The following is a 1,153,433-nucleotide window of genomic DNA, read 5'->3' as shown; positions in this document are numbered from 1 at the left end:
GGCCCCCCGTGGGAAACGAACACACAACCCTGGCGTTGCAAGCGCCATGCTCTACCAACTGAGCTCCCGGGCTCTCACTCCCTCCTCCCTTCACACACCCTAATTCCTGATAGGAGGCGGAGCTCCCGCGGTGTCTCATCGAACCCCTGCTTTAAAGCTCAGCTCCAGTAGGGAGGAAGCTAACATCCTGCTGGGCACTGTATCCCTCATCATCATTGCTATCTTTATTTATGCACTCGTTTGGCACTGATACATTGATCCCAGCTGTTGCCCGTGCATGCCATTTATTCCAATAAAAATCTCCCGCTTAATAAAGGAAGAGAAAAAAGCCATTGATCTATCCCCAGCAGCTGGCATAACCGGCGGGTCCCGTCAGCTCCGCAAAGTGCTTGCTTTATCTTCTCCATGTGGAAACACATTCCCTACGCGTGTTTGACATGCGAGGTCACAGCGCATCCCTGGGGTTGTTTGTATGTAATGGGTGTTCACCAATAAATTTATTCAAAGGAAGATATTTTTTTAAGCAGTCATGCACTCGTAGCCAGAGCCAGACAAGGCATGGTTAGATGGATGGATGGTTTGATGGATGAATGGGTAAAATGCTGGATGGATGTAGGGTTGCAAGGAGCTGTGAATAAACTGAATGTGGATAATGCCAGCCCAGGGTCAGAATTAAGAAAACACTTTATGTTTGCAGATAGATTGTAACTTCCATCAATGTAATTGTCTGCATCACTTCCAATCCCCCATGTTATATATATATATATATATATATATATATATATATATATATATATATATATATATATATATATATATATATATATGTATGTATGTATGTATGTATGTATGTATGTATGTGAAAAGAGTGTGAAAACCTTGTGAAGACTTACAGAAAACGTTTGACCTGTGTCATTGCCAACAAAGGGTATATAACAAAGTATTGAGAAACTTTTGTTATTGACCAAATACTTATTTTCCACCATAATTTGCAAATAAATTCATAAAAAATCCTACAATATGATTTTCTGGAATTTTTTTTCTCATTTTGTCTGTCATAGTTGACGTGTTCCTATGATGAAAATTACAGGCCTCTCTTATCTTTTTAAGTGAGAGAACTTGCACAATTGGTGGCTGACTAAATACTTTTTTCCCCCACTGTATATGTATGTATGTATGTATGTATGTATGTATGTATGTATGTATTTATGTATGTATGTATGTATGTATATATATATATATACATATATATATACACATATACACACACATACACACATACATACATACACATACATATCCTTAAAAAATATATATGTATATTCCCCTTTATTACTTTCCAACCCCGCCACCCTTTCCCTACTTGGAGTAAACTAGTGAACAACAATGCTTAGGCCTCTACTTCCAGCTTATACTTACTATCTACATTTTATGGACACAGTCAATTTTACAATAATTATATTTTGTTTGTTTTTTCTCCTGAACTTCTTCTACTCTCAACCTCTCCGATCATTTTCATGATGTCCATCCGGTTTGTTTCTATATGCCATATCTTTCTAACTGTGCTCTTTCACAAAAGCTCCCAACCTACAACCTATATACTTATTATGGACACAGTATGCTTACATTATTAGTTATCTTGTTATTATTTGTTGTTACTTGTTATTAGTCCCATCCTTCAATTCCATTCAACACCTCCCATCTATCTCTTAACACCATTCATATAGGATTTCTATTTGCCATATATATTTCAACTGTACTGTGATGTCTTACAAAAGTTCTGAACCTTTCTATTCTCATTGTTTCTACAGATTGTGAATAGAAAATAAACATTTTTGCTAAAAGTATTATTATGTTATTGATCGATTGACTATGACTTTTCAGATCACCCAGTAATGCTATCTGCAAGGTTAGCTCCAGGTAAATATTGCAATCCTTTAGCCATTCCTGGACCTGTGTCCAAAAACAAGCTACAAATGGACAGTACCAAACCAAATGATCTAATGATTCTGTCTCTTCGCAGCAAAATCTGCAGAGCTGGGAAGATTGTATCCCCCACAGTGGCGGCTCCTGAAAAAATTCTCAGGGGGGGCAATTTTTCTGATGATTTAGGTGACCTACACACATTTAAAAAAAGATATGTCCAGCAACAACATGAAGACAGGGGCAGCATATAAGTCAATACCAGAAGCATTTATTGACTGATCTCAAAAGTGTTGGCTTACCAGGGTTGGTGGAGCCCTCAGTTTCATCTTTGCCTCGCAAAAGCTAACTCAAACACTCCGCAAAACTTCACACACTGGATTAGCCGGCTGAGGATGTGGCGGTTCTTGCTAATGTCGTAGTAAATATATTTGTTATAGTGAATATGGAATATGATATGTTGAGTAAAATGTTGTGCTAAGATCTATTTAGGTCAGGAGCTGGTTATAAGTTATGTTCCTATCCAATAACAATGGACAAAAGGGTCCTATCTTGTCAGCCTTGTCAGCAGGTGGCCAAGGACAACACCCACGCCATAGGCCTCTCAGTTCTTCCAACTCACGAGTTCTTGCTCTGAGGACACACACACACACAAACACACACACACACACACATCATCACTGTTAAACACACACACACACACACATCATCACTGTTAAACACACACACACACACACACACACACAAAAATCCCCTCTCTTAGGCTGAACATTTGAAGACAGAGAACCCGACTCAGAGCCAATGCAACAGTGACAGTAGCCTGGAGGGGACCTCGCCCAACTCATCAGGACCAATCAGAAGATCAGAACTACTAGATTGAACCTACTTCATTTATTGCATAAAATGTCTGCACACAATGTTTGGGCTCTCTTCAGTAATAATAATAATAATAATAATAATAATATGCCATTTAGCAGACGCTTTTATCCAAAGCGACTTACAGTCATGCGTGCATACATTTTTGTGTATGGGTGGTCCCGGGGATCGAACCCACTACCTTAGCGTTACAAGCACCATGCTCTACCAGCTGAGCTACAGAAAGTGGATACTCATGGATGCGCATTGCAATTGTAAAATGTCAACACAATTGGAGACACCACGTCATTTTTGGAGACATGTTATTGACAGTAAACTATTGTAGATGCGACTGCTAACTAAATAAAACATTTTAGCTGGCTAGCTAATCATCTTAGCTAAATGTGGGGCAAACAATTCAGTTATTTACCGTTAATTTGAGGGATTGGGGTGAAAGAAATCGAGTTACATAGTGATACTTTACGATATACTGTATTGACAATATCGCAATATTTTAGCGCTAGTTGGCTGTACCTGCACCAAAACACCATTATTGTTCCTTCATAGCTTGTTCTCAATCTTTTCACATTGGGAGCCAATTTGTTTTCAGCACTTTTATTTCCATGACTGATCAAAACTCGTTCTCATGGCTTTCTGATCCCTCTGCAACAGACATATGGTGCGCAATAAAATCACAGTATCGAATCGCAATACGTATAGAATCATGAGACTCGCAATGCTGATGCATATATCTTATCGTGAGGTTCCTGGCAATTCCCAGCCCAAGTTCATTTGCCACAACAAATCTCTTCGCTAGCAAACGCAATGCGTCTCCAGCAATGTTTACTTTTTTGACGTTCTATGGCATCTCCACTTTCCAAGCATATATGACCACATGTAATATTTTGGTAAGTGATGCAAATAGTGAACTATGTAGGGCCAGGATGTAAAATATATGTAGCTGCAGCAATTTCTCTTATCTGATATGGTAAGTAATGGGGCTTGATTTATAGCTCCCTAAGAGTTTGACGAACGGGTCCGTGAACGCGATTGCAGATATCTTTACCTCTGAATAAACTGCCTTATATTATACAATTATCCACCTTGTCCAAAAGTCTCTACTTTTTCTCCGTTCTCCAGTAAACTTGTTTTATCAACAATAGTAAGGTTCAATGACACAGAAAGCAGTTCAATGTCGGGGTACAGTCGCTCTCTTACCAGGATCGCGGTCCGCTCTGACCAGGGTGAAGGTGGCCGGCTCCACCTCTCTGCCAGCAGCGTTTTCATTATTTAGTCCGTTCGTAGCGGGTATGTACACGATCAACAAGATCAGTCCAAAACCGAAGATCAGTCCAAAGCAGAATGTTTGCAGAATGTTTGTAAACTAAGTCTACAAATTAAAAACATAAAATAACGCCACACTGCAGGTCGCAACATAGACGCTGATAGCCGCCATTGTCTTAGTTACGTTCAACGTTACGTCACGTATGACGAAAGCGTAAGTGCATGCACACAGACACCCATAGAGAATGTATTGAAAGCTTTGAAATGTGAAAAAAATAAATTTTACATGACAGGCTATGAGAGACTTCTGGGCGATTTTCAACCTGACTGAAATCGCCCAAAAACGGGCGGGCCATTTGAAGCACGACTTTAGCCTGATTTGACATTTAGTGGCTGGCAGATCAGACGTGAACACTGATAACTGCTGTTGCCGTGATATAATTTTTTATAAATTTATAAAAAAAAATTATATATATTATTTTATTTTTTATTTTTATAATTGATTAGAAAAAAAATCCCTTCCTTTTCCCGTTTGGCAGTGCGTCGCCCATATCGCCCTATTGAACAAGCCGTCCCTGATTGGTAGCAATAATTTTATGTAACAATTTAAATTGAAAGATTCTAAGTTTTGAATCCGGTGTCGTTTTCGTATCAGTTCATAAACACTATGCCATGGGATCGGTACGTCAAAAATTTCTTCCCAACTATTTTGCAATCTATATGGGACGCCTGTCAATCCTTTGGTTCTTAAATGAAACTGATATACTTTTTTATTTATCACAGTTTTCCTTAACAAATTATGTTCTTTAATGCAAGGCCGACAGACAAGTTCCTTACTTTCTCCCCCTTCCACTTTCCTCTTCAATTTTTGCGGTAAGGCTGCAATGATATGGTTGTAATTTTGGGTAGAGCAGACATTACACTTTATGTTTCTAATGCTACGGATAAGCCACAACTCTTTGGGGGCATGTCGGCCCACGAATACGTTTTAAGACAGCAGTTGCACATACAAGTATTTTTGGTGCAATTTAATATCTTTCACCTCTTGGGGGTGAAAATATGACCATAGATCTTCCAACAAAGTATGACTAAAATGACATGATCAATGGTTTATAACTGGACAACAATACACAAAGAATGTAGATATAGCCAAGCTGAAGCCAAGTTCAGTAATTGAAATATATACTGCTCATGTAACACCTCCAAAGTTAGATACACTACATAACCAAAGGTACAGTGGGGGAAAAAAGTATTTAGTCAGCCAACAATTGTGCAAGTTCTCCCACTTAAAAAGATGAGAGAGGCCTGTAATTTTCATCAAAGGTACACGTCAACTATGACAGACAAAATGAGAAAAAAAAATCCTACAATGTGATTTTCTGGATTTTGTTTTCTAAATTTGTCTGTCATAGTTGACGTGTACCTATGATGAAAATTACAGGCCTCTCTCATATTTTTAAGTGGGAGAACTTGCACAATTGGTGGCTGACTAAATACTTTTTTCCCCCACTGTATGTCTACACCTGCTCGACGAACATCTCATTCCAAAATCATGGGCATTAATATGGACATTAATATGGCTGCTATAACAGCCTCCACTCTTCCGGGAAAGCTTTCCACCAGATGTTGGAACATTGCTGAGGGGGACTTGCTTCCATTCAGCCACAAGAGCATTAGTGGGGTCGGGCACTGAGGTTGGGCAATTAGGCCTGGCTCGCAGTTGGCGTTCCAATTCATCCCAAATGTGTTCAATGGGGTTGAGTTGAGGGCTCTGTGCAGGCCAGTCAAGTTCTTCCACACCGATCTCAACAAACCATTTCTGTATGGACCTCGCTTTGTGCACAGGGGCACTGTCATGCTGAAAAAGGAAAGGGCCTTCCTCAAAATGTTGCCACAAAGTTGGATGCACAGAACTGTCTAGAATGTCATTGTATGCTGTAGTGTTAAGATTTCCCTTCACTGGAACTAAGGGCCCTAGCCCGGACCATTAAAAACAGCCCCAGACTATTATTCCTCCACCACCCAACATAGTTGGCACTATGCATTGGGGCAGGTAGCGTTCTCTGGGCATCCGCCAAACCCAGATTAGTCCGTTGGACTGCCAGATGGTGATGCGTGATTCATCACTCCAGAGAACGCATTTCCAAAACTCCAGAGTCCAATGGAGGCAAGCTTTACACCACTCCAGCTGACGCTTAGCATTGCACATGGTGATCTTAGGCTTGTGTGCAACTGCTCGGTCATGGAAACCCATTTCATGAAGCTCCAGACGAACTGTTATTGTGCTGAAGTTGCTTCCAGAGGCAGTTTGGAACTCAGTAGTGAGTGTTGCAACCGAGGTTCTGTGAGCTTGTGTGGCCTATCACTTCGCGGTTGAGCCGTTGTTGCTCCTAAATGTTTCCACTTCACAATAACAGCACTTACAGTTGACCAGGGCAGCTCTAGTAGGGCAGAAATTAGACGAACTGACTTGTTGGAAAGGAGGCATCCTATGAAGGTGCCATGTTGAAGGTCACTGAGCTCTTCAGTATGGCCATTCTACTGACATTGTTTGTCTATGGAGATTGCATGGCATTGTGCTCAATTTTATACAACTGTCAGCAAAGGGTTTGGCTGAAATAGCCGAATCCACTCATTTGAAGTGGTGTCCACACACTTTTGTATATATAGTGTATCATCTCTGCTTTGCCTACCTGGGAGAAAATGTTTACCTTTGATTGTTGATCTGTATTGAAATTCCATTGGGTAGCTGTCCTGTCACTCAAGTGAGGAACGTTGTAAACTAATATGGCTGCGTTTAGACAGGCAGCCCAATGCTGATAATTTATTTCACTAATTGGTCTTTTGACCAATCAGATCAGCTCTGAAAAAGATCTGATGTTATTGGTCAAAATACCAATTAGTGGTAAAAAAGATCTGAATTGGGCTGCCTGTCTAAAATATGGAAGCAATGAGCCGTCTACATGAATGGGACAGATCCTATCCAGCCAAAATCACTAGGGGCCGTATTTCACACACACAGCCCCCATGTTTGAGAGGCACTTTGTTTATTAGATAAGTTGGATACTTTTGGAAATCACGATCAAAGCAATTTAGCAATACTGAGCCATAATGAGATTTGATTTGGCCCACAGTCTGATCCATTTGAACCAGCGGCAGAATGCACTAAGCATCAAATGCATACTGATTTGAATATTAGGCGATCTGACAGCGCTAACCTAATAAATACAGACACAGGTAAAGACAAAATACTGCAGAGTAAACACAACACAACTTTGTAGGGTAAGATGCTCCGAATGTAAAAAATGAGAGGTGGCTGAGCAACTTCCTGTTGTCTTGCTGGAAAGGTATGGACTGGGGTTTGTTAGCCTACAGGGTCGCATTCCTACTTCTGACACCAACTGTACGAAGTGACAACTTTAACGTCACAGAAGGCCATGGCAAATACACAGTGAGAACACTGTGAAGAAATGTTTGGTCCACGGCTGCCAGGATTAGAGGCTTGAGGTAAACACATACGCGATCCAGCTGGGAAAAGCGCCTTGGTAAGCTTTGAGAAACCCCTCATAAGCCTGGTTGCCGGTGGGATAAACAGGTACAAGCGATTCACAGTCACGCTCAGAGAACTGCAGCAGACTGCATCCAAAATAGACCAGCCTAGCAGAACAGGGGGACTACTGCCATAGAGCCATGACCTTCGCTTTGGGAGCCAGGGATGGAGAGAGGCTTGAATAACATGGAAACTTCCCTAATCTCCCATTTGGAATTCCGAGCCGGGCCTGGGGGACATGGGCATAGTTCTTATTCTTAGCTGTGGAGGACAAGTGGGGGGAGAGGGGAAGTGACCTCTGCCATTTCCACTGTCATCACCCTGCCATTGTTTAGAGTAGACAGAGGGAAACCCACTACCTCCAGAGATTGTTTATTTATAGGGTGGCGGACCACCAAACTAAATATCTGCAGATGTAGGATCTTAATTTGATCACCATGTTCCAAGAGAACTTTCCTGGAAAAACAGGAAATTGAAAACTTGTAGTGTATTTCAGGTTTAGAAATGCTTCTGAATTTCCTCTTCGAAATTTCAGACTTGATTTTCCTTTACGAAAAATGTATCAATCCCTACAAAAATGTGCATTATTTATAAATCATATAATAATTCACATTCCCTGTTGCTGCAGGATTATTTTCCTGCTGTAGCAAACTGGCATAAATTAAGATCCTACATCTGTACCACACTACAACTGCAATAATACCTATAGGCCTAAGCAATTTTATAGAGGAGAAAACGTGTTTGCTGTCTTTAAAATATGTGTTCATCAAGGTCACTTTTGGCTACCTTGTCTCTTGTTATTTTCTTTTGTTTCAGGAAACTTCCTCTCTCTCGTCCAATGATGAACCCCTCAGTAGATAGGTGTCCAACTCGTATTCCGGCTGACAGTTTTATGTGTTCCAATTTACCCAATATAACTAGGACACCTCTAATTGGACTTCCTCTCTTTGATGTGGAAAGTGGGTTAGTGTACCTGTCAGAATTCTCAAAAAGAGAAGAAACAACACGTAGGCCTGATATTATGGATGTCCTATTAGATTCTCAGAAAAGTGACACATCTTGTGTACTGATCCACATTAGGGTTCAGTCCGGTATGTAACACTGTTGACAATGACAGTTGCAGCTTGGGTGAGATAATGTTCAGCCGCTTTTTCAAAGACAAGGGTTCAGAGGGTTGAATCGATTTCTATATATACACATTGGGTGGAAACCAACATTTGCTCTCATGGGGGTTTTCGAGAGGAAAGACGGCAACAGTCACCATTGTTTGGAAGGCCAAACAGAGCTGACGAACAGTACAGTTATACACCCAAAGGAATCACGGCAAAACATACTCAAACTTTTTACATGTAAAGCATTTTTAAATGTAGAAGCAATATGCGGTATAATGCAAATGGGTTTTGTGGCCTTCCATTCCAAATAAAGTAATCTCACAAGATGGCGCTGACAGACACGGTCGACCTGTTTATAGCTCCTAGCCAAGTTTACAGTATATATTTTTTGTGTGTGCTATTTCTTATATTTTTTGCTCAGAACGTTTCTTGCATTACTACCTACAGCCGGCAATAACTTTTGGATATTAGATTGGCGGTCACTCACCAGAAATTCAACTTCCCTGACCTGGATCCTTTGTTTGAACTTCCTGAGACAGCTCTATTCATCCAGGGGCTGCACAAAAATCCAGATACTGGAGAAGAGGTAGAAGGAGTGGGGCCCTAGTCGGTCTCAGTCGGCATGCATACCATCCACCGCTTCCTAGTATATTACTCACTAACTTTCAGTCCCTGGACAATAAAGTAGACGAGCTCAGGGCGAAGATCTCTTTCCAGAGAGTCATCAGGGACTGTAAAGTACTCAATTTTTTGGAATCATGGATATATTGTCCCCATCCATTCAGCCACCGGAATTCTCAGTTCATCGCACAGACAGGAAGAAAGAACTCTCAGAGAAAAAGAAAGGTGGAGGAGTTTGTTTCATGATTAACCCCCTAATTTCGATGCCCCGCGTAAATCTAACTAGCATTATACAAAGATCCCCAGAAAAATCAGTCAGTTTAAGCTAGAGATATCTGGTCTGTCAGACCATGAGACATCCCGAAAATCGGTCTTCTCACAAAATCATCTGCGGCATCCAAACGGTTTGGCCTACAAACTATTATGACCATTCTATGAAAATATGAGATTCTCATGAACATGATGGTGTTCTCCAACATTGGACTCGTCTGAAGTCGGTACAAGCCAATCTGCCAACTTCTGTCTGTAGCGTCTGGACAGTTTGAGCTACGCGTTAATATGACCCATTTGCGGAAAGGTGAGACTCATGAACATGTACAGTGGGGAGAACAAGTATTTGATACACTGCCGATTTTGCAGGTTTTCCTACTTACAAAGCATGTAGAGGTCTGTAATTTTTATCATAGGTACACTTCAACTGTGAGTGACGGAATCTAAAACAAAAATCCAGAAAATCACATTGTATGATTTTTAAGTAATTATTTTGCATTTTATTGCATGACATAAGTATTTGATCACCTACCAACCAGTAAGAATTCCGGCTCTCACAGACCTGTTAGTTTTTCTTTAAGAAGCCCTCCTGTTCTCCACTCATTACCTGTATTAACTGCACCTGTTTGAACTCATTACCTGTATAAAAGACACCTGTCCACACACTCAATCAAACAGACTCCAACCTCTCCACAATGGCCAAGACCAGAGAGCTGTGTAAGGACATCAGAGATAAAATTGTAGACCTGCACAAGGCTGGGATGGGCTACAGGACAATAGGCAAGCAGCTTGGTGAGAAGGCAACAACTGTTGTGGCAATTATTAGAAAATGGAAGAAGTTCAAGATGACGGTCAATCACCCTCGGTCTGGGGCTCCATGCAAGATCTCACTTCGTGGGGCATCAATGATCATGAGGAAGGTGAGGGATCAGCCCAGAACTACACGGCAGGACCTGGTCAATGACCTGAAGAGAGCTGGGACCACAGTCTCAAAGAAAACCATTAGTAACACACTACGCCGTCATGGATTAAAATCCTGCAGCGCATGCAAGGTCCCCCTGCTCAAGCCAGCGCATGTCCAGGCCCGTCTGAAGTTTGCCAATGACCATCTGGATGATCCAGAGGAGGAATGGGAGAAGGTCATGTGGTCTGATGAGACAAAAATAGAGCTTTTTGGTCTAAACTCCACTCGCCGTGTTTGGAGGAAGAAGAAGGATGAGTACAACCCCAAGAACACCATCCCAACCGTGAAGCATGGAGGTGGAAACTATTGGTGGTTTGCTGTGACCAAGTGTTTGTGCTAAACTGTGTGTTACTGGATGCTAGCATGCTAGTTAGCTAGTTAACACACTATTGGTGGTTTGTTGTGACCAAGTATTGGTGCTTAACTGTGTGTTAAACTATGTGTTATTGGATGCTAGCATGCTAGTCAGCTATGGTGTCATAGTTAGCTAGCTGAATAAAGTGCGTTGAGTCTATTCCTTTAAACATTGAACAACTGTGGTTCACAACAATTTCTGATTTCTAAAGGTGGAAGTTGGGAGAGTTTTTTGTTCGGGTGGTTCAGTGAAACAATTTTAGTTTCTGAGGTAGAAGTTTTTGGTGAGGGAGGCCCCCTCTCTCCTCTCCCAGATGCTTAGCTCATTTCATTCCGATCTCCTCTGCATTTTTGTAGCCATTTGCTACAGCCTGTCAACTATGCCTCTGCCTATCCCTGTTCTCTCCTCTCTGCACAGGCTACACAAACAACGCACCACACCGCGCGGCTGCTGCCTCTCTAACCTGGTGGTCCCTGCACGCACCCCTCACCTGGAGTTCCAGGTCGCAGGCAGCCTCTGGAACTGCCGTTCTGCTGCCAACAAAGCTGACTTCATCCCAGCCTATGTCAACCTCCAGTCCCTCGACTTCCTGGCGCTGACGGAAACATGGATCACCACTGAAAACACGGCTACTCCTACTGCTCTCTCCTCGTCTGACCATGTGTTCTCGCATACCCCGAGAGCATCTGGTCAGAGGGGTGGTGGTACAGGAATCCTCATCTCTCCCAAGTGGAAATTCTCAATTTTTCCCCTAACCCATCTGTCTATCTCCTCATTTGAATTCCATGCTGTCACAGTCACTAGCCCATTTAAGCTTAATATCCTTGTCATCTATCGCCCTCCAGGTTCCCTTGGAGAGTTCATCAACGAGCTTGACGCCTTGATAAGTTCCTTTCCTGAGGATGGCTCACCCCTCACAGTTTTGGGGGATTTCAACCTCCCTATGTCCACGTTTGACTCATTTCTCTCTGCCTCCTTCTTTCCACTCCTCTCCTCTTTTGACCTCACCCTCTCACCGTCCCCCCTACTCACAAGGCAGGCAATACGCTTGACCTCATCTTCACTAGATGCTGCTCCTCTACTAATCTCACTGCAACTCCCCTCCAAGTCTCCGACCACTACTTTGTTTCCTTTTCTCTCTCGCTCTCCTCCCACACTACTCACTCTGCCCCTACACAGATGGTAATGCGCCGCCGCAACCTTCGCTCTCTCTCTCCCACTACTCTCTCCTCTTCCATCCTATCATCTCTTCCCTCTGCTCAATCCTTCTCCCTCCAATCTCCTGATTCTGCCTCCTCAACCCTCCTCTCCTCCCTTTCTGCATCCTTTGACTCTCTGTGTCCCCTATCCTCCCGGCCGGCTCGGTCCTCCCCTCCAGCTCCGTGGCTTGATGACTCACTGCGAGCTCACAGAACAGAGCTCCGGGCAGCGGAGCGGAAATGGAAGAAAACTAAACTCCCTACCGACCTGGCATCTTTTCACTCCCTCCTCTCTACATTTTCTTCATCTGTTTCTGCTGCTAAGGCCACCTTCTACCACTCTAAATTCCAAGCATCTGCCTCTAACCCTAGGAAGCTCTTTGCCACATTTTCCTCCCTCCTGAATCCCCCCCCTCTCTCTCTGTGGATGACTTCGTCAACCACTTTGAAAAGAAGGTTGACGACATCCGATCCTCGTTTGTTAAGTCTAATGACACTGCTGGTCCTGCTCACACTGCCCTACCCTATGCTTTGACTTCTTTCTCCCCTCTCTCTCCAGATAAAATCCTGCGACTTGTGACTGCAGGCCGCCCAACAACCTGCCCGCTTGACCCCATCCCCTCCTCCCTTCTCCAGACCATCTCCGGTGACCTTCTCCCCTACCTCACCTCGCTGATCAACTCATCCATGTCCCTTCCGTCTTCAAGAGAGCGAGAGTTGCTCCCCTTCTCAAAAAACCAACACTCGACCCCACTGATGTCAACAACTACAGACCAGTATCCCTTCTCTCTTTTCTTTCCAAAACTATTGAGCGTGCCGTCTTTAGCCAACTCTCTTGCTATCTCTCTCAGAATGACCTTCTTGATCCAAACCAATCAGGTTTCAGGACTGGTCATTCAACTGAGACTGCTCTCCTCTGTGTCACGGAGACTCTCCGCACTGCTAAAGCTAACTCTCTCTCCTCTGCTCTTGTCCTTCTAGACCTGTCTGCTGCCTTTGATACTGTGAACCATCAGATCCTCCTCTCCACCCTCTCCGAGCTGGGCATCTCCGGCGCGGCTCACTCCTGGATTGCGTCCCTACCTGACCGGTCGCTCCTACCAAGTGGCGTGGCGAGAAGCTGTCTCCGCACCACGTGCTCTCACCACTGGTGTCCCCCAAGGCTCAGTTCCTAGGCCCTCTCCTTTTCTCCCCTATACACCAAGTCACTTGGCTCTGTCATATCCTCACATGGTCTCTCCTATCATTGCTACGCTGACGATACACAACTAATCTTCTCCTTTCCCCCTTCTGATAACCAGGTGGCGAATCGCATCTCTGCATGTCTGGCAGACATATCAGTATGGATGACGGATCACCACCTCAAGCTGAACCCTGGCAAGACGGAGCTGCTCTTCCTCCCGGGGAAGGACTGCCCGTTCCATGATCTCGCCATCACGGTTGACAACTCCGCTGTGTCCTCCTCCCAGAGTGCGAAGAGCCTAGGCGTGACCCTGGACAACACCCTGTCGTTCTCCGCCAACATCAAGGCGGTGACCCGCCTCCTGCAGGTTCATGCTCTACAACATTCGGAGAGTACGACCCTGCCTTACACAGGAAGCGGCACAGGTCCTAATCCAGGCACTTGTCATCTCCCGTCTGGACTACTGCAACTCGCTGTTGGCTGGCCTCCCTGCCTGTGCCATTAAACCCCTACAACTCATCCAGAATGCCGCAGCCCGTCTGGTGTTCAACCTTCCCAAGTTCTCTCACGTCACCCCCTCCTCCGCACACTCCACTGGCTTCCAGTTGAAGCTCGCATCCGCTACAAGACCATGGTGCTTGCCTATGGAGCAGTGAGGGGAACGGCACCTCTGTACCTTCAGGCTCTGATCAGTCCCTACACCCAAACGAGGGCATTGCGCTCATCCACCTCTGGCCTGCTGGCTCCCCTTCCTCTGCGGAAGCATAGTTCCCGCTCAGCCCAGTCAAAACTGTTCGCTGCTCTGGCACCCCAATGGTGGAACAAGCTCCCTCACGACGCCAGGACAGCGGAGTCACTCACCACCTTCCGGAGACATTTGAAACCCCACCTCTTTAAGGAATACCTGGGATAGGATAAAGGAATCCTTCCCCCCCCCCCCCCAATTGTAAAGTGGTTATCCCACTGGCTATAGGGTGAACACACCAATTTGTGAGTCGCTCTGGCTAAGAGCGTCTGCTAAATGACGTTAATGTGCCCTTGAGCAAGGCACTTAACCCTAATTGCTCCTGTAAGTCGCTCTGGATAAGAGCGTCTGCTAAATGACTAAAATGTAAATGTAAATGTAAATGAAACATCATTCTTTGGGGATGCTTTTCTGCAAAGGGGACAGGACGACTGCACCGTATTGAGGGGAGGATGGATGGGGCCATGTATCGCGAGATCTTGGCCAACAACCTCCTTCCCTCAGTAAGAGCCTTGAAGATGGGTCTTGGCTGGGTCTTCCATTATGACAACGACCCGAAACACACAGCCAGGGCAACTAAGGAGTGGCTCCGTAAGAAGCATCTCAAGGTCCTGGAGTGGCCTAGCCAGTCTCCAGACCTGAACCCAATAGAAAATCTTTGGAGGGAGCTGAAAGTCCGTATTGCCCAGCGACAGCCCCGAAACCTGAAGGATCTGGAGAAGGTCTGTATGGAGGAGTGGGCCAAAATCCCTGCTGCAGTGTGTGCAAACCTGGTCAAGAACTACAGGAAACGTATGATATCTGTAATTGCAAACAAAGGTTTCTGTACCAAATATTAAGTTCTGATGTATCAAATACTTATGTCATGCAATAAAATGCAAATTAATTACTTAAAAATCATACAATGTGATTTTCTGGATTTTTGTTTTAGATTCCGTCTCTCACAGTTGAAGTGTACCTATGATAAAAATTACAGACCTCTACATGCTTTGAAGTAGGAAAACCTGCAAAATCGGCAGTGTATCAAATACTTGTTCTCCCCACTGTACATGTCGGTTGTTTTGCTCTGGGACACCCACAGGCCTCACAAGACTAGTCTGAAGGTCCCCCGGTGCCAGTTGAAAACATTTATGGAAGTACTGTATCTCTCAGATATAGGACAGACACTTCAGAACAAACTTCTTTTTAATTTTTTTCCCGGGACTATCTGTTGTTCCATGTAGTGAATCTGTTATTCAATGCGTTTGTCACGACTTCCTCCGAAGCTGCCTCCCCTCCTTGTTCGGGCAGGCTTCGGCGTTCGGGCAGGCTTCGGCGTTCGTCGTCACCGGCCTTCTAGCCACTGCCGCTCCATATCTCATCATTCCATTTGTCTTGTCTTGTCAATTACACACACCTGGTTCATATTCCACTCATTAGTACGTGTTTAAGTGTTCCCTCTGCCCCCTTTGTCCTTGTGGGTGATTGTTCATTGTGAGGATTAGTAGCTCAGTTGAGCTCAGTATTTTGTATTGCCGGGGTATTTTCCCTCTGTGCATGTTTGTTCCAGTGTGCCTGTTTTGCGCACTGGACTCGTTACACTGGATAACGGAATAAACTCTGTATACTGTGATTTACCCTCCTGCGCCTGACTCCTTCAAATCAGGCATCACAGAATCACCCACCCGAAATGGAGTCAGCAGGAGAGGAGCGCATGCCTGGAGTCGTGGCACGGGTCCAGGAGCATTCAACAATGCTAGCCAGCTTGGGAGAAGCGATGGACCGGGTTATCCAGGTCGTCCAACGCCTGGAGAGGAGAGGACACGATCTGTCGAAACCAGCTGGGCAACCGGATCCAGCCACCCACACCCCAGCACACAGAGGGATCCATATATCCCGACCATGGGAGTTCGACGGGACAGCTGCTCTCTGCCAGGGATTCCTCCTCCAACTGGAGCTCTACTTCTCCAGCATCAGGCCGGCCCCATCGGAGCAGGAGAAGGTGTCCGCCCTCGTCTCCTGCCTCTCGGGGAAAGCTCTGGAGTGGGCCAACGCGGTCTGGAATGAAGGAGGAGCTGCGTTGGATAACTATGGGGAGTTCGCTCGCCTCTTTCGGGCTGTCTTCATACACCAGCCCGAAGGTCAACAGATGGGCGAGCGGCTGGTCCACCTGAGGCAGGGGATGAGGACTGCGCAGGACTTCGCCTTGGAGTTTCGGACTCTAGCAGCTGGGTCCGGGTGGAACGAGCGGGCCCTTATCGACCACTTCCGGTGCCATCTGCGGGAGGACGTCCGAAGGGAGCTAGCCTGCCAGGACACCATGTCCTTCACGCAACTGGTGGACATGGCCATCCGTTTGGACCACCTGCTGGCGGCCAGAGGACATCCTGGAGGGGGTCTACCCGTTCCAACCCCGGCCAACTCGGATCATGAGCTGATGGAGCTGGGTGGAGCCAATATCCGAGAGAGCGGAGGACGACAGCGCCAGTGTCACTCTGGTGGCAGAAAGGGACATTACACCGCACTATGTCGTCAGCGTTCTTTTGGGTCTGGAGGCGGCAGGCAGGGCACTCTCGCATCACCCCAGGTATCGAACACCCAAACTTGTTCAGAGCCCTCTGCTGCGCACTGTACCCTACCCATCCACTTTCCTGATCACATTGTAGTTCCCCAGTGTAAGGCGCTAGTCGATTCAGGCGCAGCTGGGAACTTTATGGACATTGCATTCTCACACAGTCTAGGCATTTCATTGGTTCCTCTATCCATTCCACTCCCCATCAGAGCACTGGACAGTCGACCATTAGGGTCTGGGTTTGTTAGGGAAGTTACCGCACCAATCAACATGGTTACCCACGAGACTCATTGCGAGAAAGTCAAGTTTTTTATCATTGAGTCTCCTGCTTTTCCTGTGGTACTAGGTATCCCTTGGTTAGCACTCCACAGCCCCACATTCTCATGGCCGCAAAGGGTTCTCACGGGGTGGTCGCGAGAGTGTCAATGTAGGTGTCTCAGTGTTTCCGTTGGTGCAACCACGGTGGAAAGTCCAGACAGTACCTCCACCGTGCGCATACCCCCCGAATACCTCGATTTGGTGAACGCGTTTTCCAAAACGTAGGCGACCAAGTTACCACCTCATCGGGCAGAGGATTGCGCGATAAACCTCTGGGTTGACGCTGTGCCTCCCAGGACTCATGTGTATCCCCTGTCACAGGATGAAACGGAGGCTATGGAAACATACATCACTGAATCCCTGTGCCAGGGGTTTAAACATCCCTCCACGTCACCCAACTCCTCTAGTTTATTTTTTGTGAAGAAGAAAGATGGCGGTCTGCGCCCTTGCATTGATTATTGATCACTGAACAAGGAGACAATACGATTTAGTTATCCTCTCCCCCTCATTCCTTCAGTGATCGAGTCAATGCATGGGGCGCGCTTCTTCACCAAATTAGATCTCTGGAGTGTGTACAACCATGTGCGTGTCCGAGAGGGGGATGAGTGGAAGACAGCATTCAGCACAACCACGGGGCATTATGAATACCTGGTGATGCCCTTCTGTTTGATGAATGCGCCATCCGTCTTCCAGTCCTTTGTGAACGAGGTGTTTCGGGACATGCTTGGTCGCGGTGTAGTGGTCTACATCGATGACATTCTGGTGTATTCAACTACGCTCACCGAGCATGTGTCCCTGTTTCGAAAAGTGCTGGCCCGACTGTTGGAAAATGACCTTCATGCCAAGGCAGAAAAGTGTCTGTTTTTCCAGCAGTCCGTCTCCTTCCTCGGATACCGCATTACCACCTCAGGTGTGGAGATGGAGGGAGATCGCATTTCAGCCGTGCGTAATTGGAAGACTCCAACCCCAGTTAAGGAGGTGCAGCATTTTATTGGCTTTGCCAACTACTATCGGAGGTTTATCCGGGGCTTTGGCAAGGTCGCAGCTCCCATTACATCTCTGTTGAAGGGTGGGCTGTCCCGGCTCCGCTGGTCTGCTGAGGCGGACAGGGCCTTCAGTAACCTGAAGGGTCTGTTCACCTCATCCCCGGTACTGGCCCACCCCGATCCATCACTACCGTCCGTAGTGGAGGTGGATGCGTCCGAGGTAGGGATAGGCGCTGTCCTATCTCAATGCTCGGGCACGCCACCCAAGCTCCCCCCTGTGCCTTCTTCTCTAAGAAGCTCAGCCCGGCGGAGCAGAACTACGACGTTGGTGATTGTGAGCTGTTGGCTGTTGTCCGAGCCCTGACCGTGTAGAGGCATTGGCTCGAAGGGGCGAAACACCCTGTCCTCGTCTGGACGGACCACTGGAGTACATGTGGCAACGTTCGCACAAAACTGAAAGCGTGATCCACCACATTTAACCATAGCAAGGTGACTGGGAACATTGAAGTGTACAAACAGACCTGCTACGACCAGGTAAGGCATTCAAAGAGGCAAAATAACAGTTCAGGAACAAAGTGGAGTCTCAATTAAATGTCTCAGACACAAGACGTATGTGGCTGGGATTAAAAAGGGAAAGCCAGACACATCACGGACACCGACGCCTCGCTCCCAGATACCTTCTTCGCTAAATACCTTCTTCGCCCGCTTCAAAGAAAACAACATTGTGCTGCAAATGTGGGCTCCCGAAGTCACGAGGACTGTGTGCTCTCTTTCTCAGTGAGTAAGTAATTTAAGTGTGTTAACACTCGCATGGCTGCTGGCCAAGAAGTTACCTCAAGTCACAAATGTGTAGACCAGCTGAATGGAGTGTTTACAGACATATTCAATCTCTCCATATCCCAATCTGTTGTCCCCACTTGCTTCAAGATGTCCACCATTGTTCCTGTACCCAAGAAAGCGAAGGTAACTGAACTAAATGACTATCACCCTGTAGTACTAATTTCTGTCATCATGAAGTGCTTTGAGAGGCTAGTTAAGGACCATATCACCTCCACTGTATCCGACACCCTAGACCCGCTACAATTCGCATATCGCCCCAACAGATCCATGGACGATGTAATCGCCATTGCACTGCACACTGCCCTATCCCACCTGGACAAGATAAATACCTACACTACCGTTCAAAAGTTTGGGTCACTTAGAAATGTCAAATCAAAATAACATCAAATTGATCAGAAATACAGTGTAGACATTGTTAATGTTGTAAATGGCTATTGTAGCTGGAAACGGCTGATTTTTTATGGAATATTTACAGTATCTCACAAAAGTGAGTACACCCCTCACATTTTTGTAAATATTTGAGTATATCTTTTCATGTGACAACACTGAAGAAATGACACTTTGCTACAATGTAAAGTAGTGAGTGTACAGCTTGTATAATAGTGTAAATTTGCTGTCCCCTCAAAATAACTCAACACACAGCCATTAATGTCTAAACCGCTGGCAACAAAAGTGAGTACACCCCTAAGTGAAAATGTCCAAATTGGGCCCAATTAGCCATTTTCCCTCCCCGGTGTCATGTGACTCGTTAGTGTTACAAGGTCTCAGGTATGAATGGGGAGCAGGTGTGTTACATTTGGTGTCATCGCTCTCACACTCCCTCATACTGGTCACTGGAAGTTCAACATGGCACCTCATGGCAAAGAACTCTCTGAGGATCTGAAAAAAAGAATTGTTGTGCTACATAAAGATGGCCTGGGCTATAAGAAGATTACCAAGACCCTGAAACTGAGCTGCAGCACGGTGGCCAAGACCATACAGCAGTTTAACAGGACAGGTTCCACTCAGAACAGGCCTCGCCATGGTCGACCAAAGAAGTTGAGTGCACGTGCTCAGCGTCATATCCAGAGGTTGTCTTTGGGAAATAGACGTATGAGTGCTGCCAGCATTGCTGCAGAGGTTGAAGGGGTGGGGGGTCAGCCTGTCAGTGCTCAGACCATACACCGCACACTGCATCAAATTGGTCTGCATGGCTGTCATCCCAGAAGGAAACCTCTTCTAAAGATGATGCACAAGAAAGCCCGCAAACAGTTTGCTGAAGACAAGCAGACTAAGGACATGGATTACTGGAACCATGTCCTGTGGTCTGATGAGACCAAGATAGACTTATTTGGTTCAGATGGTGTCAAGCGTGTGTGGCGGCAACCAGGTGAGGAGTACAAAGACAAGTGTGTCTTGCCTACAGTCAAGCATGGTGGTGGGAGTGTCATGGTCTGGGGCTGCATGAGTGCTGCCGGCACTGGGGAGCTACAGTTCATTGAGGGAACCATGAATGCCAACATGTACTGTGACATACTGAAGCAGAGCATGATCCCTCCCTTTGGAGACTGGGCCGCAGGGCAGTATTCCATCATGATAAGCGACCCCAAACACACCTCCAAGACGACCACTGCCTTGCTAAAGAAGCTGAGGGTAAAGGTGATGGACTGGCCAAGCATGTCTCCAGACCTAAACCCTATTGAGCATCTGTGGGGCATCCTCAAACGGAAGGTGGAGGAGTGCAAGGTCTCTAACATCCACCAGCTCCGTGATGTCGTCATGGAGGAGTGGAAGAGGTCTCCAGTGGCAACCTGTGAAGCTCTGGTGAACTCCATGCCCAAGAGGGTTAAGGCAGTGCTGGAAAATTATGGTGGCCACAAAATATTGACACTTTGGGCCCAATTTGGACATTTGTACTCACTTTTGTTGCCAGCGGTTTAGACATTAATGGCTGTGTGTTGTGTTATTTTGAGGGGACAGCAAATTTACACTGTTATACAAGCTGTACACTCACTACTTTACATTGTAGCAAAGTGTCATTTCTTCAGTGTTGTCACATGAAAAGATATACTCAAATATTTACAAAAATGTGAGGGGTGTACTTACTTTTGTGAGATACTGTACATAGGCGTACAGAGGCCCATTATCAGCAACCATCAGTCCTGTGTTCCAATGGCACGTTGTGTTTGCTAATCCAAGTTTATCATTTTAAAAGGCTAATTGATCATTAGAAAACCCTTTTGCAATTATGTTAGCACAGCTGAAAACTGTTGTGCTGATTAAAGAAGCAATAAAACTGGCCTTCTTGAGACTAGTTCAGTATCTGGAGCATCAGCAATTGTGGGTTCGATTACAGGCTCAAAATGGCCAGAAACAAATAACTTTCTTCTGAAACTCGTCAGTCTATTCTTGTTCTGAGAAATGAATGCTATTCCATGTGAGAAATTGCCAAGAAACTGAAGATCTCGTACAACGCTGTGGACTACTCCCTTCACAGAACAGCCCAAACTGGCTCTAACCAGAATAGAAAGATGAGTGGGAGGCCCCGGTGCACAACTGGGCAAGAAGACAAATACATTAGTGTCTCGTTTGAGAAACAGACGCCTCACAGGTCCTCAACTGGCAGCTTCATTAAATAGTACCCGCAAAACACCAGTCTCAATGTCAACAGTGAAGAGGCGACTCCGGGATGCTGACCTTCTAGGCAGAGTTGCAAAGAAAAAGCCATATCTCAGACTGGCCAATAAAAAGAAAAGATGGGCAGTCTGAGATATGGCTTTTTCTTTGCAACTCTGCCTACAAGGTCAGCATCCCGGAGTCGCCTTTTCACTGTTGACGTTGAGACTGGTGTTTTGGGGGTGAATGACAGTCATCAGTGGCGGTCAGTGCCGTTTATGATGAGGGAGGATGAACACTTTTTTTATGAGCATGGCCTTATTTCTATTACAGCATATTGGATGACTGTCATTCATATTCCATTCACCCAGTTCAATGTAACATTGATAGGTTTAGGCTACTGCATGATAATCACATTTTCCCTATACCCATCATGAGGTTGCTATAACCTAGCCTATGAATGAAAGTTTACAACGTAGGTGCACACTGTTCGAGGGAAAAGGTGACAGACAGTGACACATGGACAGACAGTGACACATTCAATACTGCCTTGCACACTCTTGCCTGCATCTAGCTTATCTAGGGTGCAATCATTAGTCCAACAGTTGTATACGAGAGTTTCTATTGGACAAATTCAGGTATTTTTATCCCCGTTTCGTTTGCTTCTGTTTAAGAAACGTTTTGTAAACACAGTTCACTTTCATAGCAGCCACGTTGTATTCCTTCTCGCATCTATGCACCATCTCACCTTTTCTCTTCGTTTTTGGACTTCAATGCACAACACATCAGCTGTATGTGACCAGGCGAAAAAACCTTTCCATGCCAAACCATATCAAAACCGCTGCACACGTTGTCCCCATATTAGCTAAAGTAATGTCCTAGAACAACATATCTAATAGAACTAATGCATTAGTAAACCCGCTACAATCATGCAGTAACATTACAGTGTATAGTCAGTAAGCAATTTAGAAGTTACACCAGCGGGCCCCGGTGGAAATAAATAAATAAAACCAAATGCTTACCTTGACTTGGAAGAGTTCCAGTGTTGTGTTGGATAGTCATAGCCAGCTAGCTAACATAGCATCCCTCTGTTTGAGCAGGGTGTTTGAGTAGGCTAAACTAGCCAGCTGCAATTGCTAGCTAAGTAAGTGAAACTGAAAGTGTAAAATAAATGATGAAATTAATTTGTTGAAAACTGTTCAACTATTGTCTTTCTCTGTCTTTGAGTCAATTACTCACAGCATTTTATGCACTTCAGTGCTAGCTAGCTGTAGCTGAGTTCTTTCAGTACTAGATTCATTCTCTGATCCTTTGATTGGGTGGACAAATTGTCAGTTCATACTCCAAGAGCTCTGATAGGTTGGAGGATGTCCTCTGGAAGTTGTCATAATTACCTTGTAAGTCTATGGAAGGGAGTGAGGACCAAGAACCTCCTAGGTTTTGTATTGAAGTCAATGTACCCAGAGAAGGATGGAAGCTAGCTGTCCTCTGGCTACACCATGGTGCTACCCTACAGAGTGCTGTTGAGGCTACTGTAGACCTTTTTTGCAAAACAATGTGTTTAAATCAATTATCTGGTGACGTGAATATATTTAGTATAGTTATATCTGAAAAGTACAGCTTAAAAAAAAATATGTATTTTTATTAAATTCACTGAGGAGGATGGTCCTCCCCTTCCTCCTCTGAGGAGCCTCCACTGAATATATATATATATATATATATATATATATATATATATATATATATATATATATATATATATATATATATATATATATATATATGTATATATATATATATATGTATATGCAGTACCAGTCAAACATTTGGACACACCTACTAATTCCAGGGTTTTTCTTTATTTTTACTATTTTCTACATTGTAGAATAATAGTGAAGACATCAAAACTATGAATTAACACATATGGAATCATGTAGTAACCAAAAAAGTGTTAAACAAATCAAAATATATATTCTTCAAATAGCCAACCTTTGCCTTGACAGCTTTGCACACTCTTGGCATCCTCTCAACCAGCTTCACCTGGAATGCTTTTCCAACAGTCTTGAAGGAGTTCCCACATATGCTCAGCACCTGTTGGCTACTTTTCCTTCACTCTGCGGTCCGACTCATCCCAAACCATCTCAATTGGATTGAGGTTGGGGGATTGTGGAGGCCAGGTCATCTGATTCAGCACTTTCCTTCTTGGTAAAATAGCCCTTACACAGCCTTGAGATGTGTTGGGTCATTGTCCTGTTGAAAAACAAATGATAGTCCCACTAAGCCCAAACCAGATTGGATTGCGTATCGCTGCAGAATGCTGTGGTAGCCATGATGGTTGAGTGTGCCTTGAATTCGAAATAAATCACTAATAGTGTCACCAGCAAAGCACCCCCACACCATAATACCTCCTCCTCCATGGTTTACGGTGGGAATTAACATGCAGAGATCATCCGTTCACCCACACCGCATCTCACAAAGCCACAGCAGTGGGAACCAAAAATCTCCAATTTGGACTCCAGACCAAAGAACACATTTCCACCGGTCTAATGTCCATTGCTCATGTTTCTTGGCCCAAGCAGATCTCTTCTTATTATTGGTGTCCTTTTGTAGTGGTTTCTTTACAGCAATTCAACCATGAAGGCCTGATTCATACAGTCTCCTCTGAACAGTTGATGTTGAGATGTGTCTGTTACTTGAACTCTGCGAAGCATTTATTTGGGCTGCACTTTATGAGGCTGGTAACTCTAATGAACTTATCTCTGCAGCAGATGTAACTCTGGGTCTTCCATTCCTGTGGCGGTCCTCATGAGAGCCAGTTTCATCATAGCGCTTGATGGTTTTTGCGACTGCACGTGAATAAACTTTCAAAGTTCTTGAAATGTTCCGTATTGACTGACCTTCATGTCTTAAAGTAATGATGGACTGTTGTTTCTCTTTGCTTATTTGAGCTGTTCTTGCCATAAGATGGACTTGGTATTTTACCAAAAAGGGCTATCTACCTTGTCACAACACAACTGATAGGCTCAAATTCATTAAGAAGGAAAGAAATTCCACAAATTAACTTTTAAGAAGGCACACCTGTTAGTTGAAATGCATTCCAGGTGACTACCTCAGGAAGCTGGTTGAGAGAATGCCAAGAGTGTGCAAATCTGTCATCAAGGCAAAGGGTGGCTATTTGAAAAATCTCAAATATAAAATATATTTTGATTTGTTTAACACTCTTTTGGTTACTACATGATTCCATATATGTTATTTCATAGTTTTGATGTCATCCCTATTATTCTACAATGTAAAGATCAAGAAAACCCCTTGAATGAGTAGGTCTGTCTAAACTTTTGACTAGTAGTGTATTCCAGTCTGATATTTCTTAATTTCTTAATTTTAATTATTAATTTTTCTGGATTATGTGTGTATTATATTATATTACTGTACTGTTGGAGCTAGAAACACAAGGATTTCACTGCACCTGTGATAACATATGCAAATATGTGTACGCAACCAAAAAACTTGATTTGATTTTAATCGAAACCGAAGGTCGCATATCACAAAATTACTCCCCTCATTTCATTTCAAACTCTGTTGTGTCCTCCTCCCAGAGTGCAAAGAGCCTTGGCGTGACCCTGGACAACACCCTGTCGTTCTCCGCTAACATCAAGGCGGTGACCCGATCCTGTAGGTTCATGCTCTACAACATTCGCAGAGTACGACCCTGCCTTACACAGGAAGCGGCACAGGTCCTAATCCAGGCACTTGTCTCCTCCCGTCTGGATTACTGCAACTCGCTGTTGGCTGGGCTCCCTGCTGTGCCATTAAACCCCTACAACTCATCCAGAACGCCGCAGCCCGTCTGGTGTTCAACCTTCCCAAGTTCTCTCCCGTCACCCCGGTCCTCCGCATACTCCACTGGCTTCCAGTTGAAGCTCGCATCTGCTACAAGACCATGGTGCTTGCCTACGGAGCTGTGAGGGGAACGGCACCTCCATACCTTCAGGCTCTGATCAGTCCCTACACCCAATCGAGGGCATTGCGTTCATCCACCTCTGGCCTGCTGGCCCCCCTACCTCTGCGGAAACACAGTTCCCGCTCAGCCCAGTCAAAACTGTTTGCTGCTCTGGCACCCCAATGGTGGAACAATCTCCCTCACGACGCCAGGACAGCGTAGTCACTCACCACCTTCCGGAGACAGTTGAAACCCCACCTCTTTAAGGAATACCTGGGATAGGATAAAGTAATCCTTCTACCCCCCCTTACCCCACCCCAAGAAAAACTAACAAAAAAATAAAATTATATATATATATATACAGTGGGGAAAAAAGTATTTAGTCAGCCACCAATTGTGCATGTTCTCCCACTTAAAAAGATGAGAGAGGCCTGTAATCATAGGTACACGTCAACTATGACAGACAAAATGAGAAAAAAATATCCAGAAAATCACATTGTAGGATTTTTAATTACATTTACATTTTAGTCATTTAGCAGATGCTCTTATCCAGAGCGACTTACAGTTAGTGCAAACATTATTGTTTTCATACTGGCCCCCCGTGGGAAACGAACCCACAACCCTGGCGTTGCAAACGCCATGCTCTACCAACTGAGCTCGCTCCCTGCCGGCCATTCCCTCCCCTACCCTGGGCCAATTGTGCGCCGCCCCATGGGTCTCCCGGTCGCGGCCCGGCAACGACAGAGCCTGGATACGAACCAGGATCTCTAGTGGCACAGATAGCACTGCGATGCAGTGCCTTAGACCACTGCGCCACTTGGGAGGTCCAAGGTCGCAGCGGTCTTAATGAATTTATTTGCAAATTATGGTGGAAAATAAGTATTTGGTCAATAACAAAAGTTTCTCAATACTTTGTTATATACCCTTTGTTGGCAATGACACAGGTCAAACATTTTCTGTAAGTCTTCACAAGGTTTTCACACACTGTTGCTGGTATTTTGGCCCATTCCTCCATGCAGATCTCCTCTAGAGCAGTGATGTTTTGGGGCTGTCGCTGGGCAACACAGACTTTCAACTCCCTCCAAAGATTTTCTATGGGGTTGAGATCTGCAGACTGGCTAGGCCAATCCAGGACCTTGAAATGCTTCTTACGAAGCCACTCCTTTGTTGCCCGGGCGGTGTGTTTGGGATCATTGTCATGCTGAAAAACCCAGCCACATTTAATCTTCAATGGCCTTGCTGATGGAAGGAGGTTTTCACTCAAAATCTCACGATACATGGCCCCATTCATTCTTTCCTTTACACGGATCAGTCGTCCTGGTCCCTTTGCAGAAAAACAGCCCCAAAGCATGATGTTTCCACCCCCATGCTTCACAGTAGGTATGGTGTTCTTTGGATGCAACTCAGCATTCTTTGTCCTCCAAACACGACGAGTTGAGTTTTTACCAAAAAGTTATATTTTGTTTTCATCTGACCATATGACATTCTCCCAATCCTCTTCTGGATCATCCAAATGCACTCTAGCAAACTTCAGACGGGCCTGGACATGTACTGGCTTAAGCAGGGGGGACACGTCTGACACTGCAGGATTTGAGTCCCTGGCGGCGTAGTGTGTTACTGATGGTAGGCTTTGTTACTTTGGTCCCAGCTCTCTGCAGGTCATTCACTAGGTCCCCCCATGTGGTTCTGGGATTTTTGCTCACCGTTCTTGTGATCATTTTGACCCCACGGGGTGAGATCTTGCGTGGAGCCCCAGATCGAGGGAGATTATCAGTGGTCTTGTATGTCTTCCATTTCCTAATAATTGCTCCCACAGTTGATTTCTTCAAACCAAGCAGCTTACCTATTGCAGATTCAATCTTCCCAGCCTGGTGCAGGTCTACAATTGTGTTTCTGGTGTCCTTTGACAGCTCTTTGGTCTTGGCTATAGTGGAGTTTGGAGTGTGACTGTTTGAGGTTGTGGACAGGTGTCTTTTATACTGATAACAAGTTCAAACAGGTGCCATTAATACAGGTAACGAGTGGAGGACAGAGGAGCCTCTTAAAGAAGAAGTTACAGGTCTGTGAGAGCCAGAAATCTTGCTTGTTTGTAGGTGACCAAATACTTATTTTCCACCATAATTTGCAAAGAAATTCATAAAAAATCCTACAATGTGATTTTCTGGATTTTTTTCCTCAATTTGTCTGTCATAGTTGACGTGTACCTATGATGAAAATTACAGGCCTCTCTCATCTTTTTAAGTGGGAGAACTTGCACAATTGGTGGCTGACTAAATACTTTTTTCCCCCACTGTATATATATATAGATATATATATATATATATATTGTAAAGTGGTTGTCCCACTGGCTATCATAAGGTGAATTTGTAAGTCGCTCTGGATAAGAGCGTCTGCTAAATGACGAAAATGTATATGTAAATATATGGCACCTTTATCATGTTGTATACTGTATTATGTTTTGATTAATTTCAAATTGTTTTCTTTGCTTCAGTAGACTGTGAAATGCACTTTTTGTTGTTTTTCTATTTCTATTACTGTAAGCAGTAGGAAATTGAGCAAGAGGGTGAATATGAACAAACTGACATCCACTGTGAATTAAGAGAGTGAAGTATTAATACAGGCAGTACCTTCACCAGCTATAATTCATCACACACATTCTTAATTACATTGTTTACACAGATGTCTGTAAAATGGTTAGGGCAACAGTCACTCCTTCATTATAATGATATATGACAGCAAAACATCAACATTGGATATCTAAATAATGAAAACAAAGTATAATGTTGTTGTTACCTTCAGGCTCTGTTACCTTCAGGCTCTGATCAGTCCCTACACCCAAACGAGGGCATTGCGTTCATCCACCTCTGGCTTGCTGGCTCCCCTACCTCTGCGGAAGCACAGTTCCCACTCAGCCCAGTCAAAACTGTTCGCTGCTCTGGCACCCCAATGGTGGAACAAGCTCCCTCACGACGCCAGGACAGCGGAGTCACTCACCACCTTCCGGAGACATTTGAAACCCCACCTCTTTAAGGAATACCTGGGATAGGATAAAGTAATCCTTCTACCCCCCCCTTACCCCAACCCACCTCCCCCAAAATTTAAAAAAAAAAAGTAATATATAAAAAATATATATATACAAAATAAATATTGTAAAGTGGTTATCCCACTGGCTATAAGGTGAATGCACCTATTTGTAAGTCGCTCTGGATAAGAGCGTCTGCTAAATGACGTAAATGTAAATGTAAATGTTGTTTGTCTTTACTGCATTCCTGGATGACAGAACATCGTATGGAGAGTGTTGACGCATCGTGAGTTTTTTCTTTTGGAATGATGAATCCGTGTCAGTACAGGATTTGTCCATAAAAATAATTTCAGCATGACATGGGAAAATGTGCTGTATATAATGTTGATTTCTCTCCCAAATCACTGAGATCATTAGCTCATAACAATACAGGTTCATAGAGGTTGTACCCCATTGTTATTTTGCTTCTTGCTTCGCTTTTTGGATGGTGGCCCAAGATGCTTGGAGGGCCAATGGGGACTATTTTTTATGTCAAACACCTCCTCGTCAACACATCATCAACACTTGATGTACAAGTACTGGCTGAGTGCAATGTTTACAATCTGTTGATGCTTTGAATGCAGGATACACTTTTGTTGAGTCTTGGGTCATGGTAAGGCCTACAGAACATATTGTAAAAAAATGTATATATTTTTTTGTCACATACACCAGATCAAATCAAAATAAATCACATTTTATTTGCCACATGCGCCAAACACAACAGGTGTAGACCTTACAGTGAAATGCCTACTTACAAGCCCTTAACCAACAATGCAGTTTTAAGAAAAATAAATGTAAAAAAAGTGTTAAGTAAAAAATAGATAAGTAAAAAATAAAAATAGCAAATCATTAAAGAGCAGCAGTAAAATCAAATAATAGTAGGGAGGCTATATTCAGGGGGTACCGGTACAGAGTTAATGTGCGGGGGTACCGGTTAGTCGAGGTAATTGAGGTAATATGTACAGTGGGGAGAACAAGTATTTGATACACTGCCGATTTTGCAGGTTTTCCTACTTACAAAGCATGTAGAGGTCTGTAATTGTTATCATAGGTACACTACAACTGTGAGAAACGGAATCTAAAACAAAAATCCAGAAAATCACATTGTATGATTTTTAAGTAATTAATTTGCATTTTATTGCATGACATAAGTATTTGATACATCAGAAAAGCAGAACTTAATATTTGGTACAGAAACCTTTGTTTGCAATTACAGAGATCGTACGTTTCCTGTAGGTCTTGACCAGGTTTGCACACACTGCAGCAGGGATTTTGGCCCACTCCTCCATACAGACCTTCTCCAGATCCTTCAGGTTTCGGGGCTGTCGCTGGGCAATACGGACTTTCAGCTCCCTCCAAAGATTTTCTATTGGGTTCAGGTCTGGAGACTGGCTAGGCCACTCCAGGACCTTGAGATGCTTCTTACGGCGCCACTCCTTAGTTGCCCTGGCTGTGTGTTTCGGGTCGTTGTCATGCTGGAAGACCCAGCCACGACCCATCTTCAATGCTCTTACAGAGGGATGGAGGTTGTTGGCCAAGATCTCGCGATACATGGCCCCATCCATCCTCCCCTCAATACGGTGCAGTCGTCCTGTCCCCTTTGAAGAAAAGTATCCCCAAAGAATGATGTTTCCACCTCCATGCTTCACGGTTGGGATGGTGTTCTTGGGGTTGTACTCATCCTTCTTCTTCCTCCAAACACGGCGAGTGGAGTTTAGACCAAAAAGCTCAATATATGTCTCATCAGACCACATGACCTTCTCCCATTTCTCCTCTGGATCATCCAGATGGTCATTGGCAAACTTCAGACGGGCCTGGACATGCGCCAGCTTGAGCAGGGGGACCTTGCGTGCACTGCAGGATTTTAATCCATGACGGCGTAGTGTGTTACTAATGGTTTTCTTTGAGACTGTGGTCCCAGCTCTCTTCAGGTCATTGACCAGGTCCTGCCGTGTAGTTCTGGGCTGATCCCTCACCTTCCTCATGATCATTGATGCCCCACAAGGTGAGATCTTGCATGGAGCCCCAGACCGAGGGTGATTGACCGTCATCTTGAACTTCTTCCATTTTCTAATATTTGCGCCAACAGTTGTTGTCTTCTCACCAAGCTGCTTGTCTATTGTCCTGTAGCCCATCCCAGCCTTGTGCAGGTCTACAATTTTATCCCTGATGTCCTTACACAGCTCTCTGGTCTTGGCCATTGTGGAGAGGTTGGAGTCTGTTTGATTGAGTGTGTGGACAGGTGTCTTTTATACAGGTAACAAGTTCAAACAGGTGCAGTTAATACAGGTAATGAGTGGAAAACAGGAGGGCTTCTTAAAGAAAAACTAACAGGTCTGTGAGAGCCGGAATTCTTACTGGTTGGTAGGTGATCAAATAATTATGTCATGCAATAAAATGCAAATTAATTACTTAAAAATCATACAATGTGATTTTCTGGATTTTTGTTTTAGATTCCGTCTCTCACAGTTGAAGTGTACCTATGATAAAAATTACAGACCTCTACATGCTTTGTAAGTAGGAAAACCTGCAAAATCGGCAGTGTATCAAATATTTGTTCTCCTCACTGTACATGTGGGTAGAGTTAGTTATTATATATAGATAATAAACAGAGTAGCAGCAGCGTAAAAGAGGGGGTGGGGTGGGGTGGGGTTGTGGGGACAATGCGAATAGTCCAGGTAGCAATGCTTAGCTGTTCAGGAGTCTTATGGCTTGGGGGTAGAAGCTGTTAAGAAGCCTTTTGGACCTATACTTGGCGCTCCGGTATCGCTTACCGTGCAGTAGCTGCGAGAACAGCCTATGACTAGGGTGGCTGGAGTCTTTGACAATTTTTAGGGCCTTCCTCTGACACCGCCTGGTATAGAGGTCCTGGATGGCAGGAAGCTTGGCCCCAGTGATGGACTGGGCCGTACGCACTACCCTCTGTAGTGCCTTGCGGTCAGAGGCCAAGCAGTTGCCATACCAGGCGGTGATGCAACCAGTCAGGATGATCTCGATGGTGCAGCTGTAAAACTTTATGAGGATCTGAGGACCCATGCCAAATCTTTTCAGTCTCCTGAGGGGGAATAGGCTTTGTCGTGCCCTCTTCACAACTGTCTTGGTGTGAGCAGTGAAATGTGTTGTTGTACAGGGTCAGCCATAGTGGTACAGCGTCCCTGGAGAAAGTTAGGGTTAAGTGTCTTGCTCAAGGCCACATCAACAAATGTTTCACCTTGTCAGCTCGTGTATTCAAACCAGCAACCCTTTGGTTACTGGCCTAACTCTCTAACCACTAGGCTATCTGCCACCCCTATACAATTCAATACCAGTTGTTGAAAGAATACATTACATGAACAACAGAAATTACTGACTGACAAATAAACCTTGACTTGAAAAAGTCCTACTGTCCAGTGGCACCTATGTGAGGCCTTCAGATCTTAGCAGAAAACACACCCTTGTAAGTAGAGCTTGACTGGGTCTGCCTTTGATGCCAAGCGTGAACAATGCTCAAGATCTCCTGAGCATCTGAGTCACTCCAAGGGTTGTGATCAGGAATGTGGCCACAGCCCTGCTCTCCGCTCACTTTTATTAGATCAGGGTTCTTTTGTCCCTCCTGTGAAATGTCAGTCACGTCACCAGCTATGTTAACCTCCAACCTCACTGACCCCCTCTGCGAGCCCTCAGCTGCTCCCTGCCACTAGTGGCCACTGGGCAGACGATCAGACAACCAGCCAGCCAAGACAGCCACCCAGCCTGCCCCCATTCCTGGCTTTATCTCTGGGCTTAAGAGCTCTCTGTCCCTCCCCGCCCTTCCTGCTCACATTAGCCTGTTCAAACACATAATGGACAGATAGGGACAAAACCACCACCACTTGGCATTGAGAGGTGAATGACTGTGGGGAGACAGGGCTTTTGGGATATATGTGGGACTTCTGTGGGACTGCTGATTGTAGGAACTAGGAAGAGCTAAAATAACCATTGCCTAAGTGCTTACAATATTACCGCATGACTACTCAGCAACAGTTAATTCTGTCAGCAACAGATATTTATGTCAGTTTGCAAGAGTGGTATCTCCCTCACACAGAACTGAGCTACATTTGTATCTTCTCTCAGAAAAATTATGTCCAGTGTTAATGTTGATCACATCAGCCTTCATACAATATTTAAGACAATATGAATATGGTTACCATCTCAAAGAGAACAACCGCCACAGATTTGTGAATACGGATGACACATTGCACTTCTGCACATACTGTATAACTCCACACAGGCAAGTAGACAGGGGGATAGATTTAGCATTCTTATATTTTATCCGGTGTTGTACAGCCAAAGCTAGAACCAAAGTACACTGTGTTTACCTTAACATTCATCTCCTCAAGACCAAACTTGCACTGACTGAAATGTTTAATCAAGCAAAAAGTGGACATACATTGTAGGTAGAATCTTCTCAAAGTAATGCTTGAATACCCCAATAGGAGAACACAATAGGCCAAAGGGTGAACTATCAAATTGCAAATTACCAAACCTACTGTATAGTGTTGCTATCAGCTGCCAGGTACCCAAAACAGAACACAGTTTCTACAAGTAAAACTGAAAATCTTTGTCCTTAAATGAATGACCATCCAAAGCATTGGTGCCCAGGACGTCGATCACTGTCGACCGGTCGATCGCGAACTGTATGCACTAAAAATACACTGCTCAAAAAAATAAAGGGAACACTAAAATAACACATCCTAGATCTGAATGAATGAAATAATCTTATTAAATACTTTTTTCTTTACATAGTTGAATGTGCTGACAACAAAATCACACAAAAATGATCAATGGAAATCAAATGTATCAACCCATGGAGGTCTGGATTTGGAGTCACCCTCAAAATTAAAGTGGAAAACCACACTACAGGCTGATCCAACTTTGATGTAATGTCCTTAAAACAAGTCAAAATGAGGCTCAGTAGTGTGTATGGCCTCCACGTGCCTGTATGACCTCCCTACAACGCCTGGGCATGCTCCTGATGAGGTGGCGGATGGTCTCCTGAGGGATCTCCTCCCAGACCTGGACTAAAGCATCCGCCAACTCCTGGACAGTATGTGGTGCAACGTGGCGTTGGTGGATGGAGCGAGACATGATGTCCCAGATGTGCTCAATTGGATTCAGGTCTGGGGAACGGGCGGGCCAGTCCATAGCATCAATGCCTTCCTCTTGCAGGAACTGCTGACACACTCCAGCCACATGAGGTCTAGCATTGTCTTGCATTAGGAGGAACCCAGGGCCAACCGCACCAGCATATGGTCTCACAAGGGGTCTGAGGATCTCATCTCGGTACCTAATGGCAGTCAGGCTTCCTTTGGCGAGCACATGAAGGGCTGTGCGGCCCCCCAAATAAATGCCACCCCACACCATGACTGACCCACCGCCAAACCGGTCATGCTGGAGGATGTTGCAGGCAGCAGAACGTTCTCCACGGCGTCTCCAGACTCTGTCACGTCTGTCACATGTGCTCAGTGTGAACCTGCTTTCATCTGTGAAGAGCACAGTGGCGAATTTGCCAATCTTGGTGTTCTCTGGCAAATGCCAAACGTCCTGCACAGTGTTGGGCTGTAAGCACAACCCCCACCTGTGGATGTCGGGCCCTCATACCACCCTCATGGAGTCTTTTTCTGACCGTTTGAGCAGACACATGCACATTTGTGGCCTGCTGGAGGTCATTTTCTAGGGCTCTGGCAGTGCTCCTCCTGCTCCTCCTTGCACAAAGGCGGTGGTAGCAGTCCTGCTGCTGGGTTGTTGCCCTCCTACGGCCTCCTCCACGTCTCCTGATGTACTGGCCTGTCTCCTGGTACAGAAGTGTGATTGACTTGGAGTTACATTGTGTTGTTTAAGTGTTCCCTTTCTTTTTTTGAGCAGTGTATATATTTTGGCAATTCACAGCGTTACCATTGAGTCTGCTTAAAAATAATGAGGTCCACCGTTCTGAAGCACCGTATGCTTTGCTTACAGGTTAGCTTCTTTGTCGATTATTACTGCAAAGCCAAAATATTTAAAAAACTGCTTGATTTACATAAAACTTGATCAACCCGTGGCACTATAGTTGCTACATTTGTTTGCCAAACTGTCGCTACCACGTTAGGAACAGGGTGGAAAAAGTAGTATGTACAGTTGAAGTCGGATGTTTACATACACTTAGGTTGGAGTCATTAAAACTCATTTTTAAACGACTCTACAAATTTCTTGTTAACAAACAATAGTTTTAGCAAGTCGGTTAAGACATCTACTTTGTGCATGACACAAGTAATTTTTCCAAGAATTGTTTACAGACAGATTATTTCACTTATAATTCACTATATCACAATTCCAGTGTGTCAGAAGTTTACATACACTAAATTGACTGTCCCTTTAAACAGCTTGGAACATTCCAGAAAATGATGTCATGGCTTTAGAAGCTTCTGATAGGTTAATTGACATCATTTGAGTCAATTGGAGGTGTACCTGTGGATGTATTTTAAGGACTACCTTCAAACTCAGTGCCTCTTTGCTTGACATCATGGGAAAATCAAAAGAAGTCAGCCAAGACCTCAGAAAAAATGGCAGACCTCCACAAGTCTGGTTCATCCTTGGGAGCAATTTCCAAACGCCTGAAGGTGCCACGTTCATCTGTACAAACAATAGTACGCAAGTATAAACACCATGGGACCACGCAGCCGTCATACCGCTCAGGAAGGAGATGCGTTCTGTCTCCTAGAGATGAACGTACTTTGGTGCGAAAAGTGCAAATCAATCCCAGAACAACAGCAAAGGACCTTGTGAAGATGCTGGAGGAAACAGGTACAAAAGTATCTATATCCACAGTAAAACAAGTCCTATATCGACATAACCTGAAAGGCCGCTCAGCAAGGAAGAAGCCACTGCTCCAAAACCGCCATAAAAAAGCCAGACCACGGTTTGCAACTGCACAGAGAAATGTCCTCTGGTATGATGAAACAAAAATAGAACTGTTTGGCCATAATGACCATCGTCATGTTTGGAAGAAAAAGGGAGTAGCTTGCAAGCCGAAGAACACCATCCCAACGGGGAAGCACGGGGGTGACAGCATCATGCTGTGGAGGTGCTTTGCTGCAGGAGGGACTGGTAAACTTCACAAAATAGATGGCATCATAAGGAAGGAAAATTATGTGGATATATTGAAGCAACATCTCAAGACATCAGTCAGGAAGTTAAAGCTTGGTCGCAAATGGGTCTTCCAAATGGACAATGACCCCAAGCATACTTCCAAAGTTGTGGCAAAATGGCTTAAGGACAACAAAGTCAAGGTATTGGAGTGGCCATCACAAAGCCCTGACCTCAATCCTATAGAAAATTTGTGGGCAGAACTGAAAAAGCGTGTGCAAGCAAGGATGCCTACAAACATGACTCAGTTACACCAGCTCTGTCAGGAAGAATGGGTCAAAATTCACCCAACTTATTGTGGGAAGGTTGTGGAAGGCTACCCGAAACGTTTGACCCAAGTTAAACAATTTAAAGGCAATGCTACCAAATACTAACTGAGTGTATGTAAACTTCTGACCCAATGGGAATGTGATGAAAGAAATAAAAGCTTAAATAAATCATTCTCTCTACTATTATTCTGACATTTCACATTCTTAAAATAAAGTGGTGATCCTAACTGACCTAAAACAGGGAATTTCTACTAGGATTAAATGTCAGGAATTGTGAAAAACTGAGTTTAAATGTATTTGGCTAAGGTGTATGTAAACTTCCGACTTCAACTGTACCTAAAGTGTGGGCAACCCTGATCTAAAGCAACATTTAAGAGTGCTCTCGATACTTGGTTTCAGTCAGAAGGTGGGAATTATAATGTCTCTTTCTGACTAACAAATGGAGACAGTTTCTATGAAGATAAAGACAAGAGGGTCGATAGAAGTCACTGTTCATGAGGCCTCCGATATTAACAACTGTGGAAATTGTAAAGGGGGCATAATTGACTGATGCAATCCCTGCAATAGCCCCGTCTATTGATTAACCTTGGGGTTACATTGACTTTGAGGAGCATAAATTACTCTTGGCAGAGGACACTTTTCGAAAGGCCGCCATGATTGTCATATTTGGATTAATCTTAATTCTGAATTATTGGTGGAGGAAATGGAAGTGATTATCACCGGCAAATCTATCCCAATCCTAGTGAAGAGGTTAGCAAATGAGGTTTGACACACTGAACTACAATTTTCTACATTTATCCCCGATTCAAATCACTTCATAAATGATGTATGTTCAGATGTAGGATCTTAATTTTAGCCAGTTTGCTACAGCAGGAAAATAATCCTGTAACAACAGAAAATGTGAATCATTATGTGGATTATAATTAATAGAATTTTCATTAGGGTTGGAGGGAAAATCAAGTCTGAAATTTCAGAGTGGAAATCACAAACTTCAGAAGGCGTTCTAAACCTGAAATACACAACTTTTGTTTTATGTTACATTCTACTGCAACAGGGTGGTAAAATTAAGATCCTACATACACTGAGTGCACAAAACATTAGGAACACCTGCTCTTTCCATGACTGACCAGGTGAATCCAGGTGAAGGCTATGATCCCTTATTGATGTCACTTGTTAAATCCACTTCAATCAGAGTAGATGAAGGGGAGGAGACAGGTTAAAGAAGGATTTTTAAGCCTTGAGACAATTGAGACATGGATTGTGTATGTATGCCATTCAGAGGGTGAATAGGCAAGACAAAATATTTAAGTGCATTTGAACAGGGTATGGTAGTAGGTGCCAGGCCCACCGGTTTGAGTGTGTCAAGAACTGCAACGGTGCTGGGTTTTTCACGCTCAACGGTTTCCCATGTGTATCAAGAATGGTCCACCACCGAAAGGATATCCAGTCAACTTGACATAACTGTGGGAAGCAATGGAGTCAACATGGGCCAGCATCCCTGTGGAACCCTTTTGACACCTTGTATAGTCCATGCCCCGATGAATTGAGGCTGTTCTGAGGGCAAAAGGGGGTGCAAGTCAATATTAGGAATGTGGTCCTAATGTTTTGTATACTTAGTGTATGTAGCTGGATAGTTATGTGAATAATTTACATAATTTACATTCTGCATTACCTAAATGCATCTCTCTCTCTCTCTCTCTCTCTCTCTCTCTCTCTCTCTCTCTCTCTCTCTCTCTCTCTCGCATTGTGTAAAATTGAAGTAGCCGTGATAGATTAAAATTGTGGTGCAGTATGGTCCATCCTAAACGTGCCATCATTCCCGTAAATTAAATGGATTTTGGTTGATTAATTTATCATCTTTGAATTCAGGGAAATTGTTGAGGAGCCACTCGTGCTGTGCTGAGGGTCACATTATATATTTATGGGGTTAACATACTACAACTGCACTGGTTACATGACCTTGTAACCCTGACTACCACAGAATATGATCCAGAGAACACATATATGCACACAGTACTATAAGTGTCTTTGTGTATGACCGCGTATAGACTTCTGTGCTGTTGTGTTTCCTTTTTCAGAACTGTGTCTTTAAACGTATTACTCTTATCTCAAGCCATTGGCTCCTTGGATAGTGGGACTGAGGTTTATACAAAAAAAAAATATGCTACAGTAGACGTGCTTGACTGAGCATTGATTAACCTCTTCATTGGAAGGGAGATTAAGAAGGAGGCTGAAGACTTTTAATGCATTTTCATCAAGCCTTATCATCTCATTCTCTCGGCACATCGAGTCATTTGAATGAGAACAAAGATGCAGGCTTTTCACCATTTGGAAATAAATATGTATGAAGGCAGCAAATAGAAGACCACTCCAAAGTCTGTTCAATTACATAACACTTGATTTGACTGCATCCACAGTTTGCTTTCCCTGGGCATTGGGAAAGTATTTTACATACTATTTTGAGGAGAAGAAACACAGTTTCTTCCTTTTTGAATTATTAAATATTTGAAGTAGATATCTGGAGGTCAGTTGTTTATACATGTTTTCTACACATGCAATGTAGTCGCGTGCCTATAAACATGTAATAAACATGTAATAAACATGCAATCATTTATAGATACTTTATATATCCATTTAATATCTCTACCAGTATGTATAACAACCTTTACATTCAAACTTTTAAAGAGGGACATTTTATTTTGTTTTTGCATTAAATTGTTGAAATAAGTCAATTACTTGATACATTGTAAATGGCCATCAAAGCAGAAAGCCAAACATGTGGACTAGAGACACTGGAATTGATTTCATAAACGTTTACAGCAGAACATTGGCATAGCCAATGGTAAAGTAATGTGGCTGATTGTGATTATTATTTTAGACTGCTTTATCTAGCTATGCAGTCAAGCTGTCAATTCTCAAAGCCAAACATTTAGCACACCATTTACCCATGAATTCCTGATAAATTGTATTCCTTTCAGCAGCATCTTAAATAATATGAACTTCACAAACTTGAGGATCTAGTGATTGTGATGCATGGCAAATGTTTGTGGGAATTAGTGTATTCTCTGTGGGCCAAAGCTATAACAAAAGTTTACTTGTCTACTTCAGGAAAGTTTATAAAAAATTGACCATTGCTGTGTCATAGAAACATCATTAGATATTTGTTAGTTTTAATGAACAGCCAAAAAAGTGAATGGCCAAAAACAGCTACTTTGGTCAATGTTCTCATGCAGTAATACATTGTCTGTGTGCCCTGATCCCTGCCTGCACCCATCAGTGAGACAGAACATTTTGGGCTAATGTAGCTGGACCCTGGCCAATGACAGTGGAGAGCCCTGTCGGCTTGATGATAGCAGCTGAGAACAATACCTCATTGTGACGCCACGGACAGGCGAATCTATTTCAGGTTTCTTCCTTTTATAGTGTGCCATAGGACCTTGTTAATCGGCCCCATCTCCCCTCCCAGGCTAAGTAGATATAAAAGCTTCAGGAGAGGCTCTGACCATCTGTGCTTAGGAATTGCCTCCTCCCTACCTCCAAACTCTCACTCTTTAACGCTGAGCACGTAGACGCACCCACCCCAGCTCAACGCATTCAGCACCATGGCCCCCAAAAAGGTGGAAGCTAAGAAGCCAGAGCCCAAAAAAGCAGAGCCTGCCAAAAAGGAGGCAGCACCCGCTGCCAAGCCCAAGCCCACGCCAACCCCCGAACCCGTGGTTGAGGCCCCCAAGGAGCCCGACTTTGACCCCAAGAGCATCACCCTCGAGTACAGCGCCGACCAGATCGAGGAGTTCAAGGAGGCATTCACCCTGTTCGACCGCACACCCAAAGGGGAGATGAAGATCACGTTCGCCCAGTGCGGCGATGTGATGCGGGCGCTGGGCCAGAACCCCACCAACTCCGATGTCCTGAAGGTATTGGGCAAGCCTCGGCCCGAGGACATGAGCAGCAAGCTGGTGGACTTTGAGACCTTCCTGCCGATGCTGCAGCACATTTCCCGCTCCAAGGACAAGGGGAACTTTGAGGACTTTGTTGAGGGCCTGCGGGTCTTTGACAAGGAGGGCAACGGTACCATCATGGGCGCTGAGCTGCGTCACGTGCTGGCCACCCTGGGGGAGAGGATGACGGAGGATGAGGTGGACAGGCTGATGGCGGGCCAAGAGGACGCCAATGGATGCATCAACTACGCCTCCTTTGTCAAGCACATCCTGTCTGGGTGAGCTGGTTTTTTACCAGAAGGACTTCAATGATCTCTATTTTTCTTTTCCTCTGGACCCCGTACCTGTCTCATCAATACCACTGCCAATTTAGTGGTGAGCATGTCCCTAAATGTACTGTTATGTTTGTTGTCAAAAGCAGCTGGTAACAATCATGCCACAAAATGATGATTATGAGACCTAATTTTTCATTTTCCTTGAATAAAATATGTACAGTGACAAAAAAAGTTATTTATAGAGAAATGTTAATGAGATACTGAAGGCATGAACATTATAAATGTAATAAATCATGAATATTATAAATGTAATAAATAAAGCACATATATAAAGTCTCTAATAATTGTCTTACTCAACATCTGATATCTATCCACAAAAGCTGAATTTTAATGGTCAATTTCCACTACAGTCTAGACATTCAGTACAATTTGTTGCTTCGATTGCAGAGCTCAATATTTTAGAGCTAAAAAAAAAAGACAAGTATTGTCATATTTCCAAGTCTATCAGAGCTCAGTAAAAGCCAGGTATTGTCAAATTACTCCTCAAATTACCTCCAATTTGAGTCTAATACCTTAACTTTATTATGTGAGATGGAGGAACAGAACTGCTCAGCCATGGAAGAATCAAGGGGATTTAGCTCCATTTGACAATGGAACAGATTCTATTTTTACCTGCAGAGTAAGACTGGATACACATCTCTACAATCTCTACAATCTCTGTGAGAGGGGCGTCTCAGTGTATTCTATGTCTGGGTGAGCTCAAGAGACCCCCCCCACCCTGCAGTGACAGAGGTGTCTGGTTGAGTGCTGGTCTCAGTTGGGTGGCAGCTACAGTGAAACTAGAAAAACACCCAGATATGAACAGGTATGCACACACACATACACACACACACACATAGATTACATACTGTACGCATGTACAAACTCACCCAAACACATACATACACACTCCCCCAGCCACCACCATATACCCCCTGTCATCCATCAGACAGGTGCCCCGAGGCCTGCCTCTCTGATCCCAAGTGCTGAGCAGACAGTGGGCTTAATGCTGGCTTACCAGGCTGTAAACACACATTTCACACTCACTAATACAACCACTACATTGGGAGCATGATCCAGCCCTGGGTGGCTTAGCAGGTGGCCAAGGTAAATCTGATTTCAGGGAAAATCATAGCAAAAAAGTAAAATGTCTTGACAGTCTTGGCAGGTTTCTCTAAAATATCTTAGCTTGAGAGAAGCTGAACTGTATTATAGCTGTTTCGTCTGTAATAGCAGTCTATTCAGATTTAGAAGCTCATTTGAACAAAAGGGTAAAATGTCAGTAGTTTGAAAAGAGGGAACGTTGACATTTTTATGGTGAGTTATAGTGGTTAAAGATTGGAAAGGTATGTGTTTTAAAGTCCATTATATTTGTGAATCAATTAAGCCACAAATTATTTAAATTACAATTGTGAAATACTTTAAATGCAATATATTGTGAAATGTTCATTTAATCACTTTAGAATGTGAATCATAATATAATATATGCCATTTAGCAGACACTTTTATCAAAAGCGACTTACAGTCATGCGTGCATACATTTTATGTATGGGTGGCACTACCGACTGAGCCACACAGGACCACATAATCCGCATGTCAAGACCAAGCATGTAGGTTTCAGAAAAATTCTTATTTTCTTTAGTTTTGCTTCTTCTACGCATATTAGGTATTCAAGAGCGAACATCTTACCTAACCAAAGTGCGAGAAAAGTCCACTCAACCATGCACATAACATATTGGTTCAGAAGGAGCTTTAGTGATTTTGTGATGGATAAAGCAGCACCATTATTCACCTGCTCCCTTGCCTTGAGAAATTGTAGATGTGTTTGTTTCCATGGAAACTATGAAAAGGTAAGTACTATGTGACTTCTTCAGTATCTGAGAGAAAGCCGTCTGGCAGTCAGAGAGAATATCTCAAAACCTATGCAAATCATAGTCTTTGTACAGCAGCTTTATTTCCCTCCACATATCAAAGGATCCAAATTAAATTACCACAACCCTGAACCAACTATGTATTTTTATGGCAACAAAAGGTGTATAGTTTATTGCATAATGTCATTATGTCGTATAACGAAAGCTAATTCTGCCATGATTTCCGCTCAACTATTCTCTGACAATAGATTGTAGATGTACTCCTTCATAACATGTTATTCAAAGCAATAGGCTTTGTTCGATGGATATATGTGAAATGGGGTGGAAGAATCAGCATAACTGGCTCATAACTTCCATATCAAAAATAGATGGCCAAGTGGGAGAAGCGAAAATGACCCATAGAACACGAACATCCACAGTTATTACAATCCAAAATACACTATCGCCATTAGATAACCACAGAGGAGAGAGGCGCCTTTGGCCAAATGCACAAATGTACTAGTTACCCCTCTAATACACTGTAGATCCCACAGATCCCTGCATAACAGAGATACCCCCTTCAATGTAGGTCTAACTCCTTCCCTTGGGCTGTGTGGATGTGCAGATATGGTCTGGTAGCAGCACTCTGTCACTGTTCCATCCCAACGCTCTGGTCATCATAGCCCCGAGGTGAAAAGCTGCATGAGGAGATATGCATGGTGTTTGGTGATGTGAATGTGGGCTCCTTTTCCTGGGAATTGGTTGACAACATGTGTTGTGCTGCGTGTAGTGTACCTTACCCTTACCCTGACATCATTAAAATCTGAACCTCTTGCAGCATGCACACAGTCTGACTGTGATTTAACAAGCTTGGGGTAGCTATGGGCAATTGGTGGTCTGCTGATCTGCTGGTGATGTGCATGTGAGTGATGCAAGTGTTATCTTGTAATGGGGTCGTTCCACGAATTGAATGTATTTTGCTTCCCTTTGATATTTTAAGTAGAAATTGAAAGTCTGTTATATTAATTGACGTGCCCTTCGATGTAGACCACATGGAGAATTCAATATATATGATTTTAAATATGTCTAAAGACTTGCTAAAGTGCCAAAATAATACATTTTGCCATGTCCTTCTGTGCATCCTCTGTGACTTCTAGGAAGATTTTAACCCACTTAATCCCCAAATTTCTCCAAATTTTCACCATCATTGTAACGCCCTAGTTATTTTGTTGCTTTGTTATTTTATGTTATCTGAAGATTAGTCTTTATTTCATGTTGTTAGTGATTAATTTACATCTGTCCCTCATTTTAAGGTCAACGCTGTTACTTAAACTGAACTCTCGTTTTAATATGGTGAAACAATTCCTTTAAAAATATATTTTTCACACACAAAAAACATTGAACATCTAATAGTCAAACCATAGTGTAAAAGCAGGGTGAGCTGGTTCTACTCTTTTTGGCCATGTTCTGGTGTTTTGTGGTGGAAAAGTGAACGGGTCAAATATACTGTAGCATGTCAAATCCTGATTTAAGACATACTCTACGTAACCGTTAGTGGTTATTTATCTGACACACTGCTGTCAGTGCCCAGACAGTATTTTCCTGACGACTCGAACTGAATCTTTCCGCAGCTCTATCATTCGCTACATACTTCAGTCTGAGACTGCCATCGCTGAAGTCATTTGTGGTGACGGCAAATTGAGGGGTGTTGTACAAAACAAAGCCATTGGATCATCACTAACCAGTCAGAGTATCAAAGCTGCTTTAAGGACGTTTGTTCTTGCCCAACCCATCAGTTTCTGCGACCAATCAGAGCAGTTAGAATGTGTTTGCATTCTAGAAATCATTGGGTAGGTACTCAGATCCAGACTCATTGCAGAGAAGTAACTAACGTCCGTGGGCGTGGTGTAGGGTTTGGCCAGAGCAAGGAGTTTGGGTAGCTAGGCAAAGTCAGTATTACTCCGATGCCACAATGTACAGAGCAGCAGAGTCGTCACATTGACAGTCTTGTGCAGAAGAGAGTGACTTATTGCTCATTGATCCAAATGCATCTCTTGGACACAAAGGGTGAGGTCTAAAACAAAATCTCACGTCAGAATTAGACATTCATCCATGTTTCTCAAATGTCAAATTTTGAAGTTGTTCCAAACATCAAATTTCGAAGTGTTTGGTTACTTCTCTGTATCATTCCAAGGTTAAGTTTAGGTATTAACTCTGAATTCTTAAGGTTATGCATTAACTCCGATTGCTTAAGGTAAGGGTTAAGGTTTGGGATAGGCTTAAAATAAATATTTAAAAATGACTTTCTATCGCTGGAATCAAATTTGCAACCTTTGAAACCAGAGGCAGATGCTTACTTGAAGGTAACAGAGCTCACTATTGCCCCTGGTGGCCAGTTTCCATCCTCAAACATGGATGGATGTGGAATACTGACTTGTATCACGGGTGACGTGCCTGAAGGTCTACAGTTGACAAATTGTCTCTCAAGGGAATGGTGATTTGATAAGGACCATTAATTGCGTTTGATCTTACAATTTAAGCTATAATATGAGCTATAAGAGATGATAATGGCTGAAGCCAAAACGATTAGGTTACTTCCCCTCAAATTTATTCTCCACAAAACATCCTTCTGCGTTCATACAGACACATCATTGAACTGGATGGCTTCACATTAACATTTCAAATTTCCAAATACTACATGAGTAAAAGTCAAAATATAATTATAAAAAGGTAATGTAATTGCTCAAATATTCTTAAGTATCAAAAGTAAAAGTAAAAGTATAAATCATTTCAAATTCCTTATATTAAGCAAACCAGATATTAAGCAAACAGATAGCCAGGGGCACACTCCAACACTCAGATATCATATACAAGCCAAGCATTTGTGTTTAGTGAGTCCGCCAGATCAGAGGCAGTAGGGATGACTAAGGATGTTCTCTTGATAAGTGTGTGAATTGTCCTGCTAAGCATTCCAAATGTAACAACTACTTTTGGGTGTCGGGGAAAATGTATGGGGTAAAAAGTACATTATTTTATTTTGGAATGTAGTGAAGTAAAATTAGTAAAGTACAGATACCCCAAAAAACTACTTAAGTAGTACTTTAAAGTATTTTTACTTAAGTACTTTACACAACTGGCTCTCAGACCCCCACAGATAATGGTAACATGTAATTTATTGAGATGCTTGATTAGCCCGAGGCATGCAGAGGTTGACAGACTCCTGAGCCACAGCATGCCATTTGCTGAGAATAATGTCTGTGGTCAATATGTGCAATTTGGATTGCATTGGCGGCTCTCTTTGTATGCTTGTTATTGGAGTTTATATTACTTGAAGTAAAGGAAGAGTGATATTTTGTCTCTGATACTGTTTTTGGTGTGTTTTGGTAATGTATTTTTTAAGATTATTTATAAAACCTGCTCACAGGAAGACAGTCATGTATTAAGGGGTAGATATATTTTTTTAAGTGATAGTTTCCTAGTTCACTGTTTAATAAACAGAAAATAAAATGTCACGTTTTAGCAGGGTGAGAACCAGGTAAATAGTGCCATAAATACAACGGTGGAGTTGTTCATCTGTAAGGTTTATGAAAAGATGTCAGAAATTCACAAGATCACACAGTTTTCTGTAGCAGAGGCTAGAGCCTGTGGTTTCTGAGGCAATTTAATAACAACATGATATCATTACACACTTGCTCTAAATGGCTTATAATATCATATTGCAAATATGGCTATAGTATTAGAGTTTTGTACTATCATACCCTGCATAGCCATTTAAAGATAACAATGTGCATTGAAAAGGGAGAAGACAGCACAATGAAATACTCCATAACAATTGATTTCATTTATCCAAGGGTATAGTGAATTGTGCTCTGCAGAAATGCAATTATCAACATTCAATTGTTTTCTGGGTAAAAGTGGTAGTCCACAAACTAATAATCCCTCCCCATGTTGTAAAGCATGAATATCTCCGAGAGCATTGCAAAATAAATGTACACATACATGTTATTCAATCATTGCACCCACACTGCTCGCGAACGTCTGCGTGGCCAGGCGCTAAAATAGAACTTGGTTCTATTTGTGACGCTCAACGCACTGCAGTTCCTGTCTCTCCCATCTCCTCATTGGTTTTTAGGAGCATATATCCACGTGGGTGATTGAAAGATGAACTGAGGTCCACACTCCAGTCCAGTTGGTTGTGGTAATGCATCTTAAAGTTGGTTACAAACCGACATATAAAGTCCAAAGAAGAAGAAGAAGCCTGAAGGAAGCTTGAACTTGGTTTACTGTTTTATCTGTGGATTAATTGTTGGAGTAGAGGACCTTGTGCATTTCAGGTAAAATAACGACCCAATGTTTATATCCCAGGACAAATTAGCTAGCAACAGCAAGCAAGCTAGCTAAATGTCCATAAATGTTTAATGCTTTTCGACCTGTCCCCAAGTTAATATAGTTGGTTCATTTTGATATTTCAACCTGCGTGTCCTGATCGTGTCTGGTGTGGGAGGAAAAAATCTACATCCGAGCGATGGCGCACACAGACGCACGTGCGCGTGCGGTCTGGTCAGCATGTTAGGTTATATAAGGGATGAATATGTGAATTAATGATATAGTATCTCTATTTAATAAAACTGCTTCAGCTCTTCAGAGATTCATTGTCAGAGTGAGCACTGATATGATTCAAACTTTCAATTACACTTTTATTTCTCAATGCAATTGCCACTCAGTTACATAATAAAGTTATATAAGTGGATTTAATTAGTTAAATTACATGTAATGTTCCGCTAATAGATATAACCAGAGGGAGAGATAGGAGTCCCATGCCACCCAAAAATAAGACTCTTGTTTCCCTCAGGACTTCACCAGCTGTGACACAGGAAGGCGAGGAAACCCCAGGGTACCATGGAAACCTCAAGGGAGAGTAAACGAAAGAGAGTCCCTATAAAGTAGGCCAGCACTGGGTCAAACTTTCAGCCTATAACAATAATGATGATGATTGTGGTGATTACAGTCATTTATAGAAGAAGTTAATAATATGTCACAGGTAATCTAAGAATCTAAGAGATGCTGAATAGATAAACATAATTAATTAATCATGACTGAGCGATAACAGTTTGACTTGGACTAATCTCTTTCTAATGGAATTTTTCAAAGATATATTGCCCATTCCCCAATAGTTGAAAATTCCTGTTAATTATGAACTTTCTCCTCACTTGGATAGCCATCCTCAATAATTACTTGAGTCAATGACCATAACAAAAGTGAAAAGATAGATAAATGTGGTTTTAATTCAGGCTAATGCTCCTTTCCGGCGCACAGATTGATGACGTTGCGGAAAGCTCTTTTAATTGACTGCCACATGTACAGTCAGTCAACTGCTACAATCTTGCACAACAATCTCGCTGTTTTATTTCCCCCTTCTAACACACTTATGTGATTAGCTAGCTGCTTCCTAAGGGGAAAATGGCATATGTTATAACTATTTATAATTTCTGTTTAAATAAATGACCTTGTATTCCATGAATAATCACTAAATGTTGCAAAAATATTCCCTAGAATACTTAGAAGAGTTATTGAACATATAGCCTATGTTAAGGCTCAGTGTAGGCTCAGTGTAGTCTTAGTAGAAGTGCTGGTGTGAAACCAATAAACTGGATTTGTCTTACTAAAATAATATTGTGGCTCTTCCTCATTTCCTGACAAATATGCATGGTCAGACCCAAGTTGGCAAGACACAGTATGATTTAATTTCCCAACTGGTACAAACAAATCCTCATGTACCTCAACTATGACATGATAATACTTCCTCCTGACCCAGAAGGCTGAGCTGAAGTTGAAACTTAAATTAATTGGCATCCTCACAGGAACCACGGTGAATAGCATTTTATTCATCTATTGGTCATGCTTTGCAAGTATGACTTATCCAGAGGCTAACACCGTGTGAAGTGAAGAGACCGATTAAAATGGGTAATAAGCTAAGTGAATATGCAGATTTCAGGACAAACTACTTCCTGCGGCGTAATTCCTCGGCATCGCCGTTAAATCCACATCAGACTAAAGAGACAGCCTTGTTGCCCTTAGCAACAAAGGCCACAGCTTGATTCTTGTCTCATGTGTTGTGTAGGAGGTTGTTGGTGATGCAGAGGCACATGGCTGGTGAGTTAATTCTTCAGAAATCATCCGGCAGTTAAGGTAAGGCATCCCTCACTCCCCAGCACAGGTGCTATTGTGCTTCCTATTTCCCCAAAGTCGGTAACCATCGACGGCAAAAATGGTTTAGCTGAGACTTGCTAAATAGCAAATAGACATCACTATTTTACAGTTCCACCAACACACATTGAATTAACCTGCTGGGATTTGTAAAAATGTCAGATTACGAGACTGATAATCACGTTACGGAATAAAGCATCCTGACAGGCTTTACCCACAATCCTTCACACCTATTAATGCCTAAAGGGATGCCAAGCCAATGAAGAAACATCTGCCTTTATAATACTAACGTGTGCGGCGACACAATTCATTGGATATACTCCACTGTATTATGCCCTGTCTCATCTCTCTGATCGTCCCGAACATTGGCAACCTTAGTGGTTAATGAGTGAGAGATGCCCACACATCTGCCAGGTCTCCAGATGCCTACTCCTCCAACCATTTGATCAGGACATATTTATAACCCACTGTGTCAGACCACAGAGGCACATTACGCCCAGTCCACTGACAGGCATAGGAAAACAGATGCTGCATCATCAAATGATTGGCAAACCACCACAGCACTCCCTAAGAATCCCCTATCTATCCATCTATCCATACCCCTTCCCCCAAATCCCTAGGGAAGACATTCAACATCTTGTAGACATGAGATGTCAATTCTGCTTTGATGTCACATGCTGTAATATCTCAAATATTTTAAACCTGGGGAACAATTGTGTTAGATTATCATCAGCTAAATAAATGAGCATCTGACTAGATGGTTTGTTATGTTTAGTTATGAGGTGACATATTATAGAACATTTGATCAAAAGATTGTGTAAAATGACAGCCTGTTACTAAACGACTAGGTATGATGCCATCTATGATGTATGATACCTAGGTATGTGTCACGCCCTGGCTCTGGGGACTCTTATATGTTGAGCCAGGGTGTTAGTTTCTATGTTTAGTGTTCTATGTTCATGTTCTAGTTCATGTGTTTCTATGTTGGCCGGGGTGGTTCCCAATCAGAGGCAGCTGTGGCTTGTTGTCTCTGATTGGGAACCATACTTAGGCAGCCTGTTTTGCACTTGTCATTTGTGGGATCTTGTTCCGGAGAGGTTTGTGTTTTGTTAACCTTAGGACTTCACGTATCGTTTTGTTGTTTTGTTATGGTTATGTAAAGTACTCATTAAAAGATGTACGCATATCACGCTGCGCCTTGGTCCGTTACTTACGACGATCGTGACAGTATGACACTATGATAATGCATAAGTCCAGTTATTATGGCCCTGTGTAGCTCAGTTGGTAGAGCATGGCGTTTGCAACGCCAGGGTTGTGGGTTTGATTCCCACGGGGGGCCAGTATGAAAAAAATGTATGCACTCACTAACTGTAAGTCGCTCTGGATAAGAGCGTCTGCTAAATGAATAAAATGTAATGTAAATGTAAATCTTATACAGTTGTCAACACAAGCAATATCAGAGCTGCATATGTTGAACAGGTAGCTAGCGATACTTGGTGTGATGTTGCTACAAATCCCTGAAGTCTCTCTGGTTAGCTCATTGACAAACGTTTCCCTTTAATAAAGGCAGTATGCCACATTTACATTTACAGTAGGCAGTCACACTGCACTAGTTTGCTTGAATTTATAATTAAGGAAATATGACATGCCTCACAAAATATTAATAACAATGTCCCCTGTTGCTGCAATTCCTGTTGCTACTGTCTAATTAAATAAGTCCCTATGTCCATCTTAGAGTGGACTAGGTTTATTTCCTTAATTTTCAATTTTTTCCTGCCATATGAAAAACAGCTAAAGGCCATTGCTCTCCTTCCTTGTGGCAAATTATAAATTGGGCACAAGCCACCGGTGGAGAGTCACTCTGTTGGATGTTAAAGGTCCAATGCAGCCATTTTTATCTCAATATCAAATCATGTCTGGGTAACAATTAAGTACCTTACTGTGAATGTTTTTAATTAAAATGATCAAAAAGATACAAAAATAGCTTCTTAGCAAAGAGCAATTTCTCAAGCAATAATTTTGCTAGGACTGTCTGGGAGTGGTCTGAGTGGGAAGGGGAAAACTGAAAACTAGCTGTTATTGGCAGAGAGGTTTGGAACTCTCTTTCTTATTGGTCACCAGACAGGCCAAAACTCCATCCCACCAAAGCAGGTTGAAATTTCAGGCGGTCTGTTCAAACAGCTCTTACACTAAAAGGGCATTATCATAATTGTCACAATTTCACAAGATTATTCCAACCTCATAGTGTGGAAACATATATAAAACACAGGAAAATCACATTTTAGACTGCACTGGGCCTTTAAAGACACTGCTGTAAGGAGATCATGACGCTTTCTATTCCCGCTCGTGGCCTGGACCAGGACCCTGACAGCCAGGGTCAGCCTTGGACATGTAATTAAGAGACGGGAGATCCCAAAGGTTGGTCCCTAATGGGCAGAGAGTGACTGCAGACTGCAAATAGGCCACTGGGATTAAACCCAGGGTAATGGATCACCTGTCAGTCTGCATTTATATAGGGATATTGTTTTGTATGTAAAAGAATGGGTCGTGTCAGTCTAAACTTTGAAATGACATTGGTATTCCTCATACCTATCTGGTAAAACTGGGTCATACAAGAGTTATGGCACATTGTGCTGACTGGGGTAAATGATGTCCTTTATACAGTTACAGTAATCAAAGTGAGAGGATTCTAGTATCTGCGATGTACAGTATATGCCTTCCCTTCTCAGAACTGATTCCACAAATATGCATGTATTTTATTTATTTTGGAGATCACAAGGGTTTTACAAAAAACTATCTTCATAGGTAAATATATAAACACTAATATAGGAGAATGTCTCACTTCTAACACCACTATAGTGACATGGGCTCTAGGACCATAAACTAGGATAAACCTCCATTATTTATGACTGTTGCTGGGTGTTAAATAAACATAAGTGGTGTGAATGGAAAATTGATATTTTATCAAATAACCAGCAGTTCATCACCTATCTCTCCACCAGCACTGTTGTTTAGTGGGGAGTGGAGGAGCGGAGCGGAGTGGGGACAGGCGGGAACAAGACTCAATGTTCTTCAGGGAGAGGGGAGGGTCAGCAGGGTCTCCGTTCCACTCATGTCGGCATGTGACGCTGAATAAATTTTAGAGGCAAAACAAGGGATGGCTTCCTCCCCTGTGATTCCAATGCGACCACCATCTCCTGTTCTCCTGTTTGGCAGCTGCTTTTTGTTTTGTCCCCCCACCTCTTCTGACCCCATGTTTTCTTATTTTCTTTCTTTTTCTTTTTCCAACTGCAGTTATCTGTAACCGAAATCGCAGCAATCAAATGTGGGTACAGGGAGCTTTTGTTGTTTCTTGGAGTGCTCCGGAACCAATTTCTAGTTCCTCATAGTGGACTTTTATCAATTCAACACCTGTACCATAAAATCTGAAAGATGGCACAGGGAAAGTATGCAAAGCTCACTCTTGATGTTCTCACTGTTAGAACAGGTGGCACAACAGCATTGGAAGCTGACGAATATCAAATGCAACATTTGCATAAACAGGGACTAAAATCTATTTGTAATTGATTATTCAGAACATTTTGTTCCACTGTTTAGCAACTGATTCATGCATGATTTATAATAAATGTAATCTGGTATTCACAATTCTAAATGGTTTTGCTGTGCTTTGTGGCAGATTTACAAGGATGTCAAAGCCTGTATTGACTCAAATAACACACATGCGTTGAATATGCCAAGAGTTGAACAATAAAAGCACATTTAATTAATTCATGATGAAAACAACCATATTGCAACACAGTTTTGACCTGTTCATATTTTTTATAACCCCCCCCCAAAAACAAACAAACATGCAGTCCACCAAAATGGTGATGTTGCATGTTGCAATTATGAGGCATAGCACTGTATGTAATGAGTCCAATAAGTTCAGTTTACACTCTGCTAGACACATCAATTACTAATTATTATGTTAAATGAGAAAAAGGCAAAGTGTTTATTTATTCATAAGCAATTAAATACGTATCAACCCCTGAGTCATATCCCCCCATTCTCTGACAGTGGTCTATACATCATCACTCTGCTTTGCTACCCTTGGAAATATGGATTTTGTTGAAGTATTGATATAGTCTGAATCAAATAAGCTACAGTACAAATGTTGAAAAGGACTTTTAGGAACAGCCGCTCCAAATGTTCATAATTGCTCTTTGGCTACCCAAATCCAATCAATCCTTAAATAGACGAACTCCTGCAAAACAAGCAGTCAAGGCTACAGGGGAAGTATTGAATAAACAGCAGGCCTACATAAAGAACTCTCCATCACCGGTCTGCCTCACAATGAGGTCATTTTTCTAAACTTGCCTTCAGAAGTCGCAATTACTGAAGCTGCCAAGATATTGACAATGTCCGGAAAGAAAAATAAAATATACTCAGCTTTGTGTATATATTGATGAAATTGAGCGACAAAGACATTGTAACATGAATATTTCTAATCGAATAAGTCTATCGGTATATTACACTGCATTCTTTTACACAACACTGTATAACTTATGTTGTATTTGTGTGTAGTAACACTAATTACTGTACTAAAAACATTGTACACACATGGTGTTGCATATTTCTGAAAGCACTGATGCTCTTTCTCAATTAGAACATGGAAATATCATAATAGTTTTTATGTTATTACATTTATAATTTTGTGTGAAAAAGAGCAATGAACAATGCACAGTCTGAGGAATGATTTATCCTTGCATCCTCAGTAGAGGCCAACGGAATAGGGCTTCAAAACCCCAAACCACCTTTATTATGCCATACATATTTAATTTTATGGACATAAATATTAAGAAAAGCCTTTTTCATGCAAATATAGCCCATTACTCATGGAGACACCCTAGGCTATTTGCTGTTGTTGTCCATGGAGCACTTTGCAGTCTACTCTCACCAGGTTTGCTGCCCCTTCATATTCCCAGCTTCAAATATTAACCAAACAAAAACAACATTTTAAATTAGGGTAGTGCAAACCTTTTTGCAATATTCCCTTTAAATATTCATTATAATCAACATTTGATTTAATATTACTTTTAGTATTATATTTATTGGAAATGGTAAAGCCAATCATTTGAACCACATTGGCTAATCTGCAACCCCATTCCCCTATAGAATGCCAGCAATGCATGAGCGTTTGTGCAGTAAAATATCCCATACATATTTCAGTGACAATAATTTTTTATTAGTTGTGTTGGTGAATGTATCTACTATCACAAGCAACTCCATTTACGTTAAGTCCTGGTGACGCTTGTTGTTGATAAAGTGTGTGTGCGCACATACACACTTTATCCAACGAGAGAGATTTATTAAAAAACACATTTACATTTATTTATTCACACATAACTTCTTAGTCGTACTGCATTCATTATTTTCTCTCAAGCTCTACAGTTCCATTTAGAGTATTCCGTAAATTACGTCATTGCTACTGTATTTAGTTTACAAATCGGACAAATCCAGTTTATTCTGTATACACCAGCAGTTCTACTGAGGCTCATATACTGACCATTTGAATTGTGTTGAAATGGAAGAGGCCAAAATACCCTCACACCTTGTTTTCTTGGAATGGCTTAATGATTGATTGAATCAATCCGAGCAATCAGCTGCATATTGTTAATTTTCTCTGTCCACAATTTTTTCCTTGATTCATCTCTAAAGGTCTCAGCAGTATGCTTTCAATAGCATAGCTCTGGGTATGAGTCGCTGCAATCAAGTTCAAAGCGCTGCTAGGCTTTTGGCATAAACATGATAAAAAAAGATTACTTTTGGAAATTCCTGGACAACTCGAAAATACAGTAAAAACAACTGACTGAAACCACTACCACAATTTACATGAGCATCACTGTAACCTCACCTAAAGGCCCTCACAGACTGTACAATATTAGCTGTCTTATGCCGTCCCAGATAAATTTCCACGTTGTGGGCAAATTCTAAGGTCATGAAAGATTGTCGGACATCTTGGCTTGTTCAGTGTGACAGGGTCTAGGTCTACCAATTCAGTACCACTACGTGCGATCGTAGGCTCCGACAAAGTTTTGCCAGTGTCCGAATTTCTTTGCCTTTATCGTGTAATGTGGCTGGTGTTACGAGCCGATCAAGGTGCCTGACCAATAGGAACACTGCCGGCAATGACGGCATGCATAAAAAAATATGAAAATGTTACTATAGTATTCACACATCGTATAATGAAAAGTTTGTGCAAGTAATGGGCTGTGTCTAGTTACAACACACCTTGAATGTCAAAATTGGAATGCTTGTATTGAATAATGCCAATGATTATGTGGAGGCGCATATCACGTTCGAGCTATGGGGCTTATATTCGGCGTTAGTGTTTCCATGTTGTGATGTACCTCTTCAAATCGAGAGTTGAGCTTTTCATTACGAAGAGTGCACAGTCACAGCTTGTTGTTCTTCTTTTGACTCCATGCTTGATACGCATGTCACTGTTGACGTAACCAGAACGTGACGACAGAACTGAAGTGAATTGTACAATCTGGCAATTTTTTTATTTGGTTACATCGCACGGTGTGACATGTAATAATCATAAAAGACTGAATCCGACGTACAATGTGGGAAGGCCTTAACCAGAGTGAACCATGGTCATAATTCCAGACTGCAATCAAAAGTATCCACATATCCTTCAAGATGAGAGAAATGAAAGAAATGGTCAAAAAAACCTAAATGGTCAAAGAATACTAAATAAAATGACTGGTTTTGTAATCATAGGTTATTCAGTAAAGATAATGCCAATTAATGGTAAAGAAAACAAGATAACATATGCTGTTTAATTGGACGAGCATCACCATATTTGGGGTCTCATTCGGGATCTATTGCTATGAAGCCCTCTCTTTGTTCTGACTCCCTGTTGCACCATGTGACCCACATAGGCTGACCCATTAGTGAAACCAGAGCTGAACCTCAATCATTGGTCTGGAGGGGTGGGAGTGGGCATATTTATTGAAGAGACCAGCCTCTTATAGGTCAAGACTCTTTAGGTCTCTCTTGACTGAATTTCTAAATGTCAAGTGCCACCATTGCTGTGTGCTAGCACATGGCAATCGTCATGGGATTAGGTTGAAGTTTAGAGTGTGTGTCAGCCATGGCTGTCACGGAAAAAGCCACCATATACATGAGGCACAGCATGGGACAGACAAGAGGCACTGGACAGCATAGCCGCGTTTTTTTTGCACTGGGCCTTTACTAGTATTAGCGGACTGACATAGACGTCTGTAGCATGGGTAAAACATTTTTTTTTTCAGCATCTCTGCTTTGGCAAAAAGGTAGTTGTATAATTAGGAACAGTATCTTGCAGGATTGAATTGTTGGAATTGTAAGAGTTGTTGCCCTGTCCTCAAACATTTACATCAAAAGGTGCAAAGTTATGGGCAAAGACACAAAACAGCCACATCAAAAAAATAAAAAAACGTTTTGTGCAGTATTAATTTACCTTCTTACAAACCTCTTAATGTCAATGTACATTACTGTATTGCACATAAACCTTTCATCTAGGTTTGTACCTGTAGACTTTCCATCACCATGAAGAAAAACAATGCACAATAGAGTAATTGAGTCAGTGGAGGCTCCTCCTCAGTACATTTCATAAAAAAAAAAAAATATTTTACATTAAAAAAGTTATCCTTTTTAGATAAAACGATATTAAATATATTCACGTCACCACATACAGTGGGGAAAAAAAGTATTTAGTCAGCCACCAATTGTGCAAGTTCTCCCACTTAAAAAGATGAGAGAGGCCTGTAATTTTCATCATAGGTACACGTCAACTATGACAGACAAATTGAGGAAAAAAAATCCAGAAAATCACATTGTAGGATTTTTAATGAATTTAATTGCAAATGATGGTGGAAAATAAGTATTTGGTCACCTACAAACAAGCAAGATTTCTGGCTCTCACAGACCTGTAACTTCTTCTTTAAGAGGCTCCTCTGTCCTCCACTCGTTACCTGTATTAATGGCACCTGTTTGAACTTGTTATCAGTATAAAAGACACCTGTCCACAACCTCAAACAGTCACACTACAAACTCCACTATGGCCAAGACCAAAGAGCTGTCAAAGGACACCAGAAACAAAATTGTAGACCTGCACCAGGCTGGGAAGACTGAATCTGCTATAGGTAAGCAGCTTGGTTTGAATAAATCAACTGTGGGAGCAATTATTAGGAAATTGAAGACATACAAGACCACTGATAATCTCCCTCGATCTGGGGCGCCACGCAAGATCTCACCCCGTGGGGTCAAAATGATCACAAGAACGGTGAGCAAAAATCCCAGAACCACACGGGGGGACCTAGTGAATGACTTGCAGAGAGCTGGGACCAAAGTAACAAAGCCTACCATCAGTAACACACTACGCCGCCAGGGACTCAAATCCTGCAGTGCAGACGTGTCCCCCTGCTTAAGCCAGTACATGTCCAGGCCCATCTGAAGTTTGCTAGAGTGCATTTGTATGATCCAGAAGAGGATTGGGAGAATGTCATATGGTCAGATGAAACCAAAATATAACTTTTTGGTAAAAACTCAACTTGTCGTGTTTGGAGGATAAAGAATGCTGAGTTGCATCCATACCTACTGTGATGCATGGGGGTGGAAACATCATGCTTTGGGGCTGTTTTTCTGCAAAGGGACCAGGACGACTGATCCGTGTAAATGAAAGAATGAATGGGGCCAGGTATCGTGAGATTTTGAGTGAAAACCTCCTTCCATCAGCAAGGGCATTGAAGATGAAACGTGGCTGGGTCTTTCAGCATGACAATGATCCCAAACACACCGCCCGGGCAACGAATGAGTGGCTTCGTAAGAAGCATTTCAAGGTCCTGGAGTGGCCTAGCCAGTCTCCAGATCTCAACCCCATAGAAAATCTTTGGAGGGAGTTGAAAGTCTGTGTTGCCCAGCGACAGCCCCAAAACATCACTGCTCTAGAGGTGATCTGCATGGAGGAATGGGCCAAAATACCAGCAACAGTGTGTGAAAACCTTGTGAAGACTTACAGAAAACGTTTGACCTGTGTCATTGCCAACAAAGGGTATATAACAAAGTATTGAGAAACTTTTGTTATTGACCAAATACTTATTTTCCACCATAATTTGCAAATAAATTCATAAGAAATCCTACAATGTGATTTTCTGGATTTTTTTTTCTCATTTTGTCTGTCATAGTTGACGTGTACCTATGAGGAAAATTACAGGCCTCTCTCATCTTTTTAAGTGGGAGAACTTGCACAATTGGTGGCTGACTAAATACTTTTTTTCCCCACTGTAATTTATTAAAACACGCTGTTTTGCAATAAAGGTCTACAGTAGCTTCAACAGCACTCTGTAGGGTAGCACCATGGTGTAGCCGGAGGACAGCTAGCTTCCATCCTCCTCTGGGTACATTGACTTCAATACAAAACCTAGGAGACTCATGGTTCTCACCCCCTTCCATAGACTTACACAGTAATTATGACAACTTCCGGAGGGCATCCTCCAACCTATCAGTGCTCTTGCAGCATGAACTGACATGTTGTCCACGCAATCAAAGGATTAGAGAATGAATCTAGTACTGAAAGCATAAGCTAGCTATCACTGCAGTGCATAAAATGTGGTGAGTAGTTGACTCAAAGAGAGAGAAAGACAACAGTTTAACAGTTTTGAACAAATTAATTTTGACCAAAATTAAGGAGAAGCTAAAGAGAGAGAGAGATTTCATTGTTCTAGCAAATGCAGCTAGCTAGTTTAGCCTACTAAAACACCCTGCTCAAACAAAGGGATGCTATGTTAGCTAGCTGGCTATGACTATCCAACACAACACTGGAACTCTTCCAAGTCAAGGTAAGCTTTGGTTTTTCAAATGTATTGCCACCAGGGTAAGTGCTAAACTGCATACTGTAACTTTACTGCATGATTGTAGCGGGTTTACTAACGCATTAGTTCTATTAGCAATGTTGACTATGACGTTACTTTAGCTAATATGGTGACAACGATGTAGGCTGTGTGTTATGGTTATGATATGGTTTGGCTTGGAAAGGTTTTTTCGCCTGGTCACATACAGCTGATGTGTTGTACATTGAAGTCCACAAGCAAAGGGGAAAGTTGAGAGGCTGCTATGAAATTGAACCGTGTTTACGCATGATCAGTGGTGTACTCATTCCGCCGATTCTGTTGAAAAATGTTTCTTAAAGGGAAGCAAACGGAACAAAACAGGGATAAACATACCTGAATTTGACCAATGGAAACTCTCGTTTGCAACTCTTGGACTAATGATTACACCCTAGACCAGCTAGATGCAGGCAAGAGTGTGCAAGGCGGTATTGAATGTGTCACTGTCTGTCGCCTCAACATATTATCTGTACATGTGTGCACCTACGTTGTAAACTTTCATTCATAGGCTAGGTTGTAGCAACCTCATGATGGGTAAAGGGGAAATTCGAGAATCATGTAGTAGCCTACACCTATCGCTGTTACATTGAACTGGGTGAATGGAATATAGATGACAGTCATCCAATATGCGGTAAAATAAAAGTCAAAATCGTCCTCCCTCATCTTATACGGCACCGACCGCCACTGAATTAATTACATTGAGACATCAAGTGGTTTGTGATGATGTGATGTGATGATGTGGCTCAGTTGGTAGAGAATGGCGCATCCATTACTTGGGTTGTGGGTTCGATTCCTCCCCCCCGTCGGCAAAGCACCTCCACCCCAAAACGACTTCCTGCGGCTATGCTGGACAGTATGTCCAAAGAGAGCAGGACATGCCAGGCTTCTTAATGTGAAGCTGATTGATCAAAACACCATCAGACCATATATCTCAAAAACTCCAGACATTAAGCATTGGTCATCATGACTAAGGCCCAGAACATTTCCTGTCAATGGGACTTGACCAGGAAAAACACCTGGCTCTACTACTTACTTCCTTTAGCGAGAGTAACAATAGCACTGTATGATGCGGCACTCTCAGGGATATGCTTCTCATTGTGAAAAAGCTATCCAAACTTATTTCATTTAGCAGACACTCTTATCCAGAGCGACTTACAGTAGCAATTAGGGTTAAGTGCCTTGCTCAAGGACATAGACAGATTTTTCACCTAGTCAGCTTGGGGATTCGAACCAGTGCTGGCCCAATGCTCTTAACCTCTAGGCTACCTGCTGCCTGAAGGATTCCTAATGTGGGTCTCAGCCTCATTGCGAAACGACCAGAGCATTATGTTCCAAACAGAATCAAAGATGGTGTTTTGTATATTTATGCTTTTTATGGTTTTTAATTGGTTCCTTGGGATTATTTTCCTCATCTTCCTTTCAAACAATTTATCAGCAGAACAAACTGTCTTCAGGAAGTGGCAAATGTTCTCCCTTAAATACAAGCGCTCACCGCCTGCTCCACTCACGTCAAGCATCAATCAACACTAACTCACCTCCCGAGGGAAGACAGGCCGAGACTATTCACACTTTCTCCTCCTTTTCTATTAGAAAGAGATGTCAGTCTTTTCCGAGTCACATGCCTTTCACCTCGACAATGACGAGTTCATCCCAATCTCTGTATGACAAAAACGCATGACATTTGATGGGATGTCTGCTGATATGCATTTTCAATATACAGTGGGGAAAAAAAGTATTTAGTCAGCCACCAATTGTGCAAGTTCTCCCACTTAAAAAGATGAGAGAGGCCTGTAATTTTCATCATAGGTACACATCAACTATGACAGACAAATTGAGAAAAAAAAATCCAGAAAATCACTTTGTAGGATTTTTTATGAATTTATTTGCAAATTATGGTGGAAAATAAGTATTTGGTCACCTACAAACAAGCAAGATTTCTGGCTCTCACAGACCTGTAACTTCTTCTTTAAGAGGCTCCTCTGTCCTCCACTCGTTACCTGTATTAATGGCACTTGTTTGAACTTGTTATCAGTATAAAAGACACCTGTCCACAACCTCAAACAGTCACACTCCAAACTCCACTATGGCCAAGACCAAAGAGCTGTCAAAGGACACCAGAAACAAAATTGTAGACCTGCACCAGGCTGGGAAGACTGAATCTGCAATAGGTAAGCAGCTTGGTTTGAAGAAATCAACTGTGGGAGCAATTATTAGGAAATGGAAGACATACAAGACCACTGATAATCTCCCTCGATCTGGGGCTCCACGCAAGATCTCACCCCGTGGGGTCAAATTGATCACAAGAACGGTGAGCAAAAATCCCAGAACCACACGGGGGGACCTAGTGAATGACCTGCAGAGAGCTGGGAACAAAGTAACAAAGCCTACCATCAGTAACACACTACGCCGCCAGGGACTCAAATCCTGCAGTGCAAGACGTGTCCCCCTGCTTAAGCCAGTACATATCCAGGCCCGTCTGAAGTTTGCTAGAGTGCATTTGGATGATCCAGAAGAGGATTGGGAGAATGTCATATGGTCAGATGAAACCAAAATATAACTTTTTGGTAAAAACTCAACTCGTCGTGTTTGGAGGACAAAGAATGCTGAGAGAACACCATACCTACTGTGAAGCATGGGGGTGGAAACATCATGCTTTGGGGCTGTTTTTCTGCAAAGGGACCAGGACGACTGATCCGTGTAAAGGAAAGAATCAATGGGGCCATGTATCGTGAGATTTTGAGTGAAAACCTCCTTCCATCAGCAAGGGCATTGAAGATGAAACGTGGCTGGGTCTTTCAGCATGACAATGATCCCAAACACACCGCCCGGGCAACGAAGGAGTGGCTTCGTAAGAAGCATTTCAAGGTCCTGGAGTGGCCTAGCCAGTCTCCAGATCTCAACCCCATAGAAAATCTTTGGAAGGAGTTGAAAGTCCGTGTTGCCCAGCGACAGCCCCAAAACATCACTGCTCTAGAGGAGATCTGCATGGAGGAATGGGCCAAAATACCAGCAACAGTGTGTGAAAACCTTGTGAAGACTTACAGAAAACGTTTGACCTGTGTCATTGCCAACAAAGGGTATATAACAAAGTATTGACAAAACTTTTGTTATTGACCAAATACTTATTTTCCACCATAATTTGCAAATAAATTCATTAAAAATCCTATAATGTGATTTTCTGGATTTTTTTTTCTCATTTTGTCTTTCATAGTTGACGTGTACCTATGATGAAAATTACAGGCCTCTCTCATCTTTTTAAGTGGGAGAACTTGCACAATTGGTGGCTGACTAAATACTTTTTTGCCCCACTGTAAGTGCTTCTCAATATATTATTTGTGGTCATTTCCTTGTGGTTATGTCCAAGGTTGTTTGCTGTGAAGGTTAGGGCTGCAATTGAAACATTTGGGGGTTCACATCAGTGTGAAATGTGAATTTGAGAAACCCAACATAATAACCAAAAATGTAAGTGAAAGATATACATGCATTTCTGTGCAGAGAGCACCTAATTCATACTGTCCACTAACATATACTGTATAGGAGGAAAATGGTATACATGTCATATACTGGGGTGGAGAAAAGGCCTGGCAGTGAGATTGAAAAAGGGCACAAATCCACCTTCCATTTCCCATTTCAATCATGTGCAGTCATTACCTCACACCATTTACTCCCTCATTATGTTGACAGAATGGCACCATTATGGACATGACGTTACAGAAAAGCAAGAGGACTTTTTTTCCAAATTAATTCCAGGTTTCAACCAGAGCCAGAGTTATGAGTGAAAATGTTGCACTGTAGGGCTCATTTACTCTGAGCATTACATGGGGCATTAAAATGACTTGGTGCTAGATATATGTATTACATTTTGGACCCAAACATAGTGATGTACTATACTGGCTGAGCTCTAGAAAGAGTTGAAGGAGAGGGTTATAAAGATGCTGAAATACTTAAGTTTCAATACCGAAAAGGACGGGATTGTAACAACTTTTATTATATTTACGTAGAAAGAAAGTAATTCCTATTGACGAGGTATGAGGAGTATTACGACAGTATGGTATCATAAAATGTGGGTGTCAATAGCAGGTGCCAAAAATATATCTACAAGTTACATATAATGTTTGTTATATCAATAGAAATAGATTACATTAAAAGAAAGGCCGCAGGATAGGTCAGGGGATATAGCAATGTATCACACAGACAATGTCTAGTTAGGCAAGTGTAGCATTGAGGCGCTGTCTTGTGTTCCTTGGATGTCACCTTCTTTTTGAAGCTGCCAAGACCACTTCCACTACTGTAGATGTTGCTGTAACCTTGGCAGAAGTCACAGTGGAGATACCCTTAGGAGTTTGCTCTGTCAACCTGGGTTGATGTACAGAATACACATACTAGACTTTTTGCAAACCGTCTCTGTTGTAGGTTCTACGATGCATGTTGTCATCCTTAACACTGTATGTATAATGAATTATTTACAGCTATGTTGTGTTAAGTGATTTAATTGGCACACATATGTTGGTTGGAGCGTGAAACACTGTTCAAGTCCCATGTGGGCCAATTTCACTTTCATTGTCTGTGATTTCATCTTTGAAAAAGGGGTTGGGTGAAAGACCAAAAACACCCACACTGCTGTCAATTTCCAATGTAAAATTAACCTAAAATAAAGTAAGAACACTAAAAGGTAAAATTGGTCATGCAAAACAACACATACACTACCGCTCAAAAGTTTTAGAACACCTACTCATTCAAGGGTTTTTCTTTATTTTTACTATTTTCTACATTGTATAATAATAGTGAAGAAATCAAAACTATGAAATAACAAATATGGAATCATGTAGTAACCAAAAAAGTGTTAAACAAATCAAAATATATTTTATATTTAAGATTCTTCAAATAGCCACCCTTTGCCTTGATGACAGCTTTGCACACTCTTGGCATTCTCTCAACCAGCTTCTTTTCCAACAGTCTTGAAGGAGTTCCCACATATTCTGAGCACTTGTTGGCTGATTTTCCTTCACTATGCAGTCTGACTCATCCCAAACCATCTGAATTTGGTTGAGTTCGGGGGATTGTGGATGCCAGGTAATCTGATCTAGCACTCCATCACACTTCTTCTTGGTAAAATAGCCCTTACACAGCCTGGTGTGTAAGGGCCATTGTCCTGTGTTGGGTCATTGTCCTGCTGAAAAACAAATGGTAGTCCCACTAAGCCCAACAGTGTCACCAGCAAAGCACCCCCACACCATAACACCTCCTCCTCCATGCTTTACGGTGGGAAATACACATGCGGACATCATTCGTTCACGCACACCGCGTCTCACAAAACACGGCGGTTGGAACCAAATATCTCCAATTTGGACTCCAGACCAAAGGACAAATTTCCACCGGTCTAATATCCATTGCTCATGTTTCTTGGCCAAAGCAAGTATTTTCTTCTTATTGGTGTCCTTTAGTAGTGGTTTCTTTGCAGCAATTCGACCATGAATGCCTGATTCACACAGTCTCCTCTGAACAGTTGATGTTGAGATGTGTCTGTTACTTGAACTCTGTGAAGCATTTATTTGGGCTGCAATTTCTGAGGCTGGTAACTCTAATGAACTTATCTTCTGCAGCAGAGATAACTCTGGGTCTTCCATTCCTGTGGCGGTCCTCATGAGAGCCAGTTTCATCATAGCGCTTGATGGTTTTTGTGACTGCTCTTGAAGAAACTCTCAAAGTTCTTGAAATTTTCCGGATTGACTAACCTTCATGTCTTAAAGTAATGATGGACTGTCGTTTCTCTTTGCTTATTTGAGCTGTTCTTGCCATAATATGGATTTGGTATTTTACCAAATAGGGCTATCTTCTGTATACCCCCCCTACCTTGTCACAACACAACTGATTGGCTCAAACACATTAAGAAGGAAAGAAATTCCACAAATTAACTTTTAAGAAGGCACACCTGTTAATTGAAATGCATTCCAGGTGACTACCTCATGAAGCTGGTTGAGAGAATGCCAAGAGTGTGCAAATCTGTCATCAAGGCAAAGGGTGGCAATTTGAAAAATCTCAAATATAAACACTTTCTTGGTTACTACATGATTCCATATGTGTTATTTCATGGTTTTGATGTCTTCACTATTATTCTACAATGTAGAAAAGAGTAAAAATAAAGAAAGACCCTTGAATGAGTAGGTGTTTTAAAACTTTTGACCGGTAGTGTACATTTAAATACAATACATTTTAGTTGGATTAAAGAAATTATCTTTTTTTGCAGTTTGGGGGGGGGAAGTGACTCAAGTGAAGAGTTTCATTCCAAAACGCAATATATACATTTTCTGAAATGTTGGTAAATTCACATTAATTAAATAAACATATTGTAAAAGACATATAGCTATTATTTTTGTCATCCTACCATGACATGGGCTAGTGAAAAGACAGACATGATTTTGTTAGAAATAAATTGCAAGATAATTTTATTTAGAGAGCCAAAAAATCATGTTTTGTGGGTAAACGTTATATATCCACCTCAAAGAATTGAACTCCAATAGAAAAAGTATCCCGGGTTGGGTTTTAAACAGTTAAGCCCACATATAATAAAGTATCAATACATAAATAAATATTAAAATAATAAATTTGTTGCAAATATCACATACACAATTTATTGTATCCAGAGGGTCAATAACGTATAAAATGTGTGTTTTCTTTTTGGACATTAAAGCAACATTTGGAACAAATGTATGGGGTTTTTACAGTTCATTTTGTTATGATATATCAAGACCAGCTTTCTAGTTTGATTATATAATAAGGACATTATTATTTTGAAAAAACAATCCATTATATTTTGCTCCCGCGACTGTCAAAATGGGTCAACACAGTTTGCTTTTCCCCCACTTCTGGTGTTCCACCTCCTTTATCAAAACAAAAGTTGAACACTGTGTGTTAATACAACCAATTTATTAAATACAATCAAAACAGACTTTCAATTTTGCAATGGTGATTGCAGAAAGAAGAAAAAAACATGCATCTCATCCTGAGGTATAAATGTTATGGTAACTGTAGGATCTGTAGGATCTTTAATCAAAATAAAAGGATGAAACAGGTAGATTAATTAATAAATAAACTATATGACCTTAAATCTGTCATAGATTCATGAGATTATGAAGGAATCCAAAGGTCACATTTTTAAGTAAACAAACCAGAGAGAGAAAGAGCTGTTTCTGATCTAGACCTTGCAGTCGAAACCACCAACAGATAATTACATGAATAGAAACATACAGCTAATCTCCAGGGGAAAACATCTTCAATCAGTATTTTCTGCATTTGTAAACTCAGATTGGTCGGATGTAATGCTAAAACTTGATGGGATATTTCTCTATGAAAAAACAATGTAGGCGCCTTCAGTTAGTCCCACTTTTCCTTGATCCTCCTTTTCGGTAAACTTTGAGTCTAGCCACATTGGACTACAGGAAAATGAAGAAGCATAAAGCTGCTAACAACATGTTTGTCTGGGTGTCCTGCTGGTGTGATGATCAGAGAGAGAGCGCTGTGAGGGGAGGCTGCCTGTGTGGCTAGGACCTTCTGCTGTAGGCCTAGCATAAAAGATGACAGGGAAAGACTAGCCGAGGCATTCAAAACAAATAAACAGAAGCAAATAAATAGAACACACAGGCTGTAAAAGCTCCATGCATGTAGTGTATAGATGGACACAAACAAAATCATACCGAGAGAGAGGGAGAGAGCAAGAAGACACCATGGGAATACAGTGCTTCTCTTCAATGTTTTTAACGCTAGAACCGTCTGGCCTTTCAGCCTATCAGTACCCGCTAGAGAAAGTGGCCGGGCGTCTCCTTTAGCATATGCATCAGATGCATATGAACCTGCAAGGTGCGCAAACATGCTTGATAAGTAAATGCTTGATAAATAGTGCATAAACTATTGTAAATTATTAATTGCATGAAGAAATATTCATGGAAATATATCAATAAAAAATAAATAAAATAAAAATAGTTATTTGTTTAGATAGTGTCAATGATATGTTATTTTTTTTTATATAATTCTACAAAGTCCTAGCAAAAACGTAGGCCTATAGCCTATTTTTGTTTCCCTTACAATAAAAACATTACAGTGCAATCCATTTGATCAACTTTATTTGTAGAGTTGATTAGGTATACAGTCATAGTAATTAATAAAGTCCAGTTATAGCTTCTTTTGACAAAGTAGAAAGAAAAAGATAATAATAATAATAATAATAATAATAATAATAATAATAATAATACAACCAGCCAGGTGCACAGGTGAAATTATTTGCTATATTCCTAAACAAAAAGTACCAGTGCATGAACAATTGTAAAGGATTAATTGCATGAAGAAATATTTGTGGAAATATATTCATGACAAGATATAAAAACAGGAATTTGTTGATTGTATCAGACACTGTATTGTACCCTTATACCCGTGCCTTTACTCATGAATCAATTGCGTCTTCTCTTTATGCTTCGGGTCCACAGTCAGCACACAGCTTCGGGGCTTTGTGTGAGCAAGCCCCACAAACAAATCAGTTGCACTGCATACAGTTTTCATGGGCCTTGTTTCATGAGTACCTGCCGACTTGACATTGTGTCTTATTTTTCCCAAGTGAGAGCTGTGGTGCTTGGGGAAGAGGGAGAGCAGGACCTGCAGCCTGCTAGGTGGCTGTAGCATCTTTCTTGGCGTTCATGTGGTTCTCACAAAGCTCACATTCCAGATCCAGTGGGATGCATGGTGCTGAGGATGCAAACACTCTTATTTATTTTACATCTGCACACCGTGAGTGTTGCTTTACCACTCTCAATCACTGATGTGGAGTACAGCTCAGCTGGTATGTTGTTTTGTGCAGAGGGGGGCAGCTCCCGCTTTGTTGGTAATTTAAACAGAATGGTATAAACCTGCAAGGCGTGTGGTCAAATTATTTGCTGCAGATAAATAGGCAAAACACAAACTTGTCATTACACTATTGTATTTCTAAATTAAATCAACCTCTTCACCCTCCTTATCATTCAGTTAGGCCTAATTTAAATTCAATTGTGAAGTAAGGTGCACAATTATCGCCCATTCATCCCTTTGTAATTCATTCAGTGAGGAGAGAGAGACGCATTAGCGCCTGGCTGGGTACCAATATCCTACAGCACATTGTCTTGGCGAATTAAGTTAGGAATAGGTGTGGGGAACAAAACAGGTAAAAAGGCTCTAAATACTTGTTTGTGATTGAATAATTCTGACAAATGAGCAGTGTAAAATACAAACATGTAGGAAAAGTAAGGGAAGGAGCAAGACATAGAGTAGCTTTATTTTGGCTGCTTTTTTTTGTTACAAAATCAAACGTCAGTGGCCGTTGTTCTATGGCGGTTCTAGTGTTAAAGGAAAAATCCTCTCAAAAACTATATGTTGGTATTTCTTTAATTAGTCCACTGTTAATACACTCCCAAAATGTTTTGCATGTCAGCAGTCATTTTTTCAAGATATACGATTTTCAAGAAGCAAAGTGTCAATTTGCTTCATCATTTATTTATTTTACCTTTATTTTATCAGGGAATCATACTGAGACCAAGGTCTCTTTTACAGATGAGCCCTGAATTACATCAATTACAGAAAATACACACATCTAAATGTAAATACAAAATGCAAGCAAAGAAATTATAAGAAATTAGTCCTAAAAAACAAACACACTCATCAGTAATAAGGTCCTCAATCAGCATTCTGAATTCCCCTAGAGGCACCAGAATATAGAATTTAATAAGATTTTGAAGATTGTTCCACAAATAAGGTGCAACAAAACTAAAAGCTGATTTCCCTAACTCAATATAGACCAAAGGAATTTCCAGAGTTAGCCATCCTTGAGACTGGGTGTGATAACTCGTATGTCTAAAGTTTAGTAATGATGCTAGGTACAATGGGACTTTTTGGAAAAGGGCTTTATAAATGAAAACATAGCAATCTATCAACCGACGTGACGTCAAAGAGGGCCAACCAACTTTCTAGTAGAAAATGCAGTGATGAGAACTCAAATTGTTGCCTGTAATAAAGTGCACTGCACTATGATAAACTGCATCTAACAGTTTTAATGACGTGGCAGCTGCATTCATATAGATTATGTCGCCATAGTCTAGGACCGATAGGAACGTCGACTGAATAATCTGCTTTCTACTATTTAACGAGAGGCAGGACCTATTTCTATTGAAGAAGACAATTTTTATTCTCAGCATCTTAACTAACTCATCAATATGCTTTCCAGATACCCAGATATTTGTAAGCACGGACACGATCAATATGGACACCATCCAAAGTACATATGCTTAAATCCTCAGACTTATTTTTATGCACTCTAGAGAACAACATATACAGTGGGGAAAAAAAGTATTTAGTCAGCCACCAATTGTGCAAGTTCTCCCACTTAAAAAGATGAGAGAGGCCTGTAATTTTCATCATAGGTACACGTCAACTATGACAGACAAAATGAGAAAAACAATTCCAGAAAATCACATTGTAGGATTTTTCATGAATTTATTTCCAAATTATGGTGGAAAATAAGTATTTGGTCAATAACAAAAGTTTCTCAATACTTTGTTATATACCCTTTGTTGGCAATGACACAGGTCAAACGTTTTCTGTAAGTCTTCACAAGGTTTTCACACACTGTTGCTGGTATTTTGGCCCATTCCTCCATGCAGATCTCCTCTAGAGCAGTGATGTTTTGGGGCTGTCGCTGGGCAACACGGACTTTCAACTCCCTCCAAAGATTTTCTATGGGGTTGAGATCTGGAGACTGGCTAGGCCACTCCAGGACCTTGAAATGCTTCTTACGAATCCACTCCTTCGTTGCCCGGGCGGTGTGTTTGGGATCATTGTCATGCTGAAAGACCCAGTCACGTTTCATCTTCAATGCCCTTGCTGATGGAAGGAGGTTTTCACTCAAAATCTCACGATACATGGCCCCATTCATTCTTTCCTTTACACGGATCAGTCGTCCTGGTCCCTTTGCAGAAAAGAGCCCCAAAGCATGATGTTTCCACCCCCATGCTTCACAGTAGGTATGGTGTTCTTTGGATGCAACTCAGCATTCTTTGTCCTCCAAACACGACGAGTTGAGTTTTTACCAAAAAGTTATATTTTGGTTTCATCTGACCATATAACATTCTCCCAATCCTCTTCTGGATCATCCAAATGCACTCTAGCAAACTTCAGACGGGCCTGGACATGTACTGGCTTAAGCAGGGGGACACGTCTGGCACTGCAGGATTTCAGTCCCTGGCGGTGTAGTGTGATACTGATGGTAGGCTTTGTTACTTTGGTCCCAGCGCTCTGCAGGTCATTCACTAGGTCCCCCCGTGTGGTTCTGGGATTTTTGCTCACCGTTCTTGTGATCATTTTGACCCCACGGGGTGAGATCTTGCGTGGAGCCCCACATCGAGGGAGATTATCAGTGGTCTTGTATGTCTTCCATTTCCTAATAATTGCTCCCACAGTTGTTTTCTTCAAACCAAGCTGCTTACCTATTGCAGATTCAGTCTTCCCAGCCTGGTGCAGGTCTACAATTTTGTTTATGGTGTCCTTTGACAGCTCTTTGGTCTTGGCCATAGTGGAGTTTGGAGTGTGACTGTTTGAGGTTGTGGACAGGTGTCTTTTATACTGATAACAAGTTCAAACAGGTGCCATTAATACAGGTAACGAGTGGAGGACAGAGGAGCCTCTTAAAGAAGAAGTTACAGGTCTGTGAGAGCCAGAAATCTTGCTTGTTTGTAGGTGACCAAATACTTATTTTCCACCATAATTTGCAAATAAATTCATAAAAAATCCTACAATGTGATTTTCTGGAATTTCTTTTCTCAATTTGTCTGTCATAGTTGACGTGTACCTATGATGAAAATTACAGGCCTCTCTCATCTTTTTAAGTGGGAGAACTTGCACAATTGGTGGCTGACTAAATACTTTTTTTCCCCACTGTACTTAGTTTTACCTGCATTCAGTACTAATTCCAGGTCAATAAAGTTTTTATGTAATACAATAAAGGCAGACTGTAGTTCAGATAGAGCCTGGTCAACTGTGGGAGCAATAGCATACACAACAGTATCATCGGCATACAAGTGCAGGTTACAATTTTTTTTACAGACAAGTCGATTTTGTTAATGTAAACATTCAAAAGTACAGGACCCAGAATTGACCTCTGCGGGGTTCGTAATATCCAGAAAACCTGATTTAACACCATCAGTAGATATACATTGAGTTCTATTTGTCAAGTAATTTTTAAAACAGTTAACTGCAGCCTGGTCTAGGCCAATTGAGGAAAGCCTCTGAATTAGCAGTGAGTGATCAACAGTATCGAAAGCATTTGACATGTCAATGAAGAGGGCAGCACAATGTTGCCTTTTATACATACAGTTAACCACATAATTTATAACTAGGGATGCAGCAGAGGTAGTGCTATGACCTGGTCTAAAACCCTACTGATATACAGTGGGGAGAACAAGTATTTGATACACTGACGATTTTGCAGGTTTTCCTACTTACAAAGCATGTAGAGGTCTGTAATTTTTATCATAGGTACACTTCAACTGTGAGAGACGGAATCTAAAACAAAAATCCAGAAAATCACATTGTATGATTTTTAAGTAATTAATTTGCATTTTATTGCATGACATAAGTATTTGATCACCTACCAACCAGTAAGAATTCCGGCTCTCACAGACCTGTTAGTTTTCCTTTAAGAAGCCCTCCTGTTCTCCACTCATTACCTGTATTAACTGCACCTGTTTGAACTCATTACCTGTATAAAAGACACCTGTCCACACACTCAATCAAACAGACTCCAACCTCTCCACAATGGCCAAGACCAGAGAGCTGTGTAATCAGGGATAACATTTTAGACCTGCACAAGGCTGGGATGGGCTACAGGACAATAGGCAAGCAGCTTGGTGAGAAGGCAACAACTGTTGGCGCAATTATTAGAAAATGGAAGAAGTTCAAGATGACGGTCAATCACCCTCGGTCTGGGGCTCCATGCAAGATCTCACCTCGTGGGGCATCAATTATCATGAGGAAGGTGAGGGATCAGCCCAGAACTACACGGCAGGACCTGGTCAATGACCTGAAGCGGGCTGGGACCACAGTCTCAAAGAAAACCATTAGTAACACACTACGCCGTCATGGATTTAAATCCTGCAGCGCACGCAAGGTCCCCCTGCTCAAGCCAGCGCATGTCCAGGCCCGTCTGAAGTTTGCCAATAACCATCTGGATGATCCAGAGGAGGAATGGGAGAAGGTCATGTGGTCTGATGAGACAAAAATAGAGCTTTTTGGTCTAAACTCCACTCGCCGTGTTTGGAGGAAGAAGAAGGATGAGTACAACCCCAAGAACACCATCCCAACCGAGAAGCATGGAGGTGGAAACATCATTCTTTGGGGATGCTTTTCTGCAAAGGGGACAGGATGACTGCACCGTATTGAGGGGAGGATGGATGGGGCCATGTATCGCGAGATCTTGGCCAACAACCTCCTTCCCTCAATAAGAGCATTGAAGATGGGTCGTGGCTGGGTCTTCCAGCATGACAACGACCCGAAACACACAGCCAGGGCAACTAAGGAGTGGCGCCGTAAGAAGCATCTCAAGGTCCTGGAGTGGCCTAGCTAGTCTCCAGACCTGAACCCAATAGAAAATCTTTGGAGGGAGCTGAAAGTCCGTATTGCCCAGCGACAGCCCCGAAACCTGAAAGATCTGGAGAAGGTCTGTATGGAGGAGTGGGCCAAAATCCCTGCTGCAGTGTGTGCAAACCTGGTCAAGACCTACAGGAAACGTATGATCTCTGTAATTGCAAACAAAGGTTTCTGTACCAAATATTAAGTTCTGCTTTTCTGATGTATCAAATACTTATGTCATGCAATAAAATGCAAATTGTTTATGTAAAAATCATACAATGTGTTTTTCTGGATTTTCGTTTTAGATTCTGTCTCTCACAGTTGAAGTGTACCTATTATAAAAATTACAGACCTCTACATGCTTTGTAAGTAGGAAAACCTGCAAAATCGGCAGTGTATCAAATACTTGTTCTCCCCACTGTACATTTAGAATACATTTCAAAGATAAGAAAGATCTTAGCGGGGAATTAATCAAGGACTAATATTTTAGCTAGGCAAGAAAGTTTAGAAATAGGTCGATAATTATTTAGGTCACAAGGTTCACCACCTTTGTGAAGGGGGAGTATATGGGCTGCCTTCCAAACCTTGGGGATAGTACCAGATATAATCGTCAGGTAAAAAAAATATGGGTTAATGATTCAGCAATCAGGGGGGTAGAGAGCTTCAGCAAAAATGAATCAAGCAAATCAGCTCCAGTGGATTTTTTTACATCAATCTTAGGCAAGGCATCTAGCACATTACAGATAGTAAATTGTTGAAATCAATACAAAGATTCATTAGAAGTTGACGGTTAACCGTCGAGTCAGCTAGAGTCTGGCAGAGGGAAGAGCAGTCGATTGACTGACCAGGGTCAACTACACCACCGTTTCTCTCAAATAAAAAGCCTGCCGAGATAAAATGACGATTAAAGTGTCACTTATCCCATTCTTCTCAGTTATGATGCCACAGTCAGACAGAACTTGATCAGGCAGGAAAGTAGAGGAATTTGTACGCTTCAGTGCATTACTGTTTTCCAAAATGTAGAAGGATCACCAGCAGAGTCAAAGATAGAGCTTAAAAAGTAGCTTGATTTAGCTTCTTAATCTAGTACATCAGTTTCTCAATTGTCTGAAAGATTGCCAGTCCACTACAGAATTCGTTTTCATTTTTTTTTTTTTTTTCATTTTTTTTTTCCACCTTTATTTAACCAGGTAAACCAGTTGAGAACAAGTTCTCATTTACAACTGCGACCTGGCTTAGGCCCAGGCCTGATTTTTCTCCTCTGGATGAGCTCACATAATTCCGAAGAAAACCAAGGGTTCGATCTACTGTATCTTTGACTCTGAATAGTTTAAAAGGGGCGTGTTTATCAGCCAGAGGAATAAATATGGAGGAGACATTTTCTAAGAGCCAACTCAAGGTCAGGAATACAGGAGAAAGTGGTTAAATCCGAGTAGAACATGTCATGTAAAAACCTTTGTGCAGAAAATGTTTTAAAATGTATCTTAATTAAATGAGGATTAGTATTTTGCTGTTTCATATCTCTAATACAGTACATACTATGGGACAATGATCACTGAGGTCATATGCAAATACTCCATTAGACAAATATTTATGGGGATTATTAGTAAGAATTAAATCAAGGAAGAGTTAACAGGGTTTTTCACATTTAGCCGTGTGGGTTTTGAGATCAATTGAGTCAGATTAAAATCAATGCATACATTCTTAAATTGATCTGAGGCAGGAGAAAGCCAATCCAGATTCAAATCCCCTAAAATGACCAACTCCTATGTTACTTCAATGTTTTTATCAGATACAGAACCATTTAACCATGTTTCCAAGTGAACCAGAATGTCAGGACATGAGTCCTGTACCCTAATGTCAATTGTGTCCATTTTTGAAATCATACTTCGCACATTTAGGTGCATTAGCCCAAGCCCCCTATGAGATTTAAAGTCAGAGGGGGTATTAAGCTAATTCCCATAAGAGTTAACAGGCATAGGGTCATCTGCAGCTATTTGTTGAGTGAGCTGAGACTTTGCCAAGGTCCCTGGCCTTGACGATCATGATGATGTGGCAAGTGACACTTTGCTTCTTGAAAGTTAAATATCTTGAAAACTTGACTGCTGACATGCAAAATATGTTGGGACTGTGTTAACAGTATACTAATGAAGAAATACTAAAATATAGTTTGAGTGGATTTTTCCTTTAACTCCAAAGTGAGGTCATAGTCAACCAACACTCAGCAGACAATTTTTTGAAATACTGTTGCAAAAGAAGATTGTTGTATGATGCATTGTAGGATTTAGTTGTTATGCGATTATCACGTTTCAGGAGAAGACCCAGATGCAGACAATGTCGAAGTAACAAAAGTTTATTACAAAACAGGGGGCAGGCAAACGATATGTCAAGGGCAGGTGTCAAGATCGTTAACGGAAGATACGGACCAAGGCGCAGCGTGATAAGCGTACATTTTATTAAGTACTTAACACGACACAGAACAACAAACAAACGATACGTGAAGTCCTAGGTTACACAAAACAAACCTTTACGGAACAAGATCCCACACCGACTAGTGCCAAACAGGCTGCCTAAGTATGGTCCCCAATCAGAGACAACGAGATACAGCTGCCTCTGATTGGGAACCACCCTGGCCAACATAGATCTAAACGATCTAGAACATCAACAGAAAATATAACACAGAAACTACACACCCTGGCTCAACATTTCAGAGTCCCCAGAGCCAGGGCGTGACAGCAGGTAGAGGTCAGTAATTCAGATCAGAGTCCAAAAGGTACAGAATGGCAGGCAGGCTCAGGGTCAGGGCAGGCAGAATGGTCAAAACCGGGAAAACTAGAAAACAGGAACTTGAGAAAGACAGGAGCAACGGGAAAACCGCTGGTAGGCTTGACGAAACAAAAGAGCTGGCAACAGACAAACAGAGAACACAGGTATAAATACACTTGGAGGGGGGTGGAGACAATCACAAAGACAGGTGAAACAGATCAGGGTGTGACAACGATCAAGATTTTAGAAGTATCTCTCTGTTATTGTGATATCTGAATGAGGCTACTGTTTTCTTCTGGACCCATTTTGTGTTAATGCATTTCCCTAGAAATCTATATTGTTCATTTGATAGCTAAGCAAACATAGCAAGTAATATATGAGCCATGGTGAAATATGACTTTCCTCTGATGAAGGCACAACTGCCGAAACGCATTAGCCTGCCTGGCCAAAAATAAAAAGGTTAAATGAGGTGAAGTCCTTTTGTCTTTTTTTTTTACATTTTGGATTGTCGCCGTTTCCCAATGTTCTTGGGTATTTTCTATTTCACCTTTGTGAAAAACGTTTCCATCATTCAATGTTTGAAAATAGCAATTTATCTTTCTGATAAAAGCTCCTACAGAGATGAAAATGTCCTGACTCTAGCTTACAAAAGTGTGGAGCATTCCTCTTTCATGCCTCCATGTAGCACTTCGCAGCTATTTTATCTGGGAGCTGCCACTCAAGTATTTCAGGTATCCGTCAGTTTTTTTTCAGAGGCTATGCTTTTCCAAATCATGTCACCGGTTCATCGTCTGTCAATCACAAACATGTGTTAGACCGTAGGTTTAAAGTTGAACTTTCACAATCACCATTGTTTGTGAGACCTTCATAGTTAGCAGTACTTTCAACATGCAGTAGAACCTGGGTCACCAATTAATTACAATCAGTGTCCTTGCAGGACATGGACACTGTATTGATGTCAGTGTCAGTTGACCATTGATTGACAATTGTTCAATACACACTTAAAACCTGCAAGAACCCAAATGTTCCTCACAACTTACACGGCTGACATTCACAGAATTTTGGAAGATGATCGGAATATTAATTTGGCAATTGAACAATATCACTGGAGCATGAATCAGTCAAATGAATGATCTGGGCCAATTCAAATTACAAGGACATTTTATTAGAGTGTGGAAATTCAACGCAATAATGCCTTTCTCCTGCTACAAATGTCAATTTTAGCATTAATGTGAGCAGACATATGTTAGGGATATACTGTCATTATGTGTGACATATTAGTCACTGATTGTACATATAGCAATTATTGAATAAGGCTTGTGACACACTGTGCAGACAAATACATTAACATGATAGAGAGATGATAAGATTATTATAAGATCATGCACACAAAGGTAAAGCTTGTCTCTCACTGCAACATTTCTGTGAGGTCACTGATATTGGTTACACTATAGTAGTTATCTACTTATTGTTTCCCAAAATAGTTTGATTCTGATTACATAGTGTGTTTGAACACTATGGCATGAGAGCATTTATAGGATATTTAACTTCACTGGAACAGTGTAAAAACAGCGTAAAAAATGTTTTATAATTCGAACAGTACATAGTTTGTTTCTTGATGGCTAGAGACATCCTGTACGTTTCCACTGCTAATTTGATGGAGAAAAGTACTCACCTCAGCCCCTCCCCATGTCTACCTTTCCCTGGAGCCAATTTAAAATCCCTTGTTCGATCTCTCCCTGTAGCTGTCACTTCCCTTCTCTCTCTCGCTCTCTCTCTCCCTCCCCCTCCCTCTCTGTCCCCCTCCCTTTATCTCCACCTCAGCACTGACTGCCCTCTCTCTGTCTTTTGTCCTTAGTTTGTCATTAAAGACTTGAGGAGTGGAGGGTTGCACCTGTGCAAGGCGTCTCACCCCAGAAACACAGCACAGAACGCTGCTTACACAGAAGCCCTCTTTGTATGATCAGTAGATCCCTGGCCTCCTTTCTCCTTCCTATCTTGTCCTAGTGTGTCCTCTCCTTTTTAATCTCATTCTCTCTCTGCCCAAGCGAATTTTGGATGCATCCGACCATGCACCGGCCCTTCAATGAAGGCATCAGTGGTTTGAGGTTCTGATGGAGGGCCTGGGAAGCCACGGTCCGGAGAAAACCAAGACGCAGCCGCGTCATCAAAACAACAATTAAGTGTGCATGGATCCACACGGCCGATACCCGAGCAGAAATGGCTTTGATAGCAAAATACTTCTGAGCTTGCAAGCTCGCGATCAATTGGGCTCATGTGCGAGATCGAGGGATAAAGGGGGATAAAGAGAGAGAGAGAAAGGAGAGGTTGAAATGAGGTGAATGGAAAAAAAGCCTCACTGGCAGAAGGCAGGTGTGAGCTGTCCTGGCTTGGCTCTCGGTGCCAGCATTATCTTTCAGCTGGTGCCTGCTTAAGTGCGACACTCCATGTGGGACTCACTAAGTAGCCCTGCTTGATGACAGCTCTATTTTCAGCAAGGCTCTGTCACTATCTGATACAGTTCCCCATCCTCAGGCACATTCCTCTGATTTATAAGATCATGTGATCTCTCATGTAAAATATATTGCTTCTCTTTATCATTCCACTCTCAGAACTGTTTTAGTAATAGATAGTGGTACCTTATGTTTCAGTTATTCATTGTCTGACACTGAAGTGGACATCCCATTCACTCAGTTACACATGGAAAAAACATGGAGGCAGTAAACACTGTCCCTAGGCTCTAATGTAACAAAAGTATTGCAATACTATTTGTATCCAAGTGATTTAATGTCACCCAGCCATGACACATTGACTATTCAGACTGACAGCTGTTTCTTTATTTTCATCTCTATTTGAGAGCATTAAAATGTAACACGCTATCTAACTGAACATGCCAAACCTGGTTATAAAGACTCAGAGTTTGATTGAATGGGATATGCAAAGTTAAATTAATAAAAGTGCTCTTCGTAGCCTTCTTTTCTTCTACCCCATGCTGTTCCAATCACACGCACAATTGTCTCTGGAGGACGAAACCTGTACCTTCAGAAATACCTTCCATTTTAAAAAAAAGTTGTAATGTGTTAATTAGCAGGGATATGCACCTGTGGTGCCGGGTGGATTTCTGGGGATATGTCACTTTAATTTGCTGGGTTTCTGTCAGGGGCGGACTGGCCATCTGGCATTTGCAAAAAATGCCAGATGGGCTGGTCCATTTTTAGCCTAGTGGATCTGTCTAACTTATTTTTTTTGTGCAAAATTATCATTACCTGACTAATAATGGGGACCTGGTGGAAACAAATGGGCCAGTGTGGGAAGCTCAAGGAAAAAAATTAGCCAGTGTGGGGGCCTGAAGGAAGATGGGCCAGTATGTTACAAATGCCAGGGCTGATTTCTGTTCCCAGTCCGCCAGTGGTTTCTGTGAACATGAAGGGGCCTCTAAAGCCATGCAGCATTGCTGTGATTAATACCTTAAATATCACACCTTAGGCTGAGAGCTGACATTTTGTCTCAAGACGAGCATATTACTCTTTCACTCCTTCACAGATCTCAATGAGATTTTTAGTCTGATGCTCTTCTGTTCCAGACAGAGATAATTAAGGAGAAAAGTGGATTTAGTCTTGGGCTAACTTTATTTTAACAGTATCTCATTTTGAATTAACTGTGATGAGGTGGTGTTGAAGAAGTCAGGCGCAGGAGGGTAAATCACAGAATAACAGGCTTTAATCCGCAAAAATACAGGTTTACGCAGAAATGCGTCAAACACACTCCAGGGCACAAAACAGGTGCACTGGAAAATACAAGGCACACGGGAAAATACTCCCGTCGATACACAATACACGAGCTCCACCGAGCTTCACAAACCTCCACAATAAACAATCACCCACACAGACAAGGAAACAGAGGGAACACTTATACCATGACTAATGAGGGAATAAGGACCAGGTGTGTGTGATTGAAGACAAGACAAATGGAGTGATGATAAATGGATCGGCAGTAGCTAGTAAGCCGGTGAAACTGAACGCCGAAACCTGCCCGAACAAGGAGGGGAGGCAGCCTCGGCGGAAGTCGTGACAGTACCCACCCCTCCCCGCCCCCCAGCAGCGCGCCGACCCCAGCCTCGGGGAAGGCCAGGAGGACGCGGAGCAGGGCGAGCCGGATGGCGATGGTGGAAATCCCGTAACATGGAGGGATCTAGGATATCCCTCACCGGAACCCAGCACCGTTCCTCCGGACCGTACACCTCCCACTCCACGAGGTACTGAAGGCCCCCCACCCGACGCCTCGAATCCAGGATGGAATGGACAGAGTACGCCGGGGCCCCCTCGATGTCCAGAGGAGGTGGAGGGACCTCCCGCACCTCAGCCTCCTGGAGCGGACCAGCTACCACCGGCCTGAGGAGAGACACATGAAACGAGGGGTTAATACGGTATTCAGGGGGAAGTAATAACCTATAAGTGACCTCGTTGACTCTCCTCAGGACTTTGAACGGCCCCACAAACCGCGGCTCAGCTTCCGGCAGGCAGAGGGGCAGATTCCGGGTTGAGAGCCAGACCCGATGCCCCGGTACAAAGACGGGGGCCTCACTGCGGTGGCTGTCAGCGTTGGCCTTCTGACGACGTATGGCGCGTTGGAGGTGAACGTGGGCAGCGTCCCACATCTCCTCTGCGTGCCGAAACCAGTCATCCACCGCAGGAGCCTCGGTCTGGCTCTGGAGCCACGGTGCCAGAACCGGTTGGTAACCTAGAATACACTGGAAAGGCGTTAGGTTAGTGGAGGAGTGGCGGAGAGAGTTCTGCGAACCAGGGACACATGCTCGGCGCGCGTAGCGGAATACACCAGGATGTCATCGATGTAGACCACTACACCGCGACCAAGCATGTCCCGAAACACCTCGTTCACAAAGGACTGGAAAACTGAGGGAACACTTATACCATGACTAATGAGGGAATAAGGACCAGGAAACGCCGAAACCTGCCCGAACAAGGAGGGGAGGCAGCCTCGGTGGCAGTCGTGACATTAACTTTGTTTAAAGTCACTCTGCAATCATTGATTGAGGCTTTTGCTATTAGTCATCCTTGAATAGTCTCTGTCACAGCAAACATGTCTCACATTGTACACACACATTAACAGACCTAAAGATTTTTTTCCAAAGTTCTGTCAATAACTTGCATGTGGGAACAGCAGAATAGCAATAGCGAACAAAAAAGGAAAGGCCCACTTCCCCACGTGTGTCATGCCATGTCATACCTGAACCACCTATTGAGATGTGCCTTTGGTTAAGTAAATCAGGTGATAAATGAGGTGAAAAGGAGACTGGAGTAGGACTTACAATTGTAACTATTTGCAAGGTTGTTAATTGGAAATACATTTAGTATTTTGACAAAGGATTACAGAATAAGAACACTAAGGAACAAACATTGCAAGGTAAGCTAGCACATTAAACAATTCCTATTATTGCCCCCGCACATTGACTCTGTACCGGTACCCCCTGTATATAGCCTCGCTACTGTTATTTTACTGCTGCTCTTGAATTATTATTATTATTATTATTATTATTTATTTTTTTACTTATATTTTTTTTACTTAACAGTTATTTTTCTTAAAACTGCATTGTTGGTTAATGGCTTGTAAGTAAACATTTCATTGTTGTATTCGGCGCATGTGACAAATAAAATTAGATTTGTTTTGATTTATTAATTACCCTGTAAGTCCGAAATCAGTGAGTGAGAATCTAATTTACCACATTTTTTGGAATTAAAGAAACACATTGTTGCAAACAATGGCTATATCTAGCAACTCCACAAAGTTAAGAGTACATATTATATACTTAGAATTGCTAGCTTAAGTCCAGGGGCAACAGTTGATCTTCTATGTTTCAAGAAAGGTTACTCATCACAGCAGAATACGTTTTGTTGAACCACCTTCATAACACATTTATAATTATATCAGTACTGTTGTCATGAAAATCTTTCTTCAAACAAGACACACACACTCATGTAAGTTAGCCATTATACAGTACATTACAAAACTGTTTTAGATAGCCAATGTTTCACTTGTAGCACATACAATATCTGTGCAAAGCAGATGTCCACCTCAAACCAAAAATATTGTTTTAAAATGACTAAGACAAGAATGGCAGTGGCTTTAGTTGGTGCAAAGGTTTATCTATCTGTCAGGAGTAAAGTAACTATATGAAAAAGAAACGGAATGGAGCTAAGCACAGACACAATGCTAGAGGAAAATCTGGTTCAGTCTGCTTTCCACCAGACACTGGGAGATGAATTCACCTTTCAACAGGACAATAATCTACACTAGTGTTGCTTACCAAGAAGACAGTGAATGTTCCTGAGTAGCCGAGTTACAGTTTTGACTGAAATCTACTTGAAAATATATGGCAAGACCTAAAAATGGTTGTCTAGTAATGATCAACAACCAATTTGACAAAATTTGAAGAATTTTGAAAATAATAATTGGCAAATGTTGCACAATCCAGTTGTGGAAAGCTCTTAGAGACTTACCCAGAAAGACCCACAGCTGCATCGCAGTGCTAGTTGTGCCACTAGAGATCCTGGTTCGAATCCAGGCTCTGTCGTAGCTGGCCGTGACCGGGAGACCCATGGGGCGGCGCACAATTGGCCCAGCGTCGTCCAGGGTAGGGGAGGGAATGGCCGGCAGGGATGTAGCTCAGTTGGTAGAGCATGGTGTTTGCAACGCCAGGGTTGTGGGTTCGATTCCCACGGGTGGCCAGTATGAACAAAAAAATAAAAATAATAATAATATAACTCACTAACTGTAAGTCGCTCTGGATAAGAGCGTCTGCTAAATGTCTAAAATGTAAAATGCAAAATGTAATCGCTGCCAAAGGTGCTTCTACAAAGTATTGACTCAGGGGTGTGAATACCTATGTAATTAGATATTTCTGTATTTCATTTTCAATACATTTTCAAACATTTCTAAAATATATGTTTTTCACTTTGTCATTATGGGGTATTGTGCACAGATGGGTGAGAGAAAAAAAAGTTCATCCATTTTGAATTCAGGCTGTAACACAACAAAATGTGGAATAAGTTAAGGGGTATGAATACTTCCTGAAGGCACTGTATATACATATGTGGCTATGTGAGTATAAGGTCTCATGTATTTAAGACCTAAAAGTTTATGAAAGAATTCTTATCCAATAAGGTTAATTGAGTGTCAGCGCTCACTTGGGTGTGTGGACCGGATCCTCTTCAGAGGGACACTAGTGTTTGACAGGGAAATCGTGGCGGTACAGACAGATGGTCTGGTTCAGGGAAGATAACGCTTGGAGAATGAAAGCCATATATTACATTTGAACTTGAATTGGCTGAGGGACTGAGATAGATGGTCAATGAGCAACGTTGGTTTGTGAGCAAGAGATATTTCTCAGTGACGGCTTGCAGTTTGCTGCAGCAGAGTGCTTGTTGCTCAAAGTTGGACTGTCATTAAATACATCCTGCACCTGTAGGATCTAACATATACATACTTTCATTTCATAGGATATTAGTAATGGTAGCCATATAAGTTTAAAAATGAACTTGAGATATGCATCAATGAGAACTATGAATCAATGAGCACTTCTGAAAGTGTGACATAAACACAGTGCAAGCAAACTAAACAGCAAATCATTTGTACGACACGTACGGCACAAAAGGGATCTTTTGCGTTTGTCTCAGCTTGAGAATTGACATTAATCCAATCCACAATCTGGTTTACTCCACAGTACATTATCACACATCGTCATGAAGAAGGTGCATATTTGTTGATTGCTTAAGTTAACTTATGACAATCGACAGCAGGAAAACAAAATAATAATTAGTGTTGTGCTTTTCCACAATGACACCAGATCCAAATCAAATCAAATTGTATTGATCGCTTACACATATTTTGCAGATGTTGTCGCAGGTGCAGCAAAATGCTTATGTTTCTAGCTTCAATAGTGCAGTAATACCTACAATACAAAACAATACACACAAATCAAAACAATTTAAAGAAAGGAATTAAGAAATATCAGAACGAGCAATGTCAAAGTCCGGAATATTAATATATACAGTATGGTGTGTATAGACAGTATGGATAGTATATGAATAGAAAAGGTGTGTAGAGCCGTAGTTACGCTGAGTGTACAAAACATTAAGAACACCTTCCTAATGCCCTCAGAACAGCCTCAATTCGACGAGCATGGACTTTACAAGGTGTCGAAAGTGTTCCACAGGGATGCTGGCCCATGTTGACTCCAATTCTTCCCACAGTTGTGTTAAGTTAACTGGATGTCCTTTGGGTGATGGACCATTCTTGATACCCAGCAGTGTTGCCGTTCTTGACACAAACCTGGGAACTACTACCATACCCCGTTCAAAGGCACTTAAATATTTTGTCTTACACATACACAATCCATGTCTCAAACCTTCTTTAACCTGTCTCCTCCCCTTCATCTACACTAATTGAAGTGGATTTAACAAGTGACATCAATACAGGATCATAGCATTCACCTGGTCAATTTATGTCATGGAAAGAGCAGGTATTCATAATGTTTTGTACTCTCAGTATAGGATGAGTCATGACTAGAATATAGTATATACACTACCAGTCAAAAGTTTGGACACACCTACTATTTTTACTTTGTAGAATAATAGTGAAACTTCAAAACTATGAAAGAACACATATGGAATCATGTAGTAACCAGAAAATGGTGAAACAAATCAAAATATATTTTATATTCTTCAAATAGCCACCCCTTGCCTTGATGACAGCTTTTCACACTCTTGGCATTCTCTCAACCAGCTTCATGAGGTAGTCACCTGGAATGCATTTCAATTAACAGGTGTGCATTCTTAAAAGTTAATTTGTGGAAATTCTTTCCTTCTTAATGCGTTTGAGCCAATCAGTTGTGTTGTACCAAGGTAGGGATAGCCCTATTTGGTAAAAGACCAAGTCAATATAATGGCAAGAACAGCTCAAATAAGCCAAGAGAAATGACAGTCCATGATTACTTTAAGACATTAAGGTCAGTCAATACGGAACATTTCAAGAACTTTGAAAGTTTCTTCAAGTGCAGTCGCAAAAATCATCAAGCGCTATGATGAAACTGGGTCTCATGAGGACCGCCACAGGAATGGAAGACCCAGAGTTACCTCTGCTGCAGAGGATAAGTTCATTCGAGTTACCAGCCTCAGAAATTGCAGCCCAAATAAATGCTTCACAGAGTTCAAGTCACAGAAACATCTCAACATCAACTGTTCAGAGGGGACTGTGTGAATCAGGCCTTCGTGGTCGAATTGCTGCAAAGAAACCACTACTAAAGGACACCAATAAGAAGAAGAGACCTACTTGGGCCAAGAAACACGAGCAATGGACATTAGACCGGTGGAAATGTGTCCTTTGGTCTGGAGTCCAAATTGGAGATTTTTGGTTCCAACCGCTGTGTCTTGGTGAGATGAGCTGTGGTTGAATGGATGATCTCTGCATGGAGGAGTAAAGCATGGAGGAGGAAGTGTTATTGTGTGGGGGTGCTTTGCTGTTGACACTGTTGGTGATTTATTTAGAATTCAAGGCACACTTAACCAGCATGGCTACCACAGCATTCTGCAGCGATACGCCATCCCATCTGGTTTGGGCTTAGTAGGATTATCATTTGTTTTTCAACAGGACAATGACCCAACACACCTCCAGGCTGTGTAAGGGCTATTTTACCAAGAAGGAGAGTGATGGAGTGCTGCATCACATGAGCTGGCCTCCATAATCCTCCGACCTCAATCCAATCGAGATGGTTTGGGATGAGTCGGACCGAAGAGTGAAGGAAAAGCAGCCAACAAGTGCTAAGCATATGTGGGAACTCCTTCAAGACTGTTGAAAAAGCATTCCAGGTGAAGCTGGTTGAGAGAATGCCAAGAGTGTGCAAAGCTGTCATCAAGGCAAAGCGTGGCTATTTGAAGAATCTCAAATACAAAATATATTTTAATTTGTTTAACACTTTTTTGGTTACTACATGATTCCTTATGTATTATTTCATAGTTTTGATGTTTTCACTATTATTCTACAATGTAGAAAATATTAGAAATAAAGAAAAACCCTTGAATGAGTCGGTGTGTCCAAACTTTTGACTGGTACTGTACATTTGAAGTGGGTAAAACAGTAAACATGTTTAAATGTAAACATTTTTAAAGTGACCAGTGTTCAATGACTATGTAGATAGGGCAGCAGTCTTTAGGGTGCAGGGTAGAGTACTGAGTGGTAGCCGGCTAGTAACAATTACTAAGTTCAGGGCATGGTACTGGGTGGAGACTGGCTAGTTGTGACTATTTAACAGTCTGATGGCCTGGAGATAGAAGCTGTCTTTCAGTTTCTCGGTCCCAGCTTTGATGCACCTGTACTGTCGCCGCCTTCTAAATGCTAGCGGGGTGAACAGGCCGTGACTTGGGTGGCTGAGTTCCTTGATTATCTTCTTGGCCTTCCCGTGACACCGGGTGCTGTAGATGTCCTGGAGGGCAGGCAGTGTGCCCTCAGTGATGCGTTGGACAGACCGCACCACCCTCTGGAAAGCCCTGCTGTTGCAGATGGTGCAGATGCCGTACCAGGTGGTGATACAGCATGACAGTGTGCTCTCAATGTTGCATCTGTAGAAGTTTGTGAGGTTTTTAGGGGCCAAGCCAAATTTCTTCAGCCTCCTGAGGTTGAAGAGGCGCTGTTGCGCCTTCTTCCCCACACTGTCTATGTGGATGGACCATTTGAAGTTGTCCGTAATGTGCAAGCCGAGGAACTTGAAGCTTTTCACCCTCTCCACTGCGGCCCCGTCGATGTGGATAAAGGCGTGCTCTCTCTGCTGTCTCCTGAAGTCCACGATCAGCTCCTTCGTTTTGTTGACGTTAAGGGAGAGGTTATTTTCTGGCACCACTCCTCTAGGGCTCTCACCTCCTCCCTGTAGGCTGTCTCATCATTGTTGGTAATCAGGCCTACCACTGTTGGGTCATCTGCAAACTTGATGATTGAGTTGTAAACATGCGTGGCCACGCAGTCATGGCTGAACAGGGAGTACTGGAGTGGGCTTAGCATGCACCCTTGTGGGGCCCCGGGTTGAGGATCAGTGTAGCGGAGGTGTTGTTGCCTACCACCACCTGGGGTCAGCCCATCAGGAAGTCCAGGACCCAGTTGCACAGGGCAGGGTTCAGACCCAAGGCCCTGAGCTTAGTGATGAGCTTGGAGGGAACTATGTTGTTGAAGGCTGAGCTGTATTCGATGAACAGCATTCTTGTCCACATGGGACAGTGTGCGATGGCGATTGCGTCATCCGTGGATCTGTTGGGCAAATTTGGGTATGCAAATTGTAGTGGGTCTAGGGTGTCAGGTAAGGTGGAGGTGATATGATCCTTAACTAGCCTCTCAAAGCACTTCATGATGACATGACCAATAAAATATACAAACTTCAAAAGCCCTTCCTCGACACAGACATTGCTAAATGGCTCTTATTTAGACTTTTCAAAATGTCTCCAATATGAAATGTTATCTATTCTGGAAATAATAAGAAGGGAGTATTTTATTATATTGATCATTAGGCATTAGACATACACAACATGGCCAGTAGTAGCTTCTACATCATAATCCATCATTCAAAACTCAGTGGAGATCAGGTCATCAGGGGAAAATGCAGCTCTATTTCCACTTCATTGCTAAAAATAATTCCTACTGGTCTTCCCTGAACTTCACTGACAGACAGAGAGAATGTCATTCCTGGTAATCTGCAAATAACACACTGTCACACCACCAAAGCATTAAAGAGAAAGCAGTAAGACCATTATGGCAGGCCTGCGCATTGAAAATCCCTGTTTGCTGAATGTGGGGGCATGAAATAACCATTTCGCTCTGTGTTCGCTTAGCCCTGCAAGAAGATGTGATCATAATAACCATGTCAGCCTCCTCCAGTTATTTTCTTATTAAAATAAACCGAACCTTTGCTTCTTGAGGGAGCTCTGAGTCTGAGCGGCTCCCTAATCTTTTCTACACCTCTCCCTCTCCCTCAGCTCTGCTAGTTGTCACTAGCTAGCACAGCCCCAAAGTCATAAAATCTGATTTTAAACCTAACCCTAACCTTAACCCTAACTTTAACCACACTGCTAACCCTAATGCCTATCCCTAACCTTAAATGAATTTTTACAATACAGCCAATTTTGACTTTGCAGCTGGCCCATTTAGCGGAAATCGCACAGTTCTGCCTCCAGGGCAAGATTCATGACAATAAACGTCAACCTGCCTCTCTCTCACTCTTTGTCCTTCACAGAGCAGCTCAGAATAGAAGAGATGAAACCAAGAAAATTGTAAATAAAGACAGCCACAACTAATCAAATCGGACCAGAGCTACACAATAACAGTGGATATACTAAATACAGTATAACCACATTAATTTGCCTCATCACTATACATGTGTATCAAGTCACATTGTAAGCATGTGGTTGATTACTAAAGATCTGCATGTACATAGGTATTGCACAGCCCTGCATATCTTGATACACAGCAATCAGTAAGCATTGTAATGGTAAATATCAACAAGAATTCCAAATTGCCGAAATTACCTTTTCCTTTACATGCAAACCCAACACTACCCAATGTAGACTCTCTCATCAGAGAATGTTGACTGTTATGAGTCATTTGGAGAAAAAAAAATACATTTGATAGCTCAAGAGTTGAAGATACTGTACTGTAAAACTTTTGGAAGAGCACAGTATGGGCAGCAAAGTTTATCCATTTCTCTAGCACATAAATCCCCCTTCCTCCACAAATCTTGCAGTGGAAAGCTTCTCAAGCACTGTTTCATTGGCTTTATCTTTTTTTCCTGAGTGTGGGGAAACTTGTTCAAGTAGATTGAATGATTGAGGTCAGGATTTTCAGTCCTTTTCTAATTTGTGTCTTCTCTATGCTTCGCTTGCTTTCTGTCTACTGCATTGATACCACCAAAATATACTGCTAATGGAATCTCTATTCTACTAGTGGTTCTTCAACATTGGCAGCTTGCCCATTTGAAAGAGCTTACCAAGAGTGAATTATTTCATAAAATCTCATCCATAAACAAATGCACGTTTGGATGCTGTGTGATTTTTTTCAGCGTAGCCTCGCCTGGCTGCCTCAATTACTTTTGTTTAACCTGTTAAGGGTGAAATAAAAGCGCTAAAGGATACATCAGATTTTTACCCCGCTTCAGATGAAATATTCGGCCATATGTTGAACCTTGTATCCCACATCCACCCCTTAAAGAGCTGCCAGAGAGAGCATGTACTGTAATTTCCTTTATTTAAGAGATTATCTTATCCTGAGTGACTTACAGTAGTGAGTGCATATATGTTTGTACTGTTTCAAAGTGGTCCTCCATTGGGAATCAAACCCACAACTCTGGCGTTGCAAGCGCCATGCTCTACCAACTGAGCCACATGGAACCATTCCTCTTTGTTTTTCATCATGGAGATAGTGAGTATATCGGTGAGGGATGGCTTGCACTTCTGTAAAAGCTCATTAACACTTTTTGACCTTTGGAGGAGTGTTAAATGAAAGCAGTGACACAGACAATCTACCGGCCTCCTTACAGAGACCAGTTAAGGAGAGAAGGAATGGAATCCTGACCTCATGGCCCCCAAGTCCACATCGGAGATAGTTTTTGTTAAAAATTAAATTAAATAAATAAACGCAGATTGACACTATTTTAACTGTTTTCAAAGCACAAACACTGAAAAACCGGTAACATAGTAACAGTACCGATGGTAGTATTTTAGAATGAACTAGAGTTATTTTTAAAGACATAGTTGAAATTATGTGCATTAAACTATAATTAAAAACATTGTTCAATATGGAGTCGATGAGGCCAATTATGCCAACAAGGGCATCTTGAAAGCTGAAAACAAATGATTCCTACATTTAGTCACATGCTGCAATTAAAACAAAATTAGTGAACAGCATGGATTTAAGCTTGTTTTAATGGCTGTTAAAACTAGCAAATGACTGTGCCTTAGCAGGATAGAGTAATTACCCTTCATGATGCAAGAGCTTTTAACCCCACAGAGTCAATGTCCACGCCCCTGCAGAAATCTAATTAGCATAATACAAAAATCCCCCAAATATCTGTCAGTTTAAGCTAGAGATATTATTTTTTTGCATTGGATAGGTCTCAATTTACCACATCCGCCGATGTCGTACTTCCGCATCTGCTGTGAAAGGTGATTTTTAGAAACACTTAGTTTTGATAACTGTGTAAATCTCTCTAGGACAAGGTGACTTTTATCAAGGGGGGTGAGGGGGAGTCAATGTAAATAGTCCGGGTGACCATTTGATTAATTGTTCAGCAGTCTTATTTACATTTACATTTTAGTCATTTAGCAGACGCTCTTATCCAGAGCGACTTACAGTTAGTGAGTGCATAAATCATATGGCTTGGGGTAGAAGCTGTTATGGAGCCTTTTGGACCTAGACTTGGCGCTCCGGTACCACTTGCCGTGCAGTAGCAGAGAGAACAGTCAATGACTGGAGTCTTTGACAATATTTTGGGCCTTCCTCTGAAACCGCCTAGTATATAGGTCCTGGATGGCAGGAAGCTTGGTCCCAGTGATGTACTGGGCCGTACGCACTACCTTCTGTAGCGCCTTACGGTCGGATGCCGAGCAGTTGCCATACCAGGCGGTGATGCAACTGGTCAGGATGCTCTCGATGGTGCAGCTGTATAACTTTTTGAGGATCTGGGGACCTATGCCAAATCTTTTCAGTCTCCTGAGGGGGAAAAGGTGTTGTCGTGTCCTCTTCACGACTGTCATGGTGTGTTTGGACCATGATAGTATGTTGGTGATGTGGACACCAAGGAACATGAAACTCTCGACCCGCTCCACTACAGCCCCATCGATGTGAATGGGGGCCGGTTCGGCCCTCCTTTTCCTGTAGTCAACGATCAGCTCCTTTGTCTTGCTCACATTGAGGGAGAGGTTGTTGTCCTGGCACCACACTGCCAGGTCTCTGACCTCCTCCCTATAGGCTGTCTCATCGTTGTCGGTGATCAGGCCTACCACTGTTGTGTAGTCAGCAAACTTAATAATGGATATTTTATTGGTATTATGACACCTCCACTGTGGGGCTGTACAGTATATCTCTCAGATATAGGACAGACACTTCAGAACAAACTTCCTTTTAATTTTTTTGGGGGGACTCTCTGTTGTTCCATGTAGTGAATCTGTTATTCAATGTATTTGTATGGGCTAATAGCAGTAAAGCCCAAAAAAATATCAATATTTTTTAAGAATACTTCAAGTGGTCTTAAAATTCAAAACCGAATAGCTATATAATCCTTGGTATGACCTTCTTATAACAATCCCCCCGGCTTAAACAGGGCTTAGACTCTTATGGGTTAAGGACACAACACTTCCTCTTGAACCTTTGCTAACTTAATGCTGTTATAGTCTTTATATTATGTGCATACAGTAAGGTCATGATGTCTGATGCAATGTGAATTTATAACAGATAATTTATAAAATATACACTTATGTGTTAGCTAGTTAGCTTGATAATAATTTTCATATCAATATAGAGAAAATGCTTGCTTAACGATCAATGGCAAACTCAATGTACCACAGGCACAGTACTGCTGCAGTTTAACACCTTGTATTGTGAGCACAGTTGTCTCTCTTCCAAGATAAACTAAAGAAAACGGAATGCAACCTTATGAAGGTATGCCAACCAATATTCCCAAGGATCAGAGATACATACAGCTTGGGGATGTATCTCCCTGGTGGCTACCTCTATGTCATCTGTCCTACCTGTCACTGTACTAGACTAATTTAATTCCCTCTCCATTACCTAGTCTGCTCCCCAACACCAGTTATGTACAGTGGGGAAAAAAAGTATTTAAACAGCCACCAATTGTGCAAGTTCTCCCACTTAAAAAGATGAGAGAGGCCTGTAATTTTCATCATAGGTACACGTCAACTATGACAGACAAATTGAGAGAAAAAAATCCAGAAAATCACATTGTAGGATTTGATATGAATTTATTTGCAAATTATGGTGGAAAATAAGTATTTGGTCACCTACAAACAAGCAAGATTTCTGGCTCTCACAGACCTGTAACTTCTTCTTTAAGAGGCTCCTCTGTCCTCCACTCGTTACCTGTATTAATGGCACCTGTTTGAACTTGTTATCAGTATAAAAGACACCTGTCCACAAACTCAAACAGTCACACTCCAAACTCCACTATGGCCAAGACCAAAGAGCTGTCAAAGGACACCAGAAACAAAATTGTAGACCTGCACCAGGCTGGGAAGACTGAATCTGCAATAGGTAAGCAGCTTGGTTTGAAGAAATCAACTGTGGGAGCAATTATTAGGAAATGGAAGACATACAAGACCACTGATAATCTCCCTCGATCTGGGGCGCCACGCAAGATCTTACCCCGTGGGGTCAAAATGATCACAAGAACGGTGAGCAAAAATCCCAGAACCAAACGGGGGGACGTAGTGAATGACCTGCAGAGAGCTGGGACCAAAGTAACAAAGCCTACCATCAGTAACACACTACGCCGCCAGGGACTCAAATCCTGCAGTGCCAGACATGTCCCCCTGCTTAAGCCAGTACATGTCCAGGCCTGTCTGAAGTTTGCTAGAGTGCATTTGGATGATCCAGAAGAGGATTGGGAGAATGTCATATGGTCAGATGAAACCAAAATAGAACTTTTTGGTAAAAACTCAACTCGTCGTGTTTGGAGGACAAAGAATGCTGAGTTGCATTCAAAGAACACCCTACCTACTGTGAAGCATGGGGGTGGAAACATCATGCTTTGGGGCTGTTTTTCTGCAAAGGGACCAGGACGACTGATCCGTGTAAAGGAAAGAATGGGGCCATGTATCGTGAGATTTTGAGTGAAAACCTCCTTCCATCAGCAAGGGCATTGAAGATGAAACGTGGCTGGGTCTTTCAGCATGACAATTATCCCAAACACACCGCCCGGGCAACGAAGGAGTGGCTTCGTAAGAAGCATTTCAAGGTCCTGGAGTGGCCTAGCCAGTCTCCAGATCTCAACCCCATAGAAAATCTTTGGAGGGAGTTGAAAGTCTGTGTTGCCCAGCGACAGCCCCAAAACATCACTGCTCTAGAGGAGATCTGCATGGAGGAATGGGCCAAAATACCAGCAACAGTGTGTGAAAACCTTGTGAAGACATACATAAAACGTTTGACCTGTGTCATTGCCAACAAAGGGTATATAACAAAGTATTGAGAAACTTTTGTTATTGACCAAATACTTATTTTCCACCATAATTTGCAAATAAATTCATTAAAAATCCTACAATGTGATTTTCTGGAGAAAAAAAATCTCATTTTGTCTGTCATAGTTGAAGTGTACCTATGATGAAAATTACAGGCCTCTCTCATCTTTTTAAGTGGGAGAACTTGCACAATTGGTGGCTGATTAAATACTTTTTTCCCCCACTGTATGGAGGCTATTTCTCAACCAATGGGAACCATCTCAGGCGCTACAGTTGGGAAGAAGAAAATAAATAACTGAAGAAAAGCCTTAAGAAATCTGGGAGCATGCTGTGTATACATTTACAGAACTTAGGATCCCTGGTGGCTATGACAGATGCTTAGATGGTGCGAGAAACCTCAGTGCACAAAATAAATGGATCCCTAATGGATAATGTAGAAAATCCACATACAGTTTCGCTGTAATGATGCAGCAGTTAATCTCCTGATTATAGTCAGTTTAGCTCTATCTTTAAGCATCTGTGTGCTTCTCCGTAAAGATTACACTGCTTTAACTAGCCTTAAAAATATCTCCCTAAATGGTCTGGGTTGGGTATTGGGGGTGGTTGTTTGCACATTTTAAGACCATTTTCAGATTCATACTCACCTCCGTCCTCCAAGATCAATATTTCAGTGGGTGAGTAAATCAATTAACATTGCCATCCAATTCAAAGCAGGCTTAAACCAAGTGGATTTGAAAGTAATGGAGAAAGAGACTTATAAGCAACACTATTCTCCTATAGCTACTCAGATGTTTTTTGCCAAGGGCTACGTCTACATGTAATCCTCAAAATGGCTTCCAGGTTTGGGCAAGAAAAGAGGAAAAGCACAGTCTATAACACTCCATTAGGATTAGACCCAAGGACATGCAAAGATTAGGATAGTGTGTTTTAGTAGAACTGGAAGAGAGCAAAGCAAAATAAACGTAATTACTTCATTCCCTGTGATTGACATTGAAGAGTGTAGCACCTGATAACTTTTGTTGTCTTCTGTGAGATTTCTTCATATTTTGTGGGTATTTGCAATGGCAGGTGACATTTTGGAAGCCACTGTGTTGCTTTAAATCAGTAGAAACCTTGTGGATGCAGCATCAGGAACACTTTTTTTTTTTTTTCACTCTTTATTTTACCTCATTCATTATGGGTTGTGGGAATAAGTCCCCTGCAGTTCTGCTTGCCAACGTCCCTGAGTAGGACCACAGATCACGGAGGAATGATAGGCCTATAGAGCTGGGGATGGACAGAGATAACTAGGGAGACACCTCTGGAGGTTTAGGCTTGGGACTCACCTTCCCTGTAGGTAGGCTTGATACTAGCAGCAAACATTGTCCTCCCTTACAGCCACTTTTTATTTATAGGCCACCATTATAATGAATGTCAAACAAAGGACATTGTGTTAAGTTAGACAGAACTTCCCTCTATTATAGCAGTATAAATGTTGTGAGGGCCGAACGCTGTGGGGGAATATTGAATAACCCCCAAGAGACCATCTGGCATGCATTCTTTTCTAAACCAGATTGTAAATGGCATACTGTAGAAGTCAACGGAAGACTATGAAGTGAAATGTGTGCCAGAGATAAAACTTCAGTGTACAAACATCTATCCCATTTTATTTAATCCTACCCTCTAAAGGATCAATTTAAAACCCTTTACAGCGAATGTCATGTTCTTAATCATGTTCTCCACTGCTTCAGTTCTAAGCCACAAAGAGCCTAGAATAAAAATAAATGGGTTGGTGGTGGGCCACTGCCTACAAGATGGGGAGCGGCATCATTAAGCACTCTGATAGATTTCCAGGGGGAGGACTCACAGATGACCGCACAAATGAGCATCCAGGACATTACAGAGAGAGAACCAGTTAGGGCTTAAGTTATGTCTGCCTTAGAACTTTCTGTGGTTCTCTCCCCCTCAAACTCCAAAAGTTAAAGGCACAACAATAAAAAAAGACCAGAAGCCTTTTAGCCTGTGTGCACCGCCGTCCGCCACCCTCAGCATCCATAATGCATCGAGGCAACAGGGCCCTCTCGGTATACATAAACAAAATGTTATTAGTGCCAAATCATCCATCCTTGCTTTCTCCCAACAGGTCTGTCAGTAGATCATGAAGTGTTCCGGTGCAGAGAGCAGAGAGTAGAAACACCTCATTATTGGCCTCTGTGCAGCTGCTAATCAGGTTCATTTGCAACACAAGGCTATGGGTATTGATCACCAAACACTGAGTGTGCTGGAGAACGCTAACAAAACTGGGCATTGGAGACAGGTCTTGTTATTTATGTCAATGAAAGTACACTCCCATGTGTGATTTGTTGTAAAGGAACAGCTTTTCCCCTTTTACCAATTGTAGGATTTCTTGGTTGGGTTCATTACCATTTTGCAGAGAGGGAAATATTACGGTTCTGTGATGCAAACTGTATTTGAATAGCGTGTATTGTTCAAGTTTGTTTGGTTTTAATGTAATGGAAGTGTGTTTGTTTCCTGTGAATTTAATTTGCAGCACATTTGTTCAATTGTAACCTACAGGAATTTCTATACTTGCTGCTTTGTAGTTCATGGAAGCACATTTTGGAGCATACAATGTTTAGCCCCATTGGATTACATTACTGAAAGCTAATGGCACCCAGAGACTGCTGAAAGTTGTAACATCTAAAGACTTCTGTTTACTATGCAAACAACATCCAGACTGCTACAGGCTCTATTCACCTGCGACATGCTGACTGACCTCTATCTGTTTGGAATTAATTCAAGTTGTAAACTTCCGTTGGCGAACTTGAAATATGAATATGTATGGCATGTTATTGCCCCCGTAGAGTACCAGGCATTTTAGTAATCCACCTAATTGTTAGGGCTCAAGAGCTCAAAAAGCTACACAAGAGGATGCTACTATTAATATTTATGGCATTTATAAAGCACATCCGAAGGAATCGTGGGGTTACACATCCTAATTGTAATTCCCTTTAAGGACAAACAGCATCTGTGTGATTACTTAACAGTCATCAGTCAACAGGACACAACCAGACTAATTTCATTAGTGCTAACAAGCTTGGTGTTATGAATTCTAATGACAATATTAGCAACTCGTGAATACAGTGAGGGAAAAAAAGTATTTGATCCCCTGCTGATTTTGTACATTAGCCCACTGACAAAGAAATGATCAGTCTATAATTTTAGTGGTAGGTTTATTTGAACAGTGAGAGACAGAATAACAAAAAAAAAATCCAGAAAAACGCATGTAAAAATGTCATAAATTGATTTGCATTTTAATGAGGGAAATAAGTATTTGACCCCCTCTCAATCAGAAAGATTTCTGGCTCCCAGGTGTCTTTTATACAGGTAACAAACTGAGATTAGGAGCACACTCTTAAAGGGAGTGCTCCTAATCTCAGCTTGTTACCTATATAAAAGACACCTGTCCACAGAAGCAATCAATCAATCAGATTCCAAACTCTCCACCATGGCCAAGACCAAAGAGCTCTCCAAGGATGTCAGGGACAAGATTGTAGACCTACACAAGGCTGGAATGGGCCATCGCCAAGCAGCTTGGTGAGGAGGTGACAACAGTTGGTGTGATTATTCGCAAATGGAAGAAACACAAAAGAACTGTCAATCTCCCTCGGCCTGAGGCTCCATACAAGATCTCACCTCGTGGAGTTGCAATGACCATGAGAACGGTGAGGAATCAGCCCAGAACTACACGGGAGGATCTTGTCAATGATCTCAAGGCAGCTGGGACCATAGTCACCAAGAAAACAATTGGTAACACATTACACCGTGAAGGACTGAAATCCTGCAGCGCCCGCAAGGTCCCCCTGCTCAAGAAAGCACATATACAGGGCCGTCTGAAGTTTGCCAATGAACATCTGAATGATTCAGAGGAGAACTGGGTGAAAGTGTTGTGGTCAGATGAGACCAAAATCGAGCTCTTTGGCATCAACTCAACTCGCCGTGTTTGGAGGAGGAGAAATTCTGCCTATGACCCCAAGAACACCATCCCCACCGTCAAACATGGAGGTGGAAACATTATGCTTTGGGGGTGTTTTTCTGCTAAGGGGATAGGACAACTTCACCGCATCAAAGGGACGATGGACGGGGCCATGTACCATCAAATCTTGGGTGAGAACCTCCTTCCCTCAGCCAGGGCATTGAAAATGGGTCGTGGATGGGTATTCCAGCATGACAATGATCCAAAACACACGGCCAAGGCAACAAAGGAGTGGCTAAAGAAGAAGCACATTAAGCTCCTGGAGTGGCCTAGCCAGTCTCCAGACCTTAATCCCATAGAAAATCTGTGGAGGGAGCTGAAGGTTCGAGTTGCCAAACGTCAGCCTCGAAACCTTAACGACTTGGAGAAGATCTGCAAAGAGGAGTGGTGTCACGCCCTGACTCAGGGGACTCGTATATGTTGAGTCAGGGTGTGTATATTCTTTGTTTGTGTATTTTCTATGTGGTTTATCTAGGATGGGTATTTCTATGTTGGCCGGTGTGGTTCCCAATCAGAGACAGCTGTCGCTCGTTGTCTCTGATTGGGGATCATACTTAGGCAGCCTATTGGCACTATTGAGTTGTGCGATCTTGTTCCGTGTAAGGTATGTTGTGTGTGCTACCTTGGACTTCACGTTTCATTTAGTTTGTTGTTTTGTCGTGGTGTTTATTTGGTTTAATAAACATGTACGTATATCACGCTGCGCCTTGGTCTGTCCCGTCCTTCAACGAACGTGACAGAAGATCCCACCAAACGAGGACCAAACAGCGTGCCCAGGCGGAGCGAATGGCCATGTCACAGGTGGGCAATTTGTGGTCATGGGAAGAGATATTTGCGGGGAAAGGACCATTGGCTAAGGTAGATCCCCAGGCACGAGAGGAGCAACGGCAACACGGAGGAGGCCGGTCGAGGAGGAAGCCCGAGAAGCAGCCCCAATACATTTTTTTGGGGGGGCACACGGGGTGGTTGGCGGAGCCTAGTGTCAGAGCAGAGCCAACTCCCCGTACTCACGCGAGGAAGCGTATGACTGGGCAGGCTCCGTGTTATGCGGAGCTACGTACTGTGTCGCCAGTGCGCCGGCACAGTCCTGTACGTCTTGTGCTTGCACCACGCACGTGCCGTTCGAAGATGGGCATCCAGCCAGGACGGGGTGTGCCGGCTCAACGCTCCTGGTCTCCAGGACGTCTCCTCGGTCCCGCATATCCTGCGGCTGTTCTACGAACTGTATCGCCAGTGCGCGTGCACAGCCCAGTGCGTCCTGTGCTGATGCCTCACACATACTGTGCGGAAGTAGGCATTCAGCCAGGATGGGTTGTGCCAGCTCTCCGTTCCAGACCTCCAGTCTGCCTTCACAGTCCGGTTCAGCCCGTTCCTGCTCCTCGCACCGAGCCAGTGGTGCGCGTCGCCAGCCAAGCCTGTTCCTGCTCATCGCACCAAGCCAGTGGTGCACGTCGCCAGCCCGGCCCGACCTGTTCCTGCTCCTCGCACCAAGCCAGTGGTGCGCGTCGCCAGCCCGGCCCGGCCTGTTCCTGCTCCTCGCACCAAGGCAGTGGTGCGCGTCGCCGGCCCGGCCTGTTCCTGCTCCTCGCACCAAGGAAGTGGTGCGCGTCGCCAGCCCGGCCCGGCCTGTTTCTGCTCCTCGCACCAAGCCAGTGGTGCGCGTCGCCAGCCCGGCCCGGCCTGTTCCTGCTCCTCGCACCAAGCCAGTGGTGCGTGCCGCCAGCCCGGCCCGGCCTGTTCCTGCCCTCGCACCAAGCCAGTGGTGCGCGTCGCCAGCCCGGCCCGGCCTGTTCCTGCTCCTCGCACCAAGCCAGTGGTGCGCGCCGCCAGCCCGGCCCGGCCTGTTCCTGCTCCTCGCACCAAGCCAGTGGTGCGCGTCGCCAGCCCGGCCCGGCCTGTTCCTGCTCCTCGCACCAAGCCAGTGGTGCGCGTCGCCAGCCCGGCCCGGCCTGTTCCTGCTCCTCGCACCAAGCCAGTGGTGCGCGTCGCCAGCCCGGCCCGGCCTGTTCCTGCTCCTCGCACCAAGCCAGTGGTGCGCGTCGCCAGCCCGGCCCGGCCTGTTCCTGCTCCTCGAACCAAGCCAGTGGTGCGGCGTCGCCAGCCCGGCCCGGCCTGTTCCTGCTCCTCGCACCAAGCCAGTGGTGCGCGTCGCCAGCCCGGCCCGGCCTGTTCCTGCTCCTCGCACCAAGCCAGTGGTGCGCGTCGCCAGCCCGGCCCGGCCCGTTCCTGCTCCTCGCACCAAGCCAGTGGTGCGCGTCGCAAGCCCGGCCCGGCCCGTTCCTGCTCCTCACACCAAGCCAGTGGTGCGCGTCGCCAGCCCGACCCGGCCCGTTCTTGATCCTCGCACCAAGCCAGTGGTGCGCGTCGCCAGCCCGGCCCGGCCCGTTCCTGCTCCTCGCACCAAGCCAGTGGTGCGTATTCCTAGTCAGGTCCGGCCTGTGCCTGCTCCTCGCACCAGACCAGTGGTGCGTTTGTCCAGTCCGGCACGGCCCGTGCCCGTTCCACCAGTGCCTGGTCTGGCACCGGTCAGCTGCTCCACTCCGGAGCCAGAGCAGTCCGCTCCACCGGTGCCTGATCCAGTTCCGGTCAGCTGTTCCACTCCGGAGCCAGAGCAGTCCGCTCCACCGGTGCCTGATCCAGCTCCGGTCAGCTGCTCCACTCCGGAGCCAGAGCAGTCCGCTCCACCGGTGCCTGATCCAGCTCCGGTCAGCTGCGCCACTCCGGAGCCAGAGCAGTCCGCTCCACCGGGGTCCAGTCCAGCTCCGGTCAGCGGCTCCACTCCGGAGCCAGAGCAGTCTGCTCCAACGGTGCCTGATCCAGCTCCGGCCAGCTACTGTCATGCCCTGACTCAGGGGACTCGTATATGTTGAGTCAGGTTGTGTATATTCTTTGTTTGTGTATATTCTATGTGGTTTATCTAGGATGGGTATTTCTATGTTGGCCGGTGTGGTTCCCAATCAGAGGCAGCTGTCGCTCGTTGTCTCTGATTGGGGATCATACTTAGGCAGCCTATTGGAACTATTGAGTTGTGGGATCTTGTTCCGTGTAAGGTATGTTGTGTGTGCTACCTTGGACTTCACGTTTCGTTTAGTTTGTTGTTTTGTCGTGGTGTTTATTTGGTTTAATAAACATGTACGTATATCGCGCTGCGCCTTGGTCTGTCCTGTCCTTCAACGAACGTGACAAGTGGGACAAAATCCCTCCTGAGATGTGTGCAAACCTGGTGGCCAACTACAAGAAACGTCTGACCTCTGATTGCCAACAAGGGTTTTGCCTCCAAGTACTAAGTCATGTTTTGCAGAGGGGTCAAATACTTATTTCCCTCATTAAAATGCAAATAAATTTATAACATTTTTGACATGCGTTTTTCTGGATTTTGTTGTTGTTATTCTGTCTCTCACTGTTCAAATAAACCTACCATTAAAATTATAGACTGATCATGTCTTTGTCAGTGTGCAAACGTACAAAATCATCAGGGGATCAAATACTTTTTTCCCTCACTGTATGTTGATAGTGCTCTGCTTTAAATTTAGTTTCTCCTCTGCTTGGAATTGAGAGGCACAATGACCCAGTGTTCTCTATAAAGCCATCGGGGAGGAAACAAATAAATATGCAATTGTGGTCAAACTCTCCCATGATGCTCTCTGCCTGTGGAGGTGACTGCTCAGGTAAATAGATTTGATCAATACATTCTCACTGACTAATCTCCCTTGCATGACAAGCCTGTCCCCCAGGTTGCCTTTCATTACAAACTCAATTTGCAATGAAAACCCCACCTACCATCTAGCTCTGCTGTTCCAACTTGAAGAAATGTAAACATTGTCCGATTCGCAACAGCCTGAGAAACGTAAACATTCTCCGAATTATAATAATGTTAGTGGTTAATATTAGGGTAAGGTTAGGTTTAGAAATGTTAGGGAGTGTGACAAAATCACATACCAATTTTCTTCAATGAGGTCAAATTTATGGAGGGAAGGAGCACTAGAATCAGATCAACACATGTTATTACTATAGGGAGAAGTTAATGAAGTTAACTTTCTTCCAGTCTTCAGAAAAATGTATATTCTAAATCCAGCACCGTTGTGTGACAGAGGGCTTCAGAAGACTTGCCTTTTCACTGTTGGAGATATAATGCAAGATGCAGGTGCAGAGGAGTTTTGGATGGGTGTTGCCTCACACTAACCCATACCATTACGACATGTATGATAATGTATGCATTGTAACCTGTTATAGCACCACTTAGGATTATATGTGAACAATATATCACATATCTGATAAGAACTCTAAAATTAAGAATCACATGTACATAATAAAGTACATAACGAAGCAATAGGTCATGGAAAAATGTATATTGGCTTGCATACATTATTTAATGCATACATTAATTCCCAGTTAATACTGTAAAAAAAAACATTGATCAATAAAATGTGTTATGGAGAGGAGTCAATATTTAAGCGATAATGCCCAAGAAGCCGGTGTTGGAGGATATATTGGCATGGGTGTTGTCAAACCGTTCCAATATATCCTCCAAACACCGGCTTCGAGGGCATTATCAATTTTATACAACGGGTTACCAACATATTCAAATAGTGATAGACATATTTTTATTAGAAACATTATTTTTTATTAATCTATTCATACAATTTCCTCCTTCCACAAGATATAGTCCCGACACAAATCTAGGGTTGCTACTAGGGCTGTTGCTGTGACCGTATTACCGCCACACCGGTGGTCATGAGTTATGAAGGCAGTGAAATTCCACATGTAATTAGGCTTCTCCAAGCCTACCAAACGTGCTAACTGCCTGATACTCAGCACATTGTCCCTCTAATCACACTGACGTCAATGCAAATGTTTTCGGAAATCTAATTAAACACTTAATAAGAGCACATGAACTCATGTTGCGCAACATTTCTATAGGCTATGCAATTGCGGGAGAAAACAGAGTGATGGCCGCTAATAAAAAGAGGAGGATCCCATCAGCTTTCTATAGGCTAGGCCTACTATATTTATTACTCAACTTTCCTAATATTAAACACATTGCTTATATTTACAACAGGAGTATAGCCTACCTGACTGGCATGAAAATAAACCATGGGAAAAAGCGTCCTCCATTCGCTATTTAAGTGCATAGATGACATGTATTTTTTCCCGCTGCCCCTTTTTCGATACAGGTGCATGATAATGGTTCATTTCGAATCCCACCGTACCTTCTGCGCTATGCAATCCGGTTTCCGAGCTGGTCATGGGTGCATTTCAGCCACGCTCAAGGTCCTAAACGATATTATAACCGCGATCGATAATAGACAGTACTGTGCAGCCGTCTTCATCGACCTGGCCAAGGCATTCGACTCTGTCAACCACCGCATTCTTATTGGCAGACTAAATAGCCTTGGTTTCTCAAATGACTGCCTCGCCTGGTTCACCAACTACTTCTCAGATAGAGTTCAATGTGTCAAATCGGAGGGCCTGTTGTCTGGACCTATGGCAGTCTCTATGGGGGTGCCACAGGGTTCAATTATTGGGCCGACTCTTTTCTCTGTGTATATCAATGATGTCGCTCTTGCTGCTGGTGACTCTCAGATCCACCTCTACGCAGACGACACCCTTCATTGGACACTGTGTTAACAAACCTCCAAACAAGCTTCAAGGCCATACAACACTCCTTCAGTAGCCTCCAACTGCTCTTAAACACTAGTAAAACTAAATGCATGCTCTTCAATCGAACGCTGCTGGCACCCGCCCACCCGACTAGAATCACTACACTCGACGGGTCTGACCTAGAGTATGTGGACAACTACAAATACATAGGTGTCTGGTTAGACTGTAAACTCTCCTTCCAGACTCACATTAAGAATCTCCAATCCAAAGTTAAATCTGGAATTGGCTTCCTATTTCGCAACAAAGCCTCCTTCACTCATGCTGCCAAACATGCCCTCGTAAAACTGACTATCCTACCGATCCTTGACTTCGGCGATGTCATTTACAAAATCGCCTCCAACACTCTACTCAGCAAATTGGATGTAATCTATCACAGTGCCATCCGTTTTGTCTCCAAAGCCCCATACACTACCCACCACTGTGACCTGTACGCTCTTGTTGGCTGGTCCTCACTACATGTTCGTCGTCAAACCCACTGGCTCCAGGCCATCTATAAATCACTGCTAGGCAAATCCCCACCTTATCTTAGCTCAATGGTCACCATAGCAGCACCCACCCGTAGTCTGCACTCCAGCAGGTATATCTCACTGGTCATCCCCAAAGCCAACACCTCCTTTGGCCGCCATTCCTTCCAGTTCTCTGCTGCCAATGACTGGAACGAATTGCAAAAATCTCTGAAGCTGGAGACTCTTATCTCCCTCACTAACTTTAAGCATCAGTTGTCAGAGCACCTTACCGATCACTGCACCTGTACACAGCCCATCTGAAATTAGCCCACCCAACTACCTCATCCCTATATTGTTATTTATTTTGCTCTTTTGCACCCCAGTATCTCTATTTGCACATACTCTCTTGCACATCTAGCATTCCAGTGTTAATACTAATTGTAATTATTTTGCACTATAGCCCATGTATTGCCTTACCTCCATAACTTGCTACATTTGCACACACTGTATATATATTTTCTGGTGTATTTTTTGACTTTGTTTTTTTGACCCCATATGTAACTCTGTGTTGTTGTTGTTTTTATCGCACTGCTTTGCTTTATCTTGGCCAGGTCGCAGTTGTAAATTAGAACTTGTTCTCAACTGGCTTACCTGGTTAAATAAAGGTTAAATAAAAAAATATTAGCCTATCACTTGTGAATTCTATATTATCACTTGTGAATGATGCCCAGTATAAGAAACTTTTTTTTGCGACTTGTTCGAATCATAGTCACACACCTCATGTAGCCTATTCCATAGGCCTATATGTTTTAATTAGGTTTGTATCACAACTAAAGTGGCCAAATAACTTCTTAAAATTAAGCACAATAATCCGCTTTACAAGCGGTGTAGAGCCTACCTGGCATATGTAAGCAGCGCATGAGTTTCAAGTTTGGGGAAGACAATTTTCACCATAAAAATGCACCTTTACAATAAAAGCATTACATGCATAATTGCATTTGTGGTCACTTTTGATAATGGTGTTTTCTGCTAATGGAACATTGATGAGGATTTTTCAGTAAACTATTAGATAAACAAAGTTAATCACAACATGACGAACATGTGTACATCTTTGTTGCTAGTCAAGAACTGAATTGGTTCCTCTCACTGGTGTAGTCATTGTGTGTGACATAGGACTGTTTTCTTATTTTTTCATTAGACTTTTCTTCGGGTCAAAATCCTCACTCCTCCCTAATCCATGGCTGTCCTACCTTATCAGTGACTGAAACCAGACTGTGACCCTGTGGCTCTGCATAGGCATATCCCTGGAACGAGCCAGGGTTGAACAGAGTTAAGGCTAAACCCTCTGTCTCTCCTTGGGCGTCTTCATGATTAATTACAGCATGATGGGGTGGGAGAGAGGAGTTAGTCTTGGGTATGTTTGAGAGATTGATTGTGGACCTGCCATGTCCACAGCCAATCTCCAGGTCAAGCCAGGGTGAGCCGGGGTTGAACAGAGTTAAAACTGAACATGATTATTTTTGCATGACAGGGCTTGATTGATTGCACCACCATTGTTTCCAAACTGAATACATAGAGGAGAAGTCAGATTTCGCCACTATCATAAACTAAGGAAGTGGGCGGAGTGGTCAAGAGGTGAAAACTGGAAACAGTGGTGGTGGAACCCAAGAGGGAGGGGTTAAGCTAAAATGTATGTAAAATTACTATATAAACTGAGAGCTGAGAGGTGGAAAAGGAGATGCTCTGCAGACCACTCGGCTTTGTCCATTGTAATAAAGTCTATCTTAATTCGACAAAAACTCTGGAAATACTTTGGTTCTTTGATCAATATATGGACACATTTGCCACAACAACATTCGGGCTTATAGCCTACTACCATGTGCGTATTGCTGTGCTTTTAATGTGAAGAAATAGCCTAATAGTTTATCAACATTTTAAGCTAAACGTTCTGATCTGTTGTGTCAGCCACAATGCATAAAAAAGGTTTTTTGATGCTAGTGGTTGTATTAATTTGGGATCTATCACATTCCACAACTGTCCCAGACTATGGTTGGAATAGTGATTTCTCGCACAGAATAGAATAGGTCGACTTTTGTTCTATGGGGGATAGGAGATTGACGTAGGCTAGTGCTTTTGCTGTTCGTTAGGCCTACTCATCTTGTTGGCTGATGAAAAGTAAATGTGGACAGTTCTTCCAATATCTTCAATATGCACCTCGGAATTGGATAAGGACGCACGCAGTTGCATCCCGATGTGTCTGTCTTAACTTGTAGCCTGTGAGAAAGATCTGATCACGTGACAGAGAGCCGAGCCATGTGAGTGAGAGACACTTCGGATTGCGCAGCACACTCAGAGAGAAGGGCACAACGCAGCACTCCGGGCCACAAAAGGCTTGGATTTTTTTAGGGTGCATTACGGCCACAAAGGGGATGCTGCTGTGAAATTCGAGGCATTATCAAGTGCTTGTCAAATTGTGAATGAGAGACTATTGGAGTGTGTACAGCCTGCGCAAAAAAGCAAAGCAGAGCTCATGCCTTTCAAGCAACTTTTTTCAAATCAGTCTTATCATGCAGCCTTACAATGTATTAAAAATCAAAACATATAGCCCAACGTTTGTAGAACGACTAAAGTTACATGAATAACTCTAAATGAAGCATATAGGCTACCTATTTCTTTGTTAACCGCTCAACACAGAATAGCCGCATGTGCGCACTCCTTGAAATCATCAATCTTTGTTCAATTGTATTCTTCACACTATGCCATGGAATTATAAGCAAATCTTGTCTGCTAAATGAACTAGTGTAGCCCACAGCCATTTGGCATAGCCACATCAGGACCTAACTTAAGGACAACTCAGAGTATGCTATTCTTTTCTTCTGAAATATACTATATTTTCTTCATATCATGCTTCTTTAGACCTGTCTAAAATAAATAATGGATTTATTGTGAAGGTGTAGGCTATATTACATGGATTTATTATACTTTTTTAAATGGCTTGTAGGCTATGTGTGGAAGCCAGGAGATGCTAAATGTGTTTATGTTAATTAACGGTCAATTACCATGAGACCGACAGTTATTTTCTTGAGAATCACCGGCTGACAAAATTTTGTGACCGCCACAACCCTAGTTGCTACCCAAGCCGGCTGGTCGTTCGTTCTATCGGTTTGGTTGCCAGAAATGTGTCCCAGTCGTTCAGTCTTTTTGTTCTGTATCTATGGACTCGACCCAGTCGTTCATTCTAAATGTTAAATTGCCATACAGGAAGGCAACATTCTTATACCTTGCTTGCTAGCTAGCCAACTATGGCTAACTTACGGTCACGTCAAACAATGCAGCCAGAATAACAGTAAAGTAGCTGCATTTGTGTTTGTTTAAGCTGTTTTCTAGTGACATTTATTTTGATACATTGATAACAATGAGCTAATGATGTGCGATTTCGCCTGGCGTAGAACAGGTGCTCTCTTGTCAGGACACTGTTGTTCAGAGGAGCTAGCCAACAATACAGCTAACACAATCACTTCAAAGTGAAGCTGGAAAGACGGTAAACTAGCTGCACTTCGTTTTGTTTGACGTGTTTTCTATTGATAGTTATTTGCATATATCCATAAAAATGATGCTTATTCATGATTTCGACTGGCTGAGAAAAGCTGCCTGCCTGTCTCTCATCCCGACTCCCGACATGATCAACATTACTATCGGACAGCTGGAGACATCCAATCTCCATTACTATTCTGGCAATAACCGCAACACATCAAAACAAAACTGCAATACATTAACACATACTGTAGATGGCACAATTAAAATCTGACTTCAAGTGATCTTTGTGCCACACTACAGGTGCATGGGAGGTGTTCAGTCTCAAATGCTCATGAAATAAATGGGCTGCTGCTTCAAAGTTAACAGATTGTGGTTTCCTGCCTAAGACTTACATTTTTGATTGATCTGACCACAGAGTCTTACCAATCTAAGAGTTTGATGGTGTTTGTTACCAGTGGGGCTATGATCACTCTTTTTCAATAATTTCTCCTGACAAGATAAATTCATTTGTTGTTCCTATTACACTCAAGCCTCATCCAGCATGAATCAGACCTGCACTTTTAATTCAGTCCATTCAGACTCCTTAATAAATTAAATGAGTTAATCCATTCTAAATAGAGAGCTCTGAATTCGCCATTGCACACTATAGAGAATTGATAAGCCAGCATCAAATAATGCAGGCCTCTCTTGACCTTGGAAGACACGCTGGCTTTGTTTCTCTGTGTTTCTGTATTACTGATTAATAACCCAATCTCATGATGCGTTTCAGTCAATACCCTCACTCTGGAATACAACTGTTATGTACTGGTCTAAGTGCATTGCTGTGTGTACAATGCTAAACAACCAAGTGCTCATCTAGAAGAGAGGTCATTCTAAAAATGGATGTGCTCAACACGAAGGTTGTCTCGTTTGTATTATCCTGTCTACTTGAAAAAATAAATCGCCTCTGTTTGGAATTTAGAGGCACAATGACCCAATGTTCTTTATAGAGCCATCGGAGAGGAAACAAATAAATTAATATGCAATTGTGGTCAAACTCTCCGATGATGCTCTCTGCCTGTGGAGGTGACTGCTCGAGGTAAACAGCATTGATCAATACATTCTCACTGACTAATCTTCCTTGCACGACAAGCCTGTCCCCCAGGTTGCCTATCATTACAAACTCAATTTGCAATGAAAACCCCACCTACCATCTAGCTCTGCTGTTCCAACTTGAAGAAATGTAAACATTGTCCGATTCGCAACAGCCTGAGAAACGTAAACATTCTCAGAATTATAATAATGTTAGTGGTTAATATTAGGGTAAGGTTCAGTTTAGGCATGTTAGGGAGTGTGACAAAATCACAGCTCAGCTGGTAGAGCACGGCGCTTGTAACGCCAAGGTAGTGGGTTCGATCCCCGGGACCACCCATACACAAAAATGTATGCACGCATGACTGTAAGTCACTTTGGATAAAAGCGTCTGCTAAATGGCATATTATTATATATTATTCAATGAGGGCAAAGTTATGGAGTGAAGGAGCACTAGAATCAGATCAACACATGTTATTACTATAGGGAGAATAAGTTAACTTTCTTCCAGTCTTCAGACGCATCTCTAATCTAAGTCCAGCACCGCTGTGTGACAGAGAGCTTCAGAAGACTTGCCTTTTCACAGTTGGAGAGATAATGCAAGATGCAGGTGCAGATGAGTTTTGGATGAGTGTTGTCTCACACTAATCAATACAATTACGAAATGTAGTGTTGCCTCACACACTAATCCATACAATTTCAAAATGTATGATAACGTATGATGCATTGTATACCATTGAGAATAATCTCATTGCCATATTCTTGTGGTTAAAGACCAGATCCTCTTAACTTATTTTGGAATGGCATGTTGAAATATGATCATATTTTCATACATTAAATGAAAATTCCACCCCAAAAATATATTTTGGTATTTGTTTCATTAGTACATTGTTGACATAGTCAACTTTGGATAAAAGCGTCTGCTAAATGGCATATTATTATTATTATTATTATTATTATTTCAAGATATTTTACTTTCAAAATACAGAAATCATCCCCGTATGATGCATTTGGCATCATATAATGCAAAACGTAGCTTCATATGATGCAAAATGGGGATGATTACTGTATTTTGAAAGTTGTGTATCTTGAAAACTTGATTGCAAAAGATTTTGGGACTATGTCAACAATGGACTAATGAAACAAATACCAAAAGATAGTTTTTGGGTGGAGTTTTCCATTAATTTATGAAGCACATCACACATTATATAAGTGAATGCTAAACAGTTGGCCAGAGGCTGCATGAAGTCAGAGTGGGGAAGTACGCTCAATTGAAAGCTGTATGATAGAGATGTTGCATGTAGAGATGTTGCATGTCACGCTCAAGTACACTTGCACACTCATAAGAACTCAGTCACATACAAACACTCAGAAACAGAAAAACACAGTAACAAGCAGACAGACAGACAGACAGACAGACAGACAGACAGACAGACAGACAGACAGACAGACAGACAGACAGACAGACAGACAGACAGACAGACAGAGAGACACACACAGCAGACCTCAAGCTTTGAAAGCTTTGGATGTTCTCTTGAACATTCTCATCTCATCTCTCTCTCTTGCCAGAACCCAAAAGGACGGAAAGCACAAGAAAGGGAAAGGGTGCTGTGATCACTGCGCCTGCTTCAAATAGTACCCTACTGCTGGGCCAGGCACTGCAGGGGTGGAGGGTTATCTGCCTTCTACCCCCCTACATCAAAGGGGCCAGAGCCATTGGCTGCCTTCACACGCCAGCACCACAGACCATTAGATATTCACAAGACCTAGTGCTGTGGCCGGCGCTAATGTTTAACTGAGCTGATTGGCAGATTAGCTTGTCAATCAAATGCCATATTAGGGCTTAACCTCTAAAAGTCTAATTATTTTAGCTATTTGATTTAGAATTTTAGGACCCCTGTATGTATCAACAAAAAATAAAATAATTTGATGAAATATTGAATTTGGCCTTTACTGCTAAAGCCCATAGAAATGCATTGAATAACACATTCATACAGTAAATGGCAAAACAGACAGTCAAAAAAATAATAATAAGGAATGAGGTTTTGAAGTGTCCTATATTAAGGATATATATTTGACACATATTTAACCCCTTTTTTGGGGGGTACAAAACTACTTCCATACTTCCATTCATTTTTTAAACCAGTACGAGTTACCTTCAGATGAGCAAGAGTCTCATATTTCCATAGAGTGGTCATATTATTTTGTAGGCCAAACAGTTCGGATGAGAAGACAGATTTTTGGGATGTCTTCTGTTCTGACAAACAGCGCTGTAGTGCTCCATTCACATTAACCATAAGCACTCCATTCCATTGCGCCAGATGTCATTAATTTGAATGGGTACCATCCACAACAGAGTGGAATCGCAACTCCCCCTTGCAGTTGGAAGGCTCCGTTGCGAGACGGACACAGCATACTTTGAATTTTTACAAACTGAAGAATAATGATACTTTATGACTGTTGCCTCCCGTTTTAGTTTATTGTATTGGTAATTAAGTTTATTTTTTATTTTAATTATTAGGTGGAGTTTGGTTGCTAGCTACAGTATAGACTAGCCTGCTCTGAAAGCTAGCTTGACTTGCTAGAAAGTAAGTTGAGGAAAAAGTAACTAAACTAAACATGTTTTATTATCAACTGAAACACTATGTTTCTCCTGTCTTGAATGAAAAGGTCATATTTTACAATCTCCCAAAATAAATGTGATTCCTGATGAGAGACGAGGCTCTCCTCTATCTTGTCTTGCGTTGTGAAACCCTCCCTAGGCTCTCCGTCCAGTAGAGGAACGAGATTGCATTAAGATGACGTACGGCGTAATGAAACACGTCACGATGTAAACTGGGCATAGCTCTGCCACTTTCCACCGCAAATGCGGAAGGCCGACATAGGCGGATGCATTGGATTGAGATGCAGGCCATGCAAAAAAAACATATCTCTAGCTTAAACAGACAGATTTTACTGAGGATTTTTTCATTATGTTAATTCGAATGGTTTAAGATCCCTCCCAAAGTGTTCTCCAACTCATAACACATTTTAGAAAAAGGCTCCATGCAGTTAACATCGCAAGGTGAGGTATTGAAAGGTATTGAAAACAGGGGTGTCAATAATTTTGACCCCTACCTTTTTGAGAAAATAACATTACTTGTTAAACAAAATATCTTTCTCTGAGCAATTGTATAAGTATAATATAATATAATTTCCCCATTTTTTTGCAAACAATATAGCTCAGTATTGGATGTTTTTGTTTTATACAGTCATATTTGCTCTTCTTTATCAAGGGTGTCAATAATTTCACACCCCTCTGTGTATAATGGGAGAAAATATGACAAACTATGGTAGAAAAAAACATTTATTATTATTTTCAGACAGTATGAAGATATCTGCACAAAAGAGCAGTGACAGAACATTATGGAAGCCTATTAAGTCCTGGTTTCCAGTCTTCTTGCAGGGCTGGAACTTATGTATTCCTCCAGCAGCAGGGGATGTGGTTTGGCTCTTTGTTGTTCCATGGGCCAGAGTAATAGGGGGCTGTGTTCTGGGTATTTGCCCTTGGTCCTGGTATTTATAACAGGGGGTCTTACTTTAACCTTTTTTTAGTTTGGAGAGAACTGTATTCCATGACTCATTCACTGCAACCACTATGGAAAATAGAGCAAATGCACTGAAAAAAGACTAAGTTCTACTTCATACCTTTCAGACTGTCAGTACAGTTGGAAGTATGGATTATATCCCTCGCTCCGCATGGTTCGCGTAATTGTAATAACAAATTCATGTTAGTGATGGGACAGCGTGGGAGTACATGCCCCCACTGTTAATTTAAAACCAGATTTCATACCACACATATATGAACTATGATCATTTCACAGACATTAACTCTAGAACGGAATACTGTAAAGTTGGACCAACATTGAAATCTTATTCCAGGCAGTAGATCTAAAAGCATCCCCAACCTGAATAAAACCTAGAATAGTCTGTGCAGCAGGCATAGACAGACACTATCATTATCCACCTACACGGATGCTCACTTGAAGCCTTCATTGGGCCCCTCTCTTTGAGGTCTCGACAGTACACTACGGTACACTCCAATCATCCTTCCAGTAGCTATCCCTGATGACTGTGTCCTCCAGCCTCCTTTCTCTCCTCCCCTGCTGTACGCCGCCACAGAGCCCAGAGAGGATAAAGAGCTGTGATGCTCGCCGGCCAGACGCCTGCTTATCTACCTTTTATCAATTACCTCTAATTAAAGAAGCCACAACCGAGGCCCAACACGTGCCCCGAATCATAATGGCTGCTTTGATGTTTATTTATCTATTTAGTTTGACACAGCATCTTCCCTCCTGAGGGTGACACCACTATGAGGCTATGAGTCATAGTCTATGAGTCTGTAACGTTATCGTATCTATTCTAAGGAATGCCCCCCAGACAGACAGCCAGGTGTCCCTTCCTAGCAACTTCAGTGAGAAGAGTTTTGTATCATTCATTTGAGAAGGATGTTAACAGTGAGATAAATACATGTCTCTCTTCCTGACTGTGTGTCATTTGTTAGAGTTATGTTACCTTCTCTGAGCATATCTGTCTATAAAATAAAGTTAATATGTGAATAAGGCCATATTATGTAATTGTCCCCAAAAAGAGAATAAATAAATGGAAACGTACAGTGTAACACATACAGTTGAAGTCGGAAGTTTACATACACCTTAGCCAAATACATTTAAACTCAGTTTTTTACAATTCCTGACATTTAATCCTAGTAAAAAGTCCCTGTCTTAGGTCAGTTAGGATCACCACTTTATTTTAAGAATGTGAAATATCAGAATAACAGTAGAGAGAATGATTTATTTCATGATACATTCCCATTGGGTCAGAAGTGTACATACACTCAATTAGTAATTGGTAGCATTGCCTTTAAATTGTTTAACTTGGGTCAAACTTTTCGGGTAGCCTTCCACAAGCTTCCCACAATAAATTGGGTGAATTTTGGCCCATTCTTCCTGACAGAGCTGGTGTAACTGAGTCAAGTTTGTAGGCCTCCTTGCTCGCACACGCTTTTTCAGTTCTGCCCACACATTTTATATAGGATTGAGGTCAGGGCTTGTGATGGCCACTCCAATACCTTGACTTTGTTGTCCTTAAGCCATTTTTGCACAACTTTGGAAGTATGCTTGGGGTCATTGTCCATTTGGAAGACCATTTGCAACCAAGCTTTAACTTCCTGACTGATGTCTTAAGATGTTGCTTCAATATATCCACATAATTTTCCTTCCTCATGGTGCTGTCTATTTTGTGAAGTGCACCAGTCCCTCCTGCAGCAAAGCACCCCCACAGCATGATGCTGCCACCCCCGTGCTTCACGATTGGGATGGTGTTCTTCGGCTTGCAAGCAACCCCCTTTTTCCTCCAAACATAACCATGGTCATTATGGCCAAACAGTTCTATTTTTGTTTAATCAGACCAGAGGACATTTCTCCAAAAAGTGCAATCTTTGTCCCCATGTGCAGTTGCAAAACGTAGTCTGGCTTTTTTATGGCGGTTTTGGAGCAGTGGCTTCTTCCTTGCTGAGTGGCCTTTCAGGTTATGTCGATATAGGAATTGTTTTACTGTGGATATAGATATTTTTGTACCTGTTTCCTCCAGTATCTTCACAAGGTCCTTTGCTGTTGTTCTGGGATTGATTTGCACTTTTCGCACCAAAGTACGTTCATCTCCAGGAGACAGAACGTGTCTCCTTCCTGAGCGGTATGATGGATGTGTGGTCCCATGGTGTTTATACTTCCGTACTATTGTTTGTACAGATGAACGTGGTCCCTTCAGGCGTTTGGAAATTGCTCCCAAGGATGAACCAGACTTGTGGAGGTCTACAATTGTTTTTCTTAGGGCTTGGCTGATTTCTTTTGATTTTCCCATGATTTCAAACAAAGAGGTGCTGAGTTTGAAGGTAGGCCTTGAAATGCATCCAGAGGTACACCTCCAATTGACTCAAATGATGTAAATTAGCCTATCAGAAGCTTCTAAAGCATAATATCATTTTTTGGAATTTTCCAAGCTGTTTAAAGGCACCGTCAACTTAGTGTATGTAAACTTCTGACCCACTGGAATTGTGATGCAGTGAATTATAAGTGAAATAATCTGTCTGTAAACAATTGTTGGAAAAATGACTTGTGTCATGCACAAAGTAGATGTCCTAACCGACTTGCCAAAACTATAGTTTGTTAACAAGAAATTTGTGGAGTGGTTGAAAAACAAGTTTTAATGACTCCAACCTAAGTGTATGTAAACTTCCGACTTCAACTGTATAAATGCTCACTTCTCACTGGAGTTTCTTTAGTTTAAATAGAGAGTCATATTGTCCATTAATCTGCAACAAAGAGTTATATAAGCATGCCATTTTTGAATTGTTGTATTCTGCTCCGCTGACCTTGAGCGAATGGAAGCTCATTTTAAAAGATGAGATAGTAAACAGAAGCAGGTTTACAATTGACCTGTATTGACTTGGCTGTTAATGAAATATGCATTGCATCAGTGAAGCAGAATTAATTAAAATGTTCCTTTAACTTGAGTAATATGTTATCCAATAGACATGAGTGACAAATAGGAACAGTCAACAGAACAGTCCAAATAACTTCACTGAATGCACTACAGAGGAAGGAGATGGTGATGATGACAACAAATATGATAATGTATTGATAAGGATATTAAACATAGTGACACCGATAGATATACAAGTTTTAGTTAGTGTGTAACTATGTTTAGGCAACTTACACTATACATAGACCATGCCTACCAATGTAACTTATTTTTGTTAAAGTTGGACCAGTGTAATTTGTGTGTGTACTTATTATTTGTGTTGTTGTTAGGCTGTTTTCAGACAGCCTAGAAAGGACAGTAGCAGTTAGCAGCCATGTTGCGTCTTCTCCTCACGGCATCCATTTGCAATCTCATTCAAGTGAGCCAGGAGCAAGAGGGAGGCCTCATCCATTTCACGTTCTAATTCCTCTCATAATGGCATGAAAATATGCTCCTGCCTTTGCTCTTGTGCTTTTGTTCAGAGCCCTGTGGGGACTTCTCTAAAATAAAGGCATAAGCAATTCCACCCAACATAATGATATGAAAAGAGAGAATCTCAGGGTCATTATTAAGGCTGCACTATGTCTTGCACTATGGCTTGTTGCAGGCTGTACATCTCTCAAGCTGCCTTTTGAGATGCATTTAACAAATGAGTCAACGTTTAACAAATGACATTTCGACCTCATCCCAGCAATAACCCATGTAAGTAATCATTTTAGATGTATGTGGGGCAGTAATGGTTGCCAGCGCTGCTCTCTGCTGTTTTAATGAGACTGTCCACTTTTCCCTTTCATCTGAAACAATTCTCGCCTTTCCCTGAGGAACACTTGGAGAATAATTGCTTTGTATGAGTATAACACCCCTGGATTCCTCAAATATTGTGGGTCATTTATCTAAAGAGCTTACAACATTTTACATATTGTTATTTTATCAAATATAATTGTTTTGAATGTTTTCAGGGGCTGTTTTCTGAGTAGGTGTACAGTCGGAAATTTGACTCTTGGCCTCTTCAATGATACTACTGGATTGATTGGTAGGCACACTTAATATCGAGTCTACTATGTCAGTGCATACACTACCAGTCAAAAGTTTGGACACACCTACTCATTCAAGAGTTTTTCTTTATTTGTAAAAAATTTACAACCAAAAGAACAGGATAGAAACGGAATAGCTCTGAGTCCAATAGGAAAGTCAATAGAAACCAATTGAACAGGAGCGAAATGGCATAGCGCTGGGTCCAATAGGAAAGTCAATAGAACAGGAGAGAAATGGCATAGTGCTGGGTCCAATAGGAAAGTCAATAGAAAAACATTTGCCAAAATTATCATTACTCCTGTCAGATATACACTACCGGTCTAAACTTTTAGAACACCTACTTATTCCAGGGTTTTTCTTTATGTGTACTATTTTCTACATTGTAGAATAATAGTGAAAACATCAAAACTATGAAATAACACATATGGAACCATGTAGTAACCAAAAAAGTGTTAAACAAATCAAAATACATTTTATATTTGAGATTCTTCAAATAGCCTCCCTTTGACTTGATGACAGCTTTGCACACTTGGCATTCTCTCAACCAGCTTCATGAGGTAGTCACCTGGAATGCATTTCAATTAACAGGTGTGCCTTTTTAGAAGTTAATTTGTGGAATTTATTTCCTTCTTAATGTGTTTGAGCCAATCAGCTGTGTTGTGACAAGGTAGGGGGGTATACAGAAGATAGCCCTATTTGGTAAAAGACCAAGTCCATATTATGGCAAGAACAGCTCAAATAAGCAAATAGAAATGAAGATCAGTCAATACGGTAAATGTCAAGAACTTTGAAAGTTTCTTCAAATGCAGTTGCAAAAACCATCATGCACTATGATGAAACTGGCTCGCATGAGGACTGCCACAGGAATGGAAGACCCAGAGTTACCTCTGCTGCAGAGGATAAGTTCATTCGAGTTACCAGCCTCAGAAATTGCAGCCCAAATAAATGCTTCACAGAGTTCAAGTCACAGATACATCTCAACATCAACTGTTCAGAGGGGACTGTGTGAATCAGGCCTTCATGGTCGAATTGCTGCAAAGAAACCACTACTAAAGGACACCAATAAGAAGAAGAGACCTGCTTGGGCCAAGAAACATGAGTAATGGTGGAAATGTGTCCTTTGGTCTGGAGTCCAAATTGGAGATTTTTGGTTCCAACCGCCGTGTCTTTGTGAGACGCGTGTGGGGGAACGGATGAACTCCGCATGTGTAGTTCCCACCATAAAGCATGGAGGAGGAGGTGTATGTTGTGGGGGTGCTTTGCTGGTGACACTGTCTGTGATATATTTAGAATTCAAGGCACACTTAACCAGCATGGCTACCACAGCACTTTGCAGCGATACACCATCCCATCTGGTTTGGCCTTAATGGGACTATCATTTGTTTTTCAAACAGGACAATGACCCAACACACCTCCAGGCTGTGTAAGGGCTATTTTACCAAGAAGGAGAGTGATGGAGTGCTGCATCAGATGACCTGGCCTCCACAATCCCCCAACCTCAACCCAATTGAGATGGTTTGGGATGAGTCGGACGGCAGAGTGAAGGAAAAGCAGCCAAAAAGTCCTCAGAATATGTGGGAACTCCTTCAAGACTGTTGGAAAAGTATTCCAGGTGAAGCTGGTTGAGAGAATGTCAAGAGTGTGCAAAGCTGTCCTCAAGGCAAAGGGTGGCTATTTGAAGAATCTCAAATATAAAATATATTTTGATTTGTTTAACACTTTTTTGGTTACTACATGATTCCATATGTGTTATTTCATAGTTTTGATGTCTTCACTATTATTCTACAATGTAAAAAATAGTAAAAATAAAGAAAAACCCTTGAATGAGTAGGTGTGTCCAAACTTTTGACTGGTACTGTACATACAGTACACTGTATGAGTACATGTACAGTATAGGTCTGTGAAAGTAGAGTATGGTAAGGCTTTAAGTATATACTACAATATGTTAGTATACCTGTTACATTACATGTTTGTATTACAGGCTCTACGTTCATGGATTGAATTAGTACACTTACAGTACTACCACACATTCTGTTATTGTAAGAAAGTGTCTATGTTTTGTTGACACCAGAAGTATTTTCAGTACAATGTTCTGCATAGTGTCCGTTACCTTCATAAAATCTATCTATCAGAGAGTGAGCTTGGAGGTATTGACTATTTGCGCTTCAGTGGTTGTTTGACCTCATATTTCATAGTGGTCATATAGCCAATGAACACATATACAATGTGCAAGTGAAGTGTCATTTTTACTTCCGTATTCCTTGTTTTTTTTTAGGCAAAGAATGAAAACACGGCCATTTAAGATAAAGTATATATTGTAAACTAGTATGACCAGTATTCAAACGGGGGGCCAGTATGAAAAAATTAAAATAAAAATGGTCGCTCTGGATAAGAGCGTCTACTAAATGACTAAAATCAAATGTAAAATGTAAACGTGTTTCTGAGTGATTTAACTTACCATATGCCGTTTCTTTACGTATTTGACAGCCAAGAAGAAGCACAAAGCCAAAAAGTTAATCAGTTTCCTTAGAACTACACAAATGAACTACAAATCTATTGACAGCTCGCCGGTCAACAAACAAGCTATTTATTTCTTATTTTTTTAAGTACTGGCTGGCAACATTCAGTAAATCGAAAATAAACAAATGTAATCTAATATCAAACACATCAAATGGCTTGTAACTAATGGTTCTTACCATCCTGTAAATCCTCAGCACGAGCAGGCACGCTCTGGCATGCTGTCAAAGCAGCAGGAGATGTAGTCCATATGAGACTTTTCTAATTTTTGGTGATGTCTTACTTCTTGAGCGTCAAATATTTTAACTCAATACATGAACATGAATAATTATATATATATATATATATATATATATATATATATATATATATATATATATATATATATATACAGTGGGGGAAAAAAAAGTATTTAGTCAGCCACCAATTGTGCAAGTTCTCCCACTTAAAAAGATGAGAGAGGCCTGTAATTTTCATAATAGGTACACATCAACTATGACAGACAAAATGAGATAAGAAAACCCAGAAAATCACATTGTAGGATTTTTTATGAATTTATTTGCAAATTATGGTGGAAAATAAGTATTTGGTCACCTACAAACAAGCAAGATTTCTGGCTCTCACAGACCTGTAACTTCTTCTTTAAGAGGCTCCTCTGTCCTCCCCTCGTTACCTGTATTAATGGCACCTGTTTGAACTTGTTATCAGTATAAAATACACCTGTCCACAACCTCAAACAGTCACACTCCAAACTCCACTATGGCCAAGACCAAAGAGCTGTCAAAGGACACCAGAAACAAAATTGTAGACCTGCACCAGGCTGGGAAGACTGAATCTGCAATAGGTAAGCAGCTTGGTTTGAAGAAATCAACTGTGGGAGCAATTATTAGGAAATGGAAGACATACAACACCACTGATAATCTCCCTCGATCTGGGGCTCCACGCAAGATCTCACCCCGTGGGGTCAAAATGATCACAAGAACGGTGAGCAAAAATCCCAGAACCACACGGGGGGACCTAGTGAATGACCTGCAGAGAGCTGGGACCAAAGTAACAAAGCCTACCATCAGTAACACACTACGCCGCCAGGGACTCAAATCCTGCTGTGTCCCCCTGCTTAAGCCAGTACATGTCCAGGCCCGTCTGAAGTTTGCTAGAGTGCATTTGGATGATCCAGAAGAGGATTGGGAGAATGTCATATGGTCAGATGAAACCAAAATAGAACTTTTTGGTTAAAAACTCAACTCGTCGTGTTTGGAGTACAACGAATGCTGAGTTGCATCCAAAGAACACCATACCTACTGTGAAGCATGGGTGTGGAAACATCATGCTTTGGGGCTGTTTTTCTGCAAAGGGACCAGGACGACTGATCCGTGTAAAGGAAAGAATGAATGGGGCCATGTATCGTGAGATTTTGAGTGAAAACCTCCTTCCATCAGCAAGGGCATTGAAGATGAAACGTGGCTGGGTCTTTCAGCATGACAATGATCCCAAACACACCGCCCGGGCAACGAAGGAGTGGCTTCGTAAGAAGCATTTCAAGGTCCTGGAGTGGCCTAGCCAGTCTCCAGATCTCAACCCCATAGAAAATCTTTGGAGGGAGTTGAAAATCCGTGTTGCCCAGCGACAGCCCCAAAACATCACTGCTCTAGAGGAGATCTGCATGGAGGAATGGGCCAAAATACCAGCAACAGTGTGTGAAAACCTTGTGAAGACTTACAGAAAACGTTTGACCTGTGTCATTGCCAACAAAGGGTATATAACAAAGTATTGAGAAACTTTTGTTATTGACCAAATACTTATTTTCCACCATAATTTGCAAATAAATTCATAAAAAATCCTACAATGTGATTTTCTGGAATTTCTTTTCTCATTTTGTCTGTCATAGTTGACGTGTACCTATGATGAAAATTACAGGCCTCTCTCATCTTTTTAAGTGGGAGAACTTGCACAATTGGTGGCTGACTAAATACTTTTTTTCCCCACTGTATATATATATATATAAAATGACCACGTTTATTTTTTATGATGTAATCTTGAAGCAAATTCAAAAGAGCCATGACATGAACCCGGAAGTACAGTATGACATCACTTGCAAAGGGTATTGTGAACTCTAAAGCCACACAACTGATCTGCAAATGGAATATAAGTTCCATGTCAGCTGTTTTCTCTTCAGTGTTTGTTTCTATGTATTTTTGATGTCCCTTACTTATACCAGAGATAATTGAAAAAGGGAGGCATTTGTCATGAGCTATGTGTCACCTTGAGTGGAATAAAAATGCTAATTTAGTCCAACCTGTTGCCAGAACTGTCTTTTTGGGAACATTGTCAGTCATCTATTTGGGAACACTAAAATCACATTTTAAGAATCTGAGCACTTTTAACCACAGTCTTCTTTGATTGATTTATTGAATCATGTATGCTTTCAGAAAGTATTCACACCCCTTGACTTTTTCCACATTTTGTTGAGTTACAGCCTGAATGGATTACATTTAGATTTTTTGTCACTGGCCTACACGCAATACCCCATAATGTAAAAGTGGAACTTTCATTTTCAAAAATTGTACAAATTAATTAAAAATGTAAAGTTGAACTGTATTGAGTCAATAAGTATTCAACCCCTTATTATGGCAAGCCTAAATCATTTCAGCAGTAAAAATTTGCTTAAAAAGGATCGGACCCCTTTTTTCAATTTTCGCCTAAAATTACATACCCAAATCTAACTGCCTGTAGCTCAGGACCTGAAGCAGGGATATGCATATTCTCGATATAATTTGAAAGGAAACACTTTGAAGTTTGTGGAAATGTCAAATTAATGTAGGAGAATATAACACATTAGATTTGGTAAAAGATAATACAAACAAAAAAACATCTGTTTTCTATTATTTTTCATCATCTTTGAAATGCAAGAGAAAGGCCAGACAGTGATTTAGGATTCTAGATGTAATTTAGATGGCAGCAGTGTGTGTGCAAAGTTTCAGACTGATCCAGTGAAGAATTACATCACTACACAACATTTTGTATCAAGTCTGTCAGGAGTTTTCCAAAACGTGCCGAATTGGTTTTCAAGTACATACTGTAACTATAGAGAACATACAAAAATGCTATGGTAATACAACATTTAAGTTTGCACACTCCCAGGAATGTCATAAATGATGGATCATTAGCTTCCCTACAGAAAATACACTAACATTCACAGATCTACAGTGGCTTGCAAAAGTATTCACCCCCCTTGGCATTTTTCGTTGCCTTACAACCTGGAATTAAAATGGATTTGGGGGGGGGTTTGTATCATTTGATTTACACAACATGCCTACCACTGAAGATGCAAAATATTTTTTCTTGTGAAACAAATAAGAAATAAGACAAAAAACAGAAAACTTGAGCGTGCATAACTATTCACCCCCCCAAAGTCAATACTTTGTAGAGCCACCTTTTGCAGCAATTACAGCTGCAAGTCTCTTGGGTATGTCTCTATAAGCTTGGCACATCTAGCCACTGGGATTTTTGCCCATTCTTCAAGGCAAAACTGCTCCAGCTCCTTCAAGTTGGATGGGTTACGCTGGTGTACAGAAATCTTTAAGTCATACCACAGATTCTCAATTGGATTGAGGTCTGGGCTTTGACTAGGCCATTCCAAGACATTTAAATGTTTCCTCTTAAACCACTTGAGTGTTGCTTTAGCAGTATGCTTAGGGTCATTGTCCTGCTGGAAGGTGAACCTCCGTCCCAGTCTCAAATCTCTGGAAGACTGAAACAGGTTTCCCTCAAGAAATTCCCTGTATTTAGCGCCATCTATCATTCCTTCAATTCTGACCAGTTTCCCAGTCCCTGCCAATGAAAAACATCCCCACAGCATGATGCTGCCACCACCATGCTTCACTGTGGGGATGGTGTTCTCGGGGTGATGAGAGGTGTTGGGTTTGCGCCAGACATAGCGTTTTCCTTGATGGCCAAAAAGCTCAATTTTAGTCTCATCTGACCAGAGTACCTTCTTCCATATGTTTGGGGAGTCTCCCACATGCCTTTTGGTGAACACCAAACGTGTTTGCTTATTTTATTTTTTTAAGCAATGGCTTTTTTCTGGCCACTCTTCCGTAAAGCCCAGCTCTGTGGAGAGTACAGCTTAAAATGGTCCTATTGACAGATACTCCAAACTCCGCTGTGGAGCTTTGCAGCTCCTTCAGGGTTCTCTTTGGTCTTTTTGTTGCTTCTCTGATTAATGCCCTTGCCTGGTCCGTGAGTTTTGGTGGGTGGCCCTCTCTTGGCAGGTTTGTTGTGGTGCCATATTCTTTCCATTTTTTAATAATGGATTTAATGGTGCTCTGTGGGATGTTCAAAGTTTCTGATATTTTGTTATAACCCAACGCTGATCTGTACTTCTCCACAACTTTGTCCCTGACCTGTTTGGATAGCTCCTTGGTGCTTGCTTGGTGGTGCCCCTTGCTAAGTGGTGTTGCAGACTCTGGGGCCTTTCAGAACAGGTGTATATATACTGAGATCATGTGACAGATCATGTGACACTTAGATTGCACACAGGTGGACTTTATTTAACTAATTATGTGACTTCTGAAGGTAATTGGTTGCACCAGGTCTTATTCAGGGACTTCATAGCAAAGAGGGTGAATACATATGCACACACCAATTTTCTGTTATTTATTTTTATATAATTTTTTGAAACAAGTTATTTTTTTCATTTCACTTCACCAATGTAGACTATTTTGTGTATGTCCATTACATGAAATCCAACTAAAAATCTATTTAAATTACAGGTTGTAATTCAACAAAATAGCAAAAACGCCAAGGGGGATGAATACTTTTACAAGGCTTTGTAGATGGCCGTGGGTGTGGAGTCAGAGGTCAAACTGTAGAACCCAGTTCCTACATTTGACTATAAAAATAGATTTTTCAAACAAAACTACACTACATTTTATCACTGGGACCCTCAGGATGACAAATCTGAGCAAGACTACTGAATGTAAATACATTATATACCTTCAGAGGTGAATGTATCAAACCAGTTGCCGTGATAAAAGTGTTTTGTTGTGGTGCACTATCCTCAAACAATAGCATCGTATGTTTTAGCTGTAATAGCTACTGTAAATTGGACACTGCAGTTAGATTAACAAGAATTTAAGCTTTCTGCTCACATAAGACATGTATATGTCCTGGAAAGTTGTCTGTTGTTTACAACACCATTCTAGTCACATATTGCATACTGAGCAACAACCGTCCCGTATAAGGGACACCGATCCCGTAGAGGTTAACAAGTTACATAACAAGTTGCATGGACTGTGTGCAATTATAGTGTTTAACATGATTTTTTAATTTAATGACTACCTCATCTCTGTACCCCACACAAACAATTATCTGTAAGGTCCGTCAGTCGAGCAGTGATTTTCAAACACAGATTAAACCACAAAGACCAGGGAGGTTTTCCAATGCCTCGCAAAGAAGGGCACCTATTGGTAGATGGGTATTAATTACACTTTGGATGGTTTATCAATACACCCAGTCACTACAAAGATACAGGCGTCCTTCATAACTCAGTTGAGGATGGATCAACGACGTTGTAGTTACTCCACAATACTAACCTAATTGACAGATTGAAAAGCCTGTACAGAATAAAAAGATTCCAAAACATGCATCCTGTTTTTTTATTATTTAATCTTTATTTAACTAGGCAAGTCAGTTAAGAACAAATTCTTATTTACGATGATGGTTTGCAACAAGGCAATAAAATAATACTGTAAAAAATCTGCCAAAGCAATTCACTTTTTGTCCTGAATAAAGTGTTATGTTTTGTGCAAATCCAATACAACACATGACTAAGTACCACTCTCCATATTTTCAAGCATAGTGGTGGCTGCATCATGTTATGGGTGTTCTTATAATCGTTAAGGACTGGGGAGCTTTTCAGGATAGAAAAAAAAAAAATGGATTTAAGCACAGGCAAAATCCTGGAGGAAAACCTGGTTCACTCTGCTTTCAACCAGACACTGGGAGATTAATTCACCTTTCAGCAGGTCAATAACCTAAAACACAAGGCCAAGTGTACACTGGAGTTGCTTACCAAGAAGACAGTGAATGTTCCTGAGTGGCCGAGTTACAGTTTTGACTTAAATCTACTTGGAAATCTATGGCAAGACCTGAAAATGGTTGTCTAGCATTGAAGCTGTCCTGGCGGCTTGTGGTATTGAGACACTTTATGTTGGTGTTTCCAGGTAACTGCCAAAAATTATGGAAACACTTGAGTAAATGAGGGATACAAAGTATATTGAAAGCAGGTGCTTCCACAAAGGTGTCGTTCCTGAGTTAATTAAGTAATTAACATCCCAACATGCTTAGGGTCATGCGTAGAATTACTGGGCAGGCCATTATTTTGGCTACCATGGTTATGCCCCTATAGGATGACAATGCCCTCATCCATAGGGCATGAGTGGTCACTGGATGGTTTGATGAGCATGAAAATGATGTAAACCATATGCCATGACCGTCTCAGTCACCAGATCTCAACCCAATAGAACACTTATGGGAGATTTTGGAGCGGCGCCTGAGACAGCTTTTTCTACTACCATCAACAAAAGAATTGTGTCACATCTCTCCAATAGAGTTCCAGACACTTGCAGAGTCTATGCCAAGGTGCATAGAAGCTGTTCTGGCTCATGGTCGCCCAATGCCCTATTAAGACACTTTATGTTGGTGTTTCCTTTATTTTTGGCAATTACCTTTATGTATGCACACTGAGTGTACTAAACATTATGAACACTTGCTCTTTCCATGACATAGACTGACCAGGTTTGTGTCAAGAACTGCAGCGCTGCTGGGTTTTTACGCTTCCCATGTGTATCAAGAATGGTCCACCACACAAAGGACATCCAGCCAACTTGATGTAACTGTGGGAAGGATTGGGGTCAACATGGGCCAGCATCCCTATGGAAAGCTTTCAACATCTTGTACAGTCCATGCCCTGACAAATTCAGGCTGTTCTGAGGGCAAAAGGGAGGGTGCAACTCAATATTAAGAAGGTGTTCTTTATGTTTTGTACACTCAGTGTATGTATGTATGTATGTATGTATGTACTGTATATTCATAAGTCTACAGGTACGGTAGCATATGCTAGCGTACCTGTAGACTTCAAGACATTGCGCTAGCACTAGTTAGCATTGGCTCGCGAAACTACCTCTAACTTCCTTCATACTGCTCCCAGAAACATAAAAATGGTATCCACGAATTCATTACATTAATTGCCATAATCTCACAATATCCTTTAATAAATTAAATTCAGCTAGAAAAATAGTTTTTGGAGTGCTCCTTGGCCCTTTGTATAGTGCTGTAGCAGGCTGAAAAGTGGCATGAGGTTCTGAAAAGACGAGGCACAAACCCATATGGGCAATTCACCGTACAGGAACCAGACAGCGGCAGCATAGACTAGACTGCCAGCTCATAGCAGAGCATGTCCCACTCTGAAGGCAGGTTTTATGAGTACTAGCCTTTTTGAGATTAAGCATTCTTAAAGCTCAGAGGATTATGGAATTGAAGGGACAGTACAATAGGTCATTATAGATGCATTCTGGGTTTGAATCGCTAACATGGGAATTACTGTATGTATGAGGCTATTGAATATCAGTAACCAACACTCTCACATTCCAAACCACTAGAGAAAATTGACATATCTCAGATTCCCATTTCATGTCGCTGTGGTCAGTGCTCTACTTAACTCTTCCCTTCAACTCCAGCCAGCATGACCACTGGGAACCTCCCTCTCTCAGAGCTGTAGATCAAATGTCCAGGGATGGTGAACTCCTGCTGATCGGGGGGAAGTGTTGAAATGCAGGACCGAATATGAAATATGAAAACTAGTCTCCAGTCAAAACAGCAATGACTAATTGGGGACTTATTAGCATAGGGAACATTTCCGACGTAGGAGAACTTCAGCTGTGCATTGGGAAATAAGCAGCAGAGTGATCCAAGCGTGTCGGAGAGGCAACAAATTAGACACACACACAAACCAACACACATACAAAGATTCATAGAGCTAATTAAAAATTGTAATTGGGTTTGGATGAAGCAGACTTTATGCCTCACCGTGTGCAATAGAAACATCTACTTTGTGTCTGAATATATTTAAGGTATGTCTACTGTGCTGCTCTGATGTTCTAAAACAACTGTTTCAGTTAGGTGATTATGATGGACAAGAGTGCTAACAAAACAACAGAACAAAATAAATATATCTTCATTGCATGAATCACAGCCTAAAACCTTTAAAAGGTGTTCAACAAAGAAAATAAACTCAAGAAAATGGAATGACTGTAAATCCATGAGAAGTGCAAAGAAATAATTTGACAGTACACCAGTCACAGATCAAGGTTTCAGCCCTAAATCCTTACCTAACATCAATGCCAACCCTCAGTGCCATTGTCTCACGATTATTGTTTCATTCTCTGTGTTTCATCTCTTTCTGTATGAATGTTACAGTAGCAGTACTCAGTCTTTATCTCTTCCTGTGAGATGTCTTTGTCTCAGAGCAACAAAAAAAAAAGTGTACAGAAGAACAGTGGGGGTATCCACACTGAATTTTTATTGTGTTATGTGTGATTGCCTAGAAATGGGCTTACAACTGAGCTTCTTCCCCTTCTACAGTAAATAAGAAGGGGAGGAATTTCATAGCCATTTTCTCCACCAGAGAGATACGTTAGGGCCGGCAACTTCTAACAAGATTTCTAACTCATACCCAATTTTTTTTATTGGAATTCCTCTTGCGACTTTCCCCCTGTGATGGGGAAAAGACAACCGTCAGTCTGAGAAAATGTGCTTGATAAATACTGTTGTGATGTTTTGTGTGGGTACGAGTCCACGACAAGTATATTCGTTCAGGCAGTTTACTGATGATCAGCTTCCAAGGTAAGTAATACAGAGCACTAGCACTGTCTTATACAGGGTGTAGGCCAGTAGGGCTAGCTATCTCGGGCACAGAAAGGGGAGATCCAGCATCCATGTAGTGAGATATCAGCCAACTAACAATGGGCAACTGTGGGAACATAACAATATAGTGAACAGCCCTGCGCTCTAACCAATAAGAAGCGTGTATAGCTGCCTTGCGCAAATGACAACACTTGAGCATACATAACTGGGTGGACAGCACTACAATACACTTATCTTATCATTTTCTAATTAAATGGTGTCGCTTGGTCATTTTAATTTCCTTCACAGCACTGCATTATTTTCTGAAGCAGACAGACAATTTCATTACTCCACACGGTTGCCACCAGCAGTAAATTATAGCTAGTATTGCGAAGAGCAGCCAGCCAGCCACTCAAAGAAAGCCTGGGGCAGCAGCAATCCTCCCATATGTTATCTATAATCCATGTTGTCTCACTTCAACATGTCTCCTGTCTTGTGGAGGAGAAGAGAACGAGGGTGGAAAAGAGAGAAGGGGAAAGGCAGGCTTCTCCGTACTTGGAAATGATCGCACTGGAAGATGGCACCCTGATAACATTGGGTCCTAATTCAGATCGGAGCTCACTTACTATGACAGTTATTCAACTGTAGGGTGGGACGCCAATGTAACATGCTCGGGGCCTGAGCCACTATGTAGCCAAATACAATAAGTACTGGTGGGTGACAGAAGTGTATCTTACTAATTGGCTTAGGGTTTGAATATTTGTTTGCTCACTATATATCCAGATATGTTGCCAGAATGTGTTGTCTCCTAATGCCTAGTCCCTAATGTGATAGGTAGTCACATTTATTAATTTCATTTACATTTATTCTGGTACAGTAGGTGAAAATCCATCACTCCTTGTCCTCTAACTGTGCTCCCATTTATCTGTGCTCTCTTGCTACCTTCCCCTTGCCAAATCAGCCTGACTCGATGCTGCATAACCACTGATTATGCTGAAGCGAATGCTTTTCTCCTTGCTCTTATTTGTTAAATAGGCCACAGAGGCTGGGCCTGACTCTGCGGACTGCTCAGTGACAAAGTGCCTATTAACTTTATTTTGCTTGACTCACACTTTGTTATGGCACGTCCTCCGAGCCTCTGAAAATATATCAGATAACAAGCAACTCATTAACCCGCCCTCCTTCAACAGATTACAGTAATCTCTTCTGCTGTTGCTGCCCATGTGTTGTTTCTGTCTACATAATGTGCTTTTCTGTTTAGACGTGTTGTTTTTCTGTATGCATTTAAGTGTCTGTGCATGTGTGTGAGTGTGTGTATGTGTGTGTGAGTGTTTGTGTGAGAGAGACTGAGTGTTTGTGTGTGTTCTTGTATTCAAATCACCACTCTGTGGCACCCAGCTCTGAAGCTTTTCATGGCTATTAGGGAGCAGACAAGAGGAGGAGGGACCTGCCTATGGTGGAGCTGCCACATTATTTTGGGCTGTTGCAAGAAAAACAACATAAATCACTGCCTGAGCAGCCGCAATAAATATGAATTTTCAGTCAAGGGCAGGTTAACGCCTTAGGATTGTAGAAGCACTCCTATTGAAACGAATACCCAGTCACCGATGGTTAAGTACAATTTATGAGCCACCTCTCAGACCTCTCAATGCTTTCTTCGCCTCTCTTGAAAGAAACTGCTAGCTTGAGGATGTTTCAGGAAGTAAATTGCCCGAGAATTGACTGTGATACAAAGAACAAGACTTTCCTCTCGGCCCAGGCGAATGCCAATGCCAAGGCTAGTTTATTATCCTGCCTCTGTGGCCCATCCCTGTGGATTAACTGTCATGCACTGTAGGAGGAGCCTGGAGAGAGAGATGACAGGTGAGACATTACAGGCTGACCAGGCTTTGAACCCACAGACAAAGAAGAGGCACATCTTACAAGCGAGAGGGTATTTATCTATTCACTCTTTGTATCTGTGAATCCGGGCCCAGCGGGAGAATAGGACGACTGACAGACTTGAAACACAGTTATTCCCCTGACAGTAATCTCATGAATCAAGGGGTTTCAAACTCCAATTCGCTGGTCTTTGACAAATTGGAGGCTGTCGTCGAGCAGATTCTATGCATTCCAAGTAAACGTTGCTTACAGCAAATCCACGATATGTTCTGTAAATAGCACATGATCTACAATACAGCTTCACTCACATATTGGGGAAGTAGATAGATGTAAAGTAAATACATAAGCAAGGTAAATCCAAGACTCTAAATCTCCTTGATATCTGTATGTACTGTACCTACACAGTGTCCATATTAGGACAGTGTTCATATTAGGACAGTCACATGTCCATACTTTCCTTTATGTCCCTTAAATGTTCCATATGTACCAGGATATGTAACTATGGTTTAAGTTATTCAAGGTGTGCCGTCAGTAAGATGAAGCATCAACCCTGTGTCTCACAGCAGAGATCTGGTTGGTATTTCTGTTTGGTTGTCATTGTGACTTACAGAAGTTTCCAATTCAAATCCTGCCCTCACCTCCTGTTCTCTGGCTGAGCACCTGCATTTGTCTGACCCTAGCTGGTGCCAATTGCAGCTATACTTTATTCCCTTATACTTTTGTGATTTATATCCAAAAGACTACCCGCCTAAAAGTGAGGATAAGAATCCAATATCGTCTGGTGTGTTTCATTTTTAGGGCATCTTCAAACCTCCAAAAGTTCTGCTAAGTTAAAAGTTAAGTATGATAGTACTAAGTTATGTATGGATGTTTGTCCATATTCCATGTGATATCTACTGTAATAAGCACTGTTGAGTAGTATGGAGTCAGTGTACATGTCCATTAAAAATTCCTTATGATTTGGTGTATATGAGTTTTGTTTTACTTTTATCCAAGATATTCTGAGGGCATCCATACCAAGATATGTATGATGCCCTTTTACTACAAAGCTGCATCATGCATCAAACAAAAGTACAGAAGAATCCTATGTATTTCCAGTTTCCTTTCATCTGTTTCTATCCCCAAATAAGCTAAAGATGGACCAGAGTTTCAGCAAATTATCAATGAAATGAATGAAGAAATCGCAGGACAATGAAAGGCTAATTATTAGATAAAACATTCTACTGAACTTTGATATCATCATTTTCCATCCATCATCTACATGAGTCATCATTGATCCTATCAGTGAGAGTGCCAGCAGGTGTGTTATCAGCTTTCAATGTTGTACATTTGTTTTTCCCCCCATTGAATAATACAAATTACATTTTAATACATGTTTTTTTATTTTCCGTGATTCTCCATTAAACAACAATTAACCCAGAATGCACCTTCCTCATGGTGGGCAAATTGGAAGATAATGAATTGTAAATTGGTCCTGTGAAATTAAGTAAATCCAATTAAAACGAGCAGTGAGAAAACTCGTTTTTATTACCTCAAGAAACGTTTCGCCCTGGGAAAATGATAAGTAAATAAACATTCACACAACCTAAGAGGGACATGACATTTTAAGCTCTGCGTTTTTGGCGGAGAAAAATTTAACAGAAAAGTCCAACAGAAAAGTTTCCAATCAATTTCACACAAAAACCCAGGATGGTTGCTCACCCAATTATAAAATACTTTAAACTTTTAGATAAAACTTTTCTGTTACTGTGGTGTAATGTTATTCTAGTAAAATACAGCCATGCCATGAATCAGACTATTGAAAGGACAGTTTGTTTCTGGGAGTTGTTGACAATAGAGTCTAAATATGGAAATAATGCTACTCACGAAAGATCATATCTAGTCCAAAGATTTGATCAGAGGTTATTTATAAAAGTTTGTTTGCACTGTCGTAAGACACCTGAATTAAGGATTGATGACTTCGAAGGGTAACACAATACAATATCTGGATTGTGAGATCAAATGATAAATCTTGTTCACAACATTTCAATTATCCTGACACTATCCATTCGAAAGAATTTCTACGTTAAGCCAGACAGTTCTTGATATCTTTGGAACAGTATGCTATTAACAGATGATGGGCATTTTTTTAATCATCTACATCAGACTTATATTAAACAATTGGGAGATGAAATGGATGAACTGCCTGTGTCTTTCCATTCTTGCAATGGAATTCAAATAGGCAATTAATAATAAACTATGCTCATTACTGGATTAAGCCAAAAGGGGAATTATATAATGTATCTATAACTTTTAAAGCAAGACGTCTGATTTAAAGGCACCATAGCAAGTGATTAGATGGCGTTTTAGACAGTTGTGAATATGATATGGTTACTGCACTACAAACAGTATGTACATTTTTACATTTACATTTTAGTCATTTAGCAGACGCTCTTATCCAGAGCGACTTACAGTTAGTGAATACAGTTAGTGTATTGTCCTTCACTTGGAAAGCAGGCAGATGTGCAAGTCCTCTACTACAGAGTAAAGTCTTACTGAAAAATAGGTATTTCTATTGTCTGAAAGACTTTCGATATCCATATATTATTGAATATAAATACTAAGATTATCAGTTTGCATAGACATCTTTGAGTGAAAACAACAACAGACGATGGAATAAATAATTGGATCTAGCATTAATCTGATATAGTGTGAGCATAATTCAATCTCACACTCATTTATCATTCAAGGCATCTCTCATCCATGGGATAGTATGCTAATTTCATTCATTTAATTCATTTTCAGCAACACACAATCAGGCATAGTCATAAACTCACTCCCCAGGTCTCTGCAATGGCAGCGACAAGAAAATAGTCCTGTATCTATAACCTTATTCTGCCTCTGTTTTTGGCTGTCTACCCAGATGTCACTCACGCTGTCTCTATGTTAGTACTCTGTTGTGAATAGTGCCATCTTCTGGATCTCAGGATTCATGGGTGAGGCGCTGCAGATACACATGGGGATATGGTATGCTACTCTAGACATCATACTTATCTTAAATGGCGTATAATCCTTGTTCTGGATTCAGAAATATTAGAGCCAGATTATACACATATTGAGTTCCTTTAATAGAACAGCTGTTACTGGCATTTTGGACTTTCAGTATCAATCCAATAAGAGCACAGTTCTCCATCATTAAAAATATATATTGACATATATCATGTTGCCTCAGTTTATTTAATTAGTTTTGGAAATCTTTAGAGGTGATACAATCCATTAAGAGAAGCAGGGAAGTTATGCTCTCTATTCTCAGCCAATTATAGCTATCCTGCAGATACAGCTCGGAGCTCTCTAACCCCTACTGTTGTTTATCTGAGACTGCAGTTTTATCACGAGGCACCTTTAAAACCATTAGCTGGAATAAACATGCCCATTTTAAATGAAGGTGTCAGGAGGAGGTTTAAAATTGCAACTGAGTCGGGTGTTTAAGCAATTCCGCCTCCTTTTAAACCAGCCACAGGTCTTAAGGCCAAGGAAAAAACATTGATAATTTTATCAAGCTGCAGATGCAAATAGGCTACATTTACAAGGAGACATTCTATTCCTGTAACTTGTTTGTTTGTTTGTTTGTTTGTTTAATAACCCACCACAACCTCTTGTTCGAAGAAAAACATTTAAATTATTACTAATTTCATTAAGTTAAAACTTAATCTAAAAAAGTATGTTTAGTGTCTAGTCTAGTTATCTGGAGAACTTTCACGAGTGCCACAGGACTCGTGGGCTGAGTTCCAAACTATCCAGTGGGCATGGAGCGCCAAACAAGCTGTTCTCCAGAGTGGGTTTGTAATAGATTGCAGTGATTCCCCTTGGATTTGCTGTTGAACAGGTGGTGCCTTAGCTAGTGCGACACACCGCAATGAATTTACCTCTTCCAAACCCTCCATATGACCATAAATCTCCCAGTCTGAGAAACGGCACATTTTAATGACCATATGAGCGAATCAATTCAGATGAGAATATGCTGGGAGATGACATATTTTGTGGATTTTCTTTTACAGAAAGTTGCTGCTCCAAAGTGGTTAATAATAAATTCAAGAGATTACACGGTGACATTATGACAGCAAGAATTTATATCTTGTTTGTGGTTGATGCTGCAAAAAGGTTATTCCCTAGCCATATTCACAGAAATCTGAATGCCTGCTTATTCAGATTATGAGCACTGTGCAGGTAAACATGCCAAGGGTGGGTGGTTGGATTTGAGAAGAGGTTAACATCATTCTATTGTGATTCATACTAGACATATACAACCTCTGCTGCAATTAAAATGATTGAACAAAGATAGAAAGATCAGACAGACAATTAGTATATTACTGAAACTATAGTGGCTGGCAAGATTACCCTGATGTGTGTCCCTAGACTTTCTCTAAGAGACACCTGCATATCACACACCAGGTGTGAGGCCTTTGTTCGTAATTTCCATGAAAAAGCATAAAAAAAATGAACTTTTCCTCATTTCCACCTTTCTAAATGTAGAAAGTAGCTAAGCAACGATTGTGTTAAATAATCTGTGAAATTATAGTAAAGCTGTTGGGTTTATATGTAGGTTATATCCAACTTGCAAAAAATGAAAACGTACCCATTATCTACTCCATGATGACAGAGGTTTTCAAACAGACAATGGGTGTTATTTAAAAAAAAAAGGCTTATATTTAATTATGTTATGTTCGGAGGTAGTCATGTAATTCAGAGTTGCAACCCACACAGTGATGGCAGGTCTTGAGAGTTGATTCCTTTTTCAAGTGTATGAATTGTATACAAAGCATTGTGTGGGTGCGTGTGTGCTTGTCTGTCTGTGTGCTTGTGCATGTACAAGTTACAAACAATCATGGATAAAAAGCATTAAAAGGACACATCATAGGGGTCGGAATGATGATTCCCTCGCCCTCACTCTCGCCCCTTCTGCCCCCATGGTGCACACCACCTGTCCATATGCCTCTCTGTTCCTGTTCCTGTTTAGTCACTTCCTTACAGGTGGCCAATCCCTGCGGGGCTCAGGCAGTCACCCATAATGGCCATCCCCTCTCCTTCAGGCTCTGACAGACAGTGAGCTATGAAAGCCATTAGCTGGAGGAGGAGGAGGTGAGGCTAGCTAAGGTAAAGCACCCTGGGTACCTGCACTGCTGCATAAGGAAGGACCTTCTTTAATCCTTTAGTAATTCGCAGGTGGTTATCGAAACCTCTCCACTCGAAAGGGGAAATCATTGGAAATAGCTTTACTGTGGGCAGGAAGCTTTTGGGCTGCATTACTGTTGGTCTTCAGATATATATTACATTTGTAGCCTAGCCAACCCTCTTTCTCTGATTGGAGGATGGGTAAGGAAATTGGTTAGAGCAGTGCAAGAATGTTTAACTTGTTTTACTATTGGTGCAAATCATTATTGGTTTCTTGTTTTAGTGGTATACTGTATATGCTTCCAAGAGTCACATTTATAACATTTACATTAAAACATTTACAAGATTTTCTGAATACATCACATTTTTCATGTGAGGAAATCATGTTCCAAAATGTTCCCAACATTTCTCTGTAGATTTTCACAGTACTGTACTTCTGCTCTCTATTTCTAGCTGGATATATTCCCATGCAATTAAAGCTGCCTAGCCAAAGTATCCCATCTTAATGAGGACAATCAATGCCAACACAAACAGAGTGACTTTCTTTGAAATACTTTTGCATTGTGTTGTACAGTCACTATATGTTAGATTCTATTATTGACTCGCCACAATGTTTGCCTTTTGTCTTTCTGGATGTCCTGGATATGCAAATTAAATCATTAAACAAGTGGGTTCACAGGCTTTCCTTTGTAACCCCCCTCTATCACACACACGCTCACACAAATTGGCCCAAAAAAAGCACACACCAAGAGAACAAACACATACTCCCAAACACACAGACACACACACATACACACACACACACAAATACACACACACACACACACAAACAAACTGGCAATCAAACACACACACACACATACACACACACACACAAATACACACACACAAGGCAGGTATAGCTACAGTATACTGGAATCACTGATAACTTGTCAATGTGGGAGTTGATATGCCCAGACTGTCTCTCCACTGCAAGCTGCTGTTGAGGGTTCAGAGGCATAATTGTGTTTATTGTAGCACATCTTCACTGAATTATTCCACCTACACATTCTTTGAAAAGCTCATCTATTTTCGATGGCCATATGCAAGTCCTCCACAATGAACCTAGTGAACTGAATAGTCCTGAGCTCTGACACACAATACAGAACCTGAAACTTTGTGTTACTCTTCTTTTCTAAATTGAGTTGTAGTTGAGTATATTCATATATATGTTAAACTGGTCTCTGAATCCTTAGGCAGTTCGTAGAGAGAGCATTTGTTTGGGAGCAAATAAAGAAAGTTTGTCTTGACAGACCAACAGCTGCATAAGAACAAACCAACCACTGTTAGCTACTTTAATATCTCAAGCTTCTACGTATATGTTCATGTGGATACATGTCAAACACTTTCCCAAATCAAAATGCTATCGTACATGTGTGATAAGAGATTACAAAAAAATTCTGAGTACAATACATTTCATATTTTTTGTACGTGCATGTATGCTCAAAAAGAAGGCCAGGTTGCTCTAACAAATGCATTTTAGTGAAAACAAGAGATCAATGTTATTTGGTTAATGGTCATGTTCCCAGTGTACCCTTAGTCACCTTCAACAAGTTAGATGTATACTCCGCTTGTACACATTTTGAAGCATGAATCGATGCAAGCTTCAACGGAAAGTATGCACAAAAATATGATGCAACCAAAAAAAACCCGATAAAAAACATATTTAAATCTATGGCGGACATTATTTGGGCTGAAGCGAGAGAAATAAACTCAGACTTCGAATGAAATGTTGCCCATTCACATCTCATATGTTGCCTGACTACAATATGTTATCTTGATGCATGAATAAATTCATACTGTGTTAGTTTTGTCTGCCTAAAACACCCACTCTAGTGTGTGTAGATCGCAACACCATGGTAAGATTTACATTTACATTTACATTGTAGTCATTTAGCAGACGCTCTTATCCAGAGCGACTTACAGGAGCAATTAGGGTTAAGTGCCTTGCTCAAGGGCACATTTACGTCATTTAGCAGACGCTCTTATCCAGAGCGACTCACCAATTGGTGCGTTCACCCTATAGCCAGTGGGATGACCACTTTACAATTTTTGGGGGGGGTAGAAGGATTACTTTATCCCTATCCCAGGTATTCCTTAAAGAGGTGGGGTTTCAAATGTCTCCGGAAGGTGGTGAGCGACTCCGCTGTGTGTGTGTGTGTGTGGGGGGGGGTGTAGAAGGATTACTTTATCCTATCCCAGGTATTCCTTAAAGAGGTGGGGTTTCAAATGTCTCCGGAAGGTGGTGAGCGACTCCGCTGTGTGGGAGGGGGGTAGAAGGATTACTTTGGTAAGTCAACAGGGCTAACCAGCTAGCTAGTAACGAAGAATTAGTAGCTAGCTAGCCATGAAGAATTGACAGCTAGTCATCTCCCTTGCATAACATTAGTTGTAGGTGGTTTTTACCTGTTAAACTAGCTGGTAAGATATATCATTACAATTCACATATACAGTGAGGGAAAAAAGTATTTGATCCCCTGCTGATTTTGTACGTTTGCCCACTGACAAAGAAATGATCAGTCTATAATTTTAATGGTAGGTTTATTTGAACCGTGAGAGATAGAATAACAACACAAAAATCCAGAAAAACGCATGTCAAAAATGTTATAAATTGATTTGCATTTTAATGAGGGAAATAAGCATTTGACCCCCTCTCAATCAGAAAGATTTCTGGCTCCCATGTGTCTTTTATACAGGTAACGAGCTGAGATTAGGAGCACACTCTTAAAGGGAGTGCTCCTAATCTCAGCTTGTTACCCGTATAAGAGAAACATGTCCACAGAAGCAATCAATCAATCAGATTCCAAACTCTCCACCATGGCCAAGACCAAAGAGCTCTCCAAGGATGTCAGGGACAAGATTGTAGACCTACACAAGGCTGGAATGTGCTATAAGACCATCGCCAAGCAGCTTGGTGAGAAGGTGACAAAAGTTGGTGCGATTATTCGCAAATGGAAGAAACACAAAATAACTGTCAATCTCCCTCGGCCTGGGGCTCCATGCAAGATCTCACCTTGTGGAGTTGCAATGATCATGAGAACAGTGAGGAATCAGCCCAGAACTACACGGGAGGATCTTGTCAATGATCTCAAGGCAGCTGGGACCATAGTCACCAAGAAAACAATTGGTAACATACTATGCCGTGAAGGACTGAAATCCTGCAGCGACCGCAAGGTCCCCCTGCTCAAGAAAGCACATATACTTGTCCGTCTGAAGTTTGCCAATGAACATCTGAATGATTCAGAGGAGAACTGGGTGAAAGTGTTGTGGTCAGATGAGACCAAAATCGAGCTCTTTGGCATCAACTCAACTCGCCGTGTTTGGAGGAGGAAGAATGTTGCCTATGACCCCAAGAACACCATCCCCACCGTCAAACATGGAGGTGGAAACATTATGCTTTGGGGGTGTTTTTCTGCTAAGGGGACAGGACAACTTCACCGCATCAAAAGGACGATGGACGGGGCCATGTACCGTCAAATCTTGGGTGAGAACCTCCTTCCCTCAGCCAGGGCATTGAAAATGGGTCGTGGATGGGTATTCCAGCATGACAATGACCCAAAACACACGGCCAAGGCAACAAAGGAGTGGCTCAAGAAGAAGCACATTAAGGTCCTGGAGTGTTGTGTGTCTGTGTAAATAGCCATTTTTTTTGTATTTTTTTGTATTTTTCGTACATATTTCCCTATCACACTTTTCATCCTTCTACAAAATAGACTTTCCTGCAACCCGCCACACTCAATGTGGAACGGATTCTATTATTGACTTACCTTTTATCTAGAATCTCCAGTTGATACCAGCTAGCCAGCTAACTAGCTACTTGCTATTAGCCACCGTTAGCGGTTTTCATCCAGAACATCAGATTTTCTGCCGGAATAACTGAATCACTGGACATTAACACCGGATCGCAACTAGCTAGCCAAATTGGATGTTGCTGTTTGGCTAATCACCACTGCCCCTGAAGCAAGCACCAGTTAGCCTTGAGCCAGGCCCATATCCCGGCTATCTACCTCTCTGTCTACCGGACGGGAGTAGCCAGCTAACTAGCTATTTGCCATTAGCCACCGCTAGCGGTTTCTCACCATTGTCCGTGGCCTGCACTACCTACCAGCCAGCTCTAGCCTGGACTATTATCGCTGTACTGTCTGCACAGCACGTTATCGACCCAGAACATATCGGTTTTTCTGCCGGAATCACTGATTCACTGGACCTTTAACACCGGATCATCGTAGCTAGATAGCTGCAATCAAATGGACGTTGTTGTTGGCTAATCAGCCTCAAGCTAGCCGCGAGCCAGGCCCTTCTCCCGGCTATCTACCTCTCTGTCAACCGGACGGGACCTCCTAGTGTTGACACGGAGCCCCGCCGATCCAACACGACTGGTCTGCCGACGAAACCGTCTGATGCGATTACAACAGGTTTCCCGTTACGACATCGACCACGACGATCCATCTGCTAGCCCCGGCCCGCTAGCACACGCTAGCCGTGGCCTCTTGCTCGCCAGTGCTATAACAGCCCCCGAATGTCACGAATTCTGATGCAGATGTGGTGCGAATCAATAGCAGGACACAGGAGCTAAGTCAATCCAGACTTTACTAGTAATTCCAAAAATAACAACACGGGTCAAACAACCCGGAGGCGAAACATACGCCACAGTGCGTAAAACACTCCCAAACCAAACTGCGCACGAACAATAGTGCGACGGTATACAAAGAGAGTCTAGCAAACAGCACTGCACCAAACGACAGGAAAACAATTACACACAACACATGACAAACAAATGGAACAATATATAGGGTACCTAATCACACTAACAGGGAACAGGTGCACAACAACTAGACAAAACCAAACGAACATCGAAAACATACAACGGTGGCAGCTAGTACTCCGGAGACGACGACCGCCGAAGCCTGCCCGAGCAAGGAGGAGGAGCAGCCTCGGCCGAAACCGTGACACCGAACTACCTCCGAACTCTCCTATTGCTGTTCACCGGACCTTATGATAACTCAGCTATACAGCTGATGCCTGCTGGACTGTTACTTTATACGGTACCGCATCCTGTTTATGTTTAGCCTCAGCCCAAACTTTGTCGCCATTACCAGCTGTTGTCTTAGCTCTCTCGAATAACACCTGTGAATGCTTTATGCCTCTTTCCCATGTCAATATGCCTTGCTTTTTGCTGTTTCGGTTATTTCTTATTGTACTATTTCACTGTAGATCCCCCAGCCCAGCTCAACCTGCCATAGATAGCTCCTTTGTCCCACCCCCCATACACGCGGAGAGCGACTCAATCGGTGCCTCCAGTGATGCTATCTCTTTCATAATTACCCAACGCTTAGGTTTACCTCCACTGTACTCATATCCTTCCATCTCCTTTTCTGTACATAATGCCCTGAATGTATTCTACAACGCCCGGAAACCTGCCCCTTTTTTTCTCTGTACCCAACGCACTAGAAGACCAGCACTTAAAGCCTTTAGCCGTATCCTTATTCTACTCCTCCTCTGTTCCTCTGGTGATGTAGAGGTTAACCCAGACCCTGTAGCCCCCAGTATCACTCCTACTCCCCAGGCGTTATCATTTGTTGACTTCTGTAACCGTAAAAGCATTGGTTTCTTGCACGTTAACATCCGAAGCCTCCTCCCTAAGTTTGAGTTATTCATTGCGTTAGCACACTCCGCCAACCCCTGGACACCATATGTGAACTGATTGCCCCCCATCTATCCTCAGAGTTCGTACTGCTTGGTGACCTAAACTGGGATATGCTTAACACCCCGGCCAACCTACAATCTAAACTAGATGCCCTCAATCTCACACAAATTATCAACGAACCTACCAGGTACAACCCTAAATCTGTAAACATGGGCACCCTCATAGATAACATCCTGACAAATGTACCCTGTAAATACACCTCCGCTGTCTTCGACTAGGATCTCAGCGATCACTGCCTTATTGCCTGCGTCTGTAATGGGTCCGCGGTCAAACGACCACCCCTCATCACTGTCAAACGCTCCCTAAAACACTAGCAAGAAGCCTTTCTAATTGACCTGGCCCGGGTATCCTGGATGGATAATGACCTCATTCCATCAGTAGAGGATGCATGGTTGTTCTTTAAAAGTGCTTTCCTCTCAATCTAAAATAAGCATGCCCCATTCAAAAAATACAGAACTAAGAACAGATATAGCCCCTGGTTCTCCTCAGACTTGACTACCCTTGACCAGCACAAAAAACATCCTGTGGCGTACTGCATTAGCATCGAACAGCCCCCGCGATATGCAACTTTTCAGGGAAGTCAGGAACCAATTAACACAATCAGTTCAAACAGAAATTTGCATTCTGTAGCACTAACTCCAAAAAGTTTTGGGACACTGTAAGGTCGATGGAAAATAAGAGCACCTCCTCCCAACTGCCCACTGCACTGAGGCTAGGAAACACTGTCACTACCGATAAATCTACAATAATCGAGAATTTCAACAAGCATTTTGCTACGGCTGGCCATGCTTTCCACTTGGCTACCACTACCCCGGCCACCAGCTCTGCACCCTCCGCTGCAACTTGCCCATGCCTCCCCCCCGCTTCTCCTTCACACAATTTCAGACAGCTGATGTTCTGAAAGAGCTGAAAAATCTGGACCCCTACAAATCAGCTGGGCTAGACAATCTGGACCCTTTCTTTCTAAAATTAGCCACCGAAATTGTCGCAACCCCTATTTGTAGCCTGTTCAACCTCTCTTTCGTTACGTCTGAGATCTCCAGAGATTGGAAAGCTGCCGCGGTCATCCCCCTCTTCAAAGGGGGTGACACTCTAGATCCAAACTGTTACAGACCTATATCCATCCTGCCCTGCCTTTCGAAAGTATTTGAAAGCCAAGTTAACAAACAGATCACCGACCATTTCGAATCCCACCGTAACTTCTCCGCTATGCAATCCGATTTCCGAGCTGGTCATGGGTGCACCTCAGCCACGCTCAAGGTCCTAAACGATATTATAACCGTGATCGATAAAAGACAGTACTGCGCAGCCGTCTTCATCGACCTGGCCAAGGCTTCTACTCTGTCAACCAACGCATTCTTATTGGCAGACTAAATAGCCTTGGATTCTCTAATGACTGCCTCGCCTGGTTCACCAACTACTTCTCAGATAGAGTTCAATGTGTCAAATCGGAGGGCCTGTTGTCTGGACCTCTGGCCGTCTCTATGGGCGTGCCACATGGTTCAATTCTCGGGCCAACTCTATTCTCTGAGTATATCAGTGATGATGCTCTTGCTGCTGGTGAAGCTCGAATCCACCTCTATGCGGACGACACCATTTTGTATACATCTGGCCCTTCATTGGACACTGTGTTAACAAACCTCCAAACGAGATTCAACGCCATACAACACTCCTTCCGTAGCCTCCAACTCCTCTTAAACACTAGTAAAACTAAATGTATGCTCTTCATCCGAACGCTGCTTGCACCCGCCCACCCGACTAGAATCACTACTCTCGACGGGTCTGACCTAGAGTATGTGGACTACAAATACCTAAGTGTCTGGTTAGACTGTAAACTCTCCTTACAGACTCACATTAAGCATCTCCAATCAAAAGTTAGATCTAGAATTGGCTTCCTATTTCGCAACAAAGCCTCCTTCACTCATGCTGCCAAACATTCCCTCGTAAAACTGACTATCCTACCGATCCTTGACTTCGGCGATGTCATTTACAAAATAGCCTCCAACACTCTACTCAGCAAATTGGATGTAGTCTATCACAGTGCCATCCGTTTTGTCACCAAAGCCCCATATACTACCCACCATTGTGACCTGTACGCTCTTGTTGGCTGGCCCTCACTACATATTCGTCGCCAAACCCACTGGCTCCAGGTCATCTATAAATCACTGCTAGGCAAATCCCCGTCTTACCTTAGCTCACTGGTCACCATAGCAACACCCACCCATAGTCTGCGCTCCAGCAGGTATATCTCACTGGTCATCCCCAAAGCCAACACCTCCTTTGGCCGTCATTCCTTCCAGTTCTCTGCTGCCAATGACTGGAACGAACTGCAAAAATCTCTGAAGCTGTAGACTCTTATCTCCCTCACTAAATTTAAGCGTCAGTTGTCAGAGCAGCTTACCGATCACTGCACCTGTACACAGCCATTCTGAAATTAGCCCAACCAACTACCTCATCCCCATATTGTTATTTATTTTGCTAATTTGCACCCTAGTATCTCTATTTGCACATCATCTTTTGCACATCTATCATTCCAGTGTTAATACTCAATTGTAACTATTTTGCACTATGGCCTATTTATTGCCTTACCTCCATAACTTACTACATTCGCACACACTCTATATATTTTTTCTGTTTGTATTTTTGACTTTATGTTTTGTTTACCCCATATGTAACTCTGTGTTGTTGTTTTTATCACACTGCTTTGCTTTATCTTGGCCAGGTCGCAGTTGTAAATGAGAACTTGTTCTCAACTGGCTTACCTGGTTAAATAAAGGTGAAATTAAAAATTAAAAAATCCCATAGAAAATCTGTGGAGGGAGCTGAAGGTTCGAGTTGCCAAACGTCAGCCTCGAAACCTTAATGACTTGGAGAAGATCTGCAAAGAGGAGTGGGACAAAATCCCTCCTGAGATGTGTGCAAACCTGGTGGCCAACTACAAGAAACGTCTGACCTCTGTGATTGCCAACAAGGGTTTTGCCACCAAGTACTAAGTCATGTTTTGCAGAGGGGTCAAATACTTATTTCCCTCATTAAAATCCAAATCAATTTATAACATTTTTGACATGCGTTTTTCTGGATTTTTTTGTATTTATTCTGTCTCTCACTGCTCAAATAAACCTACCATTAAAATTATACACGGATCATGTCTTTGTCAGTGGGCAAACGTACAAAATCAGCAGGGGATCAAATACTTTTTTCCCTCACTGTAGCTAGCTGATAATTAGGAAGTTAAAAGTGTGTTTATGTAGTTATCTTGTGTCATCCGTATTGCCATTAGTCTGGCTGGCAGGCAGCAAATAGAATGATAGTCAGCAACATTGCAGGGCATAGTTGAGCTGTGGTGACTGTGATATGGATCAGGCACAAGCCAGGGATATGTTGTTGGAGGATGTTTATTTGTAGCGTAGCTAGTACCAGGTTATATTGGCCTGTTTTCCCAGGGTTGACAGAGTACTTGCAGGCTGTGTAGTAGCCCATGTATGTTTAGGGACGTCAAACGTTCAGGAGGCTCTAGTCTAGAGCGCTCGGTTAAGTTGTGTTTAAGAGCCTTTTTGTACTCTCTAAATGGTTAAATTAGGGAGAAAGATGTAATTGTTGCAATAGTTTGTGAGTGGGCAACATTATACTATCATCTTAAATAGACATGTTGAATTATTTCGCCATATTATGTTATTTTTTAATTTTTTTAATGTATTATTATTAACCCGTCCACCCCCCCTCTTCGGAGGACACATATCTTGTTTGTTTTTTTACAGCTTTTATGCTACATTTTACATATACATTTTAAATACATGGTACTTTTAAATAAAGCAATCACATAACAATAATACATTACCAAACACAAGCTCTTTAATCCCACCCATCAGACACTCTCAGCCAATCCCACCTATCACCATATACCACCCTCATTTGGTTTCCATGTGCCATATATTTTTTAATTGTGTTATGATGTTTTACATAGATAGTATCCACAGATTGTGAGCTAAAGATGAAAACCTTTCCTACGAGTATTATTATATTATTTATTGACTGACCATGGCTTTCCAAATCGCCCAACACTGCTATCTGTAGGGTTAATTTTAAGTGAATGTTGTGATTTTTTAACCATTCCTTAACCTGTGACCAGAAACAAGCTACATAGGGGCAATACAGAATAAATTATCTAGTGATTCTGTCTCTTCGCAGCTAAATATACAGAGCTGAGATTGCTGTATGTCACATGTATATAGCATTCTGTTGGTGGCAAGAATTTTGTATAATTATTTATTAACAGTTTATGTTGCTACCTTACACAACTTGCATTTTCACCCAATAAAATTGAGTGTAATTATCCATCCTTTTTACCTCAGATTGGTGATGTTAGTATAAAAGTTGATAGTCATCACGATGACGTAAGATTGATTGCTAATCAAATGGGTACCCGGACTATTTGCATAATTTTTCCAACAACTGTTTACAGACAGTTTATGTAACTTATAATTCACTGTATCACAATTCCAGTGGGTCAGAAGTTTACATACACTAAGTTTACATACACTAAGTTGAAAATTCCAAAAAATTATATCATGGCTTTAGAAGCTTCTGATAGGCTAATTGACATCATTTGAGTCAATTGGAGGTGTACATGTGGATGTATTTCAAGGCCTACCTTCAAACTCAGTGCCTCTTTGCTTGACATCATGGGAAAATCAAAAGAAATCAGCCAAGACCTCAGAAAAATAATTCTAGACCTCCGCAAGTCTGGTTCATCCTTGGGAGCAATTTCCAAACGCCTGAAGGTACCACGTTCATCTGTACAAACAATAGTATGCAAGTATAAACACCATGGGACCACGCAGCCGTCATACCTCTCAGAAAGGAGACACGTTCTGTCTCCTAGAGATGAACGTACTTTGGTGCGAAAAGTGCAAATCAATCCCAGAACAACAGCAAAGGACCTTGTGAAGATGCTGGAGGAAACAGGTACAAAAGTATCTATATCCACAGTAAAACGAGTCCTATATCGACATAACCTGAAAGGCCGGTCAGCAAGGAAGAAGTCACTACTCCAAAACCGCCAACATGGGGACAAAGATCGTACTTTTTGGAGAAATGTCCTCTGGTATGATGAAACAAAAATAGAACTGTTTGGCCATAAAGACCATCGTTATGTTTGGAGGAAAAAGGGGAAGTCTTGCAAGCCGAAGAACACCATCCCAACCGTGAAGCACGGTGGTGGCAGCATCATGCTGTGGGGGTGCTTTGCTGCAGGAGGGATTGGTGCACTTCACAAAATAGATGGCATCATGAGGAAGGAAAATTATGTGGATATATTGAAGCAACATCTCAAGACATCAGTCAGGAAGTTAAAGCTTGGTCACAAATGGGTCTTCCAAATGGACAATGACCCCAAGCATACTTCCAAAGTTGTGGCAAAATGGCTTAAGGACAACAAAGTCAAGGTATTGGAGTGGCCATCACAAAGCCCTGACCTCAATCCAATAATACAGTTGGTGGCAGAACTGAAAAAGCGTGTGCGAGCATGGAGGTCTACAAACCTGACTCAGTTACACCAGCTCTGTCAGGAGGAATTGGCCAAAATGCACCCAACTTATTGTGGGAAGCTTGTGGAAGGCTACCCGAAACGTTTGACCCAAGTTAAACAATGTAAAGGCAATGCTACCAAATACTAATTGAGTGTATGTAAACTTCTGACCCACTGGGAATGTGATGAAAGAAATAAAAGCTGAAATAAATCATTCTCTCTACTATTATTCTGACATTTCACATTCTTAAAATAAAGTGGTGATCCTAACTGACCTAAAACAGGGAATTTTTCCTAGGATTAAATGTCAGGAATTATGAAAAACAGAGTTTAAATGTACTTGGCTAAGGTGTATGTAAACTTCAGACTTCAACTGTATTACATATCACCTCAATTACCTCGACTAACCTGTGCCCCTGCACATTGACTCTGTACCGGTACCCCCTGTATATAGCCTCGCTACTGTTATTTTACGGCTGCTCTTTAATTATTTTTTATTTAAAATGTTTACTTAAGACTTCTTTTTCTTAAAACTGCATTGTTGGTTAAGGGCTTGTAAGTTAGCATTTCACTGTAAGGACTACACCTGTTGTATTCGGCGCATGTGACAAATACAATTTGATTTGATTTGATTTTAAAACAGATCAATATCTTTGGTTTTGTACCGTTGATATTGTCACATGCCCTGGGATGCGTATGACTTAGAACGCGGAATTAATGACATGGCATGGAACATTTGGGGCAGTCTCTCTATAAAAATGTTGCTGGCCACACACCAATACATGGATTTGACAGTCAAACAATAACTTAAATGTCACTGTTGATATCCTATGCCGCTTCGTGATTCGTTTAAATTAAAAGAAAAGTGTTTTGTTTCCTTTTCCGTGATGGCAGCCTCCCTAAATCAACATCCGACATTCCATATAATAGATATAAGCCTTATACAAGTTTTCATCTAACCAACGATGTATTCCAAGTTTCCGTGTAGCCATTGAATGGTGTTAGTTTAAACAGCGCTACACCCCAAACGTTTGCCCCCTGTTCTATTGATTTCAGCTTGATATCGATGGAAGTGATTAACCAAAAAAGTGTTGCATTACACTTACCGTGTTATTGACCCAGTCGAATCAAACAGCAACATTTCAAAATGTAGTTCTGTCTCCTACAAATTGTCCCCTAACCAGTGATTATTCCCAGATTATGTGTGGTTTTTGAGCTGTGATAGTTTTAACAGAACGTGCAACATCATGTCCCCCCTCTCGCGCAATTGATTTCAACGTGATATCGATATGAGTGATTGACAAATACGTTTTTTGCGTTTCCCGCAAATCAAAATGCATTGCTCCAAAATATTGCTGAATGTCTTCTGCAGGTTGTTCACTAACCAGTGATGTAAAAACTAACTTTTTTTTGTTTGTTGTGTTGGTTTCAACAGTTTATACAACCTGATTTTCGCCCTATTCCATATTAGTGATTTATTGCCACTAGTAAAAACAACAGGGTTTTTAGTGCATGTGCAGTTTATAAGGTACTCGTTAAATAAAATACAAGTAATATGATTACTATTGTTGCACATGTATGTGTAGATAGTACATTTTATGTTTCCAATACAGTGCCTTCGGAAAGTATTCAGACCCATTGACTTTTTCCAAATTTTGTTATGTTACCACCTTATTCTAAAATTGATTAAATAAAACAAATCCTCAGCAATCTACACACAGTACCCCATAATGACAAAGCAAAAACAGGTTTTTAGAAATAAAAAACAGAAATACCTTATTTACATAAGTATTCAGACCCTTTGCGATGAGACACGAAATTGATGTCAGGTGCATCCTGTTTTCATATTGATCATCCTTGAGATGTTTCTCCAACTTGATTGGAGTCCACCTGTGGTAACCTCAATTGATTGGACATGATCTGGAAAGGCACACACCCATCTACACTACCAGTCAAAAGTTTTAGAACACCTACTCATTCAAGGGTTTTTCTTTATTTTTACTATTTTCTACATTGTAGAATAATAGTGAAGACATCACAACTATGAAATAACACAGTAGAAAGAAAGTAATTCTTATTGACGAGGTATGAGGAGTATTACGACAGTATGGTATCATCCAATGTGGGTGTCAATAGCAGGTCCCAGTAATATATCTACAAGTTACATAGAATGTGTGTTATATCAATAGAAACAGATTACATTAAATGAAAGGCCGCAAGATAGGTCAGGGGATATAGCAATGTGTCACACAGACAATGTCTAGTTAGGCAAGTGTAGCATTGAGGCGCTGTCTTGTGTTCCTTGGATGTCACCTTCTTTTTGAAGCTGCCAAGACCACTTCCACTACTGTAGATGTTGCTGTAACCTTGGCAGAAGTCACAGTGGAGATACCCTTAGGAGTTTGCTCTGTCAACCTGGGTTGATGTACAGAATACACATACTAGACCTTCTGCAAACCGTCTCTGTTGTAGGTTCCACGATGCATGTTGTCATCCTTAACACTGGTATGTATAATGAAATATTTACAGTTATGTTGTGTTAAGTGATTTAATTGGCACACATATGTTGGTTGGAGCGTGAAACACTGTTCAATTCCCATGTGGGCCAATTTGACTTTCATTGTCTGTGATTTCATCTTTGAAAAAGGGGTTGGGTGAAAGACCAAAAACACCCACACTGCTGTCAATTTCCAATGTAAAATTAACCTAAAATAAAGTAAGAACACTAAAAGGTCAAATTGGTCATGCAAAACAACACATATACTACCGGTCAAAAGTTTTAGAACACCTACTCATTCAAGGGTTTTTCTTTATTTTTACTATTTTCTACATTGTAGAATAATAGTGAATACATCAAAAGTATGAAATAACAAATATGGAATCATGCCACCCCTACCTCTGCGGAAGCACAGTTCCCGCTCAGCCCAGCCAAAACTGTTCGCTGCTCTGGCACCCCAATGGTGGAACAAGCTCCCTCACGACGCCAGGATAGCGGAGTCACTCACCACCTTCCGGAGACACTTGAAACCCCACCTCTTTAAGGAATACCTGGGATAGGATAAAAGTTATCATTCTACCCTCCCTCTACCCCCCCCAAAAAAAAAGAAAAACTGGCTATCATAAGGTGAATGCACCAATTTGTAAGTCGCTCAATGTCTGCTAAATGACGAACATGTAAAATGTAAATGTAGTAACCAAAAAAGTGTTAAACAAATCAAAATATATTTTATATTTGAGATTCGTCAAATAGCCACCCTTTGCCTTGTTGACAGCTTTGCACACTCTTGGCATTCTCTCAACCAGCTTCACCTGGAATGCTTTACAACAGACTTGAAGGAGTTCCCACATGCTGAGCACTTGTTGGCTGCTTTTCCTTCACTCTGCGGTCCGAGTATGTTTGGTAAATTAATAAAGAAGGTGAAATATTTTGGTTAGATGTTCCTAAAACAGATTATAACTATATATGGACATGTTATAAAGTATGAAAAGGCTTTTTTTTTAATCATTTTTTTTATCATATCAACATATTTGTATATATTTGTATATGAAAGACTGGTCATGGCTCACATGACTGGTCATGGCTCACATCAACAGCATAATCCCAGAAACCCTAGACCCACTCCAATTTGCATACCGCCCCAACAGATCCACAGATGATGCAATCTCTATCGCACTCCACACTGCCCTTTCCCACCTGGACAAGAGGAACACCTACGTGAGAATGCTATTCATTGACTACAGCTCAGCATTCAACACCATAGTGCCCTCTAAGCTCATCACTAAGCTAAGGATCCTGGGACTAAACACCTCCCTCTGCAACTGGATCCTGGACTTCCTGACGGGCCGCCCCCAGGTGGTAAGGGTAGGTAACAACACATCTGCCACACTGATCCTCAACACGGGGGCCCCTCAGGGGTGCGTGCTCAGTCCCCTCCTGTACTCTCTGTTCACCCATGACTGCATGGCCAGGCACGACTCCAACACCATCATTAAGTTTGCCGACGACACAACAGTGGTAGGCCTGATCACCGACAACGATGAGACAGCCTATAGGGAGGAGGTCAGAGATCTGGCCGTGTGGTGCCAGGACAACAACCTCTCCCTCAACGTGACCAAGACAAAGGAGATGATTGTGGACTACAGGAAAAAAAGAGGACTGAGCACGCCCCATTCTCATCGACGGGCTGTAGTGGAACAGGTTGAGAGCTTCAAGTTCCTTGGTGTCCACATCACCAACGAACTATCATGGTCCAAACACACCAAGACAGTCGTGAAGAGGGCACGACAAAGCCTATTCCCCCTCAGGAGACTAAAAAGATTTGGCATGGGTCCTCAGATCCTCAAAAAATTCTACAGCTGCACCATCGAGAGCATCCTGACTGGTTGCATCACCGCCTGGTATGGCAACTGCTTGGCCTCTGACCGCAAGGCACTACAGAGGGTAGTACGTACGGTTCAGTACATCACTGGGGCAAAGCTCCCTGCCATCCAGGACCTCTATACCAGGCGGTGTCAGAGGAAGGCCCTCAAAATTGTCAAAGACTCCAGCCACCCTAGTCATAGACTGTTCTCTCTGCTACCGCACGGCAAGCGGTACCGGAGTGCCAAGTCTAGGTCCAAAAGACTTCTCAACAGCTTCTACCCCCAAGCCATAAGACTCCTGAACAGCTAATCATGGCTACCCGGAATATTTGCACTGCCCCCCACCCCATCCTTTTTACGCTGCTGCTACTCTGTTAAGTATTTATGCATAGTCACTTTAACTCTACCCACATGTACATATTACCTCAACTACCTCAACTAGCTCGGTGCCCCCCGCACATTGACTATGCAACGGTACCCCCCTGTATATATAGCCTCCCTACTGTCACTTTATTTTACTGTATATATAGCCTCCCTACTGTCACTTTATTTTACTTCTGCTCTTTTTTTCTCAACACTTTTTTGTTGTTGTTTTATTCTTACTTTTTTTGTTTAAAATAAATGCACTGTTGGTTAAGGGCTGTAAGTAAGCATTTCACTGTAATGTCTGCACCTGTTGTATTCGGCGCATGTGACCAATAAAATTTGATTTGATTTGATTTGATTTGAAATATTGCCCTCCAGCTAGATCGATGACTAAAGCCATAGCGAAACCGTGCAAAACGGCTGTCAGCTCAACTTTAAGTGGTGTAAACACTCACTTGCCCCCTGTTAAAAGTAAAAATACTTTAAAGTACTACTTAAGTAGTTTTTTGGTGCATCTGTACTTTATTTTACAATTTATATTTTGACAACATTTACTACAATACATTTCTAAAGAAAATGATGTACTTTTTACTCCATACATTTTCCCTGACACCCAAAAGTACTCGTTACATTTTGAATGCTTAGCAGGACAGGAAAATTGTCAAATTCACGCACTTATCAAGAAAACATCCCTGGTCATCCTGACTGCCTCTGTTCTGGCGGACTCACTAAACACAAATGCTGCATTTGTTAAGATGTCTGAGTGTTGGAGTGTGCCCCTGGCTATCTGTAAATAAAAAATAAAAAAATGGTGCCGTGTGGTTTGCTTAGTATAATGAATTTGAAATGATTTATACTTTTACTTTTGATACTTATGTATATTTAAAACAAAATAATTGTAGACTTTTACTCAAGTAGTATTTTACTGGATTACTTTCACTTTTACTTGAGTCATTTTCTCTTAAGGTATCTTTACTTTTACTAAAGTATAACAATTGGGTACTTTTTCCACCACTGCTGACTTTATAGTAAGTACAGCGTCATATTATACAAGGCATTTATGTATGTGTTATAAATTACCAAAGGGGTCTGACTTTAAAGTAAATAAAGGCGTCATGCAATATAGAGTCTTTATGGATGTGTTATGAATGACCAAAGGTGTCTCACTTCAATCAAAGTATTACAGGACACTGCATAAAGTGTCAATAAATAGGTTATTAAGGTTCTGCTGATTTATAAAGGACAGCCACAGAGTCATAAGTATGGCAAACACTGCCCATTTCCACAATGTATCTTCTTAAAATGTGATTTTAAACCTAACCCTAACTAATGAAGGCAAAGTTTGATGCGTTGGTTCACCAGATCTTCCGTGCATTTGGGCGGCAGTGTCTGAAAACGAGATTAGGTGTAATGTGACTAACATGACTTCACTTTAGAGCATGTGCCATCCTTCAGCACAACAAGTCACCCTTTATAAAGCACATGTATATACACTATAATATGTGGACACGCCTTCGAATTAGTGGATTCGGCTAATTCAGTCACACCCGTTGGTGACAGGTGTATATAATCGAGCACACAGCCATGCAATCTCCATAGACAAACATTGGCAGTAGAATGGTCCATACTGAAGAGCTCAGTGACTTTCAACGTGGCACCGTCATAGGATGCCACCTTTCCAAAAAGTCTGTTCGTCAAATTTCTGCCCTGCTAGAGCTGCCCCGGTCAACTGTAAGTGCTGTTATTGTGAAGTGGAAATGTCTAGGAGCAACAACGGCTCAGCCACAAAGTGATAGGTCACACAAGCTCACAGAATGGGACCGCTGATTGCTGAAGCACGTAAAAATCGTCTGTACTCGGTTGCAACACTCACTACCGATTTCCAACCTGCCTCTGGAAGCAACATGCCCATGATTTTGGAATGAGATGTTCGACGAGCAGGTGTCCACATACTTTTGGTCATGTAGTGTTAGTGGGTTATGTCACATTTGACATTGGTGATTATGTCACATAGTTATGCCACATTTATGAACCCTATATAAAGCATGACATACTGTTATAGATTACTTGTAACACATTTATGTAGTGCTTATGCTGGCATTATGAAGGCTTTATGAAGCCTTTATAAGCTGAACATAATTTAAAGCAGAACCCAAATTTCTATGTAGCTAAATAATACAAAACACAAACGGATTAACAGTCTCAATTGTTTTACTGACAATAATGCAATATTAAACTAAATCAGATGTTCAGATCTACAAATATTTGACGTCTAACATTAGTTACAGAGGGTAGTCGTGATCCAGAAAAGTCCAGCATAGATAGATGAGCAGCCGACATGCTGATGGGTTATGTTGATGGGTGTTATTCGGGATTCTTGGGACGCCCTTACCCAAAGCCTTAACCCTTACCTGTTTCAAATTTCAGCTTCAATGAGGTGACTTTAGAGTTGAGACGTCCAAAGGATCCCATTTAGACTTTTCCCATGTGGATGACGGAATTTACTTTAAAAAGTCAAAGGTAATGCAATGGCACAGGAGTGCGCAGTGCTTCTCAAATGTAAAATGTATGTGTTCTCCACACTCTCGTCCTAATAAGAACATACTCGTAGAGAACGCCCTCGAAGAACTGACTCGGAGCATGGGTGTGTTGATCACAGTAAATGCATATTGAGAAACACCCCTTGTGTCCAGCCAAGTTTGTTTCGTAACCTCTATCTTCCCTATCTCATCTGGTGTTTAATAAAAGTGAATGAACCATGTACTTAAACTAGTTCCTTGGCAAAGTAAATTATTTTCTGTAAAAGGTATGAAAAAAGGTCCAACTGACTTACAGTCATGCATACATAGATGTAATGTATGGGAGGTCCCAGGATCCAACCCACAATCCTGGCTTTTCAAGCACCATGCTCTACCAACTGAGCCGTACATGACCACTGGAAATTGATTTTAATTTAAAACAAACATGGAGAGTGTTTTTCATCCATTTGTCAATACACTACTCTACCATCTGAAGCTGTTCCTGTGTTTAATGGCTGTATGTGCATTTGGAAAGGCAATTTTAGGAACTTATGAATGAAATTAAATCCATTATTCTCAATGCTATTAGTGGTGCTTCTTGCTTGCTGTCCATCCTGTTTACTTCTATGATAGAGCTCAAAATACTCTGTAAATGCTTCTTGGGGCCGTGGAGCATTTCGGAGTTGATCATTCAGAACCTTTGGCAAAGCAACATACATTCCGTGGGAGAGACTGTCTCTACAATGACAGCCGTGACCTTTCGCTAATTGTTTGATACCACAACAGCTTAGTGCTAATGAGCTGGAGTATAGGCCAGCCCAGAGTGGGCTATGGTTCAATGCTGCAACTAGCCAGAAGAAGAAGGCAAAATCAACTGCAAGCGATAGACAAAAGTTGAATTCCCCATGGAATGACCACTACATGCACTTTGAAGCCAGAGTGTACGTTTGAACTGACTAAAGCAGCAAGGTTAAAATAACACAGTGCTAATGATGTAGCTAGGTTCCTATAAGTCATGTTGATATGTTTACATGTCAATATGTCAGAATTAAGTTGCATGTTTAACTAAAGATTACAGGGTTTAGGATATGTATGAATACAAATCATATCATGACCAATTATGGAAACACTATAGGTCTGATGTTTGGTCACTATCATTTCATTAACACCACAGCTCAATCAACTACAACCTACACTTGAGCACAGGGCCATCCAGGAGCACAGTGCCACATTCATTACAATTCATTGCAGTTGCACATTGTTTGTGCACAAAATAACATAAATGAACACGGCAACAGTAAACATGTTGTCCCCCGCGAATTATGCATCGCATTAAAGTTTTTTCAGGGAAGTCAGGAACCAATATACACAATCAGAAAGCAAAGGCTAGCTTTTTCAAAAAGAAATTTGCATCCTGTAGCACTAACTCCAAAACGTTTTGGGACACTGTAAAGTCCATGGAGAATAAGAGCACCACCTCCCAGCTGCCCACTGCACTGAGGCTAGGAAACACTGTCACCACCGATAAATCTACGATAATCAAGAATTTCAACAAGCATTTTGCTACGGCTGGCCATGCTTTCCACCTGGCTACCCCTACCCCGGCCACCAGCTCTGCACCCTCCGCTGCAACTTGCCCATGCCTCACCCACCCCCCCCCCCTTCTTATTGACAGACTAAATAGCCTTGGTTTCTCAAATGACTGCCTTGCCTGGTTCACCAACTACTTCTCAGATAGAGTTCAATGTGTCAAATCGGAGGGCCTGTTTTCTGGACCTCTGGCAGTCTCTATGGCGGTGCCACAGGGTTCAATTCTCGGGCCGACTCTATTCTCTGTGTATTTCAATGATGTCGCTCTTGCTGCTGGTGACTCTCAGATCCACCTCTACGCAGACGACACCATTTTGTATACATCTGGCCCTTCATTGGACACTGTGTTAACAAACCTCCAAACGAGCTTCAATGCCATACAACACTCCTTTCGTAGCCTCCAACTGCTCTTGAATGATAGTAAAACTAAATGCATGCTCTTCAATCGAACGCTGCTTGCACCCGCCCGCCCGACTAGAATCACTACTCTCGGCGGGTCTGACTTAGAATAAGTGGACAACTACAAATACCTAGGTGTCTGGTGTAGTGTCGAGTTAACGTTGCCAATTATGCTGTGATGACCAAGGAGGACCCGCTGACGCTGTATTTTCATCATAAGGTTTATTCATAACAAAGGGTTACAGCGTCGATTTACACATACCTGCAGATACCCGGAGAATAATCGCCAAATCTCTAATATGATTATTCTGTCTTCCTTTCTCCCAACTGTGGTATATATGCTATGTAATCTGATATGGGTGTTCCCTACAGACCAATCCCAGGAGGACACCTAACAGACTTCCTCTGTTCTATGGTGTGTCACCCTAAAACTACTCCCTCTAAAACAGAATAAACATCCTCTCAGGTTCCACTTGAAAACATTAGCAAAGTCATAATTCTTCATACACTACATATTCCCCCCTCCGAGACTAACTAAAAGTCTCGAAACAAAAAGAATAGGATTATGACAAGTAACAATTTATCTTATTGAGTATCTTTAACAATAAACCAAAAACATTTTTCCATGGAGTGTAAATACCTTTCTATGAAATATGAACAAATCTTTATGGAGTGTGAATACATTTCTATGAAATATGAACAAATCTGTATGGAGTGTGAGAGCGAAAAACCTGTCTGGCAGCCTTCTTTCCAAATATCCATCCATCAATCAAGACAGTAAAATTCTCTCATGGCCCCTCTGCCCCAGGCAACCACTTAAGTACTCCAGATCAATTCATAAATATTTATCAATGCATTTGAAACTATGATGCAACTAAATACACATGAAAGCCTCAGCAAACAAAATACTATCCAAAATGTCCACACTCAGGCTGGTCGACCCATCGGACCCTACTGTGAATTCTCTCTATCCCTGCCTAGACTCCATATCCCTAAGCATTCACGAAATAAACAAAAACATCTGAGATCCCCACATGTATCCAATAACATCAAATATCATTCTACAAAAATTAATACCAAAGAATATGACACAAATTATGTATTCCACATGCAAATATGTCTATATATCATTGCAGACACTGGAATGTAGTCCACTACACTTCATCTCCTCAGCAGTGTCGACTTCCAATGCATCTTCGATGATGGAATCTGAACATTTCCACACCTTCCTTGTTCCATTTCCTCCAGTCCCTTCATATTCTCCTTTCATATTGTCCTTGTTTGAGTATTTCAATCTCTACATATTCCCCCATATGCTTCTGGAAGAAAAGAAAAGACCAAACAGTATCTTTTGCTAAACAACACATTCAAATTAAAACATCAATATCAACTAAGAATTATAAAAATGATATATAAAATGAATCTAAATGAATCACATTCTATTTCCCCCTTTGATTCATGACAAAATACTAAAATCACACTAATATTGAAACCTATCCATCAATACTCTTTTGAGTCTTGACAGAAGGTTAAACCCTCTTATCGTTTCATTTGCAAAACCCTTCAAATTATAGTTAATATTATCTATGTTATCTTCCCAAATTTTACACCATACCATGGAAAAATCCCCACTTCTCTCTTAGACTTATCCTCCAATGATAGGCTTCCCAGACTATGAAACTTCTCTCTTTCAGAATCAGATTTATCTCTTTCCCTTTGCTTCCCCTCTTTTAATTTTAAAACCTCATATGGAAGCTTCAACTTCAACATGTAACATCATCCTATCCATCCATAGGTACGAATATATACTCTCTCACCACAAACCCCTAAATAACTCCTATCCATCTATGTTTTATTAGAACAAAAACAACTTTTAGCCCTCACTGGTTTCCTCTCCAATGCTTCATGAAGCGCTGTTAACTGATTTCCCTTCCTATCTAACAAATTCACCTAGGTTAATTCATTTAACCAATAACACTTAAACCTAGGCCTAAACAAATGTTTCACAACTACAAGGAAAATGAGCTGTATCACCCATCCTAACCCTAATAACAGTCTTTTCCTCTAAAATTGGTGCTAGAGCTATTGGCTCCCTTGTAATCAAATGTGATATACAGTGGGGAAAAAAAGTATTTAGTCAGCCACCAATTGTGCAAGTTCTCCCACTTAAAAAGATGAGAGAGGCCTGTAATTTTCATCATAGGTACACGTCAACTATGACAGACAAAATGAGAAAAAAAATCCAGAAAATCACATTGTAGGATTTTTAATGAATTTATTTGCAAATTATGGTGGAAAATAGGTATTTGGTCAATAACAAAAGTTTCTCAATACTTTGTTATATACCCTTTGTTGGCAATGACACGGGTCAAATGTTTTCTGTAAGTCTTCACAAGGTTTTCACACACTGTTGCTGGTATTTTGGCCCATTCCTCCATGCAGATCTCCTCTAGAGCAGTGATGTTTTGGGGCTGTCGCTGGGCAACACGGACTTTCAACTCCCTCTAAAGATTTTCTATGGGGTTGAGATCTGGAGACTGGCTAGGCCACTCTAGGACCTTGAAATGCTTCTTACGAAGCCACTCCTTTGTTGCCCGGGCAGTGTGTTTGGGATCATTGTCATGCTGAAAGACCCAGCCACGTTTCATTTTAAATGCCCTTGCTGATGGAAGGAGATTTTCACTAAAAATCTCACGATACATGGCCCCATTCATTCTTTCCTTTACACAGATCAGTCGTCCTGGTCCCTTTGCAGAAAACCAGCCCCAAAGCATGATGTTTCTACCCCCATGCTTCACAGTAGGTATGGTGTTCTTTGGATGCAACTCAGCATTCTTTGTCATCCAAACACGACGAGTTGGTTTTTACCAAAAAGTTCTATTTTGGTTTCATCTGACCATATGACATTCTCCCAATCGTCTTCTGGATCATCCAAATGCACTCTAGCAAACTTCAGACGGGCCTGAACATGTACTGGCTTAAGCAGGGGGACACGTCTGGCACTGCAGGATTTGAGTCCCTGGGCGTAGTGTGTTACTGATGGTAGGCTTTGTTACTTTTGGTCCCAGCTCTCTGCAGGTCATTCACTAGGTCCCCCCATGTGGTTCTGGGATTTTTGCTCACCGTTCTTGTGATCATTTTGACCCACGGGGTGAGATTTTGCGTGGAGCCCCAGATCGAGGGAGATTATCAGTGGTCTTGTATGTCTTCCATTTCCTAATAATTGCTCCCACAGTTGATTTCTTCAAACCAAGCTGCTTACCTATTGCAGATTCAGTCTTCCCAGCCTGGTGCAGGTCTACAATTTTGTTTCTGGTGTCCTTTGACAGCTCTTTGGTCTTGGCCATAGTGGAGTTTGGAGTGTGACTGTTTGAGGTTGTGGACAGGTGTCTTTTATACTGATAACAAGTTCAAACAGGTGCCATTAATACAGGTAACGAGTGGAGGACAGAGGAGCCTCTTAAAGAAGAAGTTACAGGTCTGTGAGAGCCAGAAATCTTGCTTGTTTGTAGGTGACCAAATACTTATTTTCCACCATAATTTGCAAATAAATTCATTAAAAATCCTACAATGTGATTTTCTGGAAAAAAAATTCTCAATTTGTCTGTCATAGTTGACGTGTACCTATGATGAAAATTACAGGCCTCTCTCATCTTTTTAAGTGGGAGAACTTGCACAATTGGTGGCAGACTAAATACTTTTTTTCCCCACTGTATTTATAGCTTTAATAACTGTCAATGTTGAAAGAGTTAAATTGCTTCTCACTGTTGTTATAATATACTAAAGTGTTGATGTCATTGTTGTTGTTTCATCTATTTTCCCCTAAGCTTTACACTCTTTACTTGTATTTCCATCTATCACCACTAGTGTCACTACATTAACTCCCAGTCCTAACTCTAATCCCTCACTTTTAAACTTTTGATTATAAAAAATACACTTATAATCACCTTGATCTTCCTGCTGGGAATTGTAAATATAGATACTCAATCACCCTCAATCTTCTCTTATCATTCAGCAACGCATACTTTCTCAATGCAACTGCTCCTAACAGATCTAAACTCCTATCATATCTATCTTCTCACTAAAGTCTAAATTTCCTTCACCACTGTTCTCTCTCTCTTACTACTAACTAACATTGAAGCTTAGCTAACTGTCCTAGAGTTACTTCAACCCTAGTTTTCTTAACTTTTTAATCTGACTTTTCTCCTAACTTTTAAAAATACCATTTCACTGATTTATCCACAAAATCCCTTATCACTAATTTTTCAATATTTGATCGGGAAGTCCCCACCTGCTCATGATTTCTTTACACACAGACTTGGCAAACGATTGAGCATCTTTTAGCCTAATTTGAAATCTCTTGGTGTAGGAATGTAACCAAGAATAACAGTCACCCTTTTAACATTATTTTTCAAACAGATTGTGCTCCTTCCTATGATATAATCTTTTCAAGCAAATATGATTCCCAAAAACCCTACTCTTTTATAATCTTCTACCAGACAGCCGTCTGGTGTACATCTTATTGTACAGTTCAACTTACACAATGCTTCTCTTCCCAACAATGCAATAGGTATATGTTCTGATACCAGTATGGGTATTTTAATTTTCTTGATTTTTATAGCAGAGCTCAATTGGTTCCTTTAAGAGTAATCAACTGTTTTACTCTCTCGAATCCCTATCCTAATTAGTTAATTTTCCATAGTGAGATGTGTAACCTCTTCAGGCTGAACACAGATAAAAGCTTTTCCACTATCCATCATCACTTCTCATAGTCCTTTGTTTATTTTCACTTCAATTGTTGGATCTTTTTCCCTAATTGGTGCTACCAGCTGACACCCCCCTTCGGATCTTCTAGGCACTCCTAGAATCCTTGCTCCTTTAAGGGTTCACCTGTCCTCCAGATGATCTTCACTTGCTCCTGTATCTTCCTCTGAAATTCCCTCTTTCCAGAAACTATCTATGGATATGAAACAACTTGTACCACTAGTTTTGGCTGGTACAATTGCATTTGACCTTGTTCAGTTGAAGCTATGGCAGTAATTGTTGATTTGGTTCACACTGATTCTTCATAACCAAAGCTTTTCTTCTCCTTCTTCTTCTCCTTCTCCTTCTTCTTCCCCAGTTGTATTTCATCAAGTTTTCTGAGAGTTTCTTGGTCCTGTTCTTTCTTGTTGTTTACATATCGGTATTCTTCAAAAGCTTACAGTGGGGAGAACAAGTATTTGATACACTGCCGATTTTGCAGGTTTTCCTACTTACAAAGCATGTAGAGGTCTGTAATTTTTTATCATAGGTACACTTCAACTGTGAGAGACGGAATCTAAAACAAAAATCCAGAAAATCACATTGTATGATTTTTAAGTAATTAATTTGCATTTTATTGCATGACATAAGTATTTGATACATCAGAAAAGCTGAACTTAATATTTGGTACAGAAACCTTTGTTTGCAATTACAGAGATCATACGTTTCCTGTAGGTCTTGACCAGGTTTGCACACACTGCAGCAGGGATTTTGGCCCACTCCTCCATATAGACCTTCTCCAGATCCTTCAGGTTTCGGGGCTGTCGCTGGGCAAAACGGACTTTCAGCTCCCCTCCAAAGATTTTCTATTGGGTTCAGGTCTGGAGACTGGCTAGGCCACTCCAGGACCTTGAGATGCTTCTTACGGAGCCACTCCTTAGTTGCCCTGGCTGTGTGTTTCGGGTCGTTGTCATGCTGGAAGACCCAGCCACGACCCATCTTCAATGCTCTTACTGAGGGAAGGAGGTTGTTGGCCAAGATCTCGCGATACATGGCCCCATCCATCCTCCCCTCAATACGGTGCAGTCGTCCTGTCCCCTTTGCAGAAAAGCATCCCCAAAGAATGATGTTTCCACCTCCATGATTCATGGTTGGGATGGTGTTCTTGGGGTTGTACTCATCCTTCTTCTTCCTCCAAACACGGCGAGTGGAGTTTAGACCAAAAAGCTCTATTTTTGTCTCATCAGACCACATGACCTTCTCCCATTCCTCCTCTGGATCATCCAGATGGTCATTGGCAAACTTCAGACGGGCCTGGACATGCGCTGGCTTGAGCAGGGGGACCTTGCGTGCGCTGCAGTATTTTAATCCATGACGGCGTAGTGTGTTACTAATGGTTTTCTTTGAGACTGTGGTCCCAGCTCTCTTCAGGTCATTGACCAGGTCCTGCCGTGTAGTTCTGGGCTGATCCCTCACCTTCCTCATGATCATTGATGCCCCATGAAGTGAGATCTTGCATGGAGCCCCAGACCGAGGGTGATTGACCGTCATCTTGAACTTCTTCCATTTTCTAATAATTGCGCCAACAGTTGTTGCCTTCTCACCAAGCTGCTTGCCTATTGTCCTGTAGCCCATCCCAGCCTTGTGCAGGTCTACAATTTTATCCCTGATGTCCTTACACAGCTCTCTGGTCTTGGCCATTGTGGAGAGGTTGGAGTCTGTTTGATTGAGTGTGTGGACAGGTGTCTTTTATACAGGTAACAAGTTCAAACAGGTGCAGTTAATACAGGTAATGAGTGGAGAACAGGAGGGCTTCTTAAAGAAAAACTAACAGGTCTGTGAGAGCCGGAATTCTTACTGGTTGGTAGGTGATCAAATACTTATGTCATGCAATAAAATGCAAATTAATTACTTAAAAATCATACAATTTGATTTTCTGGATTTTTGTTTTAGATTCCGTCTTTCACAGTTGAGGTGTACCTATGATAAAAATTACAGACCTCTACATGCTTTGTAAGTAGGAAAACCTGCAAAATCGGCAGTGTATCAAATACTTGTCCTCCCCACTGTATATTCTAAGTTTTGTCCTCGAATGATCACCTTCCATCAATGTATACTTTTTCTCCTCCAATTCTTGGGATCCTTTTCTCAGCAGTTTTTTCTTCTCTTCTGTATCTTCAGCTTCTTGAGTTGTTGTTCCAGTTCTCGTTGTCTCTTCTAAATGATTCCCCTTATCCAGGCATAATACACTTCAGTCTATATCTCTTTCTATTTCTTCTTTGCTAATCATTGTTGGATAAAATCCTCTTGAATATGAAGCACCTTTAATCTCCAAGTCTTCATCTTTGTCTTCATCTTTCCGAACCTCATTCTTCTCTTAGTTTCCAGACATCTCGTTTTTTTCTTACTTCTGGAGTTTTGGATTCATCTTTCTGGTCGTCTCTGCTTCTCTCTCTCTATTATTCAATCACTTTCATCATGTTGATGACGTCAGGGTTAAGATTCCCTCCACTGGCTATGGTTGTTCAATGTCAGGCCAACTTTTATTCCCTTTTCCAGATAACCTTTAGTTAATGGTATTGCAATGTTTACTATTTTCAACTATATCAACAGGTGTAATTACTTTCATAGTTCTTATGTCCTTTTTCCCCCCATGTAACAACTATTTTATATTCCTTTATTGTAAATAATTTTTATTTTAGACTATGTAGCCTATAGTTTCCTCCCTATTTATTCTCTCTTTCTATTTTTTTTCTTCTTCCCCAAATTAATTAATTAATCAATTTATTTATTCATCAATTTATTTATCTATTCATTTTATTTTATTTTACCAAATTATTGATTAGTGGCAATCTTACCACATCCAATCAGGAAAGTAAATGAAAGTAGTCAACTTCAGAGCAATCCAAAAAATAAAGACTTCTAATCCTACAACACTACAGTACTCATAAACTCATTGCTTAATAAGCATCCAATTACCTTAATTTTACAGAATAATGTCAGTACTCGATTCCCCCACTCAACTCTAATCAAACCCACTCATGCACAAAAACTCCAAAATGCAATTTTTCTTTTCATCAATTGATCAGTCTTTTGCCAAGTCCTTGTCAAATTGTCATAACATCAATTAAGCTAGGCACACAACATATCCTTTATGGGAAGGCAAGGTTTTTGTAAATAAAACAGTACTAGCCTTGATTTTTTTACTTGATCCTGTCGCAGCAGACTCTGTCGCGTCACACCCTGTCACATGATGTACACGTCAGCACTTCCGCTCTCTCTCTCTCTCCTCGTTCCTCTTATGTCTCTCATATCACAAAAGAACAAAGAAACAGACAAGAATTTAGTAGTTTATGCAGTCACTGAGTTATTTCAACCATTCAATATTCCTCTAGTCACATTCGCGCTACGAATTAACTCAGGAATAATATAAATAGCTCAATAAATTTATTTTATTTTATTTATTTATTTAATTATTTTTATTTTTAATCCGTCAACATCTCTCTCTCATTTATCAATTCAATAGGTCTCAAGAAAACAGTTTCATCGTCAAACAGCCGATGTAACAACCAGAATACACCATTAGCCTCTAAATGTTCCCTTCTCTTTGTTCCTTCGTTCGTCTGCGTCTCCCCGCAGCACAGTGTAGCAGAGGAGTGGCATATTTACCCCTACGTCACTCTAGAGTCATAAAATCACACGCATGCGCAGTTCAAACATCACTACGATTTCACAGTGGAAGGAGCTCTCTCCCAGCTCTCTCCAAGCTAGGCAACAGAAAGTTAACAGTCCCACTGTATTTCCTCTCTTTTACCCCTCATAGACAAACAATAACACTTAACAGAGCTCACACTATTCTAAAAACAATTTTGGAGGCTCGATCCATTCCAATGGACCTCCAAGGTAAAAAATTAGCATGTAGCATGTATCATTTTAGCAATTAGCATGTAGCATGTATCATTTCAACCTCCGCCGTGTCGTAAAATTCCTTTGTTTCTAAATTTCTGCTACCACGAGGTCCCGCCGGAAATCTAATGAGCGGTCACATCAAACAAATGATTCGTCAACCACAAGCTGAGCGGTAACATACAATCAAAATATACCACAGCCTCAAGCCCCCTGGACTTACCTACTCCACCTAACGTGTTATAGGATTTTTTGGCCCATCATAATGATCACCTCCTTAAGAGGGTTTCCGTAGATTCACAGCGGTTCTAAGTTACACACATATTCCTAGGCCTTATTCCTCTCAATCTATTCTTCTTGAACGTCATTCAAGCAAAATATCCCTATAGACACTCCCCCCTTTTTGCGTTGTTTACCAGCGCAAACAAATTTAGAACGGACTCCTATCTCACAGCACATCAGCAACGCACACATGCAAGTTCTTTAACGGTGCATTCTCTCAAGGCACACACACAGACACACGAACCGACCAGAGCCCAAAGTTGAGAGCAAACTCACCATTATCTGCCTCTGGAGCCAGAGTCAGCTCGGCGCCCATGAATGAAACGCTGAGGAAAAACGCAATACCTTCCAAATCCTCGCCGCCATCTCTAATATGATTATTCTGTCTTCCTTTCTCCCAACTGTGGTATATATGCTATGTAATCTGATATGGGTGTTCCCTACAGACCAATCCCAGGAGGACACCTAACAGACTTCCTCTGTTCTATGGTGTGTCACCCTAAAACTACTCCCTCTAAAACAGAATAAACTTCCTCTCAGGTTCCACTTGAAAACATTAGCAAAGTCATAATTCTTCATACACTACACTGGTTAGACCGTAAACTCTCCTTCCAGACTCACATTAAGCATCTCCAATCCAAACGATTATCCTACAGATCCTTGACTTCGGCGATGTCATTTACAAAATAGTCTACTCAACACTCTACTCAGCAAATTGGATGTAGTCTATCACAGTGCCATCCGTTTTGTCACCAAAGCCCCATATATCACCCACCATTGTGACCTGTACGCTCTCGTTGGCTAGCCCTCACTACATATTCGTCGCCAAACCCACTGGCTCCAGGTCATCTATAAATCACTGCTAGGCAAATCCCCGCCTTATCTTAGCTAATTGGTCACCATAGCAACACCCACCCATAGTATGTGCTCCAGCAGGTATATCTCACTGGTCATCCCCAAAGCCAACACCTCCTTTGGCCGCCATTCCTTCCCATTCTCTGCTGCCAATGACTGGAATGAACTGCAAAAATTTCTGAAGCTCGATATCTTATCTCCCTCACTAACTTTAAGCATCAGTTGTCAGAGCAGCTTACTGATCACTGCACCAGTACACAGCCCATCTGTAATTAGCCCACCCAACTACCTCATCCCCATATTGTTATTTATTTTGCTAATTTGCACACCAGTATCTCTATTTGCACATCATCTTCTGCACATCTATCATTCCAGTGTTAATACTCAATTGTAATTATTTTGCACTATGGCCTATTTACAGTATTGCCTTACCTCCATAACTTACTACTCTGCTTTATCTTGGCCAAGTCTCAGTTGTAAATGAGAACTTGTTCTCAACTGGCTTAACTGGTTAAATAAAGGTGAAAAAAAAAAAGAAAACGTTTGGTGGAGGACAAAAAATAATGTTGCTCATAAGTAGATGCATAATACAGTCGCTAGTGAAAGTCTAAACACCTGTTGCACAGTCTTCACATTACATCTAAAAAGCGAATACAAATTAATGAGCTTGAGCAATTTTGACAAAAACAATGGATGTATTTTGCCCTAAAAGTTGTACAAAGTTGGTAGAATCCTATTCAAAATTATTCAGAGCTGTATTGGCTGCCAAAAGTGCTTTCTCTAAGTATTAACTCTGGGGTGTGAAGATAGAACTACTGTGAGTATGTTACTGATTGGGAACTGTGGGGCACGGTGTGTAAAGATATAAAATTAACAACTGACACATTCGGGAAATTCCCTCCTCCATTTAGCACGGAGCGGCGGGCACGTCGCAGTGAGAGGGCGAGCGGGATCTCAGCTCGACACCCCCAGGGATGGAGATCAAAGGTGTCTATCATGCAGATCAGCTGGACCCAAAATCATGTATTATTAATCAAAGTCGAGGCCATTTATACTGTAACACCCCTCATCCAGACCACTCGGTCTCGACCGGCCCCGCCAGCGCCTGTCGCGTTCAGGGAAGCTAATTTGTCTTTGTAGGACCTCATTTGCATCGACATTACCTGAGAAGAACTTATAAATGGATCCCACCCCCTCTGACCATGTAGATGGAGCTGGCATCTCTGTTTTGTGAGAGGGAACAAGTCAATTGATAGGCAGTGGGGAATGGTTCTGAAGTTTTCCTCTAGTGAATTGTAATTATCTGGCACACTGTAGTAGAGACTGATATGGTAGCTGTTCTATTTCCATTATTACAGGGACACAGTAGCTGTGGTGTGCATCAATGGACATTTAGACAGTATTTGCACACTATTACAACATTAAACATTTCCCAAGTCTTTGAATACTAGTGATGTTATGTGCACTCCAAGGTTATTAAATTAAACAAAAACTACACTAAAACAAAAACTACAACTGGAAAAATATAAATGTAAAAAAAAAAAAAAAACGTTACTGAAACTGTTATCTTTGAGTGCAAAACGAACTACTCACTGGGATAAAAGGATAAATATCAGGGGATAGATACGCTATATATACAAAAGTATGTGGACACCCCTTCAAATTAGTTGATTTGGCTATTTCAGCCACACCCGTTGCTGACAGGTGTAGAAAATCGAGCACACAGCCATACAATCTCCATAGACAAACATTGGCAGTAGAATGGCCTCACTGAAGAGCTTAATGACTTTCAACGTGGCACCATCATAGGATGCCACGTTTCCAACAAGTCAGTTCATAAAATTTCTGCCCTGCTAGAGCTACCCCGGTCAACTGTAAGTGCTGTTATTGTGGAAAGGTCTAGGAACTACAATGGCTCAGCCGTGAAGTGGTAGGCAACACAAGCTCACAGAACGGGACCGGCAAGTGCCGAAGCACGCAGCGCATAAAAATCGTCTGTCACTCACTACCGAGTTCCAAACTGCCTCTGGAAGCAACATCAGCACAAGTACTGTTAGTCGGGAGCTTCATGAAATGGGTTTCTATGGCTGAGCAGCCGCACACAAGCCTAAGATCACCATGCGTAATGCCAAGCGTTGGCTGGAGTGGTGTAAAGCTTGTCGTCATTGGACTCTGGAGCAATGAATCACGCTTCACCATCTGGCAGTCTGACAGACAAATCTGGGTTTGGTGGATGCCAGGAGAACGCTGCCCAATGCGTAGTGCCAACTGTAAAGTTTGGTGGAGGAGGAATAATGGTCTAGGGCTGTTTTTCATGTTTTGGGCTAGGCCCCTTAGTTCCAGTGAAGGGAAATCTTAATGCTACAGCATACAATGACATTCTAGACCATTTTGTGCTTCCAAATTCGTGGCAACAGTTTGGGGAAGGCCCTTTCCTGTTTCAGCATGACGATGCACCCGTGCACAAAGCAAGGTCCATACAGAAATGGTTTGTCGAGATCAGTGTGGAAGAACTTGACTGGCCCGCACAAAGCCTTGACCTCAACCTCATCAAACACCTTTGGGATGAATTGGAACGCCGACTGCGAGTCAGGTCTAATCGCCCAACATCAGTGCCCGACCTCACTAATGCTCACTAACAAAGCAATGTTCCAACATCTAGTGGAAAACCTTCCCAGAAGAGTGTAGGCTGTTATAGCAGCAAAGGGGGACCAACTCCATATTAATGCCCACCATTTTGGAATGAGATGTTTGATGAGCAGGTGTCCACATACCTTTGGTCATGTAGTGTAACTTTATATGTCATTTTATTGGATATAAGGAGTAGACATTTAATTTCATTTACGGAGCTAGGATATTCTCCGTAATGAGAAAGTTTCTACATGCATCCAATCCGGACCTCAGAAATCTCCCTGCTACCCTATGAGTCCAGGGAAATATCAAGACACGCACATGATGCGTGTGCACCTGCTTACATATTTGTAGAATATTCTAAGGTTATGTTTTAACATGCTGACATATCTAATAAGCCTTTATACATAGGCATGAACAAATCCACATACAGTGCATTCGAAAGTATTCAGACCCTAAATTAAGGCAGTTAAACATTTTAAAAACATTACAATACATTCATAACATATTTCACAACATATGAAGTGTGTGCCCTCAGGCTTCTACTACCACATACAGTTATTTACAGACAGATTATTTCACTTATAATTCACTGTATCACAATTCCAGTGGAATTTCAGAAGTTTACATACACTAAGTTGACGGTGGCTTTAAACAGCTTGGAAAATTCCAGAAAATTATGTTATGGTTTAGAAGCTTCTGATAGGCTAATTGACATCATTTGAGTCAATTGGAGGTGTACCTGTGGATGCATTTCAAGGCCTACCTTCAAACTCATTGCCTATTTGCTTGACATCATGGGAAAATCAAAATAAATCAGCCAAGACCTCAGAAAGGAAATTGTAGACCTCCACAGGTCTGGTTCATCCTTGGGAGCAATTTCCAAACGTTCATCTGTACAAATAATAGTACGCAAGTATAAACACAATGGGACCACGCAGCCATAATACCGCTCAGGAAAGAGAAACGTTCTGTCTCCTAGAGATTAACGTACTTTGGTGCGAAAAGTGCAAATCAATCCCAGAACAACAGCAAAGGACCTTGTGAAGATGCTGGAGGAAACAGGTACAAAAGTATCTATATCCATAGTAAAACGAGTCCTATATCAACATAACCTGAAAGGCCACTCAGCAAGGAAGAAGCCACTGCTCCAAAACCGCCATAAAAAAGCCAGACTATGGGTTTGCAACTGCACATGGGGACAAAGATCATACTTTTTGGAGAAATGTCCTCTGGTCTGATGAAAAAAAATTGAACTGTTTGGCCATGATGACCATCATTATGTTTGGAGGAAAAAGGGGGTGCTTGCAAGCCGAAGAACACCATCCCAACCGTGAAGCACGGGGGTGGCAGCATCATGCTGTGGGGGTGCTTTGCTGCAGGAGGGCCTGGTGCACTTCACAAAATAGATGGCATCATGAGGAAGGAAAATTATGTGGATATATTGAAGCAACATCTCAAGACATCAGTCAGGAAGTTAAAGCTTTGTCGCAAATGGGTCTTCCAAATGGACAATGACCCCAAGCATACTTCCTAAGTTGTGGCAAAATGGCTGAAGGATAACAAAGTCAAGGTATTGGAGTGGCCATCACAAAGCCTTGACCTCAATCTAATAGAACATATGTGGGCAGAACTGAAAAAAGCGTGTGTGAACAAGGAGGCCTACAAACCTGATCCAGTTACACCAGCTCTGTCAGGAGGAATGGGCCAAAATTCACCCAACTTATTGTGGGAAGCTTGTGGAAGGCTACCTGAAACGTTTGACCCAAGTTAAACAATTTAAAGGCAATGCTACCAAATACTAATTGAGTGTATGTAAACTTCTGACCCACTGGGAATGTGAAGAAAGAAATAAAAGCTGAAATAAATCATTCTCTCTACTATTATTCTGACATTTCACATTCTTAAAATAAAGTGGTGATCCTAACTGACCTAAAACAGGGAATTTTTACTCTGATTAAATGTCAGGAATTGTGAAAAACTGAGTTTAATTGTATTTGGCTAATGTGTATGTAAACTTCCTACTTCAACTGTATCTATAACACAAAATCCATGTTTACATGTGTGTATAGTGCGTATGTTATCCTTTGTTTGTATGCATGTGTCTATGTTTGTGTTGCTTCACAGTCCCCACTGTTCCATAAGGTGTATTTTTGTCATGAGCACTCTCTCTCCCTGGTAGCAACATTAATTGCATTCAATTATCTTCCACTCTGCTCACCTCCCTCTCTCTACTCAGCCTAACTAGCTCCACCTGCCCTGCTCTGCTCTTGTTACCTGGCCAGCTGCACTGCATTTCCCACTCACCATCCTCACCTTGCCTCACTCTGTTCTAATTACTCTGCCAGCTGAACTGCATTTCCCCACTACCTCTCCCAGTATATCAAGCCCTGGTTTTCAGCCAAGCCCTGTCAGATCGTCTTCAAACCCGGACCAGTAACCTGCCTGTCTGCGCTCTGACTCCTGTTTGTGATACCGATCCTTTCTTGACTGCCTCCTTGTTCTACTGCCCCGTCTATCCCAACCTGCCTTCTGGACCTCGACTACTCTCCGATCTTCAGCCCCCTCCGGTAACTCGTTTCTGCCTTCTGTCTCTCACCACGATATTTGCCCAGCCCTGATCTGTACTTCTGCCTGCCATTCATATTGCTGTTGTGTGTGTGTGTTCCCCCAGGTCTCCGACCACCAGATGAGCGTGCCCAGACGTTTCACCACCCTCAGCCCGATACGCCGCTCCATCACTGGGGAACACACACACTAAGCACTTGGACTGGACACCCCCGGACATTTGGTGACCCCCGGAGCACAGGTACCCACAGGAGGACCCTGAAAGACCCCTGACACCCCTGGGACTCCTCTTCCCGCCTGTAACCTTGAATAAAGAACTCTGAATTTGAACTTGCGCTCTTGGGTCCTCTTCTGTGCGTGACAGAACGATCTGACCATCATGGACCCAGCGCACTCCCTGACCACGATGGAGGAAGAGCCAGAGAGGACTGCCCTACAGCGACTGGAACGCTCTGAGGGAGACATAAATCGGATGGCTGGCGACATCGCTTCCCTTCTCCAGCTATTCAACCAGCAGCAACAACAGTTCCAACTGCAGCAACAACAGCTAGCCCAAGCCCTGCAACTACTCTCAAGCCCGGCTACTCCACCTGCACCCCCCCTGGTCCTTTTGTTCCTGTACCACCGATACTCCTTCATCCCTCCGCTGGAGGTCCCAATGCTGCAGGCCCGGCAGTGCTGCCACCAGATCCCCACGCTCCTGAACCAAGGATTGGGAACCCGGAACGCTTTTGATGGCAACCAGAAGCAAGTAAGACCATTCTTGAGCAGCTGCCGAATCCAGTTTGCACTACAGCCCAGGACTTTCTCAACAGAGGGAGCCAAGGTGGGGTATGTCATCACACATCTCACCGGTCGAGCTCGGTTGTGGGGAACGGCGGAATTCGACCGGCAAACCCCAGCCTGTGCCTCCTTCAGTGCCTTTGAGGAGGAGATGTTAAAGGTCTTTGACCTAGGCTCGCCAACAGCCGAGCGTCACAAGCTCTGCTCACCATCCGTCAGGGCAATCGGACAGTGGCAGACTTCTCCATTGACTTTCGTACCCTGGCCAGTCACAGCTCGTTTAACCCAGAGGCACTGGTGCAAGCCTTCCTCCATAGCCTGGCGGACTATATCAAGGACGAGCTTGTTTCCCATGACCCGCCCTCAACGCTTGATGCCGCCATTGACCTTGCCGTTCGCATTGACCGCCGTATACAGACCCCGGAGGAGGGAGAAGGGCCGTCTCAGTCAACCTGCCATCCGTACTCGGGTCGATACCGCTTCTGTCCAGCCCCTGCCTGTCAAGTCCCATAGCCAACTCAATCAGCCTGAGCCCAGGGAGATTGGCCGTGCCTCTCTGACTCCCGAGGAGCGTCGGGCGCCGTCTAAGCTCCAACCTTTGCCTCTACTGTGGTGGCGAGAATCACCGTGTCGCTACTTGTCCGGCAAAAGCCGCAGCTCACCAGGTGTAGGGGAGATCCGGGTGAGCTCAACAAGCCTTCAGTCTCCCCTCCATCCGAAAGACCCTGCTTCATCTCCGCCTTCAGCTTTCTGACAAGACTCATACATTGGCCGCCCTTGTGGATTCCGGAGCCGAAGCAAACATCATGGACCCTGAGCTTGCACAGCAACTGGGCGTGAACCATCATCAACTGACACAACCCATTCCTGCACGAGCCCTGGATGGGCATCATCTTGGCACTGTCACTCATATCTCCGCCCTGTGACAATCCTGCTGTCAGGAAACCACCAGGAGTCCATCCAGTTTCACCTCCTACACTCACCTGGCCAACCACTCATTCTTGGATACCCGTGGCTCCGTCAGCACAACCCCCCACATCGACTGGGAGACAGGAACAGTCCGTGAGTGGGGAAGGAGTTGTCACCAGACCTGTTTAAGGGGGGCCACCCTGCCCGTTCACCGGGAAGGATCTAGCGCTACCTCCGACATATCCAATGTTCCGGCCTGTTACCACAGCCTGAAAGAGGTGTTCAACAAATCCAAGGCGACATCTCTACCCCCACACAGACCCTATGACTGCGCGATTGATCTCCTGCCTGGCACAGCACCTCCCAAGGGTCGTCTGTATTCACTGTCAGCCCCGGAAAGAAAGGCCATGGAGGACTACATTAATGACTCTCTTGCCTCCGGGATAATTAGACCGTCGTCTTCCCCGCAGGAGCGGGATTCTTCTTTGTCGGCAAGAAGGACGGTTCTCTTCGTCCATGCATAGATTACCGGGGTCTGAACGACATCACGGTTAAGAATCGCTACCCACTGCCCTTACTTTCGTCTGCCTTCGAACTGCTGCAGGGAGCCACTGTATTCACTAAGCTGGACCTTCGCAATGCCTACCATCTGGTGCGGATGAGGGAGGGAGACGAATGGAAGACAGCGTTCAACACACCAACCGGCCACTATGAATATCTCGTCATGCCCTTCGGCCTCACCAATGCCCCAGCAGTTTTTCAAGCCCTAGTGAATGATATCCTCAGGGACATGCTAAATACGTTCGTATTTGTGTACCTTGACGATATTTTAATATTCTCAAAGACTCTGTCAGAACACACGCACCACGTCCGGTTGGTCCTGCGCCGCCTGCTGGAGAACTCTCTTTTCGTGAAGGCAGAGAAGTGCGAGTTCCATGCCAAGACCGTTTCATTCCTGGGGTATGTGGTGACCGAGGGCAGCATTCAGATGGATCTCACGAAGGTGTCGGCTGTCACTTCCTGGCCAGTTCCTGAGTCTCGGAAGAAGTTGCAACAGTTCCTGGGCTTTGCCAACTTTTATAGGAGATTCATCAGAAACTATAGCACAGTGGCTGCACCCCTCACGGCGCTAACCAGCACTAAACAACCGTACCAATGGACATCAGCTGCTGATAAGGCCTTCAATATCCTCAAGACATGTTTCACTTCTGCTCCCATCCTCCAGATGCCAGATGCAGCAAGGCAGTTTGTGGTGGAGGTAGATGCTTCGGACGTGGGAGTGGGTGCAGTGCTTTCTCAAAGAGCAGCTGAGGATGGCAAGATGCACCCCTGTGCCTTCTACTCCCGTCGGCTAACCCCTGCCGAATGCAACTACGACATTGGGAACCGCGAGCTGTTGGCTGTCAAGCTCGCCCTTGAAGAATGGCGGCACTGGTTAGAGGGGTCAAAGGAACCATTCGTAGTGTGGACAGACCACAAGAACCTGGAGTATATCCAAACAGCCAGGAGGCTGAACTCCCGTCAACAGCGGTGGTCTCTGTTCTTTACGCGCTTCAATTTCACGCTCTCCTACCGCCCGGGATCTCGCAACATCAAACCTGATGCTCTTTCCCGGATGTTTCAGAAGGACGAGACCACCGCCATGACAGCTCCCATTCTTCCCAGCCACTTGGTCGTAGCGGCCCTCACCTGGGAGATCGAGAAGCAGGTCATGGAGGCTCTTCGGGACCAGCCAGGTCCAAGCACCAGCGCCCCCAACCGTCTGTTTGTTCCAGCAAATCTCAGGTCACCTGTGATTCAGTGGGGGCACGAATCCCGTCTGGCCTGTCATCCCGGCATCACTCGCACCCTTCATCTGGTCCGCCAGCGGTTCTGGTGGCGGGGGATGAGACGGGATGTCCGAGAATTCATCCGAGCTTGTCCCACTTGTAACCGAAACAAGACTCCCAACCAGCCTCCTGCTGGGTTGCTGCAACCCCTACTCATACCCAAGAGGCCCTGGTCCCACGTTTCACTGGACTTTGTTACGGGCCTTCCGCCCTCTGACGGACACACAGTCATCCTTACCATTGTTGACCGCTTTAGTAAGATGACCCACTTCGTGCCCCTTCCCAAACTACCCTCTGCTAAAGAGACCTCCCAGGTGGTCCTGGAACATGTGTTTCGTATCCATGGCCTACCCCAGGATATAGTGTCAGACCGGGGCCCGCAATTCTCAGCAACCTTTTGGAAGGAGTTCTGTCATCTCCTTGGGGCCACCGCCAGCCTATCGTCTGGATTCCACCCGCAGTCAAACGGCCAGACTGAACGCATGAACCAGGAGCTGGAGAAGGCACTGAGGTGTGTGGCTTCCCAAAATCCCCGGGCCTGGGCTCAACACCTGCTCTGGGTGGAATATGCCCATAATTCACTCACCAGTTCCTCCACCGGGCTCTCCCCCTTTCAGTGTGTCTACGGGTATCAACCTCCACTGTTTGCCAGCCAGGAGGCGGATGCCACCTGTCCGTCTGCTCTTGCGTATGCCCGCCGCTGCCGCCGCACTTCTGGGCCCAGGCTCGCACTGTGCTCCTGAAGTCTGGAACCAGCTACGCCGTCGGTGCCAACCGACGGAGGACCCCAGCACCTACTTACCGGGTTGGTCAGAAGGTCTGGCTGTCTGCCCGGGATCTGCCGCTGCGGGTTGTATCACGAAAGCTGGCCCCTCGCTTCATTGGTCCTTTTCCTGTGCAGAAAGTCATCAGTCCAACGGCGGTCCGACTTCAGTTGCCCGCTTCCATGCGGGTCCACCCCACCTTCCACGTCTCCAAGGTCAAGCCGGTCCATGAAAGTCCCCTGGTCCCTGCAGCTCCGGCGCCACCTCCTCCGCGCCTCGTAGATGGCGGTCCTGTCTTCACCGTCCGGCGGCTGCTCCGCTCTAGGCGAAGGGGTAGGGGTCTCCAGTACCTCGTTGATTGGGAGGGATATGGTCCAGAGGAGAGGACCTGGATCCCGGCCAGGAGGATAGTGGACCGGACCCTTATCACTGACTTCCACCGACTACATCCTGATCAGCCTGCAATCCGTAGGGGCCGTCCAAGAGGGGTTCCTAGCCGTCCGGCCCGCCCTGCTCCTGTCTCAGTGCCTGTCCTGTCTCCCGACCGTGACCCTCCAGCTCCTTCTGAGGATGAGGAGATTCACTCGGACCGCTCGGAGGAGTTCTGACCCGCCGCCTGCTCCCCTCCACCCTCCCGGCATGATGTTGTTCTTGGGACTTCTGGGGCCGTCCCTTGGAGGGGGGGTCCTGTCATGAGCACTCTCTCTCCCTGGTAGCAACATTAATTGCATTCAATTATCTTCCACTCTGCTCACCTCCCTCTCTCTACTCAGCCTAACTAGCTCCACCTGCCCTGCTCTGCTCTTGTTACCTGGCCAGCTGCACTGCATTTCCCACTCACCATCCTCACCTTGCCTCACTCTGTTCTAATTACTCTGCCAGCTGAACTGCATTTCCCCACTACCTCTCCCAGTATATCAAGCCCTGGTTTTCAGCCAAGCCCTGTCAGATCGTCTTCAAACCCGGACCAGTAACCTGCCTGTCTGCGCTCTGACTCCTGTTTGTGATACCGATCCTTTCTTGACTGCCTCCTTGTTCTACTGCCCCGTCTATCCCAACCTGCCTTCTGGACCTCGACTACTCTCCGATCTTCAGCCCCTCCGGTAACTCGTTTCTGCCTTCTGTCTCTCACCACGATATTTGCCCAGCCCTGATCTGTACTTCTGCCTGCCATTCATATTGCTGTTGTGTGTGTGTTCCCCCAGGTCTCCGACCACCAGATGAGCGTGCCCAGACGTTTCACCACCCTCAGCCCGATACGCCGCTCCATCACTGGGGAACACACACACTAAGCACTTGGACTGGACACCCCCGGACATTTGGTGACCCCCGGAGCACAGGTACCCACAGGAGGACCCTGAAAGACCCCTGACACCCCTGGGACTCCTCTTCCCGCCTGTAACCTTGAATAAAGAACTCTGAATTTGAACTTGCGCTCTTGGGTCCTCTTCTGTTCGTGACAATTTTTCTGTTTTTTAAATCTAATTTTACTGCTGGCATGAGTTACTTGATGTGGTATAGAGTTCCATGTAGTCATGGCTCTATGTAGTACTGTACGCTTCCCATAGTCTGTTCTTGACTTGGGGACTGTGAAGAGACCTCTGGTGGCATGTCTTATGGGGTATGCATGGGTGTCCGAGCTGTGTGCCAGTAGTTCAAACAGACAGATCGGTTAATTCAACATGTCAATACCTCTCACAAATACAAGTAGTGATTAATTCAATATCTCCTCCACTCTGAGCCAGGAGAGATTGACATGCATATCATTAATGTAGGCTCTCTGTGTATATCCAAAGGCCAGCTGTGCTGCCCTGTTCTGAGCGAATTACAATTTTCCAAGTCCCTCTTTGTGGCACCTGACCACACTACTGAACAGTAGTCCAGGTGCAACAAAACTAGAGCCTGTAGGACCTGCCTTGTTGATAGTGCTGTTAAGAATGCAGAGCAGCACTTTATTATAGACAGACTTCTCCCCATCCTAGCTACTGTTGTATCAATATGTTTTGACCATGACAGTTTACAATCCAGGGTTACTCCAAGCAATTTAGTCTCTTCAACTTGCTCAAATCCACATTATTAATTACAATATTTAGTTGAGGTTTAGGGTTTAGTAAATTATTTCTCCCAAATACAATGCTTTTAGTTTTTGAAATATTTAGGACTAACTTATTCCTTGCCACCCATTCTGAAACTAACTGCAGCTCTTTATTAAGTGTTGCTGTCATTTCAGTCGCTGTGGTAGCTGATGTGTATAGTCTTGAGTCATCCGCATACATAGACACACTGGCTTTACTCAAAGCCAGTGGCATGTCATTAGTAAAGATTGAAAAAAGTAAGGGGCCTAGACAGCTGCCCTGGGGAATTCCTAATTATACCTGGATTTTGTGGGAGAGGCTTCCTTTAAAGAACACCCTCGGTGTTCTGTTAGACAGGTAACTCTCTATCCACAAAATAGCAGGGGGTGTAAAGCCATAACACATACGTTTTTCCAGCAACAGACTATGATCGATAATGTCAAAAGTCGCACTGAAGTATAATAAAACAGCCCTCACAATCTTTTTATCATCAGTTTATCTCAGCCAATCATCAGTAATTTGTGTCAATGCTGCGCTTGTTGAATGTCCTTCCCTATAAGCGTGCTGAAAGTCTGTTGTCAATTTGTTTACTGTGAAATAGCATTTTATCTGGTCATACACCATTCTTTCCAAAAGTTTACTAAGGGTTGGTAACAGGCTGATTGGTCGGCTATTTGAGCCAGTTAAGGGGGCTTTACTATTCTTAGGTAGGGGAATAACTTTTGCTTCCCTCCAGGCCTGAAGGCACACACTTTCTAGTAGGCTTAAATTGAATATATGGCAAATAGGAGTGGCAATATCGTCCGCCATTATCCTCAGTAATATTCCATCCCCAGTGGCTTGTCATTGTTGATCGACAATAATACTTTTTTCACCTCTTCCACACTTACTTTACTGAATTCAATATTACAATGCTTGTCTTTCATAATTTTGTCAGATATACTTGGATGTGTAGTGTCAGCGTTTGTTGCTGGTATGTCATGCCTAAGTTTGCTAATCTTGCCAATGAAAAAATTATTAAAGTAGTTGGCAATATCAGTGGGTTTTGTGATGAATGAGCCATCTGATTCAATGAATGATGGAGCGGAGTTTGCCTTTTCGGCCAAAATGTAATTTAAGGTGCTCCAAACTTTTTACGATCATTCTTTATGTCATTTATCTTTGTTTCATAGTGTAGTTTCTTCTTTTTATTCAGTTTAGTCACATAATTTCTCAATTTGCAGTACATTTGCCAATCGGTTGTACAGCCAGACCTATTTGCCATCTCTTTTGCCTCATCCCTCTCAACCATACCATTTTTCAATTCCTCATCAATCCACAGGGATTTAACAGTTTTACAGTCATTTCCTTAATGGGTGCATGCTTATTAGTAACTGGGATAAGCAATTTCATAAATGTATCAAGTGCAGCATCTGGTTGCTCATCATTACACACCACAGACCAACAAATATTCTTCACATCAACAACATAGGAATCACTACAGAACTTATTGTATGACCTCTTAAACACAATATTAGGCCCAGCCTTTGGAACTTTGGTTTTCCTAGGTATGACTACTATATTGTGATCACTACATCCGATGGATTTGGATACTGCTTTCAAACAAATTTCTGCAGCATTAGGAAAGATGTGATCAATACAAGTTGATGATTTCATTCCTGTACTGTTTGTAACTACCCTGGTAGGTTGATTGATAACCTGAAGCAGGTTGCAGGCACTAGTTACAGTTTGAAGCTTTCTCTTGAGTGGGCAGCCTGATGAAAGCCAGTCAATATTTAAATCACCCAGAAAGTATACCTCTCTATTGATATTGCATATATTATCAAGAATTTCACACGTTATCCAGATACTGACTGTTAGCACTTGGTGGTCTATAGCAGCTTCCCACCAGAATGGGCTTTAGGTGAGGCAGGTGACCATGTAGCCATATTACTTCAACAGTATTTAACATGAGATCTTCTCTAAGCTTTACAGGAATGTGGTTCTGAATACAGACCGCAACACCGCCCCCATTTGCATTTCTGTCTTTTCTGTAAATGTTATAACCTTGTATTGCTACCACTGTATCATCAAAGGTATTATCTAAGTGAATTTCAGAGATTGTCAGAATATGAATGTCATCTGTTACTAGCAAATTATTGATTTCATGAACCTTGTTTCTTAAGCTACGTATGTTAGCGCAAGCTATTTGTAACACTTTTCTGCGATGCTTGATTATTTTTCTTGCTTTACTGGGAAGCTTAGCAGAGGTACACATACTCAGGTTATTTTTATTAGTGCAGGGTGAGCTGCACACAGTGTACTTCCTACTAGTGCACACTACCTCAGTGCTAACAGTATTACTCTGGTTCATAGGCATATGATTACTGCATACAATAGCTGTAGGATCAGCAGAGGCATTCCGGGCAGTAAATTACATTGTGTCTTCCAACGCCCCTAGGATAATGTACATTTGCTGAATCATTATGACAACTCAGCGACACAATTGTAGGGATTAAATGAGCTGGACTTGGGTCATTGATAAGTCATTGTCTCAACGCTGCCTTATAATGCTGTGAAAGGATCCAGGAAACCAAATGATTTGGGTGGAACCCATCCTCCTTATAATATGAGCTTTGTTTCCAGAAGGTATCAAAATTGTCAATAAATGTTACACCCACAGAGCTGCAATAGTCTTGTAGCCAGTTATGGATGGCTAAAAGTCTGCTGAACCGTTCAATGCCACGATTTAGGGAGGGCAGAGGGACAGATATTATGGGGCGTTTGTTGGTGTCAAGTAGAGACCCAATCAGTTCTTTAAAATCCATCTTCAGCTGTTCTGAGCTACCCTTCATAATGTCATTTGACCCCACATGAACCATGACAGTATCAGGCCCCGGTGACTGACTCACAGCCTCGAGAAGCAACCTGGTAATATCCTGAACTTTTGCCCCAGGAAAACACAAAGTCTTTGCCCCAGGTACAGATATATATCTCACCACCGAATGATCTGGCCTCTGCCGTGTCTCGAAGCAGATTGCAAGGCCAGAGCCACAGATCTCACCTGAGAAGAGGGCTGTTGAGATGCATGTAGGCCACAACCGCCAAAGGGACAGAGCTCTGATCCAGAGAGTATGGCCAAGCTGAGGGGGGCCACGGAGGTCCAGGCTGTACCCAGGCAGTTGATTGACTAGGACAGGGAGAGGTAGCTGGAGGGTCATCCACAGCCATGGAGGGAATACCCAAACCACCGACGGAGGACAAGTGCACAGGTGCTCAAAGCCATTTGAAAGTCTTATGTTTGGATGCGGGGGAAGAAGCAGACGTGCCGAGAACGATTCCTCTCCTTCTTTCTGGTTCCAACACGCATTCATTTACACTCACCTGGAGTCGAACAGTGAGCAGCCATTTTCTGGTTCAAGCTAGTAGAGGGGTGCAGTGGCGGTAATTGATCATAGTCCGGGAAGGTCCCATTATGATCCTCTTGGATGTTTTGATAGGAAGTAATTAAAGATGCAGATATTCTCATATAATCCTTTTTCAGTTCAAGGCGCTTGGTCAAATGTTTTATTTCTTCATGAAGAGTAATAATCCTTTCTTTAGCTGCATCAATTTCAATAAATTTTTCACAAATTAAGGTATCCATCGGACCTTTCCCTGTGACAACAACGAACATGTGCATATTATACATTTAATAGCTTGCGAGTCCCCAGCAGATTCAAATGAGTTTTCACTGCTGCACGTCAACAGTCCAAGGGAACAAACATGGCCGTGGACGCCCCTACCAGCCACACACACAACTGTGTTGTTGTCTGTCTCTCGTTGAATGTGAGAGCGAGAGAGAAGCACAGGGGATCATGTGATGTTTGGGTCGGTTATCAGTAGCAGGTCGCCGGCTGTTTCTTTCTACGCACCGGCCCGGCTGAGTGTTTGTGTTCAGTGTAGCCTCTCAGTGCTCTGTCAGGCGTGTCCCCGGTGTCTGTAGTCGTGGGGGATACAAAACATACAATTACAGCATTTACTGGCCAACAATTGGAGTCACACTCATACGCTGGAAATTAGCAGTTTCCTTTAGTAGTTTTATAGAGAGCGTTGTATGAGTTGAGCTCTTCGTAGCCTGGCGCAGTTGTTGGTATCAGGTACTAAAGCGTCCGGGGTGAAAAAATTGAATGAAAAAAGTAGAGCGAAGAAAAAACTAAAACGTTGGTAAATGTGATAAATGCAGAGTTTTGATTAAACGGTTATTAAAAGTAAAAAACGAAAGGTTTGGCAGGTAGCCAAGTCGCAACAAAGAGCAAATCAGCACGACAACCCGGAAGTGCATTTGCAGAGTAGGCGGGGTTCTGTGCTGTGATGTTTCACAAAGGTTCTGAACCTTTCTATTCTCATAGTTTCTACAGATTGTAAATTAAAGATAACTTTTTTTGCTAAAAGTATTATTATGATATTGATCGATTGACTATGACTTTTCAAATCACCAAGTAGTGCAGAGTTAGCTCCAGGTAAATGTTGCACTTTTTCAACCATTCCTGGACCTGCGACCAAAAACAAGCTACATATGGACAGTACAAAAAACTAAGATCTAATGATTTGGTCTCTTCGCAGCAAAATCTGAAGAGCTGAGATGGTTGTATCCACCATTAAAATTATATAATATTATATTGGTTGCAAGAATTTTGTGTAATAATTTAAATTGAAAAATTAAAAGTTTTGAATCCGGCGTTGTTTTGCGTATCAGTTCATAAACCATGTAACATGGAATCGGTACATCGAAAATCTCTTCCCAACTATTATGCAATCTATATGGCACAGCTGTCAATTTTTTGGTTCTTAAATGAAACTGGTATACTTTTTTATTTATCGCAATTTTCTTTAACCAATTTTGGTCTTTAATGCAGGGCCAAAAGACAAATTCCTTACTTTTTCCTCCTTCCACTTGCCTCTTCTATTTTTGCAGTAATGCTGTAATTAGTTGGTTGTAATTTTAGGTAGAGCAGACATTTCTATATATTTTTGTTAGCTGCATGTGTGACATAAATCCACCAGTCCTATTTATGATATCATTTACAAAGATTATATCTTTTTTTTTTTTTTTTTTTTTTTATAATGGTATATTTGAGTTTAACCACAATATTTGTTGTATTATTTGTTCTGACTTTTCTGGTGGAGTAAACTGAAATTGCAACCAACTTTCTATGGCTTGTTTTAAAAATAGCGATATTTTGGAGATGATTTCATTTTCAAATAACCGAAAGTGAGAGGTTGTAATCTGAATAAAGGGAAAAAGGCCATTCTTGAACATGGGGTGAGACATTCTTACTAATCTGCTAGAAAACCAGTTCGGATTTAAGTATAACTTCTGTATGACTGAAGCCTTTAGTAGAGGTCTAATGCTTTAATATTTAATAATGTCTGCCCTCCGAATTCATATTCATTATGTAAATAGGCCTGTTTAATTTTGTCTGGCTTGCCGTTCCAGATCAAATGGAATATAGTTTTTGCTCATATGATTTAAAAAACAGTTTGCTATGTGTAGGCAAGAACATAAACAAATAGGTAAACTGGGATATGACTCAAGTTAATCAGGGTGATTTTTCCACAAGTAGAAAGGTATCCAGGACCTCTATACCAGGCGGTGTCAGAGGAAGGCCCTAAAAATGGTCAAAGACTCCAGCCACCCTAGTCATTGACTGTTCTCTCTGCTACCGCACAGCAAGCAGTACCGGAGCGCCAAGTCTAGGTCCAAAAGGCTTCTTAACAGCTTTTACCCCAAGCCATAAGACTCCTGAACAGCTAATCAAATGGCTACCCGGACTACTTGCATTGTCGTTGTTATTATTTATATTTATTTTTTACTTAACACTTATTTTTCATAAAACTGCATTGTTGGTTAAGGGCTTGTAAGTAAGCATTTCACTGTAAGGTCTACACCTGTTGTATTCGGCGCATGTGACAAATACAATTTGATTTGATTTTCCTTTCCATGGTAAAGAAATCTAATCTATTTTTGCTAACTTTCTATTAAAATGTATTGTAGTGAGATCATTTCTTTCTTTCGGGACATGTATACTGAGTATGTCCACATCACCGTCAGACCATTTTATTGGTAAACTACAAGGTAATGTAAAACTTGTATATTTTTGTGATCCAATACGTAATATAGTACACTTATCATCATGTGGTTGTAATCAAGAGAGGTTAGAAAAAGTATCTAGATCCTCTGAGGCTGTGGAGGGATCCAAATTGTGGATTTAAAAGAAAGCATGAATCATCAGCGTACAATGACACCTTTGTTGTTAAGCCCTTGATTTCTAACCCCTTGATATTATTGTTGGATCTGATTTTAATAGCTAACATTTTGATGGCCATAATATATTAATATGCCGATAGTGGACAACCTTGTTTTACTCCTCTTGACAGTTTAATACTTTCTGAGAAGTAGACATTATTTTACACCAAGGGTTACTATACATAACCTTAACGCATTTTAAAAGAGATTCTCCAAAATTGAAATATTCCAGGCATTTATATATAAATTCCAGTCGTACTTTATCAAAAAGCCTTTTCAAAGTCAGCTATGAATATCAGGCCTGGTTTCCCAGATCTTTCATAGTGTTCTATTTTTTCCAGTACTTGTCTTATATCTCCAATGTACAGTCCATGTAAAAAACCTGTCTGATTAGGATGAATAATATCCGACACTACCTTTTTAATTCCATGCATTTTGATAGAAATTTTGCATCCCAGCACTGAAGTGTAAGGGACCTAACATTTTTAAAATGGACCGGATCTTTATATTTACCACTTGGATCCTTTTTCAGTAATAATGAAATCAGACCTTCTTGTTGAGCATCTGATAATCTACCATTTTTGTAGGAGTGGTTAAAACATGCTAATAAGGGTCCTCTGAGTATATCAAAAAAGGTTTGGTATACCTCGACAGATATGCCATCCAACCCATAGTTTTCCCAGACGTTAATTGCATCAAGAAGTACCTCCTCTGTAATTTAGCCTTCATATTACTCTTTCTGTACAGCTGTTAATGTAACATTAATAGCCAAAAAATCCATACAATTGTCTTCGGTTAGTGGACATGGAGGAGACTGAAACGAAAACGTATGCTTAAAGTACTTTGCTTCATCTTTTAAAATATTGTTTGGTGAATCATGGGTGACTCCATCACTTGTAGTAAGTTTTAGTAAATTATTTTTGGTAGCATTTCTATGTTGAAGATTTTAAAAGAATTTGGAGCATTTTCCCCCATATTCCATCCAGTTTGCTTTCTTTTTATAAAATATTACACTTGATCTTTCTTGAATAAGTTCCTCCATTTCTTTTTCTTTTTCCTCTAACTTCTTCTGTACCTCTATGGTACAGTTTTTATTGCTATCTACAGTGCCTTTGGAAAGTATTCTGACTCCTTGACTTTTTCCACATTTTGTTATGTTACAGCCTTATTCTAAAATGGATTAAATAAATACAAATCCTCAGCAATCTACACACAATAACCCATAATGACAAAGCAAAAACAGGTTTTTAGAAATATTTTCAAATGTATTAAATATCAAAACAGAAATACCTTATTTACAGTGAGGGAAAAAAGTATTTGATCCCCTGCTGATTTTGTACGTTTGCCCACTGACAAATAAATGATCAGTCTATAATTTTAATGGTAGGTTTATTTGAATAGTGAGAGACAGAATAACAAGAAAAAAATCCAGAAAAACGCATGTCAAAAATGTTATAAATTGATTTGCATTTTAATGAGGGAAATAAGTATTTGACCCCCTCTCAATCAGAAAGATTTCTGGCTCCCAGGTGTCTTTTATACAGGTAATGAGCTGAGATTAGGAGCACACTCTTAAAGGGAGTGCTCCTAATCTCAGTTTGTTACCTGTATAAAAGACACCTGTCCACAGAAGCAATCAATCAATCAGATTCCAAACTCTCCACCATGGCCAAGACCAAAGAGCTCTCCAAGGATGTCAGGGACAAGATTGTAGACCTACACAAGGCTGGAATGGGCTACAAGACCATCGCCAAGCAGCTTGGTGAGAAAGTGACAACAGTTGGTGTGATTATTCGCAAATGGAAGAAACAAAAAAATAACTGTCAATCTCCCTCGGCCTGGGGCTCCATGCAAGATCTCACCTCGTGGAGTTGCAATGATCATGAGAACGGTGAGGAATCAGCCCAGAACTACATGGGAGGATCTTGTCAATGATCTCAAGGCAGCTGTGACCATAGTCACCAAGAAAACAATTGGTAACACACTACGCCGTGAAGGACTGAAATCCTGCAGCGCCTGCAAGGTCCCCCTGCTCAAGAAAGCACATATACAGGCCCGTCTGAAGTTTGCCAATGAACATCTGAAAGATTCAGAGGAGAACTGGGTGAAAGTGTTGTGGTCAGATGAGACCAAAATGGAGCTCTTTGGCATCAACTCAACTCGCCGTGTTTGGAGGAGGAGGAATGCTGCCTATGACCAAAGAACACCATCCCCACCATCAAACATGGAATTGGAAACAATTTGCTTTGGGGGTGTTTTTCTGCTAAGGGGACAGGACAACTTCACCGCATCAATGGGACGATGGACGGGGCCATGTACCGTCAAATCTTGGCTAAGAACCTCCTTCCCTCAGCCAGGGCATTGAAAATGGGTCGTGGATGGGTATTCCAGCATGACAATGACCCAAAACACACGGCCAAGGCAACAAAGGAGTGGCTCAAGAAGAAGCACATTAAGGTCCTGGAGTGGCCTAGCCAGTCTCCAGAACTTAATCCCATAGAAAATCTGTGGAGGGAGCTGAAGGTTCGAGTTGCCAAACATCAGCCTCAAAACCTTAATGAATTGGAGAAGATCTGCAAAGAGGAGTGGGACAAAATCCCTCCTGAGATGTGTGCAAACCTGGTGGCCAACTACAAGAAACGTCTGACCTCTGTGATTGCCAACAAGGGTTTTGCCACCAAGTACTAAGTCATGTTTTGAAGAGGGGTCAAATACTTATTTCCCTCATTAAAATGCAAATCAATTTATAACATTTTTGACATGCGTTTTTCTGGATTTTTTTGTTGTTATTCTGTCTCTCACTGTTCAAATAAACCTACCATTAAAATTATAGACTGATCATTTCTTTGTCAGTGGGTAAACGTACAAAATCAGCAGGGGATCAAATACTTTTTTCCCTCACTGTACATACGTTTACAGACCCTTTGCAATGAGACTCGAAAATGAGCTCAGCTGCATCCTGTTTCCATTGATCATCCTTGAGATGTTTCTACAACTTGATTGGAGTTCACATGTGGTAGATTCAATTGATTGGACATGATTTGGAAAAGCACACACCTCTCTATATAATGTCCCACAGTTGACAGCGCACGTCAGAGAAGAAAACAAGCCATGAGGTCGAATGGAATTGTCCGTAGAGCTCCGAGAAAGGATTGTGTCGAGACACAGATCTGGGGAAGGATACCAAAACATTTCAGCAGCATTGAAGGTCCCCAAGAACACAGTGGCCCCCATCGTTCTTAAATGGAAGAAGTTTGGAACCACCAAGACCATTCCTAGAGCTGGCCGCCTGGCCAAACTGAGCAGTCGGGGGAGAAGGTCCTTGGTCAGGGAGGTGACCAATAACCCAACGGTCACTCAGACAGAGCTCTAGAGTTCCTCTGTGGAGATGGGAGAACATTGCAGAAGGACAACCATCTCTGCAGCACTACACCAATCTGGCCTTTATTGTAGAGTGGCCAGACGGAAGCCACTCCTATGTAAAAGGCACATGACAGCGCGCTTGGAGATTGCAAAAAAGGCACCTAAAGACTCTCAGACCATGAGAAACAAGATTCTCTGGTCTGATGAAACCAAGATTGAACTATTTGGCCTGAATGCAAGCGTCACGTCTGGAGGAAACCTGGCGCCATCCCTACGGTGAAGCATGATGGTGGCAGCATCATGCTGTGGGGATGTTTTTCAGCTGAAGGGACTGGGAGACCAGTCAGGATCGAGGCAAAGATGAACAGAGCAAAGTACAGAGAGGTCCTTGATGAAAACCTGCTCCAGAGCGCTCAGGACCTCAGACTGGAGCGAAAGTTCTCCTTCCAACATGACAATGACCCTAAACACACTCCCAAGACAAGGCAGGAGTGGCTTAGGGACAAGCCTCTGAATGTCCTTGAGTGGCCCAGCCAGAGCCCGGACTTGAACCTGATCGAACATCTCTGGACAGACCTGAAAATAGTTGTGCAGCAACGCTCCCCATCAAACTTGACAGAGTTTGACAGGATCTGCAGAGAGGAATGGGAGAAACTCCCCAAATACAGGTGTGCCAAGCTTGTAGCGCCACACCCAAGAAGACTCGAGGCTGTAATCGCTGCCAAAGATGCTTCAACAAAGTGCTGGAGCCAGAGATAGCAGGGGGGCGAACTGTAGAACTCCGTTCCTACATTTGAAAATAACGAATGAAATATGCTACATTATATCTCTGGGATCCTCAGGATGACAAATCAGAGCAAGATTACTGAATGTACAGTTGAAGTCGGAAGTTTACATACACTTAGGTTGGAGTCATTAAAACTAGTTTTTCAACCACTCCACAAATTTCTTGTTAACAAACTATAGTTTTGGCAAGTCAGTTAGGACATCTACTTTGTGCATGACACAAGCAATTTTTCCAACAATTGTTTACAGACAGATTATTTCACTTATAATTCACTGCATCACAATTCCAGTGGGTCAGAAGTTTACATACAATAAGCTTGGAAATGTCCAGAAAATTATGTCATGGCTTTAGAAGCTTCTGATAGGCTAATTGACATCATATGAGTCAATTGGAGGTGTACCTGTGGATGTATTTCAAGGCCTACCTTCAAACTCAGTGCCTCTTTGCTTGATATCATGGGAAAATCAAAAGAAATCAGCCAAGACCTCAGAAATAAAATTGTAGAAGTTACCGCGTTAATCTGTACAAACAATAGTACGCAAGTATAAACACCATGGGACCACGCAGCCGTCATACCGCTCAGGAAGGAGATGTGATCTGTCTCCTAGAGATGAATGTACTTTGGTGCAAATCAATCCCAGAACAACAGCAAAAGACCTTGTGAAGATGCTGGAGGAAACAGGTACATAAGTATCTATATCCACAGTAAAATGAGTCCTATATCGACAAAACCTGAAAGGCCACTCAGCAAGGAAGAAGCCACTGCTCCAAAACCGCCATAAAAAAGCCAGACTATGTTTTTGCAACTGCACATGGGGACAAAGATCGTACTTTTTGGAGAAATGTCCTCTGGTCTGATGAAACAAAAATAGAACTGTTTGGCCATAATGACCATCATTATGTTTAGAGGAAAATGGGGGTGCTTGCAAGCCGAAGAACACCATCCCAACCGTGAAGCACGGGGGTGGCAGCATCATGCTGTGGGGGTGCTTTGCTGCAGGAGGGACTGGTGCAGTTCACAAAATAGATGGCATCATGAGGAATTATGTGGATATATTGAAGCAACATCTCAAGACATCAGTCAAGAAGTTAAAGCTTGGTCACAAATTGGTCTTCCAAATGGACAGTGACCCCAAGCATACTTCCAAAGTTGTGGCAAAATGGCTTAAGGACAACAAAGTCAAGGTGTTGGAGTGGCCATTACAAAGCCCTGACCTCAATCCTATAGAACATTTGTGGGCAGAACTGAAAAAGCGTGTGCGAGCAAGGTGGCCTACAAACCTGATTCAGTTACACCAGCTCTGTCAGGAGGAATGGGCCAAAATTCACCCAATTTATTGTGTGAAGCTTGTCGAAAGCTACCCAAAATGTTTGACCCAAGTTAAACCATTTAAAGTCAATGCTACCAAATACTAATTGAGTGTATGTAAACTTCTGACCCACTGGGAATGTGATGGAAGAAGTAAAAGCTTAAATAAATCATTCTCTCTACTATTATTCTGACATTTTACATTCTTAAAATAAATTGGTGATCCTAACTGACCTAAGACAGGGAATTTTTACAAGGATTAAATGTCAGGAATTGTGAAAAACTGTGTTTATATGTATTTGGCTAAGGTGTATGTAAACTTCCGACTTAAACTATAAGTACATTATTTACCTTCAGAGGTGAATGTATCAAAAAAGTTCCAGTGACAAAAGTGTTTTGTTGTTGTGCGCTATCCTCAAACAATAGCATGGTCTTTTTTTTGCTGTAATAGCTACTGTAAATTGGACACTGCAGTTAGATTAACATGAATTTAAGCTTTCTGCCCATGTCTATAGTGGGGGAAAAAAGTATTTAGTCAGCCAATAATTGTGCAAGTTCTCCCACTTAAAAAGATGAGAGAGGCCTGTAATTTTCATCATAGGTACACGTCAACTATGACAGACAAAATGAGAAAAAAATGTCCAGAAAATCACATTGTAGGATGGAAGGAGGTTTTCACTCAAAATCTCACGATACATGGCCCCATTCATTCTTTCCTTTACACGGATCAGTCGTCCTGGTCCCTTTGCAGAAAAACAGCCCCAAAGCATGATGTTTCCACCCCCATGCTTCACAGTAGGTATGGTGTTCTTTGGACGCAACTCAGCATTCTTTGTCCTCCAAACACGACGAGTTGAGTTTTTACCAAAATGTCCTATTTTGGTTTCATCTGACCATATGACATTCTCCCAATCCTCTTCTGGATCATCCAAATGCACTCTAGCAAACTTCAGACGGGCCTGGACATGTACTGGCTAAAGCAGGGGGACACGTCTGGCACTGCAGGATTTGAGTCCCTGGCGGCGTAGTGTGTTACTGATGGTAGGCTTTGTTACTTTGGTCCCAGCTCTCTGCAGGTCATTCACTAGGTCCCCCCGTGTGGTTCTGGGATTTTTGCTCACCGTTCTTGTGATCATTTTGACCCCACGGGATGAGATCTTTTGTGGAGCCCCAGATCGAGGGAGATTATCAGTGGTCTTGTATGTCTTCCATTTCCTAAAAATTGCTCCCACAGTTGATTTCTTCAAACCAAGCTGCTTACCTATTGCAGATTCAGTCTTCCCAGCCTGGTGCAGGTCTACAATTTTGTTTCTGGTGTCCTTTGACAGCTCTTTGGTCTTGGCCATAGTGGAGTTTGGAGTGTGACTGTTTGAGGTTGTGGACAGGTGTCTTTTATACTGATAACAAGTTCAAACAGGTGCCATTAATACAGGTAACGAGTGGAGGACAGAGGAGCCTCTTAAAGAAGAAGTTACAGGTCTGTGAGAGCCAGAAATCTTGCTTGTTTGTAGGTGACCAAATACTTATTTTCCACCATAATTTGCAAATAAATTCATAAAAAATCCTACAATGGGATTTTCTGGAGAAAAAAAATCTCATTTTGTCTGTCATAGTTGACGTGTACCTATGATGAAAATTACAGGCCTCTCTCATCTTTTTAAGTGGGAGAACTTGCACAATTGGTGGCTGACTAAATACTTTTTTCCCCCACTGTATCATTGTTACATTTGGAAACCACCGCTCATTTGGATAAGAAATGCAATGCATATTTACGCGTAGCTCTCCTTGATCGTCGTCTCTCTGTTGAACCACTTTCTCAAAAAAGGATTGAGTGTCCTATCTCACTTTGATGACACTCGGCTTGTCTTCGAGTGGAGTGTTCGTTAGAATAGATACTTCAGATGTATCAACGACTGTCTGAGATGGGATTGTCCTTCCCAACTTGTGTCTTTAGTGGAAGTTCTAGACTACTTTACATGCCAGCTGCAGTCTGGTAATGCTACGGTCTAGTGAGTTTCTTCTTCTTGTGTAGAGATTGAGATTTTCAGAGTTTCTCACCATTTTAAACGTGTGGACTAACGTCTCACGTTTCCTGGTCTTAGAGTGTCAACCATTTGTAACGTTCAGCTCCCGCTGCACGTCGGCTGGTCTTTCTGGTCTAACCATTTAAAGCCGTGTAGCCACAGCTCCACGCTTCCTGGTCTCTGATTCAAAGTTCTAACCATTCTAAACGTGCAGTCACCACTCTCATGTTTTCTGTAGAATATGTACACTTTCCGAGTTACAGTTATTTCTTGATACCATCCTTAATGACATCACAAAACAATAAACAATATGACATGATTATTCTTTAGATCCCCACTAGCCATTCCAAACATTTGGATGTCAGGAATAATGTTCCAATGTCCAATCTTTTGACGTTAGAGTTTTTAGGTGCCAAGAGTCTCTCTGTGTAACAAAGAGATTCATTTGGTGGGTACTGAAAAGCAGAGAGGGAAAGTTCCTCCTGCTTAAAATTACGAGCAAGTGTTAAGGTGTCAAGACCGGCACTGCCCCCCTTCCCCTCTTCTGTGGGAGAGAAGGGGTCTGGCTATTTTCAAACATTTGCCTAGCTGATGGGTCCTTTGATCCACTGTCAGGAGAGTCATGACAGGGTTAAGGTTTGGGATAGGCTTAAAACTAAAATCTTTTTTTTTTAAACGTTATATTGCTGGATTTGAATTTGCAACATTTGGAATCAGAGGCAGATGCTTATGCCCATCCACCATCCCCGTCCACAACAAAACTGAAACCTACTTGAAGGTAACAGCACTCACTGTTCTAAACATGCAGCTTCATCTCCTGACATCCTCAGACAAGAATGGATGTCGAATGGTGACTTGTATCATGAGTGACCTGGATGGAAATGGACCCTTTTTCGCCCAGTGGGTTTTCAAGCTTTCTTCTTCTAATGGGGTGTTCGAGCTTCTGAATCTGGCGGTTAAATGCTGCCAGTAGATGCTGATGTTTCAGATAGTGATAGTGATGCACAAGCTAGGCCTATCTATCACTAGCTAACAGGGAAGAAATCAGATTGCGAGCATGCATGGTGACTGGGCCAAGCTAGAAGAGCTTGTGAAGTTTCTGGAGCCGTTCACAATCCACACCTACAAACTTGTTGACCGGTTACTGGGCCAAGCTAGAGCAGCTTGTGAAGTTGCTGGAGGCGTTCGCAATCCACACCGACCAACTTCAAACTGACAGCCAGACGCTGTCTGATGTGGTGCCTTCTCAACCATGAGGCACACGTGCAATCAACTACTGTTACAAAACAGTTGATTCAGGTCCTCCTGAAGTCACTGCATGAGTGCTTCGCATGCATACTGAATCCTCTGGCAGCCAACTTCAATCCAACCCCTGCAGCAGCTTGCCTGTTTCTGGTACTTCGCTAAACATAGATGGAGCCACTGATTTGGGAAATATTTTGTACTTCAGAAAATCTGAGAGTACAGCCGTGGAGCAGCAGGAAGCCAGGAAGATGCCAGCACAATGAATCCAGCAAGAATCTCGACCACAGTGCTTCAGAAATATAGCTTCCTCGCATCGAAGACTGTGTCTGAGGACATTATTCAGCCAGAGGGTCAACCTGGCACGGCATTAACTTCCACATGTGAGCTGAGAAAATACCTGAAAGAGGTTAAGGGGCGCATGTTTACAGAGTCAACTCTCCAGTTCTGGCAGGCAAGGATGGCTGTTTATCCAAAGCTGTGCCCTGTGGCACTGGATATGGTTTCTGCCTCTGCATCCCAAGTGTTCATGGAGAGAACATTCTCTGTCTGTGGACAACTGTCATCGGGCTTGAGAAACCAAATGATCACCTCTCTGTAACGCAGTCTTCTTGAAGATGTACCAGAAAATCTTGTTTGGTTGAACAGAAACACACACACACACACACAGAAGCTGGCTGGTTGTGAACTGATAGATCTGTGAAGAGCTGTTGTATTCCTTATGTTTTTGCTGTTTTTGCAGCTGTTTTGCAACCCTATTTGAATTAACATAACATGTCAAATGTGCCAAGACTTCATTTGTTGTTTTTTCCTCTCTGTTTCTGTCAGATAAAGGCAAAGATACTTGATTCTTCTTACATCTACTACTAAAATTAAAAAAGCATTGGATTGGTGTAAACATTGGCAGAGTTTCTTTCCACTATATTTCTTGCACTAGTCTAGGTACCTATCCTTTAAATCCATTAGGACTTATTTAGGTCATACCAATGATAATTTAGCTCTTTGATTTTGAATTTTAAGACCACTTGAAGTATAAAATTAAATATTTTTTGATTAATATTTGTTTTGGGCCTTACTGTAATTAGCCCATATAAACTAGCTAGCTAGTGGGTAGCTACTGGTAACTATTAGCAACTGTGGATAATTGTTTCCAATGTTATTTCACACTTAAGAGTACCTGTAATTATGCCAGCTAGCTACCTACCATTCAGCTGTTTTTCTAACCTCATTATCTGAAGCGTTAAGTAGTTAGTAGCTACATTTACATTTTAGTCATTTAGCAGACGCTCTTATCCAGAGCGACTTACAGTTAGTGAGTGCATACATTATTTTATTTTTTTCATACTGGCCCCCTGTGGGAATCGAACCCACAACCCTGCCGCTGCAAACGCCATGCTCTACCAACTGAGCTACATCCCTGCTGGCCATTCCCTCCCCTACCCTGGATGACGCTGGGCCAATTGTGCGCCGCCCCATGGGTCTCCAGGTCGCGGCCGGCTACGACAGAGCCTGGATTCAAACCAGGATCTCTAGTGGCACAGCTAGTACTGCGATGCAGTGCCTTAGACCACTGCGCCACTCGGGAGAGCTACTGTAATCGAAATGTAGCTAGTTTGTTGCTACCTGGATAGCTAACTAAACAATAGCTGGAACGACCTAGCTGTAATATTTGGAGATGCTTTCTCTCCGTTGGGACAGACGCGAACTGGCTGAATCGATTCAGTGGCTAGCTTTGCACTTAACTGGCTAACAGTAGCTACTATGTGTAAGTTATAACCTACATTTATTTTTGTTTTGTTTTTACATACTGGTCACCAGAGTCGTCAAGGGAATTCGGGACATGGGTGACTAGTTAACGTTAGCTTGGCTCTCTCTGTGTTTCGTGCCATGGGAGGAGGGGTTGGTTCGTTGGCAGAGAGCAATGGCTAGCTAGTATGCTAACTATTCTAGCTAACTAACTAGCTGAATAAGTTGACGAAGTACTCACTCAAACTGTCAAAACTAACCCAAAACTTTACACAACGTTAGACACGGACACAAATGATCTGTTTGCCGTGTTAACACACTGGTGGTTTGTTGTAACCAAGTATTGGTGCTAAACCGTGTTATTGGAGGCTGGAATACTAGTTGGCTATGGCATCATAGGATTCGGTGCCCTGGACGGTTTTCACGGAAGAATACAGTACCAAGTTAGCTGAATAAACTAAGTTAGAGTCTATTCCTAGAAACCATTGAACCGCTGTAGTTTACAACAATTATAATTTCTAAAGTGGAAGTTGGGAGAGTTATATTTGAGTGTTTCAGTGAAACGTAAGTGAGGGAGGCCCCGCTCTCTCGCTTTCCCAGATGTTTAGTTCATTTCATTCCGATCTCCTTTGCATTATTGTAGCCTTTTTCTGTAGCCTGTCAACTATGTGTCTGTCTATCCCTGTTCTCTCCTTTCTGCACAGGCCATACAAACGCTTCACACCACGTGGCTGCTGCCACTCTAATCTGGTGGTCCCTGCGCACACGACCCACGTGGAGTTCCAGGTCTCCGGCAGCTTCTGGAACTGCCGTTCTGCGGCCAAAAAGGCAGAGCTACCCTCCAGTCCCTCGACTTCTTGGCGCTGACGGAAACATGGATTACCACAGAAAACACTGCTACTCCTACTGCTCATTCCTCGTCTGACCATGTGTTCTCGCATACCCCGAGAGCATCTGGTCAGCGCGGCGGTGGCACAGGAATCCTCATCTCTCCCAAGTGGACATTCTCTCTTTTTCCCCTGACCCATCTGTCTATCTCCTCATTTGAATTCCATGCTGTCACAGTCACTAGCCCATTCAAGCTTAACATCCTTGTCATTTATCGCCCTCCAGGTTCCCTTGGAGAGTTCATCAATGAGCTTGACGCCTTCATAAGTTCCTTTCCTGAGGATGGCTCACCCCTCACAGTTCTGGGTGACTTTAACCTCCCTACGTCTGCCTTTGACACATTTCTCTCTGCCTCCTTCTTTCCACTCCTTTCCCCTTTTGACCTCACCCTCTCACCGTCCCCCCTACTCACAAGGCAGGCAATATGCTTGACCTCATCTTTACTAGATGCTGTTCTTCTACTAATCTCACGGCAACTCCCCTCCAAGTCTCCGACCACTACTTTGTATCCTTTTCTCTCTCACTCTCCTCCAACACTACTCACTCTGCCCCTACTCAGATGGTAATGTGCCGTCGCAACCTTCGCTCTCTCTCTCCCACTACTCTCTCCTCTTCCATCCTATCATCTCTTCCCTCTGCTAAATCCTTCTCCCTCCGATCTCCTGATTCTGCCTCCTTAACCCTCCTCTCCTCCCTTTCTGCATCTTTTGACTCTCTATGTCCCCTATCCTCCCGGCCGGCTCGGTCCTCCCCTCCTGCTCCGTGGCTTGATGACTCATTGCGAACTCACAGAAGAGGGCTCCGGGCAGCCGAGCGGAAATGGAGGAAAACTAGACTCCCTGCGGACCTGTCATATTTTCACACCCTCCTCTCTACATTCTCTTTCTCTGTTTCCGCTGCTAAAGCCACTTTCTACCACTCTAAATTTCAAGCCTCTGCCTCTAACCATAGGAAGCTCTTGGCCACCTTCTCCTCCCTGCTTATCCTTCTTGACCTATCCGCTGCCTTTGATACTGTGAACCATCAGATCCTCCTCTCCACCCTCTCTGAGTTGGGCATCTCCGGCGCTGCTCACTCTTGGATTGCGTCCTACCTGACAGGTCGCTCCTACCAGGTGGTGTGGCGAGAATCTGTCTCCGCACCACGTGCTCTCACCACTGGTGTCCCCCAGGGCTCAGTTCTAGGCCCTCTCCTATTCTCTCTATACACCAAGTCACTCCTATCATTGCTATGCAGACGACACACAATACATTTTCTCCTTTCTCCAAGACGGAGCTGCTCTTCCTCCCTTGGCGTGACCCTGGACAACACCCTGTCGTTCTCCGCTAACATCAAAGTGGTGACCCGATCCTGCAGGTTCATGCTCTACAACATTCGCAGAGTACGACCCTACCTTACACAGAAAGCGGCACAGGTCCTAATCCAGGCACTTGTCATCTCCCGTCTGGATTACTGCAACTCGCTGTTGGCTGGGCTCCCTGCCTGTGCAATTAAACCCCTACAACTTATCCAGAACGCTGCAGTCCGTCTGGTGTTCAACCTTCCCAAGTTCTCTCATGTCACCCCGCTCCTCCGCACACTCCACTGGCTTCCAGTTGAGGCTCGCATCTACTACAAGACCATGGTGCTTGCCTACGGAGCTGTGAGGGGAACGGCACCTCCTTACCTTCAGGCTCTGATCAGACCCTACACCCAAACGAGGGCACTACGTTCATCCACCTCTGGCTTGCTAGCTCACCTACCTCTACGGAAGCACAGTTCCCGCTCAGCCCAGTCAAAGCTATTCGCTGCTCTGGCACCCCAATGGTGGAACAAGCTCCCCCACGACGCCAGGACAGCAGAGTCACTGACCACCTTCCGGAGACACTTGAAACCCTACCTCTTTAAGGAATACCTGGAATAGTATAAAGTAATCCTTCTTCCCCCACCCCCCATAAAAAAAAGAAAAAAAAGGTGGTTGTTCCACTGGCTATCATAAGTTGAATGCACCAATTTGTAAGTCGCTCTGGATAAGAGCGTCTGCTAAATGATGTAAATGTAAATGTAAACACATTGAATAACAGATTCACTACATGGAACAACAGATGGTCCCCAAAAAAAATCTAAAGGAAGTTCTGACTAAATAGTCTCCATACATACTTCCATTAATTTTTTCAACTGTTACCCAGAGGCCTCACGAGTCTTGTGAGGCCTGTGGGAGTCCTAGATCAAAATGTACATGTTCGTTAGAGTCTCATCTTTCCATAGAGGGGTGATATTAGTTTTTAGGCCAAACTGTTCGGACGCGCAAGACAATTTTCGGAGAATACCTATTTTCGGGATGTCTCATGGTCTGACTAACACCGCTCTAGCTCTGTCACCTTTGACCTCAGATGCGGAAGTGCGACATCGGTGGTTGCGGTGGATTGAGACGCATCTAATGCAAAAAAAACTGACATCTCTAGATTAAACTGATGGATTTTTATGGGGATTTATTTATTATGCTAATTAGATGTCAGCGGGGGCGCGGACATTGATTCTAGGGGGTGTTAATGACAGTAGCTTTCCCACCATACTGAGTTGTAGTGTTATCACCGATACACACTCCCCTCGCCATCTTAGAGAACCACTTCAATTAATTAGTTCAGCAGAAGTGGGGACATCCAAAGATAGCAATCTCAACAAAGAGGATGAGTGTAGGCTATGTGGTGTGTGTGTGTGCGTGTGTAACATGTTGTCCTCCCTGTTTTTCCAATCATTGGAGACCAGCCTTTTTGTGTGCATTAATTACTTACTTTGAGTTTGCATTGATCTTTTATTTAACATATTGTGCATGCCTACTTCTAATTTGCATGAATTTCAATGATTTTGCAGTGCCTCTCCCTCCTTTTGTGCTTTTTAATAGATTTATTAAAAAGACCCCTTGGCTAGTCTCCTTGGAGACGAGAGTTGGCCGTGTGCCACAGACGCATGAAGACAACAGGAATGACTGCCAAATGACTACCGACGATCGAACAAACCAATGGCAGATGAGCGACCGACGGGTGGTGGAGGCGGCCATTTTGAGGACCTCCAGCAACATGGACTATATCTCTGGGACTGAGCGTTTAGACAGGTGTGAGTGTATGTGAATGGTGTGAACACAGAGCTTATGTTACATTAAAACCCTTTGAAACCTGTATAACCTTGTCTGTGTGGTGGCCTGGGATATTAGGAACCTGCAACTGGACACATGGCACTAATGAACTTCACTAATGAGCTTTGGAGTGGTTGTTACCAAGTCTAATTTGTTTGGCCATTGGCCTAAATGAAATGTTAACAACACAGAACAAAAATATAAACACAACATGCAACAATTTCAACGATTTTACTGAGTTACAGTTCATAAAAGGAAATCATTAGGCACGAATCTATGGATTTCACATGACTGGGAATACAGATATGCATCTGTTGGTTACAGATACCTTACAAAAAAATGTAGGGCGTGGATCAGAAAACCTTTCAGTATCTGGTGTGACCACCATTTGCCTCATGCAGCGCGACACATTTCCTTCGCATAGAGTTGATCAGGCTGTTGATTGTGGCCTGTGGAATGTTGTCCCACTTCTCTTCAATGGCTATGCGAAGGTGCTGGATAATGGCAGTAACCGGAACACGCAGTCGTACAAGTCGATCCAGACCATTCCAAACATGCTCATCTGGTGAGTATGCAGGCCATGTAAGAACTGGGACATTTTCAGCTACCAGGAATTGTGTTTGATCCTTGCGACATGGGCCGTGCATTATCATGCTGAAACATGAGGTGATGGCGGCGGATGGCACGACAATGGGCCTCAGGATTTCGTCACGGTATCTCTGTGCATTCAAATTGCCAATAAAATTGTAATCGTTGTCCGTAGCTTATGCCTGCCCATACCATAAACCCACCGCCACCATGGGGCACTCTGTTCACAATGTTGACATCAGCAAACCGTTCAGTGGGCCATACACGCTGTCTGCCATCTGCCTGGTACAGTTGAAACCGGGATTCATCGATGAAGAGTACACTTCTCCAGCGTACCAGCTGCCATCGAAGGTGAGCATTTGCTCATTGAAGTCGGTTACGATGCCAAACTGCAGTCAGGTCAAGACCCTGGTGAGGACGATGACCACGCAGATTAGCTTTCCCGAGACGGTTTCTTACAGTTTGTGCAGAAATTCTTCGGTTGTGAAAACCCACAGTTTGATCGACTGTCTCAGACGATCCAGCAGGTGATGAAGCCGGATGTGAAGGTCCTGGGCTGGCGTGGTTACACGTTGTCTGCGGTTGTGAGGCCGGTTGGACGTACTGCCCAATTCTCTAAAATAACGTTGGAGGTGGCTTATGGTAGAGAAATGAACATGAAATTATCTGGCAACAGCTCTGGTGGACATTCCTGCAGTCAGAATGCCAATTGTACGCTCCCTCAAAACTTGAGACATCTGTGGAATTGTGTTGTGTGACATCCCCAGCACAACGTGCACCTGTGTAATGATCATGCTGTTTAATCAGCTTCTTGATATGCCACACCTGTCAGGTGGATGGATTATCTTGGCAAATAAGAAATGCTCAATAACAGGGATGTAAACAAATGTGTGCACAAAATTTGAGCGAAATAATAAGCTTTTTTGGGGGGGATCTTTAGTTCAGCTCATGAAATTACCATGTACCTACCCAGGAGCAAGCAACTTAATGTAACGTGAAACCCAGTAGTGTATAACCTTTATACTTACTGTGTAGTTACAATATAACAACTTTTGCAGACAATATGCTTACCAGGAGGAATTAGGACAGGGGAACATTAGGTATAACCCTTGTACTTACAATGTAACAATGTTTATCAACCAACTCTGTAACAAAAATATTGTTACAAGGAATATACATGTATTTACAATTTACTTACACAGGAACAAGCAACTTAATTTAAAGTCAAGTGACATTTGTAATTACTTTGTAGTTACAATGCAACAATCTTTGCAGACAATAGGCTAACCAGGAGAAGTTAGGAGACAGGAGAACATTTTTCAGTTTAATATTCAAACCATTCAAATTAAATTCCCCATTTTAGACACAAAGCAATAACTAGTTAGTAAAATGTACAGGGTGGTAAAGCTAGCTAGCTAGCATGCTAAGTACTGGAATAATGTCAACACGTTTTCCAACTCGGTCAATAAGCGTTACAAAATCGTCATGAAACATTTAGTTAACAACGTTATTTCACCATTTTGACACTTACATAGCATTTTTGCACATTACAAGACTTTATAAACACGACAAATTAAAAGACAGAAATAGCAGGTGGCTTCCATTTTGGCTGCAGATGAGAGTGTGAGAGGTAAGAGGTCAGTGTGACATCACTTGCTGGTGAACTCTCAGTTTTTCTTCAAATCAAATCAAATTTTATTTGCCACATGCGCCGAATACAACAGGTGTAGACCTTACAGTGAAATGCTTCCTTAAAAGCTCTAACCAACAATGCAGTTTTCAGAAAAATAAGTGTTAAGTAAAAAATAGACAAGTAAAAAATATAATATACAATTATTAAAGAGCAGCTGTAAAATAAAATAACAGTAGGGAGACTATATACAGGGGGTACCGGTACAGAGTCAATGTGCGGGGGCACAGGTTAGTCGAGGTAATTGAGGTAATATGTACATGTGGGTAGAGTTAAAGTGACTATGTATAGATAATAAACAGAGAGTAGCAGCAAATAGTCCGGGAAGCCATGATTAGCTGTTCAGGAGTCTTATGGCTTCGGGGTAGAAGCTGTTAAGAAGCCTTTTGGATCTAGACTTGGCGCTCCGGTACTGCTTGCAGTGCATAGTAACTTCACTACTTAGTGACTGAAATTGTACGGTTATACATTCAAAAGAAGAAAAAGACACCAGGAAGTGACATCATACTGACCACTCACCTCTTACACTCTCCTCTGATTTGGTATAGCCTTTGAGCAAGATCATCACATAGAAATAAACTTACTGAAAATAACCCAGAGTTAATGACAGGGCGTGCCTTGTTAAAATTGTTGTTACCAGGTCCTAGCCTATTTATCAACCCTGGTATTACATGTGGATTCAATGGTAGTGGCACCTTGTAGTTCCATGTAACAAGGTCAGATTTTGGTTTGAGTTATTAACATGGTAATTCACAGGTGAAGTTCAAACATGTAATTACAAAACATTAGGTACATAGTAGAAAATAAAAATGTGTAATAACATCAGTAATTACACATGTGGAATAACCTTCAGCAAGTTGACGTGTAATTACACAGTCCTTGTTCTAATTGTGTAATAACTGATAGCGCTACAACCTTATTACCGTGTAATTACATAGTACCACCTATGTAACTACTATGTTATTACTACAATTATTACTGTGTAGTTACATAGTAATAGGGGCAACTTAATGTAAAGTGTTATCGAATTTTAAAAGTCTGTTATATTAGATGAAGTGCCCTTTATTATAGATCTAATATGAATAAAGACTTGGACATTTTGACATGTCCCTCTGTGCACACTCTTACATCTGTCCCTCATTTTAAGGTCAACCCTGTAACGTTAACTAAACTTTTTTTTGCATACTTGCATAGCTAGCATCACTAACTCCTGATTCAGCTCACACTGAGGCACGAACCTAGGACCTCTGCTTTGCTAACACACGTGACTGCCCTCCCGAAGTGTCTTACCTGTCGCACCACGCGATAAGCTAGCAATTCAGTGGCGCAAGTGGGGACACTTTAGGCTGTATTCAGGTTGTTCAGGCAATTGATACTACAGTGCAGCACTGTCTAGCTCTTTTATTACTGAGTGCCATTATTGAGTTTTGCCTCAATCCACTTTCCAGACTTGCTATTCACAATCACCAAATTCTTTCCTTTTGCAAAGCAAGCAGCGTAATGTCCGTTATACAAGCCCAAGCATACCAGGAGAAAAATAAACAATTAGCTGAAGATGGCCCCATACTGTATGGCTATTTTGTGATTATTTTGGTGTTTATCTTTACTTTTTTTTGCACTAAATGTATCCGCTATCATTTCTCATGATCGACAAGAACTTTGAACATCAGATCGGCAGTTACTAACCTCAATTCTGGCTTAATTTTTGACTTGCCTGGGCTGCCCTGGGATCTTTTTGTAATTCCGACCCAATTTGCGGGCTACTCAAGAGGAAATGCAGGCGAAAAAGAGGCAGTTGAGGGGGAATCCTGGCGAGATGAAGGCGAAGGGAAAACAGGCCACCTTTTCCATTCCGTTCACTTGATAATAAGATGGATGACATCCAATCGTGGATTTGCTATCAACGTGTCTCTCGTAAATGCAACATTCTCTGCTTTTCTGAAACATGGCTTTTGAACAATAATATTTTTCAGTGGCTAAATCAACTAGGCTTATTATTTAACAATTTAACATATTTACAGATGGCATACAAGTTTGTTATTAAAGCACATGAAAGTTCACATGTTCCAGAAGGGATTTCTGCCAAAAAACATAATAAAATAAATAAACGTTAAAATGCCTCTCCTGTGAAGTAGTGACGTGTGACAAACACTTAGTTTCTTGAAACGGGTCACAAATACCCCACATGGCTATCCAACTCGATGGATTCTCCATTTATTTATGTTATTTATTTGTAAAAACAAAACAAGTGATAGACAACAATACAGATAAAAACATTTTTTTTTAAATATGTGTGTGTGGTAGAAATATTTAACTCAAAAATATCTCTAAAAAAACCGGAGCTTGTGAATTCAGAATATACTTTATTAAAGCGTAACAAAGCCGAGCTGGTCCATGGAGCAACTGCTTGCCCTGACCCGGAGGTCTCCTTCTATACAGACACAAATGCATAGTAATGCTTATACAACCTACGCAGTTACTCCATTATATGTACATGATAAACATCCTTCGGTGTCACATGTTGTTTACTCACGAGGGCTACGTGCGCTTCTCTAAATGGGGCCTCTGTCACGTATCTCATTATATTGGTGGCGTGACTCCAAAAATTATACATATGTTAAAGAACAATCACACTCTGTATTGACTATATTCACTATCCAAGCATGCATCTGGAGTACAAAGTATTAATCATGTTCATTCTGTTTTACCCTTATCATTTCATAACACATTACAAAACATATCAATTAATACTTAAACATGGTTTACACATGTCATGTCCATAACATACATTTAAGCCTTTCCCAACAGCCATCCTCCAAGGACCCTGAGCCACTATGGTTTTTCCTTGTGAATATGTGCATGTGGCTATGTGTGTCAAGTCATGAGCACAAACAAGTGATAACACTAGTTCCATTGTTACTCCAATCTCCACACAGCCACAACGAGAAGTTTTATCTCTGTCACATGTCATTGACATACCCAGACCAGCTGCGGGGAGTTAGAGGGAACCATTCTTTATCAGAAGCACAGCATTTGCACTAAAGAAATGCCTCTGCTCTGTTTTAACCCTTTAATTGGTTCTTAATCCATAAACATTTAAGGCATATAGGCGTTTCATTCTACAACATATGTACTAGAAAATCATCCATATGTGCTGGTGTGGTTGGAAAACCAAGGGCTTATATGAAAACCACACCACAAAAAAAACAATATACAATAGATAAGTACAACATGATAAAAGGTTTGTTGAAACAGATAACAAAACCTACTAATTATAAATGTATAAATGAATTAATCAGTAATCACAAAAAAAAACTTAGTTTTGTTTCAATGTGTGCGAGCATGTGAGTGTGTGAGAGTTAGGCTACATGGAGGAGATTACTGAGTAGTTTGTTTCATCAGGCTGACCCCCCCAGTCTTCTCTTGAAGTTATTGAGGGATGATCATGTTTTGGCAACGTAAAGATAAGAATTCCAGAGTATGGAACCTCTGTATCTGATAGAGAATTGACAATGTGAGGTGTGGCAGTGGGGAGGGTGAAGGTTATCGCAGTGTCTTGTGTGATATAGATGGATTTCAGAATTAACCCAAGAGACTTTCCAGCTGTTATCATGACTGCTGTATATATTTGACCGCAGGACAATAATATGAATAGCATCTCCTTCGCCACTAAAGGTGATTCAGTTCTAGAACACTGTTACTCTACCCACAAGCAAGCATACAAGGCCCTCCCTCTTCCCCCCTTCGTCAAATCAGATCTACAAGCAGAAGCTAAAACAGGAAGTACCTGTTACACACTCTGTAGAGAAATTATCCTTCGAATCGGAGGCTATGCTACATGACTGCTTTGCTAAGGATGCTGTTCATTGACTACAGCTTAGCGTTCAACACCTTAGTCCCCTTCAAGCTTGGGACCCTGGGACTGAACACCTCCCTCTGCAACTGGATCCTGTACTTCCTGACGAGCGCACCTCAGGTGGTGAGGGTAGGCAACATCACCTCTGCCACCCTGACCCACAACACGGGGGCCCCACCGAGGTTTATGCTTAGTCCCCTCCTGTACTCCTTGTTCACCCACGATCGCGTGGCCATGCACAACTCCAACACCATCATCAAGTTTGCTGACGACACGACGTGGTAGGCCTGAACACCGGCAACGATGAGACAGCCTAGAGGGAGGAGGACAGTGACCTGGCAGTGTGGTGCCAGGACAACAACCTCTCACTTAATAGCAGTAAGACCAAGGAGCTGATCATGGACTACAGGAAACGATGGGGCTGTAGTGGAGCGGGTGGAGAGCTTGAAGTTCCTCTGTGTCCAAATCACTAAGGACATATAATGGTCCACACACACACAGTTGTGAAGAAGGCGTGACAGCGCCTCTTCCCCCTCAGGAGGTTGAAAAGATTTGGCATGGGCCCTCAAATCCTCAAAGAGTTCTACAGCTGCACCATTGAGAGCATATTGACCAGCAGAATAAATGCTTGGTATGGCAACTGCAATGCCCTCGATCGCATGGTGCTACGCAGGGTGGTGCGGACAGGCCAGTACATTACAGAGGCTGAGATCGCTGCCATCCCTGCCAGCTCCCTGCCATCATGCGGTGTGAAAGGATGGCCCTGAAAATTGTTAAAGACTCCACCCAAGCCGTAGACTGTTCTCTCTGCTTCCGCATGGCAAGCAATACCGGAGCAACAAGCCTGACACCAACAGGCTCCTGAACAGCTTAAATCCCGAAGCCATAAGACTGCCAACTAGCTAACAAAATGGCATTGACCCTTTTATTTTTATTTTTACACTGACCCATTGCACACTCATAAGACTCTACACGCACACTCGCACTAACACTCCAACACACACACACACACTCACACACACATACTGTAACACGCACACACATTCTACACACACACACTCACATATAATCATCATATATGCTGCTGCTACTCTGTGTATCACATATCCTGATGCCTAGTCACCTTACCGTTATACATATCAAACCCTACCACTCCAGTATACCTGCACATTGTAAATATGGTATTGGCACTGACCCTGGAACTGACCCTGTATATAGCTGACTTACTTTCTCGTGTTCTTCTTATTTCTATTTCTCGTGTGGTTTTTTTCTACTTCACTTTATTTTATAGTACTACTGATTTTGATTACTGTATTGTTGGGAAAGAGCAAGCAAGAAAGGCATGTCACTGTACTTGTGCAGGTGACAATAAAATGTTAAACTTGAGTTACATTTCTACAGAGAAGGTGTCTTGAGATGGTCATACTGTAACGTACATGCCAGGAGTTAGGAAACAGGTGCAGAAGGTGGTTTTAATAAAGAACCGAAGCAAATAAACAAACATGAGGAGCTTACATAACGTGAGAGAAAACAATAACACCTAGTGACTGAAGACAACTGAGGGCTAAATAAAGTGGGGGGAGTAATCAAAGAAATTATGAGTAGGTGTGCGCAATGATGGTTGCCAGGTGTGTGCAATGTGGGTTGCCAGGACCGGTGGTTAATAGACCGGCGATGTCAAGCGCCGGGGGGAGGGAGCTCTCATGAAGTGCTTTGAGAGGCTAGTTAAGGATCATATCACCTTAACTTACCTGACACCCTAGACCCACTTCAATTTGCTTACCGCCCCAATAGATCCGCACTGCACACTACCCTATCCCATCTGGACAAGAGGAATACCTATGTAAGAATGCTGTTCATTGACAATAGCTCAGCCTTCAACACCATAGTACCCTCCAAGCTCATCATTAAGCTCGGGCCCTGAACCCCGCCCTGTGCAACTGGGTCCTGGACTTTTGGACCATTCCTCTATGCAGATCCTTTCAAGATCCTTCACATTCTTGGGTTTGCGCCCTCAAACTGCCCTCTTCAACTCAGCCCACAGATTTTTGATTGGATTGAGGTCCGGCGACTGAGATGGCCATGGCAGAACATTGATTTTGTTGTCACAGAACCATTTCTGTGTGGATCATGAGGTATATTTTGGGTCATTGTCTTGTTGGAAAGTCCACCTATGGCCAAGTCCCAGCCTTCTGGCAGAGGCATCCAGAGTTTTATTTTTTTGTCATTTAGCAGACGCTCTTATCCAGAGCGACTTACAGGAGCAATTAGGGTTAAGTGCCTTGCTCAAGGGCACATCGACAGGTTTTTCCACCTAGTCGGCTCGGGGATTAGAACCAGCGACCTTTCGGTTACTGGCACAACGCTCTTACCCACTAAGCTACCTGCCGCCCAGATTGTCAGCCAAAATTGCCTAATACTTGGTGGAATTCATTATGCCATCAATCTTAACCAGTGCCCCTGGACCTCTGTAATTAAAACAGCCCCAAAACATCACTGACCCGGCACCATATTTCACCGTGGGTATGAGGTGCCTCTCCTTGTATGCATCTCTGTCTCGACGCCAAACATGCCGATGCTGTATCTGACTAAAACGTTACATTTTGGTCTCATCTGACCAGAGCACCTTCTTCCAGTCATAATTTAAATGACGTTTGGCAAACTCCAAGCGCTTGCATTTGTGTCTTGGGATCAGAAAGGGTTTTCTTCTGGCAAACCTTCCAAAGAGCCTGTGGTTGTGGAGGTGGCGTCTGATGGTGCTTTTTGAAACCTGATGACCCCAAGACACCACCAAGGCCTGCAATTCTTTCACAGTGATTCTTGGGGATTTTGTTGCTTCTCTCACAATCCTCCTCCCTATCCTGGGGGGCAAAATGCATTTGCATCCTCTACCCGTGAGGTTTTCAACTGTTCCATATCTTTTTAATTTTTTAATAATTGCCCTGACAGTGCTCAGTGGTATATTCAATCGTTTGTGGATCTTCTTGTAGCCATTACCAGATTTATGAAGGTCTACAACCATCTGTCTCTTTTGAACTGCCAGTTCTTTTGTTTTCTTCATGGTGTTGGATGACAAAGGGATATTGCATGCGTGTTACCTCATTTATATACCCTAGTGAAACAGGAAGTGATGTAATGGCTCAATATAGTTCCTTAAGACTTAGATAAACTGAAATAAGTGGAATTTAATTCCTGGTTTAATTTTGGTAGATGTTATTTACAATAATCTTTAAGGGTGCCATTAATTGTGAAACCTTGATTTGGAGGACATAGATTTTTAATTAAATCAAAAAAATATTTTTGTGGGTTCCATTGGAACATTAATATAGTACAGTATTTCTCACATGTTGGTATTTTGAGTTTATCTCTATAATGATATTGTTTATATTTTTTAAAGTATTGTTTGTACATTCTCAGTCAGGGATGCCAGTAATTTTGGAGCCCACTGTATATACTGTATTCTATTCTACTGTATTTTAGTCAATGCCAATCCAACATTGCTCGATCTAATATTTATATATTTCTTAATTCCAGTCTTTTATTTTTAGATTTGTGTGTATTGTTGTGAATTGTTAGATAATACTGCAGTGTTGGAGCTAGGGACACAAGCATTTCGCTACACCCGCAATAACAACATCTTCTAAATATGTGTATGTGACCAATACAATTTGATTTGATTTGATTTGAGTAGCATGACACATACCATGGATCATTTAGCTATTTGATTTGGAATTTTAGGACAACTTTAGGTAAAAAGAAAATATGGAAAAAACGATTTGATAAAATATAGAATTTGGCCTTCACTACTATTGCCCATAGAAACACATTGAATAACACATTCATAAATGGCAAAAAAAGACAGTCAAAAAATATATCATAAGGAATAAGGTTTTGAAGTTTCTGTCGTATATCTAGAAAGCTCAGGAGTTTTTTGGACACATATTTAACCCCTTAATTTTGTTGGGACAAAACTACCTCCATACTTCCATAAATTTTTATGGGTTTCCTTCAGACGAGTCCCGTGACACTTGTGGGGGTCGTAGAATACATTTTCATGAGCAGACCAATTTTCTTGATGTCTCATGGTCTGACAAACACTGCTGTAGCTCGGCCACCTTCCACCGCAGATGCGGAAGACCGACATAGCCGGATGCGGTGGATTGAAACGCAGATATCTCTAGCTTAAATGTAAGAATTTATATGGGGATTTTATTTTTATTTTACTTAGATTGACACACAGGATTTTAATGAATCCACAGATGGTCAGGACATACACTTATTGGTGCTGATAGAAAATTCTGGCGGCACCAATGCCAAGTAATCAATTTCACAATTTCACAAATTACCACAAATCAGAGTTGTTTTGATTATCCAACTGGTTGAAAATTGTATTTTGTTCTGTATTACAGAGCAGGTCTTCAATAAGTGTCTCATTTTACCCCTTTAGAAATCCTACTCATTGGACTGTTACAGTATTAGCAGCAAAAAAGGTAATTACAGTTCACATATATAATTTATACCACTTAACCAAACATAAATAGGGCCTCAACTTCTTTTCCCCTCAGTGTCCTCGCTGCTTTACACTTACAAAATGTACGGGTGTACTCTTTTCGAGCATTGTTTATCAACTCTTATGACGTTTAATTATTTACAGCAATGAGAAAGTCAATATTTTCCTGGCTCCGCCATCTCTTTGCCCGGTGTGACTGGGCCTCTTGGGCCATCCAGTGTTCCTGTCCTAACAACTCCAGGCATTGGGCATCCATTATTTGGCAGGGATCCTGTGCCAGATGCCTTTGCCAACCACTGGAATGTCCCTTCCTTCTCTTCTGGCTGCCTGGCTAGTCAGTCTTCCCTCTTCTACCCCCGGTTGGGGAGTAGAGCAGGAGTAAAAATGCACTTTTAATTGGCAAATGTGGGTCTGTTTGGCTCATGTCCTTGTATTGTGTGCTTCTTATGTCTCTTGGCAAAGTGCTGGCAAGGCACAATCCACAATCGGGCCTGGTCCTCTTACTCTTGACATTTCTCTTTAATAAGAGATGAACAGCACTGGTCATGTTCGATAAAGGTAGTTAAAGACGCAAGTAATGGGCAGATGCAGTGTTTGTTGACTTCTGATTGGTTAGCTTTGCATTAGTGTACACTGTTTAGAGAGTGTCCAGTTTTGTTGCATTCCTGAAAAGGGTGGAACACATTATTCACTCATTCCTTGGAGATTCCAGAGTCATCTTAATGTATACAGATATGAGTCACTGTCCTATCAATGTGTGATAGGACGGGCCTATAAAGAAACAGAGACGTCATATGGGATAGAAATACCTCCCATCCACTAGAACCATACAGAATTAGGAGGAGACAAATTATGTACAAGTTAAATGACTTGAGTCCTAACGGCTAGGCGACATGTATTTTTCCATAAATCTGAGCATTCCCAATTCAGCCCCCGACAAAGCCTATTATATAAAAGCATTTTACGGTCACCACTGAATAATGAAAAAGGCCCAAACACCTGGAAGGATGTCAGGCTCGGTGGCCGACATTTTCAACTCACCCCCGTTCCAGGGGATTGATCTCATACTCTGCGGAGTGTCACCGTCGCTACTCTCCAACATCACCACCAGTGCTATCCTGCCGTACATCCTCCTCAGACGCACAGTAGTCCCTTCTCAAGCTGTGCATAAAAGCCTCAGCGCTAATTTGGCAAACATCCGACAACACCTGCACTCATCGCACAGCGTGCCCAGGTTCTGAGGCGAGGAATGATTCGCTGTGTTCTTCTGTTTGTAATGGAAGCAGTGGGTTTGGAGTGTTGCGAGATGGTCATTCCTTTCTGCATTAAGGTTCATCTCATTTCTGAAGACTGCTGGGTTGCCTTCCAGTTCCCTTGAGCATTCACTTCATGGTGCATTAGGTGGGAAATGTAAAAACATCACATACTGATGTAATGATTGGATGTAATAATTGCAATCAGTGTATAACTGGCATTCGCCTGACCTGCCGCAAACTGCTAGAACGTTATTGGCAGCTCCTGCTAAGCATTGGTGCATGGTGAAAATAAGCAAGCAGCTGCAGAGCAATATTCATGTGTGAAAGTCAACATGAGAGGGGAGGAGAGGGAAAGGTGAAAGGAGGAAAGGCTAGCTTATCAAGACAACAAGAGAGAAGCAAAGCTGACGGAAAGGGATGCAAATCATCAAACTCGCTGAACCATCATAGTGCGAAGGACACAGTCATATTGCACTTATGCAAAGATGCAGCTAATAATAAATGTCACGCGTGCTTAAGGATGCACCGCGATCCCCTGAGGATCCAACACACAGCTGCCTCCACCTGCTGAGCAGCATCTCCCTCAGCTCTGCTTTGTCTCCTTCACTGCGTAACCATACCTGTGAACACTAGAACATCCTGCAAGCTATAATTAGCTCCGTCACCCTGCACTCAAAAGCAGGAAAAATGTTGTGATTGTGTTTTTTTGTGATTTTTCAGAATTTGCTGCCTCTCTCTCTCTCTTTTTCTCTCTCCCTTCGTTTCTGTCTGCCACTGAGGATAAATGACGTCAAATAAACCCTGTAAACACTAATGACAGCAATCATGAAAACACAGACCTGTTCCATATTGAGAGGGTCGCTTCGACTTACACCCTGACAGATGGGCTGCAGTGAGAAAAGCTTTGCGTTGTTAATGCAAAGGCAAGGCGGGGGTAGCCAGAGAGATAGAAGCCACATTTGAAATAGAAAAAATAACAATAACAACAGTCCATGTGGCAGAACCAAATCCCAAAAGGAGACATCGAAACATATGCCTGATTTCAGTTTAAAGAAACAACAATTTCCAAAACACTACAGTATTTTTCTTTGCTAGCTACTTCAGGCTGGTAACTGATACATTATGACAGCCTCTGCCATGTACGTACAGGAAAACTGTTGAACACATCTTAAAGGAGATCTCTGTAGTCTGTCATACTAGCAGAGGAACCGTCGTCATTTGCATCGATGTAGCTCATGGATGTAGCCTAGCTCACACAAAATATATTAAACATGGGTTCAGATTAGAAAGGTGGCAGAAATAAGTGTTTGATGTCAGCTGCATTTCTGATTGCCGCAGTTCGCATCTCTAATTTCTAATGACCATAGCAGCTAAACACAAGGGGCCACAGGGGCGTCCTCTTGCCAATCAAGTACAATAGAATAAGAAATCAGCCTCTGAAATATGGATGTGCCTGTGTGGCCTTGAAGATACTGGCACCCGCTCACAGTGCAGAGAAAAACAGGTTCTCTCTATTTATAACAAAGGATGGGGAGGTGTTTTCGTACAGTAGGCCTACAGTATCGAAGGCCATCCATAGATGAGTGAGTGACTTACTGACAGGCAAGATGCAGTCAGTAAGTATGATAGATTGTGACTCGTCAATTTCTTACATTCACCAGCAAAATCAATGTTGTTCATTTCAATATAACTTTTCCAAAGGCTTGCGTTTCTCTTTTTTTGTTTCTTCGCTCTTTTCAAACTCGTTTCGGAGTCTAAAAAACACAATGGTTTCTGTCAGAGAGAAACACTGCTTCCTTTCTTGTGTTCCCCAACCCCCAACCTCATAATCCTTGGTTCAATGTGAGCAATAACTGGCAAAGTATCATCGAGCAGATGTTGGGAGTCCTAATTCTGTTTGCTACACAGGAGTGCAGAGGGAATTGGGAAGGCAGTCACGCTGCTGCTACAGATGAAACAGCTGGCCCTGGTCTCTGGCTCTGGCAAATATTAACCAGTAATATATTGCACGTTTCTCAATAGGAGTCAGCCATCACCTCAATTTCTCTTCATAGATGTATTCATTTTTACCTTCGACTCAACTCTGACTCATATTCAGTGGAAGCCAATCTACTGTACAGGTAAAGCTCTAATAAACATTATCCCCCATGGGGGAATCAGATAAATAAATAATTGAAAAAGAACAGGTTAATCTAAAGATTATTATGTTTCATGTTCATTGCAATAGTTTGATGCAGGTCAATATAAAGCCAGTGTTGAAAATATTAAACTGCTGGTCAATGGAAGGAGAGCTGCAATTCACCAATTACACTGAACCCAGTAGTGTTTTTTAAGTCTGGTCTTATCAGCCAAATCATTGTCGACTGTATATGTGTGATCGTTATGTGTTGCCAGACTTATTGAACTACCATTGGGCAGAATCAGTCCCCCACCTGGCACTGAACAGCTGTAAACCCAATTGCCCACTTGAGGTTTTGTGACAAGAAACTGGCTACTCAATAATAATAATAATAATAATAATAATAATTATTATTATTATTATTATTATTATTATTATTATTATTATTATTATTATTTTACTTTTATTTTAACAGGGAGTCATGCTGAAACTAAGGTCTCTTTCACAGATGAGCCCTGTATAGCATTGAACATGCAGAAGAGGAGGCATGTAACAGCAATCAGTTGTTTCATTTTCTGCGTTTTAATTGAATGGAAAACATTCTGCTGCATCCCGAGTCTCCATGGTGACATGGAGGAAATGAAATAGTGCTGTATTCAGTGGTGCTGTGAGACTTGAGCTATTGTAAGTACTCCTGAAATATCAAATAGAACATGAGGTTGCAAGACTTGTCCACTTAACCATCCCAAACGGCAATCTGAATTTGAATAGGAAATTACATGGAGAAATTCACATACAAATATGCTAATTTCATTTATCTGTGATATTCCATTTTGACTATTTGACATTGTCCATTTTGACTGGTACATATTGGGACAGCATAAAGTCAAACGCACATCACTTTTCATGTGGGGCTGAAATGTACAACTATATTATAGCATTCAAAAAATATAAGTATGGTCTCCTGTTATACAGCATGTTGTAGGCCTATTCTCAAATAGCTGTTTTGTGTCGGACTGTTCGACGACCTTGTATAACAAAAGGATACCTTTTCTGGGAGAGAGCATAGCTCAAATGGCCTTGAGCATTTAAAGGAAGAGGTCTTGGCTATTGACTAGGCATAACCTTTCTCTTATTTTATATAAGGCAGAAAATCTATTTGGTTGTATTTCGCACGGTCTATTTACCAATTTTCCATTTCTATTATGACATTGGTTTTGCTAACCTTAACAAGACACTGAACTCAGAATCTTGTAGTTGTAAACACAAATTGAAAAGAAGCATTGTGCAGTGTGTACTTCAAACACCTGAATAAAAACAAATTTCAAGCAAAATAAATGTATTTCTCACCTCCATCTCAGTGACTCTATTAAAGGTAGAATCGTTAGTTGCTACATGCATTTTTTAAATTAGCAATTCATGATTCTGGAAGAATATAACTTATAAATGCCTCATGAGCTGTGTACTCGTTCTGCGTTGCCAGACTTATTGAACTACCACTGTGCAGAATCAGTCCCCCACTAGCAAACGAACAGCTGCAAGGATTCTCACTTGTAAACCCAATTGGCAGCTTGAGGTTTTGTGACAAGAAAGTCAATTGGCTCCTCAATTAGCATCGAACATGCAAAAGAGGAGGCATGTTACAGTGATCAGGTGTTTCTCTTTCTGCGTTTAAATTTAAAGAAAAACATTCTGCAGATAATTGTTAAAGACTCCAGCCACCCAAGTCATAGACTGTTTTCTCTGCTTCTGCATGGCAAGTGGTACCGGAGCAACAAGTCTGACACCAACAGGCTCCTGAACAGCTTCTATCCCCGAGCCATAAGACTGCTAAATAGATAACAAAATGGCTACACGGACTATCTGCATTGACCCTTTATTTAATTTACATCCTGATGCCTAGTCACCCTACCACTCCAGTATACTTTACAGTATAAATTACATATTTACATTGTAAATATGGTATTGGCACTGACCCTGAAACTGACCCTGTATATAGCTGACATACTTTCTCGTGTTCTTCTTATTTCTATTTCTCGTGTGTTTTTGTTCTACTTCACTTTATTTTATAGTACTACTGATATTGATTACTGTATTGTTGGGAAAGAGCAAGCAAGAAAGGCATTTCACTGTACTTGTGCACATGACTTGAAACTTGCAACCCGAGTCTCCATGGTAACATGGAGGAAAGGAAATAGTGCTTGAATCAGTGATGGTCTGAGACTTAAGCTTTTGTAAGTACTCCCTAAATGTCAAATAGAACATGTGGTTGCAAGACTCGTCCACTTAACCATCTCAAATGGCAATCTGAATTTCTTTGTGATCTTCCATTTTGACTATTTGACATTGTCCATTTTGACTGGCACATATTGGTACAGCATAAAGTCAAAACGCACATCACTTTTCATGGATAGGCATACCCTTTATCTTATTTTACATAAGGCAGAAAATCTATTTGGTTGTTTTCCGCATGCTCCATTGAACAATATTCAATTTCAATTATGACAATGGTTTTGCTAACCTTAACAAAATGCTGTACTCAGAATACCATATTGGCAAAAAAGGCTGAAAGTAAAAAGCATTGTGCACTTCTTCAAATACCTGAATAAAAACAAATTTCAAGCAAAATATGTGTATTTCTTCATTACCTCCATCTCAGTGACTCTATTGATACTGATCATTGTCTTTTGATAAATCTAGCATATCCAGATGATATTATAACAACACCTATATTCTCTGTTTATAATCAAGTCACCGTCTGCTATTTTCAATAACTGTGAATATGAGACATAGAAATGTACAGCTAGTAGAAAACATAGTATTCCTGTACATGTAAACATACACTACATCAAACATGATCTGTGACCGGATCTATCAGTGACTACATTCATTTGCTATTCTGTTCTTGTACCAAAGTTATGGCTGATAATACATTGAAGTAGAAAGATTGGGGGAGAAGGTGGGGCTATTTTCTGAGATGATTTGAGAAGATTTTTATAGCCACACTAATCATAGCATCCTGTAGATTTAATTTGTGTCCCACTTTAGTCCATTTTCACTTTATCTCATGATTGGCATATATTGCAACTTCTCTTGTAATCACAATTTACCAACAAAGCTATTTCTAATTCTACGGACATTTAGTAATCTCATTTCTTCTCCTTATTCTTTCAATGGCTATCTTCCCTTCCAGACAATGCAGGGAAGCCACTAACTGATGTGACGGAGCCTGCCATGGATTATATTAACAGCCGACTGTAGATGCCACCGAGCTGTCACTTCACATCTCGTCCTACCAGCTAGCGGAAACAGTGCACAGGGTAAAGGGATGGTGACAGAGCCACTGTCCCCGGAGCCTGTTGCCAATATTCCCCTGTCTGCTATTAATCAAGAGCCCCTGTTACCCCTCTCCTCTCCACTTACTCATGTGGAGCGATGGGGGCAGCTTGTGATGTCCATTATAAGACAAGGTCCAGAGAGCACTTCTTAACACCCTTAAAGACAAGCAGGACAACACATCTTAACGTTTCTGTGGAGATGCCTTACAGTAATGACATTGTGTGGGTAAGGGTAAGTTTAGCCCCACATCACAGCTCTAGCAGCTTGCAAGCCATTTAAGGGGTTGTGGTCTGAGGATGACTATTCTTGTACCCAATTGGCTGGCCCTGCCTTAACTTCCTGTATGCCAGAACAAAACCGCGCCAGAACAAAACAGCGCCGGAGAAGATGGCTGCCGTTTTACAGCCCTCTAACCAATTGTACTATTATGTGTGTTTTTCCGCGTTATTTGTAATTTATTTTGTACATAATGTTTCTGCCATCGTCTCTTATAACCAAAAAGAGCTTCTGGATATCAGGACAGCGATTACTCACCTCGTATTGGACGAAGATTTTTTCTTCAACGAGGCGGCCACGAAGGATATCATACAGACACCCGACTTGGCCCAAATCCCCGTCATTCGCATGAGGAAGAGACGGAGATATCATGGACGTAGGTCGGGGTGCCTTGTAAGGATCCGACGGCGAGCGAGTAAACTGCCGCTCCCATCAATCCTATTAGCCAATCTTCAATCATTGGAGAACAAATTGGATGACTTAAGATTACGGTTATCCTACCAACGGGACATTAAAAACTGTAATATATTATGTTTCACCGAGTCGTGGCTGAACGACGACATGGATAACATACAGCTTGCGGGCTATACGCTACATCGGCAGGATAGAACGGCTGACTCCGGTAAGACAAGGGGTGGCGGTCTGTGTATATTTGTAAACAACAGCTGGTGCACAAAATCAAATACTAAGGAAGTCTCAAGGTTTTGCTCGCCTGAGGTAGAGTATCTTATGATAAGCTGTAGACCACACTATTTACCAAGAGAGTTTTCATCTATATTTTTCATAGCTGTCTATTTACCACCACAAACCAATGCTGGCATTAAGATTGCACTGAATGAGTTGTATAAGGCCATAAATCAACAGGAAAACGCTCATCCAGATGCAGCGCTCCTAGTGGCCGGGGACTTTAATGCTGGGAAACTTAAATCCATTCTACCTCATTTCTACCAGCATGTTAAATGTGCAACCAGAGGAAAAAAAACTCTGGACCACCTTTACTCCACACACAGAGACGCATACAAAGCTCTCCCTCGCCCTCCATTTGGCAAATCTGACCATAACTCTATCCTCCTGATTCCTGCTTTTAAGCAAAACCTAAAGCAGGAAGCACCAGTGACTCGGTTAATAAAAAAGTGGTCAGATGACGCAGATGCTAAGCTACAGGACTGTTTTGCTAGCACAGACTGGAACATGTTCCGGGATTCTTCAGACAGCATTGAGGAGTACACCATATCAGTCACTGGCTTCATCAATAAGTGCATCGATGATGTCGTCCCCACAGTGACCGTACGTACATACCCCAACCAGAAGCCATGGTTTACAGGAAACATCCGCACTGAGCTAAAGGGTAGAGCTGCCGCTTTCACGGAGCGGGACTCTAACCCGGACGCTTATAAGAAATCCCGCTATGCCCTCCGACGAACCATCAAACAGGCAAAGAGTCAATACAGGACTAAGATTGAATCGTACTACACTGGCTCTGACGCTCGTCGGATGTGGCAGGGCTTGAAAACTATTACAGACTACAAAGGGAAGCACAGGCGCGAGCTGCCCAGTGACACAAGCCTACCAGACGAGCTAAACCACTTCTATGCTCGCTTCGAGGCAAGCAACACTGAAGCATGCATGAGAGCACCAGCTGTTCCGGATGACTATGTGATCACGCTCTCCGTAGCCGATGTGAGTAAGACTTTTAAGCAGGTCAACATTCACAAGGCCGCAGGGCCAGACGGATTACCAGGACGTGTACTCCGAGCATGTGCTGACCAACTGGCAAGTGTCTTCACTGACATTTTCAACATGTCCCTGACTGAGTCTGTAATACCAACATGTTTCAAGCAGACCACCATAGTCCCCGTGCCCAAGGACTCTAAAATAACCTGCCTAAATGACTACCGACCCGTAGCACTGACGTCTGTAGCCATGAAGTGCTTTGAAAGGCTGGTCATGGCTCACATCAACAGCATTATCCCAGAAACCCTAGACCCACTCCAATTTGCATACCACCCCAACAGATCCACAGATGATGCAATCTCTATTGCACTCCACACTGCCCTTTCCCACCTGGACAAGAGGAACACCTACGTGAGAATGCTATTCATTGACTACAGCTCAGCATTCAACACCATAGTGCCCTCTAAGCTCATCACTAAGCTAAGGATCCTGGGACTAAACACCTCCCTCTGCAACTGGATCCTGGACTTCCTGACGGGCCGCCCCCAGGTGGTAAGGGTAGGTAACAACACATCTGCCACACTGATCCTCAACACGGGGGCCCCTCAGGGGTGCGTGCTCAGTCCCCTCCTGTACTCCCTGTTCACCCATGACTGCATGGCCAGGCACGACTCCAACACCATCATTAAGTTTGCCGACGACACAATAGTGGTAGGCCTGATCACCGACAACGATGAGACAGCCTATAGGGGAGGAGGTCAGAGACCTGGCCGTGTGGTGCCAGGACAACAACCTCTCCCTCAACGTGACCAAGACAAAGGAGATGATTGTGGACTACAGGGAAAAAAAAGAGGACTGAGCACGCCCCCATTCTCATCGACGGGGCTGTAGTGGAACAGGTTGAGAGCTTCAAGTTCCTTGGTGTCCACATCACCAACAAACTATCATGGTCCAAACACACCAAGACAGTCGTGAAGAGGGCACGACAAAGCCTATTCCCCCTCAGGAGACTGAAAAGATTTGGCATGGGTCCTCAGATCCTCAAAAAATTATACAGCTGCACCATCGAGAGCATCCTGACTGGTTGCATCACCGCCTGGTATGGCAACTGCTTGGCCTCCGACCGCAAGGCACTACAGAGGGTAGTGCGTACGGCCCAGTACATCACTGGGGCCAAGCTTCCTGCCATCCAGGACCTCTATACCAGGCGGTGTCAGAGGAAGGCCCTCAAAATTGTCAAAGACTCCAGCCACCCTAGTCATAGACTGTTCTCTCTGCTACCGCACGGCAAGCGGTACCGGAGTGCCAAGTCTAGGTCCAAAAGACTTCTCAACAGCTTCTACCCCCAAGCCATAAGACTCCTGAACAGCTAATCATGGCTACCCGGACTATTTGCACTGCCCCCCCACCCCATCCTTTTACGCTGCTGCTACTCTGTTAATTATTTATGCATAGTCACTTTAACTCTACCCACATGTACATATTACTTCAACTACCTCAACTAGCCGGTGCCCCCGCACATTGACTCTGCAACGGTACCCCCCTGTATATATAGCCTCCCTACTGTTATTTTATTTTACTTCTGCTCTTTTTTTCTCAACACTTTTTTTGTTGTTGTTTTATTTGTACTTTTTTTGTTAAAAAGAAATGCACTGTTGGTTAAGGGCTGTAAGTAAGCATTTCACTGTAATGTCTGCACCTGTTGTATTCGGCGCATGTGGCCAATAAAATTTGATTTGATTTGATTTGATTTGAAAGGCATTGATGGAGGAGAGGATTAAAGATCAAACCTTTAGTCATAGCTTCAAGGATAGGGGAACAGGCCTTTTCAACTGCGTGATTTACAACATGTCTCCTCTTCTGATTATAACTAATAGCCCACTGGCGCAATCACGGGGCACACTGAAGCGCATTCTCTCTCATCCCTACTCTCAGGACAGAGCTGGTTATTGTTTTGGACACAGGGCTACAGTAGATGGCAGTTGTAAGGAGCACTTCCAGGGGAGTATTTAGTCATTTATTTAAGAGGTCTTGTCCCACCAGGACAAACCAATGGGTCTTTCCAAGCCTGTGTTTTTTGTGTGTGAGGTCCTATACCTCTTACCCTAGAATACAATTACCTGCCTAAAAGATAAGCTTTAAGAAAGAAAGAAAAACCTGTGTGAAGTTAATGTATAAATATCCCGCAGGTTGAGTCCGAAGAATGAGGGTTGCCATCCTACACAACTTATTTCTTTCTTGTTTTATCAAGATTCCCCCTTCTCTTTTGATGTGTTTCATGCTGCCTGTAATTGATTCCACTTGCTTCAGTCATGCTTTTGCCCACAATTTGGGGTTGCATTATGACGGGCTGAACTTTTTTGAACCTGCAGCATAATGGAAGAGCTGTAGGGCATGTGAAGTCTGCATTATCACCTTGGTCTTGCACATAATTCCGTTGGCACAGGAACAGGAGAGCGTTCCGCTCAGCAGTAAGAACAGAGGTGGGATGGGTATTAGAGAGAGAGAGGTTACCCGTGCTTCCGTTCTGTAAGTCAGACCAGATATGAGTTGCAACTCATTAGTTTTCTCTTTTCACTGAACTGGTACCTAGCTTGGATTCTTTTTTTTATTTCCTGACCCAGCCTCCTCCATCCATACTGTAAAGAAATCCATTCTCTATATCCTAGCCATTGATTGCTCTGCTACAGGAACAGAGGCGCTCTCTCCTGCAACCCTGGTTCATTCCCAACCTCTCAGCAGAAAGAGCAGGCAGAAATAAGAATGCAGCTGCCGCCTAGTCATGCATAATGGCTCTGGTATAGGTGCTGATATGATACTTAATAATAACAAAAATTGCACTGAACTTGGGGAATGTCAAAAGGCAAAATGTCTGAGGCATGTTCATAATTGTTAGTCTACATTACCCCATTAATGTTACAGCTGCAAATGAGAGGAGATAAAAGCGGTACACTGTTGTTTGTTTCTGCGTTAAAAAAGACTAGTGTTGTTCGCCAACCCTAAAAGCATCCATGGTCAGTTTGTGCTAATGTTGCCTGCCGTTAATACTGAACTTTTATGACAGCATAAAATGTCTACTGCCACGGTAAAGTATTTGAAATACATACAGTGAGGGAGAAAAGTATTTGATCCCCTGCTGATTTTGTACGTTTGCCCACTGACAAAGACATGATCAGTCTATTTATATAATGAATATGAATTCGGAGGACAGAAATTATTAAATATTAAAGCATTAGACCTATCACTAAAAGCTTCAGTCATACAAAAGTTATACTTAAATCCAAACTGGTTCTCTAGCAAATTAGTAAGATTGTCTCACCCAATGTTCAAGAATGGCCTTTTTCCCTTTATTCAGATTACAACCACTCACTTTCAGTTATCTGAAAAGGAAATCATCTCCCAGATATCACTATTTCTAAAACAAGCCATAGAGAGTTGGTTGCAATTTCAATTTAATCCTCCAGAAACGACAGAACAAATAATGCAACAAATATTGTGGTTAAACTCAAATATACTAATTTTTGACAGAATGTTTATAAAAGGTATAATCTTTGTAAATGATATCATCGGTAGGACTGGTGGAGTTATGTCGCACATGCAGCTAACAAAAACATATGGAAATGTCTGCCCAAAATTACAACCAAATAATTGCAGCCTTACTGCAAAAATGGAAGAGGAAAGTGGAAGGAGGAGAAAGTAAGGAACTTGTCTGTTGGCCTTGCATTAAAGAACATAATTGGTTAAGGAAAACTGTGATAAATAAAAAAGTATATCAGTTTCATTTAAGGACCAAAGGATTGACAGCCGTCCCATATAGATTGTTTATGAACTGATATGCAAAACGACACCGGATTCAAAACTTAGAATCTTTCAATTTAAATTATTATATAAAATTCTTGTTACCAATAGAATGTTATTTATATGGGGGATACAATCTTCCCAGCTCTGCAGATTTTGCTGCGAAGAGACAGAATCATTAGATCATTTGTTTTGGTACTGTCCATTTGTGCCTTGTTTTTGGACACAGGTCCAGGAATGGCTAAAGTATTGCAATATTTACCTGGAGCTAACCCTGCAGATAGCACTACTGGGTGATCTGAAAGTCATAGTCAATCGATCAATAACATAATAATACTATTAGCAAAAATGTTTATTTTCAATTCACAATCTGTAGAAACAATGAGAATAGAAATGTTCAGAACTTTTGTAAGACATCACAGTACAGTTGAAATATATATGGCAAATATAAATCCTATATGGATGGTGTTAAAAGATAGATGGGAGGTGTTGAATGGAATTGAAGGATGGGACTAATAACAACTAACAACAAACAATAACAAGATAACTAATAATGTAGGCACGCTGTGTCCATAATAAGTGTATGGGTTGTAGGTTGGGAGCTTTTGTGAAGGAGCACAGTTAGAAAGATATGGCATATAGAAGCAAATCGGATGGACATCATGAAAATGATTGGAGAGGTTGAGAGTAGAAGAAGTTCAGGAGAAAGAACAAACAAAATGTAATTATTGTAAAATTGACTGTGTCCATAAAATGTAGATAGTGGGTATGGGCTGGAAGTAGAGGCCTAAGCATTGTTGTTCACTTGTTTACTCCAAGTGGGGAAAGGGTAGTGGGGTTGGAAAGTAATAAAGGGGAATATATATATTTTAAAGGATATGTATGTATGTATGTATGTATGTATGTATGTATGTATGTAGGTGTGTGTGTATGTGTGTATGTATGTGTGTATATATGTATATATATATGTGTATACAGTGGGGAGAACAAGTATTTGATACTGTCACGATCGTCGACTGAAGACACGGACCAAGGCGCAGCGTGATAAGCGTACATTCTTTAATTGTACTTACACGAACAAAAACAACAAACAAACGATACATGAAGTCCTAGGTTATACACAACAAACCAAACGGAACAAGATCCCACAACCTAACTGGTGCCAACAGGCTGCCTAAGTATTGTCCCCAATCAGAGACAACGAGCTACAGCTGTCTCTGATTGGGAACCACCCTGGCCAACATAGATCTAAACGATCTAGAACAAAACATAGAAAACTATAACATAGAAAATCCACACCCTGGCTCAACCTTTAAGAGTCCCCAGAGCCAGGGCGTGACAGTACCCCCCCCAAAGCCGCGGACTGTGACCGCGCCACACAAACACAAGAGGGTAGGGGCCGGGTGGGCATTCCGCCTCGGAGGCGGATCCGGCTCCGGGCGTGACCACCACTCTCTCCACCCCCCCGTTGCGCCCCTGATCTGGTCTGGCCCCGCTGGCCGGAGCTGGACTAGACACCGGTGGAGCGGATTGCTCTGGCTCCGGAGTGGAATAGGCACGGTGGAATAGGCACGGGCCGTGCCGGACAGGACACACGCACCACTGGCTTGGTGCGGGGAGCAGGAATGGGCCGGACCGGGCTGACGACGCGCACCACTGGCTTGGTGCGGGGAGCAGGAACGGGCCGGACCGGGCTGACGACGCGCACCACTGGCTTGGTGCGGGGAGCAGGAACGGGCTGACGACGCGCACCACTGGCTTGGTGCGGGGAGCAGGAATGGGCCGGACCGGGCTGGCGACGCGCACCACTGGTTTGGTGCGAGGGGCAGGAACAGGCCGGACCGGGCTGGCGACGCGCACCACTGGTTTGGTGCGAGGGGCAAGAACAGGCCGGACCGGGCTGGCGACGCGCACCACAGGCTTGGTGCGAGGGACAGGAATAGGCCGGACCGGGCTGGCGACGCGCACCACTGGCTTGGTGCGGGGAGTAGGAATAGCCCGGGCTGGACTGGGAACACGCACCATTGGCTTGGTGCGGGGAGCTGGAACGGGCCGGGCCGGACTGTGGAGGCGGACTGGAGGTCTGGAGCGGAGAGCTGACACAACCCGTCCTGGCTGAATGCCTATTTCCGCACAATATGTGTGAGGCATCAGCACAGGACGTACAGGGCTGTGCACTCGTACTGGCGCTACAGCACGTGGCAATGGCGCAGGATATCCGGGACTGAGGAGGGGTACTGGAGGCCACGAGCGTTGAGCCGGCACACCCCGTCCTGGCTGCATGCCCACCTTAGCACGACACGTGCGTGGTGCTAGCACAGGACATACAGGACTGTGCCAGAACACTCGCGGCACAGTAAGTGGCTCCGCATAACACAGAGCCTGCCCAGTCTCACGCTTCCTAGCCTGAGTACGGGGAGTTGGCTCTGCTCTACCTCTAGGCTCCGCCAACCACCCTTTTAGCCCCCCCCAAAAAAATTATTGGGGCTGTCTCTCGGGCTTCCTCCTCGGCCGGTACCCTCTGCGTTGCCGCTGCTCCTCTCTGTAGCGCGCCTCCACAGTCTCCTCTCCTGCCTGGGCATTCACCTTTGCCCATGGCCCTTTGCCCACGAATATCTCCTCCCAAGACCACCATTTGCCCACCTGGGACATCGCCATCTTCTCCTCCTGGGCACGCTGCTTGGTCCTCTTATGGTGGGATCTTCTGTCACGATCGCCGACTGAAGACACGGACCAAGGCGCAGCGTGATAAGCGTACATTCTTTAATTGTACTTACACAAACAAAAACAACAAACAAACGATACGTGAAGTCCTAGGTTATACACAACAAACCAAACGGAACAAGATCCCACAACCTAACTGGTGCCAACAGGCTGCCTAAGTATGGTCCCCAATCAGAGACAACGAGCTACAGCTGTCTCTGATTGGGAACCACCCTGGCCAACATAGATCTAAACGATCTAGAACAAAACATAGAAAACTATAACATAGAAAATCCACACCCTGGCTCAACCTTTAAGAGTCCCCAGAGCCAGGGCGTGACAGATACACTGCCGATTTTGCATGTTTTCCTACTTACAAAGCATGTAGAGGTCTGTAATTTTTATCATAGGTACACTTCAATTCAGAAAATCACATTGTATGATTTTTAAGTAATTAATTTGCATTTTATTGCATGAATGCAAAAACAGGTATCATATTGTCAACACTTTCTCTATTTCAATTTCCACTGTTTCCCCCTACAGCCCCGGTCAATTCAAAATAATTACGTCCAATAACGTGCTGAGATATCAAACAGAAAAATTACAATTTCTTAACCAATAAAAAGTGACAATTGTACAGCAATATGATAATAGGTCCTGATATAGTGACCTAGGGTGTGTTAAGCATGTGTAGTTTCATCATACGCACACACTGTGCAATGAGTTTTCTCTCAGTTTGTTTTGTTACAATATCTTCACACTACACTTTGCGGCAAAACCAACACTAATGGTAATCCAGAATCAAACACAGCCCAGAGGGGAGTGGAAAGATGAAACAAAGTGACTATGTTCTTGGTGCTAATAGTATACACACTGTTATCCGTAGTGTTCCTCAAAGTCAACTCTGGGGTAAAGAGTCATTTGTTTAATTATTTCTGCCCAGCAGGAAGTGGACTATTTTTAAAGGGACACTGTTGGGAGGACACACCTTTCACTACACCCTGCATTGTTTAGCATATCCTCAAACAGCCACCCAAAAAAGTAGAGCCACTAAATTTGAATATCATATCTACCAATTCAATGAGGACATTTCAGAGGAGCTACTTTCTGAACAGCTTCATTTCATGTGGATTAGGAGGGATGTGAAAGAGAGAGAGAGAGAGAGAGAGCGAGAGAGAGAGACCCTTCATTGTACACACAGCTGAGTCTGTGTTTGGCTGCATCAAAGTCCCTCTCCCCCCACAGCTCGTTACACCAGTGTGCTGTATGTGGTCTTGGAACGTTTCTCATTGACCTCCTCAATGTGGTGCAGCACGGCTGCCATTGGCAGGCTGGGAGTTATCCTGCTCCATCTGCATAGACCTCTGCTACCCTCTAGAGGTCACTGTGTTCCCTCATCAGTCTGGTGTCTTATCGAAAGAGGGTTAGTGTTGTGTCCTCTCACAAATCCTCTTCATCTGGTTACTGTTGCAAAAGAGAACATGGAGAGAATAAACTTAGGAGGATATTAATTAATTAATTAATTAATTAACATTTTCAGCTGTGAAAAGTTGCTTTAATACACAGAGGCTGATAAGAAGGATATTGTTTTTTGCAGAATGATACCTGCTTGTCACAGGTAGTGTATTTCAAAAATTATAATATTAAAACATTGTTCCTAACTACAGAGTCAATAAGATATACAAATTGTTTTCAGAAGTCTGGCACCTTTGTTCTAGCTGAACTTTCGCTATTTTCTGCCAGAATATCCTTGAGCATTTTTTTCCTGCAATATGCCCTGTCCAGATGGTGAGTCTACATTACAGGGATACAGACCTTTGCTCAGTATGGAGGTATTTCATGCAGAATCAACTCCTTTCTAATGGAAGTTGTGGACTGAAGCCATGTCAGATAAATGTGGCCCAAACACTTATGGAGACGCCACCGCCTTTTAGCACTACAACCAGGAAATTCAGAGTGACCATTGGGACCAGAGGTCTTCAGTTCACCGAGTTGCTAGCACACAGAAACACACACGCAAGCAAGCACGTGCACACACACATACACACGAGTGTGCACATACACAAGAATGTATACACTCATCCGCACATATAAGCAAGTACACGCACACACTCACTCACACACACAAACAAACAAACAAACAGACACACACACACAGGCATCTTATTCACACAAATCCTCCATAATCACAACTTATTGTGTGATGGGCAACAGCTGCTGGGGCTCAGCCACATAAAGTATACTGCATAGATTTTTTCTCCTCTCAACTATTACAGGTAAGTATAGGGAACCATACTAACAGTGGGAAGTTTTATCAGCAGGCTGGAAGGCCAGTGTTCTCGAATAAAGCCAAGGCATGGTTCTCTGGAACAGCTGCGTGGGGAGATAAAACTTCTGAAGTCAGGTAGCTAAGGTAGTTGGGTAATAGGATTGCCTAAAGCTGGACATATCGACACGAGTAGCAGGGATGATAATCTCACTCAAGAGTCCCCTGTATCGCTCCTGGCCCCCCTCTTCAAACTGGAAGACATGATTGGTAAGTATACCCCTGGGCATCATAACAGACATTGGAGAACTCAATGAGAACTCAATACAAAAGTCACTTGGTGGCTAAATGGTTGATAAAAGCGGAAAAGCATTGTCTTTGAATGGGTGGCGATGAGGCTCCTTTAGCAAACTGATGTGGCTCCCTTGGGGACAAGAGTTATAATAGGAGGAACACCTGGGTTAACAGTCAGCACACACCTCGCATTAAAATGTAAATTGGTTTTGAGAGTGTAACCAAAATATTTGAATGTATAGATAGCCTTGTCAGATGTTGCAAAATAGTTGGATTTTGAGAGAGATATGAAATTAGTTACAGTGCATAACTAAAAATTTTAAAGAAGAAATAGGCAATCGATTTCAACAGTGGAAGTCGACTATTTTAGTCGACAACCTCATTCCATGTGCTCCAAAAACAAAATGGGATAGGGGTCAGTCAATGGAAATGTTAGATGAGGGGCATCACATTTTTTACATTTTAGCAGACGCTCTTATCCAGAGCGACTTACAGTTAGTGAGTGCATACGTTTTTCATACTGGCCCCCAGTGGGAATCGAACCCACAACCCTGGCGTTGCAAGTGCCATGCTCTACAAACTGAGCTACAGGAGAACAACAATCTCCTCACAAATTACTCTCTCTGAATCTCAGCCCTTTCTCATCGACAGCATCTTGCCTGAAACTGAAGAGTGTAGAGTAGTTTACATTTCATATAATCTCCTCTGAAAGAAATAGAAAGCAGGCCCAGATCAGAAAACAGAGCTGTGCGCAAAATGGAAACCATGCAGAAACAGATCAAAAGAGAACGAAAGTAAACATAATCACAATTACTTCTTCCTGAGAGGCTCTGACCTCACCATAACCAGAGAATGTCTTACCGCTACACTGACTCTGTCTACCAGGGCGAGAGGTGAGGGGTGCAACAGTCCCCACAGTGCAAGTGAAAGATAATAAGAAACATGGTCTTTCCTTATTTTATTCTACCGTCATTCTGACCCTCCAGACAAGTTGGCACAGTACATCAATTACAGTAGTATTGTTTTGTTTTGTTGTAATGTATTTATTGGTTACTTATTAACAGTTTGCCTATTAATTAACACTTTTCCTGAATAGCAAAATTTCAATAAGGTGTTTCTTAAAAATAGAATTGCATCACACTTTCCACTAACATGTTATTGAGTATTGTCTATTTATTTTTTTATTCCACATTTTGTTGTGTTACACCCTGAATTTAATAAAATAAAAATTATGACAAAGTAAAAAACATGTTTTTATCAATGTTTGTACAATTACATAAACATTTAAATACATATTCACACCCCTGTGCCATTACTTTGTAGAATAACCTTTGGCAGCGATTACAGCTGTGAGTCTTTCTGTGTAAGTCTCTAAGAGCTTTCTACACCTGGATTGTGCAGCATTTGCCCATTATTCTATTCAAAATTATTCAAGCTCTGTCAAATTAGTTGTTGATCATTGCTAGACAAACATTTTCAGGTCTTGTCATAGATTTTTAAGTAGATTTAAGTAAAAACTGTAACTCTGCCACTCAGGAACATTCTATGTCTTCTTGGTAACTCCAGTGTAGATTTGGCCTTGTGTTTTAGGTTATTGTCCTGCTGAAAAGTGATATCATCTCCCAGTAAAAAAATTATCCTGAAAAATCCTGAACAATGCAGCCACCACTAAGCTTGAAAAATTGGAGACTGGTACTCAGTAATGTGTTGCATTGGATTTGACCCAAACTTAACACTTTGTATTCAGGACAAAAAGTGAATTGCTTTGCCACATTTTTTGCAGTATTACTTTAGTTCCTTGTTTACAATATAGGAATACAGGCTGCATGTTTGGAATATGTTTATTCTGTAAAGGCTTCCTTCTTTTCACGCAACTGAGTTAGGAAGGCCGCCTGTATCTTTGTAGTGACTGGGTATATTGATAAACCATCCAAAGTGTAATTACAAACTTCACCATGCTCAAAGGGATATTCAATGTCTTTCTACTAACAGGTGCCCTTCTTTGCGAGGCATTGTAAAACCTCCCTGGTCTTTGTGGTTGAATCTGTGTTTGAAATTCACTGCTCGACTGACACACCTTATACAGTGAGGGAAAAAAGTATTTGATCCCCTGCTGATTTTATACGTTTGCCCACTGACAAAGAAATTATCAGTCTATCATTTTAATGGTAGGTTTATTTGAACAGTGAGAGACAGAATAACAAGTACTAAGTCATGTTTTGCAGAGGGGTCAAATACTGATTTCCCTCATTCAAATGCAAATCAATGTATTTCATTTTTGACATGCGTTTTTCTTGATTTTTTGGTTGTTATTCTGTCTCTCACTGTTAAAATAAACCTACCATTAAAATTATAGACTGACCATGTCTTTGTCAGTGGGCAAATGTACAAAATCAGCAGGGGATCAAATACTTTTTTCCCTCACTGTAGATAATTGCATGTGTGGGATACAGAGATTAGGTAGTCATTCAAAAATCATGTTAAACACAGAGTGAGTCCATGCAACTTATTATGCGACTTGTTAATCAAATGTTTACTCTTGAACTTATTTAGGCTTGCCATAACAAAGGGGTTGAATATTTATTTACTCAAGACATTTCAGCTTTTCATTTTTTATTAATTTGTAAAAAATTAACTACTTTCACATTATGGGGTATTGTGTGTAGGCCAGTGACAAACATGGCAATTCAATCCATTTTAAATTCAGGCTGTAACATAACCATATGTGTAAAAAGTTAAGGCATGTGAATACTGTCTGAAGGCACTGTACATGGCATGATATCTTTTGCCAGCATTTGTTTTGATTTCACTTGTGCTTGGGTACTTCATTGCACCATTTGAGTCACTCCAATGATTTTAATAACACATTTTTCGACCTAGACCTCTCGAGATAAATTACTTCACAGTCTACACTATACCTCCTCACTCCATGACCAGGATGAGGTTAAATCCATGCTTCATTCAACTGTCAATAATAACACACCGTCAAACAGTCAAATCTACAGTTGAAGTCGGAAGTTTACATACACCTTAGCCAAATACATTTAAACTCAGTTTTTCACAATTCCTGACATTTAATCCTAGTACAAATTCCCTGTCTTAGGTCAGTTAGGATCACCACTTTATTTTAAGAATGTGAAATGTCAGAATAATAGTAGAGAGAATGATTTATTTCAGCTTTTATTTCAGAAGTTTACATACACTCAATTAGTATTTGGTAGCATTGCCTTTAAATTGTTTAACTTGGGTCCAACGTTTCGGGTAGCCTTCCACAAGCTTCCCACAATAAGTTGGGTGAATTTTGGCCCATTCCTCCTGACAGAGCTGGTGTAACCGAGTCAGGTTTGTAGGCCTCCTTGCTCACACACGCTTATTCAGTTCTCCCCACACATTTTCTATAGGATTGAGGTCAGGGCTTTATGATGGCCACTCCAATACCTTGACTTTGTTGTCCTTAAGCCATTTTGCCACAACTTTGGAAGTATGCTTGGGGTCATTGTCCATTTGGAGGACCCATTTGCGACCAAGCTTTAACTTCCTGACTGATGTCTTGAGATGTTGCTTCAATATATCCACATAATTTTCCTTCCTCATGATGCCATCTATTTTGTGAAGTGCACCAGTCCCTCCTGCAGCAAAGCACCCCTAAAGCATGATGGTGCCACCCCAGTGCTTCACGGTTGGGATGGTGTTCTTCGGCTTGCAAGCGACCCCCGTCATTATGGCCAAACAGTTATATTTTTTTGTTTCATCAGACTAGAGAACATTTCTCCCAAAAGTACGATCTTTGTCCCCATGTGCAGTTGCAAACTGTAGTCTGGCTTTTTATGGCGGTTTTGGAGCAGTGGCCTCTTCCTTGCTGAGCGGCCTTTCAGGTTATGTCGATATAGGGCTCGTTTTACTGTGGATATAGATACTTTTGTACCTGTTTCCTCCAGCATCATCACAATGTCCTTTGCTGTTGTTCTGGGATTGATTTGCACTTTTCGCACCAAAGTACATTCATCTCTAGGAGACAGAACGCGTCTCCTTCCTGAGTGGTATGACGGCTGTGTGGTCCCATGGTGTTTATACTTGCGTACTATTGTTTGTACAGATGAACGTGGTACCTTCAGGCGTTTGGAAATTGCTCCCAAGGATGAACCAGACTTGTAGACGTCTACAATCTTTTTTCTGAGGTCTTGGCTGATTTATTTTCATTTTCCCATGATGTCAAGCAAAGAGGCACTGAGTTTGAAGGTAGGTCTTGAAATACATCCACAGGTACACCTCCAATTAGCCTATCACAAGCTTCTAAAGCCATGACATCATTTTTTGGAATTTACCAAGCTGTTTAAAGGCACAGTCAACTTAGTGTATGTAAACTTCTGACCCACTGGAATTGTGATACAGTGAATTATAAGTGAAATAATCTGTCTGTAAACAATTGTTGGAAAAATTACTTGTGTCATGCACAAAGTAGATGTCCTAACCGACTTGCCAAAACTATAGTTTGTTAACAAGAAATTTGTGGAGTGGTTGAAAAACGAGTTTTATTGACTCCAACCTAAGTGTATGTAAACTTCCGACTTCAACTGTATATGGCACTTAAACAGATGGAAGCCTCCCAGGGCACTGTCAAGACGCTCTGAAAAAATTGAATTGGGCCCAGTCTTTTCCAAGATCAAATAGTGACCCACCAGTTCATCAAATACTCGAAACCCAGCATTCATAAAACATGCTTCCCCGGGCTAGCGCTTGGCATGCATTCAGATGTAATAATTCACATACTGTATATTTTATGACTTGACTGGTTAGGGGTTGTATTACAGAGATGTCAGCACTCTGAAATATTGGAGAATAGTTGTCAATGGATCACTGAGGATATATGAGGAGTGTAGTAATGGTTGTATAAGGCATTACTGACCAACAGCATGGTACACAACATGTCTCATCCTAGCAGATCATAGACATGGTAGATGGGTTTGGGAGGATTAGAGGCACTGACAGCTGTGCTGGAAATGACTTCCTAGAAGTTGCCACAATTTTAATTAAAATTTTGAACTTTGACAAACAATACATTGATTGGAACAATCTCTCTCTCTCTCTCTCTCTCTCTCTCTCTCTCTCTCTCTCTCTCTCTCTCTCTCTCTCTCTCTCTCTCTCTCTCTCTCTCTCTCTCTCTCTCTCTCTCTCTCTCTCTCTCTCTCTCTCTCACACACACACACACACCCACACACCCACACCCACACACACCCACACACCCACACACACCCACACACACCCACACACAAAGACATGCAAGCGCGTACACGCACACACACACATCAACAGTGCTGTGAATTAGATTGTAAAATGTTGCAGTTATCTGAACTGGCCCAATAAGGTAGTTGCAATGTATTTCCAATTACTTTATGTAGGTGAGAGGGAGGAGGACGGGCAGGCACTGGAGAGGGAGCAAGGAGGGGTGGGGTTGAGTGAGAGCAGAGGTACTTTGTATGGAACACAGGGCCAGGTTATAAGGAAGACAAATAGCGTGACAAGTTAATGGATCTCTACAGTTATCCGCTCTGAATAAAGTAAGATTGCTTCATAAAAGTAGCAGGGCCTGCTCCAGGCATAAGCGACATAAGCGGTCGTTTAGGGCCCCCGGCAGCTAGAGGGCCCCCAACCCCTATTTCTACATAATTCCTGTCCTACAACAGAAATTCTCACTTAGGTTCCACCTCCGAAAAAAAACGCAGATTGCTAATACATATTCACGAATTGCGGTTGGGAACATTGTGGTGATTTCCACATAGAGTGGAGAAATAACAACAAATAGGGCACTAACAGCTGTCAGTGTAGCTAGCTATCATGCTAACCATATCTAGCTAGCTAATGTTATCAGTTATTCCTACACCATATTCAAAAGATTAGCCAGCTTGCTAGGCTATGGCTGGTTCTGGAGCTGGATTTGTCATAAGCATTTAGGGAAAACTTTGCCACAGATGGACAGGGGAAACCAGTATCTTTGACTTTACATTTTACATTTTAGTCATTTAGCAGACGCTCTTATCCAGAGCGACTCACAGTTAGTGAGTGCATAAAAAAAATTTTTTCATACTTTGCCATCTATTGTTGGATTTTCCATAAATTGCGGCCGTGAATCTGCCATAGAAATAGAAAGAATAAGATGAAGCTCGGTAATATGGATAGCCTAACTATTCAACGGTTTGGACTAGAGATGTGTTTTTCTACATTGTAATGGATGCAACCTTTGGAAGGTTGCTGGCAGGCTATTCAGCTGCACTACAGCAATGTCAAGCCCTGGCTCATGCAATGGTTCTCACAGGTAGGGGAAGTGAAATGATAGGCTGCAATGACTTTGTTCATGAGTCACGCCGCAAATTATATGTTACAACAAGCTGACCACATCGGACACGAAACGAAACACCAATAGAAATGTAACAGCACAAAATAAACAGCACAGAAAATATATTATTTATTTTGTGCTGTTGCTACATTTGTATTGGTCAGGGTGTTGTAACATATCATTTCGTCGCCAAACCCACTGGCTCCAGGTCATCTATAAATCACTGCTAGGCAAATCCCCTCCTTATCTTAGCTCATTGGTCACCATAGCGACACCCACCCGTAGTATGCGCTCCAGCAGGTATATCTCACTGGTCATCCCCAAAGCCAACACCTCCTTTGGCCGCCATTCCTTCCAGTTCTCTGCTGCTAATGACTAGAACGAACTGCAAAAATCTCTGAAGCTGGAGACTCTTATCTCCCTCACTAACTTTAAGCATCAGTTGTCAGAGCAACTTACCGATCACTGCACCTGTACACAGCCCATCTGTAAATAGCCCACCAAACTACCTCATCCCCATATTGTTATTTATTTTGCTCATTTGCACCCCAGTATCTCTATTTGCACATCATCTTCTGCACATCTATCATTCCAGTGTTAATACTAAATTGTAATTATTTTCCACTATGGCATATTTATTGCCTTACCGCCATAACTTACTACATTTGCACACACTGTATATAGTTTTTCTATTGTGTTATTGACTGTATGTTTTGTTTTATCCCATGTGTAACTCTGTGTTGTTGTTGCTTTATCTTGGCCAGGTCGCAGTTGTAAATGAGAACTTGTTCTCAACTGGCTTACCTGGTTAAATAAAGGTGAAAGAAAAAATAAATAACAAATATAAAAATAAAACTGCAAAAATGTCTCTCCACCCCAAAATGAGTAGAATTGGAGGGTATTAGCTATACAACTGCCCTTGTTTCTCTCTGCCCCATGGAAAATGATTAGAATTGCATGAATTATCTCTCCGTCCCATGGCAAAATGTGTAGAATAGCAGAAAATGAACTTTTAAAATGTAAATGTTTCTCTCTGCCATCAAGAGAAAGGCCATTAAAATGTTTTGCCGCGAGGTGGGGGGCTCTCCAACCAAATCTCGCTTAGGGCCCCCAAAAGGCTAGAGCTGGCCCTGAAAAGTATCTTCAATTTATGATAGCTCTGAAGCATTTGCATAGCTCCTGGAGACACTCCAGTATTTACTACATTTAATCTTATACTAAATGGCATTGTAAAACTTGACCACACATTCAATAAAGACACTTTCTAACATGCTGACCAGACCGCATGCGCACGTGTGTCCGCGTTTATTTGCAAATTATGATGGAAAATAAGTATTTGGTCAATAACAAAAGTTTCTCAATACTTTGTTATATACCCTTTGTTGGCAATGACACAGGTCAAATGTTTTCTGTAAGTCTTCACAAGGTTTTCACACACTGTTGCTGGTATTTTGGCCCATTCCTCCATGCAGATCTCCTCTAGAGCAGTGATGTTTTGGGGCTGTCGCTGGGCAACACGGACTTTCAACTCCCTCCAAAGATTTTCTATGGGGTTGAGATCTGGAGACTGGCTAGGCCACTCCAGGACCTTACGAAGCCACTCCTTCGTTGCCCGGGTGGTGTGTTTGGGATCATTGTCATGCTGAAAGACCCAGCCACATTTCATCTTCAATGCCCTTGCTGATGGAAGGAGGTTTTCACTCAAATTCTCACGATACATGGCCCAATCATTCTTTCCTTTACACGGATCAGTCGTCCTGGTCCCTTTGCAGAAAAACAGCCCCAAAGCATGATGTTTCCACCCCCATGCTTCACAGTAGGTATGGTGTTCTTTGGATGCAACTCAGCATTCTTTGTCCTCCAAACACGACGAGTTGAGTTTTTACCAAAAAGTTATATTTTGGTTTCATCTGACCATATGACATTCTCCCAATCCTCTTCTGGATCATCCAAATGCACTAGCAAACTTCAGACGGGCCTGGACATGTACTGGCTTAAGCAGGGGGGACACGTCTGGCACTGCAGGATTTGAGTCCCTGGCGGCGTAGTGTGTTACTGATGGTAGGCTTTGTTACTTTGGTCCCAGCTCTCTGCAGGTCATTCACTAGGTCCCCCCGTGTGGTTCTGGGATTTTTGCTCACCGTTCTTGTGATCATTTTGACCCCACGGGGTGAGATCTTGCGTGGAGCCCCAGATCGAGGGAGATTATCAGTGGTCTTGTATGTCTTCCATTTCCTAATAATTGCTCCCACAGTTGATTTCTTCAAACCAAGCTGCTTACCTATTGCAGATTCAGTCTTCCCAGCCTGGTGCAGGTCTACAATTTTGTTTCTGGTGTCCTTTGACAGCTCTTTGGTCTTGGCCATAGTGGAGTTTGGAGTGTGACTGTTTGAGTTTGTGGACAGGTGTCTTTTATACTGATAACAAGTTCAAACAGGTAACATTAATACAGGTAACGAGTGGAGGACAGAGGAGCCTCTTAAAGAAGAAATTACAGGTCTGTGATGCCAGAAATCTTGCTTGTTTGTAGGTGACCAAATATTTATTTTCCACCATAATTTGCAAATAAATTCATTAAAAATCCTACAATGTGATTTTCTGGAGAAAAAAAATCTCAATTTGTCTGTCATAGTTGACGTGTACCTATGATGAAAATTACAGGCCTCTCTCATCTTTTTAAGTGGGAGAACTTGCACAATTGGTGGCTGACTAAATAGTTTTTTTTCCCCCAATGTAATCCACAGATGAAAGGGTAAATCAAGTGAGTTTCTAGTTCTCTCTTCCTTCAGGCTTCTTCTTCTTCTTTGGACTTGATATGTCAGTTGGCAATCAACTTTAAGGTGCATTACCACCACCAACTGGACTGGATTGTGGACCTCCGTTCATCTTTTGATCACCCACGTGGGTATATGCTCCAAAAAACCAGTGAGGAGATGGGAGAAGCGGGACTTGCAGCACGTTGAGCGTCACAAATAGAACCAAGTTCTATTTTAGCACCTGGCTACACAGACGCTCGTTGACGTGCGCGAGCAGTGTGGGTGCAATTATTGAAAAACATGTATGTGTACATTTATTTTGCAACGCTCGCGTACGCAACGCGGGCGGTCTGTTCAGCCTGTAAAGGGAATTAGAAAAAGGCCTCTGGTGGAGAAGTCTATTACGGTATTCATATAGCTTACTTTCTAGCTGGATGGAAGGGGATTGTAATTTAATCGATTTCTGCCCACAGTAATTTGTGATGTCTCCATAAATATACACACTTGTCTATGGGAGGGACAATGGTTGTGTGAGATAGTATGACAACATCTAACTGAGATGCTGTAGAGATTGTAACGGCTAATCCAGCCAACAGCTGGGTGTTGTTGCAGAGAGTGGTTGGGTACAACACAACCTCCCCTTCCTTCCCAATACAATTGGCTATCATGCAAGGTCGAAAGTCTTCTGTCTTTTCAATCTCCATTTAGCTACTACGCTCAGATGATCTCCTTTCTCCCATCATGGGGTTGACAGCAGAGTTAGTTACCAGTGATAGTATGAACACTGGCCTTTATCCTAACCACCCTATCTATCCTATCCATAGCTGTACCTAATAAAGTGATACTGGGCCCAGGACCCTGTCACTGGCACCTATTGTTGCGATGATCAATGGGTGGAGACCTGGGACAGATCAATGGTCTCCGGAGGCCCTGATGAACCCTCGATCGATAGCCGCAGGTTGACTAGGAACTCGCTCTATGATCCCAGCCTGCCTTGCCTCGCTACACGGTTACTGGTTCACATCCAGGCAGTAGTCCCAACTCAGCATGGTTAAGTCATCAAGTGTTTTGACAGAGATTGAAGGGGTTATTATAGAATGCTGTTGTGGTGGACAGTGGCTGGCAGAGAAAAGTGTTCTTGGATCGATATACATACAGCGATAAGTGGTGGGCTGTTGGGGTCAACACAGCCAGGAGAGAGCACATCATGCGTTCTAATGTTTTTGTGTCAGTATATGGCAGGAGGGAAGAAGAGTGGTTATTGTAAGTAACATGGGGATACTGAGATGTATTTAAACGCTAACTTGGATCTGAATAGTAAATGAGTCAGGTTTTATTCATACTCATAGTTTTTTCTTCTTCTTCTGAATAGCACTCTATAGCAAAATTACACTTTTGTGTATTTAATGACTGGTTACAGAGGCGTCATGCCCAAAGGGGGCATAGGGGCACATGCCCCCTCAGATTTGTCCTATTAAAAAATGTATCAAAACAATAATAATTCTCTGTAATACTACTAGCTACCTAGCAATTTAATGAAGTTGGCTTTAGCTAATCCAGATAGGTTCCCAATCTCTCAACCTCATAACTTGCTACCAAGAAACCATTTCAGGCTATCAATAAAGTTAGAGTAGCCAGCTTGTCTAACTACAAGCAACTGTCAAAATAAAGGTAACACTAACATAAAGTGTCTTAATATGGCGTTGGGCCACCACGAGCCACAACAGCTTCATTGCACCTTGGCATAGATTCTACGAGTGTCTGGAACTCTATTGGACACCATTCTTCCACAATAAGTTCTAGAATTTGGCATTTTGTTGATGGTGGTGCAAAACGTGTCTCAGGTACCGCTCCAGAATCTCCCACTAGTGTTCAATTGGGTTGAGATCTGGTGACTGAGATGGCCATGGCATATGACTTACATCGTTTTCATGCTCATCAAACCATTCAGTGACAACTTGTGCCCTGTGGATGGGGGCATTGTCATCCTATGGGGGCATAGCCATGGTAGCTAAAATAATAGCCTGCCAAGCATTTTTATACATGACCCTGAAATAGAAATTAAAATATATACAGGTTAAAAGTAATGACTAAATGTTCCACCCTTAAATATAGTAGTGAAATGTTCTTGTTTTAAGTATGATTAGTACTTTCTTAGTAGTGACTAATTATTATACCCCGAAACTGTGTGATATGTGTTAGAATCTACTACCTGGTAATGTGTGAGTGTAGGACCAGTAAAGATTATGACATTGTGTTACTATTTAGCAATGTGAGTAGGAGTTAGACCTGATGGTGAAGAAGAAGGAGAACTCTTAAACATGGTGCAGAATATTGTGAGAACGGCGATAACTGAGGAATTTAGGGAGGAGAGAGACTATGATTTGTGCTGTGGTGGATTTGTGCTGTGGTGGAGACCTCTGTGGGCTATACTCGGCCTTGTCTCAGGATTGTAAGTTGGTGGTTGAGGATATCCCTCTGGTGGTGCGGGGGCTGTGCTTTGGCAGAGTGGGTGGGGTTATATCCTTCCTGTTTGGCCCTGTCCGGGGGTTTCTTCGGATGGGGCCACAGTGTCTCCGGACCGCTCCTGTCTCAGCCTCCAGTATTTATGCTGCAGTAGTTTATGTGTCGGGGGGCTGGGGTTAGTTGGTTATACCTGGAGTACTTCTCCTGTCTTATCCAGTGTCCTGTGTGAATTTAAGTATGCTCTCTCTAATTCTCTCGTTCTCTCTTTCTCTCTGAGAACCTGAGCCCTAGGACCATACGTCAGGACTACCGGGCATGCTGACACCTTGCTGTCCCCAGTCCGCCTGGCCTTGCTGCTATTCCAGTTTCAACTGTTCTGCCTGCGGTTACGAAACCCCTACCTGTCCCAGACCTGCTGTTTTCAACTCTTAATGATCGGCTATGAAAAGCCAACTGAGAGACCTGAGCCCTAGGACCATACGTCGGGACTACCGGCCGTGGTGACTCCTTGCTGTCCCCAGTCCGCCTGGCCTTGCTGCTATTCCAGTTTCAACTGTTCTGCCTGCGGTTATGGAACCCCTACCTGTCCCAGACCTGCTGTTTTCAACTCTTAATGATCGGCTATGAAAAGCCAACTGAGATTTATTCCTGATTATTATTTGACCATGCTTGTCACTTATGAACATTTTTGAACATCTTGGCATGGTTCTGTTATAATCTCCACCCGGCACAGCCAGAAGAGGACTGGCCACCCCTCATAGCCTGGTTCCTCTCTAGGTTTCTTCCTAGGTTTTGGCCTTTCTAGGGAGTTTTTCCTAGCCACCGTGCTTCTACACCTGCATTACTAGCTGTTTGGGGTTTTAGGCTGGGTTTCTGTACAGCACTTCGAGATATTAGCTGATGTAAGAAGGGCTATATAAAATAAAATTGATTGATTGATTGACTATGATAAGAAAATGTATGTGTGTAAATGTGTATATGTGTGTGTGTGTGTGTGTGTGTGTGTGTGTGTGTGTGTGTGTGTGTGTGTGTGTGTGTGTTTGTGTGTGTGTATGCATGTGTGTATGTATGTATGTGTGTATGTGTGTGTGTGAGTGTGAACTGATGGTCAGGAGAGCAATTATAAAGTGGAAAACTACAGCCTGCCTACAGAGGGGAGGGATTTTCATATGACGTGTGCGTATAAAAATATTGTATGACCATTTTGTGGCAGAATTCTCAATGAATAAACATCTCTGACTATGCAGATCGGGACTCTGTCCGTTTGTTGATTTTGGGAGACGCACAGAGACACTGAAATAGTTTGTTAAATAATTCACATAACAGACCCTAAGCATGATGGGATGTTAATTGCTTAATTAACTGAGGAACCACACCTGTGTGGAAGCACCTGCTTTCAATATACTTTGTATCCCTTTTTTACTCAAGTGTTTCCATTACCTGTATTTTAGCTGGCATGCCTGCTGGCAAACGTTGGTAGACTTTAAAAAAGGAAGCTATAACTAAATGTACTGAAGACTCACATTCCTTTCAATCTTTTACCCAGATTTGAGCAGAGATGCAAAGAGGCATATTACATTTATTTCAAAAAAGAACCACCAGTCAGGAGGATACAGACAGCTCAAGAGGTACACTTAAATATGCAGAAGAATTGACATATTTTTTTTACATAGAGTTAAGCATACTGATTATGGCTCTAGATTGCAGGAAAGAGCTGTTTCAGGTGTTTGACAAATGCAAAATTCTCCAACTTATGGACGGGGGAATTAGCCCCCCTGGGGACCACCCCCCAGCCATCCTCACGTACTTTGTGCCCCTCAGATTTCTGTTGTGCATGACACCCCTGACTGGTTATAATATGTAATTTACAAGGTCCATAGTTGGACAAACATGACCATTCCTCTCCACTTTTCAAACCATTCCAATAAAAGATAAAGTTGCATAGGCTGATAGAGTTGCCATAGAGAAGGGAATAGGGCATAATTGCATTTGAATTGCAGATCTAGTCGCTAATCCAGAGCTCCTAGTCTTTGGAACAAACATCAGCATTTTCAGCCCAGAAAAAAAGCATGGACAGCAAGATGGCTGCATGACAATCGACACTAAACAGCTGACACGATATGTTGCCATCCACAGAACACTCCCTTACACTTTAAATTGATCAATAAAGATTGAGGGTGACATTGTACTCTTCTAAATATGCACATCCAGTGCCCATAAATGTGGTAATACCCACAAAAATGTCCAGTGTGATGTCTCAAACATATTTATGCAGAAAATGCATAAATATGCAGTGAACATGCAGTGTTACACATGGTGCAAAGACGAACTGCAATATTCCAAACTCAATTTCTGCGTAATGTTATGCTTACTTTGAGCATTTAGAAGAGTAAAATGTCTCCCAAAGCATGTGTCCTTATACTAAATATGAACCTAACAACACCATATCCCAGAACCTTGTTATTTCTGAGTTCACAAAGGACAGAAGAGTGAACCTAAGAGTGGTGTGGGTAGGTTTTTGCAATCATCTCATGTAAGAGATTTCAATCACTACACTCCACAAATACCCTCTACAACAATCTTCTCCGCTGAGTGCCAATGTGAGTGTCTCTGTCTGCATGCTTTGTATGTTTGCTGTCCCTCCGTACACTTACAGTAAGCCCAGGATATAGTTGGAACGTGCTCGGGACAAATATTATGGTCTGGCAAATTCACATAGAAAAGGAAAAGGAGCAAAACTCGCTCACCATTAAAAAGTAGTTGTTTTATTTAAGCAAGGTTAAAAGATTAACGTTTCGGCCGTCATCAGAATTCACATTCTCCATGGAAACGGTTGCTTAGCACAGAGGCAGTCATCTTCAGTTTTCAACTTTAGTTTATTGATCCTCCACACCTTTCCACCATTTAGTTGTTTTATACATCATTGTTGGAAGACTGTTCACCTTTCTGTTAACCATTGTTGTTCTGGTTCTATTCAATGCACTTCTCTCTCAGTTGGGATCCTGGCTCCCACCGTGTACTGTGTATTTCACACTGTTTTAGACCTGTGTTCATTCATTTGTGAGCGAAAGCAGGGATTTCTATCACCTGTGGTGTAAACTGTAATCCTATTGAAAGCTCAATCATAGTCTGTTGCATTCAGGATCCTGAGGTGTGTCAAAGTTCACCACGAAATGTACCCCAGTGTGGGTCAGTGGTAACCTGGCCCCCTAAACCCCCCTACCTGTGTGCCTCAACCTGACTCCATGACAGTACCTAATATCGATATCTTAACACCTTTACTTTGTCCCTATCATCTTCAACTGCTTCCTAAGAACAAATATGTTTCCACTGTTACACATTCACCTGTCTTTGCACATTCATCTGTCAAGTTCCTTAAGATCTGTTAACATGGAGGAAAAAGATGAGGAAAGGCAATTTCACTCTTCTGGGACACATCATATGTCTGTTAAAACACAGTCAAATATCAAATCAAATCAAAGTTTATTGGTCTCGTACACAGTTTAGCAGATGTTATAGTGGGTACAGCGAAATGCTTGTGTTACTAGCTCCTAACAGTGCAGCCAAAATGTCAAACAAGTACACAAATAATAATCAAAAACAACAAACAACAAATCACAAATGTCAGAACAAATCCAGTTGACAACCCAAATAACACTGTATCAGAAATCCAAATGCAATATATCTGGATATACACCAAAAATATATACTTAGAATGATATGTACAGCAGTAGATATATTACAGTGAGCTATGTTGAGAATCCAGTGTATAAATAAACAGTGTAACAAAATGCAATGTACAGTAGTAGATATATTAGAATGCGCTATTTGAAGAATACATATTAATACGCAGTGTGAAAAACAGTATAAAAGAAACGGTCCAGTGTTTAATATCTCTATATACATGGGATAGCAGCATTGGCTGATGTGTGTGTGTGTGTGTGTGTGTGTGTGTGTGTGTGTGTGTGTGTGTGTGTGTGTGTGTGTGTGTGTGTTGCAGCCCAACAGAATGTTCTCAATGGTGCATCTGTAGAAGTTTGTGAGTGTCTTAGGGGCCATGCCGAATTTCTTCAGCCGCCTGAGGTTGTAGAGGTGCTGTTGCACCTTCTTCACCATGGTGTCGTTGAGGTGGGACCATTTCAGTCCTCAGTGATGTGCACGCCAAAGATCTTGAAACTTTTGATCCTCTCCACTGCAGCACGTCGATGTGGATAGGGGCGTGCTCCCTCCTCTGTGTCCTGTAGTCTACGATCAGTTCCTTTGTTTCTTTGATGTTGAGGGAGGTTATTATCCTGGCACCACTCCGCCAGGGCTCTAACCTCCTCCCTGTAGGCTGCCTCATCGTTGTTAAACAGGCCTACCAATGTTGTGTCATCAGCAAACTTTATGATTGAGTTGGAGTCAGGTGGAGCCACACAGTCATGGGTAAACAAGGAGTACAAGAGGGGGCTGAGCACACACCCCTGGGGGGCCCACGTGTTGAGGATCAGTGTGGCGGAGGCGTTGTTGCCTACCCTCACCACCTGGGGTCGGCCCGTCAGGAAGTCAAGTACCCAGTTGCACAGGGAGTAGTTCAGACCCAGGACCCTGAGCTTAGTGACAAGCTTGGAGGGCACTATGGTGTTGAAAGCAGAGCTGTAGTACCCACTTTGGGGATAGGGCGGTGTGCAGTGCAACGGCGATTGCATCGTCCGTGGATCTGTTGGGGCAGTATGCAAACTGTAGTGGGTCTAGGGTGTCGGGCAAGGTGGAGGAGACATGGTCCTTGACTAGCCTCTCAAAGCACATCATGATGACAGAGGTGAGTGCTACGGGGCAGTAGTCATTTAGTTCAGTTACCTTAGCTTGCTTGGGTACAGGAACAATGGTGGACATCTTGAAGCAAGTGTGGACCACAGACTGAGATAGGGAGAAGTTGAATATGTCAGTAAAAACTCCAGCCAGCTGGTCTGTGTACGCACTGAGGACGCGTCTTGGTATTCCGTCTGTGCCGGCAGCCTTGAAAGAGTTAACGCGCTTGAAAGTCCTACACACACTAAAAGATCGGAAGCCCGCAGTCCTTGTGAGCAGTGGGGGTCCACGACAGCGGGTCTATGTTGTTTTCCTCGATGAAGAATGTGTTACGTTTGTCTGGTAGTAAGGCCTCGGTGTCCGCGACGTGGCTGATTTTCCCTTCATAATCCGTGCCTGTCCAAAGTCCCTGCCACATGCGTCTCGTGTCTGAGCCATTGAATTGTGACTCCACTTTGTAGATGTAATGTATTTTTGCCTCTTAGATTGACTCACGGAGGTCATTGCTGGTCTGTTTGTGCTAGTCCTTGTTCCCAGTCTCCTTACCATGGTTAAATGCGGTGGTTCGCACTTTCAGTTCTGCGCATATGTTGCCATTAAGCCACAGATTTTGCATTGGATATGTTGTAATCGTCACTGTAGGAACAACATCCTCTATGTATCAGTCACTATCATTGCATCTGTGGAACAAGGCTGTTTGGAACAAAAGTGCATTCAATCATGTGCCTCGACAGGATTTCATAGAGGAAGGAGAGTGTTGTTCCATAGCCACTCAACGTGAGCATTGATGTGCAAATTATGCCTTCCAACTTGCCTTTGCTTGAATGCATTGGGGAGTCTGATTTCTATTAAAGGCCCAGTGCAGTCAAAAACTTGATTTTCCTGTGTTTTATATCTTTCCACACTATGACGTTGGAATAATACTGTGAAATTGTGATAATGCCCTTTTAGTGTAAGAGCTGTTTGAAAAGGCTTCTTCCTTGCTGAGCGGCCTTTCAGGTTATGTCGATATAGGACTAGTTTTACTGTGGATATAGATACTTTTGTATCTGTTTCCTCCAGCATCTTCACAAGGTCCTTTGCTGTTGTTCTGGGATTGATTTGCACTTTTCGCACCAAAGTATGTTCATCTCTAGGAGACAGAACCTTCCCAGGAGTGGCCGGCCGACCAAAATTACCTCAAGAGCGCAGCGACGACTCATCCAAGAGGTCACAAAAGACCCCACAACAACATCCAAAGAGCTGCAGGCCTCACTTGCCTCAGTTAAGTGTTCATGACTCCACCATAAGAAAGAGACAGGGCAAAAATGGCCTGCATGGCAGAGTTCCAAAATGAAAACCACTGCTGAGCAAAAAGAACATTAAGGCTAGTCTCATTTTTGCCAGAAAACATCTTGATGATCCCCAAGACCTTTGGGAAAATACTCTGTGGACTGACGAGACAAAAGTTTAACTTTTTGGAAGGTGTGTGTCCGTAAAAGTAACACCACATTTCAGAAAAAGAACCTCATACCAACAGTAAAATATGGTGGTGGTAGTGTGATGGTCTGGGCCTGTTTTGCTGCTTCAGGACCTGGAAGACTTGCTGTGATAACTGGAACCATGAATTCTGCTGTCTACCAAAAAATCCTGAAGGAGAATGTCCGGCCATCTGTTCGTGACCTCAAGCTGAAGCGAACTTGGGTTCTGCAGCAGGACAATGATCCAAAACACACCATCAAGTCCACCTCTGAATGGCTGAAGAAAAACAAAATGAAGACTTTGGAGTGGCCTAGTCAAAGTCCTGACCTGAATCCTATTGAGATGCTGTGGCATGACCTTAAAAAGGCAGTTTATGCTCGAAAACCCTCCAATGAGGCTGAATTACAACAATTCTGCAAAGATGAGTGGGCCAAAATTCCTCCACAGCGCTGTAAAAGACTCATTGCAAGTTATCGCAAACACTTGATTGCAGTTGTTGCTGCTAAGGGTGGCCCAACCAGTTATTAGGTTGTAGGGGGCAATCACTTTTTCACACAGGGCCATGTGGGTTTGGATTTTGTTTTCCCTTAATAATAACAACCTTTATTTCAAAACTGAATTTTGTGTTTACTTGTGTTATCTTTGACTAATATTTAAATTTGTTTGATGATCTGAAACATTTAAGTGTGACAAACATGCAAACAAATAAGAAATCAGGAAGGGGTGCAAACACTTTTTCACACCACTGTAAGTATTCAGATCCTTTGCTATGAGACTCGAAATTGAGCACAGATGCATCCTGTTTTCATTGATCATCCTTGAGATGTTTCTACAAATTGATTGGAGTCCACCTGAGGTAAATTCAATTGATTGGACATGATTTGGAAATGCACACACCTACAGTTGAAGTCGGAAGTTTACATACACCTTAGCCAAATACATTTAAACTCAGTTTTTCACAATTCCTGACATTTAATCCTAGTAAACATTCCCTGTTTTAGGACAGTTAGGATCACCACTTTATTTTAAGAATGTGAAATGTCAGAATAATAGTAGAGAGAATTATTTATTTCAGCTTTTATTTCTTTCATCACATTCCCAGTGGGTCAGATGTTTACATACACTCAATTAGTATTTGGTAGCATTGCCTTTAAATTGTTTAACTTGGGTAAAATGTTTCGGGTAGCCTTCCACAAGCTTCCCACAAAATGTTGGCCCATTCCTCCTGACAGAGCAGGTGTAACTGAGTCAGGTTTGTAGGCCTCCTTGCTCGCACAATTTTTTTTCAGTTCTGCCCACAAAGTTTCTATAGGATTGAGGTCAGGGCTTTGTGATGGCCACTCCAATACCTTGACATTTTGCCACAACTTTGGAAGTATGCTTGGGGTCATTGTCTATTTGGAAGACCCATTTACAACCAAGCTTTAACTTCCTGACTGATGTCTTGAGATGTTGCATCAATATATCCACATAATTATCCTTCCTCATGATGCCATCTATTTTGTGAAGTGCACCAGTCCCTCCTGCAGCAAAGCACCCCTAAAGCATGATGGTGCCACCCCAGTGCTTCACAGTTGGGATGGTGTTCTTCGGCTTGCAAGAACCCCCTTTTTCCTCCAAACATATCGATGGTCATTATGGCCAAACAGTTCTATTTTTGTTTCATCAGACCAGAGGACATTTCTCCAAAAAGTACGATCTCTGTACCATGTACAGTTGCAAACCGTAGTTTGGCTTTTTTATGGCAGTTTTGGAGCAGTGGCTTCTTCCTTGCTGAGCGGCATTTCAGGTTATGTCAATATAGGACTCATTTTACTGTGGATATAGATACTTTTGTACCTGTTTCCTCCAGCATCTTCACAAGGTCCTTTGCTGTTGTTCTCGGATTGATTTGCACTTTTCGCACCAAAGTACGTTCATCTCTAGGAGGTAGAACGCGTCTCCTTCCTGAGCGGTCTTGGCTGATTTATTTTCATTTTCCCATGATGTCAAGCAAAGAGGCACTGAGTTTGAAGGTAGGCCTTAAAATACATCCACAGGTACACCTCCAATTGACTCAAATGATGTCAATTAGCCTATCAGAAGCTTCTAAAGCCATGACATAATTTTCTGGAATTTACCAAGCTGTGTAAAAGCACAGTCAACTTAGTGTATGTAAACTTCTGACCCACTGGAATTGTGAAAGAGTGAATTATAAGTGAAATAATCTGTCTGTAAAGAATTGTTGGAGAAATTACTTGTGTCATACTTGTGTCAAACTTCAGACTTCAACTGTATCTATATAAGGTCCCACAGTTGACAGTGCATGTCAGAGCAAAAACCATGCCATGAGGTCGAAAGAATTGTCCGCAGAGCTCCGAGACAGAATTTTGTCGAGGCACAGATCTGGGGAAGGGTACCAAAACATTTAGGCAGCATTGAAGGTCCCCAAGAACACAGTGGCCTCCATCATTCTTAAATGGAAGAAGTTTTGGAACCACCAAGACTCTTCCTAGAGCTGGCCGCCCGGCCAAACTGAGCAATCGGGGGAGAAGGGCCTTGGTCAGGGTGGTGACCAAGAACCAGATGGTCACTCTGACAGAGCTCTAGAGTTCCTCTGTGGAGATGGGAGAACCTTCCAGAAGGACAACCATCTCTGCAGCACTCCACCACTCAGGCCTTTATGGTAGAGTGGCCAGACGGAAGCCACTCGTCAGTAAGAGGCACGACAGCCCGCTTGAAGTTTGCCAAAGGCACCTAAAGACTCTCAGACCATGAGAAACAAGATTCTCTGGTCTAATGAATTGAAATGAGATTGAAATCTTTGGCCTGAATGCCAAGCGTCACGTCTGGAGGAAACCTGGCACCATCCCTACGGTGAAGCCTGGTGGTGGCTGCATCATGCTGTGGGGATTTTTTTTCAGCGGCAGGGACTGGAAGACTTGTTAAGATCGAGGCAAAGATGAACGGAGCAAAGTACAGAGAGATCCTTGATGAAAACCTCTAGAGCGCTCAGGACGTCAGACTGGAGTGATGGTTCACCTTCCAACAGGACAACGACCTTAAGCACACAGCCAAGACAATGCAGTTGTGGCTTCGGGACAAGTCTCTGAATGTACTTGAGTGGCCCAGCCAGAGCCCGGACTGGAGAGACCATGAAAATAGTTGTGCACCGACGCTCCCCATCCAACCTGACAGAGCTTGAGAGGATCTGCAGTGAAGAATGGGAGAAACTCCCCAAATACAGGTTTGTCATGCTTTTAGCGTCATACTCAAGAAGACTCGATGCTGTAATCGCTGCCAAAGGTGCTTCAACAAAGTACTGAGTAAAGGGTCTGAATACTTATGTAAATGTGATATTTCTGTTTTTTTATATTTATAAATTAGCAAAAATGTTTTAAAACCAGTTTTTGATTCATCATTATGGGGTATTGTGTGTAGATTGATGAGGGGGGGGACAATTTAATCCAATTTTAGAATAAGGCTGTAAAGTAACAAAATGTGGAAAAGGTCAAGGGGTCTGAATACTTTTCGAAGGCACTGTAGACCAATAAGAAAGAGTGTTCCAAACCTCTCCGCCAATAACACCTCTCTGCCACTCAGACCACTCCCAGACAGTCCTAGCAAAATTCTTGCTTGAGAAATGACTCTTTGCTAAGAAGCTATTTTTGACGTACCGATCCCATGGCATAGTGTTTATGAACTGATACGCAAAACGACACTGGAATTAAAACGTAGAATCTTTCAATTTAAATTATTATATAAAATTCTTGCTACCAATATAATGTTATTTATATGGGGGATACAATCTTCCCAGCTCTGCAGATTTTGCTGCGAAGAGACAGAATCATTAGATCATTTGTTTTGGTACTGTCCATTTGTAGCTTGTTTTTGGACACAGGTCCAGGAATGGCTAAAGGATTGCAATATTTACCTGGAGCTAACCTTGCAGATAGCATTACTGGGTGATCTGAAAAGTCATAGTCAATCGATCAATAATATAATAATACTTTTAGCAAAAATGTTTATTTTCAATTCACAATCTGTAGAAACAATGAGAATAGAAAGGTTCAGAACTTTTGTAAGACATCACAGTACAGTTGAAATATATATGGCAAATAGAAATCCTATATGGATGGTGTTAAGAGATAGATGGGAGGTGTTCAATGGAATTGAAGGATGGGACTAATAACAACTAACAACAAATAATAACAAGATAACTAATAATGTAAGCATACTGTGTCCATAATAAGTATATAGGTTGTAGGTTGAGAGCTTTTGTGAAAGAGCACAGTTAGAAATATATGGCATATAGAAGCATGAAAATGATCGGAGAGGTTGAGAGTAGAAGAAGTTCAGGATAAAAAACAAACTAAATATAATTATTGTAAAATTGACTGTGTCCATAAAATGTAGATAGTAATTATAAGCTGGAAGTAGAGGCCTAAGCATTGTTGTTCACTAGTTTACTCCAAGTAGGGAAAGGGTGGCGGGGTTGGAAAGTAATAAAGGGGAATATATGTTTTTTAAAGGATATGTATGTGTATGTATGTATGTATGTATATGTGTATGTATGTGTGTGTATATATGTGTATATATACAGTGGGGGAAAAAAGTATTTAGTCAGCCACCAATTGTGCAAGTTCTCCCACTTAAAAAGATGAGAGAGGCCTGTAATTTTCATCATAGGTACATGTCAACTATGACAGACAAATTGAGAAAAAAATTCCAGAAAATCACATTGTAGGATTTTTTATGAATTTATTTGCAAATTATGGTGGAAAATAAGTATTTGGTCACCTACAAACAAGCAAGATTTCTGGCTCTCACAGACCTGTAACTTCTTCTTTAAGAGGCTCCTCTGTCCTCCACTCGTTACCTGTATTAATGGCACCTGTTTGAACTTGTTATCAGTATAAAAGACACCTGTCCACAACCTCAAACAGTCACACTCCAAACTCCACTATGGCCAAGACCAAAGAGCTGTCAAAGGACACCAGAAACAAAATTGTAGACCTGCACCAGGCTGGGAAGACTGAATCTGCAATAGGTAAGCAGCTTGGTTTGAAGAAATCAACTGTGGGAGCAATTATTAGGAAATGGAAGACATACAAGACCACTGATAATCTCCCTCGATCTGGGGCTCCACGCAAGATCTCACCCCGTGGGGTCAAAATGATCACAAGAACGGTGAGCAAAAATCCCAGAACCACACGGGGGACCTAGTGAATGACCTGCAGAGAGCTGGGACCAAAGTAACAAAGCCTACCATCAGTAACACACTACGCCGCCAGGGACTCAAATCCTGCAGTGCCAGACGTGTCCCCCTGCTTAAGCCAGTACATATCCAGGCCCGTCTGAAGTTTGCTAGAGTGCATTTGGATGATCCAGAAGACGATTGGGAGAATGTCATATGGTCAGATGAAACCAAAATAGAACTTTTTGGTAAAAACTCAACTCGTCGTGTTTGGAGGACAAAGAATGCTGAGTTGCATCCAAAGAACACCATACCTACTGTGAAGCATGGGGGTGGAAACATCATGCTTTGGGGCTGTTTTTCTGCAAAGGGACCAGGACGACTGATCCGTGTAAAGGAAAGAATGAATGGGGCCATGTATCGTGAGATTTTGAGTGAAAACCTCCTTCCATCAGCAAGGGCATTGAAGATGAAACGTGGCTGGGTCTTTCAGCATGACAATGATCCCAAACACACCACCCGGGCAATGAAGGAGTGGCTTCGTAAGAAGCATTTCAAGGTCCTGGAGTGGCCTAGCCAGTCTCCAGATCTCAACCCCATAGTAAATCTTTGGAGGGAGTTGAAAGTCCGTGTTGCCCAGCGACAGCCCCAAAACATTAATGCTCTAGAGGAGATCTGCATGGAGGAATGGGCCAAAATACCAGCAACAGTGTGTGAAAACCTTGTGAAGACTTATAGAAAACGTTTGACCTGTGTCATTGCCAACAAAGGGTATATAACAAAGTATTGAGAAACTTTTGTTATTGACCAAATACTTATTTTCCACCATAATTTGCAAATAAATTCATAAAAAATCCTACAATGTGATTATCTGGATTTTTTTTTCTCATTTTGTCTGTCATAGTTGACGTGTACCTATGATGAAAATTACAGGCCTCTCTCATCTTTTTAAGTGGGAGAACTTGCACAATTGGTGGCTGACTAAATACTTTTATTTCCCACTGTATATATATATATTATATATATATATATATATATATATTTTTTTTTAAACATGGGGGATTGGAAGTGATGCAGACAATTACATTGATGGAAGTTACAATCTATCTGCAATATTAAGCTGATCTACCCCCCAAAAAGAAATTCAGTAAGGTACTTAATTGTTACCTAAATATATAAACAGATGAGTTTGGAGAGAGCTTCCACCGAGGGTCTAAGATGTTAAGGTCCAATATTTCCCTTATTCCTTTCAAAGTGTTTTACAATGGGCCACGGAGACTTGTCTTCAAAAGAGCAGTCACTCTCCACTGAACTGCTCTCCTGACTCTCTTGGATGTCAGTTACTGTATTCCAGCCAGGTCCTGAGAGGTAGCTACAAAGCCACTAAAGTAAAAACCAAAGCAAAGAATTGCTGTTAACATCGCTCTAGCCACTTACTTTAATAATATACTTTAATAGAAAAGAGGTGTCATTGTTATTGTGCCCGGCAAAGTTGCTGTATGTGTTTTATGAATAAGGTAAAGTAGCTTTCACCTTCAGTGATCACTGAAAGCCATATGCTTTGAACTTAGAATTGTAATGCATTTGTCTTTGTGTGAGAGCCACCAACATACCACTTAAAGGATAAGTATTTTTTATTTTTTTAAACCAAAACTCTATTTTTGATGTAAATGGCATGCTATAGAAGTTTCCAAACATTTAACCTGTCTTTTAAGGTGTACAAGGTTGTATTACAGTCAAAAGGACAGATGCTGTTATGTATAGGAATCAAAAGGTTTTGTAAGTGTCAGCCTTTGACTGGCTTTTTCTTACAAAGGTACATTTTGATGTTTTCAAAAGCAAAGCACAGAACATTGGAACCCAGTAAAGATATTTTCTTAATTGGAACTTCTATATTCACAGGGTCAAGCCAAACACATTAAAGGGCAGATCAGAACGAGAATACCTGGCTCTGTATTTTGTAATGCTACAGTATACCTGCATCTAATGCCCTGTGCTGATATACAGTATGTACTGTACTCAGTACAAATGTCAAACGTTACTGTATTCCCCAATTATTGAACAGTTTCAGCATGAAACCCAATATAAAGTTTCAAATGAAGTTGACAAAAAGCATTTGGTTGTTTCCAGCTGGAGAACAGAGATTTCTCTCTCATGCAGTTCAATTATTTTAGTTTTACTACTTAGTCCTGTTTTTAACCATCTCATTGTATGGGCAGTAACCGAGGGGCCAGGGTTCTGGTCTAAAAGCACCGTTTCGACTGCTCCTTCAGTTTTGCTTCGGTACTGCAGTTTAGCTGACGCCCGGCCCAGAACGACAATTTCCGTACACGGCCACATAGAGAAGTCAGATTAGAAAAATCCTAATAACACACTTTAGTCATCACCTTTGTGCACAAAACATCCATTGAATTATTCAAATAATTGTCGCTGAGGCTGTTTTTTTTTTATCACTCACAGTCGAAGATATTAACATTCTATATTCATACAATGTCTGCCATGTTTTTGGATGACGTGAATACATCGTCGCTGCTCGCTCTGCTCCCTTTGCGCCCTGAGTGCTAGTGTGCATGTGATGTTCGTCTGTATAAACCTGATGCAACCCAGATATAAACGGTCCATGAATCGCCGTATGCGAACGTGAGTAGGTTACATTAAAAACAACAGTCGGACATCTTGGAAGCCGTCTCCAGTTCTTATTATACCTCAGTAACAGTAACACTGCACTACAGAGGAAGCAGCACAGTGCGTGGTGCTGAGAGGTTTAAACATGGGACCACACTGCCCTCTGTTGGTTACAACAGAGACTTCCTCTCAATTCACGCTACTTACAGTATACTATCATGTTATGAGTAAAAGCTGTCCTATTTGAAAGGAAATTGTTATGTTTGACAAACAGCTGATGGCCGGCATACAGCATGCACAGCTATACAACTGATTAAGTTGACTGGCAAAGTGAAACATTGGCTCATTCCACAAGAGGATGGCTGATAGCATTTCAGAAAGATCTTCATTCAGATCACTAATTTCATCATCAATTAGTTAGATTTTTAGGTAACCACAAATCTGTACTCTTTGTAGAGAACATATGTGAGGAAACCTCACAGGCAACCTATTGGCATGACCATGACTTTACTCTAACTGTGCCAGGGGTAATTGATTAATGAGCAATATCAACATTTTAGAAGAAAAAAAAATAATGAAAACAGTAGATTATCCATCCATCCAATCAATATTCTGACTGACTATATGAATTGGGCTAAATCATACACAGTATGACAAAAGTATAACCACCTAATATTAGGCTACTCCTTCACTGTCAATACACTGCCAATACAGTCACCCATTTCGACAGATCTAATTTGATAACTGTTATTTATTCAGACACATAAGAGGCATCAGCCGTCACAAATCTCAGTCGGACAGATTTCAAATCGATACCTTCTCCAGTGGCACAGTAAATAGCCGGTGACCCCCATTGGGAGTTTTCACTTCACTTTGAGTCACGTCCGTTTACTTTTCTTAATCCCTCAAGTGTGGACAACAACAGATTACCCTCACATTTTTTTTCTGGCTGCATTTTACGTCTGCCATCACCAAGACTATTCGGCTCTATTGGTTCATTCCCTCCCTCCTTGCTGACTGTTTTAGTGCTTTTATGAGGAAAAATACGTGTTTAATTTTGGACTATTGAACTGAAAGACCCATGGTAATGGCACTTAAGGAATATATACTGAACATTTTTGTCATTTACCAGACGCTTTTATCTAGAGAGATTTAATGTAGTGAGAACATACATTTTCAGACTTTTTTTCTGTGCTTGTCGCCGTAGGAATCGAACTCATAATAATTATCAGCTTCCATTCAGTCAGCGCATAAAATCGCGTCGCCAGGCCAAATAAATACACTCCTTTTTGAAACATTATCTTAACAGCCTTTATATCTATTATAGACATGTTTGCGCAGTGGCGAACCTATAGTCCTTCAGTGTGTGACAGGTCGTGATTCTGAAAGGACAGCAACTGTAATACCAGCGGACTCATGTGCCAGTGGTGTAGTGGAGGCTATACGCAGGTATAAACCGTATACCCACCTTTGTTTCAGTGGGCATTGCGTATACTCACTTCTTAATCGCTACTGATGCGTATCAAAGTAGTGTAGTGGGGGTATACGACATATCAATGATGTAATTAGTACAACAGAGAAATCATGCACAAAGTAGCCTACACAATGGCAAAGCACGTGAAATATATTCACATGCGCGCCGCACACATAGTCTAAATGGAATATCATCTGCAGGCAGCTAGGCTGTGCAGCTAGCTCTCAAATGGTTATGGCATGGAGCAGCTCACAGAAGAATGACATCCGTAGCCGGTAGGGTAGGAAAGACGTTTCAACCTATGCTATCTACCAGTAAATGCGAACTAAGGCAACAATGAGTATGCAAACCAGGTATTGAAAAAATGTAATCCGAAGTATTGGTTAGTAGCCTAATAGTAGGCTATTTGTGATGCGCAATTGTCATCATGGGCTGTTTGCATCAGGGGCGTAGACATGGATGGGCCTGGGTGGACAGAGGCCCACCCACTGGGTAGCCAGGCCATGACAGGCCCACCCAATCAGATTGATGTGGTTTTAGACCATACATGTGGTTTTAGACCATTGATGTGGTTTAGGACTTAGACCATACATTCTTTGATTTTTTTCTATTAAAAAAGTGTGATTTTGAGAGTGAAAATCTGAAAAATCTATAGGAAAACTCAGAAAAAAACATACGAAAACATAGGATATTTCACACAGGGTGCCTTTCCTTTGCTGGGCAGGCCGTTTGGGATCTTTTTGGCAAAATTAGAGTACACCCACTTCTCCAGGCACCACTACACCACTTTATAGGGCTGATGGAAAGACAGCAGTCACACACAGCATGATGTTAAGCAGTCCAAAAACTCAGACATAATAAGCCAGTAGGTCCCAATCATAAGAATATAAAACACAACAATTAAGCATTTCCCAATCGAAATTGACAACTATTACTTCCTATTGCAAAAAGTGTTTCACATTTAGCACACAAAGTAACCGGTGACCTAAAGTTTAAAGTGGAACTGACAGTGTTTTAACTACTTTGCAGATATGAAACAGACAATCATAATATCAGTAAAACGTATCAAATTCCCAGTATATGCTACAAAACCAACTTCATAAGAGGTTTTAAAAATAGGTTATATTTGACCCAATGTTCCATGACGTACACTAAGGCATTGATGGCAGAATAGATGGATACAGTTCAATCCATGATTCATATAATTCACCAATACATTTCTTGGTAGTCCCAAAAATATTGCTATCAGTTTGTAAATCATTGTTTGTTTGTTTCAGTTTCAATGACACAATTTTCTGGACAAAAACGAACAAATGTAACTAACGCTGGGAATGTCAAAACAATCAAACTAGCAAGGGCAATGATGACAAGTCAGTCATAACGTGGCTAATAGGCTAGCCTATCTATTTATGTAGCAAACTAAAATCACGGAGCCTAACCTTGGCTAGATAGCTAGCTAGCTGCTAGGAGGATGTCATGTCATGCCATTGGAGGAGTGGGTAGGTGTCATGCGTGTGATAAGATGGAGTCAGGCGCAGGAGGGTAAATCACCGAATACAGAGTTTATTCCATCGTACACATTTGCGCTGGATAGCGACAACAAAATACAGATCTTCTCCAAGTCATTAAGGTTTCGAGGCTGACGTTTGGCAACTCAAACCTTCAGCTCCCTCCACAGATTTTCTATGTGATTAAGGTCTGGAGACTGGCTAGGCCACTCCAGGACCTTAATGTGCTTCTTCTTGAGCCACTCCCTTGTTGCCTTGGCCGTGTGTTTTGGGTCATTGTCATGCTGGAATACCCATCCACGACCCATTTTCAATGCCCTGGCTGAGGGAAGGAGGTTCTCACCCATGATTTGATGGTACATGGCCCCGTTCATCGTCCCTTTGATGCGGTGAAGTTGTCCTGTCCCCTTAGCAGAAAAACACCCCCAAAGCATAATGTTTCCACCTCCATGTTTGACGGTGGGGATGGTGTTCTTGGGGTCATTCCTCCTCCAAACACGGCGAGTTGAGTTGATGGCAAAGAGCTCGATTTTGGTCTCATCTGTCCACAACACTTTCACCCAGTTCTCATCTGAATCATTCAGATGTTCATTGGCAAAATTGTTTTCTTGGTGACTATGGTCCCAGCTGCCTTGAGATCATTGACAAGATTATCCCGTGTAGTTCTGGGCTGATTTCTCACCGTTCTCATGATAATTGCAACTCCACGAGGTGAGATCTTGCATGGAGCCCCAGGCCGAGGGAGATTGACAGTTATTTTGTGTTTCTTCCATTTGCGAATAATCGCGCCAACTGTTGTCACCTTCTCACCAAGCTGCTTGGCGATGGTCTTGTAGCCCATTCCAGCCTTGTGTAGGTCTACAATCTTGTCCCTGACATCCTTGGAGAGCTCTTTGGTCTTGGCCATGGTGGAGAGTTTGGAATCTGATTGATTGATTGCTTCTATGGACAGGTGTCTTTTATACAGGTAACAAACTGAGATTAGGAGCACTCCCTTTAAGAGTGTGCTCCTAATCTCAGCTCGTTACCTGCATAAAAGACACCTGGGAGCCAGACATCTTTCTGATTGAGAGGGGGTCAAATACTTATTTCCCTTATTAAAATGCAAATCAATTTCTAACATTTTTGACATGTGTTTTTCTGGATTTTTTTGTTGTTATTCTGTCTCTCACTGTTCAAACCTACCATTAAAATTATAGACTGATCATTTCTTTGTCAGTGGGCAAATTTACAAAATCAGCAGGGGATCAAATAATCCCGCAACAGGGAGGGAACGAGGATATCCCTCACTGGGACCCAGCACCGTTCCTCCGGACCGTACCCCTCCCACTCCACGGGGTACTGAAGGCCCCCCACCCAACGCCTCGAATCCAGGATGGAACGGACAGAGTACGCCGGGGCCCCCTCGATGTCCAGAGGAGGTGGAGGGACCTTCCGCACCTCAGACTCCTGGAGCGGACCAGCCACCACCGGCCTGAGGAGAGACACATGAAACGAGGGGTTAATATGGTAATCAGGGGGAAGTAATAACCTATAGGTGACCTCGTTGATTCTCCTCAGGACTTTGAACGGCCTCACAAACCGCGGGCTCAGCTTCCAGCAGGGCAGGCATAGGGGCAGATTCCGGGTCGAGAGCCAGACCCGATCCCCCGGTACGAAGACCGGGGCCTCACTGCGGTGGCGGTCAACGTTGGCCTTCTGACGACGCACGGCGTGTTGGAGGTGAACGTGGGCAGCGTCCCACATCTCCTCCGCGTGCCGAAACCAGTCATCCACCGCAGGAGCCTCGGTCTGGCTCTGGTGCCACGGTGCCAGAACCGGTTGGTAACCTAAAACACATTGGAATGGCGTTATGTTAGTAGAGGAGTGGCGGAGAGAGTTCTGGGCATATTCTACCCATGGCAAGAACACGACCACTCCCCCGGCCGGTCCTGACAGTAGGACTGCAGGAACCTACCCACATCCTGATGTACCCGTTCCACCTGCCCATTAGACTCGGGGTGGAACCCAGAGGTCAGGCTGACCGAGACCCCCAGACGTTCCATGAACGCCTTCCAGACCTTGGATGTGAACTGGGGACCTCGGTCAGACACTATATCCTCTGGTACCCCGTAGTGCCGGAAGACGTGTGTAAACAGGGCCTTCGCAGTTTGCAGAGCCGTGGGGAGACCGGGCAGAGGAAGGAGGCGGCAGGCCTTGGAAAATCGGTCCACAACAACCAGGATGGGGGTGTTACCTTGGGAGAAGGGAAGATCAGTCAGGAAATCAACACTTAGGTGAGACCATGGTCGTTGTGGAACTGGTAGAGGTTGTAACTTACCCGCTGGGGGGTGCCTAGGTGCCTTACTCTGGGCGCACACCGAGCAGGAGGAGACATACACCCTCACGTCTTTAGCCAAGCTAGGCCACCAGTACTTCTCGGTCAGGCAGCGGACTGTACGACCGATACCTGGGTGACCAGAGGAGGGTGACGTATGTGCCCACTAGATCAGCCGATCATGGATAAGAGCAGGCACGTACCGCAGCCCAGCTGGACACTGAGGTGGAGCTGGATCTGTGCGTAATGCCTGCTCTATATCCGCGTCCATCACCCATAATACCGGCGCCACAATGCAGGAGGCCGGGAGTATGGGGGTGTTGTCTCGGGGCCTCTCCTCTGTGTCATACAGCTGTGACAATGCGTGTGCCTTCACGTTTTTCGTACCCGGGATGTATGACAGTGTAAAATCGAACCGGGTGAAGAATAGGGCCCACCTGGCCTGGCGAGGATTCAGCCTCCTCGCTGCCCGGATGTACTCCAGGTTACGGTGGTCTGTCCAGACGAGGAAAGTGTGTTTCGCCCCTTCGAGCCAATGTCTCCACACCGTCAAAGCTCAGACAACAGCCAACAGCTCTCGATCACCAAAGTCGTAGTTCTGCTTCGCCGGGCTGAGCTTCTTAGAGAATAAGGCACAGGGGCAGAGCTTGGGTGGCGTGCCCGAGTGTTGAGACAGGACAGCGCCTATCCCTACCTCGGACGCATCCACCTCCACTACGAACGGTAGTGATGGATCGGGGTGGGTCAGTACCGGAGGTGAACAGATCCCGCAGTCAGCTGAAGGTCAGGTCAGCCTCAGCAGACCAGCGGAGCCGGGACGACCCACCCTTCAACAGGGATGTAATGGGAGCTGCGACCTTGCCAAAGCCCCAGATAAACCTCCAATAGTAGTTGGCGAAGCCAAGGAAGCGCTGCACCTCCTTAACCGTGGTTGGAGTTGGCCAATTAAGCACGGCTGAAATGCGATCTCCTTCCATCTCCACACCTGAGGTGGTAATATGATATCTGAGGAAGGAGACGGACTGCTGGAAAAACATACACTTCTCTGCCTTGGCATAAAGGTCATTTTCCAACAGTCGGGCCAGCACTTTGCAAACCAGGGACACATGGTCGGCACGCGTAGCGGAATACACCAGAATGTCATCGATGTAGACCACTACACCGCGACCAAGCATGTCCCGAAACACCTCGTTCACAAAGGACTGGAAGATGGATGGAGCATTCATCAAACCGTAGGGCATCACAAGGTATTCATAATGCCCTGTGGTTGTGCTGAATGCTGTCTTCCACTCATCCCCCTCTCGGATATGCACCAGGTTGTACGCACTCCTGAGATCTAATTTGGTGAAGAAGCACGCCCCATGCATTGACTCGATCACTGACGGAATGAGAGGGAGAGGATAACTAAATCTGATCGTCTCCTTGTTCAGTGGTCGATAATCAATAAACGGGCACAGACTGCCGTCTTTCTTCTTCACAAAGAGGCGGGTGAAGTGGAAGGATGTATATACCCCTGGTGCAGGGACTCGGTGACGTATGTTTCCATAGCCGCCGTTTCAGCCTGTGACATGGGGTACACATGACTCCTGGGAGGTACAGCGTCTACCCGGAGGTTTATTGCGCAATCCCCCACCCGATGAGGTGGTAACTTGGTAGCCAAATCGAGGTATTCGGGGGGAATGCGCACGGTGGAGGTACTGTCTGGACTTTCCACCGTGGTTGCACCAATGGAAACACCTAGACACCTACCCTGACACTCGCGACCACCCCGTGAGAACCCTCTGCGGCCATGAGAAGGTGGGGTTGTGGAGTGCTAACCAAGGGAAAGCAGGAGACTCAATAATATAAAAAGTGACCTGCTCACAATGAGTCTCCTGGGTAATCATGGTGACTGGTGCTGTAACCTCCTTAACAAACCCGGACCCTAATGGTAGACTATCAAGTGCTCTGATGGGGAGTGGAATGGATAGGGGAACCAATGAAATGCCTAGACGGCGTGAGAATGCCCTGTCCATAAAGTTCCCAGCTGCGCGTGAATCGACTAGCGCCTTACACTGGGGAACTATCATGTGGGGATCTTTTTTTCTCTTCTGTGTTAACCCTTTCCTTTCCAACGAAAACATAAGAGATTAAATCAGAACATCATTGAAAATAATAATATCATTATCATTATTATTATATAATTATAATCATTATTTTATAAATCCTTAACCCTTGTCTGAAGGCATAGAAGGCCCATTGTTCCCCACTGTGTTTGGGTTAGTAATAATTTGTAGAGTGGCTCTGTTTTCCCTCAGCATGCATTCTTTCAATATTTTGAATGTCTAAAGAATCCGTATGTTATTCTGAAATTTGAACACAGAAATACTGGACATTTTGAACACTTTTTATGGTGGTGATTTGACAAAATTACAATCATGGTCTTGAATTGGACTCGCATTTTTCTGGTCTAGGACTTGATTCGGTCTCGAGCCCCTTGTCCCCCTCCCGGTCTTGGTCTTGACTCGGGCTCGACACTGCGCCATGCTCTACCAACTGAGCCACAAGGGGACAAATATAAACGCAACATTTCAAAGATTTTACTGAGTTACAGTTCATATAAGGAAATCAGTCAATTAAAATAAAAACATTAGGCCCTAATCTATGGATTTCACATGACTGGGCAGGGGTGCAGCCATGGGTGGGCCTTGGAGGGCATAGGCCCACCCACTTGGAGCCAGTCACTGTGGAGCCAGGCCCAGCCAATCAGAATTAGTTTTTCCCCTCCCCCCTCAGATGATCCCATAGGTAAAGAAGCCAGATGTGGAGGTCCTGGACTGGCGTGGTTACACGTGGTCTGCTGTTGTGAGGCTGGTTGGACGTGCTGCCAAGTTCTCTAAAACGACGTTGTTAGAGAAAATAACATTAAGTTCTCTGGCAACAGCTCTGGTGGACATTCCTGCAGTCAGCATGCCAATTGCACACTCTCTCAAAACTTGAGACATCTGTGGCATTGTGTTTTGTGACATAACTGCACATTTTAAAGTGGCCTTTTATTGTCCCCAGCACAAGGTGCACCTGTGTAATGATCATGCTGTTTAATCAGCTTCTTGATATGCCACACCTGTCAGGTGGATGGATTATCTTGGCTAAGGAAAAATGCTCACTAACAGGGATGTAAACACATTTGTGCACAAAATTGGAGAGAAATAAGCTTTTTGTGTGTATGGAAAATTTCTGGGATTTTTTTTTTTCAGCTCATGAAACATGGGACCAACACTTTACATGTTGCATTTATATTTTTGTTCAGTGTAGAACTAGAAAATTATAACATAGCATTATGTAATACATTAGTGCTATATTGTACATAAACATTGGGACTATTTTATCAGAATCATTTAAATACTTTGAGATTTACTGGAGAATAATGTGAAACTACTCAATAGTGTATTTATGTTATTTCAGGAATTTCCTCAACAATTCCTCAACAAAGCCTGAATCGGCTGCAATCCATACATTACGGTGTATTTACCATACAGTGCATTCGGAAAGTATTCAGACCACTTTACTTTTCCACATTTTGTTACTTTAAAGCCTTATACTCAAATTAATTACAAACATAAACAGAAATACCTTATTTACATAAGTATTCACTCCCTTTGCAATGAGACTCGAAACTTAGCTCAGGTGCATCCTGTTTCAATTGATCATCCTTGAGATGTTTCTACAACTTGATTGGAGTCCACCTGTGGTAAATTCAATTGATTGGACATGATTTGGAATGGCACACACCTGTCTATATAAGGTCCCACAGTTAACAGTGCATGTCAGAGCAAAAACCAAGCCATGAGGTCGAAGGAATTGTCCGTAGAGCTCCGAGACAGGATTTTTTCGAGGAACAGATCGGGGGAAGGGTGCCAAAACATTTCTGCAGCATTGAAGGTCCCCAATAACACAGTAGCCTCCATCATTCGGAAATGGAAGACGTTTGGAACCACCTGAATGTCCTTGAGTGGCCCAGCCAGAGCCCGGGCTTGAACCCGATCGAATATCTCTGGAGAGACCTGAAAATAGCTGTGCAGCGACACTCCCCATCCAACCTGACAGAGCTTGAGAGAATCTGCAGAGAAGAATGGGAGAAACGCCCCAAATACAGGTGTGCCAAGCTTGTAGCGTCATACCCAAGAAGACTCAAGATTGTAATCGCTGCCAAAGGTGCTTCAACAAAGTACTGAGTGAAGGGTCTGAATACTTATGTACTACGCTATCTTGGAATCCAAGATGGCAGCATGTCAAGTCATTTGTCTGTGGCAAGTAGTTTTTAACCTACTCATTTATGGTGGAGCAAATCTACACTTTCCTTGTTGTGTAGTGCAGGCTATTTGGTTTTGCTGGTGTAGGGATCGCGGGTCTCCTTCAACTCTGATCTTTTTTTCTGTCGCTATTTGCACTTTTTGCCGCTATTTGCACTACTCAAAGTTTACCGGGTGACCCTCTCTCTGGCTGGCCTGGGTTCTATCCTCTGATTTCCCTCCGCGGAGTGTTTCGTCCAAGCTGCTCCTCTTCGCTTTCCACCTGGCTGTCAGCTGCAGCTCAACAATCCCCAACCTGTTCTCTCAATCGACCCCCACCCCCAATCTACTCACACGCGCGCACATTCACATACAGACTCATACATACACACACACAGTCCCTCTCTCCCCTTACCTTTCCTTGGCCTCTATTTCTTACATCTCTCAGAGAAAATGTCAATTTTCGTGGTATTGCTTTGCGCACTGACTTTACTGAACTCTGAAGAAAACGAACTTTGTCGCTGGGTGAGTACATCTGACAATGTGCTCTCCCCTCCATTAGACATTGTGTCTGCGGGAACTTGCTCTTTTTCACTCGGTCCACTCATCCAAGTGCCGATGCATTTGTGTCATCATGTGAACAGTACGAACTTGTGTCACTATCAAAGTCTAATGGTTTTAAATGACTGTTTTGTATTGTCTGGAAACTCACTTGTAGAATTTGCTTGTAGTAGGTCTCTTAAAAAAGAGAAGCCGTGCAAGGTTATTACATTTACATTTGACATTTGAGTCATTTAGCAGACGCTCTTATCCAGAGCGACTTACATGAGCAATTAGGGTTAAATGCCTTGCTCAAGGGCACATCAACAGATTTTTCACCTAGTCGGCTCGGGGATTAGAACCAGCAACCTTTCGGTTGCTGGCACAACGCTCTTAACCACTAAGCTACCTTAAACAGAGGTGCCTAGTTATTCTTCGTTTGTTGATATCAAGTAACGTGCAACCTGGCCCTGATATGCAATGTCTCCAAACCCCCTCTGGTTTTAAATCTAGATCTGGTCTTGGTATTTTTCATTTAAATGTATGCAGCCTGTTGTCTAAAATTGATGGAGTTAGGATTTGGGCTAAATCAACTGATGCTGATGTAATTGTGTTTTCTGAAACCTGGCTCAGCAAGTCTGTTCTTGATAAGGATATTTGTATAAATGGTTACAATGTGTATCGCACTGATCGAGTTTAGAAAGGTGGGGATGTGGCTATATGTAAAAACGAAATTCCTTGTAAGTGTGGCAAAGTCTGAAACTATTTGTAAACAGTTGGAATTTCTTGCTTTGAATCTTGAGGTTTCAAAACGGTCTCTCTAGAACTGTGATTGGCTGTTATAGACCCCCTTCTGCTCTCGGTGATGCATTGTCTTCGCTGATGCACCTTATGTCAAAACTTCTTTACAGTGAAATTATCTTGATTGGTGATCTCAACTGGTGTTGGTTAAAGCCGGTGTCTGATGATTTAAAAATGTATTGTAATTCTATTAATCTTACACGGTTGATTAACTCACCCTCCCGCCCAAATCTCAAATGTCCAGAGATATCTACCCTGATTGATTTGATATTGACAAATGTTCCACATAAATATTCTGCGGTTGGTGTTTTCTGTAATGATTTAAGTGACCATTGTGCTGTTGTTGCTGTTAGAAATACTAAGGTTCCTAAGACAAACCCACACTTTATTCGTAAGATACATTTTAAGAGTTTTAATGAGCAGGCGTTCTTTCATGAAATGTTTTATTTTGACTGGAGCAAGATTGAGCATATTCCTGATGTGGAAACTGCCTGGAAATTCTTTCATTATGTTTTTTTCCAAATAGTATCCAAACATGCCCCATTCCGCAGGTTCAGAGTTAAAGGGCGGGATAATCTGTTTTGTATTATTCACGAACGTAATCTAGCCTGGGCTAAGGCAAGGAAATCATGTTCTGATGCTGATTGGCTTCTTTTTAGGCAGCTACGAAACAAGTGTTATTCTCTTCTCAGGAAGGCCAAGTCTGAATATTTTATTATTTTACCACTGATAACCTGAATGACCCTAAAGTTTTGGAAGGCTATTAAGTCTATGTCTGGTAACAGTAATGTTAATGAATTACCATCATGTGTATTGAAGGACTCTGTTGCTGTATATGACAAAACTGAAATGCTGAATTGTTTCAATGAGCACTTTGTATCATCTTGAAGGCTGTTTGATTCAGTATCCTCTGTCTCTGTACAACCCTGTGTGGATGAACCGGTGAGAGCTGGTCAAACTTTTAGCTTTTTGCCATTCTCAGTGCAGGAGGTGCATAAAGCCCAGAAATCCTTAGATCAGAGAAAGCCTGCAGGTCCTGATCTTCTTGATCCCTGCTTTTTAAAACTGGCAGATGATTTCATAGCTGAACCACTTAGATATCTGTTCAATCTAACCCTGGAAAGTAATGAAATGCCAAGGATCTGGAAATCAGCATTTGTCCTACCACTTTTAATAGGGGGAGATCCAACTCTTAAATAATTATAGGCCGATCTCAAAGCTTTCACCCCTGGCAAAAATACTTGAAACCCTTGTTAGTGAACAGCTAAAATAGTTTTTATATACTAACTCTATTTTATCAATGTACCAATCGGGCTTCAGGAAGAAGTATAGCACAATTACAGAAGCCATGAAGGTTTTAAATGATGTCACTGAAGCCCTTGACAAAAAACAGCACTGTCTCACTTTTTATTGATCTCTAAGGCCTTTGATACAGTTGATCATGCTATACTGAGGCAGAGATTGTCAAGCATAGGTCTTTCAGAGCATGCAGTTGCATGGTTTGTTAACTGTCTGATAGAACTCAGTGCACTCAATTTGATGGGCTCATGTCTGTTAAATTGTCTGTCTGTAATGGTGTGCCCCAGGGCTCTGTACTTGGTACTCTCTTATTCACTGTTTATATAAATAATTTAGACAAAAATGTGCAAAATGCGCAACTGCTTTTTTTACTGTTCAACATTCCTTGTGTCAATTGAAGCTTATTCTCAATGCTGACAACTAAACTAATGGTGTTTTCTAATGCAAGAAATAGACCTCTGAACCTTTCACCTATTACTACCTGTCAGGGCAATAAGATTGAGACTGTAACCTCATATAAATATCTTGGAATTTTAATTGATGACTGCCTCTCTTTTAAATTGCATATTCAACAACTTACAAAAAAATGTAAGGTGAAGTTGCGATTTTATTTTAGGCCTGTTTTTCTTTTGAAACCAGAAGGAGGCTAGTATCAGCTACATTGATGCCTATACTAGACTATGGTGATATTTTATAGATGAATGCTTCCGCTCAGTGTTTGAGATAAATCGACACCCTTTACCATGGAGCATTGAGATTTATTTAAAACTGCAAAACCCTTACGCACCACTACACTTTATATACCAGGGTTGGCTAGCCTTCTCTAGTCACTCGTAGGCTCAGTCACTGGTATACTTTTATTTACAAAGCCATTTTGGGTTTACTACCATTTTATTTGGGCATTTTTATTCTTCGGAGAAATGTAGTGGGTACTCTCTTCGTTCGCAGGACTTTATCCTGCTAGCTGTTCCAAATGTCCAAACTGAATTTAGTAAAAGGGCTTTTATGTACTCTGCGCCTTCGGCTTGGAACGCCTTACAAAATAGTTTTAAACTGGAAGAACTTGTCCCGATTGGTGTTTTTTAAATCATTTATGAAGGATTTTGAGGCTGATTCCTTGACCTATCAATGTTTTTAATTTGCTGTTTTATGATTTTGTTATACTCCTGTGATTTCTATGGTTTTTACTAGATTGCTTGTAGTTTTTCATGTTGTCTGTCTGTAATTGTGTAACAACTTGGTGCTGCCTATCTTGGCCAGGACTCTCTTTAAAAATAGATTTCAAATCTCAATGAGCCCTTCCTGGTTAAATAAAGAATGTAAATGTAATATTTCAGATGTTTTTTTTTAATGCATTTGCAAAGATGTCATTATGGGGTATGGTGTGTAGATTGATGAGGGGGGAAAAACGATTTAATCCATTTTAGAATAAGGCTGTAACGTAACAAAATGTGGAAAAAGTCAAGGGGTCTGAATACTTTCCAAATACACTGTATACTCCTTTTTTCTCACCCTGCTCTATATATTTTTCTGTTCACAGGTCAATTTCAATGTAGCCGATCAGAGGTATGTCAATCTTCTTTTCAGTCTCTACTTTCAGTCACTATACAATGCTGCTAAGGTGAAAGAATGCAAAGGCCCACATTGCATAGTGAAAGACTCTAAAGGACTGTTACCTATTTTCTGCAGTTCAGACATTTGGTGCGCCAGACATATTTAGGTGATATTATGTAAAAACCTGATTTCTGAATTATTTCCATTATCCAGTAGATGGAGGTAATATGCCCCTCAAATCTAAGTCTTATCTATGGCATGCAGTATGACATGTACAGTACCAGTCAAAAATGTGGACACCTACTCATTCAAGGGTTTTTCTTTATTTTGACAATTTTCTACATTGTAGAATAATAGTGAAGACATCAAAACTATGAAATAGCACATATGGAATCATGTAGTAACCAAAAAAGTGTTAAACAAATCAAAATATATTTTATATTTGAGATTCTTCAAATAGCCACCCTTTGCCTTGATAACAGCTTTGCACACTCTTGGCATTCTCTCAACCAGCTTCACCTGGAATGCTTTTCCAACAGTCTTGAAGGAGTTCCCACATATGCTGAGCACTTGTTGGCTGCTTTTCCTTCACTCTGCGGTCCAACTCATCCCAAACCATCTCAATTGGGTTGAGGTGGGGGGATTGTGGAGGCCAGGCCATCTGATGCAGCACTCCATCACTCTCCTTCTTGGTAAAATAGCCCTTACACAGCCTGGAGGTGTGTTGGGTCATTGTCCTGTTGAAAAACAAATGATAGTCCCACTAAGCCCAAAGAAGATGGGATAGCGTATCACTGGAGAATGATGTGGTAGCCATGCTGGTTAAGTGTGCCTTGAATTCTAAATAAATCACTGACAGTGTCACCAGCAAAGCACCCCCACACCATAACACCTCCTCCATGCTTTACGGTGGGAACTACACATGCAGAGATCATCCGTTCACCCACACTGCGTCTCACAAAGACACGGTGGTTGGAACCAAAAATCTCTAATTTGGACTCCAGACCAAAGGACACATTTCCACCGGTCTAATGTCCATTGCTCGTGTTTCTTGGACCAAGCAGGTCTCTTCTTATTATTTGTGTCCTTTAGTAGTGTTTTTTTTTCAGCAATGCAACCATGAAGGCCTGATTCACACAGTCCCCTCTGAACAGTTGATGTTGAGATGTGTCTGTGACTTGAACTCAGTGAAGCATTTATTTGGGCTGCAATTTCTGAGGCTGGTAACTCTAATGAACTTATCCTTTGCAGGAGAGGTAACTCTGGGTCTTCCATTCCTGTGGCGGTCCTCATGAGAGCCAGTTTCGTCATAGCGTTTGATGGTTTTTGCGACTGCACTTGAAGAAACTTGAAATGTTCCATATTGACTGACCTTCAATTCTTAAAGTAATGATGGACTGTCGTTTCTCTTTGCTTATTTGACAAAGCACTATATCCTTGCCAGCACTACAATTGTATTGAACATGCTTGTTTTACTCTATGGCCTTTCTTATACTATAGCATGCTATCCAACTTAAACGAACAATGTGCATACAAAAGCTGTCACACAGTATCTAGTGCCCTTTTGAGTGGCATAGCAAACAATTTAGCAGTTACAAACAACATGAACAGATGTCCGCAGCCATACTACTGTACTACTGCTAGAAACCTTGCAGTATTACTTAGACAGCATGTGGAGATTTTATTTTTCCCCGCTTGGGTGCCCTTATCAATTGCTGCGTTACCGACACCAGTCAGTTCTGGACATGCCTGACATCAAGGAACATGGACCTCAGATGTAAAGAGCGACAGTACAGAAGAGAGTATTGCAGTTACCGGTATAAATACTTTTTTCCATTGATATTTTTACAAGCAAATTCATACTTTCTCATCTTTTGGTTGCTAGAGACGCGACCCAGTCGTTCGTTTGATTAGTTTGATATTTATGGACGCAACCCAGTCGTTCATCTTTATGTTCCATTGCCATGCTCAGTGGCAACGTTCTTATCCCTTGCCTGCTGCTAGCTAGCCAACTAGCTATGACTACACAGTCGCTATCTCTGCAGCCAGAATAACAGCAAAGTGTATTCTGTTGCGTTTGTTTAAGCTGTTTATCCCGTTTAAACCACAGATGCCAAAGAAAACAATACTAAGCACACATTTACCGGCCAAAAAACTAATCTTTGATATTTTCATTTGTATGAGCAAATTCATACTTTTTCATATTTTGGTTGTTTGAGACGCGACCCAGTCATTTGTTTGATTAGTTCGATTTTTATGGACGCGACCCAGTCGTTCGTTCTTTATGTTCCGTTGCCATGCCCCCTGGCAACGTTCTTATCCCTTGCTTGCTAGTTAGCCACCTAGCTATGGCTAACAGTCAAAACCTTAGCAGCCAGAATGACAACAAAGTAGCTGTTTTCTATTGACATTCATTTGGATACATCCATAACAATGAGCTGATAATGGCCGATTTTGCCTGGCATAGCTAGAAAAGTTGGCCTTCTCATCAGGACACTCGTCAACACTGACTGTTAATTACGAGGAGATCGCATTGCACATCAAACACTAGGCTAGAAGCTAGCTAAATAGTTTGTTGCTAGCAAACCTGCCAATATGACAATATCAGTTGCTGAAAACAGCTGGTCAAACTAGAAACGTGGGAGGATTTGACAGCTTTAGCGGCGGAGGGGATAGAATAAATTAATGTTCATCACTCACCACGTTAGGGCATCAGATGCTCCCAAAAATATGTCTCTGCAAAAATAAATCAATGCTAGCTAAGTTTTTCCTCATTGGACCTGCATTTACAATGTATCCAGTTTCAGTTTGTGTGGTTGTTGGTTTAGCTTTATGTAACTTTGTAGCAAGTACGGTCTGCATGTGTAGGCGCATAGTGAGTCATGATTGCAAGGTGTCGGGATAGCTTTTCCAACTGTCCGGTTATCTGGTTTTAATATCCATTCTAGAATGCCATTCTAGCCAATCAGAATCGATTATTCAACAATGCTGTGGTATAAATAATAATAATCACATTATTTGTATAGCACTTTTCAATACAAGTAAAAGTGTTTCACATCATAAAATAATAAAATAAAAGTACTAACAAAGAAACAAAGACAGGAGGAAGGATAATTAAAAAGTATAGCTAATTAAATCCATACATTGAAATCATACAACAAGGATGTTATGATCAATAGGCTCAAACACAGCACTTAGATCCCAAATAACTAGAATAAAGCATTCACCGGCATCAGTAGCCAACAGAAGATCATTGCTGACTTTCAATAAAGCAGTTTCCGTAATATGTTGTTCATACTCAAGGAAGCCACCAGTTGCTTGAAAACAACATTTATTGGTTAAAATCTTGGTTAAAAAAAGAATTTTAGAGATAGGTCTATAGTTAGTCAGTGAGGAGGGGTCTAGATTGAGCTTTTTAGAGAGACAGGAACATACATTCGGATGATTTGACCATGGTGCGCGAAAAATGCTAATATCGGTACCAGGACTTGGATGGGATTTGTTTTTCAAATGCTAAAACATTAGCATTTGGAAACAGTGCCAGGGAAATAAAACCAAATCATGGATTGCTTTCATACCTTGCCCATAGACTGCTTACAGGGTAAGGAAACCAATGTGTCATCTTGAAATTTGGGTGAACTATCCCTTTAAGCAGATATCTTCTCAGAATTATTATGGTTATCTGCTATGGGCACTCAGATTATTTTCTCCTCACATTGTTTTCACTCCAAATGTGTTTGGTGCTTTGCATTGTGGATGTAAGAAAAATAGCAATGAATGGGCTTGCATACTTCAAGAACGACAGATGTTAAACAAAACTATCTAGAGAAGATGAGCATTGACTATTCCAATACAGCAATAAGGAATGGGGCATTCTACAAAGTGAGTTGTTATTCCTCAGCCATCAGTCATCCATCCAGTAGTATTGCTGTCACACAGAGCATAGGGAGGAGGGGTTATGCTGACACATTTAAAAGCTGCATTTCAACACAGGACTTCTAATTGGCAGGAAATATGACCATAACCTAATTAAGGTCACACGATTTTCTCTTACTTAGCAACTGTATCCCTTTCCACAGCCACAGATACTTCCATACACACGCAGTCTATCCTCCCCAGCCTATGTTAAATGCAGTTGCCTCATATTTTCTATGTTGTAGGTGGTAATCCTTTATAAACCGTACCATTTAAGTAGCTAATTATGAAGAAACACAGCCCCGCTTACAACCTGTCAAAACATGAGGACTCTTCTAGATTCTAGAGAGTATTTTCATCAAGGTCCTTTTTGTATTGCCTCATTTATTTCCAAATTCCAAGGAAGGCAAGTGTAGCTGTCCATCCACACTGGTGGTGCATAGAGAGGGCATTGCCAGGGATGGTTTATGTCTACCTTTTTACAGTGCCTCTCCCTCCTGCCTCCTGCATCCTGCATAATGTGATTGTTACTATGGTGGCATGGTAATCCATTCCTGGGCCCTTAGGTATTTCATGGTAAAAGTTGATCTCAAATGCCAACCCAGCGCTTTCAATCAACTGTAAAGCACAATTTCAGGGTGCAGCAAAAATGCCACTTCTGAGAAAAAGAAAAAAATTAAAGAAAAAATCAATAGTAAAAAACGGATTCATTTTCTGATTGGTGCTCCTTCATCAGCATCTGAGTAATAAGCAAGATAATAATTTAAAGTGACCCTCGGCCTGAATAGTGATTTTGCTAGGCGGTTTGAACTTTGAGGAAAAACCTTAGACCAGGGCTTATCTATCAAAAAGCAGAATTGCTAATTATAATAAATCTGTATCACAGCCTATTGTGATTGCAAATGTCAGTTACAATACATAGTATGTGCTGTATATCCAAATGGCTGTGTACTGTTTGTGCAAGTCTTAATTTCGCCTATTGATCGATTCTGATTGAAAACGAATCCCTCGATCATCTAAAACTTGCAATTTCATAAGAGTAAAACGTGTAGTGATTTACAATATGTGCAGATGAAGGAAATAGCAATGGATGGATGTTGGATATTTCTACATCCTATTATCTACATTATCATTGCTTTGAGGATATCACAACTGTGGGGTGTTATACAATTGAAGTGTTTGCACTATAATACAAGTTTAAAGCAATTATTTTTCTTTACTGTGCATACTTTCCTAACCAATGTTATGATGGAACGAGCTGTGACAGATGTGACAGTTGACGCTTCTATTTTAAAATGGAACGATGTAAACAATCTAAGTCATGAAACAGCCACCAATATTATTTGAAGTCTCTACAGTTAATTAAGAACAACATTTCAACTCTTGGTTACATTTCAGAAAGAAATCACCACATGTAGGTTTAACCATTAATTAGAAAAGATTACAATGCATATTTTACATTACATTTTAGTCATTTAGCAGACGCTCTTATCCAGAGCGACTTACAGTTAGTGAGTGCATACATTTTTTCATACTGGCCCCCCGTGGGAAACGAACCCACAACCCTGGCGTTGCAAGCGCCATGCTCTACCAACTGAGCTACACGGGGCCACAATGCATAGTCTTGGCATTAGGCTCTGCTTCTTCATTGTAGCTCACTGCCAGAGCATAGCGTTATAAGATGATACAATAACTACAGGCAGTGAGCATGATATGCTAAACCAAATCCCATGAAGGAAGAAACACAGAACCCAGACAGGTGGAGGATGGGGTGGTGGTGGGATATGGAGGCTGGGATGGTGGGATATCAGAAAACAGCAAACATAGCGAGGAACAGCTAGTTACAGCAGCAACTGCAATGGCAGCAAGAGACACCAGAACCAGCATGCGCGTGACATTCGGTATCGAGGAAACGTGTAGAACTGGTCAACTTAAATAGACTGAGTGTGAGTCCAATTGGTGTTATATCCACTGATACGATCAGCTGATGCCACCACACTCGGGTTTTCCTTCTGAACTGACTTCGCTTTATGAATACAAAGTTTTAAAAGGAATATTTGAATGTAAAAGTTGTGTAACTGATACTGACGACTCCCATTTGAATGTAGACACACAAGTGAAGCAATGCCCTGTCATAAGAGGAGTGACAGAGACTATTCCATAAAAAATTATGAAACATGGTACTACTAGTCCCTCAACCAAGAAATGTATTTAGTAGGCCACAAGGACGGACACATCCGTGCCGATCGAGCTCACATATGTCATATACATATTCCTATACTGAATTTAGAACGGATTGATGCCGTCATTATATCAAATCAATGTCCCATGGAGGTTATGTCTGTAAATGACCTGTCCACCTGAAAAGTGATCCCATTATAACCCTTCAGACGCAACATGTTAATAGAGCATGCAGGTGAAGTGGCATAGGCAGATAGAGCAGGGATACTGACCCTGTATATAGTATGCATACTTATTTATCGTGTTCTTCTTATTTGTATATCTTGGGTGTTTTTGTTCTACCTTGTTATTTTTAGTATTACATTGTTATTGATTACTGCATTGTTGGGTTAGAGCTTCCAAGAAAGCCATTTCGCTGTACTTGAAACTATTAGAAAAGGTTTCATGCATTGGGCAGTAAACTTCAAACTGGTAGAATTTTTTTTATATATATATATATATATATATATATATATATATATAATTTCAACAAAAACATTCAATGTGATGACGTTGAATCAACGTGGAAAACTGATTGGATTTGCAAAAAGTTATCAATGTAAAGGAATATCGGGATACATTTTTTTCCCACTCGACTTGTTACCTAAATCCAATTATGTGGTTCAAATGTTTGAGGATTTCACGTTGAATTCATATTAGTTGCAACTCAATCAAATGTCAATCAAAACTAGACGTTGAACTGATGTCTGTGTCCAGTGGATTGTGCTGTGCTTCAACAGTCCATGATAGCTTCGTGTCTCTCTCCTTCGTGATTACTGATCAGATTTAACTTGATTGGAGAGAGACAAGAAGAAGAGGCTATTGAAGTGTTTTGAGACACAGCTCTGATTCAATGATATATCCATGTGGGTTATTGAACCACAACCTTGTTGAGCAAACTGAAGAAATCCAACAAACCCAGAAGCTGTATAATGTTGTTTGCTAAATCATGCAGCAAGGCCATCATGCTGTTTCTTGCTGTGAAAGAAGTTGCCCTTGTGACAGCAGTGAATGGCAAAACATCCTAGAAATATACACTATCATATGACCCTGTTGTTTACTATTGCCATTGAATAACTATGGAACAAAATACCTTTAATCCATTTTAACATTGGAAACTTACAAAGGAGAGGGAATGATGAATGCAACCTCTGAGCCAGTGTTGTGTTGGTTGGTGTTGGAGCCAGATGTAGGCCAAATGATATAATCTTTCAAAAAGGCATCCAAATGGTCCACTAATTGGGTGAGATCCTTGACCATGAGCCCAATGCAGTATTGTTTCTGTGTTAGGCAATAGGATCAGGGCTCATGTTTCTTTTCCACTTCATATGAGGTTCTCCCCTTTATTACCTAATTTCAGTTGGGAGTACTATAACAGGCAGAGTGTGAATTACACCATGACATTCGGGTGGGTCTCTGTATTGAGTGCACGCGCTTGCAAACATTTTTATGGGCCTAATAATAAAGATGTCCTTTAAAATGTTAAAATGTATTATCATTTAATGTCTGTCAGAAGGCGACAGTGAAATGCGGTAGGCGAAGTCAAACGCAGGACACAGAGCTTTCTGGAAACGTACTTTACTCGAAAGTAACCAGAGAAGAAAAACAATCTCCAACATAGGAGGAATAAACAACCCGCACACGAACACTGCCGAAGACAAAATACAATAACACACAACACACAATGCACGACAGAGGGTTAAATAGGGAATACAATACAACATAATGGGGAACAGGTGTACACAATCAGGACAAAACAAGTCAAACACCGAAACATAGATCGGTGGCAGCTAGTACTCCGGGGACGACGAATGCCGAAGCCTGCCCGAGCAAGGAGGAGGAGCAGCCTCGGCTGATTCCGTGACAGTACCCCCCCCCTTGACGCGCGGCTCTAGCCGTGCGCCGACCCAGGCCTCGGGGACGGCCAGGAGGACACGGAGCAGGGCGAGTCGGATGACTCCGGTGGAAGTCCCTCAACATGGAGGGATCTAGAATGTCCCTCCTGGGGACCCAGCACCGTTCCTCCGGACCGTACCCCTCCCACTCCACGAGATACTGCAGGCCCCCCGTCCGACGCCTCGAATCCAAGATGGAACGGACTGAGTACGCCGGAGCCCCCTCGATGTCCAACGGGGTCGGAGGAGCCTCTCGTACCTCATTCTCCTGGAGTGGACCAGCCACCACCGGCCTGAGGAGAGACACATGGAACGAGGGGTTAATGCGATAATTAATGGGCAGTTGTAACCTATAACATACCTCGTTCAATCTCCTCAGGACTTTAAAGGGCCCCACAAACCGCCGACCCAGCTTCCGGCAGGGCAGGCGAAGGGGCAGGTTTCGGGTCGAGAGCCAGACCCGGTCTCCTGGTGCATACACCGGAGCCTCACTGCGGTGGCGATCGGCGCTCGCCTTTTGCCGCCTGATGGCACGCTGCAGATGGACATGCGCAGCGTTCCAAGTTTCCTCAGAGCGCCGAAACCCCTCGTCCACCGCAGGGGCTTCGGTCTGGCTCTGATGCCAAGGTGCCAGAACCGGCTGATAACCTAACACACACTGGAAAGGCGTAAGGTTAGTGGACGAATGGCGAAGGGAATTTTGGGCTATCTCTGCCCAGGGAATATATCCCGACCACTCCTCTTGCCGGTCCTGGCAATATGACCTCAGAAACCTACCCACATCCTGGTTAACTCTCTCCACCTGCCCATTACTTTCGGGGTGAAAACCTGAGGTAAGGCTAATCGAGACCCCCAGATGTTCCATAACTGCCCTCCAGACTCTAGAGGTGAACTGGGGACCCCGATCAGACACTATATCCTCAGGCACCCCATAGTGCCGGAAGACGTGTGTAAACAGGGCCTCAGCAGTTTGTAGGGCAGTAGGGAGACCTGGCAGGGGAATGAGACGGCAGGCTTTAGAAAACCGATCCACAACGACCAAGATCGTAGTGTTCCCCTGGGAGGGGGGAAGGTCCGTGACAAAATCCACCGATAGGTGAGACCACGGCCGTTGTGGAACGGGTAGGGGTTGTAACTTCCCCCTGGGCAGGTGTCTAGGTGCCTTACACTGGGCGCACACCGAGCAGGAGGAAACATAAACCCTCACGTCTTTAGCTAAGGTTGGCCACCAGTACTTCTCACTAAGGCAGTGCACTGTCCGACCAATACCCAGATGACCAGAGGAGGGTGACGTGTGAGCCCAGTATATCAGACGTTCACGAACCTCGAGCGGCACGTACCTCCGACCCTCTGGACACTGTGGAGGAGTAGGATCGGAACATAACGCCCGCTCGATTTCCGCATCCACCTCCCACACCACCGGTGCCACTAAACAAGACTCCTGGAGTATGGGAGTGGGCTCAATGGACCTCTCCTCTGTGTCATATAGTCGGGACAGGGCGTCTGCCTTAGTGTTCTGGGACCCTGGTATATAGGTGAGCTTAAATACAAAGCGAGAAAGAAACATTGACCACCTTGCCTGGCGAGGATTCAGCCTCCTCGCTGCCCGGATGTACTCCAGGTTACGATGGTCAGTCAGAATGAGAAAAGGGTGTTTAGCCCCCTCAAGCCAATGTCTCCACACCTTCAGGGCTTGAACCACAGCCAGCAGCTCCCTTTCCCCCACGTCATAATTGCGCTCCGCCGGACTGAGCTTCTTAGAATAGAACGCACAGGGGTGGAGTTTAGGTGGCGTACCCGAGCGCTGAGACAGCACAGCGCCGATCCCAGCCTCGGAAGCGTCCACCTCCACCTGGAATGCCAAAGAGGGATCCGGATGCGCCAGCACCGGAGCCGAGGTAAACAGGTCCTTCAGACGTTTAAACGCCCTATCCGCCTCAGCTGACCACTGCAGGCGCACCGGACCCCCCTTTAGCAGAGAGGTAATGGGAGCTGCTACCTGTCCAAAGCCCCGGATAAACCTCCGGTAGTAATTGGCAAAACCCAAGAAGCGCTGCACCTCCTTTACCGTGGTGGGAGTCTGCCAATTACGCACGGCAGAAACGCGGTCAATCTCCATCTCTACCCCTGACGCGGACAACCGATGTCCCAGGAATGAGATGGACTCCTGGAAGAACAGACATTTCTCTGCCTTCGCATACAGGTCATGCTCCAACAGTCTACCAAGCACTCGACGCACCAGGGACACATGCTCGGCTCATGTAGAGGAATATATTAGAATGTCATCAATATATACCACAACACCCTGTCCATGCAAGTCCCGGAAAATCTCGTCCACAAATGATGGGAAGACTGAAGGAGCATTCATTAACCCGTATGGCATGACGAGGTACTCATAGTGACCCGAGGTGGTACTGAATGCTGTCTTCCACTCATCTCCCTCCCTAATGCGCACCAGGTTTTACGCGCTCCTGAGATCCAATTTTGTGAAGAATCGCGCCCCAATCAGAGGGAGAGGATAGCTATATTTGATGGTGATCTGATTTAGACCACGGTAATCAATACACGGGAGTAAACCCCCATCCTTCTTCTTCACAAAAAAGAAACTTGAGGAAGCAGGGGAAGTAGACGGCCGTATGTAACCCTGTCTCAACGATTCGGTGACGTAGGTCTCCATAGCGGCCGTCTCCTCCTGAGACAGAGGATACACGTGACTACGTGGAAGCGCAGCGCCTACCTGGAGGTCTATCGCACAATCCCCCTGTCAATGAGGTGGTAATTGAGTCGCCTTCTTCTTACTGAAGGCGAGAGCCAAATCGGCATACTCAGGTGGAATGTGCAAGATGGGAACTTGGTTCGGGCTTTCCACCGTCGTTGCCCCTACGGAAACGCCTACACACCACCCAGTACACTGATCAGACCATCCCTGGAGAGCTCTCTGCTGCCATGAAATGTTGGGGTCATGAGCTGTTAACCAGGGAAGCCCCAACACCATGGGAAACTCAGGAGAATCAATCAAATACAAACGTACTATCTCCTCATAACCCTCCTGCGTTTTCATCTGGAGAGGCGCCGTGACCTCCCTAATCAACCCTGACCCCAACGGGCGGCTATCTAGGGCATGAATGGGGAAGGGAACATCAACAGGTACGATAGGAATCCCTAACTTATAGGTGAACTGGCGATCGATAAAATTCCCAGCTGCGCCTGAATCTACTAGCGCCTTATGCTGGGAGTGAGGAGAAACCTCGGGAAACACCACTTTAATACACATATGATCAGCAGAGAGCTCTGGGTGAGTTGGGTGCCTACTCACCTGGAATAACTCATCAGTGCGTCGCCCACTGCCTCGATTCCTAGGAGACCCCCCCCCAGCACCGACCAGCAGTGTGTCCTCTGCGGCCATAGTTGGTGCAGGGGACGGCCTCCCTCCTGGTCTCCCTCCTGGTCTCCCTAGCACCAGCACCCCCAAGCTCCATAGGGGTCGGCTCGGAAGTGCTGGGGGATGGAATGGACGGCCCCGAATCCGGACGTCCGCGGGTAGCCAACAGGGTATCCAGGCGAATCGACATGTCCACCAGCTGATCAAAGCTGAGGTTGGTGTCCCTGCAGGCCAATTCCCGACGCACGTCCTCCCTCAGGCTGCATCTGTAGTGGTCGATGAGGGCCCTCTCATTCCATCCCGTGTTAGCAGCTAGCGTCCGGAAGTCCAGCGTGAACTCCTGCGTGCTCCTCCTCCCCTGTCTAAGGTGGAATAGATGTTCACCCGCCGCTTTACCCTCTGGGGAATGATCTAATATTGCCTGGAAGCGGCGGGTGAACTCTGCATAGCTGACCGTAGCGGCGTCTATCCCACCCCATTCGGCGTTGGCCCACTCCAGCGCCTTGCCGGACAGACAGGAGATGAGGGCGGACACGCTCTCGTATCCCGAGGGCGCCGGGTGAATGGTTGCTAGGTAGAGTTCAACCTAGAGTAGGAAACCCTGACACCCGGCCGCGGTGCCATCATAAGCCCTCGGGAGTGAGAGCCGAATCCCACTGGACTCCGGAGATGGAACGATGGGTATGGCTGATGGTGGTGGTATCGTAGGAGGAGGTGTGGGCAAACCTCCACTCTCCCATCGCCTCAAGGTGTCCATCACCTCTTGCATGGTGGTGCCCAGGTGCTGGATCCTGGCCTCTTGGTGGAATACGGGCTCCTCCAGTGATCCCCTTGGCACCGCCGATCCTGCTGACTCCTTGATGGTGTGTTATTCTGTCAGAAGGCGACAGTGAAATGCGGTAGGTGAAGTCAAACGCAGGACACAGAGCTTTCTGGAAACGTACTTTACTCGAAAGTAACCAGAGAAGAAAAACAATCTCCAACATAGGAGGAATAAACAACCCGCACACAAACACTGCCGAAGACGAAATACAATAACACACAACACACAATGCACGACAGAGGGTTAAATAGGGAATACAATACAACATAATGGGGAACAGGTGTACACAATCAGGACAAAACAAGTCAAACACCGAAACATAGATCGGTGGCAGCTAGTACTCCGGGGACGACGAACGCCGAAGCCTGCCCGAGCAAGGAGGAGGAGCAGCCTCTGCTGATTCCGTGACAATGTCGCATGAACATAACCAGTCATAATATTTTCATCTGATTGTCAAACAAATCACTTCAAAAAGTAGGCTACCTGTGCATGTTCGTCCACTCCAAAATTATTCCAGCATCCAAACTGCTTGTATAGCCTACTCGCCCCCATTTGATGATTGGAAATAGACATCTGTTACAAAACACCAAAAAGTGTGCCTAATAACATTCAGCAATTGGCATTGATTAGGCCTATATTAATTTATGCGTCTTGCTGACAAATTGTCCTTTTTTTGTAGCCTGAAAAGTTAGGACACCTGAAATGGTTCTGAAACTGTCCTGGGAAAAACGGGATGGTCACCATAACACACAAGGTCAACTTACTAGACTAGGCTACAATGTGTATTACCATGAACTTCAAATAGGCCTACCGGGAGCCAGTATGTAGTGGTAAACAATAGGTGGGTAAACTCTGATTGCCGGTCCCGGTGAAAAAGCGAAGCTCCTTATACTTTCAATGCATTTTTCTGAAAAAGGTGGGTAAACTGCATTTACTTGCGTTTACCCTCCACTAGGCCTACACACTTCCAGTAGCCTACCCTCTCAGCCGAGGAAATGTTAAACAAATGAACACACGCAGAATAGGTAGCCTTCATTCAATATAATACAGGAGTTGAATCAAAGCATGTTTTACACCCTAGTTCATGAGTTGTCCATAATTCATGAGTGAATATCTTGGAGTCTTCACATAACATGTGACATAAAACACAACCTTTCTTTCCTTACATAATGACATTTATGACAGTGTTATTTGTCATTATTAAGCATCTAACAATTGAATTAGAACATTGAACTTAAACCCTGTACGAATCATGGATCTTGTAGATCTCGGAAAATGCACTGTAAGTGTAACTATGCCTACGTAACATTTCATTTTGTTTAGCCGTGAAAACAGTTCTCTTGGGCATACAAATCCCAAATAATGTAGGCCTATGCAATTGCAAAATCAAATTGCAAACAAATGGCAGAAATGTAACGGAAGTACAAAGGAAAATCTATGCATAAAGGAGCTCAGCTGAGGCCGACATTCAGCACTACTGAGTGGACAGTGCCTACACATAGAAAAATAAATGGTTTAAACCATGACAGAGGAGTGGGGGTGTTAATTTCATTGGAAGCTTTTATATCATATTTATCATTGTAAAACATATTTACCACTGCATTTTAAACAAGTAGGAGAATGGTTAAATTGGCATTATTTAGAGACCTCCCAAAGTTTTGTTGCATTTAGGGAAGCTAACGTCTCATTCAGGGGAGCTGATGAGCCCCCCTGGCTCCCCCTTAATTCGCACCATGGTAACATGCTTAAAACAAGAAACTTGTTCATTTACATGAGTAAACCACATAATACTCTTTGTAAATGACACAGAAACGTCTCATTGATCAAAGCGCCATACCAGATTCTTACCCCCTCGACACATCTGAACTCCACTGATAGAGAGTAGAATAAAAAGCAAGGAAATAGGTCAATGTCTGTGAAGTTCACACAGCTTCCTTTGTGCGTGCTTGTGAGCAAAAAATAACCTGGGTAGCCTACATGTGATGGATTTGATGTTGAGCAGTGTGATTTTGACAACCCCTATCATTTATCTTGTTTCTAGAATTCCAATCTTCCTATATTTCCTCACTAGATTGGAAATAGTTAATCAAACAACTGAGAGAACACCTCATTGCAACTTTTAATAGAGCTTACCAAATACATATTAATTCCCAAAATTATATTTTGTGTGGACACTGGTATACACAAAGATTACAATCAACCTAGTGCAAATTAGGTCAACTACATTCGGGACACATTTCTTTCATAATTGGCTCTTGGGTGTTTAGACGTTTTATTTTTCTGAGATCCTAATTCAATAACATTAATCACAGTGTGATGCACTAAAAACTCCCAAATAACTCTTCATTATACTTGCAATTAAATAAAACTGGCACCAAGAGGTTCAGGATGTGGAGATTTTATTATGAGATAATAGATAGTTAGATTGACAAAAACTTTTGCCATTTGGATTGGGTCTAAATCTTAACTGATTGTATTATCAGTAATAAACTAAATTAATCCATCCTTCATTCTCCCCATTCCCAGTAACTATCCAGATAGTAGCATCACTGTAATCCCAAGATATGATTTCCCAATTTACTTCACCTGCTGCCCAGTGCTCATAAACTCAGAGTACAAAGTGTGTATCCTCTTTATGAGAGTTGTGCATCAGATAGGGTCCTGGGGGCAGTCAGAGTGCTGCTGTTTCTGGCAGAGCAGTTTCCTTTTCTGGCAGAATGTGCTCCAGAAAAATTATATGGGATAGGCTTTCACCCAGGTGCAGACTGGGACAAGAATTCGGCCCTGGCATTTTATTCACACCAGCCCACATCACCGTGCGCCCCGCCAACTCAGTTGTGCTGTCTATCTGTCGCAGCATCTTCCCTGCTGTCACTCTGTTCTTCTTCTCTGTCTGTCTGTCTGATTAAACCTTATATGTTATAAAATCCAAGCTAACAACTTAGGCTTTATTGCAAATGAGTGTCTGCCATATGTGTTCCCCTGAATCAACACCTACCGGAAGTGTTAATTACTATTACAGGGCTCCAGACTAACATTTTCCCCTTGTGTCACTGTTGCCACTAACTTTTTCCAGTTGGTGGCACCAGCCCATAGTAGTCATCTTATAAAGTAATTCATAGTGCTTTATTACTGATGAACACTTGAACTGGACTGACCACCTGCATTGACTCGCCGCACCTTAGCACACATGCACTCACTCATGCACACACCCACACAGAACATACACTCATCCACACAAACTCACACACACACAAACACACACCACACACTCACACACATATAAATTCATGCTACACACACATCACAACTGCTGCTAGCAGACTCTTATTTATTATTGCTAAATACGGCACAATTTAAACACTTGCCCCTATTCCCCCTTCACCAAAACACGTACAGTGGGGAGAACAAGTATTTGATACACTGCCGATTTTGCAGGTTTTCCTAATTACAAAGCATGTAGAGGTCTGTAATTTTTATCATAGGTACACTTCAACTGTGAGAGACGGAATCTAAAACAAAAATCCAGAAAATCACATTGTATGATTTTTAAGTAATTAATTAGCATTTTATTGCATGACATAAGTATTTGATACATCAGAAAAGCAGAACTTAATATTTGGTACAGAAACCTTTGTTTGCAATTACAGAGATCATACGTTTCCTGTAGGTCTTGACCAGGTTTGCACACACTGCAGTAGGGATTTTGGCCCACTCCTCCATACAGACCTCCAGATCCTTCAGGTTTCGGGGCTGTCGCTGGGCAATACGGACTTTCAGCTCCCTCCAAAGATTTTCTATTGGGTTCAGGTCTGGAGACTGGCTAGGCCACTCCAGGACCTTGAGATGCTTCTTACGGAGCCACTCCTTAGTTGCCCTGGCTGTGTGTTTCGGGTCATTGTCATGCTGGAAGACCCAGCCACGACCCATCTTCAATGCTCTTACTGAGGGAAGGAGGTTGTTGGCCAAGATCTCGCGATACATGGCCCCATCCATCCTCCCCTCAATACGGTGCAGTCATCCTGTCCCCTTTGCAGAAAAGCATCCCCAAAGAATGATGTTTCCACCTCCATGCTTCAAGGTTGGGATGGTGTTCTTGGGGTTGTACTCATCCTTCTTCTTCCTCCAAACACGGCGAGTGGAGTTTAGACCAAAAGCTCTATTTTTGTCTCATCAGACCACATGACCTTCTCCCATTCCTCCTCTGGATCATCCAGATGGTCATTGGCAAACTTCAGACGGGCCTGGACATGCGCTGGCTTGAGCAGGGGGACCTTGCGTGTGCTGCAGGATTTTAATCCATGACGGCGTAGTGTGTTACTAATGGTTTTCTTTGAGACTGTGTTCCCAGCTCTCTTCAGGTCATTGACCAGGTCCTGCCGTGTAGTTCTGGGCTGATCCCTCACCTTCCTCATGATCATTGATGCCCCACGAGGTGAGATCTTGCATGGAGCCCCAGACCGAGGGTGATTGACCGTCATCTTGAACTTCTTCCATTTTCTAATAATTGCGCCAACAGTTGTTGCCTTCTCACCAAGCTGCTTACATATTGTCCTGTAGCCCATCCCAGCCTTGTTCAGGTCTACAATTTTATCCCTGATGTCCTTACACAGCTCTCTGTTCTTGGCCATTGTGGAGAGGTTGGAGTCTGTTTGATTGAGTGTGTGGACAGGTGTCTTTTATACAGGTAACGAGTTCAAACAGGTGCAGTTAATACAGGTAATGAGTGGAGAACAGGAGGGCTTCTTAAAGAAAAACGAACAGGTCTTTGAGAGACGAAATTCTTACTGGTTGGTAGGTGATCAAATACTTACGTCATGCAATAAAATGCAAATTCATTACTTAAAAATCATACAATGTGATTTTCTGGATTTTACAGACCTTCAAAATTACAGACCTCTACATGCTTTGTATGTAGGAAAACCTGCAAAATCGGCAGTGTATCAAATACTTGTTCTCCCCACTGTATATATTGGACTATACATTGTGCCTTCCTGTATTATACTAATGCTAAAATCTTTATTATATTCTACTGAGCCATTTACTTTATGTCCTTATTCTTATATTTTCATATTTTTTATTGTTGTTGCATTTTCGAGAAGGAACCTGCAAGTAAGCCTTTCATTGGATGGTGTATACCATGTGTATTCTATACATACAAAACTTGAAACTTGAACTTATTAAATAGTATAATAAGTAGACTACTGAGGTATTAAAACAAATAAGTTGTTTCATCTAACACATCCATGTAGGAATGCATGATTCAAGATATTTTGATGTGCAACAAAATCCAGTGATTGTCATGAATTTTGGGTTGACAATTGTAACCGACCGGCTCGATTCGGCCTTATGTAGCAAAATTTGAAATTGTGTTTTTTACATTGGATAAAAGTAGACTCAGAGCTAGAAAATTGTATATCATACACTACAGTTGAGGAACAATGGGAAAGTAATTCTGCTTTGAAAGTTTATATAACCTCACTTTTGAGAAAATGGCCCTTGAATGTTTCTGTAAACCTACTGGAGTGCTCTTCTTTGTCTACACCCATTCAGCATTGTTCACACCCTCTGAAGCCTTAGCCCCACCCATCTCGTTAAGGATTCACATGTGAGGCCATAATAATAATAATAATAATAATAATAATAATACTAAACAACCAAAGATTTCAAGACTAAAGGCTGGTTTATACTACATCTATCGACATCAAACTTGTAGTTGTCGTTATGAAAAAGTATAAACACCAAAACTACAGACTGCATGACATTAGCAGCCTGGTGGTCCAAAATAGCATAACTAGTGTATTTTAACACGAATAAATCCACCTGATTTAAAAATGAATTTAGTATATGTCAATCTAGCAAACCAGGCAACTAAAAGCAACTTTCTAAACAATGTTTTGGTTTGTTTCTAGCTCATTAGCTAGCTAGCTAATGTTAAGTTAGTTGGCTATTCAGATCAAATAATGACCATATCATATAGCTGACAACATCTTCACTTTAGCTCATTTGTCTTCATTATTACAGGAAAATAAACTCCCAACAAGATCATTATTTACAAGTTAATGGCGAGCCAATTACAGAAAATTTGGACACTGTCTTGTTCGCCCAACGTTATATCCTAATTTGACTTTGGTGCAGGTCATGTTCTTCACATTACTGTCTCTGGTAAACAAATACTATATCAAATAAAATCAATGTTTATTTGTCACATAAACAGGATACAGAAGGTGTAATGAAATGGTTACTTGCATAGCATATTATTTTGTTTAGACATGTAGCTAGCTAGCTCGCTAAACAATGAACCATAATCCCAACTCATAACGTTACTACCCTGCATGATGTAATCCGCAGACAGGTGTTTTATACAACAGCCTTCTGTGTGTTCTCTTTTCGACTCCCTCTGCATATTTGCAATCAAACGCCAGAATTTTCTCCATCTCCTTAGATATTATACTCTAATTCCACCGGGCATTCCACTGATTTCAAAACTCGGTCCTCCAGAAAGTGGAGACCAACAATTTTGCAGTTCTACTACATGATATCTTTTTTTTTAAAGCCACGTTAAAAAGGATCACCTACACATACAGTGGGGAAAAAAAGTATTTAGTCAGCCACCAATTGTGCAAGTTCTCCCACTTAAAAAGATGAGAGAGGCCTGTAATTTTCATCATAGGTACACGTCAACTATGACAGACAAAATGAGGAAAAAAATTCCAGAAAATCACATTGTAGGATTTTTTATGAATTTATTTGCAAATTATGGTGGAAAATAAGTATTTGGTCAATAACAAAAGTTTCTCAATACTTTGTTATATACCCTTTGTTGGCAATGACACAGGTCAAACGTTTTCTGTAAGTCTTCACAAGGTTTTCACACACTGTTGCTGGTATTTTGGCCCATTCCTCCATGCAGATCTCCTCTAGAGCAGTGATGTTTTGGGGCTGTCGCTGGGCAACACAGACTTTCAACTCCCTCCAAAGATTTTCTATGGGGTTGAGATCTGGAGACTGGCTAGGCCACTCCAGGACCTTGAAATGCTTCTTACGAAGCCACTCCTTCGTTGCCCGGGCGGTGTGTTTGGGATCATTGTCATGCTGAAAGACCCAGCCACGTTTCATCTTCAATGCCCTTGCTGATGGAAGGAGGTTTTCACTCAAAATCTCATGATACGTGGCCCCATTCATTCTTTCCTTTACACGGATCAGTCGTCCTGGTCCCTTTGCAGAAAAACAGCCCCAAAGCATGATGTTTCCACCCCCATGCTTCACAGTAGGTATGGTGTTCTTCGGATGCAACTCAGCATTCTTTGTCCTCCAAACACAACGAGTTGAGTTTTTACCAAAATGTTATATTTTGGTTTCATCTGACCATATGACATTCTCCCAATCCTCTTCTGGATCATCCAAATGCACTCTAGCAAACATCAGACGGGCCTGGACATGTACTGGCTTAAGCATGGGGACACGTCTTGCACTGCAGGATTTGAGTCCCTGGCGGCGTAGTGTGTTACTGATGGTAGGCTTTGTTACTTTGGTCCCAGCTCTCTGCAGGTCATTCACTAGGTCCCCCGTGTGGTTCTGGGATTTTTACTCACCGTTCTTGTGATCATTTTGACCCCACAGGGTGAGATCTTGCGTGGAGCCCCAGATCGAGGGAGATTTTCAGTGGTCTTGTATGTCTTCCATTTCCTAATAATTGCTCCCACAGTTGATTTCTTCAAATCAAGCTGCTTACCTATTGCAGATTCAGTCTTCCCAGCCTGCTGCAGGTCTACAATTTTGTTTCTGGTGTCCTTTGACAGCTCTTTGGTCTTGGCCATAGTGGAGTTTGGAGTGTGACTGTTTGAGGTTGTGGACAGGTGTCTTTTATACTGATAACAAGTTCAAACAGGTGCCATTAATACAGGTAACGAGTGGAGGACAGAGGAGCCTCTTAAAGAAGAAGTTACAGGTCTGTGAGAGCCAGAAATCTTGCTTGTTTGTAGGTGACCAAATACTTATTTTCCACCATCATTTGCAAATAAATTAATAAAAAATCCTACAATGTGATCTTCTGGATTTTTTTTCCTCAATTTGTCTGTCATAGTTGACGTGTACCTATGATGAAAATTACAGGCCTCTCTCATATTTTTAAGTGGGAGAACTTGCATAATTGGTGGCTGACTAAATACTTTTTTTCCCCACTGTACTTACCAGCTCATGTTATAGACAGAAGCGTGCTAAATGGCAGACCAAATCCGAACTCATCTCTCGGCATGTCCAGCCCATCCATTATCTCAGCCAATCATGGCTAGCGGGAAGGTTCCTGTCTATTTCCGTGGCTAAACCAACTAGGCTCGTAATTGAACAATTGTATTTGTATTTACAGATGGCATACAAGTTTGTTATTAAGGCACATAAAAGTTCACATGTTCCACATGGCATTTCTGCCCAAAAACGCATTTTGATTTAAAAATCAAATTTATTTTCAAATGCCTCTCCTGTGAAGTAGTGAAGCGTGACATATGCCTAGTTTCCTGAAACAAGTCACAATTAGACTATAGTTGCTATTTTTTATGGCAAAAATAGGACTCCAGAATTTCCTTTTTTTTTTCAATAGAGATTAATTACATACATCTATATGTGTCACGCCCTGACTCAGGGGACGCTTAAATGTTGAGTCAGGGTGTGTATATTCTTCGTTGTGTGTTTTCTATGTTTCGATCTATTATGTGTAGATCTATGTTGGCCGGTGTGGTTCCCAATCAGAGGCAGCTGTCGCTCATTGTTTCTGATTGGGAATCATACTTAGGCAGCCTATTGGCACTAGTGGGTTGTGGGATCTTGTTCCTGGTAAGATATATTGTGTGTGCTACCTTGGACTTCACGTTTCGGTTCCTTTGTTGTTTTGTCATGGTGTTTATCAGTAAATAAACATGTACGTATATCACGCTGCGCCTTGGTCTGACCCGTCATTAAACGAACGTGACAATATGTGCACTAACTAATATCATAGGCTAATTTGGGGTTCAACACCTGAGGAAGTGGAAACTCAAAACACATGAACTAGATTGCTAACTCTAAATATAATACCCACTGCTTGTAGCCATGGACAGTATTTATCCAACAGTAAATGTAATGTCCTAAAAAAACTTTGCAGTTTTAGGCTACTACCCATAAGACCTATAGGCCTATGCACTCGCTATGGATCTCTCCAGATCTCAAAGCCATATCAAATATCTTGGTTGTAAAATAGTTGCTATTGAGCTGAATATTGACAGTTGCATTTTTTTAATTATACCTACAGAAAGCTGAGACACTCTTCTCTTTGACAGGGACAAGGGGACAAAGCTTCCAAAGTTGTGTTTTTCCCTCTATTGAATTTTGAAATTTTATACAATCGAAGTGCATTTTTCTCAAGCACATGGGGCAAGAGGAGAGTGGCTCGCTCATCACAGCAGAAGCACGATCCATGATCTTCACTGTCTAACTGATGATGGAGTCGGAGCAGGTATCTTTGCTGATGTCGCATTTGACTTTGAATGTTAGTTTGCGTGACCTCATATCAGCCTATCAGAAAACCAGGCTGGTCCATCTTGGTAGGGGGGCCGGCTGTTGCCAACTGATCAGCCAATGGCTCATTATAGATCAGTTTAACAGTCCCTTCGGCCCCTGGCCATGTCACCTTTTTCATTGTTTTATTTTTATATTTAAAAAAAAATGTGTGTGTGTGTGTCAATTTCGACCAGCCCACCCCAACACACAACCCTTGGGAGAACACAATGTGAAATATAGTCTAGAGTGGAGGTTGTTTTAGAAGCAATGCAAATCCGGATATGAAGGGAGGAAGGGTTACTAGGCCGTAATGTAGGCCTCTTTTCATGATAATTGATACCATTGCTCATATACTAAAGATTCAGTATAGTGAGAAGGGACTTAACTTCCATTTACCATGAGAGAGCTAGATTGTGTGAACACAGAACACAACACTATCTGCTGTGAACAGAAATGTTTTCTATTCCTATTATGAATCCCAGCAACAACAACAAAATGACCTTTTCACATCACCATCTAGTATATGATATAAAATTTGACTATAAATGTAGCCAAAGACCTCATTATTTATCCTCTAGAGCTGTGTGAGGTGCTGTTCAATGACAAATCCGCTGCTAAATAAGACACAAAAGAGGGGTTTTGGAGCTGACAGATGCTTATTAACATATCCAGTAGTTCTCCAGTGAAACAGATGCTCCTTGTCAGACTAGCAGAGATAGCAGTACACCACCGTCTCAATACAGACTGTGCTAGGGGTGGATCGGGGGGCCCTCTCACTAAAGAGAAACACAGCTATCTCCAATATATTTAATCTTCATCATGTCTCCAGCCTCGGAACCAGTCATGATGAAAATCGGTTTGTCAGTCTGCCCCCTTTTTCTGTTTTCCCAACATTTTAAGCGTTCAGTCAAGTGGATTTCCCGTGATGATGTATTGTGGCTCCTCAAAGAGGTCCCATGAGTCAATCTGACAGCGCATCATAGAGAGACATGGACGCCTTTTCATTAAATCATCATAGTTAAAGGCTCAGAGACTGCCGGGGCCTGCCTGTTATGCATTCTCCTTTTTTTTCTCCAATGCTAAAATTGGCCCCATCAGTCTGTTTTTGGGCCATTTTTGGGATGTGGACACGAGCCTGGCTATGGGCTCATCATAACGCTCACTGAGGTCTTGTCAGACCTAATAGTTGCCGGGAGAAGAGCCAAGATTCAGGTTCTATCAGAGCTTCGCCATTAAAGAACCTGGCAGTTAGCCCACCTAGCCTTTGCCCTGGACCAAGATCCAGCCCCTGGCCTTAGTGGTAAGAGAACACCTTAAATCACCTAGCAACATGTTACACTGCCACCCAACACCAAGGATGACCAGGGATGACTCAATCTGATTACCGATGCGATTAATTAGCTTGAGCTAAATTTGATCCAATAACAATACCTACTTTGAACTGAAAAGAACAAGGGACAGTGCAGTAAGACATTGGGTGTTTCTCAATGTCGAGAGTGAGAGATACAGAGAGGGAAGAGAGATAAATAGAGAGAGAAATACAGATTGAGATAGAAATAGAGAAAAAAAGAACAACGACGGACAGAGGGAGAGGTATACTGAGACAGCCATGATGATGATGGGCGGGAGGCTATGGATTGCATTACCCATTGCCCAAATGCGAACTTAGACATATTGAGATATCTTGTGTGCTTTCTGCTGATTCTACAGATTAAACTGACTGCAGGAACAAAGACAAACATGGATACACAGATCAGGAAATTAGTAGACAATCCATCCTTCTCTAGGCTTATCTCCCTGAGTAGATGATTGTTATCCCCCAGCCCAGTGTGTCCTGCTACTCCAACCCTCGATAGGTCCACACGGCAAAGTGAAGTTTTCAACTAAATTCACGCAAGAGGGGACGAGCGGGGTATGGAAGCAATCTTTCCCCATTGAAAGCAGTGCAGCCAAGCCTGATTTCAAGCAATAACGACACACAAAGTAAAAAATATACTATAACTGGATTATAGATCCCGTCCAAACGTCGTAAATGATATATATTCATGTTATAGTCACCAGTCAATTCCATTACATTCAAAAGTTACTTCAAATTCAACCAGTGAATGCTAGCGGTGGCTAGCTGTGCTAGCTATTCTACCTGTCTGTCGTAAGGAGTACAAGTATTTTGTATCAGAAATGTCAAACAACACTCCCAGCTAATGAGAAAACAGTCATGATATTTAATTTAAGAGAAGGAACAAGATTTAACAAGGCAACCTTTGGGCTAATTTGAATAAGAGCCAACGGCAGATTTTGAGTGATTTTTACATCTGTACCCCAGTGCGACCCAAGTCAGTGGCACAAATATAATAAAATATTAGGTATTCCAAACTTCTGCTCAAAGAAGGGTGAAAGTGCAGCGCTGCAATGTTTACAGGCAGTAAACGGACATCCTTATCAAAATTGGCACATTGGGGTTTGTTTGATATGTAAATGATTCACAGTCATCTTCCTAAGCTGCTGAGATATTGTGTTAACCTGCTGTTACGTGAATTATTTAACAAACTATTTCAGTGTCTCTGTGCGTCTCCCAAAAGGTTGTAAGTCTTTTGGGATTTAAGTAACGGACAGAGTCCATCTTTTATACTCATACGTCATACAAACATCCCTCCTCTCTATAGGCAGGCTGTAGTTTTCCACTTTAAAACTGCTCTCCTAACCATTAGGTCACACACACACACACACACACACACACACACACACACACACACACACACACACACACACACACACACACACACACACACACACACACACACACACACACAAGCCTAACAGTTTCTCTACTCTGTAAATTCCTCAGTTATCTTGGTTTCTCAGTTGCCTGTAGGCTTTCTCCTTGTCCTTTGTTGTCTGGCCTAACTCTTACTCACATTGCTAAATAGTAATAAAATGTCATAATCTTTACTGGTCCTACACTCACACATTCTAACATATTTCACACAGTTTCAGGGTGTAATAATTAGTCATTAATAATTAATCTATCAATCCACCCTTTGACTAAATATTACACACATACAAAATATGTTGTTATAGAAATGAATCACACACATTGAAGCATATAAGTTGGTTTGCATATAAAAACATAAAAAATGGTCTCATTCAATACAGGTTTGTTAGGGTTACCCCATGATTAAAAGTGTAACGTTACTTTTTAGCAATGGTACCTAACCTGTTTACCCACTATCTGGAAACAACAGTCTAAGCCTATAGTAAAGAACATTTGCTTCATCACGTCCTGCAACATCGGTTAACTAGTACATTATACTTAAAACAAGACTTTAATACACAAAATATCATTACAATAACTTTTAAACTAGAGATCTATAGTTCTAGGAAAACATCCAGTCACAGTTCTTCATCAGATTTTCACTGCAACCTTCACACATTAGAACTAAGAAAAGTTTCATCCAGTCTCAAACTATCTGAATAGTCGTCATCCTCCACCAAGCCTGGTAGGTCATATCCTTAATTCCTTAGGTCGGAGTCCGGGATTGGGCCGTATCTCACCATCTGTTGTGAAACCGCCTCTCCATCGCCTTGCTCACCAATCCTCGGTCACAGGGAATAAGACAACATCCACAAAGAACAAGCATACCCATAGACGCGATTGCCGCGCCTGAAATAGTTACAACAATAGTTTTCCATTTACCAAACATTTGATCAAACCAACCAGTCATTGATGTATTCACCCCCCAGTTCTCAGCCCATTCTTTAATTAATGCAGTGAGACCTGCCAGCGCTCTAGTTACTGTACCATCTGGGGCTGTATTGTTGGGGATAAACATACAACAATGACCTCCCACCATCTTGCAAATCCGCCCTTCTCTGCTAAAAGCATTTAGAGAACCAAACTATTCTGCAGGTCATGAGTGAGGTGGCGGATAGTTGGCCTGAGATTATCTTCACTGCATCCCTTGTCTAGTTAACGAACCTTTGTAGATGTAATTAATCCAGTCAACATTTTTATCAATTGTAAACAACCAGAAAAATGTTGTTGTAAACCCTTCTCCAATTTGATCTGTGATTCGCATTACTTTGGTGTCTATAACATTGATAATCCCCGGGGTTCATGGTGAATTGGGTTGCCTTAGTCCTGCCAACTGTGGATTCTGTAAGGTCTTCCAAACACTTTCTCAAAGGGGGATAACCCATCTTTATCTGGGGTAACTCTAAATTTCTTCCCTTCACTAACTCTATAAAATCAATTTCCAATTGCTGGAAAGGGTACTTAGCCGGATGATACTCACCCTGAGGTGCCCTTTGTCTGCCCTGGTGATTATTTTGAACAAAAGTTTTTTTTTTTTATAATTAGTAATCCCATATGCAACAAAGTGTTTTCTAATCTGCTCTACCATCCATCCCTCTTTTTGACACATGTCATTGCCCATGTGTCAATATTACCACCTACCTAAACAATCACTTAGGTAATATATCATCCAATTGCCATCCCTTATTTATTTTTGAGACTGTCCCTTGCTTCTTTATTGCTCCTATCTTCCTGATCTCATTACTAAATGTCACGATCGTTTACGAACGAGAAGGACCAAGGCGCAGCGTGATAAGCATTCATGTTTATTTATCTACTGAATAAACACCCGACAAAACAACAAACGAAACGTGAAGTCCAAGGTAGCATACAAACACCATACCTTACACGGAACAAGATCCCACAACTAACTAGTGCCAAAAGGCTGCCTAAGTATGGTCCCCAATCAGAGACAACGAGCGACAGCTGCCTCTGATTGGGAACCACACAGGCCAACATAGATCTAGACATACAAGATCTAAACATAGAAAATCCAACATAGAACATCACCACAATGAATATACACAACAAGGAAAATCACACCCTGACTCAACAAATAAGAGTCCTCAGAGTCAGGGCGTGACAGTACCCCCCCCCCCCCCAAAGGTGCGGACTCCGACCGCACCACATAAACATAACAGGGTAGGGGCCGGGTGGGCATTCCGCCTCGGAGGCGGATCCGGCTCCGGGCGTGACCACCACTTACTCTCCACCTCCCTGTTGCGCCCCTGGTCTGGCCTGGACCTCGGCGCGCTGCTTCCCCTCTCCTTCCTCCCACGACGTACCAAGCCCTGTCTGGACCCTGGTGTGGGAGACCCCGAACCTGGAGAGGGGCTGACGTCTGGGTCTGGACTGGAACCGCTGACTGGAGCTAGACCCGACGACGGTGGAGCGAATTGCTCTGGCTCCGGAGTGTAGACGCTGACCGGAGCTGGATCAGGCACCGGTGGAGCGGATTGCTCTGGCTCCGGAGTGGAGCAGCCGACCGGAGCTGAACTGGGCACCGGTGGAAGGACTGCTTTGGCTCAGGTGGAACAGGCACGGGCCGTGCCGTACTGGACACACGCACCACTGGCTTGGTGCGGGGAGCAGGAACGGGCCGGACTGGGCTGACGACGCGCACCACTGGCTTGGTGCGGGGAGCAGGAATGGGCCGTACCACTGGCCTGGTACGGGGAGTAGGAACAGGCCGGGCCGGGCTGGCAACGCGCACCACTGGCTTGGTGCGAGGGGCAGGAACAGGCCGGGCCGGGCTGGCGACACGCACCACTGGCTTGGTGCGAGGGACAGGAACAGGCCGGACCGGGCTGGCGACGCGCACCACTGGCTTGGTGCGAGGGGCAGGAACAGGCCGGGCCAAGCTGGCGACGCGCACCACTGGCTTGGTGCGAGGGGCAGGAACAGGCCGGACCGGGCTGGCGACGCGCACCACTGGCTTGGTGCGAGGGACAGGAACAGGCCGGACCGGGCTGGCGACACGCAACACTGGCTTGGTGCGAGGGACAGGAACAAGCCGGACCGGGCTGGCGACGCGCACCACTGGCTTGATGCGAGGAGCAGGAACGGGCCGGACCAGACTGCGAAAGCGGACTGGAGGTCTGGAGCGGAGAGCTGGCACAACCCGTCCTGGCTGGCTGCCCACTTTCGCACTACACATGCGGGGCGCTGGCACAGGACGCACTGGGCTGTGCACGCGCACTGGCGATACAGCTTGTAGAACAGGTGCAGGATATGCGGGACAGAGGAGGCGTACTGGACACCAGGAGTGTTGAGCCGGCACACCCCGTCCTGGCTGAATGCCCATCTTCGCACGACACGTGCGTGGTGCTAGCACAGGACATACAGTACATAGCTCCGCATAACACGGAGCCTGCCCAGTCACACTCCTCCTCGCGTGAGTACGGGGAGTTGGCTCTGCTCTACCTCTAGGCTCCGCCAACCACCCTTTTAGCCCCCCCCAAAAATGTTCTTGGGGCTGTCTCTCGGGCTTCTTCCTCGGCAGGCGCCTTCCGCGTTGCCGCTGCTCCTCTCTATATCGCGCCTCCACTGTCTCCTCCCAAGGACGGCGATCCATCCCGGCCTGAATCTCCTCCCAAGTCCAGGATCCCTTCCCGTCCAGGATCTCCTCCCAGGTCCAGGCTGTCTGCTCCTGGACACGCTGCTTGGTCCTCGTATGGTGGGATCTTCTGTCACGATCGTTTACGAACGAGAAGGACCAAGGCGCAGCGTGATAAGCATTCATGTTTATTTATCTACTGAATAAACACCCGACAAAACAACAAACGAAACGTGAAGTCCAAGGTAGCATACAAACACCATACCTTACACGGAACAAGATCCCACAACTAACTAGTGCCAAAAGGCTGCCTAAGTATGGTCCCCAATCAGAGACAACGAGCGACAGCTGCCTCTGATTGGGAACCACACAGGCCAACATAGATCTAGACATACAAGATCTAAACATAGAAAATCCAACATAGAACATCACCACAATGAATATACACAACAAGGAAAATCACACCCTGACTCAACAAATAAGAGTCCTCAGAGTCAGGGCGTGACACTAAATAAATTATCTAGGTAATAGCTATTTCACATTAGATTTTGCCTTCCTCTGATAGTGGTCCTCTGTAGCTCAGCTGGTAGAGCATGGCGCTTGTAACGCCAAGGTAGTGGGTTCGATCCCCGGGACCACCCATACACAAAAATGTATGTACGCATGACTGTAAGTCGCTTTGGATAACAGCGTCTGCTAAATGGCATATTATTATTATTATTATTACTGCAGCTCATTGCATTAATTTAGTTTCAAATACCAACTTGTTGTTTATTAAAGCATAATAAAAATGAAATTTAAATGACAACATTTGATAATACCTCGATTTACTTCTATCCTGTAAAAGTAATCCAAGATTAGTACAATTTACTAGCAACAGGGATCCCTCATTCAGGGAAAGCTCTCTCTCTCTTCTGTTGTTTTATGGTTCAAATCATATATATTATTACCAAATTATAATCTTCTTCACACTTTTCACAGTATTATAAATTACCCTCAACTTGGTAAAATAAACTATCTTAAAGTCCTCCTCTCATGCCTTTAGAATTACCAGTGTGGATGATTAATTAACACCAGAAAGTCAAAACAGAGTTCAGAGGCAATTGAAATTATTCAACAAACTGTTCCATCCCATAGTATACTAAACATTACCATCATTCTAAATATTTCATAAATGTTACTTATCCCAAGTGTTCATTAAGTCCTCATGACATTTATTCTCATAAGAAATCATATCAAACTAAACTAAACTAAACTCAGTCAAAACAGAAAAACTCCATAAAATGTACTGTGTGTGCTCCTTTAAGACTTATCACCTTTGACCTTTTGAAAACCCCCTAAAATCAAAATAACAACCCTTTATAAACATCATACTAGGTGTGTTGTTTTTTATTTGAAAAACCCAATTGAAAAACAACAACCAAAAATAGCCAGGTCATGAGGACTCCTGTTTTCTCTCTTCCTCTTCTGCCTACAGTTTCTTAACTGGTGCCCTTTCCTTGCACAGTAACTACATGGTTCCTCTGTGTCTTTCTCCTTTTCTCTGCTTTCAACTCCTGTCTGACTTTCTCTGCCCTCGTCCTGTACTCCTCTACCTCTGGCTCTTTCTCACCTTCGTCTTCCCTTCCTCCTCCAGCCCCTCCTTCCTCATAGGGAGGTGGGGCCAGTGAGGGGGCGACATTATTCCCCTGCACTCTCCTTCTCCTCACTACGTACTCATCTGGATTTTCTCTCCATGCCTGGTCTGCCAAGCTTGGATATAACCTTTCTGCCCTCTGCTCTGGGGGAGGCATGGAGACCTCAACCTTCACTCCTCTTTCTCTCTCCCAATCTGCTCTTGGTAAACTGCAAACCTTTTAACCTCAATATGTGTTGCTGTGCTTTTCTCCACCCTATCAGAGTATTTTTAATGGTCCTGCTTATCTCTGGTCTCATTCCACTGAGGAACACTATATTTTTAATTACTGATGGTAGGGCGTATCATTCCCCTGTCTCTGGTCTGGCTCGGGTATGCCACTATTTGCATTAAACACATTTTTAACTCTCTCTAAGTACTGGCTGACAGTCTCACTATCCTCTTGTTTACACTCATGTACTTTAGAGAAGTCTGCATGACGATGGTAATGTTCTCTGAGGCTATTACACAATTCAGTTATTTTCCCAACTTACTCTCCGTGATCGGCCCATGGCAAAAGTGCCCTCTGGGCATCCCCTGAAACCCACTGCCCTCTAACGGCAGCCCAAACCTTACTATTCCTGTTTTGCGGTGGGTCATTCCTTCTACCGCTCTGGCCACATCCTCTGTGTTCATGGCCTGTCTGCTAAATGGCATATTATTATTATTATTACTGTATACATCTAAGGTTGCTGGGGCCCCTTTCATTCCCCGCCAATAGATTAGGTAAGGCTATCAGTGGGTACTGGCACCCTCCTACTCCCCCCTTAACATAATCCAGAACCATAAATTATTTTTCTTTGTTCTCAATTCAAATCATTGTCACAGCTCTATCGCAATTTCCAGTCGCTCCACAAAATCCGCTCTCTTTGTAAAGCACACCAAACAACCACTTCCATGTCGCACAGCCAGCCACATCATCACTCCCAACTAGCCAGCCCTTTCATCCCAAACACTAAACCCCCTAGTTACCTCTATCATCGGGTTTAAAAACTAACGTAACAACATTAACCATCCTCTATTGCTGTACTAACGTCATGTTTGTTTCGGTTTATTTATTACGATAGTATGTCCATAATACTTGTCTATTCTCAGTAGTTTAACTCTCACCTCATTCAGCAACACAAAAACTCTCTCCCCGCACCTATTCCTGGTGAATAAGTGAGCCTTTCTATTTAACCCAAAACACGCTACAAATCTTCCATTCAACATCATCAAACCAAATAGTAGTATCCGGTTACCACCCATACCAGCCGTTGAATTCCACTCATACATACAGATTTCACCTTATGCCATTGAAATGCCCAATAAACCATAATAGTTCAATGGAACCCTATATTGGCTTTCTACTATATTATACATTACTTCTATAACCACATTAGTTATGGTCCGATTACCCATTAAACCTTATCACATGATCCAACAACGGTACAACTTTAAACTCATATTCTCTACTTTCTCACCCATGACGTACGTCTACGTTTGGGTGAGCAAGTTCATACGTATATATCGTTAGAAATGTATAGGTACCTCCCAAATAATCCCTTTGTGGTGTTTTTAGCCAATTCTTAATCGACACAAATCACTTCTTCAAACTTTTTACCCGTGGAACCAAAAAATAGACTGTCATTTCCCGGACACTGCCCCTTTGTTTCTCTCTGCAGTCGCGATGGTTATGACCTGTTTTGTTACAGTATTTACACGGGGCCACACACTCTCTTGCAAAATGACCTTCCTTGTTACAGTTAAAGCACTTCCTCTTATCTTCTCCCCTATTCTGCCTCCCTGACTTATTATAGCTCTCTAATCTCTTCAACTCTCTGTGTTTAAATTCTCTAGTCTTTCCTGACTCTCTTCCGAGCCTCCAAAAGCCATACTCTCTTTGTGTCTAGCCCCTCTTCTATATAACAAGTTATTCAAAACAGTCACACAACAATTTGAATCACCCCTTCCTGTATAGGTACTAGTCCCCCAGAATTATCTCCTACTCTACGGAGGAATTCATCCCCACAATGTAATCTTGATAATTCCTGACAGTCTCATACAACAGGAATGGGTTCTCCCTCCTCTAGCCACCTCTTCTATATAACAAGTTAGTTAAAACAGTTTTACACCACACCTGGAATCACCCCTTCCTGTATAGGTACTAGTCCCCCAGAATTATCTCCTACTCTATGGAGGAATTTATCCCCACAATGTAATCTTGATAATTCCTGACAGAAATGGGTTCTCCCTCCTCTAGTGATCTTAACCGTCCAAATTTACTCAATTATATTAACCTTCTCTTCCCTGTATTTATTTAACCCCAGGTTCTCTGAATACAGGTTTCTCTTCCCTGTACTTCTTTAACCCCAGGTTCTCTGAATACAGGATTTCTCTTCTTTTGGTAATGGCCTATTACCGTGAATCATTACGGACCCACCCTGAGCAATCCCAGACTGCCCCAATTAATGAATAAAGACTACTGACCTTATCCTTGCAGCCGAGATTCAATGTAGGTTTGGATTCCGTCACCGTCTCTGTCATTAATCAGGTGTCCTCTGGCCTGTCTTAACCCTTAATGTCAAAGGGCAGGACTTTCTATTTACGAATGTATCATTTGCCCGTCGACGGTTTTCAGAGTTACCTGGAATGACAGAGGCAGGTATTGGATTCCGAGCTCGAAGGACCAAGCTGTTACGTGAATTATTTAACAAACTATTTCAGTGTCTCTGTGCGTCTCCCAAAAGGTTGTAAGTCTTTTGGGATTTAAGTAACGGACAGAGTCCCGGTCTGCATAGTCAGAGATTTATTCATTGAGAATTCTGCCATCACAATTTCAGAGTCCATCTTTTATACTCATACGTCATACAAACATCCCTCCTCTCTGTAGGCGGGCTGTAGTTTTCCACTTTAAAACTGGTCTCCTAACCATTAGGTCACACACACACACACACACACACACACACACACACACACACACACACACACACAAGCCTAACAGTTTCTCTACTCCCTAAATTCCTCAGTTATCTTGGTTTCTCAGTTGCCTGTAGCCTTTCTCGTTGTCCTTTGTTGTCTGGCCTAACTCTTACTCACATTGCTAAATAGTAACACAATGTCATAATCTTTACTGGTCCTACACTCACACATTCTAACACATTTCACACAGTTTCAGGGTGTAATAATTAGTCATTGATAATTAATATATCACCTGCTCTCCTTTCTTCGGTAGCTACTGTAATAAATGTCATGAGAAAGTAGACATGGTGTCACGATCGTTAATAGATGAAGCGGACCAAGGCGCAGCGTGATATGCGTACATTCTTTTATTTCAGTACACAACACGAACCAAAACAACAAAACAAACAATACGTGGAGTCCTAGGTTAAACAACAAACATTACGGATCAAGCATGCTGCCTAAGTATGGTCCCCAATCAGAGACAACGAGAAACAGCTGCCTCTGATTGGGAACCACCCTGGCCAACATAGATCTACACGATCTAGATCAACAACATAGAAAATACAACATAGACACTACACACCCTGGCTCAACATTTAAGAGTCCCCAGAGCCAGGACGTGACACATGGGATTAATTTAGCTTTGTTGGACAAATCCAGCAGACAAATAGCACAGGAAATCATAAACCTTTCATAAACCACACACTCTCTATTCAAACACTAGCTCAATAGACAACAACTACTACTATACCTATAACAATGACCACATGATAATAGAAGGCTTTGCGCTGTTTAGTGTAACCATTGATTTGGCTACACCATGCAATATGAGGGTAAATTGAACGTTCTGTGTAGTTGAAGGATCCTTAACTCTTGAACATTATGGCAAAATATAGATTTCTGCCTAAATAGACACACCTAAAAGTAATTATTTTTCATGAGATGGCCATAAACAATAACTAGTAATGCTGCATAGTTCTAGAAAGGTCTGGAACTCACCTTTCTGGTAAAAAGTGTTATACATTGCTGAGGTGTACTCACTTTTGAGGACACAAACTCAAGTAAATAGTACAAATATGTTTTAAATATTTAAATATTAAATATGTAATATAGTAACAATCAAATCATAAATGACTTACGATAAGATTTCACCTTTCTAATAACTAAAATAAATATGTATAAATTATACGAAATTATTTCATATTTTTTCATGTTAAGCACTCTAGATCTGGCACAGCTAGATGAATCCACAATTGCTGAATTCGTTAGCTAGACTGTCCCATTTAATATTTTGTCTCGCAGGCTGGGCTACGTGGCTCAGAGACAGAGGAAATTGATTCTTTGTCTGGATAGCGCAGAAAATGTGACACGTCACTCCCTATGCAAATGTTGGGTGTGAAACCTGACACTTCAAGTCAGCTCCAATGACAGAGTTGTAGCAGTAAGCAGACAGATGGGGCTTTCTGGCACTATAACCCGAGTGGCGCAGTGGTCTAAGGCACTGCAGCACAGTGCTAGCTGTGCCACTAGAGATCCTGGTTCGAATCAAGGCTCGTAGCCGGCCGAGACCGGGAGACCCATGGGGCGGCGCGCAATTGGCTCAGCGTCGTCCAGGGTAGGGGAGGGAATGGCCGGCAGGGATGTAGCTCAGTTGATAGAGCATGGTGTTTGCAACGCCAGCATGGTGGGTTCGATTCCCACAGGGGATATGAAAAAAAAAAATGTATGCACTGTAAGTCACTCTGGATAAGAGCGTCTGCTAAATGACTAAAATGTAAAAATGTAAATGTAACCCTGTGAAGTTCACAGAGCGCTCTGTACACCAAAATATCAGTTGGAACACGGAACCGGTCCAGAATTGCTCAAAGTCCACTAAATAGGGGAGTTAATCTGGTCTTATCTATGCTTTGATTTTAGGCTTTTCTTGACAGGTAGGCAGGTAGCTTAGTGGTTAAGAGCATAGTGCCAGTAACCGAAAGGTCGCTGGTTCTAATCCCCGAGCCGACTAGGTGAAAAATCTGTCGATGTGCCCTTGAGCAAGGCACTTAACCCTAATTGCTCCTGTAAGTCGCTCTGGATAAGAGCGTCTGCTAAATGACTAAAAAATAAAAAAATAAAAAATAAAAACATTCACACAGGTTACCAGCAACCTCATATGTTTTACATCTTAATTATTCTCTTTATCGCTTCTCTCAAGTGTCTAAAAACAGCTAACTTCCTACAATTCTAGACATTTCACCATTGGGCAAAGAGACAAATGTGCAGTTTAATAGCTAATCTCATGCTATTCTACAGGTTTTGCAATGAGGCTGAAATAATTTAGCATTTATTAAGCTAATTTCATGCTATTCTACACATTTTGCCATGAGGCTGAGAGAATATGTTGCAGTTTTACAGCTAATTTCCTGTAATTCTAAATATTTTTGCCATGGCTTATGACGTGTTCGTATGCTATCAAATTTTTTATATATATATATATATATATATATATATATATATATATATATATATATATATATATATATATATATATATATATATATATATATATTATTGATCTGACCATGGTCGTTATGGATGTCATCCAAAAGCTTGCAGTGCAATATTAGAAATTACTAGCTCCTCTAATTGCATTATTGTCAATCTAATTAAGTAAGGCAGTGGTTTTACAGCAGGCTGCAGCATGTGGGAAATTTGTGTCAGGAATTGAATATCAGGGTCGGGTTGATCGCTGAGTAGCTAAGGGCATTCTGGCAAGACAGCATGGACAGAGAACAGCACATCACACTCTAGTTACCCTCCCCTTTATCTCCTTCTCTCCCATCACTACCTCCATGTCCTCCCCCTCTCCTTTCCCCCTTTTCAGTCCCTTATCTGAACCCCTGTACAGTTACCTCACATCTCTGAGTCTCAGGGCCCGATACACTCTTAGAAAAAAGGGTTCTTCAAAGGGTTCTCCTATGGGGACAGCCGAAGAACCCTTTAATGTACAAGATAGCTCCTTTTTTCTAAGAGTGTAGAGGAAGATATACCTATTTCAGACAGGATTCCTGGTATGTTACCCTTAAAAAATATATATAAGGAAATGTTTATATGACCCCCTTTCAAACAGTCCCTTATTTGCCACTTTCTTACAGGTATACCACCTTTTATACATCTTGGTGCATAGCCAGCATCGGTGGAAGTAGCCTAGGGGTGTGCCAATCTGGCCATAGCCTACTACTTTTTTTCCTAATTGTATCTGTAATTGAAAGTTGATAGTCAGATCGGATAATAGCCTACACATAATCTGAAAAAACGTAAAGGCCCAGTGCAGTCAAAAACATGAATTCCCTGGGTTTTATATATATATATTTCCACGCTATGAGGTTGGAATAATACTGTGAAATTGTACCAAATTATGATAATGCCCTTTTAGTGTAGTGTAAGAGCTGTTTGAAAAGACTGCCTGAAATTTCAGACTATTTTGGTGGGATGTAGTTTTGGCCTGCCTGGTGACATCACCAGGAGGTCAATCTGTTAATAGACCAATACGAAAGAGAGTTCCAAACCTCTCTGTAAATAACAGCTAGTTTTCAGTTTTCCCCTCCCTCCCCACTCAGACCACTCCCAGACAGTCCTAGCAAAACTCTTGCTTGAGAAATTGCTCTTTGCTTAGAAGTTATTTTTGTTTCTTTTTGACCATTTTAATTTAAATGACTAGGTCTCAAGGCAGATTTTAATGTACTGCATTTTTAACCCCCTACCACTTTCAGATATAATGAAAAGGCAGTATAGATAGATGTAAAGAGGGTGTTTTTTGTCTAGATATAAAAGGGATAATAGAGTGACCCAAACACTGAATGCAAGAGAGGTGGCTGATGTTTCTTTATAATTGCAGTGGTAACATTGAGATTAACTCTGGTTGAGCAGAAATGTGACTGCCTGGGCAATTCTGCTATCGTCAATCTTACTTGAAAGCTTCCCTACCCTCTGAATTTGCCAGTCAAAAAAGAAGGTTATTCAGTATACACTGCCGGTCAAAAGTTTTAGAACACCTACTCATTCAAGGATTTTTCTTTATTTTTACTATTTTCTACATTGTAGAATAATAATGAAGAATTCAAAACTATGAAATAACACATATGGAATCATGTAGTAACCACAAAAGTTATAAACAAATCAAAATATATTTTATATTTGAGATTCTTCAAATAGCCACCCTTTGCCTGGAGGACAGCTTTGCACACTCTTGGCATTCTCTCAACCATCTTCACCTGGAATGCTTTTCCAACAGTCTTGAAGTAGTTCCCACATATGCTGAGCACTTGTTGGCTGCTTTTCCTTCACTCTTCAGTCCGACTAATCCCAAACCATCTCAATTTGGTTGAGGTCAGGGGATTGTAGAGGCCAGGTCATCTGATGCAGCACTCCATCACTCTCCTTCTTGGTAAAATAGCCCTTACACAGCCTGAAGGTGTGTTGGGTCATTGTCCTGTTGAAAAACAAATGATAGTCCCACTAATCCCAAACCAGATGGAATGGCGTATCGCTGCAGAATGCTGTGGTAGACATGCTGGTTAAGTGTGTCTTGAGTTCTAAATAAATCACAGACAGTGTCACCAGCAAAGCACCCCCACACCATAACACCTCCTCATCCATGCCATACGGTGGGAAATACACATGCGGAGATCATCCGTTCAACCACACCGCGTCTTACAAAGACACGGTGGTTGGAACCAAAAGTCTCCAATTTGGACTCTAGATCAAAGGACACATTTCCACCGGTCTAATGTCTATTACTTGTGTTTCTTGGCCCAAGCAAGCCTCTTCTTCTTATTGGTGTCCTTTAGTAGTGGTTTCTTTGCAGCAATTAGACCATAAAGGTCTGATTCACACAGTCTCCTCTGAACAGTTAACGTTGAGATGTGTCTGTTACTTGAACTCTGTGAAGCATTTATTTGGGCTGCAATTTCTGAGGCTGGTAATTCTAATGAACTTATCCTCTGCAGCTGAAGTAACTCTGGGTCTTCCATTCCTGTGGCGGTCCTCATGAGAGCCAGTTTCATCATAGCGCTTGAGAGTTTTGCGACTGCACTTAAGTTCTTGAAATTGTCCGTATTGACTGACCTTCATGTCTTAAAGTAATGATGGACTGTCGTTTCTCTTTGCATATTTGAGCTGTTCTTGCCATAATATGGACTTGGTATTTTACCAAATAGGGCTATCTTCTGTCACAACACAACTGATTGGCTCAAACGCATTAAGTAGGAAAGAAATTCCACAAATTAACTTTTAAGAAGGCACACTTGTTAATTGAAATGCATTCCACGTGACTACCTCATGAAGCTGGTTGAGAGAATGCCAAGAGTGTGCAAAGCTGTCATCAAGGCAAAGGGTGGCTATTTGAAGAATCTAAAATATAAAATAAATTTTTGTTTAACACTTCTTTGTTTACTACATGATTCCATATGTGTTATTTCATAGTTGATGTCTTCACTATTATTCTACAATGTAGAAAATAGTAAAAATAAAGAAAAACCCTTGAATGAGTAGGTGTTCTAAACCTTTTGACAGGTAGTGTACATAATATACTTTTTGTGAAAAACTGCAGTAGGCAAATGCAATGTGATGAGAAGAAGAGAAGAGATATATTTAAGTAATAAAGCCCGAGAAGGTGTGGTATATGGCCAATATACCACGGCTAAGGGCTGTTCTTATGCACGATGCAACGCGGAGTGCCTTGACACAGCCCTTAGCCGTGGTGTATTGGCCATATATCACAAACTCCCGAGGTGCCTTATTGCTATTATAAACTGGTTACCAACGTAATTAGAGCAGTAAAAATAAATGTTTTGTCATACCCATGATATACGGTCTGATATACCATGGCTGTCAGCCAATCAGCATTCAGGGCTCGAACCACCCAGTTTATAATATATATTAACACCAAAGGAGCATGGCTAAGGGCAAACAGGCAGGCCAGTGAAAGGATGCACATGCTTTATGTATTTTCAGTCCACTTAAGTCTTTATATACTCTCTTTTATACCAGATAAATAGTTTCCTGTTTGTCACCTTCTGTACCTTTTCCCTTTGTTCCAAGAAGAATAAGTGTGAATAAAGAGAAAACATGGCTAGTTTCATGCATAACACATGACTGTTTTCCTTTTCATAGACAGACCAGACACAGTGGCCAAAAAATGGCAAGCCTTTCAAGTGGATGAGAGGTTGTTCTGTATGTGTTTCTTCTAGTTTAATATTGTATCATCAAATATGAACAATATACATACACTGTATAATCAAAGCACAGAACATGTTTGAAGATGAAAGTTGCCCTAACTGTCTTACTTATGAACAAATGATAGGCCTTCTGAAGAGTTGGGAAGCTAATTGGTCACTCTATACAGGCCTTTTATATGCTATCCTATTGTTCATGCAGTAATTACTAACCTTTTTTGCATATCATCTTTCGTTTGGTTAGACTGCTCACCATTGTATGCCGCAAGGGAGTTAAGACATCGTTAATATATCCATTGTTTTCAAAGAAGAGCTCAAAGTATTCAAAGATCATAGATTTTTTTGGCTCCAATTATTTATTCTGCTGATAAGAACTTGGATTTATTTGATTCAGGTGGATATTGTTTGACTAATGATTCAATGAGATGGAGTAAATTATGAGTCAGGCATGATTCCATTGAGCAGAAAATAGTAATGCAAAAAAGCTGCTGTTACTGTAATGTTTCTAGCCTATATGATTTCTACTCTTGTGCTTTAGCCTACTGCCCTCACAAGTTACACTAATAAACAGTATATATTACAAAGCAAAATCAGTAAATACAGTATGATATCTAACAACAATGGTTTGGAAGCCAGCAACACTGTGACTTATTTATAACATAGGTATGGCATTTGCAACAAACTGAGGCCTTCATTGTTGCAGCTTCAGAATAAAGCCATCAGAAGCATGTGTGGCTTACCTTCCCTGTACACCTGTACACCTCTCAGGATTTAAGGTGGATTATCTACATCGCTGCAGTCTCTGAGGCGCTCTCATTCTGAATGGGCTGCGCGGGCAGCCTGAATGCCGTCATGTTTTTAGCCATAATTTCAATGGCAGGGAATTGAAAAGTGACAAAAGCAGAACTCACTCACTGATTAGCCTGCAACAATACAGTAAGGAGGGTATACCTGTTCCACTGTGGCATTCCGGATAAGTGCTTAACACCATTTGAAAGCACTAATTTCCCCTCTCTCCCCTCCTGTTTTGTCCAGCCAAGTGCTGGTGGGGAGGTTATTCATGCAGTTAGTGCTGTTTAGGGGGTAGTGGTGGCACTGCCCATGAATGTGGCTGGTAGTGGATGCCAGGCTGCCATTGTTTATCAAGTGATTGGGAAATGGGCACATGGCTGGCACATGCCAGGCTTTGCATGCTCGAGGACATGTTCAAATACAGCCATCTGTGCTTCAGTTAAAAGCGTTCAGCGAGGGTGGCAAACCCACGAGAACATCCAACCAAGAAAAAATCCACTGCAAGCAAGTTAGAGCACTCTAAACTAGAAGGAACATGAACTTCATTCTCGCTCTGGTGGGATTTTGTGCCAGAGGTGGTATTTTGTAAGTTCCCATTTGCAATAAATTCAAGTTTTTAAATGTTTTACCTTTTTGTTTTGTTGTCACTCTTCAAACTGCCTACAACATGTTTGTGGATGGATATGAAGAAATGTTTCTAACATTTTAGAATATACAACATTCATCAGTGAGACATTATTGGCTTTAACAATCTTGTTCCACAATCTGCTTTGCACCTTCAGTTATTAACCTGGTATTAACCTTGAATTTTCCTGTGGTCTGTGTCCCTGTTTTTCTGACATGGTATGTTATGAATGCTATGCTTCGGTAGCCTTGAAATAGCACTTATTCGTAAATTGAATACATTTTTTTTCACAATATGGAAGCAGTGCATTAGAAATAATAAAACAAATGATTTTTTTCTCTAAGTGTTAAACTCAACAAAACATTATAATTGTTTGTCCTTGCAATAATCTAAGTGGCTATGTAATCTAAAGAAAAGCTTTTTAGCCATGGTTTAACTGAAAACGGTCTGAAATAAGTATCCATGAGAATACATTTGCTGGAGCTTGGAATGGCCAAAAGTTGTTATAATGGAAATGGATTAGGCTTGGGTGATTATCACTGAGTCAAGGTTGAGGTTTTTTATTATTTGTCGAGATGTAATTATATTGCTCAAAATGTCCCTGCTTTTGCATCCCTATTAGGACAGAACCAATGTGCTTTGGAGCAATAAAATATGATTTAATGGAGGAAAATTGTCAGGTTTTTAGAGAGCATTCAAGGTCACTCACATGCACTTTAAATTAAGAAATATTTAAGCGGGAATGTGCAACTAGACATGATTAAGGACATGTCATTTATATGGGTATATTAATTGCATGACGGAAAATAAATAATCGAAGTTGATTGTGAAAGAACCCAGTAGAAAATAGATGTTGAATTTCCTTCCCAGGGAAATGTGAGAAACAGTTCATCCTTATCTTGCTCTGAATTAGACTTAATTGCTGCAGCGCTTTTTTAAAAAGTGGAGCCCTGTTGAAAGAAACACAGAGGAAGTATTAAATAAAAGATAAAGAGCTGTATTACATCAAACTGTCTAAATAAATTGGCTTATGGAGCCCAGCATTGTAAAATTACAAGAGAGAGAACTGTATCTTCTAATGCAATGAATTTAGCATCTTGCTATTTGAGATTATAGTTATTGCTCTCCATGCACATTATGATTCCTAGCATGAAGAGAACAAGTAAATGACTTGATAAAACAACACACTCAAAAACAGGCAGTTATACTCCTTGTTCCATTTGTAACAGATTTTTTGAAGTGCCATGAACACAGTCTTATTATGTTTTTCTTTTCTTTTTTGCTGCTTAGACACTTCAATATGAATTCCCATTGTCAATTGGCACATACATTTTGGTTAAACGGTTAAGTGTCTCAAACTGTTAATGTCATTTCCTAAAACCGTATATACAAATTAAGATATTTACACAGTACCTTCACTACATTCCTTACTGATACTTTATCCACCTAGCTTAAATGTGTTTACACAATGATACTTCTATGTGAGTCTTCTTCTCAAAAGGATGTAAGCCCTTTACTTGGATAAAGACACACAATGGTTCCTTGTCTTTTCTGAATGATAATGACATTGGGGTTAGGGAGAGAGCTAATAAAAGAAGAAGAATATCTTAAGATGGTGAGCAGGATGCTCTAGTGAAAACGCCTTAGTAGAACATAGTCTAACAAGCCCAGATAGGCCTGTTGGCTGTGGAAAATGTATGGGGGGCGATATCATTGAACAAAAACAGGAAAAGAAAAAGGAAAGAATTGTCAGGGCACTAAAATGACCAAAAGTCAAAATTGTTTTATAAATTACAAAAAAGGTTTCACAGGAGTGTATAATGCTCCAAGGTTTTGGGCTCTATACTGAATTAAAAGTTAATTTGTTAGGCTTACAACTCAGCCATCCTAAAAGTGAAGCAGACGTGTGGTCTGAATAGTTGGAGTGCAAGGCAAGGTAGGAGCCTTGGATTTTTTCATCAGGATTAGTTTGGCTTTCAAGGCCTTTGAATTACAAAGTCAGGTATAGGAATCAAGGTTAAGAACTCTTAATATTCCTGGCTTGTAATGTTTGTCCTTTTTGCAAACCTTGGAAGTAATTTTACAGCATGCAACATTGTCTTTTACATGCTTTTTGCTATATACAACTGTAGTTTTGATTTAGAAGTATTAGGCTATGTTATCAAAGAAGTATAGACAACACATTTCTGTAGGCTATGAGTCACTTAAGCTAGTATAGGCTACAAAGCGGCCCTAATACAAAGTAAAACAAGTTATTGATAAAAAACGATTTATTTCATTTCATTTATAAGAACGCGTTTTAAGTAATTGTTTATTGTAGCGATGTCCTCATGTGATGTCCTCATTCACATGTAAAAGAAAGAAAATAAGAGTTTGGTCAGAACGCAGGCAATTGTTTGGCGGCAAAAACTTTGGTTGTGTTTCTCGCAGTAATTCCAGTTAGCAATGAGCACTCGGGAGTGGTCGAGCACTGTGCAACAGCTTTTTTTGCCCATCGGCCTCATTCACGGGGCGACTGCAATAGGCCACTTTGTCAAGCGGCAGCCATGCTCCTGCCGATCAAGTGCTGTATTCCTCACACAGCCCATCCACCCTTCATCCTCCCTTCTCCTGACTGGCAACACTACAGCTGCCAGTCTGAAGAAAGACATTTTTTTCAGCGTCAAGCCAGTGGCATGCTTACTCCCTGTCACCACTTATTTTTTATATATTTATTGATTTGTATTATTGAAGATATATTGGATGTCATTAGAAAAATGTTTGTGGAAAAATACTGTTAATTATTATTATGTGTGTGTAAAATATATCAGATAACGAGGTATCTACATATGAGGACACTGAGGTACGGACCTCGGTAATTTCTTCGGTTTAATTTTTTACAAATAATAATAATGAAAATATATATTTTGTACACAATAAAGAAAATCTATTACGGGTCAACATCTAAATATTGCTCCCAGCGTTGATCAAAGCTCAGAACGCTTATATTCTTGATCTGACTGAGTTCTAATCGCGCCTGCCTCTTTGGGAACAAGTGGAATCAACAGTGGTTTGTTCGTTATGTTTGCCTGCGTCCCCTGGATTTGCCTTTAGCAGCACATTCACAACTCTCTCAAGCGGCTAAACCTCCCCCTCCATTCCCTATCCCCAACCCCCACTATCTCCACCACTTTCCGAGCCACCATCCCCATCCAACCCAACCAAACAACTACCCACCTGATGTGCCAATAAAAAGAAAAAAGAGAACAAAGGAAAACAACAACAAAACAGCAATGTAAAACAAAAGACATCAAGGACAATACAAATTTATAACAGCAAGACCATATCACGGATTCTGCCGAGGCTGCTCCTCCTCCTTGCTCGGGCAGGCTTCGGCGTTCGCTGTCCCCGGAGTACTAGCTGCCACCGTTAGATGTTTCAGTGTTTGATTGCTTTTGTCTGTCTATTGCACCTGTGTCCGTTTGTGTCTGATTATGTGTCCTATAAGTTGCCTGTTTTGTGATGGTTAGTTTGTGTGTTGTTATTCGCCTGTCCGTTAGTGCTGCGTGTTTTCTCTGTTAGTTGTTTTTGTAGTTTACGCAGAGTTTGCGTAATCGCTCGCCTCTGGTTTATGTTGAGGCCGTTCATTTGTATTGTGCCTTGTGTTGCACTAGTAAACTTTGTTGGACTAAGCTTCGGTGTCCTGCGCCTGACTCCCACACCACATTCACCTCAGCCATTGACAGAACAACACACCACATATGGAGTCAGCAGGAGCAGCGGCGGCACCCAAGTCGCTGGAGGATCGGATCAGCGACCAAGACACCATGATCCGGCAACTTGGGGCCGCCATGAACGAGGTGTCCAACACTCTGCGCCGGTTGGTTACGGGAGAGGTGCCCACGCCTTCGCACACCTTACCATCACCATCGGCCAGTCCTCCTCTCCCAGCACCGGAACCCAGTGGCATTCGGCTCTCGCTCCCGAGGGCATATGATGGTTCTGCAGCCGGGTGTCAGGGGTTCCTCCTGCAGGTGAAACTCTACCTGGCCACCATACACCCGGCGCCCTCGGGATACGAGAGCGTCTCCGCCCTCATCTCCTGTCTATCCGGCAAGGCGTTGGAGTGGGCCAACGCCGAATGGAGGGTAATAGACGCCGCCACCATCACCTACGCGGAGTTCTCCCGCCGCTTCAGGGCTGTGTTCGATCATCCACCTGAGGGGAAGGCGGCGGGGGAGCGTCTGTTCCACCTTCGACAGGGGAAGAGGAGTGCACAGGAGTTCGCCCTGGAGTTCCGGACTCTAGCAGCGGATGCGGGGTGGAATGAGAGGGCCCTCATCGACCATTACCGGTGTAGTCTACGAGAGGACGTTCGTCGTGAGCTGGCCTGCAGGGACACCAACCTATCCTTCGACCAGTTGGTGGACATTTCCATCCGTCTCGACACCCTGCTGGCTACCCGCGGACGTCCCCGAGTGGGGGTCGTCCATTCCACCCTCCAGCACCTCCGAGCCGATTCCTATGGAGCTCGGGGGTGCTGGGCGCTAGGGAGAGGAGGAGAGAGAACCCGAGGGGGGGCCGTCCCCTGCACCAACTGTGGCCGTGGAGGACACACTGCGGCCAGGTGCTGGGGAGGGTCTCCCTGGGAGAGGAGACAACAGGTCACGCACTGGGGAGTCATTTCAGGTGAGTAGGCGCCCCACTTACCCAGAGCTCTCTGTTGGTCACCTGTGTATACCTGTGAGATTTCCACAGGTGGCACCTCATTCCCAGCATAAGGCGCTAGTAGATTCAGGCGCAGCTGGGAATTTTGTTGATCGTGAATTTTGTTATAGGTTAGGAATTCCCCTTCGGCCGGTAGAAGCCCCCTTTCCTGTTCATGCCCTAGACAGCCGGCCGCTGGGGTCGGGGTTGATCAGAGAAGTCACAGCACCACTTAAGATGACGACGCAGGGGGGTCATGAGGAGATCATTCAGTTTTATCTGATCGACTCTCCTTTGTATCCCGTGGTGCTGGGGCTTCCCTGGTTAAGCGCCCATGATCCTACCATTGCGTGGCAACAGAGGGCTCTTATGGAGTGGTCTGCCCAGTGTGTAGGGAGATGTCTAGGTGTTTCCTTAGGGGCGACCTCGGTGGAGAGTCCGAACCAAGTGCCCGCAATGCGCATTCCCCCTGAATATGAGGATTTAGCACTTGTGTTCAGCAAGACTAGGGCAACACGGCTACCACCTCATAGACAGGGGGATTGTGCGATAGATCTCCAAACGGGAGCGGCACTTCCGCGGAGTCGTGTGTATCCCCTGTCTCAAGAGGAGACAGCGGCTATGGAGACTTACATAGCCGAGTCCTTGGCACAGGGATACATACGGTCCTCCACTTCCCGGTTTCCTCGAGTTTCTTCTTTTTATTATTATTATTATTTTTATTTATTTTTTTGGGGGGGATGGATCAGCTTAATATTGCAGATAGATTGTATCTTCTATCAATGTAATTGTCTGCATCACTTCCAATCCCCCATGTTTTTTTGTTTTTTTTATATATATATATTCCCCTTTATTACTTTTCAACCCCACCATCCTTTCCCTACTTGGAGTAAATTAGTGAACAACAACGCCCAGGCCTCTACTTCCGGTCTATAATTACTATCTACACCTTATGGACAGAGTTAATTTTACAATAATTCTATATCCAATATATATATATATATATATATATATATATATATATATATATATATATATATATATATATATATATATATATATATACATATTTATATATATACATATTTATTTATTTATTTTTTTGCTCCTGAACTTCTTCTACTCTCAACCTCTCCGATCATTTTCATGATGTCCATCCGGTTTGCTTCTAAATGCCATATCTTTCTAACTGTGCTCTTTCCCAAAAGCTCCCAACATACAACCTATATACTTATTATGGACACAGTATGCTTACATTATTAGCTATCTTTGTTATTATTTGTTGTTATTTGTTATTAGTCCCATCCTTCAACTCTATTCAATACCTCCCATCTATCTCTTAACACCATCCATATAGGATTTCTATTTGCCATATATATTTCAACCGTACTGTGATGTTTTACAAAAGTTCTGAACCTTTCTATTCTCATTGCTTCTACAGATTGTGAATTAAAAATAAACATTTTTGCTAAAAGTATTATTATATTATTGATTGATTGACTATGACTTTTCAGATCACCCAGTAATGCTATCTGCAAGGTTAGTTCCAGGTAAATATTGCAATCCTTTAGCCATTCCTGGACCTGTGTCCAAAAACAAGCTACAAATGGACAGAACCAAAACAAATGATCTAATGATTCTATCTCTTCACAGCAAAATCTGCAGAGCTGGGAAGATTGTATCCCCATATAAATAACATTCTATTGGTAGCAAGAATTTTATATAATAATTTAAATTGAAAGATTCTAATATTTGAATCCGGTGTCGTTTTGCGTGTCAGTTCATAAACACTATGCCATGGGATCGGTACGTCAAAGATCTCTTCCCAACTATTTTGCAATCTATATGGGACGGCTGTCAATCCTTTGGTCCTTAAGTGAAACTGATATACTTTTTTATTTATCACAGTTTTCCTTAACCAATTATGTTCTTTAATGCAAGGCCGACAGACAAGTTCCTTACTTTCTCCCCCTTCAACTTTCCTCTTCCACTTTTGCGGTAAGGCTGCAATTATTTGGTTGTAATTTTGGGTAGAGCAGACATTTCCATATGTTTTTGTTAGCTGCATGTGCGACATAACTCCACCAGTCCTACCGATGATATCATTTACGAAGACTATACCTTTTTTAAACATTCTGTCAAAAAATAAAGGTTTTTTGTCAATTAGTATATTTGAATTTAACCACAATATTTGTTGCATTATTTGTTCTGTCATTTCTGGAGGATTAAATTTAAATTGCAACCAACTTTCTATGGCTTGTTTTAGAAATAGTGACATTTGGGAGATTATTTCCTTTTCAAATAACTGAAAGTGAGAGGTTGTAATCTGAATAAAGGGAAAAAGGCCTTTCTTGAACAGTGGGTGAGACAATCTTACTAATTTGCTTGAGAACCAGTTCGGATTTAAGTATAACTTTTGTATGACTGAAGCTTTTAGTGATAGGTCTAATGCTTTAATATTTAATAATTTCTGTCCTCCGAATTCATATTCATTATATAAATATGCTCTTTTAATTTTGTCTGGCTTGCCATTCCAAATAAAATTGAATATTTTTTTCTCATATAATTTAAAAAACTGTTTACTAGGCGTAGGCAAGACCATAAGCAAATAGGTAAACTGGGATAATACTAAAGAGTTAATCAGGGTGATTTTTCCACAAATTGACAGGTATTTTCCTTTCCATGGTAGTAAGATCTTATCTATTTTTGCTTACTTTCTATTAAAATTTATTGAAGTGAGATCATTTATTTCCTTTGGGATATGTATTCCGAGTATATCCACATCACCATCAGACCATTTTATTGGTAAACTACATGGTAATGTAAAAATTTTATTTTTTAGTGATCCAATACGTAATATAGTACATTTGTCATAATTTGGTTTTAATCCAGAGAGGTTAGAAAATGTATCTAGATCCTCTATGAGGCTGTGGAGGGATTCTAGTTGTGGATCTAAAAGAAAACATGAATCATCTGCGTACAATGACACCTTTGTTTTTAAGCCCTGTATTTCTAATCCCCTGATATTATTATTGGATCTGATTTTAATAGCTAACATCTCGATGGCCACAATAAATAGATATGCCGATAGTGGACAACCTTGTTTCACTCCTCTTGATAGTTTAAAACTTTCTGAGAAATAGCCATTATTTACTATTTTACACCTAGGGTTACTATACATGATTTTGACCCATTTTATAAGAGATTCTCCAAAATTGAAATGCTCCAGGCATTTATATATAAATTCCAGTCGAACTTTATCAAATGCCTTTTTCAAGTCTGCTATGAATAGCAGGCCTGGTTTCCCATATTTTCCATAGTGTTCTATTGTTTCCAATACTTGCCTTATATTATCTCCAATGTATCTTCCATGTAAAAAACCTGTCTGATTAGAATGAATAATATCCGACAATACCTTTTTAATTCTATGCGCTATACATTTTGCTAGGATTTTTGCATCACAACACTGAAGTGTAAGGGGCCTCCAATTTTGTAAATGGACTGGATCTTTATATTTTCCACTTGTATCCTGTTTCAGTAATAATGAGATCAGACCCTCTTCTTGAGTGTCAGATAATCTACCATTTACATAGGAGTGGTTAAAACATGCTAATAACGGTCCTCTTAGTATATCAAAAAAGGTTTGGTATACCTCGATTGGTATGCCATCCAACCCTGGAGTTTTCCCGGACTTAAAGTCTTTAATTGCATCCAGAAGTTCCTCCTCTGTAATTTCACCTTCACATGAGTCTTTCTGTGTGGCTGTTAATTTGACATTATCAATAGAAAAAAAATCTCTACAATTAGCTTCAGTTAGAGGAGATGGAGGCGACTGAAAAGAAAACATATGCTTAAAATACTTTGTTTCTTCCTTCAAAATATCATTAGGTGAATTATGGGTGACTCCGTCAATTGTAACCAGTTTCATTAAGTTATTTTTGGTAGCATTCCTATGTTGAAGATTAAAAAAGAATTTTGTGCATTTTTCCCCATATTCCATCCAGTTTGCTTTATTTTTATAATATATTACACTTGATCTTTCTTGAATAAGTTTTTCCATTTCTTTTTGTTTTTCCTCTAATTTATTCTGAGCCTCTATGTTACAGTTTTTATTGCCATCTATCTGTTCTGTTAGACTTTCTATTTCCTTTCTTAGTATAAACTATTTTAACCTAAATTGCTTTTGTTTTCGAGATGAGTACTGAATTGCATGGCCTCTAAAGGCACATTTAAAGGTGTCCCATACAATAAGAGGATTCGCTGTACCTATGTTATGTTGGAAAAAGTCAGTTATAAATTCCTTTGTTCTAATTATAAATAAATTATCATCTAATAGGCTTTGATTAAATTTCCAATATCCTCGCCCACGTGGAAATTCAGTCAGAGTAATGTATATGCCTATTATATGATGGTCCGACCGCATTCTGTCCCCTATCAACACTTTTTTTACTTTTGGTGCCAACGAGAATGAGATAAGAAAGAAGTCAAGACGACTAGCTTGATTCAGTTCGAGTTTCTTCTTTGTGAAGAAGAAGGACGGGGGTTTGCGCCCGTGTATTGATTACCGTAGTCTCAATCAGATCACGGTTAAGTACAGTTACCCTCTTCCTCTGATTGCGACTATGACGGAGTCATTACGCGGAGCGCGGTTCTTCACAAAGTTGGATCTCAGGAGCGCGTACAATCTGGTGCGCATTAGGGAGGGGGATGAATGGAAAACAGCATTTAGCACTACCTCGGGTCATTACGAGTATCTCGTCATGCCATACGGGTTAATGAATGCTCCTTCAGTCTTCCAATCCTTTGTTGACGAGATTTTCCGGGACATGCATGGGCAGGGTGTGGTAGTATACATCGACGACATCCTAGTGTACTCTTCTACACGAGCCGAGCATGTAGCCCTGGTGCGCCGAGTGTTGAGGAGGCTGTTGGAGCATGACTTGTATGTCAAGGCAGAGAAATGCTTGTTCTTCCAGGAGTCCGTCTCCTTTTTGGGTTATCGGTTGTCCGCGTCTGGTGTGAAGATAGAGGTTGACCGTGTGTCGGCCGTGTGCGTAATTGGCAAACTCCAACCACTGTAAAAGAGGTGCAGCAGTTTTGGGGTTTTGCTAATTACTACCGGAGGTTTATCCGGGGCTTTGGACAGGTGGCAGCTCCCATTACGTCCCTGCTAAAGGGGGGTCCGGTGCGTTTGCAGTGGTCAGCTGAGGCGGACAGGGCGTTTGGTAAACTTAAGAACCTGTTCACTTCGGCTCCGGTGCTGGCGCATCCTGACCCCGCTTTACCATTCCAAGTTGAGGTAGACGCGTCCGAGGCCGGTATTGGGGCAGTCCTGTCGCAACGGTCCGGCACGCCACTCCAAACTCCGCCCCTGTGCGTTCTATTCTAAGAAGCTCAGCCCGGTGGAGCGCAATTATGACGTAGGGGACAGGGAGCTGTTAGCTGTAGTCCAGGCCCTAAAGGTGTGGAGGCATTGGCTTGAGGGGGCTCAACACCCTTTCCTCATTCTGACTGACCACCGTAACCTGGAGTACATCCGGGCAGCTAGGAGATTGAACCCTCGTCAGGCTAGGTGGAACATGTTCCTGACCCGGTTTGTTTTTAAGATCACATACATCCCAGGGTCCCAGAACGGTAAGGCAGACGCCCTGTCCCGGCGGTATGACACAGAGGAGAGGTCCATTGAGCCTACTCCCATACTACCGGAGTCTTGTCTGGTGGCTCCGGTGGTGTGGGGAGGTCGATGTGAGATCGAGCGGGCACTGCGTACCGACCCTACTCCCCCAGAGTGTCCGGTGGGGCGGACGTACGTTCCGCTCGAGGTTCGTGACCGCCTTATTTATTGGGCTCATACATCACCCTCCTCTGGACATCCAGGTATTGGTCGGACAGTGCACTGCCTTAGCGTGAAATACTGGTGGCCAACGTTAGCTAGGGATGTGAGGGTTTATGTCTCCTCCTGCTCGGTGTGCGCCCAGTGTAAGGCGCCTAGACATTTGCCCAGGGGAAAGTTACATCCCCTGCCCGTTCCACCACGACCATGGTCCCACCTCTCGGTGGATTTTGTGACTGACCTTCCCCCCTCCCAGGGGAATACCACTATTTTGGTCGTTGTGGATCGGTTTTCTAAGGCCTGTCGTCTCCTCCCAATGCCGGGTCTCCCTACTGCCCTACAGACCGCTGAGGCCCTATTTACCCACGTTTTCCGGCACTATGGGGTGCCCGAGGATATAGTGTCTGACCGAGGTCCCCAGTTCACCTCCAGAGTCTGGGGGGCGTTCATGGAACGCTTGGGGGTCTCGGTGAGCCTTACCTCGGGTTACCACCCAGAGAGCAATGGGCAGGTAGAACGAGTCAACCAGGATGTGGGTAGGTTTCTGAGGTCCTATTGCCAGGGCCGGCCGGAGGAGTGGTCTAGGTATCTCCCCTGGGCAGAGATGGCACAGAACTCTCTCCGCCACTCCTCCACTAATCTAACCCCTTTCCAGTGTGTGTTGGGGTATCAGCCGGTCCTGGCACCATGGCACGAGAGCCAGATCGAGGCCCCTGCGGTGGACGAATGGATTCGGCGCTCGGAGGAGACGTGGAACGCTGCTCATGTCCATCTGCAGCGGGCCATCCGTCGACAGAAGGCGAGCGCCGATCGCCACCGCAGTGAGGGTCCGGTGTACGCACCGGGAGATCGAGTCTGGCTCTCGACTCGAAACCTGCCCCTCCGCCTGCCCTGCCGGAAGCTGGGTCGGCGGTTTGTGGGGCCCTTTAAAGTCCTGAGGAGATTGAACGAGGTGTGTTACTGGTTACAACTGCCTATTGATTATAAGAATATTAACCCCTCGTTCCATGTGTCTCTTCTCAGGCCGGTGGTAGCTGGTCCACTCCAAGAAGGTGAGATAGGAGAGACCCCTCCGCCCCCTCTGGACATCGAGGGAGCTCCGGCGTACACGGTCAGGACCATCTTGGACTCGAGACGTCGGATGGGTGGTCTCCAGTATCTCGTGGAGTGGGAGGGGTACGGTCCGGAGGAACGGTGCTGGGTGCCTAGGAGGGATATCCTAGATCCATCTCTCCTGACTGAGTTCCACCGTGGTCATCCCACGCGCCCGACTCCGCGTCCTCCTGGTCGTCCCCGAGGCCGGGGTCGGCGCACGGCTGGAGCCGCGCGTCAAGGGGGGGGTACTGTCACGGATTCTGCCGAGGCTGCTCCTCCTCCTTGCTCGGGCAGGCTTCGGCGTTCGCCGTCCCCGGAGTACTAGCTGCCACCGTTAGATGTTTCAGTGTTTGATTGCTTTTGTCTGTCTATTGCACCTGTGTCCGTTTGTGTCTGATTATGTGTCCTATAAGTTGCCTGTTTTGTGTTGGTTAGTTTGTGTGTTGTTATTCGCCTGTCCGTTAGTGCTGCGTGTTTTCTCTGTTTGTTGTTTTTGTAGTTTACGCAGAGTTTGCGTAATCGCTCGCCTCTGGTTTATGTTGAGGCCATTCATTTGTATTGTGCCTTGTGTTGCACTAGTAAACTTTGTTGGACTAAGCTTCGGTGTCCTGCGCCTGACTCCCACACCACATTCACCTCAGCCATTGACAGACCAACTGTGTGTGTGTGTGTGTGTGTGCGCGAGGCATCAGCCTCAGGCAAACAGGCATATCGGTAGTTGTTTGTCTTATCTCGATCGCCCACTGCAGTTTATAGTTTACACATTACCCACCTTTTTATTAGCACTACATCACTGATATTAATACAGAATCAATATGCAACAATTCATGTGAATGTGATAATACAATCATCTGTGTGTTCCATTGATGTCTGTTTGTGCGGAGCTTGATTAGTAATGCCTAGGAATGCCTAGAAACTCTGGTTATGCCCCTGTTCACTGGTGACAACCAATCAAATCCAAATACAGTCAAATCTAATTTTATTGCAGACAAAAGTGACATAGTGTTGATGAAATAAGTAACATCTAACGTTAGCAAGCTAGCTAAGTAACTCGGCTAGCAAACTAGCCAACCTAACAGCATTTACTATCATTTAGCTAGCTAGCAACGGCCAAGTTCATGTTTCTAGCTAGCTAGCTAACGTTAGCAAGATATCTAACATTAGCAAGTTCGCCAAGTACATTAACTAACTGGGCTAGCTGGCTAGTAAAACTACACGCAAATTAAAGAAGCAGTAATGTTACTTCCTTGAGCAAACTTTGAATTCCAAATTTTGGTGCATGAATAGATGATAAAACTGAAAACTATAAAAAAAATTCAAACACGGTGGTTTAAATGTTTTTTTAAAAACTAGCTAGCTAAGCTAACTAGCTAACAAGGTCTACTGTGTCCGGCGAATGATTCCACTCTAGTCTCTCCATGCATGATTCAAAATCCAGGCTAGCGAATGGGTGCTCCATCTATCTATATCGACTGAATTGGTCCCGCTAGTGTATTATTGTTCAGTATTTCAAAACATTTGGTTGTTAAACTGTTCTTTAGTTCCAAAAGCCTGTGGGATTTTATTTTCCAAAAGCTACTGGCTATTATCAAGTATCAAAGACAGATTTGAAAACTCAATGGAGGAAGGTAACAAAGATAACTTCTTGTTGAAGGCTTTTTGTCTTCTTCTGTGGGGTTTAAGAGATGCCGCCACCTACTGTAGGAAGTGATCAACACAAGTGTTGAGGCGGTTTAGGGAGTGGCATTTATTGTTAGAAAGGAACCGTTTGTATTGCCTCGAAAATATAGTATATTAAATCAATGGCAAAAATGTAGGACATTTTTGGGCATAATCAATATATCATTCATCTATTTAAACCATTAATTATTAGGCATATCACTTTTTGTGGTTGTATTGTGTTTTTAAATGGTCAAATACAGTGGGGAAAAAAAGTATTTAGTCAGCCACCAATTGTGCAAGTTCTCCCACTTAAAAAGATGAGAGAGGCCTGTAATTTTCATCATAGGTACACGTCAACTATGACAGACAAATTGAGAAAAAAAAATCCAGAAAATCCCATTGTAGGATTTTTAATGAATTTATTTGCAAATTATGGTGGAAAATAAGTATTTGGTCACCTACAAACAAGCAAGATTTCTGGCTCTCACAGACCTGTAACTTCTTCTTTAAGAGGCTCCTCTGTCCTCCACTGTTACCTGTATTAATGGCACCTGTTTGAACTTGTCATCAGTATAAAAGACACCTGTCCACAACCTCAAACAGTCACACTCCAAACTCCACAATGGCCAAGACCAAAGAGCTGTCAAAGGACACCAGAAACAAAATTGTAGACTTGCACCAGGCTGGGAAGACTGAATCTGCAATAGGTAAGCAGCTTGGTTTGAAGAAATCAACTGTGGGAGCAATTATTAGGAAATGGAAGACATACAAGACCACTGATAATCTCCCTCAATCTGGGGCTCCACGCAAGATCTCACCCCGTGGGGTCAAAATGATCACAAGAACGGTGAGCAAAATCCCAGAACCACACGGGGGGGACCTAGTGAATGACCTGCAGAGAGCTGGGACCAAAGTAACAAAGCCTACCATCAGTAACACACTACGCCGCCAGGGACTCATATCGTGCAGTGCGAGACGTGTCCCCCTGCTTAAGCCAGTACATGTCCAGGCCCGTCTGAAGTGCATTTGGATGATCCAGAAGAGGATTGGGAGAATGTCATCTGGTCAGATGAAACCAAAATATAACTTTTTGGTAAAAACTCAACTCGTCATGTTTGGAGGACAAAGAATGCTGAGTTGCATCCAAAGAACACCATACCTACTGTGAAGCATGGGGGTGGAAACATCATGCTTTTGGGCTGTTTTTTCTGCAAAGGGACCAGGACGACTGATCCGTGTAAAGGAAAGAATGAATGGGGCCATGTATCGTGAGATTTTGAGTGAAAACCTCCTTCCATCAGCAAGGGCATTGAAGATGAAACGTGGCTGGGTCTTTCAGCATGACAATGATCCCAAACACACCGCCCGGGCAACGAAGGAGTGGCTTCGTAAGAAGCATTTCAAGGTCCTGGAGTGGCCTAGCCAGTCTCCAGATCTCAACCCCATAGAAAATCTTTGGAGGGAGTTGAAAGTCTGTGTTGCCCAGCGACAGCCCCAAAACATCACTGCTCTAGAGGAGATCTGCATGGAGGAATGGGCCAAAATACAAGCAACAGTGTGTGAAAACCTTGTGAAGACTTACAGAAAACGTTTGACCTGTGTCATTGCCAACAAAGGGTATATAACAAAGTATTGAGAAACTTTTGTTATTGACCAAATACTTATTTTCCACCATCATTTGCCAATAAATTCATTAAAAATCCTACAAAGTGATTTTTCTTTCTCATTTTGTCTGTCATAGTTGACGTGTACCTATGATGAAAATTACAGGCCTCTCTCATCTTTTTAAGTGGGAGAACTTGCACAATTGGTGGCTGACTAAATACTTTTTCCCCCCACTGTAAATAAAATCAAAATAAAATCACAACAAATGTAAGGTATTTATAGAAACAACAAAAACAACTTGCAGCCTCTGGCTGGCTGTGGTCAGCTGGAAGGGGGCAAGCCGAATTTGTGATGTTATTGTCTTTCAAGTTAATTCATGGCTAGATGGCTTACCTAGGGCTTATAGCTGTCCTCTGAGTGGAGGCTAAACGCCAGAGATGTAGACGCGGCCTGCCAAGGGCTTATAGCAGCTTATGAGTCCTCTGTAGCTCAATTGGTAGAGCATGGCGCTTGTAACGCCAGGGTAGTGGGTTCAATCCCCGGGACCACCCATACGTCTGCTAAATGGCATATTATTATTATTATGAGTGGAGGCTACCCGACAGAGATGCAAATCATGTCTTTAACCTCTACGGGATCGGTGTCCCGTATATGGGACGGTTGAGCTAACGTGCGCTAATGTGATTAGCATGAATGTTGTAAGTAACAGCAAACTTTGGAGGACATAGACATGTCTTAAATTCTTGTTCATCTAACTGCACTGTCTAATGTACAGCAGTTATTACATTGAAAAAATCCATGCTATTGCTTGAGGAGAGTGCACAACAACAACAAAACATATCACAGCAACTGGTTTGATACATTCACCTCTAAAGGTAAATTACATTTACATTTTCGTTATTTAGCAGACGCTCTTATCCAGAGCGACTTACAAATTGGTGCATTCACCTTATGATAGCAAGTGGGACACCACTTTACAATAGGTTTTATTTTATTTTAATTTTATCTTTGGGGTTGGGTAAGGGGGGGGGGGGGGGGTAGAAGGATTACTTTATCCTATCCCAGGTATTCCTTAAAGAGGTGGGGTTTCAAGTGTCTCCGGAAGGTGGTGAGTGACTCCGCTGTCCTGGCGTCGTGAGGGAGCTTGTTCCACCATTGGGGTGCCAGAGCAGCGAACAATTTTGACTGGGCTGAGCGGGAACTGTGCTTCCGCAGAGGTAGGGGGGCCAGCAGGCCAGAGGTGGATGAACGCAATGCCCTCGTTTGGGTGTAGGGACTGATCAGAGCCTGGAGGTACGGAAGTGCCGTTCCCCTCACAGCTCCGTAGGCAAGCACCATGGTCTTGTAGTAGATGCGAGCTTCAACTGGAAGCCAGTGGAGTGTGCGGCGGAGCGGGGTGACGTGAGAGAACTTGGGAAGGTTGAACACCAGACGGGCTGCGGCATTCTGGATGAGTTGTAGGGGTTTAATGGCACAGGCAGGGAGCCCAGCCAACAGCGAGTTGTAGTAATCCAGACGGGAGATGACAAGTGCCTGGATTAGGACCTGTGCCGCTTCCTGTGTAAGGCAGGGTCGTACTCTGCGAATGTTGTAGAGCATGAACCTACAGGATCGGGTCACCGCCTTGATGTTAGCGGAGAACGACATGGTGTTGTCCAGGGTCACGCCAAGGCTCTTTGCACTCTGGGTGGAGGACACAACGGAGTTGTCAACCGTGATGGCGAGATCATGGAACGGGCAGTCCTTCCCCGGGAGGAAGAGCAGCTCCGTCTTGCCGAGGTTCAGCTTGAGGTGGTGATCCGTCATCCACACTGATATGTCTGCCAGACATGCAGAGATGCGATTTGCCACCTGGTTATCAGAAGGGGGAAAGGAGAAGATTAATTGTGTGTCATCTGCGTAGCAATGATAGGAGAGGCCATGAGGATATGACAGAGCCAAGTGACTTGGTGTATAGCGAGAATAGGAGAGGGCCTAGAACTGAGCCCTGGCGAACACCAGTGGTGAGAGCACGTGGTGCGGAGACAGATTTTCGCCACGCCACCTGGTAGGAGCGACCTGTCAGGTAGGACGCAATCCAAGAGTGAGCCGCGCCGGAGATGCCCAACTCGGAGAGGGTGGAGAGGAGGATCTGATGGTTCACAGTATCAAAGACAGCATTGCTAAATACGGCACAATTTAAACACTTGCCCCTATTCCCCCTTCACCAAAACACGTACAGTGGGGAGAACAAGTTTTTGATACACTGCCGATTTTGCAGGTTTCGTACTTACAAAGCATGTAGAGGTCTGTAATTTTTATCATAGGTACACTTCAACTGTGAGAGACGGAATCTAAAACAAAAATCCAGAAAATCACATTGTATGATGTTTAAGTAATTCATTTGCATTATATTGCATGACATAAGTATTTGATACATCAGAAAAGCAGAACTTAATATTTGGTACAGAAACCTTTGTTTGCAATTACAGAGATCATACGTTTCCTGTAGGTCTTGACCAGGTTTGCACACACTGCAGCAGGGATTTTGACCCACTCCTCCATACAGACCTTCTCCAGATCCTTCAGGTTTCGGGGCTGTCGCTGGGCAATACGGACTTTCAGCTCCCTCCAAAGATGTTCTATTGGGTTCAGGTCTGGAGACTGGCTAGGCCACTCCAGGACCTTGAGATGCTTCTTACGGGGCCACTCCTTAGTTGCCCTGGCTGTGTGTTTCGGGTCGTTGTCATGCCGGAAGACCCAGCCACGACCCATCTTCAATGCTCTTACTGAGGGAAGGAGGTTGTTGGCCAAGATCTTGCGATACATGGCCCCATCCATCCTCCCCTCAATACGGTGCAGTCGTCCTGTCCCCTTTGCAGAAAAGCACCCCCAAAGAATGATGTTTCCACCTCCATGCTTCACGGTTGGGATGGTGTTCTTGGGGTTGTACTCATCCTTCTTCTTCCTCCAGACACGGCGAGTGGAGTTTAGACCAAAAAGCTTTATTTTTGTCTCATCAGACCACATGACCTTCTCCCATTCCTCCTCTGGATCATCCAGATGGTCATTGGCAAACTTCAGACGGGCCTGGATATGCGCTGGCTTGAGCAGGGGGACCTTGCGTGCGCTGCAGGATTTTAATCCATGACGGCGTAGTGTGTTACTAATGGTTTTCTTTGAGACTGTGGTCCCAGCTCTCTTCAGGTCATTGACCAGGTCCTGCCGTGTAGTTCTGGGCTGATCCCTCACCTTCCTCATGATCATTGATGCCCCATTAGGTGAGATCTTGCATGGAGCCCCAGACCGAGGGTGATTGACCGTCATCTTGAACTTCTTCCATTTTCTAATAATTGCGCCAACAGTTGGTGCCTTCTCACCAAGCTGCTTGCCTATTGTCCTGTAGCCCATCCCAGCCTTGTGCAGGTCTACAATTTTATCCCTGATGTCCTTACACAGCTCTCTGGTCTTGGCCATTGTGGAGAGGTTGGAGTCTGTTTGATTGAGTGTGTGGACAGGTGTCTTTTATACAGGTAACGAGTTCAAACAGGTGCAGTTAATACAGGTAATGAGTGGTCTGTGAGAGCCGGAATTCTTACTGGTTGGTAGGTGATCAAATACTTATGTCATGCAATAAAATGCAAATTAATTACAAAAAAATCATACAATGTGATTTTCTGGATTTTTGTTTTAGATTCCGTCTCTCACAGTTGAAGTGTACCTATGATAAAAAATTACAGACCTCTACATGCTTTGTAAGTAGGAAAACCTGCAAAATCGGCAGTGTATCAAATACTTGTTCTCCCCACTGTAGGTCTAGAAGGACGAGAGCAGAGGAGAGAGAGTTAGATTTAGCAGTGCGGAGAGCCTCTGTGACACAGAGAAAAGCAGTCTCAGTTGAATGACCAGTCTTGAAACCTGACTGGTTTGGATCAAGAAGGTCATTTTGAGAGAGATAGCAAGAGAGTTGGCTAAAGACGGCACGCTCAAGAGTTTTGGAGAGAAAAGAAAGAAGGGATACTGGTCTGTAGTTGTTGACATCGGAGGGATCGAGTGTAGGTCTTTTGAGAATGGGTGCAACTTTCGCTCTCTTGAAGACGGAAGGGACATAGCCAGCGGTCAAGGATGAGTTGATGAGCGAGGTGAGGTAAGGGAGAAGGTCTCCGGAAATGGTCTGGAGAAGAGAGAAGGGGATAGGGTCAAGCGGGCAGGTTGTTGGGCGGCCGGCCGTCACAAGTCGCAAGATTTCATCTGGAGAGAGAGGGGAGAAAGAAGTCAAAGCATAGGGTAGGGCAGTGTGAGTAGGACCAGCGGTGTCATTTGACTTAACAAACGAGGATCGGATGTCGTCAACCTTCTTTTCAAAATGGTTGACGAAGTCATCCACAGAGAGGGAGGAGGGGGGAGGGGGAGGAGGATTCAGCAGGGAGGAGAAGGTGGCAAAGAGCTTCCTAGGGTTAGAGGCAGATGCTTGGAATTTAGAGTGGTAGAAAGTGGCTTTAGCAGCAGAAACAGAGGAAGAAAATGTAGAGAGGAGGGAGTGAAAAGATGCCAGGTTCGCAGGGAGTCTAATTTTCCTCCATTTCCGCTCGGCTGCCCAGAGCCCTGTTCTGTGAGCTCACAATGAGTCGTCAAGCCACGGAGCAGGAGGGGAGGACCGAGCCGGCCGGGAGGATAGGGGATATAGAGAGTCAAAGGATGCAGAAAGGGAGGAGAGGAGGGTTGAGGAGGCAGAATCAGGAGATTGGAGGGAGAAGGATTGAGCAGAGGGAAGAGATGATAGGATGGAAGAGGAGAGAGTAGCGGGAGAGAGAGAGCGAAGGTTGCGACGGCACATTACCATCTGAGTAGGGGCAGAGTGAGTGGTGTTGGAGGAGAGCGAGAGAGAAAAGGATACAAAGGAGTGGTCGGAGACTTGGAGGGGAGTTGCAGTGAGATTAGTTGAAGAACAGCATCTAGTAAAGATTAGGTAAAGCGTATTGCCTGCCTTGTGAGTAGGGGGGGACGGTGAGAGGGTAAGGTCAAAAGAGGAAAGGAGTGGAAAGAAGGAGGCAGAGAGAAATGAGTCAAAGGTAGACGTAGGGAGGTTAAAGTCACCCAGAACTGTGAGGGGTGAGCCATCCTCAGGAAAGGAACTTATCAAGGCGTCAAGCTCATTGATGAACTCTCCAAGGGAACCTGGAGGGCGATAAATGATCAGGATGTTAAGCTTGAATGGGCTAGTGACTGTGACAGCATGGAATTCAAATGAGGAGATAGATGGGTCAGGGGAGAAAGAGAGAATGTCCACTTGGGAGAGATGAGGAATTCCTGTGCCACCACCCCGCCTACCAGATGCTCTCGGGGTATGCGAGAACACATGGTCAGACGAGGAGAGAGCAGAAGGAGTAGCAGTGTTTTCTGTGGTAATCCATGTTTCCGTCAGCGCCAAGAAGTCGAGGGACTGGAGGGTAGCATAGGCTGAGATGAACTCTGCCTTGTTGGCCGCAGAACGGCAGTTCCAGAGGCTGCCGGAGACCTGGAACTCCATGTGGGTCGTGCATGCAGGGACCACCAGGTTAGAGTGGCAGCAGCCACGCGGTGTGAGGTGTTTGTATAGCCAGTGCAGAGAGGAGAGAACAGGGATAGACAGACGCATAGTTGACAGGCTACAGAAAATGGCTACAATAATGCAAAGGAGATCGGAATGAAATGAACTAAACATCTGGGAAAGCGAGAGAGCGGGGCCTCCCTCACTTACGTTTCACTGAAACACTCAAATATAACTCTCCCAACTTCCACTTTAGAAATTATAATTGTTGTAAACTACAGCGGTTCAATGTTTTCTAGGAATAGACTAACTTAGTTTATTCAGGAAGCTAACTTGGTACAGTATTCTTCCATGAAAACCGTCCAGGGCACCGAATCCTATGACGCCATAGCCAACTAGCATGCCAGGCTCCAATAACACGGTTTAGCACCAATACTCGGTTACAACAAACCACCAGTGTGTTAACACGCCAAGCAGATCATTCGTGTCCGTGTCTAACGTTGTGTAAAGTTTTGGGTTAGTTTTGACAGTTTGAGTGAGTCCGTCGTCAACTTATTCAGCCAGTTAGTTAGCTAGAATAGTTAGCATACTAGCTAGCCATTGCTCTCTGCCAACAACAACAAAAAACTCCTCCCACGGCACGAACACACAGAGAGAGCCAAGCTAACGTTAACTAGTCACCCCATGTCCCAAATTCCCTTGAACGACTCTGGTTACCAGTATGTAAAAACAAAACACAAATGTAGGTTATAACTTACCTTTAGTAGCTACTGTTAGCCAGTTAAGTGCAAAGCTAGCCACTGAATCGATTCAGCCAGTTCGCGTCTGTTCGCTAGGTCGTTCCAGCTATTGTCTAGTTAGCTATCCAGGTAGCAACAAGCTAGCTACATTTCGAGTACAGTAGCTACTAACGTTAATGCTTCAGAGCGTGAAATAAGCGTGAAATAACATGAAATAACATTGGAAACAACTATCCACAGTTGCTAATAGTTACCAGTAGCTACCCGCTAGCTAGTCCAGGTAGTGGGTTAGCTAGCCTCGTGCTTCACTGGGCTCAGCCAAATACAATACTTACCTACAATAATTACCTACAATAACCTACGATAACCTACGATAACTACCTAGATAAACTACCTACAATACCTAACTACAATCTAAATGCACGGTTTAAGCTTTACTCGACACCATATAAGTCAAGCTTACCTCCCGCCAGAGAGAGACACAACCGCACCCGACGACCTTCAGCTGGTCTTCGGGTGCGGTAAATAATGTTCTTACATTCAGTAATCTTGCTCTGATTTGTAATCTTAAGGGTTGACATACAGATAGAGATGTAGTAGTCCCAGAGTTAATGATCCAAGGTCAGTTTTGCATTTCACCTCCTGATGTTAGAATAAAAAAAAACCACAAGGCTTAACCATGCTATCTCTCTCTCTATCTGTCTCTCGTCTGCAGGTATGTTTTGATGTGAGAGAGGATGCCAAACCCCAGTCCGATCATTGCCACCTCACATGCTCTAAGATAACCCTCGGCCAACTGGGGGCCCGAGGCTGGTTATTAGACAACGCTAGAGACACTATTATGTAATTGTGATGACCTGAGAGAATATGACGTTTAGTAGCACTGTAATTAATTAATCATATACTGTCTTCCCTGCTCCTCTGTTCTTATCTCTTTCCCTTTCTGTCTTTGACACTCTTTCTCACACCTCTCTCCCCACCTCCTCTTTCTTCCTTTCTGTCTTTTTAATGCACACCAGATGTGCATTGAAGTAAAGATTGAACTTGTATTTATAAATATATTTTTAATGCATGTATTATGTATTTATAACACTTGGATAATGAACTTCTTTCAATAAAGCTTTTCACATTCTCTACTGGAATTGATTCACATTCTCTACTGGTTGAAATTAGGTCTCTCATTTGATGAAATACTACACCTATCCTGTGTCCTCAGATCAGTGCAGATGAAGGAAATAGTGGTGAGATGAACCTGTTTTAGAGTATTTACATGATGTATAGGAAGTGTAGTGTACTGTTTTTTAAATTCTGGTTCTATATATACAGTGGGGGAAAAAAGTATTTAGTCAGCCACCAATTGTGCAAGTTCTCCCACTTAAAAAGATGAGAGAGGCCTGTAATTTTCATCATAGGTACACGTCAACTATGACAGACAAAATGAGAAAGAAAAATCCAGAAAATCACTTTGTAGGATTTTTAATGAATTTATTGGCAAATGATGGTGGAAAATAAGTATTTGGTCAATAACAAAAGTTTCTCAATACTTTGTTATATACCCTTTGTTGGCAATGACACAGGTCAAACGTTTTCTGTAAGTCTTCACAAGGTTTTCACACACTGTTGCTTGTATTTTGGCCCATTCCTCCATGCAGATCTCCTCTAGAGCAGTGATGTTTTGGGGCTGTCGCTGGGCAACACAGACTTTCAACTCCCTCCAAAGATTTTCTATGGGGTTGAGATCTGGAGACTGGCTAGGCCACTCCAGGACCTTGAAATGCTTCTTACGAAGCCACTCCTTCGTTGCCCGGGCGGTGTGTTTGGGATCATTGTCATGCTGAAAGACCCAGCCACGTTTCATCTTCAATGCCCTTGCTGATGGAAGGAGGTTTTCACTCAAAATCTCACGATACATGGCCCCATTCATTCTTTCCTTTACACGGATCAGTCGTCCTGGTCCCTTTGCAGAAAAACAGCCCAAAAGCATGATGTTTCCACCCCCATGCTTCACAGTAGGTATGGTGTTCTTTGGATGCAACTCAGCATTCTTTGTCCTCCAAACATGACGAGTTGAGTTTTTACCAAAAAGTTATATTTTGGTTTCATCTGACCAGATGACATTCTCCCAATCCTCTTCTGGATCATCCAAATGCACTTCAGACGGGCCTGGACATGTACTGGCTTAAGCAGGGGGACACGTCTCGCACTGCACGATATGAGTCCCTGGCGGCGTAGTGTGTTACTGATGGTAGGCTTTGTTACTTTGGTCCCAGCTCTCTGCAGGTCATTCACTAGGTCCCCCCGTGTGGTTCTGGGATTTTTGCTCACCGTTCTTGTGATCATTTTGACCCCACGGGGTGAGATCTTGCGTGGAGCCCCAGATTGAGGGAGATTATCAGTGGTCTTGTATGTCTTCCATTTCCTAATAATTGCTCCCACAGTTGATTTCTTCAAACCAAGCTGCTTACCTATTGCAGATTCAGTCTTCCCAGCCTGGTGCAAGTCTACAATTTTGTTTCTGGTGTCCTTTGACAGCTCTTTGGTCTTGGCCATTGTGGAGTTTGGAGTGTGACTGTTTGAGGTTGTGGACAGGTGTCTTTTATACTGATGACAAGTTCAAACAGGTGCCATTAATACAGGTAACGAGTGGAGGACAGAGGAGCCTCTTAAAGAAGAAGTTACAGGTCTGTGAGAGCCAGAAATCTTGCTTGTTTGTAGGTGACCAAATACTTATTTTCCACCATAATTTGCAAATAAATTCATTAAAAATCCTACAATGGGATTTTCTGGATTTTTTTTTCTCAATTTGTCTGTCATAGTTGACGTGTACCTATGATGAAAATTACAGGCCTCTCTCATCTTTTTAAGTGGGAGAACTTGCACAATTGGTGGCTGACTAAATACTTTTTTCCCCCACTATATATGAATTACAAATCAGCCTTTAACTAATTAAATAATGTGTTCTAGTCTATTGCAGAGTTACAATGTGTAACCATTGATGTCCCAGGACCAGGATTGGTAAACGCTGTTGAAGTGTATAATTGTAATACATACATGCAGACACGGCATCATTCAAAGACTGGAGTTTGATACTCCTGGTACTGGATATGACTGAAAAAGTATGTCTCACACACATTCATACCTGAACCGCACCTTTATATGGGGCGCCAGGTAGCTTAGTGGTTAAGAGCATTGTGCCAGTAACCGAAAGGTTGCTGGTTCTAATCCCCGAGCCGACAAGGTGAAAAATCTGTCGATGTGCCCTTGAGCTAGGCACTTAACCCTAATTGCTCCTGTAAGTCACTCTAAGCGTCTACTAAATGACTAAAATTTAAATGATCAGTGAATATATTCAGTGTGCAGGCTACAATGTGGGGAACTCATGCTTGATAATAACTACATGTATGACTTGCATCCTTGGCACAATAAAGCTTTATTATAGTCTACTCAATCCATAGGCTTCATTGATGCCATTCAGACTGTCTTGAAGTCGATACAACTGGCTATGATTGTCACACCCTGATCTGTTTCACCTGTCTTGTGCTTGTCTCCATCCCCCTCCAGGTGTTGCCCATTTTCCCCATTATCCCCTGTGCATTTATACCTGTGTTTTCTGTTTGTCTGTTGCCAGTTCGTCTTGTCTCGTCAAGCCGTTGTCTCTGATTGGGGATCATACTTAGGCAGCCATGTTGCCTACCTATGTTGTGGGATCTTGTTTCTGTGTGTTTGGCTTGTTTGATGTATAGCCTTTAGGACTTCACTTTCAGTTGCTTTGTTATTTTGTCAAGTGTTTATTATTAACATTAAACATGTACGCATACCACGCTGCACCTTGGTCCAATCCTTTACACGACGAACGTGACAATACTCTTGTCAAAATGTCCATAAAGCTAGATACCTAGCTGGCTAATGTTAGCTAGTCAGCTAGCTTGCTAAATAGTGATTTTTGAAAATTACCCTTATGACAAAAAAATATGCATAATCGTTTGTCTCTACATTAACTAGCATATTCCTCTCTAAATAGTGATTTTTGAAAATTACCCTTATGACAAAAAAATATGCATAATCGTTTGTCTCTACATTAACTAGCATATTCCTCTCAAATGTACATTTTTGCATGATTCGTTATGATGTTATAATTACTTACATTTGCTTCCATCCTAGTATTTTTGTCAGCAATATCTGCTGAATAAAGTCTCCAGCGTTGGGTCGCAGAGCATCAAATTCATCATTGCCCAGCGTTCGCCGCTGGTGATTTGCGTAAAGTTGAGAAATTCTGAACTTTTTCACTGCCTCCCATGCTATGTTCACACAGTCCAATGGTCCCCCACCCACTCTGCTTCTCACTGCTTTCCTTCCAATGAAAATTCATGGGAAACAGTGTTTCACCGCGCGGTGCCGCCCCTAGTGTACACAGGCTATCACCGCTTTCCTTCCATTGAAAATTAATAGGAAGCGGTGTTTCCCCACACAGTGCCGGCCAGTGGGGCCGCTTGTCCCACTCTCTGGTTGGTAGCCTATTTGATTAAACCGCATCAAGCCGTGTACTTGGTTCCTTCTTTGTCAAAGACAACTCCATCAAATGTAGCTAAAACATCTCTCTTTCCTTTGCTCTAATTTTAATGTTAGTAGCTGCAACAAGACGATACAATTCCACTATTAAAGGCTTCCTCATTTAGCCTGCTGACATATGTTAGCATCTGAGGTAGCCTAGTGACTGGCTACAACTGGTGCGAGGTGCGAGAGTGAGTCGATGGAAGGGAGGGGGGAAATTACCATGACTTGATTTATTTTTATTAAGTAAACTTTATCAGGCCTAGCCTACACTGTTTTTTTAATGAAATGCTCATACATTACATATTTCCGTCCCAAAAATTCAGTTAAAACTATTTCTGGACTGCCAGTTCCTGTGGACTGTTGATCCTGTCCCGTCCTGTCCCGAACTTCACTCCCATTCCTGCCAGAATCCGCGGGACTCGCAAGACCCGCGAGAGTCCTGTTCCTGTGTCAACCTCTAATCTAAAGTCGTACTGTTGCAACTGCCTGTAAACCTACAGTCTAGTTCAAAGTGAATGATGGCAGGCCATTGTGGCAATTGCTTGTTTGCATAAAGGTCTACTGTACCTCTGATTGGCTATGGCGCACCGGTCAATTGATGACTGGTGACTTTGTGTGCTCCACGGTGCATTCTGGGTAAGGTGTTGCATACATAGGCTTATACACTGAGTCTACAAAACATTAGGAACACCTGCTCTTTCCATGACATAGACTAAGTGAATCCAGGAAAAAGCTATGATCCCTTATTGATGTCACTTGTTAAATACATTTCAGTCAGTGTCGATGAAGGGGAGGAGACAGGTTAAAGAAGGATTTTTAAGCCTTGAGAAAATTGAGACATGGATTGTGTATGTGTGCCATTCAGAGGGTGAATGGGCAAGACAAAACAATGTAAGTGCCTTTGAACGGGGTATGGTAGTAGGTGTCAGGCGCACCAGTTTGTGTCAAGAACTGCAACGCTGTCCACCATCCAAAGGACATCCAGCCAACTTGACACAACTGTGGGAAGCATTGGAGTCAACATTGGCCAGCATTCCTGTGGAACGCTTTTGACACCTTGTATAGTCCATGCCCTGAAGAATTGAGGCTGTTCAAGGGCAAAAGGGGGTGCAACTCAATATTAGGAAGGTGGTCCTAATGTTTTGTACTGAGTGTATACTGTACATACAACTACATGAATAAATTAACAACTGATTAAAATACACAATACAAGGTACTGGTGTTTATGTTGACTAATGATTACTTAATGTATTTATGATAAATTAAGCTCTTTGTAGCACTGCTATGATTTTTGAACATTTTCTGTACAGTTCTATTGTAATGAATACTCCGGGAGAAAAAGGTGTAGATTCACGAGCAGAGCGCGGCAGGTGTTTATTTTGCCTTCGCAGAAGACAGGAATCGTGGTCACAGGCAGGCAATGGTCATACACAGGCAGGAGAATCAAAAACTAGGACTGAAGGCTATAACTGGTTATCACAAACGAGCTAGGAAAAGGCTTAGTAGAGTCAAAACGAACAATACCTCACAAGGCACAAACAAAATGAACTAAATAAGGAGCTGATGAGACCAGGTGAGTAACTAACACAGGTGAAATCAATGAACAAAAATAAAAGACAGGGCTACGTTCAAGAACACAAGGTTGACTAAGAAAATAAATACAGAACCTTACATCTATATGATCAGTTTCAAGAGACATTGTAGGTCTACTGTACAAAGTGCTCCCTTATACTATTTATTAGTCAATCTGTCAAAACAAACCAGGGACCTACGTCATTTGATATACTGTAAATGGAAAAGCCTTTGACATAACGAGGGGTAGAGAGTAGGCCTACCTCTTCATCAATTGCTACAGTACAAAATGCATGACATTGACGTGTAATTTATATCGTTTCACCATGACAGCTAAGGTCAATTGATGAATATGCTCTTTGTCACAAGCAATGATGTTTCACATCAAACTGAGGCACACTGTGAATCGCAAGAGCCTGACAGCGCAAGTCAACTGAAACAGAGCTTGATGAAGGTCAGGGCATGTAAATGTGATTTTCTCTGCACTGCTGGAGAAAAAATAAAGATTTTGACCTCCAAGTGTTTCAAAACAAAGACTATCATAAAGACATTGTGAAATGCCAGGTTTTGAAATATGATATCCAATATGTATTTCAGCAGTTCCAGGGTACCAAATAATGCTGTAAATGCATAATCTTACTTTATGCTGGAATTCTCATAGATTGTGTAGATTTAGAGTATACGGGCCCATGTTGTGGCCACTCTAAAAAGCAAAGTGTTGGTATGTCAGTGTCACCCTGACATAAAGACATCTCTATTGTCCCTTTTCCATCAACAATGGAAAAAGCCTTTTGAGGTCTTATTTAGTAATTAATTGCTTTTGCCAGGCTTTTACTGTGGGATTCAATCTCCTTTAAGATCAGCTTTTTTGAAGAAAAGTATAAATATTCTATTAATTGCAAGTCTCCACGCCTATTGCCTTTCAACAGCATGTACAGGCACTCACAAGTGCACATTTTTCATTAAGTGGTGGGTTTTTAAAATCCTCTCCCAAGAAGATATAATGGTAGTCCATAGTAGTTTTATGACAGTAGGGGAGAGTGGGGAAATTGAGCAATTTTTTACATTCAGCATCACTCCTTCAAGGGAAATACACTGAGTATATCAAACATGCTCTTTCCATAACATAGACTTACCAGGTGAATCTAGGTGAAAGTTATGATCCCTTACTGATGTCACTTGATAAGTCCACTTCAATCAGTATAAATTAAGGGGAGGAGAAAAGTTAAAGAATGTATTTTAAGCCTTGAGACAATTTAGACATGGATTGTGTGTGTGTACCATTCAAAGGGTGAATGGGCAAGACACAATATTTAAGTTCCTTGGCATACACATCACTGACAAACTTAAATGGTCCACCCACGCAGACAGTGTGGTGAAGAAGGCGCAACATAGCCTCTCCGACCTCAGGAGGCTAAAGAAATTTGACTTGGCACCTAAAACCTCACAAACTTTTACAGATGCACAATTGAGAGCATCCTGTCGGGCTATATCACCGCCTGGTACGGCAACTGCACCGCCCGCAACCGCAGGGCTCTCCAGAGGGTGGTGCGGTCTGCCAAACGCATTACCAGGGGTAAACTACCCGCCCTCCAGGACACCTACAGCATCCGATGTCACAGGAAGGCCAAAAAGATAATCAAGGACATCAACCACCCAAGCCACTGCCTGTTCACCCCGCTATCATCCAGAAGTCAGTACAGGTGCATCAAAGTTGGGACCCAGAGGCTGAAAAACAGCTTCTATTTCAAGGCCATCAGACAGTTAAATAGGCATCAATAGCACATTAGAGGCTGCTGCTGCCTATAGAAATCACTGGCCACTTTAAGAAATTGAACACTTGTAACTTTAATAATGTTTACATATCTTGCATTACTCATCTCATATGTCTATACTGTATTTTATAATATTCTACTGTATCTTAGTCCATGCTGCTCTATCATTGCTCGTCCATATACAGTGGGGAGAACAAGTATTTGATAAACTGCCGATTTTGCAGGTTTTCCTACTTATAAAGCATTTAGAGGTCTGTAATTTTTATCATATGTACACTTCAACTGTGAGAGACGGAATCTAAAACAAAAATCCAGAAAATCACATTGTATGATTTTTAAGTAATTAATTTGCATTTTATTGCATGACATAAGTATTTGATCACCTACCAACCAGTAAGAATTCCAGCTCTCATAGACCTGTTAGTTTTTCTTTAAGAAGCCCTCTTGTTCTCCACTCATTACCTGCATTAACTGCACCTGTTTGAACTCGTTACCTGTATAAAAGACACCTGTCCACACACTCAATCAAACAGACTCCAACCTCTCCACAATGGCCAAGACCAGAAAGCTGTGTAAGGACATCAGGGATAAAATTGTAGACCTGCACAAGGCTGGGATGGGCTACAGGACAATAGGCAAGCAGCTTGGTGAGAAGGCAACAACTGTTGGCGCAATTATTAGAAAATGGAAGAAGTTCAAGATGACGGTCAATCACCCTCGGTCTGGGGCTCCATGCAAGATCTCACCTCGTGGGACATCAATGATCATGAGGAAGGTGAGGGATCAGCCCAGAACTATACGGCAGGAGCTGGTCAATGACCTGAAGAGAGCTGGGACCACAGTCTCAAAGAAAACCATTAGTAACACACTAAGCCGTCATGGATTAAAATCCTGCAGCGCACGCAAGGTCCCCCTGCTCAAGCCAGCGCATGTCCAGGCCAGTCTGAAGTTTGCCAATGACCATCTGGATGATCCAGAGGAGGAATGGGAGAAGGTCATGTGGTCTGATGAGACAAAAATAGAGCTTTTTGGTCTAAACTCCACTCGCCGTGTTTGGAGGAAGAAGAAGGATAAGTACAAACCCAAGAACACCATCCCAACCATGAAACATTCTTTGGGGATGCTTTTCTGCAAAGGGGACAGGACGACTGCCACGTATTGAGGGGAGGATGGATGGGGCCATGTATCGCGAGATCTTGGCCAACAACCTCCTTCCCTCAGTAAGAGCATTGAAGATGGGTCGTGGCTGGGTCTTCCAGCATGACAACGACCCGAAACACACAGCCAGGGCAACTAAGGAGTGGCTCCGTAAGAAGCATCTCAAGGTCCTGGAGTGGCCTAGCCAGTCTCCAGACCTGAACCTAATAGAACATCTTTGGAGGAGCTGAAAGTCCGTATTGCCCAGCAACAGCCCCGAAACCTGAAGGATCTGGAGAAGGTCTGTATGGAGGAGTGGGCCAAAATCCCTGCTGCAGTGTGTGCAAAGCTGGTCAAGACCTACAGGAAACGTATGATCTCTGTAATTGCAAACAAAGGTTTCTGTACCAAATATTAAGTTCTGCTTTTCTGATGTATCAAATACTTATGTCATGCAATAGAATGCAAATTAATTACTTAAAAATCATACAATGTGATTTTCTGGATTTTTGTGTACCTATGATAAAAATTACAGACCTCTACATGCTTTGTAAGTAGGAAAACCTGCAAAATCGGCAGTTAATCAAATACTTGTTCTCCCCACAGTATGTACAGTTGAAGTCGGAAGTTTACATACACCTTAGCCAAATACATTTAAACTCAGTTTTTCACAATTCCTGACATTTAATCCTAGTAAAATTTCCCTGTTTTAGGTCAGTTAGGATCACCACTTTATTTTAAGAATATGAAATGTCAGAATAATAGTAGAGAGAATTATTTTATTTCAGCTTTTATTTCTTTCATCACATTCCCAGTGGGTCAGATGTTTACATACACTCAATTAGTATTTGGTAGCATTGCCTTTAAATTGTTTAACTTGGGTCAAACGTTTTGGGTAGCCTTCCACAAGCTTCCCACAATAAGTTGGGTGAATTTTGACCTATTCCTCCTGACAGAGCAGGTGTAACTGAGTCAGGTTTGTAGGCCTCCTTGCTCGCACACGCTTTTTCAGTTCTGCCCACAAATTTATATTTTTGTTTCATCAGACCAGAGGACATTTCTCCAAAAAGTAAGATCTTTGTCCCCATGTGCAGTTGCAAACCGTAGTCTGGCTTTTTTAAGGCGGTTTTGGAGCAGTGGTTTCTTCCTTGCTGAGCGGCCTTTCAAGTTATTTTGTTTTATTTATTTACTTTTGTACTGGTTTCCTCCAGTATCTTCACAAGGTCCTTTGCTGTTGTTCTGGGATTGATTTGCACTTTTCGCACCAAAGTACGTTCATCTCTAGGAGACAGAACGCGTCTCCTTCCTGAGCGGTATGACGGCTGCGTGGTCCCATGGTGTTTATACTTGCGTACTATTGTTTGTACAGATGAATGTGGTACCTTCAGGCGTTTGGAAATTGCTCCCAAGGATGAACCAGACTTGTGGAGGTCTACAATTTGTTTTCTGAGGTCTTGACTGATTTCATTTGATTTTCCCATGATGTCAAGCAAAGAGGCACTGAGTTTGAAGGTAGGCCTTGAAATACGTCCACAGGTACACCTCCAATTGATTCAAATGATGTCAACTAGATTTAGATTTTAGTCATTTAACAGATCTTATCCATAGCAACTTAAAGGAGCTATTAGGGTTAAGTGCCTTGCTCAAGGGCACGTCGATAGATTTTTCAACTAGTCGGCTCGGGGATTAGAACCAGCGATTGTTTCAGACAGATTATTTAACTTATAATTCAATGTATCACAATTCCAGTGGGTCAGAAGTTTACATACACTAAGTTGACTGTGCCTTTAAACAGCTTGGAAAATTCCAGATGATGATGTCCTGGCTTTAGAAGTTTCTGATAGGCTAATTGACATCAATTGAGTCAATTGGAGGTGTACCTGTGGATGTATTTCACGGCCTACCTTCAAACTCAGTGCCTCTTTGCTTGACATCATGGGAAAATCAAAAGAAATCAGCCACGACCTCAGAAAAATAATTGTAGACCTCCACAAGTCTGGTTGACTCCCGAGTGGCGCAGTGGTCTAAGGCACTGCATCGCAGTGCTAGCTGTGCCACTAGAGATCCTGGTTCGAGTCCAGGCTCTGTCGCAGCCGGCCGCGACCGGGAGACACATGGGCGGCGCACAATTGGTCCAGCGACGTCCAAGGTAGGGGAGGGTTTGGCCGGCAGGGATGTGGGTTCGTTTCCCACAGGGGGCCAGTATGAAATAAATAAAAATGTCATACTGAAAAAAGAAAAAATATAAAAACAACAAAAAAGAAAAAATATATATACAGTGGGGAGAACAAGTATTTGATACACTGCCGATTTTGCAGGTTTTCCTACTTACAAAGCATGTAGAGGTCTGTAATTTTTTATCATAGGTACACTGCAACTGTGAGAGACGGAATCTAAAACAAAAATCCAGAAAATCACATTGTATGATTTTTAAGTAATTAATTTGAGTTTTATTGCAAGTATTTGATACATCAGAAAAGCAGAACTTAATATTTGGTACAGAAACCTTTGTTTGCAATTACAGAGATCATACGTTTCCTGTAGGTCTTGACCAGGTTTGCACACACTGCAGCAGGGATTTTGGCCCACTCCTCCATACAGACCTTCTCCAGATCCTTCAGATTTCAGGGCTGTCGCTGGTCAATACAGTCTTTCGGCTCCCTCCAAAGATGTTCTATTGGTTTCAGGTCTGGAGACTGGCTAGGCCACTCCAGGACCTTGAGATGCTTCTTACGGAGCCACTCCTTAGTTGCCCTGGCTGTGTGTTTCGGGTCGTTGTCATGCTGGAAGACCCAGCCACGACCCATCTTCAATGCTCTTACTGAGGGAAGGAGGTTGTTGGCCAAGATCTCGCGATACATGGCCCCATCCATCCTCCCCTCAATACGGTGCAGTTGTCCTGTCCCCTTTGTAGAAAAGCATCCCCAAAGAATGATGTTTCCACCTCCATGCTTCACGGTTGGGATGGTGTTCTTGGGGTTGTACTCATCCTTTTTCTTCCTCCAAACACGGCGAGTGGAGTTTAGACCAAAAAGCTCTATTTTTGTTTCATCAGTCCACATGACCTTCTCCCGTTCCTCCTCTGGATCATCCAGATGGTAATTGGCAAACTTCAGACGGGCCTGGACATGCGCTGGCTTGAGCAGGGGGACCTTGCGTGCGCTGCAGGATTTTAATCCATGACGGCGTAGTGTGTTACTAATGGTTTTCTTTGAGACTGTGGTCCCAGCTCTCTTCAGGTCATTGACCAGGTCCTGCCGTGTAGTTCTGGGCTGATCCCTCACCTTCCTCATGATCATTGATTCCCCACGAGGTGAGATCTTGCATGGAGCCCCAGACCGAGGGTGATTGACCGTCATCTTGAACATCTTCCATTTTCTAATAATTGCGCCAACAGTTGTTGCCTTCTCACCAAGCTGCTTGCCTATTGTCCTGTAGCCCATCCCAGCCTTGTGCAGGTCTACAATGTTATCCCTGATGTCCTTACACAGCTCTCTGGTCTTGGCCATTGTGGAGAGGTTGGAGTCTGTTTGATTGAGTGTGTGGACAGGTGTCTTTTATACAGGTAACGAGTTCAAACTGGTGCATTTAATACAGGTAATGAGTGGAGAACAGGAGGGCTTCTTAAAGAAAAACTAACAGGTCTGTGAGAGCCGGAATTCTTACTGGTTGGTAGGTGATCAAATACTTATGTCATGCAATAAAATGCAAATTAATAACTTAAAAATCATACAATGTGATTTCCTGGATTTTTGTTTTAGATTCCGTCTCTCACAGTTGAAGTGTACCTATGATAAACATTACATACCTCTACATGCTTTGTAAGTAGGAAAACCTGCAAAATTGGCAGTGTATCAAATACTTGTTCTCCCCACTGTACATGTATGCATCCACTAACTGTAAGTTGCTCTGGATAAGAGTGTCTGCAAATTGACTAAAATGTACATTTAAATGGTTCATCCTTGGGAGCAATTTCCAAGTTCATCTGTGCAAACAATAGTATGAAAGTATAAACAATATTGGGCCCATGCAGCATCATACCGCTCAGGAAGGAGACGCGTTCTGTCTCCTGGAGATGAACGTACTTTGGTGCAAAAAGTGCAAATCAATCCCAGAACAACTGCAAAGGACCTTGTGAAGATGCTGGAGGAAACAGGTACAAAAGTATCTATATCCACAGTAAAACAAGTCCTATATCGACATAACCTGAAAGACCGCTCAGCAAGGAAGAAGCCACTGCTCCAAAACCGCCATAAAAAAGCCAGACTACGGTTTGCAACTGCACATGGGGACAAAGATCATACTTTTTTGAGAAATGTCCTCTGGTCTGATGAAACAAAAATGGAACTGTTTGGCCATAATGACCATCGTTATAATTGGAGGAAAAAGGGGGTTGCTTGCAAGCCTGAAGAACACCATCCCAACCGTGAAGAACGGGGGTGGCAGCATCATGATGTGGGGGTGTTTTGCTGCAGGAGGGACTGGTGCCACTTCACAAAATAGATGGCATCATGAGGAAGGAAAATTATGTGGATATATTTAAATAACATCTCAAGACATCAGTCAGGAAGTTAAAGCTTGGTCGCAAATGGGTCTTCCAAATGGACAATGACCACAAGCATACTTCCAAAGTTGTGGCAAAATGGCTTATGGACAACAAAGTCAAGGTATTGGAGTGGCCATCACAAAGCCCTGACCTCAATCCTATAGAAAATATGTGGGCAGAACTGAAAAAGCGTGTGCAAGCAAGGAGGCCTACAAACCTGACTCAGTTACACCTGCTCTGTCAGGAGGAATGGGCCAAAATTCACCCAACTTATTGTGGGAAGCTTGTGGAAGGCTACCCAAAAACGTTTGACCCAAGTTAAACAATTTAAAGGCAATGCTACCAAATACTAATTGAGTATATGTAAACTTCTTACCCACTGGGAATGTGATGAAAGAAATAAAAGCTGAAATAGATAATTCTCTCTACTATTATTCTGACATTTCACATTCTTAAAATAAAGTGGTGATCCTAACTGACCTAAGACAGGGAATTTTTACTAGGATTAAATGTCAGGAATTGTGAAAAACTGAGTTTAAATGTATTTGGCTAAGGTGTATGTAAACTTCCAACTTCAACTGTATATTTCAGGATGTAGTGTATTCCTGGAAAAAAATCAGAATTAATGTATACATTACAGTTTTGAAAACAGAGCTTGCCAAAAATAGGTGGTCTCTTGGCACAACTTACCCCGGGTATGGGACAGGGTTAAGCCACCTAAAAATGTCTGTATTGAATGAAATATGTGACTTGTTTCAGGAAACTAGGCTCATGTCGCACATCACTACTTCACACCAAGGTTAAGCCACTTAAAAATGTCTGTACTGAATGAAATATGTGACTCGTTTCAGGAAACTAGGCGCATGTCGCGCATCACTACTTCACAGGAGAGGCATTTGAATGTAAAAATATTGTTTTTATTAAAATGCATTTTTTGCCAAAAATGCCTTCTGAAACGTGAACTTTCATGTGCCTTAAAAACAAACTTGTATGCCATCTGTAAATAGGAATAAAATTGTTAAATTACGAGCCTAGTTGGTTTAGCCACGGAAAAAGATAGGAACCTTCTCGCTAGCCATGATTGGCTGAGATAATGGATTGGCTGGAAATGCCGAGAGATGAGTTCGGCTTGGTCTGCCATGTAGCACTCTTCTGTCTGTAACATGAGCTGCTTAGTATGTATAGGTAGTCCTTTCTAAAGCGTATTTTTTTAAAGATATCATGAAGAACTGCACAAGCGTTGATAAGGCTCTCCACTTTCTGGAGGACCTAGCTTTGAAATCAGTAGAATGCCCGGTGGAAGCAGATTATGATAGCTAAGGAGATGGAGAAAATTCTGATGTGTGATTGCAAATGTGAAGGGAGTCGAAAAGAGAACACATAAGGCTGTTGTATCAAACACCTGTCTGGATTACATCTTCAAACTAAGCACAACCATGGCATCCGTGATGAGAGGGAGAAGCTTTCATTCATGTATACGGGTAAGAGAGTCTAGCTATCTACATTTTCAGATATTATACGTTTCAAATTTTGTAAGAAAGTATTTTTCATTGCAAGTTAAAGCGTACGGTTAGCTAGCTAGCTAACGTTAGCTGGCTGGCTGGCTGGCTAGCTGCTAACGTTACGTGTATGATCTGTGTTATTCGTATCTCAGAGCCATTTGCATTGCTAGTTATAGCCTAATGTTAGCTAGCTAGCTAACATTGAACCTAGCTAGTTGGTTAGCTTTAGCTACCTGTAGATTCATGCAGGGTAGAAACGTTATGAGTTGGGATTATGATTCATTGTTTAGCTAGCTAGCTAGCTACATGTCTAAACAAAAGATTCCACTATGCAAGTAATCATTTCACTGTACCATTTACACCTTCTAACAAGCTAGAAATGAACGCAACATTTTTTTTTTTACATACATACACACATACATATCCTTTAAAAATATATATATTCCCCTTTATTACTTTCCAACCCCACCACCCTTTCCCTACTTGGAGTAAACTAGTGAATAACAATGCTTAGGCCTCTACTTCCAGCTTATACTTACTATCTACATTTTATGGACACAGTCAATTTTACAATAATTATATTTTCTTTGTTTTTTCTCCTGAATTACTTCTACTCTCAACCTCTCCGATCATTTTCATGATGTCCATCCGGTTTGCTTCTATATGCCATATCTTTCTAACTGTGCTCTTTCACAAAAGCTCCCAACCTACAACCTATATACTTATTATGGACACAGTATGCTTACATTATTAGTTATTTTGTTATTATTTTTTGTTAGTTGTTATTTGTCCCATCCTTCAACTCCATTCAACACCACCCATCTATCTCTTAACACCATCCATATAGGATTTCTATTTGCCATATATTTTTCAACTGTACTGTGATGTTTTACAAAAGTTCTGAACCTTTCAATTCTCATTGTTTCTACAGATTGTGAATTGAAAATAAACATTTTTGCTAAAAGTATTATTATATTATTGATCGATTGACTATGACTTTTCAGTTAACCCAGTAATGCTATCTGCAAGGTTAGCTCCAGGTAAATATTGCAATCCTTTAGCCATTCCTGGACCTGTGTCCAAAAACAAGCTACAAATGGACAGTACCAAAACAAATGAACTTATGATTCTGTCTCTTCTCAGCAAAATCTGCAGAGCTGGGAAGATTGTATCCCCCATATAAATAACATTATATTGGTAGCAAGAATTTTAAATAATTATTTAAATTGAAAGATTCTAAGTTTTGAATCCGGTGTCGTTTTGCGTATCAGTTCATAAACACTATGCCATGGGATCGGTACGTTAAAAATCTCTTCCCAACTATTTTGCAATCTATATGGGACGGCTGTCAATCCTTTGGTCCTTAAATGAAACTGGTATATTTTTTATTTATCACAGTTTTCCTTAACCAATTATGTTCTTTAATGTAAGGCCGACAGACAAGTTCATTACTTTCTCCCCCTTCCCTCTTTTTTTTTGCGGTAAGGCTGCAATTATTTGGTTGTAATTTTGGGTAGAGCAGACATTTCCATATGTTTTTGTTAGCTGCATATGCGACATAACTCCACCACTCCTACCGATGATATAATTTACGAATTGCTCAATTGGTAGAGCATGGCGCTTGTAACGCCAGGGTAGTGGGTTCGATCCCTGGGACCACCCATACGTAAAAATGTATGCACACATGACTGTAAGTCGCTTTGGATAAAAGCCTCTGCTAAATGGCATATTATTATTATTATATTATTATTATTATTATTATTATTATACATTTTTTAAACATTTTGTCAAAAAAAAGCTTTTTTTGTCAATTAGTATATTTGAGTTTAACTACAATATTTGTTGCATTATTTGTTCTGTCGTTTCTGGAGGATTAAATTGAAATTGCAACCAACTTTCTATGGCTTGTTTAAGAAATAGTGATATTTGGGAGAGGATTTCCTTTTCAAATAACTGCAAATGAGTTGTTGTAATCTGAATAAAGGGGAAAAGGCCATTCTTGAACATTGGGTGAGACAATCTTATTAATTTGCTAGAGAACCAGTTCGGATTTAAGTATAACTTTTGTATGACTGAAGCTTTTAGTGATAGGTCTAATGCTTTAATATTTAATAATTTCTGTCCTCCGAATTCATATTCATTATATAAATAGGCCCGTTTAATATTGTCTGGCTTGCCGTTCCAAATACAATGGAATATTTTAAAAAACTGTTCGCTAGGCGTAGGCAAGACCATAAGCAAATAGGTCAACTGGGATAATACTAAAGAGTTAATCAGGTTGATTTTTCCACAAATTGACAGGTATTTACCTTTCCATGGTAGCAAGATGTTTTCTATTTTTGCTAACTTTCTATTAAATTGTATTGAATTGAGATCATTTATTTCCTTTGGGATATGTTTTCCAAGTATAACCATCAGACCATTCTATTGGTAAACTATATGGTAATGTAAATTTTTTATTTTTTAGTGTTCCAATACGTAATATAGTACATTTGTCATCATTTGGTTGTAATCCAGAGAGGTTAGAAAATGTATCTAGATCCTCTATGAGGCTGTGGAGGGATTCCAGTTGTGGATTTAAAAGAAAACATGAATCATCAGCGTACAGTGACACCTTTGTTTTTAAGCCCTGGATTTCTAACCCCCTTATATTATTGTTGGATCTGAATTTAATAGCTAACGTCTCGATGGCAACAATAAATAGATATGCCGATAGTGGACAACCTTGTTTCACTCCTCTTGACAGTTTAAAACTTTCTGAGAAATAGCCATTATTTACTATTTTACACCTAGGGTTACTATACATGATTTTGACCCATTTTACAAGAGATTCTCCAAAATTGAAATGCTCCAGGCATTTATACATAAACCCCAGTCGTACTTTATCAAATGCCTTTTCGAAGTCTGTTAAGAATAGCAGGCCTGGTTTCCCAGATTTTCCATAGTGTTCTATTGTTTCCACTACTTGCCTTATATTATCTCCAATGTGTCTTCCATGTAAAAAACCTGTCTGATTAGAAGGAATAATATCCAACATTACCTTTTTAATTCTATGCGCTATACATTTTGCTATAATTTTTGTATCACAACACTGAAGTGTAAGGGGCCTCCAATTTTTTTAATGGACTGGATCTTTATATTTTCCACTTGTATCCTGTTTCAGTAATAATGAGATCTTCTTCTTGAGTGTCTGATAATCTACCATTTACATAGGAGTGGTTAAAACATTCTAATAACGGTCCACTTAGTATATCAAAAAAGGTTTGGTATACCTCGACTGGTATGCCATCCAACCCTGGAGTTTTCCCGGACTTAAAGTATTTAATTGTATCCAGAAGTTCCTCCTCTGTAATTTCACCTTCACATTAGTCTTTCTGTATGGCTGTTAAATTTACATTATCAATAGAAAAAAAATCTCTAAAATTAGCTTCAGTTAGAGGAGATGGAGGCGACTGAAACGAAAACATATGCTTAAAGTACTTTGTTTCCTCCTTCAAAATATCATTTGGTGAATCATGGGTGACTCCATCAATTGTAACCAGTTTCATTAAATTATTTTTGGTAGCATACCTATGTTGAGGATTAAAAAAGAATTTGGTGCATTTTTCCCCATATTCCATCCAGTTTGCTATATTTTTATAATATATTACACTTGATCTTTCTTGAATAAGTGTCTCCATTTCTTTTTGTTTTTCCTCTAATTTATTCTGAGCCTCTATGTTACAGTTTTTATTGCCATTGTCACGCTCTGGCTCCGGGACTTTGTATGTTGAGCCAGGGTGTGTTCGTTTTGTTGTGTTTGGTTTGGTTTTGGTTGTGTTTCCTTGTTTGGTCGTGTGACTCCCAATCAGTGGTAACGAGTGTCAGCTGTCGGCTCGTTATCTCTGATTGGGAGCCATATTTAAACTGTCAGTGTTCACCTTAGTGTTGTGGGTTTTTGTTCCGTATTCAGTCTTTGTCACTGTGGACTTCACGTATCGTCATTGTTTGTTGTTTTGGCATTGAGTACTTTAATTTAATAAAGTCATGTTCACTCAACGCGCTGCGCTTTGGTCTCATTCGTCAGACGATCGTGACAGAAAAACCCACCGTACCAGGACCAAGCAGCGTGTCCAGGAACACACGCAGGGAGGTAACGCTGGTGGATGTCCTCCTCGGCTGGGGGCATATTACGAAGGAGGAGGCCGTCCGGTACCGGAGGGCGATGAAGGGGGAGACCCAGGATGGAGAGGAGCAACGGTGTCAGCAGGGTCATCGTCGGAAGGACGAGAGGCAACCCCAAAAAGTTTTTTGGGGGGGCACATGGCGGCGGCTGGGCAGCAGGAGGCTGCCACAGGGAGACGTGGAGAGAAGGCTACCGGATTACGGGAGCCATTGGCGAGTAGAGGGAGGGAAGTAGTTGAGGCACGGCGTGAGAGACTGAGGTGTGTTACCAGTCCGGTCCGGCCCGTTCCTGATCCCCGGTTAAGGCCAGTGGTGTGTGTTCCCAGTATGGACCGGCCTGTTCCTACTCCACGCACCAAGTCCACGGTGTGCGTCGCCAGCCCAGCCCGGCCTGTTCCTGCTCCACGCACAAAGCCTACGGTGTGCGTCGACAGCCCTGCCCGGCCTGTTCCTGCTCCACGTACCAGACCTACGGTGTGCGTCGCCAGCCCAGCCCGGCCTGTTCCTGCTCCACGCACAAAACCTACGGTGTGCGTCGCCAGCCCAGCCCGGCCTGTTCCTGCTCAACGCACAAAGCCTACTGTGTGCGTCGCCAGCCCAGCCCGGCCTGTTCCTGCTCCACGCACAAAACCTACGGTGTGCGTCGCCAGCCCAGCCCGGCCTGTTCCTGCTCAACGCACAAAGCCTACTGTGTGCGTCGCCAGCCCAGCCCGGCCTGTTCCTGCTCAACGCACAAAGCCTACGGTGTGCGTCGCCAGCCCAGCCCGGCCTGTTCCTGCTCAACGCACAAAGCCTACGGTGTGCGTCGCCAGCCCAGCCCGGCCTGTTCCTGCTCAACGCACAAAGCCTACTGTGTGCGTCGCCAGCCCAGCCCGGCCTGTTCCTGCTCAACGCACAAAGCCTACGGTGTGCGTCGCCAGCCCAGCCCGGCCTGTTCCTGCTCAACGCACAAAGCCTACGGTGTGCGTCGCCAGCCCAGCCCGGCCTGTTCCTGCTCCACGCACAAAACCTACGGTGTGCGTCGCCAGCCCAGCCCGGCCTGTTCCTGCTACTCGCACCAAGCCAAGGGTGCGAGTCGTCAGCCTGGTCCAGCCCGTTCCTGCTACTCGCACCAAGCCAAGGGTGCGAGTCGTCAGCCTGGTCCAGCCCGTTCCTGCTACTCGCACCAAGCCAAGGGTGCGAGTCGTCAGCCTGGTCCTGCCCGTTCCTGCTACTCGCACCAAGCCAGGGGTACGAGTCGTCGGCCTGGTCCAGCCCGTTCCTGCTACTCGCACCAAGCCAAGGGTGCGAGTCGTCAGCCTGGTTCAGCTCGTCCCTGCTACTCGCACCAAGCCAAGGGTGCGAGCCGTCAGCCTGATCCAGCCCATTCCTACTACTCGCACCAAGCCAGGGATGCGAGTCGTCAGCCTGGTGAGGCCCGTTCCGGCTCCACGCATCAAGCCTAGGGTGCGTATCGTCAGCCAGGTCCGGTCCGTTCCTGCCTCACGCGCCAAGCCAGGGGTGCGCGTCGTCAGTCCAGATCCTACCAGCTGGGTCAGATCGGACCGGGGGCGCTACGGGGGGATTGAAGAAGGGTGGTGGTCAAGCCCGGAGCCGGAGCCGCCTCCGAGGAGTAATGCCCACCCAGCCCTCCCCTGTTTGGGGTTTTTGAGGCGTGGTCGCAGTCCGCGCCTTTAGGGGGGGGTACTGTCACGCTCTGGCTCCGGGACTTTGTATGTTGAGCCAGGGTGTGTTCGTTTTGTTGTGTTTGGTTTGGTTTTGGTTGTGTTTCCTTGTTTGGTCGTGTGACTCCCAATCAGTGGTAACGAGTGTCAGCTGTCGGCTCGTTATCTCTGATTGGGAGCCATATTTAAACTGTCAGTGTTCACCTTAGTGTTGTGGGTTTTTGTTCCGTATTCAGTCTTTGTCACTGTGGACTTCACGTATCGTCATTGTTTGTTGTTTTGGCATTGAGTACTTTAATTTAATAAAGTCATGTTCACTCAACGCGCTGCGCTTTGGTCTCATTCGTCAGACGATCGTGACAGCCATCTATCTGTTCTGTTAGTGTCACGATCGTCTGAAGAAGCGGACCAATACGCAGCGCGTGGAGTGAACATGATGACTTTATTAAATAAAGCAACCACAAAAACAACAAATGACGATAGTGAAGTCCTCTGTAACACTGACAGAAACATGGAACACTGGAACAATAACCCACAAAACAAAGGAGAAAACACACAGAATATATATGGCTCCCAATCAGAGATAACGAGCCGACAGCTGACACTCGTTACCTCCGATTGGGAGTCATAGACCAATCACCACTAGACACAAACAAAATGAAACTCACCCATCCCCAACACCACCAAATGAAATACACCCAAACCAAAGACAATGAACAACCCTGGCTCAAATATCAAAGTCCATGGAGCCAGAGTGTCACAGTACCCCCCCCTAAAGGTGCGAACTCCGGGCGCACCAATATCAGGACTAGGGGAGGGTCTGGGTGGGCGTCTGTCCACGGTGGCGGCTCTGGCCCCGGTCGTGATCCCCACCCCACCACAGTCACAACCTGCTTCGGTAGCCTCCTCCCAATGACCACCCTCCAACTAACCCCACCTGGACTAAGGGGCAACACCGGACTAAGGGGCAGCATCGGCCTAAGGGGCAGCACCGGGATAAGGGGCAGCACCGGGATAAGGGGCAGCACCGGGACAAGGGGCAGCACCGGGCTAAGGGGCAGCACCGGACTAAGGGGCAGCACCGGACTACGGGGCAGTACCGGACTAAGGGGCAGTACCGGACTAAGGGGCAGCACCGGACTAAGGGGCAGCACCGGGCTAAGGGGCAGCACCGGGCTAAGGGGCAGCACCGGGCTAAGGGGCAGCACCGGACTAAATGGCGGATCCTGGCTGGCTGGCTCTGGCAGATCCTGGCTGGACGGCTCTGGCGGATCCTTGCTGGACGGCTCTGGCGGATCCTGGCTGGACGGCCCTGGCGGATCCTGGCTGGACGGCTCATGGCTGGCTGACGGATCTGGCTGCTCATGGCTGGCTGACGGATCTGGCTGCTCAGGGCTGGCTGACGGACCTGGCTGCTCAGGGCTGGCTGACGGATCTGGCTGCTCATGGCTGGCTGACGGATCTGGCTGATCCTGTCTGGCGGAAGGCTCTGGCTGATCCTGTCTGGCGGAAGGCTCTGGCTGATCCTGTCTGGCGGAAGGCTCTGGCTGATCCTGTCTGGCGGAAGGCTCTGGCTGATCCTGTCTGGCGGAAGGCTCTAGCGGCTCCTGTCTGGCGGACGGCTCTAGCGGCTCCGGTCTGGCGGACGGCTCTGAAGGCTCATGGCAGACGGGCGGCTTTGCAGGTTCAGTACAGACGGGCGGCTTTAGCGCCGTAGGGCAGACGGCAGACTCTGGCCGTCTGAGGCGCACCTTAGGCCTGGCGCGTAGTGCCGGAACTGGAGGTACCGGGCTGAGGACACGCATCTCAGGGCTAGTGCGGGGAGAAGGAACAGGCCGGACTGGGCTGGCGACGCACCCCGTAGGTTCTGTGCGTGGAGCAGGAACAGGCCGGGCAGGGCTGTCGACGCACACCGTATCCTTGGTGCGTGGAGCAGGAACAGGCCGGGCTGGGCTGTCGACGCACACCGTATCCTTGGTGCGTGGAGCAGGAACAGGCCGGGCAGGGCTGTCGACGCACACCGTATCCTTGGTGCGTGGAGCAGGAACAGGCCGGGCTGGGCTGGCGACGCACACCGTGGGCTTGGTGCGTGGAGCAGGAACAGGCCGGGCAGGGCTGTCGACGCACACCGTATCCTTGGTGCGTGGAGCAGGAACAGGCCGGGCAGGGCTGTCGACGCACACCGTATCCTTGGTGCGTGGAGCAGGAACAGGCCGGGCTGGGCTGGCGACGCACACCGTAGGTTCTGTGCGTGGAGCAGGAACAGGCCGGGCTGGGCTGGCGACGCACACCGTGGGCTTGATGCGTGGAGTAGGAACAGGCCGGTCCGTACTGGGAACACACACCACTGGCTTTAACTGGGGATCAGGAACGGGCCGGACCGGACTGGTAACACACATCAGTCTCTCACGCCGTGCCGCAACAACTTCCCTTCCTCTACTCGCCAATGGCTCCCGTAATCCGATAGCCTTCTCTCCACGTCTCCCTGTGGCAGCCTCCTGCTGCCCAGCCGCCCAAGCCATGTGCCCCCCCCAAAAAATTTCTTGGGGTTGCCTCTCGTCCTTCCGACGTTGGCTCTGCCGACGCCGTTGCTCCTCTCTCCGTCGCCTCTCCTCTGTTTCGCTCCATGGACGGCGATCCATGCCGTCCAGGATTTCTTCCCACGTCCAGGACCCTTTACCGTCCAACAGTTCCTCCCATGTCCAGACCCTTTGCTCCTGGACGCGCTGCTTGGTCCTTTTTTGGTGGGTTATTCTGTCACGATCGTCTGAAGAAGCGGACCAATACGCAGCGCGTGGAGTGAACATGATGACTTTATTAAATAAAGCAACCACAAAAACAACAAATGACGATAGTGAAGTCCTCTGTAACACTGACAGAAACATGGAACACTGGAACAATAACCCACAAAACAAAGGAGAAAACACACAGAATATATATGGCTCCCAATCAGAGATAACGAGCCGACAGCTGACACTCGTTACCTCCGATTGGGAGTCATAGACCAATCACCACTAGACACAAACAAAATGAAACTCACCCATCCCCAACACCACCAAATGAAATACACCCAAACCAAAGACAATGAACAACCCTGGCTCAAATATCAAAGTCCATGGAGCCAGAGTGTCACAGTTAGACTTTCTATTTCCTTTGTTAGTATAAACTCTTTTGACCTAAATTGCTTTTGTTTTCAAGATGAGTACTGAATTGCATGGCCTCTAAAGGCACATTTAAAGGCATCCCATACAATAAGGGGATTTGCTGTACCTATGTTATGTCGGAAAAAGTCAGTTATAAATTCCTTTGTCCTAGTTAAAAATAAATTATCATCCAATAGGCTTTGATTAAATTTCCAATATCCTCGCTCACGTGGAAATTCAATAAGAGTAATGTATATGCCAATTATATGATGGTGCGACCACATTCTGTCCCCTATCAACACTTTTTAAACTTTTGGTGCCAACGAGAATGAGATAAGAAAGAAGTCAAGACGACTAGCTTGATTGAAGTCTCCGCCATGTATATCTCACTAGATCAGGATATTTAAGCCTCCATATATCTACTAGTTCTAATGTATCCATGACATTCACGATTTCCTTAAGAGCATGAGGGTGATTGTTTGTGGTGTGATTTCCTTTACGGTCCATTGAGCTATTTAAAACAGTATTATAATCCCCCACCATAATAATATTGTCTTGAATTGCTTGCAGGGTTGATAATTTATTATATATATTGTCAAAGAAGTGTGGATCATCATTATTTGGTCCGTAAAGGTTAATGAGCCATATCTGTTTATTGTCCAATAACATATTTAAAATAATCCATCTACCTTGCATATCTATTTGGACAATTTGCACATTCTGATCGAAATTACTATTAATTAATATCATCACCCCTTTTGAGTTTCTTTGCCCATGGGAGAATTATATTTCGCCCCCCACCCCCCCATTCCTTTTTCCACGCAACTTCATCTAGAATTGTTGAATGAGTTTCCTGTAAACAATAGATATTATATTCCTTCTCTTTGAGCCATGTAAATATTGTTATTATTTTGTTATTATCAGCTAAGCCATTACAATTATAACTGGCTATACTTATTTCACCATACACCATAATGAGATAGAAGTTTCAAGTCTATTTATCATTATATACTGTATGTTTGTAAATTTACCAATAAAAAATACCGTAATAATTTAGTGTCCATATAGTATGTCACCTCGTTTATTCTCCTCAGGACTTTAAACGGCCCCACAAACCGCAAGCTCAGCTTCCGGCAGGGCAGGCGGAAGGGCAGATTCCGGGTCGAGAGCCAGACCCGATCTTCCGGTACGAACACCGGGGCCTCCCTGCGGTGGCAGTCAGCGTTGGCCTTCTGACGACACACAGTGCGCTTAAGGCGAACGTGGGCAGCGTCCCAAGTCTCCTCCGCGCGCCGAAACCAGTCATCCACTGTAGGAGCCTCGGTCTTGCTCTGGTGCCACGGTGCCAGGACCGGTTGGTAACCCAAAACACATTGGAAGGGTGTTAGGTTAGTGGAGGAGTGGCGGAGAGAGTTCTGAGCATATTCTGCCCATGGCAGGAACACCGACCACTCCCCCGGCCGGTCCTGACAGTAGGTCCGCAGGAACCTACCCACATCTTGATTCACCCTTTCCACCTGCCCATTACTCTCGGGGTGAAATCCAGAGGTCAGGCTGACCGAGACCCCCAGACGTTCCATGAACGCCTTCCAGACTCTAGACGTGAACTGGGGACCTCGGTCGGACACTATATCCTCTGGTACCCCGTAGTGCCGGAAGATGTAAGTAAACAGAGCCTCCGCAGTTTGTAGGGCTGTGGGGAGACCGGGCAGAGGAAGGAGGCGGCAGGACTTTGAAAAGCGGTCCACAACGACCAGGATAGTGATGTTACCTTGGGAGGGGGGAAGATCAGTGAGAAAATCAATACTCAGGTGAGACCATGGTCATTGTGGAACTGGTAAAGGTTGTAGCTTACCCGCTGCGAGGTGCCTAGGTGCCTTACTCTGGTCGCACACTGAGCATGAGGAAACATACACCCTCACATCCTTAGCCAAGGTAGACCACCAGTACTTCTCGGTCAGGCAGCGCATTGTACGACCGATACCTGGATGACCGGAGGAGGGTGACATGTGTGCCCAGTAGATCAGACGATCACGGATAAGCGCAGGCACATACTGCAGCCCAGCTGGATACTGCGGTGGAGATGGATCTGTGCTCAATGCCTGCGCTATATCTGCGTCCATCGCCCATACTACCGGCGCCACAATGCATGAGGCCGGGAGTATGGGGGTGTTGTCTCTGGGCCTCTCCTCTGTGTCATACAGCCGAGACAGTGCGTCTGCCTTCACGTTCTTCGTACTTGGAATGTATGAGAGTGTGAAATCAAACCGGGTGAAGAAGAGGGCCCACCGAGGATTCAGCCTCCTCGCTGCCCGAATGTACTCCAGGTTACGGTGGTCTGTCCAGACGAGATAAGGGTGTTTCGCCCTTTCGAGCCAATGTCGCCACACCGTCAAAGCTCGGACAACAGCCAGCAGCTCCCGATCACCAACGCCGTAGTTCTGCTCTGCCGAGCTGAGCTTCTTAGAAAAGAAGGCACAGGGGCGGAGCTTGGGTGGCGTGCCCGAGCGTTGCGATTAGACAGCTCCTATCCCTACCTCGTATGCATCCACCTCCACTACGAACGGTAGTGATGGATCGGGGTGAGCCAGTACCGGGGCTGAGGTGAACAAACCCCGCAATCTACTGAAGGCCAAATCAGCCTCAGCAGACCAGCGGAGCCAGGATGGCTACCCTTCAACAAGGAGGTTATGGGAGCTGCGACCTTGCCAAAGCCCTGAATAAACCTTCGATAGTAGTTGGCAAAGCCAAGGAAGCGCTGCACCTCCTTTACCGTGGTTGGAGTCTGCCAATTACGTACGGCTGCAATGCGGTCTCCCTCCATCTCCACACCTGTGGTGGTAATGCGATATCCAAGGAAGGAGATTGACTGCTGGAAAAACTCACACTTCTCTGCCTTGGCATAAATATCATTTTCCAGCAGTCGGACCAGTACCTTGCGAACCAGGGACACATGCTCGGCGCGCGTAGCGGAATACATCAGGATGTCATCGATGTAGACCACCACACCACAACCAGGCATGTCCCGAAACACCTCGTTCACAAAGGACTGGAAAATGGATGGAGCATTCATCAAACCGTAGGGCATCACCAGGTATTCATAATGCCCCGAGGTTTTTCTGAATGCTGTTTTCCACTCATTCCCTTCCCGAATACGCACCAGGTTGTAGGCACTCCTGAGTTCTAATTTGGTCAAAAGCGGGCCCCATGCATTGACTCAATCACTGAAGGAATGAGGGGAAGAGGATAACTAAATCGTACCGTCACATTATTCAGTGGTCGGTAATCAATGCACGGTCGTAAACCGCCATCTTTCTTCTTCACAAAGAAGAAACTCGAGGAGGCAGGTGAAGTGGAGGGACAGGGGATACACATGACTCCTGGGAGGTACAGCGTCTACCCGAAGGTTTATCGCGCAATCCCCCTCCCGATGAGGTGGTAATTTAGTCGCTTGCGTCTTGGAAAACACGAGCGCCAGATCATGGTATTTGGGGGGAATGCGCACGGTGGGGGTACCGTCTGGACTTTCCACCGTGGTCGCACCAACGGAAACACCTAGACACCTACCCGGACACTCACACGACCACCCCGTAAGAACCCTCTGCGGCCATGAGAAATTGGGGTTGTGAAGGGCTAACCACGGGATACCCAAGACTACAGGGTAAGCAGGAGACTCAATAATCATAAAGGTGATCTGCTCAACATGCGTCTCCTGCGTAATCATGGTGACTGGTTCCGTAACTTCCTTAACCAACCCGGACCCCAATGGTGGACTATCAAGTGCTCTGATGGGGAATGGAATGGTTAGGTGAACCAATGAAATGCCTTGACGGCGTGCAAATTCCCTGCCCATAAAATTCCCAGCTGCGCCTGAATCGACTAGCGCCTTACACTGGGAACCTACCAAGTGATCGGGAAAGGAGGTAGATAAAGTACAGTGCGCCGCAAAGGGCTCTGAACACGTTTGGGTGTTCATTACCTGGGGTGATGCGTGAGTACCCTGCCTACTGCCTCCAGACCCAAAATAACATTTACTGCGACGTGAGGTGGATTGTCCCTTCGTGCCACCAGAGTGGCACTGTCGCTGTCCTCCTGCTCTCTCTTGACCGGCGGCTCCTCCCAGCTCCATCTGCTCGGGGTCAGAGTCGTCCGAAGTGGGAGCGTTTTGACGGCGCGCCAGCGAGATGCAAGGGATTCCTTCTGCAATGCGACCTGTACCTTGCTCGCTACGCCGAGGCTGTCTCCGGGAGAGACAGGGTTGCCACAGTCATCTCGGCACTGACCGGAAGGGCCCTGGACTGGGGTGCCGCGGTCTGGGAAACGGGTTGACCTGAGGTCGAGTCCTATTAGCACTTCACCTTCCTCTTCCGCTCGGTGTTTGATCATCCTGTGGAGGGCCGAGAGGAGGGTGAGCATCTACTCCGATTACGCCAGGGATATAGGACCGCCTCGGTGTTCGCCCTGGAATTAGCCTGCCATGATGACAACCTGTCACTCAACCAGCTCATCAGCATAGCGATCCGGTTGGACAACCTCCTGCGGTCCTGACAAAGACCTGCACGGAATCCGGAACCCATGGCTACACCTGCTCCGTGGCCAGAGCCGATGGAGGTGGGCTCTGCACGTTTGCCATAGGCAGAGCGTAGAAGGAGGAATCTGGGTTGGTCGCAAGAGTGTCAGGGAGGGTGTCTCGCGGTGTCTGTCAACACCACTACGGTGGAAAGTCCGGACCACGCCACTCAAGTGGATTTACCGGAAGAATACCAGGATCTGGAATGGGTTTTCTCTAAGACCCAGACTACATGCCTGCCTCCTCATCGCCCCTGGGACTCTGCCATTAACCTGCTGTCTGACGCAGTCCTCCCAAGAGGACACGTCGATCCCCTCTCCTATGCGGAGACCGAGGCCATGGAGACCTACGTACAGGAGAGCCTCCAGCAGGGTTTTATCTGCCCCTCTATGTCACCAGCCTCCTCAAGCTTATTTTTTGTTAAGAAGAAAGATGGGGGACTGCGCCCCTGCGTTGATTATCGAACACTGAACAAAGCCACCGTTCAGCTATCCTTTACCCCTCATCCCAACCATCATGGAACAAATGCCCTGACCGACCCTCACCGCATTCCTGTGGTCATCCCCGAGGCCGGTGTCGTCCTGCTTCTGGTGCAGCGCATTATTGTCCCATGTCCGTTGGTCTCGTGAGTACATTGTATTACAGTTAACATGCCAAGTAATTGTGCACTTGTTATTACGGTTCTCGTCCTGTGTATTATTTAGAGGTTTACACCTCGCTCTTTTGTTTGGGTTACAGCCCTGTGTTATATATACGTGTTTGTTTTGGGCTTCGTCCACGTCGTTTTCCATGACGTACCTTATGTTGGGTTGAATTATTTAAAAAATTATTACGTATTCCTGCGCCTGTCTTCTATCAGTATACAACATGACAACACCCCTGAGTCAATACTTTGTAGAAGCACCTTTGGCAGCGATGACAGCTGTGAGTCTTTCTGGGTAAGTCTCTAAGAGCTTTCCACACCTGGAATGTTCAACATTTGCCCATTATTATTTTATAAATTCTTCAAGCTCTGTCAAATAGATGTAGTTCTGTCCTTGAGCTGTTCTTGTCTATTAATGTTCTGTATTATGTCATGTTTCATGTTTTGTGTGGACCCCAGGAAGAGTAGCTGCTGCTTTCGCAACAGGTAATGGGGATCCTAATCAAATATCAACAAAAATACCAAAATTGATTGTTGATCATTGCTAGACAACCATTTTCAGGTCTTGCCATAGATTTTTATATGTAGATTTACTGTAAGTCAAAACTGTAACTCGGCCACTCAGGATCATTCACTGTCTTCTTGGTAAGCAACTGTAGTGTAGATTTGGCCTTAGATTATTGTCCTGTTGAAAGGTGAATTAATCTCCCAGTGTCTGGGGGAAAGTAGACTGAACCAGGTTTTCCTCTAGGATTTTGCCTGTGCTTAGCTCCATTACGTTTATTTTTTATCCTGAAAAACTCCCCAGTCCTTAACAATTACAAGCATACCCATAACATGATGCAGCCACCACTATGCTTGAAAATATGAAAAGTTGTACTTTGTCATATAGGTTAGTATTGTGGAGTAACTACAGTGTTGTTGATCCATCCTCAGTTTTCTCCTATCACAGCCACAGTGAAATCACAGTGAAATCCCTGAGCAGGTTCCTTCCTTTCCGGCAACTGAGTTAGGAAGGACGCCTGTATCTTTGTAGTGACTGGGCGTATTGATACACCATCGAAAGTGTAATTAATAACTTCACCATGCTCAAAGGGATATTCAATGTCTGTTTTTTTTTACCCATCTACCAATAGGAGCCCTTTGCGAGGCATTGGAAAAACCTCCCTGGTCTTTGTGGTTGAATCTGTGTTTGAAATTAACTGCTCGGCTGAGAGACCTTACAGATAATTGTATGTGTGGGGTATAGAGATGAGGTAGTTATAAAAAAATGTTAAACACTATTATTGCACTCAGAGTGAGTCCATGCAACTTATTATGTGGCTTGTTAAGCACATTTGTACTTGTACCTGCACTTATTTAGGCTTGCCATAACAACGGGGTTGAATACTAATTGACTCAAGACATTTCACCTTTTATTTAATTTTACATTTAAAAAAAACATAATTCCTCTTTGACTTTATGGGGTATTGTGTGTAGGCCAATGACAACACATCTAAATGTAATCCATTTTGAATTCAGGCTGTAACACAACAAAATGTGTAAAATGTAAAGGTGTGAATACTTTCTGAAGACATTGAAGGCAACCACAATTAACTAAAGTGTTCATATGCTGACACATTATGATTATTGCAGACATGGTAGAAAGTGGATGAACAACATTGCTGAGGTAAGTACAGTGCATAGGATATAGCATTGAGACTAGTGTCCTTGCTCCCTTCTCATGTGTTTTAGCATGAAGTTTGTGCAAATAACTTCCAATTGGAGAAGGCTTATCAGCAAGCAGGCCACAGTGGAGAAATGGGGAGAGAGGCAATCATAGGAGAGTAGGTAATCAAGAGGATAGCAAAGTAATGAAATACATTCCAAGGAAAATAGGAGACCTAGGATAGCTACTCAATTAAGTAAAATGGAAATTGCATAAAAACTTTCTCAGAAAATACACATTTTCAAAGTTCTACTTGATAAAGTGTTTGTAAATCAAAAACTCAAACCTAATGCGGCTTTAGATTCAACCACCAGGATATACATTAACATTGTGTTATGTCTTGCCTTGACATTGTGTTATGTATTAAGTGGAAAGAGCTAAGTGTTATGTATTTTACTCCCTCTGCTATTGACATTGATTTTCTGTTATAGCCTAGGGGTGAGCTGACCCGCATGCTTTCCACTTATGGTGAAGTGGAAAAACAATAAATAATCAGCCTTTTGTCAAGTTTCTTTTTTATAGATCCAATCAAGCAGGGGGCAGGTAACAGTAGATAGTCTTTTATAGCGTTATGGCAGTATATGGTCTTAGATGGCTGAGGCAGAGAACCATGCATGTGTGTGCCATCTCTTATGCCTTTATGAGAGCAATAGAGCTGGACATTTCAGCCTATGTTCCCAGAGATTTGTTATGCCTTTGAACAGAGGAACAACAGGCATTTGGACGATTTCACTCTAAAACATTGTTTTGTTCGTTATTTCCCTTCCAAAACATTAAGACTGGTGACTCATAGCGTGTGAAATCTTGTATCTTGTGGTTCTGCACTTTACATGACACCTGGTTGTTGAAAGCTTGTCTTTTCTTAAGGTACACTTGGAGGAGATCAGATGCAACACATTGTTGGAACTAGGCATAATATTTGCAGTGAGACACCTGCATCTCTGGGTGTCCTACGCAATAGCAGCATTTTTTATAATAATGTTGTTCCGGTGTAGTCTTTATGCGATAGGCCTACTAACTCTGATGTTGTTTTCAATTGATGGAATAGTCAAACATGCTTTGTATGAAGGTTACATTCTGTAATCAACATGTTATGAATAAGTGATTTCAAGCTCTTTATGTAATGTTATGGCCTCATTTAAACATCCCCAATTATTGGGTGTGGTAACTATTAATACATGCATATTTGGAGTTCACCTTTGTAGTGAACTCTTGTAAACATTGTGGAAATAGATGGTCTATGACACATTGATGGAGGGCTTTCCCTGCAGCAGTGGGGTTTGGGGAGCCAATGTCCTTGGTAGGATGACTGTAGAATGCACTCATGTTTGCATAACACAGCACTAACTACCCACTGGGCAAAAACTGGTGAATCAATGTTGTTTAAATGTCATTTCAGCCAAAGAAATGCAATGTGATGACGTTAAATCAACTTGGAAAACTAATTGGATTTGCAAAAAGTCATCAATGTAAGGGAATGTTGTATTTTTTTTCACCCAACTTTTAACCTGAATCTAATGACGGAGTGACATTTTTTGTTGATTTCACGTTAGTTGTCAACTCAACCAAATGTAAATCAAAACTAGCCATTGAACTGACACCTGTGCCAAGTGCGTAAAGTCATTTATTAGCGGGAGCAACCTGTTTGTGTGTGCCCTCCAGGTGTAACCCAGTTTCTGGTAGAGGAGCTTTCTGATAAGCCCTTTATTTACACCTACAAACTGGGTCAGAGCCTCCTTTCCAGCTAATAACTTTGACTAATCAATTACGTGAGAATACAGCAGCTGCCTCCAGGACAAGTATTCTCTTGCATGATGTCCTGGAGAGTATTACACAACAAAAATAGCTATTAGTAGCATTCTCTGCAGCTTTATTGAGAAAATTTGAAATAGCACTTGATTATAAAGGTTTATCATGACCTTGACACAATCATAGTTCAACACAAACGTGGAAAATAAATCTACCACCACTTATCAATACCACTGAGGTACAATAGTCCAAGAGCGAAGAACATATTCTAAAGAAAAGGAAAAAAGGTAAGAAAATAATTTCAAGGCTGCGTCATTGAAAACCCATTTACTTTGCTTTTAGTGAAGAAACTATAGACTGCCGCCATCATGGAAACTGAAGACATGCTAAAAGGTACTTCAATAATAGGTTTCTTCATTTTGACCTTGATCAAAGTTCCAAGAGCGAAGAAAGCAGACAAAGGAGCCATTATCATCTGTTCTATGGAAGGAAATTGTATGAACTAAAATCAAACTATTTCCTGTTGAGTAGCCTAGACAACCTCCAACCAGAGATTCAATTTTGGGTGTGTTGTGATTCACGCTCTGGAGAAGGTTTCCCTTTTTTCCCCCTGAGCAATCACAGGTTTACGTTTATTGGGATGAATCTTGGCTATATACTGTATCGTACAATTATTTTTTACTTTTTGGTCTTAATTTAAGGTTAAGGTTAGGGTTAGATTTTAAATGCGATTTTATGACTTTGTGGCTGTGCCAGCTAGTGACAACACTGCAGAGCTGCCTCCAGTCCATGAGTCATCCCAATAAATGCTAACATGCTGAGCAGTGTCACTCCTCTCTCTCTGCCCCCTCCTCTCTCCCTGTCTCCATAGATTCATCAGAGAGCCTGGCTTTACATAGTGCATGTAAAATCCTGACCTGTCTACTAGGCCTATGAAAAAATAATATCTTATTCAAATATTAAGTTGTTTAACATATGCTGGAATCCAGGCGTAGCTACATTACTGTGTGTACGTCTTTCACATCTTCCATTGATATAAAGTATGGCAATGGAATAAACTTGGGTGCCAGGCTGCATAAAAAAAGTGCCAGGCTGCATAAAGGGGACAACAATTGGATTTGAAGAAGCAACAACCTGGCTTTCATAACCAAGTGGGATGTGGTATTTACCACATACAGTTGAAGTCGGAAGTTTACATACACTTAGGTTGGAGTCATTAAAACTCGATTTTCAACCACTCCACATATTTCTTGTTAACAAACTATAGGTTTGGCAAGTCGGTTAGGACATCTACTTTCTGCATGACACAAGTTATTTTTCCAACAATTGTTTACAGACAGATTATTTCACTTATAATTCACTGTATCACAATTCCAGTGGGTCAGACGTTTACATACACTAAGTTGACTGTGCCTTTAAACAGCTTGGAAAATTCCAGAAAAATAATGTCATGACTTTAGAAGCTTCTGATAGGCTAATTACATTTACATCATTTAGCAGACGCTCTTATCCAGAGCGACTTACAGTTAGTGAGTGCATACATTATTTTTTAATATATATTTTTTTCATATTGGCCCCCCGTGGGAATCGAACCCACAACCCTGGCGTTGCAAATGCCTTGCTCTACCAACTGAGCTACATCCCTGCCGGCCATTCCCTCCCCTACCCTGGACGACGCTGGGCCAATTGCCATTTGAGTCAATTGGAGGTGTACCTGTGGATGTATTTCAAGGCCTACCTTCAAACTCAGTGCCTCTTTGCTTGACATCATTGGAAAATTAAAAGAAATCAGCCAAGACCGCAAAACATTTTTTTGTAGACCTCCAGAAGTATGGTTCATCCTTGGGAGCAATTTCCAAACGCCTGAAGGTACCACGTTCATCTGTACAAACAATAGTGCGCAAGTATAAACACCATGGGACCACGCAGCCGTCATACCGCTCAGGAAGGAGTTCTGTCTCCTAGAGATGAACGTACTTTGATGCGAAAAGTGCAAATCAATCCCAGAACAACAGCAAAGGACTTTGTGAAGATGCTGGAGGAAACAGGTACAAAAGTAACTATATCCACAGTAAAACAAGTCCTATATCGACATAACCTGAAAGGCCGCTCAGCAAGGAAGAAGCCACTTCTCCAAAACCGCCATAAAAAAGCCAGACTACGGTTTGCAACTGCACATGGGGACAAAGATCGTACTTTTTGGAGAAATGTCCTTTGGTCTGATGAAACAAAAATAGAACAGTTTGGCCATAATGACCATCGTTATGTTTGGAGGAAAAAGGGGGTTGCTTGCAAGCCGAAGAACACCATCCCAACCGTGAAGCACGGGGGTGGCAGCATCATGAGGTGGGGGTGCTTTGCTGCAGGAGGGACTGGTGCACTTCACAAAATAGATGGCATCATGAGGAAGGAAAATGATGTGGATATATTGAAGCAACATCTCAAGACATTTCACATTCTTAAAGTAAAGTGGTGATCCTAACTGACCTAAGACAGGGAATTTTTACTAGGATTAAGTGTCAGGAGTTGTGAAAAACAGAGTTTAAATGTATTTGGCTAAGGTGTATGTAATCTTCCGACTTCAATTGTACGACCTGGAAAAATACACATGAACGCCCCTCCAACTCGTAATTACTAGTGGGAAACTTGTCTATCATCCCTGAACTCCGACTTCTCCCAAGTGCTGACCTCTGTCACCTACTAATTAAGTAACCTCGATAACAAACGTATTTATTAAAAGCAATTTAGTAGTATAGTTTTTTAACACTATAATTTGTTTACAAGCATGATAGCTGTACATTTTAGTTTATGGTTGACACAGCTTGTTGTCCATTAGCCAATCTGCTTTTCTAAACTAGTTCAAAGCACGTGAACGCATCCAACTGGTATTTCCAATGTCACAACTAGTAATTACCACCTTCCCTCTTGGTTATGAAGCTACATGAATCCAGCAGAGCTCTGCATATCAATTGTCCACTGCCTGCTGGAAAATTATATTAGGAAGTCCCCACACATTGAAATCATGCTCTGCCTCTTTCCGACACAGCTGTCTGAAATAATATTTAATTGTTAATGGATTTAATTTACAACTATATTTCCATCATGCATATTTAAATACATGGTACTTATTTCATGAACAATTTGAGTCAAAAAATACAATTTCAGAGTTTGTGCTATATGATGTTGATGACATGGGGCACTCTCTGCCATTTCATGGTGGCTGTTGACTGCACAACTCCCGTAATCCTGAAAAGGGGAGACAAATTGTTCATTTATTTGTAGTAGATCAGCACACAGCCATAGCTATCCTGTTGAAAGAGAAAGGGGAGAGAGGGAAGAGAGGAGGCCCGGACTCATTACGCTTTGGAAACCTGTTTAACTGTCTCCGTCTAGTCCAGCGGCCGTTGCCTTGTTGTCTGTCAAATTCAATTTTGGGGCATCAGAAGCCGCCTTGGCATAGAGGTCGAGGCAATTTTGCTGGAAATAAATCTCATATATCCAACAAGGGACTGTGTTTAACACAGACACACACACACTTAGACATCTCCCCTCAATGGCTTTGACCACTTACCCTCAATAGGCCTACAGTGTTCTGTATAATCCAGCTGCTAAAGAAGTCATGTCTGAAAAATATATGTGCTCTGTTGGCACACTGTATGGCGTCGCTGTAGAGTCGTTTCTGCATTGTGTCAGCACTTTGGCCATGAGAAGAGGGAAACATGTCAGATTGGCCCTTTAGGCTATTCTTTGTAGTCAGCGATGCGATGAAGAGATGCTATGACACTTGAATATGCCAAACCATTTTTTTTTACTAGATATTGGGATGAAAAAAGGAAGCCTTTAAAATAGGACTGTAATAGTGTTACTACATTGAACAATAGTAAATATAGTCCAAAATCTATTAAATATGGATGAAATATAAGGCTAAACCTTTGGACAAAGGTTATCCAAAAGACATGTGGACATGCCATTATAGTTTATCCAAAGGACCAAGGCACTCTTCCCAGAATGTTGATGCAAAGTAAGCCTAAAAAAATGGGATACCCATATGAAGACTTTAAAAACAACCCTAGCAGACCACTGCTGGATTCAAATCAGATGGTTGTAATGAAGTGAAATGGGTAAATATAGGCTGATCTGAGCCAGGTTACATAGGTGTCTGTCTGAAGGGCTGGCTCCTGTGGGAGAAAACATGAAGACTGATATATCTGATTACTCTCTGTTAGGGTTGCAAAGCTACCGGTAATTTACTAAAGTTACCGTAATCTTCAGTAACTTTGTTAATATATAATTTAATAACTTTTAAAAAATGTATACATACAGTTGAAGTCGGAAGTTTACATACACCTTAGCCAAATACATTTAAACTACGTTTTTCAGCTTTCATTTCTTTCATCACATTCACAGTGGGTCAGAAGTTTACATACACTCAATTAGTATTTGGTAGCATTAACTTTCAATTGTTTAACTTGGGTCAAACGTTTCGGGTAGCCTTCCACAAGCTTCCCAAAATAAGTTGGGTGAATTTTGGCCCATTCCTCCTGACAGAGCTGGTGTAACTGAGTCAGGTTTGTAGGCCTCCTTGCTCGCACACGCTTTTTCAGTTCTGCCCACACATTTTCTATAGGTTTGAGGTCAGGGCTTTGTGATGGCCACTCCAATACCTTGACTTTGTTGTCCTTAAGCCATTGTGCCACAACTTTGGAAGTATGCTGGGGGTCATTGTCCATTTGGAAGACCCATTTGCGACCAAGCTTTAACTTCCTGACTGATGTCTTGAGACGTTGCTTCAATATATCTACATAATTTCCATGATGCCATCTATTTTGTGAAGTGCACCAGTCCCTCCTGCAGCAAAGCACCCCCACAGCATGATGCTGCCACCCCCATGCTTCATGGTTGGGATGGTGTTCTTCGGCTTGCAAGCAAACCCCTTTTTCCTCCAAACATAAAGATGGTCATTAAGGCCAAACAGTTATATTTTTGTTTCATCAGACCAGAGGACATTTCTCCAAAAAGTACGATCTTCGTCCCCATGTGCAGTTGCAAACCGTAGTCTGGCTTTTTTATGGCGGTTTTGGAGCAGTGGCTTCTTCCTTGCTGAGCGGCCTTTCAGGTTATGTCGATATAGGACTAGTTTTACTGTGGATATAGATAATTTGGTACCTGTTTCCTCCAGCATTTTCACAAGGTCCTTTGCTGTTGTTCTGGGATTGATTTGCACTTTTCGCACCAAAGTACATTCATCTCTAGGAGACAGAACGCGTCTCCTTCCTGAGCGGTCTTGGCTAATTTCTTTTGATTTTCCCATGATGTCAAGCAAAGAGGCACCTAGTTTGAAGGTAGGCCTTGAAATACATCCACAGGTACACCTCCAATTGACTCAAATTATGTCAATTAGCCTATCAGAAGCTTCTAAAGCCATGACATCATTATCTGGAATTTTCCAAGCTGTTTAAAGGCACAGTCAACTTAATGTATGTAAACTTCTGACCCACTGGAATTGTGACACAGTGAATTATAAGTGAAATAATCTGTCTGTAAACAATTGTTGGAAAAATTACTTGTGTCATGCACAAAGTAGATGTCCTAAACGACTTATAGTTTGTTAACAAGAAATGTGTGGAGTGGTTGAAAAACGAGTTTTAATGACTCCAACCTAAGTGTATGTAAACTTCCGACTTCAACTGTATGTGTCCATATTGGCCATATGGTTCAAGAGAAAATAGCCTAATTAATGAAAAAAGCAACTTATCAACAACAGCATTATTTTCAATAAACTCTGCAACTATGGAATTTTTTCACAACTGCCACCAGTTTGACACCAAAACCTTGACAAGAAATACATATTGACATAGTAAGATAAATACAAATGTGTAAAATATATATATACAAAGGATATTTCATGCTAAAACCCTCATATTACACACCAATGGTATTCACTAAATTGACGGTTTATATTTAGGATAATGTTTTACAGCTTTGTCATTCAATAAAAAATAAAATAAATAATAATGATCTTATTTAAGGCGAGGCAACACACGCTGATAGGGTAACTTTTCCCCCCTTAATCATTTCACAATTAACTTTTACCAGTTGAATATAGACACCAATATAATACTTGTTTGTATTAGAACTTTTCTGAAATATTGTATTAAAATATGCAAATGAGGCGATATCTCAATACATGAGATATCACCTCCCGCGACCGGAAGGCCATAAGGTGGTGTGGACGGCTCAGTGCATCACTGGGGGATGAGCGCCCAGCCATCCAGGTCATACACGCCAGGTAGTGTCTGAGAAATGCCCTAAAAATTGCCAAAGACTCCAGCCACCTGAGACATGGACTGTTCTCCATGCATCAAGGCTCAGACAAACAGACTCCTAAACAGCTTCTATCCCATGGCCATAAGAATGATAAATGGTTAACAACTACTGCTCTCTCTCTCCCACACACTATCTACAGTACACTGACTCTATGCCCATCCATAGGTTTCTTCCCACTCAGACACAACCTATGCTGCTGCTAAAATGTTTACTGATGAGATGTATTACTTACTCCATTACGCTGCTGTCCATTGATTATTGATTGCCATTTAGTATTTATCTATTTATCCTGCTACTGGTCACTATTACTCCAGTTTATATGTAAATAGTACCATTAATATATTACCATCACTATTTATATATTCCCTCTATCAATCACTTTTCAGCCCTGTTTACATGTATATCCTACTACCAGTCACTACTAGGAGTCACTTTTTATGTACAGTGGCTTGCGAAAGTATTCACCACCCTTGGCAGTTTTCCTATTTTGTTGCCTTACAACCTGGAATTAAAATTGATTTTTTAGGGGTTTGTATCATTTGATTTACACAACATGCCTACCACTTTGAAGATGCAAAATATTTTTTTTATTGTGAAACAAACAAGAAATAAGACAAAAAAAACTGAAAACTTGAGCGTGCATAACTATTCACCCCCCCAAAGTCAATACTTTGTAGAGCCACATTTTGCAGCAATTACAGCTGCAAGTCTCTTGGGGTATGTTTCTATAAGCTTGGCACATCTAGCCACTGGGATTTTTGCCCATTCTTCAAGGCAAAACTGCTCCAGTTCCTTCATGTTGGATGGGTTCCGCTGGTGTACAGCATTCTTTAAGTCATACCACAGATTCTCAATTGGATTGAGGTCTGGGCTTTGACTAGGCCATTCCAATACATTTAAATGCTTCCCCTTACACCACTCAAGTGTTGCTTTAGCAGTATACTTAGGGTCATTGTCCTGCTCGAAGGCGAACCTCTGTCCCAGTCTCAAATCTCTGGAAGACTGAAACAGGTTTCCCTCAAGAATTTCCCTGTATTTAGTGCCATCCATCATTCCTTTAATTCTGACCAGTTTCCCAGTCCCTGCCGATGAAAAACATCCCCACAGCATGATGCTGCCACCACCATGCTTCACTGTGGGGATGGTGTTCTCGGGGTGATGAGAAGTGTTGGGTTTGCGCCAGACATAGCGTTTTCCTTGATGGCCAAAAAGCTCAATTTTAGTCTCATCTGACCAGAGTACCTTCTTCCATATGTTTGGGGAGTCTCCCACATTACTTTTGGCGAACACCAAACGTGTTTGCTTATTTTTTTCTTTAAGCAATGGATTTTTTCTGGCCACACTTCCGTAAAGCCCAGCTCTGTGGAGTGTACGGCTTAAAGTGGTCCTATGGACAGATACTCCATTCTCCGCTGTGGAGCTTTGCAGCTCCTTCAGGGTTATCTTTGGTCTCTTTGTTGCCTCTCTGATTAATGCCCTCCTTGCCTGGTCCGTGAGCTTTGGTGGGTGGCCCTCTCTTGGCAGGTTTGTTGTGGTGCCATATTCTTTCCATTTTTTAATAATGGATTTAATTGTGCTCCGTGGGATGTTCAAAGTTTCTGATATTTTTTTATAACCCAACCCTGATCTGTACTTCTCCACAACTTTGTCCCTGACCTGTTTGGAGAGCTCCTTGGTCTTCATGGTGCCGCTTGCTTAGTGGTGTTGCAGACTCTGGGGCCTTTCAGAACAGGTGTATATATACTGAGAACATGTGACAGATCATGTGACACTTGGATTGCACACAGGTGGACTTTATTTAACTAATTATGTGACTTCTAAAGGTAATTGGTTGCACCAGATATTATTTAGGGGCTTCATAGCAAAGGGGGTGAATACATATGCACGCACCACTTTTCCTTTATGTATTTTTTAGAATTTTTTGAAACAAGTTATTTTTTCATTTCACTTCACCAATTTGGACTATTTTGTGTATGTCCATTACATGAAATCCAAATTAAAATCCATTTAAATTACAGGTTGTAATGCAACAAAATAGGAAAAACGCCAAGGGGGAAGTCATACTTTTGCAAGGCACTGTATAAACCCACTTCAATCAACTCTGTGCTAACCCCTGCACATTGAATAAGGTACTGGCACTGACCTGTATATACTTGCATTCTCATGTTTCTTTAACTCTCCTCATAGTTCATGTGTGTTTTTTATTCTATTTTCTTTTATGTATAGGCTATTATTATTATCACTGCATTGTTGGAAAATAGTTCTCAAGGTAAGGATTTCACTGTACTGTTTTACACCTGTTGTATTCTGTGCACATGGCGAATGAACTTTGAAACTTGAAATATGCACGTATTTGCATATACCGCAAATCCATTTTTCTGAACACTAGATGAAGTCTGCCTTCATATTTTTGTTTCATTTTGTTAAGACACTCCAGGACCGAACTTGAGCACATTGTGGTGTCGTGTATTGAGATTATGACTGTTTTGGAGGAACAAGGAATGTTGTTTATATTAGTATCAAAAGGGAATGTTTTAGGGTGACGCCCCAGGGGAGACTGGTGATTGGCCAGAAGAGGGAGCATCATTGGTTATAAATAGGGGGGAAAACGAAGAAGAAAGGCAGACCGAGCAGCCATTCTGAGGCGTCACTCTCCGGGTGTCATGTCACCTGTCACTCATGCTGAAGCTTCTGATCTGAATAAACCTTATGATCAACGTTCAGTATGAGCAGACTCCTTTTGTTCATCAGCAATAATTGCCACCACTCATCCGATACGACAAATGGCGAGCTTGCCAGGAGGGGTCTGCAATCCTCCTCTGCTGCATTTGCAGCCGCCGAGCTGACTCAAGCTAACTTCGGTCTGGAGTCATGACCCGACCAAACACAGCTAAGTTTTTAGTTTTGTTACTGCTTGTGTACACTGGAGGAATGTACCATTATGACCGTGCCTCGGGTGGCGTTATTGTTGTTGACTGGGAGTCTGAAAAATATTCTAAATTTGGTTGATGGGTAAACGGTAAATAATCTAGAACCATGGATTGGTAGTGAATAAAGGCAGATATACGTATACATATTTAGGGCATTGTGAATCTGGAAAGACCCCCAGGGGGGGCGACTCGCAGGAGTGGGCTACAAATCCGGGGCGAAGTATTAGACTTTGTCAGGTTGGTTCTGGGAACCATGAATTGAACGATTGTATTTATGTTATACTCCTCCTATAAGCCGACGGGAGATAGGCTGGGGGTAACCTCTCGATATGATATTCATCATTCAAGGCAGCATAAAGTTAGGCGGAGATATGGATAATGATGGATAATGATTTGGGCACAATGCAGGATATTTATTGCCGTAGTAGGCCGCAGTTAGCTAAATGCTAATGCTAATGCTAAATGCTGGGTTTTGTTCACGTGGTACATAGCGGCTAAGGCTAATTCTGAATGCTGAAGTGTGGGTCATGTTACATTCTACATAGCTGCTAAGGCTAATGCTAAATGCTAAATGTGTGTTGTGTCACATTGTACCTAAAGCTAAGGCTAATGCTAAATGCTAAATGTGTTTTGTGTCACAGTGTACCTAAGGCTAATGCTAAATGCTAAATGCTAATTGTGTTGCGTGCTACATGCTAACGGATATCCTTAGAGACGCCATTGCGATGGATTAAAGTCTCTTAAACTTGTCTCTGTGTCTGTAATTCAGGTTATATGTTTTGTGAGCGCTGTTAAATGTTGTTTGACTAGGAGGGGGAAACGGGAGGTACAGCTGGACTGTTATTCTGTCTGTTGGGGAGGGAGTAGAGAATCTCCCTTCCACGGTGAATAAGTATTTTTGAATGGATGTGCACATGTGCATGATTTTACGGGGCTAAAACTACGACATGAGGTTGTGCTAAGCCTACAAAACAAAATGGTGGGTACAGGTCATAGGTCCCATCTGGGGGCTGCAGGGGGAGACAGAGAAACACACAGACAAAGAGATATTTGGACACGAGTATTCTAGTTGTTACATCGGCGATGGTTAAAGATGAAACTTGTTTTGTGACCTATTGAATTTATAAATTAGATATATGGTGACGGAGTATAATGAATTGAATTAAATGACGGATTAAAATAAAATAAAAATGTTTTTGGGCGATCTATTTAGTTCTGGGTTAGTCTTAGAGTGAATAATGGGTGAACGAAGGAATATTGAATATGGTTGAAATAAGTCAGTGATTGCATTAACTACTAAAATGTGATTCTGTGTCTCTGTTTTTCTGTCATATGAGAGGAACGATACGACAGGAGAGAGGAGGGGCTAACGTGTGACTGACGTGCGTCACGTGACAAGGTGTGACGAGGCAGAGGATCAGATCAGGCTAGTTCACAAAATCATCCTAACAAAATATGTGATGTTATGACAATTTTACATAGGCTTGGCAAATGATTCATTAAAAATTGCATTTTGGAGGCTCTGTGCATCATTGGAGTTGTGTTGGGAATCAAGGACTGACATTATTCTGTAAATTTAAGATAATTAGGTGCCTATAGAGCAAGGGGGTTTATGGGAATTGTAGTAGTGAAGGGTTAGAGGCTTTGTTTTTGGGATTGCTTTGAAGTTGACTAACTTACTTGCATTTGATGGGTTGTGGTAAGATAGCCAACACTAATTGATAAATTGGTGATATAGGAATACAAAATTGGTTTTAATTATTCATGATTTTTAATTGATTTATTTAAAAAATAATTACAGGGGGAAGCCATTGGCTATACAGTCTAAAATAAAATAGTTCACAATAAAGGAATATAAAAGGGTTGATATAGGGGAAAAAATAGTAATCCTTTAACTAAAGTAGTGTTAGGAGAAACTAATGGCAGAAGTTAGTACACCTTTCTCACATACGGATTCAGCAAAAAGACACCCACCTTATGAGAAGGAAGCTTCCAGTGATCATCCAGCAGGGTGATTATTGCATCAGAGATGAAGATGGACGAATAATAGATAGAGGACAAGCAGAAACGACCAGAAAGATGAATCCAAAACTCCAGAAGGAAGAAAAACCGAGATGTCTGGAAACTAAGAGAAGAATGAGGTTCGAGTTCAGATGAAGATAGCAATAAGGAGGAGACTGAAGGGGCTGTGTATTCAAAAGGAGTTTGTCCTACAAGGACTGGCACAGAAGAAAAGTAAGAAGATGATGGAAGATGATATTTTGAGGACAGAACTTAAGCTGTTGAAGAAGACTGATATGTCAACAGCAAGAAAGAACAGGACGAAGAAACTCTGAGAAAACTCAATCATACAACTGGGGGAGAAGAGAAGCTTTGGTGATGAAGAATCAGAGTGAACCAAATCAACAATCACTGTTACAGCTTCAACTGAACAAGATCAAACGCCATTGTACCAGCCAAGGGGGGTACCAGATGTTCCATATCCACAGCCAGTTTCTGGACAGACACAGAATGGGAGAGGAAGAGGACGAGAAGGCTTAGAAGGAGGAGGAAGATTTCAGCTACACTTCCAGCAACTTTCAGAAGACTGTTATAATTATGGACAGGTTGGTCACTTTACCTGTGATGGAAATGCGTCAGGAGGAAACAACAGAGGAAGATAAAGGAGCAAGTGAAGATCACCTGTTAGTGCCTAGAAGATCCGGAAGGGGGGTGTCAGCTGATAGCCTCGATTAGAGAAGAAGAGAAAATAGCTAACAATTGAAGTAAAAACCGACCATTAGAAGTGATGGTGAATAGTGGAAAAACTTATCTGGGTTCAGCCTAAAGAGGTTAAACATCTCACTAATTGATAACTAATTAGGATAGGGATTTGAGGTAGTAAACAGCTAATTACTCTTAGGAAACCAATTGAGCTATGCTATAAGAACTCAAAGAGAAATTTAAAATAGACATACTAATATTAGGACATAAATCTGTTGCAGTATTGGAAAGAGATGCATTGTTTATTCTGGGTTACATTCTTACACTAAGGGATTTCAGGCTAGGCTAAAAGGTGTTTAGTCGTTTTGCCAAGTCTGTGTGTAAAGAAGTCAAAAACAGGTGGGGACTTTTCCAATCACATATTCTCAAATTTGGTGGTAAAGGGATTTTGTGAATAAATCAGTGGAAAATGTTTTTAAAAGGTTAGGAGGAAAAGATTAGATTAAAATAAGTTAGGAGGACTAGGTTGAAGGAACTCTAAGACAGTAAGCTAAGTTTCAAAGTTAGTAGTAAGAGAGAGAACAATGGTGAATGATACTTTAGAGTAGGAAGATCAAGGTAATTATAGGTGTATTTTTTATAATCAAAAGTTTGAAAGTCAGGGATTAGAGAAAGGACTGAGATTTGGGGAAAAAGTGACACTAGTGGTGATAGATGGAAGTACAAGCAAAGACAACTTTTCTTTGGGGAAAATGGATGAAGCAACAATAAGGACATTGACACTTCAGTCTATTAAAACAACAGTGAGAAGCAAGTTAACTCTTTCAACATTGATAGTTATTAAAGCCATAAATATATCGCATTTGATTATAAGAGAACCAATAGCTCCAGCACCCATTTTAGGGGAACGCTGTTTTTAGGGTTAGGATGGGGACGTTTCTCCCACATGGAGAGATAATTATGGAGAATAAGTATTGTTATCAGGACCAGATGTAGAAGCGGTGTCCCCTAGTCAAAGGAGGGATAGTTTGTACAACGATATGAAGTGGAAGAGGTTAGGAGTGACTGTTCACTTATTTGGCGTAATGTTACAGAGAAAGGTCAGGGAGAATAGAAGTATACTTATCTAGTGCAAGCATTAGAAATTTGTTCAGGTTAAGAATTATTGGTTAAAAGGCTATGTAATTCGTAAAGTGACGCTTATGGTGGAAGATTTGAAATCTGTTGAAGTTTCACAGTCACCAAAGGAGTTCAGGAAGAATATGTTACAGTAGTCACTCCAATAGTAGATAATACACATAGGATATCGGTAGCTTTGTCACTAGAAATAATTAAGGTTAATTAAGTCAACTACTTTAATGGTAACTTTGGAAGGGATTAATGATACGATGGCAATAGGCAAATGTAGGAAGTATAACACCGACAACAACTTTTCTGAAATTAAAGGGGGTAGCAAAAAGGACTCAGGGGTTATGTTACGGATGGAGAGTGCTGTCAATGATAGTACGAATAGGGTTAAAATAGGAGAGCAGATAGTAGTAGAGAGAATAGTGAAGGATACTATCATGGAGAACAGGATGAGGTCTTTGATTTTGATGACAGACAAGGAGAGGTATCTGATCAGTACCGCTCGTTAGGGAAGAGAGAAACTAAATGCATGTAGTTTGATTCTTCTGTTGTGAAAATTAGAGATAGAGGGGAAGGTTCCAGCAGCTCATTCTGTAAGATCAGTGAGGAATCTTGAGGGTCCATGTCTGGTGAGAATTCCAGCAACAAACATGTTAGAGACGGTCGTTCGACCTTTATCAAGGGTGTGTCAATCTTATGCGTTGTCATGACTGTGGTATCAGCAACAATCAGTAACAGATAAAATAATGTCGTTGTCAAAACATTTGTTTAAGCCTAGGTTTAGGTGTTATTGGATTAAGTGAATTAACTTGTGTGAATTTGTTGGATGGTAAAGAAAAATCAGGTAACAGCGTAACTGAAGCATTTGAGGTGTAACCATGGAGGGCTAAAAGTTGTTTTTGTTCTAATAAAACATATGAGGTAAGGGGTATGTTTATGGGAATATCAGATTGTGATGATTATATGATGACTTTAGATAAGCACGAACATAAGGTTAGAGAGGACAAATATAATGTAACTTTCTATGTACCAGTTAGTAGGAACAGCAGGACTTTGATGGTTAAAAGATTAGCTTTTGCCTGACAATGTGACTATGGGGATTTTAGAGATATTTGGAGGGTTTGTGGTGATAAAGCATATATATTCTTACATTATGGATGGACAGGATTTTGTTACATGTCAACGTTGAAGTTTCCATATGAGGTTTTTATCATTATAGGAGGGATAGCACCGGACACAGCTAAATCTAGGGTTAAAAGGGTGACATGGCTACATGTCATAGTCTTCAAGCCTATCATTGAAGGATGAATCTAAGGGAGAAGGGGGGATTTTTTTTTCCATGGTATGGTGTAACATTTGGGAAGATCATATTGATAATATTAGTAGATACTTTGAGTCCTGATAGTTCAGATAGTTATATATGCATTGAAGAATATAAGGGATGTGTTTGGGAGATCTGAGAAGACTTGGTTGCAAGATCAGTTAGGTCAGTAGGGGCAGTGATGGGTTACATTTAATGGCAACTTTGATAACACTGTGTGATGTTTGTAATTTGTTACTGATCTTTGAGAAAGCTATGATATTGAGATAGGTTGGAGAGTGATGCCTGGAGACAACACTCAGATGCCGGTGTTGACTGTTCCTGATCTGGATAAAGATGGACAAGTGGAACTGATGGATAAATATCATTTTTGATTATTTGATCATTTTTCAAAAAAAATTCAATATTAGGGTGATGTTGGTATGATTTATGAATCAAAGGGGGGAATGGGTTTATGTGATTCATACATCATTTATATATCATTTCTATATTCTTAGTTGATATTGATGTTCAATTTGAAAGTGTTTGTTTTGCAAAAGATACTGTTTGGTCGTTTCTTTTCTTTTCTTCCAGAAGCATTTGGGGGAACATATGGAGATTGAAATACTCAAACAAAGACAATATGAAGGGACAATGACTGGAGGAGATGAAACAAGGAGGGTGTGGCTGATTCCATCATCAACAGTCCATTGGAAGAGGAGACTACGGGGAGATGAAGTGTAGGGGACTACATTCCAGTGTCTGCAATGAAATATAGACATGTGTAATACATAATTGTGTAATAGCCTTAGGGATTAATTTTTGTAGAATGATATTTGATGTTATTGAATACATGTGAGGATCTTAGATGTTTTTGTTTATTTCGTGAATGTTTAGGGACAGAGAGGCTAGGTAGGGAGAGTTTCACTGTAAGGTCCAATGGGTTGACCAGCCTTACAATGGATGTTTTTGGATAGGATTTTGTTTGCAGGGGCTTACATGTGTATTTAATTGCATCATAGTTTCAAATGCATTTGAATGGTTTATGAGGTTATCTGGAGTACCGAGGTGGTTGCCTGGGGCAGAGGGACCGTGAGAGAATTTTACTGTCTTGATTAATGGATGGAAGGTTGCCGGACAGTTTTTCGCTCTTACACTCCATAGAGATTTGTTCATATTTCATAGTAATGTATTCACACTTCATAAACAGTTATTTCATAGAAAGGTATTTACACTCTAGAGGAGAATGTTTTTGGTTTAATGTTAAATATACTCAATAAGATAAATTGTTACTGGTCATAATCCTATTCTGTTTGTTTTCGAGACGTTTAATTTGTCTCGAAGGGGGGAATATGTCGTGTATTGAGATTATGACTGTTTTGGAGGAACAAGGAATGTTGTTTATGTTAGTATCAAAAGGGAATGTTTTAGGGTGACGCCCCAGGGGAGACTGGTGATTGGCCAGAAGAGGGAGCATCATTGGTTATAAATAGGGGGGAAAACGAAGAAGAAAGGCAGAACGAGCAGCCATTCTGAGGCGTCACTCTCCGGGTGTCATGTCACCTGTCACTCATGCTGAAGCTTCTGATCTGAATAAACCTTATGATCAACGTTCAGTATGAGCAGACTCCTTTTGTTCATCAGCAATAATTGCCACCACTCATCCGATACGACAGTGGATATATACTTTTTCATCTTTCTATCCATAAAATACTAAAGTCATGTAAGTCAACTACATATTTTGCACATATTTCCTAAGAAAATGTTATCTAGAATCAAAATTTCACAACATATCAACAATTCCGGCTATACAAGTCTGAAGAATAAGGATAACCACACAACATTTGAAGCGAGAAAAATGAATTGGCATGTGGGAAGAGTCTTACTTTCGGAGATGGCAGTTAAAGACAAGTACACTGAATTTTGCCTACAATCGCCAAAGCCTATTTAGACCCAATCACTATCTCTTCAAAGTAAGTTCCTAAATATAGACCAGTTTGTAACATTCTCTATGAAATGGGCTTTTAAATGATGTATACCATTTGAATGTGGTTAAAATTCATATGACGGTAGTATGATAAACAAAATAAAATATACATTTACATCAACTTTTTTACATTTTTATGTTTATACTATACAATGACGACCTTTCTACTCATGGGTTCCCTCGAAATTCATGTCCTTGATTGTATGAAACAGCGGTCTTAAGACAAATTGATTCCCTATTTTCTTTACTTGATTCAATATCTACCGTGAGGTCTCACAGAAACGTATATGCGCGTTATATAAAATGATGTGAACACATCAACACAGAAGGAAGCAAGTAGGAGAAAAAAAATATTACAGATCTACACCTGTGCTGCCGCCTCCTGGACAGACATGACTACCGTGCGCGTGCAGTGGCTGTAGTATAAATGAACAAGCAGTTTATGAGCCACACTCAAAGCGAGAGAACTGCGCACAGAGAGCGGGATGGCAAGGAGAGTATCGCACAACGTTGCCCTCCTCCTGGGGCTCTTGCTGACAGGCACCTCTACAGTCCGAGTAAGCAGAGGGGGAGCGATGCTTGAAGAGGAGAGGGAGAAGGAAAACGAACCGGAGAGCCATTGTGAAGTTAAAACCGTTATCGTTTCTACCCTTCCTGTACTCCGGGAGAATGAGTTCAGTTTCTCCGGCGTTGGCTCGGGGAGCGTGGCCGGAGGAGGAGGGGAGTCCCGGCTCCTTTTATTCGTTAGAACAGACCTACCTGGAAGAATTTCCGTTATGGATGATCTCGACAACACCGCTCTCCCATACTTCACACTGGGTAAGAACATTGTAATGTTACTGTGTGATCACTGTCCCCCATTACGCAATAATATCCATTACCAGCGTTGAATTGGCTGACATGTGCCTGGCCGGTGGTAGGTTATATTACCCAATTACATTAATTGTTTCCGTACATTCTCTTTAAATATTTATTCTACACTGTAAAGTGTCATCTAGGGTTGAAAATAATGGCATCTTTACATGCAAACCCAAGCAGAGGCGTGTTGGCTAATCAAGGGGAAGAGCAAGTAAAACAGCGTTGCGAACTTAGCACTGTAACTGAACACCACTCGTGTAATGAAAACGCAACAACCAAGTCAACACTGTACTCGGTTGCTGTACTCTCTCTCTCTCTCTCTCTCTCTCTCTCTCTCTCTCTCTCTCTCTCTCTCTCTCTCTCTCTCTCTCTCTTTCACAGACGCACACACACCAATTAGGTCTCTCTTGTGTCCTATGAGAAATTATGACTGTGTCATATGCATTTTGTCTTTTTATCACATATTGTTCATAGCAAAGACTAGGACACATGCAGTTTTGAAGGAAGTGTGATTAAGAAATGCATAATAATGTAAGATTGCTACAGTGTCATAATTTTTTCTCATTGCAGTTTGCAAGGGTTTAGGCCAGGGCCCACAAATGAGGTCGACTCTGCCTTGCATCGATTGAGGAGTGTGCCATTTGTGTCAATCTCTTTAGCTGCATTTACACAGGCAGCCCAATTCTGATAATTTTTTTCACTAATTGGTCTTTTGATTAATCAGATCAGTTCTGAAAAATATCTGCTGTGAAAAGGTCTGATGTGATTGGTCAAAATACCAATTAGTGGAAAAAAGATCAGCATTCGGCTGCCTGTGTAAAAGTAGCCTTTTTAGGACAGCAGTCTTGGACCATAGTTGTCAATCTTCAGGTTACATACACACAGTGAATCCTATAAGCCAAACATTAACACCTCCCACCCATTGAAATAATATACATTGAGTATGCAAAACATTAGGAACACCTTTCTAATATTGAGTTGCACCCCCTTTTGTCTTCAGAACAGCCTCAATTTGTCAGGGCATGGACTCTACAAGATGTCAAGCGTTCCACAGGGATGCTGGCCCATGTTGACTCCAATCCTTCCCACAGTTGTGTCAAGTTGGCTGGATGTCCTTTGGGTGGTGGACCATTCTTGATACACACGGGAAACTGTTAAGCGTGAAAAACCCAGCAGGGTTGCAGTTCTTGACACACTCAAACCAGTGCTCCTGGCACCTACTACCATACCCTGTTCAAAGGCACTTAAATATTTGATCTTGCCATTTCACCCTCTGAATGGCACACATACACAATCCATGTCTTAATTGTCTCAAGGCTTAAAAATCCTTCGTTAACCTGTCGCCTTCCCTTCATCTACACTGATTGAAGTGGATTTAAAAAGTGACATCAATAAGGGATCATAGCTTTCACCTGGATTCACCTGGTCAGGCTATGTCATGTTCCTAATGTTTTGTACACGCATTGCTGTCACGGATTCCGCCGAGGCTGCTCCTCCTCCTTGCTCGGGCAGGCTTCGGCGTTCGTCGTCCCCGGAGTACTAGCTACTGCCGATCGATGTTTCGGTGTTTGTCTTGTGTTGTCTAGTTTGTACACCTGTTACTTATTTTGTGTTGATTATGTGACATATAAGTTCCCTTGTTTTACGTTTGGCCTTTGTGTGTTATTGTCATTTTGTCCTGTCTGATGTTCGGCATTTCTAGTTCGCCTATTACGCACAGCGCGTGTTACTCCTCCAGTGTTGTGGAGACCTTTTGTTTTGTGCGTGTTTACTGGAATTAAAGTAGTCATCCTGATCCTCTGTGTCCTGCGCCTGACTTCACCGCCGCATACACATCACCCCAGTCTGACAGAATAACACACCACCCATGGAGTCAGTAGGACCAGCGGTGGTAACTGAGTCTCTGGAGGATCGGGTCAGCAGCCAGGACGCCATGATCCGTAGACTCGGCACCGCCATGCAAGATGTGATGGACACTCTGAGCCGATGGGAAAGAGGAGGCTTGCCCACACCTCCTCCTACAATACCACCACCATCGGCCAGACCCATCGTTCCATCTCCGGAGTCCAGTGGGATTCGGCTCTCGCTCCCGAGGGCATATGATGGCACCGCAGCCGGGTGTCAGGGTTTCCTACTTCAAGTGGAACTCTACCTGGCAACCATACACCCGGCGCCCTCGGGATACGAGAGCGTTTCCGCCCTCATCTCCTGTCTATCCGGCAAGGCATTGGAGTGGGCCAATGCCAAATGGAGGGGAATAGACGCCGCCACCATCAGCTATGCAGAGTTCTCCCGCCACTTCAGGGCGGTTTTCGATCATCCCCCAGAGGGTAAAGCGGCGGGGGAGCGTCTGTTCCACCTCCGACAGGGGAAGAGGAGCGCACAAGAGTTCGCCCTGGACTTCCGGACTCTGGCGGCTAATGCGGGGTGGAATGAGAGGGCCCTCATCGACCACTATCGGTGCAGCCTACGAGAGGACGTTCGCCGAGAGTTGGCCTGCAGGGACACCAATCTAAGCTTAGATCAGTTGGTGGACATGTCGATCCGTCTGGATACCCTGCTGGCTACCCGCGGACGTCCGGAGTTGGGGCCGTCCATTCCATCCCCCAGCACCTCCGAGCCGAGCCCTGTGGAGCTCGGGGGTGCTGGTGCTAGAGAGAGGAGGAGAGAGACCCGGAGAGAGGCCGTCCCCTGCACCAACTGTGGCCGTAGAGGACACACTGCGGCTCGGTGCTGGGGAGGGTCTCCTGGGGATCGAGGCAACAGGTCACGCACTGATGAGTCATTTCAGGTGAGTAGGCGTCCAACTCACCCAGAGCTCTCTGTTGTCCACTTGTGTATTCAAGTTGAATTTCCCCAGGTTTCATCTCATTCCCAGCATAAGGCGCTAGTCGATTCAGGCGCAGCTGGGAATTTTATTGATCGTAATTTCTGTGTTAGGTTAGGGATTCCCCTCCTACCAGTAGATGTGCCTTTTCCTATTCATGCCCTAGATAGCCGTCCGTTGGGATCAGGTTTAATTAGGGAGGTCACGGCGCCACTAAAGATGAAGACGCACGGGGGTCATGAGGAAATCATACAGTTGTATCTGATCGACACTCCTGCGTTTCCCGTGGTGCTGGGTCTTCCTTGGTTAATCTCTCATGACCCCACCATTTCATGGCAACAGAGGGCTCTCAGGGAGTGGTCTGATCAGTGTGTCGGGCGGTGTATAGGTGTTTCCGTAGGGGCGACCACGGTGGAAAGTCCGAACCAAATGCCCGCACTGCACATTCCTCCTGAGTATGATGATTTGGCACTCGTGTTCAGTAAGAAGAGGGCGACGCGATTGCCACCTCATAGACAGGGGGATTGTGCGATAGACCTCCAGGCAGGTGCTGCACTTCCGCGTAGTCATGTGTATCCTCTGTCTCAAGAGGAGACGGCGGCTATGGAGACATACATCGGCGAGTCTCTGAGACAGGGATACATACGGCCCTCCACTTCTCCTGCGTCCTCGAGTTTCTTTTTTGTGAAGAAGAAGGATGGAGGTTTGCGCCCGTGTATTGATTACCGTAGTCTCAATCAGATCACTGTTAAATACAGTTATCCTCTCCCTCTGATTGCGAGTATGACGGAATCATTACACGGAGCGCGCTTCTTCACAAAATTGGATCTCAGGAGCGCCTACAACCTGGTGCGCATTAGGGAGGGAGATGAATGGAAAACAGCATTTAGTACCACCTCGGTCACTATGAGTATCTCGTCATGCCATACGGGTTAATAAATGCTCCTTCAGTCTTCCAATCATTTGTGGACGAGATTATCCGGGATTTGCATGGGCAGGGTGTAGTGGTGTATATTGACGACATTCTAGTATACTCTGCTACACGAGCCGAGCATGTGGCCCTGGTGCGTCGAGTGTTGGGTAGGCTGTTGGAGCATGACTTGTATGTGAAGGCAGAGAAATGCCTGTTTTTCCAGGAGTCCATCTCCTTCCTGGGCCATCGGTTGTCTGCGTCAGGGGTGGAGATGGAGATTGACCGCGTTTCAGCTGTGCGTAATTGGCAGACTCCTACCACGGTTAAGGAGGTGCAGCGGATTTTGGGGTTTTGCCAATTACTACCGGAGGTTTATCCGGGGTTTTGGACAGGTAGCAGCTCCCATCACCTCCCTGCTAAAGGGGGGCCCGGTGCGTTTGCAGTGGTCGGCTGAGGCGGACAGGGCGTTTAGACAACTGAAGGACCTGTTCACCTCGGTTCCGGTGCTGGCACATCCGGACCCCTCTTTAGCGTTCCAAGTGGAGTTGGACGCGTCAGAGGCTGGTATTGGGGCTGTACTGTCTCAACGCTCAGGCACGCCTCCTAAACTCCGGCCCTGTGCTTTTTACTCTAAGAAGCTCAGCCCGGCGGAACGTAATTACGACGTGGGGGACAGGGAGTTGCTAGCTGTGGTCCAGGCTCTAAAGGTGTGGAGGCATTGGCTTGAGGGGGCTCAACACCCTTTTCTCATTCTGACTGACCATCGTAACCTGGAGTACATCCGGGCAGCTAGGAGACTGAACCCTCCTCAGGCTAGGTGGGCCATGTTTCTGGCCCGGTTTGTTTTTAAGCTCACCTACATACCAGGTTCACAGAACGTTAAGGCAGATGCCCTGTCCCGGCGATATGACACAGAGGAGAGGTCCATTGAGCCCACTCCCATACTGCCGGAGTCTTGTTTGGTGGCACCGGTGGTGTGGGAGGTCGATGCGGAGATCGAGCGGGCGTTACGTACCGACCCTACTCCTCCAGAGTGTCCGGAGGGGCGGAAGTACGTGCCGCTCGAGATTCGTGATCGACTAATTTATTGGGCTCATACGTCACCCTCCTCTGGACATCCTGTTATTGCCGGACAGTGCACTGCCTTAGTGAAAAGTACTGGTGGCCAACATTGGCAAAGGACGTGAGGGTTTATGTCTCCTCCTGCTCGGTGTGCGCTCAGTGTAAGGCGCCTAGACACCTGCCCAGGGGGAAGTTACATCCCCTACCCGTTCCACAACGGCCGTGGTCTCACCTATCGGTAGACTTTGTCACGGACCTTCCCCCCTCCCAGGGGAATACCACTATTCTGGTCGTTGTGGATCGGTTTTCTAAGGCCTGTCGTCTCATCCCAATGCCGGGTCTCCCTACTGCCCTACAGACTGCTGAGGCCCTGTTTACCCACGTCTTCCGGCACTACGGGGTACCTGAGGATATAGTGTCTGATCGGGGTACCCAGTTCACCTCTAGAGTCTGGAGGGCGTTTATGGAACGCTTGGGGGTCTCGGTTAGCCTTACCTCGGGTTTCCACCCTGAGAGTAATGGGCAGGTGGAGAGAGTGAACCAGGATGTGGGTAGGTTTCTGAGGTCTTATTGCCAGGACCGGCAGAAGGAGTGGTCGGGGTATATCCCCTGGGCAGAGATTTCCCAGAACTCCCTTCGCCACTCCTCTACGAATCTGACCCCTTTTCAGTGTGTGTTGGGGTATCAGCCGGTTCTGGCACCATGGCATCAGAGCCAGATCGAGGCTCCTGCGGTGGATGAATGGTTTCGGCGCTCGGAGGAGACATGGAACGCTGCGCATGTCCATCTGCAGCGGGCTATCCGTAGGCAGAAGGCGAGCGCCGATCGCCACCGCAGTGAGGCTCCAGTGCACCTGGAGATCGAGTCTGGCTCTCGACTCGAAACCTGCCCCTTCGCCTGCCCTGCCGGAAGCTGGGTCGGCGGTTTGTGGGGCCATTTAAAGTCCTGAGGAGATTGAACGAGGTATGTTACAGGTTACAACTGCCAAATGATTATCGCATTAACCCCTCGTTCCATGTGTCTCTCCTCAGGCCGGTGGTAGCTGGTCCACTCCAGGACAATGAGATACGGGAGACTCCTCCGCCCCCACTGGACATCGAGGGGGCTCCGGCGTACTCAGTCCGGTCCATTGTGGATTCGAGACGTCGGATGGGGGGTCTGCAGTATCTCGTGGAGTGGGAGGGGTACGGTCCAGAGGAACGGTGCTGGGTGCCTTGGAGGGACATCTTAGATCCCTCCCTCCTGACGGAGTTCCACCGGAGTCATCCCACTCGCCCTGCTCCGCGTCCTCCTGGCCGTCCCCGAGGCCGGGGTCGGCGCACGGCTGGGGCCGCGCGTCAAGGGGGGGGGGTACTGTCACGGATTCCGCCGAGGCTGCTCCTCCTCCTTGCTCGGGCAGGCTTCGGCGTTCGTCGTCCCCGGAGTACTAGCTACTGCCGATCGATGTTTCAGTGTTTGTCTTGTGTTGTCTAGTTTGTACACCTGTTACTTATTTTGCGTTGATTATGTGACATATAAGTTCCCTTGTTTTACGTTTGGCCTTTGTGTGTTATTGTCATTTTGTCCTGTCTGATGTTCGGCATTTCTAGTTCGCCTATTACGCACAGCGCGTGTTACTCCTCCAGTGTTGTGGAGACCTTTTGTTTTGTGCGTGTTTACTGGAATTAAAGTAGTCATCCTGATCCTCTGTGTCCTGCGCCTGACTTCACCGCAGCATCCACATCACCCCAGTCTGACAATTGCAGGCCCACATGTTTACCCATGTGGTTCTATAATTAAAACCCATAGGCCTTAGAAGACATAAGGGTCTTCAGTGATTGGACAGTGACTGTCAACTGTAGGCTGTGTTATTGCAATGTGATAGCAAACAGCACAACTGTTTTATATTCACATTCAGAGGTAGTAGTCTTCTATTTTATGTTTGTAGGGCAACAAACTGTGACAAACTGGTTGATATGTACAACAATATAGAGTTAAATGTTTTATTAATCACGTTTAAGTCTAGGCTTGGTTTAGCTCCATCCTATATCTCTGATCTTTTATCTCCCTACGAGCCAGGACGCAGCTTGAGATCTTCTGGCAGGGCACTGTTGACCATTCCAAAGACTAGGTTGAAAACAAAAGGAGACCGGGCATTTACCATTAGGGCCCCTAGAATTTGGAATGGTCTGCAAGAGGAGATCAGGTTTGCAGATTCAGTGCCTCTTTTTAAATCCCTGCTGAAGACACACTTTTATAAAGATGATTTCAATGTATGGTTTTAATTAGCTATATTTTTTCATCCTCCTTCCTCCTGTCTTTGTTTCTTTCTTAGTACTTTTATTTTATTATTTTATGATGTGAAGCACTTTTACTTGTATTGAAAAGCGGTATACAAATAAAGTTATTATTATTATTATTCCCTGAGTTTATGAATCATATGGTCTGAATAAATGTGCCCATTTACCTGAAACAGAAATGTTCTGGTTCATACAATCACAAAGATCCATACCGATTTTTTTTTACTTGACTTATAGTAACCCAGATGCGATGTGGATCTCTCTCTCTCTCTCTCTCTCTCTCTCTCTCTCTCTCTCTCTCTCTCTCTCTCTCTCTCTCTCTCTCTCTCTCTCTCTCTCTCTCTCTCTCTCTCTCTCTCTCTCTCTCTCTCTCTCTCTCTCTCTCTCTCTCTCTCTCAGCATTGAGACTGCAGGGTCTGGAGCATATGCTTGTAAATCACTTTCTTTTCCCATTACGGACACGCATCGACTCTTGAGTTAGGACTCTCTGTCCTCCCATTCAGCCCACCAGCATATTTGCTGCGCTCTCGCGGTGACTGCTCTTTGTATAGGGGGAGGAGATGGATTTCGTCAGGTCTTGATTTAAGTTAGAAGCTCAATCACTGGGCTGCCTGGCTGGGACAGCTAAAGGGGGCTCCAAGGTTATTTTTAGGAAATGTATAGTAACTGTATCCAAACTGACAGTTGATATCCACTTACACAATAGTATGTCCTTGTTGTGCTTAAGTTTTCATGTTGAACTAAAGGGCACTATGCCCGCCTCAGTATGACAAGTCAACATGACAGTACAGTGATGTTTTGTGTCAACACTTCCCTTTTTCCCATGTATTGGTATTCCTGACAGTTTGTACTTTCTAAAATAAGAACAATTTGTTGACGCCCCAGGATGATACCTAAGCCTTAGGCCTTACTGCACACAGATTAACACAATATGAAACATGGAGACACACACGACACGCACGCACGCACACACACACACACACACACACACACACACACACACACACACGACAGAATAGTGAGACTCCACTCGGCCCCCTCAGTTTCCTTCTCTGTATTTGAATTTATCAGTGGAATATGGTGGTAGCAGGCAGCCCTAGAGACTGGAGGGGGAGTGTTTAACTGACCGGTCTGTCAGATACTCACCCCCCTGGCCACAGCGCCCAGTCGTGATTTATTACCACAAGTGTCACTGAGCATGGATGAGCATAGAGGGCATAGAGGAAAAAGGACGAAGAGGAATCCTTCCCTTTTTTCTGTCTCCGAACGTGTTGTGTTCGAGCACGATTTGAAAGCAGGTCGGCACAGCAGACATATTTCATATGCAACGACCACTGCTCTGCTCTGTGTTGGCCTCTGCAAGATGGTACATATTGTTATGCCTGAGTGTTTTTGGTTAGATCTGTGTGTGGGTGTGTTTGTGTATGCAGTTTTAAGTTTCCTGCTCAAAATGTATCCCACCATCCGAATGAAAGGTTATGTTTAATGCACCTTATGTACTTCTTACTGGCAAATCCAGATGGCCAATCCAGATGATGATTTCTACTCAATTTTAGAGATACTTGGACTCAAAGGAAATACATGTGTTCGGTACTGTACTTGTCTGATTTCTTAAACACCTCATTACCAGCTAGCCTTATAAAACATTGAGGCACCTAGTGGAAGATCAAAAGCTCAAATCCAATTCTCCTTTATCTTCTCTGTCCATTGCCCATCCCAGACGACTGAGCAGTAGACATCTACACTGTTTCCTTTCCAGCACTCATCATGTTTCTGTATGCCATCTTATGATGCTATTGGCTTGTCCTCGCCAGGCCTTTCCACTTTCCCATCCCCATCTCTTTCTCTCTCTCCAGACAGAGTTACAGCAAACCTGTCTGGCAGAGAGGAGATTGAAAGGGTAAGAGGAGGGAAAAAATTATTAGCAAAAACAAGTTGGCCCCAGAGGAGAGGTGTATATACCCTGTGGCCCAGAGTGCTGTACATCTCAATCACACATCCGGGTTTGAGCTGTGGCAGTGAGGGGAGTTGAGAGGGTAGTTGGGCTAAGGGCACATCATGGAGCTAAGATGGGATCTGCCATGAGTCCCTGGATTTGTTCCAATTTGGGTTTGTGATCAGAATGTTCTCTATCTGTAGCTTTTTGTTACTCATTGTCTTTGAAGATAAGAAAACATGTCAAATACAGTAGGGGCAATGTCTTATGTCAGTCAAAGGATTAGCATTGCTTAACAATGACATCACCTATCAGTACTGAGGGGACAGTTGCCTGAGGTGTTGTATTTGTAGGCCGTCAAGTTCTGTTTGGTTTTCTTAAGTTCTGTGTAACCTCTGGCCGGTATTCTAGCTACGGCTAAGGTACATTCTCATTGTCATTATTGACTATCACTCTTGGTAATAGTCTTACATAGAAAGCCCTTCCCCTTATTATGAGCAAAGGCTCCTTTGTTCCACAAGAATTCTGAGATTGTTCCTTACCTGAACACAGGAAAGGTTGTGCATGTTTTTGACTAATTAGTAGCCAGGACAAACATATTTTCACGATTTCACTAATACAGTGCTTTGCAAAAGTATTCATCCCCCTTGGCTTTTTTCTATTTTGTTGCATTACAACCTGTAATTTAAATTGATTTTTATTTGGATTTCATGTAATGGACATCCACAAAATATTCCAAATTGGTGAAGTGAAATGAAAAAAATAACTTGTTTAAAAAAATTCAAAAAGATAAATAACGGAAAAGTGGTGCGTGCATATGTATTCACCCCCTTTGCTATGAAGCCCCTAAATAAGATCTGGTGCAACCAATTACCTTCAGAAGTCACATAATTAGTTAAATAAAGTCCACTAGTGTGCAATCTAAGTGTCACGTGATCTCAGTATATATACACCTGTTCTGAAAGGCCCCAGAGTCTACAACACCACTAAGCAAGGGGCACCACCAAGCAAGCGGCACCATGAAGACCAAGGAGTTCTCCAAACAGGTCAGTGACAAAGTTGTGGAGAACTACAGATCAGGGTTGGGTTATAAAAAAATATCAGCAACTTTGAACATCCCACGGAGCACCATTAAATCCATTATTAAAAAATGGAAAGAATATGGCACCACAACAAACCTGCCAAGACAGGGCCGCCCACCAAAACTCACGGACCAGGCAAGGAGGGAATTAATCAGAGAGGCAACAAAGAGACCAAAGATAACCCTGAAGGAGCTGCAAAGCTCCCCAAACATATGGAAGAAGGTACTCTGGTCAGATGAGACTAAAATTTAGCTTTTTGACCATCAAGGAAAACGCTATGTCTGGCGCAAACCCAACACCTCTCATCACCCCGAGAACACATCACCCCGAGAACACTATCACCCCGAGAACACTATTTCATCGGCAAGGACTGGGAAACTGGTCAGAATTGAAGGAATGATAGATGGCGCTAAATACAGGGAATTTCTTGCGGGAAACCTGTTTCAGTCTTCCAGAGATTTGAGACTGGGACGGAGGTTCACTTTCCAGCAGGACAATGACCCTAACCATACTGCTAAAGCAACACTCGAGTGGTTTAAGGGGAAACATTTAAATGTCTTGGAATGGCCTAGTCAAAGCCCAGACCTCAATCCAATTGAGAATCTGTGGTATGACTTAAAGATTGCTCTACACCAGTGGAACCCATCCAACTTGAAGGAGCTGGAGCAGTTTTCCTTTAAAGAATGGGCAAAAATCCCAGTGGCTAGATGTGCCAAGCTTATAGAGACATACTCCAAGAGACTTGCAGCTGTAATTGCTGCAAAAGGTGGCTCTACAAAGTATTGACTTTGGGGGGGGGTGAATAGTTATGCACGCTCAAGTTTTTAGTTTTTTTGTCTTATTTCTTATTTGTTTCACAAAAAAATATATTTTGCATCTTCAAAGTGGTAGGCATGTTGTGTAAATCAAATGATACAACCCCCCCAAAAAAATCAATTTAAATTCCAGGTTGTAAATCAACAAAATAGGAAAACTGCCAAGGGGGGTGAATACTTTCGCAAGCCACTGTATCATCATCATAGCACATTTTTTGGCTCATTCAGTAGTTTTGACCAGATAAAGTGTTAAAAGTATGTTAAAAGTACCATTTATATTCCTAAAACATATATTAAAAATGATACTGTTGCTGCTTCCTTTTGTCATGGCTTTTTGATATATGGCCGAGTGTCAAAACACCGGTTTTGGATGTCCAAATTCAAAATCAATATGCTGAAATAAATCATGATATTTAAGTCATGACCAATACATAAAAGTTACTCCCTACACACACGTCACATTTGTGTTCAGATTACTTGTATTTTGCTAAATTAGTACCCAATTAACTGCACATGCATCAACTTTTACCAACTGATCACTCCAGACTGGAATGTATTAGGTTGTTCTACTGTAATCAATAGCACGTGCAAATTAATCACTCACATCGATATTGTATTGAAATAAATGGAACTGGGATATTAACCACGGCGACATGTACCGTTTGCGCTCTTCTAACAGACAAACCTCAATGAACTTGGGTATACTACATACTGTATCTTAGTGATGGGTCATGCGCACAAGCATCGGCTCTGAGAGCCGGCTCTTTGTAGTGAATCAGAAGAGCCGGCTCGCATCGAGTGAGAGCCGGCTCCCAGTTTTTTGCCCATTCGCTGCTTAGGTTTCACTTTCACAGAGGTCTGTTATGATTGGCCAGCATGGCGACCAGCATGCGGCATTCACGTGAGAATTAAGGATGTGTAAACAGAGAGGGGGCGGGGCAGACACACCACTTGACTCCACTGCAAGTGAAGAGAGAGACAGAGCGGACTGAGGAGCGTGTGTGCGTCTTGCATTGTCGTGTCGTTTAACTATGAGTGACACTAGAAAGCGAAGCAGCATCTGGCTGCAGTTTAAAGATATTGGGAACAAGAAAGCAGAGTGCCTTCACTGCAAAACGAAGGTCACTATAAGAGCAGGTTCCACCACAAACCTGCATAGACATACAAGAACTGTCCATCCTACAGTGCAGTTAGAGGAGAGAGGGCAAGCCAGCTCACCATCTACTGATCCTGGTGTGTCTCATACCAGAACAACAGCTGCTGTAACGTCTACTGCCATCCCCATGCGTGCAAGTATAACCTCTCCTACTGCAACTGATGTGATGGAGGGGAGACTATGTATTGTTGCCACATCAGTTCCTTCTGAGAGAATCTTCTCCAAAACAGGGCAGATACTCACGGAGAGGCGAAATCGTATCAGGCCTATCAGCCCATCCAAGCTGAGGCATCTGATCTTCCTGAATGCCAACCTGCCCTGAGGACTAATGCTGTTTGCTGGAGTTTGGTTCTGGTTTTGATTCTGTTCTGTGGATTTGTTTGAAGTTTATTGTTAATTTGTGCAATAAAAAAGTTTAATTGAAATAAACAAATGTAAGAGTGGTTTTGTCACAGAATAAATGCACAGAATTAGGCATTATAAGGTCTCTCATAAAAACACTGAAAGCAAAAGGGTTTTCAACACATAAACCATGATTTTTTTTCAAAGTTAAGGTAAAATATAGGCTACAAAAGATCCTAAATAAAGAGCCGTTCGGGAGTCGAAAGAGCCGGCTCTTCTTTGGGAGCCGAGTCAAAAGAGCCGGCTCTCAGAAAAGAGCCGAACTTCCCATCATTACTGTATCTCTGTCGATAGATGACAACCTGTCGTAGCCATTTATCATCTTATCTCTGTGAGAAAATGATTTTGGTACATCGCCAACACGGAATAGGAAATACTTTTCTGACTGGATAATTTCAACGAATCACCACCTCACATTGGTTTCTAAATAGCGACAGGTGTTGGCTTTCGTTTGAACGCTAGCTTAACCCTCAAATCCATCAATTCATGTGAGGCCAGAGACGTTTATGGGAGGAGCGTCCAATTATTTTCTAGCCACTGTGGTCTGAAAATTACAACTGAGTTCTAAGTACCACTACGGACTGGCGCGTCTGACAAAAACACTGGATCTGTTTTAAGCAATCGATTTTGTGAGATCGTGATGACTATAAACTTTAATAATAACATCACCAATCTGAGGTAAAAAGGATGTGTATTTCCTGTCATTTTTGTGTAATATAGTAACACGTTCTGTCCACCATAGGTAAATTTGCGTAATATAACATCATTAAATATGTCAAAGTAATTCAATATTTTAATATATTATGATAGTAAATGTAGCACACTCACACATTTTTACAACAATTACATCTATTTCTTCCGATTTTAACCATGGAATGAGTTAAACACAATTTAACCAGGCGCTCTAGACCATAGGGTCTGTGCAGCATGCTGAACGTTTGACAGCTTTATTTTTCCTTACAACCGGTCAAACTGATGTCATTTGGACATTTTGCACATAAAGTCTTTCCCGTTTCTTTTTTGCTGTATTATATTTTTTCCCCAGTCCCTAAATGTCTTTGCTCCGCAAAAAATGACAGAGAAAACTTTACCGATGTCAACTAGATTGAAGCATTCATTCTATCGATCTATTACATTATTCTGTTGAGCAAGGGTTTACTTAGTCTTCTAGGGCAACATATAATGCCAAAAGAGAAGCTGCATGTATCTAATTAAGTTGACTAACAAATAGCCAAAATATCGGAAATTATAAGCAGAAACATATCTAAATCAGGCATAAAAATCCAGGCCCACCTGCCAAAAAATCATTCTGCCGTGTTTGACTGTAGCCTATAGCACATTTTCTATATTTGCGGATTAGGGCTAGGTGCGGGTCTCAGATTTTCACTTTATCACATATAGTCGGGTGGTTGCGGATGGGTTATTAGCAATTGCGGGCGGGTGCGGGTGAAGAAACTGCTGACCTGTGCACCACTAGTCCCTATAATTAGTGTCAACACTCAAGCTCATAGTTAATGTGCCAATTTAGCCAGGCTGCGACTTTTGGATGCATGTTGAGGAGAGCTGCAATCATCACAGGTCGCTGACCACAATTCCTTCCTGATGCCTTGGCTGAAGCCATCGCTTAATCTATGATATTAGTGATGGCTTCAGCCAAGGCATCAGGAAATAATTGTGGTCAGCGACCCGTGATGATTGCAGCTCTCCTCAACATGCTTGTGTTGGTAAGGGAGTGTGTTACAGGAAGCACCGCTCGCTGGTGTCACTGGCCAGTTGTTGGCGTTCAAATCTGAAATCAGCTGGTTCTTTAGGCTATGTTGCAGTGTTTGTTATTGGCACCATTGTACCATCTCATCCCATGTTGGTAGCAGTGTTAGTTTTCTACTTTTGTATTGTACCTCAAACTGTTGTTCGTTCCTTTCTCTGTCCATCCATCCATCCATCCATCCATCCATCTGTCCATCTATCAAAAAATTGATCTGGATGGATCTGACAGCTATTTTGAAATCAGGTATTTGTAGGATGTCTATAATAGCTTAATATAAGCATAGCTTAACAGTAGGTAAAGCTTACATTTTCTCTATGTGTACAAAGACGCCAAGCAAACCATATCTGAATGTCATCTTAAACATTGTGCTCGTCTCTGAGTTGTTTTAATTGCACTTGTCCAATAAGTACTGAGTGTGCTACGTCAATGTATAGATTGAGTTAGAACGACTGTTCTTTCCTTTGTCCAGTGTCCCTACTTTCAATTGTTTTACATTTGTTTGGCATTGCTCATGTGTTTGCTGCTGACAAGATGTCTATTTGCTGTTGGGTAATATGACTCGAGAAAAACAAATGAATCAATGTGCAAATGGGATAAAATTACTAGCTATTTCTGCATTTAGATTAGCATAAAATGAGTTTGAAATACTGCTTTGTGTGACGGAGGCCAGAATTCAATCGTAACACATTGAGATATGGCATAGGAGTATAATTTGTAGGAGTAGAGAAGACTTTGTTCCCCTTCATCACCAGCCAGTTGCTGTGTAGCTAAAACTTTGTTCCACATCCAATCATAGGGTTATATGACTGTCAGGGAATATGTAATTGACACTCAATCACATTAGACATATAAACTCACACTAATGATAGGCTATAGACTGAGATGTACTGTATAGGCTAGAACTAATGACAGGTTGCCTGTGTACTAATCAAGTACCATTGTGTCCATCTGTATTCCACAAAGAGAGGCCCTTCTCCGTCCTTGTTCTGAATGCTTCCTGAGGTTCAGTGACAGCCCCAGGAATGGAGCAGTAGAGATCGTCTTCCTGTATTCTCCTGTCTTGTTTTTGTTTGGTGTCAATTGAAACCAGGGGTCCACGTTATTATCATGACATCAACAGAGAAATAAAAGGCGAACCAATCTTTCTTCTCCTCCCTCGCTGGATGCGCCCGAAACTGACAGTCAGCCCTTTGATAGATTTCTGTTGGGCTTTGTTGCCGCGGTTATCATATAATGTAGTGCCGCTATCCCGCTGTAACGGTCTATCTCCACACTTCTGTCTTTATGGCCAACTTTCTCATTCACAGTAAGTAACTTAGCTTTATCGCTTCTTGGTCTGGATTATTTCAGAAACAGGCAGAGTGGTACGTCTACTCTACCGGAGTGTATTCTGTGAACTAATTCCCCAAAGACTTATAAACTTTCTATATACAGTACATTTTATAGAGCTGTGCATATTAACATGACACTGATTTATAAAAGTAATTCAATTTAGTTGCTCAGCTTGCTCTTTGGTCTCTGGTGTCCCCTGCCACCCAATGTGGTGACTTCCTAATGGAAGCCCTCTTAAAACAAAAACATTTTAGTAATAGAAGCCAAGGGATAAGGACATGATGTGGAGTAGAGGGGGGAAGGCGGTGTGTTGGGCTGAATTCTGTCACTTTGCATTCAGAGGCTGTAGAGTGTCCGTCCTCAAACAAAATGTTGAATAATTTACATGTTGAATAATTTAATAGTTTAAATGGTGCTTGTACTGTGTTTTGGGTTTCCTCTAAAGTACTATCACTGCTGGAATGACAATTTGATTTGGGATATGACAAAATAATGGAGAGGGGTTGGGGCTTTTGGGGGCGGGGTTTAGAACTTAAAAGGTAAAAGGATAAAAAGAATGAAAATGCAATAAACAGTAAAACAGAGGATAAACAGGTCCTCATTTCATTTCTTGGTAAGTCTATAAATGAATGCCAATATGTGGCTTCGACGCAAAGTCATTCAAGAATTTGATTGACCATGGCACAGATTGAAGCCTGCATCTGAAATGTACAGTACTATTAAACCCACTGACTTGTCCTCCATCGATGCGATTTGATTAGGCTTATTGTTTTCCAATTCCTATAACGCTCGGCATATTTATTTATCCCAATATCAGTCCTCGGCAAGCAGATTGAATTGCCATCTTGGAATAATGTGATATGCATGACTATGTCAGGTGATTGAGTTTTAACGAAGTCAACTTAATTTGTGTCTGCTATCCTCGCCTCCTTTGCCCTATACCCGATGCTCTGGCATGTTGATAAAGCCAAACTGGAATGCTGGGGGTAAAATGCCCTCTAGTCTCCTAGTAGTCCTTCTATAGCTGAAATACATAAGGCGTGTCTAACATGATGAACTGGCAATAAAAGACCAGGGCCAGAGCTGGAGACAGAGAAAAAGACAGCCCCTGCTATAACACATCCATCCGGTCCTGGCAGGGGAAGCGGGCACCTCTGCCAGTCTGCAGCCGTCCCTCCGACCTCCTGCTGATGCCCGGCCTGAAGTGTTTCCTGTGCCACTCTGCCTGGGAGTCGGATGTCCTCACAGACTGCTGTGTCAGTGGTCCTCTCCACATGCTGTCATCACAACCTGCTTCTTCTAACTAGCAGAGCTTGCCACTCTTTCTTTTATATTGTCAGTTTTTCATATGTTAATGACAACGGTCCTCTGTACTTACAGTGCCTTCAGAAAGTATTCATACCCCATGATTTATTCCACATTTTGTTGTGTTGTAGCCTGAATTCAAAATGGATTAAATATTTTTTTTCTGTCACCCATCTACACACAATACCCCATAATGACAAAGTGAAAACATTTTTTTCTTTACAAATGTATTGAAAATGAAATACAGAAGTATTCACACCGCTGACTCAATACTTTGTAGAAGCACCTTTGGCGGCGATTACAGCTGTGATTCTTTTTGGGTAAGTCTCTAAGAGCTTTGCACACCTGGATTGTACAATATTTGCCCATTATCCTTTTTTAAATTCTGTCAAGTTGATTGTTGATCATTGCTAGACAGCTATTTTCAAGTCTTGCCATAGATTTTCAAGCTGATTTAATTCAAAACTGTAACTAGGCCACTCAGGAACATTTATTGTAATCTTGGTAAGTAACTCCAGTGTATATTTGTCCTTGTGTTTTAGGTTATTGTCCTGCTGAAAGGTGAATGTTTCTCCCAGTGTCTGCTGGAAAGCTAGGAATTTTCCTGTGCTTATAGCTGTATTCCCTTTCTTTTTATCCTGAAAAACTCCCCAGTCCTTGGCAATGACAAGCATACCCATAACATGATGCAGCCACCACCATGCTTGAGTGGTACTCAGTGATGCGTTGTGTTGGATTTGCCCCAAACATAACACTTTGTATTCAGGACAAAAAGTTAATTTCTTTGCAGTATTACTTAAGTGCCTTGTTGCAAACAGGATGCATGTTTTGGAATATTTTTATTCTGTACAGGCTTCCTTCTTTTCACATTTAGGTTAGAATTGTGGAGTAACTACAGTGTTGTTGATCCATCCTCAGTTTTCTAATATCACAACCATTAAACTGTAACTGTTTTAAAATCACCATTGTCCTCATGGTGAAATTCCTGAGCAGTTTCCTTCCTCCCCGCAACTGAATTAGGAAGGACACCTGTATCTTTGAAGTGGCTGGGTGTATTGATACACCATCCAAATTGTAATTCATAACTTCACCATGCTCAAAGGGAAATTAAGCATCTGCTTTTTTTTTATTACACATCTACCAATTGGTGCCCTTCTTTGCAAGGCATTAAAAAACATTCCTGGTCTTTGTGGTTGAGTCTGTGCTTGAAATTCACTACTCGATTGAGGGACCTTACAGATAATTGTATGTGTGGGGTACAGAGATGGGGTAGTCATTCAAAATGAGTCCATGCAACTTATTATGTGATTTGTAAGGCACATTTTTACCCCTGAACTTATTTAGGCTTGCCATAACAAAGGGGTTGAATACTTATTGACTCAAGACATTTCAGCTTTACATTTTCTACAAACAAAATTCCACTTAGTATTTTATATCAGTGACACAATCTCAATTTATTAAATGTTTAATTCAGGCTGTAACACAACAAAATTTGGAAAAAGTAAAGGGGTGTGAATACTTTCTGAAGGCACTGTATATACATACTCTTTTTTTGTGCTATAGTCTTTTTTTGAAGTATGCTACACTCATCCAAGGACATTCGTTTTTAGTCTATGAAAAAACCCTGATATTTTATTCAGTTTGAGTCTTTTTTGCTTGTTAGAGTAGGTTTCATGTCTCTGAAAAGCCAATGGCACCTGAGAAAAAGGCCAATCCAACTTTGCAGGATTAGGAGGAAATGAGAAATTAAAGTGGAATAGAAAATAGTGCTTTGCCAAAAGCAATAATCTTACGTAACACCTTTTCAGATTATTATTATTAAATATAGATTCACAGATTTGTCTTTCTCCCTTTTGCAATTACATATAGCAATTACATATAGCCTGCTATTCAGCTTCAATACTGAACATATTCTGTCATCTTTTTCAATAAAGCCCATTAGATCAGCCTAAGATCCAATATGTTTCCAGCATCCAGTATTTTCATAGTTTATTTTTGTCATAGACGATAATAATCCTAATCCTTTTGAAATTTGATTTTCTCTAAACAACAAAGTAATCATGAATGAACAACATCAATATCGGATAGAGCATACACAGTATTAGTATAGCATCAGCTTCACCACACCATAAGTATGGACAGTTAGCTAGACAATGTCTCATGTTGAATGAAGTATGGGCTTTCCACCAGAATCAAAGGCACAGTGGAATCAGTGGTCTCTCAGTGGCTGACTCACTCAGATAGATCATCACCTCCATCTCTGGCATCAAAGTTACCAAACGGCAAGCAAACTTCCTCCTCCGGGCTGCCAGGCCCAGGTCGCTAGAGCACGGCCAGGATGAGAAACTGTGCATCATTCTGTTTTTGGGCTCCAGTTGCTTTTTCGCTTATCTGATGTGCACTGCGTTTGAAGGTGACCTCTATCTGTAGCCTGGCTCTATTTTAGCTTCACGTCCTCCTCCTTTCATTTTATACTGCCGAGAGAAGGCGTGCTGTATACCAGAGTAAAAGTATGATTCAGGGAGACAAAGCGTGTTTTTGAAAACAAAATGTCCCCTTGACTCTTCATTTTTGTGTGAAATTAAATGGTTACACTATAAAACATTTATTGAACAGATCTTAATGAATTAAACTTGTTAATAATTTACATTGGCTTTTAGACAAGCACTGAATCAAGAATCTCAAATGTGATTCATAATTTAATTTGATCAGCGTCTTGGCTTACATACATTTTTGATTATTTATGAAAAATGATGATTGAAAGATGTGCTCTGAAAAAAGAAAAAAGGAGGCATTGTCTAAATAAGCCCTTGACAAAAATATGTTTAAGAACCATAACATTTGATTCCCTACAGAATTCCCATTACAGCCTAGAGCGCAGCCACCACAACACATACTCCCTATGATCATGGATCCCACCGACATGCCGAAACCTTCTATCAATGCTTGTGTATTTCACAAAGACTTCCATTCTCACACGCATCATTCTCTACCTACCCCCAGATCTTTGTTTAGATATACCCTGGCCTGCCTCATAAGTATGTATTCAAATTCCCCCAAATCAACTAAGATTTTATTGGTATTATTGTCACATACACCAGATACAGTCGTGGTCAAAAGTTTTGAGAATGACACAAGTATTGGTCTTCACAAAGTTCGCTGCTTCAGTGTTATGAGATATTTTTGTCAGATGTTACTATGCTATACTGAAGTGTAATTACAAGCATTCCATAAGTGTCAAAGGATTTTATTGACAATTACATTAAGTTTATGCAAAGAGTCAATATATGCGGTGTTGACCCTTCTTTTTCAAGACCTCTGCAATCCGCCCTGGCATGCTGTCAATTAACTTCTGGGCCACACCCTGACTGATGGCAGCCCATTCTTGCATAATCAATGCTTGGAGTTTGTCAGAATCTGTGGGTTTTAGTTTGTCCACCCGCCTCTTGAGGATCGACCACAAGGTCTGGGGAGTTTCCTGACCAAAAATGTCGATGTTTTGTTCCCAGAGCCACTTAGTTATGACTTTTGCCTTATGGCAAGGTGCTCCATCATGCTGGAAAAGGCATTGGTCGTCACCAAACTGTTCTTGGATGGTTGGGAGAAGTTGCTCTCAGAGGATGTGTTGGTACCATTCTTTATTCATGGCTATGTTCTTAGGCAAAATTGTGAGTGAGCACACTCCCTTGGCTGAGAAGCAACCCCACACATGAATGGTCTCAGGATGCTTTACTGTTGGCATGACACAGGACGGATGGTAGCGCTCACCTTGTCTTCTCCGGACAAGGTGTTTTCCGGATGCCCCAAAACATTCGGAAAGGGGATTCATCAGAGAAAATGACTTTACCCCAGTCCTCAGCAGTCCAATCCCTGTACCCTTTGCAGAATATCAGTCTGTCCCTGATGTTTTTCCTGGAGAGAAGTGGCTTCTTTGTTGCCCTTCTTGACACCAGGCCATCCTCCAAAAGTCTTCGCTTCACTGTGCGTGCACACCTGCCTGCTGCCATTCCTGAGCAAGCTCTGCACTGGTGGTGCCCCGATCCCGCAGCTGAATCAACTTTAAGAGACGGTCCTAGCGCTTGCTGGACTTTCTTGGTTGCCCTGACGCCTTCTTCACAACAATTGAACCTCTCTCCTTGAAGTTCTTGATGATCCGATAAATGGTTAATTTAGGTGCAATCTTACTAGCAGCATTATCCTTGCCTGTGAAGCCCTTTTTGTGCAAAGCAATGATGACGGCACGTGTTTCCTTGCAGGTAACCATGGTTAACAGAGGAAGAACAATGATTTCAAGCATCACCCTCCTTTTAAAGCTTCCAGTCTGTTATTCTAACTCAATCAGCATGACAGAGTGATCTCCAGCCTTGTCTTCGTCAACACTCTCACCCGTGTTAATGAGAGAATCACTGACATTATGGCAGCTGGTCCTTTTGTGGCAGGGCTGAAATGCAGTGGAAATGTTTTTTGGGGATTAAGTTAATTTTCATGGCAAAGAGGGACTTTGCAATTAATTGCAATTCATCTGATCACTCTTCATGACATTCTGGAGTATATGCAAATCGCCATCATCAAAACTGAGGCAGCAGACTTTGTGAAAATTAGTATTTGTGTCATTCTCAAAACGTTTGACCACGACTGTAGGTGCAGTGTGTTTTTTTACAGGGTCAGCCATAGTAGTACGGCACTCCTGGAGCAAATTAGGGTTAAGTGCTTTGCTCAAGGGCACATCGACAGATTTATCACCTTGTCAGCTCTAACCGCTAGGCTACCTGCCGCCCTAAGATTCAAACATTGAACTGCCTAAAACCCCACTAATTTTAAATGAAACAGAGAACAAAGGATAGATAAGAGGCATGAAATTAGATTCACATCAGCATTCATTTCACACCTTGGAGCAAAGACAGCGCCATGCGGTGAGGTACCGAGGTGTTTAAGAAAGTTCACAACCTTCGAAGCGTTTCAACAGCGCTATTTTACAGACACCCATTTCTATTTCCCCACTCACAATATGTTTCTGTCAGATTCCATCTTTTCTGTAATTCAACACAGCCAACACTACTGTAAAGAGTCTCACCAAACATGCACTTCTGATAAGCCTTGAGGGAAATTGGGAGTTCGACCCCAAACACTAGTAATACATTATCTCTGATTCAGTCTCATTAGTATGCTATACTCACTCACTCTCACTCTCTGTCTGTCTCACTCACTCACTCTCTGTCTGTCTCTCTCGCTCTCTTTCTTTCTCCCATTCTGAAGTTCAGTACACAAACACACACACACACACACACACACACACACACACACACACACACACACACACACACACACACACACACACACACACACACACACTCTCCCGGTGTAAGTTTGGCAGGTATTGTGTCTGCCTCTGGATAAGCTGGGATCCTGCACTAATTATCCTGTAGAAGAAGTGTTCTAGTGCAAAGCCATGTAATATCCAAGTCCTGTAGGTCACACGTGTTTAGAGTGGGCTAAGAGCCGTGTCAAGGTGAGCGACGGTATCATGCATAGCATGGATTTACAGCTCTGTGTGTGTGAGTGTGTGTGTGTGTGTGTGTGTGTGTGTGTGTGTGTGTGTGTGTGTGTGTTGCTGAGGTTAAGAATACAGATCGGTGATAGAAACGACTGTGTTTCTTTTGAGGTTCATGCATATTTATCACACTTACCCTTCATCAAGCACTCTGTTGTGTCGAGGCGTGTTATGTTTGTGAGTAATATGTGTACAGGGCATGGTGGAAGCTGTACACAAACACACAAAACAATTGTCAAGCATATGTAGGACATGAGTTTCAGTAAATTCTGATTTTGTGTAATATCTAAAACATACTGTGTTGATGCAAGCGCATGCATACATGCAGACAATCATACGTCGTCATATTCTCTCATATTTCTCATCTCTCACACACTTGGGAGGCAAAATAAACATTGTTTTTCTCCATCTGGCGTGTTGTTTTACCCAATGATTTATATATACACTAGATGACTGACTGGGTGCTGTTTTGAAGCCACCGTGCCTCCATCTTGGCACTCTCCGACCATCGTAATTGTTTTTTGGAAGCTATAGAAATGCATTTAGTAATGTCTACATTTGTATTTGCAACATTTATTCTATAACAGAAACCTTAATGCATACTTTTTAAACATAAAATAAAAATACATTTGATACTTTTTATACAAGTATATTTTTTAGAAAGTACTAATGTTACTGTCCCCACTTCAACATCAAAATACTTCAATACATGCAATTTTGTCCATGAAACATTTGAATGAAATACTGTAGAATTTCATTCATTCCTATTGAGGACTGCTTTTCTGGTAAGTGCCGATATGGCCGACCGGTGGCTTCAAAGCCTCTCCATGGCCAAAACATAGCGTCAGCAATCCAGGGTTTATATACATCATTGGTTTTACCCAATTTAAATCATGGAGAAATAAATATTATCTTCAGTATTCAGCATGCTTTGCAATAACACCCTTCGTTCGGTTGGCAGAACATTGCATTCCAACAGGAACAGGAAGCCAACTGGGCTCAATTAAACAGTTTTTTTTCTTGCTTCTCTCACCCTGAATTGCCAGTTTGTAAAGTGTTTTGGCCCAGTTGCGGTGTTGTTGTGACCACTGGCTATTTTGGCTCTGTCGTCCTAACAGGTGTCTTTGTGTACTAAAATCCCCATGGCGAGAACATCTGTGACTTTGATGGTGAGGAGGACAGTGTTCATCTCCCAGTCCTACTGCTAGAGAGTCTTTAGCTGGAGTACTGCTGCTTTAACCAGCCTTCTCCCCGCACAGTCAACTTTTACTTTTAGCAACAGCATATTTGTTTGTGAAGACAGGCAAAAAAATATTTTCTGTCAAGATGGAGATTAACCATCATGTAAGTGATAATGAGTTGATGTGAGTCTGTCAAACATTAGGTTTACAGAACAACATGGCATCCAAGGCAACTTGGCAGGTTCTCATTTAAAAACAGAAAGTCCCCACCTCCCATGCATATCAAATCCTACCCGTGGCGAGACGAACTGAGGCTGAAGCCGAGCCATGTGGTAATCGCATCATGTGCCACTTAGGCATGCAATCAAACACTGACCTGGAGCTATGAACCAGAGCCGGAGCAGCCATGATCAGGAAGTAGCAGAGTTCACCACCCTCAAATTACTATTCAGGTGAAAAGAAGGAGTGAAGACAGGAGGAATATTAGACTTGCTGCTCTAATTCCTAGCTACCAGGTAACAAAACGCTAGTGGCATCAGCACACAGCAGAGAGCAATTTGGTCTGATTGTTGTTGAACATGAGGGCTAGCTAGTGGACACAATCAAGCACTATATATATATTTTTTGCATCTTGGTTTAATGAGGGAGTGGTGAAAATGTGGAGGCTGTTAACAGGTTGCAATGACTGGCAGACATGTTCATGTGGATTGTCCTCTCTGACCATAATTACTTCTGTATTCTAATTCCCAATTCTATGTCTCTGACAGCCTTGACATTAAACTGACATTATTATACTGACACAAACAATGGCAATATAGTGATAATGGATATGCACTCATATGCAGGAATGAAAATATTTTATGTAAATTCCTCTTAGTTAACAACACTCACTACAGTATGTCTTATAGTATGACTCATTGTGGTCGCTGGTTCTAATCCCCGAGCCGACTAGGTGAAAAATCTGTCGATGTGCCCTTGAGCAAGGCACTTAACCCTAATTGCTCCTGTAAGTCGCTCTGGATAAGAGCGTCTGCTAAATGACTAAAATGTAAATGTAAATGTATTATAATTTTTTTTTTTTTATTCATTGTGGGAAATCATTTTGAAAGATACTTATTGTCAAAAACACTGACATTGAGGAAAATGTGTTATCTCTAGCCCCTTCCCAGTGTAGCATACTGTGAATACACTACACTGTTGCCCATATAAGCCCATATAAGCTTCTATAACATTGAACGTGCAGCAGAGTCACAGTCAGCATATTTCCCCAGGATGAATAACCTATTTGCTAATGATCTCCTTTCATACCTAACATGATTGTAAGCCGATCCTGAGCTTCCTCAATGTCCTATTAACCCACATTATTCATGTGCTTTGAATTAAAATGGATGTAGTAAGCATGATATGTTGAATTAGGTACAGTAAGAATGATCATGTGTAAGCCTGGACTTAAAGGATACAGAAATTCCATGAAAATAACAGCTGAAAGAGGTGTAAAATATATAAATAATTTAGTTTCTAGATAGATATACTTTCAGACTTTGATAAAAGCTTGACTTAAGTGTGTAAAAAAAAACAATTACAAAATCGTTAACTTTTATCTCAATGATCCTTATATCCTTTTATTGAGCCATTAGCCAGCAGTAATATACACACACTTGAGAAGAACCCAAACAAACAGAAACAAGGTATATAGTTATTTTCACAGGTGGTTGGACAACTTGTACAGTGCCTCGTCCACAAAAGCACCCAGCAAACGTGTGAGCACTCTTCCGTTGCATGAGCACAATCAGTGCAAATGCACTGTTAACTGTGTAATGATGATGGCTTAATACACAGAATTAATGAGACTATTCATAATGGCAGTCTCAAGCGATCATCACTTTGTTAGGCTGTTAACCAGATGACAGATTCGGAAACAAAAAGATGGAGAGAAAACAGATAAGCATAAGAGGAAGCCTAACTACTTTATGACTGACTGACGCTGGCACTGTTCGTGCTGGCGTTGCATTGCGGACGGGGTTTTGTGTAAACTGTGAATGCTTGTCTTGCAGCAGTTAAAGAAGAACTATTAAGTCTGTAGAGAATAGCATAGTCTTTGATAGAGCAGAGAAGATTGGCAGTGTTCAGTTGCTGGGCTAATCATGCTGACAAACACAATGTCGAGGCAGAACCGAACACAAGCTGATCCAGCACATTTCACGACCTGCCCTTCTCATTTCTATTTTCCATTTTTTTTTATCTGGGAGCCATGTTCATGCGTACCCTCCCGTCTAACATATAGGAATTAGTAATGAAGGTGGAAGTTACACCTGTTTCCACAGATTTGCTTGTTTTATAAAAGGGAATTTATTCAACCTTTTGTAGCAAGGCTTCTCTATTAAATCTTAGCTTCTTTCCAAAAAATATTCAGACCCCTTGACCTTATTCTAAAATTGTTTAAATAGTTTTTCTTCCCTCATCAATCTACACACAATACCCCATAATGACAAAGCAAAAACAGGTTTGTATAAATGTTTGCAAATTCATTAAAAATTAAAAACGGATATTACATTTACATAAGTATTCAGACCCTTTACTCAGTACTTTGTTGAAGCACCTTTGGCAGAGATTACAGGCTCAAGTCTTCTTGGGTATGACGCTACAAGCTTGGCACACCTGTATTTTGGGAGTTTCTCCCATTCTTCTCTGCAGATCCTCTCAAGCTCTGTCAAGTTGGATGGGGAGCGTCGCTACACAGCTATTTTCATGTCTCTGCAGAGATGTTCGATCGGGTTCAAGTCCGGGCTCTGGCTGGGCCACTCAAGGACATTCAGAGACTTGTCCCGAAGCTACTCCTGTGTTGTCTTGGCTGTGTGCTTAGTGTCGTTGTCCTGTTGGAAGGTGAACCTTCACCCCAGTCTGAGGTCCTGAGCGCTCTGGAGCAGGTTTTCATCAACAATCTCTCCGTACTTTGCTCCGTTCATCTTTCCCTCGATCCTGACTAGTCTCCCAGTCCCTGCCACTGAAAAACATCCCCACAGTATGATGCTGCCACCACCATGCTATGCTTCACCATAGGGATGGTGCCAGGTTTTCTCAAGATGTGACGCTTGGCATTCAGGCCAAAGAGTTCAATCTTGGTTTCATCAGACCAGAGAATCTTGTTTCTCATGGTCTGAGAGTCCTTTAGTTGCCTTTTGGCAAACTGCAAGCGGGCTGTCATGTGCCTTTTACTGAGGAGTGGCTTCCGTCTGGCCACTCTACCATAAATACCTGATTGATAGAGTGCTGCAGAGATGTTTGTCCTTCTGGAAGGTTCTCCCATCTCTACAGAGGAACTCTGGAGCTCTGTCAGAGTGACCATCGGGTTCTTGGTCACGTCCCCGACCAAGACCCTTCTCCCCAGATTGCTCAGTTTGGCTGGGCAGCCAGCTCTAGGAAGAGTCTTGGTGGTTCCAAACTTATTCCATTTAAGAATGATGGAGGCCACTGTATTCTTGGGGACCTTCAATGCTGCAGAAATGTTTTGGTACCCTTCCCCAGATCTGTGCCTCGACACAATCCTGTCTCTGAGCTCTACGGACATTTCCTTCGACCTCATGGCTTGGTTTTTGCTCTGACATGCACTGTCAACTGTGGGACCTTATATAGACAGGTGTGTGCCTTTCCAATTAATGTCCAATCAATTGAATTTACCACAGGTGGACTCCAATCAAGTTGTAGAAACATCTCAAGGTGTCACGACTTCCGCCGGGGCTGCCTCCCCTCCTTGTTCGGGCAGGCTTCGGCGTTCGTCGTCACCGGCTTACTAGCCACTGCCGCTCCATATATCATCATTCAATTTGTCTTGTCTTGTCAATTACACACACCTGGATCATATCCCCTCATTAGTCTGTGTATAAGTGTTCCCTCTGCCCCCTTGTCCTTGTGGGTGATTGTTTTATGTGAGTTGAGTGTAGCTCGGTGGAGCTACTCGTACCTTGTATTGCCGGGGTAGATTATTCCCCTGTGCCTTTATTTTGTTGTCGCTATCCAGCGCAACTGTGTACGTCGGAATAAACTCTGTATTCTGTGATTTACCCTCCTGCGCCTGACTCCTTCTAATCACACTCATCCCACAAGGATGATCAATGGAAAAAGGATGCACCTGAGCTCAATTTCGAGTCTCATAGTAAAGGGTCTGAATATTTCTGTATTTAATTTTTAATACATTAGCAAACATTTCTAAAAACCTGTTTTTGCTTTGTCATTATGGGGTATTGTGTGTCGGTTGAAGAGTAAAAAAAAATCATTTAATCAATTTTAGAATAAGGCTGTAACGTAACAAAATGTGGAAAAAGGGAATGGGTCTGAATACTTTCCGAATGCACTGTATGCTAACTGTATAAGGAAATTATTACCTTCTGCTGACCTATAAACAGTAAACAGCTCTTAAAATGAGAAGAAAAAAGTTATTGCCTACACAGTTTTCTACAATATTTGTCTACTGTATTTGTCTTTGTCTATAGATATGATGCATACCCTTGTGGAGAACACAACCACTCTGATTCCGACCACTTTTGCGTTGGTTCCGATGAGAGAACACCTTTTGGCATATCCAGCACACAGACAATAGCCTGCGTCGTTCTGCTCTCTGTCCTTTCCAGTTTCCTCAAGTGCTGTACTGGAACCGTGGGATCTGTGTCCCCTAATTGTCACTCTCCCTTAAGCTTGCACTCACTTCCAATAAGTTTCACTACATATTTTACACCTGAGCTGTGACATCTTGTGCTCTCAACCAATATACTGTACAGCCCTCAAACTCAACTCTGGACCTCGAAGCCAGTTCCTCTGCGTTTTTTCATTGTTCCCCTCTAATCAGGGACTGATTTAGACCTGGGATATCAGGTGGGTGCAATTACCATAATGATCAGGTAGAACAGAATTCCAGCGGGCTCCGGATTTTGTAGGGTAAGAGTAGAATACCCCTGATTTAGAGTAACAGAGACACAGGGGTACTGCAACATGAGCTGTAATAAAGGAGACTAGCACGCTATGTAGATGCTGTATTATTCATGCAACAGGACAGCCCAATTGCCATCTAGCTCATTTGTCATAGACCTCTGTAGTATTGTTAGAGTGTACAGTACTAATGTCATGTTTCTCATTATTATGTTGTATCAGGGACTGGCACACTATGGTCTTAGGTACTGATATATTAGCACCTGATACAGTGCCTTCAGAAAGTATTCATACCCCTCGGCTTTTTACACATTTTGTTGTGTTACAGCCCGCATTCAAAATTGATTAAATATTGTTTTTTCTCTCTCACCCATCTACACACAATACCCCATAATGACAAAGTGAAATCATGTTTTTAGAAATGTTTGCACATCTATTGAAAATTAAATACAGAAATATCTCATTTATATAAGTATTCACACCCCTAAGGCACCTTTGGTGGTGATTAAAGCTTTGAGTCATCTTGGGTATGTCTGTATCAGCTTTGCACTTCTGGATCTGGGGATTTTCTCCCATTTGTCCTTGCAGATTTTCTCAAGCGCTGTTAAGTTGGATGGAGAGCAGCGGTGAACAGCAATCGTCAAGTCTTTCCACATATTTTCAATGGGATTCAAGTTTGGGCTATGGCTGGGCCACTCAAGGATTTTCACATTCTTGTTCTGTAACCTTTCCAGCATTGCTTTGGCTGTATGCTTGGGGTCATTGTCCTGTTGGAACGTAAATCTTTGCCCCAGTCTAAGGTTGTTTGCACTCTGAAGCAGGTTCTCATCAAGGATTTGCCTGTATTTGGCTACATTCATTGTTCCCTCTATACTTACCAGTCTCCCATTCCCTACCGCTGAGAAGCATCCCCTTTGCATGAGGCTGCCACCACCATGCTTCCCGGTAGGGATGGTGTTAGACGGGTGATGAGCTGTGCTGGTTTTCTCCAGACATAACGCTTTGCGTTCAGCCCAAAGAGTTACATTTTTGTCTCATCAGACCACAGAATCTTTTGCTTTATGCTCTCAGTCTCATGTGCTTTCTTGCAAACTCCAAGTGTGCTGTCATATGTGGTCCCCTGTAGCTCAGTTGGTAGAGCATGGTGCGTGCAACGCCAGGGTTGTGGGTTCGTTTCCCACGGGGGGCCAGTATGAAAATGTATGCACTCACTAACTGTAAGTCGCTCTGGATAAGAGCTTCTGCAAAATGACAAAAAATGTCAAATATGCCTTTTTGTGGCTTCCATCTGGCTAATTTGTTGCAATTCAAGAATCATGCACTACTCATAAAACATATTTAGAGCTTTTATTATTCAGAAACAAAAGATACAGTCAAATACCGCCATACTGTCAAAAAATTAAAAAATATTGTGATATGATATTTTGGCGATATCGCCCAGCCCTAGTGGAATAGCTTTTCTGTTACTGACTTGGGTAGGGTGACTTATGAGGGGAGCCCCCTCCGATGACATCGACACACTCCCCCAGTTGTGGTATTGTCACAAGCACAAGCACAGTGAAATGCTTAACTTGCAAGCTATACCCAACAGTGCAGTAATCAATAACAAAATAGTATAACTAATACATACAAAAATATTATAAAGAAAACAGAAGAAATAAGAGAGGAAGCTATATACAGGGTCAGTGTCAATACCAAATGTACAATGTGCAGGGATACTGGAGTAGTTTGAGGTAGATATGTACATGTAGGCGGGGGATTAGGAGAAAGTAACTGGTAGCAGTATAAATAATAATAGTAAACAGTATGGCAGCAGCATAAGTGGAGAGTGGTTGTGTGAGGGTGTTTGAGTGAGGGTGTGAGTGTGTGTGTGTGTGTGTGTGTGTGCAAGAGTGTTAGTGTAGGCGTGATATGCGGATATACATATACATGTAAACAGGGCTGAAAAGTAAATCAAAATCAAATCAAATTTTATTTGCCACACGTGCCGAATACAACAGGTGTTACAAGCCCTTAACCAAGAATGCAGTTTTAAGAAAATAGAGTTAAGAAAATATTTACTAAATAAACCAAAGTAAAAGAAAAAAATATATAATTACACAATGAAATAACAATAATGAGGCGATATACAGGGGGTACCGGTACCGAGTCAATGTGTAGGGGTACAGGTTAGTCGCGGTAATTTGTACATGTAGGTAGGGGTAAGTAAAGTGACTACGCATAGATAATAAACAGAGAGTAGCAGCAGTGTAAAAACAAAGGGGCTAATATACTAGTGATAATATATAAATGTGAAAAGGAGTAATAATGACCAATAGCAGGATAAGATACATAGATACTAATGGTAATGGCAATCAATAATCAATTATGGCTACTGAAGCTAACCATTTTGGTTCCTAGAATGTTTCTGGTGCAGTAGGTTAGGGATAATGTTTGTATCTCTAAATTTGCTGATTTTGGGATGAACTATCAGTTTCGAAGATGTTCACTCTAAAACGAGGTTCACATCAATTCTACACAGATTCCCAAACATGAGAAGTGAATGGAGCACGGCACATAATGTGAGACCCATTAGCAGTCTATGGGTCGTTCCACTAATTCGGTGCCGTAATGTGTAACTGTAAAAAATTATTATAATGGAATGGAAGTTTGTTGTGTGCAACAGGGAGTGGCAATTGAATGCAAGCTTCACAAAAAAATTTGCATTCTTAAAACATTTCTGGCATGTTTATCTAGGGGTAACAGGGTTGACGTGTTAGGCTTGACCCACTCAGTTTTCTACCACAGAACATCAGAAAATGGCCCAAAAAAGAGTAGAACCAACTCATCTGCTTTTACACTATGATTTGACTATTAGATGTTTAAAAGAAATGTAAAATAAATAGTTTCACCATATTAAAACGAGAGTTCAGTTCACGTAACAGGGATGAGGGAAAGACATAAGCAAATCACTAATCCCATTGAATAAATGATTATCTTTAGAAATGACTTTGTCAAAGCAACGAAATAACTAGGTCTTTACAATGATGGTGAAAATTTGGAGAAATGTTGGGGTTAAGTGGGTTAAAATCTTCCTGAATGCTGCATTTTGGCACATTTAATATAGGCATAACAGGCTTTTAAAATTCTATATTAGTGCACAATTTCTACTTAAAATATCAAAAGAATGCAAAAGGCACTCTTTTTGTGGAACGACCCCTGTACATTCATTTATATATTTTTATATTCTTGCCACTCATACTGTATCATTCCTCTGTCACAAGGGATAATTGTCCAAGATCCCTGATTCAACACTAATAAACTCTGTGACACAAGTATGCTGGATACATTCCTGTGAAATTCCAGTATTATATCTACTGATCTAATGGGACCAGACTGACTCTGATGATGGAGTCAAATGATCATCATGATGTTGCTGCCCATCTGTCATATTAATTGCATTTATACATCATTATCTCTGCTCGGTAATGGAAGTTACTCGCGGCGTGTTTTGGTCTCCGCAGCTGATGTACATTAATTTAGTTAGAACCAACGTTTCTCTCTCCCTAGCAAACTGCAAAAGTGTTATGATTTAACTGGATAAGAACCCAAATGCAGACAAGTACACCAAGCCAGAGAAGTTTTAACAGGTTTATTTACAATGTTCAAAGTCCAGGTTTCCAAATATATGGGAAGAGCAAGTCCAGGTACAGGGAGGGTAACAGATCCAGATCAGGGCAGGTGTGGTACCGTAATGTCCTAGTGTCCGTGGTGAGTCCAAAAGAGAGGTCCGGTAATGGAGAGCAGGATGGTGGTGGCAGGAGTGAAGCGGAGGCAGGAGTCAGGTTCCAAATATCTGTGGCACAGGAGAAAAAGTAAATAGAACAGACCAAAAACACAAAGAGCAAAAATAACCAGGTTGAGTCGGCAGCGAGACTAACATGGTCGTCTTGACTATGATCTGACGATGAGTGGAAAGTTTGACCGGGTCTTAAAGGCTGAGGTGATTATGGTGAATGAGCTGCAGCTGGAACCCTGACTCCCGCACACCAGACTTCACTCCTGCAATCAAGGACAGACAGAGGGGAGGGGGAGAGCAGAGAGAGAGCTACCTAGCAGCAGTAGGCCTAACACAAAAGGAGTGCTATGTTTTCTTATCTCTTGTCAAACATTCACTTCCCATACTACTAAATGTTATCTGGCAGTGTATTTATTAATCATTCGTCTTTCGTTTCCAACCTATCGATTCGGTGACAGCGAAAGGTTACGTGGCTTGAAGAAGTCTAATGGACTGAGGTGACCAAAACATTTTTAAGAACAAACATTTTGAGGTTATTGATTTTTTAACTGAAATGATATGTCTGCAGGACGGGAGAAGAGATATGCTGCTAGTTTTTATTTTTACTTCAGTTCAAAGTCATTTTCAGTAATAGCCAACTGCCAACTTCTGGCGGAAATAGAGATGTAATGAACCCCCAACACTGTTTCAGTCAATTCAGCACTGCACCACAACTATTCACTTGAGGGAATTCAAGACTTGTTTTTAGTTGAGCTGAATGGACTGAAGGTCATCTGTAGAATCCTCTAGTTTTCAGCATGCCGAATACTTCCATAGTGTTCAGAATAGCTATCTTGCTGAACAGCATTCCAGCTATGGCTTCGTTCTGCCTGTTGATTGGCAGAAGACATTTGATTTGTGGTGGGCCATATTCACATCATCATATACAGTCAATCCCAAATAAGGTGTCACATGGTTTTATAGACTGACTCCTCCCCTGGGCAGTGATACACAGCAGTAATGAGGCTGACACTGAAGCTAGGTCCCCCATTAGACACAGTAGATATTCATATTCATTTTAGAGAAGAGAAAAGTCGTAAACAGGTCGTAACCTTCGATGCTAATTTGATTTGCTCATAAACAATTACCCCCTTAAGTGCAAAGCGATTGAACTCATCCACCTAAATGGAAATGCTTGGAAATGACCTTGGATGCATGTACGCAGCACAGGAGGTTTGTGGCACCTTAATTGGGGAGGACGGGCTCATGGTAATGGCTAGAGCGGAATGAGTGGAATGGTGTCAAATACATCAAACACATGGTTTCCATGTGTTTGATGCCATTCCATTTGCTCAGTTCCAGCCATTATTATGAGCCGTCCTCCCCTCAGCGGCCTCCACTGGTACGCAGCCAAGGTCACATAGGTTCATGGATCACATTTAAATATGTCTTTCCTAATTTGTCCTATATAGATTTTATGTCTACTCCTGTTCTGCCAATTAACAATTACTGTCATGTAACTGAAACCATGAAACCATGTCAAGTGTCGGTAGTATTATCTATTGTCTTAGGATGGACCTTGGATGCACATACAGAAACAATGGACCACATGTGTTCATGGATCACATGATTGTTCTAATACAGATTTTACCTCTCTTGTGTTCTGCTGATTGAGAATTGGTGTCATGTCAATGAACTCACTGTCATCATGTGAAGATGGATGGGATAGATGTATCAGTTGTATTTTTATCTATTTTCTTAGCATGTCGAAGCTGCCAGAACAATGCGTATGTAGGCAAGGATCCATCCTTCCTTAACCACAGGTTTATTTATGACCGGCGCTTCAGCTTTGATTTGCTCAGCTAATCCCTCCCCTGTGGTGACTGGGAAGGCTCCTGTCATTTAAAAATAGACAATCAACGTGGCGAGAACGCACCGCAATTGAATTGGCAAGCCCTACACCTTCTCCCTTATCCGCTTAGTTAATTATATATTTTTCAGATTGCTAGCTTCCATTTAATCTGGGAAATGGATGAATATGTGCAGTATATCTCTAAATCCAACATGGTTGAAAAAAAGAGTGCCACCAGCTGATGATGAGACATGAAGTTTAAAGAAGGGAGGATCGCTCCAGGTACCCGGTTAGAGGAACAATGATGGACACAGACTCAAGTTGAACACTTTTTTTATTGCCTCAGACACACAGCCTTATAGTTATTTTGTTTTATTTATTGTTTATTTATTCAGTGAAAACCCGGTGAGACCAGGGTCTCATTCCCAAGGGTGCACTGATCACAGCAATACAACAACCAAATACAATGTAAAACAAAACCATTTTTAAGAATGTAACTGTTTAAGAAAAACTAGGTCCTCAATCAACACCCTAAACTGCCCGAACGGCACCAGAACAACCAATTGTAATGAGTTCTGCATATTCCAGCAGTGAGGCGCATTAAAACTAAAAGCGGATTTACCTAATTCGGTGGAGACCCAAGGAACCTCTAGAGTTAACCAACCCTGTAAATGGGTTTGGTAACTCATGTTTTTATACTTCAATAACAAAGTTAGGTAAGGCAGAAGCGTGTGTAGTAGAGCTAGCAAACAAAAAGAGAATGGTGAAGTGATCTACGGGACTTTAATTAGGACCAGCCAACCTTTTGATAGAGGATGCAGTGATTAGTATTAAAACTGTCACCTGTGATAAAGCGAAGACCGCTATCGTAGACGGCATCCAATGGTTTAAGAGCAGTGGCAGCTGCATTCTGGTAAATTGTGTCACCATAGTCAAGAACTTGCAGGATAATCAAACTAATCAAAGGTCTGACTGCACAGAGATGCTTGGGAAAAATGGTTACAACGGGGGACCAGAGTGTTTGTGTCTCAGGTGAAGAGGGTGGATCTGATCTCCATCACCTAGGACTTGACATAGAATAAATAGATTCATCAAATCTCACATTGTTGTCAATTTTTGCTCAATCTTGCATGCTTTCTCAAACAGCTGTAACTGTATATGCATTCATATATGCATTCGTAAATCAGGTCCTTTCTTGAGTTGGGCTCTGGGATGTAACAACCGTTGAGCATCTGATTTTATGGTTGATTGTGGAGGAAAAGGTTTGAGTGTGTTAGAGTATGTGCGTGTGTGTTTATCCTTTGCAAGGAGGTAAGGATGTTAGGGAGAATATAAGATGAACCACAATAATTGTTTGCTAAAATAATAATTGCTTGTCAAAATTGTAATACAATGGCAATCCGGGTTATAGGTTAAAATCCTACGCATGAACTGCCGACATTATTACGCATATTAATTGATAATGATGGAAAATAAGATATGCAAGATATTTGAATATATATATATATATATATATGAGGTGAGAGCAATGGAAATGCTTTTGGTGGTTGACCTGCTTCTGTTTTGTGGGTGGCACTGTGTGCTGTTTTAGATGTATGGGTCCTGGCCTCTCGGGGCCCTAGGGATCCGTAGGGACGGGGGTGGTATGCCGATCACTGGGATGACGGCCCAACTTGGGATGGGGAGGGGCTTTAGCGGGGGAATTAGTGGAGAACAATTAGAGGGTTACCTAGTAGTAATGCAAATCACTATGGTATTTTTTATTGGTCAATTTACAAACGTATATAATGATAAATAGATTTGAAACTTGTATCTCATTATGGTATATGGTGAAATAAGTATAGCCAGTTATATTTCTAATGGATTAGCAGATAATAACAAAAGAATAACAATATTTACATAGCTCAAAGAGAAGGAATATAATATCTATTGTTTACAGGAAACTCATAACAATTCTAGATGAAGTTGCGTGGAAAAAGGAATGGGGGGGGCAAATATACTTCTCCCATGGGCAAAGAAACTCAAAAGGGGTGATGATATTAATTAATAGTAATTTCGATCAGAATGTGCAAATTGTCCAAATAGGTAGATGGATTATTTTAAATATGTTATTGGACCATAAACAGATATGGCTCATTAACCTTTACGGACCAAATAATGATGATCCACACTTCTTTGACAATATATATAATAAATGATCAACCCTGCAAGCAATTCAAGACAATATTATTATGGTGGGGGATTATAATACTGTTTTAAATAGCTCAATGGACCGTAAAGGAAATCACACCACAAACAATCACCCTCATGCTCTTAAGGAAATCGTGAATGTCATGGATACATTAGAACTAGTAGATATATGGAGGCTTAAATATGCTGATCTGGTGTCACGATCGTTGAGAGACGGGTTAGACCAAGGTGCAGCGTGGTATGCGAACATGTTTATTAAACTCAATAAACATAAACAAAACAAGAACCAACGTAATGTGAAGTCCTCAGGCTATACACATACAAGCCTAAACACGGAACAAGATCCCACAACTAAGGTAGGTGTCAGCGTCTGGGTGCAGTGGGGAAATGGAATCAGGCGCAGGACACAGAACTGAGAATAAATGGCTTTACTCGACTCCAAGTAAATATAGCAAACCCTCCACGCTGGGAAGAGCAAAAACAACAGCTCAACAGACGACGTAACAAGAACAATCACGCACACACTCAGGAGGGAAAACAGAGGTCATATAGGGAAACGAATAAGCCTAATGAGTAACAGCTGTGAACAATACAGACAGAACTAGTGAGACACAGAAACATCGATCGGTGGCAGCTAGTACTCCGGTGACGACGACCGCCGAAGCCTGCCCGAACGCGGAGGAGGGGCAGCCTCGGCCGTATCCGTGACAGTACCCCCCCCTGACGACACCGGCCTCGGGGACGGCCAGGAGGACGCGGAGCAGGGCGAGTCGGATGACGCCGATGGAACTCCCTTAACAAGGAGGGATCGAGGATGTCCCTCCTGGGAACCCAGCTCCGTTCCTCCGGACCGTACCCCTCCCACTCCACGAGATACTGCAGGCCTCCAACCCGACGCCTCGAATCCATGATGGAACGGACCGAGTACGCCGGTGACCCCTCAATGTCCATTGGGGACGGAGGAACCTCCCGCACCTCGGACTCCTGGAGCGGACCAGCTACCACCGGCCTGAGGAGAGACACATGGAACGAGGGGTTAATACGGTAATCAGGGGGGAGCTGTAACCTATAACAAACCTCGTTCAACCTCCTCAGGACTTTAAAGGGCCCCACAAACTGCCGACCCAGCTTCCGGCAGGGCAGGCGAAGGGGCAGGTTTCGGGTCGAGAGCCAGACCCGGTCCCCCGGTGCATAAACCGGAGCCTCACTGCGGTGGCGGTCGGCACTCGCCTTCTGTCTCCTAATCGCCCTTTGCAGGTGTACATGGGCAGCATTCCATGTCTCCTCCGAGCGCCGAAACCATTCATCCACCGCAGGAGCCTCGATCTGGCTCTGATGCCACGGTGCCAGGACCGGGTGGTAACCTAGTACACACTGAAAGGGAGACAGGTCAGTGGAGGAGTGGCGGAGGGAATTTTGAGCCATTTCTGCCCAGGGGATGTAAACTGATCAATCCCCCTGCCGGTCCTGGCAATACGACCTCAGAAACCTACCCACATCCTGGTTTACTCTTTCCACCTGCCCATTACTCTCGGGGTGAAAACCTGAGGTCACGCTGACCGAGAACCCCAGATGGTCCATAAACGCCTTCCAGACCCTCGATGTGAATTGGAGACCCCGATCAGACACTATATCCTCAGGCACCCCATAGTGCCGGAAGACGTGTGTAAACAGGGCCTCTGCGGTCTGTAGGGCAGTAGGGAGACCGGGCAAAGGAATGAGACGACAGGACTTAGAAAACCGATCCACAACGACCAGGATCGTGGTGTTACCCTGTGACGGAGGAAGATCTGTAACAAAGTCCACGATAGGTGTGACCACGGCCGCTGTGGAACGGGGAGAGGTTGTAATTTACCTCTGGGCAGGTGTCTAGGTGCCTTGCACTGAGCGCACACCAAACAGGAAGAAACATAAACCCTCACGTCCTGAGCTAAGGTGGGCCACCAGTACTTCCCACTAAGACAGCGCACTGTCCGACCAATGCCAGGATGGCCAGAAGCAGGTGACGTGTGAGCCCAATAAATCAAACGATCGCAAACCTCGGACGGAACGTACGCACGACCCACTGGACACTGGGGGGGAGTGGGCTCCGTGCGTAACGCCCGCTCTATGTCCGCTTCAACCTCCCATACCACCGGCGCCACCAGACAAGAAGCCGGAAGTATGGGAGTAGGCTCCCTGGTCTGATCCTCTGAGTCATATAGCCGGGACAGAGTGTCTGCCTTAGCATTCTGGGAACCTGGTCTATACGATAGGGTGAACACAAAACGCGTGAAAAACATGGCCCACCTTGCCTGACGAGGATTCAGTCTCCTCGCTGCCCGAATGTACTCCAGATTGCGGTGGTCAGTCAAAATGAGAAAAGGGTGTTTAGCCCCCTCAAGCCAATTTCTCCACACCTTAAGAGCTTTCACAACAGCTAACAGCTCCCGATCCCCCACGTCGTAGTTTTGCTCCGCCAGGCTGAGCTTCTTCGAGAAGAAAGCACAGGGGCGGAGTTTGGGAGGCGTACCCGAGCGCTGAGACAGTACAGCTCCTATCCCCGCCTCGGACGCGTCCACCTCGACTATGAATTGCAAGGACTGATCCGGATGAGCCAGCACAGGAGCCGTGGTGAACAGCGCCTTCAGCTGACCAAAAGCCCTGTTCACCTCCTCTGACCACTGCAGGCGCACCGAACCGCCCTTTAGCAAAGAGGTTATGGGAGCTGCTACCTGGCCAAAGCCCCGTATAAATCTCCGGTAGTAGTTGGCAAAACCCAAAAATCGCTGCACCTCCTTTACCGTGGTAGGAGTCGGCCAATTACGCACGGCTGAAATGCGGTCACACTCCATCTCGACCCCTGACTCTGACAAGCGGTATCCTAAGAAGGAGACTGACTGTCTGAAGAACAGACATTTCTCAGCCTTAACGTACAGGTCATACTCCAACAGTCTACCAAGCACCTTGCGCACCAGGGACACATGCTCATCGCGTGTGGCGGAGTATATGAGAATATCATCTATATACACCACTACACCCTGTCCGTGCAGGTCCCTGAAAATCTCATCGACAAAGGATTGAAATACTGAGGGAGCATTCATCAACCCGTACGGCATGACGAGGTACTCATAGTGACCAGAGGTGGTACTAAATGCCATCTTCCACTCGTCCCCCTCCCGGATACGGATCAGATTGTACGCGCTCCTGAGGTCCAATTTTGTGAAGAAGCGTGCACCGTGCAATGACTCCGTCATACTAGCAATGAGAGGAAGAGGATAGCTGTATTTTACGGTTATCTGATTTAGACCTCGATAGTCAATGCACGGGCGTAAACCTCCATCCTTTTTCTTCACAAAAAAGAAACTCGAGGAGGCAGGGGAAGTGGAGGGCCGAATGTATCCCTGTCCCAGAGATTTGGTGACATACCATAGCCACCGTCTCCTCCTGTGACAGAGGATACACGTGACTCCTGGGAAGTGCAGCACCCTCACGGAGATCTATCGCACAATCCCCTCGTCGATGGGGTGGTAATTGAGTCGCCTTCCTTTTACAGAAGGCGAGAGCCAAATCGGCATATTCTGAGGGAATGTGCATTGGGGAGACATGGTTTGGACTCTCCACCGTGGTTGCCCCTACGGAAACACCTACACACCTTCCCGAGCACTGAGGTGACCATCCCTTAAGAGCCCTCTGTTGCCACGAAATACTGGGGTCATGGGTGGCTAGCCAGGGAAGGCCCAGCACCATGGGAAACGCAGGGGTATAAATAAGGAAGAGACTAATTATCTCTTCATGACCCCCCTGTGTCTCCATCCGAAGTGGAGCTGTGACCTCCCTAACCATACCTGACCCTAATTGGCTACTATCTAGGGCACGTATGGGGAAGGGCACATCTAACGGCAATATAGTAATCCCTAATCTATGCGCAACCAATCTGTACATAAAATTCCCAGCTGCGCCGGAATCTACGAGCGCCCTATGCTGGGAATGTGGGGAAAACTCAGGGAAAATAACATTAATCATCATGTGAGCAACAGGGAGCTCTGAGTGAGTTGGGTGCCTACTCACCTGAGATGATCCCCCAGAACCCTGCCTGCTGCCTCGATTCCATGAGGGTCTTCTCCTGCACCGGCCCGCAGTGTGTCCTCTGCGGCCACAGTTGGTGGAGGAGACCACCCCCTTGCTCGGCCTCTCCGCATCAGCACTTCCAAGCTCCATAGGTGTGGACTCGGAAGCGCTGGGGGATGGTCTGGACGTCCGCGGGTAGCCAACAGGTTATCCAGCCGGATCGATAAATCTACCAGCTGGTCCAGGTTAAGATTAGTGTCCCTGCAGGCCAGCTCCTGACGAACGTCCTCCCGTAGACTGCATCGGTAGTGATCAATCAGGGCCCTCTCGTTCCATCCCGCACTGGCTGCCAGTGTCCTGAAATCCAGGGCGTATTCCTGTGCGCTCCTCCTTCCCTGGCTGAGGTGAAACAGACGCTCCCCCGCCGCTCTCCCCTCAGGCGGCTGATCGAATACTGCCCGGAAACGGCGGGTAAAATCCTCATAGCGAACGGACTCAGCGTCTATTCCACCCCACTCCGCGTTGGCCCATTCCAGGGCTCTGCCCGACAGACAGGAGATGAGGGCGGACACGCTCTCGTATCCCGAGGGAGCCGGGTGGATGGTGGCCAGGTAAGGTTCCACCTGCAGCAGGAAACCCTTACACCCGGCAGCTGTTCCATCGTATTCCCTCGGGAGCGAGAGCCGAAGACCACTGGACCCAGGGGTTGAGGATCCTGATGGAAGAGAAATCGGCGAAAGAGGAGGTGTAGAAAACCCAACTCTCTCCCATCGATCCATGGTGTGGATCACTTGATCCAGAGCTGAGCCTAGTCGCTGCAGCATGGTCACGTGCTGGTGGATGCGTTCCTCCACCGAAGCGCTGGGATCGGGCGTGCCTGCTGACTCCATAACGGGTGCGTGATTCTGTCAGCGTCTGTGTGCAGTGGGGAAACGGAATCAGGCGCAGGACACAGAACTGAGAATAAATGGCTTTACTCGACTCCAAGTAAATATAGCAAACCCTCCACGCTGGGAAGAGCAAAAACAACAGCTCAACCGACGACGTAACAAGAACAATCACGCACACACTCAGGAGGGAAAACAGAGGTCATATAGGGAAACTAATAAGCCTAATGAGTAACAGGTGTGAACAATACAGACAGAACTAGTGAGACACAGAAACATCGATCGGTGGCAGCTAGTACTCCGGTGACGACGACCGCCGAAGCCTGCCCGAACGCGGAGGAGGGGCAGCCTCGGCCGTATCCGTGACAGTAGGCAAACAGGCTACTTAAGTATGATCCCCAATCAGAGACAACGAGCGACAGCTGCCTCTGATTGGGAATCACACCCGGCCAAACCTAGAATTACACATCTAGATCCTAAACATAGAAATTCGAACATAGATCCTCACACCCTGACCAAACCAACTAAAGACAACAGGCCTCTCAAGGCCAGGGCGTGACATCTAGTGAGATATACATGGCGGAGACTCAATCAAGGTAGTCGTCTTGACTTCTTTCTTATGCCAGTCTTGTTGGCACCAAAAGTGATAAAAAGTGTTGATAGGGGACAGAATGCGGTCGGACCATCATATAATTGGCATATACATTACTCTTACTGAATTTCCACGTGGGCGAGGATATTGGAAATTTAATCAAAGCCTATTGGATGATAATTTGATTTTAACTAGGACAGAGGAATTTATAACTGATTTTTTTCCGACATAACATAGGTACAGCAAATCCCCTTATTGTATGGGACACCTTTAAATGTGCCTTTAGAGGCCATGCAATTCAGTACTCATCTCGAAAACAAAAGCAATTTAGGTCAAAGGAGTCCATACTAACAAAGGAAATAGAAGGTCTAACAGAACAGATAGATAGCAATAAAAACTGTAACATAGAGGCTCAGAATAAATTAGAGGAAAAACAAAAAGAAATGGAGACACTTATTCAAGAAAGATCAAGTGTAATATATTATAAAAATAAAGCAAACTGGATGGAATATGTGGAAAAAATGCACCAATTTTTTTTTTAAATCTTCAACATAGGAATGCTACCAAAAATAATTTACTGAAACTGGTTACAAATGACAGTCACCCATGATTCACCAAATTATATTTTGAAGGAGGAAACAAGCATATGTTTTCGTTTCAGTCGCCTCCATCTCCTCTAACTGAAGCTAATTGTAGAGATTTATTTTCTATTGATAATGTAAAATTAACAGCCATACAGAAAGACTCATGTGAAGGTTAAATTACAGAGGAGGAACTTCTGGATGCAATTAAAGACTTTAAGTCCGGGAAAACTCCAGGGTTGGATGGCATACCAGTCGAGGTATACCAAACCTTTTTTGATATACTCAGAGGACCGTTATTAGCATGTTTTAACCACTCCTATGTAATTGGTAGATTATCAGACACTCAAGAAGAAGGTCTGATTTCATTATTACAGAAACAGGATACAAGTGGAAAATATAAAGATCCAGTCCATTTAAAAAAATTGGAGGCCCCTTACACTTCAGTGTTGTGATGCAAAGATTCTAGCAAAATGTATAGCGCATAGAATTAAAAAGGTATTGTCGGACATTATTCATTCTAATCAGACAGGTTTTTTACATGGAAGATACATTGGAGATAAAATAAGGCAAGTACTGGAAACAATAGAACACTATGAAAAATCTTGGAAACCAGGCGTGCTATTCATAGCAGACTTCGAAAAGGCATTTGATAAAATATGACTGGGGTTTATATATAAATGCCTGGAGCATTTCAATTTTGGAGAATCTCTTATAAAGTGGGTTAAAATTATGTATAGTAACCCTAGGTGTAAAATAGTAAATAATGGTTATTTCTCCGAGTTTTAAACTGTCGAGGAGTGAAACAAGGTTGTCCACTGTTGGCATATCTATTTATTATGGCCATCGAGATATTAGCTATTAAAATCAGATCCAACAATAATATCAAGGGATTAGAAATCCAGGGCTTAAAAACAAAGGTGTCATTGTATGCTGATGATTCATGTTTTCTTTTAAATCCACAACTTGAATCCCTCCACAGTCTCATAGAGGATATAGATACATTTTCTAACCGCTCTGGATTACAACCAAATTATGATAAATGTACTATATTACGTATTGGATCACAAAAAAATACAATTTTTACATTACCATGTAGTTTACCAATAAAATGGTCTGATGGTGTATTCAGACACCTTGACTTTTTCCACATTTTGTTACGTTACGGCCTTATTCTTAAATTGTCTAAAATGTTTTTTTCCCTCATCAATCTACACACAATCCCCCATAATGACAATGCAAAAACAGGTCTGTAGCAATATTAGCAAATTTATATAAAAAAAAAACTAAAAAAGAAATATCACATTTAAATAAGTATTAAGACCCTTTACTCACTACTTAGTTGAAGCAGCTTTGGCAGCGATTAGAGCCTTGAGTCTTCTTGGGTATGACGCTACAAGCTTGGCACACCTGTGTTTAGGAAGTTTCTCCCATTCTTCTCTGCAGATCCTCTCAAGCTCTGTCAGGTTGGATGGGGAGTGTCTCTGCACAGCTATTTTCATGTCTCTCCAGATATGTTAGATCGGGTTCAAGTCCGGGCTCTGGCTGGGCCACTCAAGGACATTCAGAGACTTGTCCCGAAGCCACTCCTGCGTTGTCTTGGCTGTGTGCTTAGGGTCGTTGTCCTGTTGGAAGGTGAACCGTCGCCCCAGTCTGAGGTCCTGAGCACTCTGGAGCAGGTTTTCATCAACGATCTCTCTGTACTTTGCTCGGTTCATCTTTCCCTCGATCTAGTCTCCCAGTCCCTGCTGCTGAAAAACATCCCCACTGCATGATGCTGCCACCACCATGCTTCACCGTAGGGATGGTGACAGGTTTCCTCAAGACGTGACGCTTGACATTCAGGCCAAAGAGTTCAATCTCAGGTTCATTAGTCCAGATAATCTTGTTTCTCATGGTATGAGAGTCCTTTAGGTGCCTTTTGGCAAACTCCAAGCGGGCTGTCATGTGCCTTTTACAGAGGAGTGGCTTCCGTTTGACCACTCTACCATAAAGGCCTGATTGGTGGAGTGCTGCAGAGATGGTTATCGTTCTGGAAGGTTCCACAGAGGAAAAATGTGCTTAACAAGTCACATAATAGGTTGCATGGACTCACTCTGTGTGCAGTAATAGGTCCCTCAGTCGAGCAGTGAGTTTCAAACACAGATTCAACCACAAAGACTAGGGAGGTTTTCCAATGCCTCGCAAAGAAGCACACCTATTGGTAGATGGATAAAAAAAAAACAGACATTAAATATCCCTTTGAACATGGTGAAGTTATTAAATACACTACTATGGATGGTGTATCAATACAAAGATACAGGCGTCCTTCCTAACTCAGTTGCCGGAGAGGAAGGTAATTGCTCAGGGATTTCACCATGAGGCCAATGGCGACTTTAAAAAAGTTACAGTGTTTAATGGCTGTGATTGGAGAAGAGTATGGATCAACAACATTGTAGTTACTCCACAATACTAACCTAAATGACAGAGTGAAAAGAAGGAAGCCTGTACAGAATAAAGATATTCCAAAACATGTATCATGTTTGCAATAAGGCACTAAAGTAAAACTGCAAAAAATGTGGCTAAGAAATTAACTTTATGTCCTGAATACAAAGCGTGATGTTTGGCAAATTCAACACAACACATCACTGAGTACCACTCTTCATATTTTCAAGCATGGTGGTGGCTTCATTATGTTATGGGTATGCTTGTCATTGGCAAGGACTAGGGACTTTTTTTATGGTAAAAAGAAACGGAATAGAGCTAAGCACAGGTAAAATCCTAGTGGAAAACCCAGTTAAGTCTGCTTTCCAACAAACACTGGCAGACAAATTCACCTTTCAGCAGGACAATAACCTAAAACACAAGGCCAAATATACAATGGAGTTGCTTACTAAAACGACATTGAATGTTCCTGAGTGACCTAGTTACAGTTTTGACTTAAATCAGCTTGTTAATCTATGGCAAGAATTCAAAATGGCTGTCTAGCAATGATCAACAACCAACTTGACAGAGCTTGAAGAATCTTTTAAAGAATTATGTGCAAATATTGTACAATCCAGGTGTGCAAAACCCTTAGAGACTTACCTAGAAAGACTCACAGCTGTAATTGCTGCCAAAGGTGATTCTAACATGTATTGACTCAGGGGTGTGACTACCTATGTAAATTAGATATTTCTGAGAAACAGGTGAGGGGAGTTCCTTACTAATTAGTGACCTTAATTTATCAATCAATTACAAGGGTGGAGTGAAACTCACAGACACTCTGCCCTCCTTGGAATGAGTTTGACACGTGCTGTAACACAATACAATGTGGAATAAGTCAAGGGGTGTGAATACTTTCTGAAGGCACTATATGTATATATTTTTTGCTATTCGAACGGTTATGACGGTGACCACGCTCATTTGGCTGGCTAATTACCGTCATCCAAAATTCCATGACCTTCACAGCCTTAATCCCAACACCTGTACACAATTTACTTGATGAAGGGAATGCAAACATTTCCGCTCTCTTTTTCTTGTTCTTACTTTAGAATGATCACATCATATCAGTGGTAGTTGCTGGGTGTGTCATTTCATTTCTGTTTCAGATGCTAACTGTCTTAGCAGCAGCCTTAGTATCGGAGAAGAGTGCAAAGTGCTGTTCAGTAAAAGCCTAATAAATAGTCAACCATGTCTTATTTGGCTTCAATGGAGTCATCCTTACTTTTTAACATATTTGCAGCGTCATAGAAAGAGTATGGACATTATACTATGTTAATCTCCACACAAGATTGAGATTTACTCCTTCTTAGTGATCGTGACTTGGGAAAGCTTCATCCGCTCATGTCTTCTTGTGGACTGTTTGAGAGAGACTGGAAAAGAAAGGGGGTTAGGGAAAGCACTTTATTAAATATTGATTATAAAGCTGCCATCACTCTCCGTTGGTTGACAAGCAGGTCTTATCACCCTGAGTGTTGACAGGGTGTTAAGACCCCCTTCTTCCTTTCATGTAGAATCTCAGCGCTAGCCAGTTATATTAGATGAGGAAGGTTGTGGTACAGTACACTGCATACAGTCCTACTTATTCAGCACTGAGGTTGCCAAGTGAGGCAAGCTGAGTTCCTTCTATTGGAGTAGATTGGTTGACATGCTTTCACAGTCTCTGTTACAGAGCTGATGCAAGAGATGTTCATTTCTCTTGGATTTGAACAAATATTTGGTCTGGTGACTTTTACTGACTTTGCAGTGTAACTTTTGTTAATCCATTGTAGGTAGATACATTTATCCTCAAATTATGAAAATAGATACTGCATACTGTACATCCATACTATTGACTTACAATAGGTCACTGCTACTCCAAATGTCTGTATCCTCAGAAAACCAAGGCCTTTTAGGATGTTGATAGAAAGACTTAACATTGTCATGCTCCACTGTGCATCATTATGTATGAGGGTAAAGTTTTCCCTAGACTGACACTCATCCTTTACCGTCTCATGGTCCCACGTCTACAGACGGAGAAGCCCTTTAACTGTTCAACTCTCTCTCTCCCGTATGTGGTGGCATCTCACACTATCAGCTCCAAACACATTGCCTTGCGTACCAGTTGTGGCGCTACAAAGCCCCCAGGTGGCCAAGTGCCATGTGACTTCCTGAAGGTTAGCTATTAGCGCTTAGCGCTTCTTCCACAGATTAATCTGCGATGCACTGTGAAGGTCTGGCTGCAAGTTCCTCTTTTCAACTCCAACCCCAACACTTCCCTGTCTGTCTGTCTGTATGTCTGTATGTCTGTATGTCTGTCTGTCTGGGATGTTATTATTTTCTTACCGTTCTGAATGTCAGTCGCTGCAGCCAAAGATGGGCAGTATTTCTGTTACATGTATTTGAAATACTTATTTTAGTTACTTCAGAGTATTTTGTATGTTGTATTACACTGGACTGAACTACACTCCAATGTATTTTGTAACAAGATACTTTCAAAAGCTGTAATTTGTATTTTGAAAATACAAAATACATTTATATACCATTCTTTATAGCGGTTCACAATTTTGTGGCCCCCATTCACCCTACATTGGTATCAAAAGTCTGATGGCACTATGGTGTGATAAGAGCGTCTGCTAAATTAACTAAATGTAAATGTATATGTAAACATGTACAATTGCAAAGCATGCTGAGTATTACTACTCTAATGAGCTCCGCCCCGAAACAAGGCCAATGACAATACCCATTGTTCTTTGCAGTTGTTAATTTTCACATATACAGTACATTTACATTTTGGTCATTTAGCAGACAGTCTTATCCAGAGTGACAGTGTGTTCAACTAAGGGAGATAAACAACAACATATCACAGTCATAGCGAGTAAGAAGTTTCTGTAACTGTTACTGAGAATGTTGTTGCTGTTCGGCCGGCTACTTGCAAATGTATTTTTGTATTTTAATTGAATACAATACTTTGGTCTTTAGGGTATTTTGTAGTTGTATTTTGTAATTATAATTTGTAATTTATGCTCATCCCTGCCTGCAGCGATACTAATAAGACAATGGGCAGACATTATCTTACATTAGCATTATCTTTACTATGGCAGCATCAGAATACCAAATTGCTTTTGGCCCCATAGCGTTCACTGCCTTGTCAGAACGATGGATTGACCTGTTTTGTCTGGCTGTGCGACTGTGCTCTGAAATGGAGATGAGGTTGTTTGTATTTATTGAAATGTTCAACAAATGTTTTGTTCATAACATAATAATAAATGGTTGTTGCTGTGTGTAGAATCATGCAGTTACTTGGAAACCGAATAAGCTCATATTTCAAATAAAATCAATAGAATAAAATCATAAAATTGTATTTGTCACATGCGCCAAATACAACAGGTGTAGACCTTACCGTGAAAGACTTACTTACAAGCCCTTAACTCTATTTTCTTAAAACTGTATTGTTGGTTAAGAAAATATTTACTAAATAAACAAAAGTTTAAAAAATGGAAATTAGGTAGAACAGATTTAAGTTTCCCTGCATTAAAGTCCCCGGCCACTAGGAGCGCTGCTTCTGGATGAGCGTTTTCCTGTTTGCTTATGGCCTTATACAGCTCATTGAGTGCAATCTTAGTGCCAGCATCGGTTTGTGGTGGTAAATAGACAGCTATGACAAATATAGAAGAAAACTCTCTTGGTAAATAGTGTGGTCTACAGCTTATCATGAGATACTCGAGACTTCCTTAGTATTAGATTTGATGCACCAGCTGTTGTTTACAAATATACACAGACCGCCAACCCTTGTCTTACCGGAGTCAGCCGTTCTATCCTGCCGATGTAGCGTATATCCGGCCAGGGGTGCGTGCTCAGTCCCCTCCTGTACTCCCTGTTCACCCATGACTGCATGGCCAGGCATGACTCCAACACCATCATTAAGTTTGCCGACGACACAACAGTGGTAGGCCTGATCACTGACAACGATGAGACAGCATATAGGGAGGAGGTCAGAGACCTGGCCATGTGGTGCCAGGATAACAACCTCTCCCTCAACGTGATCAAGACAAAGGAGATGACTACAGGGGAAAAAAAAGAGGACTGAGCACGCCCCCATTCTCATCGAAGGGGCTGTAGTGGAACAGGTTGAGAGCCTCAAGTTCCTTGGTGTCCACATCACCAACAAACTATCATGGTCCAAACACACCAAGACAGTCGTGAAGAGGGCACGACAAAGCCTATTCCCCCTCAGGAGACTGAAAAGATTTGGCATGGGTCCTCAGATCCTCAAAATGTTATACAGCTGCACCATCGAGAGCATCCTCACTGGTTGCATCACTGCCTGGTATGGCAACCGCTCAGCCTCCGACCGCAAGGCACTACAGAGGGTAGTGCATACGGCCCAGTACATCACTGGGGCCAAGCTTCCTGCCATCCAGGACCTCAATACCAGGCGGTGTCAGAGGAAGGCCCTCAAAATTGTCAAAGACTCTAGCCACCCTAGTCATAGACTGTTCTCTCTGCTACTGCACGGCAAACGGTACCGGAGCACCAAGTCTAGGTCCAAAAGGCTTCTTAACAGCTTCTACCCCCAAGCCATAAGACTCCTGATCAGCTAATCATGGATACCCGGACTATAGCCTCCCTACTGTCATATCCCCTGTATATAGCCTCCCTACTGTTATTTAATTTTACTGCTTGAATTATTTTTTACTTATCAATTTTTTGCTTAACACTTTTTTTCTTAAAACTGCAATGTTGGTCAAGGGCTTTCACTAAGGTCTACACCTGTTGTCTTCGGCGCATGTGGCAAATAAAAATGGATTTTATTTGAGGGGCCCCCCTGTTGAGGATCAGTGTGGCAGATGTGTTGTTGCCTACCCTTACCACCTGGGGTGGCCCGTCAGGATGTCCAGGATCCAGTTGCAGAGGGAGGTGTTTAGTCCCTGGGTCCTTAGCTTAGTGATGAGCTTAATGGGCACTATGGTGTTGAACGCAGAGCTGTAGTCAACGAACATCATTCTCACATAGGTGTTCCTTTTGTTCATGTGGGAAAGGGCAGTGTGGAGTGTGATTGAGATTGCCTCATCTGTGGATCTGTTGGGGCGGTATGCAAATTGGAGTGGGTCTAGGGTTTTCGGGATGATGGTGTTGATGTGAGCCATGACCAGCCTTTCAAAGCACTTCATGGCTACCGACATGAGTGCTACGGGGCGGTAGTTATTTAGGCAGGTTACCTTTACTTTTTTGGGCACAGGGACTATGGTGGTCTACTTGAAACATGTAGGTATTACAGACTCGGTCAGGGAGAGGTTGAAAATGTCAGTGAAGACACTTGCCAGTTGGTCCGCGCATGCTCTGAGTACACGTCCTGGTAATCCATCTGGCCCCGCGGCCTTGTGAATGTTGACCTGTTTAAAGGTCTTGCTCACATCGGCTACGGAGATCGTGATCACACAGTCGTCCAGAACAGCTGGTGCTCTCATGCATGCTTCAGTGTTGCTTGCCTCGAAGTGAGCATAAAATACATTCAGCCAATCTGATAGGCTCGCGTCACTGGGCAGCTCGCAGCTGGGTTTCCCTTTGTAGTCTGTAATAGTTTACAAGCCCTGCCACATCCAAGCCACATCCGACAAGCGTCAGAGCCATTGTAGTAGGATTCAATCTTAGTCCTGTATTGACGCTTTGCCTGTTTGATGGTTTGTCTGAGGGCATAGTGGGATTTCTTGTAAGCGTCCGGATTAGTGTCCTGCTATTTGAACAAATTAGTTCTGTACTGTAGATCTGGGGTAGATCACTGCAGGACACTTTGCGATAGGTTGTGATCACGGCTTTTCTGGACAAGATTTTCACGAATTAAATATAAAAGGTGTACTTTATTTGCTAAGTTAATAGGTTGTGTGCTTTATGCTTGATGCTAAATTTACATTCCTCTTAGGAGGCCAGGTCAATTTTCAAATCTGGGTCACATTGACTTGTAATGAAGCTGGGTTCTCAAGTTACTGCTTCAATGACATGTTCAACACACCACAGATGGAGTTGTGATCATCAAGGTAGTATTGTGATGCATCTGTTTCTTTCACATTTAAGGATTGGAGATAAATACTGTCATACACTGAAGTATCAATATGGCACTGTACATGTTATTTCAAACCTGCTCTGTAAGAGGCACTACACTTCCCCTGGATGTTTTGTGCAAAAGATTGGGCAAAATATCAGAATTGGACTGCATGTGTAAACACAGCCTCTTATATTCTAAGTGACATTTCAGGTCTTGATTGCTTCTAACCCAAGTGCAGAATCTTGGTGCAGTATAATACTCCCACCACTTAGAAATTGTTATCTATTTTTTTTATCCTACCATAGTTTTGATCACTTCAAAAAATAGAGTTAATCAGATAGTTCCCTCTAATTAAGTTAATTCAGGAGCATCAATTATGTCCGATAAAGACGCACCCATACTATTATGCTTGAGTTAACTTGAATTAAGCAGAGGCATTGGGAGATACAATCCAGTAATTATGTTTATCGTTATCAAATATATAATGTATGAAACAATTTAGGATTTATTGGATCCAGTCTGTTGACACAACAATGATAATTACAGTGCTCACAGTAACAAAATACGTAATCTGCCTATGGATAATCACAGGATTATGATTGAGTGATTCCTTATTATTATTTAATATTAGTGTTTTTTTTGTTTTTTTTTTGGGGGGGGGATGGATCAGCTTAATATTGCAGATATATTGTATCTTCTATCAATGTAATTGTCTGCATCACTTCCAATCCCCCATGTTTATTTTTATTTTTTATATATATATTCCCCTTTATTACTTTTCAACCCCACCATCCTTTCCCTACTTGGAGTAAATTAGTGAACAACAACGCCCAGGCCTCTACTTCCGGTCTATACTTACTATCTACACCTTATGGACAGAGTTAATTTTACAATAATTCTATATATATATATATATATATATATATATATTTATTTATTTTTTTGCTCCTGAACTTCTTCTACTCTCAACCTCTCCGATCATTTTCATGATGTCCATCCGGTTTGCTTCTAAATGCCATATCTTTCTAACTGTGCTCTTTCCCCAAAAGCTCCCCAACATACAACCTATATACTTATTATGGACACAGTATGCTTACATTATTAGCTATCTTTGTTATTATTTGTTGTTATTTGTTATTTGTCCCATCCTTCAACTCTATTCAATACCTCCCATCTATCTCTTAACACCATCCATATAGGATTTCTATTTGCCATATATATTTCAACCGTACTGTGATGTTTTACAAAACTTTAACTTTAATATTAGTGTTGATAAGATAAGATGCTGCTGAGTTTCCCTGTATCACCTCTGAGTTCAGTGTGACATGTTAAGGTTACTAGATGTGTTTGCTCTGATTGCGCCCATGGATGCATGTTTGCCTGGGGACATAGGAGGAATTCATAGCCTCTAGCCCTCTGGTCTGCAGTGAGCACGATGAGCAGTAAGTAATACCGCTGATCCCTAACAATGCAACTCCTCGGGATCGCACTAATACATCCTACATCTGTAGGTTTGGTGTGTGCGTGTGTAACACAGATTTACTTTCACCCCCTACTTGGCTCCAGGGATACTGTATAATGTAGGTGGGTAGAGTGGGTGACCTCCTCCTAGTTAGTAGGTAGCACTGTAAATCCAGCTCTGACTCTGCCCTTACCACTGTAACGTTCCTGTATGCTCTCACTGGTTCCTTATTATGTGGATTCATGGCTTCTTCGGTGTAGTTATATTCTACAACACTACATTTCTACATCCTAAATTGGCTTGTTAGTTGTTCAGTTAGAGATTGGGCTGATTTCTATGCGCTCAGTGTCATATGATGTGCATCTCCCGCCGTCTCTATATTGCCCATCAGTATTAGCGGCGAGTGTCATATTTGCCTTATGTAAGGTATTTGCTCTTTAGACAGCTGTTGCTTGGGAAAGATTGGCTTGAATTAAAAGGGACATTTTGTACATTGAGCGGTGTGAGACAGACTCTGTAACATCTGTGCATGGACGCCAGCTCCCATCACCACATCCTTAATCAACACGCACCCGCACACGCACACACACACACACCTCTCAATTAAATGCTATTTTCTCCCAAGTAACTGCACCTATATGCTATATGCTACACAGCTCACTGCACATGGTTTTCCTCTAGATTCTGTTAAAGAAATGGTCCTAAAGCAATATCCGGCTGCTGATCCTATAGCTTTAAAGGAAACCAATTCCTTTTGATCATTATGTTTGAAGTCGACTGGCATTTTCCCCCATGGAGCTAGACCTCCCCTCTATAATGGTATCTGTAATTTTATAACCTGCTGTATGTGAGGACATGGTTTTCCCCACAGCCTGCAGCCTGTGCACTCTCTGCAAATAGCATGTAGTTGACAGCTGTCTGTTTGAATGGTGCCCAAGTGTTTCAGCGCTGGACAGCTCCCTTCCCGGCCATTACAACTGCTGGTTTGCATTTCAGCACCAGACAGCTCCAGTGTCCACAGGAAAGCTGGAGTGCATCTCAGCACCGGACAGTTCCTGCAGAAGCTGTGCGATGTGAGTGGAAGGGCCCGTTATCAGCACCTCTGGATGGACAGCTCCTGTCTCACCTCTCTCCTGCAGAAATGCAAGAGAAAGATGATGAATGATAGAATGATGAATTAAATATTATCAAATGACATTTATACTGAGTGAATTACATAATAGTTGACAGGAATAGTCCTTTTTGTTCTGGTGCACAATGAGATATGACGCAGCATCACATTATACCCCTGTCCATGTGCAGTGACAGACTAGACAAAGGATTTGTTCCACTTGAATGTATTGTGGTCCCCTTTCCTAGCCAATAGGAAGTTTCAAGTCTGCTTGAAGTTACTTCTAACAGGTGCAAGAAGCAAGTCGAATATATCTCTTCTATTCGCTAAAGTGGCCAGATGATCAATTTATTATGAAGGCGGAAAACAACTGTGCATTGTGGGATGTGTCAGATCTGCAATTGTGTGTGTGTGTATGAGTGTGTGTGTGCGCGTGTGCGTGTACATGTCTGTCTCTGTGAGTGTGTGACTCAACTCTAATGTCTAAAGGAAATAGAGTGGCTGGCCAATGACGGTTGACAGAAGCCATATATTGTGATCATGTGATACAGAGGCTCAGATTGGCTGAGGCCTACTCAATGTGTCGGGTGAAACCACACAAACCTCCACGTCGGAAAGCAGAACACCAACCCTGATACACCCATAGGAGGACTGATTGAATACTTTACACAACATGATTCAGACCACAACAGTATGTTGCATACTAAAAGAGAGTGTTTGAATACACTCATCGTTGTCAAGAGCATTTCAGAGTTATTTTTTATGCTCAGGTCATGTAAACTCCTGGCCTTCGTCATATCATTTGATGTGTCAATAGTAGTGGAGCTGAAAATCAGTTGATATTGTAGTCATTTAATATATGTTCCTTCTTTATCTGTTCATATCACCAAGACTGACTAGATTTAATCAAGAGCACAGTAAATGCACACACATACTCCTTCCCGCAGGATCTTTCTATCTGTAGATATGAATCAATATGCCATTGAAGTGTATCCAGGTGAGACGACAGTCAGAGATATGAATCTATGTATCTAAGTATTAATCTATGTATCTACCTCAATTACCTCGTACCCCTGCACTTCGACTCGGCACTGGTACCCCGTGTATATAGCCAAGTTATCGTTACTCATTGTGTATTTATTATTAATTGTTTTACTTTTCTATTATTTCTCTATTTTCTTTCTCTCTGCATTGTTGGGAAGGGATTGTAAGTAAGCATTTCACTGTTAGTCTACACCTGTTGTTTACGAAGCATGTGACAAATACAATTTGATTTGATGAATCAGCTTATGATCCTCAGATCTCAATCAGTGTAGTGGAAGACTCCTGGCAGAGTTTTCAACTTTATTTCAAACCCAAAGCCCCTGCAGACATAACCTGGTCACGATGGGGGACCACAGAGAGAGAGCCATGGATTACATCCCTGAAGCTGTGCACTCTGCCAGGGGGCTCTGACTGTGGGGCTGGGTGCTGTGTAGAACCCATTGGGTGGTTGGATTAAAGGGTATTGGCTGGGCTTGGGCAGTATCGAGATTGTCATACCTTCATACCGTCCTTGTGCCATTCCGGGATATTCTGTAATACCGGCACTGAACACAAGGGGCACTGTTTTCAAACCCCACTGATACTCTGTAAAACAAAGGTTAGCAATGCTAACAAGTACATGTCAAATCCCATAGAGAATGCTAACCAAATGCTAATGAGTACATTGCAAACATTTTGTACAGTTTCTGACCTAAACTATACAAATATACGAGTAACTTAAAAATGCTACTCACAATTTGCTGCACACACAAAACAAATATTAGCAAGCAAGGCTCTTGATCCTGGACGGGATTCTCTGCTGTTACCAAGCAAATGCTTGATTTTGGAAGAAGCTAACCACTTAGCTATATAGCTAACTAGCTACTAAATTAGCAAACCAAATGCACAACTGCAGAGCACTTTGCACATTTTAGACAGTTAACTTAATAGTTATAAGATACTGTATCTAGCTGGCAAACATTTAGTTGTGACTCACAAGGCTTCGGTCTCTCATCGTTGTGTGCTTGTAAACAAACATCACATGACACGTGACTGGGGACTACCGTGAGCTTCATAATAATGTGACAGGTGAAATGAAGAATGCAATGTATTGCACAAGTTGACTGCAGGCATTTACTTAAAAAGTAGATACAAATATTCAAATGTATTAAAAAACGTAAACCCTCCCGTGGCTTTTTCCAAATATACGGTATACCGCCCAAGCCTAGTATTGGCACTTTAGATTGAAAGCAGATGTGGTCTTTAGGCAGGTATGGTGCTGTGATCTTTGTAAGAGCACAGAGGGATAGGATACATCCAGGTGGTGTTGTTGGTGCAACACATGGATTGCTATTCAGGTATTTGCAGTTGTAATGCTGGGCCCTCTTTGGGAACACCTGGGGGTTCTGACAGGTGTGATGCTGTGTGGTATAAAATACTAGCACAATGATGCTGTTTCCAACAAAGAACCCTAGGATACTTTATGATGAGAGTCTTTCTCAAACATTGAGGCTTGATTCAAGTGATGTGGTCTGTGCCACTGCCTTATAAGACCATATTAGCATGTGTCTGTGTATAAAGGGCATGGGTTCAGGTATGGAACTGTGTGCATGGGGACTAAACCCAGGCTTGGTGCTCTGTACTCTGCAGCAGTCCTTCATGATGTGCTGGGGCTCCATACTGGGTCCCCACTCCCCACGCTGCTCTGCTTTGTTGGGAGGCCTGTTGTAATCTGAGAGAGGATGTAACAGCCAGGGTTCCCCAACAGCCTGCAGGGGCCCGGCTCATTATTAATGGCCTCCCGCCTGCCTGCCTGCCGGAGAAAAGAGGAGAGGAGCGGAGAGGAGAGGGAAGGGGAGGGGTGGAGAGGAAGGGGTGGGAGTGGGGGTGGGGGTCGGCAGTGTGCATGGAGGCCTGTGGCCGACCGGAGCTAGGTGACTGACTCATCTGGAAATCTAACCCCCTGCCACACTACCCTTCGTGAGAGCCAGGAGTTTTTCTTTACGTTGACCAGGAAAATATCTGGCCCACAAAGTTACATTTCTTCCTGGTCATGGACTTGGTCAGGAATTTCTGGCCCTATACTTTTTAGAGTAGTCCATGGTGAGGTACACTAAATGAGCTCTATACATGTTATTGCACTTTACACCTACACATATGGTCTGGGAGATATGGCTTGGGGCACTGTTGCCACTTAGTAATGAAATGGGTACATGGTCCCCTGCTCCAGAAAACATCTATCAGAAGTCAAAATACATCACATTCAGCCATAGCCACTAGTGGAAAATGAAACTCATACTTCGCATGGTATCTAGAATCTGCAACCTAATGCAATGTAAGATGGCCTTGATACAAGGCTATACACGAAAATACCTCACACAGTCTGCTGCACACTACATGGACACACTGTGCAGATGTGTGTGTTTGTAAGGTGGGGTGTTTAATATAAGATGGTAGGGTTAGCCCGCTATCTGTGGTTGCCAGGCAGGCCGACTGCTTCATCACATAAAGAAACATACAACTTCCTGGGAAATAGAGCATGCTGGGTAAGCTTCTGGCCCACGGGCCGGCACAGTGCGACAGTATTAATAATGTGTATTGTGCATATGGGAAGATACTGCACCTGGAGTGCCAGGGAAGGGGATTTGTGGATTTCTGCTAAAAGTAGTCCTTGTGTACTTAAAACAAGACGGATAGAATGCGGTTGTGCAGAGGTTTGAAACGCAGCAGTGTGTTCAGTGAGTTAGCAGATAAGCCCATTTTGCCACCACTACTAGTACTACAGCTATGAAGAGTGCAGTGGGCCTGTGGGCGAGAGAGTGAAGGGGATGCAGGGTTGTACTTTAACGCTCACGTCAATAACCTAACATTTACATTTTGCCCCTGATTTATTTGTGCCTGAATCCAAATCAATTTACCGGTCGCACAGTACCACTCCTCAAGCTAAGCAATCCAATAGGCCTGTCAATCAATACTAGACCGCCGTTAATGATCAGTTACCATGGTAACCATTGTGCTAATGAGCAATTTCATTTACATACCAATCACATAGTACAATGTGGAAAATGTTTTCAATTAATGGGAAAATTATACTAAATTACATAAGGAATTGAAAATGATGTTCCTTATAGAAAGGATAGTTTTTATTAACGGCATTTATACAGAAAATGGTTTTGGCAAGCTTAATGAAAAGGTAAGGTAAATGGTGTATCCGTTAGTTTGCCTGGCTACCCAGACTCCTTGCTCCAGCCAAATGCTACGCCGCCCACAGACATTAGTTTATTCTCTGCAATGAGTCTGGATCTGAGTATCTCCCCGAACCTTCACCGAATGCGAACACATTGGTCCAGAAACCGATGGGTTGGGCCAGAGCCAGAACACAAGTGAGTAAAACGGCGGTTTGAAAATTCATCATTGGCTTTGATGACTTTGTTTTGTACAATGCCCCTCGTGCCCCTCGTCACCACAATCAACTTAAATGATGGCAGTCTCAGACTAAAGTATATAGCGAACGACAGAACAGTGGAATAATTTAGTGGGAGTTGTCAGGCTATCCGTTAATATCATCAGGAATAAATATATTGATCCACTGGTTAATCTTGGATTAATGAATTAATGGTTAAATTCAAAATTATGACAGGGATATTCACAGGAGCACAGGTTGATGTTTGATGAATGAGTATACTTTGTGTCATTCATAGCTCTGGTCCTGCTGGGTATCAACACCTTTACAGGTTGAATCACAGTAACACTGGTTGAGTAGCATACAGACTGAAGCTTACAAGTAGAGGGGAGGGCCTTACATAGCATATTATGCAAATGTTATAGGAGCACTTGTTCAATCACAGGAAGTTGGTTTACTACTTTATATAAGTGTGGTATTGGTACCACCTACCTACAAGTTTACCTGTGACATTGATTGCAACCTTCTGAAGTGCCAGTACTTACAGTCAACATGGTATGGGGAATGGCAAAACTGGTGAAATCCATTGCTGTATTGCTCTATGTAAATTCATGACATTAATAAGTGATTCATATTTTTTTTTAAATGCAAATTCGTTGGAATGGAACATATAGCTCATGAGCCATGCAGTTCATTAGCTGTTTCTAACGATACATTATGATTGGTTGTTTGCTGAGTGTGTCTTTTCTGTCTACTGAGGCTACCACAGTACATGCTGGTTTCCGTAGCTCCATGAGTTCATATCAGTCAAATTGTATATTTTTTAAGTCGCATTGCATTTCATTCCATTCCATTGTTGTTATTGTTACTGATGTTCTGAGCTGGGTGAAAGCTTGTGGCTTTCACCCAGCTGATATTGAAGCTGGGCTTGGATTCTGACGATAAGCTTCTTAGCCTAATAAAGTCAGAGTGAGTAGTAACAAGCCAAGTCGACTCCTCTTATTTATTTAGCTAGACAGGCAATACAAAAACAATTGAAAGGCATTAGGTTTTAATCCAGTTAGTGTTTTTTATTCATTCGTGGATGGAGAGTTAGTGACAGAGAGTGCAGTTCCCTGACAACTGAAAAATCTTCAAAGCTGCATTTTCATCCATTTTGGAAGCTCTTTTTTGAACATCTTAAACGTTCTGTTTCAAGGGAGTGCGTCACTACATGGTCAATTACCTCTGCATTTCACTGTGGTCATGTTAGATAATATCACATCCATGGACCGGGAAATCACAGTCGGTTAATGTTTCACAAGCCAGAGTTCAGAATTCAACATAAGAAACTGCATTAGCTTAAGTTCACGTTAGGTTCAGTGACTAGTAGTGGGTGACTGTCCTAATATGGACATCGTAGTAGAGCGTGTTCCCCAGCCATGTAAGGTTGTGGTTGGCCCCCTTCACATCCTGGGTCATGAATCCAGCCAGAGGGTGCTTGTTGGACAGGGCCAGGGTGTGACGGCGTACAGTGTACTGTTGATTTATCTCCTCGGATAGAGGGGGCTTGGCGGTGCATGGCAATTGCATCGCTGTCATTAATCATGCAAGACCTCGCCAGGTGCCCCAGAAATTAATTAACTCTTAACAATCAACATAGGGCTGATAATTCACACTGTGTAGCTTTGACAAGGAAATAGCCTTGCTGGACTTTGCAAAGGTATTAGGCATGAAGTGAACAAACAGGTGGTCACTCAGAGAGAGGGATGGAGAGATATACACTACATGACCAAAAGGATGTGGACACCTTCTTGTTAAACATCTCATTCCAAAATCATGGGCATTAATATGGAGTTGGTCCACCCTTTGCTGCTATAACAGCCTCCGCTCTTCTGGGAAGGCTTTCCACTAGATGTTGGAACATTGCTGCGGGGACTTGCTTCCATTCAGCCACAAGAGCATTAGTGAGGTGGGCACTGATGTTGGGCGATTAGGCCTGACTCGCAGTCAGCGTTCCAATTCATCCCAAAGGTGTTCGATGGGGTTGAGGTCAGGGCTCTGTGCAGGCCAGTCAAGTTATTCCACACCGATCTCGACAAACCATTTCTGTTTGGACCTCACTTTGTGCACGGGGGCATTCTCATGCTGAAACAGGAAAGGGCCTTCCCCTTTGTTGCCACAAAGTTGGAAGCACAGAATCGTCTAGATTGTCATTGTGTGCTGTAGCATTAAGATTTCCCTTCACTGGAACTAAGGAGCCTAGCCCAAACCATGACAAACAGCCCCAGACCATTATTCCTCCTCCACCAAACTTTACAGTTGGCACTATGCATTGGGGCAGGTAGTGTTCTCCTGGTGTCCGCCAAACCCAGATTCGTCCGTCGGACTGCCAGATGGTGAAGCGTGATTCATCACTCCATCACTGCTCCATAGAGTTATGGTGGCGAGCTTTACACCACTCCAGCCAACGTTTGGCATTGCTCATGGTGATCTTAGGCTTGTGTGCGGCTGCTCGGCCATGGAAACCCATTTCATGAAGCTCCCGACGAACAGTTCTTGTGCTGACGTTGCTTCCAGAGGCAGTTTGGAACTCTGTAGTGAGTGTTGCAACCAAGGACCGACGATTATATGCGCTATGCACTTCAGCACTCGGCAGTTCTATTCTGTGAGCTTGTGTTGCCTACCACTTCGCAGCTGAGCCGTTGTTGCTCCTGGACGTTTCCACTTCACAATAACAGCACTTACAGTTGACCGGGGCAGCTCTAGCAAGGCAGAAATTTGACGAACTGACTTGTTGCATCCTATGATGGTGCCACGTTGAAAGTCAATGAGCTCTTCAGTAAGGCCATTCTACTGGCAATGTTTGTCTATGGAGATTGCATGGCGTTGTGCGAGATTTTATACACCTGTCAGCAACGAGTGTGGCTGAAATAGCCAAATCCAGTCATTTGAAGGGGTGTCCACATACTTTTTGCCATGTAGTGTACTTTCTTCATGGTGACGGCCAATGACAGTGAAGTGAAGAAATTGTCCATGGTGACATTTATCCCCTTGCCAACCTAAGGTCCCACAAGCCTCGTCACCACATTCTCCAACACTCGCTCACCTGCTGCCTGATGTGGATATTTTCCCATATATTGAAAGCCGTTCAGCATGTACAATTACGCACGCTCTCACTGTGTAGCCTACTCCAAGTAGGCCAGAGTAGACTGATAAGACTGTTAGGATTCGGTGGACTGATATAGGGTACATACCATTTTAAGATTATAATTCAAATGGATCAAAACAATATAATGGCCTGCTCTGTTCTTCATTCACAATTGGTGATTACATAATTATCCATTGTTCGATTCCCCTCGCTCATCAACTCACCCATTCTCCCCCTTTCTCCCCATCATACTTTACTTTATTTATTTATTTTGTTGTTATCTGTGTGAAATTAGTTTTGGCATAGTTTAGGTTCAGTTTTGAGGCAGTTGTCAGGGTGATTATCAGTTGGGCACTGCATTTTTAACTGTCGGGAGAAGGAGGGGCAAAGGGGAAAACCATTCAAAAAATGACATGCCCTCCTAAAACTGGTTATAACTTCAGTTCTTTGTGATATTAAGATTCTAACACTGACAGTGTGTTATATAGACTTACTTAGGAAAAGTCAAGAACGGAGGGGGGGCATGACCTTAAAAATGGCAGAGTAATACTTAATGAGCTGTCAAAATGACTGCTTTAGCGGTTCTAGTGTTAAACCTCCCGTTCTGGACTTGTTGTGTCAATGTATGGCTCATACATGCATAATAAACCATCTATAGTCCTCTCCCAGCAGAAAAAGGCACAGAATCCTTACATTCTAACGTCATCATTTTGTGAATGAGATCTACGTGCTTGTTCCTGTCATGTAATGAACGCGCACTCTGAAGCAACTGGGATAAGTGGCTGCATGCATAGCCACACAAATACATTAGAAGATAATTGTCAATCCGATCAGAAACACTATGCTCACAACCTGTATCTCCTAAATGGTTTAGCTGGTGTATTTTGTTAAAATGTTGGAATATATTGTGCAATAGGCTATAAGGTTTTTACCACAGCCGCGCGTCTATCCATTTATCACCAACACAGTCATGAAGACGGCACAACAACACCTCTTCCCCCTCAGGATGCTGAAAAGATTCTGCATGGGCCCTCAGATCCTCAAAAAGTTATGCAGGTGCACCATTGAGAGCATCTTGACTGGCTGCATCACCGCTTGGTATGGCAACTGCTTGGCATCTGACCGCAATGCGCTACAGAGGGTAGTGCGTATGGCCCAGTACATCACTGAGGCCGAGCTCCCTGCCATCCAAGACCTCTATACCAGGCGGTGTCAGAGGAAGGCCCTAACAATTGTCGAAGACTCCAAACACCCAAGTCATAGACTGTTCTCTCTGCTACCGCACGACAAGCGGTACTGATGCACCAAGTCTGGAACCAACATGACCCTGAACAGCTTCTACCCCCAAGCCACAAGACTGCTAAATAGTTAGTTAAATAGTTAACCAATAGCTACCTGGACTATCTGTATTGACCCTTTTTGCACTAACTATTTTGACTCATCACATATGCTGCTGCTACTGTTTACTATCTATCCTGTTGCCTAGTCAGTTTATCCCTACCTATATGTACATATCAGCCTCAATTACCTCGTACCCCTGCACATCGACTCGGTACTGGTACCCCGTACATATATATAGCCAAGTTATTGTTACTCATTGTGTATTTATTCCGCAGGTTATTATTTTTCTATTATTTCTATTTTTTTATCTCTGCATTGTTGGGAAGGGCCTGTAAGTGAGCATTTCACTGTTAGTCTATACCTGTTGTTTACGAAGCATCTGACAAATAAAATTACATTTGATCAAATTTGATTTGACGCACACCAGAAATGTATACTGCAAACTTTTACCCACCTTTTAGATAAGAAAATATCAGCCTACCTTTATGTTGTGTCAACCATCCATCCAAATCAAATAATTCCATGTGTCCACCTTTTGTCTTTACAAACTTTCACACAGATATTCCCTGATATGGTAATCCAATGTGGGCAACACTGCAACTGTTGATTGCCAGTGATCATCATTCATCACGTAGGCATATGATATAATTAATACATAACTTTTAAGGAGTAGGACATTTTATTTATTTTTATTTTTATTTAACCTTTATTTCACTAGGCAAGTCATTTGATGCAAACATATAAGTATACATTCACTTGCTTGTTTGCCATACTAGTCTGAGGAGACCATGCATGCTACAACAGGAACTAGCCTACAACAACCAAACTGATGGACACTGTTGATTGGCAGGTGGAATGATGTCTGATGAGGTTGCAAGGTTAAAGTGGGAGGCGGGATCAGGTCAGCACAGCACAGAGGATCAAGAACAATGATGTGATGGCGTTGTACACAACAGTGCACAATTTTAGGGGACCCGTTTTGGCTTGTGAGTGCTACTTTCAAAACTACTGGCTGAAATGATACAAAACCTTTATAACGCGTCTTTAAGAGCTTACAGCATACTACCCAATATACTTCTCAATTTCCCTCCATTACAAGGTTGAGCACAAATGATACGCTGCATGAAATATGTCGACTGGAGCTCTCTCACTGAAGACTCAATAAACGGCAAATGAAAATTTACTCGCCAGATGAAAGTATTCAATTTAATTGATTAGTTTCATCCTTTATGTCTAGAGACATCCTTTATGAGAACTGAAACTCTTATTGAAGTTTGAGAAAGAAACCTTTGAGAAAGTAATGTTCAAACGTATTGTCAGCATCACCCTATAAGATTTCAGCCCTTTAATTTCAATGGACCATCATTCTAAGGTTTCAACATTCCGTTTTTAATTCTTCCTCTGATCTCATTGTCCTAATAGATTTCATTACCGAGCTAAGAGGATGGACCACCATTTTGGAGCTCGTAATCAGTTACTAATGGAAAAGTATAATATCTGAACTGGCTGACCCTCGAGGACAGGAACTGTCTAATAATCTCACTGCTCATACTGTCTGAAAGAAGTAATTCTGTATTCTCTACCTTATTTCCCAGGTACTTATGTCCAGAGAATGGCCAACGACTAAACGAAAGTGTAGTATATATTTAGATATCATTTTATTGACTGGAGAAAATGACTTTTGACTGATACAAAGTCTTAAAGTGAATTTATTGGTACTTAGTCCCTTTTAAGAGGCCTTTCCCTAGCTGAATTGGAATTTGAATTGGAATCGGACTCGGACAATGTTTTAGTGAGTACAGCTAGAGGACACTTCACATTGACCATTGTAGTGTGGTGTCTGATAAACGGCTTTCACTCATTTCTTTAGTCTGTGAAACTAGATGAGAGTACTTAGTATGTTAATCACTTCTTTCTAAACTCAGGTGCCTCCTGTGGATAAGGTTAACATGAACAGCGGGGGATAATTCCTTTAGCTGCAAGTACTTGACAAGTGACTCATCAAATGTTCTGACTAAGACAGGAAATTGTTTTATTAACATCACACCTAGGGTGCTGGATTGTTAACTACTTTTTTCTCCATATGCACCCCTGCTGTTTTACTTAACTTTGTTCTTATCAAAACATATCATAACATGCAGTGTTTGTTTACTTATTAATACCATAATTGCTGTCAGAAATACAATACTATTTCTAGTTGTAATATGGTTTTAAGTCTACTATATCAATGAAATCCTGACAAATATACAGACCTTTGGTGTTGGTCCAGTTAAACAATTATTTAATAAAAATTCAGACTTTGGAGGAACAAGTTTAAAAGCAACAAGGCGAAAGCAACATCTAAGTATGTAGAATTCCGGTCTTTGTTTTCCTAATCTGCTACTGTAGGTCCATGAGCAAGCAGTCGGAACAGCTTTGAAAATGTTAAAGAGCTTTGATTCCTTTGTTGTCATGTTCTGATATTTATGACTAATTGCTATGGAAGGACAACACTCAAGTTATTGAAGATCCCACACTTTCAGTTTACTATAACCTCAAAATGAAATTGGAAATTGCAATTACAGGAAGTGTGTCCTTTGGAAGTTTCAGCACTAAAAGGGATCAAATTTAGCTTCTGGGAGTTTCCAAAAAGTTACAGACTTCTCCGGAAATGGAATGAAAAATGCTGTTTTCGACTCTGGGCTCAGTGGTGTCAAATAGATTCAGCCAGTTGCAATGTAGCAATTTCATTTGACAATTACCATCTCCCCTCCAAAAATGCTGCAATTGTACCTTTGATTACTACCTGAAACATATAAATTCCATATGACAGGTTTTTCATAGTGACGTGTCAAAACACAATGAAAAGCTCGTTCACCAAACTACTAGTTTACTCCTGCTCAAAACACAGATGTAAGAAAATCTATGCATTTTATAGTAACTTGGTCCCAATTGATTGGTGGTAGCATTATGACGTGCCTTTAGAATTTGCAATATAGTGAGCAGAGGTCAGCTTTTTGTACTGTAGTGCTGCTACCTGATGACATTTAATGTTAGGCCATAAATGTTAGTCGTAGTATATTTTAAAGGAGGCAGTTTTTAAAGACTAGTTTTATATACCGTACAAACTGTAATTAGACCAGAGACAACTATTGTTTCAGGGTTGTTACTGTATTCATAGGGGTGGAACTGACCCCTATTGCCAAGGGGTAATATCCAATCATATTAACCATAATACTTTTAGAACCATACTACGGTATGGTGAGTATCTCCAATAGTGTACTCAAGGTTAAGCTTTACATTCAGTCATCTACAGTACTATATATCCATTATGTTACACATTAGATAAATGAATAATGACCCTACAATAAATGTTTTAAGACATGCTAAAATACACAATGGATGTATCTATGTGGGCTTTACCAATTATGTTACAGGTAAATAATCCATTGGTGTAGAACTGTACGTTTTGAGTGATGTGCTTCATGACAGTTTCTTATTCATCATATCCTGTGTGATGTCACTTTCATTTGTGCTGATATACAGTTAGGGAAAAAAGTATTTGATCCCCTGCTGATTTGGTACGTTTGCTCACTGACAAAGAAATGATCAGTCTATAATTTTAATGGTAGGTTTATTTGAACAGTGAGAGACAGAATAACAGCAAAAAAATCCAGAAAAACGCATGGCATAAATGTTATAAATTGATTTGCATTTTAATCTGGGAAATAAGTATTTGACCCCCTCTCAATCAGAAAGATGTCTGGCTCCCAGTTGTCTATTATACAGGTAACGAGCTGAGATTAGGAGCACACTCTTAAAGGGAGTGCTCCTAATCTCAGCTTGTTACCTGTATAAAAGACACCTGTCCACAGAAGCAATCAATCAATCAGATTCCAAACTCTCCACCATGGCAAAGACCAAAGAGCTCTCCAAGGATGTCAGGGACAAGATTGTAGACCTACACAAGGCTGGAATGGGCTACAAGACCATCGCCAAGCAGCTTGGTGAGAAGGTGACAACAGTTGGTGCGATTATTCGCAAATGGAAGAAACACAAAATAACTGTCAAACTCCCTCGGCCTGGAGCTCCATGCAAGATCTCACCTCGTGGAGTTGTAATGATCATGAGAACAGTGAGGAATCAGCCCAGAACTACACGGGAGGATCTTGTCAATGATCTCAAGGCAGCTGGGACCATAGTCACCAAGAAAACAATTGGTAACACACTATGCCGTGAAGGACTGAAATCCTGCAGCGCCCGCAAGGTCCCCCTGCTCAAGAAAGCACATATACAGGGCCGTCTGAAGTTTGCCAATGAACATCTGAATGATTCAGAGGAGAACTGGGTGAAAGTGTTGTGGTCAGATGAGACCAAAATCGAGCTCTTTGGCATCAACTCAACTCGCCGTGTTTAGAGCAGGAGGAATGCTGCCTATGACCCCAAGAACACCATCCCCACCATCAAACATGGAGGTGGAAACATTATGCTTTGGGGGTGTTTTTCTGCTAAGGGGACAGGACAACTTCACCGCATCAAAGGGACGATGGACGGGGCCATGTACCGTCAAATCTTGGGTGAGAACCTCCTTCCCTCAGCCAGGGCATTGAAAATGGGTCGTGGATGGGTATTCCAGCATGACAATGACCCAAAACACACGGCCAAGGCAACAAAGGAGTGGCTCAATGAGAAGCACATAAAGGTCCTGGAGTGGCCCATAGAAAATCTGTGGAGGGAGCTGAAGGTTCGAGTTGCCAAACGTCAGCCTCGAAACCTTAATGACTTGGAGAAGATCTGCAAAGAGGAGTGGAACAAAATCCCTCCTGAGATGTGTGCAAACCTGGTGGCCAACTACAAGACACGTCTGACCTCTGTGATTGCCAACAAGGATTTTGCCACCAAGTACTAAGTCATGTTTTGCAGAGGGGTCAAATACTTATTTCCCTCATTAAAATGCTAATCAATTGATAACATTTTTGACATGCGTTTTTCTGGATTTTTTTGTTGTTATTCTGTCTCTCACTGTTCAAATAAGCCTACCATTAAAATTATAGACTGATCATGTCTTTGTCAGTGGGCAAACGTACAAAATCAGCAGGGGATCAAATACTTTTTTCCCTCACTGTATATCCTCACGTTCTTTCTTTCAAAACTGATTACATCACTTAATTGAAAAGACAATAGTGAAGTTCTGAATTAGCATACAGTAATGTAATTAGATGGGAAATGAGAAATCCAATAAGTGTATGAATCCATCCAGGAGAGAAGATGACAAATGCATTATGAAAGGCTGAGATGTGTGTGTGTGCGTGTGTGCGTGTGTGCGTGTGTGTGTGTGTGTGTGTGTGTGTGTGTGTGTGTGTGTGTGTGTGTGTGTGTGTGTGTGTGTGTGTGCTATTTGCTTCTCTGTATGTCTAGAGGTTTGTTTGTTTGTTTGTTTAAAGTTTTTTTAACTAGGCACGTCAGTTAAGAACAAATTGTTATTATCAATGATGGCCTACCAAGAGGCAACAGGCCTCCTGCGGGGAAGGGGAGGCCTGTTGTAGGACAAAACACACATCACGACAAGAGCGACACCACAACACTACATAAAGAGAGACCTAAGACAACAACACAGCATGGCAGCAACACATGACAACACAACATGGTAACATCACAACATGACAACAACACGGTAGCAACACAACATGGCAGCAGGTGAAGGGCACATACCATTGTCATATCCTGTTTTCAACAGGAAATGCAGGTTCTTACACCTTTTCTGTTGCCCCTCTCTCAGTGAGGTGGGAAGCATATGTTCCTATGCTGGTGAATCATCTTACACAGTAACTATCAGTAACACCACTTATATGCGTCTGGCTTCTACAATACACAACATATTCTGGCCATCTTGCAGTACAGGCACTAACTGCCGGGTCCTCCTGCTCACTAGGGCTTTGTGAGTACACTACACCATCCCTGCCAATGGATTTCATCCATCCACCTCTACAAGATCAGAACAGGAAGAGACATTTGACCGAAGTCTCATTGGGGAGAACCCAGAACAATGGATAAGTCAATCTTAATGTGTGTATGATTACCCCCAGCTTCACTCTTTGGCAGGAGGGCCAACGGCAGGAAGATGGTGCAATCAGTTGGAGAATGGTCCCTTTAATGGGATTGGAGTATTTAAAATATACTATGTACTTTGCAGATAAGGGGACTGTTTATCCTGTTAATGTGTCACTTTAAATACATTAGGCCCTTTTTGGCTGGCTGCCTCCCTAATCCCGAATAGCATGAGACAAACCATTTATAGATCCGCACATAAATTAGAGTGGCATTGTTTTGGGTAATGAAACTCATTTTCCTTGTAAGAATAGGGTTTTGGTTGAAACGAAATGATATTACGACTCAATTGCGTATTAAATCCCTTAATTTGGGGGCACTTTGGGTTTTACAGCATTGTTAAGGTGCGGGGGCTTATTATTGGATGTAAAACAGTGGTGACCTTGGGCTACTGGTGCTAGAGGCAGAGAGATGACTTAGGAGGAGTTTGTGTGTTCTCTATAGAGGAGAGATATACATAGGGCTCAATGCAGCACGGCAGCAGCGGTAGATAGCAGGCCACTATTAGTTTACTTCTATGTACTCTCTCACAACAAACTCCTAAAGGTCAGTCAGTTCTACTATAAAAATAACACCCCCCTGTTCTATAATTCATGGGCCTCTATGCACTTGTCTACCTCTACATTTTAGTGTTTATTATATAAATGGGAAAGGATCAAGAACCCAGGATCTGTTGTAACATGGTTGTAACCTATCAAAAAACATTTAAGGGTATGTTTTATTTTTATGAATATATTATCATATAATTTGGTTTCTCTCGTCCAGTTTTATACAACAAGGCCATAAACTTAGTTAATGTGTACGTCCTATCTCGGACATCCTCTGTAAAGCTCTGCTACCTAGGTTACGTCATAAAGCACCTATTTTATAGTATAAGTCTGATGGTCCCTTATGGAGTGAACCTTTTTATAAGCAGAGTCTGAAATGTGATTGGTTTCTGCTGGAGGCGGTGGGCACTGCCCTGGCTAGCTGTTGGCTTGCTGCTGGCTCTGTGATTGAGCACAGTTTGAGTTGGCGTGGGTGTTGGGGTACAGATGGACCTTTGGTCCCAATGGTACAACTGATTGTTAATACCTGATTCTCACCGGACCCTTCCCTAGCCCCTGGAGAAGTCCTAGACACTGGTAGAATCCAATTATCCCACAGTACCTCCTCTTTTCTATTTGAAGTGATTGCTGTCCGTTGTACCTCATCAGCAATAGCAGCACAGCCCGAATAACATTCTGTGGCATAGGGCAGACATATTTCAGCATAATTATGTATTGGAGAAATCCCACTGTCGGTGTTGCAGTAGTGATGCAGCAGTACATTACTAAGATGATTAGGGTCAAGCAGTTTTAAAAATTCATCTGTGGAGATGGCAGATGGTGATGTTGTGCAAGTGGTACAGAGGTCACGACCAGGTCATCGACTAGGAAGTGATGAGTCGTCAAAATTGGAGACCGCTGTGCTGACTGTGTTGAGCAGTGCAGCAGGCAGTGCAGAGACAGCTGTCACAGCACAAGAAGCCCTCAAAGACCCCTCTGACTGGGAGAGACACCTGGTGACAGATCTTTTTGTCGGGGAGACAGAGGGTAATTTTGACTGCCTTTGTGCAATGCTCATGTCATATGACCATGTCATGTAAGGGAATATGACTTTGTCATATAATATCATTTTATGGTATATTGTATTCATCCTGATTTCATTTGCCTGTGCTGTAGATTTAGCTTGAACATACCAAATTATTACCTCCATGAATCTTTGTATTTGCTGCTTGTCTCTCTTTTAATTTAGTTTAACTACCACCAAGCTAATGCAAAATGTAGTGAAATTACTAGTTGAACTACATGTAGTTCAGTACTCCCCAACACTGGAAGTGCGGCACGGCAGCCTTTCAATAATGCGTATTTGCCTAAATATCCGATATCTCACGTCAACTCGTTTGGAAATGGTAATTGGTAAATACTTAACAGGTATTAGCATTTTCTGAATGGGAGTCGTGACAACCCCCCATTTGGTGACTGATAAAATATGTATTTGTACGAGCTTATTCATTTTTTTCCCTTATACAGTATGTGGGGACAGTTTTTTGTGTGTTGAAAGTAGACTTTACTCTCAATACTTAGTTTCAAAAGTGAGGCCATTCAGAGTGGACATTAGAAATGTCTAAAACCTAAACACAGTGAGATGTGTTTGGTATGTGTAATGAATCAGGGAATAGGCTCTGACAGTACTGATGAGGCACTGACTGATATATTTAGATAGATCTAAAAGGTTATGGAAGTCTATCATTATTCTCGCTTATGAATTATTAAACGTGCAGCTGCCCAAAATATTGTGACGGGCATGGCAGGCTGAGGTGCTAGGCTAGGCAGCAGCGTTATCGGAAGGCTCGCTGGCTGGCTGGCTGGCTCGCCATTCCACATGGTTAATGACAAGCAGCAAAGTGCCTTTAGGGTGCCAGCTTTCATCAGGGTAAGCATACGACACGGCCTTGTTACTGAGCTGACAAACTGTCACGGCACTGTCAGCCCACACAGTTACTTACACCATTTTTTTTTTATTTCACCTTTATTTAACCAGGTAAACCAGTTGAGAACAGGTTCTCATTTACAACTGCGACCTGGCCAAGATAAAGCAAAGCAGTGCAATAAAAACAACACAGAGTTACATATGGGGTAAAAAAACATAAAGTCAAAAATACAACAGAAAATATATATACAGTGTGTGCAAATGTAGCAAGTTATGGAGGTAAGGCAATACATAGGCTATAGTGCAGAATAATTACAATAGTATTAACACTGGAATGCTAGATGTGCAAGAGATTATGTGCAAATAGAGATACTGGGGTGCAAAAGAGCAAAATAAATAACAATATAGGGATGAGGTAGTTGGGTGGGCTAATTTCAGATGGGCTGTGTACAGGTGCAGTGATCGGTAAGGTGCTCTGACAACTGATGCTTAAAGTTATTGAGGGAGATAAGAGTCTCCAGCTTCAGAGATTTTTGCAATTCATTCCAGTCATTGGCAGCAGAGAACTGGAAGGAATGGCGGCCAAAGGAGGTGTTGGCTTTGGGAATGACCAGTGAGATATACCTGCTGGAGCGCAGACCATGCAGCTATGATCACCTTAAACTGATGCGAACAACCTTTGGGGAGGACGTGTGTGCGTATGTACGTGTGTGTGTGTAGGTCACAAAAATCTCCTTGTTTTGTGTGTCTCACTCCATTTGTATCTGTGTGCATCTGTCTTGTCTGTGTGTGTCTATTACCATGACCTCAGCTTTACAAAGATAATTAAACACATTGTTTTACAGCATCTGGGCTACCGGTATTCATTTTTCTAAAGAGAGAGATGAATAATCATTATAACCTTCACAAGCATTCTTCAAAATCTACCTCAGCTACAACACTGGGTGCTTCCTTAGTTGCTGGCACACTGGTTTGTATTCTGATGTGAAAAAAAATGTCAATTGCCGTTATGAACACTGATCAAGGTAAAGGTCACATTTATGAATGATAACTAACACATTTCAACATTCTAACAAAACAAAGGTCAGCCTGCTGACATTAACTGAATGCTGTGTTCAATGATTTCTAATGGTAGTGTGGACGAGGAGGACTTTAGCCATGTAGGTCAGAGTAGCTTTGGTGTTATTCTGCATCCCAGTATTTCACACCCTAGAGAGAAGTGGGTTATTCACAGCTCACTAGACAACACTCTTTGTATCTATTATCATAAACTGTTGCATTGTTCATTTTTAGAGGGAACAGATTGTTCACTGGCATCTAAAGTAAAAAGCATATTGGTGGAGATTAAATCAGTTCTCATTTTCAGAGGTACTTATTATTTCACAGTGCAATTTTCATTCTTACAATGGAAACAAACTAGTACAACAGGGTGCTTCATTTGAAAAGTAGCTTCAATGAAAGTCAGTTTAAAATAATACATGTGTATTTGTCCATTCTTCCTTCATAATGAAATCTTGCATGTTTAATCTCTTCAAAATGCCCAACATGGTGGACTAACATGAGCGAAAATGAAAATCAATGGCTGAATACAATATAACATATACTGTACGTACAGTCATTGCAGCTCTGATTGGGTACTGTGCATTGAGCCACTTTGGGTACACAGCCCTGGTAAGTGGTATACTGACAGTGAGTGTTCAATAGATTTCACTCAGGGTCATCTGGGCTACCTTCAGATGCATCAGCCTAGAATAACAGGGCTTTATCAAGGATTTGGACTAGCTCCAAACAATCCCGTCCACTCTGTTCTGTAAGCTTAGTGAGATCACAAGTGGGTAAACTGAAAAAAGGCGTTACTCTAAACACAGTTTAAGTCTTTGTTTGAATTATTTTGTTCTTCGCATCAAGTAGCAATAGATTTTACTGTAACCTTGGTAACTATTGGTAACTTGGTCGGGATTGATGTGATAAGGCACTCACCTCACTCTTGAGAAGAGAGTTCTGATGGTTAAACCGTTTCTCTTTCTCATTCCCTTTGTGTAAAGTCAGCCATGCTTCTCCCCTGCTCTCTGGGGCTTGTGTAATGGCTGCAATGACACGCCTCAGGATTGTCCTTGCTCTCTGCTGGGTAGACATGCCATCCCCGACGCCCTTGCTGGGAGTTTTCATGCTTCAACCGCGTCTTCCCACACACATGCATGCAAACGCACCAACATGCATGCATGCACACACACACACACGCACGCACGCACGCACGCACGCACACACGCACACACACACACACACACACACACACACACACACACACACACACACACACACACACACACACACACACACACACACACACACACACACACACACACACACACACACACACACACACACACACACACACACACACACACACACACACACACACACACACACAGCCTCTGTATCCTGCTAACATCTGAATGTTTGCCCAATAACAACACTCATGGCAGGCTTTTGACTTTTTATGGTGTCCACCCAAGGCTCTAAAGTCAGCAAATGATTACCAGCCAAAGTGGCTCTGTTATATCTGTCCCCCTCTATTCATTTAAAATGGCTGCCTCTGATGAGTGCCACCTCTTTGCTAGACCTGCAAACCAGAGGACATCCTCTTTCAAGGTCAATAGCCAAATCTCAAAATATGACAAGCTGCAGATTACACACTGCGATGTGCTTTCAATGGGTGCTTGAAATTTCACAGCCTACTAATTTTAATCCTACTACAGCACAGTCAGCATCCATTTATGAGAGGGAAAGATGCTGAAAGCGAACTTTCTGGAAGCTTTTGCAAAGTTTTCCACCTGATTGTCCCATGAGGAGCCAAAAATGTAGATCACGGTACAATAATACAGTGGTTAGCATATATTACGTAATTCATAATTTATCCTACTGTATATTATTCACTCTGGATTATGTGGTTGTTTTAGTGTTCTTGGTAGATGATCATACTGCCCTTGTTAATTAAGTTCTAATGCAGTGAGGGCACACAGAAATAGAAAATGAACAACTTGTCCACAAATCTGTCAAAGAATCTGGACTCTTTAGTGAGGTGTCAGAGAGCATCCCTTACCATACTGTACCATATCAAGTCACTCTGCCTCTCCCCCTGCCGTTGAAGCCCTAGTGCTCCTGATGTATGTTTATGCCCTGTACTGGAAGGGCAGTGGCAGTGATGAGGGCAGCTCACAGAGCACTCCTCTCCTGCCGTGTCCACTGACCCAGAGTCAGTAAGTTAATGACCAGCGCCACTGAAAGCCATTCCTCATTCTGTACTCACCACTGGTCTGGGAGCAGCTCCCGTCCCCCTGTCCCTGCCCTTGTCACCAACCCATGACAAATATTGTATCAAGCACATAGCTCCCAGAGGCTGTCTCAGTACCCAGCAACCACAGAGCCCCAGTAGTCGATAGCATCACAGTCCTTTGCTTTGATCCCTATCTGGCCAACTTGGCTATTTTCCTCCCAGTATTTTTTTTTTTTTCTCACATCAACGTGCCCGCTAAATCCAATCTCACTCGGCTTTGTTGACATTTTTCAAGGTTGCCTCTTCTTTTTGATTTGTTTCCCTGTGCCTTCTTTCCTTTTTTAATTGATCCACTTCCCCTCTGGTGTCGTAGCTCTTTATGCTAATGCCGATGGCCTGTTCACGCTAATGTATTCATTAGGTTTACAGGACTTTTGATGATTTGTGCAGATAGCAAGAGGACAGAGTGCAGTGAGGCAACATTTTCAAATCAAATCAAATCAAATTGTATTGGCCACATGCGCTGAATACAACAGGTGCAGACATTACAGTGAAATGCTTACTTACAGCCCTTAACCAACAGTGCATTTATTTTTTATAAAAAAGTCAAATAAAACAACAACATAAAAGTGTTGAGAAAAAAAGAGCAGAAGTAAAATAAAATAACAGTAGGGAGGCTATATATACAGGGGTTTACCGGTGCAGAATCAATGTGCGGGGGCACCGGCTAGTTGAGGTAGTTGAAGTAATATGTACATGTGGGTAGAGTTAAAGTGACTATAGATAAATAATTAACAGAGAAGCAGCAGCGTAAAAAGATGGGGTGGGGGGGCAGTGCAAATAGTCCGGGTAGCCATGATTAGCTGTTCAGGAGTCTTATGGCTTGGGGGTAGAAGCTGTTGAGAAGTCTTTTGGACCTAGACTTGGCACTCCGGTAACGCTTGCCATGCGGTAGCAGAGAGAACAGTCTATGACTAGGGTGGCTGGAGTCTTTGACAATTTTGAGGGCCTTCCTCTGACACCGCCTGGTATTGAGGTCCTGGATGGCAGGAAGCTTGGCCCCAGTGATGTACTGGGCCGTACGCACTACCCTCTGTAGTGCCTTGCGGTCAGGGGGCAAGCAGTTGCCATACCAAGCGGTGATGCAACCAGTCAGGATGCTCTCGATGGTGCAGCTGTAGAATTTTTTGAGGATCTGAGGACCCATGCCGAATCTTTTCAGTCTCCTGAGGGGGAATAGGCTTTGTCGTGCCCTCTTCACGACTGTCTTGGTGTGTTTGGACCATGATAGTTTGTTGGTGATGTGGACACCAATGAACTTGAAGCTCTCAACCTGTTCCACTACAGCCCCGTCGATGAGAATGGGGGCATGCTCAATCCTCTTTTTTTTTTCCTGTAGTCCACAATCATCTCCTTTGTCTTGGTCACGTTGAGGGAGAGGTTGTTATCCTGGCACAACACGGCCAGGTCTCTGACCTCCTCCCTATAGGCTGTCTCATCGTTGTCGGTGATCAGGCCTACCACTGCCATGCAGTCATGGGTGAACAGGGAGTACAGGAGGGGACTGAGCACGCACCCCTGAGGGGCCCCCGTGTTGAGGATCAGTGTGGCAGATGTGTTGTTACCTACCCTTACCACCTGGGGGCGGCCCGTCAGGAAGTCCAGGATCCAGTTGCAGAGGGAGGTGTTTAGTCCCAGGATCCTTAGCTTAGTGATGAGCTTTGAGGGCACTATGGTGTTGAATGCTGAGCTGTAGTCAATGAATAGCATTCTCACGTAGGTGTTCCTCATGTCCAGGTGGGAAAGGGCAGTGTGGAGTGCAATAGAGATTGCATCATCTGTGGATCTGTTGGAGCGGTATGCAAATTGGAGTGGGTCTAGGGTTTCTGGGATAATGGTGTTGATGTGAGCCATGACCAGCCTTTCAAAGCACTTCATGGCTACAGACGTCAGTGCTACGGGTCGGTAGTCATTTAGGCAGGTTATCTTAGTGTACTTGGGCACGGGGGCTATGGTGGTCTGCTTGAAACATGTTGGTATTACAGACTCAGTCAGGGACATGTTGAAAATGTCAGTGAAGACACTTGCCAGTTGGTCAGCACATGCTCGGAGTACACGTCCTGGTAATCCGTCTGACCCTGCGGCCTTGTGAATGTTGACCTGCTTAAAAGTCTTACTCACATCGGCTACGGAGAGCATGATCACATAGTCATCCGGAACAGCTGGTGCTCTCATGCATGCTTCAGTGTTGCTTGCCTCGAAGCGAGCATAGAAGTGGTTTAGCTCGTCTGGTAGGCTTGTGTCACTGGGAAGCTCGCGGCTGTGCTTCCCTTTGTAGTCTGTAATAGTTTTCAAGCCCTGCCACATCCGGCGAGCGTCAGAGCCGGTGTAGTACGATTCAATCTTAGTCCTGTATTGACTTTTTGCCTGTTTGATGGTTCGTCGGAGGGCATAGCGGGATTTCTTATAAGCATCCGGGTTAGAGTCCCGCTCCTTGAAAGCGGCAGCTCTACCCTTTAGCTCAGTGCGGATGTTTCCTATAATCCATGGCTTCTGGTTGGGGTATGTACGTACGGTCACTGTGGGGACGACATCATCGATGCACTTATTGATGAAGCCAGTGACTGATGTGGTGTACTCCTCAATGCTATCTGAAGAATCCCGGAACATGTTCCAGTCTGTGCTAGCAAAACAGTCCTGTAGCTTAGCATCTGCATCATCTGACCACTTTTTTATTAACCGAGTCACTGGTGCTTCCTGCTTTAGTTTTTGCTTATAAGCAGGAATCAGGAGGATAGAGTTATGGTCAGATTTGCCAAATGGAGGGCGAGGGTGAACTTTGTATGCGTCTCTGTGTGTGGAGTAAAGGTGGTCTAGAGTTTTTTTTTCCTCTGGTTGCACATTTAACATGCTGGTAGAAATTAGGTAGAACGGATTTAAGTTTCCCTGCATTAAAGTCCCCGGCCTTTGTGGTGGTAAATAGACAGCTATGAAAAATATAGATTAAAACTCTCTTGGTAAATAGTGTGGTCTACAGCTTATCATAAGATACTCTACCTCAGGCGAGCAAAACCTCGAGACTTCCTTAGTATTTGATTTTGTGCACCAGCTGTTGTTTACAAATATACACAGACCGCCACCCCTTGTCTTACCGGAGTCAGCCGTTCTATCCTGCCGATGTAGCGTATTGCCCGCTCGCTGTATGTTATCCATGTCGTCGTTCAGCCACGACTCGGTGAAACATAAGATATTACAGTTTTTAATGTCCCGTTGGTAAGATAACCGTAATCTTAGGTCATCCAATTTATTTTCCAATGATTGAAGATTGGCTAATAGGATTGATGGAAGAGGCAGTTTACTCGCTCGCCGTCGGATCCTTACAAGGCACCCCGACCTACGACAACGATATCTCTGTCTCTTCCTCATGCGAATGACAGGGATTTGGGCCTTGTCGGGTGTCTGTAGGATATCCTTCGCGGCCGCCTCGTTGAAGAAATATTATTTGTCCAATACGAGGTGAGTAATCGCTGTCCTGATATCCAGAAGCTCTTTTTGGTTATAAGAGACGATGGCAGAAACATTATGTACAAAATAAATTACAAATAATGCGGAAAAACACACATAATAGTACAATTGGTTAGAGGGCTGTAAAACGGCAGCCATCTTCTCCGGCGCCATTTCGTCACTGCTATTGACAATAAAATGGAATCCTAGGTGACGGTTAAGGAGCGGAATGACATACCTATTGTCCTATCCCCATTTGTTAGGACGCTACTGATTTTAAGTGTGCTCATACAAACAAGTAGCATGAATGCAAAAGTCTAAGCTATCTACCATATTGATTCATTTTGTTTGTTAGGCCCATGGCATTTTATTTGCCTAGAGGTTTGGAATATCACTTTTGGATTAAAGACAGAGTTTTGACTTATTGCTTTGGAAGCAGTCATCATTATACATACAGTGGGGAGAACAAGTATTTGATACACTGCCGATTTTTCAGGTTTTCCTACTTACAAAGCATGTAGAGGTCTGTAATTTTTATCATAGGTACACTTCAACTGTGAGAGACGGAATCTAAAACAAAAATCCAGAAAATCACATTGTATGATTTTTAAGTAATTAATTTGCATTTTATTGCATGACATAAGTATTTGATACATCAGAAAAGCAGAACTTAATATTTGGTACAGAAACCTTTGTTTGCAATTACAGAGATCATACGTTTCCTGTAGGTCTTGACCAGGTTTGCACACACTGCAGCAGGGATTTTGGCCCACTCCTCCATACAGACCTTCTCCAGATCCTTCAGGTTTTGGGGCTGTCGCTGGGCAATACGGTCTTTCAGCTCCCTCCAAAGATTTTCTATTGGGTTCAGGTCTGGAGACTGGCTAGGCCACTCCAGGACCTTGAGGTGCTTCTTACGGGGCCACTCCTTAGTTGCCCTGGCTGTGTGTTTCGGGTCGTTGTCATGCCGGAAGACCCAGCCACGACCCATCTTCAATGCTCTTACTGAGTGAAGGAGGTTGTTGGCCAAGATCTCACGATACATGGCCCCATCCAACCTCCCCTCAATACGGTGCAGTCGTCCTGTCCCCTTTGCAGAAAAGCATCCCCAAAGAATGATGTTTCCACCTCCACGCTTCACGGTTGGGATGGTGTTCTTGGGATTGTACTCATCCTTCTTCTTCCTCCAAACACGGCGAGTGGAGTTTAGACCAAAAAGCTCTATTTTTGTCTCATCAGACCACATGACCTTTTCCCATTCCTCCTCTGGATCATCCAGATGGTCATTGGTAAACTTCAGACGGGCCTGGACATGAGCTGGCTTGAGCAGGGTGACCTTGCGTGCGCTGCAGGATTTTAATCCATGACGGCGTAGTGTGTTACTAATGGTTTTCTTTGAGACTGTGGTCCCAGCTCTCTTCAGGTCATTGACCAGGTCCTGCCGTGTAGTTCTGGGCTGATCCCTCACCTTCCTCATGATCATTGATGCCCCACGAGGTGAGATCTTGCATGGAGCCCCAGACCGAGGGTGATTGACCGTCATCTTGAACTTCTTCCATTTTCTAATAAATGCGCCAACAGTTGTTGCCTTCTCACCAAGCTGCCTGCCTATTGTCCTGTAGCCCATCCCAGCCTTGTGCAGGTCTTCAATTTTATCCCTGATGTCGTTACACAGCTCTCTGGTCTTGGCCATTGTGGAGAGGTTGGAGTCTGTTTGATTGAGTGTGTGGACAGGTGTCTTTTATACAGGTAACGAGTTCAAACAGGTGCAGTTAATACAGGTAATGAGTGGAGAACAGGAGGGCTTCTTAAAGAAAAACTAACAGGTCTGTGAGAGACGGAATTCTTACTGGTTGGTAGGTGATCAAATACTTATGTCATGCAATAAAATGCAAATTAATTACTTAAAAATCATACAATGTGATTTTCTGGATTTTTGTTTTAGATTCCGTCTCTCACAGTTGAAGTGTACATATGATAAAAATTACAGACCTCTACATGCTTTGTAAGTAGGAAAACCTGCAAAATCGGCAGTGTATCAAATACTTGTTCTCCCCACTGTATATCATATAAACTGCTTGGTAATTCAATTCAGTTCCCAAATACCTCTCATTTTTCCACATAGTGTATGATTGCACAGAAGTCTTAACTCTGTAGCCTTTTTCCTCCTTTAAGACTGTCTGTTGATACAGCTACCTCTAGGGGAGCAGCCGAGTCTTGACCTTAAGAGAGAGCAAACACTTCACTGGAATGTTAATGCAAACTTATCACAGACTTCTGAGTCACCCCTGAACCTTCACTTCACTTTCCCCACAGTTGCATGTTCCTCTCACAGACACAGATAAACACACACACACATAAGTGCACACACTTATTCACGTACACACACACACACACACACACACACACACACACACACACACACACACACACACACACACACACGCACAGGCACAAGCACACACACACACAGTGCCAATTGTTTATTTCACAAAATCTCTCTTTCTCTCTCTCTCTTTCTATCTGTAGCGATGTCAGGTACTGGGGCAGACATATCTCAGGTGCATTGGAAGCAGCAGTGGTTGGAGAACGGGACATTGTATTTCCACGTGTCCATGAGCACCTCTGAGCAGCTGATGCAGACCACCCAGCCCACGGCCCGGGAGCCTGCTCACGTCCCGCACGAACACATGCACCTGCTGCACATCTCTGTTATGGTAAGAAACACATACACACACATGCATGTTCACACACACACACATCCTCTAACAACAGCTTTGTGATAGAAACACCAACAGATGGGCACACATTTCACACACCTCCTTTGTTTTTCTGGAAACATAGACATACCAATAAACCCTCTCAAACACTCAAACATGTACACCTTTACACATCTATTACCCATCTGTTCACCTGCCTCTGCATGCTCCACAACTGCTCTCCGATAGGTCGTTATCAATAAAACGTCACAATACGGTGCACCGCGTTCGATTTGGCTGCTGGGGGGCAATTGACAACTAGATGCAGTTTTCAAAGGATTGTTAAATAAATATAACTATTTGGTTTTAATATCATCACCTCTTGAAAAGCATAGTAAGAACTACACATTTCAGATTATTCCACATTTATCATCAGATTTATTCAGCAAGTAACTGCATGCTTTTCATGATCAGTAAACATAATTGATCATGTATTTTCAGACACGTGAGGGTAGCCTATCAATTTGGCATGTAGCTAGCTAGCTAAGCAAACAACATGTGTCATTTAGCTTGCTTCATCAGAGATTGGGCTTTTGGAAAGAGCTTGACATCGGCTAGTCCTCGTCCTGGAAAAGTTGTCAGTCGGACTACTGTCATCACCACTATAGATAGCAAGCAAATATAGCCATTTAGTTTATCCCCTGAAAGTTAGCTTGCTAACTAGCCATATTGACGTGATCTGTTATTAGCTAGCTAGCTGGCCAATTTGACATGTATCAGCAGCAACCGTGATTAAACACTCTTAAAAACAATGTTGAAAAGGGGATAATGTTCGAGAAAAAAGTACATTAGGTCTACTTACCACTATGTTTAGCCAACTGCACAAAGTCTCTACCGGTAGCTTGCAAAGTAAACATTATCAGCTAACAGTACATTGGCAAATGCACCCTTCTGCTGCTTGACAGGCAGAGCCCACAAAGGATGGGACATTAACCTAAACCACTCATACTTGTCAGGTATAGTTCACTTTTATTTTATATCACTCATATATCCAATTCATGGTGGCCAGTATTGAGAGATATTGTGAGGCTACCCTCACGTATCTGAAATTACATGATCAATTGATGTTTACTGATCATGAAATGCATGCAGTTAATTTCTGTATAACTCTGATGATAGAGATACATTTGCGCAATAGTTTTGCATGGAATAATCAGAAATGTGTAGTTCTGACTATGCTCTTCAAGAGGTGATGATATTACAACCAAATAGTTAACATTTATTTAACAATCCCTTGAAAACGGCACACCGTTGTCAATGGTTTTAGCAGCGCTGGGGATCTCCTTGCCCGCCAGCAGGCAAATCGAACGCTCTACACCTCATTGTGACATTTTATTAATAACAACATATACACCTACACACATCTCTCTTCTTCAGTCCATTACACACCTCCCCACTGGTACTTCCTTACAAGTATTCTCTCCATTCAACTATCTCCTCTCACACCTCTACAGACCCCTCTCTTCACTTCTCTCTTTTTGCTCTCCTCTTTCTCACGTCTCACTCCTCTCCTCTCTTTCTTTCTTACATTATCTCTATTCCTCGCTCCAGACATCTCTTCTCATCTCTCCAACTTAATCACCTCTCAATACACTCCTCTTTTCTTTGCCCCTTTTGCCCCCTCTCTCTACCTCCACCCCATCCTCACATCTCTTCACATCCCCTTCTCTCTGACTCTCTCTTTCTCTCCCGTTCCCCCTTGTCACCCCTCTATCTCTCCTTTTTTCTTTGCCTCTTGACTCGCTGTCAGGTGAATTGCTGTATCATGTCCATCATTCATCCATGCTCTCTGATGCAAATCTCTCACCCACCCTCAATGTGTCCCTCTGCTGACTAGCACTGTTTCAGGGCCTAAACATTCGCAGGCTCTACTGATATCACTCCACTGAGTGACGAGCAAGAGGTTATTCTGGGCCAGCTGGTTGTGCGATCTAAAGCGGGTTCAAGCTCAGAGCAGACCTTATTTCATGCTTTCAGTCACCCCTCTTGGTTTTCTTTTGATACTTCCACTCAGACTTGATGTGAATGGCAGCATGTGTGTTTATCCGTACGGAATCTCATCATCTGTGAAATTGGGGAAGGATATTGAATAGGAAGGAAGGGGGAGGAAGTAGATCCGTCTGGGATCAGGAAACAAGGTGTATGCATCTGGCCTCGGGGCCCATGATGTCTCCTGGCTCTTTGCATCATTAAGTGTAATTCTGTCAGTTCTGTGACAGGTTCAAGTCTGAGTGCTCTATTCTTTTGACATTGAGCTCTCGGTTTCTCTCTCCCCTCATTCCTCCTACGTTCAGACTCTCCATCACACATGTGGGAATGACATCTTATTGACATGGAACTCTGACAACCTTATGAATTGTGCAGTTTATTCTGATTTGTTTAGATCATAATGTGTCCATATTATTGAAATTTCAATTGCTCTATTAATATATATATATGTTAATTTAACAAGTTACAATGTGGGTCTTAGTGTCACGTTCGTTGAGTACAGGATTGGACCAGGGTGCAGTGTGGTATGCGTACATGTTCGTTTATTGAATAAACACCGAACAAAAGCGACGTGACGTGACGTGACGTGACGTTCTAAAGGCTAACATCAAACAAGCCAAACACACAGAAACAAGATCCCACAAAACAGGTAGGCAACATGGCTGCCTAAGTATGATCCCCAATCAAAGACAACGATCGACAGCTGCCTCTGATTGGGAACCACACCCGGCCAACATAGATCTACAATATCTAGATCATACACATAGAAATTCACACCCTGACCAAATCAACTAGAAAACCGGGCTCTCAAGGCCAGGGCGTGACACTTAGAGTTTTTCCCCATTAAATCAATAGTTGTCTTCTGAACTTCAAATATAGCAAATATATAATTGACATAAACCACTAAATCCTCAATGGTAGGGTATTTCATGTGCAGCACTTATTGAGTGCTGTCTATACGCTATGTTAGAGATAGAGTTTGAAAAGGAACATGAAGCACGGTATGATATGTGTATGATATCAATCAGTCAATGTGGAAAATGTGATTGTAAAAAGCTTCTATATTATATTAAAGGTATGCTTTCAAGCTCAAATAATTAGTTAATGTTTATTTTAAGGGTCAGATCTTCCCTTGTCTCCTACAGTATGTCTGTATTCAAGGACAGTGGGTAATGTACAGATGTGATCCTCTGTAGCTCAATTGGTAGAGCATGGGACCACCCATACGTAAAAATGTATGCACACATGACTGTAAGTCACTTTGGATAAAAGCGTCTGCTAAATGGCATATTATATTATATATATTATAGATGTATGATCTTAATTTGATCAACCTGTTGTTGCAGGACATTTTCACCTTAAAACACTTGATTTGCCCTAACAAGAAATGTATCAACCGCTACACAAATGTCAAATAATTATAATACACACAATAATTCACATTTCCTGTTGCTGCAGGGTTATTTTCCTGCTGTGAGAAACTGATCAAATTAAGATCATACATCTGTATAGAGTGCTAGCATTCACATTAAGAAGCATATCACCTTAAATAATGTGCAGTACAGAGCTCACAAAGGCACATTTACTGCCTCAAGGTAAGCATTACGTTTAGCAGACAAGATACATGTATGATCTTATGTGCTAAATAAAATGTTATGTTTTGAAAGTACACTTAGCTTTTCACCAAATACACTTAGCTTTTTCACCAAGTACACTTAGCTTTTCACCAAATATTACCCTACAGTGATCATAACTAAAATGTGTATATTCCTATTACCATATCAATAATAACATAGACATTCACTGTATGATCTTAACATTAAAATCACATTATTATTCAAAACACAGACATATTTCTCCTTTTTTGAACTGCCTTGCCAAAAATAACACGAAATGCTAAACTTAAAGCTTCTTTCAAGAAGCTTCGGGCGTCGCATTAAACTCACTTAAGTAAGGAACAAGGATATGCTTTCGTTCTTCCACTCTAATTGGCTGGCTTGTCAATCATGTCGAACAAGCGAAAGCACGCCAGGATAATTATGATTTTATAGGTTACACTTAGACCTCTGCTGTGTCTCAGATGATAGGCTGCTGCCAGCTGTACGAGCCTCGGGATTCAGATAATGAACTTCCTCTTACTCATAATGAAGAACAAATAAGGGAATGAAATACAGGTTGTAAAAATTGGCGAGGGCCAAAAGGTAAATCTTTTGTTATTCAATGAAGAAAAATGGGGAAATGGCCCCTCAGGCTAAATGGATGTATACCTTTGAATTGGTATGCAGTATAGAAATGTGGTCAGGAGGGCTGTGTTTTCCATTGCTCTGTGTTGACTGCTCACTGGCATATTTAAACCCATTGACTATCAATTCCAGGAAACTTTTCCGGCATTACGAAGAATTTTCCTTGTGCTGTTAGGCTGGTCAACCAGGATCAGTCTCACTAAGAGCCCCTAGCTTGATCAGTCCTGACTCAGACCCCCTGTCATGACCTTCTATGCCCCAGATTCACCCCCTGACTGACCTTGCTACATTACCGTGTCTGGTCCGAGACCGTCTGGTAGTAGGGGTGACATTAGCATGCGCCGGGCACTCGTTGGCTCCCCTTACATAAGCGTTTACAGCAGCTCCGCTCCCTGCATGGCTAATGTTGTCTGTTCCAGCAGCCTTGCCTGGAGGGCTTCATGTGACACCACTGATTCAAGCTCTCATCCTCAACATCGAGTGATCAAACACTTGCGTTAAAGGTACCACACTGAAACTATAATGGTGGTCAGCTAAGCTTTTGTTTTTCGCTCCTTTTTGGGTGGTTACCTTGGGGCATTCGCTGACAGGTGTTAGGATAACTCACACTGGCCTATAGTTATAAAGCCTGAATAAGCCCATTGGAAATCAACCCACTACTGTGTTATTAACATGTAATAATATCTTTGGAAGCACCTTGGTTATCTTAGCATAGGGACTGAGAAGAGGATGGCTTGCTTTACACTCTCTTGTGATTATCATTGATCCATGCCGTTTACCAATAATTGAGCGTTATGCTAACCCAGTTGCTCTGGTGGCCTACAAACTTATTGTGCAAAGGCTGTGAGGAGATCATTGCCAAACCTTGCAGAGCAGCTAGTGCCAAGCTTACAATTTGGGCTCTCAAACAGAGAAGGAAATGGAAAGAGAGGAAACAAAGGCATACTGTAGAATGTTATCCTCCCGCATCCTATCTGCCAGAGCCATTCATGCACACGTCAGAATTAAATGGAATCGATAGTGATGAAGCAGTCTCTGACAGATCCTTTTACATTCCCCCTCAGAGCCAGAGAAGGAAGTGCGGCGCGTGGAATTATTAACACCTAGCGCTAACCACTTTGCCGCCACAAAAGAGTCACAGTGGCTGTTTGATTAGGCTTGCGAGATGTACTGTGCCACGCAATAAACAAAACCACCCGGCAACTGAGAGAGAGGGAGCAAAAGCCATTTCCCTGCCTCACTGGAACCCCCATTCCCCCCAGAACAGAATCCATCCATGTTTTAGGAATCTCAAGCTAAGGCATATTAGGATATGAGGACTAGGCACAGAGTGTGTGCATCTGTTTCTGGCACGGTAAGGATGGGAATGATATACATTACTCTGCAATACTATTGTCAAGTTTCAAAGAGAAAGAAGATACAGATTTATTGTTAGCCATAGTGGTGGTAGGGTGGACATTTCTTACATAAATGACAACATGTTTAGGTTCACTTGGAGGACAAGTAGTATTTTAACTGAATGGGACACAATAACGTCTGGCAGCTACCGAGCCTTTCAAATGCCATGTAATGGAACGTAATCTTCCCATTCTCCCAGATCTTGGCATGAGTGCTTGGTGTACATATCTTGCAAAACAGAAATCGGAAATACAGCCATTCATAAACCATAAAGATAGATATGTGTGAAATGCTACCTTTTAGACAAGCACTAAAGACAATGAATAATCTATCTTTTAGAACCATGAACCTATTCATTTTCACACCACTGCGTCCATTACTTGGCTCATTCATTCCCATTACGTTTGTGGTATAAAGGTATAGGAATAGTATCCTTATCATCGCTCTCCTGCCAGATATTCATAGAGGGACAGTGCACCCTACACGCTAGGAACCACCACTTTAGAATTAACCAGTCAGTGGTTATCGATGGTCAGAGAGTGGAGGGTCACTGAGGCACATAGAGCGCACAGGTCTCTACACACACAGTGTCCGCCCATAATTGCGGCTCTACTGGAATCAAATTAATTTCCTAGGCTGGTAGCTGACATAATGTAGCTACTCTGGGCACAGACACATTCAATTATAACATTTAACTCGGAGTGAGTTACATTTTAATTGTTCCCTGTTTAAATGTTCTGGCCACCTTTCGGTTCCTTTCATTTTACAAATGTGCATGTTATAGAGCCATGAATACATTATCAATTCTAATTTAAACACACACAGTACCCAGCTGCTGAAGGAGACCGGTGTGTGAAGTTGTAGAATGAAAAGTTATTAGGAAAGTGATTTACTCAGAGGAGATAATTGTACTTCAGACCTATGCCTAAAGTTACTCTTCATCATCTCACTGAATGAATATGCATATCTCTTGTTCACAGTCTCTGACTTCCGATGTGTCTATACCTGAGAGAATCATTAAAATTAGGTGGTTCTTTGATCAGACGTTTGTCATTTAATGACTTGTTTGCAACCAAGTTTGTATTGTAGATGGATGGGATTAAGACGGCCATTTTAGGGTTTGTCTTTTAATCAGGAGCATGAAGGCAACAGTATCAGTCATTGAAGTTGGAATGGTATCAATACTGCAGCCAATGACAAGCTGTTGTGTGCCATTGGTCAGAGTGAGAGCCAATGGTGAGAGCCAATGGTGGCAAGCTCAAGCTCTGCAGTCAATAAAGGCATAATTTGCTTTCACACTTTTGTTTACACTCTGGTAGTGTTTGATTACAGGCTTTGCTTGGACCTTGACAGGAACAGATGACAGGACAGTGAGAATTGAATGACTTGTTGTTGTGGAATAGGGAGAGAGGAGAGAACTAGCACATGTAGTCAGCCACTGAAGGAGACATTTAAATGACACTATGCCAAATAAATACATTAGTTGACGTTGGCAGTGCCTTCCGTTCCTACAGCACAATATTGACAGTATCTTTGCTCACCCGCAGCTAAAGCAGCATTTTCTTGGGGTCAAAGTCAGAATTGCAATGTCTATTCCTATTCTATCTAACGTCTCTCTTGGACAGATTCAAATGACACTGCTTGGTAAGAAACTACTCTCTCTCTCTCTCTCTCTCTCTCTCTCTCTCTCTCTCTCTCTCTCTCTCTCTCTCTCTCTCTCTCTCTCTCTCTCTCCTCACTTGAAATAATGTTGTATATTGAGAGCAAAGGGAAAGGAATAAATATCCCCCTGACATCATTACAAGGAAATAAGTAAGCATTTCACTGTAATGTCTGCACCTGTTGTATTCGGCGCATGTGACCAATACATTTTGATTTGATTTGATTTGATACAGCGGTGGTATTTCAGAGGACACCGTGATAGGCTAATGTTAGTGAAGCTATCAAATGTCAAGCCTGTATAAGCCTATAAGGCGATTAGATTCAGTTGGTGATTTACTCAGTGCTGGGAGGGAAGTAAGGGTTGATCACAATTCCAAAGGCAAATGGAAGTTCCTAACAACAAGACACATATCATGTCAGCAGCATTGCCTCTATAGCCGTTTAAACAAGCATTTCGCTACACCCACACTAACATCTGCTAAATATGTGTATGTGACCAATATCATTTGATTTGATTTGAACAATATACATTTGCTCTCCCGGGGACATTTATAAGCATATATCACTCTCATTCTGTGATAAATAGCAAAATATCAACATGAAATGCCATGCTCACAAATACTGTACAGCATAAATGCCAATAGCATTATCAAAAAGGGGCAGTGGAAAATTGCTATTTACAGTATATTTCCCTGTATTATATTTACAACTGCTGTAGAGTGATGTATTCAAATCTCCATAGATCATTGTGTACAATACCATACCAAACAGGCTAGATTTCACAAGCTTTGACATTTTCTATAGGTGGTTTGTTTTCTTGAACAGGGCATTTTAGTGTGTATGATTACAGAGTACAATTCCCTTGCTGAAAAGCTGCCAAACGTTAACTGAAACATGAGTAAGATTTTTGCACGACAGCCAAAATCTGAATGTGACTATATCTCCCTTTTTTTATGTTCAAAGTATAAAATAAAGCAGTAGACATTCTGCTGAAATGGGAAAAGCAGTGTCCCTATTCCACCCAATCCACATAAATGTATCATCATTCCCCATGCTGCCTTTCAGTGGTGATCAATGTTTAAAACTTTGCTAGCATATTTTGTATGGTAGTGCCGCGACACAGCAAAGTGTGTTCCTCTGTCATTCCACTGTGCTGAGCAACTAGGTCTCTGTGTCTCCGATTCCAATGACTGGAGACATTTTGACAGTGTCACTATGCCATGAGAGAGAAAGCGAGAGATACTTTCAGAAAAGCACTTTCATTCCCTGGTTAAAGCATACCGCCCCAGATGAAATAAGGAAATGAGAAATAAGCCGTCTGGTATTTCCTCCCTTGTAAGATAAGCCTTTTTCCATTACTGATGCCCAAAGCTCACATTTGTCATCGGTCTGATGTCTTAGTTCAAATTGAGCGCAAGCAGAATATGATATTTTAAGCAAATATTATGAAAACGTGTAATTTAGGTCATGGGAGGTAGCAGTTACTTTGAACAACCTTGCATGAGACATTAGAAGCGCTCTGTTTTGTGGGTTCTCTTCTTCTGAAGCAGGAAGCATAATCAAAGCTGTGTCAAACAGTATCATCATAGCTGTATCCTTTTCATGTGCATATATGAGGTCGCAGGTACCAGTGGGACAGGTGTAACTGCCTAATTACCTGTAAAGACACGTGAAACCCTACCTCTTTAAGGAATACCTTGGATAGTATAAAAATAATCCTTCTACCCCACCCCCCACCCCACCCCCACAAAATATATATAAAAAATTAAAATTAAATTAAAAACAATAGTAATAATAATAATAATAATAATAATAATAATAATAAATATTTACATAAAATAAAATAAAACATGTTTTTTTATTTTTTTGTAAAGTGGTTTTCCCACTGGCTATCATAAGGTGAATGCACCAATTTGTAAGTCACTCTGGATAAGAGCGTCTGCTAAATGGCGTAAATGTAAATGTAAATGTAATTAGCCTGCAATGAGATCACGAGGAGCTGCCTGCCTCCAGCCAGTGCTCTCTCTCTCTACCCAGCGAGCAGCACCATATGTGGGGAGGACAGGGGGTCCTGCAGGGCCTAGTGCGCTGGGTACCAGGTAATGATGGCAATAGTACCAGAGGCTCTCCGTTAGAAGGAAGGCCTGGCAGGGTTCCCATGCACTGGGCCTCCACTGCCTTCCCTGTCCAAGTTCAAAGCAGGGCCTCCAACACATGTCCATGTGCTGTGAAGCCACTTCAAGGGCTGTTGCTGTGGTGATGTACGTTCAGCTACTGCTCCAGGGCTGTACTCTGTGTTCTCACAAATACAGAGGATACAGAGAGAAGAAGGTGACTTTCAATGGTGTTGAAACCAGTGTAATGCTAGCTACTCACTGTTAGCCGTAAATAGTCACTAAAAGTAATTGTAGCACTGTAGATTCAAAGTTAGGACTACCTGGTAGCATCAACTTGATTAACCTCATCAAAAGTCATGTACGCAGGGGAGGTAAAATGGTGTATTGTGTCTCGCTTTAACGAGGCATTTTAACATGAAGTCACGCACTAGGTAAAATGTTTTTTCCATTTTCCATTTCCAAATTCCATTTTTTGGAGCTGCAAACTTTGAGGAAGCCTGTCACTTTGTATTCTCAGTTCAAATCCAGAGTTTTTCTCATCATGAGTTATTAACTTTGCACAAGGCTTAAAGTGTTTTTAGAAAACAGCCCCCTGTGGCCCACTGTGTTATTTTTAATTGACCTCATTTGAAGCACAACATATTATTTTCCTCCCTCTCTGCCTGCCTCTTTCTGTACTCCCCAGCGAGGGCATGTGTGGATATCTAAAGTAAAGAGCTTATGTATTAGACATATCTATGGGGCAAATTAATATTTTACTGGATCATTGTGGGGGATGAAATATTCATGTTTGACTTAAGCAGGAGGGAATTTGATGCACAACTTTAATATCAACTATTATCAGATACACAAGAAAGACATTAAAATGAGGTTTTTCCTTTTTTATACAACTGTTGCAGACTGTCGAATCCCATGCTGCCTAGAATTGAAACCTTTGGCCTACAGACACTAAGCTATGTTTTCCATGTTTATTTGAAAGGGGGTGTTTCATTACTAGTCATTCCCCCACACAGATATTGTAAGTGTACTTAGCATACACCTATATAACAGCACTTTATAGTTTTAAGAGACACTTATAGAATGACTACATGGGAGATGTACCATGTTTATTATAGGAGTGGATTTACAATGGGAAGGCTGTGGTTATAGAGGATGTAGCTTTACGTGTCCCTTAGGTGGGATAGGAGCAGACTGCTTTAAGTCTCAGTGAACATGTACGCATTGGAACCCCACAGGATTATGGCTGCCACTTGCATAAAGGAATGGCGGGAATCAATAGTTGGAGGGAAAGAGGATGGGGTGAGTAAGAGAGAGAGAGAGAGAAAGAGAGAGAGAGTGGAAAAGGGAGAGAAAGGGTAGGTGGAAGACAGCAGAGTGCTCCAGTGAATGGGCTGTAGGATATATGGACGGAGGCAAGAAATTGAAGAGAGCCCACATAGAAAAAGAGAGAGGAGTCAAAGGAACAGCCCTGTCTGCTCCCTTTCAGCACAAGTAGCATCATCTGCCAGCCCCAGACCAGCCCACTCAGACCTAACTTAATTACCCTTCCTTCCATCAGAGTTCCTGAAAACAAAGATAGAAAACCAAGTTAATTCCAATGCTAACTAATTCATGGTTTACTTCCAACAATCAAGGCTATACTTAAGCAATAAGGCCCGAGGGGGTGTGGTATATGGCCAATACACCACGGCTAAGGGCTGTTCTTACCCACAACATAACTCGGAGTGCCTGGATACAGCCCTTAGCCGTGGTATTTTGGCCATATACACAAACCACTGAGGTACCTTATTGTTATTATAACTGCTTACCAACATAATTAGAACAATTAAAATAAATGTTTTGTCATACCTGTGGTATACGTTCTGATATACCACGGCTTTCAGCCAATCAGCATTCAGGGCTCGAACGACCCGGTTTATAATGTGCATTTGGGTATTGCATCACGTTTAGAACAACTTCAAATGTCTTATATCTGCCTTTCCTGTTATTGGCACCTACTGTGTGCATGACGAACACAGAGGGGTCAGCAAAATGCTCATTGTTTTGTCTGGATAGCTCATTGTTTTGGTGCAATACGCTGAGACAGGTGCACCTGCTTTGGTAATGCCCTTTGATTGATTCTCTCTCTCTCTCTCTCTCTCTCTCTCTCTCTCTCTCTCTCTCTCTCTCTCTCTCTCTCTCTCTCTCTCTCTCTCTCTCTCTCTCTCTCTCTCTCTCTCTCTCTCTCTCTCTCATCCGCCTTTATCTCACACAGTTCTCATTTCCAATTCAGAACCTTATTCATTGCTGAGGCTTGACAGTTTTAGATATGAAGCCTTCCTGCACTGCGGCTCACGTCAACAGTATATGATGGGTGTGTGTGTGTGTGTGTAAATCAATCACAGCACGTTTTTGGACTCATTCAGCAGTTTCTACCTGATTAAGTACAATATTATTGGCAATTAATGTTGAAAGTTCAATTTATATTCCTAAAACTTCAAAATGATGCTGTTGCTGCTTCCTGTTGACAAGACATTTTGATAAATAGCCCAATGTCAAAACGGTTCTAAAGTGTCCAAATCATATATTATATACAGGACAAGTCAAACGTTTGGACACACCTACTCATTCAAGGGTTTTTCTTTATTTTTACTATTTTCTACATTATAAAATAATAGTGAAAACATCAAAACTATGAAATAACACATATGGAATCATGTAGTAACCAAAAAAGTGTTAAACAAATCAAAATATATTTAGATTTTAGATTCTTCAAAGTAGCCACCCTTTGTCTTGATGACAGCTTTGCACACTCTTGGCATTGTTGGTAAAGCATTCATGAGGAATGCTTTACCAACAATCTTGAAGGAGTTCCCAGATATGTTGAGCATAATGTTTCCACCTCCATGTTTGACGGTGAGGATGGTGTTCTTGGGGTCATAGGCAGCATTCCTCCTCCTCCAAACACGGCGAGTTGAGTTGATGCCAAAGAGCTCGATTTTGGTCTCATCTGACCACAACACTTTCATCCAGTTGTCCTCTGAATCATTCAGATGTTCATTGGCAAACTTCAGACGGCCCTGTATATGTGCTTTCTTGAGCAGGGGGACCTTGCGGGCGCTGCAGTATTTCAGTCCTTCACGGCGTAGTGTGTTACCAATTGTTTTCTTGGTGACTATGGTCCCAGCTGCCTTGAGATCATTGACAAGATCCTCCCGTGTAGTTCTGGGCTGATTCCTCACCGTTCTCATGATCATTGCAACTCCACGAGGTGAGATCTTGCATGGAGACCCAGGCCGAGGGAGATTGACAGTTATTTTGTGTTTCTTCCATTTGCGAATAATCGCACCAACTGTTGTCACCTTCTCACCAAGCTGCTTGGCGATGGTCTTGTAGCCCATTCCAGCCTTGTGTAGGTCTACAATCTTGTCCCTGACATCCTTGGAGAGCTCTTTGGTCTTGGCCATGGTGGAGAGTTTGGAATCTGATTGATTGATTGCTTCTGTGGACAGGTGTCTTTTATACAGGTAACAAGCTGAGATTAGGAGCACTCCCTTTAAGAGTGTGCTCCTAATCTCAGCTCATTACCTGTATAAAATACACCTGGGAGCCAGAAATCTTTCTGATTGAGAGGGGGTCAAATACTTACTTTTTTGTTGTTATTCTGTCTCTCACTGTTCAAATAAACCTACCATTAAAATTATAGACTGATCATTTCTTTGTCAGTGGGCAAATGTACAAAATCAGCAGGGGATCAAATACTTTTTTCCCTCACTGTATTTGTACATCACTGGTTAGAGGACAACCTGCAAAACACAGTCAGCTACATTTTGGAATGTTGCAATTTGATACGGGGGTCACCAAAGAGAAAAGATAAATCCAACACTGTTTTGTCACTCTTGATAGCACGTTGAAATCAATTGCGCAAGAGGGAGGAATTGAGGTTGCACGTCATGTTAAAACTAACACAGCTCAAAAACCACACGGAATCTGGGAATAATGTGGACATCACTGGTTAGAGGACAATTTGTAGAAGACAGCTAGCTACATTTTGAAGTGTTGCATTTTGATTCAAGTGGGTCGCCAACGCAGTAAGTGTAACACAACACTTTCTTTGTTAATCACTTCCATCGATTTCACACTGAAATCAATAGAACAGGGGGCAAACATTTGGGGTGTAGCTATGTTTAAACTAACACTATTCAAAGGCCACACAGAAACTTGGAATAATCTGTGCATGCATGTGATAATTTGACTGTCAAGTCTGTGTATTGGTGTGTGGCCAGCGACTTTCATAGAGAAACCGCCCCGAATTATCCGTGCCATTTGAGAAACAAAATGATAGCTGCGTTCTAAATCCTGCGACCCCCAGTGCATATGACAAAATCAACAGTACAAAACCAAAGATGTTTATCTGTTTTAAGAAATGTGTCTTTATTTAACAAGGTAAGTCAGTTAAGAACACTTTCTTATTTACAATGACGGCCTACCAAAAGGCAAAAGGCCTCCTGCGGGGAAGGGGGAATGTGACTGCAGAACGGGTGTTGTATGTGGAGGATGAGGGCTGCAGTAGGTATATCAGATAGGGGGGAGTGAGGCCTAAGATGGTTTTATAAATAAGCATCAACCAGTGGGTCTTGCGACAGGTATACAGAGATGACCAGTTTACAGAGGAGCATAGAGTGCAGTGATGTGTTCTATAAGGAGCATTGGTGGCAAATCTGATGGCCGAATGGTAAAGAACATCTAGCCGCTCTAGAGCACCCTTACCTGCTGATCTATAAATTACGTCTCCGTAATCTAGCATGGGGGTAGGATGGGCATCGGAATCAGGGTTCGTTTGGCAGTTGGGGTGAAAGAGGAGTGATTACGATAGAGGAAACCAAGTCTAGATTTAACCTTAGCCTGCAGCTTGGATATGTGCTGAGAGAATGACAGTTTACCATCTAGCCATACTCCCAAGTACTTGTATGAGGTGACTACATCAAGCTCTAAACCCTCAGAGGTAGTAATCACACCGGTGGGGAGAGGGGCATTCTTCTTACCGAACCACATTACCTTTGTTTTGGAGGTGTTCAGAACAAGGTGAAGGGCAGAGAAAGCTTGTTGGACACTAAGAAAGCTTTGTTGTAGAGCGATTAACACAAAATCGGGGAGGGGCCAGCTGAGTATGAGACTGTATCATCTGCATATAAATGACTGAGCTATGTTGTTGATGTAAATTGATAAGAGCGTGGGGCCTAGGATCGAGGCTTGGGGTACTCCCTTTGTGACAGCTAGTGGCTGAGACAGCAGATGTTCGGACTTTACACATTGCACTCTTTGAGAGAGGTAGTTAGCAAACCTTGCCAAAGACCCCTCAGAGACACCAATACTCCTTAGCCGGCCCACAAGAATGGAATGGTCTACCATATCAAAAGCTTTGGCCAAGTCAATAAAAATAGCAGCACAACATTGCTTAGAATTAGGGGCAATGGTCACTTCATTTAGGACATTTAAGGTTGCAGTGACACATCCATAACCTGAGCGGAAACCAGATTGCCTACCAGAGAGAATACCAGAAAGCCAGTGTGTTGATTATTGACAAGTTTTTCCAACATTTGTGATAAACAGTGCAAAATATAAATTGGCCTATAACAGTTAGGATCAGCTAGATCTCCCCCTTTAAATAAAGGATGCCCTGTGGCTGGCTTCCAAGCAATGGGAACCTCCCCAGAGAGGAGAGACAGGTTAAAAAGGTCAGAGATAGGCTTGGCGATGATAGGGACTGCAACCTTAAAGAAGAAAGGATCTAAACCATCTGACCCAGATGTTTTTTTGTGGTCAAGTTTAAGGAGCTCCTTTAGCACCTCAGACTCATTGTGTTGACGATAAACTTTTATACTAACAATCTGAGGTAAAAAGGATCTATAATTCCCTCCAATTTGATGTGGTCAATACGTCAGCTTGTGTAATGTGCTAACACATACTGTCCACATCATGGAAAATAGCGTAATATACATTAATTAGATATGGCAACATAATTCAATATCTTAATTTAGGATGACAGTAAATGAAGCAAACTCACAGATTTTCTAAGTAATCACATGTATTATTCTCACTAGTTTAACCATTTAGAGATGCTCCTAAACACAATTTAACCAAGGCCCTCTAGACTACAGTGTCCATAGGGTCTGTGCAGCATGCTGAACATTTGATGTTCCTACTTTTACAATGATGAAGGCTACATGCAGTAGGCCGATGTAGTGGCTGAATACTGTAGGGATGCATATATTTCTATATGTTAAGATATATTTTGTGGCTCAGCTTCTTTCTTCTAAACCTAGGCTTGTAAGCACAGTGTTTGTTCCAGGCTCCACTCAGCCCAATCTGGCATTGAATGAGGAGCTCCTTGTCTGATTTTCTGGCTGGAAGGCTCTATGGAAGATCTAAGATGCAGGGATTGCTTTTACATTCACTCCCACAAACGCATGCACACACACACACACTCACACCACTGCTGCTGCTGCTGCTGCTACCACCACCACTGAGAAAGTGCGATTGTGGTGCAGCTGGATTTATGGCCAAAACTAAATTAGTTTCCACAATGCCATATAGCTCACATAAAGTAGTATTCATTGCACTACCATTGTGCCATTGTACGATTGCTTTGTCTTGGGGAAACCTTGTCCTGGTCTGACAGTTTTTCTCTCCCCACCCTTCTCTCTCTCCCTCCCTACACTGCCTCAACGCTCACCTTTACTCTGTCTGTTCCGTTGCCTGGGTAACGGTTACCGATGGAGACGAGGAGTACAGGAATACAAAGACAGGGACTGGTGCTTGAGGGAGCGGAGAGCTTACTATAACGCTGCATGTTCGGCAAACACTGATTTTCGGTAAATCTGACCACGACTCCATTTTGCTTCTCCCTTCCTATAGGCAGAAACTCAAACAGAAAGTACCCGTGTTAAGGACTATTCAACGCTGGTCTGACCAATCGGAATCCACGCTTCAAGATTGTTTTGATCACACTGACTGGGATATGTTCCGGGTAGCTTCCGAAAATAATTTAGACGTATACACTGAAACGGTGACTGAGTATATCAGGAAGTGTATAGGTGATGTTGTGCCCACTGTGACTATTAAAACCTACCATGACCAGAAACCGTGGATAGATGGCAGCATTCGCGCAAATCTGAAAGCGTGAACCACCGCATTCAACCATGGCAAGGTGATATGGCAGAATACAAACAGTGTAGCTACTCACTCCGCAAGGCAATTAAACTAGCAAAACATCAGTATAGAGACAAAGTGGAGTCGCAATTCAACAGCTCAGACATGAGACGTATGTGGCAGGGTCTACAGACAATCACGGACTACAAAAGGAAAACCAGCCACGTCACCGACACCGACGTCTCGCTTCCAGACAAGCTAAACACCTTCTTCGCCCGCTTTGAGGATAACACAGTGCCACTGACGAGGCCCACTACCAAGGACTGTGGCCTCTCCTTCTCCATGGCCGACGTCATTAAGACGTTTAAGCATGTTAACCCCCACAAGGCTGCCGGCCCAGACGGCATCCCTAGCCGCATCCTCAGAGCATGCGCACACCAGCTGGCTGGTGTGTTTATTGACATATTCAATCTCTCCCTTTCCCAGTCTGCTGTTCGCACATGCTTCAAGATGGCCACCATTGTTCCTGTACCCAAGAAAGCAAAGGTAACTGAATTAAATGACTATCACACCGTAGCACTCACCTCTGTCATCATGAAGTGCTTTGAGAGACTAGTCAAGGATCATATCACCTCTACCTTACCTGTCACCCTAGACTTACTTCAATTTGCTTACCGCCCCAATAGATCCACAGACGATGCAATCGCCATCACACTGCACACTGCCCTATCCCATGTGGACACGAGGAATACCTATGTAAGAATGCTGTTCATTGACTATAGCTCAGCATTCAACACCATAGTACCCTCCAAGCTCATCATTAAGCTCGAGGCCCTGGGTCTGAACCCCACCCTGTGCAACTGGTTCCTGGACTTCCTGACGGGCCACCCCAGGTGAAGGTATGAAACAACATCGCCACTTCGCTGATCCTCAACACTGGGGCCCCACAAGGGTGCGTGCTCAGCCCCCTCCTGTACTCCCTGTTCACCCATGACTGCGTGGCCAAGCACACCTCCAACTCAATTATCAAGTTTGCAGACGACACAACAGTAGTAGGCTTGATTACCAACAATGACGAGACCGCCTACAGGGAGGAGGTGAGGGCTCTGGGATTGTGGTGCCAGGAAAATAACCTCTCACTCAACATCAACAAAACAAAAGAGATGATCGTGGATTTCAGGAAACAGCAGAGGGTGCACCCCCCTATCCACATTGACGGGACCGCAGTGGAGAAGGTGGAAAGCTTCAAGTTCCTTGGCATACACATCACTGACAAACTGAAATGGTCCACACACACAGACAGTGTGGTGAAGAAGGCGCAACAGAGCCTCTTCAACCTCAGGAGGCTGAAGAAATTCGGCTTAGCACCTAAAACCCTCACAAACATTTATAGATGCACAATTGAGAGCATCCTGTCGGGCTGTATCACCGCCTGGTACGGCAACTTCACCGCCCACAACCGCAGGGCTCTCCAGAGGGTGGTGCGGTCTGCCGAACGCATTACCGGGGGAAACTACCCGCCCTCCAAGACACATACAGCACCCGATGTCACAGGAAGGCCAAAAAGATCATCAAGGACATCAACCACCCGAGCCACTGCCTGTTCACCCCGCTATCATCCAGAAGGCGAGGTCAGTACAGGTGCATCAAAGCTGGGACCGAGAGAATGAAAAACAGCTTCTATCTCAAGGCCATCAGACTGTTAAATAGCCATCACTAGCACATTAGAGGCTGCTGCTGCCTATTGAAATCACTGGCCACTTTAAGAAATGGAACACTAGTCACTTTAATAATGTTTACATATCTTGCACTACTCATCTCATATGTATATACTGCATTCTATTCTATAATATTCTACTGTATCTTAGTCAATGCCACTCTGTCATTGCTGTCATATGTATATATTCTTAAATCCCATTCCTTACTAGTTTTGTGTGTATTAGGTACAGTGGGGAGAACAAGTATTTGATACACTGCCGATTTTGCAGGTTTTCCTACTTACAAAGCATGTAGAGGTCTGTAATTTTATCATAGGTACACTTCAACTGTGAGAGACGAAATCTAAAACAAAAATCCAGAAAATCACATTGTATGATTTTTAAGTAATTAATTTGCATTTTATTGCATGACATAAGTATTTGATCACCTAGCAACCAGTAAGAATTCCGGCTCTCACATACCTGTTAGTTTTTGTTTAAGAAGCCCTCCTGTTCTCCAATCATTACCTGTATTAACTGCACCTGTTTGAACGCATTACCTGTATAAAAGACACCTGTCCACACACTCTCCACAATGGCCAAGACCAGAGAGCTGTGTAAGGACATCAGGGATAACATTGTAGACCTGCACAAGGCTGGGATGGGCTACAGGACAATAGGCAAGCAGCTTGGTGAGAAGGCAACAACTGTTGGCGCAATTATTAGAAAATGGAAGAAGTTCAAGATGACGGTCAATCACCCTCGGTCTGGGGCTCCATGCAAGATCTCACCTCGTGGGGCATCAATGATCATGAGGAAGGTGAGGGATCAGCCCAGAACTACACAACAGGACCTGGTCAATGACCTGAAGAGAGCTGGTCCCACATTCTCAAAGAAAACCATTAGTAACACACTATGCCGTCATGGATTAAAATCCTGCAGCGCACGCAAGGTCCCCCTGCTCAAGCCAGCGCATGTCCAGGCCCGTCTGAAGTTTGCCGATGACCATCTGGATGATCCAGAGGAGGAATGGGAGAAGGTCATGTGGTCTGATGAGACAAAAATAGAGCTTTTTGGTCTAAACTCCACTCGCCGTGTTTGGAGGAAGAAGAAGGATGAGTACAACCCCAAGAACACCATCCCAACGTGAAGCATGGTGGTGGAAACATCATTTTTTGGGGATGCTTTTCTGCAAAGGGGACAGGGCGACTGCACCGTATTGAGGGGAGGATGGATGGGGCCATGTATCGCCAGATCTTGGCCAACAACCTCCTACCCTCAGTAAGAGCATTGAAGATATGTCGTGGCTGGGTCTTCCAGCATGACAACGACCCGAAACACACAGCCAGGGCAACTAAGGAGTGGCTCCGTAAGAAGCATCTCAAGGTCCTGGAGTGGCCTAGCCAGTCTCCAGACCTGAACCCAATAGAAAATCTTTGGAGGGAGCTGAAAGTCAGTATTGCCCAGCGACAGCCCCGAAACCTGAAGGATCTGGAGAATGTCTGTATGGAGGAGTGGGCCAAAATCCCTGCTGCAGTGTGTGCAAACCTGGTCAAGACCTACACAAAACGTATGATCTCTGTAATTGCAAACAAAGGTTTCTGTACCAAATATTAAGTTCTGCTTTTCTGATGTATCAAATACTTATGTCATGCAATAAAATGCAAATGAATTACTTAAAAATCATACAATGTGATTTTCTGGATTTTTGATTCCGTCTCTCGCAGTTGAAGTGTACCTATGATAAAAATTATAGACCTCTACATGCTTTGTAAGTAGGAAAACCTGCAAAATCGGCAGTGTATCAAATACTTGTTCTCCCCACTGTATATGTTGTGAAATTGTTAGATATTACTTGTTAGATATTACTGCACTGTCAGAGCTAGAAGCACAAGCATTTCGCTACACCTGCTATAACATCTGCTAAACACGTGTATGTGACCAATAAAAATTGATTTGATTTGATTTGGGTATCACACACTGACAGAGTGAAATTAGCTGTGATTTGATTTGTAGAATGGCCCAGATATGCTGGGAACAGTCTGTGTGCACATTCGTGAGTGTGTTTGGAGCACAACACTGTCCCAAAATTAATCTGAGGAAGCTGCAGCTTTCAGTGGGTCTGTCAACATACTTTATTGCATATAACTTCCAACTGATAGGCCTACAGAAATTAATCACAGATTGAAACATACTGCTATACATAACTTGGTGACTGTATTCGGGATATAAACATTTAACACTGCTGATACAATACATTACCAAAAGTATGTGGACACCTGCTCGTCGAACATCTCATAAAAAAATTATGGGCATTAATATAGAGTTGGTCTACCCTTTGCTGCTATAACAGCCTCCACTCTTCTGGGAAGGCTTGCTTCCATTCAGCAACAATAGCATTGGTGAGGTCGGGCACTGATGTTGGGCGATTAGGCCTGGCTCGCAGTCGGCATTCCAATTCATCCCAAAGGTTTTCGATGGGGTTGATGTCAGGGCTCTGTGCTGGCCAGTCAAGTTCTTCCACACCGATCTTGATAAACCATTTATGTATGGACCTCACTTTGTGCACAGGGGCATTGTCATGCTGAAACATGAAAGGGCCTTCCCCAAACTGTTGCCACAAAGTTGGAAGCAAAGAATCGTCTAGAATGTCATTGTATGCTGTAGCTTTAAGATGTCCCTTTTCTGGAACTAAGGGGCCGAGTCCGAACCATGAAAAGCAGCCCCAGACCAATATTCTCCTCCACCAAACTTTACAGTTGGCAATATGCATTGGGGCAGGTAGCGTTCTCCTGGCATCCGCCAAACCCAGATTTGTTCGTCAGACTGCCAGATGGTGAAGCATGGTTCATCACTCCAGAGAACGCGTTTCCGCTTCTCCAGAGTCCAATGGTGGCGAGCTTCACACCACTCCAGCCGACGCTTGGCATTGCGCATAATGATTTTGGCCTGTGTGTGGCTGCTCGGCCATGGAAACCCATTTCATGAAGCTCCCGGTAGTGTTGCAGCCAAGGGCAGGCGATTTTGAAGCGCTACGCGCTTCAGCACTCGGCGGCCCCGATCTGTGAGCTTGTGTCACCTACCGCTTTGCGGCTGAGCCGTTGTTGCTCCTAGATGTTTCCACTTCACAATAACATCACTTACAGTTGACCGGGGCAGCTCTAGCAGGGCAGAAATGTGACGAACTGACTTGTTGGAAAGGTGGCATCCTATGACGGTGCCATGTTGAAAGTCACTGAGCTCTTCAGTAAAGTCATTCTACTGGCAATGTTTGTCTATGGAGATTGCATGGCTGTGTGCTTGATTTAATACACTTGTCAGCAATGGGTGTATCTGAAATAGCCGAATCCACTAATTTGAAGGGTTGTCCACATACTTTTGTATATACAGTGGTTCTTCCTTTAAAAGTTTCCTGCTTATGCCCCGACCATTTTTTGGCAGATTGTGGTAAATTGTGTCATTCTGTCATTGCAACACACTATCACAAGGGGGAGTTAGAATGCTGATCTATCGGTAGTCTAAACTGTGGCACAAATTGATTATATTTTCGTAAATTAATGAAGGTGTGAATGTTTCAGTCCGAGAGTCTCTCTTCTCTGGCACTAGAGTCCTGCATCAGGCAAAAATAAAATGTAGCTGCCGGTGGTCCTGGAGTTGAGAGAGAACATGGGTAAATACAATGGCACAATTACACTTGACATGTGGACTGACGATTTTCGAAAAATAGGCATGGTGGGCTTTTGGTTTCTCTCCCTCTAAAAACAGAAATAAATCATTCTAAATAACAAACTGGCTTTATTTACCACAGTGTGAAAGAGTGATAGCCCCTCTATATAAAGTGAGTTTCTGAAACACGGAGTCCTTCTTTGCTGATGTGATTTGTCAGCATAAAGCTGAGTGACTCACTCATTCGTGGCTTTGGATCAAAATAAATAAGTACCAACATTCTTTCTGATAGTATTTAATAAAGAAATGTTTTGACAAAGTTAATCTGCTCATGTTGTGTGTGTTCAATTATTTATGACATTGTGGTGACAATGAAGAATGTAAACAAAATAAATCTAATAAATCCTATTCATAATGAATAATCAGATGTGTGTTGTAAGCATGTCATTTTTCCTTATTTTTAGTTTTTTTGTAAAATTTTATTTTATATTTTTAGACAATTCAAAACATACACATACAAACGACAAATACATCACAACTGCCCAGACCCACCTGCTCACACCCCCATCTTCAGCGCCCGCATCACTGTCCGCCACATGGCCTCAAAGTGCATTCGGAGAGTATTGAAACCCCTTGAAATGTAACACATTTATTAAAAATAAAAAACAGAAATACCTTATTTACATAAGTATTCAGACCCTTTTCTAAGATACTCAAAATTGAGCTCAGGTGCATCCTGTTTCCATGTATCATGCTTGAGATGTTTCTACAACTTGATTGGAGTCCACCTGTGGTAAATTCAATTGAATGGACATGATTTGAAAAGGCACACACCTGTCTATATAAGGTCCCACAGTTGACAGTGCATGAATAAGGCTGTAACGTAACAAAATGTGGAAAAAGTCAAGGGGTCTGAATACTTTCCGAATGCATCTAGATTGTTCCCTGGGGGTTAATATGTGCTCTCTGGTTTTAATTAACCCTGTTTGGCGAAACATATGGAATAATTGTCACGACTTCCGCCAAGGCTGCCTCCCCACCTTGTTCGGGCAGGCTTCAGTGTTCGTCGTCACCGGCTTACTAGCCACTGCCGCTCCATATCTCATCATTCCATTTGTCTTGTCTTGTTAATTATACACACCTGGTTCATATCCCCTCATTAGTCCGTGTATAAGTGTTCCCTCTGCCCCCTTGTCCTTGAGGGTGATTGTTTTATGTGAGTTGAGTGTAGCTCGGTGGAGCTACCCGTACCTTGTATTGCCGGGGTAGATTATTCCCCTGTGCCTGTATTTTGTTGGAGCTACCCGTACCTTGAATTGCCGGGGTAGATTGTTCTCTTGTGCCTGTATTTTGTTGTCGCTATCCAGTGCAGAATAAACTCTGTATTCTGTGATTTACCCTCCTGCGCCTGACTCCTTCTAATCACACTCATCACAATAATAAAACACTATAGTCTATGTTTTTTTTTGTTTTTTTTTATAACCCAATTTGTAGCCTGCATGGTAACAAAACCAGAAGTCACTGTAACACTCTAATTCTCAATTGTAATATAAACTATGTTGGTTTCAAAGCCATTATCGCTCTGACCACTCAGTTCCTATGGCTCATTGATGAATATTGTAAATTCCTCCTTCGGCTACATTTTAATCTCCTGCACGGTTGCACTCAGCAAGCCCCCCATCTCCTCCCCTCCCCTTCACCAGCAGATAATTTACAGTCCTGCTCTGTCCTTAGACACAGGCAATCCCATCCCTACCATCCCAACCTCTCCACAGATTAAAATGTGACAAACGTGACCAATTGACACATTGATCACAGGGACAGAAGATATGTGGAGGGCAGTATACGCTCCCACAGTCCCCAAGTACACCTGAGGAAGAGTAATGAAGTAGCTATTGAATGTCACTCAAGCATAACCCCCAGCACAGCTCAAAGAACAGCACAGAGAATTCTACTTGGCAGTATGTTTATATGTCTTTCCAGTGAACAAGGGCTTGAAGAAAAGACAGTAAGGGGCAATCCGTGGGTAGGACTAATCCGGTCAGGACATGAAACGGAGTGTTAACAAGAAAGCTCTATGTCCTATATGACACTGCACAATATACACAATATAATATCAAACAGATGCCAGAGTGGCTGCACTGGGTTGAGAATAATACTGGCAGCTCAATTATCTTTAAACAATTGTTGAGTTAAAAGACATGAAAGTGAGCTAATTTTGTGGTTGGTACCTCATTTTACACCTGCCTGAACCAAATGAAATATTATGTTAGTGAAAGACTGTCACTGACACCCAAAGTGCAGTCATCCGATGACCATGGTGAGTGACAGTCATTTGATTGTAAAACCTTTGTTTTATCGAGGCTTCTATTGTTGAAGAATCCGTCTGCAATGGATTCTGGGATTCATCTGGTGTATCACAATGTCTAAAGAGAGATGAGATAAAGGGAAGCGCAATTAGTTTGTGTGTTTGTGTGTGTGTTTGTGTATATTTGAGCTTGTGTGTGTATGCACATGTACATGTATTGTACGTGCTTGTCTCTGGCTCCCCTATGTCTGTGGTGTGCACGTTGTTATCAGTGTAAATATAATTAGCTCTGTACCAAAGTCTTCCATGCATAAATACAGCAGCCTACTTTGCATTTTCAGGCTGGCTTTTCATCATGACTCAAAGGCCAGAGACGTAGCAGCACAAGGCTACTGGATACAACCCTTACAACACCAATCACCCTCAGAGAAACCAAAATGAATTTCCTTAATTAACATTAACCTTGAAAAGTCAGTCTAGCTGCCCCTTACAATGCAACAATTATCATCCTCATTGTACATCCCCCACTTAATGCATAAACGGTTTTAGTTTGAGAAAGCTCTGAGGTGATTTCTAGTCCATTCTGCTAACTCTCAACCAGGTTATTTGGAGTACGTGACTGTTGGATGGATTCTGTGAAGGACACCCAAAACCTGAACAAGGCTATTCGATGCTGTCTAATTTTCCACCTGGCTGTTCATCTTACAGTCGGCAGCATTTTACCCTTGTCACACTATAGTGCCAACCCAAACTGTATTGTATTGTACTTGCTCAGATATTTTCTGTTCTTATCATTCTTTCCAGCTCAGTTCCATTAAGGTGGATGCAGTACCAGGCCAGCATAGTACAGCTCAGCTTGTTTCAGTATTATAAAAAGGGCTTAATTGATAGGTAAAGTGACTGTGCTATTATACACAGACACGGCTTAAAATGCCATAACTGTCTACTTGAAATAATTATTGTTTTGTTTCCTCACCTATTTATGCATGGTTATTTTCTGAAGGAGCAGTGATTTACCAATGTTATTGACCAACAGGCTATACCAAATATTTGCTTAGTAGATTTTCCCTTATTTAGTCTGGCCTTCACTGGCCTCCATTGCAATTATTAATGCAGGACAAAGTGTTCTGCTTTGTGTGCTACAAACAGTCCTGGCACCATGTTTGCGAGACAATCCAATGATATTGAGGTAGATATTAATTGTTGGCAAGTGTGCTGGCGATGGGCCTGATTTATTTGTTACAAATTAGTATGCATTTCTCTGCTCTTTTGGGATGTTTTTAATTCAATGCATCCTTTCTGGATGTTTAGAGCTAGGAAATCAGCCTGAGCCTGGCTCCATATCTCATTAACCTCTCGAAACCCTAAGATAACACTGTAGAGCTAACTCCATCCTGCCGTCTACGCTGACGTCTGGTCTCTCTTTCGGGAAGACTTTTATATCTATTGATTAATTCCGATTCACATGGTTTTTAATGACTTTGTGAAGCCGCATCGATTCAAGTTTTTTCGGAATCTCCCGTTAATGTTTCCCAGACACTTGTTTTTCCCCCTAAACACTTATAATAGCATATGTGGGTACTACCGCACATTAATGACTCCAAGGACTGCCAGGTCTCAACATCTGTACTCTCTGATGTCAATGGAGAGGTTTTTACTAGGTACCATGATTACATTATATGATCCACAAGCCTCTTTGTCACCTTGTTGTGTAACCGCATTGTCATAAATCGGAATATTATTCACAAAGTGTGAGATGTACGGTAATATTTTTACATTTTTTTAATTTTTAGTCATTGAGCAGACGCTCTTATCCAGAGCGGCTTACAGTTAGTGAGTGCATAAATTTTTTCATACTGGCCCCCCGTGGGAAACGCACCCACAACCCTGGCATTGCAAGTGCCATGCTCTACCAACTGAGCTACACGGGGCCACATCAGCATAGTGTTTCATTTGACCTATTCATGCAGCAACTCTAGCTGGCTCTCTTTCTATCTATATTATTCTAACCTTGGGCCAGGAAAAGTGTTAATTGAAACAGTGTACAGTTGAAGTCGTAAGTTTACATACACCTAGGTTGGAGTCATTAAAACTTGTTTTTCAACCACTCCACAAATTTCTTGTTAACAAACTATAGTTTTGGCAAGTCGGTTAGAACATCTACTTTGTGCATGAGACAAGTAATTTTTTCAACAATTGTTTGCAGACAGATTATTTAACTTATAATTCACTGTATCACAATTCCAGTGGGACAGAAGTTTACATACACTAAGTTGACTGTGCCTTTAAACAGCTTGGAAAATTCCAGATAATGATGTCATGGCTTTAGAAGCTTCTGATAGGCTAATTGGCATCATTTTAGTCAATTGGAGGTGTACCTGTGGATGTATTTCAAGGCCTACCTTCAAACCCAGTGCCTCTTTTCTTGACATCATGGGAAAATCAAAAGAAATAAGCCAAGACCTCAGAAAAAATATTGTAGACCTCCAAAAGTCTGGTTCATTGGGAGCAATTTCCAAACGCCTGAAGGTACCACGTTCATCTGTACAAACAATAGTACGCAAGTATAAACACCATGGGAACACGCAGCCGTCATACCGCTCAGGAAGGAGACGTGTTCTGTCTCCTAGAGATGAACGTACTTTGGTGCGAAAAGTGCAAATCAATCCCAGAACAACAGCAAAGGACCTTGTGAAGATGCTGGAGGAAACAGGTACAAAATTATCTATATCCACAGTAAAACGAGTCCTATATCGACATAACCTGAAAAGCCGCTCAGCAAGGAAGAAGCCACTGCTCCAAAACTGCCATAAAAAAGCCAGACTACGGTTTGCAACTGCACATTGGGACAAAGATCTTACTTTTTGGAGAAATGTCCTCTGGTCTGATGAAACAAAAATAGAACTGTTTGGCCATAATGACCATCGTTATGTTTGGAGGAAAAAGGGGGTCTTGCAAGCCGAAGATCACCATCCCAACGGTGGGTGGCAGCATCATGAGGTGGGGGTTCTTTGCTGCAGGAGGGACTGGTGCACTTAACAAAATAGATGGCATCATGAGGAAGGAAAATTATGTGGATATATTGAAGCAACATCTCAAGACATCAGTCAGGAAGTTAAAGCTTGGTCGCAAATGGGTCTTCCAAATGGCCAATGACCCCAAGCATACTTTCAAAGTTGTGGCAAAATGGCTTAAGGACAACAAAGTCAAGGTATTGGAGTGACCATCACAAAGCCCTGACCTCAATCATATAGAAAATGTGTGGGCAGAACTGAAAAAGTGTGTGCGAGCATGGAGGCCTACAAACCTGACTCAGTTACACCAGCTCTGTCAGGAGGAATGGGCCAAAATTCACCCAACTTATTGTGGGAAACTTGTGGAAGGCTACCCGAAACGTTTGACCCAAGTTAAACAATTTAAAGGCAATGCTACCAAATACTAATTCAGTGTATGTAAACTTCTGACCCACTGGGAATGTGATTAAAGAAATAAAAGATGAAAGAAATCATTCTCTCTACCATTATTCTGACATTTCACATTCTTAAAATAAATAGGTGATCCTAACTGACCTCAGACAGGGAATTTTTACTAGGATTAAATGTCAGGAATTGTGAAAAACTGAGTTTAAATGTATTTGGCTAAGGTGTATGTAAACTTCCGACTTCAACTGTATATATACAGTGGGGAGAACAAGTATTTGATACACTGCCGATTTTGCAGGTTTTCCTACTTACAAAGCATGTAGAGGTCTGTAATTTTTATCATAGGTACACTTCAACTGTGAGAGACGGAATCTAAAACAAAAATCCAGAAAATCACATTGTATGATTTTTAAGTAATTAATTTGCATTTTATTGCATGACATAAGTATTTGATCACCTACCAACCAGTAAGAATTCCGGCTCTCACAGACCTGTTAGTTTTTCTTTAAGAAGCCCTCCTATTCTCCACTCATTACCTGTATTAACTGCACCTGTTTGAACTCGTTACCTGTATAAAAGACACCTGTCCACACACTCAATCAAACAGACTCCAACCTCTCCACAATGGCCAAGACCAGAGAGCTGTGTAAGGACATCAGGGATACAATTGTAGACCTGCACAAGGCTGGGATTGGCTACAGGACAATAGGCAAGCAGCTTGGTGAGAAGGCAACAACTGTTGGCGCAATTATTAGAAAATGGAAGAAGTTCAAGATGAAGGTCAATCATCCTCGGTCTGGGGCTCCATGCAAGATCTCACCTCGTGGGGCATCAATGATCATGAGGAAGGTGAGGGATCAGCCCAGAACTACACGGCAGGACCTGGTCAATGACCTGAAGAGAGCTGGGACCACAGTCTCAAAGAAAACCATTAGTAACACACTACGCCGTCATGGATTAAAATCCTGCAGCGGACGCAAGGTCCCCCTGCTCAAGCCAGCGCATGTCCAGGCCCGTCTGAAGTTTGCCAATTACCATCTGGATGATCCAGAGGAAGAATGGGAGAAGGTCATGTGGTCTGATGAAACAAAAATAGAGCTTTTTGGTCTAAACTCCACTCGCCGTGTTTGGAGGAAGAAGAAGGATGAGTACAACCCCAAGAACACCATCCCAACCGTGAAGCATGGAGGTGGAAACATCATTCTTTGGGGATGCTTTTCTGCAAAGGGGACAGGACGACTGCACTGTATTGAGGGGAGGATAGATGGGGCCATGTATCGCGAGATCTTGGCCAACAACCTCCTTCCCTCAGTAAGAGCATTGAAGATGGGTCGTGGCTGGGTCTTCCAGCATGACAACGACCCGAAACACACAGCCAGGGCAACTAAGGAGTGGCTCCGTAAGAAGCATCTCAAGGTCCTGGAGTGGCCTAGCCAGTCTCCAGACCTGAACCCAATAGAAAATCTTTGGAGGGAGCTGAAAGTCCGTGTTGCCCAGCGACAGCCCCAAAACATCACTGCTCTAGAGGAGATCTGCATGGAGGAATGGGCCAAAATACCAGCAACAGTGTGTGAAAACCTTGTGAAGACTTACAGAAAACGTTTGACCTGTGTCATTGCCAACAAAGGGTATATAACAAAGTATTGAGAAACTTTTGTTATTGACCAAATACTTATTTTCCACCATAATTTGCAAATCAATTCATTAAAAATCCTATAATGTGATTTTCTGGAATTTCTTTTCTCATTTTGTCTGTCATAGTTGACGTGTACCTATGATGAAAATTACAGGCCTCTCTCATCTTTTTAAGTGGGAGAACTTGCACAATTGGTGGCTGACTAAATACTTTTTTTCCCCACTGTATATATATATATAACATGAAATAGGTATACGTTTAGCGGTGTGGTGCCGAGCTGCCTGCCAGGGAATTGAGTGGAGATTGCAGTGAGGTGAGGAGCAGGGAGAGCGAGAGAGCGAGATATAGAGAGAGAGGGGAATGAATTTTTGATAGCATCTGGTGTGAATGGACAAAGATCCCCCTTCAGGTGCCAGCATTCCCTGACAAGTCTACTCTGGCAAGCTGTTCCAGCAACACTTGGCCGACAGCTGTAAATACAAATAAAGGCCCTCTTCAACCAAAGCGACAGGGAATATAACAAGGGCTGAGGTCCCAGCTGCCTCTAGTATAAACACACACACAGACATACATGCACATACACACACACACACACACTTGTGGACATGCGCACACACATGCACACACACACACACACACTAACACAGACAAACTCCTAAAAAATGCATAAGGGGTTTAAACCCTTACCATTTTTTGGGTTATATTCTCTCCATTGGCAAGGTCACTGAACTCACATTTTTGTAGCTGAGTTACTTGAGCAAACACCCAGTAGTATCTTCTCAACAGCAATGACACTTTGGAATGTTATGTTCTGTGGTGGCCTTTACAAGGATTTCGACAGCTTTAATTTCACAGCATTCTATGCCATTTGACCTCTGATTATCTGGTCAGAGCATGTTTCAAAATGCTGTCAGCAAATTAAACTGTCAGAGACTGTTGTATCTTTATAGAGTGAAACACAATGGACATCTCCATCCCTAGTCCCAAATATCCATCCCTAGTCCCAAATCTCCTTCTCTAGTCCCAAATCTCCTTCCCTAGACCCACATTTTCTTCCCTAGTCTCAAATCTCCCTAGTCTTTAACAATAAGAGCCACCCCTAGGGCACCGTTGTCCTGTCCATTTTATTGCCTTGTTATGAACAGCTGTTGCAGTCTGTATTGGCCCCTTGTGCCACGGCCGCAAATATTAGCATTAGCTTCCTAATCACATTTTTCCCTCCGAATGTCACCGAGAAGGGCACGTCTGTTTGCGGCTGGCTTGCACTGCTTCAACTCTAAGATATCATTTATCTTTGGAAGAAAAAAAAGAAGAGAAGGGAACGGCATAAGGATGTGGAGAGACGCACAGTCACTCAGTCGTTGTACCAGCACTAATTTGCCACAGTAATGAGCAAGCAGCGATGCATGATCATCGGGCAATTATATTTGGTTACCATGCAAACAGGGAGCATCATGGGAAGTTATTAAAGGGGAAAGAAACACACTAGCTTGGTTACGAGAGAGAGAGAGAGAGAGAGAGAGAGAGAGAGAGAGAGAGAGAGAGAGAGAGAGAGAGAGAGAGAGAGAGAGAGAGAGAGAGAGAGAGAGAGAGAGAGAGAGAGAGAGAGAGAGAGAGAGAGAGAGAGAGAGAGAGAGAGAGAGAGAGAGATTCTCTAAACACAGTCTGTCTTTTGGTTTTTCTATGAATACTAAATGCATAATGGCCCAGGGATCACAAATGTAGAGTCAATTGGTTTTTCAGTCAGATGTGAATTATGATTACCTTCAAATGAAGCTATTGTACAGATAGGACTGGGCCAGCTCTGGATGTTGTAATTGTTTGAAAACATACACAAATGGGTCAATGTCTTTGATTATGTATTGTGATGTCACGAGAGGCTGTGTCCTGGAGGGACGTTACATCCCCCTGAGGTGGCTGCAGACCCAGACAGCTATGGCTCCATCTGCTGGTATGGTCGGGAACTCCACCCCTCTATGGCCAATCTTCCCACGCAGCTGAAACAAATGAGGAGCTGATGAGCTGAAGGTTTGGGGAAGGGAAGAGACACAGTCTCCAACCTGGGCTCTCTGGAGGACAAGAGTGCTGCACGTCCACTTCCATGAGGAATATAAGGATTTGGAGATACTTACCTTTGGGAAATACTCACCTTTGGATATATGCACCTGTGGAAATACGTGAGAGACATTTGGAAGGACTTTTTGCTGGGTTGGCCACTAGCTGCAACGTGGACTACAGTAAGGCTGGGGAAAAGTTATCTGAGCGAGTGAGAATTATGACGTTGGATGTGGAAGAGACATCCCTGAACTGTTAACCCTTAAAGAGCCACAAGAGAACAGAATTTTGTTATATTTTCGTTAATTTCCCAAGACCTATAATAAAATCCTTGTTTTGTTTGAACCTTGTCTCCTTGCACTACTTGAGCAATCCCGCTGAAAGCTGTGTAGCCTCTCGTGACGTCACAGATGGTGGAGAATACGGGCACGCTCAAGCGTTAATAGTGCATGTCAGAGGAGGATACCGAAGGTTTGATCACCCAGTTTTCCAAGTTGGCCGTAGGCTCCCCGCCGACTGAAATGGAGGACATATTGAAAGCCCTTGTTGCTGGCCAGCAAGCCCAGATGCAAGCAAACGTGGCTCTCTTGGAGGAGCAAAAGAAAGCCAACCTTCTGAAGGCAGAGGAATTGCAGTTGCAGAGACAGAGGGTGGTCCAAAATACCCGCCCAATAAAGGCAAGTGACTTTATATCTAAGATGGGAGCTACCGATGACATTGAGGCATACCTGCATGCATTTGAGGCCACGGCCACTAGGGAAGCCTGGCCCAAGCAACAGTGGGTTGGTCTGTTAGCCCCCCTTTCTAACCGGGGAATCGCTGAATGCTGTCCGGGACCTGGGCCCTGACCAGGTTACTGACTATGATGCCCTGAAGTCTGAGATCCTCAGCAGATATGGACTCACAAAGTTTGGTATGGCCCAGCGCTTTCACAGCTGGACCTTCCAACCAGACCAACCTCCTCGGGCGCAGATGCATGAACTTGTCCGAATCGCAAGGAAATGGCTGGATCCGCAGAGGAATACAGCAGCGGCGGTGGTGGAGGCCGTTGTGGTGGATCGTTACCTACGCGCCCTGCCTTATGAGGCAAAACGGTTCATCGGTCAACAGGCCTTGACCACGGCTGATCTGACCGTGGAAGCTGTGGAAAAGTACCAGGCCACAGCGGAGATGCTGAATGCTTCCCGAAAAGACCCCAGGAGTGCGGCCCCACCACAAATGGGAAGAACCCGTCCAAAGGACCCCAAGGTCTCGAACCCAGCCACGTCAGGACTTATCCCGGCTCCAGGGGGAGCCAGAAACCAGGCGGGTCCAAGAAGAGTATACCAGGAGGGGGAAACTCGACAGTGTTACCGGTGTGGGGAGATGGGACATATCTCCTGGCAGTGTGGGAAACCAGCCGAGGAACCTATGCCCACTGCGGAGTCCTCCAGCTCAGCACCCACACACCGTTTTGCCTCGCTCTTGGGAGTCGTAGATGGCGGCCCAGATCGACCCCCCCACCTGCCCGGTAACTGTGAATCACCATGATGTGGAGGCCTTACTGGATTCTGGTAGCCGGGCCACCCTGGTGCGTAAGGATTTGGTGGGCCCAACGTGTCTGACCCCCGGGGAAAGTCCTCCCAGTTTCCTGTGTCCATGGGGACACCAGAGAATACCCCATTACTGAACTTACAATGACCAGCACACGGGGAACCATACACACGACGGCGGGGGTGGTTGATTCCCTCCCCGTCCCTGTCCTAATTGGACGAGACTGCCCAGCCTTTTACCCACTCTGGAGAGAGTCTCAGGAGAGGATAACCCGAGTACCTCGGAAACGGAGAGGCAAGACTCATCCTGGGAAGGCTCCGGTGCAATCCTCCGAATTACTCACTCCCGCCCGGGCTCTGATAGGGAGGGCAGGTGCCCAGACCGACACAGAGACGGAGCGACAGAATCTGGACAAAGAACTGTCTGGTCTGAAGGGGACCGCTGAGAGGTATCGTTTGTTAAAGCAACAGTTAGACATGAAGACAGAAGAGTTAGATATCCTCCAGGCTAAACTCCAACAGAGCTCCTTCCATAAGCAACAGGAGGAGCTGGAGAGGCTGCGCAGGACCATCGAGGAGTGTGAGGAGACCCTGCGCAGTAGTAAGGAGGTCCAGAAGAAGGCAGAGGAGAAGTACAAGGTGTTGGAGAACAAGATGAAGAATGCGGAGGCAGAGAGAGAGAAGGAACTGAAAGCTGCTCAACAGAAGCTAAACTCTGCTAAAACCAAGGCTGATGCGTTCAGTAAGAAACTCAAGGAGAGACAACAGGAGGCTGAGTCCCTGGTCCTAGAGGTGGAGGAGTTGAAGAGAGAGCAGGCTGGCAAGCACCACGGCAATGCGGACGCCCTCTCCCGGCGTGATGCCTTCTTCGCTGCCTTTACCCCGACGAGGACGTCGGTCCCGAGGAGGGGGATGTGTGATGTCACGAGAGGCTGTGTCCTGGAGGGACGTTACATCCCCCTGAGGTGGCTGCAGACCCAGACAGCTATGGCTCCATCTGCTGGTATGGTCGGGAACTCCACCCCTCTATGGCCAATCTTCCCACGCAGCTGAAACAAATGAGGAGCTGATGAGCTGAAGGTTTGGGGAAGGGAAGAGACACAGTCTCCAACCTGGGCTCTCTGGAGGACAAGAGTGCTGCACGTCCACTTCCATGAGGAATATAAGGATTTGGAGATACTTACCTTTGGGAAATACTCACCTTTGGATATATGCACCTGTGGAAATACGTGAGAGACATTTGGAAGGACTTTTTGCTGGGTTGGCCACTAGCTGCAACGTGGACTACAGTAAGGCTGGGGAAAAGTTATCTGAGCGAGTGAGAATTATGACGTTGGATGTGGAAGAGACATCCCTGAACTGTTAACCCTTAAAGAGCCACAAGAGAACAGAATTTTGTTATATTTTCGTTAATTTCCCAAGACCTATAATAAAATCCTTGTTTTGTTTGAACCTTGTCTCCTTGCACTACTTGAGCAATCCCGCTGAAAGCTGTGTAGCCTCTCGTGACGTCACAGTATCATGATAAAAGTTATCTGAGTCAATATACTGTACAGTAGTTGTGTAAACATACTAACTATTATGACTCTTAACTGTCGTGATAGTACTCTGCTTCAAGCCTCATACTGTATCTTGGACATTTTTGCCTAAACAACTATAAGCTGAACCAATACTGTTTAACATACAACCACACACCATGAAGTTCCTACACTCTTAGAAACAAGGAAATCCAAAAGGGTTCTTCGGCTGCCCCCATAGGAGCACCCTTTTGGGTTCCAGGTAGAACTCTTTTTGGTTCCAGGTATATAACCCTTTTGAGTTCCATGTAGAACCCTCTATGGAAAGGGTTCTACATGGAACCAATAAGGGTTCTACCTGGAAACAAAAAGGGCTATTCAGTGGGTTCTCCTATGGGGACAGCTGAAGAACCATTTTAGGTTCTAGATAGCACCTTTTTTTCAAAACGTGTACACACAGTATACTGTACAGTGCATTCGGAAACTATTCAGACCCCTTGACTTTTTCCACATTTTGTTACGTTACAGCCTTATTCTAAAATGGATAAAATTGTTTTTCCCCCTCATCAATCTACACACAATACCCCATAATGACAAAGCAAAAACAGGTTTTTAGAATGTTTTGCAAATGTATTAAAAATAAGAAATGGAAATATCATATTTACATAAGTATTCCAACCCTTTACTCAGTACTTTGTTGAAGCACCTTGGGCAGCGATTACAGCCTCGAGTCTTCTTGGGTATGATGCTACAAGCTTGGCACACCTGTATTTGCGGAGTTTGTCCCATTCTTCTCTGCAGATCCTCTCAAGCTCTGTCATGTTGGATGGGGAGCGTTGCTGCACAGCTATTTTCAGGACTCTCCAGAGATGTTCGATCAGGTTCAAGTCCGGGCTCTGGCTGGGCCACTCAAGGACATTCAGAGACTTGTCCCGAAGCCACTCCTGCATTGTCTTGGCTGTGTGCTTAGGGTCCTTGTCCTGTTGGAAGGTGAACCTTCGCCCCAGTCTGAGGCCCTGAGCACTCTGGAACAGGTTTTCATCAAGGATCTCTCTGTACTTTGCTCTGTTCATCTTTCCCTCGATCCTGACTAGTCTCCCAGTCCCTGACGCTGAAAAACATCCCCACAGCATGATGCTGCCACCACCATGCTTCACCGTAGGGATGGTGCCAGGTTTCCTCCAAACGTGACGCTTGGCATTCAGGCCAAAGAGTTCAATCTTGGTTTCATCAGACCAGATAATCTTGTTTCTCATGGTCTGAGAGTCCTTTAGGGATTCCAAGTGGGCTGTCATGTGCCTTTTACTGAGGAGTGGCTTCCGTCTGGCCACTCTACCATAAAGGTCTGATTGGAGTGCTGCAGAGATGGTTGTCCTTCTGGAAGGTTCTCCCATATCCACAGAGGAACTCTGGAGCTCTGTCAGAGTGACCATCAGGTTTTTGGTCACCTCCCTGACCAAGGCCCTTCTCCTCCGACTGCTCAGTTTGGCGAGGCGGCCAGCTCTAGGAAGTATTTTTATTATTTTTATTTTTTTTATTTTTTTAAGGGGGTAGATCAGCTTTAATATTTCAGATAGATTGTAACTTCCATCAATGTAATTGTCTGCATCACTTCCAATCCCCCATATGTTTTTCCCCCGCAAATATATAAACTCAGCAAAAAAATTAACATTATGAACATAACAACATTCAACAACTGAGACATAAACTGAAAAAGTTCCACAGACATGTGACTAACATAAATTGAATAATGTGTCCCTGAACAAAGGGGGGGTCAAAATCAAAAGTAACAGCCAGTATCTGGTGTGGTCACCAGCTGCATTAAGTACTGCAGTGCATCTCCTCCTCATGGACTGCACCAGATTTGCCAGTTCTTGCTGTGAGATGTTACCCCACTCTTCTACCAAGGCACCTGCAAGTTCCTGGACATTTCTGGGGGGAATGGCCCTAGCCCTCACCCTCCGATCCAATAGGTCCCAGACGTGCTCAATGGGATTGAGATCCGGGCTCTTCGCTGGCCATGGCAGAATACTGATATTCCTCTCTTGCAGGAAATCACGCACAGAACGAGCAGTATGGCTGGTGACATTGTCATGCTGGAGCGTCATGTCAGGATGAACCTGCAGGAAGGGTACCACATGAGGGAGGAGGATGTCTTCCCTGTAACGCACAGCAGCTGAGGATAAAGGTGATGGACTGGCCAAGCATGTCTCCAGACCTTAACCCTATTGAGCATCTGTGGGGCATCCTCAAACGGAAGGTGGAGGAGTGCAAGGTCTCTAACATCCACCAGCTCCGTGATGTCGTCATGGAGGAGTGGAAGAGGACTCCAGTGGCAACCTGTGAAGCTCTGGTGAACTCCATGCCCAAGAGGATTAAGGCAGTGCTGGAAAATGATGGTGGCCACACAAAATATTGACACTTTGGGCCCAATTTGGACATTTTCACTTAGGGGTGTGCTCACTTTTGTTGCCAGCGGTTTAGACATTAATGGCTGTGTGTTGTGTTATTTTGAGGGGACAGCAAATTTACACTGTTATACAAGCTGTACACTCACTACTTTACATTGTAGCAAAGTGTCATTTCTTCAGTGTTGTCACATGAAAAGATATACTCAAATATCTTTCAAAAATGTGAGGGGTGTACTCACTTTTGTGAGATACTGTATATATACAGTGGGGAAAAAAAGTATTTAGTCAGCCACCAATTGTGCAAGTTCTCCCACTTAAAAAGATGAGAGAGGCCTGTAATTTTCATCATAGGTACACGTCAACTATGACAGACAAAATAAGATTTTTTTTTTTACAGAAAATCACATTGTATGATTTTTAATGAATTTATTTGCAAATTATGGTGGAAAATAAGTATTTGGTCAATAACAAAAGTTTCTCAATACTTTGTTATATACCCTTTGTTGGCAATGACACAGGTCAAACGTTTTCTGTAAGTCTTCACAAGGTTTTCACACACTGTTGCTGGTATTTTGGCCCATTCCTCCATGCAGATCTCCTCTAGAGCAGTGATGTTTTGGGGCTGTCGCTGGGCAACACAGACTTTTAACTCCCTCCAAAGATTTTCTATGGGGTTGAGATCTGGAGACTGGCTAGGCCACTCCAGGACCTTGAAATGCTTCTTACGAAGCCACTCCTTCGTTACCCAGACGGTGGGTTTGGGATCATTGTCATGCTGAAAGACCCAGCCACGTTTCATCTTCAAGGCCCATGCACTCAAAATCTCACGATACATGGTCCCATTCATTCTTTCCTTTACACGGATCAGTCGTCCTGGTCCCTTTGCAGAAAAACAGCCCCAAAGCATGATGTTTCCACCCCCATGCTTCACAGTAAGTATGGTGTTCTTTGGATGCAACTCAGCATTCTTTGTCCTCACACGGCGAGTTGAGTTTTTACCAAAAAGTTCTATTTTGGTTTCATCTGACCATATGACATTCTCCCAATCCTCTTCTGGATCATCCAAATGCACTCTAGCAAACTTCAGACGGGCCTGGACATGTACTGGCTTAAGCAGGGGGACACGTCTTGCACTGCAGGATTTGAGTCCCTGGCGGCGTAGTGTGTTACTGATGGTAGGCTTTGTTACTTTGGTCCCAGCTCTCTGCAGGTCATTCACCAGGTCCCCCCGTGTGGTTCTGGAATTTTTGCTCACCGTTCTTGTGATCATTTTGACCCCACGGGGTGAGATCTTGCGTGGAGCCCCAGATCGAGGGAGATTATCAGTGGTCTTGTATGTCTTCCATTTCCTAATAATTGCTCCCACAGTTGATTTCTTCAAACAAAGCTGCTTACCTATAGGTTTATTTGAACAGTGAGAGACAGAATAACAACAAAAAAATCCAGAAAAACGCATGTCAAAAATTTTATAAATTGATTTGCATTTTAATGAGGGAATTAAGTATTTGACCCCCCTCTCAATCAGAAAGATTTCTGGCTCCCAGGTGTATTTTATACAGGTAACGAGCTGAGATTAGAAGCACACTCTTAAAGGGAGTGCTCCTAATCTCAGTTTGTTACCTGTATAAAAGACACCTGTCCACAGAAGCAATCAATCAATCAGATTTCAAACTCTCCACCATGGCCAAGACCAAAGAGCTCTCCAAGGATGTCAGGGACGAGATTGTAGACCTACACAAGGCTGGAATGGGCTACAAGACCATCGCCAAGCAGCTTGTTGAGAAGGTGACAACAGTTGGTGCGATTATTCGCAAATGGAAGAAACACAAAATAACTGTCAATCTCCCTCAGCCTGGGGCTCCATGCAAGATCTCACCTCGTGGAGTTGAAATGATCATAAGAACGGTGAGGAATCAGCCCAGAACTACACGGGAGGATCTTGTCAATGATCTCAAGGCAGCTGGGACCATAGTCACCAAGAAAACAATTGGTAACACACTACGCCGTGAAGGACTGAAATCCTGCAGCGCCCGCAAGGTCCCCCTGCTCAAGAAAGCACATATACAGGCCCATCTGAAGTTTGCCAATGAACATCTGAATGATTCAGAGGAGAACTGGGTGAAAGTGTTGTGGTCAGATGAGACCAAAATGAAGCTCTTTGGCATCAACTCAACTCGCCGTGTTTGGATGAGGAGGAATGCTGCCTATGACCCCAAGAACACCATCCCCACCGTCTAACATGGAGTTGGAAACATTATGCTTTGTGGGTGTTTTTCTGCTAAGGGGACAGGACAACTTCACCGCATCAAAGGGACGATGGATGGGGCCATGTACCGTAAAATCTTGGGTGAGAACCTCCTTCCCTCAGCCAGGGCATTGAAAATGGGTCGTGGATGGGTATTCCAGCATGACAATGACCAAAAACACACGGCCAAGGCAACAAAGTTGTGGCTCAAGAAGAAGCACCTGAAGGTCCTGGAGTGGCCTAGCCAGTCTCCAGACCTTAATCCCATAGAAAATCTGTGGAGGGAGCTGAAGGTTCGAGTTGCCAAACGTTAGCCTCAAAACCTTAATGACTTGGAGAAGATCTGCAAAGAGGAGTGGGACAAAATCCCTCCTGAGATGTGTGCAAACCTGGTGGCCAACTACAAAAAACGTCTGACCTCTGTGATTGCCAACAAGGGTTTTGCCACCAACTACTAAGTCATGTTTTGCAGAGGGGTCAAATACTTATTTCCTAGATTAAAATGCAAATCAATTTATAACATTTTTGACATGCGTTTTTCTGGATTTTTTTGTTGTTATTCTGTTTCTCACTGTTCAAATAAACCTACCATTAAAATTATAGACTGATAATTTCTTTGTCAGTGGGCAAACGTACAAAATCAGCAGGGGATCAAATACTTTTTTCCCTCACTGTATATACCTATTATGGACACAGTATGCTTTACATTAGTTATCTTGTTGTTATTAGTTGTTGTTAATTGTTATTAGTCTAATCATTCAGCTCCATTCAACACCTCCCATCTATCTCTTAACACCCTCCATATTGGATTTCTATTTGCCATATATTTTTCAACTGTACTGTGATGTTTCACAAAACTTCTGAACCCTTCTATTCTCATTGTTTCTACAGATTGTAAATTGAAAATCAACATTTCTGCTAAAATTATTATTATATTATTGATCGATTGACTATGACTTTTCAGATCACCCAGTAGTGCTATCTGTAGGGTTGGCTCCAGGTAAATATTGCAATCCTTCAGCCATTCCTGGACCTGTGACCAAAAACAAGCTACAAATGGACAGTACCAAAACAAATGATCGAATGATTCTGTCTCTTCGTAGCAAAATCTGCAGAGCTGGGAAGATTGTATGCCCCATTTAAATAACATTCTATTTGTAGCAAGAATTTTGTATAATAATTTAAATTGAAAAGTTTTGAATCCGGCTTCGTTTTGCGTATCAGTTCATAAACACTACGCCATGGAATCGGTACGTCAAAAATCTCTTCCCAACTATTTTGAAGTCTATATGGGACAGCTGTCAATCCTTTGGTATACTTTTTTATTTATCACAATTTTCTTTAACCAATTATGATCTTTAATGCAGGGCCGACAGACAAGTTCCTTACTTTTTCCCCCTTCCACTTTCCTCTTTCATTTTTGCGGTAATGCTGCAATTATTTGGTTGTAATTTTGGGTAGAGCAGACATTTCCATATGTTTTTGTTAGCTGCATGTGCGACACAACTCCACCAGTCCTACCTATGATATAATTTATGAATATTATACCTTTTTTTTAAATGTCTTCAAAAAATAATTGTTTTTGATCAATTAGTATATTTGAGTTTAACCACAATATTTGTTGTATTATTTGTTCTATCGTTTCTGGAGGATTAAATTGAAATTGCAACCAACTTTCTATGGCTTGTTTTAGAAATAATGATATTTGGGAGATTATTTCCTTTTCAAATAACTGAAAGTGAGAGGTTGAATTCTGAATAAAGGGAAAAAGGCCATTCATGAACATGGGGTGAGACAATCTTACTAATTTGCTAGAGAACCAGTTCGGATTTAAGTATAACTTTTGTATGACTGAAGCTTTTAGTGATAGGTCTAATGCTTTAATATTTAATAATTTCTGTCCTCCGAATTCATATTCATCATATAAATAGGCCCGTTTAATTGTGACTGGTTTGCCGTTCCAAATAAAATGGAATATTTTTTTCTCATATAATAAAAAAAACTGTTCGCTAGGCGTAGGCAAAACCATAAGCAAATAGGTAAACTGGGATAATACTAAAGAGTTAATCAGGGTGATTTTTACACAAATAGACAGGTATTTACCTTTCCATGGTAGCAAGATCTTATCTATTTTTGTTAACTTTCTATTAAAATTTATTGGAGTGAGATTATTTATTTCATTTGGGATATGTATTCCGAGTATATCCACATCACCATCAGACCATTTTATTGGCAAACTACATGATCATGTAAAAATTGTATTACGTAATATAGTACATTTATCATAATTTATACCTAGGGTTACTATACATGATTTTAACTAGGAATAGTCTTGGTGGTTCAAAACTTCTTCCAAATTAGAATTATGGAGGCCACTGTGTTCTTTGGGACCTTAAATGCCGCAGACATTTTTTGGTACCCTTCCCCAGATCAATCCTATCTCGGAGCTCTACGGACAATTCCTTCGACCTCATGGCTTGGTTTTTGCTCTGACATGCACTGTCAACTGTGGGACCTTATATAGACAGGTGTGTGCCTTTCCAAATCATGTACAATCAATTGAATTTACCACAGGTGCACTCCAATCAAGTTGTAGAAACATCTCAAGGATGATCAATGGAAACAGGATGCACCTGAGCTCAATTTCGAGTCACATAGCAAAGGGTCTGAATACTTATGTAAATACGCTATTTATTTTGTTAAAGTTTTGCTAAATTTGCTAAAGTTTCTAAAAACCTGTTTTCAATTTGTCATTATGGGGTATTTTTTGTAGATTGATGAGGGGAATTTTTTTTTTTTTTTAAATCAATTTTAGAATATGGCTGTAACGTAACAAAATGTGGAAAAAGTCAAGGGTTCTGAATACTTTCCGAATGCACTGTACATCGTTATCATTCAACAAATCAACCAATTTCTGTTTATCACAAGTATTACAATAAAACCATGTCATACTAGTGCTTCTGTATCATAGACATCATTCCTCTCTGTCCGTGACTCAGTCAGTGAGAGCTGTGTCAGATGTCCAGACAGCTGAGCAGTCAGCTGGTGTATTAGACTGCTAAATAGCTAACTAAATAGCTAACTAAATAGCTAACAAAATGGTTACACAGACTATCTGAGTTGACCTTTGTATTTCATTCTTATTTTTGCACTGTCTCTATGCACACTCACAGGGCCCTACACACTACACACACTGATACTCCAACACACATACAAACACTCACTCCATCATTTTCTCACTCACACATATGCACATACATTTATACTGACTCTACACATACCCACTCACATACAATCATCATATACGCTGATGCTACTCTGTTTATCATATATCCTGATGCCTAGTCACTTTACCCCTATACATATCTACCTCTATCGATCCAGTATGCCTGCACATTGTAAATATGGTACTGGAACTGACCCTATATATAGTATGCTTACCTACTTTATCGTGTTTTAATTTTTATATCTCACGTGTTTTTGTTCTACCTTGTTATTTTTAATATTACATTGTTATTGATTACTGCATTGTTGGGGTTAGAGCTTGCAAGAAAGTCATTTCAATGTACTTGTTTATGTGAAATTAAAACTTGAAACTTGTAATGCCCTGACTCACCCTACCCTGTTCAACTAACACCACGGACCACATTTACACATCACTGGCATCAGGGACAAAGTAGGCGATACAACACCCAACACAAAGCTTATCACGACTCAGGATAAGACCCAGATGCAGACACAGGAGGCGGACAGTTCGAATCTCAGATATTTATTATAAAACAGGGGGCTGGCAAACAGCAGGTCAAGGGGCAGGCAGAGGTCACGGTCAATAATCCAAGAACGGCAGGCAGGCTCACGGTCAGGGCAGGCAGAATGGTCAGAACCCGGGAAGACTAGAAACAAAACTTGAGAAACAGGAAAAAACGGGAAACATGCTGGAACGACCTAACAAGACGAACTGGCACAGATAAACAGAAAATGCAGGTATATATACACATGTAATACCTTGCTAAAACCAAGTATAGAGTTTATTTGTCATAATTCATTGGTATTAGATTTAAAATGTGATCAAATAGCTCCTGATTTGTAATGTCATTAATGCATTTCTTTTGAAGCAATGTTTATAAAAAATGTACAAGTGAATAGGTTGGTTTACTTTTAAGTTTAAAATTTCCCACGTATCTCGTTAAAGTGGACTGGTTGCTGGGAAAGAAAAGAGAGGGAAAGGTTGAAAGAAGGGAGAGGAGAGACGTTAGTGGGGTTGGTGAAGGAAAAACGACCAAAGGAAACGATAAAGAGAAAACAAAACCATACCTACAGAGTTTTTTTAAAGGGAAATCCTGATTTTATTTCTATAAGAGAGTGTTTATTATTTCGTTAAGAAAGACCTAGTAGAGACTGAAGCTGCCGTCACATTGTGGAGACATTCGACATCCTAGAGGTTAGCCTAGCATCGTGCAAGACTTGGAGAGAATTGCTTGTGACGATCAACGAGTTCGTGTTTCCAACGGATGTCTGTTGCTGCTACGGAGTACTGGCTGCATTGATAGCTGTGTTCGCTGTGGATCTTGTGAGGACACCTGCACGGAACTACTATATTTTGCTGAGGCATTATCTACAAGTAGTGAGTAACTACAAATGTGGGGTGGACTTCGGGACTTTATGTATGTCGTCATTTTTTCTATGAGCTCCAACGCGCGCGCTTGCAAATAATTTAGTCATGGGTTGTGGGAAAAGCATTGGGGTTTATTATTTTTATTTCTTTTGATGTGATACATTGAACATTTGATTAATATATATCTTGAACCTTATGTCTGTTGTATTGGTGGAGTCATTTACTGTTTCAGTTTAATTTAATTCATGGGAAAGCATATCCTTATAACAATAACCAAGTCTATAATCATTCTATCTGAAGTTAATACCCTATTTGTCATTCACCCTAGCAAGTTTACAATAGGGATTCTTATTGGAGATGTCCTTCTCACCTAATATCCCATGCTGTTCAGATATTCTAAATAAGGTAATATTGTGAGAGTCAAATTCGAGCCTGGTGAGAGGGTTACATTTTTGGGGGCTCGTCCGGGATCTTGGTTATTGTTGATGGGATATTTTTGACTCCCCATTTGACAATTTTGAATTGAAAATGTGGAATTTCTTCTGACATTGCTGTATAGGCATAAATCTACAACATGCATGTTGAAGAGATTGTTACCTGGTGTAGAGAGAAACAGCTAGCTACTAATCGTGCAGTTGTCCTTAGCAGTGTTACAGATGATGTGTCTGATGAGGTTCTGCTGGAAACGCTGACTTATGTTAAGGCTTTTGGTAAAATTAGACTGCATGGTCGTTGTTCTTATTCAGCTGGTAAAAAGCAGTATGTTTTGGTAGAGATATCAAACAACCTTAACGAAATAGCTGTGCCAAGTGTTGTTGGGATACCTTGAGAGTTGGGTCCCTGGCCTGTACATGTAGTTTCACAAGTCACATCTCCAGTTGAGAAAGAGGGTGAAGATTTCCAGGCAAAGCTATTATCCTTTCTGAGATATGAAGGGAAGACTGTGGCTGATGTTAAAGGCCTGGTAAGTCCCTCTGGTGCTGACCTCAACGCTGAACTGGTTACTGCCATAAGTTCACTGGTAGAAAAATGCAACAATGTGCCATCTGAGACTCAGAGTTACCGTAAGCTACGTATGTTCTCAGGTGTGAAGCCCACTCCTAGTGGAGAGGAAGAGTATGACGCATGGGCTGAGCAAACCACCCATTTTCTAGAGGAATGGCAGTGCACCGACAATGTGAAACAACTGAGAATAATAGAAAGTCTTAAAGGGCCTGCTGCTGACATTGTGAGGTTCTTTAGGACCGAAAACCCCCATACTACAGTGATCGAATACATGAAGGCTCTAGAAACCGCATTCGTTACCACCGAAAGTGCACCTGATCTCATGGTAAGGTTCAGAAACACATTCCAGAGTGAAGGAGAGAAGCTTTCAGCTTACCTGTTGAGACTTGACAAATTGCTGCACACTGAATATCGAAAAGGAGGCATTGAGCTGTCAGAGATGAATCGCACACGCATTGGCCAAGTAGTGAGAGGTGCATCCTCACATGACATGGTTGCGCTTCGTATTCGCATGACCTATATGCTGCGTGATCCACCAACCTTTACTGAGCTGCTGCAGGAAGTAAGGGAGGAGGAGGACATGATTCAAGACAGGAACACAACGAAGAGTGTTGTGAAGTCATCAGCTGTTGCTTCTGTTGCTACAGTTTGTGAAGAAGCTAATACTGAGATAGAAGTGCTGAGAAAAGAGCTAAAAGGTTTGAAAATTGAAATGACATGTCTCATGTCTGCTAACGTCACAGCAGCTCACTCTGACACACAAAGGTCAGATGTTGCATTTAAAAGCAAAAAGAAAAGGGTAAATCCATCACAAGAACAGACACAGGCCGACAGAAACCCTGGAGTGTTCTGTTATAGATGTGGAGAAGATGGCCATTTCAAGAGAAACTGTGAAGGTGAAGAGAACTTGAGGAAAGTCAACACACGCCTGATCAAACAAAAACAGTCTATGGGAAACTACAGAGGGACCCAGTAAAGGAGCGGCCTGACGTCCCGGTGAAGATACGTTCCACAAAGTGCCACAAGTATGAAGACATGAAAGACATGCTACCTACAGGTTTAGTTGGCCCAAGTTCTGTCGTTTCTGTACAGATTGAAGGTGTCTATGCTAAAGCTTTACTAGATAGTGGTTCTCAGATTACTCTACTTTACAGATCCTTTTATGACAAGTACCTGACGCATTTGCCATTGATTCCTATAGGAAACTTAGAGATATGGGGCCTTAGCTCTGAGCAGTATCCATATGATGGCTATTTGTCGCTCAAGCTTGAGTTCTCGGGATCGGTTGTGGGCGTAGCAGAGACCATTGAAGCACTTGTGTTGGTATGTCCAGATCCGGCCATGAAAGGTGACGTGTCTATTCTGGTCGGCACAAATACGTCTGTAGTGAAGAGACTTATGACTGCTTGCAGAGAAAAGGAAGGTGAAGGTTTCCTTAGCACACTACAAGTTCATCCTGCTATCAAGGAGGCATATGAGAGGATGAGAGAAAGCTCAACTGATGATGATGAGAAGAGAGGAACGGTCTGGTTCGCACAGACAAAACCTGTCACCCTGCCACCTGGTGGGCAGGCGAGAGTTACTGGAATTCCAAAGTTTCCTGGGATACCTTCTACTCAAACCCTTCTGGTAGAGAGGCCTGAAGAACCTCGGTTCCCTGAAGAACTACTAGTGAGGCCTGAAATCCAGACGGTTGCAGTTGTGTCGTCTAGAAGAATCACCCTTACTGTCAGGAATGTCTCGACAAAGGAGATCACTCTGAAACGAGGTATGCCTATTGCTCATCTGTTTCCTGTAGATATTGCTCCTGGGTTTCCATTGAAAAGAGAGCAGGATTCATCTGAGAAGTTGACGTCTTCTTCATTCAACTTTGGAGATTCTCCAGTGCCTGAGGGATGGAAGAAGAGGTTATGTGAAAAGATGATGGAACGGAAAGAAGTGTTCTCAACACATGAGTTTGATGTGGGTTGTTCAAAGAGTACTCATCACACCATCAGAGTTACTGAAGACAAACCGTTTAGGGAGAGATCTCGCCGCTTGGCTCCAGCTGATGTTGAAGATGTAAGGAAGCATCTAAATAACTTGAAAAGTTCTGGGATCATATCTGAGTCGAGAAGCCCCTATGCATCTCCTATTGTGGTGGTGAAGAAAAAGAATGGCACCATACGCATGTGTGTTGATTACAGGACCCTCAACAAGCGCACTGTTCCCGACCAGCACACAGTCCCACGTGTGGAGGATGCTCTGACATGTTTGAGTGGGAGCAAATGGTTCAGTGTGTTAGATCTCCGAAGCGGATACTATCAAATCCCAATGGGTGACACAGATAAAGAGAAGACTGCATTTATCTGTCCAGTTGGATTTTACCAATTTGAGAGGATGCCACAGGGTGTGTCCGGAGCACCTGCAACATTTCAACGTGTCATGGAACAGACAGTTGGAGACATGAATCTACTCGAAGTTCTTGTTTACCTTGACGACTTAATCGTGTTTGGAAGGACGCTGGAAGACACAAACAGAGGTTGCTCAAGGTGTTGGACCGCTTGAAAAGTGAAGGCCTAAAACTGTCCCTTGACAAGTGTCAGTTTTGCCACACATCTGTCAACTATGTTCGACATATCATATCCCAGAATGGAGTGGCCACAGACCCATCAAAAATTGAAGCTGTCACCAAGTGGCCAAGGCCTGAAACTGTGACTGCTCTGCGTTCTTTCCTAGGATTCGGTGGATATTACAGGAGATTTGTGAAAGACTACTCTAAAGTGAGTTACCCCCTGAATCAGCTCTTATGTGGATATCTTCCCGCAGGCAAGAAAGGGAGAAAGTCCAAGGAAGAGGTGAAAGCCTACCTCAACAACTCAGAACCATTTGGATCAAGGTGGAATGAAAAGTGTGAATTGGCATTCGAGACATTGAAGGAAAGCCTCACAAAAGCACCTGTGTTGGCTTTTGCTGATCCTCAGTTGCCATACGTTCTACATGTAGATGCTAGCCGCGAAGGGTTAGGTGGAGTACTGTACCAAGATCAAGGTGAGGGTCTGCGTCCTGTGGCATTTGTGAGTCGAAGCCTGACCGCTTCTGAACGCAACTACCCAGCTCACAAGTTAGAGTTTCTTGCGTTGAAGTGGGCCGTGGTTGATAAACTACATGATTACCTGTAGGGGTCAAGTTCGAGGTTAGAACAGACAACAACCCATTGACATATGTCCTCACGTCCGCAAAACTGGATGCCACTGGTCATCGTTGGCTGGCTGCGTTGTCTACCTATGACTTTAGTCTCAAGTACAGGCCAGGCAGGCAGAACATAGATGCCGATGCTTTATCTCGCCGCCCTCATCAGCAATATGCAGTGGAACAAGATTGGAGAGACATTCCTGCATCCGGTGTTAGAGCCATGTGCCAGATGTCTAATGTTGTTAGAATAACTCCTGGTCATCTCATAGTAGAGTGATTGATCAGTTGGGAGCCTCTATGCATGCTGTGCCTCAAGCATACTGTAACCTGAGCATGCTGACGTCTACCATGCCCAGATTGAGCACTATGGAACTTTCTGCATCACAACAAGAAGATCCTTGCTTAGGAGAGATGTGGGTTGCTCTTAATAAACATGATATCACCAGGGTGACCAAGACAAAACATCCACTCATCTCTTTGCTCCTGAGAGAGTGGGAGAAGCTAAAGATGGAAGATGGAGTTATGTACAGGATCACACATCCGCCAAACAAGACTCGTCGTGCTCAGTTACTTCTTCCAGAGAAGTTCAGAACTATGGTTCTCACGTCGCTGGATGATGACTCAGGTCATTTAGGATTTGACAAGACATATGGACTTGTCAGAGACCGGTTCTACTGGCCACGCATGAAGATGGAAGTAGAAGAGTACTGTAAGTCCTGTGCTCGCTGTGTACAGAGGAAAACACTTCCAAAGATAGTTGCTCCGCTTGGTCATATGCAAAGTGATGGACCTATGGACCTTGTGTGTATGGATTTCCTGTCCATTGAGCCTGACTCCAGTAACACAGCGAATGTTCTTGTCATTACGGATCATTACACAAGATACGCTCAAGCTTTTCCTACGAAGGATCAGAAAGCATCCACGGTCGCCAAGGTATTGTGGGAGAGGTACTTCATCCATTATGGTCTGCCCAAGAGGATGCATAGTGATCAAGGTTGAGATTTTGAAAGTCGACTCATCCATGAGCTACTGAATATGCTTGGAGTGGAGAAGTCAAGGACAACACCATATCATCCTCAGGGAGATCCGCAACCCGAGAGATTCAACCGAACCTTGTTGAACATGCTTGGAACTCTTGATCCTACACGAAAGAACAAATGGAGTCAGTATGTTGGGCATCTAGTGCACTCGTATAACTGTAGTCGGAATGAAGCGACTGGCTATTCGCCATATTTTTTGATGTCTGGACGTGAAGCTAGATTGCCTGTTGATATTTGTTTTGGAGTCTCGAGTGATAGCTCTTCAGAGAGAACTTACCTCAAGTATGTATCTGATATGAAGAAACAGTTACAAGCTACTTACAAACTTGCTGAGAGCACTGCTGGAAAGCAAAACCAATAAAACAAACAGCGATATGATAAGAAGATCCGCTACACGCAACTTATGCCTGGAGACAGAGTCCTCATACGGAATCTAGGACTGCAAGGAAAACATAAGCTGGCAGATCGCTGGGCCTCTACGCCATATGTGGTGGAAAGTCAGATGTCAAACTTACCTGTGTTTCGTTTGAAGCCTGAAATTGGAGATGGACCCATTAATATTCTTCATCGAAATCACCTGCTACCACTGGGGCAGAAAGTGCGCATAGAACCTGTGGTTAACATAGAACCAACACCTGGTAGAAGGACCCTGCAAAGAAGGAGGAAGAGAAAGGGAAATGAAAAGTTGCCTGGAAACTGTACTCCTCGGAATGATGAGAAAGTTGAAGAGGTTGAGAATCCAGAAGATTAGAAGGATTTTGACTCAGAAGATGAGGACATCGGAGTATGATATGAAGTGCCAAATACAAACTGTATAAGCCGAGAAGTGGAAGAGAGGTCGGAACCATTTAGCTTGGACTTAGACATAGTTTGGAATCAAATGACAGGGGAACCTGAAAGAGCAGACCAAGTTCTGGAAGTAAAAGAGTCCAGTCAAGAAGCTGAGGTCGCAACTGGAGTTGAAGTAGATGATAATGAGGCATCTAACTCAGTTGAAGAGATTACAGAAGAGGAACGAGAAGTTCAGGGAGAAGTGGAAACTTCGGAGGAAATGGAAGGACCAGAGATAAGAAGATCTCAGAGAGTAAAGAAAGCACCTGTATTACTTACCTATGATAAACCTGGAGTTCCAAGTATAGCCCCAGTTGTCAAATATTGTTCCACATTGTACAAGTGGATTGGATAAGGGAAACACAAATGTATCTCATTTTCAATTATCTAACAAGTTTTGTCTCAGCTGTAGGTTGTAGTTAAGAGTTGACACATTTACTTGTCAGTACATTTCACTTATGTTTACAAGTCATGAGGACATGCCTATTTTGGTGGGGGGAGAGTGTAATACCTTGCTAAAACCAAGTATAGAGTTTATTTGTTATAATTCATTGGTATTAGATTTAAAAGGTGATCAAATAGCTCCTGATTTGTAATGTCATTAATGCATTTCTTTTGAAGCAATGTTTATAAAAAATGTACAAGTGAATAGGTTGGTTTACTTTTAAGTTTAAAATTTCCCACGTATCTCGTTAAAGTTTTGACCAATGAGGTAACTTGTTAAGTTGTGGCCAATGGGAGCGTGGACTGGTTGCTGGGAAAGAAAAGAGAGGGAAAGGTTGAAAGAAGGGAGAGGAGAGACGTTAGTGGGGTTGGTGAAGGAAAAACGACCAAAGGAAACGATAAAGAGAAAACAAAACCATACCTACAGAGTTTTTTTAAAGGGAAATCCTGATTTTATTTCTATAAGAGAGTGTTTATTATTTCGTTAAGAAAGACCTAGTAGAGACTGAAGCTGCCGTCGCATTGTGGAGACATTCGACATCCTAGAGGTTAGCCTAGCATCGTGCAAGACTTGGAGAGAATTGCTTGTGACGATCAACGAGTTCGTGTTTCCAACGGATGTCTGTTGCTGCTACGGAGTACTGGCTGCATTGATAGCTGTGTTCGCTGTGGATCTTGTGAGGACACCTGCACGGAACTACTATATTTTGCTGAGGCATTATCTACAAGTAGTGAGTAACTACAAATGTGGGGTGGACTTCGGGACTTTATGTATGTCGTCATTTTTTTATGAGCTCCAACGCGTGCCCAGGGTTTAAGCAAGCTTGCAAATAATTTGGACATGGGTTGTGGGAAAATCATTGGGGTTTATTATTTTTATTTCTTTTGATGTGATACATTGAACATTTGATTAATATAGATCTTGAACCTTATGTCTGTTGTATTGGTGGAGTCATTTACTGTTTCAGTTTCATTTAATGCATGGGAAAGCATATCCTTATAACAATAACCAAGTCTATAATCATTCTATCTGAAGTTAATACCCTATTTGTCATTCACCCTAGCAAGTTTACAATAGGGATTCTTATTGGAGATGTCCTTCTCACCTAATATCCCATGCTGTTCAGATATTCTAAATAAGGTAATATTGTGAGAGTCAAATTCGAGCCTGGTGAGAGGGTTACACACAGGAGATAATGGGGACAAATGGGAGACACCTGGTGAGGGGTGGAGACAAGCACAAGACATGTGAAACAGATCAGGCTGTGACAGGCTCAAACAGAATACAACACCCAACACAAAGCTCAAACAGAATACAACACCCAACACAAGGCTCAAACAGAAAACAGTCTTAATTTACACTTTACCTTAATACTGTATCCCTTCTCACAAGCACTGCTTATTTATACGTTCAATGTTGATTTCACTCTGGGGAACCACAAATGATTCATGCTTTTGCAGTGTTGCAAACACTTAGTAAATCAGTTATATAATAACTGGCTATTTTCCTCTGATGCATGCGGTCTTACAGCCTGTTATGTAGCTATGGTGTCTGTTACAAGTCTGCTAATCTATGACCAGCTGTGTGACAGTTTGGAAGTTGACACCATGTCCTCATTTTTGTTTTGTTCGTTTCCCGTTGCTATCTCAAGCTGCTTTTAATTCCTTTTCATTCCTTCTCCCTACACATAGAGCCCTGAATATAAATAAAACATTATATACAGTGGGGAAAAAAAGTATTTAGTCAGCCACCAATTGTGCAAGTTCTCCCACTTAAAAAGATGAGAGAGGCCTGTAATTTTCATCATAGGTACACGTCAACTATGACAGACAAAATGAGGAAAAAAAATCCAGAAAATCACATTGTAGGATTTTTTATGAATTTATTTGCAAATTATGGTGGAAAATAAGTATTTGGTCAATAACAAAAGTTTCTCAATACTTTGTTATATACCCTTTGTTGGCAATGACACAGGTCAAACGTTTTCTGTAAGTCTTCACAAGGTTTTCACACACTGTTAATGGTATTTTGGCCCATTCCTCCATGCAGATCTCCTCTAGAGCAGTGATGTTTTGGGGCTGTCGCTGGGCAACACGGACATTCAACTCCCTCCAAAGATTTTCTATGGGGTTGAGATCTGGAGACTGGCTAGGCCACTCCAGGACCTTGAAATGCTTCTTACGAAGCCACTCCTTTGTTGCCCGGGCGGTGTGTTTGGGATCATTGTCATGCTGAAAGACCCAGCCACGTTTCATCTTCAATGCCCTTGCTGATGGAAGGAGGTTTTCACTCAAAATCTCATGATACATGGCCCCATTCATTCTTTCCTTTACACGGATCAGTCGTCCTGGTCCCTTTGCAGAAAAACAGCCCCAAAGCATGATGTTTCCACCCCCATGCTTCACAGTAGGTATGGTGTTCTTTGGATGCAACTCAGCTTTCTTTGTCCTCCAAACACGACGAGTTGCGTTTTTACCAAAAAGTTCTATTTTGGTTTCATCTGACCATATGACATTCTCCCAATCCTCTTCTGGATCATCCAAATGCACTCTTGCAAACTTCAGATGGGCCTGGACATGTACTGGCTTAAGCAAGGGGACACGTCTTGCACTGCAGGATTTGAGTCCCTGGCGGCGTAGTGTGTTACTGATGGTAGGCTTTGTTACTTTGGTCCCAGCTCTCTGCAGGTCATTCACTAGGTCCCCCCGTGTGGTTCTGGGATTTTTGCTCACCGTTCTTGTGATCATTTTGACCCCACGGGGTGAGATCTTGCGTGGAGCCCCAGATCGAGGGAGATTATCAGTGGTCTTGTATGTCTTCCATTTCCTAATAATTGCTCCCACAGATGATATCTTCAAACCAAGCTGCTAACCTATTGCAGATTCAGTCTTCCCAGCCTGGTGCAGGTCTACAATGTTGTTTCTGGTGTCCTTTGACAGCTCTTTGGTCTTGGCCATAGTGGAGTTTGGAGTGTGACTGTTTGAGGTTGTGGACAGGTGTCTTTTAATGCTGATAACAAGTTCAAACAGGTGCCATTAATACAGGTAATGAGTGGAGGACAGAGGAGCCTCTTAAAGAAGAAGTTACAGGTCTGTGAGAGCCAGAAATCTTGCTTGTTTGTATGTGACCAAATACTTTTTTTCCACCATAATTTGCAAATAAATTCATTAAAAATCCTACAATGTGATTTTCTGGATTTTTTTTCCTCAATTTGTCTGTCATAGTTGACGTGTACCTATGATGAAAATTACAGGCCTCTCTCATCTTTTTAAGTGGGAGAACTTGCACAATTGATGGCTGGCTAAATACTTTTTTTCCCCACTGTATCTCAATGATCTATGTATGCAGGGCATCCCTCTGCATATGATGACACCCAGAGAACCAGAGAGCCAGGGCTGGCCAGGACTGCTTGGCTGAGGACGAGGAGGAGGAGGAGGAGGAGGAGGAGGAGGAGTGGAGGCAATGTGAGATGCAGGGTGGGCGGGCGGCAAAGCAGTAACTCAGGCCTAATTCCCTGCTGTAATTCAGGAGGACCAGGGCCAGCAACAGGCAAATCTACCCACAAATCTCTCACCCTGCCCAGGGACCAGAGTCAGGGCCAAGGGGGAGGCGATGGGGGAAGTATGGGGAGGCGATGGGGGCTCAGGGGTGGGCGGTGATGGGACTGATAGCTAACCAGACAAAGCCAACCAATATGCCTGCCATTCTGTAGCCATACTGTGAAGAGGAACAGAATGTGGAGGTCGACCTGGTATTTTCAGTTAAGCTTGTGGAGATTTTCCATTCAGTTTTCAACCAGAGTTTAATCAGATTTCATGATTAAGTAGGGCCTGTCACGGTTTACTAAGCCAGAACCCAGAAGCAGACCAGGACAAGGTTCGTTGAGACAAAGGTGAGTGTTTATTTAATAGATTCCCGAGTGAGGCTGAATAATCCAGGGAACAGAGCGGGTGGCGTGGATGGGTTGTTGAGGGTGCAGTGGTAGGTCCAGTAATGGCTCGGCAGCCGCCGACCATCAGGCAGAGGTTGGGTGAAGGTTCCGGGTGAGAGACTGCAGACAGAACAAAACGGAGGTAAGTACACAGCAAGTCAACAAGGTGCAAAACAACAAAACTAACGCTAGATGTTCCAAGGCTGATACACGGACAAACATACTGTTCATGGCTAACGATCCGGCAGGGAATGGGTGTCAGGTCAGAGCTTATGAAGGTGATGATCAGGGCCAGGTGTGCAGATTGCTGATGGAATGCAGGTGTGGAAATCAGGAGAGCTCCCGCCTAGCAACGTTGCCCGGCAACCAGGCAGGGAGCGTTCCAGAACCCTCGGGAAACTGGAGATCCCGAGCAGAAAAACTAGTACACAGACAGGAACCGACTCAGACTGCCGGAATCGTTACAGTACCCCCCCTCCGACGAACGCCACCGGGCGGACTCCCCGGAGCGCCAGGATGGAGGCGGTAGAAGTCACGAATGAGGTCAGCATCTAGGATCTGTCGCCGCGGAATCCAACTCCTCTCTTCAGGACCATACCCTCCCAGTCCACGAGATACTGGAAACCCCGGCCCCGCCGTCTGGAATCCATGATGCGTCGCACCGTGTAAGCAGGACCACCTCCGATCATCCGAGGAGGAGGAGGAGGAGGCGGAGGAGGCAACAGAGGACTGAGGAGAACAGGCTTGAGGCAGGAGACATGAAAGGTGGGATGGACTCTGAGCGTTCTCGGTAGTTTGAGTCGAACTGCAACCGGATTGATCACCTTCTCCACCACAAACGGACCAATGAACTTCGGTGACAACTTCCTAGACTCAGTCCGTAAAGGAAGATCCCGTGTGGCCAACCAGACCCTATCTCCGATGGTATAGGTGGGAGCGGGGATCCGGCGACGATTCGCCTGGAGCTGATACCGGTCCGAAACTCTAAGGAGTGCCTTTCTGGCCCGATGCCAGGTCCGGTGGCAACGACGAATATGGGCCTGAACAGAGGGCACTGAGAGCTCCTTCTCCTGAGACGGGAACAAGGGAGGTTGGTAGCCATACAGGCACTGGAAGGGAGACATCCCAGTGGCAGATGTAGGAAGAGTATTGTGGGCATACTCAACCCAAGGCAACTGAGAGACCCAGGAGGTGGGGTTGGAGGAGACAAGGCAGCGTAGCGTGGATTCCATCTTCTGGTTGGCTCTCTCCGCCTGACCATTAGATTGGGGGTGAAACCCAGATGTGAGACTGACTGTAGCTCCAATGGCCAAACAGAAGGACTTCCAGACAGCAGAGGTAAACTGAGGACCACGGTCGGAAACGATATCACTGGGCAAACCGTGGACCCTGAAAACCTCCCTAACCAGGATCTCGGACGTCTCCGAGGCAGAGGGAAGCTTGGCAATTGGCACAAAGTGGGCGAACTTGCTGAATCTGTCCACGATAGTCAGAACGACCGTGTTCCCCTCAGAAGAGGGCAACCCAGTGACAAAGTCCAGGGCCAGATGCGACCATGGTCGCCGGGGAATAGGAAGGGGGGTGAAGTAGTCCAGAGCTGGGCCGATTGGTACTCTTATTCTGCGCACACACTGGACAGGCAGCAACAAAACCCCGAGTATCCTCGGCCATGGCAGGCCACCAAAACGTCTACGAAGAAACGCCATCGTCCGAGCCACGCCAGGGTGACAAGCCATCTTGCTGGCGTGGGACCATTTGAGGACAGCAGGACGAACCGACTCAGGCACAAACAACCGACCGGGTGGACCGTTACCGGGACCGGGCTGCGTCCGAAGGGCCGCCATCACCTCCTCCTCAATCTTCCACATAACTGCTCCCACGACGCAGTTCCGGGGGAGAATCGTCTCGGTCTTGGACCCACTCTCTTCCGTCTTGGAGAACATCCGGGACAAGGCGTCCGCCTTGCCGTTCTTAGATCCAGGTCGGAACGTCAGGGAAAAATTGAATCGTCCGAAAAACAACGCCCACCTGGCCTGACGGGAGTTGAGACGTCTAGCCGATTGCACGTAAGCAAGATTCTTGTGGTCAGTCCAGACAATAAACGGTTGCTCCGCCCCCTCCAACCAGTGGCGCCACTCCTCCAAGGCAAGTTTCACCGCGAGAAGCTCCCGGTTACCCACATCGTAGTTCCTCTCCGCAGGCGAAAGGCGACGAGAGTAGTAGGCGCAGGGATGGAGCTTACTGTCCGTGGAGCATCGCTGTGACAGGATGGCGCCAACTCCCACATCAGACGCGCGTCCACTTCAACGACGAACTGACGGGCCGTGTCCGGTTGAGAGAGAATCGGTGCGTTGGTGAATCGCCTCTTCAAATCCAGAAACGCTTCGATCCGCCTCCGGATTCCACTTGAAGGTCCTGATACTGGAAGTCAAGGCAGTTAACGGAGCGGCCACACGGCTGTAATCCCGGATGAATCTGCGGTAGAAATTCGCAAACCCCAAAAATCTCTGGAGCTGCAATCTCGTGCCGGGCTGGGCCCATTCCAGAACCGCTCTAACCTTCTCCTGGTCCATCCTAATCTCTCCCCTGGAGATGATGTACCCGAGGAAGGATGTCGTGTGGGCGTGAAACTCGCACTTCTCGGCCTTCACGAACAGGCGATTCTCCAACAATCGCTGCAGAACCTGTCGGACATGCTGGACGTGGTCGGAAGGTTCCTTCGAGAAGATCAGAATGTCATCCAGGTAAACAAACACAAAGAGACCGATCATATCTCTCAGGGACGTCGTTCACCATACTCTGGAATACCGCTGGAGCGTTGGTCAGTCCAAACGGCATCACCTGATACTCGAAGTGACCCATCGGTGTATTGAAACCCGTCAACCACTCGTCCCCCTCTCTGATCCGGACCATGTGATACGCATTGCGTAGGTCTAGTTTGGTGAACACCGTAGCACCCTGTAAGGAGTCGAAGGCAGAGCTCATCAAGGGCAGGGGATACTTGTTCTTGACCGTGATGTCATTCAACCCCCGATAATCAATACACGGTCGAAGAGAGCCATCCTTCTTACCCACAAAGAAGAATCCTGCCCCCCAGGGGGTGAAGACGAGGGACGAACGAGACCAGCAGCTAGGGACTCCTTGATGTAGGTCTCCAAAGCCTCACGTTCAGGTCGGGAGATACTGTATAACCTTCCCTTGGGGTAGACAGCTCCAGGGAACAGGTTGATGGCACAATCATATGGTCGGTGGGGAGGGAGTGACAGAGCCTTCTGCTTACTGAACACTTCTCCCAAATCGTGATATGTCTCGGGAACCAGGGACAAATCTGGGGGTTTAGCCTCAATCACCTGACTGGGAACCGAATGGGGACAGGCAGTCTTGAGACAGTTAGCATGACAATCAAGGCTCCAACTCGTTACCTTGCCCGTCACCCAATCGAACGTGGGATTGTGTTCCTTCAGCCAGGGGTATCCAAGGACCAGCGGAACATGGGAAGACGGCAGAATGAAGAATGAAATCATCTCAGAATGATTCCCCGACAACAGCATCTTAACCGGTTCAGTCCTCATCGTGATACGTGCCAGACGACTGCCGTTCAGAGTGGTCGCTTCAATGGCTTCCGGCAATTGCTCCTTGGAAAGCCCCAGCTGTTCCACCAACTCGGCATCAAGAAAGCTTCCATCGGCACCTGAATCGATAAAAGCGTTAATCGCTAAGCTCTGATTCCTGTTCATAAGGGTAGCCGGGAAACGGGGTCTGACAGAGGTCTCGAGAGGTCGAAACTGGCTCGCTAAAAGTCCTCCCAACTTTAGCGAGCCGTGCAGTTTGACGACCGCCGGGAACAATTGGCGAGATAATGTCCCGAACCACCACAGTAGAGGCAACAGTTAGTCCTACGTCTGTGTTGGCGCTCCTCCTTGGTTAACCCGTGCCGCCCCACTTGCATGGGTTCAGAATCGGGAGACAGGACCTCTCCACTAATCCTGTGTGGTGTACGATGATCGACGTATTCTGGTCCAATCCCCGACCCGACTGGAACCTGAGAAGCTGATCGGTTGGACGGAGCCCATTGCTTCTCCCTCCTTCGCTCTCGGACTCGATTATCCACCCGAATAGACAAGGCTACCAAGCTGTCCAGGTCACTAGGCTCCGGATAGGAGATCAACTCATCCTTGAGCTGCTCCGACAGACCCTGGTAAAAGGCCGCTTGCAGAGACTCCTCATTCCACCCACTCTCCACAGCCAACGTCTTGAACTCGATCACGAAGTTGGCCACGCTGCGAGTTCCTTGGCGAAGCGAAAACAGGCGCCTAGCTGCGTCCCTCCCTCGGACGGAATGGTCGAAGAGCTTCCTCATCTCGGCCGTGAACCCCTGGTATGAAGCCATGCAGGGGTCCTGTCGTTCCCAAACGGCTGAAGCCCACTCCAGCGCTCGACCACGCAGCAACTCAATCACGAAGGCTATCCTAGCCTTGTCTGTGGCATAAGAGTAGGGCTGTAGATCGAACACTAACCCACACTGCATAAGGAAAGAACGGCATCTTCCCAGCTCCCCCTCATATTTATCCGGCGTCGGAACCTTGGGCTCACGGAAGGACACAGCTCCAGCAGTGGCAGGCGAGATGGGTGAAACCGGTAGTGGATCCTCCACCGGAAACTTGCGCTGGTTCTGGACCTCCGTCAGACCGGTAGAAAGGTTCCGAACTGCCAACGCGATCTCCTGTAGCTCCGTGCTATGATGGCCCAACATCTCCTCCTGATGGGAAATGGCATGGCGAACAGAGTCCAGGTCCGCTGGGTTCATACTGGCCGGATCGTTCTGTCACGGTTTACTAAGCCAGAACCCAGAAGCAGACCAGGACAAGGTTCGTTGAGACAAAGGTGAGTGTTTATTTAATAGATTCCCGAGTGAGGCTGAATAATCCAGGGAACAGAGCGGGTGGCGTGGATGGGTTGTTGAGGGTGCAGTGGTAGGTCCAGTAATGGCTCGGCAGCCGCCGACCATCAGGCAGAGGTTGGGTGAAGGTTCCGGGTGAGAGACTGCAGACAGAACAAAACGGAGGTAAGTACACAGCAAGTCAACAAGGTGCAAAACAACAAAACTAACGCTAGATGTTCCAAGGCTGATACACGGACAAACATACTGTTCATGGCTAACGATCCGGCAGGGAATGGGTGTCAGGTCAGAGCTTATGAAGGTGATGATCAGGGCCAGGTGTGCAGATTGCTGATGGAATGCAGGTGTGGAAATCAGGAGAGCTCCCGCCTAGCAACGTTGCCCGGCAACCAGGCAGGGAGCGTTCCAGAACCCTCGGGAAACTGGAGATCCCGAGCAGAAAAACTAGTACACAGACAGGAACCGACTCAGACTGCCGGAATCGTTACAGGGCCACTGAGGGTCAATGTCATTTCCCTGATGATTTCATGGCTCATGTTGTGGGATTTCTATATTTCATTTTTCGATTATCTTGGAACTATTATTATGTTGGCTGTGAATATTTTGTTACATTTAGCAATTCACTTTCTCTGTTTTGATTGTATGTACAATTAACTCACCACATGCAGTGTACTTTATGGTTAATTTAATTAGTAATTTATCTTAATCACAATTACAATTTACAATTCATAACTATATTCTTCTCACACACCTAGCTTTATTGAAAACGTCATGGGGACAGGTCTTCGACAACTCTAGGCCCCCACATGCGGCTATTTTCCCCTCCATCTCCTCATCTGGCCAGACTACCTGTTTGAGACCACTCTGCTGGTGACATGACTTCCTGACCCCGGTGGGTGATGGGAAAGGTTCCCCTGTGGGCGTAGAACAAAGTGGCCACGGTAACCAGTGAGCCGATAAAAAAGTAAAAAAGTAATCCATACCCCCCACACACATATACCGAATCTGTCTTCCATCCCTTGGCTCTGGGAGTTGCAGTTGGATGAGGAGAGTAGATAGCAGCTGCCTGGACACATGGCGCTTTAACTTCATGTGGGGAAGAGGGGGATGAGGGAGAGTGAGAAAGAGAGAATGAGAGAGAAAGAAAGGGTGAGGCAGGCCCTCAGGTCCACTCCACTGAGGTTTCATCTGATATAGGCTACAACAGTTTGCTCACCCAGAAACAGGCCTTTGAGAGCCTCCACTAGTTGTGGTTCAGCAGTGTTAAAACCCTCGCTGTTGGGAGAGGTACACACTGTCGCCATTCTGTATCAAATACATATTGGAATTGGTATTGTATTGCCTCAAGGCATGGAAATTGAGCAGATGTTTGAGTATATGTGTGTGGGGGGTATGGATTACTTTTTTATTTAATGTACAGTACATGAGTGTGTCTGTGTGCGTCTGTGCATGTGATGAATTAATGTGTTAGTATGTACACAGATGTACATACATTTATATGTATGTGTGGATACATTGTTTGTTCAATGAGTTTCCTGAAGATTAATGCACTACAGCTATCTAATTTCTCAGTGTGTGTGCCAGGAAGGGAGCTGCTTTCATTGTGCCCAGATGGGGGCTACAAAACTGAACAGGTGCATGATGGGTTAGCGTAGTGTTTTGTTGTTTTTATTCCACAGTTTATCCCCGGGCCCGGCTTATTATGCTTTTTAATGGAATAATAGATGAGGCAGAATGATGTACAAAACTGCCAATGTATCCACTGGTTGAAGTAGATTGATTAGGGAGTTCTATAGTGGTTCTTCAGATGAAAATCACTGACAAAAGCTTGTCTTTATTTCAGAGCCTCTTTAGCAGAGCATAATGAGATGCAGGTTGACGTTTATTGTCATGAGTCTTGTCCTGGAGGCAGAACTGAGCGATTTCCCCTTAGTTAGGCCAGTTGCAAAGTCGAAATTGGCTATATTGTAAAAATTCATGGAAACAAAAATGTGCTAACTTAATGTAAGGTAAAGGTTAGGCATTAGGGTTAGCAGTGTGTTTAAGGTTAGGGTTAGGTTAAACATCAGATTTTATGACATTGTGGCTGTGCCAGCTAGTGACCACTGCAGAGCTGCCTCCAGAACAAGATTCATGACGAAAAACACTACCCTGCTGATGAGATGGGTAATCTGGTGTGTCAGCTGTACAACACTTTGTTGCTTCATTTTGATCCACTCAACTCTCTTCATTATTGAATACATGGATAATGGCTTTAAGCATGACGATGAAAAATAGGATGCATTCATTGTGGCTCAGTGTTGATGTAGTGACTTGGTTACATATTCAATTCTGCCAGATGGTTTTAGCTCTCTGTCATTTGTTAATCTATTCATTTATTCTTAGTTGGTTCTAAAGGATGTTGACAAAACGTCAGTGCTGTAAGCCGTGAGTTTGTGGCCAGACCATGCACCATATGAGTAGGTGGTATTCTGTGAGGGAGGGAGATGGCAGAGGAAAATAAAGCTAAAAGGGGAGCAAAAGGGAGTGATGAAGGGAGGGAGAGAAAAAGAGTGATGAAAAAAGAGCGAGATGGAGAGGGAGAGAGTTGAATCCTCCAGCTCCCAGCCTTTCTCCTCCCTGTGGAGTGACTTCAGAGCAGCAGGGATTGTTAGGGTCTTAAGATGAATGAGAACCACATCTCCCTCATGGATACATTCACCACTATGAATTAACATGGCTCTTGTTTGAATGGAAGAGAGTGCAAAAAGATAGCTTTTCATACCAGAAGACCACCTAATTTTACATTTTAATAGTCAATAATGATTATTGGCCCATATCTTTTCTTTTACAGCTATGATCACTGACAATTGTTTTTGAAATTCCCAGGGCTTACTAACTATTTGTATTATTTCTTCTGTTTCTAATTTCACATTGCCAGTCTCAATTCCATTTCTACACCATCCTTTTAGCCAAGAGAATTTCTGAAAAGTTCTGAACAGTTTCCCTGGTGTTCTGTACGTTTGGTGAAACAGGAGCTCTCTCTTCTGTTGTTGCCGGGCGACTTTGTTTCAGAGGGGGAGTGTATTTCTCAGACGCTGCTCTCCTATTGGAGATTAATGAACACATTTGTCCAGAGGACATTCCTCTCTTTGGAGTCGCCCATCTTTCCCTGGTGTGATTTATGGCCACCCAGCAGTGCATGAGTTATAATTTGAGAGGGGTTTGTTTTTCCTCATGAAGATGGAATATTAAATGTTGTGATGAATAACCCTTTCTGCTCTTATTATGTATCGTACAGTAAGCACAGGGAATGGTGGGCAGGGTGTAGCGTCAAAATACGGTGACTGCTTTTTTGGTGTCTGGCTGCAGTAATGGCTGGATGGCCTTAGGGTGATCTTGATTTGTCTGATTCTCGCCGCGGTCCATCCATTGACCACTAGTGTGATGAATTGTCGGGTACTCTTGGAATATGCCCGCTCTATCATTCTATACACCCCGTACACGTGACTGTATGTGTATGGATTAAGTGCTATTCACTCTCAGCTTGGCTGCTAGAGAGTCTTTGATGTGTCTGTGATGGCATGAAATGGAACAAACCATGGAGAAATGGATGTGTCCTGGTGAATTTACATGAGCAGGCTTTGAGGGGTAGGCTATGGCTTGGAGACGGAGATAGGGTGAGTTAGGCTAGTAACAACCTTATCGCATTGGCATGTGTGATTCCTAGGGCTGTGGGACTGAGTCACTGTGACTAGAGCACCGGCATGTTAAAACCACATCCTGGCTCTGTGTCAGTGCTGTGTGTGTGTGTGTGTGTGTGTGTGGGGGGGGTCTTTGACAAGGAAAGATAAATTAAAGAAGAGAAGAGGAAGAGGAGAGAACTCTTCTCTCCATTTCAGCGCCAAGGACAGTGCTCTGTTTGTTGAGTCTCACTGAACCAAACACAACACTTCAACTGGCCCTCTGCTCTGGAGAAACTTTACCAATGCAACTTGTTCTCACTCAGCCTAGATTCACTCATAATCTCTAATATTGTCTCTCTTTTTGTGCAAATGCGTGCTTGTATATGTCTGTCTCACTCTCTCCATCTCTCTCCCTCTTTCTTCCAGGGAGGCCTGATCACTCTCCTTCTCCTCATCCTCCTCTTCACCCTGGTGCTGTACACTCGTCACCGCTGGTGCAAACGCCGGCGTGTCCCTCAGAAGAGTGCCAGCACCGAGGCCACCCATGAGATCCACTACATCCCCTCTGTGCTGCTGGGACCCCAGGGCAGGGACAGCTTCCGGGGCTCCCGGCAGCTCCAGCACAGCTCTGTCATCGGCATGCCCATCCGGGAGACCCCCATCCTGGACGACTACGACTGTGATGAGGACGATCAGATGGGACACACACACACCTCCACACCCAACCAGGTCCACAACCAGCTGAGCGATGGGAAGGTCCTGGGCCTGGAGGAGTATGGGCCCAGCCAGGGGACACTCACCCACAGCCAGCACACAGACAGCCTGAGGAAGGGGGAGGACAGCCTCCAACACAGTCTGGATAAAAGAGGTGGGTACCACTGGAGTATGTTACAGTCCACCGTAGTCTACTGACTAGACTATAACACAGTCACTGTATTGTTGAGACAGATTGAGAATATAATATATTTCTGTTCAATATTTTAATTGAAAAGCAACCATTTGAAAAACCAATGAAATCCTTATTTATTCCTCATCCTGTGCTCTAGGTCCAAAGGAATATATGTTAAAATTAAAATATTCTTTACAAATAAATAAAGAGAGTCGCACACTCTATATATATAAACTCCCAGTAATTTATTGGGTAAAACGCCAACATTTTGGCATCACTGTGCCTTCTTCAGGGTGAAATATTCTACACACAACTGATTTTGCTTAGTCACTGTTAATATTTTATGACTCAGATATGATTAGCTCAAAAAGTAGAAATCTACCAAAAGTATGCGTGTGTTTTCCTCTGAAACTATGTCTCTGTCCTCTTGGTTAATGCCGTGTTAGAAAATGGCTCCTGGGTGAATCTGTAATCCATAGTCTGTCCCCGTGGCTGGCCATAGCCATTGACCCTATGCGTCTCTGTCAACCACAAATAATTACTACAAGTGAAGATGGAGAAGGTCATTGACATTGGTCTGGCCTCTTACTAATGGGGGTGATTCGATGAGTTAAACTCATTGACCCTCACTAATCACAGTCTAGTGTGTAGTCCTGGAAGTGTGTCCTATATTATGGACTCAAAGCACAACAAAAACATGTTAATGTTTTTTGAATAAAGTGTAGAAAATAGATGTGAAAAATTGAATGTGTTATCTGAAAAAAGCCTAATAGTAATATTTAATGAGTTGTTCTCCACAGTTAATTCTGCTATGGATTAAATGTGACTGCAGGTCACTCTAACAGCTGTAGATTACATAATATCCACATTGAACCGCACTGCACCCCAGGGAAGTTCAGCTTTAATAATTGAGGGGTGGCGGATTGCAGGGGTGGCTTTTTCGTGTGAGCACTATTCATGTCATGTTAAATTATACATGGCAAAGTTTAACATCTCGTTTCCCGGGGCTACCCTCCTGTCTCTACTAGTATTTATCATTCAGCAAAAAGTAATTTAGCCAAACTCAACTTCCTGAACCCACAACACCGCTCCCGGTGAGGAGAGAGGGATCAGGACACAGCCATCCTTTAATTTCATGTGCTACATTTTCTTTTGGGAAAGGAACTTTGCATTATTCATCTGTAGCTGAAAGGGTAATACTTTGGTGCTCCAAGTTTTTAGTGTCAGTGGAGGGAGGCTTTCTCTGTAAAGCCAACAGCAGTAGGGCCAGATTGCTGTGCATAAGAGGATCAAGTGTAATGCCACTGAAAATGTAATGTGCCTGGACATTTTTTTTCTTCAAAACAGCAGCAGCGTGTTTTCAAATGGCTTCAATGTTTGTCGTGATTCAATCATTTAAGGACTGATATGAAGAATCACAGGGAAATAGTAGTTGTCTGAAGAAATCATTGCATATGCTAACATTCAAATTAAAAATCAGCACATTTTCTTTCATGAAGCAGCATTTTGAAAGTGTTTTATTAGCTCTTGGAATGTCCTTGGTCTAGTATAACATTATGATATAATATCCCCTCCCAGATTTTGCTTAATGATGCTCAGTATATATATCTCAAAGTAATAAAGACAATTGAAAAGGATAAATCATGAAGTGTAACCTCTTGGCACTGTGTAAGCTACCGCTTGAACACATCCACCATACGCCCGGCTAGCCTGCATAAGTAATCGCTTAAATTAATTCAAAGCTGGGGATATCTGCATCCTGATCTTGTGTGTGATTTATATTGTAATCTGTGGAAATCATCAGATTGTTCAAATCATAGGGGGTTACCTTTTTTACTGCATTCTCTTTTTACTGCTTTCTTTGATTTCTCTCTCTTCCTATGAATAAGATACACATGAACAAAGATGGACACTCGTTGCATTGTCTAGTGGCATCTTGTTCCAAAAACAAACAAACTTCAGACACTCGAAACCTGCTCTCTGGGAGATAAGCCACTCCCCCTTTTCCCCTTCATTCTCCATTCTCTCCCCTCCATATGCAGCCAGTAAAATAAAATAAGGTCTTCAAGTTGGCCCGTTTATATCGTATTGTCTACTTGTAAAACCTGTCCTTGTGCTAATCACTGTCTGTAAGGTATTGTCACCGCACAGGGGAAGCAGCTACAGGACCCACAGTCCACTAAGCGGAGGTCTGGGAAACTGGTTTTAATTGACATCAAAGGCTCTCCATAGGAAGAAACATACTTGTCGTCTCCTCCTGGTCATCCTGTGCATTTTAAATTAGAATACGTGCTAATTTAGATTTTACCCCCTTGGCCTGTATTCAACAGACAGTCTTAAGTCTCATATTAATGTTCAGACTTGGGTGTATAATTTATATGTAGGTCCATGAGTTTTTCCTGACTAACATGACCTGAGCAGGAAAACCACCAAGCCCTAGAAATAGCTCATAACTGGGGCCTGGAGTTTTCCATGGTCAGGTAACAAGGTCAGTAAAGAGTCCTGGCCCTAAATACTGAAGCATCCTTCTCCCAACAACATAAACCTCCGGCATTTCAGAAAATGAGCCAATTACAACAATCATGTATCCACCCACTCTCACCTACAAAGTCATATCATTTGAATACAGAGTCGATTAACTAGCTCTACCTTTTATATGTCAGTGTGCCTCCCAAAGGTCTCCAAATACCAAGCGCTCCATTATCTGTCTGTCTCAGCTGACAGATGACCCCATTCTCAGCCTGTGAATGGGCTTATCTGGAGGCATTATGGAGCGTGACTCACAGGTTCCTGGGTGTGTCTGAGTCTTTACACAGGGCTTCCAAAGAAACGAGGCCTGTCATTTGGTTATTCAGTGAGGCCCTGGCACTCTGTTCATGCGATGGGCAGCGGCGTTCCATAAATCAGGTGCCACATAATTCCGGGAACCTTGCGGTGCGTGTGACGGGCGCCAGGACTGCAATTACCATCAGCCCTGCTGGCACCCATGAGGACCAGCCTTCGTTCTCAATGCCCTCGTGATGTCACCTGCAATTAAACCAGTCCGCTTGGCTACACTGAATTAGTTTATTAATTTATTTACAGAATTAACAAAACGGAACATCACAGTTTATTGGGTCTGTGAATTATGGCATTTGTCAAAACACTTCCCGATAACTGTTTATTTTTACTTGTGTATTTACATTCCCACTTGTATTGAAGTTGTTGGCCCTAGGCAATAACCAGTAAAAAGTACTGTGTGCATCCTATAATTCATCATTGAACTGTGTGTACTGAATAGGGTATCTGCAGAGCAGCATTGGCCACTTGGACAGGGACTCCCTGACGGGTCAGTTACCCAGGCTTGGTTGGACTGCATAAACACTGCTAATGGCAGCTTGGCTGGGCCCCTGTCTGATGTGTTCGCTACCTGTCAAGTGAAATAACTTCCCTGGCTTGTATTATCTCTACAGGTAGTCCCTTTTGAAATGATGGCTGGAACTGTGAGGAGCATTACACATAGTTACACAAGCACTCACAAAGGGACACACACAAACTTGCACACAGACATTTACATAAGTAAACAAGTTCACATAAAACTCAGAGAGAGAGAGAGAGAGAGAGAGAGAGAGAGAGAGAGAGAGAGAGAGAGAGAGAGAGAGAGAGAGAGAGAGAGAGAGAGAGAGAGAGAGAGAGAGAGAGAGAGAGAGAGAGAGAGAGAGAGAGAGAGAGAGAGAGAGAGAGAGAGAGAGAGAGAGAGAGAGAGAGAGAGAGAGAGAGAGAGAGAGAGAGAGAGAGAGAGAGAGAGCTGCCTTGACACTTAAATCTCAGATGAGTGTCATGGGGTGGCCTTGGCTTCAGATCCTATGGAAGAGCAAGGAAACAGAGGAAAAACAAAATATTCCCCGTTCTCATCATGATATCTTCCATCTTGCATGATCTTCGTAAAATGTTAATTGATGTCAACATGAGAGTTGCACTCACGTTTGACATCAATGGGGGTTTGTCTTATATCCATGCCTTCTTAAACAGTGTACAGGGTCACATACCTCGGCACTGCCCCCTGCAATCTCCACAGAACACAAACCAGAACATTTCTCTCAAAGATACAGACACTTTTTCTCAACCCTCATTTTTTATCAGAGGAAAATAGCCTGGTTTGCTTTCTCTCACTTCAATCCTTTTGGCACACTGATGAAGGAAACAGAAGGAGGTACTCTCCAAAATAGCCCTGTATAATTTCCTTTTATCATACAAATGAGTTGGTGCTAACTTCTGATTAATATGGGTTGACAGATGATAGGCTAGATTTGATTTCCTGGCTGCCCATAGAAAACAGCGTATGTAGTTCTCTAGCTGGCGAATTGCTTCCTTTCAGGTACATTCTAGCTAGTATTTCCACTTCTATCTCATCTTTTGTGACTTCTTATAGATTTATAAAAGCAGGGTCCCAGAACAGGCTGAAACTGCCTGAGGCGGAACGTTAACTTAAACCGCATTTTAGGTTTCACATTATATTTCAAAACATCAGAAGATATTAATGACCCTAATGTAATATTCATGAGAATCCAAAAGTCAGAACATGTACAGTATGTCTAATCCAAATGTTTTTAACAACATAATTGGAAGCAGTTCAACATTAGATTGTAAGGCATTTGTTGTTTTGTGATCCAATAAATATATGATTGGAAAAAAGCTTGACCTGGGTTAGGCTCTGAACAAATGGCTTCCTGCTATACAGTGGGGAAAAAAAGTATTTAGTCAGCCACCAATTGTGCAAGTTCTCCCACTTAAAAAGATGAGAGGCCTGTAATTTTCATCATAGGTACACGTCAACTATGACAGACAAAATGAGGAAAAAAAATCCAGAAAATCACAGTGTAGGATTTTTAATGAATTTATTTGCAAATTATGGTGGAAAATAAGTATTTGGTCACCTACAAACAAGCAATATTTCTGGCTCTCACAGACCTGTAACTTCTTCTTTAAGAGGCTCCTCTGTCCTCCACTCGTTACCTGTATTAATGGCACCTGTTTGAACTTGTTATCAGTATAAAAGACACCTGTCCACAACCTCAAACAGTCACACTCCAAACTCCACTATGGCCAAGACCAAAGAGCTGTCAAAGGACACCAGAAACAAAATTGTAGACCTGTACCAGGCTGGGAAGACTGAATCTCCCATCCACCATAAGTGACAATAGCTGATTTGTGGCATCCCCTCTGGCAGGGTTTATGCCTTTATCACCTGCCGTTCATTTGTCACCAGTTATCAACCAGCACTGGCGTGGTGTTTACAATGATGAGGGGAATAAAAGGAGAGAAATGAAGAGCGAACGGGGGAACACAGCCATAAATGCCCATCCACTGCTCTCTCGGAGCGGCCTGGAGTGAAATGAGGCCTCATCACCTTTATTTACAGTGAATTAATCGCTCCGTTGTCCTATTTACAGTATAATTTGGCCTCTGTCCCTACAATAACAACGATTGATGTTTAATGATGTCTCTCAACATAAAAACGGAATGCTGTCGAATCAGATGGTGTTGGAACACCTCTGGTAAGATCTAACACAATTACCCCAGATGCCCTGGAGGAGATCTGGCCATGGCCAATTAACATGGAGAATGTGCTCAGTGGTCCTATCCGGCACACTGATTCCCCCTCTGTGTGCGGATATGGCCAGCGAGGTGGTGACATTTGAAAGCATGCCTGCATTAAGGCCGACATAGCCCATTACATGAAAGATGAAAGGCCATCCGATTCACCACTGACTCAACGGTCCTCCCTCCCTAATTCCTAAGATGACAGGGACGGAAAGGGTAAGCTCGCATTATCTCCTGATTGGCTTTCTGCTAATTGAAAGAATTGAACGATTAATCAAGGCTTCAGTTGTCGACAATGCCAGCGGTGGAAATTGTCACGGCTACTTTTTATGCTGCTGGACTTTTTTTTGGTTACCAATGAGTAAAAAAAAACACAAAGCATCAAAGTGTACTTTTGATCACTGCGGTTGTCCTTTTATATCGCCATAGCTTTAAGCAAATAGTGTCATCCGCATCGAGTGGCTAACTAAAACAGATAGAAAGCCATTAATTTAGCTCAGCTGAGATTTTCTGTGTGGAGTTTGATGATAGCAATGCCTTAGTTTCCTTTTGTTTTTCTTGAATGTGCATGTTTAAAAATGTATCTGGATCATTTCCCATTGAGGGCATAAATTGACCCTAGTCCTTGAGCAATCCTCATAAAAAATAAGATATACTGTACGTGAGCTGGCCTCTCCATCCACCTATGTCCCACCTTTCACAGTAAAATGGTATTTTACTATTAACAACACTTTTCTCCAGACTCCCTGTCTCGATGTCAGTACTCAGTACACTCTACCTGACTGTCTTTGCACTGTCTGGAAACTCTTCAAAAAAGCCATCCACCCCTTTAACATTGAATGAAGTGACCCTTCCATTCTTCCACTGTTATGTGTTATTCATCATGTGGTTCATGTTAAATTGCCTGTTTTTGTAATTAAATAATAGGAATTCTGTGTGCCCTTCTCTGGATATGGAGCATTGTCTCACACCTACAGAATACACTCTATTATTGGCTGGACCTTAGTAGAGACCAACACATAGAAACAGAATTAATAGAACAAATATTATTCTCTCGGGCTACAAAAGGAAAACCAGCCACGTCGCCGACACCGACGTCTCGCTTCCAGACAAGCTAATCACCTTCTTCGCCCGCTTTGAGGATAACACAGTGCCACTGACGAGGCCCACTACCAAGGACTGTGGCCTCTCCTTCTCCGTGGCCGACGTGATTAAGACATTTAAGCATATTAACCCCCGCAAGGCTGCCGGCCCAGACGGCATCCCTAGCCGCGTCCTCAGAGCATGCGCAGAGCAGCTGGCTGGTGTGTTTACGGACATATTCAATCTCTCCCTTTCCCAGTATGCTGTTCCCACATGCTTCAAGATGGCCACCATTGTTCCTGTACCCAGGAAAGCAAAGGTAACTGAACTAAATGACTATCGCCCCGTACTCACCTCTGCCATCATGAAGTACTTTGAGAGACTAGTCAAGGATCATATCACCTCTACCTTACCTGTCACCCTAGACCCACTTCAATTTGCTTACCGCCCCAATAGATCCACAGACGATGCAATCGCCATTACACTGCACACTGACCTATCCCATGTGGACAAGAGGAATACCTATGTAAGAATGCTGTTCATTGACTATAGCTCAGCATTCAACACCATAGTACCCTCCAAGCTCATCATTAAGCTCGAGGCCCTGGGTCTGAACCCCGCCCTGTGCAACTGGGTCCTAGACTTCCTGATGCGCCGCCCCCAGGTGGTGAAGATAGGAAAAAACATCTCCACTCCGCTGATTCTCAACACTGGGGCCCCACAAGGGTGCGTGCTCAGCCCCCTCCTGTACTCCCTGTTCACCCATGACTGCGTGGCCAAGCACGTCTCCAACTCAATCATCAAGTTTGCAGACGACACAACAGTAGTAGGCTTGATTACCAACAATGACGAGACCGCCTAAAGGGAGGAGGTGAGGGCTCTGGGAGTGTGGTGCCTGGAAAATAACCTCTCCCTCAACGTCAACAAAACAAAGGAGAGGATCATGGACTTCAGGAAACAGCAGAGGGTGCACCCCACTATCCACATCGACGGGACCGCAGTGGAAAAGGTAGAAAGCTTCAAGTTCCTTGGCGTACACATCACGGACAAACTGAAATGGTCCACCCATGCAGACAGTGTGGTGAAGAAGGCGCAACAGAGCCTCTTCAACCTCAGGAGGCTGAAGAAATTCATCTTGGCACCTAAAACCCTCACAAACTCTTACAGATCCACAATTGAGAGCATCCTGTTGTGCTGTATCACCGCCTGAAATGGCAACTGCACCGCCCGCAACCGCAGGGCTCTCCAGAGAGTGGTGCGGTCTGCCAAAAGCATTACTGGGGGCATACTACTCGCCCTTCAAGAAACATACAGCGCCTGATGTCACAGGAAGGCCAAAAAGATAATCAAGGACATCAACCACCCGAGCCACTGCCTGTTCACCCCGCTATCATCCAGAAGGTGGGGTCAGTACAGGTGCATCAAAGCTTGGACCGAGAGAATAAAAAACAGCTTCTATCTCAAGGCCATCAGACACATTAGAGGCTGCTGCTGCCTATTGAAATCACTGGCCACTTTAAGAAATGGAACACTAGTCACTTTAATAATGTTTACATATCTTGCACTACTCAACTCATATGTATATACTGTATTCTATTCTATAATATTCTACTGTATCTTAGTCCATGCCACTCTGTTATTGCTTGTCCACATATGTATATATTGTTAAATTCCATTCCTTACTAGTTTTGTGTGTATTGGGTATGTATTGGGTATATGTTGTGAAATTGTTAGATATTACTTGTTAAATATTACTGCACTGTCGAAGCTAGAAGCACAAGCATTTCGATACACCCGCTATAACATCTGATAAACACGTGTATGTGACAAATACATTTGATTTGATTTGATTTGGACATAGCACTACCATTATTGTTGATTGATGTAAATGCCTGATGCACAACATGTTGCAAAACTATGGGGCTGGGATTTTGTTAGTGCAGCCATCATGAAACATTCCACATACATTCATGCAATCTATCCATGCTATTGCTTCTGAATTACCTTCCTTTCCTTTCCAATTTGGTTTATATGGATTGGGCCTGGGCTCTGTGGCCTTGACAGGGCTGATGGTGTCAGAATACTCCACTAGGCTCCACACTAACAATACATAGTATGAACCAGTTGTCTGACTCTGTAGTGCACTGTCTTCGGTTCCTCACAGTACCACTCAAGACTTCAGCTCTCGTTCTGGTCTAAATGATCTCATAAGTCGCTGTACTTGGCCCAGTTCATTTTACACTCATTGAGGCTTTATAAAAGTCATATTACACTGGAGATTGCTGCTGTTGTGATCGATCAAAATTGATGCCGTTAAGTAAGTCTCAGTGCTGTGGAACCCTGGCCCGTCATTTTGCAGTTGAAGGAGAGGGAGAAATGTACAGTATGTTCATGGGATATGTGGCTTTCAATTGCAAAGAGGAATGCATTAAAGTGAACTTTTTTGTCATTTATCATCCTGGTTTTCACACTCTCACACACACAAACACACTTACACCTTTTGACAGTATTGGTGTGTTTTTATGTTGCAGTAATTTTGAAGAGTAGTTTGCATACTACTGCTCAGAGCCATGTTTTGTGTGTGTGTGTGTGTGCGAAACATGTACTCCCATAATAAATTAACATAATGAAAGCCCATCACAGTTAATTGTCCTTGAGTGAGTACAGTAGAGTTAGAGAGATGCCCCGGAGAAGCAACAGTAAAGTAGGGAAAGTCTCTATTGTAATGAACCCCCAGCCATTTGTCAAAGTGAAGGTTGACAACCCTGATTAGATATGAATCAAAGCGTTGCCCTGAGCTGCCAGAGAGTTGCCAACTTTGCCAGCCATTTTTCTCTACTGATGTCACATTAGATAGGGGTGGTACTGTTGGCTCACTTGCACTCACAGAAGTTAATGGGAGGACCCTCATGCACAATAATGCCAAACAATTAGGACTTACTGTTATTGAGATGATGATGATGGTTATGGTGTGTGGGAGAACACCTCTTCTGCCGTAAATGAAAGGAAAAGGAAGACATTAGAAGCAGAACAGTGGAGGCTGGTGATAGACCCACGGCATAGGCGCAGACCACACAGATACGACAAAGTGTGTTTCACAAATCGTCTAAGACTAATTATTTTAACCTAAAACATTTAGTATAGACATTTATAGTACAACATTATGGGAAATGAGAGGGCTACTTACGGTGTTGGGAAGGGATCACAGAAGTGATTGAATGAGGGTATGAGGCTTGAGTTGACGTGTTCAGAGGCTTCAGTGCAGGACAGGCTCATCATAGATGGATGGTGTTGGGAAGAGTTCAACTACTCACAGTGCTTGGAGAGGTAAGAAGAAACAGGCCTCTGTCCCTACAATAACAACAATTGATGTTTAATGATGTCTCTCAACATAAAAACGGAATGCTGTCGAATCAGATGGTGTTGGAACACCTCTGGTAAGATCTAACACAATTACCCCAGATGCCCTGGAGGAGATCTGGCCACGGCCAATTAACATGGAGAATGTGCTCAGTGGTCCTATCCGGCACACTGATTCCCCCTCTGTGTGCGGATATGGCCAGCGAGGTGGTGACATTTGAAAGCATGCCTGCATTAAGGCCGACATAGCCCATTACATGAAAGATGAAAGGCCATCCGATTCACCACTGACTCAACGGTCCTCCCTCCCTAATTCCTAAGATGACAGGGACGGAAAGGGTAAGCTCGCATTATCTCCTGATTGGCTTTCTGCTAATTGAAAGAATTGAACGATTAATTAAGGCTTCAGTTGTCGACAATGCCAGCGGTGGAAATTGTCACGGCTACTTTTTATGCTGCTGGACTTTTTTTGGTTACCAATGAGTAAAAAAAAAAAACACAAAGCATCAAAGTGTACTTTTGATCACTGCGGTTGTCCTTTTATATCGCCATAGCTTTAAGCAAATAGTGTCATCCGCATCGAGTGGCTAACTAAAACAGATAGAAAGCCATTAATTTAGCTCAGCTGAGATTTTCTGTGTGGACTTTGATGATAGCAATGCCTTAGTTTCCTTTTGTTTTTCTTGAATGTGCATGTTTAAAAATGTATCTGGATCATTTCCCATTGAGGGCATAAATTGACCCTAGTCCTTGAGCAATCCTCATAAAAAATAAGATATACTGTACGTGAGCTGGCCTCTCCATCCTCCTATGTCCCACCTTTCACAGTAAAATGGTATTTTACTATTAACAACACTTTTCTCCAGACTCCCTGTCTCGATGTCAGTACTCAGTACACTCTACCTGACTGTCTTTGCACTGTCTGGAACCTCTTCAAACAAGCCATCCACCCCTTTAACATTGAATGAAGTGACCCTTCCATTCTTCCACTGTTATGTGTTATTCATCATGTGGTTCATGTTAAATTGCCTGTTTTTGTAATTAAATAATAGGAATTCTGTGTGCCCTTCTCTGGAAATGGAGCATTGTCTCACACCTACAGAATACACTCTATTATTGGCTGGACCTTAGTAGAGACCAACACATAGAAACAGAATTAATAGAACAAATATTATTCTCTCTGTCCAAGAGAAGGACTTGTCTACATGGACATTCCACCGTATGTGGCAGGGTCTACAGACAATCACGGGCTACAAAAGGAAAACCAGCCACGTCGCCGACACCGACGTCTCGCTTCCAGACAAGCTAAACACCTTCTTCGCCCGCTTTGAGGATAACACAGTGCGACCGATGAGGCCCACTACCAAGGACTGTGGCCTCTCCTTCTCCATGGCCGATGTGATTAAGACATTTAAGCATATTAACCCCCGCAAGGCTGCCGGCCCAGACGGCATCCCTAGCCGCGTCCTCAGAGCATGCGCAGAGCAGCTGGCTGGTGTGTTTTTCCGACATATTCAATCTCTCCCTTTCCCAGTCTGCTGTTCCCACAGGCTTCAACATGGCCACCATTGTTCCTGTACCCAATAAAGCAAAGGTAACTGAACTAAATGACTATCGCCCCGTACTCACCTCTGCCATCATGAAGTACTTTGAGAGACTAGTCAAGGATCATATCACCTCTACCTTACCTGTCACCCTAGACCCACTTCAATTTGCTTACCGCCCCAATAGATCCACAGACGATGCAAACACCATCACACTGCACACTGCCCTATCCCATGTGGACAAGAGGAATACCTATGTAAGAATGCTGTTCATTGACTATAGCTCAGCATTCAACACAATAGTACCCTCCAAGCTCATCATTAAGCTCGAGGCCCTGGGTCTGAACCCCGCCCTGTGCAACTGGGTCCTAGACTTCCTGATGCGCCGCCCCCAGGTGGTGAAGATAGGAAAAAACATCTCCACTTCGCTGATTCTCAACACTGGGGCCCCACAAGGGTGCGTGCTCAGCCCCCTCCTGTACTCCCTGTTCAACCATGACTGCGTGGCCAAGCACGTCTCCAACTCAATCATCAAGTTTGCAGACGGCACAACAGTAGTAGGCTTGATTACCAACAATGACGAGACCGCCTAAAGGGAGGAGGTGAGGGCTCTGGGAGTGTGGTGCCTGGAAAATAACCTCTCCCTCAACGTCAACAAAACAAAGGAGAGGATCATGGACTTCAGGAAACAGCAGAGGGTGCACCCCCCTATCCACATCGACGGGACCGCAGTGGAAAAGGTAGAAAGCTTCAAGTTCCTTGGCGTACACATCACGGACAAACTGAAATGGTCCACCCACGCAGACAGTGTGGTGAAGAAGGCGCAACAGAGCCTCTTCAACCTCAGGAGGCTGAATAAATTCATCTTGGCACCTAAAACCCTCACAAACTCTTACAGATTCACAATTGAGAGCATCCTGTTGGGCTGTATCACCGCCTGGAATGGCAACTGCACCGCCCGCAACCGCAGGGCTCTCCAGAGAGTGGTGCAGTCTGCTGAACGCATTACTGGGGGCAAACTACTCGCCCTCCAAGAAACATACAGCACCTGATGTCACAGGAAGGCCAAAAAGGTAATCAAGGACATCAACCACCCGAGCCACTGCCTGTTCACCCCGCTATCATCCAGAAGGTGGGGTCAGTACAGGTGCATCAAAGCTTGGACCGAGAGAATGAAAAACAACTTCTATCTCAAGACCATCAGACACATTAGAGGCTGCTGCTGCCTATTGAAATCACTGGCCACTTTAAGAAATGTAACACTAGTCACTTTAATAATGTTTACATATCTTGCACTACTCAACTCATATGCATATACTGTATTATATTCTATAATATTCTACTGTATCTTAGTCCATGCCACTCTGTTATTGCTTGTCCATATATGTATATATTGTTAAATTCCATTCCTTACTAGTTTTGTGTGTATTGGGTATGTATTGGGTATATGTTGTGAAATTGTTAGATATTACTTGTTAGATATTACTGCACTGTCGGAGCTAGAAGCTCAAGCATTTCGATACACCCGCTATAACATCTGATAAACACGTGTATGTGACAAATAAATGTGATTTGATTTGGACATAGCACTACCATTATTGTTGATTGATGTAAATGCCTGATGCACAACATGTTGCAAAACTATGGGGCTGGGATTTTGTTAGTGCAGCCATCATGAAACATTCCACATACATTCATGCAATCTATCCATGCTATTGATTCCGAATGACCTTCCTTTCCTTTCCAATTTGGTTTATATGGATTGGGCCTGGGCTCTGTGGCCTTGACAGGGCTGATGGTGTCAGAATACTCCACTAGGCTCCACACTAACAATACATAGTATGAACAAGTTGTCTGACTCTGTAGTGCACTGTCTTCGGTTCCTCACAGTACCACTCAAGACTTCAGCTCTCGTTCTGGTCTAAATGATCTCATAAGTCGCTGTACTTGGCCCAGTTCATTTTACACTCATTGAGGCTTTATAAAAGTCATGTTACACTGGAGATTGCTGCTGTTGTGATCGATCAAAATTGATGCCGTTAAGTAAGTCTCAGTGCTGTGGAACCCTGGCCCGTCATTTTGCAGTTGAAGGAGAGAGAGAAATGTACAGTATGTTCATGGGATATGTGGCTTTCAATTGCAAAGAGGAATGCATTAAAGTGAACTTTTTTTGTCATTTATCATCCTGGTTTTCACACTCTCACACACACAAACACACTTACACCTTTTGACAGTATTGGTGTGTTTTTATGTTGCAGTAATTTTGAAGAGTAGTTTGCATACTACTGCTCAGAGCCATGTTTTGTGTGTGTGTGTGTGCGAAACATGTACTCCCATAAGTAAATTAACATAATGAAAGCCCATCACAGTTAATTGTCCTTGAGTGAGTACAGTAGAGTTAGAGAGATGCCCCGGAGAAGCAACAGTAAAGTAGGGAAAGTCTCTATTGTAATGAACCCCCAGCCATTTGTCAAAGTGAAGGTTGACAACCCTGATTAGATATGAATCAAAGCGTTGCCCTGAGCTGCCAGAGAGTTGCCAACTTTGCCAGCCATTTTTCTCTACTGATGTCACATTAGATAGGGGTGGTACTGTTGGCTTACTTGCACTCACAGAAGTTAATGGGAGGACCCTCATGCACAATAATGCCAAACAATTAGGACTTACTGTTATTGAGATGATGATGATGGTTATGGTGTGTGGGAGAACACCTCTTCTGCCGTAAATGAAAGGAAAAGGAAGACATTAGAAGCAGAACAGTGGAGGCTGGTGATAGACCCACGGCATAGGCGCAGACCACACAGATACGACAAAGTGTGTTTCACAAATCGTCTAAGACTAATTATTTTAACCTAAAACATTTAGTATAGACATTTATAGTACAACATTATGGGAAATGAGAGGGCTACTTACGGTATTGGGAAGGGATCACAGAAGTGATTGAATGAGGGTATGAGGCTTGAGTTGAGGTGTTCAGAGGCTTCAGTGCAGGACAGGCTCATCATAGATGGATGGTGTTGGGAAGAGTTCAACTACTCACAGTGCTTGTAGAGGACAATATTAAATGTGCAAATGGCTTCAGTTCATGTTCGGAGAGAGTTGACAATGGTAGTGGAGTGGTTATCACCTCTTAATCAGGGAACAGGAGGGGACTAAGCTGTAAATACAAATATCAGATACATTCCGTTACAGCAGCACCATCATAGGTTTGGGTTTGGGATTAATCAGTTGTAAGGTTTTATATGGGCTATGATGGGACCTGTTTTTCCTAATCAGGTCACATGGTCTTAAAAAACTCCTGGAAAAAAACTCCTGGTCCTGGGGCGAATGAAAACCCTGTCAATCTGCAGCAACCTTATACTTGTTCATATTAATGCTTTTTAGACTAGACTAACAGGGGGTTTCCTCTACCCAGTCACAGAGACAACAACTGATATACTATATATCTCACAGGGCTGAGCTTGCTTTATTTAGATTTTTTTGTTTGCATAATGCAGGCTTATGCAACTGTAGGCCTAATAAAAAATTTACTCACAATCTATGTCGTCACTATTAAGTTGATTGATTAATTCCAGTTAATAATTGTGTATTGAAAAGGTAGGCAGCCTAGCCAGCCCAAGTTTGAATATAAACCAAATTTGATCACATTCACATTTTCTCCTGACAAAAAATTTGACAATAAATACATAATGTTACCAATTTGTTTACCCTGACCAGATGGACAGGGCACATAGGCTGTATGCAGCTGCTATTATTTGTAGCCTACAGCGATCAGACTGAAAATCTTCTCGTTTTCATCCAATACAGCATATTTCTAATGTTTAGGTGTAGCTTAGGCTGCTGCAACATTTATGTAATGAGTTTTTGCTCGTGTCTGTCCGGAGAGATTATGACTTATCACCTTTGCTAAATAAATACAGGAGGAAAGTGGAAAAAATGTGCTGCATCAATCTCTCTTTTAAATCTGACTTTTAATGGATGATGTGTTTGAAGTGATCAAATAATTCTGAATTGATTTCGACATCCCAGAGAAGACAGTAGAAACTTCCATATGCTCAGCAAGTAAAGTATCCTAACGTGCAATTACCTGTGCAAGCTCCTTGTAGTTGCCCTTGTTAGCTGAACTTTCCCTCTCATCGTGCCCCTAAGTAAAAGCCAACTCCTGCTGATAAGCTGCTTGTGACCCTGTTTCTTCTTACCTTCTCGTGTTGCATAGTTTGAATACGCAGACGTTAGTACATTACATGATCAATGCAGCTTTTTCCAAGAAGCTTGAATCTGATGTGGGAAATGAAAGGGGTTCTTTAACAAAAAATCCACTACATTGTTGTTAGCATTAGCTAGCCATTCTGACGGAGAAAACTGCACTCTGGTAGCTAGCTAACGTTAGCACTTGCTACTAAAGTTAGCAAGGCAAAAATAAATTTCACTAACTCCACACAACAATAAAGTTCTAAAACCAATAAAACAACATATAATCTACCTCCTCCGTCTCCTGTAGTTTGAAGAAGCTAATTTGAATAATATCAAAAAAATTCAACTATCACCAACTCACCACGCTTCTCAACACATAGAACCCCCATAATGCTCTGTGACACAACCCCAATACACCACACTAGGTTCGTTTTCTGATCCTAATCCTATGATTGGATGGACACCATGTCAGTTAATATTGCAAAAGCTTTGATTGGTTGGAGGACGTCTTCCGGAAGTGGTCATACTTACCTTGTAGGTACATTTTGTATTGAAGTCAATGTAGCCAGAGGAGGACGGGGAATAGCTGTCCTCCGGCTACACCATGGTGCTAGCCTAGAGTATGTTGTTGAGACTACTGTAGATCTTCATTGCAAATCAGTGTGTTTTAATCAGGTATTTGGTGACATGTGAATATATTTAATATAGTTTTATCTAAAATCTTGTTTTTATGAAATTCACTGAGTAGGATGGTCCTCCCCTTCCTCCACTGAGGAGCCTCCACTGAAGCAGAAGTATAGGTTGTGTCATAGTAGCAGCTACATTTAGATGTAGTGGTATTGGCTCTACTGTATATAATCAACATAATGTAGCTTGGAGCAAAATATCACACTTACCAACCCACACATTTAACATTAACGGGCACCTCACAGATCATGATATATGATATCTGTGTTGTTCTAAAGGCATGTTGATATTTCTCTCTCAGCTGTTGAGTATCTAACTGCAGGTCAAGAGCACAGACAGGTCCTAGTATGACTCATCCCACCTCAGCTTCCCCAGAGGACTCAACTACAGCACAGTACAGTGAGAAACTGCAACACAGGAGGGGCACAAAATGGACGTTTCACTGACTCCACATGCCCTAATCCGGTCTACTCCATTTAGCAATATTATACATGATGGGCTTTTCCCTAAAGGTATTAATCCTATGACAGCAGATCAATAATTTCCTCTCTTGTATCTTAAGGACAGAGAATATTGGTTTTACAGCAATGTAAATTCACAGTGGCTGATGTATCCATGAGGGAGATGTGCTTTTTATTCATCTTAAGACCCTAGAAATCCCTGCTTCTTTAGTCTGGAGTCACTCCACAGGGAGGAGAAAGTCTGGGAGCCTGAGGATTCAACTCTCTTTCATTCTCTCTACCTTCATCTCTCTCTTTCTCTCTGTTTCTCTTTCTATCTGTGACACACAACACTGAATGAGACTTGTTGTAGATAAGCTATTGCATTTCTGTCTAGCATTAGTTCCGTTCTCAACCTCTTATACAGCTGCGTTTCAACAACAAAATCCAGAGGAAGCAATTGAGAATCTTTGTAATCAAATTCTAGAACTTCCTCAATTGTAGCACTTGAAATACCTGCTAAACACATAAACACAACGCTAAAATAAGTCAAGGATGCTAACAAACACATATTTTTTTGCTGGCTTCAGCTAGTGATTTTGTTTCAGGTAGTGATGGTTGTTTTGGTGGAAGATACAGTGACAACATGCCAATAGCCTAGTGATTTTTTGTTGTTGTATAGAGTGGTCGAGGAGAGCGCCTGAAGCTGCTGCTTTTACTCCTCCAGCTCATTCACTCAATATGCAATTGAGGGAAGAACATTATATTTTATGGCACATTCCATTAACTGAATTATCTCAGAGTGTGATGACTTGGCTCACTGTAATAATTACATTTGCATAATGTCTTTCCTGGTTCATTTCCGCCCTTACATGTGTTGGTAATTACTGCGTATCACTGTTGCAGGACCCGGTGATATTTCTCCACAGTTGCCTTCTACAGTAAGTTATTGTTTTTGTAGCTGGGGGAACTCGGTATGCTTGACAGCTCACAGTGACTCAGTGTACATTCGTGATTAATAATGGTAAAATCTGAGTTATGGATCCTGCCATGTGATTCAGTTTGAGGGGTCTTGCTAGTATGGCATCCATATTAGGAACACCCTAAGTTGTGTCTGGCTGTAGGAGTTTCTAATATGGATACCATATCCCAAGCGTCAGTCAGGCACTTCAATATCAAATGAAATCCTGAGCTCCCAGGAAAGCGGTGAGTTACAAGATCTTTTCTGACATGTAGCTGGGGTGGGCACTGAAACACCATTACATCTGTCCCACGAGGAGGCAGTCAGCCTGGTCGATATGTTTTAGCTGTCTGTGACAATATGGTCTGACTGTGACCTGCGTACTCAGGGCAAGACCAGGAAAGAACGTAGCAGGTTAGGATAATTAACGTGGCAGGTTAGGAGAACTAAAATCAAATCAAATTGTATTGGTCACACACATATTTAGCAGATGTTATTGCAGGTTTAGTGAAATGCTTGTGTTCCTAGCTCCAACAGTGCAGTAGTATCTAACAATTCACAACAATACACAAATCTAAAAGAAAAATAATGGAATTAAGAAATATATAAATATTAGGACGAGTAATGTCGGAGTGGCATTGACTAAAATACAGTAGAATAGAATACAGTATATACAGTTGAAGTCGGAAGTTTACATACACTTAGGTTGGAGTCATTAAAACTCATTTTTCAACCACTCCACAAATGTCTTGTTAACAAATGATAGTTTTGGCAAGTCGGTTAGGACATCTACTTTGTGCATGACAGTGGGTCAGAAGTTTACATACACTAAGTTGACAGTGCCTTTAAACAGCTTGGGAAATTCCAGAAAATGATGTCATGGCTTTAGAAGCTTCTGATAGGCTAATTGACATCATTTGAGTCAATTGGAGGTGTACCTGTGTATGTATTTCAAGGCCTACCTTAAAACTCAGTGCCTCTTTGCTTGACATCATGGGAAAAAAATAAATCAGCCAAGACCTCAGAAAAAAAATTGTAGACCTCCACAAGTCTGGTTAATCCTTGGGAGAAATTTCCAAACGCCTGACGGTACCACGTTCATCTGTACAAACAATAGTACGCAAGTATAAACACCATGGGACCACACAGCCATCATACTGCTCAGGAAGGAGATGCGTTCTGTCTCCTAGAGATGAACGTACCTTGGTGTAAAAAGTGCAAATCAATCCCAGAACAACAGCAAAGGACCTTGTGAAGATGCTGGAGGAAACAGGTACAAAAGTATCTATATCCACAGTAAAACGAGTCCTATAGCGACATAACCTGAAAGGCCACTCAGCAAGGAAGAAGCCACTGCTCCGAAACCACCATAAAAAAGCCAGACTACGGTTTGCAACTGCACATGGGGACAAAGATCGTACTTTTTGGAGAAATGTCCTCTGGTCTGATGAAACAAAAATAGAACTGTTTGGCCATAATGACCATCGTTATGTTTGGAGGAAAAAGGGGTACGCTTGCAAGCCGAAGATCACCATCCCAACCGTGAAGCCAGGGGGTGGCAGCATCATGCTGTGGGGGTGCTTTGCTGCAAGAGGGACTGGCGCACTTCACAAAATAGATGGCATCATGAGGAAGGAAAATTATGTGGATATATTGAAGCAACATCTCAAGACATCAGTCAGGAAGTTAAAGCTTGGTCTTCCAAATGGACAATGACCCCAAGCATACTTCCAAAGTTGTGGCAAAATGACTTAAGGACAACAAAGTCAAGGTATTGGAGTGGCCATCACAAAGCCCTGACCTCAATCCTATAGAAAATCTGTGGACATAACTGAAAAAGCGAATGCGAGCAAGGAGGCCTACAAACCTGACTCTGTTACACCAGCTCTGTCAGGTGGAATGGGCCAAAATATACACAACTTATTGTGGGAAGCTTGTGGAAGGCTACCCGAAACGTTTCACCCAAGTTAAACAATTTAAAGGCAATGCTACAAATACTAATTGAGTGTATGTAAACTTCTGACCCACTGGGAATGTGATTAAAGAAATAAAAGCTGAAATAAATAATTCTCTCTACTATTATTCTGACATTTCACTTTCTTAAAATAAAGTGGTGATCCTAACTGACCTAAGACATGGAATTTCTACTAGGATTGAATGTCAGGAATTGTGAAAAACTGAGTTTATATGTATTTGGCTAAGGTGTATGTAAACTTCCGACTTCAACTGTACATATGAGATGAGTAAAGTAGTATGTAAACATTATTAAAGTGACTAGTGTTCCATTATTAAAGTGGCCAGTGATTCCATGTCTATGTATATAGGGCAGCAGCCTCTAAGGTGAAGGGTTTAGTAGCCGGGTGGTAGCCGGCTAGTGATGGCTATTTAACAGTCTGATGGCCTTGAGATAGAAGGTGTTTTTCAGTCTCTCTGTCCCAGCTTTGATGCACCTATACTGACCTCGCCTTCCGGATGATAGTGTGGTGAACAGGCCGTGGCTCGGGTGGTTGATGTCCTTGATGATCTTTTTGGCCTTCCTGTGACATCGGGTGCTGTAGGTGTCCTGGAGGGTAGGCAGTGTGTCCCCGGTGATGCGTTGGGCAGACCGCACCACCCTCTGAATAGCCCTGCGTTTGCGGGCGGTACAGTTGCCGTACCAGGCGGTGATACAGCCTGACAGGATGCTCTCAATTGTGCATCTGTAAAAGTTTCTGAGGGTCATAGGGGCCAAGCCAAATTTCTTCAGCCTCCTGAGGTTCAAGAGGCGCTGTTGCGGTTCAAGAGGCGCTGTTGCGTTTCAAGAGGCGCTTCTTCACCACACTGTCTGTGTGGGTGGACCATTTCAGATTGTCAGTGATGTGTACGCCGAAGAACTTGAAGCCTTCCACCTTCTCCACTGCAGTCCCATCGATGTGGATGGGGCGTGCTCCCTCTGCTGTTTCCTGATGTCCACGATCAGCTCTTTCGTTTTGTTGACGTTGAGGGAGAGGTTATCTTCCAGGCACCACTCCACCAGGGCCCTCATATCCTCCCTGTTGGCGGTCTCGTCATTGTTGGTAATCAGGCCTACTACTGTTGTGTCGTCTGCAAACCTGATGATTGAGTTGGAGGCATGCGTGTCCACTGAGTCATGGGTGAACAGGGAGTACAGGAGGGGGCTGAGCACGCACCCGTGTGGGGCCCCTGTGTTGAGGATCAGCGAAGTGGAGGGGTTGTTTCCTACCTTCACCACCTGGGGCGGCCTGTCAGGAAGTCCAGGACCCAGTTGCACAGGGCGGGGTTCAGACCCAGGGCCCCGAGCTTAATGATGAGCTTGGAGGGTACTATGGTGTTGAAAGCTGAGCTATAGTCACTGAACTGCATTCTGACATAGGTTTTCCTCTTGTCCAGATGGGATAGGGCAGTGTGCAATGCGATGGCGATCGCGTCGTCTGTGGATCTATTGGGGCGGTAAGCAAATGTAAGTGGGTCTAGGGTGTCAGGTAAGGTAGAGGTGATATAATCCTTAACTAGCCTCTCAAAGTACTTCATGATGACAGAAGTGAGTGCTACGGGGCGATAGTCATTTAGTTCAGTTACCTTTGCTTTCTTGGGTACAGGAACAATGGTGGACATCTTGAAGCAAGTGGTGACAGCAGACTGGGATAGGGAGACATTGAATAGGTCCGTAAACACTCCAGCCAGCTGGTCTGCGCATGCTCTGAGGACGCATCTATGGTTTCCGTCTGGACCGGCAGCCTTGCGAGGGTTAACACGCTTAAACGTCTTACTCACGTCGGCCACGGAGAACGAGATCCCACAGTCCTTGGGAGCGGGCTGCGTTGGTGGCACTGTGTTTTCCTCAAAGTGGGCGAAGAAGGAGTTTAGCTTGGCTGGGAGCAAGAATTCGGTGTCCGCGACGTGGCTGGTTTTCCCTTTGTAATCCGTGATTGTCTGTAGACCCTGTAACATACGTCTCGTTTCTGAGCCGATGACGTAGCAGGTTAGGATGATTAACGGGGCAGGTAAGGAGAACTAACTTATCAGGTTAGGAGAAAGAGTTGAAGGTTATGAAAAGGGTTAGGCTTAGCTAAAATGCTATAAGGAAGTAGCCAAGAGCCAATAAAAGAGGGGGCAGCGTTTCCCTGGGTGGTTCTTCCCTGGGCGGTTCTTCCCTGGGCGGTTCTTCCCTGGGCGGTTATTCCCTGGTATTGGCCAGGACACGGGTCTTAGTCAGACCCTTCTCGTCTGTTATGGTTGGTGTGATTTTTCCTAGGCTTCATTACCTTCTAAAACTAGCCAGAAAGAATGGAGCTACTGTAGCTAGACATGTTGTATGGCTCTGAGTTTCATCCACAGAGCCAAATGTGATCAATCTGGTGTATCCAAGGTCACAGATGAAGTGAGATCACTGATGAATGCTGGTAATTGAAGTCTCAGGGGATGTAAATGTCTCACAGGCTGTGAGATACATCAGTTGGACAGTTCATGAGCATTTGAGAGGCACAACGCATGAAAATACATTGAGAAATCATATGTGTTTTTCTTCCTCTTACATTTATTTGATTTTGATAAGAGATGTGCTTCAATGCGTTCCTTTCAGGCGATGAGTTCCTCCAATGGTCTCGGAGTAATTGAATCTCATTTTGCTGCTCCACACTTGAAGTGAAGAGCATTATTTATATGCATGGTGCTTCAACACATATGCACTGATAAGAAGCCTTTATATTTCCATGAACGGTGGAGATTGTATGACTTAAGAGAGAATGAACCACAGGAGGGCGAAAACAATTGGATAATATTCCAGTCATTATGGTGAAATATCATTTTCAATATATATATATATATATATATATATTATTTTTTGTGGGGGGTAAGTTAGCAGACACTCTTATCCAATGCATATGTATATATATATATACATTTTTTTGTTTTTGTACTGGTCCCCCATGGGAATCGAACCCACAAACTTGGCGTTGCAAGCACCATGCTCTACCAACTGAGCCACACAAGCACTTTTTCTAATAGAATGCTGGTTGTTTTTAACTGGAGCTTGTTTTTAACTGAAAATGCATATTGAGGACAGATGCTAGGGAACCAAATGTGCAGGTCTGTTCTTTAGCTGGAAATTGTCTAAAGCCTTCAATATTGGGGCCCGGTTCCTCTTGCCAAGGGTGACACATAAATCCTTGTTGCCAGGTTACCTCTCGCAGCCACATGCACAAAGTAGCCGTAATGTGTCAATAAATATTCCCAGCAATCTCCAGTTGTCCTCCCTTCCTCCAGTAGATCACAGTAGATAAATGAATGTAAATGTATTTCAATATTTTGGCCTACACGGGTGTATATCTACACTCTTGGCCAATTTGTGGCAGTAGAGTCCTGGCGTGGCTTCTCTCGGAGCAGCGTGAGATCAGAATGTGACCCGCAACGCCTCAGCTGGCACACATGCAGGGGAAGAAACACATTTATATTTCATTCAGGCCTGTGGCAAGAGGCTATGCAGAAAAAACTGCAGAGGCTGGAAATAAAAAGGAAGGCAGTGGTAGTCAAAAAGAAATAGATTGACTCGGAAGCCGGCACATTACAAGCTCTCGAGAGGCAGGAAATGACAGAAATTAGACAATAAGTACAAGCCCTGGAGACAAAGTCTTTAGGAGAAGAGAGAGTGTCTGTCTGTGTGTGCGTGTGTATGTGTGTGTGTGTGTGTGTGTGTGTGTGTGTATGTGTGTCTGTGGCTTGGTATTTCTCGAACAGCAGTCCTTTCCCTGGATGTCTGAGCCAGTCTGACTATGTATTTTAAAGCTCCAAGCTGAATCTTTTCCTGCCCCCCCCCTCTCTCTTGCTTTCCTGTCTTCTGCCGATCATTACAGGGGACAAAACCCACCAGAGATAAGTGCATGACACAGGAGGTGGATGGGTAAGTGGGGCAGAGCAGGGCAAACAATCACACCCACCACATCACCTCTCTCTCTCTCACTCTATCTCTGCCTGGGCATCATTTGGAAGGAGTGAAAGGCTCCAGAAAAGTTCCAATTGGACCCATTTGGAGCTCTCTATTCTGTCAATTTTTCTTTTCATCACGTTTTCAAAGGCAACAAGTGAAGGTAGGCACTTATTTTCCCCGCTACACAGTTTGTAGCACGGCCAGTGCTTTTCTACTCAAGCACTTGGGAAAGGGGATACTTCTATACTGTAGACTTATGTGTGAAAAACACATACAGTGGGGAGAACAAGTATTTGATACACTGCCAATTTTGCAGGTTTTCCTACTTCCTACAAAAATCCAGAAAATCACATTGTATGATTTTTAAGTAATTAATTTGCATTTTATTGCATGACATAAGTATTTGATACATCAGAAAAGCAGAACTTAATATTTGGTACAGAAACCTTTGTTTGCAATTACAGAGATCATACGTTTCCTGTAGGTCTTGACCAGGTTTGCACACACTGCAGCAGGGATTTTGGCCCACTCCTCCATACAGACCTTCTCCAGATTCTTCAGGTTTCGGGGCTGTCGCTGGGCAATACGGACTTTCAGCTCCCCTCCAAAGATTTTCTATTGGGTTCAGGTCTGGAGACTGGCTAGGCCACTCCAGGACCTTGAGATGCTTCTTACGGAGCCACTCCTTAGTTGCCCTGGCTGTGTGTTTCGGGTCGTTGTCATGCTGGAAGACCCAGCCACGACCCATCTTCAATGCTCTTACTGAGGGTAGGAGGTTGTTGGCCAAGATCTCGCGATACATGGCCCCATCCATCCTCCCCCTCAATACGGTGCAGTCATCCTGTCCCCTTTGCAGAAAAGCATCCCCAAAGAATGATGTTTCCACCTCCATGCTTCACGGTTGGGATGGTGTTCTTGGGGTTGTACTCATCCTTCTTCTTCCTCCAAACACGGCGAGTGGAGTTTAGACCAAAAAGCTCTATTTTTGTCTCATCAGACCACATGACCTTCTCCCATTCCTCCTCTGGATCATCCAAATGGTCATCGGCAAACTTCAGACGTGCCTGGACATGCACTGGCTTGAGCAGGGGGACCTTGCGTGCGCTGCATGATTTTAATCCATGATGGCATAGTGTGTTACTAATGGTTTTCTTTGAGACTGTGGTCCCAGCTCTCTTCAGGTCATTGACCAGGTCCTGCCATGTAGTTCTGGGCTGATCCCTCACCTTCCTCATGATCATTGATGCCCCACGAGGTGAGATCTTGCATGGAGCCCCAGACCGAGGGTGATTGACCGTCATCTTGAACTTCTTCCATTTTCTAATAATTGCGCCAACAGTTGTTGCCTTCTCACCAAGCTGCATGCCTATTGTCCTGTAGCACATCCCAGCCTTGTGCAGGTCTACAATTTTATCCCTGATGTCCTTACACAGCTCTCTGGTCTTGGCCATTGTGGAGAGGTTGGAGTCTGTTTGATTGAGTGTGTGGACAGGTGTCTTTTATACAGGTAACGAGTTCAAACAGGTGCAGTTAATATAGGTAATGAGTGGAGAACAGGAGGGCTTCTTAAACAAAAACTAACATGTCTGTGAGAGACGGAATTCTTACTGGTTGGTAGGTGATCAAATACTTATGTCATGCAATAAAATGCAAATTAATTACTTAAAAATCATACAATGTGATTTTCTGGATTTTTGGCAGTGTATCAAATACTTGTTCTCCCCACTGTATACAACAAACACTCTAGGGTTTTCTGTTTATCTACAGGGGGTAGAGGGTTAAGTAGGTGGGCAGAGTGTGTATCTACCCATTAACCCAACAGCCTGCAGTACACAAGGCAGGACTAATAGAAACAGCTGGATGCACTGTTAGGTAGCTACTAGCTAGTGTGAATTAATTAGCTTGTTTTCCATAAGCTTAACTAGCGATTAGTGAGTCCTTCTTACCATCCCTTAAGAGGGACCGTCCTACAAAGCAGACATCAGATCAACGTCCAATTCTGATTGGTATTTGATTGAATCATCAACAAATGTAAACCATAATGAAAACCCTGTTGAATTGAGACAAAAACTGTCTACATACAAATTAAATCAAAAAGTTACATTACAGTTTTTCTCGATTGCTAAGACACATTTCTTGAAAGCTGCTCTCCTTTTCTCTTAACTGTGAACACAAAACCCAATTTTCAAGCTACATTCACAAAACCTCAGACTCTTCTTGCAAAACCAAACTTTCACCTCAAAACAGTTCAATCTGTGCTCAAAACTGAACTATGTTGTCAAATCGTGCCCAGAGTCAATCAAAATAAAAAACACTACTGAACAGTCACTAAACACTACGTAGAAAAATAGAAAACACAATGCTCAGGACATGAAGCTGGAGAAATAAATGTTTATTGTTCACTGTAGGCTAAATGCATGTTGCAAAACAAAAAAAAACTGTGCATTTAGCACTTGTACAAAAAGACAAAACAGAAATCTTGTGCATTTACATGTAGCACTTGTAAAAACAAACAGAAATCTTATGCGTTTGCCACTTGTGTACAGTAAGCCCATGTAAAAATAAAGTACAAAAATATACAAATAAGTGCATTACTCAGCCACAGCATCATGTCTCCGTACTGGGTCAGGCCACAGGACTTCATCCACATCACAGGCCACATTTTGTCTGGCCAGGCAACGGGGGAAAAAAACCCTGGCATGCCGTATCCAGGCTTGGCATGCCTCCACACCTATGTCACCACAGGCAAGTCCAGGAGATTTACCCTGGTGTAAGGTTGGCGTTCATATACCTTCCACCGCCATGAGGAGAAGAATTCCTCAATGGGGTTTAGGAAAGGGGAGTACGGTGGAAGGCAAAGATTGATAAAACCTTGGTTCATATTGTACCACTCTCTAACCTGGAGGGCTCTGTGAAAACTCACATTGTCCCAAACAACAACATAGATGGGATGCTCATCCTGCTGCCCTAACAAAGCATCTCGCATATGATTGAGGAAAATGAGGAGCTGGTGAGTGTTGTAGGGCCCCAGGTTGGCATGATGGTGGACAACCCCATGATTGCTGATGGCAGCACATAATGTGACATTGCCACCACGCTGCCCAGGAACACCAACAATGGCCCGATGGCCAATCACATTACGGCCTCTCCTTCTCCTTTTGGTGAGATTAAACCCAGCTTCATCCATGTAGATGTATTGATGGGGTCTTTCCATTGCATCCAGTTGAAAAACCCTCTGTAGAAATAGATATAGTTTTGTAAGTGATACGGAAAAAGTGATTTAGGCCACTACAGTAAATCACTACTTAGAGTAATCAACATTGAATGTGTCTGGATACAGTGGGGAAAAAAAGTATTTAGTCAGCCACCAATTGTGCAAGTTCTTCCACTTAAAAAGATGAGAGAGGCCTGTAATTTTCATCATAGGTACATGTCAACTATGACAGACAAAATGAGAAAAAAAAATCCAGAAAATCACATTGTAGGATTTTTAATGAATTTATTTGCAAATTATGGTGGAAAATAAGTATTTGGTCAATAACAAAAGTTTCTCAATACTTTGTTATATACCCTTTGTTGGCAATGACACAGGTCAAACGTTTTCTGTAAGTCTTCACAAGGTTTTCACACACTGTTGCTGGTATTTTGGCCCATTCCTCCATGCAGATCTCCTCTAGAGCAGTGATGTTTTGGGGCTGTCGCTGGGCAACACAGACTTTCAACTCCCTCCAAAGATTTTCTATGGGGTTGAGATCTGGAGACTGGCTAGGGCCACTCCAGGACCTTGAAATGCTTCTTATGAAGCCACTCCTTCGTTGCCCGGGCGGTGTGTTTGGGATCATTGTCATGCTGAAAGACCCAGCCACGTTTCATCTTCAATGCCCTTGCTGATGGAAGGAGGTTTTCACTCAAAATCCCACGATACATGGCCCCATTCATTCTTTCCTTTTACACGGATCAGTCGTCCTGGTCCCTTTGCAGAAAAACAGCCCCAAAGCATGATGTTTCCACCCCCATGCTTCACAGTAGGTATGGTGTTCTTTGGATGCAACTCAGCATTCTTTGTCCTCCAAACACGACGAGTTGGTTTGGTTTCATCTGACCATATGACATTCTCCCAATCCTCTTTTGGATCATCCAAATGCACTCTAGCAAACTTCAGACGGGCCTGGACATGTACTGGCTTAAGCAGGGGGACACGTCTGGCACTGCAGGATTTGAGTCCCTGGCAGCGTAGTGTGTTACTGATGGTAGGCTTTGTTACTTTGGTCCCAGCTCTCTGCAGGTCATTCACTAGGTCCCCCTGTGTGGTTCTGGGATTTTTGCTCACCTTTCTTGTGATCATTTTGACCCCACGGGGTGAGATCTTGCGTGGAGCCCCAGATCGAGGGAGATTATCAGTGGTCTTGTATGTCTTCCATTTCCTAATAATTGCTCCCACAGTTGATTTCTTCAAACCAAGCTGCTTACCTATTGCAGATTCAGTCTTCCCAGCCTGGTGCAGGTCTACAATTTTGTTTCTGGTGTCCTTTGACAGCTCTTTTGTCTTGGCCATAGTGGAGTTTGGAGTGTGACTGTTTGAGGTTGTGGACAGGTGTCTTTTATACTGATAACAAGTTCAAACAGGTGCCATTAATACAGGTAACGAGTGGAGGACAGAGGAGCCTCTTAAAGAAGAAGTTACAGGTCTGTGAGAGCCAGAAATCTTGCTTGTTTGTAGGTGACCAAATACTTATTTTCCACCATAACTTGCAAATAAATTCATTAAAAATCCTACAATGTGATTTTCTGGAATTTTTTTTCTCAATTTGTCTGTCATAGTTGACGTGTACCTATGATGAAAATTACAGGCCTCTCTCATCTTTTTAAGTGGGAGAACTTGCACAATTGGTGGCTGACTAAATACTTTTTTCCCCCACTGTATATGCCAACCTGTACATACTGGAATCTTTGCTCTTTGACTCTGTCTGAGTTGCGATCAAAGGGCACTCTGTATAGCTGTTTCATGCACAGTCTGTTGCGCTTGAGGACACGATCAACAGTAGAGAGGCTGACACTGTTGATACCCTCAATTTTTAAATGGTCCTCAATGATCTTCTGCTGAATTTCGCTCAGTTTAATGGCATTGTTCTCACGGACCATATCAACAATTAGGGTCTCTTGGTGTGGGGAGAACATACCTGTCCTCCCACCCCCATGTGGCAGTCTTTCAATTCTACAAAAAGAGAACATGGAGTTACAAAAAAAATATATGGAATACTAGGCCTACAAACAGTTAAACCAACCCTCCATTACAATACTACAGTACATTTGTCACGGTTTCGGCCGAGGCTGCTCCTCCTCCTTGTTCGGGCAGGCTTCGGCGGTCGTCGTCTCCGGAGTACTAGCTGCCACCGTTCTATGTTTCATGTTCGTTTGGTTTTGTCTCTTTGTAACACCTGTCCCTTGTTTGTGTTTGATTGTGTTCCCTATTTAGTTTCGTTTGTTTGGGTCAGGTGTTATGTGTGATTGTTATTGTCAGCTTGCCTCCGAGGAGTTTGTCTCTCTCGTTTGTTGTATTTTCGAGAGTTCGCACTGCGTGCGCTTTTTTCTTGTTTTCCGCACTGTGTGTTGTGCGTAATTGTTCGCGCCGCCCGGTTGGGTTGGCGACTCATTCCTGTGTTGGATATTACTAAAGTCTGTTGAAGTCATCCTTGTTCCTGCGCTTGATTCCCTTCACTCATCCACACACAGCACTCTGACAGAATCACACATCGACCATGGAATCAGCAGGAGCGACCGCGCCAACAGCAGGTATGGAGGAATGTCTTCGTGGGCAGGAGGACCGGATTAACCAGGTCTGTCATGCCCTGGAGGGGTGATGAACACTCTCCACCGATGGGAAACCAGCGGGGTACCCACGACCCCACCTACCGAACCATCCCCATCGGTCAGTCCTCCTGTCCCATCTCCGGAACCCAGTGGGATTCGGCTCTCGCTCCCGAGGGCGTACGACGGCTCCGCTGCCGGGTGTCAAGGGTTCCTGCTGCAAGTGGAGCTCTACTCGCCACCGTACACCCGGCGCCCTCGGGACACGAGAGCGTCTCAGCCCTCATCTCCTGTCTCACCGGCAAGGCGTTGGAGTGGGCCAACGCCCGAATGGAGGAGAATGGACGCTCGCTACCACTACCTATGCGGAGTTCTCCCGCCGCTTCCGTGCTGTGTTTGACCATCCACCAGAGGGGAAGGCGGCGGGGGAGCGTCTGTTCTACCTCCGACAGGGGATGAGGAGCGCCCAGGACTTTGCCTTGGAATTCCGGACTCTAGCGGCCGATGCAGGGTGGAATGAGCGGGCCCTTATAGACCACTTCCGTTGCAGCCTCCGGGAGGACGTCCAGCGAGAGTTGGCGTGCAGGGACACCTCGTTGACCTTTGACCAACTTGTCGCACATGGCCATTCGGCTGGATACCCTGCTCGCCACCCGTGGACGTCCCGGGTGGGGTTCGCCCATTCCACTCTCCAGCACCTCCGAGCCGAGCCCTATGGAGCTCGGGGTGCTGGCGCTAGAGAACGGAGGAGTAGGAACCCGAGGGGGGCCGTTCCCTGCACTAACTGTGGCCGTGGAGGGCACACCGCGGCTAGGTGTTGGGGAGGGTCCCCGGTGGAGGAGAAGGCAGGTCACGCATTGGGGGGTCCCCCAGGTGAGTAGGCGCCCTACTTACCCAGAGCTTTCTGTCGTTCACCTAACCTTGCCTGTTTGTTTTCCACAGGTTGCACCTCGTTCCCAGCATAAGGCGCTGGTAGATTCAGGCGCAGCTGGGAATTTTGTAGATCGCCAGTTTTGTATAGAGTTAGGGATTCCCCTCCTTCCAGTTGATAAGCCTTTCCCTGTTCATGCCCTAGATAGCCGTCCGTTAGGGTCTGGGTTGATTAGGGAGGTCACAGCACCCCTTCAAATGATGGCGCAGGAGGGTCATGAGGAGACGATTCAGCTCTATCTGATTGACTCTCCTGCGTATCCGGTAGTGCTGGGCCTTCCCTGGTTGATGACCCATGACCCTACTATTATGTGGCGAGAGAAAGCTCTTAAAGGGTGGTCTGCCCAGTGTGAGGGGCGGTGTCTGGGTGTTTCCATGGGGCGACCTCGGTGGAAAGTCCGAATCTAATGACAGCACTGCATATTCCCCCCGAGTATGAGGATTTGAAACTGGTGTTTAGTAAAACTAGGGCGGCGCAGCTGCCGCCTCATAGACGGGGGGATTGTGCGATAGATCTCCAGTCAGGAGCAGCTCTCCCGCGGAGCCATGTGTATCCCTTGTCTCAAGAGGAGAGGAAGGCAATGGAGACTGTGACGTCACGAGAGGCTACACAGCTTTCAGCGGGATTGCTCAAGTAGTGCAAGGAGACCAGGTTCAACCAAAACAAGGATTTTATTAAAGGTCTGGGGAAACTAACGAAAGTATAACACAATACTGTTCTCTGGTGGCTCTTAAGGGTTAACAGTTCAGGGATGTCTCTTCCACATCCAAAATCATAACTCTCCCTTGCTCAAATAACTTTTCCCCAGTCTTACTGTCTTCCACGTTGCAGCTAGTGGCCAACCCAGCAAAATGTCCTTCCAAATGTCCCACACGTATTTCCACAGGTGCATATATCCAAAGGTGAGTATTTCCCAAAGGTAAGTATCTCCAAATCCTTATATTCCTCATGGAAGTGGACGTGCAGCACTCTTGTCCTCCAGAGAGCCCCAGGTTGGAGACTGTGTCTCTTCCCTTCCCAACCTTCAGCTCATCAGCTCCTCATTTGTTTCAGCTGCGTGGGAAGATTGGCCATAGAGGGGTGGAGTTCCCGACCATACCAGCAGATGGAGCCATAGCTGTCTGGGTTTGCAGCCACCTCAGGGGGATGTAACGTCCCTCCAGGACACAGCCTCTCGTGACATCACAAGACGTACATCGCTGAGTCTCTGAGACAGGGATACATACGGGCCTCCACTTCACCCGCTTCCTCGAGTTTCTTTTTTGTGAAGAAAAAGGATGGAGGTCTGCGCCCGTGTATTGATTACCGCGGTCTCAATCAGATTACGGTGAAGTACAGCTATCCACTTCCTCTGATTGCGACTATGACGGAGTCACTGCACGGTGCGCAGTTCTTTACAAAATTGGATCTCAGGAGCGCATATAACTTGGTGCGCATTAGAGAGGGCGATGAATGGAAGACAGCGTTTAGCACGACTTCCGGACACTACGAGTATCTAGTCATGCCATATGGGTTAATGAATGCTCCCTCAGTCTTCCAATCCTTCGTCGATGAGATTTTCCGGGACATGCAGGGACAGGGAGTAGTCGTGTACATCGACGATATTCTGGTGTACAGTCCTACCCGAGCAGAGCATGTAGCCCTGGTGCGGCGAGTATTGAGGAGGCTGTTGGAGCATGACCTATATGTCAAGGCAGAGAAATTTCTGTTTTTTCAGAAGTCGGTCTCCTTTCTGGGTTATCAGTTGTCTGCGTCAGGGGTGAAGATGGAGGTAGACCGGGTGTCAGCTGTGCGTAATTGGCAGACCCCAACCACTGTGAAGGAGGTGCAACAGTTCTTGGGTTTTGCAAATTATTACCGGAGGTTTATCTGGGGTTTTGGACAGGTGGCAGCTCCCATAACGTCTCTGTTGAAGGGGGGTCGGTGCGCTTGCGGTGGTCAGCTGAGGCGGACAGGGCTTTTGGGAAACTGAAGGACCTGTTTACCTCGGCGCCCGGTGTTGGCGCATCCGGATCCCTCTTTACCTTTCCAGGTAGAGGTGGACGCGTCAGAGGCCGGTATAGGGCCGTTCTTTCCCAACGTTCTGGCACACCACCTAAACTCCGTCCCTGTGCGTTTTATTCTAAAAAAGCTCAGTCCGGCGGAGCGGAATTATGACGTAGGAGACAGGGGAGCTGTTAGCCGTGGTACAGGCCCTAAAGGTGTGGCGGCATTGGCTCGAGGGGGCTAAACACCCTTTCCTCATTCTAACTGACCATCGTAACCTGGAATACATCCGGGCAGCTAGGAGACTGAATCTCGCCAGGCCCGGCTGGACTATGTTTCTAGCCCGGTTTGTGTTTAAAATCACTTACATCCCTGGGTCCCAGAACGGGAAGGCAGATGCTCTGTCTCGGCAGTATGACGCGGAGGAGTGGTCCGTTGAGCCCACGCCCATACTACCAGAGTCTTGTCTGGTTGCACCGGTGGTGTGGGAGGTTGATGCCGAGATCGAGCGGGCGTTACGCACCGACCCAAGTCCTCCACAGTGTCCAGTGGGTCGGACGTACGTTCCGCTCGAGGTACGCGATCGCCTCATTTGTTGGGCTCATACGTCCCCCTCCTCTGGCCATCCGGGTATCGGCCGGACAGTGCACTGCCTTAGCACGAAGTATTGGTGGCCAACGTTAGCTAGGGATGTGAGGATTTATGTCTCCTCCTGTTCGGTGTGTGCCCAGTGTAAGGCACCCAGACATTTGCCCAGGGTAAGCTACAACCCCTGCCTATTCCACAACGACCCTGGTCCCACCTCTCGGTGGATTTTGTTACCGACCTTCCCCCTCACAGGGGAATACTACCATCCTGGTCGTTGTGGATCGGTTCTCGAAGGCCTGTCGTCTCCTTCCCATGCCGGGTCTACCCACTGCCCTACAGACCGCTGAGGCTCTGTTTACCCATGTCTTCCGGCATTACGGGGTACCCGAGGATATAGTGTCTGACCGAGGCCCCCAGTTCACCTCCAGAGTGTGGAGAGCGTTTATGGAACGGTTGGGGGTTTCGGTAAGCCTTACCTCGGGTTACCACCCGGAGAGTAATGGGCAGGTTGAACGTGTTAACCAGGAGGTGGGTAGGTTTCTGAGGTCTTATTGCCAGGGCCGGCCGGAGGAGTGGGCGAGATACGTTCCGTGGGCCGAAATGGCACAGAACTCTCTCCGCCACTCCTCCACCCAACTAACCCCTTTCCAGTGTGTGTTAGGTACCAGCCGGTTCTGGCACCTTGGCACGAGAGCCAGATCGAGGCCCCTGCGGTGGATGAATGGGTACGGCGCTCGGAGGAAACATGGAACGCTGCCCACGTACATCTGCAGCGGGCCATCCGTCGGCAGAAAACGAGCGCCGATCTCCACCGCAGTGAGGGGCCTGTGTACGCACCTGGAGATCGAGTCTGGCTCTCGACCAGAAACCTGCCCCTCCGCCTGCCCTGCCGGAAGCTGGGTCGGCGGTTTGTGGGGCCATTCAAAGTCCTGAGGAGGTTGAACGAGGTGTGTTACAGGTTAGAACTGCCTATTGACTATAGGAATATTAACCCCTCGTTCCATGTGTCTCTCCTCAGGCCGGTGGTAGCTGGTCCACTCCAGGAGTATGAGATAGAGGAGACTCCTCCGCCCCGTTGGACATCGAGGGGCTCCGCGTACACTGTGAGGTCCATCCTTGATTCGGAGACGCCGGATGGGGGGTCTTCAATATCTCGTGGAGTGGGAGGGGTACGGCCCGGAGGAGCGGTGCTGGGTGCCAAGGAGGGACATATTGGACCAGTCCCTGCTGACCGAGTTCCATCGGGGTCATCCTGCGCGCCCTGCTCGCGTCGTCCGGGTCGTCCCGAGCCCCGGTCGGCGCACGGCTGGAGCCGCGCGTCAAGGGGGGGGGGTACTGTCACGGTTTCGGCCGAGGCTGCTCCTCCTCCTTGTTCGGGCAGGCTTCGGCGGTCGTCGTCTCCGGAGTACTAGCTGCCACCGTTCTATGTTTCATGTTCGTTTGGTTTTGTCTCTTTGTAACACCTGTCCCTTGTTTGTGTTTGATTGTGTTCCCTATTTAGTTTTGTTTGTTTGGGTCAGGTGTTATGTGTGATTGTTATTGTCAGCTTGCCTCCGAGGAGTTTGTCTCTCTCGTTTGTTGTATTTTCGAGAGTTCGCACTGCGTGCGCTTTTTCTTGTTTTCCGCACTGTGTGTTGTGCGTAATTGTTCGCGCCGCCCGGTTGGGTTGGCGACTCATTCCTGTGTTGGATATTACTAAAGTCTGTTGAAGTCATCCTTGTTCCTGCGCTTGATTCCCTTCACTCATCCACACACAGCACTCTGACAACATTGGTACAGTGATGTACTGAAACATATATTTACTTACAGTATACTGTGGTACAGTATATAGTATGTCATACAGTAATTGCTGTCAACATTTACATACTGTACTATAATGTCAAAAAAAGGTAATTACCTGTTCTCTTCTCTAAATCTTCGGATTATGGTGGATAAAGAAAGAAGAATTGGTCATTTAGCAGACGCTCTTATCCAGAGCGACTTACAGTGGACACAGTGAATCTACTGATGTTTGGTTGTACCCTTTGTCCAGCCTCCCTCATGCTCATACCATGGACAAGAACATGGTCAATCACAGTAGCTCTGATTTCATCAGATATTACTGTTCTTTGTCTTCGCTGACCACCTCGACCTCCTCACACGCAAACTCTTCCCCTCAGATTTCTATCCATTGTTTGGCCTCACAAACCAGTGCTCTCTGAACTGGCTTACTGTATATGTTCCCTCACATCATTAGCCACAAGTGTGATCAATTTTGAGTTGTTGTGTTCAAGTGGTGACACATGTGCTCTAATTGTGTTTGACTTTTGTCACCTGTGCTCACCATTATGCAGCACGGGTGCATCACAATGAAAATGTGTTGGCAAGTTATGTCTAAACAGGTGAAAAGTGCTTATGGTTTTGCCAAAAGAGTGATTGATTCAATCAGTGGGTTCAGGCAACTGAGCATTTGGTTCAGACAATAGGGTTTAGTGTTTTAGCAATTGAGAAAAACTGTAATAAAATATGGTGAAATAATATTGTTTCAATTAATGTTTGCCCAGTTTGTGTTCACTGTCATATCCAGTGAAACTAGGACACTTTTCTGCAGGAGGTAGGACAGCCACCATGGGTGCCATATTTACCTATTAATAGTCCAATTAGTATGTACAAAATACTCATCATTATGGAGAGATTCGATTTGGTCTTTTACATCAAGTTCCAGCTGGCTTTTAGAAACACTGCTTTCATCATCCATGTTGGTTCTCTCTCTCTCTCTCTCTCTCTCTCTCTCTCTCTCTCTCTCTCTCTCTCTCTCTCTCTCTCTCCCTCTCTCCATGTCCATTAACCATCACCTCTTTCTCTCTCATGTTGCTGTCTTCTATCCCCCCCCCCCTCCTTCTGCCCTCATCTCTGTCCGTCTCCCTCTACCCTGTTCCCTGCCTCCCTCGCCCCACCTCTCCAATTCTCAGCCCACCCCAATTCTCTTTTTATCCTTCTCTCTTCTCACCATTCTTTCTCTTCTCTCCATTCTCTCTTGTCACGCTCCCAGAGGCAGCAATGTCACGGCTGTGCCATCCCAGGGTGCACCTCCAGACTCGCCTTGAAACAACAGCAAATTGAATAAATCACAGAGGGAATCGGAGCTGGGTTGTATTCCCATTTCCCTTCCATTTAACTCTCTCTTTCAATCCCTCAGCCAGACAGGGACCATGAGAGCGAGAGCGAGAGAGAGATAGAGAGAGAGAGAGAGAGAGAGTGAGGAGAGAGAGAGAGAGAGAGAGAGAGAGAGAGAGAGAGAGAGAGAGAGAGAGAGAGAGAGAGAGAGAGAGAGAGAGAGAGAGAGAGAGAGAGAGAGAGAGAGAGAGTGATGAAAAGAGAGAGAGAGAGAAAGAGAGTGATGAAAAAAGGGAGAGAGAAAAAGGGAGTTGTATTTGAGCTCCCAGCCTTTCTCTTCCCGTGGATTTACTACAGACTAAAGCAGCAGGGATTTTTAGGCTCTTAAGATTAATGAGAACCACATCTCCCTCATGGATGCATCCGCCACTATGAATTTGCATGGCTCTTGTTACATTTGTTTTGTTCCTCCGAAGTCCAAACCTGCAGTGCCTTTGTAAGCTGGCCTCATAACTGTTGCCGCTCTAGCCTTGCCTGGTTTCCTAGCAGCAAAACCCACCTGAATTAATGAGAAAAAGTGTCTGGTCTGTTGTACGACATTTCATTGTGAATAGATATATTGTGACTCTGTATCAGCATAACAGTCTGACAGGGGGATAATTGGCATAGCCCTGACACATACATTGCCTGACAGTCGGATGTCTTATTATTATGTCTTGTTAGCAGTGTTACTGTACTTCGCCCTAGCTACAGTGGGGGAAAAAGTATTTAGTCAGCCACCAAGTTCTCCCACTTAAAAAGATGAGAGAGGCCTGTAATTTTCATCATAGGTACACGTCAACTATGACAGACAAATTGAGCATTTTTTTTCAGAAAATCACATTTTAGGATTTTTAATGAATTTATTTGCAAATTATGGTGGAAAATAAGTATTTGGTCACCTACAAACAAGCAAGATTTCTGGCTCTCACAGACCTGTAACTTCTTCTTTAAGAGGCTCCTCTGTCCTCCACTCGTTACCTGTATTAATGGCACCTGTTTGAACTTGTTATCAGTATAAAAGACACCTGTCCACAACCTCAAACAGTCACACTCCAAACTCCACTATGGCCAAGACCAAAGAGCTGTCAAAGGACACCAGAAACAAAATTGTAGATCTGCACCAGGCTGGGAAGACTGAATCTGCAATAGGTAAGCAGCTTGGTTTGAAGAATTCAACTGTGGGATCAATTATTAGGAAATGGAAGACATACAAGACCACTGATAATCTCCCTCGATCTGGGGCTCCACGCAAGATCTCACCCCGTGGGGTCAAAATGATCACAAGAACGGTGAAAAATCCCAGAACCACACGGGGGGACCTGGTGAATGACCTGCAGAGAGCTGGGACCAAAGTAACAAAGCCTACCATCAGTAACACACTACGCCGCCAGGGACTCAAATCCTGCAGTGCCAGACGTGTCCCCCTGCTTAAGCCAGTACATGTCCAGGCCCGTCTGAAGTTTGCTAGAGTGCATTTGGATGACCCAGAAGAGGATTGGGAGAATGTCATATGGTCAGATGAAACCAAAATAGAACTTTTTGGTAAAAACTCAACTCGTCGTGTTTGGATGACAAAGAATGCTGAGTTGCATCCAAAGAACACCATACCTACTGTGAAGCATGGGGGTGGAAACATCATGCTTTGGGGCTGTTTTTTCTGCAAAGGGACCAGGACGACTGATCCGTGTAAAGGAAAGAATGAATGGGGCCATGTATCGTGAGATTTTGAGTGAAAACCTCCTTCCATCAGCAAGGGCATTGAAGATGAAACGTGGCTGGGTCTTTCAGCATGACAATGATCCCAAACACACCACCCGGGCAACGAAGGAGTGGCTTCGTAAGAAGCATTTCATGGTCCTGGAGTGGCCTAGCCGGTCTCCAGATCTCAACCCCATAGAAAATCTTTGGAGGGAGTTGAAAGTCCGTGTTGCCCAGCGACAGCCCCAAAACATCACTGCTCTAGAGGAGATCTGCATGGAGGAATGGGCCAAAATACCAGCAACAGTGTGTGAAAACCTTGTGAAGACTTACAGAAAACGTTTGACCTGTGTCATTGCCAACAAAGGGTATATAACAAAGTATTGAGAAACTTTTGTTATTGACCAAATACTTATTTTCCACCATACTTAGCAAACAATTAATTAAAAATCCTACAATGTGATTTTCTGGATATTTTTTTCTCATTTTGTCTGTCATAGTTGACGTGTACCTATGATGAAAATTACAGGCCTCTCTCATCTTTTTAAGTGGGAGAACTTGCACAATTGGTGGCTGACTAAATACTTTTTTTCCCCACTGTACCCAGTGTTTGCATGTAGTCGTGGCGGACATTGAATAAGGACAGTTACCACCATGTCCCCACTGGAGAGTAGAGAGCACTGATCCCCCTGCTGTCTTCCTCCTCACTCTCTTTCTGTATCAACAGGTTTCTCACTGATGAGATCTTGAGGGAGGGCAGAGGAAGAGTGGAAATAAGGCAGAGAGGGAGAGAGACAAGGAGGAGGGAAGAAAAAGAGAGGGATGAGAGCTGGTTGTATGAGGTGTGGAGCGGCCACTTGAAGTAAATCCCCTTCACCTTTCCTGTCTTCCGCACTCCTAGCAGACATATTGAATGTGAGAGCCCATTGAGGGCCTGTGTTATGCCAACAAACACTAAATAGAATACTAACTCCCATGACTGATTTCTGTTGCCCAACTTTGATCAGGCAGATGCACATATACAGACAAGCTCACACGTGTGCACACAATAGGCTTGGGCGGTATACCGTATACAGTATACCGTATACCGGGGTATTTGGAAAAAGCCACAGTATGCTTTTTTCAATACCGTCAATACCGTTGAAACTATTTCTTTGAAGTTTTTTAATAAATGTGAATATTTGTAGCTACTTTTTAAGTAAATACCTGCAGTCAACTTGTGCAATACTTTAGGAGATAAAAAAGATTGCGTTCTTCATTTCACGTCACATATTTTTTTATTATGAAGCTTACCAGTGTCTCCAGTCACGTAGTGTTTGTTTACAAGCACACAACGGTGAGACCGGAGCCTTGTAAGTCACTCACTGTTGTGCAGAATGCGCCAGGTGATCTAATTGCAGTATGGAATTCACAACTAAATGTTTGCCAGCTAGAAATGTCCTAAATGCTCCGCAGTTGTACATGTGGTTTTCTCATTTAGTAGCTAGTTAGCTATCTAGTTAAGTGGTTAGCTTCTTCCAAAATCAAGCATTCACTTGGTAACAGTGTCTGTCTAATATTTGTTTTGTGCGTGCAGCAAACTGTGAGTAACATTTTTGAGTTACTTGTATAGTTTAGGTCAGAGACTGTATAAAATGTTTACAATGCGCTAGTTAGCATTTAGTTAGCATTCTCTATGGAATTGTACATGTACTCGTTAGCATTGCTAACCTTCGGATTAGTGGGGTATCAGTGGGGTTTGAAAACAGCGGCCCTTGTGTTCTGTGCCGGCATTGCCAAATATCCTAGTATGGCACAAGGTCGGTATGAAGGTATCACAATCTGAAGCCTAGCACACATACACACAAAGTCGGGCACACGGATGCGCACACACACACATGCACGTACGCACACATACACACACACAAACACACACAGCTGCTGTTTGTGCCTGGCCGTAAGGTTGTCTTCTGGCGCTGGGAGGTGTGAGACAAACAAAAAGGTGTAATTGGTTCGCACTCAAAAAGATGTCGCTTACTTCATTATTCGATGTGTGAGCCCATGAGATCTACTCATGGACTGGGACACTGTGCAAGTGGCTGTGTCCAATGCTTCTAAGACACTGTTAACCCACTGTCATGGCAGATAAGGGACTAGGGGAGATAAGGAAGATGCTGAAGGAGAAAATAAGGACACAGAGGCTTTGGCTCATATTGAGCTGCAAGTGAGAAGCTACCTTGGGCTTTCAGTGGAGAGAAAGACCCTCGGTCCCAGAAGTGCCTCCAACATTGTCCTAAGGAAAGGAAAGTATAATATGTAAAGTGTCAAGTAAAGGAAATAAGTAAAGGAAACAAATACAGTATATCATTCTGAGAGCCTAGTGCTGTTAGTAGCTATTACTTCAGGTACTGTAATTGTTTTAATCCTCTGTATTCAGCTAGCCGCAATAAGCTACACTATATACGTTGTGATGTCACGAGAGGCTGTGTCCTGGAGGGACGTTACATCCCCCTGAGGTGGCTGCAAACCCAGACAGCTATGGCTCCATCTGCTGGTATGGTCGGGAACTCCACCCCTCTATGGCCAATCTTCCCACGCAGCTGAAACAAATGAGGAGCTGATGAGCTGAAGGTTTGGGAAGGGAAGAGACACAGTCTCCAACCTGGGCTCTCTGGAGGACAAGAGTGCTGCACGTCCACTTCCAGGAGGAATATAAGGATTTGGAGATACTTACCTTTGGGAAATACTCACCTTTGGATATATGCACCTGTGGAAATACGTGAGAGACATTTGGAAGGACTTTTTGCTGGGTTGGCCACTAGCTGCAACGTGGACTACAGTAAGGCTGGGGAAAAGTTATCTGAGCGAGTGAGAATTATGATTTTGGATGTGGAAGAGACATCCCTGAACTGTTAACCCTTAAAGAGCCACAAGAGAACAGAATTTTGTTATATTTTCGTTAATTTCCCAAGACCTATAATAAAATCCTTGTTTTGTTTGAACCTTGTCTCCTTGCACTACTTGAGCAATCCCGCTGAAAGCTGTGTAGCCTCTCGTGACGTCACAGATGGTGGAGAATACGGGCACGCTCAAGCGTTAATAGTGCATGTCAGAGGAGGATACCGAAGGTTTGATCACCCAGTTTTCCAAGTTGGCCGTAGGCTCCCCGCCGACTGAAATGGAGGACATATTGAAAGCCCTTGTTGCTGGCCAGCAAGCCCAGATGCAAGCAAACGTGGCTCTCTTGGAGGAGCAAAAGAAAGCCAACCTTCTGAAGGCAGAGGAATTGCAGTTGCAGAGACAGAGGGTGGTCCAAAATACCCGCCCAATAAAGGCAAGTGACTTTATATCTAAGATGGGAGCTACCGATGACATTGAGGCATACCTGCATGCATTTGAGGCCACGGCCACTAGGGAAGCCTGGCCCAAGCAACAGTGGGTTGGTCTGTTAGCCCCCTTCCTAACCGGGAAGCGCTGAATGCTGTCCGGGACCTGGGCCCTGACCAGGTTACTGACTATGATGCCCTGAAGTCTGAGATCCTCAGCAGATATGGACTCACAAAGTTTGGTATGGCCCAGCGCTTTCACAGTTGGACCTTCCAACCAGACCAACCTCCTCGGGCGCAGATGCATGAACTTGTCCGAATCGCAAGGAAATGGCTGGATCCGCAGAGGAATACAGCAGCGGCGGTGGTGGAGGCCGTTGTGGTGGATCGTTACCTCACGCGCCCCCTGCCTTATGAGGCAAAACGGTTCATCAGTCAACAGGCCTTGACCACGGCTGATCTGACCGTGGAAGCTGTGGAAAAGTACCAGGCCACAGCGGAGATGCTGAATGCGTCCCGAAAAGACCCCAGGAGGGCGGCCCCACCACAAATGGGAAGAACCCGTCCAAAGGACCCCAAGGTCTCGAACCCAGCCACGTCAGGACTTATCCCGGCTCCAGGGGGGAGCCAGAAACCAGGCGGGTCCAAGAAGAGTACACCAGGAGGGGGAAACTCGACAGTGTTACCGGTGTGGGGAGATGGGACATATCTCCTGGCAGTGTGGGAAACCAGCCGATGAACCTATGCCCACTGCGGAGTCCTCCAGCTCAGCACCCACACACCGTTTTGCCTCGCTCTTGGGAGTCGAGATGGCGGCCCAGATCGACCCCCCACCTGCCCGGTAACTGTGAATCACCATGATGTGGAGGCCTTACTGGATTCTGGTAGCCGGGCCACCCTGGTGCGTAAGGATTTGGTGGGCCCAACGTGTCTGACCCCGGGGAAAGTCCTCCCAGTTTCCTGTGTCCATGGGGACACCAGAGAATACCCCATTACTGAACTTACAATGACCAGCACACGGGGAACCATACACACGACGGCGGGGTGGTTGATTCCCTCCCGTCCCTGTCCTAATTGGGACGAGACTGCCCAGCCTTTTACCCACTCTGGAGAGAGTCTCAGGAGAGGATAACCCGAGTACCTCGGAAACGGAGAGGCAAGACTCATCCTGGGAAGGCTCCGGTGCAATCCTCCGAGTTACTCACTCCCGCCCGGGCTCGGATAGGGATGGCAGGTGCCCAGACCGACACAGAGACGGAGCTACAGAATCTGGACAAAGAACTGTCTGGTCTGAAGGGGACCGCTGAGAGGTATCGTTTGTTAAAGCAACAGTTAGACATGAAGACAGAAGAGTTAGATATCCTCCAGGCTAAACTCCAACAGAGCTCCTTCCCTAAGCAACAGGAGGAGCTGGAGAGGCTGCGCAGGACCATCGAGGAGTGTGAGGAGACCCTGCGCAGTAGTAAGGAGGTCCAGAAGAAGGCAGAGGAGAAGTACAAGGTGTTGGAGAACAAGATGAAGAATGCGGAGGCAGAGAGAGAGAGAAGGAACTGAAAGCTGCTCAACAGAAGCTAAACTCTGCTAAAACCAAGGCTGATGCGTTCAGTAAGAAACTCAAGGAGAGACAACAGGAGGCTGAGTCCCTGGTCCTAGAGTTGGAGGAGTTGAAGAGAGAGGAGTCTGGCAAGCACCACGGCAATGCGGACGCCCTCTCCCGGCGTGATGCCTTCTTCGCTGCCGTTACCCCGACGAGGGACGTCGGTCCCGAGGGAGGGGGATGTGTGATGTCACGAGAGGCTGTGTCCTGGAGGGACGTTACATCCCCCTGAGGTGGCTGCAAACCCAGACAGCTATGGCTCCATCTGCTGGTATGGTCGGGAACTCCACCCCTCTATGGCCAATCTTCCCACGCAGCTGAAACAAATGAGGAGCTGATGAGCTGAAGGTTTGGGAAGGGAAGAGACACAGTCTCCAACCTGGGCTCTCTGGAGGACAAGAGTGCTGCACGTCCACTTCCAGGAGGAATATAAGGATTTGGAGATACTTACCTTTGGGAAATACTCACCTTTGGATATATGCACCTGTGGAAATACGTGAGAGACATTTGGAAGGACTTTTTGCTGGGTTGGCCACTAGCTGCAACGTGGACTACAGTAAGGCTGGGGAAAAGTTATCTGAGCGAGTGAGAATTATGATTTTGGATGTGGAAGAGACATCCCTGAACTGTTAACCCTTAAAGAGCCACAAGAGAACAGAATTTTGTTATATTTTCGTTAATTTCCCAAGACCTATAATAAAATCCTTGTTTTGTTTGAACCTTGTCTCCTTGCACTACTTGAGCAATCCCGCTGAAAGCTGTGTAGCCTCTCGTGACGTCACAACGTATACAAAAGTATGTGGACACCTCTTCAAATTAGTGGATTCGGCTATTTCAGCCACACCCATTGCTGAAAGGTGTATAAAATCGAGCACACAGCCATGCAATCTCCATAGACAAACATTGGCAGTAAAATGGCCTTACTGAAGAGCTCAGTGACTTTCAATGTGGCAGTGTCATAGGATGCCACCTTTCCAACAAGTCAGTTCGTCAGATTTCTGCCCTGCTAGAGCTGCTCCGGTCAACTGTAAGTGCTGTTATTGTGAAGTGGATACATCTAGGAGGCCACACAAGCTCACAGATCGAGACCGCTGAGTGCTGAAGCATGTAGCGCCAAGAAATCGTCTGTCATTGGTTGCAACACTCACTAGTGAGTTCCAAACAGCCTCTGGAAGCAACGCCAGCACAATAACTGTTTGTTGGGAGCTTCATGAAATGGGTTTCCATGGCCGAGCAGTCGCACACAAGCCTAAGATCATCATGCACAATGCCAAGTGTCGGCTGGAGTGGTGTAAAGCTCGCTGTCATTGGACTCAGGAGCAGTGAAAATGCGTTCTCTGGAGTGATGAATCACGCTTCACCATCTGGCAGTCCGACGGACAAATCTGGGTTTGGTGGATGCCAGGAAACGCTACCTGCCCAATGCATAGTGCCAACTGTAAAGTTTGGTGGAGGAGCAATAATGGTCTGGGGCTATTTTTCATGGTTCGGCCTAGGCCCCTTAGTTCCAGTGAAGGGAAATCTTAACACTACAGCATACAATGACAATTTAGACGATTCTGTGCTTCCAACTTTGTGGCAACAGTTTGGGGAAGGCCCTTTCCTGTTTCAGCATGACAATGCCCCCGTGCACAAAGCGAGGTCCATACAGAATTTTTGTCGAGATCGGTGTGGAAGAACTTGACTGGCCTGCACAGAGCCCTGACCTCAACCCCATCGAACACCTTTGGGATTAATTGGAATGCTGACTGCGAGCCAGGCCTAATCGCCCAACATCAGTGCCCAACCTCACTAATGCACTTGTGGCTGAATGGAAGCAAGTCCCCGCAGCAATGTTCCAACATCTAGTGGAGAGCCTTCCCAGAAGAGTGGAGGCTGTTATAGCAGCAAAGGGGGGACCAACTCCATATTAATGGCCATGATTTTGGAATGAGATGTTTGACGAGCAGGTGTCCACATACTTTTGGTAATGTAGTGCATCTCATACCAGCATCTCCAATCCCCCTTAAGCGACCATTTTCTGGTATGAAGGAAATTGTCTTCCAGTGTGATAGTTCAACTTTTGAAATTATATTTTTGTTTCTTGCTGACAACCATTCCTAGCTTTGTGTTTTGGAATTATTAGAAACCTGTTTTAACTGTTGATTTGAACAATTCAGAGCTGTGCTATATAAAAAAATAAAATAAATGCAACACAATTATAAATGGACAACATGCGTCTTTCCCTCAAGTGATATCAATTGCAGTGTCTTTGGATGATATCTTTCTACAGAGACAAGAGAGACAAACAGTCTCAGCACACAGGCATGATTTAAAGCCAATATCAACGAACATATTGCATTTACAAGACAATATCAATAGCCAGTCACAGGGAGGGTGTGTGTGTGTGTGTGTGTGTGTGTGTGTGTGTGTGTGTGTGTGTGTGTGTGTGTATGTGTGTGTGTGTGCGTGTGTGTGTGAGAGAGAGGCAGTTACAGAGAGAGGGGGAGAGAGAGGGAGCATGATAAAGTATATGGACAGCAGTTGCCGAACACAGTAAAGAGACAAACGATTTGTTTGAAGGAGTGCGCCATGGGGCCTCGCAGGGCTAATTTGGGATAGCATCTCTGACTCCCCGATAGAACAAAGTGAGCGCCAAGGGGCCATGCACTATGTATGGGCCCTGTTAACCTCCTTCCCTCACACATTCAGGCAGGCATCCACTCCTCAGTCACGGCAGGTCAGGGCTTAAGTGGCTGCTGCCCACATGGTCCGCCCAGTCTGTTTGTTTTCTGAACTGAGGCCTGTGGATTAGCCAAGCGCACCATCGAAGGCCCAATGGGGAATTCTCAGTGCATGTACTGCCTTAGCGTAGCACTCTTGCTAGCTGGCTAGTGCTTCATATGCAGCGTCTAACTGTCATTAGATGAGTCGTCTCATTGAGTCTTCCCAGGCTCATGGAACCCTCCGCTGGGGTTTCAACATGCTACACTCATACATTATGTGTTCAAGTGGACATGAAGGAGCCAAGAGTGAGCTGTTGGCTATATGGCTATATCAGTCCTTGTTTAAGAAGTGGGCATTAGTAAAGGACATGGTGCAAAGTGTAGTTTTTGTTTCACCACTGCTAAGTGGATTTTAAAAGGACAGAGGGCATACTCTAGTGTACTGTATTTTTGGCCACTGTTTAAGAAGTGGACATTACACAATGTGAAGCATTGGTTAGTAAAAGGGGTGAAAAGGGGTAAATGCATTCTCTGTTTATGTTTGCCCATTGTTAAATAAGCACCAATACAGAAGCTGATAGACAGTACCATTAGTTTGAGCTTTGTTCTGAATGGAGATGGGCTTGTCATTGCTCTTTAGTGTTCTAATGGTTTTCCGATACAAGTTCTTAATCACAACAGAGCTTGTTTAGGAGCTTTAAAATACATGTCTTTGTAGATTGTTCAAATGTTCTATTCTGGGAGACAAGGATTCTCTTAATTACATTTTTTCGACTGAATGCTTATTATGAGAAAATGTAATCTCTTACAGTCATTATCACATTTTGATAATGTTTTAGCATGAAAACATAGAGCATGTTTTCAATTAAGATTATAACGTACATTTAAAATTATTTTTATGGGATGAAACTGTTAAATTTAAAAGTACTTTTAAAGGACAATGGTATCCTGGTTACACTACTCACCTTCATGTTCATATAACTTCCGAGTTTCATAGTGGCTTGATTCTTAATCTGTGTAACTTCAAAACCAATATATATATTTGTTTTTGATTCTTAATCTGTGTAACTTCAAAACCAATATATATATTTGTTTTTGAGGACCCAAATTAGAAAACAGTCGTGGTCAAAAGTTTTGAGAATGACACAAGTATTGGTCTTCACAAAGTTTGCTGCTTCAGTGTTATGCGATATTTTTGTCAGATGTTACTATGGTATACTGAAGTATAATTACAAGCATTCCATATGTGTCAAAGGCTTTTATTGACAATCACATTAAGTTTATGCAAAGAGTCAATATTTGCAGTGTTGACCCTTCTTTTTCAAGACCTCTGCAATCCGCCCTGGCATGCGGTCAATTAACTTCTGGGCCACATCCTGACTGATGGCAGCCCATTCTTGCATAATCTATGCTTGGAGTTTGTCAGAATTTGTGGGTTATTGTTTGTCCACCCGCCTCTTGAGGATCGATCACAAGTTCTCAATGGGATTAAGGTCTGGGCCGTTTCCTGGCCATGGACCCAAAATGTTGATGTTTTGTCCCCGAGCCACTTAGTTATCACTTTTGCCTTATGGCAAGGTGTTCCATCATGCTGGAAAAAGCATTGGTCGTCACCAAACTGTTCTTGGATGGTTGGGAGAAGTTGCTCTCAGAGGATGTGTTGGGACCATTCTTTATTCATGGCTGTGTTCTTAGGCAAAAATGTGAGTGAGCCCACTCCCTTGGCTGAGAAGCAACCCCACACATGAATGGTCTCAGGATGCTTTACTGTTGGCATGACACAGGACTGATGGTAGCGCTCACCTTGTCTTCTCCGGACAAGGTGTTATCCGGATGCCCCAAACAATCGGAAAGGGGATTCATCAGAGAAAATGATTTTACCCCAGTCCTCAGCAGTCCAATCCCTGTACCTTTTGCAGAATATCAGTCTGTCCCTGATGTTTTTCCTGGAGAGAAGGGGCTTCTTTGCTGCCCTTCTTGACACCAGGCCATCCTCCAAAAGTCTTCGCCTCACTGTGCGTGCAGATGCACTCACACCTGCCTGCTGCCATTCCTGAGCAAGCTCTGCACTGGTGGTGCCCCGATCCCGCAGCTGAATCAACTTTAGGAGACGGCCCTGGCGCTTGCTGGACTTTCTTGGGCGCCCTGACGCCTTCTTAACAACAATTGAACCTCTCTCCTTGAAGTTCTTGATGATCCGATAAATGGTTGATTTAGGTGCAATCTTACTAGCAGCAATATCCTTGCCTGTGAAGCCCTTTTTGTGCAAAGCAATGATGACGGCACATGTTTCCTTGCAGGTAACCATGGTTAACAGAGGAAGAACAATGATTTCAAGCACCACCCTCCTTTTAAAGCTTCCAGTCTGTTATTCTAACTAAATCAGCATGACAGAGTGATCTCCAGCCTTGTCCTCGTCAACACTCTCACCCGTGTTAACGAGAGAATCACTGACATGATGGCAGCTGGTTCTTTTGTGGCAGGGCTGAAATGCAGTGTAAATGTTTTTGGGGGATTAAGGTCATTTTCATTGCAAAGAGGGACTTTGCAATTAATTGCAATTCATCTGATCACTCTTCATGACATTCTGGAGTAGATGCAAATTGACATCATCAAAACTGAGGCAGCAGACTTTGTGAAAATTAGTATTTGTTTCATTCTCAAAACTTTTGACCACGACTGTATAAGCTTATACAAACTGACTGAATCATAAACATGAATGTAACACTGTTTCTATTGTACTACAAATAAGGAAACAATGTCAAAATCCATCATAACTTTCAACTTTAATGCTACCTGACTTTTTTTCTACAACTTTTTATTTCAGCACTCCAGTTTAGTTCTTTCTCTCATTGGCATTCCCTGACTCTTCCCGGCAAATAGATGTTTGATAATAATTCATGAGGTGAGCACACCTGAGAGAGACTGACAGACAGAAAGACGGAGCTGGGGAGGTTGAGAAATGACCCTGTCTGTGGAGTGCGCTATACCGCTGTGAGCCAGGCCACATCTATCTCCGAACCCCCCTCTCTGTCGCTCACTTTGGGCTGCTCTGCTCCTACACACACTGCACTGCGAGTAAATAGCCCATGTCCAGACGTATCATCGCTCCTCCGACAGACTCCCAGGTCTACATATCTCACTTTAATTGAACTTTTGATGCATTGCGGGCCATGGGGGAACAGCACTCCGCTTCGTAATGGAGGCTCTAGATAAATGGTCGCTTCCCTCTGTGTTTTTTAGGGATCGTTGTTTTATTTTTTTTTGCGCAGAGGAAACAATGGGAAGAATATTCTCTCTCATTTCTTGTCTTGGTGGCAGAAATGGGGCAGAACATGTTTAGATGGGTCATATGAGTCCCCCGAGGGTTGGTGATTTTCTGCCGAGTAGAAGGAAATGTGCCTGCAATCCAACTCCTCACTACATCTCATATTGGTTTTCAAAGGGGCTATGCAAACCATGCCCATAACCTATTGTAAACGGAAGTGCTCTATTTTGGAAGATTAACTGGAAAGAAATTTGCCCATTTTTTCTTCTCATCTGTAGTCCTTTGTGCTTTGAGTCTATTATAGCAGCCCGATTCAGCAGTGATACACACTTTGAAATAGTGCAAAGCTTCTGAGGTATTTTCTTGTTCAGATGTGAATTGCGCAACTGCTTCTTCATGCCAAACTTGACAACATTTAAAGGTTATTTCTTCAGAGGTTGAAATGTAGTTTACGAAAGTTTAACTTCATCCAGTAAGCATACCATCATTCACTTTGTTTCCTATTCTAGGGGCATAGGGGCATGAATACAAACGTATTATCATCAGCATAGCTTCCTGTTTCTTCTCCTCTTTCCTATTAGCCATGTGCATAATGTCATTAACCTATTTACCTTATAGCCTATAAGCACGGCACAATAATGCACATTCCTCACGCTTGATGTTTAACCTATGGGCTCACTTTTGCAATTATCACCTTCCTCTCTCTCAACCAATGGGTGTAAATCTTGGGATGTATTTATATGTGAACTTACCCTCGTCCTCTCACTTGCTGTTTTTCAGCAACAGGACGAGGCCATTCCCCAAACTATTTAATAAAATGTAATATTGCATTCTGTCTTTGTTGTTCCTTCAGTTAAGCCTGTACTCGATTGAACTAGGAATGCATTGTTCAACAGAGCGGCAAGGGGCAGCCCATTGAAGGGGGATTCCTGTAGAGATGAAAGGTTGTTGAACTGAGGCAGTCGGAAAGTCGGAACCCATCTTCCTTTCAACAACCTTTGTACTTATAGGAGGTGGAAATGTACTGAAAACATACTGAAGCTGTGCACCAAATCAGGCCCAATTGATCTGCTGTAACTAGGCTTTGTAATTTACAGTACTTGACACACAACACAATGTTGATTTAGACTGAGCTAGCATGAGTCAACTGTTCAGTCTAAAATACTCTAAATGATTCAAACTCTGCAAACTTGGATTGTCAACTATTTTGTTCCAATCATTTGGGGTCTAATAGTAAAATACCCTTCCTGATAACTGCCCGGATGTATAGCCCTCAAAGTCATAGTCAGTAAACAAACTAGAGTCAAGGTATGTCATCATATTTATTATATATGCATTCATAGTATGAAAAATGTATGCACTCACTAACTGTAAGTCGCTCTGGATAAGAGCGTCTGCTAAAATTAAAAAATGTAATTCTAAATGCAGCTCTGATGCAAAGCAGTTGTTTTTTAAGCATGTTTTTTATTATTTTTATACATCTATTAATATATGAATCACACTTCGAGGAGACTGCTGAACAAAGTATTTTCACAAGCCCACTCTCATTCAAATGTGTTTTTTTTTTTTTACTTTAATCTTTCCTGTTTGCATCTACAACATACCAGTGCCTGTTTCGCATGCTTTATAACCACCCTCTCTAAGTGTGAAACCTTTTAACACATCTCGTTGCTTTATCCCTCCCACAGCCCTTGACCCCAAGCAGGAGACGGTGGATGCATTGATGCGGCAGTTCAAGGAGAGTTTCCGTACTAACACCACCCCGGAGATCGCCCACTTTCAACACAATGTCACACACAGCTCCTCCACAGGATGCAACAGAGGCCCAAGCCACACCAGAGGTAAGATAGAGGCTCATTAGTCAATGTTCTGACTTGCCTAGTTAAATAAAGGTTAAATAAAATAAATAAATAGCCTTTTATCAATGTACAGAGAGCACATTTCTGTCAAGGTTGACACCCACTATGTATACAGTGGGACAACAGTTAATGAATCACTCTTCTGTTCAAATGCAAGGGCAACTTAATAGACTACATATACTGTACAAGCACATGCTGAGCATTATTTGGCTTGTTGTTCTAGTATGCTGTATCCCTTTACTTTCTGGAGGCTTGTGTGTGTGTGGTGCAGCAACTGACTACAATGTCTAGATGTATCACATCCATGACCTCAGTCCTCAGGACCATAAATTCAGACCTTGGCCGTTGCCGTGCACTCAAATCATATATGACAGTAAAAGACCCATCAATGTCATTGACATTACCCACTACTGGAAGAGACTGAGTGGCCTCTGTGGAAATTAGACATTAACCTTGGACAGCTTACCCCATGCCCTTGACTACACACTTTATCAGCCCCTCATGCCGCCTCCTCTATATGCTAAGTAGTGTACTTTAATGTAGCATATTACACAGAGCAGGCCCTAACCATTGGCTGGGGGGTTGCTAGATGTCCAACCAACGTAACTAACAGGAAGGCTATGTCTTTTTGTTGAAAAAAGTGTTTTTATATTTTCTGTTACCACTTTAACTCTCAAGTTAGAAGTATTAGTTATTGAAAAACCCTGAGCGAATAGCCCAGGAATTAGCTTAGCTTTGTTAGCGAATGTCGGCTCTGTGAAATCAAATCCCTTCAGTGGGTCCAACTGTCTAACTTTCAAATCCTAAAGACTCTCAGTGCAAGTTGCTGGCGGGAGATTTCCTCTCGGTGAAATTGTGTTTCTCAGCACAAAGAGGGACCCAATGCAAGATAACAAACATGCTAATTGGACTAGGACTTTTACGGAAGGGAAACTCAATTAGCCGAGAGAGGGAAAGGAGAGTTTGACGGCTAGGCTCTGAGATTAGCCCACGCGAGGAAATTAATGTGCAGTCAAATTATACGCGAGATGGAGAAGGCAGGAATTGGGAATGTACGAGGCGAGAGGGTGGGCTATGGAGTATTTTTCTATTTCATTTGGGCTGGCTTGAAACAGCGTTTTATGCCGTAAATTAGTTCCCCTTTCTGCCGTCTTTCTACGTTTCCCCGAGCCCCACTGAACATTTGTTTGACATGGATGCCAGTTTTTAAATAGATTAAGTGTGAGTGCAGCTGTGAGGTTCTCTTTATTTCCCCCGTCGTCGTTGTTGCTGCTGATTACTTTTGCATTGTAATGAGAGGCCATGGCGGAGACAGGCCCTTTGCCACGGTGGCACGAGGCCCCATGCTGTGCGGGGGCGTCTCAGTGACACCAGACAGGCAAGGGGGAGAGGACACCATCTGTGCAGTTTATTAAGAGTCTTGCTGACGAGTTAAACCACTGATAGAGGCATACATTTCTTTGAATTAGATTGTGGGGAGAACTGAGGGGGAACGGTTCTAGTTGTTGTGGGATCCATTTGTTCAAGTAGTTATGTTTCCGTTCTTGTTTGCGAGAACACTTGTGTTTGAGAGGAGAGAGAGAGAGAGAGAGAGAGAGAGAGAGAGAGAGAGAGAGAGAGAGAGAGAGAGAGAGAGAGAGAGAGAGAGAGAGAGAGAGAGAGAGAGAGAGAGAGAGAGAGAGAGAGAGAGAGAGAGAGAGAGAGAGAGAGAGAGAGAGAGAGAGAGAGAGAGAGAGAAAAGACTGCTGTGTCAGGAAAGACTGCTGTACCCCACTTCAGCACCAAGGACAGTGTCTCTGCTATTGTAGAATAGAGTCTGAAAAGAGAGACATTATTAGAGATTATAAGTGAGTAAATGTAGTCTGAGTGAGATCAAGTTGCATTGGTAAAGAGCAGACGGCCAGTTGAAGTGTTGTGTTTGGTTCAGTGAGACTCAACAAATAGAGCGCTGTCCTTGGCGCTGAAATGGAGAGAAGAGCTCTCTCCACTCTCCCACTTCGCTCTCGCTCTTCTTTTCTATTATATTATCTAGCTACATGTCAAACACACACAAATATGCATGTTCACACACACACACACACAACTACATCAGCACACAAAGACACAAATCTCTCCCTTCAAATTCAGATTTTCAGATTATATTTCATTGTCTGTATTCTCTATTTCACTGTGCAGTGTTTGAGGGCTCCACGATTGGGCTAGTTAACATTCTGCCCGGGCCACCATTCAGAGACACACTTTGAAGTCATTTCACAATGACGTTTAGTCTCAAATTGAATTTCTGTATTCTGTCCCTACTGTATGTGCATACAACTTTGTGCACTGTGTTTCCCTCTGTGATGATAATAATGTTTGATGTGCTCCTTAGGAGCTGTGGAACTGTTTTGATGTGTCAGAACTAATCTTTGGCCCACTATGACAGCCTAACCTTGTTTTTCTCATCCCACTTATCTGATATTAATTGATGCTTTGAAGTTACACATGAAAGTGTCCAGTGTTGTGTCTGTCTCTCAGTAGATTCCCCTAATATAGAGACAGTGTGTGGAGACAGAAAATGGTGTTGGCTGAATTCGCAAAGCCTGTTACTTACCCTGACCAGTGTGTGTGTTTGATTCAGGGAGTGTTGATGGCTGGTGAATGGATTCTGTGGTTTGCTACACTTTCAACACCCTTCAATCTTCCGTCTAGACAATACACCGTGATTGCAGCTCTGACCCAAAGTCTTAGGTTTTCTATAACAGGCCCAATGATCTACAGCCAGACAACAATGTGTGTGTGTGTGTGTGTGTGTGTGTGTGTGTGTGTGTGCATGCTCCTGTCCAGGCTATTACATCAATGGACTCATGCTTAACTGAAAGTCGAGCAATGTGTTTCTAACATCAATGTAATTACCACATAGTCTTACACTGACCATTTCTCCAGACCAGACAAACAGAGCTGGTGTAACTGAGTCAGGTTTTTATAGGCCTCCTTGCTCGCACACACTTTTTCAGCTCTGCCCACACATTTTCTATCGGATTGAGGTCAGGGCTTTGTGATGGCCACTCCAATACCTTGACTTTGTTGTCCTTAAGCCATTTTGCCACAACTTTGGAAGTATGCTTGGGGTCATTGTCCATTTGGAAGACTCATTTGCGACCAAGCTTTAACTTCCTGACTGATGTCTTGAGATGTTGCTTCAATATGTCCACATAATTTTCCTTCCTCATGATGCCATCTATTTTGTGAAGTGCACCAGCCCCTCCTGCAGCAAAGCACCCCCACCTCATGATGCTGCCACCCCTGTGCTTCACGGTTGGGATGGTGTTCTTCGGCTTGCAAGCGTCCCCCTTTTTCCCTCCAAACATAACAATGGTCATTATGGCCAAACATTTCTATTTGTGTTTCATCAGACCAGAGGACATTTCTCCAAAAAGTACAATCTTTGTCCCCATGTGCAGTTGCAAACCGTAGTTTGGCTTTTTTATGGCGGTTTTGGAGCAGTGGCTTCTTCCTTGCTGAGCGGCCTTTCAGGTTATGTCGATATAGGACTCGATTTACTGTGGATATAGATACTTTTGTACCTGTTTCCTCCAGCATCTTCACAAGGTCCTTTGCTGTTGTTCTGGGAATTCTTTGCACTTTTCGCACCAATGTACGTTCATCTCTAGGAGACAGAACACGTCTCCTTTCTGAGCGGTATGGCGGCTGCGTGGTCCCATGGTGTTTATACTTGCATACTATTGTTTGTACAGATGAATGTGGTACCTTCAGGCGTTTGGAAATTGCTCTGAAGGATGAACCAGACTTGTGGAGGTCTACAATAATTTTTCTGAGGTCTTGGCTGATTTCTTTTGATTTTCCCATGATGTCAAGCAAAGAGGCACTGAGTTTGAAGGTATCCCTTGAAATACATCCACAGGTACACCTCCAATTGACTCAAATGATGTCAATTAGCCTATCAGAAGCTTCTAAAGCCATGACATTTTCCAAGCTGTTTAAAGGCAAACTTCTGACACACTGGAATTGTGATACAGTGAATTATAAGTGAAATAATCTGTCTGTAAACAATTGTTGGAAAAATTGCTTGTGTCATGCACAAAGTAGATGTCCTAACCGACTTGCCAACACTATAGTTTGTTAAGAATAAATGTGTGGAGTGGTTGAAAAACGAGTTTTAATGACTCCAACCTAAGTGTATGTAAACTTCTGTCTTCAACTCTATGTCATGTATCTCATATGTCAGCCTGACTGCATAGCCCTACAACAGTTATTAATGTACCATGTCTTCTGTCTCACTGGTTGATAAGCTTACAGGAATATGATTCAATTGACACATCCTGGTCTTAGGAGTGAAACATCCATTTTAGATGGCCCTAACAATCCATGGTGTCCCCAGCCTCACTTTCAGTTGCACAGGGTGGGTGGAGATAGCCATAGGGGAGGTGCAACAATTACCCAAGATGGAGGAATGAAACCCTGCGATGCTGGTGTTAATAGCCCAAGGTGCCATGGTGCTAAGGGTTCTGGATTTGAGCCCCCATGGCAGCCAGTCATCAGTCAAACCCTATGAGATCACATTTACCAATGTACTCTCTCCCTGACCCCGCCATTTGCAGATTACACCCGGAGTGCTGTGTGTGCCATTTATATGCTCGTTAGCCTAAACGATCCATTAATCAAAATGGAATATGTGAATAAACGTCCAGGGGAGATGGAGGTAGGCAGTAAGGCCACTTGGATGGGAGTGCTGCAACCAGCCTGACCATTAAAACTCCCACCTGTTCCAATGTTTTACCCTAACCCGTGTCACAGATAAATGAGGACATGAATTCAGCAATATCCTTATGGCTATCACATTTCAGGAGAAGACCCAGATGCAGACAGTGTCGAAGTAACAAAAGTTTATTACAAAAACAGGGGGCTGGCAAACGACAGGTCAAGGGCAGGCAGAGGTCAGTAATCCAGGGTGGTGTGACAAGGTACCGAATGGCAGGCAGGAAAACAGGAACTTGAGAAAGACAGGAGCAAGGGGAAAAACACTGATAGACTTGACGAAACAAAACAAACTGGCAACAGACAAACAGAGAACACAGGTTTAAATACACTGGGGATAATGGGGAAGATGGGCGACACCTGGAGGGGGGTGGAGACAATCACAAAGACAGGTGAAACAGATCAGGGAAACAGGAGACAAAGGGCTGTGAGACATGGGTTTGATCCTAGACACATGAAAAGTGGGATGTATATGGAGGGTACGGGGCAACAGAAGACGACCAGCAGAGGTGCTAATGATCTTGGAGATGGGGAAAGGGCCAATAAACCAGGGGGAAAGTTTGCGGGACTCCACCTGGAGGGGCAAGTATCGGGTGGACAGCCATACCTTCTGCCCGAGAAGATACCAGGGAGCCGGGGTCCAGTGGCGGTCCACTTGTCGTTGATACCTGGAGGTGGTCTTGAGAAGAGCCAACCGGGCTCTCCTCCAGGTACGATGACAGCGGCGGACAAACATCTGGGCCGAGGGTATGCCGACCTCTTGCTCCGGGAAGAGCGGGGGCTAATAACCCAGGGAACACTCAAAGGGCGAAAGACCTGTGGCAGAGCAGGGAATGGTGTTGCGGGCGTATTCGACCCACACTAGTTGCTGGCTCCAGGTGGTGGGGTTGGCGGAGACCAGACAGTGCAGTGTCGTCTCCAGGTCTTGGTTGGCTCGCTCCGACTGGCCATTGAACTGAGGGTGGAAACCGGAGGAAAGGCTGGCAGACGACACAATTAGTGTGCAGAACATCTTCCAGAACCGTGACAAGAACTGAGGACACCGGTCGGAGACCATGTCCACTGGGAGTCCATGGATCCGGAAGACGTGCTGCACCATAAGCTGGGCCGTCTCTTTGGCAGAGGGTAGCTTGAGGAGAGGAATGAAGTGTGCAGCTTTAGAAAACCGGTCCACAACTGTCAGGATGGCAGTGTTGCCATCAGATGGGAAAGACCCGTGACAAAGTCCAGGGATATGTGAGACCAGGGATGGTGAGGAACAGGTAGAGGTTGGAGGAGACCAGCCGGAGCTTGCCGAGGAGTCTTGTTCTGTGCACAGATCGTGCAGGCAGCGACGAACGCGGAGACGTCAGGAAACATGGTAGGCCACCAAAAGCGTTGTCGCACAAAGCACAGGGTCCAACGGGAGCCCGGGTAGCAGGCAAGGAGTGGGCCCACTCCAGGGCTGCGGAGCGGACAGCATCAGGAACAAACATCCGGTTATCTGGGCCCACTGGGTCAAAACCAGGAAAACAGGAACTTGAGAAAGACAGGAGCAAGGGGAAAAACACTGGTAGGCTTGACAAAACAAAACGAACTGGCAACAGACAAGCAGAGAACACAGGTATAAATACACTGGGGATAATGGGGAAGATGGGCGACACCTGGAGGGGGTGGAGACAATCACAAAGACAGGTGAAACAGATCTGGGTGTGACAATGGCACTGCAATTTTAGAAGATTCTGGTTTTGAAAGCCTTCAGGTTCCAAAAACTCAGAGATGATTGAAATCTGTTCCATTGCTGTACTGTAACATGCAACTGTGCTGCCACCTGTTTGCCAGTTTCAAAACCCTATATCAAGCAGTGGGATATTTAATTGGATGCAGTTAGGATAGAGAGAGATGGAGTGTGAGAGAGAGGGGTGCCCACCTGGGGAATCTAGGGCTGGTCAGGGATCAGTGGAGCCACTGAAGAGTTGCTGCTTCCTGATGTGCACTTGGCTGGAGGTGGGCTGCCTGGGGCACTATGGCAAGGCCGTCTGGCGCTCCCGCTACTCACTCACCCTGCTTGGACTTCATTACACCTAATCAGCCACCATAATTTCCTGCCAAGGCCAGACTGCAAACAAAAGCCAGTTAGAATGAAGCATGGTGGAATATAATAAAGTGCTTCTGCCCACACACATTCATTTTGCTATAATACTGTATATGTTACATACATTACTTTTTCATTCCTAGGCCTATATTAACTTTTATCGCATGTCCAAATTAACATCATGACATTTTGAATTCAACAAGCTTTGAGAATTTTTTTATCGCATATAAATAACTTGGTTCACTGTTATCACAATGAAATGTCAAGATCAATCATGACTTCTTAGTAATCAACAATTCAGTCTTATTCACATCAGTCCTACCACACTAGAAAGCATGTTTATCTGCAAACTTCACTCTGGAAGCACCCTTTTAGACTAGTAGAAGTACCCTTGGAGACTATAACAAGCAGCGTGTTGTGTTTTTAACCAGGCCCCTGTTATGGCTTCAGAGAGGACATGTATATCTGTCTCCATAGTATTACCATCACTGTCTTGGATTGCAGGCTATACTATTAGATGACACTATTGACTATGCCTAATATCGAGAGCTAGGGCTCCTCCAGAACCATTAGAAACCTCTTTCTCAGCAGTCGTTTCTACTAGCATCACACTTCAGCAACCTGCTCCATCACCATCTGAGATCAGGGATGTAGTGGAGGAGAAACACATAAAACACAGTTTATGCACCTTTTTACCCACTTATTATTGCGTTCCCAGCGTTGATCAACACTCAGAACGCTAATATTCTTGATCTGAGTCCTAATCGCGCCTGCCTCTCTGTGAACGAGTGGAATCATGTTTCAGATATGCTCATTATGTTCTCCTGCTCCCCCCGGATTTGCCTTGTTATTCACCACTCTGTCCAACAGCAAACTCCACCCACGGCTGAGGCAGAGACGTGAAACTAACTACCTCAGCCCAGAGTCAGACCAATGCTGGTAAGTAGAGACGCCACTGACAGTGGGCTTGCAAGATGCCAGACATAAGGCAATTTTTTTTTAACTCCCCTCGACTCCTGCCGAGTCAACAAACCCCCCCCAAAAAAAAGAGAATCAGTGGAATTAAACAATACAGTTCTAAAAATTTAATATCATATGGTTTATATCAGTGGTTGTTCATCTTATCTTGATCACCCACTGGAGTTTATAGTTTACCCACCTTTTTTCCCCACCGTCATATTTAATGACATGAGGATAGAGACAAGTGTAGCCTGGCGGAAGTAAACTCAGCACGGGACACAAACTAATTTGGGGTTGTTTATTCTGTCAAAGCTTACATTTAAAATAGGATAATGTAGAAGTGAAATCCCCACAAGATGAAGTCACCATAAAGTAAAGTTCAGTCTAAATCACAATCAAGTGAAATAAATATGTTTTTAAAGTGCATAAAACAATCTGAGTACAATAAGGACAAAGTGAAATGGATAACCGGTAGTGGCTCTGCTTTCAATAGAAAAACACTAGAAAATACAGAGACCAAAATGTTCACAGTTAGAATGGACTTTCTAACATTTCAAATATCTGGATACAAGATGTCCATAAATAAAATGACATTGTGCATGAAAACAAAAATACATTTTGTCATAAAACAATATGAATACTTACAAACACACTGTCCACGTGATACCCTAACCCCACATGGAACAGTAGATCCTCATCTCACCCAAACAGCACTGGGGGAAAAGTTATATCAACGGATAAGTTTGTTTCAAAAATGAAACAAAATACAACACACTGAAGCTTTACACCGAATAGAATGTAATTCTGATAATTACTCACACTTCAAATAATGTTATCATCAACTCCACATTTTAGTCATTTAGCAGATGCTCTTATCCAGAGCAACTTACAGTTAGTGAGTGCATACATTTTCATACTGGCCCCCCGTGGGAAACGAACCCACAATCCTGGCATTGCAAGCGCCATGCTCTACCAACTGAACCACAAAGTGGTTCTGAGAGCACTGGTATTCACCTAGCAAGAAGCTAACATCCTCATGTCAATCTGAAAGTATCAACAGGCTAACATGACCATCTGGCATAAATATTACAAAACAAACTCTTATACACTGCAGATAATGCAAAATGATTTATTCCAGTACAAGAGTAAGATAAAAAATTATTATTTACCCACCTAAAGTAACGTTGGACCCACAATGGATTTCAACAGCTCTCCAGTGTAATTGCTTGCTCTCACTCTTACACACTGTGCATGTGCAATCCTATAACCACTTGCACACCTTATTTATGAATCTCTTAAAGGGACAGTGCCTTCTAGTGGATATAAATGAATACAGCGACATGCTTTTACCACCTGGCTACACAAGTACACTAACAGTCTTTAAAGGGGATCTATCCTGTGTCAATCCTTTCTCAAAGTCTTCATGTGTTTTCCATTCAAAATGAATTGAGGTCAGTTTGTATCCATTTGAGAAGTGCTGCTTAGTGCATTGGTGTCGTAGATAGTGACATAGTGAATGCAGATCACTTAAGATTTACTTCAAAACATCTGTACATGTCCTGAGGAATCAAGAAATGCCTTCAAAACCAGCTAATAAGGGCAACAGTGAGCTCTATTACGTTCAAGTAGGCTTGGGTTTTGCCAGGTCATTGTGGATGGGGTTGGCATATGGTCGTAATCCCATGACTCCGTATCTGCAGGTCAAGTGTTCAATCCCAGTGGTAGACCCTAGTTTTAACTTTTTTGGGTTTTAACCCTATCCCAAACCTTATGCTGTGTTGACGTCATGTTGGAAACTCGGGATCTCCTAGTTAAAATGAAAATATGTTATTTGCTTGGGGCTTCATATTGGTTGATTCTGAAACTTCCCAAGTGGGAAACTCAGATATCATCTTTCTACAACGAGTAAGCAAGTTGAACATGTCAGAGTTTCCAAGTTTCCGACATGACGTGAATGTGGCATTAACCCTTAACTTAACCATTCTGAATGAATGCCTAAATGTAAATGGCGACTGCACTTCCTGATTTGGCCTCGTTTTAGATTTGGTTCAGTAAGAAATTAGTATCCTAATTCCAACTAGCACGTGGACGTGACATTAATTCAGAGTTGGTTTGGGGGTGTGGTTTGATGTGGGTGTCTCTTGTGTGTGTTCGTAGGTGGGAAGAGTTAGCCAAATAATTTTGCCAATTAGCTTTAGCCGGATGGTGTGCGAGTGTGGCAAAGTTGGTTTTACTTTGGATAGCCTATCTCTGGGGATATTTAGGAACCGTCAATACATTACACAATGTAAATCGTACAATATTTTCATGTTGCACATCTTTTAGTTGTCTCATTAAATGCTTTCAATATTTGTATATTAATTTCTACAATTCATAGTTGGTTTGAGGGTTTTAAGTCATTGACATTTGGAGCTAGTGACCTTTTAAAATACACTATATATACAAAAGTATGTGGACACCCCTTCAAATTAGTGGATTCGGCTATTTCAGCCAAAACCGTTGCTGACAGGTGTATAAAATTGAGCACACAGCCATGCAAGCTCCATAGACATACATTGGCAGTAGAATGGCCTTACTGAAGAGCTCAGTGACTTTCAACTTGGCACTATCATAGGATGCCACCTTTCTAACAAGTCAGTTCGTAAAATTTCTGCCATGCTGGAGCTGCCCCGGTCAACTGTAAGTACTGTTATTGTGAAGTGGAAACGTCTAGGAGCAACAACGTCTCAGCCACGAAGTGATAGGCCACACAAGCTCACAGAATGGGGCCGCCGAGTGCTGATGCACATAGCACGTAAAAAACATCTGTCCTCGGTTGCAAAACTCACTACCGAGTTCCAAACTGCCTCTGGAAGCAACATCAGCACAATAACTGTTCATCGGGAGCTTCATGAAATGGGTTTCCATGGCCGAGCAGCCGCACACAAGCCTACGATCACCATGCACAGTGCCAAGCGTCGGCTGGAGTGGTGAAAAGCTTGCCGCCATTGGACTCTGGAGCAGTGGAAACGCGTTCTCTGGAGTGATGAGTCATGCTTCACCATCTGGCAGTCTGACAGACAAATCTGGGTTTGGCGGATTTCAGGAGAACACTACCTGCCCCAATGCATAGTGCCAACTGTAAAGTTGGTGGAGGATAAATAATGGTCTGGAGCTGTTTTTCATGGTTCGGCCTAAGCCCCTTAGTTATGACATTCTAGACTAGGGCTGACCCCAACTAGTCAACTGGTCGATTGTTTGGTTGTTAGGCTGTTGGTCGACCGAGATTGTTTTAGTCGAGCAGTAACAAATATATATTTGTGCCCATCTCATTGAACTAATCCATTGCGGAGGCCTAGACTATTTATGCTTGATCTGAAAATGTGGTCGGAGGCTCCATATGAAAGGTGTGACACAATTGCAGAGCCTCCAGAGGCATGCAGAGGCCAAATCGAGCTCTGTTCCGCATCGCCATGCACCTCCCAAATGTTGTAACATTGCGGAGGGCTCTGTATAGCTCCGCATTGACAGCATTGGTTGACGGTAGAAAACATAAACTCACTTCCTTGACAACAGCTCTGCACTGCTCTGTGAAGCTCAAAAAGTATGAATGTCCTGACTTCTGCTGAGGTCGTATCACCGTAAATGCTGCATGACCAATGCAGACATCGGATTGATCATGTGCCCAGATGCACAATGCACTTCTCTCTCCAGAATGCACTCTCTCCCGCCAATTTGTGCTCATTCATTGTTTCATAACTTCATTCTGTGAATTGTTTGTGTTTGATTGTTAGTGTATATCTATTCCCCATTACATATATCACCAGTAGTATTTTTACCCTTAATTCCTATCATTACTAATCTACAATGTTTGTTACTTTAGTTACAGTAATTTCTGTTAATGCATTCAAAATTATTATTCCAGTCTTCCCGTTATCATTGTCGGAGTGGGCACATTGTTTGCAGAGTGCACAACCTATGCTACACTTGTGATAAACAAGTTTTGGTTTATTTCATTCCATTTATGACTTTTGTCAATTTAGTCATTGTCTTTTGTTTGGAGCGCTCCTGTCAATGTTGAGGAAGGATGTGCACACATATGTAGGCATATAAATGTGCCCATTTGGGGATCTGATAGTATTTCTGATTGGCTTAACACACCACCACTAATGACCTGTGGAGCTTCTCAAAGTAATGTTTTCTTCACCTCAATCAGCAAGCAAACTAAGTGTGTAAATTAAACTGTTTCAGAAAATTTGCATATGAAAACCATAACTGCACGCAGATCGGTAGAAATGGTAAGATAAATTGGCATTCCACATGAGAAAGGTTGCCAACTCCTCGTGTAGCCTATTACCGGCAACTTCAGGAGAGTAATGGCAGAATCTGCGAAAGCCAGCAGGAGTGGGAGGAGAATAGTTGGGTCAGGTTACATTTTTTTCTTCTGGTTATCTTGATATCTGGCGCCCACTTGTGGCATTTGTCTTATTTCACAAACCGTAAGCTTTAAGCATCAGACAAGCTCAATGCACATTGTTGATTTTATTAAAACACATAGGGTGTGTCTATATACAGTGGGGAAAAAAAGTATTTAGTCAGCCACCAATTGTGCAAGTTCTCCCACTTAAAAAGATGAGAGAGGCCTGTAATTTTCATCATAGGTAAACGTCAACTATGACAGACAAAAATAGAAAAAAAAATCCAGAAAATCACATTGTAGGATTTTTTATGAATTTATTGGCATATGATGGTGGAAAATAAGTATTTGGTCAATAACAAAAGTTTCTCAATACTTTGTTATATACCCTTTGTTGGCAATGACACAGGTCAAACGTTTTCTGTAAGTCTTCACAAGGTTTTCACACACTGTTGCTGGTATTTTGGCCCATTCCTCCATGCAGATCTCCTCTAGAGCAGTGATGTTTTGGGGCTGTCGCTGGGCAACACAGACTTTCAACTCCCTCCAAATATTTTCTATGGGGTTGAGATCTGGAGACTGGCTAGGCCACTCCAGGACCTTGAAATGCTTCTTACGAAGCCACTCCTTCGTTGCCCGGGCGGTGTGTTTGGGATCATTGTCATGCTGAAAGACCCAGCCACGTTTCATCTTCAATGCCCTTGCTGATGGAAGGAGGGTTTCACTCAAAATCTCACGATACATGGCCCCATTCATTCTTTCCTTTACACGGATCAGTCGTCCTGGTCCCTTTGCAGAAAAACAGCCCCAAAGCATGATGTTTCCAACCCCATGCTTCACAGTAGGTATGGTGTTCTTTGGATGCAACTCAGCATTCTTTGTCCTCCAAACATGACGAGTTGAGTTTTTACCAAAAAGTTATATTTTGGTTTCATCTGACCATATGACATTCTCCCAATCCTCTTCTGGATCATCCAAATGCACTTCAGACGGGCCTGGACATGTACTGGCTTAAGCAGGGGGACACGTCTCTCACTGCAGGATTTGAGTCCCTGGCGGCGTAGTGTGTTACTGATGGTTGGCTTTGTTACTTTGGTCCCAGCTCTCAGCAGGTCATTCACTAGGTCCCCCCGTGTGGTTCTGGGATTTTTGCTCACCGTTCTTGTGATCTTTTTGACCCCACGGGGTGAGATCTTGCATGGAGCCCCAGATCGAGGGAGATTATCAGTGGTCTTGTATGTCTTCCATTTCCTAATAATTGCTCCCACAGTTGATTTCTTCAAACCAAGCTGCTTACCTGTTGCAGATTCAGTCTTCCCAGCCTGGTGCAGGTCTACAATTTTGTTTTTGGTGTCCTTTGACAGCTCTTTGGTCTTGGCCATTGTGAAGTTTGGAGTGTGACTGTTTGAGGTTGTGGACAGGTGTCTTTTATACTGATAACAAGTTCAAACAGGTGCCATTAATACAGGTAACGAGTGGAGGACAGAGGAGCCTCTTAAAGAAGAAGTTACAGGTCTGTGAGAGCCAGAAATCTTGCTTGTTTGTAGGTGACCAAATACTTATTTTCCACCATAATTTGCAAATAAATTCATTAAAAATCCTACAATGGGATTTTCTGGATTTTTTTTTCTCAATTTGTCTGTCATAGTTGACGTGTACCTATGATGAAAATTACAGGCCTCTCTCATCTTTTTAAGTGGGAGAACTTGCACAATTGGTGGCTGACTAAATACTTTTTTGCCCCACTGTATGGAAAAATACACCTTTAGAAATGTTGACCAATGGATTGGTCGAAAGAACAGACGATATTCGGTCGACTAAGAATTGTTTTGTTTGTTGTCGGGGACAGCCCTTTTCTAGACGATTCTGTACTTCCAACTTTGTGGCAACACATTTTATTTGTCACATGCGCCAAATACAACAGGTGTAGACCTTACATTGAAATGCTTACTTACAAGCCCTTAACCAACAATGCAGTTTTAAGAAAAATATGTGTTAAGAAAGTATTTACTAAATAAACTTAAGTAAAAATAAAAAGATATGAGCAACAATAAAATAACAGTAACGAGGCTATATACAGGGGGTACCGGTACAGAGTCAATGTGCGGGGGCACAGGTTAGTTGAGGTAATTGAGGTAATATGTACATGTAGGTAGAGGTAAAGTGACTATGCATAGATAATAAACAGAGAGTAGCAGCAGCTTAAAGCTATGCCCCTGTGCACAAAGCGAGGTCCATACAGAAATGCTTTGTTGAGATCGGTGTGGAAGAACTTGACTGGTCTGCACAGAGCCCTGACCTCAACCCCATTGAACACCTTTGGGATGAATTGGAGCGCCGACTGCGAGCCAGGCCTAATCGCCCAACATCAGTGCCCGACCTCAATAATGCTCTTGTGGCTGAATGGAAGCAAGTCCCCGCAGCAATGTTCCAACATCTAGTGGAAAGCCTTCCCAGAAGAGTGGAGGCTGTTATAGCAGCAAAGGGGGTACCAACTCCATAGTAATGCCCATGATTTTGGAATGAGATGTTCGACGAGCAGGTGTCCACATACTTTTGGTCATGTAGTGTATTGTCCCATCTACGTACATTGTGTGATTTGCTGTTGGTCCCTAACTAGCTCCATAGGGATATTGAATGTCAAACTAAATTGACCATGGGCATTACAATTGGGTCGCGTGCAGCTGCACTCCGAATTGATGAATACTTGGGTGTTGTCAGCTGTGGGCATGTGGACAGGATTCAAATAAACCCAACCCACAGAAAACTTTTACAGTACCCTTCATTCGGTGAAATACCATTTCTTCCTATGATCTTGCAAATCTCAATTTTGGACAAGACTGATTATCCTATTTACACTTTATAGTCAACTTTGACACCAGAATAAGTGTTTCATAGGCCATTTTCTAAACGAGAAGTAACTTTTTAGGGGCAGTCGCTCAGCCACAGCCTGAATGCAGCCTCAATGTGATTACCATTGGCAGAGCAGGATAGGACCTACAATCATGCACTTACACACACACAGACAGACACACACACCTTGATCTTTAGAGTGTGTTAGCTGTACTCGCCCGTTTCTCATGCCATGCTGGTTTTTATGCATGTGCCTGGTGCTTTCCCTCTTGAAGTACAGAGAAGGCGTTTGTTTACCCACATCTCTGTATAATTACAGCCTGTATTATTTTGGGTAAACCACACTTAACCTTTTCAGGTTTAAACAGATGCAGAAGGGGTCGCGGGTAGGGGTAATGGGTAATTTATGCTGTCCTTCACAGACATGCACACACAGTCATGTAGATACAAACAACCACACGTCTTTGCACATACTGACTCATTCATTCACATGTTCACTCTATCTCACCCCTACACACAAAGGCAACAAAAGTGACCTTGGCAAATTGTCACTGACATGTTAGTTGTACATGTTAGTTGTGTTCTCAGTAATTCCCTTCCCTGCTTTCATACAAACATATAAAGAGCACACAGACATACAGGTGCATGCATGAATACACCTCCCTCCCGACACACACCTCTCTCTCTCTCTCTCTCTCTCTCTCTCTCTCTCTCTCTCTCTCTCTCTCTCTCTCTCTCTCTCTCTCTCTCTCTCTCTCTCTCTCTCTCTCTCTCTCTCTCTCTCTCTCTCTCTCTCTCTCTCTCTCTCTCTCTCTCTCTCTCTCTCTCTCTCTCTCTCTCTCTCTCTCTCTCTCTCTCTCTCTCTCTCTCTCTCTCTCTCTCTCTCTCTCTCGCTCTCTGATACACACCATCACTCACACTAGCCCACCTGAGCTGAAGTCCATTAGGTGTGGTAGTGTGTTGATGTGATGGCGTGCGTGCGTGGCAGAAGCAGAGGGTGATCTGTGCTCCCCCACAGAAAAAATTATTAGCTTTTAAAGTGCAGAATGAACTCATCTCTGCTTCGCCTCCCAGTGCCTGCACCCCCTTAATCACTCCCATCACAGGGCAGATTGAAAAGCAGCTCCCCCCTCCCTATCCTCCCTCTCTCTCTCTCTCTCTCTCTCTCTCTCTCTCTCTCTCTCTCTCTCTCTCTCTCTCTCTCTCTCTCTCTCTCTCCTCTCCATCCTTATTCTCTCTCCCACTGTATCATCCCTCTCTCTCTTCCTCACCTCCCTTTCCCCTTTCTTTTTAACCTCTGTCCCTCACTTTCTCCCTCTCCACCCACCCTCACTCTCGGTCTCCCTCTCTCTTCCTCACTCCCTCTCATTCCATCCTCACTTCCTCTCACTATGTCCTCCAACACTCTCTCCTTCTATCACTTCTCTCTCTCTCTGTCTCTCTCTCACTCTCTCTCTCTCTCTCTTTCATCCCTCATATTCCTCCATCCTTCCTTGTCACCTGCTGCAGAGGCGATCCATCTGGGACTTTGTCAATGCAGTATGAACGACTCTTCTGCTCCGAGTAACAATGCATTATTGGAACTATTACATGCACATTGCACTCCGTGTTGGTGCAAGTCAGTGTGACATGCAAAGACAGAAGCTTTCACTAATGTAATTGATTGTAAAGTTAATGCAATATTTATATGTGAAAAGACTAAGTAATCTATGATTCTATTAATTAAAAGAGTCAATATTTTCTAAAACACCCCAGCACATTAAACTAATAGAGAATGGCAAAACATTAGACTTAATAGTCAAAGAAGTAAAGGTGTTGATTGAACCATTTCAACATTCAAGGAGAATTTTAATTGGTACATTATTTATTTTGAAGGGCATATTTTTGTTAGGAAGGGTGTGAATCTGCTGCACACACACACATACACACACATACACACACACACACTGTTTAGGAGAGAGAGGCAGATGGAGAGATGGAGAGTGGTTGAAGGTGTGAGAAAGGGTAGCACAACTCAGATAGGCAGGCAGCCGGACTAATGAAAAATGTTACCGCCTTCACTCTATAGTTTAGCTTTAGCCTCCAGAGTCAATGCTTTTTATGGAGGTGTGTTAGACACCAGTAGTGCCCTTGACATGGAAGAGAGAGCAGGGATAATGACGACAAGAGAGGATAGGGAGGTGATGCATTTTACAGTGAGGGAGTGAGTGTGGGTGTGTGTGTGTGAGAGAGAGAGAGAGAGAGAGAGAGAGAGAGAGAGAGAGGGACATAGGGAGGGAGGGGGAGGGAGAGACAGAGTGGACACATTTCAATTAGAGGTCTGAAAAACCTGTCTGTCTGGTTAAACACCTACAATAGAAACACATGCACTGAGTGTGTGTGTGTGTGTGTGTGTGTGTGTGTGTGTGTGTGTGTGTGTGTGTGTGTGTGTGTGTGTGTGTGTGTGTGTGTGTGTGTGTGTGTGTGTGTGTGTGTGTGTGTGTGTGTGTGTGTGTGTGTGTGTGTGTGTGTGTGCATGCGCGTGTGTCCGTGTGCTTGCATGTGTGTGTGTGACTGAATACCTATCCTCGGTACTACCGTGCCACCAGGACATCAAAGTCCCGATAAATGCTCAGAGATTGAAAAACAAAATGCATACTGAGGGGATTTAAAGCCGCTGCAGGATAAAGCCGCCTAGAAATAGTGTCATTTAAACTAAGTCAACTAAACCACCCTCGAGAGCAAAAACCGCGACGAGATGAGATGAACCCTCCAACACCTGTTTTAAATGCACATTCTAAATGTGTGCTTTACCAGAAGTCTAACGGTGATCTCTGTACAGTTGTAAACCTACCCCAGAGATAATTCACTGTCATTACATCCCACACCTCAGAGAGTTACATCATATAACAGTGGAATACTTATTTTATGTAGTCACACTATTGCTGTTTTCCAGTACTGTAGGCCTACACAGTCTCATTATCTTCCCTTATACCCAAAGGACATGGCTGCGGTGGCAGAGTTAGCATACATCTATACATCTACATTATTATTATTATTTATTTTTTTATTTTTTATTGCGGTGTCAGACACAATTTAGCAGTGGTGATGTGCCGCTTCTAAATGCATAGGACACCACTGGTCTCCATCCTAGTTTCCTCTTGGGCTTATGAATGCTTGGCTTGTTTGATCCTAGGGATCATGGTGCTTAAATCTCTTAATCGTCCTAATTTGTAAAAAATAAAATAAAAATCAATTTCACTTCTCCGCCGATGGAGGGCCTCCCAATGGGCACAGGCTTCAATTAAACATCTATTCCACATGGGTTCAATGTCATTCCATTGAAATGACGTGAAAACAACATTGAGCCAACCATTTTGTGCCCAGTGGGTCCCAGCAGAAGCCAGTCAATGGCCCTTTGAGAGCTTTCTAAATAATTTGGCCTCTGATTGTGTTTTGTCTGCTGTGAACTAAACCTCATAAATACTTTATATTGTCCTGGAGGACTATTGGAGTACCTAGGGCAGGGATGGGCAACTTTGATGGGGGTGGGGGGCACAATTTTATGTCTCATTTCATGCAATTCTACACATTTTGCCATAGGGTGGAGATAAGTTTTTCCAGTTTTAATATGATGTCTGAGTGAGGCTGACTAACAAAATCGAAATTGCACCTTGTGGATTCTACTGTTCTAACTTGCAACAGTAAGTTGAGACCAAGACTGAGTTGTTTTATTTTTTATGAATGGATCCGAGGGCCTTCAAAAGGGGCCTTCAAAAGAGGCACCATCCCTGACCTAGAGTAAACACTCTAGAGACAAGAGAAACATAGGAAATGAGCTAGCATTTCAAAATGCCTTGACAGTACTAGGACATGCAGTAGGCCCCCGAGACATGTGATATATAGGACAATGGAGAATGACTATATGACATTTCCCATTCCATCAGAGGTAACAGCTTATAGGTCTGGCCTCAGCTATCCTTTCCATTCCCTGGATACTCACAATTAAACAATTAAAGCCCTCATCAATCCTCCCCCTAATGGTACGTGACAGAAATCGAAATGCAGGCGGCAGGCGGTGCTTAAGGAAAAATAAGGTATTGGTCTCTAACTGAATTAAGCAGCTCAGGGTGATTAATTTCCACTCACATTATGTAACTAAGGCCAGAAAAAGCATGGTGGTTGAGTTCTTCAAGAACACCCCTCTAAATGTTCTGCCAACATTTGCTGTGTGAATATTATATTGAATGTTATCATCTTTTGCCCACTGCTATAGGCTATTTGTTTTTCTCATCTATTTTGAGAAAGGGAGCTCCACTCTGTATTGGTGTAATAACGGGAAAGATAAAACAACCACTGACATAAGTTACTTATTTTTGTTGTCAGATGTCACAGTTGGACAGACACGTAGGAAGTGGTGTTCCTCCTGATCTGAAATACACCTACTGTTCCTCTAAAGCGTGGCTGGTTTTATTGCCAATGATGGAGAGGTATTTTATCACTCAGTCACACCCAAACCACTTTTTCTTGGCAAACGTCAAGCAAATCTAGATTAAATACCTTATTTTATTGACTGCATGAATATTACAAGCCATTACTTGTGAAGGACTGTCTGCATCATAAAGATTTGACTTGTAGTTAAAAGTTTTTTCGGAAAAGTTTGTGTCATTATTTTGCTCTGTTGCCTACTAACTGGTTTATTTGGAAAAAGACTCAATGTGCTGTAAAATTGGGTATGAATTTATGCATCATGTTATAATACGGTGTGTTAAACATGCACACAATGTGATGGAGAGAAAGAGAAACAAATGTTCCGAGAATGAGAGAACATGCCTATGGTTTAGGCTACCAAGGTAAGATAGAACTAGGCAGACTAAAATTTCTACATAAATGGTTTCATTCCTATCCTGTAGTGGAGTGGGTGTGGTGTTGAGGAGCTCATAAACATTCACCAATAGCCTACTGACAAAGTCAATGTTTTCTTTATTTAATCTATTTTTTTTTCATTTTACCCCCCTTTTTCATCATATGCAATTACAATCTTTTCTCATCGCTGCAACTCCCCAACAGGCTCGGGAGAGGTGAAGGTCAAGTCATGCGTCCTCCGAAACATGTCCCGCCAAACCGCGCTCCTTAACACCTGCCCGCTTAAGAGGAAACACTGTTCAACTGATGACTGAAGTCAGCCTGCAGGCACCCGGCCTGCCACAAGGAGTCGCTAGAGTGCGATGAGCCAAGTAAAGCCCCCCCGGCCAAACCCACCCCTAACCCGGATGATGCTGGGCCAATTGTGCGCCGCCCTATGGGATTCCCGGTCATGGCCGGTTGTGACACAGCCTGGGGTCGAACCTGGGGCTGTAGTGACACCTCAAGCACTGCAATGCAGTGCCTTAGAACGCTGCGCCACTCAGGAGGCCCTATTTAATTTAATCTATTTTTTTGTTTGTTTGTGTTGCTGTGCTTCACTGGTCTGTCCTGTCTCCTGCTAATTAGTGAATATGTTGTTGATACGAGTACCCCACGGTATATACTGTATGTTCGGTATATCTGTTTACCCAGTGTTATGTCTGCCTTAGGCATGGTTATGATTCACGATGGTGTTTTGCCTATCTTTTAACTGAGAATAATTTGATCCCCGCTAGATTGTGGGCCATTTTGGAATGCTCCAAGGTGTTTACGTGGACATGGGGAGGTCAATATAGGTTGCTAGGTGTTTGGTTAAGGTCAATACAATACACTGAGCTCTTTCCATGACATAGACTGACCAGATGAATCCAGGTGAACGCTATGATCCCTTATTGATGTTACTTCCACTTCATTCAGTGTAGATGAAGGGGAAGAGTCATGTTAAATAATGAGCCTTGAGATAATTATGAAATGGATTGTGTATGTGTGCCATTCAGAGGGTGAACATACAAAATATTTAAGTGCCTTTGAACGGGGTATGGTAGTAGGTGGCAGGCGCACCGGTTTGAGTCAAGAACTGCAACGCTGCTGGATTTTTCATGCTCAACAGTTTCCTGTGTGTATCAAGAATGGTCCACCATCCAAAGGACATCCAGCCAACTTGACACAACTGTGGGAGGCATTGGAGTCAACGTGGGCCAGCATCCCTGTGGAATGCTTTCGACACCTGACGAATAAAGTACCCCAGTATTATTTTTCTTCTTCGTTGGAATTTAACTGTGGTTGGCATCCAATATGTTGCATTACCACCCCCAAATGTACTATAGTATAAATCCATTAAACTGTGTGATACAAAATCGGAAAAGGGGAAATGTGAAAAATAAAATAAAACATGTACATTTTTAATTACCCTACCAACTAACCCTATACTCATTAAAACCCACCACCTTATTCCACTACTTTAACCCTATCTGATCCTACCCCAGGCCAACAACCTGAGAGGACGAGACACTACCACTCAACACACCCTGTAACTCTTCTGAAGTCAAATCTCGTACCCCCAAGTACTTCTCTGCAGTTTCCACCACAACATCTATTTTCTGTGACTTACGTTCCATCTCTGCGGTACAGTTGATTACCATTGCTATGAACGCTAAGACGCCAACCTTACTGAAACCTATATCACTCATTGGCCTATCCCTCTGTTCTGGCACATATCTACTATTCACAGGGATCCTCTCAGAATCCCTCACCCTTGATCCACCCTCCTATACCTTCTTCACTGCCTCAGCATACGACATCTTCTGCACTACACTGACCCTGGCCACCTCAACCTGCCTGTCTTGCACCAGACACCTCCGGTCCCCAGCAACATGGGCACCCTACAGTTGACACACACAGCTTTTTGCATCAAAGAGTACCACAGTATGAGTTATAATACCCATAAAACCTAGCGGTCAAAGAGGGAAATGGTTCCAATCATTTTTCCACCATACATTTTTTCCATAGGGGATTTTAGAAACTCTTAAAATAAGGGCTGTGTTTCGTGTAGGCTTACCCTGGCATGACATTTTGATAACCGTGTAAATCTCTCTCGGACAAGGTGACCTTTATAAATACACTGAACCAAAATATAAACACAACATGTAAATTGTTGGTCCCATGTTTCATGAGCTGAGGAGTATTTCTGTCTGTAATAAAGCCCTTTTGTGGGGAAAAACTCATTCTGATTTGCAGGGGTGCAGCCATGAGTGGGCCTGGGAGGGCGTAGTCCCACCCACTTGGCAGCCAGGCCCACTCATGGCTGCACCCCTGCCCAGTCATGTGAAATCCATAGATTAAGGCATAATTTATTTATTTAAATTGACTGATTACCTTATTTGAACTGTAACTCAGTAAAGTCTTTGAAATTGTTTCATGTTGTGTTTATATTTTTGTTCAGGTTTATATGGGTATTATGACACGTCCACTGTGGGGCTCTATTGAGGCTGTTCTGAGGGAAACTCAATATTAGGAAGTTGTTCCTAATGTTTGGTATACTTAGTGTATATTGCTACTCTTTGTTATGGTGAAGGTTTGGTCTCTTATCGTCCTAAGGCTTCCTGCTGCATTCTGATTCTGCAGTTCATCACGCATTTGATGTGTGCTGCAATAGCTTTATTCAGTGGTTAAAGGGGAGCATGCCTTTCAAGTGCTCTGCTCCATAACACTCCTTGAAGTGTGCACCTAGCGAGCCCATGCGATCAGGCAAACAGCTTGTCTATTCCAAAGCATTCAATGGTCCTGCCAGCCTGAACATTTCACAAAGTGAGACATCTAAAAAACCTTGCCATCAAATTCCTAATTGATGGAAAGGCTAATTTTGTTTTCCCTAAACATAATTAATTCCAAGGACCCGTGTGTGAAAGCTGCATGCACTTCAGTCTATTTGGCACGCTTTTACACGAGGCGGCAAATTGGCACATTTGATCCGGTGTTTCAAGTAGACTTACTAATTCACAACCCAAAACGGCTCGCCCCAAAGACAGGTAAGGCATTTTGTGGTAATTGTGTTTTTAGTTTCTCACGGCCTTTCTTCATTACGGAGAGATTGTGTTTGAAGTCCTTGAAAGATTTGAGCAACATGCTTTTAGGATGAGTGGAGCAACTTTGAATAGGCCTCAGTGTAAACACTTAGCAAGTTTTATGCAGTTTACTTTCAATGGCCTGCAGGTAGCCTAGCAGTTAAGTGAGTTGGGCCAGTAAACGAAGGGTTGCTGGTTCAAATCCCTGAGCCTACTAGTTGAAAAATATGTTGTTGTGCCCTTGAGCAAGGCACTTAACCCTACTTGCTCCTGGATAAGAGCATCTGCTAAATAACTTAAATGTTTTGAGTAGGAAATTCAGGGTAATTGGAAACTAAATATATATGTTTGCTTTATTGTAGTCAACCATTTGTTTTGGGTAAGTTGATGTTGAAGGGTCAGGGACTATTGTATAGGCCTAGTTGGTGGGTGAGGGAAGAAGGAAGAGGGAACATTGAAAAAACATTGGTTTAATGTGGTGTGTTATTGATTGAAACTAGCTGTCTCCAAAAATACATTGTGTGGGTCCATCCCAGACAGACACTGTAATGGTCGTGTCAGTCGTGGCACAGCCAATGGTTTTGAACAGGTGTCTGGGTATTAAAGTTTCAGTCTGTTCACCTCAGTCCTCAGTTCACCTCATTCTACCCAGGATGGATAAATAACTTCCCACCTGTCAAAACATGATATTACTTCTCAACCTTTCTCCATTACCACATCACTGCTCTTTTCAATGGTGAAAATAACTGAATTCACTCTATTTCATACGTTCTCAAGTTGTCATTGAGCTAATGTCAATAGCCTCATATTCTTTCTCATGTTTCCAAATGAAGCCTCTTGTCAAAGTGATGGCACTCCCTGAAAATAATATTTTTTCACACAATACATTTATGACCCAATATAGTCCTCCACACCGTTCATCCTCCTCTTTTTCTCCCTCTTCCTCTTTCAGTGGCTGGTAGTGTGTTTGGGCGCCAAGGAGACCCTGGGTCAGAGGGTGACGATGAGACCCAGCTGAAGTTCTACACAGAGCAGCACAGGGGACGCCGGCGCAGCAGAGGTGAGACTGGAGAGGGCCTGGGTGTGTGTGTGTGTGTCTGTATGTGTGTGCGTGTGTTAACGCGTGTGTGTTTGAGGTAGTGGGAACTCTGAAATGTTAACTTCAGATATTTTCCCCTATGATATGACGTGCTAATACTTTTCAGTCTACGTTTCTTTTAAGGTCTGTGTTTTATTTGAATATTACCACCCACCAGCATGTCATTGTTTATAATCAGAAACACATGCAAAGTTCTTCCTATTCTCGAGTCGCGACTGAGCTGAGCAATATAATATATACTCTATGGATAATTTGTAAAGTTTCACTTATCGTTTAGCTAGTTTATATTTAAAAAATACTTTATAAATGGTAAGCTTGCATGTCATATGATTACATTTTGGAACCCCGCCCCCCGTCGGCCCAAAATGAATGGTTTTGACCACGCTAAACTGCCTTTATCACTGCCTTTATTGGCACAACTAGAAATCACAACTGTCTATCCTATAATGAAATGGCACCTACAAAATAAAATTCCACTAACATGTTCATTTCTTTTGCGCTGTTGTTACATTTGTATTGGTGTTTTGTTTCATGTCTGATGTGCTCAGGGTGTTGTTACATATCATTTGCAGCGTGCATCATGAGTAAAGTCATTGTGGCTTATCATTTCACTTCCCCTAGATGTGAGAACCATGGCATGAGCCGGAGCTGACTTGGCATTGCTGTAGCGCAGCTGAATAGCCTGCCAGCAGCCAAGGTTGCACCGTATCCACTACAATGTAGAAAAACGTGTCACTGTCGAAACCGTTAAATAGTTAGGCTATCCATATTACCGAGCTTCATCTTATTATTTTTATTTCTACGGCAGATTCGTGCCCAGAATGTATGGAAGATGCCAAAACATTGCCTTCTGGTGGGGGCCTTTAAGTGCGTTTGCAAAGCAGCTTGCTCTCGAGTTGACACTTGATACAAATGTACTGACTACAAACTTTGCTGAGAAGCTTGAGGATTTCAAAAATCCAGTATCAACTGTCTCCACCTAGCCCTGGGACAGGCTGCTATGCAAATGAGTCTCATTTTCCAAATTCAACCAGATGTCAACCCCATTAGCTAATTTTCTATCACTGACAGAACCAAACGTTAGTTTAGATAGACCAGTGTGTGAATTACATTTTCTCTCTCTGTCTAATGTAAAATATTGAGTCTCCAATAACTTGAGCAAAATTTTCACTGAATCAGCCAAAGCCGTTGAACAAACAAAATCCCACCACCAGAGAATCTTTCACTTTTGGGTGAACTCCTAGTCTACTTTAAAAACAGAACAACTTAGTAACAGCAAAAATAACAGTGCAACTGCAAATACAAGTCTTAAAATACGGCTGACGACTCAATTGATTGTTTCTGACAGCGAAGGATATGTTAAACATGCAATGTGACTGTTGGGGAGCATGGCAGGGACTAAGCCGACTGAAGTAAAAATATATATATTTGGATTTGTTTTCGTAGCTGGAAGCAGAGAATACGTTGGCATCCCCAGAGTGGTGTTAAGAGGGATCTATAGCACCATCATGACACTCAGCAGATACATGAGCTGAGGAAAATGGAGTCTGAATGATAAGCAAGCTGAATCAGATGCCTTAATGGATGCCATGATTTAGTCTGCATAACCAAAACTGCCATTTGATAGTATTGTGTGTGTGTGTGTGTGTGTGTGTGTATGTGTGTTCTCAAATGTCCTTGTGAATGTGCATGCCTTTCTTTTTTGTTTGTTTGTCAGTGTGTTCCTGTGCATTCACACAACATGTTTATTTGTGTTTTTGTGTGTGTTAAAAATTACTGGCACCCCTGACTGGCAATGCACAAACAATATTTAAAAAATATAAACAATATAATTATAGAGATAAACTCAAAATACCAACATGTGAGGAATACTGTACTATATTAATGTTCCAATGGAAGCCACCAAAATCATTTATTGATTTAATAAAAAATCAATGTCCTCCAAATCAAGGTTTCACAATTAATGGCACCCTTAAAGATTATTGTAAATAACATCTACCAAAATTAAACCAGGAATTAAATTTCACTTATTTAAGTTTATCTAAATCTTAAGGAACTATATTGAGCCATTACATCACTTCCTGTTTCACTAGGGTATAAAAATGAGGTACAACACATGCAATATCCCTTTGTCATCCAACAACATGAAGAAAACAAAAGAACTGGCAGTTCAAAAGAGACAGATGGTTGTAGACCTTCATTAATTTGGTAATAGCTACAAGAAGATCCACAAACGATTGAATATACCACCGAGCACTGTCAGGGCAATTATTAAAAAAGTAAAAAGATATGGAACCGTTGAAAACCTCACGGGTAGAGGACACACATGCATTTTGCCCCCCAGGATAGGGAGGAGGATGGTGAGAGAAGCAACAAAATCCCCAAGAGTCACTGTGAAATAATTGCAGGCCTTGGTGGTGTCTTGGGGTCACCAGGTTTCAAAAAGCACCATTAGATGCCAACTCCACAACCACAGGCTCTTTGGAAGGGTTGCCAGAAGAAAGCCCTTTCTGACCCCAAGACACAGACACAAGCGCTTGGAGTTTGCCAAACGTAATTTATATTATGACTGGAAGAAGGTGCTCTGGTCAGATGAGACCAAAATTGAAAGTTTTGGTCAGATACAGCATCGGCATGTTTGGCGTCGAGACAGAGATGCATACAAGGAGAGGCACCTCATACCCACGGTGGAATATGGTGGTCGGTCAGTGATGTTTTGGGGCTGTTCTAATTCCAGAGGTCCAGGGGCACTGGTTAAGATTGATGGCATAATGAATTACACCAAGTATCAGGCAATTTTGGCTGACAATCTGGTTGCCTCTGCCAGAAGGCTGGGACTTGGCCATAGGTGGACTTTCCAACAAGACAATGACCCAAAACATACCTCAAGATCCACACAGAAATGGTTCTGTGACAACAAAATCAATGTTCTGCCATGGCCATCTCAGTCGCCGGACCTCAATCCAATCGAAAATCTGTGGGTTGAGTTGAAGAGGGCAGTTGATAAGCGCAAACCGAAGAATGTGAAGGATCTTGAAAGGTTCTGAATGGTCCAAAATCCCTCCAAATGTGTTCCTTAACCTTATCAAACATTACAGGAAAAAACTACATGCTGATATCCTTTCCAGAGGTGGTTGCACTAAGTAATTATGAAGCCTTAATTTTGGTGACATTTATTTTGTATTAAATAATTGTATGATTTCGGTTGGTTCCATTGAAACATTACTAAAGTTCAGTATTCCTCACATGTTGGTATTTTGAGTTTATCTCTATAATTATATTGTTTATATATAATTTTTTTAAAGTATTGTTTGTGCATTGCTAGTCAGGGGTGCCAGAAATTTTGGAGCCCACTATATACAGTGGGGAAAAAAAGTATTTAGTCAGCCACCAATTGTGCAAGTTCTCCCACTTAAAAAGATGAGAGAGGCCTGTAATTTTCATCATACGTACACGTCAACTATGACAGACAAATTGAGAGAAAAAAATCCAGAAAATCACATTGTAGGATTTTTAATGAATTTATTTGCAATTTATGGTGGAAAATAAGTATTTGGTCACCTACAAACAAGCAAGATTTCTGGCTCTCACAGACCTGTAACTTCTTCTTTAAGAGGCTCCTCTGTCCTCCACTCGTTACCTGTATTAATGGCACCTGTTTGAACTTGTTATCAGTATAAAAGACACCTGTCCACAACCTCAAACAGTCACACTCCAAACTCCACTATGGCCAAGACCAAAGAGCTGTCAAAGGACACCAGAAACAAAATTGTAGACCTGCACCAGGCTGGGAAGACTGAATCTGCAATAGGTAAGCAGCTTGGTTTGAAGAAATCAACTGTGGGAGCAATTATTAGGAAATGGAAGACATACAAGACCACTGATAATCTCCCTCGATCTGGGGCTCCACGCAAGATCTCACCCCATGGGGTCAAAATGATCACAAGAACGGTGAGCAAAAATCCCAGAACCACACGGGGGGACCTAGTGAATGACCTGCAGAGAGCTGGGACCAAAGTAACAAAGCCTACCATCAGTAACACACTATGCACGCCAGGGGCTCAAATCCTGCAGTGCCAGACGTGTCCCCCTGCTTAAGCCAGTACATGTCCAGGCCCGTCTGAAGTTTGCTAGAGTGCATTTGGATAATCCAGAAGAGGATTGGGAGAATGTCATATGGTCAGATGAAACCAAAATATAACTTTTTGGTAAAAACTCAACTTGTCGTGTTTGGAGGACAAAGAATGCTGAGTTGCATCCAAAGAACACCATACCTACTGTGAAGCATGGGGGTGGAAACATCATGCTTTGGGGCTGTTTTTCTGCAAAGGGACCAGGACGACTGATCCGTGTAAAGGAAAGAATGAATGGGGCCATGTAACGTGAGATTTTGAGTGAAAACCTCCTTCCATCAGCAAGGGCATTGAAGATGAAACGTGGCTGGGTCTTTCAGCATGACAATGATCCCAAACACACCGCCTGGGCAACGAAGGAGTGGCTTCGTAAGAAGCATTTCAAGGTCCTGGAGTGGCCTAGCCAGTCTCCAGATCTCAACCCCATAGAAAATCTTTGGAGGGAGTTGAAAGTCTGTGATGCCCAGCGACAGCCCCAAAACATCACTGCTCTAGAGGAGATCTGCATGGAGGAATGGGACAAAATACCAGCAACAGTGTGTGAAAACCTTGTGAAGACTTACAGAAAACGTTTGACCTGTGTCATTGCCAACAAAGGGTATATAACAAAGTATTGAGAAACTTTTGTTATTGACCAAATACTTATTTTCCACCATAATTAGCAAATAAATTCATAAAAAATCCTACAATGTGATTTTCTGGATTTTTTTTCCTCATTTTGTCTGTCATAGTTGACGTTTACCTATGATGAAAATTACAGGCCTCTCTCATCTTTTTAAGTGGGAGAACTTGCACAATTGGTGGCTGACTAAATACTTTTTTTCCCCACTGTATGGATGTACAGATGTAGGATCTTAATTTGTGGCAGTTTGCTACAGCAGGAAAATAATCCTGCAGCAACAGGAAATGGGAATTATTATGTGGATTATAATGAATGGACAATTTTTGTAGGGGTTTATACATTTTTCATTAGGGCAAATCAAGTCTGACATTTATAAGTGGAAATTACAAACTTTAGAAGCCTTTTTTAAACCTCAAATCCACTACAAGTTTGCATTTCCCGCTGTGCAGGAAAATTCTCAGCAACAAAAGAGTAATCAAATTAAGATCCTACATATGTATTATTAGCAACGGTCATTGAAGTTGTTAAAATGTTTTTAAAACAATTATAATAAATGCAACAGTTGGACAATGGAGGAAGATACTCCAAACTTTTTGAATTTATAATCCATCAGATATTGATTTAATTACAGCACATAACACATTTTACCGTCATTGACAAATAATGAATGGAGTTCAGGGAATTCAGGGATTCCATTTATTGTAAAATGTCACCTTTTTTAATGCACTCATATGTAAGAATTTTCTAAGATAAATATACAACGCAGAGAAGTAGAGATCAAGAGAACTAGAGATCAATGGAACTAGTTGTTTTTCAGTAATAGAGAACTAGAGATCAATGGATCTAGTTGTTTTTCAGTTCAACATCTGTTTAGAATCGGTGTAGGGGTTCCAGTCCGGGACTCATAGCTACGTGTGGCAAGTTCTCATTGTTCCAAATTATCTATACATTGAAGCTGAAACGGGATACTTTGTATTTTGTCCATTGGCCCATTTACTGCAATTCATTCTAATTGGTCAACCACAGGCTTGGTTTTGGTATAAACTACATCCTGTCTCTTTGTTCAGTGGAGAAACAACGAGAACAGGGAAGAATGAACATTGACCATCCACTTTCCAGCATAACAACTATGATTTGTTATCTTTGAATACATATATTTTTCTCCCCCTGATTTTCTTTGGGGTCTGTGTTGTCAAAGAATAACATCAACTGCTAACACATACATTACCAATCAAAAGTTTGGACACACCTACTCATTCAAGGGGTTTTCTTTATTTTCTACATTGTAGAATAATAGTGAAGAAATCAAAACTATGAAATAACACATATGGAATCATGTAGTAACCAAGAAAGTGTTAAACAAATAAAAATATATGTTATATTTGAGATTCTTCAAAATAGCCACCCTTTGCCTTGATGACAGTTTTGCCCAGTCTTGGCAAAGTGGATGCAACGATCACAATCAGCTCTGCCTTATGTATCAGTGCAGTATTTATTTTATATGACCTCATTAATTACTGTTGTTGTCACATTATCTTGCATAATTCAACAAGTGTGTCAATAGCAGGATACCCTCGGATTACACCTATCTATACATACTTTACATTGTTTGCGAGATCAGTCATAATATTACTATAATCCGAGTTTTCATGTTCGGAAGTTTGTAAACATTTCAACTGTATTAAATGATTACTTTTGAAATTCCACAAAAATGAATACACATCAAAATAAAGTTATCTTTCTTCTCTTTCTTGTGATGTAAGTGTTGAGATGATGTGTTAAATCCCCGACAAAGCTTTAGCATTCTTATAAATTCAACTGTAAGACAATGTATTTAATTGAGCCCATATCAGCCATTACCGGAGTGTGTTTGACAGGTCATTACAAACATTTCCGTGGTCGTTACATTAACGGGAAAAGAATGTCAGGAACAACCAAGAGTATGAAAGAGTCGCAGGCGTAAAATGAAAGCAATCAATCCAGCGACATTTAAGTGACAAGTGGATTCTGCACCCCTCAAACACAGGAAATAGATGGCTGAAAAAGACAGATCCTCAGGTGGGCGGCGAATGTGCGTTGCTAGTATTATGCCTGTAAGTTTATCTTAGCTGTTGGGTGCACTGCAGACTTCTCTAAATGGACACTGTTAAAATGCATTAGCTAGAGACTGTGGGCACACAAGTGTGAAGGGCGGACAGAGGGAGGGACTCGAGTCAGCGAGAGAGAGAGAGAGAGAGAGAGAGAGAGAGAGAGAGAGAGAGAGAGAGAGAGAGAGAGAGAGAGAGAGAGAGAGAGAGAGAGAGAGAGAGAGAGAGAGAGAGAGAGAGAGAGAGAGAGAGAGAGAGAGAGAGAGAGAGAGAGAGAGAGAGAGAGAGAGAGAGAGAGAGAGAGAGTTGATTGAGTGTTGTAGAAATTGAGATTGGGGTTATTTGTGTGCGTGTGTGTACCTACTGAGCATGTGTGCATTTAGCATTATGTAGTTATGTTTGCAGTTGGCTAGTGTGTATGTGTGTTTGTGTGGTTGCTTCCCTTTATGCCATTTTCTGTGTGTGATTGAATGTGTGTATGAGTCTGTGAGCGTCCATATACAGTACCAGTCAAAAGTTTGGACACCCCTACTCATTCCAGGGTCTTTCTTTATTTTTACTATATTCTACATTGTAGAATAATAGTGAAGACATCAAAGCTATGAAATAACACAAAAGTGTTAAACAAATCTAAATACATTTTATATTTATAATTCTTCAAAGTAGCCACCCTTTGGCTTGATGACAGCTTTGCACACTCTTGGTATTCTCTCAACCAGCTTCATGAGGTAGTCACCTGGAATGCATTTCAATTAACAGATGTGCCTTGTTAAAAATTAATTTGTGGAATTTCTTTCCTTCTTAATGTGTTTGAGCCAATCAGTTGTGTTGTGACAAGGTAGGGGTGGTATACAGAAGATAGCCCTAATTGGTAAAAGACCAAGTCCATATTATGGCAAGAACAGCTCAAATAAGCAAATCGAAACGACAGTCCATCATTACTTTAAGACATGAAGGTCAGTCAATCGGGAAAATGTCAAGAACTTTGAAAGTTTCTTCAAGTGCAGTCATAAAAACACCATCAAGCGCTATGATTAAACTGGCTCTCATGAGGACCGCCACAGGAAAGGAAGACCCAGAGTTACCTCTGCTGCAGAGGATAAGTTCATTAGAGTTAACTGCACCTCAGATTGCAGCCCAAATAAATGTTTCACATCTCAACATAAACTGTTCAGAGGAGACTGTGTGAATCAGGCCTTCATGGTCGAATTGCTGCAAAGAAACCACTACTGAAGGACACCAATAATAAGAAGAGACTTGCTTGGGCCAAGAAACACGAGCAATGGACATTAGACCGGTGGAAATCTGTCCTTTGGTCTGATGAGTCCAAATTTTAGATTTTTGGTTCTAACTTCCATATCTTTGTGAGACGCGGAGTAGGTGAACGGATGATCTCTGCATGTGTGGTTCCCACCGTGAAGCATGGAGGAGGTGTGATGGTGTGGGGGTGCTTTGTTGGTGACACTGTCAGTGATTTATTTAGAATTCAAGGCACACTTAACCAGCATGGCTACCGCAGCATTCTGCAGCGATACGCCATCCCAGCTTGTTTGCACTTAGTGGGACTATCATTTGTTTTTCAACAGGACAATGACCCAAAACACACCTCCAGGTTGTGTAAGGGCTATTTGATCAAGAAGGAGAGTGATGGAGTGCTGCATCAGATGACCTGGCCTCCACAATCACCCTACCTCAACCAAATTGAGATGGTTTGGGATGAGTTGGACCGCAGAGTGAAGGAAAAGCAGCCAACAAGTGCTCAACATATGTGGGAACTCCTTCAAGACTGTTGGAAAAGCATTCCTCATGAAGCTGGTTGAGAGAATGCCAAGAGTGTGCAAAGCTGTCATCAAGGCAAAGGGTGGCTACTTTGAAGAATCTGTTCAATACTTTTGTGGTTACTACATGATTCCATATGTGTTATTTCATAGTTTTGATGTCTTCACTATTATTCTACAATGTAGAAAATAGTAAAAATAAAGAAAAAACCTTAAATGAGTAGGTGTGTCCAAACTTTTGACTGGTACTGTATATGTTCCCAACCTATCAACCCCTGTGTGGATGTTTGGGCGTGTGGCCGTGTGTGTGCATCTGTTAGTGTACTCTGTGGGCTTTTACGGTAATTGAGGGCCTCCTCACAGACCTAATCATTCCTGAGTGTTCACACAGATGAGATTAGTTGCCGGGGAGCTGTTGTCATAGACACCCACTGCTCCAGTCCGGCCAAGATGGCAGGGTCATTAGATCTCCCTCTCTATCTCTTTCTCCCTCTTTTGCTCTTGTCCTGTTTCTATATGTCCTTACTCTCTGGCTCTGGCTCTCTCTCTCTCTCTCTCTCTCTCTCTCTCTCTCTCTCTCTCTCTCTCTCTCTCTGGCTCTCTCTCTCTCTGGCTCTCTCTCTCTCTCTCTCTCTCTCACTCACTCACTCACTCACTCTCTCACACACACACACACACACACACACACACACACACACACGAGTCCAGTGAATGTAGGCAGTGGGGATCATTACTGTCCATCCACCCAGGTGATTGAAGTGGCTTTTTATCAGCCTCAGTCTAAGAGCCTCGCAGCATCAGATCCATAGATCCCCCTTGTCTGACTTCTCCACTCCCCCACTGGACTGAGATTCTCATTAGTGGGTGTTCTGAATCATGTTTCACCTTACTTTCCTATGCAGGAAATGAAGGTGGAAATCTCTAGCACTTCCATAGCAACCACAATTTCTTGAAATAGCAGCTACTGTAATTTAACACAAGCACTGTATGAGCCATATGTGTAAGGTTGGTTTCAGAAATGTGATTTCAGGAGTTAAAATTATGTATAGTTCAAGGTAACAAGCTATTATTTGACTGGAAGGAAAAGTAAAGTGGTATCATTACATGCCATTGAGAAGCAAAGAGCAGGCAGTCCCATTGACTCTCAATAATAGCTCCGCCCTCACCCTGGTAACTGGTAAGCTAGCACTTAATATGACACCTGCCTGCTAGGATACATGTCACTCTATGGGAGATAGGAGCTCATTTCAGCCCCCTTTCTCCCCAATGTTGAGAGAAGCTTACAGAAACCCAAAGCGCATCCAAAACAAGCTATCTCTAACGCTGTCAGAGGTGATGGTGTCATTTATCAGCGACACTAGATGTCGTACTGGTGGAAAGAGGCTGGGCCTTCTTAACTCATCTTTTATCATGGCAATATATTGCCTCTGCTGGACTCCAGCCATTGTACTGTTCAGAAATCAGTTGAAAAATAACCCTGGATTGTTCAGAGCTCATGGCCAAAACTCCAATCAAAACACAACAACTCCACCTAACTGTGTACATGTACAGGAGCCAGAAGCTAACGGGATTATCTGCTGTGTTTTTAGCGTGTTTGTTTTTTTGCAAAGCTAGAATGACCAGCATTTGTTGTGTTATAAAGTACATTTTTGGTGGTAAGAAGAATGTGTGTGAAAGTAAACTGTTTGATGTTTTAGACCACCTACAGCAAATTTGACATGGTGCAGATTAAGAAAAATTATGTTCATATTCCAGTTTTTTGTTGTTGTTGTGTCTTAACAGCTGAAGTCATATTTTGCATGTTTTCTCTGCATTGTCCCTGAGTTTTGATGTGAGTCCTAACTCCTGTCACCGCTGTCCTCAGGTTGTCCACACAGCCCGATGAACAAAGCCACTCTGACGTTGATCACCATCAGTACGTGTGTCCTGGCTGTGGTTTACGGCACACAGCTCTCCTGCTCTCTCAGTGTCAAGGTCACTCTCCACGTGCCCGAACACTTTGTCGCCGACGGTCAGCATCCCCCATCAACTCACTCTCACTCTCTCTCTCTCTCTCTCTCTCTCGTAGTCTACAGTGGATGTAGCATCAATACCTGCATTAAGCATGCTAATTGTGCTGTAGATAATATTTTAATTGAACTGTATCCTCAAAAGACCAGACTTCTAATATTGATATTTTGTAAGGCTCATTATTTTCAAAAGCTTAATTGAACATGTTGGAATATCCAGTTCTATGTTATATCCAGCTACTGTAGTAAGAAGAGAACAGCCAGGTTGTTAGCAGTAGAAAAATATTCACTCTAATAAACCTGGATATGTTATACTGAGCAGTGAATGATGGATGATCCTGCTGAGAGAAATGAGATGAGTAAAAGTGTGTTCTGTTCTCTTTTGGTTCCAGGAAGCAGTTTTGTGGTGAGCATGGGCAGTTTCCTGGATGTGTCTAACTGGCTGAACCCTGCCAAACTGACCCTTTATTACCAGACTAACTCCTCCACCCAGTGGGTCAGAGACTACTGTGGCCAGAGGACCACTGAACCCTGCGAACAGCTGTGTGACCAAGAGACAGGTTAGTGACACACAAACACACACACACACACAGCGAGCCACATATATGTCCCTGCTGCAATCTCCAAACAGTTCCCTTGGAACAGAATGTCGTCTTAAGGTTCGTTGGTATATAACACGGCTGGGCTGAGGGTTAGCCACTGATGGGATCTCTACGGCAAATACATTTATTTGCTCTTGACCTTCAGTGCTAATCTCAGGCTCTGGGTCTCATTCAACCCCTGCCAGCCCCTGTTAAGAATCAAACAGATAAGAGTGGCCAATGTCACGGAGTACTGTGTGGAGAATATTACCCTCCTCTCATCTCCACATCATCTCAATGTGCTTTTAGCACAGCGCCGGGCTTGACATTTACACTTGCTGTTTGATAGCTTTGATACTTTGCTATTGCAGACTGATTTCTTTTCACACCAATACTGAAGTCTGTAGACTTTTAAACAACTTGCCTTCAACCTTACATGTCTTAAAGGAGCCCCCTGAGACCCTAAAAGGTGTTGTCAGACGTGAGTTATTATGAATGATGATGATTTAGCGCTGCGGCTAAGCTACGTAAACAGTAAAGGTTCATAAAAGTGAAGGTGAGGCAGTGAAATGGGGTGTCACTTTCCACGGGATTATGCTGCGTTCGTGGAAACCCTGGAACTCTGCTGAGATCTATAGAATAGGGCTCTTCGATGCTGTATCAGGGATATCAGAGGAATATTTGGGGGATCTAGGAGGGCAAGTGGTCTCTTTGAGAGATGGCAGGGACTCAATAATGATTCCAATAATGGTTTGAGGCAAGACGAGAATGGTGATGTCATTTTTATGGCGGGCTGATGCAAATATTTTTGACTTGAAGTTCCTGTTTGATTATAAATAGGGCCTAGAGTTTTTCCTGGCATCTTGACAGGATCAGGAAAAACAGGGCCCTAGTAATAACTATAACTTGACTATAAACTTGCCTTGCACAGTTGCATGAACTATATTTTTGGCGCCGTATGAACAAGTGCGCTCAGCATCGAGAGCCGTTCAACTTTAGTATCCATTGTGTGTTTAAACTATTTGACACCTCCACCGTCGAAACAATCACTTGCCGTTTTTCAGTGGATAAATGTCGGTGAAGAAAAACACACATATTTAGCATAACCACTCCATCACTCACACACACACAGCCAACCGCATATGGGGCAGACGCCTGGCCAACTGTAGTAGGATTCTAATTTGAACAATTGCTCTCCCTTATTAAATCATTCAACACGGGCTACTGTGGTCCAACCTAATGGCTCATGCTCCTATATTTATGGGCTTTAATCGCCATCAGCCAACAAAGAGGTAGAGGACCCCTTGGTAATGACCATAAGAGTCAATAGGTTGGAGCGCTATCAAAGCCCTATCCCTCACTAGTTAGAGTCATGGTGCAGAATCACTGATTTGCCAGATGTGTTTCGTTGATTCGCTCCTCTATTTTTCTTCATCAATTACCCCCACTTAGTGACTGGTGTGCGCTGAAGGGCCAGTGTCATGTAAATGTGAAGTGTTACTTTAGTTTTTAATCTAGTTCTCACAGAGTGAGCAGAGGGAGGCTTTGCTTTGCCCAAGCCCCTGTAGTAAAGAAACTCAGCCGGGTAGACAAATCATCTCACCGGGGTGGAAAACCATCACTTCAGAGCCATCACTTTGTGTTATAATCATCAATCTGGATGCTGTGTCTCGGAAAGGAAGTTGTCTGATATGAGAGTAAGGAGGACATATTTCACCACAGGCCTGTGGAGTCCTGGGTGGGGGGCCTAACTGACATGTAGGTGGGTTATAATGGGATGTCTGTAACAGTTTCTGTCAACACCTGGTCCACGGGGCCCGGTCTGTAGAACTGGTTACCTGGTTTTTGGGGTAAGGCTTAAAGCGTTCATTCTCTTTATATTATTATTATATCTGAGGAAATTAATTTGAACATCTTGTTCTGTTCCACAGTTTATTTGAACCCACAAGAAACCCACAACACAAAAAATGTTTAGTACTATGTTTTCATTAAGCTATTCCTCAAATGAACTTTTTTATGCTGACCCAGTCAAAACAAATAGAAAAGACCATAAAAGTTCAGATGGTGGAACGTGTCTGGTCCCCTGGGTGGGATACTTCCCCCTGTCATAATGTAGTAGAGCCAGTGTAAGCTTATTAAAATGGATTACATGCTGTAATGTATTTGCAATTTATATCACCCCAGACAAGGGCATGTTGAGGGCTGATGCATAATGGAATATAGTAGGAGGCCACTCAACACACCAGACATGAACTGATGGACTTGGCACTGGCAGCACCCTCTGTCTGTGTCAGTTGGTAAGAAGGCCAACTGTTTTATTCAAATCTGGACCGGCAAATCACTATACAATGTCCTGCACATACAGTGCCATCAGAAAGTATTCATACCCCTTGACGTATTCCACATTTTGTGTTACAGCCTGAATTCAAAATTAATTAAATATTTGTTTTAAATGTCACCCATCTACACACAATACCCCATAATGATAAAGTGAAAAGATGTTTTTAGAAATGTTAGCAAATTTGTTGAAAATGAAATACGGAAATATATCTAATTTACATACGTATTCACTCCCCTGAGTCAATACATGTTAGAATCAACTTTGGCAGCGATTACAGCTGTGAGTCTTTCTGGGTAAGTCTCTGAGAGTTCTGCACACATGGATTGTTAAATGTTTGCACATTATTTTATTTTTTTATTATTCAAAAAATTATTCAAGCTCTGTCAACTTGGTTGTTGATCATTGCTAGACAGCCATTTTCAAGTCTTACCAATGATATTCAAGCTGATTTTAAGTCAAAACTATAAATAAGCCACTCAGGAACATTGAATGTCATCTTGCAAGCAACTCCAGCGTATATTTGGCCTTGTGTTTTAGGTTATTGTCCTGCTGAAAGGTGAACTCATCTACCAGTGTCTGGGGGAAAGCAGACTGAACCAGGCTTTCCTCTAGGATTTTGCCTGGTCTTAGGTCCATTACGTTTCTTTTTTATCCTTAAAAACTCCCAGTCCTTCACGATTACAAGCATACCCATAACATGATGCATGTTTTGGAATATTTTTATTTTGTACAGGCTTCCTTCTTTTCACTCTGTCATTTAGGTTAGTATTGTGGAGTAACTACAATGTTGTTGATCCATCCTCAGTTTTCTCCTATCACAGCCATTGCACTCTGTAACTGTTTTAAAGTCACCATTGACCTCATGGTGAAATCCCTGAGTGGGATATTCAATGTCTGCTTTTTTATTTTCACCATCTACCAATAGGTGCCATTCTTTGCGAGGCATTGGAAAACCTCCCTGGTCTTTGTTGTTTCATTTGTGTTTGAAACTCACTGCTCGACTGAGGGACCTTACAGATGATTGTACACTATGTGTGGAGTACAGAGCTGAGGTAGTCATTCAAAAATCATGTTAAACACTATTATTGCACACAAAGTGAGCCCTTGCAACTCATTATGTTACTTGTTAAGCAAATGTTTACTCCTGAACTTATTTAGGCTTGCCATAACTAAGGGGTTGAATACTTATTGACTCAAGACATTTCAGCTTTTCATTTTTTATTAATTAGTAAAAATGTATAAAACATAATTCCACTTTGACATGTTGTGGTATTGTGTGTAGGCCAGTGACACAAAATATGTCATCCATTTTAAATTCAGGCTGTAACACAACAAAATGTGGAAAAAGCCAAGGGGTGTGAATACTTTCTGAAGACACTGTACAATACCTAGACAGTTATTCTGCTAAACATACTGTAGATATCTTTAAAGGTTAATATTTTAGACAATACAGCTATAAGTCTTTCAGATAATCTGAACTACTGTATGTAATGTTCTTGGCGTGCTGTTTCCTTGGGCTGTTAGTAATAATATGGTTATGACATGTTAGCTTTCTATTTCCCATATAATGTTATATTACCCATAGACATTCAGCCTACCAAAATAGCATGCTTCTCAGCAGATCTATTTATCTCCTGTTTTTCCTCTGCAATTTAAAAGCCACAGTTTTCAATATGGTCAGGTACACTGCAAAGACCATTCTCTCTCTCTCTCTCTCGCTCTCTCTCTCCCTCAAAAGGAAAAGGACTGTTCGAGTCAGTAATTGGCAACAAATGCACTGTCTCTTTGGAGGCTTCTCATCTCTTCCCAGAGGGAATTTAAAGTCGTTCATCATGTTTTCATCTGTGTCATCCAGCAGAGAGGAAATGGAGACACACTTTCTTTATACTGTTTTCCTCTCAAAGTGGATCTTTGTTCCGCTCGTCTGTGCCTAGAACCTGTATGGTGTTCTGTGTGTGTGTCTGTGAGTGTGTCCACAAAAGCGGAATTGTGGTACAGATAAAATGGAGATTGGAGAAAGAGAAGGGATGTATTCACATAATTGAAATAATAGCTTTCAGAGAGCTAGCCCCCTTTTTGATAAACAAGCAGCCGAGCATGTGTGAGATGGAACTCTGAGGAATATATATATATATACAGTGAGGGAAAAAAGTATTTGATCCCCTGCTGATTTTGTACGTTTGCCCACTGACAAAGAAATGATCAGTCTATAATTTTAATGGTAGGTTTATTTGAACAGTGAGAGACAGAATAACAACAAGAAAATCCAGAAAAACGCATGTCAAAAATGTTATAAATTGATTTGCATTTTAATGAGGGAAATAAGTATTTGACCCCATCTCAATCAGAAAGATTTCTGGCTCCCAGGTGTCTTTTATACAGGTATCGAGCTGAGATCGAGCTGAGATTAGGAGCACACTCTTAAAGGGAGTGCTCCTAATCTCAGCTTGTTACCTGTATAAAAGACACCTGTCCAAAGAAACAATCAATCAATCAGATTCCAAACTCTCCACCATGGCCAAGACCAAAGAGCTCACCAAGGATGTCAAAGGACAAGATTGTAGACCTACACAAGGCTGGAATGGGCTACAAGACCATCGCCAAGTAGCTTGGTGAGAAGGTGACAACAGTTGGGTGATTATTCGCAAATGGAAGAAACACAAAAAAACTGTCAATCTCCCTCGGCCTGGGGCTCCATGCAAGATTTCACCTTGTGGAGTTGCAATGATCATGAGAACGGTAAGGAATCAGCCCATAACAACACGGGAGGATCTTGTCAATGATCTCAAGGCAGCTGGGACCATAGTCACCAAGAAAACAATTGGTAACACACTACGCCGTGAAGGACTGATCCTGCAGCGCCCGCAAGGTCCCCCTGCTCAAGAAAGCACATATACATGCTTGTCTGAAGTTTGCCAATGAACATCTGAATGATTCAGAGGAGAACTGGGTGAAAGTGTTGTGGTCAGATGAGACCAAAATAGAGCTCTTTGGCATCAACTCAACTCGGAGGAATGCTGCCTATGACCCTAAGAACAGCATCCCCACCGTCAAACATGGAGATGGAAACATTATGCTTTGGGGGTGTTTTTCTGCTAAGGGGACAGGACAACTTCACCGCATCAAAGTGACGATGGACGGCGCCATGTACCGTCAAATCTTGGGTGAGAACCTCCTTCCCTCAGCCAGGGCATTGAAAATGGGTCGTGGATGGGTATTCCAGCATGACAATGACCCAAAACACACGGCCAAGGCAACATAGGAGTGGCTCAAGAAGAAGCACATTAAGGTCCTGGAGTGGCCTAGCCAGTCTCCAGACCGTAATCCCATAGAAAATATGTGGAGGGAGCTGAAGGTTCGAGTTGCCAAACGTCAGGCTCGAAACCTTAATGACTTGGAGAAGATCTGCAAAGAGGAGTGGGACAAAATCCCTCCTGAGATGTGTGCAAAGCTGGTGGCCAACTACAAGAAACATCTGACCTCTGGGTTTTGCCACCAAGTACTAAGTCATGTTTTGCAGAGGGGTGAAATACTTATTTCCCTCATTAAAATGCAAATCAATTTATAACATTTTTGACATGCATTTTTCTGGATTTTTTTGTTGTTATTCTGTCTCACTGTTCAAATAAAACTAACATTAAAATTATAGACTGATCATGTCTTTGTCAGAGGGCAAACGTACAAAATCAGCAGGGGATCAAATACTTTTTTTCCCTCACTGTATATATATATATATATATATATATATATATATATATATATATATATATATATATATATATATATATATATATATATATATATATATATATATATATATATATATTTATATACAGTGGGGAAAAAAAGTATTTAGTCAGCCACCAATTGTGCAAGTTCTCCCACTTAAAAAGATGAGAGAGGCCTGTAATTTTCATCATAGGTACACATCAACTATGACATACAAATTGAGAATGTTTTTTCCAGAAAATCACATTGTAGGATTTTTAATGAATTTATTTGCAAATTATGGTGGAAAATAAGTATTTGGTCACCTACAAACAATCAAGATTTCTGGCTCTCACAGACCTGTAACTTCTTCTTTAAGAGGCTCCTCTGTCCTCCACTTGTTACCTGTATTAATGGCACCTGTTTGAACTTGTTATCAGTATAAAAGACACCTGTCCACAACCTCAAACAGTCACACTCCAAACTCCACTATGGCCAAGACCAAAGAGCTGTCAAAGGACACCAGAAACAAAATTGTAGACCTGCACCAGGCTGGGAAGACTGAATCTGCAATAGGTAAGCAGCTTGGTTTGAAGAAATCAACTCTGGGAGCAATTATTAGGAAATGGAAGACATACAAGACCACTGATAATCTCCCTCGATCTGGAGCTCCACGCAAGATCTCACCCCGTGGGGTCAAAATGATCACAAGAACGGTGAGCAAAAATCCCAGAACCCCATGGGGGGACCTAGTGAATGACCTGCAGAGAGCTGGGACCAAAGTAACAAAGCCTACCATCAGTAACACACTACGCCGCCAGTGACTCAAATCCTGCAGTGCCAGACGTGTCCCCCTGCTTAAGCCAGTACATGTCCAGGCCCGTCTGAAGTTTGCTAGAGTGCATTTGGATGATCCAGAAGAGGATTGGGAGAATGGCATATGGTCAGATGAAACTTTTTGGTAAAAACTCAACTCGTCGTGTTTGGAGGACAAATAATGCTGAGGTGCATCCAAAGAACACCATACCTACTGTGAAGCATGGGGGTGGAAACATCATGCTTTGGGGCTGTTTTTCTGCAAAGGGACCAGGACGACTGATCCGTGTAAAGGAAATAATGAATGGGGCCATGTATCGTGAGATTTTGAGTGAAAACCTCCTTCCATCAGCAAGGGCATTGAAGATGAAACGTGGCTGGGTCTTTCAGCATGACAATGATCCCAAACACACCGCCCGGGCAATGAAGGAGTTGCTTCGTAAGAAGCATTTCAAGGTCCTGGAGTGGCCTAGCCGGTCTCCAGATCTCAACCCCATAGAAAATCTTTGGAGGGAGTTGAAAGTCCGTGTTGCCCAGCGACAGCCCCAAAACATCACTGCTCTAGAGGAGATCTGCATGGTGGAATGGGCCAAAATACCAGCAACAGTGTGTGAAAACCTTGTGAAGACTTACAGAAAACGTTTGACCTGTGTCATTGCCAACAAAGGGTATATAACAAAGTATTGAGAAACTTTTGTTATTGACCAAATACTTATTTTCCACCATAATTTGCAAATAAATTCATTAAAAATCCTACAATGTGATTTTCTGGATTTATTTTTCTCATTTTGTCTGTCATAGTTGACGTGTACCTACTATGAAAATGACAGGCCTCTCTCATCTTTTTAAGTGGGAGAACTTGCACAATTGGTGGCTGACTAAATACTTTTTTTCCCCCACTGTATATATGCTGGTCGGGGGTCCGGAACATAATTACAAAACTTTGTAGACTGCAAATTGACCTCACGAAGCCCACACATATATAATATTTGACTAAAACATAATCATTTCAAACCTTGCTTACATTTGTATACGATCGTGTGTCTCTCTATTATGTGTGGGAATACTTGTGAACAGATTTCCAAAATTAAAATCACTTGGAGCTGATTTCCTGGTGTTTTTTTTATGTCCCCAAATAACACAACCCGCGGGGCCACCAGTTGGGGAGCTGTGGTGTATACTATTTAATAAACTATCTTCAATGGATAGGACAAACATCCATGCCTCCTGCCGAAGAGCCCTTAGGTCTATGTGTGCACACATTGCCTTTTGCTCATGGAACGAGAGATGTGATTTATGATATCATGCTTCTGACCCGATCCTATTTAGAAATGTAGTTTTTTCAAAAACCGGATTGATTGTTTGTTTTTTTACTTCGATTAAAAAGCAAACTCATTAGAAAGATTACCTGTCCATGGTTTTATGGTGAGAACTAAGCCCTATATGATAAAAAGCCCTGCTTTTTCTGGAATAATGCGCAGGTAGCCTAGCAGTTAAGAGCGTTGAGCCAGTAACCGAAAGGTCACTGGTTCAAATCCCCAAGCTGACTAGTTGAAAAATCTGTTGATATGCCCGTGAGAAACGCACTTAATCCTAATTGCTCTGGATAAGAGTATCTGCTAAATGACTAAATGTAGTGCAAATATGATCTGTAAGGTGGTTCCATTATGTTTTATAAAACATTACATTTATGAACAGTATAACAGTGAGTGGACATTTTCTCTTTAAATTGGATCGTTATCCAGTTCCTGTGAAAAGTTTGGATGTGCGTAAAACATAGTCTAAGTTGCCTTGTCCGCATTATAAGCCCACAGGTAGCAACAATTATGGTGCCTGTAACTGTATTTAGACATAGCCTATTTAAAACCAGTTGTTGTTTCGTTTGTATTAGAATTTGATTACAATTATACAGTGTATTTTCAGGCCTAGTGAATTTAATCTTGCTTATTGACTACATTTGGCATGTCCATGTAATTTATAGCCTATGTTTAACAATGTATTTCCATGTTGAATCAATGCAATTAGAACAATGTGGACTGCAAACATGTTCAAACATATTGAGCAAATATGGGGCAGGCTAATTAATGAACTACAGTGTCTTCAGAAAGTATTCAAACCCCTTGAATTTTTCCACATTTTGTTGTGTTACAGCCTGAATTTAAAACATGTACATATTTTTTTGTCACTGGCCTACACACAATACCCCATATTGTCAAAGTGGAATTATGTTTTTCACATTTTTTACAAATTAATTAAAAATGAACAGCTGAAATGTCTTGAGTCAATAAGTATTCAACCCCTTTGTTATGGCAAGCCTAAATAAGTTCAGGAGTAAACATTTGCTTAACAAGTAACATAATGAGTTGCAAGGGCTCACTTTGTGTGCAATAATAGTGTTTAACATGATTTTTGAATGACTACCTCATCTCTGCACCCCACAAAATATAAAAAGCAGACATTGAATATCCCTTTGAGCATGGTGAAGTTATTAATAACCCTTTGGATGGTGTATCAATACACCCAGCTACTACAAAGATACAGGCGTCGTTCCTAAATCAGTTGCCGGAGGAAGGAAACTGCTCAGGGATTCACCATGAGGCCAATGGTGACATTAAAACAGTTACTGAGTTTAATGGCTGTGATACGAGAAAACTGAGGATGGATCAACAACATTGTAGTTACTCCACTAGACTAACCTAATTGACAGAGTGAAAAGAAGGAAGCCTGTACAGAATAAAAATATTCCAAAAAATGCATCCTGTTTGCAACAAGGCACTAAAGTAATACTGCAAAAAATGTAGCAAAGCAATTAACTTTTTGTCCCAAATACAAAGTGTTATGTTTGGGGCAAATCCAATACAACACCTTACTGAGTTCCACTCTCCATATTTTCAAGCATAATGGTGGCTGCACCATGTTATGGGTATGCTTGCAATCGTTCAGGATTGGGAAGTTTTTCAGGATAAAAAATAAATGATTTGGAGCTAAGCACAGGCAAAATCCTAGAGGAAAACCTGGTTCAGTGTGCTTTCCACCAGACACTGGGAGATGAATTCACCTTTCAGCAGGACAATAACCTAAAACACAAGGCCAAATCTACACTGGAGTTGCTTACCAAGAAGACAGTGAATGTTCCTGAGTGGCCGAGTTACAGTTTTGACTTAAATCGACTTAAAAGACTGTAAATACACAACTTGGAGCAACCACATATTTTGCCATGGAGCACGTTCTGATTGGTCAGTGAGGGGACAAGTCTCGACACGCCACAACTTATTTATTCATCAAAATCCAGCCCTTTCGCAACACCTCCAGCTACTGCGCCCATAATTCTGGTTGTGAATATAGCAAAAATATTTCTGACACAACCCCAAACCTATAATGCTACCACCAGCACTAAGATTTATTATTGCTTCAGGTTTGTTAAAATAGAGCCCCCTTTGTCTTTGTACAAAGTGTCACTTCAATACTCCCTTGCTAAACACCTGCCTTTATCCACCTACCACTCCTCCTTCCATAACCTAAAAATGCACACTACACTAAACAAAAAAATTGTCCCCCCACCCCTAGCCTCAACATCATTTCTGCTCACTCATTCCTCTTGCCAACTTTTCTTTACTGTCTCACGGTAAGGCCTGGGAAACAATCGGTGCGATGTGCAGTGTTGTAAACTAACCACTGCTGGAGAAAGAGGAGCGCCTGATAAGCAAGCTGTCATGGGAAAAAAGAAGGCGAGCGAGCGAATCTAAATTAATTTCCTGCCCCGTGAACTTGCCTCTGCACCGAATGAAAGTCAAATGCCTGAGAGGGAGATAAAGCCCAGAGACTTTGAAGCAAACAAACACCACGTGATAACACATTTATTATGAAAACACTACGCAGTGGCATTATCTGAGGCGATGGTTCCGAACGCATGCCTCAAAGCAAAAGTCAATATTTGTGGTGATGAGGCTTCAATGGAAACCTGATAACAGAGAGGGCCAGTGTTTGGACTTCTCAAATGCAGTTAGACATGACTGTTTTAATGATGCATTAGATTTTAGTTTCCCTCCTTTTAACATGGTGATGTGGAAGTCTAAAGTTGTGAATCAGAATTGAGTGGAATAATTTGTCACGTCAATCAACAAACAACTAGAGTCCTTTCAAAATACTTTATTTACCCAACAAGGGGTGCAAGTGGCAATTACAAGGATACTCCTATGCACGTACAAGAACACACATTTCACTTTACATCCCCTCTCAGTGTTATCACCAGTAAGGCCAGCTGCAGTCGTTTTACTCATCTACCTCAAACACAATCTCTATCTCACTCCACCACCCCCTAATGCCACCCAGCCTACCATCACGGTCATTAACACACCATTGTGTCACCCTTGCTTGTTAAACAATCTCCTGGCCTCCTCCCTCCTCCTCCTCCTCCTTTCTCCACCTCCTTCCTCCTCCTCCTCCTCCTGCTCCTCCTCCTCCTCCTCCTCCTCCTCCTCTTCCTCCGTGCCTTAACTATCACCCTCCTCTCATGTGAGGTATCACAGTGGAAGTCAATGGATGAAGGACCTCTACTAGCCCTGTGTATACGGATCTCGCCTTGAGCCTCAGTGGTGTGTGAATGGATTTGGGCCGGGGCCAGCTCAATCACACACAGGCACAGGCACCTGTACACACACGCAAAGGCATACGCACACCCACCCACCCACGCAGTCAAACATACACACTCCCACCGGCTTATCAGCAAGGCCACACCACCTCCTCTTCCAGCCATCGGCCATGTTAGCACATCTGAGCACGGGGAGGATACATGTGAAATAACACGATCACTCTCGCTCACGACTTCATGAAAAGCCAAGCCCAACCTCCTTTCCCGCCCTTTGTTTTCTCCACCAATAATACATACTCCCAGGTTCCTACCACAACTAATAGGTGCTGAAATGTCTGGGTTGTTCCAGCTTTATCAGCCCTATTTATCCAACCCACCGCCCCACCTGCCCTCCCAGGACATGGTGTCGATGATGAATATCCTCAAGGTCCCGAAACAGAATTGCTTCCCCCCTTGGAATGGTGTAACAGTAGAAATATGCATCAGGACAACAATATCTCTTTCCCGGGCCCATGCTGTGAACCTTGAAATGTGAAAATTGCCCACATGGCCTGTGCAAGATAGGAATAGCATTCTAATGAAACGAGTCATTAATCACTTCAGGTCGGCTGCAGGGAAAGAGGAGGAGGGAGATGATTAGTTACTGGTCTCTAGTGAACAATCCCGCTACTTTTTTTTCATTTTGGCTTTAATTTAGAAAACAAGAAATGTGCTGATGATGAGGGATTATTGTTGCCAATAGCATTTGTAAAATAGTTTGTTGTGAAGATTTTGTTTCGAGGTTTGGAGTGGGAGATGAAATGAGCGAATGAGAAATGCAGGGCCAAATTGTGTGTGCGAGTGTGTGTGTGCATGTGTGTGAGAAAAGAGAGTGAGAAATAGCAAGAGATCCAGTGAGAGAGAGATGCAGGAGTGAAGTATGTTTAACAGCAAGGGGTGGCTGAATTGGTGAGAAAGTGGAATGTGTGAAGATGAAGGCCTATTCTGGCTGAGAGGGCTGATTTGACTATATGCTGTTTGGAAAACAGCAGCTGGGAGCTGTAAGTAGCAAGGAGTTTCTGAGCTGTTAGCTGTAGGAAGGATAACATCATCTCTTTCCTCTCCATGGTGCACCATCTTACAATAAAATCACCTGGTCTTGTTACTAAAAAAGCTGTTTTTCTATTAGTTTGACTTTTTTGACTCAATGCCAACATCGTAAAAAAAAAGGCATTCATCCTAATTACAAACTTTGAAGTGATATTTCATTTAGCTCTTAAGATAAATAATTGCCCTACATTTGTGAAATGCTAGAGATAATTGCTTTCAATTTGCCATTCAGCAGGTAGCACACTCACATTATTAAGGCAGTAGCTGTTCCCTGCTAGCCAAGATGCTATGTCCCCGGCTCATAAACTCACTTCATTAATTATTAAGGACTTGGTGATCAAATGTGAATGGCATTTCATGACTCCAGTTAATATGCTTCTTCCAATGGTATGTCCCTCCGAGGGACCATAGGGACCAGTCAACAGGAGGGTTACTCTGTGCAATGCTAATGTTATGGCCGACTCTAACCCACAATGACAATGCATTTCATAAGCTTTTCACACTAGTGGCACCCATGGGGCAAAGCATTTGAACCCTGCACAAAGCTGCATAAATGCAGTTCGACCAAATAAAATCAATGGTGACCATGAATTCATTGATATGTGAATTTAGTTGTGGAGGGAATTGGTAGTCTATAAAGGGCTTTGAACAGCAAACGTGAATTCTCAGGTCAATATATTGTCTTATGCTGATAGGACTAATAGGCTAGCAATCATGTGATCAAACATCTTTTGATTATTGAGAGAAAGTTTGAGGACACATTCGTGTTATGCTTCTGGAGATACCAGCAGCGCCATAAATACGTCTCAAATTCCCAGTTGATGTGTGACTAAGTATTTTTCAGTTGTCTTGTTGCATACAGTTGAGTAATGTGTGGGCATTAATGGTTAAAGACTCAACCTTCGATAAGTTCCACCTGTTTCAAACAACCAGGTTTACAAGTATTTTAGCCCTCCATTGGCTCACTGGCCCTTATGAAAGTAATGTAGACAAACTGGCTGGAAATGAAACCTCAAGCAATATGAGTTATTGGTATGAATTCCAATGTTTGTCCCAGGTGTGAATGCAGACAGCTGAATAATTACTGCCAAATTCTAGGTGGACAGGGCTATCCAATTGTAAATTAATGCACAATTGACATCTTGAACGAACCCATGCTGTTTACAATTTACTTCTGAAATGTTTTAGTGTTATAACCTGATATCACTTTTGTTTGAATTCGTTGACGTTGTATTTCCAATGTTGTTGCACCAATGTAATATGGCACAAACAAAGTCATTGCAGCATTGTTTCTATTGTGAAAACAACAGTTAATAAGCTACTGAGTAAGAACTGTTTTTTTTGTCTTGTGTTTTTTACTCTGACTACCATTTGAACATTACCATACAAATTAGATGAGGTTAATTAATAAAATAGTAGTGAATAAGGGAAATTGTAGTGAATATCCCATATGCATTTCAACAAGTAAGAGGTGAGGATGAGAATATCAAAAGTAGGAAGGGATTCTCAATGAGAAAGAATTGGACCGCAGTAAGATGACCGTTATGTTCTTGTCAGCATTTTTGTAAGACTCAAGTGCACCTAGCGGAGGTCATTTAACAACAGACATTTGTTACTCAATCCCTCTCTCAAAGTGTTACATAGGCCTATAGCAAAACATGTGCATTGCTCTGTAACAACCGAGCAACGTTGAGGAACAAAACATTTAGGGGTAGACTCCGGCTGGGGTGGATGAGACAGTAGCTTAAATCACAGAGCAGCGATAATGCCTGCATTTGTTCCTCACTCCACTGCTCAAAATGTTCCATAGGTGCATAGAAAACTACTTATTTCTGTAAAAACTGAGGAGATTTCAGAAACACACTGTTCTGCAGTAAACTCACGGCTGGGTCAGGGTGAGAGGTAATCCACAGAGCAGCGATAATGCCTTCATGTCAAGAGACACAGAGGGAGCTTTCCCCTCATTCAATGTTTGCTTTTTCTATTTGTTTTTGTGTTTTATGAATCTGCCGCCTCATATCTTCTGACAGATCATAAATCAGCACTCTAAGGCATGGGCAGAAAACCCCTGGCACTTTCCCACTGCTTTGATTCTGTATGGATTAAAAACATGGAGGATGAGAAATTAAAGTGGTGGGAAGAGGATACAATTAAAATCAAAAGCCACCTTTTTAAGACTGTGTTAATTCATAGTTTATTTTGTTGAGTTTTGTAGATACAGTATTTGCAGATTCTTACTTTATGCTTTACACCTTTGCTTTCTTTGTGTCATAACTGTCATTGCACTTTTTATGCTATGTTATTTTAAACTACAATTTCAAAGCACCACCCCCTTATCCTTGGCATATATGCTGAGTGTACAAAACATTAGGAAACCTTCCTAATATTGAGTTGTACGTCCTTTTGCCCTCAGAACAGCCTCAATTCGTCAGGGCATGGACTCTATAAGGTGTTGAAAGCATTCCACAGGGATGCTGGCCCATGTTGACTCCAATGCTTCCCACAGTTGTGTCAAGTTGGCTGAATGTCCTTTGGGTCGTGAACTATTCCTGATACACACAGGGAATGTTGAGCGTGAAAAACCCAGCAGCGTTGCAGTTCTTGATACACTCAAACCAGTGCATCTGGCACCTACTACCATACCTCGTTCAAAGGCACTTAAATATGTTGTCTTGTCCATTCACCCTCTGAAGGACACACATACACAATCCATGTCTCAATTGTCTCAAGGCTTAAACATCCTTCTTTATCCTGTCTCCTCCCCTTCATCTACACTGATTGAAGTGGATTTAACAAGTGACATCAATAAGGGATCATAGCTTTGTTGACAAAGGCTCTGTTGTCACCATGTCAATGTTTTTGTCATACCATACATTGAATATTTGCTTTCTGCCATTGAAAATGTCGGGTCCAAAGTGAAATTGTAATGGGGGTTTATAGTAGAGGGATACGTCAGGAAATGGTAGTCCGGCCATTTCAAGTGTACATCAAACCAATACATCCCAGATGTACCACAATAAAAGGTTACATAGTTCTTTCTGATCGAACCACACTCCTTAAGTTCCTACAGATCAGTGGCGGTCGGTGCCGTTTAAGATGATGGAGGACCATTTTTTTTATGAGCATGGCCTTATTTCTATTACAGCATATTAGATGTCTGTCATTCATATTCCATTCACCCAGGTCAATGTAGCATCGATAGGTTTAGGCTACTACATATTAAAATGTTCCCTATGCCCATCATGAGGTTGCTACAACCTAGCCTATGAATGAAAGTTTACAACGCAGGTGCACAGATCAAGAGAAATTTGAGTAATCAAGGTGACAGACATTGACACATTCAATACCACTTTGCACAATCTTGCCTGCATCTAGCTGATCTACGGTGTAGACATTAGTCCAACAGTTGCAAACAAGAGTTTCTATTGGACAAATGTGTATGTTTACAAACAGCGTGATCCCTTTGATGGTTGGATAATTCCTTCTCGCATCTATACGCTCTCTCCTCCTCTCACCTTTTCCCTTCACTTGTGGACTTCAGTGAACAACACATCCGCTGTCTGTGACCAGGCAAAACAACATTCCAAGCCAAAATGTCATATCATAAACGCTAACCACTACACACAGCCTACATCGTTGTCACCATATTAGCTAACGTGAAGTCAACATAGCTATTATAACTAACGTGTTAGTAAACCCGCTAAAATAATGCAGTACAGTGTACAGTTAGCAAGCAGTTTAGCAGTTACACCGGCGGGCCCCGGTGGCAATAAATAAAATAAAATAAATAAAAGCTTACTTTGACTTGGAAGAGTTCCAGTGTTGGATAGCCATAGCCAGCTGGGTAACATAGCCTTTCTGTTTGAGCTGGGTGTTTGAGTAGGCTAAACTAGCTAGCTGCATTGAAAGTAAAAAAATTAAAATATATATATATATATAGTGAGGGAAAAAGTATTTGATCCCCTGCTGATTTTGTACGTTTGCCCACTGACAAAGAAATTATCAGTCTATAATTTTAATGGTAGGTTTATTTGAACAGTGAGAGTCAGAATAACAACAACCATTTCCAGAAAAATGCATGTCAAAAATGTTATAAATTGATTTGCATTTTAATGAGGGAAATAAGTATTTGACCCCTCTGCAAAGAGCTCGATTTTGGTCTCATCTGACCACAACACTTTCACCCAGTTCTCCTCTGAATCATTCAGATGTTCATTGGCAAACTTCAGACGGCCCTGTATATGTGCTTTCTTGAGCAGGGGGACCTTGCGGGCGCTGCAGGATTTCAGTCCTTCACGGCGTAGTGTGTTACCAATTGTTTTCTTGGTGACTATGGTCCCAGCTGCCTTGAGATGATTGACAAGATCCTCCCGTGTAGTTCTAGGTTGATTCCTCACCGTTCTCATGATCATTGCAACTCCACGAGGGGAGATCTTGCATGGAGCCCCAGGCCGAGGGAGATTGACAGTCCTTTTGTGTTTCTTCCATTTGCGAATAATCACACCAACTGTTGTCACCTTCTCACCAAGCTGCTTGGCGATGGTCTTGTAGCCCATTCCAGCCTTGTGTAGGTCTACAATCTTGTCCCTGACATCCTTGGAGAACTCTTTGGTCTTGGCCATGGTGGAGAGTTTGGAATCTGATTGATTGATTGCTTCTGTGGACAGGTGTCTTTTATACAGGTAACAAACTGAGATTAGGAGCACTCCCTTTAAGAGTGTGCTCCTAATCTCAGCTCGTTACCTGTATAAAAGACACCTGGGAGCCAGACATCTTTCTGATTGAGAGGGGGTCAAATACTTATTTCCCTCATTAAAATGCTAATCAATTTATAAAATGTTTGACATGCATTTTTCTGGATTGTTTTGTTGTTATTCTGTCTCTCACTGTTCAAATAAACTTACCATTAAAATTATAGACTGATAATTTCTTTGTCAGTGGGCAAACGTACAAAATCAGCAGGGGATCAAATACTTTTTTCCCTCACTGTATATATATAGCTCTCTCTCTCTCTCTCTCTCTCTCTCTCTCTCTCTCTCTCTCTCTCTCTCTCTCTCTCTCTCTCTCTCTCTCTCTCTCTCTCTCTTCTCTCTCTCTCTCTCTCTCTCTCTCTCTCTCTCTCTCTCTCTCTCTCTCTCTCTCTCTCTCTCTCTCTCTCTCTCTCTCTCTCTCTCTCTCTCTCTCTCTCTCTCTCTCTTGCTTCCCCTTCATTTTTTTAAATAAATACATTTGTTCAAAACTGTTCAACTATTTTCTTTCTCTCTCTTTGAGTCAGCTCCTCACCACATTTTATGCACTGCAGTGCTAGCTATCTGTAGCTTATGCTTTCAGTACTAGATTCATTCTCTGATCCTTTGATTGGATGGACAGCATGTCAGTTCATGCTGCAAGAGCTCTGATAGGTTGGCGGATGTCCTCCGGAAGTTGGTATAATTACTGTGTAAGTCTATGGAAGGGGGTGAGAACCTCGAGCCTCCTAGGTTTTGTATTGAAGTCAATGTACCCAGAGGAGGACGGAAACTAGTGCTGTTGAGGCTACATTTACATTTACGTAATTTAGCAGACGCTCTTATCCAGAGCGACTTACAAATTGGTGCATTCACCTTATAGCCAGTGGGATAACCACTTTAAAATATATATAAATTTTAAAGTAAGGGGGGGGTAGAAGGATTACTTTATCCTATCCCAGGTATTCCTTAAAGAGGTGGGGTTGCAAGTGTCTCCGGAAGGTGGTGAGTGACTCCGCTGTCCTGGCGTCGTGAGGGAGCTTGTTCCACCATTGGGGTGCCAGAGCAGCGAACAGTTTTGACTGGGCTGAGCGGGAACTGTGCTTCCGCATAGGTAGGGGGGCCAGCAGGCCAGAGGTGGATGAACGCAATGCCCTCGTTTGGGTGTAGGGACTGATCAGAGCCTGAAGGTAAGGAGGTGCCGTTCCCCTCACAGCTCCGTAGGCAAGCACCATGGTCTTGTAGCAGATGCGAGCTTCAACTGGAAGCCAGTGGAGTGTGCGGAGGAGCGGGGTGACGTGAGAGAACTTGGGAAGGTTGAACACCAGACGGGCTGCGGCATTCTGGATGAGTTGTAGGGGTTTAATGGCACAGGCAGGGAGCCCAGCCAACAGCGAGTTGCAGTAATCCAGACGGGAGATGACAAGTGCCTGGATTAGGACCTGTGCCGCTTCCTGTTTAAGGCAGGGTCGTACTCTCCTAATGTTGTAGAGCATGAACCTACAGGATCGGGTTACCACCTTGATGTTAGCGGAGAACAACAGGGTGTTGCCCAGGGTCACGCCAAGGCTCTTCGCACTCTGGGAGGAGGACACAACGGAGTTGTCAACCGTGATGGCGAAATCATGGAAGGGGCAGTCCTTGCTACTGTAGACCTTCATTGCAAAACAGTGTGTTTTAATCAATAATTTGGTGATGTGAATATATTTAGTATAGTTTTATCTAAAAATGATAACTTTTTTAATGTTTCACTTATAATTTTTCTGAAATTCACTGAGGAGGATGGTCCTCCCCTTCCTCCTCTGAGAAGCCTCCACTGCTATAGATATTGTGTGTGAAGAGTTTCATTCCGAAATATATCCATTTTCAGAAATGTTGTTCAATTAGCTTTTATTGTTTAAAGAAATTATGAAAGAGCTCTGCAACTGCCGTTCAGCGGCCAACAAGGCAGAGTTCATCTCAGCCTATGCTACCCTCTAGTCCCTCGACTTCTTGGCGCTGACGGAAACATGGATTACCACAGAAAACACTGCTACTCCTACTGCTCTTTCCTCGTCTGATCATGTGTTCTCACATACCCCGAGAGCATCTGGTCAGTGCGGCAGTGGCACAGGAATCCTCATCTCTCCCAAGTGGACATGTTCTCTTTTCCCCCTGACCCATCTGTCTATCTCCTCATTTGAATTCCATGCTATCACAGTCACCCTCCAGGTTTCCTTGGAGAGTTCATCAATGAGCTTGACGCCTTGATAAGTTCCTTTCCTGAGAATGGCTCACCCCTCACAGTTCTGGACCATTTCCGGAGACCTTCTCCCTTACCTCACCTTGCTCATCAACTCATCCTTGACCGCTGACCATGTCCCTTCCGTCTTCAAGAGAGCGAGAGTTGCACCTCTCCTCATTAAACCTACACTCGATCCCCCTCTCTCTCCTCTGCTCTTATCCTTCTAGACCTATCTACTGCCTTTGATACTGTGAACCATCAGATCCTCCTCTCCACCCTCTCTGAGTTGGGCATCTCCGGCGCTGCTCACTCTTGGATTGCGTCCTACCTGACAGGTCGCTCCTACCAGGTGGCGTGGTGAGAATCTCTCTCCACACCACGTGCTCTCACCACTGGTGTCCCCCAGGGCTCAGTTCTAGGCCCTCTCCTATTCTCTCTATACACCAAGTCACTTGGCTCTGTCATATCCTCACATGGTCTCTCCTATCATTGCTATGCAGATGACAGACAATGAATGTTCTCCTTTCCCCCTTCTGATAACCAGGTGGCGAATCGCATCTCTGCATGTCTGGCAGACATATCAGTGTGGATGTCGGATCACCACCTCAAGCTGAACCTCGGCAAGACGGACCTGCTCTTCCTCCCGGGGAAGGACTGCTCGCTCCATGATCTCGCCATCACGGTTGACAATTCCATTGTGTCCTCCTCCCAGAGTGCAAAGAACCTTGGCGTGACCCTGGACAACACCCTGTCGTTCTCCGCTAAAATCAAAGTGGTGACCCGATCCTGCAGGTTCATGCTCTACAACATTCGCAGAGTATGACCCTACCTTACACAGAAAGCGGCACAGGTCCTAATCCAGGCACTTGTCATCTCCCAGCTTATCCAGAATGCTGGTGTTCAACCTTCCCAAGTTCTCTCATGTCACCCCGCTCCTCCGCACACTCCACTGGCTTCCAGTTGAGGCTCGCATCTACTACAAGACCATGGTGCTTGCCTACGGAGCTGTGAGGGGAACGGCACCTCCTTACCTTCAGGCTCTGATCAGACCCTACACCCAAATGAGGGCACTACGTTCATCCACCTCTGGCCTGCTAGCTCCCCTACCTCTATGGAAGCACAGTTCCCGCTCAGCCCAGTCAAAGCTATTCGCTGCTCTGGCACCCCAATGGTGGAACAAGCTCCCCCACGACGCCAGGACAGCGTAGTCACTGACCACCTTCCGGTGACACTTGAAACCCTACCTCTTTAAGGAATACCTGGAATAGTATAAAATTAATCTTTCTACCCCCCCACCCCTCCCCACCCCCCCACCCCCACCCCTCCATGTTTGTCCCACTGGCTATCATAAGTTGAATGCACCAATTTGTAAGTCACTCTGGATAAGAGTGTCTGCTAAATGACATAAATGTAAATGTGAATATTTTTTAAAAAATTTAAAAAATATGAAATATGAGATCTGTATGTAAAATATTTACATTTGACATTTTAGTCCTTTAGCAGATGCTCTTATCCAGAGTGACTTACAGGAAGTGCATTCATCTTAAGATAGCTAGTTGAGACAACCACATATCACAGTCAATTATACAGGATACTAACATTCCAGAAAACGTTTGACCTGTGTCATTGCCAACAAAGGGTATATAACAAAGTATTGAGAAACTTTTGTTATTGACCAAATACTTATTTTCCACCATAATTTGCAAATAAATTCATAAAAAATCCTACAATGTGATTTTCTGGATTTATTTTTCTCATTTTGTCTGTCATAGTTGACGTGTACCTATAATGAAAATGACAGGCCTCTCTCATCTTTTTAAGTGGGAGAACTTGCACAATTGGTGGCTGACTAAATACTTTTTTTCCCCACTGTAGCTCCTTTGTCCCTTTGTGCCTCCAGTGATGCTATCTCTTTCATCGTTACCCAACGCTTAGGTTTACCTCCACTGTACTCATATCCTTCCATATCCTTGTCTGTACACAATGCCCTGAATCTATTCTACAACGGCCGGAAATCTGCCCATTTTATTCTCTGTACCCAACGCACTAGAAGACCAGTTTTTAAAGCCTTTAGCTGTATCCTTATTCTACTCCTCCTCTGTTCTTCTGGTGATGTAGAGGTTAACCCAGGTCCTGTAGCCCCAAATATTACTCTTACTCCCCAGGTGTTATCATTTGTTGACTTCTGTAACTGTAAAAACCTTGGTTTCTTGCACGTTAACATCAGAAGCCTCCTCCCTATGTTTGAGTTATTCACTGCGTTAGCACACTCCACCAACCCTGATGTTCTAGCAGTGTCTGAATCCTGGCTTAGGAAGGCCACCAAAAATTCAGAAATGTTCATCCCCAACTACAACATTTTCCGTCTAGATAGAACTGCCAAAGGGGGTGGGGTTGCAATCTACTGTAGATATAGCCTGCAGAGCTCTATCATACTATCCAGGTCTGTGCCCAAACAGTTTGAGCTTCTACTTCTAAAAATCCACCTTTCCAGAAATAAGTATCTCACTGTTGCCGCTTGCTACAGACCCCCCTCAGCCCCGAGCTGTGCCCTGGACACCATATGTGAACTGATTGCCCCCCATCTATCCTCAGAGTTTGTACTGCTTGGTGACCTAAACTGGGATATGGTTAACACCCCGGCCAACCTACAATCTAAACTAGATGCCCTCAATCTCACACAAATTATCAACGAACCTACCAGGTACCCTAAATCTGTAAACATGGGCACCCTCATAGATATCATCCTGACAAATTTACACTCTAAATACACCTCCACTGTCTTCAACCAGTATCTCAGCTATCACTGCCTTATTGCCTGCGTCCGTAATGTGTCCGCGGTCAAACGACCACCCCTCATCACTGTCAAATGCTCCCTAAAACACTTTAGCGAGCAGGCCTTTCTAAATGACCTGGCCCAGGTATCTTGGATGGATATTGACCTCATTCCATCAGTAGAGGATGCCTGGTTGTTCTTTAAAAGTGCTTTCCTCTCAATCTTAAATAAGCATGCCCCATTCAAGAAAATCAGAACTAAGAACAGATATAGCCCCTGGTTCTCCTCATACTTGACTGCCCTTGACCAGCACAAAAACATCCTGTGGCGTACTGCATTAGCATCGAACAGCCCCCGCGATATGCAACTTTTCAGGGAAGTCAGGAACCAATATACACAATCAGTTAGGAAAGCAAAGGCTAGCTTTTTCAAACAGAAATTTGCATCCTGTAGCACTAACTCCAAAAAGTTTTGGGACACTGTAAAGTCCATGGAGAATAAGAGCACCTCCTCCCAACTGCCCACTGCACTGAGGCTAGGAAACACTGTCACCACCGATAAATCTATAATAATCGTGAATTTCAACAAGCATTTTGCTATGGCTGGCCATGCTTTCCACCTGGCTACCACTACCCCGGCCACCAGCTCTGCACCCTCCGCTGCAACTTACCCATGCCCCCCCCCCTGCTTCTCCTTCACACAAATTCAGACAGCTGATGTTCTGAAAGAGCTGAAAAATATGGACCCCTACAAATCAGCTGAGCTAGACAATCTGGACCCTTTCTTTCTAAAATTAGCCGCCAAAATTGTCGCAACCCCTATTACTAGCCTGTTCAACCTATCTTTCGTAACGTCTGAGATCTCCAGAGATTGGAAAGCTGCCGCGATCAACCCCCTCTTCAAAGGGGGTGACACTCTAGATCCAAACTGTTACAGACCTATATCCATCCTGCCCTGCCTTTCGAAAGTATTTGAAAGCCAAGTTAACAAACAGATCACCGACCATTTCGAATCCCATCGTACCTTCTCCGCTATGCAATCCGGTTTCCGAGCTGGTCATGGGTGCACCTCAGCCAGGTTCAAGGTCCTAAACAATATTATAACCGCAATCAATAAAAGACAGTACTGCGCAGCCGTCTTTGTCGACCTGGCCAAGGCTTTCGACTCTGTCAACCACCGCATTCGTATTGGCAGACTAGATATCCTTGGTTTCTCAAATGACTGCCTCGCCTGGTTCACCAACTACTTCTCAGAGAGAGTTTAATGTGTCAAATCAGAGGGCCTGTTGTCTGAACCTCTGACAGTCTCTATGGGGGTGCCACAGGGTTCAATTCTCGGGCCGATTCTATTCTCTCTGTATATCATAGATGTTGCTCTTACTGCTGGTGACGCTCGGATCCATCTCTATGCGGACAACACCATTTTGTATACATCTGGCCCTTCATTGGACACTATGTTAACAAACCTCCAAACGAGCTTCAACACCATACAACACTCCTTCCGTAGCCTCCAACTGCTCTTAAACACTAGTAAAACTAAATGCATGCTTTTCAACCGAACGCTGCTTGCACCCGCCCACCCGACTAGAATCACTACTCTCTGCGGGTCTGACCTAGAGTATGTGGACAACTACAAATACCTAGGTGTCTGGTTAGACTGTAAACTCTCCTTCCAGAGTCACATTAAGCATCTTCAATCAAAAGTTACATCTAGAATTGGCTTCCTATTTCGCAACAAAGCCTCCTTCACTCATGCTGTCAAACATGCCCTCGTAAAACTGACTATCCTACTGATCCTTGACTTTGGCGAATTCATTTACAAAATAGCCTCCAACACTCTACTCAGAAAATTGGATGTAGTCTATCACAGTGCCATCCGTTTTGTCACCAATGCCCCATATTCTACTCACCATTGTGACCTGTACACTCTTGTTGGCTGGCCCTCACTACATGTTCGTTGCCAAACCCACTGGCTCCAGGTCATCTATAAATCACTGCTAGGCAAATCCCCGCCTTATCTTTGCTCACTGGTCACCATAGCAACAACCATTCGTAGTCTGCACTCCAGCAGGTATATCTTACTGGTCATCCCGAAAGCCAACACCTCCTTTGGCCGCCATTCCTTCCAGTTCTCTGCTACCAATGACTGGAACGAACTGCAAAAACCTCTGAAGCTGGAGACTCTTATCTCCCTCACTAACTTTAAGCATCAGTTGTCAGAGCAGCTTACCGATCACTGCACCTGTACACAGCCATTCTGAAATTAGCCCACCCAACTACCTCATCCCCATATTGTTATTTATTTTGCTAATTTGCAACCCAGTATCTCTATTTGCACATCATCTTTTGCACATATATCATTCCAGTGTTAATTCGAAATTGTAACTATTTTGCACTATGGCCTATTTATTGCCTTACCTCCATAATTTACTACATTCGCAACACACTGTATATATATTTTCTGTTGTATTTTTGACTTTATGTTTTGTTTACCCCATATGTAACTCTGTGTTGTTGTTTTTATCGCACCACTTTTGCTTTATCTTGGCCAGGTCGCAGTTGTAAATGAGAACTTGTTCTCAACTGGCTTACCTGGTTAAATAAAGGTGAAATAAAAAATTAAATAAAAACATCGCCCACTGTATGCACTTTCCGTAGCCTGATTGCATCCAGATTGAGGAAAAATCTACACGTCCCTGATCTGAACACAGTCAGACCACAATGACCACCTTTCATTCTTTCTTTCTTTTCAATTCAATATATGTATTCTGATAGCAGAAGTTGCATGTAAGTATCAAGTGTAGACACGGCCTCAGAGTGGAGTGGTTTTTGTTTTAAAACAGTATTGTTATAATTAACAAAAATAGTCTATCAAAAAAAGTCAGACTGTCTCTAAAATGGTAAGACTGTGACATTTTTTTTTTGATGATCAGGACATGCCAGGGGTGGAGAAGGGAGTCTTAAGGTTTTAGGTGGGCGTATTCACTTCAGTTTAGAGTTCCAGCATGTCTGAGGTGGAGGTGGAGATTGAGGTGAGGCTAGCTATGATTAGAGAAGGGGCGGGAGGTTGAGCAGTAGCTGCCAAACTAAGTCCAGTGACAACTGATTATTGGACAGGGCATGCCTGCTGATGGATGAGTAGGGAGGCCCTGGAAGACACATGGATAGATTAATATATTTGTCACATTGTTCCCTCCCTTCCCGCAGGAGAATGCAGCTGTCACGAGGGCTATTCTCCCGACCCGGTGCATAAACACCTCTGTGTTCGCAGTGACTGGGGCCGCAACGAAGGGTAAGTCCTGCCGGCTCTGCCCTGTACACGGACTGTCACCTCACTGACGAGACAAAAGGAGAAGAGGACAGTAGAGAAAGAGTGAGAGGGTGAGGAAGGGAGAGATGGAAGGGAGATGGAGTGGGAGGGAAATATAGGGTAAGAGGGGAAGGGAAGGAGATGGAGAGAGGGAGAGCGTATGATAGGGAGTATAAGGAGAGAAAGAGAGACGGAGAGAGAGGGAGAGAGAGAGCTGATGCCTCCATCACCTCGCCGTGTGCCCAGTCAAGTGTGAGCCCTCTTCTTGACTCGGACTGCATGCTAATTAACTCGACTAGCTCAGCAGCTGGGCAAATAAAATACCAGCCTCCATTAGCTATGCAAATCCCGCATCATCAGTTGGACTCAGTCCCTACCTGCCAATCACAGATCCAATCCGTCTTCACCAATTCAGGAGCAAAGGAGGATAATCTTTGGTATTTAAAGCCAGAGAAAATTGCATAGCATGACCTTGCAACTGGTTTGTACTGTGCATGTATATCAACTCACTGATCTATTAACATGTTTTGCATGGTATATTAACATTTTCCTGCCTCTTACTTTTAGAAATGTTTGCTTATTTTGTTCTTGCATGAATGTATAAGGATTGTGTTTATACATGTGCATTGTTCAGTGTATTGTGTATAAATGTGTCCTCTACCTCCCTGCTCTCTCCCCAGTCCCTGGCCCTACACCAACCTGGAGAAGGGTTATGACCTCGTCACAGGGGAGCAAGCTCCAGAAAAGATCTTCAGGTGAGGAGACATGTGAATCCATGTGAATCCAAGCACCCTCGCCTGAGTGCTTAGCTGGTGGTCTGCCAAAAGAATGTATTTCCAGTCAACTACACTGAAGTCAGGGAACCAGAGATGTATACACTACCAGCCATCAACACACACTATGGGAACTGGGACCGTGTGATTGTCTCCTCCGTACACCTGCCTCTGCTCCTGTTCTAAGCACAATAGTACACACACACACACACACACACACACACATATATACAGATGCACGTGTACGCATGACACACACACACACACACACACACACACACACACACACACACACACACACACACACACACACACACACACACACACACACACACACACACACACACACACACACACACTCCGAGGCAGATGTATGTACAGTATGTGGCCCTGTTAAAAAATAGCCAGAGGGGATGTCATGGGCAGGGCTTTCAAGTGCTCTTCGTGCCTGTCTTTGTGCCAGGGCTTGTCCTGACAGGCACATTCTCTCTGACATGTTCCTGAGTAGTGTTAACACAAAGGCACCATACAGGTAGATGTAGCTGTGCCAGTCACTAGAGCCTTCCAAGTGCTACCGAACCCTGCTTTCTACTTACATATTTCTTCTTTGTCCCTTCTGGGTGTGTTCTAATTGGGAAGGTCATGTTCACTTCAGAAAGAGGTGTCAGAGGAGGTATTTTACAAAAAAAAAGAGACTAGGTGTGGTAAGGGTGAAACAGTAAATACTATGAAATGGGGCTGTGGGTTTTTATGGCACCGCAGAATAATCTTAAATCCTATGATGAATTTGTCGCTCGGAGCCACTACCCTGCAGATGAGATACATCATTATATTTCAAATATTGCCTTTCAGTCAAACTGTTGTCAGAATCCCTACATATCTATACCCAACTTTCCATGAATAAGCTGTTTATCCTGGCATCATCAAATGCCTGTTGTGGAAGTTTAGGGTGCAGAAAACCCTGAGGATATCTCATATTTATTTTACTTACCTGAGATGTCATCATTCTCTGCTACTCTCCTACATGCACACTAGCACCACCAACACAGACACACACACACACACACACACACACACACACACACACACACACACACACACACACACTCAGCACACACACGAACACACACACAATAACACACATCTTTGGTAAAGCCTCCCGGTGTGTGTGATGGATAGGGAGAGGAGCAGGGGCCGATCAATGGGCTCCAGAGTGAGAGGTCGGAGGGAGCCGGGGACTGGCCGTCAGTGTCTTATTTATGAGTGGATATGGCTATTGATCAGGCCTGAATCATTGTGTTCCTGTCGATATCCCAGGTCAAGGCCGGTGGCACGCTGCCCACTCCTCCGAGCACCTCTCTAAAGGACTATTGACAAAGAGCTTATAAAATTAGATATTGGCTGAAGTCCCCATATCATAATTCTGGGATGGCAAGGGTTTAACGTCAGTCACAAGGCAATGACAGCCACCCTAAGCCACATTGAGTAAAATATTAGCAGGAGATGTTATTATGATTCATAGTATATATCTTTCAGTATTTGATAATGACTCACAATATACATTAGATTTTAATACAATTCTCTGAAATTGAGTTATTACCTTTGCAGATATAATCTGTGTATTCAATATTTCCGTTTATACCTTATTTATGGTTGTGGTTCTTATTCACTGATAATGAATGGAAATGCAGTTTTGATTCAGCCCACAATTTAGTAAATTTTCACTTCATATTCCCAGTTCCATTAGCAGAAAGAAACATTTGCAGCTCGAGCTAATGACCCAAGTTTTTCAGAGAACATTTGGTGCTTGATCAGCAATCAAACTGCACACTTAGTGTTTACACACAGAGATGAACTGTCATAAACTGGATGTAAAATATTTAACATGTTTAATGATAATTGTGTAATATGGTATAATGTTAATTGGCGTGGTAGAACTGCTGACTAACACTGTTGAATGACTGATGATACTGATGAAACTCGCACAGCATTGGTCAGGTCATGTGGTCAGAAAAATATTAAAACATTGTGCACAGTAGCATGGATCAACATCCTCTTATCTCAACTTTCCTCATGTAAGCACTAGCTTTTTAGTTTAATGCTAAACACTATTTAATGATATGCATTTTGGTGCCACCTTCACATTGCTATCAATCCAGATGGAATTGACTCTTGGCTCTACGTCAAAATGACAAGCCCTTACCAGCTGTCATAATACTGACTGATTTATATTTTGCTGACTGTTTAATATGGAGTCTGAGCACATTGTCGTCTTTTTTACACTTAAGCATCTTGTTGTCTCTGTGTCAACACAGGTCGTCCTACAGCCTGGGCCAGGGTCTGTGGCTGCCAGTCAGTAAGAGCTTTGTGGTGCCACCGGTGGAACTGTCAATCAACCCCATCGCCAGCTGCAAGACTGACGTACTGGTGACAGAGGACCCTGGGGACATCAGGTCAGTTTACCTTTAAAAATACGTATGTGTGGGTGGATATTTCTTTCCTGAGACCTGATCTAAGGTCAGTTTACTTCTAAAAACACCTCTGTATTTGTTTGTTGAAATGTCAGATCTCTGGTTTAGGGCAAGTTCTGCCATTAGCTAACACCTCAATCACAATTTGTCTATCATTCTTTCCCAATTTCCATAAGGAGTCTTACCATTTACTTTTCATTCTGTAATTACAACATGATTAATAAGATACACACGTTATTTCATATGCAAGACTATCATATCCAGGTGTCACTTGGGTCATGTTAGTATGCATAGCATTGGAGATGTATCCTGTCATCCCACAACAGAGAACTGCTAGCCACAGCACAAATGCTGTCAGTGACATCAGCAAATTATGTCAATAACTAAGTGGTTGTTGATGGATATATATGGTTATTCATTCAATCTAACACGGTCTGACACACTGTATATTTAAGTTATAATGCCCGAGAAGCATGGAGGATATATTGGCACGGGTGTTGTTAGGCCCGAGGCGAAGTCAAGGGCAGGTAAACCATGCCAATATTTCCTCCAAACACTGGCTTTGAGGGCATTATAACTTTTATTCAACGGATTATGATGTACAATGGCGCCTGAGGGGAAGGCTGCCGTTTTATGGACTCTTAACCAACCGTGCTATTTTGGGTGTTTTTTCACATTGTTTGTAACTTATTTTGTACATAATGTTGCTGCTACCGTCTCTTATGAGTGAAAAGTGCTTCTGGACATCAGAACAGTGATTACTAAATTTGATAATAAAGTGGACAAACTACAGGCACGTATATCCTACCAACAGGGCATTAAAAACTGTAATATCTTATGTTTCACCGAGTCGTGGCTGAACGAAGACATGAATAGCATACAGCTGGCAGGTTATACACTGTATCGGCAGGATAGAACAGCAGCCTCTGGTAAGACAAGGGGTGGCGGTCTATGTATATTTGTAAACAACAGCTGGTGCACAATATCTAAGGAAGTCTCAAGGTTTTGCTCGCCTGAGGTAAAGTATCTCATGATAAGCTGTAGACCACACTATCTACCAAAAGAGTTTTCATCTATATTCTTCGTAGCTGTCTATTTACCACCACAAACTGATGCTGGCACTAAGACCACACTCAATTAACGGAATTGCCATAAGCAAACAGGAAAACGCTCATCCAGAGGTGGTGCTCCTAGTGGCCGGGGACTTTAATGCAGGGAAACTTAAATCCATTTTACCTTATTTCTACCAGCATGTTCAATGTGCAACCAGAGGGAAATACATTTTAGACCACCTTTACTCCACACACAGAGACACGTACAAAGCTCTCCCTCGCCCTCCATTTGGAAAATCTGACCATAATTATATCCTCCTGATTCCTGCTTACAAGCAAAAACTGAAGCAGGAAGCACCAGTGACTCGATCAATAAAAAAGTGGTCAGATGAAGCAGATGCTAAGCTACAGGACTGTTTTGCTAGCACATACTGGAATATGTTCCGGGATTCTTCCGATGGCATTGAGGAGTACACCACATCAGTCACTGGCTTCATCAATAAGTGCATCAATGACGTCGTCCCCACAGTGACTGTACGTACATACCCCAACCAGAAGCCATGGATTACAGACAACATCCGCACTGAACTAAAGGATAGCGCTGCCACTTTCAAGGAGCGGGACTCTAACCCGGAAGCTTATAAGAAATCCCGCTATGCCCTCTGATGAACCATCAAACAGGAAAAGTGTCAATACAGGACTAAGATTGAATCATACTACACCGGCTCCGACGCTCGTCGGATGTGACAGGGCTTGCAAACTATTACAGACTACTAAGGGAAGCACAGCCGCGAGCTGCCCAGTGACACGAGCCTAGCAGACAAGCTAAATTACCTCTATGCTCGCTTAGAGGCAAGTAACACTGAAATATGAATGAGAGCATCAGCTGTTCCGGACGACTGTGTGATCATGCTCTCCGTAGCCGATGTGAGTAAGACCTTTAAACAGGTCAACATTCACAAGGCCGCAGGGTCAGACGGATTACCAGGACGTGTACTCCGAGCATGCGCTGACCAACTGGCCAAGTGACTTCACTGACATTTTAAACATCTCCCTGTCTGAGTCTGTAATACCAACATGTTTCAAGCAGACCACCATAGTCCCTGTGCCCAAGATCACTAAGGTAACCTGCCTAAATGACTACCGACCCGTAGCACTCACATCTGTAGCCATGAATTGCTTTGAAAGGCTGGTCATGGCTCACATCAACACCATTATCCCAGAAACCCTAGACCCACTCCAATTTGCATACCGCCCCAAAATATCCACAGATGATGCAATCTCTATTGCACTCCACACTGCCCTTTCACACCTGGACAAAAGGAACACCTATGTGAGAATGCTATTCATTGACTACAGCTCAGCGTTCAACACCATAGTGCCCTCAAAGCTCATCACTAAGCTAAGGACCCTGGGACTAAACATCTCCCTCTGCAACTAGATCCTGTACTTCCTGACGGGCCGCCCCAAGGTGGTAAGGGTAGGCAACAACACATCTGCCATGCTGATCCTCAACACGGGGGCCCCTCAGGGGTGCGTGCTCAGTCCCCTCCTGGACTCCCTGTTCACTCATGACTGCATGGCCAGGCACGACTCCAACACCATCATTAAGTTTGCCGATGACACAACAGTGGTAGGCCTGATCACCGACAACGACGAGACAGCCTATAGGGAGGAGGTCAGAGACCTGGCCGTGTGGTGCCAGGACAACAACCTCTCCCTCAACGTGATCAAGACAACGGAGATGATTGTGGACTACAGGAAATAGAAGAGGACTGAGCAGACCCCCATTCTCATCGATGGGGCTGTAGTGGAGCAGGTTGAGAGCTTCAAGTTCCTTGTTGTCCACATCACCAACACACTAACATGGTCCAAGCACACCAAGACAGTCGTGAAAAGGGCACAACAAAACCTATTCCCCCTAAGGAGACTGCAAATATTTGTCATGGGTCCTCAGATCCTCAAAATGTTCTACATTTTTTTTACATTTTAGTCATTTAGCAGACACTCTTATCCAGAGTGACTTACAGTTAGTGAGTGCATACATTATGTTTTTATACCCCCCCCCCCCGTGGGAATCAAACCCACAACCCTGGCGTTGCAAACACCATGCTCTACCAACTGAGCTACATCCCTGCCAGCCATTCCCTCCCCTACCCTGGACGACGCTGGGCCAATTGTGCGCCGAACCATGGGTCTCCCGGTCGCGGCCGGCTACGACAAAGCCTGGATTCGAACCAGGATCTCTAGTGGCACAGCTAGGACTGCAATGCAGTGCCTTAGACCACTGCACCACTCGGGAGGCCAGCTACAGCTGCACCATTGAGAGCATCCTGACTGGTTGCATCACTGCCTGGTATGGCAACTGCTTGGCCTCCGACCGCAAGGCACTACAGAGGGTAGTGCGTACAGCTCAGTACATCACTGGGGCCAAGCTTCCTGCCATCCAGGACCTCTATACCAGGCGGTGTCAGAGGAAGGCCCTAAAAATTATCAAAGACTCCAGATACCCTAATCATAGACTGTTGTCTCTGCTACAGCACGGCAAGCGGGACCGGAGCGCCAAGTCTAGGTCCAAGAGGCTTCTAAACAGCTTTTACCCCCAAGCCATAAGACTCCTGAACATCTAATCAAATGGCTACCCAGACTATTTGCTTTATTTTCATGAATTTATTCATACTATTTCATCCTTACACAAGGTATAGTCCCGACACAAATCTAGGGTTGCTACCCAAGCCGGCTGGTCGTTTGTTCTATTGGTTCGGTTGCCAGAGACGTGACCCAGTCTTTTTGTTCTGTATCTATGGACGAGACCTAGTTGTTTGTTCTAAATGTTCCATTGCCATACTCGCTGGCAACGTTCTTATCCCTTGCTTGCTAGCTAGCCAACTACGGCTAACTTACAGTCACGTCAAAAAGTGCAGCCAGAATAACAGCAAAGTAGCTGCATTTGCATTTGTTTAAGCTCTTTTCTAGATACATTTATTTGGATATATCCATAACAATGAGCTAATGAGGCGTGATTACGCCTGGCATTGAAAATGTGCTCTCTCGTCAGGACACTGTTGTTCAGAGGAGCTAGCCAACAACACAACTAACACAATCACTTCAAACTGAAAATTGACATTTCTTTGTGTATATCCATAAAAATGTTGCCAGCCTATTCATGATTTTGATTGGTTGAGAAACGCTGCCTGTCTGTCTCTTCCCGACACTTTCATTACTATGGGACAGCTGGAGATCGAATTTGAATATTGAAACCATGTTGCAAATGTCGGAGAGACAGACAGCAAGGTTTATACAAACCTCCGCTGTTGAAAACTAAATGTTAGTCAAAAAAAATTTGAGATAATGTCTAGATGCTTTTTATAGTGGAGATCAAGTTTATAAATTGCCTGGCTGGGCTGATGAGACAGTGGATTGCACAGTCAGATGGAACATAGTAAATAGGCATTTTAACGTCATAGATTTAACCGGTGGTAACTTGTAGAATAGACAACGGCTGGAATGCGTTTTTAACCAATCAGCATCCACCCGTTGTTTAATCCATAATAGTGCATCCGCAGGCAACAATGATAAAACCACTTTCCAGCAATGTCTTGTTTTACAATTGTTTGAAAACTACTTTATAGTGTGTGGTCCATAGGTGATACATGTACTAATTGTCACAACATTAACATATGGACATAACATGGCGACAAGCATCAATTAATTAGTTATTCTGGTGGAGAGGCCTAATTGAGAGTCATTCACACCCTTGGCAATAGTGTACATCTGTGCTTACTACTGCAAAGTTCCTATCCAAGAAATAGGATTACTATCACACTGCCAATTATTTAGGATGTGCGTTTCAATCAGCTTGAACTGAGGAAACTCCGAAGAACAATGTTTAGCTCAATAAGAGTGTCACTGATTGTTCCTTACAGTTAATATTGAATAATGTTCTTTCAGAACCTTTCTCAGGAAAGCTATATTAACCAAACACTTGATCATACCTTATATAACCTTTATTTAACCAGGCAAGTTAATTAAGAACAAATTATATTTACAAAGGCGGCCTAGCAAGAGGCCTTAAGAGGCATTATCAAACCTATGAACAAACAGGTAGAGGCATGATTAGTATTGGTCATTTTAGAAAGCTGGTGTTTGTTCTTAGGTAATATTTTTCTCTATTTTTATCCGGGGAAAAAAAGGTCATCACTCCATAGTGCGGTTTCTATATCTTGACGGCCTATCACTCAGTAGTGTTCCCGTGATGAATAGATTTAATTACAAGTTCAATTCCGTTTCTGAAGTAGAACACCAGTTGACCAGATAAAACGGTGTGGGAACTTGCCTTTGTGGCTGCACAGCAGAGATGTTACAGCCATTTGGGTTACAGCAATTCATCTCGGAGCCAACATGTCTTTATGAAAGGACAGTGCATATTCCCTGCTCGATTCCGGTGGCATCATTTCAGAGGACTGCGACTCTCAGAGGGACTGTGTGCGGACTGTGTGGGCTATGTGTGTGCATGTGCACATGCATGTACAATCACCTCTAAAATGATTGGCACCGTTGATAAAGATAAGGAAAAAAAGACTGTATACAAAAAATAATACAAATAATGAGATAAATTGAATGCAAATAAATCCCTTAATTCCTTATTTATCCACTTTTCTCTCTATGCGTACTCTGACCTTGAACTTAAGTATGAGAATAGCATGCTATTCCTTTGGGGTGGAGATCTAAGAAATGAACGTGTGGCGGAGGTATGTCTACAGATTCACTGTATTCTGACCTTGACTTAATTCCCTCATAATTCCACCACCTTTATGCGCTAGGAAACCATACATAAGGTTGAGCGTGGTGGAACAACATATACTTAATTTTTTCCGATAAAAATAACAGCATTTTCCATGCACTGTTATTTATAAATTGATAAGAGCTATTGATAAATGAGTAATCTGTTTGGAGAAGGGGATTGTAAATATACATAGCAATTGTTTTAGATGATTTTTCCTTATGATCCCTGGAGACCAATGTGAAACCAGTCATATGGAAGCAAACTGAAAATCATATCAACATGACATGCATTGTGGCCCCTTTTCCACAGCGAAGTAGGCTATAAATAGCCGTGCTGTTATTCAAAATTGTTATTGTGTGCCCTCATAATTTGTGTGGATGAAATTTGGAGACCCAAGCTATAGGCTTCTATAGGGCTAAACCTGCCGAGTTGATGTATGCACTTTAGAATGTTTTAATTTAAGTCGGAAGTTTACATACACCTTAGCCAAATACATTTAAACTCAGTTTTTCACAATTCCTGACATTTAATCCTATCAAAAATTCCCTGTCTTAGGTCATTTAGGATCACCACTTTATTTTAAGAATGTGAAATGTCAGAATAATACTAGAGAGAAATTTATTTCAGCTTTTATTTATTTCATCATATTCCCAGTGGGTCAGAAGTTTACATACACTCAATTAGTATTTAGTAGCATTGCCTTTAAATTGTTTAACTTGTGTCAACCTTTTTGGGTAGCCTTCCACAAGCTTCCCACAATAAGTTGGGTGAATTTTGGCCCATTCCTCCTGACAGAGCTGGTGTAACTGAATCAAGTTTGTAGGCCTCCTTGCTCGCACACACCTTTTCAGTTCTGCCCACACATTTTCTATAGGATTGAGGTCATGGCTTTGTGATGGCTACTCCAATACCTTGACTTTGTTGTCCTTAAGCCATTTTTCCACAACTTTGGAAGTATGCTTTGGGTCATTATCCATTTGGAAGACCCATTTGCGACCAAGCTTTAACTTCCTGATTGATGTCTTTAGATGTTGCTTCAATATATCCACATAATTTTCCTTCCTCATGATGCCATCTATTTTATGAAGTGCACCAGTCCCTCCTGCAGCAAAGCACCCCCACAGCATGATGCTGCCACCCCCTTGCTTCACGGTTGGGATGATGTTCTTTGGCTTGCAAGCAACCCCCTTTTTCCTCCAAAACATAACGATGGTCATTATGGCCAAACAGTTTTATTTTTGTATCATCAGACCGGAGGACATTTCTCCAAAAGGCACGATCTTTGTCCCCATGTGCAGTTGCAAACTGTAGTCTGGCTTTTTTTATGGCGGTTTTGGAGCAGTGACTTCTTCCTTGCTGAGCGGCCTTTCAGGTTATGTCGATATAGGACTCGTTTTACTGTGGATATAGATAATTTTGTACCTGTTTCCTCCAGCATCTTCACAAGCTCCTTTGCTGTTGTGCTGGGATTGATTTGCACATTTCACACCAAAGTACATTCATCTCTAGGAGACAGAACACGTGTCCTTCCTGAGCGGTATGACGGCTGCGTGGTCCCATGGTGTTTATACTTGCATACTATTGTTTGTACAGATGAACGTGGTACCTTCAGGCGTTTGGAAATTGCACCCAAGGATGAACCAGACTTGTGGAGGTCTACAATTTGTTTTCTGAGGTCTTGGCTGATTTATTTTGATTTTCCCATGATGTCAAGCAAAGAGGCACTGAGTTTGAAGGTAGGCCTTGAAATACATCCACAGGTACACCTCCAATTGACTCAAATTATGTCAATTAGCCTATCAGAAGCTTCTAAAGCCATAACATCATTTTCTGGAATTTTCCAAGCTGTTTAAAGGCACAGTCAACTTAGTGTATGTAAACTTCTGACACATTGGAATTGTGATGGAGTGAATTATAAGTGAAATAGTCTGTATATAAACAATTGTTGGAAAAATTACTTGTGTCATGCACAAAGTATATGTCCTAACCTACTTGCCAACACTATAGTTTGTTTACAAAACATTTGTGGAGTGGTTGAAAAACAAGTTTTAATGACTCCAAACTGTGTATACCCGGGCTTTTCTCAGTTAAATTTTACAATCTGTATCATGTTAAATATTAGTCACTATCGGCAGCCACCATCAATAATACCCACAAACATTCAAAACTGTCACTTTAGTGTTTGTTTTCTTAGATTTGTAGCTTACATTTTGCATCATTCCATTCCATTTACCTTTCTTTCCTATGACACGTCTGTGTAGTTGTTCCTGAGGGTCGCATTAGTGGATCATATTAGGCTAACGTTGTGCAATAATTTGGGACATGTAGCCTATTTTAATCATTATGGATGTCACGTTCGTTGAGTAAATGGTCGGATCAAGGCTCAGCGTGGTATGCGTACATGTTTAATTGATTAAATAAACACTTGACAAAATAACAAAAGCAACTGAACGTGAAGTTCTAAAGGCTAACAGCAACAACCCTAAAGAGAAACAAGATCCCACAACTAAGGTAGGCAAAATGGCTGCCTAATTGTGATCCCCAATCAGAGACAACGATCGACAGCTGACTCTGATTGGGAACCACACCCGGCCAACATAGAAATATATAACATAGATCAACTAGCATTCACACCCTGACCAAACTAACTAGAGAAATAACAGGGCTCTCAAAGTCAGGGCGTGACAGTAACCCCCCCCCCCCCAAAGTTGCGGACTCCGGCCGCAAAAACCTGACTTATTAGGGGAGGGTCCGAGTGGGCATCTAGCCTCGGTGGCGGCTCCGGCTTCGGATGCCGTAAACTCCCCTCCTTTCCTGCCTCCCCGTAGCACACCTGGTCCGTTCTGGACCCCGGCGCGATGCCTCCCCTCTCAGTCCTCCCATGATGCACCAAGCCCTGTCTGGACCCTGGTGTGGGAGGCCCCGATCCTTGAGAGGGGTTGACGTCTGGTTCCGGCTCGGACCCCGGTGGAGCAGATGGCTCCGGCATGGAGGAAGAGTAGACGACCGGACTCGGATTGGGCACTGGTGAAGTGGACTTCCCCGGCTCTGGTAGGGAGCAGATAACCGGAGCAGGACTAGGCACTGGTGGAGCGGACTGCTCTGGCACTGGAGTGGAGCAGCTGACCGGAGCTGGACCAGGCACCGTTGGTGCGGACTGCTCTGGCACTGGAACGGGCCGTACCGGGCTGGGGACACGCACCACTGGTCTGGTGCGAGGAGCAGGCACGGGCTGTACTGGACTGGAGACATTACCACTGGTTTGGTGCGAGGAGCAGGTACGGGGCACCCCGGGCTGGCGACATGCACCACTGATTTGGTGCGAGGAGCAGGTACGGGGCGTACCGGGCTGGCGACACGCACCACTGGTTTGGTGCGTGGAGCAGGAACGGGCCGTACCGGGCTGGGGACACACACCACTGGTTTGGTGCGAGGAGCAGGTACAGACCGTACAGGACTGGAGACACGCACCACTGGTTTGGTGCGAGGAGCAGGTATGGGGCGTACCGGGCTGGCGACACATACCACTGGTTTAGTGCGAGGAGCAGGTACGGGCCGTACAGGACTGGAGACATTCACCACTGGTTTGGTGCGAGGAGCAGGTACGGGGCGTACCGGGCTGGCGACACACACCACTGTTTTAGTGCGAGGACAGGTACGGGCCATACAGGACTGGAAACACGCACCACTGGTTTGGTGCGTGGAGCAGGCACAGGCCGTACAGGACTGGAAACACGCACCACTGGTTTGGTGCGTGGAGCAGGCACAGGCTGTACAGGACTGGAAACACACAACACTGGTTTGGTGCGTGGAGCAGGCACAGGCCGTACCGGGCTGGGAAGTGGCACTGGCGACACAGTGCGTAGATCCGGCGCAGGATATACTGGGCCATGGAGGCGCACTGGAGGTCTGGAGCGTAGAGCTGACACAACCTGTCCTGGCTGGATGCCCACTTCCACACGGCACGTGTGTGGCGCTAGCACAGGACGCACTGGGCTGTGAAGGCGCACTGGCAAAACAGTGCATATCTCTGCATAACACTGAGCCTGAACGGTCACACGCTCCTTAGTGCGAATGCGAGGAGTTGGCTCTGCTCTGAAACCTGGCTCTGCTCTGAAACCTCTCAGGCTTCCTTCCTAATGGTGTACTTTGGAGTCACCGTTTTTTCTCCCTCGCTGCCTCCGTCTTCTCCCAAGGAAGGCGAATCCATACCAGCCTGGATCTCTTCCCACGTCCATGATCCCTTTCCATTGAATATCTCCTCCCATGTCCATGATGTCTGCTCCTCCTGGCCTCACTGCTTGGTCCGTTGGAGTTCGGATCTTCTGTCACGTTCGTTGAGTAAATGGTCGGACCAAGGTGCAGCGTGGTATGTGTACATGTTTAATTGATTAAATAAACACTTGACAAAATAAGAAAAGCAACTGAACGTGAAGTTCTAAAGGCTAACAGCAACAAGCCTATACAGAAACAAGATCCCACAACTAAGGTAGGCAAAATGGCTGCCTAAGTATGATCCCCAATCAGAGACAATGATCGACAGCTGCCTCTGATTGGGAACCACACCCGGCCAACATAGAAATATATAACATAGATCAACTAGCATTCACACCCTGACCAAACTAACTAGAGAAATAAGAGGGCTCTCAAAGTCAGGGCGTGACAATGGAACTCAGACCACACATAGAAGGTTCAAATCAAATCAAATCAAATCAAATTTTATTGGTCACATGCGCCGAATACAACAGGTGCAGACATTACAGTGAAATGCTTGCTTACAGCCCTTAACCAACAGTGCATTTATTTTTAACAAAAAAAGTAAAAAATAATACAACAACAAAAAAAGTGTTGAGAAAAAAAGACCAGAAGTAAAATATAATAACAGTAGGGAGGCTATATATATACAGGGGGGTACCGGTGCAGAGTCAATGTGCGGGGGCACCGGCTAGTTGAGATAGTTGAAGTAATATGTACATGTGGGTAGAGTTAAAGTGACTATGCATAAATAATTAACAGAGTAGCAGCAGCGTAAAAAGGATGGGGTGGGGGGGGCAGTGCAAATAGTCCGGGTAGCCATGATTAGCTGTTCAGGAGTCTTACGGCTTGGGGGTAGAAGCTGTTGAGAAATCTTTTGGACCTAGACTTGGCACTCCGGTACCGCTTGCCGTGCGGTAGCAGGGAGAACAGTCTATGACTAGGGTGGCTGGAGTCTTTGACAATTTTGAGGGCCTTCCTCTGACACCGCCTGGTATAGAGGTCCTGGATGGCAGGAAGCTTGGCCCCAGTGATGTACTGGGTCGTACGCACTACCCTCTGTAGTGCCTTGCGGTCGGAGGCCAAGCAGTTGCGGTGATGCAACCAGTCAGGATGCTCTCGATGGTGCAGCTGTAGAATTTTTTGAGGATCTGAGGACCCATGCCAAATCTTTTCAGTCTCCTGAGGGGGAATAGGTTTTGTCGTGCCCTCTTCACGACTGTCTTGGTGTGTTTGGACCATGATAGTTTGTTGGTGATGTGGACACCAAGGAACTTGAAGCTCTCAACCTGTTCCACTACAGCCCTGTCGATGAGAATGGGGGCGTGCTCAGTCCTCTTTTTTTTCCTGTAGTCCACAATCATCTCCTTTGTCTTGGTCACGTTGAGGGAGAGGTTGTTGTCCTTGCACCACACGGCCAGGTCTCTGACCTCCTCCCTATAGGCTGTCTCATCGTTGTCGGTGATCAGGCCTACCACTGTTGTGTCGTCGGCAAACTTAATGATGGTGTTGGAGTCGTGCCTGGCCATAAAGTCATGGGTGAACAGAGAGTACAGGAGGGGACTGAGCACGCACCCCTGAGGGGCCCCCGTGTTGAGGATCAGTGTGGCAGATATGTTGTTACCTACCCTTACCACCTGGGGGCGGCCCGTCAGGAAGTCCAGGATCCAGTTGCAGAGGGAGGTGTTTAGTCCCAGGTTAGTGATGAGCTTAGAGGGCACTATGGTGTTGAATGCTGAGCTGTAGTCAATGAATAGCATTCTCACATAGGTGTTCCTCTTGTCCAGGTGGGAAAGGGCAGTGTGGAGTGCAATAGAGATTGCATCATCTGTGGATCTGTTGGGGCGGTATGCAAATTGGAGTGGGTCTAGGGTTTCTGGGATAATGCTGTTGATGTGAGCCATGACCAGCCTTTCAAAGCACTACATGGCTACAGACGTCAGTGCTACGGGTCGGTAGTCATTTAGGCAGGTTATCTTAGAGTCCTTTGGCACAGGGACTATGGTGGTCTGCTTGAAACATGTTGGTATTACAGACTCAGTCAGGGACATGTTGAAAATGTCAGTGAAGACACTTGCCAGTTGGTCAGCACATGCTCGGAGTACACGTCCTGGTAATCCGTCTGGCGTTGCGGCCTTGTGAATGTTGACCTGCTTAAAAGTCTTACTCACATCGGCTACGGAGAGCGTGATCACATAGTCATCCGGAACAGCTGGTGCTCTCATGCATGCTTCAGTGTTGCTTGCCTCGAAGCGAGCATAGAAGTGGTTTAGCTCGTCTGGTAGGCTTGTGTCACTGGGCAGCTCGTGGCTGTACTTCCCTTTGTAGTCTGTAATAGTTTTCAAGCCCTGCCACATCCGACGAGCGTCAGAGCCAGTGTAGTACGATTCAATCTTAGCCATGTATTGACTCTTTGCCTGTTTGATGGTTCGTCGGAGGGCATAGCGGGATTTCTTATAAGCGTCCGGGTTAGAGTCCCGTTCCTTGAAAGCGGCAGCTCTACCCTTTAGCTCAGTGCGGATGTTTCCTGTAATCCATGGCTTCTGGTTGGGGTATGTACGTACGGTCACTGTGGGGACGACATCATCGATGCACTTATTGATGAAGCCAGTGACTGATGTGGTGCACTCCTCAATGCTGTCTGAAGAATCCCGGAACATGTTCCAGTCTGTGCTAGCAAAACAGTCCTGTAGCTTAGCATCTGCGTCATCTGACCACTTTTTTATTAACCGAGTCACTGGTGCTTCCTGCTTTAGTTTTTGCTTATAAGCAGGAATCAGGAGGATAGAGTTATGGTCAGATTTGCCAAATGGAGGGCGAGGGAGAGCTTTGTATGCGTCTCTGTGTGTGGAGTAAAGGTGGTCTAGAGTTTTTTTTTTCCTCTGGTTGTACATTTAACATGCTGGTAGAAATTAGGTAGAACGGATTTAAGTTTCCCTGCATTAAAGTCCCCGGCCACTAGGAGCGCTGGATCTGGATGAGCGGTTTCCTGTTGATTTATGGCCTTGTACAACTCATTCAGTGCAATCTTAATGCCAGCATTGGTTTGTGGTGGTAAATAGACAGCTATGAAAAATATAGATGAAAACTCTCTTGGTAAATAGTGTGGTCTACAGCTTATCATAACATACTCTACCTCAGGCGAGCAAAACCTCGAGACTTCCTAAGTATTTGATTTTGTGCACCAGCTGTTGTTTACAAATATACACAGACCGCCACCCCTTGTCTTACCGGAGTCAGCCGTTCTATCCTGCCGATGTAGCGTATAGCCCGCTAGCTGTATGTTATCATTGTCGTCGTTCAGCCACGACTCGGTGAAACATAGGATATTACAGTTTTTAATGTCCCGTTTGTAGGATAACCGTAATCTTAGGTCATCCAATTTGTTATCCAATGATTGAAGATTGGCTAATAGGATTGATGGAAGAGGCAGTTTACTCGCTCGCCGTCGGATCCTTACAAGGCACCCCGATCTATGTCCACGATATCTCCGTCTCTTCCTCACGCGAATGACGGGGATTTGGGCCTTGTCGGGTGTCTGTATGATATCCTTCGCGGCCGCCTCGTTGAAGAAAAAATCTTTGTCCAATACGAGGTGAGTAATCGCTGTCCTGATATCCAGAAGCTCTTTTTGGTTATAAGAGACGATGGCAGAAACATTATGTACAAAATAAATTACAGATAACGCGGAAAAACACACATAATTGTACAAATGGTTAGAGGGCTGTAAAACGGCAGCCATCTTCTCCGGCGCTGTTCATGAAAATACTGTAATCTGGAGCCTGGCGCACGGTTCACAACGACTGAACCATTGTCATACAGTTCCATGATTAGTGAGGAATAGGGTATATTTATAGGAATATTGTTCAACCCTTATTTTTTTTATTTTTTCCAATATTTCATGGAGAATATGACAACTTTCAGGATGAATCAAACCACTGTATTTTTGATTCATCAATATATTTTGTGTGTAAAAGCTCTCCAAACTATTTTTAATTTTTTAATTTTTTGTGATTCATACATACTTTCCTAACTCCAAAATTGTACTAAATAATTTACAAGATTACAGTATTTTTAAAAATCAACCAGTTGGTGCTGAAACTGAGACACATGCATATATTTAGATGTGATGGCTTTATTTAATTTATCCCTATATTCTCTATGTATTCTAGTCGACAAAATTATAATTAAAGGAATACCGTATTTAAAGGGATGGCTTAATATAAATGTACTGAAACCCCTATTGAATGAAAATTCCACACAAATTCTGTAGGCCAGCAAGTGGGAGGGTTTTTAGCAGTTGAATTACAGGAATTCAGCGTGCGCAAGAGAACCACCCTTGCAAAGACCGTTACGCACCTGCATAAGGTAAGTCTGAATACCAACTACTGAGAAGTGCGTAGGAAAGGTGTGCGTAGGAAAGGCTTACATTTCCTAAGTCAAAATTGGGCCCTTGCTGAGAGAAAGAGATTTTGTTTAACAAAAAGATTAGATACTTTGTGCACCCTCACCTTGATAATGACACTGAGCCTTTTTCTTTAATGTTTTGAGATTGGAGAACACATTAGGGGGTACCACCTTTTCAATGGGATTCAAGTCCAGAGACTGAGAAGGCCATTGCACATTTTTTATTTTGTTGTCAATTTACCATTTCTTTGTGGATTTGATGTGTGCTTGGAGTCATTGTCTTGCTGGAAGATCCACTTCTGGACAAGTTTCAGCCTCCTGGCCAGGGCCTTGGCTGCATGTGAGGACACCGAGGTGCGGACCTCTGTCATTATTATGATAATTGTTTTTTAGGAACTTTGGGGTCTCAACTGACTTAGAATAGTTGAATACACAAGGTGCAATTTCGAAACATGGTTGTTCATCAGCAGTTTTCCTCTTATACAGGTAACTGAACAGGTAACTGAGGGATACAAAGTATATTGAAAGCAGGTGCTTCCAAACAGGTGTGGTTCCTGAATTAATTAAGCAATTAACATCCCATCATGCTTAGTGTCATGTATAAAAATGATGGGCAGGCCATTTTTTTTTTTCTACGATGGCTATGCCCCCATAGGATGACAATGCCTCCATCCATAGGGCAGGAGTGGTCACTGAATGGTTTGATGAGCATGAAAATTATGTAAACCATATGCCATGGCCATCTCAGTCACCAGATCTCAACCCAATTGAACACTTATGGGAGATTCTGGAGCGGCGCCTGAGACAGTGTTTTCCAACACCATCAACAAAGTAACAACTGATGGAATTTCTCGTGGAAGAATGGTGTCACGATAGAGTTCCAGAAGCTGTTCTGGCTCGTGTTGGCCCAACGCCTTATTAAGACACTTTACTTTGGTGTTTCCTTTATTTTGGCAGTTACCTTCGCCCCTGACCTGTGCACAACAGACAAAGAGAAGCCTTGAAGGGACAAGAACCACCTGGTGACCCGATCGTTTGTGTCCCTTCCCCTGGAGCATGGTCTGTGACCAGGGTGAAGTGGGTGCCCAACGGGTAATAGAGTGTCTAGCGCCCACTTCACCGCTAAGCACTCTTTCTCGACAATGGAGTACTTTTTTTCTCTGGGTATCAGCTTTCGGCTTATGTACATGATAGGGTGCTCCTCCCCATCGTGTACCTGGGACAGGACGGCCCCTAGTACCGTGTCGCATGCGTCCATCTGGACCAACATCGGTACCTGGAAATCGGGCGTTACAAGAATCGGATGGGAGCACAGCGCTTCCTTCAGGCGCCTGAACGCCGCTTCGGTCTCGCCTGTCCATTTCACTGTTTTCGGGAGGCAGGCCCTGGTTAGATCGGTAAGGGGGGAGGCTATAGCCGCAAAGTTGGGGATAAACCGGCTGTAGTATTCTGTTAATCCCAGGAAGGACTTGACCTGTGTCTTGGTGCGTGGAACGGGCCAGTCACGTACCGCATGGAACTTCCTCTCCTAGGGCTTGATGTTCACCTGTCCGATCAAATACCCCAGGTACTCCACCTCATCGAACACTAGCTTGCATTTCTTGGGGTTCGCTGTCAACCCGGCTTGCCTGAGCGAGTCCAGCACCACCTGGAGGCGCGTCAGGTGCTCTTCCCAACCTTGGCTGTGGATGATGATATCATCCAAATAGGCCGCTCCCTACTGTTGGTCGGGTCGGAGGACTCGGTCCATCAGGCGCAGGAACGTGGGCGGGGCTCCGTAGAGACTGAATGGGAGCACCCAGTACTAATATAAGCCGTCCAGTGTTGAAAACGCAGTTTTCTCCCGGGAGGAGGCTGCCAACGGTACATGATAATAGCCTTTGGTCAGGTCGAGGGTGCTGATGTACCAGGCCTTTCCCAATCGGTCGATGAGCTCATCCACCCTCGGCATGGGGTAGGTGTAGAACAAGCTGATGTCGGTCACACCCCGGAAGTCATTACAGAAGCGAATGCTACGGTCTGCTTTGGGCAAAAACACGATGGGGCTTCACCATGCGCTGTGGGACTTTTCAATGACCCCCATCCTCAGCATAGCCTCCACTTCCTGCTTCACGGCCTTCCTTCGGGCCTCGGGGATCCTGTATGGCCTCTTTCGTACTGTTTCCCCTGGCCGGGGTGCGGACGTGGTGTTCAATGAGAGTTGTGCAGCCCGGCATCTCGGAGAACACTGCCGTGTTCCAATCGACGAGCTCTCGGAGTGTTTGCTTCTGGGCCGGGTTGAGGTCCTCATTGCTCGGGACCACCACTGGTACCATTGGCGTCCTGGGTCCCGAACATACCACGGCCAAGGCTGTCCTCTCGTTCCACCTCTTCAATAGGTTCACGTGGTAAATCTGTTGGGGTTTCCATCTCCCCGGCTGCCGTACGCGGTAATTGACGGGTCCCAGCTTCTCTATCACCTCGTACGGCCATGTTGCCAGGAACTTACTTTCCGCTGTGGGGATTAAGACCAGCACCTTGTCTCCCAACTGGAATTATCGGTGCTGGGATCCCCAATTGTAGTCCTGGGCTTAGGCGGGTTGGGCCTTCTCCATATGTTCCCTTACCACTGGTGATATGGCTGTCATCTCGGTCAGGCTCTCATTCGGGATGCCCACCCAGCTAAAGAGGTGGAACAGCTCCCGGGTGATTCCCTTGGAGACCGCCGCCCGTAGGGTAAGGACCTTGGAATACCGGGTGGCATAATCTACTATTACCAGGATGTACCGGTGTCCTCGTGCTGTTTTTACCAGGGGTCCCACTATGTCAATGGCGATGCGTTCAAAGGGCACCCCAATGATCGGTAGGGGGACCAGCGGATTTCAGAAGTGTGCTTTTGGGGCAGTGATTTGACACTCCAGGCAGCTGCGACAATATTCTTCCACAGACCTCCTCATCCCGGGCCAGTGGAACCGGGCGGCGATCCGTTCCCGGGTCTTCTCCATTCCCAGGTGTGGCCCCAACAGATGGGTGTAGGCCAGCTGAAGAACGGTTCCCACATGCCGTCGGGGCAGCAACATTACCTCTCAAAGTTCCCCCTGTTGGTGCGATACCTGATACAAAAGGTTATTCTTGATTTGGAAAAGGGGGTATCGCCAGTCACTCACCCCCAGAAGTAGCAGGCCATCCACCGCTATCACTTGGGCTGTGGTGGCTTTTAAGTTCAGTTCCTCCCACCGGGCATTCCCAAACTTTCCCCTAAGTTGGCCCATGGCGGATGTCTCGGCTGGTCCCTCAAAATTGATGAGGGGGAGGATGGGCTCCAGTTGTTCACCAGGGGTGTCAGGTTCCGGTGCCCCCTCAGACTCCGACTTTGGACCCGTAGATGCGGTTTGTCAACCACTTGCTTCCAGGCCGCGCAGGCAACGGGAGGTCCTTGCTCTCGTCTCTCGCCGGCTCGTACCTTTTTCCTCAGCTCGTGCCTCCATAGTGCTGCGAACAGAGGACAATCTCGTCCCACAAGGAGGGGTACCAGCAACTCTGATATGACACCCACCATCATCTGGCAGCTCCCTTGTGACGTCATGATGTTGGCCTGTACGGTCGGATACCGCTTGGTGTCACCACGTTTGGTCCCCTGGGCCAGCAGGCTCGTGGCTACGAGCGTAACCACACTCCTGGAGTCCAATAGAGCTTCAGTGTCTTTCACCGGGACCATGGGTGCCGGTGGTTCGTGATGCACCTAACAGGAGGTGACGTAGTTCACTGCATGGCCCACCTCACCTCCCGGGTTCACTGATGGTGATGGCATCGACTCCTCTCTAGCCGGGCAATTCCATGCAAGGTGCCCCCGGGCACCACACTCAAAACACCTCCTTTGGTCTACATCTACCTGGGGTCGTCAGTGGTGGGTCGGCTCTCCCCCAGCCGTCTCTCCGCGGGTCTGTAGCCCTTTGGCCCCACTGACTGTCGGTTCGGGGTATACGGCGGTGGGGGTGTCCTTCCGTCCCCTCGGACGGGTCCCCGTCTCGGCCCCCCTTCAGCAGGGCCTGGTGTTATGATACGTCTCCACTGCTCCAAGGAGGTCCTCCAAAGTCTGGGGCGCGCGTAGACTCGCTGCGCTCTTCATGTCGTGTGGTAGCGCCCGCAAGAAGCGATCCATGACCACTTTGTCTATGATGGAGAGGCTGGATATGTCGGTTAGGAGCCATGCCCTGGTGATGCACAGTAGGTCGCTCATCTGGGCTCGGGGGGAGACGTCGGACACAAACCTCCAGTCGTGGACCAGTTTGGCCCGATGGGCCAAGTTGTATCGGTATCGGCTGAGTATCTTCTGTTTGAGACTGTCGTAGTTAGCCGCCTGTTCGTCGTTAAGGTCCCAATATGCCTTTTGGACAGGAACAGGGCCAGCGGACTTGCAAACTTCGGCCTTGGCCATCCTTCCCATAGCGCTGTCCGTTCAAATGTGCAGAGGTGTGTTTCGATGTTGTCGTCCTCCATTAGCTTACTTAAAAACTGATTTGGAATGCGATTCAGTAGGCACTCCTCCTTGTACCTTCCTGATTTCCTCAACGAGGAGGACATTTTGTAGCCGCTGTTCCTGAACCGCCTGTTGTACTTGTTGGGCCCTGTCGAACTGAGCTATACTTGTCCATGCTAATGTTGCATAAACGTCAACCCTGATCTGACCACGTTATCAGAATGCCTGCGTTCTCCACCACTTGTGGCAGACCAGGGGGTTTTGTCAAGACGTTTACACAGATCAGACACTGACATAATTGTATTAGCACATTTTCAAGGGTGTTTATTTAAATAATAAACAAAGAGAAAATAATAGGTCTCCTGGCCAGAGAGCCCGTCGAGACCTGGCACGTCCAGCAGAGGGAGTCTCCCCCTGGTGGCTAACCTGCTGTACGCCACAATAGATAATAAACAGCGAGTAGCAGCAGTGTAAATAGTCGGGGGGGGGCATTTGATTAATTGTTCAGCAGTCTTATGGCTTGGGGTTAGAAGCTGTTAAGCAGCCTTTTGGACCTAGACTTGGCACTCCAGTATCGCTTGACGTGCGGTAGCAGACTGGAGTCTTTGACACATTTTTGGCGCTCCTTGAAATATTCAGCTCTATCCTTTGGCTCGGTGCGGATGTTGCCTGTAATCCATGGCTTCTGGTTGGGATATGTACGTACGGTCACTGTCGGCACGACGTCGTCGATGCACTTATTGATGAAGCCGGTGACTGTGGTGGTATACTCCTCAGTGCCATTGGATGAATCCCGGAACATATTCCAGTCTGTGGGAGAGCTTTGTATGCATCTCTGTGTGTGGAGTAAAGGTGGTCTAGATGTTGTTGTTTTTTTCCCTCTGGTTGCACATGTGATATGCTGGTAGAAATTAGGTAAAAACAGATTTAAGTTTGCCTGCATTATAGTCCACGGCCACTAGGAGCACCATTTCTGGATGAGTATTTTCTTGTTTGCTTATGGCCTTATACAGCTCGTTGAGTGTGGTCTTAGTGCCAGCAACGGTTTGTGGTGGTAAATAGACAGCTACGAATAATATTGATGAAAACTCTCTTGGTAGATAGTGTGGTCTACAGCTTATCATGAGGTACTCTACCTCAGGCGAGCAATACCTCGAGACTTCTTTAATATTAGACATTACACACCAGCTGTAATTGCCAAATAGACCACCACCCCCACCCCTCATCTAACCACAGTGGCTTGCGAAAGTATTCACCACCCTTGGCATTTTCCCAATTTTGTTGTCTTACAGCCTGGAATTAAAATATATATTTTTTGGGGGGGGTTGTATCATTTGATTTACACAACATGCCTACCACTTTGAAGATGAAAAATATGTTTTATTGTGAAACAAATAAGAAATAAGACAAACAAACAGGAAAACGCTGTCTCAGGTGCCAGTCCAGAATCTCCCATAAGTGTTCAGTTGGGTTAAGATGACTGAGACGGTCATGGCATATGGTTTACATTGTTTTCATGCTCATCAAACCATTCAGTGACCACTCGTGGCCTGTGGTTGTGGGTATTGTCATCCTTTGGGGGCATATTTTGGAGGTGACTGTATGTGTCTTGTGAAGGTCTTTGTGTGTGTGTGAGGGTGAAAAAGCAAGCTTGTCTAATCTCTCCTCACTAATATAGCTGTCAGCTGCGTGAGCGGACATCTGGGCCCAGCAAATGAACTCATATTGCAGGCACATGAAAATGCCATTCATGCTCTAGTTTTGGCTAAAAAATAATGGTCATAATACTGACTTTGAATAGTTGCCTACTCTTGAAACCTTTGACTTGAGACCACAGTCTGTGCATAGTGAACAATGAACGCTGTATGACTAGGAAGGAATAATGATCCACTATAGATATTTTCTCTGTTTTGAAATGGATACTTATTATAGACATTGCTGCAGTACTGTATCTCCTTTGTATATTATGATAAAACAACTCTGCTGTGGAAGTATGTCCATAAATGTTATTCAGTGAAAAATAACCCTTTACACTCACAGCCCCTGTCATCCCATATACGGGTTCATTTGTTGTTGTCTAAGTGAGGGAAATGCTGTAAATTGAGAGGAGTTGATGTGTTCTGAAAGATGAGACGTTGAGGATTATAATAAATTCCTCTTTGACGTCAACAAGCAAATTACACACCCGTGAGTCCAAATGTGCGCTTCACATTTCCATATTTGAAAACTCATTTAATTTACAGCATCAATGTTTATGATTGCTATGTTTGATCCACAGTTACAAGGATGACATGCGTTATACCCTGGGTTGTCCTGAACAGAGTGAGCCTATGTTTGTCGTATTGTGAAGACAATTTGCATCGGCACACTTGAATGCACTCATGACTCCATTCTATCCACACCAAAATGACAATGTGTTTGTCTGAAGTGCCATTTGAAAGCCTAACACTGTAAGATCATATTTTGTAACTTAGCTAGCCATGTTGGCAATAGAATAAGCTTTCAAATGATGCCCACCTGACCCAGATTGAGATTTATAATGGAATGTTTTTGGATTGTGTAAATATCAACAGTAATTGTGTGATGGTGGGGATGCAGGCTGTGTTCCAAACAAAAAGGTGTGCTTGCTTCAGTTCCTCGATCGCAAAGCTAGGAGAGCTCAAAAAAGCACCTTATAGTTGAAGGTTCTTTCCTTGAGTCATAAAAGTGCATTGAAATTACTTAGGCACTGTGCACAGTTTGGAGAGGTGTGTGGCCACTTGGAGACACCAGTTAGACCTCTCACTCAAACCCCTGTAATCATTTTTCATTATCTTGCACCTACTCTCAAATTGTAATGAATATTCATATTATGTTACTGAATGTATCCAGAGTATTTTCAAATTTCGTTATTGACAAATGATGTGAAAAGTACAGTGCATGTAAAATGCACACAAAATCAACAGTGTAATGTTTGGATTCAGTCTTGTGTCAGGTGAACTGTTGTGTCATCACCTTAGGTCTGATAATTTCCCCATAATCTCCAAAGTGTTCTCTTTCAATTGCTACCATGATGATGCATGTGCTTTTGATAGTTATTCTGTTAAAAACATTTCAATGTGGCCCTATCCATATAGGTCCATTTCCATGCACGAGTGTAAGGGGTTAAACAAACCCAACCAACTGAGCTGTAGCAGTGATTGTTTTCTTCCGCTGGGAGCGCAGGCCTACTGAATGATTAATCAGTCTTAATTGATATTTAACATCACACCAGGAACAACATAATAACTTTGAGAACATTAACGAAGGGAACGTAGCATTTTATGAGTGATTAGACCAAGTTTCTGCAGAATAAATCGAATTAGTTATTGTATCGGGCTAATGATGAGTTCCTGCAACACAGGGAAGTGTCTGTCAGATCTCATGAATAATGGAGTCTGATAATTATGCTAAGTGTTTTGGTTGGGGTGAATTCCTGTAGGGCCGAGCTACCCACTGTTGCTCTCCGAGAGTCAGTGACTGTGTCAGTCAGCCGTGATACTCATGATGGATGTATTGATGTGGAGCATTGAAACATTGCTCCAAGACTCCAAGGCTGAACGGAATTCAGTCAAACTCGACATGTCTACATGGTGTCTTTGTTTAGAATCAACGGCCCACACACTCACTAGCAGAAGGTTTAACAGTCTTGAAATTATTATTTTGTTTTATTTGACCATGGGAAAAAGATACTGTGGCAATATCACAATCCAGGTAGAAATTACTTGAGGCCTAAGTACTAAATTACTACAATGTTGATGCAGTATTAACTTTGGATATGACAACAATGCAAACAATGCAGACAGATGACTAGTCATAACGGCAAGTCCTTTTAAAGAGAACCTGAGCTCCGTAAGCGAGTACACCCAGCTACTTTTCATAAATCCCGTTCTCTCTTGTAGCGATTTTTAAGAGCAGATGTGCCTTGCTCTAATGAATGATTAGCCAATTAGCTAATTGTATTTCTTCCCAATGTTTCGGAGCGGCTATGAGAACGGTTCTGAGTTAAAAAGTGGCTAAATATTAATTTGACGGGTTGTCTCTGAAACTTTGTACATTTCTGGTCTGTTTAATTTAAGTCCCAGAAGTGACTTATATCCGGGGAGGCCCTGGCATTTAAAACCAGATGGTAATAAATTGTGGGGGAGAATCCACCTCTGAATGAAATGATTTCATTGGCTACCAAAACGGCGCAGGCGTAGACGCGGGAGACATGCTGACATCCTGGTGAAATTGTGATGAAGAGAATATCGACCAAGCCATGAGGTCGAAGGAATTGTCCGCAGCTGATGAAGGGTACCAAAAAATTTCTGCAGCATTGAAGGTCCCCAAGAAACAGTGGCCTCCATCATTCTTAAATGGAAGAAGTTTGGAACCACCAAGACTCTTCCTAGAGCTGGCCGCCCGGCCAAACTGAGCAATCGGGGGAGAAGGGCCTTGGTCACTCTGACAGAGCTCTAGAGTTCCTCTGTGGAGATGGGAGAACCTTCCAGAAGGACAACCATGTCTGCAGCACTCCACCAATCAGGCCTTTATGGTAGAGTGGCAAGACGGAAGGCACTCCTCAGTAAAAGGCACATGACAGCCCACTTGGAGTTTGCCAAAAAGCACCGAAAGACTCAGACCATGAGAAACAAGATTCTCTTGTCTGATGAAACAAAGACTGAACTCTTTGGCCTGAATGCCAAGCGTCACGTCTGGAAGAAACCTGGCACCATCCCTACGGTGAAGCATGGTGGTGTCAGCATCATGCTGTGGGGATGTTTTTCAGCGGCAGGGACTGGGAGACTAGTCTGCATCGAGGCAAAGATGAACTGAGCAAAGTACAGAAAGATCATTGATGAAACTTGCTCCAGAGCACTCAGGACCTCAGACTGGGGCGAAGGTTCACCTTCCAACTGGACAATGACCCTAAGCACACAGCCAAGACAATGCAGGAGTGGCTTCGGAACAAGTCTCTGAATGTCCTTGAGTGGCCTAGCGAGAGCCCGGACTTGAACCCAATCGAACATCTCTGAAGAGACCTGAAAATAGCTGTGCAGCAACGCTCCCCATCCAACCTGACAGAGCTTGAGAGGATCTGCAGAGAAGAATGGGAGAAACTCCCCAAATACAGGTGTGCCAAGCTTGTGGTGTCATACCCAATAAGACTCGCGGCTGTAATCACTGCCAAAGGTGCTTCAACAAAGTACTGAGTAAAGGCTCTGAATACTTATGTAAATGTCATATTTCATTTTTGTATTTACTTTGTATTAGCAAACATTTCTAATTGTGTGTAGATTTAAGAAAAACAACAACTATTTAATCAATTTTAGAATAAGGCAGTAACCTAACAATATGTGGAAAAAGTCAATGGGTCTGAATACTTTCCGAAGGCTCTGTAATAATACTCTTAGCAAAACATTTTATCTTTAATTTACAATCTGTAGAAACTATGAGAATAGATAGGTTCAGATCTTTTGTGAAACATCACAGCACAGATGAAAAAAAAATGGCAAATAGAAATCAAAACTGGATGGTGTTCAGGGATATATGGGAGTGGTTGAGGGGAGCTGAAGGGTTGGACTAAAAATAACAAAAAACAAGACAACAAATGTAAAATATACTGTGTCCGTAAAATGTATATAGGTTCAGATCTTTTGTGAAACATCACAGCACAGTTGAAAAATAAATGGCAAATATAAATCAAAACTGGATGGTGTTCAGGGATACAGTGAGGGAAAAAAGTATTTTATCCCCTGCTGATTTTGTACGTTTGCCCACTGACAAAGACATTATCAGTCTATAATTTTAATGGTAGGTTTATTTGAACAGTGAGAGACAGAATAACAACAAAAAAGTCCTGAAAAATGCATGTCAAAAATGTTATAAATTGATTTGCATTTTAATGAGGGAAATAAGTATTTGATCCCTCTGCAAAACATGACTTAGTACTTGGTGGCAAAACCCTTGTTGGCAATCACAGAGGTCAGACATTTCTTGTAGTTGGCCACCAGGTTTGCACACATCTCAGGAGGAATTTTGTCCCACTCCTCTTTGCAGATCTTATCCAAGTCATTAAGGTTTTGAGGCTGACGTTTGGCAACTCGAACCTTCAGCTCCCTCCACAGACTTTCTATGGTATTAAGGTCTGGAGACTGGCTAGGCCATTCCAGGACCTTAATGTGCTTCTTCTTGAGCCACTCCTTTGTTGCCTTGGCCGTGTGTTTTGGGTCATTGTCATGCTGGAATACCCATCCACGACCCATTTTCAATGCCCTGGCTGAGGGAAGGAGGTTCTCACCCAAGATTTGACGGTACATGGCCCCGTCCATCGTCCCTTTGATGCGGTGAAGTTGTCCTGTCCACTTAGCAGAAAAACACCCCCAAAGCATAATGTTTCCACCTCCATGTTTGACGGTGGGGATGGTGTTCTTGGGGTCATAGGTAGCATTCCTCCTCCAAACACGGCGAGTTGAGTTGATGCCAAAGAGCTCGATTTTGGTCTCATCTGACCACAACACTTTCACCCAGTTATCCTCTGAATCATTCAGATGTTCATTGGCAAACTTCAGACGGGCCTGTATATGTGCTTTCTTGAGCAGGAGGACCTTGCGGGCGCTGCAGGATTTCAGTCCTTCACGGCGTAGTGTGTTACCAATTGATTTCTTGGTGACTATGGTCCCAGCTGCCTTGAGATCATTGACAAGATCCTCCTGTGTAGTTCTGGGCTGATTCCTCACCGTTCTCATGATCATTGCAACTCCACTAGGTGAGATCTTGCATGGAGCCCCAGGCCGAGGGAGATTGACAGTTCTTGTGTGTTTCTTCCATTTGTGAATAATCACACCAACTGTTGTCAACTTCTCACCAAGCTGCTTGGCAATGGTCTTGTAGCCCATTCCAGCCTTGTGTAGGTCTACAATCTTGTCCCTGACATCCTTGGAGAGCTATTTGGTCTTGGCCATGGTGGAGAGTTTGGAATCTGATTTTGATTGCTTCTGTGGACAGGTGTCTTTTATACAGGTAACAAGCTGAGATTAGGAGCACTCCCTTTAAGAGTGTGCTCTTAATATCAGCTCGTTACCTGTATAAAAGACACCTGGGAGCCAGAAATCTTTTTGATTGAGAGGGGGTCAAATACTTATTTCCCTCATTAAAATGCAAATCAATTTATAAAATTTTTGACATGCGTTTATCTGGATTTTGTTGTTGTAATTCTGTCTCTCACTGTTCGAATAAACCTACCATTAAAATTATAGACTGTACAAAATCAGCAGGGGATCAAAAAACTTTTTCCCTCACTGTAAGCAATTATCCCAAAACCCTACAAAAACTCCATTCATTTCCCTAAAGGCTTTGGCCAACGAGCCCTGGCGGAGTTAGTGTCTACAAAAAGACAGCTTTACTATTGCTCACTATTGTTGGGTTTGCAATTGAACCAGCCAACAAACCATAGTTCCATAAAAAATTTTTGGGTGAGAGAAATTCTATTGCAGTTTTTTTGTGATCAGATTATATGGGAAAATTCCTTACCCTGATAAGATACCATATTATAGACTTGTCTGGGCTAGACTTTGCTTGGCCTGATTGGGTTGCATTGGGTCAATCTGGGCAGTGTTGGGTGTGGCTCAACAATCTGATTGGATCATCACAAACCTCAATGAATCATCACCCCCACAAAACAGAGATTGGTTTTATTCTAAATGTTTCTTCCAGCTGAGCTGAATAAAACCAGGCTGTTGAAAAACCACTTAATTAATCTTCCAATCAATGGCTCTTCAAGCTTTCGAACTGTGCTCAAAGACCAGTGCTCTGTCAATACCAGCTTTCCAATAACGTGGAGAGGTCTACGACAGCCCGGACTGGTGAGGAATAGCCCAGTCCACATGATCAAGCCAACCTCAAACACGCCATCACCCACAATCCCTTGCAAGCCCATAGGCTACCTCAGGAAATCGGCACCTGGAACCAAAACAAATGAATAAATCAACTACAGTGAGGGAAAAAAGTATTTGATCCCCTGCTGATTTTGTATGTTTGCCCACTGACAAAGACATGATCAGTCTATAATTTTAATGGTAGGCTTATTTGAACAGTGAGAGACAGAATAACAACAACAAAAATCCAGAAAAATGCATGTAAAAAATGTTATAAATTGATTTGCATTTTAATGAGGGAAATAAGTATTTGACCCCTCTGCAAAACATGACTTAGTACTTGGTGGCATAACCCTTGTTGGCAATCACAGAGGTCAGATGTTTCTTGTAGTTGGCCACCAGGTTTGCACACATCTCAGGAGGGATTTTTTTTTCACTCCTCTTTGCAGATCTTCTCCAAGTCATTAAGGTTTCGAGGCTGACGTTTGGCAACTCGAACCTTCAGCTCCCTCCACAGATTTTCTATGGGATTAAGGTCTGGAGACTGGCTAGGCCACTCCAGGACCTTAATGTACTTCTTCTTGAGCCACTCCTTTGTTGCCTTGGCCGTGTGTTTTGGGTCATGCTGGAATACCCATCCACGACCCATTTTCAATGCCCTGGCTGAGGGAAGGAGGTTCTCACCCAAGATTTGATGGTACATGGTCCCGTCCATCGTCCCTTTGATGCGGTGAAGTTGTCCTGTCCCCTTAGCAGAAAAACACCCCCAAAGCATAATGTTTCCACCTCCATGTTTGAAGGTGGGGATGGTGTTCTTGGGGTCATAGGCAGCATTCCTCCTCCTCCAAACACGGCGAGTTGAGTTGATGCCAAAGAGCTCGATTTTTGTCTCATCTGACCACAACACTTTCACCCAGTTCTCCTCTGAATTATTCAGATATTAATTGGCAAACTTCAGACGAGCCTGTATATGTGCTTTCTTGAGCATGGGGACTTTGCGGGCGCTGCAGGATTTCAGTCCTTCACGGCGTAGTGTGTTACCAATTGTTTTCTTGGTGACTATGGTCCCAGCTGCCTTGAGATCATTGACAAGATCCTCCCGTGTAGTTCTGGGCTGATTCCTCACATTCTCATGATCATTGCAACTCCACAAGGTGAGATCTTGCATGGAGCCCCAGGCCGAGGGAGATTGAAAGTTATTTTGTGTTTCTTCCATTTGCGAATAATCGCACCAACTGTTGTCACCTTCTCACCAAGCTGCTTGGCGATGGTCTTGTAGCCCATTCCAGCCTTGTGTAGGTCTACAATCTTGTCCCTGACATCCTTGGAGAGCTCTTTGGTCTTGGCCATGGTGGAGAGTTTGGATTCTGATTGATTGATTGCTTCTGTGGACAGGTGTCTTTTATACAGGTAACAAGCTGAGATTAGGAGCACTCCCTTTAAGAGTGTGCTCCTATTCTCAGCTCGTTACCTATATAAAAGACACCTGGGAGCCAGAAGTCTTTCTGATTGAGAGGGGGTCAAATACTTATTTCCCTCATTAAAATGCAAATCAATTTATAACATTTTTGACATGCATTTTTCTGGATTTTGTTGTTGTTATTCTCTCTCTCACTGTTCAAATAAACCTACCATTAAAATTATAGACTGATCATTTCTTTTTCAGTGGGCAAACGTACAAAATCAGCAGGGGATCAAATACTTTTTTCCCTCACTGTATCTATTTTACACCTCTTTTCGAAAAATATGTTTATGGGCCACCCACACTCAAATTAAAGGAAATGCTCTACCTTTAATCGCAGCGTTAGTCAGGTGATTCATCACCCAGTAGGGGGAAGGCCAGATCACAGATTAATAACAAGTAGATTAGAGTCACTGTTTAGATGCTACTGCATCCAGCATCTGCACTATGTGCCAGGAAGGATATTCCTGACGTACTAATAGCTTGGATACAGAGGTGCAATTAGATGTAGCTTTTCACAGGGTTGAAGCAAAAGCACAGGTACTCTTTAGCCAGTGGATTAATGCATACAGTACCTGTATTTAATTGATCAGTATTCTCTGACATATGGCACAAGCTCAAGGGAAGGACAGCCTCATTGATCATATACGGGCAGTTACATTGGAAGTATTATGTGACGTAGAACATAGAACAGTTACCAATTTCAAATGCAAGCCCATCCAAACATTTTGTAGTTCAACACAGGGCAGTACATGCATTTGGATGACTTATGTTTGTGTTATGTTTTTATTTTAGAAGATTTTGCATTAGCTGTCTTTGCATCAAGTTGATTTATTTCACTGTAGAAGCTCAGCCATGTGTGAGGAGAAGTGTTAGCATTCTCCACACGGCCACACAACCCATTATGTCTGTAAGTAGCAGCTCACCTTCCTCCCTCAGTATTTTCTTCAAAATGTAGGAGTCATTTGTCAATGCTTTCCGCTCAGATGATGCACATAAAGCTATGTGTTACTGTTGCAGGATGCAAGCTAGCCGAGAAAAGAGAGCTGCCAGAAAGAAAGAGAAAGTGAGAATGGTGTGTGTGGGGAGAGAGAGAGAGAGAGAGAGAGAGAGAGAGAGAGAGAGAGAGAGAGAGAGAGAGAGAGAGAGAGAGAGAGAGAGAGAGAGAGAGAGAGAGAGAGAGAGAGAGAGAGAGAGAGAGAGAGAGAGAGAGAGAGAGAGAGAGAGAGAGAGAGAGAGAGAGAGAGAGAGACCCATGCTAAGGGCAAACTTGTTTTTATTATGGATTTGTTGGCTTTCAGAAAGGTGATAGCGTGAAGCATTTCAGTATGATTGTGCCGTAGGTGTGTAAAGCATGACAGGGCTATGTGAGGGGACACATGACTAATGATTCTTTATTAACTTTATACTGGCACTAGCAAGGGCAGATAAGAGTGGCAGAGTCCCAAGGGAGTGCCTTGGGGGCGCAGAGAGGTCCCACATACCGTGTGCATGTGTATGTGTGTGTGTCAGAGCAGTGAAACTTGACTTGGCCAGGTACAGAATGAGGAGGGGCTATATATAGGAGAGGGGGGAAGGGGGGGTTATTTGCTGCCTTTCCCAAGTGCCTTCAAGATATTTATTTTTTAGAATCTTCCTTATCAATTGTATCTTCTTTAATGACATTTTCCATTTCCCTTTTCCACCTGTCATAATGAAATGCCTACTCTATTTACAGTAGTGCAGACATTGTTATACTTTCAGTATTTTATTATTTGCCTTCAAGGGGAAGCTAAAAGACTCATATCTTGTCTGATTCCTTTCACTGAGGGCATTTCTCTGGCATATACAGTTGAAGTCGGAAGTTTACATACACTTAGGTTGTAGTCATTAAAACACGTTTTTCAACCACTCCATAAATGTCTTGTTAACAAACTATAGTTTTGGCAAGTCGGTTAGGACATCTACTTTGTGCATGACACAAGTGATTTTTCCAACAATTGTTTACAGACAGATTATTTCACTTATAATTCACTGTATCACAATTCCAGTGGGTCAGAAGTTTACATACACTAAGTTGACTGTGCCTTTAAACAGCTTTGAAATTTTCAGAAAATGATGTCATGGCTTTAGAAGCTTCTGATAGTCTAATTGACATAATTTGAGTCAATTGGAGGTGTACCTGTGGATGTATTTCAAGGCCTACCTTCAAACTGAGTGCCTCTTTGCTTGACATCATGGGAAAATCAAAAGAAATCAGCCAAGACCTCAGAAAAATAATTGTAAACCTCCACAAGTCAAGGTTCATCCTTGGGAGCAATTTCCAAATGCCTGAAGGTACTACGTTCATCTGTACAAACAATAGTATGCAAGTATAAACACCATGGGACCACGCAGCCGTCATACCTCTCAGGAAGGAGACGTGTTCTGTCTCCTAGAGATGAACATACTTTGGTGCAAAAAGTGCAAGTCAATCCCAGAACAACAACAAAGGACCTTGTGAAGATGCTGGAGGAAACAGGTACAAAAGTATCTATATCCACAGTAAAACAAGTCTTATATCGACATAACCTGAAAGGCCGCTCAGCAAGTTAGAAGCCACTGCTCCAAAACTGCCATAAAAAAAGCCAGACTACAGTTTGCAACTGCACATGGGGACAAAAATCTTACTTTTTGTAGAAAATAATGACCATTGTTATGTTTGGAGGAAAAAGGGGGACGCTTGCAAGCTGAAAAACACCATCCCAACCGTGAGGCACAGGGGTGGTAGCATCATGCTGTGGGGGTGCTTTGCTGCAGGAGGGACTGGTGCACTTCACAAAATAGATGGCATCATGAGGAAGGGAAATTATGTGGATATATTGAAGCAACATCTCAAGAAATCAGTCAGGAAGTTAAAGCTTGGTTGCAAATGGGTCTTCCAAATGGACAATGACCCCAAGCATACTTCCAAAGTTGTGGCAAAATGGCTGAAGGACAACAAAGTCAAGGTATCGGAGTGGCCATCACAAAGCCCTGACCTCAATCCTATAGAAAATGTATGGGCAGAACTGAAAAAGTGTGTGCGAGCAAGGAGGCCTACAAACCTGACTCAGTTACATCAGCTCTGTCAGGAGGAATGGGCCAAAATTCACCCAACTTATTGTGGGAAGCTTGTGGAAGGCTACCCGAAACGTTTGACCCAAGTTAAACAATTTAAAGGCAATGCTACCAAATACTAATTGAGTGTACAGTGAGGGAGAAAAGTATTTGATCCCCTGCTGATTTTGTACCTTTGCCCACTTTCAAAGAAATTATCAGTCTATCATTTTAATGGTAGGTTTATTTGAACAGTGAGAGACAGAATAACAACAAATAAATCCAGAAAAATGCATGTCAAAAATGTATAAATTGATTTGCATTTTAATTAGGAAAATAAGTATTTGACCCCCTCTCAATCAGAAAGATTTCTGGCTCCCAGGTGTATTTTATACAGGTAACGAGCTGAGATTAGGAGCACACTCTTAAAGGGAGTCATTATTTTCTGGAATTTTCCAAGCTGTTTAAAGGCACAGTCAACTTAATGTATGTAAACTTCTGACTTACTGGAATTGTGATGCAGTGAATTATAAGTGAAATAATCTGTCTGTAAACAATTGTTGGAAAAATTGCTTGTGTCATTCACAAAGTAGATGTCCTAACCGACTTGCCAAAACTATAGTTTGTTAACAAGACATTTGTGGAGTGGTTGAAAAACAAGTTTTAATGACTCCAACCTAAGTGTATGTAAACTTCTGATTTCAACTGTACAGATTGTTTCCTCACAATTTTGGAACCTGTTTCCTTGGAAACTAATGGACCTCATTTGTTTATTTATTTAATACAGTTTGAAAGAAGGGACTTCAAATGGAATTAAGTACATTACCTGTTTTGAAACAAGAATGGAATAGCAGAAATATATGTTTTTGAGGCACACTAAATGCAACACTGCTACAAGATCAAAATACTGAACATCTAACAATAGCTCAAGTGTTTTCCATAATTTGTATTTTCTGATCCATTTTTCCCTTCAACTAGCAATAGATTTTTGTCATTAATGGCCTTATTCATAACAACATATGGCACTTCTACAGGTGCATTGAAATGCCATCTGCTCTCTGTCTCAAGTACCCAAACACACAGCACAGTTTAAAAAACAGACACCATATAGAGCAGTTCCACTTTGGGGTAAAATGGTCTGGGGGGCTAAAGCTGTGCTGGTTTTGTAATTGAACAGAAGTTATTTCAAGCATAGTAATACCAGGAGAGCGAAAGAGAAAGAGAAAAAGGAGAGCGAGAGATAGAGATAGAGGAGAGAGCTAACGAGAGAGATAGCAAGAGGGAGAGAGAAAGTACAAGACAACAAGAGAGAGGGAGAGATCGCTGAAGAGAGAGGACCTTGAAGTGATTACCATGGCTACAAACACCAGCCATAATTATTAATGATTAGAACATGTTTATATGCAACAGAAGTGCTGTTGAGTCAAACATTGTTTTACACCAGGGCTTATTAAAAGGCGTAGGGACATGTACACTCAGATACAAGTCCAGGGAGACATCAACGCCAGTGCAGTGCAGGCCGTGCTAGTGGCACCACAGGGAAGTGAGTAGCAGCTCCTGATAGTGGGACAGGGAAATTATTAGAAGAGGCCACTTTAATAGGTCATCCCCACTGCTGCTAGAAACTAATTTTACCAAACATCAAGAAGCAACTGCACGGACGGCCCTGGGAGTCTGCCAGTGGTGTAGAGTACTTAAGCAAAAATACTTTAAAGTACTACTTAAGTAGTTTTTGAGGGATATCTGTACTTTACTTTACTATTTATATTTATGACAACTTTTACTATTTACCTTTCCTAAAGAAAATAATGTACTTTTTACTCCATACATTTTCCCTGACACCCAAAAGTACTCGTTACATTTGGAATTCTTGGCAGGACTGGAAAATGGTCCAATTCACGCACTTCTCAAGAGAACATCCCTGGTCGTCCCTATTGCCTCTGATCTGGGGGACTCATTAAACACAAATGATTTGTTTGTAAATTATGTCTGAGTGTTGGAGTGTGCCCCTGGCAATCCATATTTTAATATACAGTGAGGGAAAAAAAGTATTTGATCCCCTGCTGATTTTGTACGTATGCCCACTGACAAAGACATGATCAGTCTATAATTTTAATGGTAGGTTTATTTGAACAGTGAGAGACAGAATAACAACAACAAAATCCAGAAAAATGCATGTCAAAAAATGTTATAAATTGATTTGCATTTTAATGAGGGAAATAAGTATTTGACCCCTCTGCAAAACATGACTTAGTACTTGGTGGCAAGACCCTTGTTGGCAATCACAGAGGTCAGACGTTTCTTGTAGTTGGCCACCAGGTTTGCACACATCTAAGGAGGGATTTTGTCCCACTCCTCTTTGCAGATCTTCTCCAAGTCATTAAGGTTTCGAGGCTGACGTTTGGCAACTCGAACCTTCAGCTCCCTCCACAGATTTTCTATGGGATTAAGGTCTGGAGACTGGCTAGGCCACTCCAGGACCTTAATGTGCTTCTTCTTGAGCCACTCCTTTGTTGCCTTGGCCGTGTGTTTTGGGTCATTGTCATGCTGGAATACCCATCCACGACCCATTTGCAATGCCCTGGCTGAGGGAAGGAGGTTCTCACCCAAAATTTGATGGTACATGGCCCCGTCCATTGTCCCTTTGATGCGGTGAAGTTGTCCTGTCCCCTTAGCAGAAAAACACCCACAAAGCATAATGTTTCCACCTCCATGTTTGACGGTGGGGATGGTGTTCTTGGGGTCATAGGCAGCATTCCTCCTCCTCCAAAAACGGCGAGTTGAGTTGATGCCAAAGAGCTCCATTTTGGTCTCATCTGACCACAACACTTTCACCCAGTTCTCCTCTGAATCATTCATATGTTCATTGGCAAACTTCAGATGAGCCTGTATATGTGCTTTCTTGAGCAGGGGGACCTTGCGGGTGCTGCAGGATTTCAGTCCTTTATGGCATAGTGTGTTACCAATTGTTTTCTTGGTGACTATGGTCCCAGCTGCCTTGAGATCATTGACAAGATACTCCCGTGTAGTTCTGGGCTGATTCCTCACCATTCTCATGATCATTGCAACTCCACGAGCTGAGATCTTGCATGGAGCCCCAGGCCGAGGGAGATTGACAGTTATTTTGTGTTCCTTCCATTTGCGAATAATCACACCAACTGTTGTCACCTTCTCACCAAGTTGCTTGCCGATGGTCTTGTAGGTCTACAATCTTGTGCCTGACATCCTTGGAGAGCTCTTTGGTCTTGGCCATGGTGGAGAGTTTGGAATCTGATTGATTGATTGCTTCTGTGGACAGGTGTCTTTTATACAGGTAACAAGCTGAGATTAGGAGCACTCCCTTTAAGAGTGTGCTCCTAATCTCATCTCGTTACCTGTATAAAATACACCTGGGAGCCAGAAATCTTTCTGATTGAGAGGGGGTCAAATACTTATTTCCCTCATTAAAATGCAAATCAATTTATAACATTTTTGACATGCGTTTTTCTGGATTTTTTGTTTGTTATGCTGTCTCTCACTGTTCAAATAAATATACCATTAAAATTATAGACTGATCATTTCTTTGTCAGTGGGAAAACGTACAAAATCAGCAGGCGATCAAATACTTTTTTTTTTTTCACTGGTTTGCTTAATGTAAGGAATTTCAAATGATTTTGTCAAGGCTGAGGTGTATGTGGTGTGGGAGTCAGGCGCAGGACACCGAAGCTTAGTCCAACAAAGTTTACTGTGAAACCACTAGGCAAAGATACAGTAAACGGCCTCAAAACAAAACAGAGGCGAGCAATATGCAAACTATGCGTATTACACTAAACAACGAAACAGATACAAAAACACGCAGCACTACGGACAGGCGAAAAACAACACACAACCTAACCAATACAAAACAGGCAACTTATAGGACACGTAATCAGACACAAACGGACACAGGTGTAAACGACAGACAAAAGCAATCAAACATGGAAACATTCAACGGTGGTAGCTAGTACTCCGGGGACGACGAACGCCGAAGCCTGCCCGAACCAGGAGGAGGAGCAGCCTCGGCAGAATCCGTGACAGTACCCCCCCCTTGACGCGCGGCCCCAGCCGTGCGCCGACCCCGGACTCGGGGACGGCCAGGAGGACGTGGACCCGGGCGCGTGGGATGCCCACGGTGGAACTCAGTCAGGAGGGATGGATCTAGGATGTCCCTCCTAGGCACCCAGCACCGTTCCTCCGGACCGTACCCCTCCCACTCCACGAGATACTGGAGACCACTCATCCGGCGCCTCGAGTCCAAGATGGTCCGGACCCTGTACGCCGGGGCCCCCTCGATGTCCAAAGGGGGCGGAGGGGTCTCTCTTATCTCATCTTCTTGGAGTGGGCCAGCTACCACCGGCCTGAGAAGAGACACATGGAACGAGGGGTTAATATTCTTGTACTCAATAGGCAGTTGTAACCTGTAACACACCTCGTTCAATCTTCTCAGGACTTTAAAGGGCCCCACAAACCACCGACCCAGCTTCCGGCAGGGCAGGCGGAGGGGCAGGTTTCGAGTCGAAAGCCAGACCCGATCTGGCTTTCTCTCCAGGACAGCACGTGACTTCCGTCTCGCTTCCGCATTGTCTCCGTGCTGCTCTGCTGTTTGTTGCTACTTGGCTACCTGCCAAACTATTCACGTTTTACTTTTAATAAACGTTTAATTAATCTCTGTGTTCAACAAATTTACCAACTTTTTAGTTTTGTCCTCACTCATCTTTTTCGTTAAACTTTTTCACCCCCGGACGTTTATCCCGAGACAGAAGAGTCACTTTCCTGTGCGTTTTAGCTGCCAACTTTACGTTATTTTCCTTTTTCCATCGCAACTTTTTTTCCCTTATTCAACTTTTTCACCCGGACGCTTCATCTGGACATGGTTCATCAACATCTTCAACAGCCGAAGCTAAGTAGTAACATTAACATGATGTCTTCTAATTGCAGTCGCTGTACTCATAATATACAGGAGAATTCTCGCCTTACGGCGAGAATAGCTGTGCTACAAGCCCAGCTTCAGACGCAATCGTTAGGCAAGAGTAATATCAGTGTAGGAAAGGAAGAAACAGCGTCTGTGCCACCAGCAAGTACAGACAGTAACGTTAGTATAAATCCCCCCGCACAGTCCCCGCAGCCGGACAACTTTCTCATGGCTTCTGGAGGGAAATACTGTTGGAATGCTCAACCGGTGTCGCTCATTCAGCCGACAGAAACCTTCAACCGGTTTTCCCCCATTATGTAGCGAGTCGGAGTCTGAGTCTGAGTCTTCTCTAGTCTCTACTCCTCCCGTTACGGGGTCTGAGACTCCGAAGGCTCCCACCATTAGCTCTGACAAATTGAAAACCCTAGTCATTGGCGACTCCATTACCCGCAGTATTAGACTTAAAACGAATCACCCAGCGATCATACACTGTTTACCAGGGGGCAGGGCTACCGACGTTAAGGCTAATCTAAAGATGGTGCTGGCTAAAGCTAAAACTGGCGAGTGTAGAGAGTATAGAGATATTGTTATCCACGTCGGCACCAACGATGTTAGGATGAAACAGTCAGAGGTCACCAAGTGCAACATAGCTTCAGCGTGTAAATCAGCTAGAAAGATGTGTCGGCATCGAGTAATTGTCTCTGGCCCCCTCCCAGTTAGGGGAAGTGACGAGCTCTACAGCAGAGTCTCAGCACTCAATCGCTGGTTGAAAACTGTTTTCTGCCCCTCCCAAAAGATAACATTTGTGGATAATTGGCCCTCTTTCTGGGACTCACCCACAAACAGGATCAAGCCTGACCTGCTGAGGAGTGACGGACTCCATCCTAGCTGGAGGGGTGCTCTCCTCTTATCTACCAACATAGATAGGGCTCTAACTCCTCTAGCCCCACAGTGAAATAGGGTGCAGGCCAGGCAGCAGGCTGTTAGCCAACCTGCCAGCTTAGTGGAGTCTGCCAATAGCATAGTCAGTGTAGTCAGCTCAGCCATACCCATTGAGACTGTGTCTGTGCCTCGACCTAGGTTGGGCAAAACTAAACATGGTGGTGTTCACCCTAGCAATCTTATTAGGATAAAGACCTCCTCCATTCCTGCCATTATTGAAAGAGATCGTGATACCTCACATCTCAAAATAGGGTTACTTAATGTTAGATCCCTCACTTCAAAGGCAGTCATAGTCAATGAACTAATCACTGATCATAATCTTGATGTGATTGGCCTGACTGAAACATGGCTTAAGCCTGATGAATTTGCTGTGTTAAATGAGGCCTCACCTCCTGGTTACACTAGTGACCATATTCCCCGTGCATCCCGCAAAGGCGGAGGTGTTGCTAACATTTACGATAGCAAATTTCAATTTACAAAAAAAAAATGACGTTTTCATCTTTCGAGCTTCTAGTCATGAAATCTATGCAGCCTACTCAATCACTTTTATAGCTACTGTTTACAGGCCTCCTGGGCCATATACAGCGTTCTCTCTGAGTTTCCTGAATTCCTATCAGACCTTGTAGTCATAGCAGATCATATTCTAATTTTTGGTGATTTTAATATTCACATGGAGAAGTCCACAGACCCACTCCAAAAGTCTTTCGGAGCCATTATCGACTCAGTGGGTTTTGTCCAACATGTCTCTGGACCTACTCACTGCCACAGTCATACTCTGGACCTAGTTTTGTCCCATGGAATAAATGTTGTAGATCTTAATGTTTTTCCACAAAATCCTGGACTATCGGACCACCATTTTATTACGTTTGCAATCGCAACAAATAATCTGCTCAGACCCCAACCAAGGAGCATCAAAAGTCGTGCTATAAATTCTCAGACAACACAAAAATTCATTGATGCCCTTCCAGACTCCTTCTGCCTACCCAAGGACGTCAGAGGACAAAAATCAGTTAACCACTTAACTGAGGAACTCAATTTAACCTTGCGCAATACCCTAGATGCAGTTGCACCCCTAAAAACGAAAAACATTTGTCATAAGAAACTAGCTCCTGGTATACAGAAAATACCCGAGCTTTGAAGCAAGCTTCCAGGAAATTGGAACGGAAATGGCGCCACACCAAACTGGAAGTCTTCCGACTAGCTTGGAAAGACAGTACCGTGCAGTACCGAAGAGCCCTCACTGCTGCTCGATCATCCTACTTTTCCAAATTAATCGAGGAAAATAAGAACAATCCAAAATTTCTTTTTGATACTGTTGCAAAGCTAACTAAAAAGCAGCATTCCCCAAGAGAGGATGGTTTTCACTTCAGCAGTGATAAATTCATGAACTTCTTTGAGGAAAAGATCATGACCATTAGAAAGCAAATTACGGACTCCTCTTTGAATCTGCGTATTCCTCCAGGGCTTAGCTGTCCTGGATCTGCACAGCTCTGCGAGGGCCTGGGATCGGGAGACACTTAAGTGTTTTAGTACTATATCTCTTGACACAATGATGAAAATAATCATGGCCTCTAAACCTTCAAGCTGCATACTGGATCCTATTCCTACTAAACTGCTGAAGGAGCTGCTTCCCTGTGCTTGGCCCTCCTATGTTGAACATAATAAACAGCTCTCTATCCACCGGATGTGTACCAAACTCACTAAAAGTGGCAGTGATAAAGCCTCTCTTGAAAAAGCCAAACCTTGACCCGGAAAATATAAAAACTATCGGCCTATATCGAATCTTCCATTCCTCTCAAAAATTTTAGAAAAAGCTGTTGCGCAGCAACTCACTGCCTTTCTGAAGACAAACAATGTATACGAAATGCTTCAGTCTGGTTTTAGACCCCATCATAGCACTGAGACTGCACTTGTGAAGGTGGTAAATGACCTTTTAATGGCGTCAGACCGAGGCTCTGCATCTGTCCTCGTGCTACTAGACCTTAGTGCTGCCTTTGACACCATCGATCACCACATTCTTTTGGAGAGACTGGAAACCCAAATTGGTCTACACGGACAAGTTCTGGCCTGGTTTAGATCCTACCTGTCGGAAAGATATCAGTTTGTCTCTGTGAATGGTCTGTCCTCCGACAAATCAACTGTACATTTCGGTGTTCCTCAAGGTTCCGTTTTAGGACCACTATTGTTTTCACTATATATTTTACCTCTTGGGGATGTTATTCGAAAACATAATGTTAACTTTCACTGCTATGCGGATGACACACAGCTGTACATTTCAATGAAGCATGGTGAAGCCCCAAAATTGCCCTCGCTAGAAGCCTGTGTTTCAGACATAAGGAAGTGGATGGCTGAAAACTTTTTACTTTTAAACTCGGACAAAACAGAGATGCTTGTTCTAGGTCCCAAGAAACAAAGAGATCTTCTGTTAAATCTGACAATTAATCTTGATGGTTGTAAAGTCGTCTCAAATAAAACTGTGAAGGACCTAGGCGTTACTCTTGACCCTGATCTCTCTTTTGACGAACATATCAAGACTGTTTCAAGGACAGCTTTTTCCATCTACGTAACATTGCAAAAATCAGAAATTTTCTGTCCAAAAATGATGCAGAAAAATTGATCCATGCATTTGTTACTTCTAGATTGGACTACTGCAATGCTCTATTTTCCGGCTACCGGATAAAGCACTAAATAAACTTCAGTTAGTGCTAAATACGGCTGCTAGAATCCTGACTAGAACCAAGAAATTTGATCATATTACTCCAGTGCTAGCTTCCCTACACTGGCTTCCTGTTAAGGCAAGGGCTGATTTCAAGGTTTTACTGTTAACCTATAAAGCGTTACATGGGCTTGCTCCTACCTATCTTTCCGAGTTGGTCCTGCCGTACATACCAATACGTACGCTACGGTCACAAGACGCAGGCCTCCTAATTGTCCCTAGAATTTCTAAGCAAACAGCGGGAGGCAGGGCTTTCTCCTATAGATCTCCATTTTTATGGAACAGTCTGCCTACCCATGTGAGAGACGCAGACTCGGTCTCAACCTTTAAGTCTTTACTGAAGACTTATCTCTTCAGTAGGTCATATGATTGAGTGTAGTCTGGCCCAGGAGTGTGAAGGTGAACGGAAAGGCTGGAGCAACGAACAGCCCTTGCTGTCTCTGCCAGGCCGGTTCCCCTCTCCACTGGGGTTCTCTGCCTCTAACCCTGTTGCAGGGGCTGAGTCACTGGCTTGCTGGTGCTCTTTCATGCCGTCCCTGGGAGGGGTGCGTCACTTGAGTGGGTTGAGTTACTGACGTGATCTTCCTGTCTGGGTTGGCGCCCCCCTTGGTTTGTGCTGTGGTGGAGACCTCTGTGGGCTATACTCGGCCTTGTCTCAGGATTGTAAGTTGGTGGTTGGGGATATCCCTCTAGTGGTGCGGGGGCTGTGCTTTGGCGGAGTGGGTGGGGTTATATCCTTCCTGTTTGGCCCTGTCCGGGGGTTTCTTCGGATGGGGCCACAGTGTCTCCGGACCGCTCCTGTCTCAGCCTCCAGTATTTATGCTGCAGTAGTTTATGTGTCGGGGGGCTGGGGTTAGTTGGTTATACCTGGAGTACTTCTCCTGTCTTATCCAGTGTCCTGTGTGAATTTAAGTATGCTCTCTCTAATTCTCTCGTTCTCTCTTTCTCTCTGAGAACCTGAGCCCTAGGACCATACGTCAGGACTACCGGGCATGATGACACCTTGCTGTCCCCAGTCCGCCTGGCCTTGCTGCTATTCCAGTTTCAACTGTTCTGCCTGCGGCCACGAAACCCCTACCTGTCCCAGACCTGCTGTTTTCAACTCTAAATGATCGGCTATGAAAAGCCAACTGAGAGACCTGAGCCCTAGGACCATACGTCGGGACTACCGGCCGTGGTGACTCCTTGCTGTCCCCAGTCCGCCTGGCCTTGCTGCTATTCCAGTTTAAACTGTTCTGCCTGCGGTTATGGAACCCCTACCTGTCCCAGACCTGCTGTTTTAAACTCTAATGATCGGCTATGAAAAGCCAACTGAGATTTATTCCTGATTATTATTTGACCATGCTTGTCACTTATGAACATTTTTGAACATCTTGGCATGGTTCTGTTATAATCTCCACCCGGCACAGCCAGAAGAGGACTGGCCACCCCTCATAGCCTGGTTCCTCTCTAGGTTTCTTCCTAGGTTTTGCCTTTCTAGGGAGTTTTTCCTAGCCACCGTGCTTCTACACCTGCATTACTAGCTGTTTGGGGTTTTAGGCTGGGTTTCTGTACAGCACTTCGAGATATTAGCTGATGTAAGAAGGGCTATATAAAATAAAATTGATTGATTGATTGATCTCCCGGTGCATATACCGGTCCCTCACTGCGGTGGCGATCGGCGCTCGCCTTTTGTTGACGGATGGCCCGCTGCAGATGGACATGGGCAGCGTCCCACGTCTCCTCCGAGCGCCGAATCCACTCATCCACCGCAGGGGCCTCGATCTGGCTCTCGTGCCATGGTGCCAGGACCGGCTGATACCCTAAAACACACTGGAAAGGTGTTAAATTGGTGGAGGAGTGGCGGAGAGAGTTCTGGGCCATCTCTGCCCAGGGGATATACCTAGACCACTCCTCCGGCCGGCCCTGGCAATAGGACCTCAGAAACCTACCCACATCCTGGTTGACTCGTTCAACCTGCCCATTGCTCTCTGGGTGGTACCCCGAGGTAAGGCTCACCGAGACCCCCAAGCGTTCCATGAACGCCCCCCAGACTCTGGAGGTGAACTGGGGACCTCGGTCAGACACAATATCCTCGGGGACCCCATAGTGCCGGAACACGTGGGTAAATAGGGCCTCAGCGGTCTGTAGGGCAGTAGGGAGACCCGGCATTGGGAGGAGACGACAGGCCTTGGAAAACCGATCCACAACGACCAAAATGGTGGTATTCCCCTGGGAGGGGGGTAGGTCGGTCACAAAATCCACCGAGAGGTGGGACCATGGTCGTTGTGGAACGGGCAGGGGATGTAACTTTCCCCTGGGCAAATGTCTAGGCGCCTTACACTGGGCGCACACCGAGCAGGAGGAGACATAAACCCTCACATCCTTAGCTAACGTTGGCCACCAGTATTTCACGCTAAGGCAGTGCACTGTCCGGCCAATACCTGGATGTCCAGAGGAGGGTGATGTATGAGCCCAATAAATAAGGCGATCACGAACCTCAAGCGGAACGTACGTCCGCCCCACAGGACACTCGGGGGGAGTAGGGTCGGTACGCAGTGCCCGCTCGATCTCCGCATCGACCTCCCTCACCACCGGAGCCACCAGACAAGACTCCGGCAGTATGGGAGTAGGCTCAATGGACCTCTCCTCTGTGTCATACCGCCGGGACAGGGTGTCTGCCTTACCGTTCTGGGACCCTGGGATGTATGTGATCTTAAAAACAAACCGGGTCAGGAACATGTTCCACCTAGCCTGACGAGGGTTCAATCTCCTAGCTGCCCGGATGTACTCCAGGTTACGGTGATCAGTCAGAATGAGGAAAGGGTGTTGAGCCCCCTCAAGCCAATGCCTCCACACCTTTAGGGCCTGGACTACAGCTAACAGCTCCCTGTCCCCTACGTCATAATTACGCTCCGCCGAGCTGAGCTTCTTGGAATAGAACGCACAGGGGCGGAGCTTAGGTGGCGTGCCGGACCGTTGTGACAGGACTGCCCCAATACCGGCCTCGGACGCGTCTACCTCTACTTGGAATGGTAAAGAGGGATCCGGATGCGCCAGCACCGGAGCCGAGGTGAACAGGTTCTTCAGTTTGACAAATGCCCTGTCCGCCTCAGCTGACCACTGCAAACGAACCGGACCCCCCTTTAGCAGGGACGTAATGGGAGCTGCAACCTGTCCAAAGCCCCGGATAAACCTCCGGTAGTAATTAGCAAAACCCAAAAACTGCTGCACCTCTTTTACAGTTGTCACGAACGTCTTGAAAGGAAGCGGGCCAGAGCGTGACAACAGTGGTTGGAGTTTGCCAATTACGCACGGCCGACACACGGTCAACCTCTATCTTCACACCAGACGCGGACAACCGATAACCCAAAAAGGAGACTGACTCTTGGAAGAACAAGCATTTTTCTGCCTTGACATACAAGTCATGCTCCAACAGTCTCCTCAACACTCGGCGCACCAGGGCTACATGCTCGGCTCGTGTAGAAGAGTACACTAGGATGTCGTCGATGTATACTACCACACCCTGCCCATGCATGTCCCGGAAAATCTCGTCAACAAAGGATTGGAAGACTGAAGGAGCATTCATTAACCCGTATGGCATGATGAGATACTCGTAATGACCCGAGGTGGTGCTAAATGCTGTTTTCCATTCATCCCCCTCCCTAATGCGCACCAGATTGTACGCGCTCCTGAGATCCAACTTTGTGAAGAACCGCGCTCCGCGTAATGATTCTGTCATAGTCGCAATCAGAGGGTAACTGTACTTAACCGTGATCTGATTGAGACTACGGTAATCAATACACGGGCGCAAACCCCCGTCCTTCTTCTTCACAAAGAAGAAACTCGAGGAAACCGGGGAAGTGGAGGACCGTATGTATCCCTGTGCCAAGGACTTGGCTATGTAAGTCTCCATAGCCACTGTCTCCTCTTGAGACAGGGGATACACACAGCTCCGCGGAAGTTCCGCTTCTGTTTGGAGATCTATCGCACAATCCTCCTGTCTATGAGGTGGTAGCCGTGTTGCCCTCGTTTTGCTGAACACCAGTGCTAAATCCTCATATTCAGGGGGAATGTGCATTGCGGGCACTTGGTTCGGACTCTCTACCGAGGTCGCCCTTAAGGAAACCCCTAGACATCTCCCTCTACACTGGGCAGACCACTCCATAAGAGCCCTCTGTTGCCACGCAATGGTAGGATCATGGGCGCTTAACCAGGGAAGCCCCAGCACCACGGGATACGCAGGAGAGTCAATCAGATAAAACTGAATGATCTCCTCATGACCCCCCTGCTTCGTCATCTTAAGTGGTGCTGTGACTTCTCTGATCAACCCCGACCCCAACGGCCGGCTGTCTAGGGCATGAACAGGAAAGGGGGCTTCTACTGGCCGAAGGGGAATTCCTAACCTATAACAAAATGCACGATCAACAAAATTCCCAGCTGCGCCTGAATCTACTAGCGCCTTATGCTGGGAATGAGGTGCCACCTGTGGAAATCTCACAGGTATACACATGTGACCAACAGAGAGCTCTGGGTAAGTGGGGCACCTACTCACCTGAAATGACTCCCCAGTGCGTGACCTGTTGTCCCCTCTCCCAGGAGACCCTCCCCAGCACCTGGCCGCGGTGTGTCCTCCACGGCCACAGTTGGTGCAGGGGATGGCCCCCCTCGGGTTCTCTCTCCTCTTCTCTCTAGCGCCAGCACCTCCGAGCTCCATGGGAATCGGCTCGGAGGTGCTGGAGGGTGGAATGGACGACCCCCACTGGGACGTCCCGCGGGTAGCCAGCAGGGTGTCGAGACGGATGGAGATGTCCACCAACTGGTCGAAGGATAGGTTGGTGTCCCTGCAGGCCAGCTCACGACGAACGTCCTCTCGTAGGCTACACCAGTAATGGTCGATGAGGGCCCTCTCATTCCACCCCGCATCCGCCGCTAGAGTCCGGAACTCCAGGGCGAACTCCTGTGCGCTCCTCTTCCCCTGTCGGAGGTGGAACAGACGCTCCCCCGCCGCCTTCCCCTCAGGTGGATGATCGAAGACAGCCCTGAAGCGGCGGGAGAACTCCGCGTAGGTGATGGCAGCGGCGTCTATTCCCCTCCATTCGGCGTTGGCCCACTCCAACGCCTTGCCGGATAGACAAGAGATTAGGGCGGAGACGCTCTCGTATCCCGAGGGCGCTGGGTGTATGGTGGCCAGGTAGAGTTCCACCTGCAGGAGGAACCCCTGACACCCGGCTGCAGAACCATCATATGCCCTCGGGAGCGAGAGCCGAATGCCACTGGGTTCCGGTGCTGAGAGAGGAGGACTGGCCGTTGGTGATGGGATGGTGTGAGAAGGCGTGGGCACCTCCCCCGTAACCAACCGGCGCAGAGTGTTGGACACCTCGTTCATGGCGGCCCCAAGTTGCCGGATCATGATGTCTTGGTCGCTGATCCGATCCTCCAGCGACTTGGGTTCCGCCACTGCTCCTGCTGACTCCATACTGGTGTGTTGTTCTGTCAAGGCTGAGGTGTATGTGGTGTGGGAGTCAGGCGCAGGACACCGAAGCTTAGTCCAACAAAGTTTACTGTGAAACCACTAGGCAAAGATACAGTAAACGGCCTCAAAACAAAACAGAGGTGAGCAATACGCAAACTATGCGTATTACACTAAACAACGAAACAGATACAAAAACACGCAGCACTACGGACAGGCGGAAAACAACACACAACCTAACCAATACAAAACAGGCAACTTATAGGACACGTAATCAGACACAAACGGATACAGGTGTAAACGACAGACAAAAGCAATCAAACATGGAAACATTCAACGGTGGTAGCTAGTACTCCGGGGACGACGAACGCCGAAGCCTACCCGAACCAGGAGGAGGAGCAGCCTCGGCAGAATCCGTGACAGATTTATACTTTTACTTTTAATATGAAGTATATTTTAGCAATTACATTTACTTTTGATACTTAAGTATGTTTAAAACCAAATACTTTTAGACTTTTACTCTAGTATTTTACTGGGTGACTTTCACTTTTACTTTATTCATTTTCTATTAAGGTATATTTACTTTTACTCAAATATGACAATTGGATACTTTTTCCACCACTGGAGTCTGCTTAGGGGTGACTGGGGGGGGTAGAAGGATTACTGTTATACATGATGGTACTTTTGGGTGCAAACACCTCTTGGCTTAGTCATATCAGTAGCATTGGGCCTATAACAGAGTCTCTCTCTCTCTCTCTCTCTCTCTCTCTCTCTCTCTCTCTCTCTCTCTCTCTCTCTCTCTCTCTCTCTCTCTCTCTCTCTCTCTCTCTCTCTCTCTCTCTCTCTCTCTCTCTCTCTCTCTCTCTCGCATAGGGTCAGCGCGTACAAAGCATTAAAATGCTCAAGCCATTTCTATGGTATTACCAAGATCACTCAAAGGCAACCAAAATTAAACTGCACAACCTCAAAGAGTCATACAGCTTTTAGCGTGAAACAAGCTATTTAAAATATGAAGTGCAATATAAAAATAAAATAAAAAAAACATTAATCACGCTACAAACATTCCTTTATTGTATAATTTTCTGAATTCACACAAAATCCATATATTTGGATTCTGTGTGAACTGGCCTCTGAATTTCATACATAATAATTGTATTTCTTACGCCCTTCTGTTTGTTTGTGTTTGAAGCCGTTATGTTTACAGTTTTTCTCAATTGCTAAAACACTAAAACCCATTGGCTGAACAAAGTTCTCAGTTGCCTGGACTCATTTAGGTAATTATGCAGTCTGTTGTCAATACCTTAAACCATTTCACATGTTAAAACACAATTTGCAGATCTCACTTAGACTTTTTAGCAAAACTCTAAACACATTCTCATTCTCAAAACACATTCTGCACATCTCATCCATACTGGTAAACACAAGTGGCAACAATCAAATACAAATAGAGAACACATGTAATTGATTGAACACAACTACTCAAAATTAATTTAACCTGTTTCAAATGATGCGACACAACCATTATAAGCCAGTTCAGAGAGCAAACAGGTTGTTGAAGGTGGGAAGGAGAAAGTCTGAGAATGGATAGAAGAAACAATGTGAGAGGACTAGGACGAGTGCGTATGCGAGGTGGGTGACGAGGAGGAAGAGGAGGAGGAGGGCAAGAAAGAGGAAGAGGAGGATGAAGAGGAAGACAAAGAGTGGAAATATCTGATGAAATTCGAGCAACAGTCATAGACCATGTTCTTGTCCATGGACTGACAATGAGGGAAGCAGGACTTAGAGTGCAACCCAATTTGAGCCGATTTTCTGTGTCCACCATAGTAAGGACATTCAGAGAAGAGAACAGGTACAGTATACTACTGTATTTTTGTCCCTTTTAGTATTGTATACTGTAGTACAGTGCATTGTAGGCTGTATACTGTACAATGGACAAATTGTATGGCCCTGAACATTGTGCTTTCCATTTGTTAACAGTACTGACTGCTCAATAGATTTTGACTGGTTGCAGGTTCATATCAACAAAGAACAAGAATTACAGTATCACAGAGACAAAGGACAAGTTTGTGAGATGCAGGGTACAGTACTGTAAAAATAGGGGTACAAGGAGGAGGAAGAACAAAAAACACAATTGCAAAGAGCAAAGCAGAGTAGTAATTTCTGATCAATTTTGAGCTACTATGATAGAACACGTTTTCCTTCATCAAAAGACAATGACGGAAAAATATGAAATTTGTTTTGAGATTAAAAATGTACTTCTCCCTGAGAACTGTATGTTTTAAACAATGTGTTTTCTATTTTTCGGTGTATTGTTTACTGACTGCTTGAGAGTGTATATCATTTTGATGACTTTGTTTATGATTTGAGAGCAGTGTTTGATTTTGAACACAGGTAAAACTGTTTTGAGGCGAATGTTTCATTTTGTGAGAGGAGTCAGAGGTTTTGTAAATAGTGATTGAAGATTAGGTTTTGTGTTTAATGTTTTCAGGAAATGGAGCAAGGTTTCAGAAATTGTGTTTTAGCAATTGAGAAAAACTGTAATATGTATCTGTCCTTCCCAGAGGGACCCCTTCTGTTCAACAAAGGTCTGCTTTGACTCAACATGGTAGTGTGATCATGGGAAGCCTAGGAGAGGGAAACAGTTGCTGTGTGAATGGAGAATAAATCTGAATGAGGAAGATGGAAACCCCTCTGGATACTATTCACAGAGAAGAAGCTATACAGCCAATTGTTGAAAGATTGTCATTGAGATGGAGATATTGGACTTAATGTTTTAGATCATTCTCCCCTGGCATAGTCCTCAATGCCTTTTACACGGATGTTCACAACATACCTTTTGAAATAAAATGTTGTACAAATATTTCAAATGTTATCAATTTCCTGAACAATGGCAATATTGTATTATAGTGCCAATTGTATTTCACAGCACAATGGGGAAGTTATGAAACACAAAAATAAGAATTTAACACTTTAAAAAAAAATTTGCTTTTATATTAAATATGTAGCATTAATGCTGGCTAGATCTCGTTACAGTACAGCTCACGCTAATTATGCACAGTCAGTTTAGCGTGCTTTAATTTCCTCAACAACATCAAGGCTGTTTCTAATAAAATGGCTATGACTTTGAAGAGTGTGTGCTTGATGCTATCTCAGAACAGGCTGTCAGAATCCCTAGACTGCAATTTGGGGAATCAGGCCTTCTCCCGACTGCTAAGCTGTGTGCACAGCTGCACATGAAAGCCCATACAGCGCCACAGTCTTCCCTCAGTGAAGACTCGGTGAGACGCAATGAGACTGGGAGAGATAGAATAATAGAAGGAGAAAAAGGCCTCTTCATCAAAATACATATAATTTCAGAGGAACTAGATCACATATCCTCTGGCTATCTGACTGAACGGCAGAGTATGTTTTATTCGCACTACGATGTGTTTGAAAGCACTTCCCATGTTGCCATTCTTTCTTCCCCTCTCTCTTCATCCACTTTTAGCTCCTTGTCTTGTTATCTTGCACTCTATTTCTCCTATCTCCCCCTCTTCCTCTCCTTTCCTCCTCTCCACACACCCCCTCTCCTTTTATTTATTTGCTCCCAAAGAACTGGGCTCTCTGTTTTTATGTACTCTGGAAACAGTTCCACTATGTCTATGTGTGTGCTGTTAATAAGGAAGTATTCATCTCCAGACTGGGTTTCAAACCGAGTCACTAAGCCCCTTGATGTATGTCTTGATGTGCAGCTGTTTCACTCTAATGATTCATTATGTCAGAGTGGCTTGCTCCTCCTGGAGTTTTTAACGGACAAATCTTCTGCTAAAACACTAGCTAGTTTGAGGATAGCTGTGGTGGGGCATTTTAAGTATGGATACAGCCTGTGTCAGAAGAAATGCTAACAGTTTATTTGAATCATATGAGCACATAATCCTCCATGACACACCAGCACATTGTATAATAAAAGCTGCTCACAAAACTTTTGGCTCCTTATAAGAGCTCTTATAAAGGCTTACATGCCTACATTCATAATTATTGGTGGAAAGTGTTGTTGAAGAGATATATTGTCAGTGTCATGGAAAAATGACGAGTGGCACAGTGGTCTAAGGCACTGCATCGCAGTGCTAGCTGTGCCACTAGAGATCCTGGTTCGAATCCAGGCTCTGTCGTAGCCGGCCGCGACCGGGAGACCCATGGGGCGGCGCACAATTGGCCCAGCGTCGTCCAGGGTAGGGGAGGGAATGGCCGGCAGGGATGTAGCTCAGTTGGTAGAGCATGGTGTTTGCAATGCCAGGGTTGTGGGTTCGATTCCCACGGGGGGCCAGTATAAAAAAATTAATAATGATGTATGCACTCACTAACTGTAAGTCGCTCTGGATAAGAGTGTCTACTCAAATGTAAATGTAAAAACTTTGCACAGTATCTCCAAAAAGTCAACTTTTCAGAAATTGAACATAAAAGACAAAAATGGACATACAAAGTTATTCTATGACGCTGAATATGTTACAAAAGGGAAGACGCCTTATTGTTCTGTTTTCCAAATGAATTTATTTTAAACTAGTTTCATACCTTGAAATAATTGGATTTGCAATATGCATCCCATTGTTCTCATTCAGTGGCATATGTGTGTACTTTGGAGGCTTCTTAGTATGTTAACTGGCACATGCCCAAGATGTTTTGCACTGGTTTATTTGTTTGTGTCTCTTAATTGCCACTGCGAAAAGAGTGCCACACACAAAGCGCTAGAAAGTGTGGTTTGTTAGCACAGCATCACACCTATCTTCCTGTCACACAGTCTGTTCCCCTTTGTTGAGTCACATTTTTCCTCCCTGTGTGCTCTGTTCCCCACGGCCCTGTTCAAAAGAAAACACTTTTGTTCCTATTCTATGAAAAACACATGTCCCACATGGGTTCCTGATCACTCTCACCCCACAGTGGGCATATGGAGTTCAGTACCCAGGCTTGGCTAAGCATCCAGAGGTGGTCCCAACATCCAAACATGTAGCTACTGCCGGTCAAGCTAACATGTTTTCCCAGTGGAAAATACATCCTGTTTTTCATTATATTTATTTCATAAGGAGAAGCTGAGGTGGTTTGAGTGTTGGCTGACAGGGGACTAGTAATACAGCACCAGAGTTGTCTTTCACCCTCAGATCCGAAGTGAAAGAAAAGAGTCCAAACTTACAACAACGTTCATAGATAGATGGTGAATCGACCCTTTCTTTTATTATCTAACCTACTATTTAAATTGATTTTTCTCACTAAAGCTTGACTGGCAGTTAAGTTGTTAGCGCTACAGCACAAAGATTCAGATGACAAAAACATTGTTGAAAGCATTGGCTTTTGGTTTTAATGATGGTTACATTTTTCCTCAGCCTACCTCGAACACATGAAAGTATACAGGAATTGAAATAGGTAGAGATTGGATGCTGATGATATAAGGTTGCCACAGAAACAACAACAATACCTACGTCTCTATTCAAATCTTGTTAGTTATTGTGACGGAACTACACAAGGTCATGCTCTACTGAATAACTTACTGTGCCGTTAAAAAGCACACTGCATATTCAGGCATGTTTTCCAGTGCTCTGCAGGTGAGAGAGCGACCAGCAACCATCAATCCTCTGCTTCCTTCCTCAGAGGGACATGTTGCCATGTTATCCGTATTATTTCTCTGAACTCCTAACACACATTGTCAGGCATTGCGAGGTGTTGAAGCTAAAGCGACCTCCCGACTTGCAGTGCCGCCGTGAGCTAGCACACTCCTCCAGGCATCCCAGCCTGACACCGTTCTTCTTCCTTAGCGACACTCTGCTATACCACTGAGGAGTCAACTCATTAATACACCTCAATGCACCACTTAATAGGGCACAAAGTGGGGCCCTCAACCCTACTTGTAGTGTGTGTGCATGTATGCACACTGACCGACTGAGCAGGTGAATCCAGGTACAGTGGGGGAAAAAAAGTATTTAGTCAGCCACCAATTGTGCAAGTTCTCCCACTTAAAAAGATGAGAGAGGCCTGTAATTTTCATCATAGGTACACGTCAACTATGACAGACAAAATGAGAAAAAATAAATCCAGAAAATCACATTGTAGGATTTTTAATTTATTTATTTGCAAATTATGGTGGAAAATAAGTATATAAGTAAATAACAAAAGTTTCTCAATACTTTGTTATATACCCTTTGTTGGCAATGACACAGGTCAAACGTTTTCTGTAAGTCTTCACAAGGTTTTCACACACTGTTGCTGGTATTTTGGCCCATTCCTCCATGCAGATTTCCTCTAGAGCAGTGATGTTTTGGGGCTGTCGCTGGGCAACACAGACTTTCAACTCCCTCCAAAGATTTTCTATGGGGTTGAGATCTGGAGACTGGCTAGGCCACTCCAGGACCTTGAAATGCTTCTTACGAAGCCACTCCTTCGTTGCCCGGGCGGTGTGTTTGGGATCATTGTCATGCTGAAAGACCCAGCCACGTTTCATATTCAATACCCTTGCTGATGGAAGGAGGTTTTCACTCAAAATCTCACGATACATGGCCCCATTCATTCTTTCCTTTACACGGATCAGTCGTCCTGGTCCCTTTGCAGAAAAACAGCCCCAAAGCATGATGTTTCCACCCCCATGCTTCACAGTAGGTATGGTGTTCTTTGGATTGCAACTCAGCATTCTTTGTCCTCCAAACACGACGAGTTGAGTTTTTACCAAAAAGTTATATTTTGGTTTCATCTGACCATATGACATTCTCCCAATCCTCTTCTGAATCATCCAAATGCACTCTAGCAAACATCAGACGGGCCTGGACATGTACTGGCTTAAGCAGGGGGACACGTCTGGCACTGCAGGATTTGAGTCCCTGGCGGCGTAGTGTGTTACTGATGGTAGGCTTTGTTACTTTGGTCCCAACTCTCTGCAGGTCATTCACTAGGTCCCCCCGTGTGGTTCTGGGATTTTTGCTTACCGTTCTTGTGATCATTTTGACCCCACGGGGTGAGATCTTGCGTGGAGCCCCAGATCAAGGGAGATTATCAGTGGTCTTGTATGTCTTCCATTTCCTAATAATTGCTCCCACAGTTGATTTCTTCAAACCAAGCTGCTTACCTATTGCAGATTCAGTCTTCCCAGCCTGGTGCAGGTCTACAATTTTGTTTCTGGTGTCCTTTGACAGCTCTTTGGTCTTGGAAATAGTGGAGTTTGGAGTTTGACTGTTTGAGGTTGTGGACAGCTGTCTTTTATACTGATAACAAGTTCAAACAGGTGCCATTAATACAGGTAACGAGTGGAGGACAGAGGAGCCTCTTAAAGAAGAAGTTACAGGTCTGTGAGAGCCAGAAATATTGCTTGTTTGTAGGTGACCAAATACTTATTTTCCACCATAATTTGTAAATAAATTCATAAAAAATCCTACAATGTGATTTTATGGATTTTTTTTCTCTCAATTTGTCTGTCATAGTTGATGTGTACCTGTGATGGAAATTACAGGCCTCTCTCATCTTTTTAAGTGGGAGAACTTGCACAATTGGTGGCTGACTAAATACTTTTTTCCCCCACTGTATAACCTATGATCCCTTATTGATGTCATGTGAAATCCACTTCAATCAATGTAGATGAAGTTTAAGGCAATTGAGACATGGATTGTGTATGTGTACCGTTCAGAGGGTGAATGGGCAACACAAAATATTTAAGTGCCTTTGAATGGGCTATGGTAGTAGGTGCAAGGCACACCAGTTTGAGTGTGTCAAGAACTGCAACGCTGCTGGGTTTTTCACACTCAACAGTTTCCTGTGTGTATCAAGAATGGTCCACCACTCAAAGGACATCCAGCCAACTTGACACAACTGTCGGAAGCATTGGAGTCAACAAGGGCCAGCATCCCTGTCGAACGCTTTCGACACCTTGTAAAGTCCATGCTGAGACGAATTGAGGCTTTTCTGAGGGAAAAGGGGGGTGCAACTCAATATTAAGGAGGTGTTCCTAATGTTTTGTACACTCAGTGTAAGTGTGTGGTTTTTTCCTCTTTTAAAGGGCGGCTGTATGTGACAATGCCATTGGGCGGTGCCTGTTCACTTTACTAGCAACTTAATGGATGGAGCATGCCGGCGCTCCAATTAGCCCTTTACGTGACCTGCCATCAGCCCCTACCCCCGATGCCTCACAAATGACAACTTCATACATAGTAAATTGCCATCGGATCAACTCCATAAACATTTTAATTGTGGTGATTGTGCGCGATCGCACTTCCTCGTGAACTGACCCTGCTAAATTGTGTACCCACTCACTTTCCATAGAATAATGTGAGGCCGGAATGATAGTTTGTCATAACGGTGATTAAGGGAAAAAAACAACATTTGAATACAACCACACAGAGAGAAGCCATATTGGTTTCATCTTTAACATTTAGGACTGCTTTTGTCTCTATTTACATTCCACCTCAGTGGCAAACGGTGACATATTGATGGAGAGGTGAAGTGCATTAGGGGTCGCAGCATAATTTAAGCCTCAGTTTTTACCTTTGACCTTATATCCCCACAAGTACTTCCTGTGGAGGAGCGTGGCAAGGGGGCAGGCCAGGCCAAACACAGAAATAATTCACCCTTCACATTAATTAATTAATCATGAAATCACTATATGAACTATTGCTCCCTCCCACTTGCATGCCACATTCACCACCACCAACTCATCTCTCTCTCTCTCAACATTCTTCTCACAAAATGACTTTCTCGCATGTGGTCCAACTGGAAATGCATTGCTGTGTGTGGGTGGGTTTGTGTGCGTTTGACGCAAGTGTATGTGTTGCCTGTGTGTGTTTGCTATTGCAAGCAGAGGTAGTCCCGTGTAGCTCAGTTGGTAGAGCATGGCGCTTGCAACACCAGGGTTGTGGGTTTGATTTCCACAGGGGACCAGTATGAAAATGTATGCACTCACTAACTGTAAGTTGCTCTGGATAAGAGTGTCTGCTAAATGACTAAAATGTAAATGTAGAGAGATGAAAATAGAATAATAATGTCAACTGCATGTTTTAATAACTGTAGGGTATTTGAGCTTCAGTGAAATCACCAGAAATTCTCATGTTAATTTAACAGGAAAGTGTAGCAGTAAGACATATTGCTATAATGTCACTAATGAATACAAAAGTGGAAACATTCCTCAGGGGGACTATGGCAAGATCATTATATAGAGCTTTGTAGGGCTTCAGTGACCTTTAGAGTATTACGCTCTTTCCTTACACGCATACCATACCATTTCAATACTGATTGGAATAAGAACTCTAGGTGAAACAATGCTGTCCAATTTTGTCAGGTTTTTCTAAACCATCTTTTACTGTTGGTAGAGATTGCTTTTTGTTTTCTGGCAAAGGAATGTAATGAAGAAGGAGCTCAAAACAATATCCCCTTAAGATATATATTATTGTGGTGTGTGTTTTTCTACAGATTGTCGTTGTGGTTGGCTACTCTTTGTTTTGCACTGGCCAAGATGGATTCCCTGTCATCATGGACGCTGTTGACCTTATTGTCTCTTTTGAAAACCTTGTATCACCTTTGTAGAAATGTTAAAGTTCCTTGACAACTTTTGTCATATTTGGTGTTTTTAATACTTATTCTACGATGATACCAATTGAAAAACATGCTGCTGCATTTCCCTATACCTGTTTCCATTAGATACCATCGTGAACTGCTACTCAAAATATGTTATAGTTAGGGCCTTGAGTTATTACATGACCACATGACCTCACCAGCAAAAACTCATAGCCTGTAAAAATGTACAAATAAGTGAACATATACGTGTAACCACGCCAGCCCAGGACCTTCACATCTGGCTTCTTCACCTGCGTGATCGTCTGAGGAGGGGGAGGGGGGATGCTGAGGAGTATTTATGTCTTTAATAAAGCCCTTTTATGGGGAAAACATATTCTTATTGGCTGGGACTGGCTCCCCAGTGGGTGGACCTAGCTCCCAAATTGGTGGGCTTATGCCCTCCCAGGCCCACACATGGCTGCACCCCTGCCCAGTCATGTGAAATCCATAGATTATGGCCTAATGAATTTATTTCAATTGACTGATTTCATTCTATGAACTGTAACTCAGTAAAATCTTAGACATTGTTGCATGTTGCATTTATATTTTTGTTCAGTATAGAATTAAGAAAGGACAGCCAGCTAGCACTACCATGGTGAAGCCTGCATGGCACTGTGTCTTAGCTCAGATTAAACACAGAGCGTGCTCATGGCTTCATTATGTGCCATTACACCTCTAATAACTTGTTAATTTCCCTGTGAGCTGGGCAGAGCGGGCACATACACCTGTGTGAGGCAGAGGGCTATCAGACATCAGCCTATCAGGCAGCCCCCTGTACCTAAGCTGGCAGGGCCTGGCAGGCCCCCATGCTCTGCCAGATCTCTGGCCATGGGACATCATATCCAATCACATTAGGAGACCTTGGAAGTGGCTGGACCAAAAAGCCACTATCCGTAATCCCCCTTGTCACTTTCACGCCTGCAGACTCCCACCTGCTCCCCAACACCACAGGCCAGAGGAAAGTGACTGGCACGACAGCTTTGGTTGCTCTGAACAAACTGGTAGCGGTGACACAGTGACACAGACACACACAATCTCACCCACCTACCCAGGCATGCTTTTGTTGTTTGCCTCTATTATTGCACCAGGGAAACCAGTGTCCTTGGGCATTCTCATTTTAGTCATTTAGCAGACAATTTTATCCAGAGCAACTTACAGTTAGTGCATTCATCTTCAGATAGCTAGGTGGCTAAGTACATTTTTCCTCAATAAAGTAGCTATCAACAAGGCCAGTGCTCACAGGGGTGAAAAAGTCAAGTGTGTGTTAGTTCAAGAAAGGCACGTTTAAATATATTTTTAAATTTTTTATTAATTATCTCTTCTGTCTCTGTGTGTTTGTGTGACTCTATTTCAAGTTCCAAGTTTTAATGTCACATGTACAAGTGCAGTGAAATAACTATCTTGCAAGCTCCAAACCCAACAATGCAGTAATCAATATCAATGTAGCATAAAAAATAACATAAGGGAGAACAAAAACAAACGAGAAATACAAATCAGAAATAAGAAGAACACGTGAAAGTAAGAAGCTATATACAGGGTCAGTTCCAATACCATATTTAGATACACTACATGACCAAAGGTATGTGGACACCTGCTCGTCGAACATGTCATTACAAAATCATGGCCATTAATATGGAGTTGGTCCCCCCTTTGCTGCTATAACAGCCTCCACTCTTCTGGGAAGGCTTTCCACTAGATTCAGCCAGAAGAGTATTAGTGAGGTCGAGCACTGATGTTGGCCGATTAGGCCTGGCTCGCAGTCAGCGTTCCAATTCATCCCAAAGGTGTTCGATGGGTTTGAGGTCAGCACAGGCCAGTCAAGTTCTTCCACACCGATCTCGACAAACCATTTCTGTATGTACCTCGCTTTATGCACGGGGCATTGTCATACTGAAACAGGAAAGGGCCTTCACCAAACTGTTACCACAAAGTTGGAAGTCCAGAATCATCTAGAATGTCATTGTATGCTGTTGCATTAATATTTCCCTTCACTGGAACTAAGCCCGAACCATGAAAAACAGCCCCATACCATTATTTATCCTCCTCCAAACTTTACAGTTGGCACTATGCATTCGGGCAGGTAGCGTTCTCCTGGCTTCCGCCAAACTCAGATTCGTCCGTCGAACTGCCCGATGGTGAAGCGTGATTCATCACTCCAGAGAACGCGTTTCCACTGCTTCAGAGTCCAATGGCAGCGAGCTTTACACCACTCCAGCCGACACTTGGCATTTGCGCATGGAGATCTTAGGCTTGTGTCCGGCTGCTTGGCCATGGAAACCCATTTCATGAAGCTCTCGACAAACAGTTATTGTGCTGACGTTGCTTCCAGAGGCAGTTTAGAACTCGGTAGTGAGTGTTGCAACCGACGACAGACAATATTTACGGGCTACACGCTTCAGCACTCGGCGGTTCCGTTCTGTGAGCTTATGTGACCTACCACTTTGCGGCTTAGTCGTTGTTGCTCCTAGACGTTTCCACTTCACAATAACAGCACTGACAGTTGACCGGGGCAGCTCTAGCAGGGCAGACATTTGACGAACTGACTTGTTGGAAAGGTGGCATCCTATGAAGGTGCCACATTGAAAGTCACTGAGCTCTTCAGTACGGGTCATTCTACTGCCAATGTTTGTCTATAGAGATTGCATGGCTGTGTGCTCGATTTTATACCCCTGTCAGCAACGGGTGTGGCTGAAATAGCCGAATCCACTCATTTTAAGGGGTGTCCACATACTTTTGTATACATAGTGTATGTATAGGGGGTAAGGTGACTAGGCATTAGAATATATTATTGTTATTGTTCAATGTATGATTATTTTTACCCTTGATTATTGTTGTTACTGTTTTCCCATTGACAATATTGATTATTATTATTTTAATTATGTTAATATTGTAAATCTCCAAAGTAAGCTTGGCAATATGTACATTGTTACGTCATGCCAATAAAGCAAATTTGATTTAATTGATAAAGAGAAGGGCAGCAGCGCAAATGATGATTGTATGTTAGTGTGTGTACATTTACAAGCATTTCGCTACACCCGCAAGAACATCTGCTAAATATGTGTATGTGACCAATAAAATTTGATTTGATGTGTGTAGAGTCAGTATAAATGTGTGTGCATGTTATGTCTGTTGGAGTGTCAGTGTGCGTGAGTGTGTGGAGTCCTCTCTCTCTCTCTCTCTCTCTCTCTCTCTCTCTCTCTCTCTCTCTCTCTCTCTCTCTCTCTCTCTCTCTCTCTCTCTCTCTCTCTCTCTCTCTCTCTCTCTCTCTCTCTCTCTCTCTCTCTCTCTCTCTCTCTCTCTCTCTCTCTCTCTCTCTCTCTCTCTCTCTCTCTCTCTCTCTCTCTCTCTCTCTCTCTCTCTCTCTCTCTCTCTCTCTGTCACGAGTTGCTAAGCCAGAACCCAGAAGCAGACCAGGACAAGGTAAGTTGAAACGAAGGTGAGTGTTTATTTACAAGTTCAAGAGTGATGCTGAATAATCCAGGGAACAGAGCGGGCGGCGTTGATTAGTTGTTGGGGGTGCAGTGGTTGATCCCATCCTGGGTCGGCAGCCGCCGACCACCAGGCAGAGGTTGGATGAAGGTTCCGGACGGGTGACTGCAGATGGAACAAAACGGGGGTAAGTAAGCAACAAACCAACAAGGTGCAAAAACAACAAAACTAACGCTAGGCTCTAAGACTGATACTCTGGTAAACCTACTGTTCATGGCTAACGATCCGGCAGGGAATGGATGTTAGGCCAGAGCCTAAGAAGGGTGATGATCAGGACCAGGTGTGCAGATTGCTGATGGGATGCAGGTGCGGAAATCAAGAGAGCTCCCCGGAGCGTTCCCGAACCCTCGGGAAACTGGAGATCACGAACAGAAAAACTAGTCACCAGACAGGACCCGACTCAGACTGCCGGGATCGTTACAGTACCCCCCCTCCGACGAACGCCACCGGGCGGACTCCCCGGAGCGCCAGGATGGAGGCGGTAGAAGTCACTGATGAGGTCAGCATCTAGGACCTGTCGCCGCGGAATCCAACTCCTCTCCTCAGGACCATACCCCTCCCAGTCCACGAGATACTGGAAACCCCGGCCCCGCCGTCTGGAATCCATGATGCGACGCACCGTGTAGGCAGGACCACCTCCGATCATCCGAGGAGGAGGAGGAGGAGGCGGAGGAGGCAACAGAGGACTGAGGAAAACAGGCTTGAGGCAGGAGACATGAAAGGTGGGATGGACTCTGAGCGTCCTCGGGAGTTTGAGTCGAACTGCCACCGGATTGATCACCTTCTCCACCACAAACGGACCAATGAACTTCGGTAACAACTTCCTAGACTCAGTCCGTAACGGAAGATCCCGTGTGGCCAACCAGACCCTATCTCCGATGGAATAGGTGGGAGCGGGGATCCGGCGACGATTCGCCTGGAGCTGATACCGGTCCGAAACTCTAAGGAGTGCCTTTCTGGCCCGATGCCAGGTCCGGTGGCAACGACGAATATGGGCCTGAACAGAAGGCACTGAGAGCTCCTTCTCCTGAGAAGGGAACAGGGGAGGTTGGTAGCCATACAGGCACTGGAAGGGAGACATCCCAGTGGCAGATGTAGGGAGAGTATTGTGGGCATACTCAACCCAAGGCAACTGAGAGACCCAGGAGGTGGGGTTGGAAGAGACCAGGCAGCGTAGCGTGGATTCCATCTTCTGGTTGGCTCTCTCCGCCTGACCATTGGATTGGGGGTGAAAACCAGATGTGAGACTGACTGTAGCTCCAATGGCCAAACAGAAGGACTTCCAGACAGCAGAGGTAAACTGAGGGCCACGGTCGGAAACGATATCACTGGGCAAACCGTGGACCCTGAAAACCTCCCCTAACCAGGATCTCGGACGTCTCCGAGGCAGAGGGAAGCTTGGCAATTGGCACAAAGTGGGCGAACTTGCTGAATCTGTCCACGATAGTCAGAACGACCGTGTTCCCCTCAGAAGCGGGCAGCCCAGTGACGAAGTCCAGGGCCAGATGCGACCATGGTCGCCGGGGAATAGGAAGGGGGTGAAGTAGTCCAGAGCTGGGCCGATTGGTACTCTTATTCTGCGCACACACTGGACAGGCAGCAACAAAACCCCGAGTATCCTCGGCCATGGCAGGCCACCAAAAACGTCTGCGAAGAAACGCCATTGTCCGAGCCACGCCAGGGTGACAAGCCATCTTGCTGGCGTGGGACCATTTGAGGACAGCAGGACGAACCGACTCAGGCACAAACAACCGACCGGGTGGACCGTTACCGGGACCGGGCTGAGTCCGAAGGGCCGCCAGCACCTCCTCCTCAATCTTCCACATAACTGCTCCCACGACGCAGTTCCGGGGGAGAATTGTCTCGGTCTTGGACCCACTCTCCTCCGTCTTGGAGAACATCCGGGACAAGGCGTCCGCCTTGCCGTTCTTAGATCCAGGTCGGAACGTCAGGGAAAACTTGAATCGTCCGAAAAACAACGCCCACCTGGCCTGACGGGAGTTGAGACGTTTAGCCGATTGCACATAAGCAAGATTCTTGTGGTCAGTCCAGACAATAAACGGTTGCTCCGCCCCCTCCAACCAGTGGCGCCACTCCTCCAAGGCAAGTTTCACCGCGAGAAGCTCCCGGTTACCCACATCGTAATTCCTCTCCGCAGGCGAAAGGCGACGAGAGTAGTAGGCGCAGGGATGGAGTTTACTGTCCGTGGAGCATCGCTGCGACAGGATGGCGCCAACTCCCACATCAGACGCGGTCCACTTCAACGACGAACTGACGGGCCGTGTCCGGTTGAGAGAGAATCGGTGCGTTGGTGAATCGCCTCTTCAAATCCAGAAACGCTCGATCCGCCTCCGGATTCCACTTGAAGGTCCTGATACTGGAAGTCAAGGCAGTTAACGGAGCGGCCACACGGCTGTAATCCCGGATGAATCTGCGGTAGAAATTCGCAAACCCCAAAAATCTCTGGAGCTGCAATCTCGTACCGGGCTGGGCCCATTCCAGAACCGCTCTAACCTTCTCCTGGTCCATCCTAATCTCTCCCCTGGAGATGATGTACCCGAGAAAGGATGTCGTGTGGGCGTGAAACTCGCACTTCTCGGCCTTCACGAACAGGCGATTCTCCAACAATCGCTGCAGAACCTGCCGGACATGCTGGACGTGGTCGGAAGGTTCCTTCGAGAAGATCAGAATGTCATCCAGGTAAACAAACACAAAGAGACCGATCATATCTCTCAGGACGTCGTTCACCATACTCTGGAATACCGCTGGAGCATTGGTCAGTCCAAACGGCATCACCTGATACTCGAAGTGACCCATCGGTGTATTGAAACCCGTCAACCACTCGTCCCCCTCTCTGATCCGGACCATGTGATACGCATTGCGTAGGTCTAGCTTGGTGAACACCGTAGCACCCTGTAAGGAGTCGAAGGCAGAACTCATCAAGGGCAGGGGATACTTGTTCTTGACCGTGATGTCATTCAACCCCCGATAATCAATACACGGTCGAAGAGAGCCATCCTTCTTACCCACAAAGAAGAATCCTGCCCCCAGGGGTGATGACGAGGGACGAACGAGACCAGCAGCTAGGGACTCCTTGATGTAGGTCTCCAAAGCCTCACGTTCAGGTCGGGAGATACTGTATAACCTTCCCTTGGGGTAGACAGCTCCAGGGAACAGGTTGATGGCACAATCATATGGTCGGTGGGGAGGGAGTGACAGAGCCTTCTGCTTACTGAAAACTTCCCCCAAATCGTGATATGTCTCGGGAACCAGGGACAAATCTGGGGGGTTTAGCCTCAATCACCTGACTGGGAACCGAATGGGGGCAGGCAGTCTTGAGACAGTTAGCATGACAATCAAGGCTCCAACTCGTTACCTTGCCCGTCACCCAATCGAACGTGGGATTGTGCTCCTTCAGCCAGGGGTATCCAAGGACCAGAGGAACATGGGAAGACGGCAGAATGAAGAATGAAATCATCTCAGAATGATTCCCCGACAACCGCATCTTAACCGGTTCAGTCCTCATCGTGATACGTGCCAGACTACTGCCGTTCAGAGTGGTCGCTTCAATGGCTTCCGGCAATTGCTCCTTGGAAAGCCCCAGCTGTTCCACCAACTCGGCATCAAGAAAGCTTCCATCGGCACCTGAATCGATAAAAGCGTTAATCGCTAAGCTCTGATTCCTGTTCACAAGGGTAGCCGGGAAACGGGGTCTGACAGAGGTACTGAGAGGTTGAAACTGGCTCGCTAAAAGTCCTCCCAACTTTAGCGAGCCGGGCAGTTTGACGACCGCCGGGAACAAGTGGAGATGTAATGTCCCGAGCTACCACAGTAGAGGCAGCAGTTGGTCTTACGTCTATGTTGACGCTCCTCCTTGGTTAACCCGTGCCGCCCCACTTGCATGGGTTCAGAATCGGGAGAGAGGACCTCTCCACTAATCCTTTGTGGTGGAGAATGATCGACGTGTTCTGGTCCACCACCCGACCCGACTGGGAACTGAAAAGCTGATCGATTGGACGGACCCCATTGCTTCTCCCTCCATCGCTCTCGGACTCGATTATCCACCCGAATAGACAAGGCTACCAAGCTGTCCAGGTCACTAGGCTCCGGATAGGAGATCAACTCATCCTTGAGCTGCTCCGACAGACCCTGGTAAAAGGCCGCTTGCAGAGACTCCTCGTTCCACCCACTCTCCACAGCCAACGTCTTGAACTCGATCACGAAGTCGGCCACGCTGCGAGTTCCTTGGTGAAGCGAAAACAGGCGCCTAGCTGCGTCCCTCCCTCGGACGGAATGGTCGAAGAGCTTCCTCATCTCGGCCGTGAACCCCTGGTATGAAGCCATGCAGGGGTCTTGTCGTTCCCAAACGGCTGAAGCCCACTCCAGCGCTCGACCACGCAGCAACGCAATCACAAAGGCTATCCTAGCCTTGTCTGTGGCATAAGAGTAGGGCTGTAGATCGAACACTAATCCACACTGCATAAGGAAGGAACGGCATCTTCCCAGCTCCCCCTCATATTTATCCGGCGTCGGAACCTTGGGCTCACGGAAGGACACAGCTCCAGAAGCGGCAGGCGAGATGGGTGAAACCGGTAGTGGATCCTCCACCGGAAACTTGCGTTGGTTCTGGACCTCCGTCAGACCGGTAGAAAGGTTCCGAACTGACAACGCGATCTCCTGTAGTACCGTGCTATGATGGCCCAACATCTTCTCCTGATGGGTAATGGCATGGCGAACAGAGTCCAGGTCCGCTGGGTTCATTACTGGCCGGATCGTTCTGTCACGAGTTGCTAAGCCAGAACCCAGAAGCAGACCAGGACAAGGTAAGTTGAAACGAAGGTGAGTGTTTATTTACAAGTTCAAGAGTGATGCTGAATAATCCAGGGAACAGAGCGGGCGGCGTTGATTAGTTGTTGGGGGTGCAGTGGTTGATCCCATCCTGGGTCGGCAGCCGCCGACCACCAGGCAGAGGTTGGATGAAGGTTCCGGACGGGTGACTGCAGATGGAACAAAACGGGGGTAAGTAAGCAACAAACCAACAAGGTGCAAAAACAACAAAACTAACGCTAGGCTCTAAGACTGATACTCTGGTAAACCTACTGTTCATGGCTAACGATCCGGCAGGGAATGGATGTTAGGCCAGAGCCTAAGAAGGGTGATGATCAGGACCAGGTGTGCAGATTGCTGATGGGATGCAGGTGCGGAAATCAAGAGAGCTCCCCGGAGCGTTCCCGAACCCTCGGGAAACTGGAGATCACGAACAGAAAAACTAGTCACCAGACAGGACCCGACTCAGACTGCCGGGATCGTTACATCTCTCTCTCTCTCTCTCTCTCTCTCTCTCTCTCTCTCTCTCTCTCTCTCTCTCTCTTTAAGGCCTTGCTATCTGGTAGTAGTTGTCACTTGATAGCATCAGTCAACAGTGTAGCAACAGTCTAAAGTGCTGCTAAACGGGCTGCCTTATTGCATGTTCCCACCCTCAACACAATCTGTGTGTACTGTGGTCTGAGATCTGTATCCGTATTTCCTCTTCCCTGAAGCATTAGATATGTCTTCTCTCTCTCTCTCTCTCTCTCTCTCTCTCTCTCTCTCTCTCTCTCTCTATATCTCTCTCTCTCTCTCTCTCTCTCTCTCTCTCTCTCTCTCTCTCTCTCTCTCTCTCTCTCTCTCTCTCTCTCTCTCTCTCTCTCTCTCTCTCTCTCTCTCTCTCTCTCTCTCTCTCTCTCTCTCTATATATATATATATATATATATATATATATATATATATATATATATATATATACAGTGGGGAGAACAGCTATTTGATACACTGCCGATTTTGCAGGTTTTCCTACTTACAAAGCATGTAGAGGTCTGTAATTTTTATCATAGGTACACTTCAACTGTGAGAGACTGAATCTAAAACAAAAATCCAGAAAATCACATTGTATGATTTATAAGTAAATAATCTGCATTTTATTGCATGACATAAGTATTTGATCACCTACCAACCAGTAAGAATTCCGGCTCTCACAGACCTGTTAGTTTTTCTTTAAGAAGCCCTCCTGTTCTCCACTCATTACCTTTATTAACTGCACGATTGAACTCGTTACCTGTATAAAAGACACCTGTCCACACTCTCAATCAAACAGACTCCAACCTCTCCACAATGGCCAAGACCAGAGAGCTGTGTAAGGACATCAGGGATAAAATTGAAGACCTGCACAAGGCTGGGATGGGCTACAGGACAATAGGCAAGCATCTTGGTGAGAAGGCAACAACTGTTGTCACAATTATTAGAAAATGGAAGAAGTTCAACATGATGGTCAATCACCCTCGGTCTGGGGCTCCATGCAAGATCTCACCTTGTGGGGCATCAATGATTATGAGGAAGGTGAGGGATCAGCCCAGAACTACACGGCAGGACCTGGTCAATGACCTGAAGAGAGCTGGGACCACAGTCTCAAAGAAAACCATTAGTAACACACTACGCCGTCATGGATTAAAATCCTGCAGCGCACGCAAGGACTCCCTGCTCAAGCAGCGCATGTCCAGGCCTGTCTGAAGTTTTTCAATGACCATCTGGATGACCCAGAGGAGGAATGGGAGAAGGTCATGTGGTCTGATGAGACAAAAATAGAGCTTTTTGGTCTAAACTCCACTCGCCGTGTTTGGAGGAAGAAGAAGGATGAGTACAACCCCAAGAACACCATCCCAACCGTGAAGCATGGAGGTGGAAACATCATTCTTTGGGGATGCTTTTTTGCAAAGGGGACAGGACGACTGTACCGTATTGAGGGGAGGATGGATGGGGCCATGTATCGCGAGATCTTGGCCAACAACCTCCTTCCCTCAGTAAGAGCATTGAAGATGGGTCGTGGCTGGGTCTTCCAGCATCACAACGACCCGAAACACACAGCCAGGGCAACTAAGGAGTGGCTCCGTAAGAAGCATCTCAAGGTCCTGGAGTGGCCTAGCCAGTCTCCAGACCTGAACCCAATAGAAAATCTTTGGAGGGAGCTGAAAGTCCGTATTGCCCAGCGACAGCCCCGAAACCTGAAGGATCTGGAGAAGGTCTGTATGGAGGAGTCGGCCAAAATCCCTGCTGCAGTGTGTGCAAACCTGGTCAAGACCTACAGGAAACGTATGATCTCTGTAATTGCAAACAAAGGTTTATGTACCAAATATTAAGTTGTGTTTTTCTGATGTATCAAATACTTATGTCATGCAATAAAATGCAAATTAATTACTTAAAAATCATACAATGTGATTTTCTGGATTTTTTAAAATTACAGACCTCTACATGCTTTGTAAATAGGAAAATGGCAGTGTATCAAATACTTGTTCTCCCCACTGATATATATATATATATATATATATATATATATATATATATATATATATATATATATATATATATATATATATATATATATATATCAATTTGCTGTTCATACAGAGACAATTCACAAGTTACTAATATAAACATAACAAATTGAGCAATGGTCCAAACATTCCAGTATATATTTTGGAGATGGATTCCACAATGGGATTGAGTTAAAATAAGACATGAATGGCTGAATTCATCTGAATTCCATCTGTACCAGTTGCCCACAGACCACAGCACAGCAGCAACATATCCAAACAGAAGTAATGTGACTGCACACCAATGACAGAATGGACAATATCTCCTTTTCAAACTCTCTCTTATTCAAATGAATGATTCTAGTATGATTTATCTTGCATCAATATGATAGCGCTAATATGACCGTTGCAGAATCACAATGGTCACCACAATAAGAAATTCAGCTAATACAGATTTGGTTAGGAAAGAAAAGATTGGGTTATTGTGGTAATAACATTACACAGAGCAGATCTTTGCTTTATGCTAGATATGTGGACCTTGAATCATCCCAAAAAACCTAACTTCAACGCACCTGTATTTGTTCTCCTTTTCTTTATGTACAACTAACCAAACCTCATATCCATCAGAAGTACCGCCAGTGCGTTGTCCATGTTAGGACATCCTCAGACACAAGGAGTAAGCTCATGTTCAGCTGAGTGCTCAGGCTTTATTCTGATCAGTCTATTGATGACACTGTATTCTTCTTCTCTGTCCATCATAGGGAGGAGGCCATCATGTCCACCTACTTTGAGGCAGTAGATGATCTCCTGGCGTCTTTTGGCCCGGTCCGAGACTGCTCCAAGGACAACGGGGGCTGCAGGAAGAACTTCAAGTGTGTGTCAGACCGCAGAGTTGACTCAACAGGCTGTATGGTGAGTTACTGTCGCCTCTGTAAAACCTCTAGAAAGAAATGTAATTTCCACATTTATTCTTAGTAAGACATACACTACCAGTCAAAGGTTTTAGAACACCTACTCATGCAAGGGTTTTTCTTTATTTTTACTATTTTCTACATTGTAGAATAATAGTGAAGACATCAAAACTATGTAATAACACATATGGAATCATGTAGTAACCAACATTTTTTTTAAACAAATCAGAAAATATTTTATATTTGAGATTCTTCAAATAGCCACCCTTTGCCTTGATGACAGCTTTGCACACTGTTGGCATTCTCTCAACCAGCTTCATGAGGTAGTCACCTGGAATGCATTTCAATTAACAGGTGTGCCTTCTTAAGAGTTAATTTGTTTAATGTGTTTGAACCAATCAGTTGTGTTGTGACAAGGTAGGGGGGGTATACAGAATATATCCCTATTTGGTAAAAGACCAAGTCCATATTATGGCAAGAACAGCTCAAATAAGCAAAGAGAAATGAAAGTCCATCATTACTTTAATACATGAAGGTCAGTCAATACGGAAAACTTCAAGAACTTTGAACGTTTTTTCAAGTGCAGTCGCAAAAACCATCAAGTGCTATAATTAAAATGGCTCTCATGAGGACCGCCACAGGAATGGAAGACCCAGATCCTCTGCTGCAGAGGATAAGTTCATTAGAGTTACCAGCCTCAGAAATTGCAGCCCAAATAAATGCTTCACAGAGTTCAAGTAACAGACACATCTCAACATCAACTGTTCAGAGGAGACTGTGTGAATCAGGCCTTCATGGTTGAATTGCTGCAAAGAAACCACTACAAAAAGACACCAATAAGAAGAAGAGACTTGCTTGGGCCAAGAAACACGAGCAATGGACATTAGACCCGTGGAAATGTGTCCTTTGGTATGTAGTCCAAATTTGAGATTTTTGGTTCCAACCGCTGTGTCTTTGTGAGACAATGTGTGGGAGAACGAAGGATCTCCGCATGTGTATTTCCCACCGTAAAGCATGGAGGAGGAGGTGTTATGATGTGGGGGTGCTTTGCTGGTGACACTGTCTGTTAGGCTATGGTTCAACCCAGCACTCAGAGAAACAACACGACAAAGGGAGTGGAAGAAACAAAAATATTTAATCAAAGTTAAAATTGTCTTAGTCCAAAAACAACTGAAGTAAAGGAACAGAGTGGGCTAGTCGGCTCCGGAGGAAGGAGAGGCTGAGGCAGGCAGGCAGGCAGGCAGGCAGGCAGACCGACAGGCAGGAAGGCAGGCAGGTTGGGAGATATGTCCGAAACGCTCTGGTAAGAACAACGATCTGGCGCCGGTGGAGAGCCATGCCCAGGAATAAGTAGTGCAGGTTGATGAGAGAATAGGATGCAGCTGCGTAGGCAGGAATCACTGGAAACAACCCGCAGCTGCACAGGAGAGGCAGATCCTGAGCACGCCCCCTGATCCACTCCAGACACACCCACATAAAGGGGACAAACACACATACAGATACAACAGAAAAAGAGGGGACAAAACAAGGAGGAAGGGAAACAGAAAAGGGAGAGACAAGCTGCCCACATAACACTACCCCCCTCAATGGTCGCCACCTGGCGACCCACCAGGCCTGTCAGGGTTGTCGTGATGGAAGTCCGTGATCAGCTGAGGATCCAACACAAAACGCTTAGGGACCCAAGACCTCTCCTCTGGTCCATAACCTTCCCAATCGACTAGGTATTGGAGACCCCTACCCCGCCTCCGAGAGTCCAGGAGCCTACTGACGGTGTAGGCCGGATGGTCGTCAATGAGGCGAACAGGTGGAGGTGGATCAGCCGGCGGACACAAAAGGCTGGAGGACACAGGTTTCAGTTGGGAGACGTGGAAAGTAGGGTGTATCTTCATGGCTGAAGGCAACTTCAAACGAACCGCAGCGGGGTTAATGATGGACTCCACCACAAACGGACCCAGGTACCGAGGGAGACAGCTTGCGTGATTTGGTACGAAGAGGTACGTTCTTAGATGACAGCCAAACCTCTTGACCAGGATGAAACACAGGTGTGGGAGTCCTGCTCCTATCCGCTGTTGTCTTGTTCCTGTCGGTGGTCCGAAGCAATGCTTCCCGAGCGTCGCTCCACACTCTCTGGCAGCGGCGGAGGTTCTCCTGAACCGAAGGAACAGCCAATTCCTTCTCCTGAGCAGGAAACAGAGGGGGTTGATAACCCATGGTAACCTCGAAGGGTGAAAGACCGGTGGCAGAGGCGGTGAGGGAGTTGTGGGCGTACTCTATCCAGGGCAGATGTTTGGCCCAGGATGATGGATGTTGAGCAGCCACACAACGAAGGGTTGCTTCGAGGTTTTGGTTGGCTCTTTCTGTTTGACCGTTGGTCTGGGGATGAAACCCTGAGGACAGACTAACGGAAGCACCCAAAGCAGAACAGAAAACCTTCCAAACACGGGAAGTAAACTGTGGGCCTCTATCAGATACGATGTCCACAGGTATTCCATGGGGACGGAATACATGTTGGACTAGGAGGTCCGCTGTCTCACTGGCAGACGGTAATTTTGGTAATGCTATATAGTGGACAGATTTAGAGAATCTGTCCACAATGGTAAGTATAGTATCATTACCTTCAGACTTGGGTAGGCCGGTGACAAAATCCATGGCAATGTGGGACCAGGGACGGCTGGGAACTGGGAGGGGTAGCAGCAGCCCCGACGGGGACTGATGGGAGGCTTTGCCCCGAGCACAGGTTGAACAGGCTGCCACAAAAGCCCGAACGTCAGTTTCCATTGAAGGCCACCAAAAATGTCTCCTAAGCAGCGTCAACGTGCGTCTCATCCCAGGGTGACCAGCAAAACGGGAGGTGTGAATCCACTGCAACACCTGAGACCGGACCGTCTCGGGAACAAAGAGTAGGTTGGGAGGTCCATCACCCGGTCCCGGGTCCGTGGCAAGTGCAGTCTTCACAAGAGACTCGATCTCCCACTGAACAGCCGCCACGACGCATGAGGAAGGCAGGACTGCCTCAGGCTCGCTGGTCTCCGAAGGGTCAGCAAACTGGCGGGACAAAGCATCTGGTTTAACATTTCTTGACCCCCGGTCTGTATGTAAGAATAAAGTTAAACCTACTAAAAACAGGGCCCATCTGGCTTGGCGTGAGTTGAGTCTCTTAGTGGCTTGGATGTAAGCCAAGTTTTTGTGGTCAGTCCAGACCACAAACGGCAGTTCAGCTCCATCCAGCCAGTGCCGCCATTCTTCCAGTGCAAGCTTGACCGCCAGCAGTTCCCGGTTTCCAACGTCGTAATTCCGTTCTGTGGGTGACAATTTCTTGGAGAAAAAAGCACAGGGGTGAAGCTTTTGGTCAGTGGGGGAGCGCTGGGAGAGGACTGCTCCCACACCTGAGTCCGACGCGTCCACCTCCACAACAAACTGCAGAGAGGTATTGGGGTGTATCAACACGGGGGAGGTGGAAAACAGTTCCTTCAAAACCCCTACCGCCTGCTCCGCCTCAGGGGACCACCGAAAAGGGACTTTAGGAGATGTGAGTCTTGTAAGGGGTGCCACCACTCTACTAAAACCCTTAATGAATCTACGGTAGAAGTTAGCAAAGCCCAAAAATCGTTGAAGTTGCTTACGGGTGGTGGGTGTGGGCCATTCCGTCACTGCCCGGATCTTCTCGGGGTCCGCCTTCACCTGCCCGCTCTCAATTATGAATCCAAGGAACGATGTAGACTGTTTGTGGAACTCACACTTCTCTGCTTTGACGTACAGCTTGTTCTCCAAGAGCCGTTGAAGGACTTGACGGACGTGTGACTCATGCTCCTCGGGTGACTTGGAAAAAACAAGAATATCATCCAGGTATACAAAGACAAAACGGTTCAAAAAATCCCTAAGAACATCGTTCACCATGGCTTGGAAAACCGCAGGGGCATTTGAAAGCCCAAAGGGCATGACCAAATACTCAAAATGTCCCAGTGGAGTGTTGAAAGCGGTTTTCCACTCATCTCCCTTTCGGATTCGGACAAGGTGATAAGCATTCCTGAGGTCGAGCTTGGAAAACACTGTGGCGCCATGCAGAGGTTCAAAAGCTGAGTTGATGAGTGGAAGGGGATACTTGTTTTTAACAGTTATGTTGTTTAAACCCCTGAAATCGATACAGGGGCGTAACGACTTGTCCTTCTTTTCCACGAAAAAGAAACCTGCACCCAAAGGAGACGACGAGGACGGATTATGCCCGAGACCAGAGAATCACCAATGTACTGCTCCATTGCCTCTCTTTCCGGTCGGGACAGATTGTATAACCGACTAGAGGGCAAGGGAGCACCAGGAAGCAGTTCAATAGGGCAATCATAAGGCCTATGTGGTGGTAGAGACAGAGCCTTGTCCTTACTGAAAACCTCCGCTAAGTCATGGTATTCTTTGGGGACAGATGACAGATCAAGAGGAGCTGAGGGAGGAGTTGGGTTACACTTAGTGGGGGGAACCGCTGACCTCAGGCACTCGGAATGGCAGTTAGTGCTCCAACTGAGAATGGTGTGACGTGTCCAATCAATTTGTGGGTTGTGAAGAGCCAACCAGGGGAAGCCAAGGATTAGGGAGGTGGCTGAGCCAGACATAACTCTTAGCTGAATGCTTTCACAATGATTGCCAGAAATCACTAGGGGAAACGGGGGGTGGTTTGATGAGTTATCTCCAGAGGAGGCGCCCATCAAGGGCTGTGACCCGAATGGGGGTAGGTAGTGGCTCCATGGGGATACGAGCTTGTGTAACGAACTGGTGGCTAATAAAGTTATCTTCTGCACCTGAGTCTATGAGAGCTGAGAGTGGCAGGGAATGACTCTGGAAACGTAAGGTTACAGGTACTTGTAATCGGGGAATGATGGGTTCAGGATCTAACTCTGGGCTCGCAAGTAGACCCACCGTTACGAGCGAGCCTTGTCTTTTGGCCGCTTAGGGCATGTAGCCAGAATGTGTGTGGCGTCTCCACAGTACAGGCACTCACCCGCCTGGAGGCGCCGTTACCGCTCTGCTGGAGGTAGTCGAGCTCGACCCACTTGCATAGGTTCCTCCTCTGTGCTCGGGATGGAATCAGGAACAAGAAGCTGCCGACTCCGGGAGAGGCGAGACTCGAGTGGTTGAAGGCTGGGGAACTCGTCCTCCTAGATGTGGCCGATCGCCTCTCTCCCGACGCCTCTCCCGCAACCGATTGTCTAGCTTGATGGACAGGGAAACGAGAGAATGTAAATCATGTGGCTCATCACGAGCAGCCAGTTCATCCTTAATGGCTTCATTCAAACCGTTTAGAAATGCTCCTTGAAGTGCCACATTGTTCCACTTGGAGTCCGCTGCCAACGTCCAGAACTCAATAGAGTACTCTGCCACACTGTTAGAACCCTGCCTCAAATTAAAAAGTATCTTGGAGGAATTACCCACATGGTCAGGATGGTCAAAAACAGTCTTCAATTTAGCAGAGAAATCAGCAAAAGTCAATCCAGTCAAAGTTTGATCTGAGCACACAGCCTCAGCCCAAACCAGAGCTTTCCCTCTTAACAGCCCCAGAACATAATGTACCTTAGATGAATCAGTAGAAAACGACAGTGGTCTCTGCCGAAAAATCAAGTCACACTGAAGCAAAAATCCCGGCACTTGTCCAATTCTCCATTGAACGGTTCAGGCGACGTGACAGGGGGTTCCCCGACGGAACGAAGCCTGCCTAGTGTCCGAGGGAAACAACTTGGGGGTGCATCAAACTGGGGGTCAGAGAGAGATGGAGAACTGATAACAGACAATTTAGAGACGTGTGTAGTTAACTGAGTCACCTGGTTCAGCAGTTGATGATTATCTTCCACAAGAGTCCGAATCAACTGGTCATGCTGTCCTAGCAACGTTCCTTGAGCCTGGATAGCTTGTTGGAAGCTGTCTTTGTTTGCCCCGTGCTGTTTCTCTGTTGGGTCCATGGCCAGATCGTTCTGTTAGGCTATGGTTCAACCCAGCACTCAGAGAAACAACACGACAAAGGGAGTGGAAGAAACAAAAATATTTAATCAAAGTTAAAATTGTCTTAGTCCAAAAACAACTGAAGTAAAGGAACAGAGTGGGCTAGTCGGCTCCGGAGGAAGGGAGAGGCTGAGGCAGGCAGGCAGGCAGGCAGGCAGGCAGACCGACAGGCAGGAAGGCAGGCAGGTTGGGAGATATGTCCGAAACGCTCTGGTAAGAACAACGATCTGGCGCCGGTGGAGAGCCATGCCCAGGAATAAGTAGTGCAGGTTGATGAGAGAATAGGATGCAGCTGCGTAGGCAGGAATCACTGGAAACAACCCGCAGCTGCACAGGAGAGGCAGATCCTGAGCACGCCCCCTGATCCACTCCAGACACACCCACATAAAGGGGACAAACACACATACAGATACAACAGAAAAAGAGGGGACAAAACAAGGAGGAAGGGAAACAGAAAAGGGAGAGACAAGCTGCCCACATAACACTGTCTGTGATTTATTTAGAATTCAAGGCACACTTAACCAGCATGGCGACCACAGCATTCTGCAGCGATATGCCATCCCATCTGGTTTGGGCTTAGTGGGACTATCATTTGTTTTTCAACAGGACAATGACCCAACACACCTCCAGGCTGTGTAAGGGCTATTTTACCAAGAATGAGAGTGATGGAGTGCTGCATCAGATGACCTGGCCTCCACAATCCCCCGACCTCAACCAAATTGAGATGGTTTGGGATGAGTCGGACCACAGAGTAAAGGAAAAGCATCCAACAAGCACCCAGCATATGTGGGAACTCCTTCAAGACTGTTGGAAAAGCATTCCAGGTGAAGCTGGTTGAGAGAATGCCAAGAGTGTGCAAAGTTGTCATCAAGGCAAAGGGTGGCCATTTGAAGAATCTCAAATGTAAATTATATTTGATTTGTTTAACACTTTTTTGGTTACTACATGATTCCATATGTGTTATTTCATAGTTTTGATGTCTTCACTATTATTCTACAATGTAGAAATAGTACAAATAAGTAGGTGTTCTAAAACTTTTGACCGTAGTGTATAATGATATTTTGCTATATTTAAGTGTGAATACTCACCTTGAATATTTCAGAGCTTCATAAGCTCCCTTAACTTTGAAGGTTCATGTGATTCAGTTTGACTTTATAGTGAGCATGCTTTAAGCAATTGAAGATCTGCTAATTAGCACGTACAAATTGATACAGAGGAAAGGTGATAGACGCCAGTCGTTTACCACCACATTCTGAATGTTGTTATTTGCTCCATGATGATGATTATTTTGATCTTGGGACACATTTTAAAATATGTGCTTGGCAAAAGTGTAGATGTTCAAACCACCTGCTTGCTTATGGAAAGGAAGTCAAACACGTGTAAAACCACTTTATCATCATTCTTGAAACACAGCCTCAAATAAAGTGTTTCCCAAAAAAGAAAATGAAAATGAATGCTCAGTAGTAGATGAATTACCACACCCATTAAAAGTAATAGGCTGACATACTGTAGCCTGCTGGAGGAAGCTTATTTGATATGCAATACAATTCAAATCAAATGGTATTTGCCACATGTGCCGAATACAACAGGTGTATACATTACAGTGAAATGCTTACTTACAAGCCCTTAATCAACAATGCCGTTTTTTTTATTATTATTATTATTATTATTTTTATTTTTTTGGAAAAAGTAAAAATAAATAAACTGTTAAGTAAAAGAAAATAAAGCAAATAACTAAAGAGAAGCAGTAAAATAAAAGAACAGTAGGGAGGCTATATACAGGGGGGTACTGGTACAGAGTCAATGTGCAGGGGCACTGGTTAGTCAAGGTAATTGAGGTAATATGTACATGTGGGTAGCAGCAGCGTAAAAGAGGGGGATGGGGTGGGGTAGTGCAAATATTCCTGGTAGCCATGATTAGCTGTTCAGGAGTCTTATGGCTTGGGGGTAGAAGCTGTTGAGAAGCCTTTTGGACCTAGACTTCGCGCTCCGATACCGCTTGCCGTGCGGTAGCAGAGAGAACAGTCTATGACTAGGGTGGCTGGAGTCTTTGACAATTTCTAGGGCCTTCCTCTGACACCGCCTGGTATAGAGGTCCTGGATGGCAGGAAGCTTGGCCCCAGTGATGTACTGGGCCGTACGCACTACCCTCTGTAGTGCCTTGCGGTCGGAGGCCGAACAGTTGCCATATTAGGCGGTGATGCAACCAGTCAGGATGCTCTCGATGGTGCAGCTGTATAACTTTTTGAGGATCTGAGGAGCCATGCCAAATCTTTTCAGTCTCCTGAGGGGGAATAGGCGTTGTCGTGCCCTCTTCTTGACTGTCTTGGTGTGTTTGGACCATGATAGTTTGTTGGTGATGTGGACACCAAGGAACTTGAAGGTCTCAACCTGTTCCACTACAGCCCCATCGATGAGAATGGGGGCGTGCTCAGTCCTCTTTTTTTTCCTGTAGTCCACAATCATCTACTTTGTCTTGATCACGTTGAGGGAGAGGTTGTTATCCTGGCACCACACGGCCAGGTCTCTGACCTCCTCCCTATAGGCTGTCTCTGTTGTGTCGTCTGCAAACTTAATGATGGTGTTGGAGTCGTGCCTGGCCAAGCAGTCATGGGTGAACAGGGAGTACAGGAGGGGACTGAGCACGCACCCCTGAGGGGCCCCGTGTTGAGGATCAGTGTGGCAGATGTGTTGTTACCTACAGTACGTCTCTGTGTGAGGGAGATTGGTTGTTGGCATATTTACAATGGGAGGAGAGATGGAGAGAAGGGAAAGGTCCAATGCCAGAGGTTTGATGCGAGTTTGGGCGGGCTTGAGTTGTAAACCAATTAAATTAATGAGTCAGTTGGGTAGCTTTGTGATGTATGGCTTGATCATTAGGGGGTAGGGTTGCAATTTGACTGGCCTCTGGGCTGTTTGTCACTAAGAATGAGAGCCAAACACTGATACTGCAATTGGGAAATTACATATTTAATCTACACCCATATACAATGGGGGCAGCAGGAGGGCAGCGGTAGCCCCAGAGGGTTGTTGGCATCAATATCTCAGGTGTCACCTACTGCCGATGTTCCCTTGAGCAAGGAACTTAACCCCCTAAACTGCTCATTGAGCACTCCACTAAAGCTGCCCTCTGCTCCAGCCTCTCCAACCTAATGTGTGTTTGTGTGTATGTGTTTGTGCTGAGCGATTCATCTTTTTTTATTATTAAACAACTAATTGACCGACGTCAGTTCAATAACATGAATTCCATTTAGTTCAGGGGTTTTTTGTGAGCTCAACGCACCTTTTCTCTAGATAGAAATCAAATCATTCACGAGAGAAATTGGCCATGTTTGACAGCATCAAATCCATGATGCATTGTGGGTAAATGGTGATTGACTGACTGATCTACAAATAATAATGAGTAGTTATTTATGATGCAAGGCGATTTGTAGATCAGTCAGTCGTTAGTCGGCTGCAATGTCAAACAAGCCCATTAAGTCAAGAACTATGTGGGAAGCTGGGCTGATTGTAAGTTGCTGTTTTCATTAGGCAAATATTCAACCAAGTTCAGCACAGAAACCTGGTAATTAACTACAATTACCATAATCAATTGCGGAGCATACACGCAGACCAAATGAGACGCATGAGAGAGGAATGACACAACAAAACACAACAACGATAGGAATTCAAATCAAATCAAATCAAATTTTATTGGTCACATGCGCCGAATACAACAGGTGCAGACATTACAGTGAAATGCTTACTTACAGCCCTTAACCAACAGTGCATTTATTTTAAACAAAAAAGTAAGAATAAAACAACAACAAAAAAGTGTTGAGAAAAAAAGAGCAGAAGTAAAAATAAAGTGACAGTAGGGAGGCTATATATACAATAGAATAAAGTGACAGTAGGGAGGCTATATATACAGGGGGGTACCGTTGCATAGTCAATGTGCGGGGGGCACCGGCTAGTTGAGGTAGTTGAGGTAATATGTACATGTGGGTAGAGTTAAAGTGACTATGCATAAATACTTAACAGAGTAGCAGCAGCGTAAAAAGTATGGGGTGGGGGGGCAGTGCAAATAGTCCGGGTAGCCATGATTAGCTGTTCAGGAGTCTTATGGCTTGGGGGTAGAAGCTGTTGAGAAGTCTTTTGGACCTAGACTTGGCACTCCGGTACCGCTTGCCGTGCGGTAGCAGAGAGAACAGTCTATGACTAGGGTGACTGGAGTCTTTGACAATTTTGAGGGCCTTTGACAATTTTGAGGGCCTTTGACAATTTTGAGGGCCTTCCTCTGAATTGAGACATTTTGTGAGGTAGCTCTACCCGATTGATAGTTGTATTATTGGTCATAAGCAGTCTTGAAAGTATGCCTTATCTACTTTGAAGAACAAACTAGTAAAATGATTTTGTCAGCCACCTAGCTACTACTAGCCTAGCTAAATATTATGACTTGTTTAATGGGGAGCACAGAGATAACGTTAGATGGTTGTCTGGCTGGCTGGCTGCTACTACCTGAGCAGAGATGAGATGGTTACTTTAAATCATGAAAAATAATAAAGTCATCAAATAAAAACGAATCATATACAGTTGTGGTCAAAAGTTTTGAGAATGAAACAAATACTAATTTTCACAAAGTCTGCTGCCTCAGTTCTGTTGATGGCAATTAGCATATACTCCAGAATGTCATGAAGAGTGATCAGATGAATTGCAATTAATTGTAAAGTCCCTCTTTGCCATGAAAAAAAAAACATTTCCACTGCATTTCAGCCCTGCCACAAAAGGACCATCTGCCATCATGTCAGTGATTATCTCGTTAACACAGGTGAGAGTGTTGACGAGGACAATGCTGGAGAACACTCTGTCATGCTGATTGAGTTAGAATAACAGACTGGAAGCTTTAAAAGGAGGATGGTGCTTGAAATCATTGTTCTTCCTCTGTTAACCATGGTTACCTGCAAGGAAACACGTGCCGTCATCATTGCTTTGCACAAAAAGGGCTTCACAGGCAAGGATATTGCTGCTAGTAAGATTGCACCTAAATCAACCATTTATCGGATCATCAAGAACTTCAAGGAGAGAGGTTAAATTGTTGTGAAGAAGGCGTTAGGGCGCCCAAGAAAGTCCAGCAAGCGCCAGGACCGTCTCCTAAAGTTGATTCAGCTGCGGGATCGGGGCACCACCAGTGCAGAGCTTGCTCAGGAATGGCAGCAGGCAGGTGTGAGTGCATCTGCACGCACAGTGAGGCAAATATTTTTAGAGAATGGCCTGGTGTCAAGAAGGGCAGCAAAGAAGCCACTTCTCTCCAGGAAAAATATCAGGGACAGACTGATATTCTGCAAAAGGTACAGGGATTTAGCTGCTGAGGACTGGGGTAAAATCATTTTCTCTGATGAATCCCCTTTCTGATTGTTTGGGGCATCCGGAAAACACCTTGTCCGGAGAAGACAAGATGAGTGCTACCATCAGTCCTGTGTCATGCCAACAGTAAAGCATCCTGAGACCATTCATGTGTGGGGTTGCTTCTCAGCCAAGGGAGTGGGCTCACTCACATTTCTGCCTAAGAACACAGCCATGAATAAAGAATGGTACCAACACATCCTCTGAGAGCAACTTCTCCCAACCATCCAATAACAGTTTGGTGACAACCAATGCCTTTTCCAGCATGATGGAGCACCTTGCCATAAGGCAAAAGTGATAACTAAGTGGCTCGGGGAACAAAACATCAACATTTTGGGTCCATGGCCAGGAAACTCCCCAGACCTTAATCCCATTGAGAACTTGGGATCGATCCTCAAGAGGCGGGTGGACAAACAAAAACCCACAAATTCTGACAAACTCCAAGTATTGATTATGCAAGAATGGGCTCCCATCAGACAGGATGTGGCCCAGAAGTTAATTGACAGCATGCCAGGGCGGATTGCAGAGGTCTTGAAAAAGAAGGGTCAACACTGGAAATATTGACTCTTTGCATAAACTTAATGTAATTGTCAATAAAAACCTTTGACACTTATGGAATGCTTGTAATTATACTTCAGTATACCATAGTAACATCTGACAAAAATATCTCATAACACTGAAGCAATTAACTTTGTGAAGACCAATACTTGTGTCATTCTCAAAACTTTTGACCACAACTGAAATATTGTACAGTATTAAAGTAAAGTAAGTCATCTGAAAAAAAGATGGTTAATTTACATTTACATCATTTAGCAGACGCTCTTCTCCAGAGCAACTTACAAATTGGTGCATTCAACTTATGATAGCTGTAATGAATACTCGGACAGAGTGGTAAGATCCAATCGCAGAATAGCGAGGCTTTATTAGAGTACAGACAAGGGAATAGCTTAATCGTGGTCGGGCGGGCTGTGGTCAAAACCGGGCCAGGCATAGACAGGCAGAGGTACCAATGGAGCGGGCTTAGTCGTAGTCGAGGTCACAGACACAGGATCAGAGGACGGTAATCACTGGGGTAGACAAGCAGAGGATTAAGCAATTTGGGGAGTCAAACAACAAGGCACAGGTCGGATACACGGGTAATCAAAAACAACAAACTCTCTCTCGGAACAAAACGCTTAGCAAGTCACAATGGAACAATACCTCGCACCGACTGAACTTCTGAGCACACCTTATATCCTACACTAATTACTGACAGGTGTGCTCAGAACTCAGGTGAACCAGATCGAGTCTGATGACTCCCCCTCTCTGTAGATCGGGGAAGTGTCAGACTCTGCCTAGACCCAGCCAACCCCCGATCCCTTACAGTATCCCCCTCCCCAGGGCCGGCTCCTGACGGCCTTCTACCTCTATCGGGTGGTCTTCCTCTGGGTCGGGGTCCTGGATGATCTGGGTGTTCAGCGTGGAAAGTGGCCTTGAGAGCGGGATCCAGTATGTCCTTAGCAGGGACCCAGGACCGTTCCTCAGGTCCATATCCCTCCCAGTCCACGAGATATTCGATGCCCCCTCGTCTCCGTCTTGACTCCAGTATCTTGTGGACTGTATAGGTGGTGTCCTGTTCATCCTCCAAAGGTGGTGTAGTAGGTTGTTGAGCGATTGGGGGGTACATCGGGCTATAGTGGACAGGTTTCAATAGGGAGACGTGGAACGTAGGGTTTATCCTGTAGTGTCGAGGGAGTAACAGACGGTAGGTGACAGGGTTAATACGTCTCTGTACCTTGAAAGGACCGATGTACCTGGGTTGGAGCTTCTTGCAGCTCCGTCGGAACCGCAGGTCTCGGGTAGACAGCCACACTCGTTGCCCGGGTTGATAAGTGGGAGTAGGTCTCCGGCGTCGGTCGGCGTAGGTCTTTTGCTGTTGTGAGGCTTGACTGAGATGTTGATGGGCCGTCTCCCAGACCTGCGCACTCCGACGGAACCACTCGTCCACAGCCGGTACCATCCCTGATGCGGTATCCCACGGGAACAGGGGTGGTTGATACCCTAGAACACACTGGAAGGGCGTTAGGCGTAGGGAGGTGTGAATGAGTGAGTTCTGAGCATACTCTACCCAAGGAAGGAATCGGCTCCACTCTTGCGGCTGCCGCGAACATTTTTGCCGTAGATATTTCCCAATTTCCTGGTTGAGCCGTTCTGTCTGCCCATTGGCCTGGGGATGATATCCGGAGGTTAGGCTAACCGAGATGCCCAAGCGTTCGCAGAAGGCCTTCCATACCTGGGATACAAACTGGGGTCCCCGGTCGGAAACAATATCCTCCGGGACACCAAACTGCCGGAACACCTGGGTAAACATAGTCTCAGCCATCTGAGTGGCGTTAGGCAAACGGGTCATGGGTACTAACTGGCACATCTTGGAGAAACGATTGATGACCACGAGAATTACAGTATGGCCCTCTGATTCTGGTAGGTCGGTAACAAAGTCCATAGCAATGTGCGACCAGGGTCGTTGAGGAGTTGGCAATGGCATCAGCTTACCCTCCGGTAGTGCACGAGGTACCTTGGACTGAGCACATACTGGACAGGATAAGACATAGTCTTTGACGTCATCTGTGAGGGAATCCCACCAGTATTTTCGGCTGATGAGTCGTGCAGTTCGAGTGATTCCGGGATGACCAGATCCCAGCGACGTGTGGCACCATTCCATCCGTTGAGGTCGAACCGGAGCTGGTACAAACACCTTTGACTCCGGGGTTTCTGGAGGGGCTGGTTCCGATTGTAGGCTCTCCTGAATAGTGTCATCGATAGCCCACCTCACAGGACCAGCACGGCAACTCCTGGGGAGGATAGGTTCTGGTTCCACGGGTCTTTCCGCGCGCTCGAACCGGCGGGAAAGCGCGTCCGCCTTACCATTCTTGGACCCGGGGATATAAGAGACAGTGAATCGGAACCGGTTGAAGAATAAAGACCACCTTGCCTGTCGGGAGTTCAGTCGTTTAGCACTGTGAAGAAACTCCAGGTTGCGGTGGTCTGTGAGCACTTGAAACGGATGCTCTGCTCCCTCCAACCAATGTCTCCACTCCTCCAGTGCTAACTTCACCGCCAGTAGTTCACGATTACCCACGTCGTAGTTCTGCTCGGCTGAATTCAGTTTCCTTGAAAAGAAAGCACAGGGTCGTGATTTAGGCGGCTCACCTTGGCGTTGGGATAACACGGCTCCCACTCCAACCTCCGAGGCGTCCACTTCCACGATAAACGGCAAGGTAGGGTCCGGCTGACATAAAATAGGAGCGGTGGTAAAGCGTTGCTTCAACGTTTCAAACGCACGCACTGCCCCCCTCCGTCCAGTTCAGACCGCGACCCTTGTAGCTGGTCATCGCCGACAGAGGAGCGGCGGTGGTGCTGAAATTACGCACGAACCGTCTATAGTAATTGGCAAACCCCAAGAATCTCTGGAGCTCTTTCACCGTCTGGGGTTGAGGCCAATCTTGTACCGCTTGTACCTTGGATTCATCCAGTTTAACCCCGTCGTGAGTGAGTATGGCCCCAAGGAAGGAAATCGTGGTGACATGGAATTCACTCTTTTCTGCCTTCACGAACAGAGAGTGGTGTAGGAGCCGATCCAGAACCTGTCGTACATGGGACACATGTTCACTCAGAGAGTTAGAATAGATTAGGATGTCATCAATGTACACTATCACAAAGCGATCAATCATGTCCCTGAAAATGTCATTCATGAACGCCTGGAATACTGAGGGCGCGTTGGTAAGTCCATAGGGCATGACACAGTATTCATAGTGTCCTCGATGTGTGATGAAGGCGGTCTTCCATTCATCCCCTTCTCTAATGCGCTCCAGATTGTACGCACTCCTGAGGTCCAGTTTACTGTAGATAGAGGCCTGCCCCACCTGCTCGAGGGCTGCTCGGATCAAGGGAAGAGGGTAACAATTTTTTATGGTAATATCGTTCAAACCTCGATAGTCTATACAAGGACGCAGTCCGCCATCCTTTTTCTTCACGAAGAAAAAACTGGATGCGGCGGGAGACGTAGATGGGTGAATTGCCCCTTGCTGTAGCGCCTCATCAATATACTTGCTCATCGATTCTCGTTCCGGCTGTGACAACGGGTAGATTCTTCCACGAGGAGGTGTAGCCCTGGATAGCAGATCAATCGCACAGTCCCAGGCCCGATGAGGTGGTAATACGGTAGCCCTCTCCTTGGAGAACACCTGCGCGTAATCCTGGTATTCTGTTGGAACAACAGTAGACACCGCACCCTGCGCATCCTCCACAGTAGACATTTTGCAAGGTAACTTGAGGCACTCTGCCCTACATACCTCACTCCAAGCGGTGATATCGCCAGATTTCCAGGAGATGACCGGATCATGGGTGACGAGCCAGGGGTGGCCGAGAACTAGCGGCTCCCGTGGAGCGGAGATGACGAACAAAATGATGTCCTCTTGGTGTATGGAGCCCACTTGTAACTTGATTACCTCAGTACGGTGCGTAATGAACCCAGTGCCCATGGGCTCACCGTCTAGCGCGTTGACTCGCAGGGGAGGTTGAATTGGGATAAGTTGAACTCCCAATTCCTCAGCGAGACCCATATCCAGAAAACTGGCAGCCGCTCCGGAATCAATAAGACCCTCCAACCTGCACACTTTCTCTCCGACCGATAAGGTAACTGGCACATACATTTGTTTAGATGTAATGTTGAACACTTGAGTCTCACTCACCGGTTTGGCAGTTCCGAGGCGATATCCTGGGTTACGGTTTGGGCGTACCGGACATTGACGAACGAAATGACCCGACTGACCACAATACAGGCATAGTCCGTCTTGCCGACGTTGTTGTCTCACCGAATCTTGTAGGGGTGACCGTCCCAGTTGCATAGGTTCCTCCTCTGATTCTCTCCTCCGCTCTGTCGATTGCGTAGGACCAGTGACCGAGGGCTCCCGGACTGTGGATACCTTATGTTGCACTATCAGATGATCAATAGAGATGGCTATTTTGGTAAACTCATGTAGCACAGTGATATCTCCTCGACAAGCCAACTCAGTCTATACGTCTTTGCGCAGCCCGTACGTCTTTGCGCAGCCCTCTTCGGAAAACGGTGAGCAAAGCAGTCTCGCTCCATCCGCTACCGGCTGCTATAGTACGGAACTCCAAAGCGTAGTCGGCTACTGTGCGACGGCCCTGCTGAAGTTCGCATAGTTGGTCTCCCACACTACGCCCAGATACTGGGTGGTCGAACACCTCTTGGAACAGTCTTTTGAACTGAACTTCCGCATTCAACTCGGGGACCTCAGCTGCCCAAAGTGCAGTAGCCCAATCCAGTGCTCTTCCCGTTAGCAGAGAAATCATGAAATCCACCCTGCTACGGTCATCGGAAAACATAGTACGATTGTACGACATATACAGGGACGTCTGGAGTAGAAACCCCTGACATTTGCCAGGTTCCCGTCGTACCTTGTAGGTAGAGAAATCGGAGGTGCATGACGAGGACTGACCGTGCTCGGGGTGGTGCCTTCAGCCGCACCAGCGTTGAGTAGCTGTAGGAGTTCATCCATCCGTTTCTCCTGTATCTCCCATCGCCTCTGTAATTCCGCTGGATCCATGGTATAGGCGAGGTATTCTGTAATGAATACTCGGACAGAGTGGTAAGATCCAATCGCAGAATAGCGAGGCTTTATTAGAGTACAGACAAGGGAATAGCTTAATCGTGGTCGGGTGGGCTGTGGTCAAAACCGGGCCAGGCATAGACAGGCAGAGGTACCAATGGAGCGGGCTTAGTCGTAGTCGAGGTCACAGACACAGGATCAGAGGACGGTAATCACTGGGGTAGACAAGCAGAGGATTAAGCAATTCGGGGAGTCAAACAACAAGGCACAGGTCGGATACACGGGTAATCAAAAACAACAAACTCTCTCTCTCTCTCTCTCGGAACAAAACGCTTAGCAAGTCACAATGGAACAATACCTCGCACCGACTGAACTTCTGAGCACACCTTATATCCTACACTAATTACTGACAGGTGTGCTCAGAACTCAGGTGAACCAGATCGAGTCTGATGACTCCCCCTCTCTGTAGATCGGGGAAGTGTCAGACTCTGCCTAGACCCAGCCAACCCCTGATCCCTTACAATAGCCAGTGGGACAACCACCTTTTTAATTTTTTTATGGGGGGTGGGGAAAGAAGGATTACTTTATACTATTCCAGGTATTCCTTAAAGAGGTAGGGTTTCAAGTGTCTCCGGAAGGTGGTCAGTGACTCCGCTGTCCTGGCGTCGTGGGGGAGCTTGTTCCACCATTGGGGTGCCAGAGCAGCGAATAGCTTTGACTGGGCTGAGCGGGAACTGTGCTTCCGTAGAGGTAGGGGTGCTAGCAGGCCAGTGGTGGATGAACGTAGTGCCCTCGTTTGGGTGTAGGGTCTGATCAGAGCCTGAAGGTAAGGAGGTGCCGTTCCCCTCACAGCTCCGTAGGCAAGCACCATGGTCTTGTAGTAGATGCGAGCCTCAACTGGAAGCCAGTGGAGTGTGCGGAGGAGCGGGGTGACATGAGAGAACTTGGGAAGGTTGAACACCAGACGGGCTGCAGCGTTCTGGATAAGTTGAAGGGGTTTAATGGCACAGGCAGGGAGCCCAGCCAACAGCGAGTTGCAGTAATCCAGACGGGAGATGACAAGTGCCTGGATTAGGACCTGTGCCGCTTTCTGTGTAAGGTAGGGTCGTACTCTGCGAATGTTGTAGAGCATGAACCTGCAGGATCGGGTCACCGCTTTGATGTTAGCGGAGAATGACAGGGTATTGTCCAGGGTCACGCCAAGGTTCTTTGCACTCTGGGAGGAGGACACAATGGAGTTGTCAACCGTGATGGCAAGATCATGGAGCGGGCAGTCCTTCCCCGGGAGGAAGAGCAGCTCCGTCTTGCCGAGGTTCAGCTTGAGGTGGTGATCCGACATCCACACTGATACGTCTGCCAGACATGCAGAGATGTGATTCGCCACCTGGTTATCAGAAGGGGGAAAGCAGTAATGTTAAGCAGTAATGTACATTCACTACCATCATGGGGCTCTTATTAATTGTTTTATTCTGTGTTACAGCATTCAACCCAATGTCAGTGTCAGCAAAAAGGCAGGTGATGGCTGAAGGAAACTCTAAAATCATTTTAATGTCATTATTTCATAATGCATTTAATGTTTTTTTTTTTATGATTTGCATTTTAAAAAACATGATACATTTTTATAATCTAACTGAACCGACCTCAAAAAGCACTAATCGTTCAGCATTAGTATGCGTGTGTGTGTGTGTGTGTGTGTATATTGGAGGGGTTGGGAAAAATGCAGAAGACACATTTCCATCTCTTATGGATTAATAAAAGTATAATATATTATATCATGTAAAGCGTTGAGCCCGGCTGAATTTCAGGTAATAGATAGGTTGGGGTTGTATCCATATATTTGTATTTCCATCATGTTTTAAATGTGTATCTCTTTAGAGGGCTAGGTAGAGTCACTGCATACAACTCAGGGTTAATCCCCAGGCTTTACACCATACATGGTTACCATGACAACATCCATGATTAATAATCTGAGTTGCTCTCTGAACCATATACAGTATCATAAAAATTATGCCATGCTGGAGAAAAAGGCATCTTTAGTGGCTCAGGGACTTTAGACTTATAGATTGTGATATTGTGCTTGCTCTTTGCTTTTTTAATCATGGAAGGTGAGATTTTTCACGAGTGCCTTAGATAAAAACGCATTAATTAAACTCCTGTGGCTGAAACCTCAAGTTAATATATATATATATATATATATATATATATATATATATATATATATATATATATATATATATATATATATATATATATATATAATATAAAATAGCAAATCATTGCACGCGATAGAACAGCAGAGTATGTAGTACTTTTTTACCATGATGATGGATGCTAATTTCCTCTAAACAAAAACAAAAACAATAACACATGTTTCTGGGGCGACCAGTGGTACTGTTTCGCCTATAGCAGATCCCAGCTTTAACATCAATCTTTGGAAAACCATATGGCGGTACTACCATGGTACTGCCATTGTATCTAAATAATACCATGGTATTGCATTATTTATACCATGGTATAGATGTGGATCATGGAAATACCATCATTTTAACCTGCATTATACATTCTACCATTGTAATGCACAATTATGATAAATGGTATCAAAATGTATCATATGGTACCATCTTTATTAATTGTGCATTACCATGGTGCAATGGCATTATAATGCCTTGAATTGGGCCCTGTGTAGCTCAGTTGGTAGAGCATGGTGCTTGCAACGCCAGGGTTGTGGGTTCGATACCCCCAATGGTATTATATTTATGCACATTTCTGAGAGGCATTAGGCTACTATTGTCTGCCTAGTTTGTCTGTAACATCAAATAAAAAGGGAAATAGTTGCTGTCAAAAACGGTTAATACTTTCTGTATTAATAGTACAGTTTTTTGCTCATGTATGGGTTCCCTGTCTTGCCAACCAGAAATGTGGGAGAATATGCGATATACAGTGGGGGAAAAAAGTATTTAGTCAGCCACCAATTGTGCAAGTTCTCCCACTTAAAAAGATGAGAGAGGCCTGTAATTTTCATCATAGGTACACGTCAACTATGACAGACAAATTGAGAAGAAAATCCAGAAAATCACATTGTAGGATTTTTTTATGAATTTATTTGCAAATTATGGTGGAAAATAAGTATTTGGTCACCTACAAACAAGCAAGATTTCTGTCTCTCACAGACCTGTAACTTCTTCTTTAAGAGGCTCCTCTGTCCTCCACTCGTTACCTGTATTAATGGCACCTGTTTGAACTTGTTATCAGTATAAAAGACACCTGTCCACAACCTCAAACAGTCACACTCCAAACTCCACTATGGCCAAGACCAAAGAGCTGTCAAAGGACATCAGAAACAAAATTGTAGACCTGCACCAGGCTGGGAAGACTGAATATGCAATAGGTAAGCAGCTTGGTTTGAAGAAATCAACTGTGGGAGCAATTATTAGGAAATGGAAGACATACAAGACCACTGATAATCGCCCTTGATCTGGGGCTCCACGCAAGATCTCACCCTGTGGGGTCAAAATTATCACAAGAACGGTGAGCAAAAATCCCAGAACCACACGGGGGGACCTAGTGAATGACCTGCAGAGAGCTGGGACCAAAATAACAAAGCCTACCATCAGTAACACACTACGCCGCCAGGGACTCAAATCCTGCAGTGCAAGACGTGTCCCCCTGCTTAAGCCAGTACATGTCCAGGCCCGTCTGAAGTTTGCTAGAGTGTATTTGGATGATCCCGAAGAGGATTGGGAGAATGTCATATGGTCAGATGAAACCAAAATAGAACTTTTTGGTAAAAACTCAACTCGTCGTGTTTGGAGGACAAAGAATGCTGAGTTGCATCCAAAGAACACCATACCTACTGTGAAGCATGGGGGTGGAAACATCATGCTTTGGGGCTGTTTTTCTGCAAAGGGACCAGGACGACTGATCCGTGTAAAGGAAAGAATGAATGGGGCCATGTATCGTGAGATTTTGAGTGAAAACCTCCTTCCATCAGCAAGGGCATTGAAGATGAAACGTGGCTGGGTCTTTCAGCATGACAATGATCCCAAACACACCGCCCGGGCAACGAAGGAGTGGCTTCGTAAGAAGCATTTCAAGGTCCTGGAATGGCCTAGCCAGTCTCCAGATCTCAACCCCATAGAAAATCTTTGGAGGGAGTTGAAAGACTGTGTTGCCCAGCGACAGCCCCAAAACATCACTGCTCTAGAGGAGATGTGCATGGAGGAATGGACCAAAATACCAGCAACAGTGTGTGAAAACCTTGTGAAGACTTACAGAAAACGTTTGACCTGTGTCATTGTCAACAAAGGGTATATAGCAAAGTATTGAGAAACTTTTGTTATTGACCAAATACTTATTTTCCACCATAATTTGCAAATAAATTCATAAAAATTCCTACGATGTGATTTTCTGGCAAAAAAAATTCACATTTTGTCTGTCATAGTTGGTGTACCTATGATGAAAATTACAGGCCTCTCTCATTTTTTTAAGTGGGAGAACTTGCACAATTGGTGGCTGACTAAATATTTTTTTTTCCCCCACTCTTTGGCATTTTGTAATCAAGGGGTATATTGTGCTTGTTTTGGCCCGCAGAGGGAGCCGCTCGCCCTAGTAGTTGTTTGACACTAGCGAGAGAGCCAACTAAAAACTGAAGAGAGAAGCACCAGATAAACAAATTATTTTAAACCTTAGCTTCACGGTGAGCGAGTTATGAAGCATAGGATATTAAACAAAGTTAAGCGGAGTGTAATGATATTATTGTTGTTATTTGTTGATGACATTTTGATAGTTTAATTATTTTATTAATGTCTGTTAGCATAGAAGCTAACTTCGGCTAACATGAGTTCCAGTCAAGCTAGCCTGTTGTAGTCATGGCGACAGAGGACTCCAACCAATGTTCAGAAAGAGTGTAAACAAAGTGAAACATTGTAACTTGCTGTTATTACGGATATGTTGAGAATGACATGATGAAAATGTATTTATGAGATAAGATGATAATTAATACCTGTTTACAAATAGTTTTTTAGTATGTTGGCTATTTAGAAATGTATAAGAGTAGCCTAGTCAGTTGAATGAGAGAGAGCCAACTGAAAACTGTATTGAAGGGAGAAGCACAAGATAAACAAATTATTTTAAATCTTATCTTCAAGGTGTTAGACTCCCTTCATTATTCTCACTATACTCTATCCAGGTCCCAAGGTTTAAGAGGGTACACTACACTGCTAGACCATGTGTGTTTTGTTTTTTCACTATTTTTTATTTATTTTATTTCACCTTTATTTAACCAGGTAAGCCAGTTGAGAACAAGTTCTCATTTACTGTCACGCCCTGACGTATGGAACTTTTGTTTGTGTAGTCAGGGTGTGTGAATCTATGTGATGTTTTCTATGTTTAGGATCCAGAGTTGTGTTTCTATGTTTGGCCGTGTGTGATTCCCAATCAGAGACAGCTGTCGCTCGTTGTCTCTGATTGGGGATCATACTTAGGTAGCCCAGTTGCCTACTGTGGGATCTTGTTCCGTGTATAGGCTTGTATTGTGTATAGCCTTGGACTTCACGTTGCGTTGGTTTGTTGTTTTGTGTTTAGTATTAAATAAACATGTTCGCATACCACGCTGCACCTTGGTATGACCCGTCTCTCAATGATCGTGACAGAAGATCCCACCAAGAACGGACCAAGCAGCGTGCCCAGGAGCAGCAGACACCCTGGACACAGGTGGGGAAGAGTTTTTGGACATGGGAGGAGATTTTGGCAGGGAAAGGACCCTGGGCGAAGGAGGAGGCCCAGGCAGGAGAGGAACACAGAAGGCGTCGGCCGAGGTGGAAGCCCGCGAGACAGCCCCAAGATAATTTTTTGTGGGGGCTAAAAGGGTGTTCGGAGATCGATACAGAAGAGCCCCGACCACTGCACTCGTGGGGGCTCAAGGAGGAGTCCTCACCGGAGGAGGACTGGGCTGCGGAGAGTAAAGGACTGGTACAGTCGTAGACCTCCAGCGCCGGTTCCCAGTCCGGTACGCCTCGTGCCTGCTCCTCGCACCAAGCCAGTGGTGCGTGTTCCCAGTCCGGCACGGCCCGTGCTCGTTCCACCGGAGCCAGAGCAGTCCGCGCTACCGGGGTCCAGTCCAGCTCCGGTCAGCGGTTCCACTCCGGAGCCAGAGCAGTCCGCGCTACCGGGGTCCAGTTCAGCTCCGGTCAGCGGCTCCAGTCCAGACCCAGACGTCAGCCCCTCTCCAGGTTCGGGGTCTCCCACACCAGGGTCCAGACAGGGCTTGGTGCATCGCGGGAGGATTGCCGATCCAGACCCAGACGTCAGCCCCTCTCCAGGTTCGGGGTCTCCCACATTTCTTTTTTTTACTGCAGTAATTTTGCAGTGTAACTGCAGTTAGAGTGCAGTATAACTGCACTCTAAATTGTTCTACAATTACTGTGTCCAAAATACCACAGTGGACTGCATTTACTGCACTTTTACTTCAGTTTCAAAATTGCAATATTGTTTGTAAGAGTAGACCTTCAGCAAGAAGTCAATGTTTTGACTCCTGAGTGGCACAGTGGTCTAAGGCACTGCATCGCAGTGCTAGCTGTGCCACTAGAGATCCTGGTTTGAATCCAGGCTCTGTCGTAGCCGGCCGCAAAAGGGAGACCCTTGGGGTGGCACACAATTGGCCCAGCGTCGTCCAGGGTAGGGGAGGGAATGGCCGTCAGTTGGTAGAACATGGCATTTACAACACCAGGGTTGTGGGTTCGATTCACACGGGGGGGGGGGCAGTATGAAAAAAAATAAAAAATAAAAATAATGTATGCACTCACTAACTGTAAGTCGCTCTGGATAAGAGTGTCTGCTAAATGACTGTAAATGTAAAAATTTTGTATTACGCACACTCATTAGACTATATATACTGTATAAACACCATTTCACACACACTACATTGACACTCCCACGCAAAATCCACACACATTCACATACACTACATATGCACACTCACACATAGCCCGTAAGCAAGCATTTCATGGTAAAGTCTACCCCAGTTGTATTCGGTGCATGTGACAAATACAATTTGATTTGTTTCACTACATGCTGCTAGTACAAACCATGGTATTTTTTTCATTGTACTACCATGGTGTATTTATGTACCATGGTAGTACAATGAAATATACACTCACTGGTTTATTAGGTAAACCCATCTAGTACCAGGTCAGACCTCGCTTTGCCTCCAAAACAGCCTGAATTCTTCGGGGCATGGAAATGTTCCACAGGGATGTTGATCCATGCTGACACGATGGCATCACGCAGTTGCTGCAGATTGGACGGCGGTACACTACCGCCACCAGCCTGTACCGTTGACACCAGGCAGGATGGGTCCATGGACTCTGCCATCAGCATGACACAACAGGAACAGGATTTGTCGGACCAGGCATTGTTTTTCCACTCCTCAATTGTCCATTGTTGGTGATCGTGTGCCCACTGGAGCCACTTCTTCTAGTTTTTAGCTGATAGCAGTAGAACCCGGTGTGGTCGTCTGCTGCAATAGCCCATCCGTGACAAGGAGCGATGAGTTGTGCATTCTGAGATGCCGTTCTACACACCACTGTTGTACTGCACCATTATTTGTCTGTTTGTGGCCTGCCTGTTAGGGTCCACGATTCTTGCCATTCTCCTTCGACCACTCTCATCAACGAGCTGTTTTCGCCAACAGGACAGCAGCTGACTGGATGTTTTTTGTTTGTTGCACCATTCTCGTTAAACCCTAGACACTGTGATACTGGATCCGGCGTGCCTGGCACCGACGATCATACCATGCTCAAAGTTGCTTAGGTCACCCGTTTTACCCATTCTAACGTTCAATCAAACAGTAACTGAATGCCTCGATGCCTGTCTGCCTGCTTTATATAGCAAGCCTCGGACACTTGACTCACTGTCTGAAGGAGCGATCAATTTTCGTGAACTGGGTGGTGTACCTAATAAACTGCCTGGTGAGTGTATATCATGTTTTTTTGGTCCCTACCATGGCAGGAAAATACCATAGCACTGGTACAAATATGATGGTATTTTCCTGCCATGGTATTACAAAGAAAGAAATACATGGTACTATCATGTTTTTTTGGTCACTGCCGTTGCATGAAAATACCATGGTATTTGCACCAGTACCATGGCATTTTCCTACAAAAAAACATGATAGTAACATGGTATTATTTTTCATTGTACTGCCATGGTACATGTTTGTATACTTTTGATACTCCCATGTGTTTTTTTTTTTTCTCCACTCTCTTTTCAATTATATCACTCTTTTCCCCATTTACCACTTTTCATCCAAACATTCAAAGTGGGATGTGTGCTACAAGTCAATTCCAACAAGAAAGACATTGTCCTCAATGTTTGATAATCCCCTCAAAAGTGGGTCTAGCGTTTCATTTAATATGTTCTGTTGACATTGAATTACGGCTTTATATTTTATGGGATTAAACTATGGCATTTTCTCCAAAGGCGCTAGTTCATCATAGAGAACAGAAATAGGTATTATTTTGATATAACTTGTCTTATGCACCAATTTGTAAGTCACTCTGGATAAGAGTGTCTGCAAATTACATAAATGTAAATGTAAATGTCTTATGCCATATGGTTTTCATGAATATGAAGACAGATTTAACATTTACTTAAGAGGTGACATTACAATCAGAGAGGAGAGGACAATTGGAATAAAAGTCAAGGACAATAGTTTTGATTTACAACAAATAAAGCACTTTGTGTGGGCGACTAAGCAAAGTGAGATGCAAAATGTATCTTTGCCTAGAATCAAGCAATGTACTTAGTGTTTAAATACAGTAGGCATTTATTAACTTTTTTATTTTCATTTAACCTTCATTGAGATGAAATAATTTTTTCAAGCGATACCTGGTCTTATTCTACTGTATTATGATATTATAGTTATAGGTACTTTTAACAAACCATGACACAACATTCTAAGAATTCATTGGGAGTCCTTGTCATCTCAAAATTACTTAGGTGATTGCTACAAAGAGATGAGTACTGTGCTAAAACAATCATATTTGGACTCTTTTTGTGAAAACTAATCATTTTAAGTGTGTACTCCACCTCTCTGTCTAAGCTGTTATTACTGAAAGAGTGGATGAGAGTCAGATAGGTAAACCTCTTAAAATGGCCAATTTGAAGGGGTCACGGTGGGCAAAGCTATAGTAGGTGGCTTTGAAAGACACACACACACAAAAGAATAACCAAAACAGGGGAGGTGATGGAAGGGCAGGACAAAAAGAGGTTGAGACTAGATGAGCCCGCTTTTTGTTTTTTTAATGTATTATTTCTTATGTTATTAGCCCAGAAAATTGTTTGTGTTATTACATACAGCCGGGAAGAACTATTGGATAACAGAGCAGCAGTAACTCACCAGAACTACCAGCATTATGACCAGGAATACGACTTTCCCAAAGCAGATCCTTTGTTCACGCCCCCCAGGGCAATTTAACTGATTCCAGAGGCCAAACCAAAACAACGCTGGAGGAGAGGTACTCGGAGCAGCCTTCTAGTCCAACTTAGGAGGTGCCCACCGCTTCCGAGTATATTACTCGCTAATGTTCAGTCTCTGGATAATAAAGTTGACGAGCTCAGGGTGAGGGTTTCTTTCCAGAGAGACATCAGGGATTGTAACTCTGTTTCACGGAAACTTGGCTCTCTCGGGATATACTGTCCGAGTTGGTCCAGCCAGTTGGGTTCTCAGTTCATCGCGCAGACAGGAATAAATATCTCTCCGGGAAGCAGAAGGGTGGAGGTATATGTTTTATGATTAACAACTCATGGTGTAATTGTGATTATATACAGGAACCCACGTCCTTTTGTTGCCCGACCTAGAATACCTCACAATAAAATGCCGACCGTATTATCTCCCAAGAGAATTTTCTTTGGTTATAGTCACGGCCAAGTATATCCCCCCCTCAAGCCGATACCATGACGGCCCTCAAAGAACTTCACTGGACTCTATGCAAACTGGAAACCACATATCCTGAGGCTGCATTTATTGTAGCTGGGGATTTTAACAAAGCAAATTTTAGGAAAAGGTTGTCGAAGTTCTATCAACACATTGACTGTAGTACTCGCACTGCTAAAACACTCGACCACTGCTACTCCAACTTCCGGAATGCATACAAGGCCCTCCCCAGCCCTCCTTTCGGCAAATCTGACCACGACTCCATTTTGCTCCTCCCTTCCTATAGGCAGAAACTCAAACAGGAAGTACCCGTGCTAAGGACTATTCAATTCTGGTCTGACCAATCAAAATCCATGCTTCAAGATTGTTTTGATCACGTGGACTGGGATATGTTCCGGGTAGCTTCAGAGAATAATATTGACGTATATACTGATATGGTGACTGAATTTATCAGGGAGTATATAGGAGATGTTGTACCCACTGTGACTATTAAAACCTACCCTAACCAGAAACCGTGGATAGATAGCAGCATTCGCGTAAAACTGAAAGTGTGAACCACTGCACTTAACCATGGCAAGGTGACTGGGAACATGGCAGAATACAAACAGTGTAGTTTTTCCCTCCGCAAGGCAATCAAACAGGAAAAATGTCAGTATAAGGACAAAGTGGAGTCGCAATTCAACGGCTCAGACACGAGACGTATGTGTCAGGGTCTACAGACAATCATGGACGTGAGTAAGAAATTTAAGCATGTTAATCCTCACAAGGCTGCCGTTCGTCGTCATCGGCCTTCTAGCCACTGCCTCTCCAAATCTCATCATTCCATTTGTTTTGTCTTGTTTTTACACACACCTGGTTCATATCCCCTCATCAATCCCTGTATAAGTATTCCCTTTGCCCCCCATGTCTTTGTGTGTGATTGTTTCCATGAGGAGGTGTCGCTAGCTAGGTTGAGCATTCATGTTACTTGTGTCGCTGGGATATTCACCCGTGTCTTTTGTTTCCCCAGTGTGCATTGAAGACGCACTGTATTTGGTTTTTGCATTGCTGTGAATTGCTTTATTGGACGAATAAACCATATTCTGTGACTCACACACCCAACAGCATGGAGTCAGCAGGAGCGGGGAAAATGCCTGGAGTCGTTGAGCGGGTCCGGGAGCATTCCAACATGTTAGCCAGCTTGGGTGAAGTGATGGATCGTTCTCCAGGTCATCCAGCGCCTGGAGAGGAGTGGACCCGACCCTGCGGAACCAGCTGAGCGACCGGATACAGCCACCCACACCCCAGCACCCAGAGGTATTCACCTGTCTCAACTGAGGGAATAAGACGGGACAGCGGCCCGCTGCCAGGTTTTTCTCCTGCAGCTGGACCTCTATTTCATCACCATCAGCCCTGCTCCATCGGATCGGGAGAAGGTGTCCGCCCTCATCTCCTGCCTCTCGGGGAAAGCCCAGGAGTAGGCCAACACGGTCTGGAGTGAAGGAGGAGACGCGTTGGACAACTACGGAGAGTTCGCTCACCTCTTCCAGGCAGTCTTCGACCATCCCCCCGAAGGAAGAGAGGCAGGCGAGCGTCTGGTCCATCTGAGGCAGGGGACGAGGACCGCGCAAGACTTTGCTCTTGGAGTTTAGAACTATAGCAGCTGGGTCCGGGTGGAACGAGCGGGCCCTCATCGACCACTTCCGATGCAGCCTGCGTGAGGACCTCCGAAGGGAGCTAGCCTGCCGGTTGGACAACCTGCTGGATTCGAGAGGACGTCCTGGAAGAGGCCTGCCCGTTTTACCCCCCTTCAACCTGGATCACATTCCGATGGAGCTGGGTGGTGCAGCGATCCGGGAGAATGGAGGACAACAGATCCAGTGTCACTCTTGTGGCAAGAGAGGACATTCTGCTGCACGATGTCGTCAGAGTTCTTCTGGTTCTGGAGGCGGCAGGCAGGGCACTCTCGCGTCACCCCAGGTAGCACTAACCCACACTCGTTCAGAGCCCTCTGCTGCACATTTCACCATCCACGTCAACTTCCCTGATTACCCGGTAGTTCCCCAGTGTAAGGGGCTGGTAGAGTCAGGCACAGCTGGGAAATTTATGGACAGGTCTTTAGCTCTTAGTCTACGTATTACATTGGTTCCCCTGTCCATTCCATTGCCCATCAAAGCACTTGACATTCGACCATTAGGGTCAGGTTTTGTTAGGGAATTTCCAACTCCAGTCACTATGATTATGCAGGAGACCCATAGGGAGAAAATCACCTTTCATATTATTGAGTCCCCTGATTTCCCTGTTGTGTTGGGCCTTCCCTGGCTAGCACTACACAACCCCACCTTTTCATGGCCGCAGAGGGTTCTCAAGGGGTGGACGCAAGAGTGTCAGGGTAGGTGGCTAGCTGTTTCCGTTGGTGTGACCACGGTGGAAAGTCCAGACACTACCTCCACTGTGTGCATTCCCTCCGAATATCTCGACTTGGCGCACATGTTTTCCAAAACGCAGGTGACCAAATTACCACCCCATCGGTCGGAGGATTGCATGATAAACCTCCAGTTAGACGCTGTGCCTCCCAGGAGTCATGTATATCCCCTGTCGCAAGGCTGAAATGGAGGCTATGGAGACATACGTCTCCGAGTCCCTGCATCAGGGATAATTTTTCGTGAAGAAGAAAGACGGGGGTCTGCGCCCTTGCATTGATTACCGTGCACTTAATCAAACTACCATTCACTACAGTTACCCTCTACCCCTCATCTCCTCTGTTATCGAATCAATGCATGGGGAGCGCTTCTTCACGAAATTAGATCTCATGAGTGCGTACAACCTGGTGCGTGTCCGGGAAGGGGACGAGTATAAGACAGCATTTACCACAACCATGGGGCATTATGAATACCTGGTGATGCCGTACGGGTTGATGAATGCTCCATCAGTCTTCCAGTCCTTTGTGAATTAGGTGTTTCGGGACATGCTTGGTCATGGTGTGGTGGTCTACATCAATGACATCCTGGTGTATTCCGCTACGCATGCCGACCATGTGTACCTGGTTCGCAGAGTGCTGGGCCGACTGTTGGATCATGACCTGTATGCCAAGGCAGAAAAGTGTCTGTTCTTCCAACAATCCGTCTCCTTCCTCGGATAGCACATCACCACCTCAGTTGTGGAGATGGAGGGAGACCACATTTCAGCCGTGCGTAATTGGCCGACTCCAACCATTGTAAAGGAGGTGCAGCGCCTCATTCGCTTTGCCAATTACTATCAGAGGTTTATCCGGGGCTTTGGCAAGATCGCAGCTCCCTTCACCTCACTGTTGAAGGGTGGGCCGTCCCGGCTCCGCTGGTCTGATGAGGCTGACAGGGCTTTCAGTAACCTGAGGGATCTGTTCACCTCAGCCCCGGTACTGGCCCATCCCGATCCATCATTGCCGTTCGTAGTGGAGGTGGATGCGTCCGAGTTAGGGGTAGGTGCTGTCCTATCCCAACGCTCTGGCACGCCACCCAAGCTCCGCTCCTGTGTGTTCTTCTCTAAGAAGCTCAGTCCGGCGGAGCAGAACTATGACGTTGGTGATCGGGAGCTGTTGGCTGTTGTCAGAGCCCTGACAGCGTGGATGCATAGGCTCGATGGGGTGAAACACCCTTTCCACGTCTGGACTGACCACCGTAACCTGGAGTACATCCGGGCAGCAAGGAGGCTGAACCCTCACCAGGCCAGGTGGGCCTTGTTCTTCACCCAGTTTGATTTCACACTGTCCTGTATACCAGGCACAAAGAATGTGAAGGCAGACACACTGTCACGGCTGTACGACACAGAGTAGAGGCCCAAAGACAACACCCCCATACTCCTGGCCTTCTGCATTGTGGCGCCGGTGGTGTGGGCTGTGTACGTGGACATAGAGCAGGCATTATGCACAGAGCCATCCCCACCTCAGTGCCCAGCTGGGCTGCGGTACGTGCCGTCTAGTGTCCGTGATTGTCTTGTCACCCAGGCATCGGCCGTACAGTGCACTGCCTGACCGGGAAGTACTGGTGGCCTACCTTGGCTAAGGACGTGAGGGTGTATGTCTCCTCCTGCTCGGTGTGTGCCCAGAGTAAGGAACCTAGGCACCTTCCAGCGGGTAAATTACATCCCTTACCAGTTCCACAACGGCCATGGTCCCACTTATCAATTGACTTTCTAACTGATCTTCCCCTCTCTCAGGGTAACACCACCATCCTGGTTGTTGTGGACCGCTTCTCTAAAGTCTGCCGCCTCATTCCTCTGCCCGGTCTCCCTACTGCCCTGCAAACTGTGGAAGCCCTGTTTACTCACGTCTTCCGGCATTACGGGGTGCCAGAGGACATAGTGTCTGACCGGGGTCCCCATCTAGGGTCAGGAAGGCATTCATGGAACGTCTGGGGATCTCGGGCAGCCTGACCTCTGGGTTTCACCCCTAATCTAATGGGCAGATGGAACGGGTGAATCAGGATGTGGGTAGGTTCCTGTGGTCCTACTGCCAGGACCGACCGGGGGAGTGGTCGGTGTTCTTGCCATGGGCCGAATATGCCCAGAACTCTCTCCGCCACTCCTCCACCAACCTATCACCATTTCAGTGTGTTTTAGGGTATCAGCCGGTCCTGGCTCCGTGGCACCAGAGCCAGACCGAAGCTCCTGCGATGGACGACTGGTTTCGGCACGCGGAGGAGACGTGGAACGCCGCCCATGTCCACCTCCAGCGCGCTGTGCGTTGCCAGAAAGCCCACGCTGACCGCCACCACAGTGTGGCCCCGGTCTTTGTACTGTGTGATCGGGTCTGACTCTCGACCCGGAACATGCGTCTCCGCCTGCCCTGCCGGAAGCTGAGCCCGCGGTTTGTGGGGCCATTCAAAGTCCTGAGGAGAGTTAACGAGGTTACGTATAGGTTGCTGCTCCTTCCTGATTACCGTATTAACCCCTCGTTTCACGTATCTCTCCTCAGGCCGGTGGTGGCTGGTCCGCTCCAGGAGTCTGAGGTGCGGGAGGTCCCTCTGCCCCCTCTGGACATCGAGGGGTCCCCGGCGTACTCCGTCCGTTCCATCCTGGATTCGAGGCGTCCGGTGGGGGGCCTTCAGTACCTCGTGGAGTGGGAGGGGTACGGTCTGGAGGAGCGGTGCTGGGTCCCAGTGAAGGATGTCCTCGATCCCTCCCTGTTGCGGGATTTCCACCATCGCCATCTAGCTCGCCCTGCTCTGCGTCCTCCTGGCCGTCCCCGAGGCCGGTGTCGGCGCGCTGCTGGAGCTGCACGTCAAGGGGTGGGTACTGTCACGACTTCCTACGAAGCTACCTCCTCTCCTTGTTCGGGCAGGCTTTGTCGTTCGTCGTCACCGGCCTTCAAGCCACTGCCACTCCTCATCTCATTATTCAATTTTTTTGGTCTTGTTTTTACACACACCTGGTTCATATCCTCATCAGTCCCTGTATAAGTATTCCCTCTGCCCCCCATGTCTTTGTGTGTGATTGTTTCCATGTGGAGGTGTCGCTAGATCGGTTGAGCATTCATGTTACTTTTGTCGACGGGATATTCACCCATGTGTTTTGTTTCCCCAGTGCGCATTGAAGTCGCACTGCATTTGGTTTTTGCATTGCTGCGAACTGCTGTATTGGATGAATAAACCATATTCTGTGATTCACACCTCCTGTGCCTGACTCCGTCCTCATCACCCGCTACAGTAAGAATGCTGTTCATTGACTATAGCTCAGCATTCAACACCATATTACCCTCCAAGCTCATCATTAAGCACGAGGCCCTGGGTCTGAACCCCGCCTTGTGCAACTGGGTCCTGGACTTCCTGACGGGCCTCCCCCAGGTGGTGAAGGTAGGAAACAACATCTCCACTTTGCTGATCCTCAACACAGGGGCCCCACAAGGGTGCGTGCTCAGCCCCCTCCTGTACTCCCTGTTGATTCATGACTGTGTGGCCAAGCACGCCTCCAACTCAATCATCAAGTTTGCAGATGACACAACAGTAATAGGTTTGATTACCAACAATGACGAGACAGCCAACAGGGAGGAGATGAGGGCTCTGGGAGTGTGGTGCCAGGACAATAACCTCTCACTCAACGTCAACAGAACAAAGGAGATGATAGTGGACTTCAGGAAACAGCACAGGGAACACCCCCTTATCCACATTGACTGGACCGCAGTGGAGAAGGTGGAAAGCTTTAAGTTCCTCTGCGTACACATCACTGACAAACTGAAATGATCCACCCACACAGACAGTGTGGTGAAGAAGGCGCAACAGCGCCTCTTCAACCTCAGGAGGCTGAATAAATTTGGCTTGGCACTTAAAACCCTCACAAACTTTTACAGATGTACAATTGAGTGCGTCCTGTCGGGCTGTATCACCGCCTGGTACAGCAACTGCACCACCCACAACCGCAGGGCTCTCCAGAGGGTGGTGCGGTCTGCCCAACGCATCACCTGGGGAAAACTACCAGCCCTCCAGGACACCTACAACACCCGATGTCACAGGAAGGCCAAAAAGATAATCACATTGTAGGATTTTTTATGAATTTATTTGCAAATTATGGTGGAAAATAAGTATTTGGTCACCTACAAACAAGCAAGATTTCTGTCTCTCACAGACATGTAACTTCTTCTTTAAGAGGCTCCTCTGTCCTCCACTCGTTATCTGTATTAATGGCACCTGTTTGAACATGTTATCAGTATAAAAGACACCTGTCCACAACCTCAAACAGTCACACTCCAATCTCCACTATGGCCAAGACCAAAGAGCTGTCAAAGGACACCAGAAACAAAATTGTAGACCTGCACCAGGCTGGGAAGACTGAATCTGCAATAGGTAAGCAGCTTGGTTTGAAGAAATCAACTGTGGGAGCAATTATTAGGAAATGGAAGACATACAAGACCACTGATAATCTCCCTCGATTTGGGGCTCCACGCAAGATCTCACCCCGTGGGGTCAAAATGATCACAAGAACGGTGAGCAAAAATCCCAGAACCACACGGGGGGACCTAGTGAATGACCTGCAGAGAGCTGGGACCAAAGTAACAAAGCCTACCATCAGTAACACACTACGCCGCCAGGGACTCAAATCCTGCAGTGCAAGACGTGTCCCCCTGCTTAAGCCAGTACATGTCCAGGCCCGTCTGAAGTTTGCTAGAGTGCATTTGGATGATCCAGAAGAGGATTGGGAGAATGTCATATGGTCAGATGAAACCAAAATATAACTTTTTGGTAAAAACTGAACTTGTCGTGTTTGGAGGACAAAGAATGCTGAGTTGCATCCAAAGAACACCATACCTACTGTGAAGCATGGGGGTGGAAAAATCATGCTTTGGGGCTGTTTTTCTGCAAAGGGACCAGGACGACTGATCCGTGTAAAGGAAAGAATGATTGGGGCCATGTATCGTGAGATTTTGAGTGAAAACCTCCTTCCATCAGCAAAGGCATTGAAGATGAAACGTGGCTGGGTCTTTCAGCATGACAATGATCCCAAACACACCGCCCGGGCAACGAAGGAGTGGCTTCGTAAGAAGCCTTTCAAGGTCCTGGAGTGGCCTAGCCAGTCTCCAGATCTCAACCCCATAGAAAATCTTTGGAGGGAGTTGAAAGTATGTGTTGCCCAGCGACAGCCCCAAAACATCACTGCTCTAGAGGAGATCTGCATGGAGGAATGGGCCAAAATACCAGCAACAGTGTGTGAAAACCTTGTGAAGACTTACAGAAAACGTTTGACCTGTGTCATTGCCAACAAAGGGTATATAACAAAGTATTGAGAAACTTTTGTTATTGACCAAATACTTATTTTCCACCATAATTTGCAAATACATTCATTAAAAATCCTACAATGTGATTTTCTGGATTTTTTTCTCATTTTGTCTGTCATAGTTGACGTGTACCTATGATGAAAATTACAGGCCTCTCTCATATTTTTAAGTGGGAGAACTTGCACAATTGGTGGCTGACTAAATACTTTTTTTCCCCCCACTGTATGTATATACTGTATTCTATAATATTCTACTGGATCTTAGTCTATGCTGCTCTGACATTGCTCGTCCATATATTTATTTATATATTCTTAATTCCATTGTTTTACTTAGATTTGTGTGTTATGGGTATAAGTTGTGAAATTGTTAGATATTACTGCACTGTCGGAGCTAGAAACACAAGCATTTCGTTACACCCGCAATAACATCTGGTAAACGTGTATGTGACCAATAACATTTTATTTTATTTTACTTTATAAATTGTCTTACATTCTGCTACTGTCTGATTCAAATACCCTGCAACGGGCCAAATTAGAATTAAAATAAGTATTATTGATCTTTCCCTGGTCCCTTTAATGCCAAGCGTCGGCTGGCAGTCCGATTGACGAATCTGGGTTTGACGGCTGCCAGGAGAACGCTACCTGCCCCAATGCATAGTGCCAATTGTAAAGTTTGGTGGAGGAGGAATAATGGTCTGGGGCTGTTTGTCATGGTTCGGTATAGGCCCCTTAGTTCCATTGAAGGTAGATCTTAATGCTCCAGCATACAATGACATTCTAGATTATTCTGTTCTTCCAACTTTGTGGCAACAGTTTGGGGAAGGCCCTTTCCTGTTTCAGCATGACAGTGCCCCCGAGCACAAAGTAAGGTCCATACAGAAAAGGTTTGTCGAGATCGGCCTAATCGCCCAACATCATTGCCCGACCTCACTAATGCTCTTCTGGCTGAATGGAAGCAAGTCCCCGCAGCAATGTTCCAACATCTAGTCGAAAGTCTTCCCAGAAGAGGGGTGGCTGTTATAGCAGCAAAGGGAGGACCAACTCCATATTAATGCCCAAGATTTTTGGAATGAGATGTTCGACGAGTAGGTGTCCACATACTTTTGGTCATTTAGTGTATATACAAGGTCAGTTCCAGTACCATGTTTACAATGTGCAGGGATAATGGAGTGATAAAGGTTGATATGTATAGGGTTAAGGTGACAAGGCATCAGGATATATGATAAACAGAGTAGCAGCAGCATATATTAAGATTGTATGTGAGTGTGTATGTAGAGCAAGTATAAATGTGTGTGCATGTTATGTCTGTGTTGGAGTGTCAGTGTGTGTGAGTGTGTAGAGTCCTGTGAATGTTTATAGAGAGTGCAAAAATAAAAATAAGTACAACGGTCAACTCAGATGGTCATTGTAGCCATTTTGTTAGCTTTTTAGAAGTCTTATCGCTTGGGGATAGAAGCTTTTCAGGAGCCTGTTGGTGTCAGACCTGATGCACCTGTACCGCTTGCTGTGTGGAAGCAGAGAACAGTCTATGGCTTGGGTGGCTGGAGTCTTTAACCATTTTCTGGACTTCCTTTCACACCGCCTGATATAGAGGTCCTGGATGACAGAGAGCTCGGCTCCAGTGATATACGCACCACCTTCTGTAGCACCATGTGATCGAGGGTGGTGCTGTTGCCAAACCAAGTAGTAATGCAGCCAATCAAGATGCTCTCAATGGTGCAGCTGTAGAACATTTTGAGGATTTGAGGGCCCATGCCAGACATGTTCAACCTCCTGAGGGGGAAGAGGCGGTGTGTGTGGACCATTTTAAGTCCTTAGTGATTTAGACCACGAGGAACTTTAATTTCTCGCTCCACTGCAGCAACATCGATGTGGATGGGGGCATGCTAGTTTATGTACAGTGAGGGAAAAAAGTATTTGATCCCCTGCTGATTTTGTACATTTGCCCACTGACAAAGAAATGATCAGTCTATCATTTTAATGGTAGGTTTATTTGAACAGTGAGAGACAGAATAACAACAAAAAATCCAGAAAAATGCATGTCAAAAATGTTATGAATTGATTTGCATTTTAATGAGGGAAATAAGTATTTGACCCCTCTCAATCAGAAAGATTTCTGGCTCTCAGGTGTCTTTTATACAGGTAACGAGCTGAGATTAGGAGCGCACTCTTAAAGGGAGTGCTCCTAATCTCAGTGTGTTACCTGTATAAAAGACACCTGTCCACAGAAGCAATCAATCAATCAGATTCCAAACTCTCCACCATGGCCAATACCAAAGAGCTATCCAAGGATGTCAGGGACAAGATTGTAGACCTACACAAGGCTGGAATGAGCTACAAGACCATCGCCAAGCAGCTTGGTGAGAAGGTGACAACAGTTGGTGCGATTATTCGCAAATGGAAGAAACACAAAATAACTGTCAATCTCCCTCGGCCTGGGGCTCCATGCAAGATCTCACCTCGTGGAGTTGCAATGATCATGAGAACGGTGAGGAATGAGCCCAGAACTACACGGGAGGATCTTGTCAATGATCTCAAGGCAGCTGGGACCATAGTCACCAAGAAAACAATTGGTAATACACTACGCCGTGAAGGACTGAAATCCTGCAGCGCCCGCAAGGTCCCCCTACTCAAGAAAGAACATATACATACCAGTCTGAAGTTTGCCAATGAACATCTGAATGATTCAGAGGAGAACTGGGTGAAAGTGTTGTGGTCAGATGAAACCAAAATGGAGCTCTTTGGCATCAACTCAACTCGCCGTGTTTGGAGGAGGAGGAATGCTGCCTATTACCGCAAGAACACCATCCCCACCGTCAAACATGGAGGTGGAAACATTATGCTTTTGGGGTGTTTTTCTGCTAAAGGGACAGGACAACTTCACCGCATCAAAGGGACGATGGACGGGGCCATGTACCGTCAAATCTTGAGTGAGAACCTCCTTCCCTCAGCCAGGGCATTGAAAACGGGTCGTGGATGTGTATTCCAGAATGACAATGACCCAAAACACACGACCAAGGCAACAAAGGAGTGGCTCAAGAAGAAGCACATTAAGGTCCTGGAGTCTAGCCAGTCTCCAGACCTTAACCCCATAGAAAATCTGTGGAGGGAGCTGAAGGTTCGAGTTGCCAAACGTCAGCCTCAAAACCTTAATGACTTGAAGAAGATCTGCATAGAGGAGTGGGACAAAATCCTTCCTGAGATGTGTGCAAACCTGGTGGCCAACTACAAGAAACGTCTGACCTCTGTGATTGCCAAGAAGGGTTTTTTCCACCAAGTACTAAGTCATGTTTTGCAGAGGGGTCAAATAATTTTTTCCCTCATTAAAATGCAAATCAATTTATAACATGTTTGACATGCGTTTTTCTGGATTTTTTTGTTGTTATTCTGTCTCTCACTGTTCAAATAAACCTACCATTAAAATTATAGACTGATCATGTCTTTGTCAGTGGGCAAACGTACAAAATCAGCAGGGGATCAAATACTTTTTTCCCTCACTGTACTTTAAAAATTACCAACCCATGCGTGACTCTCTGTTTCTTGGCGTCCGGCTTTGGTTCCTTCAATAGCCTTTGAGTAATTGGAGTGCTTTGTACATACATTATGTTGTTTTTCAATGGCGCTCGGTAACCTAATAGTGTCTGATGACCGTCTGAAGAAATATGATGATGTTCTTTTCTCCGGGGTCCATGATAATTCAGTGTAACTAAACCCAGACCAGCTATGCACGATTATCACCGTAATGTAGCAAGGCCTCACAGGTCAACCAACCAACATGCTCTTTATTTATTGACATGCTTTAATTTCCCAAAGCACCTCCATTACATTGCAATAGCACTGGTTCAGTTCTGACTCTACTGACTGCCCCATCAAGGCCCACATGGTTTCTCGTAAACCTTGTATAGGACAGTAACACACTGGTGTCAACCTTTCACTGCAGAGAGAGAAAATAGAATGACCAATAACCAGCATGTTTGATTGCATTGCACTTTTAGTGTGGTGACAAAACCCAATGTTTTGTCATGGTTTCAGTTTACTGTCAGAAATGTGACTTCAGACATGAGTGAATCTAAACTCACCATTCCAAATAAAATCAATATGCCTGCATTTCAAGGAATTAACATATATTAGAATAAAAGCTTATATCTGGTGTACAATATTTCCCTCCACTCCAAGGATAATTATCAAGTAGTCATACAGTAATCTGAAATAGATTATTTTGGATGGTCTTGGGAATTTGATTATGCAGTAAAAGAGAAAAGCAACACAATATTGAGGAACAATAAACTGAGTTGTAGCTTTGGCTTGATGAGGATCAATCTGGTTCCTATGTGAAATTCTAATTCATTTACTTACAAAATGCAGATATCATTCAGAAATGTTGCTGAATGGCTGCTGTTCCACCTCACTAATGTGTTGCTAGCTTGTTAATTCAAGTATTCAGTCCATATTCAAGCAAGTTGGCTATGTGATCCCATTGCCTCTCTGCACTTGTAGTGTCTGGCACCTACTACCATACCTTGTTCAAAGGCACTTACATATTTTGTCTTGCCCGTTCACTCTCTGAATGGCACACATACACAGTCCATGTCTCAATTGTCTCAAGGCTTGAAAATCCTTCTTTAACCTGTCTCCTCCCATTCATCTACACTGATTGAAGTGGATTTAACAAGTGACTTGTAGACATGTGCATCATTGTTGCTATACATGAAAAGGTAGTATGTTGCTGTCAAGCTGTTTCAGACTTTTCATCTTTCATGTGTGTAGGAGTGTATTGGATTTTGAGAACTGCAGCTTATTCTTCCAAAGTGAGTCGTAACCTTACCAATTCACACAACCTTGAGCATTGCCTGTATTTTGCCTCATCCTGCTGTAGCGATTTAGATTAAACTGCTCTATAACAGCGACATCTTGGTCTTACTCAACATGTTCCTGTCTTCATTTGCACATCACTGAGTTTGATAGAGATTAATGTTGTGTTTAAAAGGATTTGATGTTCATGTCTTTCTTAGATTAGGAATAATTTATTACCAACAGAATTTAAACATAACAATTTGCCCCAACAAAGCTGATTGTTCCCTTTAAAAGATAACTAACTGTTTGAGCTAAAATTGTAAATCAATTCTAAGCATGCCCTTTAAGGTGCTGTAAAGGTGGCAGTCATATTGATGAGAATAAATAACAACTCTATTTGTTCAAAGGTTACGCTGGCCATTTCAACTGCTGCTCACGCTGGAAGCTAACTATCCTCCCACTTTCTAGGAAGTAGGCTGCTATTTGATTTCTGCTTTGTGTTGGCAGAAAGACAAGGTGCCAGCACTCAAATGCAATCAATAGTGTTTTAAAAAAACAATAAGTGTTTCCAACAATAACTATATGTTTTACTGTAGCAAAGAAAAGCTACCAATTACTCTCAAGGCCTTTTGATTTACTTGTAAGTACATGCACAGTGTGTACTATGTGAGGTGAATAGATTTTGTTTTCAGTTTCTACATTATGGTGCAATCGAAGTGCAACTACTGACCCAGCTCTTTGTGTGTTTGTGTGTATGTGCAAGTTGGCTGGATGTCCTTAGGGTGGTGGACCATTCTTGATATACACGGGGACTGTTGAGTGTGAAAAACCCAGCAGCGTTGCAGTTCTTGACACACTCAAACCGGTGCGCCTGGCACCTACTACCATACCTCGTTCAAATGCACTTAAATATTTTGTGTTGCCCATTCACCCTCTGAATGTCACACACACAATCCATGTCTCAATTGTCTCAAGGCTTAAAAATACTTCTTTAACCTGTCTCCTCCCCTTCATCTACACTGATTGAAGTGGATTTAACAAGTGACATCAATAAGGGATCATACGTCATGTGTAGCTCAGTTGGTAGAGCATGGCACTTGCAACGCCAGGGTTGTGGGTTCGATTCCCATGGGGGGCCAGTATGAAAATGTATGCACTCACTAACTGTAAGTCGCTCTGGATAAGAGCGTCTGCTAAATGACTAAAATGTAAATATGTAATGGAAAGAGCAGGTGGTCCTAATGTTTCGTACACTCAGTGTTCAAACTTAACTCATATATTGTCACAGCAAAAATTATACTGCAGCAACAGGATTTTAACGTTTAGTCCATAATGTTGCTTGATCGGTGGTTAGGCTATTAGCTGGCCAAAGGTAGGCTACATGAAAAGTGCAATACTGTTAATATAACCATGTGTTAGTGTGGATTTTCAGTGAATTGTGCAGGAATATTCTAAGCAACAAAAGAGTGATCAAATTAAGATCCTACATCTGTATATGGCTTGTGTGTGTGTGTGTGTGTGTGTGTGTGTGTGTGTGTGTGTGTGTGTGTGTGTGTGTGTGTGTGTGTGTGTGCATGAATGTTTATATATGCATTTAATAAGAAATCCATATTTATTGAATAAATTCATCATGCTCCATACCCCAGTAGGACACAACCATGTCAGGTAGCTAATTCCTTAAAGGGCACAGTTTCAGTACCTTGTTGTGAAGCTCTGATTGCATACAGAGATTATGTTTAAAATTCAGATAGCCCAAAATAAAATGTTTATTTTCCTGGTATGTCAGTGAAGACCAAGTCCAGCTGTGATTGAAGTATAAATGAAGCAGCACTAATAAGATTGTGTTGTCCCAGACTAGCCCACATGGAGCCCCAGGACATATGTGTGGACCAGCGGCCTATCTTATTAAAAGTTTCCACAGACTCTGCTGCCTCTCTATCTCCCCTCCACTGTCAGCATTCAAACTGACTTCCAACAAACTCCCTAACAAAGTGTTGATTTGCAAAGCGGATAGACACCAGTATTGATGTGAGTAATGCTGCCCATCTGTCACTTGAACCGATGTGGATGTGGTGGAGGAGTCAGGCGCAGGACACAGAGGTTAAGTCCAACAGACTTTAATAGTCTAATGATTATGAGGAAAAAACCCGACCTCGAATAACACCAAGAGGCGAGGGAAAATTACGCACACGCGTAAACACTAAACACGAAACAAAACAGAGTGCAAACACGTAGCTCTGACAAAGTGGCAGCAATCACAACACACAATCAGTCTAGTGCAAAAACAAGGAACTTATAAGACACGTAATCAACACACAAATGGACACAGGTGTAACAGACAGACAAAAGCAATCAAATAACGAAACATAGAGCGGTGGCAGCTAGTACTCCGGGGACGGCGAACGCCGAAGCCTGCCCGAACCAGGAGGAGGAGCAGTCTCGGCAGAATCCGTGACACCATCACAGCTCATTGAAATGCAGACACAACTTTAGCAAAGGCCCAGAGAGCTGTGTTCAACCTGTGAAGTAAAAACTAAAAAGAGAAGGAAGAAAGAAAGAAAAAAAGAAAGAAACAGTATCACGGCCATCTTGTTCAATTTCCTCCCATCCTGAGTCTGGACTTCAGGCCTTGAGTCTCCAGCTAGGAGGGTGTTAGTTACCCCACCACTTGTTTGTACTTCCAGGAAATGGAAATGCTCTATTATTTGGTATTCTGAATGAACACTGGTGGAGAAAGCTCCCTGCCTGTGCCGACGTGATTAATGCATATGTGCGACGGATAAAAACCTCCCCCAGCACAGCATGTCTCAGAGGGTTAGAGTTGTGGTGGTATTATTTTCTCTTTGATTCTTTTAGTTCTGCTTTGCAACACCCCATGTCAGAACGGAGCTAGACACACAATGGTGTTGCCCGCCATGCTGGGCTTAAATTCCTTTAAGTGACTCATTTCTTTACCTTGTCTGGAACTCAGGAGACATATTTAATGCATTATGGAAATAAATCCATGCAGAGGTTTTGAAGTCATTGTTCATGTTTTTCTTTCCCTTTATTGTTCCCTTTAAATGAGGGAAATGTGGGTTCTCATTTATATAGGAAGATTACTGGAAGCATCTGCATGTAAGAGGAATCAACTTGGTCTCTACAGTAGGCTGACACAAAACCACTTTGCAAATATATGTGCTTTGAATAGTCCTGCATCAATGTCCCCCCTCGCTCACTCAATGCACAAATAATCTCTGTAACTGCATACCCATTACTGCATGTTTAGCTGATGTTACACATAAACACACCATAGAACACAATAAAATCACAGAGGCACGTAACTTAAGTGCTGTTCTGTCACAGTTTAAGACTGAGTTAAGGCAGACTTTCCCCTTCTGACAGACAGGCGTGAGTGGTTGCCTGGGGGTGGGAGTCAGTAGAGTGCCAGCCCTGACACAGTCAAAAGGCCAAGTTAACCTTTAAATCTGTGAAGTTCGCTCCACATTGATCTGTGCTGAAGTGCACACACACTTCCACCTACACACTGTTGATGTGCTCAATAGTCTCGCTGGGGAAGTTCATGTGACTCTGTCAACGTGTGTTGGTAGAAGTTCAACTGTTACAGCTGAAGTATTCGCCTGAGATAGTTCTACTCCATTCATTGTAGCTACAGATACAGTATTCATCATCTTAATGGGTTTAGTCAAGGGAAGAGCAGATGGCATCATTTTATCGGCATATCCCTCATCATTTCACTTTTCTTTTTGGGACGTCTTCAGGTTTGGGATGCAGTATGGCTCTGATGCGTCATTGATTTCAGACTCCATCTTAGACTTTTATTTTAGTCATTTAGCAGACACTCTTATCCAGAGTGACTTACAGTTAGTGAGTGCATACATACTTTTTTGATTTATCATACCCCCCGTGGGAATCGAACCCACAACCCTGGCGTTGCAAACGCCATGCTCTACCAACTGAGCTACATCCCTGCCGGCCATTCCCTTCCCTACCCTGGACGACGCTGGGCCAATTGTGCCCATTGGTCTCCCGGTCGCGGCAGGCTACGACAGAGCCTGGATTCGAACCAGGATCTCTAGTGGCACAGATAGCACTGTGATGCAGTGCCTTAGACCACTGTGCCACTCAGGCTGTCAAATTCTAATTATTTTCAGAAATGATACACAAGTCTTGGTTTGCTCCTTATGTATTGCTAAGCACTTTTCCCATTATATAACACCCCATTACAATGTGGAGCACACTTTGGAAGTCAATAATTAAATCATTAGTTCTGAGCAAGTACCAAATCTGTGCTTGTCACAAGCTGATGTGGATGCGGTGTTGGAGTCAGGCGCAGGACACAAAAGCTCAGTCAAAATGACTTTACTAGTCAACAAGACAATACAAAATAACGGGCCTCAAACACTGGAGGCGAGCGATTACGCATACAGTGCGTAAATACACTATCAACACGAGAACAAATACCATACATCAACGGACAGGCGGACAATCACACACAACTGCAAACAAAACTAAAGGAAACTTATAGGTGACCTAATCAATACATAACACGAAACAGGTGCACTAACAAGACAAGACCAAACAAACATCGAGACATCAAGCGGTAGTAGCTAGTACTCCGGGGACGACGAACGCCGAAGCCTGCCCGAGCAAGGAGGAGGAGCAGTCTCGGCGGAATTCGTGACAGTACACCCCCCTTGATGCGCGGCTCCTGCCGTGCGCTGACCCCGGGCTCGGGGATGGCCAGGAGGACGCGGAGCAGGGCGCGTGGGATGACTACGGTGGAACTCAGTCAGGAGGGATGGATCTAAAATGTCCCTCCTAGGCACCCAGCACCGTTCCTCTGGGCCGTACCCCTCCCACTCCACGAGATATTGTAGACCCCCCATCCGACGTCTCGAATCCACGATGGACCGGACCGAGTACGCCGGAGCCCCCTCGATGTCCAGTGGGGGCGGAGGAGTCTCTCTTATCTCATTGTCCTGGAGTGGACCAGCTACCACCGGCCTGAGGAGAGACACATGGAACGAGGGGTTAATGTGATAATCATTAGGCAGTTGTAACTTGTAGCAAACCTCGTTCAATCTCCTCAGGACTTTAAATGGCCCCACAAACCGCCGACCCAGCTTCCGGCAGGGCAGGCGAAGGGGCAAGTTTCGAGTCGAGAGCCAGACTCGATCTCCAGGTGCGTATACTGGACCCTCACTGCGGTGGAGATCGGCGCTCGCCTTCTGCCGACGGATGGCCCGCTGCAGATGGACGTGTGCAGCGTTCCACGTCTCCTCCGAGCGCCAAAACCACTCATCCACCGCAGGAGCCTCGATCTGGCTCTGATGCCATCGTGCCAGAACCGGCTGATACCCTAACACACACTGGAAAGGGGTCAGGTTAGTAGAGGAGTGGCGAAGAGAGTTCTGAGCCATCTCTGCCCAGGGGATATACCCCGACCACTCCTCCTGCCGGCCCTGGCAATATGATCTCAGAAACCTACCCACATCCTGGTTCACTCTCTCCACCTGCCCATTACTCTAAGGGTGGAACCCCGAGGTAAGGCTAACCGAGACCCCCAAGCGTTCCATGAACGCCCTCCAGATTCTAGAGGTGAATTGGGGTCCCCGATCAGACACTATATCCTCGGGAACCCCGTAGTGCCGGAAGACGTGGGTAAACAAAGCCTCAGCAGTCTGTAGGGCAGTAGGGAGACCCGGCATTGGGATGAGACGACAGGCCTTAGAGAACCGATCCACAATGACCAGAATAGTGGTATTCCCCTGAGAGGGGGGAAGGTCCGTAACAAAGTCCACCGAGAGGTGAGACCACGGCCGTTGTGGAACGGGCAGGGGTTGTAACTTCCCCCTGGGCAGGTGTCTAGGCGCCTTACACTGAGCGCACACCGAGCAGGAGGAGACATAAACCCTCACGTCCCTAGCCAATGTTGGCCACCAGTACTTAACACTAAGGCAGTGCACTGTCCGGCCAATACCTGGATGTCCAGAGGAGGGTGACGTATGAGCCCAATAAATGAGACGATCACGGACCTCGAGCGGCACGTACGTCCGACCCACTGGACACTGGGGGAGTAGGGTCGGTGCGTAACGCCCTCTCAATTTCCGTATCGACCTCCCATACCACCGGTGCCACCAGACAAGACTCCGGCAGTATGGGAGTGGGCTCAATGGACCTCTCCTCTGTGTCATACCGCCTGGACAGGGCGTCTGCCTTACCGTTCTGGGACCCTGGGATGTAGGTTATCTTAAACACGAACCGGGTCAGAAACATGTTCCACCTATCCTGACGAGGGTTCAATCTCCAAGCTGCCCGGATGTACTCCAGGTTACGGTGATCATTCAGAATGAGAAAAGTGTGTTGAGCCCCATCAAGCCAATGCCTCCACACCTTTAGAGCTTGAACCACGGCTAACAGCTCCCTGTCCCCTACGTCATAATTACGTTCCGCCGGGCAGAGCTTTTTAGAATAAAAAGCGCAGGGATGGAGCTTAGGAGGCGTGCCTGAGCGTTGCGACAGTACTGCCCCAATCCCGGCCTCTGACGCGTCCACCTCTACCTGGAACGCTAAAATGGGGTCCGGTTGCGCCAGCACCGGAGCCGAACTGAACAGGTCCTTCAGTTTACCAAACGCCCTGTCCGCTTCAGCCGACCACTGCAAACGCACCGGGCCCCCCTTCAGCAGGGAAGTAATGGGAGCTGCTACCTGTCCAAAACCCTGGATAAACCTCCGGTAGTAATTGGCAAACCCCAAAAACTGCTGCACCTCTTTAACAGTGGTTGGGGTTTGCCAGTTACGCACGGCTGACACACGGTCAATATCCATCTTCACCCCTGACGCGGACAACCGATGACCCAAGAAGGAGATGGACTCCTGGAAAAACAGACATTTCTCTGCCTTGACATACAAGTCATGCTCCAACAGCCTACCCAACACTCGGCGCACCAGGGCTACATGCTCGGCTCGTGTAGAAGAGTACACTAGGATGTCGTCAATGTACACTACCACACCCTGCCCATGCAGGTTCCGGAAGATCTCGTCCACAAATGATTGGAAGACTGAAGGAGCATTCATTAACCCGTATGGCATGACGAGATACTCATAATGACCTGAGGTGGTACTAAATGCCGTCTTCCATTCATTTCCCTCCCTAATGCGCACCAAGTTATAGGCACTCCTGAGATCCAGTTTTGTGAAGAAACGCGCTCCGCGTAATGATTCAGTCATACTCGCAATCAGAGGAAGAGGGTAACTGTATTTAACCGTGATCTGATTGAGACTACGATAATCAATACACGGGCGCAACCTTCCATCCTTCTTCTTCACAAAAAAGAAACTCGAGGACGCAGGGGAAGTGTAGGACCGTATGTATCCTTCTCTCAGGGACTCGGCTATGTATGTCTCCATAGCCGCCGTCTCCTCTTGAGACAGAGGATACACATGGCTCCACGGGAGTGCCGCACCTGTCTGGAGGTTTTTCGCACAATCTCCCTGTCTATGAGGTGGCAAATCGCGTCGCCCTAGTCTTGCTGAACACGAGTGCCAAATCCTCATACTCAGGGGGAATGTGCATTGCGGGCACTTGGTTCGGACTCTCCACCGTGGTCGCCCCAACGGAAACACCTAAACATCGCCCAACACACTGGTCAGACCACTCCTTGAGAGCCCTCTGTTGCCACGAAATGGTGGGGTCATGGGTGATTAACCAAGGAAGCCCCAGCACCACGGGATACGCAGGAGAGTCAATCAGGTACAACTGAATGATCTCCTCATGACCCCCCTGCGTCTTCATCTTTAGTGGCGCTGTGACCTCCCTAATCAACCCAGATCCCAACGGGCGGCTATCTAGGGCATGGACAGGGAAGGGTGCATCAACGGGCAGGAGGGGGAATCCCTAACTTAATACAACATTTCCGATCAATAAAATTCCCAGCTGCGCCTGAATCGACTAGTGCCTTATGCTGGGAATGAGATGCAACCTGAGGAAATACCACAGGTATACACAAGTGAACAACAGAGAGCTCTGGGTGAGTGGGGCGCCTACTCACCTGGAATGACTCCCCAGTGCGTGACCTGTTGCCCCGACTCCCTGGAGACCCTCCCCAGCACCTAGCCGCAGTGTGTCCTCCACGGCCACAGTTGGTGCAGGGGACGGCCCCCCTCGGGCTCTCTCTCCTCCTCTCTCTAGCGCCAGCACCCCCGAGCTCCATAGGGCTAGGCTCGGAGATGCTGGGGGATGGAATGGACGGCCCCAACTCGGGACGTCCGCGGGTGGCCAGCAGGGTATCCAGACGGATGGACATGTCCACCAGCTGGTCGAAGGATAGAGTGGTGTCCCTGCAGGCCAGCTCTCGTTGAACGTCCTCACGTAGGCTACACCGATAGTGGTCGATGAGGGCCCTCTCATTCCACCCTGCATCTGCCGCTAGAGTCCGGAATCCAGGGCGAACTCCTGTGCGCTCCTCTTCCCCTGTCGGAGGTGGATAAGATGCTCCCCCGCCGCTTTACCCTCAGGAGGGTGATCGAACACAGCCCTGAAGCGGCGGGAGAACTCCGCGTAGTTGATGGTGGCGGCGTCTATTCCCCTCCATTCGGCGTTGGCCCACTCCAACGCCTTGCCGGAGAGACAGGAGATGAGGGCGGAAACGCTCTCGTATCCCGAGGGCGCCGGGTGTATGGTGGCCAGGTAGAGTTCCACCTGAAGGAGGAACCCCTGACACCCGGCTGTGGTGCCATCATACGCCCTCGGGAGCGGAGCCGAATCCCACTGGACTCCGGAGCTGGTCTGGTGGGGCTGGCCGATGGTGGTGGTAAGGTAGGAGGAGGTGTGGGCATAGGTGACCTAATCAATACATAACACGAAGCAGGTGCACTAACAAGACAAGACCAAACAAACATCGAGACATCAAGCGGTAGTAGCTAGTACTCCGGGGACGACAAACGCCGAAGCCTGCCCGAGCAAGGAGGAGGAGCAGTCTCGGCGGAATTCGTGACAGTGCTCTGTTGCCCTACTTAGTATAATATTGAAGAGATGTCTGGGGGAAAACATTGCACCTCCCCCTCACTATGAGCCCTGCATTTTTCCTCATCCCCCTATCACCGCTTGTCCCTGCGGTCCAGCGTTCTGGAAAGATGCACATCACCACTTTTCCTGCCCCACTGAACAGCTCAACTCACTAGCATGCATTTCAATGGTTATAATTTCCTTCAAATGCCTTTTCATAATTTGCTCCTCATTTCACTCACTTAAATGGGGGGATCGAGCATGTCATTTATCATACCGGGGGGGAACGCTTTTTAGGGGAGACATACCACAGAGACAGTCTGCGTGAAGCGTTTGCATTAGTCCTTTCTGCAATGTCACTGAGGCTGGAATTAAATCAAACCCGCACTGTCTGAAAATAGCATTGCTCCTGCTGAAAGAAAATGCAGTTGTGTTTGAAACTAAACGTAAGTCATATTTTGACCCACAGTTTTTGGTAACCTGGAAACATTGATCGAATTCCAAACAAAGTCATGCTCCATGGCAAACAAACTTTTATTCTGGGTGATGTCCTTAATTTTAACTCAGGTCATGATCTCTCCCATCTGTAAGACACACATATTGGAGCTCGCTGGGCTCAAAGGGAAGGGATAAGCCTTTAGGCCGACTTTTATTAAAGTTTTTCAAGTTGAAGTGTATCGTCTGAAAGTTTATCATTGTGCTGTATAGTGGCCATAACTCCATCGACCATAACAAAAGGCCTATTATTTTTCCTTGGGTTAGTAGTGGAGTCCTTCAAAAACACACATTTTCTAACAATTTCGAATAAAATAAGGTACTGCATTGTCACAATAGCACTTTCTATTATCCTAAATATCTGGCTTTTGAAAAAAGTTCACACACATAATATCCCCTCCCTGTTCCCTGAAATAACAAAGGACGCGTCACAATACCACCCACGTCTATGTAAAAGTATTGATTATTCAGGCGTCGCATACAGTAAGAGGGACAATTGAATCAGTGCTTTTGTTTGATGTCATAATCACAGTATAATCTAGGAGTCAAGGCAAATATACCGTCCCCTGTTGGGCTATGCTTTATGTCTTCACTGATAAGATCGTGTCAGGGTTAAAAAAGAGGAGCAATTCAATTTGGCTCAGTCACAGCCCGACTGCACATTAAACCGATGGAAAAAGTATTAAATCCAGAGACTATTCCTGACTGGCAGAGCGTTGCTGGGTTAGATATTAGGGCTAGGAATTGCCAGGGACTTCACAGAATTATATTATCACATACTGTGGTGCCGATATGATTTGTATCGTGATTCTCACTAATCTATATGTATTGCAATTCGATACTGCGATTGCTCTGTACAGTACACTGACTGTACAAAACATTATGCTTGTTCTTTGTTGGCTCACTATGTAAACAGAAGATGTAGAACAAGTTATAGGATGAAAAATCATTTTGGGACTAGGTGAAGATGGAGGGAGGATAACAACGTGTCTATTATTGAATTGAGCTCTAGCCACACTTTCTCTCTTGTTCTGTGTGCGTGTGAGTGTGTGAGAGGCATTGCTACTTGACCATCTGTCCTTTAAAATTTGAAGAGAAGTCATGGAAAAATCCAATGAATATTTAATTTCAGAAAAAGGCGTAGCAGTTTTTAAGAAACCTGACGCCACCAAGAGAGGAAGAAAACCAAAAGAAGCCAGTACAGCCTAAATCCCTGGAGTGTCCCCATTCCTTAGCTAAATCCCTGGAGTGTCCCCATTCCTTAGCTAAATCCCTGGAGTGTCCCCATTCCTTAGTTAAATCCCTGGAGTGTCCCCATTCCTTAGCTAAAACCCTGGAGTGTCCCCATTCCTTAGCTAAATCCAAGTTCCAGATCTTAGGCTACAGGGCCTTCTCCAGTGTTGCTCCAAGGCTCTGGAACTTCCTCCCTCCATCACCATCTTTCAGTCCCTCCTAAAGCCTCACCTTCAAATGCCTTTTCATAATTTGCTCCTCATTTCACTCACTTAAATGGGGGGATCGAGCATGTCATTTATCATACCGGGGGGGAACGCTTTTTAGGGGAGACATACCACAGAGACAGTCTGCGTGAAGCGTTTGCATTAGTCCTTTCTGCAATGTCACTGAGGCTGGAATTAAATCAAACCCGCACTGTCTGAAAATAGCATTGCTCCTGCTGAAAGAAAATGCAGTTGGCACCTTGGCATACCCCCCCTCTCTTTGTTTCATGTTTTGGTTTCTTCCTGCTGTTATTCTGCCGTTGACTTGTTTTAATCTCTGTTTTTTGTTTAGTTTCTACAATAAAGTGACTTTGGGACATTGAAAATATATTCATGTATTATTCATATTATTAATAAACACAGCTGTGTCATTTCACTTTGAAGATTAAGCATTGGAGGAATTAAAATGGACAACATAACAGCTGGAAGAGACTTCATATTTCTCAGAGGGGATCGTCTGTCCTCAGTGTTTTGGCACTTGTGGAATAAAGCTATTCCGTCACTATAATTTCCGATCCATAGAAGAAATAACAAAGCTATGGGCATACATCTCTGTCCACTCCAAATCGAATCAAGCTGTCAGATAGATACACATTTGGACATTATCACCAGACAATAGGATTTACCCTGTTAGGACTCTAACAATACAGAATTGTGTGTCCTGTATCGTTCTCGAAGTGTATTCTACCTGGTGTCTGTTACTTAAACACCCTACTGCATATTCATTCCTTATCAACGCACTAGTTATCGTGTATTTCCTCTTTCTCCCCCTATCATTGTTAATTCCCTGTTTTTTCCATCCAGCTCATTTCTCACCATATGGCGGTCTCTGGCGTATGATGACACATGGGGATCAACGACAGCAATCGCCTTCTTGACTATTACCTCATCCACTGAATAGATATGCCAGGTGCTAAGATTCATTACAAAAATGTAACATTTGAATGCGTATGTCAGCCTAGGCCCCAGTCATTAAGGAAAAGGATCTCAGTAAATTGCATGGAACCTGATTAAAACTTGGGGCGTTGAAAAACTAATGACTTCCAGTCACATGTGGTGGATTTAGCCTCCGAGGTGTGTGTGTGTGTGTGTTTGTGTTCTCTAAGTTCCCATATTAGGCTATTGATAGATAAGAATATAACACTGTGCCGTCATTTATGGAGCAGCCATTGGGCATTTTTGTGTTGCCCTTTTGGAGTGCTGGGTAATTGTTTCGCTGTGTTTTATTTGTTTTCTTAATCTGCCTCACCGACATCATCTCCAACGCTGATCAATATCGCAGCCTAACAGGCTCATAAAACAGCACTTCTAAGGCTCTCTAGTGTGAGTGAGGGAGCCTATTCCTATTCCCTATTCCCTCTTCACTCCTTCCCTCCCACATTACCGCTCCCCCTCCATCTCTTTCTACACCATCTGAGTGCTTCATTTATTCTCCCCTGGTTATTATAAATTCTGATCAGACCCCATGTGGCAATTGATAACATCAAGAAGCCTGTATGATCTTATGAGAAATCTATTATTGTACAGACGCCGTTATGACAAGTTCTAACGGTAAAGATGACAGACACCCATGGGAGCAGTACAGTATTGATTGGTTTAGCTGCAGTGGATTGTGTGTGTGTGTGTGTGTGTGTGTGTGTGTGTGTGTGATGTCATTCTACAGTATTGTCTCGTTATCACAGGAACACACCACAGCTACAGGGCTACTTTATCTGCATTACAAGTCTACCGCTACACACACTGTCCATTTATCATGGTCGGTATGTATGTGTAATAACCACAATGCTTTCAACCGAAAAGGGGACACAAGAAAGATCAAGTCCACTTCCTGGTAAAAGTAGTGGTTCAAAAATGTCTCACTCAGAAATTGAGTGACATGACATGTCAAGGCTCTATATTGAATGCTATATATACACTACTCTATACTAAAATCAAATGTAAAATGTCCATTTTTACCAGAGCTGGTCAACCTATGTGCCTATGGTACTTCCTCACATGTTTAGTCCTTGGTCCACTTAGCAGCCTTGAGATGTCAGTGGAAGGGCAATATCACATTTTTTACATTTTGGTAATTTAGTAGACGCTCTTATCCAGAGCAACTTACAGTTAGTGAGTGCATACATTTTCATATCCCACAATCCCCTGAGGTGACACTTCACTCTGGCCTCTGGGACATCTGGCCATCCATCAGGATAGAAATGTCTGTCAGCTGGTATTATGTCTGACATGAACATCACTCTCCTGTTATGGCTGCCCGTCATCCAAATAATATAAACTCCAGATACGTCCTAACAACAACAACAACAACAACAACAACAACAACAACAACAACAACAACAACAACAACAACAACAACAACAACAACAGCAGCAGCAGCCACTAAGATCAAAGAGCAGAGATGTCACCAGGTTGTTTAGATTTTCATCAAAAAATAGGGATTTGGGGGGTTTGCATGTAGTAAAATAAACGTTCACGCACATTTAGTGTATTTTGGAAGATTTGAAAAGGGTTTTTATTTGTGATTGTGTACAGTAGGTGTTGGATCAGATTGGTTTTGGATTACATAAAAGGATGGTGGTCCTGCCAAAATCACAAAAGATAGCAGCCAAAACCTATTGTTGTATCGTTTTTTGCCATGCAATGGTCACACCATGATTATAGTGTAGGCCTACACTATAAAGAGTTGCAATTGGCAGTGAAATCACTAGTACATTTAGGATTAATTTACTTCTGAAAGCTTGTGAGCAGTTGGATTGTGCAGTCATCACTAAAACATCAGGGACTGTCTGGTAGTAACACCGTGTGATAGCAACACTGTCAAGTTATCACAACACTAACTCCCTAAACTCTGCTCTAGCAGAGCTTTCAAATCAGTCTACTAATCTAGAGTAAACACACACCATAGGCCTCAAGTCATTATGAATAAGTCACTTTTTATCAGGCCATTTTTTAAAATGATATCTAAGTACTGCCGATTGCTCATTTGAAAAGTATTTTGAAGAGCTGTATGCACTTATACTGCATACTTGCGCTGTAAACAATATGCCTTTTCCGAGTGAGTGGGAGTCTCAATAATTGACATGCACCTTTTGAGAGTGAAGTTTATGCATGTGGTTGAGACTAATTTGGAGAGCTCTGCTCTGACTGCTTTCCCTGATTTGCCAATCAACACTTCATCAGATCCACACTGACTCTTGAGGGGAACCCTGAGAGATGGAGTTCTTTGCCACTTCATCGTTGATGTTAATTGGAGCAGCCCATTTCTCTGTCTGTCTCCTGGGTCCTGATCTGCATACATATGTTGACCCCTACTTATTCTCTCTCTCTCTCTCTCTCTCTCTCTCTCTCTCTCTCTCTCTCTCTCTCTCTCTCTCTCTCTCTCTCTCTCTCTCTCTCTCTCTCTCTCTCTCTGTCTGTCTGTCTGTCTCTCTCCTTCTCCTGTGTCTCTCTCTTGCCCCTCCAGTGTCCTGACGGGCTGCGACCAATGAAGGACGGCACGGGTTGCTATGACTACTCAAAGGGCACGGATTGCACGGATGGCTTCAACGGGGGCTGTGAGCAGCTGTGTCTCCAAAAGCTGGTGCCCCTACCGGACGACCCCACCTCCAGCAACGTCCTCATGTTCTGTGGGTGAGTCAGTCAGTGATCAGATTAAACAGTAAAAGGGTAAAAATAGAGCTAGAGCCTTTTAGCTAAACAGATTGCCAAAACAACTGTTAGAAACAACTGTTACACAACTCTACTGTAAGATTGATCCTCATTTACAGTTCTCAACTGTGGGATTGATCCTCATTTTCACCTCTGCATTGGCAGTTAATGACGTGGTCTTCAGTATAGAACGTGGATATGGTATTCTACTATAGGCTACTTCATGAGACTGCCAGTGTGTCTCTGTGCATTTCATTAGCATTAAGTGGATGTGAACTTTGAGCATCTCAGCCATTTCTGAAGTAGAAAATGCTGAATGTGCGACTCCAACCACAGTTTGCCTTTAATGCAAACAAGTCTGGATTTAAATGTTTGCTGTGCTTACACAAGGGCTTTAATTTGAAATATTAGACAGTGAAACCATACATACTTCTGCAATCTATTATTTCTGTGAGCTGGGTACACTTTTCTCTGCTGCGAGTGTGTGTGCCGGTGTGTGTGTGTGGGCATGTGTGTGCATGTGCATGCATTAGTGTGTTTACAGTGCATGTGCCAATGCCTGAAAATACACTGTGTGTATGCATGTCCATTTACACCTGAATTCTCCTCCCCACTCAGGTGTGTGCAGGAGTACAAGCTGGGGGCAGACGGTCGCTCCTGTGTCCTCCAGAAAGAGAACTGTGATGGGCCTAAGTGCCAGAGACAGGACGTCCGCTTCAATGACACCCTGTTTGGGGAGATGCTGCACGGCTACAACAACAAGAGCCAGCAAGTAAACCTGGGACAGGTCTTCCAGATGACCTTCCGGTAAGTTCTCCCCCAGAGGAATGTATGTCATCCATATCACTGTTGTGTACCACAAGGGATGTAATCCAAGCCATATCACTGCTGTGCTGTACTTTGTGACATGTGACTCTGGCTGTTGGGATGCAGCTAGGTGGCAGGAGCTTTCCCAAGAGGTTTATGCCACCTGTGCTGCCACTTGGTGAATGTGTTGGGACTATTTCTACCTGTATTTCTACCACTTGATTTTTAGTTTGGGTTGCATGACAAAGACGAGGCTAAAACAGAAACAGACTGCTTTGTGTGGTAAAGTAACTCTATGGACCCTTTTTGTTAGTTTTCTATTCTCTTGTATGGTTAAAGTCAGAATACACCTTTCCTAAACCAATGCATCCAAGTTGAATTCTGGCACATGTGTTGTCATCAGTCCCCGCTCACAAAAATAATCCCAATGAGAACTTGGCGGTTAGAATTCACATGACTATTCCAGAGAGAAATCTCAGAGGACGTGTCAACATCATGAAAAAGCAGTGTTTCCTTTTATCAGGGCTGGTGAGTGAGATATCTACAAAGTGGACAATCCTATGTGTATCAGCAGCTCTCACATAGCACAGTGCAGCTGGCTGGGGAGGAGTGTTGAGATTCACAGAGAATCCCCCAGTGCTGTGACAGACAGCACTGTCAGCCCTCTCAAAGCCCCAGTGTCTGGCTGATAATAAAGATAAATGCTAGGCTGCAAGGGGACGCTGCCAAAATCAAAGACAACGAGGCAGGAACTGTCTGTCTGCAGCAGTGTGTAGATGAACAAGCACACACAGAGCACGTACACACACACACACACTCTTACCTCACATTAACTTGTTCACTGCTCTACCCATTCTCTGACATATAACATGGCAAGAAAGTGCATTTCAATCAAAGCACTGTCCAGTTATGAGAACAGTGATGATAATGGTTGCTAGTCTATTTCATTTTTATTTTTTCACCTTTATTTAACCAGGTAAGCCAGTTGAGAACAAGTTCTCATTTACAACTGTGACCTGGCCAAGATAAAGCAAAGCAGTGTGATAAAAACAACAACACACAGTTACATATGGGGTAAACAAAACATAAAGTCAAAAATACAACAGAAAATATATATACAGTGTGTGCGAATGTAGTAAGTTATGGATGTAAGGCAATAAATAGGCCATAGTGCAAAATAGTTACAATTTCGTATTAACACTGGAATGATAGATGTGCAAAAGATGATGTGCAAATAGAGATATTGGGGTGAAATTAGCAAAATAAATAATATGGGGATGAGGTAGTTGGGTGGGCTAATTTCAGAAAGGCTGTGTACAGGTGCAGTGATCGGTAAGCTGCTCTGACAACTGACGCTTAAAGTTAGTGAGGGAGATAAGGGTCTCCAGCTTCAGATATTTTTGCAGTTCGTTCCAGTCATTGGCAGCAGAGAACTGGAAGGAATGGCGGCCAAAGGAGGTGTTGGCTTTGGGGATGACCAATGAGATATACCTGCTGGAGCGCAGACTATGGGTGGGTGTTGCTATGGTGACCAGTGAGCTAAGGTAAGACGGGGATTTGCCTAGCAGTGATTTATAGATGACCTGGAGCCAGTGGGTTTGGCGACGAATATGTAGTGAGGGCCAGCCAACAAGAGCGTACAGGTCAAAATGGTGGGTAGTATATGGGGCTTTGGTGACAAAACGGATGGCACTGTGATAGACTACATCCAATTTGCTGAGTAGAGTGTTGGAGGCTATTTTGTAAATGACATCGCCAAAGTCAAGGATCGGTAGGATAGTCAGTTTTACGAGGGCATGTTTGGCAGCATGAGTGAAGGAGGCTTTGTTGCGAAATAGGAAGCCAATTCTAGATCTAACATTTGATTGGAGATGCTTAATGTGAGTCTGGAAGGAGAGTTTACAGTCTAACCAGACACCTAGGTATTTGTAGTTGTCCACATGCTCTAGGTCAGACTCGCCGAGAGTAGTGATTCTAGTCAGGTGGGCAGGTGCAAGCAGTGTTCGGTTGAAGAGCATGCATTTAGTTTTACTAGTGTTTAAGAGCAGTTGGAGGCTACGGAAGGAGTGTTGTATGGCGTTGAAGCTCGTTTGGAGGTTTGTTTACACACTGTCCAATTGTCACGATCGTTAGACGGAGTAGACCAAGGCGCAGCGTGATGAACGAACATACTTCTTTTATTTAATGAATGCACGAGCAACAAAACAACAAACGATAACGTGACGTCCTATGTTAAACACAACAAACACGGAACACACCAAAAGGAACAAGATCCCACAACTATTGTGGGAAAACAGCCTGTTTAAATGTGGTTCCCAATCAGAGACAACCAGCCACAGCTGACACTCGTTGCCTCTGATTGAGAACAACACTGGCCAACATAGAACTAGAACACATAGAATCTACACACCCTGGCTCAACATATAGAGTCCCCAGAGCCAGGGTGTGACAGTACCCCCCCAAAGGCGCGGACTGCGACCGCGCCTCCACATAAACCAAACAGGGGAGGGCTGGGTGGGCATTCCTCCTCGGAGGCGGTTCCGGCTCCGGGCTTGCCCACCACCTTCCAATAATCCCCCCGTAGCGCCCCTGGTCCGGTCTGGCCCCGCTGGCTGGAGCTGGACTGGACATCGTAGGAGCGGATTGCTTCAGCTCCGGTGTGGAGCAGCTGACCGGTACCTGACCAGGCACCGGTGACCCAGGCACGGGTTGTGCCGGACTGACGACGCACACCCCTGGCTTGGTGCGTGGAGCAGAAACGGGCCGGACCGGGCTGACGATGCGCACCCCTGGCTTGGTGCGTGGAGCAGCAACGGGCCGGACCGGGCTGACGATGCGCACCCCTGGCTTGGTGCGTGGAGCAGGAACGGGCCGGACCGGGCTGACGATGCGCACCCCTGGCTTGGTGCGTGGAGCAGCTACGGGCCGGACCGGGCTGACGATGCGCATCCCTGGCTTCGTGCGTGGAGCCGGAACGGGCCATACCGGGCTGACGATGCGCACCCCTGGCTTGGTGCGTGGAGCAGGAACGGGCCGGACCGGGCTGACGACTCGCACCCCTGGCTTGGTGCGTGGAGCAGGAATGGGCTGGACCGGGCTGACGACGCATACCCCTGGCTTGGTGCGTGGAGCAGGAACGGGCCGGACCGGGCTGACGATGCGCACCCCTGGCTTGTTGCGTGGAGCAGGAACGGGCCGGACCGGGCTGACGACTCGCACCCCTGGCTTGGTGCGTGGAGCAGGAACGGGCCGGACCGGGCTGACGACTCGCACCCCTGGCTTGGTGCGTGGAGCAGGAACAGTCCGGGCCGGGCTGGCGACGCGCACCGTAGTCTTGGTGCGAGTGGCAGGAACAGGCCGGGCCGGGCTGGCGACGCGCACCGTAGGCTTGGTGCGAGTGGCAGGAACAGGCCGGGCCGGGCTGGCGACGCGCACCGTAGGCTTGGTGCGAGTGGCAGGAACAGGCCGGGCCGGGCTGGCGACGCGCACCGTAGGCTTGGTGCGAGTGGCAGGAACAGGCCGGGCCGGGCTGGCGACGCGCACCGTAGGCTTGGTGCGAGTGGCAGGAACAGGCCGGGCCGGGCTGGCGACGCGCACCGTAGGCTTGGTGCGAGTGGCAGGAACAGGCCGGGCCGGGCTGGCGACGCGCACCGTAGGCTTGGTGCGAGTGGCAGGAACAGGCCGGGCCGGGCTGGCGACGCGCACCGTTAGCTTGGTGCGGGGAGCAGGAACAGGCCGGGCCGGGCTGGCGACGCGCACCGTAGGCTTGGTGCGGGGAGCAGGAACAGGCCGGGCTGGGCTGGTGACGCGCACCGTAGGCTTGGTGCGAGGAGCAGGAACAGGCCGAGCCGGGCTGGCGACGCGCACCGTAGGCTTGGTGCGAGGAGCAGGAACAGGCCGAGCCGGGCTGGCGACGCGCACCGTAGGCTTGGTGCGAGGAGCAGGAACAGGCCGGGCCGGGCTGGTGACGCGCACCATTAACTTGGTGCGGGGAGCAGGAACAAACCGGACCGTACTGGGGACACACACCACTGGCCCTACGCAGGGATCTGGAACGGGCCGGACCGGACTGGTAACACACCCCAGTACCTCTCGCCGTGGCTCTACACCTTCCTTCCCCTCTTTGACCAGTGGCCCCCGTAACCTGGCGGCCTCCTCTGCCAACCTCCCAATTCGCCCTGTGGCAGCCTCCTGCTGCCCAGTCGCCCATGCTGTGTGCCCCCCCCTAAAAAAAAATTGGGGTTGCCTCTCGTCCGTTCGACGACGACACTGTTGACGCCGTTGCTCCTCTCTCGCCAGGGCCTTAATCTTAGCCCATGGCCCTTTTCCCCCGAGCATGTCCTCCCAGGACCACACTTTTCCCACCTGGGCCATCGCCAACCTCTCCAGCTCCTTTCCCGGCGCTTCCTCCCATGTCCAGGCTGCCTGCTCCTGGACACGCTGCTTGGTCCTGGTATGGTGGGATCTTCTGTCACGATCGTTAGACGGAGTAGACCAAGGCGCAGCGTGATGAACGAACATACTTCTTTTATTTAATGAATGCACGAGCAACAAAACAACAAACGATAACGTGACGTCCTATGTTAAACACAATAAACACGGAACACACCAAAAGGAACAAGATCCCACAACTATTGTGGGAAAACAGCCTGTTTAAATGTGGTTCCCAATCAGAGACAACCAGCCACGCTGACACTCGTTGCCTCTGATTGAGAACCACACTGGCCAACATAGAACTAGAACACATAGAATCTACACACCCTGGCTCAACATATAGAGTCCCCAGAGCCAGGGTGTGACACCAATGAAGGGCCAGATGTATACTAAGCAGTCCAGAAGACTAAATTCCCCTTTAGATCAACCCTGTCTGCCCCTCCTGACTCTTATCGATCTGACTGATTTGTTCTAGGGATTATATGGCCGCTCTCATCTCTTCTAATTACGGCCACACAGTCTGAACAGCTTTCTCCCACTCTATAAAGACTGTGTGAATGACTGTATTAGTCCAAGCAGAGGAAAGACTCCTTGACTAATTTCTTGATATATATATTTTTTGTTCTGAATGACTGATCAGGGTGACTATGGTCATAACAGACTAACACAAAAGGGTAAACTAGGATGGCTGCTATTGTATGATATACTCAGTTATTATGTCACAAGCTGAGGTATCATATCATGTAAGTCCATAATTATGTCTAGAGGCTGTTTGTTGCATGTAGCAGTATGCGTGTTTTTGAAAAGTTCTGGCACCATATCCCAATTAACCTCTGGATAAATATACGTGTTTTGTCATAATTTCTTTGTTATGTTCAAGTATGTGCTTCATTATGTTTCCTAAGACAAGAATACCTTTATAAAGTGGGTGGCTAGGAACCTGAAAGAGTAGGAAAAGGCCTCACTTCCTCAAGTGTCAACATCATTTTCTGAGTTGGATAAAAGGAGGGTGATTCAGCAATAACTCGTTCCAAGATGGCGAAGTAGTGCAGTTGTGTTTTTATCGTCTGTCTGTAAATAGCCTGTAAATACCCTATTTTCGTACATTTTTCGTACATATTTCCCTATCAGACTTTTCATCCTTCTACAAGATATACTTTCCTGCAACCCGCCTCACTCAATGTGGAACGGATTCTATTATTGACTTACCTTTATCTAGAATCTAGAATCTCCAGTTGAAACTAGCTAGCCAGCTAACTAGCTACTTGCTATTTGCTATTAGCCACAGCTAGCGGTGTTTTCACCCAGAACATTGGATTTTTTTCCGCGGGATTAATTTTAATCATTGGACATTGATCACGGATATTCGCCAGTCTGCACAGCGCGTTATCGACCCAGAACATATCAGTTTTTCCGCGGAATCACTGATTCACTGGACCTTTAACTCCGGATTAATCGCTACCAGCTGGCTACAACAAATCGGACGCTGTGGTCTGGCTAATCAACCTGAGCTAGGCCCATCTCCCGGCTATCTACCTCTCTATCAACCGGACGGGACCACATAGTATTGACACGGAGCCCCGCCGATCCTACACGACTGGTCTGCCGACGAAATGCGTCTGATGTGGTTACGACGTAACCACGAAGATTCCATCCATCTGCTAGCCCTGGCCCGTTAGCACACGCTTACTCACTAAACTGAACTAGCTACTGGACTAGCTACTTGCTATTAGCCACAGCTAGCAGTGTTTCACCCAGAACATTTGATTTTTTTCCGCGGGATTAATTTTAATCACTGGACTTTGATCACCGGATATTCGGCCAGTCAGCACTGCGCGTTATCGACCCAGAACATATCAGTTTTTCCGCCGGAATCACTGGACCTTTAACTCCGGATTCTTTGCTACCAGCTGGCTACAACAAAACGGACGTAGCACACGCTAGCCGTGGCCTCTTACTCACTAGCTCACTCACCTTATGATAACTCAGCTATACAGCTGATATCTGCTGGACTGTTCCTTTTTTACGGTACTACATCCTGTTTATGTTTAGCCTCAGCCCAAACATGGTTAGTTTATTGTTGTTTCGGTTATTTCTAATTGTACTATATCACTGTAGACCCCCCAGCCTAGCTAAACCTGCCTTAGTTAGCTCTTTTGTCCCTCCACCCATACACTCAGAGACCGACTCAATTGATGCCTCTAGAGATACTATCTCTTTCAGTGTTACCCAACGCTTAGGTTTACCTCCACTTTACTCATATCCTTCCATATCCTTGTCTGTACATAATGCCCTGAATCTTTTCTATAACACCCGGAAATCTGCCCCCTTTATTCTATGTACCCAACGCACTAGAAGACCAGTTCTTAAAGCCTTTAGCCGTATCCTTATTCTAGTCCTCCTCTGTTCCTCTGGTGATGTAGAGGCTAACCCAGGCCCTGTAGCCCCCAGTATCACTCCTACTCCCCAGGAGCTATCATTTGTTGACTTCTGTAATCGCAAAAGTCTTGGTTTCTTGCACATAAATATCAGAAGTCTACTTCCTAAGTTTGAGTTATTCACTGCGTTAGCACACTCTGCCAACCCTGATGTTCTAGCAGTGTCTGAATCCTGGCTCAGGAAGGCCACCAAAAATTCTGAAATTTCCATCCCCAACTATAACATTTTCCGTCTAGATAGAACTGCCAAAGGGGGTGGAGTTGCAATCTACTGTAGAGATAGCCTGCAGAGCTCTATCATACTATCCAGGTCTGTGCCCAAACAGTTTGAGCTTCTACTTCTAAAAATCCACCTTTCCAGAAATAAGTCTCTCACTGTTGCCGCTTGCTACAGACCCCCCTCAGCCCCCAGCTGTGCCCTGGACACCATATGTGAATTGATTGCCCCCCATTTATCCTCTGAGTTTGTACTGCTTGGTGACCTAAATTGGGATATGCTTAATACCCCAGCCATCCTACAATCCAAGCTAGATGCCCTCAACCTCACACAAATTATCAACGAACCTACCAGGTACAACCCTAAATCCTTAAACATGGGTACCCTCATAGATATCATCCTGACTAACATACCCTCTAAATACACCTCAGCTGTCTTCAACCAGGATCTCAGTGATCACTGCCTTATTGCCTGCGTCCGTAACGGGTCCACGGTCAAACAACCACCCCTCATCACTGTCAAACGCTCCCTAAAACACTTTAGCGAGGAGGCCTTCCTAATTGACCTGGCCCAGGTATCCTGGATGGATATAGATCTCATTCCGTCAGTAGAGGATGCCTGGTTGTTCCTTAAAAGTAATTTCCTCTCAATCTTAAATAAACATGCCCCATTCAAAAATACAGAACTAAGAACCGATATAGCCCCTGGTTCTCCTCAGACTTGACTGCCCTTGACCAGCACAAAAACATCCTGTGGCGTACAGCATTAGCATCAAAAAGCCCCCGCGATATGCAACTTTTCAGGGAAGTTAGGAACCAATATACACAAGCAGTCAGGAAAGCAAAGGCTAACTTTTTCAAACAGAAATTTGCATCCTGTAGCACTAACTCCAAAAAGTTTTGGGACACTGTAAAGTCCATGGAGAATAAGAGCACTTCCTCCCAGCTTCCCACTGCACTGAGGCTAGGAAACACTATCTCCACCGATAAATCTACAATAATCGAGAATTTCAACAAGCATTTTGCTACAGCTGGCCATGCTTTCCATCTGGCTACCACTAACCCGGCCACCAACTCTGCACCCTCTGCTGCAACTTGCCCATGCCCCCCGCTTCTCCTTCACACAAATTCAGACAGCTGATGTTTTGAAAGCGCTGCAAAATCTGGACCCCTACAAATCAGCTGGGCTAGACAATCTGGACCCTTTCTTCCTAAAACTAGCCGCGAAATTGTCGCAACCCCTATTACTAGTCTGTTCAACCTCTCTTTCATAACGTCTGAGATCCCCAGAGATTGAAAGCTGCCGCGGTCATCCCCCTCTTCAAAGGGGGGTGACACTCTAGATCCAAACTGCTACAGACCTATATCCATCCTGCCCTGCCTTTCGAAAGTATTCGAAAGCCAAGTTAATAAACAGATCATCGACCATTTCGAATACCACCGTACCTTCTCCGCTATGCAATCCGGTTTCCGAGCTGGTCACGGGTGCACTTCAGCCACGCTCAAGGTCCTAAACGATATTATAACCGCGATTGATAATAGACAGTACTGTGCAGCCGTCTTCATCGACCTGGCCAAGGCTTTCGACTCTGTCAACCACCGCATTCTTATTGGCAGACTAAATAGCCTTGGTTTCTCAAATGACTGCCTCGCCTGGTTCACCAACTACTTCTCAGATAGAGTTCAGTGTGTCAAATCGGAGGGCCTGTTGTCTGGACCTATGGCAGTCTCTATGGGGTGCCACAGGGTTCAATTCTTGGGCCGACACTTTTCTCCGTGTATATCAATGATGTCGCTCTTGCTGCTGGTGACTCTCAGATCCACCTCTACGCAGACGACACCATTTTGTATACATCTGGCCCTTCATTGGACACTGTGTTAACAAACCTCCAAACGAGCTTCAATGCCATACAACAATCCTTCAGTAGCCTTCAACTGCTCTTAAACACTAGTAAAACTAAATGCATGCTTTTCAATCGAACGCTGCTAGCACCCGCCCACCCGACTAGAATCACCACTCTCGACGGGTCTGACCTAGAGTATGTGGACAACTACAAATATCTAGGTGTCTGGTTAGACTGTAAACTCAACTTCCAGACTCACATAAAGAATCTCCAATCCAAAGTTAAATCTAGAATCGGCTTCCTATTTCGCAACAAAGCCTCCTTCACTCATGCTGCCAAACATGCCCTCGTAAAACTGACTATCCTACCGATCCTTGACTTCGGCGATGTCATTTATAAAATAGCCTCCAACACTCTACTCAGCAAATTGGATGTAGTCTATCACAGTGCCATCCGTTTTGTCTCCAAAGCCCCATACACTACCCACCACTGTGACCTGTACGCTCTTGTTGGCTGGTCCTCACTACATGTTCGTCGTCAAACCCACTGGCTCCAGGCCATCTATAAATCACTGCTAGGCAAATCCCCGCCTTATCTTAGCTCATTGGTCACCATAGCAGCACCCACCCGTAGTCTGCGCTCCAGCAGGTATATCTCACTGGTCATTCCCAAAGCCAACACCTCCTTTGGCCGCCATTCCTTCCAGTTCTCTGCTGCCAATGACTGGAACGAATTGCAAAAATCTCTGAAGCTGGAGACTCTTATCTCCCTCAATAACTTTAAGCATCAGTTGTCAGAGCACCTTACCGATCACTGCACCTGTACACAGCCCATCTGAAATTAGCCCACCCAACTACCTCATCCCTATATTGTTATTTAATTTGCTCTTTTGCACCCCAGTATCTCTATTTGCACATAATCTCTTGCACATCTAGCATTCCAGTGTTAATACTATTGTAATTATTCTGCACTATAGCCTATTTATTGCCTTACCTCCATAACTTGCTACATTTGCACACACTGTATATATATTTTCTGTTGTATTTCTGACTTTATGTTTTTTTTACCCCATATGTAACTCTGTGTTGTTTTTGTTGCACTACTTTGCTTTGTCTTGGCCAGGTCGCAGTTGTAAATGAGAACCTGTTCTCAACTGGCTTACCTGGTTAAATAAAGGTGAAATAAAATAAATAAAAAATAAATAAAATAAAAAATATCTCTGTTGCATTTTGTGCCATGCTTTTATCTTCCTCAAAGTGATTGATTTTTTCCAGACAATACTTACCCCTACTGTGTATGATTGCAACCACCAAAGATATTACATTGCACAGCTTTTCTCTAAGCATCTACTTTTATTTCTGAGTAATTTAAACTCCGCTACATATTTATCTGGACAGTGAAGCTAAAATGTTTAATTTGGGTCTATACTCCAGCATTTTGGATTTCAGATCACATTTTTTATATGGAGGCGACAGTACAGAATGTCACCTTTTATTTTAGGATATTTTCATACATGTCTGTTTTACCGTTTAGAAATTAATGCACTTTATGTATCTAGTCCCTCCATTTGAAGGTGTCATAAGTATTTGGACATATTCACTTATAGTGTATTACATTTAGTAAAAAGTTTAGTATTTGGTCCCATATCCCTAGCAGTCAATGACTACATCAAGTTTGTGACTATACAAACTTGTTTGATGCATTTGCAGTTTGTTATGGTTGTGTTTTGGGTAATGCTGTGCCCTATAGAAATGAATGGTGAATCATGTATTGTGTCCTTTTGGAGTCACTTCTATTGTAAATAAGGATAAAATATGTTTCTGAACACTTCTACATTAATGCTAACTTGCCCTGTTATTGGTAATGGTAAGAGGTTAGCATGTTTTGGGGCCTGATCTTTGTGCATCTTTAGCGGGGCGCCGTGAAAGTTATTTACTCTTCAAAGAGGTAGGGTTTCAGACATTTTCAGAATGTGGGCAGGGACTCCGCTGTCCTGACCTTAGGGGGAAGCTTGTTCCACAATTGGGGTGCCAGGACAGAGAAGAGCTTTGACTGGGCTGAGCAGGAGCTGGCCTCACGTTGGGGTAGGAGGGCCAAGAGACCAGAGGTGTCGGAATGGAGTGCTCTGGTTGGGATGTAGAGTTTGAGCAGAGCCTGAAGGTAAGGAGGGGCTACTACTACCATTACAACCACCACTACTACTACTGCCACTTTACAGAATGCCACTGCTAGCCTATTGATAATAATGGAGTTATAAAGGTCACGCTGAAACAGGAACAGAAGAACCCAATAGTCCAGGCAGCTTTGTGTGAAGTGCCTGAGGGAAGCCTGGCTGACATTCACATCCGTTCCCCTTCACTGTGCCAGCAGGCCTGCTTTGTCACCAGGAAGCGCTTAAGTGGAGGTAGAACCAGAATTAACTTTGGTAGATTCACTTTTATCCAGTTAGAATGGGTGTGCCAGCAAGCCACTGGGCGATGACAGGGGGCAAGTTATCTCCTTTAAGATGGCTGCCGGTGAGGACTGGTATCGGTCATGCTTTGGGTGATATTAATTTAGAGTGCAGTGTTACTTCACTGTTTGTCTAGACAAAGTAACCATTAAAAAAAGGACCACCAGCTATCCAATTGATCCAATTAAAGGTGCAATGTTTTATTCAAAGGCAATATTATGTCAAGTGTCAATGTCATATTTTTTGACTGTTTGAACTGCAGATGAAGGATTGTTGATTTTCAATTGACATGTTGCCTTTAGTGTATTAAATTGTGTATTTAAGGATGGAAAGAGACACATTTACATTATTTTTTACATTTAAGTCATTTAGCAGACGCTCTTATCCAGAGCGACTTACAAATTGGTGCATTCAACTTAGGATAGCCAGTGGGACTGTAACGCCTTGGCTCTGGGGACTCTAGTATGTTGAGCCAGGGTGTGAGTTTTCTTTTGTTTATGTTCTAGTTGTTGTAATTCTATGTTGGCCAGGGTGGCTCCCAATCAGAGACGGCTGTAGCTCGTTGTCTCTGATTGGGAGTCATACTTAGGTAGCCGTTAGGCATGCATTATTTGTGGTTTCTTGTTCTTATTTGGTTTGTTTATGTAACCAGAGACATCACGTTTTCGTCTGTTGTTTTGATCGTGTGATCATACTCTATTAAATATAAATATGTTCACCTTCGACGCTGCACATTGGTCCTCCTCCTTAGACGAGCGTGACAGAAGAAACCACCAGAACTGGACCAAGCAGCCTAGTGAGGAGCAGAGTGGGTGGACTTGGCAACAGTGGAGGAAGAGCTTCGACTGGGTCAAGCCGAATGAGGAGCTGAATGGCGGAGATTGGAAGCAGAAGAGCGAGAGTTGGGCAAGAATTATCGAGGCCTGGCCCACGGGGAAGAGAGACTCCCAGAAATGTTTTAGGGGGGGGCTCACGACGTCGGACCAGCAGGAGGCTGCGATAGAGCGGCCCAGCGGGTTGCCAGAGGAGGCCGCCAGGTTACGGGGGCCACTGGTCGAAGAGGGGGTGGAAGATGTAGAGGCACGGCGAGAGGTACTGGCGTGTGTTGCCAGTCCGGTCCGGCCTGTTCCTGATCCCCACGTAGGGCCAGTGGTGTGTGTTCCCAGTACGGTCCGGCCTGTTCCTGCCACTGGCACCAAGTCTACGGTGCGCATCGCCAGCTCGGCCCGGCCCATTCCTGCTCCCCGCACCAAGTCAGTGGTGTGTTTCGTCAGCCCTGTCCGGCCCGTTCCTGCTCTCCGCACCAAGTCTGTGGTGCGCGTCGCCAGCCCAGTCCGGCCCATCCAAGCTCCCCGCACCAAGTCAGTGGTGCGTTTCGTCAGCCCGGCTCGGTCCGCTCCTGCTCCCCACACCAAGCCAGTGGTGTGCGTCGTCAGTCCGGCACGGCCCGTGCCTGTTCCACCGGTGGCGGGTCCGGCACCGGTCAGGTGCTGCGTCACGCCGGAGCTAGAGCAATCCGCTCCACCAGTGTTCAGTTCAGCTCTGGTCAGCAGGGCCAGACCGGACCAGGGGTACTTTGGGGGGTTAGAGAAGGAGTGGGGGTCATGTCCGGAGCCGGATCCGCCGCCGAGGCGGAGTGCCCACCCGGTCCCTCCCCTGTTGTATTTGGTTGGCGCGGTCGGAGTCCGCGCTTTTAGGGGGGGGTACTGTAACGCCCTGGCTCTGGGGACTCTAGTATGTTGAGCCAGGGTGTGAGTTTTCTTTTGTTTATGTTCTAGTTGTTGTAATTCTATGTTGGCCAGGGTGGCTCCCAATCAGAGACGGCTGTAGCTCGTTGTCTCTGATTGGGAGTCATACTTAAGTAGCCGTTAGGCATGCATTATTTGTGGTTTCTTGTTCTTATTTGGTTTGTTTATGTAACCAGAGACATCACGTTTTCGTCTGTTGTTTTGATCGTGTGATCATACTCTATTAAATATAAATATGTTCACCTTCGACGCTGCGCATTGGTCCTCCTCCTTAGACGAGCGTGACAGGGACAACCACTCCCTTTTTTTTTTTTTTTTTTTGTATGGGGGGGTGTTAGAAGGATTACTGTTATACTGTTCCAGGTATTCCTTAAAGAGGTAGGGTTTCAAGTGTCTCCGGAAGGTGGTCAGTGACTCCGCTGTCCTGGCGTCGTGGGGGAGCTTGTTCCACCATTGGGGTGCCAGAGCAGCGAATAGCTTTGACTGGGCTGAGCAGGAACTGTGCTTCCGTAGAGGTAGAGGGGCTAGCAGGCCAGAGGTGGATGAACATAGTGCCCTCGTTTGGGTGTAGGGTCTGATCAGAGCCTGAAGGTAAGGAGGAGCCGTTCCTCTCACAGCTCCGTAGGCAAGCACCATGGTTTTGTAGTAGATGCGAGCTTCAACTGGAAGCCAGTGGAGTGTGCAGAGGAGCGGGGTGACATGAGAGAACTTGGGAAGGTTGAACACCAGACGGGCTGCAGTAAATAAATGTTTAAATGTATCATCTAAAATCTGTCATTTCTTCAAAGTTGCTTTAATCTTCAAGGCTGTTCAATCTTTTGTTTCTAAAATCAAATACAAAGCGCCTCAACGTTCTTATTATTTTTCTGCGGCTTGAAGGATTCACTCGTTCGAGACATTTCTCTCAGAAGTTGGTAATGCACTCTCATGTCCTCCAAATTCCCCATATACAATTTTTGCGATGTAGATTCAGACCCCACTGCCACCCCACCCATCCCAATGAGATCTTGGCGGTTCGAATTCACATGACTATTCCAGAGAGAAATCTCAGAGGACGTGTCAACATCATGAAAAAGCAGTGTTTCCTTTTATCAGGGCTGGTGAGTGAGATATCTACAAAGTGGACAATCCTATGTGTATCAGCAGCTCTCACATAGCACAGTGCAGCTGGCTGGGGAGGAGTGTTGAGATTCACAGAGAATGCCCCAGTGCTGTGACAGACAGCACTGTCAGCCCTCTCAAAGCCCCAGTGTCTGGCTGATAATGGGCCCTGTGTAGCTCAGTTGGTAGAGCATGGCGCTTGCAATGCCAGGGTTGTGGGTTCGTTTCCCACGGGGGGCCAGTATGAAAATGTATACACTCACTAACTGTAATTCGCTCTGGATAAGAGCGTCTGCTAAATGACTAAAATGTAAATGTAATAATAAAGATAAATGCTAGGCTGCAAGGGGACGCTGCCAAAATCAAAGACAACGAGGCAGGAACTGTCTGTCTGCAGCAGGGTGTAGATGAACAAGCACACACAGAGCACGTACACACACACACACACACACACACACACACACACACACACACACACACACACACACACACACACACACACACACACACACTTACCTCACATTAACTTGTTCACTGCTCTACCCATTCTCTGACATATAACATGGCAAGAAAGTGCATTTCAATCAAAGCACTGTCCAGTTATGAGAACAGTGATGATAATGGTTGCTAGTCTAAGCAGTCCAGACGACCTAATTCCCCTTCAGATCAACCCTGTCTGCCCCTCCTGACTCTTATCGATCTGACTGATTTGTTCTAGGGATTATATGGCCGCTCTCATCTCTTCCAATTACGGCCACACAGTCTGAACAGCTTTCTCCCACTCTATAAAGACTGTGTGAATGACTGTATTAGTCCAAGCAGAGGAAAATATCATTGACTAATTTCTTGTTAGATTTTCTTTTGTTATTGATCTGAATGACTGATCAGGGTGACTATGGTGAAAACAGACTAACACAAAAGGGTAAACTAGGATGGCTGCTATTGTATGATATACTCAGTTATTATGTCACAAACTGAGGTATCATATCATGTAAGTCCATAATTATGTCTAGAGGCTGTTTGTTGCATGTAGCAGTATGGGTGTTTTTGAAAAGTTCTGGCACCATATCCCAATTAACCTCTGGATAAATATACGTGTTTTGTCATAATGTCTTTGTTATGTTCAAGTATGTGCTTCATTATGTTTCGTAAGACAAGAATACCTTTATAAAGTGGGTGGCTAGGAACCTGAAAGAGTAGGAAAAGGCCTCACTTCCTCAAGTGTCAACATCATTTTCTGAGTTGGATAAAAGTAGGGTGATTCAGCAATAACTTATTCATAATATCTCTGTTGCATTTTGTGCCATGCTTTTATCTTCCTCAAAGTGATGGATTTTTTCCAGACAATACTTACCCCTACTGTGTATGATTGCAACCGTCAAAGGTATTAAATTGCACAGCTTTTCTCTAAGCATCTACTTTTATTTCTGAGGAATTTAAACTCTGCTACATATTTATCTGGACAGTGAAGCTAAAATGTTTCATTTGGGTCTATACTCCAGCATTTTGGATTTCAGATCAAATTGTTTATAGGGAGTCGACAGTACAGAATGTCACCTTTTATTTTAGGATATGTTCATACATGTCTGTTTTACCGTTTAGAAATGAATGCACTTTATGTATCTAGTCCCTCCATTTGAAGGTGTCATAAGTATTTGGACATATTCACTTATAGTGTATTACATTTAGTAAAAAGTTTAGTATTTGGTCCCATATCCCTAGCAGTCAATGACTACATAAAGTTTGTGACTATACAAACTTGTTTGATGCATTTGCAGTTTGTTATGGTTGTGTTTTGGATAATGTTGTGCCCAATAGAAATGAATGGTGAATCATGTATTGTGTCCTTTTGGAGTCACTTCTATTGTAAATAAGAATAGAATATGTTTCTGAACACTTCAATATTAATGCTAACTTCCCCTGTTATTGGTAATGTTAAGAGGTTAGCATGTTTTGGGGCCTGATCTTTGTGCATCTGTAGCGGGGCACCGTGAAAGTTATTTACTCTTCAAAGAGGTAGGGTTTCAGACGTTTTCAGAATGTGGGCAGGGACTCCGCTGTCCTGATCTTAGGGGGAAGCTTGTTCCACCATGGGGGTGCCAGGACAGAGAAGAGCTTTGACTGGGCTGAGCAGGAGCTGCCTTCATGTCGGGGTAGGAGGGCCAAGAGACCGGAGGTGGCGGAATGGAGTGCTCTGGTTGGGATTTAGAGTTTGAGCATAGCCTGAAGGTAAGGAGGGGCTACTACTACCATTAAAACCACCACTACTACTACTGCCACTTTACAGAATGCCACTGCTAGCCTATTGATAATAATGGAGGTATAAAGGTCACGCTGAAACAGGAACACAAGAACCCAGTAGTCCAGGCAGCAGTGTGTGAAGTGCCTGAGGGAAGCCTGGCTGACATTCACATCCATTCCCCCTCACTGTGCCAGCAGGCCTGCTTTGTCACCAGGAAGCGCTTAAGTGGAGGTAGAACCAGAATTAACTTTGGTAGATTCACTTTTATCCAGTTAGAATGGGTGTGCCAGCAAGCCACTGGGCGATGACAGGGGGCAAGTTATCTCCTTTAAAATGGCTGCCGGTGAGGACTGGTATCGGTCATGCTTTGGGTGATATTCATTTAGAGTGCAGTGTTACTTCACTGTTTGTCTAGACAATGTAATCATTAAAAAAAGGACCACCAGGGGGGGCGGGGATGTTAGAAGGATTACTGTTATACCTTTCCAGGTATTCCTTAAAGAGGTAGGGTTTCAAGTGTCTCCGGAAGGTGGTCAGTGACTCCGCTGTCCTGGCGTCGTGGGGGAGCTTGTTCCACCATTGGGGTGCCAGAGCAGCGAATAGCTTTGACTGGGCTGAGCAGGAACTGTGCTTCCGTAGAGGTAGAGGGGCTAGCAGGCCAGAGGTGGATGAACATAGTGCCCTCGTTTGGGTGTAGGGTCTGATTAGAGCCTGAAGGTAAGGAGGTGCTGTTCCCCTCACAGCTCCGTAGGCAAGCACCATGTTTTTGTAGTAGATGCAAGCTTCAACTGGAAGCAAGTGGAGTGTGCGGAGGAGCGGGGTGACATGAGAGAACTTGGGAAGGTTGAACACCAGACGGGCTGCAGTAAATAAAAGTATAAATGTATCATCTAAAATCTGTCATTTCTTCAATGTGGCCTGAATCTTCAAGGCTGTTCAATCTTTTGTTTCTAAAATCAAATACAAAGCGCCTCAAAATTCTCATAATTTTTCTGCGGCTTGAAGGATTCACTCGTTCGAGACATTTCTCTCAGAATGTTGGTAATGCACCCTCATGTCCTCCAAATTCCCACTATAAAATATTTGCGATGTAGATTCAGACCCCACTGCCACCCCACCCATCCCCCTTAGCTTCCTCCTCCTCACTCCCTTGCATAAATAGCCCAGGGTGAAATGTGGGAGGTAGAATTTAATTTAATGATCTAGCCCTGGGCGATCACAGGTAGCGTGTAATATTAAATATTGCCTCTGATATATCAGGGTGTTTGGCATACATTGTGAATTGGTCTCACTTTACCGCACTCCTGAGTGCATGCATTTGTAATTATGTTTGGATTTGTAAATCAGCTTCATGCAATGATGGCGTAATATTTTATTTATTTTTTTAAGCATATGCCACGGCAATCAGTGTATACAGAATGTAACAGAAATGTTACGACTCAAAACAATTTTATTATAAAATCACTAATATAAAACAATTCTCTGACCTGCAAATGAACATTGATCTGAGCATATAAAACAGAGTTAGCTGTCAGATTGAATCACAGTCACTGGACATAGAGATGCACATGAATATGAGTCTGAGCTAGATAGCAGTCGCTGATATGCCCTAATATATGCAGCACGATTTAAACAATGTGCCTGTTGCCCTGGTCTGCAAACAACCTCCTCCTGTGGCTGACCAATGTACTTAAGTAGAAGGAGGCTCCCCTGTTTGTTTACACCTATCCACTTCATTCAGATATGGAAACACTAAAGGGGCTAGGGAAACACTGCTAGGCAGCTAGGGGATGCGACTAGGGGATAGGAGACTAGGGGTTGTTTTCCAGACCAGGTAATTGTCTCCATCAGTGCTAAGTCTCAATAGAAGCCCAATGCTGTAGGGTTCCTCCTAACATATGCTGCTTGGAGAGTATGCGTCGTGAGGCACAGTCCTGTTTTTCTCCTCACTCTTACCAGCAGGTGCAGTATTACTGTTAGGTCAGACATTCACTCACTATGAATGACCACGTCATCCAAATACACCGCACATCCATCCAGACCACAAACACGGTTCATGAGGCGCTGAAATGTTGCTGGTGCATTACGCAAACCAAAAGTCTTAACTGTATAAGAATACAGTCCGGAAATTGTGATGAAAGCACAAATCTCCCTTGTTCTAGGAGACAAGGGAACCTGCCAGTACCATTTTAGAAGATTGACCTTGCTCACAAATTTTGCAGAACCTACTTGATCAACACAATCCTCCATACGAGGAAGAGGAAAGGATCAGGCTTCATAATGTTGTTAACTTTACTATAGTCTGTGCATGGCCTAAAATATGCTTCAGGCTTCTTGACTAACAGACAAGGTGGAGCCCAACTGGAACAACATGTTCAGCAATATCGTTATCCAACTTGACTTCTGCGTCTAAGTGCTTGCGCTTGTCTGGAGAAACACGGTAGAAGCGCTGCCTTATTGGCTGAGCATGTCCAACATCATGCTGAAGGAGATTAGTACGAGAGGGCATATCAGAAAACAGCGCAGGATAACTTTCAATACGTTTAATGAACTCAGTACGTTTACTGTCATCCAAATGCCCCAATAGAGCATGCAAATTCCAACGCTTCTGAATTTTTTTTAACTGCCTTGCGAAACACCATTTTCAGGAGCTGAACTCTCCTCCTGATACAACATATTAGGTGAAGGAGTCTAGGACAACTGAGAATGCAGAAAGGGCAGAACCAACTCTAAGTGAACTATCACCTGACTTAACAGGATGTCACGTTCGTTCATAGACGGGTCAGACCAAGACGCAGCGTGATATGCATACATGTTTATTTGAACCGAATAAACAACGACAAAACAACAAACTAAACGAAACGTGAAGTCCAAGGTACACAAACTACATACCTCACACGGAACAAGATCCCACAACTCAATAGTGCCCATAGGCTGCCTAAGTATGGTCCCCAATCAGAGACAACGAGCGACAGCTGCCTCTGATTGGGAACCACACCGACCAACATAGAAATATACATACTAGAATATAAACATAGATATACACCACATAGAAAATCACGCCCTGACTCAACAAATAAGAGTCCCCAGAGTCAGGGCGTGACACAGGAGTCGATGCCGATGAACGAAAGTAGTAAGGTTTCAACAAATTCACATGAAAAAGATGTGTGGCCTTCCTGTGCTTAACGGTTGCAATCAGATGGCTCTGTTCAGACGCTTTTCACACCACTGTGAAAGGACCAGTGAACTTAGCCAGAAAAGGAGAACCTACAATATATAGAGCTAAAACCTGGTCACCAGGGCTAAACTGTCTACGTTCAGACCGATGGTCATAAATATGTTTCATCTTTACTTGTGCACATTAGTTTCTCTTGCCATTTCACCAGCAGATAACCGTCTATTACTAAAACCATTGACATACTCAAGTAAATTTGATGGTGGCTCTACTGTTGCGCAGCTGTGCAACACAGCCAGAGGGCCACGCACTGCATGTCCAAAAACCAGATCATTTGGACTAAATCCTATACTCTCCAGGACAACTTCTCCAGCTGCCAACAGTAACCATGGCAAACCTTCCCAATCACAATCTAGCTTTGTACAGAATGCACACAGGAGAGACTTCAGGGTTTGATAAAATGCTCTAACGCACCCTGAGACTGTGCATGTTAGGCAGAGGACTGGTTATACTAGACGCAAAGCTTATTTAGCACTTGTGCAAACATGTGAGAGATAAAATTAGAGCCTTGGTCACTCTGAATGACCTTAGGAATGCGAAATACAGATATTAACTGAGATAAAGCCTTCACAACAGCGGATAAGCAGGATACCTGGTTGCTTGGCACATCACTGTAAGCAAATAGCTACTGCCAGACTTTGAGCTGGGCAAAGGACCAACAGTCAATGATCAAATGTTCAAAAGTCTGACCAACGGCAGGAATAGGATACCGAGGAGCAGGTTTAATTCACTGATTTGGCTTACCAGTCACTGGCATGTGTGACCTGTTTTCATGTAAGCAGAGATGTCACGTTTCAACTTTGGCCAGAAAAGTAACGCAAAATGCAGTCATACGTTTTCCTAACTCCAAAATGTCCAGCAACATTATCATGGGAGGTTTAAAGCACTGTCTGGCAAAACTGAAAGGGCACTGCAATCTGCATGATAGGATCACCTACAAAGTTTTCCCCATGAGGCACCCACCTGCAAGCTAGCATACTGTTCTGAAGTGAGTAACCTTGTGCAGAGCTTTCTATCCCATCAGCTGGCAACACTGTCAAACAGCTCCTTTAAAGAGGGGTCATCCTGCTGTTCCTTCACCCAGTCATCACGAGAAAGACAAGAGATTCTCAGGCAAAGGCAAGTCAAACGGTTCTGTAACAGACAGACATGTATTTTTTTCAGTTACTGACACCTCATGGCACGTGTCACTGCACAAGCCGTATAGATAACTGGACTATCTGGAGAGTTCTGATTCCTCAGGAGCAGGGAGAACATGGGTTTGCTGTGTAACCACATGATGGTGGCATCCCCGCCCAGACCTGTACAACAGCTAACTGGTTACCCAGAATGAGATCAATACCCTTAACTGGTAGATGAGGACGCATACCAACACAAACCTTTCGCATTATCTGAGTCAAGTTGCAATGTATGCACAGGAACAGGAAAAACTCACAACCCCATCCCACAAATGAGTATAGAATCACCTGTATCTGACTCAAGCGAAAGGCAATACGGATTCACAAACAAATGATTCCACAGAGCCTGTGTCTCGCAGGATTTTGACTGGCACTTTCTCATCATGTCCTACCAGGGAGATATAACCCTCAGAAATGTATGCAGCATAGTCAGAAGCAGTGGCTTTTCCAAAAGGTTATGCATGCTTCTCAAGCTGAGATACAGTACTTGGACTAAGTGACATAGCTAGGCCAGAAAACTGGACTTTTGAGTTGCCACCAGAATTTTTAGCTTTTGCTTTAAGGACATTAATTTTTCCAGTGTCCCTTACCTTGACAGTAGTTACAAACTGTTTAGATAATTTCTACCTCGTAAGCCACGATAAACCTTAGGAAGACATTGATCTGCTACCAACCTTGAGAACTTTTGGCGAGGGGAGAAGTACTCTTTACAGGCAGGTTCAGTATGACTACCAGGATCCATAAAAAAACTTTTATGGATAAGGACACGCATCGGATAGAACTGCTGCCTCACTAGGATATGTCACCTTGTAATCACTAATATAAGTTGCAACACGCTCCGGTACTGAATTCTTAAACTGTTCAAGTACCACCAGATTAGACAATTCCTCAAAGGTATCTACCTCTGAGGCAGAACACCAATGATTCAACTGAGACACTAAATTACGTTCAAATTCTACATAGGTTTGCATGTCACCTCTTGCAATTGCGAAAACGCTGCCAATAAGCCTCTGGGACCAATTTGTAGGCTTTCAACACTGCCGTTTTCACAGACCTGACTCCTCAGCTAAACTTAATGCTGAATAGGCCTCGAGCTTTACGAGTTAACACACTGTAGCAGTAAAGTACGATCTGCATCAGACCAATCTCTCGATTCTGCTACTCACTCAAACAAAGAGAAATGTTTCTGGGTCCTTTTCATTAAACTTAGGAAGTAAACACACATTTCTTACAATATCCTCAGTTGGATAGTTTGTTACTGGTGAAAGTGATGTCTCTTGTCTAAGCTTACCCTTTCTGATTAGGTCTAGCTTATACTGTTCCATCTGTAATTTTGCCATATTAGTTTAATCTGCAATTTTTCTAGTTGTAGCATAAACTATTTTTGTTGCTCAAAACTTAAACCAGCAACACATTGTGACACAACTTAAAGTAATGATGGACTGTCATTTATCTTTGCTTATTTAAGCTGTTCTTGACATAATATGGACTTGTTTTTTTACAAAATAGGGCTATCTTCTGTATACCCCCCTACCTTGTCACAACACAACTGATTGGCTCAAACACATTAAGAAAGAAAGCAATTCCACAAATTAACTTTTAAGAAGGCACACCTGTTAATTGAAATGCATTCCAGGTGACTACCTCATGAAGCTAGTTGAGAGAACGCCAAGAGTTTGCAAAGCTGTCATCAAGGCAAAGGGTGGCTATTTGAAGAATCTCAAAAATAAAATATATTTTGATTTGTTTAAAACTTTGTTGGTTACTACATGATTCCATATGTGTTATTTCATAGTTTTGATGTCTTTACTATTATTCTACAATGTAGAAAATAGTAAAAAATAAAGAAAAACCCAAGAATGAGTAGGCATGTCCAAACTTTTGACTGGTACTGTATATACACAAATCGTTTTAAAAGAGACCGGGATTACACAATAAAGTCGGGGACTTATTTCCATTGTGTCCCTACATTTGATGCAGCATATGCTACAATAATATAAGGACTGAATGCATGTCTAATTTACACATCTCCATCTGGCTTTTGGGTGTCACCTTATTTTTTCACATAGCTACATCTATGAGCTTTTATTATTATTTTCTGTCATTCTGTCACGTCCTGACTCAGGGGACGTTTATTTGTTGAGTCAGGGTGTGTATATTCCGTGTTATGTTGTGTTTTTCTATGTTTAGTTCTAGATCGTTTAGATCTATGTTGGTCAGGGTGGTTCCCAATCAGAGGCAGCTGTAGCTCGTTGTCTCTGATTGGGGACAATACTTAGGCAGCTTGTTGGCACCTGTTAGTTGTGGGATCTTGTTCCGTATAGGTTTGTTTGGTGTAACCTTAAGACTTCACGTATCGTTTGTTTGTTGTTTTGTCATGTTCAGTACTTAAATAAATATGTACGCTTATCACGCTGCGCCTTGGTTCGACCAGTCATTAAACGATCGTGACAGAAGATCCCACCAAATGAGGACCAAGCAGCGTGTCCAGGAACAGACAGCCTGGACCTGGGAGGAGATCCTGGACGGGAAGGGATCCTGGACTTGGGAGGAGATTCAGGCCGGAATGGATCGCCGTCCTTGGGAGGAGACTGTGGAGGTGCGCTATAGAGAGGAGCAGCGGCAACGCAGAGGGTGCCGGCCGAGGAGGAAGCCCGAGAAACAGCCCCAATAACATTTTTGGGGGGGGGCTAAAAGGGTGGTTGGCGGAGCCTAGTGTTAGAGCAGAGCCAACTCCCCGTACTCATGCTAGGAAGCGTGTGACTGGGCAGGCTCCGTGTTATGCGGAGCCACGTACTGTGCCGCGAGTGTTCCGGCACAGTCCTGTACGTCCTGTTCTAGCACCACGCACGTGTCATGCGAAGATGGGCATTCAGCCAGGACGGGGTGTGCTGGCTCAATGCTCTTGGTCTCCAGTACGCCTCCTCGGTCCCGTATATCCTGCGCCGGTGCTACGTGCTGTATCGCCAGTACGAGTGCACAGCCCCGTACGTCCTGTGCTAATGCCTCACACATATTGTGTGGAAGTAGGCATTCAGCCAGGACGGGTTGTGTCAGCTCTCCGCTCCAGACCTCCAGTCCGCCTCCACAGTCCGGTACGGCCCATTCCTGCTCCCCGCACCAAGCCAGTGGTGCGTGTTCCCAGTCCAGCCCGGCCTGTTCCTGTCCCTCGCACCAAGCCAGGGGTGCGCGTCGCCAGCCCGGTCCGGCCTGTTCCTGTCCCTCGCACCAAGCCAGTGGTGCGCGTCGCCAGCCCGGTCCGGCCTGTTCCTGTCCCTCGCGCCAAGCCAGTGGTGCGCGTGGCCAGCCCGGTCCGGCCTGTTCCTGCCCCTCGCACCAAGCCAGTGGTGCGCGTCGCCAGTCCGGTACGGCCGGTTCCTGCTCCCGCACCAAGCCAGTGGTGCGTCGTCAGCCCGGTCCGGCCCGTTCCTGCTCCCCGCACCAAGCCAGTGGTGCCCGTCGTCAGCCCGGTCCGGCCCGTTCCTGCTCCCCGCACCAAGCCAGTGGTGCGCGTCGTCAGCCCGGTCCGGCCCGTTCCTGCTCCCCGCACCAAGCCAGTGGTGCATGTGTCCAGTCCGGCACGGCCCGTGCCTGTTCCACCGGTGCCTGGTCCGGCACCGGTCAGCTGCTCCACTCCGGAGCCAGAGCAATCCGCTCCACCGGGGTCCGGTCCAACTCCAGTCAGCGGATCCACTTCGGAGCCAGAGCAATCCGCTCCACCGGGATCCAGTCCTGCTCCGGTCAGCCGCTCCACTCCGGAGCCAGAGAAGTCCGCTCCACCGGTGCCTAGTCCAGCTCCGGTCAGCGGCTCCAGTCCGGAGCCTGTACAGTTCGATCCACCGTCGTCGGGTCCAGCTCCAGTCAGCGGTGCCAGACCAGACCAGGGGCGCAACAGGGAGGGGGAGAGAAAGTGGTGGTCACGCCCGGAGCCGGATCCGCCTCCGAGGCGGAATGCCCACCCGGCCCCTACCCTGTTATGTTTATGTGGCGCGGTCGGAGTCCGCACCTTTGGGGGATGGTACTGTCACAGCCTGACTCAGGGGACGTTTATTTGTTGAGTCAGGGTGTGTATATTACGTGTTATGTTGTGTTTTTCTATGTTTAGTTCTAGATCGTTTAGATCTATGTTGGCCAGGGTGGTTCCCAATCAGAGGCAGCTGTAGCTCGTTGTCTCTGATTGGGGACATTACTTAGGCAGCTTGTTGGCACCTGTTAGTTGTGGGATCTTGTTCCGTATAGGTTTGTTTGGTGTAACCTTAAGACTTCACGTATCGTTTGTTTGTTGTTTTGTCGTGTTCAGTACTTAAATAAATATGTACGCTTATCACGCTGCGCCTTGGTTCGACCAGTAATTAAATGATCGTGACACATGCGTAATGTGCGGTAGCCTATATCATAGGCTATGTATTGGATATCGGCACAATAATTGGGCCTTTTTTGGGCTTGGGATCATAAAATGTCTTTAATGTATACAGTGAGGGAAAAACATATTTGATCCCCTGCTGATTTTGTACGTTTGCCCACTGACAAAGACATGATCAGTCTATAATTTTAATGGTAGGTTTATTTGAACAGTGAGAGACAGAATAACAACAAAGAAATCCAGAAAACGCATGTCAAAAATGTTATGAATTGATTTGCATTTTAATGAAGGAAATAAGTATTTGACCCCTCTGCAAAACATGACTTAGTACTTGGTGGCAAAACCCTTGTTGGCAATCACAGAGGTCAGATGTTTCTTGTAGTTGGCCACCAGGTTTGCACACATCGCAGGAGGGATTTTGTTCCACTCCTCTTTGCAGATCTTCTCCAAGTCATTAAGGTTTCGAGGCTGATGTTTGGCAACTCGAACCTTCAGCTCCCTCCACAGATTTTCTATGGGATTAAGGTCTGGAGACTGGCTAGGCCACTCCAGGACCTTAATGTGCTTCTTCTTGAGCAACTCATTTGTTGCCTTGGCCGTGTGTTTTGGGTCATTGTCATGCTGGAATACCCATCCACAACCCATTTTCAATGCCCTGGCTGAGGGAAGGAGGTTCTCACCCAAGATTTGACGGTACATGGCCCCGTCCATCGTCCCTTTGATGCGGTGAAGTTGTCCTGTCCCCTTAGCAGAAAAACACACCCAAAGGATAATGTTTCCACCTCCATGTTTGACGGTGGGGATGGTGTTCTTGGGGTCATAGGCAACATTCCTCCTCCTCCAAACACGGCGAGTTGAGTTGATGCCAAAGAGCTCCATTTTGGTCTCATCTGACCACAACACTTTCACCCAGTTCTCCTCTGAATCATTCAGATGTTCATTGGCAATCTTCAGACGGGCCTGCATATGTGCTTTCTTGAGCAGGGGGACCTTGCAGGCGCTGCAGGATATCAGTCCTTCACGGCCTAGTGTGTTACCAATTGTTTTCTTGGTGACTATGGTCCCAGCTGCCTTGAGATCATTGACAAGATCCTCCCGTGTAGTTCTGGGCTGATTCCTCACCGTTCTCATGATCATTGCAACTCCACGAGGTGAGATCTTGCATGGATCCCCAGGCCGAGGGAGATTGACAGTTATTTTGTGTTTCTTCCATTTGCAAATAATCGCACCAACTGTTGTCACCTTCTCATCAAGCTGCTTGGCAATGGTCTTGTAGCCCATTCCAGCATTGTGTAGGTCTACAATCTTGTCCCTGACATCATTGGAGAGCTCTTTGGTCTTGGCCAATGGTGGAGAGTCTGGAATCTGATTGATTGATTGCTTCTGTGGACAGGTATCTTTTATACAAGTAACAAATTGAGATTAGGAGCACTCCCTTTAAGACTGTGCTCTTAATCTCAGCTCGTTACCTGTATAAAAGACACCTGGGAGCCAGAAATCTTTCTGATTGAGAGGGGGTCAAATACTTAGTTCCCTCATTAAAATGCAAATCAATTTATAATATAACACTTCCGGTTTGGGCGGGAAGTACTGGGTTACCCAGGAGAAAAGTGATTATTCTCGGGATTGGAACATTTTTAAAATACCGGGAACATATTCAACTCTAGTCTGTAGCTTATTCTTTAGATCAGTGGTCACCAACCGGTCGATCGCAAGGCATTTCTAGTGGATCACCAAACATTTCTGTAGAAATGCCAACGATAAAGACTTGCACTCCTTTCTTTTCTTTTTGTGTTGCGCTGTTGGCGGTAGGTGCACTTGATTCAGAAGACCTACGCACCGGGTAGGCAAAGTGTTCCCATTTTGAACCATTTAATTTGTCAGAAAAAACCAACTCCACCTAGATCTGTGGCTAAATCGAGTGTGTCTACTGCGCTGGCCAATCGGATAGCTCAAATCACCTTGCCTACAGCTTCCACGACCCCGGCCACAGCAAAGTTTGATACCATTTAACTTTTTTATTTTTTTATTCAAGAGCACCTAAAGAACATGTACCATACATATACAACACATCTTTGCTGTATTTACAAAGGAGCGTAATTACATTCACATGTTAAGGGTATATTGTGGCTGTATAGACCAAATATTTCAAGAGACTGAATAAGAATATAACTTGGATAAACCACAGAAATAATTACAGAAACTTTTTTTTTTTTTTTTCAGAATAAGACCAGTACGATATGTCAGGAACTCTGACCAGACACCTTCATACCTATGCTGTCTATGTTGCAACTCTAGGCCTACTGATGGTTTTGTGACAAAAAATGTAACTATATTTTGGAGGAACATGCACAGGTAGCCGACAGAAGACTTTTGAAGTAGCCTAATCAGATTAAAACATTGTGACTGGTTGTGTTTATGCCACATCTAAAAGGTAATACATTAAACAAGTAAAATTATAAATATTTAGGCTATATTGAAGCGTTAGGTTCAAGGTGGGCGAGGAATAGCCACTCGGATTCGAGAGGAAGCAGAGCTTTCGTGAATAACTGGTCCTGCTGGGAGCATATGTGGTCACAATACTATAGGACGACTTGGGAGAATGATGATCTGCAACAGACAGCGCATTCAGTATCAGAAGTAAAAATACAGCCAGACTGGCCTGCTACTGTGCCTTTCTAGACCTTATAAACTGTTGAGAGTAGACCCACAACTGATCCAAATGGAATGAAACATTCAAATCACAGGACCTTTGCAACATTATTCAAATGATATTTTCACTGCAGCCTAGAGTAATAATATAATAATAATAATATAATATGCCATTTAGCAGACGCTTTTATCCAAAGCGACTTACAGTCATGCGTGCATACATTTTTGTATGCGTTTTGTTTTGAGTAGAACGTTACACTCACTTGAAGTGTTGTGGGCCAGCCTAGGTAGGATAATTGTACTGTCCCTAAACAAGATCAATAGGGGAGATTTCTGAGCTGTGTGTCTCATGTCTTCACTGTTCTTTCATGCGCAATGATGCACCTGGCCTCTTCGCTGCTTATCAGCTATTCCTATTTGTTCTTGTAGATTCATATAAAAAAATGATGCAGCTTTGAATGTTTTTATGTGCGGTATGATTGCTAGTTAGCCTATTGCAGATCTGGACAAACAATCCACCACCACTACTGTCACTATGAATGGTGGATAGAGGGCAGGATAGACCATTAGACTGGTAGACTATACTGACCGGTATAATAAAAGTTAGCACACGGAAAAGCGTACTGCATAAGGGAAGTATCAAAACACCTTGATATAGGCGAGGCGCATGCAAGCACATGAGGAAATTTTGCTAGAATGGAAAAAATTATATAGTAAACCCTGCAAAAGAGCGAATGTAAACCAGGGGGAAAATGTGCTACCCTCCCCTGTGCCCAATAAAAAAAAACACACAACCCCCAAAGCAAAAAAAAAGTTTGACAACCCTCCCCTATTTTGGATCACCCCTCCCCCCCAGTAAACTGTAATCTGTCCTTTATTTACTGAAGTCTGCATAATTGAATAAGGCAAAAGACCATCTGTGAACATGTATTGCGTCCAAGCTCTGTAGCGCAATCTCCTTGTGTGGTATTCTGTAGCTTCACTTTTCTGCTGCTTTTATAGTTTCCCTGTCTGTGTGTGATTCCGTTACTGTCCTTAACCGTCCCACTCATCCAGTTATCATATCCTGTCCCATCACCACACGTGGCCGGGGTGGGTCTCATAAAGCCAGGAGGTGTTTCAGCCTTGTCACTGCCACCCACCCGCTCCTTTTACTGCCGCCACTCTTGAGGACACGGGAGATAATATCTATAATAGCAGACACTCAATCACCTAGCAGTCACTCAGGGGGCAGGGAGACAAAGACACACATACACACTGATACACACGCATGCATGTATGAGCTCACACACACAAACACATGCACATGAGGAGAGGAGAGGAGAGCTCACAGTAAATGATTGGAGCTATGCTGCCACCCAAGTCAGAAGAGAGAGAGAGAGAGAGAGAGAGAGAGAGAGAGAGAGAGAGAGAGAGAGAGAGAGAGTACCTCGGCCTATACCTCGGCCTAAACATCAGCGCACCAGGTAACTTCCACAAAGCTGTGAACGATCTGAGAGACAAGGCAAGAAGGGCTTTCTATGCCATCAAAAGGAACATACAATTTGACATACCAATTAGGATCTGGCTAAAAATACTTGAATCAGTTATAGAACCCATTGCCCTTTATGGTTCTGAGGTCTGGGAGTCCGCTCACCAACCAAGAATTCACAAAATGGGACAAACACCAAATTGAGACTCTGCATGCAGAATTCTGCAAAAACATCCTCCGTGTACAACGTAAAACACCAAATAATGCATGCAGAGCAGAATTAGGCCAATACCCGCTAATTATCAAAATCCAGAAAAGAGCCGTTAAATTCTATAACCACTTAAAAGGAAGCGATTCCCAAACCTTCCATAACAAAGCCATCACCTACAGAGAGATGAACTTGGAGAAGAGTCCCCTAAGTAAGCTTGTCCTGGGCCTCTGTTCACAAACACAAACAGACCCCACACAACCCCAGGACAACAACAACAACAACAACAACAACAACAACAACACAATTAGACCCAACCAAATCATGAGAAAACAAAAAGAGAATTACTTGACACATTGGAAAGAACAAACAAAAAAACAGAGCAAACTAGAATGCTATTTGGCCCTAAACAGAGAGTACACAGTGGCAGAATACCTGACCACTGTGACTGACCCAAACTTAAGGAAAGCTTTGACTATGTACAGACTCAGTGAGCATAGCCTTGCTATTGAGAAAGGCCGCCGTAGGCAGACCTGGCTCTCAAGAGAAGACAGGCTATGTGCACACTGCCCACAAAATGAGGTGGAAACTGAGCTGCACTTCCTAACCTCCTGCCAAATGTATGACCATATTAGAGACACATATTCCCTCAGATTACAGCGATCCACAAAGAATTCGAAAACAAACCCAAATTTGATAAACTCCCTTATCTACTAGGTGAAAAACCACAGTGTGCCATCACAGCTGCAAGATTTGTGACCTGTTGCCACAAGAAAAGGGCAACCAGGGAAGAACAAACACCATTGTAAATACAACCCATATTTATGTTTATTTATTTTCCCATTTGTACTTTAACTATTTGCACATTGTTACAACACTGTATATATACATAATATGACATTTGAAATGTCTTTATTCTTTTGAAACTTCTGAGTGTAATGTTTACTGTTAATATTTATTGTTTATTTCACTTTTGTTTACTATCTACTTCACTTGCTTTGGCAATGTTAACACACGTTTCCCATGCCAATAAAGCCCTTAAATTGAAATTGAAATTGAAATTGAATTGAGAGAGAGAGAGAGAGAGAGAGAGAGAGAGAGAGATAGAGATAGAGAGAGAGAGAGAGAGAGAGAGAGAGAGAGAGAGAGAGAGAGAGAGAGAGAGAGAGATAGAGATAGATCCCCCCCACCCTACAGGCTGAGACTATCAGACAATGTGCATCAATGTTCTAGAGGCTGGCAACCCACTCCCAGGAACCGACATAATGCCTGCCTTGTTCCCAGCTAATGTCCTGCATTAATCTCCTTAGTGCACAGTCTCATCCTGGGGAGTTTAATCAACACCCATTACCAGCATCTATCGTACACTCTCTCCAACGTAATGAGGCGGCCTGAGACTGGTATGCCGACTTTTCAGGTGAAGGGTTGAACTTGAGCATAGAGGGTATACTGCTCCACATCGCCCCCCTGCACTGGCCCAGACTCTACTTGGATAAATATGCCTTCTGTTTGTGTTCTTTTCTGTGTTTGTATTTCTCTCTTTTCTTATCTCTGTTGTCCCAATGCATATGTCCTGGTTGTCTCAGAGCACACAAAGAAACCCATTGATTCTGGGGTTCTCGCTGTGAAAGTTACAGAATGCAGAAACTGGCAACAACAAAAAGTACAAAAGTAAAGTTTATTCCCTTAAGCCCTCACATTGCAACCTCTCTAACAGGCTGTCTGTTCGTGCCAGCACATCTCGGCAGTATCCTCCTACACTATTAAAGCGTTTCCTTTTCCTGCATTGGCTTCCTTCTCCTCCTCCTAATCTTGATAAAGCGGGGGGTATGTCCTGAATGGGACCTCAGACAGATGTGCTCAGTGCAGTGCTGTGAGGATGCAGGTTTGGAGCTTTGGGAGATAGCAGAAGCAGCAGCAGTAGTAGGCAGCTAAGACAGCCTCACCGGCCGCAAGGCTAAATCACACTCCAAGGCTAACCTAATAGACCTAATGTCAAACGAGCTTAGCTGACTGCCTGATGTCACCCAGAGGGAGAGGGAAGGTGTGAGGGAGAGAGAGAGAGAGAGAGAGAGGGAGATGGTATGATGGGGGGAGGGTAGAGAAAGAAAAGTGGCATGAACAAGCAATATAGAAATGATGGAGAGAGAAAAGGGGAAGGGAAGGAGAAATGAGAGAAAGAAAGAGAGAGGAGAGAGAGAGGTGTGAGTGTGCTCGTCCGGCGGTAGCCAAGAGTGCCTATCTGTTAAAGATTAGTTGTGCCTTAGTGGACTAGGCCTGGCCAAGTGCTTTAACCTCTAGATGGGGGCTTCGCTGCGGTAATCCTGTTTTTCTAAAGGGAAAAGTGGCTGGGCTTTTACTTTCCACCCACTGCAGGACCCAATGGCAATATAAGCTGATTCAGAATTACACTGAGAAAACGGTCTACCCATGGTGTTCTCATAGGGTGCAGTTTACCATAGCCCAGGCCCTGTAATATGTTAATGTTAAACAGGGTACTACTCAAACCCTATAAACCCTACAGTAACCCGTAACCAGATGATTCTGTTATAAAATAAACAATATACTGTACTTCCAGTGCTGTGAGAATGTATGTTGGTTTATTTCATCATCAAAGTACCATTTGTTGCCAGACTATGTAGCATGTTTTCTTCCAAACCAAGTGGCGGGGCTGCAGTTGGACTGAAACACAGACTTTACTGTTGCTTAAAAGCCAGTAGCAGGTACCAGTCAAACCAGTCTTTTAACAATGGGTTTACAGGAGATTGAACACCAATAATGAAACCACCATTTTACTAACTGTGTTATTGATGTTTTTTTTCCGCCGGTCTCTAAAAGTGTGTGTTCCCTAAGAGATGGATTCATGTTTCCCCATAAGGAGGTGTAGACTGTCGAGAATGAAGTGAGATTTATGGGTTTAAAGGCTGTTATCAGCCCTCAGGGACAAGTCCCATTTTTAATGCACCGGAAAACCTGACCATGTCTTTTGAATGGATTTAACAGCTTGTTCATTTCCAACTTACACCTCTTTCAATTATGTCCCCTAAAATTGACAGATTTTACATTCTGTTTTATTTTACCTTCTGACACATGTTCGCTCACCCACTTATGCAAACTCCTTTACACCCGAACTTATGCCAGTCTCTCGCCATGGCAGGTTTTTGTTTTTGTTTGTCACAGAGCTCCTGCTCTGTAATCTCTGTATGGTACCCACTCATATAGAAAGAGAGCATTAGTTTATTTTCAGTAATTAGCCTAGTTGGTCAGAAGCACAGGGCTGTGCACTAGTCTGATAAAACACCAGAGCCTGCAGGAACCGCTAAATCAATATGAGGCTGGAGACAGACAGAGAATGTGGTGTATAAATGAACTGTCGTGCCTGTTAGCATTATGCTAGCCTTCCAAAACAGCCTTAACCCGTTCAGGGTGCTAACTGCTGAGGGTTGTGCCCCGTGTAGCTCCGTTAGTAGTGCATGGTGCTTGCAACGCCAGGGTTGTGGGTTCAATTCCCACGGGGGCCAGTATGAAAAAAATATGAATAAAAAATGTATGCACTCACTAACTGTAAGTCGCTCTGGATAAGAGTGTCTGCTAAATGACTAAAATGTAAATGCAAAATGGTTGTGGGTAACTCTCAGGGCTATGGCTCGCCCCAGAATGGTGCCTTAGTTCCTTGATTAACCAGAGAAGATTAACAATGCCTACGCTCTGTGCTTTTGCTGGCTGACCCTCCACCACAGAAAGGACTGAGCTAGGCTGAAACACCTGCATTTTGGAGCTGCCTTACTCAAAGAAAGAGACCATGTTTGTATGATGCTTTATTAGCAAAATAATAAAAATGTTTTACATTGTTTGCAAAACTCATATGTGATACAAATTAATGCCAGAATTGCATGCAAAACAGGCCAAATTTGTATTATTTTTATTTAATTTTTAAACAAGTGGGGGTCAAAACAGGTGGGGCTCAAAACAGGTGGGGCTAGGCCTGAATCATGGGTCGCCACTGACTGCAGGAGTCGAAGTCTGAGAGGATTTTCAACAAACTTATTTCATGTAGCCTAGAGTCGTAACTAACCTCTCACTCTAAAGACAATAACTCTGAAGTTTATCCAGTTAAATTAGTTAAACCTCTTGCTTCAGAATAGCACAGCAATGAATGTTTGATGCTACTCTGCCATTGGGTATAATGATATACGTAATCCCACTTGAATTAGTACCCTCACACTGAGAGGCAGTATATTATGTGACATAATCACGTTTAACCACACCGTAAGATGTCACTCTGCTCCTTCTGTAATGAAACGAGCACCCCAACCAGCTCTTAGCTGTCTTGGCCCATTACTAGTGATCAAACGCCTGGAAGTTTGTGTGTGACTTGGTAGAGTTGAGCAGTGATTTACAAAGACCGTATGTATTAGGATGCATAACATGAAAATATGAACTCCCTTGATCTTATACTTCTAGGACATCCAACTCAAGTCCTTTCATACAACTCACCAATTAGAAGTACTTTAATGAAACACCTACGGATCCCTACCACATATATCCAATTCCTTACTTGTCTGAAAAGATACACAGCATGTGTGTCTCTGTTCCTCTTGTCTCCATTGAACCTACAGTACATTAAGGACAAGCAGCACTCTAAGATGTGAATTAGCAGTGACCTCTATTGATCAAAATAAGTATTTGTTCTTTCAATTAGCTTTTTTGCCCACTGCAATGCTGCTCTCCTTGCCTGTTAACCGGCCTCTCTGTTTGGAAGCAGCAATTTACTACAGCATATAGGCTACAACGAGAAAACACTAGTGTTAGCTAGGTTACCACTCATTTCATTTCATTCCCTCTCCCCTCTTCCTCTGAGAATGAATGCTCTGAAGCACTCCTCATTGCTTTGAGTGTAATGAAGAGGCAGTGTGTCAGGACGGAGGAAACTAACCACCGGTCATGGATCCCCAGCCCCCTCATGGCTGATTGCACGGCCATCTGTGAGAGAAAGAGAGAGAAGGAGAGCAAGAGAGAGGGAGCGAGAGAGAGTGAGAGGGTAGAAGAGGGAGGTTATAGGCAGGCTAAGCCCATTTAGCCAGTTAGCCCGCCGCCTCACCTGCTCTACTCTGCACCTCATCTCTATGGACATATGTGGGCTGCCAGAGTTCATCCAGCAGCCTCCAACTCAGGTGGAAGGAGATATGATGATATAAAGGCAGAGCCTTGGAGAAGTGAAACACGGAGAGGAGAGCGAATGGGTGGAATAGGAGAATACAGGCCCACGTGGACCGAAGCTAATGATGGTTTGCATCCGTTTCCCAGGGGGTGATGAAGAAAGAGAGGAGAGGTGGGTACGGTAGAACTTGAATTATACATGATGGCAGCTGAGGTTCTTATTATCATTCCTCACCTAGATGGAACTCATAGTGTATTTCGCAAGTGAGTAGTTTGCGTGCACCATGACAGCTAGCGTTAGCGTTACAAGCTTACAACCACTGACTGGCTGTAGCTAAAATTAGCCTAGCTATCTGCATCCGCGTTATCTGTCCGCCTCTGTCATGTTTCAGAGGGAATTCTTTTTCACGAGCACAATTCCCACCCACAGTTTAAACTCCACCTACCAAAACTTGTGATTTGTTGGGAGAGTTGTCCGTCTGAAGAGCACCCTCCCTGATTTTTTTCACTCCCCTTTTCGAAGTGGCCAAAAACATCCAACATGATCCCCAGACCTAGTGTTGTTGCCCTAGACCTCGGATTTCCAAGACTACCTGTTCCTTATAGACTACTGTTGTCATTTCAATGTTATGTCTTCCCACCATAGAAAAAACAACCTCAACATAATACTACTCTCCATCAACAACTCACCTGCAGCACACACTTGATCAATGGCACCAACTCTTGAGCTTAATCAAGATTGACAAGTTTCAGTGATACGTTTAGATGAAATAGCTCTTTACGGGCGTGGAGAGTTAAATTGACTTTAATTAATCTTACACAAGGTAAACAGCCCTGATTGTTTCATTACGGCCTGACTAAGTCAGTATTCCTGCCGCATTCTCCTAATAACTCTTTAATTCTTAATTTTGGGTATGTTTTCCTGTTTTATGAAGGTGATAAAGTGGAGAGTGTGCCAAGGCTCAGTGTGGAATGGTACTCTGGGGTGACATTGCTGCTTTATCATTGTTATGGTACGGCTGCCGACCATGTCTCATTACCCATTCATTCAAACAACAAGATATCAAAGCTATTAAGCATATTAAACAGCATTCGGATCCAGCTCTCCATCGCAAAAAAAGAGGCTGGACTTTGGAGCTAGTTCTTACTGTATGCTCATTGCTTACAATATTAGCGGAGCAGCCATGGGACCCATTATATGATCATTTCTGAGCTTGAGAGAGAAGACATAATATATCTTTCAGAATAAACGTTTATAGTTCTGAGAAGTGATATTACTCTGAACTTGTCATAATCAAAGCCAATTACACTGTCGTGTAGGCAAGGGGTAAAACAATATATATATATATTTAAATGTTTTTATGAATATCACTAGCAATAACAGAATAAACACATTTTAAATGACATACCTACTTAAAAAGAGGGGGAATATATTGTAATGATGTGAACTTAATTTTTCAACTCCTACTATTGAGTTAATTTCACTAATTCGAGCTCATTATAATGACTGGTGTTAAATCGAGGACTGGCTTAACTGAACAACAAAGACGGTATGCAATAATACGTTATTAAACAGTCTGGAGAATGGCCTTGCCTCTGAGGGAAAATCCTCGGAGCCAGATGATGTGATGGCAGGTAGCTCAGAAATATCTAATTTAAGGTTGAAGTCGGAAGTTTACATACACTTAGGTTGGAGTCATTAAAACTTGTTTTTCAACCACTCCACACATTTCTTGTTAACAAACTATAGTTTTGGCAAGTCGGTTAGGACATCTACTTTGTGCATGACACAAGTAATTTTTCCAACAATTGTTTACAGACAGATTATTTAACTTTGAATTCACTGTATCACAATTCCAGTGGGTCAGAAGATTACATACACTAAGTTGACTGTGCCTTTAAACAGCTTGGAAAATTCCAGAAAATTATGTCATGGCTTTAGAAGCTTCTGATAGGCTAATTGACATAATTTGAATCAATTGGAGATGTACCTGTGGATGTATTTCAAGGCCTAACTTCAAACTCAGTGCCTCTTTGCTTGACATCATGGGAAAATCAAAATAAATTAGCCAAGACCTCCGAAAAATAATTGTAGATCTCCACAAGTCTGGTTCATCCTTGGGAGCAATTTCCAAACGCCTGAAGGTACCACGTTCATCTGTACAAACAATAGTACGCAAGTATAAACACCATGGAACCACGCAGCCGTCATACCGCTCAGGAAGGAGATGTGTTCTCTCGCTTAGAGAAGACGTACTTTGGTGCGAAAAGTACAAATCAATCCCAGAACAACAGCAAAGGACCTTGTGAAGATGCTGGAGGAAACAGGTACAAAAGCATCTATATTCACAGTAAAAACGAGTCCTATATCGACATAACCTGGCCTCCCGAGTGGCGCAGTGGTCTAATGCACTGCATTGCAGTGCTAGCTGTGCCACTAGAGATCCTGGTTCGAAGTCAGGCTCTGTCGTAGCCGGCTGCAACCGGGAGACCCATGGGGCGGCGCACAATTGGCCCAGCGTCGTCCAGGGTAGGGGAGGGAATGGCCGGCAGGGATGTACCTCAGTTGGTAGAGCATGGCGTTTGCAACGCCAGGGTTGTGGGTTTGATTCCCACGGGGGGTATGAAAAATAAAAAAATAATGTATGCACTTACTAACTGTAAGTTGCTCTAGATAAGAGCATCTGCTAAATGACTAAAATGTAAATGTAAATAACCTGAAAGGCCGCTCAGCAAGGAAGAAGCCACTGCTCCAAAACCGCCATAAAAAATCCAGACTACGGTTTGCAACTGCAAATGGGGACAAAGATTGTACTTTTTGGAGAAATGTCCTCTGGTCTGATGATACAAAAATAGAACTGTTTGGCCATAATGGCCATCTTTATGTTTGGAGGAAAAAGGGGGTGCTTGCAAGGCGAAGAACACCATCCCAACAGTGACGCACGGGGGTGGCAGCATCATGCTGTGGGGGTGCTTTGCTGCAGGAGGGATTGGTGCACTTCACAAAATAGATGGCATCATGAGGAAGGAAAATGATGTGGATATATTGAACCAATGTCTCAAGACATCAGTCAGGAAGTTAAAGCTTGGTCGCAAATGGGTCTTCCAAATGGACAATGACCCCAAGCATACTTCCAAAGTTGTGGAAAAATGGCTTAAGGACAACAAAGTCAAGGTATTGGAGTGGCCATCACAAAGCCCTGACCTCAATTATATAGAAAATTTGTGGGCAGAACTGAAAAAGTGTGTGCGAGCAAGGAGGCCTACAAACCTGACTGAGTTACACCAGCTCTGTCAGGAGGAATGGGCCAAAATTCACCCAACTTATTGTGGGAAGCTTGTGGAAGGCTACCAAAAACATTTGACCCAAGTTAAACAATTTAAAGGCAATGCTACCAAATACTAATTGAGTGTATGTAAACTTCTGACCCACTGGGAATGTGATGAAAGAAATAAAAGCTGAAATAAATCATTATCTCTGCTATTATTCTGACATTTCACATTCTTAAAATAAAGTGGTGATCCTAACTGACCTAAGACAGGGAATATTTACTAGGATTAAATGTCAGGAATTGTGAAAAACTGAGTTTAAATGTATTTGGCTAAGGTGTATGTAAACTTCTGACTTCAACTGTTCATAATTATTCACACCCCTGAGTCAATACATGTTAGAATCACCTTTGACAGTGACTACAGGTGTGAGTCTTTCTGAGTTAGTCTCTAAGAGCTTTGCACACCTAGATTGTACAATATTTATACACTATTCTTTTTACAATTCTTCATGCTCTGTTGGTTGTTGATCATTGCTAGACAGCCATTTTCACGTCTTGCCATAGATTTCCAAGCCGATTTAAGTCAAAACTGTAACTAGGCCACTCAGGAACATTCAATGTCATTTTGGTAAGCAACTCAAGTGTATATTTGTGCTTGTGTTTTAGTTTATTGTCCTGCTGAAAGGTGAATTTGTCTCCCAGTGTCTGTTGGAAAGCAGACTGAACCAGGTTTTCTTCTAGGATTTTGCCTGTGCTTAGCTCTATTCTCTTCATTTTTATCCTAAAAACTCCCTAGTCCTTACCGATGACAAGCATACCCATAACATGATGCAGCCACCACCATGCTTGAAAATATGAAGAGTTGTACTCAGTGATGTGTTGTATTGGATTTGCCCCAAACATCACACTTTATATTCAGAGCATAAAGTTAATTTCTTTGCCACATTCTTTTGCAGTATTATTTTAGTGCCTTATTGCAAACTGGATGCATGTTTTGGAATATTTTTATTCTGAACATGCTTCATTTTTTCACTCTGTCATTTAGGTTAGTATTGTGGAGTGACTGCAATGTTGTTGATCCTTCCTCAGTTTTCTCCTATCACAGCCATTAAACTCTGATTGGCCTCATGGTGAAATCCCTGAATGGTTTCCTTTATCTCCATCAACTGAGTTAGGAAGGATGCCTGTATGTATGTAGTGACTGGGTGTATTGATACACCATCCAAAGTTTAATTAATAACTTCACCATGCGCAAAGGGATATTCAATGTCTGCTTTTATTTATTTATTTATTTTTCATCTACCAATAGGTGTCCTTCTTTGCAAGGCATTGGAAAACCTCCCTGGTCTTTGTGGTTGAATCTGTGTGTGAAATTCACTGCTCGGCTGAGGGAACTTACAGATAATTGCATGTGTGGGGTACATATATTAAGGTAGTCATTCAAAAATAATGTTAAACACTATTATTGCACACAGAGTGAGTTCATGTTATTTATTACTGTATGTGACTTGTTAAGCACATTTTTACTCCTGAACATATTTAGGCGTTCCATAACAAAGCGGTTGAATATGTATTGACTCAAGTCATTTCAGCTTTTCATTTTTAATTAATTCATAAGAATTTAGATAAACAATTCCCCTTTGACATTATGGGGTATTGTGTGTAGGCCAGTGACACAAAATCTCAATTTAATCCATTTTAAATTCAGGCTGTAACACAACAACTTTCTGAAGGCACTGTAGCTGGTGGTGGTGGGGAGGTGGATGGTTGTCGAAAACTATTGCTGAAAAACAGCGAGTAAGAGAACATGGGTAAGTTGACATATAAATACATCCCGAGATTTAGGCTCTTTGGCCCAAGGTGATAATTGCAAGAATGAGCTTATAGGTTAAACAGCAAGCATGAGGAATGTGCATGATTGTGCTTATAGGCTATAAGGTAAATAGGTGAATGACATTCCGCACAAGACGCTATGCTGATGATGATACATTTGTAAACAAAGTAAATTATGTTATCCTTACTGGTCGAAGTTAAACAAGCATTCAGACCAGCCTTCCTGATTTAACTTTCATAAACAACATTATCTGACATAGGCTTTGAAAAAGCACCCGCGAGTACGGGCCACGGCAAGTGCTGCTGGCTAAAGCGTTCTTGACTTGGAAATAGATTTTTGCCAACACATGGCTTACCTTTGTTTAACCAGCAAAACAGCTGCTTTTAGCGAAAATGTTAAATGTTTTCCAGCTAATAGGCTGTTAGAGTTTATACCTCCTCTTCCAATTGTAATGTGGGGATGTTAAAATAATGAAAACTATCTACCAAATCTATTCACTTCTTCTCCTTGCCATTATCATTCACCTGATAATAAGACAGCGCATCCAGAGGCAGCGCTCCTAGTGGCCGGGGACTTTAATGCAGGGAAACTTAAATCCGTTCTACCTAATTTCTACCAGCATGGTAAATGTGCAACCAGAGGAAAAAAAAACTCTAGACCACCTTTATTCCACACACAGAGATGCATACAAAGCTCTCACACGCCCTCCATTTGGCAAATCTGACCATAACTCTATCCTCCTGATTCCTGCTTATAAGCAAAAACTAAAGCAGGAAGCACCAGTGACTCGGTTAATAAAAAAGTGGTCAGATGACGCAGATGCTAAGCTACAGGACTGTTGTGCTAGCACAGACTGGAACATGTTCTGGGATTCTTCAGATAGCATTGAGGAGTACACCACATCAGTCACTGGCTTCATCAATAAGTGCATCGATGATGTCGTCCCCACAGTGACCGTACGTACATACCCCAACCAGAAGCCATGGATTACAGGAAACATCCGCACTGAGCTAAAGGGTAGAGCTGCGGCTTTCAAGGAGCGGGACTCTAACCCGGACGTTTATAAGAAATCCCGCTATGCCCTCCGACGAACCATCAAACAGGCAAAGAGTCAATACAGGAATAAGATTGAATCGTACTACACCGGCTCTGACACTCGTCGGTTGTGGCAGGGCTTGAAAACTATTACAGACTACAAAGGGAAGCACAGCCGCGAGCTGCCCAGTGACACAAGACTTCCAGACGAGCTAAACCACTTCTATGCTCGCTTCGAGGCAAGCAACACTGAAGCATGCATGAGAGTACCAGCTGTTCCGGATGACTATGTGATCACGCTCTCCGTAGCCGATGTGAGTAAGACTTTTAAGCAGGTCAACATTCACAAGGCCGCAGGGCCAGACGGATTACCAGGACGTGTACTCCGAGCATGTGCTGACCAACTGGCAAGTGTCTTCACTGACATTTTCAACATGTCCCTGACTGAGTCTGTAATACCAACATGTTTCAAGCAGACCACCATAGTCCCCGTGCCCAAGGACACTAAGATAACCTGCCTAAATGACTACCGACCCGTAGCACTGACATCTGTAGCCTTGAAGTGCCTTGAAAGGCTGGTCATGGCTCACATCAACACCATTATCCCAGAAACCCTAGACCCACTCCAATTTGCATACCGCCCCAACAGATCCACAGATGATGCAATCTATATTGCACTCCACACTGCCCTTTCCCACCTGGACAAGAGGAACACCTACGTGAGAATGCTATTCATTGACTACAGATCAGCATTCAACACCATAGTGCCCTCAAAGCTCATCACTAAGCTAGGGATCCTGTGACTAAACACCTCCCTCTGCAACTGGAGCCTGGACATCCTGACGGGCCGCCCCCAGGTGGTAAGGGTAGGTAACAACACATCTGCCACACTGATCCTCAACACGGGGGCCCCTCAGGGGTGCGTGCTCAGTCCCCTCCTGTACTCCCTGTTCACCCATGACTGCATGGCCAGGCATGACTCAAACACCATCATTAAGTTTGCCGACGACACAACAGTGGTAGGCCTGATCACCGACAACGATGAGACAGCCTATAGGGAGGAGGTCAGAGACCTGGCCATCTGGTGCCAGGATAACAACCTCTCCCTCAACGTGACCAAGACAAAGGAGATGATTGTGGACTACAGGAAAAAAAAGAGGACTGAGCACGCCCCCGTTTTTATTGACGGGGCTGTAGTGGAACAGGTTGAGAGCTTCAAGTTCCTTGGTGTCCACATCACCAACGAACTATCATGGTCCAAACACACCAAGACAGTCGTGAAGAGGGCACGACAAAGCCTATTCCCCCTCAGGAGATTGAAAAGATTTGGCATGGGTCCTCAGATCCTCAAAAATTCTACAGCTGCACCATCGAGAGCATCCTGACTGGTTGCATCACCGCGTGGTATGGCAACTGCTTGGCCTCCGACCGCAAGGCACTACAGAGGGTAGTGTGTACAGCCCAGTACATCACTGGGGCCAAGCTTCCTGCCATCCAGGACCTCTATACCAGGCGGTGTCAGAGGAAGGCCCTCAAAATTGTCAAAGACTCCAGCCACCCTAGTCATAGACTGTTCTCTCTGCTACCGCACGGCAAGCGGTACCAGAGTGCCAAGTCTAGGTCCAAAAGACTTCTCAACAGCTTCTACCCCCAAGCCATAAGAACCCTTGAACAGCTAATCATGGCTACCTGGAATATTTACACTGCCCCCCCATCCCCATCCCCCACCCCATCTTTTTACGCTGCTGCTACTCTGTTAATTGTTTATGCATAGTCACTTTAACTCTACCCACATGTACATATTACTTAAACTACCTCAACTAGCCGGTGCCCCCGCACATTGACTCTGCACCGGTACCCCCTTGTATATATAGCCTACCTACTGTTATTTTATTTTACTTCTGCTCTTTTTTTCTCAACACTTTTTTGTTGTTGTTTTATTTTACTTTGTTATTAAAAATAAATGCACTGTTGGTTAAGGGCTGTAAGTAAGCATTTCACTGTAATGTCTGCACCTGTTGTATTCGGCGCATGTGGCCAATAAAATTTGATTTGATTTGACAAGATGTTATATTTTTTATTGGGGTTAACATATGATGGGGGTCCCTGGGTCGCCAGAGTCCCCTGCAGGCAACGAAATGTTTAATACTCCTGGTGTAGGCCTATGTCATTATCGTCAAATCTAAATGGATTGCCAGAGCATATGTTTATCAGATATGACTTTTTTTATATATGTATAATCAACCCATAAGTAAAAAGATGAAATAGAAATTGTTCCGAAAAAACTGATTTAATTAATTTCTTTATTTTCCGTAATGCCTGCTAGCTATTTCATAGCGCTGAAATATTTCTAATCTGGCTGGCAGACAGGAATCTGGACAAGAATCTGGCAACCTTATGTTATCTTCCTCTCAAAAGCCTGTCTGGCTGGGCTGGCTGGCTGGCTTGTGTTGTCTGGATGCCCATTTGAGTGCCCTGCTGTCTGAATGAAAGGTCCAGACAGCACATCTTCTTCCCACTGTTCACTCAGTGTTCAGTCTGTGGCAGCTCTTAACAAGCCCTCTCCGCTCTGCCTTTTGTGCTGATCTTCCTCTATGAAGGATAATAATTATTCAGTTTTGGCCTACATCAAAACACCATTGCAACCCAGGATTTTCAAAAGGCTCTGCACTGCACAATATGTCACATTTCTGTGTGTGGAACTTCGGACTGTCTCTATGGGTTCAGTCGGCTGTGTGGTGTTTGAAATGGGCTTATTTTGTCTGATTAACACAATCTCTACATAGTATAGCTGCTAGTTCTAGTCTCAGCCATAAGCAAATTACTTCTGGCAAATTAAAGCTGGGTTTTACAGAGCTTCTGTATTTCAGTGGAATGTTTTTTGTTTGTCTGTTTTTTTCCCCCCTTAATGCAATGTACTGCACTTTTGTTAGTATCTTCATAATAGGAACTAGTGTAGACCAATTACGGTCTTTCCAATAGGTCCAGACTTTTAAAGGTTGATACCTTGGGAGAAGGAAAGCATCTATTTCCAAGACAAAGGAACAGAGGTGGAGTTATTGTCTCCATGTCTGAGAGGCAAAAACATGGTTCGTACAGAAACATGTTTCATACGGGAAATATCTGGTGAACATATCTCTCTAGTGAGAATTCAGTTTCAGCTTGTCTGTGGTGTTACGGGCTGACAAGTGGTTCTGCCCAAAGCAATTGGCAACCGTCAATCTCACGTCCGGAGCCTTAGATCAATCAAGGAAAGTGTCACAAAGAAGTGTGTTACATCATATCTGGCCATTTAAAATTTGAGTGACAACCGCATTGAGTGAGAAGAGTGCGAGAGATGGATGGAGAGAGAGAGAAATAAAGAGAGAGAGAGAAAATGAGAGCGCTATACTGAACAAAAATATAAACGCAACATGTAAAGTGTTGGTCACATGTTTCATGAGCTGAAATATGTTGACTGATTTCCTTATATGAACTGTAACTCAGTATAATCGTTGAAATTGTTGCATGTTGCGTTTATATTTTTGTTCAGAGTATAACCAAAATGAGACTCACTCCTCAAAATGAAGTTAGTGTATATATAATCACTGTTGATTCTATCTGCTGCCATATTTCACCATCAGATGGAGTTGATCCGGACCGTAAAAGCCCCCTCTCTGTTCACAGTGAAAACACAAAAATTGAAGAGATGTTATTCTGCTGAGTTATTCTGAGGGGTTTGGATCATAGCATCCCCCTACTGTGAGACCCAGAGAGCACCCACATCGTAAGTGCTTTATTTAAGCTAGGATCACTTTAGAACAGCACAACGTGGGTCTGTTCTCTGGTGCTTGCTTATATAACATAGTTTCCCTGTTAGTTCCTTGAACTTCAGTAGGGCATTCGAATGGTCTGTACTTAAGTTAATAATGATCCTTATTGATCTCATGGTCCAATTTGCCAGGTTGAGAAAGGACACTGTATTAGAGCCATCTGTTTGGATCTGGGTGCAGGTAGTATTATCTGATAATTTTTAGTGTTAGAAATAGTATTATAATACTTTGAGCTTGCTTGAGCCTGCATGAAGTGCCAGATGGGTGAGGTTGGCACTTTTGGGAGTATTCCATCGGTTCCATTGCGCCAGGCATGTTCAAATAATATTTTAACCGAGTGACTTGCATTTGGCTGTCATGAGGTATGCATGCTAAGTATGCGTGTTGTTGACTTCACTCAGGCCCTAAAAGCCAAACTTCACCCTCGATCACCTCTCATTCCACTGACTTCTCATTCAGTCAGATTCTTCATGAGGTACAAGAGAGGGAAGTCAGGAGAGGATATCACCAAACAGTACATGATTTATGGGACTTGTACATAATCTGGTTAAACATTGCATTTTGACAGTAGTAGATATGTAAATAGTCAAGCATTGTGCCCCATATTGAGTGTGTTCTCTCATAATTCATAAGCCTGGCTATTTAAATGAGGCAGTCAGTGTTAGGAGTCATTCCGAACATGTCTACACAAATAGTACAAATACAAGCAGCCAGCTACAGAGAAGCAATTCCTGTGAGCTAAAGAAGTGAACAGGAAAGACATAGTTTTCAGACTCCATGTGTGTGTAATATCCATTTTTTATTATGGTAATGTGCCAGTGAATTAGTATGTATGATGGTGTACTGTAGCCTAAGGAGCAAAACATCAAATTGGCTTGCGAAAGTATTCACCCCCTTGGCATTTTTCCTATTTTGTTGCCTTACAACCCGGAATTAAAATAGATTTTTGGGGGGTTTGTATCATTTGATTTACACAACATGCCTACCACTTTGAAGATGTAAAATATGATTTATTGTGAAACAAAGAAGAAATAAGATAAAAAACAGAAAACTTGAGCGTGCATAACTATTCACCCCCGCCAAAGTCAATACTTTGTAGAGCCACCTTTTGCTGCAAGTCTCTTGGGGTATGTCTCTATAAGCTTGGCACATCTAGCCACTGGGATTTTTGCCCATCCTTCAAGGCAAAACTGCTCCAGCTCCTTCAAGTTGAATGGGTTCCGCTGGTGTACAGCAATCTTTAAGTCATACCACAGATTCTCAATTGGATTGAGGTCTGGGCTTTGACTAGGCCATTCCAAGACATTTAAATGTTTCCCCTTAAACCACTTGAGTGTTACTTTAGCAGTATGCTTAGGGTCATTGTCCTGCTGGAAGGTGAACCTCCATCCCAGTCTCAAATCTCTGGAAGACTGAAACACGTTTCCCTCAAGAATGTCCCTGTATTTAGCGCCATCCATCATTCCTTCAATTCTGACCAGTTTCCCGATTAAAAACATCCCCACAGCATGATGCTGCCACCACCATGCTTCTCTGTGGGGATGGTTTTCTCGGGGTGATGAGAGGTGTTGGGTTTGCGCCCAGACCTAGCGTTTTCCTTGATGGCCAAAAAGCTCAATTTTAGTCTCATCTGACCAGAGTACCTTCTTCCATATGTTTGGGGAATCTTCCACATGCCTTTTGGTGAACACCAAACGTGTTTGCTTATTTGTTTCTTTAAGCAATGGCTTTTTTCTGGCCACTCTTCCGTAAAGCCCAGCTCTGTGGAGTGTAAGACTTAAAGTGGTCCTATGGACAGATACTCCAATCTCCGCTGTGGAGCTTTGCAGCACCTTCAGGGTTATCTTTGGTCTCTGATTAATGCCCTCCTTGCCTGGTATGTGAGTTTTCGTGGGCGGCCCTCTCCTGGCAGGTTTGTTGTGGTGCCATATTCTTTCCATTTTTTAATAATGGATTTAATGGTGCTCCATGGGATGTTAAAAGTTTCAAATATTTTTTTATAACCCAACCCTGATCTGTACTTCTCCACAACTTTGTCCCTGACCTGTTTGGAGAGCTCCTTGGTCTTCATAATGTCGCTTGCTTAGTGGTGTTGCAGACTCTGGGGCCTTTCAGAACAGGTGTATATATACTGAGAACATGTGACAGATCATGTGACACTTAGATTGCACACAGGTGGACTTTATTTAACTAATTATGTGACTTCTAAAGGTAATTGGTTGCACCAGATATTATTTAGGGGCTTCATAGCAAAGGGGGTGAATGCATATGCACGCACCACTTTTCCGTTATTTATTTTTTAGAATTTTTTGAAACAAGTAATTTTTTTCATTTCACTTCACCAATTTGGACTATTTTGTGTATGTCCATTAAATGAAATCCAAATAAAAATGATTTTAAATTACAGGTTGTAATGCAACAAAATAGGAAAAACGCAAGGGGGATGAATACTTTTGCAAGGCACTGTAGGTGGGTGTGTGACAGGACTCAGGGCTCTCTCTCTCTTATCCCTCTGCTTGCGCGATTGTTTAAGTTCACCATGAGGTTGAGGCTGGCTGAAAGATATGTATTTCATTCTCCATATAAAAAGCAGTCAACGAATGAATCACAGTTTGTAATTTGGGATACAAAGTAGAATCTATGCCAAGGTGCATTAACGCTGTTCTTGCTCACGGTGGCCCAACACCCTATTAAGACACTCTTTGTTGGTTTCTTTTATTTTGGCAGTTACAGTGGGGAAAAAAAGTATTTAGTCAGCCACTAATTGTGCAAGTTCTCCCACTTAAAAAGATGAGAGAGGCCTGTAATTTTCATCATAGGTACACGTCAACTATGACAGACAAATTGAGAGAAAAAAATCCAGAAAATCACATTGTAGGATTTTTGATGAATTTATTTGCAAATTATGGTGGAAAATAAGTGTTTGGTCACCTACAAACAAGCAAGATTTCTGGCTCTCACAGACCTGTAACTTCTTCTTTAAGAGGCTCCTCTGTCCTCCACTCATTACCTGTATTAATGGCACATGTTTGAACTTGTTATCAGTATAAAAGACACCTGTCCACAAACCTCAAACAGTCACACTCCAAACTCCACTATAGCCAAGACCAAAGAGCTGTCAAAGGACACCACAAACAAAATTGTAGACCTGCACCAGGCTGGGAAGACTGAATATGCAATAGGTAAGCAGCTTGGTTTGAATAAATAAACTGTGGGAGCAATTATTAGGAAATGGAAGACATACAAGACCACTGATAATCTCCCTCGATCTGGGGCTCCACGCAAAATCTCACCCCGTGGGGTCAAAATGATCACAAGAACGGTGAGCAAAAATCCCAGAACCACACGGGGGGACCTAGTGAATGACCTGCAGAGAGCTGGGACCAAAGTAACAAAGCCTACCATCAGTAACACACTACGCCGCCAGGGACTCAAATCCTGCAGTGCCAAACGTGTCCCCCTGCTTAAGCCAGTACATGTTCAGGCCCGTCTGAAGTTTGCTAGAGTGCATTTGGATGATCCAGAAGAGGATTGGGAGAATGTCATATGGTCAGATGAAATCAAAATATAACTTTTTGGTAAAAACTCAACTCGTCGTGTTTGCAGGACAAAGAATGCTGAGTTGCATCCAAAGAACACCATACCTACTGTGAAGCATGGGGGTGGAAACATCATGCTTTGGGGCTGTTTTTCTGCAAAGGGACCAGGACGACTGATCCGTGTAAAGGAAAGAATGAATGGGGCCATGTATCGTGAGATTTTGAGTGAAAACCTCCTTCCATCAGCAAGGACATTGAAGATGAAACGTGGCTGGGTCTTTCAGCATGACAATGATCCCAAACACACTTCCCGGGCAACGAAGGAGTGGCTTCGTAAGAAGCATTTCAAGGTCCTGGAGTGGCCTAGCCAGTCTCCAGATCTCAACCCCATAGAAAATCTTTGGAGGGAGTTGAAAGTCCGTGTTGCCCAGCGACAGCCCCAAAACATCACTGCTCTAGAGGAGATCTGCATGGAGGAATGGGCCAAAATACCAGAAACAGTGTGTGAAAACCTTGTGAAGACTTACAGAAAACATTTGACCTGTGTCATTGCCAACAAAGGGTATATAACAAAGTATTGAGAAACTTTTGTTATTGACCAAATACTTATTTTCCACCATAATTTGCAAATAAATTCATTAAAAATCCTACAATGTGATTTTCTGGAGAAAAAAAATCTCATTTTGTCTGTCATAGTTGACGTGTACCTATGATGAAAATTACAGGCCTCTCTCATATTTTTAAGTGGGAGAACCTGCACAATTGGTGGCTGACTAAATACTATTTTTTCCCCACTGTATCTGTATGATGACCTGTGATATACGCTGAGTATACCAAACATTAGGAACACCTTCCTAATATTGAGTTGCACCCCCCCTCCCCCCTTCTGCCCTCAGAACAGCCTCAATTCATCGGGGCATGGACTCTACAAGGTGTTGAAAGCGTTCCACAGGGATGCTGGCCCATGTTGACCATAATGCTTCCCAAAGTTGTGTCAAGTAGGCTGGATGTACTTTGGGTGGTGGACCATTCTTGATACACACGGGAAACTGTTGAGTGTGAAAAACCATGCAACGTCGCAGTTCTTGACACAAACTGGTGCGCCTAGCACCTACTACGATACCCCGTTCGAAGGCACTTCAATATTTTTTCTTGCCCATTCACCCTCTGAATGGCACACATACACAATCCGTCTCAAGGCTTAAAAATATCCTCCCCTTCATCTACACTGATTTAAATTGATTTAACAAGTGACATCAATAAGGGATTATAGCTTTCACCTGGATTCCCCTGGTCAGTCTATGTCATGGAGCAGGTGTTATTAATGCCATTCACTAGATGACTGACAGGGGGTGCTGTTTTGAAATCACCGTCCGCCATTATGATATTTCTCAGGAGGAACAGCCTCCATAGGAATTAATGTGAATTAATAGTATTTCAATGTAATGTTTCAAGGACAAAAATACATGCATTTAATAATGTATTTTTGCAGTGGAGACTGCAACATTAGAACTCTATAAAAAATTCAAAAAGGTTTTTCTATTTTCCATTTTTATTGAGAAATGATTGGCTTCTGTTCAGTTCATACAATACTATGTGTTGTTTAAAAAAAGCCTGTACAAAAAAAATAACGTATTTATCTTCCAAAACATGTAGTTGTTGAAATGAAAACATTTAGCTCAGCTCTCTACACTACAAAGCAACACAATGTCGACTACTATAATGTAAAGCTAGAGAGGTTAATGCATGATCCCATAATAATATGCTTTCAATATTGCTGACCAATTTAAGATCAATCTGATGTAAAGTTACTCCCCCATGAAGCCAGTAAAAAGAAAATGTAATAGATTCAAGGTCAATAAATGACTCTTAGTACAGTAAACCTAGGAACTGGTTCACTCATAGACTGTAAAAAACACTGGGTTCACTGGCGACCTTTTTGTATACATCATGTCGTGTAGTACTAGGCTGGCTGCTAGCATTAACTACATTCATTGTCAATGCACAATATTTGTTCAACAGTTGTGAAAGGACTATTAGAAAATCCATAAGATCAGCAGTTAAATTGTACACGTATCACCACTTCATCCATGCTTAATAACATCAACAATGGTTTATCGTTTTGTAAGCTAGATAGCATACACGGACATTTGCTTACATGTCCTGCTATGGTTAGGCTACACAGTACCACAAGCTGTCAGGAGCAGTCTGTCTCTCAAAATAGACCAAAAAATATTTTGATAGTTACATATGAAATGTCCTCTTACATGCCTTGAATTGGTGCTGGCTGCGTCGATATGCCTCACATCGTTGCATTGTTGACATGTTGGCTATTTTAATGTGGGGATATCGTTTTTCCCTGATTCACTTCCTTTAAGCCTTGAAAGGAGGAGTATGATAATGGCGGCCCGGTGGCTTCAAAGGCTCTTATTGGCCATGACATAGCATCAGCTATCTAGGGTTTATATATGTCATTGGTGATCTCTCTGATGTGTTCCATTGGGGCCTGAGTGCTGCTCTGATCCCCCTGCCAGAACACATGTGGTTTAATCAGGATTCACAACCAGGCTCCCTTGTTCACACGGCCATTTGCACAACGACTACAGCTGTCGGCAGCCATAGTGATCATTGCCCTCGTTCTGCTTTGAATGGGTGCCAGTGTGTAGTGGGTTTATAAGGAGACAGCACAGCACAGCATTGTAGTCATCTGAGCCTGTAAACATTTAATTTACTGTAAAGAAAGTGGTTATGATACCAAGTGGTATTTAAGAGTCCATTAAAGGGTCAGGAATTTGACTTCAGATGGATTAACTCAGCTCCCATACAGAAAAGTAATATAAACTCAGCAAAAAAAGAAACATCCATTTTTCAGGACCCTGTCTTTCAAAGATAATTCGTAAAAATCCAAATAACTTCACAGATCTTCATTGTAAAGGGTTTAAACACTGTTTCCCATGCTTGTTCAATGAACCATAAACAATTAATGAACATGCACCCGTGGAACGGTCGTTAAGACACTAACAGCTTACAGACAGTAGGCAATTAAGGTCACAGTTATGAAAACTTAGGACACTAAAGAGGCCTTTCTACTGACTCTGAAAAACACCAAAAGAAAGATGCCCAGGGTCCCTGCTCATCTGCGTGAACGTGCCTTAGGCATGCTGCAAGGAGGCAAGAGGACTGCAGATGTGGCCAGGGCAATAAATTGCAATGTCCTTACGGTGAGACGCCTAAGACAGTGCTACAGGGAGACAGGACGGACAGCTGATCATCCTCGCAGTGGCAGACCACGTGTAACAACACCTTCACAGGATCGGTACATCCGAACATCACACCTGCGGGACAGGTACAGGATGGCAACAACAACTGCCTGAGTTACACCAGGAACGCACAATCCCTCCATCAGTGCTCAGACTGTCCGCAATAGGCTGAGAGCGGCTGGACTGAGGGCTTGTAGGCCTGTTGTAAGGCAGGTCCTCACCAGACATCACCGGCAACAATGTCGCCTAAGGGCACAAACCCACTGTCGCTGGACCAGACAGGACTGGCAAAAAGTGCTCTTCACTGACGAGTCGCGGTTTTGTCTCACCTGGGGTGATGGTCGGATTCGCGTTTCTCGTCGAAGGAATGAGCGTTACACCGAGGCCTGTACTCTGGAGCGGGATCGATTTGGAGGTGGAGGGTCCGTCATGGTCTGGGGCGGTGTGTCACAGCATCATCGGACTGAGCTTGTTGTCATTGCAGGCAATCTCAATGCTGTGCGTTACATCCTCCTCCCTCATGTCAGTGATCTGCCATGGCCAGCGAAGAGCCCGGATCTCAATCCCATTGAGTACGTCTGGGACCTGTTGGATCGGAGGGTGAAGGCTTGGGCCATCCCCCCCAGAAATGTCTGGGAACTTGCAGGTGCCTTGGTGGAAGAGTGGGGTAACATCTCACAGCAAGAACTGGCAAATCTGGTGCAGTCCATGAGGAGGAGATGCACTGCAGTACTTAATGCAGCTGGTGGCCACACCAGATACTGACTGTCACTTTTGATTTTGACCCCCCATTTGTTCAGGGACACATTATTCAATTTATGTTAGTCACATGTATGTGTAACTTGTTCAGTTTATGTCTCAGTTGTTGAATCTTGTTATGTTCATACAAATATTTACACATGTTAAGTTTGCTGAAAATAAACGCAGTTGACAGTGAGAGGACGTTTCTTTTTTTGCTGAGTTTATGACCATATATGGGCAAACATATCAAAGAACGTGACATATATTTAAAAAAATATGATCATATATATATAAAAGTGAGATACATTTTAAAATATATGATAATATATTTCAATAACATACACTGAACAAAAATATAAATGCAACATGTAAAGTGTTGGTCCCATGTTTCCATGAGCTGAAATGAAAGATTCCAGATATTTTCCATACGCACAAAAAGCTTATTTCTCTCAAATTTTGTGCACAAATTTGTTTACATCCCTGTTAGTGAGCATTTCTCCTTTGCCAAGACAATCCATCCACCTGACAGGTGTGGCATATCAAGAAGCCAATTAAACAGCATGATCATTACACAGGTACACCTTGTGCTGGGGACAATAAAAGGCCACTCTACAATGTGCAGTTTTGTCACACAACACAATGCCACAGAGTTTTGAGGGAGCGTGCAGTTGGCATGATGACTGCAGGAATGTCCCCCAGAACTATTGAATGAAAAAAAAAATTGAATGTTCATTTCTCTACCATATGCAACCTCCAACGTCGTTTTAGAGAATTTGGCAGTACGTCCCACCGGCCTCACAACCGCAGACCACGTGTAACCTTGCCAGCCCAGGACCTCCACATCCGGCTTCTTCACCTGTGGGATCGTCTGAGACCAGCCATCCAGACAGCTGATGAAACAGTGGGTTTGCACAACCAAAGAATTTCTGCACAAACTGTCAGAAACCGTCTCAGGGAAGCTCATCTGCATGCTCGTCGTCCTCACCAGGGTCTTGACCTGACTGCAGTTCGGCATCGTAATCGACGTCAGTGAGCAGATTCTTACCTTCGATAGCCACTGGCACGCTGGAGAAGTGTGCTCTTCACGGATGAATCCTAGTTTCAACTGGGCAGATGGCAGACAGTGTGTATGGCGTTGTGTGGGCGAGTGGTTTGCTGATGTCAATCTTGTGAACAGAGTGCCCCAAGGTGGCGATGGGGTTACGGTATAGGCAGACTTAAGCTACGGACAACGAACACAATTGCATTTTATCGATACCGTGACGAGATCCTGAGGCCCATTGTCGTGCCATTCATCCGCCATCATCATCTCATGGTTCAGCATGATAATGCATGGCGCCATGTTGCAAGGATCTGTACACAATTCCTGGAAGCTGAAAATGTCCCAGTTCTTCCATGGCCTGCATACTCACCAGACGTCATCCATTGAGCATGTTTGGGATGCTCTAGATCGACGTGTACGACAGCGTGTTCCAGTTCCCTCTCATATCCAGCAACTTCGCACAGCCATTGAAGAGAAGTGGGACAACATTCCACAGGCCACAATCAACAGCCTGATCAACTCTATGCGAAAGGAGATGTGTCGCTCTGCATGAGGCAAATGGTGGTCACACCAGATACTGACTGGTTTTCTGATCCACGCCAGTCATGTGAAATCCATATATTAGAGCCTAATGAATTGATTTCAATTGACTGATTCCCTTATATGAACTGTAACTCAGTAAAATCGTTGAAATTGTTGCATGTTGCGTTTATATTTTTGTTCAGTGTATATAAATCTCACAACCACATACAAAATAATAATAATATGGATATGTACTTTCATCATGCAAAATGTACTCAAAAAACTATAAACATTTCTTTTCCTGTCTCTTTTTTCTTTGTTGTCGTTAACAGGTGTGTGATGTACACAAGCACATTAGCTATTGAAAATGTTACGAGTCTAAATGGTTATCTGAGTGATACTTAAGTTTAAATGTGTAAATTGATCAAGTGAAAATTGACATAGAGATGACTGGGTTTGCCGCTATACAAGGCTAGTCCATAGAATAACATGAAAACTTGAAAAAAACATGAAAAATGGCACCAGAAAATATTCTGGTTTGAACTTGATTTATAGCTCTTCTGAGGTAATATTGTGGTGTCTTTTCTACTCCGTTTACATGATCTAAGCACTGACATCTCCCCACCCAAGTGTTATATGTTACAGAGTTGTATTTTTAGAGAAAAACTGTACACGCTAACGCTAAGCTAACTGCGCTAACGCTAGCCTGTCAAGCCTATAGTGTTGCTATTAGCTTAGCGGCTACCATTAGCTGGCTTACCGTTAGCTGGTTTATGGATCATTTAGTTATTTAAAGGTTAAAACAGGCTTCTTTATATGTGTATTCCTTTTCATTGAAACATAGTACATGATTGTTAACTTTTATATAATTTGAGGTTAAAATAAATAATGAGAAGGTATATTTACGCAATAAGGCCAGAGGGGGTGTGGTATATGGCCAATATACCACAAACCCCCGAGGTGCCTTATTGCTATTATATATTTATATTATATATTCAATATTTTACATTTCCTCTGAATCCAATAGAAATCATTAAAGATTATACATGCATGTGTGATGTGTGTTAGTCAGAGAAAGACAAAAATAGAAAATGAGAGAGAGAGAAAAAACTAAACAAATATCACAATGACCATATTTATTTCTGTCTCAATGTGATCTCAGGTTGCCCAATCGCTGATACTGTATCATTGGCCTAATTGCTGAAACCTATTAGGGCCTTACTATGGACACCATACAGAGAAAGAGTAGCCTCTAGTGGCCAAGACACACATTGCAACACGTTGAATCCACCCTCCCTCCCCTATCCTTGTTTCTTCTCATTAATTATTATTAAAGGAGTGTATAAAGAGGTGGTTTTGGACTCTATGATTATACACCCATGAGAGCACATCATCCTTCGCCTTGGCCAATATAATCTAATAAAGGTGGGTATAAGGATGCGGGAGCAACATCATTTGGCAATGGATCATTTCACCAATGCTTGGGAGGACATCTTAAGAGGGGAATGACTGTGTAGTAATGGAGTTGGAAGATATAACACAGTGGTTTTCAAACTGGGGCGCTAACCCCCCAGGGGGTAGCAAGGAGATTTTGGGGGGTCGCGAGTGTGAAACTGAAGGTGAAAAAAATACATATTTTTCATAGGCCTACATATTTTAATAGGCTACATATACCATTTGGATTTTATATTTACACTTTTGCCTATTCGATCTGGTCACTAACATAGGCCTACAGTATTGTACCACATTTTTGTCTCAAAAACATCTCATTTGTGCTTCAGAACCAAAATATTGGGCGTCTTGACTGTTAACCAAAGACCAGTCATAAGCATTTGCGTGCAAAGGCGGGAGCGCATATCCAGATTAGTGACCAGAAAACACTTGTTTCATTTTCTCTGGTTTTGCCTGACAAAAATAGTATGTTTATATTCTCCATATCAAATACAGTTAAGCAATCTGCTGCGGACACATTTTTGCCAGAACAATAGACTTCCTGGCAATTTTATTGATCATTTTCATATTTCAGATAGGCCTCGTTTCAGAGGCTACTGGCTATATAAGATAGCTGTAACATTGCACTGATTTCAATACTTATGGGATAAAGATGTAATATATTCTGGCGAATTTATTACGATATTTGTAGGCGAAGGCTACAGACAGACCATGCATTCCATGCGATCCGGCAACCACGGCTGCATACAGGTAGGCCTTAAAGGTTGATCCGAAAATGTGGTCGGAGACTTTGTATGGAGGGTGTGATGCAATGGCGGAGCCTCCGAAGGCATGCAGAGGCCAAATCAAGTTCCATACCGCATCGCGTGCGCCTCTCAATGTGGGAGGCTCGGTATAGCTCCACATTGACATGATTGGTTGACGGTAGGTTGGGGCGGTATGTCCTGTATAATCACAAACTCACTTCCTTGACAGCTTTCATCAAAAAAGCTCTGCTCTGATAAGCGCAAGAGTATGAAAGCCCTGATGTCTGCGGAGGCTGCAAAGCAGTAAATGCTGGATGGCCACTTCAGACATCGGATTGACAATGCATAGCCTTTTATGATCTTGCTTAAGCTGGACTCCAGAGAAGTGACATGATATCCCTAGTAGATATTGGCTGATAACATTAATGACTTTCAGCTCAAAACGCAGATGTAAAACGCAGTTTATTTCTGTATCTTGAGTTTTGAAAATGTATCACCGTTTATGGCTGTAATGACAGGCTAAGTTTGCGCAGTGAATGTGCGTGCGTGTTCACACCCGTGCATGTGCGTGCACGTTAGGTGATAAGCTTTGAACCACTCCGTTTTGGGGGTCGTGGGTCAAAACGTTTGTGAACCACTGATATAACACACATACTCTCTCTCCAGGCTCTGCTGTAGCCGGCTGCAACCGGGAGACCAATGGGGCGGCGCAAAATTGGCCCAGCGTCGTTCAGGGTAGGGGAGGGAATGGCCGGCAGGGAGGTAGCTCAGTTGGTAGAGCATGGCGTTTGCAACGCCAGGGTTGTGGGTTCGATTCCCACGGGGGGCCAGTATGAAAAAAAAAAAATGAAAAAAAAAAGAATAACGACTAACTGTAAGTCGCTCTGGATAAGAGCGTCTGCTAAATAATGTAAAAAAAGAAAGAAGACATACCCACACACATATGTACTCTTATTTTATGTACTTAAAAATGCTGCAGATTATACCGAAGTAATTTTTGGTGGTCTTAAACCAGTAGAAGACTTAACTCGTTTTAGGTTCTATGATACAACTTGAAAGCCACACGTTTGTCAGAGTATATTTATCAATGTATACTTTAATTGTGTTAAAGTAGACAGGTAGGTCTGCATCTCTCAATCCTACTATCATTCATCACCTTTGTCACAAACCCCATAATACTTAGTAATAAACCATATATTCTCTATTGGGAGCTCCATGCAGGTACTGAGAGGATGTAAGCTTGCTGAATGTGTGTTTGCTGTATCTATTTGCTCTAACATGACCTATACCCCTGACCGCTGTGTGTGTGTGAGTGGCAGCAAGGAAACACCAAGGAGAAAGCAAGAGAGAAGGAGAGATGCAGACACAGTGTGTTTAATTGGTAAACATACATTGTGTTCTTATTAATTCCCCCTCCCTAGATATAAAATCAATATGGACACACACACACACACAGAGTTGGTATGGTTGCTCAGCACCCCGAGGAGCCTGCCTGCCTATTACCAACAGGCCCAGTAAAGGTGGAATGTGGGAGGAGAGAGAGAGAGAGAGAGAGAGAGAGAGAGAGAGAGAGAGAGAGAGAGAGAGAGAGAGAGAGAGAGAGAGAGAGAGAGAGAGAGAGAGAGAGAGAGAGAGAGAGAGAGAGAGAGAGAGAGAGAGAGAGAGAGAGAGAGAGAGAGAGAGAGAGAGAGAGAGAACAGCTCAGAGCTCAGATGGTGAGGTAGAGGGAGAGTCACAAGGGAGCATGCTGAGACAGCAGAGAACAATCGCTACACACTATCCTTGTCCACTCAAAGAGGTTCTCTTCTGTGTTTAGCAGGAAGAGGCAAGCTTTGGTGGGTGGTGTGAAATGTAATACCATCAATACCTCATCATCCCTCACTCCATCCTATTGTCTGCTTTGTTATGTACATTTGTTATTGTCTGCTACTTACAGACATTCTGGTATTAAAGCTAATATTGTAATGAGTAATTGCTGCTCCTGCATTTCAGCTTGAAACAGCTTTTCACCAACAATATTGCTAAAACGACCAATTGTACAGATAGGAAAAGATAGAGGAGAGAAATTTCATAAATAGCCAGTTGGAAGTCTGTTTTGAAAGCTGGGTTAATTCTGCTCCTTAATCCACCATTGTGTTTCGTCCATGTTGGCATCTCCTCCGTCATGTTTCAAGAGCCGACGACAGCAAGCGAGAGTCTAATCTCACTAAAGTGATCACCACTCCACTGTATCCACTTTTCTTGAGAGAGAACGACGCATCTAGAATCTACGAGTGCCACTTCCAATCTCAGTCTCATTCTTAACCCAATGTGCCACTTCTCCAGCAGTGTATTGACACAAAACAGTACCACTTTTCTCTAATAACGAGCAGCAAGAAACCTCTCGCTCCACTGCAAAGTCCATGCAAAGTAAATAAAGGAATGAATAAGGCGCTCAGGTGGGCGACAAGGACACAGTCTTGTTTGGGTGTGAAAAATCCATAAAGCTTCATATCGGAGGGGCCGTGCCCCTCCAGGTTCTCGCTCCGCACCGAGCTCCCAGCTCTCTCTCTGATTTAATTTGGGAATCGATATGGTTTCTGTGAACACAGCAGGGTAATCTTTTTTACGGCACCTCCTCTCCGCTCTTGAGTTTCCTCTCCAGTCCCGGGGTAAAAGGAGGCTGTGATTGCCTCTAACAGGCTCTGCGGTTAGGGGGAAAGCTATCCTGAAAGACAACGAGAAGGGAAGGTGGAGAGAGGGGTAGAGTGAGGGGCAGAGACTCCTTTTTACTCCACACGGAGTAGACAGAACTCCAGACAGAATACATGAAAGTGAGAGAGAGAGAGAGAGAGAGAGAGAGAGAGAGAGAGAGAGAGAGAGAGAGAGAGAGAGAGAGATGGAGAGAGAGATGGAGAGAGAGAGAGAGAGAAAAGATCAGAGCTCAGACGGAAAGATAGAGGGAGAATCACCAGGGAGCATGCTGAGACAGCAGAGAGCAATTGCTGCACGCTATCCTCGTCCGCTCAAAGAGGTTCTCTTCTGTGTTTAGCAGGAAGATGCAGGTTGTGGTGGGAAATGTAAATGTCTAGCACAAACAGTACAGAGATGTAAAATGAATGTAAAAGAGAAGCTGACCTCTCTTTTCTCTGAGACATAATGTTTCAGTCACCATGAAAGAGAATTATGGGTCTGTCTCTGTGTGTCTGTCCGTTGTCCTCCATGGCACCATAATGTTCAGCACAATAGCACAGCATGGCCATGTGTATAACATGAACTGCATCACAACACTCACTTATGTTTTTCAGTCTGAAACTGGAAGGTCAGATTTAAAGCAGGGTCATAGCCAGAAAAAAGCTTGTTTATGCTCAGTCTGATTGGGTGGGCCTAGCTTCCCAGTGGGTGGGCCTGTGTCCACCCAGCCCCACCAATACCTACACCCCTGATTTAAAGAAAGGGTCAATGCATTTGAGAAGTATGAAAGCTGGGAATGTAGAAATATGAATTTCTAGGTTAGAGGAGTAAACTGGATTGTGGCATTGGACTTGCCTCTTCCTCCTTTCTCCCTCCTTTCTTGACTTCTCTTGCTTTCCATCTAATTTCTCGACCTCTCCCTCCATCCATATCCCTTTCCCTGCCTCCTTCCCTCTCATTCCTTCTCCAGCTGAGAGACACAGAAGTGCAGAGGATTCCAGGGCAGAGCTTATCTCTCCCTGCAGCTCCCTGTCCTGTTACCAGTCTTTTAAAGGGCAGCCAACCGGAACACTCTCTCACACTCTCCACACAGTCAGTAAATTCCCCCATACTACTCCAGCCAGACACTGGTCTCTTTCTCCCCTACTTAGACCTCTACAGTATTACATTTTAGTCATTTAGCAGACGCTCTTATCCAGAGCGACTTATAGTTAGTGAGTGCATACATTTTTTTTTTTATACATACATTGACCCCCCCTTCATTTTTACACTGCTGCTACTCGCTGTGTATTATCTATGCAGTCACTTTACCCCTACCTACATGTACAAATGACATAAATATTTTCTTAACTATTTCTTAAACTGCACTGTTGTTTTCGGCGCATGTGACAAATAAAAATTGATTTGAAAATCTAAAATAAGCCTGGAATTTCAGGCTCTGAAAACCAATTAAAACGTAGAACACAATCAAATAAGAGACATACACTACCATTCAAAAGTTTGGGGTCACTCAGAAATGTCCCTGTTCTCGAAAGAAAAGCAACCCCCGTCCATCAAAATAACATCAAATTGATCATAAATACAGCGTAGACATTGCTAATGCTGTAAATTGCTAATGCTGTATCACACTACAATATATCTTCCTACTATGCTGTTGATATATCTGATCCAACCAGCGAGTTGTAGTACCCTGAGTTTTTCCTGAACTGACCAGGAAAAACACAGTCCGAAGCCATTACAAATCACTCTTCAACTGTATATATTAGTTTCAACTCTGAACCTGACAGAACATCCCATTTCTTTATAGCCTCTGTAATCTTTCCACCTGCCCCTGTGTTGCAAAGGAACATCATGTTGCTGCCTGATAACCCAGTCATTGTCATTGTATTGAGAGAATTTGAAGGTGTTGTTTGACGCAGAGTCAGTAGTAGGATTGCAAAGGGAGGGTATATTACTGGAAACGTTCTACGTTTACCAGTAAACTACCACAATTTTGGTAGCTTGCAAGTTTTTGGGGGAGTTTTATTAGATGACATCTAGTGGCCTTTTTGGGGTACTTCAGATTATCACAGGTCTCTGTAATTATCTCTGGCCCTCTGTGTGGCCTGATTTTGAAGAAAAAAATGAATGACAAAGCTGTAAAACATTATCCTAAATATAAACCATTAATTTAGTGAATGCCATTGGTGTTTAATATGAAGGTTTCAGCATGAAATATAATATAAATTACCGGTAGCTGTCCAACTCTAGTCAGTAGTCTTGCACTGTGTCTAACACTATCAGGTAGCACCACCTGTCCCTCTGTTGGAGCACCTGAAACACAGTGGAGGGAAGCCACACTATATTACCAGGTACTCTGATGGAGGAGATGAAAAGCCAATGTTGTTTCACAGGGCTGACTGTTTTGTGTGTGTTTTTCTTTCTCTCTCTCTCTCTCTCTCTCTCTCTCTCTCTCTCTCTCTCTCTCTCTCTCTCTCTCTCTCTCTCTCTCTCTCTCTCTCTCTCTCTCTCTCTCTCTCTCTCTCTCTCTCTCTCTCTCTCTCTCTCTCTCTCTCTCTCTCTCTCTCTCTCTCTCTCTCTCTCTCTCTCTCTCTCTCTCTCTCTCTCTCTCTCTCTCTCTCTCTCTCTCTCTCTCTCTCTCTCTCTCTCTCTCTCTCTCTCTCTCTCTCTCTCTCTCTCTCTCTCTCTCTCTCTCTCTCTCTCTCTCTCTCTCTCTCTCTCTCTCTCTCTCTCTCTCTCTCTCTCTCTCTCTCTCTCTCTCTCTCTCTCTCTCTCTCTCTCTCTCTCTCTCTCTCTCTCTCTCTCTCTCTCTCAGGGACAACAACTTCATCAAGGACTTCCCCCAGCTAGCAGATGGACTGATGGTCATCCCATTGCCTGTGGAGGAGCAGTGTAGAGGAGTGCTGTCTGAGCCACTGTCCAATCTACAGCTCCTCACAGGTGTGTGTGTGTGGGCCTCATCCTTCTTTGGACACTCATACAAGTGTGTACGGAACATATACTTTTCGAAATTTCTTTGTCAAGGATTTACTTTACAATTACAGCTAAATTTCCTGTAAGCTCAATACCTACAAATACTGCAGCATCCTCTGCTTTATAAACCCATAAGAGTGGGACTCAGTGTGGGGTCAGCTAGAATGACACTGGTCATCCCTGTGCACTGTACTGTGCTATTGCTCCTGACATCCCCACGCCTCTGCAGTAGGCACACACGTGCACATACACACACCTCTCCAGGCCCTCTAAAAGCTGACACGTGCACCTTCTTCACCCCACATGTTCCCCTCCCACGTTCCCTTTGGGGGCCAAGACTACTCTGTCAGTTGCCTTGAAACCGCACCTCAGGACTACTACCTCAGTCCATTAGCTGAATTGGCTGCAGCACTTTGCTCCTCGTTGGCCTGTGGCTAGATTCCAGAAGGGTCTGCTACTCTTCTCCGAACACCACTTGGGATAAAGAAGTTCTTTAGGTTTAAGTAGGAATTCAGTTGTTGTTCTCTTCACTCCTGTGTTCTAATGGCCGTGCTGACCCAGACTCATATGATAGTTTGGTAGTGCAATTACAGAGGTGAGATTGCTCACGCCTTAATGCTGGAAATCCAATTGAAGCTATTGCGGCCATCTGCCATTGATTGCACACGGGGCGGGAACTTTCGTGCCGAGAAAAATGGCCCTCTAACCAATTGTACTATTATGTGTTTTTTCGCGTTATTTGTAATTTATTCTGTACATAATGTTTCTGCCACCATCTCTTATGACCAAAAAGAGCTTCTGGATATCAGGACAGCGATTACTCACCTCGTATTGGACGAAGATTTGTTCTTTAACGAGCCGGATGCTCGTCACTGGCTTCATCAATAAGTGCATCGATGACGTCGTCCCCACAGTGACCATATGTACGTACCCCAACCAGAAGCCATGGATTACAGGCCACATCCGCGCTGAGCTAAAGGGTAGAGCTGCCGCTTTCAAGGAGTGGGACTCTAACCCGGACGCTTATAAGAAATCCCGCTATGCCCTCCAACGAACCATCAAACAGGCAAAGAGTCAAGATTGAATCGTACTATACCGGCTCTGACACTCGTGGCAGGGCTTGAAAACTATTACAGACTACAAAAGGAAGCACAGCCACGAGCTGCCCAGTGACACAAGCCTACCAGACGAGCTAAATCACTTCTATGCTCGCTTCGAGGCAAGCAACACTGAAGCATGCATGAGAGCACCAGCTGTTCCGGACGACTATGTGATCACGCTCTCCGTAGCCAATGTGAGTAAGACTTTTAAGCAGGTCAACATTCACAAGGCCATAGGGCCAGACGGATTACCAGGATGTGTACCCCCGAGCATGTGCTGACCAACTGGCAAGTGTCTTCACTGACATTTTCAACATGTCACTGACTGAGACTGTAATACCAACATGTTTCAAGCAGACCACCATAGTCCCTGTGCCCAAGGGCACTAAGATAACCTGCCTAAATACACAAAAATGTATGCACGCATGACTGTAAGTCGCTTTGGAGAAAAACGTCTGCTAAATGGCATATTAAATGACTACCGACCCGTAGCACGCACGTCTGTAGCCATGAAGTGCTTTGAAAGGCTGGTCATGGCTCACATCAACACCATTATCCCAGAAACCCTAGACCCACTCCAATTTGCATACCGCCCCAACAGATCCACAGATGATGCAATCTCTATTGCACTCCACACTGGCCTTTCCCACCTGGACAAGAGGAACACCTACGTGAGAATGCTGTTCATTGACTACAGCTCAGCGTTCAACACCATAGTGCCCTCAAAGTTCATCACTAAGCTAAGGATCCTGGGACTAAACACCTCCCTCTGCAACTGGATCCTGGACTTCCTGACGGGCCGCCCCCAGGTGGTAAGGGTAGGTAACAACACATCTGCCACGCTGATCCTCAACACGGGGGCCCCTCAGGGGTGTGTGCTCAGTCCCCTCCTGTACTCCCTTTTCACCCATGATTGAATGGCCAGGCACGACTCCAACACCATCATTAAGTTTGCTGACGCCACAACAGTGGTAGGCCTGATCACCGACAACGATGAGACAGCCTATAGGGAGGAGGTCTGAGACCTGGCCGTGTGTTGCCAGGATAACAACCTCTCCCTCAACGTGATCAAGACAAAGGAGATGATTGTGGACTACAGGAAAAAAAAGAGGACTGAGCACGCCCCCATTCTCATCGACGGGGCTGTAGTGGAACAGTTAGAGAGCTTCAAGTTCCTTGGTGTCCACATCACCAACGAACTATCATGGTCCAAACACACCAAGACAGTTGTGAAGAGGGCACGACAAAGCCTATTACCCCTCAGGAGACTGAAAATATTTGGCATGGGTCCTCAGCTCCTCAAAAAGTTATACAGCTGCACCATCGAGAGCATCCTGACTGGTTGCATCACTGCCTGGTATGGCAACTGCTTGGCCTCCGACCGCAAGGTACTACAGAGGGTAGTGCGTACGGCCCAGTACATCACTGAGGCCAAGCTTCCTGCCATCCAGGACCTCTATACCAGGCGGTGTCAGAGGAAGGCCCTCAAAATTGTCAAAGACTCCAGCCACCCTAGTCATAGACTGTTATCTCTGCTACTGCACGGCAAGCGGTACCGGAGCGCCAAGTCTAGGTCCAAAAGGCTTCTCAACAGCTTCTACCCCCAAGCCATAAGACTCCTGAACAGCTAAGCATTGCTACCCGGACTATTTGCACTGCCCCCCCACCCCCACCCCCCTCTTTTACGCTGCTGCTACTCTGTCTATTATTTATGCATAGTCACTTTAACTCTACCCACGTGTACATATTACCTCAATTACCTCGACTAGCCGGTGCCCCCGCACATTGACTCTGCGCCGGTACCCCCCTGTATATAGCCTCCCTACTGTTATTTTATTTTACTACTGCTCTTTAGTTATTTGCTTTTATTTTTAAAACTTATTTTTTTTAAATAGAAATTGCATTGTTGGTTAAGGGCTTGTAAGTAAACATTTCACCTGTTGTATTCGGCTTATGTGGCAAATACATTTTGATTTGATTTGATTTGACTTTGTACACGGACAGTGTTTGTGTGAAAGAGAAACAAAGCTAGCTAATGCACTTCGGACAGTTACAAATGTGCCTGTGTAACTAAAACTCTGACACAAATTACCCATACCTTCAATGCATGATTTATGTGAACATTTTCAGTGAGTTTTTTACTCAAATCTCATGTCAAAATGTTGGCCTACTAAAATTGAAGAAGTAATTCATAACTATATTTATGTGTGTATGTCCATTGCAGGTGATGCCCAGTTTAATGAGGCTATGGGCTACCCCATGGTTCAGCAGTGGAGAGTGAGGAGCAACCTGTACAAGGTCAAGCTCAGCGCCATCACCTTGTCTACAGGTATGGAGTGTCAATTTACTGTCATATGTTTCCTGGTGAAACTATTTTACATGCTTACCACTACTAAACTATATCATACTGTACTGAAAACACATATAGTAAAGTATATAGCAGTTACAAAACCAATGTTTTGCTTCAGCTAGAACTACAACTCAATTGGTTCCACATTATTTCCCCTCCACACGTCCATGGTTCCCAGGCTTCTCCAAGGTTCTGAAGACACTGACTGCAGAGAGCACCAGAGAGGAGTTGCTGTCCTTCATCCAGCAGTACGGCAGCCATTACATGTCTGAGGCCCTGTACGGCTCCGAGCTCAGCTGCACCATCTACTTTCCCAGCAAGAAGTCCCAGCAGCAGCTCTGGCTGCAGTACCAGAAAGGTGAGCAGGGAAAGGGGGAAGCTGCATGTAATGCAGGTGTCCCGTCAGTCATCAGTTTAGACCCAGGGATCCAGGTGAGTGGACTATCAATAGACTTAATTGGTCAATTAAATCCCAGACAAAAGAGCAAAAGTGGGGCTTATTCAATATGGTGCAACATTCAGGACTCCTAGCATGACAGATATGATTCCTAATTTTATAAGTGGCCATTGCCCCTGAGACAAAGCAGAGAGAAAAGCCTCTCGGAATTCCTTCAGTTGCATTTCATAATTCAGTTTTTCCTTCAACAGAAATATTAGGCAAGACCTGAAGGGGCTTTTGTACTGTACTATGCTGCACCACTGAGACCTTCACAATGGAATTTGTCTGTTACTGATGGGGTGAGGGCTGTGGATAGCATGAAAAGTTTGTTTAATGTTTTACCAAATAAATGGGTTCAAAGTATGCATTGTAAACACTGGAATACAAAGAGACATGCTTTGAATAATTTCTTATGAAAATCAATTAATTTGCTGCACTGTAGATATTTCCAAAGTATTTACCATAGGTAGGCTTATAGTACAAAGTGCTATTGACCGGAGAGGTGTAGTGAAATGTGTTGTTTTACAGGGTCAGCCATAATAGTACAGCGCCCCTGGAGAAAGTTAGGGTTAAATGCCTTGCTCAATGGCACAGACATATTTTTCACATTGTCGGCTCGGGTATTTGAACCAGCAATGATTTGGTTACTGGCCCAACGCTCTAACCGCTAAGCTACCTGCCATCCCACATTTTTTACATTTTCCCAACAGCCAGTGTCATCTACAATATAAATTCCTGCCTGGAAAATCTGAAACCACAACATACAGATCTTTATCAATATTGGGTTTATTGCACTAAATAGATAATCAACATTACAAACATGAAATCGAGAATCAACATTACAAACATGAAATCGAGACTCACGTTACGCAGAAACTCATCTAATGTGATAGTAACACATACTGTAAAGTCTCTGCCTCCACCAAATAAGGCCAAACTTCTGAAAGACACATGGGTTGGTTCAACACACATAATGCACAGAAACAGAACATTCAGAAGACCCAGTAGTATATATATATATATATATATATATATATATATATATATATAAACACAAACTCAGAGGAAATAGGCAATTACATGTAAAGAAATCTCTCCAGATAAGTTCAGTGAATAATAAAATCACCATTTAGACAGAGAGCAACATTTTTGTTGTTCATCACATTGAAACAAGGACACTTGATTTTTCTTGCATTTTATGACTTTTTATATTGTAAATAATGTAATAGATTTGGAATATCTGAAGTGATTTGTCAGTTAGGCTTGAAATATAGGTAGTGTGATATGTCAGTTAGGCATGGAATAGTCCTACCTGTAGTGATCATTTTAGAAAGTATTTTGTAGTGAGAGACTATTGCAGTGACAAGGTTAGCATGCTGTCTACCACAATATCTTGAATTTAAATCCTTTGGTGATTCAAAAAATATGGTTTCACAAATGTCTCATGAGAGTACAATAAATTACCAGAATTTCACCTATGTACTCATCTGTATTTTTTCTTTGCCTCAGAATAATAAAGGATGTCCATTGTTATAGCACAATGCAATCCCTGGATATGTGATTGGAATTACAGAATAGGAAGAAGTTCCCCCACTAATGGTTCAAGTTAAGGGAGGGTAAGCTGATCCTAGATCTGTGTCTACAGGAAACGTAACATTTGCAGGTTGAAGATGGAGCCCTCTGGGAGTCCAACACTCCAGTCAGCAACTTGAACTGCATGATATACATTTTATTGATGGCTGGGTTATAGTGATCATGTCCATGATCCCATCCTTTACATTTAGGTTCGAGAAGTTTTCGATTAGACATGCCTTCTAAATCAATAAGGCCTGTAAGCGCAATTATTTTTTGCAATGTATTTTCTTGTCACGTCATTAGGCTTAGTAATTGTCATAAATCTCATATTTTGTACAGTACATCAATTAAAATATAACAATTTCACACGTTGATTGACATACCGGTTTCCCCCAACCCCAAAGTGACAAAACTGATGCATTATTGCTGTCTTTAGTGCTGTGATCCATAAAATCAACCGAAGCAGCTCAAATGGTAGATACACAGGCTTGGTTCCAGTGTGCTCCTAGCCAGTCCCACTGACTGACCAGGGATCAGTGATTAGAATATGGGCTCATAATATGACTTGCTAAGCACTGACCAGAGATCAGATCATGGAGGAGCACGAGTTGTTTGGAATGCAGCCATTTATTTTAAAGTGACAGATCAACAGTTCACCACAGTCTCTACACACATGCCCACACACACCCCCACACACACACACTAGATTTGTAGTTTCTTAGCCCCTAGCAGGTAGAGGAGCGTCTCCTCTGTAGGTACGAGTAGACTTTTACACAGTGGTCCCAGCAGTCCAGCACCATCAGCTGTCCTTTCTGTGTGACGGCCACGCCCACAGGGCACGTCAGTCCCTCCTGGATGAGCACGTTGAAGCCGCCCTCTTTGGGGAACTGCAGGATCTCCTTCCTGCCGCTGTCCGTCACCAGAAGGTCCCCGTTTGCATCCACGCACATGCCCGTGATACAACGGAAGTCCTCAGTCTCAGAGAAGAAGTGGCTTAGCTGCTTGCCCAGCTGGCCGTCCGTGCCTACCGAGCCGATGGAGAAGCCCCCCTCTAGGTGGTGCTCGTTGTGGCGATTCTCAATGTTCAGGCCCAACCCCTGGGTGAAGTAGACAGTGCCCGCTGCATCGCACGTCACGAACTTGGGCCGCACGGCCGAGCACAGGCGGTTGTAGTTGACCACACCCACGTTGCGGTCCACCGCCAAGCACCAAAGCTTGCCACCCTCCACGTCAGACACCACGAATTCACCCGAGGGCATGGCGGCGATGCCCCAGGGCTTGATCAGCTGATTCTTGTGGCAAGCCACGCAGTGGCCGTCGGTGGTGTACACCTTGACCGAGTTGTCGTAGTTGTCGGTGACCCCGATGAGGCCCTGAGGCGTGATGGCGATGGACAGTGGGATGAGGTTGGGCAGGTCGGCGCCCAGGAAGCTCAGGACAAAGTTGTCGATGCTGCTGGGGTTGCGGCGGATCTCCCTCTGGAAGCCCTTGCGGTTAAAGATCTGGATGCGATAGTTGCCCCGGTCAGCCACCAGGACCTCACCCTGTGGGGTGACGCAGATGCTAACTGGCAGGTTGAACATCCCCGGCAGGTTACCCTTGCAACCCATCTTTTTTACAAACTGGCAGTGCTGTGGCCCTGAGCCGGCCCTGGCATCACCGGGCGAGGAGGGCCCCCCTTCGTCCATGGACTTGGACTTAAAGCTGCCCGGTGAGGCACACACAGCCTCATCAACAGGCATTACCATATCAATGTCTCTGTACAGGTCCCCCACCACCCCTGCAGCTTTGCACATGGCACCAACCCCAAACTCCAGCAGCCCCTCATCCTCATCAGTGTTGACAGTGCAGGGTTTGGTGGTGAGCTGGGCCACATCCAGGGCCTCGGGGTGCTCCGTAGTCACCAGCTCAGGGTCCTGGAGCTTGATCAGCGTAGGCAGGTCCAGGCTGCTCCTTAGGTCCAGCTCCTCCTCATCCTTCCCCCCTCCATCCTCCTCCAGCAGGGCGATGTCACTCTGCTTCACCTGCATGGTGAGGTAGTCGCAGCGGGACACCACCTGCACCTCGGCCAGGTTCAGCAGGTATGTCTGCTCCTCCAGGATCTGCCCGTTCAGCTTCTCCACTTCAGCCATGGAGGCAGCGAAGGCCCGCCGCTGGCGCCCCAGCTCCTCCTGCAGACGCAGCTCAGCCCGGGCGTACTCCTGCTGCACTACCCGGTACTTCACCCGCATGTTCTTTGCCAGACTGTCAATGGCTGCCCTCTTCTTCTGGATGTGGTCCATGGCTTCGCGGAGGGATGCCAGCTTACCACCCAGGTCCTTCCGGCGCTGCTCAGCGGCCGCCCGGATGGGCTGGACGGCGTGGCCCTGCTGCTGGTGGCCCTCACCCTTGCAGAGGTCGCAGAGCACCATGCCGCAGTCTAGACAGTACTGTCGGGGTAGGCGGTTGCGGCAGGACTTGCACATGAGGGCGCCGGCGGTGGTGCAGGAGCTGGCACAGTCCAGGATCTTGAGCACAGTGAGGTTGTCGGCCAGCTGGGAGATGCTGCTCATGCGGGAGACCCTGCTGCAGAAGGGGCAGCGCACGCCGTTGATGGTGCTAGCCAGCAGCTTCTCCAGACACTGTCTGCACACGGTGTGGCCACACTGCAGGAGCTTGGGCCGCAGCTGCTCCTGGTTGTAAGTCTCCAGGCAGATGGGGCACTCCAGGACTTCCCGGAGCAGGTCCGGGTCCAGAGCCGGCAAAGCTGCCGCCATCGTGTTCACACCTGAGAGGAGAGGAAATGGTTCACTACTCAAAGTATCAATGACAATGACTGTTGGGAAGAGGTTGTATTGCCAACAACTTATAACAAGCCAAGTAAAGATGCGTTGTCATGATTTGTCATTAAAATGGCTGAATAAATCATTACCATTCCTCTAATGGTGCATTGCATTTTGACCACGTCATCGTGTTTACAAGTGTCCCGGGGGGTTAATGAACTACTAGAGTCACCTCTCAGGAACATTGGAGGAATAAACAACACTGTGCGAAACTTACACGTACACTTACTGTAACTGATACAGTACACTTTAGCTGGCCATAGGTTTGAGGGGAGTGTAGCACAAGCTATTCAACAGCTTGATGAAGCTAGCCTGCTTTCAAGTAGTTATACCACTTTTCATGACCACATTTAGCTAACTAACTACTGACTTACTCGCTTATCTACCCTAACTAACTAGCTCGCTAGCTATCCGAATGCAGCGACCTTTTGTGTTATTGAGCTGTCAATATGTTAGCTAAATGCTAGCTGTTAGCTGGCTAACGTTAGCTTAACGGAGATTTCTCAAATCAAGCTGTCACTACACGGCCAATGCAAATGAAAACAGCATGGCCAGTTATTTGCATGCAGACAACGCATTGCTGTACAGTTGTTGCCATACTACACACAATTAATAATTGATAAGCTCGTGGCATGATGCTGTTTTGCTTGCTGATGCTAGCTGATGCGAGCTATGTTAGGCAGCTTGCACAGTACAGTGGGAGGCCTCCCCAAATCGCGGTGTGACTTCCAGTTTGGGGCAGTCGGGTAAGAATTCATGATCGAGTGGATTTTGAAAGTCAAGCATTTACATGCTATGATCCTAAATGTCTAGTTTTATTCGGTTTACATCTTAAACTAGCATGAAATCTTACCTTGGTTTCAATGTCAGATCTATCGCGGTACAGGGGCGTTTGGTGAGTGTGCTGCTGCTACTGTAGCGAGACATCTGTGTTGACGTAACCTACGTAATACTTACGCCTCGATCAGACCGACAGTTTTTAGACATTTTGGTACATCAGAAGTACATTAATTTCCAATGGAACGCTGCGTTTGCCTAGCAGCATTGCGTTGCAGAGGCAGTTGATTACGTTATGTGTGGTGCATACGTTGGATGTATGAATGTATGCATTAAACTGTATGTGTTAACGGCTTGTCAGAAATGATAGAATGAATGTTGAACTTTTGTTGCACGCATATCCAGATGATGCTGCGTGCCATTTTGCGTTGAAATACTGTTGGTGTGATCGAGGAGTTATTCTAGGAGTTATTCAACCCCCTCTATTTTCATTGGCTCTTGCATCTGCATCTGGGACAGGGTCCCAAAGTGGTTGGCAGTTATTTTTCAGTCTGGAATTATTTTATTATATGAAGTTTCATAATATCCTGTATTGAATAATGTAGCTAGTATAAAATGGAATGTCGGTTTATTAGTACAATACAATACTGTCTCTAGTTTTAGCAAAGAAAATATATGAATATCATGGGCATTGCATTATACATCATTTGATGATTCCTCCTTTCTGAATAACGGTACACCTCTTAAAGTCCTGCACCAGAGAATAAATTAGAATTAAATGTAGAGGCAAGTCAAGTATCCCAACTCAAAATGTATCATGAAATTATGTATGGCCATTTGAGAGCATTGCAGGCTTTTTAGACAGGCTTAATATTTTACATATTTTCTTTTTTTAGTCATTTAGCAGACGCTCTTATCCAGAGCGACTTACAGTTAGTGAGTGCATACATTTTCATACTGGTCCCCCGTGGGAATCGAACCCACAACCCTGGCGTTGCAAACGCCATGCTCTACCAACTGAGCTACACGGGACTACATATGAAATATAATATGATGCTCTTACATCCTCTAGTAACAATATGCACGTGTATGAAAATAAATGAGGACAGTAAGAAGACATATCCTTTGAAACGTGAAAAGTATCCATCTCTAGCAGTAGCCTACAGTTATATACAGTCATGGGAAGATGTGTGAAGGTGCTACAGCCCATGGAAAATAGTATATCAGCTGACCCCTAGATGGCAGCAAAGGTCTTATTACAACATTTATTTGTGGAGAGCTACAGCGTTGTAATAAGAGAGTAATAATGAAATAAGACCTTGTATGATGTATTTTTTTATTTATGATGTAGGTTGTTGTTTTGTTGTGATGTAATTGTTTTAATCCTGTTTGGATCCCAGGAAGAGTAGCTGCTAATGGGGTAATGGGGATCCTAATAAATACAACAAAATACAGCAACAACAAAATCAGAATTGCAGTTTAGAAAATTATATTCATAACGCAATCATAATGTTAAGCTATGCATAACTAAAAGGTAAATGGAAATTAACAATTATAGTCTATATGCTTGCTTTAGCTATGCATTAAAATGTTAAACTTATCAAGGCATTTGAAAAGACAATAGGCTTTTGACTCACAGAACAGAAACCTTTTGTGCCCGATGCTGTAATTGTGCTGCAGCTGTGCCATATTGATGTTGTGGTATTTAGGAAGCATGAGTTATGTTTGCTTACCTAAAAATCACTGTCTACATCTATTCATCTGACACAATGGGCCTTGAAAACAAAACAACTTCAACAGCACTTTCTTTTAGTTTGGAATATTTTCTGGGACTTTTATGTCAATCAGAGGGTTTGGTTCATGGCTTCTACTACATTGCTTCCACCCACCACACGGATCGATTCAGATGGAGAGTAGGCTAGACGAGGGGATGTAGCTACTCACTTCAGACTACTGAGATGCACCCTCTCTCTCGGTGTCTCTCCCTCCTCATCGTGTGTATTTCATTGCAATTTCCCTTGATCTTGCATTTTCACTAAGTAAATGCAGAAATCAACCGACTGAGGAGAATGAATAGGGGATATGATCTTGACAAGTGCCAGAGTTGTTAAAAAGGCCAAATTGCTCGTCAAAACACTCCTGAACAGAGATATTTTATGGGGCAATAATAACAATGCCAACACTAACAATCTGACAACATCTGTGTGAAATTAGCACAGAGATATCTGACACTTTGCTGGTGTTGCCAGGGCCACTATCATAACCAGAAGGTAGCTTCTAAGAATATACTGTATCAACAAAGACTCATTATTTAGAGAGAGGGAGAGAAGAGAGACAGAGAGAGAGTGAGAGAGAGCCCCCGTTGAAGCCATCCGTATAGTCTTTGCCCTTTGAGTAGTCATAGCAACCTGTGCCGTCCTTCAGCGGCCACAGTCCGTCAGGACGCTGGAGGGGCAAGAGAGAGACACAGGAGAAGGAGAGAAACAGAGAGAGAGAGAGAGAGAGAGAGAGATCAATGTTTGGGAAATTAATTCATCCGTTATATATTAACTGTCTGTTTTACAGACTGTCCAATTATAAAACACAACATCTTCACTGCTAGTCTCCCAAAGCAAATTAAGCTACCCATTGATCAATTTGCTGGGGAATCCAGACAAAATTGAATATTTTACAGTTGTAAGCCTCCTACATACCTGTAATTAATGCATAAGGGATTTGTTAACCAGTGTCCAGTTTTCACCTCTCAATCCCATCTAAAACTTTGGGATTAAAACGAACTGTCAGAAAATATTGTTGCAGGCTTACGGATGTAGTGGAAGGGGAAGGAAGTAACGCAGACGTCTATGATGTGAGCAGCCCTGCCGAAGCCTGCAGTAAACCTGGGATAATCACAGGGCTTTATTGCGAGGGCCAAGTGATGACAGCTCCTTTCTGTGTCTGTGTTGACTCAAGAAGTGCGTGTAATTGGGCTCTTAGGGCCACCCCTTGAGCCTGTTTACATAGGATATGGAGGAGAGTATCTCTCCCCCTCCCCTTTCACTACTCCAGTCCTTTCACACTCTCTCTGCTCTGCAGCTGGGTCTGTGTTTGGAGCCCACAGTCTCAGCACAACACCAGCCTATTATCAAACTACACATATACACTGTCTGATGACGTATGTCTCACACACTTGCATGTGTTGAATGAAAGAGGGAATTTATCGACTGTCACGCTTCTCTCACCCTCATATTTTACATTTTTACTACAGTGTATATGTCTCATTTGAGCTGGTGTTATGTGGGTGGTGATTCCTTGTGGCAGTGGAATGTTTGTTTTTGTGTAGAAGATTCATTTGGAACTCTGTCATTGATTGTCCTCTTGTCCTGAAAATGTCAGATAATCTGCACCTGCATTACATTTCAGCTTTTTCCCCACCTGCTCCAGTGGAAGCTATTTTTCACAGATGTTCTGTGAGAGAGTCCAGCTCAGAATGTGTTTGTGTGTATGAGGAATGGAAGCAGAAGGCATAACATGCTTTGTCCTTGGCTCGGCTTTTAAAGAGCCGTCGAGAGAGAATGCAAGACTAGTGAGTTTAAGAACGGACACACATGCTGATTAAGTTCACGCACTGTATATTTTATTTTTGGTCTGTAAAATATTCAGAAGGCTGCTCTATTTCAATATGATTAAATGTATTGCAGAAAATGAATCATTTGGAAATGAATCATGTGAAATATTTTAAATGACTTTTACCAGAAGCTGCTCCCAATTACTCTATCTTGAAGAATGGCTCTACATGGAACCCAAAAGGGTTCTACCTGGAACCAAAAAGGGTTATTCAAATGGTTCTCCTATGGGGACAGCCAAATAACCATTTTAGGTTCTAGATAGCTCCTTTTTTTCTAAGCGTGTAGGGTACTGGGCAGAGGGCAAGGTACTGGGCGGAGGCCATCTAGTGATGGCTGTTTAACAGTCTGATGGCCTGGGGATAGAAGCTGTTTATCAGCCTCTCGGCCCCAGTTTTACAGCACCTGTATTGTCTCTGCCTTCTAGATGGTAGTGGGGTGAACAGGCCGTGGCTAGGGTTGCTGAGGTCCTTGATGATCTTCTTGGCCTTCCTGTGACACCAGGTGCTGTTGATGTCCTGGAGGGCAGGCAGTGTGCCCCTGATGGTGTGTTGGGCTGACCGCACCACCCTCTGGAGAGCCCTGTGGTTGCGGAGGGTGCAATTTCCCTACCAGGTGGTGATACAGCCCGACAGAATGCTCTCAATGGTGCATCTGTAGAAGTTTGTGAGGTAGTTGGGACCAAGCCACATTTCTTCAGCTTCCTGAGATGTCCGTGACGTGGCTGGCTTTCCCTTTATAATCTGTGGTTGTCTGGAATCCCTGCCACATGCATCTTGTGTCTGAGCCATTGAATTGCGAGTCCACTTTGTCTCTGTACTGACGCTTTGCCTCTTTGATTGCCTTACGTAGGCCATAATTGGTCTGTTTGTACACGTCCATGTTCCCAGTCACCTTGCCGTGGCTATCTCCGCCACATGGCAAAATGTGTAGGATTGCAGGAAATTAGCTTTAAAACAGCTACATTTTGTCATGTGGCCAACGGGAGGGCCTCTAAAATCTTCAGTCGGCGACCACACCATTGGCCGCACCCATGGCCACACCCCCATGAAGCCTACCACCTACGCCCCATTTTGATCCAGAAAAAAATTAATGTGATTTATTAATTGATCTTATACTACACAAAGATAAATACAATATATATTTTTAAACTAATCCCATCTGTAAGTGGTTCGACTTATTTCACCCATTATTGAGATACACTACCAGTCAAAAGTTTGGACACACCTACTCATTCAAGGGTTTTTCTTTATTTTTACAAATTTTTACATTGTACAATAATAGTGAAGAAATCAAAACTATGAAATAACACATATGGAATCATGTAGTACCCAAAAAAAGTGTTAAACAAATCAAAATATATTTTATATTTGAGATTCTTCAAATAACCACCCTTTGCCTTGATAACATCTTTGCACACTCTTGGGATTGTGTAATGTTCATTTAAGTCGGAATTTGGTGTTAGGGACCCAAGACTCTTGGGGTGTTAGTTTATCAACACTTTAAAAAGTGTTATTTTAACACTATTTTGGTGGGTTACATATACACACTAAGAAAGTGTTACATTTAACACTTTGGGTGTTCAAATTCTGATCTCAAATTTGCTGTGTGTCTGGTCTCTCCTCCCATCAACACAGACAGACAGTACATCTGCTGCTTTCCCAACACATGGCTGTCTCCTTCCCTCCATGCCTCCATCCTTCCTTCCATCCAGGGAAACACTCAACACTCAATTAACATTTCTCCCTGTTTCACTCCTTTCCAACGTAGCATTGTTAGCCCACTGGCACGGTACGTTATGCGCAAGAATCCCCCTGTCGATGAGAAAATCAAACAATGCTTATTTACACTATGCAGGAATAAGTCATCACCCGCCATCCATTCCCGGTGGAGGAGTTGATGACAATGAGGGAATATTTTGTTTGACCGCAATATAAAGTAGATCCAGATGGTGGCACATGTGATGTAATTGAGGCGGCCGTGTGAAACTCCCCTATCACTGGCTGTGTATTTTGATATGAGCCTTTTTGGGGGAGTGGAGACGGAGTGGACAGGAAGAAGTGAATGCAGCTGTCAGCCCTGTGTTATGGGCGATTCAGGACATGTGGCGGACGTACGTCGATGCAGGTTTGCGTGTGTCAGTGTGTATGGGTTTGGCTCTGGTCCTTTGTCGTTCAGACACCATTCTATACAACAATGATGAGGTCTCTCTTGCGAAGAGATTTCATCTCAAAATGAGTCTAACCTGTGTATATAAAGCTAAATAAAAAGAAAAGTATCTTGTCATTCACACAATGTGTTTTTTTGGAATAGGTAGATGTTTCTCCCAACCACTGACACAGGGTCAGCTATTTCTCCATGTCCCTAATGGTTAAGGTTAGGACTGATAGAATCTGATGTTAGACTATTAGACTCTCTCCTTCTCTCCATCTCCCAGAGACGACAGACCAGGGAAGCAGGCGCGAGCTCAAGTCCATGCCCTTCATCAGCTACCTGTCTGGGCTGCTGAAGACCCAGCTGCTGACAGAGGACCTGGTGAGCGGCGTGGAGATCCGCTGCGAAGAGAAGGGCCGCTGCCCCTCGGCCTGCCACCTGTGCCGTCAGGCAGGCCGCGAGCAGCCCTCGCCCATCCCTGTCCTGCTGGAGGTCAGCCGCATCGTGCCCCTCTACAGCCTGGTGCAGGACAACGTCACTAAGGAGGTGAGGGGGGATGGAGGGAGAGATGGATGAAGGGGCAGTGAGATGGAAGGAGGGTGGAGGAACCTCTACAGTCTGGTATAGAGGACAACACCACCAAATAGGTTAGGGTGGAGGGAGGGAGGGAGGGAGGGAGGGAGGGAGGGAGGGAGGGAGGGAGGGAGGGAGGGAGGGAGGGAGGGAGGGATAAGAGGGAGGGTGGGGCACCCTCCTCAGTGTGATATATTGTAGGACTGTCATTATAGGTGAGGAAAGAGGGATGAACAGAGAGAGAGAAGAAGGGAGGGGGGAACATAGGGAGACAAGGATGGTGGGAGAAGAATAGGGATGATGGGGGGAAGACCCCTCTATAGTCTGGTACAGAACTACATCACCAAAGAGGTGAGGGATGGAGGGGAAAGAGGCAATGGAGAGAAGGAAGGAGGGAAGGAGTGGAGAGGGATGGAGAGAAGGAAGGAGGCAGTGGAGAGAGATGTAGAGAAGAAAGGAGGGAGGTAGTGGAGAGATATGTATAGAAGGAAGGAGGGAGGCAGTGGAGAGAGATGGAGGTTAGGTGGGTGGTAGAGAGGGGGCGATGGGGAGCTCTCCTCTGTTTGATAAATAACTATGTCACCACAGAGGTGAGGGGAAAGGGGGAGGAGGAGAAATGGAGAGAGAAGGATGGTGGGTGGAGGAGAGGTGACAATGGGGGGATGGGGGAGACATCATCAAAGAGGTGAAATGGGGTTAAAGGCAGAGAGGAAATTGAGAGATAGTGTCAGGCCAACAGGACAGTTTACTAAGTGTAAACATGAATTAAAGCAATTTCATAGAATAAAATGATATTTCTGTAGAAAATAAGCAGATAAAAATAGATGTGCCATCTGGTCAAAGGGTTCAACCCAAAGTTCATTAGCTATAACTGTACAGGAAATTCAAGAACAGGAAACATATTTGTATAGTTCCATGTCATTTATTCACACATCCATTCTTAATTTGGCTGCTTTGATAATATAATATTATACAGTATAAGGCCTTTTATATTTTATAATAATAATAATAATAATAATATAATATAATACCACAGTGAAGTTGACACAATCGTGCTTGGCTGTAATGTCAGGGTTTGGCTTTGAATTAAAGGCTGCTTTGATAATATAATATTATACAGTATAAGGACATTTTTATTTTACCACAGTGAAGTTGACACAATCATGCTTGGCTGCAATGTCAGGGTTTGGCTTTGAATTAAAGGCAGTCAATTCAGGAAGTTAACAAAAATTACAATTCAATAATCGAAAAAGGGCATTTATTTTCAAACACTTCTCAATAAATTGAAAAGCAGAAGCTATTTATTTTAAGAGTTGTAATATTTCTGAATTTTAAATTCAAATCACTTCCTGAATTGACTGCCTTCAAGTCAAATTGAGCCCAACCCTGGTAGATGTAGTTACCAAAATCCCCCCTAGGTGGAGTAAGTGGGTTAACTTTCACTATTCAAAATAAACTGTGTTAGAGAGAATAGAAAAAGGTGATGTCATGGTTCTCCTCTTGTGGGGATAAATGCACAGTTGTGTGTGTGCGTGCGGGCGTGCTTGCATGTGTGTGTGATTGTGTATAATTTGATGGTTTACATTTATCTCTGTAGATTCAACTGTATTGTCTTGTCATGACTGTGTTGCTGTTTTGTGTGATGTTTCCCCTTTGAGAGGAACCTTTGATTATTAGATACTGGAAGTTACTAATGTTTGGAATCTCATCCCTAAGGTGATTTAGCTGAGGGTCTGGCTCCGCTTGACATTTAGTTTACACCATCTTCCCTCAGCTGGGCTCAATCTGAGGAGAGGGAGATGCAAATAGGAGGTCCACTGCACTGGGGTGTCTGTGTGTGTGTGTGTGTGTGTGTGTGTGTGTGTGTGTGTGTGTGTGTGTGTGTGTGTGTGTGTGTGTGTGTGTGTGTGCGTGTGTGTCACACAGACTCATGCACACACACACACACACACACACACACACACACACGACACACAACAAACACACACACACACACACACACACACACACACACACACACACACACACACACACACACACACACACACACACACTCACACACACACACACACACAAACACACACACACACACACACACACACACACACACACACACACACACACACACACACACACCACCACCACCACCCGTTCTCCACCACCTCCACCGGGACCAGACCGGTCAAGCATCTAATTACCCTGCCTGACTCAAATTACAGCAGGCAGCACAGCAGCAATACCACTTGCAACACACACACACATGCACAACAACAAAGACTCCAGCCCGTACGTGCCGCCCATAACAAGCGCCTGTCTCAGCCACTAAGAAAAGAGGAACAATCAATACCAGACGGCCCCTAGTGGGCTCAGTCGATACGTAAACGTGAGGAAGAGCAAAGTGTCCTATTTTTCTTCTGGGGACGGGGGGGCAGACTGCGGTGGGTCACTGGCGAGGGTCAGCCCTCCGAGGTAGCAGGATAATTAGCTTGTTATTGATGCGTCAACCCTACGGGGACGAGCTAGTGCTGCTCTTGGCCAGCTCTCTGAAAGACTCCTGCTTCTATTAGCATAGCTGACACAATGGCCTGGCCATACATCTCTACCGCACAATAGAGACAGTCCACTGAGACTGTGCCTTGTGTCTACCCCCCTCCCCCACCTAGAAAGAGACGAGAAATCATGGTTGTATATCGTGAAGCAAAAGAGAAAGGATGTTGCCCTTACTTGTCTGCCTGTGTGTACAAACCCAGTTTGTATCTCCAGTCATGCAAAACTACCTGCGGCTCTCAATGCCAAGCTGCCGTCTAACCTCCTCTTCTGCTGCTGCTGCCCCTGCTGTCTGCCTATGACAAGGCTTGTCATGTTCCTCCCATTTCAATCTGCCCGTTACAAAGGTACACAGGTATTGTGTTACTATCTGGAATTATCCGTCTGTCTGCTTCCTTGAAAAACAGCCCTACCGGAACAATGGGCTAAAGGATTAAAACAACAAATTATCCTGTTTTCATCGTGGCGTTGACATGGCATTCACTGCCCCCCTCCTCACCTCAACAACACGGTTCCAGGAAAAAGTCACTCTCTGACTCTGTCTCCAATGCTACTATTACGACGGAGCTAGTTTAAGGATTTGACGAAGAAAACAGGATACATTCTTTTTTTGAAGCGGTTTTGCATGACATGTTATGTACGATGTTTATCTCCCAGTCGGATAATGACAGAGAGACCTCTCACCACCTCTTTGGGGAAGTGTTGAGTCAGGCCTGTTATGAATGTATATTTCATAACCCCAGATCCTACCCCACACTGAGACTATACCTACCTATCCGTACCCTAACGATAAGCAGTTAGCTATTCCCCTTAGAAGGACCCTCCCCTGGCCCTGTTTCAGTGACAGAGCCCAATACCTCAATGGATAAATAAATAAACTCATGCCAGTGGAGGTTGCCAGCAGGCCTGTGTCCTGCATGGCCCTGATTGAATTATGGCAGACCTTTTTTACAAATTGGCTGTGATGCTAATGACTCAGAATGCTGTGTATCTTGCTGAGTAATCGACCCCCTCGCCCCCACCACACTCCCGCCACCCACCCCCACACGTATTTTCTGCTTTCCTAAATGGCATTTCCTGCACAAGGTGGGGTTCAGACCCAGGTTTGACTCATGCAGTCTCCTTAAACTTGTTAAACTCAGGGCTTGGGGAAAATTAACGAGTTTACTGGGGCGGCCTCTCAACTTTTTTGTGTGCTTTCTGTGGAATCCGAGGAGTTGGGGTGAGTGATGGGATGTGGCTGGTGATGGTGTAATTGAATGGAAACTGCCCCCTGGAAACGGTTTACCCCCAAGTGCATCGAGGCTGCAGATTTATCCAATAAGCTGTAAGCCTCTCCAAGAAAGGTTACGACAACAGACCTGGCCACCCCTAGCAAAAATGTGTCACCGGGAGGAAAAAAGTGTGAAGCCACAGCTTTTGACCAAATGGATTTATTTGAACATGAACGAGCTGGAAACCCACAACACAGAGCCATTCAAGTTGCTATTAAGCCCGGATCAAATTAGCTTAGAGCATCCTGAGACCAGGTTGACTCTCTTGAAACTCAATATGGGTTAGGGTTCCCTAGTGACCCAGCCGCCACCCCAGCCCCCATCAAACCTTCTGTGAACCACCCTGCAATTGGCCCCAATGTCCCCTAGTTCCTGGAACTTCTCCGCTTGATGGAGTTCATAGAAACTGGAGATCTAGATGTTCTATCCTTTGTTAACAGTATTAACCTGCGTGATCAAGAGGGGTCCTTGCCACCCACACCACACTGCACCACCGTCACCGCTATCCTGCTGTTCTGCTCCTCGCTGACTCTCACCACCCCGTATCCTCCAATAAATCAATAGTGCAGGCCAGCGTTTTCACAAATTAGCCAGAGGAGATGGACAGTAATGTGGCCGGCGTAGATTAGCCAAACAGATGAATATGCTAGGAGGTCACCATGATCCCCTGCTCTTCTTGTAAGTGATGGCTTTCTGTGTAGTGAGCCACACCAGGTGCTACACTGTCTACTGGCTAGTGTGACATTTTACATTTACGTCATTTAGCAGACGCTCTTATCCAGAGCGACTTACAGTTAGTGAGTACATAAATGTTTTCATACTGGTCCCCCGTGGGAATCAAACCCACAACCCTGGCGTTGCAAGCACCATGCTCTACCAACTGAGCTACACGGGACTACAGAGGATTTGGTAGCGTGGGCAGGACAGGCAGGACACTGCTTGGGGCCAACCGGCAGAGATATGTCACACTGGTCGGAGTGGAGAGGAGTGTGCAGAATAGAATTTCTAGAAGAAAAAAAAAGTTGAAGAAAAAGTTCTACCCAATGACATCATCAAAAGTTTAAACATTTTTAAAACAGTGATTTTCAAACACTATGAAATTCGCGGTGACAAGAATACCCTCCCATCGGCTAGAAACTCATTGCAGGTTTTTTACTTTTAATCCTGTGATGCCACAGAGAAGCATTGTTTACGACCTTTTCTCTTATGTTTTTAACCACAGATCATAGAAATGCGCTGTTTTCACATTTGTAGACACTGGTTTGGTACTGGAGATGATGAATATGAGGTTGAAAAGTGGCGGAATTGCCCTTTGAGAGAGAAAAAATACTCTCTGAAATCTGTAAGTTAATGCTTTATCATGAAGGCAATAGAATAAAGTGCTCCACCATTCCAGCTACTCAAAACCATTGTCATTTTTTCTTCTCCGGCATGATGTTTGCCTACAATCCGACCCCCTTAAGGGGCTTCCCTGTCCAAAACGTGTATTTTAATTTTTAATTGAGTGCAAAGCAGTGGGCTATCGCTTCTTCCCCACCCCCACCCCCGGTAGCACTGTCCACAATTTATATGGATCCATCAGTTTTCTGGGAAAAGCGTAATCTACTGTTAATCAATACAGGATAGTGTATCATCCTATCACCCACTGCCGTACCATGGCTCAACTAACAGGATTGGACCGATGTCAGGAAGTAGTTTCTCCCTGCGTTTCAGCTGCTTGCAGAATTGTGCCAGATCATGTCATGGAGGGATTTTCCTGTTGTGTGTGTGTGTTTTATGTGTGTGTGTGTCTCTGTGTACATGTCTGTGTGTGTCACGTATTTTGTTTTATACTAAACGTGCTCGACATATTAACACTTACCATGTATCCCTAACAGGCTCATGTCTGTTCTGTTGTTGTTTTTTTGTCCTTTTTTCGTCCTCCCCCCTGAACATTATACCACAAAGCAGGCTCAATTAGTTAGCCAGCTAAATATTCTGAAATAACTTCATTTTTTTTGGAAAGATAAGCTTGAAATAGGCATGGTCTAATTGACCCAACAAATAAAAACACATATCTAAGTTTAGCATTCTTAATCAGCCAGAATTTATTTTAATTGTTTATTTTAATTTTTTATCAAAGTTAGCTGGCTAACTCATTGATTCTGCTTTGTAGTATACCCGTCAGGTCTTTTTATTTTATTTAACCTTTATTTAACTAGGCAAGTCAGTTAAGAACAAATTCTTATTTACAATGATGGTCTACCCCGGCCAAACCCGGACGACGCTGGGACAATTGTGTGCCACCCTATGGGACTCCCAATCACGTTCGGATTGTGATACAGCCTGGAATCAAACCAGGGTCTGTAGTGACGCCAGGGTCTGTAGTGATGCCTGTAGTGGCGCCACGCGGGAGTCTTACCTCTCCTACCCCCTCCGAGCCACAATTAGACCCCCCTGCCGCCCCCCACTCTGTTTACCCAGTTGAGACTGGATTGCATTACTCTTTGAAACGTAAACACAGGGCCGTAATCAGTTTGTCTATTTTTCAAATGTGCAGCCGTGCAGTCAAGCAAGGCCGGCCTGACTGGGGGTTTTTCTATAAATGTGAGGCAGAGCTGTGGTCTCCCCCCAGCCTCCCCAGCATTAGAGAACATTTCCGATGTTTGTCTATTAGTCTGCATGCATGTGCTCCCCAAAGGTTTCCTGTTGTGTTTGCAGATGATCTGGTTCCCATTGACTGAGGTGCGGACTGTGGAGGAGTCTCTCTCGCTCTCTCTCTCTCTCTCTCTCTCTCTCTCTCTCTCTCTCTCTCTCTCTCTCTCTCTCTCTCTCTATTTTTCTTTCTTTCGCTGTGTCTCCCCTCTTTCTATTGTTCAGCCAACATTTAGCCACATGGTTGGTGGGGGATCTCATCATCTCAAGAAATGCAATCACTTTCTTCCCCATTTATTTTCCCTAACCTTGCCTGTCTCTCTCAGGAAAGTCATTATATGCCGGCTGTGGATTGCAGTGTTGGCTAGGCTGAGTGGGCTCCCCCCTAATAGGCGGTCATTCAGCAGGCTCATTTAGAGGGGGTAGTGTTGGAGGGTAAATAAGGGGAAAGACCTGACTGACTGACTGCAGGAGGCCTGTTGATCCTATCGGCTAGCAGAGGGGCCCTCGCTGGAGGGTGGGAGGCTACATTACTAGCCTTTTTATTTATTTATTTATGTACTTTTTACAATTATTATTATAGTAAAGCACTTTGTTACTTGTATTGAAAACTGCTATACAAATAAAGTTATTATTAATACAAATAAAGTTATTATTAGAATACACACTCTCCTTTCTCTGTTTCTCTCTCCATCTCCTCTCCTTTTCTCTCTTCCTCTCTGCTCCTCTCTTTCTGTCTGCCTCTCTCTTGCTGCATGGTCTGTCTTGCTGCTGCACGGTCCAGAGCTGGATACACAGCACTGAGTGAGTGAGGGCTGGGAAAGTCAGTTCCCTTGAAGGACTGTCTGGGCTTTTAGAGCTAAAGATGCAACCACTGTTTCGGGGGATGCCAACATCGGCTTCGGGAGGCATTCCACTCTCAGTGTCTGTCTCTATATGGCCAGAGCTTTTCAGAAGAACTGCTCGGGCTGCCTTAATTTCATCTCAATCGCCATCTCAAATACTGAACCAGGGAGGTTTTCCAATGCCTCGCAAAGAAGGGCACCTATTGGTAGAAAAAATACATACATTGAATATCCCTTTGAGCATGGTGAAGTTATTAATTTCACTTTGGATGGTGTATCAATACACCCAGTCACTACAAAGAAACAGACATCCTTCCTAACTCAGTTGCCGGAGAGGAAGGTGACTTTAAAACAGTTACAGAGTTTATTGGCTGTGATAGGAGAAAACTGAGGATGGATCAACAACATTTCAGTTACTCCACAATACTAACCTAGTTGACAGAGTATAAAGAAGGAAGCCTGTACAGAATATAAATATTTCAAAACATGCATCCTGCTTGCAACAATAAACTAAAGCAATATTGCAAAAAAAATCGCTACGTAATTAACTTTTTGTTTTGTTATGTTTGGGGCTAATCCAAGACAACACATCACTGAATACCACTGTTCATATTTTCAAGCATGGTTGTGGCTTGAATATATATTTTTTGAATAATGGCCAAATATTGTACATTACAGGTGTGCAAAGCTTTTCTGCCATGTTCACATTAGCAGTTTGAAGTGACTGAAATCATATTTATTTGTAGCTCAATTGGTAGAGCATGGCGCTTGTAACGCCAGGGTAGTGGGTTTGATCCCCGGGACCACTCATACTTAAAATGTATGCACACATGACTGTAAGTCGCTTTGGATAAAAGTGTCTGCTAAATGGCATATTATTATTATTATATCCGATTCAAATCAGTTATTTTTCCTGCAGTCTGAAAAGACAAAAAGCACATTGAATCTGAAATGTCAAGCTACATTTCAAATCACCTTCGAGGGTGGTTTTAAGTCTGATACAAAGCTGATTCTTGGCCATGTGACTTGTGTCTGAATGGTCAAATCTGATTTATTTGCCCACAAGTTGTTTTTAGACTGTTATTTGGCATATCTTGTTACTTCCTACTCTGTTGACAGTTTGACAAGAACATGTGGTAGCTAACTAGCTAGTTAAGTGTTTACAAATAAATTAGTGAATGCGCTTTAAAGCTAAAAAGCTACCTAGCTAGCTAGTTGACAGTTGTGGCTATCCAAAAACTATATTTTTGAAAGTTGGATCATCTTATCCTTTGAGGCTTTAAAGGTGTTCTTACACTGTGATTTTGACAATTCAAAGCAACTGGGAAACGTCCATGGCAGGCATTGTTGTCACCTTAGCTTGCTACATAACTTCTGAGTGATAGGAAGCACGATCACCACCAATCAGCCTACACCACTGCACACACACTCGTCATTACTTTGACAACTAGCTTAGCCATGTCAGCAAATGACTACTATCTGAACACACACAAATCCGATTTGGTCACTTGTAACTTGCTGTTTGGCATTTGGTATTTTATTAGGATCCCCATTAGCTGTTGCGAAAGCAGCAGCTACTCTTCCTAGGGTCCACACAAAACATGAAACATGACATAATACAGAACATTAATAGACAATAACAGAACTACAAGGACAGAACTACATCATGTTTGGACAGTCAGTAGTCCAAAACGAATTTGAAAAACTAAACTGATTTGAGCATTAAGGCCTGCAGTGTGAACAAGGCTTTAGAGACTTACCCAGAAAGAATCACAGTAATAACTGCCAAAGGTCATTCTAACATGTATTGACTCAGAGGGTTGAATACTTATCTAATCAAGATACTGTATCTTAGTGTTTTATTTTCCATAAAAACATTTACAATGTTAGAATTTTTCTTCCACTTTTTCTTCCATATTTTGTGTAGATCATTGACAAAAAAATGACAATTAAATCCATTTTAATCCCACTTTGTAACACAACTAAATGTGGAAAAAGTAAGGGGTGTGAATACTTTCTGAAGGCACTGTATGAAGCCGAACAATTTGTAATTTTTTAAGTGTTTTTCATGGTTGCAAATCCGAGGGACACAAATGCCACCGCAATTCAAAAATGACCGCGTGTGCTTGCGTGCGTGTGTGCTGCATGCATCCTTTTTTTGTGTGCATGTGTATGTATGGGGCCATGCTTGCATGTGTGCCTGTACTGTATGGTTTTTGGTTTGTGGTGGTGGGTTGATAGAGGGTGGTGGGGGTTAGGGGCATAAAGAAGACATCGGACAATCCCTTTAAGACACATTCGGTGTCCTCTCCTCTGGATGACTGACTGATTGTTATAGATTATTGGGAGGCTTCCTTTGGCTTAGTTGGCTTTATCATTGGAGGGGCCTGTTGCTCAGCGATAATGTTTCTGGATGTTTTCTGGTTTCTCTGTGCAGGTGTTTGATGACCGCGATTAAGCGGCACTGTCAACCAATTGCTTACATAAATGACTAAGTGCTCCATTGATTGGCCGGTGTGACGGGGCGCCAAAGTGCCTGCGAACTCCCCTGAACTCTCTTTTCGACATGCCCGTGGCTCGGCAAAGCACTGACGTCACCTTATTTGATCAATTTAACGGTAATATTGGCATTTGGTTGGCCTGATGACACAGCACAATTTAGTGATACACACTCATGATCTTGGCGGTGATTCAGTTGAATGAGATTGATGAAATCCATATATTTTTGGCCTTTTGACCTCTTAGAGACATTATATTCTTTATCTGTTTAACTCTCTCTCTCTCTCTCTCTCTCTCTCTATCCCACTCACTCACACACACACACACACACACACACACACACACACACACACACACACACACACACACACACACACACACACACACACACACACACACACACTGACCTTTATGTGTCACCATTCCCAATTAAACAAGACAGGAACATGACATGTTCTCCAAGGCTACTCACTCATGTATCATCAGACCCTCACACCGCGACTCTTCGGGTGGCGGAGGTGACAAAACTTGTGAGCCCCCCGTGTGTGACTGTGTGACGATTCCGGGGCGGACATCGTGGGGGGTGGGGATGGGGACACGTACAGGGGTAACAACAGACATCTTGGAGCCTGGATAACTCAGAGCGTCACAGAAGGTCAATGTACGGAAGATAATTGCATTTTTCTCACCTGTTACCTTTCACAGACCTTCAAGAGCGCCACGATGAGCTCATACTGGTGTGCAGGCAAGGGAGATGTCATCGACAACTGGTGTCGCTGTGACCTGAGTGCCTTCAGCAAAGACGGCCTTCCCAACTGCAGTCCCCTGAGGCAGCCTGTGTAAGTCAGAGCCTACCTCCCATCTATCCAACCCTAGGGAGAACTGTTGGAGTTGTAACAACCATCCCTAGGGCTGGGACCAACCATTAATTGCTGTAGGTCAGTCCAAACACCCCGGTGCTTACTCCCAAGAAATAACACTGTGTCTTGTTCTCTTACCCCAGCTCTGTTTTGAATCATCATACACCCCAGCTATTGTAACCCTCAGAACTTTTGGAGAGAGATACAAGGCATTGAATGAACAATGGCTCTCCGGTGGGTTTCCATGTTAAATTGAATGGACCTACTTGCTTGTTTGATTTGCCGAATGGATGCATTGATGATTCCAACTTGCTCCCTATATCTGGTCTAAACATTTTATTAACAGACTCATAGGGCTGCTTTCCCCGACACAGAGTAAGCCTAGTCCTGGACTAAAAAACACTTTTAACTGAGATTCTCTATTGATCAAACTTTTAGTCCAGGAGTAAGCTTAATGTTCCCGGGAAACTAGTCCTCAGTGCCAGTTGACTTCTCATATTGTTATTGTATTAAAGTGGCCCACCTCCTTCCTCTCTCTGTCTGTGTCAGGCTCAGACTGGCCCCTCACCTGGAACCCTCCAGCACCATGGTGGCCCTGGAGTGGCTGGATGTGGAGCCCCTGATTGGCTACAAGCTGTCTGACTACATCATCCAGCATAAACGGGTGGAGGACCCCTCGGAGGCAGAGATCTACACAGGTTACCTACCTGTATATTTCACTTTGGTCCAACCTACATCAGTTATTGACAATTGTTTATCCTATGACAAAGCCAGAGGGACATTAATGAGCTTATTTACTAGTGACGAGCCACATTATCTAACTGGTTGCTCTGCTGATCTGCGGAGGCCTGCCCTTTGTGAGTATCTCACAGACAAGGTTAGACACTCGGTTGGTGAACCAGAGGGAAGAACGGGGGAAAATGGAGGTGGGTGGTGTGTGGGAGGAGGAAGAGGGGGAAGACAGGAGAGGATGAGAGGATGAGAGGATGAGGTTAGGCTATGTGACAGGGGCCTTAATTAGCACTGAACCCTAAGTGTGTAAGTCTGGCGTAGTGAGTCAGAGCTTTGGGTGATAGGGATTTAATAAAGGAGAAGAGATGAGGTACGTTGGTGGAAATAGCCAGCTTTAGTCATCGGCCACGTGGACAGGCGATCATTCACACCTGGGAGGAGGAGAGGAGGAGAGCTGATGAGCCGGGCCCAGAAGCCGGAGTGGGCACAGATAGGCATCCTGGCAGGGGTGTGGCAGGAACAGGGCAGATGGCGTTTGTGTGACTCACCTCTGCGTCAGAGCAGTCCAGGATACAGATGAGAATGTGAACAATGTCTTTCTCTCTATTTATCTCTACCTTCTATGTCAATTTCTCTCTCGTTCTCTTTTTTCTGAGTTTACAGTGTGTCTCTTTCACTGTTATTGTCTCTCATCTCTCTCTTGTTCTCTCTCTCTCTCTCTAACTCTCTCTTTCTCTCTCTCTCTCTCTCTCTCTCTCTCTCTCTCTCTCTCTCTCTCTCTCTCTCTCTCTCTCTCTCTCTCTCTCTCTCTCTCTCTCTCTCTCTCTAACTCTTTCTCAAACTCTCTACAAATTCCTCCAGAAAGCCAAGAAAAGTTGGAATAATGGGGACTTGTTAAAATTAGGAATTATTCTCTCCAAGACTTGGGAAGAGGAGACTGTCTGCCCGGCCAGTGATACACTGTAACCTGAATAGGGGAAAGACAACAAGTGTCAGCAAGTTCAGATGGCTACGCAAACCCGGACAAGTATTGTTTTTTCACAATGTCCAATTCCATCCATGGAAATTAATATCCTCTATACCCATGGCGAATCGTTTGGTTTCAAGACCTTGCATTGAAGTCCTTTCTAGGGGAAGAAACAGAACCGGGATAGATATAAAGAGCCCCAGTCCCTGGTCACCTGGAGGCTTTAAACAACAGATGAGACTTCCACAGAGAAGCACATGACGATCAAAAGCAGACCGCTCCAATCTGGGCCACACCCCAGCTTTCATACACCTGCCAAGTGAATTGAGTGCTCTTCAAAACTGGAGTCAGTTTAATACCTCATATATCTGAAGTTTTGTAGCAGGTATGCGACCCTCCAATAGTTAAATCCATTGGAAACTAAATGGCTTTTGCATTAAAAAAGATACCTACAGCGGCAAGATATGAAAGTCCATGGGCTTCAGGCGGTATCGGGTTGGTCAGGTGAAGCAACATCCACATCAGGTTGTTTGATACAGATAAAATCAGTAATGTAAAAACTATTCGTTGGGCTTGGAAATACTTTGGAGTTATTGAGGAGGTATTGAGGTAGGATTGGATGGATTGCACTTTGGGTTAAAAACTCTAAAAGGCAATGATCTTCTAGTCTTCACCTGACCATCACCTTGGGAGTTTTGGGGTTTTATACATTATCCTCAGCATAACCTCCTACAACTCCCTACTTTGTATGATCCTATTCCCATGTTCCCTGTTGACATATACTCCCATATCTTCTGCTGTACTACTCGATCCTTTTATACGTCTCATCTTGTTCTTTGGGAGGCTTAGTGAGAGCAAGGTGTAGCACCACCCTGATCTGATCTCACATCTGCACGAACCATCAACAACTATCTCCCTTTTCAATCCTCAATCCTCAAATCTGTCTTCAGATCAGTGGGGAGATCGGTTAGTAAAATCGAACCGGAGCGAAAACCTACTCTCCCCGGCGAGGTCAAGAGCAGCAGCAGCGATGGACTGAGATGGACTGACTCTCTTTGATATGCTTGGACAGTGGCCTAGTCGGCCGAGTCCTCAGTACATAAACACTACCGTTTATACACCCGTGATCCGCCTGATCTACGATCCCCCCCCCTGGCAGACCATCAGTCAGCCTTGGGTCTCCACAGCCTCAGAGCCCCCTATCCTTTGAACGGCAATAAGCACCCAAATCCCCCTTCCTCTCTTATTGTTTACCTCTTCTCTTAGAGATGGTGATCATCCCCTGGTCCTTTATTAGATCAACAACTAATCAAATAAAATGTTATTTGTCACATGCTTCATAAACAACAGGTGACTAACAGTGAAATGCTCACTTACGGGCCCTTGCCAACAATGCGGTGAGAAATAAATAAATAATAGAAAAATAATAACACAAGGAATAAATACACAATGAGTAACAATAACTTGGCTATATACACGGGGTACCAGTAACGAGTCGATGCGCAGAGGTGCGAGGTAATTGAGGTAGATACAGTATGTACATATAGGTAGGGATAAAGTGACTAGGCAACAGGATAGATAATAAAGAGTAGCAGCAGTGTATGTGATGAGTCAAAAGAGTTAGTGCAAAAAGGGTCAATGCAGATAGTCCTGGTAGCTATTTGTTTAACTATTTAACTAACTATTTAGCAGTCTTATGGCTTGGGGGTAGAAGCTGTTCAGGGTCCTGTTGGTTCCAGACTTGGTGAATCGGTACCGCATGCCGTGTGGTAGCAGAGAGAACAGTCTATGACTTGGGTGGCTGGAGTCTTTGACAATTTGTAGGGCCTTCCTCTGACATCGCCTTGTATAGAGGTCCTGAATGGCAGGGAGCTCGGCCCCAGTGATGTACTGGGCCGTATGCACTACCCTCTGTAGCGCCTTACAGTCGAATGCCAAGCAGTTGCCATACCAAGCGGTGATGCAGCCAGTGAAGATGTCATCAATGGTGCAGCTGTATAACCTTTTTAGGATCTGAGGGCCCTCCTGAGGGGGAGGAGGCATTGTCGTGCCTTCCTTAGTGATGTGGACACCGAGGAACTTGGAGCTCTCGACCCGCTCCACTACAGCCCCGTTGATGTGGATGGGGGCGTGCTCGGCCCTCAGTTTCCTGTTGTCTTGCTGATATTGAGGGAGAGGTTGTTGTCCTGGCACCACACTGCCAGGTCACTGACCACCTCCCTATAGGCTGTCTCGTCGTCCTCTTTGATCAGGTCAACCACCGTTGTGTCGTCAGCAAACTTAATGATGGTGTTGGAGTCATGCGCGGACACGCAGTCATGGGTGAACAGGGACTACAGGAGGGGACTAAGCACGTATCCCTGAGGGACGCCCTTGTTGAGGGTGTGTTGTTGCCTACCCTTACCACTTGGGGGTCCAGGATCCAGTTGCAGAGGAAGGTGTTCAGTCCCAGGGTCCTGAGCTTAGTGATGCGTTTGGAGGGCACTATGGTGTTGAATGCTGATATATAGTTAATGAACAGCATTCTCACATAGGTGTTCCTCTTGTCCAGGTGGGAGAAGGCAGTGTGGAGTAGAGGTTGACACGGGAACAGGACTCCCGAGGGTCTTGCGGGTCCCGCGGGATTCCGGCAGGAATGGGAGTCAACTTCTAGAGTCAACTTCGGGACAGGACATGATTGACAGTCCACAGGAGCAGACAGTACAGGAATAGTTATAAACTTAGTTTTTTGTCATGTGTGGAGCATTTCATATTTATTTTTTATGTAGGCCTAATGTAGTTTGATTAATAACAACCAATAAAAAAATGAATGGTTGTTTTGCCCCCTCCCCTTTCACATGCCTCGCTCCAGTTGTAGCCAGTCACTACTTTACCCATTGACTTTACCTCAGATGCACGCTGAGACATACAGTACCAGTCAAAAGTTTGGACACACCTACTCATTCAAGGGTTTTTCTTTATTTTTACTATTTTCTACATTGTAGAATGATAGTGAAGACATTAAAACTATGAAATAACACATACAGTGAGGGAAAAAAGTATTTGATCCCCTGCTGATTTTGTAAGTTTGCCCACTGACAAAGAAATGATCAGTCTATAATTTTAGTGGTAGGTTTATTTGAACAGTGAGAGACAGAATAACAACAACAAAATACAGAAAAACGCATGTCAAAAATGTAATAAATTGATTTGCATTTTAATGAGGGAAATAAGTATTTGACCCCCTCTCAATCAGAAAGATTTCTGGCTCCCAGGTGTCTTTTATACAGGTAATGAGCTGAGATTAGGAGCACACTCTTAAAGGGAGTGTTCCTAATCTCAGTTTGTTACCTGTATAAAAGACACCTGTCCACAGAAGCAATCAATCAATCAGATTCCAAACTCTCCACCATGGCCAAGACCAAAGAGCTCTCCAAGGATGTCAGGGACAAGATTGTAGACGTACACAAGGCTAGAATGGGCTACAAGAACATTGCCAAGCAGCTTGGTGAGAAGGTGACAACAGTTGGTGCGATTATTCGCAAATGGAAGAAATACAAAAGAACTGTCAATCTCCCTCGGCCTGGGGCTCCATGCAAGATCTCACCTCGTGGAGTTGCAATGATCATGAGAACGGTGAGGAATCAGCCCAGAACTACACGGGAGGATCTTGTCAATGATCTCAAGGCAGTTGGGACCATAGTCACCAAGAAAACAATTGGTAACACACTACGCCGTGAAGGACTGAAATCCTGCAGCGCCCGCAAGGTCCCCTTGCTCAAGAAAGCACATATACAGGGCCGTCTGAAGTTTGCCAATGAACATCTGAATGATTCAGAGGAGAACTGGGTGAAAGTATTGTGGTCAGATGAGACCAAAATCGAGGTCTTTGGCATCAACTCAACTTGCTGTGTTTGGAGGAGGAGGAATGCTGCCTATGACCCAAAGAACACGATCCCCACCATCAAACATGGAGGTGGAAACATTATGCTTTGGGGGTGTTTTTCTGCTAAGGGGACAGGACAACTTCACCGCATCAAAGGGACGATGGACGGGGCCATGTACCGTCAAATCTTGGGTGAGAACCTCCTTCCCTCAGCCAGGGCATTGAAAATGGGTCGTGGATGGGTGTTCCAGCATGACAATGACCCAAAACACACGGCCAAGGCAACAAAGGAGTGGCTCAAGAAGAAGCACATGAAGGTCCTGGAGTGGCCTAGCCAGTCTCCAGACGTTAATCCCATAGAAAATCTGTGGAGGGAGCTGAGGGTTCGAGTTGCCAAACGTCAGGCTCGAAACCTTAATGACTTGGAGAAGATCTGCAAAGAGGAGTGGGACAAAATCCCTCCTGAGATGTGTGAAAACCTGGTGGCCAACTACAAGAAACGTCTGACCTCTGTGATTGCCAACAAGGGTTTTGCCATCAAGTACTAAGTCATGTTTTGCAGAGGGGTCAAATACTTATTTCCCTCATTAAAATGCAAATCAATTGATAACATTTTTGACATGTGTTTATTTTATTTTATTCTGTCTCTCACTGTTCAAATACACCTACCATTATAATTATAGACTGCTCATGTCTTTGTCAGTGGGCAAACGTACAAAATCAGCAGGGGATCAAATACTTTTTTCCCTCACCTTATGGAATCATGTAGTAACCAAAAAAGTGTTAAACAAATCCAAATATATTTTCTATTTGAGATTCTTCTCAGTAGCTACCCTTTGCCTTGATGACAGCTTTGCACACTGTTGGCATTCTCTCAACCAGCTTCATGAGGTAGTCACCTGGAATGCATTTCAATTAACAGTTGTGCCTAGTTAAAAGTTAATTTGTGGAATTTCTTTCCTTCTTAATGCATTTGAGCCAATCAGTTGTGTTTTGGCAAGGTAGGGGTTGTATACAGAAGATAGCCCTATTTGGTAAAAGACCAAGTCCGTATTATGGCAAGAACAGCTCAAATAAGCAAAGAGAAACGACAGTCCATCATTAATTTAAGACATGAAGATCAGTCAATCCGGAAAATTTCAAGAACTTTGAAAGTTTCTTCAAGTGCAGTCGCAAAAACCATCAAGCGCTATGATGAAACTGGCTCTCATGAGGACCGCCACAGGAAAGGAAGACCCAGAGTTACCTCTGCTGCAGAGGATGTGTTCTTTAGAGTTAACTGCACCTCAGATTGCCCAAATGAATACTTCACAGAGTTCAAGTAACAGACACATCTCAACATCAACTGTTCAGAGGAGACTGTGTGAATCAGACCTTCATGGTCGAATTGCTGCAAAAAAAAACAATGGACACCAATAAGAAGAAGAGACTTGCAAGGGCCAAGAAACACGAGCAATGGACATTAGACCGGTGGAAATCTGTCCTTTGGTCTGATGTGTCCAAATTTGAGATTTTTGGTTCCTACCGCCGTGTCTTTGTGATACGCAGAGTAGGTGAACGGATGATCTCCGCATGTGAGGTTCCCACGTGAAGCATGGAGGAGGTGGTGTGATGGTGTGGGGGTGCTCTGCTCGTGACACTGTCTGTGATTATTTAGAATTCAAGGCACACTTAACCAGCATGGCTACCACAGCATTCTGCAGCGATACGCCATCCTATCTGGTTTGGGCTTAGTGGGACTGTAATTTGTTTTTCAACAGGACAATGACCCAAAACACACCTCCAGGCTGTGTAAGGGCTATTTGACAAATGAGAGTGATGGAGTGCTGCATCAGATGACCTGGCCTCCACAATCACCCGACTTCAACCCAATTGAGATGGTTTGGGATGAGTTGGACCGCAGAGTGAAGGAAAAGCAGCCAACAAGTGCTCAAGATATGTGGGAACTCCTTCAAGACTGTTGGAAAAGCATTCCTCATGAAGCTGGTTGAGAGAATGCCAAGAGTGTGCAAAGCTGTCATCAAGGCAAAGGGTGGCTACTTTGAAGAATCTCAAATATAAAATATATTTTGATTTGTTTAACACTTGTTTGTTTACTACATGATTCCATATGTGTTATTTTATAGTTTTGATGTCTTCACTATTATTCTACAATGTAGAAAATAGTAAAAATAAAGAAAAACCCTTGAATGAGTATGTGTGTCCAAACTTTTGACTGGAACTGTATATATATTTTATTTTAAAGGATTTTCTTTTGCAATTTAGTACAAAACAAAAGCACACAAAAAAATAACAAAAAAACACAGCTACAAGATATATGAAATGAAGTATTGCTTAAGCAAGACATGGGACAAGAATAGAGCAACAATGACAGTAACAACAACAATAAGCGTTCCTAGTCAGTGTTCACAATCAGTCTCTGTCCAGACGGTCCAGAAACGGAGCCCAAATCTTGAGAAATCTGCTGGAGGAGTTAGTCTTGAAAAAACTAATATTTCCAAGTGAATGGTGGTAATTATTTCTGCTAGCCATCTACGGAAGCAAGGATGGGTGGGTGACTTCCATTCTGTGAGGAGAAAAAAAAAATCTGCCACCATTCCAAGCATCAGAACAGACTCTGAGCAGCCAAAGAGAGCAAGTTCTGTGTCAGGTTCAATGGCCCTCTCATATACCTTTGAATACCAATCAAAGATGTTCCTCCAAAAATCATGTATCTTTTCGTAATGGTAACGGATGTTAGTGCTTTTGAGTTCGGATTCCGTTTTCTTTTAGATACGAGCGATAACTTCGCCATCAGACCCTTGTATTGGCTTTCTCGTTGCGTAACGTCTATATGCCCTTGGAGGACAGAGAATTAGAGAAGAAGGAAAGAGTGTGGTAAGAGAAGATTATGTTTGTCCTCCTTGTGCTCCTTGTAAAAGGACATCACTTGTCAATGGAGGAAATATCTCCTCCTCATCTTGAAAGCCTCCCATTTCCACGTCGTAAAGCTTGGGACTTCCTCCTTACAGGCGCAGCCGACAGGTACACGGTCCTGATAAGCCTTGTTAACTCGGCCTGATCTTAGCCACGCTGGAAACCGCCTCATCACCATAAAACCCAGAATGCGATCTGAACCCTAGCTCGCCACTTAGCAGCATAGGATCTAAGAGAACTGAGGACTTGGAGTCCACATGCTACAGTCCAGGCCTGGACTCAACGAATGAGTTATATAGATGTTAGAATTTAGAGCACTGTCAGTCTGGCATTTTAGCCTGAATCCATCTGCTGTGACCTTTGACCCGAAGCTAACAAGCTCCGGAGGTCAATGCGAGTCAGACAGGAAGCATTTGTTCCATAATCTCAGCCGAGGTATTACTGGAGTTATGTGCCTTCCCAATAAAGGGACAGCTAAGTATTTCAAAGAGGAACTCAGAGCATCAACTCGTAACACTGTGGACTGGCAAAACACCCTCCTTCCCTTTCTTCCCTCCAGACCCCGCCCCCTCTTCCCACATATTGTTGTGATATTGGCACAAATTTCACAACAAATCCTGTGTGCACCTAAGGCTATTGGACTGGCTGCCCACAAATATGTTTTGCATTTACTGATCAAACTGAGGTGAATGTTTTGCTTTGGAGCTGACCAACGCTGGGGAAAAGCACAATGTTCTGCTACCACCATCTATAAACAGTACTTTATTGTGTTGTGTTGTGTTTTTGGTTTGGTTTTAGTTCTGAAAAAAGCCTGGTACCTACATTAGGGGGAAGGCTTACTGGAAGTGGGGGCAGCGAGGACTCAATGTGCTTTTGTCCTGTCCTCCCCTCCATCCCTCTTTCCTTCTCTCCCTCTTTTTATATACACTTTGGGCCCAGGGAGCGCAGCTCCCCTTTGATATAGTGCTGCTTTATGGTCCCAGCCAAAGGCCCTGTGGGTTCATGTGAGTCAATATTTATTGTTTCAGTCCGAGGGACTTATTGAAATTCATGTTGGTATATTTTACTATAGCGTACGTCTAAATATTTGTAAGAATGCACCAATGGCATTTGGCTACACTTTGGTGTCCCCACCTCCCCGAGCATACAGAGGGTGAATAGCACAGTCTGCACCTAGTATGTCTGTTATGCAGGAAGATAGCCCAAAGACAAGAGAGGGAGGGGGACTGTCAATTCAATGCTAGACCAAACAAGAAACAGCTGGAGTAGTAAAGGGAGAAACTGAGATATCTCAAATACATTGAAAACATAATTTACAGTACAATCTATTATTCATCAGTCATATTTCTTTAAGTAGTGTTAGATTCTGTATATGTTGGTGTTATTTTCCGTTAGACATACAGTTTATATGATCAGAGGTTGATGATCATTCAGGCCTGTAGAGACCTCTAGATGGCACACCAATGCAGAGGCAGGATTTCTATTAGATTACATTATCTAACGAGACGGCCGCTCTGCCTGAGGCTGATTCATAGTGGGATAGTAGGATTGACACAGCAGGGCTCAGCATTCCCATAGGGCCTACTGTTGGTGAAACTTAGTCAAACCTTTTGACTTCTGAGGGGTGAGACATTTAAGTAGCATAAAATAAATATTGTAAAGACATTATAAAGAGGTCACTTAAACCACTTAAAGTGGACAGAAAGCTTCTAAAATAATTACAAGTACATAGTACTTGTAATTATTGTAGTAGTACTTGTAATCATTGTGTAGTATGGGGTCCCCGAAAAAACATTAACACCCAAATATGTCCTTTTAGAAACGGCAAAGCTCTCTTTAGATGTTGTACATGTGAAATTGTGTCATTCTGAATTTTATCCGCAACGTTAAATTCCATTTTGTTGCGACTCGAGCGATACCTCTCTGTCCATTCTACAAGTAACTGCCAAAATGAAGGAAACACTTGAGTAAATGAGGGATACAAAGTATAATGAAAGCATGGGGTGCTTCCGCACAGGAAGTTCCAGACACTTGTAGAATCTATACCAAGGCGCATTGAAGCTATTCTGTCAGCTCCTGGTGGCCCAACGCCCTATTAAGACACTTTATGTTAGTGTTTCCTTTATTTTGGCAGTTACCTATAGCAGCAGGCTACACAGAGAATGGAACAGCTGGATAGGGGAAATGGCTTGAGTCGCGCAAAAGGGAATATAACATTGCGTATAAAGTTCAGAATGACACAATTTCAAGTGTACAACATATAAAGACCTGCATCACTATACTGAGAGCTTTGCCGTTTCTAAAATGACATATTTTGATGTTTTTGGTGCCTTTGTTCATGTGTTTTTGGGGCCCCCATACTACACAACGAGGATGAGGAAGTTATTTTCTGTTTTGGGTAAGTTTCTCCAAAATGTGAAATCACAAAAAAGGTGTCTGGATCCTTCTATAACATGCCATTTTTATCAAAAATATAGATTTGGTTGTAAAAAATCTCATTTTATTCCTTTGTTTTGGATGACCCTTAGAAAATAAGTGAATATACGTATAGACAATTCATATATCTATCTTTCACTTCAATGTCATAGTTCAACTAAAACCTAGCTGCCTAGCTACCTATTTCTCCTCTCTCCTCCTCCATGTATCAATACTGTACTGAAGCATTTTGCAGGCATTATTTTAGCAATGGCCCACGTTATTACACAGTACACCTTTCCTTGTCATTCTGGGTATTGAGAATCCCTATGATATTTCTATGATTCCCCTAAGCCAGGGGTCCTCAATTACATTCAGCCGTGGGCCGATGTATCCTTGAGCGGATGGTCGAGGGGCCGGAACATAGTTATAAATAATCTGTACACTGCAAATTGACTGCAAGAATCTCAAACAGATATAGTATTTGAGAAAAACAGAATAATTTCAAACCTTGATTAAATTGGGATACGATCATACTCCTCTCTATTTACAGTATGCGTGGGAATACTTGGGAACAGATTTCCTAAATTAAATTAACTTTGAGCTCATTTACAGGTGATTTGACAGTCTTTAATGAACGAAAATTATATATACACTACATGGCCAAAAGTATGTGGACACCTGCTCGTCGATCATCTCATTCCAAAATTATGGGCATTAATATGGAGTTGGTCCCCCTTTTGCTGCTATAACAGCCTTCCACTCTTCTGGGAAGGCTTTCCACTAGATGTTGGAACATTGCTGCGGCGACTTGCTTCCATTCAGCCATAAGAGCATTGCTGAGGTCAGGCACTGATGTTGGGTGATTAGGCCTGGCTCATCCCAAAGGTGTTCGATGGGGTTGAGGTCAGGGCTCTGTGCAGGCCAGTCAAGTTCTTCCACACCAATCTCGACAAATCATTTCTGTATGGACCTTGCTTTGTGCACAGGGGCATTGTCATGCTGAAACAGGAAATGGCCTTCCCCAAACTGTTGCCACAAAGTTGGAAGCACAGAATCGTCTAGAATGTCATTGTATGCTGTAGCATTAAGATTTCCCTTCACTGGAACTAAGGGGCCTAGCCCGAACCATGAAAAACAGCCCCAGACCATTATTCCTCCTCCACCAAACTTTACAGTTGGCACTATGCATTGGGGCAGGTAGCGTTCTCCTGGCATCCGCCAAACCCAGATTTGTCCGTCGGACTGTGAGATGGTGAAGCGTGATTCATCACTCTAGAGAACGCGTTTCCACTGCTCCAGAGTCCAATGGCGGCGAGCTTTACACCACTCCAGCCAGCGCTTGGCGTTGCACATGGTGATCTTAGGCTTGTGTGCGGCTGCTCGGCCATGAAAACCCATTTCATGAAGCGCTCGACGAATAGTTATTGTTCTGACGTTGCTTCCAGAGGCAGTTTGGAACTCGGTAGTGAGTGTTGCAACCGAAGACAGATGATTTTTACCCTCTTCAGTACTCGACGGTCCCGTTTTGTGAGCTTGTGTGGCCTACCACTTCGCGGCTGAGCCGTTGTTGCTCCTAGACGTTTCCACTTCATAATAACAGCACTTACAGTTGACCCGGGCAGCTCTAGCAGGGTAGAAATTTGATGAATTAACTTGTTGGAAAGGTGGCATCCAATGACGGTGCCACATTGAAAGTCACTGACCTCTTCAGTAAGGTCATTCTACTGCCAATGTTTGTCTATGGAGATTGCATGGCTGTGTGCACGATTTTATACACCTGTCAGCAACGGGTGTGGCTGAAATAGCCGAAACCACTAATTTGAAGGGGTGTCCACATACTTTTGTATATATAGTGTATATATAAAACACAGGAAAATCACGTTTTTGAGTGCACTGGGTCTTTAAGAACTCACTCAACTCAACATAGAGGATGTGTATAATCTCCTAATGAACATTAGATTGACCTAAATCATAAAACTAATGCAAACATGAAGTGAGCATCCCTATCATAATCTTGGGTGTGTGCGTGCACATTATTACATTAGCCTTTCTGTCCTTAAAATAGGGTGTTTCTGAACTGCTGAACACATGTAACTCGGTATGAGTGGGTTCACACGTGTGTGCATGCAACTGATTGACCTCCCTCAGTATGTTGATGTGTGTATATGTGTGCATGTGTGAGCGACAGTGAGAGAGAGAGCAAGAAAGAGACAGATCAAGCAAGCATCAGTGAGACATCTGAGAGAAAGAGTTACCTTGCCTGCAGATAGAGAGAGAGAGAGAGAGAGAGAGAGAGAGAGAGAGAGAGAGAGTGTAACTATGTGTGTGGCACACACAGACAGAGAGAAAAAAAGCCTGTCTTGGCCCCCTGCCTGCTCTCCAATCTGCTGATGGTGAAGCTCGTGATGAGGAGACAACCGGCGTCCATTTTTAGCGATGAGGTCATCTTTAATTAACAAAACAAAGAGAGTCAGCTGTGTCAGTCCAATCTGTTATCTGCACTCATCCTCAAGGACACTGTTTATCTCCTTTTAATTGAATCTCTTTGAATGGGGGCTTATCTCCACGGAGCAGCGCATTCCATTTGAAACAAATAAGGGAGTTGTTGCGTAAACGGGGAGGGGGGACTGGAAGGGATATGGCTGACCCCATGAGAGAAGAGAGGGATGGCAGGATAAGCTGCCGGGAGTGATGGGGGGATGAAACTGGGACTAAAATAAAAAGATCAAATGGCTCGTCTCGCTGTCTGACAGTGTCGTGTGCGATGACATCATCGGTGGCGGGTGACTTCTAGCGCCATCCTCTCTTGTACTGTCCCATCCTCTTTTATACGGTCTCCTCTACCTCCTCCATCCTCCTCTCCTTCTCTTCTCTCCTCTCATCTACCCTGTCCTACTCTCTCCTCTCCCCTCCATCTCCCCCTTCTTTTCCCTCCTCTCTTCTTCCTCGCTTCCCTTCCCCTCCTCCCTCCTCTCCTCTGCCCGCCGCACCGTTAAATCATGTGTCAAACGGCGTGATGGGACATAAATAGACTCCCAGGTTTTTAATTAGGAATATGTGTGTGAGTGTGAGAGAGAGAGAGAGAGAGAGAGAGAGAGAGAGAGAGAGAGAGAGAGAGCGAAAGGAAGGAGAGAGTGCTACGTTGTCTAATGAGCGCATTCACAGGAATGTGTCAGCGTGTCACCTTAACCTGGGTGTGATTTCAGGACAGGCAGCCAGCGAGGAGAGAGAGAGCCATGCTGAGCCTGGAAGTGGAACAATTAAGACTTAGGGAAGGGTTCCACAATAGGCGGCCCGATGGCCAAATTTGGCCCTTGGGTGATTTTATTTGGCCCCCCAAGTTTTTTTAGCAAATAAAATAAATATGTTTTTATATACAAAAAAAAAAAGTATGTGGACACCCCTTCAAATTAGTGGATTTGGCTATTTCAAGCCACACCCGTTGCTGACAGGTGTATAAAATCGAGCAACCAGCTAATGCAATCTCCATAGACAAACACTGGCAGTAGAATGGCCAGTACTGAAGAGCTCAGTGACTTTCAACGTGGCACCGTCATAGGATGCCACCTTTCCAACAAGTCTGTTTGTCACATTTCTGACGTGCTAGAGTTTCCCGGGTCAACTGTATGTGCTGTTATTGTAAAGTGGAAATGTCTAGGAGCAACAACGGCTCAGCTGCAAAATGGTAGGCCACACAAGCTCAAAGAACGGGACCGCCGAGTGTCCTCTGTTGCAACACTAACTAATCTTAATAATACAGCATACAATGACATTCTAGACGATTCTGTGGTTCCAACTTTGTCCCCGTACACAAAGCGAAGTCCTTCAGAAATGGTTTTTAAGATCGGTGTGGAAGAACTTTACTGGCCTGCACAGAACCCTGTGCCTCAACCCCATCGAACACCTTTGGGATGAATTGGAACGCCGACTGCGAGCCAGCCCTAATCGCCCAACATCAGTGTCCGACCTCACTAATGCTCTTGTGGCTGAATGGAAGCAAGTCCCTGCAGTAATGTTCTAACATCTAGTGGAAAGCCTTCCCAGAAGAGTGGAGGCTGTTATAGCAGCAAAGGGGGGACCAACTCCATATTAATGCCCATAATTTTGGAATGAGATATTTGACGAGCAGGTGTCCATATACTTTTAGCCATGTAGTGTATATATTCTATGCAGGTAGTGACTGCGCTACTATAGCAAGGGCTTACATAAGTAATTAATCATTTAAAGGCCCAGTGCTGTCAAAAGTGTGTTTTTCCTGTGTTTTATATACATTTCCACACTATGAGGTTGGAATAATACTGTAAAATTGTGAAAATTATGGTAATGCCCTTTTAGTGAAAGAGCTGTTTGAAAAGACCTGCCTGAAATGTCAGCCTGTTTTGGTGGGATGGAGATTTGGCCTGCCTGGAGACTTCACGGGCTTGTAAATTAGTTAGAAGAAAGAAACAGAGTTCCAACATTTTCTGCAAATAACAGCTAGTTTTCAGTTTCCCCCTCCCCACTCCCAGACAGTCCTAGCAAAAATAATTACTTGAGATATTGCTATTTTCTAAGAAGCAATTTTTTGTTGTTCTGTTTGACCATTTTAATTGAAAACAATCACAGTAAGGTACTTAATTGTTACCCATAAATGATTGGATATTGAAATAAAAAAGTTTGCTTTGGACCTTTAATGATAAATTATTACATCAGGATCTGTCGTTTTGCCATTTATAATGATGATTAGCTGGGCTCTTTCTGCTGGAATGTAGGGAGCTAGTCTACAGCGACCATGACAGAGCTGGCTTTCTCTTGCTTTTCCTTTTAGCTTCTCCAGAGAGCTTTTAATCAATGAGTTAGTGTCGAAGGAAGGCAGCAGCGGCTCAAATCTCTGGGTTGCAGCCATAATGGTGATTGTGTCCTGGGTAATGAATTGAATAGACCCAGTGATGTCATATTAGCAAATGGCCTTTTGAAATTCAGACCTATGGGTTCAGCCTATGTTGGAGCTCTCTCCCTCCTTTTCTCCCTCTTTCTTTCTCTCCATCCCTCCCTGTTTCTCTCCCCCGACTAGCCCACTCTTGTTCAGCTCTTATTCGAAAGGGCATCCTGTAATTGTTTACTTTGTCGGCGGGCATATTTAAAAATGAGAGAGAGAGAGAAAGAGGGCAGGGAATAAATTACATCTATGCAGCTCAAGGTTTAGGAATGATATTCTAGTCACCATGATTTTTCTAATGGCTTTTTTGCTGTTATATTAACAACCATAAATACCCTTTAAAATCACATCATGAACTGTGTAAAAACATCTTCAGTGAGAGTTATTGATTATCTGTGTTGTTCAGGCAACATGTAGCAATTCCTGTCTTTTCCAATATAGTAAAGAGTAACAGATGAACGTGTGCTGTTTAGTTTAGCTTAGAATCTAGTGACAGCACCTTATTTTTGACAAACACACAAGTGTTGTTGCTACCTTTGCCATGTCTGTGTTACTCATGGTTGGATGAGAGAAAAAGGGGAAGTCTCCTAATCTTTTCTTATTTTCATGTGTTTTTTCTTTCTTTCTCTTTTGAGCTCCTTGTTTGTACTTTCTTTGCAGTGGTTTTTGGGGCCCACTGGAGGTTGTTTTTAGGGTTTCTGGTGGTTGTGGCTTGGCCCTGTACATGGGAAGTATCAGGGGAGTTGGAGCTGATGTGTTAGAGAACATTCTTTAAGCCCCCACACCAAGTGTTCCTTTTTTCAACCCCGTATCTGTGAGGTCTCGTTTGTCTCAGACTTGACACGGTCTAATTGTTAAAACAACACTCATGCTAGGCAATTGCAGTGTTTCTGCAGTGTGTGTGCGTGTGTAACCATGTGTGCGCATGTGTGTGTGGGAATCTGTGTGCGAATGTGCGGTGTGTTTGCATTCATACTTGCATTCATGTTTTAGGGGGTATGCAGACGTATTTAGCAGATATTTCCTTTGTGTTTCTAACTAGATTAAGAAACACAAAAATGTCTCCTTTGTTTTCCTTTTAGCCATCCATCTCTCCTTGGTGTTTTGAGCGATTCCCATTACACACTGTTTCAACAATAAATACTGCGTCCTCCTGCCAATGTGTTTCTCTCTCTCAGCAGGACACTCCAAAGATTCGTATTTACCTCCAAAGAGGGCTGCACTCTATCTCTTTCAGACATCTTCTCGGCATTATTAGAAAAATATGGAGAATTATGTGCAACTTGACCTTTTTGGAGCGCCCTACTGAGACCTGTTCCCATTTCCCAGGGTTCCTGCCTCTCCTCTCACCTCCCTCCTTAAATATCATAAGTTGATCCCAAGTTGATCTCACCAATACCAAGTCAGAAGTGTTTTATCCTTACTGTTTCTTCCTACTTTTAATATCCCTTTGGCTACAAACGGTTGACTTTGTTGTTGCCTTTCAATTTACTTTTTTTTCAGGACTGGGCAGAAGGCATCATTTTGTAGTGTTATTACCACCTTCTCCTCCTCTTCTTTTCCCCTGTGGTCAGGTCTGTCTCTCCCTTTTTTTGTCTTGAAAGTGAATGTCTGTGACAGTGAGCGTGGGCAAAGCGATGGTGGAGTGGTGTGTGCGTGTGCGTGTACGTGCATGCTCCTGTCAGGGGTGTGAGTTGGAGAAGACAGAGAGAAGAAGCAGTCCAGACGAGAGAGAGAGAGAGAGAGAGAGAGAGAGAGAGAGAGAGAGAGAGAGAGAGAGAGAGAGAGAGAGAGAGAGAGAGAGAGAGAGAGAGAGAGAGAGAGAGAGAGAGAGAGAGAGAGAGAGAGAGAGAATTAACCCTTGGCATGTCTAAGAACACCTCCCACAGAGGTAGGCAGATATTCCTACTGGTCTAGTGGGGGTTCGGGTATGAACTCAATATGTTTGCCCTCTTGTTTTAACTAAGAGGCTAGCAAGCCCAAATGTATGATGGCTCTCCATGCTGAACAGATGGGTGTCCTCACAGACTATGGTGAAAGTTTGACTGCTCCAGAGGTAGCTGGTTATTTATTGGTCCCATGTTGGAGGTCCATGCAAAGAGCACATTCTTCTGCAGGGCAGGTTAGGTGAGGGAACAATACTAGGACTGTCTCTCTCTTGCAGGGTCTGCTACGGTCTAGCTCTGCTCATCTAGTTTGACAAAGACACATTACATTGGGGTAAATGTATCATAGGTTTCGATAGGCAACCATTTTTTGCTTGTACAGTTTTGCACTATGCCAGATTAAAGCATTAAAATCAATTTTGTAAAGAAGACTCACAGCAAGGGGAGTATAACTTTGTAATATGAATGTTAAGCGAATAAAATGGTATCAAAATCAGTCTTGCATTGGAATGTGTACTCTCTATGTAACATGGTACATAGTATATGGAATCCATTATAACAAAAAGTGCTGAGTCACCCCAGAAACCCATTGATCAGGGTGAACTGGAGGAGAGATGCATGTGAGGGCGTCAGAACACTGCTTCTCTCTCGCTCTCTCACTCTCCATCTCTCTTTCTCTCTCCCTCCCTCGCTCTCCCCTCTTCTGTCCTCAGCCCCTCAGCCCTCACTCTCTCTGGACCTTATCGCTGGATTACTCAAGACAGCCTGTGTCTATGTTTTTGAGGGGGTGGAGGGCAGTCCAGTTCCGAGTTCTGTGGTCAGTCCCTGTGGCCCCTGCATGGGCTGTGAGGGTCCCTGGTGGCCTCCAGTCAGTGGGAGAGGTTAGGAGTGCTTGGCTCTCTGCCCCGGGCTGAGAGTCCTGGAGGGGCTGTGAGCTGCGTGGTGGCTGACCAAGCCTCACTGCACACAAATCAAACAGGCCATGCTAGGCTCTCTCTGCTATACTGTAGTAGGCTGCTCTAGGCTTTATTACCTGGGGCTAACTCAGGAGAGGAGAGGGAGAGGAGGGGAGAGGGAGAGGGAGACTGTTTAAAGTCCCGGCTCTGTCTCAAATTCTTTATCTCTGTTTCTCGCTGTCTTCAATCCCTCTCTCCGTCTACTCTCTCTCTCCGTCCAGTTTCTAACCTTTATCATGTCTCTCTTTTATCCCTCCCTTTCTCTCATATGTAATGGGCCCAGAAGGCAAGTATACTGTACAGACCCAAACCTCCCTCTTTAACTGCTGCCTGGTATCTGTCCGACCGCCACCGCCATGGGACAGACAGGGCTGCAGGAGAGAGCAGGTGTGTTGTGTGATGCAATGCAAAGTGTTGGCAAAGAAAGTAAAATAACCAGAGTTTGAAAATGACAGTCCATATAGCTTAGTTTGGGTCAACTTTCAATTAATATCATTGCAGGACATTCATTCCCACTCTGGTTAACTGCAGAGTACTAGCTACTCGAAATAACATCATTACAATCCATGTAGATCTTCAAAGGATCTCATGCACTATGCTGGTCTTTACTGACAGTCTGCTGTGAAAGGCCACAACTTTCTGAGGGGATGTGCTAAATCCTTTGGTACATGGGGCATATTTCCAGCCCACCATGAGATGATGTGGGTGTGTTTTTCTTGTGGTCTCTAATGAATGCAAAATCATTGGGCGTCCCTGAGCCCCCTCAACTGTAGCCCCCTGAGGCTATGGTTGAGGACAATAACCAGTACAAGGAGTCCCGCTACGACCTCTGCAGAGTCATCAAACGAGCAAAAGGACAATATAGGAATAAGGTGGAAGCATATTACACAGACTCCGAAGCCTGCGGCATGTGAAAGAGGCTACAGTCCATTACGGATTACAAAGGAAGACCCAGCCGTGATCTGCCCAATGATGCCTCTCTTCCAGACGAACTCAATGCATTTTATGCACGCTTTGATAATAACACCACCGTACCGTGCGTGAGGGCCCCCACCGACCCAACAGATCCATAGACGACACAATCTCAATTGCACTCCATCCTGCCCTCACCCACCTAGATAAGAGGAATACCTATGTGAGAATGCTGTTAATTGATTACAGCTCAGTGTTCAACACCATTGTCCCCTCCAATCTCGTCACCAAGCTTAGGACCGTGGGACTGAACACCTCCCTCTACAACTGGATACTGGACTTCCTGACGGGCCGACCCCAAGTGGTGAGGGTAGGCAACATCACCTCTGCCATGCTGACCCTCAACACGGGGGCCCCATAGGGGTGTGTGCTTAGTCCCCTCCTGTGGTCCCTGATGGTGCTAGGCGTGATCACCGGCGACGATGAGACAGCCTACAGGGAGGAGGTTGGTGACCTGGCAGTGTGGTGCCGGGACAACAACCTCTCACTCAACATCAGTAAAACCAAGGAGCTGATCATGGACTACAGGAAATGGAGGGGGGTGCGAGCACGTCCCTATCCATCCACATCGACGGGGCTGCAGTGGAGCTGGTCGAGAGCTTCAAGTTCCTCGCCGTCCTAATCACTAAGGATTTAAAATGGTCCACTAACACGTGCACAGTCGTGAAGAAGGCGTGACATCGCCTCTTCCCCCTCAGGAAGTTGAAAAGGTTTTGGCATGGGCCCTGAAATCCTCAAAAAGTTCTACAGCTGCACCATTGAGAGCATCTTGACTGGCTGCATCACTGCTTGGTATTGCAACAGCACCGCCCTCGATTGCATGACGCTACAGAGGGTGGTGCGGACAGCCCCTCTATATCAGGCGATGTGAAAGGATGGCCCGGAAAATCGTTAGACTCCAGCCACCCAAGCCATAGACTGTTCTCTCTGCTTCTGCAAGGCAAGCGGTACCAGTCATCATGTCTGACACCAACAGGCTCTTGAACAGCTTCTATCCCCAAGAAATAAGACTGCTAAATAGCTAACAGAATGGCTACACAGACTATCTGAGTTGACCCTTGTATTTTATTTGTACTTTTGCACCGTCTCTATGCACACTCACAGGACTCTACACACTCATGCACACTGACACTCCAACACACACATAACATGCACACCCATTTTTACTGACTCTACACACACACACACACACACTCACATACAATCATCTTTTCGCTGCTGCTACTCTGTTTATCATATATTCTGATGCCTAGTCACCTTAGCCCTTTACATATTTACCTCTATCACTCCAGTATCCCTGCACATTTGAAATATGTGTCTTGTTTCAGGAAACTAGGCGTATGTTCCGCGTCACTACTTCACAGGAGAGCCATTTGAACGTACACTTTTTTTTAAATCGAAATGCGTATTTTTTGGTAGAAATGCCTTCTGGAACATGTGAACTTTCATGTGCCTTTATAACAAACTTGTATGCCATCTGTAAATACGAATAAAAAATGTAAATTATGAGCCTAGTTGGTTTAGCCACGGAAAAAGAATGCAACCTTCCCACTAGCCAGGATTGGCTGAGATAATGAGTGGGCTGGACATGCCGAGAGATGAGTTTGGATTGGTCTGCTGTTACAGTAGAGGGTCGCAGTTCCGGAGTGACCCACTAGGTGTCATCCTCTGACAATCTTAGGCACCTACTCACTCACAGTCGGGACTAATCATCATCCTATTGGTGTCACCTGTGTCTATCGGTTCACCTGTGTATTTATGCCCTCACTTCCCTGTGTTCCCTTGCTCAGTTTTCTCTGCTAGTTTCTCTATGTCCAGCAGTACTACTCAGTGTCTGATCGGAGATCTATGTACAGGTGCTTGAGAAGTATTCTCCCTGTTTCGTTATTTGTTTCAGACTTAGGTAGTATTTCGTATTTTGGCTGTCAGACGGTTTTTGGAGACTTATTTGCTCCGCCTTTCTTTTATCTTGATAAGTCCATTATTTTGTATTTTGGCTTCGGGATCACCAGTAAAGATCCTTGTTTCACCATCTCTGCCTACTGCCTACTGTAAATCCTGCACCGCACCTGGGTCACACCTCACCCCAACCCTTACAGTCTGCCATGTAGCACGCTTCTGTCTATAACCCTCAAACTCAACTCTTGACGCGTTCATTCATAGACGGGACGGACCAAGGCGCAGCGTGATATGCATACATGTTTATTTAAACTTAATAAACACTCGACAACACAATAAACGAAACGAAATGTGAAGTCCAAGGTAGACACAAACAACATACCTTATACGGAACAAGATCCCACAACTCAATAGTGCCAATAGGCTGCCTAAGTATTGTCCCCAATCAGAGACAACGAGCGACAGCTGCCTCTGATTGGGAACCACACCGGCCAACATAGAAATACCCATACTAGATAGAAAACATAGAACTACACAACATAGAATATACACACCCTGACTCAACATATAAGCGTCCCCTGAGTCAGGGCGTGACAACTCTGGACCTCGAAGCCAGTTCCACTCTGTTTTTTCATTGTTCCCCTCTAATCAGGGTCTGATTTTAGATCTGGGACACCAGGTGGTGAAATTAATTATCAGGTAGAACAGAAAACCAGCAGGCTCCGGACCTCGTGGGGGAAGAGTTGAGTACCCCTGGTCTGTAACATGAGCTGGTCAGTATGTGTAGGGAATCCTTTCTAACACTGATTTTTTTTAAGATATCACGTAGTAGAACTGCATAAGTGTTGCTCTCCACTTTCTGGACGACCGAGTTTTGAAATCAGTGGAATTTGGGTATGATAGCTAAGGAAATTGAGAAAATTCTGGCGTTTGATTGCAAATATGCAGACAGAGTCAAAAAGAGAACACACAGAAGGCTGTTGTATAAAACACGCCTCCAGATTACATCTTCAAACTAAGGGCAACCATGGCAACCATGGCATCCATGACAGCGAGGGAGAAGCGTTCATCAATGTATACGGGGTAAGAGAGTCTAGCTAGTTACATTTTCAGATATTACACGTTTCTAATTTTGTCAGAAAGTCATTTTCATTTCAAGTTAATGCGTACTGTTAGCTAGCTAGCGTTAGCTGGCTGGCTCGCTAGCTAACGTTGCATGAATGATCTGTGTAGTAATATTATTTGTATCTCAGAGCCATTTGCATTGCTAGTTAGAGCCTAATGTTAGCTAGTTAACATTGAACCTGGTTGGTTAGCTACCTGCACATTAATGCAGGGTAGTAACGTTATGATTTGGGATTATGGTTCATTGTTTAGCTAGCTAGCTACATGACTCCACTATGCAAGTAACCATTTCAAAAGAATGTTCATGATGTCACTGCGACAACTGTCGATAGACGTAGCTGGTACATTCGCTCTGGATATCTACTCCGATTTAAGAGCACTCTCGTCTGAGTGTGCCAGAGCGCAGAATAACTGACAAATTTATGAACGCTCAACACCCGTTGAATATGGCCGGTGTCAGTAAACATTGGCAAAAAAGCGTAATTAAATGGTTGCCAGCAGCACAGTTGCAGTCACCAACGCTCTGGATAACATAAAAACAGCCTAACCAGCTCTGTTTCTGGAAGTAGCTAGCAAGCTAGCCAACGTTAGTCAGTTAGCTTGGGTGCTTGACTGCTGTTGTTAGGTCAGAACGCTCAAATTAACCCTACTCCTCGGCCAGAGCGTCCAGTGTGCGCTCTGAACGCTCCGAGAGCGAAACGCTCTGAATTTACAGACGGACAATCTGTCAACGCTCTGAGTTTACAAACGCCCAGAAAACACTCTTGCACTACACACCCATAGTATAAACCAGCCTTTAGTCTTGAAATCTTTGCTTGTTTAGTATATGGCCTCACATGTGAATCCTTAAAGAGATGGGTGGGGCTAAAGCTTAAGAAGGTGTGAACGATGCTGAATGGGTGTAGACAAAGAAGAGCGCTCCAGTATGTGTACCAAAATATTCAATTTTCTCAAAAGTTATTTTACACCTTCCCATTGTTCCTCAACTGTAGTGTATGATATACAATTTTCTAGCTCTGTCTCTACTTTTATCTAATGTAAAAAACACAATTTCAAATTTTGCTACATAAGACCGAATCTAGCCGGTCGGTCACATATGCTATTGGAACTGACACTGTATATAGCTTCTTACTTTCACGTGTTCTTCTTATTTCTTATTTTTATTTCTCGTGTGTTTTTAGTGCTACATTGATATTGATTACTGCATTGTTGGGTTTGGAGCTTGCAAGGCATTTCACTGTACTTGTGCATGTGACATTAAAACTTGAAACTAGTCAGGGTATTTGTATTTATTAGGGATCCCCATTAGCTGTTGCAAAGGCAGCAGCTACCCTTCCTGGGGTCCAAACACATTAAGGCACTTACATTACATATAAAACAAAAGATAAAACAGTACATCATATAACATTATTACACCACTGCATATCTACAATACAAAATGTATTATACCACTATACAACAATATTATAATGTATATGTGTGTAGAGTGCGTGTGCTAGCGCTTGTGTGCGTATGCATGTGTCTGTACCTTTGTGTGTGTCTCTTCTGGACTTGGGGATTGTGAAGAGACCTCTGGTGGCATGTCTTATGGGGTATGCATGGGTGTCCGAGCTGTGTGCTAGTAGTTTAAACAGACAGCTCGGTACATTCAGCTTGTCAACACTTCTCACAAAAGCAAGTAGTGATGAAGTCAATCTCTCTTCCACTTTGAGCCATGAGAGATTAACATACATATCATTCATGTTAGCTCCCCGTGTACTTTTAAGGGCCAGTCGGGCTGTCTTAGGGTGTCTTAGAGAGCGGGACAGACATGAGGGAGAGACGTCTGGGCCAAGCCCCAGAGATGCCCCAAAGATGCCGTCTGTCTGTTTAGTCAGCCGAGACACATTACGGAACTTTTACACACTCAGGAGGCTACTCAAGCAAATCCTGCATCCAGGTTTCTCCGGTTAGGGTGAAACATTTATCTTAAACATCAAGAACATGTTTTAGCGAACAATAAAGCAATTTTGCAATGTGACACCAGTAGGAAATGTGTGTTAACTCCAACATACTCTCACCTCAAATGAAAAACACAATTTAAGAGAATTCCAGAAATTTTCAAAATTCAAGAGTTACCGAAATGTTGAAGTTCAAGTGAATTTCCACAGCTGTTCAAACCAGACATGACAGTGAACAAGCATCGACTCCCTATTTGTCTCTATAGTCACAGTACTTCTCCAGTTTGGCTCCCCTCTCCTCCTCTTTGGGAAGAAAAAGTAAATGAGTGAACCCAATGACCCCAGGGCGCACACACCACACCGACCGAGGAGGCACACACAGCGAGCTAATGGCTAGAGCAATTATATTCCGCCTGCATTGAACAGTGTAATTGAAATGATATGTCAGGCAGGCCCTGCTCTCTTAAGAGGAGGTCTGGCCTTCCAACACAAAGCAGCAGGCTACCACACACCACACCCTCACCCATATAGGGACAAATAAGATAAAATTGGTGGGGTAGGTTGGGGAGTCAGGAAGTGGGAGGAACTGAAATGTTTCCAGTCTCCCGGTCCGTCCTCCTCCGTCCTCCCTCACGTTCCCTAGCGATGACTTGTTCCTCTCTCTGCTTACTTTAAGGACAGGTCACATGGCATTTGTCATGAGGTTTTAATCACCATGTAAACTGGAGATCACGCAATATAGTTTCTCCCGTAATAGAGTTTTGGGGGGCCTAAACTTTGCTAGCTCTGCCTGGTTTTGCCTTGGTATTGACAGCCAGGTTGACAGGGAGCAGACCAGAGCTCCTATGGAGGCCACACAATCCTAGAGCTAGGCTTGGGCGGTATTCAGTTTGTCATACCTTCATACCGACCTTGTGCCATCCCGGGATATTCTGTAATACTGGCACTGAACACAAGGGTCGCTATTTTAAAACCCCACTGAGCCTCTCTAATCCAATGGTTAGCAATGCTAACAAGTACATGCACAATCCAATAGCAAATGCAAGCTAAATGCTAACGAACACATTTGGGAACTTTTTATACAGTCTCTGACATAAACTATTTACAGGACAGACATCTCAGCTCATAAAATTAAACAAGTAACTCAATAATGCTACTCACGGTTTGCTGCACGCACAAAACAAAAGAAAGCAAGGCTCTTGATCCAGAAGGGGGATTCTCTGCTGTTAACAAGAGAAGTTTGATTTTGCAAAATGCTAACAACTTAGCTAGATAACTAGCTACTAAATTAGCAAACCAAATGCACAACTGCAGCGCATTTAGCACATTTTAGAAAGTTAACTTAATAGTTCTAAGATATTTTGCTGGCAAACATTTAGTTGTGAATTCCATACTGTAACTAGATCAACTGGCGCATGCTGCACAACAGTGAGTGACTTACAAGGTTCTGGTCTCTCGTTGTTGTGTGTTTGTAAACAAACACCATGTGACTGGGGACTACTGGTAAGCTTCATAATGAAAGATAATGTAACAGGTGAAATGGAGAATGCAATATGCTTTATCTCCTAATGTATTGCACAAGTTGGCTGCAGGTATTTCCTTAAAAAGTAGCTACAAATATTCAAATTTATTAAGAAACTTCACAAAAATAGTTTAAACAGTATTGATGGTATTGTAAAACCATCCCGTGGCTATTTCCAAATACACCGGTATACGCTATATACGGTATACCGCCCAAGCCCTCCAAGCTCCTAACACATTGCCCCAACCAGACGCTGATCTAAGGTCAGTTACCCAGTTAGACAGTTTCCCCTCCTCAATCGTTTAGGTTTGTGTTCGGTGACGGGATTCGGATCTGCGATCTATGCTTATTAATGTTGAGTTCTCCAACCCAGCCACCTGTGAATGAAAGAAAGGACTAATATTGTTTAGTTGCCTTCCAAAGGCAGATCCAATGTTACGTGACGTACAGGAGTGTGGAAGGAGTGTTTTGGAAATGGGGGCCAAATGAATTACGTTTCCATGTTAACAGGTTCCATAATCGTCTGTGCCTTATTATTCCTGTCCTGAGCTGTTTTGGACTTGATGAAAGTTGGTGGAGGTCATACCGAGTTGACGTCATCCGCTCCTCCATAGGCGAGGGTTAGTTGGAAATAATGAAAAACAATCTCCACAAGACGCTGTGGTTCTTTGCAATATTTGCAGTTACATTTGTGTGTATTGTTAGGGGCGAATTGAATGTGTCTTGGAGGGCAGGCCACATAATACCCATGTCTGTGACCCAGACATACTGTAATGCCTGTAACTCACACACGCCCTTAAAGACCCACTGCTTCCAAACCCACCTTACTCAGAGAGAGGGAAGCCCTCCCTCCCTAAGTCCCTCCCTCCCTTGTATAGGTTACATACTCTCCTTCTTAGCTGCTGTGTTGTCTCTCACTGTGCAGTATCCCTTCTATTCAGGCACTTTAGAACCATCCCTGGCTGTGTGTGTCTATGTGAGAGTGTAAGTTAGTATCTGTGTGTTTTAGTGTTACCATCTGTGCGTGTGAGATGGAGAAAGTGCAAGTGTGACTTTCGAGTGGTGTATCCATCTGAGTGTGTGCTTGTGTGTGAGCGTGTATCCATCTACGTTTGAGTTTGTATCCATCTGTGTGCATGCCTGCATGTGTGTGTGCGTGCGTGTGGTATGTAGGCTCGCAGGAAAGCGAGGTTCCCCCTCCCTTGTGGTGTGGTGTGGTGCTGCCTGCTTTTTCGCACCCCCGTCGCGGAACCCCACAGGACTGGAATAAAAAGCAGCAGCGGTGCGTAACCTACACTCCTCCTCCCTCCTTCTTTCCCTCCCTTCTCCACCCCTCCTTCTCCCTCCGCCCCTTCCCTCTCTGCGCAGCACTGAATGAATGAAGGCAGGCAGGAGCGCTCGTGCTGCACTGTGTACTTTCTCGTACAGTGGGCTGACAGCGAAGTTTTGGCAGGGCTGAGGTGTTACCTAAAAGGGGTGAGCTAAGGTAAACGAGGCCTCTGCCAGCGCCAGGCTAGCTACTCACAGGCAGGCAGGAGAGAAACCAAGAGGGTAAAGGGGGTACAGGAAAGGGGGCTTGGGATGGGGATGGAGAAAGAGTCTGGGTCGAGTGGCTGGAGCTGGGATTAGAGGCTGGGTTTAGGGCTGGGGCTGTTAGGTTGTTCATTGTTAGGCTGCATACAGGGAGGGGCCTGAGACTGGGCATAAGGCGGGGGCAGTGTCTCAGTCTGAGGATAGAGGTCGATTTTTGAACGGGACAGTTTTAATGTGGGGCTGGGTAAGGGGCTGCATCTGGTGAGATGTTTCACTACCAGTAGCAGGAAGAAAGGGTGTTAAGGTACTTTGAATGGGCCCATACAAACATGTCTGGTCTCTCTTTTTTTCTCTTGTCCTCCTGTTTCCCTGGTTATCTGCTGAAGAGTCTAAAGATAGGCCTCTGGTCTTGACCAGTCATTAGAGAGCAATGTCCTCAGAGAGCGCTGACGATGTTACCATCTGGTATGTGTTGAATACTGTGTTGGTTTACCTAACCATGCATGAATAAACACAGCCCTGACGGTGGGAAACTATCTGCCTGCCACACACGTGTCCCTTCCTTTCTTTAACCTCCTTATCTTTGTCTTACATGCTGACTACACCGGGCACGTGCATGCGTCCGTGTGCGCCATTGCACGTACGTTAATTTTGTCCATCCACACCAGAAGCGATCAGGACACGCAGGTTGAAATATCAAAAAGAACGCTGAACCAGCTAAATGTATATTGTCAAAGACTCCAGCCACCCTAGTCATAGTATGTTCTCTCTGCTACCACACGGCAAGCGGTACCGGAGCGCCAAGTCTAAGTCCAAAAGGCTTCTTAACAGCTTCTACCCCCAAGCCATAAGACTCCTGAACAGCTAATCAAATGGCTACCCGGACTATTTGCATTGCCAAGTTCTATTTTAGCGCCTGGTTAAGCAGACACTCATTGGCGCGTGCGAGCAGTTTGGATGAAATGATTGAATAACATGGATGTGTACATTTATTTTACAACGCTTGCGCACGCAACAGCCTAGTGTGGTCAGCATCTTAGGGCTGTGTGAGTGATCCACTCGGCAAAAACAGGTTGAATCAACGTTGTTTCCAGGTCATTTCAACAAAACTATTCAATGTGATGACGTTAAATCAACGTGGAAATTGGATTAGAAAAAAGTCATCAACTAATGGGAATTTGGTCTTTTATTCACCTAACTTTAAACCTAAATCCAATGACATAGTGACTTTTTTGGTTGATTTCACGTTGAATTCAACTCAACCAAATGTAAATCAAATCTAGTCGTTGAACTAATGTCTGTGCCCAGTGGAGAGTGTGTGTGTTTGTGTGTGTGTGTGTGCGTGTGTTTGCATGTGTGTGTAAGTGTGTGTGCGCGTGCCTATGCCTGTGTTTGTACACGTGTGATTGCCTCTGTGAGAGTGCACGTGTGTTTGTGGCGGTTAGCCTCAGTGCAGTGAGCTCTCTCACTTGCTGGTGGGGTTCAGTATTGTGTGAGTGGACAGGACAGCCATGGGTGGGCAGGCTGCCTGAGAGACGGGAGCGTGAGCCCTGCTGTTTGTCTTTGGCCTTTTTGCAACTCACAATTATGTGATAATTACACATCTATAAATGGATATCCTTGATCTAGACTGCACCAAGTCACGCATCAGCCCCTGATTTATTCTGATTATCAAAACATACAAAGACATTATTCCTTCACAGACCACATCCAGAAACATTAAACTTCCGACTTCCCTCCCTCCCTCCCTCCCTCCCTCCCTCCCTCCCTCCCTCCCTCCCTCCCTCCCTCCTTCTTGCACTCTCCTCCCTCCTCCCCCTTTCGCCCCTCAACCTTCCTTTTCTGCGCTGTCTCTTTCTACTTTTAGCCTACATGAAGCAGCAGATTTATGGCTTGTCCTGGGCATTCCTTTCATAGTCGTGCCATTGAAAGGGAAGTATAGACTGGAAAGGCATTCTGAGGCAAGCTGTATTGGGTCAATAGTCAATCTTAAATACATCATTATGGTTTGTCTGATAGGGGTAATTTACTGTTTCACCAATTATTTGACTGTTAGCATACTTGGCTTTCGGAATATGCTAACTCCGAGGAAAGGTCAACCTGAACGCTTCCGTAATCCTGCCTTTGTTATAATTTTTATGAAAAACGTAACATTCTAGCTAGGCTAAGTACATTCTAAAACACATTCTATCCCATTCAACATCCCCAAATCATTCTTCCAGTTTATGGTAGCCCCCAACAACACTTTGTCATCGCGTCGCTCGCATCGCAATTAACGAAACAAAACAAAGGAGAAAAGCAATTAAAGGAGAACGGTGAATGAAGAGCTGGGCCTGGTTTCCCGATAGCGATGGAATTTAGGTTTACGTGTGTTTTAATGATGCATCTTTCCTACAATGGCAGAGTATGTAACATGCATTTCCCAAAACCCCACGCAGAGAGATCGTTCGCTAAGTGCGTCATTGAGGCATGTGTCGATATGGATATGATCGAAAGAAAGAAAGCACTACTTTTGAATCAGCGTTCTCCCTTTACAATCTTACCTTAACATTCAAATTATTCCACAATACTGATGACAGATCAGCTCCTAGAGAGATATCAAGTGTGGCTACAAATATTGAGGCGGATATTCTAATGCTTACTCTATAATAATGCACTAAATCAAGATTTGGCATGACATTACACATCATTAACTATATTGAGGCAAAAATACAAATAGCTTAAAAAACTAAATTAAATTAACATGAAATTGATTTCAATATCATTCAAATATATACTGTATGTGCCTATACTGCAGGGATCATCAACTAGATTCAGCCGCGGGTCGATTTTGTTATTGAGCGAATGGTCAGGGGACCGCAAGAAGCCCAAGCAGATACTCCATACCATTTTACTAAAACATAATAATTTCAAACCTTGCTTACATTTGTAAATGATCACATATACAGTATCTCTCTATTATGTGTGGGAATACTTTGGAACAGATTTCCTAAATTAAAATCACCTGGAGCTAATTTGCAGGTGTTTTTACATTATTTTATGTCCAACAATAAATAACAACATCTGAAAACTTGGGGGGGCAAATAAAATCACCCTGCTATACTGTATTTATATTTTAATACATTAATCTTGGTTTTCATTTGAAGCATCTTTGAATCCTTCACTGTCACATTTGTTCTGAAGTTATCTGTGGTCACAGAAAGACAGATAAACAACTTGATTTTGTGTTAAGCTGATATATTCTGTGTATAAAGTGACGCGGAAGGGCAAAAAAGCATCTAATGACGTACTTAGCTGTGGTCTAACAAAGAGCGTTTTCAAGAGCAACTTTATTAACGATGGTTTTGAGAAACAGCTCAGAGATCTAACGATGCTCCTTCGAAGGGTCTAGCTATGAACATAGCCTTAAGATGCTTTTGGGAAACCGGTCCCAGATCTGTTCCACAAATCTTGAGCAGCAGTAGCAGCTTGGTGGTATGCGGGCCAAGGCCACACATACGGTGGAATCATAAGGTCCATGTTGACTCCGCCTGAAGAAGCTGCAGCTGCGACCCCAGGTTCGAAGGGACTGCTCGGCTATGCTAAGACAATATAGCTTCCCTTACTTACCCATCCCATCCTCCATTTAAAAAATGGTGAAACACTTTTACATGGTTTCGGGACAGTAAATTACTGTGTGCCGAGCACCATCCGCTTAGAGAGGTATATGTCATTTTAAGTGTTCTTTTTGCCAGGTGTTCTTATTAAACAAGGTATCAGCCTTTATGGACAAAGCCTGTGATGTGTAAGCACAGTGTGTTTGAACTAGTGTCGATGTGCTCTCATATTTCATTTTTGGTTGGGTTAACATGGATTTTTCAAAGAAGGATCTGGAAATGTATTATTTACTGAGTGTGCTGGTGGATGCCACCATAGATTTTGTAGTTGGAGTTAATTTACTATGAATGTGCAAAGACTGCTCGTATTTACGCTTTAATTTACAACATGTGGACTGAATATACGTAAAGTAATTAATCCCAGAGAGAGAATTTACACAAGCATAACATAAACTTTCAAGTAAATCATCAATTATATCGGTGGAGGATCAAGAAAATTCCAAGAAAATTCCAGTTAGGCATATTTTAGCATGTTTCTCAAAAGAGGATTTCAGTCCAGCAGAAAAAAAATAACCTATAGTGTACTTGTTCTGCTGGCTCTCCTCCTGTGAATAAATAAAGGTCCAATTTGCATTGCATGTTTAGAAAGAGAAAACCTTCGAAATAGTAAACCTGGCACAGAGAGACTCGAAGTATAGGAATGTGTTTGGGAAACCTACTATACACAGACCCCTTTCTGGGAACATGTCAAATCTTTCATTTGTTTACTTCTTCTTTCCTCCTCTCTTTTGCAAGCCCTCCTTACCATCCCCTCCTGCTCCACTGTACTGACATATACCCTGTGTTTATAAGTTGGCCTGCATGTCATAAGCTGAAGCTAAGCTCCCTTTACGTCTTGTAGAAATCATTTGAAATCCCCAACATTTTAGAGCTTTTAAACTGTTTCGACAGCTCTCTCTTTTTTCCACAACCCCTCTGAGTGCTGGAAACGGTTTGGTGCATGTCTGAATGAACAAGTGTGTCATTATTTTCCTGTAAGCTGAAATGAAAGATATTTCACAACTTGTGAACTGGTGTTTGTGTGACACAGGGGTTCTCAGTGAGATATCATTGTAACAGTACCATGTGGCCATAAAGTAGAAAAGTCATTTTTTCTTACGGTTCTATAATGTACCGTGTAGGGCCGGCTGCCAGAAGAAGTCTGACTTAGAACACAATTAAGCGCCAAGTGGCAGGATCGATGCTGGAAAGAATCTCCCTCTTAAAACTTCATTCATGATTTTTCTTTGCACTTGTGTCTGTTTTCTGTTGAAACGTGCCATGTGACCCAAGGCTAGCTTGGCATGTGTTTGTTTTGTAAAACGTATCACTGAAGAACAATAGGTGAGAGTGCATGTTAGGACAAAACAGCACACTTGTGGCCTTTCTAGTAGATTTGGCACTTTATTTAAGAGGAACAGGACATGGGTTCCAACCTGGTCAACGTACAGTAAGTGTATTAACCCTGTGATTGTCTCTCCCTCGTTCTCTTTCTCTTCCTCGCCATACATCTATTCACTCACTTTCTCTCATTCTACATCCTCTTTCTCGCTCTCACTTTCTCTCTCTCTCTCTCTCTCTCTCTCTCTCTCTCTCTCTCTCTCTCTCTCTCTCTCTCTCTCTCTCTCTCTCTCTCTCTCTCTCTCTCTCTCTCTCTCTCTCCCCCCCCCTCCCTCCATCTCCTGTAGGTGAGGTGTTAAGTCTGGTGGATGACCTGTTCTCAGGTTTGGGTTCGTCCTGTGTGGTGGCGGGTCGGAGGAACGGAGACCATCCTCACTCTGTGCTCTACTCGCTGGTCTTCAAGTGCCTGGAACCCGACAGCCTCTACAAGTAAGATCCCCCAACCTAAAATACTTTGGACCTGGGCCCGTATTCATAAAGCCTCTCAGAGTAGGAGTGCTGATCTAGGATCATGTCCCCACTGTCCATGTAATCTTATTCATTATGATCTAAAAAGCAGAACTGATCCTAGATCAGCACTCCTACTCTGAGACGCTTTATTAATACAGGCCCAGATTTAATATGGCACCATTCCAAGAGTGAAATGAAAAGTAGGCTAAACAACAAGGTGGAAATTAAAGATAGAACAGGATAAAAGACAGATGTATTTGTTTTTGTTCTGTTGTTCACTTCTCTGTGGTAAGTATTGCCGTTGCCCTATGACCTGTACATCACCCTCAGAGAGTGAAAGTCTGTTGAGTTGTTGCCACGTTATACCCTTCTCACCTCTACTGTTGTCTTCTCACCTATACAGTGTGGGAAAAAAAGTATTTAGTCAGCCACCAATTGTGCAAGTTCTCCCACTTAAAAAGATGAGAGAGGCCTGTAATTTTCATCATAGGTACACGTCAACTATGACAGACAAAATGAGAAAAATATATCTAGAAAATCACATTGTAGGATTTTTAATGAATTTATTTGCAAATTATGGTGGAAAATAAGTATTTGGTCAATAACAAAAGTTGCTCAATACTTTGTTATATACCCTTTGTTGGCAATGACACAGGTCAAACGTTTTCTGTAAGTCTTCACAAGGTTTTCACACACTGTTGCTTGTATTTTGGCCCATTGCTCCATGCAGATCTCCTCTAGAGCAGTGATGTTTTGGGGCTGTCGCTGGGCAACACGGACTTTCAACTCCCTCCAAAGATTTTCTATGGGGTTGAGATCTGGAGACTGGCTAGGCCACTCCAGGACCTTGAAATGCTTCTTACGAAGCCACTCCTTCGTTGCCCGGGCGGTGTGTTTGGGATCATTGTCATGCTGAAAGACCCAGACACGTTTCATCTTCAATGCCCTTGCTGATGGAAGGAGGTTCCATCTCACGATGCATGGCCCCATTAATTATTTCCTTTACACGGATCAGTCGTCCTGGTCCCTTTGCAGAAAAACAGCCCCAAAGCATGATGTTTCCACCCCCATGCTTCACAGTAGGTATGGTGTTCTTTGGATGCAACTCAGCATTCTTTGTCCTCCAAACACGACGAGTTGAGTTTTTACCAAAAAGTTCTATTTTGGTTTCATCTGACCATATGACATTCTCCCAATCCTCTTCTGGATCATCCAAATGCACTCTAGCAAACTTCAGACGGGCCTGGACATGTACTGGCTTAAGCAGGGGGACACGTCTGGCACTGCAGGATTTGAGTCCCTGGCGGCGTAGTGTGTTACTGATGGTAGGCTTTGTTACTTTGGTCCCAGCTCTCTGCAGGTCATTCACTAGGTCCCCCCGTGTGGTTCTGGGATTTTTGCTCACCGTTCTTGTGATCATTTTGACCCCACGGGGTGAGATCTTGCGTGGAGCCCCAGATCGAGGGAGATTATCAGTGGTCTTGTATGTCTTCCATTTCCTAATAATTGCTCCCACAGTTGATTTCTTCAAACCAAGCTGCTTACCTATTGCAGATTCAGTCTTCCCAGCCTGGTGCAGGTCTACAATTTTGTTTCTGGTGTCCTTTGACAGCTCTTTGGTCTTGGCCATTGTGGAGTTTGGAGTGTGACTGTTTGAGGTTGTGGACAGGTGTCTTTTATACTGATAACAAGTTCAAACAGGTGCCATTAATGCAGGTAACGAGTGGAGGACAGAGGAGCCTCTTAAAGAAGAAGTTACAGGTCTGTGAGAGCCAGAAATCTTGCTTGTTTGTAGGTGACCAAATACTTATTTTCCACCATAATTTGCAAATAAATTCATAAAAAATCCTACAATGTGATTTTCAGGATTTTTTTTCTCAATTTGTCTGTCATAGTTGACGTGTACCTATGATGACAATTACAGGCCTCTCTCATCTTTTTAAGTGGGAGAACTTGCACAATTGGTGGCTGACTAAATACTTTTTTTCCCCACTATAATTTTAGTCAATTGGAGGTGTACCTGTGGATGTATTTAAAGGCCTACCTTCAAACTCAGTGCCTCTTTGCTTAACATCATGGGAAAATCAAAATAAATCAGCCAAGACCTCAGAAAAAAAATTGTAGACCTCCACAAGTCTGGTTCATCCTTGGGAGCAATTTCCAAATGCCTGAAGGTACCACGTTCATCTGTACAAACAATAGTATGCAAGTATAAACACCATGGGACCACGCAGCCATCATACCTCTCAGGAAGGAGATGCGTTCTGTCTCCTAGAGATGAACGTACTTTGGTGCGAAAAGTGCAAATCAATCCCAGAACAACAGCAAAGGACCTTGTGAAGATGCTGGAGGAAACAGGTACAAAAGTATCTATATCCACAGTAAAATGAGTCCTATATCGACATAACCTGAAAGAACACTCAGCAAGGAAGAAGCCACTGCTCCAAAACCGCCATAAAAAAGCCAGACTATGGTTTGCAACTGCACATGGGGACAAAGATCGTACTTTTGGGAGAAATGTCCTCTGGTCTGATGAAACAAAAATAGAACTGTTTGGCAATAATGACCATCGTTATGTTTGGAGGAAAAAGGGGAAGGCTTGCAAGCCAAAGAACACCATCCCAACCGTGAAGAACATGGGTGGCAGCATCATGCAGTGGGGGTGCTTTGCTGCAGGTGGGACTGGTGCACTTCACAAAATAGATGGCATCATGAGGAAAGAAAATTATGTGGATATATTGAAGCAACATCTCAAGACATCAGTCAGGAAGTTAAAGCTTGGTCACAAATGGGTCTTCCAAATGGACAATGACCCCAAGCATACTTCCAACAAAGTCAAAGTATTGGAGTGGCCATCACAAAGCCCTGACCTCAATCCTATGTAAAATTTGTCGGCAGAACTGAAAAAGCGTGTGCGCGCAAGGAGGCCTGCAAACCTGACTCAATTACACCAGCTCTGTCAGGAGGAATGGCCCAAAATTCACCCAATTTATTGTGGGAAGCTTGTGTAAGGCTACCCGAAACGTTTGACACAAGTTAAACAATTTTAAGACAATGCTACCAAATACTAATTGAGTGTATGTAAACTTCTGACCCACTGGGAATGTGATGAAAGAAATAAAAGCTGAAATAAATAATTCTCTCTACTATTATTATGACATTTCACATTCTTAAAATAAAGTGGTGATCCTAACTGACCCAAGAAAGGGCATTTTTTACTAGGATTAAATGTCAGGAATTGTGAAAAAATGAGTTTAAATGTATTTGGCTAAGGTGTATGTAAACTGCCGACTTCAACTGTAGTCCCATGGTTTTGTCCCTGTGCTATCATTTTGAAAGCTCAACAAATAATGAGGCGAACAAACGGTGGATGGATATTTGTGTGAATTAGCAATGCCGCCATAAAGTAACGGTTGCCTTCTAATTTGATGAGACAGGAGTGAGAGAGAGAGGGGAGAGAGAGAGTAATAGAGAGAGGGAGAGAGAAAGATGAGAGGAGACAGAAAGAGAAAAAGGGAAGGGGTGAGAGAGGTAGAGAGAGAGAGACGGGGGTAGGGAAGAGAAAGAAAGAGAGCAATTATGGCAGTATTTCTGGCATGCTAGGCAGAGAGGAAGCCAGGCAGCCTAGGGATTCATGGTCGATGACATCAGACGTTGGGCCGAGATCAGTTGAGCCGGTCCACAAATCAATCAAATGCACCAGGTGAATATAATTCCTGAGTGACCCAAGAATTTACAGCCACAAAACAAATTTACGACTTCGATTTAAAATCTCGGGTCAGGTCTGTAAGAAAGGACACACCGCGCTAACAAACGTAATATACTTTTTCTACTCCCTTTTCTATCAATTACAGGTTCACTTTATAAACGGGCTCCTGGCACCTGCACATATCACTGGAAGTTTGAGCAGAAATATGATTATACTACTGTAGCAGTGCCATATGCATGTTCTAACTATATCTTAACTAAAGCTCAGAGTCTACACAGTTTGTGATTGGGTGATTTTAAGTGACTAACATGAAATCACCCAATAAATGACATGCCTGAGAACAAAAAAGGAAATGTTGAAAATGTAATTTGCACCAATAAATGGATTGCTCATTCAGGTTTTCGGTACAAGCAAATGGTTTGGACTTGACATGAGCAGGGTTGGTAGGTTACTTTCTAAATGTAATCTGTTACAGTTACTAGCTACCTGTTCAGAATTGTAATCAGTAATGTAACTTTTGGATTACCCAAACTCAGTTACGTAATCTGATTTATTTTCCCTTAAAAGGCATGAAAATGGTGCTACAGAAGTGGTGCAGTCAGCCCAGTACATCACTGGGGCTGAGCTCCCTGCCATGCAGGACCTTTATATCAGGCGGTGTGCAAAATCGTTAAAGACTCCAGCCACCCAAGCCATAGACTGATTCCGCACGGCAAGCGGTACCGGTGAATCAAGTCTCACACCAACAGGCTCCTGAACAGCTTCTATCCCTAAGCCATAAGACTGCTAAATATCTAACTAAATAGCTAACAAAATGGCTACATGGACTATCTGAGTTGACCCTTGTATTTTATTTTATATTTTTGCACTGTCTCTATGCACATTTACAAGGCCCTACACACTCACGCACATTGACACTCCAACACACACACAAACACTCACTCCATCGTTTATTCACACACACATAACATGCACATACATTTATACTGACTCTACACACACAGACACACACACACAATAATAATATATGCTGCTGCTACTATGTTTATCATATATCCTGATGCCTACTCACCTTACCCCTATACATACAGTGCATTTGGAAAGTACTCAGACCCCTTCACTTTTTCCACATTTTGTTATGTTACAGCCTTATTCTAAGATGGATTAAATTCATTATTTTTCTCATCAAGCTACACACAATACCCGTCTGAAAACGTATGTAAATGTGATATTTACGTTTTTTTATTTTGTATAAATTTGCACAAATGTCTTTTTTGGTTTGTCATTATGGGGTATTGTGTGTAGATTGATGAGGGACAAAAACAATGTAATCCATTTTAGAATAAGGCTGTAACGTAACAAAATGTGGACAAAAGTCAAGAGGTCTGAATACTTTCCGATTGCACTGTATCTACCTCTATCGATCCAGTATCCCTTCACATTGTAAATATGGTACTGGAACTGACAATGTATATAGTATGCTTACTTACTTTATCGTGCTCTTCTTATTTCTTATTTGTATATCTTGTGTGTTTTTGTTGGGGTTAGAGCCTGCAAGAAAGCATTTCACTGTATTTGTTCACGTGACATTAAAAACTTGAAACTTGAAGAAGAAGAAGACAAAAAGGATCCATCAAACCTATTTGGTGTGTCATCATAGTGGTCTCTGACTAGTGGTCAGACTTGTTCAGGTGGAACAAACTTAAACATTTTTTCAATGCTGAATTGAATGTCATTGAGAAACCAGAAAGGTGTCAATGGGGTTTTTTCTCGTAAACATCCTTTCGGAATTTAAAAGTCATCAAAGAAGTAATCATGTCGTTTTTCAAAGGTATCTCTAATCTGATTACATCATCTATATAGGACTATCCAAATTAAGTGTGACCGTAACGGATTACATGTAATCAGTTCCTCCCCAACCCTGGGCATACACTTAATAAACCCCCCTTTGGTCATGTTAATAAAAACAAAGAAAGACTACGTCCTACTTGTTGGGTCAACCAGGTAGTGTTTTCACTCAGACTAATGAGGAGTCACTTGTGTGGTCTTCAGGTCTTCACATCTTAAATCAGATATTATTCAAATGATGAAAGACAGACACTTAGTTGTTTCCTCCTTTGCTTGCAAGGGATCCATTCTTTTTTGTCTTTACAACCTCTTTGTTTTTGCAATTTCAGCAACTCCTGGCTAAACCAATTCAACTAGATCACAACTATTTTGTTGCTTTTTCCAATTGAACAGCAACACATAGATTGTCATGATAGGATTGACTCTGTGTTGGAAATATCACACAGGTTCTTTGTTTAAAGAAAGAAAGCTTTCGCTAGCCTTTCAAAAAGCCTTTGTCAGGTCGTACTCTCCCACAGGCTGGTATGGCGCCTGTGTGGAAGACATAAATGTTGTTCTTCTGAGGGATAGTTGGCAGCGCGTTTCAGAGCTTACAGTATAAAGGCAACACCTCGTAAGTCTCCAGCCGGGTTGGGTCATGTCAGGTTTATCATGTTTTGCTGTCTTTTTCTGTAATTTACACCTGCCTCTGATGACTTCTATTTCAGGGCTCTGAAACTCAGCTCTGGCCCTAGAGTACCATCCAAAGCACTGGGAGACAGGTGCTGAACTTTGCCCTATTTACATGAGTAAATAGAGTAGTAAAGAACAAACCAACAAAAAATAGTTGGGAAGAGATTTTCGATGTACCAATTCCACCGCACATGGTTAATGAACTGATACACAAAACGCCGCTGGATTCAAAACTTAGAATGTTTCTATTGAAATTATTATACAAAATTCTTGCAACCAATAGAATGTTATATATGGGGGATACAACCATCCCAGCTCTGCATATTTTGAAAAATATATGGCAAAAATAAATCAAAACTGGATGGTGTTCAGAGATAGATGGGAGGGGTTGAGTGGAGCTGAAGGGTGGGACTTAATACAGCAAGACAACTCATGTAAAATATACTGTGTCTGTAAAATGTATATAGGTTCAGAACTTTTGTGAAACAGCAAAGTTAAAAATATCTGGCAAATAGAAAACAAAACTGGATGGTCTTCAGAGATAGATGGGAGGGGTTGAGGCTAGATGAAGGATGGGATTAAAAACAAACAAAATGTGTATTGTATGTACAGTGCATTCAGAAAGTATTCAGACTCTTTGACTTATTCCACATTTGGTTACGTTACACCCTTATTCTAAAATGTATCACATTAATTTTTTTCCTCATAAATCTACACACAACATCCCATAATGACAAAACAAAAATAGTTTTTTATAATGTCACCACCACGCCTCACAGTAGGGATGGTGCAAGGTTTCCTCCAGACGTGACGCTTGGCATTCAGGCCAAAGAGTTCAATCTTGGTTTCATCAGACCAAAGAATCTTGTTTCTCATGGTCTGAGAGTCCTTCAGGTGCCTTTTGGCAAACTCCAAGCGGGCTGTCATGTGCCTTTTACTGAAGAGTGGCTTCTGTCTGGCCACTCTACCATAAAGGCCTGATTGGTGGAGTGCTACAGAGATGTTTGTCCTTCTGGAAGGCTCTCTCATCTCCACAGAGGAAATCTGAAGTTCTATCAGAGTGACCATTGGGTTCTTGGTTACCTCCCTAACCAAGGCCTTTCTCCCCCTGATTGCTCAGTTTGGCTGGGCGTTAAGGTCTAGGAAGTGTCTTGGTGGTTCCAAACTTCTTCAATTTAAGAATGATGGAGGCCACTGTGTTCTTGGGGACCTGCAATGCTGCAGACATTTTCTGTGCCTCGACACAATCCTGTCTCAGAGCTCTACAGACAATTCCTTTGACCTCATGGCTTGGTTTATGCTCTGACATGCACTGTAGACTTTGGGACCTTATATAGACAGGTGTGTGCCTTTCTAAATCATGTCCAATCAACAATTTACCACAGGTGGACTCTAATCAAGTTGTAGAAACATCTCAAGGATGATCAATGGAAACAGGATGCACCTGAGCTCAACTTTGAGTCTCATATCAAAGGGACTGAATACTTAATAAATAAGATATTTCTGTTTTTTATTTGTAATGGATTTGCAAAAAAATCTAAAAACCAGTTTTTGCTTCGTCATTATGGGGTATTGTGTGTAGAGTGATGATAATTAATTTAATCAATTTTAGAATAAGGCTGTCACGTAACAAAATGTGGAAAAAGTCAAGGGGTCTGAATACTTTCCGAAAGCACTGTATAAGCTGGAAGTAGAAGCCTAAGTGTTGTTGTCAATTAGTTTACTCCAATTAGGGGTGGTAGAGTTAGGGGAAAATAATAGCCAAATATATTTAAACTCAGTTTTTCACAATTCCTGACATTTAATCCTAGTAAAATGTCCCTGTCTTAGGTCAGTTAGGATCACCACTTTATTTTAAGAATGTGAAATGTCAGAATAATAGTAGAGAGAATGATTTATTTTAGCTTTTATTTCTTTCATCACATTCCCAGTGGGTCAGAAGTTTACATACACTGAATTAGTATTTGGTAGCATTGCCTTTAAATTGTTTAACTTGGGTCAAATGTTTCGGGTAGCCTTCCACAAGCTTCACACAATAAGGGGTGAATTTTGGCCCATTCCTCCTGACAGAGCTAGTGTAACTGAATCAGGTTTGTAACTGAATCAGGCCTCCTTGCTCGCACACGCTTTTTCAGTTCTTCCCACACATTTTCTATAGGATTGAGGTCAGGGCTTTGTGATGGCCACTCCAATACCTTGAATTTGTTGTCCTTAAGCCATTTTGCCACAACTTTGTAAGTATGCTTGGGGTCATTGTCCATTTGGAAGACCCATTTGCGACCAAGCTTTAACTTCCTGACTGATGTCTTGAGATGTTGCTTCAATATATAATAATTCATAATTTTCCTTCCTCATGATGCCATCTATTTGTGCACCAGTCCCTCCTGCAGCAAAGCATTCCCACAGCATGATGCTGCCACCCCCGTGCTTCACAGTTGGAATGGTGTTTTTTGGTTTGCAAGCCTTCCCCTTTTTCCTCCAAACATAACGATGGTCATTATGGCCAAACAGTTCTATTTTTGTTTCATCAGACCAGAGGAAATTTCTTCCAAAAGTACGATCTTTGTCCCCATGTGCAGTTGCAAACCGTAGTCTTATGGCGGTTTTGGAGCAGTGGTTTCTTTCTTGCTGAGCGGCCTTTCAGGTTATGTCGATATAGGACTTGTTTTACTGTGGATATACAGTGAGGGAAAAAGTATTTGATCCCCTGCTGATTTTGTACGTATGCCCACTGACAAAGAAATGATCAGTCTATAACTTTAATGGTAGGTTTATTTGAACAGTGAGAGACAGAATAACAACAAAAAAATACAGAAAAACTTATGTCAAAAATTTTATAAATTGATTTGCATTTTAATGAGGGAAATAAGTATTTGACCCCCTATCAATCAGAAAGATTTCTGGCTCCCAGGTGTCTTTTATACAGGTAACGAGCTGAGATTAGGAGCACACTCTTAAAGGGAGTGCTCCTAATCTCAGCTTGTTACCTGTATAAAAGACACCTGTCCACAGAAGCAATCAATCAATCAGATTCCAAACTTTCCACCATGGCCAAGACCAAAGAGCTCTCCAAGGATGTCAGGGACAAGATTGTAGACCTACACAAGGCTGGAATGGGCTACAAGACCATCGCCAAGCAGCTTGGTGAGAAGGTGATAACAGTTGGTGCGATTATTCGCAAATGGAAGAAACACAAAATAACTGTCAATCTCCCTCGGCCTGGTGCTCCATGCAAGATCTCACCTCTTGTAGTTGCAATGATCATGAGAACGGTGAGAAAGCAGCCCAGAACTACACGGGAGGATCTTGTCAATGATCTCAAGGCAGCTGGGACCATAGTCACCAAGAAAACAATTGGTAACACACTACGCCGTGAAGAACTGAAATCCTGCAGCGCCCGCAAGGTCCCCCTGCTCAAGAAAGCACATATACAGGCCCGTCTGAAGTTTGCCAATGAATATCTGAATGATTCAGAGGAGAACTGGGTGAAAGTGTTGTTGTCAGATGAGACCAAATCGAGCTCTTTGTTATCAACTCAACTCGCCATGTTTGGAGGAGGAGGAATGCTGCCTATGACCCCAAGAACACCATCCCCACCGTCAAACATGGAGGTGGAAACATTATGCTTTGGGTGTGTTTTTCTGCTAAGGGGACAGGACAACTTCACCGCATCAAAGGGACGATGGACGGGGCCATGTACCGTCAAATCTTGGGTGAGAACCTCCTTCCCTCAGCCAGGGCATTGAAAATGGGTCGTGGATGGGTATTCCAGCATGACAATGACCCAAAACACACGGCCAAGGCAACAAAGGAGTGGCTCAAGAAGAAGCACATTAAGGTCCTGGAGTGGCCTAGCCAGTCACCAGACCTTAATCCCATAGAAAATCTGTGGAGGGAGCTGAAGGTTCGAGTTGCCAAACGTCAGGCTCGAAACCTTAATGACTTGGAGAAGATCTGCAAAGAGGAGTGGGACAAAATCCCTCCTGAGATGTGTGCAAACCTGGTGGCCAACTACAAGAAACATCTGACCTCTGTGATTGCCAACAAGGGTTTTGCCACCAAGTACTAAGTCATGTTTTGTAGAGGGGTCAAATACGTATTTCCCTCATTCAAATGTAAATCAATTTATAACATTTTTTACATGCGTTATTCTGGATTTTTTTGTTGTTATTCTGTCTCTCACTGTTCAAATAAACCTACCATTAAAATTATAGACTGATCATGTCTTTGTCAGTGGGCAAACGTACAAAATCAGCAGGGGATCAAATACTTTTTTCCCTCACTGTATGCCTGCAAGAGGATAGTATGCCATGCAAGGTAAATATGATGTGAAATGCTATATTGACTCGTATTGCTGAATCGTCAGACAGCCTTTTACTACATTCACTTAAGGCAATAGCTTTTTGGGATATGGTGAAGGTATAAAGTTATCACCCATGATAGAGGTGCTAGGGATTTACTTCCTGTCATATTGCCTGTCTGTCATGTTATATGACTTGGTTCTGTGTCAGCATGTCTGTGATGAGGGAGACATTTAGAGGGGAGGTAGATATGAACACAAGGAAGGAGATAAGGGGGATGGGTGGGAAGATATGGGGTGTGGGGGAGGGGGTTGGTGGGGGGGGGTATGGGTGGGGAGGAGGGGGAGGACTGGGTGGGAAGAAGTGGGGTGGGGGGGCTTAGTTGTTTTGTCTGAAGTCTGGGTTTTTCCTTTTCATTTACATTTCATACTGTTTTTGATGTATCCATTTGTTTTCTATGTTAAACTCCTGCACCTTGCTGTAAATCTTCTGCTGTAATTCTTTGTATGTTCATCTTGTCATTTAGATTAAAAAATGGAGCTTACTCACAGTTTTACCTCTGCTCTACATTAAAACATATTTGAGTTAATAGATATTGCAACCACTAAACTATATAACTATGTACCGGTATGTAGAGCTTCAAGATACCACATTTATTAAGATAACATAAGTCATCAACCATAATGAATAAACTCATTACTCTACTAACATTGCAATGATTAAAACTCTGTGAACTTACTCCAGTCCATTCAGCTACAGTCTACTCCTACTCTGTTGGCAACATTTCCAAAGGAAAGGATTGACATGTTCCTCCTTCTCTTGTGATATAGCAAAGAAGAAGGAGGTGACTGTGGACTCCCCAACTGAACATCCCTCTCAAACATTACAGTGAAGGGAGAGAGACAGAGAGAGAGAGACAGAGACAGAGACAGAGAGAGAGAGAGAGAGAGAGAGAGAGAGAGAGAGAGAGAGAGAGAGAGAGAGAGAGAGAGAGACAGAGAGAGAGAGAGAGAGCGAGAGAGCGAGCGAGAGAGCGAGCGAGGGAGAGAGAGAGAGAGAGAGAGAGAGAGAGAGAGAGAGAGAGAGAGAGAGAGATTACTACATGGTGAAACTTGGAAGCCTCTGCTTCCGTTGTTCTGTTGTTTATTTCACTTTTGTTTATTATCTATTTCACTTGCTTTGGCAATGTAAACATATGTTTCCCATGCCAATAAAGCCCTTTGAATTGAATTGAATTGAGAGAGTGAGAGAGACAAGCAAAGCTATGTCAGGAAACCTTAAGGCCTGACAACCTTGGAGTACATCAAATGTAAACCAAACTCCCAGCAGGTGGAAGCCTTATCTAGCCCGCCAATTAGCCCAGTTGGCTGCGCCGAGGTGTGCCCGCAGACGTAATGCCGACGTAAATGGAGCCCTTATCTGGGAACAACAAGACTGGAGGGGGTGCCTTGACGCTGACAACACCGCTACAGAGTGGTACTCGTTCTCTCTCTCTCTCCCTATGCTTCCAAGTTTCACCATGTAGTAAGCTCTCTCTCTCCCTCTCTCTCGTTTGGCTTGACCTCCATGTTTCTCAAGGCAGATGGTGGGAAAGAAGGGAAGTTGCAACCGGTTGCACAGGAATCTCCTACTACCTGAAGCTTGAATACATCATCCCTTTCAATATACTCTCGCTATTTGGGCGACCCGACCAAATTCACATAGAAATTGCTTGTTTTGTCACGTAAACTGAAATTAGGCGAACTATTAGAATTTTAGCAACAAGGAAATGGCGGTGCGATTTCTGCATAGTGCACTTTTAACATAAGCACCAATTACCTATCTGTGTCTTGCACAGCTGCAGAGGCCCGCTTACCAAAATAAACAAGGTGGAAAAACGGTGAGACAGGGCCACAAACATAAAACACCAAACAAAAGTTGAGAGAGCTCAGAGGAGAGAAACACGGTGTGATGATCAAAGTGTCCCTTCTTCGCTTGCATCTGGGGCCTGTTTGGATTCAAAGCACGCTGCGCCCATCTAACTTGATTTCAAGATGTGGAGACAAGAGGTAGAGGGATCAGGGAAATGATACCCAAGGACAACAAAGTGCTGCTATCAAATGCACATCACAGCGATGGTCCCTGGGAAGGCGGGCTGCAGCACCCTGGACCCTCTGAAGACTAATTTATTGCCTCTCTGAGATCTCCTCCGAACAGCGCAACATAAAAGTCTCCAACTCTGATGATGGATTCATAAAGGCGTGCTTAGCATGCGTCGGTCGAGGCTACCCGGGGCCACAGACACACATAAGCAGCATAGTGATGTCCAAGATGGCGTAGCAGTGCGGTCGTGTATTCTGTGGTGTGCTCGTGTAAATAGCCAGTTTTTTTGTTTCTTATCGTATATATTTCTCAATCTCACTTTTCATCCTTCAACTAAATATACTTTCCTGCAACCCGCCTCACCCAATGTGGAACGGATTCTATTACTTCTTATACCTTTTTATCCAGAACCTCAGGCTGAAGCTAGCCAGCTAACTAGCTACTTGCTATTAGCCACTGTTAGCGGTTTTCACCATTGTCCGTGGCCTGCACTACCTACCAGCCAGCTCTAGCCTGGACAATTATCGGCCAGTCTGCAGAGTCTGCACAGCGCGCTATCGACCCAGAACATATCGGATTTTCTGCCGGAATCACTGAATCACTGGACCTTAACACCGGATCATCACAACTAGCTAGCTGCAACCGAATGGATGTTGTTGCTGGCTAATCACCACTACCCCGAAGCAAGCACCAGTTAGCCTTGAGCTAGCCTTGAGCCAGGCCCATCTCCCGGCTATCTACCTCTCTGTCAACCGGATGGGACCTCCTAGTGTCGACATGGAGCCCCGCCGATCCATCACGAATGGTCTGCCGACGTAATTCGTCTGATGTGGTTTCAACAGGCTTCCAGTTGCGACGACCACTAAGATCCATCTGCTAGCCCCGGCCCGCTAGCACACACAATCAACAGCCGTGCCTCCTGCTCACCTGTGCCGTAGCAGCCATCAAACTGCTCCCGGACTCACCTATCGCTGTTCACTGGACCTTATGATCACTCAGCTACACAGCTGATGCCTGCTGGACCATTCCTTTACACGGTACCCCATCCTGTTTATCTGTCCTGTTTATCTGTTTAGCCTCAGCCCAAACTTTCGTCGCCATTACCAGTTGTTGTCTTAGCTCTCTCGAATAACACCTGTGATTGCTTTATGCCTCTCTCCCATTTCAATATGCCTTGCCTATTGCTGTTTCTGTTAGTTCTTATTATACAATTTCACTGTAGAGCCCCCAGTCCCGCTCAACCTGCCTCAGATAGCTCCGTTGTCCCACCCCCCATACACGGAGACCGGCTCAATCGGTGCCTCCAGTGATGCTATCTCTTTCATCTTTACCCAACGCTTAGGTTTACCTCCACTGTACTCATATCCTTCCATATCCTTGTCTGTACATAATGCCCTGAATCAATTCTACAACGCCTGGAAATCTGCCCCTTTTATTCTCTGTACCCAACGCACTAGAAGATCAGTTCTTATAGCCTTTAGCCATATCCTTATTCTACTCCTCCTCTGTTCCTCTGGTGATGTGGAGGTTAACCTCCAGTAGCCCCCAGTATCACTCCTACTCCCCAGGTGCTATCATTTGTTGACTTCTGGAACCGTAAAAGCCTTGGTTTCTTGCATGTTAACATCAGAAGCCTCCTCCCTAAGTTTGTGTTATTCACTGCGTTAGCACACTCCGCCAACCCTGATGTTCTAGCAGTGGCTAGGAAACACTGTCACCACCGATAAATCTACGATAATCGAGAATTTCAATAAGCATTTTGCCACGGCTGTCCATGCTTTCCACCTGGCTACTCCTACCCCGGCCACCAGCTCTGCACCCTCCGCTGCAACTTGCCCATGCCCCCCCACCCGCTTCTCCTTCACCCAAATTCAGATAGCTGATGTTCTAAAAGAGCTGCAAAATCTGGACCCCTACAAATCAGCTGGGCTAGACAATCTGGACCCTTTCTTTCTCAAATTAGCCACCGAAATTGTAGCAACCCCTATTACTAGCCTGTTCAACCTCTCTTTCGTATCATCTGAGCTCACTAGAGATTGGAAAGCTGCCGCGGTCATCCCCCTCTTCAAAGGGGGTGACACTCTAGATCCAAACTGTTACAGACCTATATCCATCCTGCCCTGCCTTTCGAAAATATTTGAAAGCCAAGTGAACAAACAGATCACCGACCATTTCGAATCCCACCGTACCTTCTTCACTATGCAATCTGGTTTCTGAGCTGGTCATGGGTGCACCTCAGCCACGCTCAAGGTCCTAAACGATATTATAACCGCGATCGATAAAAGACAGTACTGTGCAGCCGTCTTCATCGACCTGGCCAAGGCTTCACCGCATTCTTATTGGCAGACTAAATAGCCTTGGTTTCTCAAATGTCTGCCTCGCCTGGTTCACCAACTACTTCTCAGATAGAGTTCAATTTGTCAAATCGGAGGGCCTGTTGTCTGGACCTCTGGCAGTCTCTATGGGGGTGCCACAGGGTTCAATTCTCGGGCCGACTCTTTTCTCTGTGTATATCAATGATGTCGCTCTTGCTGCTGGTAACTCTCAGATCCACCTCTACGCAGACGACACCATTTTGTATACATCTGGCCCTTCATTGGACACTGTGTTAACAAACCTCCAAATGAGCTTCAATGCCATACAACACTCCTTCCGTGGCCTCCAACTGCTCTTAAACACTAGTAAAACTAAATGCATGCTCTTCAATCGAGCACTACTTGCACCCGCCTGCCCGACTAGAATTACTACTCTCGGCGGCTCTGACTTAGAATATGTGGACAACTACAAATACCTAGGTGTCTGGTTAGACCATAAACTCTCCTTCCAGACTCACATTAAGCATCTCCAATCCAAAGTTAAATCTAGAATCAGCTTCCTATTTCGCAACAAAGCCTCCTTCACTCATGCTGCTAAACATGCTCTCATAAACGGACTATCCTACCGATCCTTGACTTCGGCGATGTCATTTACAAAATAGCTTCCAACACTCTACTCAGCAAATTTAATGTAGTCTATCACAGCGCCATCCGTTTTGTCACCAAAGCCCCATATACTACCCACCATTGTGACCTGGATGCTCTCGTTGGCTGGCCCTCACTACATATTCGTCGCCAAACCCACTGGCTCCAGGTCCTCTATAAATCACTGCTAGGCAAATCCCCCCTTATCTTAGCTCATTGGTCACCATAGCAACACCCACCTGTAGTCTGCGCTCCAGCAGGTACAGTGAGGGAAAAAAGTATTTGATCCCCTGAACAGTGGGAGACAGAATAACAACAAAAAATTCCAGAAAAACACATGTCAAAAATGTTATAAATTGATTTGCATTTTTAATGAGGGAAATAAGTATTTGACCCCTCTGCAAAACATGACTTAGTACTTGGTGGCAAAACCCTTGTTGGCAATCACAGAGGTCAGACGTTTCTTGTAGTTGGCCACCAGGTTTGCACACATCTCAGGAGGGATTTTGTCCCACTCCTCTTTGCAGATCTTCTCCAAGTCATTAAAGTTTTGAGCCTGACGTTTGGCAACTCAAACCTTCAGCTCCCTCCACAGATTTTCTATGGGATTAAGGTCTGGAGACTGGCTAGGCCACTCCAGGACCTTAATGTGCTTCTTCATTAGCCACTCCTTTGTTGCCTTGGCCATGTGTTTTGGGTCATTGTCATGCTGGAATACCCATCCACGAACCATTTTCAATGCCCTGGCTGAGGGAAGGAGGTTCTCACCCAAAATTTGACGGTACATGGCCCCGTCCATCGTCCCTTTGATGCGGTGAAGTTGTCCTGTCCCCTTAGCAGAAAAACACCCCCAAAGCATAATGTTTCCACCTCCATGTTTGACGGTGGGGATGGTGTTCTTGGGGTCATAGGCAGCATTCCTCCTCCTCCAAACACGGCGAGTTGAGTTGATGCCAAAGAGCTCCATTTTGGTCTCATCTGACCACAACACTTTCACCCAGTTCTCCTCTGAATCATTCAGATGTTAATTGGCAAACTTCAGACAGGCCTGTATATGTGCTTTCTTGAGCAGGGGGACGTTGCGGGCACTGCAGGATTTCAGTCCTTCACGGCGTAGTGTGTTACCAATTGGTTTCTTGGTGACTATGGTCCCAGATGCCTTGAGATCATTGACAAGATGCTCCTGCGTAGTTCTGGGCTGCTTCCTCACCTTTCTCATGATCATTGCAACACCACGAGGTGAGATCTTTCATGGAGCCCCAGGCCGCGGGAGATTGACAGTTGTTTTGTGTTTCTTCCATTTGCAAATAATCGCACCAACTGTTGTTACCTTCTCACCAAGCTGCTTGGCGATGGTCTTGTAGCCCATTCCAGCCTTGTGCAGGTCTACAATCTTGTCCCTGATATCCTTGGAGAGCTCTTTGGTCTTGGCCATGGTGGAGAGTTTGGAATCTGATTGATTGATTGCTTCTGTGGACAGGTGTCTTTTATACAGGTAACAAACTGAGATTAGGAGCACTCCCTTTAAGAGTGTGCTCCTAATCTCAGCTCGTTACCTGTATAAAAGACACCTGGGAGCCAGAAATCTTTCTGATTGAGAGGGGTTCAAATACTTAGTTCCCTCATTAAAATGCAAATCAATTTATAACATTTTTGACATGCATTTTTCTGGATTTTTTTGTTGTTATTCTGTCTCTCACTGTTCAAATTAACCTACCATTAAAATTATAGACGGATCATTTCTTTGTCAGTGGGCAAACTTACAAAATCAGCAGGGGATCAAATACTTTTTTCCCTCACTGTATATCTCACTGGTCATCCCCAAAGCCAACACCTCCTTTGGCCGCCACTCCTTCCAGTTCTCTGCTGCTAATGACTGGCACGAACTGCAAAAATCTCTGAAGCTGGAGACTCTTATCTCCCTCACTAACTTTAAGCATCAGTTGTCAGAGCAGCTTAACGATCACTGCACCTGTACACAGCCCATCTGTAATTAGCCCACCCAACTACCTCATCCCCATATTGTTATTTATTTTGCTAATTTGCACCCCAGTATCTCTATTTGCACATCATCTTCTGCACATCTATCACTCCAGTGTTAATACTAAATTGTAATTATTTTGCATTATGGCCTATTTATTGCCTTACCTCCATAACTTACTACATTTGCACACACTGTATATATATTTTCTATTGTGTTATTGACTGTATATTTTTGTTTATCCCATGTGTAACTCTGAGTTGTTGTTGTTTTTATCGCACTGCTTTGCTTTATCTTGGCCAGGTCGCAGTTGTAAATGAGAACTTGTTCTCAACTGGCCTACCTGGTTAAATAAAGGTGAAAAAAATATTTTAAAAGTCTCTGTTCGCAGCAGGGCCACTTATGGAACATTCATGTGGACTCAGTCTCCATGTGGACTCAGCTGGTTTCATTTCATCTCTTCACATTCCCACTAATAGGCTTTTATTTTTACTCTATCTTGATACTCACCCAAGACAAGAACTCAACTAAGTGAATCCCCTTTGCAAAATGAAACCCCTTCAAAGTTTACTAACAGCTGTCCATGGTAACCCTAAAGTGTTCTCCGCTAACCCTAATGCGATGTACGGTTGTCTATACCCCTCACACATGCTTAAGTGAGGGACTCAAGGCTGTACTTATGTCTGTCCATAAATTAAGGAGTGCTTCAACTGCTGAACATATTAGTATGTGTCAGTGGGTTCAGACGTGTGCATGCAACTGATTGACCTGCCACAGTGTGTGTGTGTTTCCTCCTTGCATGTCCTCAGTGCTGCTTAATGTGTTATGGTTCTGAGTCTTTATGACTAATTGTCACGTCTATAGAAGGATTAGGAGTGGTCTGTCTGTCTGTCTATTTGCTAACCGGCCCAGACTATGAGCACCAGACAGACCCTGGTCAATGGCTCCAGTCTCCTCCAGTTTCTGTGTGACAAAAATACAATGTTGGTCAGTTGGTTGGTTGTGATGCTCGTTATTCACCATGACCACGTTTTCCTCCATTGCAAAAGGCCTCATGACAAACGGAACAATAACGGAAACAATAACACTAGCATCCACCACTTCCACCCTGGTGAGACCAAAATATGTGCCGCCCGCCTAATACGAGCCAGCTGTGTTCTGGCTGGAGGGAATTAAAACATGGCCTATACAAATCCCATTGCCAAAGGGAGTACAGACACTCAGGGAAAGTATGTGGTGCTGGCCGGGTGATATTTGTCAAGTCATACTTGTTTAGGAAAGATGCAAAAATTACAACAATGCCATTGGTTAACAAGGAGGGCTTTTTTGTGGTAATTGAAAATACTGAACTCATGAAAGTGTGGTCAGAAAATGATGAGGTCAACTGGGTTAGAACGAGCTGCGAGTCAGACGGAGAACAATGTACAGTGGGGTAAAAAAGTATTTAGTCAGCCACCAATTGTGCAAGTTCTCCCACTTAAAAAGATGAGAGAGGCCTGTAATTTTCATCATAGGTACACGTCAACTATGACAGACAAATTGAGGAAAAAAAATCCAGAAAATCACATTGTAGGATTTTTTATGAATTTATTTGCAAATTATGGTGGAAAATAAGTATTTGGTCACCTACAAACAAGCAAGATTTCTGTCTCTCACAGACCTGTAACTTCTTCTTTAAGAGGCTCCTCTGTCCTCCACTCGTTACCTGTATTAATGGCACCTGTTTGAACTTGTTATCAGTATAAAAGACACCTGTCCACAACCTCAAACAGTCACACTCCAAACTCCACTATGGCCAAGACCAAAGAGCTGTCAAAGGACACCAGAAACAAAATTGTAGACCTGCACCAGGCTGGGAAGACTGAATCTGCAATAGGTAAGCAGCTTGGTTTGAAGAAATCAACTGTGGGAGCAATTATTAGGAAATGGAAGACATACAAGACCACTGATAATCTCCCTCGATCTGGGGCTCCACGCAAGATCTCACCCCGTGGGGTCAAAATGATCACAAGAATGGTGAGCAAAAATCCCAGAACCACACGGGGGGACCTAGTGAATGACCTGCAGAGAGCTGGGACCAAAGTAACAAAGCCTACCATCAGTAACACACTACGCCGCCAGGGACTCAAATCCTGCAGTGCCAGACGTGTCCCCCTGCTTAAGCCAGTACATGTCCAGGCCCGTCTGAAGTTTGCTAGAGTGCATTTGGATGATCCAGAAGAGGATTGGGAGAATGTCATATGGTCAGATGAAACCAAAATAGAACTTTTTGGTAAAAACTCAACTCGTCGTGTTTGGAGGACAAAGAATGCTGAGTTGCATCCAAAGAACACCATACCTACTGTGAAGCATGGGGGGTGGAAACATCATGCTTTGGGGCTGTTTTTCTGCAAAGGGACCAGGACGACTGATCCGTGTAAAGGAAAGAATGAATGGGGCCATGTATCGTGAGATTTTGAGTGAAAACCTCCTTCCATCAGCAAGGGCATTGAAGATGAAACGTGTCTGGGTCTTTCAGCATGACAATGATCCCAAACACACCGCCCGGGCAACGAAGGAGTGGCTTCGTAAGAAGCATTTCAAGGTCCTGGAGTGGCCTAGCCAGTCTCCAGATCTCAACCCCATAGAAAATCTTTGGAGGGAGTTGAAAGTCCGTGTTGCCCAGCGACAGCTCCAAAACATCACTGCTCTAGAGGAGATCTGCATGGAGCAATGGGCCAAAATACCAGCAACAGTGTGTGAAAACCTTGTGAAGACTTACAGAAAACGTTTGACCTGTGTCATTGCCAACAAAGGGTATATAACAAAGTATTGAGAAACTTTTGTTATTGACCAAATACTTATTTTCCACCATAATTTGCAAATAAATTCATTAAAAATCCTACAATGTGATTTTCTAGATTTTTTTTCCTCATTTTGTCTGTCATAGTTGACGTTTACCTATGATGAAAATTACAGGCCTCTCTCATCTTTTTAAGTGGGAGAACTTGCACAATTGGTGGCTGACTAAATACAATTATCCTATCAGAAGCTTCTAAAGCCATGACATCATTTTCTGGAATTTTCCAAACTGTTTAAAGGCACAGTCAACTTAGTGTATGTAAACTTTTGACCCACTGGAATTGTGATACAATTAATTATAAGTTAAATAATCTGTCTGTAAACAATTGTTGGAAAAGTTACTTGTGTCATGCACAAAATAGATGTCATAACCGATTTGCCAAAACTATAGTGTGTTAACAAGACATTTGTGGAGTGGTTGAAAAACAAGTTTTAATGACTCCAACCTAGTGTATGTAAACTTCCGACTTCAACTGTACAAACAACCAAGTAGCAGCCAGACAGCCTTGGAGCGGAGCGATGGATAGAACGGGAGGAAAAGACAAAGGGAATCAGAGAGGCAAGACAGATAGATACTGTGAGAGATGGATGGACGGAGAGAGCAAGAGAGAGAGAGAGGGATTGTGTGGAGGGTTGGGTGTATGTTGCCAGTATGTTACCCTCTGTTTTTACATTCTCGTGGCAAGCCAGACCACAGCGCTCTCTTTGTTCTCCCAGGCGATCCTTATCAATGCCAGTGGTGAAGCCTGCTACCGCAGACTCCCAGTCTATCCACTCACACTCCACTCAGCTGCACTGTGGGTAACAGGCCCATTCATCCAGATCCAGCTAGCGCATCTGATCGGCCATCTTGGATCTTGGATGGGAGTCTGATCAACAGGCTTTGTATGCCTGACTGTAGTGTTAACATCACTACGGGGAAGAAAGCAGCCAAAATACCTTTTGTGGTCATCTTTGGGGAAAAAACACAAAGGCTAGAGAAAGTTTCTGTTGTAGTCTCCTTTCACTATAATAATGAGAGCTTTTGTCCCACTGTTGGTCTTTGAGAGGCTTAATTTCAGAGTGGGGGTTTTAATATAGAATAGCACTGTGATTAAGCTGCGGAGCAAAGTACCTGTCTTCGATGCCAACCACTTAAACAACCAAAAACAGCAACGCGCTGGCAAGCTGCGTTATTATTCTAGATGAATAACAAGATCGGACAAACTATGCGAACAATGTCTTAACAGGCTGCATTACAAACAAAACAATCAGTTGGTGGTATTAAAACACAGGCTCTTCAAACAAAAGGCAGACTTACAGAAAGCAAGACATTAAAATGGGGCTCTGCCAGTGAAATAGCATTGCGAAACAGTGGAAGGAAAATGCATGATAGACCATATGACCAAAAGTATGTGGACACCTGCTCGTCGAACATCTCATTCCAAAATCATGGCCATTAAAATGGACTTGGTCCCCCCTTTGCTGCTATAACAGTCTCCACTCTTCTGGGAAGGCTTTCCACTAGATATTGGAATATTGCTGTGAGGACTTGCTTCCATTCAGCCACAAGAACATTAGTGAGGTCAAGCACTGATGTTGGGGAATTAGGCCTGGCTCGCAGTCGGCGTTCCAATTCATCTCAAAGGTGTTCGATGGGGTTGAGGTCAGCACTCTGTGCAGGCCAGTCAAGTTGTTCCACACGTTCTCGACAAACCATTTCTGTATGGACATCGCTTTGTGCATGGGGGGCATTGTCATGCTGAAACAGGAAAGGACCTTCCACAAAGTTGAAAAACAGTCCCAGACCATTATTCCTCTATGCATTCGGGCAAGTAGCGTTCTCCTGGCATCCGCCAAACCCAGATTCTTCCGTCGAACTGCCAGATGGTGAAGCGTGATTCATCACTCCAGAGAACGCGTTTCCACTGCTCCAGAGTCCAATGGCGGTGAGCTTTACATCACTCCAGCCAACGCTTGGCATTGCGCATGGTGATCTTAGGCTTGTGTGCGGAAACCCATTTCATGAAGCTCCCGACAAACAGTTATTGTGCTGACATTGCTTCCAGAGGCAGTTAGTGTTGTGAGTGTTAGTTAGTGAGTGTTGCAACCGAGGACAGACCATTTTTACTCACTACACGCTACAGCACTCAGCGGTCCCGTTCTGTGAGCATGTGTGGCCTACCACTTCGCAGCTGAGCCGTTGTTGCTCCTAGACGTTTCCACTTCACAATAACAGCACTTACAGTTGACCTGGGCAGCTCTAACATGGCAGAAATTTGACGAACTGACTTGTTGGAAAGGTGGCATCCTATGAAGGTGCCACATTGAAAGTCACTGAGCTCTTTAGTAAGACCATTCTACTGGCAGTGTTTGTCTATGGAGATTGCATGGCGGTTTGCTCAATTTTATACACCTGTCAGCAACGGGTGTGGCTGAAATAGCCGAATCCACTAATTTGAAGGGGTGTCCACATACTTTGTATATATAGTGTATTTGTTGTTTTGCATTTTCAATCATGAACAATATTCATTTTCACTGATGTATTCTTCTGGACAAACCGTCCTATTCCCATCGGTTTTGCAGTTTAGATAATGGTCAATTTTGATGATTCACAGAAATGAGTTTAAAAAAACAGTCAGTCCAAATATTTTTTTTTTTTAGAACATTACTTTGTTTTCATTCATCTTCCCCAACACACTTTTATCGATGAGCCACCATTTCAACTTAAAGTATAGACCCTAGAAATAGAATGCAAAGATTAACAAGTACTGCTTGACTTTATCCATGCCAATGGACCATCAAGGTATGGTTAATTTGGGATTGTCCAATCAGCTCTGGCTGGACATTCCAGCATCCTTACATGCACATATCCATTTATGCACGTTGGTAGTTCATGTCTCATTGACAGCCATCATCTCTCTAAAAGCTACTCCTATGAGACAGACTGGACGACCTACAGTACAGCACTTCACAGGAGACCATCTCTCCAATGATCTAGCAGCACCCTATGACATCAGGGAGCAACATGGCTGTACTGTACTAGCCACTGCCACTGGGAGGTCCTGGGGTACTCTAGGTACTCTGAGGCCTTAATATATGAGCAGGAACTCCGTCGTCAGAGGAAGTTAGAGTTCCATTTACGGGAGCTATTAGGTGTTTTGGCAGTGCTGCCAACAAGCTGGTCTGTCCTCTGCTGTAGCTTCACCTACCAGGCAGGGCCACTTACTGACCTAATGGAATCCCATGGAATCCTCACCCGCTCCTGAGTCCTGGGTCCTGACCTGGCTCTGAGTTGTGGCTTTTTTCAAACAGAGTTCAGGGGCTGTCAACATTGGCTTATAGAAATGCTGTGCAAAGTGTAGGAAACAGGTACACTGGGTAAACTCTGTACATCTAGCTTTGAAAGGAGGTTGGGATGGGATGGCTGGAGCAACATAGGTTTTTTTTCAGTGTCAAGTGGCCTGTTTCTTTTGAGCTCCTTTGTTTTCACTCATACGGTAAGAGTACATATGAATGTGGTTTTAAAAAGGTTGTTAATTGTTGTAGACATATTAAAGATGTCAGCTCTAATATTATTTATATTCTTTGTTTATTCTCTCTCTTTCTCTTTCTCTCTCAGGTTCACTCTATATGCTGTGGATAGTCGAGGGAGTCGTTCAGAGTCTACCTTCGTCTCAGTGCGGACCTCTTGTCCCATGGTAGACGACAGCAGAGCAGAAGGTACTCCTTCTCACACTCCCCTTTCACACTTCATTTTCTCTTGCTATACTCTGTCCATCCCAAAACCTTTACACATCCATCCCTATCTCTCTCCAATAGACAATATCACTTTTTTATTCTTATTTTATTTATTTATTCTAGCACCAGAGTTATCACCATCACCTAGGTTTTACTTGTGATAGTGATCTTGGGTTGACTTGCCCACCTTAATTTGATATCCTTATCCCAAGATCACCTGTGTCTTTCAAATGAGTGTCTTCCAAATGACTTCTCCCCTCTTCGTCCTCCTCCTGTGTCAGAGATAGCAGACAAGGTGTACAACCTGTACAATGGCTACACCAGCGGCAAGGAGCAGCAGACGGCCTACAACACTCTGATGGAGATTCCCCCTCCGCTGCTTTACAGGGTGCAGCACCACTACAACTCCCACTATGAGAAGTTTGGAGACTTCGTCTGGCGGAGCGAAGACGAGCTGGGACCCAGGTAAGGCTTGGAAAGGCTTGGACACTTCTCAGGTGTCACTGTGATTCTGGTGTCCCCACAACATCTGGTGTCACTTTTTGCTTGGCATCAGTGTCACTTCAAATGTCATCTTCCGCTGTCTGTGTGGGAAGTATCTTAGAAAATGGTGACATGTTGTTTTCTGTGTCCAAAGGTTCCTTGCTGTGGCGCAGATAAAATATTTCATTTGTAACAGATTCTCCCATTGGCCCACAGATTTCAAGTATAAGTCACAGTCTACCTAATTGGTCCAGATACTTAATCTGTTACTAAGTTTACCTATTTGAGCTAGCAGAACTGCAGTGTTTATGATCATGAAGTAAAAAGGCAATAATCACTAACATTCTCAAGAATGTCTTGGGGTTCTAGGCAGCCTTTGCCAAAAAACCCATGATCGTTTTCACCATCATCTTCAGTTTTCTGAAATGTTGAATCTTTCCATTCCAGTGGATTTGAGAACGGTCGCCTTCCAACCCTGTAACATGAAGTTGTTTTTACAGAAGTCTCATATATCAAGTCAATAATTTGAATGTGTTGGTTACTATAACTCCATTGTTTCTTCATCCATCTTCAAAAAGGTGGATCATGCCTGTAGACACACGTAGACATACACACACCTAACATGTGCATGTATTCATACCCTCACAGACGTGCACCACACACATATACGTAAGCACACAGACACACATGCACACACATGCATGTAAAAACACACACGCACACATACACTCTCTCTCTCACACACACATACACACACACGTGCAAACCACACGAACACACAAACACCCTGGTCAGCAGTAATTTTGGACAGCAAAATATTGGTTTAGGCTTTCACTGCAAATCCAGGCCCATAAAACCAATCATGAACAGGTTTGTTCCATTGGAGTACCATCTTATAAGGACATAAATCTCATTAAATAATCCACACGCCATATATTTTCATTTACTCAAGTTCATCAGATGTTTTTATTTCCTCTCATTTACCTTTTTATCAGATTATGGACCCAATTGGTGACTGGACAAGTGCTAAATCTACAAATTACAGCCTTATTATTACAAGGGAGCCTAGGGCGTAGCCAATGGTCTTGGGCACATGGAATGGGAGTGGCCCGGTGTTGGCAGTTCACGAGTGTTGCGGTTAATAGGGACTGCACTGTTTGTGTATAGTGTGGAATACTCATTCATAAAACCAACTTCTCTGGTTACCCGTAAAGGCCTGAAGCCCCCAGTAAACACAGGAATGATTTCATAACCACGTCAGGAAAGCGTTGCTCCGATTCCCCGGGCTAGGACTCTTTACCCACACAGAGCTGGAGGACTAGACTGAACCCAAGGGCTCCTTTCAATCCAACCTGCACTGGCGTATTTGCGGTTTTGTTTTCTACAAGTGTTTTCTAATAGTTTGCAGGGGTCTCCTGGAGCCAATGAGAAGCCGTTTTTTCCTGTGAATGATTACCCAATCAACCAATTGAGAAGCCTATATTTCTCATGATTAGCCAGTCAACTGATTGCTTACTGTTTAATTTGGAGTTAACCCACAAGCTCCCTAAACTCAATAAAAGCTTAAACTTTTGAATCATATGATTGATAAGCATACAAATGCTCAGTTGACCTGAAAAGACCAGGGAAAATATATCGTATGAGGGCTGAATCCAAGGCATTTGGATGACTGACAGTGTACTGTTATTTACTCCCTGAAATTGGCAGGGCAGGGCCTTGTTGGGTTATGTGCACATGACATTCACTTCTGACATTCGCATCAATCAGGGTAAGATTTCACATCAAACGCTTTAAGATTATACAGGGATTGATGTGAGATTTGCATAAGATTTATGAGATGCGTTTACGACTTCATGTGTGTCCTCAGAATGGGCAGTGTAATGTATTTGCTATCTGTTGTTATGGGGGTTCAATGGGGTTCAATACACATTGGGCTGGTAGTGTCTGGCTCGCTCTCCTTTAGATGATAGCACTCAAGACCAGGCATTATCTACTGGGACTGCCTGGGGATCCAGGGTATCACCAAACTAATGGCATTCATGTCATACCAGGCATGTGTGTGCACGCAAACACATACACACACACACACACACACACACACACACACACACATACCCAGACCTCCACTCGCTGCAATTATCCATTATGGTGGTCTTCCAGCCTTACAGGGCTAGAATAGAGATTACGTTTATAGACAGATGTAGACAATGCATGTGTCATACTCATCTTGAGTGGTTGGCACTTAGAACTGAAGGGTACTACAGACACGTACAAATGGTATATCCTTTTCTCTCTACCAATTCAACGTCCTGGTACAGCATTTTTTCAATATAGCATAAAAGGCTAAAATAACTTTTGAATGTCCAAATCTATAAACACTTCTATGTACAGTATGTGGTCTGTTTATGTGTTGGTTTGTTTGATAACTATTGTCATTAACAGTTATTTAACTCTTACATAACGAAGGTATAGATGTCCCCATTGACTTTTGAAGATTAGGGCATTTGGGTTTTCCTGTCTTTGCATGCTTCTGTAAGCAGAAGCCGAGTTGTGCAATCAGCCTTTTTTAAGTGTTTCTTTGGGGAAGCGAATTGGTAAGGTCAGCTTTGACTATGAGGTTACATACTTGTTTCGAATTACAGCCCCTATGCCAAACACCACTCTTACGCCAAGCCAAACACTACATTTGACAGTCAACGAACACTAACTAAACTTTCAAGTCCATTTCCTCCTCGTTCTCATAAAGATTTCCTGCTGACCCCCGCCTCGGTCTGCCCCCCGAAACAGACCACCCCCGACAAAGCAGTTTTATGTGAATAGACACAGGGGACATTAGCATGAAATGGAGATGGAAAAACTACCGGCTGAAAAAAAGAAAATATTTGGACAGACTCCAGGTTAGGACTCCAGCAGTTCAATAGTTTTGCGATGATGGCAACATTGGGTTTAAAGTTTCAGGCCCCGTGTTTTGTTTTGTCCACATCCATTGCCTGGAAGCGCTCTCCGGCAGCCATAAATAATATCATACATTTGGAAAAAGTTTGTCTTAAAGGAAGATTATGTTTTTTCTTTATTCTGTGATTTGGAAAGGGAAGGTGGCTTTTGCGGGGACCGAGGGGGAGATTAGGGAGTATGTCGGACTCCTGAAGAAGGCATTTGGATGACTGACAGTGTAGGATTATTTACTGCCTGAAATTGGCAGCGCAGGGCCTTGTTGGGTTAATATATGAGCCGGCTCTATTAGTGGTGCCTTTTTAAAAGGTAACAGTGTGGCTAAGTGAAATGTGAGCACTCAGCATTTACTCACTATGTCAGGAGATCTGAGAGACTGACGGAGTTACACTGAGACCCAGCCACCGACCGCTAGCATTGTAGCATTGTAGCATTGTCACAGTCAGCTCTTACAGTCGCACAACCGCACATATTTCTTGCTCTCGCCATACTCTACATGTACTGTACAGTGTGTTTATATCGATGCATTAGGTAAATTGTGCTCAATGTTATTGTATGTCTTTATGCAGGTTGTTTTTCTGCTTTGGTTTCCATACAGATATAGGATCTTAATTTGAGCCAGTTTGCTACAGCAGGAAAATAATCCTGCAGCAAGAGGAAATGTGAATTATTATGTGGATTATAATTAATGGGCATTTTTTTAGGTGTTGATACATTTTTCGTAAGGAAAAATCAAGTCTGAAAATGTCAAAGTAGAAATTACAAACCTCAAATACACTGCAAGTTTTACATTTCCTGCATTGCAGGAAAGGTCTTCTGCAACAGGGTGATCAAATTAAGACCCTACATCTGTATGTATTCATATTCAGTCATTTCTGCTGTAGCAACAGTTTCGCACAAATCTTGAGTGTTTTATTCTCTTGGAAAGGTGCTATTGGCTTACGTTACTCTATTGTATTTATTGGATGAAACAAATGGGTTCTATTCACAATTGTATGATCATCTTACACCATCCTGATAAGATAAATGAATACAGCTGGAACCAAACAGAAAGGGCTGCCTCTCTGGTACTGTATCTTTAGGACTTTGTGAGTTATGATCTCCAATATGAACCTCTCTTGATGAATATGTAGGCATTATTAACCCCCAGTCTTCAATTCACCCTCTTGCACGAGGCCCACTTGCTCATATGTTTGGTGTTATGTTGTTCTAGGCAGTGGAATTTGAAGAAAGAAAGAAGGAAAAAAGGTTGCCCTTTTTCTAACAAGCAAGTGAAAAGGTTGTCTGTGCTCCTAGCTTAACCAAAGACTGATGCTGATGCTTAACAGACACCCACTTCTCCAAACAAATGGAAAATGCCTCTATCTATTTTTGATATTTGTATCTGTTCATTTCAACCTAACAACATTCAAGACACATCACACAGAAGAGGTGAGAATGAAGTATGTGAGAATGTCGAGTACTGTAAAGGAATGAGTCCAAGTGTGTTTGTGTGTGCACATGTGTGCGTGCGCACTGTGTGCGCTGCCTGTGTGTGTGTGTGTGCGCGTGCATGCACGCTTACAGCAGTTTATCTGCCTGTCCTGTCTACCTTGAGCTGGCCTCTAACATACCCCCCTCTCGCCAGCGACATGAGCAGGCTGCCAACACACACTGGAGACAGACCTCCTCTCTACTCTAGTCTGGAATTCAATCAAACCTGCTCTGCAACTAACCCACACTGCAGATACACATGAATGAACCTGTTCGTTTTCTAGACTGCTGTTGAATAATTATTCGAGAAAATAATAGTTACAAGTTAATGTGCAGGTAAAGTAGTTTGCCAAGTTCCTGCAGTGGTGGCGGTGATGAGGAGGAGGAGGAGGAGGATGATGATGATGTTGGTGGTGGTGATGATGAGGATGGGGGCACGGGGCGTGGCTAATTATATACACTACGGTACAATACTTGCCTTATTGGTCCATTTGCATGGATATTCTTTAATTATTGCTGCCACATTACCCAACCTGACAAAAACACACACACATCACAGGCTGCCATAGCAGTGCCCCTGGAGCAAATAGGGCCTTGCTTAAGGGCACAATGGCAGTAGATAGTATATAGGATGTTGAAGCCTCCAGTTGCCGGCTCACTCCCTGCTAATTTCTCCCCAGCCAGCTCGGGGATTCGAACAGGCAATCCTCTGGTTACCCTGTTATTACTGAGCTGTAAAGGGTGAAGTGCTACCGGTATTTAAATCACCATGAAGAAGAAAAAAAATGAAAAAAATGACAACACTGCTGATGCTGACATTAATACTAATGATGACTGTTATGCATCTCTCCCCCCCTAGAAAAGCCCACCTGATCCTGCGCAGGGTGGAAAGGATCAGCCGGTACTGCCGTGCCCTGCTCCGCAGCGCCTACATCCAGAGCCGCACCGACACCATGGCCTACATGTTCTGTCGCAGCGAGGAGGTTCAGCCCCCTAGCAGCGTGTGGCACGGCTCCCTGCAAGAGACCCGCACCGCCTGCATGGAGAAACTGATCTCAGTACAGCGCAACACATACGGCAACGCCAAGCTCCGATGAGACAGGCCGCGAGACGACACCACGACAGCCTCCTCCTCCTTGCTTCTGGTCTCTCCACTGACTGGTGTTTTTCCAAACCAGGAGAGCCCTGAAACCTCAACCCGACTGTACATTGTTAGAAGAATTACTGTCAAACGCCCTCAAATCCTTTTTTGAAATTAGAAGAATTTGCTAAGAACAGCTTGAAGAGGAAAGACGTTTTGGATATACATGCCAGTGACTACTGACCACTACTATCAATGAGGAGCGGTGTGAGCATGTAAATTATCATTCAACCCAAAGCAAATTGGTTAGCAAAAAAATACTGAATGTAATATTGCAGTTTCTCATGGTGCTTCGACTCTGGAAGCTTACCAGGGAAACAAACAAACAAACAAAAAACAACTCCCTGTATGTCTCTCCTCTTGGCTGGAGCGACGGGAAGTACACCATTAAGAGTGGTATTGGCATTTAGGTTTTATTTTGTTCATTTGTAATACTTGCGCATATCACCACTTTAACAATGCTTTATATTCTTTTTACAGCAGACAACATAGTGTTTATAATGAAGACTACAAAGAAATCATTCGAGCTGGACTGTGATGTTATCAGCTGTATCGTACGGTGTGTGAGTAACGCTTGGCAGTTAGAAAAGTCCTTAACTAGCCATGTTTCATTTTCTGTTTGTTTGTTTGTGGCTGTTTATCTCCTCACATGTTGACAGACGTGGAGAGCTCCGAAACCGCAGGGAAAACACATCTTTAGTCCATTAATATGGTCATCTGGTAAACAAAGGTGAAGAAAAGAGAAAAGCAAACATTTTTATAGGAAAATCTTTTAAAGAATTTCAAAAGTTTATGCTAAATGTATGGATTGTTTGATTGTATGGATCTTTTAGGATCCCTTCCTTCAAGGAAACTTTTACTTGACTTTCCATCGCTCAATAGCGATGGAAATAAAAAACCAACTCATTGTTTTTTAATTGATTTTCATTTCATGTTATATCAATTGTGATAGTAAATTATTATATTGTAAATATGAAGTTGTAAATAACATATGTATTATTATGTGGCTTTGATTGTCTTTTTTCGAAAGAATGTGAAATATTAAATACTATATCACAAGCATCAGCATTCTTTTCCACAGTAAGGAGAAAGTAGCTCTGTTCAACCAATTGATTCACATCTGCAGCATAGGCTACACTACAGTCCATGGGTTGGAGAGAAATTGAAAGATTATAATGAACCCAAAACACATGCATTCTCTGATGGAATTATTCAAATACAACAGCTGCAAATGTGAACTTGTATGTAATGTCCCTCAGGATTACATGTGAACACTTTCCTACAACAGCTAGCCCTTCACTCTGCTTATGGTAGGTAAGTAACAACATGCACAGGAGGTTTTCTACCGTCATTACTGACCCTTTATACTAGTGGACCTCGTACAAAATATTTACATTCATTTCCAAGGGGTAAAATCTCTCGCTCTCTGTGTGTGTGCTGGGAAACATTCTCTTTTTCCATCTCCACGCCACAAACTATTCCTTTACACTCCAGTCTCTTTCCACTCATGCAACATTAACTGTGCTTTAAGAATCAGTAGCCTGATGTTCATTCTCGCAAATTAGGTCGTTAATGTCACTGGGGTGCCAAGAACAGCGCTCAGGTTTCCATGTCAAGGAATGAAGGCCCTAAATTTGAATTCACACTTCATTCATTACTACTGTTTTGATAGTAGCTTTAACATTTTCATATCCATAAAATCTAATTGAGGATGTCCAGGTGAGTAACACTTCAATGCATTTTAAGGTAAACATCAGGGGGTCATACAATGCAAGGTTTGTAGTATTATCTCTAGGAAATTGGCTATCTACGTCATCTATAATATTAGACAAGGTTATCATGAGCCATGTAAGGGAAAATGTCAGGTTATATGTAGAAACTGATCTTTAAAAAAATAATGTTTTGGAAACTTGTAAAGGAGAAATTGACAACACTGCCTTGGCTTACGTTCACTTAACCAGTGTTTTATTTCTACACAATACATGACAGGGAAATGAACATGATAGTCATCTTGAATGAGGATCCACCCTTATGAAAATATAGTACACATCATCAGACACCTGCTTGCCATGTATCAGAGCACCGGAAATATAATACAGAGAGAGAGAGAGAGAGAGAGAGAGAAGGGTATTGATGGGTACCTTTACAGTTCTAAATCCAAGGAAAAGGTGGAAAGAGTAAGCAAATATCTGTGGTATAGAGGAAGGATAGGTGAGGTGGTGTTTGGTTGGTGCCATTCATTCCATGAGGGTGAGTTCAAGCGCAATGGTGTTCACTGTTATGCAACGGGTGAGTCTAATCCTGGATGCTGATTGGTTAAAACAGCATTCCAGCCGTTGTCTATTCCACAAGTTACTACCGGCTAAAGCTATGGCATTAGAATGCCTATTTACTCTGTTCCATCTCACTGCGCAATCCATTGTCTCATCAGCCCAGCCAGGCAATTTATAAACTTGATCTCCACTGTGAAAAGCATCTAGACATTATCTCCCATTTCTTTTAGACTTGCATTTGGTTTTCAACAGTGGAGATTTGTATAAATCTTGCTATCTGTCTCTCCGACATTTGCAACATTGTTTCAATATTGAAATTCGACCTCCAGCTGTCCCATAGTAATAACGTGTCGGCAGTCAGGATGAGACAGACAGGCTGACAGCTTTTCTCAGCCAGGCGAAATCATGAATCAGCTGGCATAATTTTTATGGATATATACAAAGAAATGTCAATAGAAAGCAGGTCAAACGAAACGAAATGCAGCTAGTTTGCAGTCTTTCCAGCTTCAGTTTGAAGTGATTGTGTTAGCTGTGTTGTTGGCTAGCTCCTCAAACAACAGTGTCCTGACGAGAGAGCACATTTTCGATGCCAGGCGAAATCACGCATCATTAGCTCTTAGATTTGTGTCGGGACTATATCTCGTGGAAGGATGAAATAGTATGAATAAATTCATCAAAATAAAGTTTTTTATGAAAATATGCCAATCATTATTTGAATATGTTGGTAACCCGTTGTATAAAAGTGATAATGCCCTCGAAGCCGGTGTTTGGAGGATATAGTGGCACAAGACCCGTGCCAATATATCCTCCAAACACCGGCTTCTCTGGCATTATCACTTAATTAGAATCCTCCAAGTCTGATAGTAAGAATGTGTTGTAACATGATATTCTCTTCAAATGAATGCTTTCCTCTAGTTTTGTTTGTTTTCTCTCCCAAATTTTAGTATTTTCAACTGACTGATCCGAGACCCAGAAACTGACCACATTACGCTTTATTCATCTTGACAACAAATAAATTACGTTTGACTTCGTATATAACTTTTTTAAGACAATTGACAACAGTGTTTGTATAAAGCCTTTGTTGTGAAGCATTATGGTATTGTATTATTTTGAACTTTCAGGTGGTACGTCGATGGTACACAATGCACAATGTATCTTTCTTATATTGCCTCTGATAAAAACCCAAGAGCTACCCCAAACAGATACATGGTTTTGCCAATACAGTCATCATAGAATATAATTATTTACATCTTAAAATATATATGCTGAACAATCGGGTACGAAACATTGCAATAATACCACTAGATATCCACATAATATGTATATACTAGATTTGATACTTTTCCACTTAGAAAAGGACCATTCATTTTTCATTTCTGTGCGCGGGAATAAGAAATAAACACAAGTGGACCATTCTTTAATCAAGAGCCTGTGAGAGGTACTTGATGAGTGAAGTTTACAAAGAAAACTAAAATAAGAACATGATGGCACATCAGTGTTTTTTCCACAACGGTCTGTCCACAAACTCAAGGGCTACAGCCAGACACCTCTAGGCTACCACTGTCTCCATAGCTTCCCATGGGTTATGGTGGGATGCCACAGCGGCTGAAAGGCTACTGCTTTTAGCAAAGCTAGCTAACGTCACAGAATTTCAACTGTTTACTCATGGCTGGTATGTACAGTGGGGAAAAAAAGTATTTAGTCAGCCACCAATTGTGCAAGTTCTCCCACTTAAAAAGATGAGAGAGGCCTGTAATTTTCATCATAGGTACACGTCAACTATGACAGACAAATTGAGATTTTTTTTATCCAGAAAATCACATTGTAGGATTTTTTATGAATTTATTTGCAAATTATGGTGGAAAATAAGTATTTGGTCAATAACAAAAGTTTCTCAATACTTTGTTATATACCCTTTGTTGGCAATGACACAGGTCAAACGTTTTCTGTAAGTCTTCACAAGGTTTTCACACACTGGTATTTTGGCCCATTCCTCCATGCAGATCTCCTCTAGAGCAGTGATGTTTTGGGGCTGTCGCTGGGCAACACGGACTTTCAACTCCCTCCAAAGATTTTCTATGGGGTTGAGATCTGGAGACTGGCTAGGCCACTCCAGGACCTTGAAATGCTTCTTACGAAGCCACTCCTTCGTTGCCCGGGCGGTGTGTTTGGGATCATTGTCATGCTGAAAGACCCAGCCACGTTTCATCTTCAATGCCCTTGCTGATGGAAGGAGGTTTTCACTCAAAATCTCACGATACATGGCCCCATTCATTCTTTCCTTTACACGGATCAGTCGTCCTGGTCCCTTTGCAGAAAAACAGCCCTAAAGCATGATGTTTCCACCCCCATGCTTCACAGTAGGTATGGTGTTCTTTGGATGCAACTCAGCATTCTTTGTCCTCCAAACATGACGAGTTGAGTTTTTACCAAAAAGTTATATTTTGGTTTCATCTGACCATATGACATTCTCCCAATCCTCTTCTGGATCATCCAAATGCACTCTAGCAAACTTCAGACGGGCCTGGACATGTACTGGCTTAAGCAGGGGGGACACGTCTGGCACTGCAGGATTTGAGTCCCTGGCGGCATAGTGTGTTACTGATTGTAGGCTTTTACTTTGGTCCCAGCTCTCTGCAGGTCATTCACTAGGTCCCCCCGTGTGGTTCTGGGATTCTTGTGATCATTTTGACCACGGGGTGAGATCTTGCGTGGAGCCCCAGATCGAGGGAGATTATCAGTGGTCTTGTATGTCTTCCATTTCCTAATAATTGCTCCCACAGTTGATTTCTTCAAACCAAGCTGCTTACCTATTGCAGATTCAGTCTTCCCAGCCTGGTGCAGGTCTACAATTTTGTTTCTGGTGTCCTTTGACAGCTCTTTGGTCTTGGCCATAGTGGAGTTTGGAGTGTGACTGTTTGAGGTTGTGGACAGGTGACTTTTATACTGATAACAAGTTCAAACAGGTGCCATTAATACAGGTAACGAGTGGAGGACAGAGGAGCCTCTTAAAGAAGAAGTTACAGGTCTGTGAGAGCCAGAAATCTTGCTTGTTTGTAGGTGACCAAATACTTATTTTCCACCATAATTTGCAAATAAATTCATAAAAAATCCTACAATGTGATTTTCTGGAAAAAAGTTTCTCAATTTGTCTGTCATAGTTGACATGTACCTATGGTGAAAATTACAGGCCTCTCTCATCTTTTTAAGTGGGATAACTTGCACAATTGGTGGCTGACTAAATACTTTTTTTCCCCACTGTAGCTAGTTTGGATTTGAGAGAATCACCTCCCGTTCACAATAAGATGGAGTATAAGAAGTGATGTCTACTGTATGTAAAGACATTGAAGCGGACTCTCTGCTATGTATTTCAAATGTTCAATTATTTTACTCCTTTGGTCTGAGAGTGAAGGACAGGGCAGTCCCTCAGCCTGCTGCACTAGGGCTCATATGTTAGGAAGTCTTCCAATTCTCCCTCCTCCCTGCTCTTCCATGCGGCCCACCTCACCTCCATGGCACTCCCTATCCGACCTGACCGCTATGCCAGCCTGCCGCTTCTTCTTCCTGACAGTGACGGATGGCCCGGAGTGTCAGGAGGGGAGTGCCGCAGGGAACAGCCACCACCTCCAGGAGAAAGTCAGACTCATCGGCCCCGGCCCGCTTCCAGTCAGCCCTGGCCCAGGAGCAGCTCTGTGTGTACACAGTTTTTACACCTGGACAAATACCCAGGCCCGCCAGGAAAAGCAGCCCACCTCCACCCATCCCACCCCTTTCCCTGCTCTACCCCCTCTATCATCACCCCACCTGGAGCACCACCGGCTGCCTGACCACTCCTCCCCCTCCTCCGGTAGCCCTCAGAGTTCATTGAGTATGGATCCAACTACTTCAACATGATATAGGTTCTCCCCTTAGAGCAAGTTTGGCTTACGTTTGAAGAGTTATCGAATAAAATAAAATGTGGAAAATGACAGTACATTCTGGATTTGTAATATAGAAATAAAAAAATTGATACTTGTGCACTGCATAAACCTGTGGCGAATCCTCTTGGACGACAGTAGCGTCTATCTACCCCAGTGACCAATGAGACAAAGACCTTGACCAGCGCTTTGTGACAACGAAATTGTGACAGAAATAAAATGACAATTAAGGAAGAGAAAAAAACGTTTTTAACACAACCAATATGTCTGTTTATAAGAGCAATGTAAAAAATAATTTACATGAACATTAAATATAACTTAAAAAAGTATAACACTCTCAATAAATAGTTCTACTATTTACACCATTGCGCAAAAATCACTAAATACCAACATATAGAAGCAGCAAACATTACAGGCATGAGGTACAGCAAAGGTATCCTGTGGTGGCTTACAGTAGCGAGGTGATGTTCTCGTATACAAAACATCACATCTGAAACTTCATTTCATAACATCCTGGCTTTATGGCTTTGGAACAGTACCTTGTCCAATACAGAGAACACATCAGAAGACTAAAGCCAGACCATACAGCATGGGCTGTGTCCAGGTTGACACAGAAGCAGTCACATTCTGTAGAGACTGTCATATCCCTCTCTCGGAGAGTCACTGTTTCTGGTCTCCGGACTTTGTAATGACATTGATGAGGATGATGACACAAGACAGTGTCGAAGACAGGAGCTCTAGATAAGTGAAAGAAAGAGGGGGTGAAAGAGATGACAGGTCATCAGCCTGTAATGTTTGTCCAGTTTGAGGATGAAGGGAGGGTCCAATGGCAAGATAACCCTTAAATAAATCCATGGATGGCTTTTTACAAATCCTGTGGGAGTGTTGGCAGGTGATGATGATCCACAGTACGGTTGTTGGCTTTGTGTAGTGATTGCTGTTCAATCTCTCCCTACTGGTAATATCTCTAATGAAAGCAGCAGTATTTGAAGTATTATTACATACCATTTGATTATATCAACATAATACAGTTAACTTTACCTGGGCTATATATTGTATAAAGTGTTAAATGCACAATTGTCGAAGCTGATGTAGGCTATATAACAATGAATGTAGTCTCCACAGTTTCGTCACTCAGGTTTTTAAAGTCTTTAAAATCTGCAACTTTCTAGTCCCTTTTTTTTTGGTAGTTTCTTCACACTCATCTGTTCTCCTTGACGTTCCATGGTTTCCATGCCACCATTTGCATCAAATACATAAGATGGTGGATTACACAAACCATGGAGCAAAAATAAAAGTTTGTCTCCTAACCAGGAGGAACACAAAATACATAAATGCTTACATATCATGTATAATATTTCAAAACGTGTACATCTGACTTTTTTAGATTGGAACCTACATAATATAGCCTTGATACAATAATATCGTAATCATATGATAATGGATACGAGTGGGAATACAACGATGCTAATCACAGGAAAGCTAATAGTAATAGCATAGGAGTGTCAAATGACAAAAACATCATACACTTTTTCAAATCACCTTTCTGACAATAGCAGCTTCTAAACGTTTTGACATATATTTTTCTTCTTAAAAGGCAACCTAAAAGTGCAGTAACTGAGGTAAATAATACAAATACTGATGAAATATTACGACATTATGTAAAAATGAAACATAAATGAGAAAAATTTCAACAGGAGAACAATTGTAAAGTTTTTTTTTTTTTTCAAAAAGCAGTTTTACACTGAAAATGTCATATTTACATTGTACATTTGACGTTGAAATGTCTCCCTACTTTACTGTGTGACGTGGTATTGTCCTACTATCTCTCTACTCAGTCTGTATCTATGATGACCTGTGATTGGTCAGAACTGAAAGGTGTATGGGAATATTCTGGAATGCCTTATAGCAGCCTATCTTGAGGAGTCAAAGGGACCATCCCATTGGTCCATACCAGATGAGAGAGTTTAAGGGTTCTATTCAAGGGCATATACTGTACTACTACTACTGCTGTTCTAAACGCTACTTGTTGACAACGAATACATCCAAATGTCTATACTAAAATGAGGAAAGCCTCCATGTTGTTTGTATGTGTATGTACTATTGAACTAAGCCTATTGAAGTCAAGGCTATGCTATGCCGCTGAAAACCGTTTGAGGATATAGTTGTGAATGAACATTGACTACATTGACGAGGTTATAACTGTGTTTTCATTGTCAATCAAATTCTTGAAGTCATTATAAATTCAGTAATATGTATTGACTATTTGTATTGAGTCAACATTGCTTTTGGGGAAAATGTTCTGGTATATTCTCTGATAGGTTATTTATCTATGAAGTCTTAGGCCTATTGGACTGCATAAACCAAAGGATATAGAAATGGAAATGTGAGGTGTTTTGTTTTCTGAGGATAGACGTCAACATTATGGGGCTATTGCAACTGTATTTTTTCTCTACTAACCGTTTGCAATGTTGCAGGAGTGTTTATTCTAGGTTTGAGTTGAGTGTACTGTACATGCAGATATAAGTGTCCACTAATGCATGGTGTTAGGAGGTAAGCATTAAGGCAGACGGGGCTGGCTCCGTCCAACCTCACTGGGTAGTAATAGTATGCAGTCGGTCATATGGCAAAGTAGCAGCAAAAGTAGTAGCAGCAGCAGCCATACTAACACGCATATATATATATTTTTTTGCATTGCAATTTGTCTTCATTTCATGTGATATCACTTCCTGTAATATGTTAGAACTATTGAGATAGACTTCTCTGGTTTGAATCTCTTTATCAATATGGCCGCCTATATCACCACCAACTCCTTATCTTTCATATTTCACATCTGTGTAAGAGCAGAGCTTCTAAGCCTGTGATATATGAAGAAAAATAAAACGCATTTCCATCAAGAGAAGGCAGAGGGCACGAACTGTCAGCCTGATCCCTGTGCTGTGCTGTCTCCAGGAATGGCACTCTCACCAGCTCTGGAGCAATACAACATGAGGGTACGTCAAGTGTGTTCATACTATCAGTTATTTTGGCAATAGTCCTTCTGTCTGTCATTCAGTGCCACCATTGATGACTTCAGTATACCCTCCGAGCCCCACAAAGAAAGATTCCATATGTTGTGGATAACGTTTCTCACTTTCTTTTGGGGGTGGGGGGGTCTGAAAGAAAATCACATGAGATTGTATGGCATTAAATGGATATGGAAGCTGGCACAAAACTGAACAAAAGGCATGCTATCCAGGCTTGGTTTGTTTTGGGTAAAAAAAATTATATGTCGTTCATTCCAAAATAAAATTGTATTTGTGTTTTCTTTTTTTCTCTTGCTGTAGATGTTTTGGTGGTTGGTGACTTTGCAGATTCTTTCCTTTCTTTGAGAAATGGGTTTTCCGTTATAGCCTATCTAGTCTGGTTTGTTCATCTTTCCCAATGTGGAGAAGTAGGAAGCAGGTGTCTGTTAGGGGGGTGCAGTATGGGTGGAGAGCTACTCCTGTAAAGCAGCATGTGGAGGAGATTAGGGGGAGGAAGGGGACGGCTGGTCGCCTTCGGTCCCAGTCCAGGTGTGGGTGGTTTTGGGGCGAGGGTCCGGTGGGGGGCAAGGTCGGTCACCCCAGGGAGTGGACGTGCTCGTCTTTCCTGTTCTCTGCAGCTTTGGGGTCTCGGCAGGCACAGTCTTCCCGTATGTCACAGGTCATGGGGAATGGGATTACCTGGAGGGGACACACAGAGACACATACAATGTTAAATCTATAAACAAAGACAAAGACAATTAAATCTCTATAAATAATAATTGGTTGTTATAGGATTCGTACATACGTAGTGTTAACGATGTCTATAGTATTATTATAGTAGTATAATAGTCTGTAATAGTCTGTATTACATTTATCCAGGGTTCCAACACTTTTAGGAAGACTGTGGCAGTGTAAGAGTGCTGATACATTCCTAAAGAGCCATTAACAACAGTGGTAATAGTGTCAGATGCCTCAGCGTCAACTCCACTAGCAGGAAACGTCGCTTGACAAACACGAGCCAACTGCTGCTATCCAATCCCGTCGCGGTATGTGGAGGAGTACTACGAGTGTTGTGAAGTGTCAATCCTCCATGAAGTGACGTGTGCCCAGAAACACATTCGAAATAGACCCTGCCTACCATAGGCCGCAGCCAGTGTGTAGAGTTTGACGTCACAGGCGTGCATCGGCGGTGCGTCAGCGGCACCAGCTGCTGCTGTGTTGCCTCTCCAAGGGCCTGCTTCAGCTGTTTGGGTACACACAATGCATCCCCAGTCGCTCGAAACTAGGAACACATGTGTCTCCAGCCAGCGCCTGGCGGATTCAGACCAGAGTACGTCTTTATTCTGCATTTGGGTGTGCTGCTTGTGTCTCGTTTTCCTATTAGGGTTCTAAGTGGTGGCTTTGACAGAAGGGCCAGAGTAGTGACGGTATAGAAACGTTGGCTACCGCAACAAATAAAGCAGCAATGGGGTAACAAATAAACTGAGTCATTAGGAAAGACTAGGCCTATTAGCTAGCACAATTAGGAAGGCTGTTGGCTGGTATGGGATGACTTCAGACTTCAGCAGTCAGTGTCTCATCCTCCTTTTATCTGAAAATTGAATTGTTTGTTGTTATGGCAACATACTGTACAACAAAACCCTGACTACGGTAATAACATCAAATTCACTAAGTCATGGGCCAACACAAGTAGCTAGTTTATTGGCTGGTATGAAGGACATCCAGCACAGAACAGTAGAGGACAGCAAAGAACAGCAAAAGGGCAAGATTCTTCAGAACATCATTGGTCAGAGGATCCCTTGAGAGTCGAGACATTCCCCTATGGCCGCCAATGTCATGGTAACCCTGGGTGGTATATACAGTGCAGTACAGTACATAACTTACATCCAGGGAAGCCCACCAATAGCCTGGCTGGGACTCGGGCCTTCAGGGCCATTGGGGGCATGTAGAGTAGACATTGGGGCACTGGGGCTGAAAGAGGGAGAGTGCACCAGTGGCTGAGGCACGATGACGCAGGTCCGTCTTTGAAATAGGGTATTAAACCAAGTTGTTTGTGAGAGGGATTTCCTAATGGGCGAGGGTTGGGCGGCCAACGCCAGGCTCGTCTGAGAAAACGGGCCCTCCATGTGATGACTTTACAAGCACAGGCCGGACACACTTCAGAAACAGCTGTCAATCGCATGAACAGGGTTTCCTCTGTGCCTCTTTAGAACCAGGCATGGGGCAAAAAACACCCCACTCCAATTTCCTCCTCCTCCTCCTCCTGTCTGCTTCACACTTTCTCTCTCTCCCTCTCTCTGTCAGTTTAGCCACCATTCTCTCTCTACTCTCCCTCTCTCCCACAATCCTATCACCACACCCTTTCCTCCCTCCCTCTTCCCTCTCCCTCTGTGTGAGTATCTCTCTATCTGGTCGAGAGAGATGGTGGGTGTCAAATTTGATATGGGTTCCTGTGACCTTGACCTCCAGGGTGGCTGGACCAGCTGCCACATCTGGCCCTGATCGGGGCTCTCAGAGGGTGGCCGGGAACGGGGGCTGAGTGGGGGCCAGGGGCCCCGTGGATGTCCCAGGGCCAGGCGATGGGCCAAGGAGGACACCCACAGCAACATGAAAGCCCCTGTGAAAGAGTAGGCACATCAGAGCCCATGACCCCCACCTCCAGAAACAGGCCAGAATCATGCCAGACATTTATTTCGTATTATTTTATATTGTATTTTATTGTATATAAAATCAAATAAAACATGTATTCTTTCTTAAAACTGCATTGTTGGTTAAGGGCTTGTAAGTAAGCATTTCACTGTAAGGTCTACACCTGTTGTATTCGGCGCATGTGAAAAAAAATGTTTTATTTGATTTGATGCTCAGGGGAGGAAAGTGTTTCAGTGGTTGGGAGGCTGTGGAAGGGGAGGACTACTATCACACTTGTGTGCACAAACACACACACATAATACAATTTTACACACACACACACACAATTAACAACAACAAGACACCCGGCCCTGTTCATTGGGTAACACATTCAATTGATAACAAAACATAATATGTATCGTTATATAAGCTACATTCTTCCTAACAGTCCTAAGTGGCTTATTTAGAGATCATGAAAAAAGGGAATCTCACATCTGAAATCAAGCTTTGTTTTGGTATTTAAACACATTGACTGTAATGATCACCTCTCTGTATCATTATTATTCACATAACCTCAACTCCTATGAACACAGGCAAGCTGATAAAACACACCAGCACTAATTGTGTTATTCCAATGAGAACCGCTGGTGATCACTCGTCACTGCACACAGATACATGTTTTTATAACAACAAACACAGGAGAGAGGGAGATAGAGGGGGAGAAAGGGGAAGGGAGAAAGTATACATGGAAGAGGGAGAGAGCGGAGAGAGCACGAAAGACCAAAAGGGAGAGATAAAGAGAGAAAGTGAAAGAGAGTGCATGCAAGAGAGAGAATTAGCAAGAGTGAGAGAAATAAAGTGAGATAAATAAAGAAAGAGAGTGAGAGAAATAAAGAAAGAGAAAGAATGAATCAAAGAGAAAGAATGTTCCAATGAGAGAGAGAAGGGCAGGTTTTGACTTCGCTAGCGCCCGGCACTCGACGTGAGCAAACAGCCAAGGCTCCTAAACCTGCGGGGAGCGTGATTCCCCTGGAGAGTTACTATCTTTGCTCAGCTGTGGAGAACCCCCCTCCCCATCTTCCCACCTCCCAGAAGCTTGTTTTGTTCAACAACCCCCTCCATACCTCCATCCTACTCTCCCCCACACCTGGTCCGCACCATGCCTCCTCTCTTCCCCCTTTAAGACCAGTATTAAAGAAAACTATTTGGAAGGCCTGAACTGCTCGTTTAAGGATGGGGTTTTATTGCTGTAAACATTGCGTGGCAGCACAGGCATACGTTGATAATTAAGTCTTATAAAAAAGGCAGGTACCTAACCAACACTTAATGCTTGCCGACCAGAATTATCCTGTGCTGCTCCACTGCTGGACACTGGCCCTGGGCCCCCACCATTGCTTCTCTTCCCTTAATTGCCTTGGCAGGGTCTTGGCACAGGGAGCCGAAGTCAAACTCAGTTGCCCTCAGACATTTAAAAATAAGAGCTGTTGATGCAGCACACTCTCTACATGCAGTTAGCCAATATACGCTGTGACCGCGGTGAAACTGAATGGGGCATGATAGGGCTGGATGCCCAAGGACTTGAGAGCACAAGATGGTTTAATCAAAGACACTTCAGTGATGCTCAGAGCTTCCATTGAGAAAGAAACTGACAGCAGTCTATTGCTTCTGAGCACTGGTTCACAGTAGAACTGCCCAGGTAGTTGTGTTCTCCGCAATCATGTAATTTCCCAGAATGATTAGTTTCCACGATTCAAGGGATCCAGATTAAGAGGCACCAGTGGAACCGTGTACTTGCAGCCTAGCCCAAAACAAGGTGAGTCACAGAGGAAGGACCAGTATGGAGGGGCTGGCCTTTTTATTGCCTGAATTGCATATTTTGTCTACTATCCGGCTTGGTGAATGTAAATCACAAGAGGCTGCGGAGGGGAGGACGGCTCAAAATAATGGCTGGAATGGCATGAATAGAATGGAAACCATGTGTTTGATGAGTTCGATAACATTATTATTATTATTATTCCATTTATTCCGTTTCAGCCATTACTATGAACCCGTCCTCTCCAATTAAGGTGCCCCACCAGTCGCCTGTGATGTACATGTACAGCTCACTTGACGCAGTAATGAATTATCATGATTTGATTCTCAGATGAGTAATAGCTATGCCAATAAATAACGGATAAATACACTTTTTCCTATCCAGGTGCATCATCGGGTGTGAAAGGAAAATCCCCAAGTCAACAAACAGGAAACATTTTCTGCTACTCTCCCAACCCTCTCAATCAAATGTATTTATAAAGCCCTTTTTACATCAGCTTTTTACTCTCCATAATTCCAAGGTCATTGGTTCAATCACTACTACTTGATATAAACTGAACAACCTTGATAGGATTATAGAAGGGATGGTCCCGTGTAGCTCAGTTGGTAGAGCATGGTGTTTGCAACACCAGGGTTGTGGGTTCGATTCCCACGGGGGGCCAGTATGAAAATGTATGCACTCACTAACTGTAAGTCGCTCTGGATAAGAGTGTCTGCTAAATGACTCAAATGTAATGCAGAATCCCAGAACAATAACACTGCATTGTGGGGTAATTGGTTGAACTCTTGCCTTTAAGATCTGAGAGGGTCATTTCTATGAAAAACAACAAAGTGTATGAAAACCCCAAAAAACTAAGAGAAAATGTATGTAAGTCTTTATTGCTGATTTGACTCAGTCATGACCTTTTTGTAAAGGTGTGATGTGTCAGTCTTAATTGGTGTCTGTTTGTGTAGAAATGTAGCAGCGCGACAAAAAAGGTAGTTCATTTTCGCTGAACAAACCTCAGCTGGCCTGACATTTATTTAGCTGCATTTTTTCTCTTTAATTTGGTGTATCAACATTTTCTTTAAACTTAAAAAGGTATGTCTGTTTGAAGTTTCTCCCTGGTGGAACTTGTAGAAGTTAGAGTAAATGTAAACACAGCAACAGTCACTAGTAGCAATGTCTACAGAAAAACACGGGCTGCAAAGTGCATGTTTGGGAGAGGAGGAAAACACCCTGTCTCAGTGAATAAACCAATGGAAAGGAAGAGTTCTATGAAACTGGAAAGAGACAAACAGAGCAATAATGACACAGGGAAAACAAGGCCATATTATGGAAGAATATGGGTAATGGAGGGAATGGGAAGGTGTAGGCGTGGGGTGGGGGAGCTCACAAAAGTTCACTTAAGTCACCAAAGTGGCCCAGTCCACAACACAAAAACAAACAGCGACATTATGAACGTGGAGAAGAGAGGGTTGCTTTGCCTGGTGGCTCCCATTTCCCAAGAAGGAATTCCTTCTATGGGGTTCTGGGAGAACCGTGAAGGGCCCAGCCAGCCAGGCAGGCAGAGAGGCAGGCAGGCAGGCAGGCAGTCTCAGCCATACTCCGTACCCTCCCTTCCTCCCTCTTCCCTCCCCTTCTCCCCCTTTGCCTGCCAACAGCTTGAAGTCATTAGGGGGGATCCTGTGGTGACCTTTTGTGCAGCCTGCCTCGCACCTTCAAAGTCCCTGATCAGAATAATAGACAGCAAGTCATCCAGAACTCCTTAATACGCAAATCTCCAGGAGAAAGAAAGGAGGGAAAGAAAAAAAGTGGAGATAAGGAACACAAACAAACACGGGGTGGCGGGGAAGTACTTTTGCCCCTCCCCCTTCTCTTCTCTTTCGGTTATTGCACTCACACGAAAGAACAGAAAAGAACGGGGGAAATGAAGCTGGAAGGTTTTGCCAGGAGGAGAGGAGGAGAGGAGAAGTGGGGGGGGTGTTCTGATGCTATCTTCAGTAAGCTGGCAGGGCTTTGTTATCATGTGCTGTGTCACAGCGCTAGGAACAACAACCCTGAGTAGGATTCCAGCTGAGTCACTGCCCCCATAGGCACAACAAGTTGTGGTGGTAAATACTGGTGGCATGATACTGTGTGTCACTCTGTCTGTGTGTGTGTGTGGTTTCCAGAGAGCCTTTCCGGGGACTCTCCCTATTGCCACAGTGTGGGCTGCCAGACTCCACAATACCATAGTGCTCACTTTATCACGCTCTGTGTGTGGTGTTACCTTTAGAGCATTGCAGTCACTGAAATAAACCATGGCGGTAAGGTGGGATGCCCAAAGCAATAACAGAGAAAGTAGAGGTTATGTGGAGAGATGGGTAGTGGGGGTGGTTTCTCTTGACCTCTGACAAACACAGAATAGTCAGACCAGCACAACAATCCCAGCCAGCTCACTACGTACTACAAACACAATTTTGTGAACTTATGGGGGGGTTATCATTCAGTTGATCCAATGGGGTCTCTCCACTAACCTTAGTGCTTGATTGACAGCACCTAGATACATGGGGTTGAGCTCTCTGTTTTTCCAAAGACAGTCTATATTCCCAGCACCTATATCCACACTGGTAGCCTTCATCTAGCGGGCCTGAATGGGTCCTGGGCCACAATTTTACTTATCACTGGCCCAGACAAAACAAAGCTACATCTAACAGAGCTGAAGGGACAGAATATCTGCCTGTGGCTGAAACAACAACACTAATTTCCCACAAGGAGAAAAACAGTGTGTGACTGACTGTGTCTGTGTGTCACCAGTGAGTGGGCAGAATAGATGGAGACTGTCGTAAAAAGAGGTCTGAGAGTTATTTGTCATTGTCTGTGTCATGTTGTTTTGTTTTGGGGACTTACGCAAGCCTTTGGGTCGGTAGCCATGTGTTCCTTTAGGAAAATGAGAATCAGGTGAAAGTGAAGTTATGTGTTCTGTTGCTGTTTTGTCGGGGGTGACCAGACGGAGAAGGGTGAGAGTAAGCTCTGCCTCACAGGAACAATAACCACATCTAGAAGGCTAAAACAACTAAAGCAAGCTACACATCTACAAGCTTTTTTTAAAACAACAACACAGTCCATCTGCATGAAATAAATATCTATAGTACTTTTCAAAGACAACACCATTTAGGTCTGGACTGTTTTCACAAAGTCAGATGAGGCATTAAAATGTGTCTTTAAATAGTCTTTATACTGAATTTAGATGCCACATGTTCTTCAGACATTCTTGATAAGAAATTAGAACATTTCCCATGTTTCATGCCTCTCACACCTCACATTCACGTCAGACCCATTTCTACTCCATATATTTCCTTCTCATTTCTTTAACTCCGGTAACCTCTTTAGCCATTCGCTCATGGCAGCCGATAAATAGAATTATAATCAGTTATTTCAGAGCAATTTTCTCAATCTTTCACAAATCCTAACCATTTCATGGGAAGTCACTTTTGAAATACCAGATGAAGTGTTTGCTTCAAAGGCTGGCAGGCTGAATGCCTGGGAGTAGCGCGTGGCTTTGGGGCTTGAGCCCAGGTGATCCTCTTATCATTGCGGCTCAGTGGAAATGGTCGATGTTCAGAGACACGCTCCCAGAGATGGGCCCACTCCTCTGTCTTTTTGTCTGCCTGTCTGTCTGCCTGTCTCTCTGCCTGTCTGTCTGCCTGTGTCTGGTATTCGGTATCCAAGGACACTAACCACAGAAATGCCCAATATTATGCAGCTTACAATTGTTTGTAGGACTTTTTTTTTTTATCACAGGTATGTGCATTATATCACACAGCTTTCCTATGCTTTTGAAGGCCAGCAGTCTAAAAGTCACCTGAAGTACATGTGGAGTTCACAGAAAACTGTACAAGTTGTACATTACCATCTGAGTCTAAAAGTCCTTTCCCATTAACACCAGCCATTGACACCAGCCATGGGACATTGAATGAACTGGTAGTACTATTACAGTCCACGTTGACTCAGTACGTGACATGAGAGCTCCCATACACCCAGAGCCTGTTCTAGGGAATGCCTCCTCCACTTTTCCCCTACTCTCCTTCGGTTATTCAATTGCTTCGGCGTACCCCCCTGGCTGAACACCCCCCCTGGCTGAATCGATTCAGTGGCTAGCTTTGCACTTAACTGGCTAACAGTAGCTACTAAGGGTAAGTTATAACCTACATTTATTTTTGTTTTGTTTTTACATACTGGTAACCAGAGTCGTTCAAGGGAATTCGGGACATGGGTGACTAGTTAACATTAGCTTGGCTCTCTCTGTGTGATTTGTGCCGTGGGAGGAGGGGTTAGTTCGTTGGCAGAGAGCAATGGCTAGCTAGTATGCTAACTATTCTAGCTAACTAACTGGCTGAATAAGTTGACGACGTACTCACTCAAACTGTCAAAACTAACCCAAAACTTTACACAACGTTAGAAACGGACACGAATGATCTGTTTGGCGTGTTAACACACTGGTGGTTTGTGGTAACCGAGTATTGGTGCTAAACCGTGTTATTGGAGGCTGGCATGCTAGTTGGCTATGGCGTCATAGGATTTGGTGCCCTGGACGGTTTTCACGGAAGAATACTGTACCAAGTTAGCTAGCTGAATAAACTAAGTTAGAGTCTATTCCTAGAAAACTGAACCGCTGTAGTTTACAACAATTATAATTTCTAAAGTGGAAGTTGGGAGAGTTATATTTGAGTGTTTCAGTGAAACGTAAGTGAGGGAGGCCCCGCTCTCTCGCTTTCCCAGATGTTTAGTTCATTTCATTCCGATCTCCTTTGCATTATTGTAGCCTTTCTCTGTAGCCTGTCAACTATGTGTCTGTCTTTCCCTGTTCTCTCCTCTCTGCACAGGCCATACAAACGCTTCACACCACGTGGCTGCTGCCACTCTAATCTGGTGGTCCCTGCGCGCACGACCCACGTGGAGTTCCAGGTCTCCGGCAGCCTCTGGAACTGCCGTTCTGTGGCCAACAAGGCAGAGTTCATCTCAGCCTATGCTACCCTCCAGTCCCTTGACTTCTTGGCACTGACGGAAACATGGATTACCACAGAAAACACTGCTACTCCTACTGCTCTTTCCTCGTCTGACCATGTGTTCTCGCATACCCCGAGAGCATCTGGTCAGTGCGGCGTTGGCACAGGAATCCTCATCTCTCCCAAGTGGACATTCTCTCTTTTTCCCCTGACCCATCTGTCTATCTCCTCATTTGAATTCCATGCTGTCACTGTCACTAGCCCATTCAAGCTTAACATCCTTGTCATTTATCGCCCTCCAGGTTCCCTTGGAGAGTTCATCAATGAGCTTGATGCCTTGATAAGTTCCTTTCCTGAGGATGGCTCACCCCTCACAGTTCTGGGTGACTTTAACCTCCCTACGTCTGCCTTTGACTCATTTCTCTCTGTCTCCTTTTTTCCACTCCTTTCCTCTTTTGACCTCACCCTCTCACCGTCCCCCCCTACTCACAAGGCAGGCAATATGCTTGACCTCATCTTTACTAGATGCTGTTCTTCTACTAATCTCACTGCAACTCCCCTCCAAGTCTCCGACCACTACTTTGTATCCTTTTCTCTCTCGCTCTCCTCCAACACTACTCACTCTGCCCCTACTCAGATGGTAATGTGCCGTCGCAACCATCGCTGTCTCTCTCCCGCTACTCTCTCCTCTTCCATCCTATCATCTCATACCTCTGCTAAATCCTTCTCCCTCTGATCTCCTGATTCTGCCTCCTCAACTCTCCTCTCCTCCCTTTCTGCATCTTTTGACTATCTATGTCCCCTATCCTCCCGGCCGGCTCGGTCCTCCCCTCCTGCTCCGTGGCTTGACGACTCATTGCGAGCTCACAGAAGAGGGCTCCGGGCAGCCGAGCGGAAATGGAGGAAAACTAGACTCCCTGCGGACCTGTCATCTTTTCACTCCCTCCTCTCTACATTCTCTTCCTCTGTTTCCGCTGCTAAAGCCACTTTCTACCATTCTAAATTTCAAGCCTCTGCCTCTAACTCTAGGAAGCTCTTTGCCACCTTCTCCTCCCTGCTGAATCATCCTCCTCCTCCCCCTCCCTCCTCCCTCTCTGTGGATGATTTCGTCAACCATTTTGAAAAGAAGGTTGACGACATCCGATCCTCATTTATTAAGTCAAATGACACCGCTGGTCCAGCTCACACTGCCCTACCCTATGCTTTGACTTCTTTCTCCCCTCTCTCTCCAGATGAAATCTTGCAACTTGTGACAGCCGGCTGCCCAACAACCTGCCCGCTTGACCCTACCCCCTCCTCTCTTCTCCAGACCATTTCCGGAGACCTTCTCCCTTACCTCACCTCGCTCATCAACTCATCCTTGACCGCTGGCCATGTCCCTTCCATCTTCAAGAGTGAGAGTTGCACCCCTCCTCATTAAACCTACACTCAATCCCTCCGATGTCAACAACTACAGACCAGTATCCCTTCTTTCTTTTCTCTCCAAAACTCTTGAGCGTGCCGTCTCTAGCCAACTATCCTGCTATCTCTCTCAGAATTACCTTCTTGATCCAAACCAGTCAGGTTTCAAGACTGGTCATTCAACTGAGACTGCACTTCTCTGTGTCACGGAGGCTCTCCGCACTGCTAAAGCTAACTCTCTCTCCTCTGCTCTTATGCTTCTAGACCTATCCGCTGCCTTTGATACTGTGAACCATCAGATCCTCCTCTCCACCCTCTCCGAGATGGGCATCTCTGGCGCTGCTCACTCTTGGATTGCGTCCTACCAGACAGGTCGCTCCTACCAGGTGGCGTGGCGAGAATCTGTCTCCACACCACATGCTCTCACCACTGGTGTCCCCCAGGGCTCAGTTCTAGGCCCTCTCCTATTCTCTCTATACATCAAGACACTTGGCTCTGTCATATCCTCACATGGTCTCTCCTATCATTGCTACGCAGACTACACACAATTAACTTTCTCCTTTCCCCCTTCTGATAACCAGGTGGCGAATCGCATCTCTGCATGTCTGGCAGACATATCAGTGTGGATGTCGGATCACCACCTCAAGCTGAACCTCGACAAGACGGAGCTGCTCTTCCTCCCGGGGAAGAACTGCCCGCTCCATGATCTAGCCATCACGGTTGACAACTCCATTGCGTCCTCCTCCCAGAGTGCAAAGAACCTTGGCGTGACCCTGGACAACCCCCCGTCATTCTCCGCTAACATCAAAGTGGTGACCCGATCCTGCAGGTTCATGCTTTACAACATTTGCAGAGTATGACCCTACCTTACACAGAAAGCGGCACAGGTCCTAATCCAGGCACTTGTCATCTCCCGTCTGGATTACTGCAACTCGCTGTTGGCTGGGCTCCCTGCGCCATTAAACCCCTACAACTTATCCAGAACACTGCAGCCCGTCTGGTGTTCAACCTTCCCAAGTTCTCTCATGTCACCCCGCTCCTCCGCACACTCCACTGGCTTCCAGTTGAGGCTCGCATCTACTACAAGACCATGGTGCTTGCCTACGGAGCTGTGAGGGGAACGGCACCTCCTTACCTTCAGGCTCTGATCAGACCCTACACCCAAACGAGGGCACTACGTTCATCCAACTATGGCCTGCTAGCTCCCCTACCTCTACGGAAGCACAGTTCCCGCTCAGCCCAGTCAAAGCTATTCGCTGCTCTGGCACCCCAATGGTGGAACAAGCTCCCCCACGACGCCAGGACAGCGGAGTCACTGACCACCTTCCGGAGACACTTGAAACCCTACCTCTTTAAGGAATACCTGGAATAGTATAAAGTAATCCTTCTTCCCCCACCCCCCATAAAAAAAGTGGTTGTCCCACTGGCTATCATAAGTTGAATGCACCAATTTGTAAGTTGCTCTGGATAAGAGCATCTGCTAAATTATGTAAATGTAAATGTAATAAACCTTTTGTTTTTTACAACAAGAACAGAGCGAGTGGAATAGGCCAAAGTGGAGGAATCTGAGAGGAACAGGAAGGGTAGAATGGTGGGGAGTATAGAACTGAGGATAAAAAGTTGATTAATCCTGATACTGGGACACGCTGATGTTAGAATGGTGAGGGAGGAACAGTGAAGGTGGAACAGAAGCAATCACACACATTCTGATTGGACTCTGTGGAGAGCGGTCACATGCGCCGACTCCCAGCAGGAAATGAAGAGACTCCGGATCCAGACAGACAGACAGACACATGCTACAGTACAAAACCAGCCAGACAGAGACAAACAGATACACATACTACAGTAAAAACCCAGCCAGATACACAGAGGATCATAAGGAGCCAGAGAAACAAATTATAGTAAAGACTTCTAACCCAGCGAGAGAGCCAGACATAGCCTGGGAAACAGACTACAATACACACACCAAGCTAGAGAAACACAGTGTATGGAACAGCTGTGTATTGTTCACATAGGGGAAGGGGACCTTATTTGGGTCATAGAGAAAGGTAAAATATCAACCATCTAGCAAAGGACAAGCATGAACACAAACTGATAAGGCACTGTCAATGTGCAATAGAAAAGGAAAGCTTAATTTTGCTTATCTTCAAAATGTTAAGATCAGAAAGATATGGCAGCGAGTATAAGTTCACAAATGACTTCAAATTACTCAGTAGCCACAGTGAGAACATAAGAATACATTTAAGATAATTCCCATTAACTTTGTTTAGGAGTAGCAACTTAACTGTTATGTTAACTTATCTTAAACAATTTCAAAAGGCAGATAAGAAGAAGCCATTTTGTCTTGAGAAGGTTTAGTGAATACAAGTCCAGATGTTCTGGACTACTCACCTTTTTGGTCTTGACGGTGGAGTGGCAGCAGTCCCCTCCGTCGTAGTTACAGAAGGCTCTGTTGTTGACCGAGTCACAGTAATTGTCTCCAATGAACGGCTGTGACAGAGAAAGAGACAAACAAGAGGAGACAATAAGAGGCAGGGCATCATCAACAACCTATACAGTATACTGTACATACACATATGGACAACATAGAGAGGAAAACCCCACTGATTCTCTCTGATTTATTTGTGTTTAATTACCCAACTTAAGTGCTCTATATTATTTAAGTTTAATTTTAATAATATTGTATTGTTTTAACTTTTTTTGTCTTATCCCCATCTCAACCAGGTTTTGTTCTGGATTTGCTGATTAATCTGGTACATAATTTCCACTTCTTCCAATGTGACTTTTTAAGCCGCGAGAAGTCCAACGTGAGGACACCATAAACTATATGACGCTAAGGAACACTCCAATCATGTGGTTTATGAGGCTAGCCCCACCCTCCCCCCTCCTGGGTTATCCAATTGGCTTAAGCTGTGTGGATGATGACATCATCCTTCTACCAACACCGATCAAAGGGTGAATACTTTCTTTACTACGATAAAATGAAAATATATCACAGTAAAATCTACTGTAAAACTTCAATTTAACGCTGAGTCTTAAATAGCCGCCTGTTCCTTTTAATATCCGGGCATCGGCACACATTTCAGCAATACCTGTTTCAAATAAATGCCAGACACAGCTCTGATATTTCCATGGTCATTTGCATAGAAAACAATAATAATACAATTCTGTCACCGTTGCTAGCCATGGCGCCACCAAAAAGAAAACACAACATCAAATTCAAGCTAGCAGTGATCAAATTCGCAGAGCAAAATTCGGGCGAGGCAACAGCCAGGCATTTTGGAATTGATCCACAACAAGTGAGAGAATGCCGATGTCAAAAAGTCGAACTTGAACATTTGTCTGAGGTGGATCAGAAGAGGGTGAGACTGCAAGGTAGGGGGAGGAAAAAGGTAAGCTGTGTGCATTAAGGAAATAGACACCTTGCTCAAATAGAAGCCTGTCTCTAATAAGTGCCTGTTGTGTTCAGTGATTGATGCAAATAAACGGCCGGGCTATTAATTGAAGTTTTTGCGGTAAATATATATTTTGCCTGAGGAAAGAACAAGTTTTGTTAACCATATTATCGGACCTGAAAATATTAGCATACTACAATATCAGCTACATAGGGTGTGTAGACAAAGTGTCAGGCTACTATAGCCCAGTATCTGTTCTTTCCTGTTTCTCTTCTCTTGTGGTGGGATTCTCTGAAACAGATCCAGGTCCCCATGTGGGTAAAGTGTTTCATTTCGGAGACGACATGAATCAAACCTGACTAATTGGCTTCTCCGCTTGTGCCGGTATCCATGGTAACTGACGTCACTGGAGCAGAGCGTCTCCCCAGAGAGAACAATTAGCTACCCATGCTCTGAAACAATGTTATATATCAACCTTCTCCCGAATGAGCTCGCCTGCTGTTAAAAGGCTTGTCTCTCTGATAGGTAGCTAGCTACTTCACTGGCTGGCTGGCTGACAGTGTATTCAGGGCAGTGTGTTCAGAACTGTGTGTGTGTGTGCTTGCATATATGTGTCTGGATCTGTATTTGTGTATCTTTCAATCTTGACGGCTCCCACCAGGCTAGTGTCTGCATAAACTCCATGGGGAGTAGAACAAATTGAAAAAGCTACATATCTGGAAATTTAAGGTGATGTCTGATCTGATAACATTTAGAAAATATCAGGATATGTTGCAAAATACATAAAGAAGCACTTGTTATCAGAACACTTAATCCTGTTCTGTGACAGTGTTTATACTCCTCACACACCTCTCCTCATCACCACTAGCCTCCATGACGCATGGCACGTCCTCTTACCCCACTTCCTCTCACACAGTTGAGTCAGTGATACTGTATTTAATGACAAGATGGTCTCTGCCCTAACAATGGGAGTCGTGAAGGCAGATGGTCTGCTTATCGGTCTGTTTATTGGTCTGCTTATCGCAGTATTCCCATGTGGACAGATTTGGACGGGCCTCTTCCTCTCTGGTTGAAGCCCTTACCTCTCTCCCTCTCATGTGAACCTATTACCCCATTTCCTTTAACTCAGGTGAAGTCCTTACCCAGTGGTGTAAAGTACTTAAGTAAAAATACTTTAAAGTACTACCGAAGTAATTTTTTGGGGTATCTGTACTTTACTTTACTATTTATATTTTGGACAACTTTTACTTCACTACATTCCTAAAGAAAATAATGTACTTTTTACTACATACATTTTCCCTGACACCCAAAGGTACTTGTTACATTTTAAATACTTAGCAGGACAGAAAATGGTCCAATTCAAACGCTTATCAAGAGAACATCCCTGGTCATCCCTACTGCCTCTGATCTGGCGGACTCACTAAACACAAATGCTTTGTTTGTAAATTATGTCTGAATGTTGGAGTGTGCCCCTGGCTATCCATACATTTAAAAAACAAGAAAATTATGCCATCTGGTTTGCTTAATAAGGGATTTTAAATTATTCGTTATTTTACTTTTACTCTTGATACTCAAATATATTTTAGCAATTACATTTACTTTTGATACTTAAGTATATTTTTTAGACTTTTACTCAATAGTATTTTACTGGGTGACTTTCACTTTTACGTGAGTCATTTTCTATTAAGGTATCTTTACTTTTACTCAAGTATGACAATTGTGTACTTTTTCCACAACTGTCCTTACCTCACATCCTTTCACACAGATGAGGACCTTATCCCATATCTTTAATCTCAGGCGAAACCTTTCTCTCATAGATAAACTACTATCCTCAGAAAGCTCATAGAAGTTCTTACATCACATCTTTTGATGCAGTGGAGCACCTCTGGATGTGGAAACCACTTCAGTCCCATTGTACACACTATATTCTGTAAGGAGACAAAAGGAAAACAGTCAATAGGGGTTCAGACACTCAAAATATCTCTACTGTATATGGATGAAATGTCAATCTGTGAGCTATGGAATAAAATATATTGATTAAAATATAAATGACAGGGGGAGATGTAGTTGTAAGGATGGATATTGTAGCCATATTGGTCGTTAGAACAAGTAGTAGTAGTACTAGTAATGATTTTGGGGTAAGTATTTTTCCTGCTTTCAATATCAGACTGTGGAGTGAAAGTATTTCATGTGGAATGGCATGTTGTTGCCGCCTGCTGTTAATGCATCATTGTGTTGTCCCCAGAACCCACACAAACATAAACAAGGAGTCATACGGCAAGACTACCCACTGGGCACAGACGTCTAGTTTTGATTTACATTTGGTTGAGTTGTCAACTAATGTAAATTCAATGTGTGGGGGGGGGGTTGAAATGACGTGGAAACAACATTGATTCAACCAGTTTTTGCCCAGTGGGTAGGCTGCACACACAGTCTTGTTGGTTGGTTCTTTGAAGTCTGCCACCTCAGTGTCTTGTTTCAACAGATCCGGCTCGCAGTGACGTCTGATCCCAACCACAAGCACATTTCATTCCTAGTTGATTCACTTGCACAAAGGTGGGTTGCAGCAAGTGTTTCTACAGGTCAAATACCTTGAAATACATTACAATGAGATGTTTTTACCAAAGCGACTGAAGCCGATTAGACCTATCCTGCTCAACCACATCATGCCTCTACTTCCTTCCAACGTTACCAGCTTATCTAAATCAAACAACTTTTGTCATACATATTTTTTTCCTCTCTCTCTCGTCACGCTACATGTGCCTATTTGGATAACACATAATGTGACACATCCTGGTCTGTTAGGAGGGCAGGGTGCCACCACTCCAGTGAAACGACCATGTTCCTTGTTATGTTGTTTACCTTAACTCCCTCCACATTCAGGACGAGCAAAGTTCATGGCATTTTCCATATGAATAAATGAATGGATGTTTTCAACGGTGGTGAAGCCTGCTTTTGATTGATTACCCCTCCACAGATCGCTGAATAAATCTACTTGACATAATATAACTTGATCCTTATGCTGTATAAAGGTGCTCTTTCATACCAGGGCAATGGCCCCAGGAGATCGAGTACGAAACGTGTTCTCAAATATCTCCTCAGTATGTGTGGAATCTGCTCTCTTGCTTTCATTGTCTGCTCTCATTGGGACGCATGAAATACACACATTTGTTCTAGAGGGCTTCTGAGGTGATTTGAATGTAGTGTGTGTGTGTGTGTGTGTGTGTGCGCGCGCCCATGTGTCTGTGTGTGCGTATCTGTGTGTCTCCATGCATGTGTGTGTATGTTATGCGGGCTGAGAGAGTGTATAAGATAATATCTGTCTTCCACAGGGTCTGTATGTGTGAAATGAGAGGGTTTTCAGGGGAACATTATGTCCCCAGACGAAGGCAATCCAGTACATGCAGTAAAACCTACCCGGTGCGGACCGGGACCAAAAGTGCCATCCACAGCAGAGGACTGGCTGACCTCCGCCGCAGCATTTTTTTCCCAGCCCTGACGTGTCCCAATAACACATGAATTGACATGCTTTTTCACTGCTGCAAACTAAGGTATTTTTCATTTCAGTGCCGTCAGCAAATCAATGACAGAAAAAATGAAGAAGAAGGGAGAGAGGGCAGAGAGAGAGGGATCGGCGGAGAGAGAGAAAGAACAACAGAGCATTTGAGGACAGTTGGATACTGGGTAGCACCACATTCCTTTCCCAGCATGCTTCTGTGAAGTGGGTGAGCTCACTTAGGGGGGGTCAAATAGGCTCCCCCCAGGTAGGATGACCATAGTAAGAGTGGCTAGACTTTGGTACATGTCCTCTACATCTGCAAAGGGGGTTGCAGGTGGGAGGGGGGGCTAGAGAGACTTAGTTGTAAAACTTTTCGCTGCCACTTTCGCTAAGAAGATGATGTCACCGACCAACTCGCTTGGCATGGCCGCAAATCAAAATAATCCACAACTGTGGCCTCACTTCACCCCCCGTGCACAGGATCCTCGCTCAAGCACCTGCCCCACGTGCACTGATATCACACCAAAATAGATCCATATCTCCACGGTGAGGTCATGTCTCTAATAGATATTATTCACATAGAAATGACTGATTCTAAATGTAGCAGTGTAATTTCTGCTGATGCAAGGGAAGAGAGCTACAGAAAGTGAGAGAGAGGAGGAGTACGGTAGCCTAAATGGGTCAAACCCCAAAACTAATGGGTCGGAAGGGTGATACATCACTATAAGTGATGAAGAGGCTAAACCCCCTGTCTCAGCACATATGGAAATGCAAAGTGGATTTCAGCCTGTGTTCTAAAGAAACTGGCTACATTTTTAATAGTGAATCAAGAGTAGCTCCACGATAGAGCTTTTAAGGTAAAATGACATGAGAATACTACCACAGAATCTAATCATGGGTTATTAGTGATTTTAATCATTATTTGAATCATCAATCATATTTGATGGTTCTCTACTTATGCTACTATACTTCCCATAATCAGTCTTCTATTGAGTTTTAGTGATATTGTAGGTGGTACGGATCACATTTGATTAGAGATAAAAGGCATGTTAAGCATCACTCATTTGAGAACACTTATAGGCCAGGATTCAATCAATTGCAGATACCAGGGTGGATTTCCAGATAGCACTTTCAGAAGTGTGTTCAGGTTGAGTTGACACTTTCATTTAGAAACTGGATGTCCCGTGGTGTGAGCCATCAGTTCTGAAGGCAAATCTGACTGAGTAGCCATCTGCTGCACACAACTAGACTGACAAAGTTGAGATATTTTTCTTCTAGAGGGGAGGGGGGTGTCCTGTTGTTGTCAGGTAGCCAAAAAGGTGGAACAGGTTGCATTGGAATTCACATGCAACGATTGACGTGGGCCGGCACAGAGGCACAAGCAGCAGCAGTATAAGCTAATGAGCACACTAGAACAGCCTATTGATTTCACCTCATCCAACCCTCGTGGAACATCTCTATGCCCCATCAATCCTGTTTCCCTTTCCCCTTTTGCCTCCAGACTCACATTACACCAGCGTATAAATCATATCAATTACACAAATCAATTACAAAGGGATCATTTTATTTCCCCCGCACCGCCACAAACGGCTGACTCAGTGCGACTCATAATGAAAACAAAACACCCCTAGAAAAAAACATAATGTTCTCAATCCCAACTCCCAAGGCCCTCATTGGCTAGCCTAGCCCCTAGCCCTATTTAGGGTCTGCCTCCATCCAACTGCAGCTAAAAACCTTGAAAATAGCTTTTAACTGAAATTGAATAATTAAATCCCATTGACTTAAATCAAGTAAAATGAAGCGAGGAAGCGGTGGAATTCACTGACAAATACATGTCGATACAACAACGTCATTATGGTACTTATCGTAGCGTATTTCATTACTCTCTATGTCCGGGGGGAACAACGCTTACACAACGTTTACAGTATGCTTCTGTAAACTGACCCCCGCCATTATTTCGCAATCACAGCTGCCAATTTAGGCAATCAGTGCAGACTCAATACAATAGCCCTGTCAGGTATATCTAAATCAAACCAGGCTATTAAGGCTTGTAATGGGGTCATTAAAGAAATTATAGTGATTACTGACGACACGTCGCTTTTTAACTTTTACAACTTGCCCTGTCGCTGGCTGCGGTTCACATGAGTTCAGAGATGACTAGCTGGGATTTGACTGTGTTTTTCCAAGTCGCGTTGGTTAATTGTGTTGGGACATGCCTGGTAATAGAGGAGTAACTGAATGTAACCTGGGCATACTGTTGCGGGTGGTGGTGGTGTTGGACTAGGCTGAGCGTGGCAGTACAACACTTCATGTCCCAGAGTCCACTGCAACTTGTTTTCTTTGAGTGAACTCTCGCAGAGGGTTCCTCTTATGTTGTTGTCCCATACTGTCTTTGTCTGTCTGTCTGTCTGCCTGTCTGTTCCTATCAATTTGATGTGTTTTCCAGTGTCTAGCCATCCAAGATGATTTGGCCACAGAGAGACAGTAGGTGTGAATGGCTCGGTCCTTCTGTAGTTCACAATATTACCAGGATATAGACATATAGTGTCAAATTCCTAATATGAAGGATCATGATCAGCAGTGCTTTGTGAAGTACGTCTGTGGGACTTGTGACAGACACACACCTTGACTTTGGGTGGGTTTCTCCAGTGCTCCTTGCGTATGCTGTCTGCGGTCATGTTGCTAAGCAGGATCACCACATCGCTGTTATTGTCCCTGCACGCCAGCTCACACTCCTCACCTGTGTGTGTTACAAAACAAACCCAACGACATCATCAGTGTCTGCACAAACTGTACACACATCAAATCAGGTTTTATTCTATTTAGAAGACACAAGAGTAAAATTTTTTATTTAATTTTACCTTTATTTAACTAGGCAAGTCAGTTAAGAACAAATTCTTATTTACAATGACGGCCTACACCGGCCAAACCCGGACGACGCTGGGCCAATTGTGCGCCGCCCTAAGTCATGTACACTTGTGATCTATTTAATAATAATAATAATAATAATAATAATAATAATAATAATAATAATAATAATAACTTGGTGGGTGGTTATATTTGTCCTGTTTCACACACGCACAAGTGTGTATTATACGCATGTGTGAAATGGAAATGTGTTTTTTGCATATCCCAACTCTCCCTGAGACACCCTTGGAGAGTGGGGTCATTGCCAGGGTCTGCCATTATCAAAGGTGACCCTGGAGCAATTAGGACTAAGTGCCTTGCTCAAGGGCACATCGGTGGCAGTTTCACCTGCTCAGGGATTTCAAGCTAGTGACCTTTCGGTTACTGGCCCAACGCTCTAACCGCTAAGCTAACTGTCGTCCCATATTTTATATGTCAAGGTCCCTAAATTTGACTTAACCTCAAGACCAGAAATTACTCTGGTCCCTAGTGATGCTCTATATTCTGACAAACATAGTGTATAATATGGTTTCTACTATGTCACACACATAGTGCATATACAGACCTATTCCATGTCCCTTCTTGCAGCTGACTCGTATGCTGGGGTTAAGGTTTTGAGGTAGAGAGCACTGTCCCTTGCTCTGAGGACAGAGCTTGAAGGAACCAGTCCAGTTGCCGTCCTTCCTACAACGGATCACATTGGTGCTGGGCCCCTGCTTCACACACACACACACACGCACGCACAGACATGCATGCACGCACACACACACACACACACACACACACACACACACACACACACACACACACACACACACACACGCACACGCACACACACACACACCGAGGACATTGAGAACCACCTTCCATATCACCATGAAACATGATAATAATTGGAGTCTGTAGTCAAAGAGGATTAGAGGGCCTATAACATTGCTCTATCTGTCTGTGGCACAACTATTTTGACAATCAATGTCAATCTAATAACTGTCTGTGCTACTTCAGTGGGATTGATGGAGGGAGAAAGAGAGAGAGAAAGAGAGAGAGAAAAAGCACGAGAGAGAGAGAGCGAGAGAGAGAGAAAGAGCAAGAGAGAGAGAGAGAAAGAGCGAGAGAGAAAGAGCAAGAGAGAGAGAGAGCGAGAAAGAGCAAGAGAGAGAGAGAGAGAGTGAGAGAGCAAGAGAGAGAGGGAGAGAGAGAGAGAGAGAGAGAGAGAGAGAGAGAGAGAGAGAGAGAGAGAGAGAGAGAGAGAGAGAGAGAGTGAGAGGAAAGGGGGCTGAGAGAAAGATAATGTGAGAGAGGGATAATCTCCTCTGTCTATGAATCATACTGTACATGCTAACACTGGAGACCCTAACACCCTCTGATCCTCTCATTATAATACAGCCACACACACCAGGACAAACTAATCTACACACACACACATCACTGCATCAAAGGCTATCACACAGAGAGATCCTCAGGTAAAGGGCAATGCAATGCAAAGAAGTCTATGTGTTATGTGAAGTGTCATGTACACTTGTGTAGCTGTGAATATGAAGCATGTATGCGACAGAGGTTGGGAGAAAGTACATGTGTAAAAATGTGCGTCATGCGTACGTATTTACCTGCTTCCACATTTGTGCATTATCTTGATCATTATCTTGATCATTATCTTGATCATTATCTTGATCATTATCTTGATCATTATGTTGAGCATTATCTTGAGCATTATCTTGAGCATTATCTTGAGCATTATCTTGAGCATTATCTTGATCATTACATCTCCCGTTGCCTAACACATTATTCTTTCACACTTCACAAAGACAACAGATATAGACAAACAGCTATAGCACAGACACCGGGGCCAGTACAACGTTATAAGAAGACACCAAAAGACTAGGCAAAGCTGACAGACAGACAGACAAATGGACAGACAGACAGACTGACAGACAGCAAGCTAGCCAGCCAACTAAATAACAGATTGATAGACAGACAGACAGAGACACACAGACATACACACATAAACACACACACAGATAGACTGTGCCGCAGACATACACAGACAGACAGACAAACAGACAGACCCATAGCCAGACAGCTAGACAGCCAGACAGTCAGCCCAATAGACAGAAAGCCAAACACACCGACAGACAGATAGATAGACAGGTGGACGGACGGACAGACAAACAGCCAGCCCCATAGACAGAAAGCCCAGCGGACACAGACAGACAGTTGAGTGGAGGAGTAGAGAGAGACAGACCTGCTTGCATGGAGCGGTGTGCAGCGGTCTCACCGTGTGGTTGGCTCCGGGGCAGTTGATCCAGCAGGTGCTGTCAAAGTGGAAGCCGTCCGTGCACTGGTACATGCCGTGGAAGATGGCGGGCGGAGAGTCACAGGTCACCGGTTCACACGCCCCCTCCAGCCAGCTGCCGTCCTCCGTGCACTGACGCTTAAATGCTCGCCTGACGAACGCAAAACAAAACATGTTGGGTTGAGTTGAGTGGAACTGAATTGAGAGGACAAAGACTAGAGACATGCTCTATGTCGAAAGGGTGGGAAAGGTGAAGATCAAGAGTTGGACAGGATCAATTGGATCAATTCCATTTCAAACCCATTCAATTGAACTGAACTTAAATTGAATTTACCCCAAATGTAAGCCATGTGGGTGGTCGGTTACCTTTTGGGCTTGTTGGTGACGTGGTAGCCCGGCTTGCACTTGTACTTGCAGAGGGATCCCACTTTGAGGCCCGTTTCATTGCAGCGCTTGGTCTGCAGCATGGCGTTGGGCACGTGGGGCGAGGCCGGACAGCGCAGCTCACACAGCGCCTCGGGGAAGGACCATAAACCATCCTCCAGACACGTCAGAGTGTTGTTAGAACCTGGGGGGGATGACAAATAGGGGGGATGACAAATAGTTGAACAAAGAGAGAGAAAAATATACAGTATAAGCGATATAAAAAAGATACGGTCAGTGTGTGTTGAGACAGTGTGTGTGTGTTGAGACAGTGTGTGTGTGTTGAGACAGTGTGTGTGTGTTGAGAGAGTGTATGTGTTGAGACAGTGTGTGTGTTGAGACAGTGTGTGTGTGGTGAGACAGTGTGTGTGTGGTGAGACAGTGTGTGTGAGTTAAGACAGTGTATGTGCGTTAAGACAGTGTGTGTGTGAGAGATAGTGTGTGTGTTGAGACAGTGTGTGTGTGTTGAGACAGTGTGTGTGTCTTGAGACAGTGTGTGTGTGCGAGACAGTGTGTGTGTGTTGAGACAGTGTGTGTGAGACAGTGTGTGTGCGAGACAGTGTGTGTGTTGAGACAGTGTGTGTTTTGAGAAATTGTGTGTGTGTTGAGACATTGTGTGTGTTGAGACAGTGTGTGTATTGAGACTGTGTGTGTGTGTTGAGACAGCATGTGTGCGTTGAGACAGTTTGTGTGTGTTGAGACAGTGTGTGTGTTGAGACAGTGTGTGTGTGTTGAGACAGTTTGTGTGTGTTGAGACAGTGTGTGTTGAGAGAGCGTGTGTGTGCTGAGACAGTGTGTGTGTTGAGACAGTGTGCGTGTTTGAGACAGTGTGTGTGTGTTGAAACAGCGTGTGTGTGAGACAGTGTGTGTGTTGAGTCAGTGTGTGTGTGTGTGGTGAGACAGTGTGTGTGTGTTAAGACAGTGTGTGTGTGTTGACACAGTGTGTGTGTTGAGACAGTGTGTGTGTGTGTGGTGAGACAGTGTGTGTGTGTTAAGACAGTGTGTGTGTGTGAGACAGTGTGTGTGTGTGAGATAGTGTGTGTGATGAGACAGTGTGTGTGTGTGTTGAGACAGTGTGTGTGTCTTGAGACAGTGTGTGTGTGCGAGACTGTGTGTGTGTTGAGACAGTGTGTGTGTTGAGACAGTGTGTGTGAGACAGTGTGTGTGTGAGACAGTGTGTGTGTTGAGACAGTGTGTGTTTTGAGAAATTGTGTGTGTGTTGAGACAGTGTGTGTGTGTTGAGACAGTGTGTGTGTTGAGAGTGGTGTGTGTGTGTGTGTGTGTGTGTGTGTGTGTGTGTGTGTGTGTGTGTGTGTGTGTGTGTGTTGAGACAGTGTGTGTGTGCGAGACTGTGTGTGTGTTGAGACAGTGTGTGTGTTGAGACAGTGTGTGTGTGAGACAGTGTGTGTGTGAGACAGTGTGTGTGTTGAGACAGTGTGTGTTTTGAGAAATTGTGTGTGTGTTGAGACAGTGTGTGTGTGTTGAGACAGTGTGTGTGTTGAGATTGTTTGTGTGTGTTGAGACAGTGTGTGTCTGTGTGTGTGTGTGTGTGTGTGTGTGTGTGTGTGTGTGTGTGTTGAGACAGTGTGTGTGTGTTGAGACAGTGTGTGTGTTGAGACAGTGTGTTTGTGCTGAGACAGTGTGTGTGTGTTGAGACAGTGTGTTTGTGCTGAGACAGTGTGTGTGTGTTGAGACAGTGTGTGTGTGTGTTGAGACAGTGTGTGTGTGTTGAGACATTGTGTGTGTGAGACAGTGTGTATGTGTTGAGACAATGTGTGTGTTGAGACAGTTTGTGTGTGTTGAGACAGTGTGTGTGTGTTGAGACAGTATGTGTTGAGACAGTGTGTGTGTTGAAACAGTGTGTGTGTGAGACAGTGTGTGTGTGTGTTTGAAACAGTGTGTATGTGGTGAAACAGTGTGTATGTGTTGAGACAGTGTGTGTGTGAGACAGTGTGTGTGTTTGTGAGACAGTGTGTGTGTTGAGACAGTGTGTGTGTTGAGACAGTGTGTGTGTCTTGAGACAGTGTGTGTGTGCGAGACAGTGTGTGTGTGTGTTGAGACGGTGTGTGTGTGAGACAGTGTGTGTGTGAGACAGTGTGTGTGTGAGACAGTGTGTGTGTTGAGACAGTGTGTGTTTTGAGAAATTGTGTGTGTGTTGAGACATTGTGTGTGTTGAGACAGTGTGTGTATTGAGACTGTGTGTGTGTGTTGAGACAGCATGTGTGCGTTGAGACAGTTTGTGTGTGTTGAGACAGCGTGTGTGTTGAGACAGTGTGTGTGTGTTGAGACAGTTTGTGTGTGTTGAGACAGTGTGTGTTGAGAGAGCGTGTGTGTGTTGAGACAGTGTGTGTGTTGAGACAGTGTGCGTGTGTGAGACAGTGTGTGTGTGTTGAAACAGCGTGTGTGTGTGAGACAGTGTGTGTGTTGAGACAGTGTGTGTGTTGAGACAGTGTGTGTGTGTTGAGAAAGTGTGTGTGTATTGAGACAGTGTGTGTGTGTGTTGACACAGTGTGTGTGTTGAGACAGTGTGTGTGTTGAGACAGTGTGTGTGTGGAGACAGTGTGTGTGTGTGTGTGTGTGAAACAGTGTGTATGTGTTGAGACAGTGTGTGTGTGAGACAGTGTGTGTGTGTGAGACAGTGTGTGTGTTGAGACAGTGTGTGTGTGTTGAGACAGTGTGTGTGTGTTGAGACAGTCTGTGTTTTGAGACAGCGTGTGTGTGAGAAAGTGTGTGTGTGTGTGAGAGACAGTGTGTGTGTGTGAGAGACAGTGTGTGTGTGTGAGAGACAGTGTGTGTGTTGAGACAGTGTGTGTGTTGAGACAGTGTGTGTGTGTGTTGAGACAGTGTGTGTGTGTGTGTTGAGACAGTGTTTGTGTGTTGAGACAGACTGTGTGTGTTGAGACAATGTGTGTGTGTTGAGACAGTGTGTGTGTGTTGAGACAGTGTGTGTGTTGAGACAGTGTGTGTGTGTTGAAACAGTGTGTGTGTTGAGACAGTGTGTGTGTTGAGACAGTGTGTGTGTTGAGATAGTGTGTGTGTGTTGAGACAGTGTGTGTGTGTGAGTCAGTGTATCTCACCTAGGAGCAGGGCAGGCTCCCTGCATTGGAAGGTACTCCTCTTGCCATAAGTAGTTCCCTCAGGGAAGTTAAAGTGGGCTGGGTGGACGTGGTACTTGTCTGGTAGGCCACAGTCTACTGGCTCACACGACACCTGCTTATTCCACTTTCCATCTGCACAGGTGATGGTCACTGTTGAGTCCGACTGGAGCGAGGGGAGACACGTTAGAAAAATGATGAAAATTGGACAACACACATGGATGCAAGCAGCACACACAAAAACACACACATGCAAACACACACAGACACATACACACCCCCACCCAGTATGGTACATACAGCACAATCACACAGAGAGAGCAATGACACACAAATATGTCCGTCAATTTAGCACTTTTGCATTGTAACATGACAGAGCCAAGCAGTTCTTCAATGTCACGCACTTAACTGACTGGGCTTTTTCAGCGGCTCAGGTAACTGCTGATGAGAAAACATTTCAGGTCATGATATCCAACAACGGTATTATCATCCTAATGCAAAACACATTTAGAAGGAGGGAGGGTGACACTTTTCACCAGAACTAGTACACCAGGGATTATCCCGAACACATTTTCTTCCAAGTCCACATGGGGAAGATGTATTCATGGTTTGTTTTGATCCCATCACAGCATTATGTGGTCAGAATAACAACTGGGAGGAATGTTGCACCTTTCGCTTCAGCGAACACTGATATTCAAAAGAGCTGCTGGACTGAGACAGAATCTGGACATAAACAGGTACACACATGTAGACGCACCAGCACAAGCGCGCACACACACATTCAGATAGGTACCATACTGTTCCTCTCAAAGCCATTCCATCTTTGATGACCAAAATATTATATTGTATATCAAGAGACAAAAGTGAAAAGGGAATCTCAGGGTCGTCTATGTGTCAAGTGTGTTGGTGATGCTGTCTTTTCCAGTAAAAATGTTAAACAGAAAGAAGAAATTGTTTTGCCAACCTGGTATTTGGGTAAATAAAACCATGTTCAGATTACAGACTGGTCCAGATTTGAATTACATATACAGTGCCTTCAGAAAGTATTCAGACCCCCTTACTTTTTCAAAATTTTGTTACGTTACAGCCATACTCTAAAAAGTATTACATTGTTTTTTTCCCCTCATCAATCTACACACAATACCCTATAATGACAAAACAACAACTTTTTATTTTTTTATATAGCAAATTTATAAAAATAAAAAAAATATTTGAAATATCACATTTACATGAGTATTTCAGACCCTTTTTTTGGGGGGGGTAGATCATCTTTAATATTGCAGATAGATTGTACCTTCCATCAATGTAATTGTCTCCATCACTTCCAATCCTCCATATGTTTTTTTACTTCGAAATATATATATATATATATATATATATATATATATATATATATATATATATATATATATATATATATATATATATACATACACACACACACATACATACATACATACATACATACATACATACATACATACATACATACATACATACATACATACATACATACACATACATACAGTGGGGAGAACAAGTATTTGATACACTGCCGATTTTGCAGGTTTTCCTACTTACAAAGGATGTAGAGGTCTGTAATTTTTATCATAGGTACACTTCAACTGTGAGAGACGGAATCTAAAACAAAAATCCAGAAAATCACATTGTATGATTTTTAAGTAATTCATTTGCATTTTATTGCATGACATAAGTATTTGATCACCTACCAACCAGTATGAATTCCGGCTCTCACCGACCTGTTAGTTTTTCTTTAAGAAGCCCTCCTGTTCTCCACTCATTACCTGTATTAACTACACCTGTTTGAACTCGTTACCTGTATAAAAGACACCTGTCCACACACTCAATCAAACAGACTCCAACCTCTCCACAATGGCCAAGACCAGAGAGCTGTGTAAGGACATCAGGGAAAAAATTGAAGAACTGCACAAGGCTAGGATGAGCTACAGGACAATAGGCAAGCAGCTTGGTGAGAAGGCAACAACTGTTGGTGCAATTATTAGAAAGTGGAAGAAGTTCAAGATGACGGTCAATCACCCTCGGTCTGGGGCTCCATGCAAGATCTCACCTCATGGGGCATCAATGATCATGAGGAAGGTGAGGGATCAGCCCAGAACTACACGGCAGGACCTGGTCAATGACCTGAAGAGAGCTGGGACCACAGTCTCAAAGAAAACCATTAGTAACACACTACGCCGTCATGGATTAAAATCCTGCAGCGCACGCAAAGTCCCCCTGCTCAAGCCAGCGCATGTCCAGGCCCGTCTGAAGTTTGCCAATGACCATCTGGATGATCCAGAGGAGGAATGGGAGAAGGTCATGTGGTCTGATGAGACAAAAATAGAGCTTTTTGGTCTAAACTCCACTCGCCGTGTTTGGAGGAAGAAGAAGGATGAGTACAACCCCAAGAACACCATCCCAACCGTGAAGCATGGAGGTGGAAACATCATTCTTTGGGGATGCTTTTCTGCAAAGGGGACAGGACGACTGCACCGTTGTGAGGGGAGGATGGATGGGGCCATGTATCGCGAGATCTTGGCCAACAACCTCCTTCCCTCAGTAAGAGCATTGAAGATGGGTCGTGGCTGGGTCTTCCAGCATGACAACGACTCGAAACACACAGCCAGGGCAATTAAGGATTGGCTCCGTAAGAAGCATCTCAAGGTCCTGGAGTGGCCTAGCCAGTCTCCAGACCTGAACCCAATAGAACATCTTTGGAGGGAGCTGAAAGTCCGTATTGCCCAGCGACAGCCCCGAAACCTGGATCAGGAGAAGGTCTGTATGGAGGAGTGGGCCAAAATCCCTGCTGCAGTGTGTGCAAACCTGGTTAAGACCTACAGGAAACGTATGTTCTCTGTAATTGCAAACAAAGGTTTCTGTGCCAAATATTAAGTTCTGCTTTTCTGATGTATCAAATACTTATGTCATGCAATAAACTGCAAATTAATTACATAAAAATCATACAATGTGATTTTCTGGATTTTTGTTTTAGATTCCGTCTCTCACAGTTGAAGTGTACCTATGATAACAATTACAGACCTCTACATGCTTTGTAAGTAGGAAAACCTGCAAAATCAGCAGTGTATCAAATACTTGTTCTCCCCACTGTATATACATATATATACAAACAGTTGAAGTCGGAAGTTTACATACACTTAGGTTGGAGTCATTATAACTCGTTTTTCAACCACTCCAGAAATGTCTTGTTAACAAACTATAGTTTTGGCAAGTCGGTTAGGACCTGTACTTTGTGCATGACACAAGTAATTTTTCCAACAATTGTTTACAGACAGATTATTTCACTTATAATTCACTGTATCACAATTCCAGTGGGTCAGAAGTTTACATACACTAAGTTGACTGTGCCTTTAAACAGCTTGGAAAATTCCAGAAAATGATGTCATGGCTTTAGAAGCATCTGATAGGCTAATTGACATCATTTGAGTCAATTGGAGGTGTACCTGTGGATGTATTTCAAGGCCTACCTTCAAACTCAGTGCCTCTTTGCTTGACATCATGGGAAAATCAAAAGAAACCAGCCAAGACCTCCTAATTGTAGACCTCCACAAGTCAAGGTTCATCCTTGGGAGCAATTTCCAAACGCCTGAAGGTACTATGTTCATCTGTACAAACAATAGTATGCAAGTATAAACACCATGGGACCACGCAGCCGTCATACCTCTCAGGAAGGAGACGCGTTCTGTCTCCTAGAGATGAACATACTTTGGTGCGAAAAGTGCAAATCAATCCCAGAACAACAGCAAAGGACCTTGTGAAGATGCTGTAGGAAACAGGTACAAAAGTATCTATATCCACAGTAAAACAAGTCCTATATCGACATAACCTGAAAGGCCGCTCAGCAAGTAAGAAGCCACTGCTCCTAAACTGCCATAAAAAAGCCAGACTACGGTGTGCAACTGCACATGGGGACAAAGATCGTACTTTTTGGATAAATGTCATCTGGTTCGATGAAACAAAAATAGAACTGTTTGGCCATAATGACCATCATTATGTTTGGAGGAAAAAGGGGGGTAGCTTGCAAGCCGAAAAACACCATCCCAACCGTGAGGCACGGGGGTGGCAGCATCATGCTGTGGGGGTGCTTTGCTGCAGGAGGGACTGGTGCACTTCACAAAATAGATGGCATCATGAGGAAGGAAAATTATGTGGATATATTGAAGCAACATCTCAAGACATCAGTCAGGAAGTTAAAACTTGGTCGCAAATGGGTCTTCCAAATGGACAATGACCCCAAGCATACTTCCAAAGTTGTGGCAAAATGGCTTAAGGACAACAAAGCCCTGACCTCAATCCTATAGAAAATGTACAGTGGGGAAAAAAAGTATTTAGTCAGCCACCAATTGCGCAAGTTCTCCCACTTAAAAAGATGAGAGAGGCCTCTAATTTTCATCATAGGTACACGTCAACTATGACAGACAAAAAGAGGAAAGAAAATCCAGAAAATCACATTGTAGGATTTTTAATGAATTTATTTGCTAATTTCAGTGAAAAATAAGTATTTGGTCAATAACAAAAGTTTCTCAATCAGCATTCATTGTCCTCCAAACACGACGAGTTGAGTTTTTACCAAAAAGTTCTATTTTGGTTTCATCTGACCATATGACATTCTCCCAATCCTCTTCTGGATCATCCAAATGCACTCTAGCAAACTTCAGACGGGCCTGGACATGTACTGGCTTAAGCAGGGGGGCACGTCTGTCACTGCAGGATTTGAGTCCCTGGCGGCGTAGTGTGTTACTGATGGTAGGCTTTGTTACTTTGGTCCCAGCTCTCTGCAGGTCATTCACTAGGTCCCCCTGTGTGGTTCTGGGATTTTTGCTCACCGTTCTTGTGATCATTTTGACCCCACGGGGTGAGATCTTGCGTGGAGCCCCAGATCGAGGGAGATTATCAGTGGTCTTGTATGTCTTCCATTTCCTAATAATTGCTCCCACAGTTGATTTCTTCAAACCAAGCTGCTTACCTATTGCAGATTCAGTCTTCCCAGCCTGGTGTAGGTCTACAATTTTGTTTCTGGTGTCCTTTGACAGCTCTTTGGTCTTGGCCATAGTGGAGTTTGGAGTGTGACTGTTTGAGGTTGTGGACAGGTGTCTTTTATACTGATAACAAGTTCAAACAGGTGCCAATAATACAGGTAACGAGAGGAGGACAGAGGAGCCTCTTAAAGAAGAAGTTACAGGTCTGTGAGAGCCAGAAATCTTGCTTGTTTGTAGGTGACCAAATAAATAATAATAATTTGCAAATAAATTCATTACAAATCCTACAATGTGATTTTCTGGATTTTTTTTCTCAATTTGTCTGTCATAGTTGACGTGTACCTATGATGAAAATTACAGGCCTCTCTCATCTTTTTAAGTGGGAGAACTTGCACAATTGGTGCCTGACTAAATACTTTATTTCCCCACTGTACCATAATTTGGTTGTAATCCAGAGCGGTTAGAAAATGTATCTAGATGCTCTATGAGGTTGTGGAGGGATTCAAGTTGTGGATAAAAAAAAAAAAAAAACATGATTCATCAGCGTGCAATGACACCTTTGTTTTTAAACCCAGGATTTCTAATCCCTTGATATAATTGTTGGATCTGATTTTAATAGCTAACATTTTGATGGCCATAATAAATAGATATGCCGATAGTGGACAACCTTGTTTCAATCCTCTTGATAGTTTAAAACTTTTGGAGAAATAGCCATTATTTACTATTTTACACCCAGGGTTACTATACATAATTTTAACCCAATTTATAAGAGATTCTCCAAAATTGAAATGCTCCAGGCATTTATATATAAACCCCAGTCGTACTTTATCAAATGCCTTTTCGAAGTCTGCTATGAATAGCAGGCCTGGTTTCCCAGATTTTCCATAGTGTTCTATTGTTTCCAGTACTTTCCTTATATTATCTCCAATGTGTCTTCCATGTAAAAAACCTGTCTGAATAAAATGAATAATGTCCGACAATACCTTTTTAATTCTATGCGCTATACATTTTGCTAGAATTTTTGCATCACAACACTGAAGTGTAAGGGGCCTCCAATTTTTTTAATGGACTGGATCTTTATATTTTCCACTTGTATCCTGTTTCAGTAATAATGAAATCAGACCTTCTTCTTGAGTGTCTGATAATCTACCATTTACATAGGAGTGGTTAAAACATATTAATAATGGTCCTCTGAGTATATCAAAAAAGGTTTGGTATACCTCGACTGGTATGCCATCCAACCCTGGAGTTTTCCCGGACTTAAAGTCTTTAATTGCATCCAGAAGTTCCTCCTCTGTAATTTCATCTTCACATGAGTCTTTCTGTATGGCTGTTAATTTACATTATCAATAGAAAAAAAATATGCTCAAGTAGGTCTCTGACCGTATATATTTTTCTGTTTTGGTTGCATATAGGCAACTCACAACAGGTCCATAAAACAGATGGGGACTTCTCTTTGGTGTATGGGTCGCTCAGGTGGGTGTCTAGGATATAGGGTTGGGGATCGTTCCATCATGATAGGACAATAAAAATATTGATTAGATGTATACTATATTTTTAAATCTATATCCCTCATCTGCACAAAATTGAAAGCTCTCTCTCACAACCCCTGCTCACAGACACACGTTGGTTCTGGGATATGCAACCATTTCCTTTCTCACTCACTAAACGCCACACTTTTTCAAACACAAAAACGCACACCACACCTTCCATCACAATTCATCCACACATACCCACATACTGTGCCTTCTATGTCTTCTGTTTGCTATGTTGTTATCTCCACTATGTTGATTGAGTACTTGTGTTCTAATTTAGTTGTATTTGAAGATGTATTATTTTGTTTGTTATCTTTTCTTGTAATACCATCTTATCCCTTTATAAAATACTCTATCTACTATAAATGTGCTTTATTATTACAATCCCTACCATGGCTAGTATTGGGTGTTCCATTATTTGACTCCTCTATTAGAACTTTCAGAATAGCCATGGGGTAGTCTTTGTGTCGTGGAACATTTGGTTGTCAATATACAGTTTATCGACAACGAGAGCAACACGCTTCCCTTTTAATATATTTTCCTTGAAGATTGGGTGCAGAACTTTGCACTGTTCTGCAATCTCCCTCAGGAACTGATTACTCAATACTTTGTTGAAGCACCTTTGGCAGCGATTACAGCCTCAAGTCTTCTTGGGTATGACGCTATAAGCTTGGCACACCTGTATTTGGGGAGTTTCTCCCATTCTTCTCTGCAGATCCTCTCAAGCTCTGTCAGGTTCGATGGGGTGCATTGCTGCACAGCTATTTTCAGGTCTCTCCAGAGATGTTCGATCGGGTTCAAGTCCGGGCTCTGGCTGGGCCACTCAAGGACATTCAGACACTTGTCCCGAAGCCCCTCCTGCGTTGTCTTGGCTGCGTGATTAGGATCGTTGTCCTGTTGGAAGGTGAACCTTTGCCCCAGTCTGAGGTCCTAAGCGCTCTGGAGCAGGTTTTCATCAAGGATCTCTCTGTATTTTGCCACCGTTCATCTTTGCCTCAAAGTCTCCCAGTCCCTGCCGCTGAAAAACATCCCCACAGCATGATGCTGCAACCACCATGCTTCACCGTAGGGATGATGTCAGGTTTCCTCCAGACGTGACGCTTGGCATTCAGGCCAAAGAGTTCAATCTTGGTTTCATCAGACCAGATAATCTTGTTTCTCATGGTCTGAGAGTCTTTAGGTGGCTTTTGGCAAACTCATAGCAGGCTGTCATGTGCCTTTTACTGAGGAGTGGCTTCCGTCTGGCCACTCTACCATAAAGGCCTGATTGGTGGAGTGCTGCAGAAATGATTGTCCTTCTGGAAGGTTCTCCCATCTCCACAGAGGAACTCTAGAGCTCTGTCAGAGTGACCATCGGGTTCTTGGTCACCTCCCTGACCAAGGCCCTTCTCCCCCGATTGCTCAGTTTGGCCAGGCGGCCAGCTCTAGGAAGAGTCTTAGTGTTTCTAAACTTCTTCCATTTGAGAATTATTTACATTTGACATTTTAGTCATTTAGCAGACGCTCTTATCCAGAGCGACTTACAGTTAGTGAGTGCATACATTCTTTTTCATACTGGCCCCCCGTGGGAATTATGTGTTCTTGGGAACCTTCAATGCTGCAGAAATGTTTTGGTACCCTTCCCCAGATCTGTGCCTCGACACAATCCTGTCTCAGAGCTCTACGGACAATTCCTTCAACCTCATGGCTTGGTTTTTGCTCTGACATGCACTGTCAACTGTGGGACCTTCTATAGACAGGTGTGTGCCTTTCTAAATCATGTCCAATCAATTGAATTTACCTCAGGCGGACTCCAATCAAGTTGTTGAAACATCTCAAGGATGATCAATGGAAACAGGATGCACCTGAGCTCAATTTCGAGTATCATAGCAAAGGGTCTGAATACTTATGTAAATAAGGTATGTATGTTCCAAAAACCTGTTTTTGCTTTGTCATTATGGGGTATTATAATACATTGTTTCATTTAAATCCTTTTAGAATAAGGCTGTAACGTAACAAATGTGGAAAAAGTCAAGGGGTCTGAATATTTTCCGAAAGGCACTGTGTACATGCTTATTTTTAGTGTGACCAAGGTTTAAAGCGCACAAACTGGGCTGTGTTAAAGTTATGTATCTGTTGTTTCATGTTTTTCTCCTCGCATACGTATCCATCATTCATCTTGATTCTATTATATGATACACCAAAACAGTATCATGTTTCGTTGATATAAATAAGTTATTTTCACATTTGTAAAAAATAACATATGCATCACATATGACAGAGTGCAGAACAAGATGGAATTTGAATAATCAATCAATGAATATTGGAACACTCTGACAAAAGCCTGTACACACTAATACTATGACTAATAGCTGGTGTTGGCACGTCCAAGTGTGTTTATGTGTGTGTCTGTGTGTGTGTGCTCTCAAGTGTGTGTGTCTGTGTGTGTTTACGACAGTGTATGCTCAAGTGTGTATACAGTTTGTGTGTGTGGAGTTTCCTTCTTTAAAATCTTTACAGCTGCCTCTCTCTCCTCCAGAGTGGGTTTAACAACCCCTGGCTACTAGGCCTAATTCAAGCCAGACAGACAGACACACAGTCCCATCCCCTTTCCTCTAAACCAACCTCACCTTACCCAGGCTGACCCTACATACAGTATAACACGATCTACCAAGAATTCAGTTAGGCTCATACAGAACTGGCTGTACTGCTGGCATCTCTGACAGGACTATTGTAGCCATTCCAAGCAGATAGTGGAGTTTCCCTCCAAAACATCTATACCCAGTAGTATACCACCTGGAAGAAATGGGCCCTTTCAGGTATAGAGTTGAGAGTGTGGTTGTTTTTCTTGTTCCTCTTGCCTTACTAGTCAAGCCAGGTGTTTTTTCCTTGACCATGTGACCTGACCAGGAAACACTCCTGGCCCTACTTCTAACCACACACACACACACACACACACACACACACACACACACACACACACACACACACACACACACACACACACACACACACACACACACACACATACACACACACACACACTTTTACAGTGTTCATTTCATCAGCTGTTGTACCACATGATATAAAGCACTGGGCCTTTAAGGGACATTCCACTTAAATCCTCATCCCAATAACTTCTCTGCCGATCAGCCTTTTATTTTGATTCTTCATTTTACTAGAGTTTTATTTTTTTCTTCTTTACCCCCTAATTCACCATGGTTTCCTTCTTCTTTGTGTAAATATCCAATAATTAGTTTATCTCTCTTAAACATCTGATTATGTTTTTTTTGTATGTTTTTGTTTTATAAACATTGAAAGGGGGAGGTGCCTACAAGCCTATCTGGATTTACATTTATATTTATTAATTTAGCAGATGCTCTTATCCAGAGCAACTTACAGTAGTGAGTGAATACATTTTCATACTTTTTTTTTGTACTGGTCCCCTATGGGAATTGAATCCACAAACCTGGTGTTATAAGCGCCATGCTCTATCAACTGAGCCACACGGCACCTCTCCTGCACGTTATATTTGTTTACGTTTTAAACATTCATCATATTGTTTTGTATTTTCTTGTGTGCAAATAAATAAATACAAATAAATAAAGATTTATACAAATAAGGGGAACGTAATCAGATTACGTCACTGAGTTTTGGTGCACACACACAACCCACCCACCCCCTCTCCACACACAGGTTATCTGCGGAGACATCTGGGACACAAACGGATTGCATTATAAAAACACAAATAGGCATGGGAGAACATATTGTTTTGGAGATAGCATCATCTGAGAGGCGGAGTTCCCGTAACCACTTTGACACCGGTGAAGCAAGAATGTAATCGGCTAATGAAAGGAGATAGGATTGTGCTTCACGCTGCACTTTTCAACCTCTAGAGCACAGGGACCAGGGAGAGGAGAATGAGGGGGAGGGGGGATGAACAGAGGGAAGAAAAAAGAGCTTGTTGCATTGTCCCCAAGTTACAACAAGAGAAGGGGCATCTGAGGTGAGCTGAAGTTGTCTCTTGCTCCTTCTTTCTTTCTTTTTCCTCTCTTTTTTCCTTCTCTCTCTCTCTCTCTCTCTCTCTCTCTCTCTCTCTCTCTCTCTCTCTCTCTCTCTCTCTCTCTCTCTCTCTCTCTCTCTCTCTCTCTCTCTCCCTGCCTCCCTCCCTCCCTCCCTCCCTCCCTCCCTCCCTCCCTCTACTGCCCTGAATAATTGCCCTGGCTGGAAGAGCCTTCAAACTGAGATTTCTCATGTCGTTTACACACCCTTTCCCACCCTCTCTCTCTTCCCTCTTTCTCTCTCAAGTAGATCCTTCAATCCTTCATCCCTAAGCAAGTTACCATTGACATATTAATCAACATTATGCCCTGTCAATTAAACGTAATGCCGTTAAGTCTGATGGTCAGACGGTAATGAAGCAAATCTCTCACAGCTGGTAGTAACATATTTCATAGTGTAATAGACCTGAACAGCTTGCATCCCAAATGGGCCACACTAATTGTTTGTTTACATACACCAAAATGCTTTTCAACTGAAATGACCCGTACCATTCATGTGTTGGTGCATACGTATATGGGCGTAGGGCTGACATGCTCGTGAATAGAGAACCGACATACACAAAGACAAACACATCACACACAAACAAGTAGCCATATGGACATGATGCTCCTGAGTTGCGTATGTAGAGCATAAGTTTGAATATGCATACATATACACAAAGAACAAGTGTGTGTGTGTGCGTATGTGCATATGTGTGTGTGTGCCTGGGAGTGTGTTTACAGTATGCTCCCCATGCCCCCTGCGCCAGTCAGATCGCCCACATAACCACTTCCACATGTTCATCCTCACCAACATAAAACCAGTTGAGGTGGTGCTCCATTATGTTAATGGCCAGAGCAAACAGGAGGGAGGGTCCCGGTACTGACGCTGGAATCCAGACCCAAAACAAAACATCATTCATTCACTCCTTCTATATGGGTCACTCCACCACTCTAATTTAATTGCTCTCTCTCTCTCTCTCTCTCTCTCTCTCTCTCTCTCTCTCTCTCTCTCTCTCTCTCTCTCTCTCTCTCTCTCTCTCTCTCTCTCTCTCTCTCTCTCTCTCTCTCTCAATTCCATTCAAATTTCAATTTAAGGGCTTTATTGGCATGGGAAACGTGTGTTAACATTGCCAAAGCAAGTGAAGTAGATAGTAAACAAAAGTGAAATAAACAATAAATATGAACAGTAAACATTACACTCAGAAGTTTCAAAAGAATAAAGACATTTCAAATGTCATATTATGTATATATACAGTGTTGTAACAATGTGCAAATAGTTAAAGTACAAATGGGAAAATAAATAAACATAAATATGGGTTGTATTTACAATGGTGTTTGTTCTTCACTGGTTGCCCTTTTCTTGTGGCAACAGGTCACAAATCTTGCAGCTGTGATGGCACACTGTGGTTTTTCACCCAGTAGATAAGGGGAGTTTATCAAAATTGGGTTTGTTTTCGAATTCTTTGTGGATCGCTGTAATCTGAGGGAAATATGTGTCTCTAATATGGTCATACATTTGGCAGGAGGTTAGGAAGTGCAGCTCAGTTTCCACCTCATTTTGTGGGCAGTGTGCACATAGCCTGTCTTCTCTTGAGAGCCAGGTCTGCCTACGGCGGCCTTTCTCAATAGCAAGGCTATGCTCACTGAGTCTGTACATAGTCAAAGCTTTCCTTAAGTTTGGGTCAGTCACAGTGGTCAGGTATTCTGCCACTGTGTACTCTCTGTTTAGGGCCAAATAGCATTCTAGTTTGCTCTGTTTTTTTGTTTGTTCTTTCCAATGTGTCAAGTAATTCTCTTTTTGTTTTCTCATGATTTGGTTGGGTCTAGTTGTGTTGTTGTTGTTGTCCTGGGGCTGTGTGGGGTCTGTTTGTGTTTGTGAACAGAGCCCCAGGACAAGCTTACTTAGGGGACTCTTCTCCAAGTTCATCTCTCTGTAGGTGATGGCTTTGTTATGGAAGGTTTGGGAATCACTTCCCTTTTAAGTGGTTATAGAATTTAACGGCTCTTTTCTGGATTTTGATAATTAGCGGGTATTGGCCTAATTCTGCTCTGCATGCATTATTTGGTGTTTTACGTTGTACACGGAGGATGTTTTTGCAGAATTCTGCTGCAGAGTCTCAATTTGGTGTTTGTCCCATTTTGTGAATTCTTGGTTGGTGAGCGGACCCCAGACCTCAGAACCATAAAGGGCAATGGGTTCTATAACTGATTCAAGTATTTTTAGCCAGATCCTAATTGGTATGTCAAATTTTATGTTCCTTTTGATGGCATAGAAGGCCCTTCTTGCCTTGTCTCTCAGATCGTTCACAGCTTTGTGGAAGTTACCTGTGGCGCTGATGTTTAGGCCGAGGTATGTATAGTTTTTTGTGTGCTCTAGGGCAACGGTGTCTAGATGGAATTTGAATTTGTGGTCCTGGCAACTGGACCTTTTTTGGAACACCATTATTTTTGTCTTACTGAGATTTACTGTCAGGGCCCAGGTCTGACAGAATCTGTACAGAATATCTAGGTGCTGCTGTAGGCCCTCCTTGGTTGGTGACAGAAGCACCAGATCATCAGCAAACAGAAAACATTTGACTTCAGATTCTAGTAGGGTGAGGCCGGGTGCTGCAGACTGTTCTAGTGCCCTCGCCAATTCGTTGATATATATGTTGAAGAGGGTGGGGCTTAAACTGCATCCCTGTTTCACCCCACGGCCCTGTGGAAAGAAATGTGTGTGTTTTTTGCCAATTTTAACCGAACACTTGTTGTTTGTGTACATGGATTTTATAATGTCGTATGTTTTTCCCCCAACCCCACTTTCCATCAATTTGTATAGCAGACCCTCGTGCCAAATTGAGTCAAAAGCTTTTTTGAAATCAACAAAGCATGAGAAGACTTTGCCTTTGTTTTGGTTTGTTTGTTTGTCAATTAGGTGTGCAGGGTGAATACGTGGTCTGTCGTCACGGTAATTTGGTAAAAGCCAATTTGACATTTGCTCAGTACATTGTTTTCACTGAGGAAATGAACTAGTCTGCTGTTAATGATAATGCAGAGGATTTTCCCAAGGTTGCTGTTGACGCATATCCCACGGTAGTTATTGGAGTCAAATTTGTCTCCACTTTTGTGGATTGGGGTAATCAGTCCTTGGTTCCAAATATTGGGGAAGATGCCAGAGCTAAGGGTGATGTTAAAGAGTTTAAGTATAGCTAATTGAAATTTGTGGTCTGTATATTTTATCATTTCATTGAGGATACCATCAACACCACAGGACTTTTTGGGTTGGAGGGTTTGTATTTTGTCCTGTAGTTCATTCAATGTAATTGGAGAATCCAGTGGGTTCTGGTAGTCTTTAATAGTTGATTCTAAGATTTGCATTTGATCATGTATATTTTTTTGCTGTTTGTTCTCTGTTATAGGGCCAAAAAGATTGGAGAAGTGGTTTACATTAAATTTCTCTCTTTCCCTGTCTTGTGTGTGCTCTCTCTCTCTCTCTCTCTCTCTCTCTCTCTCTCTCTCTCTCTCTCTCTCTCTCTCTCTCTCTCTCTCTCTCTCTCTCTCTCTCTCTCTCTCTCTCTCTCTCTCTCTCTCTCTCTCTCTCTCTCTCTCTCTCTCTCTCTCTCTCTCTCTTTGATTAGCTTGCAGGTCTGTTAACAGAGCATGGGAGGGGGATAAAGCTCTGGTGCTGTTGTATTTACGAGCCCTCTGTGGGAGTGAATGGGTTTACTGCGTGGCTGTGAACTAACTTCTTTGTTTGTTTAGGGTGGTTTGTGCGTGCCTGCATGCTTCTGTGTTTGGTGTTTGTGTGCCAATGTCTGTGCTCCCCATCTGCTGAGTGTCTGGTGTGTTGAAGTTGATGCTACATGAAGTGGATGCTGAGACATCTTGGTAACCTGAAGGCTCTTGCTCCAGTAGTGTGAGAAATGCTCACACGTACATGTCTTAGGGTAATTTTTTATCCTCTACACAGTGTTGTAATGCAAAGTAATGATTGTATCACACATTCAGATTTGTTGCAGTGTATTTCACCTCAGCAAACACCACAAACATAGCCATTAACATCCAGACACATACAGGCATTGGAAAGACATGGAGCATCTCCACAACACTCTGTGAGGATTACTTCACTGTGTGAGTGGGGAGGGAGGGATGGGAGGAGGGAGGAAAGAAGGGAGGGGGGCGCAGTGAGCAGAGAGTACCTGGTGATGCTATCGTCCCAGTGGAGCAGAAATACACAGCCATTGTTGCAGGTGATGGTGCAGCGCAGAAAGACTAAACATAGATCATGTGTGTTTGAGTCCGTGTGTGCGTGTTTGGCTACACGTGAACGTGCATGTGTGTTTGTCTATCTGTGTGTGTCAGTATGTATGTGTGTGAGCGTATGTGTATCTGTACACGCGTGTGTGTGTGTGTGTGTATGGGGGGGGGGGCATAAAGAAGGGAGGAGGAAGGAGGGGGCGAGGCGTCTACTCTCCAAAGTGCATTACTAGCTAGCTACCTGGGCTTGTCATGATGTCATCCTCCCAGTGGGTTTACACTGCCAAGCTACTGTTGCAGGTGAAAGATATGGGGGGTGGGGGGGAGGGGGGTGAGAGATTGTTTTCTCTAAGGTGCATTTGCATCTGTGTCTCATTTTGTGTGCGTGTGTCTGACCGTGCGCACATGTGTGTGTATGCCCGTATGTGTGTATACCTGGGTCTTGATGATGTCATCATCTCTGTGGATCTGCAGGACATAGCCAGAGTTGCAGGTGATGGTGCAGCGAGCTCCGTTGAAGAAGCCCAGACTGCTGCACTTGAGCTCTGCATTGCGGATTAGTGGATCCTGGCAGTCGATGGCCTCACACGAGTAATGGACACAACTAGAGGGGGACAGACATACACAACAGTGGATAATTAGTACCAGTATAATAGTGCACATAGTAGCTACATATATACTGCACACAATGTACACACAATATCCCATAATGACAAAACAAGTTTTTAGAATTTTTGCAAGGTGAACCTTCGCCCCAGTCTGAGGTCCTGAGTGCTCTGGAGCAGGTTTTCATCAAGGATCTCTCTGTTCTTTGCGCCGTTGTCACGATCGTTGACACATGGTGAAGCGGACCAAGGCGCAGCGTGATAGGCGTACATACTTTTATTAGTGTACACACAACGAATCAAAACAATAAACGATACGTGAAGTCCTAGGTTAAATACACAAACCTTCCGGAACAAGATCCCACAATAAACTAGTGCCAAAAGGCTGCCTAAGTATGGTTCCCAATCAGAGACAACGAGAATCAGCTGCCTCTGATTGGGAACCACCCTGGCCAACATAGAAAACACGAACTAGAACACAACATAGAAAATAACACATAGAAACTCCACACCCTGGCTCAACATATAAGAGTCCCCAGAGCCAGGGCGTGACAGTACCCCCCCCCAAAGGCGCGGACTGCGACCGCGCCAACCAAACCCAACAGGGGAGGGGCCGGGTGGGCATTCCGCCTCGGAGGCGGATCCGGCTCCGGGCGTGACCACCACTCTCTCGCTACCCCCCCGTAGCGCCCCTGGTCTGATCTGGCCCCGCTGGCCGGAGCTGGACTGGACACCGGTGGAGCGGATTGCTCAGGCTCCGGTGTGGAGCAGCTGACCAGGAGCAGGCACGGGCTGTGCCGGACTGACGATGCGCACCACTGGCTTGGTGCGGGGAGCAGGAACAGGCCGGACCGGGCTGGCGACGCGCACCACTGGCTTGGTGCGGGGAGCAGGAACGGGCCGGACCGGGCTGACGACGCGCACCACTGGCTTGGTGCGGGGAGCAGGAACGGGCCGGACCGGGCTGACGACACGCACCAATGGCTTGGTGCGGGGAGCAGGAACGGGCCGGACCGGGCTGACGACGCGCACCACTGGCTTGGTGCGGGGAGCAGGAACAGGCCGGACCGGGCTGGCGACGCACACCACTGGCTTGGTGCGGGGAGCAGGAACAGGCCGGACCGGGCTGGCGACGCGCACCACAGGCTTGGTGCGAGGGTAGGGAACAGGCCGGACCGTACTGGGAACACACACCACTGGCCTTGTGCGGGGATCAGGAACGGGCCGGACCGGACTGGTAACACACCCCAGTACCTCTCGCCGTGCCTCTACACTCTCCTTCCCTCTAATGACCAATGGCCCCCGTTACCTGGTGGCCTTCTCTCCTAGTCCACAATCTCGCCCTGTAGCTGCCTCCAGCAGCCCCATCGTCCATGCCGTGTGCCCCCCCCAAAAAAAATTATTGGGGTTGCCTCTCGCCTGTCCGACGACGGCCCGGTTGGCACCGCTTCTCCTCTCCTGCCTGGGTCTCCCCCTTCATCGCCCTCCGGTAACGGACGGCCTCCTCCTCCGTTATCCTCCCCCAACCGAGGAGGACATCTACCAACGTTACCTCCGGCGTTTGCTCCTGGAAACGCTGCTTGGTCCTGTTTTGGTGGGATCTTCTGTCACGATCGTTGACACATGATGAAGCGGACCAAGGCGCAGCGTGATAGGCGTACATATTTTTATTAGTGTACACACAACGAACCAAAACACTAAACGATACGTGAAGTCCTAGGTTAAATACACAAACCTTCCGGAACAAGATCCCACAATAAACTAGAGCCAAAAGGCTGCCTAAGTATGGTTCCCAATCAGAGACAACGAGAATCAGCTGCCTCTGATTGGGAATCACCCTGGCCAACATAGAAAACACGAACTAGAACACAACATAGAAAATAACACATAGAAACTCCACACCCTGGCTCAAGATATAAGAGTCCCCAGAGCCAGGGCGTGACAGCCGTTCATCTTTCCCTCGATCCTGACTAGTCTCCCAGTCCATGCAGAGATGCTGCAGAGATGGTTGTCCTTCTGGAAGGTTCTCCCATCTCCTCTAGAGCTCTGTCAAAGTGACCATCAGGTTCTTGGTCACCTCCCTGACCAAGGCCCTTCTCCCCCGATTGCTCAGTTTGGCCGGGCGGCCAGCTCTAGGAAGAGTCTTGGTGGTTCCAAACTTCTTCCATTTAAGAATGATGGAGGCCACTGTGTCCTTGGGGACATTCAATGCTGCAGACATTTTTTGGTACCCTTCCTATCTCGGAGCTCTACGAACAATTCCTTCTTCCTCACGGCTTGGTTTTTGCTCTGACATGCACTGTCAACTGTTTGGACCTTATATAGACAGGTGTGTGCCTTTCCAAATCATGTCCAATCAATTGAATTTACCAAAGGTGGACCAAAGGTGGACTCAAAGGTGCCTGTAGACAGGCAGGAGCTCTTCATCAGGCACCTTTGCCGTGTCCACCTCCTCCATAGGTAAGCTGGATCATCAACTACCGAAAGTGTAGCACCCACCTGGGTGATGCTTCGGTGGCTGTGGGCTAAGCTCAGCGCCTGAAAGACCACCACACATCGATACTAGTGCAGTACAGTCCACATATGAGCATCATCCTCCACATCTGTCTTCATTATAGCACGGAGAACACACAGCTAGATATAGATACGCTGTGTTAAAAAGATGGAAGCTTCCAGAACCAGCAACTGAATGGGCTCCCGAGTGGCGCAGTGGTCTAAGGCACTGCATCTCAGTGCTTGAGGCGTCACTACAGACCTCCTGGTTCTCTTCCAGGCTGTATCACAACCGACTGTGATTGGGAGTCCCATAGGGCGGCGCAGCGTCGTCCGGGTTTGACCGGTGTAGGCCGTCATTGTAAATAAGAATTTGTTCTTAACTGACTTGCCTAGTTAAATAAAGGTAAAATAAAAAAATAAAAAAATAAAATGTCTTGAATCAGCACACTGCACTATAGGGCTGCAGCCTTGGAGGTAAGATTCTCTGGGGCTAGCTGCTCAGTTCAGGCTGGGCTGAGGTTAGGTGGAGTAGCTACAAGTTAGCAACAAGGTAATGCTTAGTGTGAACCCCACTGCTGTATAAAGGCTAGATAGATAGATGCCTTGTAGCTGTGCATCGGCACTCTCACTGGAGCAGTATTTAAAAGCCCACAAGACACAAACACACATTGAAAATAGATGGGATCAAATAAAACAAATCTGAATGAATTAACCAAGAAATTGTTCACGTATGGATAGAGTGAATGTGTGTGCTTGCATGTGCGAGCTTTTGAGTCCAGATTTGTATGTGTGTCTCTATGTCTGCACACACACGTGTGTGGGAGTGTGGTTGATGAATTAAGAGAAACAGGATATTATAAGCAGACTACAATGGCAGAGTCTGGCCAAGCACTACGTTGGTAGCAGTCAGCTGACTTTTTTTCATGCTCAAGGAATGCGGGGACGCCCGAGGCTGTCTTTTACAACAGTCGGCCTACTGTAGGCTTCCCCTATGAAGCTTGAAGAGGGAAGTTGAGTACTAAATGGCACCCTATTCCCTATATAGTGCACTACTTTTGACCAGTAGTGCACTACTTGGGAATAGGGTACCATTTGGGATGTAGGGGAAAGAGGACATTAGGAAAAAAAGCACTGCTGAGGTAGTATTGTTAAACTCTGCTGTGATGCATGACTGAAACATCTCTTTTCCTCTCTCTCTCTTTCGGTCTTCCTTTCTTTCTGTTACATTTTCTTGATCTCTCTATCTTTCTCTCCATCATATATCCTCTTCTTGGTACCTCTATTGCTCTCTATCTCCCTCTCACAAATGTTATCCCTGTAATGCTTTTTTTCTCTTCCCCACTTTCTCTCTCCCTCCCTCCCCCTCTCTCTCTCTCCCTCCCCCTCTCTCTCTCTCCCTCCCTCCCCCCTCTCTCTCTCTCTCTCCCTCCCCCCTCTCTCTCTCTCCCTCCCCGCTCTCTCTCTCTCCCTCCCCCTCTCCCTCCCCCTCTCTATCTCTCCCACCCCCCTCTCTCTCCCTCCCCCTCTCTCTCTCTCCCTCCCCCCTCTCTCTCTCTCCCTCCCCCTCTCTCTCCCTCCCTCCCCCCTCTCTCTCCCTCCCCCCTCTCTCTCTCTCCCTCCCTCCCTCTCATTCCACCTCAACAACAAATTCGGAACCTTTAAGCGTATAGAGAGAAGGCAGAGCAAACGTAAACTGACACTCACTATAAATCCAAACTCCCCGCTTGTGCTACAGTGTTTACATTTCAGGATCCTTAGCTGAGAAGGTGGAAAGAAACAGGCTTTATAGTCAGTTTAACACTGAGTTGCTTTATAGTCAGCTTAACACAAAGTGTGGTTTCAGCTCTGTCTCCTTGAGATTTTTTTGGATAAATTACAATGGCCTTCTCTGCATATAAATTAAAATGGAAAAACAATAGAAAAATGAACAATAGTCTGAAGACTACTACAAGGGGCTCCCACGAAGTCACTATCTCCCTTCCAGCATCTCATCACTCAAAATCTGAACCTTCACTGGAGACAAGGACAAATGTGGAAAAAGAATCCACACTCACACTCCAACAATCTGCCAGTACCCCTCAAATCCTCTCATTTAAAAGAAGGGATGAAGAAGGAAAGGAATAGAGAGAAGGAAAGAGCGTGGAACATAAAACCGGGTCACGTTAATAGCTCCTGTTGTTAACAACTTAGGGAATAAGGGACTTCGTGTTTTGTAGCGGTATAATTATTATGGGAAATCGGCTGTTTGGTTGGAGAGAGGGAGGAGGAAAGGGAGGAGGAGAGCAAAGAGAGGGGGAGAAGTAGAGGTAGTAGGAGTAGAGGGGAGAAGAGAACATGGAGGAGAAGAGGTGAAAGCGGGGAGGAGGAGAGGGAAGAGGAAACAGAGGAGGAGAGGGAGAGGGCAGGGAGTGAAGGGAGAAGTAGGGAGTATGAAGAGAAAGAGGAGGAGTGCTCTAGCTTAAGACTCCCTGCACTAAATCCCTTCTAGAGACTCAGGGGCCTTTGGGGGATCAGTAGAAGCAGGGAGCCGCCAAATAGATCATATTTACACAGTCAAAACCACCTTGGATATGGCTCCCACTGAGCACAACAAACCCCAAATATGTAAATACAAGGAGCCATAATACTAGGCAATTACTAATTACTAATGAATGAGCTGATCCTCTGGGTCGGCATGGAAACTCACACCACCAGCCTCCCACCAGAGTTCTGCTGCTGGAACAGTAAAAACCAGGATGCGTCCCAAATGACACCCTATTTCCTATATAGTGCACCACTTTTGACTTGGACCATAGTGCACTGTGTAGGGAATAGGGTGCAATTTGGGATACAAACCAGTTGTAGCCCAAACGCTCCAACAGAAGGGCATGAAATGTGCACTAGCGCATTATTTTGAATGGTTTGAACCTTCATTCTTCACAGGTTTAGTCTCATTGAGATTAAATGTATTTTGCAAAAGAGATATACTTCATTGCTTTTGCTTCTTGCATGTGATCTATTACAATTGTGTTAATAAACTATCGATTAAATCTTCTATAGGAAACCGAAGAAATGCCACCACACATATCAGTAGTAAGCTAAATGACACCAAGTGAGTTGTTGAATTTGACAACTCAGTAGAATGGGCCACAGAGCCAGAGACAACTCTGAGGAGGGCAACTTGTCTTTGTGGCATCAAACAACTTCCTGTCGAGAACAGATACTTAAGTCCTCCTCATCCAATTAGCTTGTCTCGTTTGCTTCACTGGCAAACAACAAAAGCCACGAATGGCCCTATTTCTAATGACAGCCCCCTAACAAATCTCTTTGAGGCCGTGTGTGTGTGTGTGTGTGTGTGTGTGTGTGTGTGTGTGTGTGTGTGTGTGTGCGCGTGTGTGCACATTTCCTTGGCACATTTACCTACACATTTCCTTCTACATGCATGCAAAACAGTGATCCTTTGCAAAGCTTCCAGTGTCTCCTGTTTCTCTCCCTGTGAGCTCCCTGCCCCCTCCTCACCTCTGACCCATGGGGTTGTAGATCTCGTTGCTCTGGCACCCGCTGATGGTGATTGGGTCAAAGAACTGGAAGGAGCGCAGGCCCACGCCAGAGATGGCCACCAGGTGGGAGCGGAACTCGACCAGGATGGCCTTGGTGTGGTAGAAGGCCAGGCTCAGGTCATGGCTCACTGGGATCACCAGGGGGTTGGTCCTGCAGCTCAGACGCCAATCGCCTGGATGGAGGCAACAGGGAGAGGGAGGGAGGGAGGGAGATAGACAGAGGAAGGAGGGATGAAGAGGGATGCGAGAAGTCAGAGATATAGCTCATATGAGATTCTGAACAACAACTGCAGTGTGTTTAAGAGATCTTTCCATGCTTCTACAGTTCCATAGGTTGTAGATACTGACCTAAGCTGTGGATGACCTCCTTGGTGTCCACCAGTTTAACAGTGATGTTGCACTGCGTCTGGTCGATGTAGCCCGTACCGTCTGCAGCTAGGTGGATTATCACAGCAGCAGCCACCATGGGGTGGGAGAAGTAGGCCTGGACGAGGAGGGAACACTTACTTTTAGTGCTCTAAACTATCAACACTATACACATTCATATAGGGCAGATTACTAACTGGAGAAATGCTTATGTAAATTAAGCTTTTGCGTAAATCTTCAAAACAAAATGTTGATTTAGGTCCACAGGGGTCAATTCCAGCCTTTCGCCCACCCATATCCCATGATCCCTGATCTATAACCTTTGGCCTGTGACCTACCTTGAGCCAGTACTGGGGGTATCTGGAGGACTGCAGGGCCTCTCTGCAGGGGAACCAGGCGTACTGGGACACTCCGTCAGACAGGTCGAACACCTTGGACTGGCATGTCTGATAACACACACAGAGAGACCGAGAGAAAGAGAGAGAGAGCAAGAGAGAGATGAAGAATGTTAGTTACCCCAAACATTTCACAACATTTGCACATAACAATTGCACACATTTCGTGGAAACTAAAACTTTAAGTCTTTTACTGAAACAAGAAAGTTTGCATGTTCATTTTCAGATTATGAATCAAGTCAATGTGAATTGGCATCATTAGACAGTGTCTATTTTTCTCTGACGTTTCTCTTATTTTGCATAGGTTGAAATGTGTTCAAAGCCCTGGCAACAGGGTCATTCCTGGAGTTATGTAATAGTGTGAGGAAGTTGCTATGGAAAACAAGGCTGTGTTGATACGGCACACATGGAGGGGCAGTGTAACACGCTAAACAAGTTAACGCAGCGAAAAAACAGGCAGTTTGTGGAGAGGGGAGCTTTTGATCCTCTCTCTTTCTCTCTCTCTTTCTAAATCTCTCACTCTCCATCACTCCCTTTTATCCTTCTCTCCATCACTCATTCAATTCTCTCTCCCCAATCCCCTCTCTATATCCCTCCATCCAGTCACTTTCTTTCTCGGCCTATCCCAGCTCTTTTCAGAGTCAGAAACAGAGAGCCAGATGTCAACTCATAAGGCCTTAACACTTCCTGGACTTATGAGTTGACATCTCTACTTCATCCTCTCTACCCTCCTCTGTATGAGGGCTGCTCATGTAAGGAAGGGCACAGAGGTGAGACTGTTTGTGTTGTTTGTTGTCTCTCTTCACAGCACAGAGGGGTCATCTGTGACCAGTAGAAGCTGGTGAACCATGTTGGAGATAGCGATGGGGGGAGAGAGTACAGACACAGGCACAAGGACAGCCAGTTTGGCAAGGATGCCAGTGAAATTAGACATCTGTAACCAGAGACGTCAACCCAGAGCTCGACGAACCAGCTACGGTGATGAAAACTACCCAAAAGCCCTTGGGGCAATCTATCTGTACCCTGGATCTGCCGAGGTGACAGTTATGGATGGGCAGAGGAGGGAGCTGAGGTGGCAAAGACCAGTTGGCCTGCTTCCAAAGTCCAGTGGTTCCCAGCCACCTGTGTGTTTCTGTTGTTTTTTGGTGATATTCTTCATGGTGCTTCTCCTTTAAATAAATTGGGGTACTGCCGGTGTCTTGTGTTGAGAGTTGCTAGGGCTCCTCTTCCTGCTGCAGACTGACGAGGCAGAGTGAATATTGCACAGGTGACAGCCAACACGGACCAAACCAATGACTTATTTATGTAAACACAGGTGGCACTGAGTCCCCCCCTGCCCCCCTCCACCGGGTGTTTTTATAACACCCCACAGTTTTCAACAGATAGAGCCAGCGTAGTGTAATCACATGCCAGACTTGCTCTCTACCCAACAGCCATAAAGAGCAATGCCGGTAGGAGGGATTCACGAGCCTCCAAAGTTCTGTTACTCCCCAGCCTCCTGTACGATGGCAAGAGTCAAACTAGTCCAAATAAGATTTGTCATTCATTTGATTTAGTCATTAGGAGGTTGTAAATATACCCTGCAACCTCAACCAAGGACTGACCCTGAGGTAGGAGGTGTGTGTGTGTGTGAGCATGTGTGCGTGCGTATGTGTGTGTAGAGGGGTGACGAAATGTGTGTGCGTGAGTGCATACATATGTGTGTGTATGGAAGGGGTGTGGAGGGAGTCTAAAGTGGAAGCACACAGAGGACCACATAGCAGTGGCCTTGCATCATGGAGCAAACCACAAGAGAGCAGCCAAGCAAGGGCTCTAACGTAAGCACCACACAGAGAAAAATACACAAATAAAACAAATGGCGGACAATAAATCGTCGGAGACCGCAACATGAGAGGGTACGTCGGAAAAGAGAAAGGAGAGGGAAGAACAACACACTGGAGTCTAAACTTAGAGCCCTTTTGTTTGCGCTCGTTTTGTTATGGCAGTAAAATAGTCCTCTGCCCGCGCCGATCGACTAAATTGCTTTTATTTTGTATTTATTTTTATTTAACCTTTATTTAACTAGGCAAGTCAGTTAAGAACAAATTCTTATTTACAATGATGGCCTACCCCAGGCAAAACCCAGACGACGCTGGACTACAGCTAAAACATTACCAGACGAGATGTTGACAAAATACTATTTTAGGTCTCTGTGTTGCAAGAGAGAGGGAGAGAGAAAGAGAGAAAGAAAGATAGAATGAAAGAAATAATGAACGAAAGAAAAGCATTAAAGCATTATAAAAGATGAGAGTAACATTGTCTTCATGATTACAACCCTCTGCAGTTTCGTCACCGTTGTATCAGCCTAAAGACAACAAGGCCATGTGATCGCAGACCCCTTTTACTGTCACGTCTCAAGGGGGGCTTGCTATACGCGTAAACAGAAGGAAGGAGGGACGACGGCAACCGTTTCTCATCCTCAAAAACTGCACCTCCCTCTCGTCCTCTCCACTCCACCCCCTCTTCACCCCCTGCGTCCCTTCAGCCTCTGCGCAGCTCAAACCTGGTGTTTGGAAGTTCATTACAAGCAAATAACCTAAAGCCTATGGTTCCCTGAACAACACAGCAGCAACATTGGGGAAGGTGCTCTAAGCTCTGCGCTGTTGTGTTTCCCTCCTCTAACCATCCACCGGTCCTTAATTCAGACCAGCTGTCTGCTTACGAGAGGCGGCATGGCAGACAACAGCCAGCCCTCGGTCTGCAGACACATGCTGTTGTTTGTAAATCACCACTTAAGATAAAAGGAGGGAAGGAGAGATGAGGGGAGTCAGGCAGCAAGCAGAGCAATCTCATTGTGTGTGAGAGGGAGAAAGAGATCCCAAGATGCAGGTTGGCTGCCCTAACCGCCACGCGTTAACAAGCTACGTGAGAAAGCTCCATTTGAAGGCTTTTGCAGCCAGGGCAATAATTTAGGGTGAGTGAGTGAGTGAGTGAGTGAGTGAGTGAGTGAGTGAGTGAGTGAGTGAGTGAGTGAGTGAGTGAGTAGAGAGAGAGAGAGAGAGAGAGAGAGAGAGAGAGAGAGAGAGAGAGAGAGAGAGAGGGAGAGAGGGAGGGAGAGAGAGAGAAGGGTTCCGCTCAAATGCAGCAAATGGGACAGTCTGCCTATTAGCGTGGTTCTCAAAATGATCCCCCCACCAAACGAAAGACATAGAGAGAAGGAGGAGGGAGAGAAAAAAAACACAGAGCCAGAGAAATAATGATGGTCTTAATTACTTAATCTGCCTCTACCATGACGTTTCCCGCTGCGCTGGAGATCGGCTGCCAGTGGGTGATGTTAGGTAACCTCCGCAGAGGGAAGCCACAGCCAGGCTGGGAGTAGAAAGAGAGGCCCCAAACATAACACCAATCTCACATTTACATCCAGACACACACAGCCAGGCTGGGAATAGAGAGAGGCCCCAGCCATAACATAAAATCCAACCCCAACCTCAGCCTTAGACCGAGACACACAGTCAAGATGGAAGAGAGAGGGCCCCAACCATATCCTACCAACCCCAACCCCAGGTTTATAGCTATAAACACACAGTCAGTCTAGCTGGAAGAGAGAGACGGAGAGGCCCCAAGCATAACCCCAAACCCAACAGTAACCTCAGCCACCCAAGAGCAGCCCACTCTGGCTGCAAAGTGATCTCACACTTCCTCTTTCTCTCTCATGGTCATCCTGCAGAGGAGAGCACCTGCAGTATCTCTCGCACTCCACATGGCTGCTTCAGTTCATCAGTTGAAAATAGCCCATACCTGTAAATCTTTACATTGATAAGTATAAATAGCACCTAAATAAGCCATAAACATCTATGTTGCTTCCCAACAGAACGGTCCATATTCTGTTCCTGTGTATTGTAAATGCAGCTTATGAAAGGCCTATTCAGGGCGAGGGGTGACCCCATTTGGCCTCTCAGGATTGGTCATAAAAAGTGAAGCTTTGGAACACAGCGCCCTAGCTGACTACCTCTGGTTTCCTCTCCGCCCGCCTGCCACTCCCTAAGTACACTGGATTCAACACACATTACAGCACATTTGGGGAGCGGATGTTTCTTATTTGGCCACGGCTCCCAAATGTGTTTATTTATTTCATCGAAACACATTCAGTAAACAGCTGCTTGGCTTCTTTTTCTTTTCATTTTTTCTTTATCCCCGCTTTATTTTGAGAAAATTACCATAAATTAGAGCTCCATCGGGGCGGAAGGAGTGAGCATCTGTGAGACATTTGCGGGTCGAGTCCTGTGCGAGGTTCAAACCACCAACGTTTACTGGAATGCTGGTGAGCGCCTGATGTGTGAGGTAATGTCCTGTCACAGAGGAGAAATGGCTCCCCGGCCCCACCCTTACAGGCAGGCGCACAGTCCCATTGGCCGCTGAGCCAATAACGGGGCTTATACGCCCATGCTCTAGCCTCCGCAGCCCAGCGAGTGCGCTGAGGGCAAAGCAATAGTGTGGTACACCTACTCCCCTGATCTCATCTGTCAAGACCTAAGTAGTGGCTGGTGCTGAGACCACAGAACCAGGGTTGGTGGGTGCACCAGTGCCAGGCCAACCAGCCGATCGCAGATGGATTCAAATGGCGTTGGATTCCTCGGGCATGGCCTTTTCTGTCAAAATGCCACCAGCACATAAATGTCCCTCACTCAACGTGTCCAACACTCGTCCCTGCGGCCAAAACCTACGTGTTAACAGCTTGAAATGTAAATGGGGGCTGCTGATACCTCCAGAACCCGACCTGATGGGGTTTCCAGATGGTCCCCTTAATGATAATTGAAACGGGAGAATGTCGGAACGTCATTCGTTTTTATTTTATGTAACCACATGTTTATGTCATTGGCTGCGAGCCTGATGAGGAGTGTGGTTTGGAATGGGTTTATAGCGCGAGGGAAACATGGTCTTCCTTGTAGCTCCTCAGCAAGAGAACAGCACAGAGCTGTCAGCTACTGTATGGGATTTGGTGTGTGTAGCTGCATGCACACGCTGCACTTCTGGGACTCGGAAAGGGCCATCTGGTGATTGTTTCCTGGTTTTTACTAGCCAGACACTCTTTCCTACTCTTCCTCTTCTCTCATTTTCTTCTCTCCTCCTCTTCTAGTTATGGTGAGTAACCTGAGGGGCCACGCTGTCTTCGATTCCTGCGAGATGGAAGCTCTATCCATAGCTTCCATAGGTCCCTGCCAGTGCACATATATTTGTCTAATGTGCTAAATGCCTGGGTTTCAGCACAATATCCAGGTGATTATTTGTGCCGTGAGAGGACTGCTACTAATGTTATCCTGTAGTCTGCATGGGATCCATTATGAAAGGCTGGGGTTCTCTAGGGCTCTGGACCGGGGTTGCGTCAGCTTGCTGGGCAGCATCCATCCCCTGAGAAATCACCTGGCTCAACATTAAATGGTTCACTGTAATATGTGCTGCTGGTTGCTAGCTCTGAGCCCAATTCACCAATGAAATCACACCCCCCCCCACCCCTCCTGGAATTAACCCAGCTAAAATAAGTATCCCATGGTGTAACTGTGTGTGAACATTATGTTCCTCTGCACAAAGACAGGAGTGGTACATCAAATCCTCTGAGGACCACGACTATAATCCTGCATGAAGCATGGTCGACTGTAGCTGCTGCTGCTGGACGGACTAACTGTGTGGGCGGTATGTGTGTATGTGTGTGTGTGTGTGTGGGGGGGTCCGGTCTGTGTGTGTATGTATATGTCACACGAGGCTGCTCAGGGGAGAATGGCTCAAAATAAAGGCTAGAACGGCGCAAATCGAATCAAACACATGGAAACCATGTGTTTGATGTACAGTATATGATACCATTCCACTTATTCTGCTCAAGTCATTAACACGAGCCTATTCTCCCCAATTAGGAGCCACCAACCTCCTGCGGTGTATATGTATGTGTGTGTGTATATGCATGCCTGTGTTCCATGGGAAAGCAAGAACATACGTTAAGGAGCTTACAAAAGCAGCCCCTCAAACACTGGTCTTCTATATGCATTGACTTATGACATCAACATTGTTCAACAAAAGATTAAGCTAGCAGTACAGATGAATTGGCCAAGAAACACATTTCAAATGTGCAAGGAGGCAGACTTGTATCACAGGAGGCTGGTGGCGCCTTAATTGGGGAGGACAGGCTTGTGGTAATGGCTGGAGTGGAATGGGTGGAATGGTATCAAATACATCAAACACATGGGTTCCGTCTGTTTGATGCCATTCAATTTGCTCTGTTCCAGACATTAATATGAGCCGTCCTCCCCTCAGCAGCCTCCACTGATTTGTATAATCATTAACACTTATCAACCCCCAAATTGCGTTAATGCTTATGTTTATTCTATCTCTTATGTCTTTATGATACTTTAATTAAATAAAACGGCACATTTGTGATGACTTTGGATCTGATTATGAGAATTAAATAAGGCCTGCCCTTGGGGTGTGAAATTGGGGTTTGGCCATTATTTGTTCTGAAATGTTCATTCTAAGCCGTGGTATTTGCCAGAAGATACACTACATTTCCAAAAGTATGTGAACTCCTGCTCGTCAAACATCTCCTTCCAAAATCATGAGCATTAATATGGAGTTGGTCCCCCCTTTGCTGCTATAACAGCCTCCACTCTTCTGGGAAGGCTTTCCACTAGATGTTGGAACATTGCTGCAGGGACTTGCTTACATTCAGGCATAAGAGCATTAGTGAGGTCGGGCACTGATGTTGAATTATAAGCCTGTCTCGCAGTCGGTGTTCCAATTCATCCCAAAGGTGTTCGATGGGGTTGAGGTCAGGGATCTGTGCAGGCCAGTCAAGTTCTTCCACTCCGATCTCGACAAATAATTTCTGTATGGACCTTGCTTTGTGCACGGGGGTATTGTCATGCTGAAACAGGAAAGGGCCTTCCCCAAACTGTTGCCACAAAGTTGGAAGCACAGAATCGTCTAGAATGTCATTGTATGCTGTAGCGTTAAGATTTCCCTTCAATGGAACTAAGGGGCCTAGCCCGAACCATGAAAAACAGCCCCAGACCATTATTCCTCCTCCACCAAACCGTACAGTTGGCACTATGCATTGGGCTGGTAGCATTCTCCTGGCATCCGCCAAACCCAGATTCGTCTATCAGACTGCCAGATGGTGAAGCGTGATTCATCACTCCAGAGAAAGCGTTTCCACTGCTCCAGAGTCCAATGGCGGTGAGCTTTACACCACTCCAGCCGACGCTTGGCATTGCGCATGGTGATCTTAGGCTTGTGTGCGGCTGCTCGGCCAAGGAAACCCATTTCATGAAGCTCACATCCTCTTTCTCTTTGTTATTCCTTATTTTTTCATTCTCACACACTCTCTCTGTCTCTCTCTCTTTCTGTCTCTCTCTGTCTCTCTCTCTTTCTGTCTCTCTCTGTTTGTCTCTCTGTCCCTCCATCTCCATTCTCAGAGTGCACGACATCTCAGTGGAGTGCCACTTTCACATTCATTCTGGATGCAGTAAGTTCCCCTCCTGCACAATCGGCATACTGTGCAACCGACATGATAAAACTGATGGAGAGAAGAAAAAAACTAGGAAAGAAAATCAAACAGAGCGTGGGCCCTGCCCTCCAACAGCCCGCCGGGGCTATAAAAGTCAACAGGCAAGCCCGGTAGCCACGCTCAGTGGCCCTCTGATAGATGCGTGTCACTCTTGGCAATGGAATGGCTGATTTCTTTCCATGGGGAGAAAGACTGCAGGCTACTCAGCGCTTAGCTGTTACGCACAGTGGCGGTGTGTATATTTTTGTTCCTAAGTGCAATGCTTTGCATGCTGCGTTATATCATTTCTCTACCCGTTTTGGCCACAACGGCTAGACTGATAGTGCATGCATCTTCAGGGGGAATGATTTGTTCCTCATGTACTGTACTGTATGGTCTGGTGCTGGTGCTGGGAGGGTGTTGCTCACCCAAAGGGAGGGAGGAAGCTGCCAGAGTTTAGCTCAGTGGGGCAGATGTGTGGATGAGAATGATCCACCATTGACTTTCTTGGCAAAGTTTGCCCTGAACTTCCTCTATGAAGTTCATCTATTCTACTGTATCTGTCCAGGTGCAGACATACAGAATGTACCCGGCCCGACACCACCCGAACACGGTGGAGGAAACAACAAGTGTGGTAAAAAACAACAACAAGCCAGGAGCCTTTCACAGTTACCCACACTACCTGACATCAAACATATTTCTATATCGTGAAGCTCCACCCCATAGGGTGGCTTCACTCCTATTGGTTTACCCCGCTGCCTAGGCAGCCAATAGCCGATAACAAATTATGCATGTGCGAGACTGAAGACTGAAGACTGCCAGAAGCAGGCAGAAGATTCAAGACGTTAGAATCTCTAGACCTTTGATGTTGGCCCTATGAGCAAACTACAACCAAAAACTATTTTAAGAGCTCTATGTTGCTGCTTCGCACTTTTCGGCAACCCAGAGTGGCGTCCAGGACCTCCCCCATATGTGCCAGCTTCGTGTTGCTGGCCTATGAATGTGCGACAGAAGCATCTGACAGCTGCGTCGGCGAGGAGGTCCCTCTCATGGATGTACTCTCGGTGGTCTCAGATGGGGACGCCGGTGACATTTCTATGGAGCAGTTGCCAACGTTGACCCAGGCCCTTCTTCTCTCTTGGGGAAGGGAGGCATGGCAGTGGAACCGCGCTGTTTAAGGATGTGGATGACGCTGGCTCTGACATTTCATCAGCCCAGTTGTCCACTCTCTAGGCCTCTCTGCACTCCGAAATGTTGGGGCTCATTGAGGGGGCCACCAAGCAACTCGGGAACCGCCTCCCTCTGCCCCACCAGCCATGGAAACAGACCCCTTGGCTTCCGCCATGCTCTCGCTCCACCATTATGTGGAGGGCTCCTGGGGCTCGCCGTTGATGGCAAAAGCGTACTCCAAGTCTTACACGCCATTCACTAGGGTGGACGGACGGCAGGAGGCTATCGCCCACAGCATCCCTCAGCTCAAGAGAGCCATGGCCACTTACCTCATCCTGAGTACAAGCTTTTGGGACATCATGGGGTAGGCAACCCTGTTCCTGGAGTGCCACAGGTACTGCAGGATTTTGTTCCAACTAGCTACCACACCAGACCAACTGAGCTAATTGATCAGTTCAGTGATTGACTAAATTCAACACACCTGGTCTTCCAGGTTGGTTAAATCAAAAACATGACAGGGTTACCTACCCCTGAGTTACACGCTCGGCGCACAGGCAGTGGCCGCGGCCAATAACGAGGCTGACAAAACCCTTCTGCTCAAAGCCCCCAAGCTACTGAGTGTTTTGGGAAGTTGGAGGAGGAGAAGAAGCAGCTGTCCAGACACCTGCCTCTGGCCAAAGAGGCGGTGCCCCACCAACAGTCAGCCCTCTCTGCTTCTACCTCAACGAACGCCCGGCCTAGATCTGCGGCACATTGTCAAGCCCGCCATCAAACGACGGCCCCCAGTGCATTTTTGACGGCCTCCATGACTACATTAAGGCCACTGGCTGCCCCGTCTGCCCAGCAGCCCAGAACGCGCCCTGAGGTTTCCAGAAGCGACACCGCATCTAACTGGATGCGGAGGGAGCGTACAGATGATTTGAAGGCCAGTAGTTCTGTCATTCAGCCTATTTCTGTTGCCCACACCCCTCGCTGTGGTTTACTGGCTGCTGTTATCAGCATGATACAGGGTGCGTGAGACTGTCCAAGACTTACGCTGGTAAGTGGGGTGTGTTCATGTACTGGTGCGATAAGGACACCGTCTAACCTATGCATTGCTCTGTGGAGAGTGTTCTCTCTTTCCTGCAATTTCTCTTTGATAAGCAACGTTCGTGTCCACCATTAAGGTGTACACCTCAGCGATTCCTGCCTGTCATGAAGGTTTTGGCGGGGTGCCTGTTTTTAGCCACCCACTCGTGAAACGTCTTCTGTTGAGCCACAGCCCCGCAGTCGGATTTGGCTTTGGTGCTTGAGGCTTTGTGGGCCGCCTTTTGAGCCATTTACCCAGATCCTTTTGAAGATGCTGTCTTTGAAGACACTATTGTTGCTTGCCCTGAAAGCTGCCAAGCGTGTCAGTGATTTGTGCGCTCTGTCGACATGACCCGACTGCCCGATCTGAGCAGGGCGGTGTTGCGTCCTAATCCGGCGTTCACGCCTAAGATTATCAAGAGCTCTTATAGATGGCAGATCCTTGAGCTGTGGGATTCTCCCCTCCCCCACATGCTAAGGAATGAGAGGTGTGGCTCCATCGCCTGTACCCTTTCCGCGCATTATGTGGAGAGCGCGGCGATGTTTAGGATGTTTGTGTGCTATGGTGCTGCTGCGCTTGGTCAACCACTTTCCAAGCAGCGGTTGTTTCACTGGCTTTGCGACTGCATTAAGATAGCCTATGAGACTGTGGAGCGCCCCTTGCCTTCTGGCATCAGGTCCCACTCCACACGTGGAGTCGCAGTCTCCTCTGCCCTTTTTAGGGGTGTGTGGGTCGAGGATATTTGTGCGGCAGCGTCGTGGCCATTGACTTGCCCCTTTGTCAATTTTTTATCTCTTAGATATGTCCTTGGGCTCTCTTGCTCAGTCTGTACTCAGCGTCACCGCTGAGAGGACTTAGGCTGAGGGAGCGTGTTGATGGGCTGCCAGGATTTCCTGGGCAGCTCCCTTACGGGGCATACAGTGCCTTGCAAAAGTATTCATCCCCCTTGGCGTTTTTCCTATTTTTGTTGCATTACAACCTGTAATTTAAATAGATTTTTATTTGGATTTCATGTAATGGATATACACAAAATATTCCAAATTGGTGAAGAGGAATGAAAAAAATAACTTGTTTCAAAAATTCAAAAAATTTTATAACGGAAAAGTGGTGCATGCATATGTATTCACCTCCTTTGCTATGAAGCCCCTAAATAAGATCTGGTGCAACCAATTACCTTCAGAAGTCACATAATTAGTTAAATAAAGTCCACATGTGTGCAATCTAAGTGTCACATGATCTGTCACATGATCTCAGTATATATACACCTGTTCTGAATGGCCCCAGAGTCTGCAACACCTCTAAGCAAGGGGCACCACCAAGCAAGCGGCACCATGAAGACCAAGGAGCTCTCCAAACAGGTCAGGGACAAAGTTGTGGAGAAGTCCAGATCAGGGTTGGGTTCTAAAAAAACGTTGAACATCCCACAGAGCACCATTAAATCCATTTTTTTTAAATGGAAAGAATATGGCACCACAACAAACCTGCCAAGAGAGGGCTGCCCACCAAAACTCACGTGACAGATCATGTGACACTAAATAGACAATAAAGTCCTCCTGTGTGCAATCTAACTAATTATGTGACTTCTGAAGGTAATTGGTTGCACCAGATCTTATTTAGGGGCTTCATAGCAAAGGGGGTGAATACATATGCTCGCACCACTTTTCCGCCATTTATTTTGTATAATTTTTTTTAACTAGTTATTATTTTCATTCCACTTCACCAATTTTGACTATTTTGTGTATGTCCATTACATGAAATCCAAATAAAAATCAATTTAAATTACAGGTTGTAATGCAACAAAATAGGAAAAACGCCAAGGGGGATGAATACTTTTGCAAGGCACTGTAACTCCAGTTCTATGAGGGAAGCGGAGCCCCATTGGGCTTCGGGCCCTGACGGCTCCCGGGGACTCGCTGAAGACTTTTCAAGAGGCTGAGTAAGGGGATGTGCTCAAATATATAGGGGCAACTGTGCTCCCATTGGCTGGAGCGCGTGCAGCATTTTTTTATCAGGCTATTTGCTGCCTAGGCAGTGGAATAAACTGCCTAGGCAGTGGAACTGGAGTTGGATATCCAGTAACTGATGGCCCAGATCAGAAGGGTCCATGGTTCCATGCACTCTTCTTCAAACTCGTTCCCATGACCACACAGCTCTGAGCCGTGACATGTCAAGTTCAGCCTCACAGAGTAGATAGTAATACTCTAAAATGGGAAACTGTAGGTTTCTGGTAAACCTGTTATGTCCAAGTGAAATCTACACTTTGCAGTAAAAATGTATGTAATGAAAGAAAACAACAAAGTCTATGTATAAGCAAGGCAACATCGGTTTAATAGTAGCTGTTACACCTGTGTTACACCTAACTTTTCCCCCCTATATGTGTAGCTGTATAGTTCAGGGCGAACAACATTGCTTTAGTACAGTAGCATCCCACCGCGGGGAGCAGAACTGCACAGTGTGCCCAATCAGCCTTGAAGTGGAGGGAAACGTTAACGAGCAAACTTGAGTCGGAGGAAGTCGCTTCTGGTACCAATAAACCCTAGCTGCTCTGGTTACAGTAGACAGGAAATCAGAACATGTAATCTCCTGTGCCCTCCTTTAGGGGAGAGAGAGAGGGGAAGGTAGGGGGATATTGTCTGTGGGGCTGTGTTCCATACAAAGAGGTAGCTGGGTACTATCATTTTGGGAGACGGCTTTATTGTCATCTTGACTGTGGGAGATATTATCTCTGAGCACACAGGCCGGGATCAAAGAGAGTGTGTGCGTGTCAAGTCTGGATGAAGGATCTCCCTATCGCTAATACACGAGGTGTGGCAGGAGCAGAGCACGGGGAGTTTGAGGGAAGTATGACAGGTTGGGGAGGCCTGTGCTGAAAAGTACTGTTACAATCAATAGTAAAGGCATTGCAGATAAGAGGAGCTGAACCCAGCGTTTTTCATCTGAGGGTTTTAAAAGGTCCTTAACTCAGGATGAACACATGCTGGTAGTTGCTACGATTCCTGGATAGCCTCAAATGTTATTGTATGGTGGTGTGTGTGTGTGTGTGTGTGTGTGTGTGTGTGTGTGTGTGTGTGTGTGTGTGTGTGTGTGTGTGTGTATGCGTAGGCTATACAGTAGGCAGCCTTTCAGTTTGGCAGTGATATCATCTCTCAAGAAATAATGTATGTATGGATCACGTGTCCTGCTCTGTGGCTCTTCTGGGAAAATACCTTATGCAACTACATTGGTGGCAATACACTTTGTATCCTCTCTCACATCCATCGAGCTGTGAACTCGTCGAGGTAGTGTGAACACTGACGTCACAAAAAGAGGTCAATTGGCAATCTCTCAACCAGCTTCATGAGGTAGTCAACTGGAATGCATTTCAATTAACAGGTGTGCCTTGTTAAAAGTTAATTTGTGGAGTTTCTTTCCTTCTTAATGCGTTTGAGCCAATCAGTTGTGTTGTGACAAGGTAGGGGTGGTATACAGAAGATAGCCCTATTTGGTAAAAGACCAAGTCCATATTATGGCAAGAACAGCTCAAATAAGCAAAGACAAATGACAGTCCATCATTACTTTAAGACATGAAGGTCAGTCAATCTAGAACGTTTCAAGAACTTCGAAAGTTTTTTCAAGTGCAGTCGCAAAAACCATCAAGTGCTATGATGAAACTGGCTATCATGAGGACCACAAACAGGAAAGGTAGACCCAGAGTTACCTCAGCTGCAGAAGATAAATTCATGAGAGTTAACTGCACCTCAGATTGCAGCCCAAATAAATGCTTTACAGAGTTCATGTAACAGACACATCTCAACATCAACTGTTCAGAGGAGACTGCGTGAATCAGGGCTTCATGGTTGAATTGCTGCAAAAAAAACACTACTAAAGGACACCAATAAGAAGAAGATACTTGCTTGGGCCAAGAAACACGAGCAATGGACATTAGATCGGTGGAAATATTTCCTTTGGTGTGATGAGTCCAAATTTGAGAGTTTTGGATCCCACCGCCATGTCTTTGTGAGACGCAGAGTAGGTGAACGGATGATCTCCGCATGTGTGGTTCCCACCGTGAAGAATGGAGGAGGAGGTGTGATGGTGTGGGTGTGCTTTGCTGGTGACACTGACAGTGATTTATTTAGAATTCAAGCACACTTACCCAGCATGGCTACCACAGCATTTTGCAGCGATACGCCATCCCATCTGGTTTGCACTTAGTGGGACTATAATTTGTTTTTCAACAGGACATTGACCCAACACACCTCCAGGCTGTGTAAGGGCTATTTGACCAAGAAGGAGAGTGATGGAGTGCTGCATCAGATGACCTGGCCTCCACAATCACCCGACTTCAACCCAATTGAGATGGTTTTGGATGAGTTGGACCGCAGAGTGAAGGAAAAGCAGCCAACAACTGCTCAGCATATGTGGGAACTCCTTCAAGACTGTTGGAAAATCATTCCTCATGAAGCTGGTTGAGAGAATGCCAAGAGTGTGCACTTTTTTGGTTACTACATGATTCCATATGTGTCCAAACTTTTGACTGGTACTCTATTGTGATGTCACGAGAGGCTGTGTCCTGGAGGGACGTTACATCCCCCTGAGGTGGCTGCAAACCCAGACAGCTATGGCTCCATCTGCTGGTATGGTCGGGAACTCCACCCCTCTATGGCCAATCTTCCCACGCAGCTGAAACAAATGAGGAGCTGATGAGCTGAAGGTTTGGGGAAGGGAAGAGACACAGTCTCCAACCTGGGCTCTCTGGAGGACAAGAGTGCTGCACGTCCACTTCCATGAGGAATATAAGGATTTGGAGATACTTACCTTTGGGAAATACTCACCTTTGGATATGCACCTGTGGAAATACGTGAGAGACATTTGGAAGGACTTTTTGCTGGGTTGGCCACTAGCTGCAACGTGGACTACAGTAAGGCTGGGGAAAAGTTATCTGAGCGAGTGAGAATTATGATTTTGGATGTGGAAAAGACATCCCTGAACTGTTAACCCTTAAAGAGCCACAAGAGAACAGAATTTTGTTATATTTTCGTTGATTCCCCAAGACCTATAATAAAATCCTTGTTTTGTTTGAACCTTGTCTCCTTGCACTACTTGAGCAATCCCGCTGAAAGCTGTGTAGCCTCTCGTGACGTCACACTATGTAAATGTCATATTTCTGTTTTTGCTTAGTCCGTATGAGGTATTGTGTGTAGATTAATGAGGAAAACAAACAATTTAATCAATTTTAGAATAAGGCTGTAACGTAACAAAATTTGGAAAAAGTCAAGGGTCTGAATACTTTCCGAATGCACTGTAAATACTTATAATATAATACTAATAATACAAAATGTCAGGTACATATCAGTCCATATGTCCTGTACTATGTCCAATCATATAACACATTAATACTCCCTGCGTCCAATCAAATGACGCATTAATAATCCCTTCCTCCAATCAAATAACACTGTATTAATCATTCAATCCAATGAAATAACACTGTGGTAATGTCCTGTAGAACAGAGAGAGGTTGAATAGGGAAGAACCTGATGCAGTTGTTCTCTGTGTAGTGTGTTTTTGTAACTCAGTGATTCCCTGTGTCCCGCAACAGCAACAGATCAATGGCACCAGAGTCTCTGAGTGGAATCAATGACGTCTTCCCCTGTCCTCCGTAAGCATTACATTAATGAAAGCTATAAACTTCGCCTTAGACAACAGAGAGCTCTCTCTTCACAACACCCCGGGCCAAAAAGGAATCACGTAACCTTTTCAAGAGCTTTCCAGTGTGTGTGTGTGTGTGTGTGTGTGTGTGTGTGTGTGTGTAGCGTATATGGTAGGTGGTCTTGCAGTTTGGCAGTGATAACATCTCTCAAGCTGACCCAGGGCACTGTGTGTTCTTCACAGTATAAATCATTTATGTATGGATCACATGTGTGCTGCTCGGTGGCTCTTCTGGGAAAATACTTGATGCAACTACATTGGTGGGAACACACTTGGTCTCCTCTCTAACACGCATCGAGCTGTGAATTCGTCAAGATAGTGTGAAAATTTACATCACAAAAGGAGCTCAATTGAGAACACTGTGTAGGATAAATGACATTCTCTGTCCAATAAATAGTTCTCTAAGTGGAATCAATAACATATTCCCCTGTCCTCCATAAACATTACAATAATGAAAGCTATAAACGTTGCCTTAAACAACAGAGCTCTCTTTTCACAACACCCCAGGCCAAAAATGAATCAGATAACCTTTAAGAGCTTTTTGAGCTCAGTTACCAACCAAAAAAAGAGAAATGCTGGAGATTAGAAAGCGCAATAAACTTCCCTAACACAATGCTGACATCATGGTTGCCTCTCAAGGTGCAGTGTACACATCCATTGCCTTTGTGACCTTACAAGCCCCTGAACACAGACACAGCGCACAGTAAGAGATACAGACATTGATAAGTAGGTAAAGAATTGTACCAAAAAGATTCAACAAGGTAATGTGAGGTGGCATACACATTAAATTGGCTACCATTATCTGTCTTATTCACTTATGGAAACCCATGTCAGTGTCAAAACAGCTTGGTGCAGGAACACTATAGTCCTGTTCATTAGGAACCAAAATGAAGGGGGAAAAAACAGAGTAAAACAATAAGAAACACTCCTATTTCCAATAAGAAACACTTATTTTCGTTTTGTGTTGCAAAGCGTTTAAAAAATAATGATGTGCGTTCCCTGATGAACGCAACCCATCGTGTTGTGTTGTGTAGTGTAGTGTAGATTATGGAGGTAGATTAGGGATGTACCTTAATGACGGCAGGGTAGCCGGCGGCCACCTCGGCTGGGCAGTAGAGACTCTCCTGGTGGGACACCTGTACGGCTGTGGCCCACTGGTCCAGGAACCCACTGGGGGTGTACAGGCCACAGTCCCTCACGCTGGTCTCCCGCTCAAAGTCCTCACACACTCCGTCACCGTCGTAGAAGTAACACATACTGGGCTCCTCTGAAGGGAGAGAGAGAAGAGAGAAGTGTGAAGAGATTCACGCTTAACGTTAGACTCTTAAACTGTTTGGATTGTGTTGAGGGAAATTAACTTGTGTTTATGTGAATGAACTTGAAAACTGTTCGCGTTGATGAACTTGTTAAAAAGGGCCCAGATTACGCAATATATCTATCGTACGGTAGTTTATCCATTGCCTTTTAGCTATCAACTGCATTTGCTGTAGTTTATTTTGTCTTGGTTCATTGTCTTGTCTTTTTTTTATGTTTAGGCAACACCCACTAATGTCCCACACCTGATGTTAATGATTATTCCTGCTTTATTGGAGTCAGTAAACAGATTGGTAGAGAACACTCAATATGTGGTTAGAGGAAGCTAGGCATGCTATCTGTTTAGGAAAATATATATTTTATTAGTTTAAATAGACCTTTTAGAGTGGTTTGTATTTTATGCTCTTTTAATCCCATCTGTTTTCAAATAACTATATACAGAACATTCAGTCTATTTTGTGGTTTTTAACCTCTGTTGTGCAAGGATAGGCCAGCTGTTTCACAAGGAAGGAGAGGGGGAAGAGAGTTGAGTGAGGAATAGGTGAGAGAGAGGAGAAAGGGATGAGGTCAGAAGAAGAGGAGATATAGAGTACCACAGTATGAGTCATAATACCCATAAAACCTAGCGGCCAAACAGGTAAATGGTTTCAATCGTTTTTCCATCATTCATTTTTCCCATAGGGGATTTTAGAAACACTTAAAATAAGGGCTGTGTTTCATGTAGGCTTACCCTGGCATGACGTTTTGATAACTGTGTAAATCTCTATAGGACAAGGTGACTTTTATCAATATATTCGCCTGTATTTACCCCACAAAAATGAAATGCTAATTAGCTGCTAATGTGGCCATCAAAAAGAACTACAAATGCCATGATGATCTGGACGAGACTGCCGAATCGAGGTAAAGGTAAGAATCTCTGGATTAATTGTCTAATGTTAGCTACATGTATTAATGAATAAATTGGCTACAATTCTGTGAACTGTCTTGTGCAAGTTTTAAATTGACACTATACCGGTTAGCAAAGGTGTCAGCTAGAGATGACGTGCAGCAGCTCTCAGGGATTTGTAGTTTTGCATGATGTCTATTTTGATGCTAATTAGTATTTTCGAATCTGAGAGTAAATAGAACTGAATATATTGATAAATGTCACCTCGTCCGAGAGAGATTTACATGGTTATCAAAATGTCACGCCAGGGTAAGCCTACATGAAACACAGCCCTTATTTTAAGTGTTTCTAAAATCCCCTATGGAAAAAATGAATGGTGGAAAAACTTTTGGAACCATTTCCCTGTTTGACCACTAGGTTTTATGGGTATTATGAAACCTCCACTGTGGGGCTCTATAGAGCAGGAGGTGGAAAATATATGAAAGAAGTGAGGGAGAGAGAGGTAGGACAGAGCAGCTGGGGCAGGAGCTGAAGAACCACACTTTACAAGGTTGAAATACAGTATACATACATGTATCACACTTTTATTGGCTGCTGTGTGTGTTAGAGTGTGTGCTTAAAGGACTGGTAAGTGGTGGAGGTATTTTCCCTCAAGCACACAAGGCATCTTGGGTAACACAGAGACAGATCTCTCAGATACATGACCAACAGTGAGTGGCAGACACTTCCCACAAGATACAACTCCATGACTCCACACAATAACATCAGCTTCTCTATAAGAGTACAATGCATCAACAGGGGGAGTACACTAAATCTACACTATGTATACAATAGTAAACTCAGCAAAAAAAGAAATGTCCCTTTTTCAGGACCCTGTCTTTCAAAGATAATTCGTAAAATTCTAAATAGCTTCACAGATCTTCATTGTAAAGGGTTTAAACACGGTTTCCTATGCTTGTTCAATGAATCTTAAACAATTAATGAACATGCACCTGTGGAACAGTCGTTAAGACACTAACAGCTTACAGACGGTAGGCAATTAAGGTCACAGTAATGAAAACTTAGGACACTAAAGAGGCCTTTCTACTGACTGAAAAACACCAAAAGAAAGATGCCCAGGGTCCCTGCTCATCTGCGTGAACGTGCCTTAGGCATGCTGCAAGGAGGCATGAGGACTGCAGATGTGGCCAGGGCAATAAATTGCAATGTCCGTACTGTGAGACGCCTAAGACAGCGCTACAGGGAGACAGGATGGACAGCTGATCATCATCGCAGTGGCAGACCACGTGTAACAACACCTGCACAGGATCGGTACATCCGAACATCACACCTGCGGGACAGGTACAGGATGGCAACAACAACTGCCCGGGTTACACCAGGAACGCACAATCCCTCCATCAGTGCTCAGACTGTCCGCAATAGGCTGAGAGAGGCTGGACTGAGGGCTTGTTGGCCTGTTGTAAGGCAGGTCCTCACCAGACATCACCAGCAACAACGTTGCCTATGGGCACAAACCCACAGTCGCTGGACCAGACAGGACTGGCAAAAAGTGCTCTTCACTGACAAGTCGCGGTTTTGTCTCACGAGGGGTGATGGTCGGATTCGCGTTTATCGTCGAAGGAATGAGCGTTACACCGAGGCCTGTACTCTGGAGCGGGATCGATTTGGAGGTGGAGGGTCCGTCATGGTCTGGGGCGGTGTGTCACAGCATCATCGGACTGAGCTTGTTGTCATTGCAGGCAATCTCAACGCTGTACGTTACAGGGAAGACATCCTCCTCCCTCATGTGGTACCATTCCTGCAGGCTCATCCTGACATGACCCTCCAGCATTACAATGCCACCAGCCATACTGCTCGTTCTGTGTGTTATTTCCTGCAAGACAGGAATGTCAGTGTTCTGCCATGGCCAGCGAAGAGCCCGGATCTCAATCCCATTGAGCATATCTGGGACCTGTTGGATCGGAGGGTGAGGGCTAGGGCCATTCCCCCCAGACATGTCCGGGAACTTGCAGGTGCTTTGGTGGAAGAGTGAGGTAACATCTCACAGCAAGAACTGGCAAATCTGGTGCAGTCCATGAGGAGATGCACTGCAGTACTTAATGCAGCTGGTGGCCACACCAGATACTGACTATTACTTTTGATTTTGACCCCTCCTTTGTTCAGGGACACATTATTCAATTTCTGTTAGTCACATGTCTGTGGAACTTGTTCAGTTTATGTCTCAGTTGTTGTATCGTGTTATGGTCATACAAATGTTAAGTTTGCTGAAAATAAACGCAGTTCACAGTGAGAGGACATTTCTTTTTTTGTTGAGTTTATGTGGACACCCCTTCAAATCAGTGGATTCGGCTATTTCAGCCACACCGTTGCTGACAGGTGTATAAAATTGAGCACACAGCCATGCAATCTCCATAGACAAACATTGGCAGTAGAATGGCCTTACTGAAGAGCTCAGTGACTTTCAACGTGACACCGCCATAGTATGCCACGTTTCCAACAAATCAGTTCATCAAATTTCTGCCCTGCTAGAGCCCCAATGTTCCAACATCTAGCGGAAAGCCTTCCCAGAAGAGTAAAGGCTGTTATAGCTGCAAAGGGGGACCAACTCCATATTAATGGCCATGAATTTGGAATGAGATGTTCGACTTTAGGTCATGTAGTGTATCTCTCTCTCCCCTCCCCTCCTCCTCTACTCCCCTCGTCCCCTTCCCATCTGACAGAATGTAAACACGTCTGACCATCTCTGAACTCTCAGCAGTTCCAGCCTTCCCTCGCTTTTCTCTCATCGTTGTTTTCATTGCGATTAACTAAAATGAGATGAATGCATAAATAAAGTAACACTTGAGGGATACACTCTCCTGCAGGGGAGAAATGGAAAAGATTGAGGCCTCCAGGAGCGTAACAATATCTGATGAACTTCACAGGTTAGGATTGCTTTATTTATTTATTTATTTATATATATATTGTGATGTCACGAGAGGCTGTGTCCTGGAGGGACGTTACATCCCCCTGAGGTGGCTGCAAACCCAGACAGCTATGGCTCCATCTGCTGGTATGGTCGGGAACTCCAACCCTCTGTGGCCAATCTTCCCACGCAGCTGAAACCAATCAGGGGCTGATAAGCTGGAGTTTGGTGGAAGAGAAGAGACACGGTCTCGAGGTTGGGCTCTGGGAGAGACAGAATGGTGTTATTATTTCGTTAGTTGCCGAAGACCTTTAATAAAATCCTTGTTTTGGTTGAACCTGGTCTCCTTGCACTACTTGGGCAATCCCGCTGGAAGCTGTAGCCTCTCGTGGCATCACAGATGGTGGAGAATACAGGCACGCTCAAGCGTTAATAGTGCATGTCAGAGGAGGATACCGAAGGTTTGATCACCCAGTTTTCCAAGTTGGCCGTAGGCTCCCCGCCGACTGAAATGGAGGACATATTGAAAGCCCTTGTTGCTGGCCAGCAAGCCCAGATGCAAGCAAACGTGGCTCTCTTGGAGGAGCAAAAGAAAGCCAACCTTCTGAAGGCAGAGGAATTGCAGTTGCAGAGACAGAGGGTGGTCCAAAATACCCGCCCAATAAAGGCAAGTGACTTTATATCTAAGATGGGAGCTACCGATGACATTGAGGCATACCTGCATGCATTTGAGGCCACGGCCACTAGGGAAGCCTGGCCCAAGCAACAGTGGGTTGGTCTGTTAGCCCCCTTCCTAACCGGGGAAGCGCTGAATGCTGTCCGGGACCTGGGCCCTGACCAGGTTACTGACTATGATGCCCTGAAGTCTGAGATCCTCAGCAGATATGGACTCACAAAATTTGGTATGGCCCAGCGCTTTCACAGTTGGACCTTCCAACCAGACCAACCTCCTCGGGCGCAGATGCATGAACTTGTCCGAATCGCAAGGAAATGGCTGGATCCGCAGAGGAATACAGCAGCGGCGGTGGTGGAGGCCGTTGTGGTGGATCGTTACCTACGCGCCCTGCCTTATGAGGCAAAACGGTTCATCAGTCAACAGGCCTTGACCACGGCTGATCTGACCGTGGAAGCTGTGGAAAAGTACCAGGCCACAGCGGAGATGCTGAATGCTTCCCGAAAAGACCCCAGGAGTGCGGCCCCACCACAAATGGGAAGGACCCGTCCAAAGGACCCCAAGGTCTCGAACCCAGCCACGTCAGGACTTATCCCGGCTCCAGGGGAGCCAGAAACCAGGCGGGTCCAAGAAGAGTACACCAGGAGGGGGAAACTTCGACAGTGTTACCGGTGTGGGGAGATGGGACATATCTCCTGGCAGTGTGGGAAACCAGCCGATGAACCTATGCCCACTGCGGAGTCCTCCAGCTCAGCACCCACACACCGGGTTGCCTCGCTCTTGGGAGTCGTAGATGGCGGCCCAGATCGACCCCCCACCTGCCCGGTAACTGTGAATCACCATGATGTGGAGGCCTTACTGGATTCTGGTAGCCGGGCCACCCTGGTGCGTAAGGATTTGGTGGGCCCAACGTGTCTGACCCCGGGGAAAGTCCTCCCAGTTTCCTGTGTCCATGGGGACACCAGAGAATACCCCATTACTGAACTTACAATGACCAGCACACGGGGAACCATACACACGACGGCGGGGGTGGTTGATTCCCTCCCCGTCCCTGTCCTAATTGGACGAGACTGCCCAGCCTTTTACCCACTCTGGAGAGAGTCTCAGGAGAGGATAACCCGAGTACCTCGGAAACGGAGAGGCAAGACTCATCCTGGGAAGGCTCCGGTGCAATCCTCCGAGTTACTCACTCCCGCCCGGGCTCTGATAGGGATGGCAGGTGCCCAGACCGACACCGAGACTGGTCCGGATACGGGAGAAGAGAACGCAGCCCAGGAAAGTGCTCCGTTCTCCAGTGAAGAAGACGTCCCAGGCACCCAAGAGCTTCCCCCTCTCACAGGCCAGTATGGTACGGCTCAATTACAAGATCCTACTCTTGCAAATGCCTTAAGAAATGTGCAGGTATTAGAAGGTGTAGTGTTAGGTGATAAGACAACCCCTACTTACCCCCATTTCGCAGTAAACCGGGGGGTTAGTATATCAGATAGTCAAGAAAAATGAGGAAGTGCATGAACAGCTCCTCGTGCCACAGCCCTATCGGGCCACAGTACTCAACCTAGCCCACACACACCCGCTAGGGGCCCACTTGGGGGTAGAGAAGACTAAGGAAAGAATCATGCAACGTTTCTTTTGGCCAGGAGTACACAAAGAGATAGAGAACTACTGCCGTAGTTGCCCTGAGTGTCAGCAGGTTGCGCCAAAGCCCACATATAGAAACCCGCTCATTCCCTTGCCCATTATCGAAACTCCTTTTGAGAGGATTGGATTAGACATAGTCGGGCCCTTACCGAAAAGTGCCAGGGGACATCAATACATTCTGGTCATTCTGGACTATGCGTCCCGGTACCCGGAGGCCATTCCGCTGAGGAAGGCTACATCCAGACAAATCGCCAAGGAGCTGTTCCGTCTCTCAACTAGTCTGGGAATCCCAAAAGAGATATTGACGGACCAAGGGACTCCATTCATGTCCAGGGTGATGAAAGAACTCTGTGCTTTACTGAAAATCAAACAGCTGAGAACCTCGGTCTACCACCCCCAGACAGATGGCCTAGTCGAACGTTTTAACAAAACACTAAAATCCATGCTGCGGAAAGCGGTAGGGGAAGATGGGCGCAACTGGGATCAGCTGTTACCATACATATTGTTTGCGGTGAGAGAGGTACCTCAGTCTTCTACTGGTTTTTCACCCTTTGAGCTCTTGCTTTCCTACAGACCCAGAGGACTGCTCGACATCGCCAAGGAGGCCTGGGAGGAGCAGCCATGCCAACAGCGGACACTGATCGACCATGTAGGGGCTATGAGGGGAGAGAATGAAGGCCATCTATCCCATGATGCGGGAACACATGGAGGCCAGTCAGCGGCAACAGCAAGCCTCCTACAACAGATCTGCTCAGCCCAGGGAGTTTAAGCCGGGGGACAGAGTGCTGGTCCTGGTGCCAACCGTTGAGTGCAAATTCCTGGCAACCTGGCAAGGACCATATGAGGTCATTGAACGCATGGGAGAAGTAAACTACAAGGTGAGGCAACCAGATAAGAGGAAAACTGAGCAGATTTATCATGTTAACCTTTTAAAGAAGTGGCACGCCAGAGAGGCGCTGTTTAGCTCTCTACCCCCCACAGAGACCCAGGAACCGGCGCGAGAAGAGGTTCAGCTGGGTCCAAATCTGTCCCCACATCAACGACAGATGGCCCTGGAACTCGTGGAGCAGAACCAGGATGTCTTCTCCTCCCTTCCCGGTCACACAGAGGTGGTCCAACATGAGATCCGCACCATGCCTGGCCGACCGGTAAACCAGCGCCCGTACCGCGTGCCAGAGGCTCGTAAAGTGGTTATACAGAAGGAGGTAAGGAAGATGCGGGAGTTGGGAGTAATCGAAGAGTCCCACAGTGCCTGGGCAAGTCCCATAGTACTAGTTCCCAAGCCAGACGGTTCAGTACGATTTTGTAATGACTATCGAAAGTTGAATGAAGTGTCTGAATTTGATGCATACCCAATGCCTCGTGTCGATGATTTAATAGACTCCTTGGGGCATGCTCGGTTCATAACCACTCTGGATCTCACAAAAGGCTACTGGCAGGTGCCCTTGACCCCGGCGTCTAAGGAGAAGACAGCCTTTGCCACCCCGGAGGGGCTCTACCAGTATACCCGACTTCCGTTTGGTCTCCACGGGGCACCTGCCACGTTCCAACGCCTGATGGATCGAGTCCTTGCGCCCCACAAGAGGTACGCAGCGGCTTATTTGGATGATGTGGTTATACAAAGTCAGGATTGGGCCAGCCACCTACCCCGGGTACAAGCGGTGCTGGATTCGCTCAGGGAAGCAGGGCTCACGGCAAACCCGAAGAAGTGCAAGGTGGCCTTCAGTGAGACAAACTACCTGGGGTACACCATTGGGCGGGGGTTGGTCAAACCACAGGAAGCCAAACTGCGGGCCATACAGGACTGGCCGCAGCCCATCAACAAGAAGCAAGTAAGGTCATTTTTGGGCCTCGCTGGCTACTATAGACGCTTTATTGCAGATTTTGCTACCATAGCGGCACCATTGACGGAGCTGACGACCAAACGCCACTCACGAATGGTGAAGTGGAACCCTGCGGCGGAGGCGGCTTTCCGCAACCTGAAGCGAGCACTCTGCTCCAGTCCGATCCTGGTGGCACCAGACTTCAAGAAGGAATTCATGGTCCAAGCGGATGCTTCGGAGGTGGGTCTGGGTGCTGTCCTCACCCAGGCACATGACGGGGAAGAACATCCCATTCTCTACCTAAGCAGGAAGTTACTTCCCAAGAGAGAAGAACTATTCAACGGTGGAGAAGGAATGTCTGGCTGTAGTCTGGGCCCTGGAGTCCTCCGGTTCTATCTCCTGGGCCGACGTTTCATGGTGGTATCTGATCACGCCCCTCTGCAGTGGATGGCCAAGAACAAGGAATCAAACAGTAGAGTAACCAGATGGTTTTTGAGCTTGCAACCGTTTAACTTTTCGGTTGTCCACAGGGCTGGCAAGCACCACGGAAATGCGGACGCCCTCTCCCGGCGTGATGCCTTCTTCACTGCCTTTACCCCGACGAGGACGTCGGTCCCGAGGAGGGGGATGTGTGATGTCACGAGAGGCTGTGTCCTGGAGGGACGTTACATCCCCCTGAGGTGGCTGCAAACCCAGACAGCTATGGCTCCATCTGCTGGTATGGTCGGGAACTCCAACCCTCTGTGGCCAATCTTCCCACGCAGCTGAAACCAATCAGGGGCTGATAAGCTGGAGTTTGGTGGAAGAGAAGAGACACGGTCTCGAGGTTGGGCTCTGGGAGAGACAGAATGGTGTTATTATTTCGTTAGTTGCCGAAGACCTTTAATAAAATCCTTGTTTTGGTTGAACCTGGTCTCCTTGCACTACTTGGGCAATCCCGCTGGAAGCTGTAGCCTCTCGTGGCATCACAATATATATATATATATATATATATAGAGAGAGAGAGAGAGAGAGAGAGAGAGAGAGAGAGAGAGAGAGAGAGAGAGAGAGAGAGGAGAGAGAGAGAGAGAGGAGAGAGAGAGAGAGAGAGAGAGAGAGAGAGAGAGAGAGAGAGAGAGAGAGAGAGAGAGAGAGAGAGAGAGAGAGAGAGAGAGGAGAGAGAGAGAGAGAGAGAGAGAGAGAGAGAGAGAGAGAGAGAGAGAGAGAGAGAGAGAGCACCAGTATGGCTTTTTCAGACATCCCACCCGGCTTGGAACTGGGTTAGAGGGGGCTTGATTGTGCGTGTGTTCTCGCAGTGTTGGGGGTTCCAGTTATGGGGAAGGCGGCATTCCGTGCCAAGTTGGCTGGTCCTCCTCGAAATTCCATCACTCCCCAGCTCAGCTCTGCTTAGAGCTGTATACTCTGTTTTGACTATGTTGAAACGAGGGGCTGCAGAGGGGGCATACAGAATCCACTCCAAACGGATGGAGAGCAAGAAGGAGAGGGTGAGAAGGAATGAGACATAGAGAGGGAGAGGGAAAGAGAAAAAGTGTGAGAGAAAGAGAAAAACTGAGAGTGAAAAAAACTGAGAGAAAAACTGAAAAAGAGAGAGAGACTGAGAGAGAGACAGCGAGAGAGGGCGAGAGAGAAGAGGTGATTGAGTTCAGGAGGGAAACGACGATAAATTATGAACCAAAAGTAGCAATGTGCATGCCCCGCCCACCTGAGGATCTCTCCTCTCATTTTCAGCCATCTATTTCCTATGTTTGAGTGGTGCAAAATCCACTCGTCCCATAAATCTTGCTGCATTAATTGCTTTCATTTTACTTTGGCGACTTTTTCTGTTGCATCTACATTATAAGAATGCTGTGTTGGGGATTTAACGCACCGTCTTGACACTTACATCATAGGAAAGAGAAAAAATATAACTTTATTCTGATGGGTGTTAATTTTTTGTGGAATTGAAAAAAATGAATAATTTAATACAGTTGAAATGTTTACAAATTAGATGCGCTGAAATGAAAGCAACTTCCGGATTATAGTGATATTATGACTGACCTCGCAAACAATGTAAAGTATGTATAGATAGGTGTAATCTAGAGCGAAGCTTTTTGATTTGGTATCCTTCTCTTCACACACTTGTTGCATTATGTAAGAGAACGTGACAACAGTAATGAATAATTACTGAGGCAGTAGTCTAGACAGCGCAGGTGAGCAAACGTTTTTGGTGGTTGCAGCCCCTGTTCTACCCGTTCTACCACGATTCTATCCAACAATGGAACCCAGTCAACTTCCCTGCTCAACCTATAAACATTTCCTTTATTCCCATAAGGCAACAGGAGTGTACAGTATCTTCTCCCTAGCCTGAGAGCTCGTCAGGCTGCACCATTCTCTGTGTCAGCCCCTCGTCCAACACAGACAGGCAGTCAGACAGACAGACAGAAGGTCCTGTCATTATAGTGTCCGATTTCCATAGAAATATGTCAGGTAGCGACACACATATCCCTGAACGCTGTGGTCAATGGAAAACAACGCTGCCGGGCCCGCCGGGGATCTGACAGAGGTTTTGAGACACACACACACACACACACACACACACACACACACACACACACACACACACACACACACACACACACACACATACAAACACACATATCACTCAACAAGGCTAGATCAGCTATGACAGAATGGCACGTTTTATTGTGTGCATAAACAAGGGAAGAAGGGAAAAATAGTGAGTGAGTGACAGGCTCACTCGGAGGAGGAGAGGAAATCATCCATCTATTAACCAAACAGCGACTGAGAGGACGCCAGATAATCCAATCCACTATATGAATTTGTTGATGTATTCTCTCTTCAAAAGACAATAGTTTCCAGACTCTCTGCGAAACGTCAACGTGATCATGATACACAATGGCATCTGCTCTTATGAGAAACACATCAAGCCCTTGGACAGAAGTCCCAGACACAGATATGAAACTAGTGAACGCCTCGCCGCTGTCACTCACATCTCCCCACAACTCATAAGCCTCTCAACCACACACACGGGAGAGTCCTCCTACCGATAGAAGACATCTGTCACAAAAGCTAGCCAATTAAAAGAGCCATGCTGAGTTCAAGGGACCGATGAAATCATCAAATTGGAATGGACAGGTTAATAGGAATGCAACGAGGGGTTCTGGAAGTGGATTCTTAATCCTTAAAACCTGTGATGATATCAAATATTAGTGATAGTGATATTACTGTGCAACGTACACCGAGATTGCAAAACAAATCATATGTTGATGTTTTAATGTCAGTTTCTGTTTCAAAGAGCACCAAAACCTACACTAACCATGAGCCTTGTGGTCTGTATCGTCCAATTACAGAGCAAATACGAGTCACGTGATTTGTTAGCAAACACATCATATGCCATCACGTGTCCCCCTACAGATCATGTGACTTGTATCTGCTCTGTGATTGGACGATACAGCAACTATTGAGTGCCTTCATGTATTTGCTAATGCCGCGGAAAGAGGGCACGGCCCATTGCATCTCTATGTGGCTGTGTGGTTCCGCCCTCACAAAGATCTCAATGGGGATGGAAATTGTATCCATCTGTCTCACCAATAAATCACCTTTTATATTGCAGTCCATTCAGTATACTGTATCAGTTGTGGACATTCCATTTTTTATTTGTCATAGAACCAGCCACTGCATTGAATTACTTTAACTTCAGTGACATAACTACAATGGTACAACTGTTGATGGTTCTGAGGAGGACGTACCGACACAGTTGAAGAAGGGCTCCTTCTTACACTGGCTGGAGCAGCCGTCTCCATTCATAGAGTTCATATCGTCACACTCCTCTCCCTGTGACCTAAGAGACAGACAGACAGGCAGACAAACAGGAGACTGTTACTGGGAGAACACACGCACACACAAACACACACACGCACGCAAACACACACACGGAAACACACAGACACACACATACAGCACACACACAAGTTACCTCTGGATGCGTCCGTCTCCGCAGTATGGTGCCCCAAGCTGGTGGGTGAGGGGTGGAGACGGTTCACTCTCACTGCGGGCGGAGATGGTTTGGACCTGGTAGGTGTACACAATGCCTGGTACCACGTCCCTATAGACACACACACACAGATGAAAACTTTAGCTGGTACCACGTCCCTACAAGCACACAGGGGAGTAATCTTTAGCTGGTACCACATCTCTACAAACACAAACAGAGAATAGACCTTTAGCCCGCTGACCTAGAGTAGAGTTAGTGGCCAAGACTCTTAGCCAAAGAAATACCAAGAACATTTGAGGGCGAATCGTAACTTAAGATCTGTGCTCGTACCTCGATTTTCCACACACGTCCCACTGACAAAATGTGTGTTTTACACGACAGTTTGAGTTCAGCCCTAGATAAGAACAAATGGCAGTAACCTACAAAGAGAGGTCCATGAAAGCCCTGTAGGATCACAGGTCAGAGCAATGCGGTGGGCACGACTGTTACAGTAGGTTTCAATTACAGTCCATTTAGGCAAATGGCCCAGTATTCACACTCTTTCTCCCCACCTGAAATGTCTGTCCCTGCAGCCTGTATGAGGTTCCTGCCTTGTTCCTGCCCCTCTCTCATGCTCTGTTGTACTGTAAGTGATATCTATGGAGCCGCTCCAAATAGACAGACAGAGTGAGTTGACGTTCAAACAAAAGGTCAAGGCGTGCTGGTTGCTGTGACTGCAGCATGTGTGTCTGTTTATGTGTTTGTGTCTGTTTGTGTGTGTGTGTGTGTGTGTTTGTGTGTGTGTGTGTGTGTGTGTGTGTGTAGAGGTGAGGTGAGGGGACAGCCACGGGGCCGGCAGTGTGCTCAGCAGTACACCTCTCCTTCCGTCCCACTCCGAGGACACTGAGACACAAACAAACATCTGGCGAGGGGCTCCAGTACTGCTTTCATAGGGCGTAACACAATATGGCCTACGCAGGCCAAAAACAAGGGAGTTAGAAAAATATCCAGCCGCATAGCTCCGTATCAGTGTGCTCTCTGCGTGCCGAGCCAGCAGGATAGCTCAACATTGTACAATTCAATGAATGTGCCAAGGGAATCAGTAGATATACTGTATGCATATGGTTGGCCATGGTTTTGATTTCTGCTGGATTTAATGGTCAGTTATCATCATGAGAGTTGCTGGTTCATGTTTGGAGAGGATTTTCCAGGAGACAGAAGAACAGGGAAGATATTATGGAATTACAGTGAATAGAACCAATAGGCATCACCATCACACACAGACGATCAAATCAAATTAATTTCTGAATATCTTTCATAGTACTCCCACCTCTGAGCTCACATACACACACAGAGACCCTCACACAAACCCAACAAATACAGTACATACTTGCATAGTAAAATAAATAAAAGTGTGTAAAAATATAAAGGATATTTCATACAGAAACCCTCACATTAAACACCAATGGTATTCACTAAGTTGATGGTTTATATTTAGGATTTTTTTTTTACAGCTTTGTCATTCTATTTTACATTTTTAAATAATCTTATTGAATGACTGTATTGCATGTATGTTACACGTGATAAAAACACACAGAGGGCCAGAGATAATTATAGACACCTGTAAAAACCTAAAGTACCCAAAAAGGCCACTAGATGTCTTGTGATAGATTACATAACATTTGGGTAGTTTACTGTAATATACCCTCCCTTTGCATACAGTACCTACTAGCAATCACTCACTAACTCACTCACAACCTACCCTATACCCCTGCCAAATACTTAAAAGAACGCACTCACACCTGCACACACATACACACACACACACACACAGAGAGAGAGAGACAATTTAGCCCTTTGTTACAGAGCCGCTGCAGGGGCAGCCATCGCACTTACACATTGGTTCACACAAGGCCAGGGCCTTCCCCATCCTCTCCCGTTCCCCTTCTCTTCCAGCCGCCATCGGCAGACTGAGGAGGTGCCCGCCCTAATGGCCAGGGAAGCAGTAACATTTAATAAGTGGCAAAACAAATCATTCAAATGAGCCCTTAACATGAATGGCCTGTGCTGCCTTATTATGAATCAATTTAGCTCTGTTCTGACCAGGCACACTGCTGGGAACGGGGCTGCTCACATCCAATAAAACACACACTTGGAGTGAAGCACACACACACGCACAGATTGAGCTTCATTGCAGGCACCGGTGCAGACACAGACACACACGTGTATGCACACACACACATAGACAGAAAGTACAATGAAGACAAAGACACACACTCAGACATACACATGTGCACGCAGGCACCCACACACCCACACACAGTACAGCCCCGAGCACACAGTCCGTGCCTTCGAAATGTGTCAAAAGATTTACTACAGGAAAGCCTTTTTTACCTTGGTGGTTTTGAGTATTGAAATGTCTCCATGCCTTCTCATCCCAAAGACCCCAGTCACTCTCCTGCTTCCCCACAGCAGGCAAGAGAGAACATGGGGTTCAATTTGGCTGTCCTGCCCCAGATACAATGAAACACACACACACACACAAACACACACACACACACAAAGGAAGGTACAACCCAGGCAGTTTCCATGTTCTCCAGTACTGTGGAGGAGTCAGGAGGAGATTGAGGATCTGGGCTGGGTTTTGATTGTATTATTAACAACAATCAAATGGGATGTTTGACCTGACCCACTGCTCTGTTTTACAGTGTTCCCCAGTTTTGGAACGCTCCGAGGCGACTTTCTCAAATATCCCTTAGTCTTAATTGAATTAGTCAAGCCTCTGGAAAATAAAAGCTGTGGGAGACATGAGCCTGGAGGAAACACATGCGAGCAGAGGGAGGGACGCCCAGAGTGATGCCGCTAACAAGGACCTCGACTCGCTCTCTCCCCCTCCTCCTCGTCAGACTCTGTCACGAGAAGAACACCAAGGGCGGTAGGCCGAGCCAGGCCCAGTACGGGACAAGGGGGAGACACACACACACTGCGATTTCTCGCTCAGGTCTGACGGAGGGACGTGACCCGTGCGAGAGGAGGCAAGCGGCTGGAATGGCGGGAAGGATGGCTGGGAAGCAGAGAGAGAGAGAACGACAGAGCAATAGAGAGGGAGAGAGGGAGAGAGGTAGACGACTTCTTCTTGCTGCAAGGAGAGCTACGTCACAAACTTCTGACGATTTTTACTACGCGGCTTATACCAGTGCAAAGGTTCACATGAGGCTTCCTTTACGTCGTCTGCCAAGATCAACAACCACTCTCGGCCTCCCATCTCCAAACACTCCCCAGTCTTGGAGGGAAAAGAAAGAGAAGGAGGAGGGCGAGAAAAAACGTTGGGACGCAGTAGAGAATGGAAAAAAAGGAGGGAAAAGGAAAAGAAAACAGATTTTTCAAATAGTGTCAAGAGAGGCTGTACAGATATGGGGGCCACCGGGGCCATCAGGGACAATAACTGGCATGTGAAATATGCTCCGGCGTGGGCCTACATAAGAAAAGCACCTTTGTCATGACACAGAGGGCAGAGAGGTTCAATGGGAAACTCTGACTTCACTCGAGGCGATCTGTCACTGATATCTATATACTGTACAGTGAGGGAAAAAAGTATTTGATCCCCTGCTGATTTTGTACGTTAGCCCACTGACAAAGACATGATCCATCTATAATTTTAATGGTAGGTTTATTTGAAACAGTGAGAGACAGAATAACAACAAAAAAATCCAGAAAAACATAAATTGATTTGCATTTTAATGAGGGAAATAAGTATTTGACCCCTCTGCAAAACATGACTTAGTACTTGGTGGCAAAACCCTTGTTGGCAATCACAGAGGTCAGACGTTTCTTGTAGTTGGCCACCAGGTTTGCACAAATCTCAGGAGGGATTTTGTCCCACTCCTCTTTGCAGATCTTCTCCAAGTCATTACGTTTTCGAGGCTGACGTTTGGCAACTCGAACCTTCAGCTCCCTCCACATATTTTCTATGGGATTAAGGTCTGGAGACTGGCTAGGCCACTCCAGGACCTCAATGTGCTTCTTCTTGAGCCACTCCTTTGTTGCCTTGGCTGTGTGTTTTGGGTCATTGTCATGCTGGAATACCCATCCACGACCCATTTTCAATGCCCTGGTTGAGGGAAGGAGGTTCTCACCCAAGATTTGACAGTACATGGCCCCGTCCATCGTCCCTTTGATGCGGTGAAGTTGTCCTGTCCCCTTAGCAGAAAAACAACCCCAAAGCATAATGTTTCCACCTCCATGTTTGACGGTGGGGATGGTGTTCTTGGGGTCATAGGCAGCATTCCTCCTCCTCCAAACACGGCGAGTTGAGTTGATGCCAAAGAGCTCGATTTTGGTCTCATCTGACCACAACACTTTCACCCAGTTCTCCTCTGAATCATTCAGATGTTCATTGGCAAACTTCAGACGGGCCTGTATATGTGCTTTCTTGAGCAGGGGGACCTTGCGGGCGCTGCAGGATTTCAGTCCTTCATGGCGTAGTGTGTTACCAATTGTTTTCTTGGTGACTATGGTCCCAGCTGCCTTGAGATCATTGACAAGATCCTCCTGTTTAGTTCTGGGCTGATTCCTCACCGTTCTCATGATCATTGCAACTCCACGAGGTGAGATCTTGCATGGAGCCCCAGGCCGAGGGAGATTGACAGTTATTTTGTGTTTCTTCCATTTGCGAAAAATCGCACCAACTGTTGTCACCTTCTCACCAAGCTGCTTGGCGATGGTCTTGTAGCCCATTCCAGCCTTGTGTACGTCTACAATCTTGTCCCTGACATCCTTGGAGAGCTCTTTGGTCTTGGCCATGGTGGAGAGTTTGGAATCTGATTGATTGATTGCTTCTGTGGACAGGTGTCTTTTATACAGGTAACAAAATGAGATTAGGAGCACTCCCTTTAAGACTGTGCTCCTAATCTCAGCTCGTTAACTGTATAAAAGACACCTGGGAGCCAGAAATCTTTCTGATTGAGAGGGGGTCAAATACTTATTTCCCTCATTAAAATGCAAATCAATTTATAACATTTTTGACATGCATTTTTCTGGATTTTTTTGTTGTTATTCTGTCTCTAAACGTTCAAATAAACCTACCATAAAAATTATAGACTGATCATTTCTTTGTCAGTGGGCAAACGTACAAAATCAGCAGGGGATCAAATATTGTTTTCCCTCACTGTATGTGTGTGTGTATGTGTGTGCATATATGTGTGTGTATGTGTGTGTGTGTGTGTGTGTGTGTGTGTGTGTGTGTGTGTGTGTGTGTGTGTGTGTGTGTGTGTGACCCAGTACACACACACACACATTCAGGTGATAGATGTGTGGTTTATGGCCTGGTGTGATGGACATTGCAGCCCCTGGGAGCCCCTCTACTCTAGGCTGAGGTCACACAGAGTCCTCCTGGACCACTGATCCAACCAGACAGACCTGGGGCTTCAAAAAACTTTTGTGAGCTCTCTAAACCACTTTATGACATTGAGGGACCAAAATGTCAACAGGTTGGGCCCTTTATATTTTGTTCAAAGTTAACCAGAGCAATGTATACATTTCTTTATTAAAAAGTATTGTGATGGCTTTCATAAAATAATTTCAATAGAGCTGAACACAAATTGCTGTTGTGACACAACACAACTGATTAATTTCAGCCTGTTGTCATCCACTGATCTCCAGTGTACGTAAACTTTGCATTCTATGTGCATTCTTGAGACAATATAGGCGTTCCTATTCTCCATGCCACTCCAAAGGCTTGAGCTCTACGGCCATTGTCGGCCAACAAGGTGTCGCGTGATAATATGTAATCGCGGCGGCTTCCATTGAAGTCTGTCCATATATTCTTCTCTAAGGCCCTTGTGAGAATAGAGACCTTATCTCAACAAAGACCTAGAGTCTGGCACAATGCACAGTAATGGTGTGCATTTTTCTTGGCGTGAAGATACCAGATGAGAGGTTTTTGGTTTCGCCTTAGCAGTACACAGCTGATTCAAATAATCAAAGCTTGATGATGAGTTGGTTATTCGAATCAGCTGTGAAGTACTAGGGCAAAAACCAAAACGGGGGTGGGGGGAACAGGACCAAATTTGGGAAACCCTGAGCCTAACTCAATGTCCTGCAATTTACTCTACAATATAAAATTACTATAGGACAGACTCAGAGTCACAAGGAGTTGGTGGCAGTGTTACTTCTATCTCGTCTCTTGAATTAGAAGATCCCCCCAAAAAATCTGCGATATTATAAGGAATAAGACATAACCCCATTCCCTTAATACAGCACAATAACAAGCTGCACAGTAGACACATAGTCAACTAACAGTTTGTCTCACATTGATGACATGTATAAGAAGCTCCATCACTCCCATGGTTCAGATGTTGACATGTCATTTAGTGAGGAGCTCCACTGGCCTAGCCTAGCGTTAATGACTCACTGTTGAGTGGGGCTCGCATACTGCCAAATCAGACAGTGAAGAGTAAACCTAACATAAGGACAGTGCCAAAGTAGGAATATCAGCAAAGACAGTATAAGTCATGCTAATAATAACAATGGAAACCATTGTTGTCAAACAAAAAGTGATAAGTAATTTTACTTAACTCCCCTATACATGTCCGTAGAGGCAGACCTAGGTCAGATACGTTTCAAATCAAATCAAATCAAATCAAATTTTATTGGTCACATGCGCCGAATACAACAGGTGCAGACATTACAGTGAAATGCTTACTTACAGCCCTTAACCAACAGTGCATTTATTTTAAACAAAAAAAGTAAGAATAAAACAACAACAAAAAAAGTGTTGAGAAAAAAAGAGCAGAAGTAAAATAAAGTGACAGTAGGGAGGCTATATATACAGGGGGGTACCGTTGCAGAGTCAATGTGCGGGGGCACCGGCTAGTTGAGGTAGTTGAGGTAATATGTACATGTGGGTAGAGTTAAAGTGACTATGCATAAATACTTAACAGAGTAGCAGCAGCGTAAAAAGGATGGGGTGGGGGGGCAGTGCAAATAGTCCGGGTAGCCATGATTAGCTGTTCAGGAGTCTTATGGCTTGGGGGTAGAAGCTGTTGAGAAGTCTTTTGGACCTAGACTTGGCACTCCGGTACCACTTGCCGTGCGGTAGCAGAGAGAACAGTCTATGACTAGGGTGGCTGGAGTCTTTGACAATTTTGAGGGCCTTCCTCTGACACCGCCTGGTATAGAGGTCCTGGATGGCAGGAAGCTTTGCCCCAGTGATGTACTGGGCCGTACGCACTACCCTCTGTAGTGCCTTGCGGTCAGAGGCCAAGCAGTTGCCATACCAGGCGGTGATGCAACCAGTCAGGATGCTCTCGATGGTGCAGCTGTAGAATTTTTTGAGGATCTGAGGACCCATGCCAAATCTTTTTAGTCTCCTGAGGGGGAATAGGCTTTGTCGTGCCCTCTTCACGACTGTCTTGGTGTGTTTGGACCATGATAGTTCGTTGGTGATGTGGACACCAAGGAACTTGAAGCTCTCAACCTGTTCCACTACAGCCCCGTCGATGAGAATGGGGGCGTGCTCAGTCCTCTTTTTTTTCCTGTAGTCCACAATCATCTCCTTTGTCTTGGTCACGTTGAGGGAGAGGTTGTTGTCCTGGCACCACACGGCCAGATCTCTGACCTCCTCCCTATAGGCTGTCTCATCGTTGTCGGTGATCAGGCCTACCACTGTTGTGTCGTCGGCAAACTTAATGATGGTGTTGGAGTCGTGCCTGGCCATGCAGTCATGGGTGAACAGAGAGTACAGGAGGGGGACTGAGCACGCACCCCTGAGGGGCCCCCGTGTTGAGGATCAGTGTGGCAGATGTGTTGTTACCTACCCTTACCACCTGGGGGCGGCCCGTCAGGAAGTCCAGGATCCAGTTGCAGAGGGAGGTGTTTAGTCCCAGGATCCTTAGCTTAGTGATGAGCTTAGAGGGCACTATGGTGTTGAATGCTGAGCTGTAGTCAATGAATAGCATTCTCACGTAGGTGTTCCTCTTGTCCAGGTGGGAAAGGGCAGTGTGGAGTGCGATAGAGATTGCATCATCTGTGGATCTGTTGGGGCGGTATGCAAATTGGAGTGGGTCTAGGGTTTCTGGGATTATGCTGTTGATGTGAGCCATGACCAGTCTTTCAAAGCACTTCATGGCTACAGACGTCAGTGCTACGGGTCGGTAGTCATTTAGGCAGGTTATCTTAGAGTTCTTGGGCACGGGGACTATGGTGGTCTGCTTGAAACATGTTGGTATTACAGACTCAGTCAGGGACATGTTGAAAATGTCAGTGAAGACACTTGCCAGTTGGTCAGCACATGCTCGGAGTACACGTCCTGGTAATCTGTCTGGCCCTGCGGCCTTGTGAATGTTGACCTGCTTAAAAGTCTTACTCACATCGGCTACGGAGAGCGTGATCACATAGTCATCCGGAACAGCTGGTGCTCTCATGCATGCTTCAGTGTTGCTTGCCTCGAAGCGAGCATAGAAGTGGTTTAGCTCGTCTGGTAGGCTTGTGTCACTGGGCAGCTCGCGGCTGTGCTTCCCTTTGTAGTCTGTAATAGTTTTCAAGCCCTGCCACATCCGACGAGCGTCAGAGCCAGTGTAGTATGATTCAATCTTAGACCTGTATTGACTCTTTGCCTGTTTGATGGTTCGTCGGAGGTCATAGCGGGATTTCTTATAAGCGTCCGGGTTAGAGTCCCGTTCCTTGAAAGCGGCAGCTCTACCCTTTAGCTCAGTGCGGATGTTTCCTGTAATCCATGGCTTCTGGTTGGGGTATGTACGTACGGTCACTGTGGGGACGACATCATCGATGCACTTATTGATGAAGCCAGTGACTGATGTGGTGTACTCCTCAATGCTGTCTGAAGAATCCCGGAACATGTTCCAGTCTGTGCTAGCAAAACAGTCCTGTAGCTTAGCATCTGCGTCATCTGACCACTTTTTTATTAACCGAATCACTGGTGCTTCCTGCTTCAGTTTTTGCTTATAAGCAGGAATCAGGAGGATAGAGTTATGGTCAGATTTGCCAAAAGGAGGGCGAGGGAGAGCTTTGTATGCGTCTCTGTGTGTGGAGTAAAGGTGGTCTAGAGTTTTTTTTCCCTCTGGTTGCACATTTAACATGCTGGTAGAAATTAGGTAGAACGGATTTAAGTTTCCCTGCATTAAAGTCCCCGGCCACTAGGAGCGCTGCATCTGGATGAGCGTTTTCCTGTTGATTAATGGCCTTGTACAACTCATTCAGTGCAATCTTAATGCCAGCATTGGTTTGTGGTGGTAAATAGACAGCTATGAAAAATATAGATGAAAACTCTCTTGGTAAATAGTGTGGTCTACAGCTTATCATAAGATACTCTACCTCAGGCGAGCAAAAAAAAAGAAAGTATTTGACATATGGTATATATTTATCTGTCCAGTGTTCCAGACTTTCTATTAAATATTACCTCAAAAGAATTACAATATGAATTAAATATATGTTTTTTCCCAAAAAAGTATAATTAAGGATGTTAAAAAGCAGCTTTTCTCTGTGCCCCTGCTTGGCCTGTTAGGAAACAACAGACTGGTAAAAAAATAAAAAATGTCATTGTATGGATGGATTGGATTCAAGATTTGGAAATGCACGATGTGACTAAGGCTTTACTATAACAGCAATGAATGCAGGCTGATTATTTGTCCTTTGCTTTGTCACTATATTCCTGATATTTCTGTTGTTACAGTAGCTATCTAACTAGCTAGTCATGAAGCTAGATAGCTAGCTACAACTGCTACATATATCAGTCAACAACAGCTAACTAGGTTTCCTCTTGACAAAAACCTTTTTGTTACAAACCACATGATTTAAAATAGAAGGGAATGGCGAGATGGTTGTTGTGTGGAGGATCTGCTTTGACTTGCTTTCTTGCTGTCTAGCCAGCTAGCTAACGTTTTCTAATGTTAGCATGCTAGCTAATGATAGCTAACGTTAGAAATGCTAGCTAACATTAGCATTCTAACTAACATTAGCATACTAGCGTTAGCGAACTGCTTCTAAACAGCTAGTAGGCCTTACAAACCACATCGTTTGAAATACACCAGTTTATTAGGTACACCACCCTGTTCATGAAAATTGATCGCTCCTACAGACAGTAAGTCACGTGACATTGGCTTGCTATATAAAGCAGACAGATAGGCATCGAGGCATTCAGTTACTGTTCGATTGAACATTAGAATGGGCAAAACTAGTGACCTAAGGAACTTTAAGCGGGGTATGATCGTCGGTGCCAGGCGTGCCGGATTCAGTATCTCAGAAACGGCTTCTCTCCTGGGCTTTTCACGCGTGACAGTGTCTAGGGTTTACCGAGAATGGTGCAACAAACAAAAAACATCCAGTCAGCGGCAGTCCTGCGGGTGAAAACAGTTTGTTGATGAGAGAGGTCAAAGCAGAATGGCAAGAATCATGCAAGCTAACAGGCGGGCCACAAACAGACAAATAACGGTGCAGAACGGCAGTGGTGTGCAGAACGGCATCTCGGAACGCAAGAAGAAGAAACGGCTCCAGTGGGCACGTGATCACAAACACTGGACAATTGAGGAGTGGGAAAACATCACCTGGTCTGACGAATCCTGGTTCCTGTTGCATCATGCTTATGACAGAGTCAGGATTTGGCGTAAACATTATGAGTCCATGGCCCCATCAAGCTGGTGGCGGTGGTGTACTGGTGTGGGGAATGTTTTCCTGGCACACGTTAGGTCCCTTGATACCGATTGCGCAACAAACGTTTCCGACCCCTTGTAGAATCCATTTCCCCGAAGAATTCAGGCTGTTCTGGAGGCAAAGGTGGGTCCGACCCGGTACTAGATGGATGTACCTATTAAACTGGCCGGTAAGTGTAGAAGTGACTTGCGAGATAGTTGTTCCATAGGCTTTGTCCTTTTTTTTAACACCAGCTGTGGATTGCTTGTCTTGCTAGCTAGCTTGCTTGTTTGCAGTGAGCTCGTGTCTCCCCTAGTCTCAAGAAGGATCCTAATCCCACTGGAGAATTTGGCAAAAAGGAAATGGCTGCTGGACGAATTACATACAGGCCTGTCTCGGCCAAAGATAATTATGTTATCATCCAAGCAAATTTCAAGCGTTTTTTTGTTTGAGGTTGGTTTCTTCCCCTCCAAATTATGCTTTCAGCTTTGGTCACAAATATGAGTACAAGATAAGTAAACAACAGTATTTGGGTAATAGTTAACAGAAGATTAACCTTTAAAAGGTGAACTTTTTAATGGACAGTTACTTTGTCTGGTTCGAGACTACAGATACCTATGGAACTCCACTGTGGGAACCCTACAGATAACCTCTTTATCATAACAACTTGTGGATTCCTATGAGGGATCTGAACCACCAGTATTGACCTTTGAACTTCAATTTAGTGCTTTACAGTAAAATTGGTCAGCGCCCATAGAGGCAGAGGGAGCAGAATTATAATAAGCCCAGAATCACCTCCACAGCCTCCCACAGAGAAACACAACCCCCTCCTGAACATTCCACTTTAACAATCCCCCCATATCCACTTTTTGGACCTTGCCCAATTTTACCCTGAGAAATCAGGTCGGAATTCTGAAAAAGGGTTCTGAGAGAGAGAGAGAGAGGAGAGAGGAGAGAGGAGAGAGAGAGAGAGAGAGAGAGAGAGAGAGAGAGAGAGAGAGAGAGAGAGAGAGAGAGAGAGAGAGAGAGAGAGAGAGAGAGAGAGAGAGAGAGAGAGATGAGACGACCAGACATCCAGGGACCCGCTGCTGCCTCCTCCACTGCCTCTGTCTGCCACTCACCAATATGGTTCATATTAGAGAGCTTATGCAAGGCTCAGTGCTAACGCAGCTCCTTATGGAGAGAGAGCATGCAAGGGATGTCAGAGGGAGCGCAGGGCACAGTGGGGCTTTGTTGGAGTGGAGGGGGCAATGGAGATGGAGAGAATGTGTTATGGGGAGGGGAGGAGGAAGAGAGGTGAAGAGGAGGGGGGGGGGGGGAAGGGGGGATGTTGTATGTTTTCTTTGCAGTACACATTAGTATTGCAAAACACAAGACTTTAAAACCATTCATAGTATAATACTCTTGGAAAAAAAAACATTTTGCACGCATCTGTGAACTCAAACTCACAAACAAAACCAAAAACCTCCCCCAAAACAATTCACACACGGAGGCGATCTAAAACAATTAATGTTGGAGTGCAAAGCTATTTCTCACAAATACCTAAGAAGTGTATTATACATCCCTAATCTGTTTTGCTGGCAAAAACAAAACAGAAAACCTCCTAGTCAAGCAGTCAGAGCTGGGAAAACAACAGAGCTCTCTGAATAGATGTGAAGGGGCTTGTCTTCTCAGGGCTCGAGCAACAGTGGACTTGACAGGAGAGGAGCAAGGCCATGGGGCCACAGGGGTAAGAGCATATGAGAACATAGGGGGATATAGGAGGGAAGGAGAAGGGCAGAAGGGGGCAGGGTTCCCAGTGAAAAGGGGCCGTGGGGGCAGCTGTCCTCTCCCTTCCGGGCTGGCGGGTCCCGTCACGTCAGAGCTGAGGTGGGCTTTGAAGCCCTGACAGGCCAGAGGAACCAGGTCAGGGAGAGGATTAGCCCATGGGCCAGGGGGGGTCTCAGAAGACTAGGGTCATCCCCCCGCCTAACCTTCCTCCCTCCTCTCAGACAACCCCTAAGGGACCTTTCGAAATTTACGGAACGGGGTACATGGAGGAATTGGGGGGAGGGTCATGCTTTTTTTATTTCAGTCCGGGGAAGGTTTTGTATTTGTTAATTTACTCCAGGGGAGGGTCATGTAATTTGTATTCGATTAACTTTCAATATTTCTCAGTGTTTTAGAATTAGTTGCTTATTATATCTTGATGCCCGATGCTGTCCATCATCAGTTTGTGATTGAACTCAGTCCAGATCAAACACAAGAAAATAACAAGAGCTGTGCAATATTAGACCTATTAGTTGTTTGACTACCAGCATTTGATGAAACAAACGCAATATGATAACTTGATATCTCTGAAACATTTTGTGAGTAGCAGAGAATGAAAGGGGATTAACGGCATATTCCGAAAATGTGTCTGTTCCTAAACCCCTCTGACTCATTGTTGGACTGTCTGTCAAAGTGCACACTTCTCTCACTCAGGGAGAGCAAAGTAGAGGTAGAGGTAGAGCTAGAGCTACCTCACCAGGTTATGCAGCCTCCCACTCACTGCAGCGCTAGATTGAACTTTGTGGAATAACGCAAATCTACAAAAAACCTAATTGCTCCTGTAGGTCGCTCTGGATAAGAGTGTTTGCAAAGTGAATGGAAATATAGTGTGCAACATGACAGCCACTTCACAGGATGACACATATGGACGACGCATAACTTTCCTACAGTAGTCAGCTGACAATTAACCTATCCTTGTAAAATCATTTTCATCGCAGATATAATAGATAGCCTAAGTACTGATGCATACATCAATCGAAATGCAATGTATGCTCACTGTCCAATTGTTCAATGGGGTAGATAAAATATGCTATTATTACATTTATAATTAGCCTACATTTACATTTTCAAATCGGTAGACTAATGAAAATCATTTACAAAATGATGCAGGGGATTTCATTTGCAAGCCAGGGCCAAATAGCTTTTCTCGAGTGAGCAAGAGAATGTGATAATGTAGGCTAATTTTATAAAATGGAAAAGTATTCTTATATGTTTGCACCAAATACCCTTGCAACAAATACCCTACTCCTTGAAAGTCGTGTATTGATTAAATATAGCATACGTGATGAATGATGATCACTTTTTTTATGTCCCTAACCACTCCATGATTTACCCCTGACCAGTCCAACCTTCCACATCAAATCACATTTTATTTGTCACATACTTTGTAAACAACAGGTGTAGACTAACAGTGAAATGCTTACTTACGGGCCCTCCCAAAAATACAGAGATAAAGAAAATAGATAAATAATAGAAAAGTAATAACACGTAATAATAAAAGTAATAATAAATACACAATGAGTAGCGATAACTTGGCTATATACACGGGGTACCAGTACAGAGTCGATGTGCAGGGGCATGAGTTAATTGAGATAGACATGTACATTTATACAATGGGTGTTCGGATTTCCCATTGTTAGAACCTATCCCGCCTATGATATACTAGACAACATACACATGGCCAGTACATTAATAAAAAGTGCCATTGTTTACCTCGTTACCTAGCAACGCACTACTACTACTACTTTTACAGATCCACTGCCCAGCCATGCAATGTATAAACTTGATCTCTACTGTTGCAATACTGTGTCCCATGGTGATGAACGTGTCTGAACGAGACAGACAGGCAGCTTTTCTCAGCCAGTCGAAATCATGAAGCCGCGTCATTTTTATGGACTTATACAGAGAAATGTAAATAGAAAAACTGGTAAATGAAAAAAAAATGCAGCTAGTTTGCTGTCTTTCTAGCTTCAGTATGAAGTGATTGTGTTAGCAGTGTAGTTGGCTAGCTAGAAACCTGCATAGCAACCTGCAAAGTTCTGGAACTATGAACCAGCGCTTGGGTAGTTTTGCTTATACCCCAGATAAAGCAAAACTTGATCTGGGGGTCCTCCCAGAATTATATATTGTTTCTCAACAGGGAATCCATGTTTATTTGACAGAACACAAACTTTTTTCTTAGGTTTTTGCCACAGTAAATTCAATTGAAAGAGTAGACTAGTCTAGTGTTTCTAAATAGATTACTAATCTACCACCTTCCCTCAAAGTCCCACCCACTGTGATTGATTGACAGGTCTGAAACCCTAACAACTCTGTGTGTCACGACTTCCTCTGAAGCTGCCTCCCCTCCTTGTTCGGGCAGGCTTCGGCGTTCGTCGTCACCGGCCTACTAGCCACTGCCGCTCCATATCTCATCATTCCATTTGTCTTTTCTTGTCAATTACACACACCTGGTTCATATCCCCTAATTAGTACATGTATAAGTGTTCCCTCTGCCCCCCTTGTGCTTGTGGGTGATTGTTGTTTGTGAGTTGAGTGTAGCTCGGTTGAGCTACCCGTACCTTGTATTTCCGGGGCTATTGTTCCCCGTGTGCCTGTACTTTGTTGACACTATCCAGCGTAACTGTTTCCTACGGAATAAACGTTGTATTCGATGATTAACCCTCCTGCGCCTGACTCCTTCAAATCACAATCTCACACTGTGACTCACAAACATACTTACCCCTCCCCTGACAATCCCATCCACAGTGATTGATTGACAGGCCAAACTGTTAAAGGGATAGTTCACCCAAATTACAAAATCACATTGGTTTCCTTACCCTAATTGTCCACAGAAGCAGAGCTCATAAAATACATAATTTGACGAACAAACATCATTGTGGCAATTCATATCTTGCAGTAAAACTGTAAATATGACTTTAATATCAAGGAAAGACAGGTTTAATGTTAAAAAGGTTATCTTACTTAGAAAATATTCCTGATCATTTAGGCCTAGGCATAGAGGATATCCAAAACAACTAACAACTTTTTATATTTGGCTGGCTACTCCATGTACTTATGGAAAACACTGACTATGTAGGCTTGTGCATGCATACCCTCTTTATCTTGCATAACAGGCATACTCACCCTATCGTGTCTTATCACCCATTTCCTTCTCATGTGAACCATGCTGACAGCATGATAGTGAAATGGCACAACACATGGCAACGCCACAGAGAGTGCTACCTTTATCTAGTCAGCACATTCCGAGAAAGCAAAGCACAAAACTCCACTGTGCACAGATTAAGCCATCAACAAGACATTTTTTTCCCCCAGCACAAAACAAATGTGGCTAGCAATGAATGACCTTTGACTTGAGAAATGGGTGTTGGGCAGTGAAGTTGAAACCACCAAACTGGTGGTGGCCCACTAACATGCCTGAGGGTCTTTGAAAAGAACACATTGAAACATCATGACACTTATATTTGTAGGAGACATTTTCATGGAGGTTTCTAATTTGGGATTTTAAAAGAAATTTCTTCCGACCCTAAAACGCAATTAACTATGAAACATTTCTCAATTCGTCAAAATAGTCAAAAACACTTAATTCTACTGGTGCAAAGTATCACTCCACCCAGGGCTGGGCTGGCATGAGAGCCAGAGAAAGGGGAGGTAGGCTTAGGCCCATCCCAGAGGGGAGATATACAGAGCCCACAGCCCAGATCCCTGGTGCCTGGCTGGAGTAGACGGAGCCTGTGCCAGAAAGACCACATCAGCTGCCCCTCTGGACACAGGCAGGCAGGCGGGCAGGCAAGCAGACAGGCAGGCAGGCAGGCAGGCAGGCAGGCAGGCTTGCAGGGCCCAGGCTTAAATCAGCCTGAAGCTGCAGTGCTTGCCTCAGCATATTAACTTTGGCTCCGCTTCACCCCCTGACCAAGAACAACTTGAACAAAAATAAGAGTGTTTTTCCCCGACACAGGGTCAATGAGGAGATTGGGCTCGGGATCAGATTAATTGGCAGTGTGAAGAGATAATGCTTATGCCGCAATTTCTCACCCATTAAGCAGAGAACGCAGCAATCCTGAGGTGTCATTAACCTACGCCAGGCCTATACAGTACAACCCACACAGTCAATGCACTCAAAGTCACGTGTAACTGACAGTAAACAGCTAACCACCCTAGTCCGGTCTCTCACCTGTCAGTGTATCGCCTGGCAGGGTCGTTCAACAGCACGCCATGGGGGGTATGGGAGAATGGCGGCTGGCGCAGCAGTCGGTGGATGAGTGGCTGGCAGTGGCGGCACAGCGGGCAGTCGGGCTTGGACGCCAGTAGGGTGGCATCAATCTCCAGATGCTGCTCCATGGTGAAAAACTGCACGCCGTACACCTCCTCCTCCACGTCCAGCTTCAGCGTCAGCGGTGTATCACAGAACACGTTACTAGGGCCCAATGAGAGGTTGTTTCCACTGACGGTCAGGAGCAGTATGTTGTGGATGGCGGGAAGGGCCATCTCCTCAGGGCTGAAGAAGGTGACCCACACGGTGAGGGAGTCGGGCACCAGTGGGTGAGGGAACTCCAGCTGGAGCATGCAGCCCTGCAGTGGGCACTCAGACAGCCCCACGACCCACTGCTCGATGCCAGCATTGGGGCTCCAGGTGCGCACGCTGGGCTCACACGCCTGCTCCACGTCTGGAGGTCCTGGGGGTCAAAAGGATAGAGACACAGCAGATCAGACATAACATATAATAATAATAATAATAATAATAATACATGTATTTATTTAATATAGCACTTTTCATTACAAGTATAATCTTAAAGTCGCTTTAAAAACTAAATAAACTATTTAACAAAACAAATGTAGGGATCTGGCAGTTATTGGGCAATGGTCTTTCCCAGCTTTAGAAGATAGGCAGTTCAGAAAGGTAGTATCTTGAGAGGAGCGAGCATAGATGGTACAGCCTGGTATCTATAAAGGCAATACACATGCAAAAGACTCAACAAACACATATCAGACAAAAATAAATACAACAGAAAAATAAGGTTAGGTCATTGCATTTGCAAACATGAGCATCATGTGTGATTGTTTGAATTTGTTTGCAGGCAGGGAAGAGCTAGAGTATAGACGTGAGTATAGAGTATGCTGTAGGTCAACCCCTAGAAGGGTGAAGTGCTATACTGTGTATATGGGTGATTTTACAGAAGTGGTGTAAATTGCTGTCCCACCCCCAAATAAATCTCAAAATGTAGGACATTTATTTACATCATGATATGTTCTAATTCAATCCAAGGCAATAACAAACATTCTTGAATTCATATAGTACAAAGTCATTTGTACTATATGAGAAATTCAATCAATCAACATTGAACATTTTACAAAGAACAATAGAGATTATATTTATTTAAATTCAATGTAAAAAAATTGAAAATCAGGTTAAAAATCATGTTTTGACTATTTTGTTAATTTGGTATGCAAATAACATTTATAAAATGTATCTGTAATAGAAGGTTAATCAAAATGATCACTTCTGTGCACAGTGGCAGAGCCCCACCTGTTTAGCTAAAGAAAATATGTGTATTTCTTTGTGTGTGTGTGCCTGTTTTGCATGTTTTTTTGGCAGTAATACGTGTCACATATCAGTTTGCAGACAATGTAAAAAATAAATAAAAAATCTGTTAATGAAGCCGCCTACAAACATGGTCTCTTTTTTGTTTTCTTGAGTAAGGCAGCTCCAACATGCAGGTGTTTCAGCCTAGCTCAGTGCTTTCTGTGGTGGTGGGGCAGCCATTGGAAAATGCAGAGCGTAGGGGTTGGTAATGTTCTCTAATTGAGCCGTGATTGGCTCAGTGTTCTGTCACTCATGGGGACACTATGTCACTGCAAAATCTATGGGGAGATTTCCACAATTCAAGCCCCTTGGGTGCTGCCATATAGTTACATTAGAAGTGCCCATCCAAGAAGGCTCAAGGTCATTGGCCACAGATAAAATGATGTCAAATCACATTATATCTACAGTAGCTTTGATTGCACTGACCATGTCAACATTATACTTTCAGAATCTTAGCTAGCAAGCTAGCAGTCATCATCATGAATCAAGTCGACAATCTACTGGCAAATCCTTTTCAATCCTTGTCATATGAAGATAAATTATTAAGAGAAATTATAGATTAAACGTATCGGTGCTCATCGGCCATTGGACAGAAACATTACACAACAAGTTGGAAATCGCAAATTCAACATTGAGTGGTTTGGAAGGAATCAGTAGCTAACTGCAAGTGCTGCAAAGCAATCACTAGCCTGCTATTCAGTGGAGTGGGTGTGTGGTCCAAGTCTGGGTTTAAGGGTCTCTTTTCCAAGCTTAAAAGGATAAACATTTAACATTGGCCATGCTGTCAATCCAGCCTGACTGGAAACTCGGAACTGGGAAATCTGAGACTTCAGTGAGTTCAAGAAAACTGGGAACTGAGCTCCGACAGGGAAAATACGTTTTGAACGGTCATCCTACTCAAAATTCCAAGTCGGGAACTCGGGCCTCTTTCTACAGCTCCGACCTGAAGATCATTGACGTCATGATTCGACCTTGTTTTTTTTCCCGAGTTCCAAGTTGTCTTGAAAGCACACTAAATCCAGAGAATGACAGATTTGATGACAAAGTTTGATGATAAGATTTGCCCACGAAGGACCGCCGTGCCACCTTCCTGTTCAAGTGAGCACAGCACAACAATGTGAGTCCAAAAATGTATTGTATGCTGCTGCATAAATGATGTAATAGGACAGGGAGATATGTATACTGTAGCTAAGGAAGTAATACTAAGTGTATGTTGTGTAGTAAGCTGTTAGCTGTTGGTGGTGCACATGTAGCCTATAGCCTGTTTTAGAGAAATGTCATCATCGAATATTGTAAGAGCTTTAATTGTCTGCTTATATGCCCCCTTTATTTATGCTAGCTCTGACTTGGTGTACAGGGAGAATACTGTAAGAACGGCCCATGTTCTGAATTTTGTCGCTGTACATTTCAAAAGTGCTGAACAAATTGTTATATTGTCTACATCCGTCCTAGCTCGCTCATTAATGTCTTCATCGAAATTACAGATTGCCTCTTGTCCGCTTGTCATCCCCTTATGCCATAGTTTGTACATCTCAATTGTCAGTAGAAACCACATTTGTTTAAGCAAGTCAGCCATATCAGCTGTTTTTTTAAAAGGCAGTAAATGAGGCTGAATGAACTGTTTCGCTGCCAGACAAGGCTCCGCTGATAGCCAGGTGTAGCAGTGATAATGATTCACTCCATGGTGCTGAAAAGAAAGCTCTGCTGTTGGGACAGCTTAATGTAGACCCTAACAGTTTATGGGCACAGTTTGTCACCGTTATAGTGCAATTCATGTATTGTTTAGTGTTGTGTTGTGTAATGGCTTTGCTGGCATGCATCAAAACAAAATTTGGTGAGTTTGCCCCACCATGATTTACATGCTAAAATCGCCACTGACCGTGCATGGTTCTCCCTTTATCGCAACTTTTTCACTATGTTTCAATAGTGACAAATTTAGTGGGGTGGTAAGGAATTCAGGTAAATATTTCAAATGTGCAATACAAACAAAGTGTGTAAGTAGTATACAGATGTAGGATCTTAATTTGATCACTCTTTTGTTGCAAACTTATAATGTGTTTGAGTAAAACAAATGTTTGTAATTTCCACTTTAACATTTCAGACTTGATTTGCCCTAACGAAAAATTGATCAACCCCTACAAAAATGTCCATTAATTATAATCCACATAATAATTCACATTTCCTCTTGCTGCAGAATAATTTTCCTGCTGTAACAGACTGGCTCAAATTAAGATCCTACATCTGAGGACATTTGTCCTGCGAAGAGGTTGGGTGGTGGATCCTACATCTGTGTAATGTATGTTGGAAGACGTGTGCTGAAAGTTTGGGAGTAATAGGACACTTCTGCAGAACAACCCACATACAGTGCTTTCGGAAAGTATTCAGACCCTTGACTTTTTCCACATTTTGTTACATTACAGCCTTATTCTAAAATTGATTAAATTAATATAAATCCTCATCAATCCACGCACAATACCCCATAACGACAAAGCGAAACGTTTTTTTTGTGTGTGTGCAAATTTATAAAGATAAATACATATAATACCTTATTTACATGAGTATTCAGAAATTGAGCTCAGATGCATCCTGTTTCCATTGATCATCCTTGAGATGTTTCTACAACTTCATTGTAGTCCACCTGTGGTAAATGCAATTGATTGGACATGATTTGGAAAGGCACACACCTGTCTATATAAGGTCCCACAGTTGACAGTGCATGTCAGAGCAAAAACCAAGCCATGAGGTCGAAGGAATTGTCCGTAGAGCTCCGAGACAGGATTGTGTCGCGGCACAGATCTGGGGAAGGGTACCAAAACATTTCTGCAGCACTGAAGGTCCCCAAGAACACAGTGGTCGCCATCATTCTTAAATGGAAGAAGTTTGGAACCACCAAGACTCTTCCTAGAGCTGGCCGGCCGGCCAAACTGAGCAATTGGGGGAGAAGGGCCTTGGTCAGAAGCCGATGGTCACTCTGAAAGAGGTCTAGAGTTCCTCTGTGGAGATGGGTGAACCTTCCAGATGGACAAACATCTCTGCAGCACTCCACCAATCAGTCCTTTATGGTAAAGCGGCCATTCGGAAGCCACTCCTCAGTAAAAGGCACATGAAAGCCAAAATGTGGAAAAAGTCAAGGGGTCTGAATACTTTCCGAATGCACTGTAGAACAGTGGTCTGACTGACTACACATGGATGAGGTCAGTGAAATATCAGGGTTGAATGAGCTGTTGGCTTTTCTCAGAAATGGACTATATGTGACAGACAGAGTTCATTGCCAGTAAAGCAGGGGAGGCAGCAGACTAGCTGCAGACTGAGGTGTGTTCCTACTGAGAGGGGCCCTGCACAGGGTCCTCACTGTAGCGTCGGTCAGCGCTCCTCCAGCCGTATTTGGAGTCCACAGATACCTTGTATTATCCAGAGTGACGTACACCAACATTCATCAAGTGCTTTGAGAAGCCAGCGCCGCAGACACTGTGTTCTCCCCATTTTCCTTTTGTGCACTTCCAAACTGGCAACCAACAAACCCATTTGCTAACCTCATTTCTGAGCACAGAATTTGGTTTCCAGGCCACATTATCTCAACACATGTACTATTATAAGTGTGTGTGTGGCCAGAGTAGAGGTAACTTTGAAAAAAGGACAGAAAAGTAACTGAGGAACTGAGATACACTGAGAGTTCTGTGCCCTCACATTCTGTGGTGAGTTTTTCATTGACTTTTTGAGGAAAGGAGTTTTAGCCACTGACAATATGTTGTAATGTCAGCTGTTATGGTGGGCTGTCCTCCTGCTTTGGAACTCCTACTACGGATGCCAGAGATTAGAGATGTACGATGAGACAGGATCGTCATCCACCATAAAATAATCTATAGAGTAAGTAAAACATGTATAAAGATTATATGAATCCTTGGCAAGACCCACGTCTATTTTTCAACACTGTAGAATGACCAGTACAGTAATTTTAAGTATTACAGATTTTATCTTTCAAATCCAACTAAAACAGCACCTGCAAAGACTTCTCATCTGAATTTTTCATTAGGGTTAAATCTACTCGCTGGTATATAAACAGCTCTGAAGCGTTTGACCTAGCCTTGCCTCCCAGGCTGCTGAAAGGCCCTGAGGGTGATCAGACAATCCAAACCTGGCCTTTGAATAAGAGGCCTTGCTTTCTCACTTGATTAGCTAATCCCACCGGGGTATTAGCCTGTCTAGGAGAGCTCTCGTTCTAGGAAAGGGGGAAAGAGACATTGGGCGGAATTCCAGCTTAATTGCAGTAGGGTTGAATGTGGAGCACTGTGTCTGTGTGCCAGGGCCATTCGGCATTATGTGGGAATCAGACGGTGTAGAGTCGTGGAGCGCTGGGAAAAGGGGATTGGAATTGACTGAGATACGGATGGATAAACATAGAGGGATATGTCCGGGCATGCACTCTGCTTTCTAAGAAAGGGGCCTGCCTCTCCGTCATGAGTCACACTCTCGATAGCACACACAACAGACTGACTGACTTGCACTGAAGTAACCGTTGTCCTCCACTTTAATGGCCACTGCCACCACTTTTCACAACTTGAATTCATGCCATGACCCCTAACTAGAGGGCATGAGAGGAACCACAATGAAAATATGTCTTGCTCACTTGTGTTTTGTCTCTTGACAGCCATACGGTGTCAATTGATCAATTGATCAATCAAGCGATCCCACATAGCAATCAATCTTCAAGAACTTCCTCTAGTCTAGAAGGCCAATAAATGTCAGTCAGTCATTTATTCCACCTCTCTGCATGTAATATCTGCATTGTAAACGGTTGGCGTGGGTGACAGGGGTGAGGGATGGAGAACGGATGGGGAAAGCAGAAGGCATAAAGGAGGGGAGGTGACACTGACAGTCCAGCTCCTCTCCTATCCCTCGCCTGGGGACTTTCCGCATATTTCCTTCAGCACACATCCACTGCTCCTCTCCTTCTGTTCCAGATCAACCTCGTTGGCCTCCACTCAACATCCCAATGTAAAACAATAAACTTGTCCTGGCGTGATGATGCTTTTATATAGTGCAACTCTGGAACGCCTTAAAGGGATACTTTGGATTTTGGCATGCTAGCAGATACCCATAGACTTCCAGTCATTGTGCTGACACTAGTTAGCAGTGGCTCGCGAAACTACTGTACCTATAACTTCCTTCATAATAGACATAGAGACATAAACATGGTATCCACGAGTTCCTCTGACTCTGGGGAAGTAGATAAATGGCCTCATTGCCAAAATCCCAAAGTATCACTTTAAGGCAGTATTGCTTAAGATCAGGTAGCACGCTTCAGGATTGACATTCTCCAGAATAAGTGAGTGTGTGAGTGTACAGTACGTGCATGGCTGCACATATCCAATCGCCCTCCATCCACAAATCATTATCTCATGACCATCATAAAGTGCTAGTGGAGATGAAGCAGGGGAAGCTGCTCTTTCTCTTCAGGTACTTTGTCTGAACTCTGTGGCCCTGAGTCCCTGCAGTGTGCAGCACTGACAGCAATGGAGCAGAGCCCAATGAATGTAACCCCTGTTCTCCCAGACAGACAGCGAGAGCAAACACACCAAACACACACACACAAACACATGGTGTCACGTAATGCAGGGAGGCTTGACACTGCCCCGCCTTCAAAAGAGGGCGCTGCTAATGAAAGCATGGCCCGACATCTGGGCCAGAGTCAGACAGGAACATTTGGCGATGCACGGCTCGGTGCAGCAGCACATACACGCACAAATACACAAACTAATACACACACACATACACACACACACAAACAGACACCTACAGTACCTTCAGAAAGTATTCATACCCATCAACTTATTTCACATTTTGTTGTGTTACAGCCTGAATAAAAAATGGATAACATTTTTTTTCACTCATCTACACACAATACCACATAATGACAAAGTGAAAACATATTTTAAGACATTTTTGCAAATTTATAAAAAAAGAAATGTTAGAATCACCTTTGTCAGCGATTACAGCTGTGAGTCTTTCTGGGTGAGTCTCTAAGAGCTTTGCACACCTGGATTGTACAATATTTATACATTATTATTTTCTTATTCTTCAAGCTCTTTCAAGTTGTTTGTTGATCATGGCTAGACAGCCATTTTCAAGTCTTGCCATAGATTGTCAAGCCGATTTAAGTCAAAACTGTAACTAGGCCACTCAGGAACATTCAATGTCATCTTGGTAAGCAACTCCAGTGTATATTTTGCCTTGTGTTTTAGGTTATTGTCCTGCTGAAAGGTGAATGTCTCGTAGTGTCTGTTGGAGAGCAGACTGAACCAGGTTTTCTTTTATGAAACTCCCTAGTCCTTGCCGATGACAAGCAGACCCATAACATGATGCAGGTATCCTATCGGTTAAGAGCATTGGGCCATTAACCGAAAGGTCACTGGTTCAAATCCTCGAGCCGACTAGGTGAAAAATATGTTGATGTGCCCTTGAGCAAGGCACTTAACCCTAATTGCTCTGGATAAGAGCGTCTGCTAAATTACTAAAATGTAAAATTTAATGCAGCCACCACCATGCTTGAAAATATGAAGAGTGGTAACTCAGTGATGTGTTGTGTTGGATTTGCCCCCAAACATAACGGTTTGTATTAAGGACGTAAAGTTAATTTCTTTCCTACATTTTTTTTGCAGTTTTATTTTAGTGCCTTATTGCAAACAGGATGCATTTTTTAAAATATTTTTAGTCTGCACAGCAGGGGTTCCCAAACTTTTTTGGCCCACGATCTCATTTTGATATCTGAAAATTCTTGCGACTCCAAACATGTAAAAAATAATGATGTATCGATATTTCGTTTTAATGCAGACGAGAGCACTGAATCCAGCTTCACATAGATATGAGCTGGCGAAGGGTACCATGAGTTTTATGGTGCTTTCAAGACAAATGGGAGCTAAAAAAATATGAGGTAAAATCATGAAGTCAGTGATCTTCAGGTCGGAAAGTCGGAGCTCTAGAAAGAGGCCAGAGTTCCCGAGTTGGATGACCATTCAATACAATTTTGCCAGTCTGATCTCTTTTTTTCCAAGTTCCCATTTGTCTTGAACGCAATGAAGTTGGTTGTTGGAGATTTCCGAATTCCCAGTTACGATATTCCCTTTGAGTCAGGAAACAAAACTCCTCCGTAGTGACCTGTGAATGCGTTGTCTGCAGCATTCGGTCACATGACAGCTCGATCAGCTGTTCAATTTCACTTACTGGCATGTCAACTGAGTCAGGATCACAGTCAAACGGATTGGGAGGTAGGTCCCAAAGTGCTCTTCCAAGTGTTGGAGGGGAGCAGTCATCACTCGTGTGGGACACTTACTGATGCTGTTTTCTGTTAGAAACATGCACAGCCGAGGGAAGGGGGCATGATTCGCTTTTGAAAGACTCTCTCTCCAATAAGAATGATTGAATTCACTGATTCGGTCATTCAACTGTAGAATGTTTTTGTATTTCCCCTGCATGCTTGCGTTCAGTTTGTTCAGTTTCCCAAATATGTCTGTTAACATACGCAAGGAGACATTTTCTTTTCATTACACAGAAAGTCAACCATGTCCGTTTTTTTTACATCCATTGTTAATGACAACAGTTCCTCTCTCAATGTGAAAAATCTTTCCAACACTCCCCCTTGATAACCATCAAGCCTTGGTGTGAAATAGAACATTGTCATGATCTGATCCCATATCTCCACATAGTTTTGCGAACAGGCGTGTGCGCAGTGGATGTGGTTTAATGTAGTTTACAATCAAAGTTACTTGTTGCAGTGTATCTCCGAATTCTGTGCTCAGCTCTTTTGCCGCCAGTTGCTCTCAGTGTATCATACAATGCATCCACATTCCTAACTAGAGTGCAGAGTCCTGCCCGCCGTCCCGCTATAGATTGAGCCCCAACTCTGCAAAGCCCAGCATTCGATTCCATGGAATCTGTTTTTCGTCAACATAGCCACGCAGCACACTGAACATCCCGTGTGCCGTTTCATGCCCGGGAATCATGAGACAGAACAATATGTTCTCATGAATAGCATCCCCCGACATATATAGCGAACAAAAGTCAATGCATGTGCATCGCGGCCCTCACAGCTAACGTCCATTTGGAGACCATAAACTGGGGAGATTTTGAGTCGTTCAGTCTTGATTGTTAGCAAAAGCATAAATTATTTGTTTAACAGTGTTATCTGACAAAGGTATTGATGTGAGATTCTGTGCCTCTGACTTCCCACACATTGTTTTCACCATATCAATTGCGGCCGGTAATATCAAAGTCTCTGCAAAAGTGTGTGGTTTCATAGCGTAGTGGGCCTAGCCATTCCTTGGGAATGATTCAAGTGCAACAGTCAAGTGCAGCCTTTTCCCATGATCTAAGGGCGCTCTCTGGAATCGTTTTATAATTTATATTTGAATAATTTTCATTTTGATTTTGAAGGTTAACCACATTACAATGATTTTGAGATACAAAGACAATATTATAATATGTATATATTTTTGTATATGTATATTATTTTCGGGGGGGATTTTGGAAATTCTCTCGCGACCCCGTTTTCATTTCAGGCGACCCCACATGCGGTCGCGACCCCTAGTTTGGGAACCGCTGCTGTACAGGCTTCCTTCTTTTTATTTAGGTTAGTATTGTGGAGTAACTACAATGCTGTTGATCCATCCTCAGTTTTCTCCTATCACAGACATTAATTTCTGTAACTGCTTTAAAGTCACCATTGGCCTCATGGTGAAATCCCTGAGCGGTTTCCTTCGTCTCCAGCAACTGAGTTAGGAAGACGCTTGTATCTTTGTAGTGACTGGGTGTATTGATATAGCTGTCTGTTTAAAATACTAGCACACAGCTCGGACACCCATGCATAACCCACAAGACATGCCACCAGAGGTCTCTTCACAGTCCCAAAGTCCAGAACAGACTATGGGAGGCGCACAGTACTACATAGAGCCATGACTACATGGAACTATATTCCACATCAGGTAACTGATGCAAGCAGTAGAATCAGATTGAAGAAAAAAAACTGGTAAAAATACACCTTATGGAACAACGGGGACTGTGAAGAGACACACACAAAGGTACAGACACATGCATATGCACACATTGTGATATTGTTGTATGGTGGTATTAAACATTATGTACTGTGGATATGTAGTGGTGTAATAATGTTATATGATGTACTGTTTTATCTTTTGTTTTATATGTAATGTAAGTGCTTTAATATGTTTGGACCCCAGGAAGAGTAGCTGCTGCCTTGGCGGCAGCTAATGGGGATCCCTAATAAATACAAATACAAATACACCATCCGAAGTGTAATTGATAACTTCACCATGCTCAAAGGGATTTTCATGTCTGCTTTCCTATTTTTTTTGCCATCTACCAGTAGATGCCCTTCTTTGCGAGGCATTGGAAAGCCTCCCTGGTTTTTGTGTTTGAATCTGTGTTTGAAATGTACTGCTCGACTGGGGGACCTTACAGATAATTGTATGTGTGGGGTACAGAGATGAGGCAGTCATTCAAAAACCATGTTAAACACTATTATTGCACACAGAATGAGTCCATGCAACTTATTATGTGACTTGTTAAGCACATTTTTACTAATGAACTTATTTAGGCTTGCCATAACAAAGGGGTTGAATACTTATTGACACAAGTCATTTCAGCTTTTATAATCTGATTAATTTGTAAATATTTCTAAAATCATAATTCCACTTTGACATTATTGGGTATTGTGTAGGCCAGTGACACAAAATCTAAATTTAATCAATTTTAAATTCAGGCTGTAACACAACAAAATGTGGAAAAAGTAATGTGGTGTGAATACTTTTTGAAGGCACTGTATACATGTGTGCATGCATGACTTTGCACACACACATCACAGATCTTTCACGTCCAGCCACACACTCTCCTGGTTCCAACCAGCTGCAAAATCCTCCTCATGAATGTCACAAACCACATGCAATTCACTTAACTATCTTGAGTGGTTTCTCCCATCCACATGCTTTCTTCCCTCTCTTTATTCATCCTCTGGTTTTTCTCTTCCCCCAGCCATATTTCACACACATGCCTGGACATGCCCACCATCCCTTGCACACACACACACACACACACACACACACACACGCACACACGCACACACGCACACACGCACACACACACACACACACACATACACACACACACACACACACACACACACACACACACACACACACACACACACACACACACTCACACACACACACACACACACACACCAGTGGAGGCTGGTGGAAGGAGCTATAGGAGGATGGGCTCATTGGAATGGCTGGAATGGAATAAATGGAACAGTATCAAACACATCAAACATATGGAACATGTTTGACTCTGTTCCATTTATTCCATTCCAGACATTACAATTAGCCCATCCTCCTATAGCGCCTCTCACCAGCCTCCACTGACACACTCCAATACATATTCAACCACTCAGCCACCCATTCAACCACACACACGCCCACACGTCATACACACACTAATGGCATTGGAATTATGCTTGCTTGCATCGTCGGGATGTCTGTGGGTGGCAGTTACTTGACTGCCATAAGCTGTCACTTCTGCAGAGACAACGTGCACACACACAAACACACACACGAGAAGGCAGCTGTTAGGAGCCTGTGATGGACTAGCATCGGTGTGTAAACAGGGGAGTGGAAATCTGTTGCTTGCTAACAATGAGCGCTTCCAATTGGGAAATCAGAGAGAGGTTTACACACAGCGCAGCGGACAAGCCCAGACATGCCTCTCACACACACTGTAGCCTGTGTGGAGCAAGGACTTTGCAAACAGACACACACACAGACACGCACACCGTTCTAGCGCCCGTCTGATCCCGAGCCCAATGAGTCACTGTGTTCATTATTAGCCATGTGCTGTCGGACACCTGCCAAGCTGATCAGATCTCACTGGATTCTACAGACACTAGCTCTGACCCTGAAAGACTGCAGCATTTTATTTACATTTACATTTTAGTCATTTAGCAGACGCTCTTATCCAGAGCGACTTACAGTTAGTGAATACCTTTTTTTTTTTTTTTTTTATATATATATATAATGAGTTCATACCCACAGAATAACAATGGAATAACTTTGAAGCTTGGGGAAGTGTGCCATCATGGCATCTCTATCAACATACCAACACAGTAGGGATCATATTTTCCTTATCAGTTTATTTCTTATCAGAGGACCTAGGAGAGAGTTTTAAGACCTCTGTATCTCTATATCTAGACTAGATTTAATAGACTGCTCTAGTCCTAATGTACAGGTAGTATCAGCTGTGAAAGTAGCCAGCAGGCTTCCTCTGTATGTGATAATAATGGCAGATTTACTGACACACTGAAACACACACTGATATACACACTGATGCACACACTGATACACACACTGATATACACTGATACACACAGATATACACACAGATACACACACTGATACACACACTGATGCACACACTGATGCACACACTGATACACACACTGATACACACACTGATATACACTGATACACACACTGATACACACACTGATACACACACTGATACACACACTGATGCACACTGATACACACACTGATACACACACTGATACACACACTGATACACACACTGATACACACTCTGAAACCCACACTGAAACACACACTGAAACACACACTGATACACACAGATATACACACTGATACACACTCTGAAACACACACTGATATACACACTGATATACACACTGATACACACACTGATACACACTCTGAAACACACACTGAAACACACACTGAAACACACACACTGATACACACACTGATATACACACTGATACACACACTGATATACACACTGATACACACACTGATACACACTCTGATACACACACTGATACACACTCTGAAACACTCTGAAACACACACTGAAACACACACTGATACACACACTGATACACACTCTGAAACACACTCTGAAACACACTCTGAACAATGCTTAATACTGCAGCTGCCAAAGCCAGCTAGCGGTCAGAGGTACACAGCTGTGCAGACTATTTATAAAGGCCAAATTCCACCTCCCTAATTCTGGTCCCTCTACAGTTGTTCTAAAATCCACTGCAAGAGCTGGGGGAGCGAGGGGGAGAAAATGCATCCTATTTCAGGAATGCTGCTGATTTTAGCATTAACTGTCCTCACTTTCCCTGATAACAAATGGGAAAAATTATATTACAGACATGATCAGAGGAGAGCTCTTCCCAGTTCCCACCATGCCTGTCGCTGTGAGCCCACATTTGGGATTTCTGGGATATGGAATCTCCATTCCCTTGGGAACGCCGGCTAAACTTTGACTCCCTCTGCATCCCTCAGCTCGTGTCAAGGGCTGTGACAGATGAATCATTTGCATCTTTGGGGCTCGACTCAGCGACCATATGATTTGCATGTTTGAGAGTTGACGCAGAAGCCAAATAGAGCATGATACTGGCCTAGAGGGAAGAGTGGGATTTGAGTTTACTGATGTGGGGAAGATACTATCAGCAAGAGTAAAAGGAGGGGAGGGGTGTTTTGACAGAAGGAGGATTCATAGGGGGAAGAAGTTCAGGTGTGTTATTGACAGGGTGGGGTTACATTGAGAATGTGTGTGGGGTGGGTGGGTGGGCATGCCTTACAAGGCAGGGTGGGTGGTATACAGTAGCTACTGTATGTACTGTATGTTCTGGGGTAGGATGGTTAGAATCCAGGCGAGTAAAAGTAAATGAATGGGTAAAATGAGTAAGGAGAAGTACACTGAGATGTGAAGGTTACAGAGGTTTCAGTGATGAATGGAGGACGTGAATTAGGTGGGTAAGTTGTTTCGGCCTGGGTGAGACAGAGATGAGAGCCAGTGGGCTAGGCCCTGAGTTTGTCCAGTCAGTCAGAGAAACAAACAGACACACGGACAGACGTGTGGTAATAAATAACCCAGGATATAGCAGTCTTACCTTCTACTAGCTCTCACAGTCTCACATCTGAATTAGACATTCATCCATGTTTCTCAAACGTCAAATTTCAAAGTTATTCCAAATGTCAAATTTCGAAGTGTTTAGGGTTAAGGTTTGGGATAGGCTTAAAACAAAAATATAAAAAACATATTTTATAACTGGATTCGAACTTGCAACCTTTGGAATCAGAGACATAAGCTTACGCCCATCCATCATCACTGTCCACAACGCCCTATCAAAACCAAAACCTACTTGAAGGTAACAGCGCTCACTGTTGCCCCTATTGGCCGGTTTCCACGTCATCTTCCGAAGTCCTCAGACATGGATGGACGTTGAATACTAACTTGTATCATGGGTGACCTGGCTGCTTACCTTCGGCCTCACGGGGGCTCCAGTGTCCAGAGGGGGCGCAGGGTCGGGGGGATGAGGAGTTGGATGCGTACTGCAGCAGGACCCGGCCCTCTGTGCATTTATCACACACTGATCCCACTTCTCTAGGAAACCAACAGACAGGCACAGCAACCAACTTAGATACAGTTTATATGGAAACACACTCACTTAGATACAGTCTAATTGAACTGGCCCTCATTTAAATAGAGGCCATATAGACATGCAGGTACTACTCACTTAGATAGTCAAACTAGACAGGTGTTAATTTAGATGTGATCCAAACAGACAGTCAACCCATTTATCCAAAATATCTGCGGAGTGGAGGTCAATGCAAAAATACCCCCACTGTGCTGCCTGCCCCATTCGTCCAGCTAATTTCACCTGTCGTAGAAGTGGCCGGAGATAGGCGGGAACCACTCCAGGGTAATTGCGGCATGCTCTTGCTCCACCACTTGGGGTGCCATGGGCACAGGAGGTGGCTTGGACTCGGGCTGCCATGTCTGGTAAATAAGGTCCAGGTAGCAGTGCATCCGGGCAACTTGGTTGGGGGTGAAAGAGTTCGTACAGTCGTCATCTACGTGGAAGAGATAATCAGAAATAGTTTAATATGATGGTTTGTAGATTATGTATTCATGTAAACTAAGTGAGATTTAGAATGTATTTTCTTTTAGAGCAGATTAAAGGTTTACAGGTTGAATTAACCAATAGGGGATGGTTAGGGAAGCCCTAAGAAGTAATATACAGTACCAGTCAAAAGTTTGGACACACCTACTCATTCAAAGCTTTTTCTTTATTTTTACTATTTTCTACATTGTAGAATAATAGTGAAGACATCAAAACAATGAAATAACACATATGGAATCATGTTGTAACCAAAAAAGTGTTAAACAAATCAAAATGTATTTTAGATTTTAGATTCTTCAAAGTAGCCACCCTTTGCCTTGATAACAGCTTTGCACACTCTTGGCATTCTCTCAACCAGCTTCATGAGGAATGCTTTTCCAACAGTCTTGAAGGAGTTCCCACATATGCTGAGCACTTGTTGGCTGCTTTTCCTTCACTCTGCGGTCCAACTCATCCCAAACCATCTCAATTGGGTTGAGGTCGGGTGATTGTGGAGGCCAGGTCATCTGATGCAGCACTGCATCACTATCCTTGGTCAAATATCCCTTACACAACCTGGAGGTGTGTTCTGGGTCATTGTCCTGTTGAAAAACAAATGATAGTGCCACTAAGCGCAAACCAGATGGGATGGCGTATTGCTGCAGAATGCTGTGGTAGCCATGCTGGTTAAGTGTGCCTTGAACTCTAAATAAATCACTGTCAGTGTCACCAGCAAAGTACCCCCACACCATCACACCTCCTCCTCCATGCTTCACAGTGGGAACCACACATGCAGAGATCATCCATTCACCTACTCTGCGTCTCACAAAGACACGGCGGTTGGAACCAGAAATCTCAAATTTGGACACATCAGACCAAAGGACAGATTTCCACCGGTCTAATGTCAATTGCTCGTGTTTCTTGGCCTAAGCAAGTCTCTTCTTATTATTGGTGTCCTTTAGTAGTGGTTTCTTTGCAGCAATTCGACCATGAAGCCCTGAACAGTTGATGTTGAGATGTGTCTGTTACTTGAACTCTGTGAAGCATTTATTTGGGCTGCAATCTGAGGTGCAGTTAACTCTAATAAACTTGTCCTCTGCAGCAGAGGTAACTCTGGGTATTCCTTTCCTGTGGCGGTCCGCATGAGAGCCAGTATCATCATAGAGCTTGATGGTTTTTACGACTGCACTTGAAGAAACTTTCAAAGTTCTTGAAATATCCAGATTAACTGACCTTCATGTCTTAAAGTAATGATGGACTGTCATTTTCCTTTGCTTATTTGAGCTGTTCTTGCCATAATATGGACTTGGTCTTTTACCAAATAGGGCTATCTTCTGTATACCACCCCTACCTTGTCACAACACAACTGATTGGCTCAAACGCATTAAGAAGGAAATAAATTCCACAAATTAACTTTTAACAAGGCACACCTGTTAATTGAAATGCATTCCAGGTGACTAACTCATGAAGCTGTTTGAGAGTATGCCAAGAGTGTGCAAAGCTGTCATCAAGGCAAAGAGTGGCTATTTGAAGAATCTAAAATCTAAAATATATTTTGATTTGTTTAACACTTTTTTTGGTTACTACATGATTCCATATCTGTTATTTCATAGTTTTGAAGTCTTCACTATTATTCTATAATGTAGAAAATAGTAAAAATAAAAAAAAAGCCTTGAATGAGTCGGTGTGTCCAAACCTTTGACTGGTACTGTACATGTACACATACAGTATATAGAAAAACAGGGCCTGGTATCTACAGAATCTGTAGCAATGTTATTAAGAGAAGATGTATTCTTAAAGTCTCTACGGGTCCGTGACCTGAACATACAGTAGAATATACCCAGTGTGTTTTTCCAATGCAATGTCCTTGCTACATTCCACACCTGCCAAGGCACACATATGTGACACTCAGGGTCAGCATACTGTATGGTTGGACATTCCTACAGATGTAGGATTTTAATTTGAGCCAGTTTGCTACAGCAGGAAAATAATCCTGCAGCAACAGGAAATGTGAATTATTATGTGGATTATAATTTATGGACATTTTTGTAGGGATTGATACATTTTTCGTTAAGGAAAATCAAGTCTGAAATTTAAAAGTGGAAATTACAAACTTCAAACCTCAAATACACTACAAGTTGTACATTTCTCCTGCAACGGGGGATCAAATTAAGATCCTACATCTGTTTGTGATGGGTGTCTATTTCTGAGTGAGGGTTATCACTAGTTACCACAGCCACAAAGTGGCTATTTCGTAAAAAATCATAAAAACAAAAAGTAGCTTTTTGGTCTTCATTTAAGGTTAGGGGTTAGGCATAAGGTTAGCAGTGTGGTTAAGGTTAGGGTTAGGTTCAAAATCAGATTTTAAGAACAGAAATTGTAGAAATAGGCAAGGTTTAGCGATAATTATGACTTTGTGGCTCTGGTAACTAGTGACAAACCCTGAGTGAGGGAGGGCAGCGTGTGATGGGTTTTCGGACCATCTGCACGTGTTTGTATGGTGTGTGTGTGTGTGTGCGCGTTTGTGCATGTGTACATCATGTGTGTGCCTGTTTATGCGTGTCAGAAAGTGTGAACGTGTTTGTATGTCTGTTTATGTGTGTGTGTGTGTGCATGCATGCATGTGCATGTGCATGTTTCTGTGCCTGTATGTGAGCAGTCCAATCTCACCTGCGTAGCTCATGTAGTTGTTGTACGGTGTGTTAGTAAAGTGGCGACGCCCGCAGGTGTCGTTGCCAGGCTCAGGGTCTCTGCAGTGCTTGTACTTGGGCGTGGGGTTAGTGTCTTCACACAGATCTCCTGTCTCCAATGAGGGCTCAGTCTCCAGACATGCATCGTTACACGACTCAATCTCTGAGATCCCCCGGAACACGTGGTACAGCCCGAGACTGTGGCCGATCTCATGGATCATGGTGTGGTTGTGACCAAATGTGCCGTAGAAGGAGGGGTTCAGAACAATGCCACCTACAAATGGAGCGCAGACACAGACAAACACCTATTCACACTAGAAAGTACTGGAAGCTGGAGTGGGATTGAGACAATGCATTATTCATCGACCCACACAGCTTCATTATCACCTTCCTCCCTGTCAGAGCGGAGGTAGAGAGACTGCAATTACTCCCAATCAACAATGTGGGGCTGTTGAGAGGAGGAGTGTGTGTGTGTGTCTGTGTGTCTGTGTGTGAGTGTGTGTGTGTGTGGGTACGTGTGCTTGTCTGTCTTTACCCAAATGTGTTAGGGCTTCTTTGTCCCACGGCCAAGTGGCGACTCCAGCCAGGTCTTCATCAGACGAGTTGGCAAAGAAGACATTCAGGTGAGTGGAGCCATCCAGATTCAGGATCTCTTTCAGCTCCTTTACATCCAAATAGGCTCTGGAGACCAGAGAGAGAGACGGAAAGAGAGAGAGAGAGATTTAAACAATGTACTGTAGTTCCTAGGAACGAGAGCCAGTTCATTTTACATCACAATAGTGCCTGGGAGCAAAGACTTCAGATTTACAATGGGCCCTGGAGCAAAGTTATTTCCTATTTCTGAAGAAGAATTAGAACATTTCTGACAACAATAGACCCTTAAGAAAATAGGTAGCGAGATCATTTCAGAATAGAACAAGTCCTGGAGCTGAGACAGACTTCAGGTCAGATTGAGAGAGAATTTAGGTAGGTAGTCTAGAGCCCAGCGGAGCAGGTCTGATTGAGATGTGTTTACTGTGCTTGGCTAATACTATGCTAGAGGTGGACAGGGAATATCATATGAGAACACATAATCCACACCATGAAACTGTCAGTCCCCTTCTTTCTACCCATGTCAAAAGCCCTTATTCAATAGCCAAGCTCTTGGTCTTGGCAAATCCTATTGACAAGATCAGTGAAGTATTGAAGGAGAGAGTAATATGTTGCAAATGTGAGTTTTTTCAGCCCCATAGTTGTCAGCTGTTTTTGCGAAGACAGACAGTCGTGTTACACACACAGGGCAACTGGAGGTGAACTGAAAAACATCACTCTCTAATCTATCATCACAAATTAGACTGACAAACATGCAGTGGAACAAGTTACATTTCACGTTTTGATCCAATTTTACCCTTATTTCACCCATGTTAGAGTTTCTTGTGTGTAAGAATCACAAAATAAACACCTTTTATAATGTCTGGTTCTAAACAATGGCATTATAGACGACCAGCCAAAGGGCCCCAGAAAACCATTTATATCTGCAGGGGGAGACGATGGCAGAAAACTGACCTGCTATATTTTATGTAATTACATGAACGATTTATTCGAGAGAGCCCTAGCTGCTTCACATGGCTAGTAAAGCAAGTCTGGAACCAACAGGACCCTGAATAGCTTCTACCCCCAAGCCATAAGACTGCTAAATAGTTAGTTAAACAGTTAACCAATAGCTACCAGGACTATCTGTATTGACCTTTTTTGCACTAACTCTTTTGACTCATCACATACGCTGCTGCTACTCTTTATTATCTATCCTGTTGCCTAGTCACTTTACCCCTACCTATATGTACATACTGTATCTACCTCAATTACCTCACACCTCTGCGCATCGACTCGGTACTGGTGCCCTGTGTATATAGGCAAGTTATCGTTACTCATTGTGTATTTATTTCTTGTGTAATTATTTTTCTATTATTTCAAACATTTTCTCACCGCATTGTTGGGAAGGACCCGTAAGTAAGCATTTTACTGTTAGTCTACACCTGTTGTTAACGAAGCAGGTGACAAATAACATTTGATTTGATTTGCAAAGCGAAGACGAGGAGGGGAGGTCTCAGACTCAGGGAGAGAATCCATTAGTGGGGAAGGAGGGCAACGGATCACGAGGGTGAAGTGGGCAGCCATAAACGTGACAAATAAACATGACAAATGAGGACATCGTAAAAGGAAGAAGATGAAAAAAAAGTGCCAGAAAAAGTTGCAGTAAAAACCATTGGTGCCAGGCCGGTCAAGGTACAGTACAGTATATCATCCTCCTTAGTGGATAAAAATATAGGCTTGCTACCACCCATAGCGCTGGAGGAGTGGACACTGGAGTGTCATAAAGTATAATTGAAGTGACTGATCGTGGCAGATGACATGTTAGGATATGGTTTGTTAAGCTTTGGGACAGAATAATGAAGGCTTTATAAGAGGTTGGGCACAGCCAAGTGATGCAGATTGGGGAAGAACATGTTGTTATGGCACACCACAGCTGTTAGAGTGTGGTACAGGAGGACAAGCTGTACCCTTCTGCTCCCTCTGACGTCAATGGACATAATTTACAAAAGATCTGTAGATACATCTGATCAAGGATTTCACATATCAATAACTGGACCGTCTCCCAGCAATGTAAAAAAAAAACGAGTTCTTCAGGGGCTGGTCAAGTATGTCAGTATTGTTAATTGAAGTACTGTATGCACTTGAACTGTTTCACAACCCCCTGCTGCTGTTGATCTGGCTCTTCTAGAATAACTTCCCTCCGCTCCTTCAGAAAAAAGTCATCTCTGCACAGATCCAGGACCAGTAGGTGAGGAAGGATAAGGATGCTGTGTTAGTTTAGTTCCTGTCACAGGGTCTGGGCCAGGTATGTTTAGAATAAAGGGGTGGCGTAGTGGAAAAGTCCTGCTTGGCCTATGGGAGAACAGAGGCGGGCACAGGGCCCTATGGAGAGCACATGATATAAGGTCCTTCTCCCTAATAATTTCAGGAATTTCATTATTTCCTCTGAAAATATTTGTCCGGCTTTTTGGCCGCAATGCATGAGGGGGGAAAAGGCTCAGACGGTTTAATGGCGAGATGAGTAAGTCAGCGACAGATAAAATCAGAACTACTGTAGATCAGAAACCATCTAATCTGAGTTCAATTAGGTTTAATGCACAGGCTCCATTACAACAACCCAACGCACATCAGATGTGGACTGGATGGACGGATGCAGGCTGTGGCCTTGGCCGGCGCACAAACAGCATGACTGCATGAAAACAGGCCAGGCTGCATGTGTGTCTGTCGAGTTGCATGGATTTGCACTCTTCTGTGTATATAAATATGTGATCAGCTTTGTAGGAACGTAATTGACTGCTTGATGTAATGGGAGTCTGTTGAGAAAGGGGAGAGAGCAGTGGCTGTCTGATACCACTTTAGCCAGTGTCGCCCCTGGGTGTGAGTATGCCGGTCTTGGGCCTGTCATGTGATTGACTTTGTCTCTCTCCCTCTCTAACACTCTCTCTCACTTTCCCTGTCTCTCCCCCTCTCTCTTTTGCGTTCTCCCTCCCTCCGGTTCTTCCTCTTTCCATCCGCCCTCTCTCCCTTCCCTGGCCCCAAGTCCCTTCTCTAAGGATGTCCTGTCTCTGGTATAACCCAAATTAGGACCTGTGGGTCAGTCTCACCCCCCTCAGCGCTCCTCTCCCCTCATCGCTTATCCTTAACCCTTACCCTTCATCCTCTATCCCTCACCCCTTGCCCCTCGTCTTGCACTTTCATAAGGGATGAGCCACACGGGAGAGACAAAATGTTCCATTCATTTGAACACTCCACTTTTCATGCATGCCCTGGGAAGAGAATCTAGATTTTAGAAAGAGAGAGAGAGAGAGAGAGAGAGAGAGAGAGAGAGAGAGAGAGAGAGAAAAAAGGAGGAAAATATAACTTCATTAAATTCAGACGTCAGCGGGCATCTGTTCTGGGGCAGTCCACGGTGCGATGAGCGCTCAAACTGCCATGTTAATGCTTTTATATCTGATACATATTAAATGGAGGATTATGACTTCATCCATTTACACCCATATATAATTCATATAAGCCCATAAATTTGCCTCGTATACATATGTCTGGGGCTGCTGAGTGTGAAATGCTGTGGTGAGTTGGCAGCCTCACAGCCAAGAACACTTTTAAATCGGTGGGCCCCTCAGCTCTCCTGTCATCGGCTCGGTCAACACCACAGATCCTAAAGCCATCATTTATCCTTTATTACCACACTCATGCTATTTTTCTCCATCAATATTTTGTGTTTTTTCCCCTTCCAAGGAGGACACAACGTACATAAGACCAAGTGTTAACACTCGGATTTCAAAGGTTGGACACCCGAGCTAGACAACTGGGACTTCCACAGTTCCAGAGTTCCACTACAGTACTGAGAATATAGGGCAGCGCGTAGAAACATATAATTTCCAGTGCTTGTAGTTCTTCCATTTATATCAAGTTGACACTCTTAATAGTGTTGGTGGTGTGTCCATATAGTGGTCCTCTGTAGCTCAACTGGTAGAGCACGGCGCTTGTAACGCCAAGGTAGTGGGTTCGATCCCCGGGACCACCCATACACAAAAATGTATGCACGCATGACTGTAAGTCGCTTTGGATAAAAGCGTCTGCTAAATGGCATATTATTATTATTATTTATTATTATATACCAACCAATCATGACCTTGAACTGGGGTTTCAGAGGTGGTGGGACAGCCTTCAAAATGTGTTGGCATTCTCAGGTAAATTTCAACATGACAGTTTTCCATGTAACTGCCACTGTATGACATTTCTGTACCATCTCACCCATGTAAATTATAATCAACTCCTGATTAGGAGTTTTTCCAAATAAAATCAACTCCTGTTGTTGTCTTCTGACTGGTCGCTTATACAATGTCTTAATCTATGGTGGCGATAGTAATAACAGTACTTCAACTGTCTTTCCTAACTCTTCAGTTGAGGTAGATGGAAAAGGCCCCTCTTAAACTTTTACTCAACACCTCTCCGCCCCCCTCCCTGATCCCAATGACCCCATTGATGTCCATCACCCCCTTCTGTGGCCCACCGTCCCTACCTCACCCCACCTCAGCATCCCACCCAGTACCGGCTGATGAAATGTGGGGTGACGAACACACAGAGTGCAGGTGAACTCAGTCTGGGCCGGGGTCAACCAACCAACAGGTGCATTTACAAGGGAGTTACGACTTTCAAGGGAAAGTACTAAGAGCCAGTTTTACGCCCTAGCCACTCCATTAGGGTGAAACCATTAACATGGGCCTGGTTTATGGGCTGCAGGGCTTAGGGTTTAGAAGACAGACTGTAAAGCACCCAACTCAATGGTCCTGGGAGAATACACTCATTGAGAAAGACAGGAGGGTAGTGGGCTGGTGGCTGTGTGTGTGTGTGTATGTGTGTGTGTGTGTGTATGTGTGTGTGTGTGTGTGTGTGTGTGTGTGTGTGTGTGTGTGTGTGTGTGTGTGTGTGTGTGTGTGTGTGTGTGTGTGTGTGTGTGTGTGTGTGTGTGTGTGTGTGTGTGTGTGTGTGTGTGTGTGTGTGTGTGTGTGTGTGTGTGTGTGGCCATTAACCTGCCACTGTGCCGGGGAGAGAGACAGTGACACGCAGAGAGGCCAAGCGGGAACAAATTGTCCTTCACCCCTGACGAAGCTGGGCCAGAGGCGTAACGGTCTCCTTTCTCACCCTGTGTAGATCCTGTGCAACAGGTAGGTCAGTAAATCTAGATAGAACCATTTACGTGGAAGGAAGGAAATGTCTATAGGATGTAGCATATTGGGATTGTGTGTTATATATGTGGAATTCAACTGAGTTGAGATCGAATGTCTCTTTAGTGTTTGTTTCAAACACAAGCATTCGCTTATTTTTCTAAGTGAGCTGTCAGTGTCCAGACCATGTTTTCCTCTTACTCCCTGCAAAGGATACTTACTGTTGTTTTACCTCAGATATTCACATACCGGTAAGCACAGTACCAGACATAAGTAAGAATGTCATCCCATGAAAAATATTGGCATAACCGTAAAACAGCACAACAACAAAGGCCTGTGAAAACAATGAAAAATATTTCCTTCGGCGCGAGGGGAGTGTTAAGTATTATTACTGGTATTTCCAGAGGAACCTCTGTCTGTGGAATGCAGAGATGAGTAGCTAGCGCAAGAGGCCTACCATGGTCCCCTGCTAGCCAGATTCCTAAACACGCTAAGTGGTAACAGGCATGAGGGTTACAAAAATAAACGCAGGACCTCACAGCCATTCTTCCCTTGCGTATGTAGCGCGTTGTTCATCCAGAATTCCACAATTAAGGAGGAATGTTGAATAATGTTTGTAGTGTGGCCCTCCACGAGGCCCTCTACACATACCACAATCAAACCAAAATAAGCACTTGGGGAGCTTCTCTTTATCAACATAAGAATTCTCTCTCTCTCTTTCTTCATCTCTCTCAATCTCTCTTTCCCCACTTTCAACAGCCCATATTTCATATGTCTGCAGGGATATTTCAATGGTAGGGACTGTAAGTGTGTGCCAATAGCTGATTTCTAAGAGAAGCCATCTTGGCTGACTGTTGATGAATGACTTTGTAATGATGACTGAAACGGAGGGGAGGGAAGAGATGGCAAACCCACCTGCTTTTTCTTTCTGATGTCGCCTCACACAAAGTTGTTTAGCAGCCGTTTGAAATACAGAGAGAGTGCCAGCGAGACAGTGCTTCCAGGCCTGAGCAATGAGCATGATAGAAAACAGCCTAGTGCCTTGATTCTGGCTGCATCAGAAAGACACAAATAATCCCCACAATAACCCTATTTGGAGCTTTTTTCACCCCCCTCTCTTTAGTATGACGGCGTCCAAAAACATTTACGAGCATCTGACATTGGTCGATTTTTTTTCCAGGCAGCGAGAGAACTTCAAGACCACAAGGACCCCCTACAACTGCCACAAAATGTCTCCGGCCTCTGTGTTTGAGTGTCACGCCTGCCAAGAAAAACCCAATCCTTTACTACTGGAGCACCTCAAGGTCCATGACAAAAAGCAGTTCCAGAGAGAACCAGAGACTGTTTTTCTCACTGCTGCTCAGTCATCCTCTGTGGCACAGAGTAGGAATCCTGCAGATACTGGCAGGTACTAGAGCAGTGGAGGCCTCCGCATCTCCTCCCAGTAACTCTATCAAACTGTTCCTCGCCACAAGCCTGCAGTACTCAAACTTCAAAATGATTTTCTGAGGTAAAACATTTCTATGATTTTCCTGTAACATTCTTTCCGAGGCTTAAAGAGAAGACGGCACAGAGAAGTAACGGCCAAGGGAGATATACTTCCCCTGCAAAAATGTATCTCGGATGTTTCCTGGATAGGGTAGTCCTACGCTGAAATGCGTCCCTACTGCCGCTAGCAAAGTGATGCTGGTCACTCTCCTCTGACCTCTAATTACACCTTCTGGTCTTTCTAGAGTGTAATTGTTTCCTATCTCACTTGTTTCCAATCAATCTAGCTTAATTAGGGCAGCAGAGGATAGACGGAGAGGAGCGAGGGAGAAAATACGTTGAAAAATGAAGAGAGAAAAGATCCGTCTGGGCTCTTCCCAGGGACACTACAGTGTGTTTCCTTGGTTTGCCCCCCCCAAGTGTGGGACGCTGATTGAGTCTGTCTTAAAGCCAGATTGGACTAGCGGCCACAGAGGACACCCTGCTGGGCCACACACACCGCCGGGAGGAGAGTTACACTCTGCTCACAGAGGGTCAGCCAGGAGACAGTGGAACTGACAGACTGTGTATCAAAACCTCACATCAGTGTCCTGACTGACTGTGTAATGAGCAGATGTGTGCAGTTATGTGTCACTCCAGACAGTGTGTATGTATGACAACATCAAGGACAGTGGATCACAGCATTGAAAAATAACAGTGTTGGTGAGGGTAGCATGCACAGAATGCCATGTCAGGAACATATATATAGTACTTGATACTACTTACAATTGAACAATTTTCAGACACATAACTGTTGACTAGACCCTGACAAATGGGCAAATCCTAACTTGAAGATCAAATGTATATGCAAATCTCCCTTTGACATCATTTCATGGTTTGTGAGAAACCTTGACTCCAACTTTGGAGCCAGGCTATATCTTTGTTTAGGACTCATCAAGCATTGACAAAGAGAAAGACAAAGACAGAGAGCTGACCTGTGTGGAGAGGAGCGGTTGAAGCAGGTCTTGGTCACGTCCGTCACATTGGGGTTACAGCAGTCTCCGTTGTCGTAGAAGAAGTTGTCCCAATTACACTCGGGGTCGCACACCCCGTTGCCCTGCTTGGACTGAGGGCAGTGGCTGCGGTGCCTGATACAGTCGCCCGCGTCTAAACCCGTCAGCGTGTGGTTGCACTCTGGGTCGCACGCCTCATCACCCACCTTGCTGATGTCACAGTTGGCCAGGACCAGACGGTGGCGCAGCGAGGAGTTGGTGACGTTGTGGACGCTCAGCTCCCAGGTGATGTTATAGACGGCGAAGGCATTGTTGAGTTGCTGGTGCTGCAGGTGGATCTGACGAGGCGTGACGGTGGGCCAGCGCCGAGAGTCGTCCCACACGTTGACTACGCGGTAACGCACCGTCTTGGACTTCCGGAAAGTCCAGGTGTGGTTGTAGTTGGTCACCACTTCCACGTTGTCGCAGACAGTTTGACCACAGGGCGGGGGTTCAAGAGTGGTGTCCAGGGACCCTCCAGTTCCACTTTCTCCTACCCCTCCTCCAGCCTGCCCCACCCTGCTGCTGCTACCCTCCTCTGGCTGGGGGAAGCTCCCATCCTTCACCGTCAGCCACTTCCGGGCAGGGTGTTCAAAGTTCTCCCGGATCACCAGCTGAGGCGCATCTTGAAGATTCTCGTGACCCTGCATGTCCCTGATTATTTGCCTCTGTCCCCGGGCCTCCCTCCACAGACTTACTCTCTCCACGGCCCCCCGGTAGTTATGGTTCAGAGCGTTCCCGCCCACCATCAGCACCTTGCACTTCTTGGTCAGATGGCTGAAGACGTTGCCCGACTGTTCACGGCTGACGCCCACCTGTGCGCCGTTGACGTAGAGCTTCATGTAGAGGCCGTCGTAGGTGACTGCCAGGTGGGCCCAGGTGTTGGGCAGGTAGTGGGCGTTGGAGTGGACGGAGGTGACCTTGTGGGCACGGTCCGTCTTTAGGGAGAAGAAGAAGCGTGGGTCACGGTTGCCCTGCTCGCTGGCCGCCCGGATGCCCAGCAGCCAGCCCCGGTCACTGGAGGCGTAGAAACACTTATCGTACAGACCTGGGATAGAGCAGAGAGAGAGGGACAGTCAGTTAACATTAGATTGAGAGACATAGAGAGATATGGTAAGACAAATAGAGAGACAGAGGAGAAAGGGATAGAATGAGAGAGAAAAAGAGAGAAATAAGCTTTGTATTTCAGATGTTCTTTTCTACGTCAGCAAAGAGACACCTTCATTTAATTAAAAGAGAACAACACTCAGTCAAGATAGAAAGAGACAGTGAAAGAGCGAGAGTGTTAGATAATTCACTGATCACCTCTGGTACAGCAGAGAGAGGTTGATCAACACTGAGCAGCACTGAGTTCCAGCAGTCAGGCTAACATGACAAACACATGTATTTTACTCTCTATCCAGTGGTGGAAAAAATACTCAATCATAATACTTGAGTAAAAGTAAAAGATACCTTCATAGAAAATGACTCAAGAAAAAGTGAAAGTCACCCAGTAAAGTAAAGTATCTGTTTTTAAATGTCCTTAAGTACAGTGGTGGAAAAAGTACTCAATTGTCATAGTTGAGTAAAAGTAAAAAGTAAAAGTAAATGCCATACATCAAATTCCTTAAAATAAGCAAACCAGAAGGCACAATTTTCTTGTTTTCACACTCGTACACTCAAACATAATTTACAAACACAGTATTTGTGTTTAGTGAGTCCGCAGGTTAGAGGCAGTAGGGATGACAACTCGTTATATTGATAGTTGTTTGAATTGGACCATATTGCTGTCCTGCCTGAGCATTCGAAATGTAACGAGTACTTTTGGGTATCAGGGAAAATGTACGGGAGTAAAAAGTACATATTTTCTTTAGGAATGTAGTAGAGTAAAAGTAAAAGTTGTAAAAAATTGTAACTACTAAAGTAAAGTACAGATACACAAAAATAACGACTTAAGTAATACTTCAAAGTATTTTTAGTTAGTTACTTTACACCACTATCATTTGTATTCTTAGTTTAGTCTCAGGGGCCTTATGGCTTTGGCCCTGCACCAGAGCTAGTTTTTCAGGCGTCTCCTGAACAACATCAACCTAGGAGGTCTGCTTCAAGTCACTGATAGCCAATTCTTCATGTGAATTTTGAACAGTAAAATGTATACACTGTACTGTAAAGTTTATGTCTTATAATTCATCCAACAAAATGTCAAATGCATCTGTGTGTCATGTAATCACATGCTCTCATTCATCAGATGTTAACAATATGGTACAGACATTAACAATATGGTACAGATTATGTAGTAGATCTAGTAACACGATACATTTGAAGATAGCATTGAAATAATGTCCTGGAAATTGGGTTAAGGTGCATGCAGTATTTAGCTTGGGGAGACCCATAGAAACTCTTACAAGAAAGATTTCATGAACATTGAGGCCATTTCAACATTTCGGGGGAGCCAGAAAAGGTAGTTTTCTGCAAAAGCCTTGTTATGCTAGAGGCACCTAAACAACTTTTTCCTGTTGCACTTGGAAAGCATGTCAGCTTCAGCATGGTAATGTGTTTTCACTTCTTAGGGGATCTCTGAATGCTAAATGTTTGTGTGTTTAGTGTGTGTGTGTGTGCCCTTACAAAAAGAAGAACTTCAAATTTGTATGAAGGTCACTGCCTGTTCAAGGGACAATCCTTAGTTGCTGCATTCATTTTTGAACTAATAAATTAATGATATGTACCTATCCATTCTTTAAGAATATATCGTATAAATGCCTCATGAGCTTCGTTTAACTGTTGTACCCCATCAGAACACAAAATTCAAACTTGTTTTACTCCAATGTTTGTAAACAAATTAAATGTAAGCAACCACTGTATAGCCTAAGAAAATGGTTAAAAATATAATTTTGATATCATGGATGTCTATGGATTTGAGAGCGATTTAATTTCTCCAGACCCGTCCCTCAGCTTTTTACTGAAACTGTGGCGAGGAGAACCATTTGTTAACCTTTAAATTAAGTATTGCCACATTAAACATCTTTAATAGAGTAATAGTGTTTTTATATGGTGCAATCCTCTAGTGAGTGAGTTACTTTTGTGGCATTAACATCAAGCAAAACTTCTGAAGTCGAGAACAAAATTCTTAGTATTGTAAACGAAAATAATGATATTGAAAGCAAAACATAAACCCAAAAGTAAAAAACGGCAAAACTAAATATTGCAAGGAAATAATTTCCAATTGCGAGAACAAATGAATTGTAAATGGATAAAAAAGATATATATATATATATATACAGTGGGGAGAACAAGTATTTGATACACTGCCAATTTTGCAGGTTTTCCTACTTACAAAGCATGTAGAGGTCTGTAATTTTTATCATAGGTACACTTTAACTGTGAGAGACGGAATCTAAAACAAAAATCCAGAAAATCACATTGTATGATTTTTAAGTAATTAATTTGCATTTTATTGCATGACATAAGTATTTGATACATCAGAAAAGCAGAACTTAATATTTGGTACAGAAACCTTTGTTTGCAATTACAGAGATCATACGTTTCCTGTAGGTCTTGACCAGGTTTGCACACACTGCAGCAGGGATTTTGGCCCACTCCTCCATACAGACCTTCTCCAGATCCTTCAGGTTTCGGGGCTGTCGCTGGGCAATACGGACTTTCAGCTCCCTCCAAAGATTTTCTATTGGGTTCAGGTCTGGAGACTGGCTAGGCCACTCCAGGACCTTGAGATGCTTCTTACGGAGCCACTCTTTAGTTGCCCTGGATGTGTGTTTTGGGTCATTGTCATGCTGGAAGACCCAGCCACGACCCATCAATGCTCTTACTGAGGGAAGGAGGTTGTTGGCCAAGATCTCGCAATACATGGCCCCATCCATCCTCCCCTCAATACGGTGCAGTCGTCCTGTCCCCTTTGCAGAAAAGCATCCCCAAAGAATGATGTTTCCACCTCCATGCTTCACGGTTGGGATGGTGTTCTTGGGGTTGTACTCATCCTTCTTCTTCCTCCAAACACGGCGAGTGGTGTTTAGACCAAAAAGCTCTATTTTTGTCTCATCAGACCACATTACCTTCTCCCATTCCTCCCCTGGATCATCCAGATGGTCATTGGCAAACTTCAGACGGGCCTGGACATGCGCTGGCTTGAGCACGGGGACCTTGCGTGCGCTGCAGGATTTCAATCCATGACGGCGTAGTGTGTTACTAATGGTTTTCTTTGAGACTGTGGTCCCAGCTCTCTTCAGGTCATTGACCAGGTCCTGCCGTGTAGTTCTGGGCTGATCCCTCACCTTCCTCATGATCATTGATGCCCCACGAGGTGAGATCTTGCATGGAGCCCCAGACCGAGGGTGATTGACCGTCATCTTGAACTTCTTCCATTTTCTAAAATTACGCCAACAGTTGTTGCCTTCTCACCAAGCTGCTTGCCTATTGTCCTGTAGCCCATCCCAGCCTTGTGCAGGTCTACAATTTTATCCCTGAAGTGCTTACACAGCTCTATGGTATTGGCCATTGTGGAGAGGTTGGAGTCTATTTGATTGAGTGTGTGGACAGGTGTCTTTTAAACAGGTAACGAGTTCAAACAGGTGCAGTTAATAAAGGTAATGAGTGGAGAACAGGAGGGCTTCTTAAAGAAAAACTAACAGGTCTGTGAGAGCCGGAATTCTTACTGGTTGGTAGGTGATCAAATACTTATATCATACAATAAAATGCAAATTAATTACTTAAAAATCATACACTGTGATTTTCTGGATTTTTTTTTTAGATTCCGTCTTTCACAGTTGAAGTGTACCTATGATAAAAATTACAGACCTCTACATGCTTTGTAAGTAGGAAAACCTGCAAAATTGGCAGTGTATCAAATACTTGTTCTCCCCACTGTATATATATGTTTTTATGATAATAAAATTTTCCTTGTCTTTGATTATGTTACCCTGGCCTTTGCTTTTGCTGCCTTTTTTCCAGTTGCAAGTTTTGGCACATTAATTCCAGTGACATAGCACCCTGCATCCCACTTCCCACTGCTGGTTTGTCTCTGAAGCTTAGCAGGGTTGGTTCTGGTCTGTCCCTGGATGGGAGACCAGATGTAACTGGAGGTGGTGAAAAAATTAATTAACATGTGAAATTTCACGTCTGAAAACCACGTCTAACTCATGTACACATTTTCGTGTAATTTGTTCACACGTGTCCGAAAACCACATTTATTTATAAAAAGGTTTTGTCATTTAGCAGACGCTCTTATCCAGAGCGACTTACAGTTAGTGAGTGCATACATTTTTTCACATGGGTGTGTGTATGTGTGCATACGTGTTGGAACAGTTAATGTTCTTCCCCATCCACATAATGCAGTAAAGAGATCTGCGTTGATTTCAGGGCTTTTTCAAACAAGTAGGATTGTCCAAAGCAGACAAATGCAATCCAATGCAACCCAATGCAATCCACTGTCTTTGCACGGCAAATATAGTGGGGGGGGATGGGTGTAGGTTGGGGGTACGAAGCTAACATATGGAATTGTTTTCAGATGGTCATACCATGGATCATTTAGCTATTTGATTTGGAATTTTAGGACCCCTTTAGGTATAAAAATGTATATAAAAACATTATTTGATAAAATATTAAATTTGGCATTTACTACCATAGCCCATAGAAACACATTGAATAACACATTCATAAATGGCAAAAAAGACCAGTAAAAAAATGTATCATAAGGAATAAAGTTTTGAAGTGTCTGTCCTACCCCCTTGGCATTTTTCATATTTTGTTGCCTTACAACCTGGAATTAAAATTGATTTTTTGGGGGTTTGTATAATTTGATTTACACAACATGCCTACCACTTTGAAGATGCAAAATATTTTATATTGTGAAACAAACAAGAAATAAGACAAAAAAAAACAGAACTTGAAGGCAACTTGAAGGCCATTCTTCAAGGCAAAACTGCTCCAGCTCCTTCAAGTTGGATGGGTTCCGCTGGTGTACAGCAATCTTTAAGTCATACCACAGATTCTCAACTGGATTGAGGTCTGGACTTTGACTAGGCCATTCCAAGACATTTAAATGTTTCCCCTTAAACCACTTGAGTGTTGCTTTAGCAGTATGCTTAGGGTCATTGTCCTGCTGGAAGGTGAACCTCCGCCCCAGTCTCAAATCTGGAAAACTGAAAATAATTTCTCTGTATTTAGTGCCATCCGTCATTCCTTCAAGTCTGACCAGTTTCCCAGTCCCTGCCGATGAAAAACATCCCCAGAGCATGATGCTGCCACCACCATGCTTCACTGTGGGGATGGTGTTCTCAGGGTGATGAGAGGTGTTGGGTTTGCGCCAGATATTTTCATTGATGGCCAAAAAGCTCAATTTTAGTCTCATCTGACCAGAGCACCTTCTTCAATATATTTGGGGAGTCTCCCACATGCCTTTTGGCGAACACCAAACGTGTTTGCATATTTTTTTCTTTAAGCAATGGCTTTTTTCTGGCCACTCTTCTGTAAAGCCCAGCTCTGTGGAGTGTACGGCTTAAAGTGGTCCTATGGACAGATACTCCAATCTCCGCTGTGGAGCTTTGCAGCTCCTTCAGGGTTATCTTTGGTCTCTTTGTTGCCTCTCTGATTACTGCACTCCTAGCCTGGTCCGTGAATTTTCGTGGGCGGCCCTCTCTTGGCAGGTTTGTTGATGTGCCATATTCTTTCCATTTTTTTTATAATGGATTTAATGGTGCTCCATGGGATGTTCAAAGTTTCTGATATTTTTTTATAACCCAACCCTGATCTGTACTTCTCCACAACTTTGTCTCTGACATGTTTGGAGAGCTCCTTGGTCTTCATGGTGCCGCTTGCTTGGTGGTGGCCCTTGCTTAGCGGTGTTGCAGACTCTGGGGCCTTTCAGAACAGGTGTATATCTACTGAGATCATGTGACAGATCATGTGACACTTAGATTGCACACAGGTGGACTTTATTTAACTAATTATGTGACTTCTGAAGGTAATTGGTTGCACCAGAGCTTATTTAGGTGCTTCATAGCAAAGGGGGTGAATACATATGCACGCACCACTTTTCAGTTATTAATTTTTTTGAATTTATGGAAACAAGTTATTTTTTTCATTTCACTTCACCAATTTGGACTATTTTGTGTATGCCCGTTACATGAAATCCAAATAAAAATCCATTTAAATTACAGGCTGTAATGCAACAAAATAGGAAAAACGTCAAGGGGGATGAATACTTCTGCAAGTCACTGTATATCTAGGAGATAGAAGCACGTTTTTTTGGACACATATTAAACCCTGTATTTGTGTTGACACAACACTTTCATTTGTATGTGTTACCTTCAGACGAGTCATAGAGCAAAACGGAGAACACCATCGCATTTGTGAGAGTCTTCCCTTTCCATAGAGTGGTCATGCAGGCCAAACTGTTTGGAGGCTACAGACGTTTTCATGAGAATAATGATTTTCGGGAATTCTCATGGTCTGACAAACACTGCTGTAGCTCGGCCACCTTCCACCGCAGATGAGGAAGGCCGACATAGGCGGATGCGGTGGATTGAGACGCAGCCCATGCAAAAAACTGATATCTCTAGCTTAAACTGACGGATTTTGATGCAGATGTTTTTATGATCTCACTTAGATTGATGCAGCGGTGCTTCAATAATACCCTTAAGGATTTTAACATGTTTTTAATCAGATGTACATACATACAGTAAGAGTCAGGGGGATACTCTAATGGCAAAGCCATTCAAAGAGCATAGTGGGGTTCAACGTCAAGGTCAGCCGTATTGAGTGTGACGTCCTTAGTGTTTCCACTACAGTGGAAGGAAAAAACCCTCCATCTGTCAGCTAGTGCACTCAAGGCTAAAAGGTGTTCTAAAATGTGTGTAAGGCTCCTAGTGTAAACAGCTGTCATAATTCTGCCAAGCTCAATTAATCTAATATAGTACACTTTTCCAGACCCAACCTGCTCTGTGGATGGATGGGGCACACAACACACACACAGGTATTTGCATACACACACTGACGCTACGGCTAAAAGCCATTTGTGTCAGGTTCAAAGTCAACCTTGCTTGAACTTGCCATTTGTCTTCCCCCAAGGAAAACACACTCATACAGAAAAAAGAGTGAGAAAACGTCAGAGAAATCTGATGAAAAGCAGGGAGAAAGGGAACAATGCCCTTTACGTTTGCTTTTGAAATGTTTGGGCTCTGAAAGTCGGGGAAAGGGACTTTGTGTACGGACAAAGTGAAGTGAGCGTCACACTGGGTTTTTGACATGTTGGAAGATTCCACTGATACTTTAGACTCTAAACACAATACACATCCCACAGCTGAACACCTTTTAACCCCCAGACAAATGACAGTTAATTACAAGTCAATTACATTTTGCTCTATAACTAACTTGAGACATCTTTCAACAATGTAATTAACTTCAAACCTTTTCATTACGTTTAATGATTAAAAAGAGAATCTTGTAATATGCAAATGATCTCTTATGTGTCAAACCTATACAGTAACCGACAGCTTGGGGGAAATACCATTGTAATTTCCCAGCATTTTCCAGCCATAGATTACCTCAACAGAAACCCCAAACCATCCTTAAGTTTCCTTCTACAGTCTGAAATCAAGAGATGAGCGACTACATGTAGCCCTTTGCTGTATGTCCTGTGGCTTTCCTCAAATGTATTATAAAACTATAAATCTAGAGTGAGTATTAAAGTTTAATACTCAACTATCTCATTACCCAAAGTATTTGTATGTAATCTTAGATGTTATATGTCATTAGTTATGTATCATCTCACATCTAAACCTGCAGAGCACTTAAGTGCCTCTCTGCTTTGTTATCAAATGATGCATCTGCCAACATGGGCATTTATTGTCTACAGCTGGTCATGGAAGAGACCAACTCTGATCCAATGTCTTGCTATTTATTTTCCTTTCTCTGATGTGGGACAGGCCTCCGTGACCTGGGTAAAAGGGCAAAAAGGTCAGAAGTAAAGTTCATGTCACATTATGACACAGAACATGACATGCTAATGTGTGACATGGACTGCTATCAGGATGTAAAGTGCATGGCAGCATTCAGTCAAGTTCAATTACAGTTCAAGGCTCCCCTTCCTCTTTAAATACCATCTTTGTGTAACTTTCAAAAGCGGGACGAATTGTAACAACATGTCAACATTTCACAATAGGGAGAAGACAACGTTACAGATTCTTTGACTGGAGGGTTAGCCCGAAGTGGCTACGCTAAAGCAATAACAGTCATCCTCCTTTGTAAAATGAAAGGCTGCTCAGTGACAGGTGTTGGTGGAGTGTTTGCGTATGTTTGAACGAGTGCCCAAATCAAAATCGGTCAGCCAGCTGAGTCGCAACACTGAGCTATTCCATTACCGCTACCCTGGGATCCAGTTTTAAAAGAATGCTTCCTTTTTTCCCCTTCTTTTTTGATGGTCCTTTCTACTTCCTGTGTGCGCATGCTCATTTTGTCAATGCTGTTCAAGGTCCTGAATCATGTTGTTCTGCTGGAGTCATTCTCCTGCAGTTCTATAGACCACATCTGCATTACAAATGACAACGTGTGTGTGTGTGTGTGTGTGTATGTGTGCGTGTCATACAGGGGTCAGTTTTACATCCCCAGCTGTTCTGATTATTACCAGTAAGCAGACCGCAGCGGGCACATCTCCTCATGTCAGTAGGCAGTGAGTTCTCCTGGCAAGTGCCCATCCCATAAACGCCTCTCTGTGTCTCAGAGCAAATGTTACATTCTAGCTACCACTAACAAACAGGCATTAGTAAATACACATTCTGTACACACGTCAGCAATGGTGGGCCCTACACATGTCAGCAATGCAACGTACGCACATGGTGGGCCCTACACACGTCAGCAATGCAACATAAGTACATGATGGGCCCTGAGTCTTGGAACTCTGGCTGGCTGTGTAAGTGGTTTGGACTAGGACTTCATTGAGTATTCCACCAGCCATTGTTTAAGGCCATAGAGTCAATAAATCAAATCAAATCAAATTGTATTTGTCACATGCGCCAAATACAACAGCTGTAGACCTTACCGTGAAATGCTTACTTATAAGCCATTAACCAACAATGTAGATATTTTTTATCGCAATTAAATAAGACCAGAAAATAAGACCAAAAAGGAACCACAGATGCATGTTTATCAAACAGGAGTTATCTCTGGTCCTCAAGACGTCACTTTGTTGGCACTCAGAGGTCTCACTGTGTGTGTTTTACTGTAAACAATAAGTAAATACCACAGTACTGTACTGTACTGTACTACTCGTCTCCCCTCACTTATGAAAAGGCGAGATGACAAGCTCAATAAAAAAACAACAGCAGTGTCGTGATAAAAAGCGGGGCAAAAACAACAACAAGGCTGAAACAGCTGTAGAAAACAAGCTGGGCCTGGGTCAAAACAACAGGATGGGACTGATTTAGGCCTGGGATTGTTGGGAGGTCTCAATTGGATTTAAAAGATTAGGCATCATAACATTTGCTCGATAGGGCATTTGTTCTTTTCCATCAAAAGCAAATTTTTCCAACCACACTGATCTTAACCTGACGAGAGCAAACAACAAAATGAAATGCATAAGATAGGCTAAGATGGGTATGAGGTTAATACATGTGACATCCCCTGAGCAGACTGCATGTCCCGGTCAGGCTAAGACATTTATCTGAGTCACAGAGCTCTCAATGGATTCCCTGAAGAGTTGAAATGCCAAGAGTGAATTTAATAAGGGGCTGGCTTAGGCTGCCCCCACCAACAGGCCAAATCTAGTACACACATACTGTATACACACACACACACATACACAATAGACGTACACACATGCATGCGCGCACACACACACACAGGGATGGACCAGGAGTATTAGTATTTTATTAGGATCCCCATTAGCTGTTGCCAAGGCAGCAGCTACTCTTCCTGGGGCTCAAACAGAGACAAAACATTACATCAAACAAAACATTATACACATTTACATTGCTCCATTATTACATTACAATATTACAATACTACATTACATTACTAAGAATAGAGTGTGTGAGTGTGTCTTCACAGTCCACGTTGTGCCATGAGGTGTTCTTTTATCTGTTTTTTAAATCTGATTTTACTGCTAGCTTGAGTTACCTGAGGTGGAAGACAGTTCCATGTAGTTATGGCTCTATAAAGTACTGTGCGTTTCCTAGCCTCTGTTCTGGACTTGGGGACTGTAAAGAGATCTCTGGTGGCATGTCTTGTTTGGTATGTATGAGTGTATGAGCTGTGTGTTAACTAAATGAACAGACAGTTTGATACTTTAACAGGTCAATACCTCTCACAAAGACCAGTAGTGATGCAGTCAATCTCTCCTCTACTTTGAGCCAGGAGAGATTGATATGCATATTGTTGATATTAGCACTCCTTGTAGGCCTACATTTAAGGGCCAGAAGTGCTGTTCTGTTCTGGACCAACTGTAATGTGTGTGTGTGTGTGTGTGTGTGTGTGTGTGTGTGTGTGTGTGTGTGTGTGTGTGTGTGTGTGTGTGTGTGTGTGTGTGTGTGTGTGTGTGTGTGTGTGTGTGTGTGTGTGTAAAACCCTTCGGAGTGGTAGCCTACAGTAGTATGCATCTGCACACATCTGCAATCAGTTGTGTTTGCTACGCTCCCTGTTGGCAGCCAATGGGATCGAATCTCATACAAATCGACATCAGAAGCAGTGGCACAGACACTGAAATCTATAAACAGTATATACATTGGAAGGAAATGTCGTCTAAGACTTGGCATTGTGGATTTCAGAATGACATGACTGTAGCCAGCACGGTGTCTGGTCTAGTCTGTTCGGTGCTAGCTCACAACATTCACAGGGTACGTTGTGCGTGGATGAAGCAGGCTACGGTCTCCCTCCCATCACTTTACAAAGCTGAAACCAGTCTTTAGACTGTCCTGATAAGGCCCCCCAATCCAATAGTCGGTTTCATTTTTTTATAATGTTAGAGTCACCTAATGTTATGCGCAAATGTCTAGGTTTGAGGAATCCCAGACGCAGCTAATAGCGCGTCCCTCCGCGCAATAGGGAAAACCCTGGAACTCTATTACTGTCTTGTAACCTCAGCAGCCAATACAGAAGTGTCGATTTGGGAGGCACTTTGGATTGAGGCACGGACGGTGCCCTAGACAGATCAGAATAAAAATGGATCTCTCTCACGCTCTACTTTTGCCTGCTGTGACGTGCCCACGGATTCAAAGTTTTGAGCATTACATCATAGTTTAAAATAGCCAGACGCCTCATAAAAAATACAATTTCTACGCACGATGACATCACCTGTCAATCAAGTGATGCGGTATAAATGGCAATATCGAACAACCTTGAAATAGGCTACAATTGTGATTTGAGTCCTTTTGCGCATGAGTTTAAATGAGGAACATTTCGAAAAATATACCAGGTTATTTATATTGATATAAAATGCATTCATTAAGACAGAAGATTCTATCTGAATGATCAAACCCAAGTAGGCTAATGCGTGCATCTACCCAAAATCTCTCAAAGGCTATTGCACTTTTCAAGGCATTACATCATTGGCGTGGGTCAGTTGTGAGATGAACTCACTCTCAACTCAGTTACGACTGCATGATGTTTTACTGTGACAACCCTGCATGATTTGAGCTAAAACAACATGCATGATAAAATAATAGCCTACACAGCTAAATGTGGGTCATAACATTCAATTGGTTTATTAACATCTAATTGCCCACTTTATTGCTTAATGTGTGCGAGGTAATAAAATAAACAGATTTCACACTTAACTTTTAAATTTGCTTTTGAATTTTAGGGCGCATAGACTAATAAAATCATTCCCATCATTCATTAATTTGTGTACTAAGACAGTTGTTTAGGCTACCTGCAATCACCGTAGGAGATCGTTGACCTCCCTCTGGTTTGATCCACATCTCCAGAGTAAAATTTCCTCTCGGTATCTCCACGCCCGGCTTAAGCCGAAGTTGGTCTCCCCTGCCGGTAAAATAAACAGCTTTCACCCGACCTGGAGAGTTCTCCTCTGCCTGAGAGGAGCGCCGACGCTGGCGAGGCACCCGTCGTTCCATGCCGGGCAAGGAGCGTTTGCCCCGGGGCAGACGTGTGGCACAAGCCCCTGGGAAGGTGGCTCTAGCCTCCCTGATACGCACCAAGTCCCTTTTGGATCTCCCCTTTCTCCGGACAGTCCCGCACTCTGATCCAAAACATAAGATGAGTATCACCAGGCAAGGCAGCCAGGGAAAAGTCAAAAGTTTCATTTTCAGGAGAAGAGGTGATAAAAATGTATAAAGAGCAATGAATATAAATAAATTCGATAAGTATAAAATTCGTAGGTCCACAATGCTCCTCTATAAAATCTTCCCGAGTTTCTCTTTCTGTTTTTTTTTTCTTTACAGCCGCTTGTCAAACCGTAGAATCAGTCTAAATAAACCCATGAAGCGATACTGTAATATCCCCCTTATTGGCTAATGTTAAGCCACGACCCCCTTTCCTTGCCCGCGTTTAAGCAAAAGTAAGACTCTTCTGGAGAGATTCAAGGGACACAGGAATATTTGATTCATGCAGGTGTTCCACTGTGCCTTTTCAATGGGTCTCATTAAGCCAAAGGGATGACTAATAAGTAATCAATCAGAGGGGATCCTGTTGATGATGCCCCCCATCACTCCTTGGTTGTCTGAATTAGCCTACTCGCAGAAACCCACAGTTGTCCGCCAAACGCTTGTTACACCTTTTTGTTGTTTCCTTATCCCACCCATAAAGTAAAACAGTATACAAAATACCACATTACATTCTAAATAAAAGTGATAATAAACCGACCTGTCATTATTTTATTAAAGAAAAAATAAACATTCCTTGACTTGCTTTTTGATATTCAAAAGTTGAAATGCACAAAATTATCTTGTAAAGCGAGAGATAGCTGCAAAAGTAATAAGCATCGCGATCATCATTCATTTGCCTGAAGCAGAGAGACACTTGGAGAGAGAGCCAGCACTGGGCGTCCGCTTTAAAGCAATTTCTCAAGTGTTCTTAAGAGCGAGCAAATCATGTTTCGAACGTTCCGGCCTTTTTTTTTTTTTTTTTTTGGCGAAGTGGGATGTCAGACCGGTACACACTGGCGGCAATTCCATTTCTCCATGGGACACAGTGATGGGACGCTGTTTACGGAGTTTGGAATTCGTATGTGTATCCCTCTAGCGGCTACAATTCAAACAATCCAAATGATTTTCTACAATCTTACCTGATTCTGACACAAAACAGATGTAGACTGGAAAGTGACAGGCCATCCAGCAGTTCCCTTGTTGCGGTTGGATCACATTCCTATACGATTTCCTATTTAAAATACATGAACCCAACGTTGAATATCATGTCTTATTAGCTCTTAAATGGTCAGCAGTAATCAATCAAATTGTGTAACAACCAGTAGGCTAGGCCAGGGGTCTGAAGTCAGATTTGGCAATACACAGCAAAGCCATCAAAAAACCTTACACCCAGAATTCCATTTTAATATCCAGCTTGTAGCCTACAGTAACCTATGTCTGTGGTAAAATATTGTGCATCACTAAAACAAAGCTGTTGATGTTCAGCACTCCCACCAGCAAAACTACATTGTAATGCCTCCCTAGTTGGAAATATAAATTCTCACCACATAAATTGACAGAAATGTCAAGCACCATTTCATGGCTTTTCCCAGAGACAGTCAGGAATATTAATGTTTCCCCTTTTGTCACCCTGTGGGTTCTTTGGTGTAAATGTATGCTTGGACAGCTGGACATTGCCACCTACCATAAAGTAAGAGGGAACAGACATTCAATATTTGCCTAGCACAAGCCATATAGTGTTGTGACTTTGTCGTGGCAAGATGGCCACATACTTCCTTTGTGCCTTAGGAAGGGGAAATTACATATGGTAAGAGAGAGCACAACCCTGGTAGAGGTTTTCAAGTGGACCACTAAGTGTTAAGTAGAAACCTCAGCCAAAGAAGAGGGATAATGTTCTACTTCTCCAACCCCCATACAGTAGATACACCCATTCTTCTATGGTCTGGCTGTCTAGTGACCTCTACTGACCTCATAAATACAGTCTTGTTCTGTGTCGGTCTGGGTCTTGGCCTGCAACACCTAGTCTATCTCTCGGTCAAGTCCCACAAGATTGGCAGTTACATTGCACTGCAATTATACCGACGACACCAACAATTAGAGTAGTGATGTGTGCATACTGTTTCATCATCTGTCTCGGTCAGGAGATTCAAAACTCGGAGTGACCTTCATTCTTATACTCAACTCTCCTCACTATGTACCAACTGGAGAAAACAGGTGCAGTGTGCATAAGGTATGAAATTGCTCTCAATTTCACTATAACCTGCATCTAAAGAACAGGCACGCTTCTAGTGCAGCTTCACTCACATTCAAATCAGCCAATTGTCTCAACGGCCTGGAGATTATACAGGAATGATAGCATCCCATCTTAACCCATGACCAGTGATGCTGCGTGTCATTGTGCCCACCATTTATTCTAAGCCTTCTGGTGAACTGAAATTAGCAACCCTGGTCTGCAATAACCCTCTTACATTAATGGCAGGTTAGGTCAACACTGGGTCAAGGTTGGAAATAAGAGCAATGGGAGAAAAACAACAACAATGCTGTTCCAGATATTGTCACTACAACGGAAAAATAGGAGATGCTTTCATGTATCCAGTGCATTGTGTCAGAGTGATGAGCAATTTAAAGCAATTGTGCAATGCTGGTTTTATATTGCTTAATCATTTTTGTATCTTGAAAAAGCATATTGGGAGATAATTTGCTATTTCTGTATGCCTAATTTGCCAGAATTCCAGATTATTCATGTCAGCATTGACCATTGTTGCCCTTGCCCTTGATGGATGATCAAAATCCACCCGTTTTAATTACACAATGAGAACTGGTCCAGTTACAGATGTAGGATCTTAATTTGAGCCAGTTTGCTACAGCAGGAAAAGAATCCTGCGGCAACAGGAAATTTGAATTATGTGGATTCTAATTAATGAAGAAAAACAAATGTGTAGGGGTTGATGCATTTTAAAGTGGAAATTACAAACTTTAGAAGCATTTTTAAACCTTGAATACACAGCAACAAAATAGTGATCAAATTAAGATCATACATCTGTACTGTAGTTTCTCTTCTGTACTGCAACGTCCATGAGATGTCAGAATAATAAAAGACGGTTAACTGATGCATTTAGGATTACCATTTAACTTCCAATGCATGCAAAGGCATTTGGGCTTTTCTCTCTGGCCACTCGTTATCGACAGATTACAGCTTAATACTTGCATGTAGCAGAACAATCTGGAAGGGGAGTGACAGCTTGGAGAGAGACAGTATGAGCAGCGGTATGCATGTGTTTGGAGTGAGGGGAGGACCCTGGTCTCCAACAGCAAAAGTGTGTGTGTGTGTGTGTGTGTGACAACTGACTGAAGTCAAACAGAAAAAAAAACACTGTCAACCATAATACATTAATGGACTGGGCTTAATCTGCCACTGTGGTAAAGTGCAAACCTAAACGCTCTCTCCTCTATTTTTTAGCATGATCCAGAAAAAGAAAAAATATACATCACACTGACACCGCTAGGGAAAGAAGTGGTGAGAATGACATTCCATGACATACAGTGCATGCACAGTACATTTGGGTAATGTTATGTCAGTTGTAAAATGGTAGTTAGCGATGAAATGAAAACCATCACGCATGGAGAATTTCCAGAAAACATTTGGTTATTTCTGGGGAGCAGGGAAATGGTAATTCCGTGCATTGAACTATATTATACTACTGTATGTATTACATAGTAACGAAAATAACAATTTCACGTGAAAAAAATACAACCGTAAATCATATCTAATTTTTTTTAATCCTTATGACAGCTCTCAGTTATGCATGCTTAGCATCTTAAGGGAGATAGTTCAGCAGGGCATTTCAACTTAGGCTACTACAAATATATGAGTTGCCCATGACATGTGACCATTGGTATGGATTCAATTCTTGGAAGAGTCTTGACACAAGTAAGAGATGACATATATTGCACTGCTACATCCGGGATTAGACTTGATTTGGTGACGCCAATACACTAAAACAGGTGTAAACAACTAGATTCAGCCGTGGGGCGATTTTTGTCGGAGCGGATGGTCGGGGGGCCGGAACATAACTATAATAATTTTTACAATACAAATTCACCACAACTACTCCCAAAAATAGGTTTCTTTGAAAATAAACTATAATTTCATACCTTGATTACATTGTGAAACGATCAAGTCTCTTTTTGTATTTGTGGGAATACTTGGGGAATATTTTTACTATAAACTTTGGCCAAAAAAAACACCTAATAATAATAATAAAGCTGACCACTGCACTAAGATATTGTAACGTAGACGCAGGGAGTCAGGAAACAAGTGCAGTGTGAGTTTAATGATAACGAACATGGAACGAATACAAAACAAGAGAACCGTCTAACAAGGAAACATAAACAATTCTACTTGATGACTAACAGAACAGAGTGCTAGATAAATGGTAAGTAAACAAGGTAGTAATGAAGTCCAGGTGTGACTGATGATGGGGCGTAGGTGTACGTAATGATGGAGCCTCACGTGGGCATCGTTCCAGACCTCTTCTGCATGCCTGAACGACTCGTCCACCGCAGGAGCTTTGGTCTTGCTCGTGGTCCACGGAGCCAGGGCTGACTGATAACCCAGAACACACTGGAAGGGAGTCAGCCCTTTGGAGTAGTGACGTAATGAATTATGGGCGTACTGCGCCCAGGGAAGGAATCGGGCTCACTCCCCCTACCGGTCCTGGCAGTGACTCCTCATGAACCTACCCAACTTCTGGTTCATCCTCTCCACCTGCCCGTTAGACTGAGGCTGGTACACGGAAGTGAGGCTGACCATGACCCAGAGCTTCTCCATGAAGGCTCTCCACACCCATGACGTGAATTGGGGGCCACGGTCGGAGCCGATGTCCTCCGGAAGGCCATAGTGTCGGAAGACCTGCTGGAACAGTGCCTCAGCGACCTGGAGGGCGGTAGGGAGACCAGAGAGAAGGAGAAAACGGCAGGATTTAGAAAATCTGTCCACAACAAGGGAGATCCGTGACGAAATCTATGGACAGATGGGACCAAGGCCGCTGAGGCACGGGAAGGGGTGGAATTTACCTGCTGGATGCTCCCAAAGAAGGTTGTCCAGATGGATGGCCATCACGATGAGCGTGTCCAGGAAAAGGTTGTCGTCCCGGCACGCCAACTCTGTCTGGACCTCCTCATGCAGTCCTCTTCGGAATAGAGTGCGGAGCGCCGGCTCATTCCATCCGCTGGAGGCTGCCACGGTCTTGAAGGTGAGGGCGTATTCCGCAGCAGTCTGGGCACCTTGCAGGAGTTGGAGTAGGAAGCCACGGCATTTGGATAGAGTCCCGTCATATTTGTCCGGGAGGGACAGTTGAGCATCGCTGACCTGGGCGGACTGCTGGGTAGGCTGGGGGACTGGCTTGCTGGGACGACTCGTGGTAGAAGGCCCTCCACTACTTGAAGGTGAATAATCTCGGGTGGTGTCAAGGTGGTGGAGGACGCGGAGGACCTCATCCATAGTCGCACCCAGTTGCACCAGCTGATTGTGGTTTTGGCAGAGTATGTGTCCATGTTCGCCGACCGTCTGGTACATATCTTTCTCTTCTGCTGCTTCCATATTGTGTTTGGTAGTATTCTGTAACGTAGATGCAGGGAGTCAGGAAACAAGTACAGAGTGAGTTTAATGATAACGAACATGGAACGAATACAAAACAAGATAATTATCTAACAAGGAAACATAAACAATACTACCTGATGACTGACAGAACAGAGTGCGAGATAAATGTTAAGTAATCAATGTAGTAATGAAGTCCAGGTGTGACTGATGATATGGCGCAGGTGTGCGTAATGATGGTTGCCAGGTGTGCATAATGATGGGTGCCAGGACCAATGGTTAGTAAAACGGTGACGTCGAGCGCTGGAGCGGGAGTAGACGTGACAAATATCAGAAAGACACCAGTCCAATGGCACTAAGATATCATAAAAACACCACTCCAATGGCACTAAGATATCAGAAAAACACCACTCCAATGGCACAACAGTATAAAAACATGTCCAGCTTATACTGTTGCGATCACTGAAAGCACCTAGCTGACTAAACTCCACTCCATGGTGAAGGAAGTTTCTGATGAACTCCCCCAACGGAGTGGAGCAGAGACCAGACTTTCAGTGGCGTGTCCAGGGAGTGGCCCAGGGTGGCCAAGGGCCAACCTGAAATCTGATTGGTCACCCCCCCCCCCCTTGCTATGAGACTCAAAATTGAGCTCAGGTGCATCCTGTTTCCATTGATCATCCTTGAGATGTTTCTACAACTTGATTGGAGTCCACCTGTGGTAAATTCAATTGATTGGACATTATTTGAAAAGGCACACACCTGTCTATATAAGGTCCCACAGTTGACAGTGCATGTCAGAGTAAAAACCAAGCCATGAGGTCGAAGGAATTGTCCGTAGAGTTCCGAGACCAGATTGTGTCGAGGCACAGATCTGGGGAAGGGTACCAAAAAATCTCTGCAGCATTGAAGATCCCAAAGAACACAGTGGCCTCCATCATTCTTAAACTGAAGAAGTTTGGAACCACCAAGACTCTTCCTAGAGATAGCCGCTCGGCCAAACTGAGCAATCGGGGGAGAAGGGCCTTGGTCAGGGAGGTGACCAAGAACCCGATGGTCACTCTGACAGAGCTCCAGAGTTCTGATCTTTCTTCCACTAATTGGTATTTTTACCAATCACATCAGATCTTTTTCAGAACTGATCTGATTGGTCAACAGACCAATTAGTGATAGAAAAAAACATCTAAATTGAGCTGCCTGTGTAAACACAGCCATAGTCCTTTATCCGGCTATCTGGCAATCGTGGTTGGCATGGTGGGCTGTGGAAGCTGAGACTCTTTGTGCTTGCGGTGAATGTTTGGACCTCTTGCAGAAGATTTGCTGGTACTGCACGTCTCCTGGAAAGACATGGTTGTGGAGTTAACATTTTACACTATATGTGGAAGGGACGTAGGGCAACATGCCTTTGTTGGTAAAGGTGTCAACTGATTGGGACCTAAGTGTTTAGAAACAGACTAGTGTATTGTTTAGGGACATTGGGAGCTGCTTTTGAGAGGAAAGATCAGTCAACAAAGTGAATGTGCTGAGGGGCTGCAGAAGGTGTGAAAAGTATAAGGAGGGCAGTTCTTACACAGCATGTACTGTTTTGTATGGGAGATTGAGGAGAAATGGCACCTTTCAATTGTTCTCAAACACAACAATACATTCACTGTCTCTAAGCAAAACCAAAACCCCCTTCTTCATCTCAAAACGCATCTGTAAACCTCCTCCAGCCCATTGACTTTGACAGATAATTCTTGTCAATAGTAGCCCTTAGCAGTGGATTTTTATAGACGTGTCTTTGTATTGTGTTTTGAGAATCTGCCGAGAGAAGAAGGAGGTGGTTGTGTCATTACTGTTGTAGTCTTGATTTTATATATTCAGTGTCCCTTGCTGGCTTTTGTCCCACAACCTTGTTGTGCTCCATAAAGACAAGGTGTGTCCTCTCCCTCATGCTCATGTACCCAAAATTCCACCACTTTGGGGTATTTCTCAGCAATGCACTGTGGAAGGACTCTATATAACCTGAGTTTTACAAAGAGAAAAGGTAAAGAGAAAAAGGGGTAGAAAAAATGTATTACATGGTCTGGAAGGTACTCTGTGAACCTCAGGCTATCTCGACCACCTGTAACCCCATAAGACAAAAACAAACCCATACAAACACTACCCAATTCATGTTCATGCCATGCTTACTGAAAATTGAGCTATCTTAGCCGTCAGCTTGTAAATATTTTTGCCAATTTACCTTCACCTTGTGCAGAGCTAGGGATTGAAGGCACATGCTGGTGGAATTCTGTACCACCTAAAACAAAACACACAACAATACACAATTTAACCACCCCACTAATTGTATTGCTCTCTATTAGACTGGCGAGCTCAGCATACCTAACATGGACATTTCAATATTGTCAGCTTGCTGTTAACTAGTGTCACTACATTGGCAGCAAGATTGCTAGCCAGCTGTGAACCAACTAACCAACCATAGACGATTTATACACATTCATCATTGCGACCAACACACAAATAGAGAGTGAGTTAGATATATAGATAATGTAATGGTTAAAAGACTTGCTGGCACGAAAATAGGCATGAATGATCAGTTCCCGAGGGAGATTGCAGAACGGCGCAAAGTTCTGTAACCAATCTTCAAGGAAAATAGATTAAAAGGGAAGCGTGCTGCTCTCGTTGTCGATAAACTGTATATTGACAACCAAATGTTCCGCGACACATAGACAACTCCATGGCTATTCTGAAAGTTCTAATAGAGGAGTCGAATAATGGAACACCCAATACTAGCCATGATAGGGATGTGTAGTTCTGGGCTGATTCCTCACCGTTCTCATGATCATTGCAACTCCACGAGGTGAGATCTTGCATGGAGCCCCAGGCCGAGGGAGATTGACAGTTATTTTGTGTTTCTTCCATTTGCGAATAATCGCACCAACTGTTGTCACCTTCTCACCAAGCTGCTTGGCGGTGGTCTTGTAGCCCATTCCAGCCTTGTGTAGGTCTACAATCTTGTCCCTGACATCCTTGTAGAGCTCTTTGGTCTTGGCCATGGTGGAGAGTTTGGAATCTGATTGATTGCTTCTGTGGATAGGTGTCTTTTATACAAGTAACAAACTGAGATTAGGAGCACTCCCTTTAAGAGTGTGCTCCTAATCTCAGCTCGTTACCTGTATAAAAGACACCTGGGAGCCAGAAATCTTTCTGATTGAGAGGGGGTCAAATACTTATTTCCCTCATTAAAATGCAAATCAATTTCTAACATTTTTGACATGCGTTTTTCTGGAATTCTTTGTTGTTATTCTGTCTCTCACTGTTCAAATAAACCTACCATTAAAATTATAATGGCACAAAATAAGGTCTGACTGCACAGAGATGCTTGGGAAAATGGTTACAACGGGGGACCAGTGTTTGTGTCTCAGGGGAAGAGAGTGGATCTTATCTCCATCACCTAGGACTTGACATAGATTAATCAAATCTCACATTGTTGTACATTTTTGCTCAATCTTGCATGCTTTCTCAAACAGCTGTAACTGTATATGCATTCGTAAATCAGGTCCTTTCTTGAGTTGGGCTCTGGGATGTAACAACCGTTGAGCATCTGATCTTATGGTTGATTGTGGAGAAAAGGGGTGGTGTGTGTTAGAAATGTGCGTGTGTGTGTGTGTTTTTCCCACATCGTTTGCAAGGGGGTAAGTATGTTAGGGAGAATATAGGATGAACCACAATAATTGTCTGGACCCTGGTGTGGCAGACCCCGACCCTGGAGAGGGGCTGACTTCTGGGTCTGAAGTGGAGCCGCTGACCGGAGCTGAACTGGAAACCGGTGGAGCAGACTGCTCTGGCTCCGGAATGGATCCGCTGACCGGAGCTGGACTGCGCACCGGTGGAGCGGACTGCTCTGGCTCCGGAGTGGAGCCTCTGACCGAAGCTGGCTTGGGCACCGGTGGAGCGGACTACTCTGGCTCCGGAGTGGAGCAAACGACCGGAGCTGGATCAGGCACTGGTGGAGCGGATTGCTCTGGCTCCGGAATGGAGCCGCTGACCGGAGCTGAACTGGACCCCGGTGGAGCGGACTGCTCTGGCTCCGGAGTGGAACCGCTGAACGGTGCTGGACTGGAAACCATTGGAGTGGACTGCTCTGGCTCCAGAATGGAACCACTGACCGGTGCTGGACTAGAAACCGGTGGAGCGGACTACTCTGGCTCCGGAATGGATCCGCTGGCCGGAGCTGGACTGGACACCGTTGGAACGGACTGCTCTGGCTCCGGAGTGGAGCAGCTGACCGGAGCAGGATCAGGCACCGGTGGAGCGGACTGATCTGGCTCCGGAGTGGAGCAGCTGACCGGAGCTGGATCAGGCACCGGTGGAGCGGATTTCTCTGGCTCTGGAATGGAGCCGCTGACTGGAGCTGGACTCGGCACCGGTGGAGCGGACTACTCTGACTCCGGAGTGGAGCAGCTGACCAGTGCTGGTCCAGGCACCGGTCGAATGGGCCGGGCCGGACTGGGGACACGCACCACTGGTCTGGTGCGAGGAGCAGGAACGGGCCTGGCCGGACTGGGGACACGCACCACTGGTTTGTTGCGAGGAGCAGGAACGGGCCGGGCCGGACTGGGAACACACACCACTGGTTTGGTGCGAGGAGCAGGCAAGGGTCGTGCCGGACTGGATACACGCACCACAGGTCTGGTGCGAGGAGCAGGAACAGGCTGGCCGGACTGGGGACACGCACCACAGGTCTGGTGCGAGGAGCAGGAACGGGCCGGGACGGACTGGGAACACACACGACTGGTTTGGTGCGAGGAGCAGGTACGAGCCGTACTGGACCGGATACACACACCATTGGTTTGGTGCGGGGAGCAGGTACGGGGCGTACCGGGCTGGCGACAGGCACTACTGGTTTGGTGCGAGGAGTAGGCATGGGCCGTGCCGGACTGGATACATGCACCACTGGCTTGGTGCGGGGAGCAGGTACGGACCGTACTGGACTGGTGAGGCGCACTGGTGACACAGTGCGTAGAACCGGTGCAGGATATACTGGACCGTGGAGGTGTACTGGAGGTCTGGAGTGTACAGCTGGCACAACCCGTCCTGGCTGGATGCCCACTTTCGCACGACACGTGCGGGGCGCTGACACAGGACGCACTGGGCTGTGAATGCGCACTGGCGACACAGTGCGTATCTCTGCATACCTAGGTTCCTCTATGAACACACGCTCCTTCTGTTGCCTGACCAGCTCCTCTCTCCTTGCCTCCACTACTTCCTTCTCCCTTTGAGCCTCCTGTAGCACCTCCCTATGAACGGATAACTCCTGCTCCCTCTGAGCTAACAGCCCCCGTAACGTGGTGGCCTCCTCTCTCAGACTCTCGATCCGTAGGTCTTGGAGGACCTCTAAAATAGCGGCCTCCTCCTCTCTAGTCAGCCCTTTCATGGCCTCCTGCTGCCTCCTCGTCCACCCCATGAGCCCCCCCCTTGGGGCTGCTTCTCGGGCTTCCTCTTCGGCCTGCATCGTTGATGTCGCCGTTGATCCTCTCCTACCCGGGCTTCCTCCTTCATTGCCTTACCGTAACGGACGGCCTCCTCCTCTGTGATTTTCCCCCAACCGAGGAGGACATCTACCAACGTAGCCTCCCGCTGTGGCCCGGGTGTTTGCTCCTCCTGGCCACGCTGCTTGGTCCGTGTTTGGTGGGATCTTCTGTCACGAACGTTGAGAGATGGGTCGGACCAAGGTGCAGCGTGAAAAGCGTACATGTTTATTAACTCAAATAAACATACAACAAAACAAGAAAACAACGTAACGTGAAATCCAAAGGGCTATACACATACCAGCCTGACAGGAACAATATCCCACAATACACAGTAGGCAAGGGCTACCTAAGTATGATCCCCAATCAGAGACAATGAGCGACAGCTGCCTCTGATTGGGAATCATACCCAGCCAGACATAGAAACAGAAAAACTAGAACCTAAACATAGAAATTCTAACATAGATACTCACGCCCTGACCAAACCAACTAAAGACAACCGGCCTTTCAAGGCCAGGGCGTGACAGCATATTAATTGATAATGATGTAAATTAAGATATGCAAGATATTTGAATAGATGTATATTTCTAAATAGCTAGTGAGGGAAAACAATTATTGATCCCCTGCTGATTTTGTACGTTTCCCAAAGACATGATCAGACTATAATTCTAATGGTAGGTTTATTTGAACAGTGAGAGACAGAATAACAACAAACAAATCCAGAAAAACGCATGTCAGAAATGTTATAAATTGATTTGCATTTTAATGAGGGAAATAAGTATTTGACCCCTCTGCAAAACGTGACATAGTACTTGGTGGCAAAACCCTTGTTGGCAATCACAGAGGTCAGACATTTCTTGTAGTTGGCCACCAGGTTTGCACACATCTCAGGAGGGATTTTGTCCCACTCCTCTTTGCAGATCTTCTCCAAGTCATTAAGGTTTCGAGGCTGACGTTTGGCAACTCGAACCTTCAGCTCCCTCCACAGATTTTCTATGGGATTAAGGTCTGGAGACTGGCTAGGCCACTCCAGGACCTTAATGTGCTTCTTCTTGAGCCACTCCTTTGTTGCCTTGGCCGTGTGTTTTGGGTCATTGTCATGCTGGAATATTCATCCACGACCCATTTTCAATGCCCTGGCTGAGGGAAGGAGGTTCTCACCCAAGATTTGATGGTACATGGCCCAATCCATCGTCCCTTTGATGCGGTGAAGTTGTCCTGTCCCTTTAGCAGAAAAACACCCCCAAAGCATAATGTTTCCACCTCCATGTTTGACGGTGGGGATGGTGTTCTTGGGGTCATAGGCAGCATTCCTCCTCCTCCAAACACGGCGAGTTGAGTTGATGCCAAAGAGCTCGATTTTGGTCTCATCTGACCACAACACTTTCACCCAGTTCTCCTCTGAATCATTCAGATGTTCATTGGCAAACTTCAGACGGGCCTGTATATGTGCTTTCTTGAGCAGGGTGACCTTGCGGGCGCTGCAGGATTTCAGTCCTTCACGGCTTGGGTGTGTTACCAATTGTTTTCTTGGTGACTATGGTCCCAGCTGCCTTGAGATCATTGACAAGATCCTCCCATGTAGTTCTGGGCTGATTCCTCACCGTTCTCATGATCATTGCAACTCCACGAGGTGAGATCTTGCATGGAGCCCCAGGCCGAGGGAGATTGACAGTTATTTTGTGTTTCTTCCATTTGCGAATAATCGCACCAACTGTTGTCACCTTCTCACCAAGCTGCTTGCCGATGGTCTTGTAGCCCATTCCAGCCTTGTGTAGGTCTACAATCTTGTCCCTGACATCCTTGGAGAGCTCTTTGGTCTTGGCCATGGTGGAGAGTTTGGAATCTGATTGATTGATTGCTTCTGTAGACAGGTGTCTTTTATACAGGTAACAATCTGAGATTAGGAGCACTCCCTTTAAGAGTGTGCTCCTAATCTCAGCTCGTTACCTGTATAAAAGACACCTGGGAGCCAGAAACCTTTCTGATTGAGAGGGGGTCAAATAATGATTTTCCTCATTAAAATGCAAATCAATTTCTAACATTTTTGACATGCGTTTTTCTGGAATTCTTTGTTGTTATTCTGTCTCTCACTGTTCAAATAAACCTACCATTAAAATTATAGACTGATCATTTCTTTGTCAGTGGGCAAACGTACAAAATCAGCAGGGGATCAAATACTTTTTTCCCTCACTGTATATATACAGTGGGGAAAAAAAGTATTTAGTCAGCCACCAATTGTGCAAATTCTCCCACTTAAAAAGATGAGAGAGGCCTGTAATTTTCATCATAGGTACATGTCAACTATGACAGACAAATTGAGAAAAAAAATCCAGAAAATTACATTGTAGGATTTTTTATGAATTTATTTGCAAATTATGGTGGAAAATAAGTATTTGGTCATCTACAAACAAGCAAGATTTCTGGCTCTCACAGACCTGTAACTTCTTCTTTAAGAGGCTCCTCTGTCCTCCACTCGTTACCTGTATTAATGGCACCTGTTTGAACTTGTTATCAGTATAAAAGACACCTGTCCACAACCTCAAACAGTCACACTCCAAACTCCACTATGGCCAAGACCAAAGAGCTGTCAAAGGACACCAGAAACAAAATTGTAGACCTGCACCAGGCTGGGAAGACTGAATCTGCAATAGGTAAGCAGCTTGGTTTGAAGAAATCAACTGTGGGAGCAATTATTAGGAAATGGAAGACATACATACAAGATAATCTCCCTCGATCTGGGGCTCCACGCAAGATCTCACCCCGTGGGGTCAAAATGATCACAAGAACGGTGAGCAAAAATCCCAGAACCACACGGGGGGACCTAGTGAATGACCTGCAGAGAGCTGGGACCAAAGTAACAAAGCCTACCATCGGTAACACACTACGCCGCCAGGGACTCAAATCCTGCAGTGCCAGACGTGTCCCCCTGCTTAAGCCAGTACATGTCCAGGCCCATCTGAAGTTTGCTAGAGTGCATTTGGATGATCCAGAAGAGGATTGGGAGAATATCATAAGGTCAGATGAAACCAAAACTCAACTCGTTGTGTTTGGAGGACAAAAAATGCTGAGTTGCATCCAAAGAACACCATACCTACTGTGAAGCATGGGGGTGGAAACATCATGCTTTGGGACTGTTTTTCTGCAAAGGGACCAGGTCGACTGATCCGTGTAAAGGAAAGAATGAATGGGGCCATGTATCGTGAGATTTTGAGTGAAAACCTCCTTCCATCAGCAAGGGCATTGAAGATGAAACGTGGCTGGGTCTTTCAGCATGACAATGATCACAAACACACCGCCCGGGCAACGAAGGAGTGGCTTCTTAAGAAGCATTTCATTGTCCTGGAGTAGCCTAGCCAGTCTCCAGATCTCAACCCCATAGAAAATCTTTGGAGAGAGTTGAAAGTCTGTGTTGCCCAGCGACAGCCCCAAAACATCACTGCTCTAGAGGAGATCTGCATGGAGGAATGGGCCAAAATACCAGCAACAGTGTGTGAAAACCTTGTGAAGACTTACAGAAAATGTTTGACCTGTGTCATTGCCAACAAAGGGTATATAACAAAGTATTGAGAAACTTTTGTTATTGACCAAATACTTATTTACCACCATAATTTGCAAATAAATTCATAAAAAATCCTACAATGTGATTTTCAGGATTTTTTTTCTCATTTTGTCTGTCATAGTTGACGTGTTCCTATGATGAAAATTACAGGCCTCTCTCATCTTTTTAAGTGGGAGAACTTGCACAATTGGTGGCTGACTAAATACTTTTTTTCCCCACTGTATATTGAGGTGAGAGCATTGGAAATGCTTTTGGCGGTTGACCTGCTTCTGTTTTGTGGGTGGCACTGTGTGCTGTTTTCGATGGATGGGTCCTGGCCTCTCGGGGCCCTAGGGATCCGGGGGGACGGGGGTGGTATGCCGATCACTGGGATGACGGCCCAACTTGGGACAGGGAGGGGCTTTAGCGGGGGTAATAGTAGAGAACAATTGGAGGGTTACTTAGTAGCAATGCAAATATCATGGTACAGCTATATGGACACTCAATCACTATGGTATTTTCTATTGGTAAATTTACAAACATACAGTGGGGAAGAAAAGTATTTAGTCAGCCACCAAGTGTGCAAGTTCTCCCACTTAAAAAGATGAGAGAGGCCTGTAATTTTCATCATAGGTACACGTCAACTATGACAGACAAATTGAGAAGAAAAAAATCCAGAAAATCTAATTGTAGGATTTTTAATGAATTTATTTGCAAATGATGGTGGAAAATAAGTATTTGGTCACCTACAAACAAGCAAGATTTCTGGGTCTCACAGACCTGTAACTTCTTCTTTAAGAGGCTCCTCTGTCCTCCACTCGTTACCTGTATTAATGGCACCTGTTTGAACTTGTTATCAGTATAAAAGACACCTGTCCACAACCTCAAACAGTCACACTCCAAACTCCACTATGGCCAAGACCAAAGAGCTGTCAAAGGACACCAGAAACAAAATTGTAGACCTGCACCAGGCTGGGAAGACTGAATCTGCAATAGGTAAGCAGCTTGGTTTGAAGAAATCAACTGTGGGAGCAATTATTAGGAAATGGAAGACATACATACAAGATAATCTCCCTCGATCTGGGGCTCCACGCAAGATCTCACCCCGTGGGGTCAAAATGATCACAAGAACGGTGAGCAAAAATCCCAGAACCACACGGGGGGACCTAGTGAATGACCTGCAGAGAGCTGGGACCAAAGTAACAAAGCCTACCATCGGTAACACACTACGCCGCCAGGGACTCAAATCCTGCAGTGCCAGACGTGTCCCCCTGCTTAAGCCAGTACATGTCCAGGCCCATCTGAAGTTTGCTAGAGTGCATTTGGATGATCCAGAAGAGGATTGGGAGAATGTCATATGGTCAGATGAAACCAAAATATAACTTTTTGGTAAAAACTCAACTCGTCGTGTTTGGAGGACAAAGAATGCTGAGTTGCATCCAAAGAACACCATACCTACTGTGAAGCATGGGGGTGGAAACATCATGGTTTGGGGCTGTTTTTCTGCAAAGGGACCAGGACGACTGATCCGTGTAAAGGAAATAATTAATGGGGCCATGTATCGTGAGATTTTGAGTGAAAACCTCCTTCCATCAGCAAGGGCATTGAAGATGAAACGTGGCTGGGTCTTTCAGCATGACAATCGTCCTCTGTAGCTCAGCTGGTAGAGCACGGCGCTTGTAACGCCAAGGTAGTGGGTTCGATCCCCGGGACCACCCATACACAAAAATGTATGCACGCATGACTGTAAGTCGCTTTGGATAAAAGCGTCTGCTAAATGGCATATTATTATTATTATTACAATGATCCCAAACACACCACCCGGGAAACGAAGGAATGGCTTCGTAAGAAGCATTTCAAGGTCCTGGAGTGGCCTAGCCAGTCTCCAGATCTCAACCCCATAGAAAATCTTTGGAGGGAGTTGAAAGTCTGTGTTGCCCAGCGACAGCCCCAAAACATCACTGCTCTAGAGGAGATCTGCATGGAGGAATGGGCCAAAATACCAGCAACAGTGTGTGAAAACCTTGTGAAGACTTATAGAAAACGTTTGACCTGTGTCATTGCCAACAAGGGGTATATAACAAAGTATTGATAAACTTTTGTTATTGACCAAATACTTATTTTCCACCATAATTTGCAAATAAATTCATAAAAAATCCTACAATGTGATTTTCTGGATTGTTTTCCCTCATTTTGTCTGTCATAGTTGACGTGTACCTATGATGAAAATTATAGGCCTCTCTCATCTTTTTAAGTTTAAGTTTAAGTCCAACTTGCACAATTGGTGGCTGACTAAATACTTTTTTCCCCCACTGTATATAATGATAAATAGATTTGAAACTTGTATCTCATTATGGTATGTGGTGAAATAAGTATAGCCAGTTATAATTGTAATGGCTTAGCAGATAATAACAAAAGAAGAACAATATTTACATGGCTCAAAGAGAAGGAATATAATATCTATTGTTTACAGGAAACTCATTCAACAATTCTAGATGAAGTTGTGTGGAAAAAGGAATGGGGAGGGGGGGGGGGGGGGGTTGGGCAAAATATACTTCTCCCATGGGCAAAGAAACTCAAAAGGTGTGATGATATTAATTAACAGTAATTTCGATCCGAATGTGCAAATTGTCCAAACAGATCCGCAAGGTAGATGGATTATTTTAAATATGTTATTGGACCATAAACAGATATGGCTCATTAACCTTTACGGACCAAATAATGATGATCCACACTTCTTTGACAATATATATAATAAATTATCAACCCTGCAAGGAATACAAGACTCTATTATTATGGTGGGAGATTATAATACCGTTTTAAATAGCTCAATGGACCGTAAAGGAAATCACACTACAAACTATCACCCTCATGCTCTTAAGAAAATTGTGAATGTCATGGATACATTAGAACTAGTAGATATATGGAGGCTTAAATATCCTGATCTAGTGAGATATACATGGCGGAGACTCAATCAAGCTAGTCATCTTGACTTTTTCTTATGTCATTCTCGTTGGCACCAAAAGTTTAAAAAGTGTTGATAGGGGACAGAATGAGGTCGGACCATCATATACAGTGAGGGAAAAATGTATTTGATCCCCTGCTGATTTTGTACATTTGCCCACTGACAAAGAAATGATCAGTCTATAATTTTAATGGTAGGTTTATTTGAACAGTGAGAGACAGAATAACAACAAAAAATCCAGAAAAACGCATGTCAAAAATTTTATGAATTCCCAGTTGTCTTTTATACAGGTAACGAGCTGAGATTAGGAGCACACTCTTAAAGGGAGTGCTCCTAATCTCAGTTTGTTACCTGTATAAAAGACACCTGTCCACAGAAGCAATCAATCAATCAGATTCCAAACTCTCCACCATGGCCAAGACCAAAGAGCTCTCCAAGGATGTCAGGGACAAGATTGTAGACCTACACAAGGCTGGAATGGGCTACAAGACCATCGCCAAGCAGCTTGGTGAGAAGGTGACAACAGTTGGTGCGATTATTTGCAAATGGAAGAAACACAAAAAAACTGTCAATCTCCCTCGGCCTGGGGCTCCATGCAAGATCTCACCTTGTGGAGTTGCAATGATCATGAGAACGGTGAGGAATCAGCCCAGAACTACACGGGAGGATCTTGTCAATGATCTCAAGGCAGCTGGGACCATAGTCACCAAGAAAACAATTGGTAACACACTATGCCGTGAAGGACTGAAATCCTGCAGCGCACGCAAGGTCCCCCTGCTCAAGAAAGCACACATGCATGCCCATCTGAAGTTTGCCAATGAAAATCTGAATGATTCAGAGGAGAACTGGGTGAAAGTGTTGTGGTCAGATGAGACCAAAATGGAGCTCTTTGGCATCAACTCAACTCGCCGTGTTTGGAGGAGGAGGAATGCTGCCTATGACTCCAAGAACACCATCCCCACCGTCAAACATGGAGGTGGAAACATTATGCTTTGTGGGTGTTTTTCTGCTAAGAGGACAGGACAACTTCACTGCATCAAAGGGACGATGGACGGGGCCATGTACCGTCAAATCTTGGGTGAGAACCTCCTTCCCTCAGCCAGGGCATTGAAAATGGGTCATGGATGGGTATTCCAGCATGACAATGACCCAAAACACACAGCCAAGGCAACAAAGGAGTGGCTCAAGAAGAAGCACATTAAGGTCCTGGAGTGGCCTAGCCAGTCTCCAGACCTTAATCCCATAGAAAATCTGTGGAGGGAGCTGAAGGTTCGAGTTGCCAAACGTCAGGCTTGAAACCTTAATGACTTGGAGAAGATCTGCAAAGAGAAGTGGGACAAAATCCCTCCTAAGATGTGTGCAAACCTGGTGGCCAACTACAAGAAAGGTCTGACCTCTGTGATTGCCAACAAGGGTTTTGCCACCAAGTACTAAGTCATGTTTTGCAGAGGGGTCAAATACTTATTTCCCTCATTAAAATGCAAATCAATTAATAACATTTTTGACATGCGTTTTTCTGGATTTTGTTGTTGTTATTCTGTCTCTACCTGTTCAAATAAACCTACCATTAAAATTATAGACTGAGCATTTCTTTGTCAGTGGGCAAACGTACAAAATCAGCAGGGGATCAAATACTTTTTCCCCTCATTGTACCATCATACTCATTTTGGCGTCCCGTACCGAAATTCACTTTCATTACAAGCACTATTAGATTGCTATGTGCCCCATCATTGAGCACTTTATTCATCACAACTAATTCTGGAAACTGACCAACCAACACACAAAGTGTCATTTCAGTCCACATCAACTCTGTAGAAATGAATTGAAGCTGACAGTTGAAGTGGAGAATCACACCCACTTTACAATATGGCCAACATACTTTCCTTTAATCACTCACTGGTACTGAAGCATGACTGATGCATAAAACACTCCTTCACTCCTTTAACTTATAGCAGAGAGAGAGAGAAAGAGAAAATGAGAGAGAGAGAGACAGAGAAAGGGAGACAGATACATTGACAGACATAACATAAAGGGGAGAGGGGAGGAAAAGAGAGGTACCACCAAGGACACACAAGACGTTAAAAGAGAGGCAAGCAGACAGAAAGAGAGAGAGATCCTTCAGAGGATCAGCTGGCAAACGGTTAAGTTCTGCGAGGTGTTTGGGTGTGAAAGGATACAAGGGGGATCATCTCTCTCCCTCCCCAGCCCCAGGTCACCTCTGCTCCTAGACAAAATCAACAAGTTAATCAGGATCACAAGGCCCAACAGCTGGCACCCTCACCTCTTTTCAGGCTGCCCTAATTTCCAACACATGATACAGACAATGCTATGCACTCCAATGAGCTCCATCAGTTCAGCCATCAGTTCTCTCGCAAGCCAGTGCCATGAGAGGACAGATTGAACCCTTATTGCATCAGAAGTGGGGTGGTCTTGACTGGATGGCAAAGATTAGGCTCAGAATGTAACTGAGAGGAGTGGAGATTCTGGGTTGGAGCACTGCTGTTGTACCCTTGAGGGAAATTGTTTGACCTCAGTAACCAGATGTGCAAATTAGATGAATTTATGATTTGTTTAAACTGGTGGCAAAGGACGTTTAGGGATAAACCTAACACCAGGATCGGGGTCAATTCCACGAATTCAATTGTAATTTAATTCTCTCTCCCTGTAAATTCCATTGAATTCAATTCAAATTCCAGGTCAGTCTTTGAATTCAGATGTACAGTAATTCAGTTCCTTTGAATTCCAATGTTAGGTAAATTCCAAGAATTAAATTCCCAATTCAATATTATCCCCAACAATTCCACAAATGCAAAATCCTCAGACTTTCAGGCTGATCTTGTCACTATTCAGACATCCTCGCTATACTGGAAATATAGGAATACAAATTGAATTGATTAAATACAAATCCTACCCTTACCGAAAAACTTGCTTCTGGCAAGCAGTTGTGGCAAACTTGTGGCGAAAATTCCACGGTTTGCTGCAAATTTGCTGCAAACTCAGTATGAATATGCAGATTAGATCAAGTTTTTGGTTGCTGTGTGTTAACAACATTGACATGTTGTATCTACATAAACGAACTTGCTTCTCACAGAGAACTAAACGTACTTAATATACTAAATATACTAAACAACATGTACTGCATTCAATGTCTTAACATATAAAAATAAATCCAATACAACTTGAAATCATCAGCATGCTTTGAAGAAAAAATTAAAAGATAATTTACAAAATGTAAATAATTAAAACAACAAAAACTAAAACAAAGTGAACTTTGGAGATGGTGGCTCTGTGGAAGTCCTTCGTCCAAAGCTTGTTGGATGCATGCACTGAAACAATCAGAAAACACAAAACAAAAACAAAATTAGCATACTGAAAACATGTTCTATTTTGGCTTCTTAAAAGGTAGACTCAGCGACTAATTGGCTTTGGAAAAACGGAGTCAGACTGTTAAAGTTGCCTTGATGTTGCTATGCTTCTTACAGAAACTGGCATTCTATATATTTTTCAGCAAGGAAACAATGTTTCTGCCTTGTATAAATGCTATATAAACAAATTATGTATATAGCATAAACTGGGCCTACTAAATGTACCTTTAAACTGTTCCTAGAGAGCCACAGTATACAATATGTTTCTCCAGCTAAGCCTCAACACAAATGATTCAAACTAATCAACTAATTATGATATTTAATCTAGACTAGGCACTTAATCATTAGGAGACAGTTGTCTACTAGTTATCTCTTCTTCCTGAAAAGCAACATCAAATTGAGTTATGCCTAATATGGCAATTCATATTATTTTTCCAAAATGAATTATTGTTAACTTACATCTCAAAGCCATGCATCCAAGAAGCCTTGACCTGGTGCACACATATTTCTCTGTCCTCAGTTTGATTGAAGGCTGTCTTTTTACCTTGTAACTGATTGCTTCTAGAAACAAAGAAGGAACAACAAATGAACAAATGAGCTAGCTGCTAGTTTAAAGCAATGAAAGATCTAATTGTTACAAAGAATGAAGGTATGGGCTGCATTTATGAGAATAATACATGCATTTGCTTACCTTATCAAGCTTGAAGACGATCACTGATTTATCACTCAAAACAAGTTTTATGAGAGAGTGCACCACAAACATTTTTCCAGGGTGTTGATGCCATCCTCCTCCCAATACAGCCTCTTCCAACACCACGGTTAGTGGAAGGGTATACAACTGCAAAAGTTTTGCTTTGATGTCAAGTCATCTCATATTGTTGCTGCCTTAGCTGTTATGCTAGCTAACATGCTACTGAATAGTGACACTAGCGTATTTACATGCATATTGGTATTAAAAGACAGCAACGTATTCACCTAAAAATATGAGTGGCAAATCATTAGTTAGCTAGCTATCACATTAATTGTGCAAAAATATGATAGCTAATGATAGCTAGCTAGCTAAGCGCTAGCCAGTCAGTGGCGCTGACAGATTGAAACTGATATCAACAAAATGGGTTTCACTCTATCCCATAAAACATGACATTGCTAACTAGGCAGCAATTAGCTAACAATTGTTAAGTTTATTAGGACGTGTAATTAATAAGATAGACACTCACCAACAACTTTGGAAGGTAGCTAGATAGATAGCTTGGGTTCCATTTTCCAACAGATTTTTCGAATCCCCCTGATTGGTCGTCAATGGTTACTGGTCTTGGAACATGTGTTCAGCATAAACGGCTTCTGGTAAACTCTTTGCCACTAGTGGCAATACATAATGCCACAGGTTTGCCACAGATTCAAATAAAATCTTGAGAGAATTGTTTGCCAGAAAATAACCTCTGGTGAATCAATATTATTGTTGCCAAATGTTTGCCACAGATTCAACACTAGTGGCAAACATTTTCAAACTTCTGGCAACATTTTGTGACACACTATTTAGATTGCAGCAAATTTGCCACAAACTTTCTGAAAGTTTGCAGCAACACATTCATTTTTGTAAGGGTACAGTACATTTGTTATACCATTAATTCCATTAACTGGGAAATCTAAAAATATTGAATTCCAATTCAATTCCAAAGATTAAATGTTTTTACATTTCCAATTCAATTCCAATTCAAAAAGTCCACACAGTCTCATTCCAATTTCATAACTTGAAATTTTCGTTATTTGAATTTAATTCAATGTAAATTCTCCACTTCATGAGTGAATTCAATAATTGAATTGGAATTGACCCCAATTTGACGGTTATGCTTCATGATCTTCTGTATCCAATTCTACAAGGATTATCATTATCACCAACAATATCATTGATCAATACTGCTTTGAAGATATCTAAAGTGACATCATCGTCTCTAAATCAAAACCTACAGAACTAACGTGTTTCTAGTAATCAAACTACAACTTCCCACCACCATAGGGCTCTGTGGGATACAATAACTCTTGAGGACTTGCCCTCGGTTTAACTTTTCTCCCTGTAGCGAATGAACTACATGTGTAAGGGGTGCAGAATCAAACTATGGCCAAGTCAGCAGCACACACGCATCTGCCACTGTTCCTGCCCCATACTACGTCTCGTCTGGTCACTAGAGCACATCCATATGGAGATGGTTAAAACCCTCATTAGTCTGCCTACTTTAAATACAGTCACAGTGACGCTTGTCCATAAAAGCACAAAGTAGAGTGGTTTCTGCGGTGGCATTAACCAGGTCGAGGCATTGAACCCCCATTCGCTCGAGTGATGGCTGAAACCTGAATACATTCCAAGAAATGAAAAGGAAGGATGGTTTCTTAGAATGTTTCTATAACTTTTTTGTTGGAGTGATCCATCTTTGGGTGAGGAAGGATGGAAAAACATCTAAGAAAATGGATAACAGTCTACGATGGGATATGGTCCATTGAAAGAAAATGTACTTGGTTTTATTAAAAACATATAGTATTGCGAAAGTCTAGCTTGAGGGCAAAAACAAGAATGGTAATTTCTGACTCTGTGCCTAAAAACTAGATGAGAATCCACCAATTGTACATGCTGCCTACATTCTGGAGAAGCCTACAGAGAACACTGGATTAGGTTACATGCAAAAACCATCTTCAATGTGGCATTTTGCCGGTATTGAACGGGACCCTACCTTGACTCCATTTGAAAATGGTTTTGAAGTTAGGGATACAGTGCATTCGGAAAGTATTCAGACCCCTTGACTTTTTCCACATCTTGTTACGTTAAAGCCTTATTCTAAAAATTATTACATAGTTTTTTTCCCCTCATCAATCTACACACAATACCTCATAATGACAAAGAAAAAACAGGTTTGTATAATATTTTTGAAATATCACATTTATATAAGTATTCAGACCCTTTACTCAGTATTTTGTTGAAGCATCTTTGGCAGCGATTACAGCCTTGAATCTTCTTGGGTATGACGCTACAAGCTTGGCACACCTGTATTTGGGGAGTTTCTCCCATTCTTCTCTGCAGATCCTCTCAAGCTCTGTCAGGTTGGATGGGGAGAGTCGCTGCACAGCTATTTTCAGGTCTCTCCAGAGATGTTCGATCGGGTTCAAGTCCGGGCTCTGGCTGGGCCACTCAAGGACATTCAGACACTTGTCCCGAAGCCACTCCTGCATTGTCTTGGCTGTGTGCTTAGGGCCATTGTCCTGTTGGAAGGTGAACCTTCACCCCAGTCTGAAGTCATGAGAGCTCTGGAGCAGGTGTTCATCAAAGATCTCTCTGTACTTTGCTCCGTTCATCTTTCCCTCGATCCTGACTAGTCTCCCAGTCCCTGCTGCTGAAAAACATCCCCACAGCCTGATGCTGCCACCACCATGCTTCACAGTAGGGATGGTGCCAGGTTTCCTCCAGACGTGACGCTTGGCTTTCAGGCCAACGAGTTCAATCTTGGTTTCATCAGACCAGAGAATCTTGTTTCTCATGGTCTGAGAGTCTTTAGGTGCCTTTTGGCAAACTCCAAGCGGGCTGTCATGTGCCTTTTACTGAGGAGTGGCTTCCGTCTGGCCACTCTACCATAAAGGCCTGATTGGTGAAGTGCTGCAGAGATGGTTGTCCGTCTGGAAGGTTCTCCCGTCTCCAAAGAGGAACTCTGGAGCTCGATCAGAGTGACCATTGTGTTCTTGGTCACCTCCCTGACCAAGGCCCTTCTCCCCCGATTGCTCAGTTTGGCCGGGAGGCCAGCTCTAGGAAGAGTTTTGGTGGTTAATTTAAGAATAATGGAGGCCACTGTGTTCTTGGGGACCTTCAATGCTGCAGAAATGTTTTAATACCCTTCCCCAGATCTGTGCTTCGACACAATCCTGTCTCGGAGCTCTACTGATAATTCCTTCGACCTCATGGCTTTGTTTTTGCTCTGACATGCACTGTCAACTGTGGGACCTTATACAGACAGGTGTGTGCTTTTCCAAATCATGTCCATTTAATTGAATTTACCAAAGTTGGACTCCAATCAAGTTGTAGAAACATCTCAAGGATGATCAATGGAAACAGGATGCACCTGATCTCAATTTCGAGTCTTATAGCAAAGGTTCTGAATACTTATGTAAATAAGGTATTTCTGTTTAGTGTTTTGCAAAAATGTCTAAAAACCTGTTTTCGCTTTGTCATTAGGGGGTATTGTGTGTAGATTGATGAGGAAAAACATTAATTTAATCAATTTTAGGGTAAGGCTGTAACGTACCAAAATGTGGAAAAAGTCAAGGGGTCTGAATACTTTCCCAAGGCACTGTATGTGTCTACACTTGAAGCTTTCCAGTTAAAGTACTGTATGTTAGTTTGAAGGTTGGATAATGGTACCAAAAAGTGTTTGAGTGAAAATTGCTGGGCCGTTTGATTCAGACCCTAAAAGTTCTGATCTTTTTGGTGGGCAGATGATTTGAAAAAGTGGCTTTACCACTCCCTGTAAAATATACAATCTGCAAACAGGAGAACGTTTGCAGAGCTATTGAGAGGCTTTAAAGTCAAACAGATTTTAATGGTGTGTGTGTGGGGGTGCTCTTTGACACGCTTTGGATGTGACCTTTCATCTTAATAATTCTTGCCAAACCAATATTATACAGCCATAAACTTTGGGAAACTTTACAACATAAAAGATACCAAACTACAGTGAGGGAAAAAAGTATTTGATCCCCTGCTGATTTTGTACGTTTGCCCACTGACAAAGAAATGATCAGTCTATAGTTTTAATGGTAGGTTTATTTGAACAGTGAGAGACAGAATAACAACAAAAAAATCCAGAACAACGCATGTCAAAAATGTTATGAATTGATTTGCATTTTAATGAGGGAAATAAGTATTTGACCCCCTCTCAATCAGAAAGATTTCTGGCTCCCAGGTGTCTTTTATGCAGGTAACGAGCTGAGATTAGGAACACACTCTTAAAGGGAGTGCTCCTAAGCTCAGCTTGTTACCTGTATAAAAGACACCTGTCCACAGAAGCAATCAATCAATCAATCAGATTCCAAACTCTCCACCATGGCCAAGACCAAAGTGCTCTCCAAGGATGTCAGGGACAAGATTGTAGACCTACACAAGGCTGGAATGGGCTACAAGACCATCGCCAAGCAGCTTGGTGAGAAGGTGACAACAGTTGGTGCGATTATTCGCAAATGGAAGAAACACAAAAGAACTGTCAATCTCCCTCGGCCTGGGGCTCCATGCAAGATCTCACTTCATAGAGTTGCAATGATCATGAGAACGGTGAGGAATCCGCCCAGAACTACACGGGAGGATCTTGTCAATGATCTCAGGGCAGCTAGGACCATAGTCACCAAGAAAACAATTGGTAACACACTACGCCGTGAAGGACTGAAATCCTGCAGCGCCCACAAGGTCCCCCTGCTCAAGAAAGCACATATACAGGGCCGTCTGAAGTTTGCCAATGAACATCTGAATGATTCAGAGGAGAACTGGGTGAAAGTGTTGTGGTCAGATGAGACCAAAATGGAGCTCTTTGGCATCAACTCAACTCGCCGTGTTTGGAGGAGGAGGAATGTTGCCTATGACCCCAAGAACACCATCCCCACCGTCAAACATGGAGGTGGAAACATTATGCTTTGGGGGTGTTTTTCTGCTAAGGGGACAGGACAACTTTACCGCATCAAAGGGACGATGGACGGGGCCATGTACCGTCAAATCTTGGGTGAGAACCTCCTTCCCTCAGCCAGGGCATTGAAAATGGGTCCTGGATGGGTATTCCAGCATGACAATGACCCAAAACACACAGCCAAGGCAACAAAGGAGTGACTCAAGAAGAAGCACATTAAGCTCCTGGAGTGGCCTAGCCAGTCTCCAGACCTTAATCCCATAGAAAATCTGTGGAGGTAGCTGAAGGTTCGAGTTGACAAACGTCAGCCTCGAAACCTTAATGACTTGGAGAAGATCTGCAAAGAGGAGTGGGACAAAATCCCTCCTGAGATGTGTGCAAACATTTACATTTTACATTTACGTCATTTAGCAGACGCTCTTATCCAGAGCGACTTACATTATTATTATTATTTTCATACCCCCTGTGGGAATCGAACCCACAACCCTGGCGTTGCAAACGCCATGCTCTATCAACTGAGCTACATCCCTGCCGGCCATTCCCTCCCCTACCCTGGACGACGCTGGGCCAATTGCGCGCCGCCCCATGGGTCTCCCGGTCACGGCCGGCTACGACAGAGCCTGGATTCGAACCAGGATCTCTAGTGGCACTGCTAGCACTGCGATGCAGTGCCTTAGACCACTGCGCCACTCAGTTGGTGGCCAACTACAAGAAATGTCTGATCTCTGTGATTGCCAACAAGGGTTTTGCCACCAAGTACTAAGTCATGTTTTACAGAGGGGTCAAATACTTATTTCCCTCATTAAAATGCAAATCAATTCATAAAATTTTTTACATGCGTTTTTCTGGATTTTTGTTTTGTTATTCTGTCTCTCACTGTTCAAATAAACCTACCATTAAAATTAAAGACTGATCATGTCTTTGTCAGTGGGCAAACATACAAAATCAGCAGGGGATCAAATACTTTTTTCCCTCACTGTATGTATTTGCATTGATTTGGCAAAAATGACCATTTGCCACTGACATACAGTATGGAACGAGCCGTCCAGGGGTGTTAGAAAAGCTGTTGGATGAATCAGGTTAGACAACGGCAACAACAGGGCAGTATAGTAACACTGTCAAAGGCCATAAAAGTGAAAACCTCAGACACTGTAGAGATAAAAGATGTGGTTATGAAAACCAAAATAGGTTATAATTGGGGTCAAGACAGATCTATTACAGCAATATTGGCGTCCTCAGCTCTGTGCCAAGTGTTTCTCCCACAACAAAAACACCCACACACCCAGGGTTAGATGGTCACCGCATGGTATCCACTGACCTTTTCTGAATATCCTGTCAGAAAATAGACTCATTAAAGTGATCGCTTAGCTTTTCATAGGCGTTATATCTATGTAACGCAGACAATTGAGAGATGTTTCCACTCTCTGCAGAGGTCAGACGCCTGTGCGTGTATGTTTCGGCCTATATGTGCGTGCCCACGTGTGTGTCTTTGTGTCTAGGTGTGTGTGTATACAGCGTGTCCACACATGTGTATGTATGTTTGTATGTGTGTGACAGGAAGAAAGAGAGAGAGAGTGCATATGTACAGTATGAATATCTGTCAAAGCAAGCATGTCCATGTGTGCATATGTCAAATTGAATGTGTGACTATCTGTTTGTATAGTCCACCAGCAGTAGTTAGTAAATCAGTCGCTGTCAAAAGTAGAACGAGTTCAACACAAGAACCTATCAGCAAGTCAATACACATGGATCAAAAGTATCCATTGGGTGTGCGTCGCAAGGACAAACACCTATCCAAGTGTTCCTTTTAATAGCTTCAAAAATTATTGCACAATATCTTTGAGGTGATGGATTTTGACAGGCAGGACATTTTTACCTTCACACTAACAATTAAATAGTAATTGAATGCCAACTATTAACAAAGCATCCGATTCTGAGAATGGCGCCAGAGCGAGCGGCATCTGTGTGTTTGCGTGGCTGTGTTTAAACAAGTCGTACTACAGAGCTGGCTGTGGTGGTGTGTTTTACCTCTAAGCAAGAAATGGAAATACCCAACCAGAGAGGGTGTAAGTGTGTAAAGGTGCACGGCAGATTGCAGTGTGTGTGTGTGTATGTGTGTGTGTGTACAACATCTGCAATATAAGAAAAGAACAGAAAGGTTTCCACCAAGCCACCTGAGAGCTCAGAGTACCAAAATAATTCAGTCAAGTCAATGTCCCTGGTTTGTTATGTAAGCCTGTGTATTCTTAATGGTCAGAGGTTTAGAACCAGGCCTAGACCCAGATGCCTGTGTCTGTTGTGTACCCGCGGTGTTCTCGCTAGTAGGCCGTGTTTGTTTATGTGTAAGCATATGCATATTTGAATGGGGGTGGAATGTATAGCATGCAGTGAGAAACACTATCAGAGGGAAGGGATAAACAGTGAAAATAATAGCCTACTTACTCAGAGGTATTTATTACCTTGCATCCAAACCATGACAAACCATAGGTCTGATACCACTTGAAGAGTTTTGTGCCTACAATTTACCTTTGAATAATATGCCATTTAACAACGCTTTTATCCAAAGTGACTTACAGTCATGCGTGCATACATTTTTGTGTATGGGTGGTCCCGGGGATCGAACCCACTACCCTGGCGTTACAAGCGCCGTGCTCTACCAGCTGAGCTACAATGTCAATGGTAATGTTAAAGGCGGTATCCTTCATTTCTTTTTCCGTTGTGCCACAGAATGAAATACACCAATCAATGCCGCATCAAAAACATACTCACACAAAAACAAATATAGTTCCATTTAAGCCAATCAATGTGCAGTGCACTCACAAACAGTGGCGTGTCCAGAGGGTGGCCACGGCCCCCCCTGAAATCTGATTGGCAACCTCAGTGCCCCTCCCCCCCAGAAATTGTGAGATCTGATAGGTCGTCTCTGAATATATTGATAGTTTTGACCAAGATGCGCACCGACAACAAGACCCTTACATTTTACTGGAGAAAGCATCTGAACGAGTGAAAAAGCAGCCCTCTGTCTTAGTATGTGTAGCCCATGTATCTGATGCTGTCTAGCCAAAAAGAGAATGATGTCATATTATTTTTGTCCAGACAGCATCAGATACATGGGCTACAGATACCAAGACAGAGGGGCGCTGTTTGCCTCGTTCGGATGCTTTCTCTGTTGAAATAGATTCAGCCTCTTGTGAATTGAAGGAAAATTATGAAACACGGATAGACACGAATTACAAATAATGTATCATTTTTATTCAAATTGCGGGAGTACAGTGCACTGTTCGAATGCTGGACTTATTTTGGAGTAGACGAACGTGTGCAGGTAACCTACTTAACCTACTTTTTGAAGTGATTTGAATAATATCAAAACATCATGACTGGTTGTGTTCATGACACATTAAAAGGTAATACATTTTTACAGTTAAATTACAGTGCCTTCAGAAAGTATTCATACCCCTTGACTTATTCCACATTTTGTTGAGTTACAGCCTGAATTCAAAATTGATTATATTTATGTTTTTCTCTCACCCATCTACACACAATACCCCATAATGACAAAGTGAAAACATGTTTTTATAAATGTTTGCATATTTATTGAAAATTAAATACAGAAATATAAATGTACATAAGTATTCACACCCCTGAGTCAATACTTTGTAGAAGCACCTTTGGCAGCGATTACAGCTGTGAGTTTTTCTGGGTAAGTCTCTAAGAGCTTTCCACGCCTGGATTGTGCAACATTTGCCCATGATTATTTTCAAAATTCTTCAAGCTCTGTCAAATTGGTTGTTGATCATTGCTAGACAACCATTTTCAGGTCTTGCCAAAGATTTTCAAGTAGATTTAATTCAAAACTAATTCGACTCAGGAACATTCACTGTCTTCTTGGTAAGCAACTCCAGTGTAGATTTGGCCTTGTGTTTTAGGTTATTGTCCTGCTGAAAGAGGAATTCATCTCCCTGTGTCTGGTGGAAAGCAGACTGAACCAGGTTTTCCTATAGGATTTTGCCTGTGCTTAGCTCCATTCTGTTAGTTTTTTATCCTGAAAAACTCCCCAGTCATTAACTATTACAAGCATACCCATAACATGATGCAGCCACCACTATGCTTGAAAGTATGAAGAGTGTTACTCAGTAATGAGTTATATTGGATTTGCCCTAAACATACCACTTTGTATTCAGGACATTTTTTGCAGTATTACTTCAGCGCCTTGTTGCAAACAAGATGCATATTTTGGAATATTTGTATTCCGTACAGGCTTCCTTCTTTTCACTGTGTCAATTAGGTTAGTATTGTGGAGTAACTACAATGTTGTCGAGACATCCTCAGTTTTCTCCTATCACAGCCATTAAACCCTGTAACTGTTTTAAAGTCACCATTGGCCTCGTGGTGAATTCCTCTCAGGCAACTGAGTTAGGAAGGATGCATGTATCTTTGTAGTGACCGGGTGTATTGATACACCATCCAAAGTGTAATTAATAACTTCACCATGCTCAAATGGATATTCAATGTCTGCTTTATTTTGCTGCACATGCTGCCACTGTTTTGAACACGTTAGATTATACAATTTAGAACGAGCAGCCAGCTCATGAACGAAACAAGCATGCAGATTCAATAAGTGAAAACAACTTATCTAACTGGAGCTAGCTAGCTAACACAATGTCACAAAGCATGATGCTCTAGCCAGTTAACTTTCATTCTGAAATAGCTTCACATTTCCGAGTTAGTCAGATCTTAGTTTAGAAAGACTTGAAATTGGCATGGGAGCTAAATAGCTAGCAAGCTAGTTGTTTATCAAATGCAGATAACGGGTTAATTTGACCAACAAAAAAAAGACCAAACCATTTCTTCATGTTTCAAAAAATTACTGTATCTGGCTAATTTATTTGATCATGCTTTGTGATACACCCGGTTTTATGCTGTTTTAGTCCACACAACATGTCGCCCTGTCACCTACAGTAGAACCTGATGAATACCATGGGAGGAAACAATCAAATTGGTCAGCCACAGTCATGCTTTTTTTGTCCTACCAGATCCACGATGAGAAGGTTCTAGCTAGTGTATCCATCTGTCCTTTGAATCTTGTTGGATGTAGATGTCCGGTTTATCCAGGTCCCAGGCTTCCATGACTGTTATGATTATTTATTTACTTGTTAATTAAAATTATATATTTGCTTTAGCGCCATCTGTACCTGATTGAGCAGATCTAGTCTCATGTGCAGAAGTAAGCTGTCTGGTGCGAGAGACTCATTGGGAGGGAGACTAGAGCAAACCCAGAAGTTCTGACTGAACACAAATTTGAGCGCCCCAAGATGGTCCATTTACATTGTGCTGTTATAATTGATGCTATGAAATCCTGCGATTTCATTGGGGCAGTTCCTCTTCATAGCAAATACCAAAAAAACAACAGGTGTAGACCTTACAGTGAAATGCTTCCTTACAAGACCTTAACCAACAATGCAGTTTTAAGAAAAATAAGACTTAAGTAAAAAATAGATAAGTAAAAAGACAAAAATAAGAAAAATAACAAATAATTAAAGAGCAGCAGTAAAATAACAGTAGCGAGGCTACATACAGGGGGTACCGGTACAGAGTCAATGTGCGGGGGCACAGGTTAGTCAAGGTAAAAATTTACATGTAGGTAGAGGTAAAGTGACTATGCATAGATAATAAACAGAGAGTAGCAGCAGCGTAAAAAGAGGGGGTGGGGGGGGGACAATGCAAATAGTCAGAGTAGCCATTTGATTAGCTGTGCAGGAGTCTAATGGCTTGGGGGTAGAAGCTGTTAAGAAGCCTTTTGGACCTAGACTTGGCGCTCCGGTACCGCTTGCTGTGCGGTAGCAGAGAGAACAGTCTATGACTAGGGTGGCTGAGGTCTTTGGCAATTGTGAGGGCCTTCCTCTGACACCGCCTGGTATAGAGGTCCTGGATGGCAGGAAGCTTGGCCCCAGTGATGTACTGGGCCGTACGCACTACCCTCTGAGCAGTTGCCATACCAGGAGGTGATGCAACCAGTCAGGATGCTCTCGATGGTGCAGCTGTATAACTTTTTGAGGATCTGAGGACCCATGCCAAATCTTTTCAGTCTCCTGAGGGGGAATAGGCTTTGTCGTGCCCCCTTCACGACTGTCTTGATGTGTTTGGACCATGATAGTTTATTGGTGATGTGGACACCAAGGAACTTGAAGCTCTCAACCTACTCCACTACAGCCCCGTCGATGAGAATGAGGGCGTGCTCAGTCCTCCTTTTCCTGTAGTCCACAATCATCTCCTTCGTCTTGATCATGTTGAGGGAGAGGTTGTTATCCTGGCACCACACGGCCAGGTCTCTGACCTCCTCGCTATAGTCTCATCGTTGTCGGTGATCAGGCATACCACTGTTGTGTCATCAGCAAACTTAATGATGGTGTTTGAGTCGTGCTTGGCCATGCTTGGCCATGCTGGTCAGCGGGGTGGTGGCACAGGAATCCTCATCTCTCCCAAGTGGACATTCTCTCTTTCTCCCCTGACCCATCTGTCTATCTCCTCATTTGAATTCCATGCTGTCACAGTCACTAGCCCATTCAAGCTTAACATCCTTGTCATTTATCGCCCTCCAAGTTCCCTTGGAGAGTTCAACAATGAGCTTGACGCCTTGATAAGTTCCTTTCCTGAGGATGGCTCACCCCTCACTGTTCTGGGTGACTTTAACCTCCCTACGTCTACCGTTGACTCATTTCTCTCTGCCTCCTTCTTTCCACTCCTCTCCTCTTTTGACCTCACCCTCTCACCGTCCCCCCCTACTCACAAGGCAGGCAATACGCTTGACCTAATCTTTACTAGATGATGTTCTTCTACTAATCTCACTGCAACTCCCCTCCAAGTCTCCGACCACTACTTTGTATCCTTTTCTCTCTCGCTCTCCTCCAACACTACTCACTCTGCCCCTACTCAGTTGGTAATGCACCGTCGCAACCTTCGCTCTCTCTCTCCCGCTACTCTCTCCTCTTCCATCCTATCATCTCTTCCCACTGCTCAATCCTTCTCCCTCCAATCTCCTGATTCTGCCTCCTCAACCCTCCTCTCCTCCCTTCTGTATCCTTTGACTCTCTATGTCCCCTATCCTCCCGGCCGGCTCGGTCCTCCCCACCTGCTCCGTGGCTTGACGACTCTTTGCAAGCTCATAGAACAGGGTTCCGGGCAGCCGAGCGAAAATGGAGGAAAACTAGACTCCCTGCGGACCTGGCATCTTTTCACTCCCTCCTCTCTACATTTTCTTCCTCTGTTTCTGCTGCTAAAGCCACTTTCTACCACTCTAAATTCCAAGCATCTGCCTCTAACCCTAGGAAGCTCTTTGCCACCTTCTCCTCCCTGCTGAATCCTCCTCCCCCCTCCTCCCTCCTCCCTCTCTGTGGATGACTTCGTCAACCATTTTGAAAAGAAGGTTGACGACATCCGATCCTCGTTTGTTAAGTCAAATGACACCGCTGGTCCTGCTCACACTGCCCTACCCTATGCTTTGACTTCTTTCTCCCCTCTCTCTCCAGATGAAATCTTGCGACTTGTGACGGCCGCCCGCCCAACTACATGCCCGCTTGACCCTATCCCCTCCTCTCTTCTCCAGACCATTTCCGGAGACCTTCTCCCTTACCTCACCTCGCTCATCAACTCATCCTTGACCGCTGGCTATGTCCCTTCCGTCTTCAAGAGAGCGAGAGTTGCACCCCTTCTCAAAAAACCAACACTCGATCCCTCCGATGTCAACAACTACAGACCAGTATCCCTTCTTTCTTTTCTCTCCAAAACTCTTGAGTGTGCCGTCTTTAGCCAACTCTCTTGCTATCTCTCTCAGAATGACCTTCTTGATCCAAACCAGTCAGGTTTCAAGACTGGTCATTCAACTGAGACTGCTCTTCTCTGTGTCACGGAGGCTCTCCGCACTGCTAAAGCTAACTCTCTATCCTCTGCTCTCGTCCTTCTAGACCTATCTGTTGCCTTTGATACTGTGAACCATCAGATCCTCCTCTCCACCCTCTCCGAGTTGGGCATCTCCGGAGCGGCTCACCCTTGGATTGTGTCCTACCTGACAGGTCACTCCTACCAGGTGGCGTGGCGAGAATCTGTCTGTGCACCACGTGCTCTCACCACTGGTGTTCCCCAGGGCTCAGTGCTAGGCCCTCTCCTATTTTCGCTATACACCAAGTCACTTGGCTCTGTCATATCCTCACATGGCCTTTCCTATCATTGCTACGCAGACGACACACAATGAATCTTCTCCTTTCCCCGTTCTGATAACCAGGTGGCAAATCGCATCTCTGCATGTCTGGCAGACATATCAGTGTGGATGACGGATCACCACCTCAAGCTGAACCTCGGCAAGATGGAGCTGCTCTTCCTCCCGGGGAAGGACTGCCCGTTCCATGATCTCGCCATCACGGTTGACAACTCCGTTGTGTCCTCCTCCCAGAGTGCAAAGAGCCTTGGCGTGACCCTGGACAACACCCTGTCGTTCTCCGCTAACATCAAGGCGGTGACCCAATCCTGTAGGTTAATGCTCTACAACATTCGCAGAGTACGACCCTGCCTTACACAGGAAGCGGCACAGGTCCTAATCCAGGCACTTGTCATCTCCCGTCTGGATTACTGCAACTCGCTGTTGGCTAGGCTCCCTGCCTGTGCCATTAAACCCCTACAACTCATCCAGAACGCTGCAGCCCGTCTGGTGTTCAACCTTCCCAAGTTCTCTCACGTCACCCCGCTCCTCCGCACACTCCATTGGCTTCCAGTTGAAGCTCGCATCTGCTACAAGACTATGGTGCTTGCCTACGGAGCTGTGAGGGGAACGGTACCTCCGTACCTTCAGGCTCTGATCAGTCCCTACACCCAAACGAGGGCATTGCGTTCATCCACCTCTGGCCTGCTGGCTCCCCTACCTCTGCGGAAGCACAGTTCCCGCTCAGCCCAGTCAAAACTGTTCGCTGCTCTGGCACCCCAATAGTGGAACAAGCTCCCCCACGATGCCAGGACAGCGGAGTCACTCACCACCTTCCGGAGACACTTGAAACCCCACCTCTTTAAGGAATACCTGGGATAGGATAAAGTAATCCTTCTACCCCCCCTTACCCCACCCCCAAAAAAACAAAAAAAAAAACGATTGTAAAGTGGTTGTCCCACTGGCTATCATATGGTGAATGCACCAATTTGTAAGTCGCTCTGGATAACAGCATCTGCTAAATGACGAAAATGTAAAAATGTAATTGGGACTGAGCACGCACCCGAGGGGACCCTGTATTGAGGATCAGCGTGGCAGATGTGTTGTTACCTACCCTTACCACCTGGGGGCGGCCCATCAGGAAGTCCAGGATCCAGTTGCAGAGGGAGGTGTTTAGTCCCAGGGTCCTTAGCTTAGTGATGAGCTTTGAGGGCACTATGGTGTTGAAGCAATGTTTGCAATGTTCGCAGGGCCTTTGCGCCCTCGGAGCTGCTGTTGCTGGCAGAGTCACTGAGGGGCAGAGTAGTAAGTAACTGAACAGCTTGTTTTGAACAATATATTTTGAAACAGGAAAATGTACACATTTACCATAATTTTCTGAGCATTTAAAATATAATCCATTAATTATATAATATGCTGCTTGAATGCAACCACTGTAACAAGACTTATGGAATATATTAATGATTTATTTGAATGGAAATGTACCAAACCTAAACTGAAGCATTTAATGCGTTGAACCATCATAATTATATTGAAATATATCCACCTTGCATCGATTGAGGTTCAAAAAATCCCCCCCCCCACCCCCCGCCCTCCTAACCTGGGTCTGTGCCCCACCTTAGCCACCACATACAAAATGTTCTGAATACCCCACTGCTCACAAAACCTCTGCCCGTCATCCCTACCAGGTCAATATTTTGACCTATTGTTTTCCTTTCTTTTTAGAGATTGTGCTTTTAAATCAGTGTTAAAAAAAAACAACATTCATGTTAAAAATGTGTTAAGTTAGCAAGGACATTGAAACCCCATGGTGCCAGCCAGGTTGATTGAGTCCAGGTCTGGTTCTTTGCCTCTTTGTCTCTCCAGCTGGTAATTATTTCCTTATGGCATTAAGACCCACATCTCCAGACATTTACACATACTTACTGTGCTTCTAAGGGTTGGGGAGCAACTAATTTACATGTAATCAGTTTCATGCAATCTGATTACATAAACTAATCAGTTACCAGCCAAAATATTGTTATCAGATTACAGATACTTTTGAAAAACTAGGTGATTACTTATTGGATTACTTTTAAATTCAGAAAGGAAAAAAAAAAAATATATATATATATTATCTTTCTGTTTTCTCAATGACATTCAATTCAGCACTGAAAAAAGGTGCAGGTTTAAGTTTGTCCCACCTCCAAAATATCGCTATTTTTAAAACAAGCCATAGAAAGCTGGTTGCAATTTCAGTTTAATCCACCAGAAAAGACAGAACAAATAATGCAACAAATATTATGGTTAAACTCAAATATATAAAAAAAAAGGTATAATCTTTGTAAATCATAAATAGGACGGGTGGAGTTATGTCACACATGCGGTTAACAAAAATATGGAAACGTCTGCTCTACCCAAAATTACAACCAACTAATTGCAGCATTACCGCAAAAATGGAAGAGGCAAGTGGAAGGGGGAAAAAGTAAGGAACTTGTCTGTTTGCTTTGCATTAAATACCAAAATTGGTTAAAGATAATTGTGATAAATAAAAAAGTATAACAGTTTAATTTAAGGTCCAAAAAATTGACAGCTGTCCCAAAATAGTTGGGAAGAGATTTTTGATGTACCGATTCCATGGCACATGGTTTATGAACTGATACGCAAAACAACGCCGTATTCAAAACGTATAATTTTTCTATTTAAATTATTATACAAAATTCTTGCAATAGAATGTTATATATATATATATATATATATATTATGGTGCATACAATGATCCCAGCTCTGCAGATTTTGCTGCGAAGAGACAATCACTAGATCATTTGTTTTGGTACTGTCCATATGTAGCTTGTTTTTGGTCGCAGGTCCAGGAATGGTAGAAGAAGTACAACATTTACCTGGAGCTCTGCAGATAGCACTACTGGGTGATTTGAAAAGTCATAGTCAGTCAATCAATAATATAATACTTTTAGCAAAAATGTTTCTTTAATTTACAATCTGTAGAAACTATGAGAATAGAAAGGTTCAGAACTTTTGTGAAATCACAGCACAGTAAAAAATATATGGCAAAGTACAAATCAAGCTGGATGGGCTTCGGAGATGGATGGGAGGGGTTGATTGTAGCTGAATGATGGGATTAAAAACAAACAAAAGATTACTGTTGTAAGGTGCATTGTGTCCGTAAAATGTATATATTATGTTAAAGATGGAAGTAGAAGCCTAAGCGTTGTTGTCCATTTGTTGTTGTCCATTTGTTGTCCCTTAGTTTACTCCAATTTGGATAGGGGTGGGTAGGGTTAGGGGAAAATATATTTTTAAAAGATGTGTGTATTCGGAAAGTATTCAGACCCCTTGACTTTTTCCACATTTTGTTACGTTACAGCCTTATTCTAAAATTGATTACATTGTTTTTCTCTCATCAAAAAATTCTAAAAACCTGTTTTCGCCTTGTCATTATGGGGTATTGTGTGTAGATTGTGACTGAATTCCTGAATTCCATAATACATTTGCTACAATGATCTGAAAAAGGACCATTATGTATCCAGCACACCCTCCAGTGACATTAGGTAACTTTCAAATGAAATGTTGATGAAGATTGGGGATATGATTATTACAGCTTTGGCCACAGAGAGTGCACTGCAGATTGCGCTCACACTCGCTGTCCTTCCTTGTCATCTCCATCTTGACATTGTCATTGGTTGTGGGACATCATGCAGGGAGCTGGCTCCCCAGATCAAGACTATGATTAATAAATAATAATGGAGAGATCACAGCTCTATTTATAGACGGGCAGTTCAACCTTCACCTCACTTCACACACTGACCATGGTCGTCCTCCTCAAACCAAGACCACTACGTCATCCTTTCACACCTTCCTCTCAGCTCCTTTCACCACCTTACTATGAAATATTAACACTTGCATACTGTATGTTTGGAGGGTGGGGTGGATGGGGACAGTATCACCTGTGTATTTCATCATTGGACAGCAATACATCTGTGAGTTTTTTCAATTAAGTAGACAGTATACTATTAGTATTAGTAGTTACACCTGCATACTGTGTCTATTAGAAACACACCTGCAAACATGACAGTGATACGTAAATACTGCGTCGTTATAAGATAAGACTGCCTAACACATATTCTGTAAAATGTTCTATAAGTACTGTGTGTAGCCCAGGAGTATAAAGCCTGTATGTGTCTTTAAAAATGACATTAGCACACTCACAATCTTTATGCCATACTGTGTCGTTGGGAAAAGCCCCACCGCTGTGGCTTGATGTTGAATCCAGGCCAAAGTGTGTGTGTTTCTATGTGTGTAGGTGTGCAGGGAGGGAGAAGCAGTTAGGCAGGCACACTGGGTGCCTGTGAAGTCAGGGGGGGCTAGGTGGAGTGTTTCTGGGGGAGGCGACACCTGACAGCAGTGGGGTGGATGCACCCTGGCACTTCTGTACATCCGCGTCATTACGGATAAAGTCACCGCCTATGATGAAGAACTACAGCACTGCTGCCACTGTCAGGGACAGGAGTCCTCCTCTATACTTCTATTATTGTGTCCTCCTCCGTCTACATGCGCTCACTGAACAGACAGCTGGGGACAGGTGGGATGCCCATCGGTTGTGTGAGGTCGAGGTGCCAACACCCTTGTCTTTGTCAGGCACATGGTATGAGACGCATGTCCAGAAAGCAAGATGAAGCTGTGGTGCTCTCTCTACTTGGGTAATCAAGAAGTCCAATTGGGACATGGGACGTGGCCTGAAGTGAGTCGAAAGTGGCTCTCCTTTTCTTCGTCTGGAGACGCAGGATCTGGTAAACTCAGTTTATTATAAAACGACAATTGGACACCCGTTAGCGTTAGTAAGTAAGTGCCGATGAATGAGAGAACATGAGACTGAGAAACAGCCTTGGTGGAGACAGAGTGTGAAGGGCTAGTAGTGGCTTGTATTGTAGGAGAAGCATGGCACAACACCCAGTGAGAGTGATCAGATTGAACCTGTGTGTGGGCTGCTTACTTCCTTACACTTCGCATGTTACCCACTGGCATACCGGACACCCACGCAGGGCGGGGGGCACACAGGCCCATACGCCTGTCATCTATGTCTTTTTTTGGTACAATTTATTTTTTATTTTCAAACAATACAGAACATACACATACAAATGACAGCATACAACACACACAAACGTCAATGACATCACACCTGCCCATACCCACCTACTCACACCCCAGCACCCGCATCACTCTCTGCCACATGGCCTCAAACTGCACCATTTTGTTTCTCTCCATCGCCCACACACTTTCAACATTTAGATAATAAAGCATTTGACCTTTCCATTGTGTTAACGATGGAGGATTGGTTGATTTCCAATTAAGTATATGTTTTTTCAAGATGATTGACAAGAAAAGTATTGTCCAACCTATCTGATCTCACTGCACCCTCATATGCCATGTCTTGAAATATGCAGACAGACGGATTAAAAGTAAATTTACATTGTAATACTTCTGACAGGCAACCTTCTAACTCCGCCCATAACATTTGGACATTATAGCATTCCCAGAAGGCATGGATTATTCTGCCATTGTGCAGTAGAATTTGTGCATTTTTCTGTGTAATAAATTCTATACATACATTTATACTGGATTAAGCGTACATTTTCATTAACTGTAATTTCGTTAGTTATGTTCCTACATTTCCTCCATCTTGTGCCAATGTCAGTTATTTCTAACTCTTGGTTCCAATAGTTTATATTTTAATTTATAAAGAGATTGTCAGTTGGATAGGCTCTCTGCAAGGTTTTGACTCAAGTAGGATTCCCTCAAGATTGCTCTGATGTCCAAAAGATTTCGAATCGAAATATTGTGATATGAAACTGTTAAGTTGCATGTATTTGAACATTTCTACATGGGTCAGTCCAACATTGCTTTAAATGTTGTTGTTTTTTAAATTGAATACATCATTTTGACAGTAACACTCCAAAAAGTCATTCATAAACCTTTTTAAATTCCATATGTAGGAAGCTAAGTGCTTTTAAGTGTTTTTTTCTTGGGCTTCAGGAATGACTGAAAAAGTGCTTCAGACCTTGAATTATTCATATATTTCTTTACTGATTGAAATAAAGGGGATATCGGTGAACAAATGCTGTGGTCAAGGCGATGGCGCCAGTGCAATGCGTGGAGCTTACTCAGGTGTTCAAAAGCGTATGTCAGACCGAGAGCCTAATGCTTCTTAGGTAGTTCTTTATGAGTTTTTGTTTAAATAACGATCTCCCTCCAAAAGCGATAGTTACAGGGATGGTAAAAGCTTGATTGCGGTAGCAATGACACGTGTGCCTATGGCTCTATTTAGTCCTTTTTCTTTATTCCCTTTTGTGTACTTTTATTTTGAATGTATTAACCTAGAAGCGCTTTAAATATTTATCCTATCGTGTGCTGCGTTTTAGTTTATTTCTTATTTGAGTGACTTCCTTTTCTTTTAATTGGTTATTCTCCTTTTGAAACTTTGTCTAGTTCTGGGAATGAGTGTGTTAATCAGGGACCTGAGCCACACCCCACACACCTGAGGAGCATTGGGGCTAATGAGCAGTCCCTGCACAAAGGCAGCTCTCAGACATTGTTCAGGAGAGTCAAGCCAGGTGCCACAGCCACACACACACCAATACCACAGCGTCTGGGGAGAGGGGACCAGATGAGTGTGACCCTGCTCGGGAAGAGCCGAATGGAACGAACCTCCTCGGGATGAAGAGCTGAACGATGTGTGAGTGCGTACCTATGGTTTCCAGTATGATGACGTTACTGAATACGCTTTCTCCACCCTCTCCAGATGTGGCCTGTTACTACGAGACTGCCGAAGCCACGACTACTGCATCAGAACCCCATGATGACAATGCCGAAGCAACGAACGCTCCATGCCAAACAATTACAGACTCTAGCGTGTATGTTGTGTGAGTATGCCCGGGCCTGTCCTTGTGTTTTGTTCTGTGTTGCTTTTATTCTGTAACCCCTTTTTAATACTGAGAAAATAAGATATTAAAGAACCGTAAACACTGTCTGCCTGTGGAATTGAAAGAACTTTGGTTTTTGACAGCAACATCAGGGAAACTGGGCTGAAGGGCGTGGTGCTTCAAATACAGCAGTTATGCAACATCTTTATTGAGCCTCATTGTCATTTATGAATCACAGCTAAATACGGTAGGCTATTTAGATAGTAGGCTACACTGCATAATGAAACAATCCCTAGTAAGGCAGTGTTTTGAGGGTTAACTTACTTATTTAGCATTAAGACTGGTTTTACACACAACTTTCTGTCCAAGCTGGGAGAGCGCGCAAGGATGGCTCATGTCATGCAGGTTCAGGTAGGCTAAAAATCACATTTCATTGGTCGCATACACATTCAACAGATGGTATTGCGGGTGTAGCGAAATGCTTGTAACATATACAGGACAGTTGTATATTCAAAAAAGATTGTGGCCAGAATTCCCTTGGGGGTTCCAGAGAAACTGTTATGCCAGTGATGGAACCTTGCAATAATCCGTTTCATCTCATTCATCAAAACTCATGGGTTTTCACTTCGTGGTGAGGTGTGCTCTCCTGGAATTCACTACTTACTGCACCTGGATGAAAAACCCCAGGAAAAATTAAGTTCTCACATTTAATTAAGGGCAACATGGGAGTGCCAAAACCCATCGCATTTATCTCATCCTGGCTATCGGGTTGCGCTCCTGTCTCGATGTATGGAATAGAAAATAAACATACACATGCTGCACGAGGGCCACGAAACGAAGCCAAAACAAATATGATTGGATGGCCCGCCAGTCTTGGCAGCAGTTACCTGTTCAATAAATGTTCCTCCCGCTTCCAGTCCTGAAGTACATGTGAGCCTTTTCCTGCCCCCTAACGCACAGCATGGCATAGCAAAGCCAGAGTTTACCTGGAGTTGGGCTATCAATGTTTTCCCAGTTCACCCCCTGAAGAACGGCTCTAGCTACGTTGAGCTAAAGCCTGGTACTGCCACCTGCTGGCCCAGAGTGTAAACAGGGGAACCCCTCACAATGCCACAGTCCTCTAAAACGGACTTGTCTGCCAATGAAATTAAGCACTAGTAAGGTTAAATGAGTTAAAGCTACAGTTTATATAGAGGTGCTAAAGTTAATGTGAAAAAGTGTGTGCACAATGTATTTCTATGCTACTCATATAAAGCACTAAGATGCAACAACTTCTCTTACTAGTGCATAATGGAAGCAATTGTCTAAGGGTGGTGTGTTTTTTCCTAAATGACAAAAAAAAATTAGAGCTGCCCTAACACTTGTGCTGTAAGCAAAAACAAACTTGGCATCCAACTCTGTTGGTAAACGGTGTGGAAAAACTGACCTTCAGCAGTGGGGCGGGGAAGGGGAGGCCCGCATAGGCACATGTGCTGTGAATTAGCTTTCGCGGGCAGGCTAGTGGTGGGAGTAACCTTAGAAACCAGCGAGGGTGTTTCTGCATGGCTGCAGTCTGCAGTGCCTCAGGGGCTCAGTGACCCAGGTGCGAGGAGAGGAAGAAGGACAGCAGGCCGAAACCCACGCTTCCCCCCCTTCGCCGCACCAGTGGCCCCCAGGGAACCCTCGCACGCACCTCCAACCAACCACCCTCTGTAAGGCTTCTCTCTATCCTTCTCTCTCTTTTTTCTTCCATGTGAGGCTTCTCTCTCACTCTGCCTTTACGTAAGGCCTCTCGTCCCTTTCCATGAACCCTCAGTTTTTCTCTCTCAGCCACTGTGTAAGGCCTTGCTCCATGTAGGAGCACTCTCTTTCTATGAAAAGCAGACACTTGTCTCAGTATGTTCATATATGAATGGAGGGGCTCTCTCTAATTTGGTCTACGTGTTAGTCATTTCTGTCTCACAAACACACTCCTCTCAATGCACCGACACTGTACATAAGAGCATGGTGAGAAGCTGATGTTCATTTCAGCCAGTTTATTCACAGCACATACTACAGTGGGTAATGTATTTCAGAACATTGTACAGTACTGTCACTTCTGACATTCTGAAACAAAATACTTTGTATCCTGTCAGCAGTTTATCAAAATAGTGTCACTACAAAAGTATAAATTAGGCCTACCGATAAGACAACTCAAATCCATAAAATGATCTGCCAAAGCGTGATCAAAAGACAAACATGGTGGAATCAAAATACGTTGTTTTTTTTACGCAGCCTAGCAGAGTATAGAAATAACAAACATGACGTCTCCATAAAACAACATTGATGCTCAACTGGAATTGAGAATAGTCTAAAATTCTGAAGGAGAGCGAAATAGTATTTGTTAGCCATCTTGTATTTACAGTTCACATTAGCATCTTGTTCTACCCACCGGATAAAAACGAGACCTGCGTTTCTGCAAAGCCATTAATTAGCGAAAAAAATAAAAAAATATCGAATCTGAATTCAGTTCTTTATAACAAACAGTATTTAGCTTGAGTTGTGTGTATCAAAACCTTTGAAATGCTAGTTTATAAAAAGAGGTATGGTGTTATCAACTGTACTCCCCATTTCTGCAACACTTGCTCCCTCTAGTGGAGTAAAACAACAGTTATGGTATTTACATACTGCCACCCCTGAAAGGAGGATGAAGTTGCCCCTAGACATTGATCTGAGGTCAGTTTATGTGCCTTTGCCCCTAATGTTTAAAGTTAGGATTAGGGGATGGTAAACTGTGCCTACGAGCAACTTCTAACCCCTGAAACTGTTCCGTCTTAGAAACACTCTGGCTTATATGATAGAATAGATCAGTACTCTAATATTGATTGCATGCATATCTTTGTTATAATTCTCATCTTACCAACAAAGTGTGCTAGGCAATAGTTGTAGTATTGGAGATCACCACAATGACTGCATGTCCAGGAGAATTTACTGCTTGAAATTCTAATGTAAGATCTACAGGATAAATACCTTCACTATGGTTACTCAAAATAAAATACCACATATAAACTAAATACATTTGTGTCATTATCTATATTTAATTTTAGTCATTTAGCAGACGCTCTTATCCAGAGCGACTTACAGTTAAGTGAGTGCATACATTTTCATACTGGCCCCCCGTGGGAATCGAACCCACAACCCTGGCGTTGCAAGCGCCATGCTCTACCAACTGAGCTACACAGACTATATGCTACACTTCCTATTTCATCATATTGGACATGTCCAAAATCATAATGTCGGAGAAACCATAGCCTTTCCTGTATGTCCTGGAGCCATAGAACTTGAGATAAAAAAGTACTCAGATGCTATGGACAGAGGAAAGATAAGTCAACCATCTATACTGAATAGGCATGTTATCAATATGTACGTACCTAGGTCTGTGTGACACTCACTTCCAATATAGTATTGGTCTAGCCAGTTGGGATGTTATGCATATTCCAACTTATTTGTGCAAGTCTTCACAAAGGCAACAAAAGATTTCACACACTCAACTCCTAAATTAGAAAGTGGAGTGTGTCACTGAACGGAGGACAGACAAAACTCAAATGCGGGGAAGGATGAACATACATTGCCAAAACATTTAATCCTACAATCAAAATCCTACAAAATGAATCCAGTGCATGAATTAAAAGCATGAAACCATAACAGCCACACCAGTAAGTTTCTTTGGACTATTTGCTTTTGGATAAATTAATTCATGGGTCTACATTTGATGTAAAAAGTACAAACAAAAATGAAGACTAAGAAAGACTAATAGATATGAGAAACTGACAGACATAATACATAGACACGTGGAGTTTGGTGTAGTGAAAGACTGTCTTTAAAAACAACAAGGGTTAAGGAAAGAAAAGATAAACTTTGTTTGTAGACCTCATTAAATCTCACAAACCACGTTTCCTTCCAGTTATGTGAGTAAAGTCATACCGTACATAACAAAAATCACAACAGCTGTGATGGAAACAGGAAGTTTCGGTACAATTTTATAAATGCCGACAGATAATTTGTTTGTGCGACATGGTGGGATCTTTTTGTTTCTATAAAATTAATTATGCGAGAAATGGCGGTGGAAACGCCCTTATGCGCAAATATTTATATAACAACCATCATATTGAAGTAAACTTGCGAGTCATATGATGACATGGTGTGTGAAAGTGCAAACATTAACTTGCTTGACCATGCTTTAAGTCATGTAACTTTCTGTTACATGCAATATGCTTTGTGGACTAAACCAGACAGAGATTAATGTCCGGTTTTGTGATAAAACAAAAAGGTGTGGTTGAATTTATTCTGCCACTGTGCCTTATTATTGTCTCAGCCTTTAGGCTATATCACGGTCGCAAGGCATATGAATTAACAGGTTATCGAGCAAACAAAGCAATTATCACAACACATAGGTTGTAATATGGCTTTTTTTCTTGCTTCCCCAGAGATTTTACCCACGCACCGCTACTGGATTTTTATTCTGTACATAAAAACCTACGTGAAAAATAACTTTTGTGTGCACTACGACATCACACACTGATTTTTACCTGTAACAAATCTGTTTGGTGGAAACACACCACTGGTGGGAAAATGCAACATTTCTTTATGCAGATTTTGGAATATTTGCATGCAAATCTGTTACCGATTAGATCAAATCAAATCAAATGTTATTGGCTACATGCGCCGAATACAACAGGTGCAGACATTACAGTGAAATGCTTACTTACAGCCCTTAACCAACAGTGCATTAATTTTTTTTATCAAAAAGTAAAACAAAAAACAAAAAAGTGTTGAGAAAAAAAGAGCAGAAGTAAAATAAAATAACAGTAGGGAGGCTATTTATACAGGGGGGTACCGGTGCAGAGTCAATGTGCGGAGGCACTGGCTAGTCGAGGCAGTTGAAGTAATATGTACATGTGGGTAGAGTTAAAGTGACTATGCATAAATAATTAACAGAGTAGCAGCAGCGTAAAAAGATGTGGTGGGGGGGGCAGTGCAAATAGTCTGGGTAGCCATGATTAGCTGTTCAGGAGTCTTATGGCCTGGGGGTAGAAGCTGTTGAGAAGTCTTTTGGACCTAGATTTGGCACTCCGGTACCGCTTGCCGTGCGGTAGCAGAGAGAACAGTCTATGACTAGGGTGGCTGGAGTCTGACAATTTTGAGGGCACCGCCTGGTATAGAGTTCCTGGATGGCAGGAAGCTTGGCCCCAGTGATATACTGGGCCGTACGCACTACCCTCTGTAGTGCCTTGCAGTCGGAGGCCGAGCAGTTGCCATACCAGGCGGTGATGCAACCAGTCAGGATGCTCTCGATGGTGCAGCTGTATAATTTTTTGAGGATCTGAGGACCCATGCCAAATCTTTTCAGTCTCCTGAGGGGGAATAGGCTTTGTCGTGCCATCTTCACGACTGTCTTGGTGTGTTTGGACCATGATAGTTCGTTGGTGATGTGGACACCAAGGAACTTGAAGCTCTCAACCTGTTCCACTACAGCCCCGTCGATGAGAATGGGGGCGTGCTCAGTCCTCTTTTTTTCCCTGTAGTCCACAATCATCTCCTTTGTCTTGGTCACGTTGAGGAAAAGGTTGTTATCCTGGCACCACACGGCCAGGTCTCTGACCTCCTCCCTATAGGCTGTCTCATCGTTGTCGGTGATCAGGCCTACCACTGTTGTGTCGTTGGGAAACAACTGTGTTGTTACCTACCCTTACCACCTGGGGGCGGCCCGTCAGGAAGCACAGGATCCAGTTGCAGAGGGAGGTGTTTAGTCCCAGGATCCTTAGCTTAGTGATGAGCTTTGAGGGCACTATGGTGTTGAATGCTGAGCTGTAGTCAATGAATAGTATTCTCACGTAAGTGTTCCTCTTGTCCAGGTGGGAAAGGGCAGTGTGGAGTGCAATAGAGATTGCATCATCTGTGGATCTGTTGGGGCGGTATGCAAATTGGAGGGGGTCTAGGGTTTCTGGGATAATGGTGTTGATGTGAGCCATGACCAGCCTTTCAAAGCACTTCATGGCTACAGACGTCAGTGCTACGGGTCGGTAGTCATTTAGGCAGGTTATCTTAGTGTCCTTGGGCACGGGGACTATGGTGGTCTGCTTGAAACATATTGGTATTACAGACTCAGTCAGGGACATGTTGAAAATGTCAGTGAAGACACTTGCCAGTTGGTCAGCACATGCTCGGAGTACACGTCCTGGTAATCCGTCTGGCCCTGCGGCCTTGTGAATGTTGACCTGCTTAAAAGTCTTACTCACATCGGCTACGGAGAGTGTGATCACATAGTCATCCGGAATAGCTGGTGCTCTCATGCAAGTTTCAGTGTTGCTTGCCTCGAAGCGAGCATAGAAGTGGTTTAGCTCGTCTGGAAGTCTTGTGTCACTGGGCAGCTCGCGGCTGTGCTTCCCTTTGTAGTCTGTAATAGTTTTCAAGCTCTGCCACATCCGACGAGCGTCAGAGCCAGTGTAGTACGATTCAATCTTAGTCCTGTATTGACTCTTTGCCTGTTTGATGGTTCGTTGGAGGGCATAGCGGGATTTCTTATAAGCGTCCGGGTTAGAGTCCCGCTCCTTGAAAGCGGCAGCTCTACCCTTTAGCTCAGTGCGGATGTTGCCTGTAATCCATGGCTTCTGGTTGGGGTACGTACGGTCACTGTGGGGACGACATCATCGATGCACTTATTGATGAAGCCAGTGACTGATGTGGTGTACTCCTCAATGCTATCTGAAGAATCCCGGAACATGTTCCAGTCTGTGCTAGCAATCTTAGCTTAGCATCTGCGTCATCTGACCACTTTTTTATTAACCGAGTCACTGGCGCTTCCTGCTTTAGTTTTTGCTTATAAGCAGGAATCAGGAGGATAGAGTTATGGTCAGATTTGCCTAATGGAGGGTGAGGGAGAGCTTTGTATGCATCTCTGTGTGTGGAGTAAAGGTGGTCTAGAGTTTTTTTTCCTCTGGTTGCACATTTAACATGCTGGTAGAAATGAGGTAGAACGGATTTAAGTTTCCCTGCATTAAAGTCCCCGGTCACTAGGAGCGCTGCCTCTGGATGAGCGTTTTCCTGTTCACTTATGGCCTTATACAGCTCATTGAGTGCAATCTTAATGCCAGCATTGGTTTGTGGTGGTAAATAGACAGCTATGAAAAATATAGATGAAAACTCTCTTGGTAAATAGTGTGGTCTACAGCTTATCATAAGATACTCTACCTCAGGCGAGCAAAACCTCGAGACTTCCTTAGTATTTGATTTTGTGCACCAGCTATTGTTTGTTTACAAATATACACAGACCGCCACCCCTCGTCTTACCGGAGTCAGACGTTCTATCCTGCTGATGTAGCGTATAGCCCGCTAGCTGTATGTTGTCCATGTCGTCGTTCAGCCACGACTCGGTGAAACATAAGATATTACAGTTTTTAATGTCCCGTTGGTAAGATAACCGTAATCTTAGGTCATCCAATTTATTCTCAAATGATTGAACATTGGCTAATAGGATTGATGGAAGAGGCAGTTTACTTGCTCGCCGTCGGATCCTTACAAGGCACCCCGACCTACGTCCATGATATCTCCATCTCTTTCTCATGCGAATGACAGGGATTTGGGCCTTGTCGGGTGTCTGTAGGAAATCCTTCATGTCTGACTTGAAGAAAAAATCTTCGTCCAATACGAGGTGAGTAATCGCTGTCCTGATATCCAGAAGCTCTTTTTGGTTATAAGAGACGATGGCAGAAACATTATGTACAGAATAAATTACAAATACCGCGGAAAAACACACATAATAGTACAATTGGTTAGAGGGCTGTAAAACGGCAGCCATCTTCTCCGGCTACATCAGTAGCTACTGATGGTTAACTAGAGTCAAAATCAATTAAGACATGTATCATTTTCATTTGGAAAACAACAAATTGGTTGCCATCACACACAAATTCCACTCTTTCTGGGAAGAGCAGTTTGATACTCCTATCCCTTGGAAACAGGATTTTGGTTTGATTTATTCACTGAACAAAAATAAACGCAACATGTAAAGTGTTGGTCCCGTGATTCATGAGCTGAAATAAAAGTTCACAAACTGTTCCATATGCACAAAAAGCTTATTTCTCTCAAATTTTGTGCACAAAGGTGACTCTAAAATGTGCAGTCTTGTCAAACACAATGCCACAGATGTCTCACGTTTTGAGGGAGCATGCAATTGGCATGCTGACTTCAGGAATGCCCACCAGAGCTGTTGCCAGAAAATGTTATGTTAATTTCTCTACCATAAGCCACCTCCAATGTCATTTTAGAGAATTTGTCAGTACGCCCAACTAGCCTCACAACCGCAAACCACATGTATGGCGTCATGTGGGCAAGCAGTTTGCTGATGTCAACATTATGAACAGAGTGCCCAATGGTGGCGGTGGGGTTATGCTATGGGCAGGCATAAGCTACGGACAACAAACATAACTGCATTTTATCGATGGCTATTTGAATGCACAGAGATACCGTGACGAGATCCTGAGGCCCATTGTCGTGTCATTCATGTGCCGCCATCACCTCATGTTTCAGCATGATAATGCACAGCCCTATGTCGCAAGGATCTGTACACAATTCCTGGAAGTGGCCTGCATACTCACCAGACATGTCACCCATTGAGCATGTTTGGGATGCTCTGGATCGACGTGTACGACAGTGTGTTCCAGTTCCCGCCAATATCCAGCAACTTCGCACAGCCATTGAAGAGGAGTGGGACAACGTTCCACCGGCCACAATCAACTCTATGTGAAGGAGATGTGTCGCATTGCATGAGGCAAATGGTGGTCACACCAGATACTGGTTTTCTGATCCACGTCCCTACCTTTTTTTTTGGGGGGGGGGGGGTATCTGTGACCAACAGATGCATATCTGTATTCCCAGTCATGTGAAATCCATTGATTAGGGCCTAATGAATTTATTTCAATTGATTGATTTCCTTATATGAACTGTAACTCAGTAAAATCTTAGAAATTGTTGCATTTATATTTTTGTTCAGTATAAAAACAAGACTTCACAATCCGAATGTTTCAGTTGAAGATCTTGTACACATTTCTGGCTACTAACAATATGTTTCAAATATGGGGCATCGAAGAATCCCATTTGTGCAATTTTTTTGGTGTGGAAGGGGATGATTTGTTACATATTTTCTGGTATTGCCCCATAGTTGCTAACTTTTGGGCAAAAGTACAGGAGTGTTTCCACCCTGTTTTCCACAGTTGTGTTATAGCTCTACAAACAGTTAAACTGGGTGACTTAAGGTAGAGATGCAACACAACTAATCTCTTGATTCTGCTGTGGAAGGTTTTCATTTTTAAAACTCAAAACAAATATCTTAGTATTGGATTCTTTGAAAATAACTGTCAAAACACTATTATACACTGAAAGGATTTATCGCAAAATAAAGTGGGAGGTCAAGATTTTACTGATAGTGGGACCAAATAACACATCAAGAGGGATGGGCCTGATTTCATAGACACAGGAAAGGTGCTCCTGATAGCCAGTCATATGACAATTAGTATTTTGTATTTTTTTGGCAAGTTGTATTTATGGTGGTTGTTTTGTTTTTTGTATGTAATTCCTGTTTATTAATTTTTTCTAGTTTGTTAGGGTAATTGCTTGTTTGTTTTGCCTTTGTGTGTCCACCACACCAAGGTAGTGGGCTGAAGAGGGTGGGGTGTTCTGGGGGAGGTGTGGCGGGTAGTCTGGGGGACCATAAACCTTTAGCTCCCACTTCCCTAATGTGGGATGGCTATTTGTAATGGCTGTCAATGGTATTACATGCCTACGATTGAAAAATAAAAATGACAAGGAAAGAAATACATTTTTTTTTTAAATTATAATTTAAACAACTACATCCATTAATAATACATTATGTTGTTGAAAAACAATTTCCACGTTAGCTATTATCTCTTGGAATATGAAAGTCCTTAATATTTCTATTAAAACGTTCCTGCTGTCTTGATATCCTAGTAAGAAACCATATTGATAAAGCAAATTCCCAGAAACATATCTGATCCAAAAGAACGCACATAGAATAGAGAATCTGTAAAAAAAAATTGCCACCTCGCTGGAAGCCCAACTGTCTCTCAGTGAACTCAAAAAGGCATTGACTAGCATGATCACCTGGATGGGACAGTATTCCTTGTGAGATCTAGTAACATTTTGGGAATCAATTAGGTCCACTATTGCTCGAAATGATTAACACAGCCTTTCACAAAGGTTCATTTGGGAGAGATGTGAATACAGCACTAATTTAACTTTAATTTTAAAAAGGTAAGGATGCCACCCAGTGTTCTCACTCTCACCCCCTATTTTAGATAAACACAGATATTACACTTTTTTCCAAAATGCTGTCGTCCCGTCTTGAGACTTACTTACCCAAATTGGTCCACCTAGACCAAAGCGGGTTTGTTTAAAAAAAAATATCCTCGGATAACCTCCGTCGACTATTACACATCTTAGATGCTTCATCAGAACCAGCTCTTTGGGCTGTATTATCTTTCGATGCAGAAAAAGCTTTTAATAGACTAGACTGTTCATGTCTCTGGCCTGTCTTGGAACATATGGGAATTTGCTCCAATTTCATTCGATTAAAATGCTATATGCCAATCCCTCAGCCATAGCTATTTTTAATATCCATGGAACGCCTGGCCCAGGCAATTCGTCAATCGAAGGAAATAACACAAATTTCCCTAAAATCTACTGATCACTTCATCTCATTATACGCAGACAATATTTTATCTAGACAATTTCTCAATTGCTCCCAAACACATTTAAACTCAGATAAATTCAGCTTCAGCTCAAGTTATAAAATGAATCTAACCAAAATCAGCCCTACTGCCTCTCAAGACCCCGATGGAGGACTCCATCTCTATTTATGGAATCCCAATCATTTCCCATTTTAAATATTTGGGAGTAGACATATTGAATTCCTTAGATAAAACCATTGCCAGAAACTTTAACAGAACGCTGCAATTAATTCAAATCTGACCTCAGTAGATGTAATATAATCCCAGTTGCTTTAACCACCAGAATATTTATTGTCAAAATGAATACATTGCCACAGCTGATTTTCTGTAGTTCAATGCTTCCCATGGCTCCCCCTTCTGGCTATTGGGATAACATTCCTAGTGCAGTTTCAAAATGTATATGGCAAGGTAAACGATCCCGGATAAAATTAACAAACTTACAAAGAGGGAAAGACGAAGGAGGACTATCCCTACCAAACTTGAAATAGTATTTCCAGGCACTAGCATTTCTAACCATCCTAAATTGGTTTAGACATGATTCTTCTTCCCCCTGGCTGAGTATAAAGATACATATTGTGTCTCCTATTGCCCTGGAAGAGGTGGTCTTCACGGATATATCCCTTAAAAAATGTAAACCTATTATTGCTCACACAATTTCTATTTTGCGCAAAATTGAAAAACAATGCAACTGGGAATCAAAATGGCTTGCCCATACTCCAATATTTCACAATAATGCCTGGAGGGTGGCCTTTTGCATCACCCACAATAGTCCAAATGTGGAATCCGTACCCTTACCGATATCATGGACAGTAATGGCTTGAGAATATTCCAAAATGTGAACAATACAGTCCCTTGCAAAAGTATTCATCCCCCTTGTCGTTTTTCCTTTTTTGTTGCATTACATCCTGTAATTTAAATGGATTTTTATTTGGATTTCATGTAATGGTCATACACAAAATAGTCCAAATTGGTTAAGTGAAATGAAAATAATAACTTGTTTCAAAAAATTCAAACAAATAAATCGGAAAAGTGGTGCGTGCATATGTATTCACCCCCTTTGCTATGAAGCCCCTAAATAAGATCTGGTACAACCAATTACCTTCAAAAGTCACATAATTAGTTATATAAAGTCCACATGTGTGCAATCTAAGTGTCACATGATCTCACCTGTTCTGAAAGGCCCCAGAGTCTGCAACACCACTAAGCAAGGGGCACCACCAAGCAAGCAGCACCATGAAGACAAAGGAGCTGTCCAAACAGGTCAGGGACAAAGTTGTGGAGAAGTACAGAACAGGGTTGGGTTATAAAAAAATATCAGAAACTTTGAACATCCCACGGAGCACCATTAAATCCATTATTAAAAAATGGAAAGAATATGGCACCACAGCAAACCTGCCAAGAGAGGGCCGCCCACCAAAACTCACAGACCAGGCAAGGAGGGCATTCATCAGAGAGGCAACAAAGAGACCAAAGATAACCCTGAAGGAGCTGCAAAACTCCACAGCGGAGATTGGAGTATATGTCCATAGGACCACTTTAAACCGTACACTCCACAGAGCTGGGCTTTACGGAAGAGTGGCCAGAAAAAAGCAATTGCTTAAAGAAAAAAATAAGCAAACACGTTTGGTGTTCACCAAAAGGCATGTGGGAGACTCCCAAAACATATGGAAGTAGGTACTCTGGTCAGATGAGACTAAAATTGAGCTTTTTGTCCATCAAGGAAAATGCTTTGTCTGGCGCAAACCCAACACCTCTCATCACCCTGAGAACACCATCCCCACAGTGAAGCATGGTGGTGGCAGCATCATGCTGAGGGGATGTTTTTCCATCGGCAGGGATTGGGAAACTGGTCAGAATTGAAGGAATGACGGATGGCGCTAAATACAGGGAAATTCTTGAGGGAAACCTGTTTCTGTCTTCCAGAGATTTGAGACTGGGAAGGAGGTTCACCTTCCAGCAGGACAATGACCCTAAGCATACTGCTAAAAAGCAACACTCAAGTGGTTTAAGGGGAAACATTTAAAATGTCTTGGAATGGTCTAGTCAAAGCCCAGACCTCAATCCAATTGAGAATCTGTGGTATGACTAAAAGATAGCTGTACACGACCGGAACCCATCCTACTTGAAGGAGCTGGAGCAGTTTTGCCTTGAAGAATCTGCAAAAATCCCAGTGGCTAGATGAGCCAAGCTTATAGAGACATACCCCAAGAGACTTGCAGCTGTAATTGCTGCAAAAGGTGGCTCTACAAAGTATTGTCTTTGGGGGGGGGGTGAATAGTTATGCTGCTCAAGTTCTGGTTTTTTTCGTCTTATTTCTTGTTTGTTTCACAATAAAAAATATTTTGCATCTTCAAAGTGGTAGGCATGTTGTGTAAATCAAATGATACAAACCCCCCAAAAATCCATTTTAATTCCAGGTTGTAAGGCAACAAAATAGGAAAAATGCCAAGGGGGTGAATACTTTCGCAAGCCACTGTATATACACATTACCAGGCAACTCCTTTTTATTTTATTTTACAACTTAGGTCAGCTATGCTGGCATAAGGAGTGCCTTGGAAAACCCAACTACCGAACCATCCAATGATGGGATTTATAAATAAATTAACTGGGCTCTGGAAAGGACTGATCTCTATAATACATAAACAACTTGGAAAGCTCATATTCTAAATTAGCCATTAAAAAAGTATGGTCCACAGATCTAATTGAATATCAACAACCCTTTAACTGGAACAGAATATGGAAAAATATGACCTTGGCATCCTGTAATCCGAACCATCAATTTATACATTTTAAGTTTGTTCACAGACTGTATTTATCACCAAGGAAATGTTTTATGGTGAAATTGTCCCCAACTCCCAACTGTTCACTGTGTCCCCTAAATCAGGTAGGCACATTCTTCATATGATGTGGGAGTGCCCTGCAGTTAAATGCTTCTGGGGCAAAGTTACAAAATTATTTGTAAAATGTGCATCAATGTAAATATTCAATGCTTTGCATCTATTATGTTACTTAACAATGATAGCTCCTTGAATCTCTCAATAAGAGATGATTAACTGCTGGCAGGCAGCACCGCCGCAAAAAAGCTGTTGGCTCTTCGATGGCAATCACCTCTCCCATGTCGCCAGTGGATACAGTTACTATTAGAAGTTATAACATTAGAATTATCAACAGCGAGAATGAATGGTGCTAGTCAAGGTACAAATGAGGCCAGGACAAATATACTTGACTCTAAAGAATAATCTTAGCTAAAGCCTAACACATACAAATTAACAACTCATAAAGCCCAACACATACAAAAAATAAATAATAATAAATTGGATGGATTGTCTATGTGTGCCATTCAGAGGGTGAATGGGCAAGACAAAATATTTAAGTGCCTTTGAACGGGGTATGGTAGTAGGTGCCAGGCGCACCGGTTTGAGTGTGTCTAGAACTGCAACGCTGTTGGGTTTTCACGCTCAACAGTTTCCGGTGTGTCTCAAGAATGGTCCGCCATCCAAAGGAGATCCAGCCAACTTGATACAACTGTGGGAAGCATTGGAGTCAACATAGGCCAGCATCCCTGTGGAATGCTTTCGACATCTCTGGTAACCTGGAGGGGGAGTGGGGGGTGCTGGGGGGTGACTGACGAGCAAACCTAGTTGCTAGGGGGGTGGGAAGGGGTGGGAAACATGGTTTCCGGGTGTGGGGGGTTGGATGGACACCTGTTGGCTGGGCGGGGTCAGAGGCCCACTTTAATTTTTGTTTTGTTTTCCTCTTAATATTGAATTTATTATTACTAAAATATATATAGTTTAGTCACCAAAATGTGGGGGGGTGGAGGTGGGTCAGAAAATATACACATAGAAAAAGAAAGACACCACTAATAGGCCAGGGGCAATCAGGCCGACAAGTTCCCAATCACACCCACCCCAACCCTCAAGTCATTCAGTATAGTCACTCGGTAACAGAGTGCAGTCTAATGGCACCATTGTCCAGGACGGATCTGAGGCTAGGCCATACACAACCACCGAAGGCCAATCTACTCCCTTTAGTCCTTCAAAAAGCTACTAAAGCCAGACAACTACAAGCCATTGAAGAAATTGTAAAAAGATGGCAATTTGATAACATTGTAAAGGCATGAAGTTGACTGACTCATAGGGTCAGAAGTGATTTAGTGAAAGAGAGATCTTTAATGGCCAAAGAATAACAGCGGTTTCTAGCTAGCACCAGATGCAACACCCCTTACCATTCTTGTCGTTTATCCTATGAATTTTAAAAGCCATTCAACCCCTGATAATTCATTTTTTCTTTGTTGCATTTGGCACTAACCATGGTTTGATCCCCATCTTGAGAAGATCGCCCTACCTCCTCGCCCTTCTTGAACAGTATCCAACCAGTCTGGATGTTTGACGCATGTTCTCATTCACTAACCTAGGCTTTTGATGTGCTTTTAGGGCAACGCTACTTTCACAACAGTACGTCCATGAGATCAGACTCTCTGGGTTCCCCCATCCCTCTGTAGATAGTCTGTGTAGTCATTGGTGGAGCAGTCGAGAACAGTCGAGCTGTGGTCGTGGTTAGGTCAGCCTCAGTGGTTGGACCTTAACATTCAGGCCATGTTGGAGCGCAGGAAGATGAGTTTGTTCATCTCCTCGGTGGTGACCTGCTGCCTCCTCTTAATGGCCAGGCTCTGTTCGCAAATGCTCACACACTCGCTGCGGACGCCCACAGCGGGCACGGCCAGCAGCCACAGTGCCAGGTGTGCCAGTCTGGGGTAGCGGTCGCCCACCGTGGTGCTCCAGTAGTGGAAGAGGTCTGGGTTGGTACCCTGGAGGAGCGGTTCAGCCAGATACTGGAACACCTCCTGTCTCACCTGGGTCTGGCTTTCATCTGACGACGCCTCACACGACGACACGGCTACTACCCCTCTGGCGTCCACCCCGCCCCTGGGGACATCCACGCGGAGCCGTTTGAGTGTTGAGGGTCCATCCATGTCCTCACCTCCGGACCCCCCGCCGTCGCGGGCGTCTGTGGCCATCTCGCAGGCGTGGGCGATGATCTCCTCTTGCTGGTAGGCTGGGACGGGACGCAGCTTCAGCTGGGGGTCCAGGACCATGGCTACCTGGTGGGCTTTCTCCACCTTGAAGTTCTCCTTGAGAGCTTCCAGGAAGTAATGGCAGAGCTTGCTGGAGGTCCCCACCTCCCCAGCCTTGGAGGTGAACAGTTTCTCCAGGCGCAGGTAGACAGGTAGCACCTGCTGCAGGGTGGGCCTCCTCTGGCTGCTGAGTTCCAAGGCGGCCAGGCGCAGAGGGGCCAGCAGGCAGGTCAGCGTCCCCAGAAGGTGCTTGTTGAGGCCATGCAGTGTGGAAGCCGTGGCCTTGCTCCTCCCATACGCCTCGCAGATCTGCTCAAAGTGGGAGTGCACCTGAAGCAGGGCCTCAGCTGTGCGGTCCCAGCAGGGAGGAGTGGGGCTGAGCCCAGGGGGAGTGGAGGGGTTAGACGTGCCCTCGTCCGTGGCGCCGCTGGTAGACAAGAGGCTGGTGGAGGCGATGTCGCGGCAGGCGGCCAGCAGCTCAGACAGCTCGTGGAGCCCCCTTGCCTGCAAGCTGTGTTTCCCCAGCACCGCTTGGACCACAGCACCCAACGAGCACCCGGCGCACCGCAGGCACACCCTCCTCCGCCCACCTCCACCCAGCGGCAAGCCCCCCACCCCTACCCGCGGCTCAGTCACGTACACTGTGCGAATGTCCGACATGACGAACTCAGACAGCACGTTCTGTGTCCACTGGTGCACCTGCTCGGGCCCCTCCCTCAGGTCTGCCTCCTTGACGCCTAGAACGTAGCGCTTGAGCCTGGACCCCTCCACCTGGTAGGCTGTCAGCACTAGGCAGGCATCAGGTCCCACTGTCTGGGAATGGCAGGTGACGGCAATGCCCAGTGAGGAGTTGGAGCCTAGGGCGCAAGTCACCTTGACCTTGACCTGGTTGTACATGCGGGGAAGCTGGAGTAGGGCCAGAGAGCTCATGTTGCCCAGGGCGTCGCGGGTGGAGTAGGCACCGTGGCGGGCGCCCGTGTCCACCAGAGTCTGGGCCAGCTTTAGGAAGTCCTTGCTGTTGAGCATGTTGAGCACGCCCAGGTCTGTACACATCACCCTCAAGAGACGCTCAGCCACCTGTTGCCTTTCCTTCTCCGGTAACCCACCACTGTTCTCTGTGGATAGAGAGAGGAATGGGAGAGATACAGTGAGAGTGAGGAGGAGAGAGGGAGAGGAGATGGGAGAAAGAGAAAACTGAGGAAAACTATGGGAAAGGGAGGTAGAGATAGGAGAAAGAGTTTAAGCGGGAGAGATAAAATGTGTATTCATAGGCAGTGTGGCCTAAGTGTGTTTATTAGGGTGTCCAATCAAAAATGCATATTTTGACCAGTGGGTAAAATAATAATGTAATAAAAATTATATCTCCATCATAATCCGTTCAAAAGTTATTGGAGATTTTACCCATGTAGGATGGCCAAAATGAAGGTGACTAAATCAATGGAGGCCAGAGAAAAAAAAGTGGTAATCAAATCAGGAAAATGGCATTGCGTCAGCTAGGCTGGATGCTGTGAGAGAGTTAAGGCTACCTGACAGGCTCACCATTGAACACGTCATCTTTCTTCTGGGATCCGGAGGACATAAAACAATATAGAGGTAAGATGGATATTGATTTTGAGACGACATGTATTTTCATATTTTAATAAACCCTTTTCCTATTCATATTAAATTCCTGTTCTTTTTAGAAGATTTCTCACAGAAAAAAGCGTATCTCTGAAATGTCAACAGAGCACTGAGCGTACTGCAAGCTTTTTATTTGCAAAGCCTTTTACATTTAGTTCGGATTGTGTAATGCTAATTTTGCTTTTTGCGACCCGCAGAAACAACTTTGCAGACGACCACCACAACATGTAAAATCCTAGACAGTTGCTGCAAGAAACTGGCACCGCTCTGTCAACAGAGCTTGGTGCTTATTATCGGATCTATTAGGTTACGAAATGAGGCTTTTTGGATATAATGTTTATATGTTAGAGAAAGAACCCACTGAACAATTCAGAACATGAAGAATCATATTTGTCTTGGTAAAATTTATTTTATAACATAAGAAGTGAAATTACGTCATCAAAGAACATTTTCAAGAGTGGGTGGAAACCCTGTTCTATATCGTGGAGCTCCGCCCCATAGGGGAGCTCTGCTCCTATTGGTTTACCCACTGCCCTAAGGCAGCATCAGCCTGAGACAAAACTATGCACACACCTACAGCCAATAGGAGTACAGGTGTCCCTATAAGAGGGGATGCCTCCCCTCAATCAGCCTCCCTTTATCTTCAGAGACTGGACTAGACTGAAGAAGCCAAGAAGAGACGAAGAGAAGAAGAGAAGACTCAGGACGAGAACGCCGTCGAATTTCCAGTCTTCGACGTCGTCCTAAAATGAGCACACCAGGAGATTTTCCACCCCCAAAAGCTCTTTTCAGAGCTCAATGCAGATGCTCCTCCATGGCGGCCGGCGACTCCCACGACTTATGTTTCATGTGTCTAGGGTCCCAGCATGCCAAAGAGGGCGTCTGCAGTTCCCCTAACTGCGCCCTCCTTTCTACAAAGGAGAGGAAGCAGCGTTGGGCGTTTTTTAGGGAGGATATCCCCCTAGAGGACATGTTGTCGATACTAGCCTCTGCTTCAGAGGCGTCATCTGACGGCGCAGACTCAGGGGATGATGGGGACTATGAGGAGGAGGCTGACATTCCTATGGAACAGTCAGACCCCGTCCCTCATACATTCAAGCCCCCCTTTCCTTTGGTTAGCGAGAGGGCTTGTAGTTCCTATGGTGATGACGACACGGGCCCTGAGAAATCAGAAGCCCTGTCCTTCACCGCAGCGTCTCTGATAACGGACTTTCCGGGTCTCATTGAGAGAGCTGCTAGACGGCTGGAAATACCGCTGCCCCCTATTCCCTCCGCACCGGAGGTTGACTTAATGGAGGGCGGCCCTTATTCCAGGCCAAGAAGAGCGGCAGAGCCACTAGCTCCTGCCATGCCTTCATTGGCAAAATACGTTGAGGGCTCATGGGAGGCACCTTTAGCGGCGCGTTCGCCGGCTAAAACGTACCTCTCATTCACTAGAGTGGAGGGAAGGTTCCAGGGCCAAGCTAAGGGAATCCCCAGGTTAGAGAGCGCCATGGCGGCGTATCTCGTACTGGGTTCGAGTCCCTGGCCCTCTTCCAGGAAGGCCACATTGCCATCTCAGAAGGACCGTCTCACAGCACAGCTGTTAGAGAAGTCCTTCAATTTGGGAGCCCAAGCTGTAGCAGCAGCTAACAACATTGCCCTCTTGGCAGCCGCTCTGTCCCATTTAACCACGGGTAAGACAGCGCTGGAGCCAGAGGAGGTGGAGGAGGCGTCTAGAATTTCTGGCGCCATCCTACACCTAACACAGGCATCGGCCGTCTGCTCGGGGAGGTCCATGGCCACCTCGGTGAAGGGATGGGTGATGATGTAAATGCTTTTGTTGATGTGTTGAATAAAGAGTTGGCTCCACCTGACTTTGTCAAAAAAGAACCCCTTTTCCATAATACGTCCGAGAGCGTTCAAATCTCACCCTCTCTCCCCTACCACTCTAAGCGCCGTTCAGCCCACCAAGGGTGCGCTGCTGAACAGGCATTCAGAGTAGGTTCACATAACACTTCAGGTATAAGAAGTGCTTCACATAGCAGACGGCAGTCTCTGTCAGACTCTGACATGATGACGCAGTCGCTATTTGGGGTTGGCGCACTATCACAGACTAAGGTCTCCATAAGTGCGATTCAGACCCATGATGCGTTCACGGAGGGCCCGATTACCACGGTCACGAAGGTGCCCAGTGTATCGGCGCCCTCACTGCTTTCTGAACGCGCCAATGTTCACCACAATGAGTGTAGTTCAGCCCACCAGAGGTGCAGAGCTGAACGCACACAGGAGGTGAAAGGAGGAAAGATACCAAGACGCCGTCTTGGTTTATCTCAAAGAGACCTCACATTACAGACTCCAAGGAGTACTGTAGTGAGTGCCTCTCATAGCAGGCTGCAGTCTCAGTCAGGAGACATGATGACGCAGCCGCTATTTGGGGATGGCGCACTATCGCAGACTAAGGTCTCGGTTAGTGCGATTCAGACCCATGCTGCGTTCACGGAGGGCCGGATAACTAAGGTTACAGGAATAACCAACGTATCGGCGCCCCCACCTGTCACAGAACGCGCTAATACTCACCACACTGAGCGTGACTCAACCCACCAGAGGTGCAGAGTTGAACACACACAGAAGGTGAAGGTTAAGAAGGTATCAAGGCGCCGCCTTGTGTTACCTCATAGAGCCCTCATATTACAGACTCCTAGGAGTATTGTAGTGAGGGACTCTAATAGCGACTCTATCACCTACGATGACGCAATCGCTTGCTGGGGATGGTGCCCTGTCGCAGGCTGTGGCCTCGGTCAGTGCAATTCAGACCCGCGCTGCGTTCACGGAGGGCAGGAATACGACGGTTACGGGTTTAACTGACGTCTCTGCCCCTCCTTCTGGTTCAGAACGCACTAATGCTTCCTCTCCCTTTCATGGGAGGCCCACCTTGGGCTGTTCCACCACCTCAGTGTTGGGGAACAGCGGCGGCAAGGGCCATAGAGGAATACAGGTCCTTCCTACTGAATGTACCACAGCTTCGCGCTCGGCCGCTTTCTCTGTATTGCTGGCAGTGGCAGCGAAGCTGCACCCTCTCACGCTGGCTAGAACAGACGCTGCAGAAGGGTTATGCTCTCCAATTCCATCGGACCCCACCCCCATTCAGGGGAGTGGTGGAGACGGTGATGAAAACGCCGAAAAAGTGGCCGCTCTGGTTTCAGAGATTACGGAACTTTTTGGCGAAGGAGGCGGTCACAGTGGTTCCCCAGGAGCAAAGGAACAAGGGGCTATATTTGCCCTACTTCCTAGTGCCAAAAAAGACGGGGGAATGAGGCCAATATTGGATTTACGCATTCTCAACGAGCGTAACCAAACGGCCCTTTCGAATGCTAACGACAAAACGTCTGCTGGAATGTGTCCAGAAAGGAGACTTTTGTACGAGCATAGACCTAAAGGACGCGTACTTTCATGTGCCGGTACAGCCGCGACACAGGAAGTTTCTGCGATTCGCCTTTCAAGGGGTGGCGTACGAATACACAAGGATGCCATTCGGGTACGCCCTGGCACCTCACACGTTTTCCAAGTGTGTGGAGGCGGCATTGGAACCGTTGAGTCATCAGGGAATATGGCTACTAGCCTACCTAGACGACCTACTGGTTCTCGCCCCATCAGCAGAGCTGGCGATCACTCACACAACACAGACAGTGATTCATCTCACACGTCTGGGGTTCGCTGTGAATTGGAAAAAGAGCGCGCCCTGGCCCAGTCATCAGATTGTGTACCTGGGGATACAGCTAGACACTGTAACGATGAGGGCTCAAATTTCGGACCCCCGAAGGGTAGCGTTGTTGCTAGCCCTGAGGAAGTGTCGTCCGAATCACACGGTGACGGCGCTGTCGATCATGTCACTCTTGGGTCTCATGTCGTCAGCCCACTCTGTGGTTCCGCTGGGACTCCTGCACATGCGCAGGATGCAGCGATTGTTCGCCCAACTAAGATTAGACCCATTGCGTCAACGTCATCGGTTGGTGGTGGTTCCCCTCACGCTCAGTGCAGATCTGAACTATTGGAGAAACCCGCGCGCTCACGCACGGAGTCCCGATAGGCAAAGTGTCCTCTTACATCCCAGTGTTGGGATGTAAGAGGACACTTTGCCTATCGGGATGGGGAGGGACATGTCAGACCCAAGCGATAGGAGGTGTGTGGCCTCCTTCGAGTCGCCACATCAACCTCTTGGAGTTGGAAATGGTTCGACTGGTTTTGACCCACTTCGCGTCTACCCTTCGGGGTCGCGATGTGCTGGTCTGGTCAGACAACCAATCCACAGTAGCCCACATAAATCGCCAGGGAGGAGTCAGGTCTCCTGCTCTCCATCGGGCGGCAGAGGAATTGTGGCTGTGGGCTCACGAGCACCTTCGCTCATTGAGAGCAGCACACATTCCGGGCTACTTGAACGTAGGAGCAGACCTCATGTCAAGAGGGGGTCCTCGAGACGACGAGTGGTGTCTGCATCCGGACATTGTTCTCCAAATTTGGGAACAGTTCGGGAGAGCCGAGGTGGATCTATTCGCGTCACGTGTGAACGCGCAATGTCCCCTATGGTTCTCTCTAAGGGAACAGGAAGAACCGCCACTAGGAAGAGACGCCTTTGCGCACCACCCGTGGCCGAGAGTTCTTCTGTATGCATTCCCTCCGCTGTCCTGCATTCTCCCACTGTTAGCCAGGGTGAGGTCAGGAGGGCTGTCAGTGATACTGGTAGCCCCCGATCGCCCAGGGGCTCCTTGGTTTGCGGAGATGAGTCAGATGTTGATTGCGCCACCTTGGCCAAATCCACATCGAGGGGACGCGTTGTCTCAGGCGGGGGGCACGATAGTGCAGTTGCCCATAATTGGCCAACCACTGAAGGCCTGGCTGCTGAGAGGGACAGGCTAGAGCGCTGTGGGTTATCTGATGCGGTGATCAGGATCAGGATCGTGCCAGTTCCACTTCTAAGATGTATGCCAGTAGATTGAACGTGTTTTCACAATGGTGTGTCACACAAGGTGTAGACCCCATGAGCTGTCAGGTTGAGAGTATTCTCTCTTTCCTACAGCTTATGTTTGACAAGCAGCGATCGCCCGCCACCATTAAGGTGTTTGCAGCGGCGATTTCAGCTTGTCACGAGGGGTTTGGCAGAGACAATGTCTTTAGCCACCCTCTAGTGAAACGTTTCCTATTAGGAACGCGGCGGCTTAGGCCAACACCTAGAGCCACGCTTCCTCAGTGGGATTTGGCTTTGGTACTCGAAGCGCTATGTAAGTCGCCATTTGAGCCATTGAATCAAATACCCCTCAAGAAGACAGTGCTGTTGCTCGCTTTGACTACGGCTAAGCGTGTTATTGATTTGTGTGCTCTTTCGACGAGACCCGACTGCCTGGCCATTAATGGCGATCTGAGCAGAGCGGTGTTACGTCCTAACCCGGCATTTGTGCCGAAGGTTATTAGGAGTTCATATAGATCACAGACCGTGGAGCTGTGGGCTTTTTCTCCTCCTCCTCATAGAGAGAGGAGTGAGGAAAGGCTCCATCGCCTGTGCCCAGTACGCGCCTTGGCGTGTTACTTTGAGCGCACAGCAGCGATTAGGTCATCGCCTCAGCTGTTTGTGTGTCATGGTGCTGCTGCACTAGGTAGACCACTTTCGAAACAGCGTCTGTCTTATTGGCTCTGTGAGGGCATTGAGACAGCTTATGAGGCAGCGGGGCGACAATTGCCTCAGGGTATCAGAGCTCACTCCACTCGAGGAGTAGCAGCTTCTACTGCCCTTTTCAGAGGAACAGGGGTAGAGGATATATGTAGAGCGGCGTCATGGTCAACACCGTCTCCATTTATCAGTTTCTCTCTCTTGGATATGTCTTCTAACTCTTTGGCTCAGTCTGTACTCAGCGTGGCTGAAGGGAGACTTTGAGCTAGGAGGAGAGGAATACAGGACTGTGGAGACAGGGTCTCTATCAGGTCCGCTTCTGATAGAAGGACATATTTGTGGCATGACTCCTGACTGACAGGTTCAGTACAGTAGAGGGCATGTATTGATCTGCCCACCAGTGATTCACTGGAGTGAGGCGGAGTGATGAGGGATAATAGTAGTAACCTGGGTTACGATACTATTAGACCGGTCATGACAATTTGACGGAATGTGACGTCATCCATCTGCTTGTTCAGATTAGTATGAATCATGTTCTGGGATCTGCCCAATAATCTCTGGGGTTCCATTGATTGAGTGAGGCGGCCTACCGTGTACACAATGTAGAATGACACTTTGTCTCATTCCATTAGTGGTCGGTAGTATTGTAACAGGATATTGAGGTACCATCTATCTGCTAGTACAGATTAGTATGGCCTGTATTCTGGTGATCTGCCCACTAGTCATTGGTGTTGCTATTGGACTAGGTGGGGCGGGTTTTTAACCGATGACGCAGTATATTGTGCACTTGTAGGGTGACAGTGGTTACAGTACTGCGGGAATTGGTTGCAGCCATTGCTAGGCCTGACCTTTTCATTTTGATGGGAAGTGTTGGGCTCGGCAGGGAGTACATTTTGGAGCGCTACGCTCCGCCTTAAACCAATAGGAGCAGAGCTCCCCTATGGGGCGGAGCTCCACGATATAGAACGATTAGTTACCGGAGTGTAACTCCAGTTCTATGAGTGGAGCGGAGCCCCATAGGACTTAAGGCCCTGCCGACCCTCTCTAGTCTCGCTGAAGATAAATATATCGGGAGGCTGATTGAGGGGAGGCATCCCCTCTTATAGGCACACCTGTACTCCTATTGGCTGCAGGTGTGTGCATAATTTTGTCTCAGGCTGATGCTGCCTTAGGGCAGTGGGTAAACCAATAGGAGCAGAGCTCCCCTATGGGGCTCCGCTCCACTCATAGAACTGGAGTTACACTCCGGTAACTAATCGTTTATTCATAGGCAGCATGACTATGACAGTGATATTGAATGAGTCGTAGCCTACTCACGGTTGATGGAGTGGTTTCTCTGTGCAGGCTGGGATTGAGCCTGTATCTGGACTTGAACTATTTGAGCTTGGGCCTGATGCTGGGGCTGGGGGGACCTCCATAGCTGGTCCTGTGAGGCTGGGCCCGGTGATGTCTTTGGAGATTCCCCTTTGGTATGCTTTTCATTATCCGCTGGGGGGAAACAGAGAGATAGAGGGTTGGTTAACTGTTAAGCTAGGGTTATCTAACAGCTACTAGCTTTGCCAAGATAATCCATCCACCTGACAGGTGTGGCATATCAAGATTAAACAGCATGATAATTACACAGCTGCACCATGTGCTGATGACAATAAAAGGCCACTTTAAAATGAGCAGTTTTGTCACACAACACAATGCCACAGATGTCAAGTTTCAAGAGAGCGTGCAATTGGCATGCTGACTGCAGGAATGTCAAACAGAGCTGTTGCCAGAGAATTTAATGTTAATTTTTCTACCATAAGCTACCTCCAACATAATTTCATAGAATTTGGCAGTACGTCCAACCGTCCTCACAACCGCAGACGCCGTGTAACCATGCCAGCCCAGGACCTCCACATCTGGCTTCTTCACATGCAGGATTGTCTGAGGGGGTGGTTCTGAGGAGTATTTCTGTCTGTAATAAATCCCTTTTGTGGGGAAAACTCATTCGGACTGGCTGGGCCTGGCTTCCCAGTGGGTGGGCCTGGCTGCCAAGTGGGTGGGCCTATGCCCTCCAAGTCCCACCCATGGCTGTACCCCTGCCCAGTCATGTGAAATCCATAGATTAGGGCCTAATTTATTTATTTAAAATCGACAGATTTCCTTATATGAACTGTAAATCAGTAAATCATAGAAATTGTTGTATGTTGCGTTTATATTTTTGTTCAGTACAGCAAAAGGTTAGCAAAGAAGCTTATACTTCCAGAGGGTTTGCTAAAAGCCAAAAGCTGAGGGTTAGCTAGAGGCTAACAGTTAGATGGGGTTAGTAAACAACCAATAATCAACCAAAAGAGTAGGTACACAAAACTACATGGGTGACAATGGTCATAACACAAATAAAGTGCATAATAAATGTTATATATAAAATAATAAATGTGAAAACATGTTGAATGAAAACATTGCCTCTCCATCTCTCCTAACCTAAGGGTATCAAGCCATTAACAAGCTTAGAATTCAACTTAAACTTGGACTGAGACCAACTTGATCAGCTGAAATCTCGCCTCCCAGCCATTTGACGACTACACTCCATGAGTAGAGCCAGTCAGGTATATCTCCCTCTAGGTACAGGTAACTCACCAGCATGGGATTGCATGTGCTCCAGCAGGTTGTTGTAGAACTGGAACGGGATGCCACAGGCGCCACATGTGTAGGGTTCTAGAAACACAAGGCCCAGAATAAGGGTTCCCGTAGCGTAAGAAAGAGCACATCCACTGTGGACCTGTCCAGTCTATTCCCTGAGTGTAGCAAGATCTAGGCCACTGCCGGCAAGTTTAATTTTACTGCATATAAAAACACAGGGACATGTTAAACCTACTTAATGAAACATTTTCTTCTATTATCCATGTATGACATTTAAGAGTGTCGCCTTGTCTTTGGGGTTTTAGCGGCATTAGGCCCCGATTGTTGTGAAGCACTTTGTGGCTAATTTATTTGGTTGCATAGGTTTTTCATGACATTTTCCCATCTGGCTTGTCAACTGTAACAGCTTATTGTTGAAGGGCACATAATCATTATGCCCAGCTTGGGTAAAGTATGGGTCAGTAAATAGTCCCTCATCTCATGCCATGACAACACTTAAAAACAGTAATGCCACAACTAGTCTCTTCCATTCGCCATGGATTAACCTGCCTAATTTCAACCCTTCACATCAAGTACTACAGTGTCACAAACACTGCCTAAATGGAGGTGCAAGTGTAACAAGCCCAAATGAACAAGGCGAAATGACAAGTGAGTAGGAAAATATCACTGGCAGCAGCTGCTTCTCATTATGGTCAAAATAAACAAAATGGAGAGGGTGAAATGGCCCCATTTGTTTGCGTTTGCAGGCAGGCAGGTAGAGAGAGAAGTGGACTCACTCTGTGATGCAGGGAACGAACCGGTCACCAGGGGGCTTGGAGTACCTGAGTGAGAGAGGGAGTGAGTGACGTCACAGACTCAGACACACTGCATCGGTTTTCAGATACAATTCCCTACCCTTTCAGAGTGTGCACTTGCTCTCCTTGTGGATTTAAAAGCCTTCGATTGATATAGGCATTGGCAACTATATTTCCTAGACCAATCCATTATTTTTGAATCCACAAGGGGGAGCAAACGAGTGTATAGTTCAGGAAGAGGGGTAGAGAATAAGACAATGGCCTTGATTTGAATGTGGTTATATGCTTGGACACTACTAAGCCACCAACACTCACACTCCTGCCTGATTCACTCTCCATCTATCTCCATGTTCTACCCAGGTCTAAGAACACATTGTCTCCCTATTTATTGACATTCACAGCTAATGATTGAGTTGCCCAACTGAAAATACACTGCATGGTGCAGACATTCATAAAATGCACAAGTATACAGCTAATGAGAAGCGCCACAGTGCTCACCGCTTGAGTTCTGGGAACTGTTGGTGTCCACCAGGCTGGACTGGGTTTTGCTCTCTATTTTCCGACTGAAGGGACGGTCTGTGGAATATAACAAATCAAATTGTTTTAGTCACATGCTTCGTAAACAACCGGTGTAGACTAACAGTGAAATGCTTACTTACGGGCCCTTCCCAACAATGCAGAGAGAAAGAAAATAGAGAAATAATAGAAAAGTAAAACACTAAATAAAAGTATGAATAAATACAAATGTTTTAACTGACAAGACCCAAAGAAAAACCATTGCACGCTCCAAAAAGGTTTCTTACTTGATGTGTAAAAACAGTCCAGATATACAAAAAAATAGTTATTTTTGAGTGTAGACCTCTGACAAGACATGGGTGAAAAACAGGTGGAAACATAATTTATCATACAATAATGGTGGATGTTGACACAATAGATGCTTTCCAAAGCCCATACAATTCTAATCCAGTGAATTGGGTACTACATATTGAATGTCACCTTGGGATGATTCATTGCTTTTTCGTCACCGGATTCAATAAAAAAGGTATATTCACCCATAGCATTTGAATATGGGTCCTACTACTCCTGTCCACCATCTCTTTTGACCCATTATTCTGTACTAGAGGAGTGTGTCATGCTTTAAATAGCTCTGCATATACAGAATGCTCAGTGGAGGAACTGATCAGGTGAGAGATATGACAGATAAGATGAGCGAGGGGCTTCAGATCACAGCAGAGAAAGTTGAGAGAAAACGATCTGCGGCAGGAGATTGTAGCCTTGCTTTACAGTGATATCAAATGTTACTGTGCCTTGCAAAAGTATTCATCCCCCTTGGCGTTTTTCCTATTTTGTTGCATTACATGTAATGGACATACACAAAATAGTCCAAATTGGTGAAATGAAATGAAAAAAAATTACTTAAATAACGGAAAAGTGGTGCGTGCATATGTATTCACCCCCTTTGCTATGAAGCCCCTAAATAAGATCTGGTGCAACCAATTACCTTCAGAAGTCACATAATTAGTTAAATAAAGTCCACCTGCGTGCAATCTAAGTGTCACATGATCTCAGTATATATACACCGGTTCTGAAAGGCCCCAGAGTCTGCAACACCACTAAGCAAGGGGCACCACCAAGCAAGCGGCACCATGAAGACCAAGGAGCTCTCCAAACAGGTCAGGGACAAAGCTGTGGAGAAGTACAGATCAGGGTTGGGTTATAAAAAAAGATCTGAAACTTTGAACATCCCACGGAGCACCATTAAATCCATTATTAAAAAATGTTTAAAGAACATTGCACCACAACAAACCTGCCAAGAGAGGGCCGCCCACCAAAACTCACAGACCAGGCAAGGAGGGCATTCATCAGAGGCAACAAAGAGACCAAAGATAACCCTGAAGGAGCTGCAAAACTCCACAGCGGAGATTGGAGTATATGTCCATAGGACCACTTTAAGCCGTACACTCCACAGAGCTGGGCATCACAGAAGAGTGGCCAGAAAAAAGCAATTGCTTAAAGAAATAAATAAGCAAACACGTTTGGTGTTCGCCAAAAAGGCATGTGGGAGACTCCCCAAACATATGGAAGAAGGTACACTGGTCAGATGAGACTAAAATTGAGCTTTTTGGCCATCAACGAAAACGCTATGTCTGGCGCAAACCCAACACCTCTCATCACCCCGAGAACACCATCCCCACAGTAACGCATGGTGGTGGCAGCGTCATGCTGTGGGGATGTTTTTCATTGGCAGGGACTGGGAAACTGGTCAGAATTGAAGGAATGATGGATGGCGCTAAATACAGGGAAATTATTGTGGGAAACCTGTTTCTGTCTTCCAGAGATTTGAGACCGGGAAGGAGGTTCACCTTCCAGCAGGACAATGGCCCTAAGCATACTGCTAAAAAGCAACACTTGATTGGTTTAAGGGGAACATTTAAATGTATTGGAATGGCCTAGTCAAAGCCCAGACCTCAATCCAATTGAGAATCTGTGCTATGACTTAAAGATTGCTGTACACCAGCAGAACCCCATCCAACGAGCTGGAGCGGTTTTGCCTTTAAGAATGGGCAAAAATCCCAGTGGCTAGATGAGCCAAGCTTATAGAGACATACCCCAAGAGACTTGCAGCTGTAATTGCTGCAAAAGGTGGCTCTACAAAGTATTGTCTTTGGGGGGGGGTGAATAGTTATGCACGCTCAAGTTCTGTTTTTGTCTTATTTCTTGTTTGTTTCACAAAAAATATATTTTGCATCTTCAAAGTGGTAGGCATGTTGTGTAAATCAAATGATACAACCCCCCAGAACATCCATTTTAATTCCAGGTTGTAAGGCAACAAAATAGGAAAAATGCCAAGGGGGTGAATACTTTCGCAAGCCACTGTACATAACGACAGCTAGGGTTTGATTGAACCTGCCCACTGTATGATAAACTCTCAGGTCCATTTCAAGCTCTAAAAGTTGACATCTTTAAGGGTTTAGAACACCTTTTTTGGTTGTCACTCTATATACATTCACACACAGCGATTGTGAATGAGTTGGTGTGCGAGTAGATTAAGCACAGATCCCAGCTCAGTTGTCCATACCGGTTTCTAATTTAGTGTATTTGCTGACGTCCATGTTTCCACCCACACTTCCACGTGACCGAGGCGACTTCATATTATCGAAGGACCAATCTGTGGGTAGAGAGTTCTGTCAGTACAATCATATAAATAACAGTGGTAACTTATCTACCTACTTTAACTGAACTGATGATCTAACACAGGTGAGTTTGGGAGGTTAGAGATAGGTTAGACTACAACAGATGACTAGTCCCTTCCGTAGACCTGTGAGATGACTTACTCGTTGGTTGGTGAAGAGCCACATGCTCCTGGTATGGGTTGAAGTACTTGTACTGCTTCCCACAGAACTCACACACATAGCTCCCAGTTTCTGTGGGAGAAAATGACAGAGGTTACCCAAAATATCACATTACTTGCATGCGATAAAAATGACTTCCTGCAATGATATAAGAATAACATGAGTAGCATCCTTGGTGGTTCACTGAAATGGTTTCCTTAATTTTCAGTTGTGGGGAAATTGTGAGACTGAATTATTCCCCAAATCTAATCATATTGTATTACGCTCATAATGGGATATAATGTACTAATACCTATCCCCAGACCCAAATACATTGCATGCATGAGGTAAAGCGCTAAATGCTAAAACTAATAAAATTGCCTTAATAACACACTGCAAGAGGATGGATTTCAGATACATAATCAATCCCTTTGATGAGTATCCACTGAGTGTCACCCCCTCTTCAAAGGGGGTGACACTCTAGATCCAAACTGTTATAGACCTATATCCATCCTGCCCTGCCTTTCGAAAGTATTGGAAAGCCAAGTTAACAAACAGATCACCAACCATTTCGAATCCCACAGTACCTTCTCCGTTATGCAATCCGGTTTCCGAGCTGGTCATGGGTGCACCTCAGCCACGCTCAAGGTCCTAAACGATATTATAAACGCGATCGATAAAAGACAGTACTGCGCAGCCGTCTTCATTGACCTTGCCAAGGCTTTCGACTCTGTCAACCATCGCATTCTTATTGGCAGACTAAATAGCCTTGGTTTCTCTAATGACTGCCTCGCCTGGTTCACCAACTACTTCTCAGATTGAACTCTGTGTGTTAAATCGGAGGGCCTGTTGTCTGGACCTCTGGCCATCTCTATGGGGGTGACACAGGGTTCAATTCTCGGGCCGACTCTATTCTCTGTGTATATCAATGATGTCGCTCTTGCTGCTGGTGACGCTCGGATCCACCTCTATGCGGACGACACCATTTTGTATACATCTGGCCCTTCATTGGACAATGTGTTAACAAACCTCCAAACGAGCTTCAACGCCATACAACACTCCTTCCGTAGCCTGCAACTGCTCTTAAACACTAGTAAAACTAAATGCATGCTCTTCAACCGAACGCTGCTTGCACCCACCCACCCGACTAGAATCACTACTCTCGGCGGGTCTGACCTAGAGTATGTGGACAACTATAAATACCTACAGTGGGGAGATACTTATTTGATACACTGCCGATTTTGCAGGTTTTCCTACTTACAAAGCATGTAGAGGTCTGTAATTTTTATCATAGGTACAACTTCAACTGTGAGAGACGGAATCTAAAACAAAAATCCAGAAAATCACTTTGTATGATTTTTTATATGATTTTGCCCTGGCTGTGTGTTTCGGGTCGTTGTCATGCTGGAAGACCCAGCCATGACCCATCTTCAATGCTCTTACTGAGGGAAGGAGGTTGTTGGCCAAGATCTCGCGATACATGGCCCCATCCATCCTCCCCTCAATACGGTGCAGTCGTCCTGTCCCCTTTGCAGAAAAGCATCCCCAAATAATTATGTTTCCACCTCCATGCTTCACGGTTGGGATGGTGTTCTTGGGGTTGTACTCATCCTTCTTCTTCCTCCAAACACGGCGAGTGGAGTTTAGACCAAAAAGCTCTATTTTTGTCTCATCAGACCACATGACCTTCTCCCATTCCTTCTCTGGTTCATCCAGATGGTCATTGGCAAACTTCAGACAGGCCTGGACATGCGCTGGCTTGAGCAGGGGGACCTTGCGTGCACTGCAGGATTTTAATCCATGACGGCGTAGTGTGTTACTAATGGTTTTCTTTGAGACTGTGGTCCCAGCTCTCTTCAGGTCATTGACCAGGTCCTGCCGTGTAGTTCTGGGCTGATCCCTCACCTTTCTCATGATCATTGATACCCCACGAGGTGAGATCTTGCATGGAGCCCCAGACCGAGGGTGATTGACCGTCATCTTGAACTTCTTCCATTTTCTAATAATTGCGCCAACAGTTGTTGCCTTCTCACCAAGCTGCTTGCCTATTGTCCTGTAACCCATCCCAGCCTTGTGCAGGTCTACAATTTTATCCCTGATGTCCTTACACAGCTCTCTGGTCTTGGCCATTGTGGAGATGTTGGAGTCTGTTTGATTGAGTGTGTGGACAGGTGTCTTTTATACAGGTAACGAGTTCAAACAGGTGCAGTTAATAAAGGTAATGAGTGGAGAACAGGAGGGCTACTTGAAGAAAAACTAACAGGTATGTGAGACCTGGAATTCTTATTGGTAGGTAGGTGATCAAATATTTATGTCATGCAATAAAATGCAAAGTAATTACTTATAAATCATACAATGTGATTTTCTGGATTTTTGTTTTAGATTCCGTCTCTCACAGTTGAAGTGTACCTATCATAAAAATTACAGACCTCTACATGCTTTGTAAGTAGGAAAACCTGCAAAATCGGCAGTGTATCAAATACTTGTTCTCCCCACTGTAGGTGTCTGATTAGACTGTAAACTCTCGTTCCAGACTCACATTAAGCATCTCCAATCAAAAGTTAGATCTAGAATTGGCTTCCTATTTCGCAACAAAGCCTCCTTCACTCATGCTGCCAAACATGCCTTTGTAAAACTGACTATCCTACCGATCCTTGACTTTGGCGATGTCATTTACAAAATAGCCTCCAACACTCTACTCAGTAAATTGGATGTAGTCTATCACAGTGCCATCCGTTTTGTCACCAAAGCCCCATATACTACCCACCATTGTGACCTGTACGCTCTTGTTGGCTGGCCCTCACTACATATTTGTCGCCAAACCCACTGGCTCCAGGTCATCTATAAATCACTGCTAGGCAAATCCCAGTCTTATCTTAGCTCACTGGTCACCATAGCAACACCCACCCGTAGTCTGCGCTCCAGCAGGTATAGCTCACTGGTCATCCCCAAAGCCAACACCTCCTTTGGCCGCCATTCCTTCCAGTTCTCTGCTGCCAATGACTGGAACGAACTGCAAAAATCTCTGAAGCTGGAGACTTATCTCCCTCACTAACTTTAAGTGTCAGTTGTCAGAGCAGCTTACCGATCACTGCACCTGTACACAGCCTTTCTGAAATTAGCCCACCCAACTACCTCATCCCCATATTGTTATTTATTTTGCTAATTTGCACCCCAGTATCTCTATTTGCACATCATCTTTTGCACATCTATCATTCCAGTGTTAATACGAAATTGTAACTATTTTGCACTATGGCCTATTTATTGCCTTACCTCCATAACTTACTACATTCGCACACACTGTATATATATTTTTTCTGTTGTATTTTTGACTTTATGTTTTGTTTTAAGCCTCAAGACAATTGAGACATGGATTGTGTCTGTGTGCCATTCAGAGGGTGAAAGGGCAAGACAAAATACTTAAGTGCCTTTGAACGGGGTATGGTAGTAGGTGCCAGGCGCACTGGTTTGAGTGCGTCAAGAACTGCAACGCTACTTGGTTTTTCACACTCAACAGTTTCCCGTGTGTATCAAGAATGGTCCACCACCCAAAGGACTTAGAGTCAACATGGGCCAGCATCCCTGTGGAACACTTGACACCTTGTAGTCCATGACCCTGATGAATTGAGGCTGTTCTGAGGGCAAAAGGGGGTGCAACTCAATATTAGGAAGGTGTTCAGTTTATATCTCGCACAGTATGGTGTGCCCAATAGCAAAACCCTAATCTTCCAAGCAACAGCAGACCAGCATGCAGTGCAGCCTTACTTGGTCCTATTTTTTGAAAGGGTTCCACTGGCTCCTCCTCCTTGAGGTCTTCCACAGGTCCTAGAACCACCTGCTCGTATGGGTCTGGGGAGAGGGGAAGACCGAGGAATATGGAGGAAGGGGTCAAGTTAATTCACACAGGGTACTTTCTTTAGAGCAGCAGTAGCCGTGGAAGTGAAGTTTCAATCAAATAGCTCTGCCTTAAGGGCTACAAGGACACTACTCTTACAAATATCTGCCATGTGACTGCCTAGTTTACTGTTCTAAGCACTTTGAGATCTTCCTTTTACCAGGACATTGCATCCTCAACTTCCCAAGAATTTATTCTAAACAAACCCACAAACTTCGATGGAACTGCAAGTCAAGGCAACATTGCTGCTGAGACAGAACAAGTTCCCATTTGAATTCGGCGGCAGGTAGCTTAGTGGTTAAGAGCGTTGTGCCAGTAACCGAAAGGTCGCTGGTTCTAATCCCTGAGCCAACTAGGTGAAAAATCTGTCAATGTGCCCTTGAGCAAGGCACTTAACCCTAATTGCTCCTGTAAGTCGCTCTGGATAAGAGCGTCTGCTGAATGATAAAATAAAAATACAATTAAAAACAGACAAAGAATAGAAAAGGCCTAGTAGGAACACAATAATGGAGAGTAAAAGGAGAAGAGAGGGTAGTTAGTCAGTTACCGTCAACAGCATGCAGGTCACGGTGCTCCTGGAAGCAACTGTAGTACTTGTATTTCTTCCCGCAGATGTCACAGGAGTAGCGGAAACTATCTGCATTCGGACAAACAGAGACCACACTGGTCTGTGGCACACACGGGAATGCAATGACGTCACATCCCACTGGTCACTGCCTAGCTTACAGCAGTCATTTGTTTCAGTTCACTCAATAAGGTATAAAAACCAGTGGATGGTTTGATGTGTTATTGGTCCATCGACTTTGCTTTTGTGCAGTGTTGGCATATTCCATGTTGTACAAGAAGAAGATTGTTTTTTGAGATGTGACCTATTGTCTTACTGGGAGAATTATCAAGGTGGTGTTGTGGGGAGAATGGTGCAGGTCAAAACATAGGGTTTGTAGCTACAGTGAGGGAAAAATGTATTTGATCCCCTGCTGATTTTGTACGTTTGCCCACTGACAAAGACATGATCAGTCTTTCATTTTAATGGTAGGTTTATTTGAACAGTGAGAGACAGAATAACAACAACAAAAAATCCAGAACAACGCATGTCAAAAATTTTAGAAATTGATTTGCATTTTAATGAGGGAAATAAGTATTTGACCCCTCTGCAAAACATGACTTAGTACTTTGTGGCAAAACCCTAGTTGGCAATCACAGAGGTCAGACGTTTCTTGTAGTTGACCACCAGGTTTGCACACATCTCAGGAGGGATTTTGTCCCACTCCTCTTTGCAGATCTTCTCCAAGTCATTAAGGTTTTGAGCCTGACGTTTGGCAACTCGAACCTTCAGCTCCCTCCACAGATTATCTATGGGATTAAGGTCTGGAGACTGACTAGGCCACTCCAGGACCTTAATGTGCTTCTTCTTGAGCCACTCCTTTGTTGCCTTGGCCATGTGTTTTGGGTCATTGTCATGCTGGAATACCCATCCACGACCCATTTTCAATGCCCTGGCTGAGGGAAGGAGGTTCTCACCCAAGGTTTGACGGTACATGGCCCCGTCCAGCGTCCCTTTGATGCGGTGAAGTTGTCCTGTCCCCTTAGCAGAAAAACACCCCCAAAGCATAATGTTTCCACCTCCATGTTTGACGGTGGGGATGGTGTTCTTGGGGTCATAGGCAGCATTCCTCCTCCTCCAAACACGGCGAGTTGAGTTGATGCCAAAGAGCTCCATTTTGGTCTCATCTGACCACAACACTTTCACCCAGTTCTCCTCTGAATCATCCATATGTTCATTGGCAAACTTCAGACGGGCCTGTACATGTGCTTTCTTGAGCAGGGGGACCTTGCGGGCGCTGCAAGATTTCAGTCCTTCACGGCATAGTGTGTTACCAATTGTTTTCTTGGTGACTAGATCCTGTGTAGTTCTGGCCTGATTCCTCACCGTTCTCATGATAATTGCAACTCCACGAGGTGAGAGTTTGCATGGAGCCCCAGGCCGAGGGAGATTGACAGTTATTTTGTGTTTCTTCCATTTGCGAATAATCGCACCAACTGTTGTCACCTTCTCACCAAGCTGCTTGGCGATGGTCTTGTAGCCCATTCCAGCCTTGTGTAGGTCTACAATCTTGTCCCTGACATCCTTGGAGAGCTCTTTGGTCTTGGCCATGGTGGAGAGTTTGGAATCTGATTGATTGATTGCTTCTGTGGACAGGTGTCTTTTATACAGGTAACAAACTGAGATTAGGAGCACTCCCTTTAAGAGTGTGCTCCTAATCTCAGCTCGTTACCTGTATAAAAGACACCTGGGAGCCAGAAATCTTTCTGATTGAGAGGGGGTCAAATACTTATTTCCCTCATTAAAATACAAATCAATTTATAACATTTTTGACATGTGTTTTTCTGGATCTTTTTGTTGTTATTCTGTCTCTCACTGTTCAAATAAACCTACCATTAAAATTATTGACTTATCATGTCTTTGTCAGTGGGCAAACGTACAAAATCAGCAGGGAATCAAATACTTTTTTCCCTCACTGTATAGTGCCTTCAGAAAGTATTCAAACCCTGGACTTTTTCCACATTTTGTTGTCTTACAGCCTGAATTTAAAATGGATTAAATTGAGATTTTGGCATTACTGGCCTACACACACAAAGTGGAATAGTGTTTTTAGAAATTTTTACAAATTAATTAAAAATGAAAAAGCTGAAATGTCTTGAGTCAATAAGTATTCAACCCCTTTATGGCAAGCCTAAATAAGTTGAGTATAAATGTGCTTAACAATTCACATAATAAGTTGCATGGACTCACTGTGTGTGCAATAATAGTGTTTAACATGATTTCTGAATGACTAGCTCATCTCTGTACCCCACACATACAGATAATTGTAAGGTCCCTCAGTCGAGGAGTGAATTTCAAACACAGATTCAACCGCAAAGACCAGGGAGGTTTTCCATTGCCAAAGAAGGGCACCTATTGGTAGATGGGTAAAAAAAAAAAGCAGACATTGAATATCCCTTTTAACATGGTGAAGATATTAAGTACACTTTGGATGGTGTATCAATACACCCAGTCACTACATTAAGGCACTAAAGTAAAACTACAAAACATTTGGCTAAGAAATGACCTTTATGTCCTGAATACAAAGCGTTGTGTTGTTTGCCCCAAACATATCACTGAGGACAACTCTTCATATTGTTGGAAACTGACTAATTGACTTGAGCACGTTTTAGTATGTTTATATAAAGTGGCCTAGCAGTAGTGATTATAGTGTTATGGGTTAGATAGAATGATCTACACTGAACAAAAATATTTACGCAATAGGCAACAATTTCAAAGATTTTACTCAGTTACAGTTCATAAGGAAATCAGTCAATTGAAATAAATTCATTAGGCCCTAATCTATGGATTTCAAGACTGGAAATACAGATATGCATCTGTTGGACACAGATACCTTTAAAAAAAAAGTAGAAGCGTGGATCAGAAAACCAGTCAGTATCTCGTGACCACCATTTTGCCTCAAGCAGCGCAACATCTCCTTCGCTTCGAGTTGACCACACTGTATATTGTGGCCTGTGGAATGTTGTCCCACTCCTCTTCAATGGCTATGCGAAGTTGCTGGAAATTGGCAGTAACTGGAACACGCTGTCATACACATCAATCAAGAGCATCCCAGAAATGCTCAATGGATGACATGTCTGGTGAGTATGCAGGCCATGGAAGAACTGGGACATTTACAGCTTCCAGGAATTGTGTACAGATCCTTGCGTGCATTATCATGTTGAAACATGAGGTGATGGCGGCGGATGAATGGCACGACAATGGGCCTCAGGATCTCGTCACGGTATGTCTGTGCATTCAAATTGCCATTGATAAAATGCAATTGTGTTCATTGTCCGTCGCTTATGCCTGCCCATACCATAACCCCACCGCCACCATGGAGCACTCTGTTCACAACATTGACATCAGCAAACCGCTCACCCACACGACGCCATACATGCTGTCTGACATCTGCCCGGTACAGTTGAAACAGGGATTCATCCGTGAAGAGCACACTTCTCCAGCATGTCAGTGGCCATCGGAAGTGAGCATTTGCCCACCAACGTCGTTTAAGACGCAAAACTGCAGTCAGGTCAAGACCCTGGTGAGGACGACAAGCACGCAGATGAGCCATGTGCAGAAATTCTTCGGTTGTGCAAACTAGGGCTGTCCAAAAAAAAGAAAATCTTAACAACTTGGTTGGAATTTTTAAATGTGTATTTTACCCTACGTAGACACACCCTTTGTGTTTTAATAAAATCAACTATATGTAGGCTACTGAGCTTGTCTTATGCTTTAAGCACATGTTGATAAAATAATTAAAAGACACAAGTGACTCGAGGGAGCCAAAGATCAAGATAGCCTAACCAGAAAAAAGCATGTTCCTGACCCTCTTCCTCCCGCTGCTGCTGGCCTTCGCAGATTCTGCTGTTACACTCCTAAAAGGCTACACCAGGGGACAGCAACCTTTTCTTCTTCTATATCATATCATGGCTGTCCGCAAACAATCATTTAAGTGCATGCCGCCACCTACTATGCTGGAATGTACGATCAATCATGATCTGCCCAATTCTGTACTACCATGAAAATAAAAACCAAATAAATCCCTACTAACTTCTACCACACCCTCCCCCTCCCCCAAAAAACCCTCCAACCCCATTACACTTCATCATGGTGAAACAATCCACCTTTAGGATTGTTCAGCATGTCAACAGTAACATCTGTTACCCCCAATCTCTTTTGCCGTCTCCACAATAACCTTCAACCTGGCATTTTTTGCTTTCCACAACCCAAGACATATTGATAACTTTACCAATAAAAGCTATGAAGTCAACTTTATTCATTATCAAAGTGTCCTTTGACATTGCACATTCATGAGTGCAAGATTCTGAGCAGGCCTTCAAACCATGCCAGGACCAGCAGAAACACCAGCCCCGACATTAGGTCCCCTTACTACAGGAGCAGCCATGGAAGCTCCATCATTCCACACTGTAGTTCCACCAATCTGTCTTATAGCCTCTGCATACAATACATCATGACTAATTCTATACAGTGCATTCGGAAAGTATTCAGACCCCTTCTTCCACATTTTGTTACGTTACAGCCTTATTCTAAAATGTATTACATTATTTTTTTTACTCATCAATCTACACACAATCTCCCATAATGAAAAAGTAAAAACAGGTTTTTCGAAATCTTTGCAAATGTATTAAAAATGAAAAACAGAAATACCTTATTTACATAAGTATTCAGACCCTTTGCTATGAGACTCAAAATCTAGCTCCGGTGCATCCTGTTTCCATTGATCATCCTTGAGATGTTTCTACAACTTGATTGGAGTCCACCTGTGGTAAATTCAATTAATTGGACATAATTTGGAAAGGCACACAAATCAAATCAAATTTTATTTGCCACATGCGCTGAATAAAACAGGTGTAGACCTTGAAATGCTTACTTACAAGCCCTTAAACAACAATGCAGTTGTAAGAAAAATAAGTGTCAAGTAAAAAATTTAATTAAAAATAATTAAAGAGCAGCAGTAAAATAAAATAACAGTAGGGAGCCTATACACAGGGGGTACCGGTACAGAGTCAATGTGTGGGGCACAGGTTAGTAGAGGTAATTGAGGTAATATGTACATGTGAGTAGAGGTAAAGTGACTATGCATAGATAATAAACAGAGAGTAGCAGCAGCGTAAGAGAGGGAGTGGGGTGGGGTGGGGACAATGCAAATAGTCCGGGTAGCCATGATTAGCTGTTCAGGAGTCTTATGGCTTGGGGGTAAAAGCTGTTAAGAAGCCTTTTGGACCTAGACTTGGCGCTCCAGTACCGCTTGCTGTGCGGTAGCAGAGAGAACAGTCTATGACTAGGGTGGCTGGAGTCTTACCATTTTTAGGGCCTTCCTCTGACACCGCCTGGTATATAGAGGTCCTGGATGGCAGGAAGCTTGGCCCCAGTGATGTACTGGGCCGTACGCACTACCCTCTGTAGTGTCTTTCGGTCGAAGGCTGAGCAGTTGCCATAACAGGCAGTGATGCAACCAGTCAGGATGCTCTCGATGGTGCAGCTTTAGAACTTTTTGAGGATCTGAGGACCCATGCCGAATCTTTTCAGTCTCCTGAGGAGGAAGAGGCTTTGTCATGCCCTCTTCACGACTGTCTTGGTGTGTTTGGACCATGATAGTTTGTTGGTGATGTGGACACCAAGGAACTTGAAGCTCTCAACCTGTTCCACTACATTAGCTCAATGTGGATGTTGCCTGTAATCCATGGCTTCTGGTTGGGTTATGTACGTACGGTCACTGTGGGGACGACGTCATCGATGCACTTATTGATGAAGCCAGTGACTGATGTGGTGTACTCCTCAATGCCATCGGAAGAATCCCGGAACATATTCCAATCTGTGCTAGCAAAACATTTCTGTAGCTTAGCATGTGTCATCTGACCACTTCCTTATTAATCAAGTCACTGGTGCTTCCTGCTTTAGTTTTTGCTTATAAGCAGGAATAATTACGGTCAGATTTGCAAAATGGAGGGCGTTGGAGAGCTTTGTACACATCTCTGTGGGTGGAGTAAAGGTGGTCTAGTTTTTTTCCCTCTGCTTGCACATTTAACATGCTGGTAGAAATTAGGTAGAACGGATTTAAGTTTCCCCACATTAAAGTCCCCTGCCACTAGGAGCGCTGCCTCTGGATGAGCATGTTCCTGTTTGCTTATGGCCTTATACAGCTCATTGAGTGCAGTCTTAGTGCCAGCATCGGTTTGTGATGGTAAATAGATAGCTACGAAAAATATAGATGAAAACTCTCTTGGTAAATAGTGTGGTCTACAGCTTATCATGAGATACTCTACCTCAGGCGAGCAAAACCTCGAGACTTCCTTAGCATTAGATTTCGTGCACCAGCTGTTGTTTACAAATATACAGAGACCCCCAACCCTTGTCTTACCGGAGTCAGCCGTTCTATCCTGCCGATGTAGCATATATCCCGCCAGCTGTATGTTATCCATGTCGTTGTTCAGCCACGACTCGGTGAAACATAAGATATTACGGTTTTTAATGTCCCGTTGGTAGGATATCCTTGATCGTAGTCGTCCATTTTGTTTTCCAATGATTGTACGTTGGCTAATAGGACTGATTGAAGAGGCAGATTACTTGCTCGCTGTCAGATCCTTACAAGGCACCCCAACCTTTCTCATGCGAATGACAGGGATTTGGGCCGTGTCGGGTGTCTGTAGAATATCCTTCACGTCCGACTCGTTGAAGAAAAAACGTTGTCCAATACGAGGTGAGAAATCGCTGTCCTGGTATCCAGAAGCTCTTTTTGTACAGAACAACTTACAAACCACACAACCCGTCTATATAAGGTCCAACAGTTGACAGTGCATGTCAGAGAAAAAACCAAGCCATGAGGTCGAAATAATTCTCTGTAGAGCTCCGAGACAGGATTGTGTCGAGGCACAGATCCGGGGACGGGTACCAAAACATTTCTGCAGCATTGAAGGTCCAAGAAAACAGTCACCTCCATCATGTTTGAAAATGGAAGAAGTTTGGAACCACCAAGACTCTTGCTAGAGCTGGCCGCCCGGCCAAACTGAGCAATCGGGGGAGAAGGGCCTTGGTCAGGGAGGTGACCAAGAACCCGATGGTCACTCTGACAGAGCTCCAGAGTTCCTCTGTGGAGATGGGAGAACCTTCCAGAAGTACAATCATCTCTGCAGCACTCCACCAATCAGGCCTTTGTGGTAGAGTGGCCAGATGGAAGAGACTCTTCAATAAAAAAGGCACATGACAGCCCACTTGGAGTTTGGCAAAAGGCAGCTAAAGGACTCTCCGACCATGAGAAACAAGATTCTCTGGTCTGATGAAACAAAGATTGAACTCTCTGGCCTGAATGCCAAGCGTCACGTCTGGAGGAAATCTGGCACTATGCCTACGGTGAAGCATGGTGGTGGCAGCATCATGCTGTGGGGATGTTTTTCAGCAGCAGGGACTGGGAGACTAGTCAGAATCGAGGGAAAGATGAACGGAGCAAAGGACAGAGAGATCCTTACAGACTCAAGGCTGTAATCACTTGGTCATTATGGGGTATTGTGTGTAGATTGATGAGGGAAAACAACAATTTAATCAATTTTAGAATAAGGCTGTAACATAACAAAATGTGGAAAACGTAAAAGGGGTCTGAATACTTTCCTAAATGCTGCACTATGTCCCCCCCACAATTACAACACTTAACCTTCACATTGCTCCCACATTCACCATAATCATGTTCCCCTCCACACTTGGCACATATTTTCCTTCCTTTACATTGAGCAGCTACATGTCCCATTCCTTGGCATTTAAAACAACTCAATGGGGATGGCATTGAAACTAAGGAATCCTATCTGTATTCATGTGGTCCTCTGTAGCTCAATTGGTAGAGCATTGCGCTTGTAACACCAGGGTAGTGGGTTCGATCCCCGGGACCACCCATACATAAAAAAGTATGCACACATGACTGTAAGTCGCTTTGGATAAAAGTGTCTGCTAAATGGCATATTATATTATTATTACTTTCCCAGGCATAACCTTCTCAAACCTCAGCAGCACTGATAGGCTTTCACTTCTTTGACCTTCTTTCCTACTGATCAACCTTTTGGCCTCAATCACTCCTCCTCCCTTCACATTTTCTTTAATATAATCTATGGACATACAGTGGGGGAAAAAAGTATTTAGTCAGCCACCAATTGTGCAAGTTGAGAGAGGCCTGTAATTTTCATTGAAGATGAAACGTGGCTGGGTCTTTCAGCATGACAATGATCCCAAACACACCGCCCGGGCAACGAAGGAGGGGCTTCGTAAGAAGCATTTCAAGGTCCTGGAGTGGCCTAGCCAGTCTCCAGATCTCAACCCCATAGAAAATCTTTGGAGGGAGTTGAAAGTCCGTGTTGCCCAGCGACAGCCCCAAAACATCACTGCTCTAGAGGAGATCTGCATGGAGGAATGGGCCAAAATACCAGCAACAGTGTGTGAAAACCTTGAAGACTTACAGAAAACGTTTGACCTGTGTCATTGCCAACAAAGGGTATATAACAAAGTATTGAGAAACTTTTGTTATTGACCAAATACTTATTTTCCACCATAATTTGCAAATAAATTCATTAAAAATCCTACAATGTGATTTTCTGGAGAAAAAAAATCTCATTTTGTCTGTCATAGTTGACGTGTACCTATGATGAAAATTACAGGCCTCTCTTATCTTTTTAAGTGGGAGAACTTGCAGAATTGGTGGCTGACTAAATACTTTTTTTCCCCACTGTATGTAAAAACAGTCTACATAAAGCCAACAAATAAAAACATTTCAGCCTGCAGGTAGAAAATATCCTGATAAAAATAAATATCCTATGAATCACATTGGCTACACTACACATGGCCTGTCTGCAAGGAACTTGAAACATTGTATCAACTATTAACTTGGGTCAGGCCTGAAGCTTGAGCTAGCAAACTTGCAACATTGTATAAAATAAGTTTCCCACTCCAGTAACCTCCGGACAGACATAGCTGTAGGCTATTTGCGCAAGGGATAAGAAGTAATCAGGTAGGCCTATTTTATTACCTTTCCACCAGATCAGCGCATTACATTTTTTCCCCCTTTCACGCTGAGTGGTTATCGAAAGAGAGCTGGAAAGATTTTTCAAATAGGCTACGTTGAGGAACTATTGTCATTCTCAATGGATGTAAAAACAGACAATGTTAACATAATTAACAGAAATTACCGTAACCAAACAAACATTGTAGATTAGAAATTATGGGAATTAACAGCAAATGTACTAATGGTGAGCCATCCCCGCGGCCTCCGCAATGGATTAGTCCACTGAGACAGACGTGAATCAGACAGCTGTCTCGTGCCATAAAAAAATAAAATATATATACAGTGGGGAAAAAAAGTATTTAGTCAGCCACCAATTGTGCAAGTTCTCCCACTTAAAAAGATGAGAGAGGCCTGTAATTTTCCTCATAGGTACACGTCAACTATGACAGACAAAATGAGAAAAAATATTCCAGAAAATCACATTGTAGGATTTTTAATGAATTTATTTGCAAATTATGGTGGAAAATAAGTATTTGGTCACCTACAAACAAGCAAGATTTCTGGCTCTCACAGACCAGTAACTTCTTCTTTAAGAGGCTCCTCTGTCCTCCACTCGTTACCTGTATTAATGGCACCTGTTTGAATTTGTTATCAGTATAAAAGACACCTGTCCACAACCTCAAACAGTCACACTCCAAACTCCACTATGGCCAAGACCAAAGAGCTGTCAAAGGACACCAGAAACAAAATTGTAGACCTGCACCTGCACATATATATATAAAATTTTAGACTGCTCGACTGAAAAAAATATCTTGGTCGACCAACAACCTATCGACCAAACGGGGTCAGCCCTAGTAGAAACCCACAATTTCATCAGCTGTCCGGGTGGCTGGTCTCAGACCATCCCGCAGGTGAAGAAGCCGGATGTGGAGGTCCTGGGCTGGCTTGGTTACACGTGTTCTGCGGTTGTGAGGCCGGTTGGACGCACTGCCAAATTCCCTAAAACAACGTTGGAGGTGGCTTATGGTAGCGACATTAACATTCAATTCTCTGGCAACAGCTCTGGTGAACATTCCTGCAGTCAGCATGCCAATTGCACACTCCCACAAAACTTGAGACATTGTGTTATGTGACAAAACTGCACATTTTAGAGTGGCCTTTTATTGTCCCAAGCACAAGGTGCACCTGTGTAATGATAATGTTGTTTAAATCAGCTTCTTGATATGCCACACCTGTCAGGTGGATGAATTATCTTGGCAAAGGACAAATAATCACTAACAGGGATGTAAACAAATTTGAGAGAAATAAGGTTTTTGTGCGTATGGAAAATTTCTGGGATCTTTTATTTCAGCTCATGAACATGGGACTAACACTCTACATACTGTGTTTATATTTTGTTCAGTATATGTGCAATTGTATTTGGCCAGAGGGAGAGTATAAAAGGGGCCCGTCTCTGAGTACCAAAATGATTCCATAAGGAGCCATGTGTTAGAGCTGATAGATCGTAAATTACTGTCCTATAACACAGTCTTATAGCTTCACCGTCTTATATCATATTCTCTTAATGTTTTAGATCTTTACTGGGTTATATCATTATATTCTTATAGTATCCGCCTGTGCGTGCGTATGTGTGTGTATGTGGCATTGCTCATGGTGATCTTAGGCTTGTGTGCGGCTGCTCGGCCATGGAAACCCATTTCATGAAGCTACAGTTCTTGCACTGACGTTGCTTCCGGAGGCAGCTTGGAACTCGGTAGTGAGTGTTGCAACCGAGGACAGAGGATTTTTAGGCACTACGCGATTCAGCGGTCCAGTGAGCTTGTATGGAATACCACTTCGTGGCTGAGCCGTTGTTGCTGCTTGATGTTTCCACTTCACAATAACAGCACTTACAGTTGACCGGGGCAGCACTAGCAGGGCAGACATTTTACAAATATACTTGTTGGAAAGGTGGCATTCTATGATGGTGCCACGTTCAAAGTCACTGAGCTCTTCAGTAAAGCCATTCTACTGCCAATGTTTGTCTATGGAGATTGCATGGCTGTGTGCTCAATTTTATACACCTGTCCGCAACGGGTGTGGCTGAAATAGCCAAATCCACTCATTTGAAGGGGTGGCCACATACTTTTGTATATATAGTGTATATACTTAGGGATCCTAACTTCAAGAACTCTACTGACTGATAAGAAGACGGGTGAGATGCGTGGAGGAGTACCAAGTTTCCGGACTCAAGCTGATTGATTGTTCATCCTAGACACAGTAGATGAGTCGGAGGTTATAAATATATGTGCTTGTGACTTTGTATCTTGTCTTTGCAGCTGTATGACCCAGTGTGGTGAATACATCTATCATCAGCTTTTATTAGAGTCTTTCTGGATCATGGTACCAGAACTTTAAACCTAACAATATTTTCAAACATGGTGGTGGCTGCATCCTGTTATGTGTATGCTGATCATCAGCAAGGACTAGGGAAGTTTATGATATAAAAAATAAACTGAATAGAGCTAAGCACAGACAAAATCCTAGGTGAAAACCTAGTTCAGTCTTCTTTCCAACAGACACAACGAGACAAATTCACCTTTCAACAGGACAATAACCAGGCCAAATATACACTGGAGTTGCTTACCAAGACGACATTGAATGTTCCTGAGTGGCCTAGTTACAGTTTTGACTTAAAGTCAGCTTGGAAATCTATGGCAAGACTTGAAAATGGCTGTCTAGCAATGATCAACAACCAACTTCACAGAGCTTGAAACATTTTGAAAAGAATAAAAGTGCAAATATTGTACAATCCATGTCTGCAAAGCACAGAGACTTACCCAGAAAGAGTCACAGTTGTAAATCGCTGCCAAAGGTGATTCTAACATTTGACTCAGGCGGTTGAATACTTATGTTATGAAGATATACAGTGCGTTCGGAGAGTATTCAGACCCCTTTACATTTTGCTACGTTAAAATCCTATTGTCCTCGGTTGCAACACTCACTACCGAGTTCCAAGCTGCCTCTGGAAGCAATATTTATTTCTCCCCGTATCAAATCTACACAAAGTACCCCATAATGACAAAGCAAAAACTTTTTTTTTTTTAACTACTGAAATATACATTTACATAAGTATTCAGACCCTTTACTCAGTAATTTGTTAAGGCACCTTTGGCAGCGATTACAGCCTTGAGTCGTCTTGGGTATGACGCTACAAGCTTAGCACACCTGTATTTGTGGAGTTTCTCCCATTCCTCTCTGCAGATCCTCTCAAGCTCTGTCAGGTTGGATGGGGACACAGCTATTTTCAGGTCTCTCCAGAGATGTTCGATCGGATTCAAGTCTGGGCTCTGGCTGGTCCACTCAAGGACATTCAGAGACTTGTCCCGAAGGCACTCCTGTGTTGTCTTGGCTGTGTGCTTAGGGTCGTTGTCCTGTTGGAAGGTGAACCTTTGCCCAAGTCTGAGGTCCTGAGTGATCTGGAGCAGGTTTTCATCAGGGATCTCTCTGTACTTTGCTCCGTTCATCTTTCCCTCGATCCTGACTAGTCTCCCAGTCCCTGCCGCTGAAAAACATCCCCACAGCATGATGCTGCCACCACCACGCTTCACCGTAGGGATGATGCCAGGTTTCCTCCAGACGTGACACTTGGCATTCAGGCCAAAGAGTTCAATCTTGGTTTCATCAGACCAGAGAATCTTGATTTTCATGGTCTGAGAGTCCTTTAGGGGCCTTTTGGCAAACTCCAAGCGGGCTGTTTTGTGCCTTTTGCTGAGAAGTGGCTTCCGTCTGGCCACTCTACCATAAAGGCCTGATTGGTGGAGTGCTGCAGAGATGGTTGTCCTTCTGGAAGGTTCTCCCATTTCCACAGAGGAACTCTGGAGTTGTCGGGTTCTTGGTCACCTCCCTGACCAAGGCCCTTCTCCCCCGATTGCTCAGTTTGGCCGCGCGGCCAGCTCTAGGAAGAGTCTTGGTGATGGAGGCCACTGTGTTATTGGGGACCTTCAATGCTGCAGAAATGTTTTGGTACCCTTCCCCAGATCTGTTCCTCGACCCAATCCTGTCTCGGAGCTCTACGGACAATTCTTTCGACCTCACGGCTTGGTTTTTGCTCTGACATGCACTGTCAACTGTGGGACCTTATATAGACAGGTGTGTGCCTTTCCGAATCATGTCCAATCAATTAGATTCACCACAGGTGGACTACAAATCAAGTTGTAGAAAGATCTCAAGAATGACCAATGGAAACAGGATGCACCTGAGCTCAATTTCGAGTCTCATTGCAAAGGGTCTGAACACTTATGTAAATAAGGTATTTCTAAAGACCTGTTTTCGATTTGTCATTATGGGGTATTGTGTGTAGATTGATGAGTATTTTTATTTATTTATATAAACCATTTTAGAATAAGGCTGTAACATAATAAAATGTGGAAAAAGTCAAGGGGTCTGAATACTTTCCGAATGCACTGTATTAGTGTTTTATTGTTCATGTTATTAGTATTCTTTTATTTTTTTAAACAAATGTTCACATTTTTCTTACACTTTGACACTCAAGTACTTTGTGTGGATCGTTGACCCACCCCAAAAAAGGGGGCGGGTGTTCATTACACAAGCTGACATGAATTTTAATATGGTCAAACTATGTATCAATTAGCTATATGATTTAGATTTTTAGTACCCTTTAGGTATACATTTTTTTTTTTATCGAAAAAATGTATTTGATTAAATATTGAATTTGGCCTTTACTATTATAGCCCAGAGAAACGCATTGAATAACACATTCATAAATGGCAAAAAATACAGTATTTTACTTCTTTTTTGGGTAGGCACAACACTACCTTCACACTTCCATAAAAAAAAATTAACCGGTACCAGTTACCTTCAGACAAGTCCCGTGACACTTTTGGGGGACGTAAAGCAAAACGGAGAACACCATCGTGTTCATGACAATCTCCCCTTTCCACAGTGGGGTCACATTAGTTTGTAGCCCAAGCAGTTCGGACGCTACAAACAGAAGTTGGCACATCGACTGTATCGGCTTCAGACGAGTCCCTTGACACTTGTGGGGGTCGTAAAGAAAAACGGAGGCACCCGTAGTGTTCGTGAAAGTCTCCCCTTTCCATAGAGTGGTCATAATATGTAGGTCAAGCCGTTTGGACACTACAGACGTTTTCGTGAGAAGACCGATTTTATGGATGTCTCATGGTCTGACAAACACAGCTCTAGCTATGCCATCTTTCACCGCAGATGCAGAAGTGCGACATCGGCGGATGCGATTGATCGAGATGCATCCAATGCAACAAAAAATATATCTCTAGCTTAAACTTTGTTACTTACAGTAGATTACACCAGTGCGTCAATCGACTCTAGGGGGTTAAATCCATTTTAATCCCACTTTGTAACATAACAAAATGTGGAAAAATTCAAGGGGTGTGAAGACTTTCTGAAGGCACTGTAGATGTGTGCGTGTGTATGCATGTACACACCTGTGTGTATGCGCATTCGTGAGCGCGTGCGTGTTTGTGCATGTGAAAGCATTTGCATGCACATCTGTGTACTCACTGTTGGGAGTTGGTGGTGCACCCTCCCCTGGTATGCTGTCGGACTCTGCGGGTGGGGAAAGACAGAAACACATTCTTAAGAGATCTGCTGTTGGCATGGCACCAACGCTTATAACAGCTTGACTCACTCGGATCTCAGACAACATTTGGCATCGCTCACATAAAAAATGATGGATGTCAGGAAGGAGAGTGGAAGAAAGGAGTACTTAAAAAGTATTAGCGGATGAATGCAGCTGACAAGTTACTGATAAGAAATGAGCCTCAAACATAACATTACGCCATAAATCCAATTTTACATCCCCAAAATTGGATTCATGTGACTTTTGGATCGGGGATTGCATTATCATGCCTTTATATATTTAGCAGGAGAGGGATTATCAAAAATGAGGTGCTATTAAATCATGTCTGCAGTGACTTGAGTTGATTATTTTGATCTTATCAAACATTTCCTATGTCATCACACAAAGAAGCCTTAGTGTTTCAGGGCAGGCCTTCCTTACCTCTGTGGGCACGGACGTGCGTCTGAAAGCAGTTGTAGTACTTGTACTTCTTCCCACATATCCCACAAACATAGGAGCCTGTGTGACAGAGGAAAGTAAATATAGAGAGGACTGAAAATGCTGCAATAGTTGACTGCATTGATATCATTGGTCTGTAACAATATATAGAACACGCACTCAGTGACCAGTTTATTAGGTACACCACCCCATTCACAAAAATGGTTCGCTCCTACAGACAGTGAGTCACGATGAGGCATCCAGTTACTGTTCGATTGAACGTTAGAATGGGAAAAATAAGTGACCTAAGCGACTGAGCGTGGTATGATCGTCGGTGCCAGGTGCACCGGTTCCAGTATCTCAGAAACTGACGGCCTCCTGGGCTTTTCACGCACGACAGTGTCTAGGGTTTATCGAGAATGGTGCGACAAACAAAAAACATCCAGCCAGCGGCAGTCCTGTGGGCGAAAACAGCTCGTTGATGAGAGGATGAAGGAGAATGGCAAGAATCATGCAAGCTAACAGGCAGGCCACAAACAGGCAAATAACGGTGCAGTACATCAGTGGTGTGCAGAACGGCATCTTGGATGGCACAACTCGTCGGTCCTTGTCACGGATGGGCTATTGCAGCAGGCAACCACACCGGGTTCCACTCCTGTCAGCTAAAAACAAGAAGAAGCGGCTCCAGTGGACACACTGGACAATTGAGCAGCGGAAAAACATTGCCTGGTCCGACGAATCCCGGTTCCTGTTGCATCGTGCTGATGGCAGAGTCAAGATTTGGCATAAGCAGCATGAGTCCAAGACCCCATCCTGCCTGGTGTCAACGGTACAGGCTGGTGGTGTAATGGTGTGGAGAATATTTTCCACACATTAGGTCCCTTGATACCAATTGAGCAACATTTCCATGCCCTGAAGAATTCAGGCTGTTCTAGAGGCAAAGGGAGGTCCGACCCAGTACTAGTCCCCTGTAGCTCAGTTGGTAGAGCATGGCGCTCGCAACGCCAGGGTTGTGGGTTCATTTCCCACGGGGTGCCAGTATGAAAATGTACGCACTCACTAACTGTAAGTCGCTCTAGATAAGAGCGTCTGCTAAATGACTAAAAATGTAAAAAAAAGTATGTAGATGTGTACACCTAATAAACTGGCCAATAAATGTATCTCTCTCTGTGTAACAACATCCTACCTAAACACTTGGGTGATTTCCCGGGCACAGATTAAGCCTAGTTCTGGACTTCAAATCATTTTCAATGGAGATTCTCCATTGAGTTTGTGAAATGTTTGCTAATTTATTAAAATACAGAAATCTCTCATTTACATAAAGTATTCACACCCCTTTGCTATGCCACTCCAAATTGGAGCTCAGGTGCATCCAATTTCCTTTGAACTTCCTTGAGACGTCGCTACAACTTGGAGTCCACCAATCATGTTTTCGCTGTCATTATGGGGTATTGTGTGAAGATAGATGAGGAAAAAATAAATCAATTTAATCAATTTTGAATTCAGGCTGTAACAACAAAATGTGGAATAAGTCAAGGGGTATGAATACTTTCTGAAGGCACTGCACATTCCAGCTGAGATGGTTAATGTTCAACTTCAGAGGCCAGTGTGTAGCTGAAGACCGGTGCAAAACAGGTTTGTGTAATGAACCCAGATGTTGGGAGTAGGTAAAAATTTAGCAATTGAGATGAGAACATTTGAACGGCTGGATGCAGGTGCACAGGTTTGGAAGAGCGCAGATGTAGAGGGAGAAGGTAAAATGACAGGTACATAGGCGTTGAAAGGAGGTCTTCTTTCCTACAGAGTGGGTTTGTTTGTTTTGCGTCAGCCATTTTGCATTCTGGTCTAAATTGTGCAAACTCCACCAACCTAGCACAGAGGGTGATGCAAAATGAACCTGCGCATTGTGTGTGGAGTGGGAGGTGACGTGTTAGGGGGTCGTACCCTGAGTCTGGTCATTGCGAGACCTTCCTCCTCCTCCACCGAGGACCACACAGATCTCGGCAGGCACATCTTTCCCGTTACTGGCCCCCTGCGTGCAAGGCTCCTTCTTTATCATGACCGGGACAGTGAGGGTGGCGGTGGTGGTTGGGGTAGTGGTGGAGCCATCTGAGACTCCATCCCCCGTGTCAACCTGCTCCTGCGCAGGATTGGTAGGCACCTCCTGACCACTCATGACTCCTACTACTCAGGGCCAGTGTACCTAGGGCTATGCGTGTGAGAGAGTGAGAGAGAGCAACAGACAGCCAGGAGAAAGAGAGAAGGAAGAAACAATACAGAATTACTAAATCGACCTCTCCAAAAACAGCTGCCTTTCTTTGAAACAGGTGCAGTTCAAATACAACATCAATGGACAACATCAAGGCAGCCGAGCTCTGAAAAAACTATTTTTAGACAGCTCTAAGGCAAGGCACTTGACACTCCGTAACACCCACAGACTGGGATTGCCATATGACTGACCAATGTACTTCTGAGAGAGAGGTGTAGTCTGGTATACTAATGAGAGAAAGGGCAATTTAATGGTTCTCAAAATTGTCTCCATATGGGCATTATTGTTATCGAGATGAATAAAGGTATATTCTAACCAGGGGGGCTACCAAATCTGGCCTCTATAAAAAATACAAAATGACTCATGACAATGAGGTTTGCCCAAAATAGGAGGGGAATAGATGGGAGAGATATGCATGATTATTATGTATAATTAGCCCTACAGCGCTTCATTGTGTACGGGTGACCTTTGATGACAATACATCCATAGTGCCCAGGTGCTCTAATTTCAGAAACATCCAAATTACCCAGCCTTCTACTGTAAGTACCATAGTACACTAGTACTATAATGAGGGGACACCAGGCAAGAGGGTATGTGTAAAATGCAACCAAGCAAAACAGAGCTATAACCGGGATGACAGATTTTTTTTTGGAAAGAGAAGAATTTCACTAATAATAGCAACAACAAGACCTTTCATGGGCAACACACCTTTTCTTGGAAGCGATAACTTACTGACGTTGGCGCAAATTATTAAAACAGATCATAGTTACGTGGGCCGCTGTTGTCCCCCCAAAATTACTTTGCTTTTGAATCACAATCAAAACTACAGCATTGGTGTGTGACATGTTTCCGTTTGTCACCCTAAATATGAATAATTGTGCAGAACTTTCTACACTGCTCAAAAAAATAAAGGGAACACTTAAACAACACAATGTAACTCCAAGTCAATCACACTTCTGTGAAATCAAACTGTCCACTTAGGAAGCAACACTGATTGACAATAAATTCCACATGCTGTTGTGCAAATGGAATAGACAACAGGTGGAAGTTATAGGCAATTAGCAAGACACCCCCAATAAAGGAGTGGTTCTGCAGGTGGTGACCACAGACCAATTCTCAGTTCCTATGCTTCCTGGCTGATGTTTTGGTCACTTTTGAATGCTGGCGGTGCTTTCACTCTAGTGGTAGCATGAGACGGAGTCTACAACCCACACAAGTGGCTCAGGTAGTGCAGCTCATCCAGGATGGCACATCAATGCGAGCTGTGGCAAGAAGGTTTGCTGTGTCTGTCAGCGTAGTGTCCAGAGCATGGAGGCGCTACCAGGAGACAGGCCAATACATCAGGAGACGTGGAGGAGGCCGTAGGAGGGCAACAACCCAGCAGCAGGACCGCTACCTCCGCCTTTGTGCAAGGAGGAGCAGGAGGAGCACTGCCAGAGCCCTGCAAAATGACCTCCAGCAGGCCACAAATGTGCATGTGTCTGCTCAAACGGTCAGAAACAGACTCCATGAGGGTGGTATGAGGGCCCGACGTCCACAGGTGGGGGTTGTGCTTACAGCCCAACACCGTGCAGGACGTTTGGCATTTGCCAGAGAACACCAAGATTGGCAAATTCGCCACTGGCGCCCTGTGCTCTTCACAGATGAAAGCAGGTTCACACTGAGCACCTCCATGTGCTCGCCAGAGGTAGCCTGACTGCCATTAGGTACCGAGATGAGATCCTCAGACCCCTTGTGAGACCATATGCTGGCGCGGTTGGCCCTGGGTTCCTCCTAATGCAAGACAATGCTAGACCTCATGTGGCTGGAGTGTGTCAGCAGTTCCTGCAAGAGGAAGGCATTGATGCTATGGACTGGCCCGCCCGTTCCCCAGACCTGAATCCAATTGAGCACATCTGGGACATCATGTCTCGCTCCATCCACCAACGCCACGTTGCACCACAGACTGTCCAGGAGTTGGCGGATGCTTTAGTCCAGGTCTGGGAGGAGATCCCTCAGGAGACCATCCGCCACCTCATCAGGAGCATGCCCAGGCATTGTAGGGAGGTCATACAGGCACGTGGAGGCCAGACACACTACTGAGCCTCATTTTGACTTGTTTTAAGGACATTACATAAAAGTTGGATCAGCCTGTAGTGTGGTTTTCCACTTTAATTTTGAGTGTGACTCCAAATCCAGACCTCCATGGGTTGATAAATTTGATTTCCATTGATAATTTGTGTGTGATTTTGTTGTCAGCACATTCAACTATGTAAAGAAAAAAGTATTTAATAAGATTATTTCATTCATTCAGATCTAGGATGTGTTATTTTAGTGTTCCCTTTATTTTTTTGAGCAGTGTATTTAGATGACCAAGCTGTGGAGGGAGTATTTCTGGATAGCAATTGGTTAATCAGGTGCTCCTTCAGACAGAGCTGGCCATATTGAAAAGGGCACTGGTTCAATAGAACAATGTGTGTAAAGGAGAAAAAAGGGCAGGCTCATTGCATGTAGGCTAGTCATAAAAATAAAATCACAGTTACTTTAACTTTCTGTTAAACAAATATTAGGCCTAATTGAAATGCGTTTCCTGCTCCATTGTTTCATGCCCCATTTCCCTAATTATGAAATCTAGTCTACATTGGTTGGTCATGGTGCTCCTGATCTGGTAGAGAAATGGACAATGGGAGAACCTCCATGTTTTTCATATCAGCATGGGTTCAACAGTTTAATGGGCTGGGGCTATACTAATCTCAAACAGCATTAGAATAAATGTAAAATGACTAACCGCCCCTGACATCTAGCCTACTCAATAAAATGATTCCTGCAAAGAAAAGTAGCTAGCCGACAATGGAAACATTGGAAATTCTAATCTCCCTCAAAAGATGCCAATTCAATTCAACACGCTTGGTTAGATTGGAGGCCGTAAAAACTCATTTGGGAAGCAAGGGGAACGGCTGAGTGCTCATTTCAGCAGCAGCCCTGTCGCGGCCGTGCGCCATGTTGTGTTGGAAATTATGATGAGAGCTTTTTTAAAAACAAAAACACAGCCCTATCTGGAACAAGTGGGAGCACGAAACTACATGGAGGGGAATATCAACCGAGAGGAAAAAGCTGAAATGTGAAATCCCTCTCAGCGCTGGACATGATTGGATTCCATACCATAATGGCAGGATGTGATTAATTTTTTCACAAAATTATCACACGTAGGCATTAAATCTGTGCTGCTTGGTCGGTAGCTATGCAATTGTGAATTAGTTATTGATAGCTAGCCCAGTCTATTTGAGACTAGTTTGCGTCTGCGCTGGAACCATCATGTCATTAATCTGATCAAGTTTGTGAAATCTCACGGTGGAAAAAAACAACCATGGATGAAATAGGATCAACTGAGGATATATCTTGCAGCCTCTGAGAGACAGGCTACATTTTAGAAAATATGATGTGCCATTTCAGGGAATTTCTCTCATAAAAAGGTCACACAACCACATTTCCAGCCACAGTTTTTATGCGAGTAAAGTCCTACAGTATCACCACGACAGCTGTGATGGAAACAGGAAGTTTCTGTACGGTTTATAAATGGCGACAGAATTTGTTCGTTCGACATGGTGGGATCTTTTTGTGTCCTTAAATTAATTATTAAACAAATGGCAGAGGAAACACCTTTATGTGCTAATATTGATATAATAACCATCATATCGAAGGTAAACTTGAAGTCACGCGATGATATGGTGTGTGGTCCTCCCACTAAGGCTACAGATGAAATAAATTATGATGAACTTCACAGGGTGGCGGATGTGCACGGTGATGAGCTTGATGCTCCTTTCCAATAAAAATCGAGGGTCTTATTCTGGTGAGATGATCGATGCTGACTGCCATTTGACAAATTAAAATATTCTCGCTCTTATCCATAATAATCTCATCATGTATACTAGCCTACCTGCACAGTATCTGCGAGCTGCTGGCTAGAGCGCACGTGCCAAAACCAGAGTAGGCACATTTGTCACAAAAACTGTTGCGTTAAATAGCAAAACTATCAGTAGAGTTGAAAATGCGATGTAAAACACATTGATCTTTAGATTTTCATTCTGGCGAAAAAGTACATTTTGTATGCCGTACGTCATCACGCACTGATTTTTATCCGCAACAAGTCTGTTTGGTGGAAACACACCACTGGAAAATGCAGATTTTATTGTATTCACATGAAATTCTGTCGCCAATTGGATAGAAACCTAGCTACTGAAACAGATATTTTCACCTGCACGAGTGAAAGGCCTAAGTTGTAGGCCTCGTTTAGGGGCTAATTTAGTTTTTCCATTCCCTCACTGTTTAAATAATTACATCACATAACATACAGAATGCATCCAAATAATCCAATGCTGTGAAACTGAAATAAGCCTACTTCCAAGATGTGAAAAACATGGTGTCACGGCCTCCCGAGTGGCGCAGCGGTCTAAGGCACTGCATCACAGCATCAATTCAACATGAAGGCTTTTTTAGGAAATGTGTGTATGCGAGACTACATCTTATGAAACAGGTTTAGCAGGAAATTTGCCCATTTGAATAGACGACTGCTTTCCTCAAGATTGAGGGCAGCTGTTAAGTTAAATGTAATTGTATGGATATTAAACATAATATCTGTGCTGGACTACAGCACTAAGCTAATCAGTCTCATTGCTAGAGATGTCGGAAAGGTCAACATTGGAGGAAACATAAATTAATGGAACATTTTTAAACATTGCATCAAGATGGGGCAAGATACTTGAAATACTAGGCTGTGTGTGGACTGTACATGATGGGCTAATACCAGAACAAATTATGCACTACTAGACCAATTCCGACTTCATTTCTGAGAAAGACATTTTGCTGAGGAAAATGCATAGCAACAATGGACATGAAAAAACAGACTCAAAATAAGAAAAGGTGACAAGAGTATAGAAATTGGTTGAAAAGCAAGCGCATATGAATAAAATAACATTGAAATCAGTGGAGGTTGCTGAGGGGAGGACGGCTCATAACAGCTGGAACGGAGAGAATGGAATAGCATGAAACACATAGAAACCATGGACCCCAGGAAGAGTAAGGGGATCCATAATAAATACAAATGCATTCATTCCGCTCCAGCCATTACCAAGAGCCCGTCCTCCCCAATTAAGGTGCCACCAACCTCCTGCGATTGAAATCAATACATTGGTTCCCTATATTCCTGCTATGCAGAGAGGAGTATCAGTGGTGAGTAGAATATTGTCAGCCACAGGGATGACCAAAACCTATTTCAGCCCGAATGCTTTCCCTCTCTCCTTAATCAGAAGCACATTTTCCTAGCCCCTCGGTGTAATAAATTTCTCTCAAGATGGCTTCCAACCAACAATTTTAAAAAAGCAATAATGCAGAGAAATGGGAGAATCTTTTTTTTCCTACATTTCCTTCTATTAGCCGGAATGGTCTGGAAACAGAAATGCATCAACTCGTAAAATTCAATCCACATGTGCTCGGAAACCCCATAAAACTTTTCAATGTATATGTTAATGCTGTGAATTAAAATTTAATAACTAGAGATATTGAAAAGCGGACTTGAATTATCCAAAAATAAATCCTGAAAGAGCAGCCCTAAAATTAGAAATTCAGGGCGGCATCCGGTCTGCCGCTAAGCCCTTGTACGCTAGCAGATTACATTTTTGATGAAAATCAAAATTGCAGTGCAGGCTGAGGCAGGTCTGGTAAACCTGCTCCATTGTGATTTATAGATTAATTAGAGCAAGAGGAGACTTTCCCCCTGTTTCACAGAAATTAGATTCTCTTCATAAAATAGTATTTTTAGAAAGGCAACCTGAGCCCTGAAACCGTTAGAAACCTGACACAAATAGCACACACTTCCTATGTGCATTTAACAACAGTACACAGACTGGCCTTAATTCATCTTTGCTGCAGCAATCGAGCGTCCTTGTGCATTATTCATGAGTCCAATAAGGTTAATTTTAAGTAGAGGGGGAAATATGCACAGAATATACAAACTACCCAAAATGCCCAAAGTTCTTTAATATAGCCGTCCAAACCTGAAATACTATACTGCTGGCCCCAACTCGAGTGATGTCATTTTCAGAGATTTATCAGGACAACTATGCTTATATGGTAGGTAATTGGACAGATGCCAAGGTTTACCTGGCCAACAACTAAAGAGTTGACAAACACTTACTAGCAACTGCAATTGCTAAGCTTTCGTAGCTCTCAGCAAGAATATCCAAATGCTCAGAAGGAAGGATTACACCTACCTGCATTGCAACAAGGTTTCCTAAAAAACAGGTATGCCTACATAAAGTTGACTGCACTCTAGACATTAAAAGTAAGTGACACTAAGTCCTAGCTAGTGAACGATGATGGTCTAGGCCTTCATTAATTGTTATGAACTGACAACAGGGTTTGCTCTTTCTTGTTCTCCATCTCTGAGTGGTTTTGTTTAAATTGGGGCGGCAGATATTTTGGGGTTCATAAGCAGATCATTACATCCTACCTCTTGGTGATCAGTGCCTAAAATCTGCAAACAGCTCTGTCTTGCACAGTCCTGTGTCTCCCTTCTACCAGGGTCCCGCAAGCCAGTGTCTGTAAATAGTTCAGGTCGATTAGTTTAAAAAAAATAGAATACACTCCACAAACTAATATGCATTAACTTATATAACTATATATAAACACAGAACACCATAAAATGTACAATTAAAGTTGCATGTTGTGTGTCTATAAAAAGGTGCCTTTCACTTGAATGCAACCTCACTCCAAAACAAATCCTAAATGACTTTCATTCCTTGGCTGCTCTGACATTTATTAATAATAATAATAAACATTCCTGTCATCCATACATTCATTCTCTTCAATTGAAAACCTGGAATTTCCTAATGTAATTCATAGCCTGCATTTTTTATTAGATTGAATGTGGAGGGAAAAGGTCAGGGTTCAGGTTCAGATTTAGCATGCACAGCATTTCCACCAACACTTCAAATTCACACTACAGTTCTAAAGGTCAGCGCCAAAATGACCAAAGTAAAATGGCTCCCTCAGATCTACTTAACAAAGACAAACCATGCAAGACAGGAAATTGTTTAGTGTCTACAAGATTAATGTAAACAGCAGAGAAATTGGTTATGATTGTTTTTCCTCTTCCTAAAATGTGCCAACTCCTCCTCTGCATTTGTCCTCTTTTCGCTTTTGTTTGGTCAGTGTTTGTTTTATTTCCAAAGTTTAGACACATAACAAGTCCGGTGCATTCCTTGTTTACCATATTTCATCATCGAGCAGACCACGACATGAATTCGCTTTATAATTTCTCAAAACACACAAAACGGGCAACCTTGACCTTTCAAACACCACATTTCTATTGTATATTACAAAGGGAATTCTTATATAAGAATGTCAGAATGGGTGACATGCAGAAGCTCTTACATTACAGTGTTGTTACCATATCTCTTTACCCTCTCTTCCAATCTACATCTAAGGGCTTAGATCTGTCATACACTGTCATTCTTTATTTAATACTATGGGAAGGCACACCCAGCCTACAGATTAGGCTGATTGTTACTATATCGGTAGCCTACTAAACACACTTTTTCACAATTACCATCAACATCAGAGAGCATGTTAGTAGTATCAAAGCCGCAATCTGCCATTTCAACAGTCAGACCCTGCCTGCCACTTTGTTTGGTAAACCTTGATAGGGCTGGGGAAATGTGACCACTCAAATGCATCTAAACTTTGGAAACAAGGATTAACAATCTACTTTTAGATTGGCATTAGTTCTAAACAGATTTTGAAGCTATAGCCTACATTGTTTGTTGTCAAATGACAAAAACATCAACAATGGATTAATACAGCCAAGATATTGGGTTATGATGGAGTAAGACAGTTGCACTGTAAGTTAAGGCAGTTATATTTTTATTATTTTAAGTAGGAGGATGCTAATTAGTAAGCTATTTCAATTAAGGACATATTCACTATTAACATATATAAAAACTAGATAGTAGTCCAAACTTTTTGATTAAACGTTATGGGAGTTGACACACCCTGATTCAAACTGTGGCTAGGCTACTCCTAGTTTCTCATATTCAACATCAAAGAGCGCATAATGATAGAACGAATCTGGTTCAAGACTGAGGCAATATTGCAATCAATACATGTATCAAACAGTTAATATTTTTACATGCACTCAAACAGCAGCTCGTACAATCTACCAATTATCCTCTACAGTAAAAAAGAAGAGCGTTCATACTGCAAGCGTACATACAGTCAAGGCACTTAATCATAGGCTACCAATGTAGCGTACTTCTTTTCAAAAATAGCTTCGAAATTAAAAACTAAATGAAGGTCACAAAATGTTTTAAAAACGAAGGTTAGAATAAAATGTTTAAACGACAAATTAATTGGAATTTCTTAATTTCACAAAATAACTACCGACAGGTGGCGCCAATTTCAGAATGAAATGAATTAAAATCCTACCCCGTTTTCGAAAACAGAAGTAGAAATTATATTCGAAATTGGAAACATTGTCTTCATCATGTCGACCAATTGAAACTGAACCAAATAGCCTACGCTTTATCACAAAAGTACACCGTCATTAATCAATTGATGCGATTATGGAATGTGAGAGAAAATTGAAGCAAATTTCACAAAACATGGCTGGCTGCAAGGTTGTTTTCAGACTGTTCCTCCTCGTCCTTCACTGTTGTAACTTCCAATGCGCTTTCAAAGCTACAATTCATTTGTTACAATCTATCACTGGGTTAATTAGCCAGTGCAGACAACGGAGTTTTACTCGAAAACTTCATTCGAAACCGCTGTCTAAAATCAACAGATTATTTGTGACGGAAACTAAAAGGCAGCACCATCGCGTTTGATAATGCTCACCAAACATGCATTAGCTTGCAAACAGACATCCTCACTCATTATGAAGAGCGAGTCGAGTGAACTATGAGCAACTGCGGCCTGTACACATTTTTTTATTTACGATTTCTAAATCAGAAAAAAACGAAACAGAATGGTTTGACTACCTCCCAAAATGATGCAGCTCATGCGAGTAGGCTTGCTCGAGCTCCAAAATCCTCCTCATCCACCAGCGGTGACTGCACAAATAACGCTTTGAAATAAAATGAGTTGCCGGTTTTCATTATCAAATGATAAAAATTAAAACTGCTTTATTTCCGCGCTTGCAATCTTGACATCTTCCGGAATGAGCCCGGGTGTATAATTGTTTTGACGAAGCTGTATGCTACAGTCCGTCCCGGCTCGGTTTATTCGTTTCAATTTTTCATTTTTTTCGTACTCAGGGTAGGCTATGCGTTGCGGATTCTCCAGTGGGAATTTTCGTCCGCCATCATACAAGGACAGATTCCGAAATTGCAACGCCTGCTAGTTATCTCAAAATTATTCTGGGCAGAGTGGGAAAAAAGGTCGAACGACAGTAAAGTTGCGCAGGGAAAAAAAGAGACTAGAAATCACACATAATAAAATTCCCGGATCTAATAATGTGGAAGTTTTATAGGAATTGAAACAAAGTAACAACTTCATGATGACACAAATTATTTGAAATTATGTTGACCATTATAAACATTCTGTAATTTGTACCCTTTGTCGATGTATTTCCAAATAATATATAAATCAATCCAACATGACCGGATGATAGGTTGTATATATTTTTTCCACTCACATATATATGTATAGTATACATATATTATATGCTGCACAAAAATATAAACGCAACAATTTCAAAGATTTGACTGAGGAAATCAGTCAATTGAAATAAATAAATTAGGCCCTAATCTAAGGATTTCACATGACTGGACAGGGGCACAACCATGGGGTGGGCCTGGGAGGGCATAGGCCCACCCACTTGGGAGCCAGGTCCACCTACTGGGGAGCCCCCTCAGACGATCCCGCAGGTGAAGAAGCCGGATGTGGAGGTCATGTGCTGGCGTGGTTAAACATGGTCTGTGGTTGTGAGGCCGGTTGGATGTACTGCCAAATTCTCTAAAACGACGTTGGAGGCAGTCAGCATGCCAATTGCACACTCCCTCAAAACTTGAGACATCTGTTTAATCAGCTTCTTGATATGCCATACCTGTCAGGTTGATGGATTATCTTGGCAAAGGAGAAATGTTCACTAACAGGGATGTAAACAAAATTTGAGCTAAATAAGCTTTTTGTGCATATGGAAAATTTCTGCGATCTTTTATTTCAGCTCATGAAAAATGGGACCATCACTTTATATCAATCAATCAAATTTTATTTATAAAGCCCTTTTTATATCAGCAGATGTCACAAAATGCTATACAGAAACCCATCCTAAAACCCCAAACAGCAAGCAATGCAGATGTAGAAGCACGTGTTGCATTTATATTTCTGTTCAGTATAATACAGTATAATATTTTTTTATTTCAAGAACTGTTTTTGCTATGTCTGAATTATAGATACACCCCCTCCCCCCTTTGCTCTCAGAATGGCTTCAATTCGTCGGGGCATGGACTCTACAAGGTGTCGAAAGCATTCCACAGGGATTCTGGTCCATGTTGACTCCAATGCTTCCCACGGTTGTGTCAAGTTGGCTGGATGTCCTTTGGGTGGTGGACCATTCTTGATACACACAGGAAACTGTTGAGCGTGAAAACCCCAGCAGCGTTGTAGTTCTTGACACAAACTGGTGCGCCTGGCATCTACTACCATACCCCGTTCAAAGGCACTTCAATCTTTTGTCTTGCCCATTCACCTTCAGAATGGCACACACACTCAATCCATGTCTGAATTGTCTCAAGGCTTAAAAATCCTTCTTTAACCTGTCTCCTCCCCTTCATCTACACTGGTTGAAGTGAATTTAACAAGTGACATCAATAAGGGATCATAGCTTTCACCTGGATTCACCTGGTCAGTCTTTGTCATGGAAAGAGCAGGTGTCCTTAATGTTTTGTACACTCAGTGTATATAGGCCTATATGCATATAAATTATGTGTTGGGCACGGCTCCACGAGGGGGCAAAAGGTGGCTTAGCCCCCTCAGTTTTAGTTTTATGTCCCTTTATAAAAATAGCAAAAAAGTTTGAATGATTGAGTGACAGGTTGGTGCAAAATCTGTATCGCCTCTTCGATGTGTCAGCACAATGGACAGAGAGCACCACGGTGTGTGTAGGGGGGCTATGAAAAGACACTGGGGTGGTTAGGTATGACTCCTTTAGGTTTCCATAAAAAGCGGTAAAAAAACGCTTCTCATCTGTGGTGGGCTAAGTAAATAACGTGATACGCCTCAACCTGTAATATTTGATTTTGATTTATAAAGCCAGGGTCAAGTTTACCGTTGAAGCCGCTTCACTCAAACCTGCCTCACGCCCCAGAGTTTAGTTAGCTTCTTAGCTAGCTGTAAAAAGTGTTAATGTTATTAGCCTTAGCCTATTTAGCTAGCTCGAACCAACCAATCTGCCACTGTCACGATGGATATCATAAATTGGCTTTGCCAAAGTATCCAAACAAAGCCAAAAGGAGAAGGAGAGTGATGAGCAGTAGCAGCACCAAACCACCGAGGCCCCCACCAAGTCCAGCAGCGATGATGCTGCTGAGATCCAGATAGCTCCGCGTGCAGAGCCTACCCACCCTTCCACAAGCGCCACCAGAACTATTGCTCCACAGCCCCCTCCACCTCTGACTGTTCCTGACTATCTTGGAACAGAGGAGCCAACCCAGGTTAGCCTAGAATCCTATCCTACCCCAAAACGTTCATTTAATAGCAACTGGTTCATAGGAAGAGAGTTGCTGGAATACTCGGTTACTGCAGATGCAGCATTTTGTTTCCCATGTCGAAAGTTCTGTGTTAGGTCCAATGCTAATGCAGACAAGGCTTTCACCCAAGACAGGTTTTCTAACTGGAAGCA

General features: G+C 43.9%; 5 protein-coding genes across 9 annotated transcripts; 2 read left to right on the top strand and 3 right to left on the bottom strand.

Annotated features, from left to right (window-relative positions):
- The first annotated feature begins 39,269 nt into the window (after positions 1 to 39,269).
- Positions 39,270 to 40,313, top strand: LOC121541171 (myosin light chain 4). The gene has a single exon (XM_041850151.1). The coding sequence runs from the start codon at positions 39,367 to 39,369 to the stop codon at positions 39,982 to 39,984; it is 618 nt and encodes a 205-aa protein (XP_041706085.1). The 5' UTR covers positions 39,270 to 39,366; the 3' UTR covers positions 39,985 to 40,313.
- A 333,567-nt stretch (positions 40,314 to 373,880) lies between these two features.
- On the top strand, positions 373,881 to 906,670 carry LOC121541685 (astrotactin-2-like). The gene is made up of 23 exons (XM_041850922.2): positions 373,881 to 374,234; positions 454,521 to 454,708; positions 517,812 to 518,253; positions 568,765 to 568,917; positions 592,875 to 592,982; positions 603,506 to 603,652; positions 604,043 to 604,210; positions 629,710 to 629,794; positions 630,493 to 630,567; positions 632,901 to 633,038; positions 699,608 to 699,758; positions 753,660 to 753,826; positions 754,463 to 754,651; positions 816,137 to 816,261; positions 819,619 to 819,723; positions 819,923 to 820,102; positions 831,400 to 831,662; positions 842,194 to 842,327; positions 842,898 to 843,046; positions 875,321 to 875,462; positions 899,479 to 899,579; positions 899,879 to 900,062; positions 905,365 to 906,670. Exons 1-23 carry the CDS (start codon positions 373,901 to 373,903, stop codon positions 905,600 to 905,602), a joined length of 3,966 nt encoding a protein of 1,321 aa, XP_041706856.1. The 5' UTR covers positions 373,881 to 373,900; the 3' UTR covers positions 905,603 to 906,670.
- On the bottom strand, positions 820,841 to 825,518 carry LOC121541686 (E3 ubiquitin-protein ligase TRIM32). The gene is made up of 2 exons (XM_041850923.2): positions 825,434 to 825,518; positions 820,841 to 824,525 (listed from the first exon to the last, which is right to left on the bottom strand). Exon 2 carries the CDS (start codon positions 824,512 to 824,514, stop codon positions 822,484 to 822,486), a length of 2,031 nt encoding a protein of 676 aa, XP_041706857.1. The 5' UTR covers positions 824,515 to 824,525; positions 825,434 to 825,518; the 3' UTR covers positions 820,841 to 822,483.
- A 5,408-nt stretch (positions 906,671 to 912,078) lies between the features above and the next one.
- On the bottom strand, positions 912,079 to 1,048,908 carry LOC121541684 (pappalysin-1-like). 3 transcript variants are annotated; one of them, XM_041850919.2, is made up of 22 exons: positions 1,047,957 to 1,048,908; positions 1,035,044 to 1,036,148; positions 1,027,373 to 1,027,518; positions 1,026,818 to 1,027,111; positions 1,023,926 to 1,024,118; positions 1,023,527 to 1,023,648; positions 1,008,760 to 1,009,261; positions 992,133 to 992,261; positions 991,906 to 991,997; positions 979,988 to 980,184; positions 963,421 to 963,528; positions 963,065 to 963,200; positions 962,676 to 962,889; positions 956,512 to 956,680; positions 941,248 to 941,431; positions 938,114 to 938,315; positions 937,697 to 937,898; positions 936,020 to 936,170; positions 935,172 to 935,287; positions 930,905 to 930,976; positions 928,045 to 928,143; positions 912,079 to 915,540 (listed from the first exon to the last, which is right to left on the bottom strand). In XM_041850919.2, the coding sequence occupies exons 1-22, from the start codon at positions 1,048,345 to 1,048,347 to the stop codon at positions 915,436 to 915,438; spliced, it is 4,929 nt and encodes a 1,642-aa protein (XP_041706853.1). In that variant the 5' UTR covers positions 1,048,348 to 1,048,908; the 3' UTR covers positions 912,079 to 915,435. The 3 variants fall into 3 exon arrangements, with proteins under 3 accessions (XP_041706853.1, XP_041706854.1, XP_041706855.1); XM_041850920.2 differs by having other exon boundaries at positions 936,020 to 936,167; XM_041850921.2 differs by having other exon boundaries at positions 937,730 to 937,898.
- Positions 1,048,909 to 1,104,089: 55,181 nt separating this feature from the next.
- On the bottom strand, positions 1,104,090 to 1,150,960 carry LOC121541683 (zinc finger protein 618-like). 3 transcript variants are annotated; one of them, XM_041850915.2, is made up of 14 exons: positions 1,150,570 to 1,150,960; positions 1,148,046 to 1,148,134; positions 1,141,234 to 1,141,498; positions 1,139,293 to 1,139,370; positions 1,138,794 to 1,138,838; positions 1,124,210 to 1,124,299; positions 1,123,533 to 1,123,616; positions 1,119,771 to 1,119,860; positions 1,119,515 to 1,119,604; positions 1,116,934 to 1,117,011; positions 1,116,418 to 1,116,462; positions 1,115,639 to 1,115,716; positions 1,114,346 to 1,114,516; positions 1,104,090 to 1,106,879 (listed from the first exon to the last, which is right to left on the bottom strand). In XM_041850915.2, exons 3-14 carry the CDS (start codon positions 1,141,463 to 1,141,465, stop codon positions 1,105,279 to 1,105,281), a joined length of 2,682 nt encoding a protein of 893 aa, XP_041706849.2. In that variant the 5' UTR covers positions 1,141,466 to 1,141,498; positions 1,148,046 to 1,148,134; positions 1,150,570 to 1,150,960; the 3' UTR covers positions 1,104,090 to 1,105,278. The 3 variants fall into 3 exon arrangements, with proteins under 3 accessions (XP_041706849.2, XP_041706851.2, XP_041706850.2); XM_041850917.2 differs by lacking the exon at positions 1,115,639 to 1,115,716; XM_041850916.2 differs by lacking the exon at positions 1,148,046 to 1,148,134.
- Positions 1,150,961 to 1,153,433: the final 2,473 nt, after the last annotated feature.

Source organism: Coregonus clupeaformis, chromosome 27 (genome assembly GCF_020615455.1).
Source record: "Coregonus clupeaformis isolate EN_2021a chromosome 27, ASM2061545v1, whole genome shotgun sequence".
NCBI classification, from domain to species: domain Eukaryota; kingdom Metazoa; phylum Chordata; class Actinopteri; order Salmoniformes; family Salmonidae; genus Coregonus; species Coregonus clupeaformis.
Note: the sequence above shows the minus strand (reverse complement) of the source record. Positions and strands in the feature narration are given on the sequence as shown.

Excerpts from the sequence above, each read along its gene's own strand:
- LOC121541171 (XM_041850151.1), top strand. The coding sequence starts at position 39,367 with ATGGCCCCCAAAAAGGTGGAAGCTAAGAAGCCAGAGCCCAAAAAAGCA.
- LOC121541685 (XM_041850922.2), top strand. The coding sequence starts at position 373,901 with ATGGCAAGGAGAGTATCGCACAACGTTGCCCTCCTCCTGGGGCTCTTG. Across the intron at positions 592,983-603,505 it reads GGGACGCCGGCGCAGCAGAG|GTTGTCCACACAGCCCGATG; the intron begins GTGAGACTGGAG and ends CGCTGTCCTCAG. Across the intron at positions 630,568-632,900 it reads GCTCCAGAAAAGATCTTCAG|GTCGTCCTACAGCCTGGGCC; the intron begins GTGAGGAGACAT and ends GTGTCAACACAG.
- LOC121541686 (XM_041850923.2), bottom strand. The coding sequence starts at position 824,514 with ATGGCGGCAGCTTTGCCGGCTCTGGACCCGGACCTGCTCCGGGAAGTC.
- LOC121541684 (XM_041850919.2), bottom strand. The coding sequence starts at position 1,048,347 with ATGAAACTTTTGACTTTTCCCTGGCTGCCTTGCCTGGTGATACTCATC. Across the intron at positions 1,023,649-1,023,925 it reads TCCGGCCACTTCTACGACAG|AGAAGTGGGATCAGTGTGTG; the intron begins GTGAAATTAGCT and ends TTGGTTTCCTAG. Across the intron at positions 930,977-935,171 it reads GAAACCCACCCAAAGTCAAG|AATATAGTGTGTACAATGGG; the intron begins GTGTGTGTCTGT and ends GTCTCCTTACAG.
- LOC121541683 (XM_041850915.2), bottom strand. The coding sequence starts at position 1,141,465 with ATGAGTGGTCAGGAGGTGCCTACCAATCCTGCGCAGGAGCAGGTTGAC. Across the intron at positions 1,119,861-1,123,532 it reads CTTTCAAAAAATAGGACCAA|AAACTGGGAGCTATGTGTGT; the intron begins GTAAGGCTGCAC and ends TTTCTCCCACAG. Across the intron at positions 1,116,463-1,116,933 it reads CAGTTCCCAGAACTCAAGCG|GTACTCCAAGCCCCCTGGTG; the intron begins GTGAGCACTGTG and ends TCTCTCACTCAG.